The sequence below is a fragment of the Bos grunniens genome, chromosome 24 (assembly GCF_055505025.1).
Source record: "Bos grunniens cultivar Pamir isolate PY7600 chromosome 24, Bosgru_T2T1.0, whole genome shotgun sequence".
NCBI classification, from domain to species: Eukaryota; Metazoa; Chordata; class Mammalia; order Artiodactyla; family Bovidae; genus Bos; species Bos grunniens.
This window is the reverse complement of record NC_141188.1, coordinates 24,165,776-25,319,208: the sequence shown is the minus strand read 5'-3', so window position 1 is coordinate 25,319,208 and position 1,153,433 is coordinate 24,165,776. Positions and strand designations below refer to the sequence as shown.

The following is a 1,153,433-nucleotide window of genomic DNA, read 5'->3' as shown; positions in this document are numbered from 1 at the left end:
TGTGATCAGATAAAACATCAGGTATATCTCACAGTCTTACTGGAAATTTAAATGATCACAATTATGACTTTTTAGCAAATTCATAAACTTTGGATTTTAAACAGAAAAGAAATGTAAGTAATGATGAATTCTGCTATTTATAACCTTGAGTTTGGGCACTAAATATAAATATAGCTCCATGAATTTCATACTATGAATATAATGGAAAAGAAGCAAAACAAACCTAACATGTTTATATTATCTTACATACTTATAACAGATTTATATAGATAAAAAGAATGAAACTTTGTGATACAAGAACTGGAATAGAGTATTATGCAGTCCATGGGGTCGCAAAGAGTCAGACACGACTGAGGACTGAACTGAACTGAACTAGTATATTAAATTAATTAAACAAGGAGGCCATGAATTTGAGGTGCCTTCAATGCCTTAGTAGCCTACGTCAGCAATCCAAACCTGAAGCCTACAATAGGGCTTCCCTGGTGGCTTAGACTGTAAAGAATCTGCCTGCAATGTGGGAGATCTGGGTTTGATCCCTGGGGTGGAAAGATCCACTGGAGAAGGGAACGGCTACCCACTCCAGTATTCTGGCCTGGAGAATCCCCATGGAGAGAAGAGCCTGGAGGGCTACAGTCCACAAGGTCGCAAAGTGTCGGACAGGACTGAGCAAATAAGCGCAACACAGCAAGCCCACAATACCTCAAGGATAATAAATAGAAATGGGACAACCCATCACAAAAGACCAAGTAAACTTTCCCAAGTAAGGTAACCACTAAGCAACAGCCATTCAAATAATTTCCTTGCTTTACTTCTACCTCTTCCATCTAAGAGTCTTTTCCTAGCCCCCCTCAGTAGAGTGCTCCCAAATGTTTTCAATTTGATGATGCCTGATTCCAACAGATTTTTAAAATTGCATTTATTTTTAATTGATTGATGATTCCTTTATAATATTGGTTTGATTTCTGTCATACATCAACATGAATTAGCCATAGATTTTTGCACTAGTAAACTTCAAAAAAAAGTTTTTGGTTGTTGCATTTTTATTTCTTTTTTATTTTTTAAATTATTAAAGTATGATAACACATTTACAGGAGACTTAGAAAATACAGAACAAAGGTATGTATGTTCCACTATATATTATAATTTTTTTAAGTAGATAAAAATTTTTAGTTGGAGTTTCAATATCAAACTCTCAAAAATTAATAGAATATATAGAAAGCTAAAAGAATATAGCAGACCTGAAAAGCACTATGAATCAATTCAACATAATTAAGATTTATACAATTTTCACACAACAGCAAGATACAAATTCAACTTTCCATAGACTATAAACCAGGAGACATTGGAACATATCCAGGGACATACAACAAGGTGCAAAAATTTAATGGTCCAAAGGTATTGAAATCACAGAGTCTGTTCTCATCACTGTGGAATTATGTTAGAAATAATATCAAAAGATATTCGAAAATAACCCATATATTTTCAACGGCAATGTGACAGTTACCAAGCAAGATCTTTGACTTAGCCATTGAAAGCCTCAAAGTTAAAAAGCTGAAAAACACAGAGGACAATGGCAGAGAAGAAATCATTTAAATGAGAAATTAATATCAAAGATACTTTAAAAACCCCATGTACTTGGAAATTAAATGTCCACTTTTAAATAATGGGTGTATCTAAAAAGGCATAACAAAGAAAATTAAAAATATATTTGTGACAGAATAAAAATGAAAACAATTTATCAGAATTCGTTGCATGCAGCTGAAACTACTCAGTGCACTAAATACAATGTGGAATGTTGAATAAGGTATGAAAACAAATAATGGACACTAGCATAAAATTTTTTAAAATTTGAGCAAAATCTGTACTTTAGTTAGTACTGTATCATGTTATTTTCCTGTTTGTTTGTTTTTTATTTTTACAACATAGTATTTCTTTATATTCTCAGAACTAGATTAGAAGTTTCAAGCCTTATTCAGCTTACCTTTAAATCACTGAGATAATAAGCTTTCTGGACTTTTAGCAGTACTACTAGATGACAGAGTAAGTGGAAATACATCAAAGTTTTGAGGGAATGTAAATTAGAAACCTAGCATTGTATTCGTGCTTAGTCACTCATTCATGTCCGGCTCTTTGTGACCCCATGAACAGTAGCCCACCATGGCATTCTCCAGGCAAGAATATTGGAGTAGGCTGCTAGTCAAAATATGCCTCAGTTTGTCTTTCAACAGAGAGAACTGTTCCTAATCTTTTAAGCTGGAAATGTGACTAGCCTTTTTAGCCGCAGCAGTGGTAACTGCCACACAGTAAACAAATTATAAAATTAGAATGACTGATATTCAAATTCAAAGCAAGTTCTTTTCAACCACTCAGTGTTGGAGTCAGATAGGCTTGAGTTGGAATCTAGCTTGACCAGAAGTTCTGTGACCTTGGACAAATTATGTAACTTCTCCAAGCCCTAAGTTCCTTATCTATAAAATGGGGTGATTATAGTATTTCCCATATAGAATTGTGGGCATGCAGAGTACTTAAAAATTCCTAGCAGGTAGTATTTAAAGTGTTAGCTCTTACACTGTTACACTTTTTATTACTTCCCCATTCCTGCTTTTCTGCTCTCTTTCTGACAGTTACTAGCACTGTAAGGATGGTGCTCTTCCACCGTGCTGTCTCCATAGCTGTCATCTTACACCCCTGTCACTGACACTAGTGCAGACCCGAGTGGGAGACGCATCTTGGTTTGGGCACGTCGCAAGGTGGGTGGAGGCTGTCAGATCCAGACAGCCGACACCCTCCCAGCAGACCACCACCAACTGGCCCAGTGCTCACACAGCTGACAAACCTGGTCCTAGAGCCAGAGCATGTCACTCAGAGATGTCCCTTTCCTAATAGGGGCAGGGACGGTTCATGGCACTTTGCCTTTAAAACTCTACCTCCTTTCTCCTACCTTGAATTTCCTGCCAAGATCCTCCCGAGGCTCTGTGCTGGATTAAATTCCCTGCTTGGGAGGAAAAAGTTTTACTCAGTGGTCAATGTTTAGTCTCTAATAGATTTTTTTGTCTTAAACAGTATGTGTAATAATAATAGATTCTCGATGTATTTATTTTTCTCCTTGAAAGCTGTGTTAGATTGGTATTACTACTATTACAAATTTCCACAAACTCAGCGGTTTAAAAAACACAAGCATATGCTTACAATTCTGAAGGTCAGAAGTCAGAAGGCGGTTTCACTGGTCAAGATGTTGACAGGCCTGGTTGCTTCATGAAGCTCTGAGGGGAGAGCTGGTTCCCTTGCCTTTTTCAGCTGTAGTGACTTCCTGTATTCCTTGTGTTATGGCCCCTTCCTCCACTTCCAAGTACATCTCTCTACTTCCATTTTCACCGTATCTTCACCTCTAACTCCTGTGTGCCTCTTATAAAGACAGTTATGATGACAATGTGCTGGCTGAATAACCCAGGTGATCTCTCCATCTCAAGAATCTTTATTCATTCACATCTATAAAGATCTTCTTACCATATAAGGTAATACAGGTTTGAATTGTGATGCTGGAGAAGACTCTTGAGAGTCTGTTGGACTGCAAGAAGATCAAACCAGTCAGTCCTAAAGGAAATCAACCCTGAATATTCATTGCAAGGACTGATGCTGAAACTGAAGCTCCAGTAGTTTGGCCACTTGATGCGAAGAACTGACTCATTGGAAAAGATTTCAATGATGGGAAAGATTGAAAGCAACAGGAGAAGGGAGCAACAGAGGAAGACTTGGTTTCACCAACTCAATGGGCTTGAGTTTGAGCAAACTCTGGGAGACAGTGAAGGACAGGGAAGCCTGGCACACTGCAGTCCAACAGCGATGCAGAGTCAGACACGACTTAGTAACTGAACAACAACAACAAAACAGGTTCCAGGGATTATGAGATGGACATACTTGGGTGGTCATTATTCAACTAACCCAAACATATTTCACCTAAGAGTGCAAAATAAAAAAGGAAAACAGAGGAAGAAGGAGAGGAAGGAGGAAGGGAGAAGGAGGGAAGGAGGGAGGGAAAAGTGAGAGAGAGAGATGGAACAATAAAGGAGATTTTGCATCACAGGACAAAATCAAATCATGCACAGATCTTCTTTGATGAAGCATAGAAATAAGCAACCTTCATCATGACCAGATGGATTTCATGTTTTTTTTAATAAAAGATATACGATTTTCTAACATAAAAGAAGAAAAAGGGCAGGCGGGGACAAAAGCAGATAACACAAAAAGCTGTCCAATTTGAGAAGTACTGTCATCAAGGAGAGTATGAATTGCTTAGGGAAGAATTTTAAAAGAGCCCCAGTGCATAGATTCAGAATGAAGGAGAAAATAAAAAGCCTTATTTTATTGTAACTAAAGTGAAACCCTGAGTGGCAAGAGCTCTTCAAGTAATCCTTTTCCTATCCATGCTTGCTGCTCACAAACATCCATCTGGTTGAGCCTGTTGAGAGTTTAGTGGAGGAGAGTGCCACCATCTGCTTGATTTCAGTAATAACAAGTCCAGCAGGACGCTACAGGGGAGGCTCCTGTTGTGTTGTGGTGTGTGTGGTGTGTTGTATTCCAGGTAGTCAATGCTGGGTTGTTTGATAACGGCCAATTTTAAGAGATGTAAATGAGTATAAAAGTAGTGGATAGATTCACATTCTAGGGATAATTTTCTTATAAAAATTCATTCTTTCCTATGTGGTCAGGCAGAGAAAAACTTCAACAGAGATAATTATAGTGTATTAATTTACTCTTTGTGAATCCTGGCTAGAAATTTTGGGGGGTTAAGCTTGTGTGTTTAATAGAGAAACAGTGTTAATTATTCATAATAAATAGGTATCTGATTTAAGCTATCTTGTCATGTCATTAAATTAATCATGAATATGTATTTGTGAAACATTTTCATCATATCTCATGATTTACAGATGCTTCTGCAAATGCCTATAATACAGTCTTTCATTAACATTGCTGAGCTAAATGCATTTTCAAGAAAGAAGTCTTTAAAATAACATGAGATGTAAGCAAAATAACTAAACTGAATTTTAACATGGAAATTTGTGTAATAAGGATTATGAGAAAAATATTCATGAAGCACAAAATGAGAAGACTATTATTCAAATAAAACAGAAAGAGCTTCTATTTTTATATGCAGGCAAATGCCAAAAAAGAAAAAATAAAACATTTGAAAAAGGAAATAAAATGGCTTCGGGTTTTTCCTCTCAATATAAGCAATAGTTTAATGTCTAGAAAGTTAGGAGAGTTTTTCCCATTTCATTTAAGTCATATTTGTTAATAGAATGAAAGTAGGAATTAAATGGTTATAATTCACATGTATATTAATACTACACATAGTGCTGCCAATTTCAGTTAATACTATTTGAAAAACGGACAAGAATGAATTAGACTACCTACTACACTAATTCACTCTAAAGCATTTGGTTTAGGTAACTTTGTTCATGTAAATCAATTTATTTCTGAGAACCCAAAGAAAGGGAGAGGATGAAATAGAGATGACATTTTCTGAAATATCTTACTAATGAAAACCGAAAAATGAATGAGTTAGACACCTTTATTTTCTTTATAGCCCAGTCAAGTACTTATCAAGAACCCATTCTGTGAGTAAGGAATAGGTGAGATGTCTTGTTAGGTTCTGTTCAGCGCAATCACACAGTGAAACATAGGGAAACCATCTCCTCTGGACCATCCTTAGGCAGAACTACAAAATACATTAAACTGAAATGCTATGAATACTATCACTACCCGAGTCCCCAGATTCTGGGGTCTCTTCAACCCTCCCACACTCAGGTCAGGCCGTAGTCTCAGGAGCTTTCCTGAAGTTCTTTTTCAAATCCAGCATTTGTAAATTTGTCCCATTTTCTCGGGGAGGGGGCGGCTTCCTATGTCACTGGCTAGTTAACTGAGAAGATTGATTCCAGCTGTGACAGATAATACCAGGCTTGTTAAATTTCATTCTAGGCTGGGAAGGCGGCCAAAGCCACAGGACAAATATGGAACATTAGCATTGATTTTAAGCACTTTCAAAATACTTTCATATATATAATCCCAATTTTTGCCCCAGAAAAATCTTGCTAAAGACTGATGTCTTTCCTTCTTGAAAACCTGAATTCAAATTATATTACCTTAAATATAATGCATTGATGGGTGCTTGCGTGTGTGTTAAGTTATGTCTGACTTCAGTCATGTCCGACTCTTTGAGACCCTGTGGACTGTAGCCTGCCAGGCTTCTCTGTCCCTGTGATTCTCCAGGCAAAAACACTGGAGTAGGTTACCATGCCCTCCTCTGGGGAATCTTCCCAACCCAGAAATTGAACCTGCATCTCTTTTGTCTGCTGCATTGGCAGGAGGGCTCTTTACCACTAGCACCACCTGGTAAGTCCATAACGCATTGGTATTTGTCTTTAAAATATTCATGTATTACAAGCTGAGGACAAAAAATTGTTTCAAGAAATTATAGAATTATTCTTTAGTGTAAATTTTCTGTTATTTTTGAAAAATAAGAGGTTATTTGATAAGGTACCTATGAACTATGAGGAAAAGTTTTGTTTCTTCTGAGAATATCTGCTTAGAAATAACTAAGAAATAAGTCAGGAATAACTGCTCAGTTTTATCCTATATTAAGCCATCAGTTGAGTGGTTAATCAGAATCCCAGTTGGAATGACAATGAAAAATACTGGAGAATAATGTTCAATGAACATTGATAAGTAATCATGAAGTGGAATAATTTCTATTTCATAAATATATTTGGAAGAAGTACTGTACTCCAAGAGTATACATATTTTAAGTTTTGCAGGGACAAATAAATAAATCTTCCCCACATTACAATGAGAAAAGACCAGATTCAAATTTGGACAATTTGGAGCTACCTTAATAGTCCATTCAATCACAGCACAGTTCATTAAGTAGATTGTGCCATGTTAAGATGGACTTAGAAGCTAAATCAACTGAAAAACAGCTGATTTGTTGATATGACCAGGCACAGGCTTTGAATGTGTAGTAATTTCCCCAGACTTTTATAAGGACTATTTCACTTGATAGAACTTTGCTAATCCAGATATATGGAAATTATACTAAAGCTCATATTTTGCATTATCTGTGAAGAAAGGACAGGCTTAGCAAATTCACAGCTGAAGAAGATCCTAGAAATGTTTAATCTATTTGCAACTGTTTTCAAATACTGTGGTAGTAACCATTTGTACTACTGAGCCAATTAATTTGTTATTAAATAATTACAGACAGATGTGTCTTTCTTCCTTGAAATCAGCAAGATCTCTGTTTGGTAGGGTTTTTCACTTAGTTTGAAGGACTGAATGTACTTGGAAATAAGGTTGAGTTTTTTAAACAAACAAGGAAAACATCAATTTAATGTGGCTGATTATTCCCCAGATTTGGGTATCTCACTCCTTAAATTCACCCCATGGAACACAACAGTACCTAGCATAAAGCTCTATTGCAAAATAATTAATTTATAAAACAGGTGTAATGCCTACTTCTTCTATTCCTCGGTCTCACTATTAAAAAAATAGGCTCATATGATCTATAATTCAAATACTACACCAGTTCCCTAAGTGGCTAAATTTTACCAAGCTTTACTACAGGAGGGGAGAATTGGTTTATATAATGTTTAAAACTGATAAATTATTTATCTTTAATGTTAAACACACTACACTCGCAAGCATCATTGAAGATAGAATCCAGGAGGGACAGGAGTTTTTTGTTAGTTTAAATACAGTCAGCTATTTCCCTGTTTGCTGTTTTTGGCAGTGTATGTGGTTTTCTTCTAGTTATATGGGATTTCATTCTAAAAATCATATTTGTAATGCCAACTTCCATAGAACCCAGGTGCTTAGTAATATTGGATTTAGATGAGCAATGAACATTACTGTGATTGTGGCATAACTTTGAAGTATTTTTCTTCTACCGTAATAGTTCTCTACTTCAGTACCTATTTGCCTTTATATTGGCCCATATTTATTAGGAATAATGGAATAAAATATGTAGTAAATGGTGGTAGCCAAAGATAAAGAAATGAAGGGAGGGAGAAGGAAAAAGAAGAGAAAAAATGGGGCAAGTGAGAGGGAGGAGTCAAAAAGAGAGAGATGAAAAATAGAATAGAATTGGGAATAAATAAATGAGAACTAATTAAAATTAAAAGCTTTTGCACAGCCAAGGAAACCATAAAGAAAGTGAAAAGACAGCCCACAGAATGGGAGAAAATATTTGTAAATGATGCAGCAAACAAAGGATTAATTTCCAAAATATACAAGCAGCTCATACAGCTCAATGTCAAAAAGCAGACAATCCAATCAAAAAGTAGACAGAAGAGTTAAATCGACATTTCCCCCAAAGATACACAGATGGCCAACAGGCACATGAAAAGATGCTCAACATCACTAATTATTATAGAAATGAAAATCAAATCTATGAGGTATCACCCCACATCAGTCAGAATGACCATCATCAAAAAGTCTACAAATAGTAAGTTCTGGAGGGGATGTGAAGAAAAAGGAAGGCTCCTACACTGTTGGTGGGAATGTAAATTGGTACAGCCACTTTGGAGAATGGTATGGTATTTCCCAAAAAAAACTAAAAATAGAGCTAACATATGATTCTTCAATCCCACTCCTGGGCATATATTTGGAGAAAACTATAATTCAAAGATACCTGCACCCCAATGTTCAAAACAACATTATTTACAATAGCCAAGACATGTGAAATCTAAAACAAAAATACAAAGAACTCACTTCCAAAGCAGAAATAGACCCACAGACATAAAAAATAAACTTAAGGTTACCAAAGGGGATAGAGGTGGGGGAGTATAAATCAAGAAGATGAGATTAACCTATACACACTACTATGTATGAAATAGATAACTTACAAAGATCTACTGTATAGCACAGGAAACTATACTCAATATTCTGTCATAACCTATAAGGAAAAGAATATGTGTGTGTATGCATGCATATGTGTACGTATAAGTGAATCACTGGGCTGTACACCTGAAACTAACCCAACGTTGTAAATCAACTATACTTGTTTTCTCAAATATGCAGAAAAATAGAATTGGGTGTTGTTAGTATCGTTACAGGCTTTTGAGAGGCACCTGCAGTTTATCTAAATATGAAAACCAGTGTTACACTATGGGGAGAGAAGAGATTCATGACTGGAAGGGACCTTAACAGGGCTTCTGAGGTGCTGGTAATATACTGTTACTGCATCTGCTTACTGGTTATGTAGGTAGATTCAATTTGTAACAATTCATCAAGCCTACACATATGAAATGTGTACTTTTGATATATTATATTTCACTAAAATACTTTAAAATAAAACATGTGCTACAGGGGAACATGTATTATTTTCCATCTGTTTTAAGTTTACCTGGACAAAGTGACTTTGAAAGTGACTTCAGGCCATCGATCAACTTCATAGTTAAATAAGATCTTTTCTTATTGAAGAAAACTGCTAAGCTTTAGGTTTCAGTTAACTGGCTCTAGCTTTTTCATAACTTAGTTGTCCTAGACAAGTGACCTTATGTCTGCAAAATCTCAGTTTTCTGCTTTAAAAAATGTTATAGGGTCATTTAATGAGATATTAATTCTAATCTTGTTTTTCCTGAGGTAGGATGGACAGCCATATTCTAGGCTTCCCAACAACCTTCTTTGGGTTTCAAGATCCATTCTTAAGAAAATTTCTCAAACCAGTCCTTGTTTGAAAGAACCAAATTGTTTTTTTTTTTTTTAATAAAGGAACGTGCAATTACATCATAGTTGTGAGGATAAAGGGAAGCTAGAGCGTCTTGAGGTAGAAGGAAGTAATAGTTGGAACTCTGTCTAAATCAAGTGGAATCCTAGCAGGTTCTGTAATCTACTGAGTTCTGGTTATACTCCTTAGTTCTCAGCAAACAGCAAAATCTCCATGGTTCTGTCCACAGTATCATCGCTAACCCTCAGAGCAGTTTCTCAGCCTTGGCCTGTTGATATATTGGACTGGATAATTCTTTGTTGTCAGGAGCTGTCCTGGCATTGCCAGATGTTTAGCAGCATCCCAGACTTCTACTCACTAGATGCCATTAGCACCTCCCCTCCAAACTGTGACAACTAAAAATGCCTCCTATTATTGCCAAATGCCTCCTGAAGGGCCAAATCCCCTTCACCCTGTGGAGAACCACTGGCTTACAGTAAATGTCAGAAGCTGAATTTGGTATTGAAAGAATGGAGGGCATTCTTTAAGCTGCAAAGTCACCTGCCTTTAAATGGGTCTCTAACATTGAATAATATGCACCTACAATGATGTACATACAGACTAAGTCCAGCTTCTCTAGACTAAACCTCAAGTTTATATCAGTCCCAAGGGTTGTGGGTGGTTCTTCAAACCCTGGCAGGTAGTGATTAAGCTAGAATTGATTTGCTTTAGAAAACTAAAGAAATGTAACAATTATTATATGTAAGTGTTATGGTGCCAGTTTGTACCTGTTACGTGTTTAAAAAAAAACAAAACACCTTAGCAATGTTCCTGCTGCTGCTGCTGCTGCTAAGTCACTTCAGTTGTGTCCGACTCTGTGCAACCCTGTAGACAGCAGCCCATCAGGCTCCCCCGTCCCTGGGATTGTCCAGGCAAGAACACTGGAGTGGGTTGCCATTTCCTTCTCCAATGCATGAATGTGAAAAGTGAAAGTGAAATCACTCAGTCGTGTCCGACCCTCAGCGACCCCATGGACGTCAGCCTTCCAGGCTCCTCCATCCATGGGATTTTCCAGGCAGGAGTACTGGAATGGGATGCCATTGCAATGTTCCTAGTATATTGCAAAAAGCCAACAAATTAAATGTGTTAGTATCATCCCTACTTTATAGACGAAAATGAATGACAAAGAATGTAAACACCCTTCAAAGCAACAGAACTAGCTAATAAGCAAAATGGTACTGAAATGAATTACTTCTTGAGGCCTTACTCTTTGTACACTGTTGCCCATGTTAAAGGCTAATTTTGTTGGAGAGCCTAGAAAGTACCACTTTATCTCCTCTCAGTTCAACTCAGAAAATATAGTCATCCATTATGACCCTAACACCCGTTTTAGTGATTTCAGGATACATGGCAAATATATAACCCAATTTAATTTTTTTGGAATGAAGACACTTAAGTATTAAAATGATGTATATAGACTACAGGCACTAAAAACATTCTGAAAAACTCAAAATGGATTGAGGTACGTGAGGAAAGCGCCATGGGATTTTAGGTAGAAACTTAAGAATAGGTAAAACAAGTAGAGAAAATTTAGGGAGAGGCTTAGAGATCAGGAAAACAACATATATATTTCTGTGCAGAAAGATCCCACAATCTGGCACTGACATTTAATCTCTAGCCTCTGCTCTCTTTATAGCCTCCACAACTTTTGCTCTCCATACACAGTCACGCCTGCAAATACTATCCTTCAGACATGTCAAACCCTCTCTAGAGTCACATCTTTGGTACAGGCTGTTCGCCTGACCTGCAATCACTCTGCTCACTCTGAGCTCTTAATTTAAAAATTTTTTCCCTTCAAATTCAAAATTCAAATTTACCTCCTCATATTTCCGAAGAAAATGCCAGCAACTTCCTCTTCTCTATTCCCAACACAGTCATAGCACTTACTACATTGTTTGGTTGATTTATTTGTGCTATATATGCCTATACGTGCTCCTAAGCATGTGTCCAGTGCAAATCTCTGATAAGTATACCTGTATTAATCCAGCATGACCCAGAATTTTGTTCTACCTTTTAACTGAACACCATCAAAATCCACTTATACAAATATTTATCAGACCCTTTAAATTCATTTTTAATTGCACAACTAAGATATAATTACAATTTCCTTTTACATTTTCAAAAACATTATATCTAAATCTAAAGTTCACTTTGACCTCCTCAGTCATAGTATCATTTCCCATTCCTCTAGGTAATCAATATTATGTCTTTGGTGCATATCTCCTTTTTTAAAAAAAACTTCAGTTAGTGTATGTGTGTGCTGTTTTAAATTAGATCCAACCAGTCCATTCTGAAGGAGATCAGCCCTGGGATTTCTTTGGAAGGAATGATGCTAAAGCTGAAACTCCAGTACTTTGGCCACCTCATGCGAAGAGTTGACTCATTGGAAAAGACTCTGATGCTGGGAGGGATTGGGGGCAGGAGGAGAAGGGGATGACAGAGGATGAGATGGCTGGATGGCATCACTGACTCGATGGACGTGAGTCTGAGTGAACTCCGGGAGTTGGTGATGGACAGGGAGGCCTGCGTGCTGTGATTCATGGGGTTGCAAAGGGTCGGACATGACTGAGCGACTGATCTGATCTGATCATATTCCATGAACTGTACAATATAAAACTTTGAGTGTAATCTATGTTGATAGTTATAGATTGTATATTTTAATTCATAGATAGTATTCCATAAAATGTACATTTTGTCTCTTAAACTTCTTTGGAAAGATGTGTAGTTTGTTTTTAATATTTTGATAATTTAAATAATGCTGTAGCAGACATTCTTTTGCCCTCAGGCAGATATCTAGAAATAGAATTGCAAGGTCACAGGCTTGGAAAATTTACTTTTAATTATACTTCCAAATTTCTACCTAATGTGAGTAAATCAATGTTTTCATACTCTAAAAATAGTTTAGAATGAATCTGTTTTCTACATTTTTTTCGTGACACTTATTACCAGACTTTTTTAAACTTTTGCATAAAATAATCTCACTTTGTTTTTATATACATTTCTATGACTAGATTGATTTAGAGAGGACTGATATTTTTCCTAATATTGAATATTGCCATTTATGAACATAGCGTATTTCTCCTTTTAGTTACATCTATATGTATCACTGAATAAAGTTTTATTACTTTCTCCATAAACATCTTGCATTTTTTATTTTTTTTAAAACCAGGAATCTTAACTTTCTCCTACTGTTGTAACTGTTCTTATAATATATTTTGATTTTTAGTTTCTTACTGATGAAAACTAAATTGATTTTGCATGGGGAATTTTATCCAGCCAACTTGCTGAGTTCTTTTATCAGTTCTATTGTTTATTAGTTCATTCTCTTAAATGTTCTAGGAAGAATGTTATCTTTGAGCCATTTTTTTCTTTTGCTATTTTAGTTTTAGTCTCCAGTATAACAATCAATAATAGAAATGGTTGAAGAAATTCTGTTTTTATTTCTGCCGTTACTGAGCATGTGTTTAATATTTCATTATTAAATGTGATTTTTGCATCAGTTTTTACCAGATGGTACTTAATTAAGAAAGTTTCTACTTCTCATTTTTTGAGTTGTTACCATGAATGTATGTTAGATTTTATAAAATTCTTAATCAACATCCATGCAAATAATCATATAATTTTCTCCTCAAGTCTGTTAACAAAGAAAATTACCTTAATAGAGTTTCTCATTTTGACCCATCTTTTCAATACATGGATAAGCTATCTTGGTCAGTATATCATAAAGTATTGCATTCAGCTACTAGTAGGAGAGACCTGGCTATGGTGAATTAAATACACAAGGGCTCATATTCCCGACATAATCAGGTCTCGAGTAAAGCAGTTGCTGGCACTGGTTCAGCAATTTAAGGATATAAGGGGGGAAGTCTCTGTCTTCTTGTTTTTCCTTGTAATCCCAAGATTACCACTAGAAATGTAAGCATCGTGTCCTCATTAGAGGCAGGAAAAATGAGGAGGGGAGCTGCAGGGAAGGGATTTGAGTAATGGTAGTTTCCCAGAAGTCCTAACCCTAAGTTTCTCTTTGCATTTTGTTATCAATCCAACCTCCAAAAGATTGAGAGAAATATAATTTTTAAACTGGTTATATTAGTGATTGGATTAAAATGAGGGGATTCTTACTAGGGAAGAAGGAAGCTGAGTATTTAGTAGATAGCTGATTATCCTCTCTATGTTTGTAATACATTGTCCTTTTAACACATTGCTTGATTTGATTGGCTAATATTTTATTTGTAATCTGGCACTATCACTGGTACAACCCTTAGAGCTTATTCAGATTTCACCAGTTATACGCACATTCATTTATGTGTGGGAGGAAGGGATATGGCTCTGTGCAGTTCTATCACATGCATAAGTAATCACTACAACAATCAAGATACTTAATTGAACCATTATAATAAGACTCCTCTATTCAACTGTTTTGCAGCCACACTCACTCCTGCCTCTGCATCTTAACCTTCAACAATCACTAATTTGTTTTGCATCCATGTGTTTGCTACTTCACGAGTGTTATATGAATGGGACCATGCAGTATATATCCTTTTGGTATTAGATGTTTTTCTCAACATAATGTCCTTTACATTCATGCAAGTTATTGCAGCTTTCAATAGCAAGTTATTCCTGAGGAGTGTTCTATGGCACAGATGCATCTTACTTTATTAATCATACAATAATTAATTGGATGTAGGACATTTGGATAGTTTCTGGTTTGGGACTACTGTATTAAAGCTGCTAAGAATATTCATGTCCAAGTTTCTACAAGGAAAAGAGTTTTCATTACTTTGGCATATATACACAATACATATGCCGTTTCTAGATCATATGGTAATCCATTTTTTAATTTTAATGGGAACTAGGAGACTCTTTTCCAGAGTGCTTGCAATATTTTATATTCCTATTAGAGATGTAGGAGAGATTTGGTTTTCAACATCCTCAATAATATTTGGTATTATCACTATTTTTAACTTGGTTCTTCTGACAGCTGGTTGGTTTTAATTTGCATTTATTTAACTGACTAATGTTGAACATATTTTTATGCACTTATTTTCCATTTTCATATTTTCTTTTGAAAAGTGTCAGTTCCAGTCTTTTGCCCTCTTTCTAATTTGATTGATGGTTTTAAATATTGAAGTTTGAGAGTTCTTTATATTCTAGATGCAAGTCCTTTATCAAGTATGTGCTTTACAGATATTTCTTTCACTGTGTGATGTATTTTATTATCCTCTCAACAGAGTCTTCCACAGAGCAAAACATTTAATTTTGACAGTCAATTTTTAAAATTTTATGAATCAGGCTTTTTGGTATCAAGTCTAAGAACTCTTTGCCAGATGTCAGCAAGAATGATGTAATAAGGAGCTCCAATAATCTTCTTCTTAAAAGCAGTGATAACATACAAAATTGTCAAAATCAATATTTTCTTTTTTTTTAATTAATTTTATTTTATTTTTAAACTTTACATAATTGTATTAGTTTTGCCAAATATCAAAATGAATCCGCCACAGGTATACATGTGCAACATTTTCATAAATGTGGAAATTAGCCAAAGACATTCAATAACCAGTAGGTTGTTTATTCAAGAAAATTGGCTGAATCGTGATAAAAACAGTGAACTTTGTGCTATTTTTACTTCTCCTAGTCTTGTGACTTCATCAACCCCATAGTAGCTCTGAAAACCAATGCTCCACCAGCTTACTGAAAGCAATAGCTTAACAGCCTAGAAGGTGAAATAACAGAGTGAGATCACATTTAAAACCCAATTCCAAGATAAGTGTCATTATTATCTGTCTGGCAGTTTTCTGGGCAATCCCAACAGTAAAGCTCATCTTTCTTTGGCCTGACACAGAACTGGCCCAATGTAGAGAGCCTTTTCCCTAGGGATATTTGTCAGAAACAATCAGCCACAATTGTTTATATCCCAACTGCTTAGGTAGCGATGGAAATTGACACAAACATGAAACAGATCAAAAATCTCAAAAGGAAAAGTTTTGAATGAGATATACGTAGATGACTTTGAAAAGCTCTGAAATATTCCTAGAAATCTGGAAGGCCATGTGCATGCAAAAGGCTCTGGGAATAGCTATGAAAGAGCTGAGAGGGCCCTAAGCTCTCCACCTCTGAATGTGAAGTTCTGCACAAATAGGAAATAAAAGTTAAGGTAGACTTGTAAACTTCATGTCTGAACATTAAGTCAGTGCCTCCCCCAAACCACACAAAGACTTTGTTCATAATCTGAAAGACTTGTTGCTTCATGCATTTAAAGAAATCTTTGTCCAGTCATTAGCTAGCCATTAAGCTAACTGAGCACAGACTTCTCTGGCCACACACTAAAAAGAATACAGACCTAAAACAATTTATCCAGGAAAGCTGCTAAACAAGCAGACAACAAAAAGACAATAACAACAGCAAACAACAACAGTGACAAACGTTTTAATGTTTAAATGTCCAGTTTTCAAAAGAAATTAATAAAACGTGTAGAGAAATGAGAAAGTATGGCTCATAATTGGAGGGAAAAAAATCAATTGATAAAAATTTCCCCTGAGGGTACTAAGTCATTGGATTTACTGGACAAAAACTTTAAATGAGCTATTTTAAACATGTTCAAAGAACAAAAGGAAACCATGTCTAAAAAAATTAAAGGAAAATGTGCATCTGTGCATGTCTCATAAATTTTTGTTTTACTCCAGACATTGTGTATACAAGGACAATGGAGACTGAGTGTAAGATTTTGCAGAGTTTTTTTTTTTTTCCCTCGGAGACTATGAAAGTCTTTCCTCTGTGGTAGCTAAGATTATTATTGATTATTTAAATTCTTCTTAAGGGTCAAGTTGGTCTTTTGCTGTTCCTTAGTTTTGATTAGTTAGTTTCTCCAGTTGTGTTCTCTGCATCTAACCGCTCTCACACATCTGTTTTTCAGTATAGTCACTTTTTGACCTGGGAGAGGGTAACTGTACTTTTGAGTCATTTAGTTCACCTTTGAATTAAACTTAGTTAGGGTCTTAGAATCCAATTATCACACGAATGCATGAGACAGTGTCCCTCCACTTTGAACCCCCTTTCCACTTTTATTTTCTTTGTAGAATTTGGGAGGAGAGAGCATGTATTGATAAAATTGTTGGACTAATCAGTTCACTTGGGCAATTAGGGCTCCAGATCTTAATATGTTTCCCCAACCCAGTTGACTCCTCTTCATTCCTGATGCTGAGGAAGACTGAGGGCAGGAGGAGAAGGGGGCTACAGAGGATGAAGTGGTTGGATGGCATCACCAACTCAATGGTTATGAGTTTGAGAAAACTTCAGGAGACAGTGAAGGACAGGGAAGACTGGTGTGTTGCAGTCCATGGGACTGCAGAGTTGTACACGACTTAGCGACAGAACAAGAACAATCCATCTCAAGCAGACTGATTTTTGACCTGGTTGAACTCAGGCAAGATGTTCCTCTCCAGCTGTAGAATTTTCCTCAGTTCCGTACACACCTATGAAGGGTTTGTTCTTCACCTAAGAAGTGGCTATTGCTGTTGGTGTCACCATGGAAGCAAAATTATATCACAAGCATCCTACATGCTAATCAAAAGAGAACTCTCAGTTTACTTATTAGTTTTTTTACTTTCTAATATATTTAAGTTTTACACATTTTTCTCAAGGCTAAAATGTCCCACACTGTTTATACATAAGTAGTTAGCCAGTATTTATTCTAAATCTAAATGTTAACAATTTCATTTTGATGTTCTCTTTGACCCATCACTCTTTTTCAAGTTTATTTTACAACACTGCTATTGCACAGATGTTTGGCTTTCGTTTTGTTGTCTAAGTGACTGAGCACACACACATCAGACCTTTATATTTATTGCATTTTCATCAAGGCATACAATACATTGGTTTCTCAATTTTGGGGAAAATTTTTCAAATTATGACTCTAGTACATGATTACTTTTAAAGTCTTTTAAAATTCTTGAATGCTTAAAAAACTATAGCATCTATTTTATGTGCAAATAATTCTGAGTAACTACCAATTAGATCAAACTCCAGTGTTCTTGCCTGGAGAATCCCAGGGACAGAGGAGCCTAGTGGGCTGCCGTCTATGGGGTCACACAGAGTCGGACACTACTGAAGCGACTTTGCAGCAACAGCAGCATTTATAATATCTAAAACATCTAGAGTTTTATTTACTTCATGGTTATTAATGAGAGAGATTGTAAAATCTGTTAATATAACTTTTTCGTCATTTTTTTCATTGTATTTTGTGAATTTATTTTGTAAGGACCATGGCTATTGTATTATTTTAAGGCGGAGGGTTCCTTTTATGGAAAAAAGGATGCCTTACCTTGATCCTTTGAATGCTTTGTACCTTGAGTTATTTTCTCTATGTTAGTACTTGCTAGATTTTTTTTTCCATCATCCTGTGTCACTTTGTTTCAGACATGTGTCTGGAAAATAAAATGTAGCTTTATTTCTGACACAAACAACAAATATTCTTTAGCCAAACACTATTTATTGTTATTGTTAATTTATTTGAACTTATTCTTGCCATTTTGTTTCATGTTTCATATTTATGGTACTCTCTTTTTCCTTCTCATTTTTAACATTTCTGTCTTTTATTGGCCTGATTACATTTTCTTTGTTCCATTTACTTCTCTGTACGTTTTACAGTCTATTTCTACAATAATGGTTTGCTTTAATATGTTAATACACATGCAGGATCGAAATTTTTAATACATCAAGATTTAATCTGTTTTCAGTCTCCCTCATATACTTATATGCCATCTTGAAGCCAGATGTCTTTCCCAGATATGTGAGGTTACACTTTGCTGAAATTTGGGGGGAGATACATTTTATTCACATGTCAGTCATCATTTATGCCTTTAAAATTCTCTTCCTCAGATCTGCATTTCAGCTCCCAATGCTTTGCTGACTTTGTACTTTGGTTCCTGATCTGGTGAAAATGGCGGTGAGATAAGAGGGAAATGTCTCACCAACTTAGTGAGATAGATATTCTGAGCCAAAATTGTGGCAATTACTAAAAAGTAAAGAAAATGAGTAAGTAGTTTGACAAACAAATTTTCAGGTTAAGATAATTACTTGCTACATGCTTAAAATTCAGCAGGAAAATGTTTCAAGGAAAATATATCTTTCCTGCAGGTTGTACTTAAGTATGACAGTGCAACAGCCCTAACATTCTGAGAAGTAACCCAAAGCTGAGATTCAAGATAGTTACCAAGGACCTATGCCAGCCCAAGGACTGTGCTATGGCTGGTTGTATGATGCAAACAAAACAGGCATGGTCTAATAAGTACACAAATGCGTTTGTAACAGGATGCCCCAGCAGAGACTGGATGTTTCAAATTTTCTACTCTTTCCCATAAAGAAAGATGCTAGAAAAACAAAATAGAATCATGGAAGAAAGTATTTCCTTTCCCTAAACAAGAAAGTTGTGGACCACAGAAGCAAGGAGTTATTCTATTCAGTTTCCTGGGGGAAATTAATTAGACCTTTTGGTTCTAAGGCTTGAGAAAAAATAGTTGTCTTACTCCTAAAGCATGAATTCCCCAGGGGTATGTTAAAATACATGTAATTCCACGTTCTCCATTCCCTTCCCATGACAAATGCATGTGCATCAGAGTTACTGAAGGAACTCCTTTTCAGTAGTGGAGTTGATGTCTATGCATACCAAGACAAAGCTTATAGATGTCAGTCCTTAGGAAATGTTTAGACCGAATAAAAGGCTGGAAACAGAAATGGATATAGCACTATTTAAAAAGTATCAAATTAGCACATGACTGCAACATGAAATGGTGACAGGTGGGCCATGCCTTGCATTGATAAAAGATCTGCTTTCCGGGTGGGCTTATGAAGAGCTGTGAAAACAGGAATCATATATTTGTCGACATGAACAATTAATTAAACTAGTGTCGTTAGCAAATAATTAAACCAGGAAAACTAAAGCCAATTCATTAATCATTTTAAATTAATTATGACAGTGATGTTAATAGTAATTTATCATTTGCATTTGTATGAACATTTTAGAAAAGAAATATGTATATATCCTGAGACTTTGAAGCTGTTGCTCACAAGATGTAACATGAATCAGAATCTCCTTGGGAGAGGAGACTTGTTAAAATGTAAATTATTGGGTCCCACCCCCCGAAATTTAAATTCATTAGTTCTGAAAGAGGCTCATGAACCTGGATTTAACAGCCTCTCCCCTCCCTGTATACACACACACACACACACACACACATACACAAACACACAGAAATGATCATTCTGAGGCAATTTATTGGGTAGATAACATTTGAAAACCATTTCTCAAGAACAAAACAATAAACATAAGAATTGTTACATTATCTATTGTGAGTTAGCATTTGAATATTTATATTTTATTTTATTTTAAAATATTTCATTGTTAGACAATGAGATTTAATTATTTATAGATAGTTGTTGTTTAGTCACAAAGTCACGTCCGACTCTTTGCAACCCCATAGACTGCAGCACACCAGGCTTCCCTATCCTTCACTATCTCCTGGAGTTTACTCTGACTCATGTCCATTGAGTTTGGTGATGCTATATAACCATCTTATCCTCTGCTACTGCTTCTTCTTTTGCAGTGACTCTTCTTTTGAAGAGTCTTGCCCAGCATCAGGGTCTTTTCCAAGGAGTCAGCTCTTCACACAGGTGGCCAAAGTAATGAAGTATCAGTTGTGTCCAACTCTTTGCAACCCTGTCGACTATAGCCCACCAGTCTCCTCTGTCCATGGAATTCTCCAGGCAAGAATACTGGAGTGGGTACCCATTCGTTTCTCCAAGGGATCTTCCTAACTGAGAGATCGAACCCGGGTCTCCGGCATTGCAGGCAGATTCTTTACTGTCTGAGCCACAAGGGAAGCCCTCAAAGGAAAAGAAAGTAAGGAGTAAAAAAAAATAATAATAATTAAATTTCTTAGTAAAAAAATAGATTTCTTACTCCTGATTTTATGGAGGTATTGTTGTCACCTGAGCTGTCCATCTATAATTATGGCATTCTTCAATAATCTGAGGTAGGTAAGAGCTTTAGGGACTCCTTGGAAAAATTTTGCCATTCCCTTCTCCAGTGGACCACATTCTGTCAGCAAAGGAGAAAAGGAAAGATATAAGCATCTGAATGCAGAGTTCCAAAGAATAGCAAGGAAAGATAAGAAAGCCTTCCTCAGAGATCAATGCAAAGAAATAGAGGGAAAGAACAGAATGGGAAAGACTAGAGATCTCTTCAAGAAAATTAGAGATACCAAGGGAACATTTCATGCAAAGACGGGCTCGATAAAGGACAGAAATGGTATGGACCTAATAGAAGCAGAAGATATTGAGAAGAGGTGATAAGAATACACAGAAGAACTATACAAAAAAGATCTTCACAACCCAGATAATCACAATGGTGTGATCACTCACCTAGAGCCAGACATCCTGGAATGTGAAGTCAAGTGGGCCTTAGAAAGCATCACTATGGACAAAGCTAGTGGAGGTGATGGAATTCCAGCTGAGTTATTTCAAATACTGAAAGATGATGCTATGAAAGTGCTGCACTCAATATGCCAGCAAATTTGGAAAACTCAGCAGCGGCCACAGTATTGGAAAAGGTCAGTTTACATTCCGATCCCAAAGAAAGGCAATGCCAAAGAATGCTCAAACTACTACACAATTGCACTCATCTCACACGTTAGTAAAGTAATGCTCAAAGTTCTCCAAGCCAGACTTCATCAATACGTGAACCGTGAACTTCCTGATGTTCAAGCTGGTTTTAGAAAAGGCAGAGGAACCAGAGGTCAAATTGCCAACATCCTCTGGATCATGGAAAAAGCAAAAGAGTTCCAGAAAAACATTTATGTCTGCTTTATTGACTATGCCAAAGCCTTTGACTGTGTGGATCACAATAAACTGTGGAAAATTCTGAAAGAGATGGGAATACCAGACCACCTGACCTGCCTCTTGAGAAACCTATATGCAGGTCAGGAAGCAACAGTTAGAACTAGACATGGAACAACAGCCTGGTTCCAAATAGGAAAAGGAGTACGTCAAGGCTGCATATTGTCACCCTGCTTATTTAACTTATATGCAGAGTACATCATGAGAAATGCTGGGCTGGAAGAAGCATAAGCTGGAATCAAGATTGCAGGAAGAAATATCAATAACCTCAGATATGCAGATGACACCACGCTTATGGCAGAAAGTGAAGAGGAACTAAAAAGCCTCTTAATGAAAGTGAAAGAGGAGAGTGAAAAAGTTGGCTTAAAGCTCAACATTCAGAAAACTAAGATCATAGCATCTGGTCCCATCACTTCATGGGAAATAGATGGGGAAACAGTGGAAACAGTGTCAGACTTTATTTTTGGGGGCTCCAAAATCACTGCAGATGGTGACTGCAGCCATGAAATTAAAAGACGCTTACTCCTTGGAAGGAAAGTTATGACCAACCTAGATAGCATATCAAAAGCAGAGACATTACTTTGGCAACGAAGGTCCATCTAGTCAAGGTATGGTTTTTCCAGCAGTCATGTATGGATGTGAGAGTTGGAATGTGAAGAAAGCTAAGCGCTGAAGAATTGATGCTTTTGAACTGTGGTGTTGGAGAAGATTCTTGAGTCACTTGGACTGCAAGGAGATCCAACCAGTCCATTCTAAAGGAGATCAGTCCTGGGTGTTCTTTGGAAGGAATGATGCTAAAACTGAAATTCCAATACTTTGGCCACCTCATGCAAAGAGTTGACTCATTGGAAAAGACCCTGATGCTGGGAGGGATTGGGGCAGAAGGAGAAGGGAATGACAGAGGATGGGATGGCTGGATGGCATCACCGACTAAATGGACATGAGTTTGGTTAAACTCCAGGAGTTGGTGATGGACAGGGAGGGCTGGCGTGCTGCGATTCATGGGGTCGCAAAGAGTTGAACACGACTGAGTGACTGAACTGACTGACTGACTGGACAAATTTTAAACTAGGTTGTGCTGCTGCTAAGTCACTTCGGTCGTGTCGGACTCTGTGTGACCCCATAGACGGAAGCCCACCAGGCTCCCCTGTCCCTGGGATTCTCCAGGCAAGAACACTGGAGTGGGTTGCCATTTCCTTCTCCAATGCATGAAAGTGAAAAGTGAAAGTGAAGTCGCTCAGTCGTGTCCGACTCTTAGCGACCCCATAGACTATAGCCTACCAGGATCCTCCATCCCTGGGATTTTCCAGGCAAGAGTACTGGAGTGGGGTGCCATTGCCTTCTCCGAAACTAGGTTGTATATCATAATAAAAACCATTTTCAAACAAATTCTGCCATATTACTTATTAGCAGGCAATCATAAATATAGTAAACAATCTTCTTTCCAAGTTAATTAAGTCCGATTTCTCTATCCTTAAGAAACTGTGATAAGTACTTTGCATGAAACTTCTATTGGAGGCAGATGCTTCAATATTCTAACAACATGATCAGATATTTAGTCAGATGGGGATAGAATTCTCATGCCTAAATGAACTAGCAAGAACAACTATAATAAATATTTCAAGATAAATTATAATGGAGATTTTAAAAATTAACCGATTTCTATGCTTATTAAGTTGGTAAATAAAAACATTCTGGTTGAAATGAAGGGTAAGTAAAACATAATTGTAAACTATATAAAAGGCAAAGCAGAAGAGTATCCTTGGAGGCGAGATCTCCTTTCTGAAGAATCTTGAAATGCTGTTCAGGCAACAGGACAGATACTTGTGCATTGCTTAGCAATCTAATTTAGGATTACAAATATGGATGTCAGAGGTAACAGAAATTTTAAAGCTGTCAGTTTCCTGACCACAGGCTTCCATATGTACTGTTTACTAAAATCAGGTTGATTCTTCTTTTCTCACCTACCCTTCATCCATCCGTAATCTAATAGGGTGCATTGCCCCGAGGACATCAAATCTGGATATTTAACAAAGAGGCAGTTATACAGTAGTGTTGTTTCAGGGACGTGTCCTTTAAATATAAATCAGTGCAACTGACTGTAACGTTCTTTAATTTTTTTTTCTTTTTATAATCCAGTTTTCTGTTTTTGTTATTAGGGTAATGCTTTCTCATTGAATGAGTTGGCATGTGTCCCCTTTTCCTCTATTTTCTGAAACATTTTGTATGAGAATGATATTCCTTATGAAATGTTTCACAGAATTTACTGTTGAATCCATTTGGGACAGAAGCTCCTTATGAAAGACTTTTTACTTGTAAACTCAATTTTTTTAGGAAGACGTAAGTATTGAGATTTTCTATTTTTTAATAGAAAGCTGTTTTTAAGACTTTTGGTGCATTTATAGTGCTTTTTTTCTGAAATTTAGCCATCTACTAATACATGCCTCTTTCAGGGGTCTCTTTTGAATGCTTAGGGTATTTTCCAAAGATTCTGTATTTTGACTGACTGGGATGCACATGTCCAGATCTGTGTGAGCTTTGTGAAATATTTGGTTTACACCTTATTGGTTACTCTTTGAGCAATCATGAAGATTTATGAAGGCATTTCTCTGCATGGATCCCTCTTCTTTGTGACAATGGCTTACAGATTTCCAGCTACTTCTGCCTCCCAGAACTCTGATCACCTTCTTCTCTGCTCATTCTTAACCACTTCCTACTGTTTTGGTTCCACTTCCCTGTGTCATGTGTCAGAAACATTTCCACACAAAAAGCTGGGCAGATAGTTGGATGTACTAAGATAGATTATACCTGGTTTTACACAGTATTAGAGGATTTTAAGTACACTTTTCTAATAGTAGTTTACCTAAACCAGTTTCAGTTACTATTTATCTGATAAAATGTTTTCACTTATTAAAAAGTTTCGAGTCTTGTATGTCTTTATTCTTTAGCCCTTTCTCTTGTAAACAACATATATCTTAGCCAATCTGAAAATATGTCTTGAATAGTGAGTTTAGAGAAACTACATTTAGATTAATTTTTCATATATTTGTATCTAATGCAAATATTTTGGTTTAATCTATGTTTTCTGTGTCTATTTTAAAACTCGTTTCTACTTACTGTCTTCAACTGTTATCTATATCTCTAATTTTAAATAGGATGGTATACACTTTCTCATCCTGCTGGCACACAGACCCTCCTTCCTTCTTAATTTGATGTGATCTAGATTTTAATTCTGGGATAATGTGCATCTATTTTCTTTTATCTGACACTCACTGTGATTTTAAAGAAAATAAAATTCACTGACATATTTCATTTCTTCGTATTTCTGGTAGCAGCTCATAGATTTACTGAAAAATAAAAATGTTATTATTTAAAATGCTATTTTTAAAAATATCCAAAAGTATTTTCAATGCAAATCTTTTTTAGGAAAAACTAACGCTTTGAATTCATGTGAACTTTTTTTTAAATCACATAATATTTGAATTAGTTTGGTTGGGTCTAAGCATCTATGTTCAAATTTTTTTCTTTAAATGTCTTCAAAATACGATTCCAACTTCATACGGCTTCCAGTGATGTTGAAAAAGTGTTGCTGACCTGATGACTTTCTTGATATGCTCCTTCTTTCTGAAGCTTTTAGAAGTTTCTTGTCTTTGATAGATTCTTTAGTTCCCAGGTGGGTTTCTTCTATTAATTTCTCACTTTTAACAATTCATATATGCTTGCAATATGAATTTATTTATTTATTTTTTTGATTTCAGGAAATATTTTTCTATTACTTCTTTCAGTTTTTGTATGATTTTCTTGAGGCTCTATTATCTGTATTTTTTATTCTACTTTAATACTATTATCCAGATAACTTAATATATAATATTTTCTTATTCTTTCTCTTTTAGTTCGTTCTCCTGGATAATTACTCAAGTGGGTCTTCCAATTATTAACTTCTCCCTCAGTTGTATCAATTCAAATCTTATAACCATTGTGTTCTTTACATTGACTATTCTATTTTTCAAATCATTTTTTTCCTGTTTGTTCTTTTAATGTTGTCTTACTCTACATTAAAAATACCTTATATATATATTTTACTGAAGGACTTTTATGCAGTGTGTTCTTTTTTCTTTACAAATCATTCTCTTCAAATAGCTTGTTATTTTATTCTGTGAGGACATTTCCTCTGGGGGTATCAGATATCCTGTCAGATAATAAGTTTGGGAGGTCAGATCTCAGGCTATAAAGCCTTATAGGTTTCAAGGGAGGAGAGTGGATATGGTCTGTGATTACAGAGGTCTAGACACCAGAAAAAACACAGATAATCATTCTTCATTTGGGAAAACTTCTCACTAGAGTTCCAAGCTTTGTCTTTCGGGTATAAGTTGACTTAAGAGGGATAACTCCTTATGTTGTCCTGTTAGCTATTGAAAGAAGCACAATAAAATCTCCTGATATGATTGTAGATTTGTTTAGGTCACTATTTACTTTCACTAAGTTTTGTCTGATATATTGTCAAATATGTAACTGTGCACACATATACTTATGTTTTTTATTTCTAACTGATGAGTTAGACAATATTACCAAATGTCTCCATGGGACTCTGGTAATGATATTCATTCCTTGAGGTTCAAACATTCTGTGCCACGTTATTTACTTCTAATTACTATGTTATATTTAAATTCTGAGTCTGAGAATTTGATTCTTCTATTGAAATATTTTTTCCATTTATTTTAATTATTGATTTTTTCCATTTATTTTAATTATTGATTTACTTGGGTCAATGTCTGTCATCTTGCAATTGGCTTTTTATGTGACTGATCTCTTTATGTTTACTTTTCTATGCTTTCTTGTTTTCTTTGAATTAGCAAAATATGTTAAATTATTTTATTTCCCCATCTCTAATTAGTTATACATTCTTTTACTATTTTTGCTTGTGTGTGTGTGTATCACATTGATGTGACATATTTCAAAGCAAGTGTGGGATTCACCACATTACCTTCCCACTGCTGAGGTGATTGCTGAAGCTGCTATCAAGAGGAATTATTTAAGGGTCATTTTAGAGATCTTTACTTTAGAGGACAGATATGTGGCCTAATGCATCTAGTAAAATGATTAATTTTGTCATTTTCCTGATAATGCTTAGATCCTAGAATGGTTGAATTCTGCTTTTGTGCCTTTCATCTTTGGCTCTGCTCTTGTCATGCATGTCAGTTCTGCATGTATTTTGAATTCTACAAAATATTGTTATCGTCTTGTGCAATCAGTAATCATTTGTATTTACCATTTATTGCTTTTCACTGCTTCCTGTGTTTCCACATAGCTGTTTGGAATCATTTTCCTTCTGCTGAAGGGTTTTTTCTTGGTTAGTCCAGCTAGAGGTTTAGACGTTTTATTGATATTTTCGAAGTACCAACTTCTGGTTTCATTGATTCTGCCTATTGATTTCCTGTTTTCAATTTTATTGATTTCTGCTTTAATTTTTCTTTTCTTCTTCTTTCTTTTGACTTAAATTGCTTGCCTTGGCATAAATTGCTTTTCTTTCTCTAATTTCCTAGGGGAAAAGTTTAGATTTTTTTAATTTTAGATATGTTTCTTCTCTAATACATGCATTTTATACTATAAACCTTCCTGTAAACTTTGTTTTTGCTGCACCCTGCACATTGATAAGTTGTATTTCCACTTTTATTTAATTAAAAATAGTTTAAAATCTCACTTGAGACTTCTTTGACCCCCATGTTATTTCAGTTCAGTCGCTCAGTAGTGTCCGACTCTTTGCAATCCCATGAATTGCAGCACGCCAGGCCTCCCTGTCCATCACCAACTCCCGGAGTTGACCCAAACCCATGTCCATCGAGTTGGTAATGCCATCCAGCCATCTCATCCTCTGTCGTCCCCTTTTCCTCCTGCCCCCAATCCCTCCCAGCATCAGGGTCTTTTCCAATGAGTCAACTCGTCACGTGAGGTGGCCAAAGTACTGGAGTTTCAGCTTTAGCATCATTCCTTCCAAAGAACACCCAGGACTGATTTAGGAGAGTATTATTTACTGTCCATTATTTTTGTTTTTCAGCTAATTTTCTATTATTTTTCTGATCTCTAGTTTAACTCCATTGTTATCTATGAACATACTTTGAGTGCTTACTATTGCATTAAATTTGTCAAGCTGTGTTTTGTAGCCCAGAATGTGGTCTATTCCATTTGAGATTGAGGAGAATGTGTATTCTGCTGTTCTATAAATGTTCTATAAATGTCAATTAGAACAAAATGATTGAAGCTGCTCTTTCATGTAATTCTATCATTACTGATTTTTTTCACTGTTGGAATAAAGAGGTGTTGAAGTTTCCAACTATAATAGTGGATTTGTCTATTTCTTCTGGTAGTTCTATCAGTTTTTAAATTATGTGTTTTGACATTTTGTTGTTAGGTGTATGCACTTTAAAGATTTTTATGTGTTCTTGGAGCATTGACCCCTTTATCGTTGTGAAATGCTTCTCATTATTCTTAATATATTTTCCTTGTTCTGAAGTCTGTGTTATGTGAAATTAATATACCTACTCCAACTTTCTTTTGATTGTTAGCATGTAATGTCTTTCTCCACTCCTTTACTTTTAACCTGTGTCTTTATATTAAAACAAGGTATTTTGGTAGACAACATAGTTTGGTCTTGTTTCTTCTTCTACCACCATTCTGACAATCTCTGTCTTTTAAATAGCAAATTTAGGCCCCTCACATTTAAAGCTACCACTGATATAGTTGGATTAATATGTACCAGTTTGTATTTTCTATTCATTATAACTGTTCTTCATTTTAAAATCTTTCTCTCAGTTTTCTTTCTTCTTTGGTTTTAATTGAGTATTTTGTTTCTATTTTCTATCCTCTCTTAGCACATCAATTATACTTAAAAAATTTTAGATGCTGCTCTAAATTTTGAAATCTACATGTTTAACTAATTCCACTTTCAAATAGCACCGCATTACTTCATGAGTAGTACAGATACTTCATAATAGATTCTAGGACACTATAATATGTATATTATATGTATAATATGTATATTATAACTACTACTTCTATAATAACAGAGTAGTCCCAATTCCCAATTCCTCTTCCCCATCCCTTGTAACATTTCTGCTATTCATTTCATTTATCCCTAAACTATAATCACCTAGTATAGTGTTACTACTATTACTTTGAACAGTTATGTAATAGACTATTTGTGAATAGGAGAAATCAAGGCTTTATTTTACTTTCACTTATTCTTTTTGTGATACTTTTCCTTTCTTATGCAGATATGGGTTTCTGATCTACATCATTTCCCTTCTCTCAGAGGAACTTCTTTAATGTTTCTTGGAAGGAAGTTGTACTACAATGAATTCACTCATTTTCATTTTTCTGAGAAACTCATTATTTCTCTTCATTTCCATGGATGCAGAATTTTAGTTTGATATTTCTTTCTTCTTAAATATGCCACTCCACTCTCTTCCTCCTTCCATTGTTTCTGATGAGATATCTGATGTAATTCTTATCTCTTTCCTCAGTGAAGTGTACCCCTATTCCCTTCCACTTTCTTTCAAGGTTTTCTTTGCCTTTGGTTTCTAAAGTTTGAATATGATATGGCTAAGTTTTATATTTTTGAAAGTTATCCTGCTTAGTGTTCTGTGAGATTCCTGGATTGGTAGTTTGGTGTCTGTCATTAAATTTGAAAATTCACAGTCATTATTACTTCAAATATTTCTTCTGCCTGTTTTTTTTCTCCTCATATTCCACTTACATGTATGTTACACCTTTTGTAAATGCCCCACAACCTCATAATGCTTGGATATTCTTTTTTAAGTCATTTTTCTCTTTGCAGTTCACTGTGGGAAGTTTCTATTAATGTATCTGCAGAGTCACTGCTATTTCCTCCTGATTTAGTCTACTGATGAGCCCATCAAAGGCATTCTTCTTCTTTTCCAGCATTTAAATTTCAAGCATATCCTTTTGACTCTTAGAGTTTTCATCTTTCTGCATAAACTACACATCTATTCTTACATGTTGTCTACTTTTTCCATAAAACCCTTACAATGTTAATCATATTTTAAATTCTTGGTCTAATATTTCCAAAATCTGTGTCATATTTGAGTCTGGTTCCATTCTTGCTGTATATCTTCAGACTATTTTTTATTCTCTTTGGTGTACCTGAAAATTTTTGTTGAACGTTTGATGTGGTACATTGGATAATAAGATCTGAGATACGAAGGCCTTCCACAGGAGAATTTATGTTTAATTGGCTCAAAATTGGACTGTGTTTAATGTTTGCAGTACAAGTAGGTGCAGAGGCTTCCATTTTCTCAAGTGCCTTTTTCTTCTTCCCTGTTGTCTGGATTTCTCTAAGAACACTTTCTTGATTAGATACGAGTCTTGCAGCTCTTTCAGCTGCAATTCACTGTTCTTATTGTGTCACCTTGTTGAAGTAATGGTAAATTGAGGAGAGGAAGCCTGTATTTTTATTAAAAAAATGTTTTTTTCCCCTTGGGACTGAGTCTTGGGGCAAGACATTCAAAATGCTTCTTAGTTCTTCCCCACATACCCCTGACATGAGATGGGAAGGTCAGAGGGCTGGAGTGGTTAATTTCGGTTTCTCAAGATCATTTCACATTCTAGCAAAGTAATGCTCAGAATTCTCCAAGCTAGGCTTCAGCAGTGCATGAACCAAGAACTCCCAGATATACAGGCTGGATTTACAAAAGCCAAAGGAACCAGAGATCAAAATGCCAACATCCATTGCATCATAGAAAAGGCAAGAGAAAAAATACCTATTTCTGCTTCATTGACTGTGCTAAACCCTTTGACTGTGTGGATCACAACACATTCTGGAAATTTTTAAAGAGATAGGAATACCAGACCACCTTACCTGCATCCTGCAAAACCTGTATGCAAGTCAAAGAGCAACAGTTATAACCAGACATGGAACAACGGACTGCTTCCAAATTGGGAAAGAAGTACGTCAGGGCTGTGGATTGTCACCCTGCTTATTTAACCTCTATGCAGAGTACATCATGTGAAATGCTGGGCTGGATAAAGCACAAGCTAGTATCAGAATTTCAGGGAAAAATATCAATAACTTTAGATATGCAGATGATACCACCCTTATGGCAGAAAGCAAAAGGGAACTAAAGAGCCTTGATGAAGGTGAAAGAGGAGAGTGAAAAGCTGACTTAACACTGAACATTCAAAAAATGAAGATCATGGCATTCAGTCCCATCTCTTCATGGCAAATAGATGGGGAAACAATGGAAACAGTGGCAGACTATTTTCTCGGGCTCTTAAATAACTGCAGATGGTGACTGCAGCCATGAAATTAAAACATGCTTGCTCCTTGGAAGAAAAGCTATGTCCAAGCTAGACAGCATATTAAAAATCAGAGACCCTACTTTGCCAACAAAGCTATGTCTAGTCAAAGCTATGGTTTTTCCAGTAGTCATGTATGGATGTGAAAGTTGACTGAGCACTGAAGTATTGATGCTTTTGAACTGTGGTGTTGGAGAAGACTCTTGAGAGTCCTTTGGACTGCAAGGAGATCAAACCAGTCAATCCTAATGAAAGTCAATCCTGACTATTCACTGGAAGGACGGATGCTGAAGCTGAAGCTCCAGTACTTTGGCCACCTGATGGGGAGAACCGACTCACTGGAAAAGACCCTGATGCTGAGAAAGATTGAAGGCAGAAGGAGAAGGGGATGGCAGAGGATGAGGTCGTTGGATGGCATCACCAACTCAAAGGATATGAGTTTGAGTAAACTCTGGGAGATGGGTGAAGGACAGGGAAGCCTGGCGTGCTACAGTCCACGGGATCGTAAAGAGTCAGACACGCCTGAGCAACGGAACAACAGCAACAGAGGTCAGATAAGGCTCTGGTAAAGTATTTTCTCTTAGAGAGTAGTTTTTTGTTTGTTTGTTTTTTTAATAGAGAATGCTCTGGGTATATTTTAAAATGGATACTTTCCTTCATCTCCTGCCATAAACATGTGGAGATTTTTACTCCACTGCTTTACTATTAGAACTTGGCAGAGTTTTTAGAGGAAAAATCCAGGAAATGTGGGACTCCAAAGAGTTTCTCACTCTGAAATTAGTCTATCCTTAGCCTCCAACAATTCATCAAAATTTTCATTTAAGTGTTCCCACCAGAATGTGGCTTTAGTGATTTTCTCTCCAGATAAACCAATCTCAGCTGTGAGTCCTCCCAGATTTCAGGGTGGCAGTTTGCCTTGTGACCCTGTTTCTCTGATGAATCTAAGAAAAGTCCTTGGTTTCCAATATGCTTAGCTGTTGTCTTATTTTAAGGCCAGGAGTGATGGCTTCCAAGCTTTTACATAGCAGATATCTAGAATTTTAAGTGCTTTATATTTTTAGAGCAAGTTTGTAGGCAACATATTTTTGCAGTTTCTGCTTGTCTAAAAACCTCTTTATTTTACCTTCATGGAGGTATACTAAAGAATATTTTTACTGGGAAAGAAATTCTAGGTTAGCAGTTTTTCTTTTCAGTTCCTTAATTGTGTGTCATTTCACTGTGTTCCAGCTTCCATCATTAGTATTATTCTTCCTTAGATGGTAACATATCTTTTCTCACCTCTTACTGCCTTTTGGACTTTCTCTTTGTCTTTGTTGCCCAGAAGTTTTATGGTGACATGCTGTAGATAGGTTATCTTTCTATAGATCCTTATAGGGATTCCTGGCTGCCCTGGTCGCTCAACTGGTAAAGAATCCACCTGCAATGCAGGAGACCTGGATTTGATCCCTGTGTTGGGAAGATCCCCTGGAGAAGGGAATGGCTACCCACTCTAGTATTCTGGTGTCCATGGAGATGCCAGCAAACTCCATGGACTGTATAGTCCATGGGGTCGCAAATAGTCAGACACAACTAACTGACTTTCACTTTCACATAGGGATTCCTAAAGATTTTTAAGATATTGAGCTATGACTTTTTCAAGTATTGCTTCTGGTCCATTCTTTTTCTTGTTTTCATCTGGGATTCTCATTACACATTTGATAGGCTTTACTTTGTGCTTTATGTTTGGGTTTCTATTGTCCTTCAGGTTACTAATCTTGGTATATGCTACTTCTGGTTTGATGTTAAGCCTAGTAAATAAGTTTCTAGTTTCAGATAATATATTTTAAATTCTAGAATCTCTGTTATATATGTTTTCCTTGTGTAGTCCAAGTATCTGGTGAAACTCAATATTTTCATGTGTTTTCTACAACTTTTTCTTTCTTCTCCTGAATGGATTAGTTATAATTGTTTTACAGTTTTTGATAGCTTCACTATCTAATCTGCATTTTATTCTTTTATTATTGTCTATATATTCCTCCTTAGCCTGGTCAAATTGTCTTGTTTCTTGGCTAATATTATTTTATTGACTCTTTATGACAATGTTATCGCATCCCGAGAGTATTTTCCCTTTTTTATGCTAGGCAGATGGAGTTGGCTGCTTGGTTGACATTTTAATAAGGCTTGGTCTGCATCTGGTTTGTTCTGTCATTAGGGCTTAGCTTTCAGAAGTTTTTTAATGAGAGTATGCTTATGTTTGGGCTTCCCTGGTGGCTCAGATGGTAAACAATCTACTTGCAGTGCAGGAGACTTGGGTTCCATCCCTGGGTTGGGAAAATCCCCTGGAGAAGGGAATGGCAATCCACTCCATTCTTGCCTGGAGAATCCCACAGACAGAGGGACCTAGTGGGCTACAGTCCATGGGGTTGCAACTAACACTTTCACTTTTCATGCTGATATTCACTGGGGCTTCTCCTGTATTTGGTCTTTGTCCTCTCAGCAGTGCAGAATGACATGAGTACTATGATCCTTTGAGAGATTTTTGGCATAACTTTTTAGTTTTCTGCACTGAAGTGTTTTAGAATTGTGTAAATGTTTAAAAGAAAGAACGTCTTGTTTTGAGACTCAGTTTTCTATCTTTCACTGTTTTCTATCTTTCTCTCCATCCCATATGCTGGCTAAAAACCCAGCTTTCTCTGCAGAGGCCCTCTGTCCTGCAAAGCCAGAAATTTCAGTCCATAGCCTCAATTCCCCCAAATCAGCAAAATGTCCTTGTGGTAAAACTGGTGTCAGATCATCAGTTCACTGGTTCTGGTATATTTGCTGGAGTCATTTCCCCTGAAAGGTCTTTGTTTCCTGCAATTGCATTTGATTCATCTCTGTTTTCCATTACAGCTTGTTTGCTTCACACGCCACATGAATTCAAAATTCAGCAAATGTCCCATGTCTCCTCTAGTGTCCACTTTTGGCACTTCAGCTAATTTGATGATCCAAAGTTCTACTATTTCTCTAATGGGAACTACCTCCTGCAGACACCTGCACCAGAATTCTGTATCACTCCTGCTGTGGACAGACATTCTTTCTACCAAGGCAATAACAGAGAGGAAGCAACAGCAGAACTCTAGCTCCAGCATTGCTACCTTCCCTCTCTCAATAACCCCGGGCTGCCAATCTTGACCTGGTTAAAGTCTAGAATCGACCTCCCTCAAACCTACCATTTTGCAACAATTCCCCTATTACCCAGAAGAATTTTACACTTTTCTTCTTCTTTTTTTTTTTTTTTTGGTATTTTCCTGCCTAGCTTCTCAGTGGTTACTTTTGGAGAAGGGAGTCAACTATCATGCTGTTTTAGTATCTTGGGGCTTCTCTGATGGCTTGGACAATAAAGAAGCTGCCTGCAATGCAGGAGACCCAGGTTTGATCCCTGGGTTGGGAAGATACCATGGAGAAAGGAATGACTACCTACTCCAGTATTCCTGCCTGGAGAATTCCATGGACAGGGGAGCCTGGTGGGCTACAGTAGATGGGGTAGCAAAGAGTTGGACGCGCTGAGCAAACAACACTTTCGCTATTCACTTTGCTTCTCCTTTGTATTCCTTCTCCTTTCCTCCTCTAAGACAGATATTCAAAAGTATGCGTAGAGATACTCCAACGTTTGTAATCCCCACTAAATAAGTCCTTAATGATTTTTCTGGCTCTGAACAACCTCCTTAAAAATATAGCATTTTGATCATTCATAGCTGGGCCATCTCTGCAATGCTGCAGTAGTCTAAAAATATACCAATATTTGTATTAATTTAAAATAGTTAAGCATTAGTAAAATGAATTTTTAGACGTTGATCAATTGCATTGATTTTTCAGTCCCTCGTGTGCAGTGATACTGCTCCTTCAGGTAGAAATATTTCTTTACAAAAGGACACAAGCCACATCTATTTCTTCTTTGAAACTACAACTTAGCTGCCAGCAGAAGTTCCTCAGGGGTTTTAAAAACATCAATCAGTTTCACAGCTGGAGAGAAAGTACCTTCTTAGAAAACAGTTTTAGCTATAAGAATAGGCTTTGTCATTTTTGAAGGCAGGTAATGAGTTAAATTGAAGAAATTTCAAGAAAGAGCTTTTTACTCACAACTGACTTTATTTGAAAAGAAAAAAAACTAAAGTAGACATAGTGACTAAGCACTTTACATCCCAGGCACTCTCAGGAAGCACACAGTGGACTGTGGTGAGGGCTACTGGGCAGGCTGGGCCTGAGAGCACTGCAACTCCAGCCCTACAGAAAAGCCCGGATGGACCAGTGCTTAGACAAAAGCACTTTATAACTCCTGCTTCTCCCTGAATCGAAAGGTATTTCAGTCTCAGATCTGAGTCTTCACAAAGGAAATCTGAGATGGCAAGTGAAGTATTGCCTTTAGTTAATGTGCGTGCTCAATCGCTAAGTTGTGTCCAACTCTTTGCAACCCCATGGACTATATAGCCTGCCAGGCTCCTCTGTCCACGGGGTTCTCCAGGCAAGAATACTGGAGTGTGTTGCCATTTCCTTCTCCAGGGAATCTTCCCAACCCAGGGATCAAACCAGCCTCTCTTGTGTCACCTGCATTGGTAGGTGGATTCTTTACCACTGAGCCACCTGGGAAGCCCCCTACTTAGTTTATAACTTGTACATTTTACTAAAACTAGATTGTTTTTACTGACAAATATGATAAACATGGAGATAATCTTATAAAGAGATCTTGATTGTAATTTTACCTTTCAAATATTTATTGTAGTTATTACTGGTTTGTTTAGGCAGAACATGCAATGAATTAATTGTATCTTGGTGGCATTTTAAAGGAAATATAGTTTTTAAAAATGGATAATTATTTGACATATCTAATAAAGCTTGGTTCAGAGTAACTTCCTTTTTACCAGTATTTTAAATAGAATAATTTCCTTCCCTATGTCATTGTCACAATATTTTGATCCATATGCAAAAGAATCGAGGGATACTTTTAGTCTATTGAAATAAATGTAAGAATGTACTATTGAATAAAGCTTGTTCATTTTATACTGGTTCATACATATGAAAGACAACTACCGGTGCTGTATAACAATTGAGCTATTGCTTTTTAAAAAGTTTATAAATCTGTGTGCAGAAATGCATTCATCTATGGCTAAACATGAAATAATTTGGTAATTAACATTTAATTTCACTCAAAGAATTGTTTTAAATAAACTGCAGAGATTTCCCTGAAAAAAATCTATCAAACTTGGAAGCAAAAGAGATGCTTTATTTCTTTTGTAGCTTTAAATACCTTCTAAATGTCTGAAAATGGGAAAAAAATAGCACTATTTGTGAAGATAGATTAATGCTAATAAAATCTCCTGAAACCCTCACACTTACATTGATTGTATAAATATAAAATTATGACTAATAAGAAGCTCAAATGTACTCTAAAAGAACAACTTGAGACTTTCAGTTCTTTATTGCAAATGTTCGTATTATTTGTCTTGTGTTATTTATTCTGACTAGCTTTGGTCTTCAAGATTATCCATTTTATCCAGAACTTTTTTGCCAGAATTCTCTTTAAAATTCAAATGTAATATAATTGTCATCATTTATTTAAATAGTTTACTTTTTCCATTAACAAAGGAAATATGAAGTGAACTGGAAATCAAGTTAGCTGATAATGAGTGAGGAAGCAGTGGGGAAGGGCAGGAAGAATAGCAAGTGCTGTAAAGAAGAAGAAAGCCTTCCTTGAGCATTGAAATGAAATGATTCTGGCCACTTCATTTTTAATCCTCACAGATACATTCTCAGATAAGTATCATTTTCTAGTTTTAAAAATAAAGGGACTTGGGGTGAAGATAAGGTAACTTGCCCCAGAGCTATGACATGTGAATCCAGGTCCAGCCAACTCCAAGGCCTATGAGATGACTAAACACAGAGGCTTTATTTTTCTGTAGACCTGTAGAGATGAGCTAGGCCCCTCTCCAGTAAGATCTGTGAGGTGGACAGAACGTTGATTTCGTGTCTCAAGGCTTTTTAATGTTTCAATTCCTATACCATGCCATAAATGCAAGCATGTCCGTCCTAACAGTCACTCCAGGAACCTGCAGTCCCATCCTGTTTCTTCCTGCCTATCCTCCACTATTCATTCATCTAATTGTTCATTCATTCATGTGTGCATTCATTCACCAAATACTGAGTACTTGCTGTGTGCCAGGGCTGCCTTGGCACCGAGGCTACACATGGACTAAAGGAACCCCATCCTTGCCTTCATGGAATTACCTCCTAACAGGACCTGAGAACAACTTTATGGAGGTACTCTAATTACACAATAAATATTTAAATTGTAGTCACCCTATTTCCCCCGATCTCCATTATCAACCCAATCAATGTCATCTCTCAATCAAACGAAAACTAAAAACTCAAGTCAAATATAAATCTCTAAATTTTATCCTGCCACATTTTCGTAAGCGTCTAGATACCGACTAAAAGTGCTAAAGGTAAAGGATCAGGAGAAGGGGAAGGAGAAATGGAGATGAGGAAGAGCCTCTAGAGAAGGATAGGAAAGGCAGTAATAACCAAAGAAGCAAAAAAGAGATAGAAAATGCATGGATAATTAGTCAGGGATGAAAGAAAAAGGCAGAAATAGAGCTAGGCTAGAGAAGTGGAGCAGCAGCAGCCTGACTGGCAAAATGAGCTATGTAACATTTATCTCTCTTTAAGGCTCTAAGCCCTTTGAGAGAGGAACTGGGCCTTTTTACTATTTCACTGTGTATCATGGCCATGTCACCCAAGATTCTGTCTCACACACAGTATGCATTCCATAATATTTGTTGACTGAAAAGTGAAAGGGAGAAGTCTAATATATTGGCATAATCTGACTTACTATTTTTAAATACTACTTAGTGAGAGGGCTTCCCAAGAGGCACAGTGAAGAATCTGCCTGCCAGTGCAGGAGACACAAAAGACTTGAGTTTGATCCCTGTGTCAGGAAGATCCTCTGGAGGAGAGCATTCCAGCTCACTCCAATATTCTTGCCTGGAGTATCCCACAGACAGAGGAGCTTGGCAGGCTACAGTCCATGGGATCACAGAGTCGGACATGACTGAGCGACTAAGTACACACACATAGGGATAAGTGATGGGCAAGTTGTTAAATGCATATAACTTCATGCCTTCTGACTCCCACAAGCAACAAAGCTTAAGGAATCTGTTTGTGGCTTTCAACTCTTTGGCCTGGTTTAATGATAATGACAAAGTCCCTGAATTAGCCAGTGCTAAGATTTTTAGCCATGGACTTAGCAGAGGAACATGAATATCTATAATGTGTACATTTCATAAAAACCGTGATCAACTCAGGAATCTCTTGACTCCTTATCCTGATTTCTCAGATCTCCATATGTCCAGCTGGATACAATGCTTTTAAATCAGGCTGACCCACTCAAAGGGGCTTCCCAGGTGGCTCAATGGTAAAGAATCCACCTGCCTGCCAATGCATAAAAACGTGGGTTGGATCCCTGGTCCAGGAAGATCCCCTGGATAAGGAAATGGCAACCCACTCCAGTATTCTTGCCTGGAAAATCCCACGAACAGAAGAGCCTGGTGGGCTACAGTCCATGGGGTCCCAACAAGTCAGACGTGACTGAGCACGCATGCATGACCCACTCAAAGGCACGCTAACCTTGTTGGAAGTGATCCCTTTGCTACTCTGCCCTTTCCAACTGCCTCTGCCTCCCTGTACCAATCCAGTGCACCCCAATCCATGGTCTCTTGTCTCAAGCCCATGCTCAGGCATTGCACCAGACAGGATTCAACAGTCATCCTTGGACTGTAGTACTTGCTCTAGGTCTGGACTTGAACTTGCCCTTCTGTTCTTCCTTCTCTTGGTTGCTGTGGATAACTCAGTAATGTGGAACCCAGTGTCTATTCCTGGATTTCAGCCATTGTGACCTTATATCCAACTCAGACCTACTCTAAGTCCTCAGGAAGAGGAATTAAACCCTCACATGCCTAGGCCTCTACATATTTCCTGCCTATGTTGATGAGCAGCTTGAATCTTGACTCTGGTTTGGACTCCGCTGTTGGATTCCCTTACCATGGAGTAAGCTCATCCCTGCCTTTTTGCTCAAATGCCCACTTTTCCTCTTAATCTTTTTATCTCCTCAGGTTTGGCTTAACTGTTAGGGTCAGCTTGACAACAGGTGTCCAGCTTTTCTCAATCAGAATTTTTTTTTACCACCATGCAGTCCTTCTGCTTCTTAAACCTCCTGCCTCACATCCTGTGAAAATATCTGGAAAACCAATTGACTCTCAAGTTGATTAGACTCATCCAGTAGGATTTCTTGTACCTAAGAAATTCTAACTTCCCTCATCTACTACTACTACTACTAAGTTGCTTCAGTCGTGTCCGACTCTGTGCGACCCCATAGATGGCAGCCCACAAGGCTCCCCCATCCCTGGGATTCTCCACGCAAGAATACTGGAGTGGGTTGCCATTTCCTTCTCCAATGCATGAAAGTGAAAAGTGAAAGTGAATTCGCTCAGTTGTGTCCGACTTAGCGATCCCATGGACTGCAGCCCACCAGGCTCCTCCGCCCATGGGATTTTCCAGGCAAGAGTACCAGAGTGGGGTGCCATTGCCTTCTCCATTCCCTCATCTATCTGGCAGAATTTAAGATAACTCCATATCGCCCAGAATAGCATCTTTAGAAAAATCTCTTAGATCTTGAGGATTGGAAAAATCTAGCAAAATTGCAGAGTAGTTTCTGCAAATTTGGAAGAATACGAATACAAGACTTTAGCCTTAGAAAAGTACTTAATAACTATAGGAAATACAAGAAGCTCTGTGCTAACTCTTCTCTCAGATGGTATCTTGTGATCTTCAGATTAAAAAAAAAGACATAAGAGAAATACCAGAAATTCTCTTTCATGACTCTCAATATTAGTGAGTTGAATGTTGGCTTAAATATCTCTAACATCACTGTTATCCCTTCCCTGTCTTTGGGGGTGCAGGAAATGGAAAAGAATGGACTCAATTCAACTGTTATTTATTTCACTGATGCTGGTACAAATTTATTAAGGTGCAAAAATGTCTTCTAGTCCTAATTGGCATCAGAATTAAGATATCAAAATACTTACCTAAAGACTTTATCAACTAAGAAATATTTGCTTACAAAGAATTAATCTCAAAAATATACAAGCAGCTCATACAGCTCAATTCTAGAAAAATAAATGACCCAATTGAAAAATGAGCCAAAGAACAAACAGACATTTCTCCAAAGAAGACATACAGATGGCTAACAACCACATGAAAAGATGCTCAACATCACTCTTTATCAGAGAAATGCAAATCAAAACCACAATGAGGTATCATCTCACACCAGTCAGAATGGCTGCTATCAAAAGGTCTACAAACAATAAATGCTGGAGAGGGTGCAGAGAAAAAGTTCTTACACCATTGGTAGGAATGCAAACTAGTACAGCCACTATGGAGAAGAGTGTGGAGATTCCTTAAAAAACTGGAAAGAGAACTGCCATGTGACCCAGCCAGCAGTCCCACTGCTGGGCATACACACTGAGGAAACCAGATTTGAAAGAGACACATGTACCCCAGTGTTCATCGCAGCACTGTTTACAATAGCTAGGACATGGAAGCAACCTAGATGTCCATCGGTAGATGAATGGATAAGAAAGCTGTGGAACATATACACCATGGAGTATTACTCAGCCATTAAAAAGAATACATTTGAATCAGTTCTAATGGGGTGGATGAAACTGGAGCCTATTATACAGACTGAAGTAAGTCAGAAAGAAAAACACCAACGTGGTATATTAATGCATATATACGGAAAGATGGTAATGATGACCCTATATGCAAGACAGCAAAAGAGACATAGATGTAAAGAACAGTCTTTTGGACTCTGTGGGAGAGAGCAAAGGTGGGATGATTTGGGAGAATAGCATTGAAACGTGTATTATCATATGTGAAACAGATCGCCAGCCCAGGTTCGATGCATGAGACAGGGTGCTCAGGGCTGGTGCACTGGGATGACCCTGAGGGATGGGATGGGGAGGGAGGTGGGACAGGGGTTTCAGGATGGGGGACACATGTACACCCATGGCTGATTCATGTCAATGTATGGCAAAAAACACTACAATATTGTAAAGGAATTAGCCTCCAATTAAAATAAATTAGTTAAAAAAAACAAAGGCAATAAAATAAAGGAGCTTACAAAAAAAGAGAGAAATATTTGCTTAAAAAGGAAAAAAAGATGCAAATTTATCCCAAAGAAACTATAATTTTGAATTGTAGGATATCATCGTGCCTGTGGAAAAGTTGCCATTTCTTCAATATACATATACATTTCTTTATTGCCTCAGAGGAATGTTACGTCTCCTTTTCCATTGAATACATGCATATTTAGTTGTGTTTATATAAGAACAGAAGAACTTTTGAGCAGAAAAAAAGGAGGGACTCGAGGACAAGTGTGACTTTCTGACCTAAGATTTATGGTCTCTCCTTGATGTGGAGACAGTTATGCATGTAAATCTTTGAGCACTAAGAAGTGAATCTATTCCCTATGCTCTGTGCTACGTGGGGGGAAAGGAGAGCTCAGCAAGAACAGATGTAGCCATTCGCTCAGTTACCCAATGAAAACAAGTAATTGCCATGGCAACTGGAGGATATTACGGGGGGCACAAACTGACCTCTAAGACTCAGCATGCTTTATGCTGTAGAAATCACATATGTAAACTTGCTTGAGGTGTAGATTTCCTTCCTATGTACGCTGAAGTGAAGTGAAGGCGCTCAGTCGTGTCCGACTCTTTGCAACCCCATGGACTGTATTCTACCAGGAAGAGTACCGGAGTGGGTCGCCATTTCCTTCTCCAGGGGATCTTCCCAACCTAGGGATCGAACCCTGGTCTCCCGCACTACAGGCAGACGCTTTACTGTCTGAGCCACCAGGGAAGCCCCCTATGTACACTACTACAGTATTAAAATACCAAATTTTTTTCCTGCCTCTAATACCCTCTAGTTTTATTTTGATCTCAAACTGAACTGGAAAGAACATATAGTCCTTGATGTCAGAACTACAAAATGTACTATTAAAAGATGTAAATAAATGGTGAACTATCACAAAAAGATGAAAGGATACCTATCTACAAACAACTCAGGGAATAGAAAGCTCAGGTTATGTTTGAGAGCGTTTCAGCTACCCTTTAAAATAGCTACACACTGATCCAAAGTATTCTTAGTTGTATTTGTTTAATCCCTTTGCCAACCACAGGTTCTTTCTGCTTGAAAAGCAACAACAAAACTGAATGGTTAAACTGATTCCTGCAGCAAATGAAAATGAAAGGTGCTGATGCACTAAAGGTAAAAGTAAGTAGTTAAGCATCTGCAGTGTTTACTGCTTTTCCTGTTATAGGAACTTGGAAACACACAATAAACATAATTACACTGTAGTTACTCTGTGGTCAACAGTCTCCATATTGTGAACAATGTTTAAAACTTAACTTTGGCACATGGAAACCTGGGATTGGTTCAGCCTTACTAGAGAATTTCTCTGAATGTGAAAACAATTTTCTAGGAGCTGGAATTGGTAAAACTTCTGCAAGTTAGATTTCTTTGCAGTCCCTGCCACCTGCTGAGTGGAGTCACCAGGAGGAGCAATGTATGTGGTGTGTGTGCCCCCCTCACTTGTTTAAAAGAACCGAACTGAATCATGTTCTTACCTCCCCCCATTACAAAGAAAGTTGGTGTTATCTTGAAATACGAGAACTGACTGTCAAACGTTACTGATTTCTGGAAAGAAAGGAAACATGCTAGTTAAGAATAGCAGTTACTTTAATTCTGAAATGTGAAATACATCTGTTTGCTCTTGGAGTTGCTTTGTGGTTCAGGGAAACTACCCCAAAATAGTAATAAATAGGCACTGATTATGGCTGAATGTCCCCGTGGATACTGGGTTTTTGGCCATTACATTTTCTTGATTTTAGTTCCAGCTTGTGTAACGCAAGAAAAAGTTGATCTCAGACTGCTTTCAATGCCAAAATGTAGCAACTTTGGGAATCTAGTCCTTAATCGTACCATATAGTTCCAAATATTTTAAGAATTCAAAGCTCATTGATGTCATTGATCAAAGAAACATAATAATATTCCCAATATATATATATAGGGAATATTCCCAATATATTCCCAATGAGGTCAGTTTTCTAAATACATTTTTCTTAAAAGTTACATATTGCTTCTCAGCTTGAATATTTAATTAGATCTGTAAGTCGAGGAGAACTGGAACACAAATTATTGATATACTTCTTGGTCAATCAGAGGAGACATTATAATTAACATTTTTAATAATTAAGATGTTTTATATATATAATCAAAGTTAAAAGATAAACAACCAAAAGATATTTGCAACATAGTAAATATATTATTTAAATCTAAAATATATAAAGCTCTCATGTAGATAAATAAGAAAAGGACAAAAGATGCTATAGAGAAGTCACAAAAGAGAAAGTCTAAGTATCAGATATAGTGCAATTAATGTTATAAGAAAATCTCTCACTCATTATGCTAATGTTTTACATCTACTATGATTATACATTGACTAATAAATGAGGAAACTGAAACTTCGTTCATAGATTGTGGATATGTGCATTGGTATAATCACCTTGTTCAACACTTTGAGGGAATCTAGTCATGTTGAAAATATCCAAACCTATAACGCAACAACTGTCATGATATCTACCCTAATAGAAAAACACCTCCAACAAGGTCATAAACAGACAGATATGAAGTTGTTCACTGAAAAACTGTTTATAACAGCAAAAAGATGCTGTCAGTACAGAAACAGGTTTTAAAATATAGAAGATTAGCAGAATGGAAGAGTGTACAGTAATAAACTGAATAAAATAGGTCTATTTTTTAGCACAATAAGTTTTTTAAAAGCCAGTGGCAGAGTGATTGAATAATACGCCATTTATATACAATTTTTGAAAGAGCTACAAATTGTATTATATTCACTGATGCACATATATTTGTTGAAATATAAAATAACTGATAGAATAAATATCAAATTCATAATAATGAGTGAAATGGGAATGATGGACAATGGACATTTTTTCTGTTTTTTGGAAATGAAAATGTTAAATGTACTTATAATTTTGCTTTTATTAATACTTATGAAGCAAATAATAAAATGCTTGTGTTTATTAATTTCAGCATGTAATTGTCTATAATACTAGTACTTTTCTGTTTTTAATTTTTTCAAAAATAATTTTGGAAATACATGGTATATAAGTACATCTAAATACCTAGATACTTCAAAGTAAGTAAAGATATTTAGGAATTGAAAAATATATTTAATTGAATCAGTCATGAAATCTGTACTAAATTCTTATGTATTTTTTGATCATATTATTTTTTGCTTGTGCAAGTGACAACAAAAACTAAAATGAACACACTGCCTCTTTACTTAACATAGGATAGAATGAATTTATTCAACAAAATTAATGAGAATTAAGCATTAGCTTGATATGCAAAATCTAAAGAATGCTAACAAAGTATCTAGAATTCCCAACTCCTCTGAGATGGGAGAGAGCTGTAGAATAATCTTCCACATATTTGCACATTAAAAGAGCACCTACAAACCGAAGGACCAAAGAATTCATGTTCTGATAAATGAGTGCTTCATATTTTTATAGTATTTCAAACTTAAAGAACTGGTAGATGTGTGACATTTACATTGCCGAAGAAAATGTGGAGAGAAATATTGTGATTATTTGTAGGGTATTCTGGTATTAAAACAGAAAATTTTAAAGTTTTAGTTTGTATATTAAAACTATAGAAATTACAGCATTTTCTTGAATGTTATGACCTTCAAAATAATCTGAATAATCTGTTTTTATAAAAACAAGTAAACAATTACCAGTACTTTGTAAAGAATGATAAACAAAATGACAAGAAGTGGGTAGAAGCTCATTAGAGGATAGCTTTAAACTTTTCTGGCTTTAAAAACTTAACCTTTAAAAAGTTATAAACCATTAAGTAGGCAAAGGGGAAAAATCCAGCAGATCTTTTTGTCAATAGGACAAGATTTTTACTTTCTTGATTATCTGAAACCAGAGCCAATAATCTTATTTCTAATGTCAGTAAGTGTTTCTTTGAATAGCAGTAGTCTATTTACAAAAAAATGTGCTTATCTGTGAAAGAGCTTCATTTCAAATATGAATCTTAAAAGAGTAAATATAAGGTTTCTGTAATTGGAGCCAGTCCATGATCCTAACAAAGGAACCACGATAAAACTAGGAGAATGAAATGTAGTAGGATCAGAACAAGAGAGAAGGTGGGAAATAAAAATTAACTTGGGATAAAATAGAGAAAAGTGGCTTGGGGAATAATTCAAGCGGGAAACAAAGAAGTAACATATCCGGTAAACGAGAAATGAGGAAAGGCCGAGGGAACCTAGGCTTTGTTGACTGTATGAGCTATTGTGGAGACTGGCTTGTCTTACATAGATGAAGCTGGTATTCAGGAAAAGCTCCATCTTCAGCTAACCACACATGCAACAGAGTACTTTTTTCATCTAAATTAATTTCCCAGTGGGGCTTCCCTGGTCGCTCAGCTGTTAAAGAATCCACTTGCAATGCAGGAGACCCTAGTTTGATTCCTGGATTGGGAAGAACCACTGGAGAAGGGATAGGCTACCCACTCTAGTATTCTTGGGCTTTCCTTGTGCCTCAGCTGGTAAAGAGTCAGCCTGCAATGCAGGAGACCTGGATTCGATCCCTGGGTTCGGAAGATCCCCTGGAGAAGGGAAAGGCTACCCAATCCAGTATTCTGGACTCGAGAATTCCATGGACTATAGTCCCTGGGGTTACAAGGAGTCAGACACAACTGAGCAACTTTCACTTTCAGTTTCCAAATATTTGGAAACTAGTGTGTTAAACTACAATACTCTGAAGAAAAGGAAAAAGAGGAGTTCACTATTCATTATGGGACTTCAGTTCAGTTCAGTCTCTCAATCGTGTCCGACTATTTGCAAATCCATGGACTGCACAACGCCAGGCCTCCCTGTCCATCACAAACTCCTGGAGTATACTCAAGCTCATGTCCATTGAATCGGTGATGGCATTCAACCATCTCACCTCTGTCATCCCCTTCTCCTGCCTTCAATCTTTCCCAGTATGAGGGTCTTTTCTAATGAGTTAGTACTTCACATCAGGTGGCCAAAGTATTGGAGTTTCAGCTTCAGCATCAGTCCTTCCAAATGAATATTCAGGACTGATTTCCTTTAGGATGGATGGGTTGGATCTCCTTGCAGTCCAAGGGAAGACTCTCAAGAGTCTTCTCCATACCACAGTTCAAAAGCATCAATTCTTTGGCACTCAGCTTTCTTTATAGTCCAAACTCACACCCATACATAACTTCTGGAAAAACCATAGCTTTGACTAGACACAGTTTTGTTGGCAAAGTAATATCTCTGCTTTTTAATATGCTGTCTAGGTTGGTTATACTTTTCTTCCAAGGATCAAGCGTCTTTTAATTTCATGGCTCCAGTCACCATCTGCAGTGATTTTGGAGCCCCCAAAAGTAGTCTGTCACTGTTTCCTGTTTCATCCAGCCCAGCGTTTCTCATGAGGTACTCTACATATAAGTTAAATAAGCAGGGTGACAATATACAGACTTGACATACTCCTTTCCCTATTTGGAACCTGTCTGTGTTCCATGTCCAGTTCTAACTGTTGCTTTCTGACCTGCATACAGATTTCTCAAGAGGCAGGTCGAGTGGTCAGGTATTCCTATCTCTTTAAGAATTTCCCGCAGTTTGTTGTGGTCCAGACCATCAAAGGCTTTGGCGTAGTCAATAAAGCTGAAGTAGGTATTTTTCTGGAACTCTCTTGCTTTTTTGATGATCCAATGGATGTTGATAATTTGATCTCTGGCTCCTCTGCCTTTTCTAAATCCAGCTTGAACATCTGGAAGTTCACGGTTCGTGTACTATTGAAGCCTGGCTTGGAGAATTTTGAGTATTACTTTGCTATAGTGTGAGATGAGTGCAATTGTGCAGTAGTTTGAGCATTCTTTGGCATTGCCTTTCTTTGGGATTGGAATGAAAACTGACCTTTTCCAGTCCTGTGGCCACTGCTGCATTTTCCAAATTTGCTGACATATTGAGTACAGCACTCTCACAGCATCATCTTTTAGGATTTGAAATAGCTCAACTGGAATTCCATCACCTCCACTAGCTTTGTTCGTAGTGATGTTTTCTAAGGCCCACTTGACTTCGCATTCCAGAATGTCTGGTTCTAGGTGAGTGATCACACCATTGTCATTATCTGGGTCATGAAGATCTTTTTTGTATAGTTCTTCTGTGTATTCTTACCATCTCTTCTTAATATCTTCTGCTTCTCTTAGGTCCATACCATTTCTGTCCTTTATCAAGCCCATCTTTGCATGAAATGTTCCCTTGGTATCTCTAATTTTCTTAAAGAGTTCTCTAGTCTTTCCCATTCTATTCTTTTCTTCTATTTCTTTGCATTGATCTCTGAGGAAGTCTTTCTTATCTCTTCTTGCCATTCTTTGGAACTCTGCATTCAAATGGGTACATCTTTCCTTTTCTCCTTTGCCTTTCACTTCTCTTCTTTTCTCAGCTATTTATAAGGCCTCCTCAGACAACCGTTTTGCCTTTTTGCATTTTTTTTTCCTTGGGGATGGTCTTGATCCCTGTCTTATACCATGTCATGAGCCTCAACCCATAGTTCTTCAGGTACTCTGTCTAACAGATATAATTCCTTGAACCTATTTGTCACTTCCACTGTATAATTGTAAGAGATTTGATTTAAGTCATACCTGAATGGTCTAGTGGTTTTCCCTACTTTCTTCAATATAAGTCTGAATTTGGCAATAGGGAGTCCATGGTATGTGCCACAGTCAGCTCCCTGTCTTGGTTTTGCTGACTGTATAGAGCTTCTCCATCTTTGGCTGCAAGGAATATAATCAATCTGATTTCAGTATTGACCATCTAATGATGTCCATGTGTAGAATCTTCTCTTGTATTGTTGGAAGAGGGTGTGTGCTATGACCAGTGTGTTCTCTTGGCAAAACTCTGTTAGCCTTTGCCCTGCTTCATTCTGTACTCCAAGGCCAAACTTGCCTGTTACTTCAGGTATCTCTTGACCTCCTACTTTTGCATTCCAGTCCCCTATAACGAAAAGGACATCTTTTTTGGGTGTTAGTTCTAAAAAGTCTTGTAGGTCTTCATAGAATCGTTCAATTTCAGCTTCTTCAGCATTATTGGTCGGGGCATAGACTTGGATTACTGTGTTATTGAATGGTTTGCCTTGGAAATGAACAGAGATCATTCTTTCGTTTTTGAGATTGCATCCAAGTACTGCATTTCGGACTCTTTTATTGCCTATGATGGCTCCTCCATTTCTTCTAAGGGATTCTTGCCCACAGTAGTAGATGTAATGGTCATCTGAGTTAAATGCACCCATTCCAGTCCATTTTAGTTCACTGATTCCTAAAATGTCGATGTTCATTCTTGCCATCCCCTGTTTGATCACTTCGGATTTGCCTTGATTCATAGACCTAACATTCCAGGTCCCTATGCAATATTGCTGTTTACAGCATCAGACTTTACTTCCAACACCACAACTGAGTGTTGTTTTTGCTTTGGCTCCATCTCTTCATTCTGAAGTTATTTCTCCACTGATCTCCAGTAACATATTGGGCACCTACCAAGGTCCGTCCAGTCAAGGCAATAGTTTTTCCAGTGGTGATGTGTGGATGTGAGAGTTGGACTGTGAAGAAAGCCAAGTGCCGAAGAATTGATGCTTTTGAACTGTGGTGTTGGAGACGACTCTTGAGAGTCCCTTGGACTGCAAGGAGATCCAACCAGTCCATTCTAAAGGAGATCAGTCCTGGGTGTTCACTGGAAGGACTGATGCTAAAGCTGAAACTCCAATACTTTGGCCACCTCATGTGAAGAGCTGATTCATTGGAAAAGACCCTGATGTTGGGAGGGATTGGGGGCAGGAGGAGAAGGGGATGACAGAGGATGAGATAGCTGGATAGCATCACTGACTTGATGGACATGAGTTTGAGTAAACTCCGGGAGTTGGTGAAAGACAGGGAGGCCTGGCGTGCTGCGATTCATGGGGTTGCAAAGAGTTGGACATGACTGAGTGATTGAACTGAACTGAACTGAACTGAACCAACCTGGGGAGTTCATCTTTCAGTGTCGTATCTTTTTGCCTTTTCATACTGGTCATGGGGTCTCAAGGCAAGAATACTGAAGTGGTTTGCCATTCCCTTATCCAGTGGACCACATTTTGTGAAAACTCTCCACCATGATCTGTCCGTCTTGGGTGGACCTACAGGGCATGGCTCATAGTTTCATTGAGTTAGACAGGCTGTGGTCCATTTCATCAGACTGGTTAATTTCCTGTGATTGTGGTTTTCAGTCTCTCTACCCTCTGATGGAGAAGGATAAGAGGCTTATGGAAGCTTCCTGATGGGAGAGACTGACTGAGGGGGAAACTGGGTCTTGTTATGATGGGAGGGGCCATGTTCAATAAATCTCTAATCCAATTTTCTGTTGGTGGGTGGGGCTGTAGCTCCAATACTTTGGCCACCTGATGTGAAGAACAGACTCACTGGAAAAGATCCTGATGCTGGGTAAGATTGATGGCAAGAGGAGAATGGAGCAGCAGATGATGAGATGGTTGAATGGCATCACCAACTCAATGGATATGAGTTTGAGCAAACCCTGGGAGATAGTGGAGGGCAGAGGAGCCTGGCATGTTACAGTCCATGGAGTTGCAAAGAGTCAGAAATGATTTAGTGACTGAACCACAATTTTGTAATGGAAATTCTAAGAATATAACCTACATATTTCAACAGATTTTTGTTTGTTTCTAGCCTTCTACTTTTTGGTGGTGTTAGTACAGGAAACCAGATGGTCACCTAGACAGAATAACTGAAGAGTAGGATAAATTCTCCTCATTGAAGGTTATTTCTCAATAATTTGACATAAGACAGCCCTCCCAGGTGGAGAGCATAGTCACTTAGAACAGATGTATTCACCAGACCTTCCAGGAAAACTCCCACCGGAAACCCATTTGGAGTTGCTGTGGATTGTCATCACACAGGATCATCCAGACAGAGAAGTGTCAATTTTTAATAACTTGTTGAGTTAAGGAACATTGTTCCAGTTCACACAAAGTTGTCATTCAGAAACAATGTGCCAGCCTAATCCACTGTTAGTGTTCATAAAACAGGTTGAACATATCAATTCCAGAGAAAAACCTAAATTAATTCCAAGGATCACAAGTAACTCATTGGTCTGTGTGAAAAGAAAGACTAAGAAACATTAGGGACATCCCTGATGGTCCCCTGGCTAAGACTCCCTGCTCCCAGTGCAAGGGCTACAGATTTGATCCCTATAGGGGAACAGTAAAGATCAGTAAAGATGACTGCCCCAACTAAAGATCATGCATTTGGCAACAGATTGAAGATCTCACATGCTACAACTAAGACCTGGTACAGCTAAATAAATAAATAAATATATATATTTATTATATAATAATATTTATTTATATATAGTATATATATATACTATATATAATTATATTTTAATTTTTATTTAATTTTAATATTTATTTAAATTTATTTAATTTTAATATTATAATTTATTATGTTATATATTGTATATAATATATAATATATATATTATATATTATAATAAATTATATATATATTTATAGTATAATATTTATAATATTATATATTATATTTATTATATAAATAAATATATATATATAATTTTTTTTTTAAAGAAAGAAACAGACTTCAAAAATTGATGTCAAGTGAGTAGGCAGTTAGAGATTTACTACATCAAAGCTATATAAACTTAAAATGCTTGCTCTTAAAGACATACATTATTGGTACTTGTGTTTAAGTCCTTCTTCCAGGTAGATTGTAGACCCCTAGAAAACAGAAAGCATGCCTGACTTGTCTAATATTTTCCCATGACCACAACTAAGTTATGACTTTTAAGAGGGAAATCCTATTTGTGAAACACAAAGAAAGTCTCTTTTATTCACCCAGACTCAGAAAATATGCACTCCTTTGGAGCTCTGTGGTCTATCTTATTTCCTGTGGTACAATTTCGACTAAATTCTTAGTTGACTCATTACATCAGAGCTCTACTGAAAGTTTTCTGGTAAAATGGGAGTAGGAAACATTCATCTCTGTGCTTTTATATTCCCCCAGTCTTAAGCTAGCTATGGATTAGGTGAAAATATCAAGTGATCCAGGTAAAATACGGAATCTAATCTAAATACAAAAGTATATTCTCCACAACCTCTTTTCCAAAAGCTACATTTCAGACATGGAAATTAATGGTGACTTTCAGCCAGTGATGTGTTGGGTGGGGCTGAATCACATCTGCCAATGAGAGCGGATGGTGCATATCCCTTCCCAACTCTGTTCAGTGACGTTGGAAGTTTGAAATTAGCCTTGGTGAGAATATTTACAGAGATGGCAAACCCTGCAAATCAGGATTTCTGGTTTCCTAGAGAGCCAGTTGCTAGACATTTGCAAGTATGTGACTGCTTCCAGCTCAACACAATAGTACAGCATGTGTTTGTGGCAAGTCAACAAGTTTCTGGACTGATTACCCAGAGGGTGTCCCTATTTCTTATCTGTGTCCAGAGTTCATAATGTTTGGTGAAAGTACATATGCACTCCAACTGATGCACTGCTGAACCCTGCTCAGCAGTGGTAGAAATATCAGGAAAACTCTTTCCTGAAGCATTTGTTGATTTGGCAGGAGATGGTAGAATATAAATTAAAGAGGCCAATGCCAACTGATTGTTTTCTGCATGTAGCAACAGCTTGTCCCCAGACCAGTTAATAAATCAACTTTATTTTTCATAGCAGCACTTTAGAAAGTGTTTGTCGCTCAGGCATGTCCAACTCATTGTTACCCCATGGACTGTAGCCCTCCAGGCTCCTCTGTCCCTGGAATTCTCCAGGCAAGAATACTGGAGTGGGTTGCCATTCCCTTCTCCAGGGGATCTTCCCGACTCAGGGATCGAACCTAGGTCTCTCACATGGCAGGCAGATTCTTTACTGTCTGAGCCGTCAGGGAAGCCTTTAATTTATAGGAAAAGTTCAGCAATATCAGCAGTATGATCTTATGTCCTTAACCTCTTTTAGTTCCTTTGTTTTCCTGGAGAAAATCCTTCTTTGTTTATCTTGAAGTTTTGTTGTAGGAATCAAGAGATAATACATGTCAAATGCTATGTAAACTTTAAATCAGTATGCCCATATTTAGTGTGAGAGCTATTTCCTAAAAGTAGGAAAGATAGCCATGCAATTCTTCTTATCTCTAATGACATTTTGAAAACAGCACAAGTATTTCTATAGTTAATATAAGTAAAGATTGCAGCTTTTTCCACTTTACTATTCAGATACATCTATCAAAGTTACATAGTAACATCATGTACTTGTTTTATATAGTTTACATGAAATCATCCTGGAACAAAATCTGGGGCCCACCAGGCACCCCTGTCCATAGGATTTCCCAGCCAAGAATACTGGAGTGGGTAGCTTCAGAAGTAGTTTCCTTCTTCAGGGGATATTCCCATCCCAGGGATCAAGCCCATGTCTCCCGCATTGCAGGCAAATTCTTTACCGTATGAGCCTCCAGGGAAGCCCCCAAATAGCAATAGATAAAGTAAATTTATCAATCCAATATTTAAGGAGATAAGACATAGAAGGAAGTGATTAATGACAACAGTGACCTTTTCATTTGAAGGATTTCAAAACACTTTGTAGACAAAAAAATTATGTTTTTTTTTACCTTATAGTATTTATTGTGTTTATTCTCTTTCAACTTGCCTCATTCAATAAAATAAGCCGCTTACTTAACTTCCTAGTGCACTTCATTAAATTAACTCTAAAATATCTTGTTAGAGGTAATTTAGCCAACAAAAAGCTCAATATTGTATTCATTAACATCCATTTAGTCAAAGAGACTGTGGTGGATTTACCCATGGATTCATCCAGAATGTGTAGTAAAACTTCAAAGTCAGAGCAGTAAATTGATTAGGGGATGAAGGAAAGAAATTTGTTTTTAAAACCTGAATCACCTGGCCAATTAGCATAAAATCAGGCTGGGGGTATGACTTCTGCAATCAAATGATTCTGAGTTCAATTTGCCAAAAGACAAGTTTGCCTAAGGCACTGAATTTACAGCTACATTCTGTATTCTGAATTTAGTACTACACTCATATGTAATTCAAATAGTGAAAGTGTATGCTTTCTTTTAAACTACCACATGAATGATTCTGTATGGAAGGCATAATTATGACAAGGAAGTTTCAGAAAGAAAGTGAATAATTGCTCTGGTACTTCTGGACAGTCACTATGAAGCTACTGGTGGTTCTTTATATATTAGGGTTATGTGTGTGTGTGTTAGTCGTTCAGTTGTGACCCTATAGACTATACCGCATGAGGCTCCTCTATCCACGGAATTCTCCAGGCAAGAATACTGGAGTATGTAACCATTCCCTTCTCCAGGGTAACTTCCCAACCCAGGGATTGAACGCAGGTCTCCTGCATTGCAGGCAAATTCTTTACCATCTGAGCCACGAGGGAAGCCCATATATTAGGGATACTAGCCTTTAACTGGAGAAGGCAACCACACCCCACTCCAGTACTCTTGCCTGGAAAATCCTATGAGTGGAGGAGCCTGGTAGGCTGCAGTCCATGGGGTCACTAAGAGTCGGACACGACTGAGCGACTTCACTTTCACTTTTCACTTTCGTGCATTGGAGAAGGAAATGGCAACCCACTCCAGTGTTCTTGCCTGGAGAATCCCAGGGACAGGGGAGCCTGTTGGGCTGCCGTATATGGGGTCGCACAGAGTTGGACACGACTGAAGTGACTTAGCAGCAGCAGCAGCCTTTAACTATGCTGTACATTTAAATTTTTCTCCGGTTTCCTTTGTTTTTTAGATTGCTTTATTGTGTTTTCATCACTGAAAAGTTTGGCTTTTTCTAATATAATAGAATTTGGCAAGTTTTCATTCTTACATCTGGATTGTGAGTGATATTTAGAAAGTCTTTTCTACACCCAAGTTTTTAAGGAACTTGCACAACTTGTCTTTTTCTATTTGCATGCATTTTTTATATGGACGTCCCTGATACATTTGAATTTTTTTTTACATATAGTGTCTGCTATGAATCATCATCTTCATCTTTTTTAAAATGGCTAGCCAATGATCTCAGCATCATTTAGAAAGAGCCTATATTTGCCCAGTGATTTGTGATGCCATGTATGTTATGTACTTCATTTGCACATATGTACCTTGGTCTATTTCTGAAATTTCTGTTATATACTGGTTATATCTGTTTATGAGTTAATACTATACTGCCTTCATTGTGGGGGCAATTTCATGTTTTAATATCTTGTGAGGCTATTACAGGTTTTCATCTTTTTTTTTTCCTGTTATTCTTACATTTTTTTCCCCATGAAATTTAATATCAATTTTTCTAGCTGCAAAAAACTAGTTTATTGGCTTTAAATACTTTAAGAATTTAAGAATACTTTAAAGAATTGTATAAAGTTTAAAAATTACTAGGGGGGAACTGATATCTTTGTGATGTTGACTTCTGTTGAAGAAAAGGGATGTGTTTTCTTGTACAAAACTACATTTGTGTCTTTTAGGACTATTTTGGTTTTGCTCATTATGTGTTAAATTAATTTCCAAGTATTTGTATTTTAATTTTCTTTAGTGATTAAAAATGAGGTTTTTGCTAACATTGTAGCTAGGTGGTTATTTATATATATGAAAATCTGATTTTTTAAATATTATTTGTATACCTTGCTCAGTTCAGTTCAGTTCAGTCGCTCAGTCATGTCCGACTCTTTGCGACCCCATGAATTGCAGCACGCCAGGCCTCCTGTCCATCACCAACTCCTGGAGTTCACTCAGACTCACGTCCAACGAGTCAGTGATGCCATCCAGCCATCTCATCCTCTGTCGTCCCCTTCTCCTCCTGCCCCCAATCCCTCCCAGCATCAGAGTCTTTTCCAATGAGTCAACTCTTCACATGAGGTGGCCAAAGTACTGGAGTTTCAGCTTCAGCATCATTCCCTCCAAAGAAATCCCAGGGCTGATCTCCTTCAGAATGGACTGGTTGGATCTCCTTGCAGTCCAAGGGACTCTCAAGAGTCTTCTCCAACACCACAGTTCAAAAGCATCAATTCTTCAGTGCTCAGCTTTCTTCACAGTCCAACTCTCACATCCATACATGACCACTGGAAAAACCATAGCCTTGACTAGATGGACCTTTGTTGGCAAAGTAATGTCTCTGCTTTTGAATACGCTGTCTAGGTTGGTCATAACTTTCCGTCTTTTAATTTCATGGCTGCAGTCACCATCTGCAGTGATTTTGGAGCCCCCAAAAATAAAGTCTGACACTGTTTCCACTGTTTCCCCATCTATTTCCCATGAAGTGATGGGACCAGATGCCATGATCTTCATTTTCTGAATGTTGAGCTTGAAGCCAACTTTTTCACTCTCCACTTTCACTTTCATCAAGAGTCTTTTGAGTTCCTCTTCACTTTCTGCCATAAGGGTGGTGTCATCTGCATATTTGAGGTTATCGATATTTCTCCCGGAAATCTTGATTCCAGCTTGTGCTTCTTCCAGCCCAATGTTTCTCATGATGTACTCTGCATATAAGTTAAGTAAGCAGGGTGACAATATACAGCCTTGACATACTCCTTTTCCTATTTGGAACCAGTCTGTTGTTCCATGTCCAGTTCTAACTGTTGCTTCCTGACCTGCATATAGGTTTCTCAAGAGGCAGGTCAGGTGGTCTGGTATTCCTATCCCTTTCAGAATTTTCCACAGTTTATTGTGATCCACACAGTCAAAGGATTTGGCATAGTCAATAAAGCAGAAATAGATGTTTTTCTGGAACTCTCTTGCTTTTTCTATGATCCAGCGGATGTTGGCAATTTGATCTCTGGTTCCTCTGCCTTTTCTAAAACCAGCAATGAAACTAAGCCATGCCCTGTGGGGCCACCCAAGACGGGCTGGCATGGTGGAGAGGTCTGACAGAATGTGGTCCACTGGAGAAGGGAATGGCAAACCACTTCAGTATTCTTGCCTTGAGAACCCCATGAACAGTATGAAAAGGCAAAATGATAGGATACTGAAAGAGGAACTCCCCAGGTCAGTAGGTGCCCAATATGCTACTGGAGATCAGTGGAGAAATAACTCCAGAAAGAATAAAGGGATGGAGCCAAAGCAAAAACAATACACAGTTATGGATGTGACTGGTGGTAGAAACAAGGTCTGATGCTGTAAAGAGCAATATTGCATAGGAACCTGGAATGTTAGGTCCATGAATCAAGGCAAATTGAAAGTGGTCAAATGGGAGATGGCGAGAGTGAACATCGACATTTTAGAAATCAGCGAACTAAAATGGACTGTAATGGGTGAATTTAACTCAGATGACCATTATATCTACTACTGTGGGCAGGAATCCCTGAGAAGAAATGGAGTGGTCAACAAGAGTCCGAAATGCAGTACTTGGATGCAATCTCAAAAATGACAGAATGATCTCCGTTTGTTTCCAAGGCAAACCATTCAATATCACAGTAATCCAAGTCTATGCCCCAACCAGTAACACTGAAGAAGCTGAAGTTGAATGGTTCTATGAAGACCTACAAGACCTTTTAGAACTAACACCCAAAAAAGATGTCCTTTTCATTATAGGGGACTGGAATGCAAAAGTAGGAAGTCAAGAAATACCTGGAGTAACAGGCAAATTTGGCCTTGGAATACAGAATGAAGCAGGGCAAAGACTAATAGAATTTTGCCAAGAAAATGCACTGGTCATAGCAAACACCCTCTTCCAACAACACAAGAGAAGACTCTACATGTGGACAGCACCAGATGGTCAACACCGAAATCAGATTGATCATATTCTTTGCAGCCAAAGATGGAGAAGCTCTATACAGTCAACAAAAACAAGACCAGCAGCTGACTGTGGCTCAGACCATGAACTCCTTATTGCCAAATTCAGACTGAAATTGAAGAAAGTAGGGAAAACCACTAGACCATTCAGGTATGACCTAAATCAAATCCTTTATGATTATACAGTGGAAGTGAGAAATAGATTTAAGGGACTAGATCTGATAGAGTACACCTTGCTACGTTACTCATTTTTTGTGTTTGACAATATGATAATTGATTCTCTCATGTTTTCTAGTTTACTATTGTATCTTTGCGAATAGGGAATTTTTACTTCTTTTTAATTCAGATGTCTCACTGCTTTCTTTTATCAGATTACATTAGGTAATACCTCCAATACGTGTTGAATAACTAAACAACAGAGAGGCAAGAGAAGGGAGAGTAGGACTATTTCTCTTTACCTAACATATGTCTATGTCTATATTTATATCTAATCTACATAAATAACCAACCTTGCTTTCCTGAAATAAATACCACTTACCTTTCATTATGCGTATGTGTGTATGTATGTGTGTGTGTGCGAGCACACCCTTAGTCATTCAGTCATGTCCGACTTTTTACGACTCTTTCAACTGTAGACCACCAGGCCATACAGTGGGTAATGAACATTCTATTTACTGATTTGTAACTTTTTGTGCTATCTTTATTTGGTTTAATTATTGATTTTAAACTAGCTTCAAAAAAAGTTGGGACATATTTCTTCATTTACCCCACTCAAAACATTTTATTTGGCATTGTGATTATCTGTTCTTCAGAAGTTTGTAGGTTTCTTTTGGGAAACTGACTGGACTGGGTGCTTTATTATAGAGTTGTTGTTTAGTCACTAAGTCGTGTCTGACTCTTTTGCAAGCCCATGAACTGTAGCCGCCAGGTTCCTCTGTCCATGGGAGTTCCCAAGCAAGAATACTGGAGTGGTTTGCCATTTCCTTCTCCAGGGGATCTTCCTGAACCAGGGATCGAACCCACATCTCCTGCATCAGCAGGCAGATTCTTTACCCCTGAGCCACCAGGGATGCCCTTTATTGTACAGTAGTTTCTTAGTAATGTTTAAAATTCCTTCTACAGAAATTCATGTGCTAAGATTTTTATCTCTAAAAGATCAGTTTTGTTAAAAGTTATTTTCCTATATATATTAATTTAAACCAGGCGTTCAAATTTATTTTCATAGAGGCTTTCAAAGAATCCTCTTTCAATATTTTATTAAATGCTTCTTCTATTTCAATGTTACTACCTTTATGCCATTTCTTACTTTGTATGTCTGTGTTTTCTCCATTTTCTTTCTTTTTTCCTCAGGATTTTTTTTTATTTTATTTTATTTAACATTACAATATTCTATTGGTTTTGCCATATATCAAAATGAATCTGCCACAGGTATACATTTTCTTTATTAATTAAGCAGACGTCTACCACCATTAGGTAGAAGTTCATTATATTAGGTAAATGTTCTGTTGTTTTCCAATGAACCAATATATTTATTAGTCAAAGTTATCATTTTTTTGTGCTGTATCACATTAAGTTCTTTTTTTAAAATACACTTTATTAAAGTATGATCATCACACAAAAGGCTATTCCTATTTAATGCATACAAGTAATGATTTGGAGACACATGTACACCATGAAACCATCACGATGTTTGTCATAAATATACCCACCACCTATATACATTTCCCCTTGCCCTCTTTATTTTTGTGATAAGAGTACTTAACATAAAGTATACACTTTAAGCCAATTTTTAATTTGCAAAAAATTAGCAGACACAAACCTCAGTTAAACAGAGTTGGGAGATCAGAAAGGGAAGCTCTCACATCCTGGGATGATATTAGAGCCCAACGGGAAGAAGAAAGACTCCTCCTTCCTTGCAAGGACTCAGCCAATAAAAAGCCATGCGCTCTTTGTTTACTAAAATCATCCCACCTTCCTTTCCCTCTCTATATAAGTGTTCTTTCTTTGCTGTGCGGCTGCAGCTAACCTGTACCTTGTCACCAGGGCTTCCCTGATGGCTCAGTCAGTAAAGAAACTGTCTGCATCCAGGAGACCCGGGTTTGATCCCTGGGTGGGGAAGAGTCCCCTGGAGAAAGGAATGGAAACCCACTCCAGCAATCTTGCCTGGAGAATCCCATGGACACAGGAGTCTGGTGGGGTTGCAAAGAGTTGGACATGACTGAGTGACTAACACTTTCACTTGTCATGGTTGTAGATTCCAAACTGTAAATCTCTACTGATCCCAAATAAAGTCATCTTTGCTAGAGACATACCTAGCAGGCTGTTTGTTTTAGGTCTACATTTGGTGGCCCCTGCAAGGGATGGAGAAGACCCCCGACAGCTCTGAGCCCAGTGAGAACACAGGCCTGGTGCTCACAATTGAGCCCGTTGCTGCTCACTGCTTGTCTCTCCAGCCCTGAATTTCGAAGGTACCTCTTTCTTTTGGATCCAAGCTCCATCCTCTGCTTCTGGAACTCTCCAGGCTTTGTTTGGGATCTATTATAAGGTTTTATTTTTCTAGATAAGGCCTTGTTCTGTAGGCAAGTATTCATTTGGCACTTTGATCTGATTTTGAAATCAGACTGTTTCAACCAAAGCTGTCTGAAAATGCTTTTCACTTTCCTTCTGGAGCAGGGGCTACTTCCCTGAATCTGTGCCGGTTTTTCAGCCTTGGCCTATAATTTTGGATAGGGCTATTCTCTGAAAACTGGCTGGGAAAAAAGCCTTTGGCCTGACTTCTCCAGGACCAAACTGTCTCTTTAGAACTGGCTGAGATTAGCTGGTTTGAATTGAGCTGTTTGAGCTGTAAATTGTTTGAGCTGTTTGAAAATTGTTCTTTAGAGAAAACTGTCTGAGAAAAGAGATCCAAGTTATATAAATATTTTAAGGGTGCTCCCCTATGGGGACTTGGCCGATTTTATTTTTAAAAGCGGCAGTCATTCCTGATGAGTGCCTTCAACAAAATGGACAAAGGAGACCAAACATAATTTAGAATATCAGTAGCCATTATGGGAAATTTTTGAAATGCACAAACTTAATTTCCTTAAAGCCGAGTTGGACTTCAGAAGCTCAGACATTTCCAGGACTGAGTGGGATGCTTATTTCAGTTGGTTTTTCGAAGCTTCCCAAAGTTATCAGGAACCTATGATTGCCTCTCTGCAAAAGATTTTGAGATTAACTGAGGCAAGCAAACTATTAAAGGAAAATAAAATTGACCCCAAGGCTGCAAGTTCTTTTTCCTTGGCTTCTCTATCTCAGGCTGTGCCTCCCTCACCATCTTAAGTCTCTTTCTCAGCTCCTTGCCCTCAGACTCACCTCTGGCTCCCTCTTTCTCCTTCCCTTCCCCACTATCTACGCCTTCTCTATACTCAGCTTCCCCAAGTTAATTATCCTGTCAAACTTCACTTTCTCTCAGAAACTCTTTTCCACTCACTTTTCCTCTGAACTTGTCAGAACCTTCCCCTTTAAAATTAAGTCTTATGGGGATCCAGAAGGGAAACCCTTAATTTCTTGTATTCCGTGGACTCAAGCTGAACCATGAGCCATAGTCAAAGATTTTCCCAAAGTAACTGAAGATCTTCCCAGATCTGATGAGGATTTTAATATAGTCATTCAAACTTATCAGTCTGCTTTCCTTCACTTATATCGACTGGTTCATATACTTGGTGAAAGTCAGGCCTAGCATTGGATGACAGCTGCTAATTGGGAAAATCCTGAAAGGTGCCTCAAATTACAACTGGGAAACCAGCCCACGAATTATTATATGACTAGGCTCCATTATCGGAGAAGGCAATGGCAACCACTCTAGTGTTCTTGCCTTGAGAGTCCCAGGGACGGGGAAGCCTGGTGGGCTGCCATCTATGGGGTTGCATAGGGTCGGACACGACTGAAGCCACTTAGCAGCAGCAGCAGCAGCAGGCTCCATTATTGAGCACTTCTGAGGGCTTTTCAAGAGCCTGTTGATTGGAACAAAATTCAGGCTTGCAGGCAAGAATCTCATGATCCTGTTCATGAATATCACAATCCACTTCAGAGAGTTTTTAAGGAAACAATTAGGTAGCTTTTAATTGTTATGTTTATTAATGGACTGAACCATGACCTTTTCCTTCTAGTAAAAAAGACCAGGATGGAATAGGAAACTGTGTGTACTCCAGATTGAGTTAATCTGGCAAATGAGCCCACTCCCAGTCTAAATGATTTATCTCAAAGGAAGACCACAAAAACTCTTGCTCATCAACTCCAGTAAATGAAGGCTCCTAAATGAAACCCAAACCCTCCTAGTTTCTACTATTATTGCAAAGAGGACATTGAAAATGAGATTTTTGCAAATGTAAGCACTTTCATCACTTTTTAGCCCCCCAACTATACTTTCCAGTGTCTTTCCAATTCTCCATGATAGGGCTCTGAGAAACTACAAGAGCTCTTTCTAGTCTTCTCTCTAAATCAATTCAGAGAAACATTTCTCCAACTGGGGGTGAATCTCTTTCAGTCCTAATGTATATCAGAGCCACACTCTCAATGTTCAACCCCACTGCTATAAAGCAGCCCCTGCCTCAGAGTATTGAAACAGTTCAAATAGCTAAAATGAACCTCACAAAGTTCCTGTCTCTGATCCTATTCCCATTCGTTTAAGTTTTTTGAGATAGACACATTCTTTTCTCCTTAGTTTCTCCACCCATGATTCATTTATTAGGCCAAGAATTCTTTGAGAAGTATCATACTGGAATTTATCCCAAAAGAGAACAGTGATTCTAGGAACTGATGATAGTTATCGAAGTAACCAATCAGGTGAATGAAATCAAGCTTTGACATATTTTATTTGTTCCATCTCTGATGATACTGAGCAGATTCTGAAAACGCCAATCATTTGTCCCTATTACATTCACTACCATTTTTCTTATGCACACAATCTTTAACTGATATTGGCCAAACTCACAGAGCATCTACCATCAAGATTCAAATAGGTCTCTCAAAACCTCTTCCCAAATTAATCAATACCCTATAAGTAAAGAAACCCATTATAGGAGATTACTAGTGTCAAGACCTCATTATCCATTGTACTAGTCTTTGTACCTATTCTCTTTTACTGGTGAGAAAACTTACAGGCTGAGGGTGGAGGTTTGTCTAGGACTTCTGAGCAATAACATTGTTATCCCTTAATACCCTATTGTTCCTAAACCTCATACATTACTAACATCCATGGGAATTACCAGAAGTAAATTTTTTACTGTAACTGATTATGCAATGCATTTTTTAGTATTCCATTTGATAAAGCTCACCAATATCTTTTTGCCTTCACTTGGGAAGAAAAGCAATTCATCTGGACAGTAATGCTTCAGGGTTTTACTGAGAGTCCTTTTTGTTTTTTGCAAATCCTGAAGGCTGATCTGAATGATATAAAGTTCCCCAGTGGCTTGATTTTGTTGCAATATGTGGATGATTTGCTTCTTTGCTCTCCTTCTTAAGCCTCCTCACAGAAATACAGCATCCACTTGCTAAAGCTTTTAGCTTTAAAGGGACATAAGATCATCAAAGAAAAATTGCAGTTTGACCAAACCTAGGTTCGATATTTAGGGCATGTGCTATCAAAACAAGGGCTATATCTAGATAGACTTCATGGTGTCCTAAGTTTTTCAAAGCTAAGAAGCAGGTGTGAGGTTTTCTCAGACCAGTTGGTTACTGCTGAAACTGGATTTCAGTTTTCTCTCTTATAGCCAATCTCCATATGTTTTATTAAAATAAAAATGACCCCAACCCAGTTTTACGGGAAGAACCAAATGACATAGTCTTCAAGGTTTTAAAGGAGAGTTTGAGGAAACTACCTGCCATTAGGCATATTGATTATTGGATTCACTTTTCCCTTCTGTAGATGAAAACTACCTTTGGGGTATTTAAGCCAGCTTGTCTCCTTTGAAATCTTTTTGTTAATTGTTCCTCACACAACTCTTTAACATTGTGGAAACCTTGACACACACACACACCCCACCGCCCACCCCCTACCCCCCTACACCTCACAGATCACAGCCTTGTTGTGGCGAAGGGGCTTACATAACTCAGCGAAGCTATAAGCCATGCCTGGCAGGTCCACCCAAGACAGAGTGATCATAAGTGGAGAATTCTGACAAAATGTAGTCCACTGGAAGAAGGAATGGCAAACCACTTCAGTGGTCTTGCCACAAGAACCCCATGAATGAAAAGGCAAAAAGTACAAAAACACAAAAAGAAATGACCCTGAAAGATAAGCCCCCAGGTCAGTAGGTGTCCAATATGATACTGGGGAAGAGCAGAGGGCAATTACTAATAGCTCCAGAAAGAAGTGGCTGGGCCAAAGCAGAAACACCATTCGGTTGTGGATGGGTCTAGTGATGAAGGTAAAGTCCAATGCTGTAAAGATCAACATTGCATAGGAACCTGGAATATTAGGTCCATAAATCAATGGACCTAATTGTAAATTGTATGTGGTCAAGCAGAAGATGTAAATTGTAAATTGTATGTGGTCAAGCAGAAGATGGCAAGACTGAACATCAAAATATTAGGAATCATTGGACTAAAATGGATAGGAAAGGGTGAATTTAATTCAGATGATGATTATATCCTATTACTGTAGGTAAGAATTCCTTAGAAGAAATGGAGTAGCCCTCATAGTCAACAAAAAAGTCCGAAATTCAGTACTGCATGCAGTCTCAAAAATGACAGTGATCTTTGTTCATTTCCAAGGCAGATCATTCAGCATCACAATAATCAGTCTATGCCTCAACCACTGATGCAGAAGAAGCTGAAGTTGACCTGTTCTAGGAAGACCTACATCACCTTCTATAACTAATGTCAAAAAATGATGTCCTTTTCCTCATAGGGGTTAAACCCAAGGAAACATGCCAAGACCCATACTAATCAAACTAACAAAGACTAAGCATAAAGAAAGAATATTAAAAGCATAAGGGGAGAAGCAACAAGTAACATACAAGGGAAATCCCATAGACTTAACAGGTTATCTTTCAGCAGAAATTCTGCAGGCCAGAAGGGAATGGCAGGATATATTTAAAGTCCTGAAAGGGAAAAATCTACAACCAAGATCACTGTACCTGGCAAGGATCTCAAAACTGATGGAAAAATAAAAAGCTTTTCAACAAGCAAAAGGTAAGAGAATTCAGTACCACCAAATCAGCTTTATAACAAATATTAAAGGGACTTATATAGTTAAGAAATACAATAGAAGAAAAAAGATCTATAAAATCAACCCCAGACAATTAAGAAAATGGCAATAGGAACATATATATCAATAATTACTTTAAATGTAAATAGACTAAATGCTCCAACCAAAAGACACAGACTGGCTGAATGGATACAAAAACAAAACACATATATACGCTGTCTACTAGGAACACACTTCAGACCTAAAGACATATACAGACTGAAAGTGAGAGGATGGAAAGTATATTCCATACAAATGGGAAGCAAAAGAAAGCTGGAGTGGCAATCTTCATATCAGACAAAATAGACCTTAAAATAAAGAAGATACAAGAGATAAGGAAGGACACTACATAATGATCAAGGGATAAATCCAAGAGGAAGACATAACAATTGTAAATATCTGTACACCCAACATAGGAGCACCTCAATACATAAGACAAACACTAATGGACATAAAAGGAGAAATGGACAGTAACACAATAATAGTAGGAGACTTTAATACCAATGGACAGATCATCAAAACAGAAAATTTATAAGGAAACACAAGATTTAAATGATACATTAGATGAAATGGATCTCATTTAAATCTTCAGGACATTCCATCCAAATGCAGAAGAATACACCTTCTTCTCAAGTGCACATGAAACTTTCTCCAGGATAAACCACATCTTGGGTCACAAATCAAACCTCGGTAAATTGAAGAAAATTGAAATCATATCAAACATCTTCTCTGACCACAATGCTATGAGACTAGATATCAATTACAAGAAAAAAATTGTAAGAAATACAAACACATGGAGATTAAAAAACACGTTTCTAAATAACCAACAGGTTACTGGAGAAATCGAAAGGGAAATCAAAAAAATTTCTAGAAACAAATGACAATGAAAACTCAACAACTCAAAACTAGTGGGATGCAGTGAAAGCAGTTCTAAGAGGAAACTTTATAGCAATACGATCCTACCTCAAGAAACAAGAAAAACATTAAATAGACAACCTAATTTTACACCTGAAACAACTGGAAAAAGAAGAACATCATAAGGGATTAGAATGCAAAAGTAGGAAGTCAGGAGAAACCAGGAAGAGCAAGCAAGTTTGGCCTTGGAGTACAAAATGAAGCAGGGTAAAGGCTAACAGAGTTTTGTCAAGAGAACACACCAGTCATAGCAAACACCCTTTTCTAACAACCCAAGAGATAACTCTACACATGGTCAACAACAGATGATCAATACCAAAATCAGATCGATTATGTCCTTTGCAGGTCATATAGAAACTCTATTCAGTAAATAAACAAGACCTGGAGCCGACTATGGCTCAGATTATGAGTTCCTCATTGCAAAACTCAGGCTTAAATTGAAGAAAGTAGGGAAAACCACTAGTCCATTCAGAGATGACCTAAATCACATCCCTTGTGATTCTACAGTGGAAGTGATGAATAGATCCAAGGGATTATATCCTGTAGACAGAGTTCCTAAGAAACTATGGACAGAGGTTAGTAATACTGTACAGGAGTCAATGACCAAAACCACCCCAAAAAAAAGAAATGCAAGAAGGCAAAGTGATTCTCTGAGGAGTCTTTACAAATAGCTGAGAAAATAAGAGAAGCAGAAGGCAAAGAAGAAAGCAAAATTTATACCCATCTGAATGCAGAGTTCTAGAGACTATCAAGGAGAGATAAGAAGGCCTTCTTAAATGAACAATGCAAAGAAATAGAGGAAAACAAGAGAATGGGAAATATTAGAGGTCTCTCCAAGAAAATTGGAGATACCAAGGGAACATTCCATGCAAGGATGGGCACGATAAAGGACAGAAAGAGTAAGGCCCTAACAGAAGCAAAAGTGATTACACAGATTACAAGAAAAGAAGTGGCAGAATACATGGAAGAACTATACAAGAAAGGTCTTAATGATCCAGATAACCATGATGGTTTAGTCCCTCACTTAGAGCCGGACATCCTGCATCCTGAAGTGTGAAATCAAGTGGGCCTTAGGAAGATTACTTCAAGCAGAGCTAGAGGAGGTGATGGGATTCTAGCCAAACTACTTAAAATCCTAAAAGATGCTGTTAAAGAGCTGCATTCAATATGTCAGCAAATTTAGAAAACTCAGCAGTGGCCACAGGACTGGAAAAGGTCAGTTCCAATTCCAGTCCCAAAGGAGGGCAATGTCAAAGAATGTTCAAAGTACAGTACAATTGTGCTCATTTCACATACTAGCAAAATTATACTCAAATCCTTCAAGCTAGGCTTCAGCAGTATATGAACTGAGAATTTCCAGATGCACAAGCTGGGTTTCAAAGAGGCAGAGGAAGCAGAGATCAAATTGCCAACATTCATTGAATCATAGAGAAAGCAAAGGAGTTTCAAAAAAACACCCAGTTGTGCTTCATTGACTTTACACTAAAGCCTTTGACTGTCTGGATCTCAACAAACCGTGGAGAATTCTTAAAGAGATGAGAATACCAGACCACCTTACTTGTCTCCTGAAAAATCTGTTTGCAAGTCAAGAAGCAATAGTTAGAACCCAATATGGAATGACTGACTAGTTCAAAATTGGGAAAGGAGTATGACAAGGCTGTATATCATCACCCTGCTTGTTTAACTTCTACGCAGGGTACATAATGCAAAATGCTGGACTGGATGAATCACAGGATGGAATAAAGATTGCCTGGAGAAATATCAACAACCTCAGATATGCAGATGATACCACTCTAATGGCAGAAAGTGAAGAGGAACTGAAGAGCCTTTTGATGAGGATGAAAGAGGAGAGTGAAAAAACTGGCTTGAAACTCAACATTAAAAAAACTTATGGTGTCCAGTCCCACAAGTTCATGGCAAATAGAAGGGGGGAAAGTGGAAACAGTGACAGGTTTTATTTTCTTGGAGTTCAAAATCACTGCAATGGTAACCACAACTATGAAATTAAAAGACTCTTGCTCCTTGAAAGGAAAGCTGTGACAAACCTAGATAGCATATTAAGAAGCAGAAACATCACTATGGCAACAAAGGTCCATATAGTCAAAGCTATGTTTTTTCCAGTAGTCATGTACAGATGTGAGAGTTGGGCCATAAAGAAGATTGAGAACCAAAGAATTGATGATTTCGAATTGTGGTGCTGGAGAAGACTCTTGAGAGTCCCTTGGACTGTAAAGAGATCAAACCATTCAATCCTAAAGGAAATGTACCCTGAAATTCTTCAGAAGGACAGATGCTGAAGCTGAAACTCCAATAGTTTGATCAACTCATGGGAAGGACCAATTCATCGGAAAAGATACTAATGCTGGGAAAGGCAGAAGGCAATAGGAGAAAGGGGCAGGAAAGGATGAATTGGTTAGATAGTATCAAAAACTCAATGGACATGAATTTAAGCAAACTCTGGAAAACAGTGGAGGACAGAAGAGCCTGGTGTGCTACAGCCCATGGGATTGCAAAGAGTCGGACACGACTTAGTGACTGAACAACATCAAACCTTGACCTAGCTACTCTTCTCCCTTTTTCACTGATGAAGCCCCTCATGACAGCTTTAAGCTGAGGAATCATCTCCTGATTCCTTGTGCTGATCTGCAGGAAATTCCTTGGATCATTGATGGTTCTTGTTTAAAAGGTGACATGGCAAATACTGTGTTCAGTATGCTATTGCTATTCCTTTTGATACTGTTGATGCAACATCTTTACCTATGTCTACTTTGGCTCAACAGGCTGAATTAAGCACTCTTAACATGGGTTGCACATTAGCCAAGAGCAAAGCTGCCAATATTTATACTGATATTGGATGTGCTTTCAATGTAGCTCATGATTTTGGAATGTTGTGGAAACAGCATGTCTTTCTCACTTGAAGCAGATATAAAATTGTAAATGTCCTTAATGTATAAGAATTATTGGACCCAGTACTTTTGCCTGCTGCTTCAGCTATTATTAAGATTCTAGGGCATTCTAAACATGACCGTCTGGGAACTGGGGAAATCACCTTGCTGATATTTCCACAAGGAATTCTGCCCTTAAAGGAACCAGTGGCAGCCAAGTCTCGATGTCATGGCCCAAGGGAATAGTTCCCTCAATGATAATTTTAAAAAACTGTCCAGAGAAGCCCAGAAATTGACCTCAAAATATGGAAAACCAAACCTGAAATTCAACAATTATTAGTTTGATAAAAAGAGAAAGCTTTGGTTATGACCAAATAACAACCCAGTCCTTCTGGAGACTAAAATCCTCACTCCTTGCCAGTGTACATGCAGTAAACCGTTTGTCTACTGACAAAATGATATCCTTCATGAATCAGTACTGGTGGGGTGACATTAATAAGGCCATAAAAAGTGCCTACTTCATTTATTCCACTTGTTCAAAGTACAATCAAAGGATGCCTGTTTGTACAGCTCCCAGGCATTTTTAACTGCCTAATGGACCAGTCAAGGTGTGGAAAATGCATTTTATACAACTTCTTCCTTCAGATGGATATAAATGTTTTAGTCATGGTCTACATATTTTCACCCTTGCACACAGGCTCCTGCCTCTTGGGTGACTAAAGTACATTTGAAAAAGATTATCCTTATGTACAGAACTCCTTTCAAACTTCATAGTGATCAAGGAACCCATTCTACTAATAAGGTATTTTGACAAGTCTGCAGAGTTTGGACAGTTCTACTCTTCTTGTTTACCACCCTCAATCCTCTGATTTAGTTGAATTCATCAAAACCATTATTAAGACTCATTTGGCAAAATGTGTATAGGCCCTACCTTAGTCAAAAGCATTGTCATTGACCCTTCTAAATCTCAAATCCACCCCCTATTTACAGAGAGATAGTTTACATAACTTTCTACATAACAAAGAAAGATGTAAATTTCATACTTCATGCAAGTATGAAGGTCCAAAATCCGAGTCAAAATATGAAGTCCTTTTTATCCAGTAGTCCCTGTACCATGGCTTCCCAGGTGATGCAGTGGTAAAGAATCCTCCTGCAATGCAGGAGATGCAACTTCGATCCCTGGGTAGGAAAGATCTCTGGAGTAGGAAATGACAACCTGTTCCAGTACTCTTGCCTGAAAAACTCCATGGACAGAGGAGCCTGGCAGGCTACAGTCCATGGGGTCACAAAGAGTTGGACATGACTGAGCAACTGAGCACACACACAGAGATAAAGATAACCATGACAACTTAATAGTCTTACTGAATATGAAGCTTGACTGAGTTGGTAGCTTTCACCAGACTACCTTCCAATGGCTCACAAACATTTATAATATCTTACAAAATGTTAGTGCATTTAGTGTCTATATTTTAATCAGCCTCTTCTTGTTCATTCTCTCACATGCTGCAGGCATAATACTCTCCTTCAAATTTAGAGTAATCTTGACTGAGGAAAGAAGTGTATAGCACAGCTCCTACTGCAACCTCCAGTGGGTCTTGGAATAGTCAGAGTCATCCTTGGGATATAATGGCCTGTCATGGCTACTGTGTTCCTTCATTCTCCCCCGACTCCTCTCCCATCAGACTTCTCCAGAGTTAATTAAAGCCTGATCAGGTATGCCAGGGCAAGCCCTACATGCACACTTGGCTTCTGGTTTTCAGTGTGCTCTGTCTGATGCTTTCATCTTGATTTCCAATCCATGAGTTTCCTGGTGTAATACTCTGTCGTAGCATAACACAATTTTTTGAATGACTATCCTTGCTCTTTTTTGTCCAGCCCTCTTTCCAAAGGGCTGGATCTGCCTGGTTGCTGCTAATCCTGACAGATCTTCTGGAAAGATGCCTTCTTGAACCCTGACCCAGTGTAAGACTTCCTGAAATAGATGTTCTTCAGGACATACTGTACCTCCTGTCACTAAAGACTGAATCACACCAAAGTTTGAAATATTTTTCATACTTGTGGTCTCCAAAAAAAGGATACACATGTCCCAGGGAACATGCAAAATCAAATATTGAGGATCTGGAAACAAAAATTAGGTTGTCCATATTTATAACTTTTTCTGATAAAAGAAAGAAAAAAAATAATGGATACATTCCTATTTCTAATACTTAGAGTGATACTGGGATACATGTCATGAAGAGACTGTCAGGTATCCTGAGAGAAAAGAATGAAAAATTATATGATACGTAGGATCTCATAGTGGCCTTCTAAGTTATTGATTCAGTTTCAAATCATTCATTCATTCACAGTGTACTGTGAAGTAATAGATTGATCAAAAAGAATCACCCTTGGTATACACAGGGAGTTGGTTTCAAGACCCGCACTGAAAACAAATTCTGCAGATGCTTAAGTCCCTTATTTAAAATGGCATAGTATCATAGCTGACTGTATCCACAAGGATGTGGAAGCCGCAGAACAGAGGGCCAACTGTACATGATTTTAAATAGAATCTTTAGAACACCTTGTAAAGAAATCAGGAGGGATCATGAAAACCTTTTGTACCATACAGGAGTTTGAAGTTTATCCAATAGTGAAATACTTAAAACAGTCTTTCAGCTTAAAGAGTTATATATTTCTTTTGTTTAACAAAAATACATTTGTTCCAATTTTTCATATTTTTATATGATATATATGGCTGTCAACTGTTATAACTATATATATAGTTACAGTTATTGCTTTAAGGGAGACATGCTATTTAGCAATACTTGAAAAAAATAGCTGCTTTTCCAAAAGAATCTTAAGAATAAAAGAGAATGCTGAAAATAGATGTTTGAAAATGTTACTGTCATTAAGTGAATTTTGTGGCTGATGAAATATTAAGTATTTCAACTCTAAATAAAAGATTTACACGTTTGGTCATGTTAACAAAAACATTTGGAAATACTTTTCTAATCCGTTAATCTTGCAAATGAAGAATTTCGGTAATTTATTTTTAACCAATTTGGTAAAGTGATTAAAATCCAACATCTTTCAATTAGCTTGCTAAAGCAAATCATTGGCATTGTATGGAAATACATTAGCTGAACTAACATACATTTTTGCATTCATTATTGGTGAATGTGGTTGAAAATGTACATTATCTTGCAATTGACATGTACACACTGATATATTTAAAATGGATAATCAACAAGGACCTGCTGTATAGCACAGGGAACTCTGCTCAATGTTCTGTAATAACCTAATGGGAAAAGAATTTGAAAAAAAAAATAGATACAGGTATATATGTAACTGAATCACCTTGCTCTACACCTGAAACTAACACATTGTTAATCTACTACACGCCAATATAAAATAAAAATTTAAACAAGAATAAATTAAAAAGAAAATGTGCTTTATCTTTTAATAAGTACAGTAATTGAAACTTTTCTTCCTTTAGTTTTATATATATTTGCAAGTTCAATAGCCACTAGAAACAGGACTTGAAATAAAGCTAATTTAGAACTCAACTAGCTTTATTTCTAATTTAGTTAATTAATAAGTTTAATTCAAATTTAAACTACATTTTAAAAAAATAAAATATTTTATTACATGCTGTCACTAAAAACTGATTGACATTTCAATGAGAACAAAAATGTAGTATCCTTAATGAATTAACTAAATGAAAAATGACAAGTATCTTATTTAATCTTTAGAACTTTCTTCATATTTTGTGATTCGTGTATATTTGATAAGATATAAATTGCTAATCGGAGAAGGCAATGGCACCCCACTCCAGTACTCTTGCCTGGAAAATCATATGGACAGAGGAGCCTAGTAGGCTACAGTCCATGGGGTCGCTAGAGTCGGACACGACTGAGCAACTTCACTTTCACTTTTCACTTTCATGCGTTGGAGAAGGAAATGGCAACCCACTCCAGTGTTCTTGCCTGGAGAATCCCAGGGACGGGGAAGCCTAGTGGGCCGCCGTCTATGGGGTCGCACAGAGTCGGACACGACTGAAGTGACTTAGCAGCAGCAGCAGCAAATTGCTAATATTCTAGAGAGTAAGAGTAGTAGTGCATGTAGTTTTAACATTTTTTGAAATTCTTTAGGATGTGCCCTTATGAAACTATATTGTAAAACCACTCCATTTGACCTTGTAGGTATCCTCTAGGTGTTTTCTGAGGTTAATTGTACCCTAGGACTCTATACCAATGTGAACAGAAGACCAAAAAAAAGTTCAATTCCTCATCACAAACTCACAAATTTATAGCTAAAGTTATTTATACATAAAGACATAAGCACATGCACACTGAGCAAGTTCAAAAGTAACAATACAGTAACAACAATTACTGAATCTAAGTGAACAATATATGTGTTCATTCTTCCCAGTTTTAGCTTTATGGTAATGTTTTAAGGTAAAATGTTTGAAGAATAAAGCTCTCTATGTATACTTCATGAAAAATTAATTTTCACTATGAATTATCTCCTAAATATCACTTCTAGTGAGCAAATAATTATTTGACTCCTGTGATATGAAGACACATATTTGAAAGGAAATATTTCTGTTTGCCTTAATTTTTCACTTTAATCTGCATACATATATATATACATGTGTATGTATATACACAGTTCTAAGTTTCAACTACAGCTGGAGAGGAATCTTTCCTGAGTAGGAAATGTCATAAAAAGCATTTTTTTCTCTGTAAAACAGTTCTAATACATTAGCAATTCTAAGACAGGATTTATTCTTGGCAAAATACATTCTACAGCTGCTATTTATATTCATTCCATTTTAATATTTTCTTTATCAATTTGTAAACAGGAGGCCAGATAAAAAAGATGAAAAATTCAAGAGGGTTGATGTTGCCTGAAAAAAAAGGTGCTGAATACCCTTCACCATGGGAACCATCCAGAAGACAAAAATGTACACAGATTTCTAAAACGGCCTTCCAAACCTTCAATGGCATTGAAGTTGAATTTTGTAGCTTTTCTTCCTTCTGCATATGTATAAACTGAGAATAGAAACCATCCCCTGTAAGGAGGTTTCTATACATATATCAAAGGATTTTGATGACATTATAATAACCAATAGAGTGAAGCTGGGGCAGTTTGTGATGATTTTGGATTCTCAAGACATTTACCTTCTGTTATAAAATATTAATGAAACAGCTGACAAGCCAACAAAATTCTAAAGGAGCTCATCTCACAGGAGAGAAATTTGTTGACATTGATTTGGACTGTGAAGTGGGTTTTATGAACTCCCAGATATGTACGTGCCTATTATTACCTTTGTGTTAATTGTGTATTCAAGGGAGAGATGCAGAGCTTTCAGAGGTGGACATCATCGTAACCTCTTTCATTATTCAATGCATTTCGAAGCTATGGGGCAAGACAGTGCTTGGGCTGTTGCTATTTTTATTTGCTTTTAAATAGAGTGACTTATCTTGCAAAATGAATGTGAATAGCTTATTGTTGTTTTAGTATTAAACATTTTGTGGTTTAATTTTTTTATGGCTGCAAGAATTTCAGGGCATGGTGATTTTTATTAGGTAGAAAAAACCAGGCAATGATGATCAGAAACACTTTCCTCTAATAGTAGTAAAAGTTGCTATAACTGGAAAGTTTAGGGCAAGAGGATAGCTCCTAACTGCTGGCAGTTGAAAAGTGCTGGGAAAGAAAAGCAGCAGTGCATACATATAGAGATAGATAATAGTAGGGCTTTCGGTTCAAGATGGCAGAGTAGAAGGTCATGCACTCACCTCCTCCTGCAAGAGCACCAAAATCACAGCTAGCTGTTGAACAACCACCGACAGGAAGATACTGGAACTTACCAAAAAAAGATCTCCCATGTCCAAAGACAAAGAAGAACCTGCAGTGAGATGGTAGGAGGGGCACAATCACAATAAAATCAAATCCCATACCTGCCACTTTGGTGACCCATAAACTTGTTGTTGTGCAGCTGCTCAGTCGTGTCCGACTCTTTGTGACCCCGTGGACTGCAGCATACCAGGCCTCCCTGTCCCTCACCATCTCCTGGAGTTAGCTCAAACTCATATCCACTGAGTCTGTGATGCCATCCAAACATCTCATCGTCTGTCATCCCCTTCTCCTCCTGCCTTCAATCTTGCTGAGCATCAGGGTATTTTCCAGTGAGTTGGCTCATAACCAAAATATTGGAGCTTCAGCTTCAGCATCGGTCCTTCCAATGAATATTCAGGGTTGATTTCATTTAGGATTGACTGGTGTGATCTCCTTGCTTTCCAAGGGACTCTTAGCAGTCTTCTTCAACACCACAGTTCAAAAGCATGAGTTCTTCAGCACTCAGTCTTTTGTACTGTCCAGCTCTCACATTTGTTCATGACTACTGGAAAAATGATAGCTTTGACTATACTGACCTTTGTTGGCAAAGTAATGTCTCTGCTTTTTAACATGCTGTCTGAGTTTGTCATTGCATTTCTCCAAGGAGCAAGGTCTTTTAATTTTAAGGCTGCAGTCACCATCCACAGTGATTTTTGGAGTGCAAGAAATGTCACTGTCAAGTCTGTCATTGTTTTCATTGTTTCCCTATCTATTTGCCGTAAAAGGATGGAACCAGAGAAGACTCTTGAGAGTCCCTTGGACTGCAAGGGATCAAATCAGTCAGTCCTAAAGGAAATCAGTCCTGAATATTCATTGGAAGGACTGATGCTGAAGCTGAAACTCCAATACTTTGGCCACCTGACTCATTGGAAAAATCCCTGATACTGGGAAAGACTGAAGGCAGGAGGAGAAGGGGACGACAAAGGATGAGATGGTAGGATGGCATCACTGACTTGATGGACATGAGTTTGAGCAAGCTCTGAGAGTTGGTGATGAACAGGAAAGCCTGGTGTGCTCCAGTCCCTGGAGTCACAAAGAGTCGGATATAACTGAGCAACTGAACTGAACTGAACTGATGGGACTGGATGCCATGCTGTTTGTTTTTTGAATGTTGAGTTTTAAGCCAGCTTTTTCACTCTCTTCTTTCACCTTCATCAAGAGGCTCTTTAATTCCTCTTCACTTTCTGCCACTAGGGTGGTGTCATCTGCATATCTGAGGTTATTTTTAGTTCTTTTGGCAATTTTGTTTCTAGCTTGTGCTTCATCCAGTCCAACCCACAAACTGGAGAGCAAAATACCAAAGAAGTTCTCCCACTGTTGTGAAGGTTTGGAACTCCATGTCAGGCTTCCCAGCCTGGGGACCTGACAAAGGGACTGGAAATCCCCAGGGAATCTGACTTGGAGGCCAGCAGGATTTTATTAAAGACTTCCATGGGACTGGGGGAAGCAGAGACCGCAGTCTTGGAGAGTACAAACAAAACCTGCGCACACCAAGACTCAGAGGAAAGGAGCAATGACTCCACAGAAGACTGAACCAAAATACCTGCCAGTGTTGGCGGGTCTCCTGTGGAGGAGTGGGTTGGCAGGGGCTCACCACAGGAATGTGGGACTGGCAGCAGCAGTCTGGGAAGGTCCCTTTTGATGTAAACCCTCTTGGAGGTCACCATGAATCTGAAGGCTGGGTCGCCTCAGGTCAAAAAACTACCAGAGAGGGAGCCCAACCCCATCCATCAATAGAGAATTGGATTCCAACCTTACCAAACATGGCCCTGCCCACCAGAGCAAGACCCAGTTTTTCCCACCACTCGTCCCTCCCATCAGGAAACTTACACAAGCCTCTTAGCCTCCTCCAGCAGAGGGCAGATAGAAGAAACAAGAAGAACCACAATTCCGCAGCTGATAAAACCACATTACAGAAAGTTAATATATATATAGATGTGTGTGTGTGTGTGTGTGTGTGTGTGTGTGTGTATGGCTTCCCTAGTGGCTCAGCGGTGAAGAATCCACCAGCAATGCAGGAGACACAGGCTCGATCCCTGGGTCAGGAAGATCCTCTGGAGAAGGGAATGGAACCCACTTCAGTATTTTTGTCTGGGAAATCCCATGGACAGAGGAGCCTGGCAAGCTATGGTCTGTGTGGTCACAAAGAGTCAGACATGACTGAAGCGACTTAGCACACATGAGTGCATGTATATCTATAATACTTTTTCTTCAGTTCTTGGCATCCCTTCCTCTAGCCCTTGGACCCAGAATGGTGAGCTGCAATATCAAAAGTAGCCAGCAATTCTTCATAGTGAGAGAGAACAAGGCATCCGGAGTCTTTAATATATATTGGCTACTAATCCAGCACCTGGTTGCTTATCTCCAGATATTTTTTTGTTATGTTTTGTTTTTTATCAACAGGGCAATAAAGACTCACCATTTTATAATAGTTTCTTTGTGGCATTGGGTTTTATCTGAGTAAGCTACCTAGAATACTTTATCACGTTATAATCAAGCATGTGCATCTGCACGTCAGCAGGCAGAGTTAGAGTAGAAGGCTGGAGAACTCTCAGCATACAGAGGCACATGTGTCCAGACATTTAGTGTGTACATATCCAAAGTGTTTGTGTAAAATTTAACTCCAATATTGACCCCATTAGCACCATCTTTTTAACAGTCAAATTAACTACATACACATATTGAATAATTGTCTCTCAAATGATCTTTGACAAAGTTTCCAAGATATTTTAATGGAAAAGGAATAATCTTTTCAACAACTGGGCATGCATAGGCAAAAAAAAAAAATGAACCTAGATATTATTCAAAAATTTTTGAATTATTCACAAAAATTAATTCAAAACATATTATAGCTTGAAATGTAAAATGCAGTACTATTAAACTTCAGAAAAAAAAGGAAAAAATCTATCTGAACTTGAATTTGGTGGTGAATTTTTTAAATTAATTTATTTTAATTGGATGATAACTATTTTACAATATTGTGATGGTTTTCGTGGTGGTGAATTTTTAACGACACACACACAAGACCTACAATCCATAAAAGAAAAATCAGTTTGGATTTAATTAAAAATTTAAAGCTTCTGCCCTGAGAAATACTCTATTTCAGAGAATGAAATGACATGCCACCGACATGGAGAAAATGTCTGCAGATCATATCTGATAAAGTACTTGTATCCAAAATATACACAGAACTCTTAAAACTCAGTAATAAAATAAACAATAAAAATTGGGCAAGAGATACACACAGAAAATTCACCAAAGAAGGTATACAGATGGCAAATAAGCATATAAAAGTATGCTCAGTCATTTGTCATTAGAGTAATGCAAATTCAAACAACAATGAGATAACCACTACATACTTATTAGAATGTCTAAAACCCAGAAAAACTGACAACTGGTGACGATGCAAAGCCACAAGGAACTCTCATTCATTCCTGGAGGGAATGAAAATCTTACAGCCACTTTGGAAGACAGTTTGACAGTTTCTTACAAAGTGAGAACAATAGTCTTACTGTTTGATACATCAGTTGCATTGTTAGGTATTTACCCAAATGTGTTGAAAACTTATGTCCACACAAAAACTAAGTGTTTATAGCTGCATTCATAATTACTAAAAACTAGAAACAACCAAGATGCCTTTTGATAGTCAAAGTATGGTACATCTGTATAATGGAATATTATTCAGCAGTTAAAAGGAATGCATTATTTAACCAGTAAAAGAGACAAATGAAACTTAAACACATATGGCTAAGTGAAAAAAGCCAGTCTAAGTAGGGCAAATGCTGAGTGATTCCCATTAAATGGCATTCTAGAAAGGCAAACCCATAGAGACAGGAAACTGATTAGTGTTTGCCAGTGGTCTAAGAGGCTTGGTGAAGAAAGGTTTCAACACATGAGGCACAGGGTATTTTTTTAAGACAGTGAAAATATTCAGTATGATTCTATAATGATGGATACATTATAGAATGACAAAGTGGAATGCAGAATGTGACAAAAGAATCATAACTTTATTACAAATGTGTGGAACAATATCATTGAAGGGGCTTAAAGTAGACACTGTTAACCTAACTAACTTAGGAGATATAGGAATTTGTAAGGTTAAAGGCAAACTGAACTATACATGAGGATTGTACTATACATAAGGATTGTACTCCACCTATTGAAGTGTCTTTTCACATGGGGGAGCTGGTTAACGATTCAAATATAATTATGTATATGTCAAGTTGAACAATTAAATAGATGGCAGATGGTTGGAGTTGTTTCTAACTGTTGTACTGGAAGGTTATAAATAAACAAGAAAAGACTAGAATGATAGATGTGGTAACGAATTAGTTGAAGACCAATTGTATGAACTGGTGTTTACCTTCAATAGATACAGATGTGTACATTTAGAAATATAGAGAGCTGGTATTTATAAATAGTATATGCATTGGTATTCATACATGTATTTCCTTGCTCTTTCAGCTGAGAAGGGCTAGAAAAAAGACCTCAGGAGTAACAAGCACAGCTAATGCTCAGATTTTCATTTTGAGCATTCATTTCATTTCTCTGATAAAAAACCAGGGCTTCTTGGAGAAATGGCTGATTCTAAGATTGGAACAGGAAATATACAAAGTGAGCCTCAAGCACCTTGTAGTGTCAGAAGGTAAGGATGTGTTTCTTAAAACAACAAAAAGCAAAATATTTTTAAAAGCAAAAAATAGGAGTATGTTAAAAACAAACAAACAAACATAGAAGCCATCTGAAAGAGTTCTCAATGGCCAAAACTGGAACAGTTTGAGCACCAACATAAACAAAGTTTTATTGATTTGTAACCCAGAGATCAGTCCTGGGTGTTCTTTGGAAGGAATGATGCTAAAGCTGAAACTCCAGTTCTTTGGCCACTTCATGCGAAGAGTTGACTCATTGGAAAAGACTCTGATGCTGGCAGGGATTGGGGTCAGGAGGAGAAGGGGACGACAGAGGATGAGTTGACTGGATGGCATCACCGACTCGATGGACGTGAGTTTGAGTGAACTCCGGGAGTTGGTGATGGACAGGGAGGCCTGGCGTGCTGCAATTCATGGGGTCACAGAGTCGGACACGACTGAGCAGCTGAACTGAACTGAACTGAACCCAAAGCATAAAATATCCATGACTCTATAATGATACTGATAATGATTGAATAAGTAAAACATGGAGAATAAAGCAAATATCTCATGCAGAAGAATTCAGTAATATATGCCACCTCTCCTTAAGTGTGGGTTGCACATAGTAATGACCTCCCAAAATGTACAAGTATGGAAGGGAGCAGTGAGAAAGGGGAATTTGCAGTGGAGAAATCTGACAAACACTACCTCAGCCAGGTAATCAATAATGTTGATAGCATATTAACATGATCCCATGGACTGCAGCCCACCAGGTTCCTCTGTTCCTGGGATTCTCCCAGCAAGAATACCGGAATGGGTTGCCATTTATCCCCCAGAGGATCTTCCCCACGGAAGGATCAAACCCACGTCTCCTGCATTTCCTGCATTGGTAGGCGGATTCTTTACGACACAGGAAGCTCCATATTTTTTGGATACAGTGTGATAAAAATGGCAGTTTACCTCTGTGGTCTTAATCACAAAATTCCATAACAGATTCCAATAGAGGGGCATCGTACAAAATACCTAAAAATATGTCAGACCAGAAGTCCTCAAGACTGCCAAGCTCACCAAACCCAAGGGTAGTCTGAGGAATTGTCACAGTCAAGAGCAGTCAAAGGAAATACAATGATTAAATGTAAAACAATATCCTTGTTGGGATTCCAGAACAGAAAAAGAACATTAGAAAAAACCATGAAAATATTTTTTTAGAAGTATTTAGTTAATAACAATGTATCAAAATTAATTTGTTGACTTTCACAAATGTACCATAATAATAAAACATACTAATAGCATGGGAAATTAGATATGGGCTACAGGAGAACTCTGCAGATCTTTGTGATTTTTTTCTATAAGTATAAAATGTTTGAAAATACAAGATTTACTTAAAAAGGAATTTATCAAAGGTCTTCAGGAAGTTAAACACATATTGGGTATGCTTTCTAAATAAACATGGATATTCTCACACACATGAAGAAAATGGAGAGTCACATATGTGGATACATTTTACAAACATATTGTGGATAGACTGTGTTAATAATTTAACTGACTCAGTATCTTTATTTGTTATATATATATATATATATATATATATATATATTTCAGCAGAATTCTATATATAAAAAACATAACCTGAGTTTCACTTTTTAACAAAAGAAGAAATATTTTATACTAGAATATTTTATACTTAAAAAAATTGCCCGTCATTGTGCTGAGGTGTGCTTTGCTGGAAGAGGTGAAAGTAAGAAATCTTGACTCACATTGCCTAAAATTTCATCTCAGCTCTGTCACTTTCAAGTTATATGAACTTTTGCAATTTACTGGATCCCTTTGCAATCAAGCTTCTCATCTGTAAAAGAGGCATGATAATCATATGTATAACTCATAATCTTCTTGCAAATAACAAGTTCTTATAACAAGGCCCTATGGCACATGTGCTCAGTCTATGTTGGTATTGTCACAATTAGCATAACGCCAAGAATGATTGCCACATATATATTGTCCTTAACATGGACAAATATTTGACTCTATTGATACATAAAAATAAGTCAATAAAATTTCTCTAATGATAGCTTTGTGGATGTGACAGTCAGAAAATTCCATATTGATCAGTAAGGGATTCAAAGGGAGAGTTCAGATGGATCTCCTCTCTTCTCCCCATCCACCCCTTTCACTCTAATTGTTTTTTCCTTTCTTTTTCATGCTCCTTTTGAAGGTGGGAGTGACAGTAATTACAAAAGAAATACAAGGAAAAATGAAGGCATTGTATTAGAGTGTCCTGGCCTGAGATGGTTGAACTTAATTGCACAAGCTTGAGAAATATATTAATCCAAATTTGTGGATATATAATCACTTAATTATTTGTAACTAATGCAGTTGTATTCAGAGACAAACTGTTTAGTCAAAATAAGTGCTGTGTTTGTTGCTTGAAAGTTCATGCAATTAATTCATTCATACATTAGTTAAAAGCTAATACGTACTGGACCCTGGGCTAATCATGGTGCTACAATGTTGGCAAAAAAAAAGCCATTGTTCCTTTCCTTATAATGAATCCAGTTAGAGGGGAGAATGGTGAAGGTTAAATACTAAACAGAAAAACCATTTGAATACATGGCTGAATCACTTCCAACTTTGGTGACCACTGTGAAGAAAGCTGAGCTCCCAAGAATTGATGCTTTTGAACTGTGGTGTTGGAGAAGACTCTTGAGAGTCTCTTGGACTGCAAGGAGATCCAACCAGTCCATTCTAAAGGAGATCAGTCCTGGGTGTTCACTAGAAGGACTGATGCTAAAGCTGAAACTCCAATACTTTGGCCACCTCATGAGAAGAGTTGACTCATTGGAAAAGACTCTGATGCTGGGAGGGACTGGGGGCAGGAGGAGAAGGGGACGACAGAGGATGAGATGGCTGGATGGCATCACTGACTCGATGGACATGGGTTTGGGTGGACTCCGGGAGTTGGTGATGGACAGGGGGCCTGGTGTGCTGTGATTCATGGGTCACAGAGAGTTGGACACGACTGAGCGACTGAACTGAACTGATACATTCAAATGGGCTTCCCAGGTGATGCTCGTGGTAAAGATGCCAGCTGCCAATGCAGGAGACATAAGAGACGTGGGTTCAATCCCTGGGTTGGGAGGATCCCCTGGAGGAAGAAATGGCAACCCACCCCAGTATTCTGCCTGGAGAATTCCATGAACAGAGGAGCCTGGTAGGCTATAGTCAGGGGATGGAAAGAGTTGTACACGGCTAAAGAAATTTTGTATACATACATTCAAATGGAAGAAGTTCAATGGATGTCACACACAAGAACCATGAAGTAAACTACATCAATAAAATTTATAATAAAGTTGCTCAAAATTCACTGAGAAATTAAAAAAAATTTTTTAAATCTCCAAGGAAAAAAAGACTCCTTATGAAGAAAGAAAGAAAGATACAGACCAATTCAGAATCCTCAGCAAAAAATAATGCAAATGAAAAGACAATGGAAGAATTTCATAGAGATTGTATACCAGTACCCTCCTCCCAGTCCTTTCTTGGCAGAAATTGACAAACTGATTCTAACATTGATGTGAAATCTGAGAAATCTTGAATAGATGAAACAGTTTTTATAAAGGGGATGAAAACTGAAGATCTTATACTACCTGGTTTCATGATTTATAATATTATTGTAGTTAAAGCAGTCTGATATTGGTGTAAAGTGTATATCTATATATATCAGAGCAACATAATAGATAGCCCAGAAAAATAACTACATAACTGTGGCTGATGTTCAACAAATGTGTCAAGATACTGCAATAGGGGAATGGACTTTTTTTCAATACCAGGTACCAGAAAAATTGGATATCCATATGCCACAAATAATAACTGATAACTTTACCTTATACCATATTCACACCATAACTCAAAATTAGTTGTATATGGATATTTACAAGCTGAAACTAGAAAAACTCCTAGAAGGAAACAAAAGAAAAATGTGATCTTCGGTAAGACAAAGATTTCTTAGCTATGATGCCATTAAGGATACTACATTAAAAACTGGTGTATCGAATTTCATCAAGGTTGAAATCTTTTGCTCTTCAAAATATACCATTAAGAAAATAAGAAGATAGGTCATAGACTAAGGGAAAAATATATATATATATATCTGATAAATAACTCAAATACATATTATATAAAGAACTCTTAAGACTCAATGATAAAATTTTAAGTGATATGATTTTTAAAATGGCTTAAATATTTGAATACACATTTCATCACATAGAGTGCCACTTTGGAAACCAGTTTGACAGTTTCTTTAAAATGTAGATATATACTTAAGGTACAGTAATTGGGAAACTCAAACATGTTCTTAAGATATAATAATTCCACTCATAAAGAAAATGAAAACATGTCTACCCAAAGATTTGTATACAAATAGTCATCACAGTATTATTTATAATAGTCAAAGGCTGGAGACATTCCAGATGTCCTTGAACTGGTGAATGGATAAACAAAATGTTTATGATGAGATGGTTGGAAGGCATCACTGTCTCAGTGGACATGAATTTGAACAGACTCCAGGAGATAGCGGAGGACAGTGGAACCTGGTGTGCTGCAGTCCATGGGGTCGCAAAGAGTCAGATACAACTTGGGAACTGAACAACAGCAGCATCCATACAGTGTGGAATACCATCTAGAAATGAAAAGAAACACACTATTGATACATGCAACAAGATGGATAAATGTGAAATAGGTTATATCTACGTGAAAGAAGACAGATACAAAACTACTACATAATTCTATGTCCTGGAGGTAGAACTGGGATTTGACTTCAAATGGGCATAAGGTTAATTCTGGGGATGATCGAAAGTTTCTAAAATTAGACTAGGTGATGGTTGCACAACTGTGTAAATTTTCAAAACTAAAAACATCAAACTGTACAATTACCTTGGATTCATGGATGGTGTGTAAATGATACCTCAATGAAACTGATAAAACTTTAATAAAGTAGAATTCAAAGAAACAGTGGAATGCTTTAATGAACTGATTTTCATGTATTGTTGTTGCTGTTTAGTCATTAAGTCATGTCCAACTCTTTGCGACCCCATGTACTGCAGCACGCCAGGCTTCGCTGTCCTTCACCATCTCTCAGAGTTTGCTCAGATTTATACCCATTGAGTCACTGATGCTATCTAACCATTTCATTCTCTGCATTACAGAAATTGAATTTGTTCTCAAAAACATTTATGCATACAATTATAACTCCAGTTCCAGGTGGTTTTATCAATGAATTCTACCAAACATTTAAGGAAGAAATAACACTAATCCAAAACAGAGAAGACTCTTGAGAGTCCCTTGGACTGCAAGGAGATCCAATCAGTCCATCCCAAAGGAGATCAGTCCTGGGTGTTCATTGGTAGGACTGATGTTGAAGCTGAAACTCCAATACTTTGGTCACCTGATGCGAAGAGCTGACTCATTTGAAAAAACCCTGATGCTGGAAAAGATTGAGGGCAGGAGGAGAAGGGGACCACAGAGGATGAGATGGTTGGATGGCATCACTGACTCAATGGACATGGGCTTGGGTGGGCTCCGGGAGTTGGTGATGGACAGGGAGGCCTGACGTGCTGTGGTTCATGGGTTCTCAAAGAGTTGGACACAACTGAGCGACTGAACTGAACTGACTGAAAAAATAATCCTCTCCATATTCTGGCATACAAAAGATGAAGAAACTTTCCAATTCACTTTATGAGTTCAGCAATACCATGATAGTAAAATAACTCAAAAAATGTCAAGGAAATACAATTAAAGATCAATATTCCTCATGAGCATGAAGACAAAATTAACAAAATACTAGAAAAGTGAAGTCAGCAACATATAAAAATATATGGAGAATGGCATTGAAATATGTATACTATCATATATGAAACGAGTCGCCAGTCCAGGTTCGATGCACGATACTGGATGCTTGGGGCTGGAGCACTGGGATGATCCAGAGGGATGGTATGGGGAGGGAGGAGGGTTCAGGATGGGGAACACATGTATACCTGTGGCAGATTCATTTTGATATATGGCAAAACCAATACAATATTGTAAAGTTAAATAAAATAAAATTTAAAAAATAAATAAATAAAAATAAAAGGAAAAAAACAAAAATATATATAATAAAGAACAGGTGAGATTTATTGTAGAAATGCAAGCTTGATTTACTTTTAGAAAATCAAGGAGACTCAGTGGGGGCTCTGCCTGCCAGTCCACTAGACACTGGTTCGATCCCTGATCCAAGAAGATCCTGCATGCTACAGAGCCATTAGGCACATGTGCCACAGCTATTGAGCCTGTGCTCTACAGCCTGGGAGCTGCAACTGTGGGGCCCACTTGCCACAACTACTGAAGCCCAAGCACCCTAGAGCCCATGCTCTGCAACAAGAGAAGCCCCGCAAGGAAAAGCCTGTGCACCACCACTAGAGAGCAGCCCCACTTGCTGTAACTAGAGAAAAACCCACAGAGCAACAATGACACAGCACAGCCAAAAATAAATAAAAACTAAAAAAAAAGGAAATCAGTGTAACAATATAACAGAATGATAGGAAAAAATCTTTTGATTATTTCAATAGATGGAGAAAAGATTTTAATAAAATTTAAAACTCACTCATAGTGGGAAAGGGAGGAACTCTTAGTCTTCAAGGAAAAGAAGAAAATTTTCTCATTCAGAAATAAAGGCATCTTTAAAAAATCACACAGCTAACACGATACTTTCTGCCATAAGGGTGGTATCATCTGCATATCTGAGGTTATTGAGATTTCTCCTGGCAATCTTAATTCCAGCTTGTGCTTCTTCCAGCCCAGCGTTTCTCATGATGTACTCTGCATATAAGTTAAATAAGCAGGGTGATAATATACAGCTTTGACGTACTCCTACTCCTTTTCAAATATGCAGATAACACCACCCTTATGGCAGAAAGTGAAGAGGAACTAAAAAGCCTCTTAATGAAAGTGAAAGTGGAGAGTGAAAAAGTTGGCTTACAACTCAACATTCAGAAGACGAACATCATGGCATCTGGCCCCATCACTTCATGGGAAATAGATGGGGAAACAGTGGAAACAGTGTCAGAATTATTTTTGGGGGCTCCAAAATCACTGCAGATGGTGACTGCAGCCATGAAATTAAAAGACGCTTACTCCTTGGAAGAAAAGTTATGACCAACCTAGATAGCATATTCAAAAGCAGAGACATTAGTTTGCCAACAAAGGTCCATCTAGTCAAGGCTATGGTTTTTCCACTGGTCATGTATGGATGTAAGAGTTTGACTGTGAAGAAAGCTGACCGCCCAAGAATTGATGCTTTTGAACTGTGGTGTTGGAGAAGACTCTTGAGAGTCCCTTGGACTGCAAGGTGATCCAACCAGTCCATTCTGAAGGAGATCAGCCCTGGGATTTCTTTGTAGGGAATGATGCTGAAGCTGAACTCCGGTATTTTGGCCACCTCATGCGAAGAGTTGACTCATTGGAAAAGACTCTGATGCTGGGAGGGGTTGGGGGCAGGAGGAGAAGGGGACGACAGAGGATGAGATGGCTGGATTGCATCACCGACTCGATGGACGTGAGTTTGAGTGAACTCCGGGAGTTGGTGATGGACAGGGAGGCCTGGTGTACTGCGATTCATGGAGTCACAAGGAGTCGGATACGACTGAGCGACTGAACTGAACTGAACATGATACTTGAGTGAAACATGAATCTGTTTACTCCAAAGTTTGGGGATAGAGTAAGTGTGTTTACTCTCATAACTTTTATCCAGAATTGCTGCAGAGGCCCTAGCCAGCACAATAAAGCAAGAAAAAGAAATGAAATATTAAATCAGAAAAGAAGTAGAATTTCTATTATTTGTAAGCAACATAATTATAGACAAAGAGACTCTACTTGACTCTGTAACATATAAGTGAATTTAGCAATGTGACAGTATACAAGATCAATATTAAAAAACCAATTTTATTTTTATATGTCATCAGCAAATAATCAAAAAGTAAAATTAAAATACTATTTCCAAAAATGTAAAAAATATCAAAACTGGGAATAAAAGATAGGAGAATACCTTCTTGAAGTTGGAATAAGCAAAGGTTTCTTGCGCAATACTCAAAAGCCCTAATCATAAAAGAAAAAGCTAATAAAACTGACTTCATTAAATAGGCCATTTCAAAAAGTGAACAGAGAAACTACATCCAGGGGAAAATATTAACAGTCCATTAAAAGGGTAAACTCATCTTTGGTGATTGAATTATGAAAGTGGTTATTTCTGTGAGGGACATTCTGAGAATGATGGAAATGTTCTGTACTTTGTTGTGGATTATAGTTACTGAGATGTATACAATTATCAAATGTCATCAAACAGGGCACTTGAGACCTGTGCATTTTACTTTGTGATGATTATATTGCACCTCAAGTTTAAAAAAAGCATACAATTTTTTAAAATATTTAAATTTTACAAAGCAAACACTCCTTGCCCAAGAAGTGAAATTAGCAATAAACCCACAAATAGAAAGGGGGAAGGAATTAGATTTATGAAATGGAAATTAAATAAATGATTATGGGTTAGGTAGAAGAGTTGTGATCTAGACATTTTGGATCTACTACAGAGTTAATCACCCCTGAATGATTAAGGGGGAAAGTCTCTAGAGAAAAGAATTTTCTACTAAAAAATGCGCATTGATCAAAATTCCTACCAGCAACTCAATCCAGGTATTTTTTAAAATGCATGATTCATTATTTTGACATCTAAATGTCATAACTATCTTTGATCCTTTTCCTTGGGGATACCTTACTTAAATGTGATAGAGTAACAGAAAATAAGGGGGAGTGGGTGAGTAAGAATCTCTTTTTCTGCATCTCTCTATTCTCACAAAAAGGTAAATATGCTTAGCTCCACCCTTCCCCCACGCCTCAAGGGGGCTGTGAAAATCCTGGACAGATTTCAGACACTTCAGGGTCATTGTTCTCTTTTCTGAAATGCAGTACTGCTGCTTTCCCTCACTGCTAGGTGGGTCCCTGAGTGGAAGTGGAAATTCCTGTGTGCATGCACACACACATGCACACACACACACTTCTTTTCTGTCATCACATAAACTGGTGAACAATTAGATGGTATTTCCCTGGCTAAATGGGCTCCTAAGAGATCTTCCAGTTATTCCTGCTATTTAGCTAATCAATCTTGTCACCCCATGGTTACTGGAAGTGTGTTGGCTAAGATGATCAGCCGTGTCCCCAGCAATAAAACTCAACGGGAAAGCAATAAGAATTCTTCAGTTACAAAAGGAGTCCTATCTCCCCATCACTTCAATCCATCCTTGTAAAAGTTTCAGAATGGCCTTATATCTTCCTTTGAGCTTTTGGTGCTATGAATGGAATAGAGAGGAAGTCCTACCATTAGATAATATCCACAGCGTATACTTCATATACCTTACTGTACAACTTAAAATAGCAGCTAGGTAAAAAATTACTGGAATAAATTACTTGTTTGTGATTCCTCCAAAGTTCTTTTTCTAGGAGTCTGAATCACAAAAATTATTTTTCTGGTAAACATAGAAACTGAGGCAAGCGGAGTATCAGAAACATGGCCAAGATTCCTGTGAATTAGAGTTTGAGATAGTAGTTATAATCAGAATTCTAGTCTTCTCCCTTGTGAACTGAGAACATTCTTTCCACACAAAGATGAATTTAGCAGCATGTAATTTTCCTTCTTATCCACTAAATGTGGGATTGAATTAGAGTTTACCTAGAGAAATCTAATTTGTAGTTTGGAAAATAAGCAAAAAGCTGTTCGACTGCAATGTTGATATTCTGATCACATTACATATGCATAAGAAGATAGTATCAAGCCAAGCTTTATTTACATTTCCTAAGTGTCTTTTTTTTTTCACTTTGTATAAACTAATGAGTGGTGCTGTTAGGGAATATGTGTATCCCTCTTTGTAATGGATTAAGTGTGAGTCCTGTTAAACACTAGGCCATAAATCAGACTGTGTTCTCTATGCCTAATTAAGGGTTTAAAGGGGGAAAAGGTAAATTCTTGAATGAAGGGCTCTACTCAGAAGCAGAGTTTGTAATTTCACAAAGGAAGTAGAGAGATAAAGCAGAAAAAAGAGCAATTTAAGAGAATGAAAGAGGAAAGCTATGAAAGTGCTGTAGCCGTTTTATTCTACTTCTCCCCAGATTTCAGAATGCTTTACCTGCTGAAAGGACTAGATATAAGGTGAGCTTTTTTTTTTTTATTTAGTGCACTTAAATGCACAATACTACAAACTGACCGGATAATTTAAAATGGGCATCAAACCATTCTAATCAACTAAAAAAGGAAACCTATATATATTGACAACGCAAATAAAATTAGTTACAGAGAGGTTTGGATGAAAATTTACGATCTTTTTTTCTTTTTAGCTACAATATGTCTATAAGGAGAGCGCATTGAAATCTTAAAATATTAAACTGTTGTAGATTTCCAAAACAAAAGCAACCACAGTTAATCCACTTATTTCCTAGTAGAAGAATTGTCAATAGTTTAGATAAAATTAGTCTCAGACAAAATTTTTAAAACCCTTCTGTATGTTTATCATTTTGACTATACATAATTAATAATGCTGATAATTGGCTCCATTTCACTTTGGTTTGTATTACTCTGAACTGCTCAGTTGAAATATTTGGGGAGGGAGCATTTTGCTATCAAGAGGGAAAAAAAGCAAATGCATCTTGATTGGCTGGACTTTTATCATATGTACAATGAAAGGAATTATTTTACTCAATTTCCAATAATTTACTTTTTACTCAATAAATATTTATTGTGGCTTGGATTATGACAAGTAATTTGCTTTGTGCTGGAAATTCAGTGAATGGGACAAGGGACAAAGAAGATAAGACACCACTTTCATGGAATTTCCAGACTACTTAGAACTTAATTGATCATTAACAAAAGATATGTAGGAAAAAAATAGGATTATTAAATATTATTATTTGTAGAATTCAGAGATTCTCAGCTTCTGCATTATATATATATATTTCAGAAATAAATACTGCATGGTCATCAAGACCACCTAAGACTTCTCCCATCTCCCCTGCAACCCTTGACTCTATTCTCTTCAACTTTTATTACTCCTTCCCCACCCCACCTTCTGCTCTGTGCTGTGCCTGCTGGTGGGCATGTGTGGGGGAGGGGTAGAAGAGATTTCCTTTCATTCCAGACTTCCACAGGCAATGGGATGTGGGATGGCTGGGGAAGCAATCTCAGTCCCTTATTCCTGCCTGAAACACCTAAATTTTCTCATCTATGGTCAACACTTTAGGATCCATTGTGAAAATTTGTATTCCCTAACAGATCAGTCATGACACAACAACTTCTGTCCTCAGATTCTAAAGTCTCTCTTGTATTAGGATTGGATTTTCATATGAACACGAACCCTTTTGCAGTACATTACCTCTGTTTTATTTTTTTCAAACTGATATTGATTACTGTTTGGATTTGATCAGTACCGAACACTTATCAATGGTTAAATATCTTGTATTATAAAAGAAGGGCTTCCCTAGTGGCTCAGATGGTAAAGCGTCTGCCTGCAATGCAGGAGACCTGGGTTCGATCCCTGGGTTGGGAAGATCCCTTGGAGAAGGAAATGGCAACCCACTCTAGTACCCTTGCTCAGAAAATCCCAACATCCCAGGACATTAAAGGCTCTGCTGGGATTGATGATGGGAGACATGAACACATGAAATTGAACTGTTGAATTCTGAACCTAGAAGCAGGAATGGGATTTTAAAGAGCAGGGAAATGCAGAGAAGGTGCTATTAGATGTCAAATGAATTTCCGAGCTATCCCTATGGCTATGTAATTGGGATGGGAATCTTAGAAAAGGAACAATTTATAAGGCAGTTCTGACTGGAACCTGTACTCTTTGAGTTACTCTTCTCTCCTCATTTGAAGGAAGGGTTCTTGAAATATATGTGATCTTATATGAAATTTAAATGAATGCTAGCAGTGCTTGGTGGATGTCATCTTTCTGTTTGAATATTTTCCTAGCTCTAAACTGTCCTGACTTTTTACTGTACTTATATTTGGAAAAGTTTCTCTTAATTCCTACAGATTTGAACGTTCAAATCCTACCCATCCTTCAAATCCCATTAAGAACATCTTTCTTAAAGCCTTCTTTAATCTCCCTGGTAGAGAGTTCTCTTACTAATTTTCATAAAATTTCACTTGTACATTTCTTGTGACATTCATCACATCACATTCATCTGTTAAAAAAGATATGGAATTTAGCAAGCTATAAAAGGTCTATAATTGATCCATATATTCCCTCTTCACACCACATTTATTGAGATTGAGTTACTCATAAGGAAAAGTATGGTTGAATGTAGATAAGTATACACAGAAGAAAAGAATGCAACAACAGCAACAGCATCAGCATCTCTGGAAAGGGGCCCACCTCTATTCTGGTGCTATATGAAACATATGCCATTTGGGTAGAGAATATTGATAAAATCTTTAATCAGACTTAGGTAGTATGGACTCATTGTTGTTTGGTTTCTAAGTGTTTGACTCATTGCAACCCTATGGCCTGTAGCTCACCAGGCTTCTCTGTCCACGGGATTTTCCGGGCAAGAATACTGGAGTGGGTTGCCCTTTTCTTCTCCAGGGGATCTTCCTGACCAAGGGAACCCCTGTCTCCTAAGTGGCAGGCAGATTCTTTACTACTGAGCCACCTGGGATAGGTAGAATCTAAAGTGTCAGTTCATAATACTTTGCTCACTGTCAAAGAATGGATGTATAAACAAATTTTGTTTTAGTTTTTAACAATATAATCGTTTACATCTGCTTAAAGTGGATGATGGACTTTCCAGGTGGCTCAGTGATAAAAAATCCGCCAGCCAGTGCAGGAGATGCAGGTTCAGTCTCTGGGTCTGGAAGATCCCCTGGAGAAGAAAATCACAACCCAGTGTGATTTCCACTCCAGTATTCTTGCCTGGGGAATCCCATAGACAGAGCCTGTTGGGCTACAGTCCAGGGGGTCACAAAGAGTTGGACGTGATTTACCAACTAAACAACAACAACAAAGCGCATTGATATATTTTATTTAATAATCAGAATTGGTTATTAAAGAATAATAATTTGCTGCAAAGGAACTGAATATGAATGTTTTCCAAAAGTTCTTAAGCACTATTTCACACACAAAAAACAAATTATGTGTTTATATATATATATATGCTATGGTCTGATTGCTTTAAATAAATATTTCTGAATGGAAGAGAAAACATTGGAATAAGCATACAGATGCGAATGTAATACAACTTTAATGTATATGAAATGTAAAGTTAAAATGTAATACACAGGAATAAGAGTTATGCAAAGGGCTTCCCTGTTAGCTCAAATGGTAAAGAATCCGCCTGCAAAGCAGGAGACCTGGGTTTGATCCCTGGGTCAGGAAGATCCCCTGGAGAAAGAAATGGCAACCCACTCCAGTATTCTTGCCTGGAAATCCCATGGACAGATAAGCCTGGCGGGCTGCAGGCCACGGGGTCACAAGAATCTGACACGACTTAGAGACCAAACTACCAGTACTTTCAGCCCAGGGATAACTTCAGTGTGTTCTCCAAATCCATTTTTAAAAAGAAAGGGAAAAAAAATGGAGATAATCTTTTGATATTTAAAGACAATGAATAGATTTTTCTTATTCTAATGAATTAATAAGGTAAATATTTTTAAAGAATTAGCATAATCAGTTCTTTATGATTAAGTACTGCCTCTGCTTAATTTCAAATATTTTTATTACTTCAGTCATTTGACACTGTTCTCAAAGGAATCACCTTACTATAATTGTTTCATTCTTAGACATACATCTTTTCATTAGACGTTCATTTCAAGTTAGGAGTATTTATTTTTAAGCGTTGCAGTTTAGAGTAATAGAAACAATATGGGATTAGGGTCAAAAGACTTGAGTTTGATTCAGAACTGATTTAGCTAGAGACCTTGAATGCAATGTAATGTTTCTAAGCTTCATTTCCTCTTTTGTGCAGTAGAGGGAAAAATGTATGTTTAACTGCGTTGTTTTGAGGATGAAATGAGATAATGTATATGAAAAAACAAGACTACTATTTACATACTTTATTATTACAGTTAGGAAATAACCGTACATAAATCATCCAGAATGAGTGCTCGTTTTGTTTTTTTTAGATACCCAAGACATAATTAATGTGTGGGTCATACAGCCATTTCTTTCTTGGCGTTAACAATAACTTTATTGACCTAAACACTTCACCAGCGATCTAAGAAGTTGGAAAGGTTACAATAAACTTTCAAGGCTTAACACATGTTTTTTGTTTGTTTGTAGTTCGCTAGCAAGGTTAACAGTCCAACTCTTCACGCACCCTAAACCTGGCCATTACAAACAATTTTTAAATACACAAGCGTTAGCTGTGCAATTGTTTAGATTCTCATCATGTTTTACGCTATCGAATGATGACTGGACACTATTAAAAATAACTAATGCTAAGTCATCGCACGGCACGGCACTGATCCACGGCCACCGCGCTTTGGTCTCGCATTGTTTTAGATGATGGAGGGGGCTCAACATTGTGTCAAGTTGCACCTTCAGTATTAGTTCTACATCAGAAGAAGCTTTTTTTTTTTTTTCCCACCCTTTCAGGCTCTAAGAATCTACCCAGCCCAGCAGAAAAGGGTTAAAGGAGTCCAGCAGAGGGGAGCAGTGCAGAGAGAGAGAGAGAATGAGTGTGCGAGCGAGTGTGAGCGCACAGGACAGAGGCGTCGAGTTGCGGAGCGGACTCGTACGCAAGTTCCGAAGGCCCGCGTGTCCGCGGTGGCTGGCCCAAAGCGGGCCGGAGAGGCTCCGCCTGAGCGGAGCGGGCAGAGCCCGGAGGGGCTCGGGGTCTGGGTGGGAGGGAGAGGGGTCTCGCGAGGGTTTCAGGGCGTGGCTGGAGTGGGGGGCGCGCGGCGAGTGTGCGCGGGTGTGCGCGCGCGAGAGAGGGCGAGTGTGAGCGCGGCGAGTGTGAGCGCGGCGAGTGTGCGGCCGCGTCGCCATTCCCCGTGACGTCAGAGTGTATTGTTGTGAGCGGGGCCGAGCGGAGCATCCCCGGAGCTGTCACCGCGGCGGCGGCGCAGTGCAAGCCCCGCACGAGCGAGCCCGGCCGGCGCCGCCCCCGCCCCCGGCCTCGGCCCCGGCCCCGGCCCCGCCGCCGCCGCCGCCCCCGCCCCCGGCCCGCCCGTCGCGCGCCGCCGCCGCCCGCGCGCCCCCACCCAGCCCACCCCACCCCCTCGCTCCATCCCTCCCACCCGCCGCCCGCGCGCCTCCCCCCGCGGAGCGAGTGCGGGTCACCGGGTCACTGGGTCATTGTCTCGGCGCCCGAACCCCGAGCACCCCGTGGAATCCCCCACGTCATCAGCAGAACCATCAATGAGATGCAAACATGAAAGACAAGAGGAAGAAGAAGGACCGCACCTGGGCCGAGGCTGCCCGCCTGGTACGTACCGCCCCCCGCCCGCCGCCCCGCGCTGGCCCGCGCCGGCGGAGACGGCCGCTTCCAGCCGGAGCCGCCGCCAGCTCGCCGGGCTCCCGCTCTTTGTTATTCTGCGGGAGTGGGCTCGCCCGGGGGCCCCAGTGTGTGTGTGTGTGCCTGTGAGTGTGTGTGTGCGTGCGCGCGCGGAGGGGCACAGCGATTATCTCGGGGAGCCCGGCGCCCGCCGCGCCCGGGACCGCCCGGGACACTTCTCCCGGTACTTCGCTCTCGGGGCTCGGCCGTGCCTCCTCCGCCGGGGAATTTCCGAGCGCTCGGCCGTGCTCCACTTCGCTCTGCCGCTCCGGAGACCTTTGTGTGGCAATTACCACTCCCTCCCGGCCCCTCCACCCCCCGGAATTCCATCGATAACTCTCCGTGCACGGTCTGTGTGGGTTTCGACGTTTGTGAGTTCATACATTTCACACGTGCATGCCCGGTGTGTGTCCGACCCGGACTTGTGGGGCATGTTGCATGTGGGCTCCGTCGTGGCGGCTCTGTGTGCCGTGTCGTGTGCATTATGTATGCACACTGATACGTGCAGGTTTTGTGTGGCTCAAGTTCGATGGTGTTTGTAGGTATTGTGCTCAGCCCGATGTTTGTGTGTACATTCCATGCACGTGTGTGCCATTTGTGAGTATGTTTGTCCGGGTGTGTGTGTCTGTGTTTCGCGAAGTTGAGTCAGTGTCATTTGTAGCGGGGGGTTATGAAGAGTGTACAGCTAGGTGTGTTTCGCTGCTGGCTTCCTGGGCGGTGTTACTTCGCTGCTTTTCCTTTTCTTTAACCGTTCGGAGCTTACGTTTTAATCAGCGAAAGAATGTCTCTATAGAAATGCTGGTTGGCAGAGGGGCGTCGGCGTCTTTGGTTTGATGTATGTGTACGTGTGGGTTTTTTTCTCTCTCTCTCTTTTTTTTCTTCATCTTCTTTAAACGGACAGCTGTAAACGGTTTTTTTTTTTTTTTTTTTTTTAAGGATATTTCTGTACAGTGTGTCTCACGGGAATGCAAGGCATTGCATTTGAAGCTTAGCCTTTCAGGCTTTCGGTTGCATAAATTAAATATTTATTCACCAACTTACTATCTGTTATAAATTGACCAAAAGAAAGCAGGCTGCATGCAGCGGGGGTGGGGGTGGGGGGAGCTGAAAACCCCAGGATATGTTACTGGGTTGACTTTTAAAGATTGTTTTACTATAACTGTGGTCTTTTCTTTTCTTTTCTTTTTTTTAAGCTTTTGAGTAACTACATCATGTTCAAGGAGAACATTTGTCAAAAGTAATTATCTGAGTTTGGTTGAAGGGCCTTGCTGGTATGTTTCTGGATTCTGGCAAAGGGTTTTAGATAATTGGCCCTATTGCCCTGCGCAGAAGTGACAGAAGTCCTTCTTAATTGCATTCTAGTTATTGGTAGCTGAAGTGGCCGGGCCCCTTTATTCATTTTTAATTTGTAATAGTGTATGCTATGATTTCTGTCTTTATCTGCGGTCCTGTTAATCGCCAAATCACTCAGTCTCCGCGGATGAATGGGCAGGTAATAGTCATTCTCTAATGAACTGCATCTGCGAGAGTGAACTTATTTGTAAGGAATATGTGAAAAGTAAGCAGTGTTAAGTAAATGCCAGATTGATGTTATCACTGGATTTTTGCTAGAGCAGAGTAGGTTATTTATTGTTTGCTCAGCCATTAATTCAGAATTGTGTGGGGGGTGTGCACCGCTTCTGAAAATGCATTATTCCAGTTCCTTGGAGTGGCAGTCAAGTGCTATTATAGAGCTTCAGTGTATATATTTTAAACAAGTGAACAATGAGTTGATTTATAAATATTTTAAAATAATGGTTCATGAATTAGCTATATCTGCCTGCAGAGAATTCTTAATAAATAACAGTATTCTGATGGAATTTAAAGCTAACCATTTGTATTCAATCAGTATATGTTGCTATTCTTGAAAGTACTACACTTTATTTGATATAATTGTCTTGGAGTGATAAATCTCGAAATCAGTTTCAGAGTTACATGTTTTTTGTTCAAAGTTTCATTTTCCTCTTGCAAAGTTCATTGATGGGAAAAGACACGCTAGGGGTCATCAACACAAAAGAATTAATGATGGACCAGATGTCTCTGTTTTAACTAGACATATTGAACTAGTAGTTATGGTAATTTTTCAATTTGGTTCAAGTTATTTTTCCCCTGGTAGTTGTACAAATGTGTATGTATTCAAAATGTTGACAGTTGAAATAAAATACTGAATAAAGGAGCAAATAATTGTTACTGTAAATATCTTTTTCAGAAATTTGCCATTTATAATAGTGACTTATGATCATTCTTAACTTATTTGGTAAAAAAGGAGAAATGATTCCATTTGGGTAACAGTGACAATTTTTCATATTTTCTTTATGGTTATGTGAATGCATATAGACAAACTCTCTTCCAAACTTGCACGAGAAACATTTTTACTCTTAAAAGTGATAGTATTATACTCAGTGAAAAAGAAATGCCTTTTTTTGTGTGCATTTCTGTGATAGAAGTCCTATTTTACATTTTCACACTGCCACTGCTGATTTTGCTGTGGTAGTGGTAAAGAATTTTTAGCCTTTTCTCCATCAAATGTTAAACCAGATGTCTGATTTTAAAACCAAAGACTAAAGATCGATAGAAAATATGCAGCTCAGTATGTGGTTCTTGCAATATATGAACTAAAGAGAAAGTATCCAAATTAACATTAAGAATAATCTTCAAAAATATGCCATGTATACTTTTATATATCTATATACATATGTGTGTATATCTATATATGTGTGTGTATATATATATATATGTACATATATATATTCTACTGGTGTGTATGTATGTGTGTTTGCATGTGATTATCTTGAACGGAAGGATATCAGGTCAGAGGAAATGCAAAGTAGATTTTTTGAACTGAGACCAAAAGCTCATATTGAAGTGTAGCTTGGTATTCATTTTTAAGAAAAATGTATAAGGAAGAGCAGTTCTTTCCAGAGTAACTTAGAACTTCCCTTAAACAACAGAATTTTGGTTTCTTTCTTTGTAAGAAAAGTATCCGGCATCCAAATCTGTAAACTGAGTGGCAGCTCCAGGGATTTTGTTTTAGATGGAGATGTAGCTATCAAGCTCCACCAATTTTCTCATAGAAGTATGTCCTGTTTGGATGTGGTGGGTTTGTTTATCTTAGGAAAGGAGGACTGGTGGCATAATTCCCCTGTATTTTCAGGAATGTGGTGATTATTAACAGGCTGCCATTTTAAAATAGTAATATGACATCTTTGCCCCCCCCCCCTTTTTTTCCTTTCTGCCCTGCATCAATTGCAGAAATTTCAGCCCTCAGCCTCTCCCCCTCCTCCTCGGCCTTCTGCAGTTGTGGTTGTTACTTAGCGCAGGGCCATTTAATATGGAGTCTGCTCCCAAACCAGATGCATTTTCATCTGTTTTATCTGCTCCTCTAAGGTTGTAGAGTCTCAGAGGATCCCACAATCACATGGAAGTGTCTTCTGTCTTAATATTTGTAGCCCACAATAAGAATAAAAATCAAAACCATAACTCATGTCGAGCTGGGGCTTTGACTTTAATCCTTTTGACTTTTATCTCAAGTCTTCACTCTGTTACTATAAATACAGTTTAAACCATTGTGAAAGGATCTTCATGCTTCTTTGTAAAAAATGGGGATTTGACAGGACTTTGTTTTACTGCACTAAGGGGTTTCTTTGTTACTGGCTTAACACAGAACATACTGTTATTTATATATTTAGTCTAGGTTAATTCTCTCTTTTTTTTGACATGCAAAATTGTTGCTTTGAGAAGTGCTTTTTGATAGTTTCATCAGTTTGTTCTATAGGGAGTGCTCCTGTTAAGATAATGGTTCAATGTATTAATTTGTTCCCCGAGTTTCCTTCTATTTGTTTTGTTCCTTACAATCTTTGTTTAGTCTCACTGGCACCTGAAAATAAATCTTAACAATCCTCAATAGCTTTGTGCTTGGTAACATGGCTGATTTATTTGCTTGTGGTTTAGATACATTCACACAGATAATGAATATCGGTGGGTTTTTTTTTGGGGGGTGGGGGGGGTTCAAGGTGACCTTTGGAAAAAATTTTAATGGCAAATTTGCCTCATTGTTGGGAAAAAAGCAGGCACGTACTCCTTTATGCCCTAGCAGAGTTACTGAAGGTTTTAAGTAAATTGAACTTTTGTAAATCATACTGTATTAAAAATTAAGTAGGGCTTTATTAATTAAAGGAAATCTGTGTGAATCTTTTGCACAGTGAAGATTCTTTTGCATAATGCATTATATTCTAAATAAACTGTTAGGTTTTTATCAAATAGTGCTGAATGGTAATGGTAGCTGTTAAAGTAGAAAACAATTCATAATTGTTCATTTACTGGTTGCCTTGCCTTTTGTCTTTGTATTTTAGAAATAAATGTAATTTTTCAGGGGTGATGAACATAGGGTAGAGCAGAGAGCACTGGTCTTGCTTTTGGCATTTTCTCACTGTGTTAGTGGTGCTTAGATTTTAGGTTAGGACCAGGCCTTTGTAAGAGCGGAGAACATTTGACTTGTGATTTGGGGTAAGCCCCAAAGGTGTACATGAGCATAACTGTGACAGTGCTTACTCGTTTAAGAGACTGGCTGATGTGTTTGGCAAATGGAATTTTATTTTCAATAGCTTACATTTCAGTTGGCTTGCTTCAGCTGTTTTCTGTGATTCACACATAGCATCATTTCTTTATGTCTGTATCATCATCTTTCTTTCAGATATGGAACCTAAATTTTCATTTTGCAATTTCAAAGATGGAAAAGAGTTAGCAAGCTCTGTGCCTCTATAGGAAAAAAAAAAAAAAAGGAGTTTCAAGTTGGGAAAAAAAAATGAGGGATGTGAACTTGGGGCAGTGTATAGGTTGTTAATTTTTTATTTCCTGCTGACATGAAAGAGAATTTTAAGAATTCTTTCTTAAGTTTTTCTCTCTTTGACAAATTCTTTGGTCACAGATGAGCATATGGTAGCTTTTAGACTTGTAGAGTTATACCTGTAAAGGAATTTCACCACAGAACAACAAACTGATAAAGTAATTAAATTTAATTTTTAATAATGTAATCATTTAACATGTCACTGAAATGCATTGGAAATGTGAAGTTTAGTCCCTAAATATTCTGAGGGCTCCTACATAGCATATGGGTCAAATGCCAGGGGCAATACAAACTTATCTTCTGAAGGAGTGTAGAATTCGGTGGGGGAGTTCAGAACCTGGAGGGTGACTGAGCGGACAGACACCATCCTTGGGCATCACATGAGTGATCAAGAGGTGCTAGTTTATACATTTACAGAAGGGAGAAGTTGACTGAAGAAGGCTTACTGGACTAAGTGAAGCTTCATTTGTCCTTGAAATATGAGTAAGATTAAACAGGTGATGAGAGAAACTTTCTAGGAAGAGAGAACTGTATGGACAAAGGTGTGATGTTAGGTGAGAGGAAGTATTCAGGGCACAATGAACAGACCAGTCTAGAAATCTCAGAAGACTTGAGGGGAACTTGCACTGCAATAAAGTTGAAAATTAGATTGTGACTCAATTGGGGAGGGGTTCGAAAAGTCATTTTAAGAGAGCTGGACGTTGTAAATTGGAGCATGGGGCTGATGGGGCAGTGGGGTGGTAGAAACACACGGTGTACATACATACTCCCAAATGACTATTCCTTATAGAGAGGGGCCTCTGTTACTTGGAGAATCTAAAACCAAAATTGATGTTAGAAATATTTTGTTTAAAAAAACACAACTTTGTTCTGTGTCATAGCCTTCCAAATGAGGAAAAGTAAACATTAGTAAGTATTGTACATTGCATTCATAGAAAATGTATACAGACCACTCATTTGCTGAATATACTCCCTTGAGATCTGTGGATAGCAGGGGTTTGCTCAGTAACTCATTCTCCTAGTGTGTGTGGTTTAATGATGTGTTCAGTATCTTCACCTTGTTTGTAAGGAGCAGGGCTGGCATAAGTCCTTTGAAAAATTCTGTGCTGTCTGATATTTTAAAAATAATACAAGCATTTTAACTGATGTAAATTTAACTGATTTGTTGCATGGAGGCATAGGGAGGATTCAAGCCTCCATCAGACTTACTGACCACCTTTCAGATTGCCTGTCTTTCATTTCCTTCTCCCCCCCTTCTTGTAAGCATCAAAACTTTGCACACTGCTGCTGCTGCTGCTGTTGTTAATTCATAATTTAAACTACACTCTCCCCCACCCCTGAGGTCCTCTGGAGCAGATCCTGGCTCCTTCCTGGTGGGACTGGAAGGAGGGGCATCTGTATAGAAGGACTTTCCGCTATTTGCCAGCACTCAGAGCCTTGATTGTTCTGCCTTTGTCCCTGCACAGTTGGTAGCTGTGGAAATCTAGCCCTGGCTGAAACTTTCCCTGAAGAGCCCTTGGGGAACAAATAGAAACATTATATGATTAGCGACATTGTTTTCATTATTAAACAAATCTACATAAAAGGCTAGCAATTAACAGCTTTATCTGCCTGAACTTAGACACCTATCTCTCCTCTTCCCTCCCTAGTCCCACTTGAAATGGATAACAATTAACTGTTGCTGGTTTTAATGTCAGCAACTGACAACACCAAATTGGGAATAGGCACTTCTCATGGTTGATTGACATGTAGCCCTCTGACACATTCTTATGTAGTTTTAGGGCAAATTCATGCCCTGGGGTTAGAGCCAAAGGGCTTGTCAGAACACTGACTTTAATAGCTGCAATATACAACTTAAATGACATCTAAGACCGTAGCTTCGGTGGATCTTTTAGAACCTGAGGAATTCTCCAAGGCAGTGGAATTTATACTTAATGGACAAGCTTAGAACTTGTAAGATTTTTGTCTAAGTATATAGATGTATAATTGACTTTATGATATAGTTTATATCAGTTTATCTGTAGCATACGTTAGTCCATGAAAAGCTTAATGATTTTTAAAATAATTCCAAAATTGATTTTTTTTGGCAAGTGTTCTTCTTTTTTTTTTTTTTTTTTTTTTTTTTACTAATCCTACAGTTGATTTCTGAGTGTATGATCTATGATTTAACGAAGGGAATGGGAGGGACCCTCTTCATCTTATTCAGAGGACAGATGGTATTTTCAGGATTTTGTTAACTTTCATGTAGTGAAACCTGTTTTAATGAATTCAAGAAATTAGAAATTGAAATTGGGTTTTTGGGCTTGTTTTCCAGCTTAGTCATGAAGAAGACATGATATATAGTGAGGCTGTTGGTTTTTCTTAATTTTTTTTTTTTTAATGTCTGGAATAAATGACTATACATGTAATTTGCACGTGTATAGAAACCTTGTTGACATTGCTGCAGAACTAAGTCTGTGTCTGGACCATCAGGACTCTGTATTCTCCACCACCACCCTCCCCTTCCTCCCCCTCCTTATCATGCACACACAACAGACACTCATTATTTGAAAATTTTTTTATAAGAAAATCTCCTTGCTTTAAAATATGTGTTGTCATATCTTCAAAATCTCAAAATTAGAAATTGTCATTCCTGAATTCCCTGTTTACTTTGGTCCTCTTAATCTCTTTTGAGTCAATTCTGGAAATTCAATTAAACATTCTGAATTAAACTTTGATATTTTACTTGTTTTCTTTGCCTCACTGTTGCTCTTTCCTGCTTGTTGTAGGGTCTCCTCTCAGCTTCCCTCTTCACATTGCTATATCTCAGAATTACATCTCCCTCCTCCTTTTTATTCTCAGTTTTATCCTGTCTTTGAGCAGTCGCACCCACTTCAGTGGCGGGTATCCCAGGACAAGAACTCTAGTCTTGATTTTTTCTTTAAATTTGGATTTATACTAACAATTTTTATTGTTTATCTCCTTGCACTATGGATATTCCAAATGAAATTCATCCAGTTCAGTTAAATATTCATTGGCAACCTCCCACAAATGTGCAATGCATTGGGTCCACAACAGGAAAGGATATCATTCCTGTCTGGAGGGCACTTACCTGTATGAGCATAAATAATATCTGTGAAGGGTGGAAATTCTAACTATAGCTCACATTTAGCTCCTCCTTTTTTCATTCTCTGTGTTTTACAGAGTGCTGACCTTCCAACTAATTCTGAACCTAATTTGTTTTCCAAATTTTACTTAGTGAAGCTGTATTAATCTTTCTCGAACACATTTGATCTTACTGAATCATTCCTCTGCTTATAGTTTTGTGATTACCTTTAAGTTAAAGTTCAGCAGGTCATGGGAAACTCATTTTAACCTTGGAAATACTTTTTTAAAAGTGATATATGATTGTTTTCCCTAATAGTATCAAGAATTTAACATGTTCTATCCATTATACATCACACCAACCTTCCCATCATGTAGTAATTTCTGCAGCCTCATATTTATTTTAAATTCTTTTAAAACATAGTTATTTTTAATATGACATAAATTAATAACATTTTATTAACTTCCATGCTCAACTTTATTTGTCATATTGCATTCACTCTAAGTTGCCTCCTTTAACAGCTTTTTAAAAAAATTAATCAAGGGTCTCTGGGTTCACAGGCTTTGCATTTCTGATATATTTTTGTTTGTCCACCCCTTAAAAACTTGATTATTAAGCTTTTGTGTTTTAAGTTAGTTCCAGACTCATATGCAATTATAAGAATTAAGAAAAAGTGAACTAGTGGCCAATCCTTCCTAATCATCCATACCCTCTCCCCCAATCCCCCCTGTTCTCATAATTTTAATCTTAATGTAGTCAAGATTGGGTGTACAAAAAAAAAAAAAAAAAAAGATTATGTGTACAAAAGTGATCAACCTTGGCCTTTAGGAAGTATTATCCATCAAATGTGTGGATTATAATTCAACAAGATTTTTATTCTCACAAAGTTCAGCTCATCTTCCATTAGAAAATAAAGGGAAAAACTTGGTAGGAAAAAATTAAGATATTCTATGTTGCTCTCACCTTTGAGTGATAATTTAACTAGTTATAAAAGTCTTAGTTGACAGTTGCTTTATCCTTAGTACATTGGAGATGTTTCTTCATTATGTTCTTGCATCAGTGGTTGTAATGTCTGTGGTGAGTTTCATTGTTACTTTTTAAAGAAGTAATATGCTTTTTGTATCTGAGAGATTTTACATGTTCTCTTTATCCTTGAAGTTATGAAGTTTTAATGCTTTGTCTTAAATGTTTGTCTTTGTGTTATTATGCTTGGTATCCAGAGTTTACTTTTTAGCATGTATGTTTAGTTGCTCAGTTGTGTCTCTTTGTGATCCCGTGGACTATTGCCAGCCAGGCTCCTCTGTCCATGGCATTTGCAAAGTAAGAATAGTGGAAATAGTTGCCATTTCCTTTCCATACTTTTCTTAAAGAGTAAACTTAATTGTTGCCTTTTTATACTTGAAAATTTTAATCATGTTTTGGTATAGAACTTATATTGTCTTGTGTCCCCAGCAGGCCATGAATTCTTTGAAGTCTTCTAAGTGTTCCCACAGCATCTAATAGTTTAGTTTATGCGTTAGCAGTGATTTAAATACAATGTGGAAAGGACTTCCCTAATATAGAACAGGATACAGTAGTGGATATGCTGGCTTGGCTGGTCAGAATTGTGGATTGCAAGCAACAGAAACCACTTGTTGCTAACTTAAGTATAGAAAATGAGCTTTTTTGGGAGACCATAAAGTAGTTTATATAGTCATCGGGAAGTCATCACCTTCTTCTTAAAAAAAGGAGGTTGGAAAAATCAGCAGAGATCAATAGAGTATGTGCAGCAGAAATACACACAGTCATGCTGCAAGAACAGTCTACTTGGATTGTGGCTGTGGACACCACTAGCACAATAATGGTCACCTCTGTGACTTAGTGCTGACATTGGACACTGCTGTTGCTCCCAGTGTATCATATGAATGTATTATAGTCTCCTCTGTCTTTGCATCCAATACTCAAGATTCAAATTCACAGGCAGATGCATCTAATTGTCAGACTGTAGCTCCCAAGTCTATACCTTGGCTGCTGAAGACTGATGAGAAGGTGTATATGGCCTCTTCACCACTGTCGTGGAAGCATCTATGTTTATATATTCATAGTGGCAATAAAGCCAACTGAAGATTAAAACTGAATGCCCCACCTCTTTCCACCTCCTGTTCTCAGCAATTCTGCTCTGTATTTTTCTTCTCTCAGTGAAAGCCATTGCCCTCTCTGTAGTTCCTCAAACTAGAAACCTTCTTGTCATCGTTAATGCCCTTTTGTATTTTTTTTTCTTTTTATCCAGTAATCACTGAGTTATGCCAGTTTTATTTCCTTTTCTTCAAATTTGCAAATCCTTGTCTTTACATGCTACACATATCCATTTCCACTGTAATTTATCTTGACTCAGGCAGTGTATGGGTTTGGGAAAGAATATAGATTAATGACAGGCCTAAAAGTCAGGCAGATTTATGTTTGAGGCTCATTTCTGCCACTTACTATGTGTTTGACCTTGGGCAAATTATTTAACATCTCTCAATTTTAGTTCAATTGTCTATTAAAGGGAATAATGGCATTACAGAGTGGTTGGAATATTTAAATAAGATAACGTGCATAAGGTACTTAAGTACAGTGTCTGACATTAGAAGGTGCCAGTTAATGTTAGTGCCTGGTAGTTCCCATCTTCTCATTAAGTTGATACAACAACCTTGTAAGTGGTTTTACTGACTCCAGACTTGCTTCCACTCAGACTCATTCTCCTTATTACATCCACAGCTGCTTTTTTAAAGGAAGAACTGGTTCATGTTATCCCCTTGAGCCTGACTAAGCTGCTATAGGAAACAGATGGCATTATCTTATAATGCGTGATTAAAGAAAGTTAGGGCACAATAAAAGAAAAGAACAAGATATAGACAAATCAGGGATATTACCAGCAGAAGGATGTTACTATTCTTAGACTTGAAGGGCCAAGGAGAGCAGAGAGCGGTTACTACAGAGATGTGGGCTCTTATTATAGAAGGATCAGAAGTAAAACATAGCCAGTGCCATCCCTCACCCCTGCAAGGGGGAGAAGCATGCTCATTGTCATTCTGACTCCACTCCTTCCATCTTCTGATCTCCAGTTGGTGCCTCCTATGGCTGAATCCATGTATAAGTCAGAAGACAGAGGACTTCCAGTGGGGAAATTCATGGTTGTCAGCCTACTGGGTCATGAAGCTGAGTAGAGAAGGCTAAAAAGTGAATCTGGAGCTGCTAATGGGGAATGCAGAAAACATCTCTTTTTCAAATACCTTTCAGTAGCTTCCCATGATTCTAAGAGCATCATGGCCCTTGTTTCAGGATCCTTCAGGTTTGTCCTTTGCATACATCTCCAGTTTCGTTGCTTGATTCTCTCACCATTGGCATTTTAAACACCTTAATATGAAAGTACTATTAGATCTTTGAATTTATCATACTGCCCCATATTTTGTCTCAACTTTGTACATGTTCCTTCTCTTTGTAAATCTTTCCTTCCTCCCCTTGTATTCTTTTCATCTGGTAAATTCTTAACACTTCCTTCAGAGTTCAACTTCCTTTAAGAAGTTTTTGTATATCCCCAAAGCACTTCACCCCTCTCCAGTACTCTTGCCTGGAAAATCCCATGGATGGAAGAGCCTGGTAGGCTGCAGTCCATGGGATCGCGAAGAGTCGGACCCGACTGAGCGACTTCACTTTCACTTTTCACTTTCCTGCATTGGAGAAGGAAATGGCAACCCATTCCAGTGTTCTTGCCTGGAGAATCCCAGGGATGGGGGAGCCTGGTGGCTGCCGTCTATGGGGTCACACAGAGTCGGACATGACTGAAGTGACTTAGCAGCAGCAAAGCACTTCATAGTTGGGACGGTTATTATAATTACTTGTTTACTTTCTTGTTTATAAGTATTTCCTGAGTACCTGATGTACTATATCAGGTTAAGAGGGTGCTAATTATAGTTGAATAAAGTGAATGAGTCAAAGAAGATTTTTCAGAGGAGCTCTTGTAGCTAATTTTTTTTTTAAGTTTTCAGAAGATCTGTAGACCTATAAAACTTATTTCTTATTGATTTATTTCCATGTCATTGCTGAATTGTCATTGTACAGCCTAGAGAAGGGATCTGATTTTCTGAGACTCAGTTGGACAACTGATAGGTTTTGAAAAATCTGTGTGTACTGTCAATTCACTAGCCTCTTTTATTATTTTGGGATACTTTGTTGAAGTTAATGGCAATGAAAACATATTCAATTCCTGCCATTAATATGTTACGTACCCTGTGAATTCAATAAAATATGGAACTTGACCTTTGGGAGATTAACATTAAAAAACCCCCAAAAAACCCCTTGAAGCCCAAGAGATACTTTTCTGTAAATTTTAAGTTGCAAAGTGTAGTAGAAATTCAGTAACATAAAAGTAGTCTTTTATGTTTGATTTTAGTAAGATTCAATGATGTATCTTACTTTATAAAGGCTTTCTGTGACTTACAAACCAAGAGAAGAGTTATATAGTATATTTATTACAACACGGATTGGAAATGTTTACAAAGTAAATAATCTCCTTTATACATGTAAGTAAAACATTTATAAGGAGTTCCCTGGTGGTTCATGTAGTAAAGTGGTAAAAAATTCCTCTGCCATTGCAGGACTCATGGGTTCATTCCCTGGGTCAGCAAGATTCCCTGGAGAAGCAAACAGCAACCCACTTCAGTATTTTTGCATGAGTAATCCCATGGACAGAGAAGCCTGGTGGGCTACAGTTCATGGGGTTGCAAAGAGTTGAAGAATTGGACGTGACTTAGTGACTGAGCATGCTTGCAAAATATTTACAACTTGATGTCACAGTTTCCTTTTGAGAGTGTAGAAATCTGATATAATGATGAAACAGACTTTATATATCAGATATCATAAACTATTACTATTACCAAAGTAACTAATAATTAAAATCACTGTTGTTAAAGTAATGACTAAAAATGGCTAATAAGAGTTTTTTTAAATAATGCTTATTTGGTACTTATATGCCTGATAGTACACTAACTTATTATATACATTATATTGTTTAATCCTAAGTGCAAACCTAGGAGACTAAGTGCAAACCTATGGTGCAAACCTATAGCATAGTCCATCTTTTTTAAATGAAGAAATTGAGATTAAGAGTGCCAGTTAAGTTTCTCTCAGTTGCAAGTGAAATAAATTTAGTGAAAACTAGTTTAAGCAAAAAGTCCCACTTAACTGAGAAATCCAAGGGTGGAAGTCAGTAAATTGTAAGTGGGTAAAGAGATATAGAGACTATCATCAAAATATTTGCTTTCTCTCCATCTTTTATCTTTGTTTTTTCTTGGCTTAATGCTGCAGCCAGGATCTGATAGAAGTCTTGGTCAAGATAAGATGCTCATTGGCACCCCAGAGCTGCATCCTCCAAGCATAAAACAAACCACTTTCCCTGCTCCTCCTCTTTATTATTATTGTTGTTATTTTAAATGCCCTCTCAGGGTAGTCTTTATTTTGTCCTACTTGACTGTTTTACTCATCTCTCACCAGCAGCAGTGGCCAGGATCAGGTAGCATGATTGATTACCATGCAGCAATGACTTGGAGCAGAAGAAAATTATGCAAAAGCACCAATAAAAGGGAGATAGAAAGTATGCCAGAAAAACAAATTATACATGCCATTCCTTCTGCTTTCAGAGAGGGCGAATTAGCTTGCTAAGCTCGTCAGTAGGAGAAGAAAGTGAAAGTCGCTCAGTCGTGTCCGACTCTTTGTTGCCCCATGGACAATACAGTCCATGGGATTCTCCAGGCCAGAATACTGGAGTGGGTAGCCTTTCCCTTCTCCAGGGGATCTTCCCAACCCAGGGATCAAACCCAGGTCTCCCGCATTGCAGGCTAATTCTTTACCAACTGAGCTATCAGGGAAGCCCAGTTATTAGTAGAGCAGTGATTAAAACCCATGTCTGCCCATGCTCAGAGTTCTAGACATTAAGCATATTAAAGTTACTTTTTTATTCCTTCTTCCTGGTATTAGTTTTATGATTATTTGTTTCACATTTTCAAGATGTTAAAGCCAAGACAGCCATTGCAAAAATTGTAAAGATTTCTTTGGAGCGTTTCCTCTGGAACTTACTTTCCTGATTTAGAGGCTAGATATTACAATGGATAGTTTCTGTTCTGTTTTTCCTCACAGACCAGTTTCTTTAAATAGCACTCTATATGAATGGTCTTTATATAATATTTATAGTTTAGCACCATTCATGACCTGAATTCATGAAATATATAATTCTGGATGAGGCTTCCAGGTTCTTTCTGGATGCAAGTAAATACTTTCATTCACTGACTAAATGCCAAGATTTTTTCACAGGATCAATTGTGACCCTAAGAGAATGTTAGTTTAATGAAAGAGAGCAAACTTTTCTTCTCCCTAGCGTAAACTCTCACTCATTTCTCTGAATATTGAGAAAAGATCAGCATAAGATGGCAACTCCCTGTTTTATGTACAGTTCCGTGGCCATCACAATCTTATGGCTGTCACTTCTTATTTATTCATTTAACGGCATTTCTCTTCTAGAGCTTAAGGGAAACAAAAGTTGTGCTTAGAAAATTTCTTCTTCTCCTTCTCCCTTTTTCTTTCCCTTAGCCTTGTGGAAATGTAACCGTACCTTCTCAGTTTGGATGAAGGTTGATGGCACTGAGCTTTTTGATGTTTATGCACGGTCTATTCTAGGCAGAGATGCTACTGTGAATAAAGAGAAAAACACACTTAGCCCACCAGGATCTTTAACGAGGAGATGAGAAAAGTAAAAATAAAACACTATTAAGTATAGACAAAAATACTATGTGACTCCTGTTCTCATCCTTCCTCCAATTTTTAGATATCTGTTTTTATCCCTTTTAGCTAATGCTGTCTTCACAAACCAAGTACTAGTAATTAAACGGGAATCGAAGGACTGTCGGTAGGAAAAACAAAAATCAATGAGCAAATACAGATATTGTATTACCTTTTAGTCTCCTAATGACTGTTTTATTTTTCCTTGCTCCAGAACTCACTGTTAAGTGAGTTCAGCTTATTGGTAGAGAATGCAAGATTCATAAAATTATTTTCATTCGTTAAAAGCTTCAGTGGAGAAGGAGGCCCTTTAAAAATTAGTCTCGTTTTCCCAGTCCATTCTTTTCATGACTTGTGTGTTATTTTCCTGGTGTAGATGATAGCCATAGGCAGCTTTTCAGAAAGAAGCAACTTGAAGCACATTAAAGGTATCATCCAGAAAAATGAATGATGAGGGAACAATAGTAGGACTTTGATAAAACTTAGTGTTTTGTTTTAATTTTTTTTTCTGTGTGTTTTGAATAAGCACTTGATCCTTGAACACCGCAGAGGTTAGGGGTACTGACCATCTGCACATTCAGAAACCTGTATAACTTAGAGTTGGTGCCCTCTCCCCTCAGTTCCTCTTCATCTGTGGTTCCGTATCAATGGATTCCACCAGCTATGGATCGTGTAGTACTTATTGTTGAAACATCTGCCTGTAAGTGGACCTGTGCAGTTACAACCAATGTGGCTCAAGGGTCAGCTGTGTTTTCAGTTGTGTTCGAGAGACTCAAAGAGATGAAAAGATAGTTTTCTACTAATTATATTTTTAAATTTCTTCCTTCATTTTTAATGAATGGTTGACTGGCTCTTTCATTATAGGCAGTAGGTTGGCACAGGGTGGCACCTCTTGCCCCTTGAAGTAGGTGTTACCAGGTGCATGGTCTTGTTCCCTCTATCCAGGGTTTGATTCAGCTTTTTTCTTTCTTGAATGTGTTAATCACAGAAGCTGATAACGATGAAATTTCAGTCACCCTGCTTCTAGCTTGGACATACAGATGTGAGTGAGGAATCAGCATTTGTTTTAATCCACCAAGATTTGGGGGTTGGTTTTTACTGTTTTGTATCCCTGCCTCCTGACAGATACAGTTCTGATAGCAACACGGGATGTTTTTGTTCCAGGCCACCCTTTCCCTTTGTTTATGAGACAGTAAATGCTTAATTACATGCTTAAGAGGTAAGTAAAGCAAACAAGGTTAAGTCCCTGTTTTCTTCTTCATTCCATTAAATTGCTTTGTAAAATCACCCTCTCCTGTAAAAAATATCTTTGATATTTGTCAAACCAGAAACCAGTAGAGGATTTTCATTGCAAGGAAAATTTGTTTCTATTTTCTCTTAAGATAATTCTGTTTATGTTTTTTCTTGATTAAAAAAAAAATGCTTTTCCTTCCATCTGTCTACTCAAGAGGACAGATTTCTAACCAGAGAGAGTGAAACAATTACTGTTAACAAGGAATTGAGTTCCAAGATAGTTGAAGAGATAGAAAAAGGGCACCTGGGCATTTTCAACAAGCTCAGGTTCCCAAGTCCAGACAAAGTGTGCTTCACGTTGCAAAGGTATGACCAGATTTCCACCCCATTGAGAAGAGGAAAGCAGACACTGTAATAACACCTCCTTCTTTCTTTTCCTTTCTCTCTCTCTCTTTTGGCCTAGAGGAGAGCTTGTGGAAAGGAGTGCCCCCACTAAGGGATTATATTTCCCAGTCTGTCTCAGAGCGTCCTGTCTCCATTTCCCATGCATTGAGGGCTCAGTCACCCTCCGGCCGTTTCCCACCAGTTTTGACTCTTTTCTAGATACAGCACAGAGAAACTCCTGACAGCTGACAGACTCCCCATTGAGCCCTACCTTTTCATGTAGGAAAAGGGGGAGAAAATGAGGAAAACTTGTCTTGAGAGCCTGCAGATTTTCATACCCAAGGAATGTGTTGACCACATGGATCTTAAACCAGACGAGCAAGGTTTGTTCAGCCCTTCAACTTGCCAGTGTGCAGCCCAGTCTATTCCATGCTTGGAAGCAAAAATTCAAAACCAGATTTTCTAGATGTTTCTACCAGTCATCTGCTCAAATAGCAGTGGAGTTGTTCATGCACAGCCCTTTACATATTATACTTTTCATTATGGCATAATTTATCTGTAGGAGACATTGATTTTCACAATGAATTCCTTATCTTCAAAATTTCTTGGCCTTTATATGGAAGTATAGCTACTTCATTGTAATTATTATAGGCAAGGCCATGACTGAGTTGTTAGGATTACAGAGTAGACTTTGGTCTTCTCATATGATTTCCCAGTAATACAGAGATGATGCATTTTGTGTTTATCTTCCGTTTGTACCAGCTGACTAGGATATTCCATAGTTTGTTCTTCTGTCGGTTCTCTATACCTGATAGCAGGTGTAGTTAGTGCTTAAAATCTGAATGTCAAGGTAGTTAGCAGAACTCTCAAAACTTTTCCTGCAGATCATTTCCTAGGGAGAATTTGATTCCTTTTGAGCCTAATTTCTACTGCCCATAGTTGAGTGACTCTAGGAGAAAAACATCTGGCCTAATTTATATTCAGGCATAATTCAATAATGCTAAATCACAACTTATGGGAAAAATCTAACTGCGACTTCATAAAAGCACTAATTTAGAGTTGGTTAATAGGTAACTCTTATTTGTATTTCTTTCAAAGGGATAGATATTTTGATCATATTGGAACTAATAATTTTTCTTCATTCTGACATCTAAAGGTGGCATTGTGGTATAATGAGCTTGCAGCCTGGTTGTATGCAAAACTCAGCTGGTAAAATCAGGACTGAGGAAGGCTAAAAAGCAAATAGGGACTATCTGATTTCATAAAGAATCTTTTGTTGGCGAAGGTAAGTTTTAATGTTCCATTGCCGCCTTAAAGAGACTCAGCCTGTACCTCATATCAACAAATATGGGCTGATTGAAACCAGTTCTGTTTGCTTTGTGCCCTGATAAATATGGCCTTCATTCCTCTGGCACTTAGTTTAAGAAACAGGACCAGAAAGGAGGGTTGGATGGAAAACTGGAAAACTTGGCTAATTTTAAGGTAGGTAATACATCAAGTAGAATCTTAAAGTAATTGCCCCAAGAATGTATTTAGTGTAAATTGTGTTGCAGATATTTTAATTATATCTTAATTACTTGAGTACAGTAAATCTGGTGGGAGATCTTTGACTTGGCTTTTAGTATAAATAGTTACGGTAGATTTTTATGCATGCTTTCCTTTACAGACAGGAAAACACATATCACAGAAACCTGTGGTCTATAGAAGGCCTGTAGGTTATATCACTAAAATATTGGTGTACCTGATTCATATTTTTAAATGTTGGCCCTGTTTCTGAAGCCTGGGATTCAGAAATTCTTTTAACTATTATTCATCAGAGTTGAGTTCTGGGTAAAGACTTATTGTGGGAATTATTTATAGCTTTGCCTGGAGAGTTCCTAATTTTATACAATTGTTTAATCTTTTAACTATTGTCTCTGGATGATCAAAGTGCATGCCTGACAAAGGACTAACTCTGAATTTCTGAGTTTTATTTGGTTAAGAATTGGGGTTACCAATGAAAAAGAAGTAAGTTTTCATAATAGGTATTCTGCTACTGAGAGTCTTCCCAGGTGGCTCAGTGGTAAAGAATCCTCCTGCCAATGCAATAGATACAGAAGACATGAGTTTGATCCCTGGGTCAGGAAATCCCCTGGAGGAGGAAATGGCAACCCCACTCCAGTATTCTTGCCTGGAGAAACCCATGGACAGAGGAGCCTGATGGGCTATAGTCCAGGAGGTCACAGAGAATCAGATCCAACATAGTGACTAAACAACAAAACTTCAGTATCTGCAGAAATAGAATGTTCCCCATTAAAATCAAGGTAGAGAAGAGTTTTTCTCAAAAGAAGAGAGTAATATGTTCACAAAACAAGAAGTCTAATACATCAACTCTTCCTTACCATTTATTTATCTTGTTTTCATTCATTAGGTATAAGTTTTTCCATGTGCCAGGTAATTGGATATAAAGCAATGACCAAAAAAGAAACAAAATACCATGATGACCATAATTACTTCCACGGACTCTGATTTATAATATCATCACTGGAATAGGATAGGGAAGGGTCATTTCTATGTAGACTAAACTAGCATTTTGAATGAAGATAAAAAAAGACATAGGTTAGTCTCCTTTGTAAGTCATTTCTAAATGAATTTGATGCTTCCCACCCTCCCCTCCTCAGCAATAGTAAACCAAAGGATAAGTGTCTCTAGAGATGATGATGGCATGTTTTATTGTATTTCATTTTGGTGTGTGTGTGTGTTCAGTAAATATTTGTTAAATCAATTAATTATTGAGGAGATGGTGCTGTTGTTTAGCTCCAGTCAGGAGAAGAGTTACTATTAACTGTGACAAAGCAAGCATCATTGTTTTTGTCATTCTTCAACATTTAAGAGGTCAGAATCAAATAATCCCATATAACAAAGTCATTTTCTACAATTATCTCAAGATATATTCTGCAACTAATTCCTTCTGGCAGCTGCATCTGGATGCTGTGTCATTTCAAGCTAGTCTGTAAGGATAACACTGAAGAATTCTGACTCAGATTGAATGATGAATAATGTTTGCTTTGGAAAAAATTCAATATACCTGCATTTTATTTTCTCTACTGTGCTTTACAGTAGAGGGTATATAAATGTGTCTGCTGTTGTTTGAATATTCATTTTTATTTTGTTTTGAAATTGATTTTAAATTAAATATTATATAATTTATATTATATATGTATCCATTATATGTTTTATGATATAAAGATTATCTTAATATACAATTTAAAGATTATGAAAGTAATTTGTGCTTCTAAATACAAAAATATTTTAAGAATATGAAATTTCCTCCTTCAGCTTTTGCTTTTCTGCCACTGTCTAGGGTAACAATTGTTAGATGTTTGAATATTTTTATCTGGTGTGAATGTGTGTGTGGGGGGGTTGTGGGTGTATTTGTATGTACACCACATGTACTTGTATATATGCCTCTTCTATATGTATTATTTTTAAGCTTGTTTATATTTTTTACTCATCACTTTCTAGTGGATATCCTTCCATATCAGTACATGTTTTCCTTCCAATGTCTCTGTATTATTTTGTGGGATGTATGTGCCTTCATTTATTTAACCTTCTCTCTCTTAGATTGTATTTTTTAAAAAATAGTTTTAGAATGATGTTTTATTGAATGTGCAGGATGAGCTGAGGATTTCTGTATGATAAATACCTAGTGATAGACTGAAAGTGAAAGTCGTTCAGTCGTGTCGGACTCTTGGTTAGCCTTTCCCTTGTCCAGGGGATCTTCCTGAGCCAGGGATCAAACTCAGGTCTCCCGCATTGCAGGTAGATTCTTTACCAGCTGAGCCACAAGGGAAGCCCAAGAATACTGGAGTAGGTAGTCTATCCCTTCTCCAGTGGATCTTCCCGACCCAGGAATCGAACTGGGGTCTCCTGCATTACAGGTGGATTCTTTACCAATTGAGCTATCAGGGAAGTCCAGAATGATAGAAAGATTTGAAAAATGGGACCACTTTCTTTTTACATTTTCGTAGTACTGTTCAATTACCCTCCAACTAAATTTGGACTTTTTGCTACAAGGTATCATGTGGTGGTGGTGAAACACTTGTAGTTCAGGAGCATGAGTTTGAATCTCCCCTCTGCTTGTTACTTGGGACTAGCCTGGAATAAGTGATTTAATTTATCTGTATCTCAGTTTTCTCATGTACAGAAAAATAATACCTACCTTGATTGGTGACTATGAAAACGAAATATTTTAATGTAAGTCAGGTTCTTATAAAAGTGTCTCGTGTATTTTTATTAAAAATTCTTCCCAGTATTATGTAAGTACTATCTGCTATTGTTAACATGAGCACCTTGTAAGGATTCCCAAGATAAGGAAACTTTGAGTCTCAGCTGATTACTCCTTCATAATGTTATGCTGAAGAGAACACTGACCTTGACCAGAGACTTCCATATGGACTGGTGTTTATTCTCCTACATGTGGACAAAAATACAAATTAAGCTTCTTAATTTTCATATTATCTTATTCTACTGCTGCAAGTCTGCTTTTCAGAGTTGTCACATCTATCTGTAGTGCATGCATGCTAAGTCACTTCAGTCATGTACGACTCTTTCGAACCCCATAGGCTATTGCCCTCCAGGCTCTGTCCATGGGATTCTCCAGGCAAGAATACTGGAGTGGGTTGCCATGCCCTTCTCCAGGGGATCTTCCCAAGTTAGGGACTGAACCCACATCACTTATGCCTCCTGCATTGGCAGGCAGGCTCCATACTGCTAGCGCCACCTGGAAAGTCCTTCTACCTTTAGTAGTAAAGTATAAATAAACTCCAAGTTGTCATTAGGGTATATACTCTTTAACTTAATCATATTAGATCTTGGGAATACTGTCTACCTAATTAGTCTCAAGTATTATATTTTTGAGCTTCCCTAGTGGCTCAGACAGTAGAAAAATCTGCCTACAGTGTAGGAGACTTGGGTTCAGTCCCTGGGTCTGAAAGATCCCCTGGAGAAGGGCATGGCTGCCACTCCAGTATTTTTGCCAAGAGACTTCCATGGACAGAGGAGCCTAGTGGGCTACAGTCCATGGGGTCACAAAAAGTAAGACACAACTGAGCGACTAAGCACACACACACACACATTATATTTTTATGTTATGCTTAGATTTTGTGAGAGATTCAGCAATATGAACTTACGTATGTTATGTGTTTGCTTTTGTGAAACTCTCATTGAGGACCCTGCCTGTTACCACCCAGTGCCTCTGTATGAATTTCACTTGACATGATCCTCTTAGTTTAGGGATAGGAAACTTGATCTTCTCTGACAAACCAATGTTTCTTTCCTGAAGCTAATAGGACTTAACTGGTCGTTTGTCTCTACATTTTAGCTGCCTTAGAATTAGTACCGTATTCTAGGTCAGAATCACAGCAGCTTGATCACAGGGCATGAAGTTTTGAAATATTCCCTGTATTTTCTTCTTTAAATTAGTGCCTATTTCTAAAAAGAACATATAATAAAGTAATAGAGAGGTTATATCCTATGTTTTAGATGAGATAAGAAATGATAAAATATGAGCTTGACAAACAAGACACTGAGAAAAATCTGCAGATATGATCACGGGTGCTGCTCATAACCATGGGGAAAGCCGCAGAGAGCAGGGGGGTAATTTTCCAAGAGCTGAAGCACTTCATGACTGCGGGACTTTGGGAGAGTCAAATGAACACGCCTGCATTTTAGTTGCCTCACCTCTCGTAAGATGAGGCTGTTACTACTTCCCATGATGATAAAGTGGTGGTTGTGAGGATCAAGTAAGCTTGTGTTTATGTTAGAACAGAATTTGGTGCAGGGTAGCTATTGGGTATTTTCTATTGTTATTATTATAAAAAAAGAACAAGAAAAACTTGTTGAAATTACAGACTGTAGGGCTTTATCTCAACTCTCAGTAAAATTCTACAGAGCATTATTAAACAGAAATGGAAGTAGTGATCCCTGGAAGGCATTATGGATTCTCTAAGTTAATTCATGTCAAACTAAATTAATTTATTTTTGATAGGATTATTAGACATACAGCAGGAGGATGCGCCTGGTGGAGCGAAATTTCAGCCAGTCATTTGACGTATTCTCTTGTGGGACTCTTTTAAAACTGATGGGCAAATATGAACTGGGCGATAGTATAATTAAATGATTTTTTAGCAGATTGAGCTTCTATAGACAAATTATACTGATTGGCTCATCAGTATCATTTTGAAAGGAGATCCCAGTAGCAACCACATGGTTTGTGGCTTTGTTTTTCCTTGCATTATTCTCCTGTCAGGAATAACTTGGAGGAATCCGTCAAATCATGCTTGTCACATGTGTGGATATCACAAAATAAAAAGGGAAACTGAACAGTTGGACAAGGGAATAATGATTCCAAAAGAAGTTTGGAAGCTTGGACGAACCACCTGCACCTAAAAAGATGAAATTTAACTCAGATAAATATTTCTCCAATTTGTGGATAAAGCAAAATTTACCTGTTACCTTAAATAATCAGATATTAGAGGATAATAGGATTTCAGAGCCTGCAAAAATGGATTGAAACAAACACTAGTGCATAAAGATACGTTTCTGTCTGGCGAGTTTGGAAAATATACCACAGAATTACGCATGTGGTTTCAGAAGCAAATGTTGAACGATCTGGAAGTTTTCGTTGATTGACAGTGTGAGGACTGCTGAAAAAGAGCAAGTGTTCTGTTAGATTGTATTAATGTAATTATATGAGCTAGAGAAATGGAAGTAATAGGTTTACTATACAGATTATGTTTCAGTCAAACTACATTTGGAATATTTATCAATGGTATTTAACTAATTTGCTTTAATTAGGATAGTTCTTAAAGATGTGAATTACAGATGACATTAGCAAATTCAAGAATATTCAAGGAAGGATGATTTGGGAGGTAGTCTGCAAGCTATTTCGGAGAGGCAATGGCACCCCACTCCAGTACTCTTGCCTGGAAAATCCCATGGATGGAGGAGCCTGGAAGGCTGCAGTCCATGGGGTTGCTAAGGGTCTGACACGACTGAGCAACTTGACTTTCATTTTTCACTTCCATGCATTGGAGAAGGAAATGGCAACCCACTCCAGTGTTCTTGCCTGGAGAATCCCAGGGACAGCAGAGCCTGGTGGGCTGCCGTCTATGGGGTCGCACAGAGTCGGACACGACTGAAGTGACTTAGCAGCTGCAAGCTATTTTATGTGAGGATGGATGTAAGAAACCAAGGATCCATTAGCCTGAAAATAAAAGGCTGGGACTTTCCTGGTGACTCAGTGGCAAAGCATGCACCTGCCAACTCGGGAGACCTGGGCTCGATCTCTGGGTCAGGAAGATCCCCTGGAGAAGGAAATGGGAACCCACTCCAGTGTTCTTGCCTGGGAAGTTCCATGGAGAGGGGAGCCTGGTGGGCTACAGTCTATGGGGTTGCAAAAGAATTGGACACAACTTAGTGACTGAACAACCAAAGGGAGGCTGGGCCCCTAATAGTGTTTTCAAACAGGTGGCATTATATCATGTGAATAAATTATTGGATCCCATTTTAGAAATTCATGTAACACAATTACCTTACTTTAGGCTTCCGTGGTAGCCAGGTGGTTGTAATTGAATATTAAATATTTGTCACATTCAAAGGCAAAAACCAGGGCTACATAGCAGAAGTAATAGGAAAGCATAATTTTTGCTTGGTACACAGAAGAAACATTGTAATAATCAGTAGGTTCTGAATAGGCCATCTGCACATTTCTGTGGTATAAGAGTATTTCTTCTTCATTAAAGAGATGTCTGACTTTTTAAGACAGGTTTCATATGTATCTTCATTTAAATAATGATTAATGTTTTTCTTTTACATTTTTTGGAACATTGTGGAAATTCCAGGTCTGTCACTAGTGTTTTCTTTCTATGTGTCAAAGGAATGTCAACTGTTTGTCAAGCTTAGAAAATTACTGAGGTAGAGCAAGCTTGCCAAAATCCCCCAGGAAATTAGAAGTCATCTCTCAGTTGCATAGAATTTTACCTGCAGATTTAGGTAGTGGTCACTGTCTGAACTGTTCCAGGCTTCAGAAAACTGTCTCTGTACTCTGAGCCCTGCTCAGGTTTTAGGAGGCTGAGCCACCAAAATAATTTTACTGTAAGAATTTCCTTCTGATGGACATTCTATAGATCGTAATTGCAAGAAAGTTCATCTTTAAGTATATGTTGTTGGAAGTAAGTTGCCGCTTCTGGTATTCTCTATTTTTGCTTGATTTGTAACACAAACACAACTGGATAATTCGTCCCCACAGGGTGCTTTTCTTCCTAGATAAGAGAGCAGTGTCTGAAAGAGTGCCTTAGTGGATAATCCCTCTTGTTAAACACCGGGAGGAAGACTTCGGGTTGGTGAAAGCAGATACAGGGTGGTGCAGGTTTACATGTGAATCCACAGGGAATAAAGTTGACCATGATCGGGGATGGGGTTGGTGATATGTGTCTAACCTGATTTGTAGAAACCCTAGTGCAGCTTAGGCAGGAAACTGCAAAGAAAGACTCCACCTAATGTCCATTATTATTATTATTATTATGTTTCTGTAGCTCCCTTCTTTGTGTTGAAAAGATTCATGTTTCTAGGCTGTGCTCAAAGGAGGCATTTTTCCCAGCCAATAGTATTTAGCTAATGTTTACTAACACATGTTGCAGTAGGCAGTCATTTGGCATCCGGAAATAATCAGTGCTTTACACTCAAGCTCCCATTTAGTCCTCACAAAATTTTTCTAAAGGAGAAAATGAAGAAACTGAGTTCAAGGAGGTTAAATATCCAAGATCACTCAGCCAGTGAGTAGCAGTTCCTGGTTTATCTGACTTCCTTGTTATGCTATCAAAATTCCTAATGTGCAGCAACTCAAAACTAACTTGGTCTCCATCGAAGCCTGCTTAATGGTGCTCTAATCTGATGCTACAGACGTGAATGAGGATCAAGGTCTTCGATCGCACGAGCCTTGCAGTGTCGCTGGAAGAATATCATTAAACAGATAATGCTAATTAAGGACAGCTGTGACAGGCGCTGCCATGGGAAAGTACAGGTTAAACCGTTATCTGAGAGTTCAAGGAAATATCTGATTTGTTCTGAAGTGGGAGATTGCTGAGAGGGGGATGATGAGCTGGATGGTGCGTATAATGTCTTGACTCCAGGCCCACGGTTTCTATGAGAGCCTTGTGCTCAAGACGAGAAGCAATTTAACTTGGTAGAAGGAGCAGACTTCTCTTGGCTAGACCCATTGACTTCCTACTGCCAGGTCTCAGGGACTCTTCATCTTCTTGGACACCTTTTCTTCTAGGTGAAGTTGGCCTGACTCTCAAAGCTTTTATAACAAAATTTTGCATCTTTTAAGTCACACATTCACAGATACTACTACAGCATGTAATTTCCCCATAAAATGCAGGCAAGTAGAGTAGAAAAATTGTGGGTGTCATCTTTGGGGCTTCCCTGGTGGCTCAGTGGTAAAGAATCCATCTGCCAATGCAGGAGATGCAAGAGTCACAGGTTCGATCCCTGGGTCAGGAAGATCTACTGGAGAAGGAAACAGCAGCCCTCTCCAGTATTCTTGCCTGGGAAATCCCATGCACAAAGAAGCTGGTGGGCTACAGACCATGGGGTTGCAAAGAGTCAGACATGACTTAGCGACTGAACAACAGAGTATTATTTTTTATACCCTTAACTAGTAACCACATATGTTAGAAGTGAAAACCACCTCATTGAGGTATAGATATTGGGCGCTGGGCAAGGTACTATCACTTTTTATGTGATTCATTTTCTTATCTGAATACTACCAGCCATTCAAATTCATGTCTCATCAAAATGACATGGACCTTTGAGGTTTCTCAAGAAGAGTGGAAATAGGGAATATTAAATACATGAAGGCAGGAGGAGAAGGGAAAGACGGAGGATGAGATGGTTGGGTGGCATCGCCAACTTGATGGACATGACCTTGAGTAAGCTCCGGGAGTTGGTGATGGACACAGAAGCCTGGCATGCTGCAGTCCATGGGGTCACAAAGCATGGGACATGACTGAGTGACTGAACTGAAATATATGAATCCAGGAGTCTGTTGTAATACAAGTAAAACCTCTGGAGACTTAGCAGGGATGAGGTGTCTAATATATATTTGCTGCTTTTATTGTATTTAAACATTGTCATCATCAATATTATCATGTGTGCAAGTCCTGTCCTACAAAGTAGCTTTATGACCTTGGACTAATTACCTCACCTTAGTGCATTTCAGAGGAAGTTAATCCTGTCTCTCCTACGCATTTCACTGAGGTGTCAGGGTCAAATTTTATATATATATATATATATCTATCTCATATATAAGCAAATGAAATAATATATGTTGTAAGCAAACACTCTTTGATTGTAGAGAGCTATATAATGGTTTATTGTTATAACCTCTGATTCATTTACTGAATACATAAGACCTTAAATAGCTAAACGTTTTAATGAACTGTCAATATGATTTAAGGGAAAATAGTTTGAGAAAGATTTAAACCTGTATCATCACTGTGACTGTATTAATAAATTGTAGAAGTCATTTATTGCACAGTTAAATAAATAAGCTCAGAAATTTTTTTTCAGGGCCTGAAGGACCAAATCTTTTACCTTTAGATGAACATTGGTCTAATATGTTTATCTTCAGTTCAGTTCAGTTGCTCAGTCATATCCGACTCTTTGGGACCCCATGGACTGCAGCACGCCAGGCTTCGCTGTCTATCACCAACTCCTGAAGCTTGCTCAAACTCATGTCCATTGAGTCAGTGATGCCATCCAGCTATCTCATTCTCTGTCGTCCCCTTCTCCTTTTGCCTTCAATCTTTGCCAGCATTAGGGTCTTTTCGAATGAGTCAGTTTATCTTAGGGTACTGGAAATGACTTTTCTGGGTAAGCTTTAAAATGTTTGATGTATGGTATTCCTGGACCATACGTGCTGAAAGAATGAACCTAAAACAGAAATCATTCTTAGCATGGCCTGTGTCCTCAGTGATTCAGCAAATATCCCTTTCCTTTTCTTTCTATATTGCTATCTTTTTTTGCAGATTTTTTTTTCTCTTCATATGGGGCATGTAGAAATCTGGGGAAGAGCAGTCTGAGATAGACTCTTGTCTGTCGTGTCTCAAAGTTGCATAAATGTACATGTCTTTGAGATAAGCTCTGATGTAGTTGGGCTTCCCAGGTGGCACTAGTGGTAAAGAACCTGTCTGCCAATGCAGGAGATATAAGAAATGTGGGTTTGATCCCTGGGTCAGGAAGATTCTCTGGAGGAGGCTATGGCAACCCACTCCAGTAGACAAGAGTGGCGGGCTGCAGTCCATGGGATCGCAAACAGTCAACCACAAGTGAAGTGACTTAGCATGCATGCATACAGGCTGATATAAATTAGTCACATTGGTAAGGGAGCTGACATCCAGTGGGTTGTTGACCAGTTCTGCACATCTGTTCATGCCCTCTGGAAAATGCAAGGGAATCCATTGTAAGGGAGGCCATTGAGAGTATGTGTGTTTTGTGTCCTTGGAACACATGGAAAGTCTACTTTGGTTTGAGCAGTGCTGAGTCTGCAGCCTGTTGGGAGTAGCAATGCAGGAGACAGAAGATAGTTGAAAATTGAAAGGACTTTAGTACATGAGAAGGAAGTATGAGAGGCGTAAGATCCAACTCTTAGGGAGACAGAGTCAAGTGGAATCACAAATGTAGCTCTAACACGGGAGAGCAATTTGTTTTAGAAAGAAAGAAAGGGCATTTTATGTAAAGATTGAACACTGTGACAGACTCTGATTTGTATAGAAGAGACAGTGATATCTGGCCAAAGGTTTCTAATTACAGCCTTCTCTTGGCAGCCTTCTCTCAGCTAATAATTCTAGCTACAGATTTTCTTTGGGAAATGGCAGTTTTAGGGGCTTGTTTTTGAGGAAATAAATTATAAAACAGCTTCATTTTCAGCAAGAAAATTTTTGAAAGGGACTAGAAAAGATCATTTTTTAGCCAAAGTAAATAATGTAGGAAAAAGAAAACAGAACTATTGGAAAGGAGACACAATTCATAGTTTTTGTAGAAAATGTGATTTTATACTTCTATGCTATTAGAACTATTAAGAATTCAATTAGCTGTTCATATAGATAATAATTATCACAGTTCAGTGGCTTTTGTGTGTAGCAGTAAAATGTGAGAATATTTTATGAAAAAGTATATTCAGAGTTGCAACCCAAAATATAAAGCACTTAATAAAAAGCCTATTACAGTTTATAAAATAAAACTCAAACATGGAACAATGTGTGTACATTTCCTGAAAGTTTAATTAGAATGTCTCATTTAATTCCAATCTAAGTTTCATTTAGAAATGTAAAGAACTGAGCAATGAAAAATTTAGGAAGGAATAATGAGAGCCATGTCCTATCCAGAGAGTGAAGTGTATTGTAATGTCACAGCAATTTAAACAGGGTGGTGCTGGCACAGGAATTGACTGAAAGTCAGGGCAACATAGGGGCTTCCCTGATAGCTCAGTTGGTAAAGAATCTGCCCCCAATACAACACACCCGGTTCGATTCCTGGGTTGGGAAGGTCCCCTGGAGAAGGGATAGTCTACCCAATCCAGTCTTCTTGGGCTTCCCTTGTGGCTCAGCTGATAAAGAATCCGCCTGCAATTGGGGAGAACTGGGTTTGACCTGGATTCCCCTCAGTCTGGCCTGGAGAGAAATTCCATGGACTGTACATCCTTGGGGTCACAAAGAGTCAGACACGACTGAGTGACTTTCACTTCACTTCACAGGGGAACATAGCAGGAACTCTGGGTGAGCCCCAGGGACAGTGGTTTGCAGTTCATTTCAGAGACCCTGAAAATTCCCAGAAGTGCCTTTGGCCATTAGAGGGAGTAAGTGCTGGGGGTTCTGAGCACTCTCATCACTACTTTGCGTGCGAAGTCCCTTCAGTCCTATCTGACTCTATGCGACCCCATGAACTGTAGTTCACCAGGCTCCTCTGTCCATGGGATTTTTCAGGCAAGAATACTGGGATGGGTAGCCATTTCCTTCTCTAGGGGAATCCTCCCTATCTAGGGATCGAACCCAAAGCTCCTGCATTGCAGGCAGATTCCTGACCATCTGTGCCTTTTATATTGGGTTTCCACATTGTTATGTTGTTTTCACATCCAGAAGCGTTTTCATCGCCCTAATTGTAATATATGGCAGAAGATGCCTCACTAACCATAAACCAGAAACTGGCTTATGAAACAAATTGTGTTGGGGAATCTTGACCTATATTAATAATAGGTGGGGGCTTAAGTTAATTCTTCACAAGGCTGCAAACAGATGCATTCTGGATTGATTGAAGGGATTAAAAATAAAAGCATAGAATACAAGAAATATTTGTAGATAATTACCTACTCTCTGGATAAAAGGAATGTCTAAGCATAAGAGCAGGTAAAGCCACAATGGAAAAGTCACATAAGTAGTTATGTGAAAATAGAATACTTTATGTGTCTTCATAAATATCCAAAAATAAGTAACATAAAGAATACAAATCTGTTATTAACATGCCCAATAATGAATATTATTTTAATCTATAAATAGCTTTTTACACATTAGTAAGAAAGAGATATCCCATATGGTATTCATTTGAAAAAAAACTTTGTTCTCCTTAGTATTTACAAAAGTATAATTAGAGTAACAATGAATTACAACTTATTTGACCCACCAAGTTGGCAAATATTGTGAAAAAGATAATATTTAATCCTGGCAAAGTTGTGGAGAGAGGCAGGTTCAGTTCTGCTTGGTGAGAGTATAAATTGTTAAAATATTTTTCAAACAGTTGGCAGTGTATCAAGAGACATGACCAAGCTCATATCCTTTGACTCAATAATATTCTAAGAACATTACATTCAGTGTATTCTTTGGGAAATTATTTTTGGTTGTAAACTTACTAGTGCATTTTGTTTTCTATAATACAGGTATGAATTTGCATTTTTCCATTTTTTTCAATCAGAAAACAAAACTTTTAAAATTATCATTATCCATGGTGAACTCTAAAATTGGAATCTCTATATTTTGTCATAATTGTATTGTTGTTGCCCAAGACAGTTTGAACCTGTTTTGATTATCTGAAATATTTATTGGCCCTCTTACTAATCTTATTATGATACATAATCTTAAAAATTGTATAGAATCCCACTCTCTTCACTGCTCTATTGCATCCTTGACCCCTGTTTCTAAGGGGTAGGTACAAGGTGGAAAACGATTGGAAGAATATGTTAAATTCAGATTAAGTGTTACATAACAGGAAGACATTTTCAAATGCTAGTTGTATTTGAATATGTCAAGAAAGGTAATCTAGGAAGAATAATTTTTCAGGACTTAGGAAACACTGCATAGCCAAGACATTGATTCCTGGCATGTGTGGGTGCTTCCTCAGTCTAACATTGGGGGCTGTAGTTTCCCTCTGACTGTGGCTTCTTCCCTCTGTTGTGTTTGAGTATGGCTGCCTGCTAGTCTGATTCATGTCTCTGCCATGTGTCATGTTATTTCAGTGCTATCCATGTTATTGTTCCATGAAAGTAATTTCTATCTTGTTCTCTGAATGCTCCCACAGCTAGTTCAGTGAAGCCTGTTCACACCCAGGACCCTCTCCTGCTCCGTCCCCTTTCTCTGGCTTGCAGGAACTGAGGGTGGCTTCTGGTGTTCTGGGTTGCTTCAGCATTTCCTTCCTGCCTCTCATCCACTTCGCGATGTAATTCTTCGCACTTTTACTTCCTTTGTAGAGTAGGATGTGATGTCATAGAGAAGGGGACAGGGCTATCCAAATTCTCTCAATTGCTGGGAGGAGCTGCCAAGGTGTGCTGAGGGGCCTGTACTCAGGAAGAGAAACAGGGAGTCCTCCACAGTGAGTAACCCCACTTTCGAGTGTACCCAACTTTCCATGAAAACCTTACCCGGTACGCTGGAGTTTCCTCTTCCGCCCTTTCTGGATTTAATCAGTTTGCCTTTTGGACATGCCCAGTTCAGCTCAATATGCCTCCTTTCTCCCCTTTTTTCTCTGCCCGCTCTCTTTTCTGCCATCCCGTGTCTCTCCCTTCCAGTTTCCCTCTTCCTTGCTTGCTTACTCATGTATGTGTGTGTTTATTGACCTTCTGCCCATACCTGCTATGAGAGACCATTGTTCCCAGCATTGCCTGTCCTTGGGGGTGATGCCCACCCTGTATCTAGTCCACGTGACCACAGCATCGCCTTTCAGTAACTCATGAGTATGAACTGTTCTACAATACTGACGGTTCTTTTTATTTCAAAAATTCTGTTGGCTTTTTTGTTTTCATGTCTGTATCTTTCCTGCCTTTCTTTGTAACCTAATCTTTCCCCCTTTTCAGCTCTTTCATGCAGTTTCCTTCTTGCCTTTTTTAAACCAATATTTTTACACTTTTGTCCTCTTCCCTGTACAGCTGTGCCTATGTTTCTCCCCCCCCCCACCTTTGATAGTCTTCAGTCCATCCCTCCCAATAGTCTCCTCTCTGGAGACAGTTTTCCTTCTTTCCTGTTGACATACTTGTTGCTACGCTCTTTCCAGTGTAGCATGTTTTCGATGTTCTTTAAAGAATTGCCATCTGCAACTAAGGGACTGACCAGACTGGGAAAACTGGGGACATTTTCTGGGAAATAGAGGCGAGAACAGAAAAGTGGCCTTAATGGTGAGGAAGGGCAGGCTGTGGATAATTCACTAGATAACCACAAGGAACAGAGCCCCAAGGAGCAGAAGCCTTGCCAGTGACCTCTTTGAAATTTAGCCATTGATAGTAGAAGAGATCACAGAGCTCTTTTGAATGTATTTGGAAGCCTTTTCAATTTAAAATTTGCCTAAAAACTTCTCAATTAATTCTCAATTATTATGATAATTCTGATCTGATAATCATAGTAGTCATAAATTAGGACTCTAGAATCATAAAGTTGCATGGGGCCATGACTTGTGCACAGACTCCTGTACAGAAAATTTAAGTATTGGGTTGGCCAAAAGGTTCATTTGGGTTTTTCCATAAGATGTTCTAGAAAAACGCAAATGAACTTTTTGGCTAATGCAATAGGTGTCATCTACCCTTGGAAGAAGTCGTTGTGAGGATACGTGCAGACTTGTTTTCTTGTACTGGATGTGGTCCTCACAGCCCTTGTTCGTGAGTCGTGTGGGGACCATTGCTTACTGCTTTCACTACGTGTAGTTCAGTCCCGGGGTAAATAAAGAGCCTTGATTGCTAGGACTGGTGGTCTAATGCCCGTGGAAGTAATTAACTGTGTCCCATGTTATTTCCCATACTTTGTTCAAAATATCCCCTCCGCTCAAAAATAAGTAGGACAGATGGGGAGAGAAGGAAAATAGGACTCAGTTCATAAAGCTGAGATGGGCTGAACCGGAAGAGGAAGGGGGTTTACTTGAAATGAATTGGAAAAGGCAAATGAAAGGAAACTGAGCTGAACTGGAAGACACACTGTAATGGGATACTTGGGTTTCTGTGTGCTTTCTCTCCATTTGGGCCACGAAGGGTTTTTGTTGTTTTTTAATACAGAAGAAGTTGATCACACTATGAATCCAGTGAGGTTATTTCTGACTAGTGCTTTGTTCTCTGCTGTTGATGGTATTCAGGCTCATGTTTCCAAGCTTTTAGAAATTTAGGAAACATTTTAACAGCCTGAACACATGACTTTAACAATAAAATGTTAGCAATTTTAAATAAAGGAAATTATATGCATTTACTAACTCGGTGTTTTCAGGTTTCACATTACTTTTTTTGTGGTGTATGCCTTTGTGACATTTTTGCAGAATGGCCCCTGTATGTTGCAGAAATTGCCATAAATGTCCAGGAAAAAATTATATCCTATCACTTGCACACCTGACATGTATCACGTAACCTGATTTTGGCATAATAGCCCCTTCCCCTTTAAAATTTGCATGATTCACACACATTTGCATCTTGTATGTTTCTATGCAGTAATCTAGAAGTCTTATGTCTGTCTTTATTTTTTAGGCACTAGAAAAACATCCCAACTCACCAATGACAGCAAAGCAGATATTGGAAGTCATTCAGAAAGAAGGGTTAAAAGAAACAAGGTCAGTATTCGTATTTACATTTTCTGTTTTCTTTGATTAACAGTTGCTACTGATTGCAAAGCAACAGATGTATGTAGCTTTTGATGATGTAGTTGATTGTGAATTAAGTAGCTACCTGCAGATTCTTTGGTGACTGCCAAATATTTGAGTGACCCAAGATTTCCTTGGAACTACTTGTTCACTTAATAAATTAGACTGATAGAGAATGTACTTCATTAACAAGGAGCAGCACTGTGTGAATTTGCCTATAATTGGAGTTACTCATCTCTCTCGTAAGAGAAGACTTTTGTTTCTGAAAGTGACTACTGAAAGAGAAACGTTTTACAGTCTTCACAGATAGACTCCAGGATGTAAGATGAGCTCACTCTGAGAAAATTCAAATTGCCAGTGAACGTGGTTGAAAATTTAGTCCTCTTATATTTAGAATTACTCTACTTGGATAAATTATTGAGTCTTTTTTAAAAAAAAAAACAGTTTTATTGAGATAGTCATATATCATAACATTTGCCCTTTGAAAATGTACAATTTGTTCGTTTTCAGAACATTCCCCCAAACTGTGCAATCATTACCGCTGTTTAATTTTAGAACATTTTCACCACCCTAAGTGAACCCCATACCCATTAGCAATCACTCCCAATTCCCTATTCTCCCCAGCCCCTGGCAATCACTCATGTACTACAGTCTGTGGATTTGCCTATCCTGGACATTTTGTATAATTGGAATTATACACTCTATAGCCTTTTGTGGCTGGCTTCATTTAGCATCATGTTTTCAGGGTCCACCCATATGGTACCATGAATCAGTATTTCATTTCTTTTTGTTGCCAAATAATATTTTATTGAATGGATGTCAACTACATTTTCTTTATCTGTGGTTATCCTTTATTTTTGTTTAGTTATGAATTTTACAGTGTTGGCTTTATCCAGTAGTTTAGGGCCATATAAATGATATTACTCAAAGAGAAGAAAGCAATTTGTTATAAGGTAAAATAACCATAGAGCTATCATATGTGTATCTACTCATTCATGTTACATAAACTAAATTTTTTTTAATTGTATAATGTTGCCTACCTGTAAGTCATTGACAAGACAGTGGTCTCAGCCTGGTGAAAATTTAATCCGCTGAGTTACCTTTTGAATCTGGTAACTGAGATAGCATCTGCAGAGAGCAATCAATGTCCTCCCAAGACTAACTTTTCCTACAAAATTGGTATTACCTGAAACTCATTACTATAACCTGTGAGTCACATTGGCTTCTAGATGTTTAAAATGCATCTCTTGCGAGTTTTACCCACGAACATCACAATTTAGTGGTATGGAGGACTCCTAGGCTCAGTTTTTCATCTCTGTTTTAGAGGCTTTATCTGCCTGTTCTGAAGAAGGAGCCCGAGCTAATGTACCTGCAGTGTTTGCAATTATTGTTCCCCACAAAGTGGAGGTAACTTTGGGGAGGAAAGTTGCTGACAGAGCCTAACAACTCTCTTAGGGGGTCCCTTGCTTCTAAGCCAGACGTCAGTATAAGGGGCTCAGGAACAAAACGGGGACGCCTGGAAATTAATATTCTCCTGACTGCCTGTCCGAAACATTTGGGCTATAGCCAGAAGAAAAGAAGGGGTACAAACCTAAAGATCTGAACTCCTGTTGAACGTGGGCTGAGCCAGCGCAGTCTACCAGTGCAAGCGCTCGAAGCTTCTCCTATAAGCAGACACTTGAAATGTGTTCATCATGATCTTCTTCTCCACAGGAGTGAGCAGGCCACTATCAGCTCTTATGTACCTTGAGATATAAAACTCCTGTACCATGGCCATGAGCAGCATTTTAATTACACTTAACCATTGTAACAGCATTTTTTTTTTCATATTTTTTCAAGATGCTCATCTTCCCAGAATGGTACATTAAAGGGCTTTAAGTATATGTTAGCAAACAAAACACAAACAACTTCTTTAAAGAGTAAGAAAATTGAAATCGAAAACATAGCTTGTTCCTCTGTAAGTCATTGACCCCTTCATCGTCCCCGTCCTCCGTTATTGTGTCCTGTGAAGAAAAAAAATGTCATTATAAGTACAGATGAACCTGTGTAGGACTGTTTAAAGTTACCTGCAAGGAATTCAGAAGTTAAATAGGAAAAGGAATAGGCCAAGAAAGAGACCATGGTTCTGTTTTAAGTTCTACTTTATAAAATCAACTCTGTGCAGAGGGCTTCACACTGTGCATTTTATGTCCCGTTTCTTTCTGTCTTTTTGAATTCTCGCTCCTGTCAGGTGTGATGGTTCCTTACAACTGCTGTGTCTGTAACCACTCTTCCCTTCTTTTCTAGTCTGCTTATTAGGATCATCTCTAAAGTAAAAGTAGTTCTCAGATTTTTGAGTTTCAGCTTTCCTGTTGTATATTGCTTTAGGGAATAGATTCTGACATTTATTTTTATTTTGTTACCTTTCAAATTCTTAAATAGTTCTCAAGTATTTATGGCAGCAGAGTAAATGAAGTGTAACTGTATCTGTTTTTCTTAAGTAAAGTTACATTTAAAAATTCCATCATCATAAGGTCAAGCATAGCTGTTTCATTTCTAGGTATTTATTAATGATGTGCTTTTCAAGATGTGCAGGCTTTCAGATATGCCTGATTAACTGCAGGGGAGTGACTGTGAAGGTTACTGATGCGCCCATAACCCCCCGGGGGTCTCCATGAATGAGAGGTCATGTTAGCAGCCCTCCCCCAGTCCACCGCTGTGCCTGGCATTTCTGGAAGAGAGAGGATTGGCCCTTTATCCATCATCATTCCAATGCCATTTGTTTTAAAATAACGCCATTTCTTTCCAGAGCTGGGTTGTTGGGGTGTGGGGGGAAGGTTCTTCGTCCTGTGTGTCAGGCAGGTTTCCTATAACACTGGACCTCACTGGACTCTAAATTTGTCCTTGTTTGTCTTCCCGCTGGTCTGTGAACTCCTTATGGGGAGGGTACCCCCACACTCCTGGCACTCAGAAGATACTCAGTAAATATTTGTTGAGCAAACATTCTTCCTCAGGATGTTAACTTGCTGGTCCTCAGTGATGCCTTTGGCTTGCATTTAAAGTTAGAAGCTTCTTTTTGGCTTTACAGGTTGTGTTTTTTAATCCTATTTTTAATTGTTTTAATCAAAAAGAATCTACCAGTTTTGAGGGAATTCCTTTAAATAGATGCATGCCGATCGCCTCTGACAAATGAGTGGTGAACACGTGAGCTTACTGTGCCGTTGCCTGTTCTCAAACACTGTAGGTGCCTCTGGTTGACACTTAAGACTTAAAATAAAAAATATACCAATAATTTTGGCAAAGCTGATATGTTTGTGTTCAATAGATGTGATATTGTTCATTTATTTATTTTTGACATTTTATGGTACCTTTTTTTCTTTCCCAGGGACACTTCAAATTGCATAATTTTCATACAGACAGGATAAAAAGAGAACAGTTCTTTTATATCATGTTCTGTGTATCTTCTTCAAGTTATTGATGAAATGTGTAGTATTTGGTTGCACTCTATTTGGGAAAGCTAGACTGAAATAAGAACTCCCCATGTGGTTTTTAAAAAGGTATATAAATATAGTAAATTGTCAGAAGAACCTAAAGTTTTTGTTAGAGAAAATTAATATGATCATGGCAAGATTTCCCAGAATTTTTTTTAAAGAAAATATATTTGGTAAGTTTTAATTCCCTTCTGTATAATAACAGAAGATCTTTATCAATATAATTTTATTCTGGTCCATCTATATTGTACTTGCTTTACTGATTGAGTTATTTCCAGGCTTCTGTTACTTTGTGCTAATGAGTTGTCAACAGTTGATAAGACAAAGCTGTTTGGAATGCTTTTCAGATGATCAGAATCTTATAATCAATCAAAGAGCCATGTTGCTTGCACAGAGAGGATAGAAATGTGCATATTCCAGACTGCAGCTTTTATGGATGGATATTTGATATTCCTGTTTGGACTGCTTGGCTAAACATTCCCACTTCCTGAGGGAGAGAGGGTGCTACTGTGGACTCTAGTCTTGTCTGCAATAATTAAACATATGTTCATAGAAAAAGAGAAAGCAACTGCGGTGACTGAGTTGGTTTGGATGACTTTGGGGGTTGCCTTGCCCTAATTCTGATTTTCTGCTTTTGGCTTGCTTATTCAGAAGTTATAATTCCTTTACAAAGGGGACTGAGGGAGTTTTGATGCCCAAGGATATGTTCTTCTCTGCTCATGTAATTTTTAAAGCAATGCTTCCAGAGAAACATATGCTGTTTTAGTGACACATCCAGGAGCGGTAGGTCAAGGAATGAGGTCTCTAGCATTTACCTAATGAGAGGGGGGGCCCCCATTTGTCAGTGGGGATAACTGGTTATGTGCCTGGCATTATTGTTACAAGATAACAGTCATTAATGTAGCATAAACTGTGATACAGTTGGCATATTATTTGATAGTAGGTAAATAGTTTTCTAACGGAGGTGAGGTAGTCTTAAAATAATGGTCAAAAAATCACAGCACGATTAAAAAACCCTCTGTTGGGTTAGGAGCAGGGCAATATTTATAAGGTACATTTATTTTTTTAAAAGTATTTATTTATTTATTTTTGGCTACACTGGGTCTTCATTGCTGCCCATGGGCTTCCTCTGGTTGTGGAGAGCAGGGGGCTCCTCTCTTGTTGCACTGTGTGGGCTTCTCATTGGGGTGGCTTTTCTTGTTGCAGAGCACAGGGGCTTCAATAGTTGTGGTGCATGGGCTCAGTAGTCACAGCTCCCAGGCTCTAGAGTGCAGGCTCAGTGGTTGTGACATGGGCTTAGTGGCTCTATGGCATGTGGGATCTCTTGGAGCAGGGATCAAACCCATGTCCCCTGCACTGGCAGGCGGATTCTCAACCATTGGACCACCAGGGAAGCCCTGTAAGATACACTTTTACAATACTATAGATACCTTACTTCCAAAAAAAAAAAATCTACGTTCTATTTCATCAACCATTTACAGGGCAGCAACCTATAATTACATATCACAATAGAGACATTTGAAAAAGTTTATAAACAATCTTTCTTGTGCTTGGTATTATTCAGGACATTGACATATTTTTGATTTTGTAATGTGGAGCATGCAGTTGACAACCCAAGATTTTGTAATTATCCTGCTATCAATGAGCGCTTTTTATCCCCCCAGGGAATTCTTAGAATTAAATTTGTTGTTCGCTCCTGTCTTAAGGTCTTCCATGTTTTCTGTTTTGCAGTCTTTGTCATGATATTCTGAAATAAGTGTCTTCACTTTGTACTGTGGTTTATTAAAGATATTGCATTTTTCCAGGGGGATAAAATGTCAAAAAAATTCCATTACCATGTACAGTGAAAAACAATAAAATTCCTTGGCATTTCTCTTGGTGAGATTTACGTTTCTAATTAGTGCTACAGGAGATGCTTCTTTCTCACTGCTGAAATGTTTTGTCTAAAGATAAGAAAGAAACACAAATAATTTCAACTGCAAAATCAATTCTTATTTCCAGACTCCGTGTTGGCATCGCCCCTTTCGTACTGACATGGTGGTCTAGTTTGTGTCAGGGCCTTTTAGAATTACAGTGTTAACACAGTGTCACCCTGCCATGTGCTAACATCTAATTCTCTCATTGTGTAAATGGTGTGCACAGTCAGCTACTTAGAAAGGAGTGAAGGAGACAGTGATGTTATTAATCAGAATCACAGAAAAATCATTCATAAATCATGTATTTATGTGGGTGTCTAGGTGTGTGTTCATGAGAGCATGTAAGCAAGCCTTTAGAATGGTTTCTGTCTTAGTTGACATAAAATTTTACTTGTCCTTGGATTACAAATCTCAGTCGTGATCATTCCTAATTCTCTTCTCCCATTCCCCTCATGGCCAGTTGGTTCTTGGGTGGTGGTAGTTCTGTGTTCTAACTACACCTTTCTTTCTCTGTATTCCTAGTCTTTGCCATTCATTCTTTGCACTTAAAAATTTTCAACTCGATTAATACAGTATCTTCTTAATTCATCTCTTTAAACCTGGTCTCCCCCTTTTTAAATCTATTTTTTTTTCTTAACAACTACCCCATTTATAGTAGCATTTATTAACTGATAATCCAAAATAATGCAGAGAATATAACGTACCTAATAAACTATGAGTCAAAAGCTGTTGTTGGTTGTATGTTTGGATATAATTAGATGAGATCAGGTGTGGTACTTCTTTCTAGTCACATGGTATCTGAAGAAACACATGCTATTCTGATAATGTAGGGTTTATGATATGAATGATGAATGCATACATTATACCTTACATTTAGATATAAGATTTGGAATTTCTAATTTGATCATTTTTACAAACATTTGGTTCTTCCCAAAATACATCACTTAAAATGTTGTTTGTTAGAATTGTGTGCTTTGTGCATAATTAATTAGTTTTAAATTAAATGGTATAAAACTGATTATACAAGTATTCATAATTTATACATGGGTATCACTCATTGTTTAAAAGCAACTAATCTCTCATAATTAAACTTTTCTTAAAGTTTTTTTTATGATGACACAGTGATTGGAATAATTCTTCAAGGGGATAATATGATTATATATTACTGTGGAAGCATTTCCTGAATTAGGTAAATAATTGTGTGAAACATTACCCTACAGGGTCAGATTTCAACTCTTCAGCCCAGCCCTAATCAACCTGGACTTTGGCAGCTTTAAAGCCTTTGCAGTCACGCTTTTGATGTTGCAGCCACAGTTGACTACAGCTGACCCTTGCACAGCTTGGGTTTTTGAAATTTGTGGATTGACTTATACACAAATATTTTTCAATAGTAAATCCTACAGTTCTACACAGTCTGTCGTTGGTTGAATCTGCAGATATGGAAGAACTGCAGATACAAAGGGCTGCCAGTAAATTATATGCAGATTAATTTCCATGTTGCTCAAGGGTCAACTGTACTTGCCTTTGCTGTGAAATTTCTCCCAGAACCTATTTGTAATTTGGAAAGCAGAAGTAGAGCCTGAGAGACCGTAGTAAGCAATGTTGTGTGTGTGTGTGTCGCACACTTCTGGTAGTTTTCACATTGTTCCATAAGATTGGGTTGCAGAATGGAAAGGAAGCAGTATTCAGGCAGAAAGCCTCAAACCGATGGAATAAATTTGCGTCTGTACCCCTCCTGGTTCCCAGACTGAGGTCATGATAACAGTGATTGGTTACTGTGCCCTGGCTGCCATAACAAATCATTACACACTGGGCTGCTTAAACAACAGAACTCTTTTTTTTTCTTTCTCATAGTTCTGGAGGCTAGAAGTCCTAGATGCAGGTCCATCAGGATAGGTTTCTAGTGAGGGCTCTCTTCCTGGCTTGCAGACAGCCAACTTCTCACTGTATCCTCACATGGCCTTTTCTGGATGTGTGTGTGCAGAGAGAGTGAGAGAAAGTTCTTCAGTGTCTCTTCTTCTAAGGACATGCCCATCAGATCAAGGCTCCATCTATATGACCTCTTTCAACCTTAATTCCTTCCTGAGAGATACCATCCCTCATAGCCACACTGGAGAGGAGAGCTTCAGCACAGGAATTGTGGATGGGTGCACACACAGTCAGTCTGCAGTAGTGTTTCAGAATGTGGGCCTTTACATTTCTAGAATTCATGGCATACATAGAATTTTTCTAGAATTTTGACTATCTGATTCAATTTGGAAGTTATTCATAACAGTATGCTTAACACTGTACTGTGCTTCTGTCATTACATACTCCTAATATGTGTTTTCATATGTTATTCCTAACATATAAACTGATAGAATACTTGGCTTAAGTTGCATCTTCAAATATAATGTATATAGTCACATAACATAAATTGATTTGGATTTTATTTGAAGCCTTTGGTAAAAATAGCTGTGGTGACTGCACATAACCCTCAAGGCATCAATATGAAGGTATGCAATTACGGTTATGACATGGCCATTTCTTAATACAACATTTTATTCTGTCAAGCTTTCTTTCTCCATTCTTCCAAATAATTGAACAAAAGAGGTAATTTAGGTGATTTCAGCTTTACCAAGATCTTGGTATAATTTATTCCAGAAATACTGAGCACTCTATAAACATTTCAGTCCAGGAGTAGGAGCAGAAATGGATATAAAATTATATTGTATTTGAGTCTTTCTAAGTATCCTATGCAGGTGAAAATCTTTCGGGAGAAATACACGTTTAACTGGGGTATTGTATTTAATTTTTTTCTAGGTGGTGTTTTTCTCCTTATCTCCTCATTTCATTGCTTGTGCTCTTAATTGCCACATGCTTAAATGATTTTAGTTTTGCTTCCATGTTTTGAACTTGACAACATAATTCAAATGCAAAACAGTTGATATGCTGACATGGGGACTTCTTTTTATAGTTGATTTGTTTTCAGAGGAATAAAAATCATGACATTTTGTTAAGACAGGTTTTCTAAAAGCTACAGTGCATAATTCCTTAGACGAAGTCCTAGTTCATTCAGGACAATTAAGGACTATTTATCCTACCTCCTGAATGTCTTATACAGAATCACATTGATAATTTTCTGAAATTCAGATGATTTCTATTAACATTTTTTTAAAAGTTAGTTAAGTCCTGCTTTAGGTGCTGTGCAACGCTTGTATTTGGGCTCTGTTCTCTCTTCAGTTTGTTGGTGACTGTCTTCTGGCCAGGTTCAGGGGACTCACGTGTGTGAGTAGACCTCTCCCAAGTGTTTATTAGTCAAATAAGAGAACATCAGAGAAAAGAAAACAAGTGTGGACATCGAGAAGTTAATCAAATACCTATGAAGCATGTCCTTCTTTGCTATGTAAAATCCAGGGGTTTTGTGGAACCTTTAAGACATATTCTCATTCCAATAACATTTATTAGGCATATGCTATGTTCTTGAGATCATGAAAGCTGCTGAATTAATAGATGAGTAAAATGAAGTTCCTTCTTTTGAAGATTTAACAACGTGATTCCAAACATTCTTCTCTGAATCATTCAATTATATCTTTTAACCTCTCCTCTGTGGAGGATGTCTTCAGCCTAGAACATAATGGGTTTTTATTTTTTATTAAAAAAATTAAATTTAGGAATTTCTAAATTCTTTATAAAATACATGATATTCCAGCCTATCAAGAAGTATTGTCTTTCCATCACAAATATAAGCTCATCAAAGATAGGAACATGCATCTACGTATCCATTAATTTATTTTACCTGGAGCTGAGATACCATGCTTAATGCAGCATGTCAAGCAGATTAATGAGTAGGGGCTTGATGAGTAAAAGAATACCTAATTGTTTTTTTTTAGTCATTTACTTTTATTAGGCCCAAGAATAAGGACTTGACATGAATTATCTTTTTAAACAGATGGGTGATAGATACTATACTTCCCATTTTACAGATAGGGAAGCTAAGGCAGATGAGGTTAAGTAACTTGAGATAGTTCATTTAGCTAACAGGTGACAAGTCTGGAGTTTGATGTCTGATTCAAATTGTACTTAATCTCTTAAAATATTTGTTTCCAGAACCTAAAAACACTTTGTTTTTAAAGTATTGTTTGTATGAGTGTATCAAGTAAATACTCCCCCCACCCCAGCTCCCACTCCCTTGGCACTCCCTCCCACTCTCTGGCTAACTGTTGCTGGTCTATATATGTGTATAAAATTCACTGAGATTTAAGTCAAGCCTGTAGATAGTGTGTTGAGACTCTCAATTCAGAGCCTATTTGTAAACACAGTTGAAAGATTTTTAAAAATTCCATTTCCATAACCCAGATTTGGAAGCTTCAAAGCCTTTCCCAAACCTGACCTGTTATGCTTGTCCAACATGAAGGGGGAGGGTGGGTGATCTTTAGTGAAGACTGGGGCTTGTGGGTAGCAGCCAGATGTATTTGCATTGTAGCTCTTTACTGTTTCATCTAGAAGGTGATGTCACATGGGGGGTACATGCTTTGGATAATGGAAAAACCATGGCCTCCACAGGACTCTTACTGTTGTGCTGTTGAAGTTGGACTTATAGATTGTTTCTGGGGGGAATTGTTTCGCTGTGGCCGAAGCATATTGCTAATAAAAGACAGTTTTAGAAAGTGGCAGTCACTATTTTTATGAAATAACTGAAGGAAAATAGATGAGACTGACTAAACCATGGGGATGGAGGAGGCTGTTATTAACATTATTCTTTTTTAAGATATGCATCTAGGGAAAGAAAAGAAGGTACAAATGAATAGATGAGTATGGTCGGGACTAGCATTACTGCATTCTTTAGAACATTTTCTCAGTCAGATAAACTTTACTGTTATTGGGAATCTATGTCATGACCACTTATCCATCCTCTCTCATTGCTTCCATCCATTGTATTTCCACTGGGAGGTATAAAAACACCACTCATTCCTTTTTACTTTTATTGCTCATTTTTACAAAAGACAAATGTAAAATTTCCGTCTAGAGCACTTTCTCCATCAGATCACTGCAGATAGCCCAAATTGATAATTTCATTCCTCTCTAACCAGTCTGTGTGAAATACAATTTGTGCAATGATAATTTTTCAATTTGTTGCTTAATTTGCGTTTGTTGAAGGTGACCTACTGATTGCTAGATATAGAAAAATACCACGCATGAAGATTTGTTGGAATACATTGTGGCTAGTGCGATAGTCAATGGCTCAAATCCTGAATTCTGAAGTTTTAGGATTATCAGAGATCACTTTGGAATCACCCTGCATCTTCATGCCAAGAAGGAAAGTGCTGAATCAGGTACACAGAAAACACCATTTGACAGGCCAGAATTCTACCCCTGAACCACCAACGCTAGAAAGTACTATTTGGAATTACTTAGAATAGTTTTTATTGCCCATTTCTTTTACTTGTCCTTAAAATTGAAAGTATGAACTTGGTTTTTAAAATTAGGATCTATTTTATTGTTTTTAAGCACCATCCTTTTGAGTCAAGCCACTGAAAACTTTTGGTTTTCAAAATTTTATAAATTATTTTGTTGGGTACAGTGGCACGTTCTTTTTTATCTTTATTTTTTATTAATGTATTTATTTTTAATTGAAAAATAACTGCTTTACAAAATTGTGTTGGCTTCTTCCATGCATCAACGTGAATCAGCCATAGGTATACATATGTCCCCTCCCTCTTAAACCTCCCGCCTCCACTTCCCTCCCCATCCCACCCGTCTAGGTTGTCACAGATCACTCCGTTTGAGCCTATGTGCATCATACAGCAAATTCTCACTGGCTATCTATTTTACCTATGGTAATGTGAATGTTTCCTTGCTGTGGAATGTCTCAATGTGTCCCTCGCTCTCCTTCATTCTTACCTCCTTTTTTTCCTTTGAGAGGGATGACATATTGTGAAATAATGTCTGCAGAATTTTGAGTAGGAGCATCTGATTATCTAAATTTTAAACCTAGTCTTTTCCTTACCCAATTTTCTACCACCTGGTGACCCAGGGCACTTCCAGCCTTTTTTAGAAGTGCTTCTTGTGGTAAGAGAGTAACAGAATTCCTAATTCCTAGACTCTGAGGAGTTAAAGGTACACGCTCAGTCGTGTCTGACTCTTTGCAACCCCGTGGACTATAACCTGCTGGGCTTTGCTGTCTGTGGAATTTTCCAGGCAAGAATACTGGAGTGGGTAGCCATTAGACCCCTTGGTAAAATCAGGACTAGTTTACACAAAGGGCCATTTGCTGTGGTCATTACTCTCCCAGCTTTTAGCCATGCTTTTGAGAATTTATTTGAAAGCAAGCCTCCTTAAAAGAAGGGCATTCAGAGCAGCATTACGATGCAATCTAAGATGTGAATGAAGTTTAACTCAGAACAATAACATTTTGTTCCTGTTAAGGACTTTGTAGATCATATCATCTTAAGCTTTTATTTTACAAATCAATAAACTAAGGCTTAGAGAAGATGAATTGTCCACTGTAATAGAACTAGTAAATATGTGACTCATCTTAAAACTTAGAAGAGGACGATCATTTCAGAATTTGAGAAGAATGTGCAAAAAGCCCAGTAAAGGACAGACTACAAAAAAAAAAAAAAAAAAGAAGAATATAAATCTTCTGTTCCAAGGTACTATTAGAAAGGACATGTCTTTCAATCGATTTTCCTGAAGTGATGTGTTTTCATTGATCCAGTCTCCCTCTATTACCTGGTTTTATTTGCCTCCAATAGTACATATTTTGGCAGGAGATTGGGGTGCAAGAGAGAATGTTCTGTAATTTATACTTCAGGTGGTTATCTGGTGTTCTTGATTCTGGACTCATTGGCTTTTAGTTACCACCAAGACTTTACCCAAAGGAGGAGTCTGAGAAGAACAAGGGAAAGGGTTGTGACTGCCTTCCACTCCTGCCTTTGTGGGTTGACATAGAGAGCCAGTGAGCTCAGTAAGACACGGTGCCATGGATCATTTTATTGAACATGCTTACTCCTGTTATTCTTTAGAATGTCTGTAATATAAGTAATTTGTGAAGCAAGGGTGAATAGATTTGCCTGCAGACAATTTGATGCACACAGGGCATCCAGCCTCTATTTTCTCTTTTCCTTTTAGACTCTTGCAGGCTGCTCTGTTTCTTCATTCACATCATGGTAATATATTTAATTTATGTTTACTTATTAAATTTTCCTCTCTTCTCTATAAAAAATGAATAGAAATATTTAAAGATAATCAAAATAAAATTGAGTGGCCTGAGAAGTCCAGTGGGCAAATGGAACATTGTCAACTAATGTGAACTTACAGTAAAAATCTAGTTTTCATTTATTGATTCTTTTTTTGAGCATTAATAACTCATTTGACTTTTCTTTATTAATGGATCTTTAGTATATCAATATAGTATGAAATATATGTAATGATTATTTCATGGATTAAATGAAGTTAAACCCAGTAAAATTTGAATCTGTCAAAGATTTTTTTGTAATGAATGCCTGATCTGTTGTTTGATTCTTCACTTGTAATAGTATTGATCTCTGACTTTTCCACTGTTTGCTGCTGCTGCTGCTAAGTCGCTTCAGTCGTGTCCGACTCTGTGCGACCCCATAGACGACAGGCCATCAGGCTCCACCGTCCCTGGGATTCTCCAGGCAAGAACACTGGAGTGGGTTGCCATTTCCTTCTCCAATGCATCCACTGTTTAGGGGTTATCATATAGATTCAAATTTTAAAATAGATTTGAAAGCCTATTATGACAACTGCATATTGATGATTATAATAAATCCTTTGTGAGTAAAAATTTTCAGATTGTTTTTCTCAGGTTTTGAAAGTACTTTTAATTTGTATTTATTTATGCTTCCCTGATAGCTCAGTTGATAAAGAGTCTGCCTGCAGTGTGAAACCTGGGTTTGATCCCTGGGTTGGGAAGATCCCCTGGAGAAGGGGATGGCTACCCACTCCAGTTGGAGAAGGCAATGGCACCCCACTCCAGTACTCTTGCCTGGAAAATCCCATGGATGGAGGAGCCTGGTGGGCTGCAGTTCATGGGATCGCTAAGAGTCGGACACAACCGAGTGACTTCACTTTAACTTTTCACTTTCATGCATTGGAGAAGGAAATGGCAACCCACTCCAGTGTTCTTGCCTGAAGAATCCCAGGGACGGGGGAGCCTGGTGGGCTGCCGTCTGTGGGGTCGCACAGAGTCAGACACGACTGAAGTGACTTAGCAGTAGCAGTAGCACCCACTCCAGTATTCTGGTTTGGATAATTCCAATGGATTGTATAGTCCATGGGGTCACGAAGAGTCAGACACGACTGAGTGACTTTCACTTTCATAGCATAGATATTTATACAAGCTAGTATATAGGTTTGCATGGGTGTCATGGAATCCCCAAATATGTGGTTAATCAAATAAAACTTCATTTCTCACATTACAGTCTGAAGGTGGGCAGTCCCAGGAATGATGGGATAGCTTTGTTATATCAGGATATGCAAGGAGCCAGGGTCCTTTTGTCTTATTGCTCTTTTGTCCCTAGGATTGAGTCCCCATCACCGTGGTCTAACATGACTTGCCACCAAATCCATGTTCCAAGCAGCAGGTAGAAGAAGAGGTAGACACAGTCCCTCTGTAGATACATTTTAAGCATTGAGTGCATCCATTTTCCTCATGTCCCATTGACCAGATATATATTTACAGTTAGCAGAATGGGAAACAGGAGCATGTACTCTGTTGCAGGAAGCATGTTCCCAGCTAAAATGTGGGAGTCTTAGCTGTCGGGAAAGGTAATTTGGAGGGAACAACTATCAGCCTTTGTTGTATCTATTTTTAATCAAATCTCCTGCTTAGACTTGGTTTAGTTAAGTACATGTTGTAACTTGTGACATTTGAAAAAATTACCTATATATTTGACTTTATGCAGATATTAACATATATTTTCAATTCTGACTCTAGACAGCCTGTTGTGAACTTCACTCTTGTCCTCTGCCCCCTGCCTCCAGAGCCCAAATCACATGTCATATACCACCTCCTCAGTGAAGAGTTCTTTAGCTTTAATTCATCATTTTATCCTTGTTGTTTATTTATAACATTAATACATCTATGCCTTTGTCGTAGTAGCTAATAAACTCTCAAATTTTCTCTTGTTATAACAGGACTGCAGTTTCCTTAATGGTAGAATTTATGTCCCATTGATCCTTCTCTTCCCTATCAGTTCAGTTCAGTTCAGTCGCTCAGTCATGTCCGACTCTTTGCGACCCCATGAATCGCAGCACACCAGGCCTCCCTGTCCATCACCAACTCCTGGAGTTCACTCAGACTCACGTCCATCGAGTCAGTGATGCCATCCAGCCATCTCATCCTCTGTCGTCCCCTTCTCCTCCTGCCCCCAATCACTCCCAGCATCAGAGTCTTTTCCAATGAGTCAACTCTTCGCATGAGGTGGCCAAAGTACTGGAGTTTCAGCTTTAGCATCATTCCTTCCAAAGAAATCCCAGGGCTGATCTCCTTCAGAATGGACTGGTTGGATCTCCTTGCAGTCCAAGGGACTCTCAAGAGTCTTCTCCAACACCACAGTTCAAAAGGATCAATTCTTCAGCGCTCAGCTTTCTTCACAGTCCAACTCTCACATCCATACATGACCACTGTGCCCTTCATATAATAGACTCATGGTATTTTCTGAATGGAAATTTGAATTGTAGCTCTATTTCCATTTCCAACGAAATGTGTTATCCTGGATAAGTCACTCAGTCTTTTTTGTTTTCTTTTTTTGTCTTTTCTCTCCAGTGAAATAGGCAAACTTATGGATCTTTATGTGTATTGTAGGGCTGAAATAAGGATAAAATAATTTTTTAAATGTACCGTCAATCATATGTTTGATTTGTGAGATTTCATACCCTAGTGCATTAGTAGCACTTTGAAAAAATTAATCAAGATGGAATGGGTTATCAAGTAAATTTGTATTTGACCATATTTCACAGTAATATTTTGGCACACCAGTGTTAAAAGATTTATATTTCACTAAGAAGTATATAATATTATTGAATGGGCTTCCAAGGTGGCTCTAGTGCTACAGAATGTAACAGTATTATTAAATAATACTGCCTGCATGCAGTATTATTTAATACATAAGTTTTAATCTAAAAGTTCATGAGAAGTTAGCAAAGCGATTCTAATCAGTTTGTGTTCTTAAACTCAGATTCAGTGATTAGATTTAAAACCAGTTACCTGATGAAGCAAAGCCCGAATTGTTTTTAGTATGATGCCTGCCAGTGACTAATTTTGGGATTCCAGGATCAAGGATTTTCCCAGTTTACAACACACCAGTGGGTAGATTGTTTTTCATTAAGTGAAATGCTTTGAGGACAATCTTATTTGTAACTAAAGAGGTGTATTTCTGTATCTTGCTCTCAAATTGGACCACCTGGGCCACTTCAATGTTTTGAATGTACAATATAGATGTAGTATTTCTTCTGCTTTTCCACTCTCCAAATTTATATGTTAACATGTCATATCCTGACAGTACCTCCTGCTAATTATCTAATTGGTATGTTTTGGGGAAAAAAAAGATGTGTCTCAGAGTCCTGTATATTTGTACTATCATCCTAATTTTGTTTGGAATTTAAGATGTTTCACATATGCAAAATGAAATTTTGGAGAAGAGACTTTAGTAAACATAACCACTCTGCTATCTCTGAGGAGGTCTGCATTTAAGTATGTGGGAATTATTAATTCCTAGGAAAAATCTACATCATTATTTGTATGCTTCTGTCATTAAGGATCTTATAGCTTGGCTTGGTTAGTGTTTACTGAACGTTCCTATTTCACTAGGAGTTTTTTCACTATACTGAAGTATTTCTACTGTCCGTAAACTAAATACTATAGGATAGAATATATTTTACTTTTGAGTGGTGATCTTTTTTCCAATATTCTTGTAAATTACATATATGCTAACACCTTAGCTTCTGTTTGTTATTATCATCACTGCCACCCTCATAGCTATTCATCTTTTAAGATGTGGATCACCTCCTCTGGAAACTTTCCGCTCGATTTCCAGGCAGAAATATGGTCCCTTCTTTTATATTACAAGAGAGGTTTTTAAATGTAACTTTATCACAGTTCTTTTAGTTTATATGTCTTTCTCTCAACTAAGCTATGTCTTGAATTCCAAGACAGCTAGTGACATATCTTACTCATATGTTTGCATATCCTGTACAGTCCTTAGATCATGACAGACATCTCAATGGATATTTATTTTCTTGAACGTATATTGCTTATAGACATTGTTATCTTACATCTGTAAATGGGATGGTTTGAGAAGACTCTTATACTTACTGTACTTGCAGACCCACAGATTATGCATAAGAGGGGCAATATATCATATACAAGGACTTAAAATTTTAGGAGGAAAAGCATTATATTTTGCTAAGCACCAAGAGGCAGAGAAGGCAATGGCATCCCACTCCAGTACTTTTGCCTGGAAAATCCCATGGATGGAGGAGCCTGGTGGGCTGCAGTCCATGGGGTTGCTATGAGTCGGACACGACTGAGCGACTTCACTTTCACTTTTCACTTTCCTGCATTGGAGAAGGAAATGGCAACCCACTCCAGTGTTCTTGCCTGGAGAATCCCAGGGACGAGGGAGCCTGTTGGGCTGCCGTCTATGGGGTCGCACAGAGTCAGACACGACTGAAGCAACTTAGCAGCAGCAGCAGCAGCAGCAGCAAGCACCAAGAGGACTGTATGTCTGAGCTAAGCAACCAAGGGATCTGTTGCTTTCAGTGTACTATTTTCTGAGTCCTTCGTGTAGGTGATCCATTCCACATTTTCTTTATGCGAGACATGTCATATTTTATGAGATACAGTGAAGTTAGTGGACAGTGTCCAGAAAAACATAATGAGTGTCATGTTTGGTATAAATCTCAGGTCCAAGCCTGTCTACGACGTTTCTGGGTATTTCACATCAATGGAATAATTGACTTGAGAACCAAAGTATATACTGAGTGGGTAGAGGAAATAGTACACCAGATGGATATCACCACATTTTTTTAATTTTAGTAACTGGCAAGGATGGGATGTGTCTGGACAGTATGAAATGGAGATTAGAAAACAGAATTTTATTAATTTCAAATGGAATTATATATAATGAGCATCTTACAGGTAGCCATTTGTTTGATTCAAATCATTTAGGCTAAGCACATAGAAAATAACACTGCGGTGATTTAACCCATTTTTAAATTTTATTTTAGACACACTCTGGAGATAGAGAAACTTAGTAAAATATTGTACTGGCATTGAAAGTTTTAGTTTTAAGTATTGGTTTAGGAGAGAAAGGGGCAAGTGAAAAGGAAATAGTCTTAAATCTTGTAATAGAAGTCTCAAGAAGATAAAAATAGTAGATTATCTGTTTAAACTTTGAAAACTTTATATAATGTCAGTTTCTACAAAAGCCTATTTATTCATTAAGAAGTGAGAAGGAAAATTGGTATTTTTAAAGTTAGTTTGTTCTTGTTCTTTAACATATAATACCTCTTGGGGCTCACTGATCATTTCTTTTAATAATTGCTACCATTAAAGTTGTTGTTCATTCAAAGGCTGCTGGCTGTGTCTACATAGTGAGCAAATATAGCCAGTATAGACCTCCTGCATCAGTAGAGTCTGGTAATGCAGTCAAGGCAGTGGTAGGTAGGATTACAAAAGTGGTGGGTGACCACACAGTGGGATTCAGGAGGAAGAAGCTACCTTGGTAATACCAAACAAAGCCTCAGTGGTTCATACGGCATTGCTTTCCCACCTCCTGAAAAAGTCAAGATATCTCGTTGTTGTTTTGTTTTGTAAATACTGGAAGAGCTTGATCCTATATACCAAGTTTAGAAGACTAGCCTTGGAAACCAATATTGTGTTTTCTCTTTCCCCTTCAGGACAAAGTATGTTCCGTTTGGGACCGCCTCAACCACCTTACCAGGCAGCACCAGGTCTTCATACACTCTCAGTTTCCCTTCTACTGTGGAAAAGATCTTTCCTTGAATGTTAATATTTTCACCTTGAGAAGGCAACATATGTGTTTAGGAGGGGTTAAGCAGCTGTTCATAAATGTGACGTAGGAGAAGAGTGGTTTGTGGGAGTTTTACTATATATACACATATATAATATTTTCCAGTCTGGTTTCAGACCCCGGCATGGCTTGGAGACAGCGTTGGTGTGTATGAAGGATCTTCCTCGAATGAAGGATTTGGGACAACTTTCCATGATGATTATATTAGAGCCTCAGCTGCTTTCGTGTTGGTCATGAGGTGATGCTGAACCGAATGCTTGAACTAGCAGGAGTGGCTGGGATTGCGTTGGAGTGGTTCCGTTCATTCCTTCCGGGTAGGTACCAGATAGTGATGTTGGGTGAAAACGGACATCGAGGGTCCCCCGTATGGAACCCCGTCGTCGTCACTCATTCCCTGGTTCATGTTTAGTGGGTTTAAGGAGACACTGGCCACCTGGAGGCCAGGCAGTGATTTGAATGACTGTGAAGAAGGTTACGAGGGTGGTTCCCAGTTCGGTGTCGCTTACCTACGTTCTCTCTGTTTTGTCTGTGTGACAGTGAAGACTAGAATCTAAACTGAGAAAGCGTGACTTGTTGGAAAGAGAAAATTTGGGAGGCCCCGTTGTGCTTTCTGGTTTCTCTGTCTGAATTACAGTTTGTGTAAACTGTGGCCATATTTTGACTCCAAATTCATCTACACACAAAAATCCCATTGTAACATCAGATAGAAATATTTTATTTTCCTTTCTGGTATATATCTGGAGCCTTCTTCCCTGTGAACACTGACTGCATCTCCATGATCCTTCTTGCTGAAGTTGTAGTCTCTACTTGTTCACCCTTTCGCTTGGGGCTCTTTTAAGCAGTCTGCCTATATTAATAAATATTGTTGCGGGTGATGGCTGACTTTTCCCAGTGAATGTTTTCCTTTACCTTCACTGAGAGCACTTCGTTTTTCTAACCCTGTTTTACTAAGAATCAAATTGGGTTGTACTTTTTAATAAATTCTGCCGCTCCTCATTAAACTGCTCAGGCATTTTGTTTTTAGAGAGAATATACTAGAGTTTCTTCAATTTTGAATATGTTCTTTAGAAACGTGGTGCTTCCTCTTGGCTGCTATTTATTTATGTAATATTATTTCAGTTATTTCCCTTTATGGTAATGAAAAGCTTGCTGAGTGTTGAACATGCATGAAGCTTATTAGGTCTAAGAGTAGATTATAGGTAAAGAACAGAAAAGAACAAACACGGATGTATGTGTCTGTGAATATCATTAGAACTGTCTGTTGATTGTCATTTTGGCAAAAGGGCAAGAAACAAACTTTTATGCAGTAACCGGTCAGTATTAGGCATTGAGCCAGGCAGTTTTTATCCTTTAGCTTATTTAATCCATACAGTAACATTGAGAAGTTGGGCGTTACTTCTTCATTTTACAGATGAGGAAATCGATGCTGAGAGAAGTTAGATATATTCCCTAACTTCACACAGTTATAAGTGGAAGCTCTGGTACTTGAGCCTGGGTTTGGCTGTCTCGAAATCTCAAACAGATTTCTATCACAGTCAAGTGTTAAGTCGCAGGCAAATGTTAGACTCGAAGAAGGAGTCCTGAAGGAAAATAAAAAAGAAGAAAAAGAGTGCCTATTAGAACAAACCAAGGAGGAAATGGGAGACCTAGGAATGCTCAGGCATAACATTTATTTTTAATATTTCCTGAGTTTTCTTAAAACTCACTTAACAAGTCAGGTGACAAAAGGAGCAATTTTGTGATCATCAAATGTTTACCATTTACAGGATGGAGAGGTTTAGAATTTCAAATTTTATCTCTTTGGATGTTTTTTTGTTCTCTGTTTAGAAATAGAAGTAATGATTCCCCACTTTGGACTCTAGGAAATAGAAGAGTCAGTGCATGGAAGCCAGTCAGGTAGTTAGTACTTACCTGGGGAGGGACAGCAGTTCAAAACCAGTACCAGGCGTTTACTGTTTATAAAAGTTTATTTTTTCCTTTTAATGTGTTTGTGAGCTTTTCTGTGTGGAACCTCAGCTTCCTGTTGCCTTTCATGTATAACATCGTGCTTATACATGACCAAAGATGTGGTGATTGTGTTTTGCTTAAACAGTAATATATGTGGATTTCACTAAATACTTATTTACATCTTTGGATGAAGTTTGGATCAATATTATTAGTTTTCCTTTTTCTGTTGGTAGATGGATGCCTCCCACCATCCCAATAGATTTATTTTAGGCATAGCCAGAGAGATATTGTTTCTGTGCTTATAAACTAACATTTGGCAATAGAAAGGCACTATATTAAATATTAAGTTGTTACTGTTATCCTAACATGATATGCTCTTATTAATTATGTTAATGGTACCTTAGAAAACACCCCACTTTTCCAAAGAGGTAAAGCTCTTTAACTGTAATGATTTTCAACTTCAATGCTATGCTTTATCTACTAGCAGCTCATGAAGTAATGGTCATAATTGAATTCAACATCTTAAGATTTCCTGACTTAGCTTAAGTGAAATATTGATTTCATGAAATTAGGTGGCAGGTGCATCAAAGAACTATTGCCTGAAAGTTTAAGTGGGTATTTAAAGCCTCAAGAATATTAATTCAAACTAAATGAGTGGTTTGGAGTAGTTGTGCTTACTTAAATAAGATGTTTGCCACATGGCCAAAAGCCATCATATCCAAAATTTTATTTTTTAAAAAACATTGAAGAATGAAGGCAGAAGACCATTTATTGTTATGTAAACATAGATAGTTCTTTATATTTTCATAACTATTTAGTTACCATTTAGTTGATTAAACAGGGTTTCAGGTTTAAAATAATTTTTCTTGAATTGGCTCATGAATTCTTTTCCTTTCCACCCCACCCAATTGTATTTACATATTGTTCTCTCATTTTGTTGCTGGAGTTGTTGTCTGGAGAGTCTCTGTGTGCCTAGATGGAACATTGATATTACTATAAAATAATGTACAGGAAATCTTGTTTTGTCTAAAGATACGTTTCTTCCCCTGGGTCATCAAAATGCGCATTTTTCCTAAGGAAGATGTTTATTTCCATAAAACAGAGGTAATACATATATAACATATTAGTAGCATTACTTTTGGAATTTATTAATAATGTATGTGAGTATAATTTTATAGTTTTCAACAAACATTAGTCTGAAACAGTATTATTTATTCTCTTTTTACATTTGCATTGATCCTAGCCATTGTTACTTTTATTTTACTCTTTTTCTCTGTTCGGGAGAGATTTAATTTGGGTTGCTTTTCTGCAGTCCCTACTCCCAGCTATGTCGCTCATGAATCATATTTCCCAGAGGGTGAAATTAAAACAAGAACTAGGTGTATTAAATTTCTTTTAGGCCTACTGCCAGATTCTTAGATGTATTTTTAGGTGTCGAATATTAAGTTTGGGGAAGGGAAAGATGCTTGAATTCACTAATCTTTGTATTTCTCCTTTCTCAAGTTTGTTTTTACTTTATAATTCTGTCTGAATTTTGTGGATGTATTTCATACTATCTGAAGTCATTATGGTGTTTGAATTTGATAACACTTAAATTTTTATAGCAGAAAGCTAAATTTATTAAATATCTTTTTATGGGAATACTTATAATCAAACCACACAACTGCTGCTGAACAAATTGCCTTGAGAATGCAAGTGGTCAAAGAAAGAAGAGGGGGAGGAAGGAAGGGAGAAGAAAACTAAGTTAAATTGACATTTGTCCTGTGGTATGATTGCCAGTCTTAACAGTAGTGGTTGGTGTAGTTATTTTTAGACATTTCCTTTATCAAACATTTAAAGGTAAAATTTTTCCCATAGCCAGCAAAACTCTGAGTTGAGTTCTTTTGACATTCTGCTGATCAAGGAATTTCCCATGAGTAGTACCAGAGTCTTCTGCAGAGAAGGGGTAGGAGGATGAATCAGAAATGAAGTAATGGACAAGGAAATGTTTATACATCTTAAAAGTGTTTATGGAACATATAATGTGTTAGCTATGTTTTATATTGAGGAAGAAACAGACATGATCGAAAATTTAAACATGAAAAGACATACCACTGAAAAAACAGAAAAATTCAGATTTAACATTTGAATTCACCTTTGAGACAGAAGAGGCTTTGCAGGTGGCGCTAGTGGTAAAGAACCCGCCTGACAATGCAGGAGATATAAGAGATGCGGGTTCGATCCCTGGGTCAGGAAGATCCCCTGGAGGAGGGCATGGTAATCCACTCCAGTATTCTTGCCTGGAGAGTCCTGCAGACAGAGGAGCTTACCAGGCTACGGTCCATGGGGTTGCGGAGTTGGACATGACTGAAGTGACTTAGCACATACACATGTTGAGAGGAGAATGACTTTCTTTACAGAAGCTTTACAATAAACAAAGGAAAAGATGAACGTATGTGACTGCATCAAATTTTATGTGTTTGTATCCACTCCAGTGTTCTTGCCTGGAGAATCCCAGGGATGGGGGAGCCTGGTGGGCTGCCATCTATGGGGTCACACGGAGTCGGACACGACTGAAGTGACTTAGCAGCAGCAGCAATATATCAAAAAAACATTGTGACAATGGAGAAAATATTTTTAGTTAATATTTCTAGTTAATATAAGCTAGAGGTATTAATTAAAGAGATTATGAAAACAAAAAGAGGTGTTGACCTTAGAACATTGTGGTCAGAGGTCATGACCAGAGGAACTACAGTGCATAAAACCAGGGAATAAACAAATATGTAGATAAGATTTGATCTGCCTAGTAATCATAGAAATGCAAGGTAAAGTAGCCACTGGAGATTGTCTTTTGGTTTACCTAATAAATTAATCAGTACAAGCACTTCACCCTGACTCCAAATGATGCTTTTTGCTTTCTCACTCCTGGTGAGAGTATAAACTAAAACAACTCATTTGAAAAGCCAGTTGGCATTATTTGAAAAAGGTCGTTAGATAACATATATCTCCTGAAATAATAATGCCACTTATGCAAGCCTATCTTAAAATATTCTTGAATGTAAGGAAAAAAAAGTATATCATATACACTAAAATATTCAGATCAATTCTATTTCAATTATAAATGAAGAACATAATTTAAACACTCACCAGTAATATCAGTTGTTCGCAAACTTGACTGTGCAGTAAAATCATTTGGAAAAACATAAAAGAGAGTGCCAATGCTTTGGCTCTACCCAGAGATGTTTATTTAAGATGTTTGGAATTGCCTCAGAGTTTGCATTTAAAAAATTGCCCTAAAAATTTTAATGCACGGCTAGATTGAAAACCACTGGCTTGACACACATTGATAGAATATTTTTAACCACTTAATATATTTATTATGGCTGTATAGTAGTATGGACAGGGTATAATATAAAATAAAATGTGGTGATTGAACATTTAGGTAAATCATAACTTTAAAATAGCCTACCAGAAACATAGACTAGTAGAAAGTTTGTAAAATGCTCAGAGTTGTTATAAGGAGTTGAGATTTTTTAGTGATTTTTTTTCATCTTTTCTTCAGTTGACAGATATTTTAGTAATGTTCTTATATTACTTGTTAAAAGAAAAAAGCATATTTAAAAGAAAAGTCCCTGCTGGTGAGATCCTCTAGGTAATTTCCTACTCACAGGTTGTTTCTACCTGTGATTACAGAGATTTGTTCTGGCTTCTAAAATAATCATATCCTCAAGTTAGAGTTACGTTTCATATTATTATAATGAAATTCTTCATAGGATTATTTTTTCCTGTTTTTCATCTCAGAAATACCTTCTCATGTAGTCTTCTGACTTAGGAATGTAATAAGCTCCAGTCAGTCATTTTTCTCTTATCACTCCACATCTGTGCCTTTCAATTTTCACCTTTCCAAATACCATCTATAAGTGATGGCCCCCCAGTGTCTGTCTCTAACCCCAGCATTAACTCTGTGATGCGTGTGTGTATCTGAACTGCATATGCTTGCATACCTTGAAGTTAGTGAGTCCAGAACTAAATTTACCATATTTATCCTCAAACCATCTCTTTTATGTTACCAATTTTAATTAATAACACCACTGCTTACACCCAGCCCCTGAAGCAATTCTAACCCGCTTCTGCTTCCTCATCATACGCATCTAGTCAGTTTCTGTGCCCTCCTGATTTTTGTCCCCCACATTTCTTCTCATGTATCTCTTCTTAATTTTTTACTTTTTATTTTAATGGGGTATAGCCGATTAGCAAACAATGTTGTGATTGTTTCAGGTAAACGTTGAAGGGACTCGGCCATATATATACATGTATCCATTCTCCCCTCAAACTCCACACCCATCCAGGCTGCCACATAACATTTAGCGGAGTCCCCTGTGCTATAAGTATATCCTTGCTGGTTATACATTTTATATACAGCAGTGTGTAGATGTCCATCCCAAACTCCCAAACTATCCTTTCCTCCCAGTCTTCTCCTCAGCAACTGTAAGTTCATTCTCTTCTCGTGTATTTCTTGAGTCTTTCTTTACATCCCTTCCTTACCATCATTGTTTTGATGAAGCTCAGATTATCTTCCCTCAATCAAGGACGGCAGGCTCCTCACTGATGTGTCTTCTTGTAGATGTGTCTCATTATGGATCTGTCCTCATGTGTACAGCAGGACAAGGGCATTTCCTTCCTGAAAGTCCCTTGGGGCTCTCCATCATGTCCTGCATGGAGTCTAAACTCCTCGCCATAGAGTTTAAACTGAGGTATAAAAGTCATGCATGGGCTTCCCTGGTAGCTCACCTGATACAGAATCTACCTGCAATGCAGGAGACCCCAGTTCGATTCCTGGGTCAGAAAGATCCCCTGGGGAAGGGATAGGCTACCCACTGTACTATTCTTGGGTTTCCCATGTGGCTCAGTCAGTAAAGAATCTGCCTGCAATGCAAGAGACCTGGGTTCAATCCCTGATTTGGGAAGATCCCCTGGAGGAGGGCATGGCAACCTACATGGCAACCTACTCCAGTATTCTTGCCTGGAGAATCCCCAAGGACAGGGGAGCCTGGGAAGCTACAGTCCATGGAGTCACAAAGAGTTGGACATGACTGAGTACCTAAGCACACAAAAGTGTCATGCAGCTGGCATGGTGTGTACCTTGCCTTTGGAATCTGATCCCAGCCCTGTTCTCCCTCCCACTCACTGTTTGAAAATACCAAATAATTCTGTTTCTGCAGACATGTTCAGTTCTTTCCCTATGTGCCTCCTGCATGCTGCTCCCTCTACCTGGAATGACCACTTTACCTCCATTTGATTAGATTAGCAAAAATGTAAAGATTCATACTGTCCACCCTTGACTCGGGTGGGGAAAGTAATTTGGAAATAGCTATCAACATTTTTTAAAATGCTTTTTTGATGTAGTAATTCTACTGTTTGGACTCTATCCTAGAGGAATAGTTATATTATACCTACTGTCTTAGTCTGTTCAGGCTGCTATACTTCCCTGGTGGCCCTGGTAAAGAATCTGCCTGCCAGACCGGAGACCCAGGTTTGATCCCTGGGATGGGAACATCCCCTAGAGAAGAGAGTGGCTACCCGCTCGAATATTCTTGCCTGGGAAATCCCGTGGACAGTCTCTTTCATAACAACACTGATACCATGGGCTATGGTTCCATCTTCGTGATATGATCACTTCCCAAAGGCCCCCACCTTCAAGTAGCATCACACTGGGGATTAGGTTTCAACATATGAATCTGGGGAGAACACAAGCGTTCAATCTATAGCACATATGCAAGGAGGCATATATATTGGTTCTTCATTGCAGCACTGTTTTAATGGGTAAAATCAGATGCAAGCTACATGTTAAATAATAAAGAAGTTTAAAAATCACTGTACAGCTTATCTACTCTATAGGACAGTGGGAACATTGCATGATTATTAAGAGCATTTAATAGTCTGTGCAACATTCAGAACAAAAAATATAGTCTATGGGAAACTTTATCATTAAGGTTATTAAGTAAAAAAGCATGCATCTACTGGTATGCAATAACAGCCCTCACTTCTGTTGAAAATAAATTTAAAATACAAAAGCATAGAATTGAATCTACACATGTATCTGAATAAAAATAGGAAAAGCTCTGGGAGAAAAAAAAACATGGTACATCATTAATAGTCATTATTTCAGAAGCAATGGGTGTCGCTGGGAGAAGTTGAGAGTGGCTTATTACTTTTAGTCTGTATAATGATGTACCTTTACACTTCCATATAATTTCTGTGTATATATGGATTTACATGGGGAAAATGCTTAAACCTTAATATAAGCTGAAATAGGGAGAAAGATCTAATAGAATTGGAGAGAAGATAAACTGTGCATTAAAGAACAAAATTATCAATAGTCTTTATTTTTTCTGTTCTGAAAAATTTTGAAAATATAGCAAAATATCATAGATCAACAAGCACCGGCTGGAATTAACAGTTGTAGACGTATTGTCATATTTGCTTTGGATTTCTTTTAAATAAAGTCTGGCAGAAAAAGCTGGAGTTCCTTTGATTTCCTTTTTTACTCAGAGTTAATCTTCGTTATATGTTTGCTGTATACCATTGTGGCTCAGAATTTTATAATTTCACTGTGTATGTATAGATTACGTGTATCTATGTCTATAGTTATTATGTTCTGGTAAACATTTAATTTACTGACAGTTTTTTTTTCTCCTAAAAAAATTAAGGACTGTGAGTGTGAGTTGAGTTTTTCTAGGGACTGTACCAAAAAGTGGGATTGCTGATTTGCAAAGCATGCACACCTGTTTTGTTTTGTTTTCCCTCTAGATATTGCCAGATGTCTTTTCAAACTGGCTGTGTCAGTTTATATTCTCACTAGGGTATTTCATAGTTCCTATTTCTGAATCTCCTCAGCCAATTTCTGGTATTGCCATGCTTCAAATTTTGTTCTGTTCGGTAGATTATGAAATGTTAAGCTTATCACCAGTCCCTGAATGTTTTCTGAGCATCCAAGTCTGACAGGGCCCTTATGAGGGGGACACAGAGTCTTGATGAAGCCAGCGTCCTAAGGCACTTATTGCCTTTGAGTCATGAGATATTAGATAGCCCAGAACTAAATGCTGCAGTCACAGGACAGGCTGTGATGCCTATAGAAGTTGAGAAACCATTTCTACAGACTAAAGAGTTGATTAGAAGTTTTTAGGAGGTGAATGGGAGCCTTCTTTGACAAATGAGTAGGAAGAGAGGCGAAGAGACAGGTGGCATGGCTAAAATGAACGACATGCCAATTGTCCAACCATTTGTAATTGCCCTTGAAGCCTTAACCAGAAAGATATTAGTAGAACTTTCATCTTAAAGCTATTTAAAACTCATCACATATTTTTAAAAATATTTATTTAATTTTAATTGATTGATGATTGGTTTACAGTACTGGTTTGGTTTCTGTCATACATCAACATGAATTAACCATATGTGTACATACGTCCCCTCCCTCTTGAATCTCCCTCCTACCTCTCACCCATTGCCAACCCTCTAGGTTATTACAGAGCCCAGTTGGTGTTCCCTGAGTCATCCAGCAAGTTGCCATTGGCCATATATTTACATATGTTAGTGTATGTGCATCCATGCAGGCTTCCCCTGTGGCTCAGCTGGTAAAGAATGCACCTGCAATGCAGGAGACCCCAGTTCAATTCCTGGGTTGGGAAGATCTGCTGGAGAAGGGATAGGCTGCTCACTTGGGCTTCCCTTATGGCTCAGCTGCTTAAGAATTCACCTGCAATGCGGGAGACCTGGGTTCAATCCTTGGGTTGGAAGGATCCCCTGGAGAAGAGAAAGGCTACCCATTTCAGTATTCTGGCCTGGAGAATTCCATGGACTGTATAGTCAGTCCATGGGGTTGCTAAGAGTTGGACACAACTGAGCAACTTTCACATTCCTGCATCCATGCTGCTCTCTCCATTTATCTGACCCTCTGCCTCTTCTCCCCACACTTGTCCATATGTCTGTTCTCTGTGTCTGCATCTCCGTTGCTGTTCTGTGAACAGATTTGTCAGTACCATCCTTCTGGATTCCATTATATATGCATTAATATACTGTTTGTGTTTTTCTTTCTGACTTACTTCACTCTGTATACTAGGCTGTAGGTTTATCCACCTCATTAGAACTGACTCAGATGAATCATCATCACCTATTTTAAACTCATCATTTTACTGAGGAACACGTTGAGGCTTAGAAAAATGAGGTCAGCCTCTCAGTTATCCAAGTGTCAACAATAAAATAAGCAGGGGATTTGTTGGGTTATTTAACGTGGACATCCAGTTGACCTTCAACATGACTAGATAATGCAGGAGTCCAAGTGATGCCCCATGTTTTCTTCCTCTGTTTTGCTCTGCTTGACTGTGGTTAGTTTTGTTCTTGGTAGGCTCCCTCCTTGTTGAGGCGAAGGTAGTCCCTAGCTAATATGTTTTTTGTCCCTTTACAGCTTATGTTTCTACTGAAAACAATGTATGCTCATTCCCTTTATTTCTATATGCTTCCCCAAAGATACTCAAACTCCTACCATCTGGCCAGATAGTTACCAAGGCTAGCCTTTCTGATGAAGTCAGAACCATTTCAGTGATGGCTAAACTAAAGTAAGGAAAGTTCCTAGGAGAAAGGAATGCAGAGCGTGCAAATATACTATGGCTACTACATAGCCTGTGTGATATGTTGGCTGTTTGACACACATGATTGTAGTCAGGAGTTTAAATAGACTATAGAGGATATTCAGTGTGCGGTTGTTGTGTCCACAGATCCATGATTGCAACAGTTTTTATAGCAATGATTACGTTCATTTCAACAAACACCTTCTGAGTACCTTGGGATTGCTTGTCAAATAATAAAAGATAGATAAATATGTGTCTGTCCCCCGTGGCATTCCCAAACTTGGAAGTTTTAAGGGCAGGAGAGTTAGACGCATAAACGGTTGTAATGAGAAGAAAATGTGAGGGATATGCAAGGTGCTGAGACTGTTGTACAGTGAGGGAGACACCCTGGTATCACGGAAGACGTCACCATACAGGTGGTAGCTAAACATTTTATTTTGAGTGATAAATGGAGCAAAGAGTGGGATGCATTTCCAGGCAGAGGATGCCGGAGGAGCCAAAACAGAGAGATGGGAAACTGCAGAGGCACATGGTTTACTGAACTGCATCAGATTAGAGGATAGTCTCGGGGTTGGGGAGTAACCTGAGAGTTGGGGAAGGTGGAGATGAAGGAGTTGCCGATCCTACCATAGAGGATCCTAATGACTCTATGCTTCCTGTGGTAGGGAGTGAAAAGTACTGATTGTAAAGAAGCAGTCAGTCAGTCTGGTGTATGTCAAGGCCTGAAGCCTGAGCAACGTTTTATTTGTTTTTGTCTTTTAAATAGGAACATGGCCCTGGCACCAGTGGGTAGATGGAATTGCAGCAGGCAGACATTGAAGGCAGGGGTAGGGCTAGGGTTTCTAAAACTGTCCTCTTGTGATGTAAAGATTGTTTGAATTAGGATGTGAGGAAGTAAAAAATGTAAATTGAAAGATGAACTTTGTTGAGGCAGAATAATTCTAATAGTCTAAGAAATGCTTCGTTTCTGGGTGATGAAGAGGAAGACCTTACTCATTGAATGAGAGAAATAGTCAGGAGGAAGCTCTCCACTGGGAGAGATGAATATGATACTTTCATTTTAGGAAATATGATATTGCAAATATAAAGTATTTTCATTTATATATGGATACTGTTTATAAATTTTTCAACGCTGTTTAAAGTACCTGGATGCTTTTCAATTTTGTAAGTCTACACAGGGAAAAATAATCACACTCCATTATTTTTTCACAGAGAAACAACTATTTTATATACTTTTCAAATAATTTTTAAGCATCTTGCTAATGAAATTAAATGTTCCTGGGAATATGACCGCTAGGTACTATTTCCTCATGACCCTAACCATAAATATAGTTCAGCATTTCCTCAAGTATTTTTCTTGGCATACTATAATCAGAGATGTTGCTACATACTATTGTGGAGAAGATTTTTAAATTATATATGCTTAGGAAACACTGAGTTAAGGAGGTTTCTGGAGTTAATGTAAGATTTTTCAGAGATTTTAGTGTACACTGTTAATGTATTTGCTGAGTTTGCAAGAGGAGGATGCATTTTTTTCTGAAACTCCTTTGACAGTTTTTTTGAGGAACACTTGGAACTAACATTCTATAGCACACATTCAGAAATGCTGTGGTATTGGCCATTACCAACAAAATGAGAGAGTGTGAGTATGAGTAGCTACAAGTAGAATACAGAAATTAACATTTCGATACGAACCTGTTTTATCATACCAATTGTGCTTACACTGCTGTTCTTTAATATATGAAATCCATTGTTTTATTTTATATGGTTTTTTTTTTTTTTTTTTTTTTGCTTAAGTGAAAATACTCTGAGACTACAGTTGTAGGGAAATAGTATAAAGTCCTGAAGAGCCATCGAAGACCATGGGTTGGCTGCCTCTGCGCTGGAGTTGGTGATAGAATAAATCCACAAATGATTGCCTCCTTAGAATAAATTAGGGATAACATCTAAATTCCAAATGATTTTCTCCATTTTGTGACACATGCTTCAAGGCTCTTTTCTCCTGAATCCCTTGTCATTTCATATGTATTCAGAGAATTCAGTTCAGCCCAGCCTACATTTCTGTTCTGTGCAAAGCACTGTCAAGAGTGCAAATTTATTTCAAGATTAGCTTCACATATATAATGTGCTCAATAAATATTTATTCAACTAATGGATTGTGTTATTCTTTAATGATCTAGTTCTGCAAAGAGGCATCTCAATTATGGGTCTGAATTCTTAACCATATTCTCTCCGAGGTCTTTCTTCCTTCATTTTCATAGGGTAGCATTACCTGAACAAGACAACCAACAATGTCATCTTCTGTAACCTGGTTCTTTCATTATATTATTTGGAATTTACCCTAGGGGAGTCAATGTTACAGACAATATTAAATGAAGATGAAGCCAACATCTTATTCTTTTCTGGCATCTGGCTTTCCTTTATGTGTTTCCCTCAAGTGTTATATATTCACTTGTGGTATCCAAGGTTAGTTAAGTGGAAGAAACAACTCTATAGACAGAGAATTGGGGGTAGTCAAAAGAGCATGGGTGTTGGAATCAGAGTAGAAATTTGCATTTCAGCTGAATCACTTAGTTGTTATTTGACTACACTCTGAGTCTTAACCTCTCAGCCTCGGTTACATCTGTAAAACTAGGGATCATGCTTACATTTTATGGGGACTGTAAGGAATATAAATAATAGTGTGAAAGCCCAGTCACATTAGAGATGCTAAATAAATGGCATCTATAATAACAGATATTTTTAGCATCTTTTCTCTCTACTGAGTAAGTTATTTTCAGTATTAATCACATGTGAAAGGCTGTGGGAAAGGAATATATACACTTGCATATCTTCACTTATTTTTGCTAGTGAAACAAAAATGAAATTAAACAAAATTTTACCTGAGTAAGTTCTTTAAACTACAGAATATTTAATTTCTTTCCATTTGCCATCCTTTGTGTCTCTAGATGTTGGTTATTTTGGGGCATAGTAGTTATCATAATTGTTGTTCAGTTGCTAAGTTGTGTCTGACTCTTTGCGACCTCATGGACTGCAGCATGCCAGGCTTCCCAGTCCTGCACTGTCTCCTGGAGTTTGCTCAAACTTATGTCCATTGCGGAGAAGGACATGGCAACCCACTCCAGTATTCTTGCCTAGAGAATCCTGTGGACAGAGGAGCCTGGTGGACTGCTGACCATGGGGTCACACAAAGTCGAACATGATTGAAGCGACTTAGCACGCATGCATTCATTGGAGAAGGAAATGGCAATCCACTCCAGTGTTCTTGCCTGGAGAATCCCAGGGATGGTGGAGCCTGGTGGGCTACTGTCTGTGGGGTCACACAGAGTTGGACACGACTGAAGCAACTTAGCAGCAGCAGCAGCAGCATGTCCATTGAGTCGATGATGCCATCCCACCATCTCATCCTGTCTCACCCCCTTCTCTTCCTGCCCTCAGTGTTTCCCAGCATCAGGGTCTTTCCAGTGAGTCGGCTGTTCGTATCAGGTGGCCAAAGTGTTGGAGCTTCAGCTTCAGTATCAGTCATTCCAATGAATATTCAGAGTTGATTTCCTTTCATAATAACTCATTATTATTATACATAGTAATAATAATTTATAATTGTTAAACACACAGAGTATGTCAGACACAATTCTAGGTGTTTTATGTATTCTAACTCATTAAATCTTCAGAATAATCCCCTATGAAATAGTGACCTTTGTTATCCATATTTTGTAGTTGTGAAGCTTGAGACCCATAGAAATGAAGTCTAAAGTCATAGAGCTAGTAAATGGTCTATCCTCAGCTGAACTCAGGCTAATTGGCTTCAGAAGCCAGAGTCTCGTTCATTGTACTGCGTTGCCTTTCCTAGTGTAGCCTGTCACGACATGCATACAATTGCTGGTATCCAGATACACATGTGGTATATCCTTCCCTTAATGTCTATAATCAAAGATGACCAGCTCACCTCATATTTTACTTTGAGGTCTTTAAAAATTATAATTTAGATTATATGCTTTAGCTTACATTTTTATAGGACTATTTCTAATTTTCATTATAGATACTATTCTAAAATAATACTGAGCAAACTTTTGTCCTTGTATTGATGTTTTGAAATTCTTGTCTCCTAAAACAAAAGGTCTGTTTAATGAACATGACTATAGGAATCACTGTAGTCTCTCTAGTGGTAGCTTCATTGTGTCCATAAAGTGGATAAAAGGTCTAAGTTCAAATGCCTGTTTATATTCCCCAAAGAATATAATTTTACATTGTTCAAGCCAATCAGAGATGCGTGTTTAGGTTTGGAGTCTCAAACTATTTCTCTAAATTTAAGAATTGTGCAACATATGTCACTTGGTAATTATTTCTTGCTTCAATATCCATACCTAGTAAAAGAATACTTGGGACTATGTTTCCAATTTTACCCTACAGACACATTGAATAATGAAAAGCATGTAGGTATTCTTTATAAAGAAATATGCAAAATATCTTCCTTTTAAATGACTCATCTCTTGAATTAATTGGTTGTTCTTGTTTATTTTTGCATGTTTATATGGGGTTTGAAATCAGAGTAGAATTTAGATTTCAGCTGTTATCTCTTAGCTAGTTGACTACAGTGAGATTCTTAACCGCAGCCTCAGTTACACCTGCAAAACTTGGAATCAAACTTACATTTTCTAACTTAAATCTTTGTTATTTGTCATGTGTCAGTGCCCATTAAAAAACTTTCACTAGTGATCTAAGAGGTACTGTGAAATTTGAGATACTGTTCTCATCATCCAAATCAAATTTCAGACTTTCTGTAGGTCCTTTTTTGGTCTAATATTCTGTGTGCTGAGCTTCTTCAGATAATGTATATGTATGTAGGACTCTAACTTTCAAGTTTTTTTTTCCAATCATTTTCAAGGGTTCCAGACTAACAGTGTTGTTTCTCAGAGTAAGAAGTTAGTTTGCATTTACACCCAGGGCTGATTCATGTCAGTGTGTGGCAAAAACCACTACAATATTGTAAAGTAATTAGCCTCCAATTAAAATAAATAAATTAAGTAAAAAAAAAAATAATGATGTACTCAATAAATGCTTAATATATTTGCCTTTCAAAAAAATAAAAAGTTAGTTTGGCTTTGACTTTCTGGGATAGTTTTTAATCATCTAGGTTACTGATTTATCAACTGGTATAAACTGCATGTCTGTGTGTTTAGGACTTATCCACAGTCCGTGGTAGAAATAGTTTTTTCTTCTGCACTAGTAGTGACTTGCCCATTGAATATGTAAACACATGCATAAGGCCAAGGGTACATTATTTGTTTTTCAGTATTTTCAAAAACATTTTTGGGAAGTATAACATATAAAGTGAAATGACCAAATCCTAAGTAAACAATTAATTTCCACATAATGAACACTAATATTCTGTATAAAGAACTGAAACATTACTTCCATCTCAGAGGTCCACATAACTTCCTCTTAAAAATATATTCTTTAAAATTAAGACATTTTCTCCTGGCTCTCGACACTGAAAATACTTGAAGTATTATTAATTTATTTTAAAGAGTGAATATAAAATTGGTTCAGTTAATTTGTATTAATAGGACTTAGCACAATAACTGATGAATAATGCTGCTTAATAATCACTCCTTAAATCTATTGAATTTTTAGACTTAACATTGTTTAGGATTACTTTTTTCAATGTTCCCCAAATTACAAAGCAAGATTTAAAAATGTTTTCGGGAAATAGCTTCATCTGAAATTTTTATGAAGAGATGCTTAGTAAAATAAAGTAGCTTAAGATTTGGATTACTTAATTATTGCCTTGTAAAGCATTATTACTTTTCTATGGAAAGGAATGATGTTTTCTTTGTCGTATCTAAATATCCTTCCAATTGCATTCCCCAGGTATTTTCTCTGGTTTTTAAAATTATTAAAATAGACCATCCATTCTCTGCACCAAGTGTGCACTATTAGTAAAATTTTATATGTTCTGTCAGCAATTTGATGTGATAAAGCAATGGTTTTTCTGTAGTTCACACAGCACTGGGGCTCTGCAAAGCACCTCTGGGGGTTCTTTGATGTCTAGACAGTTTAAATTATGCCTGCTCCCCTGCCTCCAAATTTCACCCCGTTCTGCTTCAGGGGTTGTGGGAAATGAAAACAAGCCAGAAGGGTTCCACAACCCTACAGTCTAGGGAGGAAGACAAACAAATAGAAGAAGCTGTATATCTATCCTGGCAGGTGTATAGGGAAGGGCCTAGTTACAGGGCATGGCAGAAAGAAAGGAACTGGGGGCAAATAGTGTCCTGATTGTTTATTTCTAATTATATTCCCAATATGGCGCTATCAATATATGAGCATTGTAGACAGAATGAAAACATTATGGAAGTGTAGGGAAGAAAGTGGAATTTACCTTTTACTCCAGTCCTGCAGAGTTTACAGCCAAATCTAAGAGTTTGGTGTGTTTCTTGTATGCTGTCTTATTTATTGAAATAGTGGGATGTAGAATTGCATTTTAAGCTGGAAAACTAACTTTTTTTCCCTTTTTTCTTTGTTTTCTCTTTTTATAAATTGGGATATCGCAATTCTTCCAATTCATCCTTTTAGAAAGTAAGTAACTTTTGAAATTTTAGAGATTTTTGAATTAAAATGTTGATGTGTTATTATTTCATATACAATATACACAGGCACATAGTCTATTCCAGAATTTTTTGCTTTCAGATTCTGACTTAGGCAATTAACTCGCATTGTGAGCAAATATTTTTTAATTTAAAAATAAGGAATATTACATAGAAGATGTCGATGCTCTCTAAGAATACAGACTTTTAACACATACTTGCCTCATCTTTTTTCATACCCACAATAAGACATTGTGTTTTTTAATATATACAGATATATAAATATATATTTATATCTTTCTTAAAGCTGGTCTAGGTACACTTGCTGAATCTATTTTTTCTGAATATTAAAATAATGGAAATACATTAATGAGACTTTTATTTATTCTTGTTCAATGGCAGTTACTTAGGACATTCACTTTTTCAGGGGAAGCAGTCCACAATTTCTAGACTCTGTGGAAATGTTGAGAATGATAGCAATAAGTAAAGGGTATGAAAGATTTTTAAAATTCACTTTCCTATGGATATGCAGTGGATGAAAGTTACCTTTCTTTCTTAAGCACTTCCTCTTTCAATGCTAAAGTTTTACAGTTTTTAAATGAATGGGCCATTTAATTTGATTTTTTTTCTATGAAGAAATGCAATTGATATGTTTAAAACTAAGTGACTAATCAGGCTGAGTAGTAAAATTTGCATTCAATTGCAAAATATTTTTAATTCTTCCGAAATGCAAATGTATAGTTTTAAAATAAAGTGGATTTCCTTTTTGTTTTGGGGAAAATTACAGTAGTCTTTGAGACTTTTGGATATCTGTGTCATGTGATTATAAATTATATATTTTAAAAATATTTCCACAGTAAATCTTGAATTTATTGAATTAATAAACAGTATAGTTTAATAATATATTCATATTCAACAGAGCTTATTATTTATATGAAACTGGGTATTATCACTTATGTTTGAAACAAGCATAGCCTTAAACAACTATTTAGTAGTCAGTTTATCTTCCACCATTATCTTTGGTTTACTGTACCTTTGAAAGAAAATGTAAATTATAGTGATATTAAATTAAGTTTATTCAGTATTTTTTAGTTGTCTTTAAATCTGTATTATTCTCTAAAATTCTAAATCTGAGTTCTTGAAATTGTGTGTATTAGGACCTTAGGAAAGAAGAACAGGAAGAATGTGTGTGAGGTTTGAAATGTGAACAATTAGTAGTATTAAGTATTTTTATATTTCAAAACCATCTACATTGTTTCATTTATATGTACAGAATTCTATTTTACTTGTAATGGTAACATTTTCTTGCCAGGTCCCTACAGAAAAATCTGTGTTTCTGACAGTTTCGCCAAATTAAAGCTCCACAAATCTGGTATAATAATTCCCAGCTTCAAATTGCCTGTGCTTTTTCTGAAGAGAATAATGATAAAAAAATATATTTTACAGTGTTCAGCGTAACATGTATAGCCTTGTTTATCTGAAATTTATTCATGGACAGCTATTTCTGGGAGATGAATGTATTTTACTTTATAAGGAATGCTTGGCTCACTTTACATATGAGCAGAACATCTTTTGTGAGGAAAAATAATGAAATGAGGTCTGTAGGCTTGTAGAAGCTTCGAGAGGAAAGCTATTACATAAACTCCCAGCTTTGTTTCCATGTGTACTTCGCTGTTCTGTGTTGTTCTGTGACCAGACTTATACTAGGGCGCTTGCTTCCTGTCAGACCAAATGGAAACGTACTGATGTGTTGGCATAGAGAAACTGTTTCCTAAATTAATAAAGTGTTCTTATTAGAATACTTATAAACCTTTATGACCATAGTGTGTATATATGCTGACTGGCTAGCAAGTGTGTTGTGGCAACTCAGCAAATTTGGCTTTTTTCATTTTATTGGTGAGCAGTCATAGTAAGCAAGAGATGGGACAATCTTGGTTTTTAGAACACTTTTAGTTTAGTCACATAAAAATATGTTTCTATCACAGAAATTCACTTCGAAACCTTGATATCCCAAAGGTTCTCTTGTCCAAGGATATCTTGGATTATATACCCAGAACCCCTAACTAGGTGAATGGGATGGGGAGTAGGGTTTCTAATCTGTATTGATTCAACCAAATATTGATCTTATAGCATATTAGGAAGTAAAGTATATATGGAAACATAAGTAAATGCAAGTAACAGTTCTACCTCTAAATTCTAGTATACAGAAATACCAGTTTACAAACAAAACACAAAAGAAGTTCTAAAGTTATCCCAGAAAATATATATGTATTATACATTTCATAAACATCTTTTTAATTATGTGAATTCATTTCAGTGATGTTTGTACATATGTGTTTTGATATTTTAATCAATATTTAATACTGTTTAATTCCTTTAAAAAAAATCTGTTTTCACAGTTCAGTCACTTACTTTTTTACTGCAGAATATTATCATTAGCTGGGTAGGATTCCCAAACACATATTTTCTTTATTTGACAAATAAAGAGCTGAGGAAAGAATGTCACTGAAGGAGCACAGATATAGATTTTTATTTGGCCTTGTGAGAAGTGCAATCCCATGAGTAACTTAAATACTTGTAATTTTAAATCAGTTCTTCCCTGGTTTCTTATTATTCTTTTGTTGCTTTTCAACCTATAGGATGGAGCTGTCCTTGAACTTGGTTTATTTGATCATTCAAGTGCAACCATCAACTTGTCTGTAATATTTAAAACCTGAGGCTTCATGGTATTATTTGCAAAATAACACCACATAAACGTTTGGGCTTTGGTTTCTTTGAAATATAGTGTTGGTTGCTTTATGAATAAAAGCATAATTTCAATTCAGGAGACTTTTTGCCTGAAGCCTATAAGACAGATGCATCTGATTAACTTTGGCGAAACTGGACTGGCCTGTTATTGTAATGTAGATGTTTTCGGGGTTGGGAGGATATTTTAAAAAGGCAAGCAAGAGGGTCTTTTTTTTTTTTTTTTCCCTAAGAGACTGAGAATGGTTTTGCCCCAGAAACTGCGTCTCAGACTGCTTCATTTTTTGCACACTTTTATTTTCTAGTGGAACTTCTCCATTAGCCTGTCTGAATGCAATGCTTCACACTAACACGCGAATCGGGGATGGAACATTCTTCAAAATCCCTGGGAAGTCAGGCCTCTATGCTCTCAAAGTAAGTTGGACTGTTCTGCATATTATGTCTGTTATTACTATGTATCATTCCTTTATTCAGACATGTGAAGGTAAACAAAATTAGATTTGGGTGAGGGATAGAATGATCCCTTTGCCTTTTAAATGTTTTCAGATGTCTTAAAAATGATTTCATATTAAGAATAAACAATGACATTCTTCTTTAAAGAAAGCATATCTGTGGTTTCACTCTAACATATAGTAATGGAAAATGGTTGTGGCTTCCTTGAAATTCTTGATTCTTAAAAATTTACATGGAGGACCGCCATGGTTCATCAGCCAAAAGTTTTAAGATGATCACAGTTGCCAAAAAACTATTTGACTTGATGATTACACATTGATATACCGGCTTCACACCTGTATGTCTGTCTTTTATAAAAATAAGAAATGTACCCATTCCTCTTGAAAATTTGCTGTTTTAAATGTTATTCAGATTTGAAAGAAACAGTGATCTCTGGGAAGTTTTAATAAAAGCTTTTACTCATATGAGAAGAACAGAGAAATTAAAAGCTTCAGATAACCAAGTCTTAATGATTTTAGTGTAATTTCCATTTACATCTGGAATGGAAATGCCATGTAAGATGCCAAATTCCAGAGGACAAAAGCTGATACAAATGGCTGCATAACTTAGAACATGCAAAATCAGTGTATTTTCTTATAAATTAAAAAAAGTATCAGCTTTAGTAAATGAGGGGTTACGTTTAAAATTCATTAATTTCCTTTGAGAAGTTTCTTCTGTTTTATTTTCAATGGTAAAAGTTATACCTGGCAAAGAAGTGGGGATTCTTTCTCAGCTCTTAAGCATCAGGCTCTTATTCTGTGTATGTGTTTCAGAAAATAATACAGGTTAATCAAATGACTTGTATTATTTATTATTTTTTGTAGCTACTTGGGGATTAATTTATGGTTACATCCAAGTTGTAAAGCCATTTTCTAAAATGACAGTAGAATTGAGAAAAACAGAAACAACATACGGCAAAAAGAAACTTTGTCTTTTGTGTAGATTTTAAAGGTTATCTCCCCCAAAAATCAACTATGGCAGTGTGCTTTTCCCAGTAATGCACCCCTCTCCAAGGAGTGGTTTTACATAAAAAATAAATCAGTAATGCAATTTAAAATCACAAGTAACTTTGATAATTCCTTAGGACTCTGGAAGTATTTTGAGTGTTTTCCGTTGCTAATACATCTTCATAAATCATTATTTTTAAAATAATATAGAAAGAGGAGTCGTCATGCTCAGCTGATGGAACTTTGGATTTAGGCTGTGAGTCTGAACTGGATGGCTCAGAGATGGCGGAGGCCAATGCCAATGGGGAAGGAAATGGAGGTAAGTGTGGCAGATATCAAGATAGAAATCCTGTTCTCTTAAAGGTTATGTAGAGTTCCAATAACTTGCTAAATTGAGTTCCCTACCAGTATTGATACAATTTTAAGTTTTGCCACCATTTATCAGTAAACAATTTTAAAGGTTAGCACCTAAGAAAAGTATTCAGTTGTTTGCTTTTTGTTTTATTTTGCTTTTTAATAGTATGGATTTCCCTGCATAGTACTCTTGAGTGTTATCATTATATTTCTTGTGCAAGGTGAGAGACTTACTGCGGTTTGCTGTGGTTTTATCCTTATGTGAGGCTTGAGATGGCTGATGTTTGGTTTCTGATTGTGCTGATTTTTCCTGTGAACTCAAGTAGTTTTATAATAACTTTGTTCCTAGGTTTGTCTTTAATAAATTAAGCTTAATGTTAACATTCCTCACAGTGAAACAGGGACCAAATGAGTTATATTCTTATGAAATGCTTTTGAAAAGTGAACAACCCTTCTGGAATTCTAAGGGGGCATTTTCCACTTGAATTCTGTCCATGTGGATTCATTTTTAACTTTCTCAAGACATTTGCATTATAATCTGTTGGTGTATGTAATTTCTGTACTGCAGTTTTGGCAAACCTTTGCTCCACAAAAGCTGCTGTTCTTTTCTATTTTTTTAACCTAACTCACTGGTCCCCCAAGTGGACCCAGATCATGATTTGAGAGGAAGACTGTGTCATTAAAGTCTGTGTTGGTGGACTCATAGAAATCAGTAAATTACCGTTAAACAAACAAACCTTAAAGGATCCTTGCAGAAATATCGTATTTCAGTAATAGCCCAAAGCCATTCATTTCATTAATGGTCGTAGGAGTCCCTTTGTATTCTGACTAGCCACTCCTGCCCTTTAAACTGGTGTCTTTCTGATAGTCCCCTAGAGGCTGATTTTGCTCCAGCGCCATCTGACCTGTAGCCAAGGTGCTGAATTATTATAGGAAACACAGATTCTTGTCTTAGTAAAATGACTGAAATCAGCTTTGTAGACTCTTTTTTTTTTAGACCAGCTTTCATTTAATTTGATGTCCTTATTCCTCCTGCACCTTTTGAAAACTCAGCTAACCTCCCCCCCACCACCACTATTATGGTAGTGCTGTGAACTTTGGCAGGTCCTTGTGTTTAGAAAGAGAACAGAGCAGACATGCATGACAATTTCTGGGTTTCTGGAAGGGCTAGTGAATGGGGCACACCCTTCTCCTTCAGTAGCTGAATGGGAATCTTATTGGGTCCTCTTGCTGTACTGCATGCTTGCATGAACACTTGCATCCTCCCTGTCTCTCCCACCTACTTTCTGTTAATGTATATCAACATGTATATTGAGTTTCTGCTATGTGCCGAGTGCTGTCCTCAACATTATAGTTGTTGCAGTTAAAAAGAGGAACAAAAAGAGACCTCTCATGGATTTTATATTGGTAGAGAGACAGACAATAAGCAAGATAAGTATGTGAACTTTACAGCTTATTTAGTGCTGACAAGTGTTATGGGGCAAAATCAATTAAATAATGAGATAAGAATGAGAGAGAAGTACATCTGAGAAAAGACCCAAGGGAATGAGGGAACAGGCATTTGATGGGAGAGAGTTCTAGACAGAAGCAGCAGCAATTATAAAGGCCTTAAAGCAGGAGAGTGCCTGGAATGTTCCAGAAACATTAGGCCAGTGTGGTTGGAATCCAGAGTGAGCAAGGGAGAAGATGGTAAGATACAGTTGCAGAGAAGTTTTGGAGTGCCATGACACAAAATTTTGTTTTGAGTGAGATGTTAAACCACTGCAGGGTTTTGAGCTAGAAGGACAATGATCTCAGGCCTTAGTAGGATCACTAAGTACAAAAATACATATATAAGAGAACAAGGACAAAAACGGGGAGACAAGTTAGAAAGGTTTGGTGTAATCTAGATAAGAGATGATGGGAGTTTGAATAACAGGAGTAGCAATGAATATGATGAAAAGTAATTGAATTCTAGGGTAGACTCAATAGGAACTGCTGAAATTAGTGTAGTTATGAGATAAAGAGGAGAAGGCAGTGGCACCCCATTCCAGTACTCTTGCCTGGAAAATCCCATGGATGGAGGAGCCTGGTAGGCTGCAGTCCATGGGGTCGCTAAGAGTCAGACATGACTGAGCGACTTCACTTTCACTTTTCACTTTCATGCATTGGAGAAGGAAATGGCAACCCACTCCAGTGTTCTTACCTGGAGAATCCCAGGGACGGGGGAGCCTGGTGGGCTGCTGTCCATGGGGTCACACAGAGTCGGACATGACTGAAGTGACTTAGCAGCAGCAGCATGAGGTAAAGAAAGGAGTTGGAGATGACTTCAGAGTTTTGAGTGCCAGCAAGTAGAACTATTTTCTTTAACTTAGATGGAATACTTGCAAGAGTTTGGGGTGGGGGATGTTGGCAAAGGAGCTCAGCGTAGGACATATTAAACATGAAGTTAATTTTCAGCATCCAAGTGAATATGTTACATAACTGGACTTATCTGTCTTAGATTAATGGGAAAGGCTTTGCTGGAAATATACATTTGAAAGTGGTCAGTTTATAGATGAGGTTTAAAGATAAGAAACTGGATGAAATCACCAAGAAATTGAAGGCAGATAGAAAAGAGGAGAGGCTCAAAGACTGAGCTTAGGGTACTTGAAATTTAAGAGGTAGGAGAGATTATAGGAACCAGCAAATGAGACAGAGGATAAATGGACGGACAACTTATGTTGTCTGTTCTGAAAACAAAGTGAAGAAAGTGTGTCTGGGGAGGATGTAACTCAAATGTGTCAATTGCTCTCTATGTGTCAACTTAAAATGAAGGCCGAGAAGAAAACATTGGATTTAGTTTTGTGAGGTTATTGACAATGACTGTTTTTATCATACGGTAAGACCACAAGCACGAATGGAGTAATGTTCAAGAGAATGGGAGAACAGAAATTGGGAGACCCCGAGTGTAGTCAATTCTCTCAAGGATTTTTGAGATAAAGGGAAGGAGTGAAATGGGGAAATGGCTGCAAGAGAAAGTGGAAGAAAGGAAAGTTTTCTGAATATGAGAGATAAATGTGAGAACAATCATATACCGCTGGGAAGAAATCCAGTTGAAGAGGTTTCGATGAGGAAGGTGTCCTGTTGCCATGTACGTGATTGGGTGAGAGGGAAGGAGATTAAACAGATGAAGAGATTGGCACTCTTCAGGAGTATTGACTGGTGCTGTAAGAAAGCAATAGGAAAAATGAGGGTGCTGGATAGAAATGAAGGTAGGTGAGTATGTGGGGAGGGGCTGCACAAGTTCACTTCCTAATGCTCCATTTTTCGTAGTGAAATAGGAAATAAGTTCTTCAGCCACGGGTGAAGATGGAGAGGTAGCTCTGTAGATCTAAGGAGAAGATAGAAAAAATGTTTGTCTTGGGTCTGACATCATTAAGGACAGTTCTGAGATGGCTGATCCTGAATTTAATGTGAGAACAGCCAGCGTGTTTGTGCATTTTTCTCCGGTCATGTTCATGACCACTCTGTGAGTGCAGAGTAGACAACGATGTTGAAATGGACCAGAGCTGGGGTTTTTCCAGGGGTGAATGATGAAGCCAGAGAGGGATGCAGGAATTGAGGGTGCATGACGTGGAGCATTAAGATCATCTCTGTGGAATTTAAACTGATTGTGGAGATTGAACAAAAGCACATTTGTGTGAGGAACGGCATGAAGGAGGAGGTGGAGGTCTCTTTAGGGAAGAAGAATTGTTTGATTTGGTGTTGAAGAGGAAATGAGTTAGAAGGGTAGGTGCTGTAAGAGTGGGATATATGAAATTGAGGTTATAGTTGTTGTCGTTCAGTTGCTAAATCATGTCTAACTCTTTGCTACCCAACAGTAGCCCGCCAAGCTCCTCTGTCCATGAGATTTCCCAGTCAAGAATGCTGGAGTGGGTTGCCATTTCCTTCTCCAAGAGATCTTCCCAACTCAGGGATCGAATCCCCATCTCCTGCATTGGCAGGCAGATTCTTTACCCCTGAGCCACCAGGGAAGCCCCTGAACTTGAGGTTAGGGTGGATTATGGGAGGTGTGTCTGAGCTGAGAAGAAAGAGGGAGGGGAGGTTGAAGGCTGTTACGAATGGTTAGGTAGTGTGGGCCCTCTTCAGAGTTCCTGGCCAAGGTGAGCGTCAGTGACTGAAATTGAGCGTCAGTGACTGAAATTGAGCAGCCCTTCCTTTGCCCAACTTCCTGTCATGAGATGGAGCAGGGTCAACGTGGAGGAAATATTGTCTTTTCTTATCCGAACAAGGATGTTGTAAAGGCTGGTGGTAGCCCTTCCATGAAATGGTAGAGAATCATCTGTGTGGATATTGAAACAGACAGTTAGGATAGAACTAGCATTGAAAGGGTGTGATATTTAGGAGCTAAAATCTTCCAGAGATGAAAGGGAGTAACCCAGGAGTTGGTAGATAATTACAGTAAGGAGGAACAGTCTGTTGACAACCGACTGTTGGAGATACAATGCTGGAGGCGTTTAAGGAGCAGGAAGGAGCATAGAGGTCACATGTCCCATTTTCAGGCCCAGCAATACAAGATGTGTGAGAAAGACACAGGCTGCTACCTGAGAAGGTTCCAGGGGAAGTAGTGTCCATGGGCCAGGGCCAGGTCAATCAGATTTTGCTAATGACTAATCCTAAATTTCAGAAGAAAGAGTGGGAGGGTTTTAGTGGCTCTGAAGGGGTCCAGGGCAGGGTGAAAGCACTTAGGCAATAATTAAACCACAACAGGGATAAGCAAACTCCCCTAATTTGAAATGTGAATGAGTACTTCACCAAAGAGCACATACCCACACATCTCCAGCTAATGGGGACCAAAACTGGATTTCCTGGTCTCTCCTTTGAAGTTGTACTAACGAAATTGCTCTGAGAAATCACTGAAAGAATGGTAAATAGCTTATTTCCTTGAGTGTTCCTTGACTTGCCCACTTTTACATCTTATTGCAAACCACAATTGCTTCTTGTAGAACGAGTGTGTTCCCTATCTATATGAATACCATATACTTCTGTGTACAGTCCGTTAACCCCAGGATAGATTTTCAAACCTTGATACTGAAAATATGTTGAGTGCTCACAACGCCTATCCTTTGTGAACTGTGTACATGTAGACTGATCAATGCTGACAGCACTCCTGTGAGCTAGTCAGACTTCCTAGGCTCTGTTGCTGTATTTTATTGAATTTTTCTATTTTTGATTTTTATTTTGTTTATATTTTTAATTTAATTTTTAATTTTTTTTTTTTTTTTTTTTACCAGTAAGAAAACAGACTTAGAGGTTCAGTGCTTCATTCGGGTGGCATGCTCAGGTTGATGTGAGTGACCCCAAAAACCAGGCTCTGACCACTCTGCGACCCTGCCTGGAACCTTAGGGAACACTCTTAGCCCGGGAGTCACTGGTGCAGTTTAGCTTTGCAACAGTTGTCCAACTCTGTTCTGATGCTAAACTTGAGAATTTGACAAGGAGGAACCACCGGCTTATCCAAATGAAGGAGTGGGCTACCACATGATTTCTTACAAATCAGTAATAAATGCCATGAACCTGAACTGGTTTAGATGATTTCCTTACTTACTCTATTTCTAATAGGTGTTTGAACCAGCAGTTAGAACGGATATAATTTCCACACTTCTTACAGCTGTACAAATACGCTTTGAAAATATAATGAGAGAGGGAAGGTGGGGAACTGTGGGGTTGTGGGGGCCATGAGGGAGAGGGCAGGGGGAGAGGAGGGTCCCACCATCTGCTTTTTAAATCTTTATTCTCTTCTCCTTTTCCCATTCCTCCTTTGGGATATGAAAGAGTGAATAGTATTGAAGTGAATAATAACTATCAATTGGTAAGATACCCTTGTGACAGTCCTGAGCCTCTGCTACCATAGAGTTATTTCAGATGAACAGAGATTAGTTGACATGTGTTACACCACTAAAGGGAAACTCAGAAAAGTATTTGAAAAGAAAGCGCTTTACAAAAGCTGGTAACCGGAAAGAAGTCTTGTAGCTTGATTCCAGTGACATGTGAATCTGTAGATAAAGATAATAACAGTAACACTTTTGCTTTCTACTTGCAGTCCGTTGGCCAGCAAAACAGATTTGTTTTTAAATGATAGACACTTCGCCAAGGTATTTTGTTTTAAAGTCTGGTTTGTTTTTTTTACACTATGGCAAAGGTAATATAGTCTCAATTCTAGAATTAACAAGACACAAAACTAGAGCTGTGCATTAGGTTTCTTTGACTCCTAAACAGTTTTTCAAGTTAATAAGAATTAGAGACTCAAGAAAGTAAACTCTTCACATTTTACAGGCTTAGCTCAAGAGGTGAAAGAGTGATTTAGGAGAATCACTTGATATATACATCTTTGTTGACAACCCATGACCATTTATGTCTGTATAAGTATAGATCTGTGTCACCCAAAGAAAATATTTAGAATTTTGTGGACTATTTAGTCTGAGATTTATGCTTATGTTTGTGTCTGAATTGCTTTCTGAACATAATACATTTGTATATTATGAGTTTGCTTACACATATTAAGTTGACTTACAGTACATGGCTGGCTGTGGAAACCATACATATTTTATAGAAATGATACCATCAGTAGATCATCTTCACCTCCTTTCCCTTCTGTTTATAAATTGTTATTAACAAGATAAAAAATGAGCTTCTGTTTTTGTGGCCCTAATATATTTCATGTTTAAAATCCAAAGCAGCCGTCCTATTTAATCTTTTAAAATAAGGAAACTGGAGAATGTACAATTTTCATCCATAGAGATCAAAAAAGGTTTGGCTTGTTATTAACCCTAATGGCTTTCAGGGAGGAAGCAGCACTCTAGCTGGAGAATTAGTATTTTCAAAGTCTCTATTTAAGGAAAAAGATTATAGAGAACACACATCCTATGTTTTAGTCCTCAGATCCCGGGGTGAATAATGATTCCAGCGTTCGCAGAATTTTATGTGGTCCCTTTTCATTATTCCTTATGGCCAGTTTTATAAGCGGGTTTCTGATTGTATGATTCTTGGCAGAGTCATGTTAACTTAATGAAACATTATTCAGCTCACTCTTTGTTTGCGTTGGCTCAGAGGCCACAGTTTGAGGGGCCTTTTTTTCAAAAGTGAAAAGTGCTTTAAAATGGCCTGAAGTGTGTGGATAGGATCTCAGTTGAGACATCAATTACAGCCAGATGAGCAGCTTCCTGGAGGAAGGGAGAAGGGTACTAATGAAGGTTCGGCGCCCTCTGGGAGTAGTCACACTGACAGTTTATCCCTGGCAGTTTTATTCAAGGGGTGGGAAAGGAGAATGTGTGCACCCTGGAGCTGTGAAGTTCAAGTAACTTTTGAAGAGGTCGCCCAGCAATTGGGTGTCTCTGCTTGCGGTGGTATTGGTCTGGAGTTGCTGGCCTTTTTTCGGGAGCTTGTCTGTGACTGCTCACATGTGATTTTACATCAGATGACACATGAGCCGCCTTTGTGTTCATCATCCATCTCTCCCTGACAGCCATTCCTGAGAATCTTGTAGGAGGGAAGGAATTCTTTCAGTGACTGTGTCAGGTCCCCTGATTTTTCTCAGGTTGAGCGAATTTGTCTTTTATCCAACGTCTGCATTATCGTTAACAGCTTTGTTGGCTCCTAGAGACACCTGTTCTACATTGGTGGCCCAGGGAAACTTAAGTATGTGAAAATGTTGTTTTAGTTACACATGGAAGAAAAACAGAGGAAAAAGAATACTCTTCACAGTCAGAAATGACCATTGGCAGGATAGAAAACTTCCTCTGCCCACTCTTTCTCATTCTCCTTTCTTTCATCCCAGCCCACAGCCTTCACAGTTCAGGGGAAGTATGAGGGACTTCAGAGGTTCACGCAGGCCTGGATCCTCTCTCATGTCAGCTTTTTTACTTAAACCAGTCAATTCAAGTAGACATTATTCTAATAGTAAATGCCCAGAGGGATGGGAATCCCACAGTCTTCTTTATATTTGTGTCTCTGTGTTTTTGATAACCTTTACAGTCAAGAATTTTTTCCTTATGCTGAAATCTCTGGAGCTTTTAATTAAACCAGTTTTCTCCCCCCCCCGATGATGGAGAACAGCTGGGCATCATCTTAACTCCCACCCCCTTCATCTTAACTTCTCCAAATAACTTATCCAGCTCTTTCAAACATGACTTATAGATACTATTTTCCATTTCTTTTACCCATTAGGGACCTCTTTTTCTTACATATTTCCCCTTGAACCCTGAACTTTGTTCTTGTGTAAATGGATTTTGGTCAATTTTAACAGTCCAAGAGTCATGGAGTTAAAAAAAAAAGTTTTTAAGTGTAGATAAAGTGACCCATTTAAGTGTACTTTCCCCTCTTTTCTTGTTCAAGGAGAGAAATATTTCATAATATAGAGATAAAGATTGGAAATAGAGTACGATCTCATGATAAAAGCAAAGTCCCTCTCAAATAAAACCAAAATTAAATGTATTCTCCCAATTACTCATCCCAAAGAGTCAGATTTCTTCTTGATTGATATAGTTTGTGATTGATAGAGAGGAACAAAGAATCCATGCTTTTAAAATGAAGTACTTTTTTCAGTCATGTCAGATAATCCATCCTTTCTTTTTTCTCTAAAGTGACAGTGTATAACCATTTCTCAAACAGTTAACCATCTGTTTGTCTAACTCCTTTTCTTATTCACTGGAGTTATGCTTTATATGTTGAAGTATGAAGTCATTAGTAGTGCCCATGAATGAAGCACTTATCCTTGGCCTATACCAACCTTTTAATGATATTCTTTCTTGCTGCTTTTTTCTATTTCTCATTTTCTAGATGGGTTGCTGTATTTCGGAGCAGATGTTTCAGGAACTTGCTGCCATGTAGATCACAGGTGTTGTGGGTATAAGAGAAATAGCTTCTAATTACCCCACACACACAAAAAGCAGCTTATTGTGTTATTTTCCATAATTCTAAGGGGATTCTGTATCGGTTCTATGATAGGAGGGATTAGGTGGTTAAAGGCTGGTACCTATAGGATATGTTGGAAAAGGAAATGGCAACGCACTCCAGTATTCTTGCCTGGAAAATCCCATGGACAGAGGACCCTGGTAGGCTACAGTCCATGGGGTCTCAAAGAGTCAGACACGACTGAGCGACTTAACTTTATAGGATGTGTATGCTTTTTCTATTGAATATTATTATTTCTGGTTTTGTTTCTCTTATCTGAGTTTCTTGTCTAGATATGCTATGCTAAGTCACTTCAGTCGTGTCCGACTCTGTGCGACCCTAGACATGGCAGCCCACCAGGCTCCCCCATCCCTGGGATTCTCCAGGCAAGAACACTGGAGTGGGTTGCCATTTCCTTCTCCAATGCATGAAAGTGAAAAGTGAAAGTGAAATCGCTCATTCGTGTCCGACTCTTATCAACCCCATGGACTGCAGCCCACCAGGCTCCTCCATCCATGGGATTTTCCAGGCAAGAGTACTAGAGTGGGGTGCCATTGCCTTCTCCGTGTCTAGATATACAGAGGTACTAATCCAACTAAAATGTCCTGGTGATAAATTGAGTGCTGGTTAGGAGGGGTTCCTATACCTTCAGTGAGTAAACTATTCTTCCTAGTTACTTAGTGGAAATTCATTGTCTGGTCTGATACAAACCAATGTGTTTGTGAACTATTTGAGGACATTGCAATGTAGTTGCAATACATCTAGGACTGGGATATCAGATGACTGTCATTTGTAGTGTGTGATATATGCCACCCAAATCATTAATGTGCCTGGCATGATTACATCTTGTGGAGCACATTCTTAGTGATACACATGACTGGTATAATCATGAATCATCTGATTCGTTCTTCCTCCTAGTTTATTTTTGCTCTCTTTTCTGCAGACCTCTTCTGACCAAGAAAAGGGCTTATTGACCTAATAGAGCAGACTATATAGTAAAATTTTTAGTTTGTTACTGTTGTTGTTCGGTTGCTTAGTTGTGTCCTACTCTTTGGGACCCCATTGACACACCAGCCTCCTCTCTTCTCCACTGTCTTCAGGAGTTTGCTCAAACTCATGTCCATTGAATCGGTGATGCTGTCTAACCATCTTTGCCACTCCTTTCTCCTTTTGTCGTCAATATTCCCCAGCATCAGAGTCTTTTCCAATGAATCAGCTCTTCGTGTCAGGTGGCCAAAATACTGGAGCTTCAACATCAGCCTTTCTAATGAATATTCAGGGTTAATTTCCTTCAGGATTGACTGGTTTGATCTCCTTGCAGTCCAAGGGACTCTTCAGAGTCTTCTCCAGCCCCACAGTATGAAGCATCAGTTCTGCAGTGCTCAGCCTTATTCATGGTGCAGCTCTCACATCTGTACGTGACTATTGGGAAAACCATAGCTTTGACTATATGGACATTGGTCAGCAAAATGATGTCTCTACTTTTTAATACACTGTGTAAGTTCGTCGTAGCTTTCCTTCCAAGGAACAAACATCTTTTAATTTCATGACTGAAGTCACCATCCAAGTTATATTAGTTGTATTTTATTCATAGAGCTGCTGCTCCTACTGCTTAGTTGCTTCAGTCATGTCCGACTCTGTGTGACCCCATAGACGGCAGCCCACCAGGCTCCTGTCCCTGGGATTCTCCAGGCAAGAACACTGGAGTGGGTTGCCATTTCCTTCTCCAATGCATGAAAGTGAAAAGTGGAAGTGAAGTCGCTCAGTTGTGTCCAACTCTTAGTGACCCCATGGACTGCAGCCTACCAGGCTCCTCCGTCCATGGGATTCTCCAGGCAAGAGTACTCGAGTGGGGTGCCATGTTGTTCAAATACTATCTAATACCAGTACTTACAATGTTTAGATACTGTCTCCCTTGAAAGTCTTAGGGGAAAATTGCTGTTTGCATTATTTTATTGCTATTATTTTTCTGTTTAATTGTTCACCTCTTGTACCCTTTGGATGTTTTCTTATAATGCAACAAGGGAAATTGTTTAAATCTAGATACCTAAACATATCTTGGAATAAGGACTGCTCTGAGAGGAGTGGTTCTCCTCAGTCTGGATCCAAAAAGGATTAAGGAGTTGCCTTTTTCCTGAAAGAAATGGAGTCCTGGAAATATTTAGTTGAGATCAGATGATTTTGTCTGGTTGTCATTAAGTCGTCTTCAACAGGTTTTGGCATGTATTTTGCTGCTGTTTATATCCAGAGTATCTGATATGCACAATTTCAAATGTAAGTGTGATACATAAAACATAGCACAGTCCAAACATAAACTTTTGGGGTTATTTGCCAATCTGGGGATAATTTTCAATTACCCACTTATTGATACTTTAAAACAAACTGTAGTTATCACTGCTAGGTCTTCATAGGGTTGATTTTTCTCAGGCAGAATTAATAGTTCTAACCTTTTTTTTTTTAATCATTCATTATTTTTGGCTGTGCTGGGTCTTCATTGCTGTGAGGGCTTTTGTCTAGTTGCAGTGGGTGGGGGCTGTGCTCTAGTTGCCATGTGCAGGCTTCTCTTTGTGGTGACTCCTCCTTTCGTGGTTCCCGGCTCCAGAGCACAGGCTCGGTATTTGTGGTGCATGGGCCCAGTTGCTCTGTGGCATGTGGGATCTCACCAGATCAGGGATAGAACCCATGCCTCCTGCATTGGCAGGTGGATTTTTTTTTACCACTGAGCCACCAGGGAAGCCCTATACCATTGTTTTATGAAAAAAGTACTTTTAAGAAAACTTAAGGGCTCAAAATTAGGTCTTAGGTCTTAGTCACTGTTAAACCCCTGCATTTTATACAGTCCTTGGCATGAAGGTGTTTAATAAAAGTGTTGGAATTGAATAAATGATTAATAAATAAACAATTAAGATCCAGCCCTCTTTTGAAATTGAATTCTAACAATGTGCCACATTCAGTTTCAGTTTCAGTTCAGTCGCTCAGTCGTGTCAGGCTCTTTGCGACCCCATGAACCGCAGCACGCCAGGTCTCCCTGTCCATCACCAACTCCTGGAGGCCACCCAAACCCATGTCCATTGAGTCGGTGATGCCATCCAACCATTTTATCCTCTGTCGCCCCTTCTGCTCCTGCCCTCAATCTTTCCCAGCATCAGGGTCTTTTCAAATGAGTCAGCTCTTTGCATCAGGTGGCCAAAGTATTGGAGTTTCAGCTTCAGCATCAGTCCTTCCAATGAATATTCAGGACTGATTTCCTTTAGAATGGACTGGTAGGATATCCTTGCAGTCCAAGGGACTCTCAAGAGTCTTCTCCAACACCACAGTTCCACATTATTAATCCTCATATACTGTGTGCTATTTGATTTAAATTTCTGTAGTTTAGAAGAACTCTGCTAAGCCTATAGTATATACAGGATCATTTTGATGGAAAACTTTTGATTTGAGAGTGTCTGTCTGTTGAGAAAATTGAAACGAAGTAGTTAGAAGAAGAACTGAAAGAAATGAAATCAATCAAGGAATGCTCCTTTCCCTGCCTTCATTAGCCCTTTGAACTCTGGTTACTGCAGGTAGACAGTCACTTCGTGTATAGATGAATAAGACATATGACGATAAATATCTTTGTTGCGTTGACTCTCATGTGCCCACATCCTGGGCTATTTTGTGGTTCTGCCCCCACACGGCTCCTGACATTTCAAGTAAGCATTGTCATTTCTAATTTTGACTTTTCAGTGATACTTATTTTTATTTCACCACACAAAACCTCCAGACTGTGACTTTCCTCTTAAAATATGTCAACGAGTAAGGACGGCAAAAGGAAATGTATCTACATTTAGTGGCAGGTCGTAGGGCTTCCCAGGTGGCTCAGATGTTAAAGAATCTGCCCACAATGCAGGAAACCTGGGTTCTATCCCTGGGTTGGGAAGATCCCCTGGAGAATGGAATGGCAACTCACTCCAGTATCATTGTCTGAAGAATTCCATGGACAGAGGAGCCTGATGGGCTCCAGTCCACGGGGTCCCAAAGAGTCAGACACGATTGAGCGACTAACACTTTTAGCTTTCACACTTCACATAGATCTCCCACGGACTTGCATATGATGTTTTTTTTTCAGTTTGGTTTTCGTATTTTCCCTAATTTATCTTAGGATAATGTGCAATCTCTTAATAAAGATTCTGTTTTCAAATTTTAAAAATTCATTTGTGTACTTATTCTTTTCCACAATAAAAACAAACAAACAAACAAACTGTGCTTTGTTGACTTCCCCTTCCGTGAATTCTTGTTAAGAACAGTAATTGAAAGTTAACTTTAGAAAGAAATACTTTAGAACTTCCCCAGTGGTCTAGTGGTTAAGAATCTACCTGCCAGTGCAGGGGACACAGATTCGATCCCTGGTCCAGGAAGATTCCACATGCTACAGGGCAGATGAGCCCGTGCACCACAGCTACTGAGCCTGTGCTCTAGAGCCACAGCTGCCGACGCTCGATTGCCTAGAGACCGTGCTGTGCAACAAAAGAAGCCACTGCAACGAGAAGCCCAAGCACTTTCAGCAAAGAATAACCCCCTACTCACCACAACTACCAGAGAAGGAAATGGCAACCCACTCCAGTGTTCTTGCCTGGAGAATCCCAGGGACAGGGGAGCCTGGTGGGCTGCTGTCTATGGGGTTGCACAGATTCGGACACGACTGAAGCGACTTAGCAGCAGCGGCACCACAACTAGAGGAAAACCTGCACAGCAACGAAGACCCAGCATAGCCAGTTTTTTAAGGAAAAGAAATAGATACTTGAAACAAATTTCATAAAAATCAAATTGGACAGTTTAATTAGCATTCATGGATCAACTGCTCTGTGCCTGTCTTTGCACAGAAGTAAGTATTCAAGTTGCTGGGCCTGTGAGTGATAAGGCAGAGGCAGGCAACAGTATCTCAGGGACTGACATGAATTCATAACACTGAGTTCCAAGAAAGCATGGGTAGGGGAAGAGTTAGTCTTCCTCAGAGATGGGGATAGTCAGGAAAGCTTTGAGGAACCTGTTTGAGTTCGGTCAAGATGAGTTTGCTAGGCAGAAAGATGAAAGAGGGACGGTCAGAGCAAGTGAGACAAATACAGCGAGTATTATGTGTGTTCAGGAAATGCCACAAGATCTCGACTGGCTGAATCAGAGAGGTGGGAGTTGGGAAGATGACCAGATGTGAGACTAGAAATAAAGACAGAGTCAAGATTGCATTCTGCTCAAACATACGGTTATTGGGGGAAGGGAGTTTGGGATCGACATGTACACACTGCTATATTTAAAGTGGATAGCCAACAAGGTCCTACTGTAGAGCACAGGGAACTCTGCTCAGTGTTATGTGGCAGCTTGGATGGTGGTGGAGCGTGGCGGTGTGTGGTGTTCAGAGGAGAATGGATGCATATATACGTGTGACTGAGCCATTCTGCTGTGCACCTGAAACTGTCACAACATTGTTAATCAGCTATGCTGCTGCTGCTAAGTCACTTCAGTCGTGTCTGACTCTGTGCGACCCCATAGATGGCAGTCCACTAGGCTCCCCTGTCCCTGGGATTCTCCAGGCAAGAACACTGGAGTGAGTTGCCATTTCCTTCATCCAACGCATGAAGGTGAAAAGTGAAAGTGAAGTCACTCAGTCGTGTCCAACTCTTAGCAACCCCATGGACTGCAGCCTACCAGGCTCCTCCGTCCATGGGATTTTCCAGGCAAGAGTACTGGAGTGGGGTGCCATTGCCTTCTCCCAATCAGCTATATGCTAATGTAAAATTAAAAATTTTTTAAAAAGGAGTCCATTCTCCTTTCTCCTGTTTTTGTGTCTTGTGCTAAAGTTCAAAGCCCTCTTGTATACCTGTCAGGGGCTTAGTACTTAGGCTGGGGGGAGTGTCACCCATGCCTTCATCTCACTGCTGTGCTTCGGCGCTCAGTCATTTCCAACTCTCAGCAGCCCCACTTACAAAGTATGAGCTTTAGTCCATATTTTCCAGTTTTGTCACATTGTTGGGTCTAATGGTGAATGAAAAAGAAGAGCGAGGGGAAGGGAAAGCTTGGGACTTGGAGAAAAGAGGCTGCCATCCAGTCTTCTTGAGACGCACTCAGCAGTTCCTTTAGCCTTGAGGGCTAACTGGTGACGACCTGTAATCCCGTTGGTCCCAAGCCTTCTAAGTAAAATAATTTGGAGGAGGAGTTTGGGAATCTGAGTGTGAATGAGAGTAGAGGTAGATGAGCGACAGCGACTGAAAAGTCCCATTAACTGTTTGAATTAAAAACTGGCAGATTAACTTTCAGCTATGCTTTTAGCTTGCCTAGTTTTAGCAGGCAAGCAAAACATAGAAATAATATTCCTGTACCTTTTAAGACAGTTTTTTTGTAGTCTTCAGGTTGTCCAGCTACAAGTAGGGCAGGCAGTCTCATGGGGTTTCCAGGTATAAAATCCTAACGTGAATTTTGTGATGCTGCCAGTGCACAGTTACGAAAGAAAAAAAGAGAAACAGTTTCTATTCTGTCCTGAGTGCCAAGAAGATATCGCTTCTAAGCTGCATGTCAGAGTTAGATATTTATTGGCTAAAACATCTGTCCTAATTCTTCAGTTTCCTGGCTCCTGTTGTAATTTCAACATACAGGGGATTTCCCCTGGCCCTTTCTTGAACATTAATTTTTTTTTGGCTTGTATTTCAGAGGCCAAACTCAGCCCCTTAGATAAATATTCAGGCAACTGTTTAAAATAAGCCCTGTATTATTTATTTATCACATCTGTTAAGAAAGCTGCAAGGATAAAGTAAGAGTGAAAACGGTGTGTTTTGTCAGAATATGAATCTTGCAAGAGTGTGTTCACCCGCTGCTCCATCTACACAGGGCATGTTTTTAGGTTCAGCTACCCTCATGGCAAAGAATGAATAAATCACTTAGATGCCCGTGTTTGGGGTCTGTATAGTCAGTACACACACACACAGGCACACACTCTTTGAAGGCTGTGCATGCTTTATATGGTGTCCTACTCATTTTTATTCTTGAACTTTCCCTTAGAAACAAGTTTTAAATACACAGGAATACTAATTTCTATATTTTATTTTCTATTACATTTACTTTCTTTAAGATTCTGCATTTATTGTATTAGAAATAAATAATTACAGGGAAACCAGTTTGGCCCAGAGAAATAGGATCAAGTTCAGAAAGAGGAACCGGGGAGGAAAATGACTCTGTAGTAAAGGAATTCTCATGATGCTTCACTTGGGTCTAGGCTGGAATGTAAGATGAAGTAAAACAGGATGGAGTTAAAGGGAATTGAATCACATTGAGGAAAAACTTCACAGTGTTTCTTGAGGCTGTTTCAGTTTTATTGTCATTCCCTCCAACTGAAATTCTGGGCTGTGTGTTGACGACTCTTACTTCTGGAAACACTGTGTGTAGATACGTGTGACTCGCTGTTAACACAACGCGGTAGCGGATTTAAACAACCGCACAGCGTATACACTGACACCGAAATAGGTGTCACAACAGCCTGTGGTTTCCTAGGTCAGAAACAAATGGAGCAAGTTGTAATTTACATACCTGTTATCCTCAGGAAGTGACAGCTGAGTGTACACTGTTTATTGTAGCAGTCAGAAAATAAAAGACATAAGGTTTTGATTACACCCACACTGATTCAGTAATTGTTGTTTTTTTGATCCTGCTGCATTGAAGTTTACCTTTGAAACGCTTATGAATAAAATCATTTCCTGAGAAAATTGGTAAACGCGTTTTGATGTCCAGTAGGCCAGGAGCATTCTGATGCTTTTTACAAATTCCCTGAAACCCACGTGCTGCATTCTGGCTGTCTTTTTAAACTACCATTAGGTTTGTATTTTTCTAGGTGGTGATACTAATTTAAGAATGTGAAAGTAGTAAAACGTATTTGCTAATGCGCACTTTTCTTTGGGCTGTGCTCACGTTCCATCCTTTTAGCTCTGTTCAGTTGGGATTGTATATCGTATCCACCACCTTCCTCTCATCTCTCCAGTTTGTCACACTTCCTATTGACTCCAGAATATTGAAAAAAAAAAAAAGCCATCCATGTAATCAGTATAAAAAGAAATTTATCTTTAGAATATAAACTGATGGTTATTTCTCATATTCCTTGATAAGTCAGCTTTGGCAAAGAGGTACAAAAAAGTGATGATGTTAAGGAGAGAGGCCAGGAAGCCATAGTTTATGTAAGCAGTATTATAAAATGTTTCTTTACTGAAACATTTAGATTGTTTTAAGCATAAAATGTCATAGTGTATCGAAGAGAAAAAAGTTACCTGATCTTTAACTCAGGCATTGCTCTCCCTGGATATCTGGGCACATCCTTTTGCTACTTCGACCTTAATGTTTTCTGGGCCAGTTGACCTCAGTTTTTTCTTATCAGAGCTCAACATCTTGTTCCTTTGTGGCCTTATTAACTTCCTGTTTCAGGTCTTCCAACATGATGCAACATGTTCTTTAGACATTACATTTTCTGTATCAGTTCTTGGCTTTGAAGCCAGATATTCTAAATGGAAGATTATGGACCTGGCCTTGGACCCCAGGTCTGCTCTTCTACTGGCTGTGACCGTGGGCACATGAATGACCATTTCTGAGCTGTAGTTTTCTCTCTCCAATGTGGAGATGATACTTTTTCCATCTCGCAAGGAAGCTGTGAAGATGAAATGAGGTCACGTATGTCAAATGCCTGGCATTAATAACTAACAGTTATTTTCTAAAATGTGTTCATTTTGTCTTCCTGATTACTTTCTGTCATTCAAACAAAACTCGATTCACTCTTTTGCCTGGGCATCCTCTTTCATGGGCTACATTTTCCATTTCTAGTCAGTGTGAGCTTTAATCTACCCGAAGCAGTGCTGTCAACACTGCCACATGCCTATGTCTCCATTTTTTACTAGAATTTTTGTTTGTTTGTTTTAGATTTTATTGGAGTAAAATTACTCTACAATGTGACTAGAATCATTTTTAACTCGTCCACCCACCTTTCACACTCAGGTCAGAATCGTCCTGAGCTCCTGTTCCTTGCAAATTTTTCTTAGATTAGTGTTAACCCTGGTGCCCTTAAGAAGGCTTATTTTAAGCTTTTTCAATATGTTCTCAAGTTATTTTCTTCCATATGACTTCCTCTTGCCTCCTGCCTTTGACATATGCCTCCATTTGCCACTAATCACAGCGCTTCCTCATGTGGATTTTCCACATAAATCCCCACCCCCCCCCCACCCTGGAGTACAGAGAAAAGGCCTTCTATCTCTGCTGCTGCCAGAGTCACATCAGTGTGAAACCCGGTCTCTCAGGCAGAGTGTCTGAGGAGGACAGAAAGAAGCGTTGGCGCTCCAGCACAGGTGTTACAGAGTAGAAATGACAGTGAACTTGGCTTCCATAGATGAGGCACCTGGAAGGCTTGACTGTAGTAAAAATGGGTAATTATATTGTAATCTGCAGAGTCCGTGATTTTCTTAAAAATAATTACCTTCAGTTGACACTCAGCATCTCACATCTCATTTTGCCTTCTCCATGCTATGTACTTTGGCCCATAGAAGAGGATATGCACACACCCCAGTGCATAGATTCTATAGACGGAGGGTTTTTAAAGGGAAGATTCACAGTACCTCTGAGGTTGAAAGTGAAAGTGTTAGCCGCTTAGCTGTATCTGACTCTTTGCAACCCCATGGACTGTAGCCTACCAGGCTCCTCTGTACATGGATTTTCCAGGCAAGAATACTGGAGGGGGTAGCCATTCCCTTCTCCAGGGGCTTCTGAGGTTGGTAGATTGAAAACAATTTCATTAATGTAGATTCTTTCTTCACAATGTTATGAATTGCCCAATCTGCCTACTCACCTCCAGAAACTACCTACTGACTCCCACCTCTTGAGACAGATACCGTTCTCTTTTTTATGTTTGTACAGTAGCCTGAGACATTGAAATTATCATCAGTTAGCGGGTAAAGAAACTGAGGCTCAGAGAGGTTCAGTGTAACTGTGGCCACAGAGTGATTAAACGATCCCTTCTTTCAAATTGAGATACTCATCTTTATACTGTGCTATTTTGCTTTATTTTAGGTATCCATTTTCAATTGGAGAAACGCTCCAAGTGAGTTAATTACAGTGAATATAGGAAAAAAAAAAAAGGAATTCAAATTAGTAATATCATCATATCTCTGTTTCTAGTGTGTGCGAAGCAGGTAACCGATGAGGCGTCTTCCACCCGAGATGCAAGCCTTCCTAACACAGCAGTGCAGAGCAAGTTAGTGTCTTCCTTTCAGCAGCACACCAAAAAGGCTCTCAAACAGGTAAGGTCGTGGGCACTTCTTTGTCTCTCAGTTCTACCTACTTAAGATAATGAAGGTTATGCAGGAAAAGCAAAATAAATAAGAAAGTAGGAATCTGAAAGCAGCAGAGATGCGTTAGATTCAGCCACCCCCCTAATATCCAGTATGCTGACTTTATGCTACAGTCTAGGAGAGGCTTGGCTGAGAACTTTGATGTAAAATAGAAGAGGCAAAGTGTGCTTGGAAACATACGGAACTTAATTAAGAGTGTGCGTGCGTGTGTGTGTGTGTGATTTAGAGCAAATATATTGCTTGTTCATACACGTATTTTGAAAATACTGTCTCTATTTATGGTCTTGTGTTTATCTGATAGTTGACATCAAAAAGAAATGTAATTTCTTTCTTGTTACCGAAATGCATTGTTATAAATAAGAAAAATAGCAGTCGTGGCTTCCTTGCATCTCGACTATCCATTAGTGTGTTTGGTGCTGAATAGAGGTCAGCTTTGCAGTATCATCCCCACATTACATAAGCAGTCTTGAGCCGTGTGTCCTTGTCCAGAGATGGTGGTGAAAAGTGTGGTTATAATATTGAACTCGAGAAAGAAAGAAAGTGTTAGTCACTCAGTCATATCCAACTCTTTGCAACCCCATGGAGTGTACCCTGCTAGGTTTCTCTGGCCATGGAATTCTCCTGGCAAGTATACTGGAGTGGGTAGCCATTCCCTTCTCTAGGGAATCTCCCTGACCCAGGGATTGAACCTGGGTCTCCTGCATTGCAGTCAGATTCTTTAACACTCAGACATAACCTAGTTTCAACCCTTGTTACTCACTGTGTGACTCTGGGTAAGCCACATTTCTTCTCTGAATCTTAAACTCCTCCTCTAGAAGATGTAGAAAATAAAGGTACCCTTCACCTGGGAATGATCCAAGAATTCAGCGAGGTAATAAGCTGAAAGGAGGTGGTAAAGTGAATGTGTAGCCCATGATAATTGCTTAATAAATGTTAACTATAGCCGCCACCCCAGAAATGCTGCATGTGTCCAGAAGAAAAGAAAGAGATGCTGTGGTCAGAGGGGAACATGATTATAATAATGTCAGTAAATGCAGAGCTCACATATTTAGCCCTAAATTCATGGTTTGCCCTTGTTTAACTGCTTTCCTGATTTTTTATTTTCATCATTTTGTGACAGCCACCTCCACCTCACCCCTTGCTGACCCTTACCAAGTCTAGTAATATAATAGATCAGATCAGATCAGTTGCTCAGTCGTGTCCGACTCTTTGCGACCCCATGAATCGCAGCACGCCAGGCCTCCCTGTCCATCACCAATTCCCAGAGTTCACTGAGACTCACGTCCATAGAGTCAATGATGCCATCCAGCCATCTCACCCTCTGTCATCCCCTTCTCCTCTTGCCCCCAATCCCTCCCAGCATCAGAGTCTTTTCCAATGAGTCAGCTCTTCCCATGAGGTGGCCAAAGTACTGGAGTTTTAGCTTTAGCATCATTCCTTCCAAAGAAATCCCAGGGCTGATCTCCTTCAGAATGGACTGGTTGGATCTCCTTGCAGTCCAAGGGACTCTAGTAATAGAGGTGTCATTCTAAATGATAGATTTATAAGAAGGAAAAAGAAGCCATGTTTTTAAATAAAGTTAAAAACATTTTTAAAGTCTCCCCAACACATAAAGCTACTTAATATTCACATCCAATCTCTTGAAGTTAGAATGTCTCCACCGACTGCTCTGTTTCAAACTAGGAAACTTTAAGAAAGAAACAACATTTTTATACTGAATTCTGTTACTTTTTAATTCCTTCTTAGCTACTGAAATCACAGTATTTCTATTCACTGGTATTATATTTAAGGTAGAAACAGTGTTTCATCCTACAGAGGTCAAATACTGAGCTCGCTATTTGTGTCCTTGCTCTTGTGAAATGTTTTCGATGCCAGAGAACAGAATTAAATTCAGTGTGGCGATCCCTGTTTCCATGATGAAATAAAGTAGGGATGATGGTAGGGAAGCCTGGGAAAAGGCTGATTCAAGTGGGAAACTGGATGTAGGTACTAAAATACCAACCAGGATGGAACAAAAGATACAAAACGGGAGACTGCTGACCTGAGCGTTTAAGAAACGTAGATGCAAACATAAACGAAACTCATGCTTCTGAAGAACAATGATTTAGAAGCTGTGTCCACTGTGAATTCATCCTCCATATGAATGCAAAGCTATTCATTCACATCTCTTTATTGTCATGTCACATTATTTTTAACTTTCTTCACGTTGGTTTCATATCCTTTGAACATTTGTGTTTTTTTTTTTTTTTTTTTTACAATTACTAAAACATGACACAGTTTTGAGTCCCTGGGTAGTTTTTGTTTGTTTGTTTTGTTTTTTGTAGATCACATGTCCATGGGAAGTACCACTTGCTTGATTAGCATCTAAACCTTGTTTTAAGGAGCCAGCCCTGTAAGCATCTTAATGTCCTGAGAGAGCTATTTATTAACGTCTTAAAACGTACTGTTTTATAATCAGGTAACAAGTTAGTCTCCCGGACAGTGTGGCACAATATATAGCAGATATGCTAATGTTTGATTAATAATCAAATTCGTATTGGAAATACAATTAGAAGAAAAGCTGTTCTTGTAGAATATTGCCAGATTCCTTGTAATTGCTGAGTTTTTTAAGGCAGCGTTTCAAACATTGACTGAACATGCGGCATTTTGAATTGCAGCAGCCTCAGCAGATTTGCAGCTTTCTTTTTGATAGTTGAATGGTCATGACCATGTAGAATTCTTTGAAAGTGTATATACTGTTATATGTGTTCTGTGGTTGTGAACATGTTTTGTGTATACACATAAAACATAATCTTACAGCATGAATCATAATCTTAAGAACCTGGGGCCAGCCGAATAACCCTAATAATAATTACATTAGCTTGTCATTTATTTTTATGCTCTGCATTTAGCAGGCACTATGCCATTTAATCCTCACACAAATCTTTTAAAGTAATCCTTTAAAATATGTTTCAAATGAGGAAGCTGCAGCCCAGAGGAACTAGAAAACTTACCCAGGACTGTCCAGTGAGTAAATCTTGAAGATGACATTTGAACCCAGAATCATATTTTCAGATTCTGCCCTCTCAACTATTAGTTCCTTTTAGCATATGCTTCCTAGGTGCCTCAGTGGTAAAGAATTTCTGCAGTACAGGAGATGTGGGTTCAATCCCTGGGTCAGGAAGATCCCCTGGAGAAGAGCATGGGAACCCACTCCAGTATCATTGCCTGGAGAATCCCATGGACAGAGGAGCCTGGTGGACTACAGTCCATGGGGTCGCAAAAGAGTCAGACACAACTTAGCAACTAAAAACAACAGCAGCAGTGTAGTAGGATACATGGATTTTTGACATTATCCAAGGAAACCTGCATTCCCGAGTATTTGTATAATGTAAGGAAAGCATAGTCATTAAGAATATTATTTCTGGGCTTCTCTGACAGTCCAGTGGTTAAGACTTCACCTCCCAATGCAGGAGGCATGGATTCAGTTCCTGGTTCAAGAACTAAGATCCCGAGTGCCACACAGCGCAGCCAAAATAAGAATTTTTTCAAAAAAAGAATATTACTTCCTAAAAAAGACTGCTTGTGTTCAATATCAGCACATATTAAAGGTAGATACTTAAATATAGTAGCTTTTACCATTTTACTAGTATATTTTGAGTCAGTAGGGCTTTTGTATTTCAGCTCTATATTGCACAGTGTAGATTCTTAGAAAAAGAAGGTGGGAGAAAAAATCCAGTAGCTTTTTACACACTCTTGCCTGGAAAATCCCATGGACAGAGGAGCCTGGTAGGCTGCAGTCCATGGGGTCACAAAGAGTCGGACATTCTGAAGTGACTTAGCAGCAGCAGCAGCACCAGCAGCTTTTTTTTTTTTTGCCTCAGGCATTTTATTTTATTTTATTTTTTATCAGTGGTTTTATTTATTTATTTTATTTTATTTTTAAACTTTACATAATTGTATTAGTTTTGCCAAATATCAAAATGAATCTGCCACAGGTATACATGTGTTCCCCATCCTGAACCCTCCTCCCTCCTCCCTCCCCCTACCATCCCTCTGGGTCATCCCGGTGCACTAGCCCCAAGCATCCAGTATCATGCATCGAACCTGGACTGGCAACTCGTTTCTTACATGATATTTTACATGTTTCAATGTCATTCTCCCAAATCTTCCCACCCTCTCCCTCTCCCACAGAGTCCATAAGACTGTTCTATACATCAGTGTCTCTTGCTGTCTCGTACACCGGGTTATTGTTACCATCTTTCTAAATTCCATATATATGCAGCAGCTTTTTACACGTAAGTATAGTGAAGAAATGGCTTCCCTGGTAGCTCAGCTGGTGAAGAATCTGCCTGATACTTAGGAGACCCGGGTTCAGTTCCTGGGTTGGAAAGGTCTCCTGGAGGAGGGCATGGCAGCCCACTCCAGTATTCTTGCCAGGAGAATCCCCATGGACAGAGTAGCCTGGCATGCTACAATCCATGGGGGTTGCAAAGAGTCAGACATGACTGAGCAACTATGCACAGCACAGCACATAGTGAAGAAAAATAATTTAAAACAAACCTCAGGCTTCCCTTGTGGCTCAGTGGTAAAAATCCACCTGCCAATACAGGAGAGATGGGTTCGATCTCTGGTCCTAGAAGATCCCACATGCCACAGAATAATGAAGCCCATGCACCACAGCTACTGAGCCTGTGCTCTAGAGTGCACGTGCCGCAACTTCTGAAGCCCGAGCTGTAAAACTTGTCCTCAGCAATGAGGGAAGCCACTGCATCTAGAGGAAAGCCCACACAGCAATGAAGACACCCAGCACAGTCAAAAATAAATTAAAAAAAATTTTTAATTGCTTCTTCTAAAACAAACCTCATGCCAAACAAGCCAGATAAAATTCCCCGGCTCTGAAGCCCCCACCCCCACCCAAAGCATGTTGCTGCAGTGAGTGGGTACTTAACTGTGCACTGCTCTTGGTTGCAGTGTAATTATAGGCTGGACATTGTGAAAGCTAGAATGCCCCTTGTCTGTTGATGTAGGGTATTTTCATTGCTCCTGATATTTGGGTCCCTTTAACTTTCTAATCATCAGAACATTAGTTCATATCATATGTGGAGTTTAATTGCATGAATAATATGTTGTTATTTCAGTAGTTATTTTTCTGAATAACATCTTCAAAATAATAATCAGAAGCCTCTGGAGAATAGCAGATTGCTGATGATTACCTTGTTCCCTGTCTTCTTTCTGCCTTGATATTTTAGCTGTAATGATCCTAAAAAGTGTGAAATGATTATATTTTGAATTTCAAGGAAGCATAATTAAGGAAGATTAAATTTTGGAAGTTTCTAAACAGCAGAGTCAAAGACAAGATTAAAAAAGGATGAGATATGTTACGATGGGAGGTAACATGATGGACAGCAGAACCTTTCTGTCTTGTTCCCATTGGTTTCTTTGACTCTCTTCATTATTTATTTAGGATGGTAGAATTTATTCATAAAGTTGCAGATCCTTTTCCCCCTTTGTATCACAAAGCAGACATATTCCTTGTATTTTGCTTCCGCTTTATATGTTTGACCAATACTGTGAAATTCCAAAGGTTGTGTTGCCCGATAGCGTTTCTGAACGTGGGTGTTGACATTTAGCGTACAAGCAACAATGCACGTTGGTGGTGCCTGACACAGCCAGCTGTTTCATATGTGTGTATTTCTCATTATTTCAGCATTCGCAGCCTGTGCTATTTTCAGATTTTTCAGTGGAGGGTTTGCCACATCCAGTGCATTCTTAAATTACACTGTTGCTCTTCTTTCTCATGAAAACAAAGAAGGTATTACTTCTTTATGTAAATCCCAAGTTAACATAAAAGCCGCTGACTTTAGATTTTACTTTATTTTTCAGTGAGGTGGAAATGAGAATTGTTCCATATTTTTAGAGTTTTCCCAAGCTTTTTTCTTTTAAAATAAAATGTTTATCTAAAGATTTTCTGTCTCTTTTTACGAGAGAATATTGTAATACATCTCTAGAGGAAAGCATGCTCACTCAGCATCTTTTGATTTCTTTCTTTTCACTTAAAGCCAAAATTGTAATTGATGTGTGATATGATCTTTACTTTCCTAGACTGGTTTAGCTCTGTTATGTTGGTTTCCTTTAATAAGTAAGTCTATTTCCAAGTGTAAGCCTGTAAGTTTCTTTCATATTGAATGATACCTGGAAGTATTAAACTTGGCAAATGCAATGTACTCTGTGTAGTTTGGACATGAGGACATTCCATGTATGGGCAGCTTTTATAGTGGACTGTATTTACATGTGCTATCTGCTTTTTAATTTAGTTTCAGTATTGCTTCTTTCTAGACTTGAAATTAAGATTTAAAGTTGTTCAATGAAGTAATTCCATTAGCATTCCAACATATACTTAAGGGTTGAGTAGTTGGAGGCACCTCATTGACATCTTCCTCTTAAATGAATCTAGACTTATTGTATAGTAAGTAAGACTTATTGTATAATATCAATGACAAATTAAAACCATGTTATAGATTGATCAACAGGGCCACCACTTGCTATCTAAAACCTATGGTGTGGAATAGAAATAGCCATCCTATCCTCATGTTGTCACAACAATAGATAATCTCCCTTCTCAGGGTATCCTTGTGCAGAGCAAATCTTCCATGACCATTGAAAGTGGCCTTCCTAATCATATTTTCTTGATCTATTACATGGATGTATATTTCCAGGTTGGGATACCCAAGCTTAGACAATTACAAAGTAAATTTCATTTCTCTTCTATTGTATTTCTAGTGTAAAATAGGCAGTTTTCTTGTTCTCTTGGAATTTTAGCTGAAGCTAAAAGGATAATGGATGATGTTAAGGATAAATGGATAAAGTTAAGGATAATGGGGTACACGAGTATCCTGTTGTGAAGGGGGTGCTAGACATAGTCACAGAGGACTCACTGAGAGGAAGCCAGGTGGCCATCAACCATCCCCCCAAAGCCTATTAAACCATAGCTCTGTGGTGTTCCTATTTAAGATATCTTACCAACACTGTTGTCTCTGTTTTGCAGGGGCATTTACCCAAGTAATTTGCCCAGCATTACTCAGCTCATGAGTTGAGTCTTTCTCTGACTCTACAGCCTCATACCTCACAGGCATTAAGACAGCTCTGCAGCCCCTGTTCTGCTGTAAGTCAGCCCAGTAGAGGAGGGGGATTCGAATAATTCTCAGGCAGTGGGTCAGACTCATTTATTTGGGGAGGTTGAGAAACTGGGAATGATGTCTAGTAGGTATCAAAAAGTGGTGCCTCCTGGCTGAATTTGGCTCAGAATCCTCTTTGTTTTGTCAGGCACATTGTTTAAAACAGGAAACCTCACCAAAAAGCCCAGTTGTGTTTCTTCTCTTGAGCGGTTACTCCCCTTGCAGTGGGTGTGCGCTGCTGCAGTCCCCAGCCTACCCCTTGTCCTCGTCTTGCCCTAGCCAGCATGGTCCAGGAAGCATTGCATGTGTTTCAGAGAAACGTCAGGAGACATGCAGCATGTGTGGCGAGTGGCTGATGTGCACGTAGTTGCAGAAATATAGTTATATAACCAAACCAGACAAACCTTGAGCAGCCAGCTTCTGTATTTGCAGAATGTATACCCTGCCGTGGGGGACTCCGAACCACTTTACTGCCCACCTCATGCACATAACAAACTCTGGAGTTCTGCTGTTGCGAGTCACCCCGAACTATCCCAGACACCTCAGTTAAGTCAGCATTGTTTTTTCCTCCTCTATCCATATTCTGATCCGCTTGGAGGGTATCCCCAGAGTCCACAGCCAAATAAGTCTTGTTTTCTAGAAAATGAATTGGAATCTTCAGGGTATCCTAAAATGACTCACTCTAAAATGGCTATGGATCTAGTAAACGTAATCAAAATGCCCTCTCTGATAGCTGAATCCCGATACTCCTGAGTTCAGCTGCTAGATACTAGCATCATAGTAAACAAAGGCTTCCCAGTTTTTGCTTATTTGACCCTAGAAATGTTAGTTGGAATAGAAAATAATGCTTGTTTTTCAGAGGTAAGGCAAACAAAGTGTATATGTTTAATACACTTAGAACAGTGTTTTTTTAAATTGATTTTTATTGGAGTATCATTGCTTTATGGTGTTATGTTTCTGCTATACAGCAAAGAAAATCAGTTACATGTATACATATATCCCGTTTCCTATCCATTTAGGTACCACAGAACAATGAGTAGAGTTCCTTGTGCTATGCAGTAGGTCCTCATTAAATATCTATTTTAATACATAGTATCAATAGTGTGGTGATGGACAGGGAGGCCTGGCCTGCTGCAATTCATGGGGTCGCAAAGAGTCGGACATGACTGAGCGACTGATCTGATCTGATCTGTAGTATACATATGTCAATCCCAAACTCCCAATTCATCCCACCCCTCTTTCTCCCCTTGGTATCCGTAAGTTTGTTCTCTACATCTGTGTCTCTATTTCTGCTTTGCAAATAAGTTCATCTGTGTCATTTTCCCTAGATTCCACAGATAAACTGTATCATACAATGTTTGTTTGTTTTCTCTTTCTGACTTTATATGACAGAGTCCAGGTTTATCCATGTCTCTGCAAATGGCACTATTTTGTTCACTTTTATGACTGGGTAATAGTCCATTTTGGGCTTCCCAGGTAGTAAAGAATCTGTCTGCTAATGCAGGAGACACAGGTTCCATCTCTGGGTTGGGAAAATCCCCTCGAGTGGGAAATGGCAACCCCCTCCAGTATTCTTGCCTGGAAAACTTCATGGACAGAGGAGCCTGACAGGCTATAGTCTATGGGGTTGCAAAGAGTCAAACATGATTAAGTGACTGAGCATGCACACAATATTCCATTGTGTGTGTGTACCACACCTTCTTTATCCATTCCTCTGCTGGTTGACATTTGCTGCTTGCACGTCCTGGCTATTGTAAACAGTGCTGCAGTGGACATTAGGGTGCATGTATCTTTCGAATTATGGTTTTCGTCAGGGATATACCCAGGAGTGGGATCTTTGGATCCTACTGTAGTTCTGTTTTTAGATTTTTGAGGAACCTCCATACTGTTCTCCGCAGTGGCTGTACCACCTTACATTCCCACCAACAGTGTGAAAGGGTTCTCTTTTCTTCACATCCTTTCCAGCATTTACTGTTTGTTGATTTTTTGATGATGGCTATTCTAACTGATGTGAGATAATACCTCACTGTAGTTTTGATTTGCATTTCTCTAATAATTAGTGATGTGGAACAACTGTTCATACACCTATTGGCCATCTGAATGTCTTCTCTGGAAAAGTGTCTATTTAGGACTTCAGCCCATTTTTTTCATTGGGTTGTTTGGTTTTTTGATATTGAACTACATAAGCTGTTTCTGTATTTTGGAGATTAATCTTTTGTCAGTTACTTCGTTTGCAAATATTTTCTCCCATCCTGAGGGTTGTCGTTTCATTTTTTCTATGGTTTCCTTTGGTGCACAAAAGCTTTTAAGTTTAATTAGGTCCCATTTGTTTATTTTTGTTTTTATTTTCATTAATCTAGGAGGTAGGTCAAAAAAGATCTTGCTGCAATTTTTGTGAGACAGTTCTCCCTATATTTTCCTCAGTTTTATAGTATCTGACCTTAGGTTTAGGTCTTTAATCCATTTGAGTTTATTTTTGTGTATGGTATTAGGGAGTGTTCTAATTTCATTTTTTAAATGCAGCTGTCCAGTTTTCCCATCATCACTTACTAACAAGACTAGCAAAGACATAGAAGAACTAAAGAGCAAAAGTCACTTCCATGGTAGGCATATTGGGACTTCCCTGACATGCAGTGGTTAGGACTCCATGCTTCTACTGCATGGGGTGTGGGTTGTACCCCTGGTAGACAGCGAACAAGAAGATTCTGCATAGCCACACAGTACAAGCAAAAAAAGAAAGAAAGTCGACAAAGCTTTCATCACCTACAAGCACGTAGTGTTGCATTTCAGTATTTTAGAACATGCTGTACCAAGGAATAATATTCAAACTTCTGAGTAGGAAATATATATTCAGAAAAAATCATTGAGACCATTGAAATGGGCTTAATATTGACTAACATTCCTTATATCTACCTTGGCTCCAGCTTGACTATTTAAAATTCAAAATAGCCATGGGTTTTTCTTTTCATATTATTGATATCTTGATTTATTTCTGTCCAACTGCTAATTTTTCTATAATAGAGTTTTAGCTGTGAGACTTGAGGACAGCGTTTTTGTTATTTTAATAATTATTTACCACAAACATTATAAAAAGATGTGTCACCTTTGACTTTGTGCTTCTGGCTTCTAAGCCTCTGATTGTATCATCTCTTTTTTCTTTTCATCATCACTTCAAAATTTTCCAAAATACACCACCCCACCGTGCCATTAAATGAATATTTTTAAAATACCTATTAGGATTGCCAAAGGAAGAATTTGAAATCTATGTAGACTCCTAAAAAATGATCACTCTTTATATAGGTTTTAATTGTTTTGGGAAGTCTTGTCTTATATAGTGGGCAAAGGTGGGCTTAATTGTAACTTAAGGTACTGCCTTGCCTTATATTGTTTTATGTTGGATTGTAGGTTAATGTCTATAAAGTGCTTGGAGTTCTTATTGCAGGGCTAGAGAAATGTATGCAATTGTGTACACACCTTAATGAAAGAGTAAATGTTGTAAATATTTTATATAGCACATGAAATCATGAGGAGGATGGCATCTTTATCATCTTTGTATCTCCTGTCCCCCCCACATCCCCCTCCCCAAGTGGCTGGTACTTTATAAACTCATTTAAATGTAAGAATTGAAGAGAAAATGTCCCCTATTATTATTAGCAACAGTATCATTTATAAGAGATTTCCTAAGCTATTCACTTCCCCATCTGGTTTTAACTCTCATCTCATCTCATTTAAGTGATATTTAGTTTTACACACCTGTAATTATTTGATTTCTAAATTTTACAGTCAACAAGTTGGATATTCAGGTAAAACACTTTGCACATAAAATAGTGTTGTTTCTGTCAGCAGGGGGCTATAGTGTCAATACAGCATTTCAGGAGACGGTGACAATTATTGGTCAAAGAACATTAATCAAGTAACTGAGATGTTATAAAATTGGTAGAAATTACACAGAAACCAGGAATAAAAAGGTTGGAGACTGTCTGTGGTCAGCCTTTTACCCTTTTGAGGAGTTTTAGCATTCCTGGAACTGTGAATTTAATGTCTCTTCAATTGTGTATGCTTAAGCCCCTTTTTATTACGGGTAATTTTCTGCATAAAACGATCAGCTAGATAAGCTGTATTTCAAAACTTTTCAATGTCTTTTTATTACATTATCATCACCAGGGCTGATTCATTTATGAAACACAAAGCACTCCCATTTGGAGCAATTTATTCTCGTATCAATCTCCCCTCACCCCCCCGCCACTGGATTTGCCAGAACGCCATCATGTTCGTGTTCTGAAGGTTAATGCCCAAAGTCAAGCAGACAGGAGCCAAGTGCTGCAAGGTTTCCAAGATTAGGACTGATTCCCTTCACAGAAATAAATGATTCCTGCCATGTTCAGTGATTTTGTGCAGCGCTCCCCACGGCTGAGTGAGTGCATCAATACTGTAGTCTTTACCTGCTGTACATACTGATGACACTCGGTGTTAACTTGATTGACTGAGCAGCCCACTGGAGAGGACGCACCTGCAAGAGAAGTGCAGACACATATATTTTTATCCTGGTTGCGAAACATTTATTTTACATTTCTTTTCTTTGGGAGTCATGGTTTCCAATTCCATGGGCTCTCAAGCCACCGCTCGGGTACCACAAACCTCCACATGCTGTTTGGTTTTCAGAATTCTCCCGAAAGTGGTCTCAGGTTTCTACCCTCTGCCAAAGCCCGATTTTATGCTTTTGAGGGAAAAATGACAGGAAGCTGACGCTGAAGAGTCTTGACAAATGAGTGACTCTGTGGAATTTAAGTCTGAGAGGTTCTATCTAATGACAGACAAGTGGATCATTTAATTCAGTTATGAGAAATCATTTTGATTATATGTTTCTGTTCTATTTTGTTATGATGTTTTTGTAGGCTTTGAGGCAGCAGCAGAAGAGAAGAAATGGAGTCTCAATGATGGTAAACAAGACTGTCCCTCGTGTGGTTCTGACACCATTAAAGGTGTCTGATGAGCAGTCGGATTCGCCTTCAGGTAAAGAGCTAAAATATTCTATGCTTGGCCAGTTACTCCCTGGAGGAGAGTTCCTCACTGAGAGAGAGATGTCATGAATTTTCTCTGAAACTGAATACTATTTCCACTTGAGGTTTCATTTAATTTTTTTTTTTTTTTAATGCCTTTAACTCTTTCCGTGATTCAAACCTAACCGGGCATTTTGTGCTTAAAAAAAAGCAAAAGCACGTCTTGCTCATCATCACAGGACTTCGTTTGCTAATGTCAGTAGATGTAAGGAAACGTGCGGTACTGCTAGCTGGGTTTCTCTTGCTTTGGCTTTTGTGTGAATGCTGAACTCGAATGCTGGACCACATGCTGATGTGTAATGCCATCAAAAGCCGTTCTTCTGTGGGTGTGAATTTGTTTTGCCATCCTCTGCTGCAAAGTCTAGGAATCGTTTATTAGTTTTTGTGTTCTGGCAGCATTCTTCTCACCTCAGTGCAGCCCTGACCTTTTCTTTTAATTTACCTTCTGTCACTTTTTCGGCTATGGACCATTCTATTTATTACAGATTGATGTTTGCGTTTTCTCTTCCTGCTTCAACGTAAAGTCATTCATAAAGGCATGATCTCTCCCTCTTCATCCTTCATCTTTCTCCCTTGGCCTTGCATCGTCTCCAAGTGGCAGAGTATTGTTGAAGTGTATTCATATATTTTCACAAAAGATCTGAGTGTTTCTTTTAAAAGCTATCAGATCAGTGAATGTGTTTTTGACTCCACTATTAGGCCATCTGTTCTTGCTTTTTGTTCTGTTTGATTGATTTATTGGACTTTTCTCTTTATATCCAGTAGAGGAATCAGATTGTGGCCAAAGGCAGTGTATTAACTCTTAGAAAAGGAGATTGTATCTATGGTTGGTAAAACAATTTGAGATTTTTCTTTTCAAGGACAGCAAGAGGAACATAATGACATAATAACTATTTCCTCTTTTAGGATCTGAATCTAAAAATGGTGAAGCAGACAGTTCAGATAAAGAAATGAAACATGGGCAAAAATCTCCCACTGGAAAACAAACAAGTCAGCACTTAAAGCGATTAAAAAAGTCTGGTTTAGGTGAGTGTTCGATTGACTATAACATTTCTCATTTTAGAGATTTAAATCTTGTTGAATGAATAATAGGAACTTTCTTCTAATAGTTAAACAAGGAAAATTTTAAATCTTCCCAATTTATCTAAACCAAAGAAGGTGCTAAATAAGGCAACATATTACAGTGGAATGATTTTAAGCATGTTGCTAAATTTGTGAATGATATCGCTGGACGGAGCAGAGGCTAACGATAAGGGATTTAAAATGATATACGCATTCAAGTAATTATCTGCCAAGTCATGATTCAGTCCAATGTGCCGTGTTTTGTTCCTGCTACTTGGTTTCACTTTATTGGAATACACTGTCCTGGGGGGAGGGGGGAAATGCAACTTTTATAAAGCGTTCACTGAACTAAAGAGTACACTGTCGGAATATGCTGCAGTAAAACTACTCTGCCTTGCTTTTCATCTTATGCTCCTTGAAATATTCAATAGTGCTTGTCTGAAAAACAGTGTACAATTGCTGAGAAGTGTGGGAGACCCAGATATTGGGTTCTGCAAGTCAGCCCCAGGTTTTCTTCTGAAGACTTCCTTCCTGATAACTTTTCATCAGGAAATCAATAGCAGCATTAGGGGGAAAAGGAATATGAAAATTGAAAAAGAGGAAAATAAATATATCCTAGGTGGAACATTAACATTCTAGACCAAACCTGCCTTACTGGATGCCTGGACCTAATGGCTTCATTTCTCTCAGTTATTTTATCTCTGAGTAAGGGTAATGATCATTGTAACATTTTGTAAATGGTTGGTAGAAAGTACAAATTTATTGACCTGAACTTTATTACTGGTTCTGCCACTTACTTTCTTGGCAACTTAGGGTAATTCTTATTTGCAGAGTTTATCTGTTTGTAAAATTCAAGCAAGATTTTAACCCATGTATTTATTGATTGAGTAAAGGTTTATTGATTGCCAACTGTATACCAAGATTTTGTTAAATTCTGGAGCATATTTTCAGTAAAGTCTTTATAATAGGGTTTAGATAGCCTTATATCAGAGATCTTTGGGAAAACAGAATTTATTTTTGCTTTAAGTTTTTTAAATATAGCATAATTATCTTTTTCATTGTTTCCAAGGCTAAATCATTTTATAGTTATTGTCTGGCCCCAAATGTGTAAGTTAGTGTATAGCCATACCTACATATATATTGAGTGGGTTGCCATTGCCTTCTCCGAATATATATTGACATTTTCCCCCTAATTTTTGAGTTTTCTAAAGTATTTTAAGTAGCTTCTGAAGTTGAAAAGTGTAATGGGAGAGTGATATGTAAAGAATATACTAAAAAGAAAAGCCACCCAAAACATCGTTATGATACCTTAAGTAATTAAAAAGTCAGTGACCATCTGTTAAATCTGTGTGCTACCAACCTCAGGAAAGTCAACACTATATCATGAGTTTAAGAAAATTCAAGGCACGGGGACCTCTTCATTCCTTTACTTAGATGCCTTCAGGGCTGGGAGGTAAGCAAGGCTTGTACTCTTTTCATGATCCTGTCAGATGTTTGGGTCTTCAGTCAGGATCTTTTGTTTTAATTGTCATAACCTAGGAATCCTGCATGCCACTAAACGTCTTACGCATTAACAAAAAGCAGTAAAGGTATTTTGGCTTGTTTGCTAGCAAATTTAAAAGGTGATAAAGGAGAGAGACCACTAAGTTCTTTTTAACCTGCTTTTTATTAGACTACAGAGTACTAGAAATAATGAAGCTACTTTAAGGAAGGAATGGAAGGGTAAAATCTTACCCACTCCCTGTATTTAATGCAGTGGTCTAGGTTCTGTGGGGCTTCCCTGGTGGCTCAGTGTTAGAGAATTCGCCTGCCAATGCAGGAGACCCGGGTTCGATCCCTGTGTGGGGAAGATGCTCTGGAGAAGGAAATGGCAACCCACTCCAGTATCCTTGCCTGGAAAAATCCCATGAACAGAGGGGCCTGGGAGGCTACATTCCATGGGGCCACAGAAGAGTTGGACATGACTTAGCTACTAAACAACGACTAGATACTTTGCCATGTTATCTCATTTACTTCAATTATATACAATAAAATGATTTTTATTTTGCACCCGAATAAACTGAGGGCCAGAGGGTGAAGGAGGTTGTCCATAAATGACATGGCTAAAGATCTAAGCTGGGACTGGCTGGCTCCCAAAATCTAAACTGTTATTTGGGGATATGTTCTGAATGTCTAGTCTGCCTAGACCTGTGGGCACCAATGAAGAGCAGCATAGCGTCCATGATGTGATGAGCCTGCCATGGGCGTTAAAATGTAGGAACCCTAGTTACATACACAAGGAGAGCTAGCAACTAACAGATTTTCTGGCTGATCCTGTAAAATCAGACAGAGGAAGAAGGTGGGATTTAAAATAAATCAATTAATGTAAAAATCTGTCAAAAGTTACCTGAAGTTTATTACTAGGAAGGAACTGTGACTGACTGACTAACCCAGCAGCCAGCTGAATACAGTGGCTTCTTTTGTGCAGGTGAAGTCGGTAGTACTGATTAAGCCTCCCGTGTATGCCCAGCACTATAGAATGATAAGTGAAAACATGTCAAAAGAAAGTAAAACGGCCTTAAATGTAACCATCTCCAGATAGTATCCCACGTCTCTTGTAGGAAGTGATGTTTCTGATGTTCCGTGACCTTAGGGATCTTACAGAGTAAAAGATTCTGTGTGCTGTGCAACATTTTAGAATCAGGATGGTTTTATTACTTATATATATATATATGTCATATATATATGTACATTTTGCTTCCCACTCTTTGCCATGAAGTTGTTACTTCCTTAGAAGCAGTGACTTTCCCATCTATCTTGGTAGTACTTTCCGCACCCATTATGTCTGTCTCATTTAGTAGGTGTTGAATACGTTTTCAGCGAGTTATTTATAAGTAACAGGATGGCAAGTATATTTGTCTTGATGAGTGAGGCATCCTGTAGTTTTCTGCATAGTAGGGTAGTTACTTGTAGTTGAATAAGAATGACCCTGTGCTTCTTCGGGAAGGTCTTTCTTTGTTGAACCGACACAGGGTGAATGCAAAACCAGATGAGCCCACCCAACACTCCTTAGCCAGCGAGATACAGTCATCTGCCTCTCCCACCAGTGAGACATCTAATTCACACAATTTTAGAAATGTAGCTTTAACCCTCTTTGTCTTCTCTATGGAGAGATAACTACATAGTCCTAGCCTGTTGAAATCATTCTGAATGAAAATAAATGCTGTAAGTCTATTCTGCCTTCAGCTGATAATTCTGAAATTAAATCCAGTCCAAATTAGACTTCAGACTGTTAAGTCTAGAGTTTGATCCTCATTGTCAGTTTATCCTTACAGGACATAAAATACTCCTAGTTGTCCCTGAATGCTTCCTGTTGGTCTTTGGCAATTACTTAATTTGTCCAGTAGTGGAATAGGCACCCTGTCCAAGGTAATAGGTTTCAACAGGATCTTGGAATCTAAATATATGTAGCCCAGGACACGGTGAATCCCAGTGTTTCCCCGAGGACCCTGCAGTAAAGGACAGACCCCAGTACAGCCCTCCTCCGGTTCCTTCACAGGCCAGCTTTCTGGGGAGGGTTAGGAGCACACAATGGTGGTGGCGGTGGTAATGGCAGCAGCATTGACAGTATTATAGTAGTAATAATAATAAAGCTTCCGTATCCCTCAGCTGTTCCAGTTCTGATAGTGATCTTGAAATTCTTATGAGAAATATTGATAGCACTCAGCTTGGGAACCCATTACTTTTCACATAGTTTTTTTTCTTTTTTCTTTTCTGTTTTATCTTATTTGTTCTTTGCCAGGGTTTTGTATAAAAATTACAAGGCTATTTCTCCGAGTAGCTCTCTGGCTGACATGGTGACGTGGGTTACTCTGAGTGAGTGCAGTTGAAAAAGAAAATGGATCTAAAGATCCGATGATGTTATTATTAAAAAACTCCGATGATGTTATATTAAAAAACAACCGAAACCTTGCTGGTCCCTCTCCCATTTCTGAATCATGCATGGTAGAAAATTCTAATCTGACATGCACAAAAACAAACTAACAGTATCTACAAGGCCCCTTTTTATTATCTCAGGGCTTGAAAATCAGTATGGTATTAGACCACCAAACAACTAGGTGGAAAAACCACATCAGTGAGATGTAAGGTAGGTTCTGACTGAAAATGGAGTTTGAAGTATATGGGTTTTTTTTGCCTAATCAGTTGTTTTAATGTCCTTTATCATTATCTTGGTGGTGGTTTAGTCACTAAGTCATGTTCGACTCTTGTGACCCCATGGACTGTAGCCCTCCAGGCTCCTCTGTCCATGGGATTTCCCAGGTAATAATACTGGAGAGGGTTTCCATTTCCTTCTCCAGGGGATCTTCCAGGCCCACAGATCAAATCCAGGTCTCCTGCTTTGCAGGCAGATTTTTTACCAACTCAGCCACCAGGGAAGCCCATACATATCCTTATCTTAGCAAAGGATAAAACACATATAAAACCTCACCTATGGAGTTTTCTGAGAGATGGATTATGGAATTTACAAAAAATTACTAATGATAATCTTTCTTACCACTTTTTTGGTATTAATTTCTTGTATATTTCCATAACTAAAATGTAAGTTCCTTGAATTAGAGGTCGTTGACCTATACCATTTATAATTATGCTTCTTCCTTCCTAGTCACACAGTAGGAGTTTAAAAAGTGCTTGCTAAACAAATTCAAGCTTCTAATGGATGTCTCTGAGGGGATTTTAATAAATGTCCTCAGTGAGCCCAACTTCTGGGATTCATTCCAGTATATTTTATTAGGTTTAATCTTTTCGTAGTGAAGAATTACAACTTTGCTGGTTTCATAAACGTTACGTACTTTTAAGATAAATTAATGTAGGAAAGTAAAAAAATTGAATAGTAACCCGAAATCCTGTCATCAACAATAACTTTCCCTGTTGTTTTATAAATACTATTTGACATCTCCTAATGTGTAGCCATAGTCAGAGGTCATCTTAGAAAAACCAAATTATACCATTTTAATTAAAAATACTAAATTTAATTAAGTTTGGCCTGAATAATAAAAAAGAATGAAAGTAAAACCAAAAACAAAATCGCTAAACATTGCCACAAGATGTATTCATATCTGAAAGTTCTCTCCAAAGCTGTTAAAATGTGACAGACTGAAATAGAAGTGATAATTTTTTTAACTACTCAAACTTTGGCTAATATATTTTGAAGGAGGGGGAGATAATTGCACTTACAATCCCACTTACCTCCATGTTTTCGTTATGTTATTTTTTAAATGGGCTTCCCTGGTGGCTAAGCTGGTAAAGAATCTGGCTGCAATGTGGCAGACCTGGGTTCAATCCCTGGGTTGGGAAGATCCCCTGGAGAAGGCAGCGACTACCCACTCCAGTATTCTGACCTGGAGAATTCCATGGACTGTATAGTCCATAGGGTCGCAAAGAGTCCATCAAGATTATTAACATTTAAAAATCTATTTTTTTTACCATAATCCCTGTTTGTCACTAACCTCATGGTACTGTATTGTAATCGAGTCAATGCTCCCTGATAGAATTTTTACAGTCTCTTCATTTTGTGAAAGGTACTCGATTTAGGTTGTAGATGGCTAGATTTTGCCCTCTGATAATTATTTTTTCTTTAGACTTCACTCTTCAAAAGCCTGCTTTTCTTCACTGAGCTCTTTCAGAATCTATTCCTCTGTAATTTTTTTGAGACGATGAAGAACTCTTTGATTTTGAACTCTTTCTGTATTTCTTTGGGCAGTTCTTGTAACATAAGGCTTTGGTCTGCCTCTTTGATGGGCTCCTTCCCTCTGCTTGAGTGTATCTCCTGTGGACATTTTATGTTCTAATCCTGTGGGATTTCCCTTCTGGAAAATAGGAAGTTTTAAGCCAACAAGAGCTCCAGAGTCTGCCACCTTTACTCAGATTGATGCTCTTCAAACTCCCTTTGGTTACAATAATTCCCCTGACCCCGATCAGACGCTTTCCCATGATTTTATTGACTCCTAATGTTGTCTTTAGTAGTATAGACACTTAGTGCGGCAGTTTGACAGTTGTCCCTTCTCTGTTTCTCTGGACTTCAACTACTTTATACTTTCAGTTCAGTTCAGTTCAGTCGCTCAGTCGTGTCCAACTCTTTGCAACCCCATGAAGTGCCAGCATGCCAGGCCTCCCTGTCCATCACCAACTCCCGGAATTCACTCAAACTCACGTCCATCGAGTCGGTGATGCCATCCAGCCATCTCATCCTCTGTTGTCCCCTTCTCCTCCTGCCCCCAATCCCTCCCAGCATCAGTCTTTCCCAATGAGTCAACTCTTCTCATGAGGTGGCCAAAGTACTAGAGTTTCAGCTTTAGCATCATTCCTTCTAATGAACACCCAGGACTGATCTCCTTCAGAATGGACTGGTTGGATCTCCTTGAAGTCCAAGGGACTCTCAAGAGTCTTCTCCAACACCACAGTTCAAAAGCATCAATTCTTCAGTGCTCAGCTTTCTTCACAGTCCAACTCTCACATCCATACATGACCACTGCAAAAACCATAGCCTTGACTAGACGGACATTTGTTGGCAAAGTAATGTCTCTGCTTTTGAATATGCTGTCTAGGTGGGTCATAACTTTTCTTCTAAGGAGTAAGCGTCTTTAAATTTCATGGCTGCAGTCACCATCTGCAGTGATTTTGGAGCCCAAAAAAATAAAGTCTGACACTGTTTCCACTGTTGCCCCATCTATTTCCCATGAAGTGATGGGACCGAATGCCATGATCTTCGTTTTCTGAATGTTGAGCTTTAAGCCCACTTTTTCACTCTCCACTTTTCACTTTCATCAAGAGGCTTTTGAGTTCCTCTTCACTTTCTGCCATAAGGGTGGTGTCATCTGCATATCTGAGGTTATTGAGATTTCTCCCAGCATCATTCTTGATTCTAGCTTATGCTTCCTCCAGCCCAGCGTTTCTTATGATGTACTCTGCATAGAAGTTAAATAAGCAGGGTGACAATATACAGACTTGACGAACTCCTTTCCTGATTTGGAACCAGTCTGTTGTTCCATGTCTAGTTCTAACTGTTGCTTCCTGACCTGCATATAGGTTTCTCAAGAGGCAGGTCAGGTGGTCTGGTATTCCCATCTCTTTCAGAATTTTCCACAGTTTATTGTGATCCACACAGTCAAAGGCTTTGGCATAGTCAATAAAACAGACATAAATGGTTTTCTGGAACTCTCTTACTTTTTCCATAATCCAGCAGATGTTGGCAATTTGATCTCTGGTTCCTCTGCCTTTTCTAAAACCAGCTTGAGCATCTGGAAGTTCACGGGTCACGTATTGCTGAAGCCTGGCTTGGAGAATTTTGAGCATTACTTTACTAGCATGTGAGATGAGTACAATTGTGCGGTAGTTTGAGCATTCTTTGGCATTGCCATTCTTTGGGATTGGGATGAAAACTGACCTGTTCCAGTCCTGTGGTCACTGCTGAGTTTTCCAAATTTGCTGGCACATTGAGTGCGGCACTTTCACAGCATCATCTTTCAGGATTTGAAATAGCTCAACTGAAATTCCATCACTTCCACTAGCTTTGTTCATAGTGATGCTTTCTAAGGCCCACTTGACTTCACATTCCAGGATGTCTGGCTCTAGGTCAGTGATCACACCATTGTGATTATCTGGGTCGTGAAGCCCTGTTTTGTACAGTTCTTCTGTGTATTCTTGCCACCTCTTCTTAATATCTTCTGCTTCTGTTAGATCCATACGATTTCTGTCCTTTATCGAGCCCATCTTTGCATGAAATGTACCCTTGGTATCTCTAATTTTCTTGAAGAGATCTCTAGTCTTTCCCATTCTGTTGTTTTCCTCTATTTCTTTTCATTGATTGCTGAGGAAGGCTTTCTTATCTCTTCTTGCTGTTCTTTGGAACTCTGCATTCAGATGCTTCTATCTTTCCTTTTCTCCTTTGCTTTTCACTTCTCTTCTTTTTACAGCTATTTGTAAGGCCTCCCCAGACAGCCATTTTGCTTTTTTGCATTTCTTTTCCATGGGGATGGCCTTGATCCCTGTCTCATGTACAATGTCACGAACCTTCGTCCATAGTTCATCAGGCACTCTATCAGATCTAGTCCCTTAAATCTATTTCTCACTTCCACTGTATAATCATAAGGGATTTGATTTAGGTCATACCTGAATGGTCTAGTGGTTTTCCCTACTTTCTTCAGTTTAAGTCTGAATTTGGCAATAAGGAGTTCATGGTCTGAGCCACAGTCAGCTCCTGGTCTTGTTTTTGCTGACTGTATAGAGCTTCTCCATCTTTGGCTGCAAAGAATATAATCAATCTGATTTCGGTGTTGACCATCTGGTGATGTCCATGTGTAGAGTCTTCTCTTGTGTTGTTGGAAGAGGGTGTTTGCTATGATCAGTGCATTCTCTTGGCAAAACTCTGTTAGCCTTTACCCTGCTTCATTCTGTATTCCAAGGCCAAATTTGCCTGTGTCCAGGAATTAGACACTAAGATAACTGCATCTTTTCTTCCTCTGATTAGGGAGGTGAGGTACCAGCTTTGATAAGATAAGTCAGCTATAAGAAAAGATCAGATATAATGAGCTTGTTCTTAAGCCAATTAAGAATAAGTATGTTAGGATAATTAAAATGGGATTAAACATCCTGTGTGGTGACAAATTTAGCAATAAGTTCATCTGCTCTGTCTTTGTTCTGAAATTATAAAGCTAGTTTTGCTTCAATGGACATCTTTGAAATAGATCTTGTTTTTTGATTTTGTCATGTACCTCTCTGAATCTTTCTTTTTTTCCCTATGATACTCTTAAATATTTTGAACCATGCCAGATAGTAACCAACAGCATAAGTTTGACTTCTCACATTGTCTGTAACATGTTTCTAAGGTTTTACAATTTTCCCATTTCCCCAATACTCCCTCCCAAAGTCACCCTTGGTAAATGACCCCAACTTCCTCTCATGGATTAGAATTAAGCAGGTTCCTTTTCTATATTTTCAGCATTTCTGTCTCTAAGTTTTGCCTTTGCCTCCCCTGCTGAGAAAAAATAACTTCTTCCTGATTCCTTTCTCCTTGTAGTCTATTTTATTTTCCTGTGAAACACTTTAAATATGTAGAAAAATAAAGATGCTAATCAAACATACATCTGTATCAAACATACATCTGTAATCAAACATACATTTGACTTCACTCCTAACAAATGTCAGGAGTTTTTTGGGAATCCTTTAGATTTTTTTTTTAATTGATAAAATTGTTGTACATTTTTGTGTTTCTAAGTGAGATTGGCCACAAATTCTCTCTTGTATTATCCTTGTATGTCCTTATTTTGAAATAAGTTATATTAATTTCATAAAGTAAATTTAAGAGCTTTCTTTCTTTACTTATTCTCTAGAATATATATCTATATAAGTGGTGGGAGAGTTGCTTGATGTATTGGTAAAATTAGTCTTCAGAGCTGTTTGTAATATGTGATGTGTGTACACTTTGAGTAGGAGGGTTTTTTATTTATTTTATAAGAATTTACACAAATTTATTGAGGCTTGCTATTTTTAATATAATTTGAAAATTTGTGAACTTGAAATATTTTAGTTTATCTGTTCAAAAGTGAAAGTGAAGTCATGTCCGACTCTTTGCGACCCCATGGACTGTACCCTACCAGGCTCCTCCGTCCATGGGATTTTCCAGGCAAGAATACTGGAGTGGGTTGCCATTTCCTTCTCCAGGAGATCTTCCCGACCCAGGGATTGAACCTGGGTCTCCCACACTGTAGACAGATGCTTTAGCGTCTGAGCCACCAGGGAACCGTAAAGTTTTAACTGAAGAGTCTGTGATGAAAGTGAAGTCACTCAGTCCTGTCCGACTCTGTGACCCCATGGACTGTAGCCTACCAGGCTCCTCCGTCCCTGGGATTTTCCAGGGAGGAGTACTGGAGTGGGTTGCCATCCTTCTCCGAAGGATCTTCCCAACCCAGGGATCGAACCTGGGTCTCCTGCATTGTAGGCAGACTCTTTACCATCTTAGCCACCGGGGATGTGTTCAAAAGTATTGGCTAAAATCATAGTAGTATGCTTTTTACATCTATCTCAGCCAGGGCAGGAGATGCAAGAGATGCAGGTTCAATCCCTGGGTCAGGATGATTCCCTTGAGAAGGAAATGGCAACCCACTCCAGCATTCTTGCCTGGAAAATTCCATGGACAGAGGAGCCTGCCATCAGTCTAACACGACTGAGCATCCACACACACATACTTTTTTAAATCTAATTTTCATTGTATTTGCCTTTGAATCTATACTATACCTCAAATTATATGCCTATCTTTTATTCCTATTAATGTTTATTTAAGCTATCTCTCTTTAGAGGTATACCTGTTTTATTGTTAATGAAAAAATCCTTTATCTGTTCTTGATGGTCATAATTGTTCTTTTCTATTTATGAATATCCATTCTGCTTCTTTACAGTCTTTCTTTTTCAGTTTTTATTCTATAGTTCATTCATTAACTTCTTGATTTGCACACTCAACTCTTGAATTTTCAGTATTTTTTCTTCTCTTAAATATGCACAATTTATCTTTATAACCAATTTAGCTGCTTTTTACAAATTTTGGCATGTCACTTAGAATCTAAATATTTTGTAATTTCCATTACAAAATTTTTTAACTTATGAGTTACTTGTAAGTTTGCTTCCAAGTTTCCAAACATATAATGGGTGTGGGAAGACCAAAGAGTTGCTACATTTCTGTTATTGATATCTAAGTTTACTTCTTTGTGGATAGAGAGATGAGATTTTCTATTATTTTTCAGTATTTGTTGAGACTCACAGGTCTGTTTTGGGTATTTTTTTTAAACTGTTTCTTGAGTGCTGACTAAAAGAAAATGCTTTAGTTCAGTGCTTAAATTCATTGGTTTAAGATTGATTATAGAGTTTTTAAAGTCTTCTTCATTCTTAAGACAAGTTTTTTACCTGTTACCTCAATGTTAGTCACTTAGTCATGTCCAGCTCTTTGTGACCCCATGGACTGTAGCCCAGCAGGCTCCTCTGTCCATGAGATTTCCCAGGAAAGAATCCTGGAGTAGGTAGCCATTCCCTTCTTCAGGAGATTTTCCTGACCCAGGGATTGAACCCAAGTCTCCTGTATTGCAGGCAGCTTCTTCACCATCTGCTGTCTGATAAAATATGTCCAGATATCCCATTAGCATTATGGAGTGCCAATTTCTATTTTTAATTATCTCAATTTTAAATTTTGAATGTTATGCAGTTTAAATGGATCCAGGCTTAAGGTCATTGTATTTTCCCAGTGAATTCATTTTATACCTAAGGAATTATTTTCTTACTCCAAAAAAGGTTTTTTTGTTTTTTTTTTCTAAAGCTTTATCTTTATCTGATGTTAATATTATAGTTTTGCTTTTCTTGTTGTGTTCAATGTCTTCCTGCTGTTTTGAGTTTTTCTCCTCGTTTTTGGTTTTCTTGATCGTTATTTTAAGTGTATCTCTTGTAAGGCAGCATATAATTGGATTGTGTTACTTTTAAAAACTAATATGAAAATCCACTTGTATATTTTTTTATTGTGTTGGACTTAATTAAATTTTTTTAATGACTTCATGTGATTGAGTTTTCTTTCCAGGAATTTATTTGGAAGTTCTAAGTCTTTCATTTTTCCCAGTGACACCTGTAGACTCTACCTATAGAGTTTTAACAAAGTTAAAAACTAGATGGTATCTCTTTTGTTCTCAAACAGTGCCAGAGTTATATAGCATTCTCATTTCAATCACACTGTATCATCTCTCATGCAATTGTGTACTGTTTTCTTTTTCTTTTTTCCATTTTAATTCATGTTAGTTTTATTTTCCTCTGTTAGTATTTATTTGGAGTTACTCATGTCTATTCATCTTCTGGTTTTTTATTACTTCTGCAACCCACCCATTCTTTCTTTGAGTTAATTTCTTTGTTTGTTAAAAGCATGCACTAGTGATTTTTCAGCATGATTCTCTAAGGGACTATTATTCAGTTGCTAAGTTGTGTCTGTCTCTTTGTAACCGCATGAATTGCAGTACTCCAGGCTTCCCTATCCTTCACTATCTCCCAAGTTTGCTCAAACTCATGTCCATTGAGAGAGTGATGCCATCCAGCCTTCTCATCCTCTGTTGCCCCTTTGTACTCTTGTGCTCAATCTTTCCCAGCATCACGGTCTTTTTCCAATGAGTTGGCTCTTTGCATCAGGTGGCCAAAGTATTGGAGCTTCAGCTTCAGCATCAGTCCTTCCAATGAATATTCAGGGTTGATTTCCTTTAGGATTGACTGGTTTAATCTCCTTGCAGTCCAAAGGACTCTCAAGAATCTTCTCCAGCACCACAATTTGAAAGCATCAATTCTTCAGCACTCAGCCTTCTTTATGGTCCAGCTCTCACATCTGTACGTGACTACAGAAAAGCCATAACTTTGACTATACGGACCTTTGTCAGCAAAGTGATGTCTCTGCTTTTTAATACACTGCCTAGGTCTGTCATAGCTTTTCTTCCAAGAAGAAAAAATCTTTTAATTTTGTGGCTGCAGTCACCATTGGCAGTGATTTTGGAGCCCAAGAAAATAAAATCTGTTACTGTTTCCACTTTTTCTTCATCTATTTCCATGAAGTGATGGGACCAGATGTCACCATGTTAGGTTTTTTTTGAATGCTGAGTTTTAAGCCAGCTTTTTACTCTATTCTTTCACCCTCATCAAGAGGCTCTTTAGTTCCTCTTCTGTTTCTGTCATTAGTGTGGTCTCATCTGCATATCTGAGAGAATTTCCATTTTGGATAGTACTGAAAATATTCTTATATCATTGCTATCATTGCCATTTAGAGGGACATTTTTATTAATTAAATTCTAGATCAAAACGTATTTTCTTTTGTCCCTTTGAAGATATTTCATTGTCATCTGTTATTTATTGGTAATGTGATTCTTGGGTCTTATATTGATCTCTTTGCGGGTAATCTGTTTTTGCTCAAAATAATTTTAAGATACTCTTTTTATTTTTGATATTTTGCTGTTTCAACACATCAGATGAAGGAATGAGTATTTATCCTTTTTGTGATTTGGTGTGTTGCTTTTTCTGAGGACTCTTGTCATTTTTTAGTTCTAAAACTTGGAGAGACATTTGCTCTTCAAATATTGCCCCTCTGTGATCTGCTGTGTTTTTTCGTTCTCAAACTCCTATAAATGTGCATCCTGACTACTTAATCTATTCCCTGTATTTTTGCTCTATCCTGCATTTTTGACTCATTTTTAATGCTGCATTCCAGATATCTTTATCAACTTTATCTAGACCTGGTGCTATGTTGGGTTAAATAAACAGATGGTATTGAGTGAAGTAGACATTATGAAAATTAAAGGCAACTAAGGCAAGATAGAAACGCAAAGAAGCTTTGGAGATTTTCTTCTGAAATGTCACTCTGAAAAGAGACACAATTAAGTACATTATTGAATATATATATACCTTCAGTATACATTTTATGTGTGTGTACAGGTGTATGTTTTCCCAATCTATAGTGAATTCATACCTCTTGCTTATTTATCACAGGACACTTGAAATGGACCAAAGCTGAGGACATTGACATAGAAACCCCGGGATCTATTCTTGTCAACACTAACTTGAGGGCATTAATAAATAAACATACATTTGCTTCCTTACCTCAGCATTTTCAACAGTACCTCCTGCTTTTGCTCCCAGAAGTGGATAGGCAGGTAAGTAGAAGTTTCAGACATTTGATATCAGTTACCAGTTATATCATTATGAAGTGGCAGGTCTGTTATCGAAGATGACTGATACCTGAGTGGATGGTTTTGTAATAGTCTAGTATATTTATGTAACTTATATACTTATTGCTGGCATTGGTGTGTTTGCTTAATCTGCCAAAACAGACTCATTTTTTATTATCACTAGTGAGCCAATTCAAATTTTAAAATATAGCACATTGCCATAGAGTGGAAACAACAGACCTACCCACATTGGGAAGGAAAAACAAAGAAATCAAAGGTTCCATTATCAAATAAATCTTTGAAGTAGCTGCTCCTTTGCCCTGAGGGAATATTGAAGTGCAGCAATAAAAAGCCAGGGTTTCTAAGAAATTATGTAAATGTTTTCATTCTCAACTCTTTCCAAAAAGCATTTAAAATTTATGTTTGGAGTTGGTTTCTGAAAGTCTATCATCATGAATATGATTGCCTATAAATAATCACGTTTTATCTTTATATTTAGTTGAACTGGAAATGCTTTCAGTGTATTTTTGTATTTTTGAAAAGCTTCTAAAATAAGGAAGTACAAATATAGACTCATAATAGCAGGCATCAATCATCTTCTAAAGCTGTTTGCTTTGAAAAGAAAAAAAATATTTCATCACATAAACTTTTATTAAATTTCACAAAAATTATTAAATGGTAACTAAGGAAACATTTCCTTGCAATTTTCATTTCAATAAGAGTTGACACTGTATGTAGTTCCCAGTTGATGGACATATTATGCATGTGTTTATAAATTTGCATCTCAAAACTAGAGACACATCCATAAATTGATATGAGCAAGGTTGATTCAATATTTCCATATTATTTTGAACAAATATTCTTAGCTTTTTATTTGATTCTCTTTTCTTCTAACTTACCAACTTTTTCATACATACTTAAAATTTGATGAGCTGCTGTTTTCTACCATTCTTTTGTATCTATTTGGTGGATATTATTGTTCATTTTAGAAAAATACTGTTTTGATTTTTGTGCAGTTTTGTTTGAAATTTATTCAATATTCTGAATATAATAAATATTTGGTGCTTTTGAATAACAGAAATACAGTAAGTGCCTATTACATATTTATTCAATCAGTGATTAAATACACTCAAGTTGGATACAGAAGCTATAATCCTAAATAATGAAAATATGAGTTAGAAACAGGTGAACATAGAGAGAAAAGCACAAAGTAAATTGAACTTTTATATGTAGAAGGGAAAAAAAATCACAGACAAATTCAAGATCCTTGAATTGGGCCTAGAAGTAGAGGCAGAATTTGAATGAAATAGGTGGAGATGTGTTTTATGTGAAAGATTCAAATATACAAAATCAAAAGTGAATTGTGAGCGGAGTCTGGATTATAGGAACAGCAATACCAATGGGTCTGGAATGACAAATTAGAAGTCGATTTTAGAAGATGCTTTGAGTATAAGGCTAAGAAGTCTGAACGGTGTTCTTGCTGTGTTTGCAATGCAAAGCCATTGAGGGCTTTTGAGCAGAGCTGTGTAATAAGATCACTACTTCTTAAGAAAATTATTCTGGCAATACTGAAAAGGGAATGTTAGAGATGGGAAGCATGAAAGTGGAAAGGGTTGTTAGAAAGTCATTTTAGTTGTTCCAGAAGGCAAAGTGAGGGCTTGAATTTGAGGAATAGCATTGAACTTGAAAAGGAATGTGGTTTAGCTGCTAAGTTGTGTCCAGCTCTTGCGACCCCATGGACTGTAGCCTGCCTGGCTTCTCTGTCCTTGGGATTCTCCAGGCAAGAGTACTAGAGTGGGTTGCCATTTCCTTCTCCAGGGGATCTTCCAGACCCAGGGATCAAACCCAGGTCTGCTGCATTGCAGGCAGATTCTCTACCAGCTGAGCTACAAGGGAAAAGGAATAGGATGATGCAGTCACCATCACCAGTCCCCACTGCTGCCATCATCACTGTCATCCAGGGGCAGCAAGTTTACATTTTGCCAAATAACACTTGAAGCAGGATTTCGGGAGAAGTGGCTGATAATTCCTGGGTTTCAAGTTGGTATGACTGAGCATTGCGTTCAGGTATTTAGAAAAACTTTATTTATTTGGGGGACAGTGAACTTATTAGCTATACAACTATTCCCTCCACTTCAAGGTATGTGCAGTTTATCTTGTTTACAGTTCTACCTCCTGTTGCTAGAATGAGATTCAGCATATATAAAATACTCACATCTTTTTGCAATGAAGAAATGACAGATTGTCTTAGGATTAGCCAAGTATTTCAGTAACCCAGAAGGCCACTCTGAATAAGTCTAATATTTAAACCAACCTGTAGCAGTTTCTGTTACTCAGTGTTTTCCAGTCACTGTGAGGCATATAAATGAATAAGGCACGATTATCTGTCCTCAAAGAACAGGTAGTTCAGTGGGAAATTATGTATTCAAGAAATATTTACAGAGCATGTATTATTACTTTGCTAAATACAGAGGCTTCAAGAATAAATCTTGCAGAGGAATAGCAGGTGGAGGAGAAAGACAAGCTTATCCTGAAATATAGCTTCCTGTTTACTAGGAAAGAAGTCTGATAACTGCATAGATCTATGGGAAATTTAGTATAAGACCAGGGAGAGTCACATAAATAGAAGTATAAAGAAAGTCCTCAGAAGGCAGAGAGGGTGAAGAACTTTAATTTGAAAGTAGTACTGAAGAAAATTTTATGATGAAACAGATGCTTAACTTGCACCTTGAAGGTGTTTTGGAAGTAGCATCAAGAGAAAGTGCATTTTACAGAAGGAGAGCTTGTCATTTACAAAGACCTGCTGTGTGTATGTAGGATACTGTGCTAAAGGGCAGTGTGGTCTACAACCTGGATCACCTGGTTGCAGAATCAACTCTTTAGCTTTTTCTGAAACCAGGGGGTACTCAAGAGATTTCTCAAATGAGAAGCAGCATACATAAAATAATTTAAGTAAATATTTTAATGCCTGGACCTAGGGCAGGAGAAGAAGATCCAAAGAATAAATAAAGTCAGTCCTTATTTTCTCTTAGAAGCCAGTAGCCCTGTAAATAATGTATTGGACTGGCAGAAAGATAAGACCCAGGGAGACTGGATAAGAGATAAAGACAGTAGTTGAGATAAGAGATTAAGAGTCTGCTTTGATTTATGTCATCTAGTGTTCTGCCTGTGTTTTCCTCTAAGAGTTTTATAGTTTCTTACATTTAGGTCTTTAATCCATTATGAGTTTATCTTTGAGTATGGTGTTAGGCAGTGTTCTGATTTCATTCTTTTACATGTAGCTGTCCAGTTTTCCCAGCACCATTTATTGAAGAGGCTGTCTTTGCCCCATTGTATATTCTTGCCTCCTTTTTCAAAAATAAGGTAATCATAGGTGCATGGGTTTATTTCTGGGCTTTCTACCTTGTTCCATTGGTCTATATTTATGTTTTTGTGCAAGTACCATACTGGCTTAATGACTGTAGCTTTGTAGTATAACCTGAAGTCAGGAAGGTTGATTCCTCCAGCTCCATTCTTCATTTTCAAGACTGGTTTGGCTGTTCGGGGTCTTTTGTGTTTCCATATGAAATTGTGAAATTCATATTTCACAATTTCCATATGGAAGTTTCAATTTTCCATATTTCAAATTTCCATATGAATTGTGGAATTTTTTTGTTCTACTTCTGTGAAAAATACCATTGGTAATTTGATAGGGATCACATTGAATCTGTAGATTGCATTTGGTAGTATACTCATTTTCACTATATTGATTCTTCCCATCCAGGAACACGGTATATTTCTCTATATGTTGTCCTTGATTTCTTTCATTGAAGTGAAAGTGAAAGTGAAGTCGCTCAGTTGTGTCCGACTCTTTTCGACCCCATGGACTGTAGCCAACCAGGCTCCTCCCTCCATGGGATTCTCCAGGCAAGAGTACTGGAGTGGGTTGCCATTTCCTTCTCCAGGGGATCTTCCAGACCCAGGGATCGAACCTGGGTCTCCTGCATTCCAGGCAGACGCTTTAACCTCTGAGCCACCAGGGAAGCCCCCGATTTCTTTCATTAGTGTCTTATAATTTTCTGTGTACAGTTCTTTTGTCTCCTTAGGGATGACATAAATCAAAGCAAGATCGTCTATGATCCACCTCCTAGAGTAACAGAAATAAAAACAAAAGTAAACACGTGGGACCTGATTAAACTTAAAAACTTTTGCACAGCAGAGGAAACTATAAACACAGTGAAAAGACAGCCCTCAGAATGGGAGAAAATAATAACAAATGAAACAACTGACAGAGGATTAATTTCCAAAATATACAAGCAGCTCATACAACTCAATATCAGAAAAACAAACAACCCAATAAAAAAATGGGAAAAAGACCTAAACAAACATACAGATGGCTAGGAAACACATGAAAAGATGCTCAACATCGCTCCTTATTAGAGAAATTCAAATCAAAACTACAATGAGATGTCACCTCACATGGGTCAGAATGGCCATCATCAAAAAGTCTACAAACATTAAATGCTGGAGAGTGTGAAGAAAAGGGAATGCTCTTGCACTGTTGGTAGAAATGTACATTGATACAGCCACTGTAGAAGACAGTATGGAGATTCCTTAAAAAACTAGGAATAAAACCACCATAGGATCCAACAATCCCACTCCTAGGCATATACCATGAGGAAACCAAAATTGAAAAAGACACATGTATCCCATTGTTCATTGCAGCACTATTTACAACAGCTAGCACATGGAAGCAACCTAGATGTCCATTGACAGATCAATGGATAAAGAAGTTGTGGTACATATACCCAATGGAATATTACTCAGCCATAAAAAGGAACAGATTTGAGTCAGTTCTAATGAGGTGGATGAACCTGAAACCTTTTATATAGAGTGAAGTAGGTCAGAAAGAAAAAGATATTGTATTCTAATGCATATATAGAATCTGGAAAAATAGTACTGAAGAATTTACTTACAGGGCAGCAGTGGAGAAACAGACATAGAGAATAGACTTACAGACATGGGGAGAGGGGAGGAGAGGGTGAGATGTATGGAAAAAGTAACATGGAAACTTACATTGCCATACGTAAAATAGATAGCCAATGGGAATTTGCAGTGTGGCTCAGGAAACTCAAACAGGGGCTCTGTATCAACCTAGAGGGGTGGGGTGGGGAGGGAAATTGGAGGGAGGTTCGGAAGGGAGGGGATATATGTACATCTATGGCTGATTGATGTTGAGGTTTTACAAAAAAACAAAATTCTATAGAGCAATTATCCTTCAATAAAAAATTAATTAAAAAAAAGAGAGTTTAAGAGTCTGACCTAAGACATTAGGCCTTGGAGAAGAAATGAAAGGACTGAACTCCCTGCATATTTCAACCCTGAAGAGTGGGAGTAAATGACACTGCCTGTGGGATGGGTTTGTAGAAGGTCTGGAGGCAACTGGAGATACTATCTAGGGTTATTTGGGAGGACAGGAAGACTCTGTGGCCCCATCCACATTCGACATTGAGAAATTGAGAACTGTGTCTCTGCTCTGCTGGAGCTGAGCTCAGCCCTCTCTCCCAGCAGCAAGGAACAGGCAACTGAATGCAACAAGCTTCCAAAACTGCTCTATTTCTGTTCAGTTTATAAAAATCCAAAAGGAGGTGAACATCACCATTTTCTAGGCCAGAAGGAGTAGGAAAGGCATGGAGATGTGAATCTGATTACACAGATTTACTTGAGTCAGTGGAAGGTAGTGCAGTTATGTGAAATTTCACTTGTATGAAAGCCTGATTTCACATATTTTTACAAAATTTGAAATTCTCAGCTTTCTTGTCTTCTTCCGTTGACTGCCCAGGTTACTGCCCGAGTTCTCCCCTGAAGCAGTCCTACAGGCTCTCCTATTCTGGGCCATGTGAAGCCAAAGTGTAATTCATTATGACACCTTTAAAATAAGGGAGGCTGGGTTCCCCATTTACCATTAAGCCAGCCTTTCTGGTATTTTTTTTTTCCATGTTTGTACTTTTCCTTTCTTTTTCTAGAGGACTGTTTATCTTAGATTACGTATTTTACATATTCCTAGTTGTTTTATAACCTTGTCACATCTAGTTTATTTTAATTTTACCTCACACATGTTATGCTGCAATTAACAGAAAACTGAACTCAAACTTACTTAAATATAAAGGGGATTTATTGGCTCAGGTAGTTGTAAGATGGAGGTTGGAGTAGGCTTCTAGTTGTTAGTCCAAGGATTCAGTTATCACCGACCAGTTTAACTATGTTTAAAGAATTCATTTAAAAAATCTTTTCCCTTGTAGTTGGCACTATTCTAAACTTGAATCCCTTTGTGGTAAGATGGCTACCTGAATTTTTAAAAACTTGGTGTTTTTCTCTTGGTTCACATTCTTAGGGAACATATTTGAAGCTATTTGTGTTTACCTCAGATTGGGACTTGAACCCATATGCTGGGACTCCAACCCAGCCAAAATCCAGGGTGAGACACAAACCCACGTGGTCAGGACTTGCTGCTGCTGCTGCTAAGTTGCTTCATTCATGTCCAACTCTGTGTGACCCCATAGACAGCAGCCCACCAGGATCCCCCATCCCTGGGATTCTCCAGGCAAGAGTACTGGAGTGGGTTGCCATTTCCTTCTCCAGTGTATGAAAGTGAAAAGTGAAAGTGAAGTCGCTCAGTTGTGTCCGACCCTTAGCGACCCCATGGACTGCAGCCCACCAGGCTCCTCCATCCATGGGAGTTTCCAGGCAAGAGTACTGGAGTGGGGTGCCATTGCCTTCCAGCCCAAACCCACGGTACTGGTTTCAGGACATAATGGAGCTCAGGTTCTTGATGCCTCATCACAGAAGGAATTTAGTGATAGACAAAGGGATAGGTAATATGTGGATTTCTTCAGATTCAGGGAGAAGCACACTCCATAGAGAGAGTAAGGGCCACTGCAGAGGGTGAGTCTGGAGAGAGTATGAGCCATCGCAGAGGGCAGAATCTGGCGGCCTTGAAATGTGCTGTGGTTGGTTTTTATGGGCTGGGTAATTTCATATGCTAATGAGTGGGAGGGTTATTCCAACTATTTTGGGGAAGGGATGGAGATTTCCAGGAATTGGGCCCACTCCTTGGTCTTTTGCTAGTGTTTTGGAACTGTCCTGAAGCCTCTGGGTGTGCCATTTAGCTTGCTGATTGAGGATCAAAGTCTAGTCAAAGTCTGCTTGTCTGCCATCTTGGACCCATTTGATTTTAATTGGTTTATGTTGTGTCCTTGGACTGTGTCATTCCTTCATAAGTTGTGCCCTGCGCCTTTCCTTCCTATTACATATTGATACTTCTGTCCTAGTATTTCAAAAACAAGACCCAAGAGTCACTATATGACTCATATAGTACCTAAGGTACTATATGGATCACCTGTCCACTTAAACAATGACTCTAGCTGGGGGAAAATGGAATATTCAAATTGGTTTAAAGCAGCCAGGCCTAATCTTGAACTTTAGAGTGCTCATCATCTCCAAAAGTAAAATGGTGCACTGTGAGGAATTCAGGAATACTTTAGAAATTTGGTTTTTAGGAAGTTCTGTTAGAGGCTGTGCAATAGGGGTTTGAGGGGGACGTCAACTATCGTTGTTCCCTGTAATGGGGTAGGTATGGAGTTTTATTTCTAACGTGTTGGGTTGAGATGCTTCTATTACAGGAAATGTCCAGAAATGATTATGTGATCAAGTTTTTTAACTGGAGAAAATGTAATTAATGATTACAATCTACATAGATTATAGTGTCAGCTATGGGATTTGATGATACTGTGAGATATAATCATTCCAGAAAAAGACATATTTGTGAGGAAGTGCATATTACAAAGGGTATGGGGGGCAGCCAGGGAATAGATAGAAAATAGCAAATCTGTGAGATCATCAATGAGATTATGTGCGGGCAGCAGTGTCAAATGGACTTTAGGAGGTCACAGGGGGTAAGGGGGACATCTTTCCTTCATTCCTTTAGATCCACTCTATGCCTCCTTTTCTCTGCTTTGCTCCAGGAGGCTGTCTGTAGAGACTAATGTATATATGGACTACTGCATCAGCAAGAACAATGCCTCTGTCTTCCTTTGTTTTTAATTTTGCTGTTGTTGTTCAGTCGCTAAGTCGTGTCCAATTCTCTGTCACCCTGGGGCTGCAGCATACCAGGCTTCCCTGCCCTTCACCATCTCCAAGAGTCTGCTCAAACTCATGTCCGTTGAGTGAGTGATGCCATCCAATCATCTCATCCTCTGTCGCCCGCTTTGCTGCTTTCAGTCTTCCCAGCATCAGGGTCTTTTTCCATGAGTGAGTTCTTCGTGTCAGCTGGCCAGATATTGGAGCTTCAGCTTCAGCATCGATCCTTCCAATGAATATTCAGAATTGATTTCATTTAGGATTGACTGGTTTGATCTCCTTGCAGTCCAAGGGACTCTCAAGAATCTTCTCCAGCACCACAATTCAAAAGCATCAATTATTTTGTACTCAGCCTTCTTTATGGTCCTCAGCTCTCACATCCATACATGATTACTGGAAAAACCATGGCTTTGAAATAATAACAAACTATTAGAAGACTTAAAAATATAGTAGAGAAGTTTCAAGCCTCATTATCCATCAGACCCCCTGTCCCCAATATATTACGACTTTAAGCCTGTTTTTGTTTTGTTTTGTTTTTCCTGCAAGCAAGGGCATCCTCTTACATAAGCACAGTGTAGCCAATCAAGATCAGAAAACTGGCATTTATGATTCTTACTGTGTAATTCTTAGACTCTATTCACGTTTAGCCACCTGTCCCAGTAATGTCACTTTTAGTAACAAGATCCTTTTAGTATCAAATCTGTCATTGTATTTAGTTGTCATATCTTTTTAGTCTCCTTCATTCTGGAATAGTTCTTCAGTCTTCCCTTGACTTTGTGATTTTGACACTTTTGAAGATTATAAGCCAATGTTAGTTTGTGTGATGTTTCCTAGTGATCAGATTCAGATTTTATCAGGAGGAGGAATATGACAAATGATGATGTGTTCTCCTTGCACCTATGAGCTGGCACAAATTTGATTTCTCCTGATACTGATGTTGATCACTTGAACATTCTATTAAAATGTATCCCCCAAGGCTTCTCCAGGGTAACATTACTTATTTTTTCTTTGTAATTAAATAGTATTTTGTAAGGACTTCCTTTTAATCCTGTTCCTCTTCAGCCTGTCAGTTTTCCACTTACTCCTATCTCTCTGGTTTCTTCATTGTTCCCTAGTTTTTTAGCAGGTTATTATGCTCAGCTGTCCACATTTGGTCACTAGGAGCCTGTTCAAGCTGGTTCCTCTGTCTTCTAAAGTGTCTCCATCACTCTTTGAATATCTCATTACTTTGAAACACATGGAATTGTTCCAGTCTCATCTTATACTTTGCCTGCCCCAGCCCTGGAATGCACCCCTTCTCCAAGGAACCTTAGTTCCCTTTACTGGAAGGTAGTATTTAGAAATCAAGATCTCACTATACCTATGTTCTTTGCTGTTGAGGTATGGCTGCTCCCAGATCTGGGACAGACTTATGAAATATATGCAGGTCTGTATATGCAGGAATGCGTGCATTCATACATGTATGTGCATGTTTGTGTGTGTGACAACCTTCTGTGTCTTGGTGACAAGGCACATCTTACAGGAGAAAGAGTATGAGCCTATTCACAGTCCATAACTGTAAAACAGTTTCCATTTACATTTATTTCTACATGCATCTCTATAGCTTGTAAACTGTGAATTCACACTAATGCTTATAAACTAACCTAATGCCTCCTGGTTTATCCTAACTTTGTCCCTTTATATAGCTGTCCAACACTGACAGTGTTCTGTTACTCTCAATATTTCTAAATAGTCCATGAACCTCCTGGAAGTCAGTCAGTCTTCCATCTTGGCCACCTTACCTCCCCATGGGAATGGCCTCCTTGCCAGCCTGAGGCTCTCACTCTCCATGACTGCCCACCTCCCCACCTCCCCTGCACCTTTCCCTTCCTGCTTGACCCCTCCCTCACACTGCTCATTGGGCCCCTTCTGTGAAGGTGGCCCCCGACCTGCTGTGTCTCCCCTCTTCAGGTCTCCCCTCCATACAGTCACTCACCTTACCCCACTGGGCTGCGTGATCCCACTCTGCACCATCATGAGTCCCTCCACAACTTCTCTCAGAGGCCCATGTTAATATATGCTTCTGGCCTGAATCACTCAGGAGGAGGATGAGAAGGCTCCTGGACTCTTAATTGGTTTCAGCTGTTGGGATGCCCCAGCAGGGGAGGAAGCAGAGTGAGACTGAGCCCCTCACCTGCCCTTCATGGACAATAGAGGCCACATCCATTGACCAGCTTCTATCAGAAAGTCTGTGCCACACATCCCTCTCCAAGTTCCAGTCACTCCCTTCTCCCCTCACCCTTCAGGTCAAATACTTGCCCGCATCATTCGCTCTGGCTTATTGCACTATCCTCCGTGGTTTGGCTGCATCCTGCCCACATCTTTATAAATAGTCCGTTTAATCTGCTGTCTTTGAAGAATGCTAACTTGAATGAGTCACCTGTGCCTGCTGGGTTCCTGACTGACACACCCTTTGAGGAAGTAGAATGATATGGATGGAAAGCCAATTCTAGTGGTTTGGGGAAGGATATATGGTCCATTCATTCAGCCAACGTTTATGTAACCTGTGCGTGCATGCTAAGTCGCTTCAGTTGTGTCCAGTTCTTTGTGACCCTGTGGACTGTAGCCCACCAGGCTCCTCTGTCCCTGGGATTCTCTAGGCAAGAATACTGGAGTGGGTTGCCATGCTGTCCTGCAGGGAATCTTTCTGACCCTGGCATCAAACCCGCATCTCTATGTCTCCTGCATTGGCAGGTAGTTCTTTACTACTAGTGCTGCCTGGGAAAGCATTGATGATACAGATGTTAATACTTACAGTTCATATCCTGAGAGAAGTAATGGTTAGAGAAGAGAGAGAGAAAAGCCTGTAGGTGAGAACAGTGCTGTGGTGGTAGCATATGCATTGTGCTAAGGGGACATTTGCTGCGCTTAGTCATTCAGTCATGTCTGACTCTTTGAGGCCCCATGGACTGTAGCCCACCAGGCTCTTCTGCCCATGGGGATTCTCCAGGCAAGAATATTGGAGTGGGTTGACATGCCCTCCTCAACGGGCTTTTCCCAACCCGGGGATTGAACCCAGGTCTCCTGCATTGCAGGTGGATTCTTTACCCCTGAGCCATCGGGAAGCCCAAGAATACTGCAAGTGGGTAACCTATCCTTTCTCCAGGGAACCATCCCAACACAGAAATCGAATGGGAGTCTCCTGCATTGCAAGTGGATTCTTTACCAGCTGAGCTACCAGTGAAGTCCCAAGGGAACATAGAGGAGGTGGTTATATCCTGTCTGTGGGAGTTAGAGAAGAGTTCAAGAGAAGGTATTGTTGAACAAGGTCCAAAATGATGGAGGAAGTTTCCCAGGTTAAGAAGTAAGGTGGGCATTCCTAGCAAAGGAAACCATGCGTACCAGTAATAATACTGATTGCCTGCAGTGCCAGGCCTCCCACAGAGATGGTTACTAGTCCTGACAGCAGCTCTCGAAGAGTCTGTGTTCCTGTCTTATATACCTGGAAACTGAGGATAAGGAAAGAAAAGGTCTTACCCAGCCTCTTCCAAATAAAAACATGGACACCAGAATATGAAAACAGATTTGTCCACCCCCAAGGTGATGTTCTCCTACATCATGCTCCCTTGCGGCCAGGACAGACAGAGAAGCATATGGTGTCTGTCCACACGGAATTTGAGACAGCTGAGGGGAGAAAGTTGAGGCTAGAAAGGTAGGTGGAGTGAGCTTTTAAAAAAGGCCTCATAGGTCAGTAAGCAATGTAGAACATACCAAGATTTTACATTTGGAGCGTGCTGTTGTTAGATTTGTGTTACAGAGAAAGCTCTATTGGAGGAGCGAAGCACGGTAGAGGGGAGATCCCGTGCTCTCCATCTGGGTACCACGTAGCCACACTGTCTTCCCTCCTGTACCTGATGGCTCAGCCTTTTGTTGTCCCTCAGCTCTGCCAGAAATGCTTTCCCAGCATCGTTTGGTAAGGCCACCTCATTTTCCACCAAGTCTCAACATCAGCTCCTCACAAGGGCTTTTCTTCTCTCTCCTCCCATCTAAAGTACTATCTCTGGTTGTTTTCTAAGTTTTCTGTGTTTCCTTTCCTGCACTTTAAAGTCTGTGACTAACTTGTTTACGTATTTGTTCTTTTGTCTTTCCCCATGGAAATTAACAGCCCCAGGGCAAAGTGGCTCTATTTCTCCTCCTCACTGTGCCTGGTCTGGAGTGCTGCTGCTGCTGCTGCTAAGTCGCTTCAGTCGTGTCTGACTCTGTGTGACGTGTCTGACTCTGTGCGACCCCATAGATGGCAGCCCACCAGGCTCCCCCGTCCCTGGGATTCTCCAGGCAAGAACACTGGAGTGGGTTGCCATTTCCTTCTCCAATGCATAAAAGTGAAAAGTGAAAGTGACGTCACTCAGTCCTGTCCGACTCTTCACGACCCCATGGACTGCAGCCTACTAGGCTCCTCCATCCATGGGATTTTCCAGGCCTGGAGTGAGTGCTCAGTAAATGTTTTCTGAACGAATGAATGACTATAGCCTGGGAAGCCACTTAAAAGGCTAGTTTAACATGTCTGATAAATAAGAATTTTAGCCAAAGCCACTGTATTGTAGAATGGAAAGGAGGGGCCTTATTCAGAAGACAGTGTATTAGTTTGCTAGGGCTGCTATTAACAAAATACCAGAGACTAGGTGACTTAAAAATAGCAATTTGTTTTCTCCCAGTTCTGGAGGCTGCAAGTCCAAGATCAAGGTGCTGGCATTCTTGGAGTCTCCCTGGGCCTCTCTGCTCTTTTGGCTTGTAGATAGCTTCCTTTTATATGTGCCTTGACTTGTCCTTTTCTTTGCATAGCATCCCCCAATCTGTGATGTCACTTTCTCTTCTTATAAAGACATCCCTCATTCTGCATTAGGGCCCCACCAGTATGACCTGATTTAACCCTCATTACCTCTTTGAAGGGGGCTTCCCAGGTGGCACTAGTGGTAAAGAACCTGCCTGCCAATGCAGGAGAGATAAGAGACATGGGTTCAATCCCTGGGTTGGGAAGATCCCCTGGAGGAGGGCATGGCCACCCACTCCAGTATTCTTGCCTGGAGAACCCCATGGACAGAGGAGCCAGGAGATCTACAGTCCATAGCGTTGCAAAGAGTCAGACACGACTGAAGCCACTTAGCACACACGCATTTACCTTTCTGAAGGCCCTGTCTCCAAGTATATGGTTAGGGCTTCAATTAGGGCTTCAACCTATGAATTCAGGAGGTGGGGGGGGCCTTCTGCCCAATACAGACATTAGAAATAAAATCATCATGACTTGGTAATTGGATTTGAGGGAGAAGGAGAAATAGAACATTCCTTTTAGGTACTATTTATTGTGCAGTTGAGAATAGCAAAGTATTGCTGTATTTTTAAAGCTGGGGTGGACTTAAACATGATTTTGTCCTAAAAATTGAGGCAGTTCACAGAAGAAATTGAAGATAGAAGAGTAAGGATTTGATTTATGGCCCCAAGTCTTAGAATAGATGGAAAGGGATAGACTTCTTGTTGAAGAAGCTGGTTTAAGGGGAAAAAAGAGAGAGGTAATTTCTGAGCTCAGAGAGAAGATGATCATGAAGTATGGAGTGAAGAAATAACTGAAAGTGAAGGGTACAGTGCTTCCCTGGTGGCTCAGATGGTAAAGAATCTGCCTGCAATGCAGGAGACCCGAGTTCTGTTCCTGGATCAAGAAGATTCCGCCAGAGGGGAATGAATGGCTACCCACTCCAGTACTTTTGCCTGGAGAATTCCATGGACAGAGGAGCCTGGTGGCCTACAGTCCATAGGGTTGCCAGAGAGTTGAACATGACTGTGAGACTGTATGGTGTAAATTGAGTGGTTTTCAGCTGGGTGGTGGTTTGTTTACTGAGAAACTAGAGGATTCGGGATTTCTTGAGAGTTAAAGAGCTTTGGTTAAAAGATGCTTACTCCTTGGAAGGAAAGTTATGACCAACCTAGATAGCATATTCAAAAGCAGAGACATTACTTTGCCAACAAAGGTCCGTCTAGTCAAGGCTATGGTTTTTCCTGTGGTCATGTATGGATGTGAGAGCTGAACGCTGAAGAATTGATGCTTTTAAACTGTGGTGTTGGAGAAGACTCTTGAGAGTCCCTTGGCCTGCAAGGAGACCCAACCAGTCCATTCTGAAGATCAGCCCTGGGATTTCTTTGGAAGGAATGATGCTAAAGCTGAAACTCCAGTACTTTGACTACCTCATGTGAAGAGTTGACTCATTGGAAAAGACTCTGATGCTGGGAGGGATTGGGGGCAGGAGGAGAAGGGGACGACAGAGGACGAGATGGCTAGATGGCATCACTGACTCGATGGACGTGAGTCTGGGTGAACTCCGGGAGTTGGTGGTGGATAGGGAGGCCTGGCGTGCTGCGATTCATGGGGTCGCGAAGAGTCGGACACGACTGAGCGACTGAACTGACTGACTGAAAGAGCTTTGGAAAGCAGCTGGATGGATCGTCCTGTGAATTCATCCTGGAAAAAAGTGCTTGCTGACCAACATGGGGGCCCTATTTGAGTGTAGATGATGGCAGACATCCTTGGTCGACTTCTGTGTTTTCCACTCAACACTGCTAGATAGTGGTCCATTTAGCTTGGAGCCAGCAGTTGAGTTTTGCCAGAGCTGTTGAAGATTTAAAAAGGAGCTGAAAGATTTTAGCGGACTTGTGAGATGCTTGTTGGGGCAACTGATTATGGAGTCCAGGCTCCATAGGGAGAAAAGTTAGGTCAGGGGGGCTGGTGTGGGTGGAGGTCTCAGGGAAAGGATAATGTGGGTTAAAGGTTAAGAAAGACATGTTGTTGAAAGAACAGTCTCAGAATAACACACTTTCAGTATAATCCGGTTTGGGAAAACACAGGAGTCAACTGTCATCTCCTTGGCCACAGCATTTTGGTTCAGAGATAAACACAAAGAAAGAAATGGGGCTTCCCTGGTGGCTCAGTGGTGGGGAATCCACTTGCTAACGCAGGAGCCGTGGTTTAGTCCCTGGTCCGGGAGGACCCCACAGCCCGCGGAGCAGCTAAGCCTGTGCGCCACAGCTGTGGAGCCTGTGCTCTGGAACCTGCAATACTGAAGCCCCCGCGCCCTGGAGCCTGTGCTCCACAAGAGAAGTCACTGCAATGAGAAGCCCGCACATCACAACTGGAGAGTAAGCCTTGCTTGCTGCAGCTAGAGAAAAGCCCGCACAGCAACGGAGATCCAGCACAGCCAAAAATAAGTAAATAAAATTGAAAAAAAAAAAAAAAGGAAAGAAGGGGCGGGCCAGGGCAGCACTGTTTAGTGCCGGGGAACAGGTAGAACTGTAGCTAGCTAGTTCTTGTTCAGTCCCCATGCTGGCTTATTAAATTCAGTGCTTGGGTTTATTTCAGACATGGCTTTTTTGCTTAGCTCTCTGCAAGATGTGCTTGGAGAATTTTTAGAACCTTCTTGATTGTACATAACAGATCCCTTCTTTCTTTAAGAATTTGTACTTTATAAATGACATCTACGTAGGGCACTTCTATGACCTTTTTAAAATATATGGCAGCTGGTAGAATAAATGTCAACTAAAGTGGAGTCGTATTTAGGTTTTTATTACACTTTCAGATTGAACATCACTGATGAATAGATGGTTGTCATTTCTGTCATCTGTATCATTTTTAAGTGATGCTCATCTTTGCCTCCATTCTGTGGCATCAGGCTATCAGACTATCTCTCCAAATACTTACAGGACTTTCCCCCAGCTGCTTCTAAATAAATTATGCCTATTATTTTTTTTTGTCCAAATGGTAATTGCAGTATTTCAATCCATTCTTACCTAACTCCCCATGTGGTTCTGTGTACTTATGTCTATTGAATGATGGGCCACTGAAGGATATATACTATGTAGGCTCTTTAAAACCCGATCTAGCTTTGTGCTCTTCAGGTTTTTGAACTCGCTGGCAATAATGCACATAATTTTAACTGTGGAGAATGTCATTAAACCAAAATGGAACATTTACACAGTCCCTTTTGCAGAGAATTTTGGACTGGGAAAATGAATGCGTGTGTCAGATATTTTACAGCATTTGAGAATGTGATTTATTGATTTCTGATGGCTCTGTTGGCATCAGTGTATATATTTAAAGAAGTCACGCAGCCTTTATAAATGCAAATGGGAAAGGGCTTTCCATCTTTTTCCTTCATGGGAATAGCTCATACATTTGCAATAACTCAGGCTCCTCTTAGAGATTGCTCTATGTACTGTATATATTGATTTTAAAATTATACTGTTATTTTATTCTACAAATAGCATATATAATGAAATGTCAATTTGCCTAACAGATTATAAAAATTTGAACGTATTAAAGATATTAAAGAAATACTCATATCTTAAGCCTTGAGGTAAAAGTGCGTACTTGAGATGTAATTATTTTAATGGAACTGACACTTTGGCTTTTTCCCTGCTCCTGAAAGGATATCTTAAGGTACTTAGGAAATCCAATATTCCTTCTCTCCTGACTCACTTACTGGTGATTGTAAATCATACACAGTCAGAGAGATCCATGCAGACCATGCCTGCATATTTCTATTCTGGCCGTTTGAGCTTTATGCTCATGGAGGGAAGTGATTTCATCTCGATATTATTCATTTCTTAGCTAACTGGATAGTTAACATCAACTTCTGTTTATCAGGATCTGCTTCAGTGTGTATCAAATAATGTTTAAAGTGGATTGAGTTACAGATGTACAAGTAATTGCATGTAATAGGCAATCCAACAAATGGAGCCTCCTTCCATCCTGTGTGTGAGATGATTAATTGAAGAGCACAAACTCATTTAACCTGGACAATGTCCCATTCTGTGTGTTAAACCACTTCTTTTCTCCTTTATATTCGATTCTAAGTGGCCGCCCTCAAGGCATGAGGGGGTATCCTTGGCCCTGTATGATCAACGGCCTCTGGCATATCAGATTGATAAATATTTAATATTGTCATCTGATATTTTCATAATTACCTTTTTTATATAAATTATTGAATAATGCATGTATGCTCAATTCCTAACTACCAGCTTATACAGGAATGGAGAACGAGGAACTTGAATAACTTGTCTTATCATACAAAGAACTAGATTTGAGAAAGAGAGTCATGCACATGGCAGGTTACATATTAGTGCCTCTCCTTTTAATAAGGGGTATTGTAATGCCAAGGTCACTGTGGACGAGTAGGAAAGGTGTCATACAGTGACTTACTCTTAAATTAGGCTCAAGAGAAGAAGAGAACAGATTTCACCTTTAGAACTCACAGCAGTTATTAAGCCCTAATCAAAAAATAAAATTGCCTGAGAAAATATTTTCATTATATTTGTCAAATTTATTAAAGATCACTGTAAGGGAGTAAAGAATCAATTATAAGCAGGATGGGAACGGTCTAATTATGTTTGAGCTTCTGGATTAAGCTGGCAGTATAAGTCTGCATATTTAATTTACTTCCTGCTTCTAAAATTCCCATTAAAAGGGGACTGGCTTTTACCCATCATTATATTTCTTTACCAGTCCTGGAACCTGGATGAAGAATGCCATCCAGATTCCAGAAACTCTGAGAAGTTTCTGCTGGAGACAATGAAGATGAGACTAGATGGAGTCACGTATGTGTGTGCTGCTGTGTCCGACTATTAGTGAGCCCATGGACTGTGACCTGCCAGGCTCTTCTGTCCGTGGGATTTCCCAGGCAAGATACTAGAGTGAAGTGCCATTTCCTATTCCAGGGGACATTCCCAACCTAAGGACCTAACCTGCTTCTCTTGCCCCTCCTGCATTGGCAGTTGGATTCTTTACCACTACATCACCTGGAAAACCTATATGGAGTTCAGAGGTGACCAGAATGAAAATGACTGCCTGCAGCAGAGAACTGGTTTGGGATTTGACTGAAAGAGACTGTAGATTTACCTTAGATGGAACTGGTATGGGGTTTGACTGAAAGAGACTGTAGATTTACCTTAGATGGAACTGGGCTGTGTTGTCAGGGCCAGAAGCAAGCGTGGAGCCTTTGGGAGGAGGAGCAAATCTCTACCTGGCTTCTGTTCTCTGGAAATTCCTCTAGGATTTAATCTTTCAACTGTGGACATTCCCACTGAAGAACATATTTCCATTCCATGCTTGCCTAAGGGGTTAACTGGCTTTCTGGGTCCCAACGACTGGCTGTTTTGCCACCTAAAGGGAGGCCTAGACTCAGTGATGTATCCTTAAACATGTGGTTAGTAGATTCTTTTTAAAGCATCAATTGTTACTCCCCACAAGTACAAACCTTTACTTGAGGAACCATCAGTAGGGTGAGCATGCACTTTTTCCTCATCCCTTATCTGGATCTGAAAGACTTGAACAAGGTGCAATTGAGTTTCTGAAAAGACTATCTCAATATCCAGTAATGATCCAACACCTACAGACCTCTCTGTCTTAGGATGAAGAGAGAGCTCAATAAGGTGACCCAGTGTGACAATTCAGAGAACAAGGCCTTCTGTGTCATATAGAAACAGGAGAAAAATGATTTAAGCAGTATCAATTAGCAAGCTAAAGATGATTCAGAAGAAATTAGTTATATTTACAAATATTAATTGAAGTTTAACGGTGAGCTATGTGTAGGGTGCTAGTCATGGGGGATACCCAGTTACATGAGATTGCCCTGTATCTGCCTTCACTGAGTTTATAGTCTGGTAGGAGAAACGAAAATTGGAGGGAATGTATAGGAAGCCACTGGGAATATATTTTTGAAGAAGAGAGAGGAAGCTTATGAGCAGGCAGAGAAGTGAGCTTGGTGTAGTTATGGCATCTGTTCTGGACCAGCACTATAGTAAGTGCTGTATTAAGTTTGACATCTTACATGGGTATAGTTGATGGTCCCCTGCCACAACTACAATAGTGCCATCAAGATCACTAAACACAGATCGCCATAACAAATGTAATAATAGTAATAAAAAGTTGAAGTATTATGAGAATCCCCCAAATATAAGCCAGGGAAGCAAAGTGAGCAAATACTGTCAGAAAAATGGCTCTGATAGACTGCTACTGCATGGTTGCCACAAACCTTCCCTTTGCAGAAACAGAGTATCTGATGAGTGGAGAAACACAACAAAATGAGATATGCCTGTATCTGTAAACAGCTTGATATTGGAACCCTAACATATTTTAAGCCAAATCAGAAGTGTTCAGTCTGTGGCAGATTCTTCCCCGTGACTGAGGTCCGTGTTTTTGCAATCTCTTGGTGAGAACAGACTTTGTGAGTAGTTCTTGCCAAGCCCCTGATTATTTTGTCCAAGGAGAACTCTATATTTTCTCTCTGAGGTGCTCTGGTTCTCTTCTTTGGTTCTCTGATTCTCTTCATGTGAACTGTAACTGCCTTGGTCTCCTCTGATAGCTCAGCTTCAGTGTCTTGTTAGCCTGTCTTCAGTGGATGGATGGTTGGTACCATTCACTGGGGGTAAGTAAAACTGGAAGAAAATCATGTTTTTGGTTTTGGACATGTTGCATCTGAGGGGCCTTTGAGAAGTCTGGAGGGAAATTTTGAATTTAAAAATTGGCTCTGTCGGTTTGAAGGTTAGAGTTCTAAGCTGCTGCTGCTGCTAAGTCGCTTCAGTCGTGTCCGACTCCGTGCGACCCCATAGACGGAAGCCCACTAGGCTCCTCTGTCCCTGGGATTCTCCAGGCAAGAATACTGGAGTGGGTTGCCATTTCCTTCTCCAATGCATGAAAGTGAAAAGTGAAAGTGAAGTCGCTCAGTTGTGCCTGACTCTTAGCGACCCCATGGACTGGAGCCTACCAGCCTCCTCCGTCCATGGGATTCTCCAGGCAAGAGAACTGGAGTGGGGTGCCATTGCCTTCTCTGAGAGTTCTAAGCAGAAGGTATATAAAAAAAAAAAAATTGGGAACCACCAACCTATAGATGTTAAGGCCATGGATATGAATGACATGTACTAAAGGGTAGAATGAGAAGAGGGCTAAGGCTTAGGCTTAAGATTTACATGTCTTCATGGCTGAGTAAGAGATTAAGCTTGCAAATAAAACTGAAAAGTAATAGCCAATGAAGTGACATAGAGGAAAACCAAGTGTTTGTATCACTGAAATCGAGAGTAAATATTTAAGGAGTGAGTGAATTATATTAACACAAGTATCGAAGAGATGATGATGGATAGATCCCCATCGGACTTCACATATGTATTTCACTGGTGATCCTCACAAGAACAATTTTGAAGGTATAGTAGGAAGGAAAAACCGCTGGGGAGTGGCTTTGAAAGAGAATGAAAGGAGAGAATTTGGAGAGACTGCTTCGTTTTTCCATTCATATAAGTCTTAGAATTTCTTGTGTGAATCTCTGTGCTAAGTCACCTCAGTCATGTCTGACTCTTTGCAGCCCTTTGGACTGTAGCCTGCCAGGATCCTGTGTCCATGGGATTCTCCAGACAAGAGTACTGGAGTGGATTGCCATTCCCTCCTCTAGGGGATCTTCCCAACCCAGGGATCGAACCCACATTTCTTACATCCCCTGCATTGGCAGGTGGGTTCTTTACCACCAGCACCACCTGGAAAGCCCTAGAATTTCTTAGATCTTAGAATTTCCTGTTGAAAGATTTTAAGATCTTAGAATTTCTTACTGAGTACCTTGAGGCCATTGTTCTCTTAAAAATTGCTATTGTAAATGGAGTCTTTTCTCCTGTAACAGAATTGTTGTGTATGTGAAAACTATTTTTTTTCCCTTAGCCATCTTACTCAATTTTTAATGTATTTTAATTGTTTTTCATTTTGTACTCTTGAATTTTTCAGATAATCATATCATGAACAATGATAATTGTAATTCCTTTTTTCTCATCAGTGTACTTTTTAGACGCAGTTCCTTTATTTGATAGTGAAGAAAGCCAGATTGGAAGAGGGTAAGGATTAAATTGAAAAAAGGAAGGGAAAAAACAGAGACAGGCATGTATCATTTAAGAAATTTGTTTTGATGTATAAATAGTCATAAGGTTAACTGGAACAGCATAACTTAAGGAGAGAGGTGAGACTTTGTCTGAAATTTTTTCATCTGTGGGAGGATTGAATGGAAGTTGAAATAGTCACTGAAGAGTGAGAAAGTGAGTTCATTGAAAGCAGCAGAATAGACAAGCTTGAGAGAGAGATGTGTCCCAGAGTTGAAGACTGCCTTATCAAACCTGTCTGCTTAGATTTTTCTAAAATATACCAGCTGTACTGGCTATAGAATAGCAAGGGCTTTCTACCATAGATTGGGCTTTTGTCATATGGGTGTATCCAGAAGATGAGAAGGGCAAAATCATCTGAACATAATGAGCCAGAAAATGTAAAGTTGACAACAAGGGGGATGATGAAAGAACAGTGGACTCAGTTCAGTTCAGTTCACTCACTCAGTCATGTCCGACTCTTTGTGACTCCATGAACCACAGCATGCCAGGCCTCCCTGTCCATCACCAACTCCTGGAGTTTACCCAAACTCATGTCCATTGAGTTGGTGATGCCATCTAATCATCTCATTCTCTGTCGTCCCCTTCTCCTCCTGCTTTCAGTCTTTCCTAACATCAGGGTCTTTTCAAATGAGTCAGCTCTTACCATCAGGTGGCCAAAATATTGGAGTTTCAACTTCAACATCAGTCCTTCCAATGAACACCCAGGACTGATCTCCTTTAGGATGGACTGGTTGAATCTCCTTGCAGTCCAAGGGACCCTCAAGAGTCTTCTCCAACACCACAGTTCAAAAGCATCAGTTCTTCTGTGCTCAGCTTTCTTTATAGTCCAACTTTCACATCCATACATGACTACTGGAAAGACCATAGCCTTGACTAGATGGACCTTTGTTGACAAAGTAATGTCTCTGCTTTTTAATATGCTGTCTAGGTTGGTCATAACTTTCCTTCCGAGGAGTAAGCATCTTTTAATTTCATGGCTGCAGTCACCATCTGCAATGATTTTGGAGCCCTCCAAAATAAAGTCTGACACTGTTTCCACTGTTTCCCCATCTATTTCCCATGAAGTGATGGGACCAGATGCCATGATCTTAGTTTTCTGAATGTTGAGCTTTAAGCCAACTTTTTCACTCTCCTCTTTCACTTTCATCAAGAGGCTTTTGAGTTCCTCTTCACTTTCTGCCATAAGGGTGGTGTCATCTGCATATCTGAGGTTATTGATATTTCTCCCTGCAATCTTGATTCCAGCTTGTGTTTCTTCCAGCCCAGCTTTTCTCATGATGTACTCTGCATAGAAGTTAAATAAGCAGAGTGGCAATATACAGCCTTGACGTACTCCTTTTCCTATTTGGAACCAGTCTGTTGTTCCATGTCCATTTCTAACTGTTGCTTCCTGACCTGCATACAGGTTTCTCAAGAGGCAGATCAGGTGGTCTGGTATTCCCATCTCTTTCAGAATTTTCCACAGTTTATTGTGATCCACACAGTCAAAGGCTTTGGCATAGTCAATAAAGCAGAAATAGATGTTTTTCTGGAACTCTCTTGCTTTTTTGATGGTGGTGCAACAATGGACTGGGTGCAGGTAAAGAGGTATAAGTCCAGGAATGATCCTTGTAGGAGTATGTCAACAAGTTTGCAAGAGGAAGCTGGGTCAGCATAATATATGATTAAGTGCTATTGTGATAGAGCAATATTGTGCTATTGCTCTTGTTCTATCTATTGTGATAGAATTTGGGAGGATTTTTGTGGTTTTCTCCAAATGCCTGTAGTGTTTTTTAAGCTACCCTTAGCTCTATAGAAAATTTGATTTTTTCAAGTCTAGCTTAAGAATATATTGCCTATGTCAATATTATACTAATATACTCCAAATTAGTCTAGTCTTTTAATATTAAAATTTTTTTTCCTTTAGATTTTTAAAAGTGTAAGTCCTGCAGTTTTTTTTTCAAGGTTTTTTTTCCTCTAATTTTATTTTATTTTTAAACTTTACATAATTGTATTAGTTTTGCCAAATATCAAAATGAATCCGCCACAGGTATACATGTGTTCCCCATCCCGAACCCTCCTCCCTCCTCCCTCCCCATACCATCCCTCTGGGCCGTCCCAGTGCACCAGCCCCAAGCATCCAGCATCATGCATCGAACCTGGACTGGCAACTCGTTTCCTACATGATATTTAACATGTTTCATTGCCATTCTCCCAAATCTTCCCACCCTCTCCCTCTCCCACAGAGTCCATAAGACTGTTCTATACATCAGTGTCTCTTTTGCTGTCTCGTACACCGGGTTATTGTTACCATCTTTCTAAATTCCATATATATGCGTTAGTATACTGTATTTATGTTTTTCCTTCTGGCTTACTTCACTCTGTGTAATAGGCTCCAGTTTCATCCACCTCATTAGAACTGATTCAAATGTATTCTTTTTAATGGCTGAGTAATACTCCATTGTGTATATGTACCACAGCTTTCTTATCCATTCATCTGCTGATGGACATCTAGGTTGCTTCCATGTCCTGGCTATTATAAACAGTGCTGCGATGAACATTGGGGTACACGTGTCTCTTCAAGGTTTTTTTTAATCTGTTCTGGGACCCTGAATTTCCAAATGAATTTAGGATCAGCCTGTCAAATTCTGTAACGAAGCCAGTTGTAATTTTGATAGGAATTGTCAAATCTGTAGATCACTTTTGAGACTATTGCCAGCTTAACAGTATTAAGTTCTTTTATCCATAACTTAGGATGTCTTTTCATTTATTTATATCTTCTTTGATTTCTTTCAATTAAAAAAATTTTTTTTGTTTTCAGAGTATAAGTTTTGCATTTCTTTTGTTAAATGTACCCCTTACTATTGTATTATTTTATTTTATTTTGACCATTGCCATATGGTGAGTGGGAATCTTGGCTCCCCAACCAGGGATCAAACCTGGGCCCCTACAGTGGAAGCATGGAGTCTTAACCAGTGGACCTCCAGGGAGGTCCCTATTTTATTATTTTTAATGAATGTTATTATGCTTTCTTGGTACATAATCAGTCTTTTCTCTCTTGTTTATTTCAGAATTTTCTCTTTGGTTTCCAGCATTTTTACTATGATGTGTCTGAGTGTGCATCGCTTTACATTGATCTTACTTGAAGTACGTTGAGCGTCTTCAATTTGTAAATCATTTTCCATTCAGTTTTGGATGTTTGGCCATTGTTCCTTTGACCGTTTTCTGCTCTCTTCTCTCTCTCTCCTCTCTTTGTGTTACTCCTATTACCTATTCATTTGTACACTTAATTGTGCCCCACATTTCTCTGAGGCTCTGTTCATTCATTTCATCCTTTTTTTCTCTGTGTTCTTCAGAATGCATAATTTCCATTGCTCTATCTTCAAGTTTGCTGATTCTTTCTTCTGCCCATTCAATTAACTGTTGAGCCCCTCTAGTGCGATTTTCATTTTATTTTACTTTTAAATCCAGAATTTTCACTTGGTTCTTTCTCATAGTTGTTATCTCTTTATTGATATTTTCTATTTGATGAAACATTGTCAGCATACCTTCCTCAACTTATTTAAGCATAATTTTGTTTAATTATTTAAAGGTAGTTATAATGGCTGCTTTGACGCCTTTTGTCTTAAACCTAACATCAGTGCTTCTCACAGGCACTTTTCTTGCCTGGTTGTTCTCCAGCCTATGGGTCACACTTTCCTGTTTCTTTGTCTCTCTGTAGCCCCCTCCCTCTCTCTGTCTCCCTCTCTATACATTGTATGTTGTATCCTGCAGCATTTGTATACTGATTCCACTTCCAGCCCTTCTCTAGGGATTGTTTGTGTTGTTGTTTTCTTGTTAATTTGATTAGAGACTTGGCTGGATTATTTTAGTGAAATTGATTTTTCCTGCAGTGTGAAGTCTCTGCTGTTTCTTCTTAAAGAGCACAGCCTTGGCCATGAACACAGTCATGCTGGAGTTCTTTGTCCCTTTCCCTGATCTCTTTGCAAAACCATTATAATTATCTGCACTGAATCTAATAAGTGTTTAAAATACTTTTTCTCATTAAATAAGGAGGATAGTTCTTTTGATTGTAACTTCATCATTATTTATTATAATCTTGAGAAGTTTGTTTATATTTGCTTTGGGGAATGGGAATCAATTTATATTAGGTTTTCAGTCATCATAATAAAATTATGTTTGCCATTCATGCACATTGTTAGCCTCTTTCTAAGTGTTCTGTTTCCTTGGTGAGTAAGGGGGATAAGATTATTGGGTAGATATAATGTCTGTGCTAAAGGATTTTACAGTTTCATTTGGTATTACACTCAGCCCTTAAGCTCTATTAATTGCTACCTAATTGCTTTATGTTTTTAACAAGGCCCTGGGGTATAAATTTCTCCACAGTCTGATCCAATTAAATTAGAGCCCTTTTAGGGATGGTTTTGAGGCTGCTTTTTGAGGTTTGTTTAAACTCAAAGAGGGCACCTCTTACCTGTCTCTTTCCCTGGTTTGCTGATAAATGTAGCTTGTTGCTCTAAGAAAAAGCTACCAGTCTCCTTTTAATTGGCCACCAGCAAAATCTCCATTTGTTTCAAGAGCACTTTCAGCTTGAAAGTCCCTGCTCTCTGTTTTAAGTACAATCAGCCTTCGTGGGGGAGACTTTAGAAGATCTCTGTTCTTATCGAGTCCCTCTTGACCTTGGAAAATATCCAGAGCCCCTGTTCCAGATCTGGGGACAGGAGTGACACTCCTGTTTAGAAGCAAAGATTGGTGGGAGTGCTAGTCTCTGGTTTTCTCATATTGTCTCTGCTGGAATGGAACCTCCACCCTGCAGGTGGGCTTGAGTAAGAACGTTTAAGGTCCAATATTCCTGGCCTTCCTCACCTGGGATAGAGCTACTGTCTGGAGTATGATAGAGGAAGGAACTCTTGACCTCTTGATTGTACTTGCCAGGAATCTAGCCCCTGCATTTCAGGGCTAGAAGGGGATGAGATATGCTGTTGGCCTGTCCTTCCCAATGTCCTTCCCATTACTGAACTCCTTTACTGGGCACTGAGGAGAGAGGGGATCCCCTCTTCTTGGCCACAGCTACCTAGGGAGGAGCTTCCATCACAGGAACCTGCTGGGTGGAGGCAATGGTTTGGATTTTAACTGACACAGACTCTTGCTGTGGTTACCAAGATTTAGTAGATTTTTTGGATGACTCTTTCTTCACTTGGTATATTCCCTTAAGACAAATTTCAGAACATTTAAATGGTTGTATTTTGTTTTTAGAATAATTTTTCTATTATAATTGTTTCAGTGGGGACAGGTTCACAGAGTTCCTTTCACAAGCATTCTGAAAATGAAACTCCACTGCATTTGGATTTAAGTGTAACTTTTATAGATGGTAATAAATATTAGTTCAAATTGTTTTCCTCTGCTGGATTACCAAGTATACTAAAACCATTTATTGAGTAAGCCATCCTTTTTCTAAAAGTGACATATTAATAATGCATGGCTATTTTGATTTGTGCTATAATGTGGTAGGTACTCAATAAGTATTTTTAAATGAAATTTAAATTAATATGTCTGTGGGTAAAAACACCTCAGAAAAACTGCTTTATGGTTTTCCTGTCATCTTAGATTATATTTCACATAAAGACTTCAAAGAGAAAAGTTGCAGTTTTGCTAAGCTCTTTTATTTTACAGAAGCTTATAAAGAGAGGATTGTACTAAAGTATAAGATTACCTAAAAAAAAACACAGCTTGTCAGTTTACATTATTAATATCTATAGTATTTAACCATAGTAATTGTTTAAAGTACTTTTCCCTCAAAAAAAAGGAGAATGTTTCTTTTGATTATATCTTTGTCATTATTTTCCATAATTTTGAGGTGTTTGTGTCTATTTGCTTTGGAGAATGAGATAATTTATACCAGATCGTTTTTTTTAATTTTTTTTAAATTTATTTTTAATTGGAAAATAATTGCTTTGTAGTATTGTGTTGGTTTCTGCTGTTCAACACTGTGAATCAGCTGTAAGTATACATATATCCCCTCTCTCCCATTGACTCCATCCTGCCCCTCTCGGTGTCACAGGGCACCTGGCTGAGCTCCCTGTGCTGTCCAGCATCTCCCCACTAGCTGTCTGTTTTCCACATGGTAATGTGTATATTTCAGTGCTTCTCTCTCCGTGTGTCCCACACTCTCCTTCCCCTGCTGTGACCACAAGTCCGTTCTCTATATCCGATTTTCAGTGACCACTGAAAATGGTCCATACTCATAAATATGGAGCCTGATTCTAAGCATCCTGTTTGGTAAGCAATGGGGTAAAGTTACAAGGACTGTACAAGGTGGAAGAATCTTCGAAAATAGTAAGGTCCAAAACAGAAGTGTGCCATAGAAATATGTTCAGAGGTGAGAATGACTCATGGAATATATGTTTCATTTCTTTTTCTTGCCTATTGTAATTTTGCATCAATCCTTTGCAGATTTGTTCTTAATAATTGATGTTTCAGTGCCAGAGTTTTGGTTATTTAAGTCTGGTGTTTGGTACATAACAATATCGTTAAATAAATGGTGAGTGAAAGACAGAATGAAGGCATTCATGGAGGGCTGAGGAAATACTTCAGGTGGTTCAGTTTCCCCGTTTTCTTTAATTGCCTCTTGGGATTGTTTCCAGAATGCTACTTTTTGTGCTCTGTGTTCTTATTTAAATTATTCATCTGATACTTGTTTTATCTGTTCAGAGATTCTATTGAAAGGAAAAGAAAGAAGCCAGAAAAAACTATTCAGCAGAATTGACTAAGCTCTTATTGATGCACAGATTTTATTTGATATGTTTAATAGCTTAGAGATATTTATTATTGATATATTTCCATATATTGATACATGTTTGATTCTTAAAAATAAGGAAAATTTTTGCCTTATGGTTATCTTAAAATGCATACCCCTACACTTAATGTTACGAAAGACAAAATAACTTTATAGCAATAATGATGCTAACATTTATTGTATTTTGAATGTCACAGTATTTCATTGGGGAAGAAAAAGTATTGGAAAATACCATTTCACCAATTTTACACAGATCCGCTTTCAAAACTCGAGAAAAGCTGCAATTTTTGAAATTTAACTGAAAATGCTTTTGTTATACCAAATGTGCTTGATAGTTTTATTTAAATTTAATAATGTAGTCAGCAAAGTACTGTAAGCTTTTACTTTATGTAAAACATATTTAGCAGCAAAATCAAGTTTTTTTGTCTAGCTTTTATAAAACATATGCCAAACTATAGATAATTGCAGAAAATGTTAAACTTACGTTATTTTAGGAAAGCCCCCAAATTTACTGTGGCAGTTTCTGATTTTATCAATGCTCGGTCTGTCTCAACTACCACATTTCTCTTACTTGCTGTCCTCCGGGTCAGCTGTCTCTTAAAATGAGACAGGAAAACATATTTACTTCATGTTTACATGTAAACAAACATTTTATTGGCACACAACATGCAGACAAATGAATGTCCATCTGATATTTGTATATTTCATGGAGTTTTGAGACGCACATCCGTAAAACTGGCATGCAGTCTTTCTTACAAAGATGAAGCGTATCCTACCATTTCGGAACCCTGTTTGGCCTTCTTAACACTCCTTCAGAGGAACCACTATCCTGATTTGTGTCACAGTCCACTTTGTAAATGTAGTCATTCCATGTATACTTCATTTTTTTTAAGGTAAATATGCTGTGAGAGAGATTCATACATTTTGTTGTGTGGGACAGTAGTTAGTTTATTCTTGTGCTGTTTAGCATTTCTTCGTGTGATTACATCATTGTTTTCTTACTGAATCTTTTGATTAACATTTGGGTTGTTTTCAGTTTGGGCTGTTTTGAGTAGTACTGCTCTGAACACTTTGGTATCTGTGATTTTTGGTTTACCTAAGTACAAAAGTCCTTGGAGTATATTTCTATGGGTCTAATTGACGGATCATAGAATTTGTATATATTCAATTTTTTAAAATAGTATTAAACAACTTCCCAAAGTGGTTACCCCAGATCTATCAGGAGTATGTGAATATTCATTCAGTCTATTCCACATGCTTATCAAGACTGGAAATTGTCAGTGTTTATAATTTTATATTGTGGTTTTAATTTGTATTACTCTGATGACTAATGAGGCTGAACAATATTTTATGTTTTTGGATATTTGGATAGCCTGTTTGGTCACTTACCAGTTCAGAGTCTTTAATCCACTCTAGTCATCTCTTCCTTGTTGATTTGTGGTGGTACTTGCTGATGTCTTCTCTCACATTGTGGCTTGTCTTTTGATTCTCTAAATGGTGTTCTTTGATGAAGAGAAGTTCTTAACTTTAACGTACCCCAAATTGTTGACTTTTATTACTGTGTTAAACCTTTTTGTGTGGTGATGAGAAATGTCATAAAATGATACCTTTAGATCTACGTCTACAAATCATTGGGGTTAAATAAGAGTGTAATATGAGATACAGATTTTTTGTTTAAATGATATCCAGTTTGCCAAACATAGTTTACTGAAAAGGCATTCTTTCCCCCATTGAACTGTAATGTCACCTTTGTCAAAAGCTTCTTGACCAGAAATCTTTGCTTCTTTCATAGATGCTGTTCTTTTGCATTGGTCCTTTTATCTATTTTTGCATCCAGACCATCTTATTTTGATGATTGGTAGCTTGAAGTCTGATGGAGGCAATCCACCAACTTTTTTTTCTCTTTCCTTTCAGAGGCCCTTTGTATTTCCATAGCGATTTTGGAATAGTATCAATTTTCATAAAAATACTTGGATTTTGGTTTAGTTCAGTTTAGTTCAGTTCAGTCACTCAGTCGTGTCTGATTCTTTGCAACCCCATGAATCACAGCATGCCAGGCCTCGCTGTCCATCACCAACTCCCGGAGTTCACTCAGACTCACGTTCATCGAGTCAGTGATGCCATCCAGCCATCTCATCCTCTTTCGTCCCCTTCTCCTCCTGTCTCCAATCCCTCCCAGCATCAGGGTCTTTTCCAGTGAGTCAGCTCTTCGCATGAGGTGGCCAAAGTATTGGAGTTTCAGCTTTAGCATCAGTCCTTCCAATGAACACCTAGGACTGATCTCCTTTAGGATGGACTGGTTGGATCTCCTTGCAGTCCAAGGGACTCTCAAGAGTCTTCTCCAACACTACAGTTCAAAAGCATCAATTCTTTGGTGCTCAGCTTTCTTCACAGTCCAACTTTCACATCCATACATGACCACTGGAAAAACCATAGCCTTGACTAGACAGACCTTTGTTGGCAAAGTAATGTCTCTGCTTTTCAATATGCTATCTAGATTGGTCATAACTTTCCTTCCAAGGAGTAAGCATCTTTTAATTTCATGGCTGCAGTCACCATCTGCAGTGATTTTGGAGCCAAAAAAAAAAAAGTCTGACACTGTTTCCACTGTTTCCCCATCTATTTCTCATGAAGTGATGGGACCAGATGCCAGATGCCATGATCTTAGTTTTCTGAATGTTGAGCTTTAAGCCAACTTTTTCACTCTCCTCTTTCACTTTCATCAAGAGGCTTTTTAGTTCCTCTTCACTTTCTGCCATGGATTTTGGTTAGGAATGCATATATAGACTAATATATAGACTAATTTAGGGAAGAATTAAAAGTTTTCATATTGAATTTTCTAATCAGTGAATAATAGTTTGACCTTCCATTGATTTAGGTCTTCTCTAACTTCTCTCAATAATTTGGCAGTTTCCTTAGGAGAGGTCTTAGACATCTTTCAGTAGATTAATTCCTCCATAGCTGCTGACTATTCACTGTAAATTTCATGTGTTGCTTTTTCTTGGTGAATCTACTAAATCACTTATTAATCATTTTGATATTTGGCAAAACTAATACAATTATGTAAAGTTTAAAAATAAAATAAAATTTAAAAAAAAAACAAAAAAATAAATAAAATAAAAAGTGTATATAATTTTTTTGATTCTCCGAATATACAGTTATATTTTCTATACTAATTGCAGTTTTACTTTTTAAAAATTATTACATAATGGTACTGGATAATACCTTCAGTGCAGTTTCACATAGAAGTAGTGTTAGCTGCCATCTGTATTTTGTTTTCAGTCTCAGGGATAAAGATTTTATGGTTTTGCATTTATTGTTGTTCAGTTGTGAAGTCATATCTGTTCGCCATTCCCTCCTGCAGTGGACCATGTGTTTTCAGAACTCTTCACTATGACCCACCCATCTTGGATAGCCCCGCACAGCTCATAGTTAATTCATTGAGTTATACAAGCCCTTTCACAACCACGAGACTGTGATCCATGAAGGGGTTCACCTTTGTACAGGAAGCATATTGCAGATTCTTTTTAAGGAGAAGGTTTTTTTTTTTAATCATATTAAGGAAGTTTCATTCCTAGTTTTATGAGTTTTAATCATAAATGATATTTTATGCATCTATTAAGATGATTTTTCCTTTTATTATATTAATGTGATAAATAACAAATTGCTTTTCAGACATTATAAAAAATTGTATTCCTAGAATAAAGAAAACACACACACACATACATACATACATATAAATGTAATTTGTTTGTAGTTTGCTTAGGATTTTTATATTTATGATCGACAGAGAAATTGACTTGTAGTAATTCCTTTCTGGTAATGTCTTTGTCAGGTTTTCCTACTAAAAGTGATGCTTGCCTCTTAAAATTATTTAGTAAATACCTTATTTGATGAGAAAGTTTGAATAGGATATTTTTTTTCCAAACTATTTGGAAAAATTCACTTACAGAGTTAGCTGGACATGGAAAACTCCTTGCGGAAAACTTTAATTACAGATTCAGTGTTTTTATAGATGTAGAATGTCTCTTAAATTCAGTTTTTTTTAAATTATGTTAGTTTGGAGAATTACAAATATTTTAACAGCTCTATTGAAGTATGGTTGGCATGAAATAAACTGCACGCCTTGAATGTGTACAAGTTGATATCATATTCATCCCTGAAAACAGTACTGCAGTTCAGATAATGAACATACTCATCAGCCCAAAGAATTTCTTCATGCCTTTCTGACATCTATACTTTGTTAAAGTCTTCTAATCCATTAAACTATGTATATCCCACTCCCTGTTGACGTATGCTTTAACTTTTCAAATGTTTTATAGTTTTCAGTGTACAGCAGGGTTTGTCAGCCTTGGCACTAATGATATGTTGTATGATAGTCTTCTGTTGGGGGTGGGGAGTAGGGGCCGGGCTGGCGGGGGCCGGGGGGGCTGTCCTGTGCACAGTAAGACGTTTGACAGCACACCAGCTCTCTACCCACTAGAGGTCAGGAGGATCCCACACCTTTAGTACTAACAATGAAAAATATTCTCTTGATGTTGCAGAATGTCGCCAGGGGGAGGACTATCTCAAGGCTAAGAGGTTGAGTCAAAGGCTCAAAGGCTAAGAGGTATAGTCAAAGTTTTGATTTTTCTAGTAGTCAGAGGCTAGAGTTGGAACATAAAAGAAGGCTGGGTGCTGAAGAACTGATGCTTTTGAATTGTGGTGCTGGAGGAGACTCTTGAGAGTCCCTTGGACAGCAAGGAGATCAAACCAGTCAATCCTAAAGGAAGTCAACTCTGAATATTCATTGGAGGGACTGATGCTGAAGCTGAAGCTCCAATACTTTGGTCAGCTAATGGGAAGAGCCGACTCTTTGGAAAAGACCATGATGTTGGGAAATATTGAGGGCAGGAGGAGAAGGGGGTGACAGAGGATGAGATGGTTAGATGGCATCACTGACTCAGTGGACATTATTTTGAGCAAACTGCAGGAGATACTGAAGGACAGGGAAGCCTGGTGTGCTGTAGTCCACGGGGTCACAGAGAGTCAGACATGACATAGCAACTGAACAACAAGAGGTTGAAAACCTGTGGTATAGAGGATCTCACATTTTTCATTTGGATTTGTTTATTCCAAAGTAGTATTCATGCTGTTGTTTGTTGTTATTGTTCAGTCGCTTCATCATGTCCGACTCTTTGTGACCCCATGGATTGCAGCACACCAGGCTTCCCTGTCTATCACCATCTTCTGGAGCTTACTCAAATTCATGTTTATTGAGTCAGTGATGCCATCTCACCCTCTGTCGTCCCCTTCTCCTCCTGCCTTCAATCTTTCCCAGCATCAGGGTCTTTTCTAACGAGTCGGCTCTTCGCATCAGGTGGCCAAATTATTGGAGCTTCAGCTTCAGCATCAGTCCTTTCAATGAATATTCAGGATTGATTTCCTTTAGGATTGACAGGTTTGATCTTGCAGTCAAAGGGACTCTCAAGAGTCTTCTCCAACACCACAGTTCCAAAGCATTAATTCTTTGGTGCTCAGCCTTCTTTGTGGTCCAGCCCTCACATTCATACATGACCACTGGAAAAACCATAGCTTTGACTAGATGGACCTTTGTTGGCAAAGTAATGTCTCTGGTTTTTAATACACTGACCAGGTTTTTCATAGCTTTTCTTCCAAGGAGCAAGTGTCTTTTAATTTCATGGCTGAAGTTACCATCTGCAGTGGTTTTGGAGCCCCAGAAAATAAAGTCTGTCACTGTTTCCATTGTTTCCCCATCTATTTGCCATGAAGTGATGGGAGTAGATAAGATGATCTTCGTTTTTTGAATGTCGAGCTTTAAGCCAGTTTTTTCACTCTCCTCTTTCACCGTCATCAAGAAGCTCTTTAGTTCCTCTTTGCTTTCTGCCATGAAGGTGGTGTCATTTTCTATTTGGTGCTGGCATTTAGTGATAACATTGACCTCTATGGATTGTTATCCAACAATTTTGTTTAATTTCCTTGTTAATGCTAATAATTTTTATTAATTTAAGAACAAAAAAGCTTGAGCTGGCACTTCAAAAGTATGGTATAAAAAGTCAGTAAACATATGAAAAGGTTCTCAGCATCCTTATTCATGAGGTAAATGAAACCAAGATGAAATACAACTACACATCCAGGAAGATGGTTAGTATTATAAGCAAATAAACATAAAAAGTTTTTCAGAATTGTTTATAGATGATAACAAATACTGGTGAGAAAGAGAAGTACATGGAACTCTTACTTTGGTAGGAGTTTTCAACGACTTTGAGAAATGGTCTGACAATACTTATTAAAATTGATCCAGCCTTTAAATTCCTCTGTTTATACCCAGTGGGATCATACATATGTTTACCAAAAGACATGAACAGAAATGATTGTAGTCATACTGTTTCAGCACCTAGAAAGATCCAAAACCTGGAAACTACTGAGATACCTGTGAACAAGAGAATGGATAAATAAATTGCTGGGTGTTATTTCAGTGTTTGAATTCACCACTGTGAGAATGGATGAAGTACCTCTGCTCACAACAGAGGCGAGCATTCATCACAATGTGGATGAATCTCACAAGAATACTGAGCATATGTGCTGAGTACAAAAGTATATGGTACTATGTCGTCAGTCTCCATAAAGGTCAAGCCAGATGCAACTAATCTGTTGTGTTCTGTTATCCTTGGGGATTAGTACCAGGAAGGTAGAACTTCTGTTAGCTGTAACTGTCCTCTTTCTTAAACTGGATACTGATAACACAGAAGTGTTTATTTTGTGAAAATGGATCAGGCTATATACTTGTAATTTGTTCATTTTCTATATATGCTACCTTTCAATGAAAGGTGGTAAAAATTTTTTTTAAAAAACACATTTTTTCTTTCCATAATTTGGCTTTGCAGTAGCTAGTCTGTTCTGTCATATGTGCAAGGAGAATTCTTTAGCTTTTCCTTCTCATTACCACTTTCTGGTCATTCAACTCCCACCACTACCCTCAGCTACAGTATCATGAGTTTGGTAGATCTGTCCTAAAAGCTGAGTCATAGCTTTTGATATGGATAAAATGTGGTATTTTCCTCTTTTTGTTGTACCTTGTTTCATTGGTAACTCATTAAGATCAGCTAGGAAACTGTAATTAGCTTTAGTGTCAGAATAAAAAAATTGGGTCCACACGGTTTCACAGTTAGAATGTGTTGGCTAGAGAGAGTTGTTCATAATTAACTTTTTTTTTTTTTTTTGTAGTTTGAGTTTCCTCTTTCGCTTGATCATAGTTCACTTGGAAAAGGATGCCTATGAACTTCTGAATATATATATTCAAAGAAATAAAAAGTAGACTCTCCCTGTTTATCTTGTCGAAGACATATCTCTATAGTTACCTTTCTTAAATGGTATCGATTCCAACCAATATAAGTTTTCCTTGAGTTTCTGTCCTTGATTTGAATATGTAATTTATAATTCCCTACTTGTTTAGATATGGATCTATTGGTGAAAAAAATTTAACAATTTTTTCATTCAAACATAAGATGATTTCTGCATTAAATTATTGTCCTTAGTCACCATTTAATGAAATATATAGATTTTTCAGTTTACCTGACCTTATCACACTTGCTTTTTTTTTTTTTCCATATGGCACTTTCAGTTTTATTTTTTTATTGAATGTTTGGGAAGTTTTGTATGATTGATTGTTTCTGGAAAAAATATTTTACCAAGACTTTATTTTATAAAATGTTTATAACAGTTTATGATGGAATAAATTTATATATAAAACGCTCTTATACATAGCTTTGTATTCTTTTTCTGATGTTGTTTAAAGATGTTCTCGCCTTTTTCATTTTACCAGATTTATTATGTCATTTAGATTTTCTATTCTGTTTCCTATATTTTAGCCCAAGAGAGCAATTTTGTCATTTTAGAATCAATGTAGATATCATGGTTTTTCTTGATTTCTACATTAACTAAATTACATTTTATTTTGTAAGCAGATGTTTGAATTTATTTTATTGCCATAATTTCTCTATCCATTTGGGGGAAATAATTTTTTTTTTAATTTCTGATGTTGATGGCATTCACATTTGCTCCCCTTTTTGCCTTTATATGCAAATTAGGTGAACATTCTTCCCATTTAATATTTGATTTGATGCCATATGCCTCAAACTGCTTTTCAAAACAGACATAATTTTCTTTCAAAATTTAGTTCAGCTCCCCTGACCTAATTGTGTACAATATTTATATAACTTCATTTGATTCCTGTTTATGAGGTCAGAACCATATATTTTGGGCTATCTGAATTCCCAAATGGCTGACTGTTGACTTGTCAGTATATGGTTATTATTTAATTAGATGGAAACATTTTTCAGTTATTACGATAATGAATTGTGCCACTGGTAACTGATTTTTAAGTAACTTGGAATTTTAAAAGCATTCCTGCTTTTCTACCATGAAGACAGTTTGGAGGTTCAGTTGACTGTTCGCATGTAGGTCATGCGTGTCCCGTGGGAGAGAGCATATGGTGTGGTCACATCACTCTGCTTGGTGTGGGGGTGGGGTCTGTGCGTATCTCTTGCAGATATCTCTTGAATGTTTACAGTATTGCTTCCCTAAAAATTCCTCTCCGGTTTCCTATGTTTTCACGTTTTTGGTATCATCACTTGTATGTCGTTAAGTAATACAAAACTTCTGTCAAAAAGATTAAAATTCTACCCATTCCTGTAGTTGCTGGAAAAACAGTGATACAGTCATAAAATATACAATCCTTATTGTCCTATATTTTCATACTATATGAAATTAATTAGTTTAGCATATTCTTACACTTTTTAGTTTATGGACAAAATATTCTTCTTCAGGCAATACTATTTGCTTTCTAAGAAGAGATATAAAATTAAAGGGGAAATAGATAATGTTGTTTTGGAAAACACTGAGAACAATTGTTGATGATTCAGTGGCTATAATTTTACTAAATTCTTTTTTTTTTAAGTGTATTTGTTCATAGGAGTTAATCATAAAGTATGATTTTGGCTGTCTGATTTCTACTTTACATACTTACTGCAAGATATTTACTTTAGTAATTTACCCTTTATAATGACACAGAGTATGAGCTATATATGTTAGTGATTTCTCTCATTTAAAGAAGAGCTATATTATAGTCTTCAAGTGTAAATGATTATTGCTTCTGATACTTAATATTAGCACACCCAAGTGAGCTTGACATTCAGTACTGGCTTGCAGTCCTGAACATACAGAGAAGAGATATGAGAGAATTTCAGTTATTGGGGAAAAAGCCAGTCATTTACCATGCTTTCCTGTTTGAGAATGCTTTCCTGTTTCACCTGTCAATTGCAATACTCAGTGACAAAATGAGTTTTCTTGTGACTATTCCACAACAAATGCTCATCCGATGTTTTCAAAGCTGATTTTCCTAAGAGACATTTTGGCTACCTAAGAGACATTAAAACTAAGCTATATAAAACTTAGCAACCTAAGAGACGTTTCATAAGAGCCATTAAAACTACTACAAAATATTTGGTTCAGAGCACCAAGGAATGCTTCAGGGGTCTGTGGGATTCCTGGAATTGTGTGCGTTATGTTGCATGTTTGTGCTTTTGTTTCTTTATTTCCAGGGTGTGATAGTCAAGGTAGAGGCTATGCTGCTGTGTTAGAGAGTTCCAGAATAGGGCAGCTTAAATATGGTAGCAGTTTTTTTTTTTTCCTCTCACATCAATAGTGCACAAGTAGAGAGTTGGTCTGTGGAGACTGGACACAGTTCTACCCTTCAGAGCTGTTCGTTCCCAGAGGTTGAAATGACCACATCTGCGTTCTAGTTCAAGGATTGTGCACGGCAAGCTTATAGAAATAATGTACAAGATACACAGATTACGTTTGCTCACCTTCCTTTGTGGAGAACTTAGTCTCATAGCCACACCTAACTGCAGGAGGGTCTGGAAAATATCGTCTCTGCTGCTACTCAGCCTCAGTGGAAATGTTTGTAATTATGAAGGAATGAAGGACAGGATGAATGCTTGGGGATTAGCAGCTTTTTACGCAGTTTGCACCCGCAGCTTCTTTCATGCTGTGTGCTGTGCTTAGTTGCTCAGTTGTGTCCCAACTCTTCTACGACCCTGTGGGCTGTAGTCCATCAGGCTCCTCTGTCCATGGGATTCTCCAGGAAGGAATACTGGAGTATTCTGCATAATGGAGGTCTCTTGAATTGCAGGCAGATTCTTTACCGTCTGAGCCACCAGGGAAGCCCAGGAATACTGGAGTGGGTAGCCTGTCCCTTCTCCAGAGGATCTTCCCAAACCAGGAATCCAACTGGAGTCTCCTGCATTGCAGGTGGATTCTTTCCCAGCTGAGCTACTGGGGAAGCCCAGCTTCTTTCATAGTTACTATGTAATGTAGAAAAGGCATTGTGAACCCAAAACTTTTAAAACCAATGATGGAAAGTCTTCAGAAGCAGTGACCCTATTTTAAAATGTACATTTTGTAAAGCCCTTTTACTGCCTTAAAACAAAAATCACAGAAAAGACAATTTTCCTATACATGTAGTTTTAAATACTATACGAATTATATAATTATACAAGAGAAATAAGCAGAGATTACTATTAGTCAAATGTTACATGTTCTGGCATGTAAATGGTCAGGCATGAGCATCTGGGTAGGCTTGCTGGGGAGTAGAATGATACACGTATATGTGGAATGACTGGGAGTGCTATGCTGCAGTTGGAGACTGATGAACACCATAGCAGACTGTTGATAGAGGTCTGGAGGTAACTTCAGTGATGCATTTTTCTGTGAGTGACCTTCATAAAAGTTCTGAATGCAGCAAGTTGCAGTTGTCTTTCAAAATATGTTAGGTGGATGCCAAGAAAGAAAATCAGTAGATACCAAAACCCATTCAAAAAGGTGGTTTTATATTCTAGCCTTGGAGCAGCATAGCAGGTACTTTCCTCGCATGCACATCCATTGAGTCATTTGTAATGCATATGATGTGTGTGTGTGTGTGCGCGTGTGTGCACTCAGTCATGTCTGACTCTTTGCAGACCCATGGACTGTAGCCCGCCAGACTCCTCTGTCCATGGGATTTTCCAGGCAAGAATACTGGAGTTGGGTGCCATTTCCTACTCTATGGGGTCTTCCCGACTCAGGAATTGAACCTGTGTTGCTTGCAACTTCTGCATTGGCAGGCAGATCCTGTACCACTGTGCCACCTGGGAAGCCCTAAGGCATATGAACTGCAGGGCATTTCTGCATCATGTGACTGTGGGTGCGTTGCTGGACCTCTGCATCTTTCCACTCTGCCCCCGGTAGGCCAAGAATGTTCCCATAAATGTGAAAGGATCTCCCCATTGCCCCACCCCAACCCACACACTTCAAATGGCGTTTCTTATTCTTAGAAAGCTTTTCTCCTGGACGTCATCCTTGTCTCTTGTTCTTGCAGTTCTTCAGAGGTAACCCTGCCCATACACATACACACACACATTCTCTAGTTCTTAAATCTCAGGGGGATCTATTCACAGGTTTTAGGGCAGCGACATTCAGGGACTCAGATGACCTTGAGTGCAGGTGGCCACAGCCCATGGACTCAGGCCACTCCTTGAGCTTGTCTGCATCTACTTTCTTCCTTGCTTCATTTTACCCTAATTTCATTAACAGGCATGCCTTTGGGTTTGATCTCAGGAATCACTGTCATTCTTTGTTCCTTCCCTCTTCCGATGTCAGAGAACATTGGGTCTGGAAGAAACATTCAAGGTCTTCTATTTTAATCACTTCATTTTACAGACCTTGTAAATGAGTTTCATATGGTTCCAGTAACTTGCCTAAGGACATATGGTTAGTTCTAACTCTAAAACAGGCCAATTATTGCTCCCATATTTCCCTTGAGAAGCAAGCATCCTTTTTATTCTGTCCAAGTTTCCTTTCACTCGGCTTTAGACCACAAGTTATTTCCTGAGTTGGTGGTATTCTCTAGACCCACAGTGTATGCATCTCCCCACATCTCCCTCCAGTCTCCCCCATTCCCCATCCTCCTTATCCTGGTCCTTCTTTCTGTGTGAGTGAGTGAAAGTTGCTCAGTCATCTCCGACTCTTTGCGACCCCATGGACTATAGAATCCATGGAATTCTCCAGGCCAGAATACTGGAGTGGGTAGCCTTTCCATTCTCCAGGGGATCTTCCCGACCCAAGGATCAAACCCAGGTCTCCCACATTGCAGGTGGATTATTTGCCAGCTAAGCCACAAGGGAAGCCCTCTTTTTATGTGATCCATGGTGGATTTATACTAGAAGCACTCCTGGCAGCTCCACTCTGTTTCTTTTTGCTTAAACTTGCTTACTAATGTTGAATTCATTTCTTGGAAGGGACCTTTCCAAGCCTCTTGTTCATTTTGTGGTGGCAAGTTTAGTTAAAACTTACCATTGGTAATGTTCCTTACCTGGAAGCAAGTTGAGTGCTGGCTTGAAGTACAGTGAGCTCAAATGAAGGTGTGGGGTTATTCCACTTGGCATAGGGGTCCTCTTTCCCTCCTCTCCCATCAGCACAGCCCACAGTAGCGAGTGACTCAGGTCGATAGACGTGAAGGTCAAGTGAGGTCTCAGTGTGTTACTTATTTTTTTTATTCCTGCTTTCCAATGCCAATGAGTCTGTTCATGGTGGCCATACTCTGGAGCTGAGTACAAGCACAAAAAGTCACACGGACTTCATTTTTTAAAAAAACAGAATAATTGGTTTACATGTAGGGAATACCTGATAGTGTGTGAATTATGTTTCAATGGCAATTTTGTAAGAATGACCAGGACATGGTTCACAAAGGCCTCTTTTATTCTGGTCTTTGACAACAGGCTGAGAGTTCACTGAATTGGAATTTCAAAGACCAGTCAATTGAGGGATAGAGTAATAGAGTCTCAGTCTATAATCCTTTTTTATTTTTTTTGGTATGTGTGTGGGGTTTATTTATTTATTTTTCACAAAACGAACAGTGGTTTTTTGTTTCTGGAGTATAATTGCTTTGCAATGTTGTGTTAGTTTCTGCTGTACAATGAAGTGAATCAGCTCTATGTGTACATGTATCGCCTCCCTCTTGGACCTATCTAACCTCCCCCTATCCAGTCCCACCCCTCTGGGTCCTCACAGAGCACCGAGCTAGGCTCCCCATGCTTCCCACTAGTTATCTGTTTTATCCATGGTACACGTCAATCCCAATCTCTCACTCCATCCCACCTCCCCTCCCCACCAGCCCCATCCCGTCCCCGCCCCATGTCCATATGTCCATTCTCTACATCTGGGTTTCATGCCTGCCTTGGAAATAGGTTCATCTGTACCATTTTTCTAGACTCCACATATATGCATTAATATCAGATGTTTGTTTCTCTCCTTCTGACTTGCGTCACTCTGTATGCCAGACTCTGACTCTGTCAATGCTCTGACTTGCTGTACTTTAGATACCATAAGGCAACCTTTCCTGTCATGAACACAATCTTCACAGCCTCATTCCCCCAGAATATTCCATGGGGAGCCACGTTCTGAGCTTTCAGGAGTTTGAGAAAGGCCACACTCATTGGCATAGTAAAGGCTCCAAAGCTCTGCAGAGAAGGAACTTGTTGAACTTTGTGTAGATAAAGTTAATTAACCATAAAATTATTTATTTCCCTGGGAATAATATCTCAAGGATTCCTATCATAGAATGTACTGGGGAAACGAGGAAGTAAAGGAATGGAGGTTAGGTGTGCCACCATCTGACAGAAGTAATTTAGCTATCTGGGATGGACAGGCATCCTCCGTTACTGACAAAGGGAGACTTGTGTGTCTTAGGATTTTCACTTAGGTGCTCGGTGTTGGTTTGATTTAAGTGGCATGTTTGGCATTTTGTTATAAAAATTTACAAGTTGATTTAGAGTCTTATCTTTATGAAAGTCTCCCCTTATAATGTGCTGTGTAAGTTGAACTGCTGGCTCGTTATTCATTTGCACTGCAGTTAAGCTTTTTCATGGTCGTTGGCTCTCTTTGCAGATGGAATTTCTTTCTCCAATGAATTGCGCACGCTCTTCAAAGTAGAAAATGTTTAATAGATTACTCAGTGTAATACTTTCTAGTTGTATTCATCTGCCCTGGCTCAGGTTGCAAGAAAAAGAGATCTGATGAGTTGGTGGGGAGGATTTTAAGTAATTACAGGGGAGGAGGAAGGAGTTAAATGTATAGACCTCTCCATTCTTTTGTTAGATGATCTGGTATATCTTGGTTCTTCTCAGGACATCTCTTACGGTTTTTCAGACCTTATTTCTTTCTGTGAAACAGGGAGGAGGTAATTAATTGGTTATCTCAATTCATAGAATGTCTCTCTGTGACAGCTTTGTCTTTGACGCTGATCTCTGGGCCAGCCAGCTTTGGCGTGGGTAGCAGGACTAATATTGCTCAAGGTTAAGGGACTGATGACTCAGAAGGGAACAACAGAGTTCAGGTGACAATCCAAAACTAAGACAATATCTACGTGGTACGCAGCTCTCCAGTTATGACACCTAATTTCAAAAGCAGGTAACTGCCTCCAAATGTTGCTTTTTTGGTATCCGTGGTGTATGAGTTCAAGGGACGTCAACTGAAAAAGAACATACTTAAGAATTCCCAGGTTTAAAAGATCATAGCCTAACTACTCAGTAAATGATGCCTAATATTATTAGGTAGTGGAGAAGGCAATGTCACCCCACTCCAGTACTCTTGTGTGGAAAATCCCATGGACGGAGGAGCCTGGAAGGCTGCAGTCCGTGGGGTCACTGAGGGTCGGACACGACTAAGCGACTTCACTTTCACTTTTCACTTTCATACATTGGAGAAGGAAATGGCAACCCACTCCAGTGTTCTTGCCTGGAGAATCCCAGGTATGGAGAGCCTGGTGGGCTGCCCTCTATGGGGTCGCACAGAGTCGGACACGACTGAAGCGACTTAGCAGCAGCAGCAGCAGCATTATTAGATAGTGATTTCTTAAAACGTCGCTTTTCATAAATATTATCTTTTAAAATCTCACTCACTAGAAAGTGGTTGAGTTCTTTCCATTTGTTATTTCTAATTCATGGAACAGCTTTGCGAGTTTGTTTACTTTTCCATTGAGTAATGAGACAGAGGCTGGAAGCTGTTAAGAACCTGGAGCATCTTCAGACCGATAGGAAATGCAAAACTGGGATGAGCTGCCTGATTTACTGACTGTAAATTCAGCCCTCTTTCCACTTTGATATGCTAGGTGACTTACCTAAGGAGAATGCCACAGAGCATCTTTCAAACATCAGAAGTTTGTTATAATGTTTTTTATTTTAATTTATTACAGTAACCTCTACATTCTACTCTGGAAGGATTTAAAGCCTACCAGAGTATTCCTTCCATTTTCTGTTTTGCTGCACAACTGATTGATTTAATTTGAAAATATACATTGGTCTCACTTTGGGAGCTTGTGTTACAGTAACATAACCCTGGTGTTGATAACCCCTTGGGTGAAAGCTAAAATCCATTGTCTGCTTTGTTTTCCTCTTTGTGACTTTACATCAGAAACAGTACCTAAAGTTAGCTCCTGCTCTCTGTATGTTCCTTATAAAATCAGTTGTTGTTTTTTTTCCGCCCCTAATGAAAGCATCTTTTTGGCACTGCCATTGGAAGACTGGATAAGGTTAATAGATGCATCAAATAGTGATACAGCTGAACCACAACAAAATAAACAAGTATTTATTAAGTACCTACTCTATCATGGAATGCAAATCCCTGTCCCCATGGAGATTAGTCTGTTGTTTCTTTTTAATCCATCTTCCTTGATAATGCTGCTTGGAGTCTTGTATTCTCTCTTTTAATCACCTGAACACAGATACGCAAGGGCTTCCCTGGTGCTTCAGCAGTGAATAATGTGCCTGCAGTGCAGGAGATGCAGGTTTGATCCTTGGGTTGGGAAGATCCCCTGGAGAAGGGAATGGCTACCCACTCCAGTATTCTTGCCTGGAGAATCCCTTGGACAAAGGAGCCTGGCATGCTACAGTCCATGGGGTTGTGAAGAGTTAGACATGACTTAAACAATGACACCAGCACACAGATACACAGCGTGTGCGCGCGCGCGCATACACACACACACACACACAGAGGCACATCAGGGGTGCCCTGGGGTGTGTCTGTCACATCTACTAGGAGTTATTATATAGCTGAACTTCTTGAGATCTTTCCCTAAATGAGCCCTAGTCAAAACATTTTATACATATTTAGGGATTTAATCCTCACAAAAACTCTGTGAAGTTAATAGTTTGTTATCCTTAGTTTACAAGCAAATAAATTAAACCCTGTAGAGGTGGATCTTTCTCAGCTAAGAATATCCATTTTAAAAAAAGGAAATATGCACAAACAACAACAAATCTTGATGCTACATAATCCTTCAGCTACGACACTCTCAACCCCATTTCACTTCAAACCATATCCTTTACTTCTCTTTTCAGAGTTTTGATGCAAGTGAAAGTGCATGTTGCTCAGTCATGTCTGCCTCTATGTGACCCCATGGGCTGTACAGTCTGTGGAATTCTCCAGGCCAGAATACTGGAGTGGGTTGCTTTCCCTTCTCCAAGGGATCTTCCCAACCCAGGGATCAAACCCAGGTCTCCTGCCTTGCAGGCGGATGATTTACCAACTGAGCTATCCTTCACCTTTTACAGGGCTTACTCATCCCTGCCTTCGCATACATCACTACCTAGAAATTAGTATCTCAGAGAGTCCTTCCTACATACATGGACCTGGAACATTCTGTCATTGTACATGTTGCACAATTTTTCATTATAACGTTTCAGGACAGGACCTATCTTTTTGTTTATTGTTGTTTTTTCCCCCAGCACCTAGCACATAAAGGTTTTGAGTAGAAGAAAAAATGCCTGCATGTTAATTTAAGGAAGCCCCATGGTAGAATAAACATATATTCATTTGAGCCATCAAATCCTGTTTTACCACTTACCTACGTAGGTACTAAATTAATTATACTTATTATTATAAATATAGCTATAACTGAACAATAGTGGGCTGCTGCTGCTGCTAAGTCACTTCAGTTGTGTCTGATTCTCTGCGACCCTATAGACAGCAGCCCACCAGTCTCCACCGTCCCTGGGATTCTCCAGGCAAGAACACTGGAGTGGGTTGCCATTTCCTTCTCCAATGCATGAAAGTGAAAGTCAAAGTGAAGTCACTCAGTTGTTTCTGACCCTCAGCGACCCCATGGACTGCAGCCTTCCAGGCTCCTCTGTCCATGGGATTTTCCAGGCAAGAGTACTGGAGTGGGGTGACATTGCCTTCTCTGAAGAGTGGGCTGGGCCATTGTTTAACTGGGGAGAGGAATAGACTTCAGGCATAGATTTTAACAGGCTATAAAAGGGGAAACTAAAGGCATACTAGTTAGCCAGGTCTGGAAGTTGTTCTAGCATCTTTTCCTCCTCTGGGTACTTATTGTACCATTATAATGAACATTATTTTTTTTCTGTCCTATCCTAGATATTAATAAAGCTCTTATGGCAGCAGAAGCTATCTGTCCATTTTACAGTCCCTGGCAAGTAGTGGCTGCTTATGAAATATTTGTTAAAGAAATGAGTGACTAATAGATAGTCAATTAAACACAGCTGTTCTGTGTATTACAGGCAGAAACAGTGATTCATTGATTCCCACTTCATTATAACAGAACCTTGTTTTATCTGTACAAGAACATGAACTTTTTTCACTACATAAAACTTTAGTATTATATGGTTGCATTGGAAGTTTGCTTTTTCATTTCCCTCCCACAGAGGGAACATTGATGAAAATATAATTATAAGAGAGAATGTCTTTTAAGATATACACACATTCTCATATTTGCTAAAACATGTTCAAATTTTGTTTATCTGCATTTGGATCAAAAAAGTCATTTCTCATCAAGGCCTGTCAGATCGTCCCAGGATGTGGCCAGGGGGTTGTTCACAAAGTTTAATGAAAAAGATGAACCATAAAGATCAAAACATACTTCTCTAATTTTGAAAGGGTGATTAAAGGGTCTGTCCGTGACTTGACTTCTGTCTTCAGATGTCTGTATTTCACTATTTTTACCTATTTCACCACAGGCTATGTATCTTCTGAGCAAGATGCTGAAGCATGAGAGACATTATAGCACTTTGAACAGAGAGATTCCTCCCTTTGCAATTTAAAATAGGGTGATTCTTAGAAAAAGTGGCAGAATGTAAATGTATAAAACAATGTCTTTAGAAAATGATATCTGCTTTTAATTACTGTATATAAGATTAAGGTAAATCTCATGTAAGTAAAGTAATTAAAACTCAATAATTGAAGTCTTTTAAGAATCAATATCAAAATGCTGTTTTCATATATTTTTAATATCATACACATCCCTCAAGTGTGGATCTTCGGATTGTAAATGCTGAAATTCGTAGCAGCAATTATGAGAAAATCTTTTTCTCTTATTTCTAGGGAATTCCTTTTGCTCATTAATTGGGACCTGAGAAATTGATTGCCAGCAGGTCTTACCCTGGGGCATGGCTTTCCTAACCTCTTAATTGAAGACCTCCTCTGTCGACTTGGAGGCTTGGGGAGGTGTCTGGTGAACAGTTCTCTTGAGAGGTCCAAGAGATTCCATTCCAAAGGCAGTGCTTATCTTAGCTAAGTCATCGGATTGTTAAAGCGTGTTTCCAGATAAAGAAAATGAAGAAAACTTTATTACACACACATAGTTATACATGATTATATAGGTATGTGAAAAAAAAAGTGGAAGTGTTAGTTGCTCAGGTACATCCAGCTCTTTGCGACTCCATGGACTGTACCCTGCCAGGCTCCTCTGAAATTCTCCAGGCAAGAACACTGGAGTGGGTAGCTATTCCCTTCCCCAGGGAATCTTCCTGATCCACATACATGTTTACATGTATTTTTTAATGAGAAGGTGAGAATCTACTCCCACAAGACTAGCTGTTATTTTGTCATCTTATAATCTTCTTTTGTTTTCAAACCCCTTGGAAGTTTACATACTTGCACATCTCATTTAATAATTAAATGTTACCCACATCTCTGCCTCAGGAGCTTTATTCTAGTTAACAGATACACCTGCCATCACCCTCAGTAGAGTGGATCTTCCACCTCCCAAATTCTTCCCTGCTCAACTTCTTATCTTGTGGTTTCCATTGTAGCGTTCAGCAGGGATTTCCTGAGGAGCCAAGTAGTAGGAAGAAAAGGAATCAGCTTGACTCAGAAGAGAGGCTTTTATAATAAAACCAGTTTTAATGACCCATTATGACAGTAATAGGGCTTCCCTGGTGGCTCAGAGGTTAAAGCGTCTGCCTCCAATGCGGGAGACCTGGGTTCAATCCCTGGGTCGGGAAGATCCCCTGGAGAAGGAAATGGTAACCCACTCCAGTATTCTTGCCTGGAGAATCCCATGGACGGAGAAGCCTGGTAGGCTACAGTCCACGGGGTCGCAAAGAGTCGGACACGACTGAGTGACTTCACTCACATGACAGTGATGACAAAAAAGCCTTCTGCTTTTCCATCCAAATGTTGATTTCTTTGGTAATATTTCTGAGATTTCTTTTTGTTCACATTAGCTTAATTCCATGCACATTTTTAAAAAATTAGGTGGAGGAAAATGAAAATGTTGTTGCACTTTTTTCTTTGACATCCGTATAGTTCCTGATAGTCTTGATTACAGTTTTATAATGACAGTTTCTGTGTATTTAAAGAAAAGTTGTTATATGCACTTATACTTTGATATGGGCTTTCCTGGTGGCTCAGTGGTAAAGAATCCACCTGCAAGCAGGAGACGCAGAAGACGTGGGTTTGATACCTGGGTCAGGAAAATCCCCTGGGGGAGGGCATGGTAACCCACTCCAGTATTCTTGCCTGGAGAATCCCACGGAATCCCGGTGGGCTACAAGTTCACAGGGTCATAAAGAGTCCAATATGACTGAAGCAACTGAGCACGCATGCACATACTTTGATATAACTTTTAAAAGTAACGTGAAATAATTGTTTCTTGCAGTGGGCTTTGAAATTGAGGTTGTTAAGACTTATAGCATCATCCTTTACTGTTTTTACTTTATTTTTTATGAATATTTGATTTTTGCAATGGGTAGAAAATTATCCCATGTCCAGATCTCAGAAATTTTCGTTCATTTTGCTTAACAAGGATTTAGTACCTAGTGTGTGCAAATTCACTGTGGTAGGTTTATCTCATTTGACTGCTGCTGACAATGACACTTTCACAACTTTTAATATTGAGTTGGCCAAAAGTTCATTCCATTTTTCCCTTACGATGGTATTTTTTTTTTCCCCATAAGATAGTATTATAGAAAAACCTGAATGAACTTTTTGGCCAACCCAATACATCATCTCCCAAACTGTATTTTGGAGAACACTTGTTTTTGTTCCATGAGATAGTGATAATTCTTCTAGAAGAGGATTGCAAGGTTTAAAAGTTTGGGAAATACTGCATGATGCTTTAAAATAAATCCTAACATATTCAAGAATACATGCAGTAAAGAAAATCATTCTATCATATTTAGTAAGTATAGGCTATATTTATTGGATAGTAGAATCAATTTCCTTTTAGATAGATTATCCATTAAAATTGTAATTCCTCATTTGAAAAATCCCTGTTTTGCAAAGCACAGTTTAGAAAATGTTATCTTAATGCAGTTTAAGAAATAGCATTCAAAAATTATTGGCCAAATTGTCTTTAGTATACCATTGATTCTCTCTCCCTTACTAATCCATCTCTCTCAGCAGCCCTCTTTCATTTTTTATGTCTAACTTTATACTTACATTTTCTCTTGTGGATAAAACTTGAGCCATACTTATAGAGAGTCTCCTGAGCCGTCTGAATCGTACTTAATGGTAAGGTAAAAAATGAAAACTTACCGTTTAGAGAGGATGAATTCCCCAACTCTAGTTCTTCCTGGAGTGTAGAATACAAGGGCACTGAATGCTTGTTCCAGGGTATAAGAGGGTTAGTAATAATTGCTTATAGTCTGTCTGCTCATTCCTCTTGCTGTTGCATTAGATTCCTGGTTGGTCTCTCACTGACTAGGTTGTCCTTGCTCTAAAGACCCTGTTGATTGTTTTATCAGACATAACAGCTAGTATAGTGTACTGTACACAGTGCTGACCTGAGTAATCCCATATGGCTTGGTAGATATTAGTACATACACACTACAGCTCATCTTCTGGAAACTCTTTTCTTTCAGCTGTGATGCCATCTGCTTTGATTTTCTTTCCACCTGTGACTGATTTTTCTCGGTCTTCCTGGCAGGATTTACTTCTGCCCATTCCTTCTGTGTTGGTGTTCCTCAGGGCTTTGCTTTATGCCATCTTCTCTTTTGGTTAGCTCTTCCTGGGTGTTCTCATTCATATCCATGTTTTAAATTACACTTTCTTTACTACTAATGACAAATTTTCTATGCTTGATTCCTTCCTCACCAGTGGGCTTCTTCCCTGAGTTTCCAGTATTGATTAGATCACCTTTACTTGATTGCCTTCTCCATTCCCTTATATTGGCATATTCAAAGAAAATCCCATCATTTCTTTGTCTAAGACACCACTCCCCCCTTGTGCTTTACCTGTCCTAATGCCTCTTTCCAGCATCCACCAAATTAGCCAAGCCTTCTTCTTGGGAATCATCTTTCAAGCCTTTAGCTCATTCACCACCCAACACGTGCTCACCCAGCCCCATCATTTCTGATTCCCAGACTTCTCGTGCATGTCATCCATCTTTACTCCTGCTGCCGAGTAGCCTCAACACTTTTCATCATTTGTTCCTTGGTCTTCTCTTGTCACTTCTTGACAGAAGTCCCTGCATTTGTCCAGGGCATTCTTCATACTATATGCAGAATGATAGGTAAAAGACCTCAATTTGGATTTATAATCAGCATCTCAACCTTAATTGGTTCCAAACTAAACCTCCTCTTTCCATTTTTTTCCATTGTAATAAATAGCAATTCATAATTTTAATTGCCAAGGCCAGAAGTCTTTGGCGTCATCCTTGCCTGCTCACTTTCTCTCATACCACACATCCAGTCCATCATCAAGTACTACTGGCTCAACCTTCCAAATATAATTAGAACCCAACCTTTCTGACCACCTCTGTACCTGTCAACCTAGTGCAGCTACCATCTGGATTATCTCAATAACTACATCCTCATGTCCCTGGTGAGTCTCTTGTCTTCTAAAACTGTGCTCTCCACAACAGTAGCTGCTAGCCAGCAGTGACTGTGGAGCTTTAGAAGTATGGGTTATCTAAACTAAGATATGTTCTAAAAATACATAGTGGACATCAAAGAATTAGTATACAGAGAGAATGAGAAATAGCTCATTAACAATATCATACTGATTATATATTGAAACAACATCTTGGATAGGTCAGATTAAAACTGTGTTATTAGAATGAGTTTCATGTTTTTACTTCTTTCAGTGTGATTATTAGAAAAATTAAAATCACAGATGTGACCCGGTATCTATATTGCTCTTGGGCAGCTCTGAAGTCTTTTTTAAACACAGCAGTCAGAGCTCTCCATTTGAAATGTCAGAGCTTTTCATTGTTGGGCCCAAATCCCCCAGAGGCTCTCCAGCTCACTCAGGAGGGACAAGCCAGTCTTTTCATTGGGCTGCCAGGCCCAGTATGATTCTGGGTTTTGAACCCCTGTTCCTCCCACTATTAAGGTCTCTCCAGCTCTTAGGGCCTCCTCGCAAGCCCCACCTGAGGGCCGCTGCAAGTACATCCATCCACTGAGCACACCCTCCCCCAATGCTGGTGGCTTCTCCTTCACTCATTCAAGTGTCGGCTCCGGTGTCCTTGATCAGCAACGAGCAGAGAGGCCCATCCTGGACACACCATCTACATCAACAGATTGACAGTCTGCTTCCCCGCACACACTCAGCATGAATGTTTTCATTTTGTTTTGACTTTGTTTCGAATGGCTCCCTCCCCACTACCTGTAGAATAAATTCCAAACTGCTTGGTCTGTCTAGATGCCGCGTTAGGATTTAGCCACTTTCTGACTCTGCAGCACATTTCTCACTATTCATCTAGGCAGCCCACCTGCCATCCATGCCAAATCACTTGCGTGCTAAGTCGCTTCAGTCATGTCCAACTCTTTGCCACCCTGTGGACTGTAGCCCTCCAGGTGCCTCCGTCCATGGGATTCTGCAGGCAAGAATACTGCAGTGGGTTACAGTGCCCTCCTCCAGGGGATCTTCCCGACCCAGGGATCAAACCTTCATCTCTCGCGTCTCCTGCACTGGCAGGCGGGTTCTTTACCACCAGCACCACCTGGGAAGCCCAAACCACTTGCAGGAAATCCCAAATTAGAAAAAGGGATAAATAATCTATTAGATGTGCAAAGCATTATTATTAACCCAAGATATATTCTCATATAGAACAATATTAATTGAACATCAAACATTGGATGGCTTGTAAGTAGCAACATCTTTTTAATCCTTTGCATTCCACTGATAGACATCCCATAAAATGTATGTTAATGTAATCAACCCCAAAGGCAAGTGATGTACTCACCAATCAAGACTTAAATCTTTGTGAAAGGATCTCTCCACAAATAAGATTTTCTTCCTCACACTTATTTTTCTCCATAGCAATGAGCACACACAGTTTTTCTCCTTCTAATTAAAAACAAAACATAACTTATCAACAACTTCTTTAGATTTTTCATTGAGTTACATAGAATGAATGTTTCTATTGTGGGTAATCAGAAAAAAACAAGAATTTATAGCTCAGTGATAAATAAGTAAACCTCTCAGAAATGTTTATTGTTCCAGCTCATTTAAATGCCATGTCTTTTGGACAGTATTTCTTAAAGGCCATAAAATTAATTGTGTATTTCAAAAGTTTTATTGGCACGTATTTCCTAAGTCGAATTCAGCCTTCATGTTTAATTGTGCTGTCTCATACAGGCTGGAAGCCTGGCCATTAATATTATTTTTCTGTTTTAAAAGAAAAACAGTTTCCTCCAGGGCTAGCTTCCATATTCTTGAATGTGGTCATTTCACACTATCGTGCATTTTCATGTGCTGAAATCTTGAGACTCTTGTCAGAGCTAATCTGGGTCTGGTATTTCTTTGTGTCTTAAAATTATGCTGAAATGTCAATTAATAACTCATCATGTCCCCTGGCCTGGCAAAATATACTAAATTAAAATCCTGCATGTCAGCTACTGGAGTTCAGTGTTACATCTTTCACTTACACAAAGCAAGGAGAGTGTAATAAACATTTGTTGAGTACCTGCAATATAACAGGCATTGTGCATGGACTCCAAATTGTTCAGCACATGTGTGTGCTCAAATGTAGAAAATCTGCCTTTGTTCATCATGCCTTCCATAAATGCACCTCACAGTAAACTACTTCATTTTTCTCCCGGGCACTTGCCTTCCACCTACTTGTTCTAACTGTTGGGGACACAGCACCAAGTGGCCTCCTTTGCTTCAGTTCATAACCGCATCCCAAAAGGTGGTGTCCTAGAATTGTCCAGTTTATCCACTCCCGTTTTGGGGCTGTGGTGAGATGCTGAGGTGGGGACTGGCATGGCAGTGTCACCAGACATCACAACTGTGCTGAGCCCAGGTGGGTGGGAGAGATACAGGGACCAGAAGCATCTGCTGTATGCGGAGTGTATTCGAAAATGAGGGTAGAGGCTTTTCCTTCTACTGCAGCTGTATTGCCTGCACCCAGATGAGTGCCAGATACACAGGTTCATGTAAGTGACTTGATAAGTATCTGGGCTTCCCAGGTGGCGTGAGTGGTAAAGAACCCACTTGCCAATGCAAGAGACACAGAAGATGCTGGTTCGATCCCTGGGTCGGGAAGATCTCCTAGAGAAGGAAGTGGCAACCCACTACAGTATCCTTGCCTGGAGAATTCCATGAACAAAGGAGCCAGGGGGCTACAGTCCATGGGCTCGCAAGAGTCAGACATGACTGAAGCAACTGAACATGCACGCATGCAATAAGATGAAATCATTGGGAGGAAATGGTGAATCCATGAGTGAACAGTCTTGTAAATTTTCCAAGTGGATTAAATATTTTAGTGTGGTTATCAGTATCTTAGGTAAGGAAATTCAAGATCTCTAATCTGTGGCTGTCGTGATGGCAGCATTCAGCTTATGTCACATCTGTTCAGTGCCTCTCTTCTCTGGATTTTTTGACCATTATTCCATTTAGGTCAGGAGGAAAAGGGGGTACCAGAGGATGAGATATTTGGATGGCATCACTGACTCCATGGACATGCATTTGCACAAACTCCAAGACAGTGAAGGACAGAAGAGCCTGGTGCTACAGTCCATAGGGTTGCAAAGAGTCATACACGACTGAACGACTGAATGACAACAAGAGATTACATTTAGAGTAGGTAGTATAAGATTTCAAAGAAGGCAATGGCACCCCACTCCAGTACTCTTGCCTGGAAAATCCCATGGATGGAGGAACCTGGAAGGCTGCAGTCCATGGGGTCGCTGAGGGTCAGACATGACTGAGCGACTTCACTTTCACTTTTCACTTTCATGCATTGGAGAAGGAAATGGCAACCCACTCCAGTGTTCTTGCCTGGAGAATCTCAGGGATGGGGGAGCCTGGTGGGCTGCCGTCTGTGGGGTCGCACAGAGTCGGACACAACTGACGCGACTCAGCAGCAGCAGTATAAGATTTAGTTTTCGACTCAGTTTTCTCCTTTGCTCCTGAATGATGGTTCAGCTGACACGTTCATGAAGTCATGGTTTGAGTTAAATTTTAAAAGAGGGACAGCATTTCTTTGGGTGAAAATGGAGTGAAAAGAACACACACACACAAAAAAAAAACGAATGAAAACATGGTGATAAGAAATCTGAGTGTGTTTTCAGATGGCAGAGACTTCTTAGAGCTTAGGATATGAGTGTGTTTGTGAGAATAAAAAGAAATCTTTGAAAATATAACTGGAGCTACAGTTTGCCAAGCCTTTGAGTAGCAGACTAAAACATCTTCACCTCTTCATGAACCGTCCAGTTGCTGATTGTGACATCCTGTGTCCACAACCCAGTCTACACTCTGTACTGTATGCTTTATATAAAACCATCCTGTCCCAATCCTGTTAATCTCCCAAGACCCTAACCCATTTCACCTCTGGCATCAAGTTCTTCTCAACTACTCAGGTCCACCTAGATATCTTCCCTAACTTTTTTTTGTCCTTTTTAATTCCCACTCACCTAATTTTTGGCATTGTTTAACTTTTTATATGTTCTCTCTTCACTCCACAGCTACTTACAAAGTCAGCCAAGGACACACTAGTTCTTTTTATCCCGTCTCAGCAGGCAGAATATATACCCAGAAAAGATGTTGTAAATAGTTGGAAAGTTAAAAAAAGCATCCAGTTTGGTGATGCTTCTCTGAATCTCTTCTATTCATGAATTTTAAAAATATTTGAGGGAAACATTAGTAGCATATAGCATATACTGCTTTTAAACTTTGTATACCTGTTTTGTGTGTGCAACCAGAGAGGTGAGAAGAAGAGAGAGAGAGGTATGTATGAGAGTGTGGGTGTGTTTTAATATGCTCCAGAACTTTCTGTTGTCTAAACCTCAGACAGTGGAAGAATCCAAGTGATCAGACTAGATTTCTTTAGCTTTCACAAAAAATTCAGAAAATTTAATTTTAAAAAACTCAATCTAAAGGTGTGCGCATATCTTGATTTTTAATTCAGTACCACTTAAAGCACATTAAAATGATAAAGATAGAAAACTTCTTTGATTAAACCGCATACATTTGTTGTACTCACCACTGATAATGGAAATGCCTAATACATTGCTAAATTTATTCCTAAATTGCTATATAGTCATTGTAATAGTCACTGTAAACAGTGCAGTTTTCCTACTAGGAGATTCATCTTTTGTTAAATTCCTTCCTTTCCTCCCTGCCTCCTGCCCTGCTGTTTCTGTCTCTCATTTTCTCTCTCTCTCACACGTACCCTCAGTTTTCGCTTCTTTCCTGCGTACTTTTGCTTTGAATTATTCTTGATGGAATCTTGTTTTTGTCGGCTTATTTCCTAGATGGGAAGTGATGGAATTTTACGCCTCAGTACTTCAGCTCTAAATAATGAATTCTTTGCATATGCAGCACAAGGCTGGAAACAGCGACTGGCAGAAGGTAAATTTCTATTTTCCATTATTATTTGACAGATCTGAGTACACATACTGTTCTGAGATTTGCACTCTTCTCTGATTCCCAAGTCATTTCCCCCACTGAAGTATACTTGAATTAAAACTCACATCCTATTTCAAATGACTTCATTAATTCTCTTATTATTCTTGGCAATTTTGATGTCCAGGATTTTTGAAGAAAGCATAGCATTATCTAGAACATGATAACAGTTTGATATAGCAAGATATTCTTTGGAATAATCATTTTAATTATATGTTTGATATATTATATATTTTCTTAAGGCCTAAGACTCTGAAGAATCTTCTTTTAATATTGTCCTCCCCTGAAGGCACACTTTGCCTTATCCTTCCTTCTTGAAAGACTAGAAAATATCCAGTGTCACATTTTTACTCCCTTCCCCGCGCACATTGTTACGGCTGGGAGTGGCCCAGTCTTACACAATGGAAACAGTTCTTTCTAGAGAATATGAATTGCTTTCTGATTTTAAAGTCCAGTTTCCTTTCCTCTGTCCTGCCTTTCATGTTGCTTCTCCAGTATCTCACTTGTTTTCCACCCCATGCAGTACATATTCGTATCTCTGTTTCTTGTGAGCTAATTACTTTATGAAAGCTTGGTCACTTTTCAGAAGCTAACTCGAGAATCAGCTTCTATGCATGGTCTTCCCTAATTGCTTTAGGCAGAAATAAGTGCTTTCCCTCTCTGTACTTTTACTACATTTTTTATTGTGGCTTTTACAGGGTTTTCTACGTTATTATAGTCAACTGTGTGCTTTTTCTTTCACCAGAGTGGCTGAAGCCATTTCCACTAGACATTCATAATATGTCTTAGGTTGCGTCCCGGGTACCTTTCTGACAGCCTTCTCTCGGCTTCCTTCAGGAGCTCCTGTTCTTTCACCTGCTGGTAATAGTGATGCCTCCACCATTCTCTTCCCTGTTCTTCGCTTTTATAACTCTTCATGTACTCTGAGCAGCCTTATTCAGCACCAGGATTCCAGCTGTGGCCCATAAGCTGAAAACGTCCAAAATTGTCTTCAGCTACTCTTTCCCAGTGCTCAGTGCTCCGTTCCACAAGTCTGCAGGATCTTCCTAGCATCAAGCCCCTTAAAACCTAAATGCCAGCATTAAATTCTATTCCTTTTAAATGTCTACCATTTCTTCTGCCTTCTATCTGCTAAGATCATCCCTTTTCTCACAGCTCTTAACTCAGAAACCGTAATGATATCTTTGATCCTCTCCCTTCTCCCCAGGTCCATCTGGTTAGGAACTTGTGTTTTTGAATCTGCATGTTCTTCAACGTTCTCAAGATGTTGGCCTGACTGTACTCTCCTTCTCTCGTCTGTGCTACCTAGTAGCCTGCCTGCCAGTTTCTAAGTTGCTTATTTGGCCCTTTTTCTCCCTCCCCGAACACCGCCAGGACCTCCCTCAGTCTCTTACAGAAAAACATTCAGGGCTCTCTTTAAAACATGTATTGGTTAATTGACCGCAGCCTATCTTTCCTATTCCATTTCATCCTGTATTTTACTCACAATTGGCCTCTTAAAAGAACATAAATATATATATTCATATCTCTGTGCGTTGTGAGCTAATGACTTTATGAAAGCGTGGTCATCTTTCAAAGGCTAACTTAAGACTCAGTTTCTGTAGATGGTCTTTCTTAATCGATTTAGGCAGAGTTAAGTACTTTCCCTACATTTATGAATATTCTTACTTATGGCTTCTATAGGGCGTTCCACCTTGTATTATTATACTCAATGGTGTGCTTTTGGGTTCACCAGACTGGTTTCATCAAGGACACTGAATATACAGTTTCATTTACCGCCTCTAGTACACAGTACATTTACTAAAGCTTTCAAGTCTGTCTGCGACTAAGTGACGGAGTGATGTTCATAAAAGGAGAAGCCGTAGAAATATCATTAGCACTCAACCTGTTACTTTTCAGTATTTATAAACCTTTACTCAAATTAGTTACATATTCTCTTTATTAATTGGCAAAAGATATGACAGCTTTTCCTCAATATCTAAGCATTTTCTTTCTAGGAGAGTTTACTCCAGAAATGCAATTGCGGATAAGGCAAGAAATTGAAAAGGAAAAGAAAACAGAACCTTGGAAAGAAAAATTCTTTGAAAGGTTTTATGGAGAAAAGTAAGTACTACAGCATTTTTTTGTGTGTCATTTCTCTTAGAAGGAAATGAAAATGTAATTCTCTTTGTTCACACAGCACACTCATGTGCCGTAAAACTTAATAAACCTGTGATAAAAGGCAATAGTCCCTCAGTGTAAGAAATTGCAGGTAAAATTATAGTGACACATCAGCACTTAAATTTTTTTTAAATGCATTTTCAATGGTTTATAACTTGTCCATGAAAATTCATTTTGGACTGAAAATAGCACATGAATTCCAGAGAAGTCAATTTTGTCTTTCTTAACTGGATTTTAGTAAAAATCTGCTATTTTTTTAGTCTAAGTATTTTCATTAATGAATCATTAGAGATAAGCAGCCTTAGATACATATTTATTTCTCACATTTTTCCAAAAATGTTGACTCTGAGTATACATTTGTTTAGTCCTTATTTTAAGGAAAGCCTGAAGTACTATCTATTGCTCTGTCCATTTTCCTCTTTCTCTATAACCACTTTAAAAAAAAAAAAAAACTTTATTTTACTCAAGGATAGTTGATTTGCAGTGTTGTAATAATTTCTGCTCTACAAGGGTGATTCAGTGTATGTATGTATAAGAAATATATATTATACATTCTTTTTTATATTCTTTTCCATTATGGATTATCATAGGGTGTTGAATATAGCTCCATCCATGTGATATATGGACTTCCCTGGTGACTCAGTCAGTAAAGAATCCACCTGCAAGCCAGGAGACTACTTGCATGTAGGAAACCGAAGTTCGATCCCTGGGTTGGGAAGATCCCCTGGAGAAGGAAATGGCAACCCACTCCAGTATTCTTGCCTGGAGAATCCCATGGACAGAGGAGCCTGGCGGGCTACAGTCCATGGAATCTCAAGGGTTGTACACACTTAGCAACTAAACCACCACCATGTGATACAGTAAGACCTTGTTATATCCATCCTGTATATAATGCTTTGCATCTGCTAATGTCAAATCCCAGTCCATCTCTCTCCTGCCCCTTGGCAGCCACAAGTCTGTTATCTGTGTCTGTGTCTCTTTTGTAGACAAGTTCATTTGTGTCATATTTTAGATTCCACATATAAGTGATGACATACTGTAAACGTCTGACTTAACTTTTGCTGCTAAGTCGCTTCAGTCGTGTCCGACTCTGTGCGACCCCATAGACGGCAGCCCACCAGGCTCCCCCGTCCTGGGATTTTCCAGGCAAGAGTACTGGAGTGGGGTGCCGTTGCCTTCTCCAACTTAACTTTTAGGGTGGTAATTTCTAGGTCCATCCATGTTGCTGCAAATGATATTATTCCATTAGGTTTTATGACCGAGTAGAATTCCATTGCAGAGAAGGCAGTGGCACCCCACTCCAGTTCTCTTGTCTGGAAAATCCTGTGGACGGAGGAGCCTGGTGGGCTGCAGTCCATGGGGTCGCTAAGAGTCGGACACAACTGAGCGACTTCACTTTCACTTTTTATTTTCATGCATTGGAGAAGGCAGTGGCAACCCACTCCAGTGTTCTTGCCTGGAGAATCCCAGGGACGGGGGAGCCTGGTGGGCTGCCGTCTATGGGGTCGCACAGAGTCGGACACGACTGAAGTGACTTAGCAGCAGCAGCAGTATTCCATTGTGTTTATGCGCCACATCTTCTTTATCTGCTCATCTGTCAGTGGACATTCAGGTTGTTTTCACATCTTGGCTATTTTCAGCAGTGCTGCTGTGAACATTGGGGTGCATGTATCTTTCTGAATTATAGTTTTGTCTGAATCTTTGCCCAGGAGTGGGATTATTGCCTTATATGACAACGGTATTTTTATTTTTTTGAGGACTCTTCATGCTGTTTTCCATAGTAGCTGAACCAATTTACATTCTCATCAACAGTGTAGGAGGGTATAACCACTTTTTGATTTATTATTTTGATTTGTGTGTGTTTTAAAAGATAATACCAGATGTAGATAAGCGTGGTAGTGACTGAACTAAATTGAAAGCATTCTCTCCTTTGCCTCCCAGTTAACAGGGACACATTCTCCTTGAGCAGAATTGGAGTCTCACAGATAATCAGATTTGTAAGAAAAAAAGAGGGATTTAAGAGCTGACAGTTGACAGTAACTTTAGATCATCTTGGGCTTCCCTCACGGCTCAGCTGGTAAAGAATCCCACCTGCAATGCGGGAGATCTGGGTTGGGAAGATCCCCTGGAGAAGGGAATGGCAACACACTCCAGTATTCTGACCTGGAGAATTCCATGGACTGCATATACAGTCCATGGGGTCACAAAGAGTCGGACATGACTGACTGAGCGACTTTCACTCACTTTAAATCATCTTAGGTAGAAGAATCTGTGCTTTAATTCTCACAAACATAACTGATGCTTGAAAGTGGTGTTTTGTATAGAAGACACTAAGATGATTGTAGGCGATACAGCTTGTACCGTTTGATCTAATTTCACAAAACTCCCCTGTAAATGAGGAAAAATGTCAGAGGGAGTCTCACATGAGTGTGCCTCATCCCTGGTGAATTGTCCTAAGTAGCCATCCTCAAGAGGAGGAAGGCTCCTTTTCAGTTGCTGCCCTGAGACCTCAGATGCATATACATATTTAAGCAAAACTAAAAGGCTGTAATCTCCTTTCTCAAAAATTAAAATTGTGGCAGGCTAGTTATCAGCCTTCTTATATTATTACTAGCACTATTACTCAAGCCTGCTGGCATCACAGTCCTCATTGCAGCTTTCAAAACTAGATACAAGACTTTTCTGGTGGTCCAGTGGTTAAGAATCTGCCTGCCAACGCAAGGGACACAGGTTCAATCCCTAGGCTGGGAAGATTCCACATGCCGCAGGGCAACTAAGCCCTTGTGCTACAACTGTTGAGTCCACGTGCTACAACTAACGAAGCCCATGCACCTGGAGCCTGTCTCCACGACAAGAGAAGCCACCACAGTAGGAAGTCCAGGCCCCATAACAAAGAGTAGCCCCCACTTGCCAAAACTGGAGAGAGCCCGCACACAGCAGCAAGGACCCAGTGCAACCATAAATAAACTAATTACATTAAAAAACAGATTAGATACCGATTTAGGACACACACCCTAGGCATACTGATTGGGGATCTCCAGGAGTTGAACCCTGGAATCTGTATTTTTAGATGCTTCTCTATCACGCTGATGTCCAGCAAGATTAAGAACCCTGCCTTCCTGTCTTTTCTGACAAAGAGAGTGTTGGGAACATTCTTGTCAGTAATGGGAGAAGCATAAGCAAGACAGTCACCTCCAAAGAACCTGTCCTTAGTTTTTCTCGTGTGTTGGGCTTGTTCTTCTATCAGCTCAGTCTGCATCAACCATTGTCTTTGTACAACACACACTATGTCAGACAGCCCATGATGTAAGACCACACAGAGACTTTTCCTCAGTCAGCAGATAATCACTGAGCATATTCAGGCTCTAATAGGTTTCTAAGAGCTTTGCAAATATTGTTTCACTTAATCTTCTCAACTGTCCTATAAGGTGGATACCATTATTACTCTTTTTTTTTTTTTTTTTTAAAGGGGGATTAGGAAACGGAGAGGCAGTGAAACTGATTTCCCCAGGTGTACACAGTATGGTTAAGTAATTTGCTCAGTGTCTTAATCCTGCAAATCCTTCTCAGAAAAATTCACACATCTACAATTTTTGGCATGAAATTTGGGGGCTCCTGCCCTGGAAGGTGATAGCTACAATGCTGTGCATAAACATGACTCCCCAGCAGTGTCACTGAGTTCTGAATACAACAGTTCTTTGATTTAATTGACCCTTTCCTTGTTATAGTTTATCCATAGAGTTTCTGTCCCATTACCTCCCTGGACTTCTTGCTTATCTTTTCTGATCTTTGATTACATACTGGATGACTGGTGCATTTTGGACATTTCATTGACTGCCCTTCTAATTTTCTTACTCTGAGATTACCTATATTCCCTCAATACAGGAGGGATATTTTCCTCCCATCAGATAATTTTCAGTTGACTGAGACCATGTGCCTTCTCATTGCTCTGAGTTCTCCCAAGAATGTTACCACTGAAACTCCCCTTTAGTTAAGATCTGTCTGATTTAGTTTTCTGCTCTTTGTGACCTTTATTTTGGTTCGTACTGGCTTACTCTGCCTTTAATCCAGGGTTGTCGTTCAGTCGCTAAGTCGTGTCTGACTCTTTGCGACCTCGTGGACTGCAGCACGCCATGCTTCCCTGTCCTTCAGCATCTCCTGGAGTTTGCTCAAACTTGTGTCCATTGAGTCAGTGATGCCATCCAACCATCTCATCCTCTGCTACCCCTTTCTTCTTTTGCCCTCAGTTTTTCCTAGCATCAGGTTCTTTTCCAGTGAGTTAGCTCTTCACATCAGGTGGCCAAAGTATGGGAGCTTTAGCTTCAGCATCAGTCCTTCCAGTGAATATTCAGGGTTGATTTCCTTTAGGATTTTTGATACAGTACTGTCTTAAATTTGTTTTAATTACTTATGTAGATGTTATGAATATGCTAACCCAAAATTATAGTATATATTTAATAGTATCCTTGTGACTCATCTAGCTGAAATTTGGCTGCTGGTGGGTAGGTTTTGTATATTCTCTATCTAATCTAGTATCAGTGATATCTTTACTTGATCTGGCCTCAGGAGACCTTGTATCCAGCTGATTTTTCTGTTCTAAATTCATCTGTTGTGTAGTTATATTATTCTTTCCTTCTTAGCATAATATAAACTGTGGTTTAATTTGAACCCATCGTAGGGAAAGTTGAAAGAAGAGAGACTAATTATGAAGGAAGTATCCTCTATCTTTCTTTCTCAGCTTTCTGAAATTTAGTGAAGAAGGCAATGAAAAAATACCCCAAAAGCACATTCTTTCTTACTTCCTTTTTATTCTGAGGATTTAAGTAAAAGGTTGAAGAAGATTTCACTGAGGTATTTTCCTGTTACAGCTCTATTTCCTCATTCAAATATGTTTCTTCCTCTGGGAATATTCTCTCTCCTGCTCATCCTTGTAATTGCCTGCACTCTAATTTAACTTCATTTAGAACAGCATATTTCCCTACCATCTGATGCTAACATTGTAACTTAGTATGATAGGAAATAGTGATTTACAATATTATCAATCATAATTCTGATGAACTTTGTCTTATGGCCTGGGCTATTTCTTGATATTCTATACTATCTTTTTATGGAATATTTTTACTGTAAGAGATCTACATGAAAGAACTGAAATGTCTTGTCTCACACAGATGTAATCTAGTGGAATCAACTTTGATGACCCCAACCATATTTATTATTCTTTAAAGAAATTTCCATCATATCTTAGGTTAGACATTTAGATACTAAAATAAGGTGATGGACATCTTTTACATTGGGTTAAGAGAACTTAATCTTTGGAAGTCATTTCAGTTGTAGAATTTTACAACGTACCCATCTTCCATTTATTTTAATTATTTGGTTATGTTGCATCTTTTGAGGACTATGAGATTTTCTACTATAAGGTATATTTCTACTTCCTGAGTATGAAAGTTTAGATTTTTTTATATTCTTTTGCCTTTCAGCCCATATTTTTTTAATCTTTTGTACTATGCAATTTTCTTATTACTAATACTTGGTAAGGTTGATATTTCCTTGCTTATAGAATAAAAATCAATACTTTTTTTAAAACCAGAAGTTTATTTTGGGGCTTCCCAGATGGCTCAGTGGTACAGAATCTGCCTATCAAAGCAGGAGCCATAGGAGACATGAATTCAGTCCCTGGGTCAGGAAGATCCCCTAGAGGAGGAAATGGCAACCCACTCCAGTATTTTTACCTGGAGAATCCCATAGACAGAGGAGCCTGGCAGTCTGAAGTCCATGGAGTTGCAAAGAGTCAGACATGACTGAGTGAGCATGCATGCAGAGTTTATTTTAGGTATGATTATAAAAGCAGTCTTCCCACGTGGCTCAATGGTAAAGAATTGCCTGCCAGTACAGGAGATGCAGGTTTGATCCCTGGGTCAGGAAGATCCTGTGGAGAAGGAAATGACAACCCACTCCAGTATTCTTGCTTGAAGAGGAGAGGAGCAGAGGAGCCTGGCGGGCTGCAGTCCATGGGGTCGCAAAGAGTTGGACACAACTGAGCAATTGAGCACATAAAAGCAGTAGAAAACCTAAGCCATCATAAACTAGTTTACATAGGCTAAGCATGCTACTTAGTGATAATAAAATTAATTTGATGCATTTACTTCTATGAATGCTATATTTGGTGAGAGATCCAAGTTGTACCTTTCATGTTTTGTGGTTGAACAATAATTTAGTATTTCTAATTTCTGTTCAGGCTGGGCATGTCAAGAGAGGACTCTGTAAAGCTCACATCTGGACCAAACACTGATGGCGCTGAAAGTAGTTCTTCCTGTGGGACCCCTGGCCTTCCCAGTCTTTCTGCACAGACTCCCTTGAAAGAACAGCCAAAAAGCTTGAAAAGCCCAACTTCTCCAGAGCCTGAATTCTGTGCTACGCTCTGTCCAATGGTAGATGTAGGTAAAGATGTAATGACAGAATCAGAATCAGAGGACATCTTGATCCCTGAAGAATCCGTGATTCAGGAGGAAATTGCAGAAGAGGTCGAGACCAGCATCTGTGAGTGCCAGGATGAGAATCACAAGACAATACCTGAATTTTCTGAGGAGTCGGAAAGTCCAGTCACCTCTCATGAAGAGCCACAATTAGCACCTCCTGAAGATCATGTGGAATCTTGTGTTATGATGAATGATGTTTTGGAAACTTTGCCTCCTATCGAAGTTAACGTGGAAGAGAAATCAGAATCTCCCCAGGAAGAGATGTCGGTTGTCATTGATCAGCTGGAAGTCTGTGACTCGCTCATTCCTTCCACTTTATCCATGACTCATGTTAGTGACACAGAACATAAGGAGCCAGAAATTGCACTAGAGACCAACACTCCAGAAATTAAAACGGGGTCATCATCCCTAGAAGGCCGATTTCCAAGTGAAGGAATTGCTGTGGATATGGAGCTGCAGAGTGAGCCCGATGAGCAGCTTTCTGAAAATGCCTGCGTCTCTGAGACGTCCTTCTCTTCTGAGAGCCCAGAGGGAGCCTGTGCCAGTCTGACATCCCCAGGAGGGGAAAACCAATGCACTTCAGAAGAGCCGTGTACTCCAACCTCCCTTGAGACAACGTTTTGTTCTGAGGTGTCCAGCACTGAAAATGTGGACAAATATAATCAGAGAAATGCCGCTGATGAAAATCTTCATGCATCTTTGCTGTCAGAAATCTCTCCAATATCCACCTCACCTGAGACATCAGAAGCATCTTTGATGTCCAATTTACCTTTGACATCGGAAGCATCCCCAGTATCAAATTTACCTTTAACATCAGAAACTTCACCCATGTCTGATTTACCTTTGACGTCAGAAACTTCTTCAGTGTCTTCCATGCTTCTCACGCCCGAGACCACTTTTATATCCAGTTTGCCACTTCCTTCAGAAACATCTCCAGTTTCCAGTTCTTCCATGAATGAAAGAACGGTGCATCAACAAAGAAAGTCCACTTCCGTATCCGAAGAACCACCCTCCCCGCAGAAAGACGAAGGTTCTGCTCTTGCCAAGCCCTTGGGAGAGGGCGTTACCTCTCCACAGAAGATTCTATCAGATGCTCCTGAACCCATCAAAATGGCTTCTTCTTCAATTGCTCCTGAAGCGTATTCATCAGAAGAATTACACAGTAACACCCTGAATCAGCAGCCTTGTAAATCACACGTTGAAACTGAGAAATCCTATCCCACTTCAATTCCGGAACTTCCTTCTACAGAAATGATCAAAGTGAAAAATCATAATGTCCTGCAAAGAGCAGAAAAGAAAGGGATGTCTTCACCATTGGACTTACCCGTCTTTTCTGAAGAGATAGAGAGTAAGGGAAATGAGGTCCCATCAGGTAAACTACAGGACAAACAATACGTCTCCTCGGTAGATAAGGCTTCATTTTCAGAAGGCTCTAGAAATAAAATGCATAAGCAGGGGAGCTCACAGAATCGGCTGGAGAACTCACATTCTTCCAAGTTGTCAGAGCCCTCCAAGTCCCCAGATGGGGTAAGAAATGAAAGCAGAGAATCTGAAATATCAAAGAGGAAAACTGCAGAGCATCACAGCTTCGGGATTTGTAAGGAGAAGAGGGCTAGGATAGACGATGACCAGTCATCTGCTGGACGGAACATCTCGTCCAGCAGCCCACCTGAGAAAGAGCCACCCCCAAGAGAGGAGCCAAGGGTCCCACCTCTCAAGGTATGGTATTTTTTTTTTAACGAAAAATTCCATAGATAGGCTTTTCCTATTCAGATATTTCATTTTTCAAAAGTAAATGTCACAGTTTATACTCCAATACTCCCAGCGCCAGTCTGATACTAAGTGATTCTTTTTCAGACTGCATTGAGTTCATACAGTAAGTTTAGATACATGTATATATTTAGACCTGGGCATTTAAGGGAAAAATCAAATGAACAGGGAGAACTGGGCCTGGAGGAGCCCACAGGCCACTCAGATAACATGGCCTTTGGGGGACTCCAAGATGTAGGACAGAGATCTACATAAATTTGAAGGTTAATTCATCATTCTATAAAAGTTAGCAGAACTAGAGACAGTAGTGATCAAGTCAGAGGCATGCACTCAAGAAATGAAGGTATGTATTACCCCTTCATTCATTTGCCAACAAACATTGAACTCCCCACACACCACACTGCCTAGCAGAGAGGGCCTGGCTTCTGAAAGACCTTCATTAAATACTTCTTGAATAAATAAATGAAATTGCTTTGCAAACCCAGAGGAAAATGCCATAGATATACATGTATACAAATGCTACTATTTTATTTCCAAGATAGTTAAAGAAGTATTTGACTTCACAAAATAATAAAACCTGTAGACAAACATTCCTAATTACACTTTTTATTTTGATTCCCAGGTAGATTTTAACTCTCAGAAAACCAACCTTTTATATAATTGAATCTGCCTAAGTGAACTGAAAATTAAGATTGATTCAAAGAATTATAAACAAACAGCCTTTGTTTTTCTTCATGTCTTTTTATTTTATTCTGCTCTGACATCTACTTGTAATAGGGACTCTTAATCTCCCTAAGGTTGACTTTTAAGGGTGTGATTGTAGTTATTCTGTGTAATGAATCATTCCCTATTAAATAAGATTCTGGAGATACAAAAGATGAACATTAAGCTCCCATTAAAACCCTGCTATGCATTTTCATTTATGAAGCAATGGAAAGACAAATATAATAAGAATGCTTCCCCTAGGAAATACTTTTAAGTATAATATGTTTAAGTATAGACATATATACAAGTATATAATACATTGAAGTATCCTGTTTTTTGTCAAAAGCTGTTTTTCAAAGTGATATATACCTTTATGTAAACATACGTGGATTAGTTAGATAAAACAAATTTGTTGTTTGTTAGGCTTGATGTTTCTAATTTTTTAAATGAAGGGAAGTACTTGAAAAGCTGAAATCCTTTTCTAAATTTATCTTTCTTTGGAGCCTTTGGATTAGAAGAGAACCAGCACATGTTTGAAAATGAGAAATGAGAGCTCAGGAAAATAATTCCACCTTCCAAAGTTCTAAAGGATAATTCCAAGTTGAAATGATCTTGTAGTATGTGTCACATGTTTATAATGTCAACATATGTAAGTGCACAAATGTTAAGAAGAGAGATGTAAGTTTTCTAGGAAAAATCTTTTTTCTAGAGGACAGAATAAAAGGGAGCATAGTACATGTCAACAGAAGAGAACAGGGGGCTGAAAGTCTCCATCATGCTCTGGTTAGAGGACCCCAGAGCAGCCTATCTCCACAGGCTCAGTGTTTGCAGCTGTACATTAAGGGCTTTAACTAGATCCCTTCCAGCTCCATAAATCTGTGACTCTGTGAACATTCTCAGTGGCTAGCACATCACAGGCCATTGCTTTGGGATATTGGTTGTTAGGTCTTCAGTGTCTGACTCTTTGTGACCCCATGAATCGCAGCACACCAGGCCTCCCTGGCCATCACCAACTCCTGGAGTTCACTGAGACTCATGTCCATGGAGTCAGTGATGCCATCCAGCCGTCTCATCCTCTGTCCCCTTCTCCTCCTGCCCTCAATCCCTCCCAGCATCAGAGTCTTTTCCAATGAGTCAACTCTTCGCATGAGGTGGCCAAACTACTGGAGTTTCAGCTTTAGCATCATTCCTTCCAAAGAAATCCCAGGGCTGATCTCCTTCAGAATGGACTGGTTGGATCTCCTTGTAGTCCAAGGGACTCTCAAGAGTCTTCTCCAACACCACAGTTAGGTGTTAGGTCTTAGGCTGCATGAATTTGGTGACAACTGTGCATCTCTTGGGCTTCCTTGGTGGCTCAGTGGTAAAGAATCCGCCTGCCATGCAGAAGACGCAAGTTTAATCCCTGGATTGGGAAGATCCCTCGGAGGAGGAAATAGCAGCCCACTCCAGTATTCTTGCCTAGAAAATCCCATGGACAGAGAGGATCCTGGCAGGCTGCATTCCATGGGGTTGCAAAGAGTCAGACATGACTTAACGATTGAGCACACACATATGCGTGTCTCAGCATGAGTAAGTGAACAGTGTGTGTTGGGACATGTATGTAATTCAGCACACTGGATTTCCAAAATAAACTGCCCAACCCATGTTATTTTGGAGGCAGAAAACTAGAGTTGCCCTTGCTTTCAATAAAACATACTGCTAATAACAAAATCCCTTTGGAAGGCAGAGCATTCTCACAAAAACAGTCTCATTCCCTCTTTATAACAGCTCTGCGAAGGAAATAGACCGGAAATAGCCAGGCTCATTTTACAACTGAATTTACAAACTCATATTGTGTGCTTATTATATGTATAAAGCAGCAGGCTAGGTGGTATGGGACCACATAAAACCTACAGTCTTTTACTTCAGAGGTTGTTGGAGAAACTGAAGTACACAGCCTGGGATCACAGCTGAGAATTCTAGTCTTGAGCCTTCCTTGGGGCTTTCTCCTTTATGTCAGATTAAGACCAGTAAATTCAAACAGAGTCCAGGTCCCACTTTTTCATGACAGCCAGGAAGATAAGTCGAAAGCTTAACTATTTTTTAGTTTACCTCATTTGAAGAAGCCTGGGCTTCCTTTCCATTCATGTGATGCTTTAATATGTTTCATTTCCATGCCAAATGAAGTCACTGATGTTTTGTAGATTAAAACAGAGGTTAAATTTTTTTAATTTTCACATTCGTGCTGCGTTTATTGTTGCTTTTTTTTTTTTTTTACCTCCAAAAGCCCATTCCTGGATTTAGGGGTTGGCCCCTTTAAAAACGTGGTTATTCCCTGCTCTTGCGTTCGCATGCGCCTCTGGAATCATGTGCACATGCGCCTCTTCGGTGCTCCTTACGCTTACTTTATCTTTTCATTTCTGCCCCCCACCCCCACCCCCCGTCCCCCGCCTCCTTTCTGTAGATCCAGCTTTCCAAAATCGGGCCACCCTTTATCATCAAGAGCCAACCCGTCTCCAAACCAGAGGCTCGTGCGTCTTCCAGCACCTCGGTCAGTAGCGGGAGGAACACGGGAGCCCGGACCCTGGCAGACATCAAGGCCCGAGCGCAGCAAGCCAGGGCCCAGCGCGAGGCGGCGGCGGCTGCAGCTGTGGCGGCTGCGGCCAGCATCGTCTCAGGTGCCATGGGGAGCCCCGGAGAGGGCGGGAAGGCCCGGACCCTGGCGCACATCAAAGAGCAGACAAAGGCCAAGCTGTTTGCTAAGCATCAAGCACGAGCCCACCTCTTCCAGAACCCGAAAGAGCCCCGGGGGCCTCCCCAGCTCGGCCCAAAGGAAGGGCCTCCAAGCTTAGACGTCGTCTCTCCTGCCCCTGAAACAAAAATTGAAGGCTCGCCTGGCGTCATCATTGTCAACCCGAACTGCCGATCTCCCAGCAACAAGGCCGCGCACCTCCGGGACACCACCACGGTTCTACAGCAGCCTCTCAACCCGACGAAACTTCCAGAAACCGCTACGGACTTATCTGTGCATAGTTCTGACGAAAACACACCTGTGTCACACTTACCTGAGAAAATGGTTTCATCTACCTCTTCTGAAAATAGCAGTGTGCCCATGCTTTTTAATAAAAATCCTGTCCCCGCGTCTGTCTGCAGCACTGCTCTGTCGGGAGCAATTAAAGAGCATCCCTTTGTGAGTCCTGTTGATAAATCCTCCGTCCTAATGTCTGTTGACAGTGCAAACGCTACAATTTCTGCTTGTAACATAAGCATGTTAAAAACCATCCAGGGAACGGATACCCCATGCATAGCCATTATACCAAAATGTATGGAGAGCACACCTCTCCCCGCCCCCTCAGAGGGCTCAGGCTCGGCCAGCCCCCACAATGACCAGCTGGCACTGGTACCCAGCAGCAGTGCTGGCAGCCTCGTCTCTGCTCAGTACACCTCCGTGCCAGCTCCCTCGATTGGAAGCAACTTGCCCAACCATCTCTCCTCTAGCTCTGTTTTGATGCCCCCAACGGGAATGAACAACAGATACCCTTCTGAGAAGATAGCCATGCCTGGGAGTGAAGAACCGGCCACTGTGCCCATGGGCAGCACTGTGAGAGCCGCCCTCGGCTGTAGGGACCCCGTTGCGGTCACTGACGCCCTGGTGGCACGCCCACCCGTGGCAGTGTTTTCTGGAAGCATGCTGACCATCAGCTCTTATGATAGCCCTCCCAAGTTAAGTGCCGAAAGCCTGGACAAAACTTCAGGGACTCGGAACAGGGGAGACCCTTCTGGGAAACCTCAGCCAACCCCGGGCGGCTTCACACCAGCAGCCATAAACCGATCGATCCCCTGTAAGGTCATCGTGGACCACAGCACCACGTTGACCTCCACCCTGTCTCTGACGGTTTCCCTGGAGAGCACGGAAGCTGGCTTGGAGCTCCAGACCTGGGCCGGGAGGACGGAGGCAGCCGGGCCACCCATGGCTTGCCCTCAGGTGTCTGTCATCAGCAGGCCTGAGCCGGTGGCCCTTGAAGGCGGAGATCACGGTTCCAGTTTCATCACGGCTTCCGTGGCCGAGCAAGACAGTCAGACGATGAAGGCCACTTGTCCGGGTCTTCGCGAAGGACTCCTGGTCATTCCCGATAAATTAAAAGAGGGGACTCCCCCGAGTCACAGCTTTGCCGAGCAGGCGCGTGGCTCAGCCGCGTTCAAGAGTGAAGCTGACACCACCTGTAGCCATCCGTACAACCCGGGCAGCCGGATCTGCTGGAGTGAGGACGGGATGCGGAGCACGGGCCAGCCTCCACCCAGCCACCCGGCTTCCAGCAAACAGAAGGACTATCTGGAGCAGAGCTGTCCCAAGTCCATCAAGACCGAGCATGCCAGCTACTCACACGTGGTGGAACTTCAGCCCCGGAATCTCATCACAAGCGTCACGCTCCCCGTGAAGTCCGAACCTCACGACGTGGACAAAGGCTTCAGGATGGACACCGAAGACTTCCCCGGCTCCGAGCTGCCTGCTCCGGCCGCCGAGGCAGCCCCGAGTGTGCAGCCACCGCAGACCGTGAAGGCCCCCGCCTCCGGGCCCCTGGAGGAGGCTGTCTCTTTGGCCACAGACAACCTGAAGCGGGTGCCCAGCGCTGGGAACTCCAGCTGCCGTCTGTCGTCGGTGGAGGCCAACAACCCCCTCGTCACACAGTTACTCCAGGGCAACCTACCTCTGGAGAAAGTGTTGCCGCAGCCCAGACTGGGAGCCAAGCTGGAGATCAACAGGCTCCCCCTGCCTCTTCCGACTACCTCAGCGGGTAAAGCAGCCCCGGAGAGGAACGTGGTTGAAATGCCCCTCAGCTCGCCCAATCCAGATGGGAAGGGCTACTTGGCCGGAGCCCTGGCACCGCTCCAAATGAGGAAGCGAGAGAACCACCCCAAGAAGAGGGTGGCCAGGACCGTGGGGGAGCACACGCAAGTGAAATGCGAGCCGGGGAAACTGCTGGCGGACCCCGACGTGAAAGGAGTCCCCTGTGTCCTCGGCTCCGGCCTGAGTCCACTGGCACACAGCCAGCCTCTGAAGCAGGAGTGGCTGAACAAGCACCCTGCGCAGAGCAGGATTGCTCACAGCCCTGAGGTCAAACAGCAGAAGCGGCTGCTCCCCTCGTGTAGCTTCCAGCAGACCCTGTTTCACGTCGACAAGAACGGGGGCTTCCATCCCGACCCCGGGACCTCGCACAGACAGCAGTTTTACCAAATGCCTCTGACACCCAGGGGCCCTCTTCCTCCAGCAGCTCTGTTACCGGCCTCTGCCAAGACCTCAGCAGGCTGTAGCTCATTCGCCTTCAACAGGCACCTTGAACAGAAGGGACTGGGGGAGGTTGGCCTTTCCCCGGCTCCTCACCAGCTGAGGTTAGCCAACATGGCACCCCCCAACGTGCCGATTAAAGAAGGTGATGACGTCGGGGGGACCCCGCACGGAATGCCACACAAGGCCCTGGTGCATCTCCCGCCGCCTCCGCCCCCTCCCCCCTTGGCTCTGCCCCCGCCCCCCCCACCGCCCCCACCACCGCCACCTCCTCCACTACCTCCGTCTCATCCGAACCCAGAAGTCCCACCCGAGCAGAAACAACCACCGGTTACCATGGAAACCACTAAGAGACTCAGTTGGCCTCAGTCCACGGGCATATGTAGCAATATAAAATCGGAACCTCTTTCTTTTGAGGAAGGTTTAAGCAGCAGCTGCGAACTGGGCATGAAACAAGTTTCCTACGATCAGAATGAGATGAAAGAACAGTTGAAGGCCTTTGCGCTGAAAAATGCCGATTTCTCTTCCTATTTGCTTTCCGAGCCGCAAAAGCCTTTTACCCAATTAGCTGCTCAGAAAATGCAGGTGCAGCAACAACAGCAGCTCTGTGGAAACTATCCAACCATCCACTTCGGGAGCACAAGCTTCAGAAGGGCCACGTCTGCCATTGAAAAGTCCATTGGGGTTTTGGGAAGTGGCTCCAGTCCCACCACGGGCCTGCCCACTCAGAACGCCCAGATGCCTGTTCAGAACTTTGCCGACAGCAGCAACGCGGACGAATTGGAACTGAAATGCTCTTGCCGGCTGAAAGCCATGATTGTGTGCAAAGGCTGCGGGGCCTTCTGCCACGACGACTGCATAGGGCCTTCTAAACTCTGTGTCGCTTGCCTGGTTGTGCGATAAAAGCCGAGTGAAAGGTGCAGTATCCCTTTTCCTCTATGGAAAAGCCAAATGGCATCATCAACAACACATTGCGTCACTCTGGGGTCTATCCCGTGCTAATTTATTTTAGTTTGGAACAGAGGCTCTTTTCTCTATCTCATATTGTTTTCTGGCGTTTCTGGGAGAGGCGAGATCGCATCCCAGCCAAGGGGCTCAGCAGCATGTCTTTTGCATATTCAGTTGCCATTCGCAACTCCTGGAAAATTTCTAAGCGTGTGTATACAGGTCGCTCCCTCCCAATTTGTTGCTTAAAAGAAAAAAAAATCCAGGTGTAGCAAGGAAAAGGACAATTTAATTACTTCATGGTAACCAGAAATGGAGATGTAGAAAGAGATCAGTAAAAGCAATTTTGAGGTGGTGATGCATTCTTCTACAGGTAAACCATTCCAGTGAGGGTTCCCACAGTTGACTCCTTTGGATCTGCCTTCACCATAAGTGATGACATTCTGTTTGGCAAAGGGAATCTGATTTAAGTGTATGATTCCTTGTATTTACTCATATCACAAGAGATATTAAAGGAGGTATACCATTAATGAACTCCACTGTCCTTATTCTCTTTCCTCCCTTTTGACTCTTTTCGGAGATGGGCAGATTACCTGGATCTGCATTGGACATGGTACACACATCGTAGTGAAATGTCTTTTCTACCTGAAATTGCAGTGTGGGCCTCTTGCCCAGCAGTCTGGTTCAAACCTCTTGACACCTGAGACTGTAAGAGGCCCAGAGGATTTCAGAGCTTTGTGCGTGGCTTCTAAGAGCAAGTATGAAAAAAGATGCCCTAAAATTCAGAGCAAACAAGTAAAATGCTGTGTATGCAAACACACCTAGATGGGTTGATGATGTAAATATCGGTCCATTCTATTCACTCTCATACAGTTACTGGATATTGAGATGGGGGGAAATAATCATAGCCCTTTATTGATGACATCCTTGCATTCTGACTTCTGATTCTGCAGAGGTTGGCCATTTCTTTTTAAAAGTGTCATTGATGACGAAAGGGACTCCAGAAGGCTGAAATGTTGACATTTTTCCAAACGAGTTTTTTCCTCATGAGTCACGATCTCTGTAATTGCATTTGACTCTGAACTAGTCCTTTAGAATTGTTCTGGGTGTTCCACGATTTTGTTTCCCCCCACCCTCAGGTGAATTCAGTGCATTCTTCACATTTGGGGTAGTGGAACTACTTTTGAAAAAGGGATACTGCATCTTACAACTGTTCTCAGTGTTAGCCGAGAGTCTGGGCGTCGAGTATTTGAGTTACATGCCATGTACTTCGGCCACCCTCGTGCCAGAGGACAGCTGTAGTTTCAGCAGGCTCTGTTCCCTAAAGCAAGTTCAAAAGCACATGCACATTGTGGGAAGATGAAAGAACAAACACCATGTCCACTGTAACTTCCTATTACAGAGCACAAAATGCGGAGTACCTTTAACCCACTGGTCGGTTGTGACTGTAGAAAATCTGGGCGTGGGGGGGAATCTTCTGTATTCAGGGTAAGAATGACAGTTATTTTCACAAGGGATCATCCTAATCAATGTTAACTTTTGACATTCCCTTAAATTACGTCTTAAAAATCGACTAAAATGAGTGGAAATTACATTCCTGGGGATAAAAAAAAAACTTGCAATTTTTTTTATAGTAGTCAACCATGGCATATTTTTTTCCCTCCATATTTATGACTGTGATGTTGCCAAATTTTATTAAGTGATAGAGATGTCATTTTTACTAACAAATTGCTGATAGTGAAAGATACCTAGGAAGAAATCAAAGCAAATAAGGCCTACCTCCGTGGCCGAGGTTCAGTGCTTCAGTTGCTGTCATTTCTGTTTTTCACATTAAAATTAACAGAATTAATGGCTGAGAATATTAGCAATGCACTTAACCAGCCCTTCCCAAGAAAGGCAGCATTAGTTCCAGCGGATCCTTAGTTCACTCTGCACCAGGGGCTTTGAGTGGTATCCTCATCAGTGGGTCTCTATGGTCTGCTTGGCTCTGATGTTGGTTTGGAAGGGCACGCTCACATAGGGGCACCCCTAAAACATAGATACTTGCATGCCACCACCTTCCTCCAAGTTTAGTTGTTCCTCTACCAGTGTCAGATACTGTCCACACCAGCAGATTCAACATTACCCTAGTAACTGGCACCTAGTTGAAACTCTGGTCTACAAAACCTTTGCACTCTGCATTTGAGATACAGTTGAGGCTGATATGATACTGAGCTCGTTATCAGTTCCATTATTGTGAAACATTGCCCGCAAGTTACTCACTGGGAATAAAGAAAAGTGTCCTTCTCTCTTTTCTCATTTTTCACATGGTAAGTTTGGAGAATCAGTTGCTGATCACATGTGGATTCTATCACTCTGTTCCAAAGAGCATAATATTTCTCTGCCCTTGTTCTTTTTTGGCCCTTGTTTAAATTCCCAGTGTTTGCATATGGTTTATATTACTAAAGAATTAAAGCTTTGCGCTCGAAAGATGGAAAAGAAAAATTCACAAGTAAAACATAGGTCAGATATGTTATGAATGGCCATTTAATATATATACAAAAGCCAGTATATTTGGATTAGGTGAGCAAGTTCTTAGTGTCCTGATTTCCACTGATATCTGCCTGTGTGCAAATGGAGTATATTATTTGCTACATGTTTACCATGGTATAATGTGCAAATTTTAGTATGTGTGTTATCCTGGTGATTGGACACTGTGATATCCATATCAGGAACAGAGCTTGCACATCTATCATGGAATTTTTTTTAATTATTATTTTCACAAAGGTTGCATTTCCCTAAGTAGCACTTTTGAAACCAGGGGTGGAAGAAAACTGCTATTCCCTGATCCCTCTCCTATATGATATACATCTGCCTGAAGTTGTATAAAGACATTTAGGTAGCTAATGGGCATGTTAATATGAACGTTCTCATGCAAGAGTCATTTTCAGAATGAAAATATTTTTCCTTCCCCAAAGTGAGAATAGCAGAAATATTGGAGACCTGAGCACCATAGTTACATAGACTATTTCCCTGCTAAGGTCTAGTTTGAAGGAACAAACTTGAAAACAAACCCATGAGGTTGAGCCTCGTTGCTATAAAGACTTTGTGGTGGTATGTGTTTTGGGGATGCGCTGTGGAAGGTTTAGTTGACTTCTAGAGCTGGAGAGTCTTACTCGTTCAAAATGGACATAAGCTGGTGCGTATGGTGCTTCGCAGGGCAGCCGAGAGTAAGGATCCAAGACGCTACAGCCCCGTGGCCTTTACAAACACTCGCACAATTTCTAAAGGGGAAGTTACTGTGGCCTTGGTTTCCCAGTTCCTCCTGGGTCTGGTCAAATCCCAGGTGACAGAAGCTGAAGCCGAGTTAAGGGTCGTATCTGCTCTGTAGTGTGGAGGCCAGCACCGGGCTAGCAGCCTGGAGGGAGTGAGCCCACCGAATACGCAGAGCCCAGAGTCACTGTCCATGTTTCTAGAGAACAATGTGAAGAGTCCTAGAAAAGGAACTCACCAGACTGTCAGGGGCCGATGTAGCCAAAATGTCACTGAATAGAAAAAAAATCTTGTCTTCAGTCCTCATGCTTTGTCACTGTAAAGCGAACGAAAAGCATTTTTACTATAATTTAAAGGAGCTGCTTTTTTTTATAGCACATACTATTTCGCTTTGTACTCTCTTTGATAGTTGCAGAATAATTTAGACTGTAGAAAAAACTTTGTTGTATTTGTACTGTTCATGAATGTTTCAAAGAAAGTGCTTTACTTGGTTGCCATAATTTTTCTTGTACTGCTGTATTTTTCCCCCTGGCTTCATGGAAACCTAATCTGACTCATATTTTCAGTATACTTTTTTAATGTGTGTGTGTGTATTTTTTTTCCCTTTTTTCCCCTTTGGTCAGTATTCTGAATGTTTACATCTGTTTGACATTAGCCATTTAATGCCTTTTTTAAAAGGCGGTATTACTCTTACAGTGTAACAGCAAAATGTGAATCAACCCAAACATAACATGCATGACAAATACAGATTGGGGGGCAAAGGCCCGGAACGTACACAGACATTTTATATCAGCATACAGCAAAGTCCAACCCTCCTTCAGCCCTCTACCAAAGAATATATTATTCCCACAGGAAAAACTCAGAAAAGGTGTGTAAAATCCTCAGAAGGGGGAGCAGTTGAATCAGTAAGACTGCTACAATTTAATACTGTTATGCTTGCTTTGATACCTGACTAAATGTGACGGAGTGCAACAAGCATTGAAACAATTTTTAGGCAGTGTTTTGTTTAGAATTCAGGGATCATGCATTCTTTAATGGTGCTGTTTGTTTTTTATTTCTTTTCTACAAAGAAAAAAGTGTTGCCTAAAAAAGTGACTGCTCACGATACCATAAATTAAATGAAATGTTTGTCTTTTCATGTTTCTGTTTTTCCCTTTCTCTAAAGTAATGATTTGGGTTTCAATATTAAAATATTCTGGGAGAAAATAAAGAAATTCAACCTTAAATTATTGTCATTTCTAATTTTTAATATGAATTTTTAATGAAATGAGGTGGTTAATATACATACACATAAAATGTATTAATAAATACATTGAAAATTTTACTTAACAAAAAGTTTATAAGGAGAACAAACCGTATACTCTTAAAATTTCTACCCTCATTGGCATGGTGAATTCTCAACATACAGTTGTAACTATTACTACAAAGGTTTCCTCTTTGAAATTAACCATATCTATTATGCTTATTTAAAAATATATTTGAATCTTCTTGTTTTCATACAAATATTGTTAATTCTTTATACCAAAAGACAGGTAAGTCAAACAAATTGTTACTACCATATTTAACTTTCAAAATGAATTACCTCTCAAAATTCTTTTTTAAAATAATTGCTGGTTAGTTTTCCTTCTCTTGCATTAAATATTACAGATAGATTAATATGAATAAAATGCTCTGAACCATTAAAACAAAATTGCCTCAGTTGTATTTACATTGGTTAAGGAAATATGCATATCTTTACAGTAAGATGAAGCTGAAAGCATTAAACATAATTAGCTGGTTAAATCTGAGTTCGGCTGTTTTCATCTACACAGAAAATGCGGTCCTTAGCCACCAGATGGCGAAAAAGGATGTTTACTTTTGGAGGAAAATAAAAACATGCTTCTTCCTTCTCATAGATTAAATGATTATAGTAATGAAAATACAGCTCATTCAAGTAAGGCGATGGAAGATAAATACTTGTAATTGACACTAAATTATTTTCACTATAATACTGGCACTCCTTATTCGTCCTATTTTTTCTATTACAGTGTTACAGAATGTTTTCTTAATTTTATTTAGCATTGTGGAATTTTTCTTTTATTGTTTTCATTGCGTTACTCCCCAGGCATCGTCTATTCCAAAATTCATCATGGAAAATTGAACCACCAAGCATTCTCTAAGGTGACATTTCTTGAAACTTACCTGATTATGTTTTAATTCACTTATTCTCATAATAGGTATATTAAGCAATTTTCATATAAATATTTATTCTTAATATATTAATGTGACCTAATTGGAGTAACAGTTGCTCTTAGGACCTAAGGCACATATTTGTATCTATCATGACCTTATCTGAGAACAAATGATCTACCCAGTGATTCAACAAGCTCTTAAATATTATTTAGAAAGAACCTCGCCAGGAGAGTAGTTGTTACAAGAGTTTTGGACTTCTTCCTGCAGGATAGAGTTGAACATCATTCCTAGAAAGTGTGTCGCCATGAATTTCTTTGAAGACTTATTACTTCAAGTTCAAAGCACACGTCATTATCCACAGTGAAACAGAAATCAGAAGTTGGAGTCCTCCAGTGTCACAGCTAATCTGGAGGTCTAGGTTGGCCAATGAACGCAGTCTTGTTATCTGCAGAAACTTTTCTCCAGTTGCTAGTCAATAAATTACATACATTCTCACCAACTGGAGGAGGGTCCCCGGATTTACAAAGCAAAGGTTGATTTTTTTTCTGCTATTTTATTTAAAATATATTTATATTTATAATTATTATATTTATAATTATATAAATTATTATATATATTATTTATAATTATATTTATATTTTATATTTTTCAGCTATATTAATATTCCATTTTTATACCTATCAGTAATGCTGATAGTGAATATATTTAGCAATTCTGCAAAGCATAGGCAATCCAAACTGATACCAGACAAAAAGAGATGGTCCTATTACAACAAATCGATGAAGATTGGCTGAAGATAAGTTCTGTGAACAAAGGGACTCCCTGAATCTGCTTTTATCAATAGTTAGCATTTATACTTCATATATCCATTGCGTTTATGGGGAAGTTTGTTTTTTAGTTAGCTAAAATTTCCACCTACAATCTGTGTGTGTGTGTTTTTTTTTTAAGGAAATTATTTAGAGATGGTTCAAAGGTGAGCTTTAACCCAAACACAACAAAAAGTCCAGGCATTTCCCCCTTTTGCTGTTTACAGTACCGTGTTTGGTGGACGCCCTCCATAAACAGCAATTTGTCTAAAGGAGGGAACACCCGCTGCTTCAACAGAAGGTCCTGGACACTTGAGATAAGTAAGATCATTTCTTTTTCTGGGTACTCATCACAGTGTCTTGATTTCTCATAAGCTAGTTAAATGGTACATGTAAAGTAGGTTTCACCTTTGATCCAAATGTATCTATGGTTTCATATTACGGTTTTATTTCAGAAAACTGCTAATTTTCAAATCCTCATTCTTTTAATGGAGAGAGAATGTGGAGGTAGTGCAGAGCTATGGTTTTATTTCCTTGATTCATTTGGCTTTTGATGGAAAAGGTTGGCCTCTTCTTGCCTGGAGAATCCCAGGGACGGGGGAGCCTGGTGGGCTGCCGTCTATGGGGTCACACAGAGTCGGACACGACTCAAGTGATTAACAGCAGCAGCAGCAGCAGTGACTGTAGGAACCATAGGAGTTTCTCCTGGATGTTCTTTTTCTATGAAGAAGCAGTAGCATTTAATGCATGTCCATTTATATAGAAATTTTAAAAACATTTCTTCCTGTAATATAAAATTCATTTGCCAATTGATGAATTTAAATATCATAATGAGAAATTGAAAGGCTTAGTGGGGAAGTTCTCCTTGATGCTTCTAAATAGAAGTCACTGATAGCTTTTATACCTCCTCTTGCTTTAACATGTGAACTCAATGTAGACTTTTTTTGTATCACATAGGTTTTTTGGCTTTATTTTTGGTAAAACAGTCTTTATATTTGCAGGGAAAACAGAGCTATGGGAAATGAGTTGGCATCTTAAAAAATTCAATAATTCGAAAACATTTTCCAAACTACATTTAGAGTAGGACTTTATGGATAGCTCATTATCTCTGATCTTCATGTCTGTAATTTCTTCATTGTTAGAGGGTCAGTTGGAGCCTACAAGATACTTTTTGACCAAGAGAAAAGCAGTGTGAGATTGGTAACAGCTTCTTTTTGTTCATCTTCTGACATTGAAATGGTTTTTTTTGTTTTTGAGGTGTAATTGGTATATAACACACTAGTTCCAGGTTAATGATTTAATATTTGAATTTGTATTTATATTTAGTTAATGATTTGATATTTGAATATATTTTAAATTGATCATCACAGGAAATAGAGTTAATACCCATCATAATACATAGTTACAATTTTTTTCTTTTGATAAGGACTTTGAAGACCTACTCTCTAATCATCTTTAAACCATGCTATTCAGTGCTGTTAAGTATGATCACATGTTGTACCTTGGATCCACGAGGCTTGTATGTGTGTGCTCAGTCACGTCCGATTCTTTGCAACCCTGTGGACTGTAGCTCACCAGGCTCCTCTGACCATGGAATTTTCCAGGCAAGAAGTCTGGAATGGGTATTTATCTTCTAACTGGAATTTTGTGCCTTTCACCGATTTCACCCACCTCCCTCTACCAACCTCTGACAACCATCCGACAGTCTATTCTCTGTACCCAGGAGGTTGGAAACCCATGGGATCTTTCTTGTCCAAAAAGCTTTCCTTGGCAAAAACTTGGAGTAATTGAAGACACCACACTCTACAGTTTCAGTTTTCTACTTATGATTCTCTTAGAAATAAATCTTCTTCAAATCTTTAGCCTTCATGGTCTGAGTATGAAGATTTTATAAATTCTCTTCACCAAAGCATATCCTCGTATTTATCTATGAAACACAATGGCTGCTACCTATACTGCTGAGTACTGAGGCTACTAAGGGAAAACAGAGGGTCCCAAAATCTTTAAAAAGTATGGGCTAGTGGGAAAGATGATCAGTAATTTTATTATGGCAAGAGTGTAGCCAAGACATGTACAAGGTGCAGTGGGGAAAGTAAACTGAGTGGATGCGGCCATTTAAGATTGCAACTGGACAAGAAAGAAACCTCCACGAGGGCATCCATTGCTCATAAATGACAAAGCCTCAGGGCCATCCCACTGGGAAAGAGGACATGCTCTTCCGTGTCAGCATCCCAGTGGTTTCTCTTGGACAGGACTCAGCCGTATCAGTCCTCCTGCTAATGATCTCTGCAAGGTGTACAGTGCTTTACACATTTCACAGCCGTGTCCCCAAGACCTTTTTATATGACTCCAGGAACTTGTTTGGATATTGGTAATATTGACAACGGATTTTGTAAACATTAGCAACATATTAAAACCATGTGGTAGCCAATGTTGGTGATACTTGTTAATTTTATTTTAATGAATGTAACACATATTCCTATATTAAAAAGTCAAATAGTATTACAAAAAATAGCAGTGCACTGATATACATTGCAATGTGGGCTATTTCTTTAAGGACATGACTTTACTTCTGACTATTCATGCGATTCCGTAGGGTTCTGATGAGAAAACAAAAAGCAAGTCCTGCACATGCAAGATGCAGGTTTGGGTTGAAGTCAGGGAACCCCCAGTGCTTCTGAGGAATAAAAGCATCCTGATCTGCTGGTGATCACAAGAGAGAATTATTTTGACCATTGGGGAAAATGAAAGAGCACAGAAGAGGCAGTCAGCAGATAACCCCAGGACATAGTGCCAGAGATAAACATCACCAGTATTTTTCCAAGCAAGTCTTGGTTGGTTGAGTCCTACTGCTCCACTCATTCCAGCCCAGGTAACATCAGTGATTAACTGTCACCATATAGAGAAAAATATTCAGGAGCCCCAGTGGCCTCTGTCCCCCTGTCTGTTACGCCACTGCTGTAAGAACATGAATGAATTATTCACACTGTATTCAGTGTCTGACTTACCATCTTCCCCCTACGGCCAAGCTGTCTTTTAATACTTCTTACTCATAAATATGTTTCTTTAAGCCCCCTGGCAAGCTAATATTTTAAGTATTTAATAAGCAACTATTTGAAGACATATCAAAGTAACAATTTCTTTGTGAGGTTAGATTGTGTGAACACATGCATTTTGCTATTTCCAAAATGAGATGCTTTAACTTCCCTTTCTACCCAAGAGTGTGTCGTCTCACTGAAGGTGAGCAGAGCTTCCTCCTTGACCCACAATACTTGTAAGGGGATTCTAACAACTGGGCATTTCCAGTTCCAAGCCCCATCCAACACTCAATGAATGAACGTTTGATTGATCTACATTGCTATACCGGCTATTGAATTATAGGAGACAAAAGTTCTTACTTATGACTTGATTTTCCAAGAAATATAAAGTTACCAAGCATTTTTTTAGTGTTTTGTGCCTCAGCATTGTCGTAAGATAGAAGGAATTTCCTTAGAAAACGTCATTCAAATGTAACTTTCCAGGAAGCATCTTATTTCCCAGAACAGCATGGATGTGGATGGGAGGAATAATGAGAGAATTGAAGTTTCAAAGAGCAAAATCTTTGAAGTCATAATTTATTGGCTAATTTATCTAGGTGCAGAGTCAAAATATTTAGGCACTGTAGTATGAGAAGCAAACTACATTTGTGCATCTTGTATTGGAGAAATTACCCGTTCTCACTTAAAAGAGAAAGATGAAAAGAAAGAGACGCCCTTTGTTTGGAGAATGATTGGTCACCAAATTCGACTCATCTGGAGAAAACAGCACAGATGGTCTGGTTTGCTTCAGGTTTGTGGTTCCGTTCCCTGCATGATTCACCAGCGAAGGTAAATCAGCATCTCACTGCATTCTGGCTTCACAGTCATAATAATAGTCATGTCAATAACATTCTTCAGACTTCAAGAGGAAAATGAAGTTAGAGATTATTTTCCCTACAGTTCTACATTCACGTGAATGAGCTGATGCTTAAAAAATACCTTTGCTTCCCTCTAGCTAGCTATTTTACACACGTTAATGTGCATGTGCCAGGGGGAGCTCAGCTCTTCACTCCCTGATGACCTGGATGGGTCGGAGGGGGGGAGGGTTCAAGAGGGAGGGGATATATGTCTACATAGAGCTGATTCACTTTGCTGTACAGCAGAAACTAACACAACATTGTAAAGCAATTATACTCCAATAAAACACATACACACACAAATAGCTCTGCAAGCTTAATAAAATTCAGGATGACTTAAAAAGCTCTCTGGCTCAGATCAAGTAAATCATTCTTTTATTTTAAGAAATGAATATCAAACTAATTTATCAGAAAAGAAAATCTGCACCAGGCATTTGGCTATTCTTATACATGGTCATTTCCTTAACTGTTGTTGTGGGGCTATTAATGTGTATAATTTACCTGCAAGGATGGATATTTAAAACGTATTTCAGCACAGAGATTTGATATAAATATAACATAAATTTACTAAGAATGATAACTTTAATAATGGGAAATCTGATTTCCTAAGCCCTAGTTTAGCAAATAGATTTATGCAAATCCAAAGAGGTTAGATCCCCTGTGAGAAGCAGATGGCTCCCTTTAGAGTGTGCACAACACAGATTTCTCCTTTCCTTCTTGGTCATGTCCTGCATTAAAGTTTACAGTTAGAGATCTTCATTCATCTACAGTGAGCCCTACATTTATCACTGGACTGACCCCTACTGAAAAGCCGGTTGTAGTATCTCATCTGCTTTGGCATCTCTAACAGGCCCCATTGTGCATCTGAGAGAAGAGTCCACCCGTGGCCACAGCCGTGTCTGTATTGGCTTTCTCAGTGCCAGGCTCTGTCGTGGCTGCTACAAGTATCTAAATGAATACACATCCCCAAATCCCTGAATGTTTATTTTGGTGTGGAGAGACAGGTAGCAAAGAGTTGAACATATATACAGTATGTTTGAAAGTAGAAAGTGCCATGAAGGAAAACAAAGCCTAATAAGGACATAAGGAGTATTATGGCGTAGAGGTCATAAATGTAGATAGGTTCCTAGGGAAGGCCTCGGGCTTCCCTTGTGTTCAGATGGTAAAGAATCCACCTGTGACACAGGAGGCCTGGGTTCGATCCCTGGATTGGGAAGATGCCCTGGAGGAGGGAAAGGCTACCCACTCCAGTATTCTGGCCTGGAGAATTCCATGATCTGTATAGTCCATGGGGTCACAAAGAGTCAGACACGACTGAGCGACTTTCACTTTTACTTCCCAGGGAAGGCCTCACTGAGAAAGTGCCAGGGACTGAATTGCATCCCCTCAAATGTATATGTTGAAACTCTCACCCTAATTATGATTATATTTGGAGATAGGTCATATAAAGAGATAATTAGTGTTTAAGGGGGTCATAAAGGTGGGGCCTGATACTATAAGATTAGTATTCATGTAAGAAAAGGTTAGAGTTGTCTGTCTCTCTGTCTGCCATGTAAGGACACAGCAGGAAGGAGGCATCTGCAGGACAAGAATTGAGGTCTCAGCCAGAAACCGAATCCACCAACACCTTGACCTTGGACTTCCCTGCCTTCAGAACTGTAAGAAACAAATTTTTGTTGTTTAAGCCATCAGTCCCTGGTCTATCACTGTGGTGTCCTAAGCTAATACAAAGGCCATAGTGGAGTGGAGAACTGAAGCAGGTATGAGGGTGCAGGAGGGTGCCACGTGGGCGTTCATCTGATGGAGAGCCTTCAAAGTGTAGGCAAAAGCCAATGTAACACCCCAGGTCTCTGTGCTGTGGTAGATAATTTACATGTAGATATCCTAACTCTCTGAATAGCTCTCAAAGAAGAGGAAGCTCTTATAAATGGCAGAATAATGAACTTCTAGGCCTTCCATTTATCAAGACTCTTGCATCGTGATGGGATCAGCTATTTCCAAAGGTCCAACTTGAGAAGAAAGTATAACTTTCTCAGTAAATTATTAAAATATTTTCCCTTTGCCCATGTTAGTAGACTTCTTTAAAAATTCTCTTATCTATTTTCCAAGCAAGATATTAAAATGGCATCTTATATCATATCATCTAGTGCCTTGCTAGGTCTAATACTACCAGTAAGAGCTAAGAAAGAGCTGGCTTAAAACAAAATATTAGAAAAAACTAAGTTCATGGCATCTGGTCCCATTACTTCATGTCAAATAGAGGGGTAAAAGAAGGAAGTAGTGAGATTTCCTCTTCGTGGGCTCTAAAATCACTGCAGATGGTGACTGCAGCCATGAAGTCAGAAGACATTTGCTTCTTGGCAGGAAAGCTGTGACCAACCTAGGCAGTGTGTTGAAAAGTAGAGACATTACTCTGCCAACAAAGGTCTGTATAGTCAAGGCTATGGTCTTTCCAGTGGTTACATATGGTTGTGAGAGCTGGACTGTAGAGAAGGTAGAAAGTGAAGTCGCTCAGTCATGCCTGACTCTTTGCAACCCCAGCCTGCCAGGCCCCTCTGTCCTTGAGGATTCTCCAGGCAAGAATACTGGAGTGGATAGTCATTCCCTTCTCTAGGGGATCTTCCCAACCCAGGGATCAAACCCAGGTCCCCCTCAGTGCAAGATTCTTTACCATCTCAGCCACTAGGAAAGGTAAATTAGGTCACCTGGAAAGGACCCTCTGTGTCCAAAGGCCACACCCATTGTAAAAGTGAAGTTCTGAGTATGTGTCAATGAGCATGAACTACTCCAGAATTAGCTCCTCTGTCTCAGTCCCCATCCTGTTATGAGTAGATGTAAATTTTAAAGAAACCCCATCAGCAGGGATATGTTTTTGTCTGCTGGAACACCTTATATGCACACTACTTTCTGACCTGTAATTGATGATAGTACTATCTAAAATGCAAAGGCTCACAAAAAGTCGAAAGAATGATTTTTGCCTCTCAGTCATCAGCTCTGAAGTATTCATTTGTCATTTGAAAATAGCATGGGGAGGAGACAGAGCAATAACCATGCAGTACCTCTTAATTTTTTTTTTTTTTTTGCATGCAGTAACCATGCAAGACCTTCTCTGATAGCTCAGTTGATAAAGAATCCACCTGCAATGCGGGATACTTGAGTTTGAACCCTGGGTTGGGAAGATCCCCAGAGAAGGGAAAGGCTACCCACTTCAGTATTCTGGCCTGGAGAATTCCATGGATTACATAGTCCATGGGGTCACAGAGAGTTGAACACTACTGAGCGACTTTCACTTTCAACCTTTTATTGAACCAGGAAGAAACTTCACCTGCCTGCCTGTACAGGCGCCTTTCCGTGTACATAGACTGACAGGGTCCTAGAGATGAAGGAATACAGGTCATGGAAACCAGAATGACTTCTCTGAATTCAGACATTTGATAGTGACAAACAGTATAACCTGAGTTAAGGTACTTAATCCATCTAAACCTTTATTTGAGCTTATCCATGTAACCTGGAAAATTTGTTATCAGAGATAACAATACATATAAACTGCTTAGCATAATGTTTGTTGCATATTGCACTCAAGATACATGACCTCTGGTATTCAAAGAGGCATATTCTTCCCCACAGAGTCTCCAAACCCTGCATTTTAATTGGAAATGGGCTCTTGATAAATACCAGAATTCAACTGACTTCACGCTAACCTTAGGATCATTTCCATTTAATATAGGAAGAACTGGAAACAAGTGAAATGTAAAAGCCTCCAAGCTTGTGCATTTCCTGTTAGCAGTATTACTGAGGCCCTCTAACTATATAGTTTTATTTAGAGTATGAATGATGCTAGTATGCATTTAAATAGCTCCAGTAGCTTGTTAAAAACTTCAGAAGTCTGGGTCTTGCCATGGACTTCTGATTTAGAACCCATCCAAATAATTCTGATCAGACTTTCTGATCACCTTGCACCAGGATCTCTCACTGTATAAATTACTAATTTATTATCTCACATTGGAAGGCTGAGAATCATCAGGTATCTAGCTTTCAAAATTAGCAACAGTTAGGGGTTTCCCTATTGGAGAAGGAAATGGCAACCCACTCCAGTGTTCTTGCCTGGAGAATCACAGGGACGGGTGGGCCGCCGTCTCTGGGGTCGCACAGAGTCGGACACGACTGAAGCGACTTAGCAGCAGCAGCAGCAGGGGTTTCCCTGATAGCTCAGTTGGTAAAGAATCCGCCTGCAATGAAAGAGACCCCAGTTCAATTTCTAGGTTGGGAAGACCCCCCTGGAGAAGGGATAGGGTACCCAAGCCAGGTATTTGGGGGCTTCCTTTGTGGCTCAACTGGTAAAGAATCCATCTGCAATGTGGGAGACCTGGGTTTGATCCCTGGGATAGGAAGATCCCCTGGAGAAGGAAATGGCTACCCACTCCAATATTCTGGCCTGGAGAATTCCATGGACTGTATAGACCATGGGGTTGCAAAGAGTAGGACATGACTGAGCAACTTTCACTTAACTTCACTATCAATATGAGTAAATATTAGAAAAATTGGTAAATAGTTAACATAAGGAATTGGTTATAAATTATCCTAGCATATGAGGGAATATGTTCACTAACTAAATATAACATTGCAAAAGTTGAAAAAAATTCATACTATATTCAATGGAAAAAAAAAAAAAGACAGCAGTTTAAAGTGTAATGTAAGAATAGATATTATTATTACTGAAAAAACCAACTACCATATATTGAAAAGGATCAAATCAATAATAGTAAGTGACTATCAACGGTTGATTTAGGTTTGGAGATTCTGAGTAATTTTATTCTTTCTCTTTTCTGAATTTTTCAACATTTTTTTCTTTGAATATGTAAAACTTCTGTTAGCAGATTTTTAAAGCTATTAAAAATAATGCCAATGTTTAATTATTAGGAAAACAATATATATCCATCTACAAAAAGAACACAACATATATCCATCCATATATCCTGAGTAATGTTAAATTTTTATATTCAAACAATAATGGGTCATAAGGTTTAATGTTTTAAAGTTTTCTCTTCTCATAGTTGAATATGTTTATTTGCATTAGAGAGTCAAATTATATGAATTTTATCAAAATTTATTTAGTAAAAGATACAATAAAACAATAAGAAAGTATATTTATCAAATTTCTGCTGCCACCCAGTGGCTGCCCAGTCTGTTTTATTTTGTTCACCTGTCTAATTGACCAGTAAAGTTACTCTACATTTGTAGGTAAAAATTAGCCCGTCTCAAAGAAGCAGTGATTTTCTAGCTCTGAAAATGACCGACTAAACCATAATATCAAGTAATAAAATTTTTTTTCAATAGATCAGCACTAAGATGTTTTGAATCCACATTAAGTAACATGCTAATAACTGTCTGCTTCACAAATTCTAGAATCTTTTTCTGGCTGTAACAGAGTCCTTTTTAAGCTAACATTCTATGAGTCCCATGCAAGGGACAATTGCCACCCAGTAACAATTATCACCTACTCACTGAACTGGGTCCAGTCACTTTTAACTCTCAGAGAAAAGTTGAGGGTGAGACTGAATTACACTTGGACATCGCCAGAGGATGGCCATCTGCGATTCAGTAAGGGTTCAGCTAAATAAAACAGGACTGGCAGGTCTGCTGAGAGCTGGAACAAGGTCCCCAGAATATGATACAAATGAAAACGTGTGAAAAAGAATGAAGGGAAACTAAGAAGACAGTACTGAATAAGTTCCAGTTCCAGTGCGAAGAAATTACAGAAGACAAGCCACATCTAAAATATCAAATGAGAAATAATATAAATGTCAGATATGTAAATCAGTGTTACATAGGTTAGTAAAAGCCTTGGGAGAAAAATGGAGAATGAAACACCAAAATAATATTGGTTACATGATGCAGGTGGAATAAAAGGAGAAAACTACCTTTCTACCTCTCTCCATTTTTAATCATTACGGTGAATGTACATAACAGTAAATGTATTTTTTTTTAATCTATGGAATATTTATTGTGAAATGGAGGAAAATATAGTAAGTACTGGTCTAGTGATTCCTTATTGTATTTCTTTGAGAAGAGAGAAAAGCAACCTGAAATTGCCTTCAGAGTTGTAAAAAGGTTATTTCCCCCCCAAAAGACATGAATGCAAGAAAAGGGGAAATGTTGAGAGGCCTCCACACAAAGCCAGGCAATTAGGGGCCCAATTAGAACTAAGTCAACAAATGTAAAGCAGAGACATCTTTTGCCTGAAAGTTAATTCACAAAGTTGAGGCCAATACTGAACCCAGCTTATGAAAGGGCAATGTCAAAAAGTAACTTAGTTTGCCCTTTATGACACTGTCTGGGTCCATCCATGTCTCTCCAAGGGACCCAATTTTGTTCCTTTTTAAGACTGGGCCATATTCCACTGTATATATGTGTAGCTGATTTATTTTGCTGTATAATAGAAACTAACACATTATAAAGCAACTATATTCCCATAAAAACTAATTTAAAAAAGTAATTTAGAAGCTAAAGGACAATGAATAGAAAAGCACTTGTGTGGAATAATAGCGTATTTCAAATTGTAATTGAACCATAGTGTTTGCTCTGAACAAGGCAGATTGGAAAACCCTCCTGGAATGTGAAGTCAAATGGGCCTTAGAAAGCATCACTACAAAAAAGCTAGTGGAGGTGATAGAATTCCAGCTGAGCTATTCCAAATCCTGAAAGATGATGCTGTGAAAGTGCTGCACTCTATATGCCAGCAAATTTGGAAAACTCAGCAGTGGCCACAGGACTGGAAAAGGTCAGTTTTCATTCCAATCCCAAAGAAAGGCAATGCCAAAGAATGTTCAAACTACCACACAATTGCACTCATCTCACACGCTAGTAAAGTAATGCTCAAAATTCTCCAAGCCAGGCTTCAGCAATATGTGAACTGTGAACTTCCTGATGTTCAAGCTGGTTTTAGAAAAGGCAGAGGAACCAGAGATCAAATTGCCAACATCTGCTGGATCATGGAAAAAGCAAGAGAGTTCCAGAAAAACATCTATTTCTCCTTTATCGACTATGCCAAAGCCTTTGACTGTGTGGATCACAATAAACTGTGGAAAATTCTGAAAGAGATGGGAATACCAGACCACCTGATCTGCCTCTTGAGAAATTTGTATGCAGGTCAGGAAGCAACAGTTAGAACTGGACATGGAACAACAGACTGGTTCCAAATAGGAAAAGGAGTACGGCAAGGCTGTATATTGTCACCCTGCTTATTTAACTTTTATGCAGAGTACATCATGCGAAACGCTGGACTGGAAGAAGCACAAGCTGGAATCAAGATTGCCGGGAGAAATATCAATAACCTCAGATATGCAGATGACACCACCCTTATGGCAGAAAGTGAAGAGGAACTCAGAAGCCTCTTGATGAAAGTGAAAGTGGAAAGTGAAAAAGTTGGCTTAAAGCTCAACATTCAGAAAACGAAGATCATGGCATCCAGTCCCATCACTTCATGGGAAATAGATGGGGAAACAGTGGAAACAGTGTCAGACTTTATTTTTCTGGGCTCCAAAATCACTACAGATGGTGATTGCACCCATGAAATTAAAAGACACGTACTCCTTGGAAGGAAAGTTATGACCAACCTAGATAGCATATTCAAAAGCAGAGACATTACTTTGCCAACAAAGGTTCGTCTAGTCAAGGCTATGGTTTTTCCTGTGGTCATGTATGGATGTGAGAGTTGGACTGTGAAGAAGGCTGAGCACTGAAGAATGGATGCTTTTGAACTGTGGTGTTGGAGAAGACTCTTGAGAGTCCCTTGGACTGCAAGGAGATCCAACCAGTCCATTCTGAAGATCAGCCCTGTCATTTCTTTGGAAGGAATGATGCTAAAGCTGAAAGTCCAGTACTTTGGCCACCTCATGCAAAGGGTTGACTCATTGGAAAAGACTCTGATTCTGGGAGGGATTGTGGGCAGGAGGAGAAGGGGACAACAGAGGATGAGATGGCTGGATGGCATCGCTGACTCGATGGACGTGAGTCTCAGTGAACTCCAGGAGTTGGTGATGGACAGGGAGGCGTGGCGTGCTGCGATTCATGGGGTTGCAAAGAGTCAGACACGACTGAGTGAGTGATCTGATCTTATCTGATAGTGATTGTGAAAATCATACTCATGACTATTACCTATGGGTCATTAATTCTAAATCAGGGGAGTGGCTTTGGAGGTTTTCAAGGGTAGAGCATGGATTGGTCAGTTGTAAAGATTTACATCTTGAAGCTTTCATTCGTGCATAGGTCTTTTTTTGGCCCAAGCAGCCGTTATAAGTTTAGAGGGATGGGCATGATTTTCCCTTGATTTTCTGTTGTGTATGGGTGTCCCAGGGTTCTGGTCTTTAAGGCACCCTTTTGGTTTGAATTGTTCTGACAGACTTATCACTTTGGACCACTGTGACCTCAAAGACATATATGGAGATCTTTTTTTAAATTTCTGTTTTTTTGGAAAGTTGACTCCTTACAAACCTAAAAGAGGTAAGTTTTGATTGCCATTTTTTTGACCAGTTTATACTCATAAGTGACTTATATTGTTAAGAATATGTAAGGTACTTCCCTGGTAGTCCAGTGGCTAAGACTCTGTGTAGGAGGTTTGGTTTGATCCCTAGTCAGGGAACTAGATCCCACATGCACATCTAAAGATCCCACATGTCACAGCGACAAGCAAGATCCACACGCCACAGTGAAGATCGGAGATATCAAGTGCTGCAACAAAGACCTGGCACAGAGGAAGGAAGGAATGTGTTAAATACCTTAGCATTTTTGTTTAAATTGTATTTCTGAACTGTTTGAAAATCACTTACATAAAATTTATCTTCTTAGTTTCAGGAGAGTAACAGTTGCTATGCATTTATATTACTGATGAAACTACCAGTGTAAACAATATAGTAAATAGTATAGGATATACATCGAGACCCATTAAAGTGTTTTCTTCTCTGACTTTATAAGACTGAATACCTGCTGACAACCTGTGGACAGTTACCTTGCCCAGTCACCTCTCTCTCTTCCCCTTCCCTGCTCTGGTTTCCTCTGCATAATTATCATTACCAAAGACAAAGCTCGAAGAATGGCTTAGGATAAGAATAAAAGGGTAACAATCAGTTATATAACATAGATATTGTGCTTTTGTATTTTCTTAAAGTTAGCTCAAATGTGAGGTTGGTTCATTTTTTCTTTAGAAAGAGAAAAAAGGACTATTTTTAACACCAGACTATCTTCAATCAGTACTGAGTACTGAAATCCGTCTGGGGTTTGATCTATATTACTATTCCTTAATTTATATTGTGATATTCCTAGATACATCCTCATTTAACTTTGTAAACAAACAAATCCAGGTGTTAGGGCATTAAACTTCCATGTCTTATTTCCACTTTTAGTTCCTAATTTGGTAGTTATGTATCTTATGCCATAATTCTATTCGCTTGAAGCAAAGTTCTTAAGTATTATTGTGGCGACAATCAACTTGGATGCTCACTGAAAAGATAGATTTTGGGTCTCAGCCATCAAAATTAGTGTATCAGCAATAAAATGCAAGAATTTGTATATACATTAGGCAAATCAAGTGATTCTGATATGCATGGTATAGAGATTTAGAGTATGTGATTGTCATATGCTTTTATTATATCCTGATATGTAGTATAACTCTATTAATCCCTTTAGAAGTTAGTAATTCTTGGAGAAAACTGAACAATGAAAACCATCATATAAAATACCTCTGACAGGTAAGCTTACATTGAGGAGGATGGTTTGTTGGATTTGGGGGAAACATGTATGGGCTGAGACTTTCCAAATATATAAAGTGAGCTCAATTCATGGTTTCCCACATTGGTAAATGATTTTTCACCTTTCCTTTGCTTTTTCAATTTACTTTCAGCTTCAGGGTTCTGTCTCTTCCATTTTACCTTTTTAATTTATTTGACTGACTGTTTGCCCCATAGGCTACTCGAGTACGGGCATAAAAAATTTTTGACAAATTAAAATCCACTCTATGAGTTTTCATGTACTTAATATTATTTTCTTTTCTTTTTTTTTTTTTTTTGGGCAACGACCTGTCACCATGGAATTTTCCAGAGCAGTTCTCGGCCGTGTGTGGGGGGGCAGACCTGCATCTGTCTTCCCTTTCAGCTTGACACTTAGACACCTACACCCAAGAGTGGGGTTGGCTGTTTGATAACAAGCTCAATTTTTGTCTCTGTAAGGTGACATCTCTGCCAGGATGTAACTTGCTTAGTCTCAGAGTCTGTTTTCAGAAACCGTGAGGAAGCTGGCATTCTCTGAGGTCTATCTTCCTTTACTGCTCTCTCTGCAAAAAGAAAGCAGAAGTATGTTGGTAGTAAACAAGGTCAGCCTTCTACCACTTGGCTGAGAAAGCACACAGGAAAGGGATCCTAAAAAGAACGCATTTAGTTTCTTTTGGGACCTACAGAGTGGGTCTTCCTGATTTCTTTCATGTTACTTTTCTCTCTCTCTCTCTTTTTTTTTTTTTTGCCGTTTTCTTATTTATTTATTTTTGGTTGTGCTGGGTCTTCATTGCTGCGTGGGCTTTTCTCTTGTGGCGAGCAGGGGCTGTGGACCAGCAGCATTGGCATCACCTGGGAGCTTGTCGCCTTCCCTGGCGGCTCAGTGGTAAAGAATCCACCTGCAATGCAGGAACCATAGGAGAAATGGGTTCAATCCCTGGGTCAGATCCTCCAAGATTCCCTGGAGGAGGGCATGGCAACCCACTTCAGTATTCTTGCCTGGAGAATCCACATACACAGAGGAGCCTGGTGGGCTACAATCCATGGTGTCACAAAGAGTCAGACATGACTGAAGTGACTTTGTACACACAGGAGCTTGTTAGAGTATTTATCTCACTCCTGACTTACTGAGTCAGAATCTTCATTTTATTTTTTTTTATTTTTATTTTTTTTTTAATTTCTAAATTTTTATTCCTTTATTTCTCATGTGTTCCCCATCCTGAACCCTCCTCCCTCCTCCCTCCCCATACCATCCCTCTGGGTCGTCCCAGTGCACCAGCCCCAAGCATCCAGCATCGTGCATTGAACCTGGACTGGCATCTCGTTTCATACATGACATTTCACATGTTTCAATGCCATTCTCCCAAATCTTCCCACCCTCTCCCTCTCCCACAGAGTCCATAAGCCTGTTCTATACATCAGTGTCTCTTTTGCTGTCTCGTATACAGGGTTATCGTTACCATCTTTCTAAATTCCATATATATGCGTTAGTATACTGTATTGGTGTTTTTCCTTCTGGCTTACTTCACTCTGTATAATAGGCTCCAGTTTCATCCACCTCATTAGAACTGATTCAAATGTATTCTTTTTAATGGCTGAGTAATACTCCATTGTGTATATGTACCACAGCTTTCTTATCCATTCATCTGCTGATGGACATCTAGGTTGCTTCCATGTCCTGGCTATTATAAACAGTGCTGCGATGAACATTGGGGTACACGTGTCTCTTTCCCTTCTGGTTTCCTCAGTGTGTATGCCCAGCAGTGGGATTGCTGGATCATAAGGCAGTTCTATTTCCAGTTTTTTAAGGAATCTCCACACTGTTCTCCATAGTGGCTGTACTAGTTTGCATTCCCACCAACAGTGTAAGAGGGTTCCCTTTTCTCCACACCCTCTCCAGCATTTATTATTTGTAGACTTTTGGATCGCAGCCATTCTGACTGGTGTGAAATGGTATCTCATAGTGGCCTTGATTTGCATTGCTCTGATAATGAGTGATGTTGAGCATCTTTTCATGTGTTTGTTAGCCATCTGTATGTCTTCTTTGGAGAAATGTCCATTTAGATCTTTGGCCCATTTTTTTTTTTTTTTTTTTTGCTATTTTACAACTTTTAATTCACAACTTTACAATGTCATATTTTCTTGTTTGCTGGTATAACTTTAGTAGTTCAAGAAAGAGATCTCATGTTCTAATCCATCATGATAATGCAATATTTCACTTTTTCTTGTAGCTGGAACTCAGCAATTTGTTTCCTCTAGAGCTGCTGGGTACTTCCTAAATTCTATGGCATCTGCCTCAAATCTCTGGTACTTTGTAAGGGACCTTGGTTTTAGCTCTCTCACAGTTACATTCCAATGGTCTGTGAGAGGCTCTCCTGGACTGCAGTCCCTCCTTATTGGCCATGGTGGGTCTGCTGCGAAGCCTAACACCAGTGCTTTCACAGCCATCCTGTCGTTTCCAAACTTCCAAACTCATTCTATGAGGCCACCATCACCCTAATACCAAAACCTGACAAAGATCCCACAAAAAAAGAAAACTACAGGCCAATATCACTGATGAATATAGATGCAAAAATCCTAAACAAAATTTTAGCAATCAGAATCCAACAACACATTAAAAAGATCATACACCATGACCAAGTGGGCTTTATCCCAGGGATGCAAGGATTCTTCAATATCTGCAAATCAATCAATGTAATACACCACATTAACAAATTGAAAAACAAAAACCATATGATTATCTCAATAGATGCAGAGAAAGCCTTTGACAAAATTCAACACCCATTTATGATAAAAACTCTCCAGAAAGCAGGAATAGAAGGAATATACCTCAACATAATAAAAGCTATATATGACAAACCCACAGCAAACATTATCCTCAATGGTGAAAAATTGAAAGCATTTCCTCTAAAGTCAGGAACAAGACAAGGGTGCCCACTTTCACCATTACTATTCAACATAGTTTTGGAAGTTTTGGCCACAGCAATCAGAGCAGAAAAAGAAATAAAAGGAATCCAAATTGGAAAAGAAGAAGTAAAACTCTCACTATTTGCAGATGACATGATCCTCTACATAGAAAACCCTAAAGACTCCACCAGAAAATTACTAGAACTAATCAACGATTATAGTAAAGTTGCAGGATATAAAATCAACACACAGAAATCCCTTGCATTCCTATACACTAATAATGAGAAAACAGAAAGAGAAATTAAGGAAACAATTCCATTCACCATTGCAACGAAAAGAATAAAATACTTAGGAATATATCTACCTAAAGAAACTAAAGACCTATATATAGAAAACTATAAAACACTGGTGAAAGAAATCAAAGAGGACACTAATAGATGGAGAAATATACCATGTTCATGGATTGGAAGAATCAATATAGTGAAAATGAGTATACTACCCAAAGCAATTTATAGATTCAATGCAATCCCTATCAAGCTACCAACAGTATTCTTCACAGAGCTAGAACAAATAATTTCACAATTTGTATGGAAATACAAAAAACCTCGAATAACCAAAGCGATCTTGAGAAAGAAAAATGGAACTGGAGGAATCAACCTACCTGACTTCAGGCTCTACTACAAAGCCACAGTTATCAAGACAGTATGGTACTGGCACAAAGACAGAAATATAGATCAATGGAACAAAATAGAAAGCCCAGAGATAAATCCACACACATATGGACACCTTATCTTTGACAAAGGAGGCAAGAATATACAATGGATTAAAGACAATCTCTTTAACAAGTGGTGCTGGGAAATCTGGTCAACCACTTGTAAAAGAATGAAACTAGAACACTTTCTAACACCATATACAAAAATAAACTCAAAATGGATTAAAGATCTCAATGTAAGACCAGAAACTATAAGACTCCTAGAGGAGAACATAGGCAAAACACTCTCTGACATACATCACAGCAGGATCCTCTATGACCCACCTCCCAGAATATTGGAAATAAAAGCAAAAATAAACAATGGGACCTAATTAAACTTAAAAGCTTCTGCACATCAAAGGAAGCTATTAGCAAGGTGAAAAGACAGCCTTCAGAATGGGAGAAAATAATAGCAAATGAAGCAACCGACAAACAACTAATCTCAAAAATATACAAGCAACTCCTACAGCTCAACTCCAGAAAAATTAATATTATTTTCTATTAGCCTTTTCATTCAAGAATAGTTTACTTGAAAATCAAATGTTTCCTGCTGGTTAAAAGTGAAGTCTCTTAGCTTTATTTTCCAACTTGTAATCAGCCCTTATATTGATTCAACTAGAATTATGTCATTTATCTCTTCTTGTAGAAATCAGAATTATATATTTCTTGCAATGTAATGTCCATCATTGAACAAGTATGTGCTATTCTAAATACCTTGTATCATCTTTGTTTAAATATACGTAGGCTCATATATTACATATTCATATGAAGTTTACTGTACTTCATTCACAGAATTGATATTATTATATTCATAATATCCTCCAGCTAACTTTTGAATTTGCTCAAAAAATCACTAAACAAGATTTTGGCTAATTGTATAACACTTGCCTTCATAAATACTAATACACAATTGAAAGTTTTGTCTTCTCTAGTTTTCTGAATCTTGTTGTGGAAATAAGTAGTACCAATGGTCAGTATTTGAAAAGAGTATTTTAGATTTTGGATAATTAACTGCGGCAATGTTAAAAAAAAATTTGAATGTTGTAAAGTGAACTGATTACATTTTCTCATCCTCTAGATTATAAAATAGTAACAAACCTTAACAAATTAGATTACAGGTGAGGCCTTTAAGCTTTTGATCCACAGAAACCAGACGACTCCAGACAAAGCTCATAAAAAACACAGCGAGAAAGATTCTTTGATGTGAATGATTGAATTCACTTTGTTCTCATTTTATTCTTGAGTTTGGTTCTTTGAACCATACAGACATGAATTTGACTTATTGCCTTCAATATCCATCTTACATGTCTGTGTCGACACTGACTATCTTTGTACCATCTTCCTGAAGTATATTGCCTGGCTTTCTCAGACTCTTGGAATGTTACTATTTCTCAGATTCAAGTGTGCTTTTCATAAGCAAGGTGTAGCTTGTTTGAAAGAAAACTGTGTTTTATTTTTGGGGTAACTTCCCAGAGTGCTTTTTTATATGTAAAGTGGAAAGAACTTGGTTTCTGAGTCTGAAATCTGAGGTTTGAGTCACAGCTCTGTCGTTAGTAGCTGTGTGATCTTTACTTCTCTAATTCTTAATTTCTTTATCTAATTTACACACATTATATTCAGGAGTGCAAAGAAAATGTGTCATCTTACATTCTAGCTGAGGATTGCATTAGGGAGATTTGGAAATTAAATTTAGTAAAATATGGTAACCTCGTTCTGATCCAATTATTAAAGTTAATAAAGGGAGAGTTAAAAAGTTGGCTTAAAGCTCAATATTCAGGAAACTAAGATCATGGCATCTGGTCCCATCACTTCGTGGGAAATAGATGGGGAAACAGTGGAAACAGAGTCAGACTTTATTTTTCTGGGCTCAAAATCACTGCAGATGGTGACTGCAGCCATGAAATTAAAAGACGCTTACTCCTTGGAAGGAAAGTTATGACCAACCTAGATAGCATATGCAAAAGCAGAGACATTACTTTGCCAACAAAGGTTCGTCTAGTCAAGGCTATGGTTTTTCCTGTGGTCATGTATGGACGTGAGAGTTGGACTGTGAAGAAGGCTGAGCACCGAAGAATTGATGCTTTTGAACTGTGGTGTTGGAGAAGACTCTTGAGAGTCCCTTGGACTGCAAGGAGACCCAACCAGTCCATTCTGAAGGAGATCAGCCCTGGGATTTTTTTGGAAGCAATGATGCTAAAGCTGAAACTCCAGTACTTTGGCCACCTCATGAGAAGAGTTGACTCATTGGAAAAGACTCTGATGCTGAGAGGGATTGGGGGCAAGAGGAGAAGGGGACGACAGAGGATGAGATGGCTGGATGGCATCACTGACTTGATGGATGTGAGTCTGGGTGAACTCTGGGAGTTGGTGATGGACAGGGAGGCCTGGTCTGCTGCGATTCATGGGGTCGAAAAGAGTCGGACACGACTGAGCGACTCAACTGAACTGAACTGAACTGAATTGTCCTAGTAGATCTTTTTTATGAAGAACTCATTGGGATTATTTCAAAATGAATACTTTTGTTTCCCTCTTTTAAGATATAGGAGGTGATTTTTCTTGGCTATCCACTATTAGCATATGGTTTGTTGGTATAAAACCCACAAAAGTGTGGGTTCCACCCACGACCATGGTGCCAGAAGTTTATCACTTTCAAACTAGCCTACAATCAGCATCCATCAAGTTGTTTAAATTACATTTAAGTATTTCTACAATTATAGCTCTAGCAGCTTCCTTTTCAAAGAAGCAGATCTTGACTGTTTCTCTGTATTCACTTTCCTGTCAAGATATCAGGGTAGTGGTTCGCTCTATGATGTCAGTTCTCTTGTAGATCTAAGAAAAAAATCAATGATTTTTAGTTTGCTCAGCATCTCATTGAGCAACATGCTCTTGGTGTTGTATGGGTGGGAGTTAGATCTTCCTCATTCTTTACACATCAGAAGTGAACACACAAGTCTAGTAATATCCTCTTTGAAGGAATTGTCTCTGTCTCAGATTTCCCTTCTCCTTCCCGTGTTCTTCTCTAAGACAGTTTCTGGGCATCTGAGAGAAGGGATAGATATGATCTTGTAGTGGAGGGTGGGAGGGAGCCCTTCCATGTGTTCCTAGGTTCTTGTTCTGCTCGGTGATTTCTTGGATCTACCCAGAAGTGTTGCTTTCATACCTGGTTACTGCATGCTCAGGAGGAGTCAGCAGTTGAGGTCTGTGGCTAGCAGGTCAATGGCCTTTTCTCTTCTGGCTCTAATAGTCATCTCTGCTGACATAGCCCCACTGTAATCTTGCTGAAACTGAAGATCTCCACAGTTATGGCAATGCAGTCTATTTAATCTCCATCTGAGCATCCTTCATGGCCAATCTGAGAGACAAGTCTCTCTCAGAGTCCCAAAAAATCAATGTTAAAAGCCTTTCTTCTTCTGGCTTTGCTTTCAATGTATCCAACTGTACATCTCCTAGAACTTTAGCTCAAAGGAGGGAAGGTCATGACAACCTTGTCTCTCCAGCAACCTCTGCACGTTAGCGCCTTCTCATCCCAGGAACCACTCAGGGCCAAAAAGAAGAGCCTCATTCTCCCCTTGTTCTTTTTCTTTTGCCTGACTCCATTGTAGGACATAGCCTCTTTCTTCCCAGTATGTCATTTATTCCATTTCTGTTTCAGAAATTATAATGTTCATCAACTGATGCTTGGAACTCACTAGGGCTGCTAGTCTCAGTTTCTTTCCTAGGCTGTGAACTCCTAAAGGGCAGGGCATGTCTTAGCCCTGGATTCCCAGTTCTTAGCATAATACTGGATACACACACACACACTCTTAGGAAATGTAGGTTAATTTGTTGAATGAACAAATAAACCAACTAAAAAAGTTCTATGCTGCTACTGCTGCTGAGTCACTTCAGTCGTGTCCGACTCTGTGTGACCCCGTAGACGGCAGCCCACCAGGCTCCCCCGTCCCTGGGATTCTCCAGGCAAGAACACTGGAGTGGGTTGCCATTTCCTTCTCCAATGCATGAAAGTGAAAAAAGAAAGTGAAGTCGCTCAGTCGTGTCCAACTCCAAGCGACCCCATGGACTGCAGCCCACCAGGCCCCTCCGTCCATGGGATTTTCCAGGCAAGAGTACTGGAGTGGGTTAAAAAAGTTCTATAGCTGTTAATATTTTATAATTAAAAAGAAAAAATGAAAACAATATACACTTATTCATTTGAAAGTCTTTAAGCAGAGGGTTCTGGGGCTCCTGACCTTCCCTCATGCTTAGCACAATGATTCCTAACATTTTTTTTCTTTTTGTAAATACGGTAATTTTTGTTAGGATTGCCTTTGACACATAATGAAAAATAACTCTTTCCCTTTCATTCTTTTTATAACTTTGATATAGACAAGTTACTGAGTTAACAAGTTACCTTTACTGATTGTGCACGTGTCTCTTTTTTTCTATGTAATTATCCTCATTATAGGCTTTCCTCCCTAACCTACTTAGTAGACATAAAACTTAACATATGTAAAGGTAATGTGCAGTTCTCTGCTTTGTTTTAAAAGTTTCCCAGGTGCTGTAAGACAGGGCTCCCAAGGAAATCTCATTAAAGTCTAGCTTGATTAAAAGCTCCTGTTCATGGGTTATCAAAAACCTACTGGGGAGTAGGGTACAAAATAAAGAGAGAATATATATACCTGTGGTCGATTCATGTTGATGTATGGCAAAACCCATCGCAATATGGTAAAGTAATTATCCTCCAGTTAAAGAAAAGAAGAGGAAATATGTGGAGTAATGCTTGCAGGAAGCAGATTTTTTTTAATGTGTTAGCCCATATTTCTATGGTTATAGATGATTTACTTATTCCTTACATACAGAGAAGTTTGATAACCATGTGATAGGTCACTGAGCAGTGGTTACTGAGTCTTCCAGTCACAGAACAGGGCTGAGTGGGAGAAATCATGACATTTGCTCACAGTGGCCGTGACCACACTGCCAGCTCATTAGGCTGGTGAATCTTTTCATCCCCTGTTCTCTGTTTCCATCTGGACATGCAAGGGGAAATCTGAGACTAGAACTCTGGATTTGATACACTTCTGCTCCCACTAAAGCAGCTGAGAGAAGCTGTCACCCACGTCTTTTTTTTCCCCCCACAGCTCAGTTTGTTGGCTCACTGTGCAACTGATTAGCCTGTTCTTGAAATGGGAATCAGAGCTGACACTCTCTGCAATGCAGAGAATAGTAGAAAGGAACTGTCAGTCTTTGCTCAGGACTCAATGGATTTCTGTCCCTCCAGGCTTGATGGGGACATTTGAGGAGCAGAAGCTACAAGGGGCAGAAGTGGAGAGCTGAAAGTCTTGGATGTTTCACCTGCGATGGATTATTCAGGCTTTCTCCTGTCTCTCCTTGTTGTATGGTATGCAGAGGGGTGGTACCACGTGGCCTTATTTTAGAAAATTGTATGACTCTGGCTTCCCTGGTGGCTCAGCAGTAAAGAATCTCCTGTGATGCATCTCCTGCATCTCTTGTGATGCAGGAGACACAACAGGAGCCATGGGTTTGATCCTTGGGTCAGAAAGATCCCCTGGAGAAGGAAGTAGCAACCCACTCCAGAATTCTTACCTGGGAAATCCCGTGGACAGAGGAGCCTGGTGGGCTGTAGTTCAAGGGGTCACAGAGTCGGACATGACTTAGCAACAAAACAGCAGCAGTGTGTCTGTAGTCATTATAATTCTGCTCTTTTTAGGAAAAGAGTTGCAGTGCCATCACCAAGCAGGAGTGATTTTGGCAGAAAATTTCTTTGAATGAATTTAAAGATGGATTTATGCTATGTCATACAAAGAGTAAAATGCCATTTGTTTGCTTGGTTTTGTCTTCTTTGTCTTAATTGACCAGTAAAACTGAGATATTCCCTTTTTTTGGCATTTAGGGAACAAAATTACCCCTGTACATAAGGATATCATCACTTATTTTAAAATGGTCTACTATTTTGCTGGTTATCAGCTTTTTCTACCTATGAAACAAAAAGGTTTACCCTCCTCTTTTGAACATTTTCCCTCCCACACCCCTACAAACTTTTTCTCCTTATCTAAGAGTTTTTCTTAATGGTTTTCCCCATCAAGAAGAGAACTGATTACATATTATTTCAATTCAATTTCCTTGGTATTGATTTTAACCTCCTCAGAAATGTAAAAGTAGAACTGGCTCTTCATTACCTGAAGATGTATACCTTTTTATGTATTATTACACTGATTTTTATCTCCAGTCCTATATTAGCTGTTAATCATTGATTTTTTAAATTTAATTTTTTTTCTAGTCCTCATCCTCTTTCCATTATGATCAACATTTCCAGAATGACAACGATAGTTGCTGCAAATTACTGAGTGTATTACCTATAAAGTGTCTAAATCCCCAGCAAAGATTCCCATTTAATCCCCCAGCAAATGTAAAGTGCCAAATTGTCATTTGGCCTCCTTATGCCCTCAGAGGATTACATACAGCCTCTGGGGTTCACAGCCACATATGGTTAATCAAGCTCCTGTTCTTTCTACTGCACTTCACTGAAACATTTAGGCATGTAAGGTTATGGATTAAATATTTCAGAAACCAAAAATCTTGGCCAAAAAGAAAGCTTCATTTCAAGCATATAAACAGAGGTTACTGCATTCATATGCATAGCTGCTGGGTAGAAAGCATGAAAGTAAACCATTAAGTCAAATGCAATAGCTTCATTTTTTTTCTTAACTTATGAAACTTCCTTTTTAATTTATTAAAATCTATATTTTATGTTCTAGAAGTCATTTTTAAGGAGTGCTTAAATGATGTAATTATAAAAATGATAAGTGCAGTGAAAATGGAAGGGACATGAATGACTATCAATAGAGAGCTGTTAATATAAGTTATGGCTTGTGCAATGGTGTTCTCTGTAGCAGTTAAAAACCCCAAAACCTATATATTTTGATCTGCAAGGGTGACAAATGAGTTATAGGGTAATGCATGTTGTATTGATCTATTGTTATAAAAATATAGATGTGATTATATGTACATATGACAATGTCTGTATGAAGGTAGCAAAAAAAAAAAAAATTCCAGTGGGAAAATATCATTCACCAAAATGTTAATAATGATTGCCTTTGAGGTCTGAAATCAGTGAAAATATTACTTCATAGTATAAATGCTTAAAAAGAAGTGAGTGATTTTAAGGGAGACATTTGTAGCTTTTGGTTTTTAAAAATTAATGTTTATGAATGTTAGTATCTGACTCTTACCTTATAAAGGTATTTTTATGTGCTTGGGCATGAACACTGTATATATCTATACACTATAAGTAATCTTCATATGGAATCTTTACTCCCACTGCAACTAAAAGATACCAGACAGCAACAACAGCAACAAAAAAACCATACATGTCTTTAAAGTTAATGAAGACCTATGGATACGAAAACATCTAAAAAACAAAGACCCTAAACTCCAGAGAGATGAGCCCTCTGAGACCAGTTGTTGGAGGTGGTGGCAGGACTAATAGAGATTCAAGCCTGCAGTATTTTGTTTAGACAAGCAGAAAACAGTTACCTTTGAACAAGGCCATGCACTGGCTTCCCTCATAGCTCAGTTGGTAAAGAATCTACCTGCAGTCCAGGAGACCTGGGTTCAATTCCTGGGTAGGGAAGATCCCCTGGAGAAGAAAATGGCAACCCACTCCAGTATTCTTGCCTCTAGAATCCCATGGACAGAGGAGCCCGCAGGCTCCATGTTCTTGGGGTCGCAAGAGTCACTTAGCAACTCAACCACTACCACCAGCATGCACTAGCATGCTGGATGCTGAATTTGAAACTGTAGGGGCCTCAAAAGCAGAAAACAACTTTTTCTATCAATTTTTTCTCTTATATGGGAATTTTAATAAGTAAGGAGAAGCTGGGGGTGAGTCTGGAAAGCATAAAGAGATCTCTGCTGGTGTCTGCTCTGCAGTCCTAAATTTTGAAGTCTTGTAGTCTCACAATCTTATGGTTTCACAGATATGCAGAACTGTGAGAAACTCTTGTTTTGTGATTCAGTCCCAGGGTTCTGTTGTAGGGAAACAGTGAACTCTAAGTCAAAGCAGTTGAAACCAGAGATGAACTGAGTCTAATCAAAGTCATAACTAAACTCTCACTCAATTCACCTTCTGATGAGATCCTGTATATCAGTGTTGCAGCCATATGAGAATTGGGGTTGAAGAGCAAAGAGAGTTAGTAAACTTCTAATTCGAACATCCTGTTAGAGGAATTAAAGCCACAGCCTCACTCCAGACCAGCTCAACTGAATCAAGCTGAACTCAGATCTAGAAACTGAACTCAATAGAACAGTAAACCAAGTCTGATTTTTGGCTACCTTACCTAAAGCGTCTTTGTGAAGACAATTCTCTATTAATCGAGATTCAATCAGAAGAGAGAAACCACAGAAAAATTTGAACAGGGAAAATGTAGAGAATTGTTACCTTTAATAGGGGGTTGGGGATTGAGGGATGGCCCAGAGAGAAGTTAAAAAGAACTCTTTTGACTTACTCCACTGGAGTCGACACCTTGGAAGGCTAAACCCTAGCTCATCCACAAAAAAGCAAGCACGCAAATCAACCTAACTGTATAGCTAATGAGCTGATAGAGAGAGATATATCATAATAGCACTTAATTAAAGAAGGAAAACAGAAAATAGGGAATATTATAAAAGCTATAAATAACTTTATACTAATAAAGCTAACACCAAATGAAAACGCAGTCCACAGATATCTGTATTTAAATATTTATTGTAATAAATTTATTCTATTCATTGTAGCCAAAAAAATTGAGAGCAATCCAAATATCTGTTAACAGGTGAGTAAATAAACAATTGATCACATATTAATACAATGGAATGGGATATAGGTGGCAATAATGGTGAATGACCTAGTGACCTACCCAATCACATGGATAAATATCTCAACTGTATTGGATGGAGCAGCCTGATAAAAGAATATAAACTGTATGCTTCCATTTATATGAACTTCTTAATAGGTGAAACTAAGTGTAGCTGGTCTTCCCTTATGGTTCAGCCAGTAAAGAATTTGCCTGCAATGTGTGAAGCCTGGGCTGATTCCTGGGTTGGGAAGATACCCTAGAGAAGGGAAAGGCTACCCACTGCAGTATTCTGGCCTGGAGAGTTCCATGGGCTGTATAGTCCATGGGGTCACAAAGGGTCGGACATGACTGAGTGACTTTCACTTTAATTTTCAAGTGTAGTTGCAGAATTTAGGTGGTGGTGTCTGTTGGCAGTGGGAAGGGAGACAGGAATGGTTGAAACAAGATACTTTTTTTGGCTGATGGAAGTATTCTGTATCTTGATTGAGGAGGCAGAGAAGTGTATGTGTTTGTTAAAACTCATGTAACTGTTGGAGAAGGCAATGGCACCCCACTCCAATACTCTTGCCTGGAAAATCCCATGGACGGAGGAGCCTGGCAGGCTGCAGTCCATGGGGTCGCTAAGAGTCGGACACGAGTGAGCGACTTCACTTTCACTTTTCACTTTCATGCATTGGAGAAGGAAATGGCAACCCACTCCAGTGTTCTTGCCTGGAGAATCCCAGGGACTGGGGAGCCTGGTGGGCTGCTGTCTGTGGGGTTGCACAGAGTCGGATACGACTGAAGCGACTTAGCAGCAGCAGCAGCATGTAACTGTATATTTACATCTTGTGCATTTGGAGGTAAATTATAACTCATCAAAACCAATGAAATAGTTAATAAATAATTAGATTCTACTGTGTGTAAGGCACACTTCTGGGTGTGAAGTCTTAATGTATCATTTCTAGTTACTTACAGGAGATGATCTTTCTCTTCTATGTAGATGTCAGTCACCTCTAAAACAATGTTTTTCTGATCCCTCCTTCCTGCCCTCTACCTTTCTCACACACATGCAGTATCATTGTTTTTTTTTTTTAATTCTTGAGACTGGTTTGATTTAAGTAAGAACCATGATCTGAAGAAGTTTTATTTGTTGCTTTTATTAGTTTTGAGAAAATGTAGCCACACCTATCGGAGAAGGCAATGGCACACCACTCCAGTACTCTTGCCTGGAAAATCCCATGGACAGAGGAGCTTGGTAGGCTGCAGGCCATGGGGTCACTAGGAGTCAGACATGACTGAGCAACTTCACTTTGACTTTTCACTTTCATGCATTGGAGAAGGAAATGGCAACCCACTCCAGTGTTCTTGCCTGGAGAATCCCAGGGACAGGGGAGCCTGGTGGGCTGCCATCTATGGGGTCACACAGAGTTGGACACTACTGAAGTGACTTAGCGGCAGCAGCAGCAGCCACACCTATGTTTTAAAAAATCGGCACACTATAGAGATGAACAGATAAGCATACAGCACTCCTTGTCATCTCTATCAGTTATTTCATACCATAAATCCTTTAATATCAGTTTGTTATTATTTTCTTTATATAGATGAAGACTCTGAAGCTCAGGCCATATAGTGTTGTCAGATTAACATATCAAGACCCCAAAACTCTGGGTTTCAGGTGTCCTCATAGCCCCTTTCATATTCATGAAAAATTTGTTTTCATTGTTCCACTGCATGTATATATCTCAAATCAGTTCAGTTCAGTTCAGTTCAGTCACTCAGTTGTGTCCGACTCTTTGCAACTCCATGAATCACAGCACACCAGGCCTCCCTGTCCATCACCAACTCCCAGAGTTCACTCAAACTCATGTCCATCGAGTCGGTGATTGCCATCCAGCCATCTCATCCTCTGTTGTCCACTTCTCCTCCTGCCCCCAATCCCTCCCAGCATCAGAGTCTTTTCCAATGAGTCAACTCTTCGCATAAGGTGGCCAAAGTACTGGAGTTTCAGCTTTAGCATCATTCCTTCCAGTGAAATCCCAGGGCTGATCTCCTTCAGAATGGACTGGTTGGATCTCCTTGCAGTCCAAGGGACTCTCAAGAGTCTTCTCCAACATCACAGTTCAAAAGCATCAATTCTTCAGCACTCAGCTGTCTTCACAGTCCAACTCTCACATCCATACATGACCACTGGAAAAACCATAGCCTTGACTAGACGGACCTTTGTTGGCAAAATACTCCTCCATAATTTGGGGGAATAAATACTGCTACTCCTGTCCTACTATAATCCAGTTCATGGAATTTTCCCCTTTGCATCTTATATATGTTTTCCTTTTGATGTTCCTACAGATGTAAAAGAAAGGATAGGATAAGAGAAAAAGAGTATTTTTTTCCCACTGTGTCGTCGTTGTTGTTTAGTCACTAAATTGTGTCTGACTCTTTGCGACTCCGTGGACTGTAGCCCTCCAGGCTCCTCTGTCCATGGAATTTCCCAGGTAAGAATACTGGAGTAGATTGCCATTTCCTTCTCCAGAGGATCTCAGCCCAGGGATCGAACTCACGTTTCCTGCATTGGCAAGTTCTTTAGCACTGAACCACCAGGAAAGCCCACTGTTTTCTTTATACTTCATTTATATAACATACAGATCTTGGCTGCAATTCTTTAATTGTTCTTTTGAACTTCAACAGATTGGATTAAGAGTACCCTAGAGATTTCTTCATAGATTTCTGATTGTATTTCTCTCCATTTGTACACTGCTAGTGGGGGCTTCCCAGGTGGCGCTAGTGGTAAAGCACCTGCCTGTCAATGTAGGAGATATAAGAGATGTGGGTTTGATCCCTGGGTGGGGGAGATCCCCTGTAGGAGGGCATGGCAACCCACTCCAGTATTCTTCCTTGGAGAATCCCTTGGACAGAGGAGCCTGGAGGCTATAGTCCATAGGGTCCCACAGAGTCAGACAGGACTGAAGCGACTTAGCACACACACCACAGTCTTTTAGTGGTTAGTGTAACCCCAGAGAAAGTTTAAACGTGAAAATTTACATTCTTATATTCTTCATTTGGGCTTCCCAGGTGGCACTAGTGGGAAAGAACCCACCTGCCAATGCAGGAGACATAAGAGATGCAGGTTTGATCTGTGGGTGGGGAAGATCCCCTGGAGGAGGGCATGGCAACCCCCTCCAGTATTCTTGCCTGGAGAGTCCCATGAACAGGGGAGCCTGGTGGGCTATGGTCCGTAGGGTTGCAAATAGTCCGACACAGCTGAAATGACAGCACACACGCATGTTTCATTTACTATGAATGTGGAGTGTAACTTATATGTTAATTTATTTAAAATATATGTGTTTCATATAGCACACTGACCAGCTGCTTCATGTTATAAAAATTATTTTCTTTAATAACAACGTTGGGGAGTTGTTATAGAATTCTTAGAAATGTAAAAGGAGAAAAAGAAGTATACTTGGATTTTGCAGAAATGTTCTCCCAAGTCAATAGTAATAAATAATTAACTTACCTCGTTGGAAATATCCTTTAACCTTGGAGTAGTTCACAATTACATTATTCTTTTTGATCAAAATGGTATAAACAAGTCATAGGCAAAATATTCTTTTGCCTTTCGGATCTGAAACAGACTTTTGATCATTTGCCTTCAGGCTCATCCAGTCTTTGTCCTACGTGGTTGAATTTTCTATCTTTGTGATGAAAATGAAAGAACCTAAAACATTGCATGGTCTAGTATATTTCTACCTATGATTTACAATACTCTTTTTTTCCTCTCTCTCCTTATCAAGGCTCAGCTGATATTACTGTGTGTTTTTCTTGCTGAAAATGTATTAACTCAGATAAACCTAAGTCCTTTCTTTTACCAGTTTTAGGAATAGTCAATCTCAAGGAGACTTGTTCTGGGGATTAAACTATGTACAAATAAATACATACCAGTTCATGGTCATGTGCTAGCTTTGAGAGTATCAGATAATTTTCTCTTTGAATTAGCCTTGCATAGTTTGTCTTTTCCCACCTAGGAGTAGTGATGGGCATGTGTGATCAGACAAGTCCAACACTGAGAGATGTCTATAGCTTGTAGAAGATGTGAACAAGGAGGAGAACATTCTCTTGTCCACCTTGGGGTTGTATTTATCCATTGTCCCGTTGTGTGCCATTTCTCTGGGCTGTGTACCTGAAGCCTGAACTGTGTTTCTTATTGAGCCTTTGAATGATCTTGCTACAAATATCAGAATCATGTATGTGTAGATATGCATGGGGGAAAGTGAAAGTGTTAGTTGCTCAGTCATGTCTGACTCTTTGTGATCCCATGGACTGTAGCCCACAGGTTCCTCTGTCCATGGAATTCTCCAGTCAAGAATACTGGAGTGGGTTTCCATGTCCTTCTCCAGGGGATCTTCCTGACCCAGGGATCAAACCCAGGTCTCCCACATTGCAGGAAAGTTCTTTACCATCTGAGACATCAGGGAAGCAGAGTGGGGAGGGCTGTCAAGTGGGAGGCAAAGTTAAATGTGACTTCGCTCTTGCTCAGATAAAAGCTGAACTGCCTGCTCTCACTTCATTAATAAAAGGACATCTATACAAAGACATCAAATACTGAAAAGTATCTTTTTTGAAAATGCTGGTAGGATTACTTATATACAAATATATGTTGTTTTAGCCTTAGTTTTCTGGTCATGGAGGCTGAAAGCATGGATCACTGAGTCACCAGTCCGTAGCATGTTTATTTGCCCACTCCTATATAGAGACTTTACTTTGCCTACAAAGGTCTGTCTAGTCAAGGCTTTGGTTTTTCCAGTGGTCATGTATGGATGTGAGAGTTGGACTGTGAAGAAAGCTGAGTGCTGAAGAATTGATGCCTTTGAACTGTGGTGTTGGAGAAGACTCTTGAGAGTCCCTTGGACTGCAAGGAGATCCAACCAGTCCATTCTAAAGGAGATCAGCCCTGGGATTTCATTGGAAGGAATGATGCTAAAGCTGAAAGTCCAGTACTTTGGCCACCTTATGCAAAGAGTTGACTCATTGGAAAAGACTCTGATGCTGGGAGGGATTGGGGGCAGGAGGAGAAGGGGACGACAAAGGATGAGATGGCTGGATGGCATCACTGACTCAATGGACGTGAGTTTGAGTGAACTCTGGGAGTTGGTGATGGACAGGGAGGCCTGGCGTGCTGCGATTCATGGGGTTGCAAAGAGTCAGACACAACTGAGGGACTGAACTGAACTGAATACAGTACTTCGGAGAAGCCAATGGCACCCCACTCCAGTACTCTTGCCTGGAAAATCCCGTGGACGGCGGAGCCTGGTTGGCTACAGTCCATGGGATCGCTAAGAGTCGGACACGACTGAGCGACTTCCCTTTCACTTTTCACTTTCACGCATTGGAGAAGGAAATGGCAACCCACTCCAGTACTCTTGCCTGGAGAATCCCAGGGACGGGGAAGCCTGGTGGGCTTCCATCTATGGGGTCGCACAGAATCGGACATGACTGAAGAGACTTAGCAGCAGGAGCAGCATACAGTCCTTGGGTTACAAAGAGTCAGACACAACTGAGCGGTTAAGCACACACATGTATCTTCCATTCTGGATCTCCAATAGGTATTGTTGATCATGCAGAAAATGGAAAATCAGAGCTAAGTCATCTTTGTTGTTGCTGTTATCATCCTCAAAATGAGGAAGAGAAGGGGAGGGGGAAGAGCAAAAAGGAACTGCTTATAAGATAAATTTAATTATCTCGATTTCTGTATAAAAGGGAGGGATAGGGGAGGGGTGGTGAATTAAATACCCTCCAGAGGCAACCAGGGAGCAAATATTACACCTCTGAGGGAAAGAAGCCATCCTGACTGACAGTAACTAATCTCCTGGGCCACAGCATTAGGACAGGCTGCCCGAGTTACCTGGGTGTCCCCTGATTGGCCAATAGTAAGGTCAGACTTTTGCTCCAGCAGGTGCAAAACCTGTTGTTTGCTTAACAATGTTGGCAGCGGCAGCTGCTGCTTGTGTTGTTTCAAAGCAATTAAAGAGGGAGCTGTTTATAAGGTTGCCAGGTGCTGCCTTCCCTGTGTGCTGTGACAGGTGGGGCAAAATTTCATGGAAACACCTGCCAGCCTCCAAGACAGATTGGTACTAACTGGCTGTTATGTATTTAATCTTTTGTGGGTTTAGCTGACAAAGCAGGAAACAGCTACAGTGCCCTCCACCACGGGCTGAAGAGATATGATGTGTAAGCACTTTCTTGCTCGCCACTTTAGAAACAAGCATATTTTGGATATTATGAAGATTTTATGACTTTACCTTTATCAGTTGTGTTTGGAGAGCATAGAAAATACCCCAAATGGAAAAAAGGTGTTATCTAGAGACATCATATGTTAATCATTAATTATCATTACCAAAGTGATTTATGAAACAATAAATACTATCAAACTATTCTGTCTCCATGCTGAAAAACTTTTCACTTTCATTTTAGTTAGTTTTTTCCTTCTTGGCATAGTTCACATAGGAAAAGTACCTAATATTCATCATAGAAATAAATAAAAGAATTACTACAGTTTTTGGAATTTTTTTTTTTTTGGAACATACATGTGACTTAGGGTCTCCAGTTTTCTTTTATATAATGGAAAACTTCTTGTGGAAGAAATAGAAATCTAGAGATTTTCCAAAGATTAGATTATAACTGCTTTCTCTTTGGTAAATAAAACCTCCTCAGATGAACTCAAGAGGCACTTATAGATTTCCGTCCAAAATATGCTTGATAAGTCTTAGCCATCTACCAGGAAAAAATTCTTCCATCAATTTTAGAGCTGTGGAAACTCAATAAACTCATAAGGAAGTCTAATGATGTTATCTTAGAAGTCTAATGATGTTATCTTAGAGATATGTTTTATGTGATTCTAATTTTCCTTTGAAAGAGTGCCTAATATTCTGCCCACTGACTAGCTATACAGAGCTAACAGTTTGTGGTATTTGAATTGTATCTTCAATCTGCCCTTTATACACATTAAAAGTTTCCATTAAAAGTTGCCTTCCTTTATATGTTATTCCATTAAAAGTTGCCTTTCCTTTATATGTTATTACAAAACATTGAATATAGTTCCCTGTACTATACAGTAGGTATTTATCTATTTTATTAATATACACAGCATGTATCTGTTAAACCTAAACTTCTAAATTATCCCTCTGCCTTCCCTCTCTGTTAACCATAAGCTGTTTCCCATGTCTGTGAGTCTATTTCTGTTTTGTAGATAAATTCACTTGCATCATTTTTTTTTTTTAAGTTTCCACATGTAAGAGATGTCTATATGATACTTGTCTTTCTCTTTCTGATTTAGGGTGATAAACTCCAGATGTAATTGAATCCCTTTGCTGTATGCTGCTGCTGCTGCTAAGTTGCTTCAGTCGTGTCCGACTCTGTGCGACCCCATAGACGGCAGTCCACCAGGCTCCCCCGTCCCTGGGATTCTCCAGGCAAGAACACTGGAGTGGGTTGCCATTTCCTTCTCCAATGCATGAAAGTGAAAAGTGAAAGTGAAGTTGCTCAGTCGTCTCCGACTGTTCGCGACCCCATGGCCTGCAGCCTATCAGGCTCCTCCATCCATGGGATTTTCCAGGCATGAGTACTGGAGTGGGGTGCCATCGCCTTCTCCGCTTTGCTGTATACCTGAAACTAATACAGCATTATAAATCAACTATATTTCAATAAAAAGTTGTTTGCTTTAAAAACTTTTTTAATAAAATAAATTAAGCCCCAAATGTTACCTTTCCAGAAAGAAACTTAAGAATTTACTCATATTAAAGCATCAGTGATTGATATAGAATATTCTCTTGCCTGTCCCTAAAACGTTTGTCTTTTAGGAGCAAATAATAAATATTAGCTCAAGGGAAACAAACAAACAAAGCCCTAGCACTGAAATGTGAAGGATCAGTAAAGAGAGAGTGATTATTTGGGAAGCAAAGGCATTTCTGGTTTGCATGCACACGATTCATGACTGGCTCTTTCATGTCAGTTCTTAATGAAGCTCACGTGTGTTTCCTTAAGAGCAGCTGAAAGTTGGCTAGAGCTGTGAGTTGAACCCCAATTTGGCTATTTGCCAACTAAGTCCAGCATTTTAAGACTCTGTTCCCTCATCTGTGAAAATGGAGTTAATGTCAACACTTTCTGCTAGAAACTATTGAGAGAATTTCAATTAAATAGCAATATATAAAGACACGTAGGATAATCAAGTATAAAGCACTAGAGAAATTGTGATTTTTCTTTCTTTTCTTTAATTGAAATCTAGTTGAAATTTCTTTTCAGTAGATGAAGTTCATTCTGAGAGCACCCTTGCTGGTTCATATTCACCAAGGTGGAAACTGACCATGTCTTGGCACTTATTGTTGTGGAGAACCAGTCAATAATGATATATTACTTTTGGTGAAAAAGGTTTTTGGATGAAATGTGAATCTTTGATACTCTCCTCCCCATCTTTCAAGGAAATATCTCATAACCATATGATTTAATTGTGAAACGCAAAGTTATTTTTATTAAATATATCGAATTTCATATGACCTTCAACTTCCCTTTTCATATGGCACGAACCTTCATTAATGCTCACCATTGTGATTAAGGTAACATTTTACAACTGTCACAGAATAATCTAGAGGTTATTATACTTGAGAAAAAATATGGCTCTACTTCCAAGTTTCAAGAATCTATGTTACCTGCATCAAAAATTCTTTTAAATCATGCAGAGAAGCTGATTTTTTAAATCAGTAGAAGTCCCAGGTGGCAAATAGACATTTTCTGTAACACAGACCTGACCTTTTGGCATCATTAAACATAGGAAGAAAAGAGTAAAAATATGTGAAGGAGAAGCAGATTTTCATACAGGAAAGAAAATTCCCTCTTGTGACAATCAAAAGATATGTCCCATCATGGATTCTATGAGAATTTAACATAATCAGACAGAGATATGGGGCAGTGTGTCTTATGGGAAAGCAGGATCATGTTTTTATAGGAAGCAACATAAAAGAGTGAAAGTCATTTTTTTGGTAGGGACACAGGAAGAAGAAGAATGATGAATGATATGGGAAACAAAAAGATTGTAAAGAGAATATAGAAAATATGCAAAAATCTATTCTTATAAAATGCTTAAGGTTCTATTTACACATACTAGAAATAAAGAGGAAATTGTTCTTCATTCACTTTAGGTTTTAGAAGGACTTCAGTGTAAATAACAATCCTGGATGTGAGCTGGATGCTGCACTCACCTTTGATGCGAGTAGGTTGTGAGTAGGACGTTGCAGGCAATGATGGTAAGATAACAAGGGCTACCTTGAGCCAGACAGTTCCAGCTGTGTGTCGTGGGTGACCTATGTTCCTTGTTTATAGGTTTTGCCTTTAGTAAAATGAAATGATATATTATATGTCATATGTCCACTGAAAGGACTCAATAGATAGATCGTGTAACTAAAATTTTTAAAATAGAGCCTGGCTCTTAGTAAATATTGCTCTCTCTCATGATTAACAATTAAAATTAGATTTTATCCCATTTTAACAGATAATGTTTTTGAAGAAATTAGCTCTACAAAACCCACAATACACAGTCCTTTTCTTTTTTGTTTACCTTCTGACCTCCATAAAGTAAATTTTATCTCCTTCTTAGGTTAAAATGTGAAAACTCCATATTGCAAATGTAAAATCTCATAATTGGGTTTTCCTAATGCAATAATCAAAGAAGATGAAATCTGAATTTATATTAAGTTGTTAATCTCTTAATATTTATGGATTTTCCATGTCAGATAGTCAGTAACTAAAGGAAGTCGATGCTAAGAAAAGTGATTATCATACAAAAGAATGATGTTAAGGATTGAAGACCTGTGGGCATGGGTGGAAAAGACTAGCCAATTAGGAGACATTTCCTCATCATAAAGAAATTACCACCCAGGTTACCAAAATAGTTCTGATTTACAAAAGAAAGAAATAATTAAAATTATGCCAATATACACAGCTGGTGATTTTGTTTGTGATTATCAGAGAACTCTTTATTGAAATGTAATTCTGATCTGCTAGAGGCACTCTTGTATATTATTTGTAATCTATAGGCGAAAACTAGACCCAGCATTCTGAGTATTTTTCTAACAGAATATCCCAAATAATTTATTTCTTGAGACAAAAGACTGGTCAATTCATTTTCAATTTTGATGAAAATACTCTACTCTCTGTAACAAATATATTCTACAGACTAAAAATATCAATACAATGTTTTGTATCCCTCATGAAGGTTGAATGTTTTGTTTTTGGGGAGATGAAACAAAAATGATTTAGTTCCCTAGCAGAAACACACACCAAACTAATTTGCAGTTCCCATTGAATATCTCTTGAAGATGATGTTATTTTTTTCAGTATTATAACTAAGACATGGCAGGAGACAAAGCTTTTACAAATGGAAATAGAACCTTTTCCTTGCTTCTGACTTGTTTCTTGCCCTGCACTTAATTTACTTTGAGTCTGTGATCACCAGATGAGATGGTTGGATGGTATTACCAATTCAGTGGACATGAATTTCAGCAAACTCTGGGAGATAGTGAGGGATAGGGAGGCCTGGTTGTACTGCAGTCCATGGGATGGCAAAGAGTTGGACATGACTTGAACAACAATGGTCACCAAATACAAATATTCTAACCTAACCATTTTAATTTTGAAATGTTGAAGGTATGATAAATAATATTCTTCCATCGAGTTTATATTTTTGCGACCTTTCAATTTTAACAACACTGGGTCAAAATTTTACAGCTAAAATTTCTATCTCTAAAATGTGAATATTAAACTCTTGTAAAACTTTAAATATTAAGCAACCATTCAAGAGCATAATCAGCTATCCTAGGCAATCTCTGTCCTTTTCCTAGATGAATCCAAGATATGGAATAAATTCTTCTTTGAGATTTATTGTTGTTTTCAGTCACTAAGTCACGTCCAACTGTTTGCAGCCCCAGGGACTGCAGCACACCAGGTTTTCCTGTCCTTCACTGTCTCCAAGAGTTTGCTCAGACTCATGTCCATTGACTTGGTGATGCCACCCAATTATCTTATCCCGTCATCCCCTTCTCCTCCTGCCCTCCGTCTTTCCCAGCATCAGGGTCTTTTCCAATGAATCAGTTCTTCACATCAGGTGGCCAAAGTATTGGAACTTCAGCCTCAGTACTTCCAATGAATATTCAGGGTCAATTTCCTTTAGGATTGACTGGTTTGATCTCCTTGCTGTTCAAGGGACTATCAGGAGTTTTCTCCAGCACCACAATTAAGATGCATCAATTCTTTGGCACTCAGCCTTCTTTATGGTCCAACTCTCACATTTGTACATGATTACTGGAAAAACCATAGCTTTGACTATATGGACCTTTGTCAGCAGGTGATGTCTCTGCTTTTTGATTCGCTGAGATTTATTAACCAATGACAAAGGAAGCAAGCATTTTTCAGATGGCAGATACCCTCTTTTGGGATTCACTTTGAATGAAGTGTTCATTGGGTCATATCCATGATTCTAACTTATAAACATACATAGAAAACAAAAAACCAAGAGGCTTTTCATAAAGGTATTATGTTATTCTAGGAATTTCTTTTTTTTTTTTGGAGAATTCATGTCCCTGGTTTGCTGAACCATCATCTCATCCATTACTCTATTTACTGCCCACAGATTCTTGAATCCTCTCTACCTTGACTGCTGCTGCTGCTGCTAAGTCGCTTCAGTCGTGTCCAACTCTGTGCAACCCCATAGACGGCAGCCCACCAGGCTCCGCCATCCCTGGGATTCTCCAGGCAAGAATTCTGGAGTGGGTTGCCATTTCCTTCTAGTCTACTATAATGAACTTTAAAGGAAGAGGGGATTCCAAATTTCAAAATTTCAGCTCTTCAGCTTAGAACTTTGAGTCTTTTTGTTATCCTGTTTGCTTTATCATTCCTCCTCATTAGCTTCTTCCTCTTACTTATTAACATACATAGAATTTAAGCATTTTAGGAGAGAGAAACAGTGCTATTTTGTTCTATTACATAAGTATTAAATACATTTTTTGGTAAAGTGCTCAAACAATACATAAATAGGCAAAGTCTAACATGAATTTTTTTCCTTTGTTCCTTTTCCTCCAACTTGAAGTTGTCCCCTCTGAGGTAGCTTAGATGGTAAAGAATCTGCTTGCAATGCAGGAGACCCGGGTTCAACTTCTGGATTGGGAACATCCCCTGGAGTAGGAAATGGCAACCCAGTCCAGTATTCTTGTTGGGAGAATTCCATGGACAGAGGAGGTCGCAAAGAGTCAATACAAGACTGAACAACTAACACTTAACACCTCTGCAGTAGCCATCACTTAAAGTTTGCTGTGTAAACCTTCATATATGTTATATTCCTGATGTTCAAGCTGGTTTCAGAAAAGGCAGAGGAACCAGAGATTAAATTGCCAACATCCGCTGGATCATGGAAAAAGCAAGAGAGTTCCAGAAAAACATCTATTTCTCCTTTATCGACTATGCCAAAGCCTTTGACTGTGTGGATCACAATGAACTGTGGAAAATTCTTCAAAAATGGGAATACCAGACCACCTGATCTGCCTCTTGAGAAATTTGTATGCAGGTCAGGAAGCAACAGTTAGAACTGGACATGGAACAACAGACTGGTTCCAAATAGGAAAAGGAGTACGTCAAGGCTGTATATTGTCACCCTGTTTATTTAACTTATATGCGGAGTACATCATGAGAAATGCTGGACTGGAAGAAACACAAGCTGGAATCAAGATTGCTGGGAGAAATATCAATAACCTCAGATATGCAGATGATACCACCCTTTTGGCAGAAAGTGAAGAGGAACTCAAAAGCCTCTTGATGAAAGTGAAAGAGGAGAGTGAAAAAGTTGGCTTAAAGCTCAACATTCAGAAAACGAAGATCATGGCATCCAGTCCCATCACTTCATGGGAAATAGATGGGGAAACAGTGGAAACAGTGTCAGACTTTATTTTTCTGGGCTCCAAAATCACTACAGATGGTGACTGCAGCCATGAAATTAAAAGACGCTTACTCCTTGGAAGGAAAGTTATGACCAAACTAGATAGCATATTCAAAAGCAGAGACATTACTTTGCCAACAAAGGTTCGTCTAGTCAAGGCTATGGTTTTTCCTGTGGTCATGTATGGATGTGAGAGTTGGATTGTGAAGAAGGCTAAGCGCCCAAGAATTGATGCTTTTGAACTGTGGTGTTGGAGAAGACTGTTGAGAGTCCCTTGGACTGCAAGGAGATCCAACCAGTCCATTCTGAAGGAGATTAGCCCTGGGATTTCTTTGGAAGGAATGATGCTAGAGCTGAAAGTCCAGTACTTTGGCCACTTCATGTGAAGAGTTGATTCATTGGAAAAGACTCTGATGCTGGGAGGGTGGGGGCAAGAGGAGAAGGGGACGACAGAGGATGAGATGGCTGGATGTCATCACTGACTCGATGGACGTGAGTCTGAGTGAACTCCGGGAGTTGGTGATGGACAGGGAGGCCTGGCGTGCTGCGATTCATGGGGTCGCAAAGAGTCAGACACGACTGAGCGACTGATCTGATCTGATGTTATATTCACATATACTTATTTTCGAACATACACATTTCATTCACAGTGTTTTATGATTCATTTTTTAAGGACTCATTTATATGTTTTTGGTGGCTGGGTCTCTGTTGCAGTGGCAGGCTTCTCACTGGGGGCTTCTTTTGTTGCAGAGCTCTGGGTGTGCTGGTTTCAATAGTTGCCACTTGTGGGCGCTCTAGAGCACAGGTTCCGCAATTGTGGCGCTCAGGTTAAGTTGCTCTGTGGCGTGTGGAATCTTCAAGGACCAGGGATCAAACTTGTGTCTCCTGCATTGCCAGGTGGATTCTTAACCAGTGGACCACCAGGGAACCCTGGACTTACTTTTTAAAAGATGTTTTGGGGATCTTTCCAAATCGGTATACATAATTCTACTTCATTCACCTTAAATTATATAGTATTACCAAGTCCAGGTATTCATTTATTTTGTATTATTTAAGATAAAAGATAAAAGGATTACTGCTTAAAAATCACTGTCCAGTTTAATAAATGACATATTGCTAATATTGTGGAAATTCTCTATATAAACTCTCCATGAGCATACCCCAGTCCCTCCCTGACCCCTCTCCTCCTCCAATAATTCCAAACTTGAATTTGGAGTTTACCATTCCTTTGCATTTCTTTGTACTTTATTTCTACTTTTTATTATTTATGTGTGCTTAAACACACATTGTCTTTTTCTGTATGTCTCTAAACTTCATATAGAGTCAAAATCAATTTGATGTTTTCCCTCAGCAAAATGTTTATGTTCATCAATGTTGGGATGGAAATTTCTAGTTCATTAGTTTTTAATTTTTATTGCTTTAATATCATTATATAAATATAATACAATGTATTTATTCACTCTCCAGGTAATGGAAATGTATGTGTTTTTATTTTTTCAGAACTAGAAATAACATGCTGAGAACTTCTGGTTTGTGGTGTAGCATGTAAGAAGCTTGGAATCATCACTGCCTTCTCAACAGAAGCTGAACACATTGAAAATCAGTAATTCTTAGATTTGTGAGAGATTGGAAGTCGCAAGACAAACTGTTGACTCTGAAACTGAAGATACAGACAGGTGGATACAGAGTATCACAGATATTAGAGCAGAAGCCCAGGAGAAGAAACATCCTCAGATTTAAGTATCAGAGGAGAAGAACCTAAACTGCAGTTAACAAATTGCTAGAGGTCGGGATAGGCAAAGGTGAGAGAAAAACTCCAGGGGGCCTAGCCTCAGAGGGCCTAATATATTCATGAGTCTTGCCTCCAGAAACCCTCCAGATTCTCACAGTAAAGATGAGGAAAAAAATTCCCCTGTTTATGGTAAGGAAAGGGGGAAAGTAGCCATACTGAAATATGTCCAGACCATTCTGTTCTTAACAAAGCCTATCATTAAGGGAAACTATTTTACCTGAGCCTAACCAACTGGTGTTTTACCAGACTAATGAACCTGAGACAAAGGAAACATCTAATTTGAGACCCCTGTAAGGTTACAGACCAGGGTTACAGCTCCTTAAGAGCCGGAGACCTAACTCTAAGACGATGCTCTCCTCTCCCCACATCTTGCATTACATCAACAGGACTCCTGTGTAGTAACAGGAAAATACAGTGGAAAGAACTGCATGACTCGGACTTTATTTAAGAGGAAGTCTCTAGGAAAAACCAAAGACAGCCGCAGAGACAAGGACACGAGAGGAAACGCTGGCCTCTGACACTCACAGTTATAACAAAGAGTAAACACAGACTAACTCCTAATCCTATAAATATAACAGCCTGCACTAAAAATTGTTTCACTCAGATCCTTTAACATAGCACATCAGATCTGTCTTTCAAAACAAGACATACTAAAAGGCAAAAACACACTGTTTGAAGAGAGAGCAAGCACCAGAATCAGACTCAGATATGGCATAGATATTGGAATTATTAGACCAGAAATTTAAAACAACTATCATAAACACTATAAGGGCTCTACTGGAGGAGTGGGCAAGCTGCAAGAACATATGGGGGATGGAAGCAAAGCAATGGAAACACTGGGAAAGAATCAAAGGGAAATGCTAGCAATAAAAACAAGCATAAGAAAATAAGTAATAAACATAAAAGCAGAAATCAATGATTTAAAAATAGAGAATAGAGAAAAATCAATGAATTCAAGAGTTGGTTATTTGAAAAGATTCATAAAATTTATTATCTTCTATCCAAGTTTACTGAGAGAGATGACATAAATTCCTAATATCAAAAATGAAAGAAGGACCATCATTATGATTCCATGAACATTAAGGCACTATGAATAACTCTATCCACAAATTTGATAACCTATGTGAGGTCTGTACCAGCCAAAAATTTTTAATCTGTAATGCATAACCCATTATAATAGAAAGCACCAGACCCATATGGATACCCTCATGGATTCTACCACATTTAAGGAAGAAATTAAGTCAGAAGCAAGTGGGATATTTCCTAACTCATTCTGTGAGGCCAGAATAACCACAATACCCTAAACAGACAAAGACATCGCCAGAAAGGAAAATCACAGACCAGTATCTCTCATGAAATTAGATGCCATTGGAATCACACCTGATAGTGGTGTATAAACCTTTTTTATACACTGCCTGTTTATATGCTCGGAGAAGGCAATGGCACCCCACTCGAGTACTCTTGCCTGGAAAATCCCATGGATGGAGGAGCCTGGTAGGCTGCAGTCCATGGGGTCGTGAAGAGTCAGACACAACTGAGCGACCTCATTTTCACTTTTCACTTTCCTGCATTGGAGAAGGCAATGGCAACCCACTCCAGTGTTCTTGCCTGGAGAATCCCAGGGATGGGAGAGCCTGGTGGGCTGCCATCCATGGGGTCGCGCAGAGTCGGACATGATTGAAGCACTATATCCACAGTCTAAAAAGAAAAGTCAAATGATCATATCAAGAGTTAGAGGGGAAAAGTTAAAAAATTCAGCACCTATTATATTGAAAATTCTGAGCAAATTAGGACTAGGAAGGAGTTTTCTCCACCTGAAAAAGAATATCTCCAGAACTCTCCCCCCAAACAGTAGCTGCTTCTGGATGATGGGGTCCATGGTAAGACAAGTAAAATTCAAGGCAATTATACTGTTAAACTTCTTTTGCTATAAAATATCCCAAGGTCAAAGATGATATTGTGTGGGTTACTATGGCAATAAATAATGCATTCAGCCTTTCCAAGTATGATAGTTTGGCAGTAGTACATGGGAAAGTGAAGGCAAATTCACATCTAGAACACAGAGAAAGCAGTCACTGTCAGAAGTGTTATAGGGCAGGTAGAAAGACAACAGAAAATACCATGACCTCTCTTCCTACCTTTTGATCTCTTCCCGTGACCCATATTAGCCAAACCCACATGAAAGCCAGAAATTACTGGATCCCCCCAAGTCTGCACAGAATAAGGCAGAAAAGGGGGAAATGGTTCCAGAATGGTGGAAAACAGAATAACAAACACGTTCACATTCTTATATTCTTCTACTTGCTCCAAATGTATAATGCGCTCCAAATCTCTGATTCAGTCTCTAGTACTGTGTTGAAACCAGAAGACACATTATTTCAAACAGAAAAAGGGACGAGGCTGCCGGGGATAAACTGAACACCAAGGAAGGAAACGTCTTGATTGATTGTTCCAGTAAACTGTTGATAAGCATGTTTCTAACTTGAACTGGCAGTGAAAAAAAAAAAAATGATCCTTAATGTAAAAAAACAGCTATCATGGACCAAATATGGTCATTGGCCCTTGTTGCCTCTCTAAGAATAATCAAGTATTAGAAGGCAAGGGATTATTGAGAAAGGAAATCTATTCTATTCACAATCAAATGAAATGAGGTGAGTCCAAAGTCAGAGAATATTCTTGATTGAAATTTTATTGCCCTCAATTTAGGTAGGTGAATTTTGTTAAGTATCATCCTATTCAAGTTTTGAAATGGAGGCTTCAGCACTTGTAAAATCTCATTTTTATTGCAGAGATATCATAAGGCTCTATACTCACCCACACAGAAAACAGTCTTTTTTGAACACAATATACACAGCATATAGTGAAGTCGCATATTATTAACAGGTTGCCCTGGAGAAATCCACAAATGAAGATTTGGAAACTTGATGAGAAGACTTGGAAAACAAACTGTCATTTTATAAGTTGCTAGTGGTTCATCTCTTTTCTAGAAATAGCACTTTTAACATACATTTGGGGCAGATTTTTCTTTCGTGTTAAGGAAACTCCAGGAATTAGCCTTCAGTTACACAAATATAAAACATATGTCTTTATGCTGTGAGGCAGGATGTCATTTCCTATACAACTGTAATACAGTTGTAATATGTTTATTTTGGTAATACATTGTATGTCTTTGAGATTGAGCTGGGGTATAGCATATTTTGGGGGTTTATTCATTGGGCCCATATTTTTCATGAATACTCATATTTTTAAAAAGATTTTTTTAAACTTTATATTTTGAAATAATTCTAGACTTAAAGTTACAAAATAATGCAGAGTTCCAGTTTATTCTTCAACCAGTTTTCCCTGATGTTATCTTACATAACTATAGTACAGCTATTAAAACCAAGAAGTGAACATTGGTATAATGCTGTTAACTAAAGTCTTAATTTGGATTCACCAGTTTATTCAGTAACATACTTTTTTTTCTCCAGTATCCAATCTCATATTCCACTTAGTTGGTATATCTACTTAGTTGTCTCAAATCAGTAACTATCTCTCAATTTTTCCTGCATATTGAAGAATATTGGTCAGTCTTTAATAGAATGTATCTCGATATGAGTTTGATGTTTTCTGATGATTATATTCAAGTCATCCATTTTTGGCAGGAATACCACACAGGTGATGTAACTTTCTTAGTGCTTCATCACACCACAGGGCATATGAGTTTGAAATGGCTTATCAGTAGTGATGTTAACCTTGATTCCTAGATCAAGGTTGTATCACACCTCATGCTTCCCCATTTGGTTGTGATTTACTTTCTAAGTCATGTCTGACTCTTGCAACCCCATGAACTGTAGCCTGCCAGGCTCCTCTGTCCATGGGATTTCGCAGGTAAGATTATTGGAGTGGGTTGCCATTCCTTGACCAGAGGATCTTCCTGACCCAGGATGGAATCCAGGTCTACATTTCCAGCAGGTTCTTTACCAGTTGAGCCATCAGGGAAGCCACAATACAAATATTCTTTCTTTTCAAATTTTGCCTCATTGATGGATCTTGTCTGGAACAAAATTATCACTGGGGCATTCTAATGGTGATTATCTCTTATTCTTTCAACACTAATTAATGAAAATTCTGGAAAGAATTCTTTTCCATACATTCATAATTTATCCACTGATTTATATTTGTCAGTAGAGACTTTTGGGTACTTATTTTGTATGTTATAATCTGATACTATAGTTATTTAGTGTTTGCTTAAATCGCTCCAACTTTGGCCACTGGGAGCTCTTTTGGGTTGGCTCCTGTGCTGTTTATCATGTCCACATCCTGTCTGATAAGTTATTTACTTTCAGGTACTACACAATGCCCCAGTCTCATCAGATTTTTCTTGCTTCATCTCTGGAATCAACCACTTTTCTAAAGAGCCCTAGTTTTTTTTTTTTTTTTGAAAACAATATTTATAAACCAAGGTCTTGGCTCCTAGACATGTTCATTGATAGTAGATTGTCATTACTTCTAAATCTCATCGAACAGAGGTTGGAATATATGTATGTACCTAGTCTATGTGTGCAAACACATCTGTATTCCTTTATGTATCTATATGGTTGTAAAAAAATGATACCTTTGATTTCCAGTCTTAGTAGAACATGAATCCCTCTAGTCTTTCCCTTTTTATTTTTCCCTCCTTTTTCTTATTTTTAACTTCTTTCTACAACAGGGAGAAGCCTGGCTCTCATTATCTAGCAATATATTTGCCTGTTTGAACAACCCTAGTAAACACATAAAATATCCTCAGAATTTTTAACTCATATCCCTATGAGAAACAAGATGCTAAATAACTAAAGTACAATAGCCTTATACAAATCTTTCTGTCTTTAGCCTATCTGCATCTGATAAAATTATTGTTTTCCTACATTAGTAGGCTAGTTCTTTTCTTTACCATTCCCTTAGTGCAATCATGTTATTATTAAGTATTATACAGATTTCTTTAATAGATATAGAGCTATTCAGATTATTTCTTCTTGTGTGAGCTTTGGCAGCTTGTGTCTTTCAAGGAATTGATCCGTTTTATCTGGATTATCAGATTTGCAGTTGCAGAGCTGATCATAGTATTCGTTCATTATCCTTTGAATTTCCATACGATCAGAAGTGATATGTTATCTTTTTGGTATTAGTATTATTGGTGTTAGTAATTTGTATCCTCTCTTTGTTCTTAGCCTTCCTAAAGGCTTATTCATTTTACAAAGAACCAGCTTTTGATACTGCTGGATTTCTCTATTCATATCAATTTCATCACTTTTGTATTAATTCTTTTTTTTCCAACCATGCCACCTGGCTTGCAGGATGTTAATTCCCTGACCAGGGATCGAAACCTGGCCTTGGTAGTGAAAGTGCCAAGTCCTATCCACTGGACTGGCAGGGAATTCTCTGCATTAATTCTTATTATTTCTTTTCTTTTGCTTCCTTTGGATTTAATTTGCTGTTCTTAATCTACTTTCTTAAGGTAGAAACTTAGATGATTAATTTTGGATCTTTCTTCTTTTTGAATGTATACATTCAATGCTATAAATTTCCCTCTAAGCATTGCTTTTATTGCATCTTATAAATTTTGATGAATTGTGGCTTCATTTTCAGAAATGCTTTTCTTGAAATATCATCTTTGATCTATGTGTTATTTAGAAGTTCATTGTTTAAGCAGCCCATATTTTAAGATTACCTAATTCCCTATTATTGATTTTTATTTAATTTTAACAATCAATAATTATCCTGGTGGGACTGTAGCCCACAGGGCACCTCTGTCCATGGGATTCTTTAGACAAGAATACTGGAGTGGGTTGCCATTCTCTTCTCCAGGGGATCTTCCCAATCCAAAGATCAGACCCAGGTCTCCTGCATTGCAGGAGGATTCTTTACTGTCTGAGCCACCAGGTAAGCCCATATAGCTCATAAGCAATTATTTTTGCTTTCATTTTTTTCTTATGATTGCTATTGCTCTGCTTATATTGTGCATCTGTTTTTGCATGTTGTCTATATTTTATCCTTTAGAGCCCTTAGAATACTAATCACAATTATAAAAAAATTCCCAATCTGATAATCCCAACATCCTGGCCATGTCTAATCCTGATGCTACTCTTGTCTCTCCAAATTGTGATTTTAGCCTTTTGGTTAAATAATATTTTCTTAGTAGCTGGACTCGATGTATAATGTATATGAAACTGTTATAAATAAGCTTTTAATGATGTGGTTTTGAGGTGAGGGGGGGAAGGGAAATATTCCAAGTCCCATGATTCTGTCTCAGTCTTTTAGGGCAGGGGTGCCCAATTTCCCAGAGAAGGCAATGGTAACCCACTCCAGTACTCTTGCCTGGAAAATCCCATGGATGGAGGAGCCTGGTATGCTGCAGTCCATGGGGTCTCGAAGAGTCAGACACGACTGAGTTCACTTTCACTTTTCACTTTCATGTATTGGAGAAGGAAATGGCAACCCACTCCAGTGTTCTTGCCTGGAGAATCCCAGGGATGGGAGAGCCTGGTAGGCTGCTGTCCATGGGGTTGCACAGAGTCGGACACGACTGAAGCGACTTAGCAGCAGCAGCAGCAGCAGCAGCAGCCCAACTTCCAGGATCTAATGCCTACTGATCTGAGATGGAGCTGATACAATAGTAGAAATAAAGTGCACAATAAATGTAATGTATTTGAATCATCCCCAAACCTACCCCTCTGCCCCGTCCGTGGAAAAGCTAACTTCCGTGAAACTGGTCCCTGCTGCCAAAAAGGCTGGGAACCATTGCTTTAGTGAGCTTGTGCCTATGGATTGGGAGCTTCACAAGTGTTTCTCAGTTTATCCCTCCTCCTTCTTTGGGACAGGGAAGCAGGTGGTCTTGAGTGGGCTGGAATTGGGTATTTTCCTTCCTTAGGCTGTGGTTAATTAGTTTCTCCTGATGAGAGGCTATTTAAGAAGAACAGCCTGCTCTGGTTTATTTCAAAATGGCTCCTGTACTGCTCCCTTCTCCGATGTCCAAGGAGATTTTTCTCAGCTACATGCTGTGGGAATGTGGTTGAGCTCCTGGAGTGAATGTCACATGTTGCAAGGGGCCCTCTGACTCGGTCCCTCTGGATTTTGTGACTCTCAGACTCGTCCACTCTGAGCCTCCTGCAATTCACCAGTCTCAGTCCTGGTTCTCCTTCTCCAGTGCTGGTTCCTACCGTGGATTCTACTCCTTGGTCTCTGCCCAGGTAAGTTGTTTTTCTCTGTAGCCTCATCAGTCTCTTTTGCAAACCATGCTTAGGAACCCAAGAATTGTTGGTTTTTCAGTCTGGTCAGATTTTTACTCATCATTAGGTCAGAGTGGCAATTTCCAAGTTGCTCTCATGAAGAACTAAAATTTCTATTAAAAAGTATATGTGGTTAAAGTCATTTTCTATGGGTTTGACGAATATATGATATAGAAGAGTTCCATTACCCTATTAAATTTCCACGAGCTGCCTCTTTGCACAGTCAACTCGAACCCCTGATCCCTGACAACCTAGTTGTAAAACTTTTGTTTTCATCCTTAAAGTTCTCCGTGTCACATGAAGGGAATCGTACAATATGCAGCCTTTTGGATCTGGCTTATTTTACTTAGCAAAATGCATTTAAGAGCCACCCATGTTGTCTTGGGAACCAATAATGTGGTGCTTTTTAATGCTGAGTGTATTCTGTTCATATACTGCTGAGAGTTTATCCATTCTTGAATTTATGCATATGGGTTTCCAGATTTTGGCAATTATGAATAAAGCTTCAATGGATATTCACACATGGGTTTGGGAGTGAATGTAGATTTTTATTCTCTTTGGTCAAATACCTGGGAATGGGGTTGCCGCCTCCTATGGTAATGTATGCTCAATGTTATCCAAAACCACCAAACTGTCTCCGGAGTAGCTGTGCCATTCTGCTTTCCCACCAGCAGTGTATGAGAATTCTAGTTGTTTCACATCCTCACCAGAACGTGGTATTTTAGCTTCCCCCGCCCCCCTACAATTTTAGTTATTTTGAAATTAGAATTGGCGTGTCATGGTATCCCATGTGGTTTTAATTTGCATTACCCTAACGTTACTGAGTTGTGTGAATGTTTCTTAAATCATTTTTAGCTGGTTAGTAGGTGGAAGGAAAGTGTGAGAGTTCTTGGCAAGAGCTGGGGTGTGGTGGGGAGAGATGAGGGTTCTCTCTTTTTTTTTGCTTGTGTGCGGTAAAAGGGCATGAAATATTAGATGTAAGCTATGATGGTTTGCAGCCCAGATTACTGTGTAGATTTTTTCCCCTGAACCCTCAGGCAGAATCTGACATAATTCTGATGCAATAGGTGAAAATACTGAGATCATTGGAAAGTTGCACCCAAGACATAGGAAATAACTCTGTGAGGGGCTCATTATAAGAGGCTATAGTATAAGTCCTCCAGTGGTTGCTGGAGCTCTAGGAGAAGAACCCTGGGTGACTGTCACTCTTTATTTTTTTCTGATAGTAAAATCAGAAAAGGTAAATTTATTTTTTCTAGTTTCATTGAGATATAATTGACATACAGCTCTCTTAAGTTTATGTTGTACAGTATGATGAGTTGAGTTCCATCATGGAATGATTATCGCTATAAGCTTATTGAACATTCATGGTCTCATATAGATACACAAAATTTAAAAAGTAGAAAAAGTATTTTTCCTTGTAATGAGGACTTTTAGGATTTACTCTCTTAAGAGCATCTGCATGTGACATACAGCTGGGTTAATATCGTATTGGACATTATATCCCTAGTATTTGTTTATCTTATAACTGAAAGATAGTATTTTATGACTGCTTTCATCTGATTCCCCTCCCCCCTCCTCCACCCCACCGCTGGCTCTGGTACCCACTAACCTGATCTGTCTTTCAAAGAGTTTGTTTGTTTTAAAAGTATAATTGACCTACAACACCATGTTAGTTCCTGTTACACAATGTAGGACAAGCCACCATGCAAAGGATATTACAGTTATGGACTGTATTCCCCACACTGTATTTCATATGTGACATTTATTCTGCAACTGACACCCGTTTTGTACTTAATCTCCCTCACCTCTTTCTTCCCTATATTCCCTCCCCTCTGAAACCCACTTCTTTGTTTTCTGTATCTATTAACTCTGCTCCTGCTTTGTTACGTTTAATCATTTTTTTAAGATTCCACATATAAATGAAATCAGACAGTATTAGGCCCATCAATATTATCACAAGTGCCAAGATTTCATTTTTTATGGCTGAGCAATATTTCATTATATATATGTGTATATATAGGTATGTAAATATATATAGACAACATCTTCTTCATTGATGGGCACTTAGGTTGCTTCCTATTTTTAACAAGGACATTTTGGTATACATTGTGTTGCTTCCGTTGCACAAAAATAGTGCAGCAGAAGTTGTGGAGAACCCCAGACTCCTAATTCTATGTGGAATGTAGCATGGATCTGGGACAATGGAGAATGAAGGCAAAGGAGTGCCCACCCTTTGCACTGGAATATTCTGCATATTCCAGCTGCAGAGCTTGCCACAGAGCGTGGAAATGCTGCTGTCTCAGAGAATGAGTGCCAGCCAGCATGTGAAATTGGGATGTATAATGCAAACTGTCCATTCCATGAACACATGGGAGACATCCTGGGGTCCCCAGAAACAAGTGAGGCGCCTGGGGGTGGTCAGTGAGGTCCTAGGGTGAGGCAGCTATTGGCTTAGCATGATCTTAATATGACCTCTCATACCACAGGCTGATGCAGCCTGGTGAAAGCTGGGTTACACCTAGATCCCTCTCCTGGTAGAGAATTACCTTCTCATCAGAAAGCTTGATAAGACATGTATGTGTTTAAATGAATTTTTAAAAGCTAGGCTCAGGATTTTATTGAACACTGAAAATTTCCACTGCATATAAAAAATAAAATGAAAAAATCCAACTTCCTCATGGACGGACCTCGTTTACATGATGCACATCTCAGTGGCCTTCCATTCTCTATGCTGGAAATGTCTCTGTCCTGCTGTTCCTTATAAACAAAGCTTTTTACCGTTCCTATAACAGCATCATCTTTCTCTCTTGGGTAATGCAGTAAAGCTGTTCCGGAGGTCAGGTGACTTCACACCATTTCCACAAATCAGGGCAAAATATGGTCAAATGTCTTCATTACAGAATGAGTCAGAAAGTGAAGCCGGCATTAGTCATGTGTTGTAATTACAAGGATTGAAAAAATGACTGGCAGCATGGATATCAGAGGCGTGAGTGTTCTGTTTACACTTTTCCAGTCTGCTGCTGCTAAGTCACTTCAGTCGTGTCTGACTCTGTGTGACCCCATAGACGGCAGCCCACCAGGCTCCCCCGTCCCTGAGATTCTCCAACCACACTGGAGTGGGTTGCCATTTCCTTCTCCAATGCATGAAAGTGAAAAGTGAAAGCAAATTCGCTCAGTCATGTCTGACTCTTTGTGACCCCATGGACTGCAGCATACCAGGCTCCTCCATCCATGGGATTTTCCAGGGAAGAGTACTGGAGTGGGGTGCCATTGCCTTCTCCTTTCCAGTCTGAGCTCACCCCAATGACAGAGCCACAACAAAAACCCCAGTTCCAGATATTCATGCATCAGGAAGAAACACCTCATCCCCACTGCTCTCCTAAAAACACGTGTCAGTCATCATGATGATGCTTGAACCTGAGCCCTTGCTCAGGTGTCTGCTTCCCAAGTGGATCTTCTCAGCTGACAAGGAGCAGCTGTTGATCTTACCCTCTCCCCGCAATTGCACCCTCTTCTGCTACCAATACCTAGAGAATAGGGGGCATGGTCCTCCTCTGGCTGGAGAGGCTGGGGGCTCTTGGATCTGAATTGATGTGGGGAAATCAATGGCCCTGTTTAAGAAGTTAGTTCATCTTAAGAGCACATTCAGATTTATTACACAGGTTCTCACTGGTGTCTGTGCCTCTGAGGGATGTAATCTCAACCAGAGAGCGTGAGCCAGAGTAGTAATAACATTTCTATTCTAAGACTTCCTTTCTGTTATAAAGTAACAATGATGATATGGGGTATTATACCTGTAGTAGTTAGTAGTTTAGTAGTTAGTCATGTCCAACTCTGTAGCCTAACAGGCTCCTCTGTCCATGGGATTCTCCAGGCAAGAACACTGGAGTGGGTTGCCATTTCCTTCTCCAATACATGAAAGTGAAAAGTGAAGTGAAGTCGCTCAGTCATGTCCGACTCTTCGCGACCCCGTGGACTGCAGCCCACCAGGCTCCTACATCCATGGGATTCTCCAGGCAAGAGTACTGGAGTGGGGTGCCATTGCCTTCTCCTACCTGGGACACTAGCAAAGCCCCAATCTCCACTAGCTGCAAGATCTGGCATCTAAAGTACTGGTTACAGAGCTCCAGATTTAGTGGAGGAATGACTTAAAAAATTTTTTTAATAGCTAAACAGGAATAAAAACAACAAATTGTTAAAGTTTATTGAATGTTGATCAATACCAAATGTGTTCAGTCTGTCGTTCATAGCTCTTTCAGTATCTTAATCCACCTTTTCATCTTTATATTTCCATTACTTTCTATCCCCATGATCTAACCACTCTGGACTCCTCATGCCTCCCCTCACTACTCAATATTTTTTGGACTTCATACCTTGATTTCTCCCTCCTTGACCTTTTTTTCTATTTATATGTTTTTCACATATTGAGAACTAGGTCTCATGTCAGTAAAATCGCTTTCTCTCTGCTATGTTCACTCATTACATTTGTTTATACATCTAGTTTATTATTGATCATGCTTTTTTTTTTTTTTTTTCCAGAATTTCTTGCTGTGGTCAAGAATTCTTCCCGTATCCATTCCCACCTTCTCCCTCAGGCTTAGAACTTGTAAATTTTTAAATGGTCCATTTCCCAACCACCACTGCAACCAAGAGCAGCTTTGTGGCTAAGTTTTATCAAAGAACAACGAATAGAATTGATGTTTTAAAGATCCATGTAATGTCATAAAAGGAGAGAAGTGTGCCCTTTTCCCTTTCTTGTTACTATTAGGGATGTAGATGCAGTGGCTGGAACAGTAGCTGCCATAGAGGGGCTGTGAGGAAAAGAGACTGTAATCTTAATTATGAGGGAACTCCCATAGTTATGTAGTGCTTGCATTTAATGAGAAGATAATGAATTTCTATCCTATTTGAACCTCTGTTATTTTGTGTTTTATGTTATTGGAGTGGAAAGCTAATCCTAACAATGAAACTTTGTAAAATTTGAACCATATCACAAGATTGTGATACCAGGCGGTAGGGTTCTGTTTGCTTTGTTTGTGGCTGCACTGGGCCTTGTTTCTGCACTCAGGCTTCTCATTGCCGTGACTTCTCTTGTAAAGCACAGGTTCGAGGGTGCACACACTTCAGTGTGTGCACTGAAGTGTTTATCGTAGTTGTAGTGCACAGGCTTTGCTGCCCTCTGGCATAGAAAACCTTCCCAGACCAGTGATCGAACCCATTTCTCCTTCATTGGCAGGTGGATTTCTAACCACTAGACCACCAGGGAAATCCTAGGTCGTAGATCTTATGTCTTATTTTGCATCCATCTCAAGTCACTTCCCAGCAATGAGCACAGTGCATAACATATATCAATGGCCAAAAAATGTTTAAAATCATACATGTAGAATTTAGTCAAGGTAAAAATGTACTTTTTGATATTTTCTCAATACAAGGCAAGAGATGGAAAAAAAATAACTGACAATTAAAAAGTACATGAATGCAGTGACAATTCAAAACAATTCACCCAAAGAATGTGCTAAAAGGGAATTGCAGTCCATACAAATACTAGACATATACAGAAGACAGTTAAGTATGAGCACAACTCTTGGCATGCAGAAAATTTAAAGCTATTTTTAAGTGATTTAATGTGTATAATGAAGTGTATGTGTTTGTTTATTCTACCAATATAAATTTTTGGAATATTTCCTATTGTCAGGTGCTACAACAGTTGGTAGAGATGGAATGGTAAACAGTTGTATGTGGCCTTGCCCTTACAATCTAATGAGTAGATTTTTATTGTAAAAATTCTCACAGAATGATTATAAATTATTCATATAATTAATAGAATGTAGTTTATAATAATTCATATAATTGTTATTGAAGTTGATTTATAATATTTTAATTTCAGATGTTGTTTTTTTTTTTTTTTGGTACCCAAGTAGGGCTTAAGGCCGGGGTCGGCAGGAGCCAAAGACCCAGCCCACAGGAAGATCCTGCACCCTGCTGAGCTGTCCCCTTCGCTTTCTCCCAGTTCTCCCACCACAAGCCCTCGACATTTCAGATGTTGTTTAGTCACTCAGATGTACAACACACTAATTCAATATTTTTATAGATTATACTAGATTTAAAGTGAAAAATGTTAGTTCTTATTCGTGTCCAACTCTTTGGGACCCTATGGACAGCAGCCCGCCAGGCTCCTCTGTCCATGAAATTCTCTAGACAAGAATACTGGAGTGGGTTGCCGTTCCCTTCTCCAGGGGATCTTCCCAACCCAGGGATCGAACACGCTCTGCATTGCAGGCAGATTCTTTACCATTTGAGTCACCAGGGAATTCCATACTGTATTTAAAATTATTACAAAATAATGGCTATATTTCCCTGTGCTGTACAATGTATCCTGTTGCTTATTTACTAGATACCTGGTTGTTTGAATCTAGCTTGCTCCTCCCCTCCTTCCCTCTCGTCACTGCTAACCTGTAGTTTGTTTTCTATACCAGTGAGTCTGTTTCAGTTTTGTTATTAATAAAACTCATTTGTTTTATTTTAGATTTCACACGTAACTGATAATAGTATATATATATCTTTCTGTGTCTAACTTATTTCACTAAGTATATTTTATAGGTCCATCTATGTTGTTGCAAATAGTAGAATTTCATTCTTTTTTGTCTGAATATTATTCCATTATGTATGTATCATGACTTCTTTATACATCTGTTGATGCACACTTATATTGCTTCTATATCTTGGCTATTATAATGAATGAGCATGGGAAGCATGTTTCCTTTAGAATTAGTTTCTTCATTTTCTCTGGGTATATACCCAGGAGTGGAACTGCTGGATCATATGGTGGCTCTATTATGAGTTTTTGGAGGAACCTCTGTACTCTTTTCCATAGTGGCTGCACCAATTTACATTCCCACCAACAGCGTAGGAGGGTTCCTTTTTCTCCACATCCTCACCAGCAACTGTTACTTGTGGCCTTTTTGATGATAGCTGTTCTAACAGGTGTGAGGTGTTTTCTTGTTTTGATCTGTATTTCTCTGATTAACAATGTTGAGCATCTTTTCATGTGCCTGTTGCCCATCTGTATGTTTTCATTGGAAAAATGTCTATTTAGAGCCTCTGCCTGTTTTTTTAATTAGTTTTTTTGTTTGTTTTTGATATTGAGTTGTATGAGCTGTTTATATATTTTGGGTACAAACACTTTATTGGTCATATAATTTCCAAATATTTTTCTCCCATTTCTTAGGTTCCCATTTCTCCCGTTTCTTAGGCCCTTTTATTAATGGCTTCATTTGCTTCACAAAAGTTTGTGAGTTTATTTAGGTCCTATTTGTTTTAGCTTTTCTTTCACTTTTATTTATTTTGCCTTAGGAGACATTCAGAAAATATTAATCCAGAGTGTTCTGCCTATGTTCTCTTCCAGGAATTTTATGGTCTCAGGTTTTACATTTAGGACTTTAGATGTTTTTTGAATTTATTTTTGTATGTGGTATGAGGAATTTTTTTTTTTTCTTTTTTTACCTGCCGTTGGCCAGGTTTCTGAGCACCACTTACTAAAGAGATTGTATTTCTCCACTGCATATTCTTACCTCCTTTGTTGTAGATTTATTGACTTTAAGTGCATGGATTCTGGATTCTCTATTTTGTTCCATTGATCAATGGGTCTGTTTTTTATTGTTTTGTCAGTGCCATACTATTTTGATTAATATAATTTTTGGTACAGTCTGAATTTAGGGAGCAAACCTCCAGCCTTGTTCTTTTCGCAAGTTTGGTTTGGGAATTTGGGGTCTTTGTGCTTCCATATAAATTTTAGGATTTTTTTCTCTGTGAAAAATGCCGTGGGTGTTTTGATAGAGATGCATTGAACCTGTAGATTTCTTTCAATAGTATGGGTATTTTAGCAATTTAAATTCAATACAAGAACATGGGATATCTTTACATTTCCTTGTGTCATTTTCAAATTCCTTCAAGATTTTATAGTTTTCAGAATATAGATCTATTGTCTCCTTGGTTAAGTTTATTCTTAGGTATTTATTCTTTTTGATACATTATAAGAGTGATCATTTTCTTGCTTCCTCTTTCTGATAGTTCATAATTATTATATAAAGTAATTTCTATATGTTAATCTTGTATCCTGCAACTTTACTGAGTTCATTTATTAACTCTAATAGTTTTCTGGTGGTGACTAGGAATTTTTTCATATATAGGATCATGTAATCTTCAAATAGTGGCAGTTTTAGTTTTCCCTTCTAACTTGGACATTTTTTATTTATCTGATTTCTGTGGCTAGGACTACATTAAATACAAATAGAGAAAGTGGGAATCCTTGTCTTCTTTCTGATTTTAGAAGAAAGGGTTCAGCTTTTCACTGTTGACTGTGATGTTAGCTGTGGGTTTTTCCCAAACGGACTTTATTATGTTGGGATATGATCCTCTATACCAAGTCTGAGAGTTTTAAATCATGAGTGGATGTTGAATTTTGGCCTTTATCTGTGTTTATTGACAAGTTCATATGCTTTTTGTTTTTAATTCTCATGATTTTATCCTTCCAGTGTGGTGTATCAAATTGATTTTGTGAATACTGAGTCAAGTTTGCATCCCTGGAAGAAATACCTCTTGGTCATGGTGTGTGATCCTTTTTGTAAACTGTTGAACTTGGTTTGCTAGTGTTTCGTGGAGTATTTGTGCATCTTTATATATCAAATATATTGGCGTGTAATTTTCTTTTTTTGTAGTGTCTTTGTCTGGTTTTGCTATCAGGGGAATGGTCTAAACTTGGGAGTGTTCCATCCTCTACAGTCTCTTGGAACAATTTGAGAAGAAAAGGTTTTAGCTCTTCTTTATACATTTGGTAGAATTCCCCTGTGAAGCAGTCCAGTCCTGGACATTTTTTGGCTGGGAGCATTTAAATTACAAATTTGATTTCAGTACCGGTGATTGGTCTGCTCAGCTTGTCTATTTCTTCCTGATACAGGTTTGGCATATTGTTTGCTTTTCTAGATATTTGACTATTTCTTCTAGTCTGTTCAGTTTTTTGGATATATAACTGTTCTTGATATTCTCCTATAATTATTTGTATCCCTGTGGTATCTGTGGTTATTTATCCTCTTTCATTCTTATTTTGAGTTCTCTTTTCTCCTTGAAAAGCCTAGCTAAAGGTTTATCATTTTTAAAAGTCTTTTTAAAAAAACAACCCATCTCTTTGTTTCACGGACTCATCCTATTGTTTTAATCTCAATTTTATTTCCTTTCTTATGTTCACTATTTATTTTTGCTTCTGCTGACTTTGGGCTTTCTTCTTTTTTTTAATTTCTTTAGATGGTAGGTTAGGTTGTTAGAGATTTTTATTTCTTGGGGTAGACCAATATTGCTGCAAGTGTCCCTCTTAGAACTGCTTTTGCTGTGTCCAATATAATTTGATAAGTTGTGTTTCCATTTTCACTTACCTTGAGGTATTTTGTGATTTCATCTTTGATTTCATTTTTGACCTATTTTTTTTTTAGTAGCATGGTATTTATTCTCTGTGCATTTGTGCTTTTCCTATTTTTTCTTCCTGTAATTGATTTCTAGTTTCCTGCCACTATGGTAGGAAACAATGTTTTGAATTATTTCCTGATAAATTATTTGTTTTATTAGTTGTTTCAGGGTTGTTTTTTCTTGTCCTTTCAAATAAGATGAATTCCTTGCTCTTCTCATTGTGCTTAACATTCACTGTCTCTATGAAAATAGGGAAACGCTTACCTGTTACTGTTAAAGGGGTATCCTTATGTGGGAGCACCCCTATACAGCCTGCATGTGCCCAGTGGCTTTGGTGAGAGCACTGAATTTGATGTGAACACAAGTCATGTCTTTCCTTATGATGCGCTGTCAGCTCTCACCTTGGTGGGACCTGGAGCTGGAGCTGGAGCGGCCAGAGTCAGAAACAAGTATGAGCCAAGGATTGCCCTCTGCTCAGTGGCTGGACTGCCCTCTCTGGGCAGGGTCCATTCCCGCATTGCTAGAGCAGAGGTCCTGAGACTGGTGTGAGCTGGCTCTGCTCTCCTTAGGCGCATCTCTTCCCTCTCGCAGCCCTGGCACCCTTGCCCTGGTGTGGAGCTGCTCCTCAGGGGGCTCTTAGTATGGGTTGGGGTGTGGGCTGTGGCCATCTGGCCCTGCTCTGAGACCTGGACTGCTTTGGATGCTCTGCCTGTGTGAGCACCAACAATGGTTGCTCCTGTCCTGCTCAGATGCCAGTTTGGGTGTGAGCCACCTCTGTGCCACAGATCTCTGTGATGTCTCACCTTGGCCTTGGCAGTGCAAACCCCAGTGTGGAGCTACATGGTGAAACCAGCAGGGTTGGAGCATTCACTAGGCTCAGGCCGGGACATGCACCAGGACAACCGTGAGAAGCCAGCCAGCCACCACCCAGTTCTCCGCTGAGAATGCAGTTTTCTTGCTTAGGAAGCAAGCAAGGGTGGCCATGCGCTCCTCACAAGCAGAGTCTAGACTTCTCACAGCCCTGCTTCTAGTCTCACAGGTGCTCTAACCAGCTAGGAGTGCTCATCTTCTTGTGTCAAACCCCAGATCTGGGGCACATAATATGTGACTGAAACTGCTCACTCACCAGAGAGGCTCTCCAATCATCTAACCTCCTTTTCCCCCTGAGTCCTCTTCCAGGATCCAGGTCCTGATCTGATCACTTTTTTATTTCTGATCAATTTTGTATGAATCTTTCCTACAACCTTTGTTGTGCAGGAATCCTTCTGTTGGTCCAGTTTTTAGTGAGAAATGGTCAACATATAGATGCATTTTTGGTGTGTTCATGGAGGGAGGTGTACCCCATAGGCTCCAACTCCTGTACCTTGATCTCTTCTCATAATTCATATAATTTGTAATGAGCATCAATATGTTCCAGTGGTTTATAGCTATGACAAGTATGATGAAAAAAGTACATGCATTCCATTAGGGAATTGGAGACAGAATTGGAAAACTGAAGAGAGAAATGGGGATCGGTATAGAGAGAATGAGAATCAATATATAAATATGGAAGCTGGACTTTTTTAACTATGAAAAGTTTTGAAAATAGTCATCGTGGAGAAGAGGAGAGTGTGCTCATAATATAAATGTTTATCTTTGCAGTTTTGAGTGCCCTTTGAAACCAGCATTCATGAATTTGTTGAGAAGCTGGTATTCCCTTGAATGTGACTTGCTCTGCAAGCTCCTGGCTTCACTGATGCGATCACAAAAGAAATTACATCTATGTTCATCTAGGGTTGGGGTTTTGCTCAACGGCTATGACAAAAAAAGATGATGGGCCAGTTAACTGAGTTATTGAACTATTGGCAAAAATTTATTCAAATGATCCCTGAGGGATTCCTAGCCACGTAATATAAAAGGGAAAGTATGGAGGTTTGGAAACAAGGAAAGAGGTCAAGGACCTGGAAGTTCCAAGTTCAAGTCAAGGCTGTAGTTTGGGAGAAGAATATTGGGTGGGGTAAATAGTGGGTGGTGACTTGTTGAAAAGACAGGAAATTGGTGAGGGGGTGGGGATACTTGCATTTGTTATTTTATTTTCTAAAAAATGTATTTCATCTTGGGATATAACTGATTAACCATGTTGTGATGGTTTCAGGTAGACAGCAAAGGGACTCAGCTATACATATACATATATCCATTCTCTCCAAACTCCCCTCCCATCCAAGGTGCCACATAACACTGAGCAAAGCTCCCTGTGCTATATGGTAGGTCCTTGTTGGTTATCCATTTTAAAGATAGCAGTATGTACATGTCCATATCAAACTCCCTACCTATCCCTTCCCCCTGTCCATCCCCCTGGCAACAATAAGTTCATCCTCTAAGTCTGTGAGTCTGCTGCTTTTATAAGTTCATTTGTATCATTTCAGTTTAGATTTCACCTATCCAGGATGTCATATATTTCTCCTTTACTGTCTGACTTGACTTCACTCAGTATAATAATCTCTAGGTCTCTCCATGTTGCTGCAAGTGGCCTTATTTCATTCTTTTGAATGACTAGTATTCCATTGTGTATATACACCACATCTTTATCCATTCCTCTGTTGATGGACATTTCGATCGTTTCCATGTCTTGGCTGTTGTAAACAGTGCTGCAATAACATTGGGGGTCCATGTATCCTTTCAGATCATATTTTCCTCCAGATATATGCCCAGAAGAGGTATTGCAGGGTCATATAGCAACTCCATTTTAGTTTTTAAGGAACCTCCATACTGTTCTCAATAATGGCTGTACCAATTTATATTCCCACCAACAGTGTAAGAGGGTTCCTTTCTGTCCACACCCTCTCCAGCATTTATTGCTTGTGGATTTTTTTTGCTGATAGCCATTCTGGCTGGTGTAAGGTGATATTGTAATTTTGATTTGCATTTCTCTAGTAATTAGCGATGTTGAACCTCTTTTTATGTGCCTCTCAGTCATTTGTATTTCTTGTTTGAGAAATGTTGATTTAGCTCTTCTGCCCATTTATTGATTCAGTTGTTTGTTTGGATGGTGTTAAGCATTGTGAGCTGTTTGTAAATTTTAGACCAGTCCTTTGTTAGTCAAATCATCTGCAAATGTTTTCTGCCAATTTATGGGTTGCTTTTCATTTTGTTTCCTTTTCTGTGCAAAAGCTTTGGAGTTTAAGTAGGTCCCATTTGTTTTATTTTCATTATTCTGGAAGATGGACAGAAAGAAGATTGTTGTGCTTCATGTCAGTGTTCTGCCTATATTTTCCTCTAGGAGTTTTATAATGTCTGGTCTTATATTAGGTCTGTAATCCATTTTGAGCTTATTTTTGTGTTTGGTGTTCACGTGTACCTGTACAGTTTTCCCGCAATCATTTGTTGAAGAGACTGTCTTTCCAACATTGTATAGTCTTGCCTCCTTTGTTACAGATCAACCATAGGTGCATGGGTTTGTTTCTGGGTTTTCTATCCTATTCTATTGATCTGTATTCCTATTTTTGTGCCAGTACTGTACTATTTGATGACTGTAGCTTTGTAGTATAATCTAAAGTCAGGGAGCCTGATTCCTCTAGCTCCATTTTTCCTTCTCAGGATTGCTTTGACTATTTGGAGTCTTTTGCATCTCCATACAAATTTTAAGATTTTTTGTTCTAGTTCTGTGGAAAATGCTATTGGTAATTTGATAGGGACTGCATTAAATTTGTAAATTACATTTGATCATGGAAAAAGCAAGAGAGTTCCAGAAAAACATTTCTGCTTTATTGACTATGCCAAAGCCTTTGACTGTGTGGATCACAATAAACTGTGGAAAATTCTGAAAGAGATGGGAATACCAGACCACCTGACCTGCCTCTTGAGAAATTTGTATGCAGGTCAGGAAGCAACAGTTAGAACTGGACATGGAACAACAGACTGGTTCCAAATAGGAAAAGGAGTACATCAAGGCTGTATATTGTCACCCTGCTTATTTAACTTCTATGCAGAGTACATCATGAGAAATGCTGGACTGGAAGAAACACAAGCTGGAATCAAGATTGCTGGGAGAAATATCAGTAACCTCAGATATACAGATGACACCACCCTTTTGGCAGAAAGTGAAGAGGAACTCAAAAGCCTCTTGATGAAAGTGGAGAGTGAAAAAGTTGGCTTAAAGCTCAACATTCAGAAAACGAAGATCATGGCATCCAGTCCTATCACTTCATGGGAAATAGATGGGGAAACAGTGGAAACAGTGTCAGACTTTATTTTTCTGGGCTCCAAAATCACTACAGATGGTGACTGCAGCCATGAAATTAAAAGACGCTTACTCCTTGGAAGGAAAGTTATGACCAACCTAGATAGCATATTCAAAAGCAGAGACATTACTTTGCCAACAAAGGTTCATCGAGTCAAGGCTATGGTTTTTCCTGTGGTCATGTATGGATATAAGAGTTGGACTGTGAAGAAGGCTGAGCACTGAAGAATTGATGCTTTTGAACTGTGGTGTTGGAGAAGACTGTTGAGAGTCCCTAGGACTGCAAGGAGATCCAACCAGTTCATTCTGAAGGAGATCAGCCCTGGGATTTCTTTGGAAGGAATGATGCTAAAGCTGAAAGTCCAGTACTTTGGCCACCTCATGTGAAGAGTTGACTCATTGGAAAATACTCTGATGCTGGGAGGGATTGGGGGCAAGAGGAGAAGGGGACGACAGAGGATGAGATGGCTGGATGGCATCACTGACTCCATGGACGTGAGTCTGAGTGAACTCCGGGAGTTGGTGATGGACAGGGAGGCCTGGTGTGCTGTGATTCATGGGGTCACAAAGAGTCGGACACGACTGAGCATCTGATCTGAGTATAGTCATTTTGACAGTATTGATTCTTGTGATCCACAGACATGGTATATCTTTCATTTGTTTGTGTCTTCTTTGATTTCTTTCATTATTGTCGTATAATTTTCAGATTACAGTTCTTTAGTTTACTTAGATAGGCTTATTGGTAGGCATTTTATTCTTTTTGATGTGATGGTAAATGAAATTGTTTCTCAAATTTCTCTTTCTGATCTCTCATTGTTAGTGCATAGAAAGGCAACAGATTTCTGTGTATTAATTTTGTAACCTGCAACTTTACTAAATTTATTGATGAGGTTTAGTAATTTTCTGGTAGCATTTTCAGGATCCTGTATGTAGTATCATGTCATCTGCAGTGACAGTTTAACTTCTTTTCCCATTTGGATTCCCTTTGCTTCCTTTTCTTTGATTGCTGTAACTAGGAGTTCTAAAACCATGTTGAATAAAAGTGGTGAGAGTGGTCATCCTTGTCTTGTTCCTGATCTTAGAGGAAGTGCTATCAGTTTTTCACCACTGAGTATAAAGTTAGCTGTAGGTTTGTCATTGATGGTCTTTATTATATTGAGTTATGTCCCCTCTATGCCCACTTTATAGAGTGTTTTTTTTTTTTTTAATCATAAATGGTTGCTGAATCTTGCCAAAAGCTTTTACTACATTTATTGAGATAATCATATGGTTTTTAATTCTTCAGTTTGATGTGTATCACATTGATTTGCAGATATTGAAAAATCTACATCTCTGGGATGAATCCCACTTGATCGTGTTGTATGATTATTTTTTAATGTATTGTTGAATTCAGATTGCTAGTATTTAATTGAGGATTTTTGTGTCTATGTTCATCAGTGATACTGATCTGTAAATTTTTTTGTATTGTCTTTGGTTTTGGTATCAGGGTGATGGTGGCCTCACAGAATTGAATTTAGAAGTTTTCCTTCCTCTATAATGTTTTGGAAGAGTTTCAGAAGGATGGGTGTTAAGTCTTCTCTAAGTATTTGATAGAAATCACTTGCAAAGCTATAAGGTCCTGGACTTTTATTTGTTGGCAGTTTTTAAATTAGTTTCAATTTCAGTACTCGTGATTGGTCTGCTCATATTTTCTATTTCTTCCTGGTTCAGTCTTGGGAGACTATACCTTTCTAAGAATTTGTCCATTTCTTCCAGGTTATCCATTTTATTGGCATACAGATGCTGATAAGTTTCTTATGATCCTTTATATTTCTGTGGAGTCAGTTGTAATTTCGCCCTTTTCATTTCTAATTTTATTGATTTGAGTCCTCTCCCTTTTTTTCTTGATGAGTCTGGCTAATCAATTTTTCTTCATTTTTTCAAAGCTTTTAATTTCATTGATCTTTGGAACTGTTTTCTTTGTCTCTAGTTATTTCTGCTCTGATCTTCATGATTTCTTTCCTTCTACTAACTTTAGATTTTGTTTTGTTCTTTTTCTAGTTGTTTTAGCTGTAAGGTGAGGTTGTTTGAGATTTTTCTTGTTGAGGTATGATTGTATTGCTATAAACGTCCCTCTTAGAAGTGCTTTTTGCTGTATCCCATAGGTTTTGGACCGTTGAGATTTCATTTTCATTTGTCTCTAGGTATTACTTTTTAATTTCCTCTTTGACTTCTTCATGATCCATTGGTTGTTTACTAGCATATTGTTTAGCTGCCACCTGTCTATGTATTTATAGTTTTTTTTCCTTGTAGTTTATTTCTAATCTCATAGCATTGTGATAAAAAAAAAAAAGATGCTTAATGTGATTTCAACTTTCTTAAATTTACCAAGGCTCACCTTGTGGCCTGGCATGCAGTCAATCTTGTAGAATGCTCCGTGTGTACTTGAGAAGAATGTGTCGTCAGCTGTTTTTGGATGGCATGCTCTATAAATATTAAGTTCATCTGGTCTAAAGTGTCATTTAGGGCCTGTGTTTCCTTATTAATTTTCTGTCTGGATGATACATCCTTTGATGAAAGTGGAGTGTTAAAGTCCCCCACTAGGATTTGTAATTTTAGAGATAGGGCACTGACAGATGACTAAGAGCCAGCCTGTGACCACAATATTGGAGGCTTAGGTGGAAGGGAAAGAAGGGCTGGGCACAAGGAGGTCAAGAATCAGAGTGACATCCAGGACACTGAGTGGGTAGTCCATTTTACTGTTAATGTCACCAGGGAATACAGGATGTGAGGATGCAGAGGAAGGTGTAAAACCAATGGAGACTGACCAGAACGCTGGTCAGTGATCACAACAGGGGTGAGAGAGGGATAAAAGATCAGAATGGCAACTGTGTTTTTGTTTTCTTGTTTCTTTGATTCTAACTCTAAAATTCTAACTGTTCTAAAATGAACAGTTACAAAATTGATGTCTACCAAATCCTCTTTTGCTTCTAAATAAGCTTATGTGAAATAGATCATAGAGGACAAGAAGGAACAAATGTATTCCTTAAAAATGATTACCTTTAAATTACAATTATGGCTGTGATTCAAAGCACTGATTATAATTCAGCTCAGGCTCAGGAGTTGAAAATGAATTAAGCTGAAGGTTTTTCAAATTTTTATTTTTTCAAACAGCCCTTTTTAGTCTAATCTGGTTTGTAAATACAAACACTGTAGTTCTGCTAATTAAAACTTCTGTGGCAGACAAGATAAGACTTTTGGATGGAGAAAACAATAGGCTGGGTGAGGAGAGGAAGATCTGGAGATAGGAGCCCCTGTTTTATGAACTAAATCATATTACTTCTTTCTAGAAATATGAAATAGAAACTCAGAAGTTTTGCAGGTCATTTGCAGGAACTTGATTTAATACTTACGTAGAATACGGAGGAAGCCCATTAAAGTTCAGTTCAGTTCAGTCGCTCAGTCGTGTCTGACTCTTTGCGACCCCATGAATCGCAGCACGCCAGGCCTCCCTGTCCATCACCATCTCCCGGAGTTCACTCAAACTAATGTCCATTGAGTCGGTGATGCTATCCAGCCATCTCATCCTCTGTCATCCCCTTCTCCTCCTGCCCCCAACCCCTCCCAGCATCAGAGTCTTTTCCAATGAGTCAACTCTTCGCATGAGGTGGCCAAAGTACTGGAGTTTCAGCTTTAGCATCATTCCTTCCAAAGAACAGCTAAAGTTAATTGGGGTTAAATCCATAAAAAAAAAACCTAGAAAGACAGTAAAACAAGAGATATATGCAGAGCACCAGGGAAAAATTTTGTGTTACCCTTAAACAGAGAAGCAAGACATAGGGCCTGATACTCTGTGTCCAATAGCTTTCCTGTTTGCGTTGCATTGTGTTTCCTATTCATAGATTTATATGTAAATTTCTATAGTATATTAGACCATAAAGCTTTTTTATATTCAGTTCAGTCACCCAGTCATGTCTGACTCTTTGCAACGTCATGGACTGATGTCAGGCCTCCTTGTCCATCACCAACTCCCAGAGCTTGCTCAAACTCATGTCCATTGAGTCGGTGATGCTATCTAACTATCTCATCCTCTGTCATCCCTTTCTCCTCCTGCCTTCAATCTTGCCCAGCATCAGGGTCTTTTCCAGTGAGTCAGTTCTTCATGTGGCCAAAGTACTGGAACTTCAGCATCAGTCCTTCCAATGAATGTTCAGTACTGATTTCCTTCAGGATTGACTGGTTTGATCTCCTAGATTTTTTATACAGGCTAATCAAATTCTTCATTTGCATAGAAGTCTCAAGTAGAAAAGTACCCACCCCAGCATTTGATATATTCTTCTAAAATCTGTATAGTTCTTTTTTACTTCTAAAACTACTTTTATTAGACTCTGGAATTCATTGCAACACATGAGAAAGAAAAATCTCTACTTGATTGTCCCATACATTTAGGCAATTCTTTCAACATCATCTATTAAATACTAAGTATTCCATTTATTTTTCGATGATTCCCTTATTTATGAAGTTGTATGTATTTCAGAGCCTTAAGCATTTTATCACATTAATCTACCTGTGGACCTTTTTTTTGGTCAATACTGCACTATAATCAGTGAAGGATTGTGATCTGTATTCATATTTGATAGTGGCAGGTATCATATTTTTTCAGAAATTTAATTTCTCATTTGTTTGATCAGCTACAGAAACTTGAATTTCATCAAGTTAACTCACAATTCCCAGATTTTTATCTTAATTGTGTTAAACCTATAAATTATTTGGAAAGGTTTAACATTTATCATAATGTCTTTCTATTGTAGAATATTTTTGTTGTAATGTAGACTATTTTTCCTTTTGTTTCAAACACTTAAAAAATCTTAGCAAGATTGCATAGCCTTCTTTACAAGAGCTCTTTACATTTTTCTTTGAGATATTCTTTTCTTTTTTTTGTATCTTTCTGTTAAATATTTGTTCATAAAGCTTCATAAAGCTTTGTTCATAGTGATGCTTCCTAAGGCCCACTTGACTTCCCATTCCAGGATGTCTGGCTCTGGGTGGGTGATCACACCATTGTGATATCTGGGTCACAAAGATCTTTTTTGTATAGTTCTTCTGTGTATTCTTGACACCTCATCTTAATATCTTCTGCTTCTTTTAGATCTATACCATTTCTGTCCTTTATTGAGCCCATCTTCGCATGAAATGTTCCCTTGGTATCTCTGATTTTCTTGAAGAGATCTCTAGTCTTTCCCATTCTATTGTTTTTCTCTGTTTCTTTGCACTGACTACTGAGGAAGGCTTTCTTATCTCTCCTTGCTATTCTTTGGGACTCTGCATTCAAATGGGTATCTTTTTCTCCTTTGTCTTTAGCTTCTCTTTTTCTCAGCTATTTGTAAGGCTTCTTCAGACAGTCATTTTGCCTTTTAATTGCCTTTTTGCATTTCTTTTTCTTGGGGGTGGTCTTGATCTGTGCCTCCTGTGCAATGTCACAAACCTCCATCCATAGTTCTTCAGGCACTCTGTTTATCTGATATAATCCCTTGAATTTATTTGTCACTTCCACTGAATGTTCATAAGGGATTTGATTTAGGTCATACCTGAATGGTCTAGTGGTTTTCCCTACTTTCTTCAATTTAAGTCTGAATTTTGCAATAAGGAGTTCACGATCTGAGCCCCAGTCAGCTCCCGGTCTTGTTTTTTTGCTGACTGTCGGCAAATAGAGTGAGGATGGCAACAAGGAATGGAATGCCAATATGGCACTAAAACTTTTTTCAGAACAGAAAGAAGGCCTCTTGTACCAGCAGAACCCTGTATATGCAGTTTTTAACCCTTTTGGTGGTGGGACCTGGGCATGAAAATGAGCTGGTGGTGTTCTCAAAGCAAGCTAGGATGAGCTCAGCAGGGCAAATCAGGAGTCCCTGTCACTTGGAGTTGATGCAGTTCATGGTTCCTTAAGCACACTTCCAATTAGGGAACGAGATTTCATCCTCCACTTCTTGCAGGCATCTTCCATCTTCATGGATTGTTACAGACAGCACCTCTCCCATGGTTTATGGGAGGGACACATGCCAGGCATGCAGACCGCACGACACTTTGCCACAGGTCACTGATTCAGGACCAAAGATTTGTCTTTTCTGTGCAAGCCCTATTCTTCCTCTAATAGAGCCTAGAAGGTGAGGGGGGCCTGGGACTATGCTACAGTGGTACTCAGACAAATCTTCTGAGTTTGTCTCTTAAAAGCCCATGGGGCTGAGTGTAGTCGGACCTCAATTTTTATCTTTCTTTAAAATTTGGGGACTTTTTCTCTTTGCCTTTGACTAAGAGTTCTAATAGCCATTTCCAAGAAACAGAAAATGTTTACTAATCATGCTATTAAATGTTTTCAAAGAAGATGAAAATATGTACTATAGATAAGGGCAGGTTTTTAATTAAAATATTTGGTATTCAGTCTGAGTTTATTGGCAGAAGAAAGTGTAAAGATCTTTCAAAAGCTCTAGGAGAACCTGTGGGGTTTCTGTAATTGAGAGCTTTGCAAATAATCATTAACTCATAGCAAAGACTAGAACACATGATTCTTTGAAATAGATTCCAGCTCTCAGATTATATGTTTCTGTGAAATGAGGAGTGTAAACCACATCCCAATAATAATCCTTGTTATTTTGCTGGCAATTAACGCTCTTCAATGTGACAAGGACTGTAATGACTATGTGACATAAAATTGTATCAAAAGATGACAGAGCCACCGTGACATCACCGCTCCATTAGTGTGGCTCAAAGACAGTGAGGCAACTATGAAAATAAGTAACTTCATCGGTGATTAGAAGGATAAATGCCATTACTCTGTGGCAGCTATCATTTATGCTTGTGTTCCTCAGGATAATACTTTGAACAATACCGATTCATTTATTTGTTTTACTTATTTTAAAAAGTTTTAAGGGAGTGTACAGAAATCTATGGATTATGACATGGTAAAAATAAATGGAAAGAAAAGTATGTGGTGAAGAGAGTTCGTGTAAGATGATTGCAGCGTAATGTGATTTTAGTGGCCAAAACACACGTCATGAAGGATGATGATGCCTTTCAGAGGACGATGCAAACAAACACCAAAAAATGTATAATCTAGAGGATTCAAAACTTGTATCAATCAGTTCCTATGGGAAGCAAAATTCTATCTGATACTGAGAGCTGATACCCATTGGTGCTCAGAGAGGGCACTTTTTATTGTAAAGAACAAAGTACTAGATGATATCATCTGAGTAAATACAGTAAATAATTTCATGGGACTGTGCAAAACTGACATTTTAAACTAATCAAAAATCACATTCAGTCACACTATCATTTTTTGTTCAGTTTAGAGGAGCCTGGCGGGCTACAGTCCATGGGGTTATAAAAGAATTGGACACAACTCAGCAACTAAACAACAGGAACTATATAATAGAGCATTTAATTCCACCCTCCAGACCTTATAACATTGTTGTTATTCATTTCACTTATCCTGTGTTGTGATTCCCTGATACATTATTACAGTTATTATTTTAAGGTGTTATCTTTTAAGATTAAGAAGAAAAAAAACTTTCATGTATTCCTTTTCTAGTATTCTTCCTTTCTTGATCTAGATCCAAATTTCTTATCTATGTAATTTTCCTTTTCTTGAATAACTTCCTCTAACATTTCTAAGACTAATCAGCTGGTGAAGCATTGCGTCTGTTTTTTGGTTTTGGTTTTCCTAAGCAAGTCATTTTTTTTAATTTAATTTTTATTTTTGGCTGACCTGGGTCTTCATGGCTATGAGCAGGTTTTCTCTAGTTAGGATGAGAAGGGCTTCCTTGCAGCGTGTGGGCTTCTCACTGGGGTGGCTTCTCTTGTTGCAGAGCACAGGCTCAGTAGTTGGGGCACATCGGCTTGGTTGCCCCACAGCATGTGGTATCTTCTTGGGGCAGGGATTGAACCCATGTCCCCTCCATTGACAGGTGAACTCTTAACCACTGGACCACCAAGGAAGTCTAACAAAGCCTTTATTTCTTCATTGTTGAAGAAAAGCATTTCTGGGTATAAAACTATAGGTTAGGTTTGTTTTCTTTCAAAACTTTAAAGATTCCATGACTCCCAAACCAAACTCTGAACCAAATCAAACAGAAAACTAGAAAGTTAATTAAAAAGCAGTTGTTCATAAAATAAACATACATAGTCCCTGTATTAGTAACTTTCAGCTGCATAACAACTGATAATATGGTCAGTTAAGAAAGTGAACATTGTAAATCACAACTTTAGGAAGGAGAAGAAGAAATAGAAAATAAAGACTGGCTAAAATAAAATCAAGTAACTGCCTGTAAATCTGATCCAAGATGACACACACAAAGCTGCACCCATAGTCAAAAACTGTGAGGCAGAATATATTTACATTCGTCAATTGCCTTTTAACAAAGACTGTCAAAATATTGTCTTATTTGTTTAGCTTCTGATGAGAGGTCTGTTTTAATTATTTTTATTGTCCCTATATAGATAAGGTACTTCTTATTTCAAGAATTTCTCTTTGCCTTTATTCATTTTTAAAATGTATGCCTACCTATTGTTTGTTTTATTTTATTAGAGTTTACTTTTTACAGTAGTTTTGGGGTCATAGCGATTTTGAGCAGAAGGAGAATTTCCATTTATCCACCATCCACAAACGTGCATAACCTCACCCACATCGACATCCCCCACATAGTGATGCATTTGTTATAGCTGATGAGACTACCTCGACACATCTTACCATCCAGGGTCCGTAATCTACATAAGAGTACACACTTGGTGTACATTCTACGTGGTTAGTCACTCAGTTGTGTCCAACTCTTGGAAACCCTATGGACTGCAACCTGCCATGCACCTCTTTCCATGGGGATTCTCCAAGCAATGATAGTGGAGTGGGTTCCCATGCCCTCCTCCAGGGAACCTTCTCAACCCATGGATCGAACCCAGGTCTCCCTCATTGCAGGTGGATTCTTTACCATCTGAGCTTCCAGGGAAGCCCAAGAATTGTACATTTTATGGGTTTGGACAAATTTATAATGATACGTATCCATCACTACAGTATCACACAGAGTAGTTTCCCCACTAAAAATCCCTGAAAATCCTCTGTGCTTCACCTATTAATCCCTCTCTTTTCCCTAATATCTGGAAACCAGTGATTTTTTTTTTTTTTTTTTACTGTCTTGATAGTTTTGCCTTTTCCAGAATGTCATATAGCTGGAATCATACAGTATGGAACCTTTTCAGGTTGGCTTCTTTCACTTAGTAATATGGATTTATATGTCTTCATGTCTTTTCATGGCTTGAAGGCTCATTTCCTTTTAGGGCTGAATAATATGCCTTTGTCTGGATGTACTACAATCTATCCATTCACCTACTGAAAAACACCTTAGTTGCTTCCAAGTTTTGGCAGTTACAAAAACAGCTGCTACAAACATCTGTGTGCAGGTTTAAATTTTCAACTCTTTGGATGAATACCGAGGAGACTAATTACTGAATTGTATGGTTAGATGCATTTACTTTGGTAACAGACTTCCAAACTGTCTTCCAAAGTGGCTGTTGTTTTTCAGTCACTAAATCGTGTCCAGCTTTTGCCACCCCATGTACTGCAGTATACCAGGTTCCTCTATTCTCCACTGTCTCCTGGAGTTTGCTCAAAATCATGTCCATTGAGTTGGTGATGCTATCTAACTAACCATCTCGTTCTCTGCTGCCCGATTCTTCTTTTGCCTTCGATCTTTCCCAGCATCAGAGTCTTTTCCAGTGAGTCAGCTCTTTGCATCAGGTGACCAAAGTATTGGAGCTTCAGCATTAGTCCTTCCAATGAATATTCACAGCTGATTTACTTTAGGAATGACTGGTTTGATCTCTCGCAGTCCAAGGGACTCTTAAGAGTCTTCTCCAGCACCACAATTCAAAAGCAAAAGTGGCTGTACTATTTTGCATTTTCCCACCAGCAATGAATGAGTGTTCCTCATCCTGATCAGCATTTGTTGGCAGTGTTCTAGATTTTGGCGATTCTAAAAGTGTGTAGTGGGATCTCATTGTTTTAATTTGCATTTTTCTAATGATATATGAATAATTTCATATGCTGATATGCCATCTGCATTATCTGTCCCATGAACATCTCTCCATTATATAGTTATTCTTTAATTTCTTCCATCAGAGGATTCCTCATATATAACTTGAGTGTATTTTGTTAGATTATGCCTAAATATTTCATTTTGAAAAAAATTTTGGAATTTTGAAGATTTTTTTCAATTTGATTTTGAAGATTTTTTTCAACTTGAATTTCATTTTGAAGGTATTGCTTTTATTTTCAAATTCTAATTATTCGTTGACTTTTGTATATTCAGTTCAGTTCAGTCACTCAGTCGTGTCCGACTCTTTGCGACCCCATGATTCACAGCACGCCAGGCCTCCCTGTCCATCACTAACTCCTGGAGTTCACTCAGACTCACGTCAATCAAGTCAGTGATGCCATCCAGTCATCTCATCCTCTGTCGTCCCCTTCTCCTCCTGCCCCCAATCCCTCCCAGCATCAGAGTCTTTTCCAATGAGTCAACTCTTTGCATGAGGTGGCCAAAGTACTGGAGTTTCAGCTTCAGCATCATTTCTTCCAAAGAAATCCCAGGGCTGATCTTCTTCAGAATGGACTGGTTGGATCTCCTTGCAGTCCAAGGGACTCTGAAGAGTCTTCTCCAATACCACAGTTCAAAAGCATCAATTCTTCGGCACTCAGCCTTCTTCACAGTCCAACTCTCACATCCATACATGACCACAGGAAAAACCATAGCCTTGTCTAGTTAACCTTATATTCTGAAACCTTGTTGTAATCATTTAATAGTTCCAGTGGTATTGTTGATTCTTTCAGATTTTCTATAGATGATCCTGTCATCTACAGTTTTCCTTCCCAATTTGTAAATCTTTTCTTTTCTTGCCTTACTGCATTGGCCAATAATTTCAATATAATTTTGAAAAGGAGTGATGAAAGGGGACATAGGAGTGACATGAATCTAATGTTATGGAAAGGCTTCAAGTTTCTGAACAGTGTAATATTAGCTGTAGGGTTTTTTGTGGATACTCTTATCAAGTTAAGAAAGTTTCCCTTTATTCTCAATTCACTTAGAATAGCATAAATGGGTTTGAATTCTGTTGAATGTTCTTCCTGCATCTATTTATGTGACCATGTAATTTTTATTCTTTAGCCTGTTAATGTGATGAATTATATTAGTTGACTTTTGAATGCTGAAACTGCTTTGTATACCTTGAATTCTTAATGGTGGTAAATAATGCTTTATATACATTGTGGATTCAGTTTGCTAATATTGTTTGCTAATTACTGTTTTATAGTTTACTTTTCCTACAATATCTTTTTCTGGTTTTAGTATTAGGATAATGCTGGCCTCAGAGAATGAATTGTGAATATTTCCTTTGCTTCTATCTTCTGCAGAGGATTATAGAGAATTGTTAATATTCCTTCCTTAAATGTGGCTAAATTCACCAAGGTACCCATTTGTGCCTTACAGTTTCTATTATGGATGGTTTTCCATTCCCTTAATAGATAAGGCCTATTCAGATAATTTGTATCTTCTTATGTGAATTCTGGGTGTCTTTCAAAGAACTGGTCTATTTCATTGATTATTAAAATTTGTGGGTAGAGTCTTTAATAGTATTTCTTTTTATCCTTTTGATATTTATGAGTTCTTCAGTGGTGCCCCTTGTTTAATTTCTGATATAATTAATTTGCACTTTTTAAAAAAGTTACTTTGGCCTCTAGGCTTATCAGTTTTACTGACCTTTCCAAGCACCAACTCTTGGTTTTGTTGATTTTTCTCTATTGACTTTTTGCTTTTAATTTAATTGATTTCTGTTCTATTTTTTTATATTCTGCTGCTTGCTTTGAATTTAATTTGATCTTTTTCTAGTTTCCTCAGATGCAGTCCTAGATTATTGATTTGGGATCAATCTCATTTTGTAATATTTACATTTAATGTTATAAATCTCATTATACACATGGTTCTCATTGCATCCCAAAAATTTTGATAAATTTGATAATTTTTTGCAATTTTCATTGAGTTCAAAGCATTTTTAACATCTTGTTTTCTTATTTGACTATGCATATTTAGAGCTGTGTTATTAAAGTGTCCAGGAATTTGGGATTTTTTTTTTTAGCTAGCTTTCTGTTATTGATTTTAATTTAATTCCACTGTGATCTCAGAGCATATGTATTCTGATTTAGTCTTTAAATGTGTTATGGTATGTTTTATGGCCCAAAATATGGTCTACTAATGCAGAGTTCCAAAGAATAGCAAGAAGAGATAAGAAAGCCTTCTTCAGTGATCAGTGCAAAGAAATAGAGGAAAACAACAGAATGGGAAAAACTAGGGATCTCTTCAAGAAAATCAGAGATACCAAAGGAACATTTCATGCAAAGATGAGCTCGATAAAGGACAGAAATGGTATGGACCTAACAGAAGCAGAAGATATTAAAAAGAGATGGCAAGAATACACAGAAGAACTGTACAAAAAAGATCTTCACGACCCAGATAATCACAATGGTGTGATCACTGACCTAGAGTCAGACATCCTGGAATGCGAAGTCAAGTGGGCCTTAGAAAGCATCACTACGAACAAAGCTAGTGGAGGTGATGGAATTCCAGTTGAGCTATTCAAAATCCTGAAAGATGATGCTGTGAAAGTGCTGCACTCAATATGCCAGCAAATGTGGAAAACTCAGCAGTGGCCACAGGACTGGAAAAGGTCAGTTTTCATTCCAATCCCAAAGAAAGGCAATGCCAAAGAATGCTCAAACTACCGCACAATTGCACTCATCTCACACGCTAGTAAAGTAATGCTCAAAGTTCTCCAAGTCAGGCTTCAGCAATATGTGAACTGTGAACTTCCTGATGTTCAAGCTGGTTTTAGAAAAGGCAGAGGAACAAGAGATCAAATTGCCAACATCTGCTGGATCATAGAAAAAGCAAGAGAGTTCCAGAAAAACATCTATTTCTGCCTTATTGACTATGCCAAAGCCTTTGACTGTGTGGATCACAATCAACTGTGTAAAATTCTGAAAGAGATGGACATACCAGACCACCTGATCTGCCTCTTGATAAATTTGTATGCGAGTCAGGAAGCAACAATTAGAACTGGACATGGAACAACAGACTGGTTCCAAATAGGAAAAGGAGTATGTCAAGGCTGTATATTGTCAACCTGTTTATTTAACTTATATGCAGAGTACATCATGAGAAACGTTGGACTGGAAGAAACACAAGCTGGAATCAAGATTGCCGGGAGAAATATCAATAACCTCAGATATGCAGATGACACCACTGTTATGGCAGAAAGTGAAGAGTAACTAAAAAGCCTCTTGATGAAAGTGAAAGTGGAGAGTGAAAAAGTTGGCTTAAAGCTCAACATTCAGAAAACGAAGATCATGGCATCCGGTCCCACCACTTCATGGGAAATAGATGGGGAAACATCCAAGTGTCAGACTTTATTTTTCTGGGCTCCAAAATCACTACAGATGGTGACTGCAGCCATGAAATTAAAAGATGCTTACTCCTTGGAAGGAAAGTTATGACCAACCTAGATAGCATATTCAAAAGCAGAGACATTACTGTGCCAACAAAGGTTTGTCTAGTCAAGGCTATGGTTTTTCCTGTGGTCATGTATGGATGTGAGAGTTGGACTGTGAAGAAGGCTGAGTGCCGAAGAATTGATGCTTTTGAACTGTGGTGTTGGAGAAGACTCTTGAGAGTCCCTTGGACTGCAAGGAGATCCAACCAGTTCATTCTGAAGGAGATCAGCCCTGGGATTTCTTTGGAGGGAATGATGCTGAAGCTGAAACTCCAGTACTTTGGCCACCTCATGCAAAGAGTTGACTCATTGGAAAAGACTCTGATGCTGGGAGGGATTGGGGGCAGGAGGAGAAGGGGACAACAGAGGATAAGATGGCTGGATGGCATCACTTACTTGATGGATGTGAGTCTGAGTGAACTCCGGGAGTTGGTGATGGACAGGGAGGCCTGGTGTGCTGTGAATCATGGGGTCGCAAAGACTCGGACACGACTGAGCGACTGATCTGATCTGATCTGATGGTGAATGTTTCATGTGAGGTTGAAAAATGTGTATTCTACTGTTACTGGATGAGGTAGTCTATGGATGTCAATTATATCCGTGTAGGTGGTTGATGGTGCTATGCAGGTCAACTGTTCCTACTGATTTTCCACCTGCTGAATCTCATTTCTTAGAGAGAGGTATTGACATCTCCAACCATAATAGTGGATTCATCTGTCTCTCCTTGTGTTTCTATCAGTTTTTGCCTCAGATTGACATTCTGTTAGACAACATACACATTAAGGATTGTTCTGCCTTCTTGGAAGGTTGATCACTTTATTATTCTGTAACATCCATTTGTAGACCTGACAACTCTCCGTGCTCTGAATCTGCTCTGCCTGAAATTAATATAGCTACTCTTGCTTTCTTTTGATTAATGTTAGCATTTTCCCCCATCTCTTTACTTTTAATTAATATATGCCTTTATATCTAGAGGAGGTTCTCATAGACAGAAGATAGTTGGGTTGTGCTTTTTGATCCACTCTGGAAATCTGTTTGTGAATTGGTACATTTAGATCATTGGAGGCTGATTATTGACAGAGTTGAATTAATAGCGATCATATTTGTTGCTGTTTTCTATTTCTTTCCTTTGTTGTTGCTTCTAGTTTTGTCTTCCTCTCTGCTTCTGCCTTTTGTGATTTTAACTGAGTTTTATTATTCCATTTTCTTTCCTTTCTTAGCATAACAGTTATACTTCTTTATTTAAAAAATATTTTTAGTGTTTGCAATATGTGTATAAATGATCCAAGTCCATTTTCACATAATACTACATCATTTAAAAGTAACCTGAGTACCTTATGAGATAACCCTGATTTCTCCTCTCATCAGTACAAAATGAATGTACTGTCATTCATTTTGCATATACATAGCATACACAATCAAATTATATTGTTGCAAACTGTTGTCAGATCAATTAGGAAAAAGAAAATGTTTTTAATTTTTCTTTCATGTATTGTTTCTCTGATGCTCTTTCTTTATGTAGATCTGAATTTTCAGTTATATCATTCTCCTTCTCTCTAAAGAATTTCTTTTAACAATTCTTACAAAGCATGTCTTGTTGCTGTGCTGTGCTCAGTCATATCTAACTCTTCCGAGACCCTTTGGACTATAGCCCCCCAGGCTCCTCTGTTCATGGGATTCTTCAGACAAGAATATTGGAGTGGGTTTCCATTTTTTCTCCAGGACAACTTCCCAAGCCAGGGATCGAACTCACCTCTCCTGTGTCTCCTGCATTACAGATGGATTCTTTACTGCTGAGCCATAGTGTATATCTACTCCCTTGATTTTTGTTAAGAAAGTCTATATTTCTCCCTTTTGAAGAATAATTTTGTTGGGTACAGAATTATAGGCTGGTGGCTTTTTTTCTCTCTACTTGAAATATTTAAAAGAGTCAGCAACCTGTAATTCTGAAGTGTTTAAAAGACATTCTGTTTCCTCGGTCAGGTCCAGGGTACTAATAAACCTATCAAGGGCATTCTTCATTTCTATTACAGTATTTACAGTATTTTTCTTTTTATTTCTAGCATTTCTTTTTGGTGTGTGTGTGTGTGTTTTTTTTTTTTTTTTTTAGGATTGTTTCTCTCTGTTTACATTGCTCGTCTGTTATATTCTGTTTATCAGTTACGATGCTAAGCATGTTAATCATAGTTTTAAATTCTTAATCTGGTAAGTCCAGTGTCCCTACCATTTCTGGTGTGATGCTTGCTCTGCTTTTTCAAACTGTGTTTTTTGCTTTTTAGTATATACTGTTATTTTTTTCTTGATAGCTAGGCTTGATTTACTAGGTAAAAGGAACTGCTGTAAATAGGCCTTTGGTGATGTGGTGTGAGGTGTCTTGTGTGGTGTGGAAGGAGGGGAAGCCTCCCATAGTCCCATGATTAGGTCTTAATCTTTAGTGAGTCTATATGTCTGGATTGGCAACTTCACGTTTGCTTCTCCCCTCTTAGGTGGAACAGGGTTGTTGGGGTGGACAGGAGTTGCTTAGGCGCTGATGAAACTCCAGTAGGCTAGGGTCTGGTGTAAGTTTCTCCCAAGGGCAGCTCTTCTTAATAAGAACAGACGGCTCTGGGATATTTCAAAATAGATCATTTCCCTACCTCCCCGCTGCTAGAAGCTTAAGGAGAATTTTCTCTGAAATTCATTGTGGGGACCTGGTAGACCCCCTGGAGATATAATTCATCAAAGTGTGAGAGATCTCCTTATGACTGGATCCCCTTGGAGCTCTCTCAGACTTGTCCACAGTGAGCATCTAGCAACCTGTTAATCGCACTTCAGGACTTCCTATCCCAGTACTGGTTCCTGCCAAGTGTTCTGCTTGTGAGGTTCTGCTCCAGTAAGTTGTGACTCTCTGTATTCACTGCTGGTCTCTGCACATTTGGGGGCAGTAGTTTGCCCTATGACCTCACTTCTCTTAGGATCTAAGACTTGTTATTTTTTTTTTTTTCACTTGTTAAGATTTTTAATTATTGTTGGTATGAATGGCAACTTCTAAGCATCTTATATGATGAACTGGAAGTCCCCTGTAGACCTTCCCCATGTGTTTCTGCTTCATAACCTGCAGTTTCTATATTCCTATATGTGAGCTGCCCATATTTGTGGGTTTTTTTCTATCATTAGCTTTGGAAAGTTCTTAGTCATTATTAATATAAATGGTTCTTCTGCTTCATTCTGTTTTCTTCTACTCTGACATTCTAATTATGCATATGCTATACCTTTTTAAAATTGTCCCACATTTCTTAGATATTTGCATTTTTAAAAGTCTGTTTTTCTCTTTGCATTTCAGTTGGAGAAGGTACTACTGTCCCATCTTTGAACTCAGTTTTTTTTCTCCTCGTCTGTATCCAGTCTACTGATGAGTCCAGCAAAACCTGTTCCATTTCTGTTAGTGTTTATGGTTTCTAGCATTCATTTTTATTCTTAGTGTTTCCATCTCTCTGTCAACATTACCTCTATGTTCTTGTTTTCTTTTTCATCCATTAAAGACCTAAACATATTGATCACCGATATTTAAAATCCCCTGATTATTTTAACGTCTGTACTGTAGAAGCCTGGTTTTTAGGTTTGCTTTGTCTCTTAATTGTGTTTTATTTTTTTTTTTCTTGATGTTTTGCATGGCTTGTAATTTTTGTTGAAATCCAGACTTGTTTTACTGGGTCATGGGAACCTGACCCAGTAGTGTGAGGACTTATGCTTATGTGTCTAGGCATTTGGCTGTGTTTAACATTTGCTGTAGGTGTGGGTGTCAGAGGCTTTTGGTTTCTCGTTTGTTTTCTTTTCCTCTTGATTTTGGCTTTAAATTGTTCTTCTCAGGTAGAGTATACATCCTGTAGTTTGCTTAGCTGTAGTCCATTATTGTTATACGGAAATCCTGTTGGTGGTATGGTAAGGTATGTAAGAGGCGGGAGCATTCTATTGGGTTAGCCAAAAAGTTCATTTGGGCAAGACATGGAAAAATCTGAACGAGTTTTTTTTTTTTTTTTAACCAATCCAGTATCACGTTATGATTACTTCTCTTTCAGGGGCCTTTGTCTCTGGGCTTCAACCTTCACAATGGTTTATTTCTCCAGTAGTGTAGCTTCTGACCACACCTTAGTTGAGACATGAAGAAATGGGGGCCCAGAGTAGGAGGAATGCCCATCCATTAATTGGGATACAGCTCCAGTGAGTCTTTTCCCACAGAGAGGAGAGAGTTGCTATGGAGAGTGCTCCTTGTTTCCCAGTAAGGATTCTTCTCTGCCCAAGCCACTAAAGAGTCTTTCTTGGTGTTCTTCTTCCTGACTTACTTCACTCTATATAATAGGGTCCAGTTTCATCCACCTCATTAGAACTGAATCAAATGTGTTCTTTTTTACAGCTGAGTAATATTCCATTGTATATATGTACCACATGGCAAAAACCACCACAATATTGTAAAGTAATTAGCCTCCAATTAAAATAAATAAATTTTTAAAAAGAATCTTTCTTGGCACTCTACTGTGACATCCAGGTGGGGTTCCTGGAGATAAAGCCCCTGAAGGTAGGCCCTCTACCAAGAAGGCAATCCCCCAAGTTTCTCATTGTTCTGCTAGTCCACACTCAGCCTTCAGAAAATTGTCAGAATGATTGAATATTTCTACTACTTTTGTCAGTGGCTGCTGTTCCAGAAAGCAGATCTCAGTCATGGCTCTATTTTGCCTGTCTTTCTATACTATTGGCTGGTTATTTACCTCAAATTCTCAATTCTCTGATGGGTCATTGTTCAATTTTTTCTTGTTATTACTATAGGAGAGACTGTTTCTAAGATTTTTACATGTCAGAGCTAAAACTGGAAGACCCCTGTTCTGGATTTTTTTAAAAGTTGTTGTTCTGTAAGATACATTTCTAAAACAATTCTGTCTTCATCCCACTGGCCTGAAGGGGGCACGCATCCTCTTCAATGGGTGGGCCTAGGTGTGGAAATAGACCGTCATTTGTATCCTTCCTTAATACAGACTGTTGGAACTTTGAAACAAGATTTTTCAAAAGACTTGAGGCTCACATAGAGAAATCTTCATCACTGAAACATTATCTGGTTTATAGGCTACAGGTTGCTTTATTTAATTTAGGGTTATCCAGAGGTGCTTCCAAGGTAGCGCTAGTGGTAAAATAACCCTCCTACCAAGGAGACATAAGAGACATGCATTCGATCCCTGGGTTGGGAAAATCCCCTGGAGGAGGGCATGGCAGCCCGCTCCATTGTTCTTTCCAGGAGAAATCTCATGGACAGAGGAGACTGGCGGGCTACAGTTCATAGGGTCATAAAGAGTCGGACATGACTGAAGTGACAGTACACACCCACACCAAGCTTCTACTCTGCTTCTCTATGACAAATGTAATTTTATATATAAACTGGAGCCTTCTCAAATACTTCTATATTCACCAAAGATATTGTGAGAGAGATGAAAAAGTCTACTAAACATATTCTAGTTAAAGATCTGAACTTTCCATATGAGGGCTCCCTTCAGTGGACAATTTACCTTCCTACTTTGTGTTGTAAACTTGTCTCAAAGTCTCAATAGGTTCAGTTCAGTTCAGTCGCTCAGTCGTGTCTGACTCTTTGTGACCCCATGAATCGCAGCACGCCAGGCCTCCCTGTCCATCACCAACTCCTGGAGTTCACTCAGACTCATGTCCATCGAGTCAGTGATGCCATCCAGCCATCTCATCCTCTGTCGTCCCCTTCTCCTCCTGCCCCCAATACCTCCCAGCATCAGAGTCTTTTCCAATGAGTCAACTCTTCGCATGAGGTGGCCAAAGTACTGGAGTTTCAGCTTCATTCCCTCCAAAGAAATCCCAGGGTTGATCTTCAGAGTGGACTGGTTGGATCTCCTTGCAGTCCAACGGACCCTCAAGAGTCTTCTCCAACTCAACAGGTTAACCCTCTCCAAAAGGTAACAAGCTATCATGAAGTCAAGGAAAATTAGGAAGGACTAGATTTATATCCCTACTGAATAGTAGATACTCAGCAAGCTTTATTTTTTAATTGAATGAATGAAACTTAGTCTAGGAATTTGAAGCAGAGGAAAACATATTTGAGGTAAGATAATAAATTGGTTTTGAATGCTTTCTGCTGATCTTGCCTTTCCAGAAAACAAGAGATAAAAGTTGATTAAAAGAAAAAAGTCTAAGGAAATGATGGTGAGAATGATTAGATGCAGAATTGTAGCAATCACTTGCCTTTACAAAAAAAAAAAAAAATACAGATATTTTGGGGACATTTGGAATTGAGAATGAAACTAAGGAGCTTTAACAAACATGGTAGACTAATTTGGTTTCTTTGCTCCCAGCCCTGTCCCTACTCCCAACTCTTAGACCCCCTTAAAGTTTGTCCTCTATTTGTACACTCAGAATTTTTCAGAATATAAATTTGCTTATATAGTTTCCCTGTTAAAAATCTCTGAATTCCTACCACCTAAAATTAATAACTTAATTTTGGCATTCAAAGGCAATTTATTATCTTGCCTTAAATCTTTTTTTTTTTCCTTTCTGCATCTTTAGTCATTCCTCAAATATGTCCTCCAGTCAAAAATCTTGTCAATTTCAACATGAGCCATCCACATTTCCTGTAGGTACACAACCGTATTTTGCTTGTTGAACTTCTATGCATCTCTTAAACTCAGCTCATTTCCTGTGTCAAGATATGACTGAAGAGTCCCTCCTTCTGGCAGGTTTAGTTGCTCTTTGTCAGTTCAGTCCAGTTCAATCGCTCAGTCGTGTCCGACTCTTTGCGACCCCATGAATCGCAGCACGCCAGGCCTCCCTATCCATCACCAACCCCTGGAGTTCACTCAGACTCGCATCCATCGAGTCAGTGATGCCATCCAGTCATCTCATCCTCTGTCATCCCCTTCTCCTCTTGCCCCCAATTCCTCCCAGCATCAGAGTCTTTTCCAATGAGTCAACTCTTCGCATGAGGTGGCCAAAGTACTGGAGTTTCAGCTTTAGCATCATTTCTTCCAAAGAAATCGCAGGGCTGATCTCCTTCAGAATGGACTCTTTGTACCATTAACATTTTGTAGTAGAAAAAGGAATTTACATATTTTATTGCTTTTTGTGTGCAGCTGTATCATGTTAGCAGAATTTGCTTGCTAAGTATTGTGCAAGATGAGGTGTGAGAAGCAGAACCCGTGGCTAAGAGCACAAACTAGAGTTTCAGCTGCCTTCATCTAAAAGCCCTGTTCAATCTCAGTTGATACCCTGTATGTAATTTTTGTCAGGTTCTCTCACCTCTATGCCTTGGTTTCCTCGACTATAAAAATATAAATGATAATAAAACCTAACCCATTATGTCCTTGTGAGGATTCAATGAGTCAGTCCTTACAGTGTTGAACACAAATACACATAGTGTTTGCTCTGTTTCTGGTCATGAGGATCGTGTTGGCCATGAAACAAATACTAGTATGAATTGGAGGCACTGAATTGCTTTGTCTGATAAGTGGTGGAGACGTATGAGCTTGAGTGCAGGAGTGGGGAGAATTCAGTAGGGAAAAGACACAGGTTAATGAGGCTGGGCAGAGAAGGAACACATTGTTGGTACTGTAGGAAGAATGAATTTTAGAAGACAAAGCCATCTGCTTAAAATTAATTCTTTTTTTCTGTGTGTAACCTTCCTCTCTCCCCATCTTTCATATGAGAGAATGAAATGAACTTTACAAATAACACTTTTGTTCCTACAAAATTCCTTCTGGGTTGTGAGAAGAGACGTAGATCTATTTCAGTGTGACATGGGGCACAAATATCATTTCCTGTGGGGAAAGCTGACTTCAAATTCCAAGTCTGTGTCTTCTAACAATGAATCTGGAGGTCAGTACCCATATCTTGTTTATACTGTAAATATTTACTCGCCCGCTTTCACTGCCTAAGAGAGAAAACAAGGGCAGCAGGGATACTAATATTTGTTTCTGAACGTCTCAAAGTAAAACTACTAGAATCCCTACAATTTTTTCTTCCTTTCCACTGCTAAAAAAATTTCTTAATCATTACCTGTGGGTACTCTGAAATGGTTCTAATCTTGGGTGGCCTTGGCCTGCAGAAGCTTGAAGCCAGGCTTAGGTTACCAGCCAAAGATGGAGGTTGCATCATGGCAGTACACTAAATCCTAGCCACTAGGCCAGTGGTCAGTGACAAGGCCCTAGCCCTTTGGCTTTGCAGAGAAAAAATTCCTGCAATGATAGTAAGTAATAAAACAAGTAAAATATTTATTAGGAGGGGAAATAAAAAGAGTACAGTATGTGTGGATAGATACATAGGCAGATTCAGTGTTGCTGAGTTGCTCCCTTTTGGTAGCTTGAAGTACTTTTATGGGGCATTTCTTCCAGGTTTCCTTTGGCCAACCATTTTGATTTATCTGGTTCAGAATCCATATTTGGTCTATCTCAGGATCATCCCATGTATGAACAGGCATCTGTCAGCCAAGATGGATTCCACTGAAAAGGACTATGGGTAGTGAGCATCATTTGGCATCACTCCACTTTTGTCCTCCAAGGAGCCTTTCTGTGCATATGTAGTCAGGGAGGCCTCCTGACCTGACAACGAGGAACATGTGATCTCTTCTATCTTGGCAAAGCCCGGCCTTCTTTCTCAATTGTCCTGCTATTGATATTTTGGAGTTTGGGTCTATAGGGAAGGAATCTCCTATTGCTTTACTCTGGGAGGGGGAGGAGAATCTATTTCCTGCCTCACTTCCCTTAGCCACACTCAGTTGATTCACAGTCAACAATGGTAACACGTGTTCCTTGCTGATTTCTTTTATTAACAGTAACACTTTACCATTATAACTCCCTGTGTGTTCCAGTAGGACAGCTGTGTTCCATCAGTTTCTGAAAATACCTCTTCTGTGTCAGCTTTTTTCAGGCACTTAACTTTTGAAACTTAGAATACTTTTTTGGGGCTGGTCAGAGAACAGTAAGACTGATGCTTCTTGTTACACAGCCCCTGATGCCATCCTCTGCAATTACGTACCCAGACTACAAACCCTTGAGGAATGACATCCATTTATTTTGAGGGACACTCCTCAGGATTTCAGACAGCCTTTTTTCCTCCTTTGTGTTTGAGAGCTTAAGTTCTGAGGACATCTATCCATTTTGACAAGTTTTATCTATATTTCTTCCAGGAGGACTCTGAGTTTCACGCAGACCTGATCAATCTGTTCAGATAAACTTGCACTCCACACTGCATCCCCTTTCACACTCTTTACTGGAAGTAGACTCTGCTGAAAGTTGATTTCACTTTATTCTAAGCACAGGGCTGGTGGACTACAGCTGCTCTGCACTTCACTCCTTTTCCATGCAAGTGTCAATGGGCATGGACGCCATTAGCACATTTAACATTTTAAAAGGTATCTTTTTATATGGATTTATTAAACCATGAACAGGAAAGTGTGCCATCAAAGTATCCTCAAAATAAAAAGATTTTTAAATTCTGAATTTTCCTACACGTGGAAGATAATCATTCTAAAATGTGCTCTCTGAAATTGATGTGACCTAATTTAAAAGTATTTTACAAAGCAGAAGATTAAGTAACCTGGTCTGAAATCATTGGGCAAAGAAACCAAGTGCAATTTAGCCTACCTTATTTATAAGTTGAACTTTGTTCCTTAAAATATTTAAAGTCAGTTTATGTTAATAAAAGATATAAAACTGAGCAATTATGATAAGTAAATCAGAGAAGAGGGAGACAGAAGAAGCAGGTGTCAGGGATCAGTCAGTTATAGCAAGAAAGTGGATACACTTATCTCTGAGCCTCCTGTCCAGGGTCAGGTGCAGAAACAAATTGGTTGTCACTGTCATCTCCTGAATACTTATAATGTGTCAGGCCCAATTCTAAGGGTCTCTTTACGTGTGAATTTCTTTTACTTCCACAGCTATCCTGTGAGGCAGGTATTATCAACACCCACACCTTATTATTTTATTAAATTTTTTTAAACTTACTTGCTTTGGCTGTGCTGGGTGTTTGTTGCTGCACGTGGGCTTTCTCTAGTTGTGGCGAGCAGGGGCTACTCTTTAGTTGTAGCGCACAGGCTTCTCATTGCCGTGGCTTCTCGTGTTGCGGAGCACAGACTCTGGAGTATGTGGGCTTCAGTAGTTGCCATGGGCTTAGTTGCCTCATGGCAAGTGGGGTCTTAGTTCCTGGACCAGGGACTGAACCTGTGTCCTCTGCATTGGAAGATGGATTTTTAACCACTGGACCGCCAAGGAATTCCTGACATCCACATTTTACGGATGAATAAACTGAGGCAAAAGAAGGTAAAATAATTTGCCCAAGTTAGCAAAGCTAGTATCGCTTCAGTTCAATCCCTCAGTCATGTCCAACTCTGTGAACCCATGGACTGCAGCACGCCAGGCTTACCTGTCCATCACAAACTCCCAGAGTTTACTCAAACTCAAGTCCATCGAGTCAGTGAAGCCATCCAACCATCTCATCCTCTGTCATCCCCTTCTCCTCCTGTCTTCAATCTTGCCCAGCATCAGAGTCTTTTCCAATGAGTCAGTTCTTCACATCAGATGGCCAAAGTATTGGAGTTTCAGCTTCAGCATCAGTCCTTCCAATGAATATTCAGAACTGCTTTCCTTTAGAATGGACTGGTTGGATCTCCTTGCTGTCCAAGGGACTCTCAAGAGTCTTCTCCAACACCACAGTTCAAAAGCATCAATTCTTTGTCACTCAGCTTTCTTTATGGTCCACCTCTCACATCCATACATGACTACTGGAAAAACCAAAGCTTTGACTAGACAGAATTTTGTCAATAAGATAATGTCTCTGCTTTTTAATATGTTGTCTAGGTTGGTCATAGCTTTTCTTCCAAGGAGCAAGCATCTTTTAATTTCATGGCTGCAGTCACTATCTGCAGTGAATTTCGAGCCCAAGAAAATAAAGTCTTAACCACAGTGGTGGTTCTTCTCTGGTAGGAGTCAGAATTTTACCAGTAAGAGGTAAAATTTTCCCCTTGCCTTGATTTTTAAGGAAGGGGAAAAAAAGTGTACTTAGTGGCCTTAGTCTAGGTAATATAATAGAAAAATGAAAATCAAAAACTTGATTAAGTTTTTGCAAAAATATATTCTCTATGAGGCAACTTCTTGCTTCAGTGTTCTAAAGTTAGGGGAACAGCACTCATCTAGAACTTACAGCAGCATGCACTTTGCTTTATAATATTTTCACAAGCAGAGATTAGGTTTTAAAAGTACTAAGAGATACTCCACTGAAGTAGTCTCTTAGACTGTCTTACTCATATAGCGTATCTTTTAAGTAGATTTGGAAAGTGTCTGCTTGAATTCAATGCAGAGTTAGCTTGTTTACCCAATGCTTAAAAACATATAGTGCAGATTACTGAAAAAAAGGCCTCTGTCTCTAAGACTCAGAATGCTGGTTTGTGGGATGGCATCACCATCCAGGTGAGCTCAGGATTATGAGTTATGGATAGTTGCTTTTTCTCCACGTGGATGAGGGATTTGGTAGAGTGACCTGTGGAACTGGAAGACCACAAATTTGAGGAAAAAGAGTCCGCTGTAATTAATCATCTTGCCTGTAGAATAAACAATATTTTATAAGATATGTTTTTAAAAACCAAGGACTATATTCCCTATCATGGCATTATATTTACAATACACATGAACTTTACTCCATTAAGAGTTAAAAGTGTGAACTGAACACATACCTGGTGGCTCAGAGGGTAAAGAATCCGCCTCCAGTCCCGGGTTCGATCCCTGGGTCAGGAAGATGCCCTGGAGAAGGAAATGGCAACCCACTCCAGGATTCTTGCCTGGAGAATTTCGTGGACAGAGAAGCCTTGCAGGCTATAGTCCATTGGCTCACAAAGAGTCTGACATGATTGAGCAACAGTATTACTAGTAAGAGTTAAAGAGAAATTAAAATATGTGTTAATATAAGTAAATATGGGCATTGCTGCCTCTAATATTCAGAAGAAGTCTTTTTGGAAGTTGAACTTAGATAGCCCTTTGAATTATAATCTTCGAGAGAATGCCAGATGGTGAGAGTTTATATAGAGATGATTATTAAATAACTCACATTTTAAAAATAGCTCTACTGGGAAAAAATTAATTTTGTTTTCAAAATACATTCTATGTATAGGCTTTCTATTTCACTGATAGCCACCTTATGTTCCTCTTGTTTCACTGTTTATTTTGGAAGTAGAAAGTAATATAGGGGGTTGGGAAAGCTATTGAGCATGTAATTTACTCTAGCAAAGGGAAAATTTTTGGATAGCATCACCGACTCAATGGACATTAGTTTGAGCACACTCCAGGCGATAGCGAAGGACAGGCAAGCCTGGTGCTCTGCAGCCCATGGAGTCTCAAAGAGTCCGACATGACTGAGACTGAACAACAGAAAAGTCTTTGAAGTGCTATTTGGCTGCACGCTGTTTGTTACTCTTTCTTCCAGTAGGGGGCAGGAAGTTGCAGTCTGTGAACTCGCAAACTTTGAAGAGGTTAAAGGAAGAACAGTAGCTCGTTCATTTGAAATTAGTTTATCTAATTAAACAGCTGTTATTTTTCTTAATATATAAACTCTATTAAGTCCTCAAAGAGAGATTATGATCATTTGAAAAATATTGTAACTAATCAGTAGCTCTCAGTTCTCCTCCAGAGTAACCTACATGCTTTCACAGATTTCAAGAAAGTATTTTTCATTTTTGTTTTCTATCCAGATGTGTTTTAGGACAAGACGACAATATAGATATTTGTTGTTAACTAAGAAGGAGTCACATATCAATACTGTGCAGCAATAGTCATGCCTCCTGGGCTTCCAGGCGTTACAGAAATAAATGGAACAAAACTCTGCCTGCAAAAAGCCTGAATTCTAGAAGACAGAAGATCCACTAGAAGTTACCAACTAAATAAAATTACTTGTTGTTCAGTCACTCAGTGGTGGCCGACTCTCTGCGACCCTATGGACGGCAGCCACTCATAACTGTTAGAAAGAAAAATAGGTTAGAAAGTGAGAGAGCTAGACTAGTGGTCAAGAAGACATCTCTGGGAAAAAGAAGAGGCAGTCCCTAATTTTATATGGGTTGCTTTCTTTTTTTTTTTTTTTTTTTAAGTCTTTATTGAGTTTGTTACAATATTGTTTCTGCTTTATGTTTGTGTGGTTTTTTTTTTTTTTTTTTTTTTTTTTTTTGACCCAAGGCATGTAGGATCTTAGCTCCTGGACCAGGGATTTGAACCCATACCCTCTACATTGGAAGGTGAAGTCTTAACCACTGCACCATCAGAAAGTCCTTGGGTTGATTTCTAATAGTTCATTTTTAGGCCTGTGTTTTGCCATTAAGAACTACTTTTCCCACTAAATATCTAACATAGTAATTAGATCCTTAAAAAAGTAAAGTATTAGTCACTCAGATGTATCTGACTCTTGTGACCCCATGGAGCTACCTCTGTAGCCCAACAGACTCCTCTGTCCATGGAATTCTCCAGGCAAGAATACTGGAGTGAGTTGCCATTCCCTTTTCCAGGATATCTTCCTGACCCAGGTATTAAATCCAGGTATCGTCATTATAGGCAGATTCTTTACCATCTGAGCTGTCAGAGAAGCCTAATTATATCCTTAAAACAGCTCAAAGAACTGGTGTCAGGAAAAAAAAAACATGACAAAGCAGTGTTTGAATTCTGGATGTGATACCAGCAGTCTGCGTTAGACATACATGTTCTTATTAGGACTCTCTGCTCACTTGCAGTGTCATGATCATAGTATGACTAGCAAAATTATTGAGCACATTAAGGATCATTTGTAGAAGAAGCCTAGTAGAGTTTTGAGTTCACATAGTTGGAGAAGTAGATATTGATAATCTATAATATAGTTGACTCGATGAACATGAGTTTGAGCAAGCTCTGGGAGTTGGTGATGGATAGGGAAGCCTGGCATGCTGCAGTCCATGAGGTCACAAAGAGTTGGATATGACTGAGTGACTGAACTGAACTTCAGTCTTCCAGAACATGAGTTGTATAGAGGTTCAGATAGTAAAGATTTTTGGCTTTGTGGGCCATAGTCTCCAATGCAACTACTTTGTTGTTATGGTGTGAAAACAGCCATATACAACATGAAAGTGAATGAATGTAACTGTGATCCAATAAAACTTTAGTTGTAAAAGCAATGAGTAGTCTGTATTTGACCCACTGGCTGTGATTTTACGACCTCTCTTCTGGAAAACATGTATGACTTCAACTGTACTTACAAAAGTATTTGTAATTGAAATACATTATAACTGAACTTGGGCTTCCTTTGTAGCTCACTGGTAAAGAATCCGCCTGCAATTCAGGAGACTTGGGTTCAATCCCTGTGCTGGGAAGATCCCCTGGAGAAGGGAATGGCTATCCACGCTAGTCTTCTGGCCTGGAGAATTCCATGGACTGTATAGTCCATGGGCTTGCAAGGAGTTGGATACAACTGAATGACTTTCACTTTCACTTTTTCATCACTGAACTCAGTTGCCAAATGTGGCGCTAATTCTGTGATATAAAGCATTCAGTGAGCTGTCTCGGTGTACCAGAAACTTGTCTTCCTGATGAAGAGATGGAAAAGACTGGATGGTTAGCAGTGTCCCTAATTATTATAAATCAGAAGTCCATGGCCTGTGGCCATCCTTTTATCGGAGCAGAACTGCTAATAGAGTGGAGTCTCTTGGGTGAGAAAGCATTTTGGTTTCTTCTTTGGTGGGAAAGGAGAAGCCATGGGGTTCAGAGCTTTTCAATAGCGTGATTTTCTAGGAACATTTCTTGACCTTGGGTTCAGGGTGACACTTTATTGTCTTTCAATCGTGGCCACTTACCGGCCCATCTCTTCCCTTTCTCTAGTCTAGGCCAGAAGTTCTGAAACTTTCAAGTTGCATTCAAATGACCTAGGAGAGCTTCCAGCAGTGGCAGACTACTGTGCCCCAGCTACTCTGTAACCTTCCCTTTCACATCCCCATTCTGATTCAGAAACAGCTAGGGTGTTGCTCTGAGGTCTAGATTTTTAACACATGTAAACTGTTAGAAGATCAAACGAGACATATTAAAAAAGTTAAGATTCTATTTGAGTAAAAATCGATTCCATGGGGCAGCACCAAACAAGCAATGATTAAAATAGCTCTGCCAACAGAAGCCAGGGGAAAGACGTTTACTGAGAAACTGCGGAAGCAAAGAAAGGGAACTCTGGGTCGGCTATAGCTTAAAGCCCCGTTGGCTGCTGGTGATTGTCTTTGGAGTTTGGATTTCACAGTGTGAGGTGTTCACAGGCTGAGGTGTGGGTTTGCTTACATAGTAGGTGGCCATGGCTATAGAGCACCCTCCGTCTGCGTCTCCGTGTGCATTCATGTGACACCCCAGGCCCGCTCAGCTGACACTTTGAGAAATCCTGCTCTAGGGGAAGGACTTGGCATCTAAGAGAGATGGACTGGCAGAAAGATGGATTCCTGTGCCTAAAGGACAAAAAAAGGACTCTTCCCTTTGTCCTCTTTCTCTCTCCTCTTCAGACAATTCTGTCACCACAGACATATCACTGTTTGTCCTGCCTGGCAAATTTGGTATTCAGGGGAGCGGTCTGGGAAGCTGAGGGTGATGACAGGGCGTTTGGGAGGAAAGAAAAGAGGGAGCATGCGTAAGACATGTGTGGCCTGGTGAGTTGCTTTACCTTAATTTGGCCTTGATATATGACCCAGCCCACGAAGACAGGCCAGCGTTGGGTGCTACCCATCCATCCTTTGTGGCTGGAGAAGCAGTGGCTGTTGAATGAATACTGATTTTGAGAAGGCGCAAGTGTCTTGACTAGTCCTGCAGAAAATGGAGTCCATCCTGCACTGATTCTACTTTTTTGGTTAAGCAGGAACAAAGTTTTTATTATCTTCAGTGAGAGCTTCTTAGGGAAATATGGAATTCATGGCTCAGATATTTCAACAGCATGGCCGAAAGTGTGGGCATTATACATAATGTGTGCATCATTCAAATCAGAGTAAGACTAGGAAATGACATATGGAAAGTTCTTGGCTCCTACTAAGAGCTCGGAACATATTAGTCATTGGCATTACTCCAACATAAGAGGGGAGGTGGGACATGGAGGGAATCATCCCATCAGAGGGAGGGGTATCCTCCAGACCATTTTGGTGCCTTTTATGGGTAAATGGGGCTTCCCTGATGGCTCAGTGGGCAAAGAATCTGCCTGCAATGCAGGAGACACAGGAGATGTAGAGTTTGATTTCTGAGTTGGAAAAATCCCCTGGAGGAGGAAATGGCAATCCACTCCAGTATTCTTGCCTGGAAAATCCCATGGACAGAGGAGACTGGTGGGCTACAATCCACTGGGGTCACAAAAGTTGGATACAACTGAGCGACTAAGCATGCACACATGCAATGGATAAATGATGTGGGTTTCCCTCTGGATAGTAGTCTTAAAGAATTAGAGAGAATAATCCACATGAGGTTTAAATGTGAATTGAAATGATGTTTGATACTGTTTTTTCAAGTCTCCAGTTTCCAAATGTGTGCTAAGTCACTTCAGATGAGTTTGACTCATTGCAACCCCATGGACTGTAGCTGGTCAGGCTCCTCTGTCCATGGGATTCTCCAGGCAAGAATACTGGAGTGGATTGCCATGCCCTCCTCCAAGGGATCTTCCTGACCCAAGGATCAAATTGGCACCTCCTGTGGCTCCTGCATTGCAGGCAGATTCTTTACTGCTGAGACACCCGGGAAGCCTCCAATTGCCAAGTAACTGTGTCTGAAACAAGAGTGAGCAGACAGAACACTTGTTATGGCTCAAGTGTGCCCTACTTTCTGAGTTGGTGTGGTTTTCATGCGCACGGCGATTCACCACAGGCCTGGTGGAAGCCACACATCTTTGGATATGACTTTGCTCCCTAGGTGTGCCAAGTAGGGCTGAGGATCATGTTTCCTGTCAAATACTGAGACCAGATCTTATGTTTTGCGTTTTCACTTGGTTATGTTGGTCTGGCCAGAGTTGTTCTGATTTTCTTAAACAACACTACCAAGGCTTTGAATAGAGATGTGAAAAGGAGTAGTGCTCTTTAATTCTGAGTTTTATTTGGTGTGTACCTTAAAATCTGTTCTATCTTCATATGTACTACCATGCTTGTTTGTGAAACGGCTTACTCTCATCTTATGCATGGACGAATGGATCTAGCCCAGAGGTGTCAGCACACGGCCTGGTGCCAAAATCCTCGCTGGTGACCTGCAGACCCTCTACAAACCTATATTTCTTTTCAGTCTAAATCTCTTGCCTCTGATACCAGAGCAGCATGGGGTTCTGCAGGTTAGAGGCATTTCATGTATTCTGGTTGAATGACTTTCCTAATGAATTTTTATTAGGGAAAAAACCAAACCTACAGGCAGAGGAGGAGAGAAAAATCAAAAGATAATTCTAGTTTGAATGTCTCTGAGGGAGACATGTGTTAAAGGGATAGGTAATTGAGTAGAAAAACATAGATACAAGGTATGTTTGTAATACATCAAAGAAACAACACTTCGAAATGTGACATATAATGGAGAAGGGGGCAGGGACAAGAAAAACATACGATTCAAAATTAGAAGGCCTGGCTTCTTGTCTACAATTAGGAGAGGCCCCGAAACTCTGAGCTTCAGTTTCAGAAAATGGTGATAAAGCCTTCTGTCTTCCTTTTTGTATGAATCAGATACACCAATGCATCAGTGCTTTCTGGACAATAAAGCTCTCAAAATGGTCCAGTAATAATTATACTTTTAAAGATAGAGATAAATATCATATGCTAATACTTTTATAATATATTAATGTATGCACAGTTTCTTCTGCTTAATATTCAGTGAGGTACTGAAAGGGATATGATGAGGTGGTGAAAAAGGAAATAAAAGATTGTGTGATGTGGGTTTGCCATATTCAGCTGGGCTTTCCTTTGTGAGCATTCATAACTGTCTGTGTATTTAGGATTCATTCCCAGTGTCAGAAGAGGTGGCCTTTCCTGTCATGACACCAGCAGCAATGTCTCAACTAATGAGGAGAGGTTATCCCAAAGGACGGATGCCCCTTACACAGGTTTTGCTTCATATATGGGCAGACTTCTGATTCAAAAAGGTCTGTTTCATTTTCTAGCCGTTTCTGCTTAGTCCCCAGGCTCCAGATTCATCCAGTCTGGACATGGAGTCTCTAGGCCTGAAACCTCTGCTGCCACTCCCCTGGGGCCCAAGAGTAGGTTGGGGGTGGGGGGGTGGGCTGCTGAAAGCCCTCACCCTGGGCTCAGCAAAAGTCCACCCAGTGCAGCCTGCCCATAAGTGTGGAATGAGGGTGAAGATGCCCAGACTGTAAGTGGCTCTGGGAAAAAGGATGCATCAATTATGTCCCGTGGTGGGGGTAGCAGTCAGTGAGACAGAAATCCTCCCCAAACATGACATTGAAGCCACTGGAGAGGACTATGGCTTCCTATTTAGTTCTGGAATCCTACGCAGAAATCTGCATTTGACCTTTGGCGTTGGCAGTCTCTGTAGCCAAGCTGCATAATAATGAAGAGAAGAGGAATAATTGACTTAGAGATGGAAGAGGCACGTCATAACCTTCCTGCTGGTCTAGGATCAGCACTGCTCCCCTCCTCATGGCATGTGTGAAGCTCAAGTGACATGTCTTGTGGTCACGTGTCCCACAAGACAGACACAACTCATGAGGAATTTTCATTTCACCAGTACAAACAAAACAAAAAGCCAGCACAGATACCCCATTAGGAGGTTGCAGTTTTGTGTCAAACATGTCCCAGTCCAGTGCCAGGCCCACTAGGGAAATTCTGATGGTTCTTTTTTCCAATCTTCAGAGGTGCCTCACACTCTCCTTGGTCTGGCATGGTGTATAAGCCATCCCTCTTACCTGTTTCTGTAATGGATAGAAAATATATGCAACAATAGATTTTTCTGTTTTCCTCTAAAGTACTCTTGAAGAATGATTGCTTATAATGAAAGCTTTGTCATATGTGACATTGTTATAATTTAGGGTTGTCAAATGATGTGAGAAATTATTTCTTTGGTCTTATAGTTTCTTGTTGCAAGCAAAGCATTTATTATAGATAAAAATGTTTTATTGAGAGATTTTATTTCAAATGTATATATTTTTTAAATGTATAAACTCTTCTTCCCTGTCTGCCTGACTTTCATTCTTGGCTATTGGGGTGCCATGCTCTTCTTTTATGTTTTATTCATATTTGTGGGATATGTTCATTGTTCTACCTACTGTTTCTCTTAATACAGTATAATTAGATTCTCCCTGATATCTCTTCCCCCCTTTTATTTTTCTATATATACTCACACTTCTTATTGACCTGTAGCCTGAGAGTGGCATATTTGAGTTCTGCTTTTTTTTAAATTTTTTATTGAAGGATAATTGCTTTACAGAATTTTGCTGTTTTCCATCAAACCTCAACATGAATCAGCCGTAGGTATACATATATTCCCTCCCTTTTGAAACTCCCTCCCATCTCCCTCCCCACCCCACCCTTCTAGGTTGATACAGAGCCTCTGAGTTTCCTGAGCCATACAACAAATTCCTGTTGACTATTTTACATATGGTAATATAAGCTTCCATGTTACTTAAGTCCTGCTTTTGTTTTGCTGAGGGCAGGGAGAGCAGAGTTCTGGGAGGTGATGCTAGCCTTTGAGATTGGGGTGTCCTTCTGTGATCATTGTTTTATGCAATATTGTTGGTAGTCCAGTTTTAGAACTCACTCCACATGGGAGTGTGCTATCCATATTTGGAGATGGGAAATTGAAGATTCCTAAATTCCCCAGTTTCAGGGTGGGCCTTCTGAAATTTCACTTTTGACAGAGGCCAATGAGACCCAAAAACTCATTTCTCCTAATGCCTTCCCTTTCCTCCAGCATCTTTGCCTGTTTCCTGCTCTGAAGAGAAAATTAAAGAAGGCAAGGACACCTCTTAAGTTTTGTCTGCTGACTTAGTAATCACTGGTGGGGAGGAGGTAAAGAAGAGGAGAAAAAGGACAGGACAGGAAGTGGGCCGGGGGAATGCTCACTGAATCTCCATTTCTTTTTGTAGAAAACATACCCTGGTGTCACTGTCTTCCCATCTTTACCTCTCAGTCTATGTTTTCCACCAGAGAGCTCATGAAATGGCAAGTCCTGACAGTGTTTCTACTTCTGGAGATTCGTCCTTAGGGCAGCAAGGGTCTTGTGTTTTTGTAGGGTTGTGTACATATTTTTCCAAGCTGGTCCACTCACCCCTCATTCTCTTTTCTCCCAACTTGGGCTTTAATAGTGGGAGGGGGAGTTTCAACATTCCTGTCCGCTCAGTCTTCCCTCAGATCTGTTTCCTAAGGATGAAGTCACATTAATTTGTGACATGTACTGAATATTCCTGGTTCCCCCTTTCTGTGGTTTTAGGACAAAGCCCATTCCTTCCTTGTCCCTAGGCTACTTAGGTAGTACTAGTTGTATTTCATTATTAGGGGTTTGATTTACTTTGGAGGTTGGAGGGTGGTCCTGTGATCTAGTACTAGGTCATCTTCTTGAGCCGAAGTTCCCACAAGTAGTTAACAGAGACACCACTGATCTGGCTCTTTTATTCCGCTCCCACAGTCTTTTTTCATCTCAATCTCTGCCTTCTGGCAAGACTATACTGCTTGAGTCACTGTGCATCACGCTATACAGTGCGCCTCCATCCTTAACTGGTGGTGTCCTCTGAAGTTGAAAAATGTCTTTACCCGACTCATCTTTTATTCTTCTTTCCTCCCTGGACACGCTCAACAACTTTGCCAGGTATTCCTTCCCCACAGCTCCATCTTTGTGACCAGCTAGCCTCTGGCACCATCATCCCCCTCAATTCACCTCGCCCAACCCACCCCTGATACAGCCAAGACTGCTATAGATCTATGACCTCATTTGACCTGACATGTTTCTATCATATCATGACATGTCACACTGTTTCTATCATATCATGACATGTTACACTGTTTCTATTATATCATGACATGTTGCACTGTTTCTATCATATCATGACATATTACACTGTTTCTACTGTATCATTACATGTCACACACTCCTTATCCTTCATATTCTAACCATCTTTACTTCTGTCTCTGTCTTCCACTAGATGTGACCCCCTGAAGTAGGAATAGTTTCCCTGTATCAGAGCCTGATGCCTCCACATAGTAGGTTAAAGAAGACACTAATTAAATGAATGGAAATTAAAATGAACTAAGAATCAAAACAGACTTTGGAATCTTTCTACCAGCGGAGGAACCGAGAGTAAATAATCTACTGTGGAATTTCTGGCCGCTTGTCCTGTCACTGTAATGGAGTGCTTTAAGTAAAGCCATTTTTCACAGGCAGCCTGATCTCCTCCATTCCCCAATGAACAAAGAATATGAGAAGTCAATATTTTCAAGGGAAAAAAAACTGGTGTACTTCCACACTTTGAGTAATAATATCTGCTCTCTGTGGTCTGTTTTTCTTTTTCCCTCTTACATCATTATAAATGGTCTTGAATTATCTTTGATCTTTTTCAATGGATGGCCATTGAAACGGGGGAAAAAAAGCCCAGTAAATGACGGGAAATAAAAATTTTAATATGTAAATAAAGTATAGTTTTCTCACAAAGAAATGGAGGTAAAGAGGTTTAATTTTTAAACCTGTTTGCTTATCCTAAATGCAATAGGTGTGTTATTGCCAAACCTTCCCTTTGAAAAGACATGTCATCTAATAACATCTAATGTTAATACCTTTTATTTGTTCAGAGTAAATAAACCACCACTGGTAATTACCACCACAAGTTTTATGAATGTGGTTGGATTGCTTATAGAAATTAAGCTTTGGATCCTTCCGTACCTATTCTGGTCTAATATGGCTGCCTAAAACACATTTCAGGAAATTTCCTGGGCAGAATCACTTTCTAAGAAATCAAAATAAGGAAAGAGTTCAGAGGTATTTTTGTTTCATTTCATTTGAAAGAGTTAGCTGCACACTTAACATATGCATTTATTACATTTGATTTGAATGTGTGATATTTGAGAATGCCATTAAAACAATTTCCTAAAGACCCTTTATACAGAAGAAAAAATACAGATACAGCAGCTGACAATTATTTATAAAATGTTTGTGCTGCTGACTTGGAAACTTTACTATAGTGAATGGATGAAATACAGCTGGGTATGAGAGAGATTTAAAAGGGAATAAAAGGAAATTAAAATACTACAGTAGACAGAATAATCTCCCCTCCCTGAGAGAGATTTCCACATCCTAATCATCAAAATCTGTTTTATTACATGTTAAAATTAAGGAGTTAGGTTTGTAGATGGAATTAAGGCTGCTAATCATCTGACTTGAAAGAGGTTGTCATATTTTATTCATGTGGGCCCAATGAACTCAGAAGGGTCCTTAAAGATGGAAGAAGGGATAGAAGTGGAAGTCAGAGTTACAGAGAGATCCGAAGATGCTAAGCTCCTGGCTTGGAAGATGAAGGAACCCCAAGTCAAGGAATACAGGCAGCCTCCAAGCTAGAGTAGGTCAGGAAATGGATTCTCCCCCAGAACAACCAGAGAGAAACATAGTCCTTTCGATACCTAGATTTTAGCCCAGTGAGAATTCCAACAGTAGGGAGAGAGCAAACTAGCCAAGATGGCAGTGGTCAGGCTCTCTAATCCCATGGCCTCTCGCTCTTGCCCCATGTTTTGTAAATAATTAACATAACAGCCGAGATCACTCATAGCACTGAGCATGCGCATCATGAGGTAATCGCTTGGCCATGGACTACTTTTATTATATAAGCTCTACCTCAAAAGCCCTTGGGGCCATGTTATGTGATGTAATAATGGCTGCTTCGTCAGGCAGGAGAGAATAAACATGTCTGCAGTTCAGTCTTCTTAGCTTATGCCTTGCCTACCATGCACTCAATGAATAGTGTGTTCAGTGAGATACAGCGAAACAGTTGGCTCTGTGAGCAGGATCAGCAATACATCAACTTACCAGACTGTAATACATTTGCAGTGTTTGGGGTAATTTGTTACAGTTGCAATAGAAAATTAATACAGGTACATTCATACAATATAATACCATACAGTCTTCAGAAATAGTAAAGATAATACCTAATGATGTGGAAAGGATTTATGGTATACTTTTAGGACAGAAAGCAGATGGGGAAATACCATGCAGAGCAAAATTTAAAAAAAAAATTTACTTGTTTAGATAAACTTTGAACAATACACTGTAAAATGTTATCATTGTTCTTCATGGATGCTGGAATTTCCCTCCTTATTTCCTGTATTTGCTAGGTTCCTTTCATAATCAGAAAATAAAATGTTGAAAATGATTGACCTTAAAACCTGAGACAGACTATTAGCAGAATTTTATCTCCTTTCAAAATAGTTTTAAGAAAGGAGATTTTAATTCTCTTTAAATGGTAAACTCCTGTAGGTTAGCTTTTGCTTTACTGAATTTCTACATGTCAAACACAGTTTAAAACATAAACAGAGTTAATGTAATGTCCACCTGATTTATTTTTGGATTTTTTTTTTTTTTAACAAACTAAAGTTTGAAACCTGGGCCTTGTGAAATTATTTTTGGCAAACCAAGACTAATCTTTGAATATTTTGTAAATGGTACCAGGATTAATTAAAATAACCAGATAGCACCTGCATAGTAACTAAAATCTCAGATGAATGAACTTCATGAACTTTATGTATGAACATTAGTTGGATAATCCCTTTTCTCTTTCCTTACCAGATTCACTACTGTACCCATCATGTTTAAAAACAAGTCACTGCCTTTCCTTCATGCAGTGTGTGTTTGATTTTCATTAGTGGTGGATTTTATGACTGCTCTTTATATCTGTAGAGAACATAAAGGAAATTAAACTTCCATAAGTTGGATAAAATGCTCAGTGTTTAGTCAAATGCTTTATTTGATGTCAAGTGCACTTTAATAACTATTATTTATCTTTTATATATAAATAAAATGGCTAAACTTTAGTATAAACTGGTCAGGTTCCAAGTTGGTACAGAATGTAAAGATTTAGTGTGTGTATAGTTGCTCAGTCATGTCCGACTCTTTGTAACCCTTAGGACTTGCCAGGCTCTTCTGTTCATTAGATTTTTCAGGCCAGAATACTGGAATGGGTTACCATTTTCCTCCTCCAGGGGATCTTCCCCAGCCAGGGATTGAACCTGCATCTCCCATGTCTCTTGAGTTGCAGGTGGATTCTTTTGAACTGTCAGGGAAACCCTGGGAGGGAACAGACCGGCCACCAATAGAGGGGGCTCCGGCATTGGGCCTGCCTGGGTCAAATGAGGGCTTTAGTTTTCATTCTCCTGGGGCTCCTAGCAAGTTACTTCATCTTCTTGAGCCTCGTTGTAAAATAAAAAGTGGCTATCCTGATCTCCTAGTGTTGTCGGAGGTAAAGGAAATAAATGCCTTTTCCATGTGTAAATAATCAGTAAATGGTGGCTATCATGATCTGAATGCCCTTTTTATCAAGTTGTTACTTTATACAACTTAGGAAAATTCAGTATCTACTTGTGTTTGCATTTTCTGCTGTTACTTCAAGAAATGTTTTCTTACTAAGTGTGATCAAGTAATACATATGTGACAAGAAACTGTGGCTGTATGAAAAGCTGTCTGTCAGAAGTGACAGAAATATCTATGTGATCTCCATGTGGATGATAGTTTTCTATCACCTCATTTGAATGAAAATACGAACCTGCACCCAGTTCCTCCAAACTGCTTTATAAAGGGGATGTGACAGAGAATTACAAAAAGACCAGGGTGCTTTTCAGGGACAAGTTACAAAGGAAAACAAAGTGGTACATGGTTTTGTCCTCAGAGCTCTCCTAGGGAAACAGTGGGAGTCCTGGAACTCATTCTTCTAGATAAATGTGCAAAAAGCAGAAGGCAGGGGGGGATTTAGTCCTTGGTGGATGGGTGTGGGAGTTATAACTTGAAAATCAAATGAAAACAAAAGTGCCTTGCTGGCACTTGCCTTCTCCAATCAAAGTGCTTAATAAGGATCACTATTATGGATTTTTATATATAGGTTGAACCCAAACCTGGGTGTTATGTTTTGAAATAGTAACCATGCCAAAGCCTCAAATACTATTCAATAACAAATACCAAAGCATAAAACAGGGACTTAAAAGTGGTAAGTTTTCCCCAAAATGCTAAATATGACTTAAAGAGCCAGATTAGTCATGTTAAAATGGGGAATAAAAGATAAATTCTTAAATCATATTTAATCAAATGAAATAGCTATGGTTTGCTAATTTGCTTTACTCCTTGGAATAAGTTATTTACTAGCCTGCATGTGGAGACTCTGGGGGACCTTGGGATGCTCTTGAAATATATTTGAACTGTCAATTTTGTGTTAAATGTAGATACAAAATAATATTTCATATGATTCCAAAAATTTATAAGTTTCCACAATCAGTATTTTAACACAGAAATCTGTTTATTAAACCCAACAAAACAAAATTATACCAGCCCTCAATATTTTGAATTTTCAATTAAATAAGCAAATTCTAAATCCACACCTTAAAAGATGTTTGTGCATCTATGTATTTCCAAAATACTCATATTTCAATAAGATTTTCACATTATATTCACCAACAGTATCACAAAAGTTTTTTTTTTTGTTTTTTGTTTACGTAACTGTAAGGAACCGTAATTCTAGAAACACTAGAAGAAAAAAGCATAGCAATGTCCACAGTTACAAGAAAAAGTGCACATTACTTGGTCACAACCACAGTCATTACTTGAAAAACTATATGTAACAAGTAGTTAAGAAATGTCACTGATGCCTTAAACTTATCAAAACCCAAATGACATAAATTTTACATGAAATAAGGCAAATTCAGGAATGCACAAAGAATCTGTAATCCAACCGAAGCTAAACAACAGAAAAAGTGTACAAGAAGCGTAAACGGATGTACTCCTCCCTAAATATTTTAAAAATAGGCTTGCCTCAGTGCACAAAGAACACCATTCATGTGTATCCAACACTATAAAATAAGGGTCAAGTGTGGGAGAGAGGAGGGGACAGTTCATTGTAAGTTGTGGCTATATCCACTGAGAGTTCTTTACATCATTTTTACCTACAAGTGTAAATTATACAAATCGTCTCAGGAGAGGTAATGTCTCTTTTTGGAAACTATTTCTGAAAGAGAAAAGAAAACAACACACACGAGTGCAAATTTTCAGATTGTCACTTGCAACGTCTTTAACATTCAGTCATCAACATCCAATGGCTGCTAGAAGGATGCCCGTAAAACAGCAGCGGCAATCCGGGGAGAGCAGCTGTAAGAAATCAAGGTGTGATTTTTTTTTTTTTCAATGATATGTCTCTTTTGAATATTAAAAAAAATTCTGTGGAGAAACCGCTATGGTAAAGCTGCAGTGCTGAGTGGGATGCTTGAGAACAGCATGAGTGCAGAAATGCAAGCTCCTCTTGGAAGTAGTTCCTGATGTGACGATTTAAAGAACATAGGTAAGGGTATCTTTTCCCCAGCATCAAGTGTTCTTTTTGTAGAAAGAATTTGGAAAGAGGAGAAGGCAAAGGGATGTGGAAAAGGTACTTACAGTAGTTTCTCAAAACAGTTTTCTTTTAGGACCTATGAAAAAGTTACCAAAGTAAAAATGACAATTCTGAATGAAAAACAAGTTTTCTTTTTATAAAAATTACATTTTTTTTTTTAAAATACAAGATCCTTTTCATTGCTATATCCTGTAGCAACAAGAAATTTTGGCTTTTTTTTTTTTTTTTCCTCCAGATACTGCAGCTTTCAGTCCAGTAAGTCAGTAGCAAATTCCACTAATTTCAGCTGGACCTTGAACTATTTTTTTATACCACAAGCTTCTTCTGTTTTATCCTTGAATTAGGAATACACAGCCTTTTTTTTTTTTTTTTGCCCCAGATATTTATGCTGGCACACTGAAACAAAAAGCAGTAGGCTGGACACGTTAACGTATCTCAAGTACTTCAGAGGCCAGGGTTCCTTTGAAGCACCGAAACACATCACTTTATGGATCAAGGACAGTGTGGCATAATGGAAGTATTTCTCTTAAGACTGTGCAGTTAAGACCAGACGCATCTCTGCTGGGAAATCAAAGTGTCATTAGTGGAAACTGCAAATTTAAACCTCAGTGAAGAGGATCGTTGTTGGACTCAGTTCTGTTGTAAAATAAGATTTTCCAGTTCATCTGCGGAACGCAGTAAAAATGCAGCAGATTCTCGATATCCCGCAACCAGCTGTCTCACTGCGTTGATTTCAGTTGGACTCAGCTGAGGTCTGGAGCTTGAACTGCTAGACGATCCTGAGCTGGTCGCCAACTGCCTCTTCATGCTGAGATCAGTGGGTCCTAGAAAACAATCAGCACAGATGAGACATGAACAAGTTTTTTCCTAGAATCTTGAACATAAGCACAAAATAAATTAGTTGATGTAATTCAGCTATTCTTTCATGAGAAGCTACTGATACCCTTAATCAAATAAATACACCTGCTCTCAGAAAGATAGCTTGCCTGGAAAATCCCAGGGACAGAGGAGCCTGGTGGGCCGCTGTCTATGGGGTCGCATAGAGTTGGACACAATTGAAGTGACGTAGCAGCAGCAGCAGAAAGATAGACAAGGACACGATGGGAAAAGAATGGTTAAGTTTTTTTAGACTCTGGTCCAACCACTCTGGTGGTTGCTTCTTACTGCATAAAGACACTGAATACCTTAATATTTAAGTTTTCCAAAAAGTACATATTAAATCCATCTTCAATGCATAGGAATTTCTCTAGACTAGTGGAAAATGATGGGAATCATGAACACTTTTTATTTGCTACATTTGTTAACAAATCATTTGGACCTGACTAATTCAGAAGTGAGAATAGCCTATATGGTGAGGCTAATGACTCCAGATTACAAACTTCACAATCTAGAACAGAAGAAACCGAGGACCACAGGAGTTCAAGGATACATTTAGAGGTCAATAACTTATAAGTGTCACAACAGGGATATGAGTTGGGTATTTTTGTTTCAGGCCAATGCTTTGTATACCAGGTTGACTACACTGGAATTTAGAAGTGTATCACTTTAGAAGTGTATCTTATATATATGATTAGTATAAATAAGACTTGGAATGCTGCTTTAGGTATTGTTAAATACCTGAAGGAGAGAGTGGGATGAATTGAGAGAGTAGCACAGACATATATACACTACCACGTGTAAAATAGCTAGTGGGAAGCTGTCATATAACACAAAGAGCTCAGCCAAGTGCTCTGTGATGACCTAGAAAGGTGGGAGTGGGAGAGGGGAGGGAGAGATACATGTATACATGTCCAATAAAAACTCCAAATGTCCAATATTTATTTGCATAAAATAATCATATGTTCACATCACCAACTGGATGGACATGAGTTTGAGCAAGCTCCGGGAGTTGGTGATGGACAGGGAAGCCTAGAGTGCTGTAGTCCATGGGGTTGCAAAAAGTTGGATATGAATGAGCAACTGAACTGAATGATATATCTACTTTTTTATGACATTTTAGAAATTTTTACTGAAAAAAGTGATTTAAAACTCTTAAATTATTTGTGTTTTATATGATTATTACCCTTGCCTGGAAAATTCCATGGACCGTGGAGCCTGGTGGGGGACAACTTCATGGGGCTGCAAAGAGTCAGACATGAGTGAGCAACTGAGAGCACACACATATATCTAGGTGTTCATTTTTATATTCTTACTTTTCATTAAGCAATTATTATAATTATTAAATTTATAGTGAGAGCTTAGTCGCTCAGTCATGTCTGACTCTTTGCGACCCCATGGGCTGTAGCCTGCCGGGTTCCTCTGTCCATGGGATTCTCCAGGCAAGAGTACTGGAGTGGGCTGCCATTTCCTTTTCCAGTAATAAACTTAAAATCCTTGAAAAATATTCTTAAGCACATGAGTAGAGGCATGCTCCAAAACTGTAGTGATTATAGAACTTGAAGGTATTTTAACAGAATTTTTTCCTAACCATATTATAATTTTTCAGATAGTAAGATTCAATTTCCTAAACTAAAATGAAGGATGTTATTTCATCCTTCTAGTTCTCTGAGGCATAATGAAGACAGGTCAAGATCCATCCCCCTCCACCCTCTCTCCCAAAGGGAGAAAAGGACTTCTGTCAGCCAGGAGGCAAATGTCCCATAAGAGGCAAGTAGCTTCACTTGGAATTTAATTAGGACAGAGACAAGAGAGGTACTCAAGAACTCTGACATCTGGGAGAAACTTCTCTCCACTTCTGCCATGGCCTTTCAAAGCTTTGATTTTTTAGCGGGAGTTGGCTGCTATTTGTTCTCCTGTTCACAGAATCATGACACAGATAGAACAGCTGAAAGGGAGAGGCAGGCGTGCCATGCTTGCAAACGGGAATACTGAACAAGCAAATCATTAATAGCTACTGTTTGGGAGATTCTTAGTGGATTAAGAAAGCATCATGACATAAGAGGAGTTTGGGTCTCTGAATGAACCAACTTTAAATTTTACTTCTTTCCTTTACATTTGAGAATCCTAGTAAATATTTAAAGTATAGTTGATCTACCATGTTTTTGTTTCTGTTGTACAGTAAAGTGATTCATTTATATATATTAGGTTTTCCCTGGTGGCTCAGACGGTAAGGAATCTGCCTGAAGACCTGGATGTGATTCCTGGATCTGGAAGATCCCCTGGAGAAGGGAATGGCTACCCACTCCACTGTTATTGCCCAGAGAATTCCATGGATAGAGGAGCCTGGCAGGCTACAGTCCATGAGGTCACAAAGAGTTGGACAGGACTAAGCAGCTAAGACTTTCATAAGTATGTACATACATACACATATTTTTCACATTCTTTTCCATTATGGTTTATCCCTGGATATTTAATATAGTTCCCTGTGCTATATAGTGGGACCTTGTTGTCTATTCATTCTATACATAATCGTTTGCACCTGCTAATCCCAAGCTCCCAATTGATCCCTCCCCATTGGCAACCACAGGTGTTGTTCTCTGCCTAGTACAAATCTTTATGAAAGAAAATGAAACAGATTTTCCTCCCAGTTATGTAGATACCCAGTATCCAACTGACTGACAGTTATTTTATAAGGTGTAACATTTTGTGATTTTGCTGCCAAGATGCTGACTGACATCTCGAACTGGAATTGAGAAAGGGTGGGGCAAGGGCTTCAGTTCCTTTTGGGGTGAGGGAGGTTGTGATTTCATTCTAATATTGCAGTTTATGGATAACTCCCCACCTCTGGCTACTCTGAGGTCTACTCTCACAAACTGCAACATGGCTTTCATTTTCTTTCAGATCATTAGTAACATTGGCAAACTCTAGATGGCTCAGCAATTGAGAAGCCATTCACAGCTCTACTTTTTTCATTTTGGAAGAAAGTTGACTTCATTACCTTTGTTTTTTTTCGGATCTATAGGATTAGGACTGAGAATATAAATCAGAAGAACAAGGATTTCTTTATGTGACTGTTGATTATTAAAATCTTCAACCTTATGAGGTTGGTTAGTGAAGCAAAAAAAAAAGAGAAAATATTCACAAATGAATAAATTATTTAACTAGTGACTACTCAAACAGCCCTTCCCTGTTTTTCACTAATATTCATTTCTGCCTCATTGAGTCAGTATCATACTTGAGTGGTTTGGATTAACCCAAACAATATCACGTAATTAGAATGCATGTCGAGTGTAAAGCAAAATTTAAAAATTTATGAAGATACTGAATTTAAAGAAGTCGAAAACATTCTTGGTGACCTGATCAAATTACAGACAATGCCACTGAAAAGTGTGGTTCTAGAAGAGCAGAAGCAGTTAATAAGAAAATGAGAAAGGAAAATGTCTCACTAGATGCTTCAAGAGAAAATGACTTGAATATCAAATGTTAAGGCATACATTTAGGAAATGTGACAAGGCCAATTTTCTTTTTGTGGTTCATAACACTTTTTTTTCCTATTTTTTATTTTTTTAAAAAAACTTTTATTGTGACAGTTTCATGTGAAGAGCTTAGGGACTCAGTCATACGTATATATGTGTATTCTCTCCCAAACGCCCCTCCCATCTAGGCTGCCACATAACATTGAGTAGAGTTCTATGTGCTATACAGTAGGTCCTCGTTGGTTATCCACTTTAAATATAGCAGTGTAGTGCAGCTGACCCTTGAACACATGGGGGTTAAGGGTGCCCACCCTGTGCCATGGTTGAAAATCTCCATGAAACTTCGAATGTGCCTTCTGGCTGCTCTGCCTGTGTAGAGTCAATTAACTGCAAATAGTGTGCATACATGCATGATAAGTCACTTCAGTAGTGTCTGACTCTTTGTGACCCTTTGGATTGTAGCCCACCAGGCTCCTCTGTCCATGGGATTCTTCAGCAAGAATACTGGAGTGGGTTACCATGCCCTCCTCCAGGGGATCTTATTGACCCAGGGATTGAATCCGTGTCTCTTATGTCTTATGGATTGGCAGGCGGTTTCCTTATTACTAGCGCTGCCTGGGAAGCCATGTGCAACTGTAGTATTTGATATTGGGGGGAAGGGGGAAACTGGAAGAGGATGCACATGGTTCAAATCCCATATTGTTCAAGGTCAACTGTATGTAGTATTTTAACCCAAATGATGCAGGTCTTAATGTTCATTCTGAAAAGTTTGTTGTTCAATTGCTCAGTCATGTCCAACTCTTTATGACCCCATGGACTGTAGCATGCCAGGCTTCCCCATCCTTCACCACCTCTTGGAGTTTGCTCAAACTCATACCCATTGAGTCAGTGATGCCATCCAACCATCTCATCTCCTGTTGTCCCCTTCTCCTACTGCCTTCAATCTTTCCCAGCATCAGGGTCTTTTCCAATGAGTCGACTCTTCACATCAGGTGACCAAAATACTGGAGCTTCAGCAAATATTGTGCATACATTCACGCTACTTCACTTTCTCCTTTGCCTCCTTCCAATGAATATTCAGGGTTCAATTCCTTTAGAATTGACTGGTTTGATATCTTTGCTGTCCAAGGGACTCTCACGAGTATTCTCTAGCACCACAGTTTTAAAGCATCGATTCTTTGGCACTCAGGTTTCTGTATGGTCCCACTCTCACATCCGTACATGACTACTGGAAAAACCAAAGCTTTGACTATATGGACCTTTGTTGGCAAAGGGATGTCTCTGCTTCTTAATATGCTGTCTAGGTTTGTCATAGCTTTTCTTCCAAGGAGCAAGTGTCTTTTAAGTTCCTGACTGCAGGCACAGTCCACAGTGATTTTGGAGCTCAAGAAGATAAAATCTGCTGTTACCACTTTTTCCCCATCTATTTGCCATGATCTTAACTTTTTGAATGTTGAGTTTTATGCAAGCTTTTTCACTCCTCTTTCATCCTCATCAAGAGGCTCTTGAATTCTTCTCTGCTTTCTTTCATTAGAATGGTATCATCTGCATATCTGAGGTTGTTGATATTTCTCCCAGCAATCTTGATTCTAGCTTGTCATTCATCCAGTCCAGCATGTTGCATGATGTATTCTGCATAGAAATTGAATAAGCAGGGTGACAACATACAGTCTTGTACTCCTTTCCCGATTTTGAACCATCTGTTGTTCTATGTCCAATTCTAACTCTTGCTTCTTGACTTGCATACAGGTTTCTCAGGAGGCAAGTAGGTGGTCTGGTATTCCCATCTTTTTTGCAATTTCCCAGTTTGTTGTGGTCCACACAGTCAAAGGCTTTAGCATAGTCAGTGAAGGAAAGGTGAGCCAGAACTGTTTGAGTCTCCTGCGGAGGTATGGATCAGGAGTGGCCTGCTGCATGGACAGGGGCTCGGGGTGCAGCAGACATGGGTATGGCATAAGCCCTCTTGGAGGAGGTTGCCATTAACCCACCACAGAGCCACCAGAACTTACACAGGACTGGGCAAACAGACTCTTGGAGGGTACAGACAAAAGCTTGTGTGCACCAGGAACCAGGGAAAAGGAACAGTGACCCCACAAGAGGATGACCCAGGCTTGCCCATGAATGTCCAGGAATCTCTGGTGGAGGCATGGGTTGGCGGTAGCCTGCTGCAGGGTCAGGGGCAGTGAGTTCAGCAGTACATGCATGAGACCTTTTGAAAGAGGTCTCCATTATCTTCACTACCTCCACCATAGTTTGGCCTCAGGTCAAACAACAGGAAAGAAACACAGCCCTGCCCATCAACAGAAAATTGGATTAAAGATTTACTGAGGTGGCCCTGGCCCATCAGAACAAGACCCAGTTTGCCCCTCAGTCAGTCTCTCTCAGCAGGAAGCTTCCGTAAGCCTCTTATCCTTATCCATCAGAAGGCAGACAGAATGAAAACCACAATTTTGTTATCCTCTTAATGTATCATTGAGTTCAGTTTACTAATATCTTGTTGAGTTTTCCTCTATGTTCATCAGAAATATTGGTCATTAATTATTTTGGTATCTTTGTCTGGTTTTGGTATAAGCATACTACTATAGAAAATCATCAAATCACAAATGAAAAGAGAAAAAGAACAAAGGACAGAGAAATTATAAAATAGCCAGAAAATAATTAACAAAATGGCCATAAGTACATACTTATCAGTAATTCCTTTAAACATAAATGAACTAAATTCTATTATCAAGAGATATAGAGTGGCTAAATGGATTAAAAAAATAAGACCCATCTAAATGCAACCAGTCCATCCTAAAGAAAATCAGTCCTAGGTGTTCATTTGAAGGACTGATGCTGAAACTCCAATACTTTGCACACCTGATGTGAAGAACCGACTCACTGGAAAAGACCCTGATGCTGGGAAAGATTGAAGGCAGGAGGACAAGGGGACAGCAGAGGATGAGATGGTTGGATGGCATTACTGATGTCCATCACTTGATGGACATGAGTTTGAATAAACTCCGGGAGTTGGTGATGGACAGGGACGCCTGCTGTGCTACAGTCCATGGGGTTGCAAAGAGTCAGACATGACTGAGTGAGTGACTGAACTAACTAAATGCTATCTACAAGAAATTCAGTTCCAATGTAAGGATACACATAGACCAAAAGTAAAGAAATTGAAAAAGAGAGCCATGCAAATGGAAACCAAAAGAAATCTGAGGATTTCAGGTGTAAAAATAGTTATATTTACATCAGATAAAATAGCCCTGCAGGAGGGTATGGCAATCCACTCCAGTATTCTTGCCTGGAGAATCCCCATGGACAGAGGAGCCTGGAGAGTCACAGAGAGTTAGACATAGCTGAGCAACTAAGCACAGATAAAATAGACCTTAAGACAAAGATTGTAATAAGAAACAAAGGTGGTCTTCACATAATGGTAAAGGAATCAATACAGCAAGACAATATAACATTTGTATATATGTATAACATTTGTATATTTGTATATATGTATGTACTTATATATATATATAAAGCAAGTATTAACATACTTAAAGGGAGAAATAGCAGTGCAATAATGGTAGGAGATTTTAATATCCCACTTAAATCAATGGATAGATCATCTAGACAAAATCTGTTAGGAAACATCAGCCTTAAATAACATAATAGATAATTGACTTAATGGACATATATGGAATATTCCATCTCAAGTGCACATGGAACATTCTTTAGAATAGATCATATACTAGGCCATAAAACTAGCCTTAATAAATTTCAGAAGATTAAAATCCTATCAAGCATTTCTGATCACAGTGTTATAAAACTGGAAATCAATTACAAGAAAAAGCACTAGAAAATTGACGAATATGTGGAGATTAAGTCACAGCTACATAACAACTAGTGGGTCAGAGAATAAAAGGAAATCAGAAAACACCTCAAGACTAATAAAAATAGAAATGCAACAAACAAAAACTTATGGGATACAGCAAAAGCAATTCTAAGAGGGATGTCCATAGTGATATATGCCTACATCATGAAACAAGAAAGATCTCAAGTCTAGACCTCAAGGAACTATAAAAGGAGCAAACTAAGCCCCAAGTTAGCAGATGGAAGGAAATAAAGATCAGAGTGGAAATAAATGAAATAGAGACAAAATAGACAATAGAAAGATGAAAATAACAACTATTCTTTTGAAAAGATTTTAAAAAGTGACAAACTTTTAATTAGACTCATTAAGAGAAAAGAGACTCAAATAAATGAAGTCAGAAATGAAAGATATCATAGAAATACAAAGGATAAGATATTTCAAAAAATCACATGCCAGCAAATTAGACAACCAAGAGCAAATGGATAAACTTGTATAAACTCAACCTACCAAGACTGAATCATGGAAACCTAGAAAATCTCAGTAGACCAATTACTGGTAAGGAGATCACATCAAAAATCTTTGAACTAAAGTCTAGGAGCAGAAAATTTCACTTCTGAATTCTACTATACATTCAAAGAACTAATACCAATCCCTCTCAAACTCATCCCCAAAACAGAAGCGATGAGAACACTTTCCAAGTCATTTTTACTAGGCCAGCATTACCCCAATACCAGATAAGACTCATCGTCCCTGGGCCTTTTAAAAGTCTCTTGAATATTTTTATATAAAAATAAATTCTAGCTTTTAAAAAAACTACCCTTCAGCTGTATCCCCACTTTGTTCCAGCTATCACCCTGTGCAGAAAACTCGTGCTTGTTTCCATATCTTTGTTGACTATTCCTATGGGGGCATTTGCCCTCCCCTGCCCAACTACTATTTCTTCTAAGCTGGGACACAGTGGTGCAGCAAGAAAAGCCAGGAATGCTCTGTGACTTGGGGCAGGCCAGTTAACCCATCTGGAACTCGGTTTCTATAGCTAAAAAATGGGGCAAGTTATCTTACTGTGCTGTCCCATCAGACTGGAGAGAGGCTCCAAGAGAGAGAGTGAGATTCTAGCATGGAGACAGGTGCTGGGAGACAGTGTCCTGCTCACTCTGTCACCATTGCAATCCTCACTGCCCCCTTCCTCTGAGCCCCCACAACCCTCATTTGTACTTCCAACTTTGTTATTTATTAAAAGAAGTCCCCATTAAATATTTTATATATTAAAAAATTATAACAAGGAACTATCAGAAAAGGAATGCAAACAATCACTTTTAATATCACATCAAAAATAATAATAATATACTTAGGAATAAGCTTCACCAAAGAGGTGAAAGACATATACTGAGAATTACAAATCATTAATAAAGGAAACTAAAGATGATTCAAAGAAATGGAAAGATATAGCACGCTCTTGAATTGGAAGAATTAATACTGTTAAAATGGCATGACTACCCAAAGCAGGGGCTTTCCAGGTGGCACTAGTGGTAAAGAACCCGCCTGCTAACGTAGGAGATGTAAGAGATGCAGGTTCAATCCCTGGGTCAGTAAGTTCCCCTGGAGGGAGGGCACAGTAACCTACTCCAGCATTGCCTGGAGAATCCCATGGATAGAGGACCCTGGTGGGCTACAGTCCATGGGATTGGACAGAGTTGCATATGACTGAAGCAACTCAGCACATATGTACCCAAAGCAGTCTAAAGATTTAATGTGATCTCAATCAAATTACCCATGACACTTTTCACAGAACTAGAATAAATGATCTTAAAATTTGTACGGAACCATAAAAGAACCAGAACTGCCAAAGCAATCCTGAGAAGAAAGAAACAAAGCATGAGGCATAACCCTCCCAGGCTTAAGACAGTACTACAAAGCTACAGTAGTCAAAACAGAGTGGTGTTGGCACAAAAACAGACATATAGACCAATGGAACAGAACAGAGTGCCCAGGAAAAAACCCCATACATCTGCAGCCAATTTATCTTCAACAAAGGAGGCAAGAATATAAAATAGGAAAGAGTCTCTTCAGCAGGTAGTGCTTGGAAACTTGGACAGCAGTGTGTAAATAAGCAAATTCAGAAAATGTCTTCACATCATACACAAAATTCCTACACACAAAAATAAGCTCAAAATGGCTTAAAAACTTAAACATAAGATATGACACTATTACAAAACTCCTAGGAGAGATCATAGGCAAAACGTTCTCTGGCATAAATTGTACCAATGTTTTCGTAGGTCGGTCTCTCAAGGCAATAGAAATAAGAACAAAAATGAACAAATGGGACCTAATCAAACTTAAGTTTTTACACAGCAAAGGAAATTATAAACAAAATGAAAAGATACTCTATGGAATGGGAGAAAATATTTGCAAACAATGCAACTGACAAGGGCTTAATTTCCAAAATATATAAACAGCTCATACCATTAAATAACAACAAGAAATCCAATTGAAAAATGGGCAGAAGACCTAAATAGACATTTCTCCAGAGAAGACATAGAGATGGGCAACAGGCACATGAAAAGGTACTCAACTTCGCTAATTACTAGAGAAAGGCAAAATCATTGCAGATGGTGATTGCAGCCATGAAATTAAAAGATGCTTGCTCCTGGGAAGAAACATTATTACCAATCTAGACAGCATATTAAAAAGAAGAGACATTACTTTGTCAACCAAGGTCCATCTAGTCAAGGCTATGGTTTTACCAGTGGCCATGTATGGATGTGAGAGTTGGACTGTAAAGAAAGCTGAGAGCTGAAGGATTGAAGCTTTTGAACTGTGGTGTTGGAGAAGACTCTGGAGAGTCCCTTGTACTGCAAGGAAGTCCAACCAGTCCATCCTAAAGGAGATCAGTCCTGGGTGTTCTTTGGAAGGAATAATGTTGAAGCTGAAACTCCAATACTTTGGCCACCTGATGCGAAGAGCTGATTCATTTGAAAAGACCCTGATGCTGGGAAAGATTGAGGGCAGGAGGAGAAGGGGATGACAGAGGATGAGATGGCTGGATGGCATCACTGACTCAATGGACATGGGTTTGGGACATGGACATGGGACATCATCCGGGAGTTGGTGATGGACAGGGAAGCCTGGTGTGCTGCAGTTCATGGGATCACAGAGTCAGACACAACTGAACTGAGAGAAATGCAAATCCAGACTACAATGAGATACCACCTCATACCAGTCAGAATGACCGTCTTGAAAAAGTTTACATTTCTTCTAAGATCAGGAGCAAGACAAGGGTACCCACTCTTGCCAATGTTATTGAACATAGATTTGAAGTCCTAGCCATGGCAATCAGAGAAGAAATGAAAGGAATCTAGATTGGAAAAAAAAAAAAAAAGTAAAACTCTCATTGTCTGCAGACAGCATGAAATTATACATAAAAGTCCCTAAAGGTACTATCTGAAAACTAGAGCTAATCAGTAAATTTAGTAAAGTTGCAGGATACAAAATCAGTACACAGAAATCCCTTGCATTCCTATACACTGGTGGTGGTTTAGTTGCTAAGTCATGTCTGACTCTTGTGATCCCATGGACTGTACCATCCCTGTCAGGCTCCTCTGTCCAAAGGGTTCTCCAGGCAAGAATACTGGAGTGGGTTGCCATTTCCTTCTCCAGGGGATCTTCCTGACCCAGGAATCAAACCCGGGTCTTCTGCATTGCAAGCAGATGATTTACCAACTGAGCTATATGAACAATGAAAAATCAGAGAAATTAAGGAATCAATCCCATTTACCATAGGAACCAAAAAAATTACCTAGGAATAAACACACTCAAGGAGACAAAAGACCTGTATACAGAAAACTATAAGACAGTCATGCAAGAAATCAAAGATGATACAAACAGATGAGATATATTGTGTTCTTAGATTCAGTTCAGTTCAGTCACTCAGTCATGTCTGACTCTTTGTAACCCTATGGACTGCAGCACGCCAGGCTTCCCTGTCCATCACCAACTCCTGGAGCTTACTCAAACTCATGTCCATGGAGTCAGTGATGCCATCCAACTGTCTTATCCTCTGTCATCCCCTTCTCTTCCTGCCTTCAATATTCCTAAGCATTGGGGTCTTTTCAAATGAGTCAGCTCTTCGCATCAGGTGACCAAAGTATTAGAGTTTCAGCTTCAGCATCAGTCCTTCCAATGAATATTCAGGACTGCTTTTCTTTAGGATGGACTGGTTGCATCTCCTTGCAGTCCAAGGGACTCTCCAGAGTCTTCTCCAATACTACAGTTCAAAAGTATCAATTCTTTGGTGGTCAGCTTTCTTATAGTCCAACTCTCATAGCCGTACATGACTACTGGAAAAACCATAGCTTTGACTAGATGGACCTAGATGACTCTTTGAAATCCCATGGACTGTACAATCATGGAATTATCCAGGCCACAATACTGGAGTGGGTAGCTTTTCCCTTCTCCAAGAGATCTTTCCAACCCAGTGATCGATCCCAGGTCTCCCGCATTGCAGGTGGATTCTTTACCAGCTGAGCCACAAGGGAAGCCCAGGAATATTGGAGTGGGTAGTCTATCCCTTCTCCAGCGGATCTTCCCAACCCACTAATCAAACTGGGGTCTCCTGAATTGAAGGTGGATTCTTTACCAACTGAGATATCAGGGAAGCCCCGTTCTTAGGTTAGAAGAATCAATATTGTGAAAATGACTATACTACCCAAGGCAATCTTCCAGATTCAATGCAATCTTTATCAAATTCCCAATGGGATTTTTCACACACCTGGAACAAAAACTTTCACAATTTTCATGGAAACACTAAAGACCCTGAATAGCAAAAGCAACCCTGAAAAGGAAAAATGGAGCTGGAGGAATAAACCTGACTTCAGACCGTACTACAGAGCAACAGTCATAAAGATAGTATAGTATTTGTACAAAAATATCAAAATAAACCAGTGGAAAACCCAGAGATAAACCCCACCTGTGGGTACCTTATCTTTGACAAAGGAGGCAAGAATATACAATGGAGAAGAGACGTTCTCTTCAGTAAGTGGTGCTGGGAAAACTGGACAGCTATGTGTAAAAGAATGAAATTAGAACACTGCCTAACCAACATACCCCAAATAAACTCAAAATGGAAATGAATTCAAGACTTAAATTTAAAACCAGAAATTATAAAACTCAGAGGAAAACATAAGCAGCATACTTTTTGATATAAATTGCAGCAAATCCTTTTTGACCCACCTCCTAGAGTAATGGAAATAAAGATAAAAACAAATGGGATCTAATTAAACTTAAAAGCTTTTACACAAAAAGGAAACAATAAACAAGATGAACAGAGAACCCTCAGAACGGGAGAAAACAAATGCAAATGAAGCAATTGACAAAGGATTAATCTCTATATAAGCAGCTTATATAGCTCAATATTGGAAAAACAAATAACCCAATCAAAAAATAAGCAGAAGATTTAAACAGACATTCCTCCAAAGAAGACATACAGTTGGAAAATAAACACACACAAAATGCTAGATATGACTCATCATTAGAGAAAGGTACATCAATACTACAATGAGGTATCACCTCACACTGGTCAGATGGCCATCACCAGAAAATCTACAAAAACTAAATGCTGGAGAGGGTGTGGAGAAAATGGAACTCTCTTGCACTATTGGTGGAAATATAAATTGATATAGTCACTACGGAGAACAGTAAGAATATTTCTTTAAAAAACTAGAAATAAAACTACCACATGACCCAGTAATCCCACTGTGGACTTAAACACTAAGAAAGCCATAATTCAAAAAAAAAAAAAAATGTACCCCAATGTTCATTGCAGCACTGCTCACAGTAGCTAGAACATGGAAGCAACCTCTACATATCCTTTTACAGATGAGTGGATAAAGAAGTTGTGGTACATGTATAAAATGGTATATTACTCAGCCATAAAAAGGAAGAAATGTGAGTCAATTCTAGTGAGGTGGAGGAACTTAGAGCTTGTTATACAGAGTGAAGTAAGTCAGAAAAAGAAAAACAAATATATATTGAAGCATATAAGTGGAATTTAGAAATGGGGCTTCCCAGGTGGTAGGTAAAGAATCTGCCTGCCAATGCATGAGACTGCAAGAGACATGGGTTCAATCTCTGGGTTAGGAAGATTCCCTGGAGTAGAGAATGGCACCTTATTCCAGTATTCTTGCCTGGAAACTGCCATGGGCAGAGGAGCTTGATGGGCTATAGTCCAAGGGGCTACAAAGAGTTGTACACAATTGAGCACATGGAATCTAGGAAAATGGTATTGATGAACCTATTTGCAGGGCAACAATAGAGACACAGACTTAAAGAACAGACTTGTGGGCATTGTGTGGGAAGGAGAACGTGGGACAAATCGAGAGAGTTGCACTGAAACATACACATTACCAAATGTAAAATAGATAGTCAATGGTAATTTGCTGTATGATGAAGGGAGCTCAACCTGGTGCTCTTTGACATCCTAGAAGGGTGGGATAGGGAAAAAGTTTACAAATGAGAAATGCTGGAAAGGGTGTGGAGAAAATGAAACCCTCCTACACTGCTGGTGCAGCTGTAAACTGGTTCAGCTACTGTGGAAAACAGACGGAGGTTCCTCAAAAAACTAAAACCAGAGTTGCCATATTATCCAGCAATCCCACTTCTGGGCATATATCCAGAAAAAACTATAATCTGAAAAGATGCATGCACCCCTATGTTCATAACAGCACTATTTACAATAGCCAAACAACCTAAATGTCCATCAACATTCATATATATATGTGTGTGTGATGTGATGTGTAAGCAAGCATGTGTGTGTATAATGTATTATTCAGCCATCAAAATTAAATAATGCCATTTGCAACAATATGGATGGACCTAGAGATTATCATATTAAGCAAATGCATGTCAGAAAGAGAAATACAAATACCATATATCACTTATATGTGGAATCTAAAATACAGTACAAATCAACATATCTACAAAACAAAAACAGACTTGTAGGTATAGAGGAGATTTGTGGTTGCCTAGTGAAGAGGCTAGGGGAGGGGAAGGAATGGAAGTTTGGGATTAGCACAGGCAAACTATTATATATAGGATGGATAAGCAACAAAGTCTTATTGTATAGCACTGGAACTATATTCAATATTCTATGACAACTCATAATGGAAAAGAATAAGAAAATGTATGTACATATATTTAAATGAGTTATTTTGCTATATAGAAGAAATTAACCCATAATTGTAAATAAACTTACTGTAAAGATTTTATATACATATATACACACTTATGTATGTATGCATACTTACCTGTATGCAGGTCAGGAAGCAACAGTTAGAACTGGACATGGTCTTACGTTTAGATCTTTAATCCATTTTGAGTTTATTTTTGTGTATGGTGTTAGAAAGTGTTCTGGTTTCATTCTTTTACAAGTGGTTGACCAGATTTCCCAGCACCACTTGTTAAAGAGATTGTCTTTAATCCATTGTATATTCTTGCCTCCTTTGTCAAAGATAAGGTGTCCATATGCGCATGGATTTATCTCTGGGCTTTCTATTTTGTTCCATTGATCTATATTTCTGTCTCTGTGCCAGTACCATACTGTCTTGATAACTGTGACTTTGTAGTAGAGCCTGAAGTCAGGTAGGTTGATTCCTCCAGTTCCATTCTTCTTTCTCAAGATCGCTTTAACTATTCGAGGTTTTTTGTATTTCCATACAAATTGTCAAATTATTTGTTCTAGCTCTGTGAAGAATGCTGTTGGTAGCTTGATAGGGATTGCATTGAATTTATAAATTGCTTTGGGTAGTATACTCATTTTCACTATATTGATTCTTCCAATCCATGAACATGGTATATTTCTCCATCTATTAGTGTCCTCTTTGATTTCTTTCACCAGTGTTTTATAGTTTTCTATATATAGGTCTTTAGTTTCTTTAGGTAGATATATTCCTAAGTATTTTATTCTTTCCGTTGCAATGGTGAATGGAATTGTTTCCTTAATTTCTCTTTCTGTTTTCTCATTATTAGTGTATAGGAATGCAAGGGATTTCTGTGTGTTGATTTTATATCCTGCAACTTTACTATATTCATTGATTAGCTCTAGTAATTTTCTGGTGGAGTCTTTAGGGTTTTCTATGTAGAGGATCATGTCATCTGCAAACAGTGAGAGTTTCACTTCTTCTTTTCCAATTTGGATTCCTTTTATTTCTTTTTCTGCTCTGATTGCTGTGGCCAAAACTTCCAAAACTATGTTGAATAGTAATGGTGAAAGTGGGCACCCTTGTCTTGTTCCTGACTTTAGAGGAAATGCTTTCAATTTTTCACCATTGAGGATAATGTTTGCTGTGGGTTTGTCATATATAGCTTTTATTATGTTGAGGTATGTTCCTTCTATTCCTGCTTTCTGGAGAGTTTTTATCATAAATGGATGTTGAATTTTGTCAAAGGCTTTCTCTGCATCTATCGAGATAATCATATGGTTTTTATTTTTCAATTTGTTAATGTGGTGTATTACATTGATTGATTTGCAGATATTGAAGAATCCTTGCATCCCTGGGATAAAGCCCACTTGGTCATGGTGTATGATCTTTTTAATGTGTTGTTGGATTCTGATTGCTAGAATTTTGTTAAGGATTTTTGCATCTATGTTCATCAGTGATATTGGCCTGTAGTTTTCTTTTTTTGTGGATCTTTGTCAGGTTTTGGTATTAGGGTGATGGTGGCCTCATAGAATGAGTTTGGAAGTTTACCTTCCTCTGCAATTTTTTGGAAGAGTTTGAGCAGGATAGGTGTTAGCTCTTCTCTAAATTTTTGGTAGAATTCAGCTGTGAAGCCGTCTGGATGTGGGCTTTTGTTTGCTGGAAGATTTTTGATTACAGTTTCAATTTCCGTGCTTGTGATGGGTCTATTAATATTTTCTATTTCTTCCTGGTCGAGCTTTGGAAAGTTGTACTTTTCTAAGAATTTGTCCATTTCTTCCACGTTGTCCATTTTATTGGCATATAATTGTTGATAGTAGTCTCTTATGATCCTTTGTATTTCTGTGTTGTCTGTTGTGATCTCTCCATTTTCGTTTCTAATTTTATTGATTTGATTTTTCTCCCTTTGTTTCTTGATGAGTCTGGCTAATGGTTTGTCAATTTTATTTATCCTTTCAAAGAACCAGCTTTTGGTTTTGTTGATTTTTGCTATGGTCTCTTTTGTTTCTTTTGCATTTATTTCTGCTCTAATTTTTAATGGATTAAAGATCTAAACATAAGACCAGAAACTATAAAACTCCTAGAGGAGAACATAGGCAAAACACTCTCTGACATACATCACAGCAGGATCCTCTATGACCCACCTCCCAGAATATTGGAAATAAAGCAAAAATAAACAAATGGGACCTAATTAACCTTAAAAGCTTCTGCACATCAAAGGAAGCTATTAGCAAGGTGAAATGACAGCCTTCAGAATGGGAGAAAATAATAGCAAATGAAGCAACTGACAAACAACTAATCTCAAAAATATACAAGCAACTCCTACAGCTCAACTCCGGAAAAATAAATGGCCCAATCAAAAAATGGGCCAAAGAACTAAATAGACATTTCTCCAAAGAAGACATACAGAGGGCTAACAAACACATGAAAAGATGCTCAACATCACTCATTATCAGAGAAATGCAAATCAAAACCACTATGAGGTACCATTTCACACCAGTCAGAATGGCTGTGATCCAAAAGTCTACAAATAATAAATGCTGGAGAGGGTGTGGAGAAAAGGGAACCCTCTTACACTGTTGGTGGGAATGCAAACTAGTACAGCCACTATGGAGAACAGTGTGGAGATTCCTTAAAAAACTGGAAATAGAACTGCCTTATGATCCAGCAATCCCACTGCTGGGCATACACATTGAGGAAACCAGAAGGGAAAGAGACACGTGTACCCCAATGTTCATCGCAGCACTGTTTATAATAGCCAGGACATGGAAGCAACCTAGATGTCCATCGGCAGATGAATGGATAAGAAAGCTGTGGTACATATACACAATGGAGTATTACTCAGCCATTAAAAAGAATACATGTGAATCAATTCTAATGAGGTGGATGAAACTGGAGCCTATTATAGAGAGTGAAGTAAGCCAGAAGGAAAAACACCAATACAGTATACTAACGCATATATATGGAATTTAGAAAGATGGTAACAATAACCCTGTGTACGAGACAGCAAGAGAGACACTGATGTATAGATCAGTCTTATGGACTCTGTGGGAGAGGGAGAGGGTGGGAAGATTTGGGAGAACGGCATTGAAACATGTAAAATATCATGTAAGAAACGAGTTGCCAGTCCAGGTTCAATGCACGATACTGGATGCTTGGGGCTAGTGCACTGGGACGACCCAGAGGGATGGTATGGGGAGGGAGGAAGGAGGAGGGTTCAGGATGGGGAACACATGTATACCTGTGGCAGATTCATCTTGATATTTGGCAAAACTAATACAATTATGTAAAGTTTAAAAATAAAATTTAAAAAAAAAAGGAAAAAAAAAAAAAAAAGAATATTGACACACACACACACAAAAAAAGAACTGGACATGGAACAACAGACTGGTTCCAAATAGGAAAAGGAGTACATCAGGGCTGTATATTGTCACCCTGCTTATTTAACTTCTATGAAGACTACATCATGAGAAACGCTGGACTGGAAGAAGCACAAGCTGGAATCAAGTTTGCTGGGAGAAATATCAATAACCTCAGATATGCAGATGACACCACCTTTATGGCAGAAAATGAAGAGGAACTAAAGAGCCTCTTGATGAAAGTGAAAGGAGAGTGAAGAAGTTGGCTTAAAGCTCAACATTCAGAAAACTAAGATGGCATCCAGTCCCATCACTTCATGGCAAATACATGGGGAAACAGTGGCTGACTTTATTTTTCTGGGCTCCAAAATCACTGCAGATGGTGATTGTAGCCATGAAATAAAAAGATGCTTACTCCTTGGAAAGTTATGACCAACCTAATTAGCATGTTAAAAAGCAGAGACATTAATTTGTCAACAAAGGTCCGTCTAGTCAAGGCTATGGTTTTTCCAGTGGTCGTGTATGCATGTGAGAGTTGGACTATAAAGAAAGCTGAGCACAGAAGAATTGATGCTTTTGAACTGCAGTGCTGGAGAAGACTCTTGAGAGTCCCTTGGACTGCAAGGAGATCCAACCAGTCCATTCTAAAGGAGATCAGTCCCGGGTGTTCATTGGAAGGACTGATGTTGAAGCTGAAACTCCAATACTTTGGCCACCTGATGCAAAGAGCTGACTCATTTGAAAAGACTGATGCTGGGAAGGATTTAGGGCAGGAGGAGGAGGGGATGACAGAGGATGAGATGGCTGGATGGCATCACCAACTCAATGGACATGCAATTTCATGCAATGATGGGCACAATAAAGGTCAAAAATGGCAAGAACTTAACATAAAGCAGAGAAGATTAAGAAGAGGTGGCAAGAATACATAGAAGAACTGTACAAAAAAGGTCTTAATGACCTAGATAACTATAATGGTGTGGTTACTCACCTAGAGCCAGACATTCTGACATATGAAGTAAACTGGGCCTTGGAAAGCATTACTATGATAAAAGCAAGTAGAGGTGATGGAGTTCCAGCTGAGCTATTTCAAATCCTAAAATATGATGCTATTAGAGTACTGTAGTCAGTATGTCAGCAAATTTGGAAAACTCAGCAGTGGCCACAAGACTGGAAAAGTGAGATTTCATTCCAATCCCAAACAAGGGTAATGCCAAATACTGTTCAAACTACTGTACAATTGCGCTCATTTTACATGCTAGCAAAATAATGCCCAAAATACTGTAAGCTAGGCTTTAGCAGTAGGTGAATGCAGAGCGCAGTACAAGCTGGATTGAGATAAGACGGAGGAACCAGAGATTAAATTGCAAACATCCGTTAGCTCATAGAAAAAGCAAGGGAATTACAGGAAAAAAACGTACTTCTGCTTCATTGACTACACTAAAGCCTTTGACTATGTGGATTACAACAATCTGTGAAAAATTCTTAGATGGGAATTCCAGTCCACCTTAACTGCCTCCTGAGAAACCTGTATGCAGATCAAGAAGCAACAGTTAGAACCAGGCATGGAAAAATGGACTGGTTCAAAATTGGGAAAGGAGTATGTCAAGGCTATATATTGTCACCCTGCTTATTTAACTTATATGAAGAGTACATCATGCAAAATGCCAGACTGGATTAATCACAAGCTGGAATCAAGATTGCTGGGAGATAAATCGACAAACTCAGATGTGTAGATGACATCACCCTAATGGCAGAAAGTGAAGAGGAACTAAACATCCTCTTGATGAGGGTGAAAGAGGATTGTGAAAAGCTGGCTTAAAACTCAACATTTAAGAAAATAAGAGAATGGCATCTGGTCTCATTACTTCATGGCAAATAGATGGGGAAAAAGTGGAAACAGTGACAGACTTGACTTTCTTGGGCTCCAAAATCACTGCAGATTGTGGCTGCAGCCATGAAATTAAGACACTTGCTCCTTGGAAGACAAGTTATGACAAATCTAGACAATATATTAAAAAGCAGAGACATCACTTTGCTGACAAAGATCCGTGTAGTCAAAACTTTGGCTTCCCATTAGTCATGTTTGGATATGAGAGTTGGACCATAAACAAGTCTGAGTGACAGAGAATTGATGCTTTTGAACTGTGGTGTTGGAGAAGACTCTTGAGAGTCCCTTGAACATCAAGGAGATCAAACTAGTCAATCCTAAGGGAAATCAGTCCTGATGCTGAAGAGTCAATATTTTGGCCACCTGATGCAAAGAGCTGACTCGTTGGAAAAGACCTTGATTCTAAAAAAGATTGAGGACAGGAGTAGAAAGGGGTGACAGAGGATGAGATAGTTGGATGGCATCACTGTCTCAGTGGATATGAGTTTGAGCAAAGTCTGGGAGATGGTGAATGACAGGGAAGCCTGACATGCTACAGTTTATGGTGTCACAGAGTTGGACACAACTTAACAATTGAACAGTAACAGTAATGTTTTTATATAATATTTATATGTATACTGACATCACTTAGCCATAAAAAGAGAAAGTCATCTTGCCATTTGTGATAACATGAAAGTACCTTGAGGGCCTTTTGCTAAATGAAATAACTCATAGAAAGACATACTATTTGATCTCAGTTCATGCAGAATTGGACCCAAAAAAACACTAGGAAAACACTTCTGCTGTTTTGCATATAGGGTCATTGTTACCATCTTTCTAAATTCCAAATATATGCATTAATATACTGTATTGGTGTTCTTCTTTCTGGCTTACTTCAGTCTGTATAATAGGCTCCAGTTTCATCCACCTCATTAGAACTGATTCAAATGCATTCTTTTTAATAGCTGAATAATATTCCATTGTGAATCTGTACCACAGCTTTCTTATCCATTCATCTGCCGATGGACATCTAGGTTGCTTCTATGTCCTAGCTATTGTAAACAGTGCTGTGATGAACATTGGGGTACACATGTCCCTTTCAATTCTGGTTTCCTCAATGTGTATGCCCAGCAGTGGGATTGCTGGGTCGTATGGCAGTTCTATTTCCAGTTTTTTAAGGAATCTCCACACTGTTCTCCATAGTGGCTGTACTAGTTTGCATTCCCACCAACAGTGTAAGAGGGTTCCCTTTTCTCCACACCCTCTCCAGCATTTATTGTTTGTAGACTTTTTGATAGTAGCCATTCGGACCAGTGTGAGATGGTACCTCATTGTAGTTTTGATTTGCATTTCTCTGATAATGAGTGATGCTGAGAATCTTTTCATATGTTTGTTAGCCATCTGTATGTCTTCTTTGGAGAAATGTCTGTTTAGTTCTTCGGCCCATTTTTTTATTGAATAGTTTATTTTTCTGGTATTGAGCTGCATGAGCTGCTTGTATATTTTTTAGCTTAATTCATTGTCAGTTGCTTTGTTTGCTATTATTCTCTCCCATTCTGAAGGCATTTTCACCTTCCTTATAGTTTCTTTCATTTTGCAAAAGCTTTTAAGTTTAATTAAGTCCCATTTGTTTATTTTTGCTTTTATTTCCATTACTCTGGGAGGTGGGTCATAGAGGATCCTGCTGTGATTTACAGCACAGAGGGTTTTGCCTATGTTTTCCTCTAGGATTGTTATAGTTTCTGGTCTTACACTTAAATCTATAATGCATTTTGAGTTCATTTTTGTGTGTGGTGTTAGAAAGTGTTTTAGTTTCATTCTTTTACAGGTGGTTGACCAGTTTTCCCAGCACCACTTGTTAAAGAGATTGTCTTTTTCCATTGTATATTCTTGCCTCCTTTGTCAAAAGATAAGGTGTCCATAGGTGCATGGATTTATCTCTGGGTTTTCTATTTTGTTCTATTGATCTATATTTCTGTCTTTGTGCCAGTACCATACTGTCTTGAGGAGTGTAGCTGTGTAGTATGGCAGGTTGATTCCTACAGTTCCATTCTTTTTTCTCAATATTGCTTTGGCTATTCGAGATTTTTTTGTATTTCTATACAAATTGTGAAGTTATTTGTTGTACTTCTGTGAAAAAAAAACCACTGGTAGCTTGATAGGGATTGCACTAAATCTATAGATTGCTTTGGATAGTATACTCATTTTCACTATACTGATTCTTCCAACCCATGAACATGGTATGTTTCTCCATCTATTTGTGTCATCTTTGATTTCCTTCATAACTGTTTTATAGTTTTCTATATATGAGTCTTTTATTTCTTTAGGTAGATTTATTCCTAAGTATTTTATTCTTTTCATTGCAATGGTGAATGGAATTGTTTCCTTAATTTCTCTTTCTGTTTTCTCATTGTTAGTGTATAGGAATGCAAGGGATTTCTGGGTATTAATTTTATATCCTGCAACTTTACTATATTCACTGATTAACTCTAGTAATTTTCTGGTGGTGTCTTTAGGGTTTTCTATGTAGAGGATCATATCACCTGCAAATAGTGAGAGTTGTACTTCTTCTTTTCCAACCTGGATTCCTTTTATTTCTTTTTCTTCTCTGATTGCTGTGGCTAAAACTTCCAAAACTGTGTTGAATAGTAGTGGTGAGAGTGGGCACTTTTGTCTTGTTCCTGACTTTAGGGGAAATGCTTTCAATATTTCATCGTTGGGGATAATGTTTGCTGTGGGTTTATCACATACGGCTTTAAAAATGTCGAGGTATGTTCCTTCTAAGCCTGCTTTCTGTTTTTTTTTTTTTTTATCATAAATAGATGTTGAATTTTGTCAGAGGCTTTCTCTGCATCTATTGAGATAATCATATTGTTTTTATCTTTCAATTTGTTAATGTGGTGTATCACATTGATTGATTTGCAAATATTGAGGAATCCTTGTATCCCTAGGATAAAACCCACTTGGTCATGATGTATGATCTTTTTAATGTGTTGTTGGATTCTGTTTACTAGAATTTCATTAAGGATTTTTACATCTATGTTCATCAGTGGTATTGGCCTGTAGTTTTCTTTTTTTGTGGCATCTTTATCTGGTTTTGGTATTAGGGTGATGGTGGCCTCACAGAATGAGTTTGGCAGTTTACTTTCCTCTGCAATTTTCTGGAAAAGTTTGAATAGGATAGGTTTTATCTGTTCTCTACATTTTTGGTAGAATTCACCTGTTAAGCCATCTGGTCCTGGTCTTTTCTTTGTTGGAAGATTTTTCATTATAGTTTTGATTTGCTATTTTGATTTTCTATTTCTTCCTGGTTCAGTTTTGGAAGATTATACTTTTCTAAGAATCTGTCCATTTTTTCCAAGTTGTCCATTTTATTGTCATATAGTTGCTGATAGTAGTCTTTTATGATCCTTTGTATTTCTGTGCTGTCGTGATTTCTCCATTTTCATTTTAAATTTGGTTCATTTGATTCTTCTCCATTTTTTCTTGATGAGTCTGGCTAATGGTTTGTCTGTTTTATTTATCTTCTCAAAGAACCAGCTTTTAGTTTTGATTTTTGCTATAGTCTCCTTTGTTTCTTTTCCCTAAATTTTATGATTTATTTCTTTCTACTAAACCTGGGGTTCTTCATTTCTTCTTTTTCTAGTTGCTTTAGCTGTAAAATTAGGCTATTTGATTTTTCTCTTTTTCTGAGGTAAGCTTGTATTGCTATGAAACTTAACCTTTGCACTGCTTTTACTGAATCCTATAGGTTTTGGGTTGTCGTGTTTTCATTTTCACTTGTTTCTATGCATATTTTGATTTCTGTTTTGATTTCTTCTGTGATTTGTTGGTTATTCAGAAGTGTGTTTTTTAGCTTCCATATGTTTGTATTTTTATTAGTTTTTCTAGTTTCTTCCTGTAGTTGACATCTAATCTTACCACATTGTGATCAGAAAAGATGCTTTAAAGGATTTCAGTTTTTTTTAATTTACCAAGGCTAGATTTATGGTCCAGGATGTGATCTATCCTAGAGAATGTTCTGAGTGCACTTGAGAAAAAGGTGATATTCATTGTTTTGAGGTGAACAATATCTCAATTTCTAAAACTCCATAAGCAGTGTTCTTGTATACTCCTAATGGTTAAAGAAGTTTATTTTCTGTAGACACATTTTTTTCAGCCAGTACAGTCCAACACAACTTAATAAAGTCATCACCAGTAAGTGAAGTGACTTTCCTGGCTTGCCTAATGGAGCCACTTGGAAACTTATATTGGCTGGAGGTTCATTTTATATTTTGATCAAGTGTTTAATAGAGGTATTTTATTTAAAATATTTTCATCAGTTCAGTTCACTCAGTTGTGTCTGATTCTTTGTGACCCCATGGACTGCAGCATGCCAGACCTCCCTGACCATCACTCCTAGAACCTGCACAGACTTATGTCCATTGAGTTGGTGATGCCATCCAACCATCTTATGCTCTGTCATCCTCTTCTCTTCCTGTCTTCAATATTTCCCAGCAGTAGGGTGTTTTTCAGTGAGTCTGTTCTTCCCATCAGATGGCCTAAGTATTAGAGTTCCAGCTTCAGCATCAGTCCTTCCAATGAATATTCAGGACTGATTTCCTTTAGGATGGACTGGTTGGATCTCCTAGCAGTCCAAGGGGCTCTCAAGAGTCTTCTCCAACACCACAGTTCAAAAGCATCAATTCTTTGGTGCTCAGCTTTCTTTATAGTCCAACTCTCACATCCATATATGACTACTGGAAAAACCATAGCTTTGACTAGACAGACCTTTGTTGGCAAAGTAATGTCTTTGCTTTTTAATATGCTGTGTAGGTTGGTCATAGCTTTTCTTCCAAGGAGAACGCATCTTATCATTTCATGGCTGCAGTCACCACCTGCAGTAATTTTGGATCCCAAGAAAATAAAGTCTCTCACTGTTTCCATTGTTTCCCTATCTATTTGCCATGAAGTGATGGGACCAGATGACATGATCTTCATTTTCTGAGTACTGAGTTTTAAGGCAGTTTTTTCACTCTCCTCTTTCACTTTCATCAAGAGGCTCTTCAGGTCCTCTTCACTTTCTGCTACAAGTGAGGCATATCTGATGTTACTGATGTTCCTCCTGGCAATTTTGATTCCAGCTTGTGCTTCATCCAGCCTGGCATTTCACATGATGTACTCTGCATATATATTAAATAAGCAAGGTGACAATATAAAGCCTTGATGTACTCCTTTCCCAATTTGGAACCGTCCATTGGTTCCAAATGGTTGGAAATGTCTGATTCTAACTGTTGCTCCTTGACCTGCATACAGATTTCTCAGGAGACAGGTAAGATGGTCTGGTATTCCCATCTCTTGAAGAATTTTCCACAGTTTGTTGTGATCCACACAAAGGACTTAGGATAGTCAATGAAGCAGAAGTAGATGTTTTTCTGGAACTCTCTTGCTTTTTCTATGATTCAGTGAATGTTGGCAATTTGATCTCTGGTTCCTCTGTCTTTTCTAAATCCAGCTTGTACATCTGGAAGTTCTCGATTCATGTACCATTGAAGCCTCGCTTGGAGAATTTTGAGCATTACTTTGTGGTCTATGAGATGAGTGCAATTGTGTGGTAGTTTCAACATATTTTGGCATTGCCTTTCTTTGGGATTGCAATGAAAACTGAACTTTTCCAGTCCTGTGGCCACTGCTGAGTTTTCCAGACTTGCTGGCATATTGAGTGCAACACTTTCACAGTATACTCTTTTAGGATTTGAAATAGCTCAGCTGGAATTCCATCACCTCCATTAGCTTTGTTCATAGTGATGACCCACTTTACTTTACATTCTAGGATGTGTTGACACTAGATGAGTGATGACACAACTCTGGTTATCTGGGTCATTAAGATCTTTTTTGTATATTTTCATAATTTGTTGTTAAATGTTGAACAAAGTTAATATTTTTTATTATTTTGGCTAGATTAACTAATGTCTATGAAGGCAACGGCAACCCACTCCAGTACTCTTGCCTGGAAAATACCATGGATGGAGGAGCCTGGTAGGGTGCCGTCCATGGGGTCACAAAGAGTCAGACACAACTGAGCGACTTCACTTTCACTTTTCACTTTCAGGCATTGGAGAAGGAAATGGCAACCCACTCCAATGGTATTGCCTAGAGAATCCCAGCAATGGAGGAGCCTGGTAGGCTGCCATCTATGGGGTCGCAAGAGTTGGACACAACTGAAGTGACTTAGCAGTGGCAGCAGCATGATGCATCCAGCATAGGGCCTTGGTTATAGCATATGTACACAATTAGGTTCAACATGGTAACAAATTACATTTAGATTCATAAATGACTGGAGTATAATTTGCTTTTCTACTACTATTCTTCATGAGAGGATTACAGTAGCATCCTGTGTTGGGGTGTTTTCCATTTCTTTTCTTTTCCCCTCCTTTAGATCTGCTTGTCTAAAATGAAGATTTTCTTGTACTTGAAGTTTCGATAAAACTCATTTGCAAAACCTTCTGCGATCTCAATTTAATGGATAGATTTTTTATAATACTGACTCAATTTAATCATTTGGAATATCTATTCCTTTTTGAGTCAATATTGGCCAATTACATTTTTGTAAAAGAAAGTCTTGTACTCCAAATTTTCAAGTTTACTTACATAAAATTATAAATATTATAATTTTAAAATCTTTATTTTTTATGCTTCCTTTCTCTTAGTTCATCTGGCAGATATTTCAAAAGAATCCATTTGAAAGAATCCTTTCAAAGATTCGGCTTTTGATTTTGTTGACCTTTTCTACTGCATCTTTCTTTTCCATTAAATTCCCCCATTTTCATCTGTATGCCACATTTTCTCTGATCTGTTTATAATTTCTTGGGTTAAATAAATCTCGTAAATTTTCTATTTTTTTCTAATGTATGTGTAAAAATACCACCTAATTCCATCACATAAATTGTTTGTTTAGTGTTTTCATCCTCATTAATTATAAATATTTCTGAACAAAATGCTATCAGTATATTAATAATTCTTCAGTTGTCACCACTTATTTAAAGTGTCAGTATGTCTGAGAGAATGTGTATTATATACCTATGGCAGGATTTAGATATAGCCAGATTAAATTTTACTTTATCAAATCCAAAGTATTTTTCCTTTCTATATATTAGTTTGAGAGAAGAGTGTTAAAGGTCTAAGTCTATAATTATAGATATGTCAATTTCCTCTTGAAATTTTTCTTATGTATTACTTTTGAGGTTATGATGTTGTGGTTCATAGGTTCTAGATAATTGTGAATTTCTGATGAAGTGTTCCCTTTGTTATTAGGTTGTAAATTGTTTATGTTCCAAAGCTTTTGTTGTAAAGTCAAATTTTGACTTATTAGTGAATATACACACAGTCATAAAATTTTCCTTTAAACACTTCTCCAAGATTTTTATTTCGTTTTCAAGGGAACAAAAAACCTTAAATGTGTTATAAAATGATCTTTTTATGTGTATTCATTAAATCTATTTCAAGAAATATTTGAAGACTTGAAAGGAGTAAGTTAGATGGAAATTCTACCTGTAATAAAAGTACTGATAACTCAGGTAAATAGTAAGAAACTACCAATAAATTTGGACTTGGACACAAGTTTCTTCTCCAAATGTTAAAATCTCACCTATAGACATAAGGGGGAAAAAAAAAAAGACACAGCATAGAGTGATAAGATCATAAAATTAGCAAGTGAAAAACCTAGGTTCAAATCCTAATGGAGAAAACTTCTAGCTGTGTGTATTTAGGCAGATCATTTACCTTCTCTATGGTTCCCAATACTACTGAAAAATAAGGCTACTTTTGTTTGTCAGACTGTTGGAGCAAGGAAAATGAAATTTTTAGTGTTAAGTGGTCCAATAACATGTTTTTCTTAACTGGGACCCTACCCTTGTCTTAGCTCCTTTGTGATAATGAAAGATTCAAGGATTATTTAAGTTAAAGTCTAAGAATTTATTCCAGTTGTTGTGACTTATTGTATTAATCAACTTTCTCTAGAGGAAAAGAACCAACAGAGTGTGTGTGTGTAACAGAGAGAAATATATATGAAGTACAGAACTGGTCCACTTGATTGTGGAGGCTGTAATGTCCAACCTCCTTGCAGTGAGCAAGTTAAAGACCCAGGAACACTTGTCCTAAGTTCCAGTCCAAAAGCTGGCACGCTCATGACTGGAGAGTAGATTTTTGACCCAAGATACTTCAATTTGAGTCTAGAAGCAAGAAAAGACCAAAGTTCTAGCTCAAGTCCTAAGGCAAAAGGAATTTGCTCTTTCTTAACTCTTTTGCCCTATTCATGTCTTAATTTGATTGGATAGGGCCCAATGTAGGGCAGTCTCCTTTACCTAGTCTCAGTTCAGTCGCTCAGTCATGTCCGACTCTTTGAGACCCCGTGGACTACAGCAAGCTAGGCCTCCCTGTCCATCACCAACTCCTGCAGTTTACTCAAATTCATGTCCATCGAGTTGGTGATGTCATCCAACCATCTCATCCTCTGTCATCCCCTTCTCCTCCTCCCTTCAATCTTTGCCAGCAATAGGGTCTTTTCCAATGAGTCAGTTCTTCACATCAGGTGGCCAAAGTATTGGAGTTTCAGCTGCAACAGTCCTTCCAATGAACATTCAGGACTGATCTCCTTCAGAATGGACTGGTTGGATCTCCTTGCTGCCCAAGGGATTCTCAAGGGTCTTCTCCAACACCACAGTTCAGAAGCATCAATTCTTCAGTGCTCAGCTTTCTTTACAGTCCAACTCTCACATCCATACATGACCACAGGAAAAACCATAGCCTTGACTAGATGGACCTTGGTTGACAAAGTAATATCTCTGCTTTTTAATATGCTGTCTAGGTTGGTCATAACTTTTCTTCCAAGAAGTAAGCGTCTTTTTATTTCATGGCTGTAGCCATTTGCAGTGATTTTTCTCATCTATTTCCCATGAAGTGATGGGACCAGATGCCATGATCTTCGTTTTCTGAATGTTGAGCTTTAAGCCAAGTTTTTCACTCTCCTCTTTCACTTTCATCAAGAGACTCTTTAGTTCTTCTTCACTTTCGGCCATAAGGGTGGTGTCATCTGCATATCTGAGGTTATTGATATTTCTCCTGGCAATCTTGATTCCAGATTGTGCTTCCTCCAGCCCAGCGTTTCTCATGATGTACTCTGCATAGAAGTTAAATAAGCACAGTGACAATATATAGCCTTGACATACTCCTTTTCCTATTTGGAACCAGTCTGTTGTTTCAAGTCCAGTTCTAACTGTTGCTTCCTGACCTGCATATAGGTGTCTCAAGAGTCAGGTCAGGTGGTCTGGTATTCCCATCTCTTTCAGAATTGTCCACAGTTTATTGTGATCCACACAGTCAAAGGCTTTGGCATAGTCAATAAAGCAGAAATAGATGTTTTTCTGGAACACTCTTGCTTAACTCTCTTTCTGGACTCTCTCTCTCTTACCTAGTCTACAAAATGTTAATTTCATTCAGAAACACCCTGCCCCAAACAACCAGAATAATGCTTGGCTAAAAATCTGGACACTGTACACGGCCAGTAAAGTTGACATTTAAAAATAATATCACATTCATACTGTAATCAATTTTCCATCTGATTCAAATTCTAGGTATTCTAAATTATTTTTAGTATATTGAGATAGTTATCTAACAAATAATTTCCTTTTGTTCTATATGCTCAGTAAGATTATGAATTATTTTAAATTCCTGAATATGAAAAGCCCACACCAATATATATACTACAATGATTAAAACACTTAGGTGGAAAGAGACAAGGTAATGGGGTAGAAGGATGAGAGCTCATGTCTTGAAGAAAATACCAAGATCTCAACTAATTGCTAAACAACTACTGACAAAAAACACTGGAAGCTACCAAAAGGAAGATAGCCTGTATCCAAAGACAAAGAATAAGCCACAACATGATGGGAGAAGGGGTGCAATAGCATAAAATCAAGTCCCATACCTTTGGGTGGGCAACCTACAAACTGAAAAATAACTATGCCACAGAAGTTCTCCCATGGAAGCAAGAGTTCTGAACGATACATTAGGGGATCTGGTAATAGGATGAGGAGACTCCGGAGAACCTGGCTTTGAAGATCATCAGGGTTTGATCATAGGAATTCCACAAGCCTGGGGAATCAGAAACTCCACTATTGGAAGGTGCTTCTAAATTCTCGTGCAGACCAGGACTAAGGGGGGGAAAAAAAAAGTGACCCTGTAAAAGAACTGGGTCAACCTACCTGGTAGCACTGGAGGGACTTCTGTGAAGGTGGTGGGTGGCTGTGGCTCACTGTGGCAAAAAAGACACTGGCAGCAGGATTCCAGGGTGTACCAATTGGTGTCAGCCCTCCTGGAAGCTGCATGTTCCCACCTGGACTTTGTCCCACCCAGTAGCCTGCAGGCGCCAGTGCTGGGATATCTCAAGCCAAACAACCAACAGGGTGGGGAAAAAAGCCCCAACCATCAGCAGACAGGCTGCTTAAAGTCTTCCTGAGCACACAGAGGCCAGATAAACATACCTTTTGATAGAGCCTGCACAGAGGGACAAGACTCAGCTCCATTCAACAGTAGGCAAGAACCGTTCCCTCCTACCCACAGAAGCCTCTTAGACAGCCTCCTACACTAGACGTTTGCTTAGTTGCGTCCTACTCTCTCTGACCCCATGGACTGTAGCCCGCCAGTCTCCTCTGTCCATGGGATTTCCCAGACAAGAGTAATGCAGTGCGTTGCCATTTCCTTCTCCAGGGGATCTTCCTGACCAAGGGACTGAACTAGAGACTCCTGCATTGGCAGGCAGATTATTTACCACTATGCCATGTGGGAATTCATCCACTAGGTATCAGAAGCAAGAATTACAATGCTATAGTCTAAGGTATGGAAACCACAATACAGAAAATTAGAATGAGATGACAGAGGAATATATCCCAGATGAATGTACAAGATAAAATCCCAGAACAACAACTGGTAGAGATAGGCAAATCTACCTGAAAAAGTATTCAGAGTGATGATAGTAAAGATGATGCAAGATCTCAGAAAAAGAATGGAGGCACAGATCAAGATGACACAAGTAATGGTTAACAAAGACCTATAAGAATTAAAGAACAAACAAACAGAAATTAAACAATAACTGAAATTAATAAATGCAGAAGACAAAATCACTAGCAGAAAAACTGAGGCAGAAGAATGGATGAATGAGCTGAAATACAGAGTGGTGGAAACCACTGCTGCAGAACAGAATAAGGAAAAAAGAATAAAAAGAAATGAGGACAGTCTAAGAGACCTCTGGGACAATATTAGGAGCAAGTGTCTTTTAATTTCATGGTTGCAGTTACACTCTGCAGTGATTTTGGAACCCAAGAAAATAAAGTCTGTCAGTGTTTGCATTGTTTCCCCACCTATATGATGTGATGGGACCAGATGCCATGATCTTCGTTTTCTGAATGTTGAGTTTTAAGCCAACTTTTTCACTCTCCTCTTTCACCTTCATCAAGAGGCTCTTTAGTCCCTCTTTGTGCTCTCCCATAAGCATGGTATCATCTGCATATCCGAGGTTATTGGTATTTCTTCCGGCAATCTTGATTCCAGCTTGTGCTTCTTCCAGCCCAGCATTTCTCATGATGTACTCTGCATAGAAGTTAAATAAGCTGGGTGACAATATACAGCCTTGATGTACTTCTTTCCTGATTTGGAACCAGTCTGTTGTTCCATGTCCAGTTCTAACTGTTGCTTCTTGACCTGCACACAGATTTCTCAGGAGGCAGGTAAGATGGTCTGGTATTCACACCTCTTTAAGAATTTTCCAGTTTGTTGAGATCCACACAGTCAAAGGCTTTGGCATAGTCAATAAAGCAGAAGTAGATATTTTTCTAGAACTCTCTTGCCTTTTTGATCATTCAGTGGATATTGGCAATTTGATCTTTGGTTCCTCTGCCTTTTCTAAATCCAGATTAAACATCTGGAAGTTCGCGTACTGTTGAAGTCTGGCTTGGAGAATTTTGAGCATTACTTTGCTAGGGTATGAGATGAGTGCAATTGTGTGGTAGTTTTAACATTCTTTGGAATTGCCTTTCTTTTGGATTGCAATGAATACTGACCTTTTCCAGTCCTGTGGCTACTGCTGACTTTTCCAAATTTGCTGGCATATTGAGTGCAGCACTATCACATAATCATCTTTTAGGATTTGACATAGCTCAACTGAAATTCCATCACCTCCACTAGTTTGTTCATAGTGATGCTTCCTAAGGTCCACTTGACTTCACATTCCGGGATATCTAGCTCTAGGTGAGTGATCACATCATCATGGTTATCTGGGTCATGAAGATCTTTTTTATCCATATACCAATATGATATAAAAACTGGCAACTACGAGGACAGTACAAATGCAACACACTAAAAATGCATTTAAAATGAAAAGGACAGCAACTTAAAACAATGTCATTTATATAGAGAGACTGCCATAGTGAAACCTCATGGTAACTGGAGATTGAAAATCTATAACAGATACACACAAAAGAACAAGGACTCTGAACAAAATATAAAATGTTAGTCATAAAATCACAAGAGGAAAAAGGAAATAGGGAAGAAAAAACACCTACAAACACCTATACCTACAATAAACAATGAACATGCATATTGATAACTACCTTTAAATATAAACAAATGTTCCATCTAAAAGACACAGACTGGCTGAATGGATTAAAAAAACAAGACCCTGATATTTGGTGTCTACAAGAGACTAATATCAGACATCAACTGGACAAATTTCTAGAAATATACAATGTCCCATGACTGAACCAGGAAGAAATAATAAATGTAAATAGACTTATAAGTATTGAAATTGAAACTGGGATTTAAAATCTCCCAACAAACAAAAAGTCAAGGACCAGACAGCTTCACAGGTGAATTCTATCAAACATTTAGAGAACAGTTAAAACCTAGCCTTCTGAATCTATTCCAAAAAACGAGAGAAGGAAACCTCCCAAACTCATTCTATGAGGTCACCATCACTCTTGTACCAAGACCAGATGAAGATATCACTAAACAAAAAAATAAAGACAATTAGAGGCGAATATCACTGATAAACCAAACCTAACAATACATGAAAAGGGTCACACACTATGATCAAGTAGGGTTTATCCCAGAGATGCCAGGATTTTTCAATATCTGAAAATCAGTGTGATATATATCACTTCATCAAATTGAACAAAATACAATCATTAGATGCAGAAAAAGCTTTTGACAAAAATCAATCAACATAATAAAGACCATATATGACAAACCTATAAGTAACATCATATTCAATGGTGAAAAGTTGAAAGCATTTCCTCTAAAATCAGGAACAAGACAAGGATGTCCACTCTCACCACTGTTATTCAAAATAGTTTTGGAAATTCTAGTTCTGGAAATCAGAAAAAAAAGGAATCCAAGTTGGAAAAGAAGTAAAACTGTCACTATTTGCAGATGATGTGATACTATACATGCTGCTGCTAAGTCACTGCAATCGTGTCCGACTGTGTGTGACCCCATAGACGGCAGCCCACCAGGCTTCCCATCCCTGGGATTCTCCAGGCAAGAACACTGGAGTGGGTTGCCATTTCCTTCTCCAATGCATGAAAGTGAAAAGTGAAAGTGAAGTCGCTCAAGCCGTGCCCGACCCTCAGCGACCCCATGGACTGCAGCCTACCAGGCTCCTCCATCCACGGGATTTTCCAGGCAGGAGTACTGGAGTGGGGTGCCATTGCCTTCTCCAATACTATACATAGAAAACCCTAAAGATGCTACCAGACTACTGAACTTTACACATTAAGATGGTTTTTAAAATCTATCTTTCTTATAGTTCTATGCATGCTTATGTTCACAGTAGCACTATTTACAATAGCTAAGACATGGAAACAACCTAAATGTTCATCGTTGCTGCTGCTGCTGCTGCTAAGTCGCTTCAGCCGTGTCTGACTCTGTGTGACCCCGTAGACGGCAGCCCACCAGGCTCCCCCATCCCTGGGATTCTCCAGGCAAGAGTACGAGAATGAATGGCTAAAGATAATATGGTACATATACCCAGTGGAACACTACTCAGCCATGAGAAGGAATGAAATAATGCCATTTGCAAGAACATGGATGGACCTAGAGATCATCATACCAAGTGAAGTAATTCAGAAAGAGAAAGGTGACCTATGATATACGTGGAATCTACAATAGGACACAAATGAACTTATTTACAAAACAGACTCACAAATATAGAACAGACTTGTGGTTGTCAAGGTAGAGGGATGAATTGGGAATCTGGGATTAGCAGATGTAAACTGTTATACATAGAACATATCAACAAGGTCCTACTGTATAGCACAGACATGTATTCAATGTCCTTTGATAAACTATAATGAGAAAGTATGCAAAAAGAATGTATGTATAACTGAATCACTTTGCTGTACAGTGGAAATTAACATTGTAAATCAACTATACATCAATAAAATAACAGAAATTTTTCCAAAAAAATGATGCTACCAGAAAACTGCTAGAATTCATCAATGAATGTGGTAAGGTTGCAGGATACAAAATGAATACACTGAAATCTGTTACATTTTTATACAGTAACAATGAAAGATCAGAGACATTCAAGCAACAATCCCATTTACCTTCATATCAAAAAGAATAAATTGTCCAGGAAAAACCTACCTAAGGAGGCAAAAGACCCAAACTCCAAAAACTGTAAGATGATAATGAAAGAAATCAAAAGATGACACAGATGGAAAGATATACCATTTTCCTGAATTGGAAGAATCAATACTGTCAAAATGACTATATTACCCAAAGCAATCTACAGATTCAATGCAATCCCTATTAAATTATCAATGGTATTTTTAACAGAACTCAGATGGTAAGGAATCTGCCTGCAATGCAGGAGACTTGGGTTCAATCCCTGGGTAGGGAAGATCCCCTGGAGAAGGAAATGGCAACCCACTCCAGTATTCTTGCCTGGAGAATCCCATGAACTGTATAGACTGGTATGCTACAGTCCATGGGGTTGCAGAGTCAGACATGACTGAACAAACCAGCAAGTTATCAAAAACAAACAAAAATCTTTGAATTCTTAAGGAGACACAAAAGACCCCAAACAGCCAAAGCTCTTGAGAAAAGTGGAGCTGGAGGAATCAGTCCCCCAGACTCCAGATGTACTACAAAACTACAGTCAACAAAACAGCACCAAAACCAAAATATAGATCATTGCAATAGGATAGAAAGTTTAGAGATAGACTCATGCACCTATGGTCAATTTTTTCTATGACAAAGAAAGCAATGCTAAACAATGGAGAAAAGACAGTCTCTTCAAGCAATGGTGCTGGGAAAACTGGACAGCTACATGTAAAAAAATGAAATTAGAACATTCTATAATAATATATAATAATATACTCAAAAATAATCAAAATAGATTAAAGACCTAAATGTAAATTCAGATACTATAAAATGCTCAGAAAAAAAAACATAGGCAGAACATTGTTTGACATAAAATACAGCAATATTTTTTTCAATCTGTCTCCTAGAGTAATGGAAACAAAACCAAAAATAAATAAATGGGACCTAATTAAACTCAAAACATTTTGCACTGCAAAGGAAATCATAAACAAAAGCTAAAAGATAACACACAAAATGGGGGAAAAAATATTTGCAAATGATATGACCAACAAAGGATTAGTCTCCAAATCTACAAACAGCTCAGGCAGCTCAACATCAAACAAGCAAAGAACCCAATTAAAAAATGGGCAGAAGAGCTAAATATACATTTCTACAAAGAAGATGTACAGATGGCCAAGAAGCACATGAAAAGATGTTCAATACCACTAATTATTAGAGAAATTAAAAACTGCAATGAGGTATCACCTCACACCAGTCAGCATGGCCATCATCAAAAAAATCTACAAGTAATAAATGATGGAGAGGGTATAGGGAAAAGGGAACCCTCTTGCACTGTTGGTGGGAATGTAAATTGGTACAGGCACTGTGGAGGAAAACATGGAGGTTCTTCAAGAAACTAAAAATATTTCCATATTATCCAGCAATCTCACTCCTGGGCACATATCCTGAGAATGACTGAAAGTGTATTTCCCCACACTCCAATGTTCATTGCAGTGCTGTTTATAATAGCCAAGACATGGAAGGAACCGAAATGCCCCTCAACAGGTGAATTGATGAAGACCATGTGGTACCTATATACAACAGAATATTACTAAGCCATCAAAAAGAATGAAATAATCATATTTGCAGCAAGTGATACAGATGAACCTGGAGATTATCATACTAAGTATGAGAAAGGCAAAATATCATATGATACTGCTTATATGCAGAATCTTAAAAATGAATTTGTTTATAAAACAGAAACAGACTTACATACTTAGAGAAAGAACTTATGGTTACTAGGGAGAAGGGAGTTTGGGATTGACATGTACACACTGCTATATGTAAAGCAGATAACCAACGAGACCCAATGTACAGCACAGGAAATGTTGCTCAATATTCTATAATAACATAAATGGGAAAAGGATTTGAAAAAGAATGGATACTTGTATAACTGAATCACTTTACTGTGCACCAGAAACTAATACAACATTGTTAATAAACTATACTCTAATACAAAATAAAAATTAAAAACAAACTTAGGATAACAACCATAGCAGAAATATTGATGACTCATGAGGTAAGACTTACATGAATTAGTGAAGTAATATGCTCTCTGGAATTGGGATTACTAATAATTACCCATCAGATTGATAGTTAATAACTGTAATACTGTAATATTACTACAATATCATAAGAATCGAACATTGACTTTCCCCCTGGTAATTATGTTAGAGAATAATTTTCAGCAAAATTCCTTAACATGTAATAGTTAATTTGTCTCTGTTTCAAAGAACAAAATGATTTTTCAAAAAATACATTTAAAAAATAAACTTACTAGTATTCTCATTACAATCAATATGTTTCCATTTCATTAATTTTAAATCCCTCAAAGTTCACTGTAAATAAGTAATAATTACAGAACTCCTAGGATAAAACATCTGGAGGGTCCTATATATCTGAGTTTATAAGTTATATATGTATAGAAAAGTAAAAACAATGTTTGGTCTGAGAAATTTGTTTTTCAAAATTCTCAGATATTTTCTATGTTTAACTTTTTTTGTGCAAAGCATCTCAAAAACTTTATCAACCTTTATCAACATTTATTTTAAGAAGTTGTTTAAATGGTATATATCCAAGGTAATTTCTATACTTTGGGAAATGAGGGTGAAAATGGGATGGGTTGATACTGCTACCTCTGAGGTATCCATTTTGCTCTTAGAGACTAATAGTGAAAGTTTACAAAGAAAAGAAAAATCAGAATAAATGAAGTCTATTATAGTAATTATAGTTGAATCAAGTCTATTGAATCATTAAGTTGAAGCTAAGGTCAGCAAACATTGCTGTTCTTCATGTTTCAAAGGATGCAGGAATGACACCAGCATCTTGGTGGTTTAAGATGTTCTTCCTCTTCCTCCCCATTTTTGAATAATTAATTAGACATTCAACTGACAATCTTTGTGGGAATTGCAGGATTCAGCAGTATATGCCATGGGACTTTGGGGATGTTTCATCCCCCTGAGCTCTGAGTAATAGCTATCCCCAACTCCTCTCCATTTAGTCTGGAATAAAACCTAGAAGGGGTGACCTGGGCAAATATCCAGATGAGGGAGAATTTGCAGAATTTCAGTCTTCCCAAGGGTTGATTTCAGCACACAATGGGAACAACAACAAAAATATGAGTGTGATTGTAGGGATGGGGTAAGAGGAATTTTTCCTGCACCACTGTCCTTCCCCCAACCTCTGGCCCCAAAGCAAAATTGCCTGAAACTAAATTATTGGGCAGCAGCAACCTCTCTTAAAGCAGAAGTGAAGTGAAGTTGCTCAGTCGTATCTGACTCTCTGTGATCCCATGGACTGTAGCCCACCAGGTTCCTCTGTCCATGGAATTTTCCAGGCTAGAATACTGGAGTGGGTAGCCATTCCCTTCTCCAGGGGATCTTCCTAACCCAGGTCTCCCGCATTGCCGGCAGATGCTTTACTGTCTGAGCTTAAAGCAGAGTGGGGAGCAAATACCTGGCTACCCCAGTTGTACGCGATGCTGCTGGTGAAATACATTTCTTTCTAGTAGCACCCACAGTACTTAAGTCTTTATAATTGTGGGGAGGCAGAACATTAAGAAAGAGGCAGTTAAGAATATAAAAAATCAGTATCAATATCAAAGAATATCAAAGGTGATCCTTGCTATCCACACTCAAAATTTCAACAAGAAGTCTACCCCTGAACTTGTGGGACTACCTCCCCCAAGGATCTTCCTGGAGTCTGAGTACCACCAAAACCCCAAGTGCTAAAATCATACATACCTCCCTTCACTGTGCAGCCTGCTCCTTATGCATGCTCTTGAGTATAGTGGTGCCTGCAAGTCTGCTAAATAGAGTGCTATCAGAAAAATTGGATCAGGATCTGTGGACAAGGGAAAAACCACAGACTTGAACCTTCAAAGGTGGAGACAACCCCAGGATAACAGTACCAATGAGGAGTATATTCCACCTGAAGGCAATTAGTATCATTTTAAGGACCTTTCTGCCACTTCAAATGAGAGAAAAGCAATGCAAAAATGTACAAGGGATATGAAAAATCAGGGAAACATAGCATCACCAAAAAACAACTATTCGCCAACAACCAAGCTCTTAAGCAGGGAATTTTGTGACCCAGTTGGTAATTCAAATAGCTATTTTGAAGAAACTCAGTGAATCATAAATAAAAAACAGAAAGACAATGAAATCAGAGAAAAATGAACAAAATGACATATTTACCAAGGAGATAAGATTCATAAAGAACCAAACAGAAATTCTGGATCTGAAGAATTTAATGAATGAAATGAAAATTGCAATAGAGAACATATATAGCTCTAATTCACTATAGAAAAAGTGAATTAGAGGACAAGAAATTTTGAAATAACTCAATTAGAGCAGAACAAAGGAAAAAGAATAAAGAGTGAAGAGTCTGTGATCTATGAGATTCCATCAAAAGAACAAGTACTAGAATAATTAAGATCCCAGGAGCAGAAGGGAGGAAGAAGAGGAGCAGAAAGCTTATTTAAATAATAGCTGAGGATTTCTCAAATCTGGAGAGACTTGGGCATCCAAGTTTGAAAAGATATCAAAGTACTTAAATACAAAAAGACCTTTAAGACACATTATAATAAAATGGTAAAAATCAAAGAAAAGGAGAATCCTAAAAAAAAGTCAGGGGGAAAAAAGATTTTAGCCTTCAAAGGAAACTCACCTAGGCTATCAGCAGGTTTCTCAGGCCAGGAGAGAGTGAAATGACATATTCAAAGTGCTCAAAGAAAGAAAACTTCCAGCAAGGGATATGCCATCTGGCAAAGTTATTCTTCAGACATGAAGGAATAGTAAACACTTTCTCAGGAAAAACAACAACAAAAACTTGAGTCTTCAAACTGAAAAGAAATGAGGCTTCAGTGATTAGAAAATACCTGAATGTATACAACATATTGGGCTTCCCAGTAGCTCAGGTGGTAAAGCGTCTGCCTGCAGTGTGGGAGACCCGGGTTTGATCCCTGGGTTGGGAAGATCCCCTGGAGAAGGAAATGGCAACCCACTTTCTGATCTTTGAAAGCCTCTCAGAAGGACAGGAGGCCACAAGGACTCCTCCTGGGGATTGAGATGCTGACGGCAGCCATTTTTGGATCCTCTTGTACCACCTTGACACTGGTGCTGGCAATCAACACTTTGGATTCCTCTCTAAAGCCTCTTGCCTGGAAAATTCCCTGGACTGAGGAGCCTAGTAGGCTATAGTCCACGGGGTCGCAAAGAGTCAGACATGACTGAGCGACTTCACTTTCACATACAATGTATTGGTAACACAAAGGTAAATAAAGCTGTAGTAAAAATATATAGCTACTATAACTCAATGAATACAAAAGTAGTAAATAATGACATCAAAAATATAAAAGGGTGAGTAAACAGGTGAAGCTTTTGTAGGCAATTGAAACTACGTTGCTATCAGCTAAAAATGGGCTATATCATCTGTTAGATGTTTTATGTAAGCCTCATGGTAACCATGTGGGCCTCCCTGATGGCCCAATAAGTAAAGATTTCGCCTGCAATGCAGGAGATGCAGAAGACCTGGATTCGATCCCTGGGTCAAGAAGATCCCCTGGAGAAGGAAATGGCAACTCCAGTATTCTTGCCTGCAAAAGTCCCATGGACAGAGGAACCTGGTGGGCTATAGCCCATGGGGTTGCAGAGTCAGACACAACTTAGTGACTAAACCAGCACTACTACTATCATGGTAACCAGAAAGCAAAAGAAAGGGGAAATAAAGCATGTCACCCACCATTAAAACTGTCTAACATACAAAGATAGGCAGAAACAGAGAAAAAAAAGAATTAAAATACTTAACAACCAGAAAACAATAAAATGGTATTAGTAAGTCCTTACAAGTCAATAACAAGTCCAAATGTGAGAGAAGAGATCAAGATAATGGAGTAAGAAGACACTAAGCTCGCCTCCTCTCATACGAACACCAAAATTACAACTATTTACAGAGCAGCTATCTCTGAGAATGACCTAAAGACTAGCAGACAAGAATCTGCACAAAGAAGGGCCCAGGTCCTCAAGTGGGTAACTCGAAATGGAAGGTTATAACAAACACACAGTCCCTCCCCAAGGAGCAAGGGGTCCAAGCCCTATATGGGGCTCCCAAATTCAGGAGCCCTGCAATGGGAAGATGAACTCCCAGGAAGCTGGGCTTTGAAAACAAGTGAGGCTTACATTCAGGAGAGCTGATGGGCTACAGGAAATAGCGACTCTTCTATTAAAGGGCACAGATGAAAACTCACTGCTATGAGTTCCAGTACAGAGGCGGTAATTTGAAAGACACATTTTCTGATCTTTGAAAGCCTCTCAGAAGGACAGGAGGCCTCAAGGATTCCTCCTAGGGACTGAGATGCTGATGGAGGCCATTTTTGGATCCTCTTGTACCACCTTGACACTGTGCTGGCAATCGACACTCTGGATTCCTCTCTAAAGCCTACTAGCATGGGGTGTCTGCCCCATCCCCCCACAGGCCTGCACATCTGGCAGCATTGGGTGGCAGGGAGCCAGCTCTGCCCTCCAGAAGCCCACAGAGCCTAATGTGGAAGGGCCTCACATCTGGTCAGGCTGTGGGCCAGGCATCTTACCAATATAGATAGCCTGACCACAACCAAAGGGAGCCTGTAGCTCATATTGGGGGAGACACCTGGAGCATGTAGCTCTGGTGACCAGCCAGCACATGCCGCAGTGCCCCATAGGACTGTATATCCTACAACAAGGCAGCTTCTCTAAGACTGGGAGACATATGGACATACATAAATACAGAAAAAATAAACAAATAAATACAGACACTTAGGCAAAATGAGGAAGCAGACGAATATGTTCCAAATGAAAGATAAGACAAAACTCTCCAAAAAAGAGGTAAATGAAATGGAGATAAGCAAAAATCTCCCTGATGAAGAGTTCAAAACAATAATCATAAACGTATTCACTGATCTTGCAAGAAGAATGGATAAGCACAGTAAAAATATCAATAAATAGAAAACAATCACAGCGGAAAAATACAATTAACTGAAACAAACAAACAAAAAAACCCAAACAAAACACTAGAGAGAATCAACAGAAGTCTAGATGATACATAAAAATAGATCAGTTATCTGAAAGACACAATAGTTCAAATCACCCAAGCTGAACAACAACAAAAATGAAAATAATTTTTAAAGACACTTTAACCATACTAGCATTCACATTATAGGGTTCCCAGAAGGAAAAGAGAGCAAGAAATGAGCAGGAAATATGCTGAAAAAAATATTAGGTAAAAATTCCCTAGCCCTGGAAATAAAAATACATCCAATTATCACAGAAAGTCCCAAACAAGATGAACTTAAAGAAGTTCACACAAAGATACTAATAAAAAATAGCCAAAATTAAAGATAAAGAATATTTAAAGCAGTAAGAGGAAAGCAAATATTTATGTTTGGAGAACTCTCATAAGACCATTACTAACTTTTCAGCAGAAGCTTTATAGCCCAGAAGGGAGAAGCATGATAATTCAGAATTCTGAAATTTAAGAAGAACTATAAACAAGAATATGTTACCTGGTAAGGTTATTATTCAGAATTAAAGATGAGATAAAGAGTTTTATAGACAAAAGATAGAAGAGTTCATCACCACTAAACCAACTTTACAAGAAAAGATATGGGGATTTCCCTAAGTAGAAAAGAAAAGACAACAATTAGAATAAGAAAACTATTAAAGAAAAAACTCACTGGAAAAGGCAAATGCAAAAAAAGCAGCAGATCACACACGTATAAAGCAGGTAGAAACGTTAAAAGACAAAAGTAGTAAAATCATGCATATCTACAATAGGTAGATAAGGGATACATGAAACAAAAAGATGTAAAATATGTCAAAAACATAAAACATGGAGGGAGGGGAGTAAAAATTTAGGGCTGTTAGAATGTATTGAATTAAAGGGATCATAAACTTAAAATAGATACCTCTATCTCTTTATTACAAATAAAGCTAGTGGAAACTATAGACCAAAAATCTATGATGGATGCACAAAAAATAAAGGGAAAGGAATCCAAACATAACATCTAGAACAGTCATCAAATCACAAAGAACAAGAGAAGAAAGGAACAAAGACTGCAAAAACAATCAGAAAACAACAAAATTTCAATAAGTACATAACTATCAATAATGATATGTAAATGAATTAAATGCTACAGGCAAAAGACATCAAATGGTAGAATGAATAAAAAAGCAAGATCCACATATATGTGGCCTATAAGAGGGTTATTTTATATCTAAAGACAAATACAGACTGAAAGGGGATGGATAAAGATAAGCCATGCAAATGGAAATAAAAAGAAAACTGGGGTAGCAACACTTATATCAGAGAAAATAAATTTTAAAATAAAGACTGTAACAAGACACAGAGAAAGGCATTACATAATTATGAAGAAGTCGGTCCAACAAGAAGATTGAACACTTGTAAATATATATTTACTGAACAAAGGCACACATGAATATATAAAGCAAATCCTGAAAGACATAAAAGGAGAAATTCACAATAACGCAGTCATTGTAGGGCTCTTTACATCAATGGACATATCATCCAGACAGAAAATCAATATAGAATCATTGGCCTTCAATACATTATTTAGCCCATTGTGCTTTAGAGATTTATATAGAACATTTATCCAAAAGCAGCAGGGCACATGAACCTTCTCTAGGCAGATCACATACTCAGCCAGATAGAAGCCTCAGAAAATTTAGAAACATAAAAATGATATCTAACATCTTTTCTAACTACAACAAAATAGCAGTAGAAATTAACAACAAGAAGAAACAACTGGAGAAAACAAACACAGGAAGCCAGACAATATGCTACTAAACTATCAATGAGTCATGGAAATCAATACAAAATAAAAAAGATACATAGAGACAAATGCAAGTGGAAACACAACATTCCTAAATCCTCATCCCAATTCCCAAGAAGGGTAGTACTAAAGAATGTGCTAACCATGGGACAATTGCACTCATCTCCCAAGTTAGTAAAGGTCATGCTTAAAATCTTGCATACTAGGCTTCAGCATTATGTGGACAAAGAACTTCCAGATGGCCATGCTGAGTTGAGAAAAGGAAGAGGAACCAGAGATCAAAATGCCAACATTTGCTGGATCATACAGAAAGCTAGGGAATTAAAAAAAAAAAAAATTACCTCTGTTTCATTGACTATGCCAAAGCCTTTGACTGTATGGATCATAATAAACTGTGGAAAGCTCTTAAAGAGATAGAAATACCAGACCATCTTACCTGACTCCTGAGAAACCTGTATGCAGGTCAAGAAGCAACAGTTAGAACCCTGTATGGGACAACTGATTGGTTCAAGATTGAGAAAGGAGTACGACAGGGCTGTCTGCTGTCACCCTGTTTGTTTAATCTATATGCTGAGCACATCATGAACTATGCCAGGATGGATGAGTTACAAGCTGAAATCAAGATAGGTGGGAGAAATATCATTAACATCAGATGTGCAGATGATACCACTCTAAAGGCAGAAAATGAAGAAGAACTAAAGAGCCTCTTGATGAAGGTGAAGGAGGAGAGTGAAAGAGCTGGCTTAAAACTAAATATTAAAAATAAGATCTTGGCATCAGGCCCCATTCAGTTCAGTTCAGTCACTCAGTTGTGTCGGACTCTTTGCGACCCCATGAATCGCAGCACGCCAGGCCTCCCTGTCCATCACCAACTCCCGGAGTTCACTCAGACTCACGTCCATCGAGTCAGTGATGCCATCCAGCCATCTCATCCTCTGTCGTCCCCTTTTCCTGCCCCCAATCCCTCCCAGCATCAGAGTCTTTTCCAATGCGCCAACTCTTCGCATGAGGTGGCCAAAGTACTAGAATTGCCGCATGGCAAATAGAGGGGGGAAAGGTGGAAGTATTGACAGATTTTCACTTCTTGGGCTCTAAAATCACTGTGGATGTTGACTGCAGCTATGAAATCAGACGACGTTTGCTTCTTGGCAGGAAAGATATGACAAACCTAGACAGTGTGTTGAAAAGCAGAGACATTATTCTGCTGACAAAGGTCCGTATAATCAAGGCTATGTGGTCTTCCCAGTGGGTACGTGCAGTTGTGAGAGCTGGACAGTAAAGAACGCAGAGCACCAAAGAATTGACCCCTTTAAACTGTGGTGCTGGAGAAGAGTCCTGAGTCCCTTGGACAGCAGGAAATCAACCCTGAATACTTGTTGGAAGGACTAACACTTAAGCTGAAACTCCAGTACTTTTGTCATCTGATGCAAACAGCTGACTCATTGGAAAAGTCCCTGATGCTGGGAAAGATTGAGGGCAGAAGGGGAAGAGGGCGTCAGAGGATGAGATGACTAGATGTCATCACCAATGCAATGGACATGAACTTGGGCAAACTTTGTGAGATGGTGAGGGACAGAGGGCTGGCCTGCTGCTAGCCACGGGGTTGCAAGAGTCAGACATGACTGAGTGACTGAACAACAACAACAACAAACTAGAAACAAATGAAAGTGGAAACACAGCATTCCTAAATCTATGGGATGCAGTAAAAGCAGTTCTAAGATGGAAGTTTTTAGTAATACAGGCCTACCTCAGGAAACAATAAAAATTCATATAACTGATCCAATCTTACATCTAAAGAAATTAGAAAAAGAGAAAAAAGCAAAACTCCAAGTTAAAAGAAAATAATAATGATCAGAACAAAAATAAGATTGAGACTTAAAAAAATTAGATAAGATCAATGAAACCAAGAGCTAGTTCTTTGAAAAGATAAAATTGATAAACTTTTAGCCAGGTTCATAAAGAAAAAAAGAGAGGGCCCTAATAAATAGCATCAGAAATGAAATACTAACAGTTGCAATCAACACCACGGAAAAACAAAGTATCATAAGAGATTACTATAAATAACATATAATGGCATATAATATATGCCAACAAATGGACTACCTAGAAGATGAGTATATTCCTAGAAATGTACAATCTCCCAAGACTGAACGATGAATAGAAAATTTATATAGAAAAATTTCTAGTAATGAAATTAAATAAGCAATAAAAACATCCCCAATAGTAAAAGTCCAGGACCAGTCTGCTGCACAGGTAAATTCTACCAAATATTTAAAGAAGAGTTAATATCCATCTAAGTCAAACTATTATTAAAAAAAAAAAAAAATGATGAGGAGGGAAATCTCCAAACCTCATTCTATAAGGCCACCATCATCCTATTCCAAAGCCAGACAAGGACACCACAAAAAGAGAATTACAGGCCAGTATCACTGATGAATATGAATGCAAAAATCCTCAACAAAATATTAGCAAATCAAATAAAACAACATATAAAAAGGACCATACACCATAACCAAGTGGGATTTATTCCAGTGATGCATGAATGGTTTAGTATTCCCAAATCAATGAGATACAAAACATTATGTAAAAAAATATAAAAATCACATGATCATCTCTCTAGATACAGAAACAGCATTTGACAAAATTCAACATTTTTCATAACAGACACTCTTGTCAAAATTGGTATAGAGAGAAAAGTTCTTAATGTAATAAATGCTATTTATGACAATCTCACAGCTAATATCATACTCAACAGGAAAAGTCTTTCCCTCTAAAATCTGGAATAAGGCAAGGATCCCCACTTTTGTCACTCATATTTAACACAGTATTGGAAATCCAACCCTTAGGAATAAAACAAGAAATAAAAGATATCCAAACTGGAAGGGAAAAGCTAAATTGTTACTGTTTGAAGATGACATAATATTTATAGAAAACTAATATTTCCACCAAAAAACTATTAGAACTAATAAGATGAATTCAGTAAAGTAGAAGGATACAAAGTTAATATACAGACATCTGCTGCTTTTCTATGCACTAATGAGCAATCAGAAAGAAAAAGCAAGGAAACAATCCCATTTAAAACAGAATCAAAACCTTAACCAAGGAAATGAATGACCTATACTCTGAAAACTATAAGACAGTGATGAAGGAAATTAAAGATTATGCAAATAAATAGATATTCATTGATTGGAAGAATTAATATTGCTAAATGTTCATACCACCCAAGGCAATCTACAGATTTAATGCAATCCCTATGGAAACCCTCATGACATTTATCACAGAACTACAACAAATAATATTAAAATTTGCACGGACCTACAAAAGATGCTGAATAGTGAAAGGAATCTTGATGAAAAAAGAACAAAGCTGGAGGCATCATACCTACTGGTTTCAGACTATTCCACAAGGCTAAAGCAATCAAAACATTATAGACTTGATAGGTGAATTTTACCACACATTAAAAAAAAAGTATGCCAATCCATCTTAAACCTTGCCAAAAACTTGAAGAGGTAGGGTCACTTCAAACTCATTTCAAATTGTAAGAACTGTCCTGATACAAAAGCTAGATAAGGATACAAGAAAATTATAGATCTATATTTCTAATGAATATAGATACAAAAATTCACAAGAAAATATTAGTAAAATTAATTCAGCAACACATTAACAGCATTATATACCATGACCAAGTGGGATTTATCCCTGAGATATAGGGATGATTCAATATATGAGAATCAATTAATGTGATATCTCATATTACTAGAATGTCAGAAAAACATATTATTATTTCAACTTCCTGGGTAGCTCAAATGGTAAAGAATCTGCCTGCAATATGGGAAACATGGGTTTGATCCCAGGTGGGGAAGATCCCCCAGAGAAGGGAATGGTAACCCACTCCATTATTCTTGCCTGGAAAATTCCATGGACAGTGGAGCCTGGTGGGCTACAGTCCATGGGGTCACAAAGAGTTGGACACAATTGAGTGACTAACACTTTTTCCTTTATCATTTCAACAGATGCAGAAAAACAATTTAACAAAATGTTTTTTTTTTTTTTTTTCACAGTAAAGCAAAACAAAATAACCATCAACAAATTGGGTATAGAAAGAGCATACCTCAACATGATAAAGCCCATATAGGACAAAACCAAAGCTAACAGTTTATTTAGTGGTAGAAAACTCTAACCATTCTTCTTAAACATGGTACTGGAAATCCTAACTAGAGCTGTTAGGCAATACAAAGAAATAAAAAGCATATAAATCAGAAAGAAAGAGGAAAAGCTGTCATTATTTGGAGATACTAGTATCTTATACATACAAGTTTCTAAAGACTTATCCAAAAAATTATTGGGACTAATCAACAAACTCAGTAAAGTTGTAGAATACAGAATTAATACACATAAATCAGTTATGAGTGTTTTCTATGGTAATAAATTTGAATTTTTTTCTGTAAGAGAACACAGGGAGCCCAGCCTGGTGCTCTGTGACAACCTAGAGAGGTGGGATGGGAGCAGGGAGGGAGGTGCAAGAGGGAGGGTGTGTGTATGTATTACATATGTATATGTGTGTGTGTGTATATATATACACACACAACATTGTAATTATCCTCCAATAAAATAATAACAGCATTAATTAACATCACCATTTGCATCTTAAAAAATGAAATGTGAAACCACTGAATTTTTTTAAAAAATTTATTTACACTAAAAGTGTTAAATACTGAAATATGTGAAAAAAATAAAGTAATCCCATTTGTAACATATTTTTTTAAAGTAATACTTATAAATATATTTAACCAAGTGAAAATCTATATAAGGAAAACTATAAGACATTATGAAAAAAGTTGAAGACACGAATGGAAATATATTCCATGTTCACAGATCAGAAGAACTAATATTGTTGAAATGTCCATACTGCACAAAGCCATCTATAGACCCAATACAATGCTGATTAAAACTTCAATACTTTTTTACAGAAATAGAAAAATAATCCTAATAGCCAAAGCAATCATGAAAATGAAGAATAAAGCTGGAGTTATCACACTTATTGATTTCAAACTACACTATAAATCTAGAGTATATAAAACAGTATAGTACTGGCATAAAAATATAGACACATAGATCAAATTGCCAACATCTGCTGGATCATGGAAAAAGCAAGAGAGTTCCAGAAAAACATCTATTTCTGCTTTGTTGACTATGCCAAAGCCTTTGACTGTGTGGATCACAATAAACTGTGGGAAATTCTGAAAGAGATGGGAATACCAGACCACCTGACCTGCCTCTTGAGAAACCTATATGCAGGTCAGGAAGCAACAGTTGGAACTGGACATGGAACAACAGACTTGTTTCAAATAGGAAAAGGAGTACATCAAGGCTGTATACTGTGGCCCTGCTTATTTAACTTCTATGCAGAGTACATCATGAGAAACGCTGGGCTGGAGGAAGCATAAGCTAGAATCAAGAATGCCGGGAGAAATATCAATAACCTCAGATATGCAGATGACACTACCCTTATGGCAGAAAGTGAAGAGGAACTAAATATCCTCTTGATGAAAGTGAAAGAGGAGAGTGAAAAAGTTGGCTTAAAGCTCAACATTCAGAAAACGAAGATCATGGCATCTGGTCCCATCACTTCATGGGAAATAGATAGGGAAACAGTGGAAACAGTGTCAGACTTTATTTTTTTGGGCTCCAAAATCATTGCAGATGGTGATTGCAGCCATGAAATTAAAAGATGCTTACTCCTTGGAAGGAAAGTTGTGACCAACCTAGATAGCATATTGAAAAGCAGAGACATTACTTTGCCAACAAACATCCGTCTAGTCAAGGCTATGGTTTTTCCAGTGGTCATGTATGGATGTGAGAGTTGGACTGTGAAGACAGCTGAGCACCGAAGAATTGATGCTTTTGAACTGTGGTGTTGGAGAAGACTCTTGAGGGTCCCTTGGACTGCAAGGAGATCCAACCAGTCCATCCTAAAGGAGATCAGTCCTGGGTGTTCACTGGAAGGACTGATGTTAAAGCTGAAACTCCAATACTTTGGCCACCTCATGTGAAGAGTTGACTCATTGGAAAAGACCCTGATGCTGGGAGGGATTGGGTGCAGGAGGAGAATGGGACAACAGAGGATGAGATGGCTGGATGGCATCATTGACTCGATGGATGTGAGTCTGAGTGAACTCTGGGGGTTGGTGATGGACAGGGAGGTCTGGCGTGCCGAGATTCATGGGGTAGCAAAGAGTCGGACATGACTGAGTGACTGAACTGAATTGAGAGAAATGGAACAGAATCAAAAGTCTAGAAATAAACCTCAGCTTATATAGTTAACTAATTTTGACAAGGGATCCAAGACCACTCAATGGGGATAACTTTGGACAATTGAAAAACATGATGCTGGGAAAATTGAAATTGGAACTATATCTTACACTGCTCACAAAACTTAGCTTGAAAGGGGAGTAAAGACAAGCAAGAATATCTGATACCATAAAGTTCCTAAAAGAAAATAGAAGAATCTCCTTGAAATTTGCTTATGCAATTATTTTTTGGAAATGACACCAAAAGTACAAACAACAAAAGCAAAACCCAGAAAGTGGGACAACATCAATGTTAAAAGCTTCTGCACAGCAAAAGAAACCATCAACAGAATGAAAAGGCAAACTACAGAATGAGAGAACATATGTGCCAACCACATATCTGATAAGGGAATAATATTCAGAATATAAAAACTTTTAACGCAATTACAACAAAAAAATACAATCCAATTTAAAAAATGGCTCCCTGACTTCAGACAATACTACAAAGATACAGTCATCAAAACAGTATGGTACTGGCACAAAAATAGAAATACAGATCAATGGAAAAGGATAAAAAGCCCAGACACAAACCCATACATCAATGGTCAATTAATCTATAACAAAGGAGGCAAGACTATACAGTGGAAGAAAGACAGTCTTCAAAAAACAGTGCTGGGAAAACTGGACAGTTGCACATAAAAATGTGAATTTAGAACACTCTTTAACACTATGCTGCTGCTGCTAAGTTGCTTCAGTCATGTCCGACTCTGTGCGACCCCATAGATGGCAGCCCACCAGGCTCCCCTGTCCCTGGGATTCTCCAGGCAAGAACACTGGAGTGGGTTGCCATTTCCTTCTCCAATACGTGAAAGTGAAGTCGCTCAGTCGTGTCCGACTCTTAGCCACCCGATGGACTGCAGCCTACCAGGCTCCTCCATCCATGGGATTTTCCAGGCAAGAGTACTGGACACTATGCCCAAAAATAAACTCAAAATGGACTAAAGACCTAAAGGTGAGACTAGGTACTATACAACTCTTAGAGCAAAACATAGGTAAATGGCACCAGTCAGAATGACATCATCAAAAAATCCACAAACAATAAATGCTGGAGAAGGTATGAAGAGAAGGAAAGCCTCCTACATTACTGGTGGGAATGTAAATTGGTACAGACACTGTGGAGAACAGTATGGAGATTCCTTAAAAAACTAAAAACAGAGCTACCATATGATACAGTGATCCTACTCCTGGGCATATATTCAGAGATAAACATGGTCCTCAAAAGAATACATGCACTCCAATGTTCATTGCAGCACTGTTTAAAATATCTAAGATGTGGAAGAAACTTTAGTGTCCATTGACAGATGAATAGATAAAGAATATGTATTATAGTTACATATATACAATGGAATATTGCATGCATGCTAAGTTACTTCAGTTATATTCAACTCTGTGCAATCCTATGAACTGTAGCCTGCCAGGCTCCACTGCCCATGGGATTCTCCAGGCAAGAATACTGGAATGGGTTGCCATGCCCTCTTCCAGGGGATCTTCCCCACCCTGAAATCCAACCCACATCTCTTATGTCTTCAAAACAGACTAATACTCAGCCATTAAAAACAATGAAATAATATCATTCACAGCACCATGCATGGACCTAGAGATTGTCATATTGAGTGAAGTAAGTCAGAGAAAATGTCATATGATATCACCTATATGCAGAATCTTAAATAATGATACAAAAGAACTTATTTATAAAACAGAAACAGACTCACAGACCTAGAGAACAAAGTTGCCAGGGCAGAAGGATTGTGGGGGGGTGGAGGGATAGTTAGGGAGTTTGAGATTGACATGTACACACTGCTAAATGGATAATCAACAAGGTGTACTATATAGCACAGGGAAATATGTTCAATATTATGTAATAACCTAAATGGGAAAAGAACTTGAAAAATAGATACATATGTATGCACAGCTGAATCACTTTTCCATACACCTGTAACTAACACAACATTTTTAATCGCCTATGAAAGTGAAAGTTGCTCAGTCATGTTTGACTCTTTGTGGCCCCATTGACTGTAGCCTGCCAGGTTCCTCTGTCCATGGAATTCTCCAGGCAATAAAACTGGAGTGGGTAGCCGTTCTCTTCTCCAGGGGATCTTCACAACCCAGGGATCAAAACCAGGTCTCCCTTTACCATCTGAGCCACCGGGGAAACCCATTGATCACCTACACTTCAATATAAAACAAAATTTTTTAAAGGGCAGAGGAACTAAATAGACATTTTTACAAAAAAGACATCAAAATGGCTAACAGGTACATTCCAATGCTGAATGTCACTTATCAGGGAAAGGCAAATCAAAACTACTTCTCATGGGTCAGAATGGGGATCAAGAAAACCAGCATTGGTAAGGATGTAGAGATGCAGGAATCCTTGTACACTGTTGGCAGTGATGTAAATTGGTTCAGTTACTATGGAAAACAGTGTGGAGCTTCCTTAAAAAATTAGAACTAATATACCATCCAGCAATTCTACTTCTGGGATATATCCAAGGGAAATGAAAACAGAATATTGAGGAGATATAACCACTCCCATAATTATTGCAGCACTGTTTACAAAAGCCAGATATGGAAACAACCTAAGTGGTATCTTACATGTGACATACATGTGCCACTACTTGTTTATATGCCATCACTTGTTTATCCCTATATATATATATCTATCTACTAAATATACATACACACACAATAGAATATTATTCAGCCATGAGAAAGAAATCTTGCCACTTGCAACAACACTGATGGACCTTGAATGCATTATACCAAGTGAGATGTCAGACAGAAAAAGCAAATACTGTTTGATATGACTTAGTTGTAAAACCTAAGAAAAAGCCTAATTCATAAGGCCATGTTGCAGAATGGTGGTTATCAGGGGGTGGAGGGTGGTAGAACTGGGGATATGCTGTTTAAGGGGACAAACTTGAAATGAGTAGTAAATCAGTTCTAGAGATCTAAGGCACAGCACAGGATTATAGGCCACAACACTGTATTTGAAACTTCAGAGATGCTAAGAGACCACAACTTAATTGTTTCTACCCCCAAAAAAGAAATGATGACTATTTTAATTATAGAGGTGTTAGCTAACACTATGCTGGTAATCATATTGCAATATTTAAATATATCAAATCAACAAATTGTACACCTTACACTCACCCAATGTTATATGTCAATTATATCTCAATAAAAATGTTCGTGTATATATATACACATACACAATTATCTGAAACTATGAAGAAAACCTAGAATCATGTGAAATACAAAGTATTTAAACTGACAGATTATCTTTATTATCCATTTAGCCAATAAACCTTGGAGGGAAAACTATGGATTCAAGGAATATAGAATTTTAAGAGGCAGTATTTGGAGACATGTGCATGTGCCTGCCTTCCTTCAGTAATTTCCTGACAAATATGTGCTTTGCCAACAATCAAGAGATTTAAATGTTAAAAAGGACCGTTCCTATGAATTTGGACAAAATATTCTTTTTTGTATATAAAGGGAGATAGGATTGATGAAATCCATCCATGGAGGTTAATATCATCCTCCCCACTTCTCACCTTTGTTTTTTTAGGTAGCAATTAATATTTTATAGGAAACAGAAGAAATCATGGGAACAGTCCATAATTAGAGTAGTGGGAGAATAGACTATGGAATATGATAATATGAAAGAGGAGATTAAGATAAAGACACAAGAATGTATCTGCTTGGAAAGATCACACTCAAAAATAAACATAATATGACTTTTCTCATAATTATACACACACTGGGCCTTAGGAAGCACCACTATGAACAAAGCTAGTGGAGGTGATGGAATTACAGTTAAGCTGTATCAAATCCTAAAAGATGATGCTGTGAAAGTGCTCCACACAATACGCCAGCAAATTTGGAAAACTAAGCAGTGGTCACAGGACTGGAAAGGTCAGTTTTCATTCCAATCCCAAAGAAAGGCAATGCCAAAGAATGCTCAAACTACCGCACAATTGCACTCATCTAACACGCTAGCAAATTAATGTTTAAAATTCTCCAAATGAGGTTCCAACAACAGGTGAACTGAAAACTTCCAGATGTACAAGCTGGATTTAGAAAAGGCAGAGGAACCAGAGATCAAATTGTCAACATCTCTTGGATTATAGAAAAAGCAAGTGAGTTCCAGAAAAACTTCTATTTCTGCTTTATTGACTATGCCAAAGGCTTTGACCTTGTGGATCACAGCAAACTGTAGAAAATCCTTAAAGAGATTGGAATACCAGACCACCTTACCTGCCTCCTGAGAAATCTGTATGCAGGTCAACAAGAAACAATTAGAACCAGACATGGAACAACAAACTGGTTCCAAATCGGGAAAGGAGTATGTCAAGGCTGTATATGGTCATCCTGCTTATTTAACTTATATGCAGGGTACATCATGTGAAATGCCAGGCTGGAAGAAGCATAGACTGGAATCAAGACTGCCAGGAGAAATATCAATAACCTTAGATAGGCAGATGAAACCTCTCTTATGGCAGAAAGTGAAGAGCAACTGAAGAGTCTCTTGATGAAAGTGAAAGAGGAGAGTAAAAAAGCTGGCTTAAAACTCAACATTCAAAAAATGAAGATCATGGCATTTGGTCCCATCACTTCATGGGAAATAGATGGGGTAACAGTAGAAACAGTCGCAGACTATTTTCTTGGGCTCCAAAATCATTGCAAATTGTGACTGCAGCCATGAAATTGAAAGACCTTGCTTCTTGGAAGAAAAGCTATGACAAACCTCGACAGTGTATTAAAAAGCAGAGACATTACTTTGCCAATAAAGGTCCATCTAATCAAAGCTATGGTTTTTCCAGTAGTCATGTATGGATGTGACAGCTGGAGCATAAAGAAAGCTGAGTGCCGAAGAACTGAGGCTTTTGAACTATGATGTTGAGCTCTCAAGACTCTTGAGAGTTCCTTGGACTGTAAGGAGATCAAATCAGTCAATCCTAAAGGAAATCAGTCCTGAATATTCATTGGAAGGACTGATGCTGAAGCTGAAACTCCAATACTTTGGCCACCTGATATGAAGAACTGACTCATTGGAAAAGACCATAATGCTGGGAAAGATAGAAGGCAGGAGGAGAAGGGGATGACAGAGGATGAGATGATTGATGGCACCACCGACTCGACTGACATGAGTTTGAGCAAGCTTCAGGAATTGGTGATGGACAAGGAGGCCTGGGATGCTGCAGTCCATGGGGTCACAAAAATTTGGACATGCCTGAGCAACTGAACTGAACTGAAAGACACGTTGTATTTATAAATATGTTTTTAGGAACTGTGCTAAGAGAACATTATGATCCCTAAAATACTGCCTCAAAAAAACAATGAAGAGAATTTTATATTGCCAGATATAGAACCAAAAAAAAAACCAAAATACAAAAACCATTAAATCTAGAGTAGTATACAAGCTACTTTTAGATATGTTCAGAATTCTCAAGAGGATTGTATTCCCTAAGGGTTTAAATGACCAGAAATAATTTTTCTCCCTGTGACCACAGAGATATTGGTCAGAATGTTAGTCATCACACATTTAATTTTATAACCTTGAGTGGGTGGACCAAACAGCAACTCAGGAGGCAAAGTTGCACTGAGTGAATGCACATTTAAACACACCCACTTCCACAAGTTCTAGCAACAATACATGGATGGCAGAAAGGGTTTCAGAAAAAGCCTTTGTATATTAGTCGAGTCACATGTCATTTTAAATGACTGTGTGCCTTGAAGTCACAAAAGGAAATGTTAGCACTCTGCTGCTGCTGCTACTGCTGCTAAGTCGCTTCAGTTGTGTCCGACTCTGTGCAACCCCATAGACGGCAGCCCACCAGGCTTCCCGTCCCTGGGATTCTCCAGGCAAGAACACTGGAGTGGGTTGCCATTTCCTTCTCCAATGCATGAAAGTGAAAAGTCAAAGTGAAGTCGCTCAGTTGTGTCCGACTCTAGCGACCCCATGGACTGCAGCCCACCAGGCTCCTCTGTCCATGGGATTTTCTAGGCAAAAGTACTGGAGTGGGGTGCCGTTAGCATTCTAATTGTATTCATACTTGGAACCTGAATTTTTTTTTAACATGAAAGAGAAAAAAAGAATTAGGCAACTCTGGCCTCCTGTCCAGTTAGGCAGACTCAAGATCTCTAAGGAGGCTAAGGGAGCAGTCCAGTGCCTGTTTCAGAAAGGTGCATCAATACCCTTAACCCAGGAAAGAGGAATATGGAAAGTGGCTAATTCAATTTCCATATAGAAAATGGTATTTCTGACTCCCTAGGAAAGCAGAACATTCTGAACTCCCCAAGAGAGCTTCTTCCTGGAGCTGAGGGCTGGCGAGGCCAGGAAATTTTAACTGGTTTGTTTAGATGGATCCCCAGAGAACATGTCAAAGTTCAAAGGAAGTTGTTACGAAAAGAAACCAGAGCCAACCATAATGAACTCATGCCACCTGGAAAGCCCCTGAATGTTAGTTATACCAGCAGACTCAAGAAGAAAGGTCGGAGAATACTAATGAAGACTTCTTTTCTTTCCATATCTTCAGTGAGTAGACACAAGCACAAAATTCTCAGGAGGATTTTAAGAGTACATAAGATCCATTTTACTGTAGAGAACAGACTTTTAGGACACTTCTGCCAGAAAAGCCTGATCAATATAGAGCTGTAAAACCAATTATATGTGCTGAGCTGTGCAGGGAAAACAGGGTCACTCACCTCTCTATTCAGAGCCCTTTCTCTGAGGCTCCCTGACCTACAGAAATCTACTGGAAGATATGAGGGTTCAGTCAGATAAACTGAAAGATGCTTCATTTTATTTTGCAGATAATTCAGATCATTTTCCAGAGAACGGTTTATATAATTTCCAATCATTAAAAGTTACAAAAAAGGAAAAATCTCCCTGAAACTATCTCATTATATATGTGGACAAAAAATTTCAGTCTCAGTTGAATTTTAGGTTATTATTATAGTATGGAGAAGAGCTGGAAAAACAGAATGAACTGTTTCAAAATTGTGATCACATTTCAAATATATGAAGTTTAGGCTTGCTGTCTCCAAATGCATAATTACAAATTCTGTTACAATGAAATTCTCTTAAAATTTGTCTTTGGTTTTAAATAATCCCAGCCTATGCCAAAAGATTTTCAACACCTATGTTACGTTGACTTCAACTAAATCACACAGTTGTCTGTCTTCACACACTATGTTATCATGTGGATCTTCCCATTGCATAAAGGACCTGTGAATTACTCAGGGGGAATTGCTAAACTTCTGTGAATTACTTTAGGCACTACTTTATAAAATCATTATCTACACAGTTTATCTATAAAAATTATGTATTTTTCACACCTGAAACACCCAGCTGGTCCCCCTGGAGCAGGGTGGTTTTCTATCCATGCATTTACACTACTTGCTTCCATGTTGCTAGTGAGCCAGAACAAATTCTTAAGAAGGTGAGGTCAAAGTAAAAACCATACCTTCCCGTTTCTCTAGACAACTATGGTAAACATTTCTTTTCTGAATCAGATGACTTAAACTGAATACAGTTACAAGTTATGAGCTCTTCTCAGACAGCTAAAAAAAAAACTGAACAGTATTTAAAAGCTGAGCAGTTTGAATTGTATTACTAGTTAAGAATTGCCATTTAAGTTTTTATAAGGTTATTCATTGACCCTATTTATTAAAGAATTAATGATACATGATTAAATGCAAAAAGTCAATGGGATAAATGTAGAAAAGGTTTTCTGCAATAATAAAACAAACCAAGGGTCAATATAATGGTGTAGGTGAGACGATTAACCCTAGAATCAATGCTATTCAATAGAAATTTCTGTGGTGATTGAAATGTTCTCCACTGTGCAGTACAGTAACCACTCACCACTTTGGCAATTGGACACTTAGAATATTTCCTAATGTGACTGAGGAACTGAACTTTAAATTTTAGTTAATTTAAATTAATTTGAATGTTAATAGCCACATGTGGCTCATGCCTATCATATTGCATAGCACAGATATTGATAAACATATTTGAAGGAAATAGAAAATAATCAAAATGATGATACAAATCAGGATTTAAAGTCTAAAGACAATCTGATAAATCAGCTCATTAAAGGAACATGAATGGGAGAAATGGACTTACTAAAATGCACACAGTGATGGAAAATTCTCTAGATACAAATGAAGTTTCCACTATGTTCTGTAGAATATGATTTGACAACTCACTGAGGTTTATTGGAACTCTACTGAGATAATAACTGCATAATCCCAATTATGTTGACTTCAATTAGATCACACAGTTGTCTGTCTTCACATACTATTTTATTATGTAGATCTTCCCATTGTATAAAGGATCTATGAACTACCCAGGGGGAATTGCTTAACTTCTGTGAATTACTTTAGGCGCTACTCTATAAAATCATTATCCACACAGTTTATCTACAAAAATCATGTGTTTTTCATGCCAGAAACACCCAGCTGGTGTCCTGGAGCAGGGTGGTTTTCTATCATGTGTTTGCACTACTTATTTCCACGTTTTAGTGAGCCAGAACAAATTATTAAGAAGGTAAGGTCAAAGTAAAAACCAGACCTTCACAGTTCCCTAGATAACTATGGTAAACATTTCTTTTCTGAATCAGATAACTTAAGCTGAATATATTTTAAAACAGAATCTACATGAATTTTTCAAAATGTGTGTCTCCAATGTTTGATATGAAATACTTTCCTTTGATATTGTGCTCTTTCAAGTATTAGGAGAAAAAGAGAACAAACTATTAGAAGATATCCCCAATTTCAACTGATTTTCCCCATGCTCAATTAGATTTAATTAAGTACTCTAAAAAGACACAATATTTTATTGAAATTATTTTTCTGACTGAGTCATTCATATATCCATTTACTATTCATTAGGAAGAAAAGTTAATGGGTGAGACAACCAGAAAATAATCAAGATAAAGTAATAGCTGATACAGATCAGGTGTCAGGAAGGGCATTTCTGTGCAAGATAACCACAGAAACAGGCAATAATATCTGTATGGGTGAATATTTCACTCTTAATTAAAAACGAGGTTTCTTGGGATGCCTGGATCATGCAACATGGTAGACAATTGCATATAAAATATAAAGCTCAAGGCAAAGCATGGGGGAGATTATGCAAGTTTGGGCACATTCTGAAGTTGAAACCATGAGATCTAGTGGGCTCTCCTTTGAGCAATGTGCAGGATTAAAGGGACTAGGGCAGGATGCTAGGAGAATTCCAGCAGGGAAGGGTATGGATTGAAGCAAAAGGCTTAAGGCAATAGGAGAAGAATTATCTGGTGATTAGGTGACATGGGGTTCAGAAGGTAAAGAATCTGCCTGCAATGTGGGAGACCTGGTTTTGATCCCAGGGTCAGGAAAAGTCCCTGGAGAAGGGCATGGAAACCCACTCCAGTATTCTTGCTTGGAGAATCCCCATCGACAGAGGAGCCTGAGTCGGACACGACTGAACAACTAAGCACACAAAGTTATGTGGAAGCCAAGAGAGTGGATATTTCAAGGCTCTAGTAATCAACAGATTAAAATATTACCCAAGACATCTGGTAACATCAAGGGCAAAAAGCATTTTTAGTGTGGCAATAAGTGGAATCACTGATAGACTTAACCTGACCAGTTTTAGCAAAATGTGGGGCATAAATCAATTATAGTGGATTAAAGAGTAAATGGTTGATGAGGAATGAAGACAGTGAATGAACAGAAGCACTCCTTTGGCTATTTCAGATGAGCAGTGATGTTTCAGAATGTCAATGCTGAGGGACAGCAATGTCCACATACCAAACAGGTCACACCATTGTGAACCACATCTAGTGTGGTGATGAATCTTCCATCCAAGCTCCCTTAGACTCATAAGTATAGGCTCTGGTTCAGCACATCTTTACAGCTGACAATCCTCAATATTAGCAAGGAGCAAAGAATGTCATTTGAGCAAACTAGAAACTGCCATACAAATGTTAGCTATTATGGTCATTATTACTACAATTTGGTCTTGTTAGATTGTGGTCTGTGTATTAGACCAGTTTATATGAGAGTTGAAAAACAAATTGAAAAGTCTGCCCAATGGAGTTTGTGGAGAGGAAACATCAGTAGTTAACTTATGCATTATGCATATAATTTAGACTCAATAGATCCAGTGGATGACTGCTGTGAACAATTGCCCTCTTTAGACAGCACCATGTGAACTTCCTGATAGAAAGAAAGCATTCCAAGGTCCTATGTAATTGGATGTGATAATAACGGGAGGATTGGCTGCTTGCTTGCTTCTCATTTCAGTGGGATGATTTGAATAAGTTCTTTATAAAAATTGTAACTGCTGTCATTTTGATAACAGTCCAAGTTGAAAATCCGGATTGTTGGGTGCAGACCCTTGCCAGCTCTAAACAAATGGAGGTTGGCTAACAAAGGATTTGAAGTGCACCCTTTCCATGCTATGAAGTCTCCAACATGGGCAAGATTTTCCTATTGCTATTCAAACTTAAGCAGGGGTTTATAGAATCTTTGAAATCTTCCTCTTTCACCCCAGAATTCTCAATTTCAGCCACTTTGCTTTATCTAAGATAAATCCTTCAGCCTACATCCAATACACATCAATAATTATCTGTACATTTTTGTTTTTACTTTGGAGCTAAATACTTCTATTTTTTAAATTTATTCATTAATTAACCCAATATAATTGAGCACTTACTATATTTCTGGCCTTATTCAAGGGCTGTAATAGTGGACAGTTCTTGATTTCCAGGAGTGAGTATGTCACAATTCAATGAGATAAGGCACATGCAGGAGAGTGACCAGCCTTCCAAGGGGTGGAAAAGTGGTGAGGGAAAGTCAAGTTTCACAGAGGAAGTATGATTTAAATTTGGGTTGTTTGCAGAAACATGGATGAACCTAGAGAGTGTCATATAGGGAGACGTTAGTCAGAAAGAGAAAAACAAATATTGTATACTAATGCATGTATGTGGAATCTAGAAATATGGTATAGATGATCGTATCTGCAAAGCAGAAAGAGAGACACGGGGTAGAAAATAAATATATGGATAGCAAGGGGTAAAGGGGATGGGGGGGCAGGATGAATTGAGAGATTGGGATTGACAAGTATACACAATTGATACCAAGTATAGAATGGATAACTAATGAGAACATACTGTATAGCCCAGGGAACTCTACTTAAAGCACCGAAGTGACCTGAATCGGAAGGAAATCCAAAAGGGAGGGAATATATGTGTATGTGTGGCTGGTTCACTTTGCTGTACAGTAGAAACCAACACAATATTGTCAAGCAATTATACTCCAATAAAAGTTAATTTAAAAAACAGTTAATCTTATGTGAATTTCACCATAATAAAAATGGGTTTCTATAAAAAATGAATTAGTCTTAAAGAATTTTGACGTTCAGACATGAGGAAGAGGAATGTTTTATTTTTTGACCTTAATGTCAGAGATTCTGCCTATTCAACTCTTTTTTCTCTTAATGTACCTACTATAGATGGCATGTTTGCATTCCCCTCCCTGCCAAATTCATTTGCTGAAATCACAAGAGATGGTAGTAGATGGTGGGGCATTTGGGAGCTGATTAGGTCATGAGGGTAGAGGCCTCATGAATGGAATTGGTGCCCTTATAAGGAAAAGACCTGAGAGAGCCTCCTCATCCCTTCACGATGTGAAAGAGGAACAGTGAAAAGATGGTCCTCTGTGGACCAGAAAGCAGGCTCTCCCCAGACAACAAACGTGCCAGCACCTTAAGCCTGGACTTCACAGCCTGCAGAACCGTGAAACAAATGTTTGTTGTTTAAGCTACCCAGTCTATGGAATTTTTGTTATAGCAGTCCAAGCAAAGAAAGCACTTAATACAGTGAACTGAACATGAGAATCCAAAAATACTTGTTAAGTTAAATCTAAATGTTGTTAAAAGTATTCTTTTCATTCCTTTGCCTTTACATTCTTCTTGAACATAATATATAATCTGTAGGGTTTATGTTTTTATTACATTTTAATTGGAAGACTGGATTGATATACATATCTATCATGGCTAAAACAGGTACCTATTGGGAACTTGCTGTATAGCACAGGGAGCTCAGCTCAGAGCTCTGTGATGACCTAGATGGGTGGGAGGTCCAAGATGGAGGGGATATACGTACACATACAGCTGATTCACTTCATTGTACAGAAAAGACTATAATCCAAATAAATACAGGTTTTGCAAATACTGTATCTCTTTAAAAGAGATACTATTTATGCCATCCGGTTTACGCTACCAACTCAAATGACTTCCCAGTTTCTCCGTTAATGGTTTGAATTCTGATGCTCTTTTTCTCCTTTATAAATTAAGTCAGCTGTATAGCTACTTCAACTTGGTCTCTTGAAAGTTGTTGCTTCCTTTCATACATTTTGGAGGATCTCTACAAATTCTAAAATTAAGTATTCTCAAACTTAGATTAACTGGAGTTGTCAACCATCAGATATGATGTTGGCATCTCACATAATGCTAATTTGCTGCTACGCCTTTTTAGATCTCCAAATTTATGTATATGTATGTAGTTTCTTTCTCCACAGTTCCAAATCTGTTACAGGGAATGACTATTCTGATGTCTTACATATGAAAAAAACAAGCTAAAGATAATACCGTTTTAAAAGTCAGAATGCATGGGGTTCCCAGAATTTATGAAGAAAGTCCCCAAATAAAGGCATTTGCAGGTCTGATCAATCTTGGTGCCCTCCTGTGGTTAAAACAAGCAAAAACTAAACAAAATAAAAACAGCAGTAGCCAATACCAGGATTACAGGCACAATGTGTTTCTTGAGAAGAAATGTTATTTAAAGCTCCTTCACAACATGAAATCAACCATTTGCTTTGCTATCGTCACTATAGCTAGAGACCTTTGTCAAATGTGAGCTAGAGAAACTCTTGTTGGTTTAAGTCTAAAGCTGTTTAAGTCTAAAGTCTAGACTAGCCTTTGCTCCCCTCACTCAATTATGCTCAGCCCAAGGCCAAGGCTCAAATGAAGCCATCTCATTTGCAGGCCATTCTGGTTATTCTGCTACTCTTGTTTCTTCTCAGTAACACACAATCTGAATTGTTCAAAGTTGTTCTCTGCTATATTCTAAAGAGACTTTAGGGGCTTCCCTGGTGGCTCATACAGCAAGGAATCTGCCTGCAATGCAGGAGACCTGGGTTCGATGTCTGGGTTCGGAAGATCCACTGGAGGAGGGCATGGCAACCCAGTCTAGTATTCTTGACTGGAGAATTCCACGGACAGAGGAGACTGGCAGACTACAGTCCTTGAGGTTGCAAAGAACCAACATAACTGAATGACTAACACTTTCACTTTTCAAAGAGAATTTTATCTCATTATTGGAGAAGGACGTGGCAACCCATTCCAGTACTCTTGCCTGGGAAATTCCATGGATGGAGGAGCCTGGGAGGCTACAGTCCATGGGGTCACAAAGAGTCGGATGCGACTGAGCGACTTCACTTTCTTTCTTTCTATAGTTCCTTTTGGAAAAGGAAATGGCAACCCATTCCAGTGCTCTTGCCTGGAGAATCCCATGGACGGAGGGGCCTGGTGGACTACAGTCTATGGGGTTGCAAAGAGTCGGAAACGACTAAGCAGCTAACGCACACAACACACATGGTGGTGAAGCTTTTTTGTGGCGAGACTTAAAGACAAGTTAGTCGTTTAAGCTGGATTTAGAAAAGGCAAAGGAACCAGAGGTAAAATTGCAAACATAGAAAAAGCAAGGGACTTCCAAAAAAATATCTACTTCTGCTTTATTGACTAAGCCAAAGCTTTTGACTGTGTGGATCACAACAAATTGGAAAATTCCTGAAGAGATGGGAATACTACACCACCTTACCTGCCTCCTGAGAAATCTGTATGCCGATTTCTGCAAGAAATCTGGTCAAGAAGCAACAGTTAGAACTGGACATGGAACAATAGGCTGGCGGCAAATTGGGAAAGGCTGTACACTGTCACCCTATTTACCTTATATGCAGGGTACATCTTGCAAAATGCCAGGCTGTGTGAAGCACAAAGTGGAATCAAGATTGCCAGGAGAAATATCAGAAACCACAGATATGTAGATGACATCACCCTTATGGCAGAAAGAAAAGAGGAACTAAGGAGCCTCTTCTTGAAAGTGAAAGAGGAGAGTGAAAAAACTGGTTTAAAACTCAGCATGCCAAAAAGAAAAAAAATGAAGATCACGGCATCTGGTCCCATCACCTCATGGCAAATAGATGGGGAAACAATGGAAACAGTGCCAGACTTTATTTTCTTGGGCTCCAAAATCACTGCAGATGGTGACTGCATCCCTGAAATTAAAAGATGCTTGCTCCTTGGAAGAAAAGTTATGACCAACCTAGACAGTATATTAAAAAGCAGAGGCATTACTTTGCCAACTAAGGTCTATCTAGTCAAAGCTATGGTTTTTCCAGTAGGCATGTATGGATGTGAGGGTTGGACCATAAAGAAAGCTGAGTGCCGAAGGATTGATGCTTTTGAACTGTGGTGTTAGAGAAGATTCTTGAGAGTCCCCTGGACTGCAATGAGATCCAACCAGTCAATTCTAAAAGAAATCAGTCCTGAATATTCATTGGAAGGACTGATGCTGAAGCTCCAATTCTTTGGCCACCTGATGCAAAGAAGTGACTCATTTGAAAAGACCCTGATGCTGGGAAAGATTGAAGGCAGGATGAGAAGGGGACGACAGAGGATGAAACGGTTGGATGGCATCACTGACTCTATGGACATCGGTTTGAGCAAGTTCCAGGAGTTGATGGCACAGGAGTTGAGGCCTGGTGTGCTGCAGTCCGTGGGGTTGCAGTCCACGGGGTTGCAGTCCACGGAGTAAGACATGACTGAGCAACTGAACTGAACTGATAACCTCATCATAGCACCATAGTATCTATATTCAAGTGGCAAATTTATGGAAATCGTTTTCTAATAAAACTGCTTTCTATAAAAACAGTCCCTGGGGCTTCAAAGAGTCGAACATGAATGAGCGACTGAACTGAAATGATAAGAACTGCTCATTTGTATGGCTGCATACCTGGAACCTATACCAGATTTCCTATGTGGCTTTTGACCATCACTGAACAATACAACTGGGGATTTAATAACAGCATATTATGATCACACATGTATGTATATATTTACATGCTTTGTAAAGATGTACATGCTTCAGGGGACAAATTCCAGATGCTATTAGAGTTATGACTGTACCTGATCTAGACCTGCAGAGTTCAGGATTTAAAAAATGAGCAATAAATGAGAGATGTGGGAGTAAAAAGTGATCAAAGGAAACTTCAGGAGGGAGGATCCTGAGGCATGAAGAACTAGCTAATATCATTTTTCTAAGAACAATGAGAGCCTATAGAAGGGTTTTAGATATTGAAGTGATGTGATCAGGTTTTCCTTTCCTTAAAGATTACCCTGATTTCTCTGTGGAGAATGGGTAGGAAGGCAAGAAAACTTTTGCTAATTATTAATTAGCTAATTATTAGTCCTGCTAATTATTAATCCATAGCAGCATTTTTCCCTTTTATTTCCCTCTCAAGTTTTACTCTTGATTGGCAGTTCCTGCAAAGTTCTTTCTTCTCAAAAAAAGTCTCCAAAAATATTCTCACTTGTGTCTTGAATCTTTTCCCTCACTGTATATAGTATCTTTCTCTTTACCAGTAGCTCCCTGCCTTTTTTATGAAAACATGATGCTTCCTCCAACTTGCTGAATAAATCAAAGGAACAAAATGGGACAGGAAATATATAGACCCACAGGATTGTGCTCCAAAGTGCCTCATGCTTTGTTTAATGCTCTGCTGTTACCGTCTTAAAATTCTTCATTCTTAAATATGAGGCCCCACATTTTCATTTGGCATTGGGCTCCCACAATTAGTTTGCCATTTAGGGAGTAAAGATAAATTATTTTGGTTGTGTTTGAGTAGAGGTAAATGTTTTTTCAATATTCTTCTATATGTCATTTCCATATCCAAAGTTTTGGCCACTTCTCTTCATTTTTAGTATCACCACAATAATCTAAGTTACCATGCTCTTTTCCTGATATTACATCAGTAATTATTATTAGGCAAAATAGACTTTTATAAGGTTTTTAGATAAAAAGAGGAATATTTTACAATGACAAAGCATCGGCCTGTCAGGAAGATATAATAATATATACAGTGTGTGTGTGTGTGTGTGTGTGTGTGTGTGTGTGTGTGAGTCGTGTCTGACTCTCTGAGACTCTATGGACTGTAGCCTGCCAGGCTTCTCTGTCTATGGGATTTCCCAGGCAAGAATAGTGGAGTGGGTTGCCATTTCCTTCTCTTTCTTCTCCACCCAGGGATCCAACCCGTGTCTCCTGCATTGGCAGGTAGAATTTACCACTGAGCCACCTGGGAAGCAGTATAAGCAATATATGTACATAATGACTGACTGACAAATGAATGAGACAGAACTGGCAGAATTGAAGGCCAAAATAAATAATTCAACAACAGTAGTTGGAGATCTCAATACCATTTTTTCAATAATGGATATAAAAACTAGGCAGATGATCAACAAGAATATAGAAGACTTCAACACTGTAACCCAACTAGGCCTACTACATATTTACAAAGTATCCTACTAACAATGATGGTAGAATATACATATTTCTCAGGAACATGTGGAACATTCTCCAGGATAGACCATAATCTGGATCATTAAGCCAGCTTCAAAAATCTTGAAAGGACTGAAAATTTTCAAAGTCATTAACAGAAAGAAATTTGGGAAATTCACAATTATGTGGCAATTAAACAACATTATTAAATAATCAATGGATCAAAGAAGAAATGATAGAGGAAATTACAAGATAGATATTTTGAGGTGAATGAAAGCAAAAACACAACATACCAAAACTTTTGTAATACAGATAAGGCAGTGCCTAGAAGGAAATTTGTAGCTGTAACCCATTCCAGTACTCTTGCCTGGAGAACTCCATGGACAGAGGAACTGGGCAGGCTACAGTTCATGGGATCGCAAAGAGTCAGACACGACTGAGCGACTTTCACTTTCAAATACCTATATACAAAAAGATTAAAAAAAAAAAAAGACTTCAAATAAATGTCTTAACTTCTCAGGTTAAGACCTTGGAAACAAAGAGCAAACTAAATTTAATGTAAGCAAAGTGAAGGAAATAATAAATTGGGGAGTAGAAATCAGTGAAATAGAGAATAGAAAAGCCATAAAGAAAATCAATGAAACAAAATGCTTGCTCTTTGAAACGATCAAGAAAACTGACAAAACCTTTCCTAAGAATCACCAAGAAGAAAGAGAACACTTAGATAACTTGAATCAGAAATGACATTAGAAGCATCACTACTGACCTTACAAAAATAAAAAGGTTTGTGAAAGGAGACTATGAACACTTGTATCAATAAATTAGATAATTCTGGTGAATGGATCAACTCCTGCAAATACACAAACTACCTAACTGCAGTTTAAAGAAGAAAGAGACAATATAAGTAGCCCTCTAACAAGTAAATAGAGATTGATTTAGGAAACAAAACCCTTCCAGAAAAGCCCAGGCACAGATATCATCAGATTCTATCAAATACTTAAGACTTAATATCACTACTTCACAGACTATTCCAAAATAATAGAAAAAATATAAAATAATGTTTTAAGGAAAACATTCCTTCTATAATAGCATCACAAAGGGGAATACTTAGCAATAGAATTAATGAAACAAGTGCAAAGTTTGTATTTTAAATACTGTAAGACTTGTTGAGAAACATTCTAAAAATTGAAAGAGCCTGTGTTCAGTCTATAATTTCTTTAAAATGTTAAACATGGACCACATGCATGCACCAGCAATTCCACTCTCAGGTATTCCCCCAAATAACTGATAACATATATATACAGCATTTTATGTAAATGTGTATAACAGCATTATTCATAGTAACCCCAAAGTGGAAAACATGAAGTGCCCACCAACTGAACTAAACAGTTGATATCTCGCTAAACAAAATATGACATATCCACAGAATGGAACATCATTTGGCAGTAAAAAAAATGAAGCACTGATACATGCTCTAACATAGATGTACCTTGAAAACAGCATCTAAGTGAAAGAAGCCAGACACAGAAGACCACGCATTGTACGACTGATTCATTCATTTGTATGAAATTTCCAGGCTGGGAGAGTTTCCAGAGAAAGTAGATTAGTATTTACCAGGGGCTGTCACTTCCTTCCTTCCTTGCTTCCATTATATTCCATTACAGATTGCCAGCTCAGTGGTTTACAATGTGGCCTCTGATGTCAGAATGATTGTCAAATTCTGGCCCCTTCCCTTCCCTTATTAAGGAGGGATTTGGGGCAAGCCACTCATCTTCTTTGAGCCTCACAAAATAGGTTTCAATCACATTAGAAAAAAAGGAAGTGGTACCTAGGCATGATTTTTTCAAGTGGGGGAAAGTTCAGTTTTATAAAAAATTTCCCCCAAATTGCAGAATATATCTCATAGGATTGTATAAGGATTAAACAGAGACTACATGAAAACACTATAATGAGTCAGAAGTGGTACTGTTATTAATTAATGTTCAATAAATTAATTTCATAAATGAACAATCTTTTTAAATCTATAAGACAAAAAATCATGCTGTTACTATCTTTAGTGACTCTACTCCCCCCGCCAATTTTTTGATTTGGTGGTTAAGTTCTGAGCTACGTATCAATTTTTACTTACTATGTAAAATATTTAAAAAGAAGTGTTACTGTTTCTAGCTTTATAGGCTAAAAGAAGGCTTACCTTTCGTTTATGTTTTCCATTTCTGGTCTTAGACGTCCCCTTTCCTGCTAATTTGTTGTTCAAATAAAAATAAACATTGAAAACAGCTAAGAAGGCTCACTAGCTGGGTTTTGAAAAGATGAATATACACTTGAAACCTGCCCCCACAAAATAAGCTGCTTTTTTTCCTCTTCCACTTCAGGTACTGCTCTTTTGAGCTGGGGGTCAGTTGATACAGACTAATAATGTTCAGTGACTCTGTCCTTACTACTACTACTAAGTTGCTCAGTCGTGTCCGACTCTCTGCAACCCCATAGACTCCCCCGTCCCTGGGATTCTCCAGGCAAGAACACTGGAGTGGGTTGCCATTAGAGGACTTTTAATTCTAAGGCAGACCAAAGAGCCCCAGTCTTCCAGCAGAATCATTCCAGGATACACTGGGAACATATTTCTAGTATTGTAAAGATAGGTAATTTTCTAGAGTATATACCCATTTGATAGTAGTATAATAATACAATTACCCAATATATTAAAAACTCACCAAGCCTAAGTTCAAAATTTCCAACTGGTGTTTGTTTCCACACATTTTCAGCAGAAAAGATAGGAAGTATGTTTTTCTTTTAAAACCAAACTACACTGAGCTCTCAGTGATACTACCGATTCAACTACAAAATTATGGAGTTTTTGCTTCAATTTATTGATTTCACATCTGTATCTACTGTTCCCGCTGCTGAAAATTCCATCTTTCACTGACACCAACATAATTATAAATTTGTTCTAAACTATAATACACAGACAACAGTTCCAAAATAATTATGTGATTACTGAAAATAGTTGAAGGTTTTATCATAAGCTTTCACACTGTGGCATCAAATTATGACTGTTGAGATCACTCAGAAAAGTTCCTCTCTATGGGGTTATGTCAACCATTTATTAAACAGATAAAGTTCATTTGCATAATTTGTCTTTCAATACTAGGGATTCTTTAGATCAGATTGTTCCATAATTATGTAAATTGTTTCAGTTAAATTTAAAAAACAAAGTATAAAAACCAAGTGTACTCATTCATACAAATACATGTATCCATTCTCTTCCATGTATATGTATGGCTGAGTCCCCTCACTGTTCACCTGAAACTACCACAACTTCGGCTATAACCCAATACAAAATAAAATGTTCAAAGTTACCAAAAAAAAGTAAAAGAAAAAACCACAACCAACTGTAACCAGAGAATAATTCTGGCTTATAGTCCTTTCTTTATTCTGTTCATTTTCCATTCAGGTCTCTCTCTATATATTCTTTAATGAATGTTAGCATACTATACGGAGAAGGCAATGGCACTCCACTCCAGTACTCTCGCCTGGAAAATCCCATGGACAGAGGAGCCTGGTGGGCTGCAGTCCATGGGGTCGCTAAGACTTGGACACGATTGAGCAACTTTACTTTCACCCATTGGAGAAGGAAATGGCAACCCACTCCAGTGTTCTTGCCTGGAGAATCTCAGGGATGGGGGAGCCTGGTGGGCTGCCATCTATGGGGTCGCACAGAGTTGGATAGGACTGAAGTGACTTAGCAGCAGCAGCATACTATAAATATTTTTCACTATTGAGAGTATATAAAGATATTTTTCTTTACTTTTTATAACTTCAGGTTACTTTCCTATGTGGATGCAGTATAATTGAATTGACTAGCCATCTTTTGATGGATGTTTTTATTGGTAAGCTTTTTTTGTGCATTTATAAATAACACTGCAACAAGAAAATAGCTAAGTGCATATGTCTTGTATTTTTGCCGGTGTGTCTTTGAGTAAACTTCTAACGAGAGATTCCTAAAGAAACTGCTGTGTCAAATGGCAAATGAGTATTCAATTTTGTTAGATATTGTCAAGTTTACTCCAAGTTTTTGCATTTATACAGGCAACTATACTCATTTCCCACAGCCTAGTCAAAGAAATATTCAGTAAGTATTTGGACTTTCATTAATCTGACAGATAGGAGCTGCATTTCTCTTACTAGAAGTGAGTGAGTTTGAGTAGCTATACCTGGATTTAAGGTCATTTGCATTGCTTTCTATGAGAATTGCATGTTCATATTTATAGCCTTACTTATTAAATATGTAGTTTTGAGTATTCCTTTCTTTTTAGAAGACCTTCATGTATTGGCCTATTAACTCTTTGTAGTATTGGTAGCTAGTAATTTTGCAGTTTATCATTTAATTTTTATTTTATGCATTTTGTTGTGTGTGTGTATATGATAGAACATATTTTTCCCTGGATTTTAAGTATAGTTTAGGAAAACTTTTCCTACAACCCAGTGATAGGAAATTCACCCATGTGTATTATTCCTAATAGATGCATGACTTTATATTACACATGTGGAATTTATTCTGGTATATAAGCTCAAGAAATTCCTAAAATTTTACCACTGCTGATGGAACACACCATTGTCATTGACAAGCTTTTGGCTAGAGATCCATGGTTTGTTTCTCTGTGTTGTTTCAGTTTGTATCTTCTTACTTAAAACAACTGTGCATGTTTCAACAAATCAATAAAGTTCCTGGTACCTCAAATTTTCCAAATTAAAAACCTCTTTGAACATTGAGAAAATGTGTCATTACTTTTGACAAGTAGTACATTACAGCTTCACAGAAAGAATGTGTGACTATTTAGTTAAAAAAATTGCTATTTCTCTTGTTGAGATTTTTGAGTTTAAAACAGCAATTGTTCAGTTGCTTAATACTGCTGCTACATATATATAGAAACAGCAACAGAATAGGGAGATGTCCTTGTAGGCAGGTGGACATTATGTGTTAAATGGTCTTGTTTTCAGCAGACTGGCACTGACTATTGCTTATAACATTTCATTCCATTTTTTTCTCTCAAGTTTAGGGAATTTAATACCCACAAATTGACAGAAAAACATAATGTGTAATAAAGACTCACCACTACTAGATGCATCATTCAGATTTAGCAGTCCCCCTCCGAGCCCTCTGTAACTATGGTAACTGTAGGTCCCATTTCCGTTGATGTACAACACCTCCTGGGAGCCTGAAACAGCTGAGGTTGAGTAAGTGCCCTGGGCTGCCTCCGGTTTACATTGTTTGTCTGTTGGAGCAGATTCATCCTGCAATGACAATAGCAGTTCATTATTTATCAAATCACCACACTATTTCATCTTGAACAGGACTATCTTATTGTTATCTATGTGTCTGCACTGAACAAGAAAAATACAGTCAACATTAAATCAGTACATATGCACATTTTCAACAACTTTGCTGAAAACTAAAAAAAGGAAAGCAATGTAACAATGTGAGACAGATTGGAGATGGAGCAATTTACAATTTCCAACTGAATTTAAAATTACATGAAGAGAGTTGTTCACAATAGCCAAGAGAAGGAAGTAGCCTCAATGTCCACTGACAGATGAAGAGCTAAAAATTGTGGTATATAAATACAATGCAATATTATTCAGTCTCAAGAAAAGAAGAAAACCCTGTCATAGCCTACCACATGAATGAATCTTGAGGATATAATGCTAAGTGAAATAAGCCAATCACCAAAAGATAAACATTGCATAATTCCCCTTATTTTAGGTAAATTAGCCAAGCACACAGAAACAGAGTAGAATGGTGGTTGCAAGGGCCTGGGAGAAGGGGAGGTCAGGAGTTGTTCATTAGGTGATTCAGTCATGTAGAATTCGGGGAATGGTCCTGGGGAATCCCTTGCATGAAAATGTGCATATGGCTGACAATACTGGAAATTGTTGGGAGAGTGAAAACCATTGGGCTGTGCAGTATTTTTTCTGTAGAGATATGTAGCCATTGCAACTTTGAAAGAAGGCAAAATATTCTATACTTCAAAGCAACTTTGAGGTTCTAGAGAAGAGGCTGGGCTTCCCTGGTGGCTCAGCTGGCAAAGAATAGGTCTGCAATGTAGGAGACCTGGGTTTGATCCTTGGGTTGGGAAGATTCCCCTGGAGAAGGGAATGGCTGCCGAATCCAGTATTCCAGCCTGGAGAATTCCACAGACTGTACAGTCCATGGGGTCGTAAAGAGTCAGACATGACTGAGCGACTTTCACTTTAACTGAGAAGAGGCTAGCCTCAAACAATTCCACCATTAGAGTAACTTCCTAGTTTCCTGTTTGAAAACAGGTTGGTCAACGTGATAAAACTGGAGTTTCTAGTTTAAAAAAATTAGTGGCTCCTATGATACATTCCCAATTTATTTTTCTGGGTTTGGAAAATGACAATAAAATACACCTATTGGAGAAGAGTTTCTTAAAGATGACTAGAAAGGGAGAAGGAAGAAGGCATTGCCTCCCACAATATTTTCTCTCTGATTCTTTGTGTGATGGAATTAGTTTGAATTATTAAACATGCTACTTTTTAAATGTGCCTCAGCCTTTTCAATATTAACTGTTATTCCAAACCACAGAAACTGCACTGAGCAGGCAGATAATTAATTCCATGAATAATCAAAATAGGCCTTGTAGGGAGTCATTTGTATCCAAACACAGATTTTCGCTATTAATGTTTTGGTAGTCCACTATATGTTGAGAAATATAAAGTATCAAAATCCGAATTGAATCTGTTCAGCAGTGTATTTTGGGCAAAAGTTTAATATAAAGTTAATTCATGTTTTTCACATGAGTGATTACTATTATTGGTTTCAAAGAAGATAGATTTTAATGACATAAAAAATAAATATCCCCTGGAGTCACATTTTATCTTTATAAGCAACTTTTAATAATCATTAGCTCCTGAAGTTTTCAAATCTGACAGCTTGCCCCCTAGGTTGCTCTGAAGATTATTTTCAAAAGAGGAATATATTAATATCCTACAAGACTGAATATCTAGGCAATAAAACACATTTTATTCATCAGAAACCTGAAAAATCCTGTGCCAGATTTTATAGGACATAGTTCAAATTTTCTTAAAAATTCCATAAAAATGATGCATCAACATGATGAAATGACCACCAGCATTGCCAGCATTGTACGAGACAATGCAGAATTGTTTTGATTCAGATTTCTTTTGATTAAAAATATACAACAGATGAAACAGCTATGGTGACTTCTATAATTAGGGTCTGGTCTTATCAATAAATATCTGCTTTATGTATATAAGTATGCAATTCAAATTTGAAAAACTGGGCTTAGACTAGGACAGATGGTTACTTATAGATAGATGGCAAGACTGGAAATTATTTAGAAGTGTAGGCATTGCTTGCTCATGACCTTCTCATTCACACACTGTTTGGGAAGATTGGCCCGTATCCTTTGTACTTTATCTATAGAAACTGGACAGGACAAACTTGAGTTAGCTGAAACTGATCTGGTATGTGGACAATATAGATTGAATTCCTAACTCACTTCAAATGCCAAAGGAATCCTTTACACATGTATCTTATACAGACATGTTTTTTTTTAATTAAATTTGCCTGATTCTACTCAACTTTTGACAATAGGTTTCAAAAACATTGTATTTCTATCTCCCAAGAACTTAAATTTTTCTTACATTTTATACTCTCTACTATCTGTTAAATATGCTGCATATTTTCATTAAGTTTTCTCTGCCTATAAATATTATCAGCAAATGGCAAAAAGTTTTTTGGTTGATTCAGTAATATTTTTCTTCTGTTTTCCTTTATCTTACATTTTTATAGCAATTGGAGATGAAAGGCATTTTGCATCAACATGAAATTATACTTTTAGTTCATCATTGAGATGATCTAGGTACAAGCAATGAGCTTTTTTAAGGTAAAAAAAAAATTGCATAGACCGCAAACAAGTTTATTACTGCAGAATATGTATATCATTTAGGCATCAATTTACTTGAACTTCCTTTAAGATCGTTACTTGATTTCTCCTGTCTTTACAAGGTCTTTGTAGTCTGTATGATAGCATTTTTACTTAAGTTACTGCTCTAAATTTTCTTTGCTCTTCAATTATGGATGACGTGAGGGAGTGCAATTTATTTCATGTATAAACTGCTGGAAAGCCTCTCTACCTTCTAAAAGTGTCTCTTCTTCCACTTCATAGCAAGTGTTTCAGAACTAAGCACATGTGGATAAGAATTTGCAGTGAAATTCATAAAAGATCTGAGAGAACCAGAGCTCTAATTTAAACTGCTTTCTTGCTAAGGAAAAACAGGCTGCACTTAATGTAAATGTGCTTACTGCTTACGATGGTAAGAAGCGATTTATGATGCCACCAAAACACACACACACACACTCACTCACGTATATAATACACTCAGGCAGGAACTCCTTTCATATAGTTAACAGCATCCACACCGTCTCCCCTTGGCCATACAAATGATCAAGATGCCAACACAGAAGACTGAGAAGACGGCTCTTTGCAAAGATGCTGCCAAACCCACTAGGAAAGGTAACAGTGGAAGATATATTTTGACAAAATCTAAATATTATAATGATAAGATCTGAAATAACAGAGAAGATAGATTTTGTTTCCAACTTGAGAAACCAAAGTCATAGCAGGAGAGCTTTCATGAAGAGTTTTAACAAAGTGTTCCTAGACAGGTTATGTTAATAAACTATGGTAATATTTACATACACACACACACACACACAAAAAAAAACACACAGACATAATTTTATGAACAATAAATGCTTGAGAACTATTGACTTAAAGAAAAATACAGAAAAAATACAATCCTTAACCTGATATACAAAGATACATGGCTGGCAAGAAGTAACCTACTACCACCACAAACCTATCTACTCTCAAATTCTTCCTGATGGTCATAACATTTTATAATTACAAACAAGGGTTGAGAATTAACACTTTTAAATTGCAATCTTAAATGTGACACTATGCTATTTAGTTACAAATGAAAAAAATCAAATTAAAAAAATAGATGTCTTTTTTCTATAGGTTTCTAATACTTAATTTTGACTTCTGTTGTTAATATGATCAAAATAAAAATTTAAAAGTAATATTCCTTTGAGGTCATATAATCTGATTGCAGATATAACTGTTTTGGTCATTCGTTTTCATATGTATAGCATAATATTTTTCACCTCAGAAAATTCTTTCATTTTTAACCAAGCAGTACCAAACTGGTATATTTCACATTAAATTGTGGTAAAGTTTATGAATAAGAAAGATTTTATTTTAGTCATGGTATCTTGGTTTCACCTCAATGTTCATCTTTAGTTATTTTTAACAATCTACACGTAGAACAATTCAAAACATTTTTTACAAAATCCTTTTATTTGCAATTGGGCTTTTTCTATTTAAATAACAGCTTCCTTAAATCATTTTTTTCTAAACCTTCTTTAATACAATATTCCCTTTTGGTAAGAGAGTTACAATACTCTGGTGATTCTATGGCAGACGTGATTTCTGGTATTACCCTATGTAATGTAACTGTTAGTCTTAAATTCTCACTTCCAATTTCTGCCTTCCCTCTTAGGTTTGTGCCTGAATTTCTTAGTACTCAATTACATCCTTTTAATACTTTGACATTAATTTATTTTCTCTTCCCTCCAGAGACCCCTTGCAAAAATTTTTAATTAAAAAACAAAATAACACCTATTCTATTACCAATGTTTCGTGTTCTATTTACTACACCATGCCAAGATTTTTTTCTTCTCTTACACAGGTTTCTGTCAGTCAAATAATACCCAAGCCCTCTCAACTTCATCTTGGAAATGAGCCTCATTGGCACACATCTGAGAAGCACTCATTGCTCATGCAATCCCTCCTTTGGGCTACTGTGATAACCTTCTGACCAGTGTTTGCCCCTTCACTTCTTGTCTACATCTCCTCAAATGTATCTTTTAAAAATCACTTATCATGTTGATTTCTCTTTAAAATCTCCTGAGATTTCTTATTTCCTATAGAACAAACCTCAAAGCTCCTGGCATCTAAAGCCTTTCAGAGTTTGAGAACAATCTTTCCAGCCACATCCTTTGTCACTTCTCCTCATGCATTCTGTACTCTGGTCATAGTTTAAGCTGAAAAAATAAATCTTACCAGTGTAATAGTCTGAGTTACCTAACTTGCCCCATATGTGCACCGATATATAGAAAGTTTCTTACCTGTAACTACTGTCTGTGTTATAGTCTCTGATGATGGTCTGTCATGAATTTTTAATCTTTTTTCCAAAAATTTTACATATATATCTAATGATGGATGACAACATAAAATTTGCTTTTTAGTACTTTATAAAAAACTTTGTGTGAAATCAAAAAGTTTTATGTAGGTAAAGCAGACTTAGGTATGCCTTTCATCGAAAGAAAAAGGATGGTATTTTCCTTACTCATCTAAATTCCAGATTGACAAAGTATTTTCTCTCTAAATTTCTAGTCTATCCCCTAGACGGGGCTTCCCGGGTGGTGCTAGTGGTAAAGGAAAGAATCTACCTGCCAATGTGGGAAACATAAAAGATGAGGGTTTGATCCTTGGGTCGGGTAGATCCCCTGGACAAGGGCATGGTGACCCACTCCAGTATTCTTGCCTGGAGAATCCCATGGACAGAGGAGCCTGGTGGGCTACAGCCCATAGGGTCACAAAGAGTCAGACAGGACTGAAGCAACTTAGCACACAAGCATATCTCCTAGACACCTTCAAACAAAATAAGTTGGGCCTATTTATCTGAAATTCTTGTATCTCTGCTACTGTATACAATTATCTTTATGAAAAATGCATGCAAAGCAACTAGAAAGTAAAAGATATCCTAGAAGAGAATAAAGACTTTGAGTATATAAATTAGTTCTTTAGTTCTCAGATTGCTAGAGATCAAAGACCTTGAACCAAACATCCCACTGAAGATGAGGTCTAAAAAAATACCAAAACAATTCAAAAAATTAGAAATTTCTCCAAAACAAGATTCTAAACCCTATAGCTATGCTAGAATCCTTAGCTATAAAAATATTTCAGATGAAATAAAAATTCATAACAAAAAACACTACAGTTTTGATAAAAATTCAGAACAAATGTGTGTGTGTGTGTGCGAGTGTACATGCTCAGTCGTGTGTCCAACTCTTTGCGACCCCATAGACTATATATAGCCTGCCAGACTTATCTGTCCATGGAATCCTCCAGGAAAAGAATACTGGAGTGGGTTGCCATTTCCTATTCCATTCAGAATAAATATTTTTAGCAATTAAACTTTGAGAAGCACAATGGAGGTCAATAAGACTTTTTTTTAGAGCAGTTAACCATTAGCTACTACATAAGAATCATACTGGAGAAGGCAATGGCACCCCACTCCAGTACTCTTGCCTGGAAAATCCCATGGACGGAGAAGCCTGGCGGGCTGCAGTTCATGGGGTCGCTAAGAGTCGGACACGACTGAGCGACTTCATTTTGACTTTTCACTTTCATGCATTGGAGAAGGAAATGGCAACCCACTCCAGTATTCTTGCCGGGAGAATCCCAGGGACAGGGGAGCCTGGTGGGCTGCTGTCTATGGGGTTGCACAGAGTTGGACACGACTGAAGCGACTTAGCAGCAAGAATCATATTAGCATGGTGATATCAGAAGATTAAGGCTAATATCTGCATAATGGCTAACTAGAGTATGTTGTCAAGCAGCTTGGAGAGGTGCTTGTTTTATCGATGGTGTGATCAAATTTGAAACATAAAGCATGTTTTTAAAAGGATTTAACTAGATTCTGGTACTTAATTTTAGTCTGATAAGATGATTATGTTTTTATTTTGTCCACATCTAATAGTAGATTCTTGCCTGGGAAATCCCATGGACAGAGGAGCCTAGAAATATATATTATTGCTTAATGCTAAAATAAACTCATGAGTTTTAATGCTGTTTTTGATTGTAACATTTTAGATCAAATGAAAAGTAACATGTCATTTTAAAAGATAACAAGAGAAACAAACTGGCTTTCTTTTCATTTCTGTGACTGTAAGTTTTCCCAAAGTACAAGGTTAGGCTCCAACTTACGTTAAAACTATGGTTTTAACTGTCACAAACAGCTATAAAAACATAAACCAACAAATCTCAGACCAAAGTACTTAAAAAATGATCTCTCAGATACAATTTATTTATCCCAGATGTCAGTTACCCTAAATCTTTTTTTTTTTTTACCCTAAATCTTTTAAGTATAGTTGTGGGAGGTATTACTACTGGATTAAGAAAATTAGGCTCAACGGGAAAAAGAGATTTGAAAAATACAATGAAAGCTTTTTTTAAAAAAAAACTCATGGCCTTGGCAGAAATTTTTCATTTTTTTCATATTTCTTTTTGAGTAAATAGAAAAACTTGACTAATGATGTTATTTCAACACTGATGTTGGGAGGTAGTCATAGGTGGTTTCAAAATTAGAAACAGGTGTGCTAGCATGGTCGAATGAGCAGAACAAAGAAAAATCCCTTCTGAATGTCATCTACATAATAGATACCTTTACAGCTACCACTGAAGAACATTATGTTCAATCAGATAGTAAACATAATTCCATCTGAATTGTATATCTTGAATGAGCCATATAATTGAGATCTTAATTTCCAAACATACTGGAATAAAAGCTTACAGGTTATTATAATTTAATTTAAACTGGGTGTAAGAATTACCTATCCATTTTGATATTTCAAGTATATTCATCATGAAATAGTCAAACTAAGGTAATGAGAAAGCCATTAAAGTGGTGATGCCTACAATACTGAGTGATAATGCTTTTAATGTGAAATTAAATTTTAAAGGAAACATGTATGAGACAATATGAAATGATCTAAAAATAATCTAGGGATGAATTAAAAACACATCACTGATGTCTGACTACATGCTGGTGTTATGTGTACAAGTAAGTAAAATATTTTTTTGTTAACTTTCCTTTCCTTGATAATACTGCTTTTGATTTACCAAGTACAGTGTTATACAAATACAGAGATCTGATATACTATGTTGACTGTGGGTGGAGGGTATACAGGAAGAAGAGAAATACAATTGTTGACATATTTCTTCAAATATAAAGTTTCTAATTTTTTTTCCATCTAGTATGAAAAACTAATTATTCAAGGAGTCGGTAATTTTTAGGAATTCTCTAACTTCTCAAAAATACACACAATTAAACCCATTAGTGTTCCTGAACATATTGAAAAGTAGTGGTAACATTTTCCTTACAATATTGGATTACTTTACCCTACTTCACAATAAATTTTGGCAGCAACAGTATAGCTCAGCTTCTTTTTCCCTTCCATTTTTATTCTCCTGCTCATTTCTCTGCATAATTTCCTTGCAAGATTTCATTCCATTTATGAGTTCATCTACCCCTTTACACCAAAGGCCTCTAACTCTAAATCTATAATTAAGATCTTTTCCCAGGTCCACATTTTCAACTACCTACTGGACATAAATAACTGCATGCCCCACAAGTGAATCCCACTGAGTATGTATGTCATGTTATCTTCCTCCAACTCCTAATTCTCCAGCCATAGTATGCTCCACCTCCTCACTTCTTGATTTTGATAAATGACACCTTCATCTGTCTCTGCAGTCTCCTGAGCAAGAGACTTGGGTCATATTCAACAGGCCCCTTTTTATTATCTCATAGGTACAATCCAGGACAAAATCTTATACAGCCATTTTATTTCCTAGTGAATTATTTAAACAATGTTCTATTGAATCCCTTCTATTCCCTGGGTTACACATTCAGCATGCAGGTGAAGATAGATCATCCGATTCCTGCCCTCCAGAGACATATAGAGGTGTGAGGTGGGAAAGAGACTAGATAAGAGAAAGAAATAAAAAATATATATGTTATAATACTAAGTTCAGAGAGCGGTATCCATTAAAAATAAAATTAAATAGAGTTACATAAAAGAATGATTGGAGACGGGTATTCAGGAGGGTAAAACTTTCTGAGAAAAATACATAAGCCCATCAGCCAAGAAACAGAATGATAAAGAGGCAGTCATGGGAAGATATAGGGGAAGTGTGCCTGTCTATGTGGACATCTCACTGAATCCATTCTACACTTTATATGAAACAGTCCTCGTATCCAAAGACATCTGACTAGGATTCCCAGGGTTTGGTTAAATAAGGTCAGGAAAGCATCATTTAGCTTAGACTAGAATTTGCCTTACAATAAGAAATCGTAACAACACATGTTTTTGCTGGTATACTGAATATTCTCAACTTCCCTCTCTAGATGCACTCTTAAACCTTGCTTCCTGGCTGTATAACCACCATGAACTTAACAGTTGGGTTCACCTGCTCTCTGGCTGCTAGGGATTCATCAACAGGAAGCCTGGACAGGAGTTTAGAGGAGAGCACGGGGGTATCTATCCCCTAGCACTGTCTCCTGCCATACCACAGTCTGGGAGCAGCTCTGTTCCTGAATCCTATCAGACACCCTCTTGTCCAGGGCTTTGGTTCCCATCTTGTTGTGCTAACAGTTCCCTTCCACTGCTCCTCCAGGCTTCTCTCACTTGTTGGTCCCAGGGTGCTCCACCATCTCTTCTTGATTTCCTCAGCCCTTCTCATACCTATATAAATAGTCCCTTTACTAGATAGTCTTCAGTTACTCTTTTGAACAGGTTATCTCTCACCTACAAGAAACCAGAATGACATAATTCTGTTCACTACTGAGCCAACTAGTGGACAATCAGTACAGTTTTGTATCTGAAGTTTTATTCCTTCAGTGTTAAAATTCTTTTTTGTGTGGTGTTTGAGTTCCAAGACACTATTTCTACTTTTTCCAGAAGTCTCTAACACAAATATAAAACTTCTTAGACTATTTTCCATATTATCCATCAAGAGTTTCATCAGTCCCATATTCCCCCCTGTACTCTCTATCTCTTTATTCCAATCTGGAAAGAGGATTCCCTAGCCCTGTGAGATGCTACAGGATATAGCATCATCCATTATATTCTTCTCTCCTATTTTGTATTTTCTCTTCTTGGAGTACCTTCTTCCTTGGGTTATGTTCTTGTTCCACTGGAGAATATTCTCCAATAACCTTCTGAGAAAGGCTACACTTTATAAAATAGACTTCAAGTATTTAAAATTATGTTTATCCTCATGCTTCATTGATAATTTGGCTGGATATAAAATTTTCTACAGAAGTTTACAAGTTTGGCTCCCATATGTTTTAGTGTTGAGAGTGGTTTTTCTGGTTAATATCTGTTGGCTTTCTGATTATTTATGCATGATTTATTTTTCCTCCCTCTCTGGACTGTTCAAATTTGTCTCTTTATCTCATATGTTCTTAAACTTTCATGATGATGTGATTGACATAAGTGCATTTACTGTCCTGATAACTTTATGGGCTTTTTCATCATAGTAATGCAGGTTCTTCACTTTTGTGGAAAAATTATTTTTGATAATTTCTTCCTTTCTACTTTCTCTTTAATTATCCAGATGTTGGCTCTCCTAAATTGATCTTTCAAAAAAAAAAAAAGCTATTTAATTTTCCATTATTTGCCTAAATTTTTATGTTTCTGAGCAATTTCCTAAAAGGCTTTCCAATTCTTAAAATATTTTATGACAATCATGTATATTTTTTTATATTCCAAGAGTTGCATTTTATTGTTCTTTTTTATGCATTCACTTCTAATTTCAAGGAAATACCTTTTATTTTTTTAAATCTGAGATTATGAACTGTTTTGCTTCAACATTTTCTTCTATTCTTTGCTTCTGGTATTTCAGTGCCAGAATCTCTTTCCCTCTCTGACTCCTCCATTTTTGGGAGAATTCTAGATTCCTTAGTGGAGTGAATAACTAGGCTGTCTGTTTTTGAAACTATACTCCAATAAAAAGGAAAAAAAATTGATGAATTTCTCATCCCTTTCCTGAGTCTATGCAGATTTAAATTTTTAATATTCACTTGCAATTGTTTTAGTGGGGTTTTGGAAGAAAGTAGAGATAAAGGATGGAGAAGGCAATGGCACCCCACTCTAGTACTCTTGCCTGGAAAATCCCATGGACAGAGGAGCCTGGTAGGCTGCAGACCATGGGGTCGTGAAGAGTCGGACATGACCGAGTGACTTCGCTTTCACTTTTCACTTTCATGCATTGGAAAAGGAAATGGCAACCCACTCCAGTGTTCTTGCCTGGAGAATCCCAGGGACGGGGGAGCCTGGTGGGCTGCCATCTATGGGGTTGCACAGAGTCAGACACAATTGAGGCGACTTAGCAGCAGCAGCAGAGATAAAGGAAAGGATTCAATTTTCTATGTCAGAAGACACATTTTAATGCTGTAATATATGTATTAGGTTGCTGGTAGGAAAACTTTTGGAAGTAACGCGACATGTTTAGGATTTAGAGAGCTATATTAAGTGTATCTTTGTATTTAAAATTCTTGTCTTCTAAAGCAGTTTTCATAAGTGAGAAGGCAAACTCTATCTGAAGTTCTCTTTGATAGAAAAAGGAAATTTAAATATGGAAGCAGACAAAACAGTTTATATTATAATGTCAGTGTCATTAAACTTTAAACATCTTTAATTTATAAGTTCATTTAAAATCTTTGTTAATAGTGGGAAGAGACAACTCATGCTAAACTTATCTCACTTACTTTATGAAAGAACTACTAACCAAAAGGTAGATTGTGGTGATTTTCTAAACAGAACAAAGCAGGTGACAAAAGAAAGTGGAGTTGCTAAAAGACAGCACCATGTGAATGGTTCACATCTAACAGAATGACCACATCCCAGACTGATGAATGGACTGGTGCAACAAGACGAAAGGTCTTTAGAAGGCATTGTCACATGTTTTGCCCTAAGCTTTATGCTATTCACTGTTTGAACTGAGACACATAAGTATGCTGATAAAACACTGAACAATTTGGGTGGTAACAAGGAGCAGGATGTGAGGATGGAAGGAAAATCCTGAACAAGGGGTAAAGTCAATAGCAGGAGGATATGAACAACTTCACTGCAGGCTAATTTAACAGGGCTAAATGTATAGCCTTACACTTAAATCTAAAACATGATCTATACAAACAAAGTGAGGAAGTAATGTAACATTAGCACCTCTGCAAGAACTGTACAGTTATAATTAGCTAAAACATTTGTTAAAATATTTATGAAGTGCATACAATGTGAAAGACACTGCAGTTGATACAGATTGGGTATCTGCTTCTATTGAATTTACAGGTTAGTATGGGAAACAGGTAACACTTCAAAATTAATCATAACTGATTTAAGTCTAACAAGAGAAAATGATTAATATTAGGAATACATAATAGGAGACCTAATATACAGATGAAGTAGAAAGGGATATCTAGTGCCATCACAGGCCTCAGTGATAAAAGTATATAATGCCTAGAATGCTGAGCTGCTGGTATTTAATTATTCCTTCAACAAGGAATGATGATAATTTTAAAAAATGAGAGAAATATTATATTATCAGGTAATACTGATTGGGCATTTACTATATACCAGGAACTGTGCTCATGGACTGTGATATTATCTTGATTCACTCATCCCAATGAATTTGATAAGATTAAACCTCATTTTATAGATTGAAAAGACAGAGGCATAGAGGTTGCCTAGGGATTTGTCCAAGTTCACACAGTGGTAAGTACAGAACTGAGATCTAAACATGGGAACGTGGGAATACTGTAGTTTGGAGGCTAAACTGGCATTCAGGCCTGAGCCAGTCAAGGCTTGCTAGGAGATCTGCTATGAACCATCATAAGCCAAACAACATCCAGGTAGGAAAAAACAGGTTAACGGGAGATCTCAACACTTTAGTTAGAGGAACTGAAGGTATTAAACTAGAGAAGACAAAAAGTAATATATGATTTAAGTAACATACACACACATGTGTTTGCTCGTAAGATTTATCATTTTCAGACTTAACTCTGTCAGACACTGCTAGGAACTCTTTTATGGGTGTCTAGAAAAGGTAGAGGGAAACTGGTAGCCCAAATAGCTCTTACCCACTCAGTGTTCCACAATATGTTAATTTTGTTAGGTATTTAAGACACAAAAGGTAGACAAAAAAGATGGCTATATCATTTTAATAATGTATGTCAGTCACTCAGTCGTGTCAGAATCTTTGAGACTCCATGGACCGCAGCCCACCAGGTTCCTCTGTCCATGGGATGCTCCAGGCAAGAATATTGGAGTGGATGGCCATTCCCATCTCCAGGGGATCTTCCTGACCTAGTGATCGAACCCAGGCAAATTCTTTATACTATGTGAGCCAACAGGGAAGCCCTGATGCTTATTTATCTTAATGGGAAAGACTGTGACAATAGAATTGAGAAATTTTCAAATAAAAATATTCCATTTTTAATCTGTTTACCTGATGAATACTTACTTACTATAATGGCTGCTAAATATTAACTTTTTTTTGGCATGCCCAGTACTAAATGTATCCATTTTTAGGTATATCTTCAGATGTTTAATAGGCAAAAATTCAAACTTAATTTTAATCTTTTAAATTTTGCCAACTGCCCTAAACTATAGCTTCAGGTACAAACATCATTCAATTATTAAGGAAGGGGTGTTTATGCAAAGTGAAAAATAATAAAATTGCACAGAATATTTCTCCATGAATCCAGCCTTATCTTCACTTCAGAACTTCTCTTTGATGGGATTTGCTCCGTTTGTTTTAACCCAGCACTATGCAGAAGGCTGGATAAGCAGTTTTTTAAATTTCAGTACAAAATCAGCAAGGTGATGAATGGCATTTAATTTCCAGGACCCTAAACTATACAAATGAACTATGATTTTCTTTACTCTTCCCTTGCCTTTCCTGGGCTTTTGCAAAGGGAACAATGGGACACAGTGCTGTGTGTAAATCAGTGAACAGCATATAAGAACATTCTAGCACCTGTCCAGAGGCTCATCCAGAGCCACAGTAAAATGCTGGGTCCTGCCCTCCATCTTTTTTGTCCTGGTGGTTTGGGTGGACAAAGAGATACAGTTCTGTCTGCCTGCTGAGTCCATCTAAGTAAGGTTGAATTAATCTTTCTAAAGCTTCTTGAGCACTGTCGAGTAGAATGCTGTGTAGTTAGGGTGTTTAGCAACACCACCACTAAAGGAAAAAAAAGCAAAAAACAATGGGATCATCTTCAATTCTATAGAAAGCTAATTTAAAAATGAAGACCTCGTTCTAAGATGTGTGCCTATTTAGGGTCACTTATTGAAGAATGCCTTTTCCTTAACGGGCTCACTTACTCTTTTTAATACTTCAAAGTGTTTTATGAGCTGTGGGCTTTCAGGATCTGTAATGTCAGGCATCCTTCATTTTAAGTGACTTTTAAAAATTTATTTTTGTTTGCTTTATAAATGTCTTCTAATTCTAGTTTAGAGACTCTGGTCCTGGCCCCATTTTTAAACTAAGCATATCTTTGCTCTGACTAAACGTAAATAATGTGTCTACCTACTTGGAGACCAAGAGGCTTATCTTCCCTCTGAACTTGCCAGGAGTAACAAACAACTCAGTTTAAAGCCAAAACTGAGACACTAATGCCCAGGGGTTAAAAAAAAAAAACATCCAATTATTTCCCTTTCACCTGATGTGAAGAGCCAACTCATTGGAAAAGACCCTGATGCTGGGAAAGATTGAGGGCAGGAGAAGAAGGGGATGACAGAGGATGAGATGGTTGGATGACATCACTGACTCAATGAACATGAGTTTGAGCAAACTCTGGGAGATAGTGAAGGACAGGGAGGCCTGGCGTGCTGCATTCCATGGGGTTGCAAAGAGTCGGACACGAGTGAGCAATTGAACAAAATGTTTTGTGCCAAGCAAGGCTGTTGATTTCAAGTAATTCATGGAAGTCACACAGAAAGTTAGGTTTTGAGAAGGAAATAAACCTTAATTCAGTATCTGGTTAAGGGCAAAATTTTTAATTCAGCTTGTTGTGCAGCTTGAGTTTGATTTATATTTGTATATTCTGACTGATGTATATCTATATACTCAAATTCTGACTGATACACATATTGCTTCCAAAATAGCAAGTGTCCTCTCAAGGGTGAAACCACATATTAGTTCAAGCTAAAATATAAAGAGTAAAATTTAAATACCTTTCTTATTCCTGTTTCCTGTCCTTTAAATGTACGTTTCTATACTGCCACAGAAAAATGTGGAGGAGATAGTATGTTTGCATTCAGGTAAGTTGGAATAGATAAAACATACAAAGACTACAGTATGTCGCCTACATACAAACCTTACACTGCAAACTTTCAAAGATGCAAACGTGTTCCTCTATGCCAGGTGTTGGACTGGACTGTACTTTTTAAGGTACTGTACTATAAGATTAAAAATGTTTCCTTTATTTTTTTGTTTGTTTTTGTATATTATTTGTGTGAAAAGTATTATAAACTTATTACAGTACAGTTCTATATAGATGGCCAACTGTGTTATTTGAGTACCTAGGCTAAATTTGTTGGACTAATGAACAAATTAGACTAGTGAACGCATTCTCTGCATGGAACTTGTTCATATGTAGGTGACTTACTTTATCTTATTCCTCATCCTAAATATTTTTCTCAAAGGATTAGTAAAGCTTTAATGTTTAAGGCAAAAATATTGGCACATATGTTTGGATAATAAATGACTTGGCTTATACTGGGTAAATCAAAAGTTTTGATACACTACAAGGCATCAAACTCAACTGTCTCTAGAGACCAGGCAAAGTACACATGTGAGTGAAGAGGTTTGTCTATGGGGCAATGGGAAGATATGTGGGCAGGGGAAAATTCCAGAGTACACGTTCCCTTGAAAAGCATTCAGATGCAAACATTTTATAACAATGTTCAGGCCAAATAAAACACATTTGCATTCTCCCAGCTTTCCAATGTACTTTTGAAATATACTGGTTTTATGTACTGAGAAAGAATGATTCATTTTTATTTATCTTCAAAATACCAGGGCAGTGCTTTTCAGACTTGTTGAAGCAAGTCACATGTTACAATGCAGGGGAATCGAATTATTCCTGGAAATATTCATAAGACCTACTGAGTGTGATTCATCTTTGCCTTGGACCCTGGCCACAGCTATAGCCCAGCTCCGGGTTCCTAATCTGTGTCTCATGAAAAAGGCTCCTGAGTTACTCGATACAAAAGCATCTACTGTATTGACTTCATATCTGAGATTCAAAAAATGTGGGATCCTGTTAGGTTACAAAGACCGAGACACAGGCCCTTTCTTCCTCCTAATTGGGTTGCTCAGGAAGGGATTAAGGGAAGGAATTTCTGCCAATGCAGATGTGGATTTGATGCCTGAGTTGGGAAGATTCCCTGGGGAATAAAATGGTCAACCCACTCCAGTATTCTTGCCTGAGAAGTCCAATGAAGAGAGGAGTGTCATGGGTTACAACAACAACAAAAAAAGTCGCAAAAACAAGTTGCAAAAGAGTTGGACATGACTTAGTCACTAAACAACAACAAACACTGATGTTTATCCCCTCAGCCTTGCACAGGGGTGCATCTGGGCTGGGCTGTTAATGTGCTTGCTTTCAGTGTAAAGATATTTTTCAGAATCTGCCTTCAGTGGGTACCTCCATAATTAATAAGTCTCTGTCTGATTTTATACAGTGCTTTCATATTCACAGAAAAGCAATACATTAAATAAAGTCTTCCCTGGTGGCTCAGAGGGTAAAGAATCTGCCTGCAATGCAGGAGACCGGGGTTTGATCCCTGGGTCAGGAAGATCCCCTGGAGAAGGGAATAGCAACCCACTCCAGTATTCTTTCCTGGAGAATCCCATGGACAGAGGAGCCTGATGAGCTGCAGTCCATAGGGTCGCAAAAAGTCAGACACAACTGAGCGACTTTCACTTTCAAACAAGGAAACAAAAGAGGGCAATTTCAGTTTGATTTTAGAGAGGTCAATTTTAATTTGATTTTAGAAAGGAATACATACATTTAAAGCTTGGTCAGCACTGTAGAGCTAATGAATAGTACTTTACAAGAAGCAGCTCATTAATAAATGGTTTCCTCATTATTAAGAAGTACTTCTTGGTGTCTAATTACAGATGGCCTCAATCAGGGAATATATACACAGAGTTTATATGCATGAATCACTGAGTTCTATAAGAATTTTTTCTCTAAAGCAGAAAAAAACATTTAAAATCTATATAATATTCCTATTTTATATGTAATATTTTTAGCAAAAAATAAAATATTAAGATGTTTTAATAAAGAACAGATTTTGTGACTATGTGAGTGTGGAGATGTGTAAAGTACTTACTCTATTTGACAATAATAATATAATGGAGTATATATATTTGGCACATTCATGAAAGCAAAGCATATATCAATAGTCAATAGGGCTAATGTATACCTTCTTTTTTAAAAATTATATTTCCATTATTTGTATTCTCCATATCTATCACTGTTATCTATCAATGTGAAGAAATGTTATCATTTCTATGTTATCATTGCTATGAAATTTCATTTTGTATAAGAGGTTTTCTATACTATATACAAGAGAGAAAGAGAAAGATTATACATAACTGTCTCCTGATAAAACTCATATAATTTTTTTAAAGCAAATAAATTAATACAGATATTCTCTCTACCTCAAATCTTTTTAAAAATAAAACTCAGATAGTTTATAAAAGTTTTCCATTTAAATAGCATTTGAAATAGTTATATATTTTGCATTTATAGGTACACATTATATTCTATGTCTTCATTGGGTCTGTTCTTATGCCTTGAAATCTAATAGACTTTACTCTGCTGAATTTTAGGTTTGCTTGGGACCTATGATCCCTTGTCTCCTTCCCACTTCTCCCTTATGGAATGGGAATATTTATCCTGTGCCTCTCCTGTCACTGTATTTTGGGAGTATATGCCTTGTTTTCTAGGTTTCACAGGTCCACACATGGATAGGAATTTTGCTCCAGAATGGTCCATACTTGATTTAGATGATTTATAAGATTTGAGATTTTTTAAGTTAATTATATTTAGATGAGATTTTAGAGTTGATGCTGGCATGTATTAAGACTTCTGATGAAGTGGAGAATATGAATGTATTTTGCAAGTGAGAAAGACATGAATTTGGCAAGGAAGGCAGAGGGCAGACTTTACAAGTTGAGTTGTGGCATCAAAAAACATACTGAAGTTCTCACCCCTAATACTCACAAATGTGACCTTATTTACAAATAGGGTCTTTGCAGATGTAATCTAGTTAAGATGAGACCATAGGGAATTAGGGTGGGCCCTATTCCAATACAACTGGTATCCTTATAAGAATGGAAGTGATGTAGACATAGACGGAATATGGCCATGTGACAGTGGAGGCAGTGATGGCTGCTAGAAGCGAAAGGATGCCTAAGGCTACCAGAAGCTGGAAGAGGCAAGGCAGGATCCTCCCCAAGAGGCTTAGGACAGAGCACGGCCCTTCCAATGCCTTAATTTGGCCTTCTAGCCTCTAGAGTTGTGAGATAAAACACTTGTTTTAAGCCACTGAGCTCTCTGTGAGTCCTTTGGACAGCAAAGAGATCAAACTAGTCAATCCTAAAGGAAATCAACCCTGAATATTCATTGGAAGGACTGATGCTAAAGCTGAAGCTTCAATACTTTGGCTACCTGATGTGAACAGACAACTCATTGGAAAAGACCTTGATGCTGGGGAAGATTGAGGGAAGGAGGAGAAGTGGGCGGCAAAGGATGAGATGTTTGGATGGCATCATTGACTCCAGGAGATAGTGAAGGACAGGGAAGCCTGGTGTGCTGCAGTCCATGGGGGGCACAAAGAGTCAGATACGACTGAGCGACTAAACAACAAAACAAGTCACTAAGCTTGTGGTACTTTGTCATGGAATCCCTAGGAAACTAATACAGCCCACTAGAGCAAACACTGTTTTCCTCTGACCTTTCAGCATTCACCTTCTCCCCTCCCTCTTTTAGTAAAGTATATCTGATTTTCCTCTTCCACTCTTATTTCATGTACTGTACATAGATGACCACATCCATGAATCCTAAATTGAGCTTGCAACCTAGTCTGTTCTCTTGACCTCAGCAGTTGCTTCCAGGTTGAATGTGTAGCTCAATCATATTCAGTGAGGACAATGGAAAGCTGGAGCTGCTGCAGCCACATTGCTACCATGAGGGAGAAACTGTCTGAGAACAGAAGCAATAAAGATGAAGTAGAGTTAAGAGATCTCTGAGAGAGATCCTGTTTATCTATAAGACAATCAACCACATATAGAACTGGCCTAATGCTAGAATTTTTAGTTACCTAACCAAGCTTCTAAATCCCCTTTTGCTTGAACCATTTTTGACTAACTTCTGTAACACTTTCCAGTAAGAGAGTCCTATGTGTTCCAAATCTTGGCACTGCTTTCCTTCAATTACTTTCAGTGGTCATCAAATGCCAGATCACACTCTCCTGGATCACTTCTAAAGTTAAAAAAAGATTTTGGCCCAGTGTTTCACTGCTTAAGGTCTTCACTGTAGCTCAAACGATAAAGAATCTGCCTGCAATACAGGAGACTCAGGTTCTATCTGTGGGTTGTAAAGATCCTCTGGAGAAGGGAATGGTAATCTACTCCAGTATTCTTGCCTGGAGAATCCCATGGACAGAGGAGCCTGGTGGTCTACAGTTTGTGGGATTGCAAATAGTTAGACACAACTAAGCAACTAACACTAACTTCACTGCTTACTTAATGAATGAAATGATTTGGAAATCCCTAATTCAAGTTATTTCTGAGAAGAAAAGCCAGTCAGGTTTCCTTATTTCTAAACATGTACTCATTGGACACTTTCCTGTTTAACCCTCATTCTTGTGGCTGCAGATCACAATACAGAGATAGTCAGACAACTCTATCTCAATGGCTTGAGACAGCAGACAAATGCTCCTTTATGTATTCTTAGGGAATAATATAGAAGAGCATCTTCCTTAACATATAATATATGGATTTAGATTAGATTGGACATACCCTCAATTTTCGTGTCATTTATGTGAACATCCTTTATGTTTTAAAATATATTCTTAAAAATAAGTTCGTTATAATACACTAAACTTTGATATTTACATATTCTCATGTCCAAGCAAATTGTGCTTCCAGTCTTTCTGGAAAACTCCCCTAATTTCCAACCTGAGTCATAACAAAGACAAAATTCAATTTAACTTGATATCTTATATTTAGGCTATCATGTATTCAGATTATTGTAGATGCATACTTTTGTAATTTCTGAAATGCTGGTTTGAAATTACTGTAACTCAATATATCACATTAATTTTCCTTAAACTTTCAGCAAAAATATATTATTATTAGTCAGATTATATTTCTACTTTTGTCAGTAGCATTCTTTCTATTTTCATCAGCTCAAAAGAAATGAATTAAAAATTCAGTTTTAAAACTTCTCCTAAAGTTAGAAATACATATTGATTGAGGGCAAGAACTAACACACCCTACTGCACAGGGGTATACTAATCTTTTATGAGCCTTTCCTGATGCTTATTCCATAATTCCATAAGGTGGTGATTTAGAATATATAGGTTCTCTGCTGATCATAGAGAATATTAAGATTTTTATTCTTTTTGTTTTAGGCAGAAGATCATGTATTTTATTTAACTCTGGAACAGAGTCGCATTTTTTGTTAAAAAATTATGCAGTTAGTTTGAGTGTTTAGCGACTATGCATGCATTAATAATTATAACTGCTTATAAAATATGACTATATAATGATATGTAATTTAATGTTGCTATTAAGACTTCAGTTTTGGGAGAACCTGTCTACATTAAAACCAAATTTAGCCTATGAAACTGAAAGCAATATTTTAAAAACTCAAATGAGTACTCCAGTACTATCCTCAAAGTCTTTCTTAATATATTGACAAATACCTTCTCCTTCATGTGGACATAATGTATTTACCTGTACACACATCTTTCTATAGATAACTTTAAATAGCTATCTTTTGCATATCAGACACAGATCTAGAGGTGCCTGCATACATTTGGGAATAAGCAAAGAGTAAATAAGGACAAAACTTATTTGAAGAGGATAGACACAGCATACATAGCTTAAAAAAAAAAAAGCTACATCCAGTTTAAAGCATCTAAACCTTTCTTTTGTTAGCAACACTGTTTAAAATAACTTCTCCCTGAGGAACAATACCCTGGATACATCACTGCAGATCTTGTGAAGGCATGTAGTTTACCTTTAAACATGGACTTCTTCCTAAATGAGTACTTAAAATCAGGTAAGTGCTGAGCAAAGGACAGTGATGGCCACCATTAGGGAACGATTAATACACACGTGTGTATATTAATGTTCAAATGTGCTGCATTTAGGGCGGAACTTCCTCCAAGCCTGCAGTAGCAATTGTATCATGCTGCTCTATTCAGCCTGCTGCTATGACAACTACCCAAGGGCAAATGTCAGGTCAACTCCCAGTGTCTCTGTCTGTATAATTGCTTTGTCAGGGACCTAATAGCTGCCTTCTTTTCCTCACTGAACAGTGGAAAGCAATAGTGCTCAAAGAACTGAGACGTCCTCTCCCCAGCCTCCCCATTTGGTGTTAGAACTGTATTTACCAAGCTGTCAGGCGACATTTTAAATTACAGTATTAATTCCAATGATGCCTGCTCTATTTGGCCACATATTACCGTTCTCAGGCTTGAACATTTCCTGTTGTGTTGGCAGGCATCTCATTAAAAGGCTCTTTCCTTCCCTAAAACTGAACGTTCTGCTATGCTACATCAAGCCACGAGTGGATGTTTTATTTACTGCTTATCCTTTCCACAGGATATGACTAGGTATCTTTGGGGCTCAGAATGATGAAAGCCAAAACTGCTTTAATCCCACAGAGTGACAAAATATTATAAAGCTGATATTCCAAAAGACACCTGGAGGCCATTACAATGTTACCTGGGAATATAATCAAGTCCTAAAATATGCTGTGCTGATAGTCCTTGCTACCTAGAGAACCAGGAAGGGGATTTAGCTTTGTGGGCTGAGAGCTGATGCAGGAGCTGCTTCTAAAGCAGGTGCACCTTGAGACGGGGGTGTGCAAATAAACACAGGAGTGGAACTGGAGTTGACAGACTGCCTGGGCAAAGACGTACTGGTGGGAAGAGGGTGTGCTCGGAGCACTAAACGTGCGGCTCCACATTCACACATTTCTAAAGCCCCTAAATGTCCTCTCTATAGAAACAAAACAGGAAAAAGGAGGCACTGCATGTCCTCTTCGTGTGATTTTTAGTCCTGAATAAGGATAGTAAGGATGCAGACTTTACATAGTAAGTAAATAGTAAGGATGGCCTTAAGATTTGAAATTTATGAAGCATTCTGATTTTCATTGCTCAGAACATTACTCTGAAATCAAAAGAAAGCTAAATTCTTCATACTAGTACAGCCACTATGGAGAACAGTGTGGAGATTCCTTAAAAAACTGGAAATAGAACTGCCTTATGATCCAGCAACCCCACTGCTGGGGAAAGAGACACATGTACCCCAATGTTCATCGCAGCACTGTTTATAATAGCCAGGACATGGAAGCAACCTAGATGTCCATCAGCAGATGAATGGATAAGAAAGCTATGGTACATATACACAATGGAGTATTACTCAGCCATTAAAAAGAATACATTTGAATCAGTTCTAATGAGGTGGATGAAACTGGAGCCTATTATACAGAGTGAAGTAAGCCAGAAGGAAAAACACCAATACAGTATACTAACGCATATATATGGAATTTAGAAAGATGGTAACAATAACCCTGTGTACGAGACAGCAAAAGAGACACTGATGTATAGAACAGTCTTATGGACTCTCTGGGAGAGGGAGAGGGTGGGAAGATTTGGGAGAATGGCATTGAAACATGTAAAATATCATGTATGAAACGAGATGCCAGTCCAGGTTCAATGCACGATACTGGATGCTTGGGGCTAGTGCACTGGGACGACCCAGAGGGATGGTATGGGGAGGGAGGAGAGAGGAGGGTTCAGGATGGGGAACACATGTATACCTGTGGCGGATTCATTTTGATATCTGGCAAAACTAATACAATTATGTAAAGTTTAAAAATAAAATTAAAAAAATAAATAAATAAAATAAAATGGAAAAAAAGAAAGCTAAATTCTTCATACTGTACTAGTCTTTTCCTTCTTTTTAAAGAAAACTCTGTTTCTAGTGAAATATGAAAAAAAAAAGTCACTGAAGAAAGGGAGGTGGGAGGGTGTAAGGAAGGAAGGAAAATCTAAACTAAAAATGAATGTTTCCAGGCCCTTTTCTTTTATAAAGTAAGTAACTGAACGAAGTGGCCTGTGAGTTTCTCAGAAGCTCTAATGATTTTTGAGTCCCATATTTCCTATAGTAAAAATGATAATTTAAATTTTTTTAAATAAGCTATTCTTTTGAAATGTTACGTATATATTAGTAATCCCCAAGTATAGCAACTTTGTGTGTCCGTCCACATACGTGGTTAAAACAGGTCACTGCATCAGTGTCTACAGAATGTATTTTCCAAAGGCCTGAATCAAAGGTTACATGCTTCCTCTAAATTTCTCAGGTCCCCCCTACCCGAAAGCAAGCATGTAGCAAAAATAACCAACCAGAAGGATACTGGCACATAGTAGACAGCTTCACTTTAACTGCTGTTTCTTGATGGGGGTCCTGATGCCTTTGGGATTAGATAGACTTCTGCATCTGCCTACTTTGTAGCTTTAGTTCACCATTACACATTTGACCTCTTCTGTATTGATACTTTTGCTCTCTGATCTCTTTTTCAGAACTCAGAACCTTGACTTCCATTAAACCTCACATTTACATAGTGGATTTGGGAATAGGAGGCTAGTCTCAAACCTCAAGGATGAAAATAGCAAAGGTTTCTGCCAGATGCCGGAGCCCCCTGAGGGCTCCTATATATCAAGTCCAGAATGCACTATTATGTTTTCTTAAATAACAGAACTAGCACCAAAACCAAGAAGAAATAACATGGAATATTACCAGAGAAGTAATTTAGTGAGAAGTTTGATCTTGATGCAGGAATCTCACTGGACTTTCAACTTAATTCTTTCATTAGAAATGCTACTTTGATCTTGCTTGTGTTCAAGGCAAAATGTTAAAGGAAGCTTAAAAACAAATGTGACTGGATTTTTGATCTATACAAGTATCATTTTCTTCTTGATGAATAAGTGCAGGTAAGAACTTGTAGAAAATAGCTTTGCATAAACCCCTAAAGAGTCACAGGTAGTTTTCCTTATATTCTTTTGTTGTTCAGTCGCTAAATCATGTCCGATTCTTTGTGACTGTAGCATGCCAGGCTCCTCTGTCCTTCACTATCTCCTGGAGTTTGCTCAAATTCATATCCATTGAGTCAGTGATGCTATCTAACCATCTCCTCCTCTGCTGTCCCCTTCTCCTTTTGCCTTCAATCTTTCCCAGCATCAGGATCTTTAACAGGGTATAAATTATACATATTCTTTTAACCAGGTATAAATAAGGGCAAATACTGACTGCTCTGTAGACACTGAGAAGCCATTGGATTGTTGAAGGAAAAAACAGTATTTCTGGACAAGGCAAAGAACAGACAGCACAGGAAAGATGGGGCCTTCTTCCTGAGGATGAGAGATTTTTATAAGAGATGAATCCATTTCAGCAAGGTTAATAGTTAAAATCAGTTTTGCTACCAAGGTTCTCAGAAAGTCAGAACTACCTCCACCATTATGAGAAAGAGGCAAATTACCAATAAAGCGAGTTGAGCTGCTGCAGGGAGTTTTCTCTAGGGCAGACTGCGCAAGATCACCGATTTCATCACCTGCTTGGTGGTACCCATGTCAGTATCTGAAGCTCTGATGTCAGCACCACCCAATCCCTAGTAAATATTCATAACTAAGTCCGTCTTTAAAAGTTTTGATCCAAAGATTTTAAGGCATGAAATAAAGATGCACTGAGAGGCTAGGAATATTTCCACTACCAATGAAAGTAAAGTCATTTTTAATAAAGGCTAATGCACAGCTATCTAGAATTCCCAGCTCTGCAGAAACCCTGCAGAGTGCTAGTGACTGAGCTGCTACTGCTGCTGCTAAGTCGCTTCAGTCATGTCCGACTCTGTGCGACCCATAGATGACAGCCCACCAGGCTCTGCCGTCCCTGGGATTCTCCAGACAAGAACACTGGAGTGGGTTGCCATTTCCTTCTCTAAAGCACGAAAGTGAAAAGTGAAAGGGAAGTCGCTCAGTCGTGTCTGACTCTTCACGACCCCATGAATTGCAGCCCATCAGGCTCCTCCGTCCATGGGATTTTCCAGGCAAGAGTACTGGAGTGGGGTGCCAATGCCTTCTCCATAGTAACTGAGAGGCCAATATAGTAACTGAGAGGCCAATATATATTTCTTGAGGCCACTGGGCTCATGGTATTTACCAACTGAGTCATGCCAGACGTCATACATCTCTTTAGGAAGCACAGCCCAATGTGTCAAGCTATTACATTGTCTAATTTCATAATAAATTTGTGACTATCGCTAAATCTCCCTAATACACATAACATTATTGTTTCAGAGTAACTAATGGGTTTTAAAGTGGTTAGATTAAAGAGAAAAGACAAGACAAGGAATGAACAAATTATGAGAAATAAATTATAAAAGTGAATATATTTGGCATAAACTAAGTATGTCAGACTCTTCATTTATCTGCTAAGCCTAAAATAACTGGTTTTAAAAGAAATGATATTAACAAAAATGCAGTCTTTGCAGAGAACCCAGTAAACCATATGTTCCCCTGACTTTGGCACTGAAAAGTGTATCAACATATTTTGATGAATTTCTCTCTCTGAATTCAAACCACCTACTCATATCCTGATATTTATCTACTTGAAATTAATAACATCCTAAGCCAAAGATGTACCTAAAAAAAAAATTTCTATAAAAATGTGGGAGAATGCTCAATGAAGCCAGAAAACCAAACAGTAAAACAGATTGAGTAATAGGAAGACAAAAAAAAAAAAAATCAGAAATTAAGGCAGTTTCCAGCATCCACCAACCCCCCAAACTCCATTTATATCACCTAAAAGCTTCTCAGATTCAGATTCCCCATCTGTATAAAAGGGAAACCATTTGGTCAATAGTCTTCTTAGTTCTTCTGAGAGACCAAAAGCATCATGCACTGTGTATCATAACTCAGATATACACTGATATACGATTATAGAAGGAAAATACATACACTAAGAAAAAATTTTTTACAGAAGTAACCTTACTCTCAATTTAAGAAAAAAAATAGATGAAAAGGCATTGAGGAAAATCATAATGTTAGTTTTTTGAGACATCATAAAAAAGATGAAAATTTTTACAATAGAAATAATAATAATCTATGTGTATAGTTACACATGTTGAAGCTATAGGAAAACATTTACCTCTGATTTCTCATTAGCTGAACTAACACTGCAGCCTGGAAGAGTAGGTATTCCCAAATCACTCATTTGTAACTTTGAAACACCCTATAGCAGATTAGTCTTCAAATTACTTTTTGGCATTAGTTCACATTTAAATATTTTCACATTTAAATAGTAAATCTGAAATGTAGGTGGTAGAGAAAGGAATTATTGCTGAATTGGGGCCTCACCTTTGCCCCGGTACAGATACATTTCATTGTCCCTAGGGTTCCAAAGCTTCCCCAAAATCGGACATTCCACTCTCCTTCCACTCATCTTGACATATATTTAAATGTCAAAAATCCAAATAACTTAATAGAGGGCTTCCCAGTAGCTCAGCAGTAGAGAATCCACCTGCCAATGTAGGAGATGCAGGTTTGATTCCTGTGTCAAGAAGATGCCCCTGGAGAAAAAAAAAGGCAACTCACTCCAGTACTGCCTGGGAAATCCTATGGACAGAGGAGCCAGGAGGGTTATAGTGCATTGGGTCACAAAGAGATGGACGTGAGTCAGCAAACAACAGCTTAACAGAGCATTTAAAATGTCCACAATCTAACCTTCAACCTAACACTTTCTCCTCTTATGTCTTCCCAAGAATCTCAAGTTTCCCTCACAGGAGGTTACTGTTTTTAATACTCAGGAAACGTTCATATTCCATGTGTCTGGAGCATCATCGTTTAGCTTTTTTGTCTCTCAAAATCTCTTTCATTTCTCAAGCTCTGGCTCAAATATCGCCTCCTCTGGGAAGCCCTCCTGGCAAAGTTAGGAGCACTCTCCTCTTGCTTTCACAACAATCTAATCACACCCTTATAATTTAATTTACCATACTGATTTCACTTGTCTTTAATAGAATGTGAGTTTTTAGAGGAAAAATGTTATACTTCATCAAGCTGCGCAGAGAGAGTAAAAATACCAGTTCAGTAGCAAATGGTATAAATAAACCTACTACCTGGTAAAGCCTCAATAAAGGTTCCCCATCCTTGTTGTGTAGGCTCTGTACCAAGCAAAATGTCTTCCATATAAGGCGTAATTGCTAAATAAACTACTTCAGGGCTACATAGCACTAATTTTCTTGTATTAATCATATTCTTGGCAGATAAAGGTACATGAAATATTTAAGGAATGACCTAGAACAATTAAAAAACCTTGGGAAAAGAAGAATTTAAAACTTCTACCACGTAGTTGTCCTATAAAACTCAATTTGGAAATAAAACACATTTGAAGTCCATCTACATTATTAATCTAATGCTGGAAGAGAACGGATTTGTAAAGCAGTTGCCTTGGTATATTCTATACCAACAGAAGACAGGTCAAATATTCTTCCCTACAGAGCAAATAAAAATTTTAGTAAAACTATTTTAACCTTGTTTCTCAAATAATGTATACAAAGAACTCAAATTTTAAATGAGAATAGTAAATATTAATTGTAATTAGAAGTGATATTTTATATATCTGTGCATGCTAAGCTGCTTCAGTTGTGTCTGACTCTTTGTGACCCTACAGACTGAAGCCTGCCAGGCTCCTCTGTCCATGGGATTCTTCAGGCAAGAATATTGGGGTGGGTTACCATTTCTTTCTCCAGGGGATCTTACCGACCCAGGGATCAAACTCAGATCTCCTGCATTGCAGGCGGCTTCTTTACTGTTTTGAGCTACCAGGGAAGTCAACATTATGGTGGTTTAGTTGCTAAGTCGTGTCCAACTCTTGCGACCCCATGGACTGTAGCCTATCAGGCTCCTCTAACCATAGGACTCCCCAGGCAAGAATACTGGAGTGGGTTGCCATTTCCTTCTCCAGGGGATCTTCCTGACCTAGGGATTTAACCTAGGTCTCCTGCACTGCAGGCACATTCTTTACCGACTAACCTACAAGGGAAGCCCAGTCAACATTTAAATTTGGTATATATATTTACTTTTCCTTAGTTTTTATGTTTATAAAATTTCTATGTTTACAAAAATATAAAAATGGAAATGTATAATATTTTCTTATTTTAATTGTTTTAAAATGTGATTATAACCATTCCCAGAGTTTGTTCTCTGGGCCAAGGTATGATGGTTGGTTTGCGGTAGTGAGAGTGTCTCCAAGTCCTCTGGATGGGTTTACTAATTTGTCCACCATGACAAATTCACGTGCTCGTGAATTTAAGGTCATGGTTCGATGTCTATCCACTTGTGTTAGCGATTTCCCACATAGCAAAGACCTCCTTTGCTTTGCAATGATTATTTACTAAACCCTCCAGGCCATGTGAGTAAAGAGTGAGCAGATGCTTCGGGATACACCTAGTCACATCCTCCAGTGGCGACTGTGCAAAGACCATATTTATGCATGGTTGAAACTGATGAAAACACTTATACTTGAAGATTATTGAGCCTTGTCTTTTTGTGGCTCTATTTGTAGCAAACTGTTGGATGTCGTGGTTTCCCTACTGTAAATGTTAAACATGATAATTTAATTGATGGTGACTTCCAAATTAGAAAAGGATGTAACTGCAATCTCAGGAGATATTGAACATAGTTGAATGATGAATACAAAATGGAATTACACTTTAAGAATACAACTGGAATTAGAAATCATATGTGGCTTAGCTTTTTGACTAGGGGCATAATTGCTATGGCCATTGACAATTACTTCCTTCTTGCAAAGAAATAAAATTAAACTAAAGGGTCTGGGTAAGTTATTTTTATCTTAAAGCATGCAATTTTTACTTTCAGACTTGGGTGAATTTTAAAACCAAAAAGTAGAAGGTAGAAAAAGATGGAGGGAGAATTCATTTGATATAATGAGTGCAAATCTATGGAAAATTGTGGGTTTTGAACCTCAAGGCCAGTCTCTTCAAAATGGGAGTAACTGAGTTACAAGTTTGTTATCAAGGAATAGATCTGAGAATTTATTATTCTCATTCCTGTATTCCAATCCTAGACTAGTCTATGCATAGCAGTACTTCTCAAAGAGTATTACCACCCCTAGGGGACATATGGAAAACACATATTAGGTGATACAGGAAGTGGGCGGACAAGCTTACAGGAAGTTCTGACATGCTCTCGGCAGTCTCAAATGACTGAGAACTGACTGTCTCTGTTCCCACATGAGTTTCAAAAAGTCCTGCTGTTTGCAGGTGAGACCTGAATGGGATTTCCTGAGCCTAAAGTTTAATTTCATTTTAGGCATACAAATGCTTTTGTGCATGCTTTAAAATACACCTTGAATTGTTTCAGGAATACACTACCATGTAAATCAAAGGAGTATTGTGCTATAGTTTGTTTGGAACTTTATCAATAGTTTTACAATGTTTGGAAAGTTCATGTCATAAAGTGTTCTGAGTATCCACGACACACATGTATCAAAGGACAGGTGTAGCTGCTTTTTCCTCACTGGTTTGAGGGACAGGTAGAAGCAGCTGATGACTTTATTGTATCTTCTTGTGTGTGACTGTTTGCAACCCCACGGATGATAGCCCTCCAGGCTCCATGGGATTCTCCAGGGAAGAATACTGGAGTGGGTAGCCATTCCCTTCGCTAGGATATCTTCTCTGACCCAGGGTCTCATGCATTGCAGGTAGATTCTTTAGTGTATGAGCCACCTGGAAAGCTCATTGTGTCTTCTAGTGATGTGGAATCCTCACGTTTCCACACCAAAGCACACGTTGTTAGATTATATATATATATATATATATATATATATATATATAAAGTGTGTTTGTGTGTTAAGTTGCTTTAGTCCTGTTTGACTCTTTGCGACCCTATGGACTATGGCCTGCCACGCTCCTTAGACCATGGGATTCTCCAGGCAAGAATACTGGAATGGATTGCCGTGCCCTCCTCCAGGATCTTCCTGACCCAGGGATCGAACCCACATTTTTTACATCTCCTTCATTGTCAGGCAGGTTCTTTACCACTAGTGCTACCTGTGAAGCCTGTTAGATTTTGTATAACTAGTTAAATAAATAACACATTTACACATTAAGATCAAGATGTTATGAACATATATTTAAATTGTGAGCATAGACAGTTTCAGTTCAGTTCAGTCGCTCAGTCGTGTCCGACTCTTTGTGACCCCATGGACTGCAGCATGCCAGGCCTCCCTGTCCATCACCAACTCTTAGAGTTTACCCAAATTCATGTCCATTGAGTTGGTGATGCCATCCAACCATCTCATCTTTTGTTGTCCCCTTCTCCTCCTGCCCTCAATCTTTCCCAGCATCAGGGTTTTTTCAAATGAGTCAGTTCTTCACATCAGGTAGTTTATATTAACTATAAATTACATTTCAGGATCTAAAAGTGGGGGGCATGTCAAGGCGTTAATTGTAAAAATGACATGCTATGTTTGAAAGGTTTAGGAATCATTGATTAAGAATCAAAGATTCCCAGGGACTTTCCTGGGGGTCCAGTGGATAAGACCCCATGCTCTCAATGCAGGGGGCCTGGGTTCAATCCCTGATCAGCAAACTAGATTCCACATGCCACATGTGGAAAAGATCGATGCTTGTAAAGATCCTGCATGTAGCACTGAAGATCAAAGGTCCCTCATGCCACAGCCAAGACTGGGCACAGACAAATGAGTCAGAAAAGAATCAAAGATTCCTAGATTTGTTAGAAGTTAAAACAAGCTTTTAATAGGCGTATGGTTATAAAACAAGCAAAAATACTTATTTTTTATAAGAATAAGGTAGAAATTAAGGGCATGCATGGACTGTATGTTTATGAAGTTTTAAAAACCTTGCTGGCTTTTGATCCGATTCTCATAATTTATCCTGAAGAAATAATTGGCAAGACATCCTTTTCACAGGAAAATTATGGTAGAAATAATAAAATCAATACTTAATAATTCAGGAAACACTACATGATGGAGTATTAAGTGGCTTTAAAAAGTAATCCATAAATTTACATTTGTTGTTCAGTCACTCAGTCATGTCTGACTCTTTGCGACCCCATGGACTGCAGCACACCAGGCTTCCCTGTCCTTCACCATCTCCCACAGAACTTGCTCAAACTCATGTCCATTGAGTCAGTGATGCCATCCAGGCATCTCATACTCTGTTATCCCCTTCTCCTCCTGCCTTAAAACTTTCCCAGCATCAGGGTCTTTTCTAACGAGTCGGCTCTTCACATCAGATGGCCAAAGGATTCTACCTTCAGCTTCAGCATCAGTAATTCCAATGAATATTTAGGATTGATTTCCTTTAGGATTGATTGGTTTGATCTCCTTGCAGTCCAAGGGACTCTCAAGAGATTTCTCCAACACCACAGTTCAAAAGCATCGATTCTTTGGCGCTCAGCCTTCTTTATGGTCCAACTCTCACATCCATACATGACTACTGGAAAAACCATAAGTTTGACTAGATGGACCTCTGTTGGCAAAGTAACGTTTCTGCTTTTTAATATGCTGTCTAGGTTTGTCAAAGCTTTTCTTTCGAGGAGCAAGCATCTTTTAATTTCATGGTTGCAATCATAGCGATACAGTAAATATTCATAACATTAAGCTAAGTGGAAGGATACAGTGTGATACTATTTTGCTTTTTAAAGCAGGGAGCTTTGCATAAAAAGAGTAGTAGAAAGAATCATACTCTAAAACTGAAGAGTGGAACTACTAGTAATTGTATTTCTTCTCTACACATTTCTCTATTTCCTAAATTATCAAAAAATAAGCCTGCAAGTCTGAAAAGTTTTTTTTTAAATGTTACTACTGTACACATGATTTTTAAAAAGGTTTTTGGATATGGACCATTTTTAAAATCTTTCTTGAATCTGTTACAAAACTGCTTCTGTTTTATGTTTTGGTTTTTTGGTCTCCAGGCATGTGGGATCTTAGCTCACTGACCAGGGATCAAACCCACATCCCTCGCATTGGAAGGTGACATCCTAACCACTGGACCTCCAGGGAGGTCCTTTAGCACAATTTTAGAAAGCACAAAGGTTGGATTCAAGTGGGGATCTATCCTGAGCAGCTCCGACCTAAGAATACTAAGCCCCAGTGTCTCCCCTTCATGAAAAGTCATGACAGTTACATAAAACAGGCTTAAAACTCTCCTTAAACAGTGCTGCACCCATGTATATTCCTCCTATTTCTGTTGTTCTTAATATTATTACTAATGAGGAAAATAAGACCTACTACAGTTAGATGTCTTAGGAAGTATATTTTATCTCAATTATTTAAAATTGCATTGTGTTATAGAGGAAATATAATATATTCAAGTAACTATTATACTGTAGGTGGTACTTTGTTTGTCTTACATAGTATATATTCTCCTTTGGATGAAAGGGGCATGCTGAAACATGTTGGAACACTCAAAGATACAGTTTTCTTTCTCCAAAATGCTGTATATAATAAAGATAAATGCTAGAAGTTGATTAAAAGCTGAGGATGACAGAGTAGGGATAGGAGAATGTGGGCTGGAAGCTTGAAACCACAGAAACAGGTTTCAAGCTCTATCTCAGTTACTATCACAATGTCTACATTAAAGCATAAAAGTCTGTTGAAAAATATGACTTTCAATTATGCATTTGTAGAATTTTGTAAATGTTATCAAAAGGACATGCAGAAGGAAACATGAAAGGAGACCTGCCTGTCTCAGAAACTGTCTTCAATCTGTTGTTTCAGATATTCCCCAAATACATTCACAACAAAATGAAACATTGCCACCACGCTTATGTGGCCGAATCTTCTACCTTGAGGGCTACAACTACCTACGTTTCTTTTAATAACATGCCCACTCATTGGTACCCTAACAAAGGAAAAATCATGAAGATGTAACAAGTCACATTCACCAGCACTATAGAGAACAGAGCAGCAGGAACTACAGGCTTACTAAATATTTTTAGGTCTTCGGCCAATGGTTTCCTGCTGGTTTACTAACAAGGACTTTCTGTTTTGTAATACATGACTCAGAAGTACATCAGTTTTCAGTATTTTTTCCCCTGCTCTCTCACCTTTTATGTCACAAGCAGCTAACGTGTCATTTTCCCTTTTCCCCTAGAGTGTTCTTTCCAATAGAGTCAAAGGTGTCACATCACAGTCTACCATTGATTTCCTATCTGTCCCAGTCACCACGAAAACTGTCACCCAATACTCATGCTGCATTGCCCTTCATGAGGGCTGGATCTTCCAAGGAGGCCCTTGACCATTGGTTTTCTGTATTCTTTCTATAAAACTACAGTTTAACTGAAAGAACTAAACAGGGATAAGAAACAAGGGGACCTTCACACAATAACTTGAGATTTCAATAAGCCTAGGAATAAAATATATGTCATCCTTCAAACAGAGAAGGCAAAGGCACCCCACTCCAGTACTCTTGCCTGGAAAATCCCATGGACGGAGGAGCCTGGTAGGCTGCAGTCCATGGGGTCGCTAACAGTCGGACACGACTGAGCGACTTCACTTTCACTTTTCACTTTCATGAATTGGAGAAGGAAATGGCAACCCACTCCAGTGTTCTTGCCTGGAGAATCCCAGGGACAGAGGAACCTGGTGGGCTGCCATTTATGGGGTCGCACAGAGTCAGACACGACTGAAGTGACTTAGCAGCAGCAGCATCCTTCAAAAAGAGTAAAGTACACACAGATGGGAGATAAATGACCAACAAGTGGCTGGTTCTAATCTCTCTCACTTTATGCCTCTGTCTCTCTGGTGAGATGAAGTGTAACTGAAAATACTGAGATGGATTTGTTTTTAAGGAAATGGTAGTGAAATAATGGGCTTCCCAGGTGGCGCTAGTGGTAAAGAACCCACCTGCCAATGCAGGAGATGTAAAAGATGCAGGTTTGATCCCTGGGTCAGGAAGATCCCCTGGAGGAGGGCATGGCAACCCACTCCAGTGTTATTTCCTGGACAGAGGAGCCTGGTGGGATATGGTCCATAGGGTTGCAATGAGTCAGACATGACAGAAGCAACTTAGTGCACACACACACAGTCAAATAATATATAAATAACACAGAAAAAAGACAATCTTTTAATTTGAGCTGTGGCATTGAATTAGACAGGTGAAGTCTGACTCTGCCTATTTTTTTGAATTGCCAAGGTGAGGAAGGATTTCCTAGGTAACATAGAAATACCAGATTTTCATGTTAAAAGAAAATAAACGCTGACCATATTCTGTAATACACTGGGGACTGACCTTAGCCCTGTGCTATCTGACTGCTGACAAGGCAGCAGGCTCCTGCCCTTGCCACTGGCTTGCTTCAGGCTTGAGGCTCCCCCTGCATACACACACTGGATCCTGGGGCAAGGTGGACATATGAAAAAAGTATTTAACACATCCATAGTACCTTTCATGTTCATAGCTCAAAGAGCTTTATAAAGGCCAATTAATTTATCAAGTTTCATAAACTCTGAAGGACACACATAATTACAGCTCTATGCATGGCTAACCAGAGGCAACAAGTAGTCATATGTGTGGATGAACAGGATTTAGATTTTAATTGTCTCATGTTTGAACTTTCAAACACCCACAGAAAGCCAGGGGCACAATGAAGAATTTCTGAGTCACTGGCAAATTCTAAGAATTGTGAGTTAGGTTAAGAACATGCCTAAAAAAGTATGATGTCATTGCCAACACCCAAAAGAACTTTGGTTGTCTCTACTTAGGCAAAGAGTGTTTAGATCCAATTACGAGAGCCTCCTCCACCACATCTCTATGCTTTGATAAAAATACAGAATCCATTTGATTGAAGCCTTAGTGCTACATGCCAAGTGAAATCTACAGAATTCATAGTAAAGAGAAATAGTTTTATATGTGTACTCTTTATTTTACAGATTAGGCCAACAGGGGTTAAGTGATTTGGCCAAATATTGGTGGATGATCAGGCTTTTGGGATATTATAAAAGGATATCACAGGCAGTACATAATGTGAATCAGTCATCTAATTTTTATAATGCCTGCATATATGATTGATACTCCATACATGATTCAGGGAGGGCTTCCCAGGTGACCCAGTGGTAAAGAATCTGCCTGCCAATGTAAGAGACACAAGAAACATAGGTTCCATCCCTGGATCAGGAAGATCCCCTGGAGGAGGAAACCCACTCCAGTATTCTGCCTGGGAAGAGTTCATGGGCATAGGAGACTGTCCATGAGGTCAGGAAGAGTCGGACATGACCGAACACGTGCGCGCACACACACCTTTCAGGCAGAGTCTAGAGTGCAGACTGGTGAGGCACATGCACACTGACAACGAGGAGAATCCTTTCAATCCCAGCATGCTACCACTCTGATTTCTAGAATAATCTTTACTCAAATAGACTTAGGCTGACTTCAGAAAACTCCTATTATACTATTAATGCTTCTTTATAGTTTTATTGATACCAATGCAATGACAGAAAAGCTAGAACATCAATTAAAATAACCTTTCCTAGGCTGAAATTTTTGATGCTTGCCATATGCCAGGCAAATTGCTAAGTACCTAACATAAATCCAACATTCAGGGTTCTCACACACCCCTATTAAGAATAGTACTTTACTGTTATTTTACATATGAGCAAACTGAAACACAGAAAATAGGAATAATTTGATGAAGATCACTCAGGGAATAAGAGTACAGCTGAGAATCAAAATCAGTTGTATTTAACTCCAGAATGTACGATCTTAATCACTATGCTAAACTGGATATTGTATATTGGGCTATAATTTATTTTAAGCAAGATAAATTTTAGAGATATAATCATGACAAAATCTCTACTGCAGATATGTATATGTGAATAAATGTGTTTGGCAAAGAATGAATAGTAAATTCCAAATCAGCATTTATATATATATATATATTTTATCATATGAGGCTAATACCCCATTTTAAATTTAACTAAAGCCTTCATCTTTTGCATTGCTTAGAAGTACTGGTACAAGCCATATTAAGTATAAACACATACAATTAAAATAATATCATTCTAAAACATTTTAAAATATTAAGTCTGGAATGGAAATTTTTTTTTTTCTATTTTCTTTGAAACTCATTGGCTCACAGGCAAAACAAAATTGGGCTGACAATTCAGTCTCCTTATCCCAGCCTCAATGAGAAATATGAAACTCCCAGATCATTTGTTGTAAAAATAATTTAAAAGTCAGAATACAGAATATTTTATACATAGCACTTAAACTTATATATTATAATTTAGTCTTTATTATTGATGATTAAGAAAGAGGGCTAGGGAGAAAAGGGAAACAGAGAAAGAAAGACATTCCAGACATGAGAAGGGGAGACAGACAGATGCAGATAAACCAAGAGAAAAACTGAGCAAAACATCAATGAACAATGCACAAAAAATACATCTCTCTCCTACATGAATATATAGCCTTAGAAAAAAGATATAGATAGATGATACTTAATGGTTATACAGTAAATGATTTGTTAATGAGAATGTAAGCCCAGGATGTAGTTTTTAATTATTTTATACCCCATTTTATGACTTTCTAGTCTTCAAGATTATATTGTGTTTTCTGTATTCCCAGCATAACCTATTGAAATTTGGCAGTGGACCAGAGGAAATTAAAGAGATGTTCACTTCCATTTAAAAAGAGCACAATCAGGTCACTATCATAAAAGATCAGATAAATTTATGAAATTATTGTAAGTGATCAGTTAGAGCCTCTTATTTAAATAAGTCACTAGATTTCAAATTGGATACTAAAAAGAATTATAGCTCATTCATTTTACAACTGTCCATTTTTCATCAGAGAAAAATTTTGTCATTGCATCTCCACTGGTCTCACAGAGACGTATTTTCAAGTTTCACCTCACATCACACAAAGAAAAGCAATCTCTCTGTGGACTTCAAATCCATTCCAGAGATTTTTGCTCTTCCTTATGAATCAGATTAACTTGACCATATTTGCAACAGCTGAGAGTCGCCAGCCCACAAGACTCCTCAGTACCTGTTGTCTGTCCAGGCGCATCCTCTTGGCAGCATTTCTACTCTCGCTCTCACAGGCTGAGGCCAAGATACTCTCAGCAACTGCTGAAGTAAGGTGGGAAGGAATAGGTCGAGACTAAAAGAAAAGAGAGAAAAGAACATGAAAAAATTATTAACAGTATCATTAAGAGACCAACACTACACTCAGAAGATATCATAGGACGTGCAAGAGTATCAATTTATTCCAACTGAACTGATTTTGATAGAAAAAGGAAATGGAAATTTCAAAGATGAATAATGAGAGCTAGTTAGAGGTTAACATTAGAGATACTACAGATCCATCATTCACTCCCATAGCTCCTTTGTCACAAGTGTTTAATCTGGGCCATTAAGTTTGAACAGACAGTGGCAAAATTCCTGACTGGGTTTGTAAGGAAAACAAGTCCTTTATTTCTCTTATAACCTACGACAATGCACAAAAAAACAAAACAAGAGACGGGGCTGAAACAGTTGGAAAAACTGACAGACACGCTGACCATGCCAAACCATCTTAACATGAAATATTATGGCTATTTACAGGCTAAGTTGTGACACAATTGATACAAATAAAATCCTTTTTAAAAAACTTACTTTAGCTTAAAAACAAAATGAAAATTCAGACCTACAACAATTTTTCTATAACAAAAATTCAGTGTTCTAGACGTGAGATGAGTATGTGCCTACATGTTTTATTTATAAAATATGTGTTAATATCAATAATGTAATGGGTACATATTGGAAATCCATCTTCTATGTAGCTCACATTAAAATTCATTAAACCCCTAAGTTCCTAATTAGGTACAAAGTGTTCGTGATTTTCCGTATCATTCATGATAATCTGAAAAGTTTTCCATTTTCCCCATAATTACATGCAAAATTATCTAACTGAAAGATGAAGTACTTAAAGATACTGAACATTTTTTTAAAAAAATAAGACAAGCAAATGGTAGATAAGAAGATATTAATGCATAAAATTAAATCAGGTGAGACAGCAAAATATGAAATTATAAAAAAAAAAAAAGTCTTTTAGGAAACTAGCATATGTAATGGCATGCTATCTCAGGTTTTCAAAGCCTCCATCCAAATTACATGTGGATACCACACATATTTACTAGAAGCCACCAAACTCATAACGATCTTTTAAGTATTTTTGTAAATGAACGTGAACATGCCTTTATTGGACTTGATTCATTTTGCTAACTCTGGCATGTCTCATGTGCTTTAGCAAACTGAACCATAGCACTTCTATCTCAAACAATATTCTAAAACAGATAAATACAGACCCATGGTGCTTTAATGGATACTTCTCAGTAGCATTTGTTCAGTGTAGAAAGAGACCAGGCTTTGACCTTGCTTGAACTAGGAAGAAATTTCTGCTGCTACCTCAGCCAACTCCCCCAGGTTTCCAACTCCAAAGTGGCCTCTGCAGGCAAAAGGTAGGAAAGGTATGCAGTACAGTCTCCACTTGCTAACCCTGTAAGATACTGGAAACACTGGCTGGACAACTCTGATAGCAAAGCATTAGGATTCTCGGGATGTGATTTTTCCAACAGAAAGAAAAGAAAGAGGCCCCATAGGTAGCAGGAAGAAAGAAGCAAAAATATTTTGACAAGGAAATTACAAAGCCAGGACTCTATATTGGGAATAGAGAGGGTCAAGTGCGGTAAACATTTAAATTTTTAAACTGCCATAAAGGATATATACGTAATTTCGAAATGAATATTGCTTCATTTCTTTCTGCACTTGGCTAAATATGGATAAGACAGTCTAGCTCAGAACTGAAAATATATTCAGCTACAAAAATCAGTGTTTCATTAAAAGACGGCCATAGCGTGGCTCAAAATTATACTCTAAACTTCATGGAAATTGGATATTCAATGTTGTCCTGATATACAACTGAACTGATTCAGTTGATATACAACTGAATTATGTTTTGAGGCAAAGGGGTCATAGGAAAAATGGGAAAAAGAACATTCCCTTATTTTAAAAAAATCATTTATTTGACTGTAGCTGGCATTATTCAAATACTAGACGTGAAAGTGCATACCTTTATAAACCATATCTTTCGATACTTCATTTGGTTCTAGACACTGAATTAACAAAAGCAAAGCACAGTATCAGCAGTCTCTATGAAAATTCTTCATCCATTTCATTTATTCTTTTAACCTGGTATTTCTATTCAAAATTAGAAATGTATAATACTACGTGCTATGCTTAGTTGCTCAGTCGTGTCTGACTCTTTGCGACTCCATGGACTATAGCCTGCCAGGCTCCTCATCCATGGAGATTCTCTAAGCAAGAATACTGGAGTGGGTTGCCGTGCCTTCCTCCAGGGGATGTTCCCAATCCAGGGATCAAACCCAGGTCTCCTGCATTGCAGGTGGATTCTTTCCTGCCTGAGCCACCAGGGAAGCCCATATAATACTATGAAGCTTCATCAAGCAGATTAAATTGTAGTAATAAATACATATATCCCTTAAATATATAAAAGTTTGTAGAAAAGAGAGAACACAAGGTAAAACATCTTTTGAAGTAAAATTAGTTGGTAGAATTTCCTCTCAAATTCTTTTTTTTTTTAATATTTAAAATGGGGAAAAAATAAAATGGGAAATGACTTTTACTAGAAGAGTATACGTTCTTGTGTATAATAACTTATATAGTTTCCTTGTTGAGAAAATGATAGAGTTGGGTTTTTCCCAGATACATTTATTTGGTTTTCTCAGAAACTAGAATAATGTCCTGGCTGAGTAGGATGAGATATTTCTTAAGGTCACTGGGTAACCTATTCATTTCAAGATTTTGGGGAAAAAGTTGACTGCAAGATAAAGCAATCATGTACTCTTTCCTATTAAGAGGAAGCAATGGGTGGAAGCAAAGATATGTGATAAGACACAGCCAGAGGTTAAACAATATAATTTTGAAATTAGAGTTGTTCTGAGTTTATTGTAGAATCATAATCTGATAACTGTAAATGGCCATAGTGATCATTCAATGCAAGTTTCTTTAAACGCTGAAGAAACTTTTCTGCCTAATTCTGAACTGGAAATAGAAGCCAGGTTTCATGTACCACAGTTCTCATCTCTTCCACTCTCCTAAATTCTGTTGTATACTTAGTACTTTTACATAATTCATTATTAATAAAAATATTTTAGGAGAAATGTTTACACATAAACTCTTGGCTCAACTAAAAATAAGCATACCAAAGATAGCTATTTAGACATTTGTTTACAATTATAACTAATAAGCTCATGGGAGAAGGGCAGAATGAATGAATAAAATCTCTACTACGGTTTAAGAGATATATATGTGTTTTTCAAGGAGTTTAAACTATACTAACTAAAGACAAAATATGTGTCTCCGAGGAGAACACCAATCCAGTTCATTCTCATTAATTTTAAGATAAATATTAATAATACCTAACTCATATTGAGTGCTTAGGTGTGGAGGCATTAACACAAGAATCTTAGGTTCATTATCTGATTTCTTCCAAACAACACTTGAGAAAAAAAATATATTACTTATATCACTCTTTTTAAAGAAAACCAAATTAAATCCCTATATAATTTTCCCAAGATCACACAGCTATGATGTGGAAACACTAATATGTAATTCTGATGATACGTTTGGAATAATATTCCGTAGTAAAACTTATTCTCATTTTAAAACTAAGGTCTCAATGAGTTTAAAGAAAACTAGAGCTCTTAAATACTACACATTCTTACAGAGGAATCCCTGTACAGCTAATTCAATTTTGCACTGAAACAAAGAATATATTAGGACCTTCTTAAAGTCCTTATCTTTGAGTGGTCAAAATCCTCGTAAAATGTTTTCCTATTAATTTGTTAAAACCCTTCTTCATTAATAACATGATAAAATGGAACTTAATTCAGTCACAAATTGTAAACTGAAGCAATCTAAATTCACAAGATTTTCATTGTGGAGCAAACAGAAGTTCCAAGAAATTACTATAATACAGGAAACATAATAAAGCTTAGTTTCATGCTCAAAATGAGAATGAGGAGCCAGGCAGAGAAGTTCTTTTTTGTTCTTTTTTTCCTGTAAGGCAATCCTGGCAAACATCCCCTTGGTTCTTAATACCGATGAGCCAGTAGTGAATGCTAATGCTGATCAATACACACAGAGTTCAGTTGTGCTGTGCCCAGCTGTACTTTACTAAATATGAAAGAATTCTGCTGATTTTTCCTCCATAATGTAGCTAATATCTATTTCACAACTCAAAAGTACTTAGAACAAGACAATGAGAAGGAAATTAATCAATTGTGTTCCTTATAAAAGCAGTGTTAAGAGAGAAATTTGAAACTATTATTTAGTATGAGTTCTTAGAACCATCTTCGTGGGAATGCTCCTTTCCTTTGCTACATTTAATCACAGAGAGCTTATTCTAAAATCATCTCTTCAGTGTTTTCCTGGCAGTACATTAAGGGCTGTAGTCATGGGTTCCACCAGGGATAAATGCAGAAGACTCCTTCTAACACCAGTAAGACACACAAGCTTCCATTGTAATAACTTGAAATAATAATATTTCAACAAAAAATCAAATGCAAAGAACAGATATTATCAGTAGATAATTTATGGAAAATAATACTTATTGTGATTGAATATAGCTCAGTAAATCTACTATTTGGTGTATATCTTATAAAATTTAAAAATGATTCAAGAAGGTGTATAATCATCCACTTTATATGATCTATACCAAGATTGAGATTTCTTACCTATTTTTTCCTGGATATGAGCTGATCCTAACTAGCCCACACTAATTATCTCTTCATAATTAACTGTCATGCTCAACTGGGATGACTTGATCTATCCTCAGCACTGTCCTTACTGTAATAATTATTTATGCCCAAATCCATAGTGGCTGTTTCATTAAACAGATGGCTAAACAGTCCTGTGGGGCTTTGGGAGTGTAAAAAGTCACATTTTAATTGGGGACTTAGGATGTGATTGCTGTTAGCACAAAGTAAGTGTGTCTTTCCTCATTTATGCATGTAAAACCTACCACACCATTTTTTGGTCTTAAAACTGAAACAATGTTAGAATTCTCTGAACTTCTGCTGTACCCTTAGGATGTGGTAGGATTTTTTTTTTTTTTTTGGAAGTTATAAAAAAAGAAAAAGAAATCAAGAATGTAAGCTTATGTTCATGGGAGACTGTGGCAATGCTCTCCATTCGAGTGTTTAAATAGAGCTTAATCAAGTATTAGACAAGCCGGATTAGAGCAACTGTGACATCCACCCAAGATTTTAAGTGAATGAGTTTTTTCAAAGTAATTAAAGCAAGTGATTCAGTAGTCAGAGTGTAGGTAGGTTACATCCTAAATTAAGATGATATCTCCCAAGCTTGTTACTTTATAAAATACATAATTTGACAATTCTGCAGCTTGAATGACATGCACATCCTATCATCCCAAAATGGTATACTCATGCCTCAACACATAACTGTTACAGTGTAAAAAGTTGCAGCTGCCAAGGTATCCCTTCTTCTGAACAGGCGGCTTCACCTATGGACATCAGTGGGCTAAAGGAAAGTTTAGCAACTATGTCAGACAGACCTGGATTATTACTGTGTAATTGCCTCCTTGCAATCTGCCTGATCACCTTTGCTATTTAATCTCTGTGAGCCTCATTCATTCTGCCAAGTATCGTTATTTTATTTTTATCTTTACGAATGGCAAAATTGAGCTTCGTCAGCTAGTTATGAACAGGAAAAATAATCTCTGTGTCAGGGAGAAGTAGTTAGAATTCCATGAAGGAAGGCACATAAAGTCACTGATATCTTTACTAGCTTACTGAACAAATATACTTCATGAGCACTTTCTATATTTCAGGTACTGTGCCAAGTCCACATATATGGAGATAAACAAAATCAATACTATCTCTATTATCATAGAGTTCACTTAAGTTAGTACAATGCTTAGCATATAGGGTATAATATACATGCAATAAAGTATGTTCATTACAGACTCACAGTCTTTTATAAGCAATTCTAAAATCCTAAAGTTGTATAAGCTGAAATATTTCATACACTCAGGGCAAACTCAGTTGGCAGAAGAAACTGATTATGAGGATATTTATAATGTTCTTCTTTCTTATTTCTATGAATATTCCTAAGTTTTGCAGCAGAAAGACTAATATACTTGTGTATGGGATGTTTCTCCAGACCCCAATGTGAGTGTTCAGCAATAAATAGAAGATACACTTTATCATGTCTCCCCAATCAAAAAAGTTCTGAATTCTGGACCACTGATGATCCAAGTTTTTAGATAAGGATGGTGCATGTGGACTAAAGCAGCAGGTACACTGCCTTGAACTCACTCTGTGGGGTTTCAGTGGACGTGATAAGCAAAGTCCCTTACTGACCTGACTCTGGCCACATGACTTCGTCCTGGACAATCATGGGAGACCATTCCTTTGTTCCCAGTGACTGTTCCAAGAAATGGACATGTGATCCAAATACAGCTAATCCAAGTCCTTTCATGGAAATGGGTACCTGAAGCTGAAAGATGGAAGACTACTCCTGGATTGGGAGTTTTAAGAAGCTTAGGGCTGCTGATGGCAACATTTTCCAACAGGTAGCAAGACTCTGAGAGGTAAAATATTAGGAGAGCAGCAGATCCCTGATGTTTGAGCCCATGGATCTAGCTATGTGAGAATCCTTGGACTTCCCAGTTTGAGAAAAATCTCTTGACCAATTTAAAATGAGTTTTAAAATGTATTTTGAACAAAAATGCTCATTAACCTTCATCTAGGCTTTGATTTCATTATAAGTATTTGATTATGAATTGATAGTCTTTGCTTTGGTCTTAATTTTAGAACACTATTGGCCTTTAACAATGATGTTTCACAAATACCTGGGGAATTGTTAAATTTTATAGTTGAAACTAAAGCCCAATTTAGCTAAATGTCATCTGACAATACATCTGATCAAGATGAGATAAACTAAACTTTCAACTAAAATGACATGTTTTCATTTCTAACTATTTATTAAAATCTCTACTAGGAAATATCTTTTAATCCTGAAGATAAGTGATTATATGTACTTGTGGTTACTGTGGATCATGACATATTTTCTCCTCATTTGTGAAACCTAAAACTATATACAAATTCTATTCATACAATTAATATTACTACCTATTCACACTAGTTGCCAAATAGATAAAAATATTTTTTTAAATAGTGTTTCAAGAGCTAAAAAGAGGGTTAAAATAAAATGTTATATGACTGCCTTCTTTAGGAAACTAATCCTGCTAAATATTTTGTTATCAGTTATCAGTAGTTTTTAAAATTGAAATGCCAGTTGCAGAATACTGTGAAAGGGTATACGATAAACATTAGCTTATCTCCCAACTGATTTCTACCACAAAGTAGCACATTGTGAATGTCCATTCATCCACTCATCCTTCATTCAACAATTTTAACTCAACTGAATTCAACAGACTAAGCAGCTTTCACAAGCAACTAATTATACTATAGAAGACACAGTGGATGATACAGAGATGAACAAGTTAAGAAGCAGAGTAGTCAAGGAACGTAACTTCTTATTAGGGAGCTAAGGCCCATATATAAATAACAGTAATATGAGACAGGATAAAATAAAACTACAAAAGTACCACAAAGTACAATTTGCACATGAAAGAAAGAGAGATTTAAAGCTGTTTTTAGCCAAAAGTGAGGATTCAATAGATACAAACATTGGATTTAGTTCCCTTGGGAGTTCACAGATTGAGACAGCAAGGGTTTCCTAGAAAAGGGAGCAGTGAAATGCAATTTCAGATTAGACTGCATTTATCATGTTCCTCAGAGACCAGGTAACAAACTGTGCAGGAGTTTTCATATTTGTTATTTCAGATGTTGTTGGTTTTCACAGATAAATGCTATTTGTTTCTGAAGCATAAGAGATACAAACTCCACAAGTAACAGCTGATAAAACATGGCTAAGAACCAAGATCCAGTGACTAAAATCAGGAGCTTTTCTTCAGATTTGCTTACTGCTAATTTTCCAATGTTTCATTTTGAGTCGTCTCCCTTTTCTTAGAGTACATTTTAGGTCATCCAGAGATAGCTTGTGAGTGGTATTGTAATTTCAGTAGTTGTCTGAAGTGTCCTTCTTCCTTATTTTGGAAGTAGAGTTTAGTTGGGTGTTGATTTGTAGATTAAATGTAGCTTCTCTAAAAGAGTTTTTCTTCTTAGTATTTTGAAGATTGTCATCCGACATCTATTTTGAGGATGAGTATTATGTTCAGTGTGTTATACTGTTTTAGATAGTTCCTTGTTTCTTGCTGGTGACACTTAAGAATTTCTTGGGTCTCCTGCAGTTTTGCCTTGACACACACAGGTGTGACTTTGTTTTTATCTGTGCCACCCAGAACTGGTCTGTTTCTCTCTTCTTAGTATTCATGGCCTAGTAAATTTTGAAAAATTCTTCCTCCTTATTTGTTCTAATGTTGTACTCATTCTGATTTCTCCTTTGGAATGTCTACTAGATCTATATCATTTCTAGTCCCCAAGTAAACTTCTTTTTCAAATTCTCCCTCTCTTTTTTCCTTTCTGTGAGAAATTTCCATAGTTCTGTGTTCCAGTTTATTGATTTTCTCTTTGGATGAATCATCTTATCTGCTGTTTAACCCATATAATAAGGCTCTAATTTCAATATTTATAATGTCCATCATTTCAGTTTTTGAAATGGGATTCCCTGGTGGCCTTGACGGTTAAGCGTCTGCCCACAATGCAGGAGACCCAGGTTTGATCTCTTGCCTAGAAAATTCCATGGATGGAGGAGCCTGGTGGGCTACAGTCCATGGGGTCGCAAAGAGTTGGACACGACTGAGCGACTTCACTTTCTTTTCAGTTTTTGAAGCTATCGTTTGACATTTGTAATTCTCCCTTAATGAGAGGGCAGGCAACGGTCCCAGCTTTATATACAGTTTTCAGTTCATGTCCCTGCCTAGTAACAAACCAAAATCCACATCTCCTAAACTTGAGTTGGCATTCAACCCCAGCCCTAATCTGTCTGGGCTTAAAGTCACTTTTTCTATCTCCATATCAAATTAAGGGCTCACAACTTTGGCTGAGAGTTTTCTATTAATTTCAAGTCCTGAGAATTCCTTTTCTTTCTTCTGAGCTTATAGAGGTATTTAAAAATTGTAATTTTTTTTTTAAACTCAGGATTTATATGTATTTGTAGATAGAAGGTGAGTGGGGTGTATGAGAGGTATTCCATGAGTCTCAGGTCAACATAATACTTAAGGATCTATTGATGAGCAAATCTGAAAGCTATGAAGGCTGTATTCTTTACAGTTTAGTTACTCTTCAACTTTAGTAAATAAAATACATTCAGTAAATAAAGAGAATAGTACCCGTGAACCCTGAATCAGGACAAATCAGTGGACCGAGAGAGCACACACTGAAAGAAAGAGTTGAGGTTCCCTGTGATGACCTGCACCAGTGGTCCCCAAACTTTCTAGCACCAGGGACCAGTTTCATGGAAGACAATTTTTCTATGGACAGGGGAGGTAGAGGGTGGATGGTTTCCAGATGATTTAAGTGTGTTACATTTATTGTGTATGCTATTTCTATTATTATTACATCAGCTCTAGCTCAGATCTTCAGGGATTAGATCCTGGAGGTTGGGGATCCCTGATCTAGACATTAAAGGAAATAACAGAGCATATCAGAAGAAAGGGTAGAAAGGGGCCAGATTATCATTAATTATTATTAATAAAATGCTGATCATTTTATTTACATTATACAAGGTAATACCCCAACAGCCCTCTCCTTTAAAAAAAATGGAGACTCAGAAACATCACATTAAATTGCACAGGAATTCAACCTAGGTCTCCCAGTTTTAAAAGGCCATATACTAACACTATAATAAGAAATTCAGAATTTTTCCTGAAGTGATAAAAATTCGACAGTATCAAAGTCAAAATTGAGGAAGACTACTCCAGGTGCAAAGGCAGATTTATCATAAAGCCAATGAAGTACAGGCCCCAGGGTTCTTCAACTGGATGGAACTAATAATATGGAAGTTTCTGGATGATGTAAGATTACAGGTAGGAATGGGAAAACAAATTAAAATAAAAGTATGAGTATTTATATGTAAGTATATCTGAAAATTGTCTAAAGATATGTCTGAAGTAAAAGATTTGAGTCTTCTAGATTTCTCTGTTTTAAAACATTTATTGTGTATTTTTTTCTAATTGTAGATATATATTCATCCTTCTATATACATTTTTTTTTGTTCATAATTTTGTGTTACTTTACTTTTGAAAAAGGTCCCAAATTCCATAATTTTCAGGTGCAAGTCCTAGTTTTGTCTCTGCTTGCAAATAGAGAGTAAGGAAGGCGTGTAAGATGGAAGTAGGAAGTTGAGCTAGAAGAATTATGCAAGATGTGTGAGAAGCTAGAAATAAAATGATAGCTGATAAAATTCAAAATTATGGGACTGATTTGGGAAAGACAGAAAAGGAAGAATAAACAGAAGTTAGTCAGTGGGAGGATGCAAGTCATAAATATAAAGAGAGTCAGACATCATTCCAAGTTTATGAACTTTGGTGTGAATGACAACAGTGGGGCAACTGCCGGAACTAGGTAAGTCAAGAGGAATTTGCTGGTGACTTGGTAGAAGAGGCAGATCAGTGGAGAGGACGGGTGATAGAGAATATAGAGCAATCAGTGAGGATATAACAGTACATTTGTCTAGCATCTGACTGAGATGTGGAATGAAATACCAAGGCTTTGTATTTGACTGGGATCTACTTTGAGAGTTGCTTTTGTTTAGTCATCAAGTTGTGTCCACCTCTTTCGTGACCCCAAGGCCTATAGCCTGCCATGGGATTCTCCAGGGAAGAATACTGGAGTGGGTTGCCATTTCCTTCTTCAGGGGGCTTCCTGACCCAGGGATCGAACTCTCATCTCCTGCTTGGCAGGTGGATTCTTTACCACTAGCGCCACCTGGGAGAAGGCAATGGCACCCCACTCCAGTACTCTTGCCTGGAAAATCCCATAGGCGGAGGAGCCTGGTAGGCTGCAGTCCATGGTGTCCTGAAGAGTTGGACACGACTGAGCGAATTCACTTTCACTTTTCACTTTCATGCATTGGAGAAGGAAATGGCAACCCACTCCAGTATTCTTGCCTGGAGAATCCCAGGGATGGGGGAGCCTGGTGGGCTGCCCGTCTATGGGGTCGCACAGAGTTAGACACGACTGAAGTGACTTAGCAGCAGCAGCAGCGCCACCTGGGAAGCCCTCACTTAGACAGGAGAGAAGTCTATAAGGGGGCAGGCCTCTGCAGCTATGGAGACAGTAAGGTGCAGTAAGTACATGGCCAAACACAGAAACTTCAGCAGTGCCCCAAATCAAGAAAAACGTACATGAGTAGAAACAGGAAAAAAAAGTTAAAAAAAATAGGGTGATTTATAGTCGAGGATGCAATTTTTGGATTTGGTGCAAAGGTGGTCATGAGCTCTTCATGAGAAGTAATTCAATACGGTGGTGAGAACGACAACTCACTGAAGTAAGGGACTATTAGTGGAGGCGGTGGTAACAGGTATCATTTGTGAGTATAAAATAATCATTCAGGAAACATGGCAAATAAAGACTCATTGAGTCTTCAAAGAAAGATTATAGAAGCCATTAAACTCAATATCTATATCTATTTGGAATCTGGGGAGTTTTTTAAGGCAGAAGATAAGAAAAGGGGAAAGAGCAAAAGGGGAAAGCTGAAACCATGACCACTGGGATGGTCACAGAAGCAACGCTCCGAAGGAGGTCAAGTTACAGGCAGCAGAAGCAGCCGGTGATCCAGAGCAAGGAAGACCAGAACACTGTCTCTGTAAAGACAGCAGAGGATACTTAAAACATTTTACATGATTGTGAAAACGTTTAACATAGCTTGGGCATGCTCCTTGAGAGAAAGCAAAGACTAAGGTATACCCATACGAATAATGACTGACCTAATTAATACTCACTGAAGTAAACTCACTGAAACTGAGAAAGTGAAAGAACTAAGAGTGTAGAACATCAGCTGCCAATTATTTAGAAAAATATTAACGGATGAAATTTAGAAAGAAATATTATGAAGAAAGAACTTAGAAGATGTTATAGAAGTATCCTGGGGGATAGTAGATGACATCTATAAAAGAGAGGGCAAAATATGGCACAGCTAGCAGGTGGGGAATTCAAACAAAATGTGTTTGCTAATTAGCTTCAATTAAGTTAATTGGTCACAGGGAGAGAAACTGGCACAGTTGTGATCACAATGCATGAAGAATATTGTGAATAATAATGGCTGCACAGATATAAAGTTTTTAATCAAGGTCTTGTGTGGAGGGCTCGCGATATTTCTGGTCAAATGTTTAGTTTAAAGAAGCACTTTAATTCATTTTTATAGTGGCTCTATTTGCTAAAGAATGAACAGCAAGTGTCACTGTAGCTTCTGTAACACCTATACATAGTCTATTTCATGGCTATAAAAGCTGTGAATTGAAGAAAAATTATGATGTCTCTACGTTAGTTTACATCAGACAAATAGAGGCAAAGGATATATAATAGTCAAATTCGCTAAACAAATGTACCATTTCCTAAACATTTAATACTTATTTTTTAATGAAAAAAAAAACTGTGAAACCAGAAGGTCAGATAGCAAAATTACCGAGGAGGGTATTATAGGATGAAGATTAAAAATATTGTGAATAAAAAACTTAGAAGATGGTCTGAAATGACGGTGTTTCCATAATTAGATTATTTACACATTTGTTTTAAAATTATATCTCTCCTCACCAAAAACAGATACCAGAGCTACCAAGGAAATATATACACTAAAACAAACTAAACAGATAACTGGGAAAGAGATAACTCAGAAAGATTTTGGCTCTAAACTTCCTGACAGGCAAAAAAGTGAACCTAGTAAGTTAACGATGAGAAAACATAAAAGCACTCTATTTCTGTAGGGGAAACACATTTTATTTTTCATTACATGCTAAAAGAGGGTTCCAAATGAGATCATTTATAGTGGGCGTTCACAAGCCTAAGGGACAATGTTCCTGGCCAAATTTTTCTTCAAAAAATAGCATGAGATTAATTCTTGAAACAAATATGATCAAATAAATAATATTAAAAGGCAAATTAATAGGTAATTTTTCAAGAGATTGAGTTTATGGAATTCCAATACCTAGGCCACTTGATCTGAATAAAGAACTTAGAATATGGTCTGAAAACGAGACACAAAATTTGAGGTACATGAGGCAGAATGGGTTGAAAGTCTTTGACTATATCCTCCAAATATTTCCATTTAAGTTTTACAAAAATGCATCTAAACATATGCAGCCTGGTGAAAGATTCTCTAAATAATGCAAACTCAGAGAATAAAAAGAGATATCATATCCATAACACAAATGATACTCAGGTATGGGCCAACCCCACCTTGTTCATAAAGGTTTGCTTTTGTTGTTTAATCTATCATAGGTGCTCTTGAATTTAAGATCAGGACACACTGGAGCAATACATTTCTTTTCTGGAACAATCAACAAATAGTCTTTAGAAAACTAACTGAAGTAACTTGAGTGTCAAAGCTGCATAACAGAATCAATAATGATATATTTGTCTAAGGATTAATATAATGGCTATCTAACTCAATGGTGCTTAAAATCTATTGAAAACTAACATAGTACCCTGTATCAAGCTTCTTGGATTTACTTTTCATAAAACATATTCTTTTATATTCAACACTGAAGAACTTATGATTTGAGATCATTGGAAACAATGAATTAGTGAAAATGTATAGAAAAGTATAATAATAAGGTTTTTTAACTTCATGCATTATAGAGACTGTTTGGTGCAATGACAGAGACTTTCACTACTTAAGCTATTAAGACCTTTGGGGTCTTAATGATTTCAGTGAAATAAGAATGCATAAATAAATATTCTAATATTTGTATGCATTCAGAGAAGTCAATGAAAAGTACTTGTGCTCTGAATTCTTAAGGGATAAAAGAAGTGAAAGTAAAAGTTGCTCAGTCATGTCTGACTCTTTGTGACTCCATGGACTAAAGCCCATCAGGTTCCTCTGTCCATGGAGTTCTCCAAGCAAGAACACTGGAGTGGGTAGCCGTTCCCTTCTCCAAGGGATCTTCCCAACCCAGAGATCAAACTCAGGTCTCCTGCATTGCAGGTGGATTCTTTACCATCTGAGCCACCAGGGAAGCCTCATCTTAAGGGATAGTGTAGTGTACATTAATTAAAAATGAATATTTTTTGTACTAACAACAGCAGAAAATTAGAGTGAAAGTCAGATTCTTAAATATAATACTAATATAAGGGCTAAGTCGCTTCAGTTGTGTCCAACTCTTTGTGAACCCATGGACTGTAGCCCGCCAGGCTCCTCTGTGTCCATGGGATTCTCCAGGCAAGAATACTGGAGTGAACTGCCATTTCCTCCTCCAGGGGATCTTCCTGATCCAGGGATTGAACCTGAGTCTCTTAAGTCTCCTGCAATGGCAGGTGGGTTCTTTACCATTAGTGCTACCTGGGAAACCCCTAATACTAATATAAGTTGTGATAAACCACTTCTATGGGAATATCTCTTTGAATTTCTGAATCAAAGTCAGGAAGGAACTATGTAATTTAATATTTTGTATTTTGCTTTACTTACAGAGTCTGTTGCCTTAGAGACCATAAGTAACTGGATGAGCTAAGCTTTCTGAATGTCACTTTCATACATTCATTTTAAAATACAGAATCCCCTATCAAATAGTCCTACAGCTTTCCAATTATTCTCTTCAAATATATTGAAGTTGTCTTTAGGTTGTTTCATTGACTTATCAAAGTACTACAAAATAATTTGCATGTAAAAATAATCATATATTAAAAATGATACACATTTTCTGCATGTCTTCATATAGCAAAAATAATAAAAGAAAGCCTTTTCAAATGTTACAATTTTTTAAATTATTGATATTATATTAATTTTAAAATTATGATGGCAAGAATATTAATGTACAGTATTTAGTTGTAATTACTACCTGCCCTAGTCATGCCTTCCTTATTTGTTCCAGGCAAGGATGAGTGTTCAAAATGATGACACACTCCATGAAAATGAAGTCATATGTAAAGCACATCAAAATTCTGGTGTTAAATAGATGGCAAATTTAATATTTAATTCTAGTAGTACATTATTGAATAATATATTTTTAAAAAATAGGCTAAACTACAACATCAATTTTCATCTGTGTTTTTCACTTGTTTAATGTAGGCCTTGGACTTCCCCAGTGGTTCAGACAGTAAAGCGTCTGCCTACAATGCAGGAGACCCAGTTTCAATCCCTGGGTGGGGAAGATCCCCTGGTGAAGGAAATGGCAACCCACTGTAGTACTCTTGCCTGGAAAATCCCATGGATGGAGGAACCTGGTAGGCTACAGTCCATGGGGTCGCAAAGAGTCGGACACGACCGAGCGACTTCACTCAGTTTGCATTTTTCCTTTGGCACTTAACTTCCTACAACTGTAACCTCAAAGAATCATGATTAGGAAACATGCTAAATTCATTTAACAAGTCAGGCATCTTGTATTTCTCATTACTTTGTACAATGTTATGCACATTATACATATACGGATAAATGAACAAAGAGATGAACAATTGAAAATTATTAAAAATGAAATACAAAGCATTTCTTTATAATGTTTTGCTTCATGATTAGTTTGCAAACCTACATGATTTGATATCAACTTTTTTGTCCTCTATGCATAGCACAAAGCTTAAAACACACAGGTGTTCATATTTGGTAAATAAATACAGCTAATAAAAAACCTGTGACTATCTCAAGTATACTTTATAGAAATTAAGAATTCTGCATGACAAACTGAAGTGATGTGCCTAGGTTACACAGCAGCATAGTTCTGGTGGACTAGAACTCCAGACCACGCTCTCTGGGGACCAAGCCTTGTGTTAGAGACCATCTTGACAGACTGCCTCTCTATAAGAAATGGTCATTTTCCTTTTAAAATTTCAAAGATATTCTCAAAAGTCAATGCAGGAAATGGATAATAAGGGATGTTATTACTTGTCATTCATTTTTATCTGAAAAGCTCTTTCTCATATATGATACTCTGAAACCTCTCCTAAATCTTTATCAACTCCTGCTCTATGATACCTAATGAATCAGAGGCCTTGATCACAAAGAGTTTGGCTTTCACAGAGGCTTCTCAAAGGTACAAATAAAATAGTTTCAGAAAATTTCTAGTACTTGTCCACTCAAGTACATAAAAATATTAAGAAAATTTTAAAATATTTTGTAAAAACTACTTCTAGGTACAACTACTCCATCAAGCTGAGGTAGAATAAAGTTCAAAAACCACTGATATTTAAATTCCAGCCATAAATACCTAACATTGGCATAATGTCATCCGTCTATAAAGCCAAGCTGAATCTAAAAGCTTATGTTAACCATCCACAAGACAGACACACAAATATACCGAGTACACAAAAGCCTTACTTTTCACATAAGGAGTTTCATTCCCTGATCTTTGTTTTCAAGGCCTGCTATTTGTAAACTGTTGGTATGAAATTGATACTCCTTAGATGGATCCATTCATTTCCTTTTGTTCCAGAGAAAGGCATCCTCATATGCCATCTAAAGCAACCACTGGTGCTTCAGTTCAAGACTTGATTAACCTTAGATCTGCTTCAGCAGTAACAGAAAGATAACACACAAGAATGGGATGCTGATTCTTGCTGGTGTTCACTCATGTGACCCTCCTTTTCTAGGACGTGGTACCACGCGGGCCTGTGAGCACTAGTCTCACAAGGTATTCCTTATTGAATCAACAGAGGGGATAAATACTTCAGGAAGATGAAAAGGAGCAAAAACAAACAAGCAAACAAAAACCCCCTGGACCTGACGTTATGGAAAAAATTAAAAAGACACTAAGATGAAAAAAAAAATCGTGTCATGGTTTACATGTGGGATTTGGATGGAATCTAGGGCTGTGTTTTAATTCAAAACTCACCATCTCAAAACCACTTCTTTTCATCCGCCTGCAGGACTTGAGGTAAGTACGTATGCGTTTTCGGGCACGCTCTTGATATTCAGGGAATTGTCGCCTGCATGAGTCAATGATAGCCTGGATCTTTTCTTTGGGCTGCTTAGAGATTGGGACCATTCGGTCCAAGTTTTCATCTACAAACAGCCTGACAAACATCTGTTGGCAAGAGGGAGACAGAGGAGAAGGGTTTGGAGGGCTGCTCTCTGCTGTTCCTAGCTTCCTGTCTTGATTACTGATAGGAAAATACTCTTTTCTGGTTTATGCACTGGAGAACTTTGCAATGGAAAGCCAGAAATTTTAAGCAAACACCCTTTAAAGACTTTCTAAATGGTTGGATTAAAAAATAGAGAGAGAAAGAGAGAGAGAGGCAGACAGACAGACAGACAGAGACAGAAAAATATAGACTATCGCGTAGAAAAAAAATCAAGAAATAACAGTAGACTGTGACAATTAAGCACCCCGTAAATTCTCTATTAATAATAAAAATGACTGTTACATTGCTACACTGCACAGTATACTAATCTCAGAAAACAAACAACAGATTCTTTTGTCATGCATAATTAGGTAAGCTGGGAAAGCAAAAAAAAAACAAAAACAAAAAATAACGGATGACGGGCAGGCTCTTCTGGGGCATAAGCTGAGGCCCCCTTCATCCGCTAGGTAAACATGCATACTCACACAACACAACTGCAGTTTTCAGCTCACATTTGGCTTTAAAATTCTAAACAAAACACAGCAATTCTGGTGTCTGGTTGGCAAAGAGTGTTTCATGTACTTTTTAAATCCTTCTGTAAATTAAACAAACATGTCTCTAAAATATCCACATTTACCAACAAGCAACAACATGAAAGTGAAGGGGTAAAAATCCAGCCACACAGGGAGGGTGGCAAGACTCACATTAAAAGCTTTTAGCCGCTCAGCCTCTACGCCATCTGTCTCGTTAGCCTTCTCAGAATCTTCGTGGTCATCGTGGTCATCTTCATCCTCATCTCCCCTGTTTAGAGACAGATCCTCAGCACCCCGATCCACACTCTCATTTTTGCCCGAGTCGTAGCTTGAATAGCTATGTGCAGGGGACTGAAAAGAAAAGAAATTGCTGCTTTGAAATTCCTTGCACGAGCTAATAAATTTTGTTTTGCTTTTAATGTCAACCGTTTCTCAAAACTTCAGTTTAAATAAGCTGATAATTCTAGAGCTGTGGCTATTTTCACTTAAATCAAAATTAACTTAAATGAAATCACATTAAAACTTCATTTCCTGTGTCACACCATTCACATGGTGAGTGCTCAATAGCCACATAGAACATTTCTGTCACTGCAGAAAGATTTATTGAATTTAGCTTTTTGAGAGCAATTATTGTTTCCATTCAATATACACATTGCAGAACCAAAAACCTGCAATCAGTTTTGTAAAGGAATCACTGAATCACATATTCTTGGAATAGAGATGACACCAGAGCTTAGTCCACCTAACTGCGTTAGTATTCTTGACACAGATCAGGGAACTGAGGGGTAGGTATATTTCACTGATTTGCCCAACAAGGACTAGACAAAATATTGATGCTAGGACTGCTAGGACATGTTTTAAGGTCACTTTATAATTTGTCTATGAGTCTAAAGATGGCATCTGATTTTGCTTTAGAAAAAAGTAACTAGGTTTCCTTCTAATCATTTGTCAAGCTTAGTGCTTCATAATGTACTAATGAAGGCCAACCAAGACAATTTTCACAAATGTAGATAATTGTGTCCAAGACCAACTATGGGTCCTGCTGCAATATCCTTTACTTCCTTGTTAGCCGAGCATCTGTTCCAATCCTGTGAGCACCAACCTCTTCTACCCTAGGTATCACTGCTTCAAACCTTCAGCTCCAGATGAAGAAAGTGTGCCTGTAACTAAAATCAAGTTGAATCTAGCAGAGCTAAGAAGAGTAGAAACAGTCTCGGGAAATCATTTGAGCATCTAGATTCAACTGTGCCTGAAATGAAATGAACTCATGGATCTTTCCAGCTGTGTGATATTATATCCTTTCAACCCCCCCTTTATATTTTTGCTTAAATCTGAGTTTCAGTCATTTGCAGTGGAGCTTGGAGTAGTACAGCAATCAGTCATTACTGGGTCAGATTAACAACCCCAAGTTTCATATATGATAACTTAGATACCCGGGTCACCCCAGCTAGTATGTATAATTTCTGTAAAGAACAGAAACTATTCTGAAATCTAACAACAAAGTCAACTACTTTTGAAAGACCTTTACAATGGGAAATTTTAAACTATTAGCCTTCAAAACTGCCTCCATGCAATGACAACATATGTGTTGACTGCTTTAAGGACTGCACTACTATATTATTACCATAAAATCAGAGAGAGAACAAAACTAAAATAGATCACTGACATTAAAAGTGGAGTTACAATTTAAAATAAAGCCTATTTTTATAGTTTAGATCATTTACAAGGTAGAATCACCTAATCAAATATAAGGCAAATATTCCATAGGTTTAAAAAATATAATATATATGCTTTTTAAATGATAATATTTTAAAAGTGTTATAATACACTTATCTGAATACAAATATGCTAGGCTAATTTATTCTTTCTAGCTATGACGTGAGACACATAAGCCAGCAGTCTACTACAAATAGTACCACTTAGAACCACGAAGGATGTTTATGGATAGCTCTAGGCAGTCAAGGTAAAGAAAACCCATCTTAGACCTGAAAATATTCAGGATCTAAACCAAGAACATAATCAATGTTGTTGTTGTTGTTTTTCCTTCGAGAAAATAAACGAAAATTTTTGTAACTCTGAATTATCTTTCGCAGATGGTATATTTCTTGCCTGTCTCATTGTTGAAGATCTAAAAGCTTTCAAGACTAACTGGATTAAGTTCAATTTCCACAGATTCTCACTTCAACCTCAGTCTATTTAAGTCTTTTCCTTCACTGTAAACTCTTAGTATTCAGTAGCTTTTGACACTGATTTAAATACCACCATTGTGCTGTATGTTTCTTTTCATGTTAATATGCATTTTTTCCTTCAAGCTAGACCGAGACAGGAATCTAAACATATCCTACTTTTTCCTCACAGCATCTAAGAAAGGTTCTCTACAGAGTTGGCACTGAAGGTAGTTTTTCTTTTTCTGCAAAGTCGTTGGTCTTAAAATATGGGGGAGTGAAGACAAGCCATAGACGGAAAGAAAATATTTGCCAATGACACATCTGCTAAAGGACAGTTATCCAAAATATACAAAGAACACTAAAAACTAAACAATAAGGAAACAACTTGATTAAAATATGGGCCAGTGACACCTCACCCAAGAATATATACAGATGGCAAATAGGCACATGAAAAGATGCTTCACATCATATGCATTGGGGAAATGCAAACTGAGGCAACAATGGGATATCACTACACACGTATCACAAGGGTCAAAATCCGGAACACTGGCAGCACTAAATGCTGGAGACGATGTGGAACCACAAGTTTCATGGATTGCTGTAGGATGCAAAATGATACCACCACTTTGGAAGATAGTTTTGCCTTTTCTTCTGAAACTAAACATATTCACCGTGTGATTCATCAATTGTGCTCCTTGGTATTTATCCAAGGAATTAAAATTTGTGTCTACACAAAACCTGCACAATGTTTCAAACAACTTTATTCATAATTGCCAAAACCTGGAAACAACCAAGATGTGCTTCAATGAGTGAATGGATAAACTGTGGTTGATCCAGATAATGAAATAATATTTAATACTAAAAGAAATGAGCTATCCAGCCATGAAAAGACACAGGGGAATCTTAAATACATATTACTAAGTGTGTCTCTCGGATGATGCTAGTGGTAAAGAAACTGCTGGCCAATCAGGAGACATAAAAGACATGAGTCTGATCTCTGGGTCAAGAAGATCCCCTGGAGAAGGGTGTGGCAACCCATTCTAGTATTCCTGCCTGGAGAATTCCATGGACAGAGGAGCCTGACGGGCTCCATAGGGTCATACGGAATCAGACATAACTGAAGCACAGTGAAAGAAACCAATGGAAAAGACTCTATATTGTATGATTTCAACTATATGACATCCTAGAAAAGGCAAAACTAGAGACAATTAAAAAAAAAAATCAGTAGTTGCCATGGCTTAGGGGATGGGGAGGGATGAATAGATAGAACAAAGAAGATTTTTAGGGCCATGAAAATACTCTGTCAGATACTACAGTAGTGGATACAAGCCATTCTACATTTGTACAAATCCAAGGAATGTACACTACCACGAGTGAACCTTAATATAAACTATTGACTTTGGATAACTATAATTCACCAGTGTAGGTTCATCAATTGTATTAATAACATGTGTGCTGCTGTGGTAAATAATGCTGGTAACAGGGAAAATAAGCACGTGTAGAGGGAAGTGGGAATACGGGAAATCTCTATACCTTCCTCTCAGTTTTACTGTGAATCTAAAACTTCTCTAAAAATAGTCCTTTTAACAAATGGGAGAATATGGGTATTGGGGTGATAATATAAAATCAAGCAACAAAAATTGCTATAAGCCTTCTAATAACCCACATAAAATATAGCAGTCATTGCCCCATAAACCTGTCTCATTTCAATAAAAACTCTGGATGATCATTCCCTAAACAAATCTCCATTTTAGGAACAATCATTTTCATTTTCCATGTGTAAAACCAAAAAATCCAAATTAGACCTTTAAAAATACAAAGATATAAAGGAGCATAACTTAGGCCTGATGGAAGAGACACACCTGCTTATCCAAAAAATGGTTTATGGGGACAAGATTAGATTTTTGTCTTAGTTGCATATTTCATTCATTATCTTGAGATCACATGTGACCATCCTTCTTGAAAATATATTTGCACTTTCCTTTTCTCACATTTTTGCACCCAAATAGAACTGCCAATTCTAGACCTAGAAAAATCCCCACAGAGAGGAAGATTAACCTTATTTTTAAGGACAGTTTTCTTACTCTGTGTTCAGAGCATTTTTTATCTTTATTTAACATTTATTTTATTTAATGATATTTTACTCTTTTTGATGCAATTGTAGACAGGATTGTGTTTTTAATTTCTCATTCTGAGAGTTTACTATTGTGTATAGAAATGCAACAGATTTCTGTATATTGATTTTGTTCCTGCCACTTCACTGTATTCAGCAAGTTACATTTAAAAATATCAGTTACTCATTACTGAATCTACTAGACATTCTTAGCATCATTAAAAGTGTGATTACCAGACACTGTGTGCCTTGTGATGTGATGCAAAATGAAGCATCTGCTCTTATGTATTAGTCACTCAATCATGTCTGACTCTTTGTGACCCCATGGACTGTAACCCGCCAAGTTCCTCTGTCCATGGTGTTTTTAAGGCAAGAATACTGGAGTGGGTTGCCATTTTCTCCTCCAGGGGATCCCCCCAACCCAGGGATTGAACTCACATCTCCTGCCTTCGCAGGTGGATGCTCTACCACTGAACCCCCTGGGAAATCCCAAAGGAAACACACAGTATAATTAAAGAAACAAGCTTTTGAAAATAAAAACAAGAAATTGAATCCAATCTAACCTCAGTCGAGAATGGCGGTTCTCAAAGTGTGCCTGTTAGCTCAGCACTAATTGTATATCCTGGGAACTGATCAGAAATGCACATTATTTGTCCCATCCTAGATCGCCTGAATCAGACATTATGGGCTAGACCCATAATCTGTGTTTTATTAATAAAATGCCTCCAAGGGGGATTCTGTTGTAGCTCAAGTTTGAGAACCACTTGTCAGAAGTTGGGCTTCCCTCATAGTGCAGTCAGTAAAGAACCTGCCTGCAGTGCAAGAGGCCCACGTTCGATTCCTGGGTTGGGAAGATCCCCTGCAGAAGGAAATAGCAATCCACGCCAGTATTATTGCCTGGGAAATCTCATGGACAGAGGAACCTGGCAGGCTAAGTCCATAGAGTCGCAAGGGGTCAGACATGACTTAGTGACTAAACCACCACAGTTTGAAACTAACTTCTAATAAGACAATAATAGTAAGACATAAGACACAAGAAAAAGCAGACAGATAAATCCAAAATATGAAGCACTGTATAGAACAATGGACTTTGGTTTAGCAATATCTTAGTGACACAGGGAAAAGAGTGACATACTAGAAGGGACTTAAAAGGTTTAATAAAGTGAAAGGTGTTGAATTTGCTTATATCATGATTCAAATAAACCTAATGCAAAAAGACAATTTTGAAAAATTGGGAATATTTGTCTATGGATGAGATTAGATGATTACATTGCATACTTTTTGTTAGATGTGATGTCCTAACATTTGGTTAAGTGAATATTTATCTAAGAAAAGGGGCTTCCCAGATGGCTCAATGGTAAAGAATCCACATAGAGTTTCAATCTTGGATCCAGAAGATCTCCTGGAGAAGGACACGGCAACTTACTCCAGTTTTCGTGCCTGGAAAGACACGTGCCCAGAAGACAGTCCAGGTAGTGACAAAGAGTAGGACATAAATGAGCATACACGCACCTGAGAAAATGTCCACATTTGTTAGAGGCAGAGAGGGATGAAATGACATCGATATCTGGGATCTGCTTTTAAACACAGCAGAAAAAAAAGTTTAAAAAGTAAAAAAAAAAAAAAAAAAATCTTAGGCACTGAATTTAGGTGATAGATATTAGAAGTTCTATGTATCAGTTCAGTCACTCACTCGCTCATCATGTCCAACTCTCTGCGACCCCATGAACCCCAGCACGCCAGGCCTCCTTGACCATCACCATCTCCCGGAGTTCTCCCAAACCCATGTCCATTGAGTTGGTGATGCCATCCAACCATCTCATACTTGTCGTCCCCTTCTCCTCCTGCCCTCAATCTTTTCCAGCATCAGGGTCTTTTCAAATGAGTCAGCTCTTCTAATCAGGTGGCCAAAGTATTGGAGTTTCAGCTTCAACACCAGTCCTTCCAATGAACACCCAGAACTGATCTCCTTTAGAATGGACTGGTTGGATCTCCTTGCAGTCCAAGGGATTCTCAAGAGTCTTCTCCAACACCACAGTTCAAAAGCTTCAATTCTTCAGCGCTCAGCTTTCTTCACAGTCCAACTCTCACATCCATACATGACCACTGGAAAAACCATATAGCCTTGACTAGATGGACCTTTGTTGACAAAGTAATGTCTCTGCTTTTGAATACGCTATCTAGGTTGGTCATAACTTTCCTTTCAAGGAGTAAGTGTCTTTTAATTTCATGGATACAATCACCATCTGCAGTGATTTTGGAGCCTCCCAAGATAAAGTCAGCTACTGTTTCCCCATCTATTTGCCATGAAGTGACAGAACCAGATAGGGTGACCAAAAAGTTCATTCGAGTTTTCCCACGGCATTGTATGGAAAAGAATGAACTTTTGGCCAACTAAATATTATATTCTCTATTTTTAAAAAATTTTATACTTTCAAAATGAATATTAAAATGTAACAAATTTTAAGTTATTTTATATCTCCTCTATTTTGAATATTTTTAGGTGACAGTCATTTGTTCAACATTTAAAGAAGCACTGCTTAATACATAGAGTTGTTTTGGCCCATAGGATTGAGTAGATACAAGTTTTTTGAGTTTCAGTTATATTTTCAGTATAACTGAAAGTTATAAAATTTGGAGAGGGAGTGCATTTGAAAAATTAGTTAAGAAAGTGAATATTCAATTAAAATGAGAAAAGCCACAATAAATGACAAGATTCTAAAAAGTTTGTAAATGCTACAAACATCACAAATGGCAGAAATATAATAGTTTAAAAATTAAATAACTCCCTGGCCCATATTTGTTTTATTTCTACATTTCTTGGCTGCATGTTCTTTGATTGCTTCTTCATATGACAATGATTTTGTATTACCATATTCTACAGAGAGAATAGAAAAGAAAAATCAGTATTAGCATACCTGATGGAAATATGCCTTTTATTGTTGACAGTCTAGAAATTTTCCTTTGCTCTTCAAATTAAATATTGCTAATATGATGCAAATTGTTACATTGTTTTCAGCAGAGGAAGCTCTTAATTAAGTTCCTTTCATATTTAGGGCATCTCAAGTTTTCTTGGGAAATGACTGACTTCATTAAAATGACATTTATGAGTTTTATGTTTTCTTCATTGATATCAGCATTTTCTGTCAAATCCAATGTGAAATTTAAATCTTCTAACATGTGAATAAATTCATTTCTCTTCATTAACTGTATTTGTCTTACTCCCAAGGAAATACTATCTTTAGTAAGATCTGAAAAATTTTATTACAAGTCACTTACTTCTCAGTGTCAAAATGTCTATCAATTTCACTTGTCATTTTTGTTGATTTTTTCATATTTTATTAATGTTTTCTCTGTTATTTAGTAAATAATACAAAGACAACAAAATGATACAGCCTTTATATATTTCAAATCAAGAATCTATTATTTCTCACTTATTTTATAAAAAAGGTCCAAAAGACCTTTCCACATGGCAAGTGAAATATCATTTTCCACTGTGTGAATGGTACTCAAACTACCTCTGTATTAAACTTACAACTGCATGTGAATTTGCAATTACACATTTCTATAACCAGGGATTGATTTTTGTTATTTTGTTTATTGGTTTACCATAGTGTATATGCTTTTCTAGTATTGAGGCTAAAAAGGAGACATATTTGACACTTCATTTTACTGCCAAATGTTTGTCCAAAAAGTACTTGAAGAGTCTCATGAAATTTTAGATATCTGAAAATCACTCCATTTCATAACCTCTGAAAGGAAATATCTCTCATTTAATAATTTTAAAAACTCTGGCTATTTTTATGGTACTTCAAAATGATAGTAAATATTTTTTTCAGGCTTGTTTTTCAAGATACTAGTTGGTTGAGCATGGTGGTTCTCTCATTTTGACATGCATCGGAATCTCCCAAAGGATCTGTTAAGATATACAGCACTGCATCTTATTCAGTAGGTCTAGAGTGGGGCCCAAGAATTTTGATTTTAACAAGTGCCCAGATGAAGCAGATGCTGCTGGTCTTCACTAACCTGAGCTGCTATAACAAAAGTCCTATTGACTGCATGGTTTAACAGAAATATTTAGGGCTTCCCTTGTGGCTTAGCTGGTAAAGAATCCGCCTGCAATGTGGGAGACCTGGGTTTGATCCCTGGGTTGGGAAGATCTCCTGGAGAAGGGAAAGGCTACCCACTTCAGTGTTCTGGCCTAGAGAATTCCACGGACTGTATAGTCCATGGGGTCGCAGAGTCAGACACAACTGAGTGACTTTCACTTCAGAGGCTGAGAAGTCCAAGATGAAGCTGCCATCAGATTTTATGTCTGATGAGAACCTGCTTCTTGGGTTCACAGGTTAAGAAATTTGTTAACATGAAAAATAACTTAAGATGATGATTAACTGTTTAATGCCTATTAGTGTTAGTTGCTCAGTCCATGGACTGTAGCCGACCAGGTTCCTCTTTCCATGGGATTCTCCAGGGAAGAATATTGGAGTGGGTAGCCATTCCCTTTCTCCAGGGGATCTTTCTGACCCAGGTATTGAACCTGGGTCTCTTGCATTGCAGGCAGATTCCTTACAGTCTGACCCACCAGAGAAGTGTAATACCTTATCCAAGCATACTTGTTAAATTTTTTAAATAAATATAAATAAGAAAAAAGATTAGACTACTAAACTCAATAATGTATATTCACAAATATCTAAATAATTTCCAATTAAGATAATAAATACATCAAAACATTAAATATAAACATACATTTATCTATTTTAGTTTTTAAATTCTTACATAGAGACAAAAATACTTGGGTTTATTAACAAAATGTCTTTGTCACATTAAAATTGTACTATGAAAACATATCTAAAAACTGTAAGTTTTTATAATTATGTATTAATAGATTTGTTAACTTACAATGTAATCCTAATATACAATAGTTCACAATTGCCTGCTACCTACTTTTCAGTGGAAAGTAAAGATTACTAGTAGTAAAAATTCAATTTTAAACCACCAAAAATACAGTTCCTGAACTGGGAACACTCAAACCAAAATATGGAGTAAAACTCCAGGGTACACGGCTATAAAACATTTATATAGTGAGGAGGCAGTGACTGTGTATTTTTTACAGTGATTGGTTATAATATTAGAATTTTCTTAAATGATAATGATAGGAAGCTGGTTAATGCTTTCTTCATTTCAATTTTAGGGAACAGTTTGTCTTGATTATGATTTTTCGGAGAAATCAGCAAGAACCAACCCAAGTCAAGTTAGTCTCCCCAAATAAGCTAAATTAACCTTTGCTTGTATGACTAGACTTGTCTTGTCTGCTCAGGAAATTTTCAAGGTTGGTTTCCATTTGACTTTTTAATGTTAGTGAGAGAGTGTGCATTCTTTTTTATAATTAATCTTTGAAATCCAGCATGTGTTTTCCACTTACAGCCCATCTCAGACTAGTCATATTTCAGATGTTCAATATCCAACATGTTCTATATTTGTATATACTGTAAAATGATCTCCAGATATTACTAACTACAGAGGAACTATGTTCATAAGATAGAGATTCTTTGTTTCCTAGGCAGATTACATTAAAGGTAATAAAAAACCTTTTATAATCTTTTATTTAAAGCAGACCAATAATCTAAGAATTTTGGGGTTTTTTAACAGAGAAAATAAAATGCAAGTTTTGTATTAGTATATTACTAAACTCATTTTAAAAACCCATAAATCTATTCAATTTTAGCCAGCTTTGACCACACGCATAAAATTTCTTTTCCACAAATCTTCTGTAACTTTCTATATCCATTCAGCTTCTGTCCTATTTCTTTTATTTATTCCAGAATAATCATTTTATTTAGGAAAAAATTACTTTTCTCCTTTACCACTCCACCCCCCAAAAACACTACATATCAAAACACAGAAAAAGTCCTTTATACCTTTCCTTATCCAAAAAACATTCTATTTTCTTAAATTCTTTACATACACAGCTGTTTTCTTTAAACTACTAGTTTCATTTTATGTATTGATTATAAATTTTATTTACCAGTACCACTGCTAGATGGTGAGTCAGTAGAAAATAGAGCTATCCCTCTTGCTATTTCAAACACAAAACTTTTTATTCTGATTAATACAAATTTAATTTATTAGTGATAGGAAGTCATCTATAAAAGCAGCTTTTCTGAGGATGGAGGATATTAGAAATATGTGATAAAATCATACTGAAAGACTCAACATTACACAGATAACAAATTATCTCAGATTAGTCAGGTCAGTCGCTCAGTCAAGTTTGATTCTTTGCGACCCCATGAACTGCAGCACACCAGGCTTCCATGTCCATCACCAACTCTCAGAGCCTACACAAACTCATGTCTATCACGTCAGTGATACCATCCAACCATCTCATTGTCTGTCATCCCTTTCTTCTTCTGCCTTCAGTCTTTCCCAGCATCAGGGTCTTTTCCAATGAGTTGGTTCTTCGCATCAGGTGGCCACAGTATTGGAGTTTCAGCTTCAGCATCAGTCCTTCCAGTCAATATTCAGGACTGATTTCCTTTAGGATTGACTGGTTGGATCTCCTTGCAGTCCAAGGGACTCTCAAGAGTCTTCTCCAACACCACAGATAAAAAGCATCAATTCTTCAGCCCTCAGCTATTTTTATAGTCCAACTAATGTCCATCCATGACTACTGGAAAAACCATAGCTTTGACTAGATGGACTTTTGTTGGCAAAGCAATGTCTCTGCTTTTTAATAAGCTGTCTAGGTTGGTCATAGCTTTTCTTCCAAGGAGCAAGCATCTTTTAATTTCATGGCTGCAGTCACCATCTGCACTGATTTCGGAGCCCAAGAAAATAAAGTCTCTCACTGTTTCCATTGTTTCCCCATCTTTTTGCCATGAAATTATGGGACCGGATGCCATGATCTTAGTTTTCTGAATGTTGAGTTTTAGCCAACTTTTCCACTCTCCTCTTTCATTTCATCAAGAGGCTCTATAGTTCTTCTTCGTTTTCTGCCAGAAGGGTGGTGTCATCTGCGTATTTGAGGTTATTGATATTTTCCAGGAAATCTTGATTCCAGCTTGTGTTTCATCCAGCCCAGCATTTCAAATCATGCACTCTACATCTAAGTAGAGTGACAATAAGCAGGGTGACAATGTACAGCCATGAAGTACTCCTTTCCCAATTTGGAACCAGTCTGTTGTTTCATGCATAGTTCTAACTGTTGTTTCATGACCTGCATACAGATTTCTCAGGAGGCAGGTCAGGTGTTCTGGTATTCCTATCTCTTGAAGAATTTTTCACAGTGATCCACACAGTGAAAGGCTATGGTATAGTCAAAAAAGCAGAAGTAGATGTTTTTCTAGAACTGTGTTGCTTTTCTGATGATCCTGCAGATGTTGGCAATTTGATCTCTGGTTCCTCTGCCTTTTCTAAAACCAGCTTGAACATCTGGAAGGTCACAGTTCACATACTGTTAAAGCCTGGCTTGGAGAGCTTTGAGCATTACTTTGCTAGAGTGTGAGATGAGTGCAATTGTGCAGTAGTTTGAACATTCTTTGGCATTGCCTTTCTTTGGGATTGGAATGAAAACTGACCTTTTCCAGTCCTGTGGCCACTGCTGAGATTTCCAGATTTGCTGGCATATTGAGTGATGTACTTTCACAGCATCATCTTTCAGGATTTGAAATAGCTCAACTGGAATTCCATCACTTCCACTAGCTTTGTTTGTAGTGATGCTTTCTAATTATCTTAGATATTAACATGCATTTCCCAGCAAAACAAGAGAGAAATATCGATCAGACTACACAAAATCTGATGGAGTGGGGGTAGTGAGGAGAATATAAGCTATCATTGTAAAATGGGTTTGGAACAACTGATTCTCATAATTGTCTCCTGGAATAATGCCTAGGATGCCAGTGGTTACTGAATTTTTTCTGAGAAAATAATTGCTCCATCATTGAGCTTATTCCACTCAGAAATAGAAGCCATAAGTCAAAAGCAAAACATTTTATTTAACGTGAAGGAATTGATCCTGAAAAAATTTGTTACATATTTTAACCAATTTCTCAAGGTTTTTATTTTTATTTACAAATGATGACAGAAATATGTGCTAGGAATGATATTTCAGGTTTTTTTCAATCATTTCTTAAGTGATACACCACTTCTAAGAGAAAGAATCCCAAAAAGTGTGTGTTCTTGAAACTTCTAGAGATATATGCCAGCAATACTGATGCTATCTTTCAGTACAAGGTGAGAATATAATTATATCAGAGCAGTCTTTTGCCCTCATAAGCAAAGGTGTGACTCCCTGGTTTAACTCTTCTTTCCAAATTTCAAACACAACTATTTAAGTTATTAACCTATCACCCTGAAGGAAAAACCCTCAAAGGGCAAAATTCACCTTCCAATATCTCAGTTAATTCCCACAATTAAAGTAATAAAAGATAAATGTAACCATCATATCTCAGAATATTTACTGTAAATAACATTTTGTTCAGGGATTTTAAGAAGAAGAAAAATATTATATATACTATTGATATATTTCCCCTAAATTTACTGTAATATTATCTCATGTTTTTAGGAGAACTTTTGTTTTTCTTAGAGTTAAAATTTATTTGAAAGTGAGGCTTGGAAGTAAACTTAAGTCCCAATCATTAATTAAATCACCAACAATTCAGATGATTATAATATTGTAGTGGTTTGAAGACACTATCACTAATTTTAATGGGAGTGGGGTTTTACAAATATTTTCACAGTATCTGGTAATGATTTCATCATCCTAGGCTTCAAAAAATAAAAAAACAATTGATATTTGACAAAACTGCCAAGCCTGGTATTCATTTTAGAATACTTTTAACTTGCATATTAAATATTTAATCTTGTTTCACTTGCCTTTTTTTATTTTATTTTTTATTTATTTTTATTTTTTTTTATTCCGCCCGCTGAGCGCCGCCGCGGGCCCCCCGCCGCCCCTCCCGCCATCCCCCCCCAACCCCCCTTGCCTTTTTTTTAAAGTATTAATAGTAAATGACGGCAATATAATCATCAACAATAGTAATGATAATAACCAAATGCAGTAAGTGGGTGATATATTAGACAGCACAGACCTTTGTTAGTAACCTTAACTTGGAGATAAATGTGAGTCTTTGCCTAGCGCAGAAGCTCTGAACAAGATAAAATTCTGTCAGAGCATCCCAGAAATCTTAACACAGAGGATGAATTTCACTTGAATCCTTGGAATAATATGTCAGCTTTAGATCTATTCACAGAAGTAGACTTCACTGAATGTCATCCAAATTCAAACATATATTTCAATTGTATGTATAATTTTCAGATTTTCAGAAACATGAGACTTTTTTTTAACCTCTGATATTTACTTCTGAAGGAGATGTCTAGGAAACAGCTGACTGTAGGACAACAATATGTAACATAAAGTTTTAGATTTAATAAATGTAAAATTTGAAAAATGAGACCTGAATAGACATTATAGCATGCTTGTTCTTAGATTTTGGGGACAAAATTAAAAACAAAATCAACACCACATTCTATTTTGGATGAAAAATCAGTAGAGTAACAGGGCAAGAAGACCACAATAACTAGTAAATGAGCATAACATTTATCAGTTATCAACATTTCAGGTTTATTCATACTTAACATATCAGACAATCTTATCCTTTAAAATTGTAAATGAAATTATCTGCACACCTGTTTTACCACCCATTAAATGCCCTAAACATATTATCTGACTCCATATCTGATTAATTACATAATAACATATTACCTCTTTGGGCTTCCTGGGTGGCTCAGATGGTAAAGAATGGTAAAGAATCTGCCTGCAATGCAGAGGACCTGGGTTCGATCTCTGGTTTGGGAAGAGCCCCTGGAGAAGGGAATGGCTACTTACTCCAGTAAAAATCCCCATGGACAGAGGAGCCTGGTGGGCTATAGTTGATGGGGTCGCAAAGAGTCAGACATGACTGAGCAACTAAGCACAGCACATACTGCCTATTTAAAAAGCCGTGAATGATGAGATTTAAAAATATTATTATATGTTTACAATCTTTTATTTAAAGCCATTGCTCCTAGATATATTTAGAACTTAGAATTTTGGATTTAGATACAACAAGTAGAGCATAAACTATGTAGTTTGAAATATCTCAGGAGCACACCATAAAATATCTTAATGAAAAAGAAAGTGAAAGTTGCTCAATCGTGTCTGACTCTGCAATGCCATGGACTATACAGTCCATGGAATTCTCTAGGCTAGAATACTGGAGTGGGTAGCCTTTCCCTTCTCCAGGGGATATTCCCAACACAGGGATTGAACCCAGGTCTCCCACACTGCAGGCAGATTCTTTACCAGCTGAGCCACAAGGGAAGCCCCAATATCTTAATATTACCCCAGAAAATCATATGAACACTAAAAAAAAAAAAAAGATAAATACTATAAATGACTTCATGTCAACTTGCTTCCCAGGTGGCACGGTGGAAAAGACTCCGCTGCCAGTGAAGGAGATGGAAGAGGTGCAGGTTCAATCTCTGGGTTGGGAAGATCCTTTGGAGTAGGAAATGGCAACCCACTGCAGTATTCTTGCCTTGAAAATTCCATGGATAGAGGAGCCTGGTGGGCTATAGTCCACAGGGTCTCAAAGAGTTGGACATGACTGAGCATGCATGATATAGATACATGTCAATTTAGGTCAGGTTTTTCCAAAAATAAGTCTGCCACAAATTTATGTTAAAAATATTTATTTCTGATAGCCATTTGGTTTTAGAATTGTGGAAAAGGAACTCTGAGTTCATAAAACAATGAAATCATCAGTGTTTAAATTAGATATTATTTATAAGCTGTTGGTTCATGAAGCAGTTTTAATGTTACAATTATTTAAATGTCTCAAAAACTAGACCCAAATATGGCAAGGATGTTGGCATTATCAGACCATTTTAAAAGTCTGCAATTAATATGCTAAAAATATAATTAAAAAGTAGATAACATGCAGGAAGAGATCAATAACATAAACAGACAGGTGATTTCCAAGAAAGAATTTTAAAAACAGGTGAGAGAGCCACATTCTAGACCATAAAAAGAACCTTAGCTCTCAGCCCCAAAGGAATTAAACTAGAAATTGATGACAAATTTACATGGAAAATACTCAAATGCTTGAAGATGAAACAACAAACCTCTAAATAATACACGGGTCAAAGAAGAAATCTCAAAAGAAATTTAAAATACTTTGAACTTAATGAAAATGAAAACACACTTATCAAGGTTGGGGCAGGCGGCTAAAGCAGTGGTTAGAAGGAATCTGTGTGTAGTGTGCATGCACATAGAATGTATGTATGAAAAAAGAACAAAGTTCTAAAATCTGTCATCTAAATTTTCATCTGAAGAAACTTGAAATATGAGGGAAATAATATCCAAAGTAACCAGAGAAAAGAAATAATCAAAAGTAGAGCAGGAATCAATAAAATTGAAAACAGGTAAATAATACAGAAAAATCAATGAAATCAGAAGTTTGTCCCTTGAAAATATTAGTAAAAAGAATAAGCCTTTAGTCAAGCTAATAGGAGACACAAAGGCAAAATTACTAATTCCATAAATGAGATAAGGGACATCCATATAGATTCCATATACATCAAAAGGATAATAAAAGTACTATGAACAACCCAAGGTCCACAGTTTGGTAACCTAGATAAAATGAACTACTTTGAAAGGCACAATCTGCAAAAACTCATATAAAAAAACACAATCTGAATTGGCTTATAACTATTAGAAATTGAATCAACAAATGATTTTCTAAAACAGAGAGTGTGATGCCCAGTTACATTTTACAGGTGAATTCTACTAACATTTAAGGGGAAAAAAAATCATACTAATTTTCTACAATCACTTCAAGAAGATGAAAGCAGACCAACATTTCCATAACACACAAAAGTACAATAGGAAAACAAAAGACAAGATAACAACAAAGCAATATCTCTTATAAATTTAATGTAAAAATATTCAGCAAATTATTACCAAACTGAATCCAACAATGTATAAAAAAGAATTATACACCATGATCAAGTTATATTTATCTCAGATATGAAAAGCATATTCAACATTTGCAAATCAGTTAAGGTAATCCATCCCATGAACAGACCAATTACACGAAAAGAAAAAATAAACAATCATATCAATAGATGTAGAAAAGGCATTGGACAACGTCTAACAGCCATTCATGTTACAAACTCTTAGCAAATGAAAAGTAGAGGAAAACTTCCTCAACTTGATTAAAAAACAAAACGAAACAAAACAAAACTACAAAAACCCTACAGCTGACAGCACCACACTTAATGGTGAGAAACTGGCTTTCCAGATGAGATCAGGAATAAGGCAAGGATATTCCCTCTCACCGGAGAAGGCAATGGCACCCCACTCCTGTACTCTTGCCTGGAAAATCCCATGGATGGAGGAGCCTGGAGGGCTGCAGTCCATGGGATCGCTAGGAGTCAGACATGACTGAGTGACTTCACTTTCACTTTTCACTTTAATGCACTGGAGAAGGCAATGGCAACCCACTCCAGTGTTCTTGCCTGGAGAATCCCAGGGACGGGGGAGCCTGGTGGGCTGCCGTCTATGGGGTCGCACAGGTTCGGACACGACTGAAGCGAGTTAGCATAGCATTTCCTCTTACAGTTCCTTTCCAATATTATATTTATAAAACTGCCTTTGTTCACAGTTGACATAGTTGTCTATAGAAAATCTAAATCTAAAAATTTGACAAAAAGCTTCTGGCACTAATAAGCAATTATAGTAAGCTTACCAAATTAACATAAAAAAGTCAATTATTTCCTATTAAAAGAAATGAACAAATGGAATTCAAAACGAAAAATACAGAGGACCAAAATAAATGATATACTTAGTTACAAATGTAACAATATGTGTAAGACCTATATGAGGAAAACCACAATGAAAGAAATGAAAAAAATCTAAATTGAGAGATATTATACCTTCATCCATAAGATTCACTATGATCAAGGAGTCAGTTCTTCCTTGCTTCATCTAGAGATTCAATGCAATCCCAATCAAAATCCTAACAAGTTATTATTTTTTTTTTTTGATTATCAACTAACTGATTCTAAAGTTTATACTGAAAGACAAATGACGCAGCGGAGACTATTCAGTATTGAAGAACTAAGTCAGAGCACTGACATATTTTGACTTCAATATTTACTCTAAAGCTACAGTAGTCAACACTGGTAAAAGAATACACAGATCAATCAACAGATGGAAAGTTCAGAAAGAGATTCACATAAACATAGTCAATGGATTTTTAACAAAGAAGTAAAGACAATACAATGAAGAAAAGATAGACTTTTCTTCAAATGGTGCTGAAACAACTGACATTAACATGTAACAAAAATTTAGACCCAGGTCTAATACACTTCACAAACCTTAACTCAAAATGGATCACAGACCTAAATGCAAAATGTGGAACTACAAAGGAAGGGCGGCGGTGAGGAGATACCCCTTGTCCAAGGTAAGGAGCAGTGGCTGCGCTTTGCTGGAGCAGCCGTGAAGAGATACCCCACGCCCAAGGTAAGAGAAACCCAAGTAAGACGATAGGTGTTGCAAGAGGGCATCAGAGGGCAAACACACTGAAACCATACTCACAGAAAACTAGTCAATCTAATCACACTAGGACCACAGCCTTGTCTAACTCAATGAAACTAAGCCATGCCTGTGGGGCCACCCAAGACGGGCGGTCATGGTGGAAAGACCTGACAGAATGTGGTCCACTGGAGAAGGGAATGGCAAACCACTTCAGTATTCTTTCCTTGAGAACCCCATGAACAGTATGAAAAGGCAAAATGATAGGATACTGAAAGAGAAACTCCCCAGGTCAGTAGGTGCCCAATATGCTACTGGAGATCAGTGGAGAAATAACTCCGGAAAGAATGAAGAGATAGAGCCAAAGTAAAAAGAATACCCAGCTGTGGATGTGACTGGTGATAGAAGCAAGGTCTGATGCTGTAAAGAGCAATATTGTATAGGAACCTGGAATGTCAGGTCCATGAATCAAGGCAAATTGGAAGTGGTCAAACAAGAGATGGCAAGAGTGAATGTCGACATTCTAGGAATCAGTGAACTGAAATGGACTGGAATGGGTGAATTTAACTCAGATGACCATTATATCTACTACTGCGGGCAGGGATCTCTCAGAAGAAACAGAGTGGCCATCATGGTCAACAACAGAGTCAGAAATGCAGTACTTGGATGCAATCTCAAAAATGACAGAATGATCTCTGTTCGTTTCCAAGGCAAACCATTCAATATCACAGTAATCCAAGTCTATGCCCCAACCAGTAATGCTGAAGAAGCTGAAGTTGAATGGTTCTATGAAGACCTACAAGACCTTTTAGAACTAACACCCAAAAAAGATATCCTTTTCATTAGAGGGGACTGGAATGCAAAAGTAGGAAGTCAAGAAACACCTGGAGTAACAGGCAAATTTGGCCTTGGAATATGGAATGAAGCGGGGCAAAGACTAATAGAGTTTTGCCAAGAAAATGCACTGGTCATAACAAACACCCTCTTCCAACAACACAAGAGAAGACTCTATACATGGACATCACCAGATGGTCAACACCGAAATCAGATTGATTATATTCTTTGCAGCCAAAGATGGAGAAGCTCTATACAGTCAGCAAAAATAAGACCAGGAGATGACTGTGGCTCAGACCATGAACTCCTTATTGCCAAATTCAGACTTAAATTGAAGAAAGTAGGGAAAACCACTAGACCATTCAGGTATGACCTAAATCAAATCCCTTATGATTACACAGTGGAAGTGAGAAATAGATTTAAGGGCCTAGATCTGATAGATAGAGTGACTGATGAACTATGGAATAAGGTTCGTGACACTGTACAGGAGACAGGAATCAAGACCATTCCCATGGAAAAGAAATGCAAAAAAGCAAAATGGCTGTCTGAGGAGGCCTTACAAATAGCTGTGAAAAGAAGAGAAGCTAAAAGCAAAGGAGCAAAGGAAAGATATAAACATCTGAATGCAGAGTTCCAAAGAATAGCAAGAAGAGATAAGAAAGCCTTCTTCAGCGATCAATACAAAGAAATAGAGGAAAACAACAGAATGGGAAAGACTAGGGATCTCTTCAAGAAAATCAGAGATGTCGAAGGAACATTTCATGCAAAGATGGGCTCGATAAAGGACAGAAATGGTATGGACCTAACAGAAGCAGAAGATATTAAGAAGAGATGGCAAGAATACACAGAAGAACTGTACAAAAAAGATCTTCACGACCCATATAATCATGAAGTTGTGATCACTGACCTAGAGCCAGACATCCTGGAATGTGAAGTCAAGTGGGCCTTAGAAAGCATTGCTACGAACAAAGCTAGTGGAGGTGATGGAATTCCAGCTGAGCTATTCCAAATCCTGAAAGATGATGCTGTGAAAGTGCTGCACTCAATATGTCAGCAAATTTGGAAAACTCAGCAGTGGCCACAGGACTGGAAAAGGTCATTTTTCATTCCACTCCCAAAGAAAGGCAATGCCAAAGAATGCTCAAACTACCGCGCAATTGCACTCATCTCACTCGCTAGTAAAGTAATGCTCAAAATTCTCCAAGCCAGGCTTCAGCAATATGTGAACCGTGAACTTCCAGATGTTCAACCTGGTTTTAGAAAAGGCAGAGGAACCAGAGATCAAATTGCCTACATCCGATGGATCATCGAAAAAGCAAGAGCGTTCCAGAAAAACATCTATTTCTGCTTTATTGACTATGCCAAAGCCTTTGACTGTGTGGATCACAATCAACTGTGGAAAATTCTGAAAGAGATGGGAATACCAGACCACCTGATCTGCCTCTTGATAAATTTGTATGCAGGTCAGGAAGCAACAGTTAGAACTGGACGTGGAACAACAGACTGGTTCCAAATAGGAAAAGGAGTTCGTCAAGGCTGTATATTGTCACCCTGCTTATTTAACTTCTATGCAGAGTACATCACGAGAAACGCTGGACTGGAAGAAACACAAGCTGGAATCAAGATTGCCGGGAGAAATATCAATAACCTCAGATATGCAGATGACACCACCCTTATGGCAGAAAGTGAAGAGGAACTCAAAAGCCTCTTGATGAAAGTGAAAATGGAGAGTGAAAAAGTTGGCTTAAAGCTCAACATTCAGAAAAAGAAGATCATGGCATCCAGTCCCATCACTTCATGGGAAATAGATGGGGAAACAGTGGAAACAGTGTCAGACTTTATTTTTCTGGGTTCCAAAATCACTACAGATGGTGACTGCAGCCATGAAATTAAAAGATGCTTACTTCTTGGAAGGAAAGTTATGACCAACCTAAGTAGCATATTGAAAAGCAGAGACATTACTTTGCCAACAAAGTTTCATCTAGTCAAGGCTACGGTTTTTCCTGTGGTTATGTATGGATGTGAGAGTTGGACTGTGAAGAAGGCTGAGCACTGAAGGATTGATGCTTTTGAACTGTGGTGTTGGAGAAGACTCTTGAAAGTCCCTTGGACTGCAAGGAGATCCAACCAGTCCATTCTGAAGGACATCAGCCCTGGGATTTCTTTGGAAGGAATGATGCTAAAGCTGAAACTCCAGTACTTTGACTACCTCATGCGAAGAGTTGACTCATTGGAAAAGACTCTGATGCTGGGAGGGATTGGGGGCAGGAGGAGAAGGGGACTACAGAGGATGAGATGGCTGGATGGCATCACTGACTCGATGGATGTGAGTCTCAGTGAACTCCAGGAGTTGGTGATGGACAGGGAGGCCTGGCGTGCTGCGATTCATGGGGTCGCAGAGTCAGACACGACTGAGCAACTGATCTCATCTGGAACTATGAACCTCCTATGACAAGTCACAAGATGGCAGAGTAGAAGGGCATGGGTTCATCTAATCCTGCGAGAACTCCAAAATTACAACTGGCTGCTGAACAAGCAACAACAGGAGAATGTTGGATCCCACCAAAAAAAGATACCCCACATCCAAGGGCAAAAGAGAAGCCCCAGAACGATGGCAGGAGGGGCAACATCACATTTAGAATCAAACCCCATACCTGCCAGAGACTCTCGGAGGGCTCAAAAATAAAACCTTGTGTGCATCAGGAGACACCACAGAGACTAAGCCAGACCTGCCTTTGATTGAATGTCCCTTGCGGAGGTAAGGGTCAGGAATGGCATGCCACAGGGACAGTTGCTCTGGGTGTAGCAGACCTGGGTGTGGCTAAGCCCTCTTGGAGAAGACTGCCACTGACCCTACCACAGAGCTGCCAGAACTTACACAGGACTGGAGAAATGGACTCTTGGAGGGCACAAACAAAACCTTGTGCAAACCAGGACCCAGGAGAAAGGAGCAGCAATCACACAATAGACTGACCCAGACTTGCCTGTGAATGTCCAGGAGTCTCCAACAGAGTCATGGGTGGGCAGTGGCCTGCTGCAGGGTTGGGGGAACTGAGTGTGTCAGTGCGTGCACAGGACCTTTTGAAGGAGGTTGCCATTATCTTCATTCAGTTCAGTTCAGTCGCTCAGTCATGTCCAACTCTTTGTGACCCCATGGACTGCAGTACAACAGGCCTCCCTGTCCATCACCAACTCCAAGATTTTACTCAAACTCATGTCCATGGAGGTGGTGATGCCATCCAACCATCTCATCCTCTGTCGTCCCCTTCCACCTTCAATCTTTCCCAGTATCAGGGTCTTTTCAAATGAGTCAGTTCTTTGCATCAGGGGGCTAAAGTATTGGAGTTTCAGCTTCAACATCAGTCCTTCCAAAGAATATTCAGGACTGATATCCTTCAGGATGGACTGGCTGGATCTCCTTGAGGTCCAAGGCACTCTCAAGAGTCTTCTCCAACACTACAGATAAAAAGCATCAATTCTTTGGCACTCAGCTTTCTTTATAGTCCAACTCACATCCATACATGACTCCTGCAAAAACCATAGCCTTGACTAGATGGACCTTTGTTGGCAAAGCAATGTCTCTACTTTTTAATAAGCTGTCTAAGTTGGTCATAGCTTTTCTTCCATGGAGTAAGCATCTTTTAATTTCATGGCTGTAATCACCATCTGCAGTGATTTTGGAGCCCCCCAAAATAGTCTATCACTGTTTCCACTGTTTCCCCATCTATTTGCCATGAAGTGATGGGACTGGATGCCTTAATCTTAGTTTTCTAAATGTTGAGTTTTAAGCCAACTTTTTCACTTTCCTCTTTCACTTTCATCAAGAGTTTTTTTCAATTCCTCTTCACTTTCTGCCATAAGGGTGGTGTCATCTGCATATCTGAAGAAATTGATATTTCTCCTGGCAATCCTGATTCCAGCTTTTGTTCCATCCAGCCCAGCATGTTCATGAATACTCTGTATATAAGTTAAAAAAGCAGGGTGACAATATAAACCCTTGATGTACTCCTTTTCCTATTTGGAACCATGTTCTTCCATATCCCGTTTTAACTGTTGCTTACTGACCTGCAAACAGATTTCTCAAGACACAGATCAGGTGGTCTGGTATTCCAAACTCTTGTAGAATTTCCACAGTTTGTTGTGATCCACACAGTCAGAGGCTTTGGCATAGTCAGTAAAGCAGAAATGTGAGTTTTCCTGGAACTCTCTTGCTTTTTCCATGATCTAGCAGATGTTGGCAATTTGATCTCTGGTTCCTCTGCCTTTTCTAAAACCAGCTTGAACATCTGGAAGTTCACAGCTCATGTATTGTTGAAGCCTGGCTTGGAGAATTTTGAGCATTACTTTACTAGCATGTGAGATGAGTGCAACTGTGGGGTAGTTTGAGCATTCTTTGGCATTGCCTTTCTTTGGGATTGGAATGAAAAATGACCTTTTCCAGTCCTGTGGCCACTGCTGAGTTTTCCACATTTGCTGACATATTGAGTGCAGCACTTTCACTGCATCATCTTTTAGGATTTGAAATAGCTCAACTGGAATTCCATCACCTCCAATTGCTTTGTTCATAGTGATGCTTCCTAACACCAATTTGACTTCACATTCCATGATGTCTGGCTCTAGGTGAGTGATCACACCATCGTGATCATCTGGGTCGTGAAGATCTCTTTTGTATAGTCCTTCTGTGTTTCTTGCCACCTCTTCTTAATATCTTAAGCTTCTATTAGATCCATACCATTTCTGTCCTTTATTGAGCCCATCTTTGAATGAAATTTTCCCTTGGTATTTCTAATTTTCTTGAAGAGACCTCTGCTGCTGCTGCTAAGTCACTTCAGTCATGTCCGACTCTGTGCAACCCCATAGATGGCGGCCCACCAGGCTCCCCCATCCCTGGGATTCTCTAGGCAAGAACACTGGAGTGGGTTGCCATTTCCTTCTCCAATGCATGAAAGTGAAAAGTGAAAGTGAAGTCGCTCAGTCGTGTCCGACTCTTAGCGACCCCATGGACTGCAGGCTACCAGGCTCCTCTGTCCATAGGATTTTCCAGGCAGGAGTACTGGAGTGGGGTGCCACTGCCTTCTCCATGAAGAGACCTCTAGTCTTTCGTATTCTATTGTTTTCCTCTATTTCTTTGCACTGATCACTGAGGAAGGCTTTCTTATCTCTGCTTGCTATTCTTTGGAACTCTGCATTCAGATGGATATATCTTCATTACCTCCACCATACTTTGGTCTCAGGTCAACAACAGGGAGGGAACACAGCCCCGCCCATTAATAGAAAATTGGATTAAAGACTTACTGAGCATGGCCCCACTCATCAGAACAAGACCCAGTTTCCCCCATAATCAGTCTTTCCTATCAGGAAGCTTCCATAAGCCTCTTATCCTTATCCTTAAGACAGCAGATAGAAAACCACAATCATAGAAAACTAATCAAACTGTGATTAATGGACCACAGACTTCTCTAACTCAAGGAAACTATGAGCCATGTCCTGTAGGGCCACACAAAATGGATGGGTCATGGTGGAGAGGTCAGACAGAACGTGGTCCACTGGAGAAGGGAATGGCAAACCACTTCAGTATTCTTGCCTTGAGAACCCCATTAACAGTATGAAAAGGCAAAAAGATGGACACTGTAAGATGAACTCCCCAGGTTGGTAGGTGCCCAATATGCTACTGGAGATCAGTGGAGAAATAACTCCAGAAAGAATGAAGAGATGGAGCCAAAGCAAAAACAACACCCAGTTGTGGATGTGACTGGCAATCGAAGCAAAGTCCAATACTTTCAAGAACAATATCACATAGGAACCTGCAATGTTAGGTCCATGAATCAAGGTATATTGGAAGTGGCGGAACACAAGATGGCAAGAGTGAGTATCAACATTTTAGGGGTCAGTGAACTAAAATGGACTGGAATGGGAAAATTTAATTCAGATGACCATTATATCTACTATTGTGGGAAGAATCCCTTTGAAGAAATGGAGTAGGCCTCATAGTCAACAAAGGAGTCTGAAATGTAATACTTGGTGCAATCTCAAAAGCGACAGAATGATCTCTGTTCATTTCCCAGGCAAAACATTCAATATCACAGTAATCCAAGTCTATGACCCAACCAGTAATGCTGAAGAAGCTGAAGTTGAACAGTTTTATGAACACCTACAAGACCTTCTAGAACTAACACCCAAAAAAGATGTCCTTTTCATAATAGGGGACTGGAACACAAAAGTAGGAAATCAAGAGATACCTGGAGTAACAGGCAAATTTGGCCTTGGAGTACAAAATGAAGCAGGTCAAAGGCTAACAGAGTTTTGCTAAGAGAATGTAGTGGTCATAGCAAACACTCTCTTCCTACAAGAGAAGACTCTACACGTGGACATCACTAGATGGTCAATACCAAAATCAGATTTATCATATTCTTTGCAGCCAAAGATGGAGAAGCTCTATACAGTTGGCAAAAACAAGACCAGGAGCTGACTGGGGCTCATGTCATGAACTCATTATTGCAAAATTCAAACCTAAAGTGAAGAAAGAAGGGAAAACCACTAGACCATTCAGGTATGACCTAAACCAAATCCCTTATGATTATACCGTGGAAATGACAAGTAGATTCAAGGGATTAGATTTGATAGAGTGCCTGAAGAACTATGGACATAGGTTCATGACATTACCAAGGAGGAAGTGATCAAGACCATCCCCAGGAAAAACAAATGCAAAAAGACAAAATGTTTTTCTGAGGAGGCCTTACAAATACTTGAGAAAAAAAGAGAAGCAAAAGGTAAAGGAGAAAAGGAAAGATATAATCATTTGAATGCAGAGTTCCAAAGAATAGCAAGGAGAGATAAGAAAGCCTTCCTCAGTGATCAGTGAGAAGAAATAGAGGAAAACAAAAGAATGTTTTCTAAAGACTAGAGATCTCTTCAAGAAAATTAGAGATACCAAGTGAATATTTCATGAAAAGATGGGAACAAAGAAGGACAGAAATGGTATGGACCTTAGAGAAGCAAACAATATTAAGAAGAGGTGGCAAGAATTCAAAGAATTATATAAAAAAGATGTTCATGACCCAGATAACCACGATGGTGTGATCACTGGACTAGAGCCAGACACCCTAAGTGGGAAGTCAAGTGGGCGTTAGGGAGCATCACTACGAACAAAGCTAGTGGAGGTGATGGAATTCCAGTTGAGCTATTTCAAATCCTAAGAGATGATGCTGTGAAAGTGCTGCACTCAATATGCCAGCAAATTTGAAATATTCAGCAGTGGCCAGGGAACTGGAAAAGGTCAGTTTTCGTTCCAATCACAAAGAAAGGCAATGCCAAATAATGTTCAAACTACTGTACAATTGAACTCATCTCACACACTAGCAAAGTAGTGCTCAAAATTCTCCAAGCCAGGCTTCAACAGTACATGAACCATGAACTTCCACATGTTCAAGTTGGATTTAGAAAATGCAAAGCAACCAGAGATCAAATTGCCAACATCTGCTGGATCATCGAAAAAGCAAGAAAGTTCCAGAAAAATATCTACTTCTGCTTTATTGACTACACCAAAGCCTTTGACTATGTGGATCACAACAACCTGTGGAAAATTCTTCAAGAGATGGGAACACCAGACCACCTGACCTGCCTCCTGAGAAATCTGTATGCAGGTCAGGAAGCAACAGTTAGAATTGGACACGGAACAACAGACTGGTTCCAAATAGGGAAAGGAGTATGTCTAGGCTGTATATTGTCATCCTGCTTATTTAACTTATATGTAGAGTACATCATGCGAAATGCTAGGCTAGATGAAGCACAAGCTGAAATAAAGATTTCCAGGAGAAATATCTATAACTTCAGATATGCAGATGACACCACCCTTATGGCAGAAAGCAAAGAGGAACTGAAGAGCCTCTTGATGAAAGTAAGAGAGGAGAGTGAAAAAGTTGGCTTAAAACTCAACATTCAAAAAATTAAGATCATGGCATGTAGTCCCATCACTTCAGGGCAAATAGATGGGGAAACAATGGAAACAGTGAGAGACTTTATTTTCTTGGGCTTGAAAATCACTGCAGATGTGACTGTAGCAATGAAATTAAAAGATGTTTGCTCCTTGGAAGAAAACCTATGACCAATCTCGACAGCATATTAAAAAGCAGAGACATTACTTTGCCAACAAAGGTCCGTCTGGTTGAAGATATGGTTTTTCCAGTAGTCGTGTATGGATGTGAGAGTTGGACTATTTGGAAAGCTGAATGCTGAAGAATTGATGTTTTTGAACTGTGGTGTTGGAAAAGACTTGAGAGTCCCTTGGACAGCAAGGAGATCAAACCAGTCAATCCTAATGAAAATCAGTCTTGAATATTGACTGGAAGGACTGATGCTGAAGCTGAAACTCCAATACTTTGGCCACCTGATGCAAAGAACTGACTCATTTGAAAAGACCTTGATGCTGGGAAAGATTGAAGTCAGGGGGAGAAGGGGACAACAGAGTATGAGATGGTTGGATGTTATCACTGACTTGATGGACATGAGTTTGAGCAAGCTCTGGGAGTTGGTGATGGACAGTGAAGTCTGGTGTGCTCTAGTCCATGGGGCTGCAAAGAGTCAGACACGACTAAATGAGTGAACTGATGAAACTCCTAAAAAATAACATAGGAAAAAATCTGAATGGCCTTTGTGCATGGCCATGACTTTTTAGATACAACAGCAATGATATAGTCTATCAAAAAATGTAAGAAACAGGACTTTACTAAAATTTAAAATGTATACTTTATGAAAGACATTGGCAAGAAAGTGGGAAGACAAACCATAGACCGGGAGGAAATATTTGCAAAGACACAACTGATAAAGCTTTCCAAGGTGGCACTTGTGGTCAATAACCTGTCTGCCAATGTTGGAGACATAAGAGACATGGGTGATCGATCCCTGGGTCAGGTAGATCCCTGGGTCAGGTAGATCCCTGGTGAAGGGAATGGCAAACCACTTCAGCATTGTTGCCTGGAGATTCCCATGGACGGAGGAGCCTAGCAGGCTATGGTCAACTGGGTTGTGAAGAGTCAGACATGACTAAAGTGACTTAGCACGCACACCTAATAAAGGCTTATTCACAACATATAAAAAGCTCTTAAAACCCAACCTAAAAATCAAACTAAAAAATGGACAAAATATCTGAAAAGCACCTTCACTTACAAAGATAAACAGAGAGCAAATAAGCATAATAAAAGATATCTGGCATCATTTTCAATAGAGAATTTCAAATTAAACAAAAATTAGACACCACTATATACCTGTTGGTCTTCCCTAGTGGCTCAGATGATAAAGGATCTGCCTGGAATTCAGGAGACCTGGCTTCAATTCCTGGGTTGGAAAGACTCCCTAATAAAGGGAATGGCTACCCATTCCAGTATTCTTGCCTGGAGAATTCCATGGACAGAGGAGTCAGGCAGGCTACAGTCCATGAGGTCCCAAAGAGTTGGACATGACTGAGGGACTTAAGCACATAAACATATTAGGATTTTGAAAATCCAAGACATTAACAACACCAAATGCTAGCAAGGATATGTAGCAAGAGGAACTCTTATTCATTGTTGGTGGGGATGAAAAATGGTATAGCCAGTACCGTTCTTCTTTCTGTGTTTGGTAGAATTTGCCTGTGAAGCCATCTGATCTTGGACTTTTGTTTGTAGAGAGTTCTATTTTTTTTTTTTTTTTCAGATTCTATTTTACTTATAGTGACTGGTATGTTTATAGCTATTTTTCAAGGTCCTGCTGTACAGCACAGGAAACTATATTCAATGCCCTGTGATAAATCATAATGGGAAATATAAAAAGATTGTATACATATGTGTAGCCGAATCACTTTAGTGTACAGCAGAAATTAACACAAGACTGTAAATCAACTATACTTGAAGAAAATAAATTAAAAAATGGTATAGCCACTTCAGAAAACAGTTTGCAACCACTTACAAAACTAAACAGACTCTTGTTTTATGATCCAGCAACCACATTCCTTGGTATTTACCCATGTGAGTTAACAACTTATGTCCACAAAAAACCTGAATACTAATTATTATAGCAGAATTATTTATAACTGTCAAAACTAGAAAGCAGCCATCATGTCCTTCAGTATTTGAACTGATAAACTGTCATGCATACAGATAATGGAATATTATTTATTGCTGAAATAAATGACTTATCCAGCCACAAAAGGACAATTTTACTGTTTAGTCTCAACATCACGTCCAACTCTTTTGCAACCCTATGGACTACAGGCTTCCAGGCTCCTCTGTCCATGAGATTTCCCAGGCATGAATACTAGAGTGCATTGCCATCTCCTTCTCCAGGGGATCTTTCTGACTGAGAGATCAAGCCCAAATCTCCTGTGCTGTCAGGAGGATTCTTTACCACTGAGACACCTGGGAAGTCCACAGAAAGAAATGGAAGAGCCTTAAATACATATTACCAAGGGAAAGAAGACACTATAAAAAAAGTTATACAGTATAATTCCAACTATATAACACTCTGGAAAAGGCACAACCATGAAGACAGAAAAAAGAACAATGGTTGTCAGAGGTCAGGGGGAGTGAGGGACAAACAAGCAGAGCACGGAGGACGACGTGACTATTCTGTATGATCCTATGATGGTGGAGACGGGCCACAGATTTTCCCAGATGCATAGGATGTGCAACACTAAGGTTTAATTCTAAATATGAAGAATGGATTTTGGGGTAATAAAGATGTATTAATGTAGGTTCATCATATGTACCTTGACATATGCACCATTCTGGTGAGGGAATACTGATAGTGGGGGAAGTGGTGAGCTGTGTGGAGACAGGAAGTGGTGGGGGTATAAAGGAATTTTCTGTATTTTCCATTCAATTCTGATGTTGAACCTAAAATTGCTCTAAAAACAAGTATATTAAAAAAAAACCCCAATCTTTTTTTTTTTAAATATAAAACCATTGTTGCTTTCAAACTAATCACCAGATACTTGGCTTTGTTTTTCAGTTCCTTTCGTGCAGTGTTCTTTAACACTCCCACTCCAGTACTCTTGCCTGGAAAATCCCATGGATTGAGGAGCCTGGTAGGCTCCAGTCCATGGGGTCGCTAAGAGTTGGGCACGACTGAGCGACTTCACTTTCACTTTTTACTTTCATGCATTGGAGAAGGAAATGGCAACCCACTCCAGTGTTCTTTCCTGGAGAATCCCAGGGATGGGGGAGCCTGGTGGGCTGCTGTCTATGGGGTCGCACAGAGTCAGACACGACTGAAGTGACTTAGCAGTAGCAGTAAACAGTTGACTATTCTATTTGTATTAGAGTGAATCATATGAACTTGCTATTTCTTATGATCCAAAGTTGTCAAATATTGGCAATTTCAACTAACTCAAATTAAGTTAAAAAGAAGGAAATAAACTACAGTAAAAAGCTAGTGCCTAACTTGTAAAAAGCAAGTTTATTGTGGTTCAGATGGTAAAGAACCCACCTGCCAATGAAGGAGATGCAAGAGACGAAGTTTCGATCCCTGGGCTGGGAAAAGCCTCTGAAGAAGGAAATGACAACCTACTCGAGTATTCTTGCCTTGGAAATCCCATGGACAGAGGAACTTGGTAGGCTATGGTCCATGGGGTCTCAAAGAGCTGGACACGACTGAGCACAGCAGACGCAAGTTTATTAAACATTATTTCTTTAATGCTTGCGCGTGATTTGAGTCAGAATAAAGAAATCATCTGGGCATTAGTCAAAATATGAAAAAATATTTTCTAGGGTCATAGGAAACTGGGTCTTCATACCTTACATATAAGATGGATTAATTGTTTTTCTTGCCACAAGTCATATCTGCTCAACAACAGGAAATAAAGGATATATAATCTTTTAACCAACAAATTAAATAAATAAGAAATTATAAAGAAATGTAATGCAAGCTCAATTTTAATCCAATTTTCACTCTTACTCTCCCCTACGGTCAAAGATACAGGAAAATAAACCTCCAAATAGACTTATACAGAAATATTCTTCTGATTTAATCTACGTGAATTTACAAGGTCTCCAATACTGCTAAATTTTGTCATTTAAAAAAACAGAATAAATAAAAACAAAAATTATTGATTTCAATTTATCAACTTTGCAGAAACGTCATGTGGCCTCAAGTTTTTACGAATCATTAGCATTTATTTAAGGGCTATCTTGAAATCAAACAATTCTCCCTCCTGCTTTTGCTATCTGTGTTACCTTATTCCAAGTCTCAGGTTCCTCATCAAAAACTGAGGATAGCAATAGTACCTATCTCACAGAGTTGCAATGTGGAATAAACGAGATGATGTTTAAAAACACAAATGGACTGAAAATTATTCACCAAAGAGAGAAATGCTATAATGCATCATGCTGTTATGTGCTTAGTCTGACTCTCTCCGACCCCATGGACTGTAGCCCACAGGCTCCTCTGTCCAGGGGATTTCTCCAGGCAAGAATACCTGAGAGTTCTCCAGAAGAATCCTACTTCTCCAGGAGATTGTCCCAACCTAAGGATCAAACCCAGGTCTCCTGCATTGAAGGCAGATTCTTTACTATCTGAGCCACCAGGGAAGAAACATAATATTAGTGAACCAAAAGTATAGACTTCAATATGACTAAATACTCAAAGACTAGTTTACAAAATTATTTTAAAAAGAATCAAATTAATTTTTGTTTAAAGGGTCAGATTTTTTTTGCCACTTTATTTTTTATTTTATTTTTTTTTTTCAAAAATTTTATTTAAAAAAAAATCACATGCTCCCCATCCTGAACCCTCCTCCCTCCCAACCTCCCCATACCATCCCCCTGTGCCTTCCCAGCGCACCAGCCCCAAGCATCCAGCATCGTGCACTGAACCTGGACTGGCATCTCGTTTCATACATGACATTTCACATGTTTCAATGACATTCTCCCAAATCTTCCCACCCTCTCCCACAGAGTCCATAAGACTGTTCTATACATCAGTGTCTCTTTTGCTGTCTCGTACACAGGGTTATCGTTACCATCTTTCTAAATTCCATATACATGCGTTAGTATACTGTATTTATGTTTTTCCTTCTGGCTTACTTCACTCTGTATAATAGTCTCCAGTTTCATCCACCTCATTAGAACTGATTCAAATGTATTCTTTTTAATGGCTGAGTAATACTCCATTGTGTATATGTACCACAGCTTTCTTATCCATTCATCTGCTGATGGACATCTAGGTTGCTTCCATGTCCTGGCTATTATAAACAGTGCTGCGATGAACATTGGGGTACCTATCAAGCTACCAACAGTATTCTTCACAGAGCTAGAACAAATAATTTCACAATTTGTATGGAAATACAAAAAACCTCGAATAGCCAAAGCGATCTTGAGAAAGAAAAATGGAACTGGAGGAATCAACCTACCTGACTTCAGGCTCTACTACAAAGCCACAGTTATCAAGACAGTATGGTACTGGCACAAAGACAGAAATATAGATCAATGGAACAAAATAGAAAGCCCAGAGATAAATCCACGCACATATGGACCCCTTATCTTTGACAAAGGAGGCAAGAATATACAGTGGATTAAAGACAATCTCTTTAACAAGTGGTGCTGGGAAATCTGGTCAACCACTTGTAAAAGAATGAAACTAGAACACTTTCTAACACCATATACAAAAATAAACTCAAAATGGATTAAAGATCTAAACATAAGACCAGAAACTATAAAACTCCTAGAGGAGAACATAGGCAAAACACTCTCTGACATACATCACAGCAGGATCCTCTATGACCCACCTCCCAGAATATTGGAAATAAAAGCAAAAATAAACAAATGGGACCTAATTAAACTTAAAAGCTTCTGCACATCAAAGGAAACTATTAGCAAGGTGAAAAGACAGCCTTCAGAATGGGAGAAAATAATAGCAAATGAAGCAACCGACAAACAACTAATCTCAAAAATATACAAGCAACTCCTACAGCTCAACTCCAGAAAAATAAATGACCCAATCAAAAAATGGGCCAAAGATCTAAATAGACATTTCTCCAAAGAAGACATACAGATGGCTAACAAACACTTGAAAAGATGTTCAACATCACTCTTTATCAGAGAAATGCAAATCAAAACCACTATGAGGTACCATTTCACACCAGTCAGAATGGCTGCGATCCAAAAGTCTACAAATAATAAATGCTGGAGAGGGTGTGGAGAAAAGGGAACCCTCTTACACTGTTGGTGGGAATGCAAATTAGTACAGCCACTATGGAGAACAGTGTGGAGATTCCTTAAAAAACTGGAAATAGAACTGCCTTATGATCCAGCAATCCCACTGCTGGGCATACACACTGAGGAAACCAGAAGGGAAAGAGACACGTGTACCACTTTATTTTTTAATTGGAGGATATTTGCTTCACAGAATTTTGTGGTTTTCTATCATACATTGACAAGAATCAGTCATAGGTATTACCCATGTTCCCTCCCTCCCAAACTCCCTTCCATTTCCCTTTCCATCCACCCTTCTAGATTGTCACAGAGCCCCTGTTGGAGTTCCCTGAGTCATACTGCAACTTCCCACTGGCTACCTAGGTATTGTAAACTTCCATGTTAATTTCTCCATACATCTCACCCTCTCCCACCTCCCCTCCCCCCATGTCCTTAGGTCTGTTTTCTATGTTTGTTTCTCCATTGCTGCCCTGAAAATAAATTCATCAGTACCATCTTTCTAGATTCCATATATATGCATTAGTATACAATATCTATATTTTTCTTTCTACTTACTTCATGCCATATAATAGGCTCTAGGTTCATCCACCTCATTAGATCTGACTTAAATGTGTTCCTTTTTATGGCTGAGTAATATTCCATTGTATGTATGTCCACAGCTTCTTTATCCATTCATCTGTCAATGGACATCTAGACTGCTTCCATGTTCTAGCTATCCTAAATAGTGCTGCAATGAATATTGGGGTACATGTGTCTTTTACAGTTTTGGTTTCCTCAGGGTATATGCCTAGTAGTGGGATTGGGTTGGATTCCTGAGTCAAGAAGATCCCCTAGACAGGGAATGGCAACCTACTCTAGTCTTCTTGCCTGGAGAATCCCATGAACAGAGGGGCCTGGCAGGCTACAGTCCACGGGGTTGCAAAGTGTTGGACACGACTAAAGTGACTTAGCCCAGTATAGGGCAACAGATACTTTATAGCACAAACTATGCTATATTCCATTATATTTATTAGTTTGAAGGGTATACATGTTTCAAAAAGTGATTTTACCTACTTGATATATTGATTTAAACCCCATCAATGCTCTTTTAATTAATTTGAGAAAAGACCAAATAATATTTCATTTTACAACTGGCAGGAGTTATAAATCAATTTTATAGTGGCAACGATCTACATGAAACAGGTTAGTCCAAATGGCATTCTGCTAAATAAAGAGCTAAATCACCCACTTAATTTTGTATGAAAGCAACTAAGAAACTTAAAGGAAAACTGCGTTTGAAACTCAGAAATGGCCAACAAGTTTATGTGTTATTTCCACTGCATACATTCTTTATAGCTTTAAATAAAGACATAATCTTCCTGCAGGAAGTACAGAAACAGGAAGGACCTAAAAGAAGCAGAAAAGATTAAAAAGGGGGAAAAATACTCAGAAGAACTATACAAAAAAGGTCCTAACAACCCATATAATCATGATGGTGTGGATCACTCACCTAGAGCCAGACATCCTAGAGTGTGAAGTCAAGTGGGCCTTAGAAAGCATCACTATGAACAAAGCTAGTGGAGGTGATGGAATTCCATCTGAGCTATTTCAAATCCTAAAAGATGCTGTTGTGAAAATGCTGCACTCAATATGCCAGCAAATTTGAAAAACTCAGCAGCGGCCACAGGACTGTAAAAGGTCAGTTTGCTTTCCAACCCCAAAGAAGGGCAATGCCAAGGAATGTTCCAACTAATGATTGTAGTGCGGCAGTTAGTGTCTAAAATGTACTCTATGGTTCTGATATAGTTACTGTTTTTCACCCAAAGTTCCCAGTCTCCATATTAGGAATAATTTATATTATGATTCATGAACTGTATAAAGACATTGACTACTCTTCTAAATTGATTTTTCATTATAGTTGAATTACAGTATTGTGTTATATACTGCTGTACATCAGTGAATCATTATACACACACACATACATACATATATGCATCTTTTTTGCATTCTTTTCTATTGTGGTTTATCATAGGATATTGAATATTCCCTGTGTTATACAGTAGGACTTTGTTTATCCATTCTATATATACCAGTTTGCATCTTCTAATCCCAAACTCCCACTCTACACTCTCCCACCCACCTCCCCCTTGGCAACCACCAATCTATTCTCTGCATCTCAGATTTTGTTTATGTTTCACAGATGGGTTCATTTGAAAACACTGACCATTTTTATTTAGAAAGTAAAAGCTAAGATGCTTTTTAGGCTGGTGTGGAATATTCTGCTGTACAACCAAAGGGTATTGATCTTTACAATGCAGTTAATAATGATTAAAATATAACTTGTTGCCTGTTACTTAACATTCTACAGAATAGTCAATTTTGAAGTCATAAATATCTAATGCTATTCTATGCTATGCTAAGTCACTTCAGTCGTGTCCGACTCTGTGTGACCCCATAGACAGCAGCCCACCAGGCTCCCCCGTCCCTGGGATTCTTCAGGCAAGAACACTGGAGTGGGTTGCCATTTCCTTCTCCAATACATGAAAGTGAAAAGTGAAAGTGAAGTCGCTCAGTCATGTCCGACTCTCAACGAACCCATGGACTGCAGCCTACCAGGCTCTTCCGTCCATGGGATTTTCCAGGCAAGTGTACTGGAGTGGGGTGCCATTGCCTTCTCCGAAATATCTAATATAACACTTCAAATTATTCCCCAGCCTTGGCCATATTAAAGATAAATTGATGAAAAATATTCTGAACCACTTAAATGAGTCAGGCATAGTATTCAGATTGAACCTATCCGGTCCCATCACTTCATGGGAAATAGATGGGAAACAGTGGAAACAGTGTCAGACTCTATTATTTTGGGCTCCAAAATCACTACAGATGGTGACTGCAGCCATGAAATTAAAAGACGCTTACTCCTTGGAAGGAAAGTTATGTCCAACCTAGATAGCATATTCAAAAGCAGAGACGTTACTTTGCCGACAAAGGTCCGTCTAGTCAAGGCTATGGTTTTTCCTGTGGTCATGGATGGATGTGAGAGTTGGACTGTGAAGAAGGCTGAGCGCCGAAGAATTGATGCTTTTGAGCTGTGGTGTTGGAGAAGACTCTTGAGAGTCCCTTGGACTGCAAGGAGATCCAACCAGTCCATTCTGAAGGAGATAAGCCCTGGGATTTCTTTGGAAGGAATGATGCTAAAGCTGAAACTCCAGTACTTTGGCCACCTCATGCGAAGAGTTGACTCATTGGAAACGACTCTGATGCTGGGAGGGATTGGGGGCAGGGGACGACAGAGGACGAGGTGGCTGGATGGCATCACTGACTCGATGGAGCCTGAGTGAACTCTGGGAGTTGGTGATGAACAGGAAGGCCTGGTGTGCTGCGATTCACGGGGTCGCAAAGAGTCGGACATGACTGAGCGACTGAACTGAACTGAAATGTCTTAAATAGGTGAGGGATATTTGTACAGTTCTACTTTTGTTTTTTGACTAGGGAAAACAACTAAAAAATGTAAAGTGGGATTATGAGATTTTTTTTGGAGGAAATAAATATGTTTTGCTGCTGCTGCTGTCACTTCAGTCGTATCTGACTCTATGCGACCCCATAGATGGCAGCCCACCAGGCTCCCCCGTCCCTGGAATTCTCTTGGCAAGAACACTGGAGTGGGTTGCCATTTCCTTCTCCAATGCATGAAAGTGAAAAGTGACAGTGAAGTCGCTCAGTCGTGTCCGACTCTTCGCGACCCCATGGACTGGAGCCTACCAGGCTTTTCTAGGCAAGAGTACTGGAGTGGGGTGCCGTCGCCTTCTCCGAAATATGTTTTATGTTTCTGTAAATCAATATGATGGCCCCACTGGCTATAAGTTCATATACTTGATATGTGAAAACTCTGAGGGAATGGGTGCCAGGAAAACCTCAATTGTAACACATGAGTTATTGGAATCTCAGTGATGATAACTCTGAAGTTAAAAATTCATGGGGGACTAACTTATACCTGCCTTACCCCATCCCCCATATTGTAAAAATTAACTTCAGGAGCTCAACCAAGACTGCTATTCTAAATACTGGAGAAAAATCCCCTTTTGGTTCTGGCAAAGGGAGGGGTACAAGAGCCACCTTGAAATAAGTCAGTGCCCTATGTTCTTCCTAAATAGCACGGCATCAGGAGAAACAAACTAACCACAACCTAAACAGCTGGGGTTTTATCACAGCCTAACTGATCTGGGAAAGGAAATACCCAACTCTAGTTTCACTCAAGCTAACCTATCCCCTTGTCCCACACCTAAGGATAAGGGGAAAATGGAGAAACACTTTTGAAGTTCACAGGCCAGAAGCATAGACTAACTGAAAGACTGAGAGCTAATACTTAGACTATGGAATTCTTCCCCTTTCCCCACACTTCTAAACCATGTCACCAAAGGCCTATTTATAATAGTTCCTTATACACAGTACATTGAATCTTGCTGTTAAAAAAAAATTATAAGGTATACCAAAAAGCTGAAAATATAATTTGAAGAGACAGAACAGCATCAGAATCAGATATGGCAGGATGTTGGAATTACAGACCAAAAATTTTAAAACATACATGATTAATATGCTAAGGGCTCTCAGAGATAGACAGTGATAGAATAAAAAACAAAGAGATATCAGCTTTGAAAATTCCCTGAGTATACAAAACCAGTTTAGTCATACAAACAAAGCTTAATTTAGCTTATTTCGCAAGGCTAACTTGACTTGGGTCGTTTCTGTCTTATACCTCTGGAAATCATAAGAAAAACTTCAACTCTTTCCCACAGTTGAAGGAACCACTAACCTATTTCCTATTGTGATCACTTAAGAAAATTCTATTATAACTAATCACAATGAAGGATAAACAGTTTCTGCCTTCTCATAATGATATGCCCCTGAGCCTCATTTCATGTTCAGTTTGAATGATTCCAGTTCGTGAACTGTTTTTGGCATCTGCAAAGTAAACTTTCACTAATTACCTACTTTGGTGATTCATCACTTTTGCCTCTTCTATTTTTGACCTTCTAACAACAGCATGCAAGAAGAGAATGGCAATGAAGCAAAGAGATAAAAATCCTAAAGAAAAAACACGTTAGAGATAAAAAAATAATAATAATAGAAATAAAGAAAGTCCTTGACAGACAGGCTTATTAGTAGACTGAAAATAGTTGAGGGAAAAAAGTCTCTAAGCTAGAGTATATAACAATAGCATCCTCAAAACCAGAAAAGTAAAAAGAATGACAACTTAAACAGAACAGAATACCCAAAGATCATGAGAAAACTACAAAAAGTGTAACATACAGATAATAAGAATAACAGAGAGGGGGACTGAAGAAATATTTAAGACAGTAATTACTGAGAATTTCCTCCAAATAAATATTAGACACCAAATCACAGACTCAGGAAAATCAAAGAACATCAAAAGTATAAAAGCCCTTCCCTCACCAAAAATTCTACAGGCATATTATTTTTAAATTACAGAAAATTAAAGATAAAGACAAAATTCTGAAAGAAGTCAGAGAAAAAAACACACCATACATATACAGAAAAAAAAAAAAAGTAATTACATCCAATTCACAGAAACCATAAAAGCAAAAAAGAGAACAGAGTGAAATATTTAAAGCATTGAGAGAAAAAACTCACCAACTTAAAGTCTGTACCCTTCAAATGTATCCATTCAGAGTGAAGAAGAAATAAAGATTTTCTCATACAAACAAAACTGAGGGAATTTCTTGCCAGTAGAACTGCTTCATAAGAAATGTTAAAAGAAGTTCTTTAGAAAGAAGGAAAATAATATAGGTCAGAAACTTGGCTCTAAATAAACAAAAGAAGAATACAGAGAAAGGAATCAGTGAAGGCAAAATAAAATTTTTCCTTTATTCTTACGCTTAATTGACCTAACCTACACCAGTTTGTTCAAAATCATAATAGCAACAATGCATTCAATTATGCATGTTAATATATATATACATATCATGTAAATTATATATATATATATCAGTCCACTTCAGTTGCTCAGATATGTCCAACTCTTTGAGGCCCCATGGACTGCAGCATACCAGGCTTCCCTGTCCATCACCAACACCCAGAGTTTACTCAAGCTCATGTCCATTGAGACAGTGATGCCATCCAACCATCTCATCCTCTGTCATCCCCTTCTCCTCTCATTTTTAATCTTTCCCAGCATCAGGGCCTTTTCAAAAGAGTCAGCTCTTCTCATCAGGTGGCCAAAGTATTGGAGTTTCAGCTTCAACATCAGTCCTGCCAATGAACACTCAGGACTGATCTCCTTTAAGATGGACTGGTTGGGTCTTCCTGCAGTCCAAAGGACTCTCAAGAGTCTTCTCCAACATCACAGTTCAAAAGCATCAATTCTTTGGTGCTCAGCTTTCCTTATAATCCAACTCTCACATCCATACATGACCATTAGAAAAACCATAGCCTTGACTAGATGGACCATTTTGGCAAAGTAATGTTTCTGCTTTTTAATATGCTGTCTAGGTTGGTCATAACTTTTCTTCCAAGGAGCAAGCATCTTTTAATTTCATGGCTGCAGTCACCATTTGCAGTGATGTGGAGCCCCCAAAAATAAAGTCAGCCATTGTTTCCCCATCTATTTGCTATGAAGTAATGGGAACAGATCCCATGATCTTAGTTTTCTGAATGTTGAGTTTTAAGCCAAATTTTCCACTCTCCTCTTTTACTTTCATCAAGAGGCTCTTTCATTCTTCTTCACTTTCTGCCATAAGGGTGGTGTAATCTGCATATCTGAGATTATTGATATTTCTCCCAGAAATCTTGATTCCAGCTTGTGCTTCTTCCAGCCGAGCATTTCTCATGATGTACTCTGCATAAAAGTTAAATAAGCAGGGTGACAATATACAGCCTTGACGTACTCTTTTTCCTATTTGGAACCAGTCTGCTATCCCATGTCCAGTTCTAACTGTTGCTTACTGACCTGCATACAGATTTCTCAAAAGGCAGGTCAGGTGGTCTGGTATTCCCATCTCTTTCAGAATTTTCCACAGTTTATTGTGATCCACACAGTCAAAGGCTTTGGCATAGTCAATAAAGCAGAAATAGATGTTTTTCTGGAACTCTCTTGCTTTTGCGATGATCCAGCAGATGTTGGCAATTTGATCTGTTTCCTCTGGTTTTTCTAAAACCAGCTTGAACATCTGGAAGTTCTCGGTTCATGTACTGTTGAATCCTGGCTTGGAGAATTTTGAACGTTACTTTACTAGCATGTGAGATGAGTGCAATTGTGCGGTAGTTTGAGCATTCTTGGGCATTGCCTTTCTTTGGGATTGGAATGAAAACTGACCTTTCCCAGTCCTGTGGCCACTGCTGCGTTTTCCAAATTTGCTGGCATATTGAGTGCAGCACTTTCACAGCAAGTACCAGGTACACATATTGGGAAGGAAGATAGAAAACTGTCATTGTTTGTAAATGACATGATCATCTATACAGAAAATCTGAAAGAACTGACCTCCAAAATCCTCCTGAAATTAATAAGCAATTAGAGCAAGGTTGTTCTGTGAGCCTGCCAACAGTCACCATGCGGTATTAGAGTTTTTTGCAGGAAAGGTTTTTGTTTTGTTTCGTTTTGTTTTGTCTCTCTGGCGATCTCATGGTTTGTGTTGCTTTCTCACATCAGCTGCCTTACCCTAATGATGATGCAGCCCGCGCTTCCCTGCCCCGCCCCCAATTGCTGGTGGTGCACACTGTTAGGTTCGTATTCTGTGGGTTTTGTTTTTTCCTCCCAGTTATGTTGCTCTCTGAGATTCTAAAACTCTTGACAGACAAGCCTGTGAGAGGGTTTCCCACTGTGTGGAAACTTTTCCTCGTTCATGACTCCCTCCTCAGGATGGGTCTTTGTCCTTAAATCTTTCATTTCTGATTTTGTCTTTTGTATTTTTTACTCTGAAAACAAACAATCAAAGCTAGTGGAGGTGATGGAATTCCAGTTGAGCTATTTCAAATCCTAAAAGATGATGCTGTTAAAGTGCTGCACTCAATGTGCCAGCAAATTTGGAAAACTCAGCGGTGGCCACAGGACTGGAAAAGGTAAGTTTTCATTCCAATCCCAAAGAAAGGCAATGCCAAAGAATGCTTAAACTACCACACAATTGCAGTCATCTCACATGCTAGCAAAGTAATGCTAAAAATTCTCCAAGCCAGGCTTGAACAGTATGTGAACTTCCAGATGTTCAAGTTGGATTTAGAAAAGGCAGAGGAACCAGAGATCAAATTGCCAATATCCGCTGGATCATGGAAAAAGCAAGAGAGTTCCAGAAAAATATCTACTTCTGCTTTATTGACTATGCCAAAGCCTTTGACTGTGTGGATCACAACAAACTGTGGAAAATTCTTCAAGAGATGGGAATACCAGACCACCTGACCTACATCCTGAGAAATCTGTATAGAGGTCAAGAAGCAACAGCTAGAATTGGACATGGAACAACTGACTGGTTCCAAATAGGGAAAGGAGTACTTCAAGGCTGTACATTGTCACCCTGCTCATTTAACTTATATGCAGAGTACATGATACGAAATGTCAGGCTGGATGAAACAGAAGGTGGAGTCAAGATCTCCAGGAGAAATATCCATAACCTCAGATATACAGATGACACCACCCTTATGGCAGAAAGTGAAACGGAAGTAAAGAGGCTCTTGATGAAAGTGAAAGAGAGAGTGAAAAAGTTAGTTTAAAACTCAACATTCAAAAAATGAAGATCATGGCATCTGGTCCCATCACTTCATGGCAAATAGATGGGGAAACAGTAGAAACAGTGGCAGACTTTATTTTCTTGGGCCCAAAAATCACTGTAGATGGTGACTGCAGCCATGAAATTAAAAGACTCTTGCTCCTTGGAAGAAAAGCTATGACCAACCTAGACAGCATATTAAAATGCAGATACATTACTTTGCCAACAAACGTCCGTCTAGTCAAAGCTTTGTTTTTTCCAGTAGTCATGTATGAATGTGAGAGTTAGACCAGAAAGAAAGCTGATTGCCAAAGAATTTATGCTCTTGAACTATGGTGTTGGAGAAGACTCTTGAGAGTCCCTTGAACTGCATGGAGATCCAATCAGTCAATCCGAAAGGAAATCAGTCCTGAATATTCATTGGAAGGACTGATGTTGAAGCTGAAACTCCAATACTTTGGCCACCTGACATGAAGAACTGATTCCTTGGAAAAGATCTGATGCTGGGAAAGATTCAAGGCAGGAGGAGAAGGGGATGACATCACCAACTTGATGGACATGAGTTTGAGCAAGCTCTGGGAGTTGGTGATGGACAGGGAAGCCTGGCATGCGGCAGTCCATGTGGTTGCAAAAAATTGGACAAGACTGAGGGACTGAACTGGACTGAAGAGCAAGGTTGTAGGTTACGTTAATATATGTAAGGCAATAGCTTTCCTACATATCAACAAAAAACAGGTAAAATTTCAAATTAAAAACACAGTACTGTTTATATTAGCACCTAAATAAATGAAATAGGTAAAATCCAACAAAATATGTACAAGACATCAGCGAGTGAAACTGGAAACCTCTGATGAATGAAATAAAGAAGAACTAAATAAATGGAGAGATATTCCATGTTCATAGATAGGAAACTCAATACTGTAAGGTATCGGTCCTCCCAATTTGAGTTATAGATTTAATGCAATACCAATTAAAATTCCAGAAAGCTATTCTATGGACAAACTACAATACACAACCACATGTATTACAATGACAAAAACAAAATCGGCAATACCAAGGACTAGTGATGACAGTGCCACTAAGAGGACTGAATTTTACTTTATGTAAAATGTACCATTATACAGGACTGAAAATACTACTGGGTCCCAGCTTAGCTATGGGGGAGGAGAAATGACCGTGGTCATGGGCAGTTTGCAGAGGTAAGCCATTCCGTCGTTGAAAGTGACCATGAAACCTTCAGAGAAGCATATGATGTGGAAATGCAAATGATTATCAGGATGGTTGGAAAATATTTCTCAGAGTTTCTAGAAACTTCCTAGAAAGGAGAACAGCAGAAGAAAAAACTGTACTCTGTGTAAATCTGCCAAGGAGGGGCTCAGAGTTATTATGGTTCGAGCAATAAAGAAGCATAACCTGATTTTTTTATGCTTCAAAAGAACATATTAATTACATATTATGATCCTTGAAATCTATGATTCTAAGCATAAAGTATTTTTGGACTTAATATCTTCTTACATGATCTTCCTACAAAAACAAAACAAAAAAAACACTGAAGGAAAAAATCAATACTCCCGTTTGTAAACTGAGTTATATTAGGCTAAGAGGCTTTTAATAATTAAGCCAAAGTGACACATCTAGCAGACACAAGAATCATTCCTAGGTCTCCTGAATCTAAGTATTGTGCTTTACCCAGTATATCAGTGACCTCCATCCAGCCACCTGTGCACCCAGGGGTCAGCTACAGGGGAAGACATTATAATGAGTGGGCAATAGTGGGTACCACTGGAGTGTCCCCAGTGTCCCAAGACATATTAAAACCAGAAAATGTCTGCTTTTATCAGTGAAGCTGAGAGCATTTAAAGTGCTCTCATCAAGGAACAAGAAGAAAACTCTTAATTTCTCCTTTCCTTGAAGAGGTCAGGCAATAGAGTGTGATGCAAATGCTCACCTAGCAGATAAAGACAGGTTTCTATGTCAGAAAATAAGATTCAAATGTTGTTAATAAAGTATGGGGCTTCTCAGGTGGTGCTAGTGGTGAAGAACCCACTTGCCAGTGCAGAAGATGTAAGAGATGTGGGTTCGATCCCTGGGTTGGAAAGATTCCCTGGAGGGGCATGACAACCCATTCTAGTATTCTTGCCTGGAGAATCCCATGGACAGAGGAGCCTGGTGAACTATAGTCCATAGGGTTGCAATATTCAATTCTCATGCATAACATGGTTTGTGGGGATAAAAAAAAACAAAAAACAAAGCAAAAACTTGTGGAGCAAGGTCTGATTGATTTTTGAGGAAAATAAAACCTTATCCAGGTAAGTAATATGGACACCTTCAGTATAATTCTTCCAAGCTTCCCTGCCCCACACTGGATACCGCTAGACCTCTCTACTCTCCGTTGAGGACTCTCCTTTATGGGAATACATGACCAGTAAATCAGATAGAGGTGGAGAATGACGGAGTGTGAAATGCTTAAAGATAATGTACTTGAGTCTTGATAATTTCTTTAGAGAAAGATCTCATCCCATGAAATGGACCAGACAGTGAAGCCCTGTTTACTTAAGAAACGGCAAGATAGGTAGTACTGGGAGCTGATAAGGGGCATCCCTCTTTCACAGATACTGTGATCACTGACATCAGATTCATGCTGAATTAATTAAATAGAAGAGGCATCCACCCATGCATAACTACAGGCTTTGGGATCAAGAGGAACCACCAGAGTGGACAATGCAAATTATGACTTAGCTGAAGAGTGGGAACAACTGGTAACTCAGATTCATACACTATCTCAAACCAAGGTAGCTACACATGCGTCCGAGGGGAAAGAAAAACAGGACACCTATACCACATGGCACATAAAGTGTATGTATTACAGTTCTGTCAAAGGTTAAAGAAAGGAAAACCAAAACACTTTGAAAACCCTCATGCTATATATAAAATCCTTCCTTTCTGTGGACGATGACACTAATGAACAGTTTGGGGAAGTCCATCAGAGTTATTTAAGATAGATGTTTAAAATCAATGGCAAAGCCATCCTGAATCAAAGCCTAAAAAATACAGCCTGATTGGTGATATTAAGGAGATTTGCAGCGATTAACCATCGCATCTTTGTGAGATGAATGATTGCATCTGTTAATAATTAAGAACCAGCTGGCTCAGAAAAATACTAGGGATTGAAAATATATAACATCTTTAAACAAGATAATTAAGATAGCTTACCAGAAGCCAAACTAATAGATAAATAATTTTTAATATCACATCTATTAATAGGGTTTTAAATAATCATTATATGGCATCAGACAAAAAGGATGTGTTTTCAGAAAGACTGCCTGGCCCAGTAAAGAATACCATGAATATTCACTTAACCTTATATAATTTATTTTCTGTAGAGACACAGATGGCAAATGACATTCCTATCCTCAGAATGTTTCAATGGTGGAAGCCAGAATTTTATAAAACCCAAAGCAAAATTCCTTAGAGAACTACCCAAGCAGTATAACAATCCATCATTAATAATTAATGAGTTAATATTAGTGAAGTTATTAGGACAATTCCTGGCATACAAAAGTAGTATGTTTAGTAAAATACAAAAAAGTACCATAGTGATGTTAGCGGTATTTCTTTAAAACAAAAAAACCCAAAAAACTCTGCTGTTCATATTTTTCTTTTTTTTAATTTATTTTGTTTATTTATTTTTGGCCATGCTGGGTCTTCGTTGGTACCTGTGGGCTTTTGTTGCAGAGAGCAGGGCTACTCTAGTGGTGGTGCACGGATTTCACATCGCAGTGGCTTCTCTTGCTACAGAGCTCGGGCTCGGTAGTTGTGACATATGAGTTTAGTTGCCCCATGCAGGTGGGATCCTCCCAGACCAGGGATTGAACCCACATCCTCTGCATTGGCAGGTGGACCCTTAACTGCTGGACCACCAGAGAAGTCCCGGGGGTACTTCTTTATTGACTAAACTCGCTATAGCTGGGGCATGATTGTGTTGTACAATATGTCATGTGCAATGTCCAATAAATTGATTATCTTCCTTTTTAACTACCACTTATGACAACATAGAAGAACGTAATGAGTTAACTATTTTGTTTACCAAATATCTATTAAGTACTTAGTACCAAGCACTGTTCTGAAGATTGGGGACATAATAGTAACCGAGTAAAACACGAGGCCGTACTCCCATGGGAGTCCATTTTCTACTAGGGAAGGAAAGTAACCAGGAGACAATTAACCAGGATAACTGCAGACAGTTTTATGTCGTGAAAAAAAAATCCAATAAATTATCGTCATAGTGATGGAAGGTTGAAATTATCTGTTCAATCATATCAAAACAACTTTATAAAATAATCCCTTTTGCAAAATAGAAGTCAGCATTTTTTTTTTTTTCATATCTCACTTCTAATCACTCTTGGTCCCTACCGAGGATGTAAACATCCATTCTCTCAAATATCTACTTTGCTACACATTTTCACATAGTTTGTGTGTGTGTGCTCAGTCACTCAGTCGTGTCCAACTCTTTGTGAGCCCATGGACCTGAAGCCCGCCACATTCCTCTGTCTATGGAATTTTCCAGGCAAGAATACTGGAGTGGGTTGCCATTCCCTACTTCAGAGGATCTTCCTGACCTAGGAATGGAACCCACATCTTTTGTGTCTCCTGCATTGGAGGGCAGATTCTTTACCACTGAGCCACTTGGGAAGCCCCTTCACATTATTAAGTTTACACTCTTGCATCTCTCTAGGGCAAGCACACCTGTGTCACTTGGAGCTTTGCAGAAGAGAACACGCCTCCCTCTCTCCTAGCCCTGTGTTAAATACAGCCCTGTCTGAGAACTCCACCTTCTTTGTGGAGCTTGTCAGTTTATACCACACATTCATTCTACCCCTACACTTGACTTGGTCCTAGAAACTGGTCTATGCATTGTTTATATATTTTATTTTCTATATATTGTTTTTTGACATCTTAAAAATATTTCTGGGGACTTCGCTGATGGTCCAGTGGCTAAGAGTCTGAGCTCAAAATGCAGGGGGCCCAAGTTCAATCCCTGGTTAAGGAACAAGATCTCACATGTCTCACCTAAGTTTGTATGCTGCAACTTATATTGCACATGCTACAACTAAGACCTGGAGCAGCCAAATAAATAAGCAAAAAATAAAAATAAAATCTTTCTGCCTGAGGACATATTGTCCCTCTCAGTTCAAGCCAGTTCTTAGATTTGGCTCATGCCTTTGATATTCAGACAAACCAACCCAGAGTCACACATCCTCTATGGCTCATACACCCCAGAAGGCAATTTTCCTCTGCCTTAGTCATCCCAGAGCCAGGTATCAGGCAACTAAGGACTACTACTATATTTACGGTCTGCTAAAATTATTTCAATTAGCCAGTGCTAAACTGGTTTCTCTTCCCTGCCTTGCCTTTTACACAGAAACTCCAATAAAAGATGTGGCTGCTTAAGGCTCTTCCTTCGCTCCTGTCCTTTCTTTGTTCTGAGTGATGCTAGTACTTCCTCATGCAGTCCTGTGTGGCTTGCTGTATCTCAGGTTCTAGGCTCTGTGAGTATAATAAACTTTGCTTTCCTGAGCCTCTTCTATGTCTCCCTGTGGCTGCATATAATTGATCACCACCTAAAAAAACACAGAATAGGCTGCTAAACTCCTATATCCACACTGCCCCTTCCAACTATTTATTTTGCCACTGTTTTGTGAAAACAGCTCTTACTTTGAAGACTATCGTATCCAATTATGTAGCCTCCGATCTCTCATTTGTTTTACCTGTTTTACCTCTTTTACCTGTTGTTCTGGAGTGGGGTGCCATTGCCTTCTCCTACCTGTTGTTCACTTCCCTATATTTAAAGATGTGTTTATCACCCGGTCCCTAGTCTTCCTTTCCACCTCAAATGGCACCAATTTTCTGAATGGTTTCAATGTCCTTAAAGATGATGTATTCATGATCCAGACTCATAATCCCATGTAGTCCTGAATTCAAATGACATTTGTTTTCATGCCATTTCAGCCACATATATGTAACACCATATCCTAGATTTTGCTTTCAAAAGAAATTAGTCTTCTTTGGAATACAAAACCTCAATTTTCAATTCCCTGACTACATCTTTTCCATTTTTGTACATAAACTATGTCTCTTACTTGTCTTCATGAAGTACTGCAATCCTTTAACCAAAATGTCTCCCAATTTACCAGTCCCTGTCCATTTTCATTCAGAGAAGGCAATGGCACCCCACTCCAGTACTCTTGCCTGGAAAATCCCATAGACGGAGGAGCCTGATAGGCTGTAGTCCATGGGGTCGCTAAGGGTCGGGCACGACTGAGAGACTTCACTTTCACTTTTCACTTTCATGCATTGGAGAAGGAAATGGCAACCCACTCCAGTGTTCTTGCCTGGAGAATCCCAGGGGCGGGGGAGCCTGGTGGGCTGCCGTCTATAGGGTCACACAGAGTTGGACACGACTGAAGTGACTTAGCAGCAGCAGCAGCCCATTTTCATTACCTTGTCAACCTACAAAGTTAATTACAACTTTAAGCATTCCCTCACTGACATCCACAAACAACATATCCCTCGATCTTTAGGAAATTTAATATAAAAACCCCACATCTTTCACTGAGCCTACCACACAATCTGAGAAAGTTACACGGTTATAAGATATGATGTCTCCTCAAAATTGGGCTTCCCTTGTGGCCCAGCTGGTAAAGAATCCACCTGCAATGCGGGAGACCTGGGTTTGATCCCTGGGTTGGGAAGATCCCTGGATAAGGGAAAGGCTACCCACTCCAGTATTCTGGCCTGGAGAATTCCATGCACTGTACAGTCCATGGGGTCACAAAGGGTCGGACACAACTGAGTGACTTTCACTAACTCACTCCTCAAAGTTGTGGTTGTCAGCCTCAGCGAGGTGTCATGGTGCCTGGCCCTGCCTGTCTATGACCCTATTCACCTACTGGTTCCAATTCCTTGTTATCAGGGTCAAAACCTTCCCAGCCTCCTCAAATCCCCAGTCTTCTTGTTTGCAGGCATGCTAAGTCGCTTCAGTCATGTCTGACTCTGCGACCCTATGGACCTTAGGCTCACCAGGCTTCTCTGTCCAAGGGATTCTCCAGTAAAGAATACAGTAGTGGGCTGCCATGCCCTCCTCTAGGGGGTCTTCCCAATCCAGGAATTGAACCCGAGTCTCTTATATCTCCTAAGTTGGCAGGTGGGTTCTTTATCACCAGCACCAGCTGGGAAGAACAACCCCACACCCAGTCCTCTTACCTACTGCCATTCCCCCATTCTTCTCAACAGTTAAAATCCCTGACCACTGTGTCCCTATCTACATAGAAAACTTATTTCCTCTGTTTCCATCCTCCTCTTATTGCAGTTTGAGATTTCCTATAGACTTTTAATTCTCTTTACAGATGTTTATGGCCTGAGATTTCCCAATTTGAACCCAATTTCCATACAGTTGCATGACAACAACCATATTAAACAAATCGCAACAACAACCAAACCTGATTCCCTTGCTATTTTGAATCTTTTTGTTACTGACTTCAGGATCAGGTACAATACTCCCACAAGAATGAAACTGTCTTCCAGTCAAGTCTTCATGCTCCCTTCCCCGCCTCAACCCAAGAAGCCTATAGTCCTATGATTGTATTATTCTCTTCTTGCTCCTTTCTTCTGTATCCACCCCAACAACTCCTTCAGCTTTGTCAAGGCCTGGACTCCTACTCACCTTTCAACATTTTCCACAAGGAAGTCTTTACTCGTCCCTATCTGTCCCATTCAAGTATGTTAGGTGTTTCCTCTGTACATTCTCATATCACAAACTTTAACACATTTTCTCTTAATGATGTCAATTGTCTGTCTCCCTTCTACACTGGAGTATCTTAAGAGCAAAGCCAATTTCATCTCTTCTTTTTTGACTTTTTATTTTGTATTGGAGTATGAGCTTCCCAATACTTTGGCCACCTGATGTGAAGAACTGATTCATTCAAAAAGACCCTGATGCTGGGAAAGATTGAAGACGGGAGAAGAAGGGGACAATAGAGGATGAGATGGTTGGATGGCATCACCGACTCAATGGACATGCATTTGAGTAAAATCTGGGAGTTGGTGATGGACATGGAGGCCTGGCGTGCTGCAGTCCATGGGGTTGCAAAGAGTCGGACACGACTGAGCTACTGAACTGAACTGCACTGACGGGCTTCCCCAATATCTCAGTGGGTAAGAATCTGCCAGCAATGTAGAAAACACAGGAGACTTGGGTTTGATCCCTGTGTGGGGAAGATCCCCTGGAGGAGGAAATGGCAACCCACTCCAGTGTTCTCCCCTGAAAAATCCCACAGACAGAAGAACCTGGCAGTCTTCAGTCCAAATGCTTGGCAAGAATCAGACATGACTGAGCAGGCATCCACTTTGTATTGGAGTATAGCCAATAAACCATGCCACTGAGAGTTTCAGATGAACAGCAAAGGAACTCAGATGCACATGTACATGTATCCATTCTCCCCCAAACTCCCCTCCTATCCAGGCCACCACATAACATTGAGCAGAGTTCTCTGTGCTATATAGTAGGTCCTTGTTAGTAATCCATTTTAATTACAGCAGTGTGTACATGTCCATCCCAAACTCCCCAACTATCCATCTTTTCATCCACAGGTCTTATTGCAGTTTGAAACACAATTTTTATTTAACTAATGATGATAATTTTTAAATAAGCAAAACCTTCATCTGCTTATTTACGTACACTGTGAGATGATCTACTATCTGATATTAGTCCACATTTCTTGAACCATTCACGTAAAAACCCACTTGAGTAAAACCTTACTTATTTTTTAATGCATAGTTCTATTTAAAATTGCAGTTTGCTTCAAAAGATGATGGTGAAAATAACAAGTATTCACTAAGTGGTTTTGTCCTCTACTCTTCAACAACCACTCTTGTGCCAGCTACTAAATTATCTAGGACACTTGATTTCTCTGGGATACAGCTATTAATCCTATCTTATTTTTAAGCTGAAATAATAGCGCAGAATTTTTTTTTACACTGATGGATGGTTTTGAGTGTTGGTCTGTGTGTTTCTGGAAGCAGGAAGGGGAGGGAGTAGGCACAGGGTAAATGTAAGAACGGAGCAGCATTAATTATTTTAACTCTGTGGTGTCCAATACAATAGCTCCTGAGTAGTGTCCACAACTTAAGACAAATTAAAATTTTAGTTCTTCTTAGTAAACAAGATTAGTTCTTTAGTCACACTAGCTGCATTTCCTATGCTCAGTAGCCACATATGGACAGTGGCTCCATTGTGGACTGTGCAGGACACTTCTATTGTTGTAGAAATTTTTACTAAATAGTCTTGCTTGAGCTACTGAATACTATACTGCACACATGTATGGGTACCTATAGATATAAACTAAAGCAAAGTTAAATCATCAGTTCTTGCACATTTGATACATCTACAAGTGAAATTAATAAAGTCATTTTTATAAAATTAGTCATGTTATCTCCAACTGTAAACAGTCAAATTCGCCAAGCAGGTATCTGTAAGCTTTTAATGAAAACCACTTGACATTACAGATTCAGAGGTTAATTCTCCCATCGGTGTATGCATAAATCTTCCATAAATGTTAACAGGATAATGTTAATAACAGATGCTCCAAGATCAACATGAGAATAGCTTCTGTCCTATGGAAATCTAGTTTCTTTCCATTCTAAGCTACTTGAAATTGTGCTTAATATTTGCATGATTTATAATGAAATAAAACCTCATTTGTAATGTCTTAACTCCCAAATCTATTTGTTTCATAGTACAAAATTGGGGGTGGTATAGGATAGATTGAGATATTCCCCTAAAATACCCATATTGATCTTCAGATTCAGGAAAATTATTATCAGGAATCGCTACTGGTTTTTTCTATTTCCTTCCTTCTCTCTCTCTCTCTGTTTAGGAATTAACGAGCTGGTTCTAAAATTTATACAGAATTACAAGAAACCCAGAATAGTCAAATCAACTTTAAATATAAAGAACAAAATAGGAGGACACAAACTTCGAAGTTTCAAAACTTAACTACAAGCCATGGTAATCAATAGTGTTAGCATTAGTCCCTCAGTTGGCCTCTATGGTGACAGGGTCACAAAGAGTGACCTCCAGGCTCCTCTGCCCATGGAATTCTCCAGAAAGGATACTGGAGTGGGTTGCAATGCCTGTCTTCAGTGGATCTTCCTGACCCAGGGATCAAACCCAGTCTCCCGCAATGCACGCTGATTCCTTACCATCTGAGCCATCAGAGAAGCCCAAGTATAGGATAGACAAAAATAGATGGAATAGAATTGAAAGTCCAAAAATAAATTCATTCTGTATTGTGTTCTATTGCCAATGGATGTTCAACAAGGGTGACAAACCATTCAGTAAGAAAAGAACAGTTTTTCAGCAAACGGTGCTAAAACAACTGGAGTGAAGTGCTAAAAGCATAAAAACTCAGAAGAAAACCTAAGACTACATTTTTTCTGATCTTGGATTTAGCAGTGGATTCATAGATATAAGAAAAATGAGCAACAAAAGTAGATAAGTCAGATTTCATCAAAATTAAATATTTTGTGATTCAAAAGACACTATCAATGACAAATTAAATTAATTGATAAATTAAAAGACTATTAATGACAGCTTCTGGGGGTGAAGTGAAGTGTAAGTCTCTCAGTCATGTCCGACTCTTTGCAACCCCATGGACTATACAGTCCATGGAATTCTCTAGGACAGAATACTGGAGTGCGTAGCCTTTCCCTTCTCCAGGGGATCTTTCCAACCCAGGAATTGAACCCAGGTCTCTCGCATTGCAGGCAGATTCTTTATCAACCGAGCTATCAGGGAAGCCCAGTCAAGAAAATAAAAAGATTACCTACAGAATGGGAGAAAATATTTTCAAGTCATATATAGGGTAAGGGACATATATCTAGAATATTCAAAGAATTCATACAACTTAATAATAAAAAGAAAATCCAATTTAAAATAGACCAAAGAATCTGAATGGACTTTTCCCAAAGAGGATACAAATCCCAATGAAAGGATGCTTGACATTATTAGCCATCAGGGAAATGCAAACCAGAACCATAATGATACACCAATTTATACCTAATAAAAAAAAGTCAGATATAAGTATCTGTGAGTATGTGGAGAAAATAGAGCCCTCATACACTGATGTTGGAAATGTAAAATGATGTGTACTTTAGAAAAAAAAAAATTTGGCAGCACTTCAAATGTTTAATGAGAGTTACCATATGAATTGGCAATTCCACTACCAAGTAAATACACAAGAGAAATGAAAACATATGTCCACAAACAAGACCTAGCATGCAAACTTTTGGGAGATCACCCCAAAGTCCACTAGTTGATTAGCGGATAAGCAGAATGTGGTACGATCTGTCCATACAAAGGAAGATTACTTGGTCATAAGAGAGAATGAAGTGCTAATCCATGCCAGAACATGGATGACTTAAAAAATACAATACAAAAGAAAGAAGCCAATTATCAATATAAAAGACCATCTATTTTTATATGATTCCATTTCTAGGAAATGACAAGCACAGCAAACTCTAAGGAGCTAGAAAGTAGGTCAGTGGTTGCTGAGGGGTGAGGAAATGGGGTTTCTTTTTTTCCAGCTTTAAGATATAACTGAAATATAACACTGTGTAAGTTTATTGTGTACAGTGTGATGATCTGTTACATATATTGCAACATGATGCAGTAGGGTTAGTTAACACTTCCACCACCTTAATTATCATTTCTCTTTATAATGAGAATATTTAAGACTTACTTACTCTCTTAACAGCTTTCAAGTATATAATACAGGATTGTTAACTATAATCACCATTCTATATTATAGATACCAAGAACTTACTCAAAACTGCAAGTTTGTACCCTTTGGCCAGCATCTCCCCATTTCCCTCAACCTCCAGCCTCTATTCTAAACTATATTTTCTGTTTCTGTGAGTCAGCTTTTTAGATTTCAAATATAAGTGATGGTCTTTGTCTGCCTTTAAAGTCCATCCATATAGCTGCAAGTTGTAGAATGTCCTTCTTTCTCATGGTTGAATAATATTCATGTGTATTATTATTTGTATATGACACACTACACAGTACTTCATTATAATATATTCTATATAACAATTTATTTAAATATATAAATATACATCTTTATCCATTCACCTATAGATGTACACTGAGGTTGTTAGTTGTTTCCACACCTTTGCTATTATGAGTACTCCTGCAATGAACAGAGGGTGTAGGTATTTCTTTAAGGGCTGGTTAAATTTCTATTGCATATATAACCAGAAGTGGGATTGTTTTATCATATGGGAGTTTTATTTTTAATTTTTGAGGAAGCTACACACTTTTGTAGAGTGGCTGTTTCAATTTACATTCCTACGGTAGTGCACAGGGGTTCCCTTTCCTACACATCCTCCTCAGCATTTTTCATTTTATTATTATTAAGTAAGAATAAGCATTCTAAAAGTTGTGAGGTGGAATTTCACTGTGATTTTGATTTGTATTTCCTCAGTTAGTTGAACACCTTTTCGTGTATCCATTGACCATTTCAATGTCTTCTTTGGAAAGATATCCGTTTAGTTCCTTTGCCCATGTAATAATCATATTGATTTGGATTTTTTGGTTACTGGATTAATTGCATGTTTTCCTTGTATATTTTGGATATTAACTTCCTATCATATATATGATTTGCAAATATTTTCTTCCATTACATAGGCTGCCTTTTCATTTTGCTGTCTGTTTCTTTTACTGTGAAGAAATATTTCAGTTCATGATAGTCCAATTATTTATTTTTGCTTTTACTACTTTTACTTTTTTGTGTCATATCCAAAAAGATTTTGCCAAGACCAATGTAAAGAAAATTTTTTTCTGTGTTTTATTCTATGAGTTTTATGTTTTGAGGTCTTGTGTTTAAGCCTTTAATGGTTTGAAGCTAGTTTTTGTAAGTAGTGTAAGATAGAGGGGTCCAGCTTCATTCTGCATGTGATTATCCAGTTTTCCCACCACAATTTATTAACAAAACTGTCCTTCCCCCTTCAAATATTCTTGGCTACTTTATCAAATACTATTTGACAACATATATGGGGATTTACTTCTGGACTCTTGACACTGTTCCATTAATTGATGTGTGGTTTTTTTTTTGATCAGTATTTTTATGCCAGTACCATACTGTTTGATTACTATGGCTTTGCAGTCTAGTATGAAACCAGGTAGTGTGATTCCTCTAGTTTTGTTCTTCTTCCTCATGATTGCTTAGCTATTCAGGGTCTTTTGTGGTTCCACAAAGTTTTAGAGCTGTTTTCCCTATTTTAAAAAGCCATTGTCATTTTGATAGGGATTGCATTGAATCTATGGATAGCTTTAGTTAGTATGCTCATTCTAATACAAATTCTTTTGCTCTATAAACACGGAATCTTTCCATTTATTTGTGTCTTCTTTAGTTTCTTTCATCAAAGTCTTAAAGTTTTCAACATAAAGATCTTTCATCACCATGATTAAGTTTATTTCTAAGTATTTTATTGTTTTGGATGCCACTGTTAATGAGATTGTTTCCTTTATTTCTTTTTCAGATATTACATTATTCGTGTATAGAAACACAGCAGGTTTTGGTATGTTGATTTTGTACCTGCATCTATACTGGATTCATTGATTACTTAAATAGGGTTTTGTTGCTTGTTTTTTGGTGGAATGCATAGGACTTTCTATGTCTAATATCATATCCTATCTGCAAACTTTGTAATTCATGTCTCTGATAAGGAGCATGTCAAACATTTAAAGAACTCACAACAGCAAAAAATACAAAAAAAGCTGATTAACAATTGGGCAGAGAATCTGAACAGACATTTTTCCAAAGAAGAAATACAGACAGTCTCCAGGTACACTGTAAGTTTGCAGCATCACCAATTATCAGAGAAATGAAAATCAAAACCATACACCATACAGGCTATTATGAAAATGACAAGTGATAAATGCTATGGTGATGTGGAGAAAAGAGAATCCTTGTGCTCTACTGGAGCAGTCACTGTGGAAAACAATACATAGTTTCCTCAATAAAGTAAACATAGAGCTACCTTATGATCCACCAATTTGACTTTTGGTTATTCATCTGAGGACAACTAAAACACTAACTCAGAAAGATATATGTGCCTTCTTGTTCAGTGCAACACTATTTACAAAGCCAAGACATGACATAACAGAGGTATCCATTGATGGATGAATATATTTTAAAATGTGGTGTATATTTTAAATGGATTATTATTCAGCCATAAAATGAAGGAAATATTGCCATGTGGAACAACATGAATGACCTTGGAAGGCATTATGTTAAATTAAATAAGTCAGATGGACAAATAGGCAAGAAAAAAAAAATTGATTTAAATTACATTAAATAATAATAGTAACAGACATAAAATGCATAGATACAGAGAATATACTGGTGACTTGCTGAGGTGGAATAGGTGAAGGTGCCCAAAAGATCCATACTTCCAGTTATAAAATAAATACATTCCTGGGAGGCAATGCACATCACAGTGATACAGTTAATAAGACTGCCTTGTGTATTTGAAGGTAAAGGGCATAGATCTTAGCAGTTCTCAGCGCACACAAAAACTTGTAATTGTGTTGTAAGAGATGTTAACTAGAACTATTGTGATGATCATTTTGTAATACACATGAATACTGAACCATTATGGTACACATTTGAAACTAATATATCAATTATACCTCAAAAATTAAAAAAAAAATGTGAATTGCATATTAAATTGGTCAATTGTATGCTTTATATACTGACAAAACTGCTAAAAAAAAAAAGAGTTGTTGAGACAGGTTAGTTGATCCTGTTCACGATATAAATTATAGGATAGATTAGTTGACCCTTTTCTAACCTATATGGAAGTATCTCCCCTTCTCAGCATTATATATCTTTTGAGGTCAGGAGTAACAAAAGAAGGAAAAAATATGGCTAACAGAAGAATAACAGAGTTAGGTAGGGAAAGAAAAATTCCATGCTTTTTTATATTTCTTCCATCCATTTTATAATTTGTAGGGGGGGAAAGCTAATTTTATACTGAAAAATCCTGAATAAATTGAATTGGAAAATAGAAAAATAGTATGCAAAGAAACAGACAAGCATATGGGTGTTATAATTTTGTATATCATTTTTCAAATACATCAAACTTAAATAATTCATGTTTTATTGATGAGAATCACCTAAAATTGCACAGAAGTTCACTATCTCCATTTGATAAGTGTTGAAGGACTGAATGAATTGGAGATGTGCCACAGATATCTAAGAGAGGAAACTCCAAATTTACTAGAATGCACGGTTCTATGTCTAGCTCATCACTGGCCCTTGGCAAGTATTTATTTTTTCCTCCTCATCCTTTCTTCCCCTTCCACTTGTTTCACTTACATTTTGCATCAGAGTAGACTTAAAGTTCCTGAGTGGAATGTAAAATAATACAGATAAGAAGGTTACAACTTTCTTGAAATATTTGCTAACATTCCTTCAGAAACCATACAGTAGATTCTGTGCAATGTATTCTTGAATTAAAGAGATCACCTACTGCAAAGCTATTATTTTTCTTCTATTTAAATACAGAGAATTTAAATAGGTACACACTTTCTCATCATTTTTAGAAGCATATTCAAAAAATGTCAATTTTTTTTCTAATTTTACTAAATCCATAAGATCACAAGTGTCCACAACTTAATTTGAATATGATACACTAAGAAATATATTATAAAACAACATAGTCTAAAAAAAAAAAAAGTCTGGATTTATACATGCTTATTGACTATTATCTTGGAGAAGGAAATGGCAAGCCACTCCAGTGTTCTTGCCTGGAGAATCCCAGGGACCGGGGAGCCTGGTGGGCTGCCGTCTATGGGGTCGCATAGAGTCGGACACGACTGAAGTGACTTAGCTGCATTGACTTATCAGAGAAGGCAATGGCACCCCTCTCCAATATTCTTGCCTGGAAAATCCCATAGACGGAGGAGCCTGGTAGGCTGCAGTCCATGGGGTTGCTGAGGGTCGGGCACGACTGAGCGACTTCACTGTCACTTTCCACTTTCATGCATTGGAAAAGGAAATGGCAACCCACTCCAGTGTTCTTGCCAGGAGAATCCCAGGGACAGGGGAGCCTGGTGGGCTACCATCTGTGGGGTCGCACAGAGTCGGACACGACTGAAGCGACTTAGCAGCAGCAGCATTGACTATTATGAAGCTACTATTACAGGTAAATGACTATTGATACTTATCATGAGTAGGATGGGGAAGAGTGATGTACTTATGTGAAATGAGATAAAATGTTTCAGAGGCTGGTGATGCTGAAAATTTTGAGCTGGAGAGGGTTATCTCAGATGTGGCAAAGGTACCATTATTCTGATAACCCATGCTCAGGATACACATTTTAACTGATCATTTTTCTTACCAAGGCTGGGCAAGAGGTATCTCCAGCCCAGACAACTACTACCAAGTATTTGAAAAATAAAAGCTATCTGCCAGGTCTATGATAGAGATTATTCAATTGCTCTATCAACTTGGAACATCTCTCAGCCAAATAGTGAGTATTAGATAAGAAGTAGTTTGGGAACATGACCAGGAATTTTGTATTTATTCTGAAGTGAGAGTAACTCAGTCATGTCTGACTCTTTGTGACCCTATAGACTATTCAGTCCATGGAATTCTCCAGACCAGAATACTGGAGTGGGTTACCATTTCCTTCTCCAGGGTATCTTCCCAACCCAGGGATCAAACCCAGGTCTCCCACATTGCAGATGGATTCTGTATCAGCTGAGCCGCAAGGGAAGCCCAAGAACACTGGAATGGGTAGCCTATCCTTTCCCCAGTAGATCTTCCTAACCCAGGAAATGGACCAGGGTCTCTTGCATTACAGGTGGTTTTTTTTTTTTTTTTTTAATCACTGGGCTATCAGGGAAGCACATTTATTCTGACTCTCCATGAATAATGCAATTTTAAAAATATAATGTGTCCCCTACAGTCAACCTGTTCAAGATTTGGTGACCTGTTGAAAGGGCAAATAGCTAGGCAAAAGTGGCCACAGAACATGACTTGCTCTTTGGTAACTACTGTAGATTGGTTTAACTCAGAACTTATAAAAATCATGTAAAATATTTCACCACAATCTCAACACTATTTCGGGAACTTAGAATTTGGTGGTGGTGGTTTAGTTGCTGTCATGTCCAACTCTTGAGACTTCATTGAGTGTGGCCTGCCAGGCTCCTCTGTCCTTGGGATTCTTTAAGCAAGAATACTTAGAATTTAAATATGAATAAAATATTGTTCTAGCTCTCCAGATATTTACATTATAATCATCATGGAGTAAAGAGATGGAAGTCCCTGCAGGTTTTTTACTAGTCCTTTTTTTCTATAATAATTTCTTTATTTTCCATTCAATTTTGGCAAAAATTTTGTTGAAAATGTCAGTCTGTCTTAGTAGTGATAAGATAAAAAAAGCAGAGATGTATTATCATAATTAGATCAAGCTCTCAAAGTCCCTAGCACACTTGTGAGATCTGATGATGGCATCCAAATTAAATCAAAGAATCCCAAGGTGGTAAAACTCAAAACAATGTGAGTACTTGACAACGTGTGTTCCTTTTCAGAGAAGGATAATGTCTGTTTCTGTATTCAGTGCCTGGAAACTCCTCTGCAGACATCATCAAATGCTAATTTCTATTTTCTCTACTTAGGAATAGTGACAATGCTGTCATAACAAAGACGTTCTTAAAATTCAACAATGACTCTGACAGAGATGTTGATTTGATATTGAATTTATTTCCTGAAAGTAAGGAACTGTAGACCTGAATATAGAAAGTATAGCTAAAACACTACTTTAAAAGTTTAAATTCTTAACTGTGAGTTCTTCACAGAAAAATGAGAATCAAAATCATAAGGAAAAACATATTCCTAGATTTTATAAGTCAGACAATATATCAAGAATCTCAGCACAAATAAGAATTATTTTAAGTCAGTTATTCCTAGTGATCATAAGCCAAATAATTCAGAAAGCTTAATCATTTTTATATAGCAAGGAATAATTCAACACGTTTTCATTAATTGAATTTTTCCTCAATATATCTGAGAAATTAACAACTGACTATTGCTTCTTTAATACTATAAATGATGCTAACTAAATTCTCTAATAACCTAACTGTAGATTCTTTCTACAAATGATGCTAACTAAATTCTCTAATACCTGACTGTACATTCTTTCGACTGATAATCCAAAACTACCTAATTGCCCTCTCCCTTTGTTCTTCTTGTACTTTTCTTCTTTTTCACAGCATGGGAACAACCTGCCTGCCCTTCACCATCTTCCAACTGGTCTAGCTGATTCAATAAACACATGTTAGGAACTGTGCTAATTGCCAATGCCTCAGGAATGGGTAAAGTATGTTTCTTCTCTGTTCCTATACAGGAGAAAAATATACGAACGAATATTCAGAACTTAACATTGCAGTTTATGGGGTCGTTAAGAGTTGGACATGACTGAGCGACTTCACTTTCACTTTTCACTTTCATACATTGGAGAAGGAAATGGCAACCCACTCCAGTGTTCCTGCCTGGAGAATCCCAGGGACGGGGAAGCCTGGTGGGCTGCTGTCTGTGGGGTCGCACAGAGTCGGACGCGACTGAAGCTACAGCAGCAGCAGCAGCAACATTGCAAATGATATAAAAGAACTATGTATCCGTTCTTTGAGACAAGAGAAAGTAGTAACCCTCATTGCAACAGGGTAGACCTCACAACCCTGAACCAAGTTGTAAGAAATAGATAGAAAAAAGAAAGAAATAGATAGAAGCACACCGGGTCAAAGGGTGGGTGGGCATGTGTGTGTGTCTGTGAGCACACGTGGGTGTATGGGAGGTGGAGAACTGGGTTAGGATGAAGTGAACAAACACAGCAAATATTCCAGGCAGACGAAGAGGGTACTCAAAGATAGTATTTCTAAATGGCCGGAACTCAGGTTTCATCATAGAGACAGCTAAGCACCCAAACTGAAATTAAACACAACATTTAAGTAACAAAAGAAGAGGAGCAGAGGGCTACGGGGGCATGAATTAGGAGAGGCAAATATCTCCAAACTGGGTGTCACAAAACAGCTTTGCAGAAAGAGTGACACATACAGAGAGGCCTGTTTCAGTGATTGCACTACCGTCTACCCAGATACACACGCGGGACACCAAGTAACCAAAATACTTTTCTTAGGTTATTTCAAAGGTTTTCAAGATCTTGATTCCACCTTGGTTCATCCATTTCCAGACCCTATCATTTAAAATTGTCTAAAAATGAAAATCTTTTTTTTTTTTTGCATTGATTGATTTTATTTTTAAACTTTACATAATTGTATTAGTTTTGCCAAATATCAAAATGAATCCGCCACAGGTATACATGTGTTCCCCATCCTGAACCCTCCTCTCTCCTCCCTCCCCATACCATCCCTCTGGGTCGTCCCAGTGCACTAGCCCCAAGCATCCAGTATCATGCATCGAACCTGGACTGGCAACTCGTTTCTTACATGATATTTTACATGTTTCAATGTCATTCTCCCAAATCTTCCCACCCTCTCCCTCTCCCACAGAGTCCATAAGACTGTTCTATACATCAGTGTCTCTTTTGCTGTCTCGTACACCGGGTTATTGTTACCATCTTTCTAAATTCCATATATATGCGTTAGTATACTGTATTGATGTTTTTCCTTCTGGCTTACTTCACTCTCTATAATAGGCTCCAGTTTCATCCACCTCATTAGAACTGATTCAAATGTATTCTTTTTAATGGCTGAGTAATACTCCATTGTGTATATGTACCACAGCTTTCTTACCCATTCATCTGCTGATGGACATCTAGGTTGCTTCCATGTCCTGGCTATTATAAACAGTGCTACGATGAACATTGGGGTACACGTGTCTCTTTCCCTTCTGGTTTCCTCAGGGTTTATGCCTAGCAGTGGGATTGCTGGATCATAAGGCAGTTCTATTTCCAGTTTTTTAAGGAATCTCCACACTGTTCTCCATAGTGGCTGTACTAGTTTGCATTCCCACCAACAGTGTAAGAGGGTTCCCTTTTCTCCACACCCTCTCCAGCATTTATTATTTGTAGACTTTTGGATCGCAGCCATTCTTACTGGTGTGAAATGGTACCTCATAGTGGTTTTGATTTGCATTTCTCTGATAATGAGTGATGTTGAGCATCTTTTCATGTGTTTGTTAGCCATCTGTATTTCTTCTTTGGAGAAATGTCTATTTAGTTCCTTGGCCCATTTTTTGATTGGGCCATTTATTTTTCTGGAGTTGAGCTGTAGGAGTTGCTTGTATATTTTTGAGATTAGTTGTTTGTCAGTTGCTTCATTTGCTATTATTTTCTCCCATTCTGAAGGCTGTCTTTTCACCTTGCTAATAGTTTCCTTTGATGTGCAGAAGCTTTTAAGGTTAATTAGGTCCCATTTGTTTATTTTTGCTTTTATTTCCAATATTCTGGGAGGTGGGTCATAGAGGATCCTGCTGTGATGTATGTCAGAGAGTGTTTTGCCTATGTTCTCCTCTAGGAGTTTTATAGTTTCTGGTCTTATGTTTAGATCTTTAATCCATTTTGAGTTTATTTTTGTGTATGGTGTTAGAAAGTAGAGAAATTAAGGAAACAATTCCATTCACCATTGCAACGGAAAGAATAAAATACTTAGGAATATATCTACCTAAAGAAACTAAAGACCTATATATAGAAAACTATAAAACACTGGTGAAAGAAATCAAAGAGGACACTAATAGATGGAGAAATATACCATGTTCATGGATTGGAAGAATCAATATAGTGAAAATGAGTATACTACCCAAAGCAATTTATAGATTCAATGCAATCCCTATCAAGCTACCAACAGTATTCTTCACAGAGCTAGAACAAATAATTTCACAATTTGTATGGAAATACAAAAAACCTCGAATAGCCAAAGCGATCTTGAGAAAGAATGGAACTGGAGGAATCAACCTACCTGACTTCAGGCTCTACTACAAAGCCACAGTTATCAAGACAGTATGGTACTGGCACAAAGACAGAAATATAGATCAATGGAACAAAATAGAAAGCCCAGAGATAAATCCATGCACATATGGACACCTTATCTTTGACAAAGGAGGCAAGAATATACAATGGATTAAAGACAATCTCTTTAACAAGTGGTGCTGGGAAATCTGGTCAACCACTTGTAAAAGAATGAAACTAGAACACTTTCTAAAAATGAAAATCTTATTATGTCACCACTCTGCCTGATGACCCTTATAGTGACAACATCCAAATTCATAAACAAGGGCTTTGGGAATGTGGCTCTTTTTACTTTCCTATACTCTGCCAGTATGTCCCCAGGGCCCCAAGCTCCTGCCAGACTGAAGTACTTTTAGTTCTTCAAAGATGTCATGCTTTGTCTCCAAATCTTACCTCAACTTGGAAACAGTTCTTTAGCAAAGGATATAAGACTTCTCTCTTGTTTAGGTCTTGCATGCATGCTAAGTAACTTGACTCTGTGGACTGCAGCCCACCAGACTTCCCTGCCTGTGGGATTCTCCAGGCAAGAATACTGAAGTGGGTTGCTATGTCCTCCTCCAGGGGACCTTCCTGACCCAGGGATTGAATCCAAGTCTCTTATGTCTCCTGCATCAGCAGGCAGGTTCTTTACCACTAGCACCACTTGGGTTTAGCTCCTACTTATTCTTTAATTTCCTACTTAGATGCATTTCTTCTGCAAAGGAGGTCCTGACTTAAATCCAAATTATTCCTCCAATTCAAATCAGTACCTCTCCTCTCCTCCATGCCATGTCCTCCATTCTACCCCCTACTTCTTGCTAATGAACACCCAGGCTCTGAGAAAGAGGCACCACCCCTCTCCTCTTCACCCTTATGTTTCTAACTGACAACACAACACATGACTTACAGGAGGGATTTGATAAATATTTGTTAAACAGTGGATAAAATTTTTAAATAGCACCAAAAATGTATTATCACAGATAAGCCTCCAATATAAGAGCTAGATTAAAAACTTCCAACACTTATAAAAGTTAGGTCCTCATTTACTTTCTCACAAAGTCTCAACATGACTTGGGATCACTGTAGATTAATGAAAGTTTCATGAAGAAGTCGCTGTTAATTCATTAAAGTTAACATCTAAAATAATCATACTTCACACTTAAGGCGAAAACCTGGTCATTCCTTCCTAACACAGACATACTTTTGTTGTGTTTATCATACTTGTATGAAATATTTTGGAAGTAATATTACCCCCAGGAACACTCATTCATGTTCATGCTCTCTATCCTTGCATAATAATATTTTTGCAAGAGATACAGACACAAATTTATTTTACATTCTTCTATTCAGTTCAGTTCAGTCGCTCAGTCATGTCTGACTCTTTGCAACCCCATGAATTGCAGCACGCCAGGCCTCCCTGTCCATCACCAACTCCCGGAGTTCACCCAAACTCATGTCCATCAAGTCGGTGATGCCATCCAGTCATCTCATCCTCTGTCGTCCCCTTCTCCTCTTGCCCTTAATCCCTCCCAGCATCAGGGTCTTTTCCAATGAGCCAACTCTTTGCATGAGGTGGCCAAAGTATTGGAGTTTCAGCTTTAGCATCAGTCCTTCCAAAGAACGCCCATGACTGATCTCCTTCAGAATGGACTGGTTGCATCTCCTTGCAGTCCAAGGGACTCTCAAGAGTCTTCTCCAACACCACAGTTCAAAAGCATCAATACTTTGGTGCTCAGTGTTCTTCACAGTCCAACTCTCACATCCATACATGACCACAGGAAAAACCATAGCCTTGACTGGATGAAACTTTGGCAAAGTAATGTCTCTGCTTTTCAATATGCTATCTAGGTTGGTCATCACTTTCCTTCCTTAAAAGCGTCTTTTAATTTCATGGCTGCAATCACCATCTGCAGTGATTTTGGAGCCCCCCAAAATAAAGTCTGACACTGTTTCCACTGTTTCCCCATTTATTTCCCATGAAGTAATGGGACCAGGTGCCATTATCTTAATTTTCTGAATGTTGAGCACTTAACAATTTAGTCCTGAATTCACCCTAGTGAGGAACTTCTAAAGGACAAGTGTTAAAGTATATTATTCTCTTTTAACTTGTATTGATGTTTTCCAGCGCTCTGGAAGTCTTTCATGTGGGTATGATGCCCAGTGCACATCTTTATTATTGCATGCATTTTATTCTAGCTAGTTATCTATTGATGTAACTGTCTCATTCAAGTCTAGGCTCTTCAGAAGAGAGACTACATTTTATTCATCTCTGCATCCTCATGATTTCTGCATCCAGCCCGATTTCTGACTCATAATAGATTCTCAAGATATGTTTGCTTGATGGATAAAATAAACTTTATTTACTTTATCCATTTTGCAAATCTAGCACTTTGACCAACTAAAATATCTTAGTGAATTAGCCCTGGAGAAGGAAATGGCAACCCACACCAGTATTCTTGACTGGAAAATTCCATGGACCGTGGAGCCTGGCAGGCTATAATCTATGGGGACACAAACAGTCAGACATGACCGAGCAACAGTGCACACACAGACAGTGAACTGGAAGAACATACCATTTATCTGACTTTCTAAAATGCAAACATAATCACATTTTCCTCGCTGAAAAATCCTTTCATGTTATTTGCTGAATCTACTGCCTGTTTTCATTCATTTACCATCATAACACAAATAATGATGGTTTTTTTACTTTGTCTTCAGCCTATACTAAACATTTTCCAGGTTTTTTTCACTCGATGGTCATCATATTTCCCATATCCCTGGGATTCAACCCACAGAAAACAGTAAAAAATATATAACTAAATGAAGACTTATAAGCAATAAGGATTATTCTCTCATTTTATGCATAAGTATGTTGAATTAAAGTGCAATTAAGTTATGTGCCCAAGCCCTCAGTTTAGTCAATAGCAAAAGAAAAAAAAAAAATCCAAATCACTTTTCTTCCCTTTTCTGGATGGAAACTATTTTTTTTTTCAAACTCAGGCAAAATAGGACATTCCCAAGAAAATCTTTCTTGAGCACCCCTAGCTCCCACTCCTACCACTCCACTCAAAATGAATAATCCACTTATAAATGTGACTTACTTTTCAATCTTAAAAGACTGCACTTAGCAGACTGTGTTGTTTAGTCGCCAAGTCATATCTGACTCTCTTGTGACTCCCTGGATTGTAGCCCGTCAAGCTCTTCTGTCCATGGGATTTCCCAGGCAAGAATACTGGAGTGCATTGCCATTTTCTTCTCCAGGGCATCTTCCCTACCTTGGGATCGAACCCGCCTCTCCTGTATTACAGGAGGAGTCTTTGCCACTGAGCCATGAGTTTGTCTCCCTTTTTTCTTGATGGCCCTGGAGTGAGGACCTATGTCATTTTCATTTTAGCAACCTTAATGCTAAGTACATAATTGGTGCTCAAAACTGAATTTGCTAAATTCAACTGAAAGGTCAATGCTAAGGCAGTATGTTAAAATATTAAAGTTATACTTCATTTTTATAATCAAACTATTACTTTAAACAAATATAACTTAAAAAAATAATACAAATATGATGAACTCTTTTTAAAAGGAAACCATATATTGAGTTCCCTCATCACTTGGTCAGTAAAAATCTGCCTGCAATGCAGGAGACCCAGGTTCAATTCCTGGGTCGGGAAGATCCTCTGGAGAAAGAAATGGCAACTCACCTCAGTATTTTCATCTGGAGAATGCCATGGACAGAGGAGACTGGCGGATATAGTCCATGGGATCACAGGAGTCGGGCGTGACTTAGAGACTAAACCACCACCTTATGTTGACTCACACCTCAATTCTTTGAGATCTGCCTTTTTTCTCACCACTCAAACTGCCCTCTGGAAGGCCTCCAGGGACCCCCAGGTCAATAGCTCCCTGTCCCTTCTCTAACTCCCTAAATGATCTATCTTGAAAATGATCCCTCACTCCCTTCTTCTGCACTTGGGTCTGGCCATGCCAGGCTTCTGTGCTTTCTGTTTCTCTGTCAGCTTCATCTCTACCCCTCCTCCCTGTTCTCTCTTCCTTCATCCAAAAGAGAAAGGTTCAGGTCTGTTGGCTGCCAACTTCCTGGCTGATCTCCTGCTGACACTGTGTGGATGATCACTACCTTCTTTCCTCTCCAGTCTTCCTCCTCAAAGTTGGCCTCACATTTCTACCTGCTTGTCTCTCATGTCTAAGTGACCATCTAGAACCTGAAACTCCTTCAGCTTGTAACAGACTGCCATGGTCCATGCCCCAGCAAAGGCCCTTACCACTCTCCCCTGGAAAGGTTCCCTTTGTCACCTGTCTGCAGCATCCCTGAACCATTGCCTGTATCACTGCCACATTCATCTTCCTGCCCAAGGCTCATGCTCATTGCATCACTCCCTGCTCATATCCTTCTGTGGTTCCCCAAGCACAGGCACACCTACCAAGGAGCACATCAGAACTGGCCCTGGGAAACAACTGCCCTGATCCACCTTGACACACTCCTGAGTCCATCCAAAGTCAAGATTATTTGCTCCCAGATCACTTTGGTGTATTCTTGCTTTTGTGACTTTATTCTCATCTTTCCGTTCACCTCCTGAACCTTCTTTTATCATAACTACCTTTAGTCTCTGGGTTCATACAAATGCTTTCTGTTATAAAACCTTCTTCAATTCCCTACTTTGTGTTTTCACAGAACAGTTTTGCACACAAGGGCTGACATTCATCTCTCTTCACCTTTTATTTTTGTTATTGTTCCTTCAGAAGCAACTCTGTGCCCCTACGGTCCCTGGAAGGGTACTCTGCCCATATAGGAATTGAGGAGTATTAGATGACTCAGAATGGCACCCCACTCCAGTACTTTTGCCTGGAAAATCCCATGGACAGAGGAGCCTGGTAGGCTGTAGTCCATGGGGTAGCTAGAGTTGGACGGGACTGAGCGACTTCACTTTCACTTTTCACTTTCATGCATTGGAGAAGGAAATGGCAACCCACTCCAGTGTTCTTGCCTGGAGAATCCCAGGGACGGGGAAGCCTGGTGGGCTGCTGTCTATGGGGTCGCACAGAGTCGGACACGACTGACGCAACTTAGCAGCAGCAGCAGCAGCAGATGACTCAGACAATTCTGATCCAGAGACAAGTGCCCCAAATAATAATTCTATTGAATTATTTCAGCATTTTAGTGGCATCTCTGATGAGAATGCTAGTGCCAGGAATAATATTTTAATTGAAATGCAAAAAGGTAAAATGCAGATGTACAATCACCGGTTAATTTTCATTTTTAAAAGTCTGTCTAAAGTGGCAGAGAGATAAATAGCAGGAACATGGAGAAGTTTTAAGGACAGTGAAAACACTCTGTATGTTAGCATAATGATAAATGCTTATCATTATACATTTGCCCAAATCCAGAGAATACACAACACTGGGACTGAACCCTGAGGCATACTGTGGACATGGATGATTATGGTGTATCAATACAGGCTTATCAGTTGTAACAAATGAACTACTCTGGTGGGGGATGCAAATAATGCAGGAGTTTATGCATTTGTGGAACAAGCGTTATATGGGAAATCTCTGTCATTTTCTTTTAGTTTTGCTGTGAACTGATCAGATCAGATCAGTCGCTCAGTTGTGTCCGACTCTTTGCGACCCCATGAATCACAGCATGCCAGGCCTCCCTGTCCATCACCAACTCCTGGAGTTCACTCAGACTCACGTCCATCGAATCAGTGATGCCATCCAGCCATCTCATCCTCTGTCGTCCTCTTCTCCTCCTGCCCCCAATCCCTCCCAGCATCAGAGTCTTTTCCAATGAGTCAACTCTTTGCATGAGGTGGCCAAAGTACTGGACTTTCAGCTTTAGCATCATTCCTTCCAAAGAAATCCCAGGGCTGATCTCCTTCAGAATGGACTGGTTGGATCTCCTTGCAGTCCAAGGGACTCTCAAGAGTCTTCTCCAACACCACAGTGCAAAAGCATCAATTCTTCAGCACTCAGCCTTCTTCACAGTCCAACTCTCACATCCATACATGACCACAGGAAAAACCATAGCCTTGACTAGACGAACCTTTGTTGGCAAAGTAATGTCTCTGCTTTTGAACATGCTATCTAGGTTGGTCATAACTTTCCTTAACTGCTCTAAAAATTGTCTCAAAAATATCTGTCCTATCTAGAAAGGTGAGTTGGGTTTGGAGGTGGGAGGAAGGTTCAAGAGGGAGGGGACATATGTATACCTATGGCTGATCTATGTTGATGTACAGCAGAAACCAACATAGCATTGTAAAGCAATTATCCTCTAACTAAAAATAAATTTAAAAACATTTGGCTTAAGCACCAAAATTTTTCATTGTCTTTTTGTTTGAACATTTGAGAATCACAACACAAGACCTCATAATTGCCCAAATATTTCCTTTACCATCCTGTTATGCTGCTATCCTCCTTAATCACCACATTGGAAATGTATTTATTTTGACTCACTGTGTTTTTTTTTTTTCATTTGTTTGTTTGTTTTCAACTGAAATATATTTGACATATAACACTGTGTAAATTTAAGGTCCACAGCATTAATTTGACACATTTCTATATTAATAATCTGATGGACATTGTAATGACACTTAGAACCTCTATCTGGTTACATAATTATCTTTTCTTTTTAGTAATGGAACAACAGAGATCTAGTCTCTTAAAACGTTTGATGATTACAATGCAACACTGTTGTTTATATTCGGCATACTGTGCATGAAATCTTTAAAAATTACTTTACTATTTATTGCAAGTTTGTACCCTTAAATACCTGTCCTACCTCCTCATCCCCATGCCCTGTTGAGCACCATTTTACTCTGTTTTTACAAGTTTGTCTTTTTTAGATTCCACAAGTGATGTCATGCAGTGTTCGTCTTTCTCTGCCTTAGTTCACTCAGCATAAAGTCCTCTCGATTTATCCATGTTGCTGCAAATAGCAAAGTATCCTTCTTTATCACTGCTGAATAATATTGTCTATGTGGGGAGGAGGGGCATGTGTGTGTATCCCTACATCCTATTTATCCATTCATCTATTGATGGGCACTTAGGGTTGATTCCATATGTTGGCTATTGAGAATAACCCTGTAATAAACACAGGAGTCCATGTCTCTCTGATGCTATGTTTTTATTTCCTTCAGGTACAGAGGTAGAACTGCTGGGTTATATGGTACATCTATTCTTTAAGTTTTTTGATTAAAATATTTTTCCATATTGTTTTCCATCAGTCAGTCAGCCAGTTCAGTTGCTCAGTCGTGTCCAACTCTTTGCGACCCCATGAATCGCAGCACGCCAGGCCTCCCTGTCCATCACCAACTCCCGGAGTTCACTCAGACTCACGTCCATCGAGTCGGTGATGCCAGCCAGCCATCTCGTCCTCTGTCGTCCCCTTCTCCTCCTGCCCCCAATCCCTCCCAGCATCAGAGTCTTTTCCAATGAGATGAGGTGGCCAAAGTACTGGACTTTCAGCTTTAGCATCATTCCTTCCAAAGAAATCCCAGGGCTGATCTCCTTCAGAATGGACTGGTTGGATGTCCTTGCAGTCCAAGGGACTCTCCAGAGTCTTCTCCAACACCACAGTTCAAAAGCATCAATTTTTTGGTGCTCAGCCTTCTTCACAGTCCAACTCTCACATCCATACATGACCACAGGAAAAACCATAGCCTTGACTAGACGGACCTTTGTGACAAAGTAATGTCTCTGCTTTTCTATATGCTATCTAGGTTGGTCATAACTTTTCTTCCAAGGAGTAAGCATCTTTTAATTTCATAGCTGCAATCACCATGTGCAGTGATTTTGGAGCCCCCCAAAATAAAGTCTGACACTGTTTCCAATACTGGCTGAATTTATATTCTACCAACAATTTATAAGGATTCCCTTTTCTCCACATCCTTGCCAATACTTGTTATTGTCTGTCTTCTCAATGATGGCATTCTGCTATGTGTGAGAAGATACCTCACTGTTGTTTTGGTTTGCAGTTCCCTGATAATTAGCAATGTTGAACATTTTTTTCATGTACCAGTTGGCCGTTTAGATAATCTGTTTGGAAGAATTTCTGTCTAGTGCTTCTGCTCATTTTCAGATCAGACTGGCTTGTTTTCTTTCTTTCTTTCTTTCTTTCTATCTTTCACTCTCTCTCTTACTATCTCCCTCCCTTCCTTTCCTATTGAACTGTAGGAGCTCTTCATTTATTTGGATATTAAACTTTCTGAAACATACTTTGCAAAATTGCTTTCTCACTCTAAAGGATACCTTTAACATTTTGTTGATTGTTTCTTTTTTGGGCTGAAGTTTTTAAGTTTGACGTAGTCCTATTTATTGATTTTTGCTTTTATCATTTGTGTTCTTGGTGTTTTATCCATTTGAGTCAAAATTCATTGTGAAATATTCAAATGAGAATCTCTGGCCCAGAGAGGTAATACTGTATACATATTACCTTAAAAAGGACATATTCCTATTCCACTGACTCATACTAAAGCCAGAGTCAGCTGCACAGTGGGGTGTTCAAGGAAGCCAAGACACAGTATGAGAAAATTGCTAGTTAGAAAATAGATAGGATAATATCAATAAAATATATTCCCACATCACTGCATTTTTTTCCTTCAACAAACATTTTGTATGGGGCAAGCCTCATGAGTGTAAATCACTTTAGTATGTGACCACACAACCCATCACCCATCACCTCATCCTCATTCTTCATGGATCATTCCTTCTAAAAGTTGAAAAAAATACAAGATTTTTTCCCTTAGTTGAGGTCATCAAGATAGGTGTTATACAGAAATGTATTATTTGAATTGGACAGATTCCAACAGGGTCAGGAAAGATTTTTAACAAGCAACAATTGCAAGATATCCTAGGATCTATTTCTGAGAGTCCATGTTATGAATTCACAGAAATGAGTCCTAGAATGAATGCCTACAAAATGCCTCTGGGAACGTATTAAGTATTCTAGATTCCTGAAAAATAAGGGTAGCTAAGTCAAAATAAGGTAAGAAAAGGAGACAAAAAGAGGAGGAAAAGGAAAGTAATATACACTAGTTGAAATAAATATGCTTCTTCAAATTGTTCATCTAAATTAAAGTGTATCATTATCCCCATTTTACTGATGAAGTATACAGGCTTAAAAAGTAGAGACCTGCTCAAAGTCACAGAGCTGATCAGTACTGCTTCCTGCTCAGAGAACAACTGTGAACCATGAAATAGCAGCTAGGGGTCTCAGCATTAATTTGCTTTTGCTCATTTTCAAACCCTACCCCATGATCTCAACATATACTGTGGTAGTTGAAATGTGAGTCAAATGATTTGGAGTTTAAATGCAAATTATACAAATTCTTAGTATAACCATACTTATAAATTCTTTGGATATTAGTTTTTCCAGATGTGAAAAAAAAAATGGGAATAACAACAGTGCCTGAAACTACTGTGTTGTTAAAAGAATTATATGAATTAGTTCCTAGATGAGTGTCTGGAAAATAGTAAGAATCCAACGATTGTTACCTATCATTATTACTCTTTGGGACAAAGATGATGACATAATTCTCTTATTTTAAACTCTGTGTCTGAATTACCCTCTTGACCCCAGCTAACTTTAGGATCTCCATTTCAAAAACATTAAGCAAAAATACTAATAATGATGCTACAGATAGTTGCATCTAGGGGTATACTTTTAGTTGTTTCGTTGCTCAGTTGTGTCTGACTCTTTGGCAGCCCATGGACTGTAGCCCATCAGGCTCTCTGTCCATGGTATTTTTCAGGCAAGAATACTTGAGTGGGTTGCCATTATCCAGGGGATCTTCCCAACCCAGGGATCAAACCCATATCGCCTGCACTGGCAGGTGGGATTCTTGACCAGTGAGCTACCATGGAAGTCTAGGAGTATACTTTAAGACTCATCAAATATTTAATATTAATAAAAATAATAAACTATTATATTGAGACAAATCAGAACATATTGTTCTCTGTCTCTGATATTAATTTTTCTTGTTTTATTCTTTCCTCACATTTGAGTCAACAGCAAGTGAATGAAGGAATGCTATTAATACCCATTACTTTGAGATGTGTAAATCATTTTAGGATATTTCAACTATATTTCTTTCTTTTAAGGTTCCTCTACCATTCTCATCTCACACGCTAGTAGTGTAATGCTCAAAATTCTCCAAGCCAGGCTTCAGCAATACATGAACCGTGAACTTCCAGATGTTCAACCTGGTTGTAGAACAGGCAGAGGAACCAGAGATCAAATTGCCAACATCTGCTGGATCACGGAAAAAGGAAGAGAGTTCCAGAAAAAACATCTGTTTCTGCTTTATTGACTATGCCAAAGCCTTTGACTGTGTGGATCACAATAAACTGTGGAAAATTCTGAAAGAGATGGGAATACCAGACCACCTGACCTGCCTCTTGAGAAACCTATATGCAGGTCAGGAAGCAACAGTTGGAACTGGACATGGAACAACAGACTTGTTTCAAATAGGAAAAGGAGTACATCAAGGCTGTATACTGTGACCCTGCTTATTTAACTTCTATGCAGAGTACATCATGAGAAACACTGGGCTGGAGGAAGCACAAGCTGGAATCAAGATTGTCGGGAGAAATATCAATAACCTCAGATGGGCAGATGACACCATCCTTATGGCAGAAAGTGAAGAGGAACTAAAAAGCCTCTTGATGAAAGTGAAAGTGGAGAGTGGAAAAGTTGGCTTAAAGCTCAACATTCAGAAAACGAAGATCATAGCATCTGGTCCCATCACTTCATGGGAAATAGATGGGGAAGCAGTGGAAACAGTGTCAGACTTTATTTTTCTGGGCTCCAAAATCACTGCAGATGTTGATTGTAGCCATGAAATTAAAAGACACTTACTCCTTGGAAGGAAAGTTATGACCAACCTAGATAGTGTATTCAAAAGCAGAGACATTACTTTGCCAACAAAGGTCTGTCTAGTCAAGGCTATGGTTTTTCCAGTGGTCATGTATGGATGTGAGAGTTGGACTGTGAAGAAAGCTGAGCACCAAAGAATTGATGCTTTTGAACTGTGATGTTGGAGAAGACTCTTGAGAGTCCCTTGGACTGCAAGGAGATGCAACCAGTCCATTCTAAAGGAGATCAGTTCTGAGTGTTGTTTGGAAGGACTGATGCTAAAGCTGAAACTCCAATACTTTGGCCACCTCATGCAAAGAGTTGAGTTATTGGAAAAGACTCTGATGCTGGGAGGGATTCGGGGCAGGAGGAGAAGGGGACAAAAGAGGATGAGATGGCTGGATGGCATCACCGACTCGATGGACATGAGTTTGGGTGAACTCCGGGAGTTGGTGATGATCAGGGATGCCTGACATGCTGTGATTCATGGGGTCGCAAAACGTCGGACATGACTGAGCAACTGAACTGAACTGAACCGTTCTCTAAAGACACTTACAGATACAATTATATTTTTAACCATTTGATATTACTCCAAATGATAGAACACAAGCAAAACACATATACAATGATAAAACAAAACAAAAAGACCCCAAATATTGTACATTAATGAATATATGTGCAATCTAGAAAAGTGGTATAGATGATCTTATATTTAAAGCTTTTAAAGATTTTTCAAGATGGCTGGGTGAAATGTCAATAATCTCAGATATGCAGATGACAACAGCCTTATGGCAGAAAGCAAAGAGGAACGAGAGAGTCTCTTGATGAAGGTGAAAGAGGAGAGTGAAAAAGCTGGCTTAAAACTCAACATTTAAAATGAAGATAATGGCATCTGGTCCCATCACTTCATAGCAAATAGATGGGGAAACAATGGAAGCTGTGACAGACTTTATTTTCTTGGGCTCCAAAATCACTGCAGATGGTGACTGCAGCCATGAAATTAAAAGACACTTGACCCTTAGAAGAAAAGATATGACAAATCTAGACAGTGTATTAAAAAGCAGAGACATTAGTTTGCCAACAAAGATTCATCCAAAGCTGTGGTTTTTCTAGTAGTCATGTATGGATGTGAATTGTGCGATAAAGAAGGCTGAGCACCAAAGAATTTATGCTTTTGAACTGTGGTGTTGGAGAAGACTCTTGAGAGTCCCTTGGACTGCAAGGAGATCCAACCAGTCCATCCTAAAGGAAATCAACCCTGAAAATTCATTGGAAGGACTGATGCTGAAGCTGAAGCTCCATTACCTGGGCCACCTGATGCAAATGACCGACTCGTTAGGTGACCTAAACGGGAAGGAAGTCTAAATAAGAGGGGTAATATGTATAAGCATAGCTGATTCACTTTGCTGCACAGCAGAAACAAACACAACACTGTAGGACAACTATACTCCAGTAAAAATTAAAAAAAAAAATCCTCCCCCAAACTCAAAAGATACTGAATACAAAAACATGCAAAATAAAACTCCTATTTCTTTTTGAGCTATTGACCAATAGTTCATTGCCATCATCAAATAAACACAATGGTAACTATTGGTCCATTTGTTTTTTGTTTTTTTGGTCAAAATTACAATCTGACATTTTAACCAGATTATTATGAATGTGTGGAACTGATGGATCAGTTGAAACTTTGTATTGACCCAACTGAACTCTTAAATGTTTATAAAGGAACTCAAAATTGATATTTTGCTGCATATGGGGAATTAAAAATCAACTTCACTTAGAACATTTCTGGATATAAATCATATAGGTCCCTCATCCTCTCCATTCTCCTGAGATAAAAAAGGTGAAATGAACTAACACGGAGTAGAACACACACAGTAGGCACTCAGAACTGGTGGCTCTACCATCTCTCTCTGTAATAGTTACCAAGAATATAAGCATGTGTAATGGGAAGCATGATAGCATAAGAATTCACAAGGACACTAATTTGGGTGGTAGGAGTCAATAGGGCTTTTCTTGGTTCCTGATTTTTTTTTTTTGAAGTGAGTCCCGATTTTAAAGATTATTTTATTTTTCTATCCTGTAATTAATTTTACAGTCTCTGAGCAAGGAAAGCTTTTTTTTTTTTTCACAAAAGCATTATACACGTTAAATTTAGATTACAAATAGTGTAGATACAACAAAACTAATTATATCATAATCATTCTTCTATATCTTTTGATTTAAAAAAAATGTACTAATAGAAGGAAAAAATATGCCCAATATGGAACACATCTGAGATCTATGCAACTTGTAAGAATAAAAATATAATAATTTGTATTTTATACATACACTTTATCTATATTATTACATGAATGCTATTTTAAATTGGTAGCTAACAATAAAAACTTGAGCTTAAAATTTACCCTGGGGCTTTTTAAAGACCCATTCCAACTCAGCTACCCATTTGTTTTTCCACTCAATTCACTAAAACAATAAATGTATATTTTGCAGACTTGCTTATGTTTTCAACAGAGGCATCTGGTGTATTATTTTCATTTTGTAAAATAATTCATATAGAAGAGAAAAATATATATCTGTATAAGAAACATCACTGCCAGTATTTGCATTTTATCAAGTAACTATCTGCTAATGGGACTAGATTTCTGCCTCTTTGAATTGTTTGCCCATCATAGTCACCATGTGGTGCATAAAGGAAACTGATCTCACACAGCGTCATTCAGCGTGGGCACGGTGAAAGGCACATGGGTTTCAGATGATCTGGGTTCAATACCAGGCTAGACAGCTTGAGTAACTATAGCGCTAATTTCAGTGAAATAGTTTAACATCCACTAGATTTTATGTCCTTCTGTTTCAATGAGACTGGTGATTATATGTGCTTTCCTTATCTGATAGGATGAGTTGGTTAACTCATGAATTTGAAAGCATTACACAAGGGTTTCTCAGGGGGCACTAGAGGTAAAGAACCCGCCTGCCAATGCAGGAGACCTAAGAGACATGGGTTCATTCCACCTATGGGTCCAGGAAGAACCCACGTGCCTTGGAGCAGCTAAGCTGATGTGCTACAACTATTGATCCCACGTGCCTAAGTCTGCTCCAAAACCAGAAAAGCCAGCACAATAAGAAGCCTGTGCACTGCATCTGGAGAAAACTCACAAGCAGCAATGAAGATCCAGTGCCCCCCAAAATAAATAAATTAAATGAATAAAATTTAAAAAACAAACAAACAAAAAGAATTAACTTGGGAACTTCCCCAGGCAAGATTAACAGGCCTAGAAGGCATTCTTATGTGTAACTAATTTCCATACTGTAACATACCTGTTTATTTATGCATCTATTTTTCAGGCTAAAATGTGAGTTCTTAAAAATAGAGACCTTTTTTTTTTTTCTCTCTCTCTTTGTCCTTCAGGCACTCAGGATAAGGCATGCCACCTACTAGGAACATTTGCTGAATATATATTGTTGCTTCTACTGTAAGCCACATCTGGGCCAAAAATCTCTACACAGCACCAAGAAGCCAGAAATTGAAAATCATCAAATTAAAACAATAATGACCTGGAATACAGCCACATGACAAAGAACAAAATAATACTGTTCCAAAAGTCAAGCCATCACTCCTTTGTTTCAAAAGGCAATCTCATTATGCCTAAATATTTCAAAGAGGTATTATTCATTCATTTATTTTCGGCTGTGCGAGGTCTTTGTTGCGACAAGGGCTGCTCTCTGATTGCGGTGCAAGGGTTTCTCATAGCGATGGCTTCTCTTGTGGAACTTGGGCTCTAGGGCCCGTGGGCTTCGGTAACAATAGCACATGGGCTCCCTAGCTGCATCTCCTGGGGGCTCCAGAGCACAGGCTCAGTAGTTGTGGTGCCCAGGCTTAGCTGCTCTGCGAATGTGGGCTCTTCCTGAAACAGGGATCACACAGGTCTGCCTTGGCAGAGGCAGATTCTTTACCACTAAGCCACCAGGGAAGCCCCTCAAAGAGATATTTTGAAAAAACCTACTGCTTCCATTCATTGTATCTAAATAAAATCACCTAACAATTATTAATGATGATTCTGAGAAGTACTTTATAAACTTTAATTTGAATGATAATATCCATTTTGGTAAAAATGTAAAGGAAAGATTGAAAATAATGCCACATGGGCCACATTGAGGGAAAATATATTTTTGAGTAAAGTGAAGATTGAAGGGTCCTGGGAACTAAGCCAAAAACTAAATATGTAGCAACTATAGCAACATGTTAACTCTCAAACAATAATTACTTTCCTACTGCTGTTATTACTCGAAACATTATTCTCTTGGGGATTGATTCAGAATATGTTACCATATTAAGTAAAAGGCAGCTGGGTCACAAATACAAAGAGAAAAATTTAAAAAATATCAATGATATGTGTTTTTAATTTATATATTTCTTTCCTTCAGATTTCTAATTTTGTTTCTGTTCTCATCTATTGATAATTTTAAACATACCTATATCCAGATTTTAGAGAAGGAAATGGCAACCCATTCCAGTATTCTTGCCTGAAGAATCCCATGGACAGAGGAGCCTGGCAGGCTACAGTCCATGGGTTTGCGAGAGCTGGACACAACTGAGTGACTAAAACACCATATCTAGATTTGGGTTTTCTTGGCCTTTCTTTTTTCATGTAACTAGTCCCTTAGTGCTTCCTCATGAGTTGTATATTCCAAACTCTCAATCAACATTTCTACTTTTTCCCAAGCTTTAATGTTATTAGTTGTCCTTGAAAAATGTGACCGTCTGCAAGTATAAAATAAATATCTTCTAAACTCTTTTCATGCAATAGTTTTATTCTTTAGATTGACTAATATGATTCTCTGCTAGTCTAGTTAAGTGAATTTGCATAATAATAAACAATTTGTAAATGCCCTAGTCCAGTTCAGCCATTCTTTCTAAGCAATTCTATTCACTAAGGTTTTAAAATGCTTTAAAATTATTTTTGTTTGATATTCTTCATAATAAAATTGTGAAATAGGTCAATATCAAACTCACTGGTGAGTTTGATCTATGTTTCTCAAAGACATTATATAATTAAGCTTTTATAATCCTCCAAAGTAAAACAGAATCTAACCTCAAAAATGTTGAATGAAGAAACTGGCAATAGTTATCACTTTATAAATCTGGATAGAATTGATGGAACATTCCTAAGGACTAAAAAGGTAACACTGAACAGATGAGTTTTGCTAAATCTTCAGTATAAAGGTCCCCTGACAGCCCTGAGGCTCTCTGCATTTGGATTTTGATTGCAAGAATTCCTGAAGCAAAATTCCAGTCTTCTTCTAGGGGGAAGGGAACAACTGGGAGTTTGGGATTAGCATATGTAAAGTATTATATCTAAGATAGATAAACAACAAGGTCCTACTGTATAGCACAGGGAACTATACTCAATAACCTGTGATAAATTTCCATAATGGAAAAGAATATGAAAAAAGAATCTCTATATGTGTATAACTGAGTTATTCTGCTGTACATCAGAGATTGGCACAATACTGTAAATCAACTATAGTTTGATGAAAAAATAAAATTATAAAAATAAAGTAAATGTAATAAATGATTCAGCTTCCCTGTCCAGCCTCTACAACTAACATAAATCCAATTTCCCACCAATTTTGCTAATTCTTCTTCCATGGGTTTTGAACCCTACTATAAGCCCTAACTCTCCTAAATGTCCTCCAAGTTTAGACCTATGTCACTTCACCTAAGGATTACCCCGTTTAACCACTTACATTAATTTTGAAATGCCCTGTATTTTGGCTTCTAAACTACCTGGTTTTCTTAACTGGCTGCCTTCATTTTCTCTTAGGGTTCTGTTCCCCCCAACAAACTCCTTCTATGCCGCTTGTTACTAATGGATTGATATTCTCCAGGATGACATATTTCGAGCTCATCTCTTCTTCAGTCTATATAATTCTGAAGTGATCTTATCAACCACAAAATCTTTAGGCAGCACGTCTCTGATATCTTTCAAATGTCTCTCCACCCTGGATGTTTCTTCTAAGCTGAAACATTATGTCCCCCATACCTATTAAACATCTCTAATGGATACCGCATAAGCATCATAAACTTTATATGTCAACACAGCTTCCTTCAAATGTTTTTCATTCCAAATCTTAGTAAATGTAATCACCATTCACTTAGGCAACCAGGCCTCAAATCCTGGAGTCATACTAAAATGTTCTGTTTTACTTCCCACAGTTAGGAAAACTACTTATCCAAAACATTTGAGAAACTACTAGGTAACCAGATATTAAGCCACGTGCTAGCCACAGTGATTCAGCAGTAAAGAATCTGCCTGCTAATATGGGAAACACAGGTTCAATCCCTGGGTCAAGAAGATCCCTGGGAGAAGGAAATGTCAACCCACTCCAGTATTCTTGGCTGGGAAATCTCATTGACAGAGGACAGAGCAGGCTGGTGGGCTAGTCCATGGGGACGCAAAAGAGTTGGACATGATTTAGCAACTAAACAACAGGTCATAGTGTAGTAAGCAAAGTAGACATCATTCTTACAAAAGTATATCTTAATGAAATGTATAGACGTAAAGAGATCACTCATACCATAATCTATGTGAAAGACACTCCTAGGAGTGTCTGGGACTCTTAATACACAACCTATGAAGCTGCATATGGTACTCCTGCAAACACAATGTCAAAAATACAATAGTATAATGTTCATTATTTTTATTTACTGTGTCTCTACATTATTCTTTTCTTGGACAGCCACAATAGCTCTCTATTTCTTTTTTCCATAGTTCCTATGCTATGGCTCTACTACAATGTTGCCAGAATAATCTTTCTAAAATTCTAAGCTGACCACAACCTTATACAAAGCACTACCAACAGGATGCAATTCACGTCCTTAAACTGGCCTACAAAGCCTTCATGATGGACCCCTTTATCCTCCATTCCTTCACACACTCTTTGCTGTGGCCATGCTGAGCTCCTTGCCAATCTCCACGCTTAGAATACTTTCTCACTATTCTAGGCCTCAAAACATGCTTTATCATAAATAATCCTTTCCTTCTGAATCACTTCTTCTTGCCCTTCACACTTATCCCTGGAATAACTTTCTATAAAGTCTTTCTTAAGATTTATCATGGTCTGGGAAGAAGAGGTGGAAAGAACACACAAAAACACTATACAAAAAAGATCCTCATGACTCAGATAATTACGACGGTGTGATCACCAACAGAGGGCCAGATATTCTGGAATGCAAAGTCAAGTGGGCCTTAGGAAGTATCACTATAAATAAAGCTAGTAACGTGATGGAGTTCTAGTTGAGCTGTTTCAAATCCTAGAAGATGATGCTGCAAAACTGCTGCACTCACTATGACAGCAAATTTGGAAAACTCAGCAGTGGCCACAGGACTGGAAAAGGTCAGTTTTCACTCCAATCCCAAAGAAAGGCAATGCCAAAAATGTTCAATCTACCACAAAATTGTACTCATCTCACATGCTAGTAAAGTAATGCTCAAAATTCTCCAAATCAGGCCTCAACAATACGTGAACCATGAACTTCCAGATGTTCACACTGGTTTTAGAAAAAGGCAGAGGAACCAGAGACCAAATTGTCAACATCCGTTTGATCATTGAAAAAGCAAGAGAGTTTCAGAAAAATATCAACTTCTGCTTTATTGACTATGACAAAGCCTTTGATTGTGTGTACCACAACAAACTGTGGAAAATTCTGCAAGAGATGAGAATACCAGACCACCCGACCTGCTGCTTGAGAAATCTGTATGCAGGTCAGGAAGTAACAGTTAGAACTGGACATGGAACAGCAGACTGGTTCCAAATACAGAAAGGAGTATGTCATGGCTGTATATTGTCACCCTGCTTACCTAACCTATTCGCAGAGTACATCATGAGAAACGCTGGGCTGGAAGAAGCACAGACTGGAATCAAGATGGCCAGGAGAAATATTAAGAACCTCAGATATGCAGATGACACCACCCTTATGGCAGAAAACGAAGAACTAAAGAGCTTCTTGATGAAAGTGAAAGAGGAGAGTGAAAAAACTTGACTTAAATCAACATTCAGAAAACTAAGATCATGGCAGCCTGTCCCATCACTTCAGGGCAAATAGATGGGGAAACAGTGACAGACTTTATTTTTTGGGGCTCCAAAATCACTGCAGATAGTGACTGCAGCCATGAAATTAAAAGATGCTTGCTCCTTGGAAGAAAAGCCATGACAAAACTAGACAGCATATTAAAAAGCAGAGATACTACTTTTCCAAAAAGGTCCATCTAGTCAAGGCTATGGTTTTTCCTGTAGTCATGTATGGATGTGAGAGTTGGACTATAAAGAAAGCTGCACACCGAAAAACTGATGCTTTTGAACTGTGGTGTTGGAGAAGACTCTTGAGAGTCCCTTGGACTGCAAGGAGATCCAACCAGTCCATCCTAAAGGAAATCAGTCCTGAATATTCATTGGAAGGACTGATGCTGAAGCTGAAACTCCAATACTTTGGCCACCTGATGTGACGAGCTGACTCATTGGAAAAGACCCTGATGCTGGGAAAGACTGAAGGCGGGAAGAGAAGGGGATGACAGAGGATGAGATGGTTGGATGGCATCACCAACCCCATGGACATGAGTTTGAGCAAACTTTGGAAGTTGGTGATGGACAGGGACGCCTGGTGTGCTGCAGTCCATGGGGTCACAGAGAGTTGGACACAACTAAGCGACTGAACTGAACGGGACTTCTCCAATGTTCCAGCAGCTAAGACTCCATGCTTCAAATTCAGGAGGCCCAGGCTTGAACCTGGGTCAGAGAACTATATCTCTCATGCCACAACTAAGATCTGGCAAAGACAAACAAATAAATATTAAAAAAGATTCATCATGGTTCTATAGGTGCCCCACATCTGCCCTCTCATGTCACCCTGCCATATGGCCATCATATTACTTATGGAATAAGGACATAATAACAACTTTGAAATTTTTATCTGCTTGACTCTAAGCTTTTGAAAGCAGGGACCCTGCTTTGCTTATTTTCATATTTTGGTTGCTCTAACTAGGCCATTCAGATATGACCTAAATCAAATCCCTTACGAATATACAGTGGAAGTAACAAACAGATTCAAGGGATTAGATCTAATACACAGAGTGCCTGAAGAACTACAGACAGAGGTTCGTAACATTGTACATGAGGTGGTGATCAAAACCATCCCCAAGAAAAAGAAGTGCAAAAAACAAAATGGTTGTCTGAGGAGGCCTTAAAAATAGCTGAGAAAATAATAAAGTGAAAGGCAAAGGAGAAAAGGAAAGATATTCCCATCTGAATGCAGAGTACCAAAGAATAGCAAGGAGAGATAAAAAAGCCTCCCTAAGTGAACAATGCAAAGAAATAGAGGACAAGAATAGAATGGGAAAGATTAGACAACTCTTCAAGAAAATTAGAGATATCAAGAAAACATGTCATGCAAAGATGGGCACAATAAAGGACAGAAACACTATGAACCTAACAGAAGCAGAAGATATTAAGAAGAAGTGGCAAAAAATACACAGAAGAAGTATACAAAAAAGATCTTCATGATCCAGATAACCGTGATGGTGTGTAATCATTCACCTACAGCCAGACATCTTGGAGTACAAAGTCAGGTTGGCCTTAGGAAGCATCACTGTGAACAAAGCTAGCAGAAGTGATGGAATTCCAGCTGTGCTACTTTAAATCCTAAAAAAAGATGCTGTTTAAGTGCTGCAGTCAACATGCCAGCAAATTTGGAAAACTCAGCAGTGATCACAGGACAGGAAAAGGTCAGTGTTCATTCTAATCCCAAGGAAGATTCAAAGAATGTTCAAACTATCACATAATTGAACTCATTTCACATGCTATCAAAGGAATGCTCAAAATTTTCCAAGCTAAGCTTTAACAGTACATGAACTGAGAACTTCCAGATGTTCAAGCTTGATTTAGAAAAGGCAGAGAAACCAAAGACCAATTGCCAACATCTGTTGGATCATAGAAAAAGCAAAAGAATTCCAGGAATACATCTACTTCTTCTTTATTGACTATGCGAAATCCTTTGACTGTGTGGATCACAAGAAACTGTGGAAAATTCTTAAAGAGATGGGAATACCAGACCACCTTACCTACCTCCTGTGAAACTTGTATGTAGGTCAAGAAGCAACAGTTAGAACCGCATATGGAACAACAGACTGGTTCCAAACTGGGAAAGGAGTATGCCACGGCTATATATGGTCGCCTTGATTATTTAACTTATATGCAGAGTACATGATTTGAAATGCCAGGCTGGATGAAGCACAGGCTGGAATCAAGATTGCCAGGAAAAGTATCAATAAGCTCAGATATGCAGACGACACCACCCTTATGGCAGAAAGTGAAGAGGAACTAAAAAGCCTCTTGATGAAGGTGAAAGAGGAGAGTGAAAAAGCTGGCTTAAAATGCAACATTCAAAAAATGAAGATCATGGCATCTGGTCCCATCACTTCATGGGAAATAGATGGGGAAACAGTGGAAACAGTGACAGACTTTACTTTCTTGGGCCCAACATCACTGCAGGTGGTGACTGCAGCCATGAAATTAAGACACTTGCACCTTGGAAGAAAAGATATGAAAAACATACACAGTGTACTAAAAAGCAGAGACATTTTGCCAACAAAGGTCCATCTAGTCAAAGCATAGGTTTTTCCTATAGTCATGTATGGATGTGAGAGTTGGACCATAAAGAAGGCTGAACACTGAATAATTGATGCTTTTGAGCTGCAGTGTTGGAGAAGACCTTTGACAGTTCCTTGAACTACAAGGAGATCAAATAAGTCAATGCTAAAGAAAATCAATCCTTAATATTCACTGGAAGGACTGAAGCTGAAGCTCCAATACTTTGACCACCGATGCAAAGAGCTGACTCATTAGAGAAGACCTGATGCTGGGAAAGATTGAAGGCAGGAGGAAAAGGGGATGACAGAGGATGAGATGGTTGAATGGCATCACTGACTCAATGGACATGAGTTTGATCAAGCTCTGGGAGATGGCGAAGGACAGGGAAGCCTGGTGTGTTGCAGTTTATTGGGTTGAAAAGAATAAAAAACAACTGAGTGACTGAACAACAAGTTAAAAATGTTGCCTATGGCCTGAAATATACAGGATCACCCATTCTCAAGCCTCTGCCATTTAAATGTATAATACTTTTTTCATTCATATAGAGATAAAAAGTTGCAGAACAGGGTTTATAGGAATACTGTGACCAGACCTACTTGGACAGATGCAAAAATAAAGGATTCCCACACAAAGAAGTCTGCAGTGACCAACCACACCTCTTTCCCTTTGAGCATAAAAGAAGCCTGAATTCTAAGACTGTTCTTTGGGACACTAGTCCACCATCTTCTAGGTCTACTGGCTTTCAAAATGAAAATTCTACTCCTAATCCCAGTACCTTGACTTACTGGCCTCTTATGTGGTGAGCAATAAGAGCTTGGGCTCGGTTATACACATACTCTTAGTGGCTGTATCAACAGCCTTATGAATAAAGACTCTTCTCTCTCTGACTTGTCTCTACTATCTACTCGTTGCTGCTAATGTAACAGGTATTTAATACATTCTTTTTGAAGAAAGTCCTTCTGGATTCTGGTCGCAACATGCTGCCACAACTATCTTACAAATTCAGTTATTCTTCTACTTGATCTGCTTTTATTCCTCAGCAGTGTCCATCAGAGCTGACCATTCTCTTTCTTGAAAGGTGGACTTAGCTTCCTTATGTGATGCCCTTCTGATTTTTCCTCTGTCTCTCTGGTTACTTCGTAGTCAGCTGCAGAGGTTGTTCTTTTATCAAACCATTAAACATTCCTCCTCTGAGGTGTCTTCTCCTCTCTGAAACCCTTTTCCTATCTTACTCTTTACAGGTTAATCAATCTGGGCTTTTTATAATCTCATTTTAATAGAGGTAGAAAAGTAAATTCATTTGCTTAACGAACGGAAGAACATATTTTAACAAGCATAGTTCCCATAGTAATATTGAACAAGGAGGGAAACAAGAGAAGAGCAAACCACTGGATGATTTTTGGAAAAAAAAAAAAAAAAAAAACTCTTAAGTAGATATATAGCATTAAAAGACATTTCCTGAATAAGTTTTATAAAGACAGGGTTATGTGGAGGGCAGGAAAACTTAAGGGTTATTTTGTCCTGTAAAATATAACACAGTGATTCTCATAATGTTAGTGAATATAAAATCATCTGTGTTTGTATGATATGGCTTTAATCCACTAAAGACAGTACTGTGCATTTACCAATGCAAAAGTTGTAACAGCCTCCCTCAGGCAAAAGTGCTTAAGTGTCTGATAATGTCTAGTGACTTGCTTAAAAGAGGATAAAACAACACACCCTGAGGCAGGCAAGAGGATTTAAATAGAGCCAATTTAGGAAGCATAATGCTTTAGTAAATTCAGAAATTAATCCAGATTAATACATTTTGCTTTCAGGATCTATTTCAAAAGACCAATTCTACAACTCTAACTTAGAAGTGAGAGCGGGGGAAGGGGGAGCCTGAAAACATACGTGCTATAAATATCCGTATATGTATAAAAGTATACCGTCAAAACGTATAGAGCAAAATCATCAACATGAATTATCTCAAAATGATAGAAGTATAGCTTCACTTTTAATGAATAAATCCATTGGGAATGGGGAAGATTGTAATTTATACTAATATAAAGAATCTATAAATGTCGATAATACATCTGCACATGTCTTTTGCATAATATAATTTAGAGAAAACTGTCCAAGGAGTTATTTAATCTGTATGTTTCATCCATGAAACTGACACATTTTGTCTATGTGCATGAAGTAAGTTATGGATCAAAGGTACCAGGTCTCTAAAGCAAACAAGAATTTAATTGAAATTTTATTGCTACATATACCTATCCTATCCTATCCAGGTGAAACTAGAAGTGATCTTTTTATAGTCCAAATAGTGTCCTCAGAGCTAAACTTTCACATCTGAGCTCAACAAACTCCCAAAGACAAAGAAGTAAGATTATATAAGTGAGGCACGTTAAATCAAGTGATTCCATGTATAAAAACCTACCACTCTGCATGAGAAAGGATCCATTTCACTCACTGTTATACCTGAATTCTATTCACGGAACATGGACACACAGTGTCTATAGTTAGCGATTTCTTGGTAACCCACTCTTGGGCTTCTAGTGACAATGATCTTCATTTCTTGTATAAGTATTTCTTTGTGACTTTCATGACCAACTTAAAAATTCATTGACAATCGTAACATGACCGTACCTTGCTTCCATTTTCTCTCGCTTCTCGTTCCATCTTGAGGTCGGAAATTAGAAGGTTCTTATATTTGTTTTTTCCATTAGTGCTATGGTCATCTATCCTGTATTCTGAAGTCAGCTGTGCTGAGAGGGGACTGTCGCTCAGGTTCAGTGGCTGCTCGTCCTGTTCCAGCCCAGTTTTGCCATCACAGTTGGAGTCGCCCATCTCCCTGCTGTGTGTTCCCCCTGAAGCAATTGAACTGTGCCCCAGAGTCTCGTTGCCATTGAAGCTCTCTGTGGCAGAATCATCTGTTGGAAAGGAAAAATTTATATTTTGATTTTAACTGATATGCTGATAAGTTTCTACTTCAACAAACATTTATTGAGCTCCTATTCTGGGCTTGGCATGGTACTAACTAATTTTACATATAATGTGCAGTTTATCCTTAGCAACAAACTTGTGAAGTAGTCTGTATCATTTTTAACCTAGTAGGCATACGTAAGCACAAGAAGTATAAAATAAATAGAAGATAAAATAATCTGAAGACAAAATAAACCATTCAGTTGCAAATGCAATCTCAAAGAAAAGTAAATTTAAAAAAATAATTGCCAATTATTTTACAAGTAGTTTTTGTTTTTTTTTCAGTGAGACTATCCAGATTCAGTGAAAACTCTCTGATGAGAGCATTGTCCACCCTGCTAGAGGGTTATATACTAGTACAAGCTTTATGGGGGTTTAATATGCATCGGAAACATCAAAAGTACTCAGAAACTTTGCTCAGCCATTATAAAGGCTTTAAAGCCTAAGGGGTTTAATCACTGCTCACATCTCTCTGCAGATAAAAAGACACTGAAATCAGTGTTGCTTATATCAATAATACAAAATTTTAGGAATTATACAGATTATCAAAAATAGAAATTTAGCTTAATGTATGTTGGAATATTTAGATTATTATGGAATTAGTCAATATCCCATTTTAAATATGCAGGAAAATGTGATTCAAGAGGCACTAAATGGTAAAAGCTAGTTATAGAAAAGTGTGGTCAATATGACCCAAATTTTGTGAAAAGAAAATATAAATACAAGAACAAAAAGACTGAAAAGTTGTACTCTAAAATGTTAATATTGATATTGTCATAACAGTACGGCACTGGATTTTCTAACATATTCTCTATTATCTACTCTATATAGAATTCACAATGTACTATAAAGTATATCATTTATAACATAATATATAATTTTCTAATTAAAAAAATGGAATAATTATAGAAGAAACAAGGAAGGAGAAGAAGCAGAACTAAGAAAACTTTTCTGGCTTTAAAATACAGAAGAAAATCGGTTAGAAGAAAATTATCAATGTATTGAGAGCAAAGAAAAATAAAGTTTACCTAAACAATAAAATTCTGTTTCTCTTAATTTCTTCTTTATATTCATAGTAAGAATTTGCTATTCATTTTAAAGAATTATGACTGAGAAAGGTACTAAACTGCTTCCTTTAGGGAAGAGTTGCTGATGAAACCATGTAAATATCTGTGACTTTTTGTGAATTTTTTGTTTGATTTCCGATATTCTCAAGTTTGCTTTCCTTTTGTAGAGTACAATGAAATATTTGACGTCTTCTAATCAATTGAAGAATTGATGCTTTTGAACTGTGGTGTTGGAGAAGACTCTTGAGAGTCCCTTGGACTGCAAGGAGATCCAACCAGTCCATCCTGAAGGAGATCAGCCCTGGGATTTCTTTGGAAGGAATGATGCTAAAGCTGAAACTCCGGTACTTTGGCCACCTCATGCCAAGAGTTGACTCATTGGAAAAGACTCTGATGCTGGGAGGGATTGGGGGCAGGAGGAGAAGGGGACGACAGAGGATGAGATGGCTGGATGGCATCACTGACTCGATGGACGTGAGTCTGAGTGAACTCCGGGAGTTGGTGATGGACAGGGAGGCCTGGCGTGCTGCGATTCATGGGGTCACAAAGAGTCGGACACGACTGAGCCACTGAACTGAACTGAATACTTTCAAGGATGGCATCACCGATTCAATGGACCTGAACTTGGGCAAACTCTGGGAGATGGTGAGGGACAGGGAGGCCTGGCGTGCTGTGATTCATGGGGTCACAAAGGGTTGGACACAACTGAGCGACTGAACTGAACTGAACTGAATCAACTGAAATCATGGAAATAATGTTTACATTCTGAAGGAGTGGTATAACTCACCTGTTAGTTTATTTATTCAACAAACATTTACTGAGTGCCTGTTTTTGGCCCAAAGCGGGTAAAATATGTGGCCAATAGAGAATCTGGTGCCTTCAAAGAGTTCACAGATAATTTAGTAACAGAAAAGTAAAGATGAAGCTAAAATACAGAGCAAAAAAAGGAACAAGGGATCCAGAACAAGGGATCAAGAGATCCAGAAGGTTTTCTAGAGAAGGTGGCATTGGAGTTGAATTCCAAAGCTTTAATCAGGGGAAGAGCCTTCCCCACTAAAAATTGTCAGGTGTAGTCACAGAGGAAAGAATATGCAGGCCCATGAGAAATGAGAGTATAGAGCTGAGTACCAAAGAGACACTGATGAAAGGGAAACTTAAAAAGGGAGGAAAAGAAGTGTTTTGTGCATCAAAGGACTTGGATTTTATCTTGAGAGCAAACAAAAGTAATTTTAATTAACTGTGGGAAGTGATGTGAAAAAAAAAAGTTTTAAAGAGATAACTCTGTCTTTGATGAGGAGAATGGTATGAAGGCAATAATCTGGAAGTTGGGAGGACCCTTAGCAGATGCAGAAGTCATCTCAGTCAGCTGGTTGAAAGCTCAACAAACTCTAAGTAAAACAGCAGCAGTGCAGAGTAAGAGGGGGTGACTAAAAATATTTTAGAATAGAAAAGATATGTAAAACAAACATACAGTTATCAAAGGCGAAACATTGGAGAGAGGGATAAATCAGGAGCTTGGGATTAACATACACGCACTACTATATATAATGAATAGATAACCAACAAGGTCCTACTATACAGCAAAGGGGAACTCTACTCAATGTTCTGTAATAACCTAAATGGGAAAAATATCTGAAAAAATGAACATATGTGTATGTATAACTGAATCACTCTGCTGTATACCTGAAACTAATGCATACTTGAAAATCAACTATATTTCAATAAAAATTAAAAAAAAAATAAAAAGAAGAGGTAAGATTGGTAATGGTTGGATACAGGGCTAGGAAAAAGTCTAGGTTTCTCATTCTAGTAAAAAGCAGAAACAAAGGGCATTCAGTTTAATTTTCAACAAAATAGTATTTTTAAGCAATTCTCTGAACATATTCTGCGAGAAAATGAAAATGAGTTTGCAGGATAAGGAATTACTCTGCTTATGTACCCATTCAAAAAAGGACCTCATTTGGTGAAAAAACAAGAGAATTTAGGAAACTGGCCGTAAGTAATATGTGTAGTGTTTTCCACAACTATTAATTTGAGAAATCAATAACATTTGTTTAACAATGAACTATCCAATGTTTGAGAAACAAAATTAGGATATAACTTATGTAAGTAATTTTGAATTTTAAGAATGTCCTTCTATGCCAAGTCATATGGTTATGCTAAAGTATGAAAAGTTATTTCTATTTATTTATTTCTAAGAAATCCAAAGAAAAGTATAATGGATTGATTTAAGTCCAATTATTTAATTCATGAAGGAAATTGTGATTTTACATTTGTGTACTTGAATCCCTTCAAAAATAATATTTAATGTAAGAAATTTTATCATTACATTAAAAAATATAACCTCAAAGATATTTTTAAAAACTAAATCTATATTCACATAGAACAAATCCAATGTCAATTATAGTCAAACATGCTATATCTGTAATTTCAATCTGATATCATCATACATATTAATAAAAATATATCATTTACTCATTTTTCAGATAAAAGAAGGGTTAGCATTTATCAAGAGACTCTTTAATAAATGTCATGTATATATAATTTCAGTACAAAGCATAAACAATAAAGAAAGAAAATGTTTTTAGAGAGAGTGGTTCACTCCAGATGTTACCAAGGTAACTAAATTCAACAGCTTTACATATTTCAGTTCCTCAGTAAATCATATGTTTCATGAAGGACAAATTATTTACTCATTTGTATCAAATACATATTCACATATTTTATCTTGTAAATGGTAAAAGAATCGATTTCACATGCAACTGTTTCAGAAATCAAAATTTAAAACAAAGTTTTTGATGTCTATATTAGAAAAATTTAATATAAAAAAGTGAACAGACATTAAACTGAGGATTCATTAACCATTTTTTGTTACCTACTTTCATAAAACCACATTCATCGTTTTCATTCTCTCTTAAAGAAAATTTTTTCAGAATTATAGACCACAAATCTGAGACTCCTGTTAATTGTAACAATTCACATCAGATTACTGCTTTACAGGGGAAACCTGCTTTCTTACCCAGCAGAGTTTGCTCCATCCTGAGTGGCTGCAGGCGTGTGGGTACCAGGCTGCTAGACACAGAGTGTAATCTTTAGATCTGTAGCTATGATCATTACGTTCACAGGCCCAGAATGATGGTGCTCCTCTCAAGTTTCAGTCTGGGTACCATAGCACTGGAACCAAAAACTGTATTTGAGTCCCAAGGAAAAACAGCACCTGGAGCTTTGGAAATTAAGAGTGCCCAGGGTGCCTAGCAACAAAGGAGAATGTGGAATATGATGACAGGTAGTGTGGAATCTAGTGATATCAGAGGGCAGTTGGATATTTGAGTTGCATTTGCACTGAGGTTTTGGTGGGATGGATTTAGTATTGTGAAAGGGGCTGTCCACCTGAGCTTGGCTGTGGCTCTCGTCTAACACTAACATGGGTAGCAGGCTATTTCCTTCTTTCTCCTTCCCCACTCCTCATTTTATCCACAAGTTAGTACAGATTCTAGAAATATTGTTTAAATTATTTCTAACATCTCCACCAGAATTTTGTGCGAAGTAGGTTCATCAACGCCAGTCAATAGTTTGTTTTCCCTATATAAAATGAATTAACCTATAACAGTATGTGTGGTGTATGGCTGTGGGTATATTTAAATATATCTACATATACACACATATATGTATATCTATCTTTTATATATAAAATATTAATAATATGATATATATATATATATATGTTTGAAATATCCCAAAGCACCTGACCTACTTTCTCACTCACTTTTAGTAGCTCTTCATTATGGCCTTTAGGCAAAGTGCCTTGGGCAAAATGAACAGGAAAAATATATACCATCCTCATTTTAATTTTAATACTTGGAAATTTAGTCCTAAAATGCAGGTCAAATGCTCCTAGGGCCCAAAAAAGTTTTTACTGTTTGCCTCCAAATGCAATATAGTCTCCTATCTCTAGTCCTCTGACTACATTTTGAAATCAAAACATTCCGACTAAGGGAAGTTTACTGATGCAGATAAATTCCTATGTGTGTTACATATGCATGCATAACTACTACTGAAAGGTTAAAGGACATTGATTCTAAAATGATCAAACTGATATTGGGAGTAAGAAAATAACAAGGAGATTCAGTTTTCAAGTAAATTAATTCTATAGAAGGGTGTTATCCCAGTCTGGGAGCTCCGAATTCAGACCATGTCATTGCAAGGACAGTCTCTAATTACAGGAGCAAGATAGTGAAGGCACCGAAATAAGCTATATGTTCCAAAGGATATCACTAACCTCAGCACAATAATTAAAGAAAACTAATTTAGAGCCACGAATGAGGAGATGATATGCATTTCTTTATATCCCTTTGTTTACAAAGTTTAACTTAACCAAAAACCTATTGCGTGTTAGACACTCTTTCTGGGATTGTGAGTCCAGAGAGACTCCATGTAGAATTTGTTCTTAACTTGACAATAACAAAAGAATTACAGCACAAGTCAGAAAACAGCATTTGTCCCACGTAAGTTTCATACAAGGCACAATGAGTAAACAAGGTTTTCAGAGAGAAAAGTTGTTTATACATCATGGAGGGTGAGGATGGTAACAGTTACAAGAGGTGCAATCTGAAGGAGGTAAAATACACAGAGATACATATTGGTGATGGCGTAGGTTATTCTAGTTCAGAGAGCATATGAGAAAAAGAAATATAGGCAGGAAAGAGCTAGAAGAGGACTGAGTACATTCTACATTTCTACAGACTAAGACAGGGAAATGTATGTTTCAGCAAGTTGTGGATATTTTATTGTATATTCCTTTTTTGGATCACATAAAATTACTGATGGTTCTCCCAGGGGAGGTACTTGGAGAAGCCAACCGATTATGTGAGTTTAGTCTGTTAAAAGCCTATCTCTACCCCTACCTTAGAGTCACTGTCAACTGATCAATAAAACTTTCTCCCAATTCTAAAAGGACCCATTTAAAAAAAGTGGTCATTCATGACTTATCAATGGATTCTTAATTATCTAAATAAGTTATTATAAACTATGACTTTCATGCTTACACATTAGCTTGTTTAGGGTTTCAAAAAAACAGACATTTTACAGAAAATTATATGTATTAATATTTTTTATAATCACAATGTAATTTGAAAATATCTGATTTATTTTGCTGATGAAGTCAACAGTTACTGTGAATACTGTGTTTTACTGATTATATTCACAGCACAATAAAAGGCTAAATTTCAGCTAGAGATAAGTGAGAATTATACATGTATGGATATATACGTATACATATACACGTGTGTGTGTGTGTGTGTGTGTGTATAGTGCTTCATACAAAGTTGATGTCATCTATAAGGCGAGGTCACATACAAAAGAATGCAAGCAGTGTTAAGGGGTACGGTGGACAACTGATGAGAAAACCCCACATCAATCTCAGCCCCACAACCGTAAGGAACTAACCTCTGCCTACTACTTGAATAAACTCTCAAGTACATTCTTTACCAGAATTTCCAGATCAGAGGTTAGACAGGCTGACCCCTTGATTTTAGCTTTTGTGATACCCTGAGCTTATAACCTAGTTGAACTTGCCTCAACTTTTGACAGCAACAGAAAATGGATACAATGACAAACATAAAGGAATGTCTATGGTGTATCAGGATAGGTAATACCACTTAAAATTATTCAAATATACTCAATGATTGGTGTGGATCAGTGTTTCTCCAACTTTAATTGCTCCAGAATCTCCTGGGTAGATAGTTAACAACACAGATTCACTTGGGCACTAAAAAATTCTAACTCAATAAAAATCAGAAATGCTGGTTTCTTTTATCTTGGTCAGGGGCAGGAGATCAAGAAGCAGTTCTCTTACATGAGTTCTGGGACCATTAATTAACGTAGATCATCTCCCACAACTAACTGGTTGAATATGGAATTGTGGGTGGTCACTGCTGATAACAAGGGAACTGAATATGATTGACAGCCCCCAAATCTGAGCTCAGTAAGACAGAATCTAAGCACATTTTAATGTCATTTAACAAATCTCTAGGAAATTTTCAGAGAAAGAGACCAGCCAAATATTCTTTCCCTTATCAAAACTAATCAAAACGTCACAAAAAACCCAGAGCCAGTCGGCTTCACTTTTTAAAAGACTTCTAAAAGGATATGTTTTTTTCCCGAAGAGCTTATATCAATATGTGCTGAATAACTAAAGATGTTATTTTTGGGAAAAAGATCACTTTGATTACTTTAACAAACTCTTAGGCAAGAAGGGCTTTACCAAGCAAGGTCAAGAGTACATTTGCAAAATCAAGAACTTTTATTCTGCCCATAAACCAGAGCTGTGTACCACCTACATGTTCATATGTGCTCAAATCATTGTCTGATTTTGCTTACATGGTAGGCAGAGAGTGTTGTCCAGGAAAGATTGTCAAATTCTTCTAATCTTGTTCCTGGGGTCCCTTGTGTTCTTTTCCCTGTCCTCATGGCAACTCCTCGAGCTATCTGTGTGCAAACAGGCTCTCCAAGTCATTTTACTGAGAAACAGATTGACAGATTGATTATCCCTTGACTGAAATTCCTCCACAGGAAAATGTTACTTCAGCTAGACACTTGTAATTGAAACCTTTTATCTCTAATTGTGGAATGAAAGGCTTCTCTTGGTATTTTTAGCCATTAGCAAGCAGGTGAAGAAGTGTATTGTTGTCTTGAAAGTGTGTGTAGAGGAAGAAATCCTACAATTATCTAGACCTAATTCATTCCCAGGTTCTCAGAGTAACTTGGAGGCGAATGATTAGTGTCTGATCTGTGATGTTTTCTTTTAATCCTGCCGCTCTCAAAAATGTCCCTCTCCCTCCTGTAGTGGGTGAACCAGGACCACTCACTGCTGAAGCAGAAGCTTTCATGCCCAACCTCCTGAAATTCCAAGAAACCTGAGCCACCCAGCGCTTTTGGGACTTGACAAGCAAATCCTACACTAAGAATTCTGAAAGGCTCCCCACACACTCCTTTCTCTTCTACATGGGTCACTTACTGGTTTGCTCACAAGTCCATCTTCCCCTTTTCTTTGCAAACCATTTCCCAGATTTCCTTGACCTTGTTTTATGACTGGTTTAAACAATGGGAAGTATTGGCAGTGACAGGAGGGGAGAAGAAAATGCCTAAGTATCCCTATTTCGCCCACCCACACACAGTTCCCCTCGGATTCAGGACAACTCTCAGTTTCCAACTCTGTTAAAGGGTGGGGTGGGGGGTCTTCTCCACATCCCAGCTCCCACCAGGAAGCATCTTCCTGGCAGAAAGCATCCTCCTGCCAGAAAGCATCCTAAGCATGTCTGTTTACCAGCAGGTAGCTCTGGCTCTTGTTCTCTAGTAATGCCATCTCCTTCCCAGTTTTCCACTTCTAGCTCTAGCAGAGGCTTTCTTCTATAACTAATTCCTACACTGCTTTACACATTGTGAAGAATCCCATATTTTCATTTTTTTCTAATGAATGCCAGGGAATGAACAACATTTTCCAGACTGAATCACAACGAATAAAATTCACTTTACTTTGGCCTCAGGACTGCTGTTTTGTAGCACCTGTGACGTTTTTATAGTCAATATCTTGTGACTTTTTTCCTTCATAATGTCAATTCACTATTTGATAACCAAGAGATTTTCACTAAGCTTTCTTTATTTCTACCTCTGGGGTTGAAATCCATCATCATAATAGTGATATTTATGAATTTATTGGCTATCTAGAAGGATTCAAGGTCATTAAGCATTTATTGGCAATTATAAAGCATTATTATTTAGACACTTGTCAAGATATTGGCATCTTTCTAATAAAGACTAAGTTATTTTGATTGATTTAGACTAAAGGATTCATCTGAGTAATGCCAGTTGCTTTGACTCATTAAACATCTTAATTACACAAATCATTTTGGTAGTTATTTCCTTTACAATATTTAAAACAGACGAGCATAAAATAAGACTATCAGTTTTCCTGTTTTATAGAGCTCAATAAAGAATTTAATTGCTCAAGTCACCTTGACAGTGACGAACATAGGATTAGATACTGACTTAATTCTAGACAGAATTTCTATTAAACTGTACTGCTACACTTCAGCAGGAAACACATGTTCAGGTATTGTGAGGAGAAAAGCCTGAAAAAGACAGGTGGTTTGCTGTGGGGGAAAGAAAGGAGCTAACTTTCAATTTAGCATGCTCTTAGAGACACTACTAAATTGAACGGTGTATTCTGAGTTGCCCATTTTGCAATAATATCAGGAATCACAGTGAACAGCCTGTTATCACCTTCTCCTCATTTAACAAAAGCCTTCTGCCTACCTTCTTGTAATTAGCATAAACTGAACAGCCATGATGTTTTTATAAACGCAGATGAACTTTCAGTCTCACCATGATTATAAGAGTACAGGCTGACCAATGACATATTTATAACCAAAGACAATCCTGTTTGACACTCGGGGCTGAATGATATCAAATGATACTATTTTAGAAAACTTACTGAAATTTTGAATAAGCAGGAAAAATCAAAGAATTTATAATTACAAGAGATCAAAGAAAACCAACATGAAGATATTTAAAGGATATAGAAAATTAAAGTCCTCTTGTTGAAGGAGAACAGTAATAGATTTGTCACCTTTTTATTTAAAAAGTGATTTCATTTCACCACAAGGAAACTGAAATTTGTAACTATGTGTGGTGATGGATATTAACTAGATTTACTGGTTAGCATTTCACAACCTATTTACATCTATTAAATTATTATGTTTTACACCTGACACTAATATAAGATTGTATGTCAATAATAACTCAATTAAAAAAAATAAAGGAGTTACCCTCAGACCGCAGTTAAAATCACCATGAAGCCACGGGCCTTGCAGCCACCTCAGCAGGGTAAAGCTCTGATACCATTTATATTTCCACCATCACCCTGGATCACTGGAGTCTGGGTGAAGGACAGACAAGGGCCAGTGGTCACACTCATGGGAAAGAGTATGAAACCTGGATGTCATGAATGGCTTCACTGTTATAAATGAGATTTCAGTAAGTGCATAAGGTGTGCATACTCTGTTTTTACTGTGAATAAAAACTAAGAAAATGAGGAGAAGGGGAGAAAGACTTACCAACCCAACTCTAAAATTAACTTCTCTGTAAAAATAGAAGACACTGTGCTTGCAATGTAGAGAATAAACTGTAAGTCAGAGACATTCATCGGAGAAGGCAATGGCACCCCACTCCAGTACTCTTGCCTGGAAAATCCCATGGACGCAGGAGCCTGGAAGGCTGCAGTCCATGGGGTCACTGAGGGTTGGACACGACTGAGCAACTTCACTTTCACTTTTCACTTTCATGCATTGGAGAAGGAAATGGCAACCCACTCCAGTGTTCTTGCCTGGAGAATCCCAGGGATGGAGGAGCCTGGTGGGCTGCCAGGAGTCACACAGAGTCGGACACGACTGAAGTGACTTAGCAGCAGCAGAGACATTCATAATAACAGCAGAATCCTAGAGTGCTCAACAAGAGTTCACAGTGTATTCAGACTTATCACCACCCAGGTGGCACTAGTGGTAAAGAGCCCATCTGCCAATGCAGGAGACATAAGAGACATGGGTTCAATCCCTGGGTTGGGAAGATTCCCCGGAGGAGGGCACAGCAACCCACTCCGTTATTCTTGCCTGGAGAATCCCATGGACAGAGGATCCTGGCAGGCTACAGTCCAAAGGGTCTCACAGAATCGGATGCAACTGAAGCGACTTAGCATACATGCATAGGGATAAAATGGTAAGACATTTTCAGCAACAGACATAGGACTTGCTTTGGTTGCATTAACTCAGTAACTTAACAAATAGTAAAGATAGAAGAGTCATTTCCACATTGTACATTTCTATTTCACACTCAAACGCACTATATTTGAATCAGTTTAAAGCTTTAATTTTGTTAATCCTGAATTAAATAACGAACGGTTAGTTTGAGCACTGGCTTTGGGGAAAAGGAGGCTCATGGTCAAGGGAACCATGAAAGCACTCAAAATATTGAGTTTGAAACCAAGCAAACTTTTTCAAGTCATAGATGGTTGAAGGACTGACTCTAATGGAGCAGGCTGGGCAACGTGAGGGCAGCCATCGTATCCTAAATTCTCCTCTAAAGTACAGGCTCTCCCAGACCCATCCCTACCAACGCCCACAGAACAATGTTTAAAACAAGGTCAACTTGTTTTAAAAAATGGTTGGAAGATCACAAAAGTCATGCTTTCCGTCTGTGGTGGAGCCTAACGGATTCATTTCTCAAGCAAAAGCTGGAACCAGCATTCTAAGCCAATCTCTCCAGGAACCAATCACCAGCCAGGGTCGTGTCCACTTTCTCTGCTAAGGCTAATTGCTTTATTTTGGAAGACATTGTCCAAATCAGGAAAAAAGGATAATTTTCATAACTGACCTAATTTATTCATTATAGGGAGCCAGTTAATCAAAGCTGATAGGCATTATCTGCCCTGTTTTACCAACATGAAAATGTTGAGTTTGAGCAGAGTCTTCAAAATATGCCGTGCTTCTCAGTTAGCAGAGCTAATGAATGACAAAGCTGACACTTAATGGCAGATGTCACATCCAGCCCTTGTAAACCAGTGTGCTCTTCTAGTTCTCATGCAGGGAAGGCTTTACAGAGGGTTTGAGTATGAGGATGGTAGAACATAAAGCAAACTAAAGAGGAAGACTTTAGTTTCCTTCCTCAGCAATCAATGCAAAGAAATAGAGGAAAACAATAGAATGGGAAAGACTAGAGATCTGTTCAAGAAAATTAGAGATACCAAGGGAACATTTCATGCAAAGATGGGCTCAAAAAAGGACAGAAATGGTATGGACCTAACAGAAGCAGAAGATATTAAGGAGAGGTGGCAAGAATACACAAAAGAACTATACAAAAAAGATTTTCACCACCCAGTTAATCACGAAGGTGTGATCACTCACACTCACCTAGAGCTGGAGATCCTGGAATGTGAAGTCAGGTGGGCCTTAGGAAGCATCACTACAAACAAAGCTAGTGGAGGTGATGGAATTCTACTTGAGCTATTTCAAATTCTAAAAGATGATGCTGTGAAAGTGCTGCACTCAATATGTCAGCAAATTTGGAAAACTCAGCAGTGGCCACAGGACTGGAAAAGGTCAGTTTTCATTCCAATCCCAAAGAAAGGCAATGCCAAAGAATGCTCAAACTACCACGCAATTGCACTCATCTCACACGCTAGTAAAGTAATGCTCAAAATTCTCCAAGCCAGGCTTCAGCAGTATGTGAACCGTGAACTTCCAGATGTTCAAGCTGGTTTTAGAAAAACCAGAGGAACCAGAGATCAAATTGCCAATATCTCCTGGATCATCAAAAAAGCAAGAGTGCTCCAGAAAAACATCTATTTCTGGTTTATTGACTATGCCAAAGCTTTTGATTGTGTGGATCACAATAAACTGTGGAAAATTCTGAAAGAGATGGGAATACCAGAACACCTGACCTGCCTCTTGAGAAACCTGTATGCAGGTCAGGAAGCAACAGTTAGAACTGGACATGGAACAACAGACTGGTTCCAAATAGGAAAAGGAGTACATCCAGGCTGTATATTGTCACCCTGCTTATTTAACTTATATGCAGAGTACATCATGAGAAGCACTGGGCTGGAGGAAGCACAAGCTGGAATCAAGGTTGCCGGGAGAAATATCAATAACCTCAGATATGCAGATGACACCACCCTTATGGCAGAAAGTGAAGAACTAAAGAGCCTCTTGAAAGTGAAAGGAGAGAGATCAAAAGTTGGCTTAAAGCTCAACATTCAGAAAACGAAGATCATGGCATCCGGTCCCATCACTTCATGGCAAATAGATGGGGAAACAGTGGAAACAGTGGCTGACTTTATTTTTCTGGGCTCCAAAATCACTACAGATGGTGATTGCAGCCATAAAATTAAAAGACACTTACTCCTTGGAAGAAAAATTATGACCAACTTAGGCAGCATATTAAAAACAGAGACATTACTTTGCCAACAAAGGTCCATCTAGTCAAGGCTATGGTTTTTCCAGTAGTCATGTATGGATGTGAGAGTTGGACTGTAAAGAAAGCTGAGTGCAGAAGAATTGATGCTTTTTAACTGTGGTTTTGGAGAAGATGCTTGAGAGTCCCTTGGACTGCAAGGAGATCCAACCAGTCCATCCTAAGGGATATTAGTCCTGGGTGTTCATCAGAGGGACTGATGTTGAAGCTGAAACTCCAATACTTTGGCCACCTGATGTGAAGAGCTGACTCATTTGAAAAGACCCTGATGCTGGGAAAGGTTGAGGGCAGGAGGAGAAGGTGACGACAGAGGATGAGATAGTTGGATGGCATCACTGACACGATGGACATGGGTTTGGGTGGACTCTGGGAGTTGGTGATGGACAGGGAGGCCTGGTGTGCTGCAGTTCATGGGGTCACAAAGAGTCGGACGTGACCGAACTGAAAGAGGAAGAGAAGGAGGGGGAGGAGAGGAAGACAACATGAAGACGGTTTGGAACAAGCCCTAAAACAGGGAGCCATCCAGTAGGCAGGAGAAGAGGTATTTGGTGAAGAACTGAGGCCAGGAATCATGGAATTATGAAGATATATCATAGGATGTGTCAGGAATTAGGGGAAATAAAGTGATCAAATGATGGTCAGAGGGTTAGTGTCGGGAGTACTGAAGTTGCAGAAATGCCCTCCAAGAACACATCTTCCTCTTACTCTGACACTCAAATCTACTAAATTACAAACAATTAAAGGCTAAGCTTTTTTCTTCACTGTGTGCCCTGAAGCTAGCATTATGACATGTATGGAGCAGATATTCAACAAATGCCTAAAGAATTACATTGATTCCAAACCATATTGATTCTATATTCTCAGTTCTTGATTTTCTTGATTTATAAAAGTTTAAAATTTTTATATATATACTAACTTTCACAGAACTAGGTCATTTTCCGCCCAAATGTTTGAGAACCTTGTTTTAATATTCCTTTGCCTAAAGTAGTATGTATAGCAAGTCATCACTTGCAGTAGTTTTTAAAAGTAAGTGGAAGAAAACATTCAGGTTTTGCTGATGTTTTATGTATTACAGTAAAAGGAAGGGCAAAAAGTAATGTTAGTGAGTTTGAGAAAAATAAAAATGACTAAGAATGAAAAGTATACTCAGGCAATGAATATTCTTCTTATAGCAGTGGTATATATGTTCATTTTGATTAATACTATTTCTATCATGATAAATCACTGAACTCTCTAGAAATCAAAAAAAATTTTTTTAATCTGTCTTGGCTGACCATATAAAAAAAATTTCAGTTACTCACTGTATTCACTTAAACTCTGAAATATAAAATAAGAGTTTTTACAAAGTGATTATTTCTAATTAACCAAGAGTTGTTCAAAATATACTCTTCCCCATCCCACCCCCATGCTACTATACCAACATTACATAACCATGACCATCTATAAAATCATCCTTTGAAAAACTGCAAAGGATGATTTGATCCAAAGTGGATTCTGGTTTGAAAGCCTTGAGTTTCTTTTTTTTTTTCCTAGATTCTATATAATTTTATTTTATTTTTAAACTTTACATAATTGTATTAGTTTTGCCAAATATCAAAATGAATCCACCACAGGTATACATGTGTTCCCCATCCTGATCCCTCCTCCCTCCTCCCTCCCCATACCATCCCTCTGGGTCATCCCAGTGCACTAGCCCCAAGCATCCAGTATCGTGCATCGAACCTGGACTGGCATCTCGTTTCATACATGATATTTTACATGTTTCAATGCCATTCTCCCAAATCTTCCCACCCTCTCTCTCCCCCACAGAGTCCATAAGAGTTTCTTGACTTAAGCCAGAGAGAAGGCATTTACTGAGCTTTGAATGGCGTGTTTTGGTTGGGTGTTCATTGCTGATGGCTCCTTTTCATGATTCTTTCTCAGTGACTCTCTATTCAAAGAAACAAAACTGGACAATGAATATATCATTTTCGTGTATGGATGTCCTCTCTATATGCCTTCTGGAACAAATAAACCTGCCAACAGCCTACAGCCTTGGTAGCCACATGACCTCCCAGGTCAATACAGCCCAGGCAGGACCTGACCAAAGGGCCACCAAACTACAGAAGGTCAAAACAACCACCAATGTGGTCAAACAGAAAGGTGAATTGGGCCAAAGAGGTTCCATCTCTTAGATTAAGCTGCCTCCTCTCTCCTCAGTGTGTGACCTAGCAAAGAGCAGCATCAAAATCACCTGTGTACTTGTTAGAAACACAATCTCAGGTGCAACCCCAAACCTACTGGATCAGAATCTGCATTTTAACAAGACTCCCAGCCTACCCACATGCATAATAAAATCTCAGAAGCCCAAACTCCTGACTGGTTTAGCAGGCATAACTGAGGCAAAGTCACAAGGAAACACTTGGCTGAAGAGTTTACAAGAGTCCATGTTCAAGCAAAATTCAGCAGAGGAAGCCAGAGTGTGTGTGTGTGGGGTACAGAGCAACACAGAGAAAAGGCACCTAACAGAGGGACTATGTGGCAGGTTGGTCTCATGAGCTATCAGCACAATTATTAATTGTTCACCTCTCTGACTCTCAAACGATCTTCCAGGTAGCTCAGTGGTAAAGAATCTGCCTGCAATGCAGGAGAAGTGAGTTTGATCCCGGGGTTGGGAAGACTCTTGCCTGGAAAATCCCATGGAAAGAAGAGCCTGGTGGGCTACAGTCCATAGGGTCACAAAAAGTCGGACATGACTGCACACACATGCACGCATATACACTGACTCTCAAATGTGCTCCAGTTTGAGCGTGATAACCCCGTATCTAACTCAGTAAGGTCGAAGCTAACTCACAGCCTGGTTGTCCTTCACTTCCTGCTCTTGGATTCCTTAAATTACGGTCTCCATATTGTGACACATCATTTTTACAAACAATGACTACCCTCATTATCTGAAGCAACTGCTGCAAATAAGTCACTGTATAACTGGTGCCTTCTATGTACCATGAGAGAGAATTTAAAAATATGTACTGGGAATTTAATTTCTATCTACTCCTCAAAGCAGGCTCAGGTAATCTAATGTTACCAGGGCATATTCTGGGATCTTGATTAAATGACTTCCTCAAGGCCCCACAGGTGCCCAGGCCTAATTCGCATGCAGGGATGCTGGCTTCATGGTCCTTATCTTTTCCCTTCGACCCCACACCTCTCCAGGTGACAATCTCATGCCACCTAATTCTTCTGGTAAAGCTGAAAACCCCAGCCGTGGAAAGAAAGCACGCCAGGCATGGCTGTCTCTGAAGGCACAGAAACATTTTCCGTTTAAAGGATACTATCCCTATTTTTCTGACAAAATGCTTGAGTGTTTTATACATATGAATTCAGCGTTATTTTTTAGACCAAACAAAACCAGGACACAGATTTTTTTTAAAATTTTACTCTATTTAAATATTTTTGTATTTTTGTAAATAAGACAAAAGGTGTACAAAATATAAAGGTGTATAAAATAATACAAAATATTTTTGTATACACCTTTTTCTCACAGGCATCAAGGAATAATAACTAATTTGTAATAGTAAGTATAGTGACATAACAACCTAAAATTAATGAATTAAGCCAGGACAACGTTTCACATTTATTCAACATCCAAATCACTTCAGGTATTATTTACAACTGTTATTAAGTGGTGCAAAATGTATTATTAGTGAATGATTTCATGCCTCAAGAAATAGATTCTTTTATTTTCTTTTTTTCCTAGTATGAATAATATCTTAAAGGCAAAGGAAAGTAATGGTTTATGTAAAATTCCAGTTTGCTCACATTTTCTACCATTAAGAGAAAGGTATCATGGCATTTGTATTTACACTCCTAATAATAAAAACTTGGAATTTCAAATTTTAAATGCTTCACCTTTTTTTTATTTTTGGCTGCACTGTGTGGCCTGTGAGGTTCCCTGATCAAGGATCGAACCTGCACCCTCTACAGTGGAAGCATGGAGTCTTAGCCACCGGACCCCAGGGAAGTCCCTGCATGCTTCATTTTCAAAAGAAAACAAAAAAGAGACAATACATGCTTCATCTTAATATTACCTCTTTTTAGAAAGAATGCATGCAAGAACAATGCATTCTAAGATAGTGCATGCCTAGGCTACAATTCTCTTACTACTTTGGTTATTTTTCCTTTTAGAGGTGGGAAGAAGAAAAGCGAGGCAGGAATACAGCTGGGTGCAAGGCACAATCCTTGCCACATAGCAGTGGCTAAGTCTAAATAAATCACTCAGGGGATGGATGAAAAGAAAGAAGGAAAGAGGAGGAAGGAAGAAGAAAAAAAAGGAAGGTAGGCACATGCTCCTTGATAATCAAACAGAGGATATTATCGTTTCAAAAATCAGGATATTGAAATAGTTCTGGTTTTGCTGACTATGACTGATAATTAGATAATGATTCATTCTGCTGAAATAACTGATAAAGCTTCTCAGATATATGAATCAGAGTAGGCCAAAAACAAATGAAAGATGAAGAGGGAGAGTCCAGAGAGTAAGTCACGGCAGGGGAGGGGAGAGAAGAGAGGAGAGATGAATTGGTATAGAAGAGACAGGGAGGGGTGGACAGGTGGGGAAGGCAGGAGATAACAGGGAGGGGAGGAGAGAGAAGGGGAATGATTGAGAAGGAGTGCTCACTCTGGAATGAATGACATAATCACTTAGTTAAGGTAGTCTGGTTATTAAGTGTCTCCCCCAGGACCCCAAGCTCTGTGGGAGCAGGGACTAGGTTATTTTCACTCTCTGCTGTATCTATCACTGCTCCTCAGCCCAAGTGCTCTGCTTCTCTGTGGTAAGAATTATTTTATCTGTGATAAAGAAATGGGTCCTTTATTTCCAATCTCTCATTGACAGATCATTTGCAAACTTATAAAACCTGAAACATACAAAATACAAGCCCATTTGAAAGTGACAGTCGCTCAGTTGTGTCCGACTCTTTGTGACCCCATGGACTACAGAGTCCATTGGATTCTCCAGGCCTGAATACTGGAGTGGGTAGCCTTTCCCTTCTTCAAGTGATCTTCCCAACCCAGGGATCGAACCCAGGTCTCCCATTTTGCAGGTGGATTCTTTACAAGCTGATCCACAGGGAAGCCCAAGAATACTGGGGTGGGTAGCCTATCCCTTCTCAGCGGATCTTCCCAACCCAGGAATCAAATCGGGGTCTCCTGCATTGCAGGCAGATTCTTTACAACCGAGCTATCAGGAAAGCCCACAAACCCATTTATTTGTGACTAAATTCCACAGACATAAAATTGCTCCGTTGTAAATCCAAATTCAGACTTAAATTGAATAAAGTGGGGAAAACCACTAGACCATTCACGTATGACTTAAATCAAATCCTTTATGACTATACAGTGGAAGTGAGAAATAGATTTAAGGGACTAGACCTGGTAGAGTGCCTGATCAACTATGGACGGAGGTTCGTGACATTGTTTGTACAGGAGACGGGAATCAAGACCATCCTCAAGAAAAAGAAATGCAAAAAAGCAAAACGGCTGTCTGAGGAGGCCTTACAAATAGCTGCAAAAAGAAGAGAAGCGAAAAGCAAAGGAAAAAAGAAAGGCTATACCCATTTGAATGCAGAGGCCCAAAGAATAGCAAGGAGAGATAAGAAAGCCTTCCTCAGTGATCAATGCAAATAGAGGAAAACAATAGAATGGGAAAGATTAGAGATCTCTTCAAGAAAATTAGAGATACCAAGGGAACATTTCATGCAAAGATGGGCTCAATAAACGACAGAAATAGTATGGACCTAACAGAAGCAGAAGATATTAAGAAGAGGTGGCAAGAATACACAGAGGAACTGTACAAAAAAGATCTTCAAGACCCAGATAATCACTATGGTGTGATCACCAACACTCACCTAGAGCCAGACATCCTGGAATGTGAAGTCAAGTGGGCCTTAGGAAGCATCACTATGAACAAAGCTAGTGGAGGTGATGGAATTCCAGATGAGCTACTTCAAATTCTAAAAGATGATGCTATAAAAGTGCTGCACTCAATACGTCAGCACATTTGGAAAACTCAGCAGTGGCCACAGGTCTGGAAAAGGTCATTTTTCATTCCAATCCCAAAGAAAGGCAATGCCAAAGAATGTTCAAACTACTGCACAATTGAACTCATCTCACATGCTAGTAACTGCTACTGCTAAGTCGCTTCAGTCGTGTCTGACTCTGTGCGCCCCCATAGATGGCAGACCACCAGGCTCCCCGGTCCCTGGGATTCTCCAGGCAAGAACAATGGAGTGGGTTGCCATTTCCTTCTTCAATGCATGAAAGTGAAAAGTGAAAGTGAAGTCACTCAGTCGTGTTCCACTCTCCGCGACCCCATGGACTGCAGCCCACCAGGCTCCTCCGTCCATGGGATTTTTCAGGCAAGAGTACTGGAGTGAGGTGCCATCACCTCCGCAGTCAAGTCTGACTGACTGCTAAAAGCTGAGCTTTGGGAAGACAAAAACAAGCATCAGGCTGAAGGTGGGAGAAGTGGGAATAATCAAAGGTAGTTCAGCCTGGTCCATCAGAGAAGAAACAAAAAAAGTCAAAAAGTCTGATTGGATTTGATTCTAGACCAAATGCTTAGATGGCTCCAGCTGCTGCTTTTGTTTCCATGTGCATGCAAGGAAGAAAACAAAGACATTGATCCCAGCTGCTTAAGAGTGGGGCCATCCATAAGGTGGAGGAAATAAGGCCTCAAAAAAAAAAAAAGTGGGGTCATCCAAACTGCTCCTTCTTAGCGGCCATTTCACACTCTAAGAAAGTCCCCCAAATATTTACTGACTGCTGCTTCCAGGGACCCTGCTGGCCCTAACCAAGAGCCAGCATCCCCCATTTCTCCTAGGCTCTGCTGAGTCCCAGGACATGATCATTGGTGCTGGAAACATGTCCATTTCATAGGGATGCAGCTTTGGAGACTGGAAAAGAGCCTGTAAAGTAATGCTCAAAATTCTCCAAGCCAGGCTTCAGCAATATGTGAGCCATGAACTTCCAGATGTTCAAGCTGGTTTTAGAAAAGGCAGAGGAATCAGAGATCAAATTGCCAACATCTTCTGGATCATGGAAAAAGCAAGAGAGTTCTAGAAAAATATCTATTTCTGCTTTATTGACTATGCCAAAGCCTTTGACTGTGTGGATCACAATAAACTGTGGAAAATTCTGAAAGACATGAGAATACCAGACTGCCTGACCTGCCTCTTAAGAAACCTATATGCAGGTCAGGAAGCAACAGTTAGAACTGGACATGGAACAACAGACTGGTTCCAAATAGGAAAAGGAATACGTCAATGCTGTTTATTGTCACCCTGCTTATTTAACTTCTATGCAGAGTACATCATGAGAAACGCTGTGCTGGAAGAAGCACAAGCTGGAATCAAGATTGCCGGGAGAAATATCAATAACCTCAGATATGCAGATGACACCACCCTTATGGCAGAAAGTGAAGAAGAACTAAAGAGCCTCTTGATGAAAGTGAAAGTGGAGAGTGAAAAAGTTGGCTTTAAGCTCAACATTCAGAAAACTAAGATCATGGCATCCTGTCCCATCACTTCAGGGCAAATAGATGGGGAAATAATGGAAATAGTGACAGACTTTATTTTGGGGGGCTCCAAAATCACTGCAGATGGTGATTGCAGCCATGAAATTAAAAGATGCTTACTCCTTAGAAGAAAAGTTATGACCAACCTAGACAGCATATTAAAAAGCAGAGACATTACTTTGTCAACAAAGGTCCATCTAGTCAAGGCTATGGTTTTTCCAGTGGTCATGTATGGATGTGAGAGTTGGACTATAAGGAAAGCTGAGCACAGAAAAATTGATGCTTTTGAACTGTGGTGTTGGAAAAGACTCTTGAGAGTCCCTTGGACTGCAAGGAGATCCAACCAGTCCATCCTAAAGATCAGTCCTGGGTGTTCATTGGAAGGACTGATGTTGAAGCTGAAACTCCAATATTTTGGCCACCTGATGTGAAGAGCTGACTCATTAGAAAAGACCCTGATGTTGGGAAAGATTGAGAACAGGAGGAGAAGGGGACGACAGAGGATGAGATGGTTGGATGGCATCACCGACTCAATGGACATGGGTTTGGGTGGACTCTGGGAATTGGTGATGGACAGGGAGGCCTGGTGTGCTGCATTTCATGGGGTCACAAATAGTTGGACATGATTGAGCAACTGAACTGAACTTGATTACTTGCCATGGGCCAGTAACAGTTTGAAGACCAACACTGGCTCCTAACAGCTCCTTGAAGGTCTTGACTTGATAGAAGCTCATTAAAATTTAGTAGAATATATAAATATTAGAGACATCAGAACATCAGTGGTTCAGCAGTTATATCATGGTTTCTGTGAAATTTGATCTATTTATTTCCCTTATTTTTATTGTGACCACAATTCGGGGGAGAAGACAGTGACTATGATCTCTATTTAAGTAGTTACATTGACAACAAAGGACAGGCTGCTTTACTGATGGCCCCACACTGAGTAGCAGAACAGAAGGGGGCTCAGTTCTCTTGACTCTCAGGCCACCACTTTTTCCCATAGGCCTGGGTGTGTCCATTATTCTACCATCAAAGTGTACATTTGGCTATAATTAGAGAGCTGTAAACATTTTCATTTTCACTCTTGGCTAGTGTACTCAGTGAATCTCTAATTTACACATGTCAGCTCTAGAGACATTTGCAGACCAATATTTTAAGTGCTAGTCTTGAATCTGGGTAAGCCTGTCTTTTGGTATCTGTAATATTAAGGTGTATAGTTCTTTGCCATTTCAGCAGAGACCCTGTCCCGATTAATCAATGGTTCCCCAAAGGTGTCTGTGGTCTATCCATCCACTTTGCTCTGGTCTGTAAATTGTTATGTCTTTGATAGCAACAAGTGGTATAAAACAGCTTATATAACAATATGTAGACAATGAGAATCTCAGCAAGTCACTGGGCAAAATGTTCTTTCCAACCACTGATTCAAAATAATGATAAAAATGAAAAACAGCTACATTCAAAATCTTAGCTACCACTTTTTTAAAAAAATGGATATATCTATTGATTTATCATTTATCAATTTATCTTGCTGGAAAAGTACATAGCAAATTATTCCCCCCAAATTATACCCATTAGGAGTACAGTGGGTTGGGAGTGGAAGACTCTGGGACTCTAGCATTTGCTTTATAATTTTTGTACTTTTGGAAATCTTTCTCATGGATATATGTTTTGAATATGTAATTAATAATATGTTTGTGATACAAGTGATTCTAGAAGTCTAAATGTTTTATTCATAAATATGCATTTTAAGACAAATGTGTAATAGTATCTCTTGCTACTCTATAACATGCAGAGTTGGTTCTTAGCCCTTCAGCAGACAGATGTGTAAACTACACTGGAGGTGCAGAGCAGAGAAGGGAAATATGTGCAAAGCCAAAGTCTGTATGTTTCCCACTTCCCTATGCTGCCAGGCAACAAAAAAAGGAATATTTTGAATCGTTTAATGGAGTTTGCTTTTGTTTCTAACTTAGAAAACATGGACTGGATGAGCAACAAAAAAAAAGTATCTGACATGCACCAGTGACAATGACGCGACCCAGAATTCTGTACCAAAATTGGTCATAGGAGTTCGGTCAGAAGTATATTTTATAAATTAAAAACGCTACTGAGTTTTCCCTCTGTTACTGAAAAATTTCTAAAAAGGATGCATGTGGGTGCAGGGACCATGTTGGCTTGGAAAGGATCACGTACCAACTTGGTTACATGTGGTTAACTTCATCAGACACCCAAAACTATCCTAGGATAGAGAAAGCATAAAGAAAATAGTCGCCAGAATATAAATCTAATTATCTATCACCAACTCCCAGAGCTTGCTCAAATTCACATGGATTGAGTCAGTGATGCCATCCAACCATCTCATCCTCTGTCATCCCCTTCTTCTCATGCTCTCAATCTTCCCTAGCATCAACGTCTTTTCCAAATCAGTTCTTTGCATCAGGTGGTCAAAGTATTAGAGCTTCAGCATCAGTCCTTCCAATGAATATTCAGGACTGATTTCCTTTAGGATGGACTGGTTGGATCTCCTTGCAGTCCAAGGGATTCTCAAGAATCTTCTCTAATATCGCAGTTCAAAAGCATCAATTCTTTTGTCGCTCAGCTTTCTTTCTGTTCTAACTCTCACATTCATACATTACTACTGGAAAAAATGTAGCTTTGATTAGATGGACCTTGTTGGCAAAGTAATGTTTCAGTTTTTTTAACATGTTGTCTAGGTTGGTCATAACTTTTCTTCCAAGGAGCAAGCATCTTTTAATTTCATGGCTGCAGTCGCCATCTGCAGTGGCTTTGGAACCCAAGAAAATAAAGGCTCTCACTGTTTCCATTGTTTCTCCATCTATTTGCCATGAAGTGATGAGACTGGATGCCATAATCTTAGTTTTCTGAATGTTGAGTTTTAAGCCAACTTTTTCACTTTCCTCTTTCAATTTTATCAAGAAGCTCTTTAGTTCCTCCTCTGCTGTAAGGGGAGTGACATCTGCATATCTGAGGCTATTGATATTTCTCCCAGCAATCTGGATTCCAGCTTGTGCTTCATCCAGCCTGGCATTTCGCAAGATGTACTCTGCATAGAAGCTAAATAAGCAGGGTGACAATATACAGCCTTGACATACTCCTTTCCCTTGACATACTCCTTGGAACCACTCCGTTGTTTCATGTCTGGTTTACTAACTGTTGCTTCTTGACCAGCATACATATTTCTCAGGAGCCAGGTAAGGTGTTCTGGTATTCCATCTCTTTAAGAATTTTCCACAGATTGTTGTGATTCATACAGTCAAAGGCTTTAGTGTATTCAATGGAGAACAGTAGATATATTTTTGAAATTCTCTTGCTTTTTCGATGATCCAACAGATGTTGACAATTTGATCTCTGGTTCCTCTGCCTTTTCTAAAACCAGCTTGAACATCTAGAATTTCTTGGTTCATGCAATGTTGAAACCTAGTTTGGAAAATTTTGAGCATTACTTTGCTATCATGAGATGAGTGCAACTGTGCAGTAGTTTGAGCATTCGTTGGCACTGCCTTTCTTTGGGAGTGGAATGAAAACTGACCTTTTCCAGTCCTGTGGCCACTGCTGAGTTTTCCAAATTTGCTGGCATATTGAGTGCAGCACTTTTACAGCATCATCTTTTAGGATTTGAAATAGCTCAGCTGGAATTCCATTACCTCCACTAGCTTTGTGCATAGTGATCTTTCCTAAAGCCCACTTGACTTCACATTCTAGGATGTCTGGCTCTAGGTGAGTGATCCCACTATGATGGTTATCTGGGTCACTAAAATCTTTTTTTGTATAGTTCTTCTGTGTATTCTTGCCACCTCTTCTTAATATCTTCTGCTTCTGTTAGATCCATACCTTTTCTGTCTTTTATTGTGCCCATCTTTATATGAAATGCTACCTTGGTATCTCTAATAATCTTGAAGAGACCTCTAGTCTTTCCCAATGTATTGTTTTCCTTTATTTCTTTGCATTGATCACTTAGGAAGTCTTTCTTATCCTTCCTTGCTACTCTTTGGAACTCTGCATTCAGATGGATATATCTTTCCTTTTCTGCTTTGCCTTTTGCTTCTCTCTTCTCTCAGCTATTTGTAAGGCTTGCTGAGACAACCATTTTGGTTTTTTGTATTTCTTTTTCTTGAGGATGGTTTTAATCACAGCCTCCTGTACAATGTTACAAACTTCCGTAGTAATTAATTAATGTTAAATTAACAGGTTAAAATTCTAAGCTCTAAGGAAATCTTAGGAACTTGGGAATGATGTAGGGTGGATTTATAATAAAAACTAAATAGTAAAAATCACATTTTGAGCCTATTTTATGAGGACATATAAGAAACAATAAACAGAAATTCACATTTTTGAAACTTTTCCCCCATATTCTCCACTATGAAGAATTGCCAACAGAAGAAAGGACTGAAATCAAAGATTACTGATGTTCTTTATTTGGCAGGTGGTAAGAGAAGCACTCCTTGGATGTGGGGGACTGAGCGACTGAACTGAACTGAACTGAAGAGAAGCACATGCCTCCCTTCATGGTCTGGGTAATGGTCATCCCTTGAGATCTTATTAGCTACAGTGGAAAAAAAATTAGTTATCACCTAAAGAGATATGCAGCATTCTCTAATAAAGTCATGGCTTCTGGGATTTTCTAAATTTTGAAACCTCTTTCCACCTATTAGAAAAGAATTATATGTATTTTTCACTTTTTCCCTTATTTTTTTAACTAATACTGGTGACCATTATTAGACAAGGTTGGAAGACATTGATAGTATCTCCGTATCTCATGCTCCCAGTCACTCAGCATGTCCGACTCTTTGCAACCCCATAGACCGTCGCCCACTAGGCTCCCCTGTCCATGGGATTTCCCAGGCAAGAATACTGGAGTGGGTGGCCATTTCCTTCTCCAGAGGATCTTCCCGATTCCAGGATCAAATTTGCATCTCCTGTGTCAGCACTGCAGGTGGATTCTTTACCTGCTGAGACGTCAATCAAAGTTCATTTCTTATTTTCCTTTTAAAATCTACCTCAGGTTTTTTCCACAACGCATTGTATTAGCTGTAGTATAATGTCTATTGCTGTTCTTAAATTTACTATACAGGGCTAAACTTTATATCTCTATAGTTAGCTTTTACTAAAAGGTATGAGATATCAGTGATTCTGTCACAGATCATTTTCAAAGAGGTTTTGAAGCAAAGAGGCTGTGTTGCATGAAGTTTTTTTTTTTTTTTTTAGGCTGTGTTGCATGAAGTTTTGTATGTGATTTAAAGGTATAGAATCAGGCTTAAGGATGGTATTATACACAGACATGCTTTCTTAGCATATTAAAAAGAAGAGATATCACTTTCCCAACAAAGGTCCATCTAGTCAGAAGCATGGTTTATCCAGTAGTCATGTACAGATATGATAGTTGGACCATAACGAAGGCTGAACCCTAGAATTGATGCTTTTGAACTGTGGTGCTGGAGAAGACTCTTGAAAGTCTCTTGGACAGAAAGGATCAAATCAGTCAATCCTAAAGGAAATAAATCCTAAATATTCATTTAGGATTTAGGAAGGACTGATGCTGAAGCTCCAATATTTTGGCAACCTGATATGAAGAGCTGACTCAATGGAAAAGAATCCTGATGCTGGGAAAGATTGAAGGCAGGAGGAGAAGGGGAAGACAGAGGGATTAGATGGTTGGATGGCATCACTGACTTAATAGACATGAGGTTGAACAACTCCGGGAGACAGTGAAGTACAAGGAAGCCTGGCGTGCTGTGGTCCACGGGTCACAAAGAGTCGGACATGATTTAGAGTCAGAACAACAAAAATTCATGTGTGTGTGTGTGTGTGTGAGAGAGAGAGAGAGAGAGAGAGAGAGAGAGAGAGAGAGAGGGAGGAAGAGAGATTCCTTCCCTTGAGCCTCACTTTAAAAAAATGAAAAGCTCTCAAGACCTCTCTCCTAACAAGCCCCTTTCTCTCAGCAGGTATGAGAAAGAAAACTGGTCCAGAAAATCAGACCCTGTTTTCTAAAGTTTAAAGGAACATATCCACCATTTTCTATCCCAATTGTTATAAAACTAAGTGCATTCACACTGAAGGTCAGATGTTGGAAAAGCTGTCTATGGATCTTTCATTAAAAGTCTCCAAAGTTTTAGGCAAAGTGAAAGAAGAGATAGCATAAATATTCAGACTGTTTATGAAGCAAAGAAATAAGAAAGAGAAAGAAAAGAAAAGAAAATCCAGAGCAGTAGTTGAGGCCTAAATTGATAGATTAGGATTATTAGTGATTGCTGTCATATATTCAGCACTTAGTTCAGTACAAGTTTCTATTAGTCAATCTCCTTCAATCCCTCCAACAATTCCATGAAATAGTTATTATAGAGAAAACTTCTATCTGCTAAAGAAAAAGTGTATCTACTAAGGCCTTCCAAGATGACCACCTCCAACTTGTTGCCACTTACTCCTTCTGTTAGCCCCTGTACTAACCTGCATCACAGCATTTCTTATACTTGGACAATAGGTAGAATAATATTGTAGTTAAGAATATGGGTTTCCTCAATTCTCCTGACTCTCTCCTTCCCCATCTAGATCCACAGGTTCGTTTTCTACATCTGTGCCTTTATTCTCTCCCTGCAAAAGGGTTCATTTGTACCATTTTCTAGATTCCATATATTAATTATTATGAGCATTTTGAGTGCAGCACTTTCACAGCATCTTTTAGGATTTGAAATAGCTCAACTGGAATTCTATCACCTCCACCAGCTTTGTTCACAGTGATGCTTCCTAAGGCTCACTTGACTTCACATTCCAGGATGTCTGGCTCTAGGTGCGTGATCATACCATCATGATTATCTGGGTCAGGAAGATCTTTTTTGTATAGTCCTTCTGTGTATTCTTGCCACATATTAATATCTTCTGCTTCTGTTAGGTCCATAATATTTCTGTCCTTTATTGTGCCCATCTTTGCATGAAATGTTCCCTTGATATCTCTAATTTTCTTGAAGAGATTTCTAGTCTTTCCCATTCTGTTGTTTTCCTCTATTTCTTTGCACTGATCACTGAGGAAGCCTTTCTTATCTCTCCTTGCTATTCTTTGGAACTCTGCATTCAAATGGGTATATCTCCTTTTCTCCTTTGCCTTTTGTGTTTCAAATTCTAAAAGATGATGCTGTAAAAGTGCTGCACTCAATATGCCAGCAAATTTGGAAACCTCAGTAGTGGCCACAGGACTGGAAAAGGTCAGTTTTCATTCATCCTAAAGAAAGGCAATGCAAAAGAATGTTCAAACTACAACACAATTGCACTCATCTCACACACTAGCAAAGTAATGATCAAAATTCTCCAAGCCAGGCTTCAATAGTACATGAACTATGAGCTTCCAGATCTTCAAGTTGGATTTAGAAAAGGCAGAGGAACCAGAGATCAAATTGCCAATATCTTCTGGATCAGCAAAAAAGAGAGTTCCAGAAAAACATCTACTTGAGCACAGAAGAATTGATTCTTTTGAACTGTGGTGTTGGAGAAGACTCTTGAGAGTCCCTGGGATAGCAGGAAGATCCAACCAGTCCATCCTAAATGAGATCAGTCCTGGGTGTTCACTGGAAGGAGTGATGTTGAAGTTGAAACTCCAATACTTTGGCCACCTGATGCAAAGAGCTGACTCATTTGAAAAGACCCTGATGATCAATGGAAAGATTGAGGGCAGGAGGAGAAGGGGATGACAGAGGATGAGATGGTTGGATGGCATCACTGACTCAATGGACATAAGTTTGGGTAAACTCTGGGAGCTGGTGATGGACAAGGAGGCCTGGCATGCTGTGGTTCATGGAGTCGAAAAGAGTCGGACACGACTGAGTGACTGAACTGAACTGAACTGCTTTATTGACTATGCCAAAAGCTTTGACTGTGTGGGTCACAACAAACTGTGGAAAATTCTTAGAGATGGGAATACTGGACCACCTGACCTGCCTCCTGAGAAATCTGTATGCAGGTCAAGAAGCAACAGTTAGAACTGGACATGGAACAACAGACTGGTTCCAAATAGGGAAAGGAGTACGTCGAGGTTATATATTGTTTACCCAGAGTTTGGGTAAACTCTGGAAGTTGGTGATGGACAGGGAAGCCTGGTGTGCTACAGTCCATGGGGTTGCAAAGAGTCAGACATGACTGAGTAACTGAACTGAATATATGCCCTAATATACAATCATTGAGAGAGTATCATTGACTACATTCACTAACATATGTGAAATAAGTAGTGGGAAATTGCTATATAATGAAGGGAGCCAAGCATGTTGCTCAGTGATGACCTAGAAGGTTGAGATGGGGGTGGGGTAGTGGGAAGGAGGTTCAAGAGGGAGGAGATACATATACCCACATTTATGTCTGATTAGAGTTGTATGGCAGAACCCTATGCAACACAGTAAAGCTAACGTCCTCCAATTAAAAATAAATAAAATCAGAAAAAAATAAAACAAAACCCTGCATGACAAATGCTATGAGAGAATAATGCAAAAGAACCTTAGCCTTATTTTATGTTAATTTTTAAACAAACTAAAACAAGTAAATACTAAAAATAAATGGGTTTTGCAGTAAGAAAAGCATAAATTCAAAATAGGTCTGTCATTTATAAGTTGGGTGGTTTGGATATAATTTCTCCGAGCCTTACTTTTCTCACGGGGCAGGTATAGTATTTACATTACAGGACAATTCATACGATTAAATCAGTTCATGTTGCAGAGCATCTAGCCACAGTCTGATCTCTATCAAGGAAAGTATCATCTCCGAGGGGAGAGGCAGCCTGGGTTATCTTCATTTCCTGCAGTATGCCCAGGCAGAGAGACACAGAGTGTAAGGGTTTTAAATGTTTGCTGAATGAAGGAATCAATGAATGGATGGATGAATAATCTTCTGACTCTCATGATAGTAATCTATTAAAACTTCACTTATCAAAATATTAGACAATTTAAGTCAATTAACAACTTATTTCATGTAATGATTTAATAAATTAGTTTCACCAAAAACACCCTCCAATTGTCTTCACCATTTGCCTTTTCCTGGAAGTTTCTGTACTTGAACTCAATTCACATGATAGCAAGGTAATGCTCAAAATCCTTCAAGCTAGGCTCCAACAGTACATGAACTGAGAACTTCCATATGTACAAGCTGGGTTTAGAAAAGGCAGAGAAACCAGAGAGCAAATTGGCAACATCTGCTGGACCATAGAAAAGGCAAGGAAAATCCAGAAAAACATTTTCTTCTGCTTCATTGACTATGTTAAACCTTTGACTGTGTGGTGGCATCAGTGGTAAAGAACCTGATTCCCAAGGCAGGAACGTAAGAGACATGGGTTCAATCCCTGGGTCAGGAAGATCGCCTGGAGAAGGGAATGGCAACATACTGCAGTATTCTTGCCTGGAAAATCCCATGCACAAAGGAGCCTGGAGGGCTACAGTTCATAAGATCTCATAGAGTCGGACATGACTAAAGCAACTTAGAGCATGTGTGGATCAAAACAAACTGTGGACAGTTCTTCAAGAGATGGGAATATCAGACAACCTTACTTGTCTGCTGAGAAATCTGCATGCAGGGAAAGAAGCAACAGCTAGAACTGGACATGGAACAATGGACTGGTTCCAAATTGGGAAAGATGTCAAGACTCTGCTGTCACCTTGCTTATTTAACTTCTATGCAGAGTCCATTATGTGAACAGTAGGCTGGATGAAGCACAAGCTGGAATCAAGTTCGCCAGGAGCAATATCCATAACCTCAGATATGCAGATGATAACACTAAAAGGACGTGAGGAGATACCCCAGGTCCAAGGTCAGAGAAGCCAGCAAGGTGGTAGGAGGGGCAAGTTTGTGTTTAGAATCAAACCCCAGTCCTGTCAGAGATGCTCAGAGGGCTCAAACAAGCCTTGTGTGCACCAGGACTCAGAGACCCCACAGAGACTGAGACAGACTGTGTTTGAGTGTCTCCTGTGGAGGTACGGGTTGGCAGTGGTCTGCCGCAGGGGCAGGGGCTCTGGGTGCAGCAGACTTGGGTATGGCATAAGCCCTCTTGGAGGAGGTCACTAGTAACCCCACCATAGAGCTGCCAGAACTTACACAGGACCGGGAAATAGACTTTTGGAGGGCACAAACAGAAACTTGTGTGCACCAGGACCCAGGAGAAAAGAGCAGTGACCCCACAAAGCACTGACCCAGACTTTTCCCAGAGTTTCCAGGAGTCTCCAGTGGAGGTGTGGGTCGGTGGTGGGTTGGTGGTGGCCTGCCACACAACTGGGGGCACTGAGTGTAGCAGTACATGCATGAGACCTTTTGCAGGAGGTTGCCATTATCTTCATTATCTCCACCATAGTTTGGCCCCAGGTAAATAACAGGGAGGGAACAGAGCTTCACCCATAAATAGAAAATTGGATTACAGATTTACTGAGTGTGGCCCCGCCCATCAGAACAAGACCCAGTTTCCCCTCAGTCAGTCTCTCCTATAAGGAAGCTTCCATAAGGCTATTACCCTTCTCCGAGGGCAAACAGACTGAAATTCACAGTCACAGAAAATTAACTAATCTGATCACATGGACCACAGCCTTGTCTAACTCAATGAAACTATGAGCCATGCTGTGTAGGGTCACCCAAGATGAACAGGTCATGGTGGAGAGTTCTGACAAAATGTGGTCCACTGGAGGAGGGAATGGCAAGCCATTTCAGTATTCTTGCCTTGAGGACCCCATGAACAGTATGAAAAGGCACAGATAGGACACTGAAAGATGAACTCCCCAGGTCGGTAGGTGCCCAACATACTACTGGAGATCAGTGGAGAAATAACTCCAGAAAGAATGAAGGGACGGAGCCAAAGTAAAAACAATACCCACTTGTGGATGTGACTGGAGATGGAAGCTAAGTCCGATGCTGTAAAGAGCAATATTGCATAGGAACCTGGAATGTTAGGTCCATGAATCAAGGCAAATTGGAAGTAGTCAAACAGGAGATGGCAACAGTGATCATCGACATCTTAGGAATCGGTAAACCAAACTACACTGGAAAGGGTGAATTTAAATCAGGTAACCATTATATCTACTGCTGTGGGCAAGAATCCCTTAGAAGAAATGGAGTAGCTGTCATAGTCAACAAGAGTACAAACTGCAATACTTCGATGCAATTGCAAAAACAACAGAATGATCTCTGTTCGTTTCCAAGGCAAACCATAAAAAATCACAGTAATCCAAGTCTATGCCCTGACCAGTAATGCTGAAGAAGCTGAAGTTGAACAGTTCTGTGAGGACCTAACACCCAAAGAAGATGTTCTTTTCATTATAGGGGACTGGAATGCAAAAGTAGGAAGTCAAGAAACACCTAGAGTAACAGGCAAATTTGGCCTTGGAGTACAGAATGAAGCAGGGCAAAGACTAATACAGTTTTTCCAAGAGAACGCACCAGTCATAGCAAACACTCTCCCAACAACACAAGAGAAGACTCTACACATGGATGTCACCAGATGGTCAGTACCAAAATCAGACTGATTATATTCTTTGCAGTCAAAGATGGAGAAGCTCTATGGAGTCAGCAGAAACAAGACCAGACACTAACTAGGGCTCAGATCATGAACTCCTTATTGCCAAATTGAGACTGAAATTGAAGAAAGTAGGGAAAACCACTAGACCATTCAGGTATGACCTAAATCAAATCCCTTATGATTATACAGTGGAAGTGAGAAATAAATTCAAGGGATTAGATCTGATAGAGTGCCTAAAACCTATGGATGGAGGTTTGTGACACTATACAGGAGAAGGGATCAAGACCATCCCCAAGAAAAAGAAATGCAAAAAAGCAAAATGGCTGTCTAGGAGGCCTTAAAAACAGCTGTGAAAAGAAGAGAAGTGAAAAGTGAAGGAGAAAAGGAAAGATATACCCATTTGAAAGCATAGTTCCAAAGAATGGCACGGACAGATAAGAAGCCTTCCTCAGTGATTAAGGCAAAGAAATAGAGGAAAACAACAGAATGGGAAAGACTAGAGATCTCTTCAAGAAAATTAGAGATACCAAGGGAATATTTCATGCAAAGATGGGCTCAATAAAGGACAGAAATGGTACGGATCTAACAGAAGCAGAAGATATTAAGAAGAGGTGGCAAGAGTACACAGAAGAACTACACAAAAAAGATCTTCATGACCCAGATAATCACAATGGTAGCCAGACATCCTGGAATGTGAAGTCAAGTGGGCCTTAGAAAGCATCACTACGAGCAAAGCTAGTGGAGGTGATGGAATTCCAATTGAGCTATTTCAAAGGAAATAAACCCTTGAGTGTTCATTGGAAGGACTGATGCTGAATCTGAAGCTCCAATACTTTGGCCACCTGATATGAAGAGCTGACTCAACTGGAAAAGACCCTGATTCTGGGAAAGATTGAGGGCAGGAGGAGAAGGGGACGACAGAGGATGAGATGGTTGGATGGCATCACAGACTCAATGGATATGAGTTCGAGGAAACTCCCGGGGTTGGTGATGGACAGGGAGGCCTGGCATGCTGCAGTGCATGGGCTCACAAAGAGTTGGACACGACTGAGCGACTGAATGAACTGAACTGAACACTATAATGGCAGAAACCAAAGATGTAAAAGCCACTGATGAGGGTGAAAATGGAGTGTGAAAAGGCTGGCTTGAAGTTCAACATTCAAAAAACTAAGATCACAGCATCTAGTCCCATCTCTTCATGGCAAATAGATGGGGGAAAAGTGGAAACAGTGACAGATTTTATTTTCTTGGGCTCCAAAATCACTGTACATGGTGACATGCCACCATGACATTAAAAGAAGCTTACTACTTGGAATAAAACCTAGACAGTATGTTAAAAAGCAGAGACATCACTTTGATGACAAAGGTCCAGATAGTCAAAGCTATAGTTTTTCCAGTAGTTGTGTACGGATTTGAGGGTTGGACCATAAACAAGGCTGAGCATCAAAGAATTTATGCTTTTGAACTGGGGTGCTGGAGAAGACTCTTGAAAGTCCCTGGGAGAGTAAGGAGCTCAAACCAATCAATCCTAAAGGAAATCAACCCTGAGTTTTCATTGGAAGGATGATGCTGAAGCTGAAGCTCCAATTCTTTGGCCACCTGATATGAAGAGTTGACTCATTAGAAAAGATCTTGATGCTGGAAAGATTGAGGGCAAGAGGAGATGGAAGTGGCAGTGTTTGATATGGTTAGATAGTATCACTTACTCAATGGACATGAGTTTGAGCAAACTGGGAAACAGTGAAGGACAGGGAAACCTGGCGTGCTGCAGTCCAGGGGGTTGCCAAGAGTCAGACATGACTTAGTGACTGAACAATAACAACTGTTGCAACCTTAAGTGACTACTATGGTTTATGAAACACGAAAGGTGATGCAAGTGTTTTTACATTAGTTATCTCCTTTGATTCTCAGAACAATCCAATGAAATAGCTATTATGCACAATAATTGGATTAGACTGTGTCCAACAGTCCCCTTACTTATAATACAAGGCTTTATTATATATATAGAAACCCAAGCCAAGATAATACAAATAATTGTTTCTTCATCATTACCTCTCCACGGCACATCCAAAAACAAGTTTCTACCATGTCTCATTTAAGAAATAAGAATGTGAGATAGAGTGAACTGGAATAATCCTCTGCTATCCGTTATACAACTTTAAGAATATTCCTTGATCTCTAAGTTTAACTCTCCTCATTCATAAAACCAGGACATGACAGTAATTATATGTGTCTGGCAGTATTTTAATAATTAAATGAGATAATGTGTGCAAAAAGGTATCAGGATAAAAGAATATACTTTCTTTGAGGAGAGATGTGACTGCTTCCCCCCATCGTCTCCTTAGGGCATCTTCATCAAAATATATAGGTGTGATAAGAGGACCAATCTTTTGATTTTTTCAGTGTAAGAGTGAGACTTCTGACCCTTCAAACTGTAAATGCATGTCTCCAGAATTAGTTCAGATCTTTCTTTCAAAGACAAAAAGGGGATAGGGATAGATGTATCTATTTGTCTCTCAAAGAGATAAAGAATTTAATTGTTTTTTATTCTACTTTACCGTATAAATATGTGTGAAATTCTGCCCAGACTCTGGAGTTACTTTCATGTCATGTCATGAAATGTTATGTCAATAACCAATTGTGTTTTCCCTCTTACTTTTATGTAGATATAGAGGGGTCTTTGGGCTTCCCAGGTGGCTCAGTGGTAATGACTCCATCTGCCAATGCAAGGAGATGGAGGTTTGATCCCTGGGTTGGGAAGATCCACTGGAGAAGGAAGTGGCAACCCACTCCAGTATTCTTGCCTGAAAAATCCCACAGACAGAGAAGTCTGGCTGGCTATAGTTCCTAGGGTTGCAAAGACTCAGATACAAAGAACATGCATGCAGATGGGTCTTTTTGGGGGCAGGATTGTCATTTCCCCAATAATTATACACCTAAAGTATCCAAAATGTTCATTGTTGAGGCTGTTATTGTAATTATTATAATTATTATCATTTCAGGACTATAATAATAGAAAAACCTTCCAGTTACCTGGATAAAAAGACAATATAAAATATATTTGTCCTAGCTAATTGTATAAGCTACAAAAGTGATTTTCTTAAAAACCCAACTGAATATATACTTTTTTCCTTTGCACTGAACTTATTGTATATAAGGCCAAGAACGGAGTACAAAGTTCCCTAGTGAAAAACTATATCCCTATTTAGATTTTAGAATCGTCCGACTCTAGTAATCAAAATTAAACTTTTTTGATCACACTAAAAAGCTGTTCTTCAAAAGGAAAATACATGTCAAGCTCTCACATACTCTAATTGCTATATACAACTATTAAAGAGAAAACAAAATACAGAGAGTAGTAAAATAAATGCTAAGATGCTATGAAATTTCACATAGTAATGTGACCTTCTAAAAGAAACTACATTATGAGTAACTACTATAATTAAATATAGTATTGTTTTTAAGGCTTATTTATCAAACAAGATACCCAAAGTCTAACTCATAGCTGCCTTCATTACCACCACCACTCTCTTCATAAACCCCTCTTCCTATTATCTTTCTCTATATCTAGTAATGGCACCAATGGGTTTGGGGTTTGAAGGTTCTTCAGCACTACCCAGTCATGGGGCAAGTCTATCCTCTGCTTGTTTTATCACACCACTTACCACAAGATATTTTGATTTTCTATCTTTCAGTCATTCCCACCAGACTGTTTTGATGAATGCCTGAACTTTTGCATTTTGCTCTATAATTCCTACCATCTGTCTTGTTGCCTGTCACTTGGCAGAGGTCAAATAAACCTTGGTTGTATAAATTAACACATGAAATTCCATAGACTACATGTCTATAATTCTTTCTCATCTATTCCCTGTTCTTAATTCCCAGTGCTTCTGTGCTAGCCTAGGCTCTCTATCCTATTCACATCCCTGAACAATTGCCCAGACCATCTATGCATCCTTCCCTACATGTGTAAGATACATCCTTTACAGAAAACTGCTTCTATTTTTCACTCTGGTTCACAGATACTCATTGGCCCCATCATCCCTTAAAAGTTTTAAGTGTTAGTCACTCACTTGTGCCTGATTTTTTACAACCCCATGAACTGTAGCCCTGCAAGGCTCCTCTGTCCATGGAATTCTCCAGTCAAGAATACTGGAGTGGGTTTCCTTTTCCTTCTCCAGGGGATCTTCCTTCTCCAGGGATGGAACCTGTGTCTCCTGCACTGAAGGCAGATTCTTTACCATCTGAGCTACCAGGAAAGCCCTCAAAAGTATATTTTATCAAGAGCACAAAGCCCAGACTAATGTTCTGGTCTTTCTACAACCTGATTTCAACAACTGCTCCAGCCAACTTCCCTATGCACTATGCTACCCATCTGCTTACATGTAACCCTAAGAAAACATAAATTTGGCATCTTATATATTTGTCCTGAGGCACAGTAAAACTTGAAGAATATGAAGAGAAGATTTTTACATCAGCATAAATTGTGAAATTTTAAAAAGAAAAGAGGAATCATTGCTTTATTATAGTTCTTGAGTGGCCTTTTACCCAAACCTGTGTCATAGAATCAAATCTTATATGAAAAGTCAAACTGAACCTTAATTTGATTTTTAAAAGCAAATACAAAATGGGTTCATGTCATAGTATCACCTATTATGAAGAAGATTTTTTATTTTTAATATTTACTATAATAATCATCAACCATACTGGAAAGTTTTAGAAGCTCTCAATTTACATAGTAACTGACCACTAGGAAATCATGTATTAATGCCTCCAATGTGGGTCTGTCCAGTTGTCCAGCAGAAGTTTATACTGTGATCTTTTTCCTGTGTGATTGTTTCCTCTGGTTTCCCATGCAAAAGCTCAAATCACTTCCAGATCACCTAGAAACCCTAGAGCTTTCAGAAGTCCTTTATGTCCTGAAGAGTTTTATTCTTCAAATGGACTTCTGGACTCTCCAGATGACATTTCAAACCTCTGAGACCTGTTCAAGAATGGAGCTACTCGCTCTTCCCAAAACTCTTGAACCAAAGCATTTCAGGGAGTAATTAGGCTTTGAAGGGTGACCCATTCCCTCTTCAAGCAAGACCTTGACATATTAGGCACCCAAACCAAACCCGCCTCAGGGATGTGACAACTTACATCATCTGACTCCAGTTCAATCAGGCGGTATTCCTAAAAATAATGATCATGATAATAACCACCAACACCACCAAAGAAGATTTGAAATGGAAACTTCTAAGTGATATAACAATTTTTTGCTTCTTTTTTTCCTTTTTCCTTTACACTGGTTAAGAATACCTTTCAAAAAAGTTTGGTTAAGGGAGTGACTGGACCAAATCCTTGACTTATGACCTTTCAATTATTAGTCAAATATATACTTATGTTATCTAAGTAAATGGTGCCCATTTTTTCTTAGTCATCCTTCTTTCACAGTTTTGTTCTGCTCGTTTTGAGCTTCACATTAATAGTAGACCTGAATCTTCTCACTTTTTAGCATAAGGTCATTCATTGATTTCCTCACTTTTGCCCAAAGTCTACGAAGAGGGATAAATTACTCCATTTTGTTTTCTGCACGGATGGGGGTGAAGGATGGGGAAGCATAGAAAGAGCAGAGTTCCTTTTTCTCTTGGTGAGTCCTACCTTCAACTAATGATTGAAAGCACAGAAAAGACTGTTAGAATAATTTGCAATCATTTACTGAACGGGACTCCTGACTTTCTGCTTTGTCTCCATTTTCTTAAGAGCACCAGGCTTCTGCATGGTTACAAGTTGAATGCTATTAAGCCAAGTACGACCCTTATGGCTTTGTGTGTTTTCCCTGACATATGAAGAGAATAATTTTATGCCGCCTTTTAACATAATTGTTCCTTTAAATCTAAGACATGTCTCCTATTCTAGTATTAAGTTTAAGAGAAAAGGAGTATATGTCTCATCTCTGCTCTGCTTTTTCAAACAACCAAATCTCCTTTATTCTGATAAAGCAACACACATCAAATGCCAATTAGGTGTTTTATGATAATGGCTATATTTAGCACAGACTGTGATGGTAGTTGTAGTCTGCTATTACATTAGTAGCCTAAAATTTGGTCCATAGAAAGCAAAACTCAGTTTCTAAATACACACTATACATGTATGGTCACAATCAAAACAACTGAAAACAGGATGAATGCAGCATGATACAATTTCCACCATGAATACTTTAAATACAAACACATATACTCTCAGGGCAATACACACTGATGACAGGCATACAGTTTATATATTAGTAATACATGTATAATCTATATATGCTTGAAAAAATAATTTTTGGATGTGGATTAAAGTATACTTTGAAGTAATTTTTTGAAAGACTAGACATCTTCACAATAGCTATCAAAATCAAACACTGCAAATCCACAAGCTTTCCCAGCACTTTAGCTAAAATATATGCAATCCTTAATAACTGCATAAAAATATACAAATATAAATCAAGGGGAAAAAATCTAAATAAATCCACATAGATATCCTCCCAGAACAAAATTCATTTGAGGTAAGCAGTGGAAAATCCTGAAAGATTTACACACTGCACATGCTTTATGCTGAGAAGTTGAAGCAGCAGCTCAAATAGAAGAGCTAAATAAATTAATCTTACCCAAGAATACCTCTTTATAATTTTATAACTACCTTAAAAGAACTTTACCAGTTGTATGCTTCTAAAAAGATATTCAAAAACATGTATGCACAATAGAAAAAGAACATTTACAATCCTAAAATGAATTATCATCACTTTGAGAGTTAAAGAAACACACCTGCTTCAACATAGATTTTTTTTCATGAGTTTCTCTTTCTATGAGATTTTAAATTTAAATGTACAAAAACCCAGGGTAAATAAAGTGCCCCAAACATATAATACATTTATTTTTGCCTATCTAATTTTGACATGCTCCCAGGCTTTCAGATGGATGTTTCAAAGTCTCTTAAAATTTTTCCTCAAGTTTCTGATGTGGTCAACCCTTTAAATACCACCAAAACTAGGAAAACATTGGCAGTCTCATCAGAGTCTCCTGTTGTCATTCTACTGCTGCATGGGACGGTCTTCAACAAGACTGAGACAAACCTCATTCATCAATATTCTACTCTGGAGGAGCTGAAACTTACTGTGAATTCTGCTCTTCAACTTAAATACCAGTGTCTGTGGCAGGCCAATTCTATCATGGCAGAGAGAGCATCCCTCAGGCGAGGTCCAACCTTTCTCTCCAAGTGCACCCAGGGATTAGTCTGACTTCCCCTAAATTCTCTCCTCTGCACAGTAAGAGCTAATCTTTCCTGTATGAAGCAGGAGATGGGGTTGCTATGACAACAGAGCACATTCTAGCAGTGGGACTACGGAGATGAGCCTTCAAAGATTCAGGGAAACCGGCACTCAGTTTTCCTCCAGGGCTATGGGCTCCTTCCTTTAGGATTTAATCCCCCAACAAGTTTGCTGACAGACTGGGTTGTTGATTATCTATGCATTTTGCTACGGGGAGATCACTGATTAAGAACATGCCTGGAAGATTACAGCATTCTTTAACAAAAGTGCCATTCTCGGTTATATTAAATTTCCAATTTTAAATGTTCTGTATAGCTCATTTAAAACACTACTCTCTTAAATTTAAATCATTCTCCTTCCTCTAAGTTTTTCTAAAATGATAATATGTTGAGAATGGCATTATCAAGTGGAAAGCTTTATCTTTCTTTTTGTTTGTTTGTATATCATCCACATTGTATCAACTTGAAGGTTACACACACACACGCACGCGCGCGCACACACACACAACCATTTTCTCTCTAGCATCCATGTCTGGAGCCTTGAGGTTTCAGGGTGGGGGAGGGGATATGCTAACATAAGCAAATCCTTGCAGCCACATTTTGCATACATATATTAGCCGGAGAATAATCACAGTAAGTGTTAATCATTTTGAAAAATAATCATCAGTGGAATTTTAAGTTCTTTGCAACAGCAGAAGAAAGCTAGTCTCAGGTCATACTGTACGAGGGCAGAATTTCTATATTATTTTCAAACACAGCAGTTATATTTTTGGAACATAATTAACATATATATTATTATATATTTTAAATAGTTGTTAATGCCTTTGAGTTGCCCTAATTGTATCCTATTTTGCATATTCATTTTCCTCCAGAAACATCCCAGTGCATCCAAGCCTGTCCATTTCTTTTGTTGGCAAGAAAAGACACAGGACTGGAAAAGTTTCTCCCTCTCCAAGGTTGAGTGTACTAACGCCAGGAATGTGCATATCACCCGAGTCATCAAACTGTCCTTTGTACTCCTGGATTTCCACATCATCCTCTCCACTCCTCAATCCTTTATGTCAGGAACAGCTTTGACTGAGCACCATCCTTCCCCCACATGAAGCGGGGACTACTCTGCTTTGTGACTGAAGCCACAGAATCGGCATCATCTACACCCACTGTTTCCAGTAAAGAGAGAAAACAGGTCCAATGGATGTGGCTGTCACTTAGAGGGGAGGGCATCTATATATTAGACTAATCCAGTCTCCTATTAGCCTTCTAGGAAAATCATCAGGCTACCTTTTTTGGTCAGTTGGCTACTCATTCATTCATTCATTCATTCATTGCACGAACATTTATTGAGCACCCACAATGGCCAGGTACTACAGGGATAGAATCCTCCCTGTAAAAGTCAGTTCATTTAGTAAAACATAAAGGTTCTATTTCCATACATAGAGTGAAGATTAAAAAATGTGTGGAAGTTGTTTTTCTTTGTTATTTTTTCATTTTTAATTGGAAGATAATTGCTTTACAATGTTGTATTGGTTTTGGTTTCTGCCCTACAACAATGCGAATCAGCCATAAGCATATATACATATATATGTGTGTGTGTGTGTGTGTATCCTCTCCCTCATCAGGCTTATTTTTTGCTTGTCATTCAAATATGTATGAAATATTTTGTGTTATTAATGAGTACATCAGTATCGAAAATAATGCACATGTTTACACTTAGTAATTCACATCTGGGAGAAGGCAATGGCAACCCACTCCAAATCGACAGGGCATTTGAAAATTCACTTTGATTTGTGTTTTTGATTTCTATCATAGTAATAAATAACATTTAAATTTGTTGAATGTGTGCCTTGGGCTATATCTTCAGGATGCCCACGTACTCACCTTATACATATATGCAGAATATTTACTGACCCTCCCCACCCCAGGAACCTATTCCCAGAGCTTGTTCTGAAGATCCATTCTCATAATTCGAAAACTTATGACACCTGTTTTCATGATGTTCATTATTATCTAATTAGTAAAAGGCTTTTTTTTTTTTTCATTTTTCACTCTCTTCTTCAGGGAAATTGGATAAATGCCAAGACATATAAACAACATATGGTTTACTTTCAAAATCAACCAACCAGAATTACTTATTTTTAAAGAATCTCTGAGCTCAAAAAATATGTTAAGGAAATAATTTCCTGCTTTAATAGCTAATGTTTACCATCTGCTATTCCTTTAAGACTAACTACCTAGAAATCAATCATGTTATGTATTTTCCAGCTCCCCTGCCCCTGAAATATAGTAGTATTATTATTTTTTAAAGGTTTTAAAGTAGGTCACATGAAAGTGCCACAACTGAGACTTGAATTTTGCATGTGAGTTATAACCAACACAGGTTATAGGAATGCCAACAATCACAACTGCTAGAAATTTGTTTATTTTTTCTCCACTGTATTATATTTTGAGCCCCTGCTTTTCAATATAACAATTAGTGTATCTGTTAGGTGTTCATCTGAGGGGAAGTGGAGATAGGAAGGGTAGGGAAGAGAACATTTTCCTGAAAACTTGTTTTGATGATGATCCCCAAAGCAGTTCTGAGGAATGAGGATAAGACACTGGACCTCACAGCAAGGAGAGCAAAAGTGAAAGTGAAAGTCGCATCCGACTCTTTGCGACCCCGTGGACTGTCCATGGAATTCTCTAGGCCAGAATACTGGAGTGCGTAGCCTTTCCCTTCTCCAGGGGGTCTTCCCAAACCAGGAGTCAAACCCAGGTCGCCCTCATTGCAGGTAGATTCTTTACCAGCTGAGCCACATGGGAAGCCCAAGAATCCTGGAGTGGGTAGCCTATCCCTTCTCCAGCAGATCTTCCTAACCCAGGAATTGAACCAGGATCTCCTGCATTGCAGGCAGATTCTTTACCAACTGAGCTAACAGTGAAGCCCAAAGAAAGCAAAGCTAGTGGAGGTGATGGAATTCCAGTTGAGTTATTTCAAATCCTGAAAGATGATGCTGTGAAAGTCCTGCACTCAATATGCCAGCAAATTTGGAAAACTCAGCAGGACCACAGGACTGGAAAAGGTCAGTTTTCATTCCAATCCCAAAGAAAGGCAATGCCAAAGAATGCTCAAACTACCACATAGTTGCACTCATCTCACACGCTAGTAAATTAATGTTCAAAATTCTCCGAGCCTGGCTTCAGCAATCTGTGAACCGGGAACTTCCAGATATTCAAGCTGGTTTTAGAAAAGGCAGAGGAACCAGAGATCAAATTGTCAACATCTGCTGGATCATAGACAAAGCGAGAGAGTTTCAGAAAAACATCTATTTCTGCTTTACTGACTATGCCAAAGCCTTTGATTGTGTGGATCACAATAAACTGTGGGAAATTCTACAAGAGATGGGAATACCAGACCACCTGATCTGCCTCTTGAGAAACCTATATGCAGGTCAGGAAGCAACAGGTAAAACTGGACATGGAACAACACACTGGTTCCAAATAGGAAAAGGAGTACATCAAGGCTGTATATTGTCACCCTGCTTACTTAACTTATATGCAGAGTATATCATGAGAAATGCTAGACTGGAAGAAGCACAAGCGGGAATCAAGATTGCCGGGAGAAATATCAATAACCTCAGATATCCAGATAACACCACCCTTATGGCAGAAAGTGAAGAGAAACTAAAAAGCCTCTTGATGAAAGTGAAAGAGGAGAGTCAAAAAGTTGGCCTAAAGCTCAACATTCAGAAAACTAAGATCATGGAATCTGGTCCCATCATTTCATGGGAAATAGATGGGGAAACAGTGGAAACAGTGTCAGACTTTATTTTTTTGGGCTCCAAAATCACTGCAGATGGTGACTGCAGCCATGAAATTAAAAGACGCTTACTCCTTGGAAGGAAAGTTATGACCAATCTAGACAGCATATTGAAAAGCAGAAACATTACTTTGCCAACAAAGGTCTGTCTGATCAAGGCTATGGTTTTTCCAGTGGTCATGTATGGATGTGAGAGTTGGACAGTGAAGAAAGCTGAGTGCTGAAGAATGGATGCTTTTTAACTGTGGTGTTGGAGAAGACCCTCCAGAGTCCCTTGGACTGCAAGGAGATCCAACCAGTCCATTCTAAAGGAGATCAGTCATGAATGTTCATTGGAAGGACTGATGCTAAAGCTGAAACTCCAATACTTTGGCCACCTCATGTGAAGAGCTGACTCATTGGAAAAGACCCTGATCCTGGGAGGGATTGGGGGCAGGAGGAGAAGGGGACGACAGAGGATGAGATGGCTGAATGGCATCACCGATTTGATGGACATGAGTTTGACTAAACTCCGGGAGTTGGTAATGGACAGGGAGGCCTGGTGTGCTGTGATTCATGGGGTTGCAAAGAGTTGGACATCACTGAGTGACTGATCTGAACTGAACCTATTGGCATCTCTTGAAGGTTAGACCCTATGAGTGGAAGAAGAAAAGATGCAGAAGGAAGCTTATTATAAGAACTGAAAGCCAGCATCCCATCAGTTCAAAACTTGATTTGATCAGATAATTTGGGCCTCCTTATCTGCATACAAATTGATAAGGGAAACTCATTCTAAGTCAGATAACATTGCCCAGACCCTCTACAATTTTTCATACTCAATATCTGAAATTTAAATTTTTAAACATGAAAAGGAATACCAATAAATAGGATCAAGAAGCAAAAAACAGATCTCAGAAAAACAGGCAGTAGAAAGATATACCAATAACCTAGTTGTTATCTTGAAATAACTGTGATTATTATATTTAAGGAAATTAGTGAAAAGAGGTGGGAATTTCACCACAGTGAGAATTTCTGTAATGAAATCAAAGAGAGATTCAATAATTTTAAACATGAGATGTTTAACATTTAGTATTTATGATAGGCTTTAGAGTTGATAGTAGTTGGAGAGAAAAGTATAGAGGATTAGTGAATTGGAATACAGATGCAGGAGATGCAAGTTTGATCCCTGGGTGGGGAAGGAAATGGCAACCCAGTGTTGCTGCCTGGGAAATCCTGTGGACAGAGGAGCCTGCTGGATTATAGCCCATGGGATTGCAAAGAGTTGGACATGATTTAGTGACTAAACAACAACCACCGAGAATATCTAGGTTGAAACGTTGAGCTGAGTGAATAACAAGTAGAGCAAAGAGAATTAGGGACATACAGGAAACAGGATGACATAGGAAAATGATATCTTTAATGTGCTGGTAGTGTTTAACGAGTTCTCCAAAAAAGCACAGCATATTTTATATTTTAAATTTCACTGATATAAAAATGTGTAACATACATTTATAAATTATAATAAAATATACATTTTATTCATATGATGAAATATACATTATTTTCTACCATAAATTCCATATAGCAAAGTGATTCTCTGAGAATACTTGGCTTTCCATGTATATCAGAATGAAATTCAAATCTCTCATCATGGCAAAGCAAGTGTCAGAAATCACCTAGTTGTCCATCAATACAGGAATGGATAAAAAAGATGTGGTACATATATGAAATAGAATATTACTATATATTCTGTAAATATATAAAAGCTATAAAGCTATACAAAGGAATGAATTGTTTTGTTTTGTTTTGTAGAAACATAGATGGACCTAGAGAGTATCATACAGAATGAAGTGAATAAGAAAAACGACTTATCATATATTAACACATATGTGTGGAATATTAAAGATAGTACCAGTCAGTGTACTCAATCATGTCTGACTCTTTTGCAACCCCATGGACTGTAGCCCGTCAGGCTTCTTTGTCCGTGGGATTTCCTAGGCAAGAATACTGGAGTGGGTTGCCATTTCCTCCTCCAGGGGGTCTTCCCGACCCAAGGATTGAACCTGTGTCTCCTGCACTGCAGGTGAATTCTTTACTGCTGAGTCACCAGAGAGGCCAATTTGCAGAGCATAAAAATAAGAGACACAGATGCAGAGAACAAATGCATGGATATGGGGCAGCAGTGAGGGGAGGAATTGGGAGACTGGAATTGACATATATACACTATTGATACTAGGCATCCCTGGAGGCTCAGAGGTAAGAATTCACCTGCAGTGCAGGAGATGCAGGTTCGATCCTTGGGTCAGGAAGATCCCCTGCCTAGGAAATTCCATGGACAAATAAACCTGGTGGGCTACAGTCCACGGGGTCATAAAAGAGTGGGACACTACTGAGTACACTGACCAGTACACTATTGATACTACATGTTAAATAGATAACTGGTGAGAATGCGCTGTACAGGACAGAGAAGCCCACTTAACGCACTGTGGTGACCTGAATGGGAGGGAGTTCCAAAAGGGAGGGGTATATATCACTGATTCATATTGCTGTACAGTAGAAACTAATACAACACTGAAAAGCAACTCTACTCCAATATAAAATGATTAAAAAAGAAATCATTTGTTTATTTTTGCTTTTATTTCTAATATTCTGGGAGGTGGGTCATAGAGGATCCTGCTGTGACTTACGTCAGAGAGTGTTTTGCCTATGTTCTCCTCTAGCTCTAACACTGTTGGTGGGAATGCAAACTAGTACAGCCACTATGGAGAACAGTGTGGAGATTCCTTAAAAAACTGGAAATAGAACTGCCTTATGACCCAGCAATCCCACTGCTGGGCATACACACTGAGGAAACCAGAAGGGAAAGAGACACATGTACCCCACTGTTCATCGCAGCACTGTTTATAATAGCCAGGACATGGAAGCAACCTAGATGTCTATCAGCAGATGAATGGATAAGAAAGCTGTGGTACATATACACAATGGAGTATTACTCAGCCATTAAAAAGAATACATTTGAATCAGTTCTAATGAGGTGGATGAAACTGGAGCCTATTATACAGAGTGAAGTAAGCCAGAAAGAAAAACACCAATACAGTATACCAACGCATATATATGGAATTTAGAAAGATGGTAACGATAACCCTGTATGTGAGACAGCAAAAGAGACACAGATGTATAGAACAGTCTCTTGGACTCTGTGGGAGAGGGAGGGGGGGATGATTTGGGAGAATGGCATTGAAACATGTATAATATCATATAAGAAACGAATCGCCAGTCCAGGTTCGATGCAGGATACAGGATGCTTGGGGCTGGTGCACTGGGATGACCCAGAGGGATGGTATGGGGAGGGAGATGGGAGGGGGCTTCCGGATTGGGAACACGTGTACACCCGTGGCAGATTCATGTTGATGTATGGCAGAACCAATACAATATTGTAAAGTAATTAGCCTCCCATTAAAATAAATTAATTAAAAATAAATACATAAATAAAAAACTTAAAAAAGAAATCAATTAGTATTTTAACAACATACATGTATAGACACCTAGTGTGTATATGTATGTTTGTGTGTATGTATATAAATATAAATATATACACACACATATATATATATGCCAGAGGCTTGATATAATTTAACCCTCACAGCAACTTTCTGAGAGCAATTCTAATTTTATAAAATACCCCTGGATCAAAGGTCTACCTTCCTCTTCTGCCTTCTTTCTCATCATTTAACAAGAGGGTGGACTTTAATCTTGTTTTAAGGAACTGGAAGTTCTTGATACGCATGACACTCTTCTCTGACACCATGCCTTGTATATGTCTCATGCTCTCTCTCTCTGCCTGGTGTATGTTTCACTGGAAAATTCTGACTTTTCCTTTAAGGTTTACTTCATCATCATCTTGTTTTTGGAAGCCTTTCTCAAGTACCACCAGATTTCCAGATGTCCAGCTTCAGTGTTTCCACCGTACCCTGTTCATATCGACAGCACTGTCTCCTGCAATTGTTGTTGTTCAGTCGCTCAATTGTGTCTGACTCTGCGATCCCATGGACTGCAGCATGGCAGGTTTCCCTGTCTTTCATTATCTCCCGGAGATTACTCAAATTCACGTCCATTTGAATCGGTGATGGCATCCAACTATCTTATCCTCTGTCATCCCCTTCTCCTCCTGCCTTCAATCTTTTCCAGCATCAGGGTCTTTTCCAGTGAGTCAGCTCTTCGCATCAAGTGGCCAAAGTATTGAAGGTTCAGCTTCAGTATCAGTCCTCTCAATGAATATTCAGGGTTGATTTCCCTTAAGATTGACTGATTTGATCTCCTTGCAGTCCAAGGGACTTTCAAGAGTCTTCTCCAGCACCACAGTTTGAAAGCATCAATTTTTTGGTACTCAGCCTCTTTCTGGTACAACACTCACATCCATACATGACTACTGAGATTGTTATTCCTCAAAAATAGTCCCAGGTGACTTGGGAATCCTATTGGCACAAAATTTTCCCCTTGTGAAATACCCTCCCCTAATCTGGAAACGCCTGGGACTCACTTTAACCAGTAGAATGTAGAGGAAGTGACGCTGTGGAAGTTCAGGACCTACCTCTTAAGAAGGTCCAACAGTTTCTATTTTTGTTCTTTGTGAACCTCTGGACCATCAAGTAAGAAGTCTTGAAAGTGAAAAAGTGAAAGTGTTAGTCACTCAGCTGTGTCTGACTCTTTGTGACCCCATGGGCTGTAGACTGACAGGCTCCTTTTCCATGGGATTTCCCAGGCAAGAATACTGGAGTGGGTTGCCATTCCCTTCTCCAGGGGATCTTCCTGACCCAGGATCAAATCCTGGTCTCCTGCATTGCAGGCAGATTCTTTACCATCTGAGCCCCAGGGAAGCCCTAAGAAGTCTTACTACCTGTCAGAAACACCATGTAGAGAAACCAGGGGCAGAACTACATGGAAGCCACAAAGAGAGGAAGAGGTCCTGATAAGAAATAAAACAAGGCCATTTGTCCTAGCCACCTGATGTCCCAGAACAAATGAACCTCCAGTCTTTCCCCACCAAGGCATCAAGCATATGACTGAGCCACTACTCTCAGACATGACAGTCCCAGGAGATATCACAAAAAGCACAAATACTACCAGAAATCTATCAACCCACAGAATCATGAGATCATAACACGGTATGGCTTTAAACAGTCATGCTTTGAGGTGGGTATCTTTATAGATAACCAGAGTATCATGTCTCCCAGTCTCTGAGCAGCTTGACAGTAGAATCTATACTATGACTACCCTTGTACTTACAATCACTGAAACACTACTTTTAGACAGAATTCTTTTCAATACATGCTTGCTAAGTCGAATTAATAAATTCAGTTCTCCTCAATATGAATATGCAAAACACTCCACACAACTGTTTTTAAATTTCCATTTTGAACCACTTTTTAGTATTGCTTTATATATTATAGTTGGGAACTTAAATTAGTTCTGCATCATATGTATTAAACTTTTTATGTTCCCATCCCACCGGTTAACTTTCCCCTAACTACTTTATTTTTCCTTTGCATTTATCTCTCATCAAAAGATTGTAAGTTACTAATTTACAGTGTTTGTTATCAGTCTCCCCCATGCCACCCACTTTCTCTCATTAAAATAGACGTGTAAGGACAACAGAGGGAGGGTTTTCCCTCTGCGTGGCTTACTGATTTATCCCAAGTACCCAGAGCAGTGCCTACTATCAGTAGACACACAGTATTTATTGGTTGAAGTAATTCATCATTTTAAGAGAAAATGAACGTATTTTTGAGCCATGTTGTAGAGAAAGCCAGGACTTAGAAAATATGTATATTTGGTTATCTATGGAGGAGGACTTCATGGCCTGAGGTAAGAAATGTTACTTCTCTGTGTTTTGGCAATTACTGCAGAAGGAAAATCTTGGTGGAATGAGATAAATGTATATGGAACACTCTGACCTCCTCAGAATAAAGGTGCTATGTATCTGCAGAAGACATCACATTCTATCTTGTTGTGTGATTTATTTTGAGTTGTAAAGTTATTTCTAGACATTCAGTATTTTTCTTTCTTCTGAAAACAGAACTTCAAATTAACTCTGAGTAATATACAAGGCTAACATGCTCCAAGTGACCCGAGTTTCACACAGAAAGAAATTCTAAGATGTCCTATAAAATGAAAACAGCTTTATGTTGTTATATAGCAACCGCTGAGATATATAATAAGTTATAAAATGTCAGAGAATGCAATTAAGGACTAAGAATACATGCTTGTATTTAGCAGAATCATTAGTTCATAACAGATATCTGGAAAATGTCTGCTGAATTAATGTTGTATGAATAAACACTAAACTTACATATAATAATTTTAATAATAGCATTTGTTATTAAGATAATAAGCATTATCTTAATGTTCTTTAAGACATAGTGAATTAAATAAATTCAGTGAGGTATTATTACCAATATTCCAATCCTATAGCCCTAGATTTATGGGAAGAGAACTATTTGTCTCTCATACTGTTCATTATAGTAGTTCCAAGTGGAGAATTCCATGTGCACAAGATAACCTTATGGGATGGTGGTCAGATAATTTAAATGTTCCAACAGGACAACTGACCAGTAGTCTGAACTAAACACATTCGTTCAAGACACATATCTAGCACTGCTAGAGTTACATGTCTGGGTTGAGTATAAAGCTGGCTTAGGGAAGATACATTTTTTTTTTTTTGTTTTCAGCAGCTCTACCTTAGTGGAGTAATAACTCACAAGAACCATGCATAAATGAAGGAAAAGAAAGCATAGCCAGTTGATTGTAACATCTACTGTTTATATTATTTATATATCATGTAATATTTTTAGCCATCAATATTATACATTCATTAAGGTAAAGAGACCACATCTTCAATACCTGTTGTATCCTGTGTGCTTAGTCACTCAGTTATGTTCAACTCTTTGCAACCTCATGGACTACAGCATACCAGGCTCCTCTGTCCAGGGGGATTCTCCAGGCAAGAATACTAGAGTGGGTTGCCATGCCCTCCTCCAGGAGATCTTCCCAACCTAGGGCTCAAACCCTGGTCTCCTGCATTGTAGGGAGATTCTCAGATAACCAACTGAGCCACCAAGGAAGCTCCTGTTGTATCCTACAACATTTAAAAAGAGTGAACAGGACTTCCCTGGTGGTACAGTGGATAGGAATCCACCAACCACTGCAGGAGACACGGGTTTGATCCCCGGTCTGGGAAGACCACCATGCCATGAGGCAACTAAGCCTCTGTGCCATAACTACTGAGCCCAGGATCTAGAGCCCATGAGCAACAACTGCTGAGCCCATAAGCTGCAAATACATAAATCTGCATGCCTAGAGCCTGTACTCCGCAACAAGAGAAACCACCACTCAATGAGAAGACTGCACACCACGATGAACAGTAGCCTTCACTCTTTTTTAGAGAAAAATCTGCACAAAGCAACAAAGGCCCAGTATAGCTACAAATGAATAAAGAGTGAAGAATTAGTTAATAGTTACATTGTATATCATTGTTTAACATATCTTCATAACATATGAACTAACTCTTGCCATTAATTACTGAAGTAAGTAACTGTGTATTATTTAGAATAATACATGCTAGAAAAGACATAAAGTCTATCATGATGGGTAAAAAGTAAAGCAGGGACGTAGAAAAAAAGTGAAATAAGGACAAGACTGGATGATGTAATAAAACGGGCAAAAGAAGGAAATGAAGATAAGAAATGGCAAATGAATATCAAAACCTGGACTATTAATGAGTAACCCAAAGATTCATTTGAAGGAACAAAAGAAGAAAAAGATCTGTGTACATCTCAGAGAGGATAGAGAGTGAAAAAATACTAAATACTCGAGAGAAGTACAGAAACACAGCACTGGGTGATGGACCCTAAGTCTCAGTTACGAGTCTCACCTGAAGGGCATGGCAGACATATCAGAACCTCAACAAGCCCGAATCATTCCTAAAGAAGCTTCTGCTAGAATACTATAAACTAGCTAAAAATATAAGGCACAATCCTCTCCTTATAAATATGTAACTGCTATTTCCATTCCATTTTTCGAAGTGTTCGAAATTTCTAGAGACAATTTTGGTCTACTTTGTGGTAGAATATACCAAAGAAGAGGTCACCTGATTATCTGATTTTTAAAAAAATAGTATTAATGTATTCAATTTCACTCAAACAGCCATTTCAAACACACACACACACACACATATTTACATGCCAAAATTAAAATAGGCAAACAGATGGAAAATGTCAATATTATATCATAGAAAGAAGTCATTTGGACTTTGACACTAGCAAGTAGAAAGCAATAGTGCATATTCACAAAAGAAATTAACTATATCCAGAAATAGATTGAAACCTTTTCTCGTGCACTTATAGTGTATGATTAGACAGAAATCATCTCAAGTCTGAGCGTTCATAGCTTTTAAGAGGGCACAAAAGAGAGCTAATCTTTCTGTCTACATTTCGCCCAAAGAAAATAATGTCCATAAACATGCTGTATAAATCATTGCATGCAACAAAAATATAAACAAACACCATTGCTTCCAGATATTATGTAGTGCTTTATTATTATATGATGATTGTTAATAAATTTGTAAATTAGTCATTTCATTAATATATCACTGAATCTTATACTAAAGCTCAAGTATTTTCTCTCAAGTTGAGATCTTCCTACTTAAAAACATACATTCTAAAATTCTATAAAAGAGCTTTTATTATGGTTAAACTAATGTACAGGAAAAATTAATTCTATTTATGTAGTTGGAAAGTGAGGTTTTTTTCTTACTTTCACATTGACTGGCATAATTGAATTGTTCTTATGTTTAGAAAGAATCAGCAATTATAAAGTTAAGTACAACCTACACAATACAATCAGCATACTGATCTATGAAGCACAAAACGTATTTCCTCTTTTATTGGTGCAGGACGAGCATTACTGAAGGATCAAATAAGTCCAAGGAAAGTGAAAGAGAGACCACTGGGATAAACAGTCTATCCTTACTCAACTTCTCTTATTTGTTGAAATTTTAACAATGAAGGTCAAAGAATAAAGAAAAATTAAGGCTACAACACAGAATTATCATCAACACCTCATCCATATAATATTGTGCTTGTACACAATGGAGGGTATTATATAGACTATATACAGCCTCAAGGCACACGACCTTTTCCTCCCTCCAATATACTATGTTATCTTAAAAGCCTTGTACTTTATAATTGCCATTCAGAAGTTCATCTGAAATGGGGTCAGTGGAAATAGAGAGTCTGACATCTAATCATTTATAAAAAGAAACTGTTGTTGAGGATCACATGCTAATGAATTTTTTATCCTAATAATACACTTCAAATTATGAAATATCTAACTCATGCTCTTAATCATTATTGTTATGAAAATTACATTCTGAAATTTTAAAATGTGAAACATATCTGTAGTATTACTAATAGTAGTAAATATAATATGAATTATATTTCACTTTGTGAAATTGGGACACACAATTCATTCGCATTATTGTGATATGAATCAATGGTTACATAAATTTATATAGTTTGTCATCATGCATCACTGATTTCACCAAAATTGAAAAAACTGATTCAAGTCTTACAAATGTTCTAAGTATATTTCAGAGTGTCTGCCTAAAGCATCTTATGTTACACATGATCATTGTTACACATAAAAATTTGCCGTCATGAATTTTATTCCACATGGTGTTTTTAGCATATACGTAACTTATAAGTGTCTTGTTTATATGACAAAAATGTTTTGAATACACAGTAGTTACTTATGCATTAGACAATACAGTCTATGTAGACAGTTCTTTGGTTTTATTAAGTCAACTCAATAAAACAGACAACTAGTAACAAAACTTGAACAAGGTATTCAAATAGGTATATTACTGAATTTCTTAGAAGAGAAAGGGGTACAATCTCATTAGAAGTTAGCACTGAAATCTAGCTTAATGAAGTTTTAATAGGAGGTAGAAAGTTTTTATTTTCATTACTCTCTGAGGTAGGTCAAAAAGGATCTTGCTGTGATGTATGTCAAAGACTGTTCTGCCTAAGTTTTCCTCTAAGGGTTTTTTTTTTTTTTTGGTCTGGCCTTACATCTAGGTGTTTAATCCATTTTGAGTTGTTGTGTGTGATATTAGGAAGTGTTCTAATTTCATTCTTTTACATGTAGCTGCCCAGTTTGTCCAGCAGTACTTACTGATGAGTCTGTCTTTTCTCCAATGTATATTCTTGCCTCCTTTGTCAAAGAAAAGGTGCTCATACCTTTTGAGGTGTGTGACTTTATCATGTTCCATTAATCTATACCGTCTTGATTACTGTAGTTTTGTCTTACAGTCTGAAGTCAGGGAGCCTCATTTCTCCAGCTCTGTTTTTCTTTCTCAAGATTGCTTTGGCTTTTCAGGGTCTTTTGTGTTTCCATATAAATTGTAAAGCGTTTGGTTCTAGTTCTGTGAAAAATGCCGTTGGTAATTTGATAGGTATTGCAATGAATCTGTAGATTGCTTTGGGTGGTACAGTCATTTTTGCAATATTGACTCTTCTCCAAACCAACAACATGTTATATCTCTCCATCTGTTTGTGTCATGTTTGATTTCTTTCATCAGGGTCTTACAGTTTTCTGTCTCTTCAGGTCTTTTGTCTCTCTAGGTAGGTTTAATCCTAGGTATTTTATTCTTTTTGTTGCAGTGGTGAATGGGATAGTTTCCTTAATTTCTCTTTCTAATCTTTCATTGTTGTTAGTGTATAGGGATGCAAGAGATTTCTGTTATACAGAGTGAAGTCAGAAAAACAAATATTGCATATTAATGCATATATATGGAATTTAGAAAAAAGATACAGATAAATCTATATGCAGGGCAGGAATAGAGACTCAGATGTAATGGTCATGTAGATACAGGGTAAGAAGGGAGCGTGTGATGAACTGGGAGAGAAGTGTTGACATATATACCTACCATGTATAAAACAGGTAGCTATTGGGAGCCTGCTGTAAAGCACAAGGAGCTTAGCTGGGTGATCTGTGATGACCCAGAGGGGTGGGATGGGTGGAATGGGGAGGAGGCTCAACAGGGAGGGCATATTACGTACACATACAGCTGTTTCACTTTATTGTACAGCAGAAACTAATACAACACTGTAAAGCAATTATACTCCAATAATAAAATTAAAAAAAAAAACAACTGCCTTCTAGCACATTTTCAGTTAGATGTATTCTCCCTACATGCCCATTGAAATTAAAATGATACAACAATATATTCTAAAATCCAGAGATCCAAAAAGCTGAGTATTAGACATGCTAAAAGTTTCATCAAAAGAAATTAGTTTCCTCTCTTTAAAAAAAAGGCTAAAATGCATGACTTTTATCATCTGTAATACTAGCAAAGCTTTCAGCATGCAAATGAGTTCCCCTTCAAAAAGTATTCTATGATGTATTGCTACACCATTATACTATGAAATGTACTGAAATTATAATGATTCTTTTACTCTTTAATTTGAAGGCTCATGCACATCTATATATTCTCTCATATATATTACAATAACTATTTTAAAGTTTTGAATAATCTATTCGCTACATAATCTGATGATAGGTGATAGAGGCTAAGGACTTTTGATAGGAGATTATAAAATGAACTAAGAAATTAATATTTAGTAATTGTCAAGCACTTGATTCTTGGATTTAATGGAGGACTTTGCTTGTATATGAGGAAATTTCCATTTTTGCCACTAAATTACATATAACACTTTCAGAGATTTTAAATATATATATAGATCTTCAAAACACAAGTCTCAAGAGTTTGACTTAGGAATTATTAATCTCTAAAACATATAAGCAAACTTTCAGGATGAACTTATCTCAACCATCTATTCTAACAAAAATAAGAATTTTGAAATTGGCTTTGGGGTATTTATGCAGAGATTCAAAGTATATGCTTACATAAATTTTTAAAATAATAGCTATCAATAATTAATCTAAAAAAGATGGCAAATTTGGGACATGAATTTTTATTTACTTCAAACTAAAATTTCTTTAGTCTAGATATTCATTCAGTCTTGAGAATGATCAAAATAACTCCCAAGAGATTTTTATTATTTCATTACACTAAAATGCAAAGTTGTTCATTACTATTCTTAAACATGAACCATTATTCATTTTTCAATTTCTGCTTTTCCCCCAATTATTTCAGTCTTTACACCTGATTAGAATATAGTTATAGGCATCGTTATGAATTTAAATATACTTAATTTTGTTTAAAGTGAAAAATTATTTTGGAACACTGTTATTAAGCATTAAATTATTTACACGGAATTTGAATGTCCAAACTTGCTTACATTGGAGGCCCTAAAATACATAAAAGCAGCATGTAGTTTTCAGTAGAGAGCTGATATGTCAAATCAGTACTAAAATATTCCAAAGCTGTCTACTATGCAAAATATTTCAATTATTTATATTTGAAAAGTATTTTAACATTTACAAAGCAGTTTTTTGGCAGATGGAGTACAAATATATGTTCCTTTTCCTAGGATAACACTTAACTTTTGTTCAAGAAAATCATGTTTGCTTGTTTTATTCTAACTATAACAATAATTCCCAAACTCTAGCACAATTAATATAACAGAATAATATAAAGGGGACAAGGTGTCACTGTAAAGCAAAGAAACCTTTTCATCTTTAGACTGTCACAGTGTAAAGACTCAGGCTAGCAATATGAATTCATAGCCAAGTTAGAAAAACACAGCTAGTAATATACAAACACATTTTAAAATAGCTCCTATGTGTCAGGCATTATTCTATATATATAGCATGAACAAAACAGGAAAAAAAAAAAAAACCCTCTTTTATCCCCTTATTTACATTTCAATGAGGGAAGAGAAAAAATAAAAGACAGAAGTAAAATATATAGATAGTTGAAGAAAATAGTGTTATCGGGCAAAATAAAGTGGAGGAGGTATATATAGTTTGCAATTTAAATAAACTTTGTTTAAGACCTCACTGGAAAGATTTGAGCAATCTCAAAGGAAACACTGGAGCAAGCAATGCAGATATAAGAATTAACAACAATTAACAGGCAAAATTTTCTGGAACTCTCTTGCTTTTTTGATGACCCAGCGGATGTTGGCAATTTGGTCTCTGGTTCCTCTGCCTTTTCTAAAACCAGCTTGAACATATGGAAGTTCACAGTTCACGTATTGCTGAAGCCTGGCTTGGAGAATTTTAAGCATCAAAAAAACAAGAAAGTTCCAGAAAAACATCTATTTCTGCTTTATGAACTATGCCAAAGCCTTTGACTGTGTGGATCACAATAACCTGTGGAAAATTCTGAAAGATGGGAATACCAGACCACCTGACCTGCCTCTTGAAACCTGTATGCAGGTCAGGAAGCAACAGTTAGAACTGGACATGGAACAACAGACTGGTTCCAAATAGGAAAAGGAGTACGTCAAGGCTGTATATTGTCACCCTGCTTATTTTACTTCTATGCAGAGTACATCATGAGAAACGCTGGGCTGGAGGAAGCACAAGCTGGAACCAAGATTGCTGGGAGAAATATTAATCACCTCAGATATGCAGATGACACCACCCTTATGGCAGAAAGTGAAGAAGAACTAAAGGGCCTCTTGATAAAAGTGAAAGAGGAAACTGAAAAAGCTGGCTTAAAGCTCAACATTCAGAAAACTAAGATCATGGCATCTGGTCCCATCACTTTATGGGAAATAGATGGGGAAACAGTGGAAACAGTGGCCGACTTTATTTTTCTGGGCTCCAAAATCACTGCAGACGGTGATTAAATTAAATTTGAAATTTAATTTCATGAAATTAAAAGATGCTTACTCCTTGGAAGGAAAGTTATAACCAACCTACACAGCATATTAAAAAGCAGAGACATTACTTTGTCAACAAAGGTCCGTCTAGTCAAGGCTATGGTTTTTCTAGTGGTCATATATGGATGTGAGAGTTGAAATATAAAGAAAACTGAGCGCTGAAAAATTGATGCTTTTGAACTGTGGTGTTGGAGAAGACTCTTGAGAGACCCTTGGACTGCAAGGAGATCCAACCAGTCCATCCTAAAGGAGATTAATCCTGGGTGTTCACTGGAGGGACTGATGTTGAAGCTGAAACTCCAATATTTTGACCACCTGATGCAAAGCGCCGACTCATTTGAAAAGACCCTGATGCCAGGATAGATTGAGGGCAGGAGGAGAAGGGGATGACAGAGGATGAGATGGTTGGATGGCATCACCGACTCAATGGACATGGATTTGGGTGGACTCCGGAAGTTGGTGATGGACAGGGAGGCCTGGCATGCTGTGGTTCATGAGGCCACAAACAGTCAGACATGACTGAGCGACTGAACTGAACAGGCAAAATTAACAACAATCAGAGAGAACCCCAAGGCCCTTGTATACCTGGCATGTTTGAGGTACAGCACAAGGGCCCTATAGCCAGACCATACAAAAGACTAAAATTTACACTGAGAGATGCTGAAATCCTCTGAAAGGTTTTGAGCAAGAGTGACATGATCTGACTGCAGTTTCAAAAGGATCACCCAGGTTGAGAGTATAATGAAGGATAGGCAAGGAGACAAGAATGGAGGCAGGGAGACTAGGTCTGAGGCTACTTTAATAAGCCAGGCAAATGATGCTGGTGGTTTGGACCAAGATAGTGGATATGGAAGTGGAGATAAGTGTTCAGATTCTGGATACGCTCTAAAGATAAAAAAAACCTGCAAATGTTCTGATTGATAGCACGCTGAGTATGATAGAAAGACAGAAGTCACAAGTGACTAAGTATTTTGGTCTGAGTAACCTAGAGGATGGAATTATCATTGAGATTGTTGAATTATCATTAAGAGAAAAAAGACTGCAGGTGTGGAGGGTTTTGTTTGTTTGCATTTTATTTTGTGGAGAGAAGTTCAATTTTGGATGTATTAAGATGTTTATTCTTTACCCAATTGGAAATGTCAAATAGGGTATTGGGAATACAAGTTTGGAGTTAAAGGTAGAAGTCTGATTTGGAGATTGAACTAGTCATGGCATTGAAATGAAGAGTCTAAATGTTATCACCACTGGAGTGATTGCACATAGAAAAGAAAACATGTAGAAAACTGAGTCACAAGGCCCAGCAAATTTAATAGAGCAACTGACAAAAAATTAAGAAACAAACTGAGAATAAGATGCCAGTGAGATAGGAGAATGAGGAGATGAGCAAAGAGCTTCTGCAGCTTCCATACCTGACAGTGGACATGAATGTGTATGGACAGAGAAGCAGTCCTGATACAGATGGAGAGGCTCTGTAGGGATGAGGCGAAGTCAGCCAAGACAAGACAACAATTTGGTTGAGTGAATACTTTAAAAACTGAAAATAGCCCCAAATATTTAAAAAATACCTTAGTATGTCAATTCTTCTCCTCCCCAAATCTAAAGAAAGCAGCAGTAGAGGGGAAAAATGCAAAAAGAAAATTGCTTTTTCCTTAACATTCTTGCAATAATTGCACTCCAAAACCCTCTGTAATTGGAATGCAACAGTAAACAAACATATTTCTGACTACAGTACAGTCTCCTTTCTGTTGAAATATATTCAAGATGAAAAACTCCTGGGAGGTTAGGGGTTTGGCAAATTAAAGATGAACTCAATATAATTAAAACTATGACCCAGCAATAAGAAGAATTTGGAATGGTTAGTCCCTTACCCTAACCACCAGGCATGGAAGGGACTTATATTACCTGGGAAATAAAAGAATAAAATGGTATACTTCAAACATTCATTTCCAATGAGGTCCAGAATACAATAAAACTTTATATGATATATGAAGGAAAAGTTTATCCATAATTTATTTATTTATTTTAGTTCTACCAGTTTATTGCTACCAACCCATCTCCGTCTACCCTCATGCACGCATGCACAGTCATATAACCCCACGGACTGCCGCCCGCCAGGTTCCTTTGTCCATGGACTTTGCCAGGCAAGAATACTGGAGTGGGTTGCCATTTCCTTCTCCTATCCATAATTTTAAAAAGGCAAAGTAAATATAAGAGCCACAAAAATTCAGTTATTGGAATTAGCATCTTGGACTTTAATAAAATAATCATTAGTAATTAATATGTTAAGCAATTTACAGCAAAAGATTGATACAGTAGGTAAAGTGATAGTATATTTCAGCAGAAAACTGGACACACTAAGAAAGCATCAAATTAAAATTATAGTAATGAAGAATACAATGCCTTTGAATGAGTTTAATATGCAATATCATAACTGGAATATCAAAAGGGGGAACGAGATAAAATGAGAGTAAAATTTTTTTTTAAAACCAAAGTATGAAAAATTGAAGAAACTGGTGAAAAATCTCAACCCACAAATCTAAGAAGCTCAACAAGATCCCAGTGAAAGCTCACACACACACACACACACACACACACACACACCTAGTCATATCATAGGCAAACTGCTAAAAACCAAGTATACAAGACAATCTTAAAAGCAGGCAGAGATAAAATACAAATAACTGAGAGGATGAATATTCAAATGGGCAATGGCTAGGCCAAACACAGAAATGGAGCTCTGACTCACATCTTCTGCAACCATCCCAGGAAACCAACAGCTTTTCTATGGTAACTAGACCAAGAAGTCAGACAACTTTAAGTCAGACTTGTAGGAAGTTATAGACAACTATCTCTAGCAACCAACCTAAGATGTCAGACAATAACCCCTGCAACAATTGCTTTAAAATGACCAGGATTTGATTAATCACTGATAGCTTAAATTCTTGTCCCTATGGTCAAATTAGGACTAACCCTGACAAAGTCCTGTGCACCCTTAACTACCTTCACAGGACTTCTCACTTTTAGTTAGCCCACTCCAGCTTCCACATGCCAATAGCTTTCCAGTAAGGAACATCTGAAGCCTTTCCTTCTTTCATTATAAAGCTTTTCCTCTCCTCTCTCTGTCGCTTCGTCTCTGTGAAACATAAGAGATGGTGGCTGCCTCTTGTAATAACAAGCTCTGAATAAATAGCCATTGCCTGTCATCATTTGGCTGGTCTTCATTTATTTCCACCTAATGTACAATGGCACCCCACTCCAGTACTCTTGCCTGGAAAATCCCACGGACAGAGGAGCCTGGTAGGCTGCAGTCCATGGGGTCGCTAAGAGCCGGACACGACTGAGCGACTTCACTTTCACTTTTCACTTTCATGCATTGGAGAAGGAAATGGCAACCCACTCCAGTGTTCTTGCCTGGAGAATCCCAGGGACGGGGGAGCCTGGTGGGCTGCCATCTATGGGGTCGCAGAGAGTCAGATACGACTGAAACGACTTAGCAGCAGCAGCAGCAGCAATGTACAGAACACAAGTGATTGCTGACTAAACACAAAAAAAATTCAATCCAGAATACAAAAAACACAGTTTTAATTTGAGGGAAGAATACTCATAACCTAAAATTCCATCATCAGTAAAACTGTCCTTGAAAACGAATGCAAAATACAGATATATACAACAAACAACAGTTGAGAGAATTTGTCATTAGCATCTACACAACAAAAATAATATAGTAAATCCTTCAGTACAAAGGTAAATAATTCCAGATGGAACCTCAGCCTAAAAAAAAGTGAAAGAAGTTATAAATATGTTAGAAATACAAACAATGATATTAAAATATTTCTTACTTCCTATAAATGCTATTAAAAGCGAAAATAGTATTATAAACATGGAGTTTATAAATTATGAAGTGAAAGATGAAAGAAATAGCACAAAGGAAGGGAATAATTGGAAATCTATTATTTTAAAATTCTTACATTAAAAATAAAATGGTAATGTGTTCATTTAAAGTATATTAAGGTAGATACATACTGAAATTTCTAGATAACCACTAAAAAGAGAAAAAAGTATAACTAAAAATCCTCTGATTAAAAGATATTGTCAGAAAATGGACAAACAATGAATTCTGGAGAGGGTGTAGAGAACCCTCTTGCATTGTTGGTGGGAATGTAAATTGATACAGCCACTATGGAGAACAGTATGGAGATTCCTTAAAACACCAAGACTAAAACCACTATATGACCCAACAATCCCACTACTGGGCGTATACCCTGAGGAAAACATATTGAAAAAGACACATGCACCCCAATGTTCATGATAGCACTGTTTACAATAGCTAGGTCATGAAAGCAACTTAGATGTCCATCAACAGATGAATGGATAAAGAAGTTGTGGTATGTGCATTCAATGGAATATTACTAAGCCATAAAAGGGATGCATTTGAGTCCTAGAGCCTATTATACAGAGTGAAGTAAGTCAGAAAGAGAGAAACCAATGCCATACATTAACATGTATTTGGAATTTAGAAGGATGGCACGGATGAACTTATTTGCAGAACACTGATGGAGATGCACAGAGAACAGACTTGTGAACACAGTGTGAGAAGGAGAAGAAGGGACAAATTTAAAGAGTAACACTGAAACATATACATTACCATCTGTAAAACAGAGAGCCAGTGGGAATTTGTTGTATGATCCAGGAAGCTTAAACCTGGCGCTCTGTGACAAACTAGAGGGGTGAGGTGGGGTGGGAGGTGGGAGGGAGGTTCTAGAGGGAGGGGATATATGTATACCTACGGTTGATTCATGTTGGTAAGTGGCAGAAACTAACATAACATTGTAAAGAAATTATCCTCTAATAAAAAAAGATATTGTCTGGCTGGAGATATATGTCAAACACCTAAATGAATCTTTCTATCTGTTTATCTATCTATCTATTCATCCATCGATTAGTCTATAGAGAAATAGATGGTAGGGAACATTCAACAGCATGGTGTCGTACAGAACTGTATTTTAAATATAAAGAAAAAGAGAAGTGAAAAGTAAAATGACAGAAAACAAGTAGATAAAAATAAGGATTTAGATTTGAATGACACTGTTCACTAATTGTCACTTAATGACAGTTGCTGCTGCTGCTGCTAAGTCGCTTCAGTCGTGTCTGACTCTGTGCGACCCCATAGATGGCAGCCCACCAGGCTCCCCCATCCCTGGGATTCTCCAGGCAAGAACACAGGAGTGGGTAGTCATTTCCTTCTCCAATACATGAAAGTGAAAAGTGAAAGTGAAGTCGCTCAGTCATGTCTGACAAGTTGACTTAATTGATATATATAGAACACCACAGGAAAACAACTACAGAATATTTTTATTTTTAGGTGCATATGAACCTTTCATCAAATCAAACAGTATACTGAACCATGGCATTCATCAAATAAATAATACACTGAACCATGGAATTAGTCTCAATAAATTCAAATCTAAAATTCCCTCAAAGATTCAGAAATTGAATACTCACTTGTGATTAAAACATGAGTCAAATAAGAAATCACAGGGAAAATTTTAAGATATTTTAATTTTCATTAATGTAACAAAATTTACCAAAACAAATGTGAAGAAGCTAAACTTTCACTTAGAAATATATAGTTTTCAATGCTTACACTGGCAATGAAGAGCCTAAAGTTAAGAAGCTAGAAAAGGAAAAACCCAAACTAACCAGAATAATCATTAAAAATTGAGAAGAGTAATAATGTAAATGGGGAAATAATACAAAATATACAGAAGAAGCACCACAGCTAAAGGTGGGTCTTTGACACTGTTAGTAAAATTCATAACCCTTTGGAATAACTTAATGAAAATAATAAAAATACATGAATTAACAATATCAGAAATGAGAAGTACAACATGGATATATCTAGAGGGTTAACCTTGCTAAGTGAAATAAATCAGACAGAGAAAGGCAAATACTGTAAAATCTTAGTTGTATGTGGAATCTAAAAACAAACAAAATGTTAATAAACTCATAGATACAGAGAACATGTATGTGTTTACTAGAAGGGAAGGTGATAGGGTGTTAGGTGAAATAGATGAAAAGAATAAGAGATGTAAAACTCCAGTTATAAAATAAGCTATGGGATATAATATAAAGCAGAAGGAATATGGTTTATGATATTGTAATAACTTTGTTTGGAACAGATAATTATTAGACTTATCCTGCAATCATTTTGTTACTTAGGCAAATCACTATGGAGTACACCTAAAGTTAGGGCTTCCCAGGTGGTTCGCTGGGTAAAGAATCTCTTTGCAATGCAGGAGACACAAGGAGACATGGATTCAATCCCTGGATTGGGAAGATCCCTTGAAGATGGGAATGGCATCCCACTCCAGTACTCTTGCCTGGAGAATCCCATGGACAGAGAAGCCTGTCGGGCTACAGTTCATAAGGTCGCAAAGAGTCAGACATGATTAAAGCAACTTAGCACAGTACACACAGGAGTTAAATATATTTCCAGAATTTATTTGTGAATTTTTTGAAGATGGCCATTCTGACTGGTGTGAGGTGCTATCTCATAGTAGTTTTGATTTCCAATTCACTAATAATTAGCAACGTTGAGCATCTTCTCATGTGCCATTGCCCATCTATATGTTTTCATTGGAGAAATGTCCATTTAGTCATTTATTAATGTCTATCTCTACCCATTTGTTGACAGGGTTGTTTTGATTATATTTAATATCAGATCAGATCAGTCGCTCAGTCGTGTCCAACTCTTTGCGACCCCATGAATTGCAGCACGCCAGGCCTCCCTGTCCTCACCAACTCCCAGAGTTCACTCAGACTCATGTCCATTGAGTCAGTGATGCCATCCAGCCATCTCATCCTCTGTCGTCCCCTTCTCCTCCTGCCCCCAATCCCTCCCAGCATCAGGGTCTTTTCCAATGAGTCAACTCTTCGCATGAGGTGGCCAAAGTACTGGAGTTTCAGCTTTAGCATCATTCCTTCCAAAGAAATCCCAGGGCTGATCTCCTTCAGAATGGACTGGTTGGATCTCCTTGCAGTCCAAGGGACTCTCAAGAGTCTTCTCCAACACCACAGCTCAAAAGCATCAATTCTTCGGCGCTCAGCCTTCTTCACAGTCCCACTCTCACATCCATACATGACCACTGGAAAAACCATAGCCTTGACTAGACGAACCTTTGTTGGCAAAGTAATGTCTCTTCTTTTGAATATGCTATCTAGGTTGGTCATAACTTTCCTTCCAAGGAGTAAGCGTCTTTTAATTTCATGGCTGCAGTCACCATCTGCAGTGATTTTGGAGCCCAGAAAAATAAAGTCTGACACTGTTTCCACTGTTTCCCCATCTATTTCCCATGAAGTGATGGGACCAGATGCCATGATCTTCGTTTTCTGAATGTTGAGCTTTAAGCCAACTTTTTCACTCTCCACTTTGATTTTCATCAAGAGGCTTTTGAGTTCCTCTTCACTTTCTGCCATAAGGGTGGTGTCATCTGCATATCTGAGGTTATTGATATTTCTCCCGGTAATCTTGATTCCAGCTTGTTTCAGACCAGCGTTTCTCATGATGTACTCTGCATATAAGTTAAATAAGCAGGGTGACAATATACAGCCTTGACATACTCCTTTTCCTATTTGGAAGCAGTCTGTTGTTCCACGTCCAGTTCTAACTGTTGCTTCCTGACCTGCATACAAATTTCTCAAGAGGCAGATCAGGTGGTCTGGTATTCCCATCTCTTTCAGAATTTTCCACAGTTGATTGTGATCCACACAGTCAAAGGCTTTGGCATAGTCAATAAAGCAGAAATAGATGTTTTTCTGGAACTCTCTTGCTTTTTCCATGATTCAGCGGATGTTGACAATTTGATCTCTGGTTCCTCTGCCTTTTCTAAAACCAGCTTGAACATCAGGAAGTTCGCGGTTCACATATTGCTGAAGCCTGGCTTGGAGAATTTTGAGCATTACTTTACTAGCATGTGAGATGAGTGCAATTGCACGGTAGTTTGAGCATTCTTTGGCATTGCCTTTCTTTGGGATTGGAATGAAAACTAACCTTTTTCAGTCCTGTGGCCACTGCTGAGTTTTCCAAATTTGCTGGCATATTGAGTGTAGCACTTTCACAGCATCATCTTTCAGGATTTGGAATAGCTCAACTGGAATTCCATCACCTCCACTAGCTTTGTTTGTAGTGATGCTTTCTAAGGCCCACTTGACTTCACATTAAAGGATGTCTGGCTCTAGGTCAGTGATCATACCATCGTGATTATCTGGGTCGTGAAGATATTTTTTGTACAGTTCTTCTGTATATTCTTGCCATCTCTTCTTAATATCTTCTGCTTCTGTTAGGTAGACACCATTTCTGTCCTTTATCGAGCCCATCTTTGCATGAAATGTTCCTTTGGTATCTCTGATTTTCTTGAAGAGATCTCTAGTCTTTCCCATTCTGTTGTTTTCCTCTATTTCTTTGCATTGATCACTGAAGAAGGCTTTCTTTTCTCTTCTTGCTATTCTTTGGAACTCTGCATTCCTTTTCTCCTTTGCTTTTCACTTCTCTTCTTTTCACAGCTATTTGTAAGGCCTCCCCAGACAGCCATTTTGCTTTTTTGCATTTCTTTTCCATGGGGATGGTCTTGATCCCTGTCTCCTGTATAATGTCACGAACATATTTAATATAATTATATTTAATTATATATTTAATTTAATTATATTAATCAATTATTTATTAATATAATCAGCCACATGAGCTATTTGTATATTTTAGACACTAATTCCTTGTTAGTCTCACAATTTGCAAATATTTTTTCCCATCCTGTGTGCTGGTCTTTCTTTTTGTTTATGGTTTCCTTTGCTGTGTAAGAAGTTTTTGTGTTTAATTAGCTCCCACTTATTTATTTTTGTTTTTACTTCCATACTCTAGGAGATGGACTGAAAAAAATATTGTTGCAATTTATGTCAGAGAGTGTTCTTCCCATGTTTTCCTCTAAGAATTTTATAGTGTCTGGCCTTACATTTAGGTCTTTAATCCATTCTGAATTTATTTTTGTGTATGGTTTAGACAGTGTTCTAATTTTTTACCTGTAGCTGTCCAGTTTTTCCAGCATCATTTATTGAAGAGACTCTCTTTCCTCCCTTGTATAGTCTTGCCTCCTTTGTCATAGATTAATTGAACATAGGCCAGTATCATACTGTTTTGATGACTATAGCTTTGTAGTACAGTCTGAAGTCAGGGAGCCTGATTCCTCTAGCTCTGTTTTTCATTCTCAAGATTGCTTTGGTTTTTCAGGGTTGTCTGTGTCTCCATATAAATTTTAAGATTTTTGTTCTAGTTCTGTGGAAAAAATGCCCTTGGTAATTTGATAGGGATTGCACTGAATCTATAGACTGCCTTGAGTAGTGCAGACACTTTGGCAATATTGATTCTTTCAATCCAAGAACATGGTACACCTAGAAAAAATGAATCTAAATACAGTGCTTACACTTTTCATAAAAATTAACTCAAAGTGGATCAGAGACCTAAAATGAAAAACTAGAAAATTCCTAGATGACAACCTAGGAACAACCCACATGCCCTTAAGTGTAGTAATTACTTTTTAGATATAATATCAAAAGCATGATCCATAAAAGAAGTAATTATCAGCTGAACTTATTGAAATGAAATTTTTCTTCTCTGCAAAATATGGTATCAAGAGAATTAGAAGACAGGCTACAAACTGAGAGAAAATATTTGCAAAAGACACATCTGATAAAACATTGTTATCCAAAATATACAAAGAACTGTCAAAACTCACCACAAAGAAAGTAGCTCAAATAAAAAATGGGCCAAGGACATTAAATGATGCCTCAGCAAAGAAGATACACAAAGGGCAAATAAGCATATGAAAAGATGGACTAAAAACTATGTTATTAGTGAAATGCAAATTAAAACAACAATAAGATCCTATTATATATACCTATTACAATGGTCAAAATCCAGAACACCAACTTCATCAAATGCTAGTGATACGGAACAACAAGAACCCTCCTTCACTGCTAGTGGGATTGCAAAATGGTACAGCCATTTGAGAAGAGTATTTGGTTGTTTTTTAAAAAGTGAACGCACACTTACCACACAATCCAGAAATCACACTACTTAGTATTCACCCAAATGAGTGGAAAATTTCTGTCCACACCAAAACCTAGACACAGATGTTTACAGCAGCTTTGCTCATACTTGCCAACACTTGGAAGTAATCAGAGGTCCTGCAATAGGTGGATGGATAAATAGACTGTGGTGTATTCAGACAATGGAACATTATTCAGTGCTAAAAAATAAAGGAGCTATCAAGCCATGAAAAGATATGGAGAAAACTTAAGTATATGTTACTAAGTGAAAGAAGCCAGTCTGAAAATGCTGCATACTGTGATGCCCCCATAAGCAGCAATCTGGAAAAGACAAAACTAGGTAGACAATAAAAAGCAACAGGAATTCCAGGGGTGAAGAGCAAGATAGAAGAAGCAGCAGAGCACAGAGGATTCTTACAGGAGTGATAATACACTGTATGATATAACGATGGATATATATGTCAATACACATTTATCTAAGCCCATAAATTGTATAACATCAAGAGTGAACCCTGAAGTAAATTATGAACTTTGGGTAATTATGATGAGTCAATGTATGCTCATCTTTGGTTAAAAAAATGTACCATCTGGTGAATGATTTTGATAATGCTGAGGCTATGTATGTGTAGGGGCAGACTTGTGTAGTAAATCACTGTGCCTCCCCTCCTGAGTTTGCTGTAAACCTAAAGCCACTCTAAAAATATTTTAAAAATAAGAAACGAACGATAAAGCTTTATATTTAGCTTTCAGTGGAAAAAAAAAAACTGGCAAAATCATGTTATCTTTAAATTTTTGAAGCAGGAAAACAGGAAGGAGTCATGGTCCTCTTGCCTGTGGGAAGTGTATGGTGTCTTTTTTTTTTTTTTTATAGTTTGGAAAAGAATGTACCCCATGAAACCTAAGAAACTCAAGTTCTTATACAGTTTACTTCCCTTGACTGATAAAACTTTTAATTACTACTTTTTACATTAGACATTCTTTTATGGCTTATCTAACTTTATAAGCAATATTTTATAAATTATAAAAGCAACTCAAGCATGAAGAGCCATTAACGTGTATTTTATAATAAAGGATGAAGTAATACATGTTTCATAGCTCAAGAAAGACTGATTCATCTCAGGTACCAAGAATTTTAAGAATAGTGCCATTCCCTTCTCCAGGGGATCTTTCTGATCCAGGGATCGAACCCACACCTCTTACATCTCCTGCATTGGCAGATGGGTTCTTTACCAGTAGCATCACCTGGGAAGCCCAAGAATAGAGGAATACAGTATAATAAACATATAGATACTTTTTAAGACATTTCCTCTTAGGTTTTAAAAAATCTTAACAAAACATTTTCCTTTCTTAAAAGAGAAATTTGTATTTCTGATTTTAACAAAAGCAGTTTTAATGGTACATACTTCCTCTCTTATATAGGATTTACTGTTTTATTTTATATAATATAATTAGGTTTTCTTCTGTCAAGTATAAATTCCAGGATAACAGGTATGCTGTCTGCCTCATTCATTGCTACGGTCCTAGATATAAAAACTACCTGATTCACAGTAAGGGCTTAATAATTAAGAAATAGGTAAATTATTTGTAAACCAGTACATTAAAAACTATAAGTTTTTTTCTATCATAATTATTAAATGCTTCCAGAAGTTTACTTCTGGAAATTTTTCCTTTTTATTCATTAGGTCATGTTGATTAGAGTTGAACCAAAGAAGAGAATGAACTAATTTCTAAATAGTTTTCACCATGATCTTGGCACGAGAGGTATGGCCAAAGTGAAGCAAAATTCTGAAAAGTCAAAAGCATGTTTTCTTTCAGTTCTCTTCTTCCCCCCAATTTAAACAGTTTAAAAGTGAACAATTTTTGAAGTTAGGAGATGAGTACGTTTTGCCATGAATATATACATACTCTACTATTTTCTTTATTTGCATATGGTGGCTCAGACAGTAAAGCATCCACCTGCAATGCTGGAGACTCCAGTTCAATCCCTGGGTTGGGAAGATCCCCTGGTGAAAGGAATGGCAACCCACTCCAATATTCTTGCCTGGAGAATTCCATGGACAGAGGAGCCTAGCGGACTACAGTCCATGGGTTGCAAAGAGTCGGACATGACTAAGCACCTTAACAGTTTCACTTTCACACATTTGAAATTTTTATATATATTTTAAGCATTTTATATATTATATATATTTGGTTCATCTTATATTTATGCATTTTATATATTTTATGCAATTTTATATTCTATATTATGCATTATATATATTATATATATAATGCATTTTATGTATTATGTATATTTATTTTATATTTTATGCAGGCAGGCATGCTCAGTCATGTCTGACTCTTTGTGAACTCATAGACAGACTGTAGCCTGCCAGGCTCCTCTGTCCATGGAATTCTCCAGGCAAGAATACTGGAATAGATTGCCATTTCCTACTCCAGGGGATCTTCCCAACCCAGGGACTGAATTCGACTCTTTTGCATCTGCAGGAGGATTCTTTACCATTGTGCCACCTGGGAAGCCCACATATATCTGTACAATATATACATATACAATGCATGCATGCTAAATCACGTCAGTCTTGTCTGACTCTTTACAACCCCATGGACTGTAGCCTTGCTGGGCTCCTCTGTCCATGGGAGTCTCCAGGCAAGAATACTGGAGTGGGTTGCCATTTCCTACTCCAGTGGATCTTTCTGACCTAGGGATCAAACCTGTATCTCCTACATCTTCTGCACTGGCAGGCAAGTTCATTACCATGAGCACCACTTGAGAAACACACCACATATACAATACATACATACACACACACACACACACACACACACATATATACGTATATATATACTTTTACATATATGTAAAAAATGTCTTTAAGTTCCTATAGAGCCTTCCCAGTTATGAGCGGGTAATTTAAATTTGAATATCCATTCATGTTTTCCTGGTGGCTCAGAGGTTAAAGCATCTGGCTCCAATGCAGGAGACCTGGGTTCAATCCCTGGGTTGGGAAGATCCCCTGGAGAAGGAAATGGCAACCCACTCCAGTACTCTTGCCTGGAGAATCCCATGGACGGAGGAGCCTGGTAGGCTACAGTGCACGGGGTCGCAAAGAGTCGGACACGACTGAAAGACTTCACTTTCACTTTCTTTCACTTTTCTTTCATGTTTGCAAAAGTTTCATTTTGAAGGGTATATATTTTAATTTTGATAAAGAAGAAAATATAAGCACCTTCAGAAACCAAAAGTACAATAAAATCGTGTACTCCATGAAAGGTGAATAAGGACAGTTTTTAGTAGAAGGCAGACAGTAGCATGCACATGGGGTGCCTGGAACTAACTACAAAAGGCTGGCAACTTGCAAAAGGTGCTTCCTCTTGACTGATAACAAGATGTTCATTCCTCTGGGAAGATGCAGCCTTGCATCAGTCCATTTATGCTGACAGAAATTAACACACCCTGGGATCAGCATTCATTCACCCATGGCCAGCAGCCTTAGGTCATCACTAAACACCCACACAACAGATGAGGGGAGCCATTTCTGGAATCTTCCAAATCACTAACATCAACAGTAGCACATTCTGCTTACTCAAAAAATTATCCTGCATACTATAAAACATCCAGCAACAAGTGGTAAAAAAATTATCAGTGCTCGCTAACTGTACTGAATGAAAGCCATCCTTTTTGCTGCCTTCATAATACTGCCTCTGTCTCTCAGGTAGAGACATGTCTGAGAATAAATTCAGTTCGCTTAATGGCCCCTAAAAATGTAGACGTGATGTGCCCTTAAATTCAGGTTATTTTCTCTTTATTGCAGATTATAGTCATTATTTTGGCTAGTAGGAAAAGGATGTACAGAACTCATAGGTTCTCCCTTCCTTTTTTCAACAAGATAATACTATATTTCTAATTTCACTTTGGGGGTTGAAGTGCAATGGTTGCAAAGACATTTCTACTAAGCCCTACAAGCTGCTGCTGCTGCTAAGTTGCTTCAGTCGTGTCCAACTCTTTGCGACCCCATGGGACTCTTTAAAGTTACTGTAGGTGTCGGGGACTCTCAGATGAGAGTTCCTTAGTTCTTCAAATGTCACCTGTGCTCAACTACAGGAAGACAGAAAAGTCACTTGAACAGAATTAACTGTTAACTTCTCTCAAGTACAAGAGTTCAAAGAGTGGCTTTTTAATTTTTTTCATGCAGATTTGAATTGCTATCTTCTTTTATTTAAAATAATGTAAATGGCAAAATCTCACTGAATAGTATAGTAACATTTAATACTTCGATGGTTCCCAGACACAATTTTTGTACAAAATGGCGGCGAGTCAATTTACTATTTCTAACAAAATAGAAAGCATCTATTTTTAGCAATGTGACTATGACCTGAGTCCTTGAATACTGAACTCCACTTGTGCTTGATTTGAATGTATATTGCAAACTCCCTGGAGGTGCATTCACAAGTCAATATGAAAATGCATTATACCAGAAAGTTAAATTCTTGCTTTAGAATCAAATGCAATGCATATGGTCTACTGAATAAAAAGACACATTTCTTTTTAACTAATGCTATAACATATATATACACATGTGCATGTGAAAAGTGAAAGTCACTTAGCCGTCTCTGACTCTTTGATACCCTGTAGATTATAGCCTGCCAGGTGCCTCTGTCCATGGAATTCTCCAGGACAGAATATTGGAGTGGGTAGCATTAGCATTCCCTTCTCCAGGGGATCTTCCCTACCCAGGGATCCAACCCAGGTCTCCTGCACGGCAGGTAGATCCTTTACCATCTGAGCCGCCACCCTGCATGCTGCTGTTGTTCAGTCCCCCAGCTGTGCCCGACTCTGTGACCTCATACACGGTAGCACACCAGGTCTCCTGTGCGCATAATTAAAGTACCCAGTACCCACCAATTGCTTAGAAGTTAAGCTTTCCTAAAAGTTAACAGTTGCAATACAGTATTTAAGCATAAGAGAAAAAGAAAACAAAACACAATTCAAACAAATCAAAACTAAAAAAAAAAAAAACCTGCCAAGTACCTTTAATTAAGTGGAATTAAAGCCTATAAAATGAAAGATATGTAACAAAGAAGAGGAACATCACTTTAATTCATATGACATACTTAATTTTAAATATTTATAGAAATGAATGCTGGTAGAAATTTGATATCAGTAGACCTCTAGTGGTTATTAGAGTAAATGATAATTTTACTATTTTCCATTACTGCCTCTTACAGAATAAAACAAAAAGTATTCAAGTGTACCAGGATATTACTTTCCATGGCAACAGTGCAAATATTAGCAAATATCTATTTATGTCTTCGGAAAAACAATATAAAAAACAAAACTAACTTCTAAAGTAAGTTGGCTACAAGCCACCAAATAAGAACATTCTAGTCTGGCTATGCTTGAAAAATACCTTTACAGGTTTTAAAATCCAGATATTTATCTTTCCCATCACAAAATAATTTCCATGAAGAGAGGAATCCAATGCATATTTTTGTGTTATTTCTTTTCATCTCAGATAGTTGAAATATGCTACCATTTTCCTGAAGCCAAGATATTTTAATATAAATTTAAACATTTAGTTTAATGAATGCATGCTTTTATTTGCAAAGCAATAATGACCAATGAATACATGCTTTTATTTGCAAAGCAGACAATAAATGTGTGTTTTCTCTTTATTTTAGAATGAAATGAGTGTCAATTTTTGAGGATGATAGTTTATAAAACGCTCAGCGTTGGTCAGGTCACAGAAATTCACAATAGGTGGACACAAAAAGGATTCTAATTGCAGGTAAAATGCCTCAGGTGAAGTTAATTTCCTTCTTCTAAATTCAAGTTATTGTTATTAATGATGACTTTTGTCCCTTATTAATAAAGACGATTGGCAAGATGCAAAAGATGCCTTGACTTGCAATAGCACTCTTCGGGTGACATTATATTAATATATTATAGACAGAGAACAGACCCCAGGAAACAATGCCACACTGTAACAAGCCAACCACCTTCCACAAGTAAGAACACGTTCCTTTCCTACATATTATCAAATAATTCATTTCAGAAAGGTAAGTGGAGGAGAAGACAAAACATTTAGCATGTCATGTTCAAGATAATTAATGTGCACATAAAGACAAGCCAATATGAAAAGCAGTAATTCAGTAATTACTCACACGGGATCAAAGTATATAATTTGAAAACATCTGTTTTGATATGGAGGAGAATTTCTAAAATGCAGAGCGATCATTTGTAAAAGAATATAGTTATAAAATGAACCTGGTATCCAATTTCCTACAAAGTATTTTAAAAAGGAGAGAAGTTGATCAAAGTGATAAATTTAAGGTAACTGTGAAGGTTCCCTCAGAAAGGGAACCTAACTTAGGGCTTTGTTGCAGATTCAATGATGGTTACCACTGACATGGTCACCAACTCAAGTGTACAAAAAAGAACAGTTTCCTTTATAACTGATTTCAGTTTATTGGCCCCACTTCTGGTCATGGAGGGAAATTTACAACAAATGAATGTAGTTCAGTCATTTCCAGCAAAAACTCAGTCTTTTTTGTGTAACAGCTCAGTCTCTCTGGTAAACTAATCATGGTTCAAACCTCCACCACCACCACCACATACACCCCTCTCTGTCTTCTCTCTCTAGGAGCCTCAAGGACGCAGTGTTGTATGAAACTTGGAAAGGTTTAAGTGAGAAGGAAAGAGAGGGTGCTTTTTTTCTGTCTTTACTGTTCCCCGTGAAAGGCTTTCTCATCAGATGTCTACCCTTACTGAATCTGCTGATGACCATGACCTGCCAGGGATTCCAGTGATAATTTCAGGGCTTTTTCATCCCAACCATGGAGATTCATCCAGCTAAGCAGACCTCTCAGCTGCTTCTTCCTGCCAGTTCATCCCAGGTTGGTACGTGTTTGTAAGGCTTTCCTTTAATCTACTGTGTTATCGTAGTACCTCATGCTACTGCTATTGCACTCTTCAGATGCTACGTTGGACACATGGCATCTATGAAGTTTGCAGTTTTTCTGAATACCTCATGGGTAATGAGACCCACACTCACTCTGTTCTTTTATCCTTCAAGCATATTTCAATTACCTGCCACCCTGTCCATGGCCACAGGACTTTTCCCAGAAAACTCTGCAGCTCATCCCTCTAAATTGCCCCGTTCGACATATAGTTGGACCATTAGCTTCTTCAAGGAGGAAAAAAATTCTTATGTAATTATGCATTCTTGTCCATTCTATAATTTATTCATTCAGACCTCTAGGCTTTTGTTCTTATTTTAAGCCAATTTCTTAGAATTCTATTTTATGTTTGGATCTTGCCATTGAAAGCCATGGTTTTAAAGGTATATATCTATGCTATTAATTTTTAAATATCCAGTACTCAAAAACGAAGCAATCAATTTTTTATTCTTTCTATACCATGCTTTGCCTGAGGGCAATTCATCTGGAAAGCCCTAGTTTCTGCGTGAGAGGCAATGTGGCTAGTAGAAGGATTTCAAAAACCAAGCACACACAATTTAACATCAAAATATTGCTCCATCAAATATTTCACCGTAACAGTTTCCATAGTACACAACTTTTGCAGTCTGTTGTTTCTGCTGGAAGTGCTTGTGTGTGTGTCCTTTTTCAGCTGAGAACTGATGTTCATCTTCTGGACCTATGTCACTTCTGAGTGGTATTTTCAGCTCCTCCAAGTGAAACTGAAAGTTGCTTAGTCGTGTCCCACTCTTTGTGACCCCGTGGACTATACAGTCCATGGAATTCTCCACGTCAGAATGCTAGAGTGGGTGGCCTTTCCCTTCTTCAGGGGACCTTCCCAACCCAAGGATTGAACCCAGGTCTCCTGCATTGCAGGTAGAATCTTTACCAGCTGAGCCAGCAGGGAAGCCTGTCCATGGCCAGGTTAAATTCAGGCCACTGCTCTACTCTCTCATGAGGACGTATTCTTCTCACAGAGCTTGTTACAATTCGTAAGGATAAATCTAGTCGTGTAACCCCAACCCACTAGGCTCTATATCAGTGTTAGCAGTATAGACCCCTTTTCTGCTTTGCACACTACTACACTTCTAACACTTTTATATAGTAGTTCTCATACATACTAGATGACCACAGTAGATGGTCAATAAATTCTTATTGTAAATGACTATATTATCTTATTGGTTCCTATCATAGATTATGATTTTGTAAAGCAAGTATTACTCCTAATTGAAAATGGAGGGTTCTTGGACTGCTGCTGCTGCTAAGTCGCTTCAGTTGTGTCCGACTCTGTGTGACCCCATAGACGGCAGCCCACTAGGCTCCTCTGTCCCTGGAATTTTCCAGGCAAGAGTACTGGAGTGGGTTGCCATTGCCTTCTCCAAAGCAAGTATTACTCCTAATTGAAAATGGAGGGCTCTTGGACTAATAGTATGTAAAATGGCATGCATCAGGAATACATAGGCCACATCATAGAAACTGGATCGAAACTTCGGTCCTATGCATCCTGGTCCACTGCTGTCCATCATGCCATGTCCTTGTTCATTGGCATTGCCACTTTTAATAATAGTTGAAATCTGGCTTATAAAGAATTCTTAGTAAATGCTTGCTTAACAAGGTAAAATATTATTTTATAACCAACAGAGCCATAGTTTAATGGGAAGAAAATAGGAGACATGGTTTAATTTGGCAATAATAATAATATGTGATCCAAAAAACTATCTTGTTTATTAAACTTCATGATAGTATTATTATAACATCACAATAGGATAAGAAACATTTTTCAAAAGTAAGTGAAAATACCCAGTCTATTGAACTTATTTATAAACTGTTCATACCCAGAATAACATTTTGTAGTCTTTTTTTAAGAAAGCAGGGATAGACCCTTATCTATAAATGTAAATGTAGAAGTTGGCCCATTTACAGATTGGCTGGCTGACAAGTCCTCTAACACATGTAGGGATACTGACAATTGTTAGACAAAAAATATGCCCAAGCGGTAAATGGTTCTATCATTAACCACTCAATTTACCAAATATAAATTCTCAAAACCACAGGCTCTCACAATCGTCTAACAAATTTTACCAGTCTACTTTTGTTCTTTACTTTGTAAACGCAAGTAATTTTAATTTATAGTATTAAAAGTTTTATTTTGAAGTTTGATGTTTTATTTCGAATGTTTGCTCACATTTGTGTAGCACTAAATATAAGTCTACTTCACTTAATCTGGATAATTTCCACTTTCTGTACCCTTTAATACCATTTTTAAAAAAGTTTTATTACATGAATATGACTATTATTGTTATATAAAGTATGCTATTTTAAGACATGTGACTTGTCTGATTGATATTTCAAAATAACCTATTCATCTAGATGCTTTATGCAGGAAAATGGTACTCTATCCAAAAAGTTGTACATTTTTTTTGTTATTTCATACAAAGCAAAGCTGAAATGTTATCCCCCTAAAGCTTATTGGCATAACAAATCATTATTGGCATAAGCAGATGGTCATGAATGACAAGTGCTTTTTTTCTCCTCTTCTGCCAAACTTTGGTCTTATTATTTAGAATAAAGCATAGTAAAGTAAAATGAGAAGATTCAAAACAAGGAGTGCAGGAGAGGAGGTAAATTACAATTTCTCATTGTCCTTTCCATACAAGGGAAGAATGGGGGAAATGAAAGAAATTGTCAAAAGTCAATTACATATTTAACAGATAAAAGGAAATATGAATTTTAAACACAGGGCAATTACTGTCAAGAATACTATTGAAATACACAGAATTTAAGTTTGCTACTCCCACTTTAGAAAGCTAGGCAAAATCAATAGATTTCAATGGCTAGAAATAATATTTTAATTTCTTCATAACAATGCAGAAACAAAGATACATGCATGAAAATAGTGAAATATGCGGACACATCTACAAGTAGCTATTATAGACACATTAAAAAGCACAGGCAATCGTAAAGTATTAGAATATTAATGCTTTGTTCAGAAAATAAGAACTTGATGGGATGGTTGAGCATGCATGGCATAAAGTAATGTGTGTAAGTAAGCACAGTTACAGAATATAATAATGCAAACATTGCAGACTTGGGTGTGGGGCAATGTGAAAACTCATCTTTAAAGATGCAGGCTCCAGATCCAGAATTCCTGTGTTCCAATCTTAATTCTAGCACCTAGCAACTGGATAGGAGAAGGCAACGGCACCCCACTCCAGTACTCTTGCCTGGAAAATCCCATGGATGGAGGAGCCTGGTGGGCTACAGTCCATGGGATCGCTAAGAGTGGGACACAACTGAGCGACTTCACTTTCACTTTTCACTTTCATGCACTGGAGAAGGAAATGGCAACCCACTCCAGTGTTCTTGCCTGGAGAATCCCAGGGATGGGGGAGCCTGGTGGGCTGCCATCTATGGGGTCACATAGAGTCTGACACGACTGAGGTGACTTAGCAGCAGCAGCAGCAGCAACTGGATAAAGATAATAACTTAGCCTCGGCTTCTTCATCTATGCCATGAAAATAAAAGCTTCCACTACTTCATAGGATTGATGGGAAGTTAATTCTTGGGATAGTACCTGGCATACTGTAAGCAGTTAAGATGCTTTATTTCTCCTCATCATCTGTCTTCACTTTCATATGGAAATATGTAAAACAATAATCTGATTTTTATATGGTTGAATCCAGATAATAGTTTGGATGTTTTTCATCAACTCTAAAATAGAATTATGCACACAACATGTACAGATGTGAGAGCTGGACTATAGAGAAAGCCGAGTGTTGAAGAACTGATGCTTTCAAATTATGGTGCTAGAGAAGACACTTGAGAGTCCCTTGGACTTCAAGGAGATCAAACCAGTCAATCCTAAAGAAAATAAACCCTGAATATTCATTGGAAGGACTGACAATGAAGCTGAAGCTGCAACACTTTAGCCACCTGATGCGAAGAGCAGACTCACTGGAAAAGACCTTGATGCTGGGAAAGATTGAGGGCAAGAGGAGAAGGGGGTGACAGAGGATGAGATAGATAGCATCACTGACTCAAGAGACATGTATCTGAGCAATGTCTGAGAGATAGTGAAGGCCAGAGGAGCCTGGCATACTGCAGTCCATGGGGTTGCAAAGAGTCAGACGTGACTTAGCAACTGAACAACAGCATGACATTTTAGTTAGATAAACCACTCATGCTGTTGACATTCATTGAGAGTTAGCGCGTCCTCCTTGACACCAATTTAGAACACTTGCCTTTGTTCAGTGTACTAAACTCCCCCATACCCACAGTGCTAATATGATTTTTCTTGATCACTTTATCATAGATCTGAATAAAGTCACAGCTGAGCAGTTATAGGTCTTCCTTGTGGCTCAGTCGGTAAAGAGTCTGCCTGCAATGCAGGAGACCCAGGTTCAGTTCCTGGATCGGGAAGATCCCCTGGAGAAGGAAATGGCAGCCCACTCCAGTATTCTTGCCTGGAGAATTCCATGGACAGAGGAGCCTGGTGGGCTACAGTCCATGGGATCACAAAGAGTCAGACATGACCGAGTGACTAACACACAAGCAGTCATGATTTGTATCTGTTATTACTATGATGCTAGAATCTATTCTCCAAGACGTTGTTATACCATAGCAATAATGAGATGTTAGTGGGTATGTTAGTGAAATAAATCTGCACACTGAAAGATAGGCAGATGATATCTGACTGTCAAAACACTCCAAAATTCTGAAATGTATATACATATTTGAGGTTGTCAAAGCCTTAATAATGTTGCTGTTGAAGAAAATCCCAAGACCCTCCAGTACCTGAAGACCTCAGGATGAATTTTATGAAAAACACTTGAAGAAAAACAACCATTATTGTTGAAAGCACTAAAATTCTCTCTCCCTCCTCCCTTCCACCCCTCTATATGCACATACATATATATGCAAATACTTATGTAGATACATGCATTTGGGAAGGAATAGAAATAAGGGCTTTTATAAATGATGTTCTTAAAGAAAAAGAGAAAGTTAATTTTCACATTTTGGCAATACCCAGGAGTCCTTGTGTCGATATAGTTTCTTACTAAAGGCATGGAAGATTGGCAGCAAAAAGAAGAGAGAGATGATTCTGCATGATTCTTGCAGTCAAGGCTGGAGGGGAGAAAGGGGAAAGTGGGAAGTCTGTTCCTTCAGCAATCACCCTGGTTTTCTAAGCATTCATCATAGCAATATTTTGGAATTAAAATAACTTTAAAGATGTGAAAGGCTGGTGGGAAAAAGACAGGGATGTCTCCATCATTGTTTAATCCTTTTCTCTAGTATGAGAAAACATTTAAACCAGTTTAGAGATACATACATCACCAACTCAATGGACATGAGTTTGAGAAAAGTCTGCAGATTGTCCAAGACAGGGAAGCCTGGGGTTCTGCAGTCCATGGGGTGGCAAAGAGTTGGACATGACTCAGCGACTGAACAACAACAGTGATACACAAAAAATAATGGAGTCCTGTTTATTTTTTTAAAGAAAAATGATTCATCGGGATGAAGGTAACAGAAAATGTTATAGAGGAAAAAGAGAATCCAAAAGGGGAAACACTCAGAGCATTCTGGGGCTGGACTTAATCTTACTTAATCTTAACTCCTAGAGGAGTTATCTAGGCTTCTCAAGTTTCAAATGTAGAAATGGTTGTCCAAATATGTTTATTCTTAAGGCTGCAAAATTAGTTACTGGCAGAGCTGGGACAAGAATTCAGGTCTCAACATTTGAGAGTTGCTGTATGTTGCCTTGTGAATGAATTCACTTTCAGATCTCAAAGCTAGTTTATTATTCCATTGCTCCTGACAAGATTTGGGAGGCAGACAATGGAGACAGTACAGACAGGTAGCAGGAACTCCAAATTAAGATGTAAAGAAGACAGCTGACTACTCAACTCACAGGCTAGCAAAATCAACTACTTATCTAATATTTGGTAAGAAAAAGTGGATCTAAGAGTTGAATACATCTTCACTACAGAAGCAAATGAAGAAGAAACTTTAAAACATCATTTCAATTAAAACTCTACATTCGACTGTATGTCAAACACTGCTTGCTGTTGTTTAGTTTCGAAGTCACATCTGTTTCTTTTGTGACTCCATGGACTGTAGCCTGTCAGGCTCCTCATGTCCATGGATTCTCAAGGCAAGAATACTGAGTTGGGGTTGCCATTCCCTTCTCCTGGGGATCCGTGTGACCAGGGATCAAACTCTCATTTCCTGCATTAACAGGCAGATTCTTTACCAGACGCAAGGATGCACAGTCAGTGAGTGAAAGTCACTCGGTCATGTCCAACTCTTTGCAACCCCATGGACTATAACAGTCCATGGAATTCTCCAGGCCAGAATACTGGAGTGGGTAGCCTTTCCCTTCTCTGGGGATCTTCCCAACCCAAGGATCAAACCCCGATCTGCCCGCATTGCAGGTGAATTCTTTACCAGCTGAGCCACAAGGGAGCAGATTCTTTACCAGCATGCAAGGACACACAAGATACACTCATTTCCTGCCTTACGGTGCTCCCCATCACAAAAAGTGAGACTGCTAAGAAAACAATTATACTATAAATTTATAATGAATATAATTAAATATCCTTTTTTCTTTAATACCTTCCAACTATCCTTTCATCAACCCACAATCTAATTATGATCTTTGTAAACCCAATAAATAAAGATTTCTTATGGTCAATTTGGCCTCATTTTGTAACTGCTTTATGTCTCTGTACAATTCTCATGCAGCAGCAGCTTCAAAGCCTACTCAACATTGAGATTATTTTTGCCTAGAGGATAAAGCCATTTTATAAAATATAAGAGCTAGCTGCCCCACAGTAGCAACAAGAAATTTGTAATAACCATAGCATGGCATTGGCTTTACAGTGGGAGTTCATAAAGGCTAGCTAGGTGATAGTATGAAGAAACAAAAACAATTAGAAAAAAAGGTATTTTTGCTCAAGACTTTCAAATTAGGAAAATCCAAGGGGTTCTGATTCTATAATGTGGCCAGACTCATGGATTTGTAGGTTCAAGTTTTATCTGAATACATTCACAAAGGATATGTACTTTCTAACAGCTCTTCTGTGTGACATGAATTCTTGACCTTATTTTTGTATTATTGGACAGACAAAACTCAATATTCAAAGACTAAAGGGTCTAGTATTTTCTATTTGTTTCCAATAGAATTTTGGCATCACCTAGGGGAACAGAAACATTGAACACTGGATTCATATGTAAAAAAAATAATAATAAGTAGAAACCTCAATTAAATAGAGTCAGAGGATCAGAAAGAGAGTTTCATACCCTGCAATGATAACAGAGCCCAACAGGAAGAAAGATACCTCTTGTTTCCTGGCACAGACTCAGCCAACAAAAAATCCATGGACTCTTCATTGACTATAATCGTCCAACTCCCTTTTGCCCTCTATAAAAGAGGGCTCCTTCTTGTGTATGTGAGGACTTCTATGAGGTCCTCATGATTAAAGACCCTAAAATAAAACTTCTGAGCCTGAACAAACCCATCTTTCCTGGAGAAATATCTGGCAGTCTATTTGTTTTATGTCAACATTTTGGAAACCATATAGAGACCAGAGAAAACACCTGAAGATTCCTGGGCTGGTGGGCAAACGAGTGTGAGACCAACAATTGAGCCCACTGTTCCCCACTGCTTTCTTGCCAACCCTGCAGTTTGCAGGTATATCTTTCCCCTCAATCTGAGTTCACACCCTGTTTGTGTTTGAAGCTCTCCAGACTTGTGATCTACTTTAAGGTTTTGTCTATCTAGTTAAGGCCTTGTCTGTATGTGAGCACTCACTCAGTACTGTGGACTATCAGACTGTTTCAACCAAAGCTGGCTGAGAAGCCATCTGCCCATTCCTTTGGGAACACAGCCTGCTTCACTAAATCTGTGCAAGTTCAGCCATCCCATGGGTCCAGTCTTTTGGAACAGGGGCTGTTTTATGGCAACTGGCTGGAAAGCCTTTGGCCTGGCTCCTCCAGTACCACACTGTATACTTAGACTGTCTGGTATTAGGGCTAAAGGCTATTCGCACTGGAAGCTGTTTAAGCTGGAAGCTGTTTGAAATTGAGCTGTTTAAAGCTGTAGGTTATTTAAGCTGTTTGAAAATTGTTCTTTTACTCTAGACAAAAACCCCTGAGAAATAGATCCTACTATCTAAATATTATGAAGGTTCCCCTTCAAGACGTCTGTTTAAAATTTATGTTTAAAAACCATGGCGTTTCCTCATGTACATTTCTAACTAAATGGACTGACTTGACCAAAGGCAATTTACAATATCAAAGGCCATTATGGAGAACTTTGGAAATTACCAAACTTAATTTCCTGGAAATGGAATTGGACTACATAACTCAGAAATTTTCAGAACTGAGTGCAATGTTTATTTTGATTTACTAGTATTTGCAAGTTTTCTAACTTTATGAGGAGTCTAAAATTGCCTCTCTGAAAGATTTTAAGATTGTGGCAAACAAATGATTAAAGAAAGAAAAATGGCTCCCAAAGCCCCAGGCTATTCCTCCTTCAATTCTTTGTCTCAGATTTGGCCACTGGTGCCATCCTGTCTCTCTCCCTTGACTTCTCCCTTCAGACTTGGCCTTCAGCACCATCTTCCTCCTTCCTTCCTACAACTATGCCTCCTCTAATGCCCCCAGTTCCTTCACACCAATTCTCTCTCCAAACTCCCCCTTTTTCTGAAACTCTTCCCTCTCCCTTTTTACCTGAAGTTACCTGGATCTGCCGCTTTAAAATTAAACCCTCTGAGGATCCAGAGGCTAAACTCTTAATTACTTATATTCCCTGGACTAAAGCTGAACTGTGAGCCATAGTTATAGATCTTCCTAAAGTAACTGAAGATCTTGACAGACTTGCTGAGGAATTTAATATGGTCGTTTAAACTTATCAACCTGGTTTCTTAGATTTATATCAGTTCACTTATAAGGCTGTTGGTAAAGGTCAGGCCCAGCACTGGATGAAAACCACTAATTGGGAAAATGCTGAAAGGTCTCTGGAATTAAAATCAGGAGACCAGCCTGCTAACTTACACACGGGCAGGCTTGAGCATTTGCTAGGCGACTTCATTGAGCTTTCCCAAGGGCTTTCCCAAAACTTGCTAACTGGAGCAAGATTCTGGCCTGCAAACAATAATCTGATGAACCTGTTCATGACTTTACAATCAACTTCAGATTATTGTAAAGAAAATTCTGATCTTCCTTCAGATGTTAGTTCCTCCCAGGCAGTTTGTAACTCCCTGTTTATTCATGGGCTGAACTAGGACCTTTCTCTTCTAGTAAACTGGGCCAGGATGGAATGGGAACTATGTCCACTTCAGCTTTAGTTAATTTGGCAAACCAGTCCTCTCACACTGGAGGTGAGTCACCTAAAAGGGAGATTACCGAAATTCTTAATCTTCACATCCAGCAAATGAAGACTCCTAAATGAAATCAAAATCCTCTTGGTTTCTGCTATTATTTCAAACAGCCAGGGCATCAGAAAAGAAACTGTTACAAATTTAGGGGTGCTTTCTAACCAGTCTTGCCAACACCTTCCCAGCTCTCAATGACAAGTTTCCAAAGAACTATGGGGTTCTTCCCAAGTCTCCCTCTTATTTGGCTTGGAGAAGCATTTTTCCAGACTGTGGATGAACCTCTTTGAATCCTAATTGACACTGGAGCCACATTCTTGGTGCTCAAACACAGACACAGAGTACTAAAACAGTTCTAGTGGGAATCGCTAAGGAACCTGTCTTGGAACCTACTTACTTTTCCCTTTTGTTTAAGCCCTTTGAGAAATACACACCCCGGTTTTCCCTATTTAGTTTCCAGTGCCTATACATTTATTAGGCTGGGAGTTTTTAGAGAAGTATCACGCTGGAATTTATCTCAAAAGGAGTAAATAATTCTAAAATTTCATGGTAGTCATCAAAGTAACCAACCAGGTGAATTAAACAACCCTTTGGCATCTTTAATTTGTTCCATCTCTGATAGTAGTAGAACAGACTCTAGAAACACTCTTTACTCCTACTGAATCAGTTACCAAAATCCTTTTGGACACCTCCAAATTCATAGTACACCTTCCATCAAAATTCAAAGAGATGCCTCAAAACCTTTTCCCAGAATCAATCAATACCCTATAAGTAAAGCAGCTCTTCAAGGCATAAAACCCATAATAGAAGATTTCAAGGCTGAAAGGTTCATTATTCCTTGTCAAAGCCCCTGTAACACTCCTATTTTACTGGTGAGAAAATCTAACGTCTGAGAATGGAGGTGTATCTAGGACTTCTAAGCAATAAACAACATCATTACACTCTGTTTCTAACCCTGATAGGTTACTAGTCTTCATTCCTACCAAAAGTAAATTCTTTACTGTAATTGACCCACGCAGTGCATTCTTTAGTATTTCAGTTGATGAAACTGGTCAATACCTTTCTGCCTTCACTTGGGAAGGAAAACAATTCACCGGGACAGTAATGCCTCAGGGTTTTACTGAGAGCCCTTATTTCTTGCAAATCCTAAAAGCTGATCTGATATAAAGTTCCCTAGAGGTTCAACTTTGTTGCAATATGTGTATGATTTGCTTCTTTGCTCCTTTTCAAGCCTCCTCACAGGAAGATTGCCTCCAAGTGGTAGCGCTTTTGGCCTTAAAGGGGCAGAAGGTTGCCCCAAACTTTGCAGTTTGTCCAAACCCAGGCTCAGTATTCACAGCATATGATATCTGAACCAGGGCTTCACCTAGATACAGACAGGCTTCAAACTGTCCTAAATTTTCCCAAACCCAAAACGAAGTGCCAGCCGCAAGGCTTTCTTGGGCTTGTTAGTCACGGCCGAAATTGAATTCTAAATTTCTCTCTCATGGCCAAATCTCCATGTTTTGCTAGGGAACAATAACCCCAATCAAATTATATGGGAATAAGTGACTTGCTTAGCCATTAAGGCCTTAAAGGAGAGTCTGATGAACTCATCTGCCCTTGGGCATCCCAATTATTAGAGTACCTTTTTTCTTTTTCTATAATGTAAAGGAAGGAATGGAGTACTTGCCCAAAGACATAAGGACCACCATCACCCATAGAGTGTTACAATCAGCACCCGGACCCTGCCGCTTAGGGCTACTCCCCTGGTCTTAGAGCCATCACCACCACTGTTTACTTGGTTAAGACCTTCAAGAAAAGTGTTGTGGGATTTCTTTTAACCATTTTTGTGCCACTCCTGAATTCTCATCGTACTCATTCCTCATTCATCACCTCACCTCCCATGAAGTCCTAGTAACTGCTCCTCATGTAACTCTTTTACACTTAGCAATCTTCAACCCTACCGCTTTCCTCCGCTCTGTCACTGAGGAAGTCCCTCACAACTGCTTAGCACTAATGTAGCACCTCCTGGCACCTCGCGATGATCTACAGTAAACTTCTCTGGAGTGACCCTGTCACATTTTGCCATCAGAGACAAAGACCTTATGAACCACACCTTGTAACCTGGAAACTTCACCAATTGAAAAGAGCACCTCCAGAAGAACGCCTCAAACTCAACGGAGATGTCCCTATTAGGTACTTCTAGCCCTAGCCCCACCGAACTCCAAGAAACAGATTCTTAGATTCAAATGATGCATCTACAGAAAGCACTGAACCCTGAATAGACCCTGAATGCATATCGTCTGGTGATATGAAAGGAAACATTTCCTAGAATTTAAGCAGGTGAAGTTTGATAAAATAACTTTCCCAAGATATCAGGACCAGGCCTGTTGGAATAGATATGGACCAAACTTTTGATGATGACATAACACTTCAGGTGTCTATGATCTTGATAACATATAGACCTGAGACTAAAAAAAAAAAAAAAAAAAAAGTGCCTGAGAGTTCTCCCTAGTACCGTTCATCATTATTCAAATCTGACCTCAATAGTTATTCTAATCTGTGCATTTTCTCTCTGACATGAAACATTACTCTTAGGAAAGGTCCTTTCTGACACTGAGGGACAAAAAGCCATTGAATCTATATAAAACCTTACTCTTGGCCAGTGATGCTTTCAGAGAAAGAACTTGCTCTAAAGGGGAAAATGAAAAAAAAAAAAAATCAACATAAACTTGAATTAAATAGAGCTGGGAGACAAGAAGGGGAAAGTCATGCCCTGTAATGACAACAGAAGCCAACTGGAAGAAGACAGACTTCACTTGTTTCCTTGGAAGGATTCAGCCAACGACAAGCCATGGACTCTTTGTTTACTGTAACACTCTCAACTTTCTTTTCCCCTCTATAGAATTATTTCCCCCTCTTACCACTTGAGAACTTACAAGTGTCTCACCATTACTGCAGACCACAAACTGTAATTCTCTGATAATCCTGCATAAAGCTATCTTTGATGGAGAAATATCTGGCAGTCTATTTGATTTCAGTCAACACATGTAATCATTTGTGAACCAACAATCACTACCATGAAGAAAATGACAAAATGCAAGAGCAATAATTGAAAACAAAGAACTAACTGAGAGGTAAAATTTCAAGTTAATCCTCTACTGACCAGATTAGACTCTCGAAGGCAAGCCTAGAATCAAGCCAATCTCCCTCAATTTTCCAGAGGCCCAGTATCGAGCTAAAATTGGACTGGTCACCGGGGTGTACAAACTTGAGATTGAAATCAATAAGCTAAAATTTAATCAAGCACTCTCTTATATGAAAAATCACTTATATAAAATAAGAATCAAAAAGCAGAATTTTAACTTCATAGAAAAGTAAAATTTCAAATAATATGATCCTAAATACAAGAAGAAAATAATATTCCCCACAAAAGCATATTAAATAAGTGTACAGCTCAGCATCTTTTTTTCATACTTAATCTTTATACATAAGTCAAGTTGCTATTTCTTCTTCTGCTTTCAGAAATAGAGAATTACTACTTCAAAGCTATTTCAAATGATTAAATACACTCACACCAAGATGCATACACAAGCATAATAATGTTACAAAAAAATCTAGCAATCAAAAATGTCCTCTAAATCAAAGTAACATTCCTTACAATTAATTAATGATTTTCTCAATATAGCTTATAATAATACATTATATTTCTGCAAATTATAATATAATTACTTATAGAGCAACTGCAATGAAAAGAAAGCTCTCAAAAAACGTCATTAGCTTAACTACCTCATTCCAGAGTTAATTCAATAAATTTACTATAAAAATTATGTTTTAATCAGGCATTAGAATTTGTTTTAAGAAAAAAAAGCAGCATTGTATCATTTTCATGTATTTTAAATACAGAAACATATTCAGCTGAACAACTGAAAACAATAACAGAGCTAAGAATAGGTTCAATTTTGGAAGTCAAAAGCTTTATTCCATTTATGTAAAAAGAAAACATATTGACATTCTTTTAACTATTTTTTCTTTGTACAAAATTTCCTAAACAATTAGAAGCAGTTAAAAGAAAACAGTTTGTAGAAAAATGGAAATGCCTTACTCAAGACAACACAACATCTATAGAGAATTTAGTGTTAAGTCTCAACAAATTTTAATAGCTTTTGTACTTAAAAGTCACCATCATTAAAATTAACTACTAAATTTAATTTCCTATCACATTCCCTGTTATATATCATTTTTATTAAAAACATGCTTTATTAGATTTTCCAACTAAATTAAATGGCCAATAGTAGTTGTTTTTATTGCTGCTTTGTATACTTTAATAATTACCAAAAACTATTCTGTTCAGCTAAATTAGATGCAATTTTAGTCAAAAACATATTTTTACTAAAATTGTATTCACATGTACACAGGGTTGTAAAAAAGAATTGCATGTGTGTGTGTGTTCTTAAATCCAGGGTGTGCAATATTCAGATACAGCAGGTTGTAAAATATAATAGACTTGCAGAGAGATTTTTTTAAACTAGTAAAGAATGCAGTATGCAACAAATTTCATAACAAAGAAGATAATTTTAACTGAAACGCATAGAAACTCACACGATCCTCACCAGAGAAGTGACTCAGAAAGTGGTGGTGGTTGGTTTAGTCACTTAGTCAGGTCTGACTCTTGTGACCCCATAGACTATAGCCTGCCGGGCCCCTCCATCCATGGGATTCTCCAGGCAAGAATACTGGAGTGGGTAGCCATTCCCTTCTCCAGGGGCTCTTCCCGACCCAGGGATCAAACTCGGGTCTCCTGCATTTGGTAGTCTCCAAATTGCAGGCAGATTCTTTACCAACTGAGTCACTGGAGAAGCCTGACATAGAAGGTACCGCTGACCAAAAACAGCATTTGAGTATGAACTATACCTACATGACTCAATTCTGTTGCCACCTTCAAATTCCAAAACCGTCAGATAGAAATGTGAGTGGTATCTTCAAAATTATAATCTGGAGTAGTAGCACCATCCTTTTTCCTTAGTCATCCTATCTGAGATGGGTCCCCCTAAATGTGTATTTTTAAAATAAGGTCCCCAGGTAGGAGTCTATGCTGTCCATCCAGCATATAATCTAAACAAGGACAGAAGAAAAAATGTGACTGCAACTGCAATATTGCTTTACACAGTTATCTACCTCACGACTAAATTGCTATTTTTACATTTACTCCCTTCTATGTTTACACTTAAAACAAGACTATGGTCATCGTATTCATTTACTAGTCAAGACACATGCTTGCTGTACATGTGTATGCATCATTGTTCGGAAACAGAAATATATCCCAACTTCAAAAACTTTTTGCTTTAATGATTTTCATGTTCTATCAATATTTTAAGTTATTCAAGAGTTTGAACTATTAGGTTGAATCAATATGGCAAGTTAATATGGTTCAATGTAATATGTCATGTTCGTGTTCAGATATTAGAATACAAAATGTTTACCTATTATTTGCAGATAACATGGGTTCAGTTAAAGATGAACACGTTAAAAATGAGTATCGTAATAAAACAAGTCATCTGAGCTTTTTGGTTTCCCAGTGCATATGAAAGTTATCTTAACACAATATGGCAGTCAGTTAAGTGTACAATAGCATTATGTCTCAAAAAATAATGCATATAACTTAAAATAGTTTATACTAAAAATGTCATCATCTGAACCTTTCATGAGTCAATCTTTTTGCAATAGTAATATTGATTACCAAGCTTTTGCATCAGAAATCACTGATTGCAGGTCACCATAACAAATATAATAATAATAATAAAAAGGTTAGAAATATCAATATTATAAGAATTACAAAAATATGACAGAGACAAAAAGTGACCAAATGCTGCCAGAAAATTGGCACTGATATACTTGCTCGACATAGGGCTGCCATAAACCTGCAAGTTGTAAAAAACACAGTATCTGCTTAAGTGCAAAAACTGAAGAGCAATATTAATAAAATGTACTGAATTACCTATAATATAGTGATAGCCTATGTAAATTATTATTTAACTTTCATTAAACTGATATTTATGCAAAAAAATTACCTGCTCTCAGCAGTAAGACCTAAAGTTCTTTGGTTTATTATAATTAATCATCATTATAAGATGTATATGGGCTTCCCAGGTGGCTCAGTGGTAAAGAATCCTCCTGCTAATTCAGGAGATGCAGGCAATGGTGTTTCAATCCCTGGGTGGGGAAGATCCCCTGGAGGAGGAAACAACCCACTCCAGTATTCTTGCCTGGAGAATCCCATGGACAGAGGAGCCTGGTGGGCCATGGGGTCTCAAAGAGTCAGACATAACTGAGCATACATGCATAAGATATATATATATATATATATATATAAATGCACACTATGTTTGTATACATATATACCATATTCTAATAATTGTATGCATATGAGCCACTAAATTCCAATTAATTATTTTCTGTGTATCAAAAATGGCCTGACCACTAGAAGCATATTAAAACCTTTTTAGAAAACAAAAATGTGGAAAGGGAAATATTTTCAAATTCCGGCAAATGAATGATGCATTTCTAAATGCTATGAGACTTAGAAAACATATACTAGAAAGGAAAAAGTTGCCTTGAATATATTATTTAGAAGTCTATCATAGTAAGTGATGTGAAAGTTGCACAGTCGTGTCCGACTCTTTGCAATTCCATGGACTGTAGCCCACCCGGCTCCTCTGTCCATGGAATTCTCCAGACAAGGATGCTGGAGTGGGGAGCCATTTGCCTCTCCAGGAATCATAGGTAAAAGCTGAAATAAATGTCAATGCGCTTTAGGGGAATTCTTCCCTCACAAGTCTCTCTCCCTCTTTCATTGTTTCTAGACATTACACTACTTTGCTTGGCACATGGCCATTGTTAATTTTTAATGAATAAACAAGTCATTGTTTGATACATTAATGAAGTACCAAAATATTGCTAACATTATCTCTACATAATTCCATTGAGTTGAGAGATAAGGCACATTCAATACCTTTTAGAGCAATATATTCTGTGATGTCACAACCAAAATAAAACAAAATGAGGGCCAGAGAGAAATGTATACAATTTTCCTATTGTAATCCCTTACTTTTAAAGGCAAATAAGCTAATGTGCAAAGATTTGAAAGGTGTGCCTCAACTTCTCTTTATATTCCTATAGTCTTTCTTAAATGGCAAAAGGGAAAATACAATTTGTTGTGACTTAAAAATACAGAAATCCTTTGCTAGTAATAATCTAATAATATTTTTGAGTTTCATAAAGCACAAATTTTCCCTTATAAAGCTATTAATATTATACAATATGTTATTAACTCAGAAAAGTAATTCAGATGTCTCTTAGAAAAGTATTTCTCTATCAGAAGTTGAACACTGTGAACTGAATCTTTGTCTGTTTCTAAATCCAACACTTTTGCCAGATTAATAATCCTTTATTAATAATAAATTACCTGAGATAAGAACAAAAAATAAATCAGCTGATTTTAGGCACCAATTCCAAATAAATAATTTACAAAAAAATACTATTTTGAGCTAGTTCACACTCCCACAAATTTCTAGGATCTGGGATTGGACAACATAAGCCTTAAGTGACATTTCTATTTATAATCCATTGAAATAGATGGAAAAACAAGAATCCTTACAAATTGATGAACATTCGAGTACAGAGTACCTCTAAGCTTTTTGATCCAGGAAAGCACTTTGGAATTCCATGGGCCACAACCACTCCAGAGAAGAACCTGTTGCACAGTAAGCTCCTTATACTTCACCAGAGCTTAAAGGACCTCATAGTGTCCTGAGTAACTCAAATGATTATGTAATATGTTAAACAACTTTATCCTAAAGGCATTACTGAAGATAGCAAAAAAGTTTTACATAGTTCAATATATTTTAATGAAAAAAATGGGTGAAGGTGGTCAAAAGGAACAAAGTTCCAATTTAAAATATGTAAATTCTAGGGACTTAATGTACAGCATGGGGCCTATAGTTAATAATACTGCACTGTAATTTGGAAGTTGTTTAAAGAGTAGATCTTAAAAGTTCTTGTCACAAGAAGGAAAAATTATAACTATATGAGGTGATGGATGTTAACTAGACTCATTGTGGGGGTAATTCTGTAACGTATTACACACACAAAATTGTTACATTGTACATCAAAATTAATATGGGGAGGGAGGAGGGTTCAGGATGGGGAACACATGTATACCTGTGGCTGATTCATGTTGATATACGGCAAAACCAATACAATATTGTAAACTTAAAAAATAAAATTAAAAAAATAATAAAAATAATAAAATAAAATTTAAAATATTAAAAAAAAAACTAATATGATGTGTTATGTAAATTATACCTAAATATTTTAAATGAGGGTAAAATATTTCCTATACAAAGATTCAAAGTTTCTGTGCATTTCTGTATTTTAATTGAGTTAGGGCATTATAAACTTAAGTAAAAGAAATCGAATATTACACATCAATTTTGACACACTTTTTTCTTATCAAATTCATCATTCTGGTTTGTATTTTCTTCACCTTTACCTAATTATCTAGTCTGATGGCAAGACATTTCCTTTCTTTTCCTCTCTTTTTCCTATGTGCATTATATTGTTATATCTACAAACTGATTTATATTTTACATTCTTTCTTTCCCTTGATATTGAAGAGATTTAAAAATCGTCCATTACCATGTGAGATGAGAACCAAAGAAGTTTATTTTCACTATGTCCAATAACACACTGTTACACTTACCTGTGTTATAAGTATGGGAAAGAGTCCTGAAAACTGACAATATGCTATTTCAATTTCTTTCCAATAATACCTTAAAGTAATTACTTAGTACTAAAGAAAATAGAATGCTTTAGCTTTAAAATGTTTATATTGTTCATATTTTATGAATATTAAACTGGAGTTTTATATGTTAATATTTTGTAGACGTCTCTTCAATTTCCATTTCTAAACTCCTCTCCATTGCCTTCTTAATATTCATCTTATTGAATTATTACTGAGATGGTCCTTCTCTGCCTACACCAGAGACGCAGCGTCCTTCACTTTGGGATGCACAGGACATTTTCAGTGTCTTAACATTTTTGGCTATAATGGTTGGAGGTAGGCAACACTGGCATGGAGTGGGTGGAGGTCAGTGATGCTTTGAAATCCCTGGACTAGACTAGATTGAAGCTGTGTTCGGGTTGCTACCATAATTGGATATGTTACATCATAAGTCCTTACCCACTGATTACTAAAGATCAAAGCATATTATCCACAGAAAGCAACATACCCCCAGACCCAAGGTAGTCCTAGTATTCTACATCCCAACTGATTTCAAGGAGACACAAACTAAAAGTTTTAGTAACACGGATTCTTATTTTTACAGAAGCAGGACTTTTCCCACATTGGCTCAATGAACTGTAACCAAAATCAAATGGTATATGTATACTTTTATTCCTTTAGATTGTGTGTTAATTAAAGGCATAGGGACCATATCTTTTTTTTTTTTTTTTTACTGAACATTAGACTGCATATACTGGAGAAGGCAATGGCAACCCACTCCAGTACTCTTGCCTGGAAAATCCCATGGGCAGAGGAGCCTCGTAGGCTGCAGTCCATGGGGTCGTGAAGAGTCAGACACGACTGAGCGACTTCACTTTCACTTTTCACTTTCATGCATTGGAGAAGGAAATGGCAACCCACTCCAGTGTTCTTGCCTGGAGAATCCCAGGGACCGGGGAGCCTGGTGGGCTGCCGTCTATGGGGTCGCACAGAGTCAGACACGACTGAGGCAACTTAGCAGCAGCAGCAGACTGTATATATGGGCTTTCCAGGTAGCACAGTGATAAAGAATCCACCTGCCAATGCAGGGGACACAGGAGATGTGGGTTTGATCCCTGGGTTGGGAAGATGCCCTGGAGAAGGAAATGGCAACCCACTCCTGTATTCTTGCTACAGAAATCTCATGAAGAGAAGAGCCTGGTGGGCTACAGTCTATGGGGGTCACAGATCTGACATGACTGAGCATGCACTCACACATACTGTATATACATCTTAGTATTCAAGAAGCTCTTAAAAAAGGTAATATGGATGAAAAAAGCAAGAAAAAGACTACTGTAAATGATATAATCTATTTTTTATAAATGATGACAAAATCTTCTGAGTATGTACATCTATGTGTAAGTGTGTGTGTGTGTGTGTGTACAGAGAAATTCAGGAATGATAGTTCGTCAGTATGGGTTACCTATGAGAGTGCCATTGTCAGGGAGAAAGAGAAAAGAAAATCACAAAAATATGCAAAATGTATATGACAAATCATGATTATGGTGAAAAGCTAGATTTACATAATGGGGCATAATTATTTACATAATAGACTATTTAAGAAGTATGTCGAATGGAGAAACTGAAAGAAAATCAAAAACACAAAAGATTCCCTAATTAATACAATATTTATAGTATAGAAGAAAAACAGCCAATAAGAAAAATAATATCATTTCATACCCTGATAAATCCTCTGAAGAATGTTAGAATTTAGGTAATAGAGAGGAGGAGAGAGTCCCGACCTGAAGAAAGATATTAGGGCTTGGAGAGGCAAATGTGAGACTCATCAGGGTACAGATCATACTGAAAGCCATGTGATTTGATGTGATCAGCTAGGCAGTGAGCACGGAAGAGGAGACAGAGAAGGGCTGCACCCCAGCACACTCCGCCATCTATTGACTAGACAATGAAAAAGGAACCCAGAGACAGGCCCACCAGGAAGCAAATGGTGTGCGATCCTTTGATATTAGTAATGAGAAAGATGAAGGTCGCATCAAAGAATCAGGCCACATGAAGACTGCTGGTAGCACTCACAAGAGCAAGTAGAATGGGATCAGATCAGATCAGATCAGTTGCTCAGTCATGTCCGACTCTTTGCGACCCCATGAATCGCAGCACACCAGGCCTCCCTGTCCATCACCAACTCCCAGAGTTCACTCAGACTCACGTCCATTGAGTCAGTGATGCCATCCAGCCATCTCATCCTCTGTCGTCCCCTTCTCCTCTTGCCCCCAGTCCCTCCCAGCATCAGAGTTTTTTCCAATGAGTCAGCTCTTCGCATGAGGTGGCCAAAGTACTGGAGTTTCAGCTTTAGCATCATTCCTTCCAAAGAAATCCCAGGGCTGATCTCCTTCAGAATGGACTGGTTGGATGTCCTTGCAGTCCAAGGGACTCTCAAGAGTCTTCTCCAACACCACAGTTCAAAAGCATCAATTCTTCGGCGCTCAGCCTTCTTCACAGTCCAACTCTCACATCCATACATGACCACAGGAAAAACCATAGCCTTGACTAGAATGGGATGGTGAGGATGAAAGCCCACCTGAGATGAGCCGGGAAGGGTAGAGTGAGGAAGTGGAGATGAGACAGGTTCTCAGTTTTGCAGTAAAGAGTATCATGGGCGTGGGGCAGAGAAAAGGGCAATGAGTGCACGGACACGGTGGGATTAATGGCACTCTCCTAAGGAGGGCCTTTATTACATCATGTGTGTATGTTGATTCTGGGGAAAACCCGTGATGCAGGAGAAAGAAGAGGTAATTGCAAGAAGAGGAAACTGCAAGAGAAGTGTGAGGAGAAGGCGTTGAACATGTCAGGGAAGGCTTAGGCTGGAGAAGAAACAGCTAGGTATGGCCCTATTCTTGATGCATACATCAACGTACAACGAGAAAGGCATCAATGCCTTCTCCTAAGAAGAAGTAATATTTGACATTATCCCTCCACATTTTATTAAAATCAACATATATTTATGTCACATCAACTGTCTCCTAGCCAAAGATCCATAATAGACTTCAATCAAGAAAACAAAGGATTTGCATCATGAGAGACATCCTCTTATTATTTATGATCCCCAAAATTAAGAAGTAAAAAAGATGATGGTCAGGCAAAACATGTGCATATTATTAATAATATTAAGATACATACCCACCCAACTACACACACATATATACGCTTATTCCATTATCCTGGTGCTACACATTTTTCATTAAAAAACAAAATCTGAAAATCTACTAATATTTTAGAAGAAAAAAAGCAATTTATATCCATACCAGAAGAACTACATTCTTAGAAATTTCCCAAATAAGCATGATTTCTGTTGCAAGAGCTGTTATACTATGTAACAAGTAAAATGTGATTTTAAAGCCACTGATGACCAGTGTCCTGCTCCTTCTTTGTAACTCATGCCAACAAGGACACCAGCATCTTTTAGATTCATCTGAAATGGGAACACAAGTCCCCCTCACATTTTTAAAGACTTTCTGATTAAAACTAAGGATTTCTCGTTTGACAACATAAGAACACCAACAGCAGCTAGAAATGCAGCAATCTTGTGCAACCAGTTTTTAAATCAAGTATCAGAGAAAACAAGTAAAGAGCTTTATTTGCTATCAACAGATGCAGGCACAAAAATACACAGTCAAAAAGCTCATGTAAATTTGTTAATTACCGGAATAATAAACTATTTTTGAATAAAATTGGACAATTTCCTTCTATTTGTAAGCCTGAATTTTTATCCGCAATTACCAAGTAAGGAACATTTCCTTGCATACAGGATATTTTATTTACAAAGACAAAAATCTACACAGATAGTTTTAAAAAACCTCTGACTATACTAGACCTAAAGTGTGAATTGCTAAGCTTTCTCTACACGTCCAGTTTTCTCAACCTTAACTGCTCTATCAGGGACAGTGCAATGACTCAGGAATCATCAACAGACCCAGGAATGAAAGATCATGATCATTCTTTCCTTTAGAGCTGAATAAAACAGCTCAAAATCACAGCAAAATTCTTCTTACCCAGCAAAATCACTATGGTAAAAATTGTTCTTTTATAGCAATTGTTTTTTTGGCTATTCCTTTGTCTTTTAGTAACATCAAAACATCCTCATTAATCTCTGACCATTATTAAACTCTTTATTCAGTCAGGAGAATAATGGTCCAAGAAACCAAACCTAGAAAACATCACAGAAACCCAAAGTCCACTAATGTAACTCATTTTCAAGCTCAGAGTGCAAAACATGGGCAAGCTTGAATTTTATAACTAGCATTTACAGTTTTAATCCAAGTAGTTGAGTCTAAGAATAATGAAGTGGATAACATAACCTTAGTGTACAGAAAAAAGTCTCCATAGAAACAGATAAAAAATTACCACCAGAATAAGAAGTGGTTGCTTTAATCAATTCTGATCCAGGATTATGTTATTGTTTTGTTTGCTCAGTTTGAAAGGCTTACCATCTTGTTGGCCATGAAGAGCCTGGGGACTTTGCATCCTTTCCTCAAGATTGGAGCTGAGGTCAGAGTTCACAGCTGACATCCGCGTTGAATCACTCATATCAAATTCATCACTTTCTATTGAACTTTCATCCTGAAAATGGTTTTAACATATCATCAAGTATCATAAAATATAATATACTCAGATGACTATTTTATTTATAGGATCAATTAAAGTTTAGCCAGTAAGTAAGCTTTTATAGGGCTCAGTTAAATGTTAACATGAATAGATGCTTGAAATAACAAACAAGACATGAAGACTTGTAAAGATTCAATGTGTCTTTGTATACAGGAAGATGTAAAAGGTTTAAAGTAATGTATTTAGGAAGGATGTAGTTGAGGAATTATCTGAATAATGAAGGAATGTATTTTTTAATTATTAAAAAGCTTTCTAAGAGTCAATCACAAAATATAGCATAAAAAGAAACACACTTTTATTTTTAATGACAGTAAAATATTATAAGCAAAAATCTGACACTGTAATAAAAAATCTGAACTGAAAAAATTTTATTGGTATACAGAATAGAATCTACTTAAAGAAAAATTTACATGTTTAGATCCAAAGTCCTCATTAGTCAGAAAACAAGTTAATCTTAGTACAGCCTTTCTTCCTTGCAAGGGACTACAAATGCCATTACCACAAAAAGTTCTAAGTACAAAAGATTCAGAAGCCAAACAGCAACCAAAAGCCAAATCAGCAAATGGCTAAATTCCCAAAAGGCAAAGCTAGCTGCCAAATTGTCAATTCATCAAAAAATCTATCAAATATTAAGTTAAAACAAATACATGCTATGTTGCTATAATCATTTTCTTGAAGAAAATTCCTTTGGGAGAACTGATTTTCGGACAAATGCTGTGTGCTTATGGGAGAAGGCAATGGCACCCCACTCCAGTACTCCTGCCTGGAAAATCCCATGGACGGAGGAGCCTGGTAGACTGCAGACCATGGGGTCGCTAAGAGTCGGAAACGACTGAGCGACTTCACTTTCACTTTTCACTTTCATGCATTGGAGAAGGAAATGGCAACCCACTCCAGTGTTCTTGCCTGGAGAATCCCAGGGACGGCGGAGCCTGGTGGACTGCCGTCTATGGGGTTGCACAGAGTCGGACATGACTGAAGTGACTTAGCAGCAGCAGCTGTGTGCTTATGTAGGCAGGAAGACCCGAGAAACTCGTGTAAAATACCAAAAATGTTTCACTGAAACCACCAGGTTTTGCTTCAACTCATAAATGTTTGATCTCAAAGTTTAACATTGATGCGATGATTACCAGTAGCAGCAGCAGTAGCACTGCTAATTATATCACAGACTCTGTTATTTAGTTGTTCACTTATGTCAGCTTCATCCAACCTGTGAGTCAGCATTTACCCAGTTAATGCGTTGTGAAATTTACCCAGCATTTACCCAGTTAACACAGTGTGAAATTGAGGCACAGAGCAGTTAGATAACTGATCACACTATCACCTACCAGACCTGGGCTTCATTATGATGTCACCCAGGCTTGAGAAAGAGCTTCTTTGAATAGAAAGCATTCTCTTGGCTTCATAAATGACATCTTGGCATCAGTGAAGAAATTGCTATGGTCAGGAAACAGGAGCATTCTAGCACACTAACAACGGGCATTCTGATCCTTAGGTCAGACCCAGGTATCCGGGTGTTCTTCCTCTATCAAAGGTTCTGATAGTGTCTGGGTCTACCAAGGAGCACTGAAAGTGAAAGTGAAGTCGCTCAGTTGCGTCTGACTCTCTGCGACCCCATGGCCTGTAGCCTAACACATTCCTCCATCCATGGGATTTTCCAGGCAAGAATACTGGAGTGGGTTGTCATTTCCATCTCCAGAGGATCTTCCCGACCCAGGGATCGAACCCAGGTCTCCTGCACTATAGGCAGACGCTTTACCGTCTGAGCCATTAATTCAGCAAGGAAATTCCACGCTGGGAGGCCTCTGGGCCATCAGCCACATAGACTTCTCCCAGCCACATGCCCTCTCTCAGGACACTATGTTTTCTCCAATTCTAAATTCTATGAAAAATCCAAAGCATCTGAAATAAATATTTATGTTCAAAGAAGAAAAAATAATAGAATTCAATGCAAACATTCACATTATCAATGTGCACCATATATGCACAAATGTACACACACATAGCTTGATAATATGTATATCCATTATATATACTATATATATTGTCTGTAATATATTATTTTAGAGCACATTCTCTGGAGCCACACTGCCTGGATTCAGATTTATGCTCTGTATGATGTGAGAGTTGGACTGTGAAGAAGGCTGAGCGCTGAAGAATTGATGCTTTTGAACTGTGGTGTTGGAGAAGACTCTTGAGAGTCCCCTGGACTACAAGGAGATCCAACCAGTCCATCCTAAAGGAAATCAGTCCTGAATATTCATTGGAAGGACTGATGCTGAAGCTGAAACTCCAGTACTTTGGCCACCTCATGCGAAGAGCTGACTCATTGGAAAAGACTCTGATGCTGGGAGGGATTGGGGGCAGGAGGAGAAGAGGACGACAGAGGATGAGATGGCTGGATGGCATCACTGACTCGATGGACGTGAGTCTGAGTGAACTCCGGGAGTTGGTGATGGACAGGGAGGCCTGGCGTGGTGCGATTAATGGGGTCGCAAAGAGTAGGACACGACTGAGCAACTGAACTGAACTGAACTGAACCTATTAGATGTGTTACCTTAAGCAAGTTACCTAACATTTCTGTGCCTCAGTTTCCTCACCTATAAAATGGGAATAATAAAAATAGTATCAACCTCATAGGGCTGTGTAATGATTGAGAGGCTACATTATATTTAAAGTAGTTAAAACAACATGAGATACATAATAAGCACAAAGCTGTTTGATACTGTTATATAGAATATGTAACAAATTCTACAGTGTAGAAGATTTATATTTATTATACATGAACACACACAAAAATGAATTTAAATATAATAATAAAGATGATCAATCTGTGTTTATAAAGTAGCTGTGGATACTTTATAATCTTTATAAAAGTGTTTATTATGTCCACTACAAAGAGCTAGCTAGATGTAGTCTAGTAAAATATTATTTGCATGATAAGTGTATATGTGTGTGAGAGACAGATTTGTATTTAATATGCGTGTGTGTGTGTGTGTGTGTGCACGTGCGTGCGGGGGTGGGGTGCACATGTGCTCAATCGCTCAGGCATGTCTAATTCTTTGAGACTCCATGGGCTGTAGGCCGCCAGGCTTCGGCCCATGGTATTATCGAGGCAAGAATACTGGAGTGAGTTTCCAGTTCTTCCTCCAGGGCATCTTCCTGACCCAGGGATGAAAACCATGTCTCCTGTGTGTCCTGCATTGGCAGGAGGATTCTTTACCACTAGCGCCACTTGGGAAGCCCCTATATAAATGTGAAAGTAAAAGTGCTCAGTTGTGTCTGACTGTTTGCGACCCCATGGACCATATAGTCCATGGAATTCTCCAAGCCAGAATACTGGAGTGGGTAACCTATTCCTTCTCCAGGGGATCTTCCCCACCCAGGAATGGAACTGGGGTCTCCTGCATTTCTATGCCATGCTATGCTAAGTCACTTCAGTCGTGTCTGACTCTGTGCGACCCCATGGACGGCAGCCCACCAGGCTCCCCCGTCCCTGGGATTCTCGGTAAGAACACTGGAGTGGGCTGCCATTTCCTTCTCCAATGCAGGAAAGTGAAAAGTGAAAGTGAAGTCGCTCAGTCGTGTCCGACTCTTAGCGACCCCATGGATTGCAGCGTACCAGGCTCCTCCGTCCATGGGATTTTCCAGGCAAGAGTACTGGAGTGGGGTGCCATTGCCTTCTCCTGCATTGCAGGTGGACTCAACTGAGCTCTCAGGGAAGCTATATAAATGTATTAGGGAAGATATATAAATGTATCTACATGTAAAAAGTATGTGTGTGAGGTTATGTGTATGTTTAAAGAGAAACTAGATACAAAGAGTGACTCTGTAGTGTCTGTTCTATAGAATGGTTTATACAAACTGCACATTATGGCTGATCAATGTAGCTAGTGTGACTAAAGAACTGAAAATTTAATTTTAGCTAATTTAATTTTGGTTAAATTTCAATATCCCTGTATGGGTAGAGGCTACCATGTTGCAGATTCAACTATTTCTCATTGTTAGATATTTCCAATCATTACCATTAGCAATGCAATAAACATTCTACTATGTAAATTGTTTTATATATCAAATTCCTTAGTATAAATTTCTAGTCACAGCATATAAATAACTTGACAAAGTTTTAAATTAATTATTGCCAAACTCTCTCCCAACAAGTCTGTTGCGGTTTAAATTCTCATCAATAGTTTCTAAGAAGGCTGATCTTACTTTGGATACAGTATTTTGTAATTTTAAAGGAACTCCCATTCCTGGCTGTCTATATTTCTATTACGCGCATTTAGTATCATCTCACATACAGACTTTCATCATTTATTTCCTTCATGGTCTGTCTCCCACCACCACTAGAAGATAAGCTTAATAAAGGCAAGGATTTTGTCAATTTATTCAGTGTTTATTTCCACTGCCTATAAGACTGACAATTACATAAGAAGGTACTCAATAAATATTGGTTAAGGTAATTGATTACACATTTATTAAATTTAAATATAACTTACTACAAAAGGGATATCTCACTTGATTTCCATTTTTACCATGACTTATCTAACCACTTTTCTATCTTTCAATGATCACAATTTCCAAAATTTTTTAAGTAATATAATTCATCATTTATCTAAATATTTTTAAGACAATGTGTACCCAAGGTAGAATTTTTTAAATGTAAGGATAAGAGTTATTTTCCTAATCCAATTATCATTTAAAATAATCCATTTTTTATATGAAATACTCAGGATTTTGTAGAAGCCAGAAGGACTTAGCATATGTGGGCTCTGCTGGCTCAAAGTTGACCTTATTTTTTGGCCTATTAATAAACATCAATATCTAAATGAGTTTTCTACAAATAATTTGACAGCTCTAACCAGTTTACAGGTTTTAAAAAAATGATTTTCAATTGTGTGCTGAATCATGGGAATAATATTTTCATTCTTGGGGATGGATAAATAGTAATATTTTCTTAACTGCTTTTCCTGTATTTGAATGGCTTTATTATGAGTTAATCACTTACATATATCTATCTGATAATATGGAATCTGATGTTGCCACAGCACTAATACAGATGTTGTTATAGAATATACTTTTCATAAAGTCTTTTGAGACAAAATAATTTTATAAATACAGTTTTGAGATTAAACCTGCTGATATAAAGAGGAAAATAAAAAATTTGATTTGAGCTTTATGAACAAAGTTAACCAAATAATTGTAAAAGAATTTAATACCTCACCAAGTAATGTTATACTTAAAAATAAGTATTTAACCACATTTCCTCTTCCAGAGAAATTTCAAACAGGAGAGAATATATTCTCTCTGAGAAATATTTCTAGTATAGATACTTTGAGTGTGTATATTAACTGGGGCTTCCCTGGTGGCTCAGATGGTAAAGCATCTGCCTGCAATGTGGGAGACCCAGGTTTGATTCCTGGGTCGGGAAGATCCCCTGGAGAAGGAAATGGCAATCCACCCCAGCACTCTTGCCTGGAAAATCCCATGGATGGAGGAGCCTGATAGGCTACAGTCCATGGGATAGATACTTTGAGTGTGTATATTAACTAATGGCTACTAATTAAGAAGGATTTACTAAGCCACACTGTTAGAAGTATTTGGGGAATATACACAGGGTTTGTATACAACTTAGTTCCTGCTTTTGAGATACTTCAACCAAACTGGTAAGTGAATCAGTATCTTGGAGAAGAATATTTAACAAATATTCATTCTGTGTTTAATATATGCCAACAAGCTCATTGGTAGAATCTTACTATACAAATTAAATAAAATAATCTGAAACATCAAAATGTTTCTAGTTAAGATGATTCAGAGACATAGACAAATACATAGAATAATGGTTAATTGAAAAACAACTTTAAAATATACAAAAGGTTTGGATGATTTGAAATGGTCATACTTGAAATACCTATGAAATTGAACTTTCTGATTTCCAGGTAAAATAGCCTTAATACTGTAATTTCCCTGGATATACACTTATTTGGAATACTTTCTCCTGAACTTCTTAGCACTTCATCAAGGTTAGTTCGATGGTAGACTATGAAGGAAAATGAATCTTTGGGGAGAATGAACAAATGTTCCCATAACACTAAGGTGGATGTGGTCAGATAGGGAATCTATTGGCAACTAAAAATTTCTGCCTCTTTCTCCATCTGTGCAGTTCTACTGACACTCCTTTTATTAAAAAATAAATTAGTCTTCAAAATGGCGTCATGCTTAATATGAGGGTCATGCTTATCAAGCTTCATTCTGACTTGTGATATAAGGGTAGATATTTTCATTTTACCTCCTCTTGCTGTGAGTTTAGCAGCTGCAGTTTCATGTGCTTCATATAGGCCATGGTAATTGGCATGTTGTAGTCAATCATGCTGGTCACCAAAGTGGGAGGTTTTCCATTATCTGTAACAAAACATTTTTAATGGGTAATGAAAGTGATACAGTACTCTACTTGTAATTTTAGAATGATCTAGCTTGTTCAAATTGAAATAAGAGGCAAGATACCAAGTGTTTAGGAGATTGGTAGCATTAGAGATGGAGCATAAAAAAAATATATATATATATATATATGATTGGCAAGGTTCAATAATGGTGTATGGGGACAAAATAGCACTATGGATAAACTGGTTATTTCTAACTACAAGGTGAGTTTTTTGGTATCCTGGATAACAATGAGTGAAGCTAATATAGTGGTTAAACAAAATCATCAGTATTTTTGTATTTTTCTCCTTTGCTGTACACAATTTTTTTTGGCCATGCCACACAGCATGTGGGATCTTAATGCTCTAACCAGGGATTGAACCCAAGGCTGGGCTTCTCTGGTGGCTCAGACAGTAAAGAATCTGCCTGCAATGCAGGAGACTCAGGTTTGATCCCTGGGTCAAGAGGATCTCCTGGAGAAGGGAATGGCTACCTACTTCAGTATTCTTGCCTAGAGAATTCCATGGACAGAGGAGCCTGGTGGGCTATACTAACACTTTCGCTTCTCACACCTGCAGTTGGAGCTTAAAGTCTTAACCACTGGACCATAAGGGAAGTCCCCACACTTACTTTCTAAGTGGACCACATGAGTGCAAAAGGAAGTCCCCACACTTAGTTTCTAAGTGGACCATATGAGGGCAAAAAGGAAGCCTTTTATTTCTATATTTTGCCATTTTACTCATCCTCCCACACATGGAATTGACTAGCTTCAATATAGCTTTGAGATTAACCTCTGAGAAACTCATATATTAGGAAAATAATCCAAATAATTTTTAATGAAAGCCAAAGCCAAATAGTAACTTCTCTATAAAAATTTTCAGAGAGAAAATTATTATTCATTACTTTTAGAAATAAGAAGATGATAAATTTAAAAGAACACAGATGGAACATCAATTTCCTTGCTGAAGATAGTTAAAACACTACAAAATACACACAATGAATGAGAATTAAAACATTATTATAGGACAAAAAGTATTTGCCACAGTCAAGACTGTCTTTCATTTGAAGAAGGGCATCATTGCATTGCTTTGTAAGTGGATTTACTGGCTCCTATTTGAATAAATGAGATGATTTGACTTGTTGAACTGTTTCATTCTACCACATTCTTCGAAAAATGTGGGCTATAAATTGCCATTATGAATAAAATTACTTGAAATCTCACTATTTGACACTGCGGCTACCTTTATGATCTGTTCCATCTGGGTTTAAATGCATTCTTTTCTGGCACTCTGAGCAGCTCATTAGAAATCGTGTCACCGCTTCTCTTGGTAGGAAGGCATAGCTCTCTGAAATCTGAAATGATTCACAAAACAGGGGTGTTATTATACAAACGGACTGGGCATGATTCAACAGAAGTGATCACTGTATTTCCAAATAAGACGCATTATTCCATAATGGCAGGAAGCACAATGAAAGCATGCATTGCATACCATGCATCATTTCAAGAAATATCTATCCAACTTGATTGCGTGTCTCTTAATAATCACTAAGAACGCGATGTGGACAAAAAGGAGCCACATCTGGATGGAGATCTGTTTCTATTTCTGCATTTCTTTTAGGAAAAATAATCACAGGGTACAGATACTCAGGTGAATTTTCTTTATTAAAATTGGCCCCCATGGTTTTTGGCAATTAAACTCATTGCTAGCACCATTAACATGGTATCCAATTTTACATATGCTTTTAAAAATTTAGCCCCAAGGAGAAACAAACAACTTTAGATTTTGCAGTAATAAGCAGGTCTTCATGATTGCTTTTCAAAGTATTTTCAGAAAAAGAAAAAATAATCTGAACAGAACTCATGTTATCTATTTACTGCAGTGAATCATCCTTTCCACAGAAAATGACACACCTGGAATGCATTCTGGCCACCAATTTTTCATTTGTTATTTTACATCAGTTTTTCATAATCTATGTAACACTGAGAGTCACAGCCACTTTTCCAGCACCCTACCCAGAGCTTCTCTTTTCAGAACCATGATCTAGAATCAAATTAAAAATCAAAATTCTTATCAGTGATTCTTTAAACACTGACTTTTAAAAAACCAAGGTATTTCTCTCATCAAAGCAAAAATTCTGGGAGTGAAACTGATAGATTGCTAAACATCACTGAATAAAACCTGGCACTAACTCTGACGGGGATGCTAGGGAGTCTGATTAGGGCATTAGTTTTCCACCATACTAACACTGACACTGGTCCCTGAAATATGAGATAAGCAGGAAGAATAAATGAGTTGTAAATTAGATATAAGTGCCATAACACTATCTCAGGTGCATGTAGAGCTGTTATGAACACTGATGTATTTTAAGTTTGTAGAAAGGAAGGAAAATATGAAGCTTGTGTTCAACTGAGTACAAATCTGCACAGGCCCTTCCATGTTCATGGGGGAAACTTCTGCTTATCCAGGCTACAGAAGGAGCACAGCATCAAGGAAACCTCACATACTAAAATCCAAAATTATAAAGTGCATTTTACCCTGGATTTCACATGAAAATCAGTTTGCATCACTTAGCCTATCACTTTGACACTCAGGGAAAAGAAGCCATAAGAATATGAAAGAGAAGAAATTAGTCTACAACTGAAAATAAGTCATGGATGATCCATACACATTCAGCTCTACTAGGATTAGACAATGAAACTCTGATTTTTAATATAACTATCATTTGTAAATTAAGATGTTCAGATTTAAAAAAACTTCCTTGTAATATAGGAATTGTGAGGAAAAATAATTAGAGAAATTTCAAACTATTTCATCAAAATATATTGTTAGTTATAAAGTGAAGAAATATTCACACACTCTCTCTCTCCACACACACACACACAAATTTGACTTTTATTCATCTATTTTTACAAAGGGAACTAGCATTTTAGCCTGATTTAGTTAACTAATTAGAGATAATTTTTTTCTGACTTTAAAAATCTATTTTATAATAATTTGGAAGTTAAGTCTCTGCTGCATGCTCTGTCCAGACACTTCATATTTTAACAATATGGAGTTATAATCCACTGGAACTAATACATCTAATCAGTAAATTCATTAACAAGCAGAATTTGAGAAGAATAATGCTTTTCTTTTCTTACATAAAAGAGAAATCTTCAATTGGAAAAAATAGCCCACTGGTGGAGTAAAAGAGATCCTGTGTTTGCTTCCATGGTCCTGATGCTCTGCAATTTTCCCTTTTCTCAGTGTTAATAAAGCCCTTGTGTAGAAATCCCATCGAGAGAGTTTTATCATTGACCTGATTCAATTGTATTATTTGTCCTAGCACTACCTAGTTCCAATTGTTTTAATCATTAATCATATTTAATATTTCTTTTGTACTTTTACTCTTAAAAACAAGTATCTGTAATGACCACAAATAAGTTATGTAAGTGGATAAATATCTGTACATTTGTGAATGAAATAAAAATTCCTTCTGATATCTTAGAAAAGATATTTTAGTAAGTATTGTATCACATTGATCTCTGGTATTATTCTAGGCATATCACTGTATGTCATGTAAGTGGACAAAATCACCCCTTTGCGGGTGCTTTTTTTCGTGTTCAGAACCCATTTTATAGGGGGACCTGCTGAGACACCCTACTCTTCTCAGGCCTTTTCTACCCCATCTCATGCTCACCAGAGCCCAAGGACCCTGGAGTCTTCTGAGGCACAGGGAGGAGAAGAGACCCTCAGAATAGGCTCTTCAAGTCTCACACTCATTTCTGAAGGGATATTTCTCCTGCCATGATGGTGAAGAGGGAAAATTCTTCCTTCTCCTTTTTCCAGAATCTTTCCTCTCCAGTCTCTGAAATTAAGGGTCCTAGGCAGCCTCCACTGCCACGGTTCTCAGAACATTTTTAAACAGTGAGGAGATGTCCTTTAAAAGTTCTAAAATTATGGTACATTTGAATAATTACATTTTCATTTTAATAATTACAAATACAGCCCATAATGAAATACTGCACTTGGTCCTGTCAATATCCTTTCATAACCCCGTTCAGAGATTACACGGACAGTCTACATGAAGACTCTTGAACTTGAGGCCTGAGCTAAATGCTCCTATGGCCCTTGCCCCGGTGAAAGGATCTGCTTCTGTGAATGTTTAAATGTAAAATCAACTTTAAACAGATGTTCATAAACAGAGATAAAACTCAGGGATGTGTTCTTCCAAGCTGTCTATTCATCAAAGTCCTAAATATGTAAAAACAGGTGCAAATCAAATCTAGAATGGACAGAAATTGAAAAATATTTTGATTCATATACGTGAAATACCATTCTACTAACTATAATTAATGATATGAAACACTATGTCATTCATAAATGTCTATTTCCTTGACCCATTTTCCCAATCTAATCAATTCTCTTTTTCTAGGACAGAAATCAGACTTTGAATATGTGGCACAGAGCATTTCTAGAACACTAGTGAGGATGATATTAATTTGAAAATTCATTCTTAGAAATATCTTTATAACTGGGAAAGACAGAGTATATTTCCTTAGAATTGGTTTATCAACACAGAAATGCTGCATCTTGTTAGTAATAAGAAGCAAAACATCACTAGAATGGATATTAGCCTCGTTCCTTCTGAATGAAACCCTAAAACAATAAAAACAGCAACAACAAAACAACTGCCATGTGACAAGTCATATATATTGCCAGTAACAACAATAAACATCCAAAGGAAGGACTAGAACGTAGTCATATTCAATCTTACAAACTAATGAACTCACACTCCTCATTATGTGAATAACTATGAGGCATCTCTTTCTTAGAAATGTTATTTTCTATAAATCCAGACTTGGTTTCTTAGATGTGTATATTGCTTTTCACTGAGTTTTGTATCCATTATTTAGGTAGTGGATACCTAAAATACAGGAATTCCTTGATAAGAGGATCCATTGGTACAAGAGGTTAAATAAACTGCCACTGTTACACAAGAGAGGGCAAAGCAAAGAGCTGGAACTTGAAACTGGATGTCTTGGTCCTGGTCTATTTCCATACACTCAAGGGACCATGGTGGGCTCATCCAACAGACAGGTTAGACAAATGCATAGGGTCCAAGGAAAGCAGGAACCTCAAAATAGATTTTCAAAAATTTGATATTGTAAAAAAAAGAAAAAGCCCAACCTGCCCCAAACCCCAAAGTGTTACCAGAGTTGGGACTTGGGAACTTTTGTTTTCTTCCTGCTATCACTGCCATATTTTTTTATTATAAGTATTATTATAGCTACAAAGCTCTATAGATATACATACTAAGTTTTTAAAATTAATTCTATTATTTTTTTTCAAATTATTTTCCCATTTAGGTTATTACAGAATATCGAGCAGAACTCCCTGTGCATACAGTAAGTCCTTGTCAGTTATCTATTTTAAATATATTTAAAATATATCTGTTTTAAATATTCCTTCAACCTGAGTTGTGGCTAAAGATTTGTAAGATTCATTGATGCTTTTTAAGAAAGGCAGGCTGCCACATGTGGCGCCTCATTTGGTGTGTCTGGAGTCTTGGAAGCTTGACTATCCTACATTCTCCTACATATGGACCTTGGGAGCGTGTGGGGAGGTTCTGGCAGGGGAGCACAGCTACTCATATGCCCTTGGCCAAGGGATGATCGTCCCTTGGGTCGATCACGCTTTTCACGGCAGAGCATGCATGTGGGGCAGGTCACGCTCTTCAGTTGAGCATGCAGTTTTGGGAGGAGGCACCTGGAGTGGTGAGGAAGGAAAAATACACCCGCCTCGTCAGCCAGATCAGTCGAATCATCCCTGGCGATCAATGGGGTGACTGGTGTCATAGACAGAGAGCCCTCACACGCTGTTTTTCCTATTTTTTTTTAACATCAAATTAGCTATGGTTGAATGCTGGGAATGTTATGGCACCTTTTTCATTGCTTATCACTTCTAAAGAGTTTAATTCATCTGTGTATTAGACAACATTGATAGTGTCTTCAATGAACACATTATATTCTAAATCCGTTAGGACCAGAACTCATCAGGAATGCTGAAAATAATAAATTGTATTAGCATTCTAAGAAGTATAAATCACCTCTCCAATTTAAAAATATGGTAATACTTCTACATAAAAATAACTAAACTGTAGCATCTATGAATGGACAGCATTTAGAACCAAGATGATATTAGTAATCTAATGATAAACCTATCCACCTGAAGAGTATCTAATTATTAAGCCTTGTAAGGGGCACTGCTATTGATCTTACACACTTGTGGGTTAAAATATAAAATGTAAAAAAACTATCAGGAACTTATTTCTGAAATGTTTACTGACAAATACTGTAGTTGAAAGGAGGATGAGCATTTTTACCTTGCCAATGCCCCTGCCTTTGTGAAGGAAGAAGAAACAGTTTTTTAATCCAAAAAGTATCAAACCAATGGCAGTTCCCAAGTGCCACTCACCTTCCCCTCAAAAACTTATTAAGGTAAAACTGTAACTTATTCAAAAGAACTGAAATTTTAAGTCAATCACAGTTAAATGAGTGTCCAAATCTCATAAATTTGATCATATACGTAATTCCTAAAGTCTTCTTACATTTACTTTGGAATAGCACAGTTTTATATTCAGAAATAAGTCTCCTTTCTTTCTGGGATCTGACTATGTGGGTAATACAAAATTAGAAAAATTTTGAAATTAATTACTCAAAATAATTTAATAAGAAACTGTTATATTTAAAATGGTAACCGATAAGGACCTCTGTACAGTGCAGGGAACTTTGCTCAATGTTACGTGGCAGCCTGGACGGCAGGTGAGCTTGTGGGAAAACGGACACTTGTATATGTATGACTGAGTCACTCTGCTGTGCACTTGAAACGGTCACAGCATTGCTATACTTCAACACGAAATAAAAAGTTAAAAAAAGTAAAATAGGAGCTTAGTAAAAGTCAAAACATTTTAAAAGAAAACCAATAAGTGAATAAAAACTGTTGTTTTGCTATACTTTTCCAGATTGCGGGAGTCACAGTTACACGATCCAAGGTTATCTCATTAACTCGAGCCATAAGGTTTTGCAAATTAACAGCAAAATTGATAACAGACAAAAATTATTTTAACGGGACTGTTTGTCCTGTCCTTCCTGCCCAGTCCTAAGAATTCTAATTTTAACTGTGTTGAATTTCCAAGCATTTTCAATAGAAAGGTCCCCAAAACTGACTCAGCTTGTCCCTAAACCTGCAATTCTTTGGCTCCTGAAATGGTAGAGAATTGACAGTTCTCTAAATTAGGGTTCTTGTTAACTCTGTGACAACTTTTAACTTTTTTTGGCTATTTTGCAGAAAAGGAAATGCTTTCCTAAAATTATATTATGTGTGTGTTTCCCATTAATTGGGTACTTAATAATAATTATACTAAGCAAGAATTCTATATGGATTTTATCGTTTAATGCTCACAACAGTCCCAGGGATAGATGCCTATCATCACCATTATCATCTCTGTTTAACAGACGAGGAAACTAAGCTTCAGAGAGGTTGTACAATTTATCAAACAAGAAGAGACAAGCTCTGGTTTCAGAGCCTACCTTTTATTCAGTTTTGATCACCACATTTTACAGCCTCTCCTGGTCATCAGTATTAAAAATGAAAGAGAGAGACTGTCTCATCCGTAAGAGTTGGAATATTAACCTCACAGCATAGGTTAATTATACTAAAATGTTTATAATGTTCCCTGGAGTGAGGTTCTTTAAAGTATAAAATGCTCCGACTGGTTTGCGGTGACCCTTTTGAATATAAGGGCCAGTCAAGGGCTCTGTACCTTGTCTCAGGTTACAGAGTTCCACAAGAAACACATCAGACTGCAGTAACAATACAGAGCTCCACCTGGAGGAAATTAACTGGCCATCTGTTCTGTTCCAACAGAACTGAGGCTAAAGTAATGGCTTTGTCATAATGCTGTAATATTTTAACAGCCAGCAACTAAATGCAGAGGAGGTCCATTTTTAATAGAATGCACAAGAAGGAGTTCTTCTTCCCTGTGGCTCAAATGGTAAAGAATCTGCCTGCGATGCAAGAGACAGGGTTTGATCCCTGGGTCGGGAAGACCCTCTTGAGAAGGGAATGGTAATCCACTCCAGTATTCTTTCCTGGAGAATTTCATGGACAGAGAAGCCTGGCAGGCTACAGCTCATGGGGTCACAAAGAGTCTGACATGACTGAGCAACACACACACACACAAGAAGGAGTGTAAATAACCTATTTCTAAAGGAATAAGACTGTAATTGTTCCAAGACATTCACCAGCAGAGAAGCTATTGTTGGTCTAAGATTTGAACCTAACACATGCACTAAAATAGAGACATTGCTTGACATGGGTAAATCATGAGCATTAGCAAACAAAAAATGCTAAAATCATAAGAGTTATCAACCAGAATCACACCATTTTGTCCTAAGTTCACTAAGGTCTTAGCAAAAATAATCAGAATTAGTGCTGCTGCTGCTGCTACTAAATGTTAATAATTTGGAAAAATAGTAGGCAAGTACTGAATTTCATTGTTAAGTAACATTACTCCACAGCTTGATGCCTTTGTAAACAGTGTGCTCCATTTCAGACACTGAATTTTAGAGCAAAATAAAGTTGGTTTAATCGCACTACTTTTGAAATTACCTTCACCACATTAGCTTTATAAAGTGAATTTTTAAAAAAGAAATAACACCTTTATTTCACTGGAATAGTAACATTAGAATTTTTTTTTTTTTTTTTGCAAAGTATCATACAGTAAACCCATGGAAGAACTCGCCTTTGGGGCCCAATATTTAACATTCTCTGCTGTGAAACTCTTGAGATCACGTATAAAGAAACAGTCTCATAATGACATTTATCATAACCCTATTGTGGTATTTAATGTTTAATATTGTGGTATTTGGGGCTTCCCTGATAGCTCGGTTGGTAAAGAATCCACCTGCAATGTTGGGAAGATCTCCTGGAGAAGGGATAGGCTGCCCACTCCAGTGTTCTTAGACTTCCCTTGTGGCTCAGCTGGTAAAGAGTCCTCCTGTAATGCAGGAGACCTGGGTTCGATCCCTGGGATGGGAAGATCCCCTGGAGAAGGGAAAGGGTACCCACTCCAGTATTCTGGCCTGGAGAATTCCATTGACTGCATAGTCACAGAGTCGGACATGACTGAGTGACTTTCATTCACTTCATTCATTATGATGTTTTATCACATACCACTTGCAATGTACATAACTGCATAATGAAGATGCAGAAAATTTATTTTTTAAAACTAATAAAATTAAAATGTAATTGAATAGAGTCTATAAATCCAAATACTCATATGGATCAGGACCTCATGTGTCCTGATTCAAAAAGACACCACAGTCCAGAGAGATCCCTATCTGAGTAAGGAAAATCTTATTTATGGGCATTATCTCCAGTTCAATAAGGGCCACTCTATCTGGTTTACACACTGTATATTTTTGAATACATCTAAAGAGAGGGAATTAGGAAAAAAACATACATGTATATATACACACATATGGCATATACATATAAAGCTTACCAACACTATAGCTTTTGGCCCAGATACTTTTACAGATGTGGTATGAAAGTATAAAGTCTAACCAATGGCTTTCTTACATTTATTTGAGTTTTCTTTTACTCAGTTCATGCAAGAGAAAAGATAAGCAGTGAACATCATTATACTTCTACAGAGGAACTTCTGAATCAGGGGAGTGGCACATGGAAACAGTCTTACATAGGTGAAGACATTTTTCACCTAAACCTTGAACAAATATCTATTAAAGGCATAGGCACTAAAATTATCCCTGAATACTGCTAGGTATGGTTCTATACCACTAATACTCTTGGCCATATTAAATAATTGAAACCAACTGTTGGTAACTGTTTCACAATCCAGACATGATGGAACTTCCAGATGTACAAGCTAGATTTATAAAAGGCAGAGGAACCAGAGATCAAATTGCCAACATTCCCTTGGATCATAGAAAAAGCAAGGGAATTCCAGAAAAACATCGACTTCTGCTTCATTGACTATGCTAAAACTTTTGACTCTATGGATCACAACCAACTGGAAAATTCTTCAAGCATTGGGAATACCAGACCACCTTACCTGTCTCCTGAGAAACCTGTATGCAGGTCAAGAACTGGACATGGAACAATGGACTGGCTCAAAGTTGGGAAAGTAGTACATCAAGGCTGTATACTGTCACCCTGCTTATTTAACTTTTTGCAGAGTTCAACATGTGAAATGCCAGACTGCATGAAGTTCAAGCTGGAATCAAGATTGCTGGGAGAAATATTAATAACATAAGATATGCAGATGACACATTCCTAATGGAAGAAAGTGAAGAGGAACTAAAGAGCCTCTTGATGAAGGTGAAAGAAGAGAATGAAAAAGTTGGCTTTAAACTCAACATGCAAAAACTGAAGATCATGGCATCTGGTCCCATCACTTCATGGCAAATAGATGGAGCAAAAATGCAAACAGTAGCAGACTTTATTTTCCTGGGCTCCAAAATCGCTGTGGACAGTGAGTGCCTCCATGAACTCAAACAATGTTTGGTCCTTTGAAGAAAAGCTATGCCAAACCTAGGTAGTGTAGTAAAAGGCAGAGACATCACTTTGTTAACAAAGGTCCCTATAGTTAAAGCTATGGTTTTTCTAGTAGTCATGTATGGATGTGAGAGTTTGACCATCAAGAAGGCTGAGCATCAAAGAATTGATGTTTTCGAACTGCAATATGGAGAAGACTCTTGAGAGTCCCTTGGACAGCAAGGAGATCAAACCAGTCAATCCTAAAGGAAATCAATCCTGAATATTCATTGGAAGGACTGATGCTGAAGCTGAAGCTCCAATACTTTGGCCACTTGATATGAAGAGTCAACTCACTGGAAAAGACCCTGATGTTGGGAAGATTGAGGGCAGGAGGAGAAGGGGGCAACAGAGGATGAGATGGTTGACGACATCATTGACTCAGTGGACATGAGCTTGAGCAAACTCTGGGAGATAGTGAAGGAAAGGGAAGCCTGGTGTACTGCAGTCCATAGGGTCTCAAAGAGTCAGAAAGGACTGAGCTACTGAACAACAAATAGGAAATCATTATAATCACTTGTTGTTAATTTTTTGGCTAATTTTAATGTGATTCCAAAAAATGCTTTGATCAGGATTCATCATAAATGCTCTCAGGTAAAAAGTGTATTCATAGCAACATAATCAGTTAAACAAAAAGGCAGACATTTAGGTTGTCTGATCAAATTTGCATTTACTCTGACCCTCGGCAATTTTTGCTTCCAAATCCTAACTGCCATTTCAGCAAGACTTCCCATTACACTGTATCTATTTGACCTCTATACATCTGTTAACCAACTGAACACCTGGGCCTTAACATCTTCAATATCAAAACTAGGATGCTGCCAGGTTTGCACTTTAGCCCCCTCGAACTTTCTACTGCCCCCTGGTGGTGGGTGCTCAACTTTTTGGTTGGGTTCTTATCAATCCCATAGTACTGATTTTGCTACACTCTGGTACTGTTGCTGGGGCTTCCCTGACAGCTCAGTTGGTAAAGAATCTGCCTGCAATGCAGGAGACCCCAGTTTGATTCCTGAATTGGGAAGAGCTGCTGGAGAAGGGATAGGCTACCCACTCCAGTATTCATCAATTACTCCAATATGCCTTTTTCAGTTTATATCAGTGCCTACTATTCCCTTTGTTCTTCTCTGATCATTTTCTATATTCAGTCATCACACCCATTTATCAGGTCCTCTTGTCTTTTTCATTTAGTTAAGGGGTGCCCCAGTCAGGAATATCTTGAGTTGATTTTTAAATATGATTAAGATTCCAAGGGGCTTCCCAGGTGGTGCTATTGGTAAAGAACCCTCCTGCCAAAACAGGAGACACAAGAGATGCAGGTTCAATCCCTGGGTTGGGAAGAGCCCCTGGAGGAGGACACAGCAACCCACTCCAGTATCTTGGCCTGGAGAATCCCGTGGACAGAGGAGCCTGGGGGGCTACAGCCCATAGGGCTGCACAAAGTCAGACATGACTGAAGCAACTTAGCACACAAAGGTTCCTAGATAAAATACAACACTCACAATTAAATGTGAATTCCAGATAAACATGTGATATTGGGAATAACATATTAAAATTATTGCTAATCTGAAATTCAAATACAACTGAGCATTCTGTATCTTTATTTGTTAAATCTGGAAACCTTGTAGGGTACATTTAACTGAGATGAATGAAAATATGGGTTAGAGCCCAAAGATAATTTTAAATGTGGAACAAACTGTTGTGCCAGGAAGATCTAAGAATATATCAAGAGCAGAAGCGAGAAGCAGGGTAGGTGGAAGTGATTACTGGGCATCTGCAGGCAATCTGAAATCACAGTGCTCACTGAAAGCAATGTTTTCCAACTTTTTAGACCAACAGCACAGGCAGAAATGTATTTTACATCCTAAGCTAGCACATATACACATTTCTACAGTAAAACATATCATTTATGTTCTCTATTTCTTTTTTTTAAAAGTTATCACAACTCACTACATTCACCTGAAAATCCACGAATGGGTCATGACACATAATGTGAAAAATACTAGTCTAAAGCACAGGAATACAGTCTGTCGGTGCAAAGACATTTGCTGTGGTGTTGAGAGAAGATGGTGGTTATGTGGTCGAGTTTAAAAGGAAGGCTGCAAATTCAAAGGAGGTCTAAAGCGGGCAAGACTATTCTTAGACAGTTCAGGTCAAACTTTAGACAGCTAAAAGCAAGTTGGAACTCTGAGGCAAATGTTTCAGATGAAGGGCGAGGGGAATAAAAATGGAATCAAGTGCAGTCTAGCCTCCAGGGCTAGGGAAAGGGTACAAGGGCAAAGAAAGAGGCAAAGGCAGTGAACTTGGGCAGAGGCACAGAAATATGCTATATGATGAAAAGAAACCAGAGGAGGAAAAGAGAGAGGTAACACCCTTCCAGGGCCACATCGCATGAGCTGAGCATGACATCACCGTACATTAGCAAATCAGGATGCAGGCAAACAAGAAATAGAAATTATCTAAGTCAATTATAGCTAATTCATTTTTATAAGAAATAGTTTTTGCTTCACTGATGACACTTAAAATTTAGCTATACTGCTTTGCAGAAAAGAACTTTATTTTCTATTTTCATCTTTATGATAATGATGAACAGCTTTAACTTGGAGTTGTATTTTGCAATAATTAAAATAGCCATGAACTGCGCAAATGTGACTACAGCAAAAAGAGAGTCCAATAAACTGGAATTATATTTCCAAAGTTGTGGGTAATGTTTTTGTGTTTCTTCTTCTGTTAGAATATCTGGCTATTAAGGAACAGATTGTCATAACAGAGAATCTTTATATTAGATGAAAAAAAAAGTGAGCAGATGGACACTAAAAAAGTTTTTCTCCATACATGGCTCCTAAAAGTAAAATAAAGAGAATCCCTAACTGTTGCATGTAAATAAAATGACTCCACACAGCAAATGTTTATTCAGTGACTTGCAGCATGAATAGCTTCATTAAATATAGAATTGCACACATGGAAGTGTGGGGAAATTGACTTCCTCTATCTTCTGTGATATATTAGTGTTTTTGCTGGGGCTTAGGGAAGAACAAGTTGAATTCCACTTTTTTTTGGTCCAAAATTCAGTGGCATGGTCAAGTTCTCATGGGTTCCTGTTTCAGCTTCCTTGGTTTAAGTTTACCCTTACTAAGCCCCACAGAGGGACGGTAGTACTTCTTTTAAAACACGTAGTCAAGAATATTGCTGCCACAGTCACCCAAAACAGTCAAGATTTAGCCATCTTAGGAGAAACAAGAAAAATGGAGACGCTTAGGCTTCACTTTACTAAGGAGAGCCGTGAGTCACACAACCCTCATGTTGTTGCTCAGTCGCTCAGTCGTGTCCAACTCTTTGAGACCCCATGGACCGCAGCATGCCGGCCTCCCTGTCCTTCACCATCTCCCTGACTTTGCTCAGACTCAAGTCCATTGAGTCAGTGATGCCACCCCTCCATCTCATCCTCTGTCACACCCTTCTCTTCCCGCCCTCAGTCTTTCCCAGCATCAGGGTCTTTTCCAATGAGTCAGTTCTTTGCATCAGGTGGCCAAAGGATTGGAGCTTCAGCTTCAGCATCAGTCCTTCCAATGAATATTCAGGACTGATTTCCTTTAGGACTGACGGGTTTGATTTCCTTGCAGTCCAATGCACTGTCAAGAGTCTCCAATACCACAGTTCAAAAGCATCAATTCTTCGGTGCTCAGCGTTCTTGATGGTCCAACTCTCACATCCACACATGACAACTGGGAAAACCATAGCTTTGACTTTAGGGACCTTTGTCAGCAAAGTGTATCTCTGCTTCATATGCAATGTGCAGAGTCTGTGAGGAGTTCAGAGGATTTAGGGCACCAACCACTCGTCTCCTTGTGTGGTCCTGCAATAAAACTTTCTCTGCTCCAGCATTTTGGTTTCTTTGGCCTCACTGTGTGTCAGGCACACCAGGGTGACTTTTGAAAACAAGGAATAACTAGAACTGTGTTGCTGGAACTTAGCACTCAGGGGTTAAGGATAAATCTTGGAGTACCTGGGGCAATGCCATCTATCTGGTCCCGAAGTCTGTAGTGCCCTACTGAGAAATGCTGCTTTAGACTGTACAAATAACTGTGCAAATCAATGGATACATTTCATATACCAAATCACAGTGCCCAGGAATGCCTAAAAATATTTGAACACCAAATACTAAAAAAAAAATTTGTTCTGAATTCCAATTCTTGGAATCCATTTTTTCACTATTCACCTCCTTTCTGATTGCTAGGGCCAAGGAGCAGAGCCATGCTCAACCACGGCTGTGTTATGGCAGAGGACATTCCCAGAAAATGAGGGGGAGGGGAGGGGGAGGAGAAGAGCAGATGAACAGAAGAAAAAAAAAAAAAAAAAACAGGAAAAGGATGACACTTGTTACTTACAAAATGAGTAAAACTGCTGCAGATGAAGTTAGTGAATAGTACTTTCAATTCTGGAAAAGTCATGAATGAAAACACGGGGGGATGTTTTCCACGGGCCACTGAGGACATAGATGATACAAACAAAGAGGCTGCTCGACATCTAGTTAGTAGACAAAAAGGCGTTTAGGCATCTGTCACCTCACAAACAATTTTGAATTTTTAGAGAATATCATGTCTCTAAATATAAAAATGTGTACATAAAATATCATGTTGGGACCAATGATTACATTTACACCTTTACATACATAAATACTTATGAGCCTCAAAACAACCCTACAATTAACACATGCAAAAACTGCATGCATAAAACTTGCCTGCTGCTGCTGCTGCTAAGTCACTTCAGTCGTGTCCGACTCTGTGCGACCCCAGAGATGGCAGCCCACCAGGCTTCCCTGTCCCTGGGATTCTCCAGGCAAGAACACTGGAGTGGGTTGCCATTTCCTTCTCCAATGCATGAAAGTGAAAAGTGAAAGTGAAGTCGCTCAGTCATGTCCGACTCTTCACGACCCCATGGACTGCAGCCCACCAGGCTCCTCCATCCATGGGATTTTCCAGGCAAGAGTACTGGAGTGGGGTGCCATTGCCTTCTCCAAATCATCCACTAGAAAGCATTATTTGTCCTGGGCAGTTTGAAAGGCTGCATTGGCACATTTTCACCACAAGGGTGCACTGAAGTAGCAATTTATCAAGCTGGACATAAAGAACTAATGATGTTTTCCCAAAGGGTTAATTCCTTTTCAAGGAATATATCTATTCACAATAACACAAAAAGTATCAATGACAGAATTTGTGACATTAGTTGATGATAAACTGGTTTGGATGAGTTCTTAAATATTTTGACGGTCTCAACTACATAAAAGAAAATTTGAGTATAAAGGATTTGCACTCTTACTCTGCCCACCTGGGCTAATTCTCAGTAGAGCTGTATAAGAAATAAATCAATTCTGACAAATGAATGAACATTATTATTCTGTTTTAGGATTGTTATTTAATAACTCTAATTTGCAGGCCACTGATTTACTTTTTACTTCTGAGTTGGTTTTATGCATCTGACTGCTTACGCTTAGTCTGAGTAATTTTGAGTTATCAAAAATAATGAGTATTCCTACATGAAAGTTAGGTTTAACATTTTGTGTGTGTGTGTGTGTTTAGTCACTCAGTTGTGTCTGACTCTTTGTGACCCCATGGACTATAGCCCACCAGGCTCCTCTGTCCACGGAATTCTCCAGGCAAGAATACTGGAGTGGGTTGCCATTCCCTTCTCCAGGAGAATCTTCCCAACCCAGGGATGGAACCTAGGTCTCCTGCATTGCAGGCAGATTCTTTACTGTCTAAACTGCCAAGGAAGCTCTAAAGTTATGTGTCTGTGCTTCTGTGCTTAGTCACTCAGTTGTGTCTGACTCTTTGTGACCCCATGGACTGTAGCCTGCCATGCTCCTCTGTCCATGGGGATTCTCCAGGCAAGAATACTGGAGTGGGTTGACATGCCCTCCTCCAGGGGATCTTCCCAACCTAGGGACCAAACCCAGGTCTCCCACATCGCAGGTGGATTCTTTACCGTCTGAGCCACCAGGGAAGCCCAATATTAAGTGTACCATGTTTAAATTTGATAGCTGTTTTCAATACTCAGCAATCACCTTCATAAAACCTCTATACTTGGGGAGGGGATATGTGGATATGGCTGTGTATCTGATAAGAAATAAACCAATGTATGAAAATGTAAGTGATGTGTTTATACCTTGCCTCAAAGACAATAGCATAATTAAATGGAGCATCAAAACTTTCCCTGAAAAACAAAGGGAGGGGGGCACATGGGTTAAATAACTTTGCTACCTTATTCAGAGCCTGCAAAACTGCAGAAATCCTGGGTGCTGTTCAAGTCAACACAAACGGAGTAGCGCAGGGTCTTTACAGCCACGGGCCACAGTTCTGATCTTATTTCATTATCTCCATTTATAGCAACATCTTTATACTACTTAGTTGGTATCAAAAATTCAAGGACTTCACAGAGACAAGTTGAAATTTTTCCTTCAACAAGCGTTTATGGAAAACCATGAGATGGTCCTTTTACTAAGCTGAAACTATACAGTAATATGAGAGATGGATATGGCCCCTCACCATTAGGGACGTCACCATTTTTTTTTTTTAACTTTGACACTAGGTATAAATAAAAGGGGAAAAAAAGAAGGAAAATTTTGCTATTTTCAGCAACATGGATGGACTCGGAGGGCATTAAGTGAAATAAGTCAGACAGAGAAAGACAAATACTGTGTGATATCACGTATGTGTGGAATCTAAAATATACAACAAACTATTGAATATAACAAAAAAGAAGCAGACTCATAGAGAAAAAAACTAGTGGCTACTAAACGGGAGAATGAGGGGCAAGGGAGGCACCAACTACTGGGTATAAGATGGACTCCAGGATATATTGTACAATACGGAAAATATAAGCACTATTTTGTAGTAACTGTAAATGGAAAGTAACCTTTAAAAATTGCATTAAGTAAATTGGATAAAATAAACAAGAGGAATCACACAAAAGTACCATAAAATAGTTATAACCGAGTAAGTTTTAAAATAATAAAATATATTTTTAGATCACTGACAATATATAACAGAATCACTGAGTTCTATATTTACAAATGTCTATAAAATATATTTGAGTTTGGAATATTAAAATTTTTTCCTACTTCTATTTGATATCCCAAACAGTTGCTTATTTAAGCCATTTCAGGGTGTAATAACAAAGAGAAATAAACAATGTCATCTGCATAAAAAAGACAGGGACTTATATCTGTTTAACTGCTGTATTATTTTGCTTTTTTTTTTCACATTAGGTCCATGAAGATTGTTTACAGACATAAAATTAATTCCAAGCCCCAGAGAATATTTTCTTTAATCCTTGGCTTCAGAAACACCCTATATATGCACTTGGATCTGTGTTAGCAAAAGGAAGAAATCACGATAGTAAAAGGGAGTCTGAGGAGGGCACAGGAACACAGCATGTTGATATTCTATCCGTAAATCATGACTAGGCAGTTCCTCCACTGAGAAATCTACTTAATGTTCATAGTTTTTAATCTAATACTTTCTATTTTGAAACAATACTCTCATCTTTTACAAATATTTCATAAAAAGAAACAGGTGGGGTTTGCAGAGGCTTTTCATCCTCATCTTGATACCATGGGCTTCCCAGGTGGCGCTAGTGGTAAAGAACCCACCTGCCAATGCAGGAGACTCAAGAGACACAGGTTCGATCCCTAGAGGAAGGCATGGCAACCCACTCCAGTATTCTTGCATGGAGAATCCCAGGGACGGAGGGGCCTGGCAGGCTGCAGTCCGTGGGGGTCACATAAAGTCATACATGACTGAAGTGACTGAGCACACACACACTCGTTAACACGAGTTCTCAACTTCTATACCATACATGCCAAAGACTACTACCCATGATGCCACACTAGGACTCATACAAAAACCAGGGTGATTGTGCTACTTGGGACATTAGTAAGTTTATCTATGGCATGTCACACATTTCTTGCCTACCTGTTCTTCAGCTAAACCCAGCTACATATGAGAGACAAACACATTTACAAAATGATCACTCAAAATGTCAATGACTGCTAGCAGCCTAATTTATTCTCTAGCTTCTCTTGCCCAAGGATATGTGAAGTCCATATAAAGATATAGAAGTCAATGGTTTAATCCAAAGAAATTAAATTCTAATTATAAACTTAAGGCATTGTGATAGGGAAGGGAAATGATATTCAGAGATCAAGGCCTTCCTGACACTAAGCACAGAAATAACTATAACCCGCTATTTCAGTAGTGTCTCAGACTACAGGACTATAAGTCAAGCAAGACTGATGGTTACAGGATCATTTATGTTTACAATGAAATTTGAGGCCTGGTCACATCTGTTGCATTGCAGCTTCAAATCACATTATAAATTTAGTAATGGCCTGCTCACCACATGATTTAGATTACTGCAAAAATTTTAACAAAATGGAGAGCAGTGAAAATCTGACGACACTTGAGATTTATCCCCTTTCTTATTTGATTGCTATTTTAAAAACTTGGAAAAAAGAAGTCTAATGACTACAGATATTTTTCATGATTATTACTATCATTATTATTATTTATAAGAGAGCTCTCTAGATAATAATAAAACCAAAATCTTCTATCTCTCTGCTATGTTCATCAGCCAATCTGCTTTATCAAGAGCAGGAGGCATTTCCCTGAACACTTCTTGTGCCAGCCAACTTGTTCACTTTGGTACTGTTTTCCTTGTGTCTCCCAGTACAGTAATGGCTCCACACGTACTGTGAAAATTGCTGTAATTCCTTCAGAGTTGGAAGAAAATAGAAATATAGCCCGCTCATTTCACATGTTCAAAAACTGTGGCCTAAGCCAAATAGAGGGTAGATGAATTGCTAGGAACTCTCAAAACTTTAATTTAGTGTTGTTGTTGTTGTTTTTTTTTTGGACAGTAAAAATGGTTGCAACTTTTTGTCATTCCTCTTATTCTCAACTGACAAGAATTCTGAAAATGTTGACATAACAAACTAGCCCAAACAGTGCAAGTTAAAATATCCCACTTAGCAGTAAAGGCACCAAACCTATAGATATTAATAAAAAAAGAACAGGATAAAAATGATGCTGACTAGGTTTTAAGGTTAAGTGTTACAAGACCTGAAAAAAATAAATACTTTTCCTTTCTAAAGTCAGAATAGGGATACAGACATTCTGGCTCATATATTATTTTTCTATAGTATGTCCCTGAATGTTGCTGTTCAGTCACTCAATCGTGTCCAACTCTTTGCAACCCATGGACTGTAGCCCACCAGATTTCTCTGCCCATGAATATCCCTGAATAGGAATATTCTATTCATATTGAAAGTAAATTATTTAAAGAGAGCCAGTTTTAAAATTTTTCAGAAGAGTAATTGAAAATTAACATAAGACTGGAACTTGGGAAGAAGCAAAGAAATAACTGAAATTCTCAGAAACATCATCTAGCAGGAAAGGTTGTAAACAAAGGGATCCTGGCTTACTTCCGTTCTTCCCTTCAGCCTGGTCAAACCATATGCTGTTGGTTATGCTGTGGACTGTCAGAGACTGTGACATTTATAAGATGTACACAAAATAATGCCTCAGTCATGACTTTTCCTCTCTTTCCCAACATGGAAGCATTGGGGCAAGCAGAGGAAATTACATCCATAATTATAATTAGGACAATGATGGAGCTATGCTGATTGTCCTTCTACCTGGTACAAGACTAGTGACTGGCTAAAGGAGAAATAGCATTATTCAAAAGTTGACCACAAATCAAGCACTTCATGAATATTAACTGATTTATTTATTTTACCATGCCATGTATATCATTATCTAAACAGGAGGGGAAAAAAATAAAAAAATAAATAAGTGGCCCAAAGAGGCACAGAGAGGAAGTACTAAATCTGAAATTTAAAACTGAGTCTGCCTGGCTTCTGCTCTACTTTCTGGTAGCTGTAGCATATGCTTTCCATTCGGAATTAAATGAATGCAATTATTGGCAGCTCTGTATGTGAGTAATACGTGTAAACTTACTGTTTCACACCACAAGTTACATGTGTATGTGTACATTTACACGTATATATGCAGACTGTTCTGTCTACTGAAAACACTGACTTTTCTCACTAGTTCCTGTATTTCCACCACTTGATTTTATTTTAGCAAGAAAGAGCTTTGAAACTTTATCCTTTAATTGGACCCTAACTAAAGACACCTTTCTGGGAAGCCAACTGTGCTTTAGCCTGTGACAAAATGCAAGAGATAAAACACAACTGGAGAAGAGCTGTTTCCTGAAGGTGGAATTCAGACAATAGTTAAAGACTTCAGAAAAGTTAAGGACTGGAAGATAGCTTCCTGCATTCATGATTTTTTTAAACAACGTTACACAATTAATTTTGAAGTCACTTTCCAACCTGCTAAGTATACTTGCATTCAATCTTCAGTACAAAGATATATTTAAGTTCAAATGTAAGTGATATCTGAATGATTCACACTTCTTCTCTACTCTGTTAATGTATATAATCAACTCAAAAATATTGAAGGAAACACATTCAATGCACCAATGAAGGTTTATACAGAGAGACAAATGAAAGGGAAAAAATACCTAAAAGACACTAGAATTCAACAATGGCTGAAAAAATTATTTTTGATAGCCTTTACATATTCCTAAAATGTGTCATTTTATGTGGATTTTTAAAAAGAGCTCATAAGTAGCAGAACACCCCCTACAATTTTATCTCTAGTCAGATCAGATTGCGATAAAATTTAAGTTGTATAATGACTAGATATTTCAAGGAATGATATACTGCAGATAGGTAAAAACAAATGGCATTCAGAAGTTAATCCAATATTAAAGGACCACCATTTCCTGCAGAGTGAAAACACAGAAAAGATTTGCAAAAAAGGCAAAGTAAATAAAATGACCACTAAATCTATTGGTAATATTATTAAGACAATATGACACGTTTTAATGATTAGTTGTATAAGTATAGTTTCTTGGCTATGTAGCATAAGGGAGAAAAAGAAAGTCAATAAACATAATCATGCATGTTCTATGAGCCAATGTGTTAGAAATAGAAAATAATCTTAATGGGAACCATTATAATTGCAGTAGGTATCTAGCTAATTTTACCAATGACTAGCCAATTCCAGCATTAGCATTGAGAACTAAATTCTGACCCAACAGTCTAGGGCCCTAACAGCACTAAACCATTTCATTTCAAATTACATTTAGTGTGATGTCCCATTAGTTGAACACTTATATTAGCTTTTAACATTAGACTTAAATTCATTATAGAGTCGTGTGTACAGTTTTGCTGGCAATGCAGCAGTGTTTGTTTTTTTTCTTCCCCTATGATATATTATTACTCCATAAAATAGAAATGTTTTCTAATTAGGATTCAATCGAGAGATACCAGAAGGCAAAAGATTAGGCCAGAAGAAACCTTTGTGGTATTAGGAAAAGGTGAGAATACTTTAATTGCAAAAACAAAAATTAAATTTGGCAAAGAGAAGGATCTTCAAAAAGGACATTCTCAAGAGGGAATGGGTGATGCTTCAGACACTATTAGTATGTTCAAAGTTGGTATCTATCTCTACTCCAAAATGCAGAAAATGTCTCCAAAATGTTAATGCAAAATGATATATATTGGAAATGTATTTACCAATTAATTGGAAGGATTTAGCATGTTTTATGGCAGTAGATCAGTGTCTCTACATTTAGTAAAACATAGGATGAGAGATTTGGGTCTATGATCTATTTTTATTTTAATTTAAAGTCTCTAGTAAATGCACTTCAAAGATTAAATCACTTTCAATTGCTTTTGGCACCTACACAGATTTGGCTGCCATATGATTACTGACAATGAAGCTACTTGGGTTTTTTGTTGGTTTGCTTTCATTTAATACAATTGAACTTATGTATTCCTACCTTACAAAGTCCTATCAAGTTCAGGTAGCTATTTTGTAAAAATGAATTATCATTACCATAAGAATATACAGTTAGTGATATTAGTAGATCAATATATAATTTTTTCTCCTATTAGTATCTAGAGATACAGCCCTGGCTTAGGAGACAGGCAAAATGAGTATGTTCAGTAATATTAATTTGCACAAAAAAAATTTAAGAAGCTAGATTATTGTCATTAGTCATGATAAAAATGTCTCCTAGGATATGTAAGTCAAAAGAAAGTTTATGTGGCAGAATTATGTAAGGAAACTTACAAAAGTGCCTGCCCACAAACCATGCAATCTGGAAACAGCCAAGAAACAAAACCATAGAGAAGGAGAGATAAATACAACATGTATTAGGGGTTATTATGCAACTAAGATTCAATATGATCCTGGAAATATAGCAAAAAATAGTTATGGAAAAGAAGCTATTTCTTATGCTCAGTAGCTAATTTTCAAACATATGTACCTGTATTTGAAACTTTGAGCATTTCACACATTTTTCTGTATCTGAAAAAAAAATGGATCCAGACTGATATTGTGTATAAATATAGCTGAAAACAGTTAATATAAAGGTAGCCAAAAGCAAAGTTCAATAAGAATCATAAAAAAAGGATATTGTTCTGATTGCTGATAAAGTATTTCTGATGTACACTTGCTCATATTGGAAAAGAATGATTTACTGTTCAATTTTCCTAGAAAGGATGAATTATCTATAATAAGATGATTTCATAAAATGTTTAATTAAATTAAAAACTAGAATAAAATGTTTAGATCGAACAGTAAGTATAATTAGAGACTTTAGAAATAATATATAACTTCATTTTGACAGTAAATATTTCAAAGTCTAACAGTTAATTAAATCTGTATTCTAGATAATTTACAATAAAAACATTATATATTTTCATTTTTAATTGATCAAGGGCATTAGACTATAAAAATAATACATTTTAAAAATAATCTATACTGGAAAATTAAGAAATGCATACCCTTCAGGGTAAATGTATTTAATACAAGGTAATATAAGAAGAGGACATAAAATTTTCTTATTCATGTGATTATAATTATTAAATAAGAAATACCTGAACATATTAATATGATTTGAAGGGGAAGGACAGTTAAGACAATAGTAGTAGTAAAACATTCATCTGTTCCAGTACATAATTTATATTGTATGATTTGAAAATATATTATGTATTGAACATATAATACAAATATTCTTCCCATGTGGGCATTTAACTGGGACTAACCACATTGTATGCTTATTTTAAAAAAATAACACTAAAAACACATTTGAACTATATGAAATAAACTTAGTGAACATACAACAAAAATAAAATCAGTAATAATAATAGTTTAAATGCTGGGTATGACCATGATACAGTAAAATTTATGTTGAAGATAGAATATTCATAATTAACCCAACTTTAGCAAGTATATAATATCAAATTTCAAAATGCATGCCTTTTTTTCTCTTTTATTTTCATTTCTCAACTTACTGCTTTGTAAGTTCTCTTTTGTCCAGCGTGTTTCCGAATTTGTTCTCCATTTGGCCCTGTTTCCACATGCATTGAATAGATAATGTCAAAGAAATCTTCAACCACAGCTACCCGCCGCAAAGATAGCTTCTCATCTACCCCTACGCCATCCTGTAAACAAAACCAAAAAAAAAAGGCATAAGATTAATAAAGATGTATTAAATACATAAGATTAACACATAAATTTCATTATACAAAAGCATTTTGATAAACCGAACCAAATCATCTAGATAGGAAAATTGAAAACATGTGATTGAATATCTTGTTTTATACTTTATTTACATATAAAACTTTAAGAAACATGAAAGAGATATTTGGCAGATTTAATCATGCCAACAAAGATTGATTTATCTAGTAAATATCTATTGTGTCCCTGGGTACTGGACATTGTTATTAGAGAAAAGAAATAATATGAAACCTCTACCGTAATATCATAGAGTCTAGGAAAGAAAATTCATCTATTCTTCTATCCAGATTAGACTAAGAGATAGTATGTGTTAAAGGTTAAAACTGTGAGCTCTAGAGATTATCTAGGTGTAAAATTTGGATCATCCACTCAGAAGTTGTGTATTTTGTGCAAATCACCTAAACCTCTCTAAATTTGTTTTCTTACCCATAAAATAGGGATGTTGCTTACTTAACAGAACTGTAATCATTAAATGAAATAATGTATGTACGGGATATAACCCAGTGTTTGACATTTAGTGAACAGTCAGTAAATCGTGGCTTTTGCCATTCTGATGATCATGATAAAAATATAAGTACTAGGGCAATTCAGAGAATAAAGATGTCATCTCTGACTAAAGCACCTTCATAGAAGAAACAGAATTTGACAGTATGCTGAAGAAGGGGATTCATCATGGCAGAGAGAAAGACCACAATGAGCTAAAAGTTCCCGTACGTGATTGAGAAGAGTAAATAGTAAGCTTTGAATGAGATAAGAAATAAATTTAATCTTACATGGCTCCACCTGAAAGAATTCACTACTTCTGAGTGGAGGCTCCCAAGTACCACCTATCTCTAGAGCACCCATTTTTATCCTTTAACCCTTAGTCTAATATTGACGACATCATAGATACATTTTTATTTCTAAGGTGAAAGGTTTTCCTACTTACAAATACACACACACACATTCAGACAGTGTTCTTATTCAAACCTTATTCAACCTGAAGTAACACTGTATTTCCATCAGTGCTGGCACACAACAGACGAAGGTGATTAACCTGAGCAAAATCATTTCACAGTCAATGAGTCAAATGGCAAAGCCTCTTTCAACAACAGTGCTGGCAGACTAAGTTCACTGCAAAACTGAAAGCAAATTGCGTGATGTTTTTTGTTAGTTTCATTTTATTTTATTGATTTGTTTCTGGTTTATAATAGAGCTCAGAAGCAGTAGTGCCTAAAGCAGGATATTAAATAACTATATATATATAAAGTTTTATATAAGGCCAACTGCTGAGTTTTCCATATTTCCTGGCATGTTGAGTGCAGCACTTTCACAGCATCATCTTTCAGGATTTGAAATAGCTCAACTGGAATTTCATCACCTCCACTAGCTTTTTACATAGTGATGCCTCCTAAGGCCCACTTGACTTCACATTCCAGGATGTCTGGCTCTAGGTCAGTGATCATCAACCACCCTGATTATCTGGGTCATGAAGATCTTTTTTGTACAGTTCTTCGGAGTATTCTTGCCACCTCTTCTTAATATCTTCTGCTTCTGTTAGGTCCCTACCATTTCTGTCCTTTATTGAGCCCATATTTGCATGAAATGTTCCCTTGGTATCTCTAATTTTCTTGAAGAGATCTCTAGTCTTTCCCATTCTGTTGTTTTCCTCTATTTCTTTGCACTGATTGCTGAGGAAGGCTTTCTTATCTCTCCTTGTTATTCTTTGGAACTCTGCATTCAGATGCTTATATCTTTCCTTTTCTCCTTTGCTTTTCGCTTCTCTTCTTTTCACAGCTATTTGTAAGGCCTCCTCAGACAGCCATTTTGCGTTTTTGCATTTCTTTTTCTTGGGGATGGTCTTGATCCTTGTCTCCTGTACAATGTCACAAACCTCCATCCGTAGTTCATCAGGCACTCTGTCTATCAGATCTAGTCCCTTAAATCTATTTCTCACTTCCACTGTATAATCATAAGGGGTTTAATTTAGGTCATATCTGAGTGGTCTAATGGTTTTCCCTATTTTCTTCAATTTAAGTCTAAATTTGGCAATAAGGCATTCATGATCTGAGCCATAGTCAGATCCCAGTCTTGTTTTTGCTGACTGTATAGAGCTTCTCCAGCTTTGGCTGCAAAGAATATAATCAATCTGATTTCAGTGTTGACCATCTGGTGATGTCCATGTGTAGAGTCTTCTCTTGTGTTGTTGGAAGAGGGTGTTTGCTCTGACCAGTGCGTTCTCTTGGCAGAATTCTATTAGCCTTTGCCCTGCTTCATTCTGTACTCCAAGGGCAAATTTACCTATTACTCCAAGTGTTTCATGGCTTCCTACTTTTGCATTCCAATCCCCTATAATGAAAAGGACATCTTTTTTGGGTGTTAGTTCTAGAAGGTCTTGTAGGTCTTCATAGAACTGTTCAACTTCAGCTTCTTCGGCATTACTGGTCGGAGCATAGACTTGAATTATTGTGATATTGAATGGTTTGCCTTGGAAACGAACAGAGATCATTCTGTCGTTTTTGAGATTGCATCCAAGTACTGCATTTTGGACTCTTTGTTGACTATGATGGCAAAGAAAGGCAATGCCAAAGAATGCTCAAACTACCACACAATTGCACTCATCTCACACACTAGTAAAGTAATGCTTAAAATTCTCCAAGCCAGGCTTCAGCTTGAACAGTGAACAGTACATGAAAAGTGAACTTCAGATGTTTGAGCTGGTTTTAGAAAAGGCAGAGGAACCAGAGATCAAATTGCCGACATCTGATGGATCATCGAAAAAGCAAGAGAGTTCCAGAAAAACATCTATTTCTGCTTTATTGACTATGCCAAAGCCTTTGACTGTGTGGATCACAATAAACTGTGGAAAATTCTGAAAGAGATGGGAATACCAGACCACCTGACCTGTCTCTTGAGAAATCTGTATGCAGGTCAGGAAGCAACAGTTAGAACTGGACATGGAACAACAGACTGGTTCCAAATAGGAAAAGGAGTACGTCAAGGCTGTATATTGTCACCCTGCTTATTTAACTTTTATGCAGAGTACATCATGAGAAAAACTGGGCTGGAGGAAGCACAAGCTAGAATCAAGATTGCCGGGAGAAATATTAGTAACCTCAGATATGCAGATGACACCACCCTTATGGCAGAAAGTGAAGAAGAATGAAAGAGCCTCTTGATGAAAGGGAAAGAGAAGAGTGAAAAAGTTGGCTTAAAGCTCAACATTCAGAAAACTAAGATCATGGCATCCGGTCCCATCACTTCATGGTAGATAGACGGGGAAACAGTGGAAACAGAGGCTGACTTTTTTTTTCTGGGCTCCAAAATCACTGCAGATGGCAATTGCAGCAATGAAATTAAAAGATGCTTACTCCTTGGAAGGAAAGTTATGACCAACCTAGACAGCATATTCAAAAGCAGAGACATTACTTTGCCAACAAAGGTCTGTCTAGTCAAGGCTATGGTATTTCCAGTGGTCATGTATGGATGTGAGATTTGGACCATAAAGAAAACTGAGTGCCAAAGAACAGATGCTTTTGAACTGTAGTTTTGGAGAAGACTCTTGAAAGCCCCTTGGACTGCAAGGAGATCCAACCAGTCCATTCTAAAGGAAATCAGTTTTGAATATTCATTGGTAAGACTCATTTTGAAGCTGAAATTCCAATAATTTGGCCACCTGATGCAAAGAACTGACTCACTTGAAAAGCCCCTGATGCTGGGAACGATTGAAGGCAGGAGGAGGAGGGGACAACAGTGGATGAGATGGTTGGATGGCATCACCAACTCGGTGGACATGAGTTTGAGCAAGCTCCGGGAGATGGACAGGGAAGCCTGGCATGCTGTAGTCCACGGGGTTGCAAAGAGGTGGACATGACTGTGCAACTGAACTGACTGCACTGATCTTGAGAAAGCATAATAGAGCTGAAAGGTATCAGGTTCCCTGACTTCACATCATACCACAAAGATACAACAGTCAAAGCAGCATGAAACCAGTAGAAAAACAGTATTACAACCACCAGGTAAGCAAGATATATATTTATATGATATACATATACATAATAGTGTGCTACTCAGCCATAAAGATGAATGAGATGTTTCCCTTTGCAAAAACATGGATGGACCTAGATAGTATTAAGTGAAATAATTCAGAGAATGACAAATACCCTGATTTTACTTATATGTAGAATCTAAAAAATAAGTGAACAAACATAATGAAATAGAAACAGAGTCACAGACACATAGAACAAGGAGGTGATTGCCAGAGGGACATGGAGTAAGGGATGAGTGAAACAGGTGAGACAAATTAAGAGGTATAAACTTCCAGTTACAAAATAAATGAGTTACAACATGGGAAATACAGGCATAACAATGTAATATCTTTGTATATGAACTAGTCTTATTGTGGTGATCATTTTGTAATGTATAGAAATACTGAATCATGAGATATGCACCAGGAGCTAACATAATGTTATAGGTCAATTATACCTCCAAAAGCAAATAAACAAAGTCACAGAAAAATAAATTAGATTTGTGGTTACTTGAGAAGGGTGGGATAAGGGGAACTGATTAGTGGTTAAAAGGTACAAATTCCCAGTTATAAGCCCTAGGGATATAATATACACACATGCTAGTAAAGTAATGCTTAAAATTCTCCAAGCCAGGCTTCAGCAATATGTGAACTGGGAACTTCCAGATGTTCAAGCTGGTTTTAGAAAAGGCAGAGGAACCAGAGATCAAATTGCCAACATCTGCTGGATCACGGAAAAAGCAAGAGAGTTCCAGAAAAACATCTATTTCTGCTTTATTGACTATGCCAAAGCCTTTGACTGTGTGGATCACAATAAACTGTGGAAAATTCTGAAAGAGATGGGAATACCAGACCACCTGATCTGCCTCTTGAGAAATCTGTATGCAGGTTAGGAAGCAACAGTTAGAACTGGACATGGAACAACAGACTGGTTCCAAATAGGAAAAGGAGTACGTCAAGGCTACAGCCTTACAGTATATTGTCACCCTGTTTATTTAACTTCTATGCAGAGTACATCATGAGATACGCTGGACTGGAAGAAACACAAGCTGGAATCAAGATTGCCAGGAGAAATATCAATAACCTCAGATATGCAGATGACACCACCCTTATGGCAGAAAGTGAAGAGGAACTCAAAAGCCTCTTGATGAAAGTGACAGTGGAGAGTGAAAAAGTTGGCTTAAAGCTCAACATTCAGAAAACGAAGATCATGGCATCGGGTCCCATCACTTCATGGAAAATAGATGGGGAAACAGTGGAAACAGTGTCAGACTTTATTTTTCTGGGCTCCAAAATCACTGCAGATGGTGATTGCAGCCATGAAATTAAAAGACGCTTACTCCTTGAAAGGAAAGTTATGACTAACCTAGATAGCAATTGAAAGGCAGAGACGTTACTCTGCCAACAAAGGTTCGTGTAGTCAAGGCTATGGTTTTTCCAGTGGTCATGTATGGATGTGAGAGTTGGACTGTGAAGAAAGCTGAGCGCCAAAGAATTGATGCTTTTGAACTGTGGTGTTGGAGAAGACTCTTGAGAGTCCCTTGGACTGCAAGGAGATCCAACCAGTCCATTCTAAAGGAGATCAGCCTTGGGATTTCTTTGGAAGCAATGATGCTAAAGCTGAAACTCCAGTACTTTGGCCACCTCATGCGAAGAGTTGACTCATTGGAAAAGACTCTGATGCTGGGAGGGATTGAGGGCAGGAGGAGAAGGGGACGACAGAGGATGAGATGGCTGGATGGCATCACTGACTCGATGGACGTGAGTCTGAGTGAACTCCGGGAGTTGGTGATGGACAGGGAGGCCTGGTGTGCTGCGATTCATGGGGTCGCAAAGAGTCGGACACGACTGAGCAATCGATCTGATCTGATCTGATGATTAATATAATTAACACTCATGTATGTTATAAAAGAGCTTTGATGACAAGGAAAACTATTTTTCTTTTTCTTTTACTTTATCTATGAGATAATGGATGTTCACTCATTGCAGGCATCATTTCACAATGTATATCAGTCAGATTATTTTGCCTTACACCATAAACTTACAGTGCTGTTTATCAATCGTATCTCAAAAAAACTGGATGACTCCCCCTCAAAAAAATTACAAATCAGAGACCTATCTTTCCACACTAAGTAACTAGAAAATGAGTAAAGTAAAACCAAGCAGAAGGGGAAAATATTTTTTTAAAGAAACAAATTAAATAGAATAGAAAAATATAGACAAGATCAGCAAAATCAAAGAGTAGTCTTAGAAAAAGTTTCTTAAATGACAAAACTTTAGCTTTACTGACCAAGATAAAGACAGAGAAGACACAAATGACTAACTCAGGATATTAAGAGGAAGACTACTGACATCACAAAAATAACTGTATGCTAACAAACTAAATAACCACAGAAGATGAACAACTCCTGCAAAGATACAAATCATTAAAACTAACTTAAAAAATAGAAAATTTGAATAGGTCTGTCACAAGTAAACAGATAAAATTAGTAATAAAAAATCTTTTCACAAGGAAAGTACAAGTTCAGAAGGTTTTACTAGACCAAATAATCAAAAAATTAAGCTGATTCATCACAAATTCTCCTAGAAAAATCGATGAGAAAATACTTCTAAAATCACTCTATGAGGTCAGAATTACCTTTATATCAAAACTATTGGGTTGGCCAAAATGTTCATTTTTAGTGAATTCTTGTGTGGGCATTTTAATACTGAAGACACACAAAAATTTTTTTGGGCAAATTATGCTTAATTATTTCAAGAAAGGTACAAATGCACCTGAAATGCATGTCAAAAGTGGTTTGCAAAGTTTCACGCTGGAGATTTCTCACTGGATGTTTATCCACAGTCAAGTAGACTAGTTTAAGTTGACAGCAATTAAATCGAGACATTGAAAACAATTAGTGTTATACCACACGAGAGATAGCCCATATCCTCAAAATATCCAAATTAAGAGTTGAAAAGTTTCACATTGAATGCACTGGGAATAAATTATTCAATAAAGTTCTAGGTGAAAATGAAAAAATGTCTTTTATTTTTCCTTAAAAACTGAAGGAACATGAGGGAGGAAATGACAACCCACTCCAGTATTCTTGCCTGGAAATCCCCGTAGACAGAGGAGCCAAATGTGCTACAGTCCATGGGGTTGCAGAGTGTCAGACACAACTTAGCGACTGAAAAACAGCAGCACTCATTCATGATAAAAGTTCAGCAAACTAGGAAGTGAGGGAACATCTTCAACTTGACAAAGAACGCTTACAAAAAACCTATAACTAAGTACACTGTATGGAACTAACGTTAGATATATGTCTTCATATAACACCAAGCATGAACCCTAATGTAAAAAGTAGACTTTAGGTGATAAGAATGTGTCGATGCAAGTTTATTTATTATTACAAATATATCACTTTGGGTTGGGATATTAACAGTGGGAGAGTGTGTACATGTGTGGATACAGTGGGTATATGGGAATATATACAGTACAGTATATGTCTGTACTTTCTGTTCAATTTTGCTGAGAATCAAAATCTTCCGTAAAAAATAAAGATTAATTAAAAAGAAACTGAAGGAAAGTTTTGGCTAATGCACTTAATATATCACAAAGAAAAACACTTCAACAAAATACTAATAAATAAAATCCAAACATATATATATATAAATTATTATGTACCATAATCAAGTAGGATAATATTGGATGGTTTAACACAAGAAAATAAATTAATGTGATATACTATATTAATAGAATAAAGGGAAAAAGCATATGATCATCTCAACAGACGCAGAAAAATATTTGACAAAAGCCACACACTTTTCTGACAAAAACTCAGTAAACTAGGAAAAGAAAGGAATCCTCAATCTGATTGTGGGTATCTTTAAAAACCTCCCACTAGTGTCTTATTTAATGGTGAAAGACTGAATGCTTTCCCTCTAAGAACAGGGCAAGATAAGAATGTCTGCTAAAGCCATTTCTAATTAACATTGTATTGAAGCTTCTAGTCAGATCAATTAGACAAGTAAAAGAAAGAAAAGACACCTATAGACTGGAAAAGAGGAAATAAAAATATCTCAATTTGCAGATGACATACTCTTGTATATAAAAAAAATCCTAAGGAATTCACTAAATAACTGTTGGAATTAATAAATGAATTTTTCAAAGGTAAGATTCAAAATCAGTACATAAATATCAAATGTATTTCTGTTCATTAGCAATGAACAACCCAAAAACAAACTAGGAAATATAATTGTATTTATAATGGCACCTAAAAAATAGAATGCTAGGTAAAAGTTTAGATTTAATAATGTTATAGTTCACAAAAGAAGTGCAAAACTTGTATACTGACAGGTGCAAAACAGTATTTATAAGAAATTTTAAAGTATCTAAATTGGGGGCAGGAGGAGAAGGGGATGACAGAGGATGAGATGGCTGGATGGCATCTCCAACTCGATGCACACAAGTTTGGGTGAACTCTGGCAGTTGGCAATGGACAGGGAGGCCTGGCATGCTGCAGTCCATGGGGTCGCAGAGTTGAACACGACTGAGTGACTGAAATGAACTGAACTGACTGAAATATATGTATCCCACGTTCATGGATCAGAAGGCTTAATATTGTTAAGATGGAAATACTCCAAAAATGATTTACAGAATAAATGTAATTGCTATTAAAAGCTACCTAGTTGTTTTGTTTTTTACAGAAATTGACATTAAAATGTATAGGTACTGCAAAGTACTAAGAAAAATTGAAATAATATTTTAAAAGAAGAAATTTGGAGATCTCACATATCTTGATTTCAAAACGTACTATAAATCTAAAGTGATAAACATAGCATTGTACCAGCATGAGAACAGATATATATATCAGTGGGATAGAACTGAGATTTCAAAGATAAAACTTTACACTTATTTTCAACTAAGTGTCCGACAGGAGTGACAAGATACTGCAATGGAGAAAGAATAGTCTTTTCAACAAATGGTGCTGAGACAACTAAATGGTGGTGGTGGTCTAGTCACTGAGTTGTGTCCAACTCCTGCAACCCATGAACTGTAGCCCACAAGGCTCCTCTGTCCATGGGAATTTTCCAGGCAAGAATACTGGAGTGGGTTGCCATTTCCTTCTCCAAAGGATCTTCTGAAACAGGGGTTGAACCCAAATTTCCAGCATTGCAGGCAGATTCTTTACCACTGAGCCACCGGGGAATGAGACAACTGGATACCCAATGCAAAAGACTGAAGCAGCATCACTATGTCACACAATGAAAACTAAATTACAATAGATCATAGATCTAAACATAAGAGCTAAAACTTTAAATGCTTACAAGAAAACAGGAGTATTTTTAACCTTTGGTAAGGCAAGATTTTCTTAGTTATGAATCTTATTGCAAAAGCAACAAGAGAAACACTGATTAAAAAGAACTCCACCAAAATTTTTTTAAAAAGTCATGCCACAAATAGTACAATCAAAAAAGTGAAATGACAACCAATAAAAATGGGAGAAGACATTTGAAAATCTTATATCTAATAAGAGACTGTCATCTGGAATACATGAAAACACAACTCAATAATAGAAAGACAAATAATCCAATTAAAAGCTTGGTTTAAAAATTGAACAATTCTCTAGAGATGTTCAAACTGCTTAAAGGCACAAGAAAATATGCTCGACATCATTAGTAATTAGGGAAATTTAAATTAAAACCTCAATAGGATATTACCTCACATTTACTAGGGCTGTTATAATCAATAATAAGCATTGGTGAGAATAAGGAGAAATTAGAACCCCCCTGTATTGCTGATAGGATTGCAAAATGATGCCACTGCTTTAGAAAATTTGGAAGCAACTTGGAAAATTAAACATAGACTTATCAGATGACTCAGCAAGTCTACATCCTTTTATAAATTCAAGACAAATGAAACCATCAGATCAGATCAGATCAGTCGCTCAGTCATGTCCGACTTTTTGCAACCCCATGAATCGCAGCATGCCAGGCCTCCCTGTCCATCACCAACTCCCGGAGTTCACCCAGACTCACATCCATCGAGTCAGTGATGCCATCCAGCCATCTCATCCTCTGTCGTCCCCTTCTCCTCCTGCCCTCAATCCCTCCCAGCATCAGAGTCTTTTCCAATGAGTCAACTCTTTGCATGAGGTGGCCAAAGTACTGGAGTTTCAGCTTTCTGGAGTTTCAGCTTTAGCATCATTCCTTCCAAAGAAATCCCAGGGCTGATCTACTTCAGAATGGACTGGTTGGATCTCCTTGCAGTCCAAGGGACCCTCAAGAGTCTTCTCCAACACCACAGTTCAAAAGCATCAATTCTTCAGCGCTCAGCCTTCTTCACAGTCCAACTCTCACATCCATACATGACCACAGGAAAAACCATAGCCTTGACTAGACGATCCTTTGTTGGCAAAGTAATGTCTCTGCTTTTGAATATGCTATCTAGGTTGGTCATAACTTTCCTTCCAAGGAGTAAGCGTCTTTTACTTTCATGGCTGCAGTCACCATCTGCAGTGATTTTGGAGCCCAGAAAAATAAAGTCTGACACTGTTTCCACTGTTTCCCCATCTATTTCCCATGAAGTGATGGGACCGGATGCCATGATCTTCGTTTTCTGAATGTTGAGCTTTAAGCCAACTTTTTCACTCTCCACTTTCACTTTCATCAAGAGGCTTCTGAGTTCCTCTTCACTTTCTGCCATAAGGGTAGTGACATCTGCATATCTGAGGTTATTGATATTTCTCCCAGCAATCTTGATTCCAGCTTGTGTTTCTTCTAGTCCAGCGTTTCTCATGATGTACTCTGCACATAAGTTAAATAAACAGGATGACAATATACAGCCTTCATTCACATAAAATACATTGTACATAGTATAGAAATATATTTATAATAGCCAAAAAATATGAAACAATTCAAATGTCCCTGAACTGATAAATATAAATAAAGTGCATTTATACAAGAAAGGCATACAGAGAAATAGGAAGAGATGAAATGTTGATTCATGGTATGACATGGATGAACCTGGAAAATACAGAGATAAGTAACAGAAGCCATTCACCAAAAAATCACATATTACATGATTTCTTTCATACAAATGGGCTTCCCTGGGTGGCTCAAATGATAAAGAATCTGCCTGTAATACAGGAGACCTGGGTTTGATCCCTGAATCAGGAGAATCTCTTGGAGAAAGGAATGGCTCCAAAAAAGGCAAATTTGCATAGATACAGAGTAAATTCTTGGTTGCTTAGAACTCGGGAGAAGAGACTGAGGATTGACTGCTCATAAGTCCAAGTATCTTTTAGAAGACAAAAATGTTCTAAAATTAGTTGACAGTGATATTTTTATATCCTTGTTATTATTGTTCAGTTGCACAGTTGTGTCTGACTCTTTGTAGCACCATCAAGGACTACAGCAGGCCAGACTTCCCTGTCCTTCACCATCTCCCAGAGTTTGCTCAAACTCACACCCACTGAGTCGGTGATGCCATCCAATGATTTCATCCTCTGTTGTCCCCTTCTCTGCTTACCCTCAGTCTTTCCCAGCATCAAGGTCTTTTCCAGTCAGTCAGCTCTCTGCATCAGGTGGTCAAAGTATTTGAGTTTCAGCTTCAGCATCTGTCCTTCAATGAATATTTAGAGTTGATATCCTTTAGGATTGACTGGTTTGATCTCCTTGCTGTCCAAGGGACTCTCAAGAGTCTTCTCTAGCATCATAGTTGAAGGCATCAATTCTTTGACACTCAGCCTTTTTGATTGTCCAGCTCTCACATCCGTACATGACTACTGGAAAAACCATAGTTTGACTATACAGACCTTTGTAGGCAGTGATGTCTCTGTTTTTTGAATATGATGTCTAGGTTTGTCATTGTTTTTCTTCCAAGGAGCAAGCATCTTTTAATTTCATGGCTGCAGTTACCATCCACAATGATTTTTAAGCCCAAGAAAATAAAATCTGCCACTGTTTCTACTGTTTCCCCATCTATTTGCCATGAAGTGGTGGGACTGGATGCCATAATCTTGGTTTTCTGAATGCTGAGTTTTGAGCCAGATTTTTCACTCTCTTTTTTCACCTTCAAAAGGTTCTTTAGTTCCTCTTCGTTTTCTGCTATAATGGTGGTGTCATCTGCATATCTGAAGTTATTGGTATTTCTCCCAGCAATCTTGATTCCAGCTTGTGATTCATCCAGCCCAGGGCATTTCTCTGCATGTAAGTTAAATAAACAGGGTGACAGTATACAGCCTTGACATGCTCCTTTCCCAATTTTGAACCAGTCCATTGTTCCAAGTCAGTTCTAACTGTTGCTTCTTGATCAGCATACAGGTTTCACAGGAGGCAGGTAAGGTGCCTATGAATCATTTATAACCCTATGAAAAGGCTAAGAAATTGAATTGTACACTTTAAATGAATGGATTATACAGTATGTGAATTATATCTCAATAAAGCTATTAAAAGATGTGGTCTCCAACAGTTTTAGATTTTGAGTTTAAAGATGTAAAAAAATATAGGAAGAGGATCTTGTATAATACAAATTGAAACAGTCCACAAATACCTGAATGTCCAATGCAAACAGCTCAGTCACCAAGGCTTATAGCAGTGTATTGCTAAGTGTTTAACAGCTGTCTCATAAAAATATATAATACATATAGTTATTTTAAGTTTTAATGATATAAAAGATGTACAGCATGTGATTTATAAACAGTAATAAAATATACAATATTTTCCACTGAAAATTCCATGAGACAATAAGTTTTCATCAGCTAGTACAACCGAGCTCCAGGATTTCATTATTTTATGTCATTCAGGATAAGTGAATGACATAGTTAATGATTTAAGTGAATATTTTATAGTATTGTTCCTATGGTCAACCACTGACCAAGAAGCCTCTGAAAACACAACCTTAAAAAATTAGCTGACCTAACATGTCACTTGAGGGTGCTATAAAAATAGACTAGTTTTGAAAAACCTGAAACTCCAGTACTTTGGCCACCTCATGCGAAGAGCTGACTCATTGGAAAAGACTCTGATGCTGGGAGGGATTGGGGGCAGGAGGAGAAGGGGACGACAGAGGATGAGATGGCTGGATGGCATCACTGACTCGATGGACGTGAGTCTGGGTGAACTCCAGGAGTTTGTGATGGACAGGGAGGCCTGGTGTGCTGCGATTCATGGGGTCGCAAAGAGTCGGACACGACTGAGCAACTGAACTGAACTGAATAGCAAAACTAACCAGTTTTCTAAACCGAGTCTGTGATGGAAAATATGTGTTTTTAAAAAAGATTAGTTTTTAATGTCCTTATTGTATTATATTAATATTAAAACTACACTGAGGGGAAACAATGGTTAAGCTCAAAAATGAGCCACCCTCACTTAACTGTCGCTAGCTTACTGATTGCCAAATGGTGAGATGATACACATATACATAAAAATTTAAAGCAATCACATGAAATTAATAAATGAAAGGCATGAAGCTTAGAGATGCCAAGATTATTATGATGAAATCAAAATGTGATTCCTATTAAAAGACTATCACACAGTTCTACATATCTCCTCTTGGCATTACAGGGTCTATAATAAAGATACTATTCCTGGATTACAAATTCAACTCCTGAAATTCCTCATTTCCAACTACATTACAGGGCCAGAGAAGAAAAAAACTGATATAAAAGAACCACTGTGGGCTAGATTTCCCTCCTTCAATCCTTCCTGACTTCCATTCTCCACAGGAGACTGTATCGGCTTGGGAGGTAATATGGCAAGAAATACATACAATTGATACTAGTGTATCACTGAAACATACTATTCATATAAAAACAGGAGCATTTATCAGAGTTTTCCACTCAATTAAAAATAATTTAAAGTCCAATTTTTGATACAAATATAACAACTGAAATAGCTTTCTTTTAAATCATAACCGAGAATTCAAACTAAGATCAATAAAGTACATTTACCGTCTAGGAATCAATAAATTAAAATAATCACCTTTCATCCTTCAGTTCAACTGCTATAAAACAGGTATTCTAACTGGTAAAATCATTTTTATAAACTAATTAATGTGATAGGTAGCAACTTTAGTGAAATATCTAGAAATAAAAGCAGTATAAAGGGCTGCCAATCCATAAACAAAAAATAAAACATAATAAAGACAGTGAAATAAATACAAAATCTGCAACTCTCAATTTTTATGAGGAGAAGGAAATGGCAACCCACTCCAGTGCTCTTGCCTGTAAAATCCCATAGACAGAGGAGCCTGGCAGGCTACAGTCCATGGGGTTGCAAAGAGTCAGACACGACTGAGCAACTTCACTTTAAACTCAAGAATTCACAGAGAACATCTATAAATCATCTAATCTAATTTTTACCATAGATTTTTACCATACCTTTGAGGCTTTACCTAAACTGAGAGTTACCCTCATTCCTATCTTGTTTTGTTGATTCCATAAGCTCACTTTCTACTGGCAGGTTACTGGTCCCAGGGTTTATAGAGTGATGAGGGATGAAGTAAGAGGAACGTTTGGTATGTAAAGACTGAGTGAAAGTCACTCAGTCATGCTTGACTCTTTGTGACCCTATGGACTGTACATTCCACGGAATTCTCCAGACCAGTATGCTGGAGTGGATAGCCTATCCCTTCTCCAGTGGATCTTACCAACCCAGGAACTGAACCAGGGTCTCCTGCATGGCAGGTAGATTCTTTTTTTTTTTCTAATTAATTTATTTTTCAATCGAAGGATAATTGCTTTACAAAATTTTGTTGTTTTCTGTCAAACCTAAACATGAATCAGCCATAGGTATGCATATATCCCCTCCCTCTTGAACCTCTCTCCCATCTCCATCCCCATCTCACTCCTCTAGGTTGATACAGAGCCCCTGTTTGAGTTTCCTAAGACATATAGCTGCAGGCAGATTCTTTATCAACTGAGCTATTAGGAAAGCCAAAAGTTTTATTTGTTTGCCTGTGCTGGGTCTTAGTTGTCATGTGGGATCTAGTTCCCTGACCAGGAATCAAACCAGGGCCCTCTGCATTGGGAGCACAGAGTCTTAACCACTGCACCACCAGGGAAGTCCTGTAAAGGCTGAAAGGTATCCCAAACATGGCTTATTGCAACCACATAAGGACGGTGGAATATAGCTCTGCAGAAGAGATGCAATCAGAAAGCCCAGGAGTGGGGCAGTGCAAAGAGATAAAGGTAAGCCTATTTGCAAGGCTTAGGAATTTACCTCTACCATATGCAAGATCAGGTGGTCTGGTATTCCCATCTCTTTCAGAATTTTCCACAGTTTATTGTGATCCACACAGGTCAGGAAGCAACAGTTAGAACTGGAAATGGAACAACAGACTGGTTTCAAATAGGAAAAGGAGTTCGTCAAGGCTGTATATTGTCACCCTGTTTATTTAACTTCTATGCAGAGTACATCATGAGAAACACTGGACTGGAAGAAACACAAGCTGGAATCAAGATTGCCAGGAGAAATATCAATAACCTCAGATATGCAGATGACACCACCCTTATGGCAGAAAGTGAAGAGGAACTCAAAAGCCTCTTGATGAAAGTGAAAGTGGAGAGTGAAAAAGTTGGCTTAAAGCTCAACATTCAGAAAACGAAGATCATGGCATCCGGTCCCATCACTTCATGACAAATAGATGGGGAAATAGTGGAAACAGTGTCAGACTATTTTTCTGGGCTCCAAAATCACTGCAGATGGTGACTGCAGCCATGAAAGTAAAAGACGCTTACTCCCTGGAAGGAAAGTTATGACCAACCTAGATAGCATATTGAAAAGCAGAGACATTACTTTGCCAACAAAGGTCTGTCTAGTCAAGGCTATGGTTTTTCCAGTGGTCATGTATGGATGTGAGAGTTGGACTGTGAAGAAGGCTGAGCGCCGAAGAATTGATGCTTTTGAACTGTGGTGTTGGAGAAGACTCTTGAGAATCCCTTGGACTGCAAGGAGATCCAACCAGTCTATTCTGAAGGAGATCAGCCTTGGGATTTCTTTGGAAGGAATGATGCTAAAGCTGAAACTCCAGTACTTTGGCCACCTCATGCGAAGAGTTGACTCATTGGAAAAGACTCTGATTCTGGGAGGGATTGTGGGCAAGAGGAGAAGGGGACAACAGAGGATGAGAAGGCTGGATGGCATCACTGACTCGATGGACATGAGTCTGAGTGAACTCCGGGAGTTGGTGATGGACAGGGAGGCCTGGCATGCTGCAATTCATGGGGTCGCAAACAGTCGGACATGACTGAGCGACTGATCTGATCTGATATGCAAGATACTGTGACAGATCTTTAGCTAATTTCTTTTAACGACTTATAAGATGTATTTCCTTTCCTGAAAGAGTGTGTGATCTACAACTAGAAGTTTTAAGGAAGTATGCCAAAAGAGACTATAATTTGTAAAGTACAATAAAGCCAATATGTTCCCAAGGCTGGCTTCCAACCTTGGCTATACACTGGGATCTCCTAGTGAACTTTATGGAGAAGGCAATGGCACCCCACTCCAGTACTCCTGCCTGGAAACTCCCATGGACGGAGGAGCCTGACAGGCTGCAGTCTATGGTGTCGCGAAGAGTCGGACATAACTGAGCTTTCACTTTCATGCATTGGAGAAGGAAATGGCAACCCACTCCAGCGTTCTTGCCTGGAGAATCCCAGGGACAGAGGAGACTGGTAGGCTGCCATCTACGGGGTCGCACAGAGTTGGACAGGACTGAAGCGACTGAGCAGCAACAGCAGCAGCAGCAGTGAACTTTAAGAAATAGCCTAATACCTAGGTTTCTGCCACAGTAAATGTAACTAGATAGGCATGGGTTTTTAAAATATCTCCCAGTGTAACTGTGATGTACAGCCATTGTTGAGGAATCAGGAGAGGGGTGAGTTATAGGTGAGAATGGAAGAAAATGCTGAGCTCATGAACATCAGACTCCATAGTCATTTACTACTTTACATGCAGTGGGAAACCATTCAAGGATTTTTTAACATGAGAATTCCAAAACAGATTAGTGCCCTAAAACAATTCTTGTAACAGTAAAATGTAAAGTACTAAAATCCAAGTAAACAAAGGAGGCAGTAGCAAGAGGAGAAAGGAAAGCAAAGTTGAGAGAAGATTCCAGAAGGTAAAGTTCAGCCATTGTTGGTGACCGCTTAAAAATAAGGGTGAGTCGAAGAAATGAATGAATGGATTTAAAAGAAGGGCAGAGAAGTGAACGAGACAAAAAAAAAAAAAGGTGGGAGTGGATAAAGAATAGAATGAAAGGGAGAAGCTGGTAGATGAAGCAGAAGCCACAGGGCTGAGGATGGAGGAAATGATCTGCACAAGAGCCACTGTGTCCTAAGCCTGCCCTGCTCAAGTGGACCCCACTAGTGTGGTCCCCACGTGGTCCTTCACCTTGTAGTTACTCCTGGGTCTGACAAGGTTGCTATTTCCAGTTTACATACAGGACACGAGGCACAGGGACTACAAGGGACTTTCTCAGATCACTGGATTGTGCTAGGATACAAAGCCACAGCTCCAGAGAGCAAGCAGTTATCCCCATGAAGAGGAAAAGTGACATGAAAATACCCATTCCCACTCTTTTTGTTTCCATCCTTATTTCAATTATATCTGAACCTGACAGCAATTACAAACAAATAAAGCAAAGAAACATTTGATGTCATAGCTAGTAACGCCTGACTAATCATTCAAAACTGCATAATTATTATAAGATCACCCATCTCCACTCTTATTCAAGCAGAATGTGCTAATTATCAAAGAGGCCATCTGCAGTCCTAAACTCTCTCTCTCTCTTTTTTTTTTTTAAACCTAGGGGAAGATCCTGCCATTTGGATCTCAGGGCTTTGGTTCACTCTGTATATTTAAAAACAAAAAAACAACAAAGAATCTGATAAAATGATTTATAAGAGGCCTTCAATTAAAAAATAACTTTGATTTTTTATGTGCTGATTATTGAAGAAATTATTGAATAAATTCACCCTACTTACATGTGAAATATAGTGAGTTTACAAATGAAATTAAAAACCTGAATTGGTGGCATTTTTTAGCTAACACCTTCTAAAGGGTTTGAGTCACTGTGTTTTAAAAAGGAAAATAACAACATGTGGAATTTTAAGCAAACAATATTTCAGAGAAAAAGCAGTATAAAGGAAATGTATTTTAAAAAGAAAAATACAGTATTTCAACATAAAGTACTTCAACCTAAACAAATATATTTTGTGAAAAGCAAACCTCTACAAAGTTTATTAATTTTGTACCAGCCATTTATTTTCAAAAAATAGACAAAATTTAATTCTACTTCTTTTCAAAATTGATGATTTACCCAAGAACACAGCTTTGAATTCCAAGGTTATGTTTCTTCAATGAGAAGATAATTATAATTATTTATGTGGAATATTCATTATCTCGGCTACACAAACAAAAGTCCAAGTGACTAGGAGGCCAGTCCCTGCCAGCACAAAGAAGTCTGGAAAAACATTGCTTTGCCATATGTTCGGATACTGTCAAAAGGAGCTTTCCTTGTCAGTACTGTGTAATAGGAAGGACTTTTCACCACTTCCCTGACAGACGTTGTCGCTGCCCCTGAAGTACAGATAATTAGTTTTCAATTTTGAGGTTTTAGTTAACCAACTATCATTTAGACTGCATGCGCCTTATTGTTTTTTTTTTATTCCATTGCATTTGTATTTATTAAATAGTCTATGCAGCAACCAACAAAAAGGTAAAAGCTAAAATTCCCTTAACTGATTTAACATAAATTAAGCATTCATCTGGAGATATCTGATCACTTGAGCTGTCTCTTTTAGTCATCACTATGGATCATTCAGTATTTGGCTCTGATGTGAGACGTTCACATGCATCTTCTTGCACTTTCCCTTAACTAACAGTCACAATCATTACCTAAAAGACTGGTAAAATCCCTTCTATACTTTTGAGCTAAGAATTAGAGCAATGCAAATAAAAATGGACTTTTAGAGACACTGATACTCACAGCAAACTTAATGATAAAAAATTTAATAGACCAAAAGATATATAGTGTCCATGGCCAATAACCTATGATGTATGAGTATTTTTGGAAGAAAGTGGTAACAAGAAACAAATCACTTAAAGTCTTTGGAGACAAGAAGGCTATCCTGGGGACTTCCCTGTTGGTCCAGCAGTTAAGACTCTGTGCTCCCAATGCAGGGGATCTGGAATTCAATCCCTGGTCAGGGAACTAAGATCCCATATACCACAAGTAAGCCCTCACAGCTAAGCCCATGTGCTGTAAAAAAGACAGAGCAGCCAAATAAATTATAAATTTAAAAAAAAAGGAAGGCTATCTTTTGAGTCATAATTTCCCCAGGGGTGGGGGTATCATCCAAATTTCTCAGCTTTCCCTGAAAATTCCATAAGACTTCAGTTTAGGAAAACTGAGAGTAGTGAGTTAGGTACATATGGCCACAAAGCAAGGATTTTTGTCCTTATTACAATCCAAGGAATTAAAATCTAGAAAGGAAATTTCTTCTCTTCTAAATTGATCAGAAGAGATGCAACATGGTTTCATTGAAAAGTAAACATGATGATTTAGCTAGTGAGGTGTGTAAAGAAGATCACTGTCAAAACTTTTCTATCACACTTACCCAAAACTTTCTATACGCTGTGCTATGATTTTTACTATCATTATCATATTTTGACTAATGGTATGGACATCCCAGGGACGGTGGAGCCTGGTGGGCTGCTGTCTATCGGGTCGCACGGAGTCAGACACGACTGAAGCGACTTAGCAGCAGCAGCAGCATGGACACCTAGATCAGCAATCTAAAATCCCAAATCATTCTCTTATCCAGTAATCAAATCAGACTGGCTTTCCAATCCACTTCTGCCCCCTTTCCTACTGGGCTCCTGATTTACTAGCTCAGGAAATGACTTTTCGTGTCTAGACCAGGAATTGCAGATAGAGAATGACAACCCACTCCACTGTTCTTGCCTGAAGAATTCCATGAACAGAGGAGCCTGGTGGGCTACAGTTCATGGGGTCGCAAACAGTCGGACATGACTGAGCCACTAACACTTTAAAATTACATTGCCAAATCCATTTTTGATGATGGCTAATCTAGAATGTAAAACCTTGATTTGGATTGATAAGAAAGAGTACTTTTCTAAGTTGGCACTGTCTCCTCTGGACTCAAAAATATATGAGGTGACACATGTACTGACTTAGACTCTGGCTTAGACTATGGAAACAGCATTTTATTTATCATTTTATAATTAATTTCTCTCTGTTCCAACCTGCCCTCAAATGACTAAAATAACTTTCCTTAAAAGTGATCACCATATGAACTTATGATTTATAAATGTCTACAAGACTCTCAAGTCTATATGATAAAATTTTAAACTCCTTAATTTATTATACATACATTTTCTTAATCTAATTCCAATTTACTTACCACAACCCACTTTGTCTCTCACCATTCAACACAGGTTGATCACAAAGATCTTTTCAACTTTCCCTGAAAATTCCGTAAAACTCATGACTCATTAATTCCCCATGAGAACCTAAGCTTTCCTCAGGCAAAGACTGAGCTTGTCTTTTTACTGCTATATCACAAGGACCTAGAATTTTTCCACGTAGAGAATAAATGGACTATAATTTCCAAGTAGAGAATAAATGGACTATAATTTCTGAGTAGATTGATTAATAAATTCAGGATTTAATAAGTGAATATTACCTGTTTTCTCCCTAGAATGATTTTCTTCAACTGGCAAACTCCTGTTCACCCATTAAAATCCATCTCAAATGTCCAGTGCCCATGAAGCTTTCCCTGACTCCTTCCTGCTATGGTACTCACCGATTTCCCTGTGCCTCTACCTCCCTTTGTTCATTCTTCCTTTTAGCATTTAATACGCTATTTGAGCTTTTTAATTTTATGAATAATTTATGTATAGTTAAGATGCTCAGATCTTAAGTATGACGTTCAATTAGTTTAGAAAAAGGCATTGAACAATAAATATTTTAATCATGCTAGAGAATTTTTTCATTATCCTTCTTAGTCAATCCTTTCAAAGCAATGACTAATGATTTCAATCATTAGATGCTAATATTTTGCCCATTCCAAATGTTTATATAAGTGGGATCATACACTATGTTCTTCTGTATTTGATTGTGTCTCATTTCTTTCATTTAGAATAATGATTTAGGGATCTGTTCATGGTGCTATATGCATGAGTAGTTACTACTTTTTATTTGTGAATAATAACCCACTGCATGGCTAATTTACATTTTGTCCATTTTCCAGTTGATAGGCATCCAGATTGATTCCAGCTTGGCACTATTTTGAAAAAAGATGCTACGTTATATTTTAAATGATTTTTTAATTAATTAATTTATTTTACAATATTGTATTGATTTTGCCATACACTGACTTGAATCCTCCATGAGTGTACATGTGTTCACCATACTGAAGCCCCATCCCACCTCCCTCCCCGTACCATCCCTTTGGGTCATCCCAGTGCACCAGCCCCGAGCACCCTGTATAATGCATCAAACCTGGACTGGCGATTTGTTTCACATATGATATTTTACATGTTTCAATGCCATTATCCCATATCATCCCACCCTCTCCCTCTCCCACAGAGTCCAAAAGACTGCTCTATACATCTGTGTCTCTTTTGCTGTCTCACATACAGGGTTATCGTTGTCTTCTAAATTCCATATATATGTGTTAGTATACTGTATTGGTGTTTTTCTTTCTGGCTTACTTCACTCTGTATAATAGACTCCAGTTTCATCCACCTCATTAGAACTGATTCAAAAGTATTCTTTTTAATGGCTGAGTAATATTCCATTGTATATATGCACCACAGCCTTCTTATCCATTCGTCTGCTGATGGGCATCTAGGTTGCTTCCATGTCCTGGCTATTATAAACAGTGCTGCGATGGACATTGGGGTACACGTGTCTCTTTCAATTCTGGTTTCTTCAGTGTGTATTCCCAGCAGTGGGATCGCTGGGTCATATGGCAGTTCTATTTCCAGTTTTTCTGAGGAATCTCCACACTGTTCTCCATAGTGGCTGTACTAGTTTGCATTCCTACCAACAGTGTAAGAGGGTTCCCTTTTCTCCACACCCTCTCCAGCACTAGAAAGACTTTAATCTGCACACTACATCCAGAGAAGAGGCTTGGTGACAATTATTTTGAAATTTTTATATTTCTCAAACTATTATAGTCCATGGCATCTAGTACTTGATCAGTAAAGTTGCAATTAGAGTATAAACTGTATTTCTGTAACCTGGAAAATTTGTAGAATCTCTTTGTTAAATAGCTGGCTCATATTATAGGTATTGGGAAGTGATACCACATTTGCCTCTTTGAGGCAAGCTACCATATTCCACCATATACTTCCTAAGTTTCCCTGGGGAATTCCTTTACATTTCCCTGAGCTTTGGCTTCCTTATCTGAAACATGAAGGTAATTATAGCATACACCTGTTTAGCTTAACTTTAGAATTATTTGAACATCACATGAAATTTAAAAAGCACTCAACCAATGTTAGTTGTTACTTCACTGTAGATAATATATGTGCTACACATATCTGACTAGGCTTTTACAAAAATAGTTTGGGGGATAGTTCAATAAAATACACAGGATAAAGTAAAAGGTATCCAGAAGCACAATATTAAAGGAGAACAAAATCAGAGAACTGACACTACCTGACTTAAAGATTATTGTAAAGCAATAGTGATCAAAACACTGTTATATTAGTGAACGAGTAGACAAACAGTACAGTGGAATAGAATATAACATGTAGAAATAAACCCACATAAATATAGTCAACTGGTCTTTTACAACGTGGCAAAAGTAATACTATGAAGGAAAATAAAAAGTCTTTTCAACTAATGGTTTTGGAATAACTGGACATTTGTATGATTTTAAAAAAGAATCTAGACACAGAACTTATATTCTTTACAAAAATTAACTCAAAATGAACCATACACCTAAGTGTAAAACTCAAAACTATATTCTTGGAAGATAATAAAGGGAAAAAAACTAGATGAGCCTAGGCATGGCAATGACTTTTTGGTACAACACTAAGGGTAACAAATAATTGATAAGGTGGGCTTCACTAAATTAAAAAATGCTGCTTTATGAAAGACACTATCAAGAGATTGAGAAGACAAGACATAGATGGGAAGAAAATATTTGCAAAACATATCTGATAAAAGAGCCAAACATTCAAAGAACTCTTAAAATCCAACAATGAGAAAACCAACAACCTGAAAACGGGCCAAAGACCTGAATAGATAGTTCACTGAATAAGATATATAGATAGAAAGCAAGTACTATATGCCATTAGGAAAATGCAAACTAAAATGATAAGATATCCCTAGATACTTATCAGAATGGCAAAATCCGGAACAATGGCAATGCCAAGTGCTGGTCAGGTTGTGGAACAACAGAAGCTCTCATTTATTGCAGGTGGGGATGCAAAATGGTGCAGCCACTTTGGAAAACCTTTTGGTCATTTCTTACAAAACTAAACATATTCTTACCATATGATTCAGTAATTATGCTCCTTGATATTTATTCAAAGGAGTTGAATACTTATGTCCATATAAAAACCTGCACATGTTTACAACAGTTATATTCATAATTGCCAAAACTTGGAAACAACCAAGATATCCTTTAGCAGGTGAATGGACAATAAATTGTGGTATATCCAGCACTAAAATGAATGGGCTGTCAAACCATGAAAAGACAAAAAGGAATCTTAAAATGCATACTACTAATGAAATAAGCCAATCTAAAAAGGCCATGCACTTTACTATATAAACTATGACATTCTGGAAAAGACAAAACTATGGAGACAGTAAAAGGATCAGTGGTTGCCATGGTTTCAAAGGGATGAAGGGACAAATAGGCAAAGCAAAGAGAATTTTTAGGGTGGAGAAGCTATTCTTTATTATATTGTAATGATGGGTATGGGCTTTTCAGGTGGTGCTAGTAGTAAAGAATCCACCTGCCAATGAAGGAGATGTAAGAGATGCAACTTTGACCCCTGGTTTGGGAAGATCCCATAGAGGAGGGCATGGCAACTCACTTCAGTATTCTTGCCTGGAGAATCCCATGAACAGAGGAGCCTGGCAGATAACAGTCCAAAGGGTTCAAAGAGCCAGACACAACTGAAGCAACTTAGCACACACACGATGGAAATGTTCGTCAAAACACATAACATGTATACCAAGAGTGAATCCTAATGTAAACTATGAACGCTGAATACTACTGATGTGTTAATGCAGGTTCAACAACTGTACCATATGCACTACTTTGGTGTGGAATGGTGATACTATCAGAGGCTGGACATGTGTGAGGGCAAGGGGCATATGGGAAATTGCTCTGTATTTTGCTCAATATTGCCATGAACTTAAAACTGATCTAAAATAATTTAAAATACATATTAATTTTTAATTTTATTAAACATATAAAATTTAAATCCTTTTGAGAGTGAAAGCCTCGTTTTTCTGTGTGAAAGAGTGGGAAGTTATTCAAGGAGACCAAAACCAGTTCAAGACATTTTTTGCAATGCAACTTTGGCCAATTACAAAAAAAATCAATTGAAAATTCACAGAAAATTAAAATATAACAAAAATTTATTGTATTTATTTTAACCACATGCATGCTAAATCACTTCAGTCATGCCCAACTCTTTACAACTCTATAGACAGTAACATGCCAGGCTTTTCCACTCATGGGATTCTCCAGGCAAGATACTGGAGTGAGTTGCCATTCCCTCCTCCAGGAGATTTTCCCAACCCAGGGATCAAACCTGTGTCTCTTATATCTCTTGAATTGGCAGGTGGGTTCTTAACCATGAGTGCCATTTTCCATTATGTTCATTTCAGTTGCTCAGTCATGTCTGGCTCTTTACCACCTCACGGACTGCAGCACGCCAGACTTCCCTGTCCATCACCAGCTCCCAAAGCTTACTCAAACTCATGTCCATTGTATTGATGATACCATCCTCATGAGATGATACCGTCTCATCCTCCGTCATGCCCTTCTCCTCCTGCCTTCAATCCTTCCCAGCATCAGGGTCTTTTCAAATGAGTCTGTTCTTTGCATCAGATGGCCAAAGTATTGAAGTTTCAGCTTCAGCATCAGTCCTTCCAATGAATATTCAGGACTAATTTCCTTTAGGATGAACTGGTTGGATCTCTGTGCTGTCCATGGAATTCTCAAGAGTCTTCTCCAACACCACAGTTCAAAAGCATCAATTCTTCAGCACTCAGCTTTCTTTATAGTCTAACTCTCACATCCATACATGACTACTGGAAAAACCATAGCTTTGACTAGATGGAACATTGCTGGCAAAGTAATGTCTCTGCTTTTTAATATGCTGTCTAGGTTGGTCATAACTTTTCTTCCAAGGAGCAAGCGTCTTTTGATTTCATGGCTGCAGTCACCATCTGCAGTGATTTTGGAGACCACAGCCTTGTCTAACTCAATGAAACTATGAGCCATGCCATGTAGGGCCACGAAGAAGGACGGATCATGGTGGAGAGTTCTGACAAAACGTGGTCCACTGGAGAAGGGAATGGCAAACCACTTCAGTATTCTTGCCTAACCCCACGAACAGTATGAAAAGGCAAAAAGATAGGACACTGAAAGATGAACTTCTCAGGTCGGCAGGTGCCAAATATGCTACTGGAGATCAGTTGAGAAGTAACTCCAGGAAGAATGAAGAGATGGAGCCAAAGCAAAAACAAACCCAGTTGTTGATGTGCTGGTGATAGAAGCAAGGTCCGATGCTATAAAGAGCAATACTGCATAGCAACCTGGAATGTTAGGTCCATGAATGAAGGCAAATTGGAAATGGTCGAACAGGAGTGCCATTTTAACTACGTGTATTTCTAAAAATATTTCTTCATATTTTTAGAACAATGCATATTGAACAATAAAACTTGCCAAGGATATAAAACATTCACTTCCATTATTATGTTATGAAAAGAAACTTTCCACCAAGGCAAATTTCCAGGGTCATGTGAACAACAACTTAAAACAGAAATGAACACCTAAAAACAGGCCTCTCAAAAAAGGTTAACACATACAATGAAAGGATGGGGTAGGAAAGAAAAAAAAAACCTGCCCAGTTGTAAAGAGGGTGACAAGGTAACTTGGTTTATTTTCATTTGTCCTTGGTTGGGGAATCTGGAGAAAACATGGAGGGAAAATTAGTTAGAGCTATTAGTCCTAACTAATAATTGACTAACTAGAGCTATTAGTCCTCAGATTTAAGAAATACAAGGAATCCCCAAAAATCCAGTCTTGACTATGTTGTAGTAAAACTGCAAATAACCACAGACTGACGTATCAACAAGCAGCCAGAAAGAGAGGACGGGTCATTCTTAAGGACCAACTCTGTATGTGACCGCAGACTTCTCAACAGTCACAAAGTCAGAAGACAGTAGAGTAACAGCTTCATGATTCTATGGGCAAATACATATTAATTCAGAATCATATAATCAATTAAATCATCATTGAAGAAGGAGAATTTTTAGACAAAAACCAAAAGCATTTACTACTCTTTATTCAGAGAATTTACTTTAGATGCAAGAAAATTGCTAGATGATGCTGGAAAAGAAATATTCAAATTAGAAGCATAATTATTCATAACGTGCTTTTAGCCATTTTTCCCAAAGCTCTTTTTAATAAATAAGTCACATTCTTAAGGAGTCAACAGTCAAGAATAATTGCTCCCTATATTTAAAGGGAAATAGAAGCATAGAATAGTTAAAAGAAATATGCCCACATTAAGAGCTAGTTTAGCTCCTATGGCTAGGAAACAACTGAACTGTTTTGCTACCATGATATTTAGTCTATAGTTTTGGAATGCATATGCACTTAACTTCTTTGGGATATATATATAATCAAGGGTAGAGCTGCTTATTCATGAGTATATTTACGTAGACATTTCGCTATTTTAAATATTTATGAAATAATCAGAAATTTATAAAAGCCTAGAGTCATAAAATAAGATGAGCTAGTCTTTACAATTCCTTTAATGTGGATATCGCCCTCCACATACACTGATATTCTGTGCTGTGCCTTTGCTTAATTCTATAATGTCATGAATGTAAATTCAAACTATTATGTGAAAATAAGCTTATATCTATTGTTAGCTTAATATGTACCCCAGGCTGTGCTTAACACTTTACATGTATTATATCTTTTAATCTTGCTCTTAATCATGTCATTCCCATTTCACAGATAAGGAAGCTGAGGCTCATGATCACATATACAGGAAATGGAAAGCACTGCAGGAGATAAAATAATGAATATGGCACAGTCTGAAAGTTATATCAGTAGGAACCAAGATAGCCTCTGGAAAGAATAATTAGCCTCATTTAATAGCACATAATGAATCACAATGTTTATGAAATATTAACTGTTTTAAATATAGAGTCTATATTGTAATAAAGAGACCTCAAATTGTTGTAGCTTAAGTGAGACAGAAACATATTTGTCTCTCCTCTGAAGTCTAGTATATTCCTCTCTCCTCTAAAGTCTAGTGGGTCAGAATCAGCCTGGTAGCTTTGCCATCAGAAGCATGTGACTTCTGAGGAGTCTCCAGACATCCCTATTTCCCACCCAGAAATAAACATGAAAAGGAGAAAGTATAGTAAATAAGTCGCATTCAGCACAACTGCTTATGTCTCATCAGTCTAAAATCAATCACAGGACCACATTTAGAGTAAAAGAAAGCAACAAAATGTAGTCAATAGATTGGTCAAAAGCACTCAGGTGTCCAGGTGAAATTTCAGAGGATTCTGTTTCTAAAAGCAAGAAAATTATAAATACGAAGGACAAGTGGAAGTTTCTGCCTGACTTACTAATCTGTTTTGATGGGAACAAGAGACCTGTGCAAAATCCCATTCCATTATGCTTGTGGGATGTAAGAGGGATGGCCTGGAAAAGTAAGTCACAATCCAACTGGGAGAGGCTTGAATGCCAATCTGGAATAACCTATTAGAGAGGCCTTTTTTTTTTTTTTTTTTCAGTAAATAATTTTATTGAACTATAACAGAGTAAAAAAAAATGCACAAAACATAAATGTACACCCTGATTAAACAAATTAAACAGACCCATGTAAAGATCACTCAGATTAATATAGGAGGGGCAACGTAAGAACAAGCTTCCACATGCCTCTTCCCAATCACTAACTTTGCTCTCCTCTCCAAAGATAACCACTAACTTGTCAACACAGATTAAGGCTGCCTATCTTCTTGTGCCATGATGCTTGTGGGATTCATACATGCTGCAGTGTGTTGCAGTACTTTTATCTACTATTGCTACACAGCATGTCATTATAGAATATGCCATTATTTACATAATCATTGTCTTCAAGATAAACATATGTGTTGTTTCCAGTTTCCAGCTATTAAAAATTATACTGCTATAAGTTTCCTTCATGTTTTTGTTTTGGTTCACCCACCATTCTTTTTGATATATACCCAAGGAATAGAGTTTTTTCATGGATATGTTCATATGTTCAACTTCTACAGATATCAAGCAGCTGTTCAGTTCAGTTCAGTCACTCAGTCGTGTCCGACTCCTTGCGACCCCATGAATCGCAGTACGCCAGGCCTCCCTGTCCATCACCAACTCCCAGAGTTCACCCAGACTCACGTCCATCGAGTCAGTGATGCCATCCAGCCATCTCATCCTCTGGCGTCCCCTTCTCCTCTTGCCCCCAATCCCTCCCAGCATCAGAGTCTTTTCCAATGAGTCAACTCTTCGCATGAGGTGGCCAAAGTACTGGAGTTTCAGCTTTAGCATCATTCCTTCCAAAGAAATCCCAGGGCTGATCTCCTTTAGAATGGACTGGTTGGATCTCCTTGCAGTCCAAGGGACTCTCAAGAGTCTTCTCCAACACCACAGCTCAAAAGCATCAATTCTTCAGCGCTCAGCCTTCTTAACTGTCCAACTCTCACATCCATACATGACTACTGGAAAAACCATAGCCTTGACTAGACGAACCTTTGTTGGCAAAGTAATGTCTCTGCTTTTCAATATGCTATCTAGGTTGGTCATAACTTTCCTTCCAAGGAGTAAGCGTCTTTTAATTTCATGGCTGCAGTCACCATCTGCAGTGATTTTGGAGCCCAAAAAAATAAAGTCTGACACTGTTTCCACTGTTTCCCCATCTATTTCCCATGAAGTGATGTGACTGGATGCCATGACCTTCATTTTCTGAATGTTGAGCTTTAAGCCAACTTTTTCACTCTCCACTTTCACTTTCATCAAGAAGCTTTTTAGTTCCTCTTCACTTTCTGCCATAAGGGTGGTGTCATCCACATATCTGAGGTTATTGATATTTCTCCCAGCAATCTTGATTCCAGCTTGTGCTTCTTCCAGCCCAGAGTTTCTCATGATGTACTCTGCATAGAAGTTAAATAAGCAGGGTGACAATATACAGCCTTGATGTACTCCTTTTCCTATTTGGAACCAGTCTGTTGTTCCATGTCCAGTTCTAACTGTTGCTTCCTGACCTGCATACAAATTTCTCAAGAGGCAGATCAGGTGGTCTGGTATTCCCATCTCTTTCAGAATTTTCCACAGTTGATTGTGATCCACACAGTCAAAGGCTTTGCATAGTCAATAAAGCAGAAATAGATGTTTTTCTGGAGCTCTCTTGCTTTTTCCATGATCCAGCGGGTGTTGGCAATTTGATCTCCGGTTCCTCTGCCTTTTCTAAAACCAGCTTGAACATCAGGAAGTTCACAGTTCATGTATTGCTGACCTGGCTTGGAGAATTTTGAGCATTACTTTACTAGCGTGTGAGATGAGTGCAATTGTGCAGTAGTTTGAGCATTCTTTGGATTTGCCTTTCTTTGGAATTGGAATGAAAACTGACCTTTTGCAGTCCTGTGGCCACTGCTGAGTTTTCTAAATTTGCTAGTATATTGACTGCAGCACTTTCACAGCATCATCTTTCAGGATTTGAAATAGCTCAATTGGAATTCCATCACCTCCACTAGCTTTGCTCGTAGTGATGCTTTCTAAGGCCCACTTGACTTCACATTCCAGGATGTCTGGCTCTAGGTCAGTGATCACACCATCGTGATTATCTGGGTCATGAAGATCTTTTTTGTACAGTTCTTCGGAGTATTCTTGTCACCTCTTTTTAATATCTTCTGCTTCTGTTAGGTCCATACCACTTCTGTCCTTTATTGAGCCCATATTTGCATGAAATGTTCCCTTGGTATCTCTGATTTTCTTGGAGAGATCTCTAGTCTTTTCCATTCTGTTGTTTTCCTCTATTTCTTTGCATTGATCGCTGAGGAAGGCTTTCTTATCTGTTCTTGCTATTCTTTGGAACTCTGCATTTGGATGCTTCTATCTTTCCTTTTCTCCTTTGCTTTTCGCTTCTCTTCTTTTCCCAGCTATTTGTAAGGCCTCCTCAGACAGCCATTTTGCATTTTTGCATTTCTTTTTCTTGGGGATGGTCTTGATCCCTGTCTCCTGTACAATGTCACAAACCTCATTCCATAGTTCATCAGGCACTCTATCTATCAGATCTAGGCCCTTAAATCTATTTCTCACTTCCACTGTGTAATCATAAGGGATTTAATTTAGGTCATACCTGAATGGTCTAGTAGGGAAAACTTTCTTCAGTTTAAGTCTAAATTTGGCAATAAGGTGTTCATGATCTGAGCCACAGTCAGACCCCAGTCTTGTTTTTGCTGACTGTATAGAGCTTCTCCATCTTTGGCTGCAAAGAATATAATCAATCTGATTTTGGTGTTGACCATCTGGTGATGTCCATGTATAGAGTCTTCTCTTGTGTTGTTGGAAGAGGGTGTTTGTTATGACCACTGCATTTTCTTGGCAAAACTCTATTACCCTGCTTCATTCCGTATTCCAAGGCCAAATCTGCCTGTTGCTCCAGGTGTTCCTTGACTTCCTACTTTTGCATTTCAATCCCGTATAATGAAAAGGACATCTTTTTTGGGTGTTAGTTCTAAAAGGTCTTGTAGGTCTTCACAGAACCGTTCAACTTCAGCTTCTTCAGCGTTACTGGTAGGGGCATACACTTGAATTACTGTGATACTGAATGGTTTGTCTTGGAAATGGACAGAGATCATTCTGTCGTTTTTGAGATTGCATCCAAGTACTGCATTTCGGACTCTCTTGTTGACCATGATGGCTACTCCATTTCTTCTGAGGGATTCCTGCCCGCAGTAGTAGATATAATGGTCATCTGAGTTAAATTCACCCATTCCATTCCATTTTAGTTGGTTGATTCCTAGAATGTCGACATTCACTCTTGCCATCTCTTGTTTGACCACTTCCAATTTGCCTTGATTCATGGACCTGACATTCCAGGTTCCTAGGCAATATTGCTCTTTACAGCATCGGACCTTCTTTCTATCACCAGTCACATCCACAGCTGGGTATTGTTTTTGCTTTGGCTCCATCCCTTCATTCTTTCATAATTTATTATCTCTCTAGAGTATCTTAGCATTATTCTTGTTCTGTAATCTCACTGACACTTGGGAATGTCATTCTTTTTCATTGTAGCCACTCTGGTGGGTATAACTTTCATTTCTCTAATGACTCTCTAGTGGTTTTTTCATTCTCTCATGACTAACAAGACTAAACATCCTTGCTTTCATTTATTGACTACCTGGAGAGCATTTTTGTTGAGTATCTTTTCCATTTTCTTGTTTAATTTTTTATTGGGTGGTCTTTTTATAGTTCTCTATATAATCTAAATATGAATCATTTGCCAGTTTGTAACTGACTTCTCAGAGAACAGCTTTTAAATTTTTTGAATGAAAGAGTGACATAAATAGCTGAGAAAATTAATACACCATGAAAATGAAAAAATCAAGCAGAGAGATTTTGAAAGACATTTTATAAATTTCTGGAGAAACGGAATGAGGGCTTAATTTAGACAGAGAGCAATAATAATAGAAAAGAAAGGAAAACGGTGAAAAAAACACTGTATAAAGGATTAATTCATCCATTTATTTATTCAATACTGAGAAGCCTTGATAACTGATTTGGAAAATTATGGAATATAGGCCATTCATGAAGGACAGCTGCTACTGCTGCTAAGTCTCTTCAGTCGTGTCTGACTCTGTGCGACCCCAGAGACGGCAGCCCACCAGGTCCCCGTCCCTGGGATTCTCCAGGCAAGAACACTGGAGTGGGTTGCTATTTCCTTCTCCAATGCATGAAAGTGAAAAGTGAAAGTAAAGTCACTCAGTTGTGTCCGACTCCTAGCGACCCCATGGACTACAGCCTACCCGGCTCCTCTGTCCATGGGATTTGCCAGGCAAGAGTACTGGAGTGGGTTGCCATTGCCTTCTCCAATGAAGGACAGGGATTACTGCATAAAACAAGGCAATCAATATCGGCAGATGAGAACTTAGGAAAATGAAAGTTTATAATTACTGAGGCATCTTTAATATGGAATCAACAAGATAAAAGAAAAAATCACGAGGTAGCACAAGACCAATTTAAAGACATTCTATCATCCTTGCCACCATTTAAACTCCATGTTCCTTGTTTTGCAGGTCACTCAAACAATAAAAAAAATAAATAGCAAAACACAGCCTTAAAAAATCATAATGGAAGAGAAAACTGTTTTCTCCAGGTCAATTTTTCCAAGAAACAATATTTGAGGGGCAGCAATCCAAACATGCCTGTCTATTAAAACATTTCCCATTTCTTCCCACAATAAAGCTCAGCCATAATGCCCTTCCTCTTCCGATTCTTAGACTTATTAGTAAAAGTTAAAAGTAAAGGCTTCAGAAATTCCCTCAATGTAAAGTGAAAGTCGCTTAGTCCTTTACGACGCTTTGTGACCCCATGGACCATAACCTGCCAGGCTCCTCTGTCCATGGGGTTCTCCAGCCAAGAATACTGGAGTAGGTTGCCATGCCTCCTCCAGGGGATCTTCCCAACCCAGGGACCAAACCTCAGTCTCCTGCATTGAAGGCAGATTCTTTACTGTCTGAGCCACAGGGAAAATTAAGGCTGCAGAACTTCCCTCAGTGGCTACATTCAAATGCTCATCAGAGTGAGATCTCAAGTCTTCTATCATCAGCGGCATCAATATCATCATCTAAGCACACTGACCGCTTATCATTTACTGGGTATTACATACATGTTTTATTTAAGCCCTCTAAATCCATGCAAATAAGTTATATTACTATGATTCCCATCATATAGCTGGAAAAGATAAAACAGAGAGGTTAAGCAATTTGTCCAAAGTGACTCAGCTGGTAAGTCATGGAGCTTGAATATGAGTCTAGGCAGTTTAACTCTAGAACCTGCTTTCTTACCTATTATCTTTCTTTCTTATCTAAATACTTCCTGTCAGCTATCATGTCAGAATCATTGACAGTTTAGGCCTTAGAAGAATAAGACCTTATTCTTTTGGGTTGTAGGAGTCAGGACCTGGGTCTGGGAAGCTGCTTACGGCACAGCACACTCTACGGGATTGAGACCTAATCTGAATGATAAAAAAGACCATTGAAAATATCTCATATTTGTTTGCTTACCTCCCCCTCAATATCCACACCCCCACTATCACTAATCTGGATCATTTCCATTTCCATCAACTTTCGTTTCCTCTCCATCTCCAAACTGTCACCCCCTCCAATTCATTCCCCACCCCACAGCCAGAATGGTCTTTTCAAATTATAAAACAGTTCATGCCACTCTTCTCAAAACCATTCAGCAGCTTCCCACTGCACTTAAGATAAAATCCAAAGTCTTCATCAGGACCCACAAAGTCCTGCAAAATCTGTGCCCTGTCTCCCTTTCCACTCTCATTGCACCCCACCTTCTACTATGCACATTGGATTTTATGCAAATTCCATAAAGAGAATTAGTTCTTCTCTTTAGGAGAAGAACACAGTTCAGTGAGAGAGAGGTTGATTTGAGATGCCTACAGGTAAGACAAGTAGAAATGCTCATGAAGTCGTTAGAAATGGGTGTCTAGGGTTCAGAGAAATATCTGCACAAGATAACACAGACTTAGAAGACAAGAGAGTAACAGGACAGATGAAGCTATGGAAGTGAGTAGGAAGACTCGGGAAAATATGTCTGAGGGAGAAAGTAAAAGACCAACAAGTAGTATAAAGGAAGGAACATTACTAATAATAGAAAAGGAAAAAAATGAGAAATAGCCTTCAAAGTGGTCAGAGAAACCCCAGGAGAAAATGGGGAGAGATTTTCAAGGAAGATAATAGGTCTATCAGAAAAGTCAAATACTTAGGAGTAAGTAGGAAGACGAAAGAGGGAATGAGATCTATTGTTGAGGAAAAACCCTGGTGACCTTTGGGAGAGGTTGCAACCAAGCAGATTTGTACACTAAAGACACAAGTTGTTTTTTTTTTTTCCAATTCATAGCTTCAGCTAGGGCTTGGACTATATAAAAATCTTGCCCAGTGATTTTGAAAGGCCTGTGACACAGGAAGTGTGACAGAATGAAATTATTAAGTATCCTACCTATCAGCTTTAGGAAAGAAATAGTTACCCTTCATTGTTGGGATTTTCTAAAGAGGTACTATTAGAGTCAGCTGAAAAGCCTGGTCCATTCAAAACTGTAGGACTATGTAAGGAAACTCATGATTATCAGTGGCAAAAGCTACCAGGGTGCTTTCAGAGAATGAAAGCTGCACGATATACACATTAAACAGGAAAGAAATTTGAGAGGCAAGAGGTTGTGACCAACAGCAGTTCACAAAGGCTGCCAGGGTATGGTTGGCAATTCAAGATCACAGATGCCTCAACTTGCTCTAATCTGAGTCCTTCTTGCTAAGAGCATTCATGCTGGTAGTCAGTAGAGATGCAACCATGCACTAAATTTTGAACCTGAGCAGAGGATAAGTATTCTAGGGTATTTAATGTACCTCTTCCCTCTAGTTCAAAGGCAGACACATGCTAAAATAACCCCCCTTGCAAAACCAAAAACTGATCTCAAATGTGGATGGAATAAAGCCTAGAAAAGAGAGATGTGAGCACTGGATTGGCATGAAGAACTGGCAAAAACAAGGAGGGTCTTCTGAACGGTTCACTCTTTCTCTCATATATCCCCAGATATTCTGACACATAATTACTCCACTCATTTGTCCAAAAGTAGTTAATTTCAGTAAAAGCACATTCCTGTAAATATTATCCATAGCCTATAAGTGAAAACTGGAAATTTCACATATCTACTATAATTTAAAATAAAAACAACTTGAAATCTCTTTCCCTTGATAATTAGATTTGGCCTAGGGCAGTGTTCTGTGGAACTAAATAAGCTGTTAAGTAGAGGTGTAGGGCAGACACAGGAAGTATCAGGGAGTCATTTTCTTTTCCTTCCCGCAGACCAGTTACTGTGGAAGGTACTGAGATTAAAAAAAAAAAAAAAAAATCTGGGTGGAAAGTTTAATAAAGAAAGACATAGTGAGGAACTCGGGACGAATTTTGGACGTCTGCCCTGTTTGTGGGAGGCGAGCAGTGGCAGCTACTGGATTAGAGTCCTGGTAGAGACCACTAGGGCAAAGGAGGGCTCTGGTTTCTGTTTCTTTTATTTAGTCAGCAGCGGCTGCAGCAGCTGGTACAGGTGAGGGCGCCCTGACGGTCTCCATGGCAACACTAGAAGGGTGGAGGTGAGAAAGGCTTTCTCCATCCAGCAAACCTCCGCCACCTCTCCGCAGACCTCGCCCAGGCTCTCGACTGGTGCTCCAACCACAAGCCCAGTCCGCTCTCGCCTCTTCTGCGTCCATCTCCAACAGCACGGTTACCTTGGCAACGGGTGGGGAGGGAGGAAGGCCAAGGCCCTTTTCCCTCTGGCGTTCGCAGCCCGTGTGCCCGGAGTGTGAGGGCTCAGGGGAGGTCTGAGTCCTCCTTCAGCGGGGCTGGGCCGCGCGGGGCACTCAGCATTAGAGCACAAGGCAAAGCAGGCTGGAGACTCCAGCCACCATGCAGCAGCTGCCGGGGTAGAGGCTCAACAGCCTGACCCTAGGAAGGCGTCTCTCTCCCATTCCTCCAGGAAGGAGGTACAGTCCTGCTGGGGTTGTGCCTGGGGTTGGACCTTCCATAGGTCCAAGGGTCTGAAAAAAGCTTGCCCCACCCGAGCCCATACCAACGCCGGCATGGAAGCACGGTGGAGGCTAACTTCCAGCAAAATCCCCTCCAGTCCCAGCCAGCTTAGTGATACTCTGCCAGCCCCATCCATCCACTTCGGGTTATCTCCAGGACAAGGACACCAAGTCCTCTCTCTCTTCTCTGCTTTTCCCTGGCATTTGGGAGCAAAGGGTAGAGCTCCTCGGAGCCTAGGAGAAGGCTGCAGGACCCCAGACTTCCTGCAGGGTCAGGGTCTCCTCCCTCTGCCCAGACATCCCGGCGGGAGAGGGATGTGGGAGGGGGTCTGGTACCAGCCAGGTAAACTGCGGCCAGGAGAGGCACCCTCGACAGATGACTCAGGATTGCATATAGAAACTAATTTTGCCCAGAGCCTAAAAGAACTGAATCAGGTGTTTATTTACTGGAGTAAAACAAGCACAGGCAGAGAAGGGCTTCTCTTTTGGCAGCTTAGTCAGTGGACTCTGTTGCCTTGCATTCAAATGCATCAGAAAGCACCATGATTTTGAAAGAAATAAACATTATTGTTTACGTACTGACAAAGAAAATGCAAAAAACAAACAAAAAAAACCCCCACTATGTTTCATTTTCCATTTGAAATTCTGAGGACAGCTTTTCTATAGTTTACAATCTACATCTGTCCTTTTCTTGAGCAGCAATTAATATTTTATGGCTGTAGCCAGGAGTGTTCATAAACCTGTTATCTTTTTAATAAGATGCACAACATTGGAAAATTCTAAGCAATACCTGTGTTGCTGAATATATGCTGTATCATTGATTTTTTGAATATTTATGGAAATACTTGATGAATCAGCTTATTGTTAACTGTTACCTAGCACTTACAGCAAAGATTATATCTTTAACTGGAGAAAATATGTAGGGAAATGAACAGCATTTTTTAAACAGAATTAAGTTTTAATAGTCTGTTTAAGAAATTTGAAAGTTATTTGTTATATATATTATATAATTTAAATATATATATTTATATATAAATTAATAAATTAAATATATTTATATATATATATATGCTAAGTTGCTTCAGTCATGTCCGACTCTTTGCAACCCCATGGACTGTAGCCCCCTAGGTTCCTCTGTCCATGGGATTTTCCAGCCAAGAATACTGGAGTGGGTTGCCATGTCCTCCTCCAGGGGATCTTCCCAACCCAGGGATCAAACTCAAGTCTCTTATGTCTCCTGCATTGACAAGTGGGTTCTTTACCATTAGTGCCACCTGGGATATACATAAATATGTATATATATGTGTGTGTAATTTATTATAAATATATATATTTGGACACTAAATAAATTTGGCTACCAAAACATAAAGGATCTTTGAATGAAAATCTTGAGATTAGATATAAACCTTAAAATTCAAATTGAAGTGTTATCTGATTGTTAACCCAGCTATGTCCTGTTGCCTTTGCATTGAAATATTCAACTTTCTAGGTAGTAGTTTGAAAGATGATTTAATCATCAATAATTGAATATTTAGTAAAGACAATATTCCTGTAATCACCTTCCAAACTGCCAAACTATTTCAAATATTATAGGAAGAAATGTTTCTATCATCCCCCTAAGATGCTCTTAATGCCAAATTTCTTTTAAAAAAATAATTTTTGCCTACATTGATTAAAAGCAAATGTATATTTCAAGTGGGAGACATCTGTCTATAAGTCATAGAAGGTATACTGATTTATGTTTAATACCTCAGTATATGCTATCAGGATCCCAAAGGGTTGATAATCGAAGGACCCCACATTACAATGCGAAGTTTAAGTGACTGGGAAGTGAGAAGGAAAACTTTTAGCTTTCTGGACAGCTTCTTCTGCCATTTGAAAAGGTTAGCCTAGTTTCTCACCTTTATTATTTCCCATGGTATTAGAAGCACTCAGTGTGTCTGGCACACCTTCAGTTAGGTGTCAATGTTTGCATATTAAAGTACTGTTCCATTTCCTCAAGGTACAATATATACTGAGACATTAAAATATAAAACTTGACACCGAGCTGCTAACTGAAGCTTTCAAAATGAATGAATATCTGATCATTTAATCTTAGTGTGCACTAGAACTGAGGAAGCTGGGAAAAGCAAAGTATATTAAGAAATGATTTGAAAGAACATGTATCATATACTCAATATGTAATTTTAACTAATAGATGTCTCTAGATAGTAGAACCAAAGGTTTTTTTTTCTTTCTTTTGCATTTCTTTCCTTCTCAAGAAATCTAAGCAGATGGCAATTTAACAATAATGAACATAATATATATTTAATATTGATAAATGCCTACACTTTGAAAGCATATCATATGTTCAATTTATTCATTGTGACTGTTATTTTTTCCAATGTTTAAAATCTTTAGGTTGTCCTATATACTAGAAAAAAAGCCAAATGAATGAAAATTGATAAAATATGTCTTTCCAAGAGTTACGGAAATTTGACAGGCTTGTAAAATCAACTACAGGACCAAAAATACTTGTATCTAAGTGTCCAGGTTTTCTCACTAAGTAACGTTATGTTACAAGAAAGTGTTACATTTAAAATGTTCATTAACCTTATACAAGACTGTCAAACCCTCAAAACATCATATCATGGAAAGCTGACCACTTTTATCCACAGCTATATCAGAATATCGGAGAAGGCAATGGCACCTCACTCCAGTACTCTTGCCTGGAAAATCCCATGGATGGAGGAGGCTGATGGGCTGCAGTCCATGGGGTCACTAAGAGTCGGACATGACTGAACAACTTCACTTTCACTTTTCACTTGCATGCATTGGAGAAGGAAATGGCAACCCACTCCAGTGTTCTTGCCTGGAGAATCCCAGGGACGGGGGAGCCTGGTGGGCTGCCGTCTATGGGGTTGCGCAGAGTCAGACACCACTGAAGTGACTTAGCATATCAGAATATAATCACATTATAGTTTATCTGAGTAAGTAGATACCAACTAATTTATAAGTTGGAATTAAAATGTTTTACTGAAAGGCATTAATAAAACAATAAAAGGACACAACTTAAAAATAGCTACCGTGTAATTCCCACTTCAACAGGAAATGCCACTTGAATTTGAAGTGAATAAACAGATTCTGTCATAGTGACCAGGGAGGAAGAGAAAAATGTTTGTCTTTTACAGAACACAGATTACACAAAGATTTGTGTATATCCGTTTCCCCAAAGTCCATTATCAAAAATCTATCATTTGAATTTGAGCTGATAATAAATATCTATCAATGCAAAAATATCCACTAAAGAAATAGGGCTTCTCTGGTGGCTCAGACAGTAAAAAATTGGCCTGCAATGCTGGAGACCCTAGGTTTGATCCCTAGGTTGGGAAGATCCCCTGGGGAAGGGAATGGCAACCCATTCCAGTATTCTTGCCTGGAGAATTCCATGGATAGAGAGGAGCCTGGCGGGCTATAGTTCATGGGTGCACAAAGAGTCAGACACAACTGAGCAACTAACACACACACACACAGAAATTGAACAATATTAACTGAAGTTTATGTTTTTAACAATCAAGCTGTTACTCCAACAGATATGTAATAATTGATATACAAAGTTCTGTTAAGCTTTTAAAATAGTAATCTTTGACTTTTTATGCCTCCCACATATCCATATTAAACTGTTCTCAAGTCTTCTTATACTTACCTGTATCTCTTACTTTGTAATACTTACTCAATTTACTACTTGAGTAAATGATCTCTCTTTTTTTGACTCTTACAATTCAGTCTTTTCAGAGCAAGCAAAAATATCTTTCTAAAATGAAGATCTTTATTTTTTTTTATGTATGACTTAAGTCCCTCTTTTTATTTTTTTATTTATATATATTTTTACTATATTGTATTGGTTTTGCCATATATCAACATGCATCCACCACAGGTGTACACGTGTTCCCCATCTTGAACCCCTCTCCTACCTCCCTCCCCTATCATCCCTCTGGGTCGTCCCAGTGCACCAGCCCCAAACATCCAGTATCGTGCATCGAACCTGGACTAGCGACTCGTTTCATATATGATATTATACATGTTTCAATGCCATTCTCCCAAATCATCCCACCGTCTCCCTCTCCCACAGAGTCCAAAAGACTGTTCTATACATCTCTGTCTCTTTTGCTGTCTCGTATACAGGGTTATTGTTACCATCTTTCTAAATTCCATATATATGTGTTAGATACTGTATTGGTGTTTTTTTTTTTTTTTTTTTTTTTCTGGCTTACTTCACTCTGTATAATAGGCTCTAGTTTCATCCACCTCATTAGAACTGATTCAAATGAATTCTTTTTAATGGCTGAGTAATACTCCATTGTGTACATGTACCACAGCTTTCTTATCCATTCATCTGCTGATGGGCATCTAGGTTGCTTCCATGTCCTGGCTATTATAAACAGTGCTGCAATGAACATTGGGGTACACCTGTCTCTTTCAATTCTGGTTTCCTTGGTGTGTATGCCCAGCAGTGGGATTTCTGGGTCATAAGGCAGTTCTATTTCCAGTTTTTTAAGGAATCTCCACACTGTTCTCCATAGTGGCTGTACTAGTTTGCATTCCCACCAACAGTGTAAGAGGGTTCCCTTTTCTCCACACCCTCTCCAGCATTTATTGCTTGTAGACTTTTGGATCGCAGCCATTCTGACTGGCATGAAATGGTAAAATAAATAAATAAATAAAACGAAGATCTGAGGCTACTTATTTAATATTGTATATGAATAGATGGGGAGACAGAGGGAGAACACAAACATTTTAGATGTATTACTGAGCTCACATTTAAGAACAGGAAATGATCAGGGACACAAAAACTAAAGTTTAAAATAAATGTCAACAAGAAAACAAAGGAGAAAGCAATAACAGCAAGCTAACGCTTGGGTTTCTCTGGGAGGAACTGCCTACACCAGGAAACTACAGCTTCTGGGGACTGGAGGGAATGGGCAGAAGAAAAGACTAAACCTGAGATTCTGGCAAGTTAAGGACAATGGAGCAGATTTCTAAGAGCAAGGAATTAGAGGGAAAGGGATGAATGAAAACTGAGTTCATTTGGGGCAATATCTACACATCCAGATTTCACGTTGCCAATTCTCTTTTCAATGTTATCTAAATTTCTATTGAAACCTTTGAGTTTCTACTTTCTAGATTTGTTTTTTCCTCTTTTATTATTTTCTAAAATTTCCTACTCACATATACATCATCTCTTCCCCTCTAAAATGATACTAATTCTCCACAACTGATAAGAGTCATGAATTCAGAATTTTAAGACATATATATTCAAAAGCATAACTGTGTTGAAATCCCCACCTCGACACATTATAGTGAATTTGTTGAATACAATAGAATGATAAAAAGAAATGTGAACACCTTCAAGAAAAAGAGACAGATCATGTACAGAGAGAGGACAATAGAATTGGCGACACATTTCTCAGCTGGAGGTATGATGGAATATAGAAAATAAACTGACCTTTTTAAGAAAGGTTTAAAAGTCAAAATAATAGGTCTAAGTAAAAATATTTTCATCTAGAAAATTAAGAAACAACTGCCCACTAACTTTAACTAAAGGAACTTCTAAAGCACTAATTATAGGTGGGAAAAAACACCTTCAGAGAAAACACTCAACAGATGAGAATAAGAAATATGAAAAGCAACTAGTTAATTTGGACATGAGCATTAAAAACAACTATCTTTATGAAATAAAGATAAATTATATTTAATAATATAATATTTATATACTTATGATGGATGCCTTCAAACCACAGTACTGAAGAAATCCCTTGGGCAGCAAGGAGATCAAACTGGTCAATCTTAAGGGAAATCAACCCTAAATACTCATTGGAAGGATTGATGCTGAAGCTCCAGTTCCAGTATTCTGGTTACCTGACGTGAATAGCCAACTCACTGGAAAAGTCCCCAGTGCTGGGAAATATTGAGGGCAGAAGGAGAAGAGGGTATCAGAGGATGTGATGACTGGATGGTATCACTGTTTGCAATGGATGTGAACTTGTGCAAATTTCAGATGGTGAGGGACAGGGAGGTCTGGGGTACTGCAGCCCATGAAGTCACAAAGAGTTCAACACAACTGAGTGACTGAACAACTATATATGTATATTTAGAGTTAAAAGAACAATAATAGTATCTACAGTCTGGAGTTTAGAAGAAAAAAAGAGACTAAACTAAAAAAAGGTAATTCCTGAAAATATATATAGTATAGTATAGACATGTCTGACTCTTTGGGACCCCTTGGACTGTAGCATGTCATGTTCCTCTGTCCATGGGATTTTCCAAGCAAGATACCAGAGTGGGAAGTCATTTTTTTCTCTAGGGGATCTTCCTGACCCGGGGATCAAACCCAGGTCTTCTGCATTGCAGGCTGATTCTGTACAGTCTGAGCCATTGGGGAAGCCCCATGGAAATATGGTAGGAGTCAATATTTAGCAGGAAGGTCAAGACGTAGATTGTAATAATCATGCATGGTCAGATGTAAATGTCAATCACTACAGTAAACCTAGTGTATAAAATCCAAATTAGTAAAGGGGGAAATGTGAATTAAAAATAAGTTAAAATGTCAAGATAATGGAAAAAGGAACATAAAAAACAAGGTAAACAGAAAACAAAGAATGAGATGTTAAAATATATAGACATGTACAAATAACCACAAAATCTTTTAAAAACAATGAAAAGATATATTGTCAGACATACAAAGCCAAAAGAATTCATTACTACTAGCAGACCTATACTATAAGAAACGTTAATATCCTTCAGGCAGAAGGAGATGATACCAGATGGAAATATGGAGGTATAAATGGGAAGGAAAAGTACAGAATGGTAACCACATGGGTAAATATATTACTGTATCATCCTTGTTATGTAAATATCTTTGAAGATCATTGAAATCTGAATATAATAATGTATTATTAGGTTTATCACATACCTATTTGAAAATATATAAATAAACAACAGCATAAATGTCACAAGGGGGAAATGAAAGTGTACCATGCTAAGCTTCCTCAACTACACAAGGTGCATAATTCTTAAAGGTAGACTTTCATAAGTTAACTGTGTATACTATAAAGTCTATGGCATCTGGTAATATTTAATTAATTTCAAAAATGCAGAAAAGAAGGGGAAAAGAACAAAGAACAGATTAAACAGAAAAAAAAAACAGCAAGATGATAGACTTAACACTAACCACAGTAAATATAAATGGTACACATGACCTTATTCACAGAACAGACAGTCACACATGTAGAAAGCAAACTTATGGCTACCAAGGGGAAAAAGTGGGCGGATAAGTTGGAAGATTGGGATAGATAACTAATAAGGACCTACTGTATAGCACAGGGAACTCTACTCAATTCTCTGTAATGACCTATATGGGAAAAGAATCTAAAAACTTGAATATGTATATATGTATAAGTGATACACTCTTCTGTATAGCAGAAACTAACAGCATTGTGAATCAACTATACCTCAATAAAATTTTTCTACATGTTCTAATAAAGACTCAATTAAAAGGCAGACATTATATTCAAAAAGCAAGATCCAGCTAGAAGCTGCTTACAAGAAATGCACTTTATAGTTTACCTGTGAACAATGCAGGGGTTAAGGGCACAAACCTTAACATGCAGTAGAAAATCTGCAGGTAATTTAATAGTCAGCCCTCTGCATCCATGGCTGCAACTGCAGATTCAACTAACATACCATTGCGTGTATTTATTGGGGAAAAAAAATCAATACAAGTGCAACTGCACAGTTCAAATCTGTGTTATTCAAGGGTCAACTGTATATTTCAAGTCTATTACTGGAATACAAAGTTGCTTTAACATTTGAAAATCAATGTCATCCACTATATTAACAAAATTTTAAAAATGCTCAGTTCAATAACACAGAAAAGGTCGATAACACAACAAAAACCAACATCTATCCCTCATAAAATCTCTTAGGAATGCTGGAATTGAAGGGAACTTGCTCAACAGGTCCCTTGGACTGCAAGGAGATCCAACCAGTCCATTCTGAAGGAGATCAGCCCTGGGATTTCTTTGGAAGCAATGATGCTATAGCTGAAACTTCAGTACTTTGGCCACCTCATGCGAAGAGTTGACTCATTGGAAAAGACTCTGACGCTGGGAGGGATTGGGGGCAGGAGGAAAAGGGGACGACAGAGGATGAGATGGCTGGATGGCATCACTGACTCGATGGACGTGAGTCTCAGTGAACTCCGGGAGTTGGTGATGGACAGAGAGGCCTGGCGTGCTGCGATTCATGGGGTCGCAAAGAGTTGGACACGACTGAGCGACTGAACTGAACTGAACTGTTCAACAGGAAAGACATTTTACTACGTTATGTTTAAAAATGCTGATGTATGGAAAAACCAATACAATATTGTAAAGTAATTAGCCTCTAATTAAAATAAATAAATTTAAATTTAAAAAATAAATAAATAAGTAAAAATACACCCAAGTAAAATACAGACTCCTCAGTATGAACTGCCAAACTATTCACTGCTTGGCCCTGTGAATTGTTTAAAGTTGTCTCTCATAAGTCTCCCTGTCTTATTCTACTCTCCAGCCATGTAATTCTTTTTTTCAATTCTTAATCTATTTTCCTTTTTAAGGCCTTTGCATATGTTTTGTCTTCCACTTCACCTCCTGCAACCCCAAATTCCTAAAGATCCTGGAGATTCTGAAGATTCTAAGGGAGAATCTTTTCCTTGCCTTTTCCACTTTTTTAGAGACACTCACATTCCTTGGCACATGGCCTCTTCTTGCATCTTCAAAGTGCATCGTTCCAACCTTTGCTTCTATCTTCACATCTCCTTTTAATCTAGCCCTCCCACTTTCCTCTTATAAGGATTCTTGGATTATATTGGGCCCACCTGGAAATTCTAGTATAACCTTCCTTCCTTAAGATTCTAAACTTAATCAAATCTTCAAAGTCCATTTTGCCAGGTCATGCAACATATGCACAGGTTCTAGAAATTAGGCTAAAAACAACTTGTGCAGGCCTTTATTCTATCTACTACTGTACTCAAAATGTTTTTTTGAATATAGGAGTTTTTATATTTTCTAACATATCAAGCTATTCAGGAGTATACAGAAAAATATCAAAGTAAAATGAACTTTTGTCAAATACAAATGTGTTGGTAATGTGTAGTATACATGCTAAAAATAACTGAAAGAAAATTTCCAAGATTGTTGATATATAGCCTAATATGGCAGTCCCCCATCAATAGCACTGATGATAAAGCCTGCCATCTCTATGGCAACTAAAATGGATGTTATTCTTTCTACATTCCCAGCTAGTGTCTTATCCTATTTATCTAGTTTGAAACCTCTGAACAAGTTAGTAATTCAGGCACTGAGCAAGCCATTAAGGGGAAATGTCAAAGTCAGATAGAAAGTTAAATATCATAAACATATCATATATAAAAACCATATATGTCTTCTCTGTCAAACACTGTGCAATCAATATGACTTAGGATTTATTAAAAGAATGGAGGTTTATAGCATTTTACAATATAGAAAATACTCGAGTTATCAGTCATCCAAATTGCATTTTAGCATGCTATCCTTCAAACCTTCTTCCAAAATCAAAGGCCTCAGTCTACTAATGAGTGTAAGAATATACAATCTTAATATCACCTATCATTTGTTTGATTAATATATTACTTTATTATTGTTTCCATGTCACTTCAAATACACATATTTTCTCTTTCAATCTGGACACCATATTCTTTGAGAGAGAAAACAAATATTTAAATTCCCAATAATTTTAAACCCATAATTTTATATATATGTGTGTAAATTTACCCATATATATCCATATATAATTAGTAAATTATTACAAAATATAATTTTGAAAATTTAAGTGAAGTTCTGTCACAAATCTGAAATTATCAAACCACATCACTTGTATGTCACCACCCAGCACTATAACAATAAAGTGACTAAATATTTTTGGATAAGCAAATCAATATTAATACATCAATTGTTAATATTAACCTACTGACTAATATAATTTTGAATCAGTTTTATGTGCTGGTTAAAATAAATTTTCATACTTAGATGAATGTTAAATATTTTTATAAAAGTAAAAAGATAAATGTTAAAAAAAAAAAAAAAGCTTCTTCTCCCTATATCCACCAAATAAATGGTGATTAAACATTTAAAGAATATCTTCTTAAGGGACACCTAATTACTAACCTGCTCTGCAACTCCATAAATCTTGATCTGTCTTCAGAATATTATAAAAATTCTTGAATGGCAAATCTTTGCTACACTCACAGATGTTATGCTAACTGCTACTGCTAAGTCACGTCAGTCGTGTCCAACTCTGTGCAACCCCACAGACGACAGCCTACCAGGCTCCGCCGTCCCTGGGATTTTCCAGGCAAGAACACTGGAGTGGGTTGCCATTTCCTTCTCCAATGCATGAAAGTGAAAAGTGAAAGTGAAGTCACTCAGTCATGTCCGACTCAGCGACCCCATGGACTGCAGCCTACCAGACTCCTCCGTCCATGGGATTTTCCAGGCAAGAGTACTGGAGTGGGGTGCCATCGCCTTCTCCACACAGATGTTATAGATGTATCAAAATCAAATCTTATCAGTGCCATGTATTGTCTGAATGTGCTTTTGCTGAGGAAGAGCATCCTCTCAATATTGGTGATAAGTTCATCTCTTTCAACATGAAGGTTAATGTTCATTTAACCTCAATCATAAAAAGTGCACATTTGGGAACATCCTCATTTGGGAACATCCCTTTAATGTCAACTTACTCTTTTTATTAATTATTTCAATTAAAGTTTTTAAAATTTCCTTAGGAAACTCCTGATCTCATAGAGTTAAATCAGAGCTGCCAAAAAGTATATACCACCACAGAACAACAAGGAAAGTGGATAATGGTCAGCAAATCGTCTTGCATTATTCTGTGAGTGTCCTACCAGTTTGCTTTCCCCTTCACAGGGAATGAAATTTCCAGCCTAACACCCAAAAATTTTGGCACAAAGCTTAAACCATACTATTCCAATTCAGTGGAAGTGATGACAGCAAAAATGGCAGAGTAAGTACCTCCAAAAATCTGCTGTTCCTAAAAGCAATGAAGGATCTTCCATAAATTGTCAGAGTCAACTTTCCTAAAACACTAGAAACTCATAGAAGGCTTACAACAACCAAGCAAGCATGGTTAACGAAAAAGCTGAGCCTTGCAAAGAACATGGAAATTTACAGTGTTTTAACTTCCTCTAGTTCTGTCTCCTAACATGTTGTTCTGCAGTAGCTTTGATAAGTAACAGCCCACATTATTACTGCACTTTGTAGCCACCAGAAGAAAGAGAGTGGAACTGGAACTTTTTTGAAGCCTAAGTCCCAAAGAACATTCACATTATTTTATCTGTCAAGTAGTTCTCTGGGAGACCCCATGTATCAGGGTGTCTGAAAGTGATTGGCTCAGAACTCACCTAATATGATTAGCCCTCAAAGCAGGAGCATTTATGGAAAACAATTACAGGAAAATGTTTTATTTTCATAGCTCCCAAGACAGTGAATTTCACATTTGAGTCAAACCACAGACTAAACAAAAATTCACAATTAAAAACTATGGAATGAGATGGCCATAAGGTTTTAAAAAGCTCTAACATATCCCTAAGAATCCAGGACACACACATGTAAAGAGATGTTTGCATGCTCAGAGAAGGTCTAAGAAGGACTTAGGGTCTTACCTCCAGCTGACCTTGAGGCTCTGCACACACAGGAAGTATAGGTTAGAAAAGAGTTGTCAGCTACCCAACTGAGTGTCAAAGGTTTGTCCCAACATACACAGAGAGCTCCTTAGCAAATATGGGGAGATTTGCAGGTTCCAGGAATTTAGGAGCAAAGCTTTATATGTTATTGACATTATGTTGATAAAAATCCTAACTAGACTGCTATATATTAATAAATTTTTTAAAAAGAAAGAAATTGATGATAATCCTCACAGCAACCACTAAGAAAATAACTCAAAATATATAGTAAAAGCAACAAAAAGGAAATTAAAATGGTAATGGTACACAAGAAAATAAGTATTTAATACAAATGAAGATAAGGAATTAAGAACAAAAAAGACATGACATGGAAAACAAATAACAGAAGAAATAACTCCTTCCTTAGCAATAATTACATTAAATGTAAATGGATTACACCATAAGACAGAAATAGGCAGAATGGATAAAAACAATCATTCAAAAATACATATACAATACACTTATTTTATGTTCAGACACAAACATGTTGAAGGTGAAAGGACAGAAAAAGATATACCATGCAAACAGAAACCAAAAGAGAGGAGAAGAGACTATATCAAAGTTAGACCAAGTAGACATTAAGATAAAAATTATTCCTGGAGGCAAATTATGACATTTTATAATGATAAGATTGACATTCTTTCAAGAATACATAGCAATCATTGACATACACATGCTAAACAACACAGCCACAAAATACAAAAAGAAAAAACTGATAGAATTAAAGGGTGTAATAATTACAAAATAATAGTTGGAGACTTCAGTACTCAACTTCCAAACGACTCAAACAACTAGACATGGCAGCAAATCACCAAAGAAACAGACAACTTGAGCAACATTATGAATCAACTAAACCTAATAGACATCTGTAAGAGCACTCGACAACAGCAGCAGAAATATGTATTTTTCTCAAGGGCACATACAACGTTCTTCATTATAGGCCATATTCTAGGCCAAAACACAAGTCTCAATAAATTTAAAGGGTTGAAACCATATAAGATATTTTTCTACAACCACAATATAAAAAATTTAGAAATCAATAAGACACTTGGAAAACTGACAAATCTGTCAAAAATAGAACACACTGTTCAGTGAGAAACATTTTGAGATGAAGGAAAACAAAACTGTATCAAAATTTATGGGACACAGCTTTAAAAAAATGTGCTATCAGGGAAATTTATAGTGGTAAGTGCTTAGATTTTAAGAAAGAAAGATCTCAAATAATCTAATCTTCTATTAGAAAACAAAAGCAACCTAAATGCAAGAAAAGTATAAATAAATAAAATGAATATAGAAAAACAAGAGAATATCAATGAAACAAAAAATTGATTCATGAAAAATACCAAAAACACTGATAAATCTTTAGCTAATCAATTAGAAAAAGAGAGAAGATTCAAATTACTAAAATAAGAAATTAAAAGGGGACCATTACTGCTAACCTACATAAAAAGAATTCTAAGAAGATACTGAACAACTGCTCACAAAAAAATGTATAATATAGATTTCAGTGGACAAATTACTAGAAAGCACAAACTACAAGAAAAAGTAGAAAATCTGAATAAACAAATAAATAAGAGATTGAATATTTACTCTTAAAAATTACAAGTATGAGCCCAGGAATATATGGACTCACTGGTGAATTTGGCCAAAGTTTTAAAGAAGAATTCATTTCACATATACTCCTCCAAAAAAAAAAGATTTCTCAACTGATTTTCTAAGGTCAGTATAACCCTGATACCAAAATCATGCAGTGCAATCACAAGAAAACAAAATTACAGATCAGTATCCCTTTTTATTGGCTTTCCAGGTGGCTCAGTGGGTAAAGAATCTGCCTGAAATGCAGGAGACACAGGTTCAATCCCCAGGTCAGGATGATCCCTTGGAAAAGGACATGGTGACCCAATCCAGGATTCTTGCCTGGAGAATCCCATGGACAGTAGAGCCTGGCAGGTTACAGTCCATAGAGTTGCAAAGAGTGGGACATCACTGAAACAACTGAGCATCCCTTTTTATGCTGGAGAGGACTCTTGAGAGTCCCTTGGACTGCAAGGAGATCAAACCAGTCAATTCTAAAGGAAATCAACCCTGAATATTCATTGGAAGGACTAATGCTGAAGTTCCAATACTTTGGCCAACAGATGCAAAGAGCCGACTCATGGGGAAAAACTCTGATACTGGGAAAGACTGAAGGCTAAAGGAGAAGGGGACAGCAGAGGAAGAGATGGTTAGATTGCATCAGTGACTCAAGGGACATGAATTTGAGCAAACTCCAGGAGAGAGTGGAAGACAGAGGAGCCCAGCGTGCTGCAGTTCATGAGGACACAAAGATTGGACACAACTTAGTGACTGAACGATAATAACAATCTGTTATGAGTAGATACAAAAATCTACAACAAAATAATTGTAAGCTAATTTCAGCAGCCTATAAGAAATTTATACACAATAACCATGTGGGTTAATCACAGAAATATAAAACTGATTCAAGCTACAAAAATTAATGCATAGAGAATATCCTAACAAATCCACTGAAAAACTGGTCGACTAAGGAAATGAGTTTGGAAAAGTTGCAAGATACAAGATCAATATATAAAAGTTGTGTTTTCACTTATCAATGAAAAATGTGAAAATGAAATTAATAAAACAATCCCCTTTACAATAATAAAAATATTTAGAAAGAAATTTATCAGAAGAAATGACTTACACACTGTAAACTTCAAAATATTGTTGAAATAAAGACTTACACCTCCATCTTATACAATATGCCAAAATCAATTCTAAATGGCTTAAACACTTGAATGTAAGACCTGAAACCATAAATCTCCTAAAAGAAAATCTAGGAGGTAAGCTCCTTGACAATGGTCTTAGTAATGATTTTTTGGATTTGGCAACAAAAGCAAAAGTAAACAAGTAGAACCACATCAAATTAAAAACCTTCTGCATGGCACAGAAAACCATCAACAAAATGAAAGGGTTAACATACTAAAACAGTAGTAAATATTTGCAAACCATATAATCTGATAAGGAGTGAATATCCAAAATAGACTGAAAACTCATAAACTAATAGGAAAATTCAATTAAAAATGAGCAGAGGATCAGAATAAATATTATTTCAAAGAACACATTCAAGTGGCCAGCAACTACTCGTAAAGGTGCTCAACATTACTAGTCATCAGGGAAATGCAAGTCAAAATGACAATGAGATACCACCTTACATCTGTTAGAATGGCTACCATCAAAAATACAGGAGAAAACAAGCGCTGACAAGGACTTGAACAAAAGAAAACATAAATGGGTGCAGCCACTCTTGAAAACAATATATTATTCAAAAAATTAAAAATAGAGCTACTATGCAACCCAGCAGTACTTTTCCTACCTATATATCCAAAGGAAACGAAAACTCAATATCGAGGTGATATCTGTACTCCTTTGTTAACAGTATAATTCACAGTAGCCAAGATATACAAACAACCTATGCCCATCACTGGATGAACAAATAAAGAAGATGTGGTATATAAATAATGGAATACTATTCAGACATGAGAAAGGAGCAAATACTACAATTCGCAAGAACACAAATGAAAAAACACAAAGTAAAAAAACAACATACAGAAAAAGGCAAAAACTGCATGTTATCCTTTATACATAGGATCTATTTTTAAAAAGTCAAAAATCATAGAAACAGAGAGTAGAAAGTGGTTGCCAGGGAGGTTGCTTAAAGGGTACAAACTCTCAGCTATAATGTGACTAAGATCCAAAGATCTAATGCAAAACATGTGACTCCAGTTGATAACATTGATATAATCAAACTTTACTAAGAGAATAGAATTTAAATTTTTCTAGAACAACAGAAGACGATGTATGCACTAATTATCTAGATGGGAAGAATCCCCTCTCACCATGTTTCAAATCACCACAATGTACACTCTAAATAGCTTACAATTTTATATGTCAATTCACCTCATAAAGTTGATTTTTTAAAAAAATACACAAAGATATCCCAAGTTCCTAGAAGACTATTATTATGATGACAATACTCCTCAAATTAAGCTACACATTCAAAACAATCTATATCAAAATTCCAATTGCTTTTATAAGAGGTACAAACTATGATGTATAAAAGCAGCTACAAGGATACATTGTACAACATGGGAAATTATAGCTAATGATTTATAACAACTATATATGGATTATAACCTTTAAAATTGTGAAACAATATATCATATACCTGTAACTTATATGTTCAATAATATTGTGGATCTACTATACTCCAACAAAAAATTTAAGTTAAAAATAAAGAGAGAAGTTAGCAAGTTAATCCTAAAATTCACTGGAAATACAAGACTCAGAAAAAGTAAACCAATCTAAAAAAAAGTTAGAGAAGTCATTCTTCTTGATGTTAAAACATACTACAAAAGTGCAATAATCAAGGAAGCATGGTTCTAACATAGAGACAAACATATAGATCAATGGAGTAAAATTGCCATGTGTGTGCGTGTGCTAAGTCACTTCGGGTGTGTCTGACTCTCTGTGACCCCATGGACTGCAGCCTGCCAGGCTTCTCTGTCCATGGGATTCTCCAGGCAAGAATACTGGAGTGGGTTACATTTTCTTCCCAACCCAGGGAATGAACCCATGTCTCCTGCACTACAGGCAGCTTCTTTACCCACTGAGCCACCTGGAAGCCACACATATCAGTAAATGATACATGTACAATCACATGATTTCTGACAAGGGCACCAAGGTAGTTTAATAAAGACAAGAATGCTGCTACTAAGTCACGTCAGTCGTGTTCGACTCTGTGCGACCCCATAGACGGCAGCCCACCAGGTTCCGCCGTCCCTGGGATTCTCCAGGCAAGAACACTGGAGTGGGTTGCCATTTCCTTCTCCAATGCATAAAAGTGAAAAGTGAAAGTAAAGTCGCTCAGTCATGTCTGACTCAGCAACCCCATGGACTGAAGCCCACCAGGCTCCTCCATCCATGGGATTTTCCAGGCAAGAGTACTGGAGTAGGGTGTCATTGCCTTCAAAAGACAAGAATAGTCTTTGACAAATGGTCCCTGGACAATTAGATATCACATACAAAAGAATGAACTAGATGCTTCTGTCATACCATATCCAAAAAGTAACTCAAAATAGATCAATTACCTAAATATTAGAGCTAACGTTATAATAATATTCTTAGAAGAAAACAGAGGTACAAAATTTTATGACCCTACTTAGGTAACAGTTTATTATTATGACATGTATAACACAATCAAACAAAGGAAAAAGGTCATTTGAATGGTATCAAAACTAAAAATTTTTTACATGCCATTGTTGTTCAGTCATCCAGTCATGTCTGACTCTTTCTGACCCCACAGACTGCAGCACGCCAGGCCTCCCTGTCCCTCACCATCTCCTGAAATTTTCCCAAGTTCATGTCCATTGCATCAGTGATGTCATCCAGTCATCTCATCCTCTGATGACCTCTTCTCCTGCCCTCAATCTTTCCCAGCATTAGGGACTTTTCCAATGAGTCAGCTGTTCACATCAGATGAGCAAAATACTGGAGCTTCAGCTTCAGCATCCAATGAGTATTCAGGGTTGATTGCCTTTAGGATTGACTGGTTTGATCTCCTTGCTGTCCAAGACTCTCAAGAGGGTTCTCCAGCACCACAGTTCAAAGGCATCAATTATTAGGCCCTCTGCCTTCATTACGGTACAGATCTCACAACTGTACGTGACCACTGGGAAGACCATCAGTTCAGTTCAGTCACTCAGTCGTGTCCAACTCTTTGCAACCCCATGAATCGCAGCACGTCAGGCCTCCCTATCCATCACCAATTCCAAGAGTCTACCAAAACCCATGTCCATTGAGTCGGTGATGCCATTCAGCCATCTCATCTTCTGTTGTCCCCTTCTCCTCCTGCCCCCAATCCTTCCCAGCATTAGGGTATTTTCCAATGAGTCAACTCTTTGCAGGTGGCCAAAGTATTGGAGTTTCAGCTTCAACATCAGTCCTTCCAATGAACACCCAGGACTGATCTCCTTTAGGGTGGACTGGTTGGATCTCCTTGCAGTCCAAGGGACTCTCAAGAGTCTTCTCCAACACCACAGTTCAAAAGCATCAATTCTTTGGTGCTCAGCTTTCTTTACAGTCCAACTCTCACATCCATACATGACCACTGGAAAAACCATAGCCTTGACTATATGGACCTCTGTCAGCAGAGTAATGTTTCTGCTTTTCAACACACTGTCTAGGTTTGTCATAGCTTTCCTGCCAAGAAGCAATCTTCTGATTTTATGGCTGCAGTCGACAACCACAGTGATTTTAGAGCCCAAAAGAGAAAATCTGTCACTACCTCTACCTTTTCCCCTTCTAATTGGCAAGAAGTAATGGGGTTGGATGAGGCTTCCCTGGTGGCTCAGACAGTAAAACGTCTGCCTACAATTCGGGAGACCTGGGTTCAATCCCTGGGTTGGGGAGACCTCCTGGAGAAGGAAATGGCAACCCACTCCAGCATCCTTGCCTGGAAAATCCCATGGACGGAGGAGCCTGGTAAGCTACAGTCCATGGGGCTGCAAAGAGTTGGACATGATTGAGCGACTTCACTTCACTTTCAAATGGGGTTGGATATCATGATCTTAGTTTTTTAAATATTTAATTTTAAGCTGGACTTTTAATTCTTCTCCTTCACCCTCATCAAGAGGTTCTTTATTTCCTCTTTGCTTTCTGCTATTAGAGTGGCATCATCTGCATCCCTGAGATTGTTTCTCCTGCCTATCTTGATTCCAGCTTGTAACTCATCCAGCCCAGCATTTCCCATAATGTGCTGTAAATAAACAGGGTGACAGTAGACAGCACTGTCATACTCCTTCTCAATCCTGAACCAATCACTTGTTCCATACAGGGGACAACTGTTGCTTCTAGACCCACATACAGGTTTCTCAAGAAACAGGTAAGATGGGCTGGTATTCCCATCTCTTTAAGAACTTCTCACAGTTTATGATCCACACAGTAAAGGCTTAGCATAGTCAATGAAACAGAGGTAGATGTTTTCCTGGAATTCCTTGCTTTCTCTATGATCCAGCGAATGTTGGCAATTTGATCTCTGGTTCCTCTGTCTTTTCTAAACCCAACCTGGATGTCTGGAAGTTCTTGGGTGGCATAATGCTGAAGCCTAGTGTGCAAAAATTTAAGTATGACTTTACTATCATGTGAGACAAGCACAACTGTCCCATGATTTGAACAGTCTTTACTACCCTTCTTGGGAACTTGGATGAAAGTGAAAGTGAAAGTCACTCAGTCATGTCCAACTCTTGGCGACCCCATGGACTATATAGACCATGGAATTCTCCAGGCCAGAATACTGGAGTGGGCAACATTTCCCTTCTCCAGAGGATCTTCCTAACCCAGGAATTGAACCCAGGTCTCCCACATTGCAGGCAGATTCCCACACTGCAGGGAACTGGGATGAGGATTGACCTTTTCCTGTCCCAATTTGCTGACATATTGAGTGGAACACTTTGACAGCATCATCTTTTGCATGTCAAAAGATGCTATCAAAGAAGTGAAAATCCAAACCACAGAACTGAAGAAAATATTTGCTTATAATAAATTGGATAAGGATATAGTTCCAGAATATAAAAAGAAGTCTTATAGCTCTACAATAAACAAGCCAATTTTTTAAATGATCAAAGAACTTGAATAGTCATTTACTCCAAAGAAACATACAGATGGTCGATAAACACATGAAATGATAAGAAAGAAGAAAGTCGCTCAGTCGTGTCCAACTCTTTGAGACCCCATGGACTGTAGCCTACCAGGCTCTTCCATCCATGGGATTTTCCAGGCAAGAATACTGGAGTGGGTTGCCATTTCTTTCTCCAAATGATGCTCAACATGATTAGTTAGTTAGGGAAATGTAAACCACAAGGTGATACCACTTCATAATCACAAGGATGACAATGATTTTTAAAAATGGAAAAGAGCAAGTGTTGGTAAACATGTGGAGAATTTGGAAACCTCATACATTGTTGTGTGAATTTAAATGACAGTTGAAAACAGCTTGGCAGTTCCTAAAACAGAATTACCAAATGACCCAGCATTTCCCCTTCTGGTATAAAACCAAGAGAATTAAGCACACACAGAAGACTTTGTATGCAAATGTTCACAGCAGCATTATTCATGATAGCCAAAGGTAAAAACTACTCAGAGTTGATAAACTAACAAATGTATAAACAGAATTTGGCATATCCATACAATGGAACATTATTTATACATAAAAAGAAATGAGGTGCTAATACATGCTGCAGCAAGGTTGAACTTTGACAACATTATGCTAAGTGAAGGAAGACTGACATAAAGTCCACATATTGTATTATTCCATTTATATAAAATATCCAGTATAGGCAAATCCATTGAAATAATAAAGTTGATTAGTTTTAGGGACTAGGGGGATGGAGAAATGAAGAGTGAGTGCTAATGGATGTGAGTAATTATTTTCAGGATGATGAATATATTCTGAAATTATGTAGTGGCAACAGCTGCCCAGCCTAGTGAACATACTTAAAACCACTAAATTGTTCATGTTAAAAAGGGTGATTTGGGGGTACATAAATGATATCAGTAAAACAGGAATACAAAAATACATTTGTAAATGGTTTCATACTTCACCAATTTATGGTAAACTGAGTGCAGAAAGAATAAAACGTGGGAGGAAACACACTAAAATGTCTAACAGTGACAATTTTGAGGTAGTGGGATTAAGGGCTATTTTTTAATATTAACTTTCTCAATTTTTTAAATAATTGAAGTTAACTATAACTTCATAATCCTAGTAAACGGAATGTGATACAAAAGAATAGACATCCATTTGCCAAAAGGCACATAAAATTTGACCCACCCCTTATACTTCATTAACTCAAAATGAATCATATAATAAATGTAAAATGTAAACTCTAAAATATTTATTAGAAAATTTAGGGAAATTCCACCATGACTAACTAGGATTTGATCCAGGCATGCAAGGTTGTTCAATCAACTAAGGTAATCCATCACATCAACAAACTAAAAAAATAAATATCATCAACATGATTATATCAATAGAAGTGGAAAAATCTTTTGATGACAACCAGTACACATTAATGGGAAAACCTCTTAGTAAACTAGGAATAGAGAGGAACTTTCTCAACCTGACATAGACTATGTACAAAAAAAAAAGCTACAGCTAATGTCATATTTAATGGTGAGAAACTCAAAGCTTTCCCACTAAGAAGTACAAGGCAAGGATTTGTACCACTCCTTTACAACACTGCACTGGAAGTCTTTGCTAATGCTATAGATAAGGTAAATGAAAGATACATAGACTGGGAATGAAGATATAAAACCATCTTCGTTCACATATGACATGATCATCTGTGTAGAAAATCTAAAAGAATCAGCAGAAAAAACTTCCTGGGACTTAGAAGCAATTGTAACAATGGTGCAGGATAAAAGGCTAAATATGCAAAAGTCAACTGATTTTCCACAGACTAGTAAATGCACAAGTGGATTTGAAATAAAAATAATATAATTTACCTTAGCACCAAAAATAAAATACTTAGATATAAAATAACAAAATATGTATCTGAGGAAAACTATAAAATTCTGGTGAATAAAATCAAAAAAGGACTATAAAAATGGAGGGATATTCTGCTCCTGGAAAGAAAGACTCAATATTGTCAAGATGTCAGTTCCTCCTAATTTGATCTATGGATTCAAGGTACATCCAGTCAAAATCCTAGCAAATATTTTTATGGATAATGGCAAACTGTTTTAAAGTTTGTGAAAAGAGGTCAATGACCGAGAAGAGCCAACACAATATTGAAGGAGAAAAACAAAGTTGGAGGAATGACACTACTTGACTTCAAGGCTTACTGTAAAGCGGGAGTTATCAAACATTGTTCTATTGGAAAAAGAATAGACAAATACAACAAAGAAATATAATATAGAGCCCAGAAATCCATCCCCATAAATATACCTAACTGATCTTTGGAAAAGGGCAAAAGCAGTACAATGGAGAACAGACAGTTTTTTTAAACAAATAGTGCTGGAACAACGGGACACTCACATAATGAATCTAGACACAGATGACACACTCTTCACAAAAATGAACTCAAAATGGATCACAGACCTAAATGTAAAATAAAAACTATCAAACTCCTAGAAGAAAAACACAGGAGAAAACCTGGAAGGCCTTTGGTATGATGATGCCTTTTTAGATATAACACTGACTGGCACAATCCATGCAGGAAATAACTTATAAAACTGGGCTAGATTAAAATTTTAACCTTCGGCTCTGCAAAAGAAAATATCATGAGAATTATAAGACAAACCATAGACTGAGAGAAAATATTTGCACAAGAAACATCTGATACTGGACTACTGTCCAAAATATACAAAGAACTCTTAAAATCAATGACTTAATTAAATCATGAGCCAATATTTTAACAGACACCTCACCTAAGGAGATACACTGATTGCAAAATAAGAATATGAAGAGATCCTCGGCATTATACATTTTCAGGGAAATAAAAACTGAAACAATGAGATACAACTATACACCTATTAGAATGGCCAAGATCTGGAACACTGACAAATATCAAATGCTGGTAAGGATATGGAACAGCATATAAGAAAGCAGAATGCTACAGCCATCTTGGAAGACAATTTGGCTTATTCCTACAAAATTAAACATACTCTTACCACATAATCCAGCAATAGTACTCCTTGATGTTTACCAATGGAGTGAAAACTTGTGCCCACAGGGTAACATCGAACATGGATATTAACAGTAGCTGTGTTCATAACTGCCAAAACCTGGCAACAAGCAAGCTGTCCTTCCATAGGTGAATGAATAAATGAGCTATGGTACACCCAAACAGTGGAATATATTCAGCACTAAAAAGAAATGAGCTTTCAAGCCATGAAAATACATCAGCAGGGGTTAGGGAGTTCAAATGCATATGACTACATGAAAGCAGCCAATCTCAAAAGGCTACACACTGCATGATTCCAACTATATGACTTTCTGGAAAAGGAAAAACTATGTAGACAATAAAAAGATCAGTGGATGTCAGGGGTTGGAGGACAGAGATCAACAGAGCACAGAGGACTTTTAGGGAAGCAGAAATATTCTGCACAATATTATAATGCTTGATATTTTTCATCATACTTCTGTCCAAATCCACAGATTGTACAGCACCTAAGTTGCATTATGGACCTGAATATTCATTGGAAGGACTGATGCTGAAAGTCCAATATTTTGGTCACTTATTGTGAAAAGCTGACTCACTGGGAAAGACTCTGATGTTGGGAAAGATTGAGGGCAGGAGGGGAAAGGGGCAACAGAGGATGAGACAGTTGGATGGCATCACTGACTCAATGAACATGAGTTTGAGCAAACTAAGGGAGATAATGAAGGACAGGGAAGCCTGGCATGCTGCAGTCCATGGTGTCACTAAGAATCCAACATTACTCAGTGACTGAACAACAACAAACAACAAAAACGATGGATCCTGTGTGATTATGAGATGTTAAAGTAGGTTCATTCTTGGTAAATACTTTTTAGGTACCATTCTGGTGAGTGATATTTACAATACGGGAGGTCATGCAAGTACGGAGTTAGACAGTAAGTCTTAAAGAAAAAGAATATCTGTTCTTGGTTTAAGCAAAGAGTCCTTTAGTATGACATCAAAATATGATCCATGGAAGGAAAACTGACAGATATAACAAAATAGAAAACACTTTATCTGTGAAAGATATTGTTTTAAAAGGTGTAAAGACAAGACACAGACTAGAAGAAAATACCTTCAAATCACATTTTTGACAAAAGATATTTATCTTGGATATATAAACAACTCTCAAAACTCAATAATAAGCAAACAAATATCCCAAATAAGTGAGCAATAATCTAAATTGTTCAAAGAATATATGTGGATACAAGGAAACAGGAAAAGATGCTCAAAATCACTACTCATTAGGAAAAAGTAAAGCACAACTACAAAGAGATACTAAAACATATAAATAAAAATGAATACATAATATCTTAGAAAAAAACAAAAAAGAATCAATAAGGGATAAAAAGAATTAAATAATTGTAATCACTGAAAAGAACTCTATCCCAATTCAAATGTACTAGGCCTGGAGAGAAGAGTGGTTTTTGTCTAAACATTGGCTGTTCCATTTAATTTTAAAGCTTCAACTGAGTTCTTGTAACTGCAAAGAGAAATTCAGAACTAATTTTGAGTAAGTTCTAAATTGCTATGAATAAGAAAATGATCTTAAAAAAAAAGAAAATGATGTATATCATTACTATTATTGCTATAACAATGCTATAATATACAAATTATATATTAAGTATATCAACTTATGCATTAAGTATATACAATATATACTAAAGGAAATCAACTCTCAATATTCATTGGAAGGACTGATGCTAAAACTGAAGCTCCAATACTTTCACGACATTCACTCTCTATGTTGTCCCTAGACACACACACTCCTGTCTTTCCAATTACCATCTACTTTGCAGTTTCACTTGCCTCTTTACCCTAGGTTCCCATAAGCAACCATTAAACACAACGTCTATCTTAGAAAATCGATCATTCTGTTAAGAACTGTGAAGGACCTGAGATTTCCCCTTGCTTGCAAACTAGTTCATCCTGCCACAGTTTTCATGGATGCTGGCAGAAGACACAGACACCTGCATTAGTGACAAAGGGCCATTGGCCCTTATAGGCATAGTCGTAGGCAGAGTATCAGCATTTGCATCACCTCCCCAAGTTATCATACTCACAGAGCCACAGGGAGGAGGTCAGTTGTTCCCTGCACGTGTGGTGGGACATATTACAGGAAAGAAATCCCAAGCTCAGGGAACCTGGGTTGTTTTTTTTGTTTGTTTGTTTGTTTGTTTAATAAAGGGTAATAAGTCCGGCTGTCTTGCCATGGAGGAAAATAGCATCTTTATAATACTGAACAGTGAGAAAACCTACCTTTTTCCCCCAAAGGGAGACATTATCTCTATTGTCCAAGCCTGTTCACTCTACAAATAACCTTTGAAGACAGTCCCCCACAAAAGCAGTCAGTGTCTCTGCTCATAAGACATGAAGAAATGCTAGTAACCTTCCAACACTCCCAAACCTTCTTTCTTGCTTCTAAGGGCACATATTTACTCTAGAAGGTTATTAAATCACATCTTATAGCATAGTTAATGAAAATTAATTTCAAGTGGTCCTCACAGACACTCATCTTTATTATTTGCATCTTCTGTCTGTATCAGAGATACCTGATTGCTCACCTCCAATGTCCTCTAAACCCTTAGCATGTAATTACCCCTAATTGACCAAAGTCCCCCTTCCCAAGAATTTCAACTTCAGACAAAGGACTGAGGCAGCCAAGAATCGGTGCCTTGGCAAAACAGTGCCATGCGCAAAGTGAAGACACAGGAGATAACTATGAAAGTCTTTTTTTTTTTTTTCTTTTAAATAATCTTTAGAGAGCAGAATGGAACTGCCATGCAGAGGGATGAATTTCCAAGCCACCATGCAATCCCACAAAGGGAGAGAAAAGCACTTCTTGGAGCTTTTGCGCTCCAACGAGGCCCAACTCTCTTCTCTTCGGTTGCACTCTATGAAAATTTCTTGTTTCCCGTGAAACTCCCTATCGTATCCCCAAGTAGTTTTACATTTTTTTAAACTTTTCAGTGTAAGTTTATAGTCTGTACCTATCAATTCTTGAATGACCCTTAAATACAATTGACCTTCCTAAGAACAGCATCAAGCCACTTCAAATCATGGCCCAATCTCCTCCCTCGCTAAAGAGATAAAGTCAATTGTCATGCTCTCCTATGGGCAGAAGAGTTTGTTGGGCTACAGTCCATAGAGTTGCAAAGAGTTGGACAGGACTGAAGTGACTTAGCACGCACATAGGTAGCACACACCTCTTATCTACTTCAAAAGATCTATAACATCATCTGTTTAACTAGACGTATACATGATTACAATCCTTACACTGTATGCCTAATGTGACAGGACAACCAGCAGTCCTTTGATCAAGGAAAATACTTTTCCTTTACTCTGTGTCAGATATTAGGCTTATAACTAGCTTTACAACCAGCTTTACAACCTTAGCAGAAATAAAGATGCTTGTTTTGGCAAAGATATCTTCAGCTCTGAAAAATGCCACTTTACTTTTAGAATCTTTTTGGCCTTTCATGACAAAAAATGATCCATTTTATAATGAGAGATGTTATTTTACCCATTCCCTGAAAGACAGTTCTGATTGCTTTACAATGAGAACACTATGCTTTCTTTTTTGAAAACTTAAGTGAAAACTTTCATGATGTCAAGCAACATTTGATAGTTTAACTACTGCCAGTGTGTCAGGGCAAGTTGCTAGATACTCAGCCAAGACCCAATTTTCAGATGTTCATCATCATATATTCTATGTCAACTCTTCTTTGGGCATGCAAGATGGAAATAACACACTTGCAAATCCATTTATCCTGACAGATATACAACTGTACTCCCTATTCTGTTTACTTTATTGTGAACTACATCAGCCTCATGCTTTGACAAATCATTTTATTTCCCTGGTCCACTTTTATAAAATATAAATATAATTCAATAAAATAATATGCACATTTCACAAATATAAACAATAACATGAAAGCACTTGACCTCCTTCCCTGTGAACTGAATGTTAGCCAAGACCAAGTGAGCATATCTTCCTCATAGGACCTGAGCAACCAAGGATATAATAGTCACGAACCATCACTGAGAATGTAACTGAGAATGTAATCTGATGAGCGATCATAATTAATCCTACATTTCATATTTATTAACTGTATTTGAACCAGTGTTTCACCCTTTTTCTCTTTAATACAGATAGGAGAAAGTTTAGCACAGCTAAACTTCCAGTGGACCATCTGATTCTCAGCCAGGCTATAAAGTAGGTCAAAGATTTTGCCTTGAGAAACACTTGCTTGTCAGCTACCTGAAGGCAAAGATTTTTACCTATTCCTTAATTACCACACAACTAGACCAGCTGAGAACTAATATATGCCCAGGTAGCTCACAGTCCTTAAATGTGTATATTTCAAATTTTGTTCTTTCTTTCCCTTGCCTTAATATCTTCTTGACTCCAAGGAGACAATTTTTGTTTAAGCATGACTTTTCAAGCCAGCCTTTATGAATTTCTAACCCTTATTGCTACTTCCCTGCTGGAAGGTTTTCACATATGTGGTAAAAATCATCAATTTTAATATTTCCAAAACAAGCTCATAGCTAGGTACTGCCTAACATCAAAAATGCCTCCAATTTCCCATGCCATTTGTCACGTTGATGCACTAGTAATCCAGGCTCACCTTCTCAGCCTTTTATTTCCTCTTTCTCCCATATCTACTGTTGATGTTAAAGCTATGGTACACTTTTTAAACATATTTTTAGTTATGTTTAAATTACCACTGTAATATGGACTTATTCTAAGAGCTAATATGATCCAAAGATACGTAATAAAATAGTTGATAGTTTAACCCCAACTTGTATGTTCTGCTCCTTCTACACAATTGAGTTTTGAGACTGGTATGGCACAATGACTATTGATACCCAACTGATACCCCAAATTCATACCAAGTCTAATTCTACTGCAACTACCCAAGCTCAGGTCCTCCCGATGAAAATGACAGGTTTTTTTCCATGTTTGAGTACCTTCACTTTGCCCATAATCCATTAGGCTCACTTCTATCATACTGATCTTAAGATCATGTTCTATTTTGCCACTTTCTAACATCACAACAACAACAAAACAAAAAGAAACACAGCCAGTTGAATACGTTCTAAATTTCTTACTTTACCATTCAAAGATCTTGTAGTTGCTGAAGCACAAAATAACAAAAATTTGCACAAGGAATCAGATGAACAAACTTGTCCATTGCTAATTGCGTTACCCTACTTTTAAGCCTTCTTCTTTCTCTACAGAATGAGGAATAAGTAAATCAAACAAATATCCTAGCTAACTGTAAAACTATACAAGTCTATCTTTCAAACCTTAGCTTCCATTACTCCGCTAAGTGTTCATTGCTTTTCGGTTCAATGAAACTAAAACTGACCCTTAACACAGTGTTGAACAGTGTGGGTCCAATTATGAGTGCATTTCTTTCAATAAATACACAAAAATGTATATGTACATACAAGTGTTGCAATCCTTATATAAACATAAGGTGAGTGGTATTCTATACAAAGTTAATAATGTGTTAGTTTTCTGTTCTGTAACTTTGCCTTTAAAGAATTTTATTAGCGTACAGTGTGTAGCTCTCTCTCATAATTGGAGAAACTTCATATTCAGCCTATCATCACAGGTAAGGGATTTTTTTAATATAACAATATTTCTAATACTGTATGATGAATATGACTGAAATACTGTATGCCATAAAAATTGATAATGATTCATTTATTAGTGTATAGGCTAGGCTACTGTGAAGCAATCATATAGACTACACTGCTGCTGCCGCTAAGTCACTTCAGTCGTGTCCGACTCTGTGCGACCCCATAGACGGCAGCCCACCAGGCTCCCCTGTCCCTGGGATTCTCCAGGCAAGAACACTGGAGTGGGTTGCCATTTCCTTCTCCAATGCATGAAAGTGAAAAGTGAAAGTGAAGTCGCTGGGCTAACTTAAAACAATTATATTGCTGCTCCTCCATTACCAGTGCATGAAGCGTTATACCAGTAAATAAATCTCAATTTCTTTTTCACCTTATTTCACTTTTTGATGTCTAATGTTAGTAATATGTATGACATGCAGCATTTTGTTATCATATGGATAATACTAATGTAGGTACTGATAGATGATTCATCTTGTAAACAGAGGTTACTAGGTTATTGATTAAAACAATAAATACAGTACTGTAAATGTATTTTTTCTTCCTTATGATTTTAACATTTTTGTTTCTCTAGATGACTTCATTGTTAAGTCTATAGTACATAATACACATAACGCACAAAATGTAACTTAATCAACTGTTTATTTGTAAGACCTCCAGTCAACAGTAGGCTATTAGTTCAGTTTTGGGTGAGTCAAAGATTCTCAACAGCACGGGGTCAAAGGACCCAAATTCTCATATTGTTTAAGGGTCAACTCCATGTGCCATTTGCTACTACTACAACTGCCAAGTTTCTGTCCTTGTTATTCCTCTCCACACACAATAGTGGACTCTTACCCTTAATAAAATATTATCTATATATTAAGGTAACATTTTTCAGAAATTTTTTCCTTAACCAGAATAACTATCTTCTATAAATCCCCAAGGCACACAGATTTTGCTTCTAACACTGCAAACTTTTAAAATATATTTTTAGTACCTTATATATTGGAGCAGTTTTAGGTTTACAGCAAAATTGAGTGGAAGGACCTACTGTATAAGCACAGGGAACTCAGCTAAATTATGTGTAAGCTTTATGTGCCACATATGTGGCCAATTTTGTGCCATATAATACTGCCAATTAAGTGGCAGCCTGTATGGAAGGGGCATTTGGGGAACAATGGATGCATGTGTATATATGGCTGAGTCCCTTTGCCGTTCACCTGAAACTATCACAGCACTGTTAATTGGCCATGCTGCTGCTGCTGCTGCTAAGTCACTTCAGTCGTGTCTGACTCTGTGCGACCCCATAGACGGCAGCCCACCAGGCTCCCCCGTCCCTGGGATTCTCCAGGCAAGAGCACTGGAGTGGGTCGCCATTTCCTTCTCCAATGCATGAAAGTGAAAAGTGAAAGGGAAGTCGCTTAGTCGTGTCAGACTCCTAGCGACCCCATGGACTGCAGCCTACCAGGCTCCTCCATCCATGGGGTTTGCCAGGCAAGAGTACTGGAGTGGGGTGCCATTGCCTTCTCCAATTGGCCATGCCCAGTACAAAATAAAACGTTTTTAAAAAAATAATCACTGTGAGGAAAAAAACACTGAGGGAAAGACACACAGGATTTCCCAAATACTCCCTGCCACCACATGAGCACAGCTTCACCCACTAGCAACATCCTCCACCAGAGATGGACATTTGTTACAATCGATGAAAGTACTTTGTCACAGAGTTCATAGTTTACATCAGGGTTCACTCTTGATGTGCACTCTATGGCTATAGACAAATGTATAGTGACATGTATTTATCACTATAGTATTATACAAAATAATTTCATGGATCACGGCCTTGTCCAGGCAAAGGGACTTGCATAACTCCATGAAGCTATGAGCCAAGCTATGTAGGGCCCCCAAGACAGATGGGTCAGAGTGGAGAGTTCAGACAAGACGTGGTCCACTGGAGGAGGGAATGCAAACCACTCCAGTATTCTTGGCTCAAGAACCCCATGAACAGTATGAAAAAGCAAAAAGATATGATACCAGAACAGGAGTCCTCCAGTTGTCCAATATGCTACTGGGGAGGAGCAGAGAAATAACTCCAAAAAGAATGAAGAGGCTAGGCCAAAGCAGAAACGATACTCAGTTGTGGATGTGTCTAATGGTGAAAGTAAACTCGGACGGTGTAAAGAACAATACTGCATAGGAACCTGGAACGTTAGGTCCATGCTGCTGCTGCGTTGCTTCAGTCATGTCCAACTCTGTGCGACCCCATAGACGGCAGCCCACCAGGCTTCCTGCCCCTGGGGTTCTCCAGGCAAGAACACTGGAGTGGGTTGCCATTTCCTTCTCCAATGCATGAAAGTGAAAAGTGAAAGTGAAGTCGCTCAGTCGTGTCCGACTCTAGCGACCCCATGGACTGCAGCCTACCAGGCTCCTCCATCCATGGGATTTTCTAGGCAAAAGTACTGGAGTCTATAAATCAAGGTAAATTGGATGTGGTCACGCAGGAGATGGCAAAAGTGAACATCGACATCTTAGGAATCAGTGAACTAAAATGGATGGGAAAGGGTAAATTTAATTCAGATGACCATTATATCTACTACTGTGGTCAAGAATCCCTTAGAAGAAATGGAGTAGCCCTCATAGTCAACAGAAGAGTCTGAAATGGAATACTTGGGCACAGTCTTAAAAATAAGAATCTGATCTTGGTTTGTTTCCAAGGCAAACCATTCAATATAACAGCAATCCAAGTCTATGCCACAAGCACTAATGTCAAAAAACTGAAGTTGATGGGTTCTATGAAGACCTACAAGATCTTCTAGGACTAACCCCAATAAAAGATGTCTTGTTCATCATAGAGGATTGGAATGCAAAAGTAAGAAGTCAAGAGATACTTGGAGTAATGGGCAAGTTTGGCCCTGGAGTACAAAATTAAGCAGGGCAAAAGCTAACAGAGTTTTGTCGAGAGAACACACTGGTCACAGCAAACACCTTATTCCAACAACATAAGAGATGACTCTATACATGGAAATCACCAGATGGTCAATAATGAAATCAGATTGATTATATTCTTGGCAGCCAAAGATGTGGAAGCTCTACAGAGTTAGCAAAAAACACCTGGAGCTGACTTTGGCTCACATAATGAGCTTCTTATTGCAAGATTCAGGCTTAAATTGAAGAAAGTAGGAAAAACCATTAGACCATTCAGGTACAACCTAAATCAAATCCCTTATGATTATACAGTGGAGCTGATGCATAGATACAAGGGATTAGATCTGGTAGACAGAGTGCCTGCAGAACTATGGACCAAAGTTCATAACACTGCATAGGAAGCCGCAATCAAAACCATCCCCCTCCAAAGAAGAAATGCAAGAAGGCAAAGCAGTTATCTGAGGAGGCTTCACAAATAGCAGAGCAAGGCAGACAAGCAAATGGGAAGGGCAAAGGAGAAAGATATATCAGACTGAATACAGAGCTTCAGAGAATAGCAAGGAGAGATATGAAAGCTTTCTTAAGTGAACAACACAAAGAAATAGAGGAAAACAATAGAATGGGAAAAACTAAAGATTTCTTTAAAAACTGGAGATTTCAAAGGAACATTTCATGCAAGGATGGGCACAATAAAGAACAGAGACAATAAGGACTTAAAAGAAGAAGAGATTAAGAAGAGGTGGCAAGAATACACAGAAGAACTATACCAAAAAAGTCAGATAACCACAATGAAGTGGTCACTCACCTGGAGCCAGATATCCTGGAGTGTGAAGTCAAGTGGGCCTTAGGAAGCATTACTACAAACAAAGCTGGTGGAGGTGAAGCAATTCCAGTTGAAATATTTCAAATCCTAAAAAATGATGCTGTTAAAGTGCTGCACTCAATATGCCAGCAAATCTGGAAAACCCAGCAGTGGCCACCGGACTGGAAAAGGTCAGTTTTCATTCCAATCCTCAAGAAGGGCAGTGTTAAAGAATGTTCAAATTATGGTACAGTTGCATTCACTTCACATGCTAACAAGGTAATGCTCAAAATCATTCAAGCTAGGCTTCAATAGTATGTGAAACAAGAACTTCCAGATGTAGAAGCTGAGTTTAAAAAAGGCAGTGGAACCAGAGATCAAATTGCCAAAATTTGTTGGATCATAGAAAAAGCAAGAGCATTCCAGAAAATATCTACCTCTGCTTCATTGACTACATGAAAGTATTTGTGTAGATCATAACAAACTGTGGAAAATTCTTAGATATGGGAGTATCAGACCACCTTACTTGCCTCCAGAGAAACCTATACGCAAGCCAAGAAACAACAGTTAGAACTAGATATGGAAAAAATGGACTGGTTCAAAATTGGGAAAGGAGTACACCAAGGCTGTTTATTGTCATTCTTCTGTTTAAACTTCCATGCAGGGTACATCATGGGAAATGCTGGGCGGAGATGAATCACAAGCTGGAATCAAGACAGCTGGCAGAAATATTAATCAACCTCAGATATGCAGATGATACCACTCTAATGGCAGAAAGTAAAGAGGAACTAAAGAGTCTTTTGATGGAAGTGAAAGAGAAGAGTGGAAAAGTTGGCTTAAAACTCAAATTCAGAAAACTAAGATCATGGCATCTAGACCTATCACTTCATGGCAAATAGATGGGGGAAAAGTGTTAACACTGACAGAGTTTTTTTTTTCTTTCCTGGGCTCCAAAATCACTGTGGACAGTGCCTACAGCCACAAAATTAAAAGATGCTTTCTCCTTGGAAGGAAAGTTATGACAAATCCAGATAGTGTTTTAAAAAGCAGAGACATCACTTTGCTGACAAAGGTCCATATAGTCCAAGCTACGGTCTTTTCAGTAGTCATGAACAGATGTGAAGGTTAGACCATAAAAAGAAGGCTGAGCACCAAAAAATTGATGCTTTTGAATTGTGGTGTTGGATAAGACTCTTGAGAGTCCCTTGGACTGCAAGGAGATCAAACCAGTCAATCCTAAAAGAAATCAGTCCTGAATTTTCATTGGAAGGACTGATGTTGAAGGGGAAGTGCCAATACTTTGGCTACCTGATGCAAAGAGCTGACTCATTGGAATCAACCCTGATGCTGGGAAAGACTGAGGCCAGGAGGAGAAGGGGGCAACAGAGGACGAGTTGGTTGGATGGCATCACTGACTCAATGGACATGACTAGTCAAACTCCGCGAGACAGTGTAGGATAGGGTAGCCTGGAGCTCTGCAGTCCATGAGGTCACAAAGAGACTGACAGAACTTACCACTGAACAACAGCAACAAAAATCTTCTGTGTTCCATCTACTCATCCCTCCCTCCTCTATAAAACCTAGAAACCAGTCACCACATTTACTGTTTCCATACTTTTGCATTTTCTGGAATGTTATATTGTTGGAATCATACATTACGTAGCTTTTTCAGTTGGCTTCTTTTACTTAGGATTGTGCATTTAAGGTCCCTCCAGTCATTTCATAGCTAGACAGCTCATTTCTTCACAGTGATGAGTAATACCTCACTGTCAGAGCATACAACAATTTATTTACCATTCACCTACTGAAGTATAATTAACTGGTTCCAAGTTGGGAATTAAGTATAAACTGCTATAAAATCCATGGGAAGGTTACTTTGTGGACATAATTTTCAACTAATTTGGGTAAATATTCAACTTTACAATTGCTGAATCTTAGGGTAACAGATTTTGACTGTGTGGATCACAATAAACTGTGGAAGATTCCGAAAGAGATGGGAATACCAGAACACCTGACCTGCCTCTTGAGAAACCTCTATGGAGGTCAGGAAGCAACAGTTAGAACTGGACATGGAACAACAGACTGGTTCCAAATAGGAAAAGGAGTACGTCAAGGCTGTATATTGTCACCCTGCTTATTTAACTTTTATGCAGAGTACATCATGAGAAACACTGGGCTGAAGGAAGCACAAGCTGGAATCAAGATTGCCGGGAGAAATATCAATAACCTCAGATATGCAGATGATACCACCCTTATGGCAGAAAGTGAAGAGGAACTAAAAAGCCTCTTGATGAAGGTGAAAGATAAGAGTGAAAAACTTGGCTTAAAGCTCAACATTCAGAAAACAAAGATCATGGCATCTGGTCCCATCACGTCATGGCAAATAGATGGGGAAATAGCAGAAACAGTGTCAGACTTTATTTTTTGGGGCTCCAAAATCACTGCAGATGGTGATTGCAGCCATGAAATTAAAAGACGCTTACTCCTTGGAAGGAAAGTTATGACCAACCCAGATAGCATATTCAAAAGCAGAGACATTACTTTGCCAACAAGGTCCGTCTAGTCAAGGCTATGGTTTTTCCAGTGGTCATGTATGGATGTGAGAGTTGGACTGTGAAGAAAGCTGACTGCCGAAGAATTGGTGCTTTTGAACTGTGGTGTTGGAGAAGACTCTTGAGAGTCCCTTGGACTGCAAGGAGATCCAACCAGTCCATTCTGAAGGAGATCAGTCCTGGGTGTTCTTTGGAAGGACTGATGCTAAAGCTGAAACTCCAGTACTTTGGCCACTTCATGCGAAGAGCTGACTCATTGGAAAAGACTCTGATGCTGTGAGGGATTAGGGGCAGGAGGAGAAGGGGACGACAGAGGATGAGATGGTTGCATGGCATTACCGACTCGATGGACGGGAGTTTGAGTGAACTCCGGGAGTTGGTGATGGACAGGGAGGCCTGGCGTGCTGCGATTCATGGGGTCACAAAGAGTCGGACACGGCTGAGTGACTGAACTGAACTGTAACAGAATGTTTAATTCTGTAAGAAACTGCCAGACAGTCTTCCAAGTGACTGTTCCATTTGAATTCCTACCATAATGAATAAGAGTTCTGTGGCTCTTGTATACAATGCTTTTTGGTATTGGTTCTGTTAGTGTATTGCATTTATTCCATTCTAGGAGTATGTGGCAGAATTTCATCATTGTTATCATTTGCAATACCTTAATAATAGATGATAGAGTATTGTAACTATTTCTGTACACATTATAACTTTTAATATGGACTTAAGGGTAGTCAAAGTTATCTTTTTTGTTATCCGCTGAATGTAACATGATGCCTTGAAATAATTAATAACTAAAAGCTAGGATTGTAGTGAAAAAAAAAAACTATATAAAAAGGATTGTCTCCGTTGACAATAAGGGTGAATTCATTTGCCCAGCTATCTTATGATATTAAGGCCAGAGTTAGTCATTCCTGCAACTTTAGTAATTTTCTATGTTTACAAATATTTATTTGTATCCTATTTGTTCGAAGATGATATTCTTTCCTGTGATGAAATAGATTTGTAGGTCCAATGTACATGGCCTTAATGTATCCCTTTTGGTGCTTTGTTTGTACAGACTGAGAGAGATTAAAGGGAGAATGAGCTATACTTCCCAATATGTGAACTCCTATCCAGGACCTCCCAGAACCTTGAGTAATGGTAATCTGACTCTCAAAGTTAATTCATAGAGCAAAGATCTATTATCTTATTATATACTGGGCACTATTCTAGAACATGTAATATACTGTGAGCAAAACCAAACAGTTTCTATTCAATGATAAGGTCAATGATTACCAAGAAATACATTTCTGTTTTTTCCCCTGTATCTTGCAGGAGACTCGGGTTTGATCCCTGGATTGGGAAGGTCCCCAGAGAAGGGATTGACAATCCACTCCAGTATTCTTGCCTGGAAAATCCCATGGACAGAGGAGCATGGCTGGCTACAGTCCATGAGGTCGCAGTCAGTAAGTCATGACTGAGTGCCTAACACAAAATATTTCAAGATCACATGCCATTTAATGTATTTTAAACTATTAATAGCATATGTTAGAAATAAATCAATCTGAAAAGAATAAGGCTAAAACCCTTTAAATCAAGTCCAAAATATTTACTTTATTTTCATTTTTTATTTGCAAAATAGATGTTTTTAAATTCCATGTGATTGTGAAATATTTGAATGCAAAAGATTCACTTTGACATTTAAACTTGAAGATGCACTTTTAACCACATTTTTGCTTTTTCCTATGACCTCAGCAAGTTTCCCATCCAAACTATACACTAGATGATTTCTTAAGTTAAAATAAATTATATATAATATCTGAATAATATGTATGATATTTAAGAACATATAATGTATACAGCATTTGATAATGCATATTATATAATATCTAATATGTATTTCTTTTAATTTAAATATATAATGTATAAATATATAATACATAAACTATGTAGTATTTTACAAAATATATGTTACATATGTGTATTCATATTCTTTTAATCCACTGCATATAGATAGTATCCAAATGCATTTCAACATCTCTGTTTTGGCAGAAATTCAGAGTTATAAACAGCAGGCTTTCATCTGGAATTACAGTCTCTATAAAGAGGCAAAACCGATTGATTAATATTCATTTACCATAATTTGTAAGAGTTGAGAATGCTTATCTCTTGATAAGGATGGCTGGAGACCATCTGTAGCAGATCAGATGAAAAAAAAGCTTGGAATGTCAATTAAAATAATCTCTTAAAATACAATGCAACTAAAAAATGACATACTTCCAGTGCTCTTCTATAAAAAATTGTGAAAAATTATAAATTCAGTTAAGTTCTATTATGTATAGATATTTAATATTTGTGTGAATGAATGTGCTGTCCTTTATATATGAAGGTAAAATCATCCAGTCACTATGAGTAAAATGTGTGCTTTGAATTGTTGGTTGTATTTATTAGTTTACAGCAAATTACATACTTCTAATCCTCTTTGTGGTGTATACTCCTAAACTGGGTAAAATGTTTCAAGGAAAGTGTTCATAGACAGTGTTAATATACAAAATAGTGAATGGAATTTTAGGTCTCGGTAGTTTGAAATTTAAATACCACTTTTAGTTGAATACACATATAACTATGTTGGCACAATGATTTTCAAGTCACTTTACATTTTGTTAGAGCTGTATGTTTAGTTTCAACTATAAAGAATTATTAGGTGGCCAAAAAATTGGTTTGGGTTTTTCTATAACAGCTTATGGGGGGAACTCAAACGAACTTTTTGGCCAACCCAATACTATGCTGTCACTCAGATCAGCATATTATAGGAATTTCTTTGTATTTTAAAACAATTATAAATGGTATTTTATACATAGGTCTGGTGTACAACGTGGAACTGTTTCACACACAATCATATAAATAAGCTAACAGAGCCAAAAGATTCCACTGGGTCCCATGAGTCATAAACATCCCATGTTGCTAAGAATCCTTGAATAAGCTAACGTACTTTAGCTTGAAATCATAGCACAGAAACATAGTACAGAAAAAAGAAGACAACTTTAGCTGTGCTCTGCTAAAGAAATGGCTCCATAACTATTGCACACAGCTTCAAAAGGTCCTGAACATATGTGATAAAGTAGAAAAATTCCATAAATACTTGAGTGTATCTCCACTCAATTCTAATAACTGTATCATTTTAAAATTTACTGTCAAATGGAAAATAGAAGTCAAGTTGCACTCTCTTCATTCTGACTTGTCTACATGTTTTGGTAAATGAGTTACATAATACTAAAGGAAAAAGTACACACACATACACACATATATATACAGATACCGAAACACTGGACTGGAAGAAACACAAGCTGGAATCAAGATTGCCGGGAGAAATATCAATAACCTCAGATATGCAGATGACACCACCCTTATGGCAGAAAGTGAAGAGGATCTAAAAAGCCTCTTGATGAAAGTGAAAGTGGAGAGTGAAAAAGTTGGCTTAAAGCTCAACATTCAGAAAAAAAACAAAGATCATGGCATCCAGTCCCATCACTTCATGGGAAATAGATGGGGAAACAGTGGAAACAGTATCAGACTTTATTTTTGGGGGCTCCAAAATCACTACAGATAGTGACTGCAGCCATGAAACTAAAAGACGCTTACTCCTTGGAAGAAAAGTTATGACCAACCTAGATAGCATATGCAAAAGCAGAGACGTTACTTTGCCGACAAAGGTCCGTCTAGTCAAGGCTATGGTTTTTCCTGTGGTCATGTATGGATGTGAGAGCTGGACTGTGAAAAAGGCTGAGTGCCGAAGAATTGATGCTTTTAAACTGTGGTGTTGGAGAAGACTCTTGAGAGTCCCTTGGACTGCAAGGAGATCCAGCCAGTCCATTCTGAAGGAGATCAGCCCTGGGATTTCTTTGGAAGGAATGATGCTAAAGCTGAAACTCCAGTACTTTGGCCACCTCATGCGAAGAGTTGACTCATTGGAAAAGACTCTGATGCTGGGAGGGATTGGGGGCAGGAGGAGAAGGGGACAACAGAGGATGAGATGCCTGGATGGCATCACTGACTCGATGGACGTGAGTCTGAGTGAACTCTGGGAGTTGGTGATGGACAGGGAGGCCTGGTGTGCTGCGATTCATGGGGTTGCAAAGAGTCGGACACGACTGAGTGACTGAACTGAACTGAGGCATATATACACATACATACCTACATAAATGTTTGTAGGTGTATATATATATTTTAGGCATATGCAAATATATATGTGTATGTGTGTGTATATATATACACACCCAGGGTCAGGAAGATTCTGTGGAGTAGGAAATGGCAACCCACTCCAGTATTCTTGTCTGGAAATCCCATGGACGGAGGAGCCTGGTAGGCTATAGTCCATGGAGTCACAAAAGAGTTGGACATGACTGAGTGACCAAAACAACAACATGATAATTGATTACTTCAGCCTTTAAGATGATTTTTTCTCTAACAGAATAGCTACCTTAAAATTACTTATACATCTAATATTTTTTAGACAAAAATTTCCAGAGGCAGTGTTGTTTCAGATTTGGTTCTAAGTCAAGAAGTTATTCAGTTCAGTTCACTTGCTCAGTCATGTCCGACTCTTTGTGACCCCATGAATCGCAGCACACCAGGCCTCCCTGTCCATCACCAACTCCTGGAGTTCACTCAGACTCACGTCCATCGAGTCAGTGATGCCATCCAGCCATCTCATCCTCTGTTGTCCCATTTCCCTCCCGTCCCCAATCCCTCCCAGCATCAGAGTCTTTTTCAATGAGTCGACTCTTTGCGTGAGGTGGCCAAAGTACTGGAGTTTCAGCTTTAGCATCATTTCTTCCAAAGAACCCCCAGGGCTGATCTTCTTCAGAATGGATTGGTTGGATCTCCTTGCAGTCCAAGGGATGCTCAAGAGTCTTCTCCAACACCACAGTTCAAAAGCATCAATTCTTTGGCGCTCAGCTTTCTTCACAGTCCAACTCTCACATCCATATATGACCACTGGAAAAATCATAGCCTTGACTAGACAGACCTTTGTTGGCAAAGTAATGTCTCTGCTTTTGCATATGCTATCTAGGTTGGTCATAACTTTCCTTCCAAGGAGTAAGCGTCTTTTAATTTCATGGCTGCAGTCACCATCTGCAGTGATTTTGGAGCCCAAAAAAATAAAGTCTGACACTGTTTCCCCATCTATTTGCCATGACGTGATGGGACCAGATGCCATGATCTTCGTTTTCTGAATGTTGAGCTTTAAGCCAACTTTTTCACTCTCCTCTTTAACTTTCATCAAGAGGCTTTTTAGTTCCTCTTCATTTTCTGCCATAAGGGTGGTATCATCTGCATATCTGAGGTTATTGGTATTTCTCCCAGCAATCTTGATTCCAGTTTGTGCTTCCTTCAGCCCAGCGTTTCTCATGATGTACTCTGCATATAAGTTAAATAAGCAGGGTGACAATATACAGCCTTGACGTACTCCTTTTCCTATTTGGAACCAGTCTGTTGTTCCATGTCCAGTTCTAACTCTTGCTTTCTGACCTGCATGTAGGTTTCTCAAGAGGCAGGTCAGGTGTTCTGGTATTCCCATCTCTTTCAGAATTTTCTACAGTTTATTGTGATCCACACAGTCAAAGGCTTTGGAATGACCTAAATAAATTCTTTCCCTTGGTTTCCTCTGTTATCCTCCCCATATGTGCTCTATCCCCCTGCTCTTTGCAAGAAGACTTCAGAAACCCCAGGCTTCATGTGTACTCACTGTCACATCCAGTGAAGAAGAGTGTTTTATGCTTTTCATATCTTTTTATTCATGGGCAATTAACTCTGCTGCAACCTTACAAAAGACTTTGCTTTTCCATTGGCTAAGTCAAGTTTATATTTCAATGCCCTAGCTGCAGGGGAAGCTAGGAAGCAAGTACTTAGGCATATATCACCTTTCCAAGGGAAACAGGCTCTGCCAGCAGAGGACCAGGAGGGGGATAGGGTTGGGAGAGTCATAAGTCTACCACATCTCTAGATTTGTCTAATTTACCCAACATTGTTCAAAATTTGTCTATCTATCCGCACCTTTGTCTTTCTCTCTCAGACATACACACACACATACATGCACCCACATCTGCACTTCTCTCCTGCAGCGATCAGCTGTGTAGGGGAGATGCTGTTTATTATGATGTTCTAAGATATTTCTCCACTGTATCCAGATTGTAATTAAAATTCTTACATCTTGGCTGTATTTTTACCTACAAGGATTCAGAAGCCTTTCTTGGCATCAATACAAAGAGCTATCACAGGTTGTAGCTCTTCAAAAAACAGAAAGAGAGCAAACAGAAGCAGTACAAATGTGCATGGGATTCATCTACTGCTCTTGTAAGTTGGGTGGGGAAAAATTAACCTATTCCCAGTATTGTTAGATGCCTTGGTTCAAAACTCAATTAAAATATGTTACATATTTTGCTTCACCTTATTTATTTTCTAAGAACTCATCTCATCTTCAGTAGTTTTTGGATGATAGGGTTATAGAACATTTTTGCATATAATTAATACAGAAACTACTCACTAAACAAAAACACCTTTTAAAGAGCTAATTTTTAACATACAGATATTTAATTGACTCCAATGCAATTGATTCAAATTAATCCAAAGTGTACACTAAAAAGGGATTTTGAAATGACTTACCAAGAACTTGTAAGAACTTGTAACCTTGGTTAAATCATTTTCAAATAAAATTGAAACATCACTCAGAAATTATTGAGATAGTTTTCATGAAACACTAAAGCATGACTGTATTATTTTTCTCGAATCTACATTTTATGGATTTTATTACTGACAACTGGTATCACCTGTATACACTAATTACACTCTAAGTTGAAATTAATATAAAGAAAAACCCAAAGATAGGAAACAAATAGAAAAATTATTATCCCTCAACTTACAAACCCAAGCAGCTAAGTAAAATCCTAAGTCGCAAATCTTGATGATTTATTAGTGCAAAATAATGAAAAGGCCAAACAATTTGCATAAATTTTATGGGTACACTGAAGTGGCGCTAGTGGTAAAGAACCTGCCTGCCAATGTAGGAGACATAAGAGACACAGGTTCGATCCCTGGGTCGGGAAGATCTCCTGGAGGAGGGCATGGCAACCTCTCCAGCTTCCCTGGTGGCTCAAATGGTAAAGAATCCACCTGTAATGTAGCAGACCTGGGTTTGACCTTGGGATGGGAAGATCCCTTGGAGAAGGGAATGGCAACCCACTCCACTATTCTTGCCTGGGAAATCCCACAGACAGAGGAACCTGGTGGATGACAGTACATGGAGTCACAAAGAGTTGGACATGACTGAGTAACAAACACACACACATGAAATCCTTTAAAATCATACCACCATGTTTTACTTTGAGGTCTCAGTGTTAGTAAAAGAAATCTTAGGGGTTCCCCCCTCTCCAAATAATGCTGCTGCTGCTGCTAAGTCACTTCAGTCATGTCCAACTCTGTGCGACCCCGTAGACGGCAGCCCACCAGACTCCCCTATCCCTGGGATTCTCTAGGCAAGAACAATGGAGAGGGTTGCTATTTCCTTCTCAAATGCATGAAAGTGAAAAGTCAAACTGAAGTCACTCAGTCGTGTCCGACTCTTTGCAACCACATGGACTGCAGCCCACCAGGATCCTCCGTCCATGGGATTTTCCAGGCAAGAGTACTGGAGTGGGGTGCCACTGTCCACCAAATAATGCTATTTAACCTTAAAAAATCTTTGTTCCTGTGTGTGCTGAAATAAGCTTTTATGCTGCCATTGCAATGAAGTCAATTATGCCTGTTACAAGTGACTGTATGCATTTTATTTTCCATTAGCAATGGTCAAGATATCTGAGACCTTAAGAAGAATCACCTTGTCTGGAATTCTTTGCCAGCATTGCTTCAGTAAGGTGAAGTAGCATAATATCGGGATAAGGTACAAAAGTGTATCAATCACCTCTTTAAAAAAAAAATCCCTTCCAGTATAGAAATAATTTATTTTTTCTACTCCCCAAGCTACTCTCCACCCAACTATCTCACTTTGAAAAGTTAGATAACTACAGGAAAGAGATATATTCATAAAGATGCTAAAAAGGTAATAAAATCTCATTTTCTGACAAAATTGAAAGGATCATTATGTGACTGCACCTTCTCTTTTTTCTTAAGTTCAAAAAATGCCTTAAATTTTGAATGAGATTCCCTTCTGGAATGTCTATGCTGAAGACATTGTTTCCCTTAATATTCCTCAAGGACATAGAGCAACTTATTTGTCTTGCTGTATCCTGTTCATGAAATCGTAAAGCTACATGGAGGCATAGGAATCATTAGTCAACTAGATTACCAAGACTATCATCTTGCTTTAAATCAAAGAACGCCAAGTCTCACATCTTATGGAAATTGCTGATCAGAGCCATCTGAGTCTGGAAAACACACACTCACAGCATTTTAAATTGTATAGAATTAGGATCACAAAGTGATTGCAGCTGACACTATAATTGAGTAAATAATAAAGTAAATGGTCTGTTCCAGAAGTGAACTTGACGTTACTGAACTGTTGTTGATAGAACAAAAATTTTGATTAGCTGTTGACGAAAGGGATTTGAAGGCCCTCAAGCAAACCTTTTGAGGAGATTTATTCCCACTCTGTTAACTGCAAAACAGACAAATCTGCAGCGAACTTCCATACACTGGAAAGATTACTGGCATTTAAGGAATCTAGAAGGAAGGGACTTAATACTTTGCAACAGTTTAACTTATTTTCCAGGAACATCTGCCTTTCTCTGTATTGGGAAGCCACAAATAAAAGCTCAAGAAAGTGATATTCAACAAAAGAGTATTTCCTCTAAATTGAATAACTGTCATTTAATTATATATAGTAAAAAAAATCACAATTTTATAACCTTTTAGATATTTCTGATAACATTTTGGGGAAGATTTTGTTAAGTTGATAGCAGGTATTTTTAAGCATTTGGAGATGGATTTCTACTACCCTAATAGTCTCTCAAATGTACTTAAAGAGTGAATAAAGCTATATATGCATGTGTGTCTGCTTTATGAAGTCAGCTCTTCGTAACCCTGTGGACTGTAACCCACCAGGGTCTTCTGTCCATGGGATTTCCTATGGCAAGAACACCAGTGTGGGTTGCAATTTCCTATGCTATGGAATCTTCCTGACCTAGGGATCAAACCCAGGTCTCCTGCTTGACAAATGGATTGTTGACTATTGAGCCACCTAGTAAGCCTATTGCTAGATAGAGCTAAGTAGATACATAAGTTCTGGGGAGGGGAGCAGTTTGGCTGGGGAGGGGGCGGGAGGAGGAGGATATAATGATGAATTTGAATGGATCCACTACTTATATGGAAAAAAACAACACAAAATAGCACTAACTCATATACAAGAATTAAGCAAGTTTCAATGATAGTCAATGTATTATTTCACTTAATTATGCCTTTACAATTAAGAAAATGAAAAGAAACCTGAAAACTAATCTTTACCCTTTTTCTCATTAAGTTCATCCTTTTAAACCAAAAATAGATAACAAATGGCATTTTAGCCAGATCCATAGGTAAATTCTAATCCCATCCCTTCACTTCATAGTTCAGCAAGGTAAGGTTAAAAAGACGACAAATTAACATTTGACTTGTCTACATTAAACACATGTGTGAGGGCTGATAATTCTCTAAAAGAACAAAGCCATATGTTTTTATTAAGCAATTACTATATGCTTCCTTTGTGCCAGGGGCTACACAATAGTGGGGAGAAAGAATCTGCCTGTTCTATGAAATTTATCTCATGGAAATGACAAGCTCTAATTAATTAATCATACTAGCACATGTATTATCATAAAGTAAGATAAGTGCTAGGAAGGCATGTTAATGAAACAGAAACCTATCCGGTTTGATAAAGGCATTGCCTAAGGTGAGATCTGAAGAATGTATAGGAGTTAACTAGCAGAAAGAGGTTATGGGAGGGTGGTTTGTTAACCTAGCACAGGAAGGACGTACGCAAAGGCCTCTGTGGGGATGAAAGCATCATCAATTTAAGGACGTGAATACATGCAGATCTATAGAAATCACCTAATCTTAAGACAGAGAGGAAATGGATATGAGAAAATGAACACAGCTTCAAAACTTTATGGGAAAATATTAAATGTTCTATCCTATGAGTAATTGCAGTCCCAGAAGACAGGGGGAGAGAATAGGGGGCAAAGAAAATATTTGAAGAAATAGTGGGCTAAACTTTCTCAAATTTGGTGAATACATAAACTTATACAAAAGTTTACAATACTCAATACGCTCATTAGACTTCAAAGAGAATGCAAAGAAAACCCCAGGTAACCATATCATAGTCAAATTGCTATAAACCAAAGATAAAAAAATATTCAAAACCAATACATAAGAAATATTACTCCATACAGAATAACTACTAACATAACTGTGGACTTCTCATCAGAAAGCCTATAAGTCAGAAGTTGGTAGAAAAATATCTCAAAGTTCTGAAAAAAATGTATTATTATAGTTTCTGCTCTTGAATTATTCACTTTCTTTGAATTACTTATTTTTTTAACTTCTTAAATTTAACGGGATATCACACTGAATTTCAGTCCTCCTCTTTAAGAAGCACTAAAAGCGACAAACACCAGTGTGACTGCATCACCAAATTTCTGATACAATTTTTATCATCCAGTTTAAAATATTTTCTAATTTCCATTTTTATTTTTGCTGCAATGCATGAGTTATTTAAAAGTGTACTTTTAAAATTGCCAATTCTATTTTTTAATAATTCACTTTTAATTCTTAGAGTCAAACTGGAATGTATGAATTGGAGGCTTAGAAATTCATCAATGCCTGTTCTTACAGTATAACGCATATCCAATTTTTACTAATGATTTGTACATTCTTGATAACAATGTGAATGCTGTAAGCACTAGGGACAAACTAAACATGTATATTTATTTTGTTGTTGTTGTTCAGTCGCTAAGTTGTGTCCACTGTGGTCACACTGGACCAAGGTTATTTACTGTTGGAATAAATCTGCTATTTCTTTAGTAAAGGATAGTCAAACAAGACAAAAATTAGAAGTGAGATATGTGATATATTACCAATTATAATAGTGTCTTTGTCTATTGTTCTATGTAATTCTCTCAAATTTTCTTTATATATAATAAAGATTACACCGTTAGTACCATACAAGTTAAGCATTATGTTCATTATAGAAACTCCTCTTATCCATAATAATATTGTTACTAATAATGAAATTCTAGTCTTCCATAAATATACATTCATCTGCTATTCTATGATCATCCAATATTCAATGATATCTTATAATTTTAACCTGTAATTCTATTAATTTGGTGTATCATTGTAATGAGATTAGATTTATATCTTTATCTAATATGATAATTTCTCCTGTTTTATGTAAAAGTTTATATTATTAGATTGAATTCTGAGTTAATTTAGTGCTCTCCTTTCTCCTTTACATACCTTTCTTTCCTCCATTTATGCTATTTTTGGAATATACTGAAATTATTTTTCATATTCTACTTTTTTCCTCTTACAAACTGAACATTATTTTCTATTCTTGAATGATTGGCATTTATAGTGTTAATTAATAAAGCCCAAATCAAAACAATATTTCAGTCCTCCTTTTATTCAATACATGCTTAAACTGCTTTAAATTCCAGAGGTCATCTTCCATTAAATTTGTTATTTTTGTCCAGAACTTTGCTACCATTTTTTATTTCCCAGTATTGCATATTAACATAAGTATTTTATAATAATATTTAGTACATGGTCATATGTTCTAACTTTTATGTTCACCATTCCTTCTGACATCCTGATCATTTCTTTTGAGATCTCTATACTCTTAAAATATACCTAAAATTTCTTTTGTGAAGGTCTGTTCATGGTAAAGTCTCTCATAGGAAAATGTCTCATTATACCTTCTTATTTCTTCTCAGCATTTTGAAGTCATTTGCTTTCCATTACTGCTTTTCAGATGTAAGCTCTCAGTTTACTTGTTTTTAAAGAGCATTTGTTCTTTCTTTCTGCTTCTAAAGTTTTTCTTTTTGATTTTATTTTTTAACTTTACAATATTGTATTGGTTTTGCCATATATCAAAATGAATCCACCACAGGTATACATGTGTTCCCCATCCTGAACCCTCCTCCCTCCTCCCTCCCCATACTATCCCTCTGGGTTGTCCCAGTGCACCAGCCCCAAGCATCCAGTATTGTGCATCGAACATGGACTGGTGACTTGTTTCATATATGATATTATACATGTTTCAATGCCATTTTCCCAAATCATTCCACCCTCTCCCTCTCCCACAGAGTCCAAAAGACTGTTCTATACATCAGTGTCTCTTTTGCTGTCTCATATACAGAGTTATTGTTACCATCTTTCTAAATTCCATATATATGCATTAGTATACTGTATTGGTGTTTTTCTTTCCATGTTTTTCTAATATTTCCCTACTACGTGTCTAGTTACTTTTTATTTGTCTTGTTTGACACTTGCTACATTTTCTGAAGTTGTGGATTTATCTTTTTAAAGATCTTAATTTTAAGAAAACATACATTCAAAAATCTCATCTTTTTTATTTTCTATCTTCTACCTATGGAACTCTAATAACATTTTTGACCTTCTCATTTTATTCTCCATGTGTCCTAATCCCTCATTTGCTATCACTATGTCTGTCTATTATATCAAAAGAAATTACCCAAGTTTATCTTTCAGTTCATAAATTCAGTATAAAACTGTGTCTGATTTGCTATTTAACTTCTCTCCTGACACTGAGAGAATGCCACGTGAGGACTGTCATAGCCAACACACTCCAGGCTGTCAGTAAACCAGCAAGAAGCTAGGAGAGAAATTCTTGCTACCAGCCCTCAAAAGGAATCCACCCTCCTAACACCTTTATTTTGGACTTCTAGCCTCTAGAGCTGTGAGACAATACATTTCTGTTGTTTTAAGCTACACAGTTTTTGCTACTTTTTTATGGTAGCCTTAAAAAAACTAGTACAGATTTTGACAGTAATTTTTTCATTTTTAGAAGTATCTGGTTCTTTGGAAAATTTTCCTTTTTCTGGATGAATATCTCATTTTTCTTATATTTTGAGCCTATATTTTGAAAGGCATATAAAACATATTCACTTTATATGTATATATATGTATATATTATATACATAATAATTCTAATATCATAAATGCTTAGAGGTCTGATTCTGCTCTTGCAACTTCTGCTGACTCTTAGCTATGGGTGTTTGTTTTATAATTTGTAATTTTGGCAAATTCAAGTACAGTTGAGTTTTATCTATTGGCATCCTGGGAAGCGTGTGATTAAAGTAGATCACTCCAATCCACACTCTACTAAAGCTGCACATCAGCTTCTGTCAGTGACCCTCAGGTGTTGCCAACCCTGATTCACTGTTGCTAATTTATTAGCTTAAGATCTCTAAGACCACATTACTATTGTATATTTGAACCCGAGATCAACATACATGCAGAGGTCTATAAATTCTTCTAAGAAGTTTTCTTTCCTTCCAGAGCCAAGTCTAAGCAGAGATGTTTCCTTGTTATATCCTAGTCCACCATTCATTGAGAATGAAATTCTTTGATGGTTTCAGCTTTATGAGGAGTCTCTTAATTTCAATTTTCTACCATAGGTGGTCCCAGGGCCATATCTCCTGGCCCAGAGGCAGATGTGAAAGTGCAAACTCTTGCAACAAAAAGAGTACCTAGGAATAAACCTACCTAAAAAGGAAAAAGATACATATACAGAAAATTATTAGACACTGATAAAAGAAATCAGTAACACACAAATATATAGAGAGATACACCATGTTCTCAGATTAGAAAAATCAATACTGTGATTCTTATCACAATAAATATACTATCCAAAATAAATATACTATCCAAAGCAACCTACAAATTCAATGCACTCCCTATCAAATTACCAATGGCATTTTTCACAGAATCAGAACAAAAAATTTCACAATCTGTATGGAAACACAAAAGACCCTAAATAGCCAAAGCAATCTTGAGAAAGAAAAACAGAGCTGGAGTAATCAACCTTCTTGACTTCAGATTCTATTACAAAGCTACAGTTATCAAGACAGTATAGTATTGGCACAAAAAGAGAAATATACATCAAAGAAACAAGACTGAAATCCTAGAGATAAACCCATGCACTTACAAGCACCTTATCTTTGACAAAAGAGGCAAGAATATACAAAGGAGAAAAGGGAGCCTCTTTAATAAATGGTGCTAGAAAAACTGGACAGTGACATGTGGAAGAATAAAATTAGAACACTTCCTACTACCATCATACACAGAAGTAAATTCAAAAATGGATAAAGACCTAAATGTAAGGCCAGAAACTATAAAATTCTTAGAGAAAAACATAGGCAGAACACTGACATAAATCACAGCAACATTCTCTTTGACCCATCTTCTAAAGTAATGAAAATAAAAACAAAAATAAACAAACAGGACCTAATTAAACTTAGAAGCTTTTGCATAACAAAGGAAACTATAAACAAGATGAAAAATGAGAATGACAGAAACCTACAACTGAAGCAACTAACAAAGGATTAATCTCCAAAATATATAAGCAGCTCATAAGCCCAATATCAGAAAAACAAACAATCCAGTCAACAAATAGGCAGAAGACTTAAAACAGACATTTCTCCAAAGAAGACATACAAAGGGAAAATACACATGAAAAAATGCTCAACATCACTACTTATCAGAAATACAAATCAAAACTACAATGAGATATCAAACTCACACCAATCAGGATGACCCTCATCAAAACGTATACAAACAATAAATGCTGGAGAGGATGCAGAGCAAATGGAATCCTCCTGCACTGTTTGTGGGGATGTCAACAAGACAGACACTGTGGAGAACAGCACGGAGATTCCTTAAAGTAGTAGAAATAAAACTACCATATGACCCAGCAATCCCACTAATGGGCACTGTTGTTGTGGTGTCAGTCACTCAGTTGTGTCCGACTCTTTGCGACCCCATGGACGACAAACCACCAGGCTCCTCTGTCCATGGCGTTCTCCAGGCAAGAATACTGGAGTGGGTTGCCATTTCCTTCTCTACTACTGGGCATATACCCTGAGTAAATCATAACTGAAAAAGACACATGTAGCCCAATGTTCACTGCAGTACTATTTACAATAGCTAGTCAAGGCTATGGTTTTTCCAGTGGTCATGTATGGATGTGAGAGTTGGACTATAAAGAAAGCTGAGGGCCAAAGAATTGATGCTTTTGAACTGTGGTGTTGGAAAAGACTCTTGAGAGTACCTTGGTCTGCAAGGAGATCCAACCAGTCCATTCTGAAGGAGATCAGCCCTGGGTGTTCTTTGGAAGGAATGATGCTAAAGCTGAAACTCCAGTACTTTGGCCACCTCATGCGAAGAGTTGACTCATTGGAAAAGACTCTGATGCTGGGAGGGATTGGGAACAGGAAGAGAAGGGGACGACAGAGGATGAGATGGCTGGATGGCATCACTAACTCGATGGATGTGAGTCTGAGTGTACTCCAGGAGTTGGTGATGGACAGGGAGGCCTGGCGTGCTGTGATTCATGGGGTCACAAAGAGTCGGACACGACTGAGCGACTGAACTGAGGACATAGAAACAATCTAGATGTCCATCAACAGATGAATGGACAAAGAAGCTGTGGTACATACATACCATGAAATATTATTCAGCCTTAAAAAAGAAATGAACTGGAGTCAGTTATAGTGACGTGGATGAATCTGCAGTCTGTTATACAGAGTAAAGTATGTCAGAAAAAGAAAAGTAAATATCGTATCAGATCAGATCAGTCACTCAGTCGTGTCCAACTCTTTGCGACCCCATTAATCATAGCATGCCAGGCCTCCCTGTCCATCACCAACTCCCGGAGTTCACTCAGACTCACGTCCATCGAGTCAGTGATACCATCCAGCCATCTCATCCTCTGGCGTCCCCTTCTCCTCTTGCCCCAATCCCTCCCAGCATCAGAGTCTTTTCCAATGAGTCAACTCTTCACATGAGGTGGCCAAAGTACTGGAGTTTCAGCTTTAGCATCATTCCTTCCAAAGAAATCCCAGGGCTGATCTCCTTCAGAATGGACTGGTTGGATCTCCTTGCAGTCCAAGGGACTCTCAAGAGTCTTTTCCAACACCACAGTTCAAAAACATCAATTCTTCAATGCTCAGCCTTCTTCACAGTCCAACTCTCACATCCATACATGACCACAGGAAAAACCATAGCCTTGACTAGACGGACCTTTGTTGGCAAAGTAATGTCTCTGCTTTTGAATATGCTATCGAGGTTGGTCATAACTTTCCTTCCAAGGAGTAAGCGTCTTAATTTCATGGCTGCAGTCACCATCTGTAGTGATTTTGGAGCCCAGAAAAATAAAGTCTGCCACTGTTTCCACTGTTTCCCCATCTATTTCCCATGAAGTGGTGGGACCGGATGCCATGATCTTAGTTTTCTGAATGTTGAGCTTTAAGCCAACTTTTTCACTCTCCTCTTTCACTTTCATCAAGAGGCTTTTTAGATCCTCTTCACTTTCTGCCATAAGGGTGGTGTCATCTGCACATCTGAGGTTATTGATATTTCTCCCGGCAATCTTGATTCCAGCTTGTGTTTCTTCCAGTCCATCATTTCTCATGATGTACTCTGCATATAAGTTAAATAAGCAGGGTGACAATATACAGCCTTGACGAACTCCTTTTCCTATTTGGAACCAGTCTGTTGTTCCATGTCCAGTTCTAACTGTTGCTTCCTGACCTGCATACAAATTTCTCAAGAGGCAGATCAGGTGGTCTGGTATTCCCATCTCTTTCAGAATTTTCCACAGTTTATTATGATCCACACAGTCAAAGGCTTTGGCATAGTCAATAAAGCAGAAATAGATGCTTTTCTGGAACTCTCGCTTTTTCCATGATCCAGCGGATGTTGGCAATTTGATCTCTGGTTCCTCTGCCTTTTCTAAAACCAGCTTGAACATCAGGAAGTTCATGGTTCACCTACTGCTGAAGCCTGGCTTGAGCATTACTTTACTAGCGTGTGAGATGAGTGCAATTGTGTGGTAGTTTGAGCATTCTTTGGCATTGCCTTTCTTTGGGATTGGAATGAAAACTGACCTTTTCCAGTCCTGTGGCCACTGCTGAGTTTTCCAAATTTGCTGGCATATTGAGTGCAGCACTTTCACAGCATCATCTTTCAGGATTTGGAATAGCTCAACTGGAATTCCATCACCTCCACTAGCTTTGTTTATAGTGATGCTTTCTAAGGCCCACTTGACTTCACATTCCAGGATGTCTGGCTCTAGGTCAGTGATCACACCATCGTGATTATCTGGGTCGTGAAGATCTTTTTTATACAGTTCTTCTGTGTATTCTTGCCGTCTCTTCTTAATATCTTCTGCTTCTGTTAGGTCCATACCATTTCTGTTCTTTATCGAGCCCATCTTCGCATGAAATGTTCCTTTGGTATCTCTAATTTTCTTATTGTGTTCCATGTCCAGTTCTAACTGTTGCTTCCTGACCTGCATACAGATTTCTAGTCTTTCCCATTCTGTTGTTTTCCTCTATTTCTTTGTATATTAACGCATATATATGGAATCTAGAAAAATGATACCGATTAACCTGTTTGCAGGGAAGGAATGGAGAACCAGAAGTAGGGGATGGACTTGTGGATTAGCAGGGGAAGTAGAGGGTGGGATGAACTGAGATAGTACCAGGAGTATGTATTTGACCAGTGTATATATTTGACATGTAAAATAGCTAACTAGTGGGAAACTGCTATATAACACTGGGTGCCCAGCCTGGTGCTCTGTGACAACCTAGACGGGTGGGATGAGGGGCTGGGAAGGTGGCTTAAAAGGGAGGGGAGATATATATATACACACACACACACATATGTAGTTATGACTCATTCAGATTGCTCTAAGGCAGAAACCAACACAACATGGTAAATATGCTCCAATTAAAAAAAATGTTTTTAAAAGTGCCAAATTCTAGCATATCTGGTTAAAATATCAAAAGTGACCTAAAAAGGGATTTGAAACCTATTCAGGTTTCACTGTGCATGCACACACACAAAAATGAGCTCCTTAAAGGAGAAAAAATCTAGACTTATTTACCTCTGTGCTCAGTCGCTCAGTCATGTCTGACTCTTTGTGACCCCAAGGACTGTAGCCCACCAGTCTCCTCTGGAGACTATTCTCCCTATGGAGAATCCATAGAGATTCTCCAGGCAATAATACTGGAGTGGGTTGCCATGCCTTCCTCACTTATCTTTGTATCCATATCATTAATTGTAACTTTTACTACTTTGTCAATTAGACCAAACCATAAATGCCATATAAAACTTTTACATAACACTAGAAGTTGAATCAAAATTCTGTAAATTTATAGTTCTAGTTATCATTATACAAGTGTTGAAAATGGCATAAGTTAATTACAGGTTTGAATATTCTGGAAGCTTCTTTATTATTCGATGTGTTTAGTCGCTCAGTCGTGTCTGACTCTTTGCATCCCCATGGACTGTGCCTGGCAGGCTCCTCTGACCGTAGGGATTCTCCAAGCAAGAATACTGGGGTGGGTTGCTATGCCCTCTTCCAGTGGATCTTCCCAATCCAGGTATCAAACCCAGGTCTCCTGCATTGCATCTTTACCATCTGAGCCACTAGGGAAACCCAAGAATATTGGAGTGGGTAGCCTATCCTTTCTCCAGGGGAACTTCCTAACCCAGAAGTCAAACCATGGTCTCCTGCATTACCAGTTGAATACCAGGGAAGACCTCTTTATTATAGTATATGGTTAAAAAAAAGAAAAAGAAAAAAAAATCAGTTAATTCTTGGAGGTGAGAAGTTCTCCTACAAAGCACCAAACTTTTATGTAACTGTGCATTTTAAAATATTGCGTTTCACATCAAGCTGGTACAATTTGGAGATGGGGGAGAAGATTCCTGTAAAAATACACGGTAAAAATGGTGCCCGGTGTCACTAATCCTTTCCAACTTATTCACATAACTGGATACCAACAATAACAGCAGCAGCCTTTTAAACTGAAAGAAAAAAAGGTTTATATTTACCATTCCTTTTATAATTTCTACTTTTTTCTCCACTTTCATTCCAGTAACTGTTAAGGTGTCTTTCAGTCCTTGGCACCATTTACTGGGTATCATCACAGCAGTAAGTAAATAAGAGTTGACAGGGAAATTAATGTGTTACTTTTCATTAGAGGAGAAAATACTACTGTGAGGAAGAGCTCTTTAGAAATTTCATTTTGAGTCATGACTTTCACCATTTTATAAACTGGACCACCAGTCATGTTGATTTGACAGCATGTCAATGGTTTTCCTTTTATCACCAATAGATCTTTAGAGGAAAAACTTAAAAAAATATGTTCCCATAAAGAGATGTGGTTGTCCCAGTTCTCATGTCAGTCCATAATGCGGTTCTTACTTTTTGAGGAGAAATAATAACGTAAAAATAAAGTGAGTTTTCCTTTAACTTAAACTTATTCCATTTACAGAGTGGTTCTCATTCTCAAGTTGTCCTTTCTAGTTTTTGTTGTTGCTGTTTGTTGCTCTTATGTTAAAATGTTATTTCACAAAATGTTGGGATATAGGTGATGGTTTTTGTTTTGTCTGAATGTTCTAATATCCTAATATGTTAAAACAAAAAAACTGAAAATTTGTTTTTTAATCATGTTTAAAATTTTTCGTAATTTACTGATCCAAAAAATGAAAAAGCCACCAAGCACCTCTCTATATAAGCAATACATTGATGTATTGTACACAGGTCAGACACCGAAGCCACCCATGGTGGTATCAAAAGTCAGCTGCTAATAAGAGAGAGATGACCAGTTGAAAGGAATAAAAAACATTGTTGGAATAAGTAAGTTGACTAATTTAGTGAAAATATCCAATGTAAAAGTTCTGTATGACAAGAGGAATCCCTTAAGAAAAGGATTTTTTTGTTTGTTTTTCCCTGTATGGTCCTAACCAACAGAACAGTTCCTTATGAATACAGAACATTTCAAAACTGAAGATCGGCTTCTGATCAAAAACAGAGGCTCATTCTTCTCTTGAAAAAAATAATTTCATAAGGCATTTTTAAGTTTCAACCTATTTATAGGGTTGCTTCTTTGTATTATAAGGCAGAGAAAAATTAAGAGAAATAGAGGCACAGAAGAAAAACATAGACAGACACACACATACACAGAGAAAGAGAGAGAGAGAAGAAAATGATAACTTTACTGACTTTTTTTTTGCATTATCACCTCCAAACACAGTTTTTACTTAGCAATTTTACTTCTATGACATATACTATGCACAAGCATTTCTGTTTTATAAATATTAACACATTTAATATTCATAAAAAAGCCATGAGGTAAGTATTATTTTCACTTTATAGATGAACAGTGAAGCAGAGATATTAAGCAATTTGCCAAAAGTCACACAGCCAATATGTGACAGAGGTGAAAATCAAACCCAGGCACTTGTCTGCTTTTAGAGTTCATGTTCTTAACTACCACCACTACAGCCACCAAGAATTAATAGTAGACACTGTATATCCCAAGAATCAGAAAACCAAAACAATTACATATAAGGATTGTACAGAAGTAGTAATAAAAAGTATAATAAGTCCTAATTTTTTGATACTTTTTCCTCAGCATCCTTTCTCCATCACACATAAAATATTGTGTCTCTCATAGTTTCTTTCATGGCTTCATATGTTAGCCTACCCAAGTGAAGGTTGTGTGTGCTTAGTCGCTCAGTCATGTCCAGCTCTTTGCGACTCCATGGACTGTAGCTCCCCAAGTACCTCTGTCCATAGAGCTTCTCCAGGCAAGAACACTGGAGTGGGTTGCCATGCTCTCCTCTAGGGGATCTTCCTGACCCAGGAGTTGAACCGGGGTCTCCTGCATTGCAGGCGGATTGTTTACCAGCTGAGCCACAAGGAAGCCCAAGAATACTGGAGTGGGTAGCCTATCCCTTCTCCAGTAGATCTTCCCAACCCAGGAACTGAACCGGGGTCTCCTGCATTGCAGGTGAATTGTTTACCAGCTGAGCTACTAGGGAAGCAAGTGAATATGGCCCCATAAATTTCTGAGTTCAAAATCTTTCATCTGGAGTTCTTGGTTTAGTTATAGTGTCTTGGAAATTTTCAAAATTCTTTCAAGGCCCGAATTACATTTTAAAAAATACTTGCAATTTTTCTGTTTATATATATATATTATATATATATATATAATATATATAAAATAAATGCAAATTTAAAATTCAGTGCCATGAAAACGCCAACATTCTACATTGATGTAGAGCTTCCCTGGTAGCACAGCTGGTAAAGAATCTACACGCAACACAGGAGACCTCGGTTCAACTCCTGGTTCGCGAAGATCCCCTGAAGAAGGGATAGGCTACTCACTCCAGTATTCTTGCCTCGAGAATCCCAATGGACAGAGGTTCCTGGCAGGCTACAGTCCAAGGGGGTCTCAAAGAGTAGGACAGAACTGACTGACCTAGCACAGAACACTGATGTTCTAATCAAGAAACAAACTTCCTCTCTTCTTATCTAGATCCATGTTTAATCCATACAGAAAATTTGCTCATTACCTACATTTGTTTAAGCATATTTTTCGTATCAATATATGCATTTGCTTATTTTGCTTTTTTAGAGCATTTAAAAAGTTAAAGAAAACATTATTATTTGTCCTGAGTCCAGGAACCAATCAGATTTAGGACTGACAAAGTTGATTTCAACTTGCTTTGACCAAAAAATAAAAGGTCAAAATCCCACTTTTGCTATAGTTACAGTCTCTTTTTTAAATTACATTCTTTAATTAAATATTTATCAGGTACTTGCTATGAGTTAGATACCACAAAGAATCCTGGGAATGCTGAGATTAATGTATTACTGCTGCCCAGAGAGAAACTCCGGCGTGTTCATTTAGTCCAACAGGTTGAAATCATTAGTTAACCCACAGGTCTACAAAATTTACTGTATTCTAGATTATTCACTTCAGTATCTTTGTCCTATAGTTAAAATTTAATCCTTCCTTTCATTGCCTAAAAACATCAACATATTTGTTTCTATTGCTTCCAGTTCATGAAGACAGTCACTGCCTGGCTGATTACACATGTCAATTTTTCTTTTTTTTTTTTTTGCATTTTAAAATATTTTTTTAATTTAATTTTATTTAATTTTACAATATTGTATTGGTTGACCATATAGGCAAGCACTACTAGAAAACTTTTCAAAGGAAGTGAAGCCTCCAATCTTATAGACAATAGACATTAATGCTGGAGATGAATAAACCCACTAAATCTCCATGATTTTCAAGAAACAAAAACTGAGAAAATATTACAATGATACCTATGGTCTTATTTGCATTTGTTACCTTCAAACATAAACTATGAACTGGATAACTGCTTGAAGAGGAAGTATGACTTTATGTTGTTACTGAGTATAAGTTATTTTTGCTATTACATGAAAAAATGGATAGGATGGGAAAGTATCACGCATACATATCTCGTAGGAAAGTGAAATGGTACAGACATTCTGGGAAACAGTTTCAGTTCAGGAAACCAACATGCACTTGTGCAACACGTCAGTTGCACTCGGGCATTTATCCCAGGCAAATGAAAGCTTATGTTCACAAAAAACCTATACCCGAATATTTATAGCGGCTTTCTGTGCAACAGCTTCAAACTGAAATTACATCAGATATCCTTCAACAGATTAAACAAATAGTGGTACATCCATATCCGAGAGTACTACTCGAAAACAAAAAACAAAGTATTGATACACACAAGAATTTGGATGTCTCTCCAGGGAGTGATACTGAGTGGGGGGCAGGGGGAAGCCTATCTTCAAAAGTATGTTGTACGTATGGTTTCATTTTGAAATTGCAAGTTTTTAGAAATTTAGTATAAATCAGTGATTCCAAAGGTTAGGGTTAGGAGGTCATGGAGGAGTGAATGGGTCAGCAGAGAGATGAATATGGTTATAAAAGCGTAGATCGAGGGATCCTTATGTTATTGGAACTGTTCAGTATGTTTGTGTAGTGGATACACAAACCCAGACACAATGAAACTGTGAGGAATTTAACACACGCAGACACACATGCACAGCAAATAAAACTGGGGAAACCGAAGATTAGTGGAGTGTATCAACAGAATTCTGGTTGTGATAAAAGTGTTATCATTACTAAGAAATGAGTACAGTGAATCCACCATTATCGCAATAAAAATTTCATTTCAAAAAAAGGGAGATTAGAGAGCTGGAAGAGTCTCTATCTTTTGCTTTCTCTGTTTCTCTTTCTCTCACACACACACAATTTTCTGCCTGGAAAGCATTATGTCTACCAGAACTAGAACTGCTTCAGTAAGTGAGATGAAAGCAATATTAAAAATGGCAAATAGGAAAATAGGAGCCTTGATACCTTATGACATCAGGACTTCACCATATCATCCTTTGACTATCTACCTTTGGTCCCCTTTTTTTTGAATGAGATAAAAATTAAACTTCTGCTTATTTGGGAAAAAAAACACAAAAAACAAAACACAATGTGACAAATGCTAATAAGGCAGCATAGACAGGATATATCTCCCCTGGTTACCTTCTACCTTGCTCTACAGTTCTGACTCATGAAAATCCTATTTGTTTGAAAAGTAAAATAGCTTTCAACAAAACCTAAATCTGTACACACAATATATAACATAATAACACCCTGTTACTCCATATACACATATAACACCGTATTACTCCATATACACATATCTAACACTGACTCAATAGACATGACTTTGAGCAAGCCCCAGGATTTGGTGATGGACAGGGAAGCCTGGCATGCAGCAGTCCATGCGATCCAAAGAGTCGGACACGACTGAGCAACTAAACTGAACTGAACACTCTAGTACTTCATATGCACGTATCTAACACCTTATCGTGATGGTATGATCACTCACCTAGAGCCAGACATCCTGGAATGTGAAGTCAAGTGGGCCTTAGAAAGCATCACTACAAACAAAGCTAGTGGAGGTGATGGAATTCCAGTTGAGCTCTTTCAAATCCTGAAAGATGATGCTGTGAAAGTGCTGCACTCAATATGCCAACAAATTTGGAAAACTCAGCAGTGGCCACAGGACTGGAAAAGAACAGTTTTCATTCCAATCCCAAAGAAAGGCAATGCCAAAGAATGCTCAAACTACCGCACAATTGTACTCATGTCACACGCTAGTAAAGTAATGCTCAAAATTCTCCAAGCCAGGCTTTAGCAATACATGAACCGTGAACTTCCTGATGTTCAAGCTGGTTTTAGAAAAGGCAGAGGAAGCAGAGATCAAATTGCCAACATCCGCTGGATCACGGAAAAAGCAAGAGTTCCAGAAAAACATCTATTTCTGCTTCGTTGATTATGCCAAAGCCTTTGATTGTGTGGATCACAATCAACAGTGGAAAATTCTGAAAGAGATGGGAATACCAGACCACCTGACCTGCCTCTTGAGAAACCTATATGCAAGTCAGGAAGCAACAGTTAGAACTGGACATGGAACAACAGACTGGTTCCAAATAGGAAAAGGAGTACGTCAAGGCTGGATATTGTCAAGGCCTGCTTATTAACTTCTATGCAGAATACATCATGAGAAACGCTGGGCTGGAAGAAGCACAAACTGGAATCAAGATTGCCGGGAGAAATATCAATAACCTCAGATATGCAGATGATACCACCCTTATGGCAGAAAGTGAAGAGGAACTAAAAAGCCTCTTGATGAGAGTGAAAGAGGAGAGTGAAAAAGTTGGCTTAAAGCTCAACATTCAGAAAACGAAGATCATGGCATCTGGTCCCACCACTTCATGGCAAATAGATGGGGAAACAGTGGAAACAGTATCAAACTTTATTTTTTTGGTCTCCAAAATCACTGCAGATGGTGACGGCAGCCATGAAATTAAAAGACGCTTACTCCTTGGAAGAAAAGTTATGACCAACCTAGACAGCATACTGAAAAGCAGAGACATTACTTTGCCAACAAAGGTCTGTCTAGTCAAGGCTATGATTTTTCCTGTGGTCATGTATGGATGTGAGAGATGGACTGTGAAGAAAGCTAAGCACCGAAGAATTGATGCTTTTGAACTGTGGTGTTGGAGAAGACACTTGAGAGTCACTTGGACTGAAAGATCAGCCCTGGGTGTTCTTTGGAAGGAATGATGCTAAAGCTGAAACTCCAGTACTTTGGCCACCTCATGTCCAGAGTTGACTCATTGGAAAAGACTCTGATTCTGGGAGGGATTAGGGGCAGGAGGAGAAGGGGACAACAGAAGTTGAGATGGCTGGATGGCATCACTGACTCAATGGACGTGAGTCTGAGTGAACTCCAGGAGTTGGTGATGGACAGGGAGGCCTGGTGTGCTGCAATTCATGGGGTCACAAAGAGATGGACACGACTGAGCGACTGAACTGAACTGAACACCTTAGTACTCCACAGTAGGATACATGATCTTTCTCCCAGGATCTCTGCAACAAGAGGAGAATCTGTACCCTTTATCACAAACAATCTCGGCCAATGATTAGTTCTTATAGTTTGTACTAAGCATTTTTAATTCAATGGTCCCTGCAGCAATCTTTATAATAAAATTCTTTATAATATTTGTTGCATCATTCCTTTTCATTTCAGTATTCTCGGGTTCCCTGATACTTGGCTTTCTTCTAATTTTTATTTTTAATTGGAGGATAATTGCTTTACAATGTTATGGATTCTGCCATACAACATGAATCAGCCATAGGTATACATATGTTCCCTCCCTCTTGAACCTCCCTCCCAGCACTCCACCCCATCCTACCCCTCTATGCTGTCACAGAGCACCAGGCTGAGCTTTGTGTCATACAGCAAATTGCTGCTGGCTATCTGTTTTACATATAGTAATGTATATCTTTCAATGTCACTCTCTCAATTCATCCCACTCTCTCCTTCCCCTGTTTTGATTTTTATAATTTTAAATATATGTACTATATTGCAAAGTAATCATTTGGTTAACAAGCTCACACTCATACTTAGTCATTAAGTTGTGTGTCTGACTCTTTGCAAGTCTGTGGACTGTAGCCCACCAGGCTCCTCTATCAGTGAGATTTCCTGGGCAAGAATACCAGAGTGGGCATACACACTGAGGAAACCAGAAGGGAAAGAGACACGTGTACCCCAATGTTCATCGCAGCACTGTTTATAATAGCCAGGACATGGAAGCAACCTAGATGCCCATCAGCAGATGAATGGATAAGAAAGCTGTGGTACATATACACAATGGAGTATTACTCAGCCATTAAAAAGAATACATTTGAATCAGTTCTAATGAGGTGGATGAAACTGGAGCCTATTATACAGAGTGACGTAAGCCAGAAGGAAAAACATAAATACAGTATACTAACGCATATATATGGAATTTAGAAAGATGGTAACAATAACCCAGTGTATGAGACAGCAAAAGAGACACTGATGTATAGAACAGTCTAATGGACTCTGTGGGAGAGGGAGAGGGTGGGAAGATTTGGGAGAATGACATTGAAACATGTAAAATATCATGTAAGAAACGAGTTGCCAGTCCAGGTTCGATACACAATACTGGATGCTTGGGGCTAGTGCACTGGGATGACCCAGAGGGATGATATGGGGAGGGAGGAGGGAGGAGGGTTCAGGATGGGGAACACATGTATGCCTGTGGCGGATTCATTTTGATATTTGGCAAAACTAATACAATTATGTAAAGTTTAAAAATAAAATTAAAAAAAAAAAAGAATACCAGAGTGGGTATCCATTTCCTTCTCCAAGGGATCTTCCGGACCCCAGAATTGAATCCTTGTTTTCTACATTGGCAGGTGGATTATTTACCAATGAACCACCAGGGAAGCCATGGTGAACATTAGGAGACTTTTTAAATGTACTGAGGTCAAAAATCTATCCTGGATAATAGGTAAGACAAAGAATGGATTAAGGAGAAGCTGAGTCACTATCCTTCCCTTGGCCATATGTATTCTATTCTGGAGCCATCAGTTCCTCTTCAAGCATATCCTGAATTGTTTCACATAATTAATAAACTTTTAAGATGTCTTTACATGCTCCCTCAACATAGATGATACTTTTGCATTTATTGGGAAAAGGAGGAGATGACAATGACAAAAAGGAGAGGAATACTTAAATTCTTTGTTGTCAGAAACTGCCACATGAATCATATGTTTTGCCTCATTGAATCATCACAATAACCATGTGAAATAACTGTCATTTACTCTCCTTACTTCATAGATGTCAGGAGAACTTTTGAAGTATGAACTGATTTCTTCATTTGTCTTTCTATGTGTATCCTGGTCCTTTCCCCAAACCGAGTTGTACGGGTTATATACATACACTGCCCTAGGGAAAGTTGTGATGAACACACATTGTTTAAAAATGTTCAAATGTTCAAGTCTTGGATTTTAAGTTTCAAAAGTTTACTTGGAGTTGCACGATTCTGAGCTTTGGATCTTCAGAAACCTAAAGCCTGAGGACCCATCACATAATGATTGCCATAAGAAACAGACATGAATAAATGTTGAGGAAGTAATAAACAGTTTTCACACTTCCTGTGAGATAACAATTCTCAGTGGGTGCAGACAAACAGAAGAAAACGTACCTGCATATCCATGAGTTCCTGAGAAGTCCTGCAGTCTATGCCTCCCTAAAGTTTTAATTTAAAAAAGAGTTCTGAGGAGCTAAACCCAGATAGCTCTGGGAATTACTGCAACCCCAAATATGCAGAATATATCATGAGAAATGCCAGGCAGGATGAATCCCAAACTGGAATCAACAATCCCAAACTGGAGAAATATCAACAACCTTAGATGTGCAGATGATACAATCTAATGGCAGAAAGTGAAGAGGAACTAAAGAGCCTCTTGATGAAGGTGAAAGAAGAGAGTGAAAAAGCTGGCTTGAAACTTAACATTCAAAAAACCAAGATCACAGCATCCGGGGAAAAAATGGAAACCGTGGCAGATTTTCTTTTCTTGGGCTCTAAAATCACTGTGGACGGTGACTGCAGCTGTGAAATTAAACGTTGCTTGCTCCTTGGAAGGAAAGCTATGACATACTTAGACAGAATACCAAAAAGCAAAGATATTACTTTGCCAGCAAAGATCCATACAGTCAAAGTTATGGTTTTTCCAGCAGTCATGAAAGGATGTGAGAGTTGAACCATAAAGAAGGCTGACTAGTGAAGAACTGATGCTTTCAAACTGATGCTGGAAAAGAATCGTGAGAGTCCCTTGGACAGAAGGAGACAAAACCAGTCAATCCTAACCCTGAATATTCATTGAAAGGATTGAAGCTGAAGCCCTAATATTTTGGCTACCTGATGCAAAGAGTCAACTCATTGGAAAAGACCCTGATGCTGGGAAAGACTGATGGCAAAAGGAGAAAAGGGTGGCAGAGGACGAAATGGTTAGATGGCATCAGTGACTGAGTGGACGTGAATTTGAGCAAACTCTGGGAGACAGTGAGGACACAGGAACCTGGCATGCTGCAGTCCACAGGGTTGCAAAGAGTTGGACACAACTTAGTGGCTGAAAAACAACAACAAATATAACAGGTGGGTGGCTTATTTTCTAATTTTTTTCTGCATCTGACATAGTTTGTGAGCAAGAGAATGGAGACAGCTGAATGGCAATGAGCATCAGTGTGAGACAGTCACACAAGCACCCACAGGAGAGTAGGTGAACTCAACCCATGATATCAAGAAAGACAACAAGATACCTGAGAGAGTCCCGTATTTGTATAAGCCCTGTATTCACAAACCAGGTGTACCGCATTAGCAATCTACATGAGAGAAGCAAACTGAAAGGGGAAATGGATTGGCCAGAAGTTCATTCAGGTTTTCCTATAAGAGATTATGGCCAACCCAATACATCTGAGCAGATACCAGTACCATCAGCAGTAACCAAAGCCCAGTACCCTCCACTCTGTCTGGGACACTATGTGAACCTCCTCAGCTCTTAGAATCCCAGGCCAAGGGATACTTTTGACTTACGGAGTTCACCAGGAATTAACTAAAATTTAGATTCTGCTTTCACCAGGTTTCATTTGCTTTTATTTATCTAGTTCCTTAGGTGGAAGCTGAGATTACTGATTTGTGACCTTTCATTTTTTGTAACATAAACACTCACCATCATAAATTTTCCTCAAAATCTCCCTCTAGGTGCGTCCTGAAAATTCTGATATGCTACACAATCATTTTCATTCTGTTTGAAATATTGTCTAATTTTCTTTGGGATTTCTTCTTTCACCTATAGGTTACTTATAAGTATGTTGTTGAATCTTTGAATACTAGGGGAATCACCAGATAACTTTCTCTTATTTGATATCTTAATCCTTTCAGTTAGAAAATATCCTTTGTAAACTATATATTCTTATCACAGCTACATAAACTTTAAAACCCCACCAGACACTGCTATAATTTTTCCTTCCAAGAGTTATATATATATTAAAGAATATAGAAGATGAAAAACAGTTTATTTATAGTTTCTATTTCTCCTCCTTTAGTAAAGTTCCAAATTTCCTTCTAGTATCATTTCTCTTTGGGCTTTCCTGGTAGCTCAGGCAGTAAAGAATCAGCCTGCAATGCAAGAGACCAGGGTTCGATCCCAGGGTCGGGAAGATACGCTGGAGAAAAGAATGGCAACCCACTCCAGTATTCTTGCCTGGAGAATTCCACCAACAGGGGAGGCTGGTGGGCTACAGTCCATGGGGTCACAAAGAGTTGAACACAACTGAGTCACACTCACACACACACACACACACACACACACACACACACACACACACACAACCATTCCTCTGAAGAACATTCCCGAAGAACTTCCTTTGGCATTAATTTTGGAGCAGGTCTAGTGGAAAATAACTCATAGTTTTTCTTCACCAGATAATGTCTTTATATCATCTTCTTTCTTGAAAGGGTATTTTTCAATGAATATACAATTCTTTCAACATTTAAAAAAAAAAGAAAAAAGTACTATTGTTAGAGTCCTCCATTGTTTCTGAGGAGAACTCTGCGGTCATCTGAATTATCATGTGCTGTTTACCTCTGGCTGCTTTCAAGACTGTTTTGTTCCAGCAGGTTCATTACGTGTTTTATAACATTTTTAAATTTTAGCTTGTTTGGGTTTTACCATGCATCTTGGTTTGTCACCAAATCTGGGAAACTTTTAGTCATTATTTTTCCAAATATTTTTCTTCTATAACAATTTCTTTCTTTTCTATGATTTCAGTGGCAAGAAGAAAAATTTAGTTTTTTGTTTATATTGTTATCTTCTTCTACCCTGTTTTTCAGATAGGATTTCTATTAATCTATCTTTAAACTCATTGACTCCTTCATCTGCTATCTGCATTCTATTCTTGAGCCCACCCAGTAAATTTTTATTACTTATTAAATTTTTTAGTTCAAATCTTCACATTTTATTCTTTTTAAAAGAACTAAAGTTACTCTTCCTCTGCTTAGAGTATCTATTTTTCCATTAATTTCCAAAGTATTTGCATTTTCTGCATAGAGCATTGGTTATAATGGCTGAAAGTTCTTAACTTCAACATCTGACTCAACTCAGAGTTGGCATCTGTTGATTTTTTTCCTCTTAAAACATGTCCAATTTTCATCATTTTTATATGCAACTTTGCATATAAAATTATCTTATTTCAGGCTGTATCCTGAAAATTTTGATTATGCTGAGAGGTTCTGGATCCTACTAAAATCTTCTGGAAAGTGTTGTATATTTATATCATGCACTAAATCCTATTAGACTCAGACCATGAGCTTTGCTTGCCTTTTCACCAGTGATTCCATTATCAGTTAAGTCTTCAAATTTTCCTGTTCCTTTGGTTCTAACCTGCATACGGGTAGCGTGGGGATTAACCTGGACTTGTACTGCAGCTTATATCACACTTCACTTCTCAAAGACTTGGTCATGGTACTTTGCATATGTGCTTCACATTCACAGCTTGACAAAGAATTCAGTTCACACGAAGATTTAGGAGATGTCCTCTCTGGTATTCCCCTCACTCTTATTTCCAACATCCCTTTATTTCTGATTCCTCTAGCCTGAAAATATCAGTGCCTCTCAACATTTCATCCTTCTGCACTTTGCATAAATTCATGAGACTGGAGCCATCTTCAGGACACATGTATCAGGAAAATGAGAGAGAGAAAGTCGTAGTGGAATTTCACACACACTCGGACCACCGGGGCCCTTTCCACACTGTTCCTCTGGCCAACAACAAAGGTTATCCACTAAGAGTTTTAGGTTCCTCTCTGCCAGCACGGCCACCATATATAGCAGCAGTGCAGCTCCATGACTCAGACTAGCCTTCAGTTAAATCTAGGAGATAAAAGAATGGGAAAAGCGGAGAGAAACTCACCCCTCATATTGTTTTGCGTCTAGTCCATTTCCATCTGCATTCTGCCTTTTATTGTTTTTCAGAGCGCTCGGGTGGTTGTGTTTTATATTCTCACTAGAGTTTTTCATGAAAGAGATCATCCGTAATGATTCATAATGAAAGAGATTCGCCTTTTTGACCAGCACTGGCAACTCACATGTAGCTTTTTTTAGAAACAAAGAATCATGAGCCCTGGCCTGACCCAGAATCTCCATTCTAACAAGATACTTGAGTAATGGGTAAGCACACTAAAACAGGACATATCCTGAGCTAGAAGACAGGAATAAGATTTACCAAGTTCTTGGATCCTAAGAAGATTCAAGTAAAGTTCCTCATTGAGGGCCAAAAAAATCAATTCCAAGATACAAACACACACACACATATTTTTGAAAAGGATAGCTAAGTATCATAATTAAGTGGGAAAATAAACTTAAAGCAAAAAAAAAAAAACACAATTAAATGATAAATCACATGGAAATAGTAAAGAAAATTATGGGACAGTGATGGTAACAACAAGGATGGGAACTACATTTAATATCTTGTAATAAAATATAATGGAAAAGACTCTGAAAAGGAAAATATCTATGTAGTTATATATGTATATTTGCTACTTTGTTCTACACTAGAAATGCAGCATTGTAAATCAACTGTACTTCAATAAAAAATAAAACAAAATGGGCAAAAGAGTAAAATCAAATAAAAATTTAAAAAGGAAGAGTTGTGGTAGAAATATTTGATTGCTGCTGCTGCTGCTAAGTCACTTCAGTCGTGTCCAACTCTGTGCAACCCCACAGATGGCAGCCCACCAGGCTCCCCCATCCCTGGGATTCTCCAGGCAAGAACACTGGAGTGGGTTGCCATTTCCTTCTCCAATGCATGAAAGTGAAAAGTGAAAGTGAAGTCGCTTAGTCATGTCCGACTCTTAGCGACCCCATGGACTGCAGCCCACCAGGCTCCTTGGTTCATGAGATTTTCCAGGCAAGAGTACTGGAGTGGGGCGTCATTGCCTTCTCCGAACACTTGATTAGGTATTTATAAAGCCATAAAATAATTATGAAGACTACTGAGTACATCTTAATAACGATTTTAAAAGAAAAAAGCACAATTCAAAGTTATAGGCAAACTATGATTATAACCTTCTATATAAAGTATGCCAGGTACCATATTTTAGAAAATAATTAGAAGAGAACAACAAGGATGTCAAGGGAACTGGAAACTACGAATGACTGCCTAGAAGTGGGAACTCTAAACAAGTCAGGTGATGGACCCCACCTTTGCCTCCCTGATAGCCATGCTCCCCTTCCCATCTCATCAGCTTGCTAGTACTCTTTTGGAGATCTCATCAGTGTATAAACAAACATAACTGGTTACACGTAGACTTTCTGAACTCCACCAAAAACTCAGGAGATATTATAGTATAAAACCTAAAGTCACTTAACTTATACTGAAAAATATAACTTAAATATTCCCAATATTGGCAACAGTTTGACCAGTGCATTCTCTCTTTGGTCAATTTATGTAAGAAACCAAATAATCAAAAGGTGGCTTGTTAAATGTGGGTTTAAAGAGGGCCTGATAAACCCACATGATCGAGTTATGACATCTGGCTCCCCTGAATGGAAACAACCATCAGGAAACACTAAGTTCTTCACCATAATAACAGCATATTTTATCAGCACTGCCAGTATGTGTATCTTTAACTCATTTTTTCCATGGCTGGCCAAATACCACTTATTATTATTATCTATATTAGTGCATAAAGCTCTTGTTATCCTTAAAGCTATTCAGTTAACAAAAAATTTAAAGTTGGAAGACAGTGAATACATTACATGTAAATGTCAATATCACATTTTCATTTATTTAATATATACTAACATATAATTATTTGCTAAACTTGTGATAAGACAAAGATGTCTTCTTTAAGTGTGGGTCTACCGATTGACATTCCATGTGTGAATAATGCCCTGGACAATGCATTGTCTGTGACTTCTAGTTTCAGTTACTTTAAAGTAAGTTATTACTTGTAATCTAGGCTGTGCAGAAACCTGTTTTCTTCTTTTTTCCCTATTTTTTTCCTAATTGTACGTTTTAGCAATCCACATGTATTTTGATCCTTTCTAAAGCATTGAATTTACGTTCATGCATTCAGTTCATCAGTTATGAAATATTTAAATGTCATAATCATGATAATAATTGAAACTCACATAAAAGATGTGGGAAAATGCAACCAGTAATATATACACAACTCAATTTTATGTGTACAAGGTACAGGTTACTACAGCATAGACTATTTTGAATGAACAACCCACACTCTGGCAAGAGACTTTTGATTAATTCACTAGTTAGTGAAGCTCTATTAAGAGATTTTTTATTATGCTTTCAATCAAAATAGTATCTAGTCTTGAAAATCCCATCTAATTAGGTCAATTGGTTAGAGCATAGTGTTATTATGACCAAACTAGACATTAGATCCTCATATGTGCCACTTATCTTTGCCCCATGTTCCGAGATTAAACCCCTAAAGCCCTCTAGCCATCTGGCAACTGCAGTCGGGTCCACCTATAATTGTTGTCTCTGCACCCCCTCACCCTGGCACCTCACCAAAATAAAAAAAAAAAGATAACTTAAAAAATATTGGCCAACCTTATCTCAATGACTACTATCTTTATACATAATGATGAGACCCAAATATTCAAATAATATTTTCTGAAAACACATAACTTTTAAAAAGGAAGAACTAGCCACAAAAACACCCTTTCTCTGACTGTCAGACAAGATACTCCTTTGTATCACCAAAATGAAGCTTCCAACTTCCTGAACTTATATTCTGAGTTTCCTTCACAACCTTCCAGTTTTCTAACAGTGCCAAACACTTGAAAAATCGGTAACTCTGAGAATAACTAGCACAAATGAACACTTGATTAAAATTAGGAAGAGTGGGACATAAGAGTCTCTTGAATAAACCTCAGATAGAAAGGGAAAATAATCAAAATAAAGATTTTCTCTTCTCAACAGAGAGAGGAAAATTATTCCAATTTTTGTTAATATCTTAACAGAAGAAGATACACCTGTTATTGTTATTTTCTATATGCTAATTCCACAAATATTAAGGTCTCATTTAAAATGTATAATAATAAAATAATTATTAAAAAATAAAATTATAGTATGGTTAGTGCTACTAAATGATATTGCTTCATATTATTATTTGTCACTACGCAGTCAAAAATACTTAAACATACATTAATATAATGATGTGTATAATGCTTTATTTTAATACATGCAACTCCTCAATCTCCATCCTCCCTGAAAACCATAAAACAGTAAGCCACTTCCTATTCTACAAAAAAGATAGATGGAATATAATGAAATAAAATATTTTAATTAAAAACTGAAAAATCAAAATAGTACATAGTAATAAATATATATATATACACACAAATATATCTAATGTGATCAATTACTATCTCAAATGAGCTGTTAGAAATTATATATTTTACTAAATTATGGACCATCTCATCAAAAACAATTAAAATGGCAACACATTAGGCATTAGTAGAATGCCATTTAAATTATTCCCAGCTACATCTTAAACCACAATTAGTCAAATATGCTTTTTAGAAAGTTGTTTTAACTGAGCAAATGCCTTTTGAAAAATTTAGACCAAAAAACTATGTATTATTTTCTCTCACTGTATAATCACAAATTGGGTGGCTTAAAGCTTCACAAACTTATACTATCTCACAGTTTCTATGGTTCCAAAGTCCAGCATATTTTAATGGGTCTTCTGCTCAGGTTCTTATAAAGCTAAAATCAAGGTGGAAGACAGCTACATTCTTTGTTGGAAGCCCAACTGAGAAAAGCTTCCTTTGGTCAGAATTTATTCCTTGTGGTTGTAGGACTTAGGTCCCCATTGTTTTGCTAGCTGTTGGCAAAGCATGCTCTCAGCTCCTAACCACATGGCCCCCTCCATCTCAGCAACAGAGAATCTCCCTTACAATGAATCCAACTCAGGTTTTGAATTTCTCTGCCTGCTATTTCCGCTATAAAAACCCTCTGCTTTTAAAAGGTTAATGTGATTAAGTCAGACCCACCTAAAAGAGCCCCCTTTCCTGTTCCATACAATATAACCACAGGAATCAGAGATCATATGCACACTTTCCACTCACACTCAAAAGTAAGGGAATTAAACACATGTGAGGGTCGTTTCAGAGTCATCTTAGAATCCTGCCTATCACAGTACACAAAGATTGAAGAATCATAGTGACAGAGACAGGCACGTGGATTTAAAATCAAACAAGTTTGAGGAATAAACAACTTGGAATAAGATTTAGAATACTGCTTTAAAGTATAAACTCCATGTTCTAAGCAATATTTGAAACATTACTTTGAAAAGGTTTGTGGCTTGAATAAGTATTCTATTAATATACAGAAATTTCCCATGGATTTTAGAACAATTTCTCTGGTAAATCTTTGTAGCTGTGGATGTAGCAATAATAGGTCAAAAATTATTTCTCAACTCTAAAAACAGAAGGAAAAAAAAAACATTTTATTACAAGATGATTTCATCCATACTCCTTTTTCTTTCCAAAATTTTTGGTTTAATTTTTATAGATTTAAATTCTTGCCACATTTTGTCAAATGTTCATAATACATTAAACAAGTTAGAAGTCAAACAGTCAAATGTATCATCAGGAGGATGAATGAAATTTTGATACATTCATTCTAAAGAATGCTACATACTACATACAACAACATGGGTGAATCTCACAACAATATCCAATAAAAGTACAAGACACACAAGAGTATTTAGAGTATCATTCTTTTGTAGAAATTTTAAAACCAGGAACAACTAAACTGCGTTGTTTAGGGATGCCTTGTTGTTGGGTCATTAAGTCGTGTCCTTTTAAGTGTCTTTAAATTAATTTTCTTACATTTCAAACAATCCTATTTTTAACACTGTATTGGAATTAATAAAGTCTGACGTTTGTACAGCATGATTCAATTACACAATATCAAGCTATTGAATTATATTGATTTACTGCTTAACAATTTGATTTCAGTATCTGTGTAATATTTATAACTATAATATTTCAAACAAATATTGAGGCAAAAGGAACTATTCAACTTTTATTCTTTATTCATTTGATTTATAACCAGCATAAACCAAGGAGAGATCTCAAGTCCCTACCCATAAGACCTAAATCATAACATCTTTGCTCAAACACTTCTGGTAGCTGGCATTCCCTATAGAAGGAAGGTCAAATTTTGCAACATGGCAGTAGAGGTTTCCCATAATTTTGCCCCCACCCACTTTTCCAACTTCATCTTCCCCTGTACCCTGCACTTCAGCTATTCTTGACTGTGTACCATCTCAACTTGCCTTTGATAAAATAAAATCTCACCTCCACCAAAATAATACCAAAAGAGAACAATGGTTTTATGGATGTCATGGATTTTTATGGCTAAGAAATTATTTTTAATATTGTGTTAAGTACAGAGGCACTCCCCTGTAAGAGAGAAGGCGATATTTTAGCTGAAGTGTAAGGTCTTAACTAAAATGATTTACTGTGAGATAATATTAGGCTTCAACAATAGTTTCTGCCTTCAACAATAGCTCAGTCAGTAAATCATCTGCCTGCAATGCAGGAGACCCGGCTTCGATTCCTGGGTCGGGAAGATCCCCTGGAGAAGGAAATGGCAACCCACTCCAGTATTTTTGCCGGAGAATCCCATGGGCAAAGAGGCCTGGCAGGCTGCGGTCCCGGGGGTCACAAAGAGTCGGACACAACTAAGCGACCAAACACACACACACAATATTATCCTATGGATTAAAGTAACTGTCTCCAAATTGGTATGTGCACACCCCAGAAAACGCATGAGATGACCTACTGAGATGAATAAAAACATTAAAATTTATGTTTGTATACATTTAATAATAGTTGGTCATGGACAGGGAAGCCTGGCGTGCTGCAGTCCATGGGGTCGCAAAGAGTCGGACACAAGTGAGCAGTTAAACTGAACTAACAGTCCTATATATTTACATTTTTGAATATGTGCTATGTATTAAGTATTGATACAGAACATATGTAATTTATAAAAACACACATGTTGGGGGAATATTCAATTTGTTTTAATCACTAGAGTGCATTATTTTAAGAGTTTGGAAACCAAAGCAAGGACTTTGGAATCCAACCGAAACAGTTTCTTGTCCCAACTCTAACACTTAGAAGCTGTGTGACTTTAGAAAGTTATCTTAATTTAAACCACAATTTTATCAAGTATGTAATGAAAAATGTTCACCCGATAGGATTATTGTGACTGTTAAAGGGGACATTTTGTTTAAAGTTATTATCTCAATCTTTAACCAATATATATTAATAAGTTGATAAATGCAAGGCATTTTTATTGATTGTGTTACATTCAAAACTTTCTATTGCCTAAAGAAGCAATGTACTCATGAAAGAACTCTAAATGACAAGCAAAGTCACCAGTTTCACAGCCTTAAGGAAAAAAGCCCATCTTTTCCTGCTTCTGATGGGACTACAAATGGTAAGGAAAACAGTATGGAAGTTCCTCAAAAAATGAAAAATAGAACTGCCATGTGATCCAGCAATCCCACTAGTGGGTATACATCCAAAAGAATCGAAACAGAGTTTTGAAGGGACACCCTTCACAGCAGCATTATTTCTAACAGCCAAAAGTGAAAGTGAAAGTCGCTCAGTCATGTTGACTCTGCCACCCCGTGAACTATACAGTCCATGAAATTCTCCAGGCCAAAATACTAGACTGGGTAGCCTTTCCCTTTTCCAGGGGATCACCCCAACCCAGTGATTGAACCCAGGTCTCCCGCATTGCAGACAGATTCTTTCCCAGCTGAGCCACAAGGGAAGCCCAAGAATACTGGAGTGGGCAGATTATCCCTTTTCCAGTGGATCTTCCTGACCCAGGAATTTGCTGCTAAGTCACTTTAGTCGTGTCCGACTCTGTGTGACCCCACAGACAGCAGCCCACCAGGCTCTCCCGTCCCTGGGATTCTCCAGGCAAGAATATGGAGTGGGTTGCCATTTCCTTCTCCAATGCATGAAAGTGAAAAGTGAAAGGGAAGTCGTTTAGTTGTGTCCAACTCTTAGCGACCTCATGGACTGCAGCCTACCAGGCTCCTCCGTCCATGGGATTTTCCAGGCAAGAGTACTGGAGTGGGGTGCCATTGCCTTCTCCGGTGGATTCTTTACCAACTGAGATATCAGGGAAGCCCAAACGTGGAAGCAATTCAAATGCTCATTGACAAATGAATAAACAAAATATGGTAAATACATAAAATAGCATATTATTCAGCCATTAAAAGTAAGGAAATTCTGTGACACAATTTAACATGAGTGAATTTTAAGGGTATTATGCTAAGTGAGATAATCAATCACAAAAGACAAACACTGTGTAATTCCACTTATACTGTGGGGGGAGAGGGGCTTCCCCAGTGGCTCAAAAGGTCAAGACTCTGCCTGCAATGCAGAAGTTCAGTTCAGTTGCTCAGTCATGTCCGACTCTTTGTGACCCCATGGACTGTAGCACGCCAGGCCTCCCTATCCATCACCAACTCCTGGAGTTTACTCAACCTTGTGCCCATTGAGTAACGCAGAAGGTTCCAGTTTAATCCCTAGGTTGGGAAGATCCCCTGGAGAAGGAAGTGGCAACTCACTCCTGGGAGAACCCATGGACAGGAGTCTGGCAGGCTACAGTCCATGGAGTAGCAAAGAGTCAGACATGACAGGGCAAGCATGCATGCAATTATATGAGGTATCAAATGTAGTCATATTTACAGAATCAGAAAGTAGAATGGTGGTTTCCAGGGGCTGGAGGGAAGGTTAAAGAGGGAGTTCTTTATTAGTTACAGAGTTTCAGTTTTGCAAGATGAAAACATTCTAGAGATATCTTGTACAGCAAAGTATATATGCTTAATACTATCGTACTACATACTTACATATGTTTAAGATGGAAAAGTATATGTTATGTTTTTTTAACCGTAATTTAAATAAATAAAATTTAAAAAACAGTCCCCAAATCTGGTTAGAACTAGTTGGTGTGTGGTGTTTAAATAAGAAGATTCCATTGTGTTATGGGGTTGGGAAGTGATTTTCATTTATCCCATTAATTACTGCCAAAGATGTATTACACATGATGCCCTCCCTTCTGTCAAAACAAATTTTCCAAAAAAAACCAAAACAAAAACAAATTATCAAGCAATAGATATACCTCATGGTATGATGTAATAAGAATATGGTCAGTTGGTTCAAGAAATATTAAGTTGACAGAATCAACAGTATTCTATGAAGTACTGACCATAAAGAGAGAAGAAAGGGGGAAAGAAACACTCATATCACACAGACTTTTGGCTTGGAAAGGTGAGCAAATTGTATTGCCACTTATGGAGAAGGAAAAATTTTAAAGAAAAAAAAAATTTTTTTTTGAAGAGGTCAGCTTGGAGGACCTAGTATGGGGAATGGAGAAAAGAAAAAATTTTTAATTTGTTTAATTTTAAGTGCTTTGGAATATCTTGATGGAAAACAACTAGTGGAAAACCCAAAGCAAAGATCTGAACTCCAGCAGAAGCATATTAAGTCCTCAAAACAGACACACAACTGAAGCTATGGACGGGGGTACCACTACTCAAGAGAAAGAGAGAGTAATAAAAGGAATTCAAAATGTATCTTAGTCAAATTATTTAATTGTAAGGATACCTAAGTAAATAAATCCATGAAATTTGGAAAAAAACAAGTTTGCCGTTGAATTTTAATAGCACTAATACAGTTATCTACAATGTTCTAGTGCAAAGAGTGAAAACAAAGAAACTATACCTAGCTAAGTTGCCCTTTAGGTGCAAAGGAAAAGGACAAATATTTTTCAATTGCATATAAACCCCAAAGAATAGAAAATAGGAGCCCTTCTTTAGGGGAAAAATGATGATCAGGAATTACCACCAATCAACTGATAGATCAAGTCAGATAATTTAGACGTAAAGAAAACCAGGTAAAAGAATGGATGATATACATTTAAACATAATAAAGGGATAATAATTGTAAGAAGCAAATTCCATACTATAACATAAAGAACCTTGACAATAAAAGCAATAATTTAGATAATACAACAAAATATATAACAATTAGAATAAATGTAATGTATTATAAACAGGGATATCAGTAACAAGAAGGTGAGAAATGAAAAAAGATTTGTTCTTTATCTACCACTAGAGAAAGTCAATAATATGGTATAAAACTGAAATTGTAGTTGAAAAAATATAATTCACCATTGATATTTTTCTTAATATTTTCTGTCAATTTTAGGAATAAACACTTCTATGAATAAGCCTTAACCTATTAGAAAATTTTTGAATTTTGTGTATTTTTGTGACATTTTGGTAATATATTTTATTCTTCTTAAATTAGCATATAATTGTCATCCCAGTTTTAGAAAATCACTTCTGCTTCTCCATATACAGTATGACTATCAACCATTATCTCTAATCTTCTTTTGGGATACTTGTTTAGATGGATGTCTGTAATGATACTCATAATTAGTTAATGGTTATATCTAGGCAAGAGACCTAGAATGAATTTTTGGCAATTTTTTCCTTTTCATTTAGACTTTTGAGTAATGAGAATGTATCACTTTTAAGAAAACAAAGTCATTTTTATTTTCTAAAAGTGAAGTAAGAAAAAAGATACAATATACTACATTAATGTTATATTATATAATATTATATAATGTTATAATGTTAACATAAATATATAATTTATATATTACATTATAATGTATAATCATTAATGTATATATGTATCTTATATTTAACTCATTACACTGTGATTGAGTTCATAACACATAATTAAAATTATATCATGGTGTTCTTGACTTGTTAATACTTAGATTAGCTTCTATTTTTGTAGCATCTATTATGTGTCAAGCATATGCCTTATATACTATATGCTTATGAAGTATGATTATTAATTCTCATCCAAAACTAAAACTAGGCAAAGTTTTGGATGCAAATTAGGAAATCCTAAAAGAGAAATTCTCAAAGAGAAGCAAAGAGGAAACTGTGTCTTTAAATAAGAAACTTTCTATTAAAAAGCAGAGACACTGCTTTGTCAACAAAGGTCCGTCTAGTCAAGGCTATGGTTTTTACTGTGGTCATGTATGGATGTGAGAGTTGGCCTATAAAGAAAGCTGAGCACAGAAGAATTGATGCTTTTGAACTGTGGTGTCGGAGAAGACTCTTGAGAGTCCCTTGGACTGCAAGGAGATCCAGCCAGTCCATTCTGAAGGAGATCAGCCCTGGGATTTCTTTGGAAGGAATGATGCTAAAGCTGAAACTCCAGTACTTCGGCCACCTCATGTGAAGAGTTGACTCATTGGAAAAGACTCTGATGCCGGGAGGGATTGGGGGCAGGAGGAGAAGGGGACGACAGAGGATGAGATGGTGGATGGCATCACTGACTCGATGGACATGGATTTGGGTAAACTCTGGGAGTTGGTGATGGACAGGGAGGCCTGGCGTGCTGAGGTTCATGGGGTCGCAAAGAGCTGGACATGACTGAGCGACTGAACTGAACTCGCAACTCCAGTAAATGTCAAATCCAGGATTTAAATCTTGCTCTAAAATCCTTACCCTGCCCACTATACCACGTTTCATGCCATCCATGCTGTCCAGGAAGTTTACATTGCCATCCTAGGACTATGAAAAGGAACACAAGCTAAAACACACTGGATTCACTTTACTCTTTCCTAGTGAGATATAAAAAATCTTGGCAAATACAACAGCTATTAGTGAGAGGTCTTTATGATCTTGACGTGGAAATGGAAACTTTTGGAAATTCTGCTGCCACATCCCTGAATTTCCTCCCTCATCTTTCCTCTATCCTATACAGAAAGTCCAGAGTTAAAATCTTGACAAGTAGAATCTCAGAATCATTGTTCAGAAGGTCTCTAGAGGGAATACATATGTGTTGGGTCTTATCCCTCACCTTCACCATAGTCACTAGTAATACAACTAAGAAGAGATAACAGAAAAGTTAAGGACTGGTATCTTCGGAAATAAATGTGGGATAGTCCTCATATGGGCTCCCCAGGTTACTCAGTGGTAAAGAATCTGCCTGTAATATAGGGGATGTGGATTTGATTCCTGGGTCAGGAAGATTCCCTGGAGAAGGAAATGACAACCCACTCCAGCACTCTTGCATGGAAAATCCCATGGACAGAGGAGCCTGGCAGGCTACAGTCCATGGGGTCACAAAGAGTCAGACACAAATTTGTGACTGAACAACTAGTCCTCTTGTACTAAGAGGGTCTGATTGCCTTCTAAAATTCAGGGGTGTTAACTCAACAAGCCCTTTGTCTCTTAATCCTCATGGCCAACTGGCCTCTAGTAAAAGGAAAGGAAAGTGAAGTCACTCAATTGTGTCCGACTCTTTGCGAACCCTGGACTATACCTACTAGGCTCCTCCATCCAGAGAATTTTCCAAGCAAGAGTACTGGAGTAGGTTGCCATTTCCTTCTCCAGAGGATCTTCCCAACCCAGGGATCAAACCCAGGTCTCCCGCATTGCAGGCAGACGCTTTACCGTCTGAGTCACCAGGGAAGCCTGGCCTCTAGTAAAGGCACCCACTATTCCCTGAGAACCCAAAGGAGGTGCTGTGCTAGGGACTTGGACTTGCCCTGGATGACTGATTCCTCCCAACAGCTCTAAATGCCACTGAAGTCAGCTTATAAACCACAATGCTGAGACTCATACTTGGGATCTCTTTAACCCCACAAAGATATATGGTATAGTGTGTCCCAAAATACTTAAATGAAGGGGGAAAAAATGCATCAGTAATCAATAGCAATTCCCACTGTGGAAGTATTAAGACATAAGCAAAATTCGGTTGTCTTGGTGACTACTGTTTTGACTTGTCTCTCTAAGAGATACAAAGTATCATTACGCATAGCTGGCATATCCCTCAGCTTTGTTTTCTAGAATTTCTATAGCAAATTACAGATCAAGGCCCAACATATATGATGTGAGCCTTAGTCACGGACTTAGACCAAGTGGAAATGTACACAGACTCCTTATGTATTATTTTATTCACTCTGATGTGGTATTTAAAAAATAACCAAAACTACAATCAGAGAACTAAAAAACAGTAACTGCTTATGAACCAGTCCATGAATATTCATTCTAATCACTGTACAATAATCAATTAGTAGTATACACAGTGAGAAAATATGAAATCTGAGGCTACCGATTGATAACTGAATAAATTATCATTTTTAAATCACATAACTAGAGATAATATATTTTCTTTTCTGGATAAAAAATTCATTTTATGTTTCCTCGTGGAATAAATAAAGGGAAAAATACTAAAGGGAAAAAATACATGTAAATGCTTTTAAAAAAAAGGCTGAAATGTCTGTTCCTACAAATACAGGGAAAGAAAAGCATTGTTCATATTATTTGATTTTATAGTTTGGATATTCATTACCTTGTTTGGTTAAGACTGAAAGACAAATAGAAATGTGAGTTTATGGAATTTCCTAATGACTTATAGAATGCAGTGGACTTTTATAAAATAAACAATAATGCATGAATAATATTACTAATGAAATGTAATGAAATTTCTGATTCTTTTCTAAGTTTACCTTTCCTAATATGAAGCAGTAAAATGTGGTTACACTTTAAAGTGTGATGTTTTAACTAATTGTTGCCAGAAAACAAAGCGTCAATCAGAATGTAAAGCTTCTGAAAACAAACTAAGCTAGAACTATCAGAGATGTAAAACAGAGTAACCATAGTGAGGATAATTTTCAACTGTCACTGATTAAACATTGTTTCTGAATCAATGTCAAGCATTTCCTGTATCTTTTTTAGAACTGTTTGAAGTTACCATAATTTCATACTTCTAAATTTCTGACACCTTTAAGGAAAGAACATAGAAAAGTAACAGTGGTAGTATGGAAAAGAACTGAGATCCCATGCTCAGCAAAGCACATGTGTGTGTGTATACACGCACATGTGCGCACACAACCGTCTCACTCCAGATCTAAAATGGCTGAGTCGCAGGATGTTGTTGCTTGGTGACCAAACAGTATCTGCTCAGCCACACAGTAATCTAAACAGTGACAGATATGTCCCCTCAGTTTTAGGCATGGCCAGTACAAACAGTAAAGGGCATGTTTATCTTCTCCAATATTCTACATTTTTAAGTCAGTTGTCACTTGCTTGATTTTATCATCAGTTACCTTGAGGCTTCACGGGGAAAGTATTTGCGAAGCTATAAATACATCTGCTCTTTTGGAAAAACAAGAGGTAGGACCAAGCTTCTTTTAGAATGAAAGATAGTCCTGTTTCAATTAAGCCTGCATGATGTGTCTGCTATGTTCTAGTCCGACCTCCCAGTTGCTATCAGTCTCCCTTTCTCTCATTAAACACAAGGAGTTAATTAGCCCCAGCCTGTCCTCTCCCCTTCTCTCTTTCCCTTTTCACAGTAGTAATGATGCCTAATTACCTGCAGCAATGGGTAACTGCAACACCAGGAATGAATCGCTCTCAGTGAAGCAAAGTCAGCCATGAACCTTCAAACCTCAGAATCCTGGAATGATTCTCAGTCTACTTGAAAATACTATTCAAATACAGTACTCTTTTTCAACCAATAAATGCTTTTGGATGCAAAAAAAAAAAAAAAATTTTTTTTTTGATCTTTCTGATGACTGCACCCCTGCTATCATAAAGAAAAACCATCACAGGTTTAAGGAAGAAATACTCTGAGATGTGGGGAAACACATGATAAAAGGGATCTTTTATTTATATTTTAAGTCAATGAAATGATGATTGGCTGTCTCTCAGAGAAGGAGGAGCCTATAATTCTATGTCAGGAGCAGCATAAAAATTTCATAAAGAGCAATAGGAAAGTTCATGAATTAAAAACCTCTTCAAAATTTCAAAACAGATGTGAATGAAAATCAGCGCTCTTAAATACTACACAGGAAACCATTATGCAAGAACATCACCTGAAGGATTACATTTTCTCCCTTAACTATATGGAATCTTTACTGAAAAGAGAAACACATGTTACTTTATTATTAATCCTGGAGTTATTAATCTATATTAGATATCTTAGCAGCAATTTCTTAACAACTCTGCATTAATTTTTCAATGAAAATGTGGTACCCAAGAATGTGAATGCTGGTTTGAATGACTGGCATCCATGTTTATCTTACTGCCTCTATGACCACTACACAATTTATGTTAGAATTTTTATGTAACGTTTTAAAAAAGAACACCTGTATATACATACAGTAGATGTAACCAAATCCATGCAGGTATAAACTCATTGGAGAAATACACAAGTGAAGCAATCTGACACATAAACAGAGGTGCCTAAGTAAAACATTTTAAGAAATGAAAAACAAACTCCCAGCTAGCAATTTACAAAACAAAACACACACAATCTTATTAAGAAATATTCAGATAAATATATCTTAAATCATTATTTTATTCATCAATTAGTTCAGTACCACCCAAAGAAAAATACATTCATATGTTTTGAATTCTAATTTACTTTGTCTACCTAAGTTATTTTTAAAAATCAGGTTCTTAATGTTACTCCCAATATAAATGAATCAAAGCCCCTCATTCTCTATGACAGACTTCTGGCTCATCCAAATGTAGATAAACCTAAGTTCATCCATGCCCATCTAGTGCTCATTATTAATAAAGCAATCTCACCATTGTCTTTAGCAATGCCAGATGTGAAAGGCGAAGGCTGTGTTTATAGATCGCCCTCCTAGAAACCTTTCAACAATGATGCATATTTTTTAAAAAAGCAGAACTTTTATGTGTGTTTCCGTTTCACCTTTATTCCCATGTCATTTTTCCATATAAATTTCAAAAGAAATATACTTCCTTCAAACAACTACCCCTAATTAATCTCAAGAAACCATAAACTGCTTTCCAAAAAGAGTCTTCCATATAAGCCTTTGAAAAACCTTTCATGCACGTATTTCCAATTTAATATACCTCCGTTTGAGATAGAAGAGTAGCTTTCAAGGCATCTCCTTTCTAGCATCCTCCAGGAATACTGCACGGGAAACAGTTGCCAGTGAGAGATGGAAGAAAAGGAGCAAATGCTCAAGAAACCCCAAAGCGAGGCAAAAATGTACCGAACGCCAGATAACCCTCCCCCACCCCTACTCCGGACGACTACCCACCTAGCATGATGAAGAAAGAGGTCTTATGGATCTGATCTGCGATCCTACTTGTAGCCCACAGTTCCCATCTCCTGAAAACGGAAATTGACGCTGCCGCCGCTCCCCAACCTCACAGGCTTCTGCCTGGGGAGGCTGAGATACACTGAGCTCTCAGCGCCAGCGCCTGGGCTTAAAGCTTTGCGGCCGTGAGACTAGAGCCATCCCAGAATAAGGAACAAATAACGTACACCACTTGATTGCGCCCAAACCCATCACTCTTTGTTGTTCATCATGTAGCTGCGGCTTTATTTGTGAAAGCTGCAAGTGAGGAAGGAAGGGGTGGGGGGGTGGGCAGGAGGAGGCATCTCCAGGACCCTATATACCATCTAAATCTTCAGGGCAAGATCTCAGGGAGATTAAGGCGATCGGACAGCCAGGTGTCTCCCAGGCGGCGGTCTAACTAACAATAAAACCCGATAGTGTCCGGGGCGGGGGGGGGGGGGGGGTCGGGGGAACCCCACATCCACGACCAGCGCCACGTTCGGGCTTTGTGCCAATAAAAAGACTCCGTAGACTATCGATCAGAATCATCTATTATCAGAGCGTGTGGCTGGGGTTTCAGCGTGGCCTTTATGCGCGGTGGGGAAGGCGGGACACGCGCCGGGCGCCCAGCGAAGGACGTGGGACAATGGCCCAGTCCGAGGACGCGAGATGCCGCCCGACCCGGGGATAGAAGCTCCAGAGACGAGGAGGGCTGCGCGCTCCAGAGATGCGCTGCTGCTTTAAAATACAGGACCACAAAGACTCCACGTTGGGGGAAACGCGCCTGGCTCACGCGAGTGGGGACGACTTGGGGAAGGGGGTTGAGAAGGGTGGGGGCAAACGAGCCAACGGTGGCTCACGGCTCCCCCTTTCTCCCCCCACCTCCATCTCCCCCCCAGGCTGCTCTGGCAGACAAATAACAGAAGAAGGCGAGTCACTCACCGTGGTCTTGACCGGCACGTAGAGCACTTGCTTGGCGCCGCCGCCGCCCCCGCGGACCTCGTCCGGCTGGCCCAGCTGGAAACCCTTCGATTTGACCCAGAATTTAAATTTGGCGTTGTCCGTGGAGCTCGACTCGCAGCCGTTGAGGAGCTGGACGATCCGCTCGTATTTTTTACGGGTCACCGTCTTGGTCTTGCCTGAGTCCCCGTAAGTCCTGAGACACCAGTCCTGGAACTGGCGGTACACATCGCGCTCGCTCTCCATGTTCCGCGCGCCCGGCCGCCGGCCGGAGGCTCCCAGCGCACTTCGCACCTGTTCACCCCGGGCTCATGAAAAATGCAGCCCCCCGCCACGCTGTAGGGGACGCGAGGTCCCGGGCGCCGCCAGAGCCTGCCTCGGGTCGGGGGAAAGGGGGGAGGGAAGGGGCGAGGGGGAGGAGGGTCCGGCTGGGCACCAGCGATCAATGCCCTGTGCTACCAAGTCTCTGGTTTCATTCGTAATTGCGACGGATGTCTCCGGACGCTGTTCTCTTCCTCTTAGTGATGGGTCTCTAATATTGTGGGAGTAGGACCATCCTCTGGCCCGGAGGAGCTGGGTTTTGAATAATTAAAATCCCATTCCTTGGTTTATTAAAAATCCCAATATTGACTTGGGGTGGTCCCTCGACGCCTTGCCCGGGGCTGCGTCCGGGGCAGGCAGGTGGAGCGCAGCGCCGCCTCCCCGCGCGCGCGCGCCCCCGAAGCTTCCCGGCCTCCGGCCCCACCACCGTCCAGGAGCGAGAGCTGCGCCTCTCTCGAAAGCAGCTGCCCGGCCTGGCGCCTGAGAGCCCGAAGGGCACCCGGGTCCCCGGGCTCTCCTTCCTCCAGGGTCCCGTTCCGCTTCGGCCTTCCCTGTGTGGGGCGTTCAGGGACTAGAAAGAGAGAAAGTTCTTACCTGTCATGTTGTTAAGCCCATCAAATCCTGCTACACAGGAAATTTCTTAAGGTATTTTTAAAGCGGCTTAAAATGTCATTTCTTCAGATGCATTTAGGCTGAATTCCAGTCCCGTAGGTAGGTTCCGGGAGTTAAGTCCCAGAATTAGCAAAGCATCCACGGAGATTTGGCCGGAGTTCTCTAGGATAGCCCGTGGTACCCTGAACAGATATCCGCTCCAGGGGGAAGTGGGTAAACGAAGGCAGGCCGCTGGCGGCGGGTCTCCCAGATAACGTTGGGGCCCCCAGATAGGACTCCTCCGGTCTCTAATGAACTGGGTACAAGGCATAGAAGTAAGTTTATGATACAGATGCTTCAAACCCTCTGCATGAAATTAGAATATAGCGAGCTGTCATTTTCCCCTTGCTTGGTTACAGTTTGCAGTTCACACGGGAGGTTTCGGATGTCTATTTTCCCCCTGCCACGTCATGGACACCCCCTCCTCTGCTCAGAGTAGCCAAATATGAGTTCCTCCGGACGATTTCTCAAGCAAATGAGATCAGCGGTTCCTCCATTCAGGATTTCCATCCGTTTGTTACAGAGCTGGAAATAGGGGAGTTCCCATCCTCCTCGCGCTGCGATCGCGGCCGCTCCTCTTTATTCTACTCTCTGCGGAGGCCCGCGCCCGTCCCAGGAGGCGGCTCTGCCAGCAAGGCGGCCCGATCAGTGCCCGGCGCCGAGTCCGTGTCCTAGCCCACCTTCGCCCCCTCGTCGCCGTCTCCAAGACGAAAGCCCCGACTGGGAGGAACGCGGGGTGTTTGTCCCCACTGCGCCGCGGCTGGTCCCGGCACTTGCAGAACGGTCAGTGGCTCCTGCTCCACCAGGCTGAGTGTGCGCGTGTGTGTGAGCCGGGGAGCGAGGGTGTGCAGGGGGTGCGCTGTGTGTGCGCGCGTCTCCGGGAAGGTCTCGCGGCGGCGGCTGGAGCCGGGACTGACAGCCCGGGCGGAGCGCGAGCAGCTCCACACACTAAACCTCTCGCCTCTCCCCTCACCCCCCACCCCTCCCACTCCCCTCTCCTCCCGCCCCCCCTCTTCCCCGGCCCCTTCCAAGCTCTCTGATTGGCCAGTGGGACAAAAGTTTCTGTGGAGACGGCTGGGCGCTGACGTCACGGGCAGAATTGTCCCATTTAGGGATCCCGGGGGCAGTGCGCATGTTGCAGGCTGCAGGTTAGAGGCGGGAGGAGGTAGCAGCGGGCCCGGCGGCAGCCAGGTGGCGGAAAGGAGCACTCAGCATCCAGGTGGGGGGACGACTCCAGCAGGGTTTCCATGGAGATTCCTCTGGGTCTAGCCTAAAAACAGCAAATCAGCTGACACCATTAGCTCAGGACCTAATTACTGCTTATTGGAGCAACAAATGAGGGAGAGGGCCAGCTGCAAAGGAAGACTTTTCATCCACCACCACCCCTCCCTGTCTCCTCCTCTCTCCCCTCTCTGGGTGGCTCTAGAGTCCCGGGTGAATTCCCATTAACTTGCAAGATGCCTGCAACAACAGCTCCCCTTCTCTAGAGGCTACCCTGACTGCTTTTATTCCTTTTATTCCCTTCTTTTGAATCGAAAAATAATGCTAACATATATCAGTGGTCCTGAGTCCTTGAATTTGTTTGCCCAATAAATATTAGCCCAGTAGAGCTCAGGGGAGCCACAGGCCAGTAGAAGTCACACGTAGATTTAATATCAGGAGAGGATCACTTTCAGTTTACTGAATTGGGAACTTATCTTTAGGCTTTTCATATTTAAAAAAATATTTCCAATATCTGAAGTATGTAATAATTTGGGATGAACAATTGGACAGAGAATATTTTCAGTCACCCATCTAAATGGGGTATAACTCACAAAAACAATTCTCTTCAAAGTTTCCCTGGTGAGATCAGAGACAAGAAATTGATTCCAAGTGAAGAGATGTAGGTTTTCTGGTATATTGGTCATAGCTTTCCTAGGAGATTCTGGAAGTATAGTTGGTCACAGAGTGGTCATTCATTCAAGATTAAGCTGGTTCTATAGAGTTTACTTTCACTTATGGATATAGCTTAATTCACAATTTCATAATTCTTTTTGGTAGCTCTTTCATTTGAAAAGACATCCCAACTCCTCTAAGCCTCATTCAAGTACTTTCAGAATCAGAAAGACTTCCTTCTTTGACTTGCTCAAGTCATCTGCCTCTAAACTCCTCTGGATAGTGTCTTTCAATTTTTTTTTTTAAACCTTGTCTCATAGTAAGACATACATTTTACTTTGGCATAAAGTGCATGTATACATCTCTCCTCCAAAAATTTTATGAAGTATTTTTTATTACATGTAAGACACACTATTTGCCATTTTTCTATTTTTAAATTTGGTAAAAAATTTAAACTCAATTTAAAAAAATTCCTAACTCAATAAATTTATTTTATGATCCAGCAAAGGATGACTGGCACCTATAGTTTGGAAGTGTTTTAGATCATAAGAACTTGCACTGCTCTTGTACTATATGAATAGAGGAGTTTGGTGGGCTACAGTCCCTGGGATTGCAAGAGTGGGACGCAGCTTAGCAAATAACAACAAATATCCCACTGTACAAATTGAATCTTGATTGAAGACTCTGGAGAGTTCAGATGTTCTTGTTTTCCAAATAACTCCAGAACAATGAATTATGTGTGTGCTCAGTTGCTCAGTTGTGCCTGACTCTTTGTGACCACATGGACTGTAGCTGTCCAGGCTCCTCTGTCCATGGGATATCCCAGGCAAGAATGTTGGAGCGGGTTGCCATTTCCTCCTCCAGGAGATCTTCCTAATCCAGGGATCGAATCTGTGTCTCCTGCGTCTCCTGCATTGGCAGGCAGATTCTTCACTACTGAATTGGTGGCACTACTGGTAAAAACTCCAAAGCAGAAGACATAAGAGATATGAGTTAGATCCCTGGGTTGGGAAGATCCCCTGGAGGAGGGCATGGCAACCCACTCCAGTATTCTTGCCGGGAGAATATCATGGACAGAGGAGCCTGGAGGGTAACAGTCCATAGGGTTGCAAAGAGTAAAACAGGACTGAAGCGACTTAGCTTCAGTCACCTGAGAAGCCCCAGAGCACACAGTAAGTGCTTAATAAATATATGCCAAGCTAGTTAATAAAGTAAGGAAAATGAGAGGAAGAGAAGGAGGCATAATCCTTGGCCATTCCCGTTACCTTTTGCTGGAGGTTGTTTGGATAAAGTTGGGCCCCAGTTAGGGAAATCACAGGGCCTGACCACATACACATGTTCATTCTATTTATCATTATACTTGACACTCCAACGGATGGAAATTACAAATTTGAGACATATTCATAGAATATAAACAAATATGTATAACCCCTAGTTACATTAACTAGATTTAGTATATAAGCAAAAAGAAAAAAAAAACTTACAAAATTGAAAGATATCATATAAGACATTCTTTTTAGAAGGAAGAGGTAAACAAGAGAGTATTCACATTAGACTAAAGGAATTGAGAGTCCTAGGACTTCAAGGGCCACCCTTCTCCAAACTCTGTGGATTCTCTGGTCTCCAGTGTGCTCTGTGTCTGTACTCATTATTAACTGGCAGGCTCAGTCAACATCTTTTACCATATCTTTTCTACCCAAGAGCATAAACACTTGAAAAATCTAAAATCTGCTACAGTAACTCACTCTGGATACATTTCTCTCCTCTACTTTTAACGTCTCCAGAAGTTCTTTCCAGTTCCTTCAGCTAAATTATTCATTGAACAGGCTGCTTGGAGTTTAATTGGCATTCCCCCCAAGACACTTTCTTCAGAATTGCTTCTGTGCAGAACATCTCTGTCCAAAAAGTGACTCTTTGCCCCCATATCTGAACACCAATCCCTCAGCCTTTGACCTAGGGTTTTCCATGCTATTTATAGGGAGAGGAAGTCAAAATGTTATATCAGAAAATTATATTGTAATGAAACATAATTCAAATTTTGAAACATAAATCAACATAATGAAAGTAAAATTTCTTTCAACATCAGGGTCAGATTGTGTATGATGTTTAAAAATTTCTGGAAAATCTTGCATATTATCCATCACAAATAGCCATGCAGGACTACTTATTCATCAGCAAAATGTCATAGTGCAAACAAGTAATCTATAACCATAAAATAAGTATTCAAAGACTAAACAATTCTTCCTTCATCCATCTATATAATTATACTTTCATTCAACAAACATTTACTGGTGCTAATCTCTCTGGCTTCTCTGGTGGCTCAGTAAAGAATCCACCTACAAGGTGGGAGACCTGGTTTAATCCCTGAGCTGGGAAGATCCCCTGGAGAAGGGAATGGCTACCCACTCCAGTATTCTGGCCTTGAGAGTTCCGTTGACAGAGGGGCCTGGCAGGCTATAGATGGGCTCGCAAAGAGTCGGACAAGACTGAATGACTTTCACAATCTCTCTGGTAGGCTCTAAGGTTAAGGTAGTCCACAAGACTGATGTATATATTTGGCCCTCATGAGATGGAACTTAAAATTGTCTAAGGAAAACATAATAAGCAAAGAAATAAATAATTAGCACTTGAGTGCTAATAAGTGAGTGCTAGAAGAGGTGGTGGTTGGGGCGGCGGAGAAAGGGGGGCGGGGGGCAGGGCGCGATGGTACCATGACAGAAAACAATGGAATAGTGGAGGGAATTGGAGACTCAGGGAAGATCTCTCTGAGCAAGTAACATTTATCATGACACCTGAAGGATGTAAAGAAGTCAATCACATCAACAGCTAAGAAGGGGAACAATAGACATAGCACAAAGGCAAGAGTTCTTGGCATGTTTAAGGATTAGAAAGAAGACCAATGTGAGACTTCCCTGAAAGTCCAGTGGATAAGAATTTAACTTCTAATACAGGGGACAAGAGTTGGGTCCCTGGTCAAGGAACTAAGATCCCACATGCCGTAGGGCAACTAAACTGGTGCACCACAACTAGAGAAGTCCATGTGGGCATGCCACAATAAAGACCTACTGCAGCCAAAAAACAAAGACCAGTGTAAGGGAACTTGCTGAGCTTGAAATAGAGAAGCAGGCTATGACATCTCAGTTGTCTTCTGCTGCCGTATCCTGTAGGGCTCTGCTCACCATGATAAGGAGTTTGGCCCAGTGGGAAATCAATCAAGTATATTTAAAGCAGGAGAATTAAATGTCATGCATTTTTAGAAGTTTCACTAGCCACTTTGAAAGGATTAGGAGGAGGCACCCATGGAAGCAAGACTAGTTAAGAAGCTTACAGTAGTTGTAGTAGTTTAGGTGAAGTATTATGGGGTTGGATTAGAAAGGTAATGGTCACAGTAGACAGACGTGATGATTGAAGGTATGTTTTAAAGATAGCAGAAGGCCTGCTGATGGATTGCATGTGGCAAGTGAGAGAAAAGATAGAGTCGAGGATGACCAGATGGCTTCTGGCTTTAGTAGTATGGCTAGTGAGGCCACTGACTTAGAGAGGGGAGTTTGAGGGAGGAACAGATTGGGAGTTGGAGGCTGAGGTAGGAGCAGAAGTAGGTTGGGGTGGAGAGGCAGGAAGAAAAATTTAATTTCAGAAAAGTTAAATTTGAAATATGGAAAGAGTGGTTCATGTAGGAATTTGAATATAGAAGCTTGAACGACAGAGAAAAGTCTGGGCTGAAGATATACATACAGAAACTTTAAAGCCATGGGAATGAATAACATCACCTCTATCCACATTCCTCTGTCCCCATGCCCCCAGCCTCCAAAGGGAAAGGCTGTATGTTTTGATACTAATTTTGTATACACTGATACCCTAGGACTGAAGTGGAATGGGGTGTGCTGAACAGCACAAGTTAGCTCCTTTTGATACAACAGTGACGATGGGAACGTCTGAGAAACATAGCCAAGCCATTTGAATCAATCCTTGGCTGGACCTAAATGCCTAGTAAGTTCCAAAATTTACCTGGCCTTAAAATAATTTGTATTTTAAAAAGGAAAGATACATACTGTATGACATCACTTATATGTACAATCTAAAAAATACAACAAACTCATGAATAAAACAAAAAAGAAGTAGACTCACAGATACAGAGTATAAACTAGTATGGTTGCCAGTGGGAACAGAGAGGGGAGGAGCAATATAGGAAAGGGGGCAAAAAACATTATTGTGGGATTATATGAAATCATGTGTGAGAAACTTCTGAAAGCTGTAAAGCACTAAAGAATTTGAAGAATATTTCATTCAATAAAAATTGAATTAAATTGTTTAAAAAGTAAAAAATAAATAAAATTTGACTTCAAAATAAATAAATAAAAATTTTAAAGAAAGACTGAAAATTTTGGTTTGACCTATTCTAGATTAGATCAGGGAGAAGGCAATGGCACCCCACTCCAGTACTCTTGCCTGGAAAATCCCATGGACGGAGGAGCCTGGTAGGCTGCGACTGAGCGACTTCCCTTTCACTTTTCACTTTCATGCATTGGAGAAGGAAATGGCAACCCACTCCAGTGTTCTTGCCTGGAGAATCCCAGGGACGGGGGAGCCTGGTGGGCTGCCATCTATGGGGTCCCACAGAGTCGGACATGACTGAAGTGACTTAGCAGCAGTAGCAGATTAGATCAGAATCTAGAGGGATGCTGAAACAGGAATCTACACCTTGAACATGACCTATGAGAAAATCGGCCATTGGAATAGAGCCTTTGTCTACTGAGTTGAGTTAGTAAGAGAATCCGACCCCTTTAGCTGGACCAGAGAGTATGATAGAGGGTCCTTGGTACTTTGAAACCCAGAAGTTCTAAACATAATTATGCATTCAGATATTTAATCATCTATTAATAACTCTTCTAAGGAAAAGGAACTTGTAAAGGAAGCAAGTAGCCAACTCAAATTGATCAGCAATTTGATCATTATGTATCATGGTAACTTTTCAAAATGAAACAGAATAAACTAAGTGAAAGCAGGGATGTATTTCCCTGTGCCAATAGGGAAGTTTGAGACTACATAAAAAGTGTCACAAATCTGATTTTATGAGTTGACTTCCATATTGACTCTTCTTCCAAATAATTTGAGAAGCACTATCTTCAGGATTCTGTAGCTATACTTTGGCTCAGAAAAGAAATGTTTTTGAAAGAGTTTAAATATTGTCTTGATCTTTAGGGCTGTCATTACTAACACACACCAAAAAAAAAAAGTTTTTTTTTTTAAACAAATTTTGTAAGCTATGGTTGCTGCTGCTAAGTTGCTGCTAAGTCGCTTCAGTCCTGTCCGACTCTGTGCGACCCCATAGATGGCAGCCTACCAGGCTCTGCCATCCCTGGGATTCTCCAGGCAAGAACACTGGAGTGGGCTGTCATTTCCTTCTCCAATGCATGAAAGGGAAAAGTGAAAGTGAAGTCGCTCAGTCGTGTCCGACTCTTCGCAACCGCATGGACTGCAGCCCACCAGGCTCCTCCGTCCATGGGATTTTCCAGGCAAGAGTACTGGAGCGGGTGGCCACTGCCTGGTATCAGTATCCTTATTCCATTTTCTAAGCAAAAGAAAAAAGATTAGAAATTTAATGTTTGTTGCTTGGCTCCAAATTGATTGATATTTTTATTTGCTTGGTGTGATCACCATTAACAATGATACATTGGTCAGAAGTTAATTTCCATATATACTTAATTTGTGCAAACTAAGAACAAATTAGATTTGACAAATCTAGTGGCTTTGCTGGATTTCTGTTTGGTTCCTACCTTTATCATCTCTGTATGAACAAGTCCATGGCACAGCCAGTTCCTGCATTTTAACAGCCACATATGGATTCATTCAACATTCATCCACCTGACATTTTCATCTAGCTGTCAGAACTATGATAAAGTCCAACGCTAACAGTCTGGTGTTCATGTCCCTTGTAACAGAGAAGAAAATACATTTTTTCTGGCCCCAAATATTGCTTTATTTCCAGTAGCCATATGGCTTATCTTTTCTTCCAAAATATATGTCTTAAAACAGTCATCTACATATCTTCAACTCAGTGGACAGCACAATTATAGAATTTCTATATTATTTTTAGAACAGTTATTTTGTCATGGAAAATAACAATTCTTCAGAGAAGAGGGGGCAATGCACATCTTCCTAACTCCCATTACACTTTTCCCTATTTCCAGTTTTCATCCTAATTTCTGTTGAATGAATCAGTTAAAATCTCACCACCATTATGTAATGCTTAAATCTTATTTACAATACATTATTAATCATTATAAGATATTTGTTTGACTTGCAAGTTAAAAGTGACAAGAATGGATATATAATTCTTGGCTGAAATCACAGACTCTAGAAATCGCAGGAAAAGACATCTGAGTTCAAATATCAGAGTCTACAAGTTATCTGTAACAATGCTGAAATATTGTCCTTTGTGGGGGTGGGGTGGGGTGGAGAGAAGTTGAAAAGAAAACTACCCCTAGTTTTCCTGGGACTATTCTAACATGTATTGAAAAGTAAGGCAGAAAATAAGTTTTAGACTTCTCTTCATGCTTCTAAACTGAACATCTCCAAAGTCTTTAGAAAATTCTTTAATTAAACTTCTTGATCAAAAGTAGAATAGCCATTTAGAAGCTCCAAAAATTTAAGTTATTTTTTACTTTATACTGAGTTTTGAAAATGAGTATTAACATTTAAGTCATGAAGTATTCATCTTATATGCAAAAATACCTCTTAGACAATTTTAAACTCTGTACTGATAGCTTAAAAAAGCAGAACACCAGTACAGGAGTGACACACTTTCATTTATCTTAATGAATTGTAAATTTTAGATTGAGGTAATCTTCAAGGTAGAGTTTTATATATGTGTGCATGAGCTACAACTGCCTAAGATATTATAGAGCATAATTTATTAAGAGCATAATTTATTAATCATCACTACGAATAATGATGCTATGACCCAATCAAAACTTGAAGTCATTTTAGCCATTAATTTGTAGTTGGATGTGATTGGATGTATAGTTGGATGTGGGATTGAAAAAACCCCACACACAGAGGGACGTGGAGCAGCCTCTTGAGGGTCAGGGGTATAGCATGGTTTACAAAGACAGCTATGTTTCTGAGGATACTTATGCATAGATGTCTTCTTGTAGAAAAACAAATACACCTAAATTTTGAAACAGCAATAGTCCTTGAAATCTCAAGATTTCCTTGATTCAAATAAAATCATCTGAGCATATCATTTTGTGGGAGTATTAAATTGACTAATCTCAAGTAAAATGAAGTGATTTCATGCCTTATACTTTAAAAACTTGTTTCAGAATATTTATAGACTATTATTTTCTAAAACAGAAGAAAAACTGTCATTTTAAAGTATCAATCAGTTAATTAAGAAAAATAGAGATATGATATTGGCTCACATTGTTACTAGTCCTCATCAAGGTAAAGATATAGTATTGATGTATATATTTTATGAATAAAATTAATGTGGATTTCTGCTTCTAGTGCTGTGGCTGTCTAGGAAGTAAGAGCCCTTTTTCAAGAAAACAACTCAAGGACACCTAATGAGCAGTTCTGATTGCATGACTAGGTTCACAGGGTGTACTTGCTCTCTCCTCCCACAAAAATGTCCATTGAAAACTGATCAGTGAGCAGACCACACACCCAAGGGGCTTGATGATCTTATGAGCAATATTGATATCAACATCATGGTAGAAAGACTGAACATTAGATCAGTATCATAGTGCCAGAGCTGTTTCTAAAAGCCCTAGGTGAAGCCAGAGACACTAGAAGGGTGATAAAATAGTTTGGAAGTTGGCCTGGCCTCCCAGCTCACAGTGAAAGTGAGTATAAATTTTCCGTAGAGGAAAACATCCACCATTTACTAAGGTTTGTCTTAGCTTAAAAACAACCAAATATGAGCATACAACTTGAAATGTTTAAAAACAAGAAAATAACTATCATCTATAAAAGCCAGCATAAGTAACAAGAACAAAAGTAAATTCCCAAAGATTGTATTCAAAAACAGACAAAACTACTCTATGGTAGAAGTCAGGTTAGTGGTTTGATTGTAGTGACTGGTAGAGGACACTAAGAGGGTTTCTTAAATGGTAATAAGATATTTTTTCCTAAACTGTGCTGATTATACAGGTGGTTCACTTTGGGAGAAAACATTGTGTTATACACCTATTATTAGTACACTTTCCCCCATGAATGTTGATCTTCAATTAAGAAGTTTACTTTTAAAAAGCAATAAACATGCAAACTGTGAAGACCAATCACTAACAACATCCTTAAAGTATAATTGATATGCTGAGAGAGGAAGTAAAATGAAATCACAGAAAACAATTAAAACCACAGAAGACAGAGAAATAGGGGAGAAAAGAAAACAACAGATGCAACAAATAAAGACACATGATAGATATTTATTCAATCATATCAGTGTAATCACTTTAAATGTGAATGGTTGAAATATGCCAGTTAAAACACAAAGAAGTCAGAGTGGATAATAAAATAAGACCCAACTGTACATGGTCTACAAGAAACTGAGTTTATACAGACATAGAAAACAAATTTATGTGTACCAGGGAGGGTAGTGGGGGACAGGGGGAGATAAATTAGGAATTTGGGAAGAACATATACACATTACTATATATAAAATAGATAAACCACAAGGACCTCCTGTATAAAACAGGGAAGTATATCTGATATCTTATAATAACGTAAAATGGAAAAGAACCTGAAAAAATATATACACACATGTGTATATATAGATATATCTATATATACATATATAAAGTGAATCACTTTATATTAGTATTCTGTACACCTGATACTAACACATATAAACATATAACTATAAACTAACTATACCTCAATTTTTATTTTTTTTTGTTTTTTATTTTTTATTTTTAATTTTATTTAACTTTACAATATTGTATTGGTTTTGTGAACACATGTATACCTGTGGCAGATTAATTTTGATATACCTCAATTTTTAAAATGGTTATAAAAAAAGAAAGAAATTGAGCTTAAATATAATTCATGTAAATGAAAAGTAAAGGAATGGAGAAATATATACCATTTTATAATTGAGGGAAAAAACTGATATATACTAAATTCAAACAAGCAGACTTTGGAATGATAAAAATCATCAGGAATAAAGAGATGCACATATTATGATAAAGTGATAAATTCTCTGATTACATAAAACAATGCTTAATGTGCGTGCACCTAGTATCAAAGTATGTCATACAAAAAACTGATAGGATTTAAAGGATAAATAAATCTACTATTACAGCTAAGACTTCAATATCTCACTGCCAGTATTCATAAAGTGGGCATAAAATCAGTGAAGATGTAGATGACCTAAATAGTATTATAAATCACCTTGATCTAAGTGACATATAAATGTCAAACAGCACATTCTTCTCAAATTCACATGGATCAGTAATCAAAGTACACCACATTCTGGGTCAAACAATAAAATTTACAAATTTATAAGAAGAGAAATTATACAAAGCATATCTTCAGACCATACGCAGTTAAATTAGAAATCAACAACAGAAATATAGCCAGAAAAATCCCCAAATTTTGGAGATTAAATGAAATACTTATTAATAACACGTGAATTAAAGAAAAAACACTTGGGAGGAAAAAAATCATACATTTTTAGCTAAATGAAAATACATCTTATCAGAATTTATGGGATGCAGCAAAATAATGCACAGAATGAAACTACAACATTAAATACATATTTCAGAAAATAAAAATATAAAAGGAGTAGTTTATCTTCACCTTAGAAAACTAAAAAGGAAGACTCAATTAAGCCAAACAATAGGAGGAAAGGCCATAATAGAGTAGAAACTAATGACATTTAAAAAAAGAACAGAAAAATCAACGAAATCAAAATCTGCTTTTTTAGAAAATGTAATAAGAACAATATACTTGTAGCAGACTTACCAAGAAAAATAGAAAGAAGACACACACTATGTAATTCAAAAATGAAAGAGAAGCATTACTACTAATCATATGGGCATTAAAACGATTATAAGGAAATACTATGAACAACCCTATGTCCATGCATTTGATAACGCACACAGGAAAAATGGAGACTCTAACAGACATATATCTATCAGAGAAATTGAATCAATATTTAATAACCTTCCAAAAGACAAAGCATGAGGCCTCGATGGTTTTACTGGTAAATTATACTGAATTCTATCATTTAAAGAGAAGTAATCCCAACTCTACAATCTCTTCTAAAAACTAGAAGCAGAGCAAGTAGTTCCAAACTTGTTCTATGAGGCCATCACTACCTTAATACCAAAACTAAACAAAGACATCTCAGGGAAGAAAAACTGTGGACCAATATAGCTCATGAACATGGTTGTAAATATTATGAGTACAATGCTGTATGTTACAAGTCAGATACAATGATCTATTAAAAAGTAATTATACACCCAGACCAAGTGGGATTTATTCCAGACATAGAATGTTGGTTCAACATTTGAAAGTCAATCATAGTTATCCACATCAAGAGGTCAAAGAAACAGAGTACTGTTGATTCTATCAACTTAATATCTCTTGGACTGACCATATTCTTACGATACCATATCAATTGGCACAGAAAAACATTTGACAAAAATCCAACACCCATTCATTATAAAAGCTCTCAGCTACCTTGGCCTAAAGGGAAGTTTTTCAGCTTGATAAAGATCATCTATAACCTTCCTAAAGCTAACATCACACTTAACGGTGAGAATTCCAAGTTGTAGAATTAGGCAAGAATGTCTTATCTTAGCACTCCTATTCAATAAAGTATTATGAGTCTTCCCTAATGCAATAAGAATTTTCAAAAAGGAAAAGAAGATCTGAGGTATACAAGTTGGGAAGAAAAAAATAAAGCTGTTTTTTCACAGATGGCCTGGTTGTCTTTGTAGAAAACCACAAATAATCTATAAATCAAAACTCCTGGAGCAAATGACCAATTACAGAAAAATTGCATGATATAAGGTGAGTAGGCAAAAGCCAATTGTGCTTATAAAACAGCAATGAACAGTTCTAATTTGAAATTTTTAAATGCCATTTATAATAGTACCAAAAACCTGTGAAATACTGAGGTAAACATCTAATATGTATACATATATATGTATGTATACATAGGATAAATATGCAGAAAATGATAAAATTCTGAGTTATTTTGTAGAAGTGAATGAATTGATTTTAAAATATATATAGAAAGGCAAAAGACTTAAAGTATCCAGTAGTATATGAAAGAGAACAAAGATGTAGGAAACATAAGACTTAATTTCAATACTTAATATAAAGCCACAGTAATCAAGACTCTGGTATTGGCAAGAGAATAGAATCACAGATCAATAAAACATAATAGACCCACCAGAAATGCACCCAAGCAAATAGACTGACAATAGAGCAAAGACCATTTAATGGAGAAAAGATTTCTTTTCAACAAATGGTGCTGGAATAATTGGACATTCATATGTGAGAAAAAAATAACCTAGACACAGAATTAATATGTCACATAAAAATTAACACAAAAATATCATAGAACTTTATGTAATATCTAAAACTATAAAACTTTTAGGAAAAATACAGAAAATCTATATTTTTTCAGTGGAGTAGTTAGTTTTTAGAAACAAGACCAAAAGCACAGATCAAGAAAAAAAAATAATTTGGGCTGTACTAGAAATTAAAACTTCTGTGAAAAACACTGTTAAGAGAATGGGAAGATAAGCTACAATTTGAAGAAAATATTTGCAAAACATATCTGATGAAGGACTTGTATTCAAAGTATACAAAGAATTCGTAAAACTCAACAATAAGAAAACAATCTGATTTTCAAAATGGACCAAAAATCTAAACATGTATCTCACCCAAGAAGGCAAACCTGTGGCAAATACATATATGAAAAGATGCTCAGCATAATTTTTCATTAGTGCATTTTAAATGGAAACAGTAAGATTTCACTACATACCTATTAGAATGACTACATTGAAAAAAAAATCTAACTCCACCAAATGCTAGCAAGGAACTCTCATTCATTGCTGGTGGGTTTTCAAAATGATTCAATACTTTTAAAGACAGTTTGGCACTTTCTTACAGAGCAAAACATAGATTTGCCATAAAATCCAACAGTTGCAATTTTAAGTTTCTACCCAACGAATTTTATAATCTATGCCCACACAAAACACTATTTGTGAATGTTTAAACCAGCTTTATCACCCCTAAACAGGAAGCAACCAAGAAGACTTCAATAGATGTTGGATTAACAGACCATAGTACATCTGTACAATGAAAACCTGTTGAGAAATAAAATAGATGAACTATCATTTCATTTTATAAATGAACATTCATAGAATGGAATATTGCTCAGAAATAAAGAGAAATAAATAAAAAGACAGACAAATACTAAATGTATTCCCACATTGCTTAGACAAAGTCAGTCTGGAAAGATTGTACACTGTCTCTTCCTGATTATATGATATTCTAGAACAGGCAAAACTATGGAGACAGTAATACAATCAGTGACTTCCTGGTATTTGGAGTGGGGATGGTTTGAATAACCAAGCCAGGTTTAGAAAAAGCAGAACCACCAGAGATCAAATTGCCAACATTCATTGGATTATAGAGAAAGCAAGGGAATTCCAAACAAATGTCTATTTCTGCTTATTGACTGTGCAAAATAAAGCCTATGACTGTATGGATCACAACAAACTGTGGAAAATTCTTAAAGAGATGGGAGTACCAGACCACCTTACCTGTCTCCTGAGAAACCTACATGGAAGTCAAGAAGCAACAGTTAGAATCAGACATAGAACAACTGACTGGTTCAAAATTTGGAAAGGAGTACGACAAGGCTGTATATTGTCACCCTGCTAAGTTAACTTCTAGGCAGAATACCACATGTGAAATGCCAGGCTGGATGAATCACAAGATGGAATCAAGATTGCCGGGAGAAATATCAATAACCTCAGATATATAGATGATACCACTCTAAAGGCAGAAAGTGAAGAGGAACTAAAGAGCTTCTTGATGAGGGTGAAAGAGGAGAGTGAAGAAGCTGGCTTGAAACTCAGCATTCAAAAAACTAAGATTATGGCATTCAGTACCATCATTTCATGGCAAATAGAAGCTGAACCACTGGAAGCAGTGACAGATTTTATTTTCTTGGCCTCCAAAATCACTGTGGATGGTGACTGCAGCCATGAAATTTAAAAATGCTTTCTCCTTGAAAGGAAAGCTATGACAAACCTAGACAGCATATTAGAAAGCAGAAGCAATCACTTTGCCAACAAAGGTCCCTATAGTCAAAGCTATGGTTTTTCCAGCAGTCATGTATGGATGTGAGAGACAATAAAGAAGGATGAGAGCTGAAGAACCGATGCTTTCAAACTGTGGTGCTGGAGAAGACTCTTGAGAGTCTCTGGACTGCAAGGAGATCAAACTAGTCAATCCTAAATGAAATCAACTCTGAATACTCACTGGAAGTACTGATGCTGAAGCTGAAGCTCCAGTACTTTGGCCACCTGATGCGAGGAACGGACTCACTGGAAAAGACCCTGGTGATGGGAAAGATCGAGGGCAAAGGGAGAAGGGGACTACAGAGGAGAAGATGGTTAGATAGCATCACCGACTCAATGGACATGAGTTTGAGCAAACTCGGGGAAATAGTGAAGAACAGGGAAGCCTGGCGTGCTGCAGTCCATAGGACTGCAAACAGTCAGACACAACTGAGCAACTGAAAAACAACAATATTTTATTATATACACTAGAAAGAATGGATATGTAATGATACAGTAATCGTACAATTTTATTTTATTTTATTTTTTTTTATTTTTTTCAAAATGTTTTATTTTATTTTTTTAAATATAAATTTATTTATTTTAATTGGAGGCTAATTCCTTTACAATATTGTATTGGTTTTGCCATACATCAACATGAATCCGCCATGGGTGTACACATGTTCCCCAAATTGGAGTTAGTTGCTTTACAAGGTTATGCTGGTTTCTGCTGTAAAATGAAGTCATTCAGCTATTTGTATTCATATATCCCTTTCTTCTTGGACTTCGCTCTCACCCCTCCCACATCCATCCCACCCCTCTAGGTCATCAAAGGGCACGGAGCTGGACTCCCTGTGCTGTACAGCAGGCTCCCACTGGCTGTCTATTTTGCACATGATAGTCAATCCCAGTCTCCCAATTCATCCCACTCTTCCTTCCCCCTGCCCCATGCATCCATACATCTGTTCTCTATATCTATATGTCTATTCCTGCCCTGCAAATAAGTTCATCTGTAGCATTTTTCTAGATTCCACATACATGGGTTAATACACAATAATTTGTTTTCCTCTTTCTGACTTACTTCACTCTGTGTGATGCCTTTTTGATTCATACACTAGAATCCTTTTCTACATCCTTTCCAATGCATTTTAGAATGGGCTGTGGGCATCTTGTTATAAACTGAAAAGAATATTTCATTGCTAAAACAATGTAAAGTTAATTAAAAGAGGTCTTCATATCATCCTCCTGAAATCTCAGACCAGGCAGAAGTTCAAATTCTTCAGGAGGAGATTGGGCCATTCATCACTGCTTGTTTGGCTTGTCAGAGTCATGGGAGTTCCTTTCTAATTTATACCATTTCTTTAGGAATGTGACATTATATTTAGAGAGTAGTTATGTTAATTTCCCCTAATCGTGATATCATCTGCCTATCAATAGCCAAATATTCTGACCTGTAAAAACCTGTAGCAATTGTTTTTCAAGTTTGCAAGGTATGGTAACCTTGAAAAAATGGAGAGATTTCCTGTGAATTCCACTTAAATAGTTTTACTCTTCTCCTAATAATACTCTTAAGATTTTTATTACTTGTGCAGCATAAATTATCTAGACCAGTTTACTGAAGTGTGATCCTGGGAATAGTAGTGTCAGCCTCGGAAAATTATTAGAAATACAAATCCTTAAACCCCACTCAGACCTACTGGCTCAGAAACTCAAGAGGGTAGAGCCTAAGACTCATTTTAACAAGCCCTCAAGATATTTCTGGTGCTATCTCAGATGTGAAAAATCACTGATCAACACTACATTGTGATTGCAATTGGAAATGGAGTATAGTTATAATTTTCTAATTAAATTGTCTGTTTAGTTTTATACCTGTTGTTAAAAAAAAAAGTTACTCAATTAGTCACTGTTAATGTGATTCTATTACTCTAGAGGTTATCTCAAACAGCTGCAAAATGAGTTCCTAAAATCATACAAGGTTTGAATATGTGAAAATAGATGACAAACTTACAAATTTTATTTCTTATTGAGATTGGATAAAAAGGTTCCACTTTTTTTATTAAAATATTTTAATACTTAAGCTTTTCATTGTGAAATAATTTCATACTTGCAAAACAGTAAAAATAATTTCAATATAACCTTCATCCAGCTACTCCAACAGTAAACACTTAACATAACCACAGTGTGATGATCATATCTGGGAAATTGAAAACATTTTGAAATAATCAGGAAACCTACTCAGATTTCACCCGTTGTCCCATTAGATCCTTTTATAAATCCAAGATCTAAGATTATACATTGCATTTAGTTGCCATGTCTCAATCTCCTCTAATTTTGGACTGTTGTTTGTTTCTTTGTTTTTCAAGACCTTGAAACTTTTGAAGCATGTGCTATGCTAAGTCATTTCAGTAGTGTCTGACTCTGAGACCCTATGGACCGTAGCCTGCTGGCTCTTCTGTCCATTAGATTCTCCAGACAAGAAAACTGGAGGGGGTTGCCATGCCCTCCTCCAGGGGATCTTTCCAAATCAAGGATCAAATTCGCATCTCTTACATCTCCTGCATTTGGCAGATGGGTTCTTTACCACTAATGCCATCTGGGAAGTCTTTTGAAGCATGTAGGTCAGTCAGTTATTTTGTATATATCCTTCAATTTATGTTTGTCTCATATTTTCTTGTGTATAAGCTATTCATTTCTGATAAAAATACTATTAAAAATAATACTATGCCCTTCTCAGTGCTTTGTGTCAATATGTTGTTACTGGTGCTGTTATCTTTGATCAGTTGGTTAAGCTGATACTTACCAGGTTTATTCATGTAAAGTTACTATTTGTACCTTTATAACTATTATATTAATATATTAATATAATTAATAAGTATTGTATGAGGAAAATACTTTGAAAATCTTATGAAATATAATACTTATGAAAAATACTTTGTTTCTCATACTTTTCCCATTAATTTTAAGACCCACTGATGATTCTTGCCTGGAACAATTATTACTGTGATATTCACCAAATCGTGTTTTTAAAAAAATTCCATCATTTTTCTTTGTTAACTGAAGTTCTACTATAATGAAGGGTTATCCTTTACCTCCTTTCCTTTTTGTATTCAATAATACATTCATGCCAGTATAAACTCATAAAAGTTTGCTCTATGGAGTATACTCCATCACTATCACCATTCCATTCATTGCTCAAATTGACCAGATGCAGCACTAGGAACTGCAAGTTGGCTCCAGTATCCTTTCAACATGTGATTATCTTTTGGGCACTTGCATACGCTGCTAAGTCACTTCAGTCGTGTCCAACTCTGTGCGACTCCAGAGATGGCAGCTCACTAGGCTCCCCCGTCCCTGGGATTCTCCAGGCAAGAACACTGGAGTGGGTTGCCATTTCCTTCTCCAATGCATGAAAGTGAAAAGTGAAAGTGAAGTCGCTCAGTCGTGTCCGACTCTTAGCGACCCCATGGACTGCAGCCTACCAGGCTCCTCCATCCATGGGATTTTCCAGGCAAGAGTACTGGAGTGGGGTGCCATTGCCTTCTCCGTTGCATACACTACATACATATTATTCCAGGCTCATTTTGTACTTTCCCTATCCCAACCTGGAATCAGTATTTGTCCAAAAACCATGAGTTCATTAAAGAATGATATTTAGAAACTAAAGTCTGGATATGAATTGTGTTCATTGCTACTAAGTTATCTTTGCTTCTAGGTATTCTCAAAGGAGAGAGTATACACACTTAAATGCATCTAGTCTATTTCTCTATCAATCTATTTAATAAATATCAAATCATACTTAATAATGATTCCCCCACTTCCAATCTAACACTACATGGTTCATTTTAACTATACCTTCTTTCTAATTTGCAACTACTTTCTGTGTGGGAAAAAAAAAAAAAAGGAATTTGGCTTTCATTATTCACCATATACTTATTTCTCAGTCCCAGAATACACATAAAATAATTTCAGAATTACTAACATATACCTCTGTGGAAAATAAATTACAGTCTAGAGTATTTGTGTTCAGTACATTTTAGAAGAACATACTGTAAAGGTCTTAATGTTTTATACCTAGGCAGTTACATATTTTCAAAACTTTGTATCTCTATTTAAGATAGTTGAATATCTTCAGCTCAATAAGAATTAATCTAGGTGTAAAATTTTCCTTTTTTTATAAACAGCAAGTTCCTACTCTATAGCACAGGGAGCTATATTCAATATCCTGGGATAAACCATAATAGAAAAGAATATAAAATTAATATATATATATATATGTAAAACTGCATTACTTTGCTGAACAGCAAAATTAATACAGTTTTAAATCAATTATATTTCAAAAAAAATTTCCACTTTTAGCACCTGTTTCAACTATAAATACATATGCTACACTTCTCATATTATTAAATTTTTTAAAGTTTTTTCTATTTTATCCTTCATTTTTATTTAGAAAAAAAGAACAAATTATAACAGCATAGAAGCCTCACAAGGACAGCAATTTTCTTTTTTGTTTTTTTATTTTCTTTTTCTACTATAGTTCTAATGCCTGGAAAAGAATCTGATGTCTACTAGCAACTCAACAAAAATTGGTTGACCAGAATTTTCAAACAATTATACAATCAGTTGTATAACAACAGCGGTTCTGCCAAAAGTCAGCTGTTGGTGAACAAGCAATCACCACTAGGTGACAGTATAAAACATTCATACCTTAACCAATGCACTGAAGTTCAAAGTGGGCCCATGAAAACAGAGGTGGCACTATGCAATACACATAGCCTGACTTTGGAAAATCGAGTGGCACTTGTTATAAGAAAGCATTAACCCAAACACACAAGCCTATTCAGTGCTCATCTGTGACAACAGGATGAACATTGTAGGAATAGTATTGCTATTAGAAAAAATAAATGGTTTGGGCCTTAGAGAGCTTTGTCTTTAGTACTGGTGGACAGAAGATGTGTAACAGGAAAAGCAGAGAATAATATGGAAGCTGCTCAAGCCACAGGGACAGTATTTAGATATGTATTAACCAAGGATAACTGAAGGGTTCTAATGTTGAATGGAAGGGTAAGTCATGGCCAGATTGAACAGTAAAGTAATACGTAAGGAATACTGGTACTATTTTTTTCTGTTTCTAAGAAACGAGGATACTGAAATGAGTGCTTATCTAATGTCACACAGCTATTCTGATTTTAAAATTGCTGATTTGTGATACTACTTCAACCATCTCTTGCTCCTAAATTCTTAATAAAAATAAATATTGAATTTGAAATGCTGCCCTAAAATTGCCCAAATAATGGACTCTTTTTAAAACTCCTGAGAAAATCAGACCAGCAGCTAATTTTGTAGTGGCTCCATTAGTAAACTATCTGCTGGCAATGCAGGAGACCTAGGTCAATTCCCTGGGTTGGGAAGATTCCCCTAGAGAAGGGCATGGCAAACCACTCTGGTATTCTTGCCTGAAGAATTACACGGACGGAGGAGTCTGGCAGGCCACAGTCCATAAGGTCACAAAGAGTTGGACACCACTGAGAGCCTAACACTTTCACTTTCAAAATTAATTTTTAAGTTATTTTTCCCTAAGAACTTGGTTTTATATTATTTAAATTATAATAGATGGATTTCATTCTCAGCTCTTAATAAGAGTTCTTACAACCTTGTCACTCTTTTGATGAGAAATTACAAACATGAGGGTGAAACGAGAATATTCTTTCACCTCAAAGTGCCTCTTCTTTAGTGGAAACACAGAATCTATTTGGATAAAGTGTGTTTGACCTAGAACTTAAGTTTCCAGATATTCCTAGAGAGATGGTTTCAATGCTACAGGCAATGCCCTTTCTTTGAAAGTTTCAAATGCGTCTGCTGAATTATAAAGAAAAGAAAGTTAATAAAACATAAAATATATTTCTAAGATTTACCATGGTCCATTAGTTTCTCCTAGATTATAATTGATTTCCTTAAGGAAGTTAATTACTTACAAATTAAATATTATTTTAATTAAACATCTCTGAGAGTCAAAGATCAATTGGCAGGTAAGATTTGAAGTAGAAAATAATAATAAATTGATCATTATTCTAGGTCTTTTATTTTAAAATCTGTGTGTTTTTCTAAACTATTTTTTTTAATATTAGTAAGGTTATTTGTGTCAGAAAAGATCATGTATGTATATGGAATTTTAAAGAATATTTGAGCATAAAGTAAATAACTAATAAGAACATATTACATATAGTATAGGGAACTCTACTCAATACTCTGTAATCACCTACATGGGAAAATAATCTACAAAACAATGAAAGTGGTTCACTTTGCTATGCTCCTGAAATTAACAGAACACTTTAAATCAACTAAACTCCAACAAAAAAAATTTTTTAAGAAATAAAGACAAAATAGCTTAAATTAAAAAAAAATAAAAAACAGCAAGCAAACAAACAAAATTAGGGCCAAATCAAAACTCTGGTTGTGTCTTTAGGTATTACTTTACTTTATGTTCATACAGCTGTCTCTGTATGAAATTACCAAATTCTCTGCTAAATGTTTGAGGTTCAAATATTCTTTTTTATATGAATTTGATTTATTGGACCAATTAAGGACACTTTATTGTATAGTTTTATTATTTTTGTGCAGTGAGCTCTCAAAGAGAAGATAAGGACGACTTAGTTTTACTGAAAGTAGTTCTGGCTTGGGGGCTTTTCCCTAGTGTCTCAGTTGGTAAAGAATCTGCCTGCAATGCAGGAGATCGCCTGCAGCACAGGAGAAACCTGGGTTCAATCCCTGGGTCTGGAAGATCCTCTGGAGAAGGAAATGGCAACCTGCTCCAGTATTCTTGCCTGGAAAATCCCATGGACAGAGGAGCCTGGTGAGCTACAGTCCATGAGGTCACAAGAGTCAGACACAATTTAGGGACTAAACCACAATTACTGTCCTGCCTTCAGTCCTAATTTTGTTTGCTTGTTTTTTATTTTGTTTTTCTTTTTAAAAGAAATTTATTGGACTACAGTTTATTTACAGTGTTGTGTTAATTTCAGGTGTATAGCAAAGTGAATTAGCTATGCATATACATATGTCCACTTTTAAATTTAGTTTTGGAGTCAGGGTGATGCTGGCTGCATAGAATGAGTTTGGAAGTGTTACTTCCTCTGCAATTTTTTTGGAATAGGGTAACTTTCTGGCTAAACATAATAATATTATGTAATTTGACTATCTTTAAGTAATACTTACAAAGAATAATACACATACTAATGAAATGTGATAAATGGAAACATACAGTTATTGGAAGGTTAAGATAAGTTAATTATAAATATATGCTTTGATATACATCATGTAATCTATAACAGTTATAACATTCTAATAAACTAAAATATAAATTATGTAAGCATTAACAATGCTTTGTGAAAAGATCAGTTCACACATTGCATTTTGAAAATTTACTTTCTGAAGGGTGTAGCAAATTACTAAAAGTAACCAAATGAATTATTAAGGTATATCATTTACCAATAAAAAATTAAAATTAGATATATACCTATTACATGATACAGGTCTATCTTGAAGTACACATGCAGAAAAACCATCCAAAGTAACTGAACAACTAAAAAGTATAGATTTTTAAACAACATTACCAAATCTTTACCTTGCTATACCCACTGTTTATTTCCCAGTTCAGTTCACTCAGTCGTGTCAGACTCTTTGCAATCCCATGGACTGTAGTATGCCAGGCTTCCGTGTCTATCACCAGCTCCTGGAGCTTGTTCAAAATCATGTCCATCTATAGAGTCAGTGATGCCCTTCTCCTCCCGCCTTCAAACTTTCCCAGCATCAGGGTCTTCTCCAATGAGTCAGTTCTTTACATCAGGTGGCCAAAGCAGTGGAGCTCCACCTTCAGTTTCAGTACTTCCAATGAACATTCAGGACTGATTTCCTTTACGATTGAATGGTTCGATCTCCTTGCAATCCAAGGGACTCTCAAGAGTCTTCTCCAACACCACATTTCAAAAGCATCAATTCATCGGCGCTCAGCTTTCTTTATAGTCCAACTTTGACATCCATACATCACTACTGGAAAAACTATAGCTTTGATTAGATGGGGCTCTGTTGAAAAAGTAATGTCTATGCTTTTTAATATGCTGTCGGTTGGTCAGAGTTTTCTTCCAAGGAGCAACTGTCTTTTAATTTCATGGCTGCAGTCACTATCTGCATTGATTTTGGAGCCCCCCAAAATAAAGTCAGCCACTGTTCCCAACTGTTTCCCCATCTATTTGCCATGAAGTGATGGGACCAGATGCCATGATCTTCATTTTCTGAATGTTGAGTTTTAAGCCAAATTTTTCACTCTCCTCTTTCACTTTCATCGAGAGGCTCTTTAGTTCTTCTTTGCTTTCTGCCGTAAGGGTGGTGTTATCTGGCAATCTTTATTCCAGTTTGTGCATCCAGCCTGGCATTTCGCATGATGTACTCTGCATTTAAGTTAAATAAGCAGGTGAAAATATATAGCCTTGAGGTACTCCTTTCCCAATTTGGAACCAGTCTGTTGTTCCATATCCGGTTCTAACTGTTGCTACTTGGCCTGCATACAGATTTCTCAGGAGACAGGTCAGGTATTCTGGTATTCCTACCTCTTGAAAATTTTCCAGTTTGTTGTGGTCCACACAGTCAAAGGCTTTGGTGTAGTCAATAAAGCAGATGTAGATATTTTTCTGTAACTCTCTTGCTTTTTCAATGATCCAGTGGATGTTGGCAATTTGATCTCTGGTTCCTCTGCCTTTTCTAAATCCAGCTTGAACATCTGGAAGTTTGCGGTTCACGTACTGTTGAAGCCTGGCTTGAAGAATTTTGAGCATTACTTTGTCAGCATGTGAGATGAATGCAATTGTGCGGTACTTTAAACTTTCTTTGGAATTGCCTTTCTTTGGGATTGGAATGAAAATTGACCTTTTCCAGTCCTGTGGCCACTGCTGAGTTTTCCAAATTTGCTGGCACATTGAATGCATCATCTTTTAGGATGTGAAATAGCTCAACTGGAATTCCATCACCTCCACTAGCTTTGTTCGTAGTGATGCTTCCTAAGGCCCACTTGACTTCACATTCCAAGATATCTGGCTCTAGGTGACTGATCACACCATTATGGTTATCTGGGTCATGAAGATCTTTTTTGTATAGTTGTTCTGAATATTCTTGCCACAATTTTTTCTAAAATATATTTTTAGCCCTTTTTTGAATTTTGATTCAAAATTCGTTCTTCTTGGATTTCCCTGGTGGTACCATGGATAAGAATCTGCCTGCCAGTGCATGCATCCAGATCCCTGGTCTGTGAAGATTACACATGCTGTGGATCAACTTATCATATGTGCCAAAACTACTGAGCTTGCACGCTCTAGGCCCCACAAGCCACAATTACTGAACCCACATGCGCTAGAGCCAGCAAGTCCCAACTACCGTGCTTGCATGCTCCAACTCTTGAAGCCTGTGCACCTAGATCCTACGCTCAGCAACAAGAGAAGCCGCTGCAATGAGAAGCCCTGCGCACCACAAGTAGAGAGTAGTTCAACTCCCCACAACCCCTCGCCCCCACCCTGGCTCACTTCCACTAGATAAAGCCCTTGCACAGCAAAGAAGACCCAGCACAACCAAAAAGAAAAGAGTTTATGCTTCCTACCTTTTTTTCCCTAAATCATCTGAAATTTTGCAGAGACTCAGAGAAGGCAATGGCACCCCACTCCAGTACTCTTGCCTAGAAAATCCCATGGACTGAGGAGCCTGGTAGGCTGCAGTCCATGGGGTCGAGAAGTGTCAGACATGACTGAGCAACTTCACTTACACTCTTCACTTTCCTGCATTGGAGAAGGAAATGGCAACCCACTCCAGTGTTCTTGCCTGGAGAATCCCAGGGACGGGGGAGACTGGCGGGCTGCCGTCTATAGGGTCGCACAGAGTCAGACACGACTGAAGCGACTTAGCAGCAGCAGCTAGCATAAACAAGGTTCTACATTTTGAGATCCACATTTCCCTCATGGTGTCATTTTTCTTGTTTTTCTAATTCTCTGTATTTCTTACCATCAGAAAGTTAAATGTCAAGCCTTGACTTGATTCAGGTGTAGCACTCCAGGCAAAAATACTCTGTATGTCCTGTGATATATCAGCAGGAAGTATAAATGCCATATGGCCCACTGTTAATGCGACTACTTTACATCACATGGTCAAAACGTTGACTTTCAGATCCCTCCACTGTCAAGGATTTTGTTTTCCTGCCTATTGAAATTGGCAAGAGGTGTTTTAGTGTGACACTTTGATCTCAACATTTCCCCTAATGATTTTAGTCTCTAGTGATGATCCTATACTGAACTATTTTACTTAGGGTTATAAAAATGTCATTTTTGAATTCTATAATTTCATCTTTTTCAATTAGCATTTTTAAACATCTGTATAAAAATAAGAGAGCACTTTATCTCATGACCACAGGCTGAACTTCACTTCCTCCAAGACTTATGCTAAATGCCTAACTTTGCCTTTAATTACAAACTTCAAGGATAAGTTAATAATCTCATTGGTAGCATGTCTCTCACTTTCTGACACTACAGATTTTTTAGACTAAGTGGTTACAGTCAATTATAGTCATTATTCTTTCTGATGCTTAAACTGTTCCAAAACTAGTTCCTGGGTCCTTGTGACAAGTCTCCCTTCTTTGAAAGCTTGCTTGTTTTCTGGCACAAGAATATGTAACAGGCTCACTGTGTACTTTCCCTAAGCCAGGCCTAAAAGAGCAGTCATTACTCCAAAATAGTATTTAGAAACCACAATCTAGTCACAGGTGTGATCATCAGATATTTTTAAAATAATGTTTAAATGCCTGGCTGAGCTGGCATAGACATATGAGCTTTTGGAGACATCTAGAGAGGTAAGAACATGATGTTGACATATAGCTTTGACTTTAATGAGCCACAGGCATGGAGAACAATCAAAATTACTGGTAGGGAGCACACGAAAGGAAGGTTGAATCCCACATAGAATTAGGAATGCTGAAAGGCAGTGCACTCTGTGTTGAAAGGGGAAAAAAAATATATTACACTGGAGCATGGTAGGATATTTGCCTAATTTGACCATTAATCTATATAGAGTTGAAAATAAAAAGAAAATTTCTCCTAGAAACTTCCCAAAAATAAATGAATCCTTACCTGAGATTGGGAATGAAATTACCTAATGCTAGCTATCTGGTCTATAGAATCCATAAGTCACATATTAAGTGATTCTTGGTCATTAGTGTCTATATTCACGTGCAGAAACCAGAAACAAATCTTCTCTGAAGGGGAGACTTTTAAACCTCATCCTCACAAAATTCCCACAAAGAGGAAAATAACTACCATCAAAAAGAGGCAGAATTAGTAGGGAAAAATTTTTTTAACCTGCAGAATAATACACCAGGGATGGCAAATGTTGATATTATTAGGCAAGGAATATAAAACAAGTAGGTTTAAAGAAAAAAAAAAAATAGCAAGGATGTGACTACAGAACATAGACCATCAAAGTTGATCAGGTGTAGTTTCCAAAATTTCAAAATAAAACTTTTGGAAATGAAAACTACTATCAGCAAAATGATAAACTCAATCAGATCAGATCAGATCCGTCACTCAGTTGTGTCCGACTCTTTGTGACCCCATGAATCACAGCACGCCAGGCCTCCCTGTACATCACCAACTCCCTGAGTTCACTCAGACTCACGACCATCGAGTCAGTGATACAATCCAGCCATCTCATCCTCTGTCGTTCCCTTCTCCTCCTGCCCCCAATCCCTCCCAGCATCAGAGTCTTTTCCAATGAGTCAACTCTTTGCATGAGGTGGCCAAAGTACTGGAGTTTCAGCTTTAGCATCATTCCTTCCAAAGAAATCCCAGGACTGATCTCCTTCAGAATGGACTGGTTGGATCTCCTCGCAGTCCAAGAGACTCTCAAGAGTCTTCTCCAACACCACCGTTCAAAAGCATCAATTCTTCGGTGCTCAGCCTTCTTCACAGTCCAACTCTCACATCCATACATGACCACAGGAAAAACCATAGCCTTGACTAGACGAACCTTTGTTGGCAAAGTAATGTCTCTGCTTTTCAATATGCTATCTAGGTTGGTCATAACTTTCCTTCCAAGGAGTAAGCGTCTTTTAATTTCATGGCTGCAGTCACCATCTGTAGTGATTTTGGAGCCCAGAAAAATAAAGTCTGACACTGTTTCCACTGTTTCCCCATCTATTTCCCATGATGTGATGGGACCAGATGCCATGATCTTCGTTTTCTGAATGTTGAGCTTTAAGCCAACTTTTTCACTCTCCACTTTCACTTTCATCAAGAGGCTTTTGAGTTCCTCTTCACTTTCTGCCATAAGGGTGCTGTCATCTGCATATCTGAGATTATTGATATTTCTCCCGGCAATCTTGATTCCAGTTTGTGTTTCTTCCAGCCCAGCGTTTCTCATGATATACTATGCATATAAGTTAAATAAACAGGGTGACAATATACAGCCTTGACGAACTCCTTTTCCTATTTGGAACCAGTCTGTTGTTCCATGTCCAGTTCTAACTGTTGCTTCTTGACCTGCATACACATTTCTCAAGAGGCAGATCAGGTGGTTTGGTATTCCCATCTCTTGAAGAATTTTCCACGGTTTCTTGTGATCCACACAGTCAAAGGCTTTGGCATAGTCAATAAAGCAGAAATAGATGCTTTTCTGGAACTCTCTTGCTTTTTCCATGATCCAGCGGATGTTGGCAATTTGATCTCTGGTTCCTCTGCCTTTTCTAAAACCAGCTTGAACATCAGGAAGTTCACGGTTCACATATTGCTGAAGCCTGGCTTGGAGAATTTTGAGCATTACTTTACTAGCGTGTGAGATGAGTGCAATTGTGCAGTAGTTTGAGCATTCTTTGGATTTGCCTTTCTTTGGGGTTGGAATGAAAACTGACCTTTTCCAGTCCTGTGGCCACTGCTGAGTTTTCCAAATTTGCTGGCATATTGAGTGCAGCACTTTCACAGCATCATCTTTCAGGATTTGGAATAGCTCAACTGGAATTAGATGGGCTAAAAACAAATTAGCTCCCATTAGCTAACTTGAAGAGAGAATTCATGAAGGAGAATATTGAATTTAACTCATTATGCAGAATGCAGCACAAAGATATGAGTTATAAAGAAATGAAAATATGAAAGAAAAATAGATACTGAATATAAAGTAAAAAGGTTATTCTGTGTTTATTCAGAGTTCCTGAGAAACAGGGAGAACAGGAGAAAAGGCAATAGCCAAAGTGATAATGGCTAGGAACTAATAAAGACACCAATTCTGAGGCTAGAAGGTTGAAGGAATTCCAACAGAATTACTAAAAAGAAAAAGACACCTAGACACAACACAGTAGCTACAGTGAAACTGCAGATTATTAAAGATAGACTTTAAAGCATTCAAAGAAAAAAGACACTTTCTGGGAAGGAAAAACAAAACAGACAAGTTCTCAAAAGCAAAACTAGAAGCCAGAAGACAGCTGGAAGGAGATTCAAAGAAGAAAAATAGATAGCAGACAGAATTTCATCTCTATCCAAAACTATCACTTAGGAATGAATGTGATATACAGATGTTTGGCAAACAAACAAACAAAAAAAAAAGTGAAGATGAAATAAACCTTAGTTTCAGACAAAAGCAAGCCAAGATAAAACACTAAGAGAACAATGTGAATCAGTCAGTTCAATCGCTCAGTTGCGTCCTACTCTTTGTAGGGCAAAGAGTACAGCAGGCCAGGCTTCCCTGTCCATCACCAACTCCCAGAGTTGTTCAAACACATGTCCATCAAGTCGGTGATGCTATCCAACCATCTCATCCTCTGTCATCCCCTTATCCTCCTGCCTTCAACCTTTCCCAGCATCAGGGACTTTTCTTCACATTAGGTGGCCAAAGTATTGGAGTTTCAGCTTCAGCATCAGTCCTTCCAATGAATATTCAGAACTGATTTCCTTTAGAATGGACTAGTTTGATCTCCTTGCAGTCCAGGGGACTCTCAAAAGTCTTCTCCAACACCACAGTTCAAAAGCATCAATTCTTTAGCACTTTAGCTTTCTTTATAGTCCAACTCTCACATCCATACATGACTAGTGGAAAAACCATAGCTTTGACTAGATGGGCCTTTGTCAGCAAAGTAATGCCTCTGCTTTTTAATATGCTGTCATAACTTTTCTTCATTTCCAAGGCAAACCATTCAATATCACAGAAATCCAAGTCTATGTCCCAACCAGTAATTTTAAGGAAGCTGAATTTGAACAGTTCTACAAAGACATACAAGACCTTCTAGAACTAACACCCAAGAAAGATGTCCTTTTCATCATAGGGGACTGGAACGCAAAAGTAGGAAGTCAAGAGATACCTGGAGTAAAAGGCAAGTTTGGCCTTGGAGTACAAAATGAAACAGGGCAAAAGCTAACAGAGTTTTGCCAAGAGAATGCACTGGTCATAGCAAACACCCTCTTCCAACAACGCAAGAGAAGACTCTACACATGGACATCACCAGATGGTCAATACCAAAATGAGATTGATTATATTCTTTTCAGCCAATGATGGAGAAGCTCTATAGAGTCAGCAAAGATAAGACCAGGAGCTAACTGTGGCTCAGATAATGAACTCCTTATTGAAAATTTAGACTTAAATTGAAGAAAGTAGAGGAAACCACTAGACCATTCATGTATGATCTAAATCAAACCCATTATGATTATACGGTGGAAGTGACAAATAGATTCAAGGGATTAGAGCTGATAGACAGAGTGCCTGAAGATCTGTGGACGGAGGTTCATGACATTGTACAGGAGGAAGGGATCAAGACCATCCCTCAAAAAGAGGAATGCAAAAAGGCAAAATGGTTGTCGGAGGAGGCCTTACAAATAGCTGAGAAAAGAAGAGAAGTGAAAGGCAAAGGAGAAGGGTAAAGATATACCCATTTGACTGCAGAGTTCCAAAGAATAGAAGGAAGAAATAAGAAAGCCTTCCTCAGTGATCAATGCAAAGAAATAGAGGAAAACAATAGAATGGGAAAGACTAGAGATCTCTTCAAGAAAATTAGAAATTCCAAGGGAATATTTTATGCAAAAATGGGCACAATAAAGGACAGAAATAGTATGGACCTAACAGAAGCAGAAGATATTAAGAAGAGGTGGCAAGAATACACAGAAGAAGTATACAAAAAAGATCTTCATGACCCAGATAACCACAATGGTATGTATGATCACCCACCTAGAGCCAGACATCCTGGAATGGGAAGTCAAGTGGGTCTTAGGAAACATCACTACAAAGCTAGTGGAGGTGATGGAATTCCAATTGAGCTATTTCAAATCCTAAAAGATGATGCTGTGAAAGTCCTGCACTCAACATACCAGCAAATTCAGAAAACTCAGCAGGGACCACAGGTCCATTTTTGTTCCAATCCCAAAGAAAGGCAATGCCAAAGAATGTTCAAACTACCGCACAATTGCACTCATCTCACAAGCTAGCAAAATAATGCTCAAAATTCTCCAAGCCAGGCTTCAACAGTACATGAACCATGAACTTCCAGGTGTTTAAGCTGGATTTAGAAAAGACAGAGAAACCAGAGACCAAATTTTCTATGATTTGTTGGATCATAGAAAAAGCAAGAGAGTTCCAGAAACACATCAACTTCTGCTTTACTGACTATGCCAAAGCCTTTGACTGTGTCAATCAAAACAAACTGGAAAATTCAAGAGATGAGAATACCAGACCATCTGACTGGCCTCCTGAGAAATCTGTATGCAGGTCAAGAAGCAACAGTTAGAACCGGATATGGAACAACAGACTAGTTCCAAATAAGAAAAGGAGTACATCAAGGCTATATATTGTCACCTGCTTATTTAACTTATATGCAGAATACATCATGAGAAATGCTGGACTGGATGAAGCACAAGCTTAATCAAGATTGCCAGGAGAAATATCAATAACATCAGATATGCAGATGGCACCACCCTTATGGCAGAAAGCGAAGAACTAAAGAGCCTTTTAATGAAAGTGAAAGAGGAGAGTGAAAAAGCTGGCTTAAAAACATTCAAACAATGAAGATCATGTATCTGATCCTATCACTTCATAGCAAATAGATGGAGAAGCAATGGAAACAATAAGAGACTTTATTTTATTGGGCTCCAAAATCACTGCAGATGGTAGTGGCAGCCATGAAATGAAAAAAAAAAAAAAACACAATGTGAATATACTTCAGGAATAAGTGGTTTCTAGAGAGGGGGACAACAACTAACTTTGATCATTCACTGAACCTTTAGAAATATGCTATTAAATAACTCTTCAGTCAATGATTAAATCCTGAAAGAAACAGAAAAATACATTGGGACAATAATATCACTACATATCAAAAATATGGGATGCAGTAAAGATTTATTCAGAGGAACTTTTATGGACTTAATGTTCTTATATTGATAAGAAGAAAAGCTGGAAACTAATAACATTCCAATTAAATATGCTAGAAAAATAACAACAGAATAAATTAGAATAAAGGTCAAGATTGAAGAAAAAAGGGAAGTAAGAAAGCTCTGAAATTAATGAAAAAGAGTCCCTTGGACTGCAATGAGATCCAACCAGTCCATTCTGAAGGAAATCAGCCCTGGGATTTCTTTGGAAGGAAAGATGCTAAAGCTGAAACTGCAGTACTTTGGCCACCTCATGTGAAGAGTTGACTCACTGGAAAAGACTCTGATGCTGCGAGGGATTGGGAGCAGGAGGAGAAGGGGATGACAGAGGATGAGATGGCTGGATGGCCTCACCGACTCAATAGACATGAGTCTTAGTGAACTCTGGGAGTTGGTGATGGACAGGGAGGCCTGGCGTGCTGCGATTCATGGGGTCCCAAAGAGTCGGACATGACTGAATGACTGAACTGAACTGACTGAAGAACAGTATTATTTTATGTGGATAATAATTATTAGAAAAGACCGATAATCTGATTATCACAAGGTGTTACTAATTAAGAGACAGAACAGTCATCAGAAATTTGAAATATATAACAAATTTGTTACTATAACAAATATATTTCAATATACTCAGTTCCCAGTGTTATCCTGTATGTTTTATTTTATGCATTTAAAAATATTAATTCATAAAAGGGTTCATAAGTTTTATCAGACTACCAAAGGGATTCATGGTACAAAAGAATTATAAATTATTGGTGTAATTTAAATATTGAGTTAAAGAGTTTTAGGGAGAAGGCAATGGCACCCCACTCCAGTACTGTTGCCCAGAAAATCCCATGGATGGAGGAGCCTGGTGGGCTGCAGTCCATGGGGTCGCTAAGAGTTGGACATGACTAAGCGACTTCACTTTCACTTTCCACTTTCATGCATTGGAGAAGGAAATGGCAACCCACTCCAGTGTTCTTGCCTGGAGAATCCCATGGATGGAGAAGCCTGGTAGGCTGCAGTCCATGGGGTCGCACAGAGTCGGACACGACTGAAGCAACTTGGCAGCAAAGAGTTTTAGGGCCATTATCTTCTTCTCTATCTGGAAGCCTAAGATACTTGAGCACTTTTTATCATTGCTTTAAGACTTGCTGGAGAGATGGAAAGCAGGACAAAGTAAGAGAAATAAATGGGCAAATGAATGAGTAGATAATTAGATATCCATAGCTATAAAATCTTGGTCTATTGTCTTGAAAACACATTGACTGTATATATTAGATCATTTTGAGTTTATTTACTTAATATCTCTAAGTTTTCCATTGAAATATCTCAGATATTTTCACTATTGCTTTCTCTTAGCAGTATATTGTCCTGTTTAAGGCAATAAACTTACTGAATATGGCCACTGATATAACAGAATTTTCCAATATCTATATACTTTCCTTTTGATTAATGAAAATCTATTATATACTCATCAGGACTTCCAGTGAAAGATGTCAGATTTATGCAAACAACACTGTCCACTTTCTCTTCAGATATATATATGTATGTATATATATGTGTGTGTGTGTGTGTGTGTGTGTGTGTGTGTATGGCTTCCCTGGTGGCGGCTCAGTTTGTAAAGAATCCACTTGCAATGCAAGAGACCTGGGTTCAATCCCCCATTTGGGAAGATCCCCTGGAGAAGGGCATGGCAACCCACTGCAGTATTCTTTCCTGGAAAATCCTCATGGACAGAAGAGCCTGGTGGGCTACAGTCCATGAGGTCACAAAGAGTTGAACATCACTGAGCGACTAAGCATATATATACATACACACACACACATACATATATATATACATACTCATAGTCAAAGCTGTGGTTTTTCCGCAGTAGTCATGTACGGATGTGAGAGTGGACATAAAGAAGGCTGAGCACCAAAGAATTGATGCTTTCTAACTGTAGTGCTGGAGAAGACTCCTGAGAGTCCCTTTAGACAGCAAAGAGATCAAACCAGTTGATCCTAAAGGAAATCAACCCTGAATATTCAGTGGAAGGACTGGTGCTGTAACTGAAGCCCCAATACTTTGGCCAGCTGATGTGAAGAGCTGACTCATTGGAAAAGACCCTGGGAAAGATTGGGGGAAAGACCCTGGGAAAAGACTGAGGAAAAGACCCTGGGAAAAGATGCTGAGAAAGATTGAGGGCAGGAGGAGAAGGAGACAATAGAGGATGAGATGGTTGGATGGCATCACTGACTCAATGGACACTAGTTTGAGCCAACTCAGGCAGACAGTGAAGGACAGGGAAGCCTGGTATGATTCAGGTCATGGGGTCACAGAGTCGGACATGATTTAGCGATGGAACAACAACAAATACACACATACACACAATTATGTGTATATATATGTTTTTAATGAAAATCACAATATTTAAAAATAAAAATGTGAGCCATCAGTATGGAAGAAAGTTTGAGGGAATCCTAGCTAATAAAAAGAATCAGACTGAAGGGTAAAACAGGATGGAGAAACCTTAGACCTAAACACTAAATGAAAGTTCTGTCCCCAAGATAACCAAGGACTAGCTCCAAATTCCAACTCAACAAGGACAAAAAGCTGGAATGGACCCCTTAATTAAAATGATTAAGAAATAATGTTTTAATTAACTAAGCCAACTCAGAGCAAAATAACTTTCTAAAAGAGGGAGTTGATCTGCCTAGGGAATAAACCTACCATTCCTATAGGAGCCCGAGAGAGAGAGGCTAGGAGAATGGATTTAGATAAACACAGCAGATGCTGAGGAAAGAAAGAGGAGAAACAGCTCTAAAAAAAATATACACACTAAAGAGTTTTAATCTGGGCTTTCCTGGTGGCTCAGACAGTAAAGAATCTGCCTGTGATGCAGAAGACCCAGGTTCAATCCCTAGGTTGGGAAGATCCCCTAGGGAAGGGAATGGCTACACACTTCAGTATTCTTGCCTGGAGAATTTCATGGACAGAGGAGCCTCGTGGGCTACAGTCCATGGGGTTGGGGTCACAAGAAGTCAAACAGGACTGAGCAACTAACACGTTCACTTTCAAAGTCCTCTTTATTTGCCTAATTATGCAAGTCCCCAGTCACCTAGAGGGGTTCATGCTTAGTAACTTACAAAGCAGTAGTAACTGACATCTTCTCTATGTAAATGGATCATTAATCTTTCTAATCCTTTATTCAATACAGATTTTTATCTAAGGAGGAAGACCAAAAATGGTAAAAATCACAATGAATAAAACAAAAAATTAAACCTATAAGAAACAGAAATAATTTCAGAACAAAAAGGAAAGTTTAAAATATTCCACTTGTTTATTCAGAGAAGTTTAAGAGGATACTGCATCCAGAAAACAAGGATAGACTGTTATTTCTTTAAAAAGGGAACTACCAGAGAATAAATTTGTGAAATTAAAAAATATGTGATTATGGAGTCTTAGTCAATGAACTGAATAAAGGAATAATCCAGTTAAGACCAAGGTTAGTATTGGAAATATTATGTTTAAGAAATTTCTCATACTGTAGAATATAATTATGTTATATGTAAATATATTTTAGTTATATATAATACATATATGTAATTTTTTTCTTTACAACATTGAGGTTCAATTTCAGAATGCCAGGCATTCTTAGAAGGAGTCAGTGATTAGTGAAGGGAAGGAAATAAAGAAATAATGCAAATATTTTTAACTTAAGGACCTACCAGATATTGAGCTGGGTAGCAGAATCAAGCACATATTAATACATATCAGTGAAATTTCAGGGCTTCAAGGATTCAGAGGAAATCAATAAAACTTCCACGGAAGAGATAATAAAAAAAGATATGTACAACAAATGACATCAAACTGATTTCACCAAAATTAGAGGCTCAAAGACAGTGAAAAATGCTATCAAATTTGAGTGGAAAATGATTTGAAATAATAATTCTACATGTAGTAAATCTATCAATCAAACAAGAAAATAGATACATTTTTAAGATAAAAGGACTGAGAAGGTTTATGGATCATCACTACTTACTATGAATGCTTGGAAAACTGCAAAATAAATAAAAACAAATGCAAGGGAAAGAAAGCCATGAGAGAAGACAGCATCAGCCTGAGTATGAGCCAGAAGAATGGTCCTTAATCTTATGGAAACATTAGAATCAGATCTGGAGCTTTCAAAAGTACTACTTTAACAAAGAGAAGGTCATCTGGGATGTTTGTGATGTTTTATGTTTTCGATTAACTGTACACAGATGTGTTCACTTTATAATATTTAGTCACAAAAAATATACATACCTAATTTCTCCTCCAAAGTATTGGAACTAACGCTGAAGCTCTAATACTTTGGCCAACCTATCCAAAGAGCTGACTCATTAGAAAAGACCCTGATGCTGGGAAAGATCGAAGGCAGGAGGAAAAGGGGACAACAGAGGGTGAGATGGTTGGATGGCATTACCGACTCAATGGACAGGAGTTTAAGCAAGCTCCGAGAGATGGTGAAGGACAGGGAAACCTGGCATTCTGCAGTCCATGGGATCGCAAGGAGCTGGACATGACTGAGCCACTGAAGAACAACAAATTTCTCCCCCAGCCTGATCAAGTCACAAAATCTAGGGGTTGTGTACAAGTGTGGGCATATTTAGAAGAGCCTCAGGTCATTATAATTTGCATCCTAAATTGAAACACTGCCTCCAAAAGAAGGTGAAGTGCAAACAGATTAGTATTTTTGAACCCCTGGTGCAGAGGTTAAGTTAATCATGCTCCTTAATTCATACCACATTAAATACTCCCCTGTTTGATTCATTTATTAATTTACATATTCCTTTATTGTCGTCCCATAATCTCATTTTCCATTCTTCCCAACCATCCTATTGTTTTTAATGCATATCCTTTTGGTTGATATTACTAATTATAATACAACCATACACATACTATTGTGTATGCCTGCAATTTTAATTTGTTTAAAAGGCATTGTGTTTGATAATTACTAATTATAATAATTATTATATCTTGTTATCTTAGGCAGTTATTGTCTTATAAACTATCAATATAATGGCTAACATCAAAATGAACTTCAAAACAAAAACTATTTTAGAATATGTAGTTTTAGAGAATAGAACTGGACAAGGGAATAGAGATCTTTCATTTTACTAGGCACTAATTGCTGTCTAGATAGCATATTGAAAAGCAGAGACATTACTTTGCCAACAAAGGTCCATCAAGTCAAGGCTTTGGTTTTTCCTGTGGTCATGTATGGATGTGAGAGTTGGACTGTGAAGAAGGCTGAGTGCCGAAGAATTGATGCTTCTGAACTGTGGTGTTGGAGAAGACTCTTGAGAGTCCCTTGGACTGCAAGGAGATCCAACCAGTCCATTCTGAAGGAGATCAGCCCTGGGATTTCTTTGGAAGGAATGATGCTGAAGCTGAAACTCCAGTACTTTGGCTACCTCATGCGAAGAGTTGACTCATTGGAAAAGACTCTGATGCTGGGAGGGATTGGGGGCAGGAGGAGAAGGGGACGACAGAGGATGAGATGGCTGGATGGCATCACTGACTCGATGGATGTGAGTGAGTGAACTCTGGGAGTTGGTGATGGACAGGGAGGCCTGGCGTGCTGCGATTCATGAGGTCGCAAAGAGTCGGACACAACTGAGCGACTGAACTGAACTGAACTGAATTGCCATCTATGGGGTCTCACAGAGTTGGACACTACTGAAGCGACTTAGCAGCAGCAGAATTTTCAAGATAACTATTTCTCTGAATGATTAACTCCTTTTATTTTGGAAGGCATGTATACCTCTGAAATTTCATTCTTGTTCTTCTGAATTTTTAGTTTGTATATTATAGGACTTTTTATTATTACCATGCTTTGGACTAATTCACACATTTGTACTTAGCATAGCACAGCATACTTTCATGGAATGATTGTAAGCTCCTGTACTACCATCTATGCAGTCGCACAGAGTCGGACACAACTGAAGCGACTTAGCAGCAGCAGCAGCAGCAGTACTAAACATGAAAATGTTTTTACAAGTGATAGTTTTCTCTGATGCACTGCTTTGCTGAAAAAATTCAGCTTTCAGCCAAATTTGTGATCTCTTGAAAACAGCTTATTAAAAATGTGGCTCTGTCACTGGACAAGTATCATAATTTGACCTGAAATAGCAGCACATATAACTTGTGTATATATACACCAGTAAAAACACACAAGAATACATTTAAATAAATTGTATCTTGTTCCATTGATCTATATTTCTGTCTTTGTGCCAGTACCATACTGTCTTGATAACTGTGGCTTTGTAGATCAATGGAACAAAATAGAAAGCCCAGAGATAAATCCACGCACATATGGACACCTTATCTTTGACAAAGGAGGCAAGAATATACAGTGGATTAAAGACAATCTCTTTAACAAGTGGTGCTGGGAAATCTGGTCAACCACTTGTAAAAGAATGAAACTAGAACACTTTCTAACACCATATACAAAAATAAACTCAAAATGGATTAAAGATCTCAACATAAGACCAGAAACTATAAAACTCCTAGAGGAGAACATAGGCAAAACACTCTCTGACATACATCACAGCAGGATCCTCTATGACCCACCTCCCAGAATATTGGAAATAAAAGCAAAAATAAACAAATGGGACCTAATTAAACTTAAAAGCTTCTGCACATCAAAGGAAACTATTAGCAAGGTGAAAAGACAGCCTTCAGAATGGGAGAAAATAATAGCAAATGAAGCAACCGACAAACAACTAATCTCAAAAATATACAAGCAACTCCTACAGCTCAACTCCAGAAAAATAAATGACCCAATCAAAAAATGGGCCAAAGATCTAAATAGACATTTCTCCAAAGAAGACATACAGATGGCTAACAAACACTTGAAAAGATGTTCAACATCACTCTTTATCAGAGAAATGCAAATCAAAACCACTATGAGGTACCATTTCACACCAGTCAGAATGGCTGCGATCCAAAAGTCTACAAATAATAAATGCTGGAGAGGGTGTGGAGAAAAGGGAACCCTCTTACACTGTTGGTGGGAATGCAAATTAGTACAGCCACTATGGAGAACAGTGTGGAGATTCCTTAAAAAACTGGAAATAGAACTGCCTTATGATCCAGCAATCCCACTGCTGGGCATACACACTGAGGAAACCAGAAGGGAAAGAGACACGTGTACCCCAATGTTCATCGCAGCACTGTTTATAATAGCCAGGACATGGAAGCAACCTAGATGTCCATCAGCAGATGAATGGATAAGAAAGCTGTGGTACATATACACAATGGAGTATTACTCAGCCATTAAAAAGAATACATTTGAATCAGTTCTAATGAGGTGGATGAAACTGGAGACTATTATACAGAGTGAAGTAAGCCAGAAGGAAAAACATAAATACAGTATACTAACGCATGTATATGGAATTTAGAAAGATGGTAACGATAACCCTGTGTACGAGACAGCAAAAGAGACACTGATGTATAGAACAGTCTTATGGACTCTGTGGGAGAGGGTGGGAAGATTTGGGAGAATGTCATTGAAACATGTGAAATGTCATGTATGAAACGAGATGCCAGTCCAGGTTCAGTGCACGATGCTGGATGCTTGGGGCTGGTGCGCTGGGAAGGCCCAGGGGGATGGTATGGGGAGGTTGGGAGGGAGGAGGGTTCAGGATGGGGAGCATGTGATTTTTTTTTAAAAGTAATAAAGAGAATTAAAAAATAAATAAATAAATAAATAAATAAATTGTATCTAAAACATATCTAAATAGTAAAGAACACGTGAAAGCAGGCAAGAAGAATAAAAGATGTAGAAAGACAAACTCTTCAAATATCTATAAAAGTATGATCTCTCATGAACCTATGTATAATGGTAAGATAAATTCTTCTATCCTTCAGATACCAAAATATTAAGAAGAGCATCTAGCTGCCATTGGCAGAGACAGCTGCTACTTAGCCAGGGAAGCCTTAGGAACTGGCTAGGGGGATCAGCACCAAGCTGAACCCCCCAAAAAAGGAGAAAGCAATTTTATATATCATTCTGTTTGTGAGGTTCTTCTCAAAAAATCTATGAAACCAAAAACTTAGAATGCCAAGACCATGCTGTGATATAATATGGAAGGCTAAATAAAAGAAAAATTGTATAATATAAAACAAAAACAGACATAAGCATATACATATCTCTCTGAAAACATGGGAGTTTTCATTAATGGAAATTGGTATCTTAATTTTGATGGTTTCCCTGGTTGCTCGGTGGTAAAGAATCCACCTGCAATGCAGGAGATATGGGTCCCCTTGCTGGGTTGGGAAGATACCCTGGGGAAGGAAATAGCAACCCACTCCAGTATTCTTGCCTGGGAATTCCCATGGACAGAGGAGCCTGGAGAGCTACACGGGGTCACAAGAGAGTTGGACGTGACGTAGTGACTAAAAAACAATATCTTAATTTTACCCATTTATTACTATTTGTTAATAGTCCTCACTGGTGAAGAAATGAAGATGGTATGCATCTTTGAAACCTGCAGTACTGTTTCACTGGAAAGGTAAGTTAGCTGAATGTATAGTCACAGCATAGTTAAAAGCACACAAATATACATGCATAGACACAGAAGTCATAGTCCACGTAAAAGACTATTCAGGGCAAAATTGAATCTGATGACCCTATTACCAACCTATATATCCTATTACAGAGAAAAAAGAATGAAGTCGTACACTAGTTCTAAAAGATATTGGAAACATTATTTACAATTGCAGACAAATGGAAGCAGCCTAAGCATCTAACAACAGAGATTGCATAAATAAGCTGTGGTATAAATATATACTACTCAACCATCAGAAACGAATTTTTACATATACAGCGACATAGATGGACTTGGAGGGTATGATGATAAGTGAAATAAGTCAGACAGAGAAAGACAAATGCTGTATGATATCACTTATATGTAGAATCTAAAAAAAATACTATAAACTAGTGAATAGAACAAAAAAGACTCACAGATACAGATAACAAACTAGTGGTTACCAGTGGGGAGAGGGAAGAGAGGTAAATAACACAGGAGTAGCAGAGTAACAGGTACAAACTATTAGGTATAAAATAAACTACAAGGATATATTTGACAATATAGGAAATATAGCCAATATTTTATAATAAGTATAATTGTAATATAACCCTTAAAATTGTGAATTACTGCACTGTACACCTATAATTTATGCTGTACAGAAACTATTACAAAGCATTAGTGAAGTCGCTCAGTCGTGTCCGACTCTTTGCGACCCTGTGGACTATAGCCCGCCAGGCTCCTCTGTCCATGGGGTTCTCCAGGCAAGAATACTGGAGTGGGTTGCCATTCCCTTCTCCAGGGGATCTTCCCAACCCAGGGATCGAATCCGGGTCTCCTGCATTGCAAGCAGACGCTTTATCCTCTGAGCCACCAGGGAAGGCTTATACTATACTTCGATTTAAAAAAAGAGCCAAGATATGTAAACAATCTAAGTGTTCACCAACTGATTAACAGATATAAAAATATCATGTGTGTATACACACACACACACACACACACACAATGGTATATTATTCAGCCATAATAAAGAAGAAAAAATGGAATACATATATATATATATAGAGAGAGAGAGAGAGAGAGATATCCTTATACTACTTTATTTCATTTGATCCTAGTAACCCTGAAAGATAAACAGAATCAATGTTGAGTATTTCCATGTTAAAAGTAAAGGAACTGAGAGTGAAATAAATCAAATGACTTGCCCAGGGTCCCACAGCTAGGGTCAGTATAAGACATGGAGCCAGACCATCAGAGTCCACATGACTCTGCTTGTATGTTTTCTCTTATGATTTCAAGCAACCACAGGAAGTCACTGTTTTATCTACCTTTACAAAGTAGTTGCTAGTTCTCTGCTATCTTAGTAATATCATCCTTGAGCATGATACCCACACTGCAAAATAATTGCCCCCAAAGATATCCCTGTCATAATCCTTAGAATTTGTGAATATGTTAAGGTTACAGGACAAATGGAAATTAAGGTTGCTATGCAGCTGACCTTTAAGTTTCAGAGATCATCCAAATTCAGTGAATGAGCCAAATGAAATCATAAGAATACTTAAAAGTGAAAGAGGAAGGCAGAAAAAGAATCAGCTGGGAGATGTAGCTGTGGGAAAATAGATACAATATCATTGGCTCTAAAGAAGTTGGAAGGAAACCACCAACCAAGGGATATGAACCACCTCTAGAAGCTGGACAAGGCAAAGAAACAGATTCTCCCCTAAAACCTCCAGAAATGGACCTCGCCCTGCCAACACCTTGATTTTAACCAGTTAGACTCATGTTGGACTTCATCTATAGAACTATAAGATAAATTTGTGCTGTTTATGCTGCAAAGTTGGCGTTAATTTGTTACTGCAGCAATAATGATCAAATACATAGACCTTATTACTTTACAATGGCAAATGCTTACTTTTTGTTCAAATATCTGAGGTCAGCAAGTCAGCTGTGGCTCTGACAGGTTCTGTTCGGTTCTTCTCTCTTAGTTTTCTTATTTTGGAACCCAGTTCAAAGACAACTACTCTCTGGGTCATGTTCTGTTCAAGTAAAGGGTGGGCATAAAAGGAACAAAACCAACACTAAATGAGCGTATTTGAAGATGTGCTCTGATGTGCAGTTCAGTTGGCCCTTGTATGGTGGACCCAGAATCCATGGATATAGGTGGCCAACTGTATTAATATTACCCATTTTATACAAAGAACTTGAGCATCCTTGGATTTTGATATCTGAGGGAGTCCTGGAACCAACTCCTAGTGGATACAAAGGGACGACTGCATATCACACCTGCTCACATTCCATTGGCCAAAACAAATCACATGACCAAACCAGAAGTAATGGAATGAGAAAGATATGGCTTACTCAGCAGAAATGAAAGGAAAATGTAATTGGTGAATATATAATGTGTCATAGAAATAAAGAACAATATATCTAGGGTATGAGATTTAAGCTAAATTTTCCCATTTACCTTTTCCTAAGCTAAAGAAATAGATTTAAGGGCCTAGATCTGATAGATAGAGTGCCTGATGAACTATGGAATGAGGTTCATGACATTGTACACGAGACAGGGATCAAGACCATCCCCACGGAAAAGAAATGAAAAAAAGCAAAATGGCTGTCTGGGGAGGCCTTACAAATAGCTGTGAAAGAAGAGAAGTGAAAAGCAAAGGAGAAAAGGAAAGATATAAGCATCTGAATGCAGAGTTCCGAAGAATAGCAAGAAGAGATAAGAAAGCCTTCCTCAGCAATCAATGCAAAGAAATAGCGGAAAACAACAGAATGGGAAAGACTAGAGATCTCTTCAAGAAAATTAGAGATACCAAGGGAACATTTCATGCAAAGATGGGCTCAATAAGGGACAGAAATGGTATGGACCTAAAAGAAGCAGAAGATATTAAGAAGAGGTGGCAAGAATACACAGAAGAACTGTACAAAAAAGATCTCCATGACCCAGATAATCATGATGATGTGATCACTGACCTAGAGCCAGACATCCTGGAATGTGAAGTCAAGTGGGCCTTAGAAAGCATCACTATGAACAAAGCTAGTGGAGGTGATGGAATTCCAGCTGAGCTATTTCAAATCCTGACAGATGATGCTGTGAAAGTGCTGCACTCAATATGCCAGCAAATTTGGAAAACTCAGCAGTGGCCATAGGACTGGAAAAAGTCAGTTTTCATTCCAATCCCAAAGAAAGGCAGTGCCAAAGAATGCTCAAACCACCGCACAATTGCACTCATGGCACCCCACTCCAGTACTCTTGCCTGGAAAATCCCATGGATGGAGGAGCCTGGTGGGCTGCAGTCCATGGGGTTGCTAAGAGTCGGACATGACTGAGCGACTTCAATTTCACTTTTCACTTTCATTCATTGGAGAAGGAAATGGCAACCCACTTCACTGTTCTTGCCTGGAGAATCCCAGGGATGGGGGAGCCTGATGGGCTGCCATCTATGGGGTCGCACAGAGTTGGACACGACTGAAGCAACTTAGCAGCAGCAGCACATACTAATAAAGTAATGCTCAAAATTCTCCAAGCCAGACTTCAGCAATACGTGAACCGTGAACTTCCTGATGTTCAAGCTAGTTTTAGAAAAGGCAGAGGAACCAGAGATCAAATTACCAACATCCGGTGGCTCATGGAAAAAGCAAGAGAATTCAGAAAAACATCTATTTGTGCTTTATTGACTATGCCAAAGCCTTTGACTGTGTGGATCACAATAAACTTTGGAAAATTCTGAAAGAGATGGGAATACCAGACCACCTGACTTGCCTCTTGAGAAATCTGTATGCAGGTTAGGAAGCCACAGTTAGAACTGGACATGGAACAACAGACTGGTTCCAAATAGGAAAAGGAGTACATCAAGGCTGTATATTGTCATCTTGCTTATTTAACTTATAGGCAGAGTACATCATGAGAAACGCTGGACTGGAAGAAGCACAAGCTGGAATCAAAATTGCCGGGAGAAATATCAATAACCTCAGATATGCAGATGACACCACCCTTATGGCAGAAAGTGAAGAGGAACTAGAAAGCCTCTTGATGAAAGTGAAAGTGGAGAGCGAAAAAGTGAGTTTAAAGCTCAACATTCAGAAAATGAAGATCATGGCATTCAGTCCCATCACATCATGGGAAATAGATGGGGAAACAGTGGAATAAGTGTCAGACTTTATTTTTGGGGGCTCCAAAATCACTGCAGATGGTGACTGCAGCCATGAAATTAAAAGACGCTTACTCCTTGGAAGGAAAGTTATGACCAACCTCAATAGCATATTCAAAAGCAGAGACATTACTTTGCCAACAAGGTCCGTCTAGTCAAGGCTATGGTTTTTCCTGTGGTCATGTATGGATGTGAGAGTTGGACTGTGAAGAAGGCTGAGTGCCGAAGAATTGATGCTTTTGAGCTGTGGTGTTGGAGAAGACTCTTGAGAGTCCCTTGGACTACAAGGAGATCCAACCAGTCCATTCTGAAGGAGATCAGCCCTGGGATTTCTTTGGAAGGAATGATGCTAAAGCTGAAACTCCAGTACTTTGGCCACCTCATGCAAAGAGTTGACTCATTGGAAAAGACTCTGATGCTGGGAGGGATTGGGGGCAGGAGGAGAAGGGGACGACAGAGGATGAGATGGCTGGATGGCATCACTGACTCGATGGACGTTAGTCTGAGTGAACTCCGGGAGTTGGTGATGGACAGGGAGGCCTGGCGTGCTGCGATTCATGGGGTCGCCAAGAGTTGGACAGGACAGAACGACTGAACTGAACTGAAGCTAAAGAAGGGGCTTCTCAGGTTGCTTGGTGGGTAAAGAATCCACTCCAGTGTTCTTACCTGGAGAATCCCGTGGACAAGGAGCCTGGTGGGCTACAGTCCATAGAGCTGCAAAGAGTCAGACACAACTGAAGCGACTGAGAGAACGAACGCATGCATGTGCACACACACACACACACACAAAGCTAAAGAAGGTTAAAATAATGTGTTCTGGTGACTTTTTTTTTTTTCAATTTTTTTTCTCTTTATTAGCTCTTGTTTGGAATGATCTTGCAGGCACTGACTGTCAAAGATGATAAGCAGCTAAAAATTGCCCTCCACACTAAATTTTGGCTAACTTTAAATAGATCTTGCCAGAAAAAGGTTTTAATAGCAAATGGCAAAGGATCAATAGCAGATTAAAAAAAAAAAAAAAAACACTTCAGGTAATATTCTGAGCCTTAAAAATTGAAAAGAAAGGTTGGTGACAGAAATATCCTTAAGAAGAAAAACACTGAGAACAAAAGCACTGAATCCACATGTACTTTAAATGTTTTAAAGAAAGGACGCACCTTATCATCAAATATGTATGGAAGAAAATGAGACATAAGCTATTTAGAATTTACTTTGGATACAATTATACAATTCCATGGTCTTACATTTGCCATCAACTGGTCTCCCAACATCCCATTTTCTATCACAATCACCAGAGGCAACAGAGCCTCCAAAGGGTTAAAAGAGGGGGACTATCAGCCCCCAGCCATGCGCTCAGCTCACTGGACCAATCTCCCTGTCTCTCTGTGTTTACAGGATTTTATTTGCATAGAACTGCAGGAGCTCTGGATGGTAGGGGCTCAGCTGCAGGCAGAGTTTAGGGTTCCTTTGACCCTCCTCATTCTGGAAGCTGTAGTCCTTGGTTTATCTCAGATATGGAAAATAGGCTCAAAAGGTTGTTTTGCAAGCCTTGGCCACCTGGGGATTCCTGTCCTGTAAGTGGGACAGGAGGGATTGCCAAGTCAGATTCACCTGATGGGTGAAGAACCTCCTCCATTTCCGTCCAGCAAGGGTAACCAGTTGTCCAAACAAGACAAAGGTCAATTATCTCAGGCTGTCATTCTCGTCATCAAGCAAAGCCCTGGTCTGGAGGGTGATGTCTAAGGAGGAGGAGCTCAGGCCTTTCCCCTGCATCTTGCCTAGGATGATGGTGTCAGGATCTTCATGCTCTGGTGGATTACTTCAGAACTCACCAGGTCATACAGACCATGCACCAGCAGGTCTAGAACAATCTTCTTATACTTTCTTGCCTTGTCTGGGGTCTCACAGGTCATGATTCCCAGGCCTCTCATCGCCATATAACACTCTTTAACACAGGGGTCCCAGGCTGTCTCTGCCAAGATGAAAAACACATTCTTCAGAGGTTCCTGCTTCTGGAGCCTCAGATTCCAAGAGACCTTGGAAAAGAAAGAGATCATTGATGTCCTTTTCTTCTTGAGCTGGGTGGCGGGGCTGGAAAGGGGCTGGCCCCTTATTCTTCTCCTTGTTTGGTCCATGGAATTGCGGTCACGTGGTGATGTGGCAGGTGTGGCTAGAGCACAGGTCTCCATGTGGTGCGCAGAGCTGCTGTTCCCCGATGGGATGACTCAGCTCAGTTTTCTCAGCTGTGAATTCCTGAGCAGGGTGATGAGGCTTCCTCCTCAGAACTCATCCTAGTGAAAGAAGTGATCACTTCCAGGAACATTGCTATCCTTTAAACAAGCTCGGGGCTGGCCATCAGTTGCATTTTGCCCTTGAAGATGAGACATAGAGCAGACTGGTGTTTTATCACAAGTGGGAAATACGTAAGTGAAGTCGCTCAGTCATGTCTAACTCTTTGCGAACTCACGGACTGTAGCCCACAAGGCTCCTCTGTCCACAGGATTCTCCAGGCAAGAGTACTGGAGTGGGTTGCCATTTCTTTCTCCAGAGGATCTTCCCAACCCAGGGATCAAACCTGGGTTTCCTGCATTGTAGGCAGACACTCTACCATCTGAGCCACCAGGGAAGTCCCTAGTAAGACCTTTTTCGGCTATCTGTCCCAGATAGTTGCCAGAGATCTATTACAGGCCATGCTGTTTTACAAACTTTGAAAATTCTCATGTTAGTTTCCTGTTTCTCCAAGGGCCCAGGGAGAGAGCCTCTGGTGACTATTTTTAATGATTCCTCAGAGACAAAGTGTGACTGTTTTTAACAGAAAAATAGTACAAAAAGATTGCTAGCTACACGTGTTTTTATAATTCTGGCTTCCAGATTAAAGTGAACCTACATGTAAATATGGTTCTGCACTTAAACTTCCTTTCCCTCTACATAATGTTCACTCAACACATATTCCCCTGCCAGGTACTGTTGTAAACACAGGATAGAGTATCTTGCTGCAGAGAAGAATATAACAAATGAGGGTAGGGCGAGGGGGAACTTACGAGGTTGATCCAAGGCAATAAATGCTGCAAGTGTTAGTCACTCAGCTGTTTCTGACTCTTTGCAACCCTAAGGACTGTAGCCTGCCAGGCTCCTCTGTCCATGCAATTTCCCAGGCAAGAATACTGGAATGGGTTGCCAGTGAATTTAATGTGGTTTTATCTTTGATACCAGCTTCATGGGTTCCCTGGTGGCTCAGATGGTAAAGCATCTGCCTGCAATGCAGGAGACCTGGGTTCAATCCCTGGGTCAGGAATATCCCCTAGAGAAGGAAATGGCAACCCACTCCAGTATTTTTGCCTGGAAAATTCCATAGACTGAGGAGACTGGTAGGCTACAGTCCATAGGCTCGCAACGAGTCCGACATGACTGAGCGATTTCACTTTCACGGTTTGTAGATTCATTTTCATGGCAGTGCCTCTTTCCCTACACTAACCTGTAACATCAGGAACTCATGCCGTTTGTCTGTCCAGGCCCATGACTCTGTCCCATCCCACCCAGTTGTCTCTCAACATCCTACGCTCTCTAAAATCTCATTACCATTTTGTGCTATCAAACTAATCTGCCCTCTGTCCAGGTTAGTAAGAGTTTTTGAAAAATTGTGAATAATTTTTAGTTGGTCTTTTCTCCAGTCTCCTCTTCACCACACTACACGTTCACCAGGACCCACTACTGGCAGCATGGACCCCTAACGAGGCAGATCTATCTGGATAAAAGTGAAAACATGCTTTCTGGAAATGATTCACTTTCACTAACAAGTCCACCCATAGACATTGATTAAGCTTGTATTCTATTTGAAGTCCTATGAAATGAGCAGGGGATGCAAAGTCAAAGAAATGCAGCTCCTGGCTCTAGGAAGCTCACATTCTTAGAGGGGAGACACCTACTAAACAAGCATGATCAGTCCTGCATGCTGGTCCAGGGCTGGCTTTTCTGAGGCCTCTCCATGTTCTTTTCTATAGCACAGTTGCCAAGACCTGCAGCACGAAGTTCTCTGGATGCTGTGTCAGCTGGCTTTATGCTAGATTCAGCCAAAGGAAGGTGCTGTGATTGGAGGGCATGAAAAACGGATGAAAAATTAATGACTGAAAACAGAGGCATGGAGAAATTAATAGCTTGCTAGGAGAACACAGTAGGTTATAAAGAGCAAGTGAAAACTTGAACCAGTCAATAAAGAGAACTCTTTCCACTTTTCCTATGTTTAACATAGTCATCTAATACCACCAATTGCCACTTTGCAGAGATGTGAGGACCTGGAACAGGGACAGACTGACAGGTAAGTTCTAAAGAGATGTCCAGACCTAGAGAAGATCTTAGAACATGGCAAAAGGAAGAGAGAAGTTGCCAGTGTGAGATTTTCTGTGGGGTGTATTAAAGTAGTCAAAGAACGAGATAGAGAAAGGGAATTTGGGTAGAGGCAATAATGGAAAAGATGGGGTAAGTTGGAAGGAAGTGGCAGATTCAAGGTTTTTAGGGTTTATCCAGGGTAGAGGCAAGAAGACTTAAGGAAGGGAAAGCACAAAAGAGGAGTGGTGTACAAATACTCCCAAGGTCCTCCTAAGAGCTGGGAGATGCTATCAGCTTCATGCCCCAGGTAGAGCCCCTGGGAGCGCTTCCTGTCATGCCCTTATGCTCACTGCCAACACAGCTGTGGGACTCAGTTGCAGGGCAGACCCTTTCCTATGAGTTTATATGTATTAACAGCCCTCATTGCAAATCATGAACCTACAAAATAAAGCAAAGGCATTATGTGGGGTAACATAGAAACTAAAAAGACAACTAAGACTTCGTCTTTTTAGAGTTTAGGCATTAATTGAAGAGGAACTATGAAATAAAGGTGGGTAGAATAATAAGTGCTTGTCTGTTTTTCAAATACTGGCATTGTGTAGTACCCTTGCCTGTTCTCATTGCCTTGCTTTTATTTCCCAGAGTATTTATTCTCTCCACATTTCTCCTTGATCAGATGTTAGAAATGGATAGATCTATAGAAAAAAAGGTAGTATCTAAACAAATGAGATCAAGTTAAACTTAAAAGCTTTTGCACAGCAAAGAAAACCTTTGACAAAGTGAAGACAAACCGCTGAATGTGAGAAAAACATTTGCAACTGATATGACTAATAAGGGACTAATATCCAAAATACATAAACACCACATATAACTCAACAATAGCAACAAAAAAATCAATTAAAAATGGACAAAGATCCAAATAGATATTTCTCCAAAGAAAATATATAGATGGTAAACAAGCACATGAAAAGATGCCCGACATCACTAATCATTAGGGAAATGCAAAGCAAAACCACAGTGAGGCGTCGCCTCACACTGGTCAAAATGGCTATCCCCCAAAAGATGGCAAATACCAGCTGTTGGTGTTGACGTGGAGGAAAGGGAACCTTGGTACACTGTTAATGGGAATATACGTTGGTGCAGCCACTGTGGAAAATAGTATGGAGGTTTCTCAAAAAACTAAAAACAGAGCTACCATATGATCCAGCAGTTCCACTCCTGGGTAAAGGAAGAAAAGGAAAACACTAGTTCAAAATGAAACATGCACCCAGTGTTCTCAGAAGCACCATTTACAATAGCCACGGCATGGGAGCAACCTAAGTGTCCATCAGCAGATGACTGGCTTCAGCAGATGTGATATATATATACAGTGGAATATTACTTGGACATAAAACATGATGGAATTCTGCCACCTGCAATAAATGTGGATGGATCTAGTGAGTATTATGTTTAGTGAAATAAGTTAGATGGAGCAAGACAGAGAATCTATATTATCACTTATATGTGGAATCTAAAAAATAAATGTATTTAACAAAACAGAAACTGACTCACAGAGAACAAACTTGTGGTTATCAGTGAAGAGAGGATATGGGGAGGCACAAAATAGGGGTACAGGATTAAGAGATACAAACTATTATGTATAAAATAGGTAACTAACAAGGATATATTGTACAGCACAAGGGAATATAGCCACTATTTTGAACTTTAAATGGAGTACAGCCTGTTAAAATAGTGACTCACTAGATTGTACACCTGAATTAATATTGTAAATCAACTAGACTTAGAAAATAGAGAGTATATGGATCAAGATAGTTCTGACTGATTAACATATAATTAAACATGAAAGAAAGGAAAATTGTACATACTTATGTGCAATATCAAATACAACCATGCAAATGAATAGACCCATATTTATGTGAGAATCATGCTATCAAACTGAGAAGAACACAACAGACACACTACAAATTTCTGCTGCTGCTGCTGCTAAGTCGCTTTAGTCGTGTCTGACTTTGTGCGACCCCATAGACAGCAGCCCACCAGGCTCCCCTATCCCTGGGATTCTCAAGGCAAGAATACTGGAGTGGGTTGCCATTTCCTTCTTCAATGCATGAAAGTGAAAAGTGAAAGTGAAGTCGCTCAGTCATGTCCGACTCTTCCCGACCCCATGGACTGCAGCCCACCAGGCTCCTCCGTCCATTCTACATGTATACAATTCTACAAATATACAAGTAAAATGTTTCAAAATATGCAGCTCTGGCTGTGCAAAATACCTTCTTTGAGGAAGGAGATTTGAGTTGCACAAAACAAGCTGAAGTGTCATGATGAGCCTGCTGGCTGGGCATCAGGCACAGCAGGCCAAACACTAAAAGCCCAGTTTCCTCCTTCTCCCCTAGGTCCTCTAGAGACTACAAGGAAGGCACAAGAGTGGCTTGATACAGAGGGCTGTGCACCAGGACTGCTTCTGCTGGCTGTTACATCAGTAGCTGTAACAAGCAGTGGGCTTCCCAGGTGGCATGGCAGTAAAGAATCCACCGGCCAATAAAACAGAAGCAAGCGACGTGGGTTCCATCACTGGGTTGGGAAGATTCTCCTTGAGGAGGAAATGGCAACCCACTCCAGTATTCTTGCCTGGAGAATCCCATGGACAGAGGAGCCTGGCTGGCTACAGTCCATGAGATCACAAAGAATGGGAAATGACTGAGTATGGATCAAGCAGTTAAGAAAAACAATTCCAGAAAAATCTTGAATCATCCAGGACTTTTCAGTACCTTCTATGTGCCAGATAATGTGCCGGGCACCGGGGATATGAATGCAAAGCAAGTTAGTTACGGTCCTGGTTTTAAAGGCAAATGAAGAAACTGAAGTTTAGAGAAATTATAGTTTGGAACTTGCCAGAAATCGCACAGCTTGTCAAAGTGGAGGCAAGATTCACACCAGTGTCTGACCTTTAAAACTCATTCCCTCAACCGCTATCCCAGACTGATCTCATTCCCTTTTTCACTCTGAAATGTTATCTCTTGTAAATTTCAGGGTAACAATTTACATGGGGCAGATCATCCAGCGTCTAACGACTATTTCTTTAAATATGAACTGGAGAGACCCTGGAATTGTACATAGTCGCAATTTCGTCGTAACTGATGAACAGTGTGGGGCTGGGTCTGCCAAGCCCTGGCTTGACTGGATGAGTCAGCCCGAGGCTGTCCCACGAAAGCCAGCAATTCTGCAGTGACTTTCCCCATATGGATGGCCCCCCTTATTCAGCTCTGAGAATGCAGAGGGAGGTCTGGCTTGGCGTTGCAGCAGCAGACTGGGTGGACAAAAGCCTGGGATGGACACAGATGCCCCAGCAATTGTACTGAGCCTATTTCCTGTCATTTCAAGCCAGTGTCATGTATTATTCAACTCAGAGTGTATTTTGGAGATTCAATTTGCAGGGTATATGACACACATAGTAAATTGCTGTGTATTATCTCAGTTCATTTGCTGGAGGACAGGTGTTCACATCACAAGAACCAACAGCCCCATCGACAGTAATTGGTGCCTTGGCTGCCAGTCTGAGCCTAGAGGGCAGGGATTAAAAGTGCATGAGAATGAACTAATAATAATTTCCACATGTGGCCCAGTGTGTTTTACTGGAGGCTTCCAAAGAACATTTTAGGCATTCATTCATCCTCACTGCCACGCTGCCTGGGCTTGCCATTACTCTCTTGCCAAAGCCAGAAAAACAAAAGCAAAGGAGGGCAGACTCAAGTTCACAGAGGAAAACAATGGCAGGATGGGGATTATACACTCTGGAGGCATAAGTCCTTGTTCTCTCTCCTTGGAATCTCACCGCTTCCATTTTCCTCTCATTTGTTATTCAGTGTCTTAGCCAGTGTATTAGTAGGAACCCAGACGGGTGAATTCAACTGTGTTCAGGTTAATTAATTTCAAAACGTTTACAAGCCTGCATACTGCACTAAATCACACTCAACACAAATGAAAACAAACAACAACAGCAACAATATATATATAGTTCTCATAATAGCTACCATATGTTTCAAATGTGTGTAGCATACAAACAATAATTACAAGTCACTGAATACACTTTCAGTAACAGGCAGGTTGTATGGCTAAGTATTTCTACGTGAACGGAGTCAGTCTGGGTAGAAAGTAATGATTTGTGTGAAGCCAAGAAATTCCAGAGCCTAGGTGTTATCTTAACTACATATCTCATGTCATTTCAGAACATTTTGCATGCTAAATTCACTTAAAAATATGAAATTAGAAAACCTTGTCCTTGTGGGTTTTACTAATAATGAGCAGGGAGAAAAATGGAACTTTTGCCCTGGAGCTCTGGTGAAAAGACATAATTAAAAATACTACACTGGAAAAAAAAATGATTTTTACTTCCCAGGTGGCATTTGGTTTCTGCATACTCACAAATAGCCATCTATAACAAAACCAACACACTCAATTAAGCTCCTTCCACTTAAAACAAATGCAGTTTTCTTTATCACCAGTTGAGAGGTTCCAAAGGAAAAATTGAATAAACGGAAAAACAGATTGACTGCCATCTTCTCTTTCCAAGGGTAAGATGTGCAAACATGAAATAATTTCAGTTTTCCAACCTCTGGAAAATTCAATTTGACCAATAACATGATGAAGATATACAAAATTACAACCCACAGTCATACAGGCCGTACATGGTACTATTTCAGTGCATCTCAACATACCCAAGACTCAAAATGGAAACCCTGGATTTGAGCAAGTAGTATTTTGAGAAAATAAAATGCCTTTTATATTAAATCCAATTTGTCTAGATAACTGGTCCAGCATGAGTAGAGTATAAAATTATCTAAAAACCCTTCCTAGGGAGCAAGAAGTTGTTAGCTTTTGTTTGACATAGATATCAGTTTATAATTTACCATCTCTCCCATAACATTTTCAATATAGTTCTCATCTTAGTCCAAAATGAAAGTAGAAAGAAAGGAAAAGGAGTCCTCAAACTAGCGCCACAGGGTGGAAAGACAGTGCAAAAAGAGAAGGTCATGGGTCACAATTGGTTATCAGAAAAATCTAGAAAGGTATGATTCTTAAGCACCATGATGTTCCAATTTGCTACAAGTTCTTGGATTTCATACCATGGAGAGGCGTGACCACCCTATTTAATGAGCTTCCTCCAAAGTCAGGTTCTATAGTGGAGTAGAATGAAGCTCTATTTGCAGAGTAATTCACATCTGTAGGCCTGGGGCCAGATTGCTAAGGGGAACAAAAAAGGAGTCAAGCCAGAACTCAGTGTCTCTCTAGCCTCATGCTCTGTTCTAGTACCTGCTTTATTCTGGAGACATATAAGTCCCATGTTGGCCCCCAGCTACTGTACTTTTCGATGTCTCAGACCATCCCTTGAAATTCGCATGCCTACCTTTCTTACTGCCTTGCCCCAGTCCCCTGCCAGGACCTGCCTGGTTCCTGGATCACAGCCTCTCCTTTGTCACCATAATCTCTGGCTCCATCCAGCCTACCGACACCTGCATTTGTCATCAGAGAAGCCAATTCCCCAGCACAAGAAAGAGAAGCAATTGGGAATATCAAAGCAAGTAGCTGAAAGAATCTGTTTATAGTTACCATATTATCATTGATGTTAATTTCTAACCTTTCTTCCATTTTGTCTTTGCCTTCATCCCACTTTTTGGTGCCTGGAACAAAGGTAATTGTTGAATCCGTTTGTTGAATCCATTTCCTGGCTGCATGTGTCTTTTTGTTGGTCCCCTTCTCTTCTACTCATGAACACATTTATCTTCTACTCATTAAGTCAGCTGGCACGAGTTTGCAAGCATATGTTCACTGGAAGAAATTTAAATGATTGTGACCTTAAACTCAAGAGAAAAAAAACCCCTACTCATTTAAAAAATTTTAACATAGTTAGTGTGCTAAATGCCTAATAGGTTATCTGAACACCAGATATGTCTTTAAGCACTTTAAAACTAAGACATTTCAAATGGATTTTGATGGTTTCTATTTCCATTAAGAACAGAAGATTGCCTGGTTACATGCTTGTCATATCTAGAACAGTGCCGGTACATAAAATGCTCTAGATAAATACTTGCTGAATGAATAAATTTGGTAAATAAAATGTATTTGGATGGAAGATTTCTTCTCATTTTTTTCCTCGTGCATTCACCACTGTATGAGCCAGAGTTTTCCTTACAAAGATGCTGATTATCAAATGAATAAATTGATAAATGGTATGATCTGAAATATATCCAAACAACTGTATGTAAGCATAAGAATTGTAGCGGGAAACAGAGCCTGGTATGAACAGCAGTTATATCTGTGTTCCGTGATTATATCTTTTTCTTCAATTTTTCTGAAATTAAAATGGATAACTAATTTATATTACAAAAGTCACTGTACTCAATAAAAATAATTTAACAAGTAGCAAATTTAAATATAAATTTTATTTTCATCCCAAGCCCTACTCTCCAAAGATGAATGTCATTAATACTTTGGCATGAATTCACATGCACAAAAAATATATACACATAAAATGGCTCTGTCATACTATGTACACTACAGTGTAACTTGCTTTTTCATTCAATGATATGGTATGTGTATATTTTTTAAACTTCCTGGCTGTAATAAATGTACCATTTCAATTGTACCATTGAAATGTACGATTTCAATTCAAACTTGTTCAGTTATTTTCTTACATGACATGCCTATGAACACACCCGTAATTCAAGACCATGACTTTACCCCCCAGCTTTACCGAGATGAGGGCTTCCCTGGAAGCTCAGCAGGTAAAGAATCTGCCTGCAATGCGGGAGACCTGCATTCGATCCCTAGATTGGGAAATCCCCTGGAGGAGGGCATGGCTACCCACTCTAGTATTCTGGCCTGGAGCATTCCATGGACTATTCCATGGGGTTGCAAAGATTCAGAAACACAACTGAGCAACTTTCACTTTCTTTCACTTTACTGAGATATAACTACTATATAACATTGTGTAAGTTTAAAGGGTATACTTATATACTGCAAAACAATTACCACTGTAGCAGTAGCTAATACTTCCATCATGCAACCATGTCAGTTATCTTATGTCTGTGTTGAAACAGTCTAGTTTTTCTTTGTTGATAATGTTATTACTGTTTGCTTTTCTCCTAAGAATATGCAATAATGTATGATCAAAACCATGCAAGAACCAGACCTTCACTTCCACATATAACTTCCAATCCAGAAGTTTCTAGGTGGTGTTAACCTGACATGGTTATGTTTGTTTTGCTTTTACTCAAATGTTTAATATTTGAGTATTCATTTTTGGAAGGGTGGTGTTGCAAATCAGTTTCCCTTAGCTATATGTGTTTACCTTTATGAGAACATAAAACCTATTCTTATTATTTTTCAGTTCAGTTCAGTCACACAGTCGTGTACAACTCTTTGTGACCCCATGAACCGCAGCACGCCAGGCCTCCTTGTGCATCACCAACTCCCGGAGTTCACTCAGACTCACGTCCATCGAGTCAGTGATGCCATCCAGCCATCTCATCCTCTGGCGTCCCCTTCTCCTCCTGCCCTCAATCCCTCCCAGCATCAGAGTCTTTTCCAATGAGTCAACTCTTCGCATGAGGTGGCCAAAGTACTGGAGTTTCAGCTTTAGCATCATTCCTTCCAAAGAAATCCCAGGGCTGATCTCCTTCAGAATGGACTGGTTGGATCTCCTCGCAGTCCAAGGGACTCTCAAGAGTCTTCTCCAACACCACAGATCAAAAGCATCAATTCTTCAGTGCTCAGCTTTCTTCACAGTCCAACTCTCACATCCATACATGACCACAGGAAAAACCATAGCCTTGACTAGACAGACCTTTGTTGGCAAAGTAATGTCTCTGCTTTTGCATATGCTATCTAGGTTGGTCATAACTTTTCTTCCAAGGAGTAAGCGTCTTTTAATTTCATGGCTGCAGTCACCATCTGCAGTGATTTTGGAGCCCCCCAAAATAAAGTCTGACACTGTTTCCACTGTTTCCCCATCTATTTCCCATGAAGTGATGGGACCAGATGCCATGATCTTCATTTTCTGAATGTTGAGCTTTAAGCCAACTTTTTTTACTCTCCTCTTTCACTTTCATCAAGAGGCTCTTTAGTTCCTCTTGACTTTCTGCCATAAGGGTGGTGTCATCTGCATATCTGAGGTTATTGATATTTTTATTTTACTCCCTCCCAAAAGGCTATTATAATAATAAAAATATAAATGATACAGGCATGGAGAAGGAGAATGGAAGTGAGAGAGGAAAGAGGAAAATTAATATAAATTTGGAAAGACGACTCAAAGAGACTGCATAAACAATAGAAATCAGAGGATCTTGAATTTGAAAATGTCACAGACAACGCCTGGTGGCTCAGATGAGAAAGGATCTGCCCACAATGCAGGATACCCAGGTTCCATTCCCGGGTCAGGAAGATCCCCTGGAGAAGGGAATGGGAACCCACTCCTGTATTCTTGCCTGGAGAATTCCATGGACAGAGGAGCCTGGTGGGCTATAGTCCTTGGGGCACAAAGTGTCAGACATAACTGAGTGATTAACCCCATTGACCTAGATGAAATCTATCAGCACTGACATTGATGAAGAAATCAGGAGAGGGGTCTTCTTCAAGGACAGAAAGATAATGAATTTTCTTTAGAAGCACTGAGTATGAAGCAACACGTTTCCAAATAGTTGTGTCCAGGAGCACTTGGAAGCTATCAGATGCAGACTTGAGCACTCTGAAGGCAACAGGTAGGATGTTGAGACTACACAGAGCCCCCAAAGGGAAATGAGAGGGCTAAAAATTGCCTGGCAACTGATAAGCACTCAGCAAGTCAGAAACTGTTAACAGAGGTTCAGACAAACATGTTGATAAGAAGACAAAAGTAAGAGAAACCCAACCCCTAGAGATGGCAGTTCAGCGCTAAAGTTTCACTTTTTAGAATTCAGAGCAACCATCTAGACAACAAAATAAGAACTTGTGCACTAAGTTTAGGATTTGAACCATCAGAATCCAAGTCTGTATTCTCCTCAAACACAGTGAAATTCATTATACCAAGTTGTTCTCTAAGCATAGTTTTAAGTACCTACTTGACAGTGATGAGCTCTAAAAGATGGTCATTTATGACCCTCTTTCAAAGTTAAAAATCATTAGCCTCAAAAGTCATTTTATGCTTGTTTTATGATTTGTACTTAGCTTCTGCCTCAGAAGACCAGAAAGTGAGAGCAATAGTATTTGAAATCTTCACTCAAACTCATTTATTTTCCTTCAGTATTATTTAATGACAGTTTTAATTATAAATTCCTTTTATTTCTGAGATTACTTCTTGGTTTTCGGTGGTATTTGTAGCATCTCCTAATTTAGAACCATCTGTAAGCTTAATTAACACACTGGGCACTTCTTCTATAATTAATACAGATGTTAAACAAGACAACCCATAAAACCCATATCTTTAGCCATCACACCTTATCTTGACATTGCCCTTTATTATTAACTGTGTTTCTTATCCTTCATCCAGAGTTCAGTCCTTGAAATGGTAATTGAATCTTATCCAATCTCAATAAATTTAGCAAATATATTTAATAAGACAAGATCCTGAATATTACTCATATCATGGTTTAGCATATGTTTATTATTTTCCCTTTTAATAGAATCAGAATAACTATTGCATTTTATAAATATGATGTGCCCTTTAAAACAGGGCCATTTGTAATTTTTAAATATAATTGCCAAGATTAATTATTAGATCTGGTTACGGATATTGTTTTACTGGGTCTTTTTGCTTCATACTGGTAAGTTTCACCTACTGAACAAAAAGCTGTGTATTTATAGACTCTTATTAATTCACTCATTTATCAAGGTACATTAAATATCTACCACATTGAGACCATGTCTTCTTTTTGTTTATAAATACTTGATTTAAAAATATTACAGAAGTTCAAATCACATCAAATCCTCTATGAGCCTTTGCTTAAATATATGAGGAATTATAAAAGGCATACCATTTTCTTTAGAGAGATTTCGTCCTCATTTTTATTACCACTCTGAACATTTTAAATTGCATGGTTAGTTTTATTTTTTAATAGCAGTAATTCTATTTATTTGGAGAAGGCAATGGCACCCCACTCTAGTACTCTTGCCTGGAAAATTCCATGGATGGAGGGGCCTGGAAGGCTGCAGTCCATGGGGTCGCTGAGGGTCAGACACGAATGAGCGACTTCACTTTCACTTTTCACTTTCATGCATCAGAGAAGGAAATAGCAACCCACTCCAGTGTTCTTGCCTGGAGAATCCCAGGGATGGGGTAGTCTGGTGGGCTGCCGTCTATGGGGTAGCACAGAGTTGGACACGACTGAAGTGACTTAGCAGCAGCAGCAGCAATTCTATTTATTAGCAAATATCTGTAAACATAACTCTAAGTAATTTTTCCAACTTCAAGTTTTAAAAATGAAGCATATTCTATCTCAAAACATATAAAGTACTCAGATTATTCTATGCCAAGAGCTAATGTGTATAGCATGAAAATTGGAAGCAGGCTTATCAATATTACTGAGATATGCCAAAACTGAAATGTGAGGGTGTGAGGATGGAAATGCTCCATGTAAAAGTAAAAGGCAAATACTATGGAAGATAACAGATATCTCATGGAATAATAATTACAGTAATAGTAACCGCTTTCTGAACTTTTAATATGTTCATGCATTCTGCTAAACACTTCACATAAATTATCTCATTTAATCTACTCAATTTATAATTGAGGAAACTGGGTGTCTGAGACAATAAATAATCTATCTAAAATTACCCAGTTAATAGTCAGAAGCTGGGGTTCATGCTAGGTATATTTCACTCCAAATTGTAGATTTATAACTACTCTGCAATAACACTTTCATTGTGATGAAAGTGATGCTCATAATCTATGGAAAATTAATAAGAAAAGGAGTCTATAATAAGATTGATATGCCTAAAATTATGTAACTAAGATGGTTCAATTTACAGTTGAGTAGAAAATGCAGCCTCTATTTTTCATGGCCTTTGTCTGAAATTCTCCATATATGTCCCCAATACTCTAAGGATTCTTACAGGTATTCAAAAGACCAGTTCAATTTACTTTTACTTCATCTCTGGAAATGGAACTCAAATGTAACCCTTCAGTGAAGGAGGAGAGGGAGAGGGGCTCCTAAGTCCCCACCAGGATCTAGTTACCCCAGAATGTGCTCCCAGGACCCCGCTTTCTCTCCCACAAAAGAAAGAGTCTTGTACCATAACCAAAAGACAGACAACATGTAGAAGCCTGGGTATTGATGCTTCTACCCTGTTGGAGTTAGAGAAAGAAATGGAAACCCACTCCAGTATTCTTGCTTGGGAAGTCCCATGGACAGAGGAGCCTGGAAGGCTACAGTCCATGGAATCACAGAGTTGGACACAGACTTAGTGACTCAACAACAACCACCACCTGTTGGAATATTATGACTCTTATTTTGCCTCAGATACAAGGACTGAGGGCTCCCCAGGTGGCTAAGTGGTAGAGAATCCACCTGCCAATGCAAGAGATGCAAGAGTCATACGTTTGATCCCTGGGTTGGGAACATCCCCTGGAGAAGGAAATGGCAACCCACTCCAGTATTCCTGCCTGGAGAATCCCATGGACAGAGAAGCCTAGCAGGCTACAGTTCATGGGGTTGCAAAGAGTCAGGTGTGACTGAGTGACTAAGCACATAAGCACAAGGGCTGAGAAAAAGCCTCCATGCTCTTGTAGCCTCCACTATTACTGATGCAAAATTATGTCCAGACCAAGTGTTTCTTTGAGGTGGGATCAAGGATGATTCTCATCTCTGTATGATGTTCATTCAAGCATGCAGTCCTCTGTGTGACATCAGCTATGACACCCAGTATTTCAGCTTCATAGAGTCACCCAGATAGATCCTCCCAAGGGCAGAAGCCCACCACTCAGTAAGGATCCCCTTGTAGAACAAGTCACAGAATCAGATCTACCCTTTGATTTCCTTATCAGTGCTACAAAGAAGCCACTGGGAGAGAACTGATTCCTAATGAGGAAGTGAAAGAATTCTTGCAGAAAGTTAGAGTAGCACACTGAAATTTATAATGTCATAGCAGTCCTTGGGGTCTCAAAGAGTTAGACATGACTGAGTGACTGAACAACAAGAGAAACAATACCAGCTATGGATCCGTTGAAATCAAAGGTTTGGGAAATCAAAGTTCAAATTCAAATTTAAAATTATATATGTATTTCAAATGGCCCCCCAAAAAAGAAACTAAAGCTCCAGAAGGATAAGAATATCTAAAATGAAATTCTGACATGAAGGACTAGTTCCAATGTAAAAAAATATGGTTAAGGAAACCAGAGAAAATGCATTAGAAACATTAAGATGAATTCATATATTAAAAAGAGAGGACCATAACATGGAAGATGTCATAAAAATTCTAAAGTAAAATCAAATATTTTTAAGAGCCTGTAAGAAGTGTTTCAAAAATTTTAAAGCTCAAGAAGGCATGAGATTTGGGGGGAAAGGGGCAAGAAAAATATTCATGGCTTAAAAAAAACCTTGAGCTGTAACTTACATATGGTAAGATTAAGTACATGTTGCTAGTCAAGAAAAAAAAAGGCAGAAGTAAATTTCAGTGCTTCAAGCTACTCTCTGAAAGGGATACATGGCACTTGTGTTCATATTTCATTGGCCAAAGCAAGTCCCATGGTCAAGCTTAAAGTCAGTTGGGTGGAGAGAAATATTCCTACCATGGAGAGGGACAGAGAATGTTTTAACAAAAAATACAACCTCTTCTGCAGCCTCTGAGCATACTGTTCATGCACCTCTTTGTGGCTGTGGACGAATATTCAAGGCTGCTGCAGAGAGTCTATTCAGACTGCGTTCAACGCGGTGCCAGACCTGCACTTCATGTTCCTCATTGTGGCGTCCTACATGAGCCTCAGCTCGACTCTCACAACCATATTCAGACAAGCAGGGTATGTCCCAAGCCTGACGTATGATGAGGACTTTGCCACACATGTGTGTCACAGTCACAGCCACTACCCTCAGCTGCACATCCGCAGAGCCAGAGGTCAAGTCCTGAGCCTTTGGAGTGGGCCCACCGACTCCAGGACCCTAGACTACCAGAGAACCAGCCCTAGGGAGTATCAAATAGTGAGAACTCATGCAAAGGAAACCACTTGAATAAAAGACCCAGTATCATCCAACCACCAGTAGCATCCTGTGCAGGATGCCTCATCTAAACAACAAACAAAACAAAAATACAAACCCAATCATCAGCAGAAAAGATTACCACCTCACTCAGCCTTGTCCATCAGAGGGAAAACAAACAAAAACTAGGCACAAATCTCACCCTATACAAAGCTTACCCAAACCACTGGACCAACCTTAGGAGGTCAGAAACCAAAAGGAAGAAAGAATTCAACCTTCTTCAAGGAAAGAATTCAACTTTCCTTGAAGCCTGGGAAAAGGAAACTTCCAAGATGATAAGTTAAAAAACACAATGAAAAGGCAGAGAAATACTACACGAATGAAGGAACAAACTAGAAACACAGAAGTCCAAATAAATGAAGAGGAAATAGGCAAACTACCTGAAAAAGAATTCAGAATAAAAAGATAATCAAAAACCTTGAAAACAAAATGGAGAAAATACAAAAATCAATTAACAAAAGGGACGGGGGAGCCTGGTGGGCTGCTGTCTCTGGGGTGGCACAGAGTCGGACACGACTGAAGCGACTTAGCAGCAGCAGCAGAAGAAGAATTAAATAAACAGAGACAAACAACATAATCACTGAAATTAAAAATACTCTAGAAGGAATCATAGCAGAATATCTGAAGCAGAAGAATGAAACAGTGAACTGGAAGATAATATGGTGGAAATAACTTCTGAAGAACAGAATAAAGTAAAAACAATGAAAAGAACTGAGGACAGTCTCAGAGACCTCTGAGACAAATCAAATGGACCAACATTCAAATTATAGGGGTCCCAGAAGAAGAAGAGAAAAAGAAAGGGCATGAAAGTTTTTAAGAGATTATAGTTGAAAATTTCCCCAACATGGAAAAGGAAATAGTCAATCAAGTCCAAGAGGCACAAAGAGTCCCATACATGATAAACCCAAGGAGAAACATGCCAAGACACATACTAATCAAACAAAAAATGACTAAACACAAAGAAAAATTATTAAAAGCAAGGGAGAAGCAACGAGTGACATACACGGGAAACCCCATAGGCTTAACAGCTGATCATTCAACATTAACTCTCTGGGCCATAAGGTAATGGAAGCATATATTATAGTACTGAAAGGGGAAAATCTACAATGAAGATTACGTATCCAGCAAGGATCTCATTCAAAATTGATGAAGAAATAAAAAGCTTTTCATAGAAGCAAAAGGTAAGAGAAATCAGTACCACCAAACCAGCTTTACAAAAAATGTTAAAGGGACTTACATAGTCAAGAAATACAAAAGAATAAAAAATATCTACAAAATCAACACCAAACAGTTAAGAAAATAGCAATAGGAACATATATATAAATATTACTTAAAATGTAAATAGATTAAATGCTCCAACCAAAAGACACAGACTGGCTGAATGGATTCAAAAACAAGACCCATATATATGCTGTCTACAAGAAATTCACTTCAGACCTAAAGACACATATAGACTGAAAGTGAGAGGATGGAAAAATATATTCCATACAAATGGGAAGCAAAACAAAGCCGGAGTAGCAATCATTGTATCAGACAAAATAGACCTTAAAATAAAGAATATTACAAGAGATAAGGAAGGACACTACATAATGATCAAGGGATCAATCCAAGAGGAAGACATATCAATTGTAAATATCTATGCACCCAATATAGGACAGAGGTTAGTGACATTGTATAGGAGACAGGGATTAAGACCATCCCCAAGAAAAAGAAATGCAAAAAAAGCAAAATGGCTGTCTGAGGAGGCCTTACAAATAGTTGTGAAAAGAAGAGAAGCAAAAAGCAAAGGAAAAAAGGAAAGATACACCCATCTGAATGCAGAGTTCCAAAGAATAGCAAGGAGAGATAAGAAAGCCTTCCTCAGCGATCAGTGGAAAGAAATAGAAAAAAATAATAGAATGGGAAACACTAGAGATCTCGTCAAGAAAATTAGCGATATCAAGGGAATATTTCATGCAAAGATGGGCACAAAAAAGGACAGAAATGGTATGGACCTAACAGAAGCAGAAGCTATTAGAAGAGGTGGCAAGAATACACAGAACTACTGTACAAAAAAGATCACAACCCAGATAATCACGATGGTATGATCACTCACCTAGAGCAAGACATCCTGGAATGTGAAGTCAAGAGGGCCTTAGAAAGCATCACTATGAACAAAGCTAGTGGAGGTGATGGAATTCCAGTTGAGCTATTTCAAATCCTGAAAGATGATGCTGTGAAAGTGCTACACTCAATATGCCAGCAAATTTGGAAAACTCAGCAGTGGCCACAAGACTGGAAAAGGTCAGTTTTAATTCCAATCCCAAAGAAAGGCAATGCCAAAGAATGTTCAAACTACCACACAATTGCACTCATCTCACATGCTAATAAAGTAATGTTCAAAATTCTCCAAGCCAGGCTTCAGCAATACGTGAATCATGAACTTCCAGATGTTCAAGCTGATTTTAGAAAAGGCAGACGATCCAGAGATCAAATTGCCAACATCTGCTGGATCATCAAAAAGCAAGAGAGTTCCAGAAAAACATCTATTTCTGCTTTATTGACTATGCCAAAGCCTTTGACTGTGTGGATCACAATAAACTGTGGAAAATTCTTCAAGAGATGGGAATTTGAGAAACCTATATGCAGGTCAGGAAGCAACAGTTAAAACTGGACATGGAACAACAGACTGGTTCCAAATAGGAAAAGGAATACATCAAGGCTGTATATTGTCACCATAACGTGGAATCAAGATTGATGGGAAAATATCAATAACCTCAGATATGCAGGTGACACTCCCCTTATGGCAGAAAGTGAAGAAGAACTAAAGAACCTCTTGATGAAAGTGAAAGAGGAGAGTGAAAAAGTTGGCTTAAAGCTCAACATTCAGAAAACTAAGATCATGGCATCCAGTCCCATCACTTCATTGCAAATAGATGGAGAAACAGTGGAAACAGTGGCTGACTTTGTCCTTTGGGCTCCAAAATCACTGCATATGGTGATTGCAGCCAAGAAATGAAAAGATGCTTACTCCTTGGAGGAAAGTTATGACTAACCTAGACAGCATATTCAAAAGCAGAAGCATTACTTTGCCCACAAAAGTCCGTCTCGTCAAGGCTATGGTTTTTCCAGTAGTCATGTATGGACATGAGTGTTCGAATGTAAAGAAAGCTGAGCGCTGAAGAATCGATGCTTTTGAATTGTGGTGTTGGAGAAGACTCTTGAGAGATCCAACCAATCCATCCTAAAGGAAATCATTCCTGAGTGTTCATTGGAAGGACTTGTTAGGTAGGTAGAATAGGGAAAAGGAGTCCAAAATAGCAATGGCTAAAAGACAAGGAAGGGAAAAGCCTGTGAAAATAGAACAAAGGAAGGTCTGAGGACCGGAGTGAGGACCTCTGGTAAAACAAACAACACTCCTGGCTGGCCCAACTTACATAGTACAGGCCCAGGAAGAGAAAAACATAAAAAGAGGAGCCGAAGCTCGCTCGCTCGCTCGCGCTCTCTCTCTCTCTCTCTCTCGTATGCTGGGGCAATCTTCTCTTCACGTCTTTGGATCAACAAAGACATGAAGCCTCGAAAATGGATTTTCCTGCTATCTTCTAAATAAAATAGAGCTGTAACACTGATTTGTCTAAGAGCTATAACACGGTCCTTTCAAGACCTGAGAGCTATAACACAGTCTATTCAAAACCCGAGAGCTGTCACTCGCCAAGGGGGCTTTAATGTCCGTCATTCAAAATTTTTGTTGTGACGAGACAAAAACCGAGGAGCATACACTCACATGACAGACTGATGTTGAAGCTGAAACTCCAATACTTTGGCCACCTGATGTGAAGAGCTGACTCATTTGAAAAGACCCTGATGCTGGAAAAGATTGAAGGTAGGAGAAGAAGATCCTTCCTGGAGAAGGAAATGGCAACCCACTCCAGTGTTCTTGCCTGGAGAATCCCAGGGATGGGGGAGCCTGGTGGGCTTCTGTCTATGGAGTCGCACAGAGTTGGACATGACTGAAGCGACTTAGCAGCAGCAGGAGACAAAGGGGACGACAGAGGATAAGATGGTTGGATGGCATCACTGACTCAATGCAGATGAGTTTGAGTAAACTCTGGGAGTTGGTGATGGACAGGGAGGCCTGGCGTGCTGCAGTCCATGGGGTTGCAGAGTCGGACACGACTGAGCAACTGAACTGAACTATTAGTTGAGAAATATGAAAGGGTTATGTGTTTAAAAAGGCTGATTCATGATAATGCATAATTCAGGTCATTCAATTGCAATGAATCAGATTAATAACTAAATGGTTTACTTATTAATTATAATTAAATTATAATTATTAAATATATAGTTTATTGTAGATTAATAAATACATGGTTTCCTTTGTTGAAAATCAAATGGGAACTCTACAACTAGTCCATGTTGTCTTTCTTACAGTTTATTTTGTGTGATTCCTTATATCAAAAATAGTGAAGAAGGAATTCATAGGGCCTGGACTCCATCTTAGGCCTGTTCATGCTGATCATGCTTGGCTACCTTTCCAATGGACTCTGAACTCTGTGTTTAGTGCCTATGAAAACAACAGAAGGATAAGACCCCTCCAGACAGGGGAAACTTGAAGATCATATCTAGGTTACTCATCGCCTAAGAGAAAACATAGAAATCACCTCCAGAAAGGCCATAAATTTTTCTGTATCTATGGGAATGTAACCTCAGGTTTATTGATTATTGGCTAATTGTTTGACTGAGCACATAGCAAGTGAATGATGGGTTTATTGGGATTGTATTTTCGTTGGTTTATGTAAGTCTCAAGGAATTTGGAGTGGTGGGTTCAGACACATACACATGGGATATAAAAGATTTTCGCAAATGCTGGTCGGGGTCCTTGGCTAAGAGGAGGCTCTGCCTTGGCCCCGCCAGTGTAATAAACTGCACCCCACTATCTGCATTGTCCTTCTGAGTGAGTTTGTTTCCCGGAACTCGTGGCTACAACAATAGCAAAATTTAAACATCCTTCTATCAGTAATTGGTGCTCTATAGGAATCTGCTTCATGAAGTCAGCCTATGTCAGTGCATCTCAATCTTGGCTACATGTTGGACTCACCTGAGGAACTTATCTATGTCACAGCCATGAACAATTACATCAAGGCTCCTGGTGGCAGGACACAGGTAGGTTTGAAAACTCACGGTACTCTAACACATAGCCAAGGTTGGGAATCACCATCCCATATCAAAATGCTATTCATTTCTTCGTTTTTTGAGATTATGCTCCTTAGGTTGGATCAACTACATTTCACTATTTCTTAGGTTTCTGCTGTACATCTGCAAATTATCCCTGAACTGCTAAGTCACTTCAGTCGTGTCCGACTCTGTGTGACCCCATAGACAGCAGCCCACCAGGCTCCCCCGTCCCTGGGATTCTCCAGGCAAGAACACTGGAGTGGGTTGCCATTTCCTTCTCCAATGCATGAAATCGAAAAGTGCAAGTGAAGTCGCTCAGTCGTGTGCCACTCTTAGCGACCCCGTGGACTGCAGCCTACCAGGCTCCCCCGTCCATGGGATTTTCCAGGCAAGAGTACTGGAGTGGGGTGCCATTGCCTTCTCCGATTATCCCTGAAAAGAAAGGACAAATAAACCAGAACTAGAGTGAACAAGATCCTGGTTTGCAGGGACTGACAGCTTCCCGGGAGGTGGGATTTCTGGTATTAAAACCCTACCCAGAACAATGTCCTCTGCCCTTTCTCTGGATGGGCAATTTACTTGCATCCACTCCCTGGGGTCTGGGATCAAGAAATTAAGTGACAAAATGTAAAGGGAATTGAACAATGCTATGTCCCTTTATGAGTTCACAGTCCATAAAACCGTACAGCAAGGGTGATGACACCTGTGACAATTTTAGAACAGAATTTACCCATCATCAGGGGTTTCAGTTTGTTGAAGCCTAAAATATTTGCACATATAATAGCAGTCAGCTTTTCTTTTTCTTCTCAAACCCTCAGGCACTTGATTCACTGGCCCCTTCTAGGCTAGAATTTAGCAAGCTTTGCCGAAACAGGCCAATTTCATCAGTATTGAAAAAAACTATTATATTTAAATGGTTAGACTGTTTGGGGTGGGTCTGGGAGAAAGATGAAAAATTGTTCTGTAACTTCATGACTGTTTGTTTCTTTTTTTTTTAACCAGTTACACCAAGGTTCTAATGTTTAGTCTCACACGACTCAGCAACATTTGCATATAAAATCCTTTGCTTCCCCAATTTGCATGGAGTGCAGAGAGAGGTGTTTGCTGGCGCCGGGGGAAGTTTTGGATCATAGTGTAGGACAGTTTCTATGCAATACCCGGTTACAGCTCTACTAACATCTGCACTGTACCCTATTCAGATTATCTTTTCTCTGAAAAATGGAAAATGGGCCACAGACAGCTGCTGGGTTGCCTTAAGCATGACATTGACTACTGACGTGCTTTGAGACAATCACAAAGAATGGAATTTAGCTTGCCTCCTCTCTAAATGTTTCCTGTTGTAGTATAAGGATCCATCTGCATACCTAGTGTTTCCTCAATCTTACACTTTACTGTGGCACAATGATGCCCTGGGGCATCACAAAGGTAAGCATAGGGATGTCATTTGAACTTGAGTCCCACTTTTTTCAATTGCCACTATCCCGCTATTTCCTCTACTCTATGGGAATCCATTCCTTTCCTTCATCTTGACTACTTCTTCTTTATTTCTTCCACCCCTTGTATCTTCTCTCTTTGCACACCAGAAACTTGGCTTTAAAATGAACCCTGTTTCCTTCTAGTCAGCGAATCTTATGTTAGACACAAATCTTGGGAGCATTTTCACACTCTTCAGCATGTTTTCCTAGGAGCTGCTCCTTCCTGCTAGTTGTCTGTTTTTCTGGTTTAGGCTTTCAAGTTCCATGAAGATGGGCTTCTGGAATCGTGAGGCATTTTATTTTTTTTTTGTATTTTTAAGTCATCAGGAATCATGTTCTTTGCAGACAAATAAGTGCTTATCTGAGTCAAGGAAAAAGTTCTATACTTTGGGAAAAGATTCCAAAATTAAGTAATCACCCTCAAATAAAACATGTGATGGATGTAGTAAGTATAATTTGTAGATTAGACTTTATTTTATTCCATATATATTCATACTGCTATGTGTCAAGTACTGGGTTGGGTGTTGGCAACATAAAGCTGAACAGGCTATGATTCAAGTTCTCTGTGAAACCTCAAATTTATGTGGGAGATACACTTAGGAACAATTCATATGTGATTTCATTTTAAAAGCTTTGCCTATATTTTCTAAAATATCTTTTCTAACATTAAAAGTATGAGACTTCAAAAATACTCTATCAAAATTGACACTATATCTTTCATATATGGATACTAGAGAATTAATTTTGAGGATTATTTGGTGTTTAAATATAAGATATTTGAAATTAATATTCATAAAATGAAATAAATGGACATTTGAGGTGACTGAGAACTTTGTAATCTTCTGATAATGTTACTATGTGGTAGGAAATATATTCGGAGAAGGCAATGGCACCCCACTCCAGTACTCTTGCCTGGAGAATCCCATGGATGGAGGAGCCTGGTGGGCTGTAGTCCATGGGGTCGCTAAGAGTCGGACACGACTGAGTGATTTCCCTTTCACTTTTCACTTTAATGCATTGGAGAAGGAAATGGCAACCCACTCCAGTGTTCTTGCCTGGAGAATCCCAGGGACGGGGGAGCCTGGTGGGCTTTCGTCTCTGGGGTCGCACAGAGTCGGACACGACTGAAGCGACTTAGCATCAGCAGCAAGAAATATATTAGCATTTTAATGAAAATTTTAAGTTTATTTTTAATAATAGTGTTAAACAGCTTATAAAAATCTGATTATGTCTAAAAGTATATGTCATGGAAAATAAGAGAATACCAGAGTGAATATGAAACTTTAAATGTTATTCACAAAATAGTGTGTATGCATGTGCTTGTGTGTCTATGAGAGATGAGGAAAAAACTTCTCAAATATATGACTTAAAGTTAAACTTAACAATAAAGTAAAAATAAGAACTATAAATCTTGAGTCTAAATCACTTTATCATTCTCTTATATTAATAGATTAAGAGTTAGCAGATTCCTTGGAAAGAGTATAGCTTTTGATGTCTCATTATAAACAGGTTAAAATGTTCTCATAAATAGCCTCTGATATCATATTCTAAAACTGACATAGGAACAGTGCTGAGTCTCCCTCAACTTTTCTATTAGATTACATCTTTTAAAAAGTTTATTCAAGTGTAGTTGATTTACAACATTATGTTAATTTCTGCTGGGCAGCAGTGACTTAGTTATACACATACATTTTTTCATATTCTTTTCCATTATGGTTTATCACATGCTATTAAATATAGCTGCCTATGCTATACAGGAAGGCCTTGTTGTTTATTCATCCTATATATAAAAGTTTGAAGTGAAGTGAAAGTCGCTCAGTCATGTCCAACTCTCTGCAACCCCATGAACTGTACAGTCCATGGAATTCTCCACGCCAGAATACTGGAGTGGGTAGCCTTTCCCTTCTGCAGGGGATCTTCCCAACCCAGGGATCTAACCCAGGTCTCCCGCACTGCAGACGGATTCTTTACCAGCTGAGCTACAAGGGAAGTCCAAGAATATTGGAGTGGGCAGCCTATCCCTTCTCCAGCAGATCTTCCCAACCCTGAAATGGAACCGGGGTCTCCTACATTGCAGGCAGATTCTTTACCGGCTATCAGGGAAGCCAATATAATAGTAATAGTTTATATTTGCTAATCCCAAGACTCCCAATATTTCCCTCCTCCACTCCTCTTCCCCTTGGCAACCACAAGTCTGTTCTCTGTATCTGAGTGAGACCTTGTTTCATAGATGTGTTCATTTGTGTCATACTTTAGATTCCATGTATAAGTGATATCATATGGTATTTATAGATGACATATCTTGAAGTCCACTGGTAATGGAGTCATCTGTGACTCTGCTGGCTTAACACATAAGCTAGGATCTTTCCATGCACTTCTCTTTTCAAACTGTCTCTTTGGGGCTCCTTTGATAATAGGTTCTTTCCATTGTGTACTTTAAATCGGATCTCAAGTTATTCCATTTGACTTACATTCTTGTAGAATTTTTGCAGCACTCATTTTATCAGCCATTTATAACACACTCTGGTATTCATCACTTGAAAGATACTATTGAAGGGGAGCTTAATTGCCTGAGATTGATTCCACCACACACATCATTACACAGGCTATAGATATGTGTACACGGCTAAAGGAGAAATGGGGGTATGCTCTTCTCTCTCTGACACAGTATTTAAATAACACTATTAACTGATTAATCAGCACAGGAGCTACATGGAACGTATGGCTTTGGTTTTCTGAATTCTGATTGATACTGGAAATCAAGCGGTAGCTCTTTTGAATTGCTACTCACTGATTTAGAACAGATGCAAATCCATCTAGAATGAAATAAAATCTTCCTGAATAATCAATTCAGTACAATTATTTATAAAGAATCAGGCTGTGTCTCTAAAACCTAAGAAATAATATTGCAGCATGGGTAAGCTGGTTATTTAAATTAGGATGGCCACACCATCTATATGATTATCAAACTGTACATAAATATATTCCAAAATATTCTGAATAGACTATAAGTAATTTTTCCTTTTCAAATGAATACGCAGTTTCCAGTTACTTCTAGGGATGGAAAAGAAAGGGAAAACAAAAGAATTTCAATCTCACATATATCTTCATAAATTATTCTACTTTATACATAGATATAAGAGACCAGCATCTAGGGAAATTTTAAGGGGAAATAGTAAAGTCTTCCTGGAAGGGAAAAAATCTAGGACAGGGGAGAAAAATAGAGCACACAGGGCAAAGCGTAACCCAGAGGAGTTAAGTAATAAAAAATACAAAGCACAGCCAGAGCAGGAGTGTCTGAACACACAGCAAAAGCATCAGCACGAAAACACACGTCCACTGCCATGTTCCAGAAAAGGGACACAAACAGAAAAAAAAAAAAATTGATTATTCAGGAAGATTTTGCTCCATTTATTTCATTCTAGATGGAGTATGGCAGTGGGGTTGGTCATAGCTGTTGGGGCTCTATCTTGTTCCCCTATCAGTAAGTATTAAGTCTTCTGTAGATATTGCAGTTGCACACCATCTTGGACTAGGTATAAGGAGCAAATGGGCCTGTTGTTAAGTCAGATATGCAGTAAGCTCTCTGGTGATGATGTTTTTGGAAGCTTGGGCAATAAGCACAGCTGCAATTACTGAAGATCAGTTTTAGTGACAGTGCCCGAGCTTTGGGACCTGTGCGGTGCCTCCATTCCTGCCACGTGGGCGGCTGCATTTGTCCAAGCCCTAGGATGGCTGCGGACAAGCACTGACCGATAACCACTGGACCAGTCATCTCGTCACCCTGGTGGGCGGGTGCCTCCTCCACCACGAATGCTCTCTGGTTGACATCACCAGATGGTGGTATAACTTGCCCTTTGTATCAGAGGAATGGCAATATACTCCAGACCATCAGAGACCCAACATTTCCACTGATCCTGCAGGTCTCTGAATCTCCACTGGTGTTATTCTCATCTTCTGGCCTACGTGTGTCTTACCAGGGAATACATAGTACTCGCCACTTTCTGATCATCAAGCCAAATTAGTGTATTGTTACCAATATAATGGACCAATGTGACATTCCTCAGGATATTGAATTGATCAGGGTTTATGAGAACTGCACTGTGGCCATAAACAAGGGCATTAATGAAGCTTAGACTAGGGAGGTTTTTGGTCTTCTTACCTAATACAATCTTTCTGGATCTTCTGTGTTAGTAACTGGGGGAAAATACCAATGCAATAGTCACATATGTAATTCCTGAGACTGTTCTAGTAAGATTTCCTATCCAGAACACCAGCTGCAATTAGGACTATCATTTGCTTAAGTTTATGTCAAACCCAAACACAAACCACAACCCATAGGAGTTCCATGGAGGCTTTACAATTAAACAAGGCTTCCCAGATGGCTCAGTGGTAAAGAATCCACCTGCTACTGCAGGAAACACAGGTTCAATCCCTGGGTCAGGAAGATCCCCTGGAAAAGGAAATGGCAACCCACTCCAGTATTCTTGCATGGGAAATCCCATGGACAGAGAAGCCTGGTGAGCAACAATTCATGGGGTGTCAAAACAAGTCAGAAGCAACTTAGCAACTAACACAAAAGCAATACAACTAAATGCTGCTGCTGCTAAGTTGCTTCAGTCGTGTCTGACTCTGTGCGACCCCATAGACAGCAGCCCACCAGGCTCCCCCGTCCCTGGGATTCTTCAGGCAAGAACACTGGAATGGGTTGCCATTTCTTTCTCCAATGCATGAAAGTGAAAAGTGAAAGGTAAGTTGCTCAGTCATGTCTGACTCTTAGCGACCCCATGGACTGCACCCCACCAGGCTCCTCCATCCATGGAATTTTCCAGGCAAGAGGACTGGAGTGGGGTGCCATTGCCTTCTCCATACAACTAAATGGAAAGGAGACAAAAATGATAACCACCACTCTATCCTTTAAGGCTTTCGTGTTGGCTCTAATCCCATCGATTCCTCCTAGGGTGTAATTTACAATCTTGGCTGGACTGGGAGTTGGGGGAAGCAGGGGGACAGCTTCTGGGGCTTCCACTTGGCCTTTCCTACAATAACAGCTACTACTCCATAGATTAGGGAACCAATATAAGAGTACCACCTTACCTGCCTCCTGAGAACCCTGTATCTAGGTCAAGAAGCAACAGTTAGAAGCAGACATGGAACAATGGACTGGTTCAAAATTGGCAAAGGAGTACATCAAGGCTGTATATTGTCACCCTGTTTATTTAACTTATATACAGAGTAAACCATGAGAAATGCTGGGCTGGAATCAAGACTTCTGGGAGAAATATCAATAATCTCAGATATGCAGATGACAACACCCTTATGGCAGAAAGCGAAGAAGAACTAAAGAGTCTCTTGATGAAGGTGAAAGAGGAGAGTGAAAAGGCTGGCTTAAAACTCAACATTCAAAAAACTAAGATCATGGCATCCAGTCCCATCATTTATGGCAAATAGATGGGGAAACAATGGAAAGAGTGACAGATTTTAATTTCTTGGGCTCCAAAATCACTGCAGATGGTGACTGCAGCCATGAAATTAAAAGACACTTGCTCCTTGAAAGAAAAGCTATAACAAACCTAGAAGCATAATAAAAAGCAGAGACATTACTTTGCCAAGAAAGGTCCATATAGTCAAAGCTATGGCTTTTCCAGTGGTCATGAATGGATGTGAGAGTTGGATTATAAAGAAGGCTAAGAATAGAAGAATTTATGCTTTTGAACTACTGTGTTGGAGAAGACTCTTGAGAGTCCCTTGGACAGCAAAGAGATCAAACCAGTCAACCCTGAAGGAAATCAACCCTGAAAATTCATTGGAAGGACTGGTGCTGAAGCTGAAGCTCCAGTCCTTTGGACACCTGATGTGAAGAACCAACTCATTAGAAAACATTCTGATGTTGGGAAAGATTGAAGGTAAGAGGAGAAGGGGATGAGATGGTTGGATGGCATCACTGTCTCAATGGACATGAGTTGGAGCAGGCTCCGGGAGATGGTAAAGGACAGGGAATCCTGGCGTGCTGCAGTCCATGGGGTCACAAAGAGCTGGACACAATTAAGTGACTGAACAACAATAACAACCAGCTGCTAAGTCTATCCATACTAATCATGCACTAGCAAAATGAGTCAATACCCACAGAACGGATCCATAAACCCAACAAACTCAACAATGACGAGACTTGGACCAGGATCTTCCCTGGCTGGCCAATGGCTAACACACTGAGCTCCCAATGCAGGGGGCCCAGGCTCGGTCCCTGGTCAGGGAACTATATCCCACATACTGCAACCTACAAGATTCCACGTGCCGCAACTAAGATCCAGCGCAAATAGACAGATAGACTTGGGTCAGGACTTTGTTCATCTCCTGGTCTCTAATCACTGTAACCACTCTAAAAACTGTTGGGTTTCTAAATCTCAGATCACATCTGGTCCTAAAAACTCTCAAAATGTCAAAATATTTCCTTGGAAAGTGCCTTTGGAGGGAGATTATGGGAATGATGACTGTATACATTCTTCCTCAAGGGGACCCTGCTTCCATCTCAATCAATAAGTCTGGGTCTGAGAACTGGCCTAGATCTGTAAAGTGGTGGTGTCATGCCCTCACTTACCAAAGTGTTCATAGCAGTGGATTGGGCTGAGTGTAATGAAGAGGAAGCACTGGCTTTTGTAATAGCTGAACTTTGACAATTCAAGGACAATGATAAATGTAAGGACTGTGGAGTTAACTGGCTTGTATAAGTGCTTTTGACAACAGAAAATGGCAAGCTCAAGTCAAACAACTAAGGGGCGAGGGGCCAGTGTTTGTCGCTCAATCGTGCCAAACTCTTTGCAGACTCCATGGACTGTAGCTGGCTAGGCCCCTCTGTCCATGGAATTCTCCAGGCAAGAATACTGGAGTGGGTTGCCATTCCCTTCTCCAGGGGATCTTCCTGGCTCAGGGATTGAACCTGGGTATCCCACACTGCAAGCAGATTCTTTACCATCTGAGCCACCAGGGAAGTGGAGACACATTTTAAAAAGCCATAAATGAGAACTTTCTTATACTCATGCTATTGGTAGCATGCTTATTTGGAGCTAAACTTTCTAGCTAGCTGTTCATTAGTCCATAAGCTTGTAATAAGTTGAGATTTCATGCATAAAAATACTAGAGAAGAAATCATTGATCAGCTCATAGCCCTTTTACCATGTGTTCCCGATAAACATTGGTGGTTTTACACAAATAGCTCTCCCTGCCAGACTGCATGTTCCATGTCATGTGTGTGATGGGAACTGCATGTCTTCAGTTTATTCTGGCACATCACTGGGTAATGGCTCAGATGAGCTCAGAGAATAGAGAACAGATGAACCATTTAGGGGAAAGTCATGGTTTCATATCTCTAAGCAAGGTTTAAGTAAATAGGTTTGGAGGTTGGATGAACCTATTATGGGAGCACCTGTTGGATCAGGTTTACCTGACTGCTATTTGTGTGGCATACTGTATAAACCCACAGGGTGGTTGGACTCATTCCCAGGGTGAAAATGCTGCCTCCTGGTTTCAGATGATGCGGTACCCGGAAGCGTGAGCAGAAATCAATAATAGCAACTTGAGTGTTTTCTGTTAGTGTTTAGACAGGTGTCTTATCTATTAAAAATCAATCACGCTCATTGGTCACTAGAGGGAATGTAAGTTTTGTTTCAGAGGAATAGGAAAACGTTTTGTTTTAGGAGAGAGAGAGAACAAAACAGGAACCAGGAGGTCCATTCTCACACCAATTCTGCCACCTCTTGGCTGAGTGGACTTTAGTCTTCTCACCTTGCGGATCCTCAGTTTCCACATCTGTGATTGAATGAGATGATATACAAAGTTCCTTCTGGCTCCAACAGCCAGAGACACCAAGAATCCCATCTCCACCAGCAATGTAATTCTATAGCTTAACCAGTGTGACTCAGGGCCCCCAAAGCTCCCTCCCAAAGGGAAGACAGCAGTGACACTGATCAGGTATTTGAAGAAAATCTGAGACCTCTCGCCCATTTGAAAACCTCTTTCTGGCTTGCAGCCACCAACCACCTGAAAAGGTTTTTTTTTTTTTTTTTTTTTTTTTTAAGAATTTTTTATATGGACCATTTTAAAAGTCTTCATTGAATCTGTTTACAATATTCCTTCTGTTTTATGTGTTTTTTTTTTTTTTTTTCCTGGCTGTGAGGCACACAGGATCTTAGCTCCCAGATCAGAGATTGAACCCATATCCCTTGTACTGGAAGGTGCAGTCTTAACCGCGGCACCACCAGAGAAGTCCTCCAAACATAGTCTTAATCCCATTTTCCCTGACTTTGCATTTCCTTCCCTTGTTCCAGATTCATGATTCACCTCTACCCATAAATCAGCATCTAGCCTAGATTTTCATGAATTGTCCACAATTTTGCTGATGGTCAGACATTTTCAGTGATTAATTTTCTGCCCTCTGCCTTTGGGCCACTTCCTCACTGTGGAAGCCACCCCAGCTTGCTTGTCCTTTGAATACCTTTTTTTGAAGTTTAACTGGCTCTGCTCTTCATGTTTGCTTACAGAGAAGTTCCCTGGCCCATCCATCAGAGGCCTTCCAACCTCCCTTCTTTCCCCTGCCTCCTCCCTACACTCAGGAGTATTCTAATGTCTTATTGATTGGAGTCCTTTGTCCTCAAGCATGGAGCGTCAAGGATATTTCCTGGGCTGCACATGGAGTTTATCTTTAATATCAATGTATTTCAGGCTTCCTAGGTGGCTCAGTGGTATAGAATCTGCCTGCTAATGCAAGAGACATGGGTTCGATCCCTGGATCGGGAAGATCCCCAGGAGAAGGAAATGGCAACCCAGTCCAGTATTCTAGCCTTAGGAAATCCTATGGACAGAGCGGCCTGGTGGGCTACAGTCCATGCAGTCAGAGAGTCAGATATGACTGAGCGACTGAGCAAGCGTGCGTGCACCAATGTATGTTAGACTGTGCAAGGTGCTCTCAGAACCCAAAGGCACCGAGATATTCAGTCTCTCCAATTTTTCCCAAAATACTACTTTTCACGAAGTACAGACTAAATGCTCCATGACTCTAAGCTACTTTAACATGATCAATTGCCAAATGAAGTGAAGGCGGGACATATCTGGTACTCCTTCTTATTGGTGGGTTCTCAGAGTTACTGATTACGTAGCTAAGAGATGCACTTCTTGCCCTGAAAGCTGGATTGGGCCATGGCAGCTGCCACTGCAGCCTGGGCCACAATTGTTCTGGGGCTTCCAGAAGGCCTGTCAAAGCTGTACAAAAAGACTGCTTTCTGAGAACCAGAGACCCTTTTACAAATGAGCCATCCAAAGCCTGATGATGTCTGACTTCAGATTTACATTTAACATTTAGCATTTAAAAAAAAAAAATCAACTGTACAAGAAGGAAAGAAGGCACTTTCTTTTTAACAAAACATCGCATTTATGTATCCAGATGAAAATTCACTCTTGATTCTAAATAAACACATAGGCTGTATTCTAGGTCTGGAATGTCGCTCTTATCAAACCAGTACCTGAAACACACTATTTTGGTTTATGCTGAAAGCAAAAGGCCTAAAATCAGTTTCAGAAATAGATATAAAAGCTCTGTTTTCACAGAAGCTCACTGGAATAGAAAATCATCAACCAGAGAGAAAGACAACAGATTCTTACAGCTCTGTGTGTGTAACGAACATCGTAATTATCCATGCCCCAGGGACTTAACCCCTTCAGGAAAAAGCCCGGCTTCCAGCCTCCTTATCAAACTAAAATCCTTTGAAATGAATGTATCATGTCTTCTGGCTCTGTTTAAAACTATTTGTAGATAGATATTGTTTGTTGTTATTTTTCCGCTGCCTTCATTTCGTTTCCAGTGTTCACAAGGACAATTAAAACCCAGTCTGTAATAAGGCATCTGTTGTAAACAAGTTCAGACAAAGGAAGCAATGTTTCCGGCAAGCAGGGGGCATGCAGAGATGTAGATCCTGTGTTATAGAAAGCATAGATGCTCACGGGATACACTCCTTTTCCCTCCAAACCACTCCTTCACATACTTTGGGGATCTTGGTGGCTAAATTTCTCAGCTGTGTAAGTTGTTTTTGGGAAACATGAGACATCAAAAATATTGTTCATCTCCAAAACATGCCTTGCTTTTTTACTCTTATGGGTTCAGCCACATCCATTCATAGCTTTCCTAGTATCTGTCCATCCTCGACTAAGAACAAATAGGCATCTGACTCCATCAACAGAAATACATTCTGCAAGCTTCCCTTCTGCAGAGCACATGCACACAGGTGCACAGATCTGCAAACACAATATACATGTGAACACCATGCACAGACCTGCACACCTTTACATACACACAAGAACAGGCACATACACACCTACCCACATTCATATGCTTGCACAAATATAAAGACACACATGTGCGTGCATGCTAATTCATACATGTTCCTGTGCATGCGCAGCTGCACACACACACACTCCCTGACTGGTCAGAATAGAAGGGCTCTGGCTTCCCAGCCCTGCTTCAGGCCTCTGGGTTTCTGAGCGGTATGATCATTTCCATCTTGAAAGATAATAATCTTCAGCACACTCTTCTCAGTGCCTCAGGGAAAGTTCATTCCTACCAGCTGCCTCCACACCCCCTTTGTGTTTCAGGCCCACAGTTAAATCTTTCTATTTCAAAGAGAAATCACTATTAGCCCCAAACTGGGCAGCCTCTCTCTGTAGCTAGGTTTGAGGACTGACCAGCTTTGTACATCATTCCCTGAGATACAGCAAGATGACCCAGAGCCCCCAGCTTTCCTCTGCAGGAGCCAGACAGCTGCTGGAACCTCCTCCCTTGCCTGGTCCCCTACTGCCCTTGGGGCAGGGATACTCTTACTCATCTTTGCATCTGCAGCCCCTAGCACAGTGCCTGTCAGAGAACAGAGGCTGGTAAAGACCTGCTGAAAAATGAAATTCCAGGAGCTGATTCTCTCCCCAGTTTCTCAAATCTGGGTAACCATACTCCCACGCTTCCCAGGTGGTGTTAATGGTAGGGAATCTGCCTGCCCATCCAGGCAAGAGACGAGGGTTCAGTCCCTGGGTGGGGAAGATCCCCTGGAGAAGGAAATGGCAACCCACTCCAGTATTCTCACCTAAGAATTCCATGAACAGAGAAACCTGGCGGGCTACAGTCCATGGGGCTACAAGGAGTCAGATGCGATTGAGCACAGCACATTTTTGCAGGAGTATGTCTCTGTGTACCAGTAGGAGCCTAAGTCACAGGCAAAACAGAGTCCATCATCCTAGAAAGTCCACTTTTTATCAAGTCACGTTTAAAAGATTATTTTTCTCTGGAAGCTAGCACTGGATAAAGAGAATCTAATACATGTCACATTGGTAGTTATGATAAAGATCTCAGGCTCTGAGGACCATTTTAAATTCTGTACTTACCACTGATCAGTCACATGATCTCTAGTAAGTTTTAAAAATGTCTCCAAATACTTGCGTTCTCCGTTGTAAAAATCAAGGTAATAACAACTGATCTCACAGAAATTTTGAAATCCAAATAAGAGACGGGATTGTCGTGGAACTTACTAGTGATACTGCAGGCTGTCACCACAGCGCTAAATGCAACAGCAGCGTAGTGATATGGATAGTAGCCACACCAATGTTTGCCTCAGCAGGGGAAATGGTAACAGGCACAGAAATAAACAGCAGGAGGAGGGAGGAAGGAAGTGATTGAATAAACAAAGCAAGACAAATTAATCTCAGTGTAAGCGTGCCAGCCTTTCAGGTCAGTCACCACCAGTGGGAATCACTTTGTCCCATCACCTTGTTGTACCAACAAGGAAACTGAGGTTTAGACAATTTAACAAAGCGACTCACCCAACTTCATCAAAATGACTGACAGTGTCAAGCCTGCAGTCCATTCCCATTTCCAGGTTTAGAGCTTCTTAGCAGCAGTGTAAAATCTCATCTCTGAATAGAATCATTCTGATGTGGTGGGAAAAAGATATCCACTTGCTCTTGAAGTGGCTTACTAACAGGCACACAGCAAAATGAACCTGGCCTAGGGAGTCCTGAAATCAAATTATACTTCTGCCCTTTCATAGATTTCTGGCTGTGACCAAGTTATTTAATCTCTCTGAAAATTGTTATCCACATGTGTCATGGAGAGGATAATATCTACCTTGATGAGTGAATTAGAGAAAGTGATTCCGCGTGCCAGGCAGCACATAGCAGTCATCACTAAATGACAGCTTTTACATATTTATCCATTTTCTTGATCCTGCTACTAATTCTTAATAATCCCTATAACTACACTTATGAATCCATTAGGAAAGATAATTATCATGCTCACAATGTTTTCTGAACATGTCTGAAACTAAGGTGATAAAACAGATTAAAAAATCAGGGACTCTGTGGCTCCATCCCAACAGTCACTGGAATGTCAGTGACCGTAAGAATGACATCTGACCCTACTGTGCCTAAATTTCATCACCACTACCAAGTATGTGGTATGTGTTGGGGTGGGAAGTTGTAACATAAATCTGAAAATTTAAACGGCAATGAACTTTCTTAAGAACACTAGTGAATAATAACTAAAAAGCAGACTTTGTTGATGTTTAGATACTCAGTCATGTCCAACTCTGTGACCCCATGGACTGCAGCATGCTAGGCTTCCCTGTCCATCACCAACTTCTGGAGCTTGCTCAAACTCAAGTCCATTGAGTTGATGATGCCATCCAACCACCTCATCCTCTGTTGCCCCCTTCTCCTGCTGTCAAAAGCAGACTAAGTACTTGAAATAGTTGGAGCAAAATATGTTCACTTTTGACATGGTTTTATTTTTCCTTCTTTTAAAGGATCTCTCTCATGCTCTAGAGAGCATGATCTTTCATACTTAGGTCCTGATCTAGAAATCAAAAGACTTATATTACATCTTTGCCAAAAAAAAAATAATAATTCTGGAAAAATCATACAAATCATTTTGCTGCACTTTGGCTAGCTCATCTCTCGCCACTACCAAAAAGACAAAGAAAAAAATAGGACTTTAATTAAATAAAATTTTTAGTAAAATTAAAGACTTACTAATTTTCCCTCAGCCTGGTGAAAGCCCTACCAAGCAGCAGCACTGCTGAGTGGAGGAGGCTGAAGGCTGGCCCAGAAGTCAGAAGGTGTTGGCCAGAGACAGAAGGGCCACCCTCTGTGTGACTCATTTCTGGCCCCACCTCTTATGGTCTCCCATAGACTGGCCTTCATCTTTAACAACTTTTCCAGCTCTCATGTCCTCTGACTCAGCCCAGGAGGGTGCAGAAGGTGAACACTGTATCTCTCCATGTGTGCGTGCCCAGTCATTTCATCCGTGTCCAACTTTTTGAGACCCCATGGACTATAGCCCCCCAGTCTCCTCTGTCCATGGGATTCTCCAGGCAAGAATACTGGAGTGGGTTGCCATGCTTACCCCCAGGGGATTTTCCTGACCCAGGGATCGAACCTGGGTCTCCTGCATTGGCAGGCAGATTCTTTACCACCCCATAACTCTCTATAACTCCTCCTAAGACAGAGTACACTGGAGACAGCCAATCACCCTGCTAAGGTACTCATATCAGAACAGCTGAAGTTATGAGAAAACTACTATTTTGAGACAACCCCTGGTGTATACATCCCTTCTCCCAGATATTCTATCAAACACTAACATAAGGGCTGCTGGGAAAACATTTTGCAGATATAATGAAGAATCTATATCATTCAATCTCAAGAAAGGGAAATTATCTGGCTGGGTGTGACCTAATCAATCACTTGAACCCTTTAAAAGTGAGAAGATTATTTTCCTTTTGCCTGGTTTTACAGGGAGAAGCCAGAAAGTCATTTTCTCCATGGCCTGGAAGAAGAAAACCCCAGGTTGTGAACTGCCTATGGAAGCCACATGCAAGGAGTTGTGAGTGGCCCCTATCAGCTATGAGTGGTCCCTGGCTGACTGATAGCCAGGAAACATGAACCTCAGTCCTACAACCACAAGGAAATTAGTTCCGCCAACAACCATTGAATCTAGATGCAGATTTTTCCTTCAGAGCCTCCAGAAGAAAAATCAGTCCTGCTGGCGTATCAATTTCAACTTTGTAATACTTTGAGCATAGAACCCAGTCCCACCATGCCCAGACTTCAGGCATATAAAACTGAGTCAATAAGTGGGTGTCTTCAAGCCACTCAGCTCATGGAAATTTGTTACACTGCAGTCAAAATCTAATAACTTTTACAACTAGAAAAAGTAACAGATAATTTAATAGCCTTTTCTCATATCAAAAATTACTTTTCAAGAAAACAACCATGCTGTGAACTGCCTACAAAGAGGGCCACACATAGGGAACTGCAGGTGGCCTCAAGCCCACAGTCTGCAAAAAGTCATGACCTCTGTCCTCCTACTGCAAGGAAATGAATTCTGCCAACAACACATATGAGCTTGGAGGCAGATTCATCCCCAGTTGAGCCTCCATTGTGGTAAAGAACCCACCTGCCAATGCAGGAGATATAAGAGATGAGGGCTCAATCCCAGGTCAGGAAGATCCCCGGAAGAGGGCATGCCAACCCACTCCAGTATTCTTGCCTGGAGAATCCCAGGGACAGAGGAACCTGGAATGCTACAGTCCATGGGGTCGCAAAGAGGTGGACATGGCTGAAGCCACTTAGCATACATACACAATGTAGGCTGGTGGACACCTTAACAGTCTTGTGAGCCAAGGACCTGAGCACAGGCTCCAGTGAAGATATGCCTGGACTCCTGATGTGTGGAAACTTTGAGATAATTGATGGCTTTCTTATACACAACAAGAATCAGAAAACACAATCACAGGAAATGTATTGTTTTTAGCCTGTGAGTTTGCGGTAATTTGTTTTGCAGCAATAGTAAATGAATACACTGAAACTGAATGATTCCAAGACACTGGCATCCTGTTTCACTCTTTAAATTTTTTTTTAAAGTCTCATACTAAAAAGAAAAAAAGTCTTGAATAATCAGCTTATAATTTCCTTTTCATATAGCTCAACTGAAATATTCTCTGCCTCCTGTGCATTATCCAGCAGAAATCACAAGGCCAGACTTGCTCCAGGTGTGAACTAGAGCTTCCTCCACCTTAAGGGGACTTTTTCTCAAGAGGAAACACAGGCTCCCCACAGGCAAAAGACACTGCTATCCCACTCTTGGACTATGTGCTTTCTGCAGATTTGGAGTCTAAATTGGAATCACTGCATCCTAGGACTCCTTCCATCAGACTGTTTTTATTTATCGTACATCTTATTTAAGGTTGGTCAGAACAAGTGAGCAAGCTATTGGTCAGGAAGCTGGAGCATGCTAGAAATTCCCCAGTGATTCTTTTGGGAGAGGAGGACAGGGGCTGTGAATGGACAAAGAGAAACAGGTGAGAAAAGTGTTAGTGAAAATGTTATTTGCTCAGTCGTGTCTGACTCTTTGCAACTCCATGGACTGTAACCTGCCAGGCTCCTCTGTCCACAGAATTCTCCAGGCAAGAATATTGGAGTGGGTTGCCACTTCCTCCCTTCCGGGGGATCTTCCCGACCCAGGGATCGAATCCAGGTCTCCTGCGTTGCAGATGGATTCTTTACCTTCTGAGCCACCAGAGGTGAGAAAGGATTCATATTATCTTCAAGCCAGCCTCTGATAGTTCAGAATCAGGCCGTTTGTGCCAGGTCTCCACCTTTGGGTCCTGGGGGTTGCAGCTGCAAGTACCAAAGTCAAGGGCACCTGCCGGCCTCTGAAACAGAAGAACGATACAGAGGGATGTAAAGAAAACACTAAAGAGAATATTTTTCCCCCTAAGATCAGGAGTGGATGCTTTTAGTAGTTTTAAACTTCATGTTTTGTCAACCCTTTTCCTAAAAAGGAAACGCTAGCGATTTCACTAAAGGCACAACCAGAGCTCCACCATGTGGTGGAGCCTTTATGGACCAACAAGGGCTGGCAGTAGGTTTGCAGCCAGAGTACTGCAAGAGAAGGAAACTTGTAAGAATGGGCGGACACGCTACGGCAAAAGCCAGAAAACTTAGTGCTAAAGATCGTGCTTGGGTATCTTCCAAAGCTTGGTAACAGGATTTTTTAAAAGATCTTATTCCTAAAGGGGTTTTGTATTTAATACTACAAACTTAGCATTGATATGATTTGTAAAGTGAAGGTCTTTAATTGACTGACTTGATTATTTTCAAAAACAAAATGACTAGCCCTAGCATTCATCACGGAGAAGGCAATGGCACCCCCACTCCAGTGTTCTTGCCTGGAGAATCCCAGGGACAGGGGGAGTCTGATGGGCTGCTGTCTATGGGGTCGCACAGAGTCGAACACGACTGAAGCAACTTAGCAGCAGCAGCAGCATTCATCATAGTACAGAATAGTACTATGCTTTGGTTCAGGAGTACATAGTACATTTTCTCTGGTTCAGGAATCATCACATTTATGCAAATTCCTCATGAAAAGTGAAAGTGTTACTCAGCTGTGTCTGACTCTTTGTGACCACATGGACTGTAGCCCACGGGCTCCTCTGTCCATGGAATTCTCCAGGCAAGAATACTGGAGTGGGTAATCGTTCCCTTCTTCCGGGGGATCTTCCTGACCCAGGGATTGAACCCAGGTATCCTGCATTGCAGGTGGGTTTTTTTTTTACCATCCAAGCCATCAGGGAAACCCATGTCTATCAGCTAACACCTTGAGCATTTTTGATGGTAGTGGTATTGGTGGATGTGGGGCTTGTTTGGTTGTGGGGCTGTGGTTGTTTTTGAGCAGATAGGAAAAAAGTCACCCCATTCCTCAATTGGAAGGATTACTTCCAATTATTTTGTGTTCTACATCACTTTGCTCTGGGTTTAATTTCTGGAAAAGAATGCTAGATTAGCTTTGCTTAATATTCTCATCAACTTTCATGCTGGGACCTTATAGTCTGATCCAGACTATATGCAAAGGGAGGTAGCCAAAAGGAAAACTATGCTAAAAGTAGCAAGGGGACAGGCAAAAAAAAACCAGCAAATGACAAATACATTTCATGCCATTTCAAGAGCCAGTCCACCATCGGACACTGAGGCAGACCAAAAGCATGGCATGTGTGCCATGTTTTGTGTCTACCTACTGACCTCCTGATCAGCGACACAGAGATCATTCCAATCTGTTGGAAATCTGGCTCACAGGCCTTCTGCCAGTGTGGGCTCCTCAGTTATGACTTCACTGTGAGGCCACCTGCCACTGGAATATAAGCCTCCCAGAGAAGACATAGTGTCCTAGGGTCGCTTCAGACCTGAAGACCCTTGGTGCTTTGTTTCCAATGCTACATGTTAACCTAAAGCTTCATTTTCCCTACTATGATGAGAAACACCAGGAAAATATCTGCTGAAAGGACCCTCTGACACTTGCAGGAATTTCTTTTTCCTTTTGCAGGGAGATGAAGGCATCAATAATACTATCCCTGCTGCTTTTGTGTAAAGTAACCAATGTCTTTGTCTCTCCCGAGAACAAACTTGCCTGTGATGAAACAGACTCATGGAATGTCTGAGGATCTCTTAGGAAAAATTTTTCTTTGATGTTTATGCTGTGTTTGAATGTTCTTTGCCAGGAAACCTTCCTTTCTTTGAGGACTGTGACCGTTTACTCTTTAGATACTGTGTAGTCTCTGTATAGATTAGGGAGAACCCTTGGGATCAGTGTCCCAAGTGAAGGAAGAGCAGGTTCTTTTGTTATCAAGCATCACTCTGGTCCAAGACAAGGAATAGCAGGTGGTTTTGTTACAAACCATCACTGTGGTCCCTGAATTTACTGCCTAGATGTAATCATACAGGGAGTCAGACCATGCCTGCAGCCCACCTCTCTGCCTCCCCAGCAATCAGCCAGTTGTACCAGAATTCATTCACAGCCTCCAGGCCTCCCTGGTGATTTGACCTCCATAGCCGTTTCTTGGAATTTCACAACCCCTATTTCAGTGCAATCAAGGACTCAGTACATTCTGGCCTCAGAAAGATGGCCTAACTTGCTCTCAGACAGCACAAGACCTCCAGGCTTCAGACTCAGGTCAGGGCTTTCTCCACAGACTGCTTCTCCGTAGCCCTGATCACTTCTCTTACTGATGTCTTCACGCCATTAATTTTATGTTACAAAATTGTAGAAATAAGGATTAGTAAAATCATGGAAATAAAAATTATTAAAACTAAAATGACATAAAATAATTATTAACATTACAGACTAAATTATTAAAATCAATACTATTTAAATTATTAAGTTTAAATATTTAAATATAATTTTTTAAAGGGATGGTTAGATATATGCATGAATACTATTAATTAGCTTTAAAATCCCTTTAATCACTGTCGCTTTTAGATTCAGCCAGTTTCTGGGCAGAAAACAATTCCATGATTCTCTTAGTCTTACAGATTCTAAATAGTTGATTTCAGAGAGATTCCTTTTCTTGGAGAATTGCTTTCTTAACTCTCTTTAAGACAAACTGTCATGTTATAAAACCTACTGAGCTACGGGGCAATTTTTCATTTCTGTAGCTGACTCCTTTTAGCATTTCATCTAAATACTGCTCTCTCTCGTAGCTTTTTTAAAACTTTCTATAGAAAGGTCATTAAGAGTGTAATTTTCTCCAAAGTGTCCCATTATTTCCAGGCGAACAGCAAAAACAAGTTGTTGGTGGAAGACAGAATAGGCCGAGGAGATGTACCATTGATACACGAGTGTACTGCCTTTGTCAGGTTCTTGGTAATTGCTGCCTAGAAAGAACAGTACACAACCGAAGAAAAAAGATTATAATGTGTCCAATAATCTAGCCACAGCTAATGATTAAAAGTGTTCAATAGAAGAATTTGTATTCACCTTGTGCGTTTTCTTCAAATAGACTGCATTACTGACTTTTGAAGGTGAACAAGTTGATTTATAGCAGTTTTACAAGACAGAAGCTCATTTTGTGACTCCCCACAGGGTAAAATCCAACCCTTTAAATTGACATATGAGGCATTTTGCAACACAGCCTTAGTCACTCTTATTCAGCTCATTTTCAGCACTTTCTGCTCTGGCTATCTTCATGTTCCGATCACCCAAGGATACACAGGCTCTCTTGCTTTAGATCTTTTATCATGTTGTACCCTGTACCGGAAAAACTTTCACCTTACTCATCCCTCATCCCCTATATCAGTGGTCAGTAAACTATGGCTCATGGAACAAATCTGATCTGTTGTTCTGCCTCTTTTCGTAGAACAAAGTTTTATTCAAACACAGCCATTTACATATAGCCTATGATTATGTTCACACTACAACTGCCAAACTGAGCAGTTAGAACAGAGACAGTCTGGTCACAAAGCCTAAAATATTTACCATCATATCCTTTACAAAAAGACTTGCTGACTCTGATATACATCAATGCCACTTTTCCTGTGAAATAATCACTCCATCTTAGTCTATTTATGAATGACAGGTCATTTCTGTATCACAAAACATTCATGACCAGACACTAAAAGGCAACTCTTAATACCACTGTTTGCAAATTTGCTGATGTGTTTGTCCTTCCCAAAGCAACAAATGAGGCTTCCCCCATGGGAAGCTCAGTGTTAAAGATGGCTCAGCAATAAAGAATCCACCTGCCCATGCAAGAGATGCTGGTTTGATCCCTGGGTTGGGAAGATCCCCTGCAGTAGGAAAAGGCAACCCACTCCAGTATTCTTGGCTGGAGAATCCCACAGAGGAGCCTGATGGGCTACATACTATGGGATAGCAAAGAGTCAGATACGACTGAGCACACATGCATGCAAACACCAACTGAGTTCTTATTGTATAAGGCATTATGTTCAGAAAGCAACCCAAGTGAGGTGTTTTAAATGTATTCCGAGAATAGCAGCATCATAAGAATACATGTGAAGCCCTGCAAGCATAGTAACCAAGCCAGACCCTATGGGGTCTTCCTGGCACAGACCCCTCCCCCATGTCCTGGAGCACCTCTCTGATGTACCCACCTAATAGTATCTGATGCACATTTCCTGAGTTTCTTAGATGCTGAAAAATCACCACATGGAAGAAATTAACTACTTGATGATCATGAGCAAGCAGCCTCCCCCACCACCTCTGGTGCCTGAGGATTGATAATTGCCCTGTTACCTCAGCATCAACCCATCAGAGAATTGTGCACAAGCTGATCACATACTCCGGGACACCCGTTCCTCACCTGGTCTTTAAAAATGCTCTGCTATACTTGGTCCTGCAATCAACCTTTCTCTGCTCCAAACTCCAAGTTTCACTTTGGCCTCACATGTGTCAGGTACATAAACTTGCACTTGGTAATACACATAATGTTTTACAAAGGAAACCTAGCAACACAGCTTCAGATACAACCGTAGACTGATACACAAAACTCTTACTTAGACCATCAGACCAAATTTAGACAAGAAAGCGTCAACCCTTGCCATTGGCACAGCGGTAAAGAATCCGATTGCCTGCCAATGCAGGAAATGGAGGTTTGATCCCTGGTTTGGGAAGATCCCCTGAAGGGGGAAATGACAACCCACTCCAGTATTCTTGCCTGAAAAATTCCATGGACAGAGGAGCCTGACAGGTTACATTCCATGGGGTCCCAAAGATTCAGATATGACTGAGCGACTGAGTACACACTTATGTCTGCCATCGGATGGGGGTGGAGGTGAGAGTGTGTGGGTGGGCAGGTCCTCTTCCTTTTCAGGGATCAGTAACAAGAGCCTGGACAACCCTGGGTTGGTAGAAAGGAGCCAGAAACAGAGCAGGTAGGGTTACAATGGGCAAACCGGAGCCTAAGAGCAGACTTGAGAGTCTAGTTGAAAACACTGAATTTAGAACTATATCTTGGCACCAAGTGTCAGGCTGTTGGCAGGAAAGTCATAGGTCAAGAGCTTAGTGGACACAGAAGCAGGACAAGGGACAAGAGCAAATAAAGAAAGATGGACCCAAATTTGGGGGCTCCTAGAGTTCCCTTTTATTGGATGTGGAAGAGGTGGAGGGTGTGTGCGTCAGCATGGGCTAAAACCAGAGTAATAGAGAACATCAAAACAATCATTCTTATTAATAACATTTTCATGTTGAAAAACTAGTAATATATAAAGTTAGGCCACTTCCTAGGAAATGGTATTTAAAAACCAGTAAAAATAAAATGCTTCCACAAGGTAACGTCTGGTATTTTTCTCTCTGTTCTCCTTTTTTTCCGGCCCCCAGAAAAACTCTACGGACCAGATACAGACAAGAAGTCTCTGTCAGGAGGCCCTTTACGACCCAAATATTTATAGCCTCAAGCACTGGAAGACATATAACTCGTCCAATAATGTACAGAAGGATTTATAGCGAGGCCTCTCTCAAAAAGAAAATGCCTCACAGACACAAATCATTACCGTTTTTATTTTGCGTGTGCAGATGGAGATTATATTCCCCTGCCAGTTAAGTACAAAGACACTGAAACTCAGAATCAAAGATTGGCGCTTACTAGTTACTTTTTGTATTGACAAGGAGTTCCATACAAATAGAGCCACAATCGTGCCAAAACTGTAACGCTCTGATATTCAACTGTAATTCTTGGAGTTAAAAGTTGGGGGGGGGGGGATGACTAAGCAGCCTACAAAGTGAGAAAAGCATTCCAGACTTTATATACTGTAAAGAGGATGCTGGATGTATCTGTTTTTAAGAAGTGTCGGCTGCATTAAACCCAGACTGATTCACAGGGTGAGGGCTTTGCCTGAGTGGGGTCACTTTTAGACTGTAACACCAACTTTATAAACTGGAAAACTTTTCTATCACCTTCTTTCAGTTATTGTCTCAGAAGCAACCATCTCCACTTCTAAACTGAACTAATTAATCTTTAAAATAATAATTTGGAGGCAGAAAACTTAAAAGGACATCTGGAGACAGATTTCCAAACCCAGCAAATTACCAGACTCCACTGAGTTATCAAAGACAGAAAGGAAACAAATATTTGGACTCAACTCTCAGAGAACAGATAAACCTGGGGGTTTGGCTAACCATTTTGCAAATCAGACCCCACCACCACCACCACCACCACCACCACCACCACCAGGTGATTCTAAAGACCAGCCAGGTGTGAAAGTGAAAGTCATTCGGTGGTGTCCTACTCTTTGTGACCCCATGGACTATACAGTCCATGGAATTCTCCAGGCCAGAATACTGGAGTGGGTAGCCGTTCTCTTCTCCAGGGGATCTTCCCAACCCAGGGATCAAACCCAGGTCTTCCGCATTGCAGGCAAATTCTTTACCAGATGAGCCATAAGGGTCCATCTCACTCTCTCTCCATCATGAAAGGCCACTTCTAAACCACCTCCAGTGATCAAGCCTTTTTCAAAGAAGGAAATTCCCTAGTTTTTCAGTACAAAATTGATTTACACTTTAAAGTCCACCTAGAAATATATATATCCAGGTTCAATTTAGTTACATTTAGATTAAGATTTCACTTCACAAAGTAATTCATTAGCAAAATTACATACATGCTCTGTTATTTTTACTGATGTATTTTGAAAAGTATAAATAAAATATAGCAAAGTATTAAAGAACTCTTTGTCCCAAAACAGAATTTGCCTTAGATCTTGTTACTGTAGTTTGAGAAATAAAACTTTGAAGAAATACTATTTCCTCTATTTCTCTCACCAGTTCCGTTCTACATACCATCTCTCCTTCCCACCACCAAGATAAATGCTACCACAGATCTGCTATATAAAGTCTACAATTTTATACTTTCACCCCACAACTATATCCATTAACTACATACACAGACTGATGGTTTTAAAAATAATATCATGCTGTATTGAACACTCAGAAACTTGCTTTTTTCTTTCAACATTTTCAAGATCTATCCATGTTTATATATATATATACACACACACAATGGATTCATTCATTTAAAATACTGTATGAGTATCTTGACATATAAACATGCAACAAAACATACTATTCATGCCCTGATAGATACTTGAACTTTAAAAAAATTGTTTCTTTCACAGAAAAATGTTGCTGGAGCATCCTTGTATTTTCCTCTTAATGCACATTTAAAAATTTCTCTAGTTAAGTTTAACTGCAAAATTCTTAATGTCAAATGACTCTACAAAGAACTGATTAAAACTAACTAACAGTGGATGTTAATGTCCAGTTTCCCATATTTTTGCCAACACTGACATTATCAGCTTTTTACAAATCGTGTGAATCTGATATCTCGGTGTCGTTTTAATGGGTATTTCCTCTATTACTTGTGACATTGAGCATACTTTATATGCATATTGTGCATTCAATATCCTTAAACACATTTATCTTCTGAGCAAGACATTCCCTTAGAGAAACATCTTGACTTGACATTTCTCTGCTCCTCTTCCCATTTTTACTACCCATTCACCCAATTGTTTACATGTATTATCAACAATAATGGGTCCATTCAGGGCAGGGAGGTATCATGATGAAAAGATTTAGTGAACAACCCCATGAAAACACCCAGTCACCTTCAAATAGTCAACAAATATTTATTGAGCTCAATGACAGCATAGCATCATGGTCAAAGGTGACATCTTAGTTGCTGAAGTACATGGTTTCAGATCCTGATCCCATGATTTCACAGCTGGGTCACCAAGGAAAATATGTTAACCTCTCTGAGCCACAGTTGCCACATATATAAAATGCAAGTCCTAAAAGTACCCAACTGTTGAAAGTTATCTTAGATAATACACATGAAGTGTTTAGCATAGTGTTCAGCACATCATTTTCAGATGTTTATTATTATCATTGTGGAAATATTATTGATGGGAGGATAGTGGTGGTGAATGCCACATGCTGCATTCCCCAGAAAGTCTGGATGGAGATGAGTTTGCAGAAAGTTTATGAGAAAGTGCTCTTGGAATTAGTACATGGAATAGAAGGAAAGAGAGCACTGGCCAGACAAGTGGGACCAATATTCATTCACTATTTGCTCACAACTTAGGAATGTCAAAAGTATTGCCCATGAACCATACTAATTAAATGAAAAAGGAGAAAGAGTTAAGTGGAAGAGGATAAAGTGGAAAAGACAGAAGAGAACAGCCTCTGGAATAATTCGAACCATTTTACACATGTTAAATGATGTTATCCTCACAACATCTATCAACAATCATGGGTTAAGAAATGACAAAAATGAGAGAATTTAAAGAATTAGCCCACAGTCCCACAGCGAGCAAGAGGTTTATCTGGAATTTGAACCCAGGCAACATAGCTTCAGGAATCACGTTCTTAACCACCATCCACCCTAGACTGCCAGGAGAAGGTCAACACGGATCTCAGGCTTCATGGGTTTATCCTTGTCACCCCGTTACTGCACTCTATCGGACATTTGCTCGGTGTTCTACTTACGTTACTTAATTTAATCTCATCCATTACAGTAATGCTGGAGGGTTGTGTTTTATCCCCATCTGAAGCTGAAGAAGCTAGGGGATGTCAAGTTCCTTTCTCAGAGTCATACAATAGGAGAGCCAGGATTGTTCTCTATGCTTGTTTGGCTCCGAAATTCAGCATTATTTCCCATTATAAAGTGGTTTTATTTTTGAGGAAGGACTTTCTTTTCCAGCAAACTGATAATTATCAAACCTCTTTTGTCATGTCTTCCCTCAGATAGACAATATCAACTTGTTAACTCCCTTATTGTTTACCTTGTCCTATATTGGCATCCTTTGATTCTTCTCCATGTTCATTGCCTCATTTAATTACACAAGCAGAATTGAGCATGGAGAGATTTTGACAGTTTTGAGTACCTAATGGGAAAGGTGCCAAGTGTCTCCTACATTGTGAATTCTCATTTAGCATTTCAAGGCCCTAATTACCTCTTCAAGAACAGAATCACTGTACTGACTCATGTTTAATATGCTTTCTGAAGTGACCGATAGACCTCTTTCTATGGTGCTTAGTTCAGACTTCCTACATATTCTATTTGTATAATTTGCTTTAAAAGTATCCTGAGAATTTTTACCTATCAAGTTTGTGCAGCTGTTAACCACTCCTAATTATCCTAGTTTTAACTGACAACATTTTGCTGATACATGATTAATAGAAATTTTTGAATCGTTCATTACCAGATTTATCCAAGTAATTTTTTTTAACAGATGAAGTATAAAATATGAGTTCCCCAGCACAGTCTGAGGGTTTGGTCAGAATTCACATTCTTCCATTGGCTTGAAATGTGGGACCCTGGTCATAATCAGAAAGATGCAGTCATATAGGTACTTTGACCTTTGTATTTATTAGCCATCATTTAGAATAAAAGGGTTTCCCAGGTGGCGCCGTGGTAGAGAATCTGCCTGTCAATGCAGAAGATGCAAGAGACACAGGTTTGACCCATGGTTTGGGAATATCCCCTGGAGTAGGAAATGGCATCCTGCTCCACTATTCTCACGTGGAAAATTCCATGGACAGAGGAGCCTGGCAGGCCACAGTCAATGGGGTCATATAGAGTTGGACAGGACTGAGCATGCCTGCACACACAGACGATTTAGAATAAAATAGCTCCAGGTGAAAAAAATTATATATGTATTCTATCTGTGAAAATAAAAGGTCTAATGAGCTTTTTTATGATTATTCAGGGCATAAGAACTTTATGGCCAAGGTAGATTTCTGAGAAAGTATACAGATAGATGTATGTACAGCTATATGAAAAAAGTCTTCATTAGCTTGATCAGAAGGGTGTGGGTGCCTAGTACTCTGAACAAAGGGTTTTAGGTGACCCAAGAACTACCTGGCATTTTCCCCTCCCAGTCTGGGGTGTGTCCATGGCTTGTGACATTTTGAAGTATCTCCTGCTGGGAGTCCCATCTGCCATCCAGTTCACCTTTAAATCCAAATACTACCACTTCAGAAGCCTAGCTCAGTGCACTGGGAAAAGAGATGCTGAGAAGGCCCTGGGCCTTGTCTCTGAAAAGAGAGAAAGAATAGCATACAGAAATGCCAGATTGACCGTGTTCAGTAACCCTAAGCTAATAAGCTTCATTTTTTTCCTAGAAACTTTTTTTTTTTTTTATGTGGACCATTTTTAACATCTTTTTTGATGGCATCATTGACTCAATGGACATGAGTTTGAGCAAGCTCTGGGAGATAGAGAAGGATAGGGAAGCCTGGCGTACTGCAGTCAATGGGATCACAAAGAGTCAGACATGACTGAGCAACAACATTAAATGTGTTACAATATTATTTCTATTTTATGTTTTGTTTTTTAGGGGGCCAGGAGGCATGTGGGATCTTAGCTGTCCGCCCAGGAATCAAATAGGCATCTTCTGCATTGACAGGTAGATTCTTTACCAGAGTGCCACGAGGGAAGTCCCTAAAAAAGCTGCTTTTATTCCACAGGCCAGTGATGTTCCACTGACCTCTGGGCTTTAGACAAGAAACTAGGAGAGAGGAAGAAAGTGAGAGCGCAAAGCAGAAAAAAGTAAATAAGTTTCTGACCTTTCATCTTAAGGTTTTCCCACAGCAGTGCTGCCTTCCTCACTTCTCGCCCACAATCTCCACTTCAGGAGTAAAGAAAGCGCCCAGGAAAGTACGAGGAGGCTGAATCTCGACCTTCCACAGTCAGAGAACAGTTAACTCCAGGCTTCTCATCCTTACTGCAGCTTCAAAATGCCGGCCTCTGAGGTCAGCCCCGTCTTTCTACCTGATCCTTCCTCCCAGCTGGCTCATGCTTGATCTAAGCAACGTCTCATAGCCCATTAAGTCATTTTACAAAGTACAGCTGACAACCCCAATCTGTGAGAATTCAATTCCATCGGTTTGGGCAAATGCCCAAACCTGGATGATTGTTTTTAAAAGCCCTGGAGTGATTCTAACATAGCCAGGTGAGAATATTTACTCCACCTCTTGGCCTCCTAGTCTTCTCTGAAACGTGGGTTCCCCCTCTAACCACTGCTTTCCTGCAACCACATTTGTGTGCAAACTGTTTCTCAAAAATCTAAATGCCTCAGGGCTAGGGGTGTTGCGACCTGCTGCTGCTGCTGCTGCTAAATCGCTTCAATCATGTCCGACTCTGTGCTACCTGCTGCTGCTACTGCTGCTAAGTCGCTTCAGTCGTGTCTGACTCTGCGACCCCATAGACAGCAGCCCACCAGGCTCCCCCGTCCCTAGGAGTCTCCAGACAAGAGGACTCTGTAATTAACAGAAATTAACAAGAGGCCAGATGAGGCATTCAGGCAATGCCTTACTGGGACTCTGCCGCAGCACAGGGAAGAGAAAACAAGTTACAGGTGCCCTTGTTCTGGGGCTGGTTCCTTAAATGGGGTGAGGGTAGGAGCCGATTGGGACTTCCCAGGTGGCTCAGCAGTAAAGAACTTGCCTACCAATGCAGGAGATGTGGGTTTGATCCCTGGATCAGGAAGATTCCCCTGGAGATGGAAATGACAACCCACTCCAGCATTTTGGCCTGGGAAATCCCATGGACAGAGGAGCCTGGTGGGCAACAGTCCATGGGGTTGCAAAATAGCTGGACACGACAGCAACTAAAAAACAACAGAGGCAGATTTGAGGGTTGGGCTGGAGGGGTGGCTTAGGTGGTCTGCCCACCCCCTTGGCAGGGATCAGGCACAGTACCTTGGTTTTGCTCAAAGGTGGCCATTGATTTGTAGCATTTTTGTATCTTACTGTTCTTAATTTCCCCCCAAGTGTGCAGTTATTCTCATCTCTTATAGCTGCTTTGTAATCTGATGCTGGAGGACACTCTCCAGATGCAAGTATGGAAGTTCCCGGGTTCAGGTCCCAGCCTCTCTCAGTATCACTCTTATAGCTACAAAATGTTGAATGAACCTCCTGCAGTGACCCTTCTTCCACGGAGTTCTGAGTTGCCTAGCTACTACACCCTTTACCCTTCCCCACTGATATTAGTTTTCCACCTCCTGCTCATTTTCCAAGCCATCTTCTCTCATCATTTTGGGGACATCTATGAATATGTAAATCACCCATCTGTCACCTTGGCTTCCTGGTTATTTGACCTTCCAATATTAATTAATTCCAGTTATCCCCTTCTCCCCTTCTTTTCATCATAATAACATGGACTTTGCCATTAGTCACAGCTGTTCCACCTTTGAAAATCATGTGTCCCAGTATTCAGCCTGCTCAGCATAATCTCCTGTCTTTCCAGCTCTCACCTCCCATACCTCCAGTCTCCACCTAGCCTTTGATCCAGTCTCTGAACTGCTCTGATTTCTCTTGTATCTCATTCACCCTGTGAAGGGCTTCACTTCCTTCCATATATTCAGCCTAGTCCACTTAGCACATTATGTTAATCATGTCCTCATCATCCCTCTCTGCCCTTTCCCCTTATTTGGATGCACTTGCCATGCAAACACCCAACAACTAATCAAGCCAACCATCTGACAACTCCACTCTCACCTTCTGTGATATATACATTCACAGCATCTGATTTGGCTTTGGAGTCACAAAGGCAATCAATACCATCCTAATTATTTGCCAATAGTATGTTGCATACTCTTGCCTGGAAAATCCCATGGATGGGGAAGCTTGGTAGGTTGCAGTCCATGGGGTCGCTGAGAGTCGGACACGACTGAGCGACTTCACTTTTACTTTTCACTTTCATGCATTGGAGAAGGAAATGGCAACCCACTCTAATGTTCTTGCCTGGAGAATCCCAGGGACGGGGTAGCCTGGTGGGCTGCTGTCTATGGGGTTGCACAGAGTCGGACACAACTGAAGTGACTTAGCAGCAGCAGTAGCAGCAGCAGTATGTTGCATTAGCCACAAAAAGTAAATATAATGTAATACATCTTATACTTAATGTAAACTGTTACTTAAACCTAACACCAAACTCAAGAGGCAGCTGTAGCTATCATTCCCATTTTACAGATGAGGAAAATGAAGGTTAGAGAGGTGAATACCTTACTTAAGGTCACACAAGTGTTAAGTGGCGAAGCCTATATTTAAACCATACAGAACCTCACTGTATGCTACATAATTATTGTCAAAGGAGTCCAGATAATGAGGTTGATATTTAGTTTCTTTAGTCAACCAGTTGTTCAAAATTATGTCATTGAATGTTATATTGCAAAATTACTCATAAGGTAGTCAACATTTTGTTTGAATGAAGTCTACCATGTTAAAGTTTATACACATTCTCTTTTACACTTGTATCTTTCCTTATCTTGTTGATCTCTGTGTGTAGAATATATCCTGTCTAGCTGACTCATTAGAGAAGAACCTGATGCTGGGAAAGATTGAAGGCCGGAGGAGAAGAGGACAACAGAGGATGAGATGGCTGGATGGCATCACGGACTCAGCGGACAAAGGTTTGAGCAAGCTCTGGGAGATGGTGAAGGACAGGGAAGCCTGGTGGGCTGTAGTCCATGGAGCTGCAAAGAGTCGGACACGACTGAGTGACTGAACAAGATCAACAACCTGAAGATCACTCACTCAAGTGATTGAGTTTACTTGCTTCCTTGAGACCTAGGTAATAGTGTTGTAGACTCAAGAGGCACCAGCCTCTCATGTTGGAACCAGACAGGAAAAAAAATCAGGTACAATTAAGGAATTGAAAATGGCCTACATGTTTCAGAAACTAATTCAGTGGCTTCTACTTTGGTTTCTCCCAAGAGAATAGGAAAGGATGACTCCCCTACTTTGGGCTCCATCCATTTCTCAACAAGCTGCCCTACCATCTCCACCTCCTCCTACTCTTACATTTACAGTCACTCTGTTCTGCACCTTCTGAAGAGCAAATGTGCCAGTGATCACTCCTCACAATAATCCTAGGTGAGAACCTAGGAAACGATCAAAGACAAGCTATTGAAAAAAAGCATTTGGCCCTTGTGCCTTGAGCGTAAAAGCAACTAGTCAATAAAAGAAGGCACAGGTGGAAAGAATCTGGATTCTGGGACTCATCCTGCACATATGTGACTCTGGAACACTTATTTTATTAATAGCTCCCTGAACTTTAGTCTCTCCTTTTCAGCATGGGAAGAGAATATTTTGCTTGTAGGACTTAGGTCAGACTTTTTCCTTGAAATACCTTTGAGAGATATGATAAGGTGTAAATAACAGAATATCATTCATATTTAATGACATCAACAGCTCTAGTAACATTTCCACCTGCCAAAAAAAAAAAAGAAGAAGTCTTTTTTTCCCTTATATCCTAAGTACCGCCTTACACAAGTTGATCTATCTTATGAATTTTCTAAAAACTGAATGGGATTCAAATTTGCCAACTCACTCTCACCATATCCATTAAATTCTCCCTGCTTTCACCTTATTTTGAAATATTTTCCAAGACAAAGATAGATGGTGGTAACTACTTTGGAGGTTCGGTAATTGGTAAGAAAAAATATCAGAGGACATCAAACAAACTATGCAACCTTCAAATGAAGTGTTCTTAATAGTTAAGAAGGCTTGACTGCAGACTCACCCCATAGATTCTCCATGTTATCAGAGCCAGCAACATATGGGCAGTGGACGATTTCTGCCTACACTTCACAAGCAGCTTCCCGCATAAATCCCCAAAGTTAATCGTGACAAAAAGCAGTCTTGTCTGTTCCCCTGAACAGCCTGAAGCAATTTGTTCAGCAACCACACTGCTAAGGTAGCGATAAAGGAAAGGAGCACTGGGGGCAACTAAAAAGGATCAAAAATGTGGAAGAATGTGTACAGAATTAAGGCAACCATAGGAAGGCGTGCCTGCTCATGGATCATTTTATCTCCTTACTCTGGAAATAGATGGCCAATTACAAAGGAGAACTAAGAATCGCCAGTTTAGAAAAAAACACATCTTGATTCATTCCACTGTGTTTAGTAATTTCTGACTCCAAATGTACACTTAAGAAATGGTGAAAAAAGTTGTTTAAAAAAGCAGAACACGCAAGCATCATCTTCAGGAGAGCAAGCTGCATTGAAATTAAAAAGGAAGAGAAAGGTCAGGGGTCAGGAATTCCAGACATACTCCTTATTCTCATTATTTGGCAGCAACCAACTTCCCCTTAATAATCAGGGACATTTACCCCATCCAGCACAGTAATCCCCTTCTTTGGGTCAATGTTGTTAGATGGTCAAAGTGGTCAGGTAATAGCCTTATTTTCCAATTCAATGAAATTATCTCCTTCAGTGGAAGCTTTCCTCCCTTTATGATTGCAGACTCTAGCAAGCAGAGCCCAAAGTTCAATCCCATGACTCTGGATCCATGAATCTTGGCTATGGGAGAAACAACAGTACCAAATACTGGATTTAGGGCATATTTTACTGATTTAGGGCATATGCTACATCCTGGAGGACACTGCCCCAGCCCCACCAATTATTATACCCAAGCTGGTGCCCTAACTGAATCTTTCAAAGTCCATTCCACCATTCTGTCAAATCAGTTGTTTCAGGGCAACAGTGAACTTGATACTATTAATGAAGTCTATAAGCTTGAGCCTATTGCTGTGAAGGGATTGCCTTGGTCATGAGCAATGCTGTGGGAATGTCATGTGGATGGAGAAGGCGTTCTGTAAGCCCATAGATGAGAGTCTGGGCAGAAATATTATCAGCAGGGAAGGCAAATTGAAAGGCAATTGAGACTCAGCAACGGCTCTGGCCAGGTTGGCCCGGGAGAGTGAAAGATCATGTCGCTGAGTTCATGTGTAACCTCCCTTCCTGTTACCATAACCTCTTTTTCCTGAGCTCAATTAACCAGTGACTGAAGTGGCTAGGGAAGGAGGCTCACTGACATTCAAAAAACACACTATCCTATCTATTTTGTTACTAAAACCCTCTTCTGCTGGGGTCACCCTTTGGGGAATATTCACATGAGACACAAATATTTCCATGCTGGGTAACCATTCAGATACATCTATCTACTTCTTTTCCCCAGACAGTCCTGTCGTCAATTTTCTAATCATATTCTTTCCACATCCCTGATTATCCTGCCAACCCTTTAGCCCAATCCAGAAATAGATATATATCCACAGCTATGATCAGCCCTACTTTTAGGAAAAACAAACCATATGAATCTTTGTCTTTTATCACCATCTTTCAGGGGCATGTTGTAACCACTAACTTTTGTGTATTTTGCAGAACTAATTGTAAAACCTAGCCCACTTTCTTTCTTCCACAGTCAACTGTCACAGAAAACTCCCTATGAGACTATAGGTGGAGAAGGTTGGGAGAAAGATGGCAATCTAGTTGAATAAAGGCCATGGAGATTTGGACCACTTCTTCATGCAACTTGTGCCCTCAGGAACTATTTGAGACTAATCTGGTAGATATCCCTTCCATCTGATAGTAGAGTGCTACTGCCTGTGCCCAGATTTACAGCTTGGCAGGTCTAACAGCTCCAGGTTGTGAAGGGCAGCATAGGTTACATGGTAATTTGGAGGCTGGTCATCAAGTGTGTTTCTGATAAAGGTTGGTAGCAAACTAAAAGGTGTTTCTCAACAGGAGAGAGGACATTTCTGACATAGAAAATGGGAAAGCTTTGCTCCAACCTTGTAATAATCTTCTCTGTGACTCATCTATGCTAAGTCGCTTCAGTCGTGTCCGACTCTGTGTGACCCCATGGACTGCAGCCTACCAGGCTTCTCCATCCAAGGGATTCTCCAGGCAAGAACACTGGAGTGGGTTGCCGTTTCCTTCTCCAGTGCATGAAAGCGAAAAGTGAAAGTGAAGTCGCTCAGTCGTGTCCTACTCTTAGCGACCTCACGGACTGCAGCCTACCAGGCGCTTCCATCCATGGGATTTTCCAGGCAAGAGTACTGGAGTGGGGTGCCATTGCCTTCTCCAATGGGATCCTGGCAAAGACTGCCCATAACTGCCCATCTACCATTGACATTTCAGGTTGTATTCAACCTGCTGGAGGACTTGTCGAGCTAGAAGATTTCCTTTTAAGATTCATTCACAAGGCTTTTGGCTGAACATTTCAGTTCTTTGCCAACTGGGCCTCTCCACAGAGCTGCTTGAATGTCTACCCTCAGAGCAAATAAAATGAGAGAGCAAGCAAGGATGAGAGTGATGCACTTTACAACCTAGGCACACACCATCACTTCCGCCAAGTTGTACCCAAAAGCAAGGAACTAATTTCTCCCCTCACTCAATAGGAAGTGAGTTGGGCTTCACATTTTGGAGGGAGAGGTTAAAACATCTATCAACTTATTCTTTTTTTAAATACCACCAGACCTTATTTACATTGTTGAAAAACAAAAATCATCAGCCTTATACAAAAATCCTTCAACATATTCCTCATAATTTGCTTAGACAAAATTCCTAGAAATTAACTATGGGATCTAAGCACACACATTGCCAAACAATCCAAAACCAGTCTTTACCAAGTTGGGTTTGTCCCCAAGCAATGATGTGTATGCTTATTTCCTTGCATGTCAGTCAATGTCAACTTAGTATTAAAAATATACATATTTGTTTACACTTTCAGTATTACTGGTGGTTATAGTTTTTATGATGATTAATATTTTATATTTTTCTTTTATGAATTATCTGATGATAAGTGTTGCCAATTTGTCTACAAGGATGTTTTATATATTGATTTGGAAAAACTCATCATATAGAAAATTTTTAATCCTTTACCTGTCATTTTTATAAGTATTAATAGTTTGCCAACTCATCATTAATTTTGTGTTTTTCTTCAAGCACAAAAGTTTTATATTTTGAGTTGTCAAATAAATCTATTATTTCTCTGTAATTTCTTGCACAGCTGCTCTGTTGCTCTGTTAAGTCATAAATCTCAGCAAATGTTTTAATGAAATGTTCATTTCAGTATTACTAACTCCTTTGTTGTATATAGTAAATATTTGTTCTTTAAAAATTCAGGGCTTGTTACATTATTTGCAGGGCCCTGTGCAAAATGAAAAAGTAGGATCCTTGTAGAAAAAGAAGGATAAATGTTAAAGGTCCTAAAATATAACTTTCTTATTTCTTGATGTTTTTCTTAAATTGTCATGGTGCTTTTAATTTGCTATTTATTGTTATAGTAATGAAAGAAAAATGAAAGCTGTAAAGTATTAACATGAATTTTATCATTTGTCTTTATGTTGTTCAATAGAAGTTTTAAATGCAAATATAAAAGAATTTAACTTGCACAATAAGTCACTGAAATTTCAATATGCATATTTATAGCTCATACAAACTTATGTATTTTCTTCTTACCAAATGCTGAAGATGATGTACATAACTAACTCCACTGTTCTTTAAAAAAATTTTTTTTGATGTGGATTATTTTTTAAGTCATTATTGAATTTGTCACAATATTGTTTCTGTTTCATGTTTTAGTTTTTTGGCCGCGAAGAATGTTGGATCTTAACTCCCTGACCAGGGATTGAACCTACACTCCCTGCATTGGAACGAGGAGTCTTTAACCACTGGATCACCAGGGAGGTCTGAACTCCACTGTTCTTATTTTGCATCTTTACATTCTAACATTCTCTACCTTCAGAAAAGACCAGCAAGAAAAAGAACAATGGATTGTCCAATGTTTGCCATTCCCTCTGTGTCATCATTTCTTTTCTTTTTCTTTTGGCTGATACAAAGGATAGTATAAGTAAGAAAGGATCTGATAGAGTTCCTTGGTTGTTTGGTTTTAGAATTCCATTGCCTTCTTTCTGTTTGAAGTTCCTATTCCAAAGGAAAGCATGACCTCTCTGGCACCCTAGTGCCTCTTGCTTACTCTATGGAATGTGCTTAACTTTCACTTCCTTTCAGTCTTGTTAAAACTCTACATGCAGTGGTCCCACCAAAATTCTGTGCTTATAAGGCATCTTGAAGGTTGTGATGAAGTGCCAAAGTAAGGTAGATAAACGTATCTCCTGTGCTCATAGGCATGAGTTACTCTCCAGCTGGACTTCACTTACAAGTCATAAATTCAAATAAAAAATGATTAAGAATTTAAACACAGAAACAATAAGAGCATGAAATCAAGTGTGAGTTCCTTCTGAGCATGGGGTCCTATATGAACACATAGGTATCGTGAAGCTATCTCTATAAGAACTACCATCAACTTCAGTGAAGGTTTTCCACCAAAAATAAACCACATGGAGTATACAGGCAATTGGTAGTCATAATTACTAAAAATCTACTACTAAAAGAAAATTAAAAAATGATAAAAGTTTAATGTCCATACACAATAAACAGAAAAAGAGGCATACATAGACTGGCCAAAATCATTAATCAAACGGTTTTAGAATACGTCATCCAACGAAAGCAGAATATATATTCATCCTTCTCAAGCTCATATGGAACATTCACCAAAATAGACCCTTGGTTGATTCACAGTCCTCGCCTGGGGGTGGCTTTTAAAAAAAAAAATGCATCAACAGAGTCCCCACACAGGGAACTCAGATACTTGCCCATCACCAGGCACACCAGGCCCCATTGGGACCTTTGTAACCCTGGACAGACTTTGGCCAGTTGGGCAGACTTACTGCCCTCACAAGTCTGGGTCTGGCCACACAATCCCATGGCTGGGTCTCCAGACAGGCTCAGTTAACAATGCCTTCCTCAAAGGAGTCATGGGTAGGTGGGTGGAAACCCTCACCCTACTTGGAAGCCCCTTGTGGTCAGCCCATTTTCTGCTCCCTGTGATCCAGAGAGAGGGGCACCCTGAATCATCTAGGGATCTGGGAATTAATCAGCTGGGGTTTGAGGCTTCCCTCCATATGCTGAGAACCCCAACATGCCTTTGGAATATCAGAAGGCATGTCCTTCCAAGTGTCCACTCCAGCAGCAATACGGCAAAGGGAGTCTTCCCATTCTGCCCTCACCAACCCCCAGAGCCAAGCATGAACAAAAATGGTGGGAAATCAGAGCCAAGAGTCAGGTAGGGGTGACCTCCGGAGGCCTCTGGGCTTGATATTCCAATCTGCATAAACATGGTAACATTTGCATAATTGCTTTGAGGCCCTGAGAGGTGGAGGAAGCAACAGGGCTGTTGTTCAGTCGCTAAGTTGTGTCTGACTCTTTGCAACCCCAGCACGCCAGGCTTCTCTGTCCTTCACCATCTCCCAGAGCTTACTCAAACTCATGTCCATCGAGTCAGTGATGCCATTCAACCATCTCATCCCCTGTCATCCCCATCTCCTCCTGCCTTTGATCCTTCCAAGCATCAGGGTCTTTTCCAATGAGTCAGCTCTTCGCATTGGGTGGCCAAAGTATTGGAGTTTCAGTTTCAACATCAGTCCTTCCAATGAGTATTCAGGGTTGATTTGCTTTAGGATTCATTTATTTATGTGGCCGTGCCTGGTATTAGTTGTAGAATGTGGGATCTTCAATCCAGTATGTGGGATCTAGCTCCCTGACCAGGGATCAAACCTAGGCCCCCTGCATTGAGAGCATGGAGTCTTAGCCACCGGGCCACCAAGGATGTCCTGTCACAGGTTGTACTCCACAATCCCAAACTCAATAGGCTGATGGGCCAGATGAGGAGGTTGCCTAGAGACAGGGTAGCAGCTATGACCGCTGCCTGTCACTGTTACTATTGCCAGTGGTAGATGCTTATGCAGGCCGCACAGCAGCACTTCCAGGGTGGGGCATGATCTCTGACTGGCTGCGATAGCCAGGGAATGGGGCTGTATGCAAAGATCCTGCTGTGTGTTTCTGGGCCGATGAGGTTGGCCATCATTGTAGACAAATTTAAAAGAAAACAAATCATACAAAGTATACTTTCAGGCCACAGTGGAATTAAACTAGGAATCAATAACAGAAGGATAGCTAGAAAATCCAAAAATATTTTGATATTAAATACCACTTCAAAATAACACGTGAGTCAAAAAAGAAGTCTCAAGAAAAAATGTTTAAATATTTTGAATACATGAAAATTAAAATACAACCTATTAAGATTTGTGGGATGCAACAAAAGCATTACTTTGAGGGAAATTATAGCACTGGATGCACATGTTACTATGGAAAAAAGAAATAAAATCAGTAGCTGAACTTAGCATTAGGAAACTAGAAAAAGAAGAGCAAATTAAATCCAAGTTAAGCATAAGAAAGGGCAGAATAAATATTCAGTCACAAATAAATAAAATCAAAACCAGAAAATCAATAGAGAAAAAGCAATGAAACCCAAAGCTGTTTCTTTGGCTAGATCAATACAATTGACAAACTAGCTTTCTAGTGATGCTAATCAAGAGAAAAAAATTTGAAAAAATGAGCAAACACAAGTTACTAATATCAGAAATGAAAAATGAACTATCACTACTGATCATATAGACATTAAAAGAATGATAAAAAGAATATTATAAGCAAGGACTTCGCTGGTGGTCCAGTGGTTAAGAATCTGCCTTGCAATGTAGGGGATGTGTACAGGGTTACATCCCTGGGCAAAGAACTAAGATCCCATATGCTGTGGGGCAACTTAACCTGTGCACCACAACTCCTGAGCCCAGACTGCAACAAAAGATCCCACATGATGCAACAAAGATTCTGATGCAGCCAAATGAATAAATAAATAAAATATGATAAGAAATTCTATGTCCAGAAATTTGATAACTTAGGTAAAATATACCAACTCCTTGAAAGACACACTCTACCAAAACTCATACAAAGAGAAATAGATCATGTGAAAAGACCTATATAGATTAAAGGAAGTGAATCAATAAGTAATAAACTTTCAAAACAGAAAATGCTAGGCCCAGATGGTTTCACTCCTGAATTCTATCAAACAGTTAAGGAAGAAATGAGAGCAATACTTTATAATTTCTTCCAGAAAATAGAAGAGGAAACACTTCCAAGCTCATTCTACAAGGCCACCATCTGCCTAATGCCAAAACCAGCCAAAGACATTACAAGAAAGGAGAACTGTCTCATAAACATAATATTAGCAAATCGAGTTCAACAATATATAAAAGGATTTATACACCATAATCAAGTGGAATTTATTCTAAGTATGAAAGGCTTGTTAAGCATTCAGAAAAAATCAATTATTAATGTAATCAACAGACTAAAGAAATATTTTAATTATATCAATAGACTTTTTAAAGCACTTGGAAAAATCCAACAGCCATTCATAATAAAAACTCTGAGCAAAGTAGTAGAGAGAAACTTCCTCAACTTGATAAAGAATATCTGCAAAAACCTGTAGCTAACATCAGACTTTAATGCTTTCTAAATCAGGACGAAGGCAAAGATGCCCCTCTCACCACTATCATCCAACATTAAGTGAGATTCCAATATGGAGGAGAAGGAAATAAAGCTTTGTTCGGGGGCAACATGATGGTCTTTGTAGAAAATTCCCAAGAATCAATAACAACAGGCTCTGGAATAATGAGATTATAACAAGGTGGCAAGATGGAAGATTAATATATAATCATTTATCAATTGTTATATATATATATAACAATGAACAAATGTAATTTGAATTTTAAAATACAACACCATTTGTTGTTAGGGTTGGTTAGTCACTAAGTCATGTCCAACTTTTTGCAACCCCATGGATTGTAGCACACCAGGCCCCTCTGTCCTCTACTATCTCCTGGAGTTTGGTTAAATTCATGTCCATTGAATTGATGTTGCTATCTAACCATCTAATAACACCATTTACATTAGCACAAACAATGAAACACTTAGGTGAAAGTCTAACATAGTAAGTACAAGTTCTTTATAATGAAAACTATAAAATACTGATGAAGGAAATTAAATATCTAAGTAAATGGAGAGACATTTCATGTTCATAGAAAGGAAGATTCAGTATTGTTAAGATGTCTATTCTCCCCAACTTGATCTCTAGATTCAGGGCAATCCCACTCAAAATCCCAGCAAGTTATTTTGTGGATGTCAAATGATTCTAAATCTTTTATGGAAAGGCAAAAGACACCGAATGGCCAGCACAGTTCTAAAGCGGGACAAAGTATGAGAGCTTATGACTTCAAGAGTTACCACAGTAATCAAGAAAGTGTGGTATAACCAAAAGAATAGACAAATATATCAGTGGAAAAACTTAGAGAGCCCAGAAATAGGTCCACAAAAATATAGTCAACTGATGGTCAATGAAAAAGCAAAGGCAGTTCAATGGACAGAGGAAACTGGCACTAGAATATCTAGACATCCCCACTCAAAAAAGTTAATCTAGACACAGATCTTCTACCTTTCACAAAAATTAACTCAATACGTATTATAAGCATAGATGTAAAATGAAAAACTACAACACTCCTAGAAGATAATATAGGAAAAAATCTAGATGACCTTCGCATAAAGATGATTTTTTTAAACACAATATCAAAGATACAATCATAAGAAATAATGATTTGAACTTCATTAAAATATAAAACTTTCACTCTGTGAAAGACACTGTTAGAAAATTTTTAAAAAAGCAAATCATAGACGAAGAGAAAATATTTATAAAACACATATCTGATAAAAGAACTGTGTTCAAAATATATAAAGAACTTTAAAAACTCAAAAATAAGAAAACAAACAACCCAATTAAAAAATGGCAAAGGTCTGAACACACACTTCAACAAAGAGGTTAAATGGATGGAAAATAAGCTTATGAAAAGATGCCCCACATGGTATGTCATCAGGAAAATGCAAATTAAAACAACTTATTGAATGCTGTTCTACACAGGTACTAGAAAAGTTAAAACCCCAAACATGAACACCAAATGCTGATGAGAATGTAGAGCAACAGAACCCTCGTTCATTCCTGGTGGGAATGCAAAATGGTGCAGGAAGACAATTGTTAGGAAGACAACCTGGCAGTTTTTTATGAAACTAGACAGCATATTCAAAAGCAGAGACATTACTTTGCCAACAAAGGCCCATTTAGTCAAGGCTATGGTTTTTCCAGTAGTCATGTATGGATGTGAGAGCTGGACTGTGAAGAAAGCTGAGCGCAGAAGAATTGATGCTTTTGAACTGTGGTGTTGGAGAAGACTCTTGAGAGTCCCTTGGACTGCAAGGAGATCCAACCAGTCCATCCTAAAGGGTATCAGTCTTGGGTGTTCTTTGGAAGGATTGATGCTGAAGCTGAAGCTCCAATACTTTGGCCACCTCATGCAAAGAGTTGACTCATTGGAAAAGACTCTGATGCTGGGAGGGATTGGGAGTGGGAGGAGAAGGGGATGACAGAGGATGAGATGGCTGGATGGCATCACCAACTCAATGGACATGAGTTTGAGTGAACTCCGGAAGTTGGTGATGGACAGGGAGGCCTGGTGTGCTGCAATTAATGGGGTTGCAAAGAGTTGGACATGACTGAGCGACTGAACTGAGAACTGAGAACCAAAATATAGGCTTACCATTCGATCCAGTTAAATGCTCCTAGGTATTTACCCAAATGAGCTGAAAGCTTATGTCCTTTTGTCCAAAATTCTGAACAAAAATATTTACAACAGTTTTCTTCATAACTGAAAATAGTAGAAGCAACCAATATAATTCAATAGGTGAGCAGACTAACTATTGTATGTCATGGGTGTGTGCTAAGTCACTTCAGTCGTGTCCAACTCTTTGTGACCCATTGAACTGTAGCCCACCAGGCTCCTCTCTTCATGGGATTCTCCAGGCAAGAATACTGGACTTGGTTGCCATGCCCTCCTCCAGGGGATCTTCCCAACGCAGGGATCGAACCCATGTCTCTTGTGTCTCCTGCACGGGCAGGTGGGTTCTTTACCAATAGTGTCACCTGGGAAGCCCATTGTATGTCATACAACAGAACATTATTCAGTGATAAAAAGCCCGAAAAAGATGTGGAGGGATCTTAAATAAATAATGCTAAGTGAAGTATAAGTCAATCCAGAAAGGTTAGTACTGTATGATTCTAAATATATGACGTCCTGAGTGAGTGAGTAAGTGAAAGTCGCTCAGTCATGTCTGACTTTTTGCGACCCCATGGACTGTCCATGGAATTCTCCAGGCCAGAATACTGGAGTGGGTAGCCTTTCCATTCTCCAGAGGATCTTCCCAACTCAGAGATTGAACCCAGGTCTCCCTCATTGCAGGCAGATTCTTTACCAGCTGAGCCATAAGGGAAGCCCTAGAAAAGGCAAAACTATACAGACAAATAAGAATATCAATGGTTGCCAGAGATTTTGAGGAAGCAGGGAAGTGATGGATGAATAAGTGAAGCACAGGAGATTTTTAGGTCAGGGAAACTATTCTATACAATATGGTATGATAAAAATGTGGTATTACACATTTATCAAAAGCTATCTAATTACACAGCACAAAGAGTGAATCTTAATGTAAACTATGGACCTTAGTAATAATCTATCAATATTTATTCATCAATTATACCACATGTATACCACATTAATGCAACATTTTAATAATAGGGGAAACCTGGGTGGTGGGGGACTCCCTGTATTTTCTGTGCAATTTTTGCACAGAGCCAAAAACTGCTGTAACAGAATAGATTCCATTAATTTAAAAAATCTGTGTTAAAATCCTTACTATTTATTCAGAATCCATAGAATTACTAGAAGCATTCTGTCCTTAACTATTGAAAGTTATCATCTGACCATTATATGTCTGAGAAGTAGAATGTGCATTCAGAGATCATATTGTTCAGGCTTCTTTCTCAATAAACCTCTTCCCCAAGATCCATATTATAAAATATAGAGAAAACATAACAAGTCAATTAAAAATCCCAAATTACAAAAATGTAACACATAAACCAAGGTAAATAGACCAGCATCACCACAGATAGCAAAATGCACATAAATTATAAATATATCTGGTTAGGTATGCCATGTATATTTGTATGGGGAAAGAAAACAAAAATCCTTCAACTCAGGGCTAGCTGCTTAAAAAAGGAATATTGGGGAATTTTGGTGCTAATCTCTTTAACTTATTTCCATTACTCTGAAAGCAGTCCATTGATGTACATAAGCAAATACTTGTTAAGGGCAGCAGGCTGATCCTTGAATAAGAACTCAGAGAGAATCAGGAGTCTTCTATTCTAGTGAGTAAGGGACAATTCTACATAGCATTTCCAATTGCTTAAAGACACACACACACATAAGCGAATCTTGCACTGAACATACTCATATGGGATTCCAAGGAGGCATGAGAAGAATCTAGGAAATCTGCCACTGCCTACAATATGGTATCAGATGAATACTCTTCACCATCAAATTTCCAAGAGACAACGCAATTGAAAATATGTAGCATAACAAAATGTGTTTCACCAAAATTCACTTCTGCCTAAATATCCTCTAAAGATGTTAAAACGCAGAATCCCTCACTGATCCCCAGAGATTCTGATTCAGTTACTTTGGAAGAGGACCCAATCATCTCAAATAAAACCTAAAATAAAACTACTCTATCCTAGCTGGAAATCCATACAAATCCTGGTGAACCAGATCAGGTAACAGCAGTCCTTGGCTGATACTCAGAACAGATCCCTTCTTGCTTGCCTCAACTTCTCACCTCCTCAGCTCCAGAAGCATCTTCACAAAAATGAGATAGAGATACAGGCAGAACTAAGTTGTTTCCCATTAGACTTCTTGGTAAATAGTCTCCATAGACATGTCAGGGAAAACAATTCCTAGGCAATTTGAAAATTTCCTATTTCTCTGTCACCATTAAGGGAGTTCACTATTTCTTCTACTCTCCAAAGAAAGCAAGTGGAAACAGGAAATATGAAAACTTTATACCTTGTTTTGCACTTGCTTTGTAAATCATTTACTGATCTCTGATCACATGGACTCAAACCTCATGTGGATGATTTGCATATCACACATAATTTATTATATGTTCCAGGATCAATTTAACATGTAGGGCATGATGCAAGGGGTGATATCTACTATTTTCACTAGCTCATCATACTTCCTCTTCTCTGCTAGTATCAGTTCAGTTATGTTGCTCAGTTGTGTCCAACTCTTTGTGATACCAGATACTGCAGCACACCAGGTTTCTCTGTCCATCACCAACTCCCAGAGTTTGTTCAGATTCATGTCCATCAAGTCGGTGATGCCATCCAACCATCTCATCCTCTGTCGTCCCCTTCTCTTCCTGCCTTCAATCTTTCCCAGCATCAGGGTCTTTTTCAAGGAGTCAGTCAGCCTTTCCCATCAGGTGGCCAAAGTATTGGAGCTTCAGCTTCAGCGTCAGTCCTTCCAATGAACATTCAGGACTGATTTCCATTAGGATTGACTTGTTGGATCTCCTTGCAGTCCAAGGGACTCTCAAGAGTCTTCTCCAACACCACAGTTCAAAAGCACCAATTCTTCAGCACTCAGCTTTCTTTATAGTCCAACTCTCACATCCATACATGACTACTGGAAAAACCATAGCTTTGACTACTGGAAACAACACAGCTTTGACTAGCATCTCTGCTAGTATACGTGCACACAGTCTGTGGTTTAAAATGTTCTTTATCCCAGAAACATTTGAGAATAAACATGAACCTCAACTCTACCTGTATTTAATTTTAAGACGAACAGGTTGAATTTATGATAAAATGCCTGGAACATTAATTGTAGTATTTCCCTGTTATTACTTATAATACTTATCCTCATTTGGCATTCATTTAATATTAACTATTCCCACTTACAGAGAAAACAAAACCAAGAATATAGATGAGCTGATTCTACTTCAGCCAAGTCCTAATTCAAACAAATTTCATTCCAGTGATAATATTTGCTTGCAGGACAATAAGCACCTAAAATTATATTCTATCTTCTGTGGAGATATACAGACAGGGCAGCCTCTATTCTATTTTCATTTTCCTTAGGGCAATTGACAATATTCAGTAAACAAAATATCTGCCAGGGGGCAGCATAATGTAATACTTTCATTCCCAAGAGATTCCAGAGGACTTTTACAAAAGCTACAAGCATATTATGATAATTAACTCAAAGCCTTGTGATAACCATGTTACACTACGCTTAGAAGTAAAGATTTGTCTGAGAGTTTCTTATTAAATCGTATTAAGGACTTAAGTAAAGTAAAACTCTATTTCCAGATATAAAAATCAAAGCAAAATCCTAGTAGGTTGGTGTTGCTTAAATAATCTGCCATCTAATTCTGTCCTTTATAAATTCCCTAAGTTTCCTTGCTCTCTTGAACCATTTGTGGATAGTCACATTGTCTTCTATAAGCAAAATAAGATATTTTTAAAATTTCAGAATATGTGACTGTTTTCAAAATTTGTGACTCATCTTGAAAACAATGGGAGATGCCATTTTGTCACCTATGACAAAACAAATGCTTCCATAATAAGCTGTAGCAAAGTTGTTTTTGTTGTTCAGTCACTAAGTTGTGTCTGACTCTTTGTGACCCCACGAAATGCAGCATGCTAGGCTTCCCTGTCCTCACTATCTCCCGGAGTTTGCTCAAATTCATGTCCATTGAGTCAATGATCAAAGTATTGGAGCTTCAGCATCAATCCTTCCAATGAATATTCAGGATTGATTTCTTTTAGGATTGATAGCAAATTACTTCTGAGAATGACATTAAGTAAAAATGTAATACAGAACTGCATTGTGGCAGGACAGTTTCAGGGAAAGGAAGAGCCAGTGAGAGAAAAAGGAGCCCATATTATATCCTTCTGAAACCTTATTGTAAGTTCAAATAATATTTATTCACAATCATTGGCAGGGTACTTTTAAGTCTGACCTTGTGTATTGTTTTTTATAAGGATGGAATTTTAAAAGTACCTGGGCTAACCCTTCAGGGAAATCCAGTTGTTAAAGCTAATGCCACAAATTTTATAAAGTAGGTCTTTAAACTTACCTCTTTTTAAGTCATTATTTTTTCTGTTTCAAAGCCCTATTTATTCTGTTTATAATGTTTTACTTTAAGTAATGCTCTTCAATAAAATGATTTCTAGGGATTTTTGATTAAAGATACTCCACCAAAATACAGTAATCCTCAGAAGCCATAAAACCAGAGACAAAAAGAATAGGAAAATAACCAAAGCAGAATTCTAGAATCTGGAAAGCAGATGGATATGGGGTAACTGTCTAAAACACTTGAGAAAGATGAATTCCAAGCTTTAATGGTAGCAGCTGCGTGGTAACATGAAATAACTAAAGAACTTCTACAGGGCTCACAAGCTGATGTCAGTGAGAGTCCTAGTGTGGTTAAACAGCAGGGGATCATTTAAATGCCGTTTGGAGGAGCAGTTAGACCCTCAGGTCCCCACCCTTACTCTGCATATCTAGGCAACTACCTCTGTTCCACCTCAACAGAACTTTGGAGATTTATTCTTTGGAGAGGAAAGAAACAGAGGTCTTGTGAGCAGCTGATGTTTCTTAATCTATGGGCACATAAGAAAGCACTTTCCAAAATGTGAAAAGAAAGTGAAAGTGGTTTGTTATGTATTAACAGATTAAGAAATAATCTTAATCTCCTTAATCTTAAAGAAACATTTCACAAGTTCCGTGATCCAAATAACAAAAGTTCCAGAGAGAACAGAACAAAAAACCGGTCGGAAAACTTTTTTTTTCTTTTTTTTGGGGGGGTAACCTCCCTGTTAGCTACAAGTGGGATGCTCCCTGGCAACTACCTGCAGGTGGGCTTAGACCTGCTTAAGACACCACATGTGGGTCCTAATGCCAAGTTAGCTAAACAAGGGACCCTCCCTGGACAACTGCCTGCAAGGGACCCTCCTTGCCAGCTACTTACTAGTGGGCTTAGATCTGCTCAGGAACACATGTCATTGTTCAGTTGCTCAGTTGTGTCCAACTCTTTTCAATCCCATGAACTGCAACACATCAAGCTCCCCGTCCTCCATTATCTCTCAGAGTTTGCTCAAGCTCATGTCCATTGAGTCGGTGATGCTATCTAATCATCTCATCCTCTGTCACCCCCTTCTCCTTTTGCCTTCAATCTTTCCCAGCATCAGGGTCTTTTCCAATGAGTTGGCCCACACATGACGTACCCTATCTGCTCAATTATCTAATTGAGGGCCCTAACCTGCCCAAATACCTACAAGTGGGACCCTTCCAGTCAACTACAGACATCTGGTACCCTAAGTGCCCAGATACGTACACGAGACCCACCCCGCTAAACTGCCTACAAGTAGGACCCTACCTGCCTAACCACTCAATGTGGGACCTGACTTGCCCAACTGCTGACAAGTGGGACCCTCTCTGCCACTACCTACTTGGACCTGCCCAAGAACTCACATGTAGCACCCTGACTGCACAGTTACTTAAATGAGGGACCTGGCTTGCTTCACTGCCTACTATGGGACTCTAGCCTCTCTACCACCCACAGGTGGGACCTGACCTGCTTATCTGGAAGGAATAGTTTCAAAGAAACCGGAAAATTTTCCAGGACTGAAAGAACTGAATTTCTAGTTGAAAGGGGGCTGTTAAGGGTTGAATTACATCCTAACCCCCAATACCTAATAATGTGACCTTATTTGGAAATTATGTCTTTGCAGATATCAAAAATATAAGATGAAAGTGGGTCATAATCCATTATGGTGTCCTTACAAAAAGAGAAAATCTGGACATAGCTATAGAGGTACACAGGGAGAAGGCCACTTGAAGATGAAGGCATAAATTTTGGGTCAATCATCTGCAAGCCAAGAATGCCAGTGAAGTGAAAGTCTCTTAGTCGTGTCCAACTCTTTACAACCTCATGTCCATGTGACCGTATACAGCCCATGGAATTCTCTAGGCCAGCATACTGGAATGGGTCGTTGTTCCCTTCTCCAGGCGATCTTCCCAACCCAGGGATTGAACCCAGGTCTCCCACATTGCAGGTGGATTCTTTACAAGGTGAACCACCAGGGAAGCCCAAGAATACTGGAGTGGGTAGCCTATCCTTTCTTCAGAGAATCCTTCTGACCTAGGAATCTAACTGGGATCTCCTGTGTTGCAGGCAGATTCTTTACCAGCTGAGCTACCAAGGAAGTCCTAAGAATGCCAAAAGTTGCCAGAGAAAAACATATGCTTCATTGACTACTCTAAAGTCTGACTGTGTGGATTACAACAAACTGGAAAATTCTTCAAGAGATGGGAATTCCAGACCACCTTACCTGCCTCCTGAGAAATCTATATACAGGTCAATAAGCAACAGTTAGAACTAGGCATGGAAGAAGGGACTGCTTCAAAGTTAGGAAAGGAGTATGTCAAGGCTGTATATTATCACCCTGTTTATTTAACTTATATGCAGAGTACATCACATGAAATGCTGGGATGGATGAAACACAAGCTGGAATCAAGATTGCAGGAAGAAATATCAATAACCTCAGATATGCAGAAGACAACACCCCAATGCCAGAAAGAGAAGAGGAAGTAAAAAGCCTCTTGATGAAAGTGAAAGAGGAGAGTGAAAAAACTGGCTTAAAAGTCAACATTCAAAAAACTAAGAGCATGGAACCCAGTCCCATCACTTCAAATGGATGGGGAAAAATGGAAACAGTGACAGACTTTATTTTCTTGGGCTTCAAAGTCACTACAGACAGTGACTGCACCAGTGAAAAGGCTCTTGCTCCTTGGAATGGAGAAGGCAATGGCAACCCACTCCAGTACTCTTGCCTGGAAAATACCATGGGCAGAGGAGCCTGGTAGGCTGCCGTCCATGGGGTCGCTAAGAGTGGGACATGACTGAGCGACTTCACTTTCACTTTTCACTTTCATGCATTGGAGAATGAAATGGCAACCCACTCCAGTGTTCTTGCCTGGAGAATCCCAGGGATGGCAGAGCCTGGTGGGCTGCTGTCTATGGGGTTGCACAGAGTCAGACACGACTGAAGTGACTTAGCAGCAGCAGCAGCTCCTTGGAAGAAAAGCTATGATAAACCTAGACAGTGTATTAAAAAAGAGTGATATAAATTTGCCAACAAAGGTCCATATAGTCAAAGCTATGGTTTTTCCAGTAGTCATGTATGGATGTGAGAGTTGGACCAGAAAGAAGGCTGAGCACCAAAGAATTGATGCTTCCCAGCTATGGTGCTGGAGAAGACTTGAGAGTCCCTTGGACTGCAAGGAGATCAAACCAGTCAATCCTAAAGGAAATTAACTCTGAATATTCATTTGAAGGAATGATTCTGAAGCTGAAGCTCCAATACTTTGGCCACCTGATGTGAAATGCTGACTCACTGGGAAAGATCCTGATACTGGGAAAAATTGAAGGCAGGAGGAGAAGAGGATGACAGAGGATGAGATGGTTGGATGGCATCACTGACTCAATGAACATGAGTCTGAGCAAACTCTAGGAGATAGTGAAGGACAGGGAAGCCTGGAGTGTGCTGCTGTCCATGGGTTTGCAAAGAGTTGGACATGACTGAGAGACTGAACAACAGTTGCTTGTTGTTGTAGACTGAGCAACAACAAGCAACAAAGGAAACAATAAGAGGCCCACTGAGTATCCAATGATAAAGAAAAATAGATCTACAGCAAAGCACATGACTGTGCAATTGAGGAAACTCGAGTGGGGACAGAGAGAAGAAATTAAAAGCTTTTGGGGAAAGAGATTAAAAGCATCTACCCTAGAATAAAGACATGTGAAATTTCAAATATTTCTTTTCTCCAGTATCTATAGATACAAGTGCCACAAAAAAGATGGCATAAACAAAGAAAAGGAAGATATGGAATGTATAATAAGAAACAGAACCCAGAATAAGAAACAAATAAGAGGGTGTTCCCACAATGGTTGCAAGAGGATTTTTCAGGATGAAGATTACGTGGAAAGGGAGAGAACAATCAGATCAGTTTGTCAGACTCTTTGTGACCCTGTGGACTACAGCCCACCAGAATCCTCTGTCCATGGGGTTTTCCAGGCAAGAATACTGAAATGAGTACCATTCCCTTCTCCAGGGGATCTTCCCAACCCAGGGATCAAACCCAGGTCTCCTGCATTGCAGGCAGATTCTTCATCATCTGAGCCACCTGGGAAGACCTTAAAGAAAGAAAGAAAGTGAAATCGCACAGTCGTGTCTGACTCCTTGCAACCCCATGGACTGTAGCCTACCAGGTTCCTCCATCCATGGGATTTTCCAGGCAAGAATACTGGAGTGGGTGGTCATTTTCTTCTCCAGGAGATCTTCCCAACCCAGGGATTGAACCCAGGTCACCCACATTGTAGGCAGACTCTTTACCGTCTGAGCCACCAGGGAAGTCCATAGAGCATGTAAGATGATACTAAGCAACAACAACAAAAAAAAACAGAGAGAAAAAAATCTATTTTGTTTGAGAAATTTGCATAATTATGACAAGGGCTAGTGGATGAATAAATAACCATTCATGGACAAAGAAAACTCCAAAGAAGTAACAAAAAAATGTGCAAAAAAGGAAAGGAAAGTGTTTTCACTTATGGTTGAAAATAGGATTTTATAGCCATAAAAAGTGAATATTAATTTAAATAAAAATTATAACTCAACTAGAGATGATAAGGGAGAATTTTGATGTGGGGTGGGAGGTAAAGGAGAAAGAGTACTAAATACTGATAGTAAAAAATAAAATTAGTAGATAAAGCTTAGTATTAAAAAATAGAAGTAGAAACATAGTATTGGTGGGTTTGAGATAATTACCCCAAATGAATGGAAAAAGGATTGCCTTTGGGGAGCCAGAATAGAAGACTAGGGATACTGCTGTTTCTCATCACAAGACTTGCAGAGCCACTCTGCCATTTAAATATTATGCATATATAACTTTGAAGGAACTAACAATTATTGAGAATTACTACTGAGTAATTATGTATTTGAAGTGTAAAAGTAAGTCTATGGCCATGTACTCTGGGTCATTGCTTCTCAAAGTAAGATGTGCCCAGGAATCAGCTGGTACCTTCTTTAAAATGCCAGTCTGGAGTAGGACCAATATTGTACACTTACCAGGAACTCTCAAATGCCAATCCTACTGGGCCATGGATCACTTTTTGAGAAGCAAGGCTCTAGACAGTATTTTCAACTCAAGTACCATGTTTCAGCTACATGAACAGCTTTAAAAAAAAAAAAAAAGTACAGATGGTTAGGAACTTAAATTCTTTCAATGACCTCCATATTGCTTTTAACCTAGAGTTTAAGCCTCAGAATGACACACAAGGCTCATTCATACCCAATTCTTGTTCTGCTTTGCTGCCACTGCCCTATTTCTACCAATAATTCCAATGACTGACATTATGCAAGGAGCTCAGAGCACCTGCTGTATAACTGAGCTATAGACGGCCTCTGTGTATTGGCCCCTTGTTTTTTGTTTTCTCTACAACAGGCTACAATCTGTAAGCTCAAAAGCCAGCCAGTGCTAAACTTATATTTATCTTTATTTATTTTAAACAATCATTTTTTTAAAATTCCCAAACATATTTTTAGTAATTTAGAGCCTACTTTGCATACCCTTCAACCCTCACTTCACATAATGTTTGCAATAAATAAGATAAACCCCGAGACACAGAGATCCCTTCTTCAACCCACAGCTTCTCAAAGCTGCTGACACATGACTCTCCTCTCCACTCTCTGTTCTTGTTTTCGGTAACTCAGTCTTGTCCAACTCTTTGCAACCCCATGGACTTCAGCATGCCAGGCTTCCCTGTCTTTCACCATCTCTCAGAGTTTGCGCAAACTCATGTCCATCAGGTCAGTGATACCATCCAACCATCTCATCCTCTGTCATCCCCTTCTCCTCCTGCCTTCAATCTTTCCCAATATTACAGTCTTTTCTAATGAGTTAGCTCTTCACATCAGGTAGCCAAACTATTGGAGCTTAAGCTTCAGAATCATTCCTTCCAATGAATATTCAGGGCTGATTTCCTTTAGGATTAACTGGTTTGATCTCCTTGCAGTCCAAGGGACTCTCAAGTCTTCTCCAGCACCATTGCTGAGAAGCATCAATTCTTCAGCACTCAGCTTTCTTATGGTCCAACTCTCACATCCATACATGACTATAGGAAAAACCATAGCTTTGACTATATGGACCTTTGTCAGCAATGTAATGTCTCTGCTTTTTAATATGTTGTCTAGTTTGGTCACAGTTTTTCTTCCAAGGAGCCAGCATCTTTTAATTTCATGGCTGCAGTCACCATCTTCGGTGACTTTGGAGTCCAAGAAAATAAAGTCTCTCACTATTTCTGTTGTTTCCCCACCTATTTGCCATGAAGTGATCGCACCACATGCCATTATCTTTGTTTTTTGAATGTTGAATTTTAAGCCAGCTTTTTGACTCTCCTCTTTCACCTTCATCAAGAGGTTCTTTAGTTCCTCTTGGATTTCTACTATAAGAGTGGTGTCAGCTGCATATCTGAAGTTATTGGTATTTCTCCTGGCAATCTTGATTCCAGCTTGTGCTTCATCCAGCCTGGCATTTCACATGATGTACTCTGCATATAAGTTAAATAAGCAAAGTGACAATATACAGCCTTATCATACTCCTTTCCCAATTTTAAACAAGCCCGTTGCTCCATGTCCAGTTCCAACTGTTGCCTCTTCACCTGCATACAGATTTCTCAGGAGGCAGGTCAGGTGGTCTGGTATTCCCTTCTCTTAAATAATTTTCCTCAATTTGCTATAATCCACACAAAGGCTTTAGCATAGTCAATGAAGCAGAAGCAGATGCTTTTTCTGGAATTCTCTTGCTTTTTCTATGATCCAATGGATGTTGGCAATTTGATATCTGGTTCCTCTGCCTTTTCTAAATCCAGTTTGAACATCTGGAAGTTCTCAACTCATGTATTGTTGAAGCCTAGCTTGGAGAATTTTGAACATCAGTTTGCTAGCATGTGAAATGAGTGCAATTGTGTGGTAGTTTGAACATTCTTTGGTATTGCCTTTCTTTGGGATTGGAATGAAAACTGACCTTTTCCAGTCCTGTGGCCACTGCTGAGGTTTCCAAATTTGCTGGCATATTGAGCACAGACTTTAACATCATCATTGTTTAGGATTTGAAATAGCTCAACTGAAATTCTATCACCTCCAATAGCTTTGTTTGTAGTGATGCTTCCTAAGGCCTACTTGTCTTTACATTCCAAGATGTCTGGCTCTAGGTGAATGATCATACCATTGTGCTTATCTGGGTCATTAAGATCTTTTTTATATAGTTCTTCTGTGTATACTTGCCACCTCATTTTAATATTTTCTGCTTCTTTTAGGTCCATACTGTTTCTGTCCTTTATTGTGCCCATCTTTGCATGAAATTCCCTTGGCATCTCTAATTTTCTTAAAGAAATGTCTAGTCTTTCCCATTCTATTGTTTTCCTCTTTTTTTTTTTTTTTTTTTTTTTGCATTGTTCACTTAGGAAGGCTTTCTTATCTCTCCTTGCTATTTTTTGGAACTATGCATTCAGATGAGTATATCTTTCTTTTTCTCCTTTGCTTTTAGCTTCTCTTCCTTTCTCAGCTATTGGTAAGGCCTCCTTAGACAACCATTTTGCCTTTTTCATGTCTTTTCCTTGGGGATGGTTTTGATCACTGCCTCCTGTACAAAGTTAGGAACTTCTGTCAATAGTTCTTCAGGCATTCTGTCTAGTGGATCTAATCCCTTGAATCTGTTTGTCACTTCCACTCTATAATCATTAAGCGACTTGATTTAGGTCAGACCTAAATGGCCTAGTGATCTCTCTCTAAGTTCCTTTCTGAGTCACCTGTGGGCAAGCTCCTACTGTGAGAGATTTTTCTTCTATGTCAACCAGCCAGTGTCATTCATAAAGCTTGTATGTACTACTGCAACCTCATGGTCAAACCTTTTTCCTTGATTAGCCCCCAGACCTCTCATCCTCACTACAAGGCTTTAAACACACCTAGTCCACTGTTCTCTAACGGACTAATTCTTCTTTATCCTTTAAGACTCACTTTAGGCTTCAGGTCCTCCAGGAAGTCTCCTGGGACCTACACCATGGAGAATGAAGCAGTGTTCTGCCTAGCAATAGCTCTGCATGCAACATGATCAGCAATCAGAAGCTTCCAGAGTTAGGTTTAACTCCACTGATCTCTAAAATACCATAGGGAAATGTCCCTTTACCTATACATGAATGGACCTATACGTGAATGGACTCTGGTGTTTCCTACAGTCAACAATAGACTTGAGCAACAACTATGTACCAAGTATGGTCTCTGGATTGGGTTTTCAATGGTAAAAAAGAAAAAATAATAAATAAAGAAGTTGATGGTGTTTCTGCTCTTACGGAGTTCAAAGTCAACTGAAGGAGGGTGGTATTAAGTTATCACATGAATAACTCCAAGCACAATTGGAATAAATATTCTGGAGAAACATATTCAGAAGAGATTATGGACCATAATTCAGGTCAGCAGTATAGAGGACAACACAAAGACTTTTAAATTCATCCTCTCTTGAAGTTAAGACCCCTCAGACTGCTCCCCTCTTTCTAGACTATGCCTTTGGGTGTCCAATCTAAAATCATTCTGCTTATAAACTCTATTGAACTCAGGTGGACTTTCAAAGAAAACTCTTGGCACTAGCGTACGTGCTCTCTTGGCCCAACCTAACATGGAGATAGAGTTGCCAAATAACAGGCACAAAACCCTGATGAAGATGGTAAATATTTTGTTGCCTTCATTTCAAAAATTTTTCTGATAAGAATGATCATACATCATACATCATTTTGAAAACACAAATAAGTAAAGAAAGAAAATAAGATCATCATCAATGTGTGAGCATGGTTGACAGTTTTATGCACAGGCATATCTCATTTTATTGTGCTTTAAAAAAAAAAAACAGGTATTATATTTATACAAATTGAAAGTTTGTGGTAACTCAAGTTCAGGCAAGTCTTGTTGTTGTTGTTCTCAGTCGTGTCCGACTCTTTGTAACCCCATGGACTGTAGCCTGCCAGACTCCTTCTGTCCCTGGGAATTTCTAGGCAAGAATACTGTAGTGGGTTGACACTTCCTTCTCCAGGGGATCTTCTCCACCCAGGAATCAAACCCATATCTCCTGCACTGCAGGTGGATTCTTTACCCGCTGAACCACTGGGGAAGCCCCCAGGCAAGTCTATAGGCACCAATATTCTAATAGCAATTACTCATTTTGTATCTCTGCATCACATTTTAGTAATCCTTGCAATATCTCAAACTTTTAAAAAATTATTTTCATAATTGTTATGGTGATCACTGATCTTTGATGTTACTGTTGTAATTGTTCTGGGTTGCCACAAGCCAAGCCCATGTAAGACAGGGAACTTAATGACAAATGTGTGTGTTCTGACTGCTCCACCAACTGGCCATTCACCACCTATCTTTTTCCTACTCCTCATGGCAACCCACTTCAGTACTCTTGCCTGGAGAATCCCATGGACGGAGGAGCCTGGTAGCCTGCAGTCTATGGGGTCACTAAGAGTCAGACACGACTAAACGACTTCACTTTCACTTTTCACTTTCATGCACTGGAGAAGGAAATGGCAACCCACTCCAGTGTTCTTGCCTGGAGAATCCCAGGGACAGAGGAGCCTGGTGGGCTGCCATCTATGGGGTCGCACAGAGTCAGACACGACTGATGCGACTTAGCAGCAGCAGGCCTCCCTATTCCCTGAGACACAACAGTACTGAAATTAGGTCAATGAATAACACTGCAATGACCTCTCAGTATTCAAGTGAAAGGAAGAGTTGACCAATGTGACAAACTTCATTGTCTTATTCTAAAGAAATTGCCAAAGCCACCCAGCCTTCAGCAATTACCACCTGATCAGTCAGCAGCCATCAACACAGAAGTAAGTCTTTCCATCAGCAAAAAGATTATGACTCTTGAATAGTCAGATGATAGTTAGCATTTTTCAGCAATGAAGAATTTTAAAATTATTTTTTAGACATAATGCTATTTCACACTTAATAGACTGTAGCATAGCATAAGCATTAACTTTTATATGCACTGGGAAACCGAAAAAAGTATGTGACTTGCTTTATTGATATTTTTGCTTCACTGTGGTGGTCTGGAACCAAACTCACAATATCTCCTAGGTTTACTTGTATCTCTTCTCCTTTATTTCTATGCCCCTGTAACAGGAGAGGTATATTAGCTGTTGATCCACTCAGATCTATTCTAGACAGAATCTTGCTGAACATCTGAGTCCCCTACAGGTTTCTAGAACCATCAGTTAGTGGACTGTCTGCAGGTCCTAGTTGGATGGGAGCAGATGCCCTGGGGCACTAAGCCAGTATAACTCCTGAATTAGCAAGGAGAGAACTGCTTGGCCTTGAGTCAGTGTCTACTCATTTTCCACATACAATGCCTTTGGAAATATGGCGCCAATAGACCTGCTTGGTATTTGCAAAGGAAGGCTCTATTTTTCTCCCAAGGATTGAGGTCTTTTAGTTCCTTCCTCCCATCTGCTTATTCTCTCAGGCTGCTTCTTCCTTTTCTCAGCTCTGTCTTTCAGGGAATAGAACAACCTGCTTCCCAGGCAAGCCTGTGAATATTTTTATGCAACACATCAGTAACTCGCAACTTCTGTCTCTGAGATTTATAGTCTTTAGAGCTGTTTCTGATGTGGCTGACCCATGCCTATCATGTGAAACTCAAACCCACCAGGACCCTGCAAGGCCTCCCTAGGGACAGACCCCCCAACCCCCGACACACACACACACACAAACACATTTCCTGTTTGTAGAAAAGCTTAGCCTCCTGGGCCTTCCCTGAGTCCTAAACAGCAAATTTAGTTCAGAGAAGTTAGAAAATGTAGAAACAAAGGAAAGCAGTTACACAAGACAAAATAATAAGAGTTTAGTCATGAAACAAAGTCAAGGACCTTTAGTTTCTTCTCACAGGCTATATTCATTGCAAGGACTGATGCTAAAGCTGAAGTTTTGATACTTTGGCCACCTGATTCAAATGGCTTCAGGATGTCTTTCTGCTGTCTTTTCGAAGTCAAAGTAAATACTTGTAAAGTGAATAAAAGAGGAAAAGAAAGGAGATTCACATGACTAAATCTTGTCTTTCCTCTGGTGATATTTGTCTTTAACATTTCTACTTACTTAATAAAATGTATTTTGTATGTTTCTCCTCTATACAAATACCCCATCAGAAGCATGAGGTCTTCACCCATTAATTCAAGCCATATCGCTCTCAGGATCCAGACTAAAGACAGAGGCTTTCTCTTTGGAAAGACTGAACTGATAGGTTCTACCTGAGACTCAGAGATATGGCTGGGGTGAGGTATGGCACCATGATGGGATAGTAGGATTAATTGATTTCTCTCTCCATCACCCTTCCCACACTAGCTCACTGATCACTGGCAATGGGCTTGTAGCCCACAGACAAAGGTTGGAGGATTCCTCTCTGGGCAAATTGACTGACTTAGGATCCTGATCTTTGAAGAAAGCATTTAATGTGAGAGAGAACAAAACAAACAAACAAGTAAAGGAACTTGAATGAAACAGGAACAACCAGGCAGCAAAAGTAATGTTTACAATGTAATAAATTTAACATTGTAAAAGAGAACATAAAAGTAATACAATTGTTTGAAGAATCTTTGAAAAACAGTTTAAAAGAACTTAGACGTTAAACAGAAGAGCAGAAAGAAAAAATTCAAATATTTGTAAGATAAGTATGAGAAAAATCAATCAGAAAATAAGAGGAATATAAAACAAAGAGAAAATAGGAAACAAGAGAAGAAAAAGAGAGGGTCAATCTAGGGTTTATCATCTAAATGATAAATATTCCCTCAAATAATAAAGAATAAAACATTTTTCAAAAGGGAATACAGGTAAGAGGAAATTATCAACAATTATAAAGTAGCAAGAATGAGACTAGACTAAAACTTTCTAGAAATTCAAAATCCCAAAGATGAGCTCTCCCAAATGATGGGATAAATCAAGGAAGAAGGAAATGTGCAATCCCAGGAATAGAGAATTCAAGGAAGGAGGGAGAAGGAACTTCCAGCGATAACAGTGAAGGGATAACAGCTGGGGAGCAGACTCAGAACAATCAGAACAGACTAGAATAGAGTGAGATGCCAAGGTAGGATCCATGTGCTTGAAAATATTGAAAGAAAATTTTCATTTCTTTCAGAGAGTTTTACAGTAAAATAAGTGACAGTGGATTTTACCAAATCTAATGAGCTAAACAGCCTCTTGATAAAAGTGAAAGAGGAGAGTGAAAAAGTTGGCTTAAAGCTCAACATTCAGAAAACTAAGATCATGGCATCTGGTCCCATCACTTCATGGCAAATAGATTGGGAAACAATAGAAACGGTGAGAGACTTTACTTTGGGGGGCTCCAAAATCACTGCAGATGGTGACTACAGACATGAAATTAAAAGACACTTACTCTTTGGAAGAAAAGCTGTGACCAACCCAGAGAGCCTATTAAAAAACAGAGAGATTACTTTGCCAACAAAGGTCCATCTAGTCAAAGTTATAGTTTTTCCAGTGGTCATGTATGGATGTGAGAGTTGGACTGTAAAGAAAGCTGAGCACCGAAGAATTGATGCTTTTGAAATGTGGTGTTGGAGAAGACTTTTGAGAGTCCCTTGAACTGCAAGGAGATCCAACCAGTCCATCCTAAAGGAAATCAGTCCTGAATGTTCATTTGAAGGACTGACGCTGAAGCTGAAGCTCCAATACTTTGGCCACCTGATGTGAAGAACTGACCTATTGGAAAAGACCCTGATGCTGGGACATATTGAAGGCAGGAGTAGGGGACAACAGAGGATGAGATGGTTGGATGGCATCTCGATGGACATGAGTTTGAGCAAGCTCTGGGAGTTGATGATGGACAGGGAGGCCTGGTGTGCTGCAGTCCATGGGGTCGCAGTCGGACACAGCTGAGTGACTGAACTGAACTGAAGGTATCATAGATTCTGAAACGCACCATCCATAAGCAGCACTGTTCCAACAGCAACCTCAACGTTCATCAACTAATGAATGGACAAAGAAGATATGGTACATATACATAATGGACTACTACTCAGCCATAAAATAATGAAATAATGCCATTTGCAGCAACACGGATGGCCCTAGAGATTATCATACTAAGTGAAGTAAGTCAAAAACAGAAAGACAAATACCATATGATATCATTTGTATGTGTAATTTATAATGTGACACAAATGAACTTATCCGTGAAACAGAAACAGCGTCACAAACATAGAGAACATACTTACGCTTGCCAAAGGGGAGGGGGAGGGATGGACTGGCAGTTTGGTCTTAGCAGATACTAACTATTATATAGAGAGGAGATAAACAACAAAGGCCTGATGTTCAGCATAGGAAACTACATTCAATATCCTATGATCAACTGTAATGGGAAATAATATGAAAAAGAATGCATATTTATATATTTATATGAAAACGAATCACTTTGCTGTATAGCATAAATTAACATATTGTAAATCAACAATACTTCAATAAAATACATTTTAAAAATAAAACTTACCATCCATTATTTTATATACTACTAAGAAAAGAATGATAACCAATTAAATATAACTCTGTTTTCATCTATATTTATTGAACTTTAGACTTAATAATATATAGACATGGATTTCTATTACACTATATATAAAGAGGAAATAAAAACTGATCAAAGTCTTTGTAAACTTTCATTTTGTAGTTTTAATTTCAGATATATTATATTGTAAAACAAAACTGAGCATGTCTTAGTTCCATAAACTATAGTAGAAACAAAATTATAAAGCAAATGTAAAAACAATGAAAAATAATATTTTTAGGGTAAGAAATCTAATAATAGAACATGACGCAGTTCACCTGGAGTAATATTTATATAGTGATTGTTATTTAGAATGACATCAAGACAAGAGAAGTATATAAAGTAAAATTAGATGTTATTTAAATATCTGTAGATGTTGTGACCTTACCAAAAGTGGAGACTATTAAAAGAATCCAGAATATTATCAACCAGAATAATCCAAGCACATGATGAAACAACCTGATTTTGGTGGCCTGGATGGAGAGATTCAGAGTCAAATTAAACAAAAATTAATCAGTTACTAGAATCCCAGGCACATGGACCAATTTCAATTTTTTAAAAAAATTTACCTTTAAAAAGTAATAATTTTAGGTTTTAGCTTAGGCCAGTACTGTCCACCAATATAGGAATTCCACTTTGCTCAGAAGAAAAGTTAACTTTTTTTTGTAAGTGTCTTTAACTCTGGGAAATTTAGGGTAAATTATAATATACTAAATTTAGCCCATGACAGACACATTAACATCTCTGTTTTAATTTGAAATTTAAGAATTTGGCATTCCAACCAATTAGTTAATCCAACAGATTAGTCCTAATATTCTAGAGCATCTGATTTTGTCTTGAGGTTTTCAGTTGGAAAGTATAATAGAATTTTAGAAAGTATATCAACCGTGTTAGAATGTTTAGGATAAGTGGAGGGTCACAATATCTAGAAGTTTACTTAGCTAGGTTTCTTCAGATTGTTTAAATTATTGGTTTGATTTCCTACTCAGCAAAATGAAACACTTGAAAACACTAAATAGAAAGTAAAGTTTAAATCTGTTTATAAGATTTAAATGAGCTAAATTTGTAGATGTGACAAACATTAGTAAAAGGCCCTCTTATAAATAACTATTAATACTAACTGATTGGGCTTCCTTGGTAGCTCAGTTGCAATGCAGGAGACCTGCGTTTGATTCCTGGATTGGGAAGATCCCCTGGAGGAGAGCATGGCAACCCACTGCAGTACTTGCTAGCTTATTCTCATTGTTTAAATTATTGGTTTGGTTTCCCAGTCAGCAAAATGAAACACTTGAAAATACTAAATAGAAAGTAAAGTTAAAAGCTGTTCATAGGATTTAAATGAGCTAAATTTGTAAATGTGACAAACAGTAAAATCTTCTTATAAATAATTATTAATAATAATTGATTAGAGATAGAATAATAAAACTTGTAAGTTGAATCCAAAAGCTTAAATATTTAAAATTTATACCATTAAGAATTTTCCCCCCAAAAATGTATTGTTTTAAATGTAGATAGATTTCTATTATGAACATACACAAAATGCCCACCCACAATCTTAAAATGTAAACAGTGTAATACTGACCTTTTGCAGAATAACTGTATTTGGAAAATGAGAAAAAGCAAAGTTGCGTGTTGGTGGGGAGTACAGTAGTTGGAGGGCTATTTGTTTCTCTCTCAGAGCAGGAATCAATAAAACATGTCTGAAGTTGAAAAATAAAGAAATAACAATAGGAATGTATTATTTAGAAATACAGAAGAAAATAACAGAAGAAACAGATCAAAGAGTTAAAAGTGGCTGCCTCTAGAATGCCTAAATAAGGCGTAGGGAGGAGACAAGCAGGCAAACTACTGTTATTCATAAGCTTGTTTAAAAACTTTTTTGAATATTTATGACCTTGATAAAAAGAAATTTAAATTTTATAAAGAAACACTAAGAAACTCCCTCAGTTTTGAATTCTAAGTACATTGGAATTTCAATTTATTTTGGTCACCAAAACCAAAACTTTCAACTTTTTTGAGGTCTTCATTTACTTTTCCTATATCCTCACCCAAACTTAGGTCTCTCTTGCCTCCTTCTGGGTGATTCTAACCATACTACCAAAAAAAGTTCATGTAGACATTTATCATCATGGGGTCAAATTCAGGGAAGGACTTTGCTAGTAAAGAGTTAGATACTGGATGCATATGGAGGTAGATATTTCCACTCATAGGGTACACAGTGTACAGTGTACAGCATGTGTCTGCTGAAGCCTTAGCACAATCACAACTACCCTCTCCCAGCTAAAGTCGGGTTTGGACAAATTGACAGAAAAGTTGATTTCACATTTGTACTCAAATCAATATCCCCTTGGAGATCAACATGCTTAAAGCTTCTGCTTGGGCTATTTAATTCCTTTCTCAGAGCCTATTCACCTGTTAATTCCAATAAAAAGTTAAAGCTTCTGCACATCAAAGGAAACTATTAGCAAGGTGAAAAGACAGCCTTCAGAATGGGAGAAAATAATAGCAAATGAAGCAACTGACAAACAACTAATCTCAAAAATATACAAGCAACTCCTACAGCTCAACTCCAGAAAAATAAATGACCTAATCAAAAAATGGGCCAAAGAACAAAATAGACATTTCTCCAAAGAAGACATACAGATGGCTAACAAACACATGAAAAGATGCTCAACATCACTCATTATCAGAGAAATGCAAATCAAAACCACTATGAGGTACCATTTCACGCCAGTCAGAATGGCTGCGATCCAAAACTCTACAAGCAATAAATGCTGGAGAGGCTGTGGAGAAAAGGGAACCCTCTTACACTGTTGGTGGGAATGCAAACTAGTACAGCCACTATGGAGAACAGTGTGGAGATTCCTTAAAAAACTGGAAATAGAACTGCCCTATGATCCAGCAATCCCACTGCTGGGCATACACACTGAGGAAACCAGAAGGGAAAGAGACACGTGTACCCCGATGTTCATCGCAGCACTGTTTATAATAGCCAGGACATGGAAGCAACCTAGATGTCCATCAGCAGATGAATGGATAAGAAAGCTGTGGTACATATACACAATGGAGTATTACTCAGCCATTAAAAAGAATACATTTGAATCAGTTCTAATGAGGTGGATGAAACTGGAGCCTATTATACAGAGTGAAGTAAGCCAGAAAGAAAAACACCAATACAGTATACTAATGCATATATATGGAATTTAGAAAGATGGTAACAATAACCCTGTGTACGAGACAGCAAAATGGACTCTGTGGGAGAGGGAGAGGGTGGGAAGAATTGGGAGAATGGCATTGAAACACGTATAATATCATGTATGAAATGAGTTGCCAGTGCAGGTTCAATGCACGATACTGGATGCTTGGGGCTGGTGCACTGGGATGACCCAGAGGGATGGTATGGGGAGGGAGGAGGGAGGAGGGTTCAGGATGGGGAACACATGTATACCTGTGGTGGACTCATTTCGATATTTGTCAAAACTAGTACAATATTGTAAAGTTCCAAAATAAAATTTAAAAAAAAAAATAAAATAAAATCAGAACTATTCCTATCCCCATAAGCGCTTTCTTTTCCCAACATAGTTACTAAAATATTCATTACATAGTCAGTCTTTTTTATTCCCATTCTTTACAAACTTTTTATACCCAGACCAAAGAGATTTCATTCATTGCAGTGAACTTTAAATGTCAATGTTAATATAATAAGCAGAATGATGATATCTTTATTCTCATTTATATCTTTGTCTAGATTTTTTTTTTTTTCTGTTCTCTACTTACCTGGCAAACAGGCTCGATTTTCAGGACTCAGCATAAGTATAACCTTTCTTGCTCCCACCAGGTAGAATTGGCCACCACTCCCCATGTGTTTCTTCTGCCATCCTCATCCTACCTTCATTCAGACTTTCATCCTAGAACCTGAGTATCTGGGGAGCTTTAAAGACTCTGGGCTCCTGGAAGGTGAAAGTGAAAGTGTTAATTGCTTGGTCGTCTTCAACTCTTTGCGACCCCATGGACTTTAGTCTGCCAGTTTCCTCTGTCCATGGAAATCTCCAGGCAACACTACTGGAGTGGGTTGCCATTTCCTACTTCAGGGGATCTTCCTGACCCAGGGACTGAACTCCACTTTCATGCATTGAAAGTGGATTCTTGATCATCTGAGCCACGTGGGAAGCCCGCCCTGGAAGGTAGAGACCATGTTTTGTCCATCTCCATATCCCCAGCACACAACACAGTGTCTGGTACACAGCAGGCATTCAATATTTATTTATTGAATAGGAGAATTATAGGAAGTACAATAAATTAGGAGCTGGATACCAAGGATCCAATGCTAGTTTTTCTCCAACTCTCTAAGTTCAGTTTTTATTTTTATAAAGTGGAACTAATGAATCAGTCATTTTATATTTACTGAATTGTTGTTATTTTAGTCACGAAGTTGTGTCCAACTCTTCACGACCCCATGGACTGTAGCCCACCAGGTTCTTCTGTCCAGGGGATTTCCCAAGCAAGAATACTAGAGTGAGTTACCATTTCCTTCTTCAGGGGATCTTCCCCACCCAGGGATCAAACCCACGTCTTCTGCATTGGCAGGTGGATCCTTTACCATGGAGCCACCAGGGACTGAGTGGTTGTGATTAATGAGAGAATGACTATGAAAACAGCTTGTAAATTATACAAAATATCATTACCTTACTTCAGCCATTCATGCACCAAGTACATATTGAACACTCAGTTCTGCTACATATTGTTCTAGATACTAGTATACAGCAGGGAGTAAAACATAAAATATCCTCATCCTGAGGAACTTAATTTGGAGGTGGTGGGGGAGGGGACAAGCAGACAATAATCAAATCAGTAAACTATACAGTCTGTTAAATAGTGATAATTACTATAAAGGTAAATAAGGTAGAAAAAGGGAATAGGAAGTCTGGTATGCAATTGGACATGAAGTTGTGGAAAAAGTCCTCAAATGGAAAGTGATGTTTGAGCAAAGACGAAGGATGATGCTTCAGTAGAAGAGGAAATACCTGAAGTTTTGGGGGAGAAAAAGGAAGACTCGCTGGAGGGCTCAGCTTGCATTTTCACGATCTAGTGGAAGAATGAGATACTTAACTGGTGTAGCGGGAGGGAAGGCAGAGAGTTACAAGCCCAGACACGTGTAGGTGGGCAGAGGTGGTCATGTGACCTTGAGGGAGTTTCCCTTCAGCAAAATAAGAACCAACACATCAGTCAAGTTGAGGAAAAGTGAGGCAGTTTTCAATGTTCAAATAGAGAGGAGAAATAGTCTTTTAGAAGAATGTGAGTGAAGGGATGGCGGACTATAATACAATTGCCAGAAATAGGCACTTACAGTCAGGAATTCCCACTTACAGTCAGGAATCATAGAATCAAGATATTACCAGTCGTCATGGTTGTGTTTCTGTTCAGCATTGGTCAGTGCTTCAGGTGAAGGCACAGTGGAGGCAAAATATTGGATTTAGGTGGACTTTGATTTAACTAAGGCAGTAGGATACAGTGAGATGCATGGGATTTGAGGGTACGTGCAAGGAACAGTGAATGTAGTAGTGTGAGCAACACTACTTCATCCTGTATCTATGCGAAAATTATGTTTTGGGAAACTTAATAAAGTTTCAGAAATAAAATATTGTCACACCTATCAGAAAGGCTATCATAAAAAAGACCACAAATAACAGATGTTGGAAAGGATATGGATGGAATACTTGTACTCTGTTGGTGGGAATGCATTAATAAATTGGTGCTGCCACTATGGAAAACAATATCAAGGTTCTTTAAAAAACTAAAAATACGACTGCAATATGATCCAAAAATTTCAATTCTGAGCATATATCTGAATAAAAAGGAAAACACTAACAAGAAAAGATATATACAACCAAATATTCATAGCAGCACTATATACAGCAGTCAAGATATGGAAATAATCTAAATATCCATCAACCAATGAATGAGTAAAGAAGATGCTGCACACAATGGAATATCACTCAGCCATAAAAAAGAATGACATCCTGCCATTTGCCACAATGGGCATGGACCTAGAGAGCATTATGCTAAGTGAAATAATTCAAAGAAAGACAAATACTCTATGTTAACACTTATATGTGGAGTCTAAAAGTAAAACAAATATATACAGCAAAATAGTGTTATGGGGCAGGGAAGAGAGAGGAGGGGAGAAGCCAGATAGAGGTATGGGATTAAAAAGGGATATAAACCACTATGTACAAAATAGATAAGCAACAAAGAAATAATATACCATTCAGGAAAATATGGTCATTCTTTGGTAATAACTTTAAAGAGAGTATAATTTATAACAATATTGAATCACTATGTTGTACACTTAAAATTAACAGTATTACAAATCAACTTCAATGAAAAATAATAAATAATAATCACACTTCTTGTATGATCTGCATTAGAAAGAGTTAACCAATGAAAAGGGGAGGAAGAAAAGAGGAGCACATTCTAGCAAAGGGGATTTCTAGAAGAATATAACATCTCTTTCAATGATTAAGGTATCATTTTCTCCTCAACATTTCACCGGTAAAAATATCCAATAGACCAAGTTATGCAAAGCAGTAATTTTCATAAAAAGCCTGACACACTGTTTTCTTTTTGAGGAATGTGAGGATGCATTTTTTGGTTTTGTTCTTAGAAGCAATGCTGCTGCTGCTGCTAAGTCACTTCACTCGTGTCCAACTCTGTGTGACCCCATAGACGGCAGCCCACCAGGCTCCCCCATCCCTGGGATTCTCCAGGCAAGAACACTAGAGTGGGTTGCCATTTCCTTCTCCAATGCATGAAAGTGAAAAGTCAAAGGGAAGTCGCTCAGTCGTGTCCGACTCTTAGTGACCCCATGGACTGCAGCCTACCAGGCTCCTCCATCCATGGGATTTTCAAGCAACACTGTATGGTAAAAGCCTAGAGTTGAAGCCAGACAAAGTAGATTCAAATCCCAAATTATCACACATTTAGCTACTTAGTTCACCTTGGAGAGGTCAATCAGCCTCTCAATGCCTTGATTTCTTCATTTGAAAAATGGAAATAGAAACAGAAGCCACTCACCATACAGATTAAATCAGTTAAAGTATATAGCTATCTTCCGTGGTAAAGAATTCACCTGTCAATGCAGGAGACCTAAGAGGCACAGGTTCGATCCTTGGGTCAGGAAGATCCCCTGGAAGGGAGTATGGCAACCCACTCTGGTATTCTTGCCTCGAGAATTCCATGGACAGAGGAGCCTGGCAGGCTACAGTCTATAGTGTCACAAAGAGCTGGACATGACTGAAGCGAGTTAGCACACAGCACACTAGCACTCATATGAAGGCACTTAGGAAAGGGCTAGGCATATGAGACAGAAAGGAAGTTGAACAGGAATATTAACTATTATCAGGAATAGTTGGCTTTCTGTTATGAATTTATTCTGTTTTCTCCCCTACACATGTTATGAATTACATTACAGATCAAATGCACACAGCATATATATCTGTGTTTGTATTTAATGACAGAGACCTTAGGACTGGTATTCTGTGATCTTCTGGTATGGCATGGATGTATACTATATGTTGATCAGCACTGAGACATTTTTCTTGTATTACAGTTGAATATACCTGTTGTCATGGAAATGTTTATGTTTACCAAGTGGAACACTGTACTGAGCAAATCATTCAATAGGATGTAAACTGGGGTTCATCATGCTGTAGTAAGATGAGAGAGGCATAAAGAAAAACTAGGTTCACATCAAAAGGAAGATTTTATAGAACACATAAGACCTTAGCCTCATTATTTCATAGGAGAATTAGGTATAAGCAGCAAACAGTTCTATTTAAGCAATAACTATGCTTAAAGGCAAGCTTCTCAGGTAACTTAGTGGTAAATAATCCACCTGCCAAAGCAGGATACCCAGTTGATCCCTAGTTCAGGAAGATCCCTTGAAAAAGAAATAGCAACCCACTCCAGTATTTCTACTCCATCTGGACCATTCTACATCCCTATCAATTATTTCTTTATTGTATCATTCTCAGTTGTGATTTATGTTCTTTGGCTATGTTCTTTGGCTAGTTTTATGTATTTTTAAAAATCACCTTATAGTAGGCAAAATAAGAGTGAGCAATGATGTTCACATCACAATCCCTGGAATCTGTGAATATGTTATGCTACAAGGCAAGGGGAGATTGAGGTTGTAGATGGATTTAAGGTTGCTAATCAGCTGACCATGAGCTGCTGCTGCTGCTGCTAAGTCGCTTCAGTCATGTCCGACTCTGTGCGACTCCATAGATGGCAGCCCACCAGGCTCCTCTGTCCCAGGATTCTCCAGGCAAGAACACTGGAGTGGGTTGCCATTTCCTTCTCCAATGCAGGAAAGTGAAAAGTGAAAGTGAAGTCATTCAGTCGTGCGACCCCATGGACTGCAGCCTACCAAGCTCCTCTCTCCATGGGATTTTCCAGGCAAGAGCACTGGAGTAGGGTGCCATTGCCTTCTCCAACCATGAGCTAGGGACTTTATTTTGGATTATCCAGTTTGGCCCGGTGTAATCAGAAGGGTCTCCGAGAATGAAAGACAGTGGGAAGAGTATAAGAATCAGACTGATTTAATGTGGAAACTCAATCTATCTTTGCTGACTTGGGAGGTGGGGGATAGAGGCCATGAGTGCTGACAGCCTCAAGAAAATAGAAAAAAAAAAAAAAAATGGATCTTCCTCTCCAGGCTCCACAAGGAATACAACCTTGCTGACACCCTAATTTAAGACCAATGAAACCCATACCAGATTTCTGCCTGTAGGATTTTAAGACAATAAAATAAAATTGTATTGTTTTTAAGTCACCAAGTTTTTGGTACTTTATTACAATAGTAATGGGAAACTAATATAATATTAAAACATTTGGGGAACTTGATGATTTTGAAATAAAAATATAAACAAATATTCACTGAAAATGGTCAAAAAATATTCTAACAGCATATGTCTAAGTTCAAATTAAATCAGAATCCGTCAGTTCAGTTCAGTCGCTCACTTGTGTCCGACTCTTTGCAACCCCATGGACTGCAGCACGCCAGGCCTCCCTGTCCATCTCCAACTCCCAGAGTCCACCCAAACCCATGTGCATTGAGTCAGTGATGCCATCCAACCATCTCATCCTGTGTCGTCCCCTTCTCCTGCCTTCAATCTTTCCCAGCATCAGGGTCTTTTCCAGTGAGTCAGTTTTTCACATCATGTGGCCAAAGTATTGGAGTTTCAGCTTCAACATCAGTCCTTGCAATGAACATTCAGGACTGATTTCCTTTAGGAAATCAGAATAGGAAATTCCAAAATTACTTCAGAACTGAAGTTTCAGCTCATCATTTATTCACTTATATTTAAAATGGATAACAAATAAGGACCTACTGTATAGCACAGGGAACTCTGCTCAAGGTTATGTGGCAGCCTGGATGGGAGGGGTTTTGGGGGAGAATGGATACACATATATGTGTGGCTGAGTCCTTTTGCTGTCCACCTGAAACTCACAACATTGTTAATCATCAATTTGTTGCTGCTCAGTCCCTAAGTCATGTTCAACTCTTTGCAACCCCCATAGACTGCAGCATGCCCAGCTCTTCTGTCCTCTACCATCTCCTGAAGCTTGCTCAAATTCATGTCCATCAAGTCAGTGATGCTATCTAACCATCTCATCCTCTGTCCCCTCTTTTCCATCTTGCCCTCAATCTTTTCCAGCATCAGGGGCTTTTCCAATGAATCCATTCTTTGCATCAGATGGACAAAGTATTGGAGCTTCAGCATCAGTCCTTCCATTAAATATTCAGGGTTGATTTCCTTTAGAATTGACTAGTTTGATCTCCTTGCAATCCAAGGGACTCTCAAGAGTCTTCTCCAACACCACAATTTGAAAGCATCAATTCTCTGATGCTCAGCCTACTTTATGGTCCAACTCTCACATCTGTACATGACTATTGGAAAAACCACAGCTTTGACTATATGGATCTTTGTCAGCAAAGTAATGTCTCTGCTTTTTAACATGCTGTCTAGGTTTGTCAGAACTTTCCTTCCAATGAGAAAGTGTCTTTTAATTTCATGGCTGCAGTATAATCAGTTATACTCAATAAAATACACAATACACAATAAAAAGTTTAATAAAAAAATCTTGCCAGTAACTTCAAAAAAAAGAGGGTTGATTATCCTAGAGATTTTATGGCCCCATCCATCCATTCACATTTTCATGTTCCATTATTCAAACTAGCAACAATCTCTAACTTGGAACACTGAAAAGCATATTTTTCTTTCATTGCTTTAGCAAATTTTTCTGTATGGAAGTGCCTGGAAAACTTATTGCTGCTTCCTCTGCTATTAACACACACTTGCTCAAAGCCTTTAACACATTCTGCCATCTGTATGATTTCCTGTTCATTGTTTTAAGAAAGAGAAGGAAAAGAATAATTGTGACACTAATAGGGAAAAGATAAAGAAAGGAGATTTGACCTCCACACTGACAGACTTTCAAAGCTGTTCTTCATGGAAGGTGAAAGGGAGGCATAGACGTTGGCTTGGAGCCCGTGTTCTGGTCGGGTTCTAGAATGTGGGTGGCATTAGCTCTGGTGAGCCAAATCTATTCTCTAGGAAACAGAGATCCTCAGATTTGAGAAGCCCTGAGCTGGCATAGTTCACTGACTTTAAATTCAACACAAAAATGCAGTAAGAAAAATGTTAAAGGACACCTCTGTGGAAAATGCTAGAACCAAACTCATGGGATAGAACAGTATGGGCTCAGTCTCTGATAAGACAGATACTCATTCCTATCAGAATCATCCTGGATTTCTCTCCCATTCTCCTGGATTTCTCAAAAACCTTCAGGCATGAGGGATGAGAAACTAGGTTTGCCACCCAATTTGGGTCTATTAATGCTGTTTGCCAGGTTGAAGACAGATTTGGGAGACGCTTCTCTGTAATTTTCAAGGAAAAAAAATACAATAAGGCATTGTTCTTTGCACACCCTCACATGCACAGATTAATGGGATCACATGCCTACATCTACACAGCAACCAGGCCAAAAATAAAATTGGCCAGATTGAAAAATATACAGATAACCATAATCATTTCAATCAGGATTTCAGATAACAATAATAAAGTAAACATTTGCATGTAAAGCTTTCATGAGCTGTTCTGTTGGGATAAACACATAACCATTTATGAGTTTGTTCACCTGTGTACTGGTAGATAGCGATGGGGCACCATTTCTTGTAGCCTCTGCAATGAATTCCAGGGATACACAGTCACAGGTACATGGTCCTAGATCTTGTGAGTCTAACCAGGGGACAGTTAGAGAAATTTTACATTATAGAGAGGTAAGTATTATTACAGAAATGTGCCCAGATAGTCATTATGGAAGCAGAGAAGCACAAGCTTATGTCACGAGGAAAGCTAGACATTTGTTACTCTTTTTGCTGTCCAGTGTCTGTATTAGTTTGAGTTCCTTTAGATGCTGACCTTTAGGAAATGATTCAAGGGCAAGGTGATTATGTAGGAAGTAAAGGAAACATGACTAGGAGGGAGTTGGATCAGAGAAAGGAAGGCAGTTAACAAATGCTATGTTATCAGGTCAACTCCTACAGTGAGACATGAGAGCATAATCCCACTTGGAAATTCTAGGAATTGGTATCAGATACACCTCTCCAACTCACTGGACATGAGCTTAAGCAAACTCTGGGAGACAGTAAAAGACAGGGGAGCCTGGCGTGCTGCAGTTCATGGGGTTGCAAAGAGTCAGACATGACTTAGCAACTGAATACTAACACCACTTCTCATTGTCACCTTGCACAGAAGTCACTGGCTGAGATTTCTTCACCCAAGAAAACCAATTCCCCTCAGCACTTTCCAGCCAGCACTGTGAAATGAGCAGAACCTTTTTTATTGGCTTTGGAAATGGCTTAAAACAAAGACAGTGGCAGGGCTTCCCTGGTGGCTCAGTGGTAAAGAACTCACCTGCCAATGCAGGAGATGCAGGTTCAGCCCCTGGGTTGGGAAGATCCCATGGAGAAGGAAATGGCAACCCTCTCCAGTGTTCTTGCCTGGGGAATCCCATGGACAGAGGAGCCTGGCGGGCTTCAGTCTATGAGGTTGTAAAAAGTCAGACACAACTTAGCCCCTAAACAACAATAACAAAGACAGTGGCAACTGGATGTTACGGTCAGTCAGAGCACAGTGAAAGGGTAAGGTTCAAGGGATATGACTGATGAGTGAGGTGCCTACATTTTTTCCCTACAGCATCTGAAGTACTTCCTAGGTTTGGACAATCCCCAAGTTCATGCTAGGAAACATAGAGTAGCCAGTACTATATAGAAGCAGAATGTGAAATGCTCACTTCCCTTGCAGCTAGGGCACAGGTTATGAACCAGGCTCCACCAATCAGACACACTTGAATAAATTTAACTAGGAAGCTCAGTAAAACTCTCTCATTCAATCAGAGGTAATGGTACTGATTAATGCAAATCAAATTTCACATCAAGCAGATGGTTTTCCCAAGTGTCTTCTTTCTCCTACCTTTTCTGCTGAACATACACACACAAGGCTAGCTACAAAATTCGTAGCTGCCAGTGCAAGGTGAAAATATAGCCTTATGTTCAAAAAGTAGAGAAAAGTGCTCTTAAAGGTACATATAAAACAGTTTTCCTGTCTTCTGTCCTCTTTTTCTCCTTGTCTCAACTTGCATGCTATTTTGTCTTTGCTATTTAATGTCATTCTAAATACCATCAAATTAAAATATTAAATTTTAGCATAAATTTTACCATTCATATTTATATTGTGTTATGCTAGTTTTAAGTACAAATGGCACAGTATTTACCTTGTATGTTACACCACCAAAATGATAAAATTTGCATTCTGTGGCTCATCTGCAGAGGGTGCCCTGAGCTGGCTCAAAGAGACAAATCCATGCCAGAATTAGGGAAGTTGTTGGGAGGAAGAGTGGCTCCTTCCAGTCACAGAGCCTTGAAATGAAGACCCTCGGAGGCACCCAGGGGTCCTGTCTTACCATGTGAGGTATTTGCACTCTGCCCAGACTTAGGACTGCCAGGATCCCCTTGCATCACCCTCAATCCACACACTGCAGCCCAGGGAGGGGTACGGCCTGGGACAGACTAGCCTGTCATCTTCCCTTCCCACAGGCCTGTCACCACAAGCCACACAAATGGATGAAACCCAATGATTTTCTTAAATTGAAACATACTTGATTTACAACGTCTTGTTTGTTTCAGGTGTACAGCAGAGCAATTTCAGTTCAGTTCAGTTCAGTTGCTCAGTCATGTCCAACTCTTTGTGACCCCATGAATTGCAGCACGCCAGGCCTCCCTGTCCATTACCAACTCCCTGAGTGCATCAAGTCGGTGATACCATCCAGCCATCTCATCCTCTGTCGTCCCCTTCTCCTCCTGCCCTCAATCCCTCTCAGCATCAGGGTCTTTTCCAATGAGTCAACTCTTCACATGAGGTGGCCAAAGTATTGGAGTTTCAGCTTTACCATCAGTCCTTCCAATGAACACCCAGGACTGATCTCCTTTAGGATGGACTGGTTGGATCTCCTTTCAGTCCAAGGGACTCTCAAGAGTCTTCTCCAACACCACAGTTCAAAAGCGTCAATTCTTTGGTGCTCAGCTTTCTTCACAGTCCAACTCTCACATCCATACATGACTACTGGAAAAACCATAGCCTTGACTAGATGGACATTTGTTGGCAAAGTAATGGCTCTGCTTTTGAATATGCTGTCTAGGTTGGTCATAACTTTCCTTCCAAGGAGTAAGCGTCTTTTAATTTCATGGCAATTTAGTACATATATATATTGTTTTCTGGATTGTTTTTCCTTATAGATTATTACAAAATATTGAGTATAGTTCAATAGTAGTTCATGACTGTGCTCTATAGTAGGTCCTTGTTGTTCATCCATTTTACATACAGTTGTTGCTGTTGTTCAATCATTAAGTCATGTCCCTCTCTGCGATCCCATGGACTGCAGCATACCAGGCTTCCCTGTCCTTCACTATCTCTTGGAATTTGTTCAAACTCATGTCCATTTAGTCAGTGATGCCATCCAACCATCTCATCCTCTGTTGCCCCCTTCTCTTCCTGCTCTCAATCTTTCCCAGTAGTGATCCACAAACACAGAAAACAGGAGAGACAAATTAGGAGGATGGGATTAACATATGCAAACCCAGTGATCTTTAAACCTCACCCCAAGAGCACTAAGTACCTGGGTCCCAGGTGGACTGCATGCTGGTCTCCCCTGACAGATGGCCTCTGGCCGGCCATCCACCCAATGCCCCATGATGCTGCCAGCCTGGATGTGCCAGCTTTCACCATTCCCAGCCCCAAGGTGTGGCAGGATGAACATCTCCACCCCTGACCCTTCCTGTGCTCATGTTCGGGCTCCTTCCAGGGGCAGGGGCATAACCCTTGTGGGGTGGTGGGGCGGCAGCAGGGAGGCAGAGGCTAAGTGGGCCTGGAGCACCAGGGGGCTGGGGGGCAAGCGGCAGAGAACCTCTCCTGGGGGAGGGAGGTGTGAGGAGATGAGGCCCTATGTTCTTTCACTGTCTGATCAGACGTCATTCATAAAATGTAAGTTAAAAGAGTTGTTAAGAAAATCAAGACAGCAATGGGAGAGCATTAAACCCCAAGTGTGCTGCCCTTCTGAGCACGGGCCTCTGTATTAATGTGCTGGACACACACCCTGGTTCTTTGCATACACATGACTCACTTGACCACAGGCAAGCTTCTTATTTTTTTTTTTTTAATTTTAGATCTAGCTGCGTGGCATGCAGGTCAAACCCATGCCCCCTGCAATGGAAGCACAGAGTCTTAACCACTGGACCACCAGGGAAGTCCCTAGGCAAGTTTCTTGAAAGAATAACTCATACTCCCTATCTACTCTTCTCCTCTCCCATTTATATCTCAAACCATTGCATTAGGTTTCCATCTCCAAAATCAGAAATGGATCAGGCATTGTAGGACCACAAGCCTATACAGTTTTGAGGCCAACTTTAAGAAAACAGATTACAAAATATGACTGTTTAGGAATATGAAAGGGAATTTGCATTTGAGTGGACCTGACACGGAAACTCCCTTCCCTCATAGTAAATCCTCCTTTGCCCACAATTTCTCTCTAACCGCTCCCCCTCTTTCCCCTCCAATTGTCAAATCTGATGGATAAGTCTGCGTCTTACTTGACTTCTCCCCTGTAACTGATATGGATATCATTGACCATCTGTGCTTTGAAATCCTCCAGGTTGGTTTCTAAAACATTAATCTTCTGGTTAATACATTTGTCATCTTTCATTGGCTTTTCTCTTTTCAACTTCTTTCCCCTGTGGTACCTGGACAACTTTTGATATAAATGTTTATTTTTAAAGGAAAGACATTGCTTAAAACCATGATGATATATATGGGAGTACATTGTAATGTGTAAAGCAGTATATAAATATGAAATGTTTATTATTACTAGGTGACTGATTCTATAATTTGTTTAGCAAACACTTATCTTGACTTTCCAAATGATCTTTTTATATCCTAAAAGAAATACACATTCAAGGGATTCATGCAAGCTGTAGAAATGACTTTATGATTTATACAGTATTTTTAGGTGTTTCCCGTATTTTGTATTCTCCATTCCAAAATAAATAACACTGAAAAATTAAGGGAATGACATTTATTGTGTGTATCTCTCTGTTTTTCCCATTATATGAGTGAAATTTTTATTTTTATGGAAATTAGTTGCATGAAACTCAAGCAAAAGTACCTAAATGTGGCAGATATATTTCCCTAACCAGAAATTAATCTGTCCAAAACAAAAAACAACCAGAACACAAGAGTTCTTTTTCCTTATCTGAGTTTGTCTTTTATGCAACACAAAATAACAACTTCATCTGGCTATAAAATATTTTTCTGCTGAAATTTTTGAGTAGTTTTGTCTCTGCATTAATAAAAATCAACCTATCTGAAGGCAGACAGAACATAAATTGTTATCATCTTGTTTCAAAGTTAATGACAGTTTCAAAAACTATCTCCATCACAAAAAATCCATTTAGGTTTATGAAAGGTTTCACACAAGACCAAAAAAAAAAAAAAAAAAAATGCTTCATGACTAAGATACTAATTACCAAAAAGAAAATGACAGTTTCCTATTTATCATGGTGATTTTATTTTTTCTCTAAAGAGTGGGCTAGGCATTCATGATCTTTATATTTGTAAATCCATTATGATAATTGAGAAAGCAAGTTTTTGTGGCCAACATTCTTTTTAAATGAACATTAAGCCTCTCAAGAATGGAAAAGCAAGTTTTGTATGGCAAAATGTTCTTTTTAAAATTACCATTAAGTACTGGCACTAAAACAGAAATACAGATCAGTGGAACAAGACAGAAAGTCTGGAGATAAACCCACCCACCTATGGTCAGCTAATCTATGACAAAGGAGGTAAGAATATACATTGAAGAAGAGATAGTCTCTTCAATAAGTGATGCTGTGAAAATAGGACAGCTTCATGTAAAAGAATGAAATTAGAATATTCTCTAACACCATAAAAAAATAAAGTCAAAGTAGATTAAAGACCTAACTGTAAGGCCAGATACTATAAAACTGTAAGAGGAAAACATAGGCAGAACACCCTCTGACATAAATCATAGCAATGTCTTTTTTGATTCACCTCCTAGAGTAACTTGGAGAAGGCACTGGCACCCCACTCCAGTACTCTTGCCTGGAAAATCCCATGGATGGAGGAGCCTGGTAGGCTGCAGTCCGTGGGGTCGCTACGAGTCAGACATAACTGAGCGACTTCACTTTCATGCATTGGAGAAGGAAATGGCAACCCACTCCAGTACTCTTGCCTGGAAAATCCCATGGATGGAGGGGCCTGGAAGGCTGCAGTCCATGGGGTCACTGAGGGTCGGACACGACTGAGCGACTTTACTTTCACTTTGCACTTTCATGCATTGGAGAAGGAAATGGCAACCCACTCCAGTGTTCTTGCCTGGAGAATCCCAGGGACAGGGGAGCCTGGTGGGCTGCCATCTATGGGGTCACACAGAGTCGGACATGACTGAAGTGACTTAGCAGTAGCAGAGTAAATAAAAGAAAAAGAAAAAGAAACAAATAGGACCTAATCAAACTTTAAAACTTTTACACAGCAAAGGAAGCTGTAAACAACACAAAAAGACAACCTATAGAATCGAAGAAAATATTTGCAAATTAATCAACAGATAAGGGGTTAATTTCCAAAACATACAAACAGCTCAAGCAGCTCAAAAAAAACAAACAAACAAACAAACAAAACCCAATAGGAAAAAACAGGTGGAAGATTTAAATAGACATTTTTCCAAAGAAATCATACAGATGGCCCAAAAGCACATGAAAAAATGCTCAACATCACTAATTATTAGAGAAATGTAAATCAAAATACAAATCAAAACACAAAAATACAATGAGGTTTCACCTCACATCAGTCAGCACAGCCATCATAAGAAAATCTACGAACACTAAATGCTGGAGGGGGTCTGGAGAAAAGGGAATCCTCCTACACTGCTGGTAGGAATGTAAATAGGTACAACAATTATGGAGAACAGTATGGAAGTTCCTTAAGAAACTAAAAACAGAACTACCATATGATCCAGCAATTCCACTCCTGGGCATATTTCTGGAGAAAACCATAATTTGAAAAGACACACACACCCCAGTGTTCACTAAAGCTCTATTTATAATAGCCAAGACATGGAAGTAATATAAATGCCCATAGGAGTGGATAAAGAAGATACAGTACAGATATACAATGGAATATTACTCAGCCCTATAAAAGAATAATGCCATTTGAAGCAACATGACTGGGCCTAGAGACTGTGATACTGAATTAAGTTAGACAAAGACAAACATTATATTGTATCACTTTTATGTGAAATGCAAAAGCAATGGTACAAATGAACTTATTTATGAAACAAAAAGAGAGTCACAGATGCAGAAAACAAACTTATGGTTACCAGCAGGGAAAAGGAGGGGAGGAGGGGTAAATTGGGAGATGGGGATTGACATGTACACACTGCTGCTGCTGCTGCTGCTGCTGCTAACTCGATTCAGTCGTGTCCGACTCTGTTCGACCCCATAGACAGCAGCCCACCAGGCTCCCCGTCCCTGGGATTCTCCAGGCAAGAACACTGGAGTGGGTTGCCATTTCCTTCTCCAATGCATTAAAGTGAAAAGTGAAAGTGAAGTCACTCAGTCGTGTCCGACTCTTAGCGACCCCATGGACTGCAGCCTACCAGGCTCCTCCATCCATGGGATATTCCAAGCAAGAGTGCTGGAGTGGGATGCCATTGCCTTCTCCAATGTACACACTACTATATATCAAATAGATAACTAGTAAGAACCTACTGTATAGCACAGAGCTGCTGCTGCTGCTGAGTCACTTCAGTTATGTCTGACTCTGTGCGACCCCATAGACGGCAGCCCACCAGGATGCCCGGTCCCTGGGATTCTCCAGGCAAGAACGCTGGAGTGGGGTGCCATTGCCTTCTCCAATAGCACAGAGAGCTCTATTCAAAACTATGTAATGACTATACTGGGAAACGAATCTAAAAAAAAAGAGTAGATATATGTATAACTGATTCACATTACTGTAGAAACTAACACAACATTGTAAATCAACTCTACTCCAATACATTTAAAAAAATTACCAATAATCCTACTACTGTCTTTTATGACAGATTATGTTCAGAGTTTGGTTTGGTTTTTACATTAGGGAGAAAATCTATGGGCTTCTCTAATAGTAAGTTTTTCAGAGATGCCTGTCTTCAATGCCTGTCCTGTTCATCTCTTACCCATAAAATAATGAATTATGTTTCCTTAATATTCATATGAGGGTGGTCACTTTCTTAATAAACTCAATGAGTTTGGGAACTCTATTACAGAAAAATAACAAACAAAAATTAATAGCACTGATATTTCTCTTAATATTTCAAATTATGTTTCTGGATTTCTTTAACAAGACTTTGGTTATGGAATAATGCCAACCGTGTTGCACTGGATTCTGAAAATGTCAGACTTTTCAAGCATTATTAACAAGTGAAGGACTTCCCTGTGGTTCAGTGGCTAAGACTCCATACTCTCAGTGCAGTGGGTCTAGCTTTGATCCCTGGTCAGAGAACTAGATCCCACTTGTTGCAACTAAAAGTTCATATGCTTCAAGTAAAGGTCCCACATGTTGTAACAAAGATTGAAGATCCTGTGTGCCACAGCTAATACCCAGTGCAGCCAAATTGAACCCATCTCTCCTGCATCGCAGGCAGATTCTTTACCAGCCGAGCCATAAGGGAAGGCCAAGAATACTGGAGTGAGTAGCCTATCCCTTCGCCAGCAGATCTTCCCGACCCAGGAATCAAACCAGGGTCTCCTGCACTGCAGGCAAATTCTTTATCAACTGAGCTATCAGGGAAACCCCAAAATGAAAGTGAAAGTTGCTCAGTCCTGTCCAACTCTTTGTGACCTGATGTACTATACAGTCCGTGGAGTTCTCCAGGCCAAAATACTGGAGTGGGTAGCTTTTTCCCTTCTCCAGTGGATCTTCCCAACCCAGGAATCAAACCGTGATCTCCTGCATTGCAGGTGGATTGTTTATCCAACTGAGCTATCAGGGAAGCCCCACAGCCAAATAGATAAATCAATAAAAGTAAATATTAAAAAAAAAAAAAAGCACAAGTGTAGCTCCGGCACCTGCTGATGGGCATGGACATCTTAGCAAACTGCAAAAACCTCACTTCCCCAAAGGCTGGAACAATCTATGGGATTTGACTAGAATAAGTATGCACATTTAGCGGTCCCTCAACTGTAAACCTGCCAGTAAAATTGAAGCCATATCTGTAGCTGACATTAACAGTCAGAGCTCGAGAGGACTGGATGCCTAGTTTTCCTGAGTTGCAGAATAATACCTGGCTTCCAAACAAATACTTCAACCTTTTCAATAAAGAGCAAGAGCTGACCTTGTCATAAATGCCCTATACTAGAGAGAAGACTGACAAAAGTATCAGGGAAATTTTGTACAATATTTAACTGTTATCTTCTAGAAAAACAGTAACATTTTAATTTTCCCAATCCATCAATTATTCAACAAATAATCATTGAGCCCCTATCATGTATAAGGTCAATTGTCCAGGCTTGAGTTCTCAGTTATATCCAACTCTCTTTGCAACTCTATGGACTATAGCCCTCCAGCCCCCACTGTCCTTGGGATTTTTCCAGGCAAGAATACTATAGTGGGTTGCCATGCCCTCCTCCATGGGATCTTCCTGACCCAGGGATCAAAGCAGCATCTCTTGTGTCTCCTGCATTAGCAGGCGGCTTCTTTACCACTAGCACCACCTGGCAAGCCCCGTAAACCCTCACCTTCACACCAACTTGCTACTGATCCATCTTTTATAAGGAGAGTTCAGTCTACCATGTTAGATATTTGTCACAGAGGAGAAAGGATTTTAAAAGACCCAATTATTGTCCTCAAAAACTCATAAATTAGGGAGAGGAAGACAATTTGTAAGTTAGTTCTCTAGGTGAGGCAACATCAGCCTAATACATTCAATACAAAATAAGGTCCCAGTGACCTCAGTGCCCACCCTCAGCCAAAAACCTTTTGTTGTTGTTGTTGTTTTACTTTGGTCACATCACAGGCATGTGGGAATCGAATCCATGTCCCCTGCAGTGGAAGCATAGAGTCTTAACCACTGGACAGCTAGGGAAGTCCCAATCCATTTTATTTTTGAAAATCCCATTTCTTCCACTAAAATTTTGGGGCAAAAATTGAAAAACTATAAATAAGGAAAAAGTTTGAGTGTCACATTAGACACATGTTGTGAAGAAGAAAAAAAATCAGATGTTTTACTTATAAATAATTTCATTGGGTTGGTGTTCATTTACTCATGGCCCTCTGCTTATTGGTATAATAACAGGTATCTACTTTGAGAATACATATTTTTACAAAATATTTTGACAATCTGCCTGACAGGCTGCAAAATTCCATACATAATTACATATATTACAAATTATATGTTGAGAAATATCTTGATGAAAAAGTTACATGAAAGTCTCTGCACCTTTATCTTCCTTATCAATTTCATTTAAAATACCCAATACATCAAAAGAGAAATGACTTTTCTAACTTGATAATATGAAAATTTAACTCTAGACCAAAGAGGTTAGATGTACTTTATTATTTCTGTTACCTAAAAAAGTTTCAAAAGCTGATGCTTTTTTGATGAACTATAAAATGCAAGAAAAGGAAAGGCAGAAAGAGACACATCTTGTTTAACTTTGCACAATTGAAGAGAACTTTTGCTTTTAACTTCCATAGCATTTTTCCATTTAGAAGGAATGTATTTTAATGCACATTCTAGTCAACTTTACTTTAGATACCACTCACCCAAGGCACTAATTTTAACTCTCATTTGGATTATTTTCTAGCCTCATCCCAAAGCTTCTCTCATGGCACATACTGAAATTTTTCTGCTCATGAGATGATTATCTACAAAATAGGACTTAGTCTCCAGCTGTCCTTTTCCCTGATGACCCCATAAAACAAAAATGTTAAGTGGTTTTATATGCCAAGGAGCCAGAAATTTGAAAATAGATAAAACATAACCTATTACTCTCAGTGAGTGGTGGAGACACACAAATAGCTGCATTAAAGCATGAAAAGAACTATATAGTAGAAGTATCTACAAGGTATTTAAAGAATATGAAAGATGCAATCAACCTGTCCCCATTTTGGGGTGTAAGGATTAGGGAACACCTCACACAAGATGCTGAGGAAGCTTAGCTTCTCCTTGAGCTCCACTTAGGTTAAAGGTTTCCTGTCTAATCAATAGGGCCATGTTAGGCAAAGAAAACCTGTGCCTGAAATCTCATGGTATTTTCAGTGCTCTTACAGTGGCTTAGTTCAAGTGTGGGCAAATTATAGTTCACAGGCCAAATCTGCCACCTGTTTTCACAAAGCCTGTAAGCTAAGAATGTGCTTTAAATTTTTAAATGCTGGGGGAAAAGTCAAAAGAATAATAAGAGCAGATGAAAATTACATGAAATTAAAATTTCAGTGTCCATAAATAAAGTTTTATGGGAATACATCCATGCCAGTTCTTTTGTGTATTGTCAATGACTGCTTTTGTGCTACAATGGCAGAGCTGAATAGTTGGGACAAAGCCCTTTTGTCCACAGAGCCTAAAATATTTACTATCTGGTTCTTTAGAGAGAGTGCACCATGCCTTCCTTTATGAGACTTGAGCAGAAAGTCTGGAGGAAGTAGTGAGATGCAAGAGAAATAATGAGGGTTTTCCTTTCTTGATAGCATGAATGTGGAAATAGATGACGAAGAACTAGTGAAACAGGAAAGTTTTAAAAAGTATAGCAATAATGTTGGTTTTCCACTTGGGTAGTTTGAAGAACAAAACTAGAATCAAAGGGAATGGTTAGATGGCCAGTGCTGTGATGGTGAAGGTCTGGGCTAGAACAATTACAGTAGAATCAAAAGGGAATGTTTGGTTATCTAATATCAGCTATCACCTGACATGGGCTTCCCTGTGGCTCAGATGGTAAAGAATCCGCCTGCAATGTGGGAGACCTGGGTTTAATCGCTGGGTTGGGAAGATCCCCTGGAGGAGGGCGTGGCAACCCACTCAGTATTCTTGCCTGAAGAATCCCCATGGATAGAGGAGCCCGGTGGGCTACAGTCCATAGCGTTGCAAAGAGTCGGAAATGACTGAATGACTACACAGCATAGCACATCCCCTGACATAATTAATTATTTTTCATATGGTGGTGATAACATCGAAGAACCAAAGTTACCGAGGGTCAACCATGTAAAGAAAATCCAGGTTTAAAGATGAAGCAACCCACTGAAGAGCACTGATTTTTCTCTACAGCTTATAAAAACATGCTTTAAATAAAGACCCAAGGCAATGCAGAAAAACACCCTCTCCTTTTTCCAGGTTTATTATCTTCATCAATGAAATAAAATATCCACCCACTCTGGAGTAACATTTATCTAATTAATATTGGATTATGTGTAAATGTATGTCAGGTATCAGCCACACCTATACGGAGAATTAATAAAGCTTCATGATGATCTCAATATAAAGGGTGAAAGGAAGAGGAGAACTTAGCTTCTGATTTGCTTTCAGGATGATTTATGGTGCCATTAACCAAGACAAGGACTAAACCTTTCCCCTTTTTTTATCTCTTAGGAAAACTATATAAATATATAGACATATATATATTCATGTATTATTAATATATATAGTTTTATATATAAAAATATACTTAAGTCCCAGATTCTGTCCCAAAGATGCTTACTCATATTGATGTGTTCAAATGAGGAAGTACAGAATGCAAACAAGAAACAAAACAACAAAATCATTCATGTGAAACATCAAGATGGAGATGGGAAACCGTGGCACTTATTTGTCACTGTGGAGAAGGGTGATTAGGGAATGCTTCAGGCGACTGAAATAACATGTGCAGAAAGCCAAGGGATTCTGAAATACAAAAGATAGTCCATATATTAGGGGCTCACAGTTTAAGGTGGTGAATAGGAAAATAAGAATGGAAAGTTACTTGGGATCATAATGCACACAGACTTACAAGCCAAAGAGTTTAAGTTTCTCCTGAGAGCAATTGGAGTTGTTGAAAATGGAGAAGGTTTAAGCCATAAGCAACTTAATCAGAACTGAATTTGCAAAATATCACTCTGATTTTGGTTAAAGGCATACTGAGTAAAAGCAAGGCTTCAAACAGGATCGTTTTGGATTATAATTGGACTGTTTAATACATGGATGAGACCTTAGATCTGGCCTGAACTGAGGTAGGGGCAAAGAGGTGTGGGCAAGAGTGGGAATATTTGAAGTTGTTAACAGTAGGGATTGATTGACTGATGACGCAGTGAGAGAGGGTATAAAGCAAGCAGTCTGGGCACATCAGTATAAGGAGGGTCCTCACTGAAATGAGAAACTTAGAAGCTTACATGCAAAGATGAGTTTCCTTTTGGACAGGTCAAGTTCATACACAGGTCTGAACTGAAAAGCTCTCTAGTCTAGCGAGGGAGATTTGGGTATCGTTGGCAACCCACTCCAGTGTTGTTGCCTGGAGAATCCCAGGGATGGTGGAGTCTGGTGGGCCCCCACCTATGGGGTCACACAGAGTCAGACACAACTGAAGTGACTTAGCAGCAGCAGCAGTGCTCGAAGGATGAGAGTGCAGGATGGGCCTACATGTAATAACCCAGGAGGAGTTTACAAGTAAGGAGACAAAGAGTAGGGTCAGGACCCTGGAAAGTACCTACTTTTAAGGAATGAGCCTTGGGAAGGAGACTTCAGGCTTAAGCAAACTTCTAGAATTCGCAGTCACCATGTTTCTCTTGTCAGCATAGTGATATGTGCCCTCCTCCTATTTAGAGAGAGGCATACGGTCCCAGTGAGCTCCTCTATGGCTCACCTCTGGAGATGGGAAGATTGTCCTGCCTCATCTTTGTGGTTGCCCTCAGCTTGCTCTGCTGATGACTCTAACTACTCTCAGAACTTTTTTCTCTGCATGAAGTATGGGTGGTCACTGAGTTGGAAACTAGCTCTTAATGGTCTTTCCTACTGATTCAGTTCATATATTATATCTTATAACTATTTCTCTGGGTTCAGTTAGGGGAAACCTCAAGAGGCAGAGTGGCTCTTAATTCTCAGCTATCTTCAACTATCTTCTGCACCCTGCACTGGCCCAGTGGAATTAAAAAATATATGTATTTATTATTTATTTGTCAGCAACAGGTCTTTGCTGCAGCATGCAGGATCTTCCACCTTCATTTTGGCGTGTGGAATCTTTTAGTTATGGCATGTGGGATCTAGTTCCCTGACCAGGGACTCTTGCATTGAGAGCACAGTCTTAGCCACCGGACCACCAGGGAAGTCTCCAGTGAAATTTGTTGCTCTCTGTTATGTCCCACAGGAATGAAGGACTTCAGGAAGTACTTCATCTCACCATCCTTACCACCTCTATTCTGCTACAATGAAGTCAGGTAGCAATATTGCCTCTCACCAGAATTCCCATCTCCAAATCTACCTAGAACTGCTATTGACTCTCTTTCTACAAGCTTCCCCCTCTAAGAGGCGAGAGGATGGTATCAGAGCTCTTACACTGATCTAAAATGTTCTTTCTATCCTTAGCAGCGTTCTTCAGATCTCACCCCAATTCAGAATATGCTCCCTGAATAGTGGAAAACTATATTTTGTTGTTACACATTATTCTCTTTTCTGAGATTTTAGATATGGAATGCAATGCCCTGATTCAGCCAGACTTTATACTTGACATGCAAAGAAAAGTCCTTAACATTCCAAAGCACTTTTTCTTCTCAAGTGCTTGCCTCTTTCCATTCAGAGTCGCTTTTAAGATACTGCCTGCTATGGCCTTATCAAAAAAATGCATAATGAAAGTCAAAACACTGGCTCTTCATTCTTCTTGGATTCTTTTCCTCTCTTTCTTGGGTAATAATTCTAAAGTCTTTTTCAAAACTACATATATTTACGTTAGTTCAAAATGTCCAAACCAAAATATGTTAGAATCTATTTTAGAGTCTATAAAATTTTAAGATTCCAGTGGGTAAAGAATTTACCTGCAATGCAGGAGACTTAGGAGAAGTGGGTTCAGTCCCTGGGTTGGAAAGAGTCCCTGGAGGAAGGCATGGCAACCTACTTCAATATTCCTGCCTGGAGAATCCAATGGACTGAGGAGCCTGGTAGGCTTAGTGTCCATAGAGTTGAATAAAGTTGGATACACTCAAGCAACTGACCATGCAGGCATGCACAAGCATATGAACAAATGTTACTTACCTAGAACATAGATTGAGTCATTTACTGAGACAGGTTCGTTTTGACAGTCACATACTTAAGGCTCAAGACCATCCCCAAGGAAAAGAAATGCAAAAAAAGGCAAAATGGTAATCTGAGGAGGCCTTACCAATAGCTTTGAAAAGAAGAGAATAAAAGGCAACAGAGAAAAGGAAAGATATACCCATTTGAATGCAGAGTTCCAAAGAATAACAAGGAGAGACAAGAAAGCCTTTCTCAGTGATCAACGCAAAGAAATAGAGGAAAACATTAGAAGGGGAAAGACTAGAGATCTCTTCAAGAAAATTAGAGATACCAAGGGAATATTTCACACAAAGATGGACATAATAAAGGACAGAAATGGTATGGACCTAACAGAAGCAGAAGACATTAAGAAGAGGTGGCAAGAATACACAGAAAAACTATTCAAAAAAGATCTTCACCACCCACATAATCATGATGGTGTGATCACTCACCCAGAGCCAGACATCCTGGAATATGAAGTCATGTGGACCTGAGGAAGTATCCCTACAAACAAAGCTAGTGAAGGTGATGGAATTCCAGTTGAGCTAGCAGTTCTGTTCAGTTGTTCAGTCATGTCCGACTATTTGTGACTCCATGGACTGCAGCATGCCAGGCCTCTCTGTCCATCACCAACTCCTGGCATTTACACAAACTCATGTCCATTGAGTAAGAGCTATTTCAAATCCTAAAAGATGTTGCTGTGAAAGTGCTACACTCAATATGCCAGCAAATTTGGAAAACTCAGCAGTGGCCACAGGACTGGAAAAGGTCAGTTTTCATTCCAATCCCAAAGAAAGGCAATGCCAAAGAATGCTCAAACTACCACACAATTGCACTCATCTCACACGCTAGTAAAGTAATGCTCAAAATTCTCCAAGTCAGGCTTCCGCAATACGTGAACCGTGAACTTCCAGATGTTGAAGCTGGTTCTAGAAAAGGCAGAGGAACCAGAGATCAAATTGCCAACATCTTCTGGATCATGGAAAAAGAAAGAGAGTTCCAGAAAAAAACATCTACTTCTGCATTATTGACTATGCTAAAGCCTTTCACTGTGTGGATCACAGCAAACTGAGGAAAATTATAGAAGCAACAGTTAGAACTGGACACGAAGCAACGGACTTGTTTAAAATCGGGAAAGGAGTATGACAAGGCTGTATATTGTGACCTTGCTTACTTAACTTATATGCAGAGTACATCATGTTAAATGCCAGGCTAGATGAAGCACAAGCTAGAATCGAGATTGCCAGGAGAAACACCAATAACTTCCAATACGCAGCTGACACCAATCATATGGTAGAAATCGAAGAGGAACTTAACAGCCTCTTGATGAAGGTGAAAGAGGAGAGTTAAAAAGCTGGCTTAAAGCTCAACATTCAGAAAATGAAGATCATGGCATCTGGTCCCATCACTTCATGGCAAATAGTTGGGGAAACAATGGAAACAGTGACAGACTTTATTGTTTTGGGCTCCAAAGTCACTGCAGATGGTGACTGCAGCCATGAAATTAAAAGATGCTTGCTCCTTGGAAGAAAAGCTATGACCAATCTAGATAGCATATTAAAGAGCAGAGACATTACTTTGCCAACAAAGGTCTGTCTAGTCAAAGCTATAGTTTTTCCAGTAGTCATGTATGGATGTGAGAGTTAGACTATAAAGAAAGCTGAGCACCGAAGAATTGGTGCTTTTGAATTATGGTGTTGGAGAAGACTCTTGAGAGTCCCTTGGACTGCAAGGAGATCCAGCAATGCATCCTAAAGGAAATCAGTTCTGAATATTAATTGGAAGGACTGATGCTGAAGCTGAAATTTCAATACTTTGACCACCTGATGCAAAGAGCTGACTTATTGTAAAAGACCCTGATGCTGGAAAAGATTGAAGGCAGGAGGAGAAGGGGATGACAGAGAATAAGATGGTTGGATGGCATCACCAACTCAATGAACATGAGTTTGAGTAAATGCCGGGAGTTGGTGATGGACAGGGAGGCCTGGCGAGCTGCAATCCATGGGGTCGCAAAGAGTCGGGCACGACTGAACTGAACAGATATTCATGGCAACAAATAATTATGATTTTAGACTTTCAATAAGAACTTTTGTACAGTGATAGAAAATGAACAGGATATAAAGAAGATAGTAAAACAAATGTCTTTCTTATATAATGACACAGTGAATGATACAGTATTATAGAGTAAATTTTATCATAGTAGTTTTTTCAGCTTTGTCAGAAATGATGAAATTAAATAAATATTTCTGAAAACTTATTTTGTGCTTTATGAATAAATCCTGCGTTTTTCTGTCTACCTATTTAAAAAATTAAGTAGGAAAGTAATACTTTTCTTTACAATAATTTAACTTTAATTCTAATAAGTTAGGAAAGCCCATTTTAACATTAATTTTAAGAACATTAATATATGGAGTTTTTTATTATTTCAAAATATGATTTTTAATGTTAAAAAGGCTTCAGGGGAAAAGAAATCACAGAGACAGAAACACACATTAGATGATGCTTCAAAATATTAACCCTCATCCCTCAACCTGGTGAATTTTTCTTAATTTTAACCATTTTTTAAAATTGACATGCAATTAATTTACAATTTTGTGGTAATTTCAGGTATATAGCAAAGTGACTCAGTTTTTTATATATATATATATATATATATATATATATATATAGTTCTTTTTAAAATTCTTTTCCATTATAGGTTATTATAAGATATTAAATATAACTCCAGATGCTACAAATAGGTCCTTGTTATTTATTTTATATATAGTATCGTGTATATCAATTCTTTGGTGCTCTGCCAAAGAATCAATGCCTTCAAACTGTGGTGATGGAGAAGACTCCTGAGAGTCCCCTGGACAGCAAGGTGATCAAACTAGTCAATCTTAAGGGAAATAAAACCTGAATACTCATTGGAAGGACTGATGCTGAAGCTGAAACTCCAGTATTTTGGTCATCTGACGTGAACAGCTAACTCACTGGAAAAGTCCCTGAAACTGGGAAAGAGTGAAGGCAGAAGGAGAAGAGGGCATCAGAGGGTGAGCTGGCTGGATGGTGTCACCAATGCAATGGACATGGACTTGGGCAAACTTCGGGAAATGGTGAGGGTCAGAGAGGGCTGGCGTGCCTCAGTCCATGGGTTCGCAAAGAGTTGGACATGACTGGGAGACTTAACAACAACAAAGTGTTGTTATGTATATAATTACTAAGTGCTGTTTTTATATATTAATCCCCACTGAACCGCTTATTTGCAGTTCTAGAGTGCAATCTCCTTGAAAGTAGAGGGCATCTTATTTATTACTCCTGCCTCAGATGGTAAAAAATCTGCCTGCAGTGTGGGAAGACCTGGGTTCAATCCCTAGGTTGGGAAGATTCCAAGGAGGGCATGGCAACCCACTCCAATATTCTTGCCTGGAGAATCCCTATGGGCAGAGGAGCCTGGTGGGCTGCAGTCCAAGGGGTTGCAAAGAGTCGGACACAACTGAGAGATGAAGCACAGCACGTCAATAATTAGCATGTTACCTAGAACAGTATGAATGCAATAAATAGTTGCTAAATAAGTATACGAGTGAAGGCTGGTACCTCTTTACAGATAAAGAGACTGATGGTAAAGACATATGCCTACAAACATGTCTGCTATAAATCCAAAATTAAAATAACGAACATATAAAAATCTGTATAATTTTATGAAAAGATTTTGTCACTAGATTGAAAGCAAAAATTAATTTTTCTTTAAACATTCAGCTAAAGCTATACTCAAAATCAGAAAATAACTTACTGATTATAAATTGACAGTTTATTTAGACTAACATGAAATTTATTCAAAGTTATTATGGTAATATGGTCTTAAAACATTGAACTTCTCCAGAAATGTAGGTTTAAATTCTAGCTGTTTGACTTGGATGATTTATTAGATTTCTCTGAACCTAGATTTTTCATTCCCCTGCTTTCTTTAACTTGCTCCTCCCATGAAAAACAAGTGTACAAATTAAATTTAGCCCTTAGAAAATAAAATTAAAAAATTTTAAGTGCTTAAAAACAGAAAAGAAAAGAAAATTAAATGTGTATCCTGTTTGTGACATAATCACATGGAAACTACTCACAGTAATTTCATTGCCTATTGAGATATACTTTAAGGATAAAAAATGTTAAAAAAAAATAAAAGCCAGGATATTAAACTCTCTCCATTAATCATACTGCTGGCAGTAGTGTTGGTAGTTGGCAGGCTATATTGTTACCCTGGAACAGTTATATAGGGATTATGGAATAAACTAATTCAGTAATTATGTGACATTCTAGTATATATTCATGACGTGGTTGTGAACCAGAATTCTTAATTCTTGTTGGGGGAGAGGAACAAAAGAAGTGCATATAGAAGACATTAGGCAGAAATAAAATAAAAATTAAAAAATAAAAAACACTGTAGTCCTGGTATTGAATTAAATGTATCAATAGAATTCATGATTAAATATACTTACTTGTTCATATTAATATCTATCTACACTTGTATATCAGAGAAGGCAACGGCACCCCACTCCAATACTCTTGCCTGGAAAATCCCATGGATGGAGGAGACTGGTGGGCCGCAGTCCATGGGGTCGCTAAGAGTCGGACACGACTGAGCGACTTCACTTTCACTTTTCACTTTCATGCGTTGGAGAAGGAAATGGCAACCCACTCCAGTGTTCTTGCCTGGAGAATCCCAGGGATGGGGAGCCTGGTGGGCTGCGGTCTATGGGGTTGCACAGAGTCAGACACGACTGAAGCAACATAGCAGCAGCAGCACACTTGTATATATAGTTTTGTGTATGTATTTCTTCACTTTATTACTTAAAACAGTTGAAAACAATGATGAACCCAATAGCAATGAGCACCTTTAGCACCCAGATTGTGGTCTCCAAGTACATCCCTCACTGAAAGAAAACATCCTTAGAGATATGCTAATTCCAAATTTGCAGTAGGCAAAATATAAATCTGAATCATCTTGCTGTGTCAGTTAACAAGGAAGCTATTAACAGATACTAAAGTCATGTCAATAGAACTTGGGGTTCAGCTTAACAAGGTGCAAACTGGCTAAATATGGGCTATGTTTAGCTTTAAAAATAATAGTTACCGTGAATGGAGAAAACAAGTATGGTTAAGTTCATGAGTTCATAAAGGAGTTAAAACAAAAACAAAACCCTAACCAGTCACCTTTGGAGAGTGATGAAAAATCAATTCATTATCTTGAACATTGAAAGGTAAAGGGAACACACCAAGCATTTATTCTGTGCATGCTATGGAACTATACTGCTGGGCAAAACCAAATAAAAGAGGGCAAGAATAAATTTGCATAAAGTATTCCAAGTAAAAAAGATCAGAAAAAATTATAGTTCAATATTTCTGGAATGTCACCATTTTCTAAGCCCCCAGTTGGGCTTAGGCAGTAAGTATTAATGATTACTGACATCACCAAAAGAGAAATAGCCAGACATTAGTAATTCCTGATGGGAGAATTCACTGTCTTGGCAAGGCAATTCAACCAGAATCTGATCAAACCTCTAGAGCTACCTTTAATTTATAGGAAATTCACAATATGTTAAAACAATTCTACAAGGACATAATATATACAATCCAGACTACAGGAAAGTCTAGAGAGAAATGTCAACCAATCCCCAAAATATAATCTATTTAAATCCTGATGCAAATAACTGGAAAAAGAAAAATATATAAGCTATCATGATGGCTATGAATAATTAAATAGTGGGTTAGGACAAAGACTTAAGTTTCTATATTCCTTATGCTACAAAATATACGCCCACCAAAGGAAAATGTAATTTTGGACAGAGTAGTAATTAGCATGGTCAGTATAAACCACATCCCTAAAAAAATGTAGTTTTTCTCTTACACTGCCTGTGGAATCATTTTATTAGTTATGATAATTTATGTTTTTAATCTTTTCAGTTAATATACCCAGAGGCAATGAAACTGAAGCAGCTAAGAAGGCAGAAATGAATATAATATTATGCATAAATCCAAAAGCATTAAAAAGCAACTCTATTCTTTGGTTTCTGCAATCAAGTAGGTCAAAATGCTTAATGTTCCCCTGGTGGCTCTGATGGTAAAGAATCTGCCTGCAATGCAGGAGATGCGAGTTCGATCTCTGGGTTGGGAAGATCCGCTGGAGGAGGGCATGGCAACCCACTCCAGTATTCTTGCCTGAGAAATCCCATGGACAGAGGAGCCTGGCAGGCTATAGTCCATGGGGTCACAAAGAGTAGGACAAGCCTAAGTGACTAACACACAATAGAAGTAATGGTCTATTTTCTTACATGTCTAGGAAATCATCTTCCTGAATATGGTACTCTCACAAATCTTATGGCTTCAAATTGAGAGGTTTCAATTTTCCAATAACTTATTTAATTAAAAATAAATATTTCACATGATGTGTGACTTACTCTTTTTTTCTTGGTCTGTAGTGACAAATGGCACCCCACTCCAGTACTCTTGCCTGGAAAATCCCATGGATGGAGGAGCCTGGGAGGCTGCAGTCCATGGGGTCGCTAAGAGTCGGACACGACTGAGCGACTTCACTTTCACTTTGCACTTTCATGCATTGGAGAAGGAAATGACAACCCACTCTAGTGTTCTTGCCTGGAGAATCTCAGGGACGGGGAAGCCGGTGGGCTGCCGTCTATGGGGTCGCACAGAGTTGGACATGACTGAAATGACTTAGCAGTAGCAGTGAGGAATACCATTAGATGTCTCCCCTGCTTTAAGGCTCAGACGCCTCTAGCTTCACGAGACAATGCTAGCAGAAGCTTCCAGGTTTCCAATTCTGAGCCTCTGGATATCTTAGGTAAAGGTAATTCTTTTTGATTCTGAGTTATCAAGCCAATTTACACTTCTCTATTTTAAAGCTGCCCTTTGTTACTAGAAGCAAAAATAGCCATTATTTTCCCACCAGAACACTGTTTTGATGCAGGAAGTAAGTATATACATCTGAAGAGCTAAAATTTCTCTTAATGAAATATAACCCATCTTTTAAACTCATTATTATTTACTAAGACTTCACCATTTCAGTGAATTTTTAATTATTTTTGAAGCTATTAATAAAAATGAATGAAGAGATTTAACAGGGATGACTAATCAAATATTTAAAGCCCACATAACTTCTAAGTAGAAAAATCATAATTCATTAAAATCATGACAGGGTTTGGCACATACTACAGGTTTAAACAATATATTTTGAGTGAATACATGAATAAATATTGTGGCCATTATTGCACTGTATATAATGAGTTTTATACATAGTATGTTTAGCCATCCATACTGTTAACTCCAGAAGAGCAAGAAAAATGCTTGATTGCTAAAACAACATCTGGGACGCAACAGATAATAAATATTGAAGGAAAAAAAATGAGCAAGTCTCACTGAAGAAAAAAATTATCCATGTTCCTTAGACATAATCTTATAGTCAATGCTACCTTTGACTTTATAATTAACTTTGATATGATGACATGACTTAACAACTGAACTGAACTGAACTTGATATGATGAGATGCAATGATTATTTTGTACATTCAATATTTTAATCGAAGATACACTGTGGCTGTTATATTACCTTTAGATGTTTTTTTTAATTTAGTCCTAATCTTCAATACTATTAGCGAGACAAGGAAAATAATATAATTATACATAGAATAGTTTGTGGATGTTCCAGGTGGATGTAGTTGTGTATTTATTTTAGATTTCATAAATGCTGCCCAAATGTACAGATTCTCCAAGACTTTCAGTATTGGAGATACCCACAGCAGAGATCAATGCAGAAAAGCCCATTCAGGTGAGCTTCTGTTTCGGGTGTGGTAGTAGGCAATTGATGCTTTGAGCTGAATGAATAATATGGTGAAACAGTGAATTAGTGATGAGGCAAGCAAGAAGCACAGAGTTAAGACAGAGTTTGAAAAGGTAGTAGTCCGTATGACCAAGAGGCAAGGATGGGAGTTATGTTACAGGAATGCAGGTGTAAAACATATGTAGGGAGCTACTTTAGTGTAGCTTGTTAAGACAAGTTGGGGTGATGACATTAAAGAAGCAGACAATTTGTGGATTCTAACATTCAACAGATGTTGACAAAATGTCAAGCATTGGGAACATAAGGTCAATAAACAGAGGTCCAAATAATCAACTGGCTTATGATCCAGCAACCAAATCTTGAAACTTGTAAATAAGTTAACTACCACAATCTACTATGGATGCTATAATAGATTTCTAAATAGACCAGAGGATAGGACACAAGGTAGGGAATGTGAACTGGGGGGAAATTGAAAGGGAAGACTTCCTACTTCAAACCCAGTGGAATAAACAAATAAGTGAACAATTAAGATACAGGGTATTGATAGTAAGTGCTGTCACAGAAGTATCCCAGGATGAGTCCTAATAACACGATTACTAAGCCAGCCTCTGATATTAGGCTATAAAGCAGAACATATAGATGTGACTAAGAAATATATGGATTTTTTTAGTCCAAAATTAATTTACAAAATTATCAAAAATGTATGCCATAGGCTCCTTCATCATATCCTTGAGCTTCATCCCAGGTCTAAATGTCACCCCACCCCTGAGCCCTGATCTGAGATAGGGAAACATGGGGATGGATTGAGTCAGGGATTTAATGATAGATACAGAAGAGGCAAAATGTTTTGGCTTCTAGGGTTTTTGTTATCATAGAAAGGTACTTGGTCTTTGTCCCTGGTTCCTGGTATACTCTCTAAAACCCTTGGAATTTCTGGAGTAATAAGGGTGGTAAAAGTATCTTTTTGACTCTTGGCAGGCCCTAAGGTAGCCTTTGGCTAATCACCAAAAGACCAAGCCTTGATCTTTAAGGAGGTTAAAACTTTCAGGCCCCAGCATCTAGGAAGGTGACAAGGACTGAATATTGACTTAATTGCCAGTGGGTAATAATTTAATCAACCATGCCTATGTAACAAAACCTACTATATGTATATATATATATAAAATCCTACACAATGGTGTTCAGAGAGCTACAGAGTTGGCAAACACACCTAGGTGTTGAGAGGATGGCACACTCCAAATCCACAGAGACAGAGGACACATCCAGAACTTGTCCGAGATGTCTCTTTATCTGGTTGTTCACTTGTATTCTCTATAATGAACCAGGAAATGTAAGTAAAGCACCTTCCTAAGTTCTGTGAACTATTTTAGCAATTTATTGAAATGGAGGGAATCACCAGTTGACAGCTGCTCATTCAGAAGGATGTAAGCCCAAGGTTTAAAACCGGTCTCTGAACTGGGGACAGTCGGTGGAATTGAGCCCTTAAACTTGTGGGAGCTGATACTCCAGGTAGTGTCTTCCTGATCAAACTGAACTGAATTGAAGGACACCCAGTTGGTGTACGGAGAATGAGAAAATTAGTTGTTGGTGTTGGAAAAGTTGGAATGTCAAATGTCTAAGATAATCAAAATGTCAGGCACCAGAAAGATTTTTGGTGAGCTGAGTCCTGAAGGCTGACTCAGATTTTGGCCAATTGAGGAGGTCAAGGAAATGGAAGAAAGCCGTCATGGTCAGAAGGACCAGATAGGTAATGATGCAGGAATTCGAGAGAATGTGACTTGTCCTAATCTGGACAGCTGGCATACGGGAAGCCAAGCCAGGAACCCAGAAAAGATGAAGTTGAAAGACAATCAGAGCTGGAGTGAACAGGGTTCTGTGTTGTATTCTCAGTTAAATACGAATATCATCTTGAACACTCCTGGAGGATTGTAAGGAAGCAAGTTGAATGACTATACAAATGTTAATGCAAGACTAAAATTCCATTTCTTTGTCAGGTCTTTATTTATTGTACACATTTATTGTGGCTCCCTAGCTACAACTGTCATCACAGGTTTCCAAGGATTTTGGAAATACTCAGCTGCCATCTGAGATCCCTGAAAGATTCTGCATTGTCTTTAGGTAAAACCTGCATCCTTCAACTTATCAGTACGAGATCCTCACTAGAGTTTCTTCCCTGTAGCAGATGCTGTGTGCTCTCTACATGGAACTTGGTTCACAAGAAAAAGGATTTATTAGTCCTCTTTTCGGGGGGGGGGGGGGTTGGCTCAAGGAAAACAAGGGGCTTCCTGGGTGGTTCAGTGGTAAAGATCTGCTTGCCAGTGCAGGAGATGTGGGTTCAACCCCTGGTTTGGGAAGATCTCCTAGAGAAGGAAATGGCAACTCACTGCAGTATTCTTGCCTGGGAAATCCCATGGAGAGAGGAGCCTGGCGGGTACAATCCATAGGGTATTGAAGGGTCAGGCACAACTGAGAGACTGAGCACACAAGGAAAACAAATCCATACCAGACCCTCCCTTGGTTTAGCGATTTTGATCATGCACTTAAATACATATAGCTTTCACAGTTGAAATTGAAGAGCACATATATACTCACTTAGTCTGGTAGTTTATCCGATATGAGATGGAAGGCCAGCTGAGATCTTGAATTTCCCAATCCTTAAATCTCCCAACAGCTTCTGTTAAGACTATGCTTCTGGGTTACTAAGAACGATGTGTCATTCAGAGAATATACTCACACGAGAGGTAGTTCTCAAAGTCTGATACAGAGATCTTGGGAGTCCTTGAAAGGATTCAGTGGGTCCTCAAGGTCAAAACTATTTTCTAGTAACACTAACTTGTAGTTTGTCTTTCACCATGTTATCCACACTGGTGATACAGAGCAACAGTTGGTAAAGCTACCACTGCCTCAGAACTAATCAAGGCAGGGGCAGCAAACCAGACCAGCCGTCACTGTAGTTTTCACTTGCAATGAAAATGGAAAAGGCCATGTTCCTGTAAGAATGCCCTTGATTGTGAAGTCAAAAATATTAAAATATGATTATGCTCAATCATGAGTACACAGCTTTTTAACATTCTAGATGACTCAGTGAGAGGCACCCATAAAGAACTCTTGCTACCTCCCAAAGTATGATGAAGAAACAGAGCAGGACCCTACGGTCCTTGCTCCTCTTGTCCTGTGCCTGCCTTTGGTCTGTGGAAAACTTTAGCTGAAGAGTAAGTTTAATCAGAGACCCGAGAACATGCAGAAACAAAGGAAACAGTCAAAGGCGACCAAATAATAATAGTTTAATTGTTAAACAAAGTCAATGACCTTTAGTTCCTCCTCAAGGCCTGTAGAGGCTTCCCTAGTGGCTTAGTGGTAAAGAACTCACCTGCCCATGCAGGAGATGTGGGTTAAATCCCTGGGTCGGAAAGATCGCCTGGAGAAGGAAATGGCAACCCACTTCAGTATTCTTGTCTGGAAAATCTCATAGACAGAGGAGCTTGGCAGGCTACAGTCCATGGGCTTGCAGAAGAGTCAGACATGACTTAGCAACTAAAATAACAACAGCAATAACAACAGCAAAGGCTATAGATAACATTTTGAGCCATATCCTGTAAGCTGTCTTATAGATACTGAAACCCCCACCAAGTGGAAGAAGTTAATGACATGATGATCAGACTGTAGCCATGACATAAACTGCCACATTTCTGAGAACTGGCCTCAAGAAATGGTAACAAATCAACTCTGGAATGGAAGATTAACTGTACCTAAAACAACCAAGATGATGCTGGTAAGACCACCAATGATTAATTTCAAGATGACTGTCAGAGCTGACTATGTGGTTTCTGCATGTAGCCCCCTCCCTCAACCTATAAAAGCTCTTGCCCTCTGCCTGTGAAGGGAGGTGGGAAGACTTGGCCTTTGGACCACCCTGCACACCACCCCTCAGTTGCACACATCCAAAATAAAGCAAACTTTCCTTTCCACCAATCTGGCCTCTTTATTGGCTTTTGACCAGTGAGCAACTGGAACTCCATTTTCAGTAACAATACTAATTGCAAGGAGATGCCCTTCAAGTGTCTGGAGCTGAGCTGACCTAGGAGACAGAGGGAACTGAGCTGTCATGTGTCAGAATAGCGCATCAAAGCAACAAGCCAAAAATGAGAGTTAACCACTTACCGAGAGACGGTGTAAGCAAGAGCCCAAACAAGGAGGAAACACCAACTCCCCCTGTTCTGCTTTTCCTGTGGAAAGGCTCACCAGAGTCAGGTGGACAAGCACAGACACTTGGGTCCATCTCACTGGTGAGGGAGCCCTGAACAAAAGGTTCCAGCCATTTTATGGACCCCCGAGGTCAGGAAAGAGGGCTCAGGGTGAGGCTGTGAGTGGAAAAGTACTGGTACTGAGTCAGAGCAGGGCGGGGAGTGTCTCCAAGGGTTTTCCCTCCTCCCCTATAAGTACAGGCACCTGAGGAAGACCTCTGCCCAAGGCCTCAGAGAAAAGAGACCTAGAAATGAAGGCACCTGGGCTAGAAAAGGAACTATCCTTCAAAAAGTATGAGAGACAGGGGAACATGAGTTCTCGACACAACTCTGCTCAGGGTCCAGTGACTGCCTGCTGACTAAAGGGTGGTCTGGGCAGGGCAGGAGCCCCCATGAGCCTGCCAGGCAAAGCCTTTACAAAAGCTTCTGGTTAGGCCTGAAAAAAATCACACATGAGTTTTTCATCAGAAGCCTGACTCATGAAGGATGTTACAGGGAAAAGTAATTGAGTTGCAAGCTGAACAGGCTCCTTTGTCATGAGGCACCATTTTTATCTGAAAAAAAGAACTGACAAACTGTGGTTATTGAAACTGAGGTATTTGGCAGATATTTTCTCAAAAATGAACAAGTGAGCCTGTCACTTCAAGGAAAACAACTGAGATTATTTGTTGCCAAAGACAGAATGTAAGCTGCCAAAGAAAAATTAGAATTCTGGAGCACTGGCATTCACCAAGATGGGCTTGGCCATTTCATGATAACTGCAGACTTTTGGGAATGAGTTCAGTGGTGATGCTAATGATTGTAGGTATTATGGCTTGAAGGGCATCTCTCAAAAAAGGTAGGTTGAAGTCCTTACCTCCAGGACCTGAGAATGTGGCTTTGTTTGGAAATAGTATCTTTACAGAAATGTTAATAATCAAGTTTAAATGAGGCCATTTAGTCCAATAAGACTGGTGTCTTTATAAAAAGGGGGACTTTAGACCCAGAGACTGAGATACATGGAGGGAAGATAACATGAAAAAACACAGAGAGGATATCTGGAAGATGTATGACTGGAATGATTGGAATGATGAAAGATTGCCAGCATACCACCAGAGGTAGAAAGGCAAGGCAAGATTCCCCTATAGGTTTCAGAGGAATTTCTGACTTCTAGCCTCCAGACCTATCAGATAATAAGTTTCTGTGTTTAATTCACTCAGTTTGTAATACTCTGTTATGGTATCTTGGGAAACTAATGCAGCAATTTTGTCCTCCAAATGTTGACACAATATGAAATGTGTCATATGTAAAATAAAACATTTGGAATATTGGCATCCTAAGGTGAATTAGTATTTTCCAAATATCACGTGTAAAGTTAAGAAATCATACATAGGTACAAGATTCATTAGAGGTTTTTTTTTTTTTTTTTACTTTACAATATTGTATTGGTTTTGCCATACTTCAACATGAATCCACCATGGGTGTACACGTGTTCCCCATCCTGAACACCCCTCCCACCTCCCTCCCCGTACCATCCCTCTGGGTCATCCCAATGCACCAGCCCCAAGCATCCTGTATCCTGCATTGAACCTGGACTGGTGATTCGTTTCTTATATGATATTATACATGTTTCAATGCTATTCTCCCAAATCATCCCACCCTCTCCCTCTCCCACAGAGTCCAAAAGACTATTCTATACATCTGTGTCTCTTTTGCTATCTCCCATACAGGGTTATCATTACCATCTTTCTAAATTCCATATATATGTGTTAGTATACTGTATTGGTGTTTTTCTTTCTGGCTTACTTCACTCTGTATAATAGGCTCCAGTTTCATCCACCTCATTAGAACTGATTCAAATGTATTCTTTTTAATGGCTGAGTAATACTCCATTGTGTATATGTACCACAGCTTTCTTATCCATTCATCTGCTGATGGATATGTGGCAGAGTACCTTAATATGGTTTGATATAACATATCACAACCAAGCTTCAAAAACTACCACTTGTTAACTTTTGGTATTGTATCAAAAAAGAATTGACAATTATCTTTAAAAGCTATTAAAATATTTCTCCCTTTTGAACTACATGTCTAAGTGAGGTCACATTTTCTTCATATACTTCAAATAAAACAACATATTGCAATAGATAGTTTGTAAAATCAGACATAAGAATTGTCTTATATTGAGCCAAACATTAAAGATATTTGTAAAAATGTACAATAACATCTCTTTCTCACTATTTTATTTTGAAAAATATATAGTTTCAGGTAAAAATATGCTAGTTGTATTAATGTAATAACTTGGGTGTTTTGATGTATTAATATCTTTAAGCTTCTTTAGTTTTGATTTCTAATACAGCAAACATTGATATATTGAACATAAATAAAAGCTTTGGGAGTTCTCAATAATTTTTAAGAGTGTAAAGGTATGTGTTCATGCGTGCTAAGTCTCTTCAGTCACGTATGACTCTGTGTGACTCTATGCACTGTAGCCCGGCAGGCTCCTCTGTCCATGGGATTCTCCAGGCAAGAACACAGGAGTGGGTTGTCATGCCCTTCTCCAGGGGACCTTCTCAACCCAGGGATTGAACTCACTTCTCTTATATCTCCTGTATTTTGGCAGGAAGATTCTTTACCACTAGTGCCACCTGGGAAGCCCATGTAAAGGGGTGTAGAAACTGCTTTTCAGCAAATATCTCATTGTTATGATTCTCTGAAGTTTGAGTACCCAGACCCTGTCTAACATCCCAACCCTGTAAACTGAGTTAGGCCAGTTGTAAGCCTATGGATTCCCCTCCTTCCTCTTTCTTGGATCAGTTGTGTTTTCAGATTCTTCTGCTCAATGAGTGGAGATGGACATACAGGCCCATTTACTGCATGTGCCATGTGGGAGACTCATCTTCAGACAGAGAGCCAAGCCCAGATGGAAAGAGCACTGCTCTTTCCCATGAAAATTCCAACACCAGCATACAGTGGGTGCCCAGGGACTTTCAGAGCTTTTTCTGACCTCAGAGGAAGGGAAGGACTCTAGGGGTCCTTCTCTCACCACTACCAACAATCAATGAGATAGAAGTTCCCAGGACTCATCCCAAGAGATTCTAAAGGTCTGACTTAAACTCCCAAATCGGTATTTTCAACAGGCAGGTCAAAAGATTCCGAAACCGGTGGTCCAGGGACAACATGTAAAAAACTGTGCCAATGTGTGTATTTCCAACTGCGATCAAGTATGAGGGGAAGGTCCTGGGGAGCTCAGTGCTAAAGCCGAGGTAATTATCAAGAGTAATAGATCTACTACATCCAGAAAGAATACTTGCCTCACAATTTTACAGAGATCAAGAGAGACAAGTGCAAGATGCCAGCAGGTCATAACAATTGATCTAGTTAACTCTGAGGGGAGGAAAAGATAGATTTGTCAGTCTGGGGTCCAAGCTGGGAGAGTGGGCCCTTGACACAGACTCACCTGGAAAATAAAACTGATGCAAAATGAATGTCAATTACCCAGTTCCTGAAGGCCTGTCCATCTTTCACTATTTTTTTAAACAATCGTTTGCTCTGTTACACTTCCATCAAATGCCCATGCCAGTAGTATCAGAGTGCCTTTTAGACTCTCGAGAAATACAGAATTTATTGACCTGTTCAGTGAGATACAATCCTTGTTTCTCTTCACAAAGACACTGAATGACCGTGCAATTTTCCAACCGAAATTGGAAAATCACTAACACCATAGTGGATCCCCATATATTAATTTGTGTGACTGATTTCTAGAAAAGGTTGAGACTATCAATATCACATGTGTGTGTGTGCGTGTATGTGTGTGTGTGTGTGTGTGCATGCTCAGTCATGTCTGACTCTTCTGAGATAGCCTGGACTGTAGCCCGCCAGGCTCCTCTGTCTGTGGGGTTTCCCAGGCAAGAATACTGAAGCGGGTTACCATTTCCTACTTCAGAGAATCTTGCCAACCCAGGGATCAAACCTGCCTCTCTTTTGTCTTCTGCATTGGCAAGCAGATTATTTACCAATTGTGCCACCTAGGAAGCCTCAATATCACCTGGAGTATGTCTAAATATCACAATGACCTTATCACAAATAAGCAAATTAGCATTTTGCTTTGTAAATCAGCCTTTTGGGTCAGCTTACTGTCCTACTCTTTCAGACTCCAGTGGAAAATCCTTTCTGCTTCTAGGATCTACCCTCCACCTCTAGACTCTATTCAACTCTAAGAATCAGATTTATCTTTCTAAATTAAAGTTGAGGGTTCCCTGGTGGTTCAGTGGTAAAGAATCTGCCTGCCAATGCAGGAGACAACAGTTCAATCCCTGGTCCAGGAAGATCCCTCATTCCACGGAGCAACTAGGCCCATGTGCCACAACTACTGAAGCTATGCCCTAGAGCCTGGGAGCCATGACGACTGAAGCCCATGAGCTCTAGAAGCCCATATTCTGCAACAAGAGAAGCCACCTCAATGAGAAGTCTGCACACCACAATCAGAGAGTGGCTCCTACTTGCCGCAACTAGAGAAAAGCCCGCACAGCAATGAAGACCCATCACAGCCAAAATAAAGAAAATTACTAAAAAAAAACTTAAAGTCGATTTCAAGGTTCTTTACACTGTGCATTGCTGCTACTGCTAAGTCACTTCAGTCGTGTCCGACTCTGTGCAACCCCATAGATGGCAGCCCACCAGGCTCTGCCATCCCTGGGATTCTCCAGGCAAGAACACTGGAGTGGGTTGCCATTTCCTTCTCCAGTGCATGAAAGTGAAAAGCAAAAGTGAAGTCATTCAGTCATGTCTGACTCTTTGCGACCCCATGGACTGAAGCCTACCAGGCTCCTCCGTCCATGGGATTTCCCAGGCAAGAATATTGGAGTGGGGTGCCATCGCCTTCTCCCTGTGCATTGCTACCACCCTGCTTTTCTTTATTGAGCACCTTCTATATGTTGGGCATTGTCTCAGTTGGTTTCTACCTATTGTGGCTTCTCCTTACCACAAAACCATCATCTTTGCTTTGAAGAAACTGGAGTTCAAAGAGCGTAAGCACATCTCTGCAGATAAAGAAGTTTTCATCCACCTAAGCTAGAACTTTTGCCCAGTTAGAGGCTCTGGCCCCTACGCCCATATTCTAGCCCCTCCCCCAGCCTGAGGATGCTCGGATAAATTGATAGTAACGGGTTTTTAAGTCATAATGGCTGAGGTCAGTGCCCTTGGCTGGTCACCTCTGAAACCCACAGCTGGTCATGTCTATTTCCTACAGTAATACGATGGGATTCTACTGGAAAACACACTGAATGAAGCACTTAGCAGCAGCAGCAGCAGCAGGTCTAGCTAATTTGGCTTCTCTGAAGTCCTGTTAAACCTCTGAGTGGAGTCAGAACTCTTCAAATGGTGCCAAAGATAGCTGTGTCAAACCACTGAATCATGTAGCACAATAAAAATAAGAATGACTAATACTTTTTGGTTTCTGTCACGTACTCTGCCAAACAACAAAAAATAGAAATGTTCCTCAAAATGTCACTTTAGGAAGGGTTCAGAAATAGTTCCCGCAGTGTATGGGTAAGCATTACTTCAGATTCTGGGGACTGCTGCTCACACAAAGATGAACCTGAAAATCTTACTGTTTTCAAAGCTTTAAGATTCGGTCATCTAACATGCTGTGCCTTTTGAGAAAAAAATCCAAACACCAAGCTTGAGGAATTTAAATGATTAGAACAAAAAGCATTTTTTAATGTGCTTTCTACTGTTGAATTGGATTTTTAAAAATAAATTGAAAATTCTGTCACCTGTCTAATGCACTTGCTTCCTTTTTGTTTTTTTTTGAAGAAGGTTTATAGTAAAAACAAATAACAACAAAATAAAACATGGATGTCCTTAGTAAGTGGACTACTAGAATTATTCAAAATCACTGAAGTTGTCCCATATTAACATTCTTCAAGTCAGAGCACTCAAGAGTAATGAGTCTCTTTATATCTATTACCTAATCAATAACAAATAAAACTTCCAGCACTAACAAATTGCCATCTCAGCAAAGAGATTTATTTGGCTTGGATTGTATTTCCTCATTAGTAAAGTAAATGCAAGAAGGTCTGATTTATCTGGATTTTTCCCGCTACTGAACAAAAAGTAATTTGGTGAACCTAGAGTTTTATTTTTCATTGTATTGTATTTTTTAATTAAAACTGGCCAGTGGAACCTCTCTAGTCCCAAATCATATATGTATTAAATCTCAAGGAATCCTAAAGCAAGTAGAGTGAATTTCATTTTTAGCAAACTGCAAGGCATTAAAATCAATAAATGGGCTGATGATGTAATTAATATGCTAGAGGCCTTTAATGGAAAAAAGGAAGATTTAGTATTAACAGCCATTACTTCTCTCATTTAAAGAAATTTCTAAGCTTGTATTTTACTAAATAAACTATGCAATCGGGACCATTGAACAGTAGTTGTGTTTTCATTGTAGTTAATGTTAATTAGTCTGTTTATTTTGGGTATGATTATCATTAATTTAGAGATTTGGATGCTGCTCTCTGCACAGCTTCTGTATATAACTCATAACCAAGATACATCCACTGGCATGGCAAGCCACTCCAGGAAGACTTTTATTATTTTTTTTTTCATTGCATACTTTTAATTCACAATATCGTTCAGTAGCTAATATGTGTTTACACGCGTGCTGTCTCACTTCAGTCCTGTCTGGCTCTTTGCTACCCTATAGACCATAGCCCTGGAGAAGGCAGTGGCCACCCACTCCAGTACTCTTGCCTGGAAAATCCCATGGATGGAGGAGCCTGGTAGGCTGCAGTCCATGGGGTCGCAAAGAGTTGGACACAACTGAGCGACTTCACTTTCATTTTTCACTTTCATGCATTGGAGAAGGAAATGGCACCCCACTCCAGTACTCTTGCCTGGAAAATCCCATGGATGGAGGAGCCTGGTAGGCTGCAGTCCATGGGGTCTCAAAGAGTTGGACACAACTGAGTGACTTCACTTTCACTTTTCACTTTCATGCATTGGAGAAGGAAATGGCAACCCACTCCAGTGTTCTTGCCTGGAGAATCCCAGGGACGGGGGAGCCTGGTGGGCTGCTGTCTATGGGATCACACAGAGTCAGACACAACTGAAACGACTTAGCAGCAGCAGCCACAGACCATAGCCCACTAGTCTCCTCTGTCCATGGGATTCTCCAGGCAAGAATTACTGGAGTTGGTTGCTATGCCCTCCTCCAGGGGATCTTCCCAACCCAGGGATAGAACCTGAGTCTCCTGCATTGGCAGGTGGGTTCTTTACCACTAGCGCCACCTGAGAACCCCCTGTAGCTAATATAGGGTAAGTTTACTCAGGACTTTGCCAGATCAGATTCTCCTATAGTCACCTCCATCAACTCCTATATGACTATTCCCTAAAGATGGCAAGAATAGAGGCATTTAAAATATTTTTCCATTTATTTTGCATTCAAAATATACTCAGTTGTTTCAATACTTATAAATCAAAATATAATAGGTTTAAAGCAACTGTGAGACCCTGCAAGCTGATGGGGTATGCTGAGACAACTTCAACTAGAACCCTGGTGTGAAGGAGATTACAGACTTGTGGAGGAGATAAGTTTTCTACCCAAATGCCCTGAGGTCATAGTAATTCCTCTATATCCTTTGGGGTAGAGGTAGACCTGGATCTACCACCTACATGGAAAAATCATAGTCATAGGAACTTGGGCAAATCACCTGCCTCTCAATCTCTCAAATTTCTAATCTATAAAATAATTAATGTGCTACACATTGTTTTGACAATGGAATGACATGATATACATTAAAAATTCTAGTGTAGAGCCTTGCGAATAGTAGGTGTTTAAGAAGAAACCTACTTTCCCCCCTCCTTCATACAAGGTTCACCTCACTCCAAAGTTCAAATATGAATTCAGTGTAGAATACATGTTCAGGTCAGCTCCTTCATCCTCAAAGGAGTCCCATGAACTTAGATGGGGACAAAAATATATTGCATTTTCACAAGTTAATTTCAGTTGGAGAACCCAAATTTAACATTTCCTTCAATGATACTGTAGGCAAAAAGCCATAGTGGTATTTGCAGTACCTGTGACAGTAATCCAAGTCTATGCCCCAACCAGTAATGCTGAAGAAGCTGAAGTTGAATGGTTCTATGAAGCCTACATGACCTTTTAGAACTAACACCCAAAAAAGACGTCCTTTTCATTATAGGGGACTGGAATGCAAAAGTAGGAAGTCAAGAAACACCTGGGGTAACAGGCAAATTTGGCCTTGGAATATGGAATGAAGCAGGGCAAAGATGGATAGAGTTTTGCCAAGAAAATGCACTGGTCATAACAAACACCCTCTTCCAACAACACAAGAGAAGACTCTATACATGGACATCACCAGATGGTCAACACCGAAATCAGATTGATTATACTCTTTGCAGCCAAACATGGAGAAGCTCTATACAGTCAGCAAAAACAAGACCAGGAGCTGACTGTGGCTCAGATTATGAACTCCTTATTGCCAAATTCAGACTTAAATTGAAGAAAGTAGGGAAAACCACTAGACCATTCAGGTATGACCTAAATCAAATCCTTTGAGATTATACAGTGGAAGTGAGAAATAGATTTAAGGGCCTAGATCTGATAGATAGAGTGCCTGATGAATTATGGAATGAGGTTCGTGACATTGTACAGGAGACAGGGATCAAGACCATTCCCATGGAAAAGAAATGAAAAAAAGCAAAATGGCTATCTGGGGAGGCCTTACAAATAGCTGTGAAAAGAAGAGAAGCGAAAAGCAAAGGAGAAAAGGAAAGATATAAACATCTGAATGCAGAGTTCCAAAGAATAGCAAGAAGAGATAAGAAAGCCTTCTTCAGCGATCAATGCAAAGAAATAGGGAAAACAACAGAATGGGAAGGACTAGGGATCTCTTCAAGAAAATCAGAGATACCAAAGGAACATTTCATGCAAAGATGAGCTCGATAAAGGACAGAAATGGTATGGACCTAACAGAAGCAGAAGATATTAAGAAGAGATGGCAAGAATACACAGAAGAACTGTACAAAAAAGATCTTCACGACCCAGATAATCACGATGGTGTGATCACTGACCTAGAGCCAGACATCCCGGAATGTGAAGTCAAGTGGGCCTTAGAAAGCATCACTACAAACAAAGCTAGTGGAGGTGATGGAATTCCAGCTGAGCTATTCCAAATCCTGAAAGATGATCCTGTGAAAGTGCTGCACTCAATATGCCAGCACATTTGGAAAACTCATCAGTGGCCACAGGACTGGAAAAGAACAGTTTTCATTCCAATCCCAAAGAAAGGCAATGCCAAAGAATGCTCAAACTACCGCACAATTGAGCTCATCTTACACGCTAGTAAAGTAGTGCTCAAAATTCTCCAAGCCAGGCTTCAGCAATATGTGAACCGTGAACTTCCAGATGTTCAAGTTGGTTTTAGAAAAGGCAGAGGAACGAGAGATCAAATTGCCAACATCCGCTGGATCATAGAAAAAGCAAGAGAGTTCCAGAAAAACATCTATTTCTGCTTTATTGACTATGCCAAAGCCTTTGACTGTGTGGATCACAATAAACTGTGGAAAATTCTGAAAGAGATGGGAATACCAGACCACCTGATCTGCCTCTTGAGAAATTTGTATGCAGGTCAGGAAGCAACAGTTAGAACTGGACATGGAACAACAGACTGGTTCCAAATAGGAAAAGGAGTTCGTCAAGGCTGTATATTGTCACCCTGTTTATTTAACTTCTATGCAGAGTACATCATGAGAAACGCTGGACTGGAAGAAACACAAACTGGAATCAAGATTGCCAGGAGAAATATGAATCACCTCAGATATGCAGATGACACCACCCTTATGGCAGAAAGTGAAGAGGAACTCAAAAGCCTCTTGATGAAAGTGAAAGAGGAGGGTGAAAAAGTTGGCTTAAAGCTCAACATTCAGAAAACGAAGATCATGGCATCTGGTCCCATCACTTCATGGGAAATAGATGGGGAAACAGTGGAAACAGTGTCAGACTTTATTTTTCTGGGCTCCAAAATCACTACAGATGGTGACTGCAGCCATGAAATTAAAAGACGCTTACTCCTTGGAAGGAAAGTTACGACCAACCTAGATAGCATATTCAAAAGCAGAGACATTACTTGCCAACAAAGGTTCATCTAGTTGAGGCTATGGTTTTTCCTGCGGTCACGTATGGATATGACAGTTGGACTGTGAAGAAGGCTGAGCGCCGAAGAATTGATGCTTTTGAATTGTGGTGTTGGAGAAGACTCTTGAGAGTCCCTTGGACTGCAAGGAGATCCAATCAGTCCATTCTGAAGGAGATCAGCCCTGGGATTTCTTTGGAGGGAATGATGCTAAAGCTGAAACTCCAGTACTTTGGCCACCTCATGTGAAGAGTTGACTCATTGGAAAAGACTCTGATGCTGGGAGGGATAGGGGGCAGGAGGAGAAGGGGACGACAGAGGATGAGATGGCTGAATGGCATCACTGACTTGATGGACGTGAGTCTCAGTGAACTCTGGGAGTTGGTGATGGACAGGGAGGCCTGACGTGCTGCGATTCATGGGGTCGCAAAGAGTCAGACACGTCTGAGCGACGGATCTGATCTGATCTGATCTGATGACTTTAGCATCAATATAAATCACACATATTTTATTACATAATCCTGTTGCTAATTCTTAAAATATTACTTTTGTTTATCATTAGTTTGAAGTTAACCAGGTTATTGGACTCAGTGTTAGGTCTTTTTATTTAATGTGTTCATCAAGAAGTACATACAGAACCACAACAAAAAATTTTAGACATCTCTTGGTAACTGTTTTTCAATATTATTGATTCATTTTATAATCCTTTATACTTTATTTTATGCATTTAAAAGCATTATTCTCATGAGGAGGTGGTCGAAGATGGCAATATAGGAAGATCCTGAACTCATCTCCTCCCATGGACACACAGAATCTACTACATTGGAACACACAGAACAATTCCCTCTGATAAAGACCTGAAAACTAATTGAAAAACCACTTCACATACAGTGAGAAAAGGGCTATATCAGTGTGGGTGTGAAAGGCTGAGACGTGGTCTTACCCACAGCCAGGAGGGATCTCACAAACCCAGAGCTTTCCCTAAGGAGTGAGGGTTTGTAGCCCACCCCAGCTTTTAAGAATAGGACCTGAGAGACAAGGCTGCAAAACTCCTGGCTTTTAAAACCACAGAGGCTTCCACTAGACCCAAGGCTGGTACTGGAGAGTGTTCTGGAAGGGCGTGAGTACAGACTTTCTTGCTCCAGGTGGCAGCAGTTTGAAAAGTTCCCAGACTACAGAGAAAGGAGACTGATTTGCTAATTGTAAAGTGTCTCCTGGAGGGACAGAGGAACTGGTGGGTGCCATCTTTGTGCTTTCCCTCTGCCATGCTCCACATGCCAGTATTTCATGAGCTTTTATATATGTCTCATAGCCTGTTTTTGTTTTTGTTTTTGTATCAGGTGTCCCAGTTTTTGCAGCAGCATCCCAGGGGATACCCCTTGAGTGCCTGGCTCTGGAGGCCAGGGGAACTTGTGTTCCTGGATCCCATGGGAATGTAACAATCAGAGACAGTTCTCGGCTGACTACCACCCCCAGGGCACTTCACAGAGAACAGATTGAAACACACTCCCAGTCTTTCTGAAACTGAGTAGAACCCTATAGGGCTCTCTCAAGCGCAAAGGCCCCTCCATGTCTCCTGCCTCTTGTCTGCAGAAAAGCTGGATTCTCCCAGGCCTTTCTGTGTCACAAAAGAGCAGGCTCAAGGAGTGAATGATTTAGGACAGCAGAGTCACAGAATCTTTGGTGCTTTCCCCAAGGACATAGATAATAGTGTCTGATGCACACTCCTGAGTTGTTTTATAGATATTATAACTGCTGCTGCTGCTAAGTTGCTTCAGTTGTGTCCGACTCTGTGAGACCCCATAGACAGCAGCCCACCAGGCTCCCCTGTCCCTGGGATTCTCCAGCCAAGAACACTGGAGTGGGTTACCATTTCCTTCTCCAGTGCATGAAAGTGAAAAGTGAAAGTGAAGTTGCTCAGTTGTGTCCGACTCCTAGCAACCCCATGGACTGCAGCCTACATTATAACTGCAACAGAATGGAAAAGCTAACTGCATGATGAGCAGACTATAGCCATGACAGAAGCTGTTCCAACTTGAATAGTACTGAATCTATTGCTAGCACAATTCCAAGAACTGGCCTCAAGAGCATGGAATTAACACCATTACTCATAATAATCTGTATCTGTGGGCCTCAAGATGACTATGATTTGTTCTACCCATGTAAGTAAACAGGCAACAACCATCAGCAAGAGATGCTGTGAACTCACGTGGACATCCCCCACTCTGAGAATAGGGAGCCCTATGTTGACATGAAGCAGTTATAGAATATAGACCTTTGCCACACCTTGAGTGCCAAAATCTGTTATGAAACTCAGGTTTGGCTGCTTGTCTCTAGAGTACTGGCTTTCAAGCAGTGAGAAGTCAAATCTGAGTTTGGTAACATTTCTAAGGAAACTTATTTGCTTCTTCAGGAAGTTTGGCCCAAGGGTGGGATCCTGGTCTGGTACACGTCTAGAGGCCTACAGAGGTGCTTTCAGGGAATGGACGCCCGTGGACGCCATCTTTGTGTTCTCCTCTGTCTCACTCCAGCTTGCCAAGATCTCCCACAAAGGAGCTTACACCTTTGTCTGACACCCCAATTCTTGCAGTTGCTATGAGGGGACAATTCTACATCACTTAGCTCGGAAGGCTGGTGGGGCTTCTGCCCATGGGTCCAACAAGACTACAGCCAATGGAGAAAAAGTTCTTAAATAGCTATCACCCCAGGGCACAGCAAGAGGCAACAGATTCAGGAGGTCAGTCTCCCCTATGAAAGGGGCCTATTAGGTTAGCATGATAGTATAGCCTGATGTAGGCTTCAAATTGAATACTTATCCAAGGGTTGACTGCAAACCTTTCCAGGGACCTTGGAAAGTGAGTACTATTTTCAAGCTCTCCCTCTACTGCCCCCAGAGAGTCAGTATATTTGGGGGAGAAGCTCTCACATGTGTCTGATGCCCCATTTTTTGGGGGTCTGGTGCCACAGTTTTTGTGACTGTCCCATAGGGGATTCTGTGGGCCAGGAGGATTACATTCTTGGATCCCATAGGACTGTAACAATAAGAGAGACAGTCTTAGCAGCCTACCACTCCCAGGGCACTGTACAGAGGGCAGATTGCAACACACCCTGTGTTTCTGTGAAAGATGCCTGTTTTTTTGTCCTGAAGTTTCAGCCTGAGGGGAAGGCTTCAAGATTGCTTCACACCTTAGCGGCGACAGAGCTGCTCTCAGGGAATGTAGGTCAGGGGATGCCATCTTCGCACTCGCCCTCTGTTTCTCTGTAGCCTGCCACTACTTTTCAGAAAGACATGCATTCACGTGGAGCCTTGATTTTTGCAACTGCCCCATAGGGAATACCTCCAGATCACCTAGTCTGGAGGTCAGCAGGATTTACAAATGCTATCCCACAAGATTGCATATATTTGCATACTTTAAAAGCTGCTGCCTGAGGGTCTGGCTTCCAGTCAGCCTGAAATTAGGTGCTGATGAGATTCCTCCCCTTGAAACACTGACAGGTCTTGGCATACCCTCAACAACTAGAGCTATTAAAAATAAAATCAGGCTAATAAGTAAATATTCTTGGATAATCATAAAGTTTGAGCGACAACCAAGAGCTCGGACAAGGTTGAATGACAAGGTTCAACTCCTACCTGAGGCCACTCCTTTAAGACTGAGACAAGTATTGGAGAAGGCAATGGCACCCCACTCCAATACTCTTGCCTGGAAAATCCCATGGATGGAGGAGCCTGGTGGGCTGCAGTCCATGGGGTTGCTAAGAGTCGGACACAACTAAGTGACTTCACTTTCACTTTTCACTTTCCTGCATTGCAGAAGGAAATGGCAACCCACTCCAGTGTTCTTGCCTGGAGAATCCCAGGGATGGGGGAGCCTGGTGGGCTGATGTCTATGGGGTCACACAGAGTTGGACACGACTGAAGTGACTTAGCCGTAGCAGCATATATATATATATATATATATATATATATATATATCAAATATCAAAAGACCTAAAGGGAGAGATAGACAGCAACACAGATAATTGCAAAGGACTTTAATATCCTACATACATTAATGGATAGATATCTGGGCAGAAAATCAATGAGAAACATCAGCCTTACATGACACATTAGATCAGACTGACTTAATAGCAGAACATTCCATCCAAAAGTAGCAAAGTACACATTCTTCTCAAGTATGAATGGAACATTCTCCAGTAGAGATCATATATTAGGCCACAAAATAAGTCTTAATAAATTTTAAAAGATTGAAATCATATCAAGCATCTTTTCCAACCACATGGTATGAAACTAGAAGAAAATTGGAAAAATCACAATGTATAGAGATTAAACAACATGCTACTAAACAATCAGTGGATCAATAAAGAAATCAAAGAAGAAATCAAAAAAATGCCTGAGACAAAAATGGAAACACAGTACACCAAAATTTATGGGATGCATCAAAAATAGTTCTAAGAGGGAAGTTCATTGCAACACAAGCCTACTATCTCAAGAAAAAAGAAAAATTGGCAATAAACAATCTAACCTTACTCCTTAAGGAATTAGAAAAAGAAGAACAAACAAAACCCAAAGTTAGTAGAAAAGAGAAAAACAAAAATTAGAGTAAAAATAAGTGAAGTAGAGAAGGCAATGGCACCCCACTCCAGTACTCTTGCCTGGAAAATCCCATGGATGGAGGAGCCTGGTGGGCTGCAGTCCATGCGGTCTTGAAGAGTCGGACACGACTGAGCGACTTCACTTTCACTTTTCACTTTCATGCATTGGAGAAGGAAATGGCAACCCACTCCAGTGTTCTTGCCTGGAGAATCCCAGGGATGGCGGAGCCTGGTGGGCTGCCGTCTCTGTGGTTGCAGAGAGTCGGACACGACTAAAGTGACTTAGCAACAGCAGCGGCAGCAGCAGAGACTAAAAAACAATAGAGTAGGTAAATAAAACTTAAAGCTGGTTGTTCAAAAAGATAAACAAAACTGACAAACTTTTATCTAGATTTATCAATTAAAAAAGAGTCAAATCAGAAATGAAAGTGAAAATATTACAATTGATAACACAGAATACAAAGGATCATAAGAAACTGCTATAAATAATTGTTTGCATACAAAATTGGATAACTTATAAGTAATGGATAAATTCCTAAACTACATACAATCTTCCAAGACTGAACCAAAACAAATAGAAGAGTTACTAATAAAAAGATTTAATTAGTAATCAAAAACCACCTGGAAAAATAAAAGTTCAGGGCCAGATGACTTCACTAGTGAAGTCAAACATTTAAAAGAATTAATACCAATCTTTTTCAAGCTCTTCCAAAATATTAAACAGGAAGGAATGCTTCCAAACTCATTTTACAAGACTAGGATTACCCTGATAACAAAACCAGATAAGGACACTACAAAAAATTAAATTATATGCCAATATCCATGATGAACATATATACAAAATCCTCAATAAAATATTAGCAAATGAAATTCAATAATATATTAAAGAACTATACACCATGATCCAATGGGATTTACTCCAGGAATGCACTGATGGTTCAACATCAACGAATCAATCCGTGTGATACAGCACACTTACAAACTGAAGGACAAAAATCATGTAATCATCCCACAATAAGTGGGCAAAAAAGTATTTGTCAAAACTCAACATCCATTTAAGATAGAACACTCAACAAAGTGAATGAAACTAGACCATTTCATACACAAAAATTAACTCAGAGCAGATTAAATACCTGAATGTAAGTCCTAAAATCTTAAAAATCCCAGAAGAAAACATAAGTGGTAAGAATCTTACATCAATATTAGCAATGAATTTTTGGATCTGACTCCAAAAATATGTGAAACAAAAGCAAAAATAAATAAATGGGGCTACACCAAACTAAATGATTCTGCATAGCAAAGGAAACATCAACAAAATGAAAAGACAGGGAGAAATGAATGGGGGAAAATATTTGCAAATCATATATTAAGTTTAATATCCAAAATATATGAAGAACTTATACAACTCAAAAGAAAAAAGTAATAGTAACTTTTTTGAAAAAACTGCAATTAAAAAATGGGCAGAGGGCCTGAATATACATTTTTCCAAAGAAGACATACAGATGGCTAACAGGCACATGAAAAGATGCTCAACATCACTAACCATCAAGGTGATGCAAAACCACAATGACATATTACCTTATACTGGTTATAATGGCTATTAACAAAAAACTAGAAATAATAAATATTGGTTAGGATGTGGAGAAAAGGGAACCCTTGTGCACTGTTTGTTGGTGGGAATGTAAATTGGTACAGCCACTATGGAAAAACAGTAAGAATGTCCCTCAAAAAATTAAAAATAGAACCACCATATAATCCAGTAAATTTTACTTCTGGATATTTATCTGAAAAAAAAAAAAAAAAACACTAATTTGGAAAGATATACGCACCCCCATTTTTATTGTAGTACTATTAACAGTAGCCAAGATACGGAAACAACATAAGTGCCCATTGATGCATGGATGGATAAAGAAGACACACACACATGCAATGGAATAGTAATCAGCCATAAAAATAATAGAATCTGGCCATTTGCAACAACATGGATGAACTTTGAAAACGATAAGTAAAATATGTTAGACAAAGAAGGACAAATACTTTGTGTAATTTCATATATATGTGGAATCTTTCAAACTTAAAACAGAAAAATAAAAACAAAACCAAGTCCATAGATATAAAGAACAAATTGGTAGTCGTTAGGGGGTTGGGGTTGAGCAAAATGGGTGAAGGAGGTCAAAAGGTACACATTTCCAGTTATAATATAAATAAGCAACTGGGGTATAATGGACAGTATGCTGACTATAGTTTATAATATTGTACTGCATATTTGAAAGTTGCTAAGAGATTAGATCATAACAGTTCTCCTCAAAATTTTAAAATTAAAAAATAAAAACATTATTCTGAGAAGATACCCTCTGGCTATACCAGATTTCACTAAAGGGTCCATGGTGGAAAATAGTTAAGAGCTGTCCTGGCACAGAGGGAGACAATATCTAGACTCTGCTAAGAACTCTGTGGTGGGTAGAGACCAAAACAGAGAAGCCACAAATAAGTAACTGAGAAACAATCCCTTAAGATGGGGAAAAATATGTCAAGTGATTGTAAAATCTCCAGACAGATCTGAAAGACAAGACCAGGAGGACAGAGCCTAAAACACTGTTACCATTCTTAGGTGGGTTTTAGGTGGTGCCCCTTGTCAGTAACAACTCCATTCTTCCAGGGCTGAAGCCAAAAAATTAGAATCTTTGTGACTGTCCCCTTTCTATCCACACCCCACTGGCCATCAATTATCAAGTCCCAGGTTTCCTACATTCAAAATATATCTAGATTCTGCTCATCTCACCAAATTCCATGGATCCATGCCACCATCATCTCTCACTCAGATAATTAAATAGATTCTTAATAGCTCTTGCTATTTCAGGCAAAGACTGAAACATTCATTAAGTTTTAGAAGCACATGGCCCAGGCACAGGACTAAGAATACCTCTTGCAAAAGCCTGGAGAAGACCTCCTATACTACATCCCTTAGGTACAGAAGAGAAGTGGAAAGAATAGGGTTCTAAACATGATGCATTAAAAAAAAAAGAAAAATACACCTGAAAATAACCTTCTGCTTGAGGCTGCCAGTATTGCAAATTTTTCAAACTGCAATAAATCACCACATCGCAAATGCCACTCAGGATGTGCGAGGACAACATGCACAGGTCAATTTTCATTCCCTGGATATGATGAGTCTCTCATAAAGGGAGAGGTCTCCCAGGTGTGGGTTTCCCAGACACCATCTCCAGACATCTGCCCAAGACTGGCTGGGATCCTGGAGAAGCAAGAAATCCAGTTCCCTCTGTCTTCTATTCTTCCCTCAGATTCTGCTGTTATCTCTGCTGCTGCTGCTGCTGCTGCTGCTAAGTCACTTCAGTTGTGTCTGACTCTGTGTGACCCCTTAGACGGCAGCCCACGAGGCTCCATCCCTGGGATTCTCCAGGCAAGAACACTGGAGTGGGTTGCCATTTCCTTCTCCAATGCATGAAAGTGAAAAGTGAAAGTGAAGTCGCTCAGTCATGTCCGACTCTTAGCGACCCCATGGACTGCAGCTCACCAGCTCCTCCATCCATGGGAGTTTCCAGGCAAGAGTACTGGAGTTGGGTGCCATTGCCTCTGCTTTGCCAATATTAAAAGAAGGGTTCTGGCAATATAGATTTACCTGGGACTACTTCATTAGGCACTGGCAATGTGTGTTTCATTTTTAAACATCCTAAGTGAGAGTCAGTGGTGTGGGCCTGGAAAGTCCTTAACAACAAAGCACATCAGAGTCCAGAAGAAGCTGTACCCATTTCAGGGAATTTCGGCCCAAGGGGCAGCAGCTGAACAATTCTGGACATAATTTGGGATGGGAATAGAGAAGGGAGTGAGTTTCAGTCTTGAATACAGAGTGGACCTGGAACCTTTTAAAACAGCACACTCTAGGCATATTTCTGAATCTTCTGATATAAAATATTCACTCAACAGCCTTCCTGGAGAACTCCAAAAAGATGTGATGTTCCAGATGTAGGCTCAGGAGGGACTTTCTTGGTGGTCCGGTGGTTAAAAATCTGCCTTACAATGCAGGGGACACGTGTTTGATCCCTGGTTGGGGAACTAAGATGCCACATACTTCGAGGCAACTATTGAGCCCAAGTGCCACAACTAGAGAGAAGCCTGTTCTGCAGCAGAGAGCCCTCTCACTGCAACTAAGTCCTGATGCAGCCAAATAAAAATTTAAAAAACTAAATATTAAAAAAGAAGAAGGAGCCTCAGGAAGGTGGGAGTGAGACTTTCCAAAGGGATACTGATCAGCTTTCCAAGGGAGAACAGACACACCTCTGGGCAACCAGGGGCTTAATGATTAAGTCCAATGGGTTAAGAAACCATGTTAGTGGGAAATATTCTGGTTTTGTAAGGAAGGATTGGCTTCCCAGGTGGCTCAGTGGTAAAGAATCTGCCCACAATGCAGAAGACACTGGTTCAATCCCTATGTCATGAAGATACCCTGGAAAAGGAAGGGGCAACCCACTCCAGTATTCTTGCCTGGGAAATTCCATAGACAGAGCTGTGTGGTGGGCTACAGTCCCTGGGGTCACAAAGAGTAGGACGTGACTTAGTGACTAAATAGCAACAAGGAAGAACTACTGCTAAACGCTGCTCATTTCTTGCCTCACTCCCTAGCCTTTCCCACAAAATTGAAATAAATTACCTGACAGTGAAAGTGAGAGAGAACTGGATATTCAACCCCATTTCCTTTCTTCCCTTCCACTTGGAAGCACAGAATAGAATCTTCCTATACACCATAAATTTTACCAGAGCAGTGCTGTCAGTGACAAGGTGTCTAAGAAAGGCTAGAAGGCATGCTTTTGCTTAATCAGTAATTATAGGGCTATTTGATTGCCTCCTGCTAGACTCAGTATTTTTTATTTTTTTATTTTTGGTTCAAAACCTGGTTAGAAAAAGATAGCTGCTATATACTGGACCCCCTCAAACCCTATGCATTAGCTGTTTGATAAATAATCTCTTTAAACAATCCAAGAAAGAAATAAGTGTCCTAAGGAAAATTGATCTGGGTAAAGAGCTGTGATGGCTGAGAGAGAAATAGAAGCTCTTTGTTGCTTGGTGGTCAGATATTTCATTGAGGGAGTAAAACATGAGGTGGTCATTAAAGACAGGAAGAATCAACGCATGACATATTGGGAAAAAACAAAAGCTCATAAGCAGTAGGATCCAAGCACTTGAACAAAAGCCTGAAGGCATGAGAATATGGGGCACCCTGTAAAAATGGAGAGAAAACAGTTAAGTTTGACTAACACACAGCAGTGTCTTGAAAACCAGCTTAACTTAAGGACATCAAATTTTGTTCAGTGAAAAAGAAGCAACCACCAAGAACACATCAATGGTCCCAAATGCAGTCAGAATTTATCTTTGGGTATCTGTGAAATGTCAAAGGAAACTCTTATGAGAGTGTATTGGGCATACATAGAAAGTTGGAATAATGAAAATAATAACATGGCTCCTATTTAAATACATTGAAATAAATAAAATGTTGTTTTAACATGAAAGTGTATTAGTCCCTCAGTTGTGTTCAACTCTGCAACCCCATGGACTCTAGCCCACCAGGCTCCTCTGTCCATGGAATTCTACAGGCAAGAATGCTAGAGTGGGCTGCTAGCCCCTCCTCCTTGGGCTCTTCCTGACCTAGGGGCCAAACCTGCCTTGCAGGAGGATTCTTTACCATCTGAGCCAAATAGCATGATCAATTTACATACAATCAAATATTAAGCAGGCATTAAGATGATGCTCTGAAAAGTACTTAATGACAGAAAATAGTAAAGATGTATTAAATATTAAAAGGAAGATTCAAAATATTAATTAGAGTTGAATCTCAATTTTTGAAAGGAAAAGAGAAAAAGAAAACAAAATACCAGTGTATGTGTATATAAATGTGAAAAATGAATATGACAAAATATAAAATGAATTATTCATGTGGTTAAAATTATGATATATTTATTTTATTGTGCTCAAATTCCTCACAAATTTGTAACACTGCAACAGTCTTCGTAATTCCCTTCACAGCACAAAGTGCTACTAGTTTAAGAACCATTTATAAATCTGATTTTTGACACTAAATTGATTTCATTCTTACTACTGTATATTTCTAGCAATTCCTGTAGAAATATACTCGTGATAGTAGTAGAAAAATAATGGCTTACATGTATTTATATAATGTTTTATAATTTACATAAATTTTCAGATGGCATACAGTGGGTTCCGGGCCACTGTGTATATTTGGTTCCATGTTAAGAACAACTACATGCTTGCAGAAATTTTATTCCAGAGAAAAATTCCTCTTTTCTATAAAGACCTCCTATTACATAACTGAAACCTGGACTTTCTTAGATACAATGGTCCATTCTTTAACGGGGTATATCAGTGTTAGTTAAGAATCTTGTTAAATCTATCTCTATGTCCTAGAATGTCACTTTGAGAAACGTAGAGGGAAGAGCAAAGCTTTGGAGAGAGAGACACGGAGATTAAATATGAATCCAGGGGGCTTCCCTGGTGGCTCAGTAGTAAAGAATCCACCTTCCAATGCAGGAGATACAGGTTCAATCCCTGATCTCGGCAGATCCCACATGCTGCAGAACAACTCAGATCTCATCCACAACTATTGAGCCTGTGAACTTATGAGAGTTACCTTATATATGGAGAGTTTCTGTGTATCTTTGACCTTTAACACTTGATAATGTCCAAGCCAAATGATGGGTTTCTGTAATCCTTGTTCAAGATGCAGGGTGTGCCAACCTCACTTTTCTACCATGCGTGAAATCCTGCCTTCCATAATGTGGCCTCTCACTTATGAAGAAAACACAACAAGCTGGAGCATAACATGAATCATATCAAGTTGTTGATTTCACACTGTTATTTCCACGCTGCCCTGTGTGATCTCATTAGGTTTTGCTTTACCTCAGTTAATGTTAATAATTCTCATTCTTGAATTTTTTTTCTATAAGGTCTATCCAGACTCTACTATTGAAATAACTTCTCTTTTTCTTTGTTTTTAATTTATTTTCTATTGAAGGGTAATTGCTTTACAGAATTTTGTTGTTTTCTGTCAAACCTCAACATGAATCAGCCACAGGTATACATATATCCCCTCCTCTTTGAACCTTTCTCCCATCTTCCTCCCCATCCCATCCCTCTAGATGGATACAGAGCCCCTGTTTGAGTTTCCTGAGCCACACAGCAAATTCCCATTGGCTATTTATTTTACATATGGTAAGTTTCCATGTTACTCTTTCCATACATCTCACCCTCTCCTCCCCTGTCCTCATGTCCATAAGTCTGTTCTCTATGTCTGTTTCCTCATTGCTGCCCTGTAATAAATTCTTCAGTATCATTTTTCTAGATTCCATATATATGCGTTAGAATATGATATTTATCTTTCTCTTTGTGACTCACTTTGCTCTGTATAATAGGTTCTAGGTTCATCCACCTCAGCAGAACTGACTCAAATACATTTCTTTTTATGGATAAGTAATATTTCATTGTGTGTATGCGGATAATATTTCATTGTGTGTATGCGGCACAACATCCTTATCCATTCATCTGTCAATGGACATCTAGGTTGCTTCCATGTTCTAGCTGTTGTAAATAGTGCTGCAATGAACAATGGGATACATGTGTCTTTTTCAGTTTTGGTTTCCTCAGGGTATATGCTTAGGAGTGGGATTGCTGGGTCATATGATGGTTTTATTCCTAGTTTTTTAAGGAATCTCCATACCATCTCCCATAGTGGCTATATCAATTTAGATTCCCACCAACAGTGCAAGGGCATTCCCTTTTCTCCACACCCTCTCCAGCATTTACTGTTTGTAGAATTTTTGATGATGGCCATTCTGACTGGTGTGAGGTGATATATCATTGTAGTTTTGATTTGCATTTCTCTAATAAGAAGTGATGTTGAGCATCTTTTCATGTGTTTGTTAGCCATCTGTACGTCTTCTTCAGAGAAATGTCTGTTTAGGTCTTTCCCCCACTTTTTGATTGGGTTTTTTGTTTTTCTGGCATTGAGTTGTATGAGCTGCTTGCATATTTTGGAAACTTATCCTTTGTCAGTTGTTTCATTTGCTATTATTTTCTCCCATTCTGAGGGCTGTCTTTTTACCTTGCTTATAGTTTTCTTTGCTATGCAAAAGTTTTTAAGTTAAATCAGGTCCCACTTGTTTACTTTTGTTTTTATTTCCATTTCTCTAAGAGGTGGGTCATAGAGGATCTTGCTTTGATTTATGTCATTGAGTGTTCTGCCTATGTTTTCCTCTGAGAATTTTACAGTTTCTGGTCTTACATTTAGGTCTTTAATCCATTTTGAGTTTATCTTTGTGTGTGTTGTTAGGAAGTGTTCTAATTTCATTCTTTTACATGGAGCTGTCCAGTTTTCCCAGCACCATTTATTAAAGAGGCTGTCTTTGCCCCATTGTATATTTTTGGTTTCTTTGTCAAAATAAGGTACCTATAGGTGCATGGGTTTATTTCTGGGCTTTATCTTGTTCCATTGGTCTATATTTCTGTTTTTGTGCCAGTACCATACTGTCTTGATGACTGTAGCTTTGTAGTATAATCTGAAGTCAGGAAGGTTGACTCTCCAGCTCCATTCTTCTTTCTCAAGACTGTTTTGGCTATTTGGGGTCTTTTGTGTTTTCAAATGAATTGTGCAATTTTTTTGTTCTAGTTGTGTGAAAAATGCCATTAGTAATTTGATAGGGATTGCATTGAATCAGTAGATTGCATTTGGTAGTATAATTATTTGCACAGTATTGATTCCTCCTACCCAGGAACATGGAATATCTCTCCATCTGTTTATGCCATTTTTTATTTCGTCAGTGTCATAATTTTCTGTGTACAGTTCTTTTGTCTCCTTGGGTAAGTTTATTCCTAGATATTTAATTCTTTGTGTTGCAATGGTGAATGGGATTGATTCCTTAATTTCTCTTTCTGATTTTTCATTGTTAGTACATAGAAATGCAAGTGATTTCTGTGTATTGATTTTGTATCCTGCAACTTTGCTAAAGTCACTGATTACCTCCAGTAATTTTCTGATACTGTCTTTAGGGTTTTCTATGTACAGTAGCATGTCATCTGCAAACAGTGAGAGCTTTACTTCTTCTTTTCCAATCTGGATTCTTTTATTTCTTTTTCTTCTCTGATTGATATAGCTAGGACTTCCAGAACTATGTTTAATAATAGTGGTGAAAGTGGACACCCTTGTCTTGTTCCTGATCTTAGGGGGAATGCTTTCAGTTCTTCAACATTGAGAATAATGTTTGCTGTAGGGTTATCACACATGGCCTTCACTATGTTGAGGTATATTCCTTCTATGTCCATTTTTCAGAGAGTTTTAATTATAAATGGGTGCTGAATTTTGTCAAAGGCTTTTTCTGCATCTATTGATATTATCACATGGTTTTTTTCTTTCAATTTGTTAATATGGTGTATCACATTGATTGATTTGCAAATATTGAAGAATCCTTGCTTTCCTGGGATAAACTCAACTTGATCATTGTGTATGAACTTTTTGATGTGTTCCAAATTCTATTTGCTAACATTTTTCTTAGGATTTTTGCATCTATGTTCATCAGTGATATGGGCCTGTAGTTTTCTTTTTTTGTGTTGTCTTTGTCTGGTTTTGGTATCAGGGTGATGGTGGCCTCATAGAATGAGTTTGGAAATGTTTCTTCCTCTGCAATTTTTTGAAAGTTTTAGAAGGATTGGCATTAGCTCTTCTCTAAATGTTTGACAGAATTCGCCTGTGAAGTCATCTGGTCCTGGGCTTTTCTTCTTTGGGAGATTTTTGATCACAGCTTCAATTTCAGTGCTTGTAACTGTGTTGTTCATAATTTGTATTTCTTACTGGTTCACTCTTGGAAGATTGAACTTTTCTAAGAATCTGTCCATTTCTTCCAGGTTATCCATTTAATTGCCATATAGTTGTCCATAATATTCTCATAATCCTTTGTATTTCTGCACTGTCTGTTATAACCTCTCCTTTTTCATTTCTACTTTTGTTGATTTGATTCTTCTCTCTTTTTATCTTAATGAGTCTGGCTAAAGGTTTGTCAATTTTGTTTATCTTCTCAAAGAACCAGATTTTATTTTTATTAATCTTTATTATTGTTTATTTCATTTCTTTTCCATTTATTTCTACTTGGATCTTTACGATTTCTTTCCTTCTACTAATTTTGGGGTATTTTTGTTCTTTTTCCAGTTGTTTTAGGTGTAAAGTTAGCTTGTCCATTCTATGGTCTTGTTTCTTGAGGTAGGATTGTATTGCTATAATTTTCCCTCTAATAACTGCTTTTGCTACATCCCATAGGTTTTGAGTTGTTGTGTTTTCATTATCATTTGTTTCTAGGAATTTTTTATTTCCCTTTTGATTTCTTCAGTAACTTGTTGGTTATTTAGACATGTGTTGTTTAATCTCTATGTGTTTGTGTTTCTTACAGTTTTTTTCTTGTAATTGATATCAAGTCTCATAGTATTGTGGTCAAGAAGATGCTTGATACGATTTCCAGTTTCTTAAATTTACTGAGGCTTGATTTGAGACCCAAGATGTGGTCTATCCTGGGGAATGTCCCATGTGCACTTGAGAAGAAGGTGTATTCTTCTGCAATTGGATGGAATGTCCTGAAGATATCAGTGAGACCCATCTCATCTAATGTATCATTTAAGACATGTGTTTCCTTATTACTTTTCTGTTTTATGACCTATCTATCGGTGTAAGTGGGGTGTTAAACTCTCCTACTATTATTAGTCTCCTACTATTATTGTGTTAGTGTCAATTTCTCCTTTTATGTCTGTTAGTGTTTGTCTATGTATTGAGGTGCTCCTATGTTAGGTGCACAGATATTTACAACTGGTATGTCTTCCTCTTGGCTTGATCCCTTGATCATTATGTAGTGTCCTTCCTTAACTCTTATAATATTCTTTATTTTAAGGTCTATTTTGTCTGATATGAGGATTGCTACTCCAGCTTTCTTTTGCTTCCTGTTTGCATGGAATGTATTTTTCCATACTCTCACTTCCAGTCTATATGTGTCTTTAGGTCTGAACTGGGTTTCTGGTAGACAGCATATATATGGGTCTTGTTTTTGTATCCATTCAGCCAGTCTGTGTCTTTTGGCTGAAGCATTTAATCTGTTTAGATTTCAAGCAATTATGATATATATGTTCTTATTGCCAATTTCTTAATTGTTTGGAGTTGATTTTGTAGATCTTTTTTTTCTTTTGTATTTCTTGACTATTTAAGTATGTTTAACATTTGTTGTAAAGCTGGTTTGGTGGTACTGAATTATCTTACCTTTTGCTTATCTGAAAAGCTTTTTATTTCTCCATCAATTTTTAATGAGATCCTTGCTGGGTACAGTAATCTTGGTTGTAGACTTTTCCATGTCAGTACTTTAAATATCCTGCCATTCCCTTCTGGCCTGCAGGGTTTCTGCTGAAAGATCAGGTCTTAAGTGTAGGGGTTTCCCTTGTATGCTACTTGTTGTTTTCCCTTGCTGCTTTTAATATTCTTTCTTTGTGTTTCATCTTTGTTAGTTTGATTAGTATGTGTCTTGGTGTGTTTCTCCTTGGGTTTATCCTGTATGGGACTCTTTGCACCTGTTGAATTTTATTGACTATTTCCTTTTCCATGTTGGGGAAATTTTCAACTATAGTCTCTTCAAAAATATTCTCATGCCCTTTCTTTGTCTCTTCTTCTTTTGCTGCTGCTGCTAAGTCACTTCAGTTGTGTCCGACTCTGTGCGACCCCATAGACGGAAGCCCACCAGGCTCCCCCGTCCCTGGGATTCTCCAGCAAGAACACTGGAGTGGGTTGCCATTTCCTTCTCCAATGCATGAAAGTGAAAAGTGAAAGGGAAGTCGCTCAGTCACGTCCGACTCTTAGCGACCCCATGGACTACAGCCTACCAGGCTCCTCCATCCATGGGATTTTCCAGGCAAGAGTACCGGAGTGGGGTGCCATTGCCTTCTCCGCTCTTCTTCTGGGACCCCTATAATTCAAATGTTGGTGAGTTTGCTATTGTCCCAGTGGTCTCTGAGTCTATCCTCAGTTCTTTTCATTCTTTTTACTTTATTCTGCTCTTCAGAAGTTATTTCCACCATTTTATCTTCCAGCTCACTTATTTGTTCTTCTGTTTCAGACATTCTGCTATTGATTCCTTCTAGGGTATTTTTAATTTCAGTAATTGTGTTGTTTGTCTCTGTATGTTTCTTCTTTAATTCTTCTAGGTCTTTGTTAATTGATTTTTGCATTTTCTCCATTTTGTTTTCAAGCTTTTGGTCATCTTTACTATCATTATTCTGAATTCTCTTTCAGGTAGTTTGCCTCCTTCCTCTTCATTTATCTGGACTTCCGTGTTTCTAGCTTGTTCCTTCATTTGTGTAGTATCTGCCTTTTCGTTTTTTTTTAAACTTATTCTGTTTGAGATCTCCTTTTCCCAGGCTTCAATGTTGAAATCTTTCTTCCTTTTGGTTTCTGTCCTCCTAAGGTTGGTCCAGTAGTTTGTGTAAGATTCTTATAGGGTGAGATTTGTGCTGTTTTTTTTTTTTTTTTTTTTTTTAATCCCCCTCTGCTGGGCAAAGCTGAGTGAGGTGGCAATCCTTTCTGCTGATGATTGGGTTTGTATTTTTGTTTTGTTTGTTGTTTAGATGAGCCATCCTGCACGGGCTGCTAGTGACGGTTGAGTGATGCTGGGTCTTGTACTCAAGTGGTTTCCTTTGTGTGAGTTCTCACTATTTGATACTCCCTACGGTTAGTTCTCTGGTAGTCTAGGGTCTTGGAGTCAGTGCTCCCACGCCAAAGGCTCAGGGCTTGATCTCTGGTCAGGAACAATGATTCCACAAGTGGTTTGCTATGACATTAAGTGAGATTAAAATAAATATCCAATAACGAGAAACTAAAGATGAACCCCAAACAAATGGCAGTTACAAAATCAGGCAAATAATAATTAAAATAATGAAATATATACATATACATATACACCCAAAGCAAAGTCAAAACAGTCCAACAAATATAAAGTACAGTAGATTGACCCAGTGAAGAGAGGGAATCAAAAATTATATTTACCAATTAAGAACAAAACTAACTAAAGCACAAACTGGAAAACAAAACTAAAGCAAGGTGCCAATTGGGGAATAAAACAATGAAAACAAAAAGAACAAATATGTTGAGAGGAAAGGAAAGAAAGAAAGAATAGCTATGCAAAGTTAAATAGAGATAGATAAAGAAGATTTTTATACATTAAAGATTAACCACAAGGGGAAAAGAACAGTAGGAAAAGCAAACAAAGAAATAAATGTAGAAGAAATAATAATAGGTTAAAAAATTAAAAATTAAAACTAAAAAAGAGAAAAGAAAGGAAAAAAAAAAAAGATAAACTCCTCAGAACTGCAAAAGCCCAATATAGAGGCAGAGGTTTATAACAACAGTAAAAAACATGACTGAGAAAAAAGAAAACCTCAAAAGCTTAATTAGATTTCATAGTACCAATAAAATTGACAACTACAACAGAGGGGGGAGAAAAGAAAAGAAAAAAAAATCCAAAAGAATCTACAGAACAAGTCAAAACATAAGACTAATAAATGTTTTTCTTGAGTCACTGCTATCAGAGTCCTTTCCCTCACTGGGAGTCACAGTCCACCTTACCTCCCTATGATGCCCTCCAACACTGTGCTTATCTCTGGACCTGCTGTGGATTCTGGACCTGCTCAGATTCTAATCTGGTCCTACTCCTGTGTTTTATTGCCTCCAATGTCCACCGCTTTCAGAACTAGTGCGTTTTCTTTTGTGAGTTTGCCCCTGTGAGGTGTGGAGGTGGTGCAGCTGCTTGGGTTGCAGGGGCTCTGGCAGCACCAGGTACTCAGAGGAGTTGGTGGCTAGGGCAGCAGGAAATACAGTGCTCTAGAAGGGTATGGCAATCGGTATTGGCCAATACACCCCAATATTCTTGCCTGGAGAACCCCCTTCCCTGACAGAGAAGCCTAGCAGGCCACAGTCTATAGGGTCGCAAAGAGTCAGACACTACCAAAGCGACCCTGCATGCATAGACGCAAGACATTTTTTGCCAGTGGCAGCTCTGCCCCAGTGACAGTTGAGTGTGAAGGTGGCGCAGCTGCTTGGCTTGCAGGGTCCCTGGTGGCACCAAGTGTTCAGGGACACGGACTGCCTCTGCCACAGGAGTTGTGGCCCTATCAGAGTCTTTTTTCTAGCCTTTTATAGCTGGTGATCTAAAGGCCTCTTTGGCCAGTCTTTCTCTGTAGCTCTAACCATTCAGGCACTTAGAGGGTGCCCTTGCCTGAGGTCCTTCTCTGTTGTTCAGCGCATCAGGCACATGAAGGGGCCCCCCTGGCTGGGGTTCTACTCTGTAGGTCAGCTCGTCAGGCACTTAAAGGGGCACCCTGGGTGGGGTCCTGCTCTGTAATTCAGCGCATCAGGCGTTTGATGGACCAGCCTCTCTATCGTTCAGCTGCCGATGCTGACGTGTAGCAAGAGAGAGACGGGATGGCTCCACCCGCTACGTGTGACTCAGCAGTATCTCCTTGCTTCCATGGCTGCCTGGCTTTCCTCCACAGTCACCCCCCCACCACAATCTCCTCCCTCACATCCCCTCCTCTATCTCTCCTCAGTCAACAGCAGCCCTCGCTCTGGGATTTTTCCACAATCCCTAAATTCCAGTTCCCAGCCACTGCACCTTCCAGGTGACCTGTGTCCCTGTCCGGGGTATGTATGGCTGCAGCAAGGACTGTCTGATTCTCATTCCATTTAGGCTGCCACAGATCAACTGTTTCACTCTCAGCCTTAAATGTTTCTCCTCTGACTCAGACAATCACCCTGATGTGGGGACTGGACCCCTGCTTCAGTTCCCCCACCTGCCAAGGGCAGGTCCAGGCCTACTAACACTCCTGTATTTCCCCCAAGTTCCTTCATCCTACCGAGTTTTGAGTGGTTCTATATATTCTTTTCCTCTGGTCAGATATGCCCGTCTGCTCTCAGCTGGTGTTCTGCATGCACTTTTGTGTCTGAAGGTGTATTCCTGATGTATCCATGGAGAGAGATGTACTCCATGTCCACCTACTCCTCCTCCATCTTGTTCCATTTCTTTCATCAAGACTAATTGCTATGCCTCCCTCAGTGACGTCTGCCTACCTCGGAGGGTTTAGAGTCATTCCCAATCACTTCTGGTCTTCAAAACTCAGCATCCCTGTATAAAAACAATGTGGCCTTTGCAAGTCTCTTAGCCTCTCTAAAATACATTTATTCAACTGCAAAGTGGGATTATATTGGTAACTACAAGGATTATTGTGAGGATTATATGAGGTAATGTTTAGACCAATGTCTTGCACACATAAGTATCAGTGAGTGTAAACCCTTAGCAGATCAGGCTTGGATACTGAGATGGACAAGAACATGATACATCGTTCACATGGAGAGGCTTATTTTCCATAAAAATAAATGATTTAATCACAAAAGCACACATGCTTAAAACATACCAATTTCTACACACAATTATATATGATGAGAAAAAAGTAAAACTAAAAATCATTGACCCTGATGCTAGGAAAGATAGAAGGCAGGAGGAGAAAGGGACAACAGAGGATGAGATGGTTCGATGGCATCACTGACTCAATGGACATGAGTTTGAGCAAGCTCCATGAGATGGTGAAGGACAGGGAAGGCTGGCATGCTGCAGTCCATGGGGTCACAAAGAGTCAGACATGGCTGAGCGATTGAGCAACAACAATCAATGACTTAAATAGTCATGAAGGTAGACTGAATTGGTTTTAGGCTTACTACATAAAATGCTGCTGTTTTTTAATCTTCTTTCACCTTGAAATATCTCACTTTTATACACAAGTCTGTCCTCCATCTGTTATCAGTCTATTCTCAACTGGTGTTAATTAAACAATCTTATCTGTTCTCGGCATATATCAGAGGAAGAAATTCTGATCTCTTTAAGAAAAGTTTTATCTAGCCTTCCTGGGTCTGAACCCTACCATGGCCTCTTCATTGCCAGCTCCCTGTTGTAATGATACAATTTATTTGTTAGATCAACTGGGCACATGAATCACTCATACGTGTGCCTAAGAAATGCACATACATGATCTGGGTAATCACTTCAAATAAATGTTTGGTTCATGTTTCTCTTCATAGACTTGAAGTTCTAACTCTTATTAATACAATATAATCAACAGCATACATCTCTCCTGATTGGAAACCCGTTAGGACTAATAAAGAGTGACTTTATTCATTATTCTTAAGTATACTAAGATCTTATTGCCTCTCTGTAGCAATAAAAGGAAAACATACAATGTTTTCAAATTCCTTGAAAAAACTCTTTGTCTAGAAATTATGCTTCCTTGTTTGTTGCAGCTGTTATGAAAGAATAGTGAAGAATATGACCCAAGGGTCTAAGAAGTCTCAATAAATTTCATCCTTTAACTTTCCTTCCAAATTCTGAACCAATTATGTACGAAGAAACATGGAAAGGCAGGTGGGAAAATAAAAGTGTTTTAGTTTTGATGGAACTGATACAGAGAATGTGATTAATGTCTGTGGACAAGACAGATAGAAGACCAGTCTGAGGGGACTTACCTAGTGGTCCAATGGTTAAGAATCCACCTTAAAACGTGGGTTCGATCCCTGGCTCGGGAAGTAAGATCTCACATGTCTTGGGGCAAGTAAGCCCATGCCACAATTATTGAGCCCACGAGTCACAGAGAAGCCCCCATGCCACAGCAAAAGATCTCATATGACATAATGAAGATCCAGCGTGCAGCAACTAAGACCCAACACAGCCAAATAAACATATAAAGACCCACGTAAGCTTCCAAATACTAAATCTGAGTATTGGACATTTGGTGGCATCACTTTGCAAAACTGAAAGCTTCCTTATAAAGGGATCAACTCGGGAAAACTCAGTGAGGGGTGGACAAGAAATAAGGCTGGGCCTAGAAAATGGAATTGGACCTGATTCTCACCTACTTCCTAAAACTAACCCAGATGCCTGCGAGAGATACTCATGTCCAGATCTGCTGAATTGACCCTGACAATCAGGGTCCTTTAGGATGGACTGGTTGGATCTCCTTGCAGTCCAAGGGACTCTCAAGAGTCTTCTCCAACACTACAGTTCAAAAGCATCAACTCCTCAGCGCTCAGCTTTCTTCACAGTCCAATTAGGCTAGTTTAGAACTTTGTCGGCAAAGTGATGTCTCTGCTTTTTAATATGCTATCTAGGTTGGTCATAGCTTTTCTTCCAAGGAGCAAGTGTCTTTTAATTTCATGGCTACAGTCACCATCTACAGTGACTTTAGAGCCCAAGAAAATAAAGTCTCTCACTGTTTCCATTGTTTTCCCATCTATTTGCCATGAAGTGATGCAACAGATGCCATGATCTTAGTTTTTCTGAATGTTGAGTTTTAAGCCAGCTTTTTCACTCTTCTCTTTTACCTTCATCAAGAGGCTCTTTAGTTCCTCTTCGCTTTCTTCCATGATGGTGGTGTCATCTGCATATCTGAGGTTATTGATATTTCTCCTGGCAATCTTAATTCCAGCTTGTGCTTCACCCAGCCCAGTATTTTGCATGATGTACTCTGCATAGAATTTAAATAAGCAAGGTGACAGTATACAGCCGTGACATACTCCTTTCCCAATTTTTAACCAGTCCATTGTTCCATGTCTGGTTCTTCTTTTTTCAATATAAATTTATTTATTTTAATTGGAGGCTAATTACTTTACAATATTGTATTGGTTTTGCCATACATCAACATGAATCCAGGGGTGTACACGTGTTCCCCATCCTGAACCCCCCTCCCACCTCCCTCCCCGTACAAAGTTCTGAATAGTCAAAGCTATGATTTTTCCAGTAGACATGTACTGATATAAGAGTTGGACCATAAAGAAGGCTGAGCGCTGAAGTACTGATGCTTTTGAACTGTGGTGTTGGAGAAGACTCTTGAGAGTCCCTGAGACTGCAAGGAGACCAAACCACTCAATCCTAAAGGAAATCAGTCTTGAATATTCATTGGAAGGACTGATCCTTAAGCTGAAGCTCCAGTACTTTGGCCACCTGATGTAAAGAGCCGACTCACTGGAAAAGACCCTGATGTTGGGAAAGATTGAGGGCAAGAGGAGAAGAGGTGACAGAGGAGGACATGGTTGGATGGCATCATCAACTCAATGAACATGAGTTTGGGCAATCTCTGGGAGATAGTGAAGGACAGGGAAGCCTGGCCTGCTGCAGTCCATGGGGTAGCGAAGTGACTGAACAACAACAGTGGAATGTACAGTGTGGGGAGAGCAGTCAATAATAATATAATACCTTTATGGCGATAGATGGTACAGAGACTTATCATGGTGGTCTTTTTGGAAGCCATAGAAATACCAATCACTATGTTGTACACTAGGAACTAACACAGTGTTTCAGGTCAATTTGTCATAAAAGAGATCAAATTTGTGGTTATCAGAGGAGGAGTTTGTTGGAGGGGGGTGGAATTGGATTGAAGGCATTCAAAGGGTACCGACTTCCACATATAAGATAAATAATTGCTACGAGCTTAATATGCAACATGATTAATATAGTAAACTCTCTTGTGTGTCATATATGAAAATTGTTAAGGTAAATCCTAAGAATTCTGACTATAAGGAAAAGTATTTTTTCTGTTTCTTTAATTTTATATCTATATGAGATGATAGATGTTCTACTAAATTTATTGTGATAATCATTTCATGATGTATGAAAATGAAATCATTATGCTGTACACCTAAAATGTATACATTGCTGTAATGCAATCATATCTCAATAAACCTGAGGGGAAATGGCTTAAAAAAAAAACAATTAGGCTAGTGTATATCTCTTCCTTTTAAATGAATCTTGCAGAATGCCATCATAAATGCTGTGAGAAGTTGGTATACTTTTAGGCCATTAGAAACTAGTAATAAACCTAGTTGTTAGATATTTTGAAAGTTACTATAGTTAATTACTCTCACTTGCATCTTGAGAGTTTCTGAATTTTGTATTATAATAAGAATTGATTAACTTAATTGCCTCATAAAAGCTCCCACAGGCAGTATATGTCTTTTATAAAAAATAAATATAACACAGAACAAATAATTTATCATCTCTCTGTTTAGGAAAATATGAACATGAAAAGTGTTTTCCCTCTAGTGTAGGAGAATTTTTCACAAGAATATCGGTTAATAGGAAGCAGATCATATTTTTAATTAGATCACAGCCATATCCATAGTTCAGGTTTTCCCCACATACTAACAATTCAACTTAGATCTTTCTGGATGAAAGCAGAAATAGTACACTTCTGACTAAATAGAATTAGCCTTGAGAAATGGTTATGTCTTTTCGGTCACTAAATACAGAAGTTAATACTAACCTATCTGCTTTGGAATCAAAAAGGAAATAAACCTTCTGGATTCACACGAGCTTCAGATAAATGAAGATGGATACAAGATGGCAAGTTGCTTTGGCCACTTGTAAAAAAGGTGTATCTACCCAAGCTGTAAACAAATAGAAATTCATTACTAGATAGCTTGAAAAAGACAAATTACCTAGAATTTATGGGAGAGTAATTTCTCTCCTTGAAGTAATGATAATGAATCTCCATTATCCAACATTTTTAGTTCACTCTCAGTCCTCAGAAATTGGAACAATGATTATAGGCGCCAGTGAAAAATAGTTCCCATCTTCTTTCTTTGATTCTCTTACATACTAGGAAATGGGATTCTCTTTGCGTTTACCTTTGCTGACTATAGGATTTCAGAGATGAATGTGCCACTGTTAACATTATTTCTAAAAGTTATTCCCTAATCTATTAAGTTCTGGAGGAAGAAATTAAAAAGATAAGCAATTCTCAACTTAGAAGCACAGTTTCCCCCAAAACATTGTCCTTTGATTTTGCTTTACTTAAAATTTTTTTTTCCATAATACCTAAAACCATTTATTTTTTTAATAAGACAATTGAGTTCTTTTTTATTGTGAAATAGGTAATATATACAAAACAGCATATACAATGTATATCTACATTTAAAAAAGCAATATAAAATTTTAAGTGTATTTTCTCATAGAACAAATATTATGAAGTCACCTGTGTCCCAATTAAAACCATAAAAGCTTACTCCATCAGGTAGCCAAGCAATAACTATGTAGATATATGGTATCAACAATATAGTTAAGTTCATCACCTTGTATTACATTCTATTTTTAACCTATGAGCATAGCTCAGGACTTCTTTGAAATAAAAACCCGTATGAAACTTTCACATCTGTAAAAGAGTAGATACATATGTAGTATCATTGCTGGCATTGTTTGTAATACACAAAACTTGGAATGTCTACTGATAAGTGAAAGGAACTATATATATATATATATAGATAAATAGATCTCTATACTTGATATAGGTGAATGGAACTACACATACACAGTTATAAATTAGAATATTTAGAGAATGAAATACTATACAAACTTTAAAGTAAATGGAGTAAATCTATATGTACCAACATCAATAAACCTTAAGATTCATTTTTGAGAGAAAAAACATAGGTTGCCTAATAACATATAAATAATATTAAGTATATAATTTAGATAATATTTGGAACCACTGGAAATGGTATATATTGCTGACAAATACATGTGCATATGTAAAAGTTACAAGTAAAAAAGTATACAAGTATAAAAGTATACAAATACGTGTGTATACAGTAAAAGTATACAAGCACAATGTTAGAACGCACACCCACTTGGGAATGGGGTCAACTCTAGAAAAGAGAAGACTGTGTTACAAATCTACCTGCAGTATTCTCTCTTTATTAAATCTCACCCTCTCAGGCAGACCATGAGGTCAAAACTATTTTCCTAATAATCCTAAAATGTTACCCTTTTCACTGTGTCGACATTTGCACAGATGGCACAAAAACAATGGTGAGTAAAGCTGCATATACCTTAGCGTGATTCAAGGCAGTGGCACAAAACTGTATCCCCTGTAATCACAGATCTGCCTGCACAGTCAATGTGCCAAATTCACTCCAAAATGCCATTGAAGAAGAAGATAAAATGAATTTTATTACATCTCAAATCTTGAGTAGATGTATGCTCATATTATGTGTGACAAAATGGGAAGTTCCTAGAAGGCACTTTTGCATTCGAGTATGATGGTGTCTTGAGGAAAACCACTAATGTGATTATTTGAATTACAAGTTAAACTAGCTGAATTTTTTTATGGTACACTATGTTTAAGAGTTGGACACAACTGAGGAGACGTAGCACAGCATGTTTACCTGTAAGAATTATTAGCAGATTCAGTGCATTCTGTCAGTTCAGTTGCTCAGTCATGTCCAACTCTTTGTGACCCCATGGATGGCAGCACTCCAGGCTTCCCTGTCCATCACCAACTCCTGGAGCTTGCTCAAACTCATGTCCATCAAGTCAGTAATGCCATCCAACCATCTCATACTCTGTCGTCCCCTTCTCCTCCTGCTTTCAATCTTTTCCAGCATCAGGGTCTTTTCCAGTGAGTCAGTTCTTAGCATCAGGCAGCCAAAATGTTCAGCTTCTTCATCAGTCCTTCCAATGAATATTCAGGACTGATTTCCTTTAGGATTGACTAGTTGGATCTTTCTTGCAGTCCAAGGGACTCTCAAGTGTCTTCTCCAACACCACAGTTCAAAAGCATCAATTCTTTGGCACTCAGCTTTCTTTATAGTCCAGCTCTCACATCCATACATGACTACTGGAAAAACCATAGCTTTGACTGCATGGACCTTTGTTGGCAAAGCAATGTCTCTGCTTTCTAATATGCTGTCTAGGTTGGTCATAGCTTTTCTTCCAAGGAGCAAGTGTCTTTTAATTTCATGGCTGCAGTCACTATCTGCAGTGATTTTGGAGCCCCCCAAAATAAAGTCTCTCACTATTTCCATTGTTTCCCCATCTGTTGCCATAAGTGATGGGACTGGATGCCATGATCTTCATTTTTTGAATGTTCAGTTTTAAGCCAGCTTTTTCACTTTCCTCTTTCACTTTCATCAAGAGGCTCTTTAGTTCCTCTTCACTTTCTGCCATCATCTGCGTATCTGAGATTATTGATATTTCTCCTGGCAATCTTGATTCCAACTTGTTATCCATCCAGCCCAGCATTTCACATGATGTATACTGCATATAAATTAAATAAGCAGGGTGGCCATATATAGCCTTGACATACTCCTTTCCCAATTTGGAACCAATCTCTTGTTTGTGTCTAGTTCTAACTGTTGCTTCTTGACCTGCAAGAACTGTTGCTTCACAGTACACTCAGACTAGAATATTTAAGAGACATTTTTTGAACACAAAGATGAGCCTCTCATTTTCAGAAAAGAAACAGAGCATATTTGTTACACATGACAAAATTTTGCTTTCAAGAGGAAATTCAAATTCTGGAAAATATATCTGTCACCATAAGCTTTTCAGCTTCTCAATACTTAAATGTTCTAAGATACATAATGATATAACAAATGTGAGTTATAAAATAATAGAACAAAATAGGTCAAAACTCCAAAGACCAGTGCATGATGTTACAAAATCTTGCATGGACAAAACAGCCATATGAAGTATGAAACTAACCAATGGATTTTAACATATGATAAATTAAGGAACCTTCCTTAACATTATAACACAATGCAACTAACTTGTAAGGTACTACCAATGACCAATTTTTAGTATGATATCAAAGAAGAATATTACTATTATCTGAAAGGCTATTAAAACACTGCTTTCTTTTCCAAACATTTACAATATACTAAAAACAAAACAGTAGCTAGCAAAAGACTGAATGTAGATAGGAGAATCTACCTGCATTCTATTAAGCCAACATTAAAGCCATTTGCCATGGAGAAGGCAATGGCACCGCACTCCAGTACTCTTGCCTGGAAAATTCCATGGGCGGAGGAGCCTGGTGGGCTACAATCCATGGGGTTGCAAAGAGTCGGACACAACTGAGCAGCTTCACTTTCACTTTTCACTTTTCACTTTCATGCATTGGAGGAGGAAATGGCAACCCACTCCAATATTCTTGCCTGGAGAATCCCAGGGATGGGGGAGCCTGGTGGGTTGCCTCCTATGGGGTCGCACAGAGTCAGACACGACTGAAGTGACTTAGCAGTAGCAAAGCCATTTGCCAACATGTAAAATAATGCTGCTCTTCTAAATTTTTTCTTGTTTTGGAAACTACCAAAATAAAAAGTTTACAGGCTATAGATACTAAAAGGATTTTTTAGATAAAAAGAGGGGGAAAAAAAGAAGAAACTGTTCATGATCCCAGCACCCATGTATAATCACAACTGTTCAATATACCTGATTTCAGACAGGAGGCATAGTCTACTCATGGCTTTTATCCATTTCTTTGGGAAGTTTCTTATCAATGTATATAAATTCTTCCCAAATAGAAGATAGTGTCCTCCTTTCTGTCATACTTACCATAAACATTTTCCCTCATATCAGTGTATTTCAATCACCTTAAAGTACCCAATGACTAACATACATGGTAGCTGAATTTCAGTATTTAGCTCTAAAACAATAGTGTGCCACAATTCTGAAGTTTGGAGCAAGGTCAGCTTAAGAATGACACAGTTTTAAGCTATTTTATTTATATCTAAGCTAATTCAATTTTATCTATATTGCTTTATTCCCACTCAGATTCCAGTGTACTTTTCTGACTGGAAGAAAAAGAATGGACTCAGTAGCCTTGGTGATAATTGAACATAACCTTGACTGTGGTCCAAGTGGTGTCTCCTTGGAAATATCATCTGTCAGGGAGTTTATGGCAGAAATATAGTTGAGAATTGCTGCTTTGCTACTGCTGCTGCTTTAACTAATGTTAACTGGCTAATGGAAGGTCTGCATGATACATGGTGAACCTTTATTATACTTCATGATTATTGGTTGAATAACTGCCTATCTTTTCTGTTGGATTATAAGTTCTATGAGAACAGGCTTGACCTGTCTTGCTCACCTTTGTAACTGTTGAATTCATAGATGAATGAATAGTGAGAATAAGACAATCAGGTGATGACTGGAGGCACACTATGTGCTGCCTTATTAGTTAAAACAGTAGAAATTGATATTTTTGTTTGCTTATAAGTGACTTTGGGCATGCAGTTTTGCCATGACTATTTGAATGAATCGAATGTTACAGAAACAATCTTCCAAACCCTTGAAAATAATTTTATTGACTTCTTAATTTATTCTATTTGTGTCTTTCCTCCTAATTGGGAATATACATTGGGTAGAAAATTTTTTTAAAATCTCCTGAGAAAACTTGATCTACATCATGGATTGCTTTCTGCCTTGTAACATAAAAAGTGTTCATTTTGTCAAATTAGCAGCAAAAGACGCATTATAAATAAAGACGCTGGTAGATGTGGGATAGATATACAGCTTCACTAACCTAGCTCCACTGGAATGTATTCACCAGGTATCCTGACCACTGTCTGAACTTGTTTGTAACATGTTATCTGCTTCTTTGGTTTTGTTTATAAAATAACAATCTCCTTTCCCCTTCTCTTATCCTTTCTTACATTAATTATCAAAATACATGCAATAAAGATGGAGGTACAGGATATAAGCCCATCCCTCTCAGATGAGCCACAATGTGGAACTGTCACCATGGTTACCATGATTGGATCCCCTAAGCTGCACCAGGATTGCAGTTTCATCCATTCTCCCCAAGTTGCTAAGTTTCAAATTTGTCAAACTCAGAAGACACTGTTTAGAAAACCAGTTTATTAATTTGAGTGACAATACACATTGATATTTTTGGCTATGAACCAGGGCATAACTTTGCCTATAAACCAGACTTTTAGGAAGTTAACTAGAAAAATCTTTTTGGTGAGCATAAAAGAATAGATTATCAAAAAAAAAAAAAAAAAAGAATAGATTATCACAAGGACCTTCCATTTAGCACATGAGACTCTGCTCAATGTTATGTGGTAGCCTGGACAGGAGGGGGATTCTAGGGGAGAATGTCCCTTTGGTATCCACCTGAAACTATCACAACTGTTAGTCTGCTATACTCCAATACAAAATAAAAAGTTTTGCATGCATATGCATTTTTCCATTTCCTTCTTTTTAGTAGACATGAAAAAAGCAACCACATATAATAAAGCATAAATCAGTGCACATTTTTGGTAGAGTACAGCATCCTGTGCATAAAGGGCTATCACTGGCATTTCAGCTATGGTTGTTTTTGTATTTTGTATATGCACATAAATAGTTAATGTTACCTGCAATCTTTGTAATTTTGTATATCAACACCCATCACAGACCTAAGATAACTGTCTATTATAATTTTGATACAAACCAGATTTTTCCAAGGTAGAGGTCAGGATCAAATAATCTACTTAATAGGTTATTTTTCTTACTAAAGTACCATTATTAAGCAATGCATTACTGTGTATATTTTGAAAGTGCATACAGTGCTTTACTTCTAAGTTTTATCAATATTTTTATATCCTTGTTATGTCCAGTCATGTTTTAAAGTTCAATTTCAGTGATGGAATTATGTTTCTAAATCATTTGAACAATGTCTGTTAAATTTTGACACTCAGTTCTATAATGACAATGACTAAAATCATTAGCAATTCATCTTCTTCTAGGATTGTGATTTTTATACTAAGTAGGCTATGAATGAAAATCATATTTTGCACTCTTCACATCATATGTAAAGAATATAATAATAACAAGACTATCTAAATTAATTCAGGAGGCATTATCGCAGCACTGTTTATAATAGCCAGGACATGGAAGCAACCTAGATGTCCATCAGCAGATGAATGGATAAGAAAGCTGTGGTACATATACACAATGGAGTATTACTCAGCCGTTAAAAAGAATACATTTGAATCAATTCTAATGAGGTGGATGAAACTGGAGCCTATTATACAGAGTAAAGTAAGCCAGAAAGAAAAACACCAATACAGTATACTAACGCATATATATGGAATTTAGAAAGATGGTAACAATAACCCTGTGTATGAGACAACAAAAGAGACACTGATGTATAGAACAGTCTTAGGACTCGGTAGGAGAGGGAGAGGGTGGGAAGATTTGGGAAAATGGCATTGAAGCATGTATAATATCATGTATGAAACGAGTTGCCAGTCCAGGTTCGATGCACGATACTGGATGCTTGGGGCTGGTGCACTGGGACGACCCAGAGGGATGGTATGGGGAGGGAGGAGGGTTCAGGATGGGGAACACATGTATACCTGTGGCGGACTCATTTCAATATTTGGCAAAACTAACAATACTGTAAAGTTTAAAAATAAAATTAAAAAAAAAAAAAAAAAAAAAAAACAAGTCTAAAACACTGATGATGGTTTTGAATTGTGCGGCTGGAGAAGACTCTTGAGAGTCTCTTGGATTGCAAGGAGAACAAACCAGTCAATCCTAAAGGAAATCAACCCTAAATATTCAGTGGAAGGACTGAAGCTCAAGGTAAAGCTCCAGAACTTCCGCCACCTGATGTAAAGAGCCATCTCATTGGAAGAGACCGACCCCAATGCTAGGAAAGATTGAGGGCAAGAAGAGAAAGGAGGCAACAGAGGATGAGATGGTTAGATGACATCACTGACTCAATGGATATGAATTTGAGCAAACTCCAGGAGATAGAGAAGGACAGGGAAGCCTGGCATTCTGCGGTTCATGGGGTCACAGAGCCAGACATGACTTAGCTACTGAACAACAAAGCACTGACTTAGAATTCATTCATTCAAATACCTTCACTTACTTTAAAGCCAATTCTGATAATCACCTAGTTAATTCTATTACACAGAATTTCTCAGACTATATATGAATATTTCCAATCCTAGGATATTTTATTGCAACCAATGTTAAACAGTTACAAATAAATTGATTGCTTCCCTGGCAACCATTCCTTCTATTCCCACCAACAATATTCTGATTTTCCTTGCAGAGTTCACTCCTCCCAAGTCCTTAACCATGTGACTGAGATGGAACTGACCCACTAGTCCAGCTTTTGAATTAAGCCCTCTAATTGGTTCAACATTGTAAATGTTTCTCATTGTGGATCAACAGGGGAAAAAAAGCTTCATGGCACATGCACAAGCTATGATAGTTGATCACAAGACTTAAATGTGCAAGGCTTGCCTTAGACACTTCATGACCAGAAGGGGAGCCACCATGGACAGCCTAAGGATAAAGCTGATAGGAGTGGAGGCAGAACAGAGAGGCAAAGAGAAGCCAGATCTTGGTGACATTGTTTAAGCAGCTGGCTGGGTCAGTCATGACCCTGAGCTGGCTATACTACTGGACTTTGAAGATAAAATCAGTGAATAATTCTTTTGTTAATCTGTTTGTTTTAGCTGTTTGAGTTTTATTTTCCACTGCATGTAACTAAAACATTTCCAGCTGACATAGAGACTAACATAAAAATTGACTTCAGAATTATATGGAGTTATGGTATTAATATATATATGCATTTAAGAAGTAACACAGCAGATAAATTCATTTCTGCATTTAAAAATTATTTGAGTATTTTTTCCAGGCAATCCAGAGATGAGGATTCAGAGGTAAACAAAATATGCATAGTCCCTCTCCTAGGAATGTCCTGCTTCACTGTAGCAGGCAAAAAAGACATTTAAAATGAGTACATTAACTCATTCAATTTAATTTTGCAAAGCCTTTGAGGAAGAGGAATAGAATCTCATGGAGGCTCATCACAAGGATTAGACCTACTCTGGGATGTATAAATTCCCAGTGAAGTGTTAGTCTCTCAGTGGCATCCAACTCTTTGTGATCCCATGGAACAGTAGCCTAGGGCTTCACAGGTGCTAAAGAGGTGAAGTGAAAGTGCAAGTCACTCAGTCATATCCAACTCTTTGCCGTCCCATGGACTGCAGACCACCAGGCTCCTCTGTTCCTGGGGATTCTCCAGACAAGAATACTGGAGTGGGTTGCCATGCTCTCCTCCAGGGGATCTTCCCAACCCAGGGACTGAACCTAGGTCTCCTGCATTGCAAGTGAACTTTTTACCGGCTGAGCCACCAGGGAAGCCCAAGAATTCTAGAGCGGGTAGCCTATCCCTTCTCTAGCGGATCTTCCTTACCCAAGAATCAAACCAGGGTCTCCTACATTGCAGGTGGATTCTTTACCAACTGAGCTACTGGGGAAGCCCACCCACTTGACAATGCAGGAGATATAAGAGATGTGGGTTCGATCTCTGGGTTGGGAAGATTCCCCTGGAGGAGGGCATGGTAACACATTCCAGTATTCTTGCCTGGAGAATCCCATGGACAGGGGAGCCTGGTAGGCTAAAGTCCATGGGGTTGTAAAGAGTCGGAGATGACTGAAGTGACTTAGCACACGGCACAGACTGTAGCCTGCCAGGCTTCTCTGTCTATGGGATTCTCCAGGCAAGAATACTGGAGTGGATAGCCATTCCCTCCTCCAAGGGATCTTCCCGATCCAACCCAAGCCTCCTGCATTGAAGACAGATTCTTTCCCATCTGAGCCACAAGGGAAGCCCCACAAATTCCCTTGGGCTCCCATAGAATATAACTACAAACTAGGGGGCTTGAAACAATAGGAATCTACTCTCTGACATCCTGGAGGCTAAAAATCTGAAATCAAGGTTTTGGTGGAGTCCTCTGGGAAAGAATCTCTGCCTCTTCTTGGCTGCTGGTGGTTGCCGGCAATCTTTGGTATTCCTTGGCTTGAGGCTCCATCACTGCCATCTCTTTGTCTGTTGTCATATAGGCTTATTCTCTGTGTCTCCAAATTCCTCTCTTTTTAAGGGATTAGAACTTCAAAAGTTATTTTTGGAGGACATAATTCAACTCACAACAGAAGTCCTAAGAAAAATTTATCTGAGATCACCTCGAGCTGACATCTAAAGATATGGAGGGAACAAGAGGGAATTGAATTCCTGGGATATGTGGCCTTTGTTGATGGTCCATTATTTCTGCTGTGGCACATCATTGCCCTGTGTTTCTTTCTGGTCATCCATCTGCAATCTCTGTCGACACTTAATAGGAGAGAAATTGTGGAAGGGCAAGTCTTTAATAATGATGGTGATGCAATCTCTTAGTCACTCGGTCATGTGATAAATGAATTCTGGTTGTGCAGGTTTTTAAATTTTTAATAGTCATTAAAAATATTTTTTTCTAAAACTTGGGGCTTCTCTGGTGGCTCATTTGGTAAAGAATCCACCTGCCAATGCAGGAGACCCAGGTTCGACCCCTGGGTTGGGAAGATCCCTGGAGAAGGAAATGGCAATCCACTCCAGTATTCTTGCCTGGAGAATCCCATGGACAGAAGAGCCTGGTGGGCTACAGTCCATGGGGTCACCAGAGTCAGACATGACTTAGTGGTAGAGCACCATGGTGGAGCTCACCATGCTCACCATGGTAGAACAATCAGGAATTTCTCTCTCTCCCTCTCTCTCTCATGTGCAAACATACACACAAAAGTATTTAATGTTTTTATCTGGAAGAATTAAGCATGCAATCTATTTTCTACCTTTAATATTTACCGCTGTTAAACTATTAGTACATACATTTTGTTAACTGCAGCAACCACTTTGAAATTTTCTCAAACTGAATGTTCTCAAAACAAAATTTAGACACTCTGGTATCAGCATTTCTGAAAGACCCTGGGTTTAGTCAGCTTAAATCAGTGAGTTCCCTCACTGACTAAGAAGAGCCTTTATTCCGAACATAAACAGCCTTGTCCCACATAACCTCCCCTCCTTCTCACTCACCCACTAGCAGCTGAATTCATTGTCTCTGCTTCCACAGATGACTTGTATATGAGCTTTATTCAACATTGATACTTACTGACCTTGAGAAAAAATAAACTAAAAAATTAAATTGGGGGGAAAACTATAATTTGAGTTGTATGTGTTATTTTATAATCAGGAAAGAAAAAAAGATATTTAACATTTTGATGGTGCTGAGACTTCGTGACAGCCAGGGCCCTGCAGTCTCTGATGGGAGCTGCAATACCTGACTCAGGCCATCGCTGGCCCTGCCCTCCCAGCCCTGAAGCCTTTGTACCTAGCATTCTTCATCTGAGATCTTCCTCCTGTGCCTCTCTTATATGAACAAATCTCATCATGAATGTAAAACGGTTTATTTGGTTGTGAAACAAAATGTTTAAAAGATTACATATATTTATATATAATATAAATTAATTATATATAATTATATTTTAAACAAAATGTTTAAAAGATTACATACATATCACATATATAATTATATATAATTATAAATATACATATTATATTTTTTATATATATATAAAATAGAACCTCACCATTATTTATTGAAGCAGGTATTTTACTACACTTATTTTGCAGTCTTATTTTCAAAACAACCTTATGAATAAAGTATTATTACCTTTGTTCTTGAATGGAGAAAGGAGAGACCCAAGGTCACATAACAAATAGAGATGCTCAAGTAGAGAACAAAAACCTACATTTGTCTAACCTTAAAGTTTGTGTTCTTTTTCCATGAATGCCACTCTTATTCTTTCCCCAAGTCTGTTATACAGAGAAAATAACACATATTTTTTTAAATAAATATGTCTCACCTTCTCTTTTAACCTGAAATCTAATAGTGCATTTGCACTACTCTTAATTTTGTGGAACAAGTCATAGGACCAAGTCTTCTACATCACCACTAATGAGCACATTTTAAAAACACCTACTATGTGCAGAGCACTGGACAAAATGCTATCATTGAAATATGGAAAAATGAACTCTGCCAGGAAGGGATTTACCATCTACAAAGAAAGAGAAGTTATTGAAGATTATTACCTAAGAATTCTTAGTTGACATTTCTAAGGTAAGGTCTAAACGCCTTATCAGGACCACAAACCTAGCTTCACTTCAACTCTTTGGCTTAAGGTTTTGGCAGGGATGATCCTCTCCAAATTAGAATATATAGCCATCCTGAAATTCAAGCTCCTGAACCTCCATTCTACTCTCAACAATATCACTGCCACTTCTGGAAATCATTTGACCAGGTTTCCTATCATCTTTGAACAATCTATGACTTCCATCTTGATAGTTCTTAGAACACAGAATATGCCCAACCATTTATAGATGTGCAAAAACAGTCTTGCCCTTGTTGTCTGATGGTTCATACACTGGGGTGTTTACTTGGTTAGTCTTTTAATGAATTCACTTATTGAGGATTAGATTTTCTGTTTTCCCTGGGGGCTCAGTGATAAAGAAGACACCTGCCAGTGCAGGAGATGCAGGTTCAATTCCTCAGTTGGGAAGATCCCCTGGATAAAATAATGGCAATCCACTCCAGTATCCTTGCCTGGGAAATTCCAAGGACAGAGGAGCCTGGTGGGCTACAGTCCATGGGGTCTCTAAAGAGCTGGACAAGATTTAGCAATTAAACAACACAGATTTTCTGTAAGTAAGTACATTGCCTCTGTGATTGTATCTATATCAGGGAAAAGTTCACAGTGTCTCTTTGTATCATGGCAAGTCCCAGTAAACAAAAATAATTTTGAATGTTTTTATGAAGAATTGGTTTTGAAAAGAACTCTATGTAATCAAAGAGAAAATATATCATTAAAAAATCCAGGCACTGACCATAAAATGTTGAATAAAATCATGTTTATTCCTTCCTTCTAATTTAACCTACCATGCAATATTCTTTCATAAATGCTTTTTAAAAATTCACAGATCTACAGACTATACTCTCATAATTGTTAATAGGTTAGTTAATGTACAGGACATTTAATGCAATGTAATACCAAATTTGGAATTTTTTGGTGATACTAGAAGCTTACCATTACTGTTTAACACTCTTTCTCTTTTCTGGATGCTGGCTTTGCATTTCCTTTAAATAAAGAATGGTGCTATGTCTGACCATGAGGCAACCAACTTTGAGTTACAATATTCAGTATTGCTAAATCCTAAATGATTAAGCTGTTAAAGTGCTACACTCAATGTATCAGCAAATTTGGAAAACTCAGCCATGGCCACAGGATTGGTAAAGGTCAGTTTTCATTCCAATCCCAAAGAAGGGCAGTGCCCCCAAATGTTCAAGCTACCAGACAATTGTCACTCATTTCGCATGCTAGTAAGGTTATGCTCAAAATCCTTCAAGGCTTCAGCAGTGAACCAAGAACTTCCATATGTCAAATCTGGGTTTACAAAAGTTAGAGGAACCAGAGATCAAGTTGCCAACATTTACTGGATCATAGAGAAAGTAAGGAAATTCCAGAAAGACATCTACTTCTGCTTCATTGACTATGTTAAAACCTTTGACTGTGTGGATCACAACAAACTGTGGAAAATTCTGAAAGAGATGGGAATACAAGACCACATTATCTGCCTCTTGAGAAACCTGTACATGAGTCAAGAAGCAACAGTTAGAAACTTATATGGAGCAATAGACTGGTTAAAATTGGGAAATGAGTATGATAAGGCTGTATTGATATTGATCTTGTATATCACTATATGTTCATATGTTCACTATATATTCATATCATATATTGATATGAAATACCAATAATCTCAGATATGCAGATGACACCACCCTATGGAAGAAAGTGAGGAAGAGAAAGAGAACCTCTAGATGAAAGTGAAAAAGCTGGCTTAAAACTCAATATTCAGAAAACTAAGATCATGGCATCTGGTCCCATCATGTCACTGCAAATACATGGGGAAACAGTGTCAGATTTTATTTTTGGGGGCTCCAAAATCACTGCAGATGGTGACTGCCGCCATGAAATTAAAAGACACTTGCTCCTTGGAAGAAAAGTTATGACCAACCTAGACAGCATATTAAAAAGCAGAGACATTACTTTGCCAACAAAGATCCATCTAGTTAAAGCTATGATTTTTTCCAGTAGTCATGTACAGATGTGAGTGTTGGACTATAAAGAAAGCGGAGCACCAAAAAATTGATACTTTTGAATGGTGGTGTTGGAGAAGACTCTTGAGAGTCCCTTGGACTGCAAGGAGATCCACCCAGTCAGTCCTAAAGAAACCAGTCCTGAATATTCATTGGAAGGACTGATGCTGAAGCTGAAGCTCCAATATTTTGGCCACCCGATGCAAAGAACTGATTCACTGGAAAAGACTCTGATGCTGGGAAAGACTGAAGCCAGGAGGAGAATGGGCCAACAAAGGATGAGATGGTTGGATGGCATCACCAACTCAACGGACATGAGTTTGAGCAAGCTCCGGGGGTTGGACGCAGACAGGGAAGCCTGGTGTACTGCAGTCCATGGGGTAGCAAAGAATCGGACATGACCGAGCAACTGAACTGAAGGCTGTATATTGTCATCCCATTTATTTAACCTATATGCAGAGCACATCATGTGAAAGGCCGAGCTGGATGAAGCACAAGCTGGAATCAAGATTGCAGGAAGGAATACCAACAACCCCAGATATGCAGATGCTACCACTCTAATGGCAGAAAGTGAAAAAGAACTAAAGACCCTCTTGATGAAAGTGAAAGAGGAGAGTGAAAAAGCTGCCTTAAAACTCAATATGCAAACAACTAAGATCATGGCATCTTGTCTCATCACTTCATGGTAAGTAGAAGGGGAAAAAGTGGAAGAAGTGACAGATTTTAATATTTTGGGGTTCCAGAATCACTGTGGATGGTGATTGAAACCATGAAATTAAAAGACGCTTCCCACTTGGAAGAACAGCTATGACAAACCTTGACAGAAAATTAAAAGGCAAAGATAATACTTTGCCAACAACTGTCAAAATTATGGTTTTTATAGTAGTCAAAATTACGGTTTTTCCAGTTGTCACATACAATGTGAGATCTGGACCATAAAGAAGGAAGAGGGTGGAACAATTGACCCTTTCAAACTGTGGTGCTGTAGAAGATCCTTGATAGTCCCTTAGACAGCAAGGAGATTAACCAGCCAATCCAAAAGGAAATCAACCCTGGATGTTCATTTGAAGGATTGATGCTGAAGCTGAAGCTCCATATTGATACTGAAGCTGAAGCTTGAATACTTTGACCACCTGATACAAACAGCTGACTCATGGGAAATAGACCCTGACGCTGGGAAAGATTGAGGTCAGGAGGAGAAGGAGGACAGAGAGAATGATATGGCTGGATGGCATTACTGACTTATGCACATGAGTTTGAGGAAACTCTGGGAGTAAGTGAAGTACAGAGAAGTCTGGCATGCTGCAGTTCATGGAGTTGCAAAGAGTGGTACACAACTGAGCAACTGAACAACAAAAACAAAGCTACTGTTTCTTCAGTTCAGTTCAGGAGCGGCTGAGACGAGCTACCCCATGCCCGAGGTCAGGGGCAGCGACTGAGAGGAGCTACCCCACATCCAAGGAGAGGCAGCTGCACGGGCACAGGAGGGCCGAGAGAGCTACTCCACATTCAAGGTCAGGAGGGGTGGCCGTGAGGAGATACCCCTCTTCCAAGGTAAGGAGCAGCAGCTGCACTTTGCTGGAGCAGCTGTGAAGAGATACCCCACATCCAAGGTAAGAGAAACCCAAGTAAGATGGTAGGTGTTGCAAGAGGGCATCAGAGGGCAGACACACTGAAACCTTAATCACAGAAAACTAGTCAATCTGATCACACTGACCACAGCCTGTCTAACTCAATGACATTAAGCCATGCTGTGTGGGGCCACCCAAGACGGATGGGTCATGGTGGAGAGGTCAGACAGAATGTGGTCCACTGGAGAAGGGAATGGCAAACCACTTCAGTATTCTTGCCTTGAGGACCCCATGAACAGTATGAAAAGGAAAAATGATAGGATACTGAAAGAGGAACTCCCCAGGTTGGTAGGTGCCTAATATGCTACTGGAGATCAGTGGAGAAATAACTCCAGAAAGAATGAAGGGATGGAGCCAAAGCAAAAACAACACCCAATTGTGGATGTGACTGGTGATAGAAGCAAGGTCCGATGCTGTAAAGAGCAATATTGCATAGGAACCTGGAATGTTAGATCCACGAATCACGGCAAATTGGAAGTGGTCAAACAGGAGATGGCAAGAGTGAATGTCGACATTCTAGGAATCAGCAAACTAAAATGGACTGGAATGGGTGAATTTAACTCAAATGACCATTATATCTACTACTGTGGGCAGGACTCCCTTAGAAGAAATGGAGTAGCCATCATGGTCAACAAAAGAGTCTGAAATGCAGTACTTGGATACAATCTCAAAAACAACAGAATGATCTCTTTTCATTTCCAAGGAAAACCATTTATTATCATGATAATCCAAGCCTATGCTCCAACCAGTAACACTGAAGAAGCTGAAGTTGAACAGTTCTATGAAGACCTACAAGACTTTTTAGAACTAACACCCCAAAAATATGTCCTTTTCATTATAGGGAACTGGAATGCAAAAGTAGGAAGTCAAGAAACACCTGGAGTAACAGGCAAATTTGGTCTTGGAATACGGAATGAAGCAGGGCAAAGGCTAATAGACTTTTGCCAAGAGAACACACTGGTCATAGAAAACACCCTCCTCCAACAACACAAGAGAAGACTCTACACATGGACATCACCAGATGGTCAACATCGAAATCAGATTGATTATATTCTTTGCAGCAAACATGAAGAAGCTCTATACAGTCAGCAAAAACAAGACTGGGATCTGACTGTGGCTCAGATCATGAACTCCTTATTGCCAAATTCAGACTGAAATTGAAGAAAGTAGGGAAAACCACTAGACCATTCAGGTATGACCTAAATCAAATCCCTTATGATTATACAGTGGAAATGAGAAATAGATTTAAGGGACTAGATCTGATAGATAGAGCGCCTGATGAACTATGGAATGAGGTTCATGACATTGTACAGAGAACAGGGATCAAGACCATCCCCATGGAAAAGAAATGCAAAAAAGCAAAATGGCTGTCTGGGAAGGCCTTACAAATATCTGTGAAAAGAACAGAAGTGAAAAGCAAAGGAGAAAAGGAAAGATATAAGCATCTGAATGAAGAGTTCCAAAGAATATCAAGAAGAGATAAGAAAGCCTTCCTCAGCAATCAATGCAAAGAAATAGAGGAAAACAACAGAATAGAAAAGACTAGAGATTTCTTCAAGAAAATTAGAGATACCAAGGGAACATTTCATGCAAAGATGGGCTCAATAAAGGACAGAAATTGTATGGACCTAACAGAAGCAGAAGACATTAAGAAGAAGTGGCAAGAATACACAGAAGAACTGTACAAAAAAGATCTTCATGACCCAGATAATCACGATGGTGTGATCACTGACCTAGAGCCAGACATCCTGGAATGTGAAGTCAAGTGGGCCTTAGAAAGCATCACTACCAACAAAGCTAGTGGAGGTGATGGAATTCCAGCTGAGATATTCCAAATCCTGAAAGATGATGCTGTGAAAGTGCTGCACTCAATATGCCAACAAATTTGGAAAAACTCAGCAGTGGTCATAGGACTGGAAAAGGTCAGTTTTCATTCCAATCCCAAAGAAAGGCAGTGACAAAGAATGCTCAAACTACCACATAATTGCACTCATCTCACACGCTAGTAAAGTAATGCTCAAAATTCTCCAAGCCAGGCTTCAGCAATACATGAACTGTGAACTTCCTGATGTTCAAGCTGGTTTTAGAAAAGGAAGAGGAACCAGAGATCAAACTGCCAACATCCCCTTGAGAGAGTCATTTCCTAGGCAGGTTGATAAGAAGTCTAGGGGTCCCCAAGGAGAAAGGGGTCTGGAATTCTCAAGGAGGAAGAAAGAACAAACTTTTTGTTCCTCTACATTCTTTAGGATTATGTATCTTGCCTGAGGACAGTCTCTGGATTAAACCTGGCTAATCATGTTATTTTTAAATGTAAATTATGGGAGTAGGTCTAGTCTTTACAAGGATTATATAACAATAATGTATCCTGCCTGAAGGCAGTCTCTGGACTAAATCTTCTAGCTAATCCTGTTATCTTAAAATGTAAATTATGGGAGTAGGTCTGGTGAGGTCTTTACAACCTCCAGACATTCTTTGGATTCATTGGAGAGTTTATAACTCCATTGCTAACAGGAGAAAGCGAGTACTCTTTCTACCCCCTTCTGATGTCTATGTCAGAAGCTTTCTGTATCTCCTTTATACTTTAATAAAACTTTATTACACAAAAGCTCTGAGCAATCAAGCCTCGTCTCTGGCCCCGGATTGAATTCTTCTCCTCTGGAGGCCAAGAATCCCGGCGTCTTTGCATGGTTCAACAACAACATTTCATGCTAGATCATTGAAAAAGCAAGAGAGTTCTAGAAAAATCTATTTCTGCTTTATTGACTATGCCAAAGCCTTTGACTATGTGGATAACAATAAACTGTGGGAAATTCTGAAAGAGATGGGAATACCAGACCACCTGACCTGCCACTTGAGAAACCTATATGCAGGTCAGGAAACAACAGTTAGAACTGGACATGGAACAACAGACTGGTTCCAAATAGGAAAAGGAGTACATCAAGGCTGGATATTATCACCCTGCTTATTTAACTTATATGCAGAGTACATCATGAGAAATGCTGGGTGGAAGAAGCACAGGCTGGAATCAAGATTGCCAGGAGAAATATCAATAACCTCAGATACACAGATGACACCACCCTTATGGCAGAAAGTGAAGAAGAACAAAAGACCCTCTTGAGGAAAGTGAAAGAGGAAAGTGAAAAAGTTGGCTTAAAACTCAACATTCAGAAAATAAAGATCATGGCATCTGGTCCCATCACTTCATGGGAAATAGATGGGGAAACAGTGTAGACTTTATTTTTGGGAGGGTTCCAAAATCACAGCAGATGGTGATTGTAGCCATCAAATTAAAAGACGCTTATTCCTTGGAAGGAAACTTATGACCAACCTAGATAGCATGTTGAAAAGCAGAGACATTACTTTGTCAACAAAGGTCCGTCTAGTCAAGGCTATGGTTTTTCCAGTAGTCATGTATGGATGTGAGAGTTGGACTGTGAAGAAAGCTGAGTGTCGAATAATTGATGCTTTTGAACTGTGGTGTTGGAGAAGACTCTTGAGAGTCCCTTGAACTGCAAGGAGATCCAACCAGTCCATTCTGAAGCAGATCAGCCCTGGGTGTTCATTGGAAGGACTGATGCTGAAGCTGAAACTCCAATACTTTGGCCACCTCATGCAAAGAGTTGACTCATCGGAAAAGTCCCTAATTCTGGGAAGGATTGGGGGCAGGAGGAGAAGGGGACGACAGAGGATGAGATGGCTGGATGGCATCACCAACTCAATGGACATGAGTTTGAATAGACTCCAGGAGTTGGTGATGGACAGGGAGGCCTGGTGTGCTGCGATTCATGGGGTTGCAAAGAGTCGGACATGACTGAGTGACTGAACTGAACTGAATTTTTGCTATTTTTAAAAAATGTCTTTCCTCTGCATATCTGATTTAATTTGAAATTTGATTATGATATATCTTTGATTATGGTATGGTTCTCTCATTTATTTTCTGAAGATATCCTGGTCTTTCTGCACATCTTTATCTTCTTCAATGGTGCACTGGCACAGCAACCTCTGCCTCCGTGAACATCTGTTTCCTAAACCCAGTACGTGCACTGAACTTGGTCTGGATTTCTCTTGTTAAAATGCAGCATGGAAACTATTGAGGCAGTAAGTCAGGGGCAATTATAAGGATAACTTCTTTTGCTTCCTTTATTTCAAGAATCACAGTATCTTGTTCTTTCTTTTCCAGTGTCTGAAAATCCTTGTTTTAATAGCCTGCTCATTTTTTGTTGTTGTTGTTTCTGGTAGGAGAATTCCCATGCCATTTATTCTTTTGAGGCTTGAAATAGAAATCTTGCTTACTGAAAATACATTCAACAATACAGACATACACAGAAATGAAAAGAAGAAACGTTCTTCCTTACTTCTTTGTGCCCAGTGGCAATTTTAGTAATTATTTTTTGAAATCTTGTTCCTATGAAAAATAATTATACATGTTTTTGTTTCACAAAGATGGGAATTACAAAAGATTTTCTTTTGAAATACAGTTTTTTCTTACTAATGAACATGGATATATTTTTTATTCTATCAAATTGTATTCTATGTCTTTTCCTCAATTTACTTAATAAACATTTTCCTTCTGTTTTTGCTCTATTAAAAATTGTCAGTCAGTTCAGTTCAGTCGCTCAGTTGTGTCTGACTCTTTGCGACCCCATAGATTGCAGCATGCCAGTCTTCCCTGTCCATCACTGACTCCCAGAGCTTGCTCAAACTCATGTCCATCAAGTCAGTGATGCCATCCAACCATCTCATCCTCTATTCTTGCCTTTTATGTACTTCTTTTCACAATATATGAATTCTAAGAAAACTTCTCAGAATTGCTGCATCAGAGTATGTGACTAAAAATTTAATAAGCATTGCAACCTTCAAACTGCCCCCTCCCCCAATGCAGTTATGTTTATCTGAATGGCAGAAGAGAGTTACAAGGTTTTAAAGCAGTTGCTCACTGCTCTTCACGTGCTCTGTTGAACAAAAAATCAATTTAGATGCTGTAGTCTAGACATTAATTCCCTATAGTCACATAGCCATCACTTATGTTTCAGTAATATAACATGGTTTGCATATATGTAAGATCATTGATTTCAACATGGCCCACTTCAGAATGTCCCTCCACATGTACTATCCAAAAGAGAAAGAAAGATATTCAAGCATGTGATAAAGGTGAGATTGATTCATAGTCTTGAAAACTTTGTTTCTTTAACATCATGTTACTGCTTTATATTTAGGTACACATTTCTTAATATGTTCCTTTCCTTTTGTAGAATGTGTTCTTTTACCAGAACAGTGTACCTTAATACATTCCTTTCATTTTAATATTAATAGCACATTGTGCTATTAAAAAATAGCTTCATTTTTAATTTTATTTTAGATCACTCTATATAAATCTGTCTCTCACCCTACATGCTTAACTAATTCTTTCATTAGGTCAACTGGAGCTTAAAGCTTGAAGACTGAGATGAACTAAAACCATGCTAAATCAGCTCTTACTAGTGTCCTGGTAGTATGTACAGAAAAAGGAAGAGAAAGAGAGGAAGTATAAGTATGCCAACTTGTCCTGGCTTTTCAATGTCTAGAAGAAAGATCAAAGAAGATAAAATATAGCACCAGTATTTTGTCAAAGCTACTATGAATTATCTCATTTGTCAGCTGGAATACCTATACTTCATGCTCAAGAGGAAAAAAGGGGAGTATCCATAGAAAACCACCACCACAATTATCTCTTCTGACACAAAAAATTGATTGTGAAGTAATTAACAAAAAAATGGATTTAACTAATATCTACTTATATATTAGAACTTCAATTCTGCATGTCAAAGATTTTCAAAATATCTCCAAAATTTAAAACAAGAATTTATTTTGTGCATCTGAGACATTCATTCATACAAGAAACATTTATTGAGCATCTGTGATGATCCAGATATTATTCTAAGTACCAATAGGATACAGCAGTGAACAAAACATATATAAATTCCAGTTCTCATTAAGCTTTCATTCAAAGGGAGGGAGACACACACACACACACACAAAATTAACAAAGATACTTCATGGTATTTGTGGTAGACAGAATCCTAAACTATCCCAACGCTTGCCCTTGTGTGATCATCTCACCTTGAGATGGGGTTGAACCTATGAATATGATTGAAATCACTCCTGTGATTGTTATCTTATATGGCAAAAGATATTTTATGGATGTAATTAAGATCCCAGATCAGTTCAATTTATGACAGGGAAATGGGCCTGACTTAATCATATGAATTCTTCAAAATCTGCATGTTGAGGGCAGAAAGAGGAAAGTCAGAGATTCAAAGTAAAGTTGGATTCAACACAATAAGAATCCTCTGATTCTGCTGATGAAGGGGGCCAGATGGCAAGGACCTGAGAGTATCATTTAAGAGTACAGAGCAGCCACTGGCTGACAATCAAGACAACAGGGACTCATTTATACAACTGTAGTGAACTGAATTCTGCCAACAACCTGAATGAGCTCCCAACAGATTTTCCCCAGAGCCTCCTGACAAAAGTTCAGCACTGCTGATACCTTGGTTTCTGCCCTGTGAGACATTAAGCAGAGCATCAACCACACCATGGAGAAGTTGAGTTAGAAGTTTTGCTAGTAAATTAGTATTGCTTTACGTTGCTAAATTGTGGTATATTGTTATGCAACAATAAAAGACTAACATAGGGAAACTGAGTTCACAGTGATGATGCGGGAAGACCCTGAACTCATCTCGTCCTACAGACTCAACAAATTTACTGCTACTTATGGAACAATTTTCCTCTGAAAAAGACCTGAAGGCTCAATGAACAGGCCTCCACAACAAAAGATCAAAGAGATGCATCAATAGGGGTAGGAGAGGGAGAGATATGGTCTTGCCTAGGACCCCACTCCAGGAATAGTAATCCACAATCAGGAGGGATTCCAAGCAAATGCAACTTTCCTTCAAGGAGTTAAGGGATTGAGTTCCACATTGGCACCCTGACTCTTGGGTTCAGCACCACAAAGATGAGCCCCCAAAACATCTGGTTTTAAAAGTCAAGGGGAATAAGTCCAGGAGAACCATAGACCTGTAGGAAATAGAGAATCCACTTATAATGAACTGGTGCACAGATGCACTTGCCCTGAGATATAGAGCATAAGTCACAGCTTGAAAAACACCCAGATCATAAGTCATCTTAAAGCAGCCTCTGGACAAACAACAAACTATAATCTAGGACCAGGTAGCTTCACTGTGAATTCTTCCAAATATTTTAAAAAGATATAATACCTATCCTTCTCAACGCCTTCTAAAAAATTACAGACAAGAAAGTGTTTCCAAACATATTTTACAAGGTTAGCATTATTCATACACCAAACCCAGACAAGGACAACATACACATGATTAGGCCAATTTCCTGCTGAAAATAGTAGATGCAAAAATCCTCAAGAAAATATTAGCAAACTAAATTCTATAATATTACATCAAAAGGATCATACACTATGATCAATTGAGATTTATTCCAGGGATGGAAGAACAGTTCAAAATCCACAAATCAATGAACATGTTATATCACCTGAATAAAACAGAAGATAACCATAATCACCCCAATAGGTGTAGAAATGGCAGTTGATAAAATTCAACATCTACTTATGATAAAAATGCACAATAAAATGAGTACAGAGGGAATGTATCTCAGCATAATAAAGGCCATATATGGCTAGGCCACAGCTAACATTCATTTCAAAAATGAAAAGTTGAAAAGATTTCCTCTAAAATCAGGAACAAAACAAGAATGCTCTCTTTTGCCACTTGCATTCAACATAGCATTGAAAGTCCTCACCACAGCAATTAAGCAAGAAAAAGAAATAAAAGCCATCCACATTGGATAGGAAGAAGTAAAACCTATCACTATCTGTAGACAATATGGTATGTATAGAAAACCCTATAGACTCCACTAAAAAAAGCTGTTAGTACTAATGAAGGAATTCTGTAAAGTCACAGTATAGAAAATCAATATACAGAAAGCTGTGATGTGTTTATACAATAATGAACTATAAGAGAAATTAAGAAAACAATCCTATTTACAACTGAATCAAAAAATAAAGTACCTAAGAATAAATTTAACAAACGAAGTGAAAGAATTGTACACTGAAAACTAAAGGAAACTGATGAAAGAAATTATGGAAAACACAAATAAAGTGGTGAAAGTGGGATCTTCTCCAGGGGATCTTTCCATACCAGGGATCAAACCCAGGTCTCCCGCATTGCAGGTGGATTATTTACCAGCTGAGCCACCAAGGGAATCCAAGAATACTGGTAGTGTATCTTTTCTCCAGGGTATCTTCCTGACCCAGGAATCAAACCAGGGTTTCCTGCATTACAGGAGGATTACTTACAGCTTAACTACCAGGGAAGCACAAATAAGGGGAAAGATATTCCATGCTAATGGATTGGAGGAATTACTATTAAAATATCCATACTACTCAAAGCAATCCATGGAGTTGATGCACTCTCTATCAAAATGCCAATGGCACGTTTCACAAAACTGGTACATATAATTCTAAAATTTTAATGCAACAATAAAAGAACCTAAATAGGCAAAACAATCTTGAGAAAGAAGAACAAAGTGGGACGTATCACACTTTCTGTTTTGAAACCCTACTACGAATCTATATTAATCAAAATAGTACAGTACTGGTACAAACACACACACTTAGATCAATGGAACAGAATCAAGAGCCCAAAGGTACAATTTAATTAATTTACAGCCAAGACGTAAAGAGCATACAAAGAAAAAATACTCTCTTCAATAAATGGCATTGGGAAAGCTGAACAGCCATATGCAAAAGGATAAAACTGGACCACACTCTTACACCATACACAAAAATCTGCTCAAAATGAATTAAAAACTTGAGTGTAAGACACGAAACCAAAAAATTCCTACAAGAAACATAGGTGGTAACCTCACTGACATTTGTCTTAGTGATGGTTATGCAGATCCGACTCCAAAGGTAGAAGAAACAAAAAAGCAAAAGTCAGCAAATGGGACTACATCAAAGGTAAAAGCTTCTGCACATGTAAGGGAGCCATCAACAAAACAGAAAGGCTGTATACCAAATGGGAAAAGATATCTGCAAACCATATGTCATGTAAGTGATTAACATTCAAAAGATATAAAGAACTCATACAACTCACCACCAACAGAAAACAAACATTCCAATTTTTAAAATGGGTAGAAAATCTGACTAGACATTTTTCCTTAGAAGACATACAGATGACCAAGAGATACATGAAAAGATGTTCACCATTCCTAATCACTCAGATCAGATCAGTCGCTCAGTCGTGTCCGACTCTTTGCGACCCCATGAATCGCAGCACGCCAGGCCTCCCTGTCCGTCACCAACCCCTGGAGTTCACTCAGACTCATGTCCATCGAGTCAGTGATGCCATCCAGCCATCTCATCCTCTGTCGTCCCCTTCTCCTCCTGCCCCCAATCCCTCCCAGCATCAGAGTCTTTTCCAATGAGTCAACTCTTCACATGAGGTGGCCAAAGTACTGGAGTTTCAGCTTTAGCATCATTCCCTCCAAAGAAATCCCAGGGCTGATCTCCTTCAGAATGGACTGATTGGATCTCCTTGCAATCCAAGGGACTCTCAAGAGTCTCCTCCAACACCACAGTTCAAAAGCATCAATTCTTCAGCGCTCAGCCTTCTTCACAGTCCAACTCTCACATTCATACATGACTACAGGAAAAAACATAGCCTTGACTAGACAGACCTTTGTTGGCAAAGTAATGTCTCTGCTTTTGAATATGCTATCTAGGTTGGTCATAACTTTCCTTCCAAGGAGTAAGCGTCTTTTAATTTCATGGCTGCAGTCACCATCTGCAGTGATTTTGGAGCCCCCCAAAATAAAGTCTGACACTGTTTCCACTGTTTCCCCATCTATTTCCCATGAAGTGGTGGGACCGGATGCCATGATCTTCGTTTTCTGAATGTTGAGCTTTAAGCCAACTTTTTCACTCTTCACTTTCACTTTCATCAAGAGGCTTTTGAGTTCCTCTTCACTTTCTGCCATAAGGGTGGTGTCATCTGCATATCTGAGGTTATTGATATTTCTCCCGGCAATCTTCATTTCAGCTTGTGCTTATTCCAGCCCAGCGTTTCTCATCATGTACTCTGCATATAAGTTAAATAAGCAGGGTGACAATATAGAGCCTTGATGTACTCCTTTTCCTATTTGGAACCAGTCTGTTGTTCCATGTCCAGTTCTAACTGTTGCTTCCTGACCTGCATACAGGTTTCTCAAGAGACAGGTCAGGTGGTCTGGTATTCCCATCTCTTTCAGAATTTTCCACAGTTTATTTTGATCCACACATTCAAAGGCTTTGGCATAGTCAATAAACTAGAAATAGATGTTTTTCTGGAACTCTCTTGCTTTTTCTATGATCCAGCGGATGTTGACAATTTGATCTCTGGTTCCTCTGCCTTTTCTAAAACCAGCTTGAACATCAGGAAGTTCACGGTTCACATATTGCTGAAGCCTGGCTTGGAGAATTTTGAGTATTACTTTACTAGCGTGTGAGATGAGTGCAATTGTGTGGTAGTTTGAGCATTCTTTGGCATTGCCTTTCTTTGGGATTGGAATGAAAACTGACCTTTTCCAGTCCTGTGGCCACTGCTGAGTTTTCCAAATTTGTTGGCATATTGAGTGCAGCACATTCACAGCATCATCTTTCAGGATTTGGAATAGCTCAACTGGAATTCCATCACCTCCACTAGCTTTGTTTGTAGTGATGCTTTCTAAGGCCCACTTGACTTCACATTCCAGGATGTCTGGCTCTAGGTCAGTGATCACACCATCGTGATTATCTGGGTCATGAAGATCTTTTTTGTACAGTTCTTCTGTGTATTCTTGCCATCTCTTCTTATTATCTTCTGCTTCTGTTAGATCCATACCATTTCTGTCCTTTATCGAGCTCATCTTTGCATGAAATGTTCCTTTGGTATCTCTGATTTTCTTGAAGAGAACCCTAGTCTTTCCCATTCTGTTGTTTTCCTCTATTTCTTTGCATTGTTCGCTGAAGAAGGCTTTCTTATCTCTTCTTGCTATTCTTTGGAACTCTGCATTCAGATGTTTATATCTTTCCTTTTCTCCTTTGCTTTTCAATTCTCTGCTTTTCACAGCTATTTGTAAGGCCTCCCCAGACAGCCATTTTGCTTTTTTGCATTTCTTTTCCATGGGAATGGTCTTGATCCCTGTCTCCTGTACAATGTCATGAACCTCATTCCATAGTTCATCAGGCACTCTATCTATCAGATCTAGACCCTTAAATCTATTTCTCACTTCCACTGTATAATCATAAGGGATTTGATTTAGGTCATATCTGAATGGTCTAGTGGTTTTCCCTACTTTCTTCAATTTCAGTCTGAATTTGGCAATAAGGAGTTCATGGTCTGAGCCACAGTCAGCTCCTGGTCTTGTTTTTGCTGACTGTATAGAGCTTCTCCATCTTTGGCTGCAAAGGATATAATCAATCTGATTTCGGTGTTGACCATCTGGTGATGTCCATGTGTAGAGTCTTCTCTTGTGTTGTTGGAAGAGGGTGTTTGTTATGACCAGTGCATTTTCTTGACAAAACTCTATTAGTCTTTGCCCTGCTTCATTCCGTATTCCAAGGCCAAATTTGCCTGTTACTCCAGGTGTTTCTTGACTTCCTACTTTTGCATTCCAGTTCCCTATAATGAAAAGGACATATTTTTTGGGTGTTAGTTCTAAAAAGTCTTGTAGGTCTTCATAGAACCGTTCAACTTCAGCTTCTTCAGTGTTACTGGTTGGGGCATAGACCTGGATTACTGTGATATTCAATGGTTTGCCTTGGAAACGAACAGAGATCATTCTGTCGTTTTTGAGATTGTATCCAAGTACTGCATTTCGGACTCTCTTGTTGATCGTGATGGCCACTCCATTTCTTCTGAGGGATTCCTGCCCACAGTAGTAGATATAATAGTCATCTGAGTTAAATTCACCCATTCCAGTCCACATCAGTTCGCTGATTCCTAGAATGTCGACATTCACTCTTGCCATCTCTAGGGAAACACAAATCATAACCATGAGATATTCCCTAATACCTATTAGGATGGTTATTATCAAAAAGATAAGAAATAATAAGTGCTGGAGAGATGTGGAGAAAACGGAACCCTTATATACTGTTGCGATTGTAAGTTGGTGCAGCCTCTGTGAAAAACACTATGGAGATCCCTCAAAGAATTAAGAATAGAACTACCATATGACCCAGCTATTCCACTCCTGGCTGTTTATCTGAAGAATACAAAAACATTAAGTTGAAAAGATATATGAATCCCTATGTTCATTGCAGCATTATTCACAGTAGCCAAGATATGAAAACAACCTGTCTATCAATGGACAAATGGATAAGGAATATGTGGTGTGTATACATATCTACATACACTCAATGGAGTACTATGCAGTGGTACAAAAGAATGAAATTCTGGCATCTGCAACACCATTGATGAACCTTGAGAATATTATGCTAAGTGAAATAACACAGAAAGAAAAAGACAAATACATAAGTTTCACTCATACATGAAATCTAAAAGAAAATAAAAAGGAAAAACTAAATCAAAAATAAACTCATAGATACAGAGAATAGATAAGTGGTTACCAGAGAGGAAGGGGACTGGAGGGTGCATAGACACACTGAAGGAGGTCAGTTGTGTGCTGATAGATGGTAACCAGAGTATTTTGGGGGTGGTCACTTCATAGTGTTTATGGATATTGAATTATAATTTAATACACATGAGATGTATAATAAATACCACAAAAAAGGAAAAAGAAGACTAATCTAGTATTTTAGGAGCTTATCAATATATGTAAGAAATAGAGAAAAGAGGAAAGATATGTCAAGGACATGATGGAAATGGCAGTAGAATGGGTGGAAATGAATTGTCCAAATCTGAATGAAATAGAATAAGGTGAGGACCCAGCCTTGTGGATATCCAGAGGAAGAAGTTAGCAGAGGGAGAAGTTAGCAGCAGTGAGAACACCCACAAAGGCCCTAAAGTTAAAATTTGCCTGAGGTGTTACTAACCAATTACCATAATCTTTGGATTGTTTAAATGAAGTATAAGGCATACATACTGCCTGCCTTAAAATTCTCATAGTTTACAAGAAACAGTAAATCCCTCCCTCCCTCTCTCCCTGACTTCTTTCCTTCCCTTCTTAACTCTCCTTCCTTCATTTCTTTCCTCTGAACTTTATTTCCTCGCTTTCAATGAGAATTTAGTGTATGCCTATTTTGTGCCTGGAAGTGTGATAGATAGTGGAAATATAACACTGAATAAGACAGACACCATGTTGCCCTTAGGGAGTTTTCTATCTGGTGACAGTAAAGGGGCAATCAAGAGCAGCATCGTATGTTGGAGGGTGAGAAAAATAAACTATGGCACAAAAGAACAAAGAAGGGATGGCTAACCCAGATTTGCTTTCTCTAAGCAAGTGGTATCCAAGCTGAGAACTCAAAGAAAGGTGTGTTCCAGAAGGCAGCCAGGTTCAGCTCAGTTCAGTTCAGTCGCTCAGTCGTGTCTGACTCTTTGCAACCCCATGGACTGCAGCACACCAGGCCTCCCTGTCCATCACCAACTCCCGGAGTTTACTCAAACTCATGTCCATTGAGTTGGTGATGCCATGCAACCATCTCATCCTCTGTTGTACCCTTGTCCTCCTGCCTTCAATCTTTCACAGCATCAGGGGCTTTTCCAGGGAGTCAGTTCTTTGCATCAGGTGGCAAAAGTACTGGAGTTTCAGCTTCAGCATCAGTCCTTCCAGTGAATATTCAGGGCTGATCTCCTTTAGGATGGACTGGTTGGACCTTCTTGCAGTCCAAGGGACTCTCAAGAGTCTTCTACAACACCACAGTTCAAAAGCATCAATTCTTTGGCACTCAGCTTTCTTTATAGTCCAACTCTCACATCCATACATGACTACTGGAAAAACCATAGCTTTGACTAGACGGACCTTTGTTGGCAAAGTAATGTCTCTGCTTTTTAATATGCTGTCTATGTTGATCATAACTTTTCTTCCAAGGAGCAAGCATTTTTTAATTTCATGGCTTCACTCGCCATCTGTAGTGATTTTGGAGCCCAAAAAAATAGTCTGTCACTGTTTTCACCGTTTCCCCATTTATTTGCCATGAAGTGATGGGACCAGATGCCATGATCTTAGTTTTCTGAATGTTGAGTTTTAAGGCACTGTTTCATCTGTTTCTTGGCAGAGAGGACCCTATTAGGTTCAAAGTTGCTGAAAAGGGATAGAATAGGCTTCCAAGAGGAACTAGGAAGAGTTCAGAGTGTTTGGAGCATGCAGGGCAAAGGATGAGATGGGAAGACGTAGGGAAATGCTCAGAATAAACCTGGGAAAGTGGGCTGGGGCCAGAATATACAGGTCCTTTGAACCATGTGAATGAGCTTGGATTTTTCCCGAAAAGTAAAATAAAGTCACTGAAACATTTAAATGGAGGTCTTTACCTTTTAGAAAGATTATTTTGATTGTCACATGGAGTGTAGATGCTTGTGAGTGAAGACTGGAGAGAGGGAACCCAGTTGTCGGAGGGGGGGCTCCCACTAACCAAGGGAGACGTGGGGAGTGCTTTGGCAGGGGCAGAGCAAATAGAAAAGGATGGATTCTGGACAAAGTTGGAGGGAAATTGGTAAGAATCTGCTGTGCAGGGATTGCAGAAGATTCCAAATGTGTCAGATTTCTGATTTGGTCCACTCTGTGGATGTTATTGGCTTCCCTGATAGCTCAGCTGGTAAAGGATCCACCTGCAATGCAAGGGACTGCAGTTCAATTCCTGGGTCGGGAAGATCTGCTGGAGAAGGGATAGGCTACCCACTCCAGTGTTCTTGGGCTTTTCTTGTGGCTCAGTTGGTAAAGAATCCGCCTGCAACGTGGGAGACCTGGTTTCGATCCCTGCATTGGGAAGATACCCTGGAGAAGGGAGCAGCTGGCTATCCACTCCAGTATTTGGGCCTGGAGAACTCCATGAACCGATAGATCATAGATTAACTGAACTTTGTCTGATAAATTTTAATTAGCTGTCTAATCAAGTACACTGTCAAAATAAGTGGTATTAAGAACTGTGGGAGTTGAGAAAACAGGAATTTGGACAGGGGCAATGTTAGAGATTCTACGATGAATTAAGATCACAAAGCATCAGACAAGACTGTGCAAGTGAAATGAACTGATGTTAGAGAAGGCTTCTAGAAAGATGGAGCTTGACTGAGACTTCAGGGTGGCATTTGATTGTAAGAGGCATGTGCATGCGTGCTAAGTCGCTTCAGTTCTGTCCAACTCTTTGCAACCCATCGACTATAGCCCACCAGGCTCCTCTGTCTATGGGATTCTCCAGCAAGAATACTGGAGTGGGTTGCTGTGCTCTTCTCCAGAGTACCTTCTCAACCCAGGGGTTGAACCTGCATCTCTGGCATTTCCTGCATTGGCAGGTGGATTCTTTACCTTGAGCCACCTGGTAAGAGATGTGAGAGGAAGCTACTTCTCCTGAGTAGGACAGCCCAAGCAATGGCAGAATAAGAAATATGACTGGTAAGAGGCCAGTATGGATAAGTCTTAGGGTATGAAGGGTGCCTGTGGCAGTAAGATCATTTTTCTACAGAGTATCAGATTACAGAAAAACTTCAGTGGTGGGCTTTGGAGCACTGGCCATGATCTAACTAAAAAGCATGCTTGGTTAGTGAATAAAAAGAAACAAAGCAAGAGCTGTGTGTTTTGAAGGTTAGTCTAGTTTCAGTCAACTGGATACTTTGAGCACAGAAAGGGATATGTGAATGCAGCAAAGAGCAAATAAAAATGTTTCAAAACTCCAAGGACAAGGTGATGATGTCATATATCAAGGAAGAACGGAAAAATACAATGAGCTCTCTGAGCTAGGACTACATATTTGGAAGGCCTACACACCGAGGGGCCTTCCCTCATAGCTCAGTTGGTAAAGACTGTGCCTGCAATGCAGGAGACCCTGGTTCAATTCCTGGGTTGAGAAGACCCACTGGAGAAGGGATAGGCTACCCACTCCAGTATTCTGGCCTAGAAAATTCCATGGACTATATAGCCCATGGGTTGGCAAAGAGTCAGACACGACTGAGCGACTTTCACTTTCACACACTGAGCAGATAAACCTAGAATCATATTTGGGATTAGTTCTTGGTACAGCAGACAGAAGTCCTATGAAGCAGCATCAAGGCATTCCCAGAAGGACAAACTGAGGTTTACAAATAGTGAGAAATCCAGGTGCACATAATATTTAGAGACTTGAGGATGTAAATAAGCAGCATTGAAGGTTCATATCAAGGAAATCTGCCGACAGTTGCCAAAGTTCCAATTAACAAGCGATGATTTAGGAGAAAGACACAGCCTTTAAAAGAGATACTGCTAGGACTTCCCTGGTGGTTCGGTGGCTACGATTCTGTGCTCCCAACGCAGGAAGCCCAGGTTCCATCCCTGGCCAGGGATTTAGATCCCGTGTGTGTGTGTGTGTGTGTGTGTGTGTGTGTGTGCGCGCGCGTTTAATCGCTCAGTCATGTTAACTCTTTGCTACACCGTGGACTGTAGCCCACCAGGATGCTCTGTCCAGGGGATTTTCCAGGCAAGAATACTGGAGTGAGTTGCCGTTTCCTCTTCCAGGGGATCTTCTGACCCACAGACCCAGAGAACCTACATCTCCTGCACTGGCAGGTGGATTCTTTATTACTGTGCCACTCGGGAAGCCCAGATCCCAAAAGCCACAACTAAAGATCGAGTGCCACAACTAAGACCTGGTACATCCAGATAAGTAAATAAATATTTTTAAAAAGTGATACTATCAGAGAGACTGGATCACTAGGCAGATTATTAACATAGGGACATAAGGACAGACAGCAAAACCAAGATCCACACTGTAATAAGGGATAATGTGAAAATCAGGTTAAGGGAAGAAAAAAAGTTCAGTTCAGATTTGGGGCACAGGAAAGAGAAAATAGTACAGCATAGACGCTTTGGTGGCTGAATTTCTTCATACTCACCCTAGTTAAAGTGAAAATGGAGACCTCAATGTCTTAGAGCCAAGGTCATACCTACTGGCTAAGCATCAAGAATTGTTAAGAAAGAGGAAAAAAACAGAATGTTTGGAATCAGGCCCTAATAATAAGAGCTCAGAAATAAATAGTTTTACTACTTTAATAATAAACATCTAGTCTATGCCAAGCACAGTGCTACTGTGAGGACCCTTATTATCTTTAGTACTCATTATCAGCCTTGTAAGCAATTAAGGAATTACCAGCACTCCCAGGTGGTACTAGTGGTAAAATATCTGCCTGCCAATTCAGGAGATGCAAGAGATGTGGGTTTGATCCCTGGGTTGGGATGATCCCCTGGAGGAGAAAATGGTAACCCATTCTAGTATCCTTGCCTGGAAAATCCCAGAGGAACCTGTTGGGCTACAGTCCACTGGTCACAAAGAAAGACTAATTCATTAATAAATTCACACAAACATTAAAGGGCAGAGCCAGAACCTGAACCAAGGATTCTGTTTTCAAGATTCAATCTCATTCCAGCAGTTGATACAATGTGGCTTTGGTGTGAAATACGCTACATACTCTCTGTGTGTAATCTCTCAGTATGCTTGCAACTGCAGATCCAAGAAGTCTGCCCAAAGGAGACATGACCAATTAAATATGGAAGAAGATGCAAGGGAAAAGAGGGAGGAATCACAGATGATGGAATAGTTTGGGGCCTGGTAGTTAACAAGATTCGGATAAGGCAATGGCACCCCAGTCCAATACTCTTGCCTGGAAAATCACATGGACGGAGGAGCCTGGTGGGCTGCAGTCCATGGGGTCGCTAAGAGTCAGACACGACTAAGCGACCTCACTTTCACTTTTCACTTTCATGCATTGGAGGAGGAAATGGCAACCCACTCCAGTATTCTTGCCTGGAGAATCCCAGGGATGGAGGAGCCTGGTGGGCTGCCGTCTATGGGGTCACACAGAGTCGGACATGACTGAAGCGACTTAGCAGCAGCAGCAGTTAACAAGATTAGAAAGGCAAAAATGAGAAACCTTGAGAGAAATTGTTTTTAGTGGTAGGTTGTATGGATTGTTGATGAAAGAAGGAAGTGGTTTCGAGTACAACTAATTTGAGTGAAAATATTTTAGGGGCATTTGTAAATAACTAACAACATTTAAAAGGAAATATATATTTGTAAGCATATTTTAACTGGATTCTATTTAGTAACATAGCAGCTTGACTGTGTTAAAAATACTGTAGTCATTTTTTATGATTTAAACTATGTGAAAATTGCTATAGGTATGTTTTTATATGTGTGCTGTCTTTACGTGATATACCTTAGGGATATACAATTGAATTATGCATATAACAGATTATATAATATGTATGAGTGTAAGAAAGCATTTAAAATTGCAATACATGAACTGTGAACTTCCAGATGTTCAAGCTGGTTTTTGAAAAGACAGAGGAACAAGAGATAAAATTGCCAACATCCGCTGGATCATTGAAAAATCAAGAGAGCTCCAGAAAAACATCTATTTCTAGTTTATTGACTATGCCAAAGCCTTTGAATGTGTGGATCAAAATAAACTGTGGAAAATTCTGAAAGAGATGGGAATACCAGACCACCTGATCTGCCTCTTGAGAAATTTGTATGCAGGTCAGGAAGCCACAGTTAGAACTGAACATGGAACAACAGACTGGTTCCAAATAGGAAAAGGAGTACATCAAGGCTCTATATTGTCACCCTGCTTATTTAACTTATATGCAGAGTACATGATGAGAAATGCTGGGCTGCAAGAAGCACAAGCTGGAATCAAGATTGCTGGGAGAAATATCAATAACCTCAGATATGCAGATGACACCACCCTTATGGCAGAAAGTGAAGAGGAACTAAAGAGCCTCTTGATGAAAGTGAAAGAGGAGACTGAAAAAGTTGGCCTAAAGCTCAACATTCAGAAAACGAAGATCATGGCATCCGGTCCCACCACTTCATGGGAAATAGATGGGGAAACAGTGGACCCAGTGTCAGACTTTATTTTTGGGGGCTCCAAAATCACTGCAGATGGTGACTGCAGCCATGAAATTAAAAGACACTTACTCCTTGGAAGGAAAGTTATGACCAATCTAGATAGCATATTTAAAAGCAGAGACATTACTTTGCCAACAAATTTCCATCTAGTCAAAGCTATGGTTTTTCCAGTGGTCAGGTATGGATGTGAGAGTTGGATGGTGAAAAAAGCTGGAGCACTGAAGAATTGATCCTTTGAACTGTGGTGTTGGAGAAGACTCTTGAGAGTCCCTTGGACTGCAAGAAGATCCAACCAGTCCATCCTAAAGGAGATCAGTCCTGGGTGTTCTTTGGAAGGAATGATGCTAAAACTGAAACTCCAGTACTTTGGCCAACTCATGCAAAGAGTTGACTCATTGGAAAAGACCCTGATGCTGGGAGGGATTGGGGGCAGGAGGAGAATGGGACAACAGAGGATGAGATGGCTGGATGGCATCACTGACTCGATGGATGTGAGTCTCAGTGAACTCCGGGAGTTGGTGATGGACAGGGATGCCTGGCTTGCTGCGATTCATGGCGTCGTCGCAGAGTCGGACACGACTGAGCGACTGAACCGAACTGAACTGAACTGATGGAATATTTTCACTTCAACCCCAGACTGAGTCTGTCTTCCCTCTTCCTTCTCCTTGCAACCCGTACACACATATATATGTGGTATATACTCTGATATATACAATTTGACTGTATATTCCTGACTTTATATATGTATATATCCTATCGTATGATTAATCTATATGAATGTCTATATATACATATATACACTGCATAAAAAATGCTGTTGTTTAGTCACTAAGTCATGTAACTCTATGCACTGTAGTCCACCAGGTTCCTCTGTCCATGGGATTTTCCAGGCAAGAATACTGAAGTGGATTGCCATTCCCTTCTCCAGGGGATTTTCCCCACCCAGGAATGGAACCTGCATCTCCTGCATTGCAGGAGGATTCTTTGCCACTGAGCCACATGGGAAGCCTGCATAAATTAAAATACAGTTCTTTAAAATATACTTGTAAAAATGTATAAGTCTATGTAAAAATTCACTAGATTTTGATATTTTAAAATTTCAAGGATATGTGCAGAATTAAGGACATACATATTCAGGTTCAATGCAAATATAGGAAAGATGTGCTAAGACTCCTATCAGGGAAGTCCTTGATTAGAAAAGTACAGTCTTGTTAGATGTAACAGTGATGTGCCCTCTGCACACAGGAAGAGGCCCTTTTTAGGGTTTTGTTCTGTAAGAGGTATGGTTCACTACTCTCCATATTAAGATAACATGCCAATCATCTCTTTTTATTATAAAAGGCATATATTTTTATGAACATACAGGAATTTAGGAATAAAGGCCCATCCTGATAAATCTACTAGATGGTACACTTCAGATAGTCAAGAGAAATGAAGAGATGTCAACACAAGGATTGGTGATTCAAATTTTGAATCCTGTAAATATTTTTCATAATTAGGACATTAAATTAATTTTAAACAAAGAAACCAAAAAACAAATACAAAAATGAAACTGAACCTAAATGAAAACACAGTTTGTGGCATAATTACTCATAGAGGCACAATTCTAACTGACTTAAAGCATAATAATTTATCTTTGCTATAATCTAGGACAAAAAGAATTTCAAAAATAATAATAATTCCACCATTTTAAGCAATCATATTGCTGGTGGTAAGGCTGCTATTTGTATTCTGAAATTGTTATATATGTATTTTTGGACTGCAAAACAAAATTACATAATGCTCTAATTCTTATTCCCAGGGAACTTGAGGCCTATATTTTGTGCAGAAGGAAAGTGATTCAAATGTACATCCGAATATGAATTGGAAGTATAAACAAGAACTCATGATGTATTTTATATGTTTTTTTCTAAATTCTGCCAATGGAAAGGCCTAGAAACAATGAGCAAACCAATGGCAACAAATACTCCTAATGCTCAGATTTTAATTTTCAGAAATCATTTTCCAACTAAAAAAGAAGAAAAGGAAACGGGGGTCCTTGAAAATGGGGTTGATTCCGTATCTGGCACCAGATATGTACAGGATGAGTTTGAAGTATGAAATAGTAAGAAAGCCATCAAAAACTACTGGAGTTATGTCAGCAAGACTTATAGCCAACTTGAAGAGGCTCCCACTGGCCCCAAATCGGATAATTTGACTCTCAATAAGGATATTAACTGAAACATATCAATAATTTAAATTCATGAATTCATAATGATATTAAAATAAACTAATTGGTCACCACTGTAGGATCTAGTAAATCAATTCAATATTTTTAAAATAGTGAAGACATCAAAAGACTTGAACCTTTCTCCTGCCATCCCAATAGTGCAGTGCTGGATAACCAATATAGTAGATGACGGAAATGTTTACCTTTGGATTTTTTTTTTAACAGAAGCATTCTAGACAATAAATGAAGAAATAATAGAATAGTATTACCACTTGGCAACTCCAAATGGATATAGGCTTTGAGAATCAGTGGCTACGGATATCACTATAAGAGAGGGAACTAGAGATTAGATATTTCTTTTTTTGTTTGTTTTTAAAAATAACTGGAAGTTTGTACCTTTTTGAATACCTTAACATGTGGGTGAGGATAAATGTGTCTTGATGGTAAAGTACACTACCACTTGTGAAATAAAACACAACTAACCTGAATCTGATAAAACCCTTACCACTTGCCAACTGCTAATTTATAGGAAATACAGAGTGTAGAGACTTATGTTATTCAACACTAAGAGGATGCAAACAGCAAATTTCACATTGTGGGAAATTCTTCAAACAACTGACTCTGTGTCCTCAACAACCAAACTGCAAGAGAAAAAAGAGAAATGAGTGAGGAACTGATGGATTGAAAGAAAATTAAAAGACATGATAAATCAATTGAAATGTGCAGACTATCAAACTATTAAAAATGCAATATAAGACAATTGGAAATTTGAACACTATACATTTGATGATATTAAGGGATCACTACTATTTTTAAATTTATAACAATGGTAGGTTATGTGGTCAGATATTCTTTTCGATGAATAGAATCTCCAAGATTTCATCAAAATAACATGGGAAGAGTAGATGGAGGTATAGATGAAAGAAAATTGGCTATGTGCTGATGATAATTGAAACTGAGTTATGGGTATATGTGGGTTCATTTTATTATTCTATCTACTTTTGTATATGTTTGAGATTTTCTGAAGTTATATATATATATATATATATATATATATATATATATGTTATTTGGGGCAAGAGTTTAGCCAGCACAATCGGCGAAATTATTAAACATTGGCTTGAACTGAAGATTGTACTCTCAATAGAATCAGAGCTATGAGATATGCCAATGCTGATCGGCATTGAAGTGCTCTATGTGGAATAAAATAAGGAGATTAGGTGGAATCTGATTTTCTAAAGAAGAGAGTTTGGACCCAAATCAGAAAAGACATTTTTCTAGCTATGCTTAGATTAGAATGTCATTAGTACTCTAATTAGAAGTTGTGCCCGGCAGTGTCCTGGCACGAAACAGATGAAATACTCCAAATCACTTAGCCCAGATTTTAATAAAAGGACTACGTGCAGAAGAGTCAGTAGAGTGACAGGGATCTATAAAGAGATGGAAACACCCAGGGGGTAGAAGAGCAGGATGCTGTGGCAAGCCCTGGGCCTCAATGTGCTAGGGCAGAAAACTCTAGAGTCTGAGCTTTCTGAGAGCTGGGGCTCTGCAAGCGGTCTGTTCCAACAGATGCTGTAGCTAGAAGCCAATGGTCAAAAGGAGCCCACGTGATGCAGTCCTTACAGGTTCCTCTCCCAAGACAGGACACAGAAGGATAGACGAGGGAGTGAGATGGGGGGCAGTTGACAACAACCAGTGCAGAATGGCTGGTTGTATTATATGTGCTCACATACTGACTACATGTTTCATATATTATATATGTGTCTTGTATATTACATACAGATATAATATATGTATATGCATAATATATTGTTGTTTAGTCTCTAAGTCTTTTTACTCGTTGAGACCATGGAATTTAGCCCACCAGGCTCCTCTGTCCATGGTATTCTCCAGGCAAGAATACTGGAGTGGGTTGCCATTTCCTCTTCCAGGGGATCTTCTCGACCCAGGGATGGAACCCAAGTCTTCTGCATTGCAGGTGGATTCTTCACCACTGAGCCACCTGGGAAAATCTATATGTAATATATAGAAGCACATATAAACTCCTTGGGGTGTGTGTGTGGAAGGAGTGTGTCTGTGAGAGAAAGAGAGAGAAAAAGACATAGATTCAGAATATGGATTGATTTCACTTTAAAATCTAAACTTTTAGTTTTAAGATATTAAAAATAATTCACAGAAAAGAAAATACGAATGTTGGATAAGCTATAAAAAGATGCTCAACATTATGAGAAATCTGGGGAATGCAAATTAAAATGACAAGATACTATTTTTTACCTATCAAATTGGCAAGTAATTAAACATTTAAAAATTTCAAGTATTGGTGAAAGGAGTGGTGCGGGGAACTCACACAGATGACTAGGAGAAAGCAAATTTGTTTAATTGCTTGTTGCTCAGCTGGTAAAGAATCTGCCTACAATGCAGGAGACCTCCGTTTGATTCCTGGGTCAGGAAGATCCGCTGGAAAAGGGATTGGCTACCCACGCCAGTGTTCTTGGGCTTCCCTTGTGGCTCAGCTGGTAAAAAAATCCACCTGTAATGTGGGAGACCTGGGTTTGACCTCTGGGTTTGGAAGATCCCCTGGAGAAGGGAAAAACTACCCACTCCAGTATTCTGGTCTGGAAAATTCCATGATGACATCACTCTTATGGCAGAAAGTGAAGAGGAAGTAAAAAGCCTCTTGATGAAAGTGAAAGTGGAGAGTGAAAAAGTTGGCTTAAAGCTCAACATTCAGAAAACGAAGATCATGGCATCCGGTCCCACCACTTCATGGGAAATAGATGGGGAAACAGTGGACACAGTGTCAGACTTTATTTTTCTGGGCTCCAAAATCACTACAGATGGTGACTATAGCCATGAAATTAAAAGACGCTTACTCCTTGGAAGGAAAGTTATGACCAACCTAGATAGCATATTTAAAAGCAGAGACATTACTTTGTCAACAAAGGTTCATCTAGTCAAGGCTATGGTTTTTCCTGTGGTCATGTATGGATGTGAGAGTTGGACTGTGAAGAAGGCTGAGCGCCGAAGAATTGATGCTTTTGAACTGTGGTGTTGGAGAAGACTCTTGAGAGTCCCTTGGACTGCAAGGAGATCCAATCAGTCCATTCTGAAGGAGATCAGCCCTGGGATTTCTTTGGAAGGAATGATGCTAAAGCTGAAACTCCAGTACTTAGGCCACCTCATGCAAAGAGTTGACTCATTGGAAAAGACTCTGATGCTGGGAGGGATAGGGGGCAGGAGGAGAAGGGGACAACAGAGGATGAGATGGCTGGATGGCATCACTGACTCGATGGACGTGAGTCTGGGTGAACTCCGGGAGTTTGTGATGGACAGGGAGGCCTGGCGTGCTGCGATTCATGGGGTCGCAAAGAGTCGGACACGACTGAGCGACTGATCTGATCTGATCTGATCTGATATAGTCCATGGGGTCGAAAAGAGTCGGACATGACTGAGCAACTTTCACTTTCACTTTTCAGTTTGGTGGTGTCTGCTATAGAGACAGTATGGCAATAAGGTGAAGAGCTTAGCCATACTGTGGGTTCAGATTCCTGCTCTGTGAATTAATCTCCATATAATCCAATGAGCTGCTTAATCTCTCATACTTCTTATTAAAAATACTTAACCTCCCTAGGCCTGTTTCTCTACCTGGAAAAGAGGGAAATAGCAGCATTTAGTTCCACACTCCAAAGAGTGTTGGGCACATAAACACTCAACAAACATGAAAATGCCCATATACCATGAATCTGCCACTTTACTCCTCCACCACTGGCATAAACAAGCTGACATATGGATATTTATTTCACCATTATGTGTACTGTTTGTTATAGCAAATAAATGGAAAAGAACATTTGTGCTCACTTCTAGCTATGAAAAATTCCTAACACATAGTGTTGAGTGAATAAAATATCAATGAAAAATACATGTTTTTCATGGTGCCCTATTTCTGAGCTCGACTGTAGCTGCTAACAATTATAATATATTTGTGTCTATATCTACATAAAAGTTTTAGAAAAACTTTTAGGGAATATATATATCTGACAACTATGGCTTTTTCCGCAAAGGGACTAGGATTAGGGATGAGAAAAAACAGTCAAAGGAGCTTTATATCTATCTGCTGTGTTTGAATTCTTACCAGGAAAATTTATTCATGAGGCACTTGTGTGATTAAAAATTAATACAGTGTTGAAAAATAATTCAGGTCCAACCGATTCCACAACTGATATGTGTAGTCACTATGCATCAGGAAACGCTTTTAGTTTACCAGGAAAGCCTTCCCTCTGTGGTTACTTCTTTATTCATAAAAATCATAGCCAGGTTTAAAATTGTTTTCACTTGCTGCTTTGCTGGAATTTTTATGTTAAACATTTATTGCCCATTAAATGTGAGTCATATCAAGATGCATAAATGGTAGACATGATCTATGTCAGTACTGATGGTCTATAATATATCTATCTGTTGGTTTCAAACATTGTTTTCTCCTTGTAAAAAGAAAAGACTGAGAATAACTAACAGTTCATAGTTATCAAACATTTTCACACACATAATAGGGGTTTTAGAAATGCAACTTAATAATTTTCCCCTGCATGCATGCTAAGTTGCTTCAGTCATGTTTGACTCTGTGTGACCCTGTGGACTGTAACCTGGAAGGCTCCTCTGTCCAGGGGCTTTCCAGGCAAGAATACTGGAGTGGATTGCCATGCCCTCCTCCAGGGGATCTTCCCCACCCAAGGACTGATGCTGTGTCTCTGGCATCTCCTGCGTTGCAGGTAGATTCTTTACCTGTGAGCCACCAGGGAAGCCCCAATTTTCCCCTAAAGAGTTGCAAATAAGATTTAAAATGTGGCATATGGAATTAAAAATATGAGAGGGAGAGAGAATAATTTTGACTAGTTCAAAGTTCCAAGTGAGTGTTTAGCCAAACTTTCAGATGAAATCTGAAAAAAATAAAAAGGAAGATAGAAAGGAGATGAAATTTGGTGAAGAAAATACATAATTGTAGTTAGATGTTTGAATTTGTTTATCAAGTTTTCTGAGTAATATGATTACTAAAAATGCAAGCAAATGTTATAAAGTAGGTAATTGTTAAGGGCTTCCCAGGTGGCTCAGTGGTAAAGAATTCACCTGCCAATGCAGGAGACTCAAATTCGATCCCTGAGTCAGGAAGATCCGCTGGAGAAGGAAATGGCAACACCCTCGAGTACTCTTGCCTGGAGGATCCTATAGACAAAGGAGCACAGTGGTCCATAGGGTTGCAAAGTCAAACAAGACTAAAGTGACTCAGCACAGCACAGCACAGGTAGTTGTTAATTGGTAGTTTAACAATAATATTTTATGTTGTAGAAAAGAGGAAAATGGTTCAATTGTATGTTTATCATCTTTTTCCCTTTGAGATCCCCAAATGGGAAAGACTATGTTTTGTAAACAACTACAAGCCTAAGGTTCATCTGCGGAAATCTTCACAAATAGGAGTACAAGGAAATTGCCTTATACATAATGAAAGAGGTCAAGCAACAAACTATTAAATCAGATATCATCACAAGTTTCCACCAGATCAGTTCATCCCTTGGATGTTGATGTCCTCCTTAGTTATATATTATTAATATAACCATTTGAAAACTATAAATCATATTACTTATTATTCATTGACCTTGACATCACTTTCATCATTAAAATGATTGGTTATTTTTACACAATATAATAATACTATTATAGTGTACAATTAACAATGATATAGAGTAAGGCTTCAAGCTCTCTGTAATTTCTATGTTTTTTCATTCATCATAGTTCTTATATATTTCTCAACAATAATACCATAAAAATCAAAGCTCTCCTTAGATTATCCCTCCTCCCACAGATGGTTTTTCTCCACAAAAAGTACTAGTGATAAACTAAATCACTATTAAACTATTTTTTAATGGTTTCAAATTCAATTTACTTATTAAATATATTACTATAATATATTTAAAAAGAAATGTTTACAGTTTAACATATTTAAATATACTATTTACTATATTTTTAAAATGTAATTAGTGAATTTTAGCAGTTCAGAATGTCCATAATCTGTAAAACAACTGATTTCATTAGGGATGAAATATATTAAAAATGTATTTGTGACAGTCTATATATTTGCCAAATATATATTTGACTTAGCTTAACATGTATTTAATCTGAAAGACACTGAAAAAATTTGAGTGTATGATGTAAGCAAATATCAAAATAATCGATTCCACTTTGCTCTAAAACTTCAAAGACAGATAAAGTTGATTATGGGATACGTTTCTTGATAAAGTCAAGGAGTACCATTCTAGACTGGCTGAGCATGTTACTTTCTTCTAACTCTACCACTGGAATCCAGCATTTTCTCATTGCTACATTCACCATGAGGACCCCACATTCTACAGGTAATGTTGATAACAGGAGAATATTTAGGGAAGTCAGAAGCCTTCCCTGGGAACCCAATTGTGACTTTGAAATATTTCTGGAAGGATTTTGTTTTCAGTCAACCCATTCTGATTTTCTGTTTCCCTCTTTCCTTTCTAAGCCCCAGACATCATTTAGTATCACCAGATATTAGCAACAGGTAATACTGAAAATCCACTAAAATTATTCAGAACATACTGTTTTATTTTGTTTTTCAGATTTCAAATAGATTAGTATTTTCTTTTTAAATATTAAGATAACAAAAGAGAAAACAAAAAGAAAAGTTAAAAAAACACATTTAAAATTATTGTCTAGAGATATCCACAACTGATATTTCCAGAGTGTCTTATATATTTATGAATATATAGATATTTACTTTTTTTCAGCAAACACAGAAGCATTTTTTGTGTGCAACTTATTCACTTAACATATTTCATTGTTATTTACATGTAAATACACATTGATTTTTCAAGTACATTTTAATGGTATTGTAATACTGCATTATATATATATGTCATATGTAACATGCTGGGCTTCCCAGGTGGTGCTATGGGTAAAGAACCCTGCTGCCAATACAGGAGACATCAGAGACTCAGGTTCGATCCCTGGTTTGAGAAGATCCCCTGGAGGAGGGCATGGCAACCCACTCCAGTATTCTTGCTGGGAGAATCCCACAGACAGAGGAGTCTGGTGAACTACAATCCATAGGGTTGCAAACAGTTGGACACGACTGAAGCAACTTAGCATACATGTAACATGTTGTATAATATATAATACACAATCATGAAATTTATATATATACACACATACATTTTAAATTTTAAATGTTTCCCAATCTTACTTTAGGTATTAGAGAGCTGGTTAAGTTTTAAATAAGATTCTCCTTTTACTCAGATCTATAAACAGGCCTATTCAAAAGCAGATACATTACTTTGCCAACAAAGGTCCGTCTAGTCAAGGCTGTGGTTTTTCCTGTGGTCATGTATGGATGTGAGAGTTGGACTGTGAAGAAGGCTGAGCGCCGAAGAATTGATGCTTTTGAACTGTGGTGTTGGAGAAGACTCTTGAGAGTCCCTTGGCCTGCAAGGAGATCCAACCAGTCCTTCTGAAGGAGATCAGCCCTGGGATTTCTTTGGAAGGAATGATGCGAAAGCTGAAACTCCAGTACTTTGGCCACTTCATGCGAAGAGTTGACTCATTGGAAAAGACTCTGATGCTGGGAGGGATTGGGGGCAGGAGGAGAAGGGGACAACAGAGGATGAGATGGCTGGATGGCATCACTGACTCAATGGGCGTGAGTCTGAGTGAACTCCAGGAGTTGGTGATGGACAGGGAGGCCTGGCGTGCTGCAATTCATGGGGTCGCAAAGAGTCAGACACGACTGAGCGACTGAACTGAACTGAACTGATAAAAAGGCCTTCACAGAGTTAGGTAGCCTCTGATAGTAGCTACCTTCTCCTGCTTCTGTTAGAGCTGAACAACAAAATTTACTTAGAATCTGTCCCTTCCAAAGTACACTCATCACTGAGAAAATTTAATGTTGCCCCTCTTTGCTCTTTCATTCAGCTGATATGTATTGATCCCCTAAAATACAATAGTGTTGACATCTCATGTTGAAAATTGGTTGGTATTACATTTTACCGGCTACGGTTTTTCCAGTGGTCATGTATGGATGTGAGAATTGGACTATAAAGAAAGCTGAGCACCGAAGATTTGATGCTTTTGAACTGTGGTGTTGGAGAAGACTCTTGAGAGTCCCATGAACTGCAAGAAGATCCAATCAGTCCATCATAAAGGAGATCAGTCCTAGGTGTTCATCGGAAGGACTGATGCTGAGGCTGAAACTCCAATACTTTGGCCATCTGATGTGAAGAGCTGGCTCATTTGAAAAGACTCTGATGCTGGGAAAGATTGAGGGCAGGAGGAGAAGGGGAGGACAGAGCATGAGATGGTTGGATGGCATCACCGACTTGATGCACACAGGTTTGGGTGGATTCCGGGAGTTGGTGATGGACAGGGAGGCCTGGCGTGCTCTGGTTCATGGGGTCACAAAGAGTCGAACATGACTGAGCGACTGAACTGAACTGAACTGAACTAGGAATCCCCGGGTAAACCTAGAAGCCATATAATTGATTGTGACTTAGAGACAGGGTAAAAAAGCACATTGATAATGACCAGTAGGCTAAACCAGGGTGAAAAAAAAAAAAAATCAACCAGCTAGAAAACAGAAACCAATGAAGAAGAGGGAGAACAAAACACATTTGGTAGTCTGCCACTTCTTCACCCAACCAACTCCTTGAGTATTTGGTAAGTGGCAGGAACTCTGCTGACCCTAGCGAAAGACAAATTTATGGTAACAAGTACCATGACAGAGGGAAACTCAAGAGTATCTACTATGAAAGCTCTTAGAAAAGGTGCTGTAGCATAATGGAGGTAGGAAGCAGTGGTCAGAGAAGGAGAGTTCCCAAAAAACAAGAGATACTAGGCATCTGGATTGTTAAACAAGGAGGCCAGTAGACTGAGGTAACTGTAAGGTCATGGAGCCACATAAGCAAACTAAAAGGAAATCGAAACCTAAGGACAACAGTCACAAACAGCCAACTAGGCTTTAAGCTGTAGCCAGTCAATCATTTCCTGACTCTGCTTCCCTCCTTTCTCTGTAAAAGTCTCTCCCTGAGCTTCTGCCAGGAGAGCACTCCTAACTACTTCTGGTTTGTGCTATACCCCTTGTCCCAACCCCATCAGATTTTGCTCATATAAACTTAAATCTTTAATATGCCTAGATTTATCCTTTAACAAGAGTTATAAACTATAGGATTTCTTATTGATGCTTCAGACCCATAGGTTTTGAACTCCAAAGCAGTCAGTATAGAAATGATCCAGTAACAGAATAAGGAAGTCCTATTAAAATGTAGATGCATGCTTGTTAATTATATGCGGTGTCTGAGAGGTTTGTCAAAAGATGTAAGTGTCAGGAATGGGGAGGTTTTAAGCTCCGGTTCTGCCATTCACCTTAGTTGAATGGCTCCTCAGTTGTATCTACTTTACAGAATTATCATGAGAAAAGAAATTAAAAGTCATCATGCATGTGCCAGCATTTCATAAATTGTTAAGGTTACCAGTGTAAAATCTGCTACAGTAAACTCTCACAGGAGGAGCTTGAATGCTGACATGATGGATGCAGCGGCATATTAAAACTACATTTAATACTATGTATTTTGATTTTATGAACTAATAAAATATGAGATGTACCTATCAATTAATCCAATATTTTATAGTCCTTAACATTAATTAAAAATACTCTGCCTGCTTATGTTCTTGTGCTCTCCTCTGAGACATGTTAATATAAGCCTAATCTCTCCAATTTAGTTCATTTCTAGTTAAAAATAAATAGGGTAAATAACATAGATTAGATAGCCATGCTGCTGCTGCTGCTAACTCGTTGTGTCTGACTCTGTGCGACCCCATAGACGGCAGCCCACCAGGCTCCTCTGTCCGCGGGATTCTCCAGGCAAGAATACTGCAGTGGGTTGCCATTTCCTTCTCCAAAGCATGCATGCATGCTAAGTTGCTTCAGCCGCGTCTGACTCTGTGTGACCCTATGGACAGCAGCCCACCAGGCCCCTCTGTCCACGGGATTCTCTAGGCAAGAACACTGGAGTGGGTTGCCATTTCCTTCTCCCTAGATAGCCATAAATACATATAATATTTTATGTTTGGGGTATAAACATTCATTTCCTAAATAGTCAAAATTCGGATTACCATCTGTATGATCAGGCTGCCCAAGGTGGCTGTTCTCTTGTTCTCTGTACATTACTTGCTGGACCCATTCCTGCTTTACCTACACCCTACCACACAATAGACCATCCCTCTTAACCACAGAGCCTAATCAGTAAATCAGGCTAAAACCTTTGACAGCGTGGATCACAACAAACTGTGAAAAATTCTTAGAGAGATGGGAATACCAGACCACCTTACCTGCCTCCTAAGAAGTCTGTATGCAGGTCAAGAAGAAACAGAACCAGACATGGAACAATGGACTGGTTCCAAATTGGGAAAGGAATATGTCAAGGCTGTATATTGTCACCCTGCTTATTTAATTTATATGCATGATACATCATGCAAAATGCCGGGCTGGATGAAGCACAAGCTGGAATCAAGATTGCTGGGAGAAATATCAATAACCTCAGATATGCAGATGACACCACCTTTATGGCAGAAAGTGAAGAGGAACTAAAGAGGCTCTTGATGAAAGTGAAAGAGGAGAGTTAAAAGGCTGGCTTAAAACTCAACATTCAGGTTATAAGCCAGCCTTTTAAGTCTCCTCTTTCACTTTCATCAAGAGCCTCTTTAGTTCCTCTTCACTTTCTGCCATAAAGGTGGTGTCATCTGCATATCTGAGGTTATTGATATTTCTCCCAGCAATCTTGATTTAGAAAGATGGTAACAATAACCTGGTGTACGAGACAGCAAAAGAGACACTGATGTATAGAACAGTCTTATGGACTCTGTGGGAGAGGGAGAGGGTGGGAAGATTTGGGAGAATGGCAATGAAACATGTAAAATATCATGTAGGAAATGAGTTGCCAGTCCAGGTTCGATGCACGATGCTGGATGCTTGGGGCTGGTGCACTGGGACGGCCCAGAGGGATGGTATGGGGAGGGAGGAGGAAGGAGGGTTTGGGATGGGGAACACATGTATACCTGTGGCAGATTCATTTTGATATTTGGCAAAACTAATACAATTATGTAAAGTTTAAAAATAAAATAAAATTAGAAAAAAAAAAAAACTCAACATTCAGAAAACTCAGATCATGGCATCTAGTCCCATCACTTATGGCAAATGGATGGGGAAACAATGGAAACAGTGTCAGACTTTCTTTTCTTGGGGTCCAAAATCACTGCAGATGGTGACTGCAGCCACGAAATTAAAAGATGCTTGCTCCTTGGAAGAACAGCTATGACCTAACTAGACAGCATATTCAAAAGCAGAGACATTATGGTGCCAACAAAGGTTCATATAGTCAAAGCTATGGTTTTTCCAGTAGCCATGTATGGATGTGAGAGTTGAAAAATAAAGAAAGCTGAGCACCGAAGAATTGATGCTTTTGAACTGTGGTGTTGGAGAAGACTCTTGAGAGTCCCTTGGACAGCAAGCAGATCCAACCAGTCCATCCTAAAGGAAATCAGTCCTGAATATTCATTGGAAGGACTGATGCTGAAGCTGAAACTCCAATACTTTGGCCACCTGATGTGAAGAACTGACTCACTGAAAAAGAACCTGATGCTGGGAAAAAATGAAGGCAGGAGGACAAGGGGATGACAGAGGATGAGATGGCTGGATGGCATCATCAACTCAATGGAAATGAGTCTGAGCAAGCTCCGCGAGTTGGGGATGGACAGGGAAGCCTGGTGTGCTGCAGTCCATGGGGCTGCAAAGAGTCGGACATGATTAAGCGACTGAACTGAACTGAATCAGTAATTGTCTACAGACTTGCTCCCTGCCAGCTAGTGATTGTTCTAATCTTTAGATCAGTACTCTCCACTAGGATAGTTTGTCAAAGCTTATCAAATGAAGAAAAGCTATGACAAACCTAGACAGTGTATTAAAAAGCAGAGACCCCACTTTGCTGACAAAAGTCCCTATAGGCAAGGCTATGGTTTTCCAGTTGTCATGTATGGATGTGTGAGTTCGACCTAAAGAAGATGAGCACTGAAGAACTGATGCCTTTGAACTGTGGTGTTGGAGAAGACTCTTGAGAGTCCCTTGGACTGCAAGGAGATCCAACCAGTCAATCCTAAAAGAAATCAAACCTGAATATTCATTGGAAGGACCGATGCTGAAGCTGAAACTCCAACACTTTGGCCACCTGATGCAAAGAATTGACTCATTAGAAGATATCCTGAAGCTGGGAAAGATTGAAGGCAGGAAGAGAAGCGGGTTACAGAGGATGAGATGGATTGGATGGCATCACCATTCAATGGACATGAATTTGAGCAAACTCTGGAAGATTGTGAAGGATAGGGAAGCCTGGAGTGCTGCACTCCATGGGGTTGCAAACAGTCAGACACAAATGAGTGACTGAACAACAGCAAAATCAAAGGAAACAGCAATCAAAAACAAACAGCAAAATCAAAGGAACAGTGAGGGGTGTGCACCTCTGCTGGTTCCCTGGTAATTGATGAGCCAACCTGATATCAATTCTCCCTGTAGCTGGTAATCTCTCTCTACCTACCCCTTAGGAAGACTGCTGCCTTGTCCTGCCTGTCCTGCCATCTGCATCCACGGTAGAGTGTCAGTTGCTCCAGGACATTCTTGCTTCAGATGTATAGGATCCCCTGATCGATAAACTACTGATGTCTCAATATCTGATTCCGAGCTCTTTCTTCGGTCTTGATGCTGGGCAATTACAGGGCTTGCAGGCCTATGGAGGGCAGCCCAACACCATCGGTTTCAAGAGAAGAAAGTCAGAAAGTGAGTTTCTGTCAAGTGTGTATACATAGGTTCCCCATGGGAGACTCAGGGAAATGGAGGCTGTCTCTGTTGAGTATTGTTGAACTGTTGGGCTCTCTTCCTGTCTACCCCCGACTACAGGACCAAAAATTCTGCCCTGAATGTTGCATGCTGGGAATACAGGAGTCGACTACAGGACCAAAAGTTCTGCCCTGAATGTTGCATGCTGGGAATACAGGAGTAGAGTTGCCTTTCCTCTTTTTGTGAAGTGGACATTCCATGCCAGGTCAGCAAATTTGAGAGGTCCTCAGGTGGCTAGTCCCCTGCCACTGAACACTCAGCTTCTTGAGTTACTATGTCAGTGAGTGAGAAGGTTACATGCATTATTCCTACCCTCAGCTCCAGAGTCCTGGCTTAAAGACTGCCTGGGGGGAGAAACAGTCCATAAGGCAGTTCTCAAAATCTTCCCAAAGAAACTGACTTCATTTGCAACAGAGAATGAAGAGGTTCAAGCCTAAAGTGGAGGTTGTGATGAAAGGATTTAGGGAGACTATTCAAGATATAGGCTCAACTGCACCAAGACCAGCTAGTTTTTAGGAGAAAACAGCAAATAGGACACCTGGGAGGAGATCTTCTGTGGTCAGACCAAAAATCAAACCCTATCCTCAGAAATTATTGGGTTGATCACAAAGTTCTTTTGGGTTTTTCTATTACATCTTATGGAAAAATCCAAACAAACTTCTTGGCCAACCTGTTACTGAGTCCAAGCTTGCTCTGCTTGCCGCACAGTAGGCCAACAAATCTGGAAAGAGGCGTTGAGACAAGGAAGACGACTTTGTTCAGAAAGCCAGCTGACTGAGAAGATGGTAGGCTAACACCTCAAAATAACCATCTTCTAGGGGCGTGGATGCCAGTTTCTTTTACGGATCAAAGATGGGGGGAGGTGATGAAACAGAATAAAAAGACCATTTAATTATTGAAAATATCTCCTAGAATGGCAAGCCTCAGGCAGGGGAGTGTTAACTAATACTAACATCACACTAACTAACATCACATAATGTTAGTTTCACTTCCTTACAGCCCTTCACGGGTGGGCAGGGTCAGGTTATCTTCCTGTGAGCTAAAGAAGGCCACCTAGGCCCAGGGTCAGATGGAGGGGGCTGGCAGGGCTCCCTGAGGCAGGCCACTATGTATGCTTACAGTAACAAAAGCGACAAAATAAGAGCTAAAGTCACAGAAGCAGATTCAGTATGGATTCAAAATTAACCCTCACAGTTACAAACTCAGTATTTCTTCAAAGGAGCCAGGATTTGATTGGGTGTCATTTCTTCTTTAAATGTTCAGTAGAATTCACAAGTGACACCATTTGAGCCAGGTACTTTCTTTTTCCAGAAAGTAATTATTAATTCAATTTCTTGAATAGATACAGGCTTATTCAAATTATCAAATTTTTCTTATGTGATTTTTACTAGCTTGTGTCTTCCAAGGAATTAGTCCATTTTTTCCAAGTTATTAAATTTGTGGGCAGATGTATCTGGACTATAACCCTCACAAGTGCATCTCTACAAGATCTTTCTTGGCTCCTCAATATGAGAACCTGGAGGGGTTCCTGGAAGCAATACATCTAAAAGTGTGGGGGTCTCCCTCAAAATGTAACCCCTAAGAATTTCTCACTCTCACATAAGTCTACATTTGGCCTGTAAACAATTCATCAAATTTACCATTTAAATGCTCCTGCCAGTTTATAGCCCCAGTGGCTTCTGTTCCTGATAAGCACATCTTTGACTCTTTATATTCGCCTGTTGATCAGATTTCAGGGTGATTATTTGCCCCACAACCTCAGCTCTCTGATGGGACCCAAGAAAAGTCATTACTTTTCAATTTGTTTGAAAATCAGGTTTTTTGTTTGTTTGGGGTTTTTGTTTAGCTTGTTTGTTTTAATATAAAACAGGTGGTGGTAACTTTACATGATGGGTCTGAAACAGAAAGTGGTCAGTTTATTCTTTTATATTGCTGAGTAGTATTCAACTGTATAAATTTACTAGTTTGTTTATTCATTCATTGTGGGGAATGTTCTGAATTTTTGTCCATTATGAATAAAGCTGCCGGGAACATTGTTTTAACTAGCTTTTGGTGACCATTGTTGTTGTTCAGTGGCCTGGTTGTGTCCGATTCTTTATGACCCCATAGACTGCAGCACGCCAGGCCTCCCTGTCCCTCACCATCTCCCAAAGTTTGCCCAAGTTCATGTCCATTGCACTGGTGATGCCATCCAGCCATCTCATCCTCTGATGCCATCTTCTCCTTCTGCCCTCAATCTTTCCCAGCATCAGGGACTTTTCCAATGAGTCAGCTCATGAAAACATGTGACCAAAATATTGGAGTTTGAGCTTCAGCATCAGTCTTTCCAATGAATATTCAGGGTTGATTTCCCTTTAAGATTAACTGCTCTACTCTCTTGCAGTCCGAGGGAATCTTGGGAGTCTTCTCCAGCACCACCGTTCAAAGGCATCAATTCTTTGGTGCTCTGCCTTCTTCACAGACCAGCTCTCATAACTGTATGTGACCACTGGAAGACCATAGCCTTGACTACATGAACCTTTGTCAGCAGAGTAATATCCCTGCTTTTCAACACACTGTCCAGGTTTGTCATAGCTTTCCTGCCAAGAAGCAATTGTCTTCTGATTTCATGGCTGCAGTCAATATCAGCAGTGATTTTAGAGCCCAAGAAGAGGAAATCTGTCACTATTTCCACCTTTTAGCTTTCTATTTTCCATGAAGCAATGGGGCCAGATGTCATAATTTTTTTTTTAATATTTAGTTTTAAGCCGGCTCTTTCACTCTCCTCCTTCACCCTCATCAAAAGACTCTTTAGTTCCTCTTTGCTTTCTGCTATTAGAGTGGTATCATTCATATATCTGAGATTGTTGATGTTTCTTCCTCCCGTCTATCTTAATTCCAGCTCATAGCTCACCCAGCCCAGCATTTCTCATGATGCACTCAGTGTATAGGTTAAATAAACAGGGTAACAACAGACAGCCCTGTTGTACTTTCTCAATCCTGAACCAGTCAGTTGTTCCATACAGGGTTCTAACTGTTGCTTCTTGACCCACATACAGGTTTCTCAGGAGACAGGTAAGACGGTTGGATAGTCCCATCTCTTTAAGAGCATTCCACAGTCTGTTATGATCCCACAGTCAAAGGCTTTAGCATAGTCAATGAAACAGAGGTAGAAGCTTTCTTTTTTTTTTTTTTTTGGATCCCTTTCTCTACGATCCAGCGAATGTTGGAAATTTGATCTCTAGTTCCTCTGCCTTTTCTAAACCTAGGTTGGACATCTGGAAGTTCTTGGTTCACGTAATGCTGAAGCTAGCATGGTGACCATAGTAATCATTAATTATATAATTCTAGATCCAAACTAAACGACAATCACTGCAATGCACCTATACAGCAAGTGAATCACCCATAGCATAACTGACTTTGTAACTTGCTCAGCAGTAGCTGACTGGACATTCTCTGCAAGATCAGATATGAGTAGCTTCTTACTGTTGGTAGACTTCAGCCTGAGGACCACCACTTCTCATAACACAAACCATGAATTCAAGTGGGCATAAAAGTATCCTTTCCTAAAGCTACATTCCTGTTGAGATACCATTTGACTTGGTGATAGCATATGCAATCTCAGTCATTTGCAAGTAAATTCACCCAGTCAATACCGATTTCATATTCTTACTCCTCGCCTGTCCCCAGTTTCCCTTCCTGATTCTAAGCTCTGGGGTGGACATCATGCCAGTACGTCGGTGAGGAGGTGACATCTTGTTCTGCCTTGTGCTGTTACTTGCTGAGGTAGTTTGCTAAAGATGCCTTTGGACTGGTGTGCTTTCTTTTTTGAAAATGTACACACTGTTTTATTATACTTTGCAACTAAAAAATATTACTGCCATAAACCATACTAAGTTACTATCAAATAGGTGCAATTATTTTGTATTTAAAATTCAAATCACAGTACGTTGGTAGTCTGTAAAATCATATCCCTGCTCAGTTTAGGTTACAGAAAATCATCAGAAATACCTGCAGCTGACTCACTTTAAAGTAGTAGCACATGCCTAACAGAGTATTGTATAACCAGTGAAATTATCTGAAGAGATTATCTCAATATGGTTTTATTCTCAATCTTAATAACGTTAACTTGTATGTGGCAGAGTCTGTTTATCCTCAGTATAGAGAATAATTCTCTCTTACTATCATCCCCTATTAAGGACTATTCTCTAGTGGCTCAGACTGTAAAGAATCTATCTGCAGTGCAGGAGATGTGGGTTTGATCCCTGGTTCAGGAAGATCCCCTGAAGAAGGAAATGGCCACCCAAATCCAGTGTTCTTGCCTGGAGAATCCCATGGGCAGGGGAGCCTGTAGGGTTACAGTCCGTCAGTGGCAAATAGTTGGACACAACCGAAAAACTTATTTTTTCACTAAATTGATTTGCTTTTTATAATCAGCCAACTTCTGCCCTCACCCACTCAATGTATACACCCTTATAAAGATTGAGAAATTTTTTAAAGCTACTAAAAGTTGAGCTATTAAATTTTTAGCAGACTCATCCTGATATTAGCAAGGCATAAAGTGTGAGCACATATTTTTGGGGACCAGAAAAATCTTAGGTTCAATGAAAAGTCAGTTTAGAACTTGTCTTTAGCTGGTCCATAGAACATGTAGGACACTGTGCTTAATCTGAACCTCCTTGAGATAGTTTATGATGGTTAAATTTAGTAGATTGTTGGTCTTTACAGAATTATTTATTAAAAACATAGGCATTATGGTAGGTATGAAACGAACCACATGATTTCCAAAATAAACAACCTAGGCAATGATTACTATAGTGTTCATTAGATATTAATACGAACCTATATTTTTGTGGTTCTTAGTTTCTTAAAATGGTGCAATAGATGAGAGGTTGATCTCCATTAACTCTAATGCCTATTACCAGTCAAAAATTCTGTAGTCTTCACTTAAATTTATCTCCATGGGTACAGGAGAGCATGATATGCCTACAAGGCCAGGTAAATGGGAAAAGACATAACGGCTGGAAAGTATATGGCACGTTTGGGTAACAGAAAGTCAAGCAATTTGACAATAATAGAAGGCTTCTGTTGGAATTAGTATAAAGTAAAACTTGAAAGGTAGATTGGAGCCCAGATTACAAGGAGCCTGGAAAACCGGGCTAAAGAATTTGTATTTTATTTTATAGATAATGGAGGGCTATTATGGGGATTCAGGTGACAGTGAGCCTAATAATGGCTTTAAAAGGAATGATCTGGTGTTAACAATCACGGATGGATTAGAGGGGAGTGAGGCTATAAGAAGAAAAATCAATAGAGGGGATGTTTTCTAAAATAGGTGTGAGCTAATGATGGCTTGAGCAAGGGTGATGTCAGGAAGATTCTCAGAGTAACAAAAGCATGTGGAAGAAAGAATCAGTGAAACTGGCTGATATGATATATAGAGGTAATGAGAAGAAAGAGTCAAAGACAATTCCAGTTTAATGTTAGGAGGTTTATATTTCCACTTAGTTCAACATTTAGAGGAAGGAGAAAATGAGTTCAGTTTCAGAGACTTTTCATTTGAAGCATAAGCAGATATATGAGAGGAAATGAGTGATGTGCTGTGGAAACTGCAGAACTAGATGAGAGTAGAGGGGTGAATTCATTTTCATTCTAAATAAAACTTCAATGAAAATATAAGCAGATAAAATATTACAGTTTCAACTTGAACATCACAGTTGAAAACTGAAGATACCTGGTATTTCCTATTATTTCTCATGTTTTAAATTTATATTCAAACATATTGGTTAGATTCTGAATTTAATCACATCTCTATATTTAATTATGCATATACTTGGCTAGAACATTATAAGCAATGTCTTCTGATTTGGCAGAGATTAGTTTAGTAAGCTAAATGTTTATGATCAAAGGAAAATTTTTACCATTTAAGTGATTGTTCCCATTTAATACTACCAATAAAACATGAAGTGTCAGTCTTCCTGGCAAAAGAATTCTCTGGAATACACTATGTTGATATAATAGCAAAGTAATGCAGTGGTTCAATGCAGTGAAAAAACAATTCTAACTATTTTATAAACATTGGTTAAAATCACAATCAAAGCACTATTTAATAATTTTTTGCAGGTAAAATAACACTGTGATCTGCTTTGAAATCAACATATGTTATTTTCTTTGCATGTTAAAGAGGCTCGAAACTTGTAAGTAAATAATCTAGCCTCAGTCTCCTCATCTGTGAAATAAGAGGTTGGAATGATAACTAAGCATACAGAAAACAATACGACTTATGACTGGGCATGTCAGGTGTGCTAAACAGCATGTCAGAAATAACAACTGCCGAGAAAACCTAAAATTGTGGGATGTTGCGAGTGACATTGTCTGAGATTTACTTTACACTAAGCCTTTTTATCCAAGAAGCTTAAAGAATTCTGATTGTAGTCAACATAATCTTTAAAAGGAGGGAACAGAATAAAATATTCTAAGCCCCATTTCAGTTGACACAGCAACTCAGCAGTGTAATCTAACCAGTCAAAGTCATAGCCCCAGATAGGTGTTCCCTGGGATCTTGTTAGAAATGCAGAAGCTCAGACTCTACGCCAAACCTTCTGCATTAGAGTCTTCATTTTAACAGGATTTACAGGTGATTCCTATGCATATTAAAGTTTGAGAAGCACTGATACACAGGTTTGTGTATCTACATCCAGTAGGCAAGGACGTTCATATGGTCCACCTACCGAGATCCCACATCTGTCTTGTCTCCATTTAATCACATATCATGATGTCACCTGTCCTAATTCTTGTCTGTAGTTAATCACATTTCACGATGTCACCTTCCCTAATGTCATATGCTTGGTAGAAGATATGTGACCAAGAAGAGACTCTTCCTGAAGGAAACAGCTCGAACAGACTTCATATAAAAGGAAAGTGAAAGTGAAAGTCACTCAGTCGTGTCCAACTCTTTGTGACCCCATGGACTATACAGTCCACGGAATTCTCCAGGCCATAATAATGGAGTGGGTAGCCTTTGTCTTCTCCAGGGGATCTTTCCAACCCAGGGATCAAACCCAGGACTCCTGCATTGCAGGTGGATTCTTTACCAGCTGAGCCACAAGGGAAACCCAAGAATACTAGAGTGGGTAGCCTATCCCTTCTCCAGTGGATCTTCCCAACCTAGGAATCGAACCAGGGTCTTCTGCATTGCAGGTGGATTCTTTACCCACTGAGCTATCAGGGAAGCTATCATATAAGAGGGGTATGCCCGATTCATGGAGCCCTCCTCCACCCAGTCAAGGAGCGCTTGAGAAATTCATTTTAAAATCTCAACCAAGTTTCTTCATTTACCAGGGTACAAGCAAAGTGAATCTGGAGAGCTAGATGAAAGATAATATGTTCTTCCTCATTTTGCAGTAAATGTGTGTTCCACTCTGTATAAAATTTTGCTGTAGAAACTGCTTTGTCATACACAAAGGATATTTCTTGCCTCGGCTTCACTAAGCTTTTTTCAAATATAGGATTGCAAAGCAATGCTTGGAAACAAGTAAACTGAACTGAATGAAAAGAACACTTTGATTTGGTAAGGGAAAGAAAATGGGGAGGCAAAAAGGAAGAAACTCTTTGTTAGGCATCAACTCTGTGCTAAGTATTGATACTACAAAAGATGTTTTATATAAAGAACCAGGGTCTCTAAAACGTCAAGCTTGAGACCTATTCTCTAACGCATGTAAATATGGTGCTAGTGTTATCTGTCACAGCTATAAAAACTATAAACACAGAGCTTTTCAGTCATTTAATGACTCATAAAACTCTATGTGTTAAATGCTTGGCTTCATTATAAACTATTAACACTTCCTGGCCTTTCCCATTTTCCCAGTTAGACACTATTAAGGAAATATCTGGTAAAAGTAGAGATCAGATGATCTTATTATTACAATATGCAGTAGGGCCTATCTTAGGTCTTAAACACACATGGAGATCTTATCTGGATTCCTATGGTGATGCTGTCTATCTGTTGTGGTCCCATAAAGTATCCTGACTGTAATTGAAACCATTTTGCAATCTAAGTTTTATCATCATGGAAGACGTCATTCCTTCATTCAATGCATACCTATGGATACCTCTGATTGGTCACACAATTCTAACAGCACAGTGTGAAAATAAATAAGTAAAGAGCCATAAATTAAATAATTATAAATTGTGAAAAGTTCTATGAAGGAAAAAAGACATGAGACCATGATAGAAACCTATCAGAAGACAAGTTCCTCTTCTGGTCAGGATAAGAAAGATCCAACCAGAACAACCAAACTCTAGAAAACAATTACATAGACTCTGAACAAAATATAAATACAGATAGTCCTCACATTGCATAATACCTGTTACCAAAACCCCACATATCAGAACCATGTTCTTGCTTTCCAGGGCTCTGTAGTAGCAGTTCCTATTAAAAGGGAGAGCCTGGTTACAAAATTCACAGATTTCAGTTACCATGTACTCTGCCTGCAAGGTCTACCTACACAACAAAACAGGTATCTGAAGGCACTGTAGGAGGGGGAAGCAGGTGGATATTGGCAGTTGACACTCATAAACAGGTATAATGCAGAAGCTTTTACCTTTTCTATAATTCTTTGCTTAAACGAATGCTTCAGGAGGCACCAAGTACTGAGTGGATAAAATTCCTCCAGAATACCTGCAGCCTTTCTGACCCAGAGAAACAAGGATGGGCTTCACGGAAACTACAGCTCCTGGAAAGTGAGGGACTACTCCTCAGAAAAGAGGGAGCCAAAATCACTGTGTTCATCTATCTGGCAGGACCTGAAATCATGCATGTGTGAAGCAGACCATGGAAGTCAGGTAAAGAGGAAAAGATGAACTGACATTTGAGCTGCTGCAAAAGGAGTAGTTTTAGTTCCACCAAGCTTACTGCTACCAGAGCAAATGGAAAACAAACAGAAATAAACTCTTTGGCAGGATTTAAAAGAAAGTATGTTTTCACAAACTCACATTCATGGTGGCCAGATAAACTCCAAAATTACTTAGAATATAGAGATCAAGAAATATTTTGACTTATTCTCAAGAGAAAAGACAAGAAACCCAACCCCTAAATGACCCAGGCCTTGGGGTGAGTGGACAAGAGTCTTTAAGCAACTATTCCAATTACACTCAATGACATAAGGAAGTTATTCTCACGGTGAATGAACGAAAGGAAATTTCAGCAGAGAAGTAAAAAGTGTCAAAAAGAACTAAAATTAAGTTCTAAACGTTAAAAAAATACAATATATGAAATAAAAACTCACAAGACAGTTTCAAGAGCAGAATGGGAATGACAAAGGAATGAGAAAGTAAACTTGAAGGTATATGAAAAGTGATGCAATCTGAAGAATAGTATGAAAAAAATGACAGAATCTCAGGGTCCTGTGGGACAATAAGGTTTAACATGCATGGGAGGGGGCTTAGGAAGAATGTATACCTGTGTATATATGGCTGAGTCCCTCTGATGTCCTCCTAAAACTATCACAACACTGTTAATTGGCTATACCTCAATGTAAAGTAAAAAGGTAAAATACACACATGTAATTCAAATTAAAAAGGAGTGAAGTAAGAGAACGGGGCAGAAATAATATTTGAATACATAATGGTTGACTAGTTCCAAAATTTGGTAAGACATATACATTCACAGTTTCCAGATTCTCAGAAAACCCCAAGCAGGAAAGATAGGAAAGAAAACACTCATTGGTATATCATAGTCAAAATGGTGAAAACCAAAGATTCAGAGAAAATCTTGAAGGCAACTGGAAACTGAGATAATAGTTTTGTAGTGATGTTTTAAGCCACTAAATTTGGGGGTATTTGCGGTGTGGCAACTGATAACTAACACAACAGTAATGGTAGGAGGCATCAATACCCCTCTCTCAATGATGGATAGAACTAGCAGAAAATCAGGATATAAACAGATAAAAACATTATCAAGCAATCTGTCCTAAATGTAATTTATTGAACACATTAGTCAAGAAAAGAAGAAAATTATTTTCAAGTGAACATAGATTATTTATTAGGAAAGACCATAGTCTTGACCATATGATAAACCTCACAAAATTTAACAGGATTGAAATCATTCAAAGTACATTTTCTGTCCATAATGGAATTAAATGAGGAATCAGAACATGTCCCTCACATGCAGGAACATTAAAATCACACTTCTAAATACAATGAATTACAAAGTGCATCACTGGGAAAATTATAAACAACTTTTAACTGAATATAAATGAAATACAGTATAACTGTGAGATGCAGGTAAAGCAGTGCTTAAATAGAAAATTATCACATTAAATTCTAACGTTAGGAAAGAAGAGTCTCAAGTTAACAATATGAGTTCCTGCCATAAGAATCTATAGAAAGAGTAAATTAGACCTCAAATAAACAAAAAGAAGAAATAAACAGAGAAGTCAATAAGAAAACAAAATGATCCAAAAGGAGACAATAGATAAAACCAAAAGCTGATTTTTTGAATGGATAAATAAACTGATAGCCTCTGTAAGACTTACGAAGAATTTTCCAAAGAGAAATGAAAATATTCATTAAAAAAATAAAACTGATGAGGAATATTTAGTCAAGAGATGAAAACATAGACCTTCAAGGTGCTTATATAAAAATTTTTAAGCAGTTTCATTCATAACTTTTAAACACTGCAAACAACCCAAATATCTATCAACAGAGGAATAGATAAACACATTGTGATATATTTATGCAATGGACTAAACTCAGCAATAAAAAGGAACTAACTGTTATGAATCACAATAAACTATGGAAAATTCTGAAAGAGATGGGAATACCAGACCTGCCTCTTGAGAAACCTGTATGCAGTTCAGGAAGCAACAGTTAGAATTGGACATGGAACAACAGACTGGCTCCAAATAGGAAAAGGAGTACGTCAAGGCTGTATATTGTCACACTGCTTATTTAACTCATATGCAGAGTACATCATGAGAAACGCTGGGCTGGAGGAAGCACAAGCTGGAATCAAGATTGCTGGGAGAAATATCAATAACCTCAGATATGCAGATGATACAACCCTTATGGCAGAAAGTGAAGAAGAACTAAAAAGCATCTTGATGAAAGGGAAAGAGGAGAGTGAAAAAGGTGGCTTAAAGCTCACCATTCAGAAAACTCAGATCATGGCATCCGGTCCTATCACTTCATGGGAAATAGATGGGGAAACAGTGGAAACAGTGTCAGACTTTATTTTCCTCAGCTCCAAAATCACTGCAGATGGTGATTGCAGCCAAGAAATTAAAAGATGCTTACTCCTCGGAAGGAAAGTTATGACCAACCTAAATAGCATATTAAAAAGCAGAGACATTACTTTGTCAACAAAAGTCTGTCTAGTCAAGGCTGTGGTTTTTCCAGTGGTCACGTATGGATGTGAGAGTTGGACTATAAAGAAAACTGAGTGCCGAGGAATTGATGCTTTTGGTTTTTTTTTTTGTTTTTTTTTTAAACTTTACAATATTGTATTAGTTTTGCCAAATATCGAAATGAATCCGCCACAGGTATACCCGCATTCCCCATCCTGAACCCTCCACCCTCCTCCCTCCCCTCCCCTCCCTCTGGGTCGTCCCAGTGCACCAGCCCCAAGCATCCAGTACCGTGCATCGAACCTGGACTGGCGACTCGTTTCATACATGATATTATACATGTTTCGATGCTATTTTCCCAAATCTCCCCACCCTCTCCCTCTCCCACAGAGTCCATAAGACTGATCTATACATCGGTGTCTCTTTTGCTGTCTCGTACACAGGGTTATTGTTTCCATCTTTCTAAATTCCATATATATGCGTTAGTATACTGTATTGGTGTTTTTCTTTCTGGCTTACTTCACTCTGTATAATAGGTTTCAGTTTCATCCATCTCATTAGAACTGATTCAAATGTATTCTTTTTAATGGCTGAGTAATACTCCATTGTGTATATGTACCACAGCTTTCTTATCCATTCATCTGCTGATGGGCATCTAGGTTGCTTCCATGTCCTGGCTATTATAAACAGTGCTGCGATGAACATTGGGGTACACGTGTCTCTTTCCCTTCTGGTTTCCTCAGTGTGTATGCCCAGCAGTGGGATTGCTGGATCATAAGGCAGTTCTGTTTCCAGTTTTTTAAGGAATCTCAACACTGTTCTCCATAGTGGCTGTACTAGTTTGCATTCCCACCAACAGTGCAAGAGAGTTCCCTTCTCTCAGAATTGATGCTTTTGAACTGTGGTGTTGGAGAAGACTCTTGAGAGTCCCTTGGACTGCAAGGGGATCCAACCAGTCCATCCTAAAGGAGATCAGTCCTGGGTGTTCATTGGTAGGACTGGTTTTGAAGCTGAAACTCCAATACTTTGGCCACCTGATGCAAAGAGCTGACTCACTGGAAAAGACCCTGATGTTGGGAGGGATTGGGGGCAGGAGGAGAAGGGGACGACAGACGATGAGATGGTTGGATGGCATCACCAACTCAATGGACATGGGTTTGAGTGGACTCTGGGAGTTGATGATGGACAGGGAGGCCTGGCGTGCTGCAGTTTACGGCATCACAAAGAGTTGGACTCAACTCAGCGACTGAACTGAACTCTTGATACCGGCTTCCCTGGTGCCTCAGCAGTAAAGACTCTGCCTACCAATGTAGGAAACGTGGGTTCAATCCCCAGGTCAGAAAGATACCCTGGAGGAGGAAATGGCAACCCACTCCAGTATTCTTGCCTGGGAAATCCCATGGACAGAGGAGTCCAGCAGGCTACATACAGTTCAAAGGTTCGCAAAAGAGTCAAAGATGACTTAGAGACTAAATAAAAACTCTTGATACACACAGTGACATTGGTTGTGGTGAATCTCAGAGACATAACACTGGGCTAAAAGAGAGACACAAAAATATACGTACTCTATGAATCCATTATATGAAGTTCTAGAAGAGACAAATCTAAAATATTGGCATAGATATCAAAACAGTGATTATCTCTGGGTAGAGGAAGTGGGCAAATATTTACTAGAAAGGAACACAAGGGAGTTTTCTTCGTGCCCTGTGCAGGTGGGTTACAAGAATATATACATTTATTGAAATCATCAGACTGTTTATACTATCAGTGAAAGAAAGACAGAAAGGGAGAGGAGGCAGGATATGGAGGAGAAAGAGAGAGAGAATCAGTTCAGTTCAGTCTCTCGGTCTTGTCCGCCTCTTTGTGACCCCATGGACTGCAGCCCGCCAGGCTTCCCTGTCCATCACCAACTCCTGCAGCTTACTCAAACTCATGTCCATCAAGTCGGTGATGCCATCCGACCATCTCATCCTCTGTCATCCTCTTCTCCTCCTGCCTTCAATCTTTCCCAGCTTCAGGGTCTTTTCCAATGAGTCAGTTCTTTGCATCAGGTGGCCAAAGTATGGAATGGAAACAGTGAGAGAGAAAATACGAAGGGACAAAACCAAGAAAAGAATATCAGCTTCCCAGCATTTTAATCTGGACCAGGTCAAGAGCAGAGAGGAGATAAAAAACAAGACCAACTTGAAAACTCAGAAACAAACATTAAGGTAACAAGGAACAGTCACTGAGGATGGACAGGCGCCTCCAGAGATAGCCAGTCTTTAAGTTATTTACTCTACATCTAAACACTTGTATTTGTAATTGTGTGAGAGAGAGAGAGAGAGAGAGAGAGATGTCTACTTAAAAATAAGCCACAGTGGCTTTAAGTACGTATGTGTGCAATAAGAAGCGTGTTGTGTCCCCTAAACGCAGACAGTATTCTGATATTCTGCCTTACCTGCCCCATTGTGTAATTCTAAATTAAACTTGTATTAACTATAAACCGAATTATCCATGAATGAATATATGCAATATCTAGGATGTGCTTCAAAATAACATGGGCAGAGAGATGAATAGTGGTCATGGGTTAATAATTGCTACAGCTGGATAATAGGGATCATTATTGAAAGAAAGTTAAGAGAACCTAAGTAACTATACAATAGGTATGCTAAGGCCAGGGAAGTTTTTATTTGTTTTTCACGAATAACTACTTTGAAGCTTTAAAAAAAAAGATATCTTTTAACTGTTGTAGTGCCCCTGTTGTTTAAGTTAAAAGCCCACACACGGGGCATCTACTGGGTGATCCTGTTCTGATTAGACTGTGGATTGCTGCCAGTGATTATCTTATCACAGGAAGGTTTCACAGGTTAAAGGTGCGCCAGGGCCAGTGCAAATAAAAGCGAAGAGAGGGGGTCAAATCCTTTGTCGCTGCCTAGTAAGACGCATTCCAGATAACAGGAGAAAGGACTAGAAAACTTTTCATGTCAGATGAGGCAGAGACAGCAGTGGAGCAGGTCCTGGTATATGTAGTTTTTCCATTCAGGACATGAAGAAAACTATAACTGAGAAATAAAATGTAATTTTAGAAAAAAAAACTAAGGTAGCAAATTTGAATTTTGTAAAAGCATTACTGATTATAGACTGTGGCTTTTTGCCATGATTTATTGTTAAACAAATATGCTTAATATATATTAGACAATTTATAAATATTTTCAGTTGTTGAAATATTTGTTCATTTTCTTTGAGCAAACATAAGCCATTCTGTACTCATGTTGAGCATATAATTGGAAAAATAAATCAGCTTAAATTTTGAGATTATCAAAAATTTACCACATTGAGAAAAACTACCAAAGAAAGAAAATCTTCTATATTTAAATACCTCCATATTTTCTCTTTTTTAGTTTCTTACAGTAAGAAATAAAGTCATATAAGAAATAAAGTCAATAAAGTCAAATAAAGTCTTAAAGTAACAAATAAAGTCCCCAATGAATGATCCTATAGTAATGTTTTCTAGTTAAGGCATAAATTTATGAGATCATAGGTAGTATTACTCCTTGTAGCTAAACAATAAACCAATTTTTACTTCTTATTTATTTATAGATATAGAAGGAAGATTTCTGTTATCAAACTTCATCATTATTATAAAAAAAAATGCTGTGCTAGGAATATATATCTAAAGACTTGGAAATGCACACTGATTTAAAATAAATAGAAAGAGAAGACATCACTCTCTTATATTTGGGGCAAAGTGAAAGTCGCTCAATTGTGTCTGACTCTTTGCGACCCCGTGGACTATATAGTCCATGGAATTCTCCAAGCCAGAATACTGGAGTGGACAGCCTTTCCCTTCTCCAGGGGATCTTCCCAACCCAGGGATTGAACCCAGGTCTCCCTTATTGTAGGCGGATTCTTTACAAGCTGACCCACAGGGAAAGCCCAAGAATACTGGAGTGGGTAGCTTATCCTTTCTCCAGCAGATCTTCCTGACACAGGAATTGAACTGGGGTCTTTTGCATTGCAGGCAGATTCTTTACCAACTGAGCTATCAGGGAAGCCCATATGTGGGGCAACATCATGTCAAAATTGGGTTTCCAAGGTGGTGCTAGTGGTAAAAAAAAAAAAAAAAATCTATCCTGCCAATGCAGGAGGTAAAAGACGTGGGTTCGATCCCTTGGTTGGGAAGATCTCCTGGAGGAAGGTCTGGCAACCCACTCTAGTATTCTTGCCTGGAGAATCCCATGGACAATAGTAACTAACCTATTTTCAGTTAATCAGCAAAGCAATCAGCAAGTGTTTACTGATTAACTTCAAGATACTGTGAATTTGTATGGAAATACAAAAAAACCTCAAGTAACCAAAGCAATCTTGAGAAAGAGGAATGGAACTGGAGGAATCAACCTGCCTGACTTCAGACTATACTACAAAGCTACAGTCATCAAGACAGTATGGTACTGGCACAAAGACAGAAATATAGATCAACGGAACAAAATAGAAAGCCTAGAGATAAATCCGCACACCTTTGGACACCTTATCTTTGACAAAGGAGGCAAAAACATACAATTAAGAAAAGGCAATCTTTAACGAGTGGTGCTGGGAAAACTGGTCAACCACCTGTAAAAGAATGAAACTAGAACACTTTCTAACACCATACACAAAAATAAACTCAAAACGGATTAAAGATCTAAATGTAAGATCAGAATCTACAAAACTCTTAGAGGAAAACTTAGGCAAAACACTCTCTGACATAAATCACAGCAAGATCCTCTATGACCCACCTCCCAGAGTAATGGAAATAAGAGCAAAAATAAACAAATGGCACCTAATTAAGCTTAAAAGCTTTTGCACAATGAAGGAAACTATAAGCAAGGTGAAAAGATAGCCTTCAAAATGGTAGAAAATAATAGCAAATGAAGCAACTGATAAAGAATTAATCTCAAAAATATAAAAACAGCTCATGCAGCTCAACACCAGAAAAATAAACGACCCAATCAAAAAATGGGCCAAAGAACTAAACAGACATTTCTCCAAAGAAGACATACACATGGCTAACAAATACATGAAAAGATGTTCAACATCACTTGTTATCAGAGAAATGCAAATCAAAACCACAATGGGGTACCACCTCACACCAGTCAGAATGGCTGCTATCAAAAAGTCTACAAACAATAAATGCTGGAGAGAGTGTGGAGAAAAGGGAACTCTCTTACACTGTTGGTGGGAATGCAAACTAGTACAGCCACTATGGAGAACAGTGTGGAGATTCCTTAAAAAACTGAAAACAGATCTGCCATATGACCCAGCAATCCCACTGCTGGGCATACACACTGAGGAAACCATAACTGAAAGAGACACGTGTACCCCAATGTTCATAGCAGCACTGTTTACAATAGCTCGGACATGAAAGCAACCTAGATGTCCATCGGCAGACGAATGGATAAGAAAACTGTGGTACATATACACAATGGAATATTACTCAGCTATTCAAAAGAATGCATTTGAATCAGTTCTAATGAGGTGGATGAAACCGGAGCCTATTATACAGAGTGAAGTAAGTCAGAAAGAAAAACACCAATACAGTATATTAATGCATATATATGGAAATTAGAAAGATGGTAACGATGACCCTGTATGCAAGACAGCAAAAGAGACACACATATAAAGAACAGACTTTTGGACTCCATGGGAGAAGGTGAGGGTGGAATGATTTGAGAGAATAGCACTGAAACATGTATATTGCCATATGTGAAATAGATGACCAGTCCAAGTTCGATGCATGAAACAGGGCACTCAAAGTCAGTGCACTGGGACAACCCAGAGGGATGGGATGGGGAGGGAGGTGGGAGCGGGGTTCAGGATGGGGGACACATGTACACCCATGGCTGATTCATGTCAATGTATTGCAAAAACCACCACGATACTGTAACGTAATTAGCCTCCAATTAAAATAAATAAATAAAAATTTTTTAAAAGATACTGTGAAACGTACAAGAGATGTATAAGGAGTTCACAACTCTGATGAAGGAGCAGACAATCCTGGTAATACACATGATGTCTAATACAACATACTGTGTGAATAGGTTTCAAGACAGGCTTTCCACGAGTTGTCTTGGAAGGAGGGTGGACAACACTTGGTTGCAGAAGCTACTCTGATGATGGTAAGGATAGGACAGGAAGCATTTGAAATAGAATATTTACACACTGCACATAATCCTTAAAGTATTCACTCCACTTCCACTATAAAATAAGTAAATTGTTTCTTCTTTGAAATAATAAACAGAAGATCTTAAAATATCTTCTATTTCCTTTCATGTAAACTGTAAAATACTTTTTAAATACTGAGACTCTCTTCCTCTAAACAGAAAAGGCACAGAGACCAGTGGAATTACAATTATTTCACATTGCTAAATTGAAGAAATATCATTACAAACAGAAATATACTTCTCTGATACTGATAACAAGATATAAATAAATATACTCACATGGGTATAACTCCTTCATCCAAAATTTTGAGGGGGCGTGTTTTAGGAGAAACGAAAGAGAAAGATTGAGGTATCACAAGAACAAAAGCAAGCCACACAGGGTATCTGATTCAGCTTGTTCATATAAAACATACCAAAACATGCTCCGCCAGAGGTATTTACAAGCCTAAAAGAATTATTTCCATATGTTACACTGTGCCAGAGGTAACATTTTTTCTTTTCCTCACCATCATCCTCATCTTATACCTATCACTATTCTCGAGGGACCTCCTGTATGAAATAAACATGCTGTATTCTCCAGGGAGGGAACAAAAGGTAGGTTTCATCATGGCCCCTGTCCTTGAGAATCTTAAAATGCTTTGTGAGTTATGTGCAAACAAAAAAATATAACAACTTCAAAATCAGGAAACTTTGCTGCGAGTCCAGTGAGAAGCACAAACAATGCTAACCCTACATTAGGAGCTGGCTACGACATAAGGCTTTTGGTTTTGATAAAATATTACAAAATCTCTGCTAGTCCTTCTCCTTTCTGACCAGCTGATATAACTGTAACACAGCAATTAAAAACAATATGTAAATGAAAAGCACTGACATTCTGCAGAAAGTTCCAGCTGACCTGGGGATGCAGGTGAGGAACAACACAGAGGAAATGACAGGAGAAATGTACATGATATTCGTGGCACAAATAAAAGATAAGCATCTTAATAAACAAAGCAAATTTCCATATTAGTAATCATATTATCACCTCATAGGAATACTCTTTGAACTATCTCAAAATGTACCTCCTAAAATGCAAAATACCATTATTCCAAATAATAATATTTAATTATGGATCTACTCACATATTTGTTATACATTTTGAATATTACGATTTGATTAGTTTCATCTCTCCTCCCACCCACTTTTTTTTCATTTAATTTTTTATTATAAAATACAAGGCTTCACAGCCTCCAATAAATTATATGGTATTTACTGTAGGGATTAACTTTTAAATTAAAACATGTGCTTGTTAACATGGTCCTGAGATTTGGGCTGTCTATTCAATATGTAAAGATCCATTTCAGTGGGAAATAATTAAATTAGGCAAATGATTTCACATAAATAAAAGTGTTTTGACTAAGCTTTCCACTTTGTAGCAGATTTCCTTGGTGCCATTAAAAACATTAGGTTTATTTAGAAATCAAGGAAAAATTTGACATTTCCCTGAGACAAAGTGTATAGCTATAACTCATTTTCAATAAATAGCATTTTTTTCCTTAATTATTTGGATTGGTCATCTACTTTGAATTTATTTATATTGACATTTCTTCTTTATTCAATATTATTCTGGATGACATGTAGATTATTCTGGACCACGGGTATCAAGATGTATTCTTGGACAAAACAAAAACATTCAGCCCCAGAGCAATTAAAAACAGGGTCAAAACAATTTTAGCAGCAAAATGAGTAGATTATAAGCACCTTCTGAAAAGTTGTAGTCTCTAGCCGGCTTTTTGCACTGTCTCCATTGTAACAGTACACTTAAATCATATCTAAAACATATGAGGTCTGTTTATGTTCCATTGAGAAAACAAATTCTCCCAGGAGTAAAGGGTGCACTGATGTGAGGTCACTGAGAGATGTAAACCACCATAATATGTTTTTAATGAATTGCCATCATAAGGTGGCATCACAGCTATTTAAAGTGGCAGCGGGTTTGTTTATTTGAACCCTAGGAAACAAAATATACTTGACCGCTTAAACCTGTTCGTTCTCCCCTTCAATCCATCTGAGGAGAACGTGGATACTGCAAACAGCACTTGTCCCGAGGATGCTAGTCACGCAGGAAGATCAACCCAGGAGACACTGACCAGGCACCAACACAGGTGCTGCCAGAAACAGCTGAGTCAGGAGACACTCGGTCCAAGGGGGCAGGGAGCACAGGTGTGTGAGAGCGAGGATACCTCCACTGTCCTGGACTTGTAACAGGTGACAGGAGCGTGCCTCAAGGCAGGATCTCTCAGGCAAACAGACATTCCTGCTAAGTCACTTCAGTCGTTGTCCAACTCTTTGTGACCCCAGGGACTGTAGCCCGCCAGGCTCCTCTGTCCGTGGGGTTCTCCAGGCAAGAATACTGCAGTGGGTTGCCATGCCCTCCTCCAGGGGATCTTCCCCACCCAGGGATCGAACCTGAGTCTCTTATGTCTCCTGCATTGGTAGGCAGGTTCTTTACCATGAGTGCCACCTGGGAAGTCCAAAGAGATACTAACTTTACACAAATATGTATCTCAGAGTGATGCATGAAGAGGCTGATTGAACGCCCTTGGTGTTTATGAACATCAACACATCCTGACACCCCCTCACTTTACATGATTGCTTAGCTCATAATTTACACCTTTCAGTGGAGGTCAGAAGCCCATGTTCTCTGAGACTGATAAGTTCTAAAATAGTAGTATCTTAGAATGTCAGAGAACAGCAAACGGTTCTGAATATCCTGGGGAGCCAGAAAGAAGGCAGGACTTCTACAGGAAGGGTGGACATTGGGGAAATAAAAAAAAAAAAAAACAGGTACGAAATTCAGCCACTTCATAACTCTGCCCAGGGCCCACCCTGGTCTCCAAAATTATTTTGGTAGCTGTCACACCAAAATAATCATCTCACCATGAATCCCCCAAGCCACAGCTCCATTGATTGATCATCGCAACCTGTTGTTGGATCGCTAATCATTCTTGAAAGCTAATCAGTGTATCAGAGGAGCCGTATTGATGTAAATTCTGTGTTGCTCAAGCTCCCATTATCATCCTCCTCTGAAACAGTAGTCTATAGCCAGGGGGTATAGCATTTTTAACTGATAAAACAGTGACGTCTTTACTTCTTCAACACTTTGGAATCTATTTTCTTTTTTACTTTTGTCATTCAAATCTTTTAAATACTCCAGAATGATTAATTCCTCATTACCCTGAAACTACGACCAGCTCACAGATGAGAGTAATCATTCTGATCTGGCCTATAACCCATATATACTCCATATATCACTATATTAATAAAACACAAATGCACACCTAGCTTCACCGTAACACAGTCAACATTCCGATTTGAACTATGGCCATCCTCATTTTCACTGTAACCTATTTTAAATCTCAAGAAATTAGAAGAGCAAAATAGTAAGTATACCTTGATAAAGGGAGCCTAAATTAGGTGTGCATGTGGGCATGCATGCTAAGTAGCTTCAGTCATGTCCAACTCTTTGTGACCCTATGGATTATAGCCTGCCAGGCTCCTCTGTCCAAGGGATTCTCCAGGCAAGAATACTGGAGTGGGTTACTGTGCCCTCTTCCAGACGATCTTCCCGATCCAGTGATTGAACCAGTGTCTCAAGTTGCCTGCATTGGCAGGAGGGTTCTTTACTACTAGTACCACCTGGGACTAGATTTGGGAAGCCCAAATCTGCATAGTCCTAATAAAAAAAAAAAATTTTTTTCTCTAAGTGAAAATATTCGGACAAAAACAGCTAGTGATTGTTGAGCCACTGGAGTTGTAACATATTTCTGAAACACATTTCATAATCACCCAGCCTAAATATATCTCTGATTAAAACAAATCCTTCCAAGAGTATGCAGATCAAAAGGAAAGTGCTCCTGATATGCTGTTGCTCAATGCAGGCCTCCACCGCTTGTGTAGAAACTTCCTAGAAACATGGCAAAGCCATTAGATTCTGCTACATGCTAACGCTTCTAGTTTAACTCCAACAGCCTGTGCAAAACCCTGAATTATAAATCACCATTGCGATCTATGCCCAGGAATCCACCCAGTTGAACTGTGCTGAGCAGCATCTTTACGACTGACTGATTACAAAATATAAATGATATTTCTAAAACAGAGTGACAATGTTCAGCACTTCATCCAATGTGTGAAAAACTAAGAAATATTATTATATTCTTTTAAAATTAAACCCACAGAGGAGTCCACCGCTAATTATGATTAGGCTTAATAAAGACTTATGCAAAGCATTTGGAAAAATCTTAAGTGCTTTAAAATGATAAGATACTATATTACTATTATTTTCCTTTAAATTTGGCAAGCTTAACTCTGTTGCCCATTTTAATATACCTTTGGGGAAGATCCCCTGGAGAAGGAAATGGCACCCCACTCCAGTACTCTTGCCTGGAAAACCCCATGGATGCAGGAGCCTGGTAGGCTATAGTCCGTGGGGTCACAAAGAGTCGGACACGACCGAGTGACTTCATTTTCACTTTCACTTTCCCATATACTTCTCTGAATTTTGGTGTTGATTTCCTCTTAAAAATTTTAACTATATCATGGTTATTTGATCCCACTATCATTTTTATTATTATATTATAATGATAGGTCAGTCGATTTATTTCTTCTAGTGGTCCTGTATGGAATTACTAAAATTGAGATTATTCAGGGTAGCCTCTGCAGGACTGATGCCTGGTTTCTTTACCATTAAATTCCAATAAGCTTATCAAAAAGTAATATTTTAGAACAATAAAAAGTCTATGATTTCTTAAACTTATTTTCCATGCAGCAAAATTTAGAAACTTTTAGCTTTCACTTGAAAGTTGATCCTCTTTATCTCCTTTTACGTTTTTACTCTTCTTCTCTCCCTCTTCTTGTAATTTCTTAATTTTCTTTTATTCTTCCCTTCGCCTGCTCCCAACCTCTTTTATCTGGTTCTCTTCTGCCTTCTCTTGCTTTATTCTGTCTCTCACCACATTTCTTCTCTTTTTTGAATCATTAGAAGACTGGTTAAATGCTGAATTTTCCTGTAGACATCTGCACAAAGGCTATTAAAGAGTGCTCTTTGTGAGAACTATTAAAATATTTTAAAAATTGTGGTGTTTATGTGAGTGCACTGCGTGTGCAGGTGAACGGCAAAATAACATATTAGCTTGGCCACTGAGATTCTGTGCGCGTCAAAGACAGATTAAAATTGGGAACACAAAGACAGAGGAAATAATTTTAACATGGAACAGAAAACAAGTATAAAGAAAAGGAGTGCATGTTGTACTTTTTGTAATAATTTATAACACCAAAAATAATAAAGCGTTTCACCTGCAAATCACCCAGCAAAAACATATGTGTGTGTATGCTTATATTTTAAGCCTTTATTGAATTTGTTACAATATTGCTCTGTTTTATGTTTTGGTTTTTTGGCTGGAGGCACGTGGGGCTTACTCCCCTGACCAGGGACTGAACCTCTGCCCCCTGCACTGGAAGGCAAAATCTTAACCACCAGGAAATTTCCTGTGTGTATGTATATCTTGTCTCAACAACTAGATATAAACTAATGGAGGACAGGTTCCATGTATTAAAGTCCTTTGTATCCTTCAAAACATAGCACAGTTCTTCATATACACTAGGCACTTAAAAGGGGATTGAGTGGAATTTAGAAATCATTATGAAATTGGTGACTACCCTCAAAATATTGACTAAACTTGCATGATATTGCTATTTAAGCATTTTAAACCACTCAAATGAATATGACTACACACACAGACACATAGGCCTAAACTATCCCCCAATAAAGTAAAGGAAGAAAATAAATGAAAACATGAAACTGGAGATTTACTCAAGTACACAAGAGAACATTCTATGGAAACCCATACATAGAGAAAAATTAATTAATTAATTTGCAATCTTCGGTAGGAGGTCGCTTACAAATAATAAAAAATGTCTTCATTATGTTTCAGTGCCTTAAGTTTCCAGGAATGATTATAGTGAATTAGCAAAGTAGGAGTAGCTGTGCAATTATTTATAGTGACATACCCACGTAGGTGAACTTGGATAAGTCACGCTCTCTGTCCTGTGCTTCTGTATTTCCAAAGTGACAGTACTAGTTGCCGTCTCTCCCACCTTCTCTGCAAAGATGTTCTGCAAATAAATGAGGTAATGTTTGCGAGATGTTTTTGCAGCTTGGGAAAGAAACCCACTGCACACATCTCAGATGTTATTTCTATTCCATATTCAAACCTGGTGTATTATTGCCTCTGTTTTAAATGGAAATTGGACTGTTTGAGTCCTGGGTTCTGACCAAAATCTGGGTCAACATAAAAGGACAATTATTTTTAATTTTAATTCTGAGGCTCTGTTCAGCTCCCTTGCACGTGTGAGGACCAACTGTAGGAAATAAACAAAGCACATAAATCAGGCTTTCAAAGAGAAAAATCATTCTCCCGAAGGCTTTTTTTTTTTTCCCTTTTTTGTTTTTTCCTTTTTTTTTTTTTTTTCAATGAAGAGCGTGAACACTGTATTTCCCCGGCAGAATATTTCGGTCCAAGAAGGAGGATAGTGCAGGCAGTGGGAGCGTGTGTGCGTGTGTGCGCGTGTGTATGTGTGTGTGTGTGTGCTGTGCGTGCGCGCCCGCGGAGAGAGGGGCGGGGGAGGCGGATGAGGAGGATGAGATCATAGTTTCAGGATCCTCAGGAAACCCTGGTACTGGCAGTAGCCAGGCTCTGCTGTGCCCACATGACCCACAACTCTGGCAGCGGACTCGGCACTTCCAACATTATTAAATAATAAGAAAGCGGCTCCTACTCCATGCCCAAACCTCCCCAAAGACCGGTGGACACCTTCGAAGAGTTTGGCGAGTCGGTGACTGGGGCGTCCGTCCATTCCAAGGTGTGTGTGTGTGTATGTGTGCGTGTGTGTATGCAAGGCGTTTTCTCCCTTGACAGCTGGGGAGTGGGGGAGGGCGCGGGCGTGGAGGGGGTCCAAGGGGTGGGCGCGGGGCCCGGCAGCAGCGCGCTGCCCCCCGGCCGCCCCCGGGGGGCCCGCCGAGCCAGCCGCCGGGCGGGAGATGCCCGGTGACGCGCAGCCCCAGCGGCGCAGGGACCGCAGCCGCCCCCGGCGCCGGGGCGCGGGCCGGGGAGGCTCGGCCGCCGCCGGAGCAAGGGCAGGCGCCGCGCACCCGGCAAAGTCAAGAGTGGAAAGCCGGCGGCGAGCGCGGCAGCGGGGAGGGAATCGCCCCAACGCCCACTCGCGGGGTTCCCACCTGTGCGCCCGCGCCGGCCGCCGGCGGCGCCAAGCATGTGCCGGGCGCTGCAGCCGGGACTGCGGCGCGGCGCCTCCCCGGGCGGGCGGCGGGCGGCGCCTCGGGCCCGCGGGGCGGCGGGAGCGGCTGCGGCAGGAGGGCCGGCCCGGGGGCGCGAGGCCGCGCAGGTACATCTCGGCCGCCCGCCAGCCGAGGCCGGGCCGCGCGCCGCGGGTTGAGTTGTTTCTGTGGTCCCCGCTGCCCTCTCGGTGGTCCCCGCGGGCTGAGCAGCTGGGAGGTGGCTTGCTCCCCTCCGTTAGGGATGACACTCACGTGGGGAGCAGGCTGGGGGGCTACTATTGAGCGGGAAATCCGCGCCGGGGTCCTCTCCAGCCAGCGGCGTCGGCGCGTGTTGCAATGCACTGCGGTGCCCGGGCGGCGGGTCGGGTGGGTGTGGGCGCCGGGCGCGGGGAGGGGGGCGCGGCGCGGCTGGGTGGGCGCGGGGCAGGGAGAGGGGAGAGGAGTGACTTCGGCTTCTGGAGCCTGGAGTTTTCCTTTGGACCGAGGGTGGACGCGAGTTTCGTTCTGGTACCGGAATGGGAGGTGGCGAGGTGTCTAAAGACCAACGTCAAAGAAGAGACTAGGGATGCGGGGCTGGGCTCAGTGGTACCAAGGCTGGGACTTGGGAGTAAAACTTTCCTCTTTGGGGAGCTTGAGGTTTGCCTTTGAGAAGGTAAGTGTAGGACTTGAGTGGAGGTGGAGTGGGGAGTCTTGGCTGTACTCTGGCGGTGAAATTCAACGCCATTAGGTTCCTTGTTGCTCTATTAAAACGGTCTTTTGAGTTATGGTTCTGTTCAAGTTTGCTATTATCTATTATGATCACTTGGGGTTTAAGGAATGCTGTGTTTCCTTTTGAACATATCAGTAACCTATATTGTTGAAGTATGCATACTTATTAATTTCTTTTAAAAAAAGGACTTATTTTGCTTATTGCAAGGATAGAAACTTTATGGAAAAAAACCGTTCTATGAACTTAGCTGTATTCACTCAATTGTAACACTACCATAAGGAGTGGGTAATATGAGGAAATACGGACACAGAGGGGGGAAGTAATTTACCCAAGGTCGCAGGGCTTTAAATGTTAAAAACCAGTTGAGCTTTCGGTGAACTCTAAACCAACATATATATTTTGTTCATAAAAATGGGACTTCGTTGTACTGTCTTTTTTCTTATATATTTGATATACTGACCACATTTCTATCAAGGTGAACGTCATAACTATGTGCTATGTGTTGGGGACAATTAACATTTTCCTAAATTTTAATGCCAATTATGGCAACTATCCTTTGAGCCTTTTCCTTTTGCCAAAACTGACCGTTTCCTACAACAATTATGCTTTAAAGGAGTATTTATCAGCCAGTTACGATTTTCAGCAGGTAAGGTTTATCAGCAAAGTCAATTATTATAAAGCAGGCACCTGAATCTATATATTTGTTTGCACTTAATTTTAAACTTCCTAAGGTATTAGTCTGTTACTTTGCTCAAAGCAGGGCCATCATTTCCTTCCAAATCCCATCTTGCAGAATTTTTGAGCAAGTTTAATCATCTTTAATTCAATCACTCTGACAAGAGCTTAGGCAGTTTTAAAAGAAGAATTATGCAATTCTCTTTCAACTCTCAGTGATTAGAAGCAGGCTATATCGCGAGGGTGTTCGTGTATGTCATGCCTTTTCACCAGTTATATGTACTTTAGACAAAGTTATATAGCAGTGAAGACTGAAATCACATTTTTTCATTAGTACTAAGCTGAAATACTGTAAATGTCTCCACTTGTTCTAAATGAATCATGATGTGAAGAAAGGTCTCAGTGGGGTTAAGCCCAACTGCACGTGTTTAGAGAATTATGTCTCATCTGAGTTTATCATGGAGCTCTTATAATATTTGTTTTATTAGACATATATCTGTCTTAGGTCTTCATCTGTTATTTTTTTCAAGTAAATTTAATTGCTGTTTCACATAATGATTTTCAAAATTATTTTGACATTCATAGATTTCCTTAAGTCTGGTTTTCAGTTTCATTAAATTCAGTTTACATATATCAAATCCACACTAATTCAACATTACGTGTGAAAAAAGAGTAGAATCTAACTGAACTACAGGGAAACATGATCTTTGGATGTGAAAAGAATTATCTTCAGTAGTTAAACTCTTCCACATCCCAGGGTGTGGTCCATCTCTATTTGGGGGTGCTAGAGTACAGTGCTGCAGTCAGGAAAGTTGCATTCCATCAGGCACAAACTTTTTTGATATTGAAATTGAACTTCCCACATCTGTTTATATAAAATGTTGATGGTTATCAAGGCATAAATCCTATGGAATGTCCATATATCCTTTCTTAACTGACTCATCTGTTCCAGTTTTCCAGTTTCTGTTACTTATTTTAGAAAAAGCATTTTCTCACTACTTTTATCTCACCTGGGAGATTTGACATGACTTTTTCCTTTCAAGTCCCCTGCCTCTAGTTTTGGGACAACTGTGTTGTCTCTGCCTCTTGAGAGGCTCTTTGCTGCAGAGTCTGGGCGGAGAACTGGGGTTGCATGGTGAGCAGAAAAATGAGTGTGCCCCGCCAGCCTAGGGGCCAGACTTCAATCCAATTGTCATACACATAAATGGAGTTCTGAAGGCAGGAATGCAGTAAGAATGTGTAATAAAGGATTCTGGACCAGACAGGGAGGTTTGAAACAAGATGCATTAGAAGTCCCCTATCATTGGAAAAGACTCTGATGCTGGGAGGGATTGGGGGCAGGAGGAGAAGGGGACGACAGAGGATGAGATGGCTGGATGGCATCAGGGACTCGATGGACGTGAGTCTGAGTGAACTCCAGGAGTTGGTGATGGACAGGGAGGCCTGGCGTGCTGCGATTCATGGGGTCGCAAAGAGTTGGACACAACTGAGTGACTGAACTAAACTGAATGTATGAGGAGGGGTTTACTAAGATTTATTTTGTAAATGAATTTTTATTTGGTATATAGCTGCTTTACGATGTCGTGTTAGTTTCTACTGTATAGCAGGGTGATTCAGACGTACATAATACATATGTGTGCTCGTGCCCAGCCGTGTCCAACTCTTTGTGACCCCTTGGACTGTAGCCTGCCAGGCTCCTCTGCCCGTCGAATTTTCCAGGCAAGAACACTGGAGTGAGTTGCCATTTCCTTCTCCAACAGATACACGTATCCCCTCCCTTTTGGACTTTCTCCTCATTCAGGTCACCACAGTGGGTTAAGTAGAGTTCCCTGTGCTACATGCTTCCCCGATGTTTTCTGAATTAGAAACCTATGTCTCCCTTTAGTTACCTTTACACATCTCTATTCACCAGTAGTACATCATTTCCCCTCATCATACACTTTTGGTCATAGAGAAGATCACAAAAATCCTTTACACAGTACTTTTTGCAGCCTGTAGAGAGCATGTACTACCCTTACCTGGTTATTACTCTATTTTCGAAGTTTTTTTTTTTTTTTAAAAACTCTTAAAATTTAATGAAGGATAACCATTGTCTTTCTTTGCCTTAACGACAACTTTTAATTTTAAAGAAATAGTTGTGTGTGTGTGTGTGTGTGTGTGTGTTTGCTTGTTGTTAAAGTGGCAGGATGTCTCAAAATAGAAATGTAATTGATTCATCACACATCCGTAAGATTCCCGGAAGTGTCTGTAGGAAGAAAGAGCCACCAGAGTAAGAGAGGTGAGCTTAAGTGTTGAGTGTGCTGAGGAAATGTGTATTAATAATGTAAAGCAAACATAATAATAACTAAGCTCATTGACTACTGTGTGCCAGACATCTTCTATGGCTCTATATAAAGTAACTCAGGTATTCTTCACAGTAGCCAAATGAGGGCTTCCTGTATTACCATTACCTCCGTTTTACGGAGGAGGAAACTGTGGTATTGAGGAGCACGGTAATCATGGCCACTGTCACACAGGTAGAAACTCTGAATCTAAGATTTAGATTCTTTAGTTCATGCTGTTAACTAGTAACATGTAATATCTGGTTCACAGTTTTATTAATGCATTGAGTCCCCATCATTGTTAAAAATAATAACACCTCCTCAATTGATCGTTTGGTTACTTTTCCTGCAATTAAAACAAGTGGAAAAACTTATAACTTCCCTTATGTCAATGCTTCTTGCTCCATATTTTGCATGCAAATTATTTAAAGCAAGGACAGGTATTGATATATAAATGCCTAAAGCCTGGCAACTGCTGGATTATGGGGAATTTCTCATTATATATTGTATATTTTTGAATTCAAAAATAGTAACTCCAGCACCATTTGAAACTGTTGAAATTTCTAATATCACAGATATATACTTTGGCATTTCAAATAATTAGGTAAATATCTTTAACAGTTGGAAGCTCTATGACCTTTAGTAAACTTAAGAATTTAAAGTCATCTGTTTCATCTACCCCCTGTGTTGTTGTTCAGAGTGCTGTGTACTGCAAAGGGGATATAAAATATAATATAAAAAACACCTGTTGAATTACCTTGGCAAAATTTAAAAGTCCATGTTAATCTTTACATTGGGAACTTATGACATGACTCATAGTTATTTTAACTACTAGTTACTTAAAATATTAGTTATTTTAAAATAAACTTAGTTATTTTAAATATTATCCAAATAATAAAAACACATGGCACATGTGATTTGTAAGGTAGAGCACTAATGCGTTAGGTGTGCTGATGCATGTGAAGGTTTATGCACAGTGTTTGAAGGTGTCAATCAGTGTTATTGCTCCCTGAAAGTACTGGGTCGTATGTAGCTGATACGGGCTTCCCAGGTGGCGCTAGTGGTAAAGAACCCACCTGCCAATGCAGGAGACATAAGAGAGATGAGTTCAATCCCTGGGTGGGGAAAATTGCCTGGAGGAGGGGATGGTAACCCACTCCAGTATTCTGGTCTGGAGCGTCCCATGGACAGAGGAGCCTAGCGGACTACAGTTCATAGTGTCACGGAGTCGGACAGGACTGAAGCAAATTAGCATGCACACATGGGCATTTGATATGATTAATGTTACTGTTAACTATGACTCACAAGTAATACTGAGTGCACATATACAAATACTCAACTCTCTTCTTTGAAGTTGCTGGAAACATTCTAAGCAATGTGTACATTTTCTGTAACTCATGGAGAATGTTATACATTATTTCTCTATATGCTCCCCACCATACAAAGCATCCCAGAGTAATTAATAAAATGTTATTCCAATTTATATCATAAGGAAGGAGACACAAAGCTTGATTGTCTGTGTGTGTGTGTGTGTGTGTGTGTGTACTATCAGAGTGGAAGGTACCATCATATACAACAACGAATAATTCATTAATTGTAGTTTACAGTTTGATGCCATAGTGCACTGTCCTATTGCAAAGAGTTTTGTGTGTTTAATGTAAACACAAAATATGTTACTCAGTTATAATAGTTTAGGTTATTCAGTCATAGCAAACAGCTAAAATCTTGGGTACTGAAATGAGCATAGATTTGTTTCTTGCTAATACTTTGTGCCCTGTTGGCCAATAAAAGACTATTTTACATCTTCCTCACATGGAAACCCAGGCTCATAAAACCCCTGTTATCTACAGCATCCCCATCATGCATTCATCAAACACATGGAAACATGGTGGGTCACTCACAAATTCTTAAAAAGCTTCTATCAGAAGGAGCACCTGCTACTTCTACTCATATTTTATTGGCCAGAGCAAGTCCTATGACCACTCCTAACTTGGAGATGAAAGAGAAGTGTTGTTTTATCAGATACTCATATGGAAGTAAACTGCACTGTTAGTGAACAGACCTAATTGTTACCGAATGAATGTATCCAGTTCACGTCAATAGTTTTTATCACATAAAGATGACTTATAATTTTATATAACAATTGTGTTTTAGAATTTCAACCTAGAAAGGCAATTCCTGCATTAAACCACCAGCAAAGGAAGTAGAGTCTAAACTTATAAAATTGATAATATCCCCCTTTGTCAGTAGGGGTTGGATTTAGTCAAGGAATGTCAATAAAACTCTAATTTGAATAAATGCAGGAGATAGCCTTTCTGACAATAGGCACAAGTCAAGAACGGTGCCAAGATCTGTGTTTTCTGAACAGATTTGATAGTATCAGCATGATACAGAAAACTGAACAACCACGTGTGTATCTTTTTGTCACCTGCACCAACATGAGCAGAAGTGTTAGATGTGTTACCGTATATTGTTATAAAAAGTAATACAGGTAAACGTATCAATCATACTGTATGATTACTTTACATTGACAAACATAACCTGAAAAGAGAGAATATATCTAATCCCTGTGTTTAATGCTATAAATTTCCTGGAAGCACTGCTATTGTTGAGTCCCATATATTTTGGTATGTTGTGTTTTCATTTTAATTTAGCTCAAGTAGTAGTTTCAAAATTTCTCCTGAGATTTCCTCTTTGATCTGTGGGGTTATTTGAAGGGTGGCATTTACTTTCCAAGTGTTTGGAGATTTCTCTGTCATCTTTCTCTGTTTTTGGTCAGAAAACCTTATTTCTTGTGTTCTCTTTCTCCATTTCAGTCAGAGAACACACCGTGTACGATTTCAGGCTTTTAAAATTTGTTTAGGTTTATGTTATGGCCCAGAATGTTGTCTGTCTTGGTTTATGTCCCATGGGCACTCGAAAAGAGTGTGTATTTCACTGTTTTTTGATTGAGTGTTATATAAATGCTCATTAGATCCTGTTGGTTGATGGTGCTGATAAATTCTTGTTATGTCTTGACTAATTTAATGTCTAGTTGTTTTATTCATTGTTGAAATAATTTGTGAAATTTCCAATTATAATTTTGGATTGGTCTATTTCTCTTTTCACATCTATTAGTTTGACTATACTTTGCAGCTCTCTTGTTTGGTATATATAAATTTAGGATTGCTATATCTTGGTGTATTGATTATTTTATCATAACATGATACTCCTCTTTATATGTGATAATTTTATTTGCTTAAAGTCTACTGAATCTGATATTAATATAGACATTCCTTTTTTTATTTGCTTGATGTTTACATGATTTTTTTTTTTTTTTTACTGTCCTGCTTTCAACCTGCCTGTATCATTATATTGGATCTGAATTCTTTGTTCATACATTACCGGTGGGTTACATATTTTAATTGGTTTTGCAAATCTCTATTTTTTTCATTTGTATATTTACACATTTACATTTTATTAAGACTGTATGTCTGCCATTTTAATTTTTGGATTTTTTCCTCTTTGTTTGTGTTTGTTTTAGTTTCTCTGGGTTTTTTCCTCCCTATCAGTTACTTGGGCATATACTGAATTCCATTTCTATTTATCTATAATGTTTTGAAGTGTATCTATTCATATAGACTTTTAACGAGTACTCTGAGTATTGCATCATAATACATGTAATTTATCACTGCCTACCACTGTTGTCATTTTTTCAGTTACAGTGAAGCATAGAAACTTCACCTTTTTTATGTACCTTTATCCTCTGCCATTAGGCAATGGCAGCCCACTCCAGTCTCTTGCCTGGAAAATCCCATGGATGGAGGAGCCTGGTAGACTGCAGTCCGTGGGGTTGCTAGGAGTCGGACACGACTGTATAACTTCCAAGTAGACAACCTGAGCGACTTCACTTTCACTTTTCACTTTCATGCATTGGAGAAGGAAATGGCAACCCACTCCGGTGTTCTTGCCTGGAGAATCCCAGGGACGGGGGAGCCTGGTGGGCTGCCGTCTCTGGGGTCGCACAGAGTCGGGCTCGACTGAAGCGACTTAGCAGCATCCTCTTCCACTAATAGTAAAATTCTCTAAACTATTTCCTCTACATACATCAGAAACTGTTACAACTTTTGTTTCAACTGTCAAACACAGGTCAGAGAGCTCAAGAGGAGCAAGAAAAATTCATGGTTTTTATTGATATTTTCACTTACCATGTTCTTTCTTCTTTCTTGATATTCCAACATTCTTCTTTTATTGCTTTCTTTTTGTTTCTAAAACTCCCTCTAGCCTTTCTTTTAGGGCTGATAGGCCTCCTCTTGACAATATATCTTTGTTTTCCTTCATCTAAGAATGTTTTGTTTTCCCCTTCATTCCTAAAGGATATTTTAACTGGATACAGGATTCTGGGTTGACAGTTCTCATTTTTAAGCACTCAAAATATTGTGCCACTTCCTTATGGTCTCTCTGTTTCCTAATGAGAAATATTATTTTGTTCTAATTGGTTTTCTCCAATAGGTAAAGTGTGATTTATCTCTTGTTCTTTTCAAGATTTTTGTTTATTTGTTTTTAGTTTTCATAAATTTGACTATGCTGTATCTTGGTGTGTATTTTTGAGGTTTTCTGTTTGGCATTCAGATTCATGAGTCTAAAGATTTATGTCTTTTGTCACCATCTAAGAAATTTTCATTCGTTATTTCTTTGGGTACTTTTTGATCACTGTCCATTTTCTTTTCTTCTCCCATGTCTCCGAGACTTGAATATTAGATCTCTTGTTACAGAAACACAATGTATTAGTTTCCTATGGCTGCTGTAACAAATTACCAAAAGCATGGTGCTTTACAACACACTTATTCTCTTACAGAGGTAGAGACTGAAAGTCAGAAGTCAGCTTCACTGGGCTAAAGTCAAGATGATGGGAGGACTAGTTCCTTCTGACAGCTCCTGGAGACAGTACCTTTCTTTTGCATTTTCTAGCTTCTGGGGGCTAACAGTATTCTGTGACTCACAGTCCCTTTTTTGAATCACTCCAATCTCTTGCTTCTCTAATCACATCTTCTACTACATTTTCTATGGTCAAATCTTTTTGCCTCCCTCTTTTAAGGATACTGTGATTACATTCAGGTCCCGCCTGGATAGTCCATGATAGTCTCCCTATCTCAAGATCTTTAATTTTCATCATATCTACAAAATCCCTTTTGCTATGTAAGGTTACATTGACAACTTCCAGGGCTTAAGGCCAACCTGAGTATCTCTGGGATCTTACCATACATGGGTTTCTGAGGCTTTGTTGTTGGTTTTGGTTTGTTTTCTCTATTGTTTAGACTGGGTAATTCCAGTGGTTCTGTCATACAGCTAACAGATTCTTTCCTCTGTCACTTTCATTATGTTATTGAGCCCACCCATTAAATTTTATATTTGGTTATTGATTTTTTCTTCAGCTCTAAAATTTCTATTTAGTTCTTTCTTGTATGTTCTATATTTCAGCTGACACTTTCTACTTTTTCATTTGTTCATAATTTCTCACTGAAGTATTTTTTTTTAATATTTTAAAAGCTTTGCTGCTTTAGAAACTTTGTCAGATAATTCTAACATTTCTTTCATCTAATTATGGGAATCTATCATTATCTTTTTATATTCAGTTTATGTAATTGATTTATGTCCTTGATTCTTGGTTTGATGAATGATTTTCAACTGAAATCTGGCCATTTTCTTATTAAAAGACTTTGGATCTTATTTATGCCTTCTGTTTTAGCTAGCTTCCAACAACATCACCCCAGTGGGTGAAATGAGAATGGTGCCACCTCTTCACTGCCAGTGGGTGTAGAAGTGAAGGCTTCTTTACCCAGTCTCCCTTGTCATGTAATATGGAGGGGGCTCCGTATTACCGTGGGGAAAAGAATGAATTCAGGCTCCTCACTAGGTCTTCGCTGATACCTCCCTTTTTGTTTCCCATGTGGCCTCCCCTGGCAACATGCAGACAGGGAGGTGGTTACTGCTGGACCATGATGATAGTCCTTACTCTCCAGTAGCCTCCTATGATACCACCCATCCCCGTATGGTCTCCATTGATAACCTAATGGAGGTGGGTGATGAGAATCTCATTCATTACCACCCAGTTGATAGGAATGAAAGTCCCAACTCCCTACTTGGTCTTTTGTGACATCACCTTGATGGAGCTAAGGGAGTTGGGATATGCTGTTTCAGCCTGGTGAGGGTGACAGTCTAGGCTCCCTACTTGGCCATTATTGGTATGGATGTGGTGGGGCCAAATTTTTTTTTTTTCAGCCTCATATAGCTAGAAGAGAGCAATTACTCATTATAAAAGTTTATTTTTTTTATTTGTTTTGCTTTGTTGCTCCTTTCTTGGTCCTTTGGCTGAAAGAGCATGCTTTTGGTGGCCTGCCATTTTTTATCTGTGCCTTTTGGCATATCTGAGTTTCTGGTTTTTTATATCCTTGTCTGGTATATATGGAGCAATGCAAAAATCCAGGGAACTCACCACCGTGTCATTCCTTGGGCCCTGAGTTCCCCTACCTGGGTTTGCCTTCTCTCTAACTTTCAGCGTCTTTGTATGTTTATTGTATGTGCAGTGTCCAGGGTTGAGGGTTGTATCTGGTGAAAGGAAGAGGGAAAAGTACTTCTGCTCCATCTTCACAGATGTCTACTCCACATTTTTTATGCAAGGGTAAATTGAAAAATATCCCTCAACATTGATTCTCAGAGGACGAAGCTCAGGGGATTACTACTGATCTGTTTCTGAATAATAACCACTTTACAGATCAGCAGGATGAGAGAGTACTTGGACAGGGATGCAAATAGGATTACAGAACATTCCATCAGCGCTAAGGTTCAGGGATCACATGGAGGTCCTCTTACTCCTCCAAACCACGGCTTTCTCCTCTCCTGGGAAACCATGACTGCAGGGTGTAGCAAGGTTGGAAACTTTCCCCAATCTCATAGGCTGTCTTTTCTGGCAGGATTCTGGAACTATACCGTCCAAGCCCTTCCTAAATTCTCACAAAGTGTTCTTCATTCCCAGGAACATTATCCATCTGAAATGCAGTTTTCAACCAGAAAGCATGTGGTAAAATGTGGCTTGCTGCTAAGTCGCTTCAGTCATGTCCGACTCTGTGTGACCCCAGAGATGGCAGCCCACCAGGCTCCCCCGTCCCTGGGATTCTCCAGGCAAGAACACTGGAGTGGGTTGCCATTTCCTTCTCCAATGCATGAAAGTGAAAAAGTGAAAGTGAAGTCGATCAGTCGTGTCCGACTCCTAGCGACCCCATGGACTGCAGCCTACCAGACTCCTCCATCCATGGGATTTTCCAGGCAAGAGTACTGGAGTGGGGTGCCATTGCCTTAGGAAGAAAACAGAGAGCCCCAAAATCCACATTTAAACTCTTTAAGCACCTCCCAGCGAGCACTCATGTTAATTTCATTTGATATAAAATTATACATTAGAAATAAGTGTATGGATTTTGTCAAGTTGTTTGATCAATACTCAGGAGATTAAGTACAAGAGATGGGGCTATGAATTTTCCGCTTGAAACCAATATTCTGAGGAAGAATAGTTGCTGGGGAGGTGATTACAAAGAACTGTGTAGGGAAATTCTCCCTAGAGACAAATCGAGTTAATGACGTTGTATTTAACCCTGAAGTTCTCACAGTAGTAGTGCAGTGGTTCTCAAACAGCATCCTCTGGCAGCATCTGTACAACCTGGGAACTCTGTGAATGCAGATTTCTCAGCATTTTCTTGCAACAAGCCCTCCAGGTGCTTTCTGATGCCTCTACACCTGGAAACCAAGTACTAGAGCAGCCTCTCCAACCATTGAAGACAACATTAAATGTATGCTTTTCATGATTCTGTATTTGTTTGCTTGTTTGTTTTGGCTGCGCTGGGTCGTCACTGCTGTCCTCAGCCTTTCTTGAGTTGTGGGGAGTGGTGACCCTTCTTTGCAGTGCGCGGGTTTCTCATTGTGATGGTTTCTTTTGTTGCCATCAGGGGCCCTAGGCCCGCAGGTTTCAGTAGTTGTGGCATACAGACTTATACTACTCTGCGGTTACTCTGTAGCCTGAGGTTACTCTGAATCCTCCTGGACCAGGGATCAAACCCATGTCCCTTGCATTGGCAGATGGATTCTTAACCACTGGACCACCAGGGAAATACCTTTTTCATGATTCTTGACTCATCCATTTAGGTTTTTAGAAAATCTATTTAGCATGTCTAACATTCAGCATTGGAGGAGGCAGTGGCACCCCACTCCAGTACTCTTGCCTGGAAAATCCCATGGATGGAGGAGCCTGGTAGCCTGCAGTCCATGGGGTCGAAAAGAGTCGGACACGACTGAGCGACTTCACTTTCACTTTTCACTTTCCTGCATTGGAGAAGGAAATGGCAACCCACTCCAGTGTTCTTGCCTGGAGAATCCCAGGGACGGGGGAGTCTGGTGGGCTGCCGTCTCTGGGGTCGCACGGAGTCGGACACGACTGAAGCGACTTAGCAGCAGCAGCAGCAGCAACATTCAGCATGTTTTAAGTATACATATTTTTTTTTCAAGGAAATATCATAAAGAAATTAAACATTTATCACCCCAAAGGGTCTCTTTCGTTGAAGATGTCTCAGTGATTTGCACAATTGTTTTGTATCCTTAACCCAAACAGTCATGACTGCTGCATGTCTCATTCTGTGATGGAAACTGAAAAACGCAGCCACGCCTACACTTCCGTGCCTCAGTTCTGCATAGCTGCTGAGTCTCATTTTAATGGGTTTTTCTGGTGTCTTCATGACGTTTTCTGGGGCCAACACAGGCATGAGGATATTTGGAGGCGAGGGTGGGGGTGTCTCTGCATCCCTTGAAGAAGATTCATTTTGGGAGATCTTGTCACACAATATTGTTAGAGACAGACACATATGCAGATGTCCGGATTCATCATTGTCGTTACCACATCAGCTCCACTATGGGGGATTCACTGTCTATTGCAGGCTGGCATTTTTCTCTAGGGTCATATGAGATTAAAGGGAATCTTGGCTCCAAGGTTGTCCGTAGGAAAGAAAAGCTACATTTCTGAATAAAGAGTTTATATTTGGGGTGCAGTTACAAACCCCAGGATGGAGTAAGACAAAATCAATTAAGAAGTAAATGGTTAAAAGATGAAAAAATATATTTTCTGATGGTAATAAAATACAGATAGATTCCCCGGTGGCTCAAATGGCAAAGAATCTGCCTGCCATGCAGACCATCTGGGTTTGGTCCCTGGGTCAGGAAGATTCCCTGGAGAATCCCCACTCCAGTATTCTTGCCTGGGAAATCCCTATAGACGGAAGAGCCTGGTGGACTACAGTCCATGGAGTTGCAAAGAGTTGGATATGACTGAGCGACTAACACACTATGGCATATAGTCCTAAATACGGTTCAGTTTCATTTTAAAGATGGTGTTTTATATTAGTTCACGCTTTCAATTAGCAATTCACTAAACATAGAGACCATAATAGATTTGAGTTTACTTAGTACCCATGTGGAGAAGGCAATGGCACCCCACTCCAGTACTCTTGCCTGAAAATCCCATGGACAGAGGAGCCTGGTAGGCTGCAGTCCATGGGTTCGCTAAGAGTCGGACACGACTGAGCGACTTCCCTTTCACTTTTCACTTTCACGCATTGGAGAAGGAAATGGCAACCCACTCCAGTGTTCTTGCCTGGAGAATCCCAGGGACGGGGGAGCCTGGTGGGCTGCCGTCTCTGGGGTCGCACAGAGTCGGACATGACTGAAGCGACTTAGCATAGCAGTAGCAGTACCCATGACTTTGGGTGACTAATATTTTAGATTTTTGGTCATCACATTTTACTATATGTGATTTTTAAATATATTTTTTGGTTTCTATAAATCATAAATTTCAGTTCCGCATACCTTTTATTCCACACACTTTTTTAAAGGGATCTTTTTTTTTTTTTTTCTTTTGATAAATAAATCAGGGGGATGGGTCGAGAACAGTTTATCTGTTTTCGATTTAAAATGACTCATTCTGGGTACTTCCCTGGTGATCTTCCAGTTAAGATTTTGTGCTTCCACTGCCAGGTGTATGGGTTCTATCCCTGGTCAGGGAGCTAAGATTCTGCAGGCTGCATGGCCCTGCCAAAAAAAAAAAAATTAATGGCACACATTCTGGGTCCAGAAAAATATTCTTCTCTTACCCTTTCAACATTCCCCACTGCCAGTTGTACTGTGTTTTTTCATTCCTTCTGTTCCCTTTGTGCCTTCATGCTAATTATATTTTTCATTTACTCATCCTGCTTGGGCGTTTAAATGGCTGTGCCTCAACATTGTTTTGGGGAGAAGACTTTTCCAAACCTTCATTATACAGTGTTTGTTCAATAAGACCATTTGGGCAGGTTGGAGGAGCCACTCCTTAGAAAACATGTTTTGAAAGGGTGGAGCAGATGTTTTCTCTCACACACTCATCCTTTATAAATAAAGGCCCCTAGCCCTGGTGGTACTAGTCAGATGTGTTCTTTCTCAGAGGAATCACTTGGTTGGCATTTTTAAATGTGGTGGTTTAATCATCACCAGAATGCTTAGGTAAGGCTTAAATATGAAGACAAATAGTTCTTCCACAATAAACGGGGACAAGGAGAGGGGGATTCAAGAAGGGAAGTGTCTTCTGCGGGCAGTCGTCCAGATTTTCCCACACGGTGTTAGCTTCTATTTATATACACAAAATGTGCCAGGTGACTTTTTTTTTCCACATGCAGATAAATTCTGACTCTTCCTTTTAACCTAAACACTGCCCAAGTAATGTTTACCATGAGATTGCATTCAAAATAATATTTCTGCTAATGCTGCTAAACAGCTTTTAGGAAGTGATATATGAGTCAGGTTGATGTTGAATCTTTGATCAAACTATGAATCAGATTTTCAAAACCGGAAAGCCTTTCAAAGCATCTGACTGCTCTTTTTTGTTTTCCTCAATGTCAGTGTGGTCTGTTTGTGCATTTTTTCATTTTCTTTTTTTGATTTTCTTTTCCTTTTTCTCTCCCCTTTATTGGCTGAAGAATTCTTTTTCCTCTTATGACTTATTTTTCCAGGAGCATGTGACATAACAGCTATAAATTAAATGTTCTAATGTTGTAAATACCTCTAATATTGTAAACATGAGATTGAGAGTTGGTTCATATTTTTACAGTTTGCATTCTTGAAATGACAAAAAAGATAAACATCAATCTGCTCTGGAGTGGTTACAAAGGCGAAATAATCCATTTTACCCAGCCACCATCGTCTAAGGGGAAAAAATATAGCCCTGTGATTTCACTTGGTTGAGCATGTGGAATATTTTTTGGTTCTGATTTTAGGGTCAAGTTGGTGATTAAGGGAGGGGAAAAGGTGACAGATATCAGTGCTTCATTTCTTTCTTAGTCTTCATCCTTTTGTCTGCTTTGAGCAGAGGCTAATCTGTGTCAGTTACCTTTGTTTTCTCCTACCTGTTTGTCTGCTGTCTCCATCATTTTGTTTGCTTATTTTGTTTTGCTTTTCTGTTCTCTTCCCCAACTCCATACTCCAGCTCCCATCTAGCTGAGCTGAAAGACCAGCAGGGAGACTCATCAGTTATGAAACTAGAAACCTGTGAGTCCCTGGCTTGTGCTTCTCCAAGCCCTCACCAAACCCGTGGCAAGACCATGATTTTTAGTTTTTCTTCCTCCCTGGTTCATCAGCCATTCCACATTATTCACTTGGATTCAGTATTTTAGAATATTCTGTGTTAGAACTCACCTTTGTCATAATTAGTATTCACTATACCTTCTAGGGTCTTCCCTGGTGACTCAGTGGTAAAAAACTTGCTTTCAATGCAGGAGGTGATCCCCTGGAGAAGGAAATGGCAACCCGTTAGAGTATTCTTGCCTGGAAAATCTCATGGACAGAAGAGCCTGGTGGACCATGGTCCATGGGGTCGCAAAGAGTCTGACATGACTTAGTGACTAAACAACAACATATTTTCTATGTGTCTTTCTAGCTCAGTGGAGTTATGAAATGAGCCATTCCTTTTTTAATCAGTCTCAAAATATGTTTCAAGGACCACCTGTATCAGAATCATCTGAGGTGTTTATTAAAGCTATGGGTGAACGTGAGAGTGTTAATAACTCAGTCAAATTTGAATCTTTGCAACCCCATGGACTGTAGCCTGCCAGGCTCCTCTGTCCATGCAACTCTCCAAGCAAGAATAATGGAGTGGGTTGCCATTACCTTCTCCAGGGTATCTTCCCAACCCTGGGATCGAACCCAGGTCTCCTGCACTGCAAGCAGATGATTTACCCATTACCTTCTCCAGGGTATCTTCCCAACCCTGGGATCGAACTCTAGGTCTCCTGCATTGCAAGCAGATGATTTACCACTGAGCCACCAGGGAAGCCCCTGAACCCTACCTTACATCTACTGAAAAAGAATCTCTCTTTCTGATTTTAGGATTTTGAGGCTGACACTAATTATAGGAATTAGTCCAGATCTGTGCTTACAACCCAGGGTACCATTTTATTTATTTTTTCAACTTAATTTTTATTGGAGTATAGTTGCTTTACAATATTGTATCAGTTTCTGTTGTACAGCAAAGTGAATCAGCTTTACATATACATATATTCCCCCTTTTTTGGATCTCCTTCCCATTTAGGTCACCACAGAGCACTGATTAGGGTTCCCTGAGCTGTACAGTAGTTTCTCATCAGTTATCTATTTTACACATAGTATCAATAGTGTATATATGTCAATCCCAGTCTCCCAGTTCATCTCCCTCTTTCCCCCTTGGTCTTCCTCGGTGTCTCTGTTTTGTAAATAAGATCATTTGGTAGCTCAGTGGTAAAGAATGCAAGAGACACGGGTTTGATCCCTGAGTATGGAGGATCCCATGGAGAAGGAAACGACAACCCATGCTAGTACTCTTGCCTGGGAAATCCCATGGACAGAGGAGCCTGGCAGGTGAAAGTCCATGAGGCTGCAGAAGAGTCAGACACGACTTAGTAACTAAACAAGCCCAACAACATACCATTTTTCTAGATTCCACATATATGCATTAATATACAGTATTTCTTTTTCTGACTTACTTTCACTCTGTATAACAGTCTCTAGGTCCATCCACATCTCTCCAAAAAATCAGAATACATGGATCCATCTCCAGGTTGTAATTTAAACAACCTGGTATGATTGTAACATGCACCCTCTGTTATCAACCAGCAAATGAGCTATAGAAGTTGGAAGGAAAGACAGAGGTTGGTGTTGATACAGAAGCATTACTTCAGTGTATTCGTCACAGACCAGAGACTGACCCTCATTTATAAATTCAGAAACCAGATCTTTTTCTCAAGGGCATAGTCATATTAACTAAGCTTACAGAGACTGAGCTATAAATAAGGATGCCATTTTTAGAGTTATCATTGTCACTAGGATCAGAATGACCAGGGCATTCTTGCCCTATAGGCAAGACTCTCCATGGGAAGAAAAATTGTCAGAAGTTTGCTCCTGGAATCTGGAGGCAGAGAAAGGGAAATGAGTTGAATCAAAGGAGTGAAAACACTGAAGAATGATGAGGTGTCAGGAACTCTCCTAAACGTTTCACATGCGTGATTTCATTTACACCCTCTCAACAGTCCTTTGTGATGGTGTTATTGGCTCTGTTTTCTGTATGAGAAAGAGTAGGAAAAGAGAGGCTACATAACTTGCTGAAGAGGTAGAGCTGAAATACTCGCAGTCTGTGACTAAGTTATTAGTGAATTAAGAATGAAGCTACCAGATAACTGTAGAGTTGCTGGGCCTTACCATCTGTGTTAAGAAATCAAGTGGGGACAGAATAGCTTCTAGCTGGTGGAGAAGAAGGGAATGTATCAAACCACTGCTTGTATGGGTAGGATGCTTTCAAGTCATGAGTAGTCACTTTCCCGCCATCATACCTTGTGGTTTGTTTATCTAATCTCTCTGTATTTGTAATTAAGTGAAAGATCCACATAAACAGATTCTACTCTTATTTTTTTTCCCTAAGGACACATCACAGTCATGTACAAATAACTACATCTTAATAAGGGACTTCCCTGGTGGCTTAGTGGTAAAGAATCCACCTGCAGTGCAAGAGCCACAGGAGATGTGGGTTCAATCCCTGGGTCAGGAAGATCCCCTAGAGGGGGACATGGAAACCCACTCCAGAATTCTTGCCTGGAGAATTCCATGGACACAGAAGCCTGGCGGGTTACAGTCCATAGGGTCGCAAAAAGTAGGACACGACTGAACCGACTTAGCACACACGCACATCTTAATAAACAGTAATAACTGTTAATTGCTCAGTCTTGTCCGACTCTTTGCAGCCCCATGGACTGTAGCTTGCCAGGCTCCTCTGACCATGGTATTTTCCAGGCAAGAATACTGGCCATTCCCTTTGCCAAGTGATCTTCCTGACCCAGGGATCGAACCTGGGTCTCCCACATTACAGACAGATTCTTTACCACCTAAGCCTCCAGGGAAACCCAAAATACAGTAATAAGACATATTTAAATATAGTGGGCAAGTTTGCACAAGTCAGGCTCACGGATGTCCCCAAATCCTAAGTTAATTTTGTCTCAGAAAATAGAGTGAAATTGACTAAAAACTTTGACTTGCTCCAATGCAAGCATGTTTCCTGTTATTTGGGGGAGAATTTCACGGAGCTCATAGTTTCCTATGTCTCTCTCCTGAGTTTCTGCACCTGCTGAAGCCAGATCACCACTCAGGGTTTTGCTTTCTCAATACGTGCCAGCTTTCCCACGAGGTCCCCCTGCCATCAACCTTCTTTGAGCCTTTACCAGGAAGTATCGCCTGTCCATCATACCTTGTGGTATCACCTGAAGTATCACCAGTCCAGACTGTGTGTTTGGCAGATTTTTCTATAGGATTTGAATGACGGCGTTGAGTTATAGCACAGAAATATGAGATACCCCCTAGTATTACAACTTCCTCAATCATTTCTGAAAATAGTTATACTTTTCGTTTTTACCTTAGGCTTCAGCAGCTCACTAGGTGAGAAATGGAGTTATTTCTAAATGTATAGATTCATCTCAAAGTGGCAGATACACACCAGTAAATTGTATTTCTGATTTCTGCTTCTGTAAATCCTATTTCTGTTTCCCCCAGTTTAGCCACTGCTGCTGCTAAGTCGCTTCAGTTGTGTCTGACTCTCTGCGACCCCATAGACGGCAGCCCACTAGGCTCCTCTGTCTCTGGGATTCTCCAGGCAAGAACACTGGAGTGGGTTGCCATTTCCTTCTCCAATGCAGGAAAGTGAAAAGTGACTGTCTTATCCCATTCTTTTGTTGTTGTTCAGTCGTGTCCGATTCTTTTCGATCCCATGGACTGCAGTGTGTCAGACTTTTCCTGTCACATTTTTAGCACCTGTTGAAACCCTTACTCTCTTGGGCAGGAAAAGCAAATGCCTGCTAACAGCAGACCCCCTAAACCCCTGAGCATATACATCTTCCATTGGTGAATCCAACAGATAGATGGTGTAACTGCAATACATGGTCTGGGGCTGTGACTTTAAGACCATTTGAAGTCAGAGATGGCAATCATAACTCTACACTGATGATAGTTCCACATTCACTGAAAAGTGCTTATGAGAAGTACATAATTTAAGAGTAGGAAACCCTAGGGCTCTCAGAATGGCAAAATATTGTATATCCTTGAAGAGACATCTTTCAAGAACAAAACAACTCTTTTAACTTCTTTTAGCTTAAACAACTCTTTCCAATATTAGAGATAACTAGGAACAATGCTTTAATAGACATGTTTTGTACCTTGAAGGTTATAGTTTACCCATTTTTGCTCATTTGGTGGAAAAAAGGTAGAAATTTTCTACTGTGATGAGAAGTAATGACATTATGGGATATAAACTAGGAAGTCAAGATGGGAAAATGATACTTTTTTTCCCCATAAGATGTGGTCACTGCTATAATCAGGATGACTATAGTGAATGAGGTTCACTTGACAGATATGACAATCCACAAAAAACTAGAAGTTGCTTAAGATTGGTGATAAAAGTAACAGCCACTTTTTTAGATTATCATGCATTTACACAGACAGCTTTTGCAGCTCAGTTTATTTTTCAGAAGTCTTCGCCTCGTATCTTTTAAAGCTGCCAGGGAGTATATTATTGTGAACTCATTCTATTATACTAATCACCATATCCATGACCCCAGAAAACACTGATCAAGATGGATGCAAACCCAGAAGATAAGCACAAAGTTTAACCACAAATATATACTAACAGTAAAATTGACAGTTGCAAAATTAAAACATTTATATGGTCAAAACATGTGTCAGTATTCACCTAGTGATAGACTAAGAAAAACATATAGCAGACCTCAAAGGCAAAAATAGTATTTTACTGCTAACATCATTTTCTCTAGCAATACCTAAAATGTTACCTGAGCTCTGCCAGATGCTGAACTGACAACTGAGTGATTTGCTCTAAGTTCTCATTAGAGAGCCATCAGTCTCTTGCAAAGTGATGTTTCCACTGCTTCTGTAACTCAGAGTGGGACTAGAGGAAGATGAAGGTGTCCATTCACCAGTGTCTGTGGGAAGGCTGGACCACTTGGATCAGGTGGAGAAGTATCACTCCCTTGTCTTCAGGGAGCTTACATTCTACCTGGGAGATGCAATTCAGAAGAGAGAGAGTTGGTGAAACAACATGAAATAAAGAAATGTAAAATTGCTTTGTTGTATGAGATATGAGAAAATTGGGAAAAATTCTCATGGAAATCCTAAGAATTAGGAATGCTGTCAGGAGTTCTCTGACAATGTCTCAATGGCTTCCTTGGATTAGAAATCAACAACGGTGTGAACAAGTGGGTATCCCCATTAACTACTCTCTGCAACCCACCTCCTACCCTTGCAGTAAAGACCTAAACAGACCTTGCAAGATGCTACACTCCATTTTTAGGGAAATCTGTGATCATGTTATCTTTGTCCTAATTCCACATCAAATCAGAGAAAGGTTAGGGACCCAGGAGACATAGATGTGTGTAATTAGCCACAGAACTTACGTGTCATATTGATGGTTCTCAAAGAGGCACAGGTTTGATCACCAGCATCAGCATCACCGGCAATTTGTTAGCAGTGTGAATTCAGCCTCTGTTCCAGACCTACTCAATCAGAAACTCTGGGGCCAGAAATTTGTGCTTTCAAATGAGCTTCAGGTGATTCTGTTGCATGCTTAAAATTGCGCTGCCGTAAATTACACTGATGTTATTATGGCGTAAACCATTTGAACGTAATGTCTAAGGCACCCTTGAGGAAGAAACGGGGTAAAGAAGTGTTTTAGTAGCCCATGGACTTCACCCTATGCTGTATTGGTACTGGGGAGTGTGGGGGATGGGAGTGTGGCAGTGGTTTCATAGGTTGATTTTCCTGAAATATTCACTTGTAAGCTTTGAGTGTTCATTTAACAGTTCAACTATTACAGGAGGCTCCCTCCCCCTTGCTTGATGTCTTAAAATTCTTCTTTGAGTATGTGTGTGTGTGTGTGTGTGTGTCTGTTTGCTCAGTTGCCCAGTGGTGTCCAACTCTTTGCAGCCCCCATGGACTGTAGCCTGCCAGGCTCCCTCTATCCATGGAATTTTCTAGGTAAGAATACTGGAGTGGGTTGTCATTTCCTACTCTAGGGGATCTTCCCTGACCCAGGGATCAAACCTGCGCCTCTTGCATCTACTGCATTGCGAGGCAGGTTCTTTACCCCTGGTGCCACCTGAGAAGCCCAGGTGTCTGTTTAGATCTGTGCAATTTTATTACATGTGTAGATTTGTGTAATAATCAATGTTGTTGAAAGAGAGAACAGTTTCATCAGCACAGGGATCCCTAATGCCACCCTTCAATAGCCACATCCTCTTCTGTCCCCCTTCCCACTCCCCTCCATCTGTAACCATTGGTAACCATTAATCTGTTGTTTATCTCCATGATTGTGTCATTTTAAAAAGGTAATATAAATGAAAATATACTATATGTAGCCTTTTGAGGTTTTTTGTTTGTTTTTGTTTAAACAGCATAATTGGTTGTCTTAAGGTCTAAATAGCTCATTGCATGTAATCATAATTCCTTTTTTATTGCTTTATTATATTTCATAATATAGAGGTACCACAGTCAGTGTATTTAGCCATTCACCTGTTTATGGACATCTGGGGTTGTTTCCAGTTTGGGGCTGTTACAAATAAATATGCTTTGAATACTCACATATAAGCTTGTGTGTACATGTAAGTTTACATTTCTCTTATACAAATGCCCAGGAGTACTGAATTTCTGAATGTTTAGTTTTGTGAGAGATTGCCAAACTGTTTTCCAAAGTGGATGTGTCATTTTACATTCCCTCCAACACTTCATGAGGGATCTTTTCTCTGTAGCATCAGCAGCATTTGGTGTCATCACTGTCTTATTTTAGCCATTCTGAGAGGCATGTAGTGGTACCACATTGTGGTTTTAATTTGCATTTCCTTGATGATTAATGATTTGCTTCTTTGCCATCTACATATCCTTTTTGGTCCCTGGGAGCTCAGTGGGAAAGAATCCGTCTGCCAATGCAAGGGACACAGGATTCGATCTCTGGGTCAGGAAGAACCCCTGGAGAAGGAAATGGCAACCCACTCCAGTATTCTCACCTGGAAAATCCCATGGACAGAGGAGTGTGGTGAGCTACAGTCCATGGGGTTGCAAAGAATCTGGCATGACTTAGTGACTAAAGGACAACAGTCCTCTTTGATGAAGTGTTTTTTTTTTTTTTTTCATGTCTTTTGCCCATTTTCTAATTGTGAAAATTATTTTCTGACCATTAAGATTTGAGAGTTTTTAATATATTCTATATGTTAGATGTGTAGTTTGTAAATATTTTCCTTCAATCTTAAGCTTGCTTTTTCATCTTCTTAACTGGGTCTTTCACAGAGCAAGCAGTTTTAATTTTGATGAAGTCCAGTTTATTCATTTTTTTATGGATTGTGCTTTTTGTGTCAAGGTTAAGAACATTTATGTAGGCTTAGATCCTGAAGATTGTTTCCCGTTTTTTTCTAAAGGTTTCACAGTTTTACATTGTACATCTAATTACATTATGTGTTATGAGTTACTTTTTGTGTAACATAAGAGATCTGGATTGAGGCTCATGTTTTTGCCTATAAGTATTCAATTACTGAAATAAAAATGCCTTCAATTTTGGCATATCTTTTTTTTTAATTAAACACACATTTACTGTGAGAAGTTACTTTGTGTGCTATAGCCTCAGAAACATGTATGCAGGTCAAGAAATAATAGTTATAACTGAATATGGAACAATGGACTGGTTCAAAATTGGGAAAGGAGTACATCAAGGTTGTATATTGTCACCCTGCTTATTTAACTTACATGCAGAGTACATCATGTGAAATGAAGGGCTGTATGACTCACAAGCTGGAATCAAGATTGCTAGGAGAATTATCCACAACCTCAGATATACAGATGATACCACTCTAATGGCAGAAAGTGAAGAGGAACTAAAGGGTCTCTTGATGAGCGTGAAAAAGCTAACTTAAAACTCAGCATTAGGAAAATGAAGATCATGACATCTGGTCCCATCACTTCCTGGCAAATAGATGGGGAAAAAGTAGAAACAGTTACAGATTTTATTTTCTTGGGCTCCAAAATCACTGCAGATGGTTAGTGCAGCCACAAAATTAAAAGACACTTGCTCCTTGGAAGAAAAGCTATGACAAACCTAGACAGCATATTATAAAGCAGAGACATCAGTTTGCCAACAAAGCTCCATCTTGTCAAAGCTATGGTTTTTCCAGTAGTCATATATGGATGTGAAAGTTGGACCATAAAGAAAACTGAGTGCTGAAGAACTGATGCTTTCGAATGTGGCGCTGGAGAAGACTCTTGAGAGTTCCTTGGACTGCAAGGAGATCAAACCAGTAAATCCTAAGGGAAATCAGTCCTGAATATTCATTGGAAGGACTGATGCTGAAGCTGAAGCTCCAATACTTTGGCCACATGATGGAAAGAGCCTACTCATTGGAAAAACCCTGATGCTGGGAAACATTGAGGGCAAGAGGAGAAGGAGGCAACAGAAGATGAGATGGTTGAATGGCATCACTGACTCGATGGACATGAGTTTGACCAAACTCTGGGAGTTGGGGATAGATAGGGAAGCCTGGTGTGCTGCAGTCCATGGGGTTGCAAAGAGTCAGACATGACTCAGTGACAACAACAACCTTGTGTGCAACATGGTTAGGCAGTAAAGATAGGAAAACTCATAGAATATGATCCCTGAAAGATCTTGTAGTTGAAAAAATTCATATACAAATACTTACATTTTTAGGTTAAGAGGCTTCTCTGGTAGCTCAGATGGTAAAGAACCTGCCTGCCAATGCAGGAGACCTGGATTTGATCCCTGGGTAGGGAAGATGCCCTGGAGAAGGGCATGGCAACCTATTCCAATTTACCCGGAGAATTCCATGGACAGAGGAACCTGGAAGGCTACAGTCCTGAGGTCGCAAAGAGTCAGACACGACTGAGCAACTAACACTTCCACTTTCATATAAACATACTTAAAATTTAGGTTAAGAGGAATACACAGAGGAAAAGGGACTTGAAAAACACAAAGGAATGCCAATAGAGTAAGTATATGCTATCACTGTGGCTTAAATGAGAGATCATTAAAACAAGGGCATAAAGTCAGAAGGGAAGGAATACAATGAAAAATATTTATGAGGAACATTTATCAGAGTCAGGCAGAGGTGATCTGGGGAGAAAGAGGGATCAAAGATTGACTCTGGATGGTAGTTTATCCAGAAAGAAAAAAAATGACCAGGTTTGAATGGGAGGAAATGAATATGTTTGAAACTTCTTGAGTTTGAAGTAGCCATTAAACATTTTGGTGGAGCAGACTCTGTCATAGTTTTCACCTATAAGGCAAATACTTCTGGGTGAATTTTATGAGAGTTTTTGAAAATTGCCAATAAATCATTTATAGCTAGGATGCTATCTATACATTCAGGCTGTACTCTTTTAAATCTTTTCAATGTTCCTTGGAAGAAACGTTATGGCCAACCTAGACAGCTTATTAAGAAGCAGAGACATTACTTTGCCAACAAAGATCTGTTAGTCAAAGCTATGGTTTTTCCAGTGGTCATATATGGATGTGAGAATTGGACTATAAAGAAAGCTG

At 38.7% G+C, this 1,153,433-nt stretch overlaps 3 protein-coding genes, 3 long non-coding RNA genes and 1 pseudogene across 41 annotated transcripts in view; 4 read left to right on the top strand and 3 right to left on the bottom strand.

Moving 5' to 3' along the window:
* The first annotated feature begins 93,732 nt into the window (after window positions 1-93,732).
* Window positions 93,733-290,729, top strand: ASXL3 (ASXL transcriptional regulator 3). Of its 4 annotated transcripts, XM_086372265.1 has the most exons (13): window positions 93,761-93,961; window positions 127,442-127,524; window positions 146,089-146,297; window positions 166,171-166,279; window positions 167,515-167,623; window positions 186,745-186,866; window positions 198,970-199,087; window positions 200,041-200,160; window positions 213,730-213,893; window positions 268,776-268,872; window positions 270,924-271,029; window positions 277,325-279,284; window positions 282,484-290,729. In XM_086372265.1, the coding sequence occupies exons 4-13, from the start codon at window positions 166,202-166,204 to the stop codon at window positions 286,207-286,209; spliced, it is 6,600 nt and encodes a 2,199-aa protein (XP_086228391.1). In that variant the 5' UTR covers window positions 93,761-93,961; window positions 127,442-127,524; window positions 146,089-146,297; window positions 166,171-166,201; the 3' UTR covers window positions 286,210-290,729. The 4 variants fall into 4 exon arrangements, with proteins under 4 accessions (XP_086228388.1, XP_086228391.1, XP_086228389.1 ...); XM_086372262.1 differs by lacking the exon at window positions 146,089-146,297 and having other exon boundaries at window positions 93,733-93,961; XM_086372263.1 differs by lacking the exons at window positions 93,761-93,961; window positions 146,089-146,297 and adding an exon at window positions 125,195-125,316.
* Window positions 290,730-340,375: 49,646 nt separating this feature from the next.
* LOC147345958 (uncharacterized) lies at window positions 340,376-344,868 on the top strand. The gene is made up of 2 exons (XR_015153763.1): window positions 340,376-340,626; window positions 344,543-344,868. It is a non-coding gene; the product is annotated as an uncharacterized LOC147345958 (long non-coding RNA).
* A 48,489-nt stretch (window positions 344,869-393,357) lies between these two features.
* On the bottom strand, window positions 393,358-950,763 carry NOL4 (nucleolar protein 4). 21 transcript variants are annotated; one of them, XM_086372842.1, is made up of 13 exons: window positions 909,793-909,929; window positions 854,536-856,795; window positions 736,120-736,269; window positions 735,090-735,130; window positions 713,334-713,445; window positions 711,962-712,074; window positions 705,495-705,627; window positions 608,412-608,695; window positions 521,802-521,981; window positions 520,869-521,060; window positions 503,829-503,942; window positions 466,652-466,832; window positions 393,358-395,283 (listed from the first exon to the last, which is right to left on the bottom strand). In XM_086372842.1, exons 5-13 carry the CDS (start codon window positions 713,392-713,394, stop codon window positions 395,090-395,092), a joined length of 1,452 nt encoding a protein of 483 aa, XP_086228968.1. In that variant the 5' UTR covers window positions 713,395-713,445; window positions 735,090-735,130; window positions 736,120-736,269; window positions 854,536-856,795; window positions 909,793-909,929; the 3' UTR covers window positions 393,358-395,089. The 21 variants fall into 21 exon arrangements, with proteins under 21 accessions (XP_086228968.1, XP_086228971.1, XP_086228957.1 ...); XM_086372830.1 differs by lacking the exons at window positions 393,358-395,283; window positions 735,090-735,130; window positions 909,793-909,929 and adding exons at window positions 459,619-463,117; window positions 463,732-463,778; window positions 950,450-950,763; XM_086372828.1 differs by lacking the exons at window positions 393,358-395,283; window positions 735,090-735,130 and adding exons at window positions 459,619-463,117; window positions 463,732-463,778.
* LOC147345957 (protein maestro pseudogene) lies at window positions 899,627-909,901 on the bottom strand (annotated as a pseudogene). The gene is made up of 3 exons (XR_015153762.1): window positions 909,765-909,901; window positions 903,758-903,914; window positions 899,627-902,202 (listed from the first exon to the last, which is right to left on the bottom strand). The product of XR_015153762.1 is annotated as a protein maestro pseudogene (transcript).
* A 536-nt stretch (window positions 950,764-951,299) lies between the features above and the next one.
* Window positions 951,300-953,504, top strand: LOC147345955 (uncharacterized). 2 transcript variants are annotated; one of them, XR_015153766.1, is made up of 2 exons: window positions 951,300-951,445; window positions 953,169-953,504. It is a non-coding gene; the product is annotated as an uncharacterized LOC147345955 (long non-coding RNA). The 2 variants fall into 2 exon arrangements; XR_015153765.1 differs by lacking the exon at window positions 951,300-951,445 and adding an exon at window positions 951,452-952,513.
* A 174,368-nt stretch (window positions 953,505-1,127,872) lies between these two features.
* The window catches only part of DTNA (dystrobrevin alpha), a 456,419-nt gene continuing 430,858 nt past the window's right edge, over window positions 1,127,873-1,153,433 (top strand). For 9 of the 11 annotated variants that reach the window (XM_086372803.1, XM_086372794.1, XM_086372789.1 and 6 more), the window contains exon 1: window positions 1,127,915-1,128,126. The gene's annotated coding sequence lies outside the window, so the exon portion shown is untranslated. Of the gene's footprint in view, window positions 1,128,127-1,153,433 lie in introns of all 11 variants that reach the window. The other 2 variants (XM_086372816.1, XM_086372826.1) reach the window with 2 other exon arrangements.
* Window positions 1,142,134-1,148,807, bottom strand: LOC147345954 (uncharacterized). Its single transcript, XR_015153758.1, has 4 exons — window positions 1,148,671-1,148,807; window positions 1,144,007-1,144,097; window positions 1,143,718-1,143,813; window positions 1,142,134-1,142,371 (listed from the first exon to the last, which is right to left on the bottom strand). It is a non-coding gene; the product is annotated as an uncharacterized LOC147345954 (long non-coding RNA).

What these genes read in the sequence shown, in the direction of transcription:
- ASXL3 (XM_086372262.1), top strand. Translation starts at nt 93,908, where the DNA reads ATGAAAGACAAGAGGAAGAAGAAGGACCGCACCTGGGCCGAGGCTGCC. An exon ending in CCAAAAAGGCTCTCAAACAG is followed by an intron (nt 186,867 to 198,969) that starts GTAAGGTCGTGG and finishes ATGTTTTTGTAG; the next exon opens with GCTTTGAGGCAGCAGCAGAA. An exon ending in CAAGGGTCCCACCTCTCAAG is followed by an intron (nt 279,285 to 282,483) that starts GTATGGTATTTT and finishes TCCTTTCTGTAG; the next exon opens with ATCCAGCTTTCCAAAATCGG.
- NOL4 (XM_086372830.1), bottom strand. Translation starts at nt 854,799, where the DNA reads ATGGAGAGCGAGCGCGATGTGTACCGCCAGTTCCAGGACTGGTGTCTC. An exon ending in AGATGGAACAGATCATAAAG is followed by an intron (nt 712,075 to 713,333) that starts GTAGCCGCAGTG and finishes GTTTTGTTACAG; the next exon opens with ATAATGGAAAACCTCCCACT. An exon ending in ATGGAAAACATAAACGAAAG is followed by an intron (nt 463,118 to 463,731) that starts GTAAGCCTTCTT and finishes AAACTCTCCCAG; the next exon opens with CCTGGAAATTTCATACAAAT.